This window comes from Pleurodeles waltl, chromosome 1_2 (assembly GCF_031143425.1).
Source record: "Pleurodeles waltl isolate 20211129_DDA chromosome 1_2, aPleWal1.hap1.20221129, whole genome shotgun sequence".
Taxonomy (NCBI): domain Eukaryota; kingdom Metazoa; phylum Chordata; class Amphibia; order Caudata; family Salamandridae; genus Pleurodeles; species Pleurodeles waltl.
Window position 1 is genome coordinate 75,693,069 of NC_090437.1, and position 933,879 is coordinate 76,626,947.

General features: G+C 45.4%; 1 protein-coding gene across 4 annotated transcripts; it reads left to right on the forward strand.

Annotated features, from left to right (window-relative positions):
• The first annotated feature begins 19,472 nt into the window (after positions 1-19,472).
• Positions 19,473-798,619, forward strand: TDRD7 (tudor domain containing 7). Of its 4 annotated transcripts, none has more exons than XM_069236519.1 (18): positions 19,473-19,714; positions 44,897-45,042; positions 93,198-93,413; positions 155,978-156,119; positions 160,112-160,325; positions 199,124-199,209; positions 224,028-224,233; positions 285,850-286,439; positions 313,706-313,892; positions 371,162-371,273; positions 407,605-407,807; positions 480,047-480,181; positions 516,225-516,311; positions 602,159-602,293; positions 651,695-651,805; positions 661,792-662,294; positions 679,128-679,288; positions 798,107-798,619. In XM_069236519.1, exons 3-18 carry the CDS (start codon positions 93,204-93,206, stop codon positions 798,322-798,324), a joined length of 3,300 nt encoding a protein of 1,099 aa, XP_069092620.1. In that variant the 5' UTR covers positions 19,473-19,714; positions 44,897-45,042; positions 93,198-93,203; the 3' UTR covers positions 798,325-798,619. The 4 variants fall into 4 exon arrangements, with proteins under 4 accessions (XP_069092620.1, XP_069092624.1, XP_069092629.1 ...); XM_069236528.1 differs by lacking the exon at positions 44,897-45,042 and adding an exon at positions 266,667-266,735 and having other exon boundaries at positions 19,500-19,714; positions 798,107-798,463; XM_069236514.1 differs by lacking the exon at positions 19,473-19,714 and adding an exon at positions 266,667-266,735 and having other exon boundaries at positions 44,904-45,042; positions 798,107-798,463.
• The last annotated feature ends 135,260 nt before the right edge of the window (positions 798,620-933,879 follow it).

Sequence of the window (933,879 nt, forward strand, 5' to 3'; positions counted from 1 at the left end):
TGTTCTGAACTTCGCCAACAGCTTGATTTTCTGTCCATGGAATAGTATCACACCCTATATCCATCATAAGGGGTATGCAGCAGGGTTTTCATTTGTCTCCGCTGCTGTACGTGCTTGTTGCAGAGCACTTGGTCTGTGTACTACTGAAATATCGTGCTCACTGGTTGTGGGCTTCTTGCACTGTAATCTAATTGTGTCAGCTTATGCGGACAACACGCAAGTATCTCCACTGAGTATATCACACCTCGGTTTGGCTATTTCGCTATGGCCTGCGTGACAGTTCATGCTGTCCATGCTGCGGCAAAGAAGGTGCTGGATTTGTACATGTAGCTTGGTTCTGCCCAGTCATACACCTCTTTTGGGTTGGGGTTATAGGGACGCTGCATGAGATTACAGTTGAAGCTATTGTGTCTACCTCTTGTTGGCACTGCTAGTTTGTGATAGAGATGTCCCAAAGACCTGTAGGAGACTTGTTGCTTTAGGGCTATTGCTGGTGAAACACAGGATAGCGATGCAATGGATGAAGGATTCGCTCCCAACATTACAGGACTGGCATACTTATATGACAGACTGCAATACCCAATCTGATGCTTACCATGAACTCATGCCAATCCACAGCGGCCGGAATGATATATGGGGAGTTTACCAAGTGTTTCCTACGTGCTCCGGGATGATGAAGTTATGGAAGTAAATGGGACGAGGCAACATCATAACTATGGTAAAGAGTGGAGGGCCGAATGCCCTTAGGGTGGGTGACAGTGCGGATGTCATGGTGTGTGGTGCTTCTTCAGGTTGGGGAGTTGGTTGCTGATCACGCCTCCATGCGGTGATGTTGGCGGGGAGGTTGTCTACTGGGGCTCCCCGAGTTAGTAGCTACAGGAGTTATTGTGCCTGTACTGGAAAATTTCTGATCTCCCTCTATGCAATGTCACTTCTACTGTCTGACCTATCCTGACTCATGCCATGCTAAATGTGAGCCTATACTATTTACTGTTGTGCCTTTTTTTATCCCGCTAGTGACTGTCTAGATATTATATGCTGTCTGGTTGTTATATAAAATGATTTTTTTTTTTTTAATAAACCTTGTAGGGCTCTAATAAATATGATACCAGCACTTCCATTGAATCATGGGTAATTTCATAGAGACTGCAAGTGCCTTGGGGTCATTCTGGCCTCCACCCAGTCATCCTCATCCAGTGGGCCCACATCGCTCTCCAATTTTTCCCTCAGTTTTGTCATGGGGTTGGGCGTATTACTTACAAGGGATCAGTAAAGGTGGGAAACACCCTTCTTCTCCAGCCGTTATTCCATGAGGTGTGCCTCTAAGGGACTATGTTGGGGGATGGTCTTCGTGGAGTTGAAGGAGGCACCCAGCGCTGTGTGCAGTTGAAGGAAGTGGTAAAATTGTGTCCTATGCATGGTTTAAGTATCTACGAGGTGTTGAAATGTGCACATGGAGGTGCCCACCAAGATATCCCCCACTGTTGAAATAGCACTGGCATCCCATGCCCGGAACCCCTCTACAGTGAATGTGTGTCAAAGCTAGGTGACAGCCTAGAGTGGCATCACTGCTGTCGGCATGCTGTGCCAACTGATCCACTATATTGCCTGGTGCGAACTAAGCAGGGTCGATGGAGTCTCAGGAGGGAGGGTTGCGGGTGTGCTGGAACCATAGAGGAGATCGAGCATGTCATGGCGTTCGAGCAAGCAGAGCTCCAATGCTATGGAGGGCTCATCTCTACCCACAAATAACCACTCATTAATTGGAAGGAGGTGGCTGGCAAAGTAATATAACTTCAGGTCTGAAAACCCCAGTCCTACATCATAGGGGCTGAGCACACATTTTCAGAAGGAGATCCGTGGGAGGTCCCCTTCCCATATGCCCATTTTGTGAAGTAACAGTCGGAAATTTGTTGTTGAAGAAACTTATCAAAGTTGCCGTCGGAGAGCCACCAGGACCTCAGACACCAAAGTCCTATCTGTTGCCTCTTGGAAGATTTGAGGTTAAGATAATCGGGCATGGTCATTCAGTGTGCAGGATAGGATTCAGAAGTCTTTTAACCCAGCTGTGTCCACGGAGGGCATAAAAAGATCATCAATACAGTTTGAGGTTTTGTGTGAGTGGGAGTAGAGTCTGTACTCTCTGGTGTGTGGGTAAAGTAGGCACCAGGCACCCGTCAGGGCTATAGCCATCGCGTCAAATGATCTGTGTGTCAGGGATTTACTAAAGTCCAGACAGTGATCCACCACTAAGGTAAAATTACCCCCCAGTAATGTGGGACCAGAGAGGGATTGGAAGACCAGGGGTGCAAGTGCCTGCAGAGTGGGAGAGATGAGCATGGGGGGCGTAGACAGAAGCAATTGTCAAGTGGATGCCCTCCGGATCTATAAGTTCTGAAAAACACATTTCTAAGCTGACTTTTTGCAGTTCAAAGTCCTTTTAAGTTTTGTTAATGATCTCAATAGAAATGGGCTACAGCAAATGCTGTAAAACAGTTAGTTTTATCTTGCTATTGTTGATACTAATAGTCGTAGTTGGTATATTGTTGTGTCTTATTTCTCTAGTGGGAAATGACTCTATTAAGGTTGAATTAATCACAATATATAATGGGGTTCAATCTAATACACTGACACATAGGACACATAGCGAAGGTTTAGTTAGGGCATTTGATGACAATACATACATAAAAATGTTGGGGGATATATTGACATTATAGAAGTTAGGAATTGCATGGTGTATACTTTTCTTCCATTTTCTGCAGGTGAAGGTGCTACCTACTTACAGCAACCCGTGTCTTATGGTCTTTCATGTAAAGTATTTATTTGTATATTTAATAAGCAGGAGTTTCTACCACCATACCTGTTCGATTTCAATGTTTCACTAGAGACTCTTCCTGTTTCTGAAGAAAATTGAGGTAAATTAACCCATGGTAAATTTTGTAGTATACTTGCACAAGCTAACCATAACAAGTTAAGACTGAGGAAGAATTTAGGTTTTCAAATTTGCATCCAAGATTGAGAATGGAGCATGAGAGAAAGGGTGAATTGTGCATGGTATGTCATGAACCTACAGGAGTTAGTTCAATTGATTTTATGAATGAGAGTGAATGTGAAAAAGTTATGTTGTTAGTGGTGATTTGAGGGTTGGTGAAAAAACAACATTGAGAAGAATATATTGTGTGTGACATGACTGCTTATTTCAAACTGCCTCATGATCAGGTGGGCTCTTGTTATTTAGCTTTAGTGTTTCCTAGATTCTATCAAGTGAAAGAGATTAATGATGCAATTGGTATGAAGCGAGTGAGGTGTGGTTTTGGGCAGATATTATTAGATGTATTAGGGGCAGTGATTCCATCTATAAGTGTGGCAACGAATAATGTGAACATTAGGAGAGCATCTATCCTTGTGGGCGGGCTTGCTTCCAATACTGCTGGAGCCCAAAGCCAGAAAATTCTGAGTTAATAGCAATGTGTACAATGCTTATGCTGCTATTCATTTTGTAAATAAAGGCTGCATTTGCAGGGTTTTGATGCATAAGATAGTGCTATACCTTCATTTAAGATAACAGTATAGTTATAAATGCATATGTCTTGAATATAACTAACATTTCTTGTGAAGTCCAAACTTTAGGAGGGTAAGGCTTGTAGGAAGTGTTAGGTTCCTAGGTTAGTGATATAGGATGAGGATTTAGCAAGGTGGGTGAATAGATTAATAGTTTAGGAGGGGGTATATTTAGGTTGTTTCTAGTCTTCAACTATTGTGGTGATGTGTAAAATTGTCATGTTTCTCTTGCTCAAATTCTTATTCTTTGAAATGATGCTCCTAAATTGTGGTTGTAAAAAGAAAGATATGTTAGCCTAAGAGTATGCAACATGATATTCGGATGGAAGATTTCAGATATTGGTTTTATAATCAATTGAAGCTAATGGAAGAGTTCATTCCCAAGAAGCAGAAAGTGATCCAGACTGTATTGTGAGAGTTAGACTGATACTGGGTTTTAGAAACTACAGAATAATCAGAGTGGGGATCTTTTAAAAGCTTTTGTACATTATTAAAAACATGCAGGATATGGATTCACTCTTAATTTTATGAATGCACACTGACTTGTCCTTGTCCCCCTGTACATCTCATAATCAAACAAAGTCAGTGTCTGTAATAATTCACACAAACTGTTACTACATGGAAAGATCCTTCAGTTAGCTCAATGTGCCTTCTTCTTTCATAATACAGCCCTAGTAGTTTGCTATTATGTGATAACTTTGTTAGGGCAGAATAATTATTCATGTAGTGGGATAGTGTTAAAGTGCTAAATCAATATGACATCTTACAAGAGTGTGCTCTGATTTGCTATGAATTAAACAGTTTTCGATCATACCACAATTAATCTGCAATTCTGTTAATTTCATATGTGAAAATAATGTATAAAAATCCTTGAATATGGGGTGTGCCAAAACCTTTCCGGTTCTGCTAGGGATTCTGTCTGTTTCTCTCACAATTTTGGCACTCACTTGGGACTTCAAATCTTTTTTATTTTAAGTTTCTCTGTAATATTCAATTTGCTGAGAGCCTTGATGGCAATTAGCCTGTACAACATTTTTACATTTTTGTTACACATTTTGAAACTATTCTGCTGATCTAGAACTCAGTCATTGGGTGGGCCATTCACTTCCTTGACAGTATTTCTGATATTTGTGATGTGTTGGAAGATGCCTCAACTCTGGAACAATAATACTTAGGTGCTAAGGCAACATGACACGGTATCAAGCTCTATTCTGATGCTAGGAATGTGAAGTTTTTATTACTCACACCATGATTGTAGGAAGCTGGCTTTGTATATACTATCTCAAAGTGAGGGTTAAAGTGCAGAGAGTCCAGGGGTTCCCCTTAGAGGTTGATAGTGGCAATAATAGATAATACTAATGTTCTATTTGTGGTAGGGTGGTTGAGCAGTTAGGCTTATCAAAGGGTAGTATTAAGCATTTGTTGTACACACAGGCAATAAATGAGAACACACACTCAAAGACTTAACTCCAGGTCAATAGGTTTTTATATAGAAAAATATTATTTTCTCAATTTATTTTAGAACCACAAGATTCAGAATTCAAGTAAATACATAAATTGTAAGGTACTTGGCATAGGTAATTATAGAACTTTGAATGAAAACAGTAATGTACACAGTTTGGCATAAAATGGCAATAGGCTATTTTAAAAGTAGAGACTGTGCAAAATTCAACAGCTCCTGGGAGAGGTAAGTAAAGGTTACTTTGTCAGGTAAGTAAAGCACTTACAAGTTCGGTCTCCGGGGCGTAGGCAGCCCACCGTTGGGGGTTCAAGTCAACCCCAAACACCCAGCACCAGCACACAGGGCCGGTCAGGTGGAGAGGTCAAAGAGGGGCCCAAATAACATAGATGCCTATGGAGACTAGGGGTGCTCTGGTTCTAGCCTGCTAGCAGGTAAGTACCTGCGTCCTCTGGTAGTAGACCAGGGGGGGTTTGTAGAGCACTGGGGGGTCCCAACCAGGCACACAAAATACACCCTCAGCGGCACTGGGGTAAGCAGGTGCAGTGTGCAAACAGGGCATCGGGTTTTGTACTGGTTTCAGTGGAAGGACCCGGGGGTCACTCTGGCGATGCAGGTGGGGCACAGGGGGGCTTCTCCGGCCAGTCACCCACTGGGAAAAGATGAGGGCCGCCTGCTGGTCACTCCTGCACCTGTAGTTGGTTCCTCTTGGGCCTGGGGGCTGCGAATGCAGTGCTTCTTCCAGGCGTCGGGTTCTTTGATGCTGGGTAGTCACGGTCAGGGGGATCCTCTGGAATCTCTCTGCAGACTTCGCCATTGGGGTGCAGGGAGTTCGTCTCAGGGTGGACACATCGTGGGAGTCACCTGGGGGTCCTCGCTGCAGTGTTGGTTTCTCTGGACACGGGCCGGGGGCGTCGGGTGCAGAGTGGAGAGTGCACGACTCAGGAGTGAGACTGGAGTCTCTTTAAAGATGGTTTCTTCTTTGCTGTTTTGGACAAAGCCGCTGTCCACAGGAGTTTCTTGGTCCTTTGGGTTGCAGGGCAGTCCTCTGAGTTGGCAGAGGACGCTGGTCCTGCAGGAGGCATCGCTGCTTCAGGTTCTTTAAATCTGGAGACAGGCCGGAAGGGCTGGGGCCAAAGCAGTTGTCGTCTCCTTCTTCTCTGTGGGGTCAGCAGTCCTTCTTCTTGTTACCTTGTCAGGAATCTGATTTCCTGGGTTCAGGGTTGCCCCTAAATACTAAATTTAGGGGTGTATTTAGGGCTGGAGGGCAGTAGCCAATGGTTACTGTTCCTGAGGGCGGCTACACCCTCCTTGTGCCTCCTCCCTTTGGATAGGGGGCACATCCCAATTCCTATTGGGCTAAATCCTCCAAAACACGATGGAGGATTATTGAAAGGAGGGGGTCACTTCAGCTCTGGTCACCTTAGGGGTGGATCCGGCTGAGGGGGTGACTCCTCCTTGTTTTTCTCATTATCTCCCCAGACTTGCCACCAAAAGTGGGGGCTGTGTCCGGGGGTTGGGCATCTCCACAAGCTGGAGTGCCCTGGGGTATTGTAACACGAGGCCTCAGCCTTTGAGGCTCACTTCTAGGTGTTACAGTTCCTGCAGGGGGAGCTGTGAAGCACCTCCACCCGGTGCAGGCTTTGTTTCTGGCCTCAGAAAGCACAAAGGGTCTCATCCCAGGGGGTCAGAAACTCATCTCAGTGGCAGGCTGGCACAGACCAGTCAGTCCTGCACTGAAGGATTGGGTAAAATACAGGGGGCATCTCTAAGATGCCCTCTTTGTGCATTTGTTAATAAATCCAACACTGGCATCAGTGTGGGTTTATTATTCTGAGAAGTTTGGTACCAAACTTCCCAGTATTCAGTGTAGCCATTATGGAACTGTGGAGTTTGTTATGACAAACTCCCAGACCATATACTTAATATGGCCACACTGTACTTACAATGTCTAAGAATGGACTTAGACACTGTAGGGGCATATTGCTAATGCAGATATACCCGCACATGTGGTATAGTGCACCCTGCCTTAGGGCTTTAAGGCCTGCTAGAGGTGTGACTTACTTATGCCACAGGCAGAATGTTGTGTGCATGGCATCCTGAGGGGGATGCCATGTCGACTTTGCCTTTTTCCCCCCACCAACACACACAATCTGCAATGGCAGTGTGCCTGTGTAAAGTGAGGAGTCCTTAGGGTGGCACAACACATGCTGCAGCCCTTAGGGACCTTCCCTGGTCTCAGGGACCTTGGTACTACTGGTACCTTTTACAAGGGACTTATCTGTGTGCCAGGGGTGTGCCAATTGTGGAAACAATGGTACATTTTTTGTGAAAGAACACTGGGGCTGGGGCCTGGTTAGCAGGGTCCCAGCACACTCTCAGTGAAGTCAGCATCAATACAAGGCAAAATGTTAGGGGGTATCCACTCCAACAGTGGCATTTTCCTACACAACCCCTTGCTCCAAACGAAAAAAGGATGACACTAACCGTTCCCAAGAGAGTCTTCATTTTCTAAGTGGAAGAACCTGGAAAGGCCATCTGCATTGGCATGGGCACTCCCAGGTCTGTGTTCCACTACAAAGTCCATTCCCTGTAGGGATATGGACCACCTCAACAGTTTAGGGTTCTCTCTTTTCATCTGCATGAGCCATCTGAGAGGACTGCGGTCAGTTTGAACTACAAAGTGCGTACCAAACAGGTATGGTCTCAACTTTTTCAGTGACCAAACCACAGCAAAGGCCTCCCTCTCAATGGCACTCCAACGCTGCTCCCTGGGGAGTAACCTCCTGCTAATAAAAGCAACAGGCTGGCCAAGGCCATCATCCTTGGCTGCTCCTATCCCATGTTCAGAGGCATCTGCCTGCACAATGAATTGCTTTGAATAATGTGGAGCTTTCAAAACTGGTGCTGAGCACATAGCTTCTTTCAGGGTGTCAAAGGCCTTTTGACAGTCCAGGTCCAGTTAACCTTCTTGGGCATCTTTTTTGAGGTACGTTCTTTGGGGGGAATCACTATAGATCCATACCCCTTCACAAACCTCCTATGGTACCCAGTCAAGCCAAGGAATGCCCTGACTTGAGTCTGGGCTTTTGGAGCTTCCCAGTTCAGAACTGTCTGGCCTAGTACATAGTCCACTACATCTTGTTTAGGCTTATGGAGAGGTCTCTCCCAGCCTTCTTTTACAAGTGCCAGTGGTTCCCTTACAGGATGGCCAAACAGAAGCTCAAAGAAGGAAAACCCTACACCCTTCTGTGGCACCACTCTGTAGGAGAAAAGCAAACAATGCAGGAGGACATCCCATCTCCTTTTGAGTTTTTCTGGGAGCCCCATAATCATAATGACCCCCTACCACTCTCGTAGTGGCACCAGGTTTGGGATCTCTTGCCTCAGTGTAAAGGAGTCTAACCTCCCAATAGACTCTGTGGGATCCACTGACACTTCCTTTTTCTAGCTCAGCTGCTTGCTGTCTTAGGCCTTCAAGAGTGGGACAAGTCTTTTGTCCCTGGCAGAGCTGTTCCCTTGAGGTCCCCCGGACCCAAGAGCTCTACCTGATAAGGCTCCAGCTCCATGGACTCAGTTCTCTCAGGGGATAGGACATCTTCCTGGCAAGAGAGGTCCTGTTTCTTTTGCTGTGTAGAAGCTGGTCCCCAGTCTTCTTACCTTTTCTCTTGGAAGGTTTGGCCATTATTCCAGATTCCAATACTTCTTTTTCACCCTGTGCTCTGCCCTGTTCTCTTGTCTTAACACACACCAGTTCAGGGATACCCAGCATGGCTGCATGGGTCTTGAGCTCAACCTCAGCCCATGCTGAGGACTCCAGATCATTCCCTAGCAAACAATCTACTGGAATTGCAGAGGAGACTAGCACCTGTTTCAGGCCAGTAACCCCACCCCATTCTAAAGTCACCATTGCCATGGGATGGACTTTAGTTTCATTGTCAGCATTGGTGACTGGATATGTCTATCCAGCCAGATACTGTCCTGGGGAAACCAGTTTGTCTGTCACCATGGTGACAGTGGCACCTGTATCCCTCAGGGCTTCTACCTTATTCCCATTTATCAAGAGCTGCTGCCTGTATTTTTGCATGTTAGGTGTCCAGGCAGCTAGTGTGGCTAAATCCACCCCACCCTCTGAGACTAACGTAGCTTCAGTGTGAACCCTGATTTGCTCTGAGCAGAATGTTGATCCCACCTGGAGACTGGCTATTACAGTGCTAACTGGTGTAGTAGATGTGGGACTTTTCTTGGGACAGGCCTTGTCTCCAGTTTGGTGTCCATGCTGTCTGCAGTTATGACACCAGGCCTTCTTGGGATCAAAGTGTTTACCCTTGTACCTATTTGTGGACTGTGAAGAAGCTCGGGCCCACCCTCCTGAGCAGGTCTTGGGGCCCTTGAGAAGGCTCTTTGTTTTTGTCCCTGGATGTCTCACCACCCTTCCCTTGGGGAGGCTTTGTGACCCCTTTCTTTTGGTCACCCCCTGTGGAAGTCTTGGTCACCTTTGTCTTGACCCAGTGGTCTGCCTTCTTTCCCAACTCTTGGGGAGAAATTGGACTTAGGTCTACCAGATGTTGATGCAGTTTATCATTGAAGCAATTACTTAACATATGTTATTTCATAAATAAATTATACAGCCCATCATAGTCACCTACTACACTGAAGATTTTCCAACCATCTAGTGTTTTGACTGAGAAGTCAACAAAATCAACCCAGGACTGGCTCGAGGTTTTGTGAGGCCCCCTGAACTTAATTCTATACTCCTCAGATGAGAATTCAAAGGCCTCAATCAGGGTAGCCTTCGTGAGGTCATAGGATTCTGCATCCTTACCAGAGAGTGGGAGGAGTCCCTACACTTAGCAGTGAACATTTCCCACAGGACAGCTCCCCGTTGGGATCTGCTTACTTTTCTGGTTGCACAAGCCCTCTCAAAAGCTGTGAACCATTTGGTGATGTCATCACCTTCTTCATATTTAGTTACAATCCCTTTGGGGATTTTTAGGATGTCAGTATTCTCTCTGACCCTATTTAAGTTGCTACCACCATTTATGGGTGTTAGACCCATTTCTTTTCTTTCCCTTTCTATAGTTAGGAGCTGCTTCTCCAAAGCTAATTTCTTGGTCATCTTTGCTAGAAGGATGTCCAATTCATTGAGGCTGCCCTCGATGCTTACAGAGGTACTGGACTCCCCTGTGGAAGAACCAGGCTCTCTGACTATGATTTGTGGAGGCAGGGTTCTAGGAGCCCTGTTCTCCCTTATTAGGACAGGAGGGGTGAGTTCTTCCTCCTATTCACTAATTTCTTCCCCACCTGAGGGAGGATCCTCCAACTCAGAGGGGTGGTCCCTTGCATACTGTGCAAAGAGCTCCTGGAGCTTGACCTTGGTAGGGTTGGACTCAGTTTTGATCTTTTTTATCTTACAGAGCGACCTTAGCTCTGACATCCTTAGATGCAGGTAAGGGGTGAGGTTGAGTTCCATCACCATCTCATCTATGTTACTCATTATGACTCTAAAAGTTGGGATTACCTTTTAAGAAACTAGAACCTACTTCTAGAACTTAAATCCTAACTTTTACAAACTTTTAAACTTCAAATGAAATGCTAACAGTGACTTACACAAGGCACTAACAGAAATTTTAAAAATTAAGAAAATTAGTAAAAAATTCAAAAATCAGTTTCTCATGACAATTTTTGGAAATTTGTTGTGTGATCAGGTATTGGCTGAGTAGTCCAGCAAATGCAAAGTCTTAGATCCCACAGCTGATCCACCAATGTAGGAAGCTGGCTCTGTATATACTATCTCAAAGTGAGGGATAGTGTGCACAGTGTCCAAGGGTTCCCCTTAGCGGTTGATAGTGTCAATAATAGATAATACTAATGCTCTATTGGTGGTAGGGTGGTTGAGCAGTTAGGCTTATCAGAGGGTAGTATTAAGCATGTGTTGTACACACACAGGCAATAAATGGGAACACACACTCAAAGACTTAACTCCAGGTCAATAGGTTTTTATATAGAAAACTATTCTTTCCTTACTTTATTTTAGAACCACAAGATTCAGAATTCAAGTAAATACATAAATTGTAAGGTACTTGGCATAGGTAAGTATAGAACTTTGAATGAAAACAGTAATGTACACAGTTTGGCATGAAATGGCAATAAGCTATTTTAAAGGTAGACACAGTGCAAAATTCAACAGTTCCTGGGGGAGGTAAGTAAAGGTTACTTTGTCAGGTAAGTAAAGCACTTACAAGTTTAGTCTCCGGGGCATAGGCAGCCCACTATTGGGGGTTCAAGTCAACCCCAAACACCCAGCAACACAGGGGCGGTCAGGTGCAGAGATTCAAAGAGGGGCCCAAATAACATAGACGCCTATGGTGTCTAGGGGTGCTCTGGTTCCAGTCTGCTAACAGGTAAGTACCTGCGTCCTCTGGGAGCAGACCAGGGGGGGTTTATAGAGCAGTGGGGTGTCCCAACCAGGCACACAAAATACACCCTCATCGGCACAGGGGCAACCGGGTGCAATGTGCGAACAGGGCGTCAGGTTTTGTATTGGTTTCAATGGAAGGACCTGGGGGTCACTCTGGCAATGCAGGTAGGGCACAGGGGGGCTTCTCGGGCCAGTCACCCACTGAGAAAAGATGAGGGCTGCCTGCTGGTCATTCCTGAACCGGTAGTTGGTTCCTCTCTGGCCTGGGGGCTGCGGGTTCAGTGCTTCTTCCAGGCATTGGGTTCTTTGTTGCTGGGTAGTCGCGGTCAGGGGGATCCTCTGGCTTCTCTCTGCAGGTGTCTCCATGAGGCCTGGGCGTCCTCGCTGCAATGTTGGTTTCTCTGGACACGGGCCGGGGGCGTCGGGTGCATAGTGGAGAGTGCACACTTCAGGAGTGAGGCTGGAGTCCCTTTAAAGATGGTTTCTTGTTTGTTGTTTTGGACAGAGCCGCTGTCCACTGGAGTTTCTTGGTCCTTTGGGTTGCAGGGCAGTCCTCTGAGTCGGCAGAGGTCGCTAGTCCCACTGGATGCGTTGCTGTTTCAGGTTCTTTGAATCTGGAGACAGGCCCATAGGGCTGGGGCCAAAGCAGTTGTTGCCTCCTTCTTCTCTGTGGGGTTTTCAGGTCAGCAGTCCTTCTTCTTGCTGGGTCGTCAGCAATCTGATTTCCTGGGTTCAGGGACGCCCCTAAATACTAATTTTGGGGTGTGTTTAGGGCTGGAGGGCAGTAACCAATGACTACCGTCCCTGAGGGTGGCTACCCCTCCTTGTACCTCATCCCTATGGGGAGGGGGGCACATCCCTATTCCTATTGGGCTAAATCTTCCAAAACAAGATGGAGGATTTTCCAAGGAGGGGGTCATTTCAGCTCTGGTCGCCTTAGGGGTGGACCTGGTGAGGGGGTGACTCCTCCTTGTTTTTCCTCATTATCTCCCTGGACTTGCCACCAGAAGTGGGGGCTGTGTCCGGGGGGCGGGCATCTCCACTAGCTGGAGTGCCCTGGGGTATTGTAACACGAGGCCTCAGCCTTTGAGGCTTACTGCTAGGTGTTACAGTCCCTGCAGGTGGGAGGTGTGAAGCACCTCCACCCAGTGCAGGCTTTGTTTCTGGCCTCAAACAGCACAAAGGCTCTCACCTTAGGGGGTCAGAAACTCATCTCAGTGGCAGGCTGGCACAGATCAGTCAGTCCTGCACTGAAGGATTGGGTAAAATACAGAGATGCCCTCTGTGTGCATTTTTTAATAAACCCAACACTGGCATCAGTGTGGGTTTATTATTCTGAGAAACTTCCCAGTATTCAGTGTAGCCATTATGGAACTGTGGAGTTCGTTTTGACAAACTCCCAGACCACATTCTTAATATGGCCACACTGTACTTATAATGTCTAAGAATGGACTTAGACACTGTAGGGGCAAATTGCTTATGAAGCTATGCCCTCACATGATGTATAGCGCACCCTGCCTTAGGGCTTTAAGGCCTGCTAGAGGGATGACTTACTTATGCCACAGGCAGTATTTTGTGTGCATGGCATCCTGAGGGGGATGCCATCTCGACTTTGTCTTTTTCTCCCCACCAACACACACAGGCCCTCATTCGGACCTTGGCGGGCGGCGGAGGCCGCCCGCCAAAGTCCCGCCGTCAGGTTACCGTTCCGCGGTCGAAAGACCGCAGCGGTAATTCTGACTTTCCCGCTGGGCTGGCGGGCGGCCGCCTTCAGGCCGCCCGCCAGCCCAGCGGGAAAGAGGCTTCCACGATGAAGCCGGCTCGGAATCGAGCCGGCGGAGTGGAAGCTGTGCGACGGGTGCAGTTGCACCCGTCGCGTATTTCACTGTCTGCGCAGCAGACAGTGAAATACATTTAGGGGCCCTCTTACGGGGGACCCTGCAGTGCCCATGCCAGTGGCATGGGCACTGCAGGGGCCCCCAGGGGCCCCGCGACCCCACCTACCGCCATCCGGTTCCCGGCGGGAGAACCGCCGGGAACTGGATGGCGGTAAGGGGGGTCAGAATCCCCTCGGCGGCGCAGCTAGCTGCGCCGCCTTGGAGGATTCCAATTTGCGGCGGTACACTGGCGGGAGCCCGCCAGTGTTGCCGGTCCGACCGCGGCTTTACCGCCGCGGTCGGAATGCCCATTGGAGCACCGCCGGCCTGTCGGCGGTGCTCCCGCGGTCCTCCAACCCGGCGGTCATGGACCGCCAGGGTTGGAATGACCACCACAATGTCAGTGTGCATGTGTTAGGTGAGGGGTCCCTTGGGGTGGCACAACACATGCTGCAGCCCTTAGGAACCTTCCCTGGTCACAGGGCCCTTGGTACCACTTGTACCTTTTACAAGGGACTTATCTGTGTGCCCGGGGTGTGCCAATTGTGGAAACAATGGTACATTTTTTGTGAAAGAGCACTGGTGCTGGGGCCTGGTTAGCAGGGTCCCAGCACACTCTCAGTCAACTCAGAATCAATAAAAGGCAAAAGGTTAGGGGGTAACCATGTCAACAGTGGCATTTTCCTACAATGATGAATTTGCATGTTTAACACTAGTCTATGAGATTTCCTATATAAACACCTGATCTTGGGGGTGATCTAGAAGAATTTTAGGTGCACTAGGCATGCTGTACGTTCCTCTATTGATTTTGCTACTTACTTGGTCTTACATTTTTTTTTATGAGTTACACATTATTCTGTAATGCCCTGTTTAGGGATCCTTCACGGTATTTTCTTGATGCTTTTTGCATTCATGATCCCTGTACCACAATTTCAATTTTGTGTAGTACACCTTTTAAATATATTTCTGATCTAGAGCTCAATCAAGCGGGGCTTTACTTAATTGACTGTACTTTTAATGTGCTGGGAGTTTCCTTATCTCAGGGACACAGTGCCTCATGAATTTGGAGTTAACACCATCTTCGACTCAATACACCGTAGGTGTGCATTTGAGGAAATATTTAGGGATGTAGGATTTTTTGGGTCCCTATGCCCACATTGGCCCGTAAAATTCTGAAGGTAAATTGCAATCTACCATGCCTGGGCTCGTACAGGCCAGGTCACAGAAATTAAACTTGCAACAGTAGAGTTGCTTGGGATAATAACATTTTTGGGTTAACTGGATAAGTGCTTAAGTACTATAAGTAAACAAATAAGAGGCACTCGTTAAGTCAACAATATTATACCAAACAGTACAATACTATGCCAAAATTACTGCAACTGTCCTTTGTGATATGACCCCATGCCAAGTAATTTTGAAGTTGTGTGGAGTATCAATATACAAATTGAAAGGCGAGGCAGTCTAAAATGTATTCCACAAATTCATATGATTTAATGGCAATGTCTCCATCCAATATAATCAGTTCAATCAGCAAGAATTTGCCATGGGCGATGCTCCAATTCGACCCCACAGTCAAATGTCAATGTCCAAATCTAGTCCAATAAGTTCTTCTGCAACAAGATTACCAGAAATGATGATCCAACCTGATTCCACAGCCAACACGTGTTTCATCTGGAGGATACCCCAATGACTTTGTCAGGGCTGTATACGCAGTTTTGGCATGTTACAAAAAGCATCAATATTCATAGACATAGTTCATCTATGAGTCAGCCATAATATACCTCTGCTTCACATTATAATCTCACTCATATTGTGAGTGAATCTGTATCTGTATCAGAGATTGGACCAAATCCATACCGAACGCAAGTACGCAAATCCATACCGAGTGCTTAAGTACTATATACTGCAGTTCTGTTTTATCAGTTTTTGGCCTTGGGCCAGTTTCGAGCCAGGCACAGATGAGGTTATGGTTAGGGATAAACAGCCTTCCTCTGTGATAAGGCAGAGACCTGTTAAAATATCTCTGTAGAACACGAATGGCCAACCAACAGATGAACAACCAATACAGTTAAAATTCGGTCATAGAAGGGTGACAGTGGTGGCTCCTGTGCTAAGGTTGAGGACTGTCGCCCCACTGCTTGTGGGGAGAAGAAAAAATAAAATGATAATACCAGAACTTTATTATCATTTTATTTTTATCTGGAACCATGTTGGGGTGGGGAGGGGGTGTGCACCATAAGTATGCATGTCTCTTTGGCAGGCTGTGTTGGGCTGGCTGTAGGAAAGTACCTTCTTTTTGGCATGGTTACCCCCACTTTTTGCCTGCTGTCAGTATGTTTTGACTGTTTTCACTGGGATCCTGCTAAGCAGGACCCCAGTGATTGTGCTCTCTCCCTCTGAATTTGGTTGCTTAGGACTTTGCTAACCCCACAATTGGCATACTGGTGCCCCATATAAGTCCCTAGTATATGGTACATAGGTACCAAGGGCACTGGGGCACCAGGGGTTCCCCATGGCCTGCAGCATGTATTATGTCACTCATGGGAGCTCATGCAAAATGTGTCTGCAGACCTGCCATTTCAGCCAGTGTGAAAAGGTGCATGCACCCTTTTACTACAGATCACTGCTTCAGGTCACTGTAAGTCATCCCTATGGAAGGCCCTCCTAGCCCAGAGGGCAGGGTGCAAGCGTCTGTGTGTGAGGGCACCCCTGGATGAGCAGAGGTGCCCCTACTAAGTCCAGCTCCATTATACTGGACTTCGTAAGTGCAGGGAATCCATTTTACCCATGTAGTTGTGTCCAACTACATAACTGCAACTCAGAACTTGGTCATGTTTGGTATCAACCATGTCAGAATCATACCCCAATACTGTTGCCAGTACTAGGTGTATGAATCCATGCCCTCTTGGGGCTCCTTAGAGGACCCCCGGCATTGTTCCTACCAGTCTTTTATGGTTTTCCGCTGCTGCCACCCCTCAGACAGGATTCTGTCCTCCTGCTGCTTGACCAGCTCAGGCACAGGAAAGCACAACAAAGGATTTCCTGTGGGAGAGGGAGGTAACACCCTCTCCCTTGGAAATAGGTATTACATGGCTTGATAGGGGTAGCCTTCCCAAGCCACTGGTATGCTTTGAAGGGCACATTTGGTGTCCTCCTTGAATAAACAGGTTTGCACCAGTCCAGGGACCTCCAGTCCCTGCTCTGGCATGAAACTGAACAAAGGAAAGGGGAGTGACTATTCCCCTATCCATCACCACTGCAGGGGTGGTGGCCAGAACTTCTCCAGGTGGCCACTTGATTCTGCCATCTGGAATCTAAGGTGGGCAGAGGCCCCTGGGAGCATCTGAGTGGCCAGGTCACGTAGGTGATGTCACAGCCCCCCTCCAGATAGGTGGTCACCTTGAGCGGTGACCGATCTCCCTTCCTGTGCTATTTAGGGTCTCCCTCTTGGGTGGGGCCTCAAATTCGACATGCAAGATTCCAGCAGGACTCCTTCTGCAACTCTTACTTCATCTTCCGGCCACTGGGACTGCAACTGGACCCTCCAGGAGCCGGCAATCTGCAACTACAGTGACGACTCCACTCTGCAACATTGTTTCTCTGGCTCCTTCCAGCAACTGCAATATTTCTCCTGATGTGCATCCTCTGAGGGTGGCGAGTCTTCAGCCTACACAAGAAGTAGGAAGGAATCTCCCTTGGAATGTAAGAGTCTCTTCCCTGCATCCGCAGGCACCAACTGCAACGACAATCGGCTGAGTGGATCTGCTCTCCTCTGGAACTACGTTGATCTTGCATCACAGATGGTAGTCTGGGGTGGTCCCCTTGTCCTCTCTACCAGCTGTCCAACTTGGGAGACGGTAGGCCCTTGCCTCTCCTCGAAGGACAGTTCCCCTGTGCACAGCGCCTCTTACAGCTATGAAGGCTTGTTTACTTCTCCTCCAGGGGATCTTCAGGCTCTGTATAGCCCAGGCCTCCAGCACTCCTTCCTGCAAAGCACAGTCTCCTGCCTGCTGCCCCAGCGACGTGGGACTCCTCTTCAGGTGTGCTGAGTGGGCCTTACTGCAACTCATGTGCTTGCTGCCAGTGGGTTGCCTGTGGGGGCTGCCTCCTCTTTTTGTCTCTCTCCCAGCTGCTGAGGGTCACCCCGGACTCCCCTCCTTCAGTCGAGTGCCCTGGGCCATGCTGGTCCTCTTCAGCCGTGCAAACCTTCTTCTTCATCTCTTGCTTCGGCCAAGGCTTGTTGGTGGTTTTGCAGCACCTCTAACCAACTATATCTGGACCGCCGATGTGGGACATCACTGCATCACTCCTGGACTTCTCTTCATCTCTTGTGCTGCACTGCTGACCTTCTTTGTCCACCTCGACCTGGTCCCGCATCAACAGAAGAGTGGGTAGTGGCTCCTGCCACAACCGGACACTCTATCACAGTCTGGATTTGGTCCCCTTCCTTTGCATGTCCTCTTCTGTAAGGATACACCTTTGAGTTATTTTAGTCTTGGTAGGGTCTTGCATAATCCTTTTCCAAAGTCTTCCTGTTAGTTTTGGGGAAACCAGGTACTTACCTCTGCTCTCCTGGTCGCTGGGGGTCACTCTTGTACTCACCTCTTAGGGCTCCTAGTTCCTCCTGCTCCCTTCCTCTGATTCCACTTCCTAGGTTGGGAGACTGCCTTTCACATTCCACTTTTTTAGTATATGGTTTGGTCCTCCCCCAGGGTCCTCACTATTTGTTATTGCTTTTACCAATGCTTATTGCTTTCTATGCTATTTACTGATTGTTTACTGGTTGTTAATGTGTATATAATAGTGTGTTTACTTACCTCCAGTTGGGGGATTGCCTATTCAGTACCCTAGTATTTGTGTTACCCTAATAGAGTACCTGTATTTTTGTAACACACTTTCATGTGTGAGAGTGCTCTGTGACTACAGTGGTATTGCCTAGCTTTGCATGTCTCTTTGATAAGTCTTGGCTGCTCATCCACAGCTACCTCTAGAGAGACCTGGCTTCTTAAAGACTGCCTGCACTTCACTGATAGGGAATACCTGGACCTGGTATAAGGTGATAACACTGTAGGTGCTCACTACACAGCAGGCCACCTTCCTGCAGCGGCCAAACAGACATGCACACTTAGCATTTCTTCACCCGGCTGTATTGCACAGCCGGTAAGAGAAAGTGAACCGGTTGCACTCACTGGGTGAGCGCCAAATGAGGCCATTCACACCAATCATGACACTGCTGTCATGCTGGTGACAGCAGCGTTGTGATTGGCTGAGGGAGTTGTGGAAGCCTGTGTGCTTCCTGGAAGAGGACGAAGCAGATAAAGTTGTCTCCCGACGAACCAGGTGTATTTTTTTATTTTTTATTTATCCCGCACCACCCCTGTTCAGTGGCTGCTGCCACTGGTGACAAAAGAAACACAATCAACAAAGAAAAGCTGAAAAAAATACTGTAACTACATTGTTGGATTTTTCCCAGAGGTAGCTGCATACAAAATATAACTCACACTTTAAATGAAAAACAAATGCAAGTTAAACTAACCTTTACAATGCAGGCGAACCCCTTAATTTCTTGCTTGCACTTTAAAGCAACTCACTTAACAGTGCAGGAACGACTAGAATTTCACAAGTATTGGAACTGTTAATAAAATTGAAAATCTAGGATAAAGTTTGTGTCCAACGGATAACGCCCATTGCGACCTTTGGATATCACTATTGTGAACTAAAATAGACTGTTCTCGTAAAGGGAAGTATAGTATTGCAAAAACCATGTACCCCACTAAAATCTATTAGTATATGTAACTTTTCTGCAGCCTCTGCGTGAACGTAAGCGAATATTCGCGTGTACAGTTTTTTGTTTTAGGATGTTGTTACGTCCTTGCACTTCAACAACTTTGACGTAGAAACGCAAGGAAAACAGAATCTCCATATAATAAGACTACCTTACAGTTAAAACGATAGCCACTCTTAGATCCCACTGAAGAGCAACACAGGCAGCGCAGGCGCAGCACGGGAAATGAGCACGAGTTACGCGCAGAACTCCCAACCCTCCAATGGAATGCAAGAGAGCCTGCCCAGATCCTACGGTTCCTGCAGAAGCTTTAGCAACGTTAATCCGGGGGCGTGGCCACGCCTGCGCTGTGTCGAAGTGGGCGGAGTCAACAAGGAAGTTGGAAGCTAACGTAGAGGAGAGGAAAAGAAACTGTCAGCGCCAGAGGAGGGGCAGGCGCGAGCGTGGCGGACTGGGCATTGCATTTTTACCCGGAACCGGCAAAAAGTAGCGCGGAAGGTACTTCGTTGTCAGCGTCCAGACAGCACTGCTCCGCCAGCCGGGCAGGGAGCCTCCTCCCTTCGGAGGGAGAGGCTGGTCACCCGGCATCGGCCACTGTTCGCACGCAACAGGTGAGTGAGGTACCAGACGAGGCGAGACTGAAGGGCGTGGTAGGAATTGTGAATGCAAGGTGCGCAGCCTTGTTGGCGAGGCGTGCGGTGAGACTTCCGACGGCTGCAAACATATGATGTAGCTATGCGATGCCCTAAACAGTGATGGAGCAGGTGCACTGTTAATAATGTGGGAATCCCACGGACTTTGCTTTTTCCCCCCGAATATGAACAGCCCTTGGCCCCATCCATCCCATTCTAAAGTAACTCAACTTGGACTGTATTTCTAAATAGGGAAGAATGCAATTCAACTGAAAGCTTAAAGTATAGCTGACGGGGAAAAGGTCCTCGGCTGTTCCTATGTCACCTCGAGACGTTCAGCAAATACATCTTCTTTAGCCAGCGCCACTTTTCATTATGGTGTTTAGGAGCTCGCACTCGAAATAGGAAAGTAAAACTCCGGTACCAGAGTGCAAAGTGAAATGAGCGAAAGAGGCAGGGGTGATTGAATGGCTCATGATAGATAACGATCGTGGGGTCGCTGAATTTAATTTAATCCAGGAGCCACATTATACAAACCTGTTACAGGAGAACTGGAAGTTCGCACATGCATTTCATTAACCAATGCAAGAAGAACTCTTGCACGAGTGTGTCTGTCGCACCTGTCTGAAGGTGCATGTTTACATTTTACTCCTTTTGGGCAATGTAATATTGAGTGCGCTTCACCGTGGCACACGTTATTTATTTTGTCACTGTTATGAAGGAAAAATGCACTGTAATCGCTTTCCGTTGTGTTTTTTTAAAACTATTTTTATTAAGCACTATTTTTTATTCACCAAGTGCACACATGACATTGAATTCCTGTACACTAAAAATGTATGGCGGTTTTAGTTGGATTAATCACCGTTTTTAAATTTTGTTGTTCAATCCCTCCAAGAATATTGACATTCCAATCAACATCATACACCATCATTAGTTCTTCCATTAAACCAAATTCAATGTAGAATGCCCCATCCAACTCAGATGTGTGGAATTTTATTAAAATATCTGCTTGTCCATGGGACAGGTTGCTTCTTAAATCTTCTTGTCCTGTAAAAAAAATCTGTTTGTCCCTTTGGTACAGTGTAGTGTGGTGACAAATTATAGCAGCAAACTCATTATGATAATAGCCTCTCTGATTATGCCAGGTGTACTACTATAGTACACTTGCAGTTTCAATCCCTACTATAGCAATTTTGCCACCGTTGCACAGACCTACATCCTGGGGCTGGAGGAAGCAGTAAGCAGTAGTTCCAGGGCTGGAATGGCTTTGAGTCTGCAAACCTACTAACTTGCATCTTGTAAGGATTTTCACCAGCTCTCGCTAATCTTTTCCCATTATGAGAAGGGTTGGAAGTTTACTTCTGACAGTGGCAGAAGTAGAAGTTCTTCCAGGGTTGAGGAAAAAAGTGGTTGGAGGGAAAGTGAACTTGTAAACACTCAATAGATTTTCACATGAGCAAATCTACACATGCATATTTGCTCGTGCTAAAATCCAGTTCACAAATATTTTCTAGGAGTACGATTTCCTCGTCCACTTCTGTAAGTTCTTGTGAATTCAGGGAAGCCACTATTTCAAAAACATATACCATGGGTGCACTTCTGTGACTTTCTTTAAGAATTGGGTCCCTAATTAGATCTGGCATTAACTAAGACATTTTGTTTTTATTAAACTTCTATTTCTCTCTCTATTGGCCGGCTTTACTGCAAGTGATCTCATTCTACTCTTCTACAAGGAGCATATTGGCACACAAAGTGGTTTTGTTCAGTGTCAGGAACTGTTGTGGCACTCAGTGGCGTAACAAAATTGGAGGGGGCCCCCTGCAAAGAACATGGAGGCCCTCCAGACTCACTCGGGGCTGGTGCTGTACTAAGGGGCACGCAGGTCCTTTGTTACACCACTTGTGGCAATGTGTACTATTTGAGGCCAAAAACATTTTTTTCTTTTTGCAAGTGTTTGTTACAGTGGTGAGGGCCTGGCAGCTCCCACAACAATAAAGTGTTACGAAAGCCATGTCAAAACAAGACTTGAATTGACGAAATCAAGAGAGACAACAAAATGTCAGATCAGTTGGCTTTGCCAGTGCCTGTTTATTTTCATGCTTCCCATAATCGTGTTAAAAATGGTTTCACTGATTTTCCATGATGAATATTTTTGGCAAATACTGGCATGCATCAACACATTTTACTAAATGACGCTTCAAAGAAATAGCACCTGAAACTTCATGGTATTGAAACTTTTTTCCCTACTTGCATTTTTTTCTGAACATTTTATTTAGAAAGCTAAGAATCATCACTCTTGCTTTCAAGCTTCTGCAAACATTTGCATCTAATCAGAGAGCATTCTGGGAGCATGATATTTAGCCTCATTGCATTATATTTTCCAAATGTGTGTACACTTTTTTTTTTTTTTTTAAACTGGAACCACTGTCAGTAGTGCAGTGTGACTTCAAAACTGTTATTTACAGAGCTCACACTAATAATGAAGGCTTCTCCTTAATGAACCATAAATACAAGTGTGAACCACATTAGCATGTGGGCACACACATTAACTAAACTGCAGATAGTTCCCTTCTCTGTAAACTGGCAGCCAAAGGGTTTGTGCCTCTGGGGGTTGGGCCTACCTGTCCCAAGGACAAAATAAGCATGAAAACTTGTTGCCCTTGACCCCAAACAAATATGTCCCGGGCGTCAGGTGATAGGCATTCCACATCCCTGCAACTTTATCAAGTACGCTTCATGTGCTCCGGATTTTATCCTACCTACTTTTTAAGGTCTCTTTGTTCTTAAGGTGTTCATAAGTATCTTTGGATGTTATAGTTATTTTGAACGTGTATCAATCATACATCCACTTTAGGTCCATTTATTTCTATGTTGCACTTCAATTGGTTTTCATTATTATTCTTGCCAACAGTAGCAGCCAACAATACTAAACTAAGTTCACCAATAAGGCTTTTTAATCTTGTGAGCCATCCTCTTCCTTGACAGTGCACACCTTTATACCTACTCTTCAGCTGCATGAAGTGCCCTTTCTTCACATCCCATTGTGTCTTATTTACAGAAGGAAGTTTTACTCATTTCCAAATTGTAGGAAAGTACCATCTTGCCTGGCATGTTACCCCCATATTTCACGTTATATATGGTGCTTTAGTCTATGTGTCACTGGGACCCTGCCAGGCAGGGCCCCTGTGCTCATAAGTATGTGCCCTGTATGTGTTCCCTGTGTGATGCCTAACTGTCTCACTGAGGCTCTGCTAATCAGAACCTCAGTGGTTATGCTCTCTCTGCTTTCCAAATTTGTCACTAACAGGCTAGTGACTACATTTACCAATTCACATTGGCATACTGGTACACCCATATAATTCCCTAGTCTATGGTACTGAGGTACCCAGGGTACTGGGGTTCCAGGATATCCCTATGGGCTGCAGCATTTCTTTTGCCACCCATAGGGAGCTCTGACAATTCTTACACAGGCCTGCCAGTGTAGCCTGAGAGAAATAACGTCCACGTTATTTCACAGCCATTTACCACTGCACTTAAGTAACTTATAAGTCACCTATATGTCTAACCTTCACCTGGAGAAGGTTGGGTGCTAAGTTACTTATAGTGTGGGCACCCTGGCACTAGCCAAGGTGCCTCCACATCGTTCAGGGCAAATTCCCCGGACTTTGTGATTGCGGGGACACCATTACACGCGTTAACTGTACATAGGTCACAAACTATGTACAGCGTCACAATGGTAATTCTGAACATGGCCATGTAACATGTCTAAGATCATGGAATTGTCACCCCAATGCCATTCTGGCATTGAGGTGACAATTCCATGATCCCCTGGTCTCTAGCACAGAACCCAGGTACTGCCAAACTGCCTTTCCGGGGTCTCCACTGCAGCTGCTGCTTCTGCCAACTCTCAGACAGGTTTCTGCCCTCCTGGGGTCCAGGCAGCCCTGGCCCAGGAAGGCAGAACAAAGGATTTCCTCTGAGAGAGGGTGTAACACCCTCTCCCTTTGGAAATAGGTGTGAGGGCTGGGGAGGAGTAGCCTCCCCCAGCCTCTGGAAATGCTTTGATGGGCACAGATGGTGCCCATCTCTGCATAAGCCAGTCTACACTGGTTTAGGGATCCTCCAGCCCTGCCCTGGTGCGAAACTGGACAAAGGAAAGGGGAGTGACCACTCCACTGACCTGCACCTCCCAGGGGAGGTGCCCAGAGCTCCTCCTGTGTGCCCCAGACCTCTGCCATCTTGGAAACAGGTGTCTGTGGCACACTGGACTGCTCTGAGTGGCCAATGCCAGCAGGTGACGTCAGAGGCTCCTTCTGATAGACTCTTACCTCTCTTGGTAGCCAAACCTCCTTTTCTTGCTATTTAGGGTGTCTGCTTTGGGGAATTCTTCAGATAACGAATGCAAGAGCTCACCAGAGTTCCTCTGCATCTCCCTCTTCACCTTCTGCCAAAGGATCGACCGCTGACTGCTCAGGACGCCTGCAAAACCGCAACAAAGTAGCAAGACGACTACTAGCAACCTTGTATCGCTTCCTCCTGCTGGCTTTCTCGACTGTTTCCAGGTGGTGCATGCTCTGGGGGTAGCCTGCCTCCTTTCTGCACCAGGAGCTCTGATAAATCTCCAGTGGGTCGACGGAATCTTCCCCCTGCAACCGCAGGCACAAAAAGACTGCATCACCGGTCCTCTGGGTCCCCTCTCAGCACGACGAGCGTGGTCCCTGGAACTCAGCAACTCTGTCCAAGTGACTCCCACAGTCCAGTGACTCTTCAGTCCAAGTTTGGTGGAGGTAAGTCCTTGCCTCCCCATGCTAGACTGCATTGCTGGGTACCACGTGATTTGCAGCTGCTCCTGTGCACTCTTCCAGGATTTCCTTCGTGTACAGCCAAGCCTGGGTCCCGACACGCCTTCCTGCAGTGCACAACCTTCTGAGTTGTCCTCCGGCGTAGTTGTACTCCCTTTTGTGACTTCGGGTGGACTCCGATTCACTTTTCTTCTAAGTGCCTGTTCAGGTACTTCTGCGGGTGCTGCCTGCTTCTGTGAGGGCTCCCTACATTGCTGGGCGCCCCCTCTGTCTCCTCCTCCAAGTGGCGACATCCTGGGCCCTCCTAGGCCACAGCAGCACCCAAAAACCCTAACCGCGACCCTTGCAGCTAGCAAGGCTTGTTTGCGGTATTTCTCTGTGGGAACACCTCTACAAGTTTCATCGCAACGTGGGACATCCATCCTCCAAAGGAGAAGTTCCTAGTCATCTTCTTTCTTGCAGAACTCCAAGCTTCTTCCAACAGGTGGCAGCTTCCTTGCACCCTCAGCTGGCATTTCCTGGGCTCCTGCCCACTCTCGACACTGTCGCGACTCTTGGACTTGGTCCCCTTGTCTTACAGGTACTCAGGTCCGGAAATCCACTATTGTTGCATTGCTGGTGTTTGTTCTTCCTGCAGAATTCCCCTATCACAACTTCTGTGCTCTCTGGGGGTAGTAGGAGCACTTTACACCTACCTTTCAGGGTCTTGGGGTGGGCTATTTTTCTAACCCTCACTGTTTTCTTACAGTCCCAGTGACCCTCTACAAGCTCACATAGGTTTTGGGTCCATTCGTGGTTCGCATTCCACTTTTGGAGTATATGGTTTGTGTTTCCCCTATACCTATGTGCTTCTATTGTAACTTTACAATGCTTGCATTACTTTTCTTGCTATTACCTGCATAATTTTGGTTTGTGTACATATATCTTGTGTATATATCTTATCCTCGTACTGAGGGTACTCACTGAGATACGTTTGGCATATTGTCATAAAAATAAAGTACCTTTATTTTTAGTACTTCTGTGTATTGTGTTTTCTTATGATATTGTGCATATGACACCAGTGGTATAGTAGGAGCTTTACATGTCTCCTAGTTCAGCCTAAGCTGCTTTGCCATAGCTACCTTCTATCAGCCTAAGCTGCTCGAAACACCTCTTCTACACTAATAAGGGATAACTGGACCTGGCACAAGGTGTAAGTACCTCTGGTACCCACTACAATCCAGGCCAGCCTCCTACACAAATGATATATTGAACCACATCTGTAGCATGCAGATCTAGTGTGTGTAGATTCCTTTTATTTATTGCCTTTGGAATTTTATTTCCTTCAATTGAAATCATCATCCATCCGTCGCACTCTATTGACTTCAGTGTATTTCAAATATGGCTTGCACAAGAGTCTTACTCTTTCTGTGGCTTTTTGTACACTTAAGATAGTTAACACTACCTTTTGTAAGCTGAGGTTTTTAAGGTGCGAAAGCTTTTCTTGTGCTTTTATGCATGCTGTGTGCATGATGATTTGGTTGCTAATCATTTCATCCATTTCCTTAAATGTGGACGTTCTAGCAAGCACTCATACAGCAGCCACACATGCTTCAATTGTTTCTCCAAGTGCCTTGTAGAAATATTAGACGTTGTAGCTTTCCATGATAATGCTCATACTTGTGTCTAAGTGAGACTGCATTCTAAGTTTCAAATTTGCCCTAAACTACTTCCTATTTTTCCACAGGAGCAATGTAGTTGAATAACATGATTGCTTCCTCACCCAGACAGATGTAAAATAAAGCTTGTTTCCTTGTAGGAGTGAAATCCATTCCAGCTATGGCCGAAAATGCGTTTTATTTTAATTTGTCTTTTTTTTTTAAATATTATTTTTACTTCAGATACAAATATTACAAAGATAAGACAGGAACTATACATAAGTAGCATTCAGCAATAATACGTTGTTTACTTCGGCTGGTCGCATCACTATGCCCTCCTCTAGTCCCTTCATATTGGTCGATTAGTTGTATTTGTTGAAAATATTTGGTATGTTTGTCTTGATTGTAGAATCAACAGAACAGTCAGAACAACCCTTTAATCACTTCCCAATATATAACCTCGTCAAGGTTTCAATTATTTTGTATAGAGTTAACATAGTATTAACAAACAACTCTTCTACTCCCGGTATTCCCATTGGTTGCATAGCTTTACATGGCTATCTATTCCACTAAATACTGTTATATAGCTGTAAACCTTTTTATGCTCCAGATGCGTTTTGAGTACACCTCCTCATATATCTTGGTTTGTAAAATCTTATTCCACCAGTTCTGGAGTGTAGGAATCGTTTGAGTCCGCCAAAACTGCAGTATTAACGCTGTGGCTACTGCAAAGGCAATGCCAATACATTATTGTTGATATTTAGCTAGTTGGCGTGTTTTCTCAGATATTCCAAACAAAACTAAGCTTGGCTTAGTCTCGATCCTTAAGTTAGAGCTGTGATTTATTACCTTGTTTAACTCCAACTAAAAAATAGTTAATTTGGGACAGTCTAAAAAAAATATGTTGCCAATTGCCCTGTTCCTCCTGATGGCAGCAGAAACATTGATCAGGAATTGATGGAAATATTTTGTGTATCGTCTCTGGAGTGTAATAAGCCATCCATATGGAGAAGAAAGACATTATTTTATAGTTGGCTGCCCTCAAAGGTTTGTACCCAACTTCTGAAATAATTTTCCAGTCTTTCCAAGAAATTACACATTGTGTTCTGTAGATGTTATCCCTGAAATCTGTAATGAATTCAAAGATGGATTGGTCAACAAGCAATCTGTACCAATTTCCTGTGCCTACTACTTTACTCCTAATTAGAGCCATCCATATTGGGTGTTCTTGAGTACTTGCCAAAGGTATATTAGTATTAAGAAAATGCGAGATCTGAAAAAAGCTCAAAAAGAGTCTACTGGCTATATTTTCCAACCTTATTGCGACCCCCCCCCTCCCAAGTGATGTATCTGCCTCTTAGAAGAAAAGCCCCCATCTCTTTGAACCCTCTACTATTCGATTGAGCTATCACCATTTCTGGAAGGTGTAGGCCAAAGTATTTACACTCCTGCAGTTGTAAGTTAATGTAACCTAATGATATTTGATGTGTTTTTCCTAAAATCTAAGCTCTTTTCCTAAAATCGCAAATATAGTTATATCAAGATTTTTTGGGGGAGTTTAGTGGTTTTGATAAATGCTGGGAGACTTATTGCTGATTCTACGATCACCCTATTGACCAAGATATTTCCAGGGTTTCTCTGTTATCCAAATATTGTGCCAGTGTATCCTGCAATGCAGACTGATAATAAACTTGAAACTTAGGAAGTGCCAAGCCCCCTTGGTTTTTATTGAGTCTCACAACTGAGAACCTCACCCTTGGGGTTGTTTTCCTCTATATAAAACTTTGTATCATGGAATCAAATTTATGAAAATGGGAGCTATTTATTCTTATTGGCAGATTATTGAATAAAAAAGAAAATCGGAAGAATTGACATCTTGATTAAGGAGACTCTCCCTATCAGAGTCAACGGGAGAACCATCCATCTGTCCAAAAGTGTTTGTAGTTTTTCAAGCATTCTAGCATAGTTTAGGTTAAACAAATGACCATAGTTCTTCGTGACATATATTCCCAAATACCTAATGGGTTTGGATGAATTAGCTTGCTGTTGCAAGCCAGGAGGAAGTTTATCTGTTCCTGCGCTAAAAACGGCTAATAAGAACCTCTGTTTTTCTTTTGTTAATCTTATAGCCTTCAATTTGAGAAAACTCATTGTTTTTATCCAGCACCCTTTGTATTTTTTCGATCTCTGGTTTTAAATACAAAATGATGTTGTCATCAAAAAGCTTAATTTTTGGCCTTGCTACTGTTGGCGACATAAGGGCCAGAGGTTTGATTTAAAAAAAAAAAAAAAAAAAAAAGGCAAACAGTGTAGGTGGAAAGAGGACAACCCTTGTCTAGTGCCTCTTTTAATCTCAATTGTGCCTCTGACCTTTGAGTTGATAACAATTCTGGCATGGGCACCCTGATACAACTGCCTTATAATTGGCGTAAATTGCAAGGGAAAACTGAATTTTGTCAGACTATATAGCAATGCTTCCCAGTTCACTAGGTCGAAGGCTTTCTCTGCCTCTAACATTACCATTACCGCAGTGATTGCATTGACTGAAAAATACTCGACTGCCTGTTTTAAAAAAAAATCTATTATATGCCATCGGTCTGCCGGCTACAAAGCCATTTTGGTCTTAATGTATTAGTTGTTGCGCTACCAGTGAGATCCTGGTAGCTCAGACCTTCGTTAAGATTTTATAATCTGCATTAGGAAGACTGATTGGACGGTATGCATCTGGTTTCAATGGATTTTATCTTTTTTTTAAACAAACTGACTATTGTTGATTCTTTGAATGTTGGAGATATTTCTGCGCCCTCAAGTATTGCATTGCATAACTCTGTTTTGAACGGTACTAGCTCCTCACAGAAGGTTTTATAGAATCTCCGCCACAAGCTTTTACACTCAGCATTTTCTGGTTGACTTCCTTAATCTCAGAGGGCGTAATCTTTTGTGCTATGTCGTTCTGAACATTTAATGGCATCTTTTGTAACATGATTAGCTTATAATACTGGTCTATCTGTGCAGGTAAAACTACGTAATTATTCTTAAAAAATGCTAGAGTAATGGAACCTAAATACCTGAGCGATTAGCTTTCAGTTGTTGAGGAGACATTCAATGAAGGAGGAAGATGACCACTTGTGCCCAAGACATGACTGGACAATAACTTTAGGTACTCTGGGTTTCGCATATTTCTATCTGTTTAATTCTTGATGCAGTGTATGAGCACTGAATAACAGTAGTTTTGCTGCACAAAGTGAAAAAACAGCCAGAGCGCCGTAGTTTGGAAAAAAATAGCAAATTTAGTATAGTATTAACGAATGCCGAAATATATAACAACTTATAGCATAAGAGACACATAACTTGTTAGTACAGTGAGAGTGCACAGGTAACTGTATTGTTACATTAGAGGTATGTTTGGGTTAAATAAGTCATCTTACTTAGAAGGTGGTGTTTGAGGACTTTCTTGAATACTGCACTCAAACATGCCTCTGTTTTGTGCAGTGGAAGAGCATTCAAAATATTCAAGTGCATCACCAGAGATCTAGTGTTTTATTGTGACTGGCTTCTTGAATCTAGGAGTGTAAGTCTTGAACTAATGTTTTGAGTAATGCTATTCAGGTGCCTTTAGATAGTCTGTCTTTTTTTAAAAACAATCTTTATTGGATTTTACATATCAAAGCAGAGCAAATGATCGACATCAATAATACAGGCTTATGGATTTAACAAAAATAACAACCCCCGCCCCACCCAACTAGCTTTTGTAGAAGCATTTTGAGCATCTGATATTGCAGAACTGTTCAAGTCAAGCAACATGTACATCCAAGTTATACAGCATTACTTGTAGGTATGAGTTTGGACTAAATCAGGAATTATACCTCATTCTCTTGTGTGGGATTTGTTTTAAGGTTCGTAGGCATGGCTGCCCAAGCTTGCAGATCCTCTTCCAATTTATCATCCACTCGAATATATTTCATATGGACCTCTTCTGCAGTGGTCCACTCCATAATGTCCTTAAACTACTCAGAATATCCAGGGAGATTGGGATTTAACTACCGTATGGCTATACATCGTTTTGCCAATGTTCGACCCAATAGGACAAATTTCCTACTAGGTTTCCGTGTGGTAGGGAAAGGGACGAGGCCCAGTAATATCTGTTTGGGTTCTAGCTGGAGTTCCCACCCGGAGGCCCTGTTTAGATTGATTACAACTCGTTGCCACCATGAGGATATATCCGCGCAGTTCCAGGACATATGTATAAATTCAGCCGACGGATGTTGGCATCGAGGGCCTCTGTCTGATCGTGTGGGTGAAATCCTACTTAGGGTAGCGGAAGAAAGATAGGTTTGAGGGATGAAATCATAGTGTATCAATTTAAATCATGCATTGGAACTGGCTATGCGTACTTCTTCCTGGATGTGTTCCCATTCACAGGTAGTTAATGGGTCTGTTAAGCACTCCCACCTAGTCTGAGCTGGAAGAGGCTTTTGTGGAAGATCGTCCTGAAGCAAATTCTATAAATGTGATGTTAGGCTACGCCCCCCAAATCTATGAGAGTGCAAAGGTGGTAGATGGTGGTGGAGCATCCAGGAACATAGGCCAAATTCCACAGGTGATCACTGAAAGCTTCTGAAACTGTAAAAATTGACCAGAACCTAAGGTGAATGACTGAATCGTCTCTGCATATGTAGTGAAGCGGCCCTCTGGGTATAGATCACCCAATGTAAGGCAACCCCCTTTCATCCATGGAATGACATAGATTCCTCTATTTTGTAAAAGGGTTTAAATATCGAGATTGCGAGGTCTGTGTTGAATGGAGCCTTTTGTATGACACTTTTAACCGTGTCCTCCCAAATGTGGGTCACATGTCGGATCACATAAGATGTATTAGGATGGGCCATTTGAGCCAAACAGCAGCAAGTTGGGGAGAGTTATGCCTTCATAAGATCCTTCCAATAACATTCCTTCCCAAGAGTCCCCCTCTGCCAACCAATGGATGACATTCTGAAGTTGTGTAGCTATATAATAAAATTGAAGGTTGGGGACTTTTATACCCCCAGAGCCTCGTGGTCTCTTGAGGGTGGTTAGACAAATTCATTTTTGTTTACTTGCCCATAATAGATTGATAAATAACGCAGCCAGTGTCTGGAAGTATTAGACGGGGATCTTATTAAAGGTACTCTGTATGTCATACAAACGCTGAGTAAGCAGTATCATTTTGGAAGTTGCCACCTCTCATTAGAGAGATGAGTCCCTCCAAAACAGCACTGATGCTTAAAGGTTCGTGACTACTCTCCAAATATTCAGATCCTCGCTTTTGGTAGGGGCCAAATAGATACCTAAACAGGGATGTGGAATTCCTATCGCCCGACACCCGGGACATCTTGTTTGGGGTCAAGGGCAACAAGTTTTTATGTTTACTTTGTCCTTGGGACAAGTAGGCCCAACCCTCTGCAGCACAAACCCTTTGGCTGCCTGTTTACAGAGAGTGGAACTCTCTGCAGTTGAGGTAATGTGTTTCCAAAAGACAATGCTGTTCGAACTTGTATTTATGGTTCATTATTTGAAAACCTTCATTATTAGGGTGAGTGCTGTAAATAAATGTTTTAAGGTCAAACTTCACTACTGACGTTGGTTCCAGTACAAAAAAAAAAAAACGTGTATACACATGTTTGAAAAGTTTAAGCTATGAGGCTAAGTATAATGCTCCCAGAATGCTCTCTGATTAGATGCAAATGAAGTGTCATTTAGTAAAATGTTTTGATGCATGCTAGTATTTCCCAAAAATATTTCAGTGTAACCATTTTCAACACGATTATGGGAAGCATGAAAATAAACAAATACTGACAAAGCCAACTGATCTGACATATTTTTATAAGTCTTTTAGTTTCATCAATGCGTGTCTTGTTTTGACATGGCTTTTGTAACACTTTATTGTTGTGGGAGCTACCAGGCCCTCAACATTGTAACAAACACTGGCAAAAAAAAACCAAAACGTTTTTGAACTCTAAAAGCACACGTTGCCACCAGTGGCATAACAAAGGCCCTGCAGCCGCCCTCCAGGGGGCCCCTTCAGCACAGCACCTGCCCTGAGTGAGTCTGGATAGGGGGCTCCTCCATATTCTTTGCAAAGGGGCACCCTCCAGTTTCGTTACGTCACTGATTGCCACTGTAGTTCCTGACAATATGCTCTTTGTGGAAGAGAAGAATGCGATCACTCACAGTAAAGCCAGCCGAAAGAGAGAGAAATAGAAGTTTAATAAAAACAATATGTCTTTGTTAACACCAGACCTAATTAGGGACCAAGACCTACATGTAGGTAGCTTTTTGCATGTCGCAAACAGCGGCTTTCGCTGTTTGCGACGTGCAAAAAGCACATTGCTATGCACAAACCCAGTTTTGCGATTCGGTAACCTGGTTACCGAATCACAAAACAGGTTTGCGACTCGCAATTAGGAAGGGGTGTTCCCTTCCTAATTGCGACTCGCAGTGCAATGTAGGATTGTTTTGCGAACGCGGGCGCAAACCAATCGCAGTTTGCACCCATTTCAAATGGGTGCTAACACTTTCACAAAAGGGAAGGGGTCCCCCTGGAATCCCTTCCCCATTGTGAATGTCACTGTAAAAAAAATTTCAGAGCAGGCAGTGGTCCTGCGGACCACTGCCTGCTCTGAAAAAATGAAACGAAAACGTTTCAGTTTTCGTTTTTGTACTGCATCTCGTTTTCCTTTAAGGAAAACGGGCTGCATTACAAAAATAAAACTGCTTTATTGAAAAGCAGTCACAGACATGGTGGTCTGCTGTCTCCAGCAGGCCACCATCCCTGTGAGGCCGCCATTCGCAAGGGGGTCGCAAATTGCGAACCACCTCATGATTATTCATGAGGTGTGCATTTGCGAAGCCCTTGCGAATCACAGATGGTGTCAGGGACACCATCCTACATTCGGATTTGCGACTCGCAATTTGCGGGTCGCAAATCTGAACCTACCTACACGTGGCCCCAAATTCTTAAAGAAAATCACAAAAGTGCACCCATTTTATATGTCGTACCCCTATAAAATATTTGTGAACTGTATTTTAGCATGGGTAAATACGCATGTGTAGATTTGCTCATGTGAACATCTATTGAGCATTTGCAAGTTCATTTTCCCTCCAGCCACTTTCTTCCCAACCCTGGAAGAAGTTCTAACTCTGCCATTGTCAGGAGTAAATGTCCAACCTTTCTTATTATGGGAAAATATTAGAGAGAAGCTGGTGAAAATCTTTGAAACATGCAGGTTAGTAGGTTTGCAGACTCGAAGGCATTCCAGCCCTGAAACTATTGCTCACTGCTTCCTCCAGCCCCAGTATGCAGATCTGCAGAAAGGTGGAAAAATAAGGAAATTGCTAAAGTAGGGATTGAAACTGCAAGTATTCAAGCCCTACTATGGTAGTAGCCCTGGCCTCTTACATAATGAGATTGCAGCCATAATTTGGCGCCACACTACATGGCACCAAAGGGACAAGTAGATATTTTTACAGGACAAGTAGATTTGAGAAGCAACCTGTCCCATGGACAAGTAGATATTTTAATAAATTCCACATCCCTGCTAAATAATAAACATTGTGGAGCTGCCATGGGATATCCATTAAGGGGAGTTCTTCGAGTTGGATGCCCGTCAGGGAGCCCATTGGGGATAATCCAGATGTAGTGGGATTAACCCTCAAGATAGGGATTTTTCCGAACTCCTGCAGCTTCTGTATAAGAATGGGGACAGAAATTGTGGGGTTGCAGAGATATAGCAAAGCATCATCAGCATAAAGCTTGATCACGTGTGGTGTTTCCCACAGTGATCACCGAGGGGTGCATGGTTTGCCTGAGACGGACTACAAGGGGTTTCATCGGCAGTGCAAATAAAAGTGGCGAGAGGGGGCAACCCTGCCTGGTGCCCCTCCCTTAATGGAACAAGTTGGAGATTACTTCCCCAGTGCATGCACAGACACAAGGGTCTACATGTAACGTGACGATAGGAGGTTTAGGGTTCTCCTGTCTAACCAGTGTGGCCAGCATCACACCTGTTTTGACACCTTCTGCATGAAGCCTTTGGCGATATGCTGTAAAGGTGAATTTTACTAGTCAGCGCCATCATTAAGGAACTCCGAGCGTGCATCACGCCAATCTTGTAAGCGCTCGGAGTGGGCAGGAAGCTGTCATTCAATGGCCCTCAAGGTCTGTTCATGATTGTTTTGTATCCTGATCTAGTTGCCATACTCCATAGGTCGTTTTGCGGCAAACATCTCGCAGTTTGACTTCCATTGCCTCCCAGTCAGTATCCCGGGTACCACAAGAGCCCCAGTTCTCACAGAAATAATCTGTCCTGGATTGTCATGGCAAAGGGAGGATCAGTAAGGGCCTCGGTGCAAAGATGCTGAAGAAGTACCTTAGCTCAGGAAGTCAGATGTCTCTATATCACTAGTGTAGGAAAATGATCTGACAAATATCTGGGGAAATAAGACAGGGTTTGAACCCGCGGTGCCAAGGAGTCTGATATCAGGGCATAATCTAATGTACTATGAGTACCCGTGGGTGGTATGTAACAAGAGAATTGTTGCGTGTCGAGGTGTCTAATTCGCCATACATCACTGAAGTAAAGTTCTCTCATAAGATCTTTTAATGCTGTGATCATATGTGATTTTATATGTTGACAGTGTGGGAATGGGGATAAAAACCTATTTATGACATACCTGTAATCCCCTGCCTTAATCACATCTGCTGCTAAGTATGGGGAAGCAGTTTGTGCCCCCTCTGGGGTGGGGGGAGTTGGGGCAATCGTTGTTAGGGGCATAAACATTGATTAAGCAAATTTCCTTACCATTCAGTATTACATAACGGCCATCTGGGTCGAGGATATGGTGCCGATATAGAAAATTTGAATCAGAAGCGAACGTCACCTTGTTACTCTTTGCAGAAGAATGTTCTGCTGTATACTCATTTATGACAACCTTGGTGGGGGAAAGGGCTAGAGAAACTGGTGACAGTTTGGGTGTCGGAACATTGAGCAAGATTGTGGACTTTTTTGATGTGGGGATGTCTTGGTTCATTTGGCCAAGTCAGCCTTGATGGAGTTAAAATGTTGACACTTATTCTTTGGATACAAGTGCTAGTAGGAAGGTTGTGTCTCTTTGAGAATGCATTCATCTGATGACCTTGATCAGCCCTGAGGCATTTGGGCTGTTAGTACTGGCACTTTGTGTACAAGTAAAACCTTGACTACGCAGGGCTAGGTTTGTGGTGCTTGTGTTATGAGGGAGTTATTGACTCACTGAGCTCTTTCCCAGAAGTGAGCTATGTGTGGAGTAAAAGTTTTGAAATCGCCACAGCCACATTGTTCATAAGTGACGGTTTTTGAGTACCCCTCTGGGTAATGACCATAAGCTGTGCGTTTATTTTCATCTCTACTTTGAACGTCCGCTAGCGTTGATGAGGAAACTTTGGGGTTGCTGTGACCCTGTTGATTCCTTCTTTGAACATCAACACCATGCTGTGTGGTATGTTCCACTATACTTACGAGGTGTTGCACTTTGCTTAGGTTGTCAACTGGCACTTTAATTGTTGCAGGTTTGAAGATGAGATAGAACCCCATAAAAGTGTTTCTTGCATGCTTGGTATTCCAGCTGCTATTCCTTCCTGATGTTTCTAAATGAGACTGTGAGTAGCGTTTGTGGAGGTCCCCTGGTGTGATGAGTAATTTTGCATCGTCTTTTGTTTGATCAGTGGCTTGATATTCCTCTAGATTAGCGGAGACTAGGCAGTCAGCTGTATACAGCATTCTGAGGGAAACATACAGGGGATAGGGGCGTTACATTGGGTGATTGACTTGTGTTTTGATGAATAGGGATCTCAGCTTCACTTTATTTTCACTAATAAGGGTATCCGGAGCTGAAGGTAGGGTACTGAGTTTGTCAGTGAGCAGGAGCATGCTGTCTGCTTGAGCATGTGCTGTGATTGAGCAAAAGTTATTTAACTCGCCAAGTTTGGTGTCTATACCAGCGACAAAGCCAGTGTGTTCAGAAGGTCAACTTGTCGGTCCCTTTTGTTCGAAAACTAGTTTAAAGCATCTACCATGGACTGAAACATTTTTAAAAGTAAAAACAAAACAGTGGGGAGGGTGCTGACCGGATCATTGTTTGAAAAAGATTGAGATTGAATGTGCACGTAAGGCAAATGAACGGTGTTTGCCATGAGTGCCCCACTTCAAAGCAGCTCCATCTCGTAGTCCAATGCCTGTGGCCGCTCGAACAGAGGTATTTGACATTTGTTCGCTCGGGATGAGGTGGAGGTGAGCCTGGGGTGGGGGGGGGTGCAGGCGATATAACCATTTGACTAGGCTTCCCCACTAATTTACTGCTAAGTGCGGATTGCCTGGTGTCTGGCACATGATAATCCTGTTCCCACTGATGAACGACTGCAGGGAGTAATTTGTATTTAAAAGATAAATATAATTGTTTAGTAGGAGAACAGACCGGGCCTTTTGTAGAATAATTTCCACATTGGACATTGACCAGTTTATCTGATGTTGTTGAAAGTAATTTGTTGGTTAAAAAAAGAAAAAAAAGCAATCTAACCCCTTTTATTGAATGTTTCAAAGATAAACAGTATCCAGATTGCCTGTGATGTTGAAGTTATACAGGTTCTTTTGAGAGGCACTGGGGTGGTCGTTAAAGTCACTGTCCCCAAAGGCAAACGGTTCACTGTTTTCACCAGGACTTCACATTTTGAACTGAGGTTGCGATCAGCTGCAACAGAGGATATGGAGACTGCATGATTAACATCAGAGTGGGTGCTATTGCGAAGAGTGGATTTTATTGTCGGGCTGCTTGAAGAGGGCAACCCAGCCACCTCGTTTTTGGTTGTTGAGAGAATTACGGCCTCTGCGTCTTCAAGGAGCAAGAATTTAAGAGCGTTCATTGAGATTTTCTAAAACATCATAGCTTTGGGAGAGATGAGGCAGTGAGTGTCCTGGAACCTTTCAGTTTATGTATGCTTGAGTGATGGGGGCAGTTCATGTTGTCGTCTCCTGAGTTTAGGGAGGCTCTAGTTTTCCCAGATCACATGGTTCAACTATTAGTATTAGAGGCAATAGAGAAGCTCCTCGAGGGTGGCAAAGAAAGGACAGTTAGAGGGTGCAGCGTGAAGGAATGGGTGGGAATAATGTACCTGTTCATGTAGTCACAAAACATTGTCACTTAGCCTAGGCAGCAAGGAAAGTAAAAGTTGCTAGTGTGCGCCTTATGCTGGGAGGCCTGGGTTAGTGCTTCACTTCCCTCCAACTTGTCTGTTCCACTGTATTGCTGGGCAGTGAAAAATGCCAGAAATGACAAATGAAAAGTCTGGTGCTGTACGTTGTGTTACAGGCGCTGTTGCTGCACTAACACTAGTACATCCTCTGGAGGTGCAAGGGTCTTGTGTGTCTCCCACAAACCTGTCACACTCAAGAGATCTACAGTGATCTTGAGTTTGCAATCAGTGAAGTTTCCTGGCAAGGGAGAGGCCTACTTGCGGTGGCAAGATACAGAAAAAATCCAGGATAGTAGGGCCTGATGACAGCCGCCGCCGCCACACACAACTTCCGTACGGCTTCATGGATGAGCTTCCTCCCTCTGAACAACTCCAGGAGCTCCCTAGCTGCAGATTGCTACAATAACAGCACACTCCAGGTGTCGGGGTCACCAAGCAATCCTCAGGCATCAGGGGGAGCGTCGGGAAAGTCGCTGGGGCTGTGCGGATGGAAACCCAACTGATTTAACAGATGGTGCAGGTAGGGCAGGACACGATGGGGCAAACCGCACCGGGACCTTGTCCGGCAGCTTCTACCCCCCCCTTCGCCTGCAGCGTTGGCGCTGCTGTCAGGCTACACTCCAGCATGATCCTTCACTCTTCTTCACTGCTTATCAAACAGTCAGGGATTTGTAAAGCGCACTACTCACCCATGAGGGTCTCAAGGCGGTTAGGAGGGGAGGCGGGGAGGAGGGCAAAGGTGGGGTTGGGGGGTGCTGCTACTGCTCGAACAGCCAGGTTTTGAGAAGTTTCCTGAAGGTAAGGAGGTGTTTGGCCTGGAGCAGGTGAGTGGGAAGAGTGTTCCGTGTTTTGGCGGCAAGGTGCAGGAATGATCTACCTCCGGTTGTAGTTCTGTGGATGCGTGGGACGGTTGCGAGTACGAGGTCGGAGGAGTGGAGATGCCAGGTCAGGGTGTAGAAGGAGAAGTCGTCTGTCGAGGTATTCTGGTCCAGTGTTGTGCAATGATTTGTGAGCGTTGGTGAGGAGTTTGAAGGCGATTCTCTTGTTGACTGGGAGCCAGTGCAGGTTTTTCAGGTGGCATGTGATGTGGCAGTGGCGAGGGATGTCCAGGATGAGGAGTTCTGGATGCGTTGCAGCCTCTTCTGGAGTTTGCCCGTGGTTCCTGTATAGAGGGCATTGCCGTAGTCCAACTTGCTGCTTACGAGGGCTTGGGTGACTGTTCTTCTGGTTTCAGTGGGCATCCATTAGTAGATCTTTCAGAGCATGCGGAGGGTGTTGAAGCAGAAGGAGGAGATGGTGTTGACTTGCAGGGCCATGGATAGTGAGGAGTCCAAGATGAATCCTAGGTTGCGTGCGTGGTCAGTGGGAGTCGAAGCGGGTCCTAGAGTGGCAGGCCACCAGGAGTCATCCCATGCGGAGGGGTTGGGGCTGAAGATGAGGACTTCCGTCTTGTCAGAATTGAGTTTGAGACAGCTGCTCTTCATCCATTTGGCGATGGCCTTAATTCCTTCGTGGAGGTAGGTCTTGGCGGAGTCCTTGGTGAGGGAGAGGATTAGCTGGGTGTCATTGGCGTATGAGATGATGTTGAGGTTGTGGGATCGGGCGATGTTAGCGAGCGGGGCCATGTAGATGTTGAAGACGGTCGGGCTGAGGGACGAACCCTGGGGTTCTCCTCCTCTCCCTCTGGCCTCCTCCTGGCTAAGTGGGAGGGTGCTGGGGTAAGCAAGACAAGGGCGGGAGTAATGACCAAGGCAAGCCACTGGCCCAGAGGTAGGCAAGAATGAGGCACGCAACAAACCGTCGAAGCAGAGTCCCTTAAGGCCACAGGGCCACAAAGCTCTCAGACAGTGTCAAGCAGGATCTGGCATCACACAGTGCATTTTTTGAGAACTGTTGCTGGGTTGCATCTGCTTAGAACAGCATTGTCCCAGAGGGCTGGATCCATGCCACATTTTCAAGATATCCAACTGAAATAGTTTTACAAATAGTGCTCTAAATGCCTCCTCTATTTATTCATCAGAAATATGGTGTAGATTCGCCATAATTGGTTTACATTAGACGCATGCTTTCGAAGAAGGGTTGATTTTGGTGAGAATTTGCATTATGTCATTGAGGAGTGAAAGCTTGAAAGTTGATCATTTGGTTAATGAGCATGGGCAGTATTCTAGGAAGAGGGTATTTCCCTATTTCGTCTTGATAGTGTCACGTATATTGGACAAAAAGCAAGCCGTTGTGGAAGCAAAGTCCTTAAAATAATGTATATGTGGGAGACTGTGAGTGGATGCAGCAAATACTCCATTGTGGAAAAAGGTTTTCAGCAGTTGACTTCCGAGGTAGCTTTTTGCATGTCGCTAACAGCGACTTTCGCTGTTTGCGACGTGCAAAAAGCACATTGCGATGCACAAACCCAGTTTTGCGATTCGGTAACCTGGTTACCGAATCGCAAAACAGGTTTGCGATTTGCAATTAGGAAGGGGTGTTCCCTTCCTAATTGCGACTCGCAGTGCAATGTAGGATTGTTTTGCGAACGCGGGCGCAAACCAATCGCAGTTTGCACCCATTTCAAATGGGTGCTAACACTTTCACAAAAGGGGACCCCTTCCCCCATTGTGAATGTCACTGTAAACATTTTTTCACAGCAGGCAGCGGACCACTGCCTGCTCTGAAAAAATGAAATGAAAACGTTTCATTTTTCGTTTTTGTAATGCATCTCGTTTTCCTTTAAGCAGCAGGCCACCATCCCTGTGAGGCCGTCATTCGCAAGGGGGTGGCAAATTGCGACCCACCTCATGATTATTCATGAGGTGTGCATTTGCGAAGCCCTTGCGAATCACAGATGGTGTCAGGGACACCATCCTACATTCGGATTTGCGACTCGCAATTTGCGGGTCGCAAATATGAACCTACCTACATGTGGCCCCAAATTCTTAAAGAAAGTCACAAAAGTTCACCCATGGTATATGTCGTACCCCTATAAAATATTTGTGAACTGTATTTTAGCATGGGTAAATACGCATGTGTAGATTTTCTCATGTGAAAATCTATTGAGCATTTGCAAGTTCATTTTCCCTCCAGCCACTTTCTTCCTAACCCTAGCAGAAGTTCTAATTCTGCCATTGTCAGGAGTAAATGTCCAACCTTTCTTAATATGGGAAAATATTAGAGAGAAGCTGGTGAAAATCTTTAAAACATGCAGGTTAGTAGGTTTGCAGACTCAAAGGCATTCCAGCCTTGGAACTATTGCTTACTGCTTCCTCCAGCCCCGGTATGCAGATCTGCAGAAAGGTGGAAAAATAAGGAAATTGCTACAGTAGGGATTGAAACTGCAAGTATTCAAGCCCTACTATGGTAGTAGCCCTGGCATAATCAGAGAGGCTATTATAAGAGGTCTTACATAATGAGATTGCTGCCATAATTTGGCGCCACACTACATGGCACCAAAGGGACAAGTAGATCTTTTTACAGGACAAGTAGATTTGAGAAGCAGCCTGTCCCGTGGACAAGTAGATATTTTAATAAATTCCACACCGCTGGACTCATTTACATAAGCCTGGCTTTGAATATGTAATAAATATTTGAATTTCTGTTTCCAAGATTTAATGTGTAACCCAATGGTGTGTACTGTCAATTGATTTCAAAGTGTTGATTTGACTCTCTTTATGCCTCAGAACTTGTAAAAAGTTCAGTCTGAACTAGTGATGCAACATGGTAAAGAGGGATTAAATGGTTTCAGAGCCTTGCTGCTACCCAGTTGAGACTTAATCCAAGTAAAGGCTTCAGAACGTGCCCCAACCCAAATAAACTAGGAACTTTTTCTGAGAAGATTACTGATGGATCTTAGTTTGGATGCATACTCCGGAATTAACTAAGAGTAGAACTAACACAGCCCTAGAAGTGCCTTGACACCACACTTTTCAACAAGAGAAGGGGCTTTTACAATGGACTTAATCAATACCGGCATAGGGGTTGATGCCATCTTTTGAAATCTGTCCCAAGTATTCTACCTCACTGCAAAATAATAGACATTTCTCTCTTTTGAGTGAACACCATACTTCCTGACAATCTTGAGAACCTTTTCTAGAATGGTGTTGTGTATGACATCTTTAGCAAAAGTCACCATATCATATTGCACCTCCTTTAACATGTCACACATGATTGTTTAGAATACTGATGCCACCAAAGCAAGACAGAACAACATACAGCAATACTAGAATGTACCTATAGGGGAGATAAAGGCTGTGAAATGTCTTGACTCTGGTTGCAAAACTACTTGGTGACATGCAGAGGTAAGTTAAAGTTTTGGGAAAAAAAGACTTGCTTCTACAGTGTAGGGGAACATGTCATTTATTTGAGGCAATGGATGACAGTCAACCTACATTTTTTTCAGTGATCTCAAATCAACACACATACTTAGTTGCCCACTAGGTTTACGTGCAACGACTAATGAGGACAACCATGATGTTGACTCAATTGGTTCAGTGATCCCTTGCTCACACTACGTTTTGAGATCTGCCTCAGGAGCATCTCTTAAACTGAACGGTACTCCACATAAGTTGTGCCTGACCGAGACAGCTCCTTCCTTCACCTTGATCTTGTGTTTAAATCCATTGATACTACCCAGGGTGTCAGCAAAATCTTCAGGAAACTTACGGCTCCAGTCCTCTGTAACATAGTCACATTCCACGACCAGAACTTGTTCCTTGTGACCAGGTCTGAGAACCATCCCAAATAGGCCCTGGTGAAACCACCCTAGAAAATTTAGACCCTTTATGGCCACATAGATTTTACCTTCTATCTTCCGTCCTTTAAATTTAATTATATCCTCCAAGTACCCTAGGAGCTCAATCTTAAGCCCATCATAGGACACAAATGAGTGATAAGGGAAAAATAGACTTCAGTCTTCCCATGTGTTCATGAATAACTTCTGGGTGATAATGGGGATCCTTGCTCCTGAATCACTAAATATTTTAATGTTTTATCACCTACATAAATGTCCACAATGGGATCAACATAGGATGCAGAATCATCTGAAACAGGACCACTCTTCCTATGGCTGTGAGTGTTACCAGAACATGAGTCATTGTTACCAACTCTGAGTACCAAATCATTCAAACCTTCAATGTCAGACCCCAAGTCGTCATCACAACCTGACTCTTGTCACAGACGCCACAGATCAAAGTGCATTATTGTTTCTCCTCTGGCAGACCTTAGCAAAATGCCCTACTTTCTTACAATAATTGCAAGTGACATTTGTAGCTGGACTGAAATGCATGATAGTTGGTGGTGCTTCCATTTTAGCAGGCTAACCTTTGTAACTGTTATTTTTCATGTGAAAGTCAGTCATTTTCAGAGAAACTTACCAGACCTAACTATATTCACTGACTCCAGTTCCCTTCTCAATTTCCTTTACTGAGATTTGCAAAATCTCAATACTCTTTGCAGTCTTGAAGACTTCATCCAAGGATGTATTTTACAAGGATAATATTTTTTTATTGATCTGCTTGCCCTTGCACTGGCAAACAAACTGATCACTAATCAACTGATCTGTGAACTCCGCTAACAGACACTCTTGAGGCTAGTCTGCACAGAGATATAATTTAAGTGTTCATGTCTTCCTCTAGCCTGTGTTTACACGTAAAAAACCTTTGTCTTTAAACAACTCAGTTTAGTAGTTTAATCAAATCTCATTTGGAGATTTTTGACAGTATCCTGGTACTTGTCAAGCACATCATCTTCATCTAACACCAATTCAGGCAAATGTTTGAATGTGGATATCCCTTCAAACCCTCGACAGTGTAATAATAGACATTGTTTTCTTTCGACTTTAAACTTGGATGTCTCGATTGCACCTAAATCTGTTTCAATGCATCAAACCAAACTGACCATCTGACCAGTGGATCTATAGGCAAATTGAAATTATGGAAGAGGAGCAACTGACTGCATTTCGTTGACAATATATATTCTGGTTAAATTTCTAAACAAATACTATTGCTATTGATAAATATATCACAGAGTGCCTAAATTTCAGTGACAAATGATAAACAAAACTATGCACAGATGAGTTTTTTTTTTAACCTCGGAGTGCTCCACTGGCTTCCCGTCCAGCAGAGATGTCTCTTTAAGCTCCTCACCCACACCTAGAGGTCCCTCCACAATGCAGGTCCCTCTTATCTCAACAACTGCTTTCACTTCCACAAGAGAACTCTGCTCCTTCTCCCTCGCCCTGGTTCAAGTCCCCTTCATCTGACGCAGTCGTTCCGGAGGACGATCTTTCTCCTACATCGCACCCAAGGCCTGGAACGACATACCCCTTCACTTACGAACCTGCCTTTCTTTGCAAGAGTTCAGGAAACAACTCAAGACCTGGCTGTTCAACCAAGACCCCCCAGCAGCTGCCTGCCCTGCCCCTACAGCGCCTGGAGACCCCCTAGTGGGTGAAAAGCTGTGCTATATAAGAATCGATTGATTGCTTTTAAAAACTAAGAAACATTGATCACAAAATCTTAACCATTAAAAAGTTCAATAATGCTATTAATTGCAGTATAAGTAGATAACTGACACAGGTAAATATTCTAGTCACTGTGATAATGAAATGTTCAGTATGTATGCCTGTCACTGGGGTTATGTTCTGTAAAGAGCCTGACGTGACAAGCAATAACTTATAAAGTGTGTTCGTCACTGATGACATGCTCTTTACATGACAAGCCATTATTAGCAAGATCCAAAGTGTGCTTGTTACTGTAAATAGAATGCACAATAAATAAGGATTACATCACCTTCTGTGCTATAATGAGTGATACTGCCCTCAACACTTATAGCACGCATCCTGCATGGCTGCCAAAACGATGGAGGAATATTAAGCACTCTGAAATTTGCAGTGGCTAAATGGCGTATACTTGTTAGGAGAGTCATCCACTGCTAAACACAACAGGCTCTCTTAAAATGGCAGCATCTTTCTGTGATTGCTGCACGGTTCCTCATCAGTATATTCAACAAGGACCACCCAATATGCCCATGGAACATGGGTAAAGAACAATCAGTACATAACAAGTCCCACAGCTTAATTGAAACCAGAGTTATCATTCAAAAGGTCTGTTGGCTCTGAATTTAACTTATTCTTGGTTACACTTTCAACTGAATTGCAATTACATTCATGTATGTCTATTTCTTATTCAATAATAAACCATTCTGAAACAATAATCAGCTATAAGTGCTGGACAACCAACTCAATTGTTCATCATGTGATATGAATCCTAGAAGCAAGGAGTGAGTTCAGGGAGGCGTACTAAGGACCCACAGCAGTCAGAATTGCAAAAATGATGCACTGTTTTTTCTTTATGGACCCGCTCCTGAGCTTGAAGTTATACGATATGATCATTCAGATTAAATTCTGACTGCACATTCATGTGGGTGAACCAATCTGGGGTCTTATATTTTGTTTTTACATCTATTACAGATAGGAGACCGGGACATCATGGTGGTGTGTGAGGTGGATGACTGTGTCCTGAAGAGACCCCTTTATTGGTGTGGGGCCGGAACGCCAACATAAATCCCCTATATGGTTGAGGACTACGTTTTGATGTATGAGGTATTAGCTTTGATGTAAGGCTACCCTAAAGAACTTTTGGGAAATGTACACTGTGCTACAGTTTTTGTAATGTTTTGTTTGTATCCTGTTCTATTTTGTGAGCACTGCATAATCCACACCTTTTCACTATTTCACACTTGGTGTTTTAATGCTTATGTATTATTTTATGAACAAAAAATATATACATCAACAATTGAATTTGTTGTCTTGTACTTTTATCTGATTATTGTTATAATTGGTTTGTTCAGTCTGGTTTGTTATTATTAAACAAGGAACAAACCTACATGAATGTAAGTGCAATTCAGTTGAGAGTGTAAACAGGAACAAGTTCAATTTAGAGCCCGCAGACATTTGGATGATAGCTCTGGTTTCAAATAAGCTGGTCCTCATCTGAGCCTGTACAGCAGACATGAATACTTTTAACATGACGGTAACAGTTTGGCGTTACTGCTCTGTTGGAACACTGCACCTGTGCAGCAAGACACTAGCCCTGGGATGAAGAGAAGCAATGAATCCCTGTGGACGGTTAAAGAAGGTGAATGCGCTAGTGTGTAATAGTCAGCTCCCATAGTCTGTAAGAACGCTAGCCAGAACGTTTCCCCAGTGTGCTCTCCTACATCAACAAAAGCGTCATGGAGGCTAAAATTAAAGGCTGGCAAGCTCTTTCCATAGCGTGCGCCCTGCAGAGGTTAATAGTGAGTGTAGTAGCTCCGCGCTAGTCATAAAGTAGTAAATCACCTCGGTGCAAGTTCATATATGTACAGTACTTGCATTGGTGACAAGACACAACATCGAAGCAGGCTAAACAGTCCTACTTGAGTGAGGAGTCCTCCTTTAAACAGCTGAAATCCATATTAGCTCTGGTAATAAATTGTTGTTGTAGTAAGGAGCTACAGACACAATAAGTAATTTGTAGGAATTATTTTAATTTAACATAAATAATGTGAGATGCCTCAGCAGTGCACATTGGTACTCTCTCTTTCCACAGTGTCTCCAGCCCAACTGTCCAATTCAAATACAAACATTCTTATTAAGGACCCGAAGAGTAGAACAATCTACTGCAAGCATTGAGGTTCAGATGCAAAACGGAATAAAACAGAATGCTCGGACAACAAACTCTTTTGATCTTTGCTGCCTGTGACTGGCATTTGCCACAGAAAGTTTTTCGGAAAAGAAAGGGAAAGTAAACGCAGTTTAGGAAGCCGGTAAGCAACAAACAGACGGTATTTGGTTGAAATTCAGACTGCACGTTTAGTGGGTGTGCACACTGATCATCCACAGTGTCTGCTTTGATACTGGTAGGAACACAATGAGCGTGTTCCAGAGAAATGAGTCATAAAAATGTGTGGTTCCTGTTTTGAAGCACTTGTATCTCACTAAGGCGAGTGAAAATCTTTATTGGGAGGTCGAACTTAGGCATTCAGTTGCCCCTAGACAGCACAGAAGCATAGAGCAGTTCATACTTTACAGCATTTTTAATACATGGTCTTGTCCTCTGACATGGAGTGGAGCAACAAGCATGACCCATTGTCAATGGACTACTGCCTCCATCATTGGTTTAGGACACAGAGCATTGATGACAGTGTATAGTATTTTGTAAATCCATAGCTGTGACCAGGCTTTTTTATCTTTCACTAGAATTGAGGCATGTAGGTCAACTTATGTAAAGTTCAGCTTCTGAGCTCTTTCACGACTCCTGGCACTAACCTCCCAAGTGTATATTGTGCATGGTTCTGTGTGTGTGTCTAGGCAGCGTAGTTCATACATGGTGTGTGAGTGAGCCAGAGTAATGAACCCGTGTGGGATCCATTTTGGATACCCAGACCTGGCCTCTTGCACAACATCTATGTGAGGTTCCCAGACACTGAAAGTTTTTGGTTGACATTCCTGAACCTGGAGGGAGGAGACCTAGCCACTGAAGTAAGGGGATTGAAGTCAAGGCTCATTTAGAAATTGTTAGTCCCCATGCTTGACAAGGAGCTCCTAATTAGCCTCCCTGAATACTGTGGTTTGGGGATGGTAGGTGTGAAAGGTGGGACTGCAGATTCCGTTGTGCAACATCAAGGGAAACCTTTAGGTGAGATTCATCCTTTTCTCTCTTCCTGATCACACTTTCCGTTTTGCTGATGACAGCCAGCACACATTGCCACCAGTGGCGTAACAAAGGCCCCTCAGCCCCCCTCCAGGTGGACCCCTCAGCACAGCACCTGCCCTGAGTGAGTCTGGAGAAGGGGGCCTCCATGTTCTTTGCAGGGGGTCCCCAAATTCACAAGAACTTGCAGAAGTGGACCAGGAAATCGTAAAATATTTGTGAACTGTATTTTAGCACGAGCAAATATGCATGTGTATATTTGCTCATGAGAAAATCTGTTGAGCATTTACAAGTCCACTTTCCTTCCAACCACTTTTTTCCCAACCCTGGAAGAACCTTTACTTCTTTCATTGTCAGGAGTACATATCCAACCTTTCTCATCATGACAAAAGTTTATAGAAGAGCTGGTGAAAATCCTTAAAACATGCAAGTTAGTAGGTTTGCATCCTCAAAGGCATTCAAGCCCTTGAACTATTGCTTCCTCCAGCCCCAGTATGTAGACCTGCGGAAAGGTGGCAGAAGAAAGAAATTGCTATAGTAGGGATTGAACTTGCAAGTATTCAAACCCTACTATAGTAGTAGCCCTGGCATAATCAGAGAGGCTGTTATCAGAGCTCTTATATAATGGGATTGCTGCCATAATTTGTCGCCGCACTACATGGCACCAAAAGGCCAAGTAGATTTTTTTTTTTTACAGGACAAGTAGTTTAAGAAGCAACCTGTACCATGGACAAGTAGATATTTTATGAAATTCCATATCCCTGTTCAACTAAGACGTTGCACCGGCATAGACCATATAACATAATCAAAATGTTCCATAAAGTTCAGTTCCCGATATGGATGGCACAGACTCCTAAGACTTCTTTCTTAGTAAAACATTTTCCTTTTTCTTTGTATATTTTCCAAAAACATCCTTTTCTTCAAATCGTTTTAGCCAACACGTTTCATCCTCACAGACTTCTTCAGGGCTAAAAACTTACAAATATGTGTATAAATACAAACATATATGTGTGCATTATATTAAAAACACCAAATTTACACACACATTAAAACTTCCCTTCTCATTTGCAAAAAATATAAAATATTCACATATTTGCAGAATTCCAATTCTTCACAACACAGTGCCATTCCCTTTGATCGTTTCCAACAGAATCTCATATTAGTAACCACAATATCACAATTATTTATACCGAAATATGACTGTGCCATAGTATCCAAAAATCATAAACAAATAAACCTATTATTACATGTTAGATACCTCTCCTACCCTATATATGGTGGTTCCCAGTCTTCTTACCCTCATAATTCATTTGGAACATGTTATTCTAAAGAGGCCCTAATGAGTATCCTTATATAAAACATTTCTCTTTATTTTATCTATTATAACTGTTATCAACCAAGTGGAGTAATCTCGTTTGTACTCACCAAACAATATATTATCCATGTACTATAAAAATAGTCCTATTGCTCAATTTCACTCACTTTACACATCATGTAGTATGCTTTCAACCTTTCATGTTCTTAGAAGCAAGGTACAAGGACATACTTGAATCAATTTGATGTAGCGAAATAAATCATTATTATTGAGGAATATTGATGATTCATGTATGCTATTATTCTACTGTAATACAAGTCTGCATTGGTCCATCCAGCGAACATTTCTCATCAATAGATGTTCAATTAATGATCCATACAAGATAAGAACTGTATATTCTAAACACTCGGCATAACATGACAAAATAACTCCATATAAGAAAATATACACTTTTTAATTATTCCTTACGCGATTCTAAAACCTCTGTCTTGGTTTCTTGGTCTGTGGAGGGGAACGAGTAACTTTGACACGCCGCCCGGGACCCTAAGGAGAAAAGTGGGACCGTGGTGACTAATACACCCCTTTTCTTTATGATGTAGATGTTGGATATGGAGGTGATTCATATATCATAGATCCGTTTGAAAAGACATATATTAGAAGTTGGCATTAATGTCTCTCCTTAAACTGAAGCGTATGGACCTTCCCTACCTCGGACTCCTGATGAAGACCCGCCTTATAGCACCGAATTGGCCCTATTGTTGTTACTGGGTCTAAACGTTGACGATAATGTTTTAGCCTGGACTGGTTTATTAAGTCAAGTTGAGGACAATATTCATTAGGGGAATAAGACCAGGAAAAAACGAGTTTGACGTAACTGTATAAATGGTCAACCAACAGGCCTCCTAATTTGAAGTTCTTTTAGATTGGTTGTTTATCTTTCCACTTTTCAATCATGAGCACTTTTCTTTTGCACAAATATGTTTTTGTCCGCTTTTCGGTTTTGATGTGGTAGGAATTTTAGAATCACGTAAGGAATATTTAAAAGTGTATATTTTCTAATATGGAGTAATTTGCGTTTTGTCATGTTGTGCTGCATGTTCAGAATATAGTTCCTTTCCGGTATGGATCATTAATTGAACATCTATCAATGAGAAATGTTCTCCGGATGGACCAATGTAGTCTTGTATTATGATCAACCCAGGTCCTTCGGGTTACTATTGGGTTACCCTGTGTATATGTAAATTATTCTACTGTAAGCAGCTAGTTTCAAAGAAACACGTCAACATGTTCACAATATGATCAATATCTTTTATCGTACCTTCAACAACATCACAAATCCAAGCAGACGTTCTTCACAACTTTAGTATGTTTTCATTGTCATATAAGTTCTCCATTTGTACCCATTGATCGACAATCGGATAAGCTTATCAGTGCCATTTTTAACACCTGGGACACTGGTATTCAAAACCATTTGATCGTGTGGGACAATGTTACCGTAGATTAGTAATCCTGTCTGCCTTGATTTGTTATTTTCTTATCACAAAGACCAAGTAACACCACTCCCACTTATTAATCACCTGATTTTGTAACCATTACAAAGCATGAATACACAGACTACAGGATAAAGATCCACAAATAACAAGCATTGAGATCTTATGAACAAAGTAATGAATAGCAAGAAGAAAATAGATCAACCATTCCAAATAAATCGCTTATCCTTACAAAATACCCATGTGTGCTTATGACGCCACCATCCTTTATAAACGTGGCATTCAATACAACCAACTTAAGCATAAACATTGCCTAGTTCTTAGCTGCCACCCCCAGCCTTGATTAAAGTTACTGCATATGAGGGAAGTTCGGAAAACACTTTGGGCCTGATTACAACTTTGGAGGAGGGTGTTAATACGTCCCAAATGAGACGGATATACCACCCGCCGTATTAAGAGTCCATTATATCCTGTGGAACTCATAATACGGTGGGCAGGATATCCGTCACATTTGGGATGGATTAACACCCTCCTCCAAAGTTGTAATCAGGCCCTTAGTCTTCTAATATGTCTATAATACATTTCCAGCCTTGCATCTAAGGTCTCAAATGCTTTCACGCTGACATCGGGCATCCCGTCATGACAAAATCAATAGAGAAATCCAAGTGTTCATACGTCCATCTTTATATCAAAGGTATGATTACTAGCACCTGTTGGGCCAGCGCAAATCTCATTCAAACTCCCAGCCGATATCCCGGCCATGATGAAAGGATAGATAATGTCCGCACCACTTCAAGCCCATATGTCATTTTCTCAGTTTTTGAATGTCTGTACATTTTACGGCATGATGTGCCCCCGAGGTATACATATGGAAACTATCTTATTATTATTGTTGATTGTAAGCAGACGACCCAATTCCATCTCATACCACATCCAGCCAGTGTATTGTATTGTATTGTATTGTAATCGTATTTATATAGCGCTTACTACCCCTGACGAGGCGTCGAAGCGCTTTTCGATGAGTAGCACGCTACTCCGGTACCCAACAAGAATTAGTGATGGATTAGTATAATTTAATAATGAGTACAGTTTTAGTATTATTATGAGTTAATTTGAGTTGCGGATATGAGAGTTTGTTAGTTAGATTGACTGGAGTAATGGAGGGGTGGAGGAGGAAAGAAATCCAGAAGTGTTAATTGGGAGTTTATCCTTCATTTACTCAATCCAAAGGCTTGGGATGAATAAAAGGGGGGCGGAGGGGAAAGAGGATGTGGAAGGGTTAGGGAGAGCATAGTAGCAGGGTGAGATGAATGCAGGAGAATTTAGTAGGGTTGTGTGGGAGGTCACAGAGGTAGAGTGAGGTTTGGTGAGTTAGATGTGGAGGTGGAGGGAAGAGCTTAGGCAGAGACATTTAGGAGATGAAAGTGGTCGAAGGGATTTGGGATGAGTCAGAGTGAGAATGGAGGATAGTTTGATAGAGACATGACATAAGAGTGATGAGTAGATAAGTGTGATAAAAAGAGAGCAGAAATTCATAGGTATCTAGTATAACAACCCTGAAAAACCAGGAGCCATGCAATGATCCACAAACATGCCAGGCACAGAAACAACATATACACATATATATATATATTTATACACACACACACATGAATACACACACATGAATACACACACATATGCACATACAATACATAATTAGAATCATGGGTAAAAAATACTTAGTCAGACAGGTTTAAAAGAGTGTGTGTGTATTTTATTGTTATGACAGTAGCAATACATATTTTCCAAAGAAACTATAAATAAATAGAAATATACATATAATCTGTAAAAAATAATTATCCACATAGGCATATGCAGTTCATAGTTGTTTGAAAAAGGTGGTTATGAAGGAAAGAGCCAACTCTTGAGTAGTTTCCTGAAAACAAGAAAGTTATCTGTGGCTCTTATAGTTGGGGGTAATGAATTCCATAGTTTGGCTGCTTGGACGGAGAAGGATGTACCACCTACAGTCTTTTTCTTGTATGGTGGTGTTCTAAGGCGGGGTGCCAGTCTTGAGCGGAGGGTTCTTTGTTGGATGTATTTGGTAATTTTCTTTCTGATAAAAAGCGGTCCTGTTCCATGTATAGCTTTGTGGGTGATACAAAGCAGCTTGAAAGTGCATCTTCTGGCAACGGGTAACCAGTGTAGTGCTCTCAAGGCAGGGGAGATGTGGGCTTGCGGCTTTATATGTAGTAGTAGCCTGGCTGCGGAATTCTGGATACGTTGTAGTTTTTTCATAACAGATGGAGATGATCCATGGTAGAGGCTATTGGCATAATCCAGTTTGGATAATACAAGTGAGATAGTAGCTTGCACCTTGTGTGGAAATCCGAGGTGGGGGAAAATGCGTCGTAAAGTCTTTAAGGTGATGAAGCTTGTGCGTGCTAATTTGTCTACTTGGGCATTCATAGTTAGTTTGGAATCCATGGTGATTCCTAGGTTTTTCACTTCCTTGGATAATTGAGGAGGTGGTCCGAGATCGTCAGACCAGATGCACAGAGGGTCATAATGTTTCCAGTCACCACATATGAGTAATTCAGTTTTGAAAGTATTTAGTTTGAGATGGCTCCAGGTCATCCACTGATCAACGGCTCTGAGGCAACTGAAGGTTTGTGAGTTTTCAATGTTTTTGGGGTCTTCTAATTGAAGTAGTATTTGTGTGTCATCTGCATAGTTGTAGCATGTGAGATGGAAATCATTGATCAGTTCTGATAAAGATATCATGTAGATGTTAAAAAGCAAAGGTGAGATGATTGACCCTTGGGGGACCCCTGTTTTTGTGAGGTAGGGTTCGGATGAGAAGGGGGGTGAGTGGATGATATTTGCTCTTTTTTGGAGATAGGAAGTAATCCAGTCGAGAGCAATCCCTTGTATGCCGGCTTCGTGGAGTCTTTGAGTTAGGGTGTCATGGTCAACCGTATCAAAGGCAGCTGAGAGGTCCAAGAGAAGTAGTGCAGCAACTCCATTTCGGTCAACTGTGTTTTTAAGATCGTCCCAGATTGCCATGAGTGCCGATTCAGTGCTTCTTCCTGGGCGGAATCCAGTTTGGAAGTCTGAAAGTATAGAATTGTCTTCAATGAATTGTGACATCTGGGCGAAGGCTGCTCTTTCTATCAATTTGCCCAGGAAAGGTCCATTTGTGATTGGTCTGTAGTTGTTGGGGTCTTGCGGGTCTAGATTTGTTTTCTTTAATAATGGTTGGTGTGATGCTATGAATAGTAACGAGTTCAGGCTTAGCAAAAATGACATCTAGGATGTGACCAGCGATGTGTGTGGGATTGTGTACAATCTGATGTGGATTCAATGCGAGTAGGCCAGTGGTGATAGCTTTTGGATGGGGCATATTGGGTTTGTCAAACCAAATGTTTAGATCCCCAAGAATGCATAGATTGGAGTATAGTGTAATAAGGTTTGAGACTATGTCAAGAAAGGCATCTGGGAAAGTGGAGTTGTTAGGTGGAGGTCTGTAAAGGAGGAGAAAGTTACAGGTGGAAGTTGGAGTAGGGTGGCATCTGGTAAGGAGGGCTTCACAACCTTGTATGGAGATGTTGTCTGTTTTACTGAGGTTTATTGCCTGTTTGAATATAATAGCTAGTCCACCTCCTCTCTTGCCTATACGCTTTTGTGTGATGGTTTGATAGCCCGGAGGAAGGGCTTCGTGCAATACTGGTGCCATGTCATCTCCCAACCAGGATTCCGTAATGAATAGTAAGTCAGGTTGTGTGTCTGTGAGCAGGTCGTAGATATGGTGCTTGTTTTTTGAAAGTGATCGAGCATTTATGAGCTGGCAGTTTAGATAGGGTGTGTTAGTGGTAGTGTTGTTTTGTTTAGTAGAAGGGTAAGTAGTATAATGTGAGCTTGAAGCAGGAGTGTTGCTAGTTGTGTTAACTGTTTGAGGCTCACAATAGTCTTGCTTTTCAACATAGTGTTCCTCTTCCAGCAGGTAAAGGAGGCATTTTGTTGGGTCTGTGTGTGTGGGTGGTGGACTTGGTGGCTGAGAGAGCCATGAGGAGTGTAGTGTTTTTTGTAGGGTAGTTTTATTATGAAACAAACAAGGGGATGCGAGGTTGCTATGAGTGGCATGTTTTTTATTTTGTTTGTGTTTGTTTAGTGTGGATGGAGTATGGGTTAGGGGTGGTGGAGGAGCATGTGGATCATGATGTAAGGCTCTAAATTGTGCAATGGAGGAGAGGCGAGTGAATGAAGGTTGCTGGGATGGGGTGCTTGTGGTAGGTGTTTGTGAAGAGTGGGGGGGTAGGGGTGGAGATAGGGTGGAATTTGTATCCTTTGTGTAGTCTTGGGGGTGAGAGTGGGTATGATGATGAGTGTAATGTAAGATTGTGTTGCTTTGATGTGCTGATGTTTGTGGTCGGTATTGTTTTTGTGGAATAATGAGAGGGGCTATTGGTGTAGTTGTTTTTGGTGAGGGACTTGTATGTGAGTTAGTGCTGTTAAGTGGAATTTGAGTTTTAGATGGGGTGTTGATGTGTTTTGGAGATGAATGTTCGAGGTGTGTAAGAGGTGATGGGTGTCTGTCAGGGAGATAAGTATTAGTTGAGATGACTGGAAGAGGTAATATGTGTGGTGGAGTGAAATGTGGGGATTGTATGGTTGTGTGTAATTGGTGAGCAGAGGGGAAGAGTGTTTGTAGATGATGTGTTTGAAGGCAGGGTTTGGGCATTGTTATGAAGACAGGCGGTCTGTGTGAAGCGAACAGCGGATAGTGTTTTTGGTTAGTATGAGTAGGGAGTGTGTATCTGGGAGACTGAAACTGAGAGAATTGTATGTTGTAGTTTTGTATTGTGTGGGTGGTGGCAGGTAGTGTTAGTGGGAGGGGACAGAGTAGTGTTTGCTGTGAGAATGAAGGTGTTTGACTGTAGTAGTTATGGGGTGTATGTGTATATGTGTTGTATGTAGGGTATTGTGTTGGGTGGTGGGGCAATGCAATATGTCTGTGGTCAGTTTGTGATGCATGAGTTGGATATCTTTGCAGATAATGTGTTTGCATGTTGAGGGATGTGTTGGGGTAGAAACCACTCCTGGTGGAATGTGAATTGGGCAGCATTTCTGGCCCTAGTCTCTAGTCCCTAGCTGTCCATAACAGGCCCAAACAGGCAACTGCCCTTGTCCTCTTTGCCCTTTGCCTCGACGCCCGGGCTCAGATGCCCTGATTCCTAGCCTTTTATAGCCCTACTGGCCAATAAGAAGCTGGTCCTAACCCTAGCCAATCCGATTTTAAACCCTGATTTAGCCAACTAATGGGAGACCCAGCCATAATCACCAGTCACAGCCCTATTTCCTGACCCCCAATCACAGCCCCAGCCCTAAAACCAACAGCCAATCAGAATCCTAGCCCTATCCACCAATCACAGCCCTAGAACCAACAGCCAATCAGAAATCCTAGCCCTATCCACCAATCACAGCACTAGAACCAACAGCCAATCAGAAATCCTAGCCCTATCCACCAATCACAGCCCTAGAACCAACAGCCAATCAGAAATCCTAGCCCTATCCACCAATCATAACTGCATCCCTGGAGCTAGCAACCAATGAAACACCACCTCCCAAAAAACAATCACAACAGCATATGCAACAACCACGAGGAACCTATATAAGGAGCAAGTTAACTAAAGTCCAGTCCCTGTGGCCTGGGGGGAGGCTACTGCTGCTCTATTCAGTATCTCCTTGGATACAGACAGGCTGAATCCACACTTCCGAGCTAGCAGAGTCTACTTTCCAGGTAAGGGGGAGATTGTTTAAGAGACAAACACTGCAATAGTTCTGGGCGCACACTCTAAAAATCGGGCTTTTTTAAGGCAAAAAAACAGGGGGGCAGACAGCTTTTAAGCACAATTTAGATCACACAAACAGATTAAAAACAGTCTCCTAAAACCCCACTCTGAAAGATGTATGTAGTCTTTTTAATAAGAATAGGGGTGAAAAAAGGGGGGCAGAGGGGGGGAAAAAGGGGGGGAGCCACAAACTAGCAAGGGAATTCCCACAGTCACGGCAAAAACGATTGTTAAACAAACACCACTTTAAAACAGGCCAGGCTGCCTGAAAACACAGAGAGTCCACAGTAATACAAACACTTTTTGAACAATTAATACTATTTAACTAGAAAATATCTTTGGGCTCCTTACCTAGGTCTTTTTGCAATCCTTGAACACTGGGCTGTATCAGGACACTGGGGAGATGCACAGAGGAACACAAAATGGAGGTGCCTCAAAAAAAAAGTGTACTAAAACCACTTTCAAAACACGTTGGCCATCTTTAAATAAACACTAGACTCATTGTTGTTGATTGTAAGCAGATGATCCAATTTCATCTTGTACTGCATCCAGCTGATGTGTACTAAAACCATCTTCAAAACACAGAGTCCATCTTCAAACTCTACACTAATTGTATGGATTTCATATCGTGCCACATCCGGCCAGTTTTTTAATGTATCTGGGTTTCTGGAGACTAGAAGGGCTGCTCTTCAAGTCTCCTGCATTGTTTTCTTTGGTTTAGTCGAAAATATCCCACAATGTGGTGAAGTGCGGTATTCATACCCTCAGCCTTCTGTTTGTCTTATTGAGAAGTACAACCATGTTTGTCAAAACAACTTGTCTCTTCAGTGATAATTTCTATCTGAGCCAGAACGATATCAAGCCACATAGTGATGCCACTGCTCGCATACGGTTCTCCCAGTGACTTTCAGGTCTATGCTATATCGTGAGTCTTAAATACTTAAAGGTATCCAGAGCCAACTGCAATGTACAGTCATTTAGCAAGTAGAGTAATCAATCCTGCCCTGCCTCAAATGATAAACCCAAGATTTGGTCGAGTTAATTTGTAAGCCAGAGAAGCATCCATATCTTTGAACTACCTGATTAAATAAGGCTATTTTGGATCATAGCTTGCTCTTGTATAAGAGTGTGTGGCTTGTATAGCGTGCAATGTGGTGTCTCATGCTATGCCCCAGCGTATCCTCATGTCTCTGGGTTCTCCCTAGATGCCAAGGAAGTGGCTCCATTGTCAATGCAAATAGCAGGAGCATGTGGGGGACAACCCTGCTGTGTGCTTCTCTGAGTCAGCCATTCCTGGGATATACCATGTCCTGTCTCACCTCATGTGCATAGAATAGTTTAATCCAGTGAAGGAAGTGTGCAACAAATTTAATGCGCTCCAGAGACTCACATAAATAGTGTTCCATTCTAATGTATTAAATGCCTTTGCAGTGTCTATTAATGCTGTAGAGAACATAATGTTTGGAAGGCTGTTCATGAAGTGAAATAATCTTTGCATTTGTAGAGGTGTTCCTTTTTAGGAACAAAACCTCTTAAGTCCTGGTTGACTTAGTCTGGTAGAAATTCAGTAGTCTGGTCACTAGTACCTTACCTAAAATGTTGTGATCTGTGTTCAGCAGAGACAGTGGGGGTGTTAGGATGACTTGTTTAAGGTGTCTCAGGATGAGTACACAGCAGGCTCTTAGCTTCCTATGGCCTATGTACATCAAAAAGTTGAGAAAGCAACAGGCCTTCATGCATCGTTTGGCATCTTAACTGCTTTCAGTGACTGCATGGCTCTCTTAATGTGTCCAGGTGTAAGGACGTAATCTAGACTGTTCCTAAAATCTCAGGAGAGGGACAGAAGTCATACCTTATTGAGAAAAGCCACCAGTTCTGAGATGGTCGAAGTAGGAGTAGACAAATACAGCCAAGAATAATACTCCATGACTATCATGATAATGTTGTTCTGTAAGTAGTTGATCTCCCCGATTTACCTGCCTTTATCACAGTAATTAGCTTCCATTCTGACTAGATGAGCAAACATCAGACCTGTTCTATTCCCTTTCACATGTCATCCCCAGCCACGGAATTTCTCTAAGTGCAACGTGTCTTCTTCGCATTTCAGTAAGTCTCCCCTAGCTGAGACATTGTGAACCATCCCTTTACTAAATCAGAGCATGTTATTCCCCAATTCATTCGGCTCTTTCTGCAGGGCAGGTCACTCTGCATACTGTCTTTATACATATATTGTTGACCGCAACCATTAAAAACAGGCCACTCAGCTAGTACATTTACAAAAATGCTGGTTCTGTGGGAGAGGATAGGACAAACACCTTGGAATCTCCCCCTTGAAGGCTTGGTCTTATAAAGCATGTGGTTGCAGGTGTATGAGAGTATGCAGATGGAATGTTTACCCCGCAGCTGCGACAGTGGGAGGAGAGAACGGTTGAATATTGTGGTGTTCTGGCATTCAGCATTAATAGTTGAACAATTTGCGTGTGATAACAAAAGTAATGCATCTAGCCTGGTGTGTAAATCATAAACCTCTATGTAGTACGCATATTCTCTATCTAAGGGGTGAGAGTCTTGCCGTACATCTCCGAAATTCCAATTGTCTCTTCATTCCCAGAATTGTATTGCTGTCACGCCACTGTATGCTCTTGACGGCAACAGGAATGACCATGCCCATTTTGGGTTTGCTGTACAATTAGTCTCCACCCCGTATTGCAGGTACATGTGCTTCCAAAAGCAGTTGTGAAACTAATCTAATAGCAAATTGTATTGACTACATCGGGTGTAAAGACAGTGCAGTGGGTTTACTATGCAGTCTCTCCTTTCCCATGAGATACCTGCCTTCAGGACCACCATTCTGTGTGTGTAAAAAATTGCCACTCCAGCTTTCACTCATATTAGCACTCCCTTGAATATGCAGAGCTTCTTATGTTGAACCCCTGTTCCTTCCAGTGCTTTTGAGAGTTGTGCCTCCACTACCATGGACATGTACATCCTTTTAGAAAGACTGCATCAGCCCCTCCTTTGCTTCAGATAGACATACATTTTCTGCTGCTTAGCTGGATCATCCATACCCCAAACATTCCAGGTCGCTATTGTTTAAGAAACACTTCTTGCCAGTTATTAGAAATTGAGTCTCTAGTTGGCAGAGGTATACACTCTGTCCAAGTAGAAGACACAATCCAAGTCCGGGTAAGTCAGATACACATCCTAAATTAACCTGTGCTCACCCTCCATTAGCTTGGCACGGAGCAGTCAGGATAAACTTAAGAGGCAATATGTAAAGTATTTGTGCTATACTTAATTACAGTAATAGAGTGAAAGACATAACAAAAATATTCAATACCAGGTTAGAAACATAGTTAATATTTATCTGACTAAAACAAGACCAAAATGACAAAAATCCAATGAGTAGAATTCAAGATATGAATGTTTCAAGATTAACTGTGAAAGCAAAGCTTAGAAGTCCATAGCAGTCAAAAGATTACTTGAGGTCGGGAGGGACTGGTGCAAATCCAAAATCCGGGCTGGATGTGATGAAGGGTAGGCTGGCTACAGAACCTACTTTGTCCTAGGGCAGCTGCTGCTTCACCGTTGGAGTAGCGATGCATACATTTTTCTGCCTCACTCGAGGCAATATCCTGCTTTTTGAAGTTTGTAGCTGCAAAATCCACTTCTGTGGCCCAGTGCTGGAGGAGGCACTTGAGGCTAGGGTAGGACTTGCAGATGGCAGAGTCCAGCAACACCAGGAGAGTTGCAAGCAGTCTTTAATGTCCCTGAGACAGCAGAAGAATGGGGGCAAGCCAGCAAGCCCTTGGAGGTTCTTGAGTTAAATGATGCAGAGAGCACGTCCAATCCTTCTCACTGCAGGCAAGAGGCAGCAGCGCAGCGCAGCGCAGCGCAGCAAGTAGCAGAGTGACAGTCCCTCCTACAACAGCAGCAGTAGGCCAACACAGCATTGCCTTTGCAGAGTGGCAGTCCCTGCAAGCAGCAAAGCAGTCTTTCTTCTTTGCAGAGTGTTCTTGGATCCAGTGGAGATCTGATCTGCTGGAGTTTGATGTCCAGTACTTGTAGCCTAAAAGTGCTTTTAATTGGGGGAGACATCAAAGGAGTCCCATGAAGTCCCATTCATCCTAGCCCTGTCAGCCATGATACCTGTGGGGAGTAATCAGTGCTCTGTGTGGAGACAGGACACCACTTTCTGAAATGTGTGTCTGTCCCTCACCTTCTTTCTGTCCAGGAAGACCCATCAGTATGAAGATGAATGCAGATGCAGTTGAGTGTCCTGTGTTTGTCTGTCTGTCTGGATGGAATTCATAAAGTATAGCAGTCATCCAGCCCAAATTTGTAATCTAAAACGGGATAAGGCACACAATGGTTTAAGTCTGAAAATACCAACTTTCTGAAAGTGGCATTTTCAGACTAACAATATAAAATCTGACTTCACCATAAGTTGTGATTTTAAATTGTGAGTCCAGAGACTCCAAACTCAATAGCTCTATCTATTCCCAATTGGAAATTCTGCTAAAAGATGTTTGAAGGTAATCCCAGTGCTAACCTATGGGATCGAAAGTCCTTGCAATAGAAAAAAAAACAAAAAATTAAGAGTGTTTCACTATCTGGGCAAGTTAAACCTAATAGTGCATGTCCAATTGTTTTAGATACATTGCACCCTATCCTGGGGCTAGCTAGGGCTTACCTTAGAAGTGACTTACATGTAACAAAAAGGAAGGTTTGGGCCTGGCAAATGAGTGCACTTGCCAAGTCTAAATGGCACTTTAAACTGCATACACAGGCTCTGCAGTGACAGGCCTAATACTGATTTGAAAGGCTACTATAGTGGGTGACAAAGTTAGTGCTGCATTTATTTTGCAGGCCCTGGGCACATATAGTGCACTTTACTAGGGACTTACAGGTAAATTAAAGATGCCAATCGTGGAGAAGCCAATGTTACCATGTTTCAGAGTGCACCTGCACTGACCCACAATCCTAAGAGTCAGCAAAAATGAAGTAAAACAGGAGAGCTGAACGCAAAAAAATTGGGGAAATCATGCTAAAGATGCCGGGCCTAACACCAGTTTTTTGTGTCTAGCTCTAAGGGTGGGCCGAGTGCATGGTCATATTGGGCAGTGCAACTGATGAATCCTTCTGGAAGTGAAAGAGGTGACCCCACATGCATTCCATCCTCCCAGTAAATCCAGACCACATTTCCACATATTTCCCTGAGCCACCTCTTCTCCGCCGTCTCCCTTGACAGGGTGCTTTGTTTTCCCATCCAGTGGATTCCAGACTTTCTACTACGCCCTAAATTTGTGCATGAAATGTAAAAGAAAAATAGAGAAACAGCAGAACTTAAATATTATAAACATTGTTGCATTGTTATAAGCTACTCTACCAACAAGTTCAAGAAAGTTAGAGTGGATGTTTTTCACTGTTCTATAATACCCTGCTTTTCACCTCTTTGACGTATTACAATAATGTGGGATAGTTAGTGTGCATAGATTTCTGTGGCTCAATAAAGTAATACATAGGGATATATAGTTAGCATGGGTGGCTAGCTTGTAGTGTCACAAGATGCATGGTTAGCAGTCACATGCTTGTCCAACAAAGTTCAAACCAGTCAATAGCATCACCTAAGGTTCTCCAGTTGCACTAGCTGCAGAATCCTCTTGGTCAGAGTTCAGATCTATAGTGCACCTCAGAGCCATGCTGCACTGTGATGAATTGTGCTTCATTTCTGTCAGTTGGGCGCTTGGCATAGTTTTGCCTTTCTCCGACTGTGTTTTTACAGATCTTCTGTTCCTCTCTCAACGCTGTCTGTTCCTTGGTTGACCATTACTATAGGGTGTCCAGATACTCATTGTCATTCTGTGGTACTTTTCTCTCTGGCATAGTCTTGTGGGAAAAATAGCAAAATTTATTGAGGTCCAGAGCACAGAGCTTTCTGTTCACCACCAAGAGTACATAAGTGTATAGTCAGGGTAGATATACATAATGATATTTTGATAGTGTGTAAGACCAGTGTGTCTTACTCTCTGTAGGCTATGGCCTCAGTCATTGTAATTCAGCAGTTTTTCTACAAATAGTTTAGGCTAGAATCTAGAGGTTGCACCTTATGCACCCTTTCAATGGAAATCTTTGATAGATCCTTAGACTGGCCCACTGCCTTCTTGGGAAGGCCCGTAATGTAACCTTTTCTCAGGATCTTCAGCAATTTCTTCAAGAATATGCATTTTTCATTAAAATTCTACACAGGCCGCAGAGGTCTGTTACACCGGATTCCACTGGGACCATTTTCAGTTATGTGCCTTCCTTCTTGTATTCTAGTTTACACCCATCAGCATGCAGATTAGCCTCAATAGTGACACTGTCTAGCGTGTTGTCTCTTGCCACATGTGTCTCCTGAGTGGCTTGAGGTGTGTGATCAGATATGCCTCTGTCTGTCCAGTGAGCTGTATCAGTCTGCGCAACTTTCTCAGTGAGTCCGGTTGACACTGTAATGGTGGACTGAGAGGCAACCATACAGTAAGGATCAACGTCGCAGTGTGCCCCCTTGGGCTCCCCATAATTCCAAAGGTCCCAGATAAATGAGCTGTCTAGTTCCAACCTTTCATAATAGTGCAGTAAGCACTTTTCTACTGCTCTACCAAGGCTTGCCTTGAGTTGGGACTCCTGTCCAATGGTCCATTCAGAGCAGCCCTTAGTGCTCACAGTGGGCACTGCGAGCCGCACGGACAGTGGGCACTGCGAGCCGCACGGACAGTGGGCACTGCGAGCAAGAGCAACGCGGACAAGTGGGACTGAGAGCAAGAGCAACGCGGACAAGTGGGACTGAGAGCAAGAGCAACGCGGACAAGTGGGGACTGGGATTACGAGCAGGGCACGGAAAAGTGAGATTACGAGCAAGACACAGGCAGTGGGGTCCACAAGCCGCACAGACATTGTGAGGGTAGGAATGATGACAAGCAACACGGACAACAGGGCCTACAAGTTGCATGGACAGTGACAGTGTAGGAGGGACAACAAGCCACACAGACAGCAAGAGGGTAGGAGAGGCGACAAGCAACACGGACGACGAGAGGGTAGGAGGGACGACAACCAACATGGACAACAGGGCCTACAATTGGCACGATCAACGGGAGCAGAGTAGGGACGGCAAGCAACTCAGACATCTGGGGAGGCAGTGGAAGGAAGCAACATGTACAGTGGGAGGGAGGGTACTAGGGAGCCACGCAGACGATGAGAGCGAGGGTACCAGGGAGCAGTGCTGACCATGGGAGGGAGGGTACCAGAAAGCAGCGCAGATGGAAGGGAGGGCACAAGCGAGCAACAGGAAAGGGGAGGGAGGGTACCACCAAGCAACACAGACCAGGAGACTGAGAGTACATGGGAGTAACACAACAGGAGTGAGAGTACCAGGGAACACCACATACAATGGGTGCAAGGGTTGTTGGGATCAACCAAACATATGAATGGGAGGTAGAGTTTTAGGGATCCAGCTGTAAAATAAGCACTCTGTAGAGTGCTTCTTCAAAAAAATAAGAAAGTAACTTCCAAAGCGCAAGCAGTGGAAGGACACAAGTACTTGGGCCATGCTCCAGGGAGGCCAAACACTCGAGGCAGTGGTGGCGGCAACCGCTGCACATGGGAAGCAACCAAATGAGTGATGATAGAGCCAACCCGTGGTAAGCAGTGGGTGAGGTTTAAGACCCCTGTACTTCAGCAAACTGTCTTGCAAGCAACAGCACATTTGCTGTCTTAGGCGAGACCTTGGAAAAGGGTCATTTCTAAAGATAAACATCACCCCAACAGAGAAGAAGAGCTCATGCCAGTAGCTCACTTCAACATCAAAACTTTTTACATTAGACTATCAAAAAGGTCACACACCATTGCAGGATTATTGCACAATCAACTTTCAAGTGGTATGCAACCACACGGATCCTTCTGTTAGAAAGTAGAGCTTGACACATAGGAGTACTGCTATTGCAGAGAGATATAGCGGAAAATATTAAGCAAATTGGGGAGTAGGGGAGCAGTTGAAGTCACCTGGACCCCATTTGATAGGATCCTTTTGTAAACCCAAAGCTGTCACATTCCCAACGACCCTCTCCTCATTCTTCACCATGGCCATTCAGAAAGTGCATTGCACAAAGAGACCTTGAACTTTTTAGAGTATTTGCTCTGCTGTTGCTGTTCCACCATCGTGCCAGATCACAGTAGGAGGATTGCTTTCACAGGAACGGTCTCTATATTATGACAACCAGCCATGCCCTTTGATTTGGAGTTCTGGTGTCTTGGTCCGTATCCCCCACCCCACCTCATTGCTATCCCCAGACACTGACCTTACAAGTATGTATGCCTTTCACCATGTTCTCCCTCCCACCATCTGTTATTTTGATTTTTCTTGGTCTATTCACCGACTGGCACATGAACGTTATTGGACTTTTCTGATGGATACAACTACCTGTGGATTCCTCACCTCATGAATACTCCCATGGCGCCAGCATTTGACGGAAATCTTCTTACTAGTCTCTGCACGTCGACGAGGACGTCACTGTCTCGCACGCGACGCCGTCTGACGTCATACAGGCAATAAGAGGTCCTCGACGACGTGCAGACGTCAGTTCCCTTTTTTCCGTGCATTCGAAACGGTTATCTTCGAGGGAGCAACTGTTACTCTTGCGGTTACAGTGTATATCTTGCTGCGTACTCTTTCTCTGTGGAAATAATGTCGCAGAGAAAGTCTGGATTTAAGCCTTGTCGTGAGTGTGGAGGCAAGATGTCGGTGACGGATCCTCATTCCGATTGCCTTTGGTGTTTGAGCTCCGACCACGACGTCTCGACTTGTGATTCGTGTCAGCACATGAATCCGAAGGCCCTTAAAGAACGCGAGGCGAAGCTGTTTATGGCCAAGTCAAAGGAGAAGCATCACAAGAAAAAGTCTTCTCCAAGACATCGGCGTCATCGAGACTCCCGGCGCCGTAGAGAATCTCGGCGTCATTCAAGGGAGGCTCGTTCCAGGTCTCCGGATCGGCGCCGGAGGACATGGGAGGTCAGCCCCACGGTGACGCCGCATCCTTCGACGCCGTTGCTCTCTCCGGCGTCTCCAACTTCGCCTGGACAGGCGTCGGTGATTGAGGTATTGGAGCCTCAAGTGTTTTCTCCGGCGCAGACGCCGAGGCCGGCGTCGGGGTCGCCTCCGAGTCAGGCACCCCAGTATCCGGCTTTTCCCACCCCTGGAGCCGATAGTTCCGCGTTCTTGAATGCGATGTATGCCATCTTCCAACAGATGGCTCCAGGGGGTGCTCCGGCTGGGCCTTTGGCCTTTTCTTTGGGTGATCCTGCGCCTCTTCGGCCGGCACCCATTATGCCCTTTCTCCCGTTTGGGAAAGGTGGGCTCGGCGCCAGTGTCGGCGCCGGTGGCCGCTCCGATGGCTTCGGAGGGATTGGCCCCAGGGATTTCCATCCCGTCGACGTCGAGATTTCGGCCTGTGACTCCGGTGGGTCCATCCGTTTCATCTGCTCTTCAGTCGGCGCCGAAGTTACCTGTGGCGCCGGATGCGGCGTCGGTGGCTTCGGAAGATCGGCGCCGATCTCCGACTTCGGCGGAGGTATTGTCGACTCCGCGGATTGAGCAACGACTGCATTCAAGGAGGCGTGCTCTCCGGGTACTAGAGGAGCAGGAGTACCAACGAGCCCTAGAGGAAGGAGAGCTAGAGGACTCGGGTGATGGCCTGCGTGGACTGGAGTCGGCCAGTGGGCTGGACACTTCCCCTGAGTGGGACCTTTCGTCCCCGGGGGAATATACCGAGGAAGCTGCTTCCTTTCATACAGTGGTACGGAAGGCAGCTAGTTTTTTGGACCTGCCTTTGCCGGTGGTGGAGGCGAAACAAAACCTTTTGACAGAGGTGTTGCATCCGGCCTCAGCCGCGGCGGAGCCTCTATTACCTTTTAATGACGCTCTGCTGGATCCGGTTTTAGAGGTGTGGAAGAAGCCGGCATCTTCCCCAGCAGTTCACAGAGCCGTGGCCAGGAGGTATCGGACGGCTCCAACTGATCCTGGTTTCCTATCTAGGCACCCTACGCCGGAGAGCTTGGTTGTGCAGGCCTCCTGTTCGTCCAAGTCAGCGCCTGGTTCTTTTCCGACGGTGCCGGGGGACAGAGATTCAAAAAAGCTGGAGGCGCAGTCGAAGAAGATTTTTTCGTCCTGCAGTCTGGCTTTAAAAGCCACCAATGCAACCTGTATCCTGGGGAGGTATATTCATGCTCTGATGGATGACATCTCCTCTTCGTTTACAGAGCTTCCCCAGGGTCTTTTGGATCTTGTCTCTGATGCTCAGGCTGCTGCGACCCAAATTATCCAGACGGGACTGGATACCACCGACTCGGTAGCCAGAGCAATGGGCACAACTGTGGTGGAAAGGAGACAGGCCTGGCTCCGTAACTCGGGCTTTTCGGCAGATGTACAGTCCACATTGTTGGATCTCCCGTTTGATGGGGACAAACTGTTTGGGGCTAAGGCTGATTCGGCCTTGGAACGGTTTAAGGAGAGCAGGGCCACGGCTAAGTCGCTGGGACTCCAAGCTCCTTCTTCCACGGCCTCTTCCAGATTCTTCAGGAGGTTTCGTGGATTTGGGCGTGGCTCTTCCTCCTCTTCCTTTCGGGGAAGATATCAGCAACCTGCCTCTTCCCATCCCTATAGATCTTTTAGGGGGAGGGGTAGGGTCCGCACCAGGGGAGCTTCTCAGCAGAACTCTGCCTCTTCCTCATCCTCTGGCGGGGTGCAGCAGGGGAAGCAGCCTTAGGCTTCCACCATTTCCCACTCACTCCTCTCCTGTAGGGGGAAGATTACAGCATTTTCTCACCAAATGGGAGACTGTTACGTCGGACACTTGGGTTCTCAGTGTTGTGGGAAAAGGCTACACCCTTCCCTTTCGGGAGTTTCCGCCCCTCATCCCGCCCCGCCCTTCGTATTGTTCACAAGAACACCTCCTGTTGCTAGAACAGGAGGTAGAAGTCCTCCTTTTAAAGGGCGCGGTGGAGTTGGTCCCGGAGCAGGAAAGGGGTCAAGGAGTTTACTCAAGGTATTTCCTGATTCCCAAGAAGGATGGTCGTTTGAGACCAATTCTGGACCTGAGGATCTTGAATTGGTTCCTCAAGCAGGAAAAGTTCAAGATGCTGACCCTAGCACAGGTGCTTTTGGCGTTGAACATGGAAGACTGGATGGTGTCTGTCGACTTGCAGGATGCTTACTTTCATATCCCGATACTCAAGTCACACAGGAAGTATCTCCGGTTTGTGGTGGGATCGCAACACTACCAGTTTGCGGTCCTTCCGTTTGGTCTTACTTCAGCACCTCGAGTCTTCACGAAGGTGATGTCGGTGGTTGCGGCAGAGCTCAGAAGGAAGGGGATAGCAGTATTCCCTTACTTGGACGATTGGTTAATCAAAGCCAAGTCCCCGGAGCTTGTGTTGCGTCATCTGCAGTCAACAACCCAGTTGTTGTTCGACCTGGGCTTTTCGGTGAACGAGCCCAAATCTCACCTAGAGCCCTCTCAGCGCCTCCTGTTCATAGGGGCAGTACTGGATACAACATTGGGTCGGGCCTTTCCTCCGCCTCAGCGGATTCAAGATATTCAGGATTTGGTTCCAATGTTTCGAAATGGAGCGGTAGTTCCAGTCCTCAAGGTCCTTCGTCTGCTCGGTCTTTTTGCCTCCTGCATTCTGTTGGTCACGCATGCTCGCTGGCACATGAGGGCTCTTCAGTGGTGCCTCCGAAGGCAGTGGTCTCAACACAGAGGGGATCTAGAGGGTACTGTCAAGATCTCCAGAGATGCTGCTGTGGATTTGAAGTGGTAGATTGCAAGCAACAATCTTTCACAAGGAAAGCCGTTCCAGCAGTCGCCACCAGTGACAACAGTCATAACGGATGCTTCCACTCTAGGGTGGGGAGCTCATCTGGGGGATCTGGCTCTCAAGGCCTTCCTCCCTTCCCTTCGTGGTCAGTCGGTACAGGTCCTAACGGACAATACTACCACGATGTGGTACATAAACAAGCAGGGAGGAGTGGGGTCGTACCTTCTCTGCAGAGAAGCTCTTCGACTATGGTCCTGGGCAAAGGACCATCGGATTTGCTTGATAGCAAACCATCTGGCCGGAGTTTTGAACGTGCGTGCGGACAGTCTCAGTCGCCACTTCTCGGCAGACCACGAGTGGCGTCTCCATCCAGATCAAGTCCGTTTAATCTTCCAGAAGTGGGGGTTTCCTCGGGTAGATCTGTTCGCCACTCGAGAGAACGCGCATTGTCCGTTGTTCTGCAGCCTTCAGTATCCGATGCAGGAAGCGTTGGGGGACGCGTTTCAAATGACCTGGTGCGGCCAGTTGCTTTACGCGTTTCCTCCCATACCCTTGATTCCTCGAGTATTGAGGAAGATTCGCCAAGACCGGGCTCTAGTAATCTTAATAGCTCCTGATTGGCCAAGGAGGGTGTGGTACTCAGACCTTCTCCAACTCTCAACGTGCCCGCCGCTCCGTCTCCCTTTCAGGGCAGACCTCCTCTCACAGTCGCAGGGGCAGGTTCTACACCCCAACCTCCAGAGTCTGCACCTACATGCCTGGAGATTGAACGGGGCAACCTGAGTTCCTTCTCTCTCCCGCCTGAGGTAGTGGATGTTATATTAGCGGCCAGGCGACACTCCACTAAATCTATCTACGCTAATAGGTGGTCTAAATTTGTTGCGTGGTGTGGAGAGAGGCAGATTGATCCCTTACATGCTCATCTATCGGACATTTTGTCTTTTGCTCTATCTCTGGCGCAAAAAGGTTGTGCAGTGGCTACCATTAAAGGTTATTTATCGGCCTTGTCAGCCTTCATATGTCTTCCAGACCAACCATCTTTATTTAAATCCCCTATTGTTATCAGATTCTTGAAAGGTCTTCTAAATCAATATCCTCCAAAGCCATTCGTTATGCCGCAATGGGATTTGTCCTTAGTCCTGACTTTCTTTATGGGGTCCCCTTTTGAACCTATGCATTCTTGCCCCTTGAGGTATTTGGTTTTAAAAACAGTCTTCCTGATAGCTATAACATCAGCAAGGAGAGTGAGTGAGTTGCAGGCCTTATCAGTAAAACCCCCTTATACAACTTTTTATGGGGATAAGGTGGTGTTGAGGACCAAGGCTGCTTTCCTCCCGAAGGTTGTTTCACCCTTCCATTTGGCTCAGGCAATTACTTTGTCCACGTTCTATCCTCCGCCTCATCCTTCCAAAGAGGAAGAAAGACTGCACCGTCTGGACCCAAAGAGAGCGTTGAGCTTCTTTATCGATAGAACAAGGGATTTCAGGCTGGAGGATCAGCTGTTTATTGGATACGTGGGCAAGAGGAGAGGAAAGGCAGTCCACAAGAGAACACTATCCAGGTGGGTTGTTCTTTGCATTAAAATATGTTACTCTTTGGCAAAGAAGGATCCTCCTGAGGGCATTAGAGCTCATTCCACCAGAGCTAAGTCGGCCACTTCGGCCTTAGCCAGAGGTGTTCCTGTGGTCGACATCTGCAAGGCCGCAACTTGGTCGTCCCTTCACACTTTTGCAAAACATTACTGTTTAGATTCTGAGGTTAGAAGGGACGGCCATTTTGCACGGTCAGTGCTGCAGGATTTCTTGGTTTGACCATTTAGGCACCCACCGCCGGGCGTGGTACTGCTTTGGGACTCTATTCATGAGGTGAGGAATCCACAGGTAGTTGTATCCATCAGAAGAACGAGTTACTTACCTTCGGTAACGACTTTTCTGGTGGATACATTAGCTACCTGTGGATTCCTCACGGTCCCACCCGCCTCCCCGTTGCCTTTATGGTCTTGCCAAGTAATCCTTGAGTGCGCTCCTCTTGGTCCTTGAGGGTGCAATAGATGTATATATATAATATATTTGTATATATATATGTGTATATGTGTATATATCTTTATGTATATACTTGGTGTGTGTATATATTTTAAAAGAGAGAGTTTTATATATATATATATATATATATATATATATATGTACATAAAAAGATTTACAGTTATTCATACAATGTGGTGTATTTTACAATATAATGGATGTTGCCTTGCTCTTTCATTGCATTGGCTGGTTGTTCTCATGCACGTAAAAAATGATTGGTACTGACGTCTGCACGTCGTCGAGGACCTCTTATTGCCTGTATGACGTCAGACGGCGTCGCGTGCGAGACAGTGACGTCCTCGTCGACGTGCAGAGACTAGTAAGAAGATTTCCGTCGAATGCTGGCGCCATGGGAGTATTCATGAGGTGAGGAATCCACAGGTAGCTAATGTATCCACCAGAAAAGTCGTTACCGAAGGTAAGTAACTCGTTCATCTTGTACCCCACATCTCTTAACATCTGCAGAACTTCCAACAATGTCAGGACATCTTTTAGAATTTTTCTGCAGTGTTTAGATGCTACTATAGTTCTGACGTATGGCAAAAACTAATTTTTGTTACTGATCACATTATTTTCCGTATCTTATAAAAGGCCTTCACTCTACCAATTATCAATATCTTTCCTGTTGGGGCATATTTTATTTATCCAAATGATGTTTTGTCCTAGGTTGCCTTGATGATTTGCTCTCCAACCCAGATTGAAGCTGGTGAAAAAAATACGTAATTTAGCATAATCTTCCTTCAAGCTCCACCCTAGACCTGCCTCACTACTGATAATATCTTTGGAAGACGTTTTGATTTTATCAGTTCTAACAGAGGTGGCTTTGCTTGTGGGTATGTTCCCCTTTTGAGGGCAGTGTTGTCTTTTCTGAATTAGACATTGCATACGTTTGATACCTGATGTTGCTGATGTTTGAGAGGAGTGCTATGTGCATTGAGAAATGAAAATGCAGATCACCACAGATTGCATTGGGAGAGGGGTTAGTTTGGAAGGTAGTTTTATCTATATGAGAATCATTTGAGGGTTGTACCTCGTACACTACAGACACTTTCAAGTCATATTAGAAGTATGTTATGGTTGGCTGTGTCGAGTGCTGCTGAGTTGTTAAGGAGGATCAAAGCATAATATGATTTAGGCCCAGTGTGGTGAGCAGTTGTTCTCGAATGCTCTTCATGAAGGTCTTAGACACTTTCACAGACAGAACCCAGACTGAAAGTCTCTATTTAGGTTATTATGTTCACAGTAGACAGTGTTATGTTTACCACTGCCCTGTGTACTTTTGACTCAGCAGAGGAGACTGGATTGGGAAGTAGGTCACTAAAGACTTGTGAACATTTGACTTTTTCAGCAGTCTAATTTGTTGCATGCTTAAATTGTGGGGAAATTCAAATTTGTAAAGTTAGGCATTATTTAACTTTTTAAAGAGCTGCTTCAGGGGGAGTTGACAAAGCCTTGTGACCTGAGACTTTTGTGGGAAAGGCCACTCAATAATGAACAATAATGAAAATGGATTGTGATTGAGCTTCCTGAACAGTAGTGAATTCACAAATTGAGGGCATGCACGGGGGTTTTACAGTGGTACGGTACCACTTAGTCATTGGCTGTGGTTAATTTAGTTGCCATCTGGCCTGATGCTTACGGGAGGAAGCAAACCATTGGAAGTTGATCACTGAATTGAAGCGCACATCAGAAGTTAATTGAATGGAACAGCTTGGTGAAGGAATTCAGCATTGATGTTGCTCAATTTTCTCAATATGAATTTACCAAATGTGATGGCAGATGGTGGCTAGTTGGAGTAGGCAATCTGGCTTTTAATAAAAGCCTTTAGCTCCCGGTGTGTTTGTACAGGTTCAAACAAGACCATTTTTGACAGCCTTACTCAACATGAATCTGAGGATTCCTTTTTGTTTTATCACGAGCAATGACAATACCAACACAAGATATAGACACAGGACTTTTTTTCCACCTACAATGCATAGTCATTATAAGTGTCTGCACCCTATGCAAAAAAACAAAAAAAAGAGTTAACAACTATTTATGAAAGTGGTCACACCTCCTCATCATGAAGTATAGGGGAGAAGGTGTGAGAGCAGCAAGTGACTAGCCCTGGAGCCAGAGCCTTCCTTTTATATATGAGAATTTGAAAGCCAGTGCAATGCTGGACAAACTTGGAACAACCAATACTTCCTACAACTGTACCTGAGATGCCGCATACCTATGAACCTACAACCGACTTCAGTGTATCCCTCTTATAAAATTTTGTTAGTCAAGAGTGACCTGCTCCATGGTAGATTTCTGTCACTATCAGCTCTAATTTGATCATTTGGATGCCTCAACATTTTCATAATGCACACTCCTCATTGCTGCAAGTTTTACCAGGTACCGGGCGTTAATGAACACTGCTGCTGGTCAACTGTTGGGATGTAATGTCATATTTCATAATGGCATGTTATATGTCATACGGTCAATTTGAGTGCTCATACTGTCATTGTGAGCACGCAATGGAATGCATGGGGGATAAGGTTCTGGAAGGGAAAGAACAGGGGTGATAGGTGGGTTGTGGAGTTGGAGAGTAGCCGTTGCAGTCCTGCTGTTGATGTATATACTGCAATGTAACTTACCTGAAGTCCTTCTTCCTAACATTGGTGACTAGTAACCAGCAACAGCCAGACATCCCACGTGTAATAAGGGATTCAGCTCTGCGATGCGAAGAAGCAATGTACAAGGCTTATTCCTTGTGGCTTACACCGGCAGTGACTTCTTCAATTTCTGTGAGCCAGGTGGTCCAAAGGAGGGTCTTTGGTTCCAAGAATATGAACCTTAGACCATCATTTAAGGTACTGCTAACTTTATTTTAAATCTTGGATCTATTTGGATGTCTGAGCCTGTGCTGGCTAACTTAGCTGTGTGAGCTCCTTCAAGCTGTCACGCGGCAGTGAGGTTCCGTGCTTATGCTTTGTCTGGCTTGTGTGTGTGACCTAACTCAGTGTAGCGACCATTTTAAAATAGGGCAATGGTGAACCGCAGCTATTTCTGGAATACAAGAACTATTTCCTCAGTGCTTATTGGCGTGATGTGCACACCATCTCTACATTACTGGTGCATCTAATAACTACTTATTGTGTGCATCAAGAGGTGATGCATGCACCATAAACAAATGTGTCCATTGTTGACGAGCACACCTGGTTCTTCATCAGAAATATTAATATTTAAAATAATAATTAGAATAGGTAAAAGTATGAAAGGCTTATTACCACATTTTCAGTGATGTGCGCACTATGCATTCATCAGTAACACGCCTTTCTATATATGGTATAAGGAGGCAATTGCCCTGCAATTCTTTTAGGGATGCGCACACTGCACATTCAAAAGTGACGCACACTTTAAATATATATTTGCTTAAAAAGTTCTATGTATTAGTGTGCTGATTCAGATTGGTGATACGCACACCTCATACTCTCTGTTGTACAATTAAAGTGAAGAGTAGTCCAGCAAGCAGAGGGTTATTTGTCATATCTGACTCTCAGTGAAAAAAATTATATTCCACAACGCAATAGTCAATTGCGCTGCTTCCTGCATTTCTACCTAATCCACTGGTACCTAAGATGGATTGGGAGCAGTGGAAGGAGCGGTTTCAACAGATCTAGATGCACTTGAAGGGGAGCTATTTACACATAAAAAGTGTGCTATATTTAAACACTCTTTAGGTATGGAAGGTCTTAAAATATTAAAGCACAGTCCCAAAGAAATGGTATTAGTAGTGGACGGAGATGGAAATGGAGTAGAGGATAAACATGCTTCTGCCATCAAGTCGTTAGATGTGCGATTTAAAGCATGCAAGAATGTCACTTTAGAAAGACATACGTTGTACAAGAGGGTACAAGCTGCAGGTGAATCACATCAGGTTATGTACATACATTAAGATTTCTAGCTGTGTCCTGTGGATGCAAGAATTTTGAGGAGGAGATAAGAGATCAGTTTGTAGAAAAGACCAGTAATAAGAAAATGCAGACGCCCTATTGTCTACACCTAATTTAGCATTACAAAAAGTTCTTGAAATAGCAACTAGGATAGAGAGTACTTCATCATACATGGAACAGATGTCTGTATCGGAAGCCAAATTACAAACACAACTACAACAGCAAACTGTTTTGATTGTCAGAAGTAAGTATAAAATTGGCAAGAAGAAAGATGATCATGGGAAAGCAAATGAAAAAGTAGACAAGAAACCGACATTCAAATGTTTGGAATGTTTCAGGTGTGGGAGTATTTATCACCTTGGTAAAGCAAATGTGTGTCCAGCCGCAGATAAATCATATGACAAATGCATGAAAAAAGGTAATAATAAATTAGCTTTATTTCGGCTGTGATCCATAAAAGCAGCATACATTCACTAAAAACAGCAAAAAATGCATGTTGTCCTAAAAACATATTTACAGGACATAAAATCATAGATAGATAAGCTTCCAATGCATGAAGCTTGCTAGTTGAGTTTTAAAACTCTCCTTGGAAATAATCACTCTAACAGTCCGTTTTGTAGATTTACATTCTCGACAGCCGTATCCATTCTGTCACTGACATGGTTCCTCTACTACATGCTAGCAGCAATGAATGAGCTCTTACTTTAGGACTAGGGGCTGCTATTCACTAGGAGAAGTGGGGCATAAAGCCCTGTTGCAATCTCCACCTTTCAACCAGTGACCGAAATACAAGAATTGCAGTCTGCAAAATGAGAAGTCTCCTTTGATCACACGATACAAGCACATCGTAAGTACCGGGAGACTGCAAACTCTACCTTTTTACTTGTGTCGCTTGTTAGTATACAAAGCGTCTCCCTGCAATTCTGGGTGCCGAGAAGCCTGCATAGGGAAATTATCCACTTCCTCCTGGGCTTTAGGTACCTTGGACAAAATAAAACAAAATAGGGCCAAAGACTCTATTTCCGTTGGGCAGTGAGGGCAAGAACTATTCGCGCATCTACCTTTTTTCCATTTAGAAGTGACAGAGTTCAACTGCAAAGTTTCCAATCAAAATTTTATAAACAGATTTTTATCCTGGGCCGAGTATATACTATCCAGGTAATAATTAAACTTAGGAGAGCACTTATGACTTGAGAATTGCTCTGTTCTGCTACCTATTGACTGGGCTTGCCATATCTGGGATAGTACTGCCTCCCAATAAAGTTGCTTTATGCGCAGTGCCATGCCTCTGGTTATACTCTGTGGGCACCTCCATACCTCCTCCATTTTGATCCAATGGCACAAATCCTTGATGTGCTTAGGCAAGGAAATTGAAACCGCTTTATCAATTGATATTACCTCTAGTATGGCAGCTCTATAAGGGCTCAAGGGCTCAGAGGACCAAAGTCGCACCCAGCATAAGAGGTTTCAGAGCTATTACACAATGAATTTGGTTAAGAGCCAAATCAAATCTGAGTTGAATGAGAGGCGTGCTAGTGGGTAAGTGTAGCAGAGAACGTAAGAACTTATTTTTGATCAGAGTTAGCCGCTGCGAGTTATGGTGACCCCCCAAGCTTCGCACCATAAATTGCAGCTGTCACTGCTGCAGCCTTATACACCATAAGGGCAGGGGCGAGGGGGCCTCCCGTAGAATTCTTAATTTCCTTTCCAATTGCCACTGTCCTCTGCTGGAGGATGACAATACTTTTCTCTATTTGGGTAAATCCATGATAGATTATCTGTTAGTCTTATGCCCAGGTCATCAAATTGCCTAACTTGTTCGATGGTAACTCCCCCAATAGGCATTTTCCCCCTAAGGGATTTATGAGGTCTTAAGGCCATGAACTTAGATTTCCCTGGATTAATTTCTAGCTCCCTATTGTCAAAAATCCTGCAAAGAAGTCTAATTTGTTTTCTAGACCAATCGGGGTTCTTGAGATGAGAAGGGTGTCATCAGCGAACATGAGGACAGGAAAAGGCATTCCCACTAACTTCATGAAAAAAGGTAGTTTTGCTAGGGTGTGCAAGCTCACCTTAAGCAAGGTCTATAAAATTGATCTCAACAAGCCCTATGAGGAAGAAATGTTATCTAGCAAAGAAGGTGGTGGTCACTATTTCAGAGTCCGTTTCAGATCTGCACGAGGAGGATACATGGGGAGAGGCATTACATGAAACTAAAATACACTTTTGCCTATTATACATACATTGGGTGGCGGTCAGAGTAATGGCAGATTAAGGGTCTCCATTTTCACTAACCAGTGAAAGAAAGTGGAAGGGACTATTCTGCAAGCAAGGAATACCGTTGAGGAGATCCACAATTCATCCTGTGGGATATGGGGGTAAAACCATTAAAGTGTTAAGATAGTTGGATGCAGAGTTTAAATTCAGGAATAACAAAACACAAGGGATTGTATATCTGGCAAAGGATGTTGTGTGTTTTTTACGATGATATGAACAAGGGAGCTTAGGTATATTATTGGACCCCAATAATCCTAAAAAAGTCATATTTAAGCAGGATTATGTGCTAGTATCGAAAAATGTTTGGGAAGAGTCATACCCTCAGGCATTCAAAGATGAGTTAGTCTTGTTTAAAGAGTTCATGCATGTGAGAAAACTGGGCTGATTGCAGAGGCCCCCTAACTTTTTTCCCCCATTTTTCACTTTTTGCTGGTGTTATCCTGACTGATGGTGCCCTAGGTACTGCTAACCAGACCCAGGGCCTGTGCTCTGTATAAAATGAGTATGCAAATTAGGCTAATTATAATTGGCTATGTCATCCTACCTATAAGTCCCTAATATATGGTAGGGAATGTAGGTTTAGGGTCCCCAGCATAGGTGCCAGATACCTTGAGTTTGGTATCAAATTAATTGTTATAATAAATCCTACAACTTGCAATTGTTGGATTTAATATAACTAGTTCAGATAAAGAGTTTTAAAACTCTACTTGAAAGTTGTCAACTTCAGCTCTGTAGTGCCCTTCTCTGATTGGCTTCGCCAGGCTGCCTTGATGAGATATGAAGTGGCCTGGGCTGAACACAAAGGATTTGCATGGGGGAGGAGATCTGCTCATCAGTTGGGGGAATAGAATGGGGGAAGAGCAGCCAAACTGGTCTTCAAAGGCAGGGAAGGACATTTGAAGCAGCCCAGAACCTCCCTCACATCCCTCAAACCCAGACAATTAGGTGCCCTCTTGATTCGATTAGGGGAGGGCAGGAGAGGGGTGTGTTTAGGATTTTTAGCCACACCAGTGGGTGGGCTGTGCCAGATCTAACCTCCAAAAATCACTTTCAGCCGTGTTGGATTTTTGAGGAATTTTGCTCCCTTGGATTACTTTTTTGCCACACTTCACTGGAAGTGGCCATCAAAGGAGGATTGAGCCTGCCTGTGATTGGATACCAAGGACATCCGTGCTTTTCACCCAGGAGCAAGAATAAATGTGGCAGAGCTGCACCCACACCTCATATCACTACAAGGAAGAACATCAGAAGAAAGACTGCCCTGCTGGACCCCTGACCTGCACCTGGACACTGCACTCTGAAGGACTGCAGCAGCTGCACACTTGGGCTTCACCACAAGAAGGACTTTGCCTGGCTTCAACTGTTTCAAGGAGGGACTCCCTGTTTGCTACATGTGAAAACTAGCTAACCAGAGTCTCCTGCAACAAATTCTGAGGAAACTGACCAGCTAACCACTGTCCAGTGGCCATTTTGGAGTTTGAGCCAGGTGCATTCTGGGAGTTGGAGTCCACACCCCTCAAGGAGCAACTCTGGGCTTCTGGAACATTGGGGTGAGCTGCGGACTCCTAAATGACCTTCAAAACATTCTGGAAGAAGATCCAGAAATTTGGAGAAGATTTGTGAACTTTTTTGGAAAAAGCTCCATAGAGGGACTGACCCGCTGCAGTGAGTCTAGCCGGCTTGCCTCAACCACAACCAGGCCTGACTTGCAGGCTCATCCGGCTAAAGAAAATCTCCAAAAAAAGTGACTAAGTCCGAACGTAGAAAGTTGACAAGGACCTCCCACACATTGTATCCAATGAGGGCTCCAGGGAGGTCGGACCAAGATTCAGGTTTGGCCCAGTCGAGGATTTTCATCTCGAAAAATCATCTAAGCCCGAACTTAGAAATCTCCACTGAGGTCTCCTGTGACACGTATCTGAAGAAGGGCCCCAGGGAGGTCGGATTGGACTGGCGACTTCATCCCGCTAAAGAAAATCTTCAAGAGAACGACTAAGTTCGAAGGTAAACTTCTGACTGAGGCTTCTTGCTTGCTGTAGCTGAGCAGGGCTCCATTGCCGTCGGCCTTAAACTTTGACTTTGCCACGGTCGAGGTGCAACCAGATGACTAGATTGGTGCTTTTTGTTTCTAGGTGCTAGAAAACACTAATTCTTTAAAAATGCACATGCCCGGTTCCAATTTTATTCATTTTGGTGTCCTTTTAAAGATAAAACAAAATCTATTTTTATAAATTGGTGTTGGATTTTTATTGTGCTTTGTGTTTTTACTTATTTACTATTTTGTGATTTTTAAATGTTTTACACGCGTCTCCCAGGTTAAGCCTTGTCACTTGTTGCCAAGCTACTAAGCGTTGAGCTGGGTTTAATTTATTGAGACCTAACTGGACCAAAGTGGAGGTCAGTGGCCTATTGCTAACTGTAGGCACTTACCTGCCCTTACCAATAATCCACTTTCCAACAATGCACAAAGTAAAAGTCAATGAGAATGCTCAACCAGTGGTTCATTAGGTCCGTAGGGTACCATTAGCCTTGCGAGAAGAGCTGAAAAAGAAACTTGAAGTTATGCAAGGACAGTTTGTTGAAGGGCATTGTTGGTGTGAAGGCTTTCCAGGACAATGTGCTAGTTTATGGGGAGCATTGTAAACAGCATGATGCGTGATTGCATCAGGTATCGGATATATTAAGGAGCAAAAGTGTAACACTTAGGGCCATATGTATCAAAGGGTTTGTGTCTGTGGGAAAATGTGTTCATACATATGTCCCTCAGTCCTCAAAAAAGTATGCATACTATCACTATAAGATATTTAGGGTACAAATTAATGGCTATAGGGATAGAACAAAAAAACAGTTTGGTGAAGGCAATTGAGGATTTTTGTTCACCAGATAATAAGGATCACTTGAGACCGTTCAGGGGTTTCATTGAGGTTTACCCGAGATATGTGCCCTCTTGTGCAGAAAAAACCTTCAACATGAGGGATCTTTTGAAAAAGGATTCCAAATTCATATGGAGCAAAGAATGTGAGAGGGAGTTTGACCAGATCAAGAAGGAAGTTGCCCCTCCCATTCCGTTGAAGCCTTTAATATCCTGGAATCAAATCATACTTATGACGGATGCCAGTGAGAGGGGATTAGGAGCAGTGCTTATGAAAGGATGAATTGGTTGCTTTCACTTCTAGGAGCTTGAGGGGAGCTGTTCAGGGATGGAACTGGAAGCACTGGCTTGTTAGTGGGGCATAGTATATTTCCATACTCGTGGTGTTTATGGTTCATTGTGTCGGTGGATCATAAACCATTGGCTGCAGTGGTTTACCACCAAAGGGGGTGAGAGGGCCACACCAATAATTTCTAAATGGCAATACAGACTTCAAGCGCACAACTTTAAAGCCGAGTATGTGCCTGGACTAAAGAATGTCTTAGTGGATTGCTTATCCAGATTAACAGGTAGTGGAAGCGATGAAGTTAATGATGAAATTAAGGAAGATAACCCAGAATTTGTGTGCACTGTGGAGAACTCAGTCGTGCAAGGAATACGTCCTGGGTTTTCAAAATGAGGTTTCAAGGATGATTATGGAATGAAGTACATACATGTTTTTGAGAAGTTATCAACTGTCAATGGTGTCTTATTCCATTCCAGTTTGCTAATAGTACCGGAAGGAATTAGGAATAAGGTACTTATCCTGGCTCATGGCGGTCATATTGGCATGCGTGCCATGAAGAGAAGGGTAAGAGACAATTTCTGGTGTCCAGGATTAGACAGAAATATGGAGAATTTTGTGAGAGGTTGTATGAGTTGTGCTATCAGCGATAAATCAGAGGTGACTGTTTTAAGTCCTTTGGAGGTAATTATGGTTCCAAAGAAAGCACGGAGCAAATCTGCCATTGATATTATAGGCTCAGTGGTATTATCTAGAGGAACTCCTGAATATGGTTCAGTTTGTGAGGGTGCTAAATTCTACATGTGTAAAGTTTCTGGAATCTATCTTTGCAAAGGAAGGGATCCCTGATGAGATTTTGACAGATAATGGATGCCAGTTCACATCTGCACAATTATGGGAGTTTTTGAGGTTCTTTGGCATAAAACACACTAAAACATCTCTATATCACCCAAGAAGTAATGGTCTAGTTGGTAATTCAATATAGTTATTAAGCAAAATGTTCATTTGGGTAAGAGAAGTAGATTCAATTGTAAATTACAGTTGTGAAAGTTGTTGTGGGCAGTACCGACCACTACAGTGCAGACACAGAAGTTTTGCCCTTCATATATTTGAGAGAGCGTGTACCAGCATCCAAATCATTGAAATAATGGACGGGTCAGTTTGATATACCGAAAGGAAAAAATGATGCAGTAGGGAAGAAAAGGGTACAAACGCAAAGTAAATATGTTTAGACCCAACATAAGCAGGGAGTCAGGAAGTTAAAAGTAAGGGTTGGTGATTATGTGACAGTGAAATGCTCAAGAATTATACAATACAATAAAACGTATAAAGTGAATGGCTGTCTCCAAGAACGCGTCAGTGCTATCAGCCCTAACACGTAAACAGGCTACAACAACACCCAAATGCTTAGTTATCAAGCATGTAGTTCTTCAGGGGTGTCTGAAAGGCCTGTTCACAAGGAGCAAAGCAGAGGTAGGAAGGCAAGAAATTTCTTAGTTTGGTAGTCAAGTAGGAAAAGGAACAACCGGCTCTTCTAGCCCTACAGATCCTTGGATCAAGAAGAAGTCTTTGTCCGTTGGACTGGACTGCTCTCGCCTGACAATAGGGCAGCAGCCGCTTCCTCAAGTAGCCCGGGTCTCCCTGGTTACAGGCTCTGAAGGCAAAGTTTTATGCAACTGCAAATAGTAACCAATGAAGTCTCCATAACGAGGCTGTCCCCAATACAAAAGAGGGAATCTTCAGGATCAGCTGGGCCGCTGCGTTCTGGATAATATCTAAGCGATGGAGCAGATACTGCAGTAAGTACAAGTAGAGGCTAATATAACAATCTAATTTCGATGTCACCAAAGCATGAATTACAGATTTTCGGCAGTCCACTGGAATCTGATGAATCGCTTACTCAACCTTCTTCAGCATGAGGAAACATCTTGCAGACACTGCTTTAATCTGGGGTTCGAATGAAAGAGAAGAATCAGTAACCCCTAAATTTCTTACCACCAAGGCTGAAGAAGGGGGAGACCCCAATTCACATGGCCACCAATTTTCGGCATATGGGTGGTCCGTAGACCTGAAGAAAACAGCCTCTCCGCTATCCAAATTCAACTTCATCTAGTCCCCGACTGTCCGCATGCAATCTTTGAACAGTCCGTGATCACAAATCCTTGTTCTTAAATGATAGCATCAGCTGTGTATCATCTGCACAGGGAATATTGCTTATGCCCAAGGGTGAATCAACAATTTCTGAACAAATGGAAATAAGAAAGCTTTCAGTAAGTTGGAGGATAGCAAATGGTGGAACAAGGATAAAAGTAGCTGTGTCTCTGTTTCAGAAGGATGAAAAGCTAGAATGAATGGATGATATGGGTGATGTGAAGGAAGGAGGCTTTAGGCGCAAACCATCAACAAGGGTAACTAGATTATCTAATAAATTCAGTCATTATATTTTGAAATAGTAATGTTAACATGTTGCTAACTGCATACATTATATATGCATTTAGATTTTAAAGAATACATGATGAAGCTTCAATTCACAAAATTGTATGATATTTTAAGTTGATAAAAGATGGAATATTTCACATGTAAATTTTATTTTAGGAATATTGGTATGCTAAGTTAACCTCTGTTGAACCTTATAACTTATTTTTTTAATTTTTATTTGTTTTGTGATTTAGGGGAAAGATGTGTTGGGATGTAATGTTATATTTCATAATGTCATGTTATGTCATACTGTCATTGTGCGTGAACTATGGAATGCATGAGGGGGATACGGCTCTGTAAAGGAATGTATTGCAGTTAGCCGGTGGTGGAGAGGAACCGTTTGAAGTCGTGCTGTTGATATAATAAACTTAATGTAACCTACCTGAAGTCCTCCTACCCAATATGAACCTGAATCAAATAAAACACCAGTGGTATGAGGCAAAAAACAAAGTAAACAAAATCAGAACGTACATTGTGTGGATTGAATTTATTAAACAGATAATTGTGTAGTGATTCCAAGATATCGGTGTGGATTAAGAATTGGGAATATCTTAATTCTTATCATATGCACAACTGAATCGCTTGGATTAGCTATCTGGCAATATTAGGACATCCTGGCAATGCGTTGAGGCCGGTTCATCCAAACTTGCCTTTGTTCTAAAGGTACTGTTCCCCCAGCAGCATGGATTCTGCCCTTCCCAGTTATGTATCAGTCACAATCAGGTAGCCTTTCTGGCTGTGTGGGATTCACGACTTCTAATCCTAAATGCTGTAACTAAGGTTTTGACTGAAAAAGTAACTTGACTCCGGGTTATGGATATGGTGCTTTATAGATGTGGCTAGAGAAGAACCTGTTTCTTTGGCACTGCATTTACTCGAGGGGCTTGATTCACACATTGTGCGTACCTGTTTCACCCAGGAATGCGAATGTGCCACTTGTGACCAAAAATTATGGGTCTTGAGTCCATATAATTGAATCCACTGACATGCATTTATATGTGAACATTTAGACTTTAGGGTATGGAATTTGATGTTTAATTGAAGCGACTGGGGACAACCATTGAGAATGTGGTGTTCACATAGATGTCCAATAGTCCTTCATGGCTAATTCACATACTTAATATGACTGCTGGAAAAAAGCTGAATTACATTACTGCTGCAAATGCACATTCCCGCAGTGCTTATCGTCGTGATCTGTTCACCTCGCGGGCGATCTGCAGGAGTAAGAATAGCTGTAGGCATCAAATCTACAACTTGAATTGATTTCCAGCGTTATCTAGAGGATGGTTTTAAGTGTCTGAATTGCAGAAATCTATGCAAATTTAAGTGTAATCTTATGATTTACATATTTCTGCTTTCCTTTGTGAAACTTGTTTTATTTTTATCAAGGTGAAGAAACATAAGCTACTAAACAAGATTACTAGTAAACACCATGCTAGTAAAACAGTTTAACTCATTGAGGCTAATTGGAATTCATGTGACGACATTGTTTTGAGATTGAGGTAAAGAGTAGCAGGATGGCATGAATATTAGTTCATTAGAATGTATAATAAGGCTGGAAAAGATTCCTGTTCTTTGTGTATCCGAGTGGCGCATTTGATTGCATGAATAGGCAAACACTATTGTTGATCGTAGATTATTTGGTGTATAACCCCATCCCTGGACTAATGCGTGAATGGAAAAGCAGGAAGAGTTTAACTCTTTTCCATATTAATTTACGACGTTGTCCCACACGTTGTTCTTTCGAACATCAGCTTTTAGTTTTTATCATTTTAAATTATGCTCTTTTTTAATTTGCTAATCAAAAATCCTTTACATTTTTAATTTAAATTTACCCTTTATTCTGGCACAAAGTGTACCTGCCAGCTCTTTTTCATGAATACGCTACTCCCCTTAATCTGAAGGAGTTCATCCCGGTGGTTGAGAAATTGCGGTGCACCTGTGTGAAGTACAGAATTTCCATAGATGATAGATAAATTAAATAAATGAATAAATACATATAGCCTATTCAGTGCTATCTGCCGTCGCACAAGGTAATATTCATCATTAGAACTTTTTGCATTGGAACTTTCCGTTACAGAAACGTGGTTATGTAACGGTTTCGATTTCTCTTTGTGACTTGGTATTTTCTTAATTATCACATTTTACTGTTACCAGGTTCTATGGCGCAGGCTTTAAGGTAGCGTGCTAGAAAACGCTAATCTCAATACTCAGCAAATCTGTGCAAAGGCGCTTACTAATTGGGTACATCAGGTGCCTTCTCGAAACACTTAACATTTCTTCTGGTCTCCGTCCACTATAAAGCTAACCCCTTAGCTGCTGGGCCTTTTCCCCCCCAGTGTTGAGCCCTTTTTTGGCTATTTGGGGTAGTTCGCGCTTAGGGCTTCATAACTTTTTGTCCACATAAGCTAACCACGCCAAATTTGCGTCCTTTTTTTCCAACATCCTAGGGATTCTAATGGTACCCAGAGTTTGTGGTTTCCCCTGGAGGAGACCAAGAAAATAGCCAAAATACAGTGACAATTTATTTTTTTCCAAAAAAATGGGAAAAAAGGGCTGCCGAAGAAGGCTTGTGTTTTTTCCCCTGAAAATGCCATCAACAAAGGGTTTCTGGTGCTGAAATCACTATCTTCCCACCTTTCAGGAACGGGCAGACTTGAATCAGAAAACCAAATTTTTCAACACAAATTTGGCATTTTACTGGGACATACCCCATTTCTACTATATTTGGTGCTTTCAGCCTCCTTCCAGTTAGTGACAGGAATGGGTGTGAAACCAATGCTGGATCCCGGAATGCTAAACATTTCTGAAAACTAGACAAAATTCTGAATTCAGCAAGGGGTCATTTGTGTAGATCCTACAAGGTTTTCCTACAGAAAATAACAGCTGAAATAAAAAAATATTGAAATTGAGCTGAAAACAACAGCCATTTTTCTTTATGTTTTACTCTGTAACTTTTTCCTGCAATGTCAGATTTCTGAAAGCAATATACCGTTTTGTCTGCTGGACTCTTCTGGTTGCGGGGATATAAAGGGCTTGTAGGTTCATCAAGAACCCTAGGTACCCAGAGCCAATAAATGAGCTGCACCCTGCAGTTGGTTTTCATTCTATACTGGGTATGCAGCAATTCATTTGCTGAAATATGAAGAGTGAAAAAGAGGTATCAAGAAAACCTTTGCATTTCCAAAATGGGATCAAGATAAGGTTTTGAGGAGCAGTGATTATTTGCACATCGCTGAATTCCGAGGTGCCCATACTAGCATGTGAATTGCAGGGCATTTCTCAAATAGACGTCTTTTTTACACACTCTCTTATATTTGGAAGGAAAAAATGTAGAGAAAGATAAGGGCCAATAACACTTGTTTTGCTATTCTGTGTTCCCCCAAATCTCCCGATAAAAATGATACCTCACTTGTGTGGGTAGGCCTAGTGCCCGCGACAGGAAATGCCCCAAAACACAACATGGACACATCCTATTTTTTTTATAGAAAACTCAGCTGTTTTTTCCAAAGTGCCCACCTGTAGGTTTTGGCCTCTAGCTCAGCCGGCACATAGGGAAACCTACCAAACCTGTGCATTTTTTAAAACTAGAGACCTAGGGGAATCCAAGATGGGGTGACTCGTGGGGCTCTGACCAGGTTATGTTACCCAGAATCCTTTGCAAACCTCAAAAAGTGGCTAAAAAAACAAGTTTTCGTCACATTTCGGTGACAGAAAGTTCTGGAATCTGAGAGGAGCCACAAATTTCCTTCCACCCAGCGTTCCCCCAAGTCTCCCGATAAAAATGATACCTCACTTGTGTGGGTAGGCCTAGCGCCTGCGACAGGAAACGCCCCAAAGCGCAACGTGGACACATACAAATTTTTGGAAGAAAACAGAGGTGTTTTTTGCGAAGTGCCTACCTGTAGATTTTGGCCTCTAGCTCAGCCGGCACCTAGGGAAACCTACTAAACCTGTGCATTTCTGAAAACTAGAGACCTAGGGGAATCCAAGGAGGGGTGACTTGCGGGGCTCGGACCAGGTTCTGTTAACCAGAATCCTTTGCAAACCTCAAAATTTGGCTAAAAAAACACATGTTCCTCACATTTCTGTGGCAGAAAGTTCTGGAATCTGAGAGGAGCCACAAATTTCCTTCCACCCAGCGTTCCCCCCAAGTCTCCCAATAAAAATGATACCTCACTTGTGTGGGTAGGCCTAGCGCCCGCGACAGGAAATGCCCCAAAACACAACGTGGATACATCACATTTTTTCATAGAAAACAGTGCCTACCTGTGGATTTTGGCCTCTAGCTCAGCCGGCACCTGGGGAAACCTAGCAAACCAGCACATTTTTGAAAACTAGAAACCCAGGGGAATCCAAGATGAGGTGACTTGTGGGGCTCGGACCAGGTTCTGTTACCCAGAATCCTTTGCAAACCTCAAAATGTGGCTAAAATAACACGTTTTCCTCACATTTCGGTGACAGAAAGTTCTGGAATCTGAGAGGAGCCACAAATTTCCTTCCACCCAGCGTTCCCCCAAGGCTCCCGATAAATATGATACCTCACTTGTGTAGTTAGGCCTGGTGCCTGCGACAGGAATAGATCACACAACGGTCAATGTTGGTCCTTACGTGAGGCAGCTGTTGACCCTGGGGTGATCCATTCCTGACACAGGCACTAGGTGTAGGCACTCAAGTGGGGTAGTGTTTTTATCAGGACAGGTGAGGAGTCACTGGGTGGTAGGAATGTTGTGGATCCCAGCATATTCCTGTAGTTTGTGTGACAGAAATGCGAGAAAAATTGAGTTTTTTTTCAACATTTCAGCTTTGCAGGGTATTCTGGGTAAGAAAACTTTGGGGAATCCACACAAGTCACACCTCTGTGGACTCCCCCGAATGTCTAGTTTCCAGAAATGTTTGGGTTTAGTGTGTTTCTCTATATGGCCGCCGAATCCAAGACCAAAAACACAGGTGCCTGCCTTACAAAACCAGTTTGTTTTGCCATAGATAATTTTGATGTCTCCACAATATGATTTGGGTGGTGGAATTTGGGGCTGAACTAAATTGGGGAGCTCCCAAGAGAGCACTCTCTCTCTGCTTGCCGCCGCATTCACCTGCTCTCTGGGTTGGCCTAACCCACTATTACCCAGTTGCACGAACAGCTTGCGAAGGGACAGCAGGACTGTCCTCATCACCTCCCTCATAATGTACTGGAAGAGGAGTTATCGACTGGGACTCCTCTGACTGAAAAATCACTCCCAGAGTCTGCGCCATTGTCCTATCCCTCAGATGCTGTCTCAGTATCTGATGTCTCAGTCTCTGATCCTATGTCACAGCTGCGACAGCTGTGCTGCGATCGGGGGCCAGGAAACACTTTCAGGAAGGCCTCGTAAGAAAAGGGAGACTCTCCCCTTTCTTACGAGGCCTTCCCGAACGGCCGCAAGGCTGCTTCCTGCTTTGATGGGGAAAACACCTTTTAAACGTCAGCGCACCTTGCGGCGCGCTGACGTCACAAAGGGGCGGGTGGGGGGGGGGGGCGGGGGGAGACACGGAAGCTTCCGTGTCTCCCGGGGGAAGGTTTTAAAAAAAAATAAAAAATCCTCGGGTGCGATGCACCCGAGGATTTATTAATACCCTTCCTGGTGTCGGCCACTGGTCATGACCCGCACCCAACAGGCTAACAGAAGTTCCTATATTGTTTCTGTATCCTGTTTTTGTTTTTCCTAATTTTGATTTGTGACCAAATTCCCATTGTCAGTTATTCTGATGGACTGAAATCTTCTGCAAAGAGCATTAGTTTCCAACTGTCTACTCTTGTGTCCTGTACCTCGTAGGCCTTCAGATCTTCATACTAGAACTGGGCGAGTTTTTTTCACAAACATTTGGAGACTGTTACAATTGCCACTAAGGAAAAAGCAAGAAGACATTTGGAGGCGGCTCCAGAAGTTTTCATTTACTTTTTGTTTTTTCTGGGTGTCGACTTCTTGGGGAATTATTAAGAAACAACCTAATGTTTTCGTTTCTTATTATTTATTTTTCTTGTGTTCACATTGAAGGTTTGGTCTGACGTTACCAGAAGCATGGGAGAAGGACGTCCTAAGAGGGGTGTCCTCATCTCTGTGTACAGTACACTTCTGATAATGATGGTGTCCTCATCTCTGTGTGCAGTGCACTTCTGACGATTTATCAGCTACTGTTTCTCTTCTCCTTTATTGCTTGCTTCTTTCCTCTGGATTCTGCTTCTCCTTTATATCGCAACCTGTTCTTCATAAGTAAATATGCAAAGGATTTTAGATGTAACAAGAAAGGCAAGTCAAATTTTTTTAGTTTAATTTGAGAGTCGGAAACATGGACACTGTGTTGACTATCCAAAACAAGTCCTATCACCATCTCAACTTCGACAAGGGCACGGAGACGAACATTTGAGAACTTCTTAACATGAATACAATGAGATAACTGGTCCATCCCTATTTTAGTCTGTTATCCCAGGATAAGAGTTTTTAAATTTCAGTTTATGGTTAACATGATCCTTGAGGTGAATCAGGGAGGTAATGGGGTGGGTGAGGGTTCCTCCCCAACCGGAGTGGGCCTAGACATTACAGTTTCACCATTCCAGCACATTGATGTGGTCACAGGGGTCTTAGCGGTGGTTCCAGTAACCCAGCATCAAAACCCCCTTCCCTCAAAGTGTCCAGCCCTCCACTGCAGGCCCAGTGCCAGCAATTCTCTAAGGGAGTAGTACCCTGCTCCTTTATCTGTGGCATGTCATGTTCACAGCATATAAGATTGAGAATACACAAATACAAATCCTTCAATGTATTTGATTTGATTAAATAAGGAGGAGTCCCAGGGAAAAGGAAGTTGGGGAAGGGTGGCGAAACAAGACCAAAGAATATGTGGGTCGAGTAGTTCACTTAAGAGCTGGGTGACCGGTTTTTCCATGTATGCAGAAATTTTCCTTGCGAAAGTTCCCTGGTGTAACTCCCTCTTTCCTTCAAGGTATTTGGTTACTTGTCCCAAATTCAGAATGCAACATCTGATGATTTGGGGATCAGCATGGTTTCAGCACAATATAAAATTTAGACAAGTGAAGGCATTTAGGCCATGCGTTTCCTGGGATCAGAAAGAGATAAAAGTATGCTTTGCCGATATTAATAGGGGCTAAGTCACTTGCAGATTCCATCATTCCTTTCATGCGGGTGGATGGGAGGAAAATAGAACGGTACTGTATTGCTGTCAAGAGGAAAGAATTCCGCCAAAGTGCCACCTGAAAGGTTTAACACCTTTGCTAATATTGTGGCATTCAAGCCCACTCTGAAGGAAATTGTTTCAAAAGCATAGAAAGCCGAGGAGATATTTGCTCCCAAAGGGGATTTATGGCACCCTTGCTAAAGCAGCCTTTCCCTGTACTTTTGCACATCCTGGCATACTTGCTTGGTAGATGTAAAAACAGCAATGGTGCAAATTTTGTGCATTAGGGTTTCAGGAACACCTTCGTCTCCAATACTCCCAGCCCCCCTTCCCTACAGAAGCAGAACTGTCTGTTACTGAGGCTAGAAGTCACCAGTGGGGAAAAAAATGTTCAGGAGGTGTGGGCTGGAAGACTGGCAGGCCCTTTTGATAAAGTACCACTTGCATGCCTGGTCTGTTCTATGATTTTGCTGGTACCTAAGAAGGAACCAGGCAAGTTCTTGATTAACAATTTCTCCTTCCCAGCGGAAGACTGTCATTGATGACATGCCTGAAGATACTTGCATGCTTCATATACATCTTTGTGGCCAGAGCTAAACTTCAAAAGCAGAGTCCCTGATCCTTGATGGCAAAGTCAGACATTGAAGCTACAATCTGTCTGCTCCAAGTACACCTAGAAGATATCTGTTTCACGGGCTTTATCATCAATGAATAATACTATGTGGACCAATCCATGCCTATGTCCTGCCCAATTGCTTTCGAAGCTTTGTGTCACTTCCTAGAATGAGTGGTTAAAATGTATTGGCCTCAGAGGACTTGGTCCAATACCTGGAACACCTTCTGTTCTCTGGGCTTCGTGGTCTGTAAGTTGTTTTTGCAGGGCTTCCTTGAACAGTCCCAGGTGTGGCATGCTTCTAGCAAAAGACAAATCCGAGGGTCACTGGACCATGCTGTCATTCTTGGGAATTGAAGTACACACTGTGGCAGGAGTGTATAGGTTACAACAAATCAAAGTCTCTTAAGATGTGTCAGAAGGTTGTGCTTTACCAGTAGCAGGCCTACTGTGGCACCTCAGCTACACCCTCTGCATGATTCCAGTGAGGTGAGTCTTCTGAAGAAATATTGCAAAGGCCATGTCAGTCCTCCAGACAAAACACTGCCACACAGGAAGTTAGAGGGGACATCTATCTGGATCATATTCATAGACCATTTCAGCAGCAGGGTTATCTGATATCGGCCACCACAGTCTAGAGCAGACCTGGCCTTCTACACAGACACAAAAGGGAGTATGGACTTTGCAGCTATATTCAATGCAAGATGGTGAATTCAACATTTGACCATGGAGGTGGTCGCAACAGGAAAGCAGTCTTTATCCTGCTCCATTCTGAACAGTCCAGCCCAAACTGCCAAGCCAAGTCCTTTCTGAACTGGAACACAAGCACTGGACTGTTTCACCCTAGGTTTGGGTACATCAGCCAGGTACAGCTTGGTTTCAGTGACAGTGTGTGCACTGGACTCATGTCTGGGCTTATACATCCCATTTATTGCAACATGATTAGTGTACAAAGCAGTGATGGATGGAATGCTTGAGGTGCGGGGTCAAGACAGATTTGCATATGGCTGGGTCCAAACTGAAATGACATGGGGAGCAAAAAAAGACGATCGATTTAGGCCCAGATCTATAGATGAATTTTTGACATTGTTCAGCATTCTGACCACATCTGTTCTTTTTGCAGTTGTCGCACTGAGTGGGACAGGTATCCCCAGACATGGATCCCGTGCTCGCTATGCCACCAGATTTAAGCTAGCTTGGCTGATGAGGGGTGATTCACCGAAATCAGTCCCTGGATGCTTGTTTTCGATTCAGGGAGGACCTGGCCGGGCAGTTCGAGCTGGACTCTTCCCGTGGGGAGCAGGGTCAAGACTGATTTGTAAATGGCAGGGTCAAAACTTGTGTGGCACGGTAGGCAAAAAAAAAATGGATTTAGACTCAGATCTTTGACTCTGGTGAATGTCCATCATCTGTTCTTTTTGTATTTGTTGCCCTAAATGGGAAGGGTATACCTAGACATGGATCCCATGCTCGCTATGCCACCAGATTCAAGCCAGCCTGCTTGATCAGAGGTGATATTGCAATACCAGTCACAGAGTGCTTGATTCCGGTCCAGGAAGGACCTAGCCTGGCAGTTATGGCTGGACTATTCTCATGCGGAATAGGGTCAAGACTGATTTGCATATGGCTAAGTACAAACTGTAATGGTGCGGTGAGCAAAAAACACAATGGATTTAGGCCCAGATTTTTGACTGGGCGTATATTTTTGACATTGTTCAGCATTCCATCCATCATCTGTTCTTTTTACAGTTGTCTTTTTACAGGTTTTAGAGGAGTGAAGGTTTTTCTGGTCAGGAAAGCCATGAAAGGTTGATAATGTCTTTCCCAGTTCATACACTACTATAGCAGGCCAAGTGACATTTCTGGGGTCAGATGTCCTGGGAGTCATTGTGAACCATATGTTTCCATACAGAACTTTGCCTTATAGTCTTGGCTATTCTCTTGCATTTAAACACACAGTCCAAAGAGGATCTGGCTTGGCAGTTTAGGCTGGACTGATCATATTGACGCAAGTCCAAGCCTGATTTGTATGTGGTTGGGTCTAATTTGAGGTGGCTTAATGGAAAAAAAAAAGCAATGGGTTGGAAAGGTACCCTGAGCAATTGCCAGTTGTTTAACTATGTAGACCTAACCCACAGGAGGACAGTCCCGAAATAGGGATCCACCCCTTAAACACCAGGAAGCCAGGGAGTATTTTTGGAGGCGGCGTTCCCACCCCCCACCCTGGCAGTTGGCTACTGCTTACCACTCCCCACAACCACAGAATTCTGTCTGTCCCTCCCTAGAAGCAGTTTGGAGCTTATTACCTCCAATGTGCTCAGGGGAGTGCGAAGGGCCAGGAATCCCACTTAACACCAGGGATGTTTTTTGGGAATTAAAAAGGGGTGCGGATGGCCCACGCAGGCATTTGGAGGAAGGAGTGGCAGCCACACTGGCTATTAGAGTGTTCTGCCCAGCCCAGGAAAAGCACCCCCTCAACCCCCTTACACTTGAGAAGTTATTTCCCTCCAATCGGCCCTTTGGGGGGTGGTGGTCAGGAGGCACACTATACTCCAGGAATTTGTTTTAGAAATAAAACAAGGTAGCAGTGGCCTACCCCACCCAGTTATTGGGCAAACCCCCACTGTCCAAATGATCTAAACAGTCTTTCTGCCCCTGAGTCGAGAGAGGCTTTTCTCCAGTTATCCCCACAGGGCTAAGGGAAGCCAGGGGGATATGAGGAGTAATATTTATTAAATAATGAAATGGCGTTTGGTCCATCTGGACATCAGGCCTCAACCCTAAAGTCTCAACAGTCTTTCTGTTCCCTTGGGAGCCAAAGCATTCCCTTTCCTATGGCAAGAGAGTGGGAGGTAATTTCAATACTTTATAGGTGCTGTTTTCTAATGGGGCCAACAGAGAGGGGATAAATGCCAGCATTGTATCACTTTCAATTGCTGAATGGCTGCACTTTTGGGCTCCGTTTGACTGCAACCTGTGGAAGCCTACCAAACCCAGACATTTCCAACAACTAGACACACTGTGGAATCCAGGGTGGTGTGCTTAACGTTGTTCCCACAACGTTTTTATTTATTTTTCTTATCCACTATGCCCTGCAAGCCTCAAACCTGGTCTAAAATTGTTCTTACGTTCTCAGACGTTCTGTGACCTAAATTCCATAGCAGTAGGAATCCACAAAGTTCCTACCAGTTCACAATCCCCACACGTCCGATAAAAATGCTACCCGACTTTGGTGGCTTGACCTAATGCCCACAATCAAACCAGGGTAAATGGGGATCCCATGTTTAGGGTGACAATTGGCGCCTATCACTCTTGCGTTGATGTCTCATTAACATTTTGTTCTCAGTTCACATTATAAAAGTAATTATATGTGGCTGTTTCTTCACTTGTCTTGTCTGCTACGTATGCTGTTGCTCTTTAATGATTTGCCTGCCCTTTTTAGCTAAGTTGATGCACTATTAATACAGTAACATACAGAAAAGAATAAATCCAATTCACTTAAAGTAGGAGGCATTGCTAAACAAATGTAAATCAGGTCTTTGTCCATGAGATGCCAGGTGTACTCTTAATATGACGATAAATAGTATTGTATGCAGCTATTATGGGGTAGTGTTTGATTTATTGTCCTATCACAGCACCTATTATGGAATATTCGTCATGTCCTTCTTTCCCACCGCAGGTAGTATCCAAGATGTTTGAAAGATGTTTGAAAATAGAGTGTAGACCCATTGGCATAGTGTGCATAGCATGGTCCCTGGTTCAATCAAAAAAGCTGCTGCGTTCTGAAGCAGGTTAAAATAGAAGGAATCAATTAAATAGAAGGAATCTGGAAGAGAATACTGTGAATTTATTGTGTACACTGTTGTTAAGAATAATTGTTTGTGCTAATTGCAGATCAAGATGGTGGAAGCAGAGAAGGATCTGGTGGCTAAAATGCTACGAGCAGTACTCCAATCAAATAAAGAGGGAGTGGCCTTAGACCGTCTTCAAAATGAGTACCATAGCTTAACTGGAGATTGGATACCATTCAAGAGGCTAGGCTATCCTTCTTTGGAGGCATATGTGAGAAACGTTCCATCTGTTGTGCGTCTTGAAAATATCCGTGGAGTGGTAAGATTGCATTAATAAACTCAGTTTATCATATTGATGTTGTATCTTATGTTGTGTGTTTTGAATTACTGAATAACCATGTGATGCATTCCATAAATAGTAACAGCTGGAACCTGTTTTCAAGTTGTGAAGTTAATAGATGGCTTATTAAATCTTGTGGGTACAAGCAATACATCTTGTGTTTATCTCAGTGTAAGGAGTTGATCTGCCCTCAGTCCATTCTATAAAGATAAACCAGTGATCATTTCAGTTATCCTTGGCTTAGTTTTGGTAACGTGGCTTGAGCAGCAAGGCTTTTATCCAGGGGAACGTGGGTCATAATATATAACAGGAGAGTCAAATGATCAAGGAACCTCAATGTCCAAACCAGATTTAGATAAACATTTGATAAAATCATCTAAGCAGCAAAAACGAGGTAATTGAATTGAGTGTTACTGATTGTCTAAAGACTGCCCCCAAATAAAGATCTCAGCTAGTCAAGGGCTGTTTTAAGATTAAAAAAAGGGTAATTAATTGGTTTAAATCAACAAACCATGTTACCTTGAATCTATATCGAGTTCACATTTGATATGGTAATACCCGCCGAGATGCGATTAAGCAGGCCGATCAAGTATTGAATCTCCAGAGGGCAAGTGTTGCGAGATGTTGGTTAAATCATTTGCTTAATGTGTTTAGCTGCTTCATTGTTTTTGAGTTACGGAAATCTTCAGTTCAGCTGCTAAAGGCTCTGACCCTTTGCAGAAGCCTTCATGCAGCACTGAAAGGGTCTTGTCAACACCATCATTTTGGCAGAAATGGGACTTGATAATTGATGTTGCATTTTCAGTCTACTTCTAGTTCCCCTTTTTATGGACGAGCACAAGATGCTCCGTCCATTCTGTAATCTCTCTTTGGGCTTGAAACCACACCCATGACACGTCAGTCACTTACATTGGTTTGTGGGCTTGCCTTTTAAAATCTGCTTGCTTTCATTTGTGAAAGGCATGCATACGTCATGCCTTTTCCAGTGTTTAGCCCACCTACACAGCACCGGTAAACTACCAGAAACATACGAGGCTCGATGTTTTTAGCCTGGAGTCAGGACTGGTTTATCTGTTTATTTTCCACGCAGCGCGATCGCGCTGCATTTTACATAGCACAATCGCACTGCGTTTTTTTTTTTTTTTTTTGCTTTACAACGCTAATAGCTCTAACTCGAACAAATGGGAGACCTGTTGCATTGAAAATGCTTGTTCTCTTTCTTGCACCAAGCACTTCAAGCCAGTCATTGCACTTTCAGTACATTCAGACACCGGCACCCTGGAAATCCAAGTCAAGATATTATTATAGGTTCCTGAGAAGACAGTCCTGAAGTTTCTTGCTCTTTCTGATTCCGAGACGTTTCCTTGCTATATACTTACATAGTAGTTGGAGTTGGTGTATTTGAAGGGTGCATATGTATATCCTTCTTGCGAAGGGACTATCCAGTGAGCCACTGGCTATCCAAAATTCCTACACTAGAATGATAATACATTTCTTATCTTGGAAGAGTGCTTTGTGGGTGACGAACTCTCAGGGGACTTTGCACGCTGAAAATAATGTTATAGCCTCAAACTGTCCAGCTGCTTAAGTTGATAATCTTTCTAGGAACAGGGGGAATATTTTTGTATATTTACCAATAGCTGCAGGCAAACATACTTCGAGAGTCAAGTTAGAGTTGGGCCAAAAGCATGAATTGAGCCGATAGGAAAGACAGCACCTCCTGAAAAGTAGATAAACCACTCAATGATACGCTCCCACTTCCACTGACAGATTAATAACCTTCAGTGGCCTTACAAGTAGAGGAACAATGATATTTTGCGCTCATTATTCATTTCTTTCCTAGACAAGAATGTGAATTCGCTTTTATCCATCCTGAGACAAAAGATAATTCAGTGACTTTCATATATGTTTGGGTGATTTTCTGTGATTAGCTTGCAGTGGTTCTGGTCTGGTGCCAAAGTGTCACACCTGTCCTTGATGTTTTGAAAGAGCTTCACTCCATTGACCACCTAATACACAGAACCAACTTGCATCAATTTTACAGTTACTGAAAACTTGCTCCAGTGTTTTACTTATTTTCTGTTAGTTGCTTCCCCCAAAACATTGTCCACCCGTCTGTTTACCCTCTTCAACAACACGTGCATTTTCCTCAGAGTTCATACCGTACTGTCTTTAATGTCTATTCTCACGTATATTCAATATGGGATACTAGCTATGTGTGGATTATTCTCAAATGCATGTCAAAATTTCCAACCAGCTTTGAGTTCTTCAGCACTCATGGATTTCATAGCAAACATCCAAACCTCGGAGGCACAAGAACTGCCTCTGGTTTATTTCTTTTAAGTACAATGTCCTTCTTTGTGATTCAGGAGAAATCACAGTGCTTCCATTTGATTGCCTTCCTTTAATGGACCAGCCACCATACCCATGTCAGATTGTTTGCAATCAAGTTAATCTAGACAAAACCTATTGGTAAATTCCTCCACTCCACAATATATTTTACAATGTGTTGCTTGCTACCTTTGTGTCCTATGCAGACTCTTGCCTCTTCTATGCCTTTCGCAAAGGATTACCTTGGGCTAACTGTTGTAGTCACTAGGTTAGTCCTCAGCAATGGAATCTGCATGAGCTTACTAAAAAGATAATAGCCAAACTGCAAAGAGTACAAAATTAGGTGGACAGCCCAATGCAGAAGGATGAAGTGCACAGCCTAGATCTCTCCAGCACTAATTCTGCTGTCAAACAGGATGTCTAACATAAGAACCTAGACGTTGTGCACAATGAGTGATAAGGGTGATGAATTTTTATAAAATATCTACTTGTCCAAGGGACAGGAAGTTTCAGGGATCCTGTGTAATGTCTACTTGACTCTCTTGTGCCATTCAGTGAGGTGTCAAATTACAACTCATCATGAAGTAGTCAGGGAGTGGCAGTTCAAGGGCTAAATTCCCTTAGAAAGATAGAATTTTACTCCTGACGAGGGAAAGTGTAAAGCCTTTTCCACAGAGGAACACAAACCCCCTCCAATAAAAAGGTGAGGGTGGAAGGAAATGAGTTTCCATTTAGTGGAAAATATTTTAGCCTGGCTTGGAGAAAAAAGAAAAAAACTTTTAAACAAGTTATCTTGTGGTGCTCTGCACATTTTGCATGGAAATTCGAAAATGGATTGCACAAATGTTTTAAGAAGGTAGCCTGTATGTTTTTTTTTTTTTATTGGTTTTACACTGATTCTTCGTTATTATTTTTAAAAGTACCTTCATGCATCACATACGTTATAATATTTGATGTCTTAATAGAAATGGAATTTAAAACTGTCATTAACAATTGCACAGTAATATAGTAAAACTGCCTGTAACCTATATTCTTTTTTCTCACAAATTACAGATATTTGGCTACATTTTATTTTGAACACTCGCCTTTCTTTGTTCTTTTCCATAGCATGCATTTGCATGTAATCTAGGAGCACTTTAGTAATATTAAACATCACCACTAATTGTTACATTTTGTGAGTCTACATGTTTGTATTTTGGCACCACTATCGGTAATGCAAGCTGGACTTAATGCTCATTGTTTTTTCTTGGAGTGCTTGTCTTAACAGTATAGGCTTAGCAACAAGGGCTTATACATGTTGATGGCTATCTTGCCAGCAGACAGTCCTCTCTCCCACAACCATACCATGGTATTGTAAACTAGCAGACATAGGGGGTTATTCCAACTTTGGAGGAGGTGTTAATCCGTCCCAAAAGTGACGGTAAAGTGACGGATATACCACCAGCCGTATTACGAGTTCCATAGGATATAATGGACTCGTAATACGACTGGTGGTAAATCCGTCACTTTTCTGTCACTTTTGGGACGGATTAACACCTCCTCCAAAGTTGGAATAACCCCATAGTGTTTGTGCTGGTGGATAGTCTGGCCTCATAATCCAGTTGTCAAAATAATCATGAAAACTAGTTATCCTTGATCCCAAATCAAATGTCTGGCGTATTGGGTCGATAGGAATTCCTCATTCCTGGCTTAGCAGCCTTCACCTGTTGACACAGATGACCCAGTGGTGCTGGAAGTAGGGGAACTGGTGGTGCTACAGTCATCTAGGTATCCTTGATAAAGTTCTGATCGAGAATTAAAAATATAGGAACCATTATTTATTAACTTGAGAGAATTTGTATTTGGAGAGCTGTGCTTACTGTTACATTCTTTGGCTGCAATTTTATTTTGTAATTTCAACTAATGATACTCTTGCTGAGCCAGTGAAAAGAGAATATGACAGTATTCCCAGTCTTTTCTTACTCACATAAATAGAACATGCTTACTTTACCAAAAAAAGTGTAATTTCAAAATATATATAATCAGAATGGAAAGTACAGACAGGGCACTTAACCACTTCAGTGCGTCAGGCAGCCATCCCACGCTACAGTGCTCATGTGTGTCAGACGGATCCTGGCCATCTGCGCACATGGCATGTGAAATCCCTCTGGTGCAATCACCAGAGGGATTTCTTTGGGAAAGAAACAGCCTAAGGAGATGGTGGGGAGATCTTCCCCATCTCCCAAGGCTGTTCATTTTGTTTCAGTAAAATGATGATCTGCGCTCGTGACATGTCATTCCACTTGCGTGGGTACCCAAAGCAGAGTCAGCATAAAAACGTATGGGAAAAAAACTGCCCTTTTGGCCCACCTTTGGTTCTCCCTCAATTTCTACATGTTTTTGTCGCTTCTCTGTGGTAGGCACTTGGCCCATCTACACAAGTCAGAGACCATTTTTATCAGGAGACTGAGGGGAACGCTGGGTGTTAGGAAATTTGTGGCTCCCCTCGGATTCCAGAAATTTCCATCACAGAAATGTGAGGAAAATTTGTTTTTTTGACACATTTTGAGGTTTGCAAGAGTTTCTGGGTAACACAACCTGGTAAGAGGCATGCAACTCACCCCATCCTGGATTCCTATGGGTGTCTAGGTATCAAAAATGTACTGTGTTAGGGTTCCCTAGGTGCCAGCTGAGGAAGGGCCCAAAAATCACAGCTACCCACTTTGTTAAAAACAGGTCAGTTTTGTGTGGAATATTTGATGTCTCCATGCTCTGTTTTGGGGTGTTTCCTGTTGCGGGTACTAGGCCTACCCACACAAATGAGGTACCATTTTTATCAGGAGGTTTAGGGGATCACAAATAGGAGAATAATTGTTATTACCAATTGTCTTTCTCTGCATTTGCGCCTTCCAAATTTAAGACAGTTTGTGAGAAAGAAGTCATTTTGAGAAATGCCCTCAAATTCACATGCTAGTGTGGGTAACTACAAACTCATAGCGGTGCAAATAACCACTGCTGCTAAGCTCCATCTCTTGTGCCCATTTTGGAAACACACAGGTTTCCTTGACACCTATTTTTCACTCTTTATATTCCATGAAATGAACTACTGTATACCAAATACACCATGAAAAACCATTGGAAGGTGCAGCTCAGTTATTGGCTCTGGGTAACTAGGGTTCTTGGTGAACCTACAAGCCCTATATGTCTCCACAAACAGAAGGGTCCAGAGGACGTAAAAGGATATTGCATTCTAAAATCTGCCATAATTAGCAGAAGTTTCAGAAGACAACATAGACCCAAATAGCTTTTTTGTTTTCAACTCAATTTCAATATTTTTTGTTTATTTCAACTATTACTTTCTCTGGGAAAACCTTGAGGGATCTACACATATGACCCCTTGCTGAATTCAGAATGTTGTCTACTTTTCAGAAATGTTTAACTGTCTGGCATACCTTTATTGGATTCACACCCATTTCTACCTCTAACTGGAAGGAGGTTCAAAGCACAAAATATAGGAAAAAAGGGCTACATACCAGGAAAATGCTAAAACTGTGTTGAAAAATCAAGTTTTCTGATACAAGTCTGTCTGTTACTGAAAGCTGGGAAGACAGTGAGTTTAGAACTGCAAACCCTTCCTTGATGCCATTTGTAGGGGGAAAAAACCCCAAATGATTTCTTCTGTAGCCCTTTTGTCCCATTTTGCTTAAAAAAAAAAACACAAACAAACATATTTAGCTGTATTTTAGTTAATTTCTCAGTTCCCTCCAGTGGAATCCACAAACTCTGGGTACCTGTAGAATACCCTGGATGTTGGAATTGAAGGGCACAAATTTGGCATTAATAGCTTATGCGAACAAAAAGTTATGGGGGCCTAAGTGAAAACTACCCCAGTCAGTCAGTCCAAAAAAAAAAAAATTGGCATGGGTGTTGGTGGAGGGCTTAGCAGTTAAAAGGTTTAGGGTTCATTGTCCGTGCCCCCATTCAGAAAATTGAAGTGTACTAGCACTTCTGCACTGACCACACACCAATCACCTTCCATCCAGATTAGTTTTTCCATATGTACTCTAAGCCAGTGGTTCCCAACCTGCGGTCCAGGGACCCCTGGGGGTCCGTAGAGCCTCCTGTGGGGGTCCGCAAAGCCTCCTCAGGTGGGTCCGCTACTTCTTAAAAAATTAAATAATAACACATTTGGTCCCCAGCTTTCAGTAATGACTCAGTTGGGGGGGGGTCCCTTGATTCGAATTATGATTCAGTGGGGGTCGCTGGGTGCCAGTAATGATAAAGTAGGGATCCACAAAAGTCTAAAGGTTGGGAACCACTGCTCTAAGCTAGAAGTGTTTTAAGAAGCACATTACATGTACACGGCTCCTCCTTCTGGTGCTTGATTTTCTTACTTCTTCGCATTAAAAGGCAACTTTCCGAGATTGCTAAAGGTTTTATGACACCACCACAAATGTTTTGCCTGGTTTTAAAATTCAGCTACCAGAATTACCTTTACCATGACTACTGACCGTGTCACTTTCTGTTCCCATTTAAGCCATGCTTCCTGTGAAAGTGCTTTGAAGTTGCCTAAAGTAGTTGAAAAGCTACATATAAAGACTAAGTAATGCGCTTACTGGGAACAGAGGGACTACATATCCTAGACTGCTTTGCAGCCTCAGGAGGCTGCCATCTTGTCCATCACCTGCTCTCACTTGCCAGATCCAATGAGCGCTATAAAGCGCAAGGGGGCATACCACAGCCTGGGACGCGCGCTAAGTGGGAACAAAGGGACTACATATCCCAAACTGCTTTGCGTCCCCAGGAGGCAGCCATCTTGTGCATCACCTGCTCCCACTTGCCAGATCCAATGAGCGCTATAAAGTGCGAGGGGGCATACTGCAGCATGGGACGCACTGTAGTGAATCCTAGTTTGTTTTAATGGGATAACAGGAGTTAGCTTAGCCGTAGGCTTGTAAACTCGTGCCCCCGTCACCCAGTGACTTTTAACCTACTTAGCTTGCTCTGTCTTAGTCCATTTAATTATTTATTTCCATTAAGATGGCGGCCTTGTTTATAGTTAGGCCACTTGTTATCAGTGTCACTGCGCCAAGGCGTCAAGATCAAGCACGAAAGACAAACATACAGTAGGCATTCACACTTAGGGATTTTCCCTCTCCATACTTTCGAGGGATTGTTGATATTAATTGCCGTCCCAAGCATGCACTTATGTCAGGGGACCTTGTAGATCTGTATAAATACAACACACTTTTAGACAGATAATCAGAGGGATTCCGACCAGAGGGCATCGCCACCATCGCTGATACCGATGCTGCAGTCATCTTGACGCTGACCCAGTCTTCGTGTCCCTGCGAAGTCTGAGATAGAGACCTCATTCCAAGGTAACGAGGGTTGGGGGCTCCTTTCATGGACACGGCTTTGGCAGATTAGGTTTAACGAACCCAGCTCTCCTTTTAGGTAGGAGGTTAGACCTATTCTCCTTAAGGTATTAGGGCTTATTCCATCTTATACATATACATATATTTCTCTCATATATTGCACAATGGTGGGGGTCTTTATAACAATGACTCTCTTCTTCACAATACTGTTGCTTGGTATATTCATTATCCTAATCATTGCAGTTCATGCAACTTATCGCAAATTTCAGTTATGTTGAATATAAACTATTATAACTTCACTGCATCTGTGTTATTGCCTTTGTTTGTATGAGACATAATAAATCTGTGAGAAAAGGGTAATTTCCGTTTAACCACGACAACCCTGAGAGATCTTACTTTGAGTCCATGCGTAAGCGACTGCTACAAATCACCTTTTACTATTGTGTTTCTGGTGAGGTACTGCTAGTAAGCCGGTAAGGTTTTGACAACAGTTACAACTAGTTGTAGGAAGAAACTTAGTCACCTACAAACGAAAGTACTGTCATCCTGAGACCAGCAGTTTTGCTCAGAGCAAGAGTCCAAACTAGGACATGGCGCCACCAGCGATGGTGTTTAGGCACTAATTTACGGATACCCTGACTATCACTGTCTCACAGACAACAGGTACCCTCAGTACCATTATACGGAGACGTCCGTGGTCTTTGGGAGAATCCTCCTCAGCCAAATAGGTAACACCTAATTAGGCTGTAGGTTGTTCGAGCTCGAACTCACAAAAGGAAAAAACTTCCCCTATTTTTTTGGTTTTGGTGTTCCGTTTCTCTAAACAACTATGGCTAATACCATAGACATTCCTGCAAATGCTAGACATGCACTTACACAACATTTATTAGCGCATGGCATTACAGAAGAGGGTGGGGATGTTACTCTGATTATAGAAGCGACTGAAGCCTACCAAACGGAAACATTTTACTGTTGGGTTGCCTTTCCTGAGGCTGACCAACGAACGCAGACATTTCACACATATGACATTGCAGACGTACCCGTAAGATATGAAGCATACCAGTATCCTGAAATATCGCTCACATATCAAGAGCATCAGAACTGGTTTGAAGGCGCCCTACCACATGTACTGCGACGGGTGAGGCTAGGTCCTTTAAGTAATGAAGGGCCTACGTGGCCCATGTTTGCCACATATACACCTCACCCAGGCATGCAGACTATGCCGATTGTAGATTTAAGAATATTATATAATGAATTAGTGGCATTATATAGACGATTGGTTCAGTTCGTAATGCGAACATTGAACACTACACCAGCGCGTCCAGCACCACCAGTACCTGGTGGATATCAATTAGCTACTGGGATTAATCCACAAACAGTGCATACCATTATGGTTAAAGTGCCCACGGAACGAGAAAAAATACTGTTCTGGATTGCTCAGAAAACAAATCAGCTGGAAGCTGTGTTCCCCCATACAGGGCCACAGGAGAAACATAGATTGCTCACTATGTGCTTGCCATTCGGGATGGTTCCCTCAGTGGATGAATTTGGCACTTGGGGTACAGTCTTCGCTGCCGTTTATACTACCACACATGGTACCCCTACACTTGCCAATTTACCGGAAGTGTTAAAACAAATACAAAACGTGCATGGGGCTGCACCGGCCCTGGATCTGGGATGAAATTGATGCGTAACTTTGACGCCGTCTCCTCAATAATACTAAGTAATATTAAAGGGGAAGCGGTGGCACTGGCAATACGCCAGCATCTCCGGGAAACTCCAAATGTGGAACAAGAGAGACAGCTACCGAAAATAATCTCCGATACCTATACTAGTATAGGACGAGATGGGTTGGGAGCCAAACCTAAAAATTGGACTTACCGAGTACCACCCATAAGGAAGGTACGAAGCAAGCACAAGAGGGCTCTAAAAAGCGCGGGGACAAGCAAAAAGATTTCAAAGACAGGAGAAATAAAAGAGCTGATTCTCCACATCCAGAGTACTCCGAAAGGAGGTATAATCTCAGGAATAGGGATAACATTAGAACTCCAGACAGATATACTGATTCACGTCCTTCTCGTTCCTTTCAGGACACACCGGATAGACGTAGCGAGAGAGGGGGCCGTCAAGATCGACGTCCGGAATACGTGAAAGAAAAGAAAGACTTGCCACAGTCTACCATTAAAAAAGAAGAAAAGACTCCTCAACAAAAAGCCACAATTTAAAAAAAAGAAAGTGGCAGCACTGACCGTTAAAAATGCAAGTAGTATTGAGTACACTGTTGAGGAACAAGAGGTGGGCAGTGACTCTGTTGGACAGCGCGGCAGAGGTCATGATATGTCGCCAGAGTCTGAAAGATCATCTGGATGCGACAGCAACTAGCGATTACATCGCGGTTGAGACGGCGGATGGACGCGTTCTCCCACCCGATCGGGTTTATGATTTAACAATTCAGATAGAGGGAGACGTGGAACGCATTATTAGTGTAATATTCTGGGATGAACTTACTAGTGATATCCTGTTGGCCGAGAGAGACTGGCCACCTGAACATGTCCGCAAGCTCCCACATGGGGAAGATGTCATTTTGCCTTCTTTCTCCGATCTTGTTCCGGAGGCAGACAAAAAAGCCTATGCTGCTGAATGGGCTTTAGCGCAGGCACCTGCATTATACCGTAATCATGTAGGTTGGGACAAGGACTCTCCTTGTCATGTTATCCAGTTCGGTCTACACCACACCCGCAGCCACAATACCCTGTTAAACATGAAGCAAAAGCTCCAGTGACGGAGATACTGTCACAACTTGGACCAGGGAGTAATTGAGCCCTGTACATCGGCAATGAATAATCTGCTATTTCCCGTTGCGAAACCTAATCATTCATATAGAATAGTGGTTGATTATAGACACTTGAATAGTCATACACGCACATATGCTATACAAAATTCACACAGCACAGCGCTGATTAATAATATAGTGCGTAAAAAATACAAAACTACATTGGATATATCTAATGGGTTTTTCTGCCAGAATTTAGCACATGAAAGTAGGGACCTAAGTTGCATTTTCCTTTGGCTCTCAGAAACGCTTTTGTCGTTTAGCCCAGGACTGTTTTCGGCCCGTGTAACATCAATCTTGCACGAGCTTGATTCCGATGCATTATCCTATGTGGATGATATCTATCTCACTGACGAAACCCTTGACATTCATCTTGCAAGGGTCGATCGGATAATTTTGGGATTTGCAGCCTTTGGCTATAAATTTAATTTTAAGAAAAGCAAGATAGCCTTTCTTAGTGTATTGTTCCTAGGATATGAACTATCCAACAAAGGAAAGAGCCTGGCCCCGCACTTCCTAGAAAAGTGTGCTCAGCTACAACCTCCAAATACGCTTAAGAAATTACAGTCATTACTGGGTTTCTTTAATTTTGGCAGAACATACATTCCAGATTATGCTGAACGCATCAAGCCACTTTATGACTTAATTCAGCCCAACTTTTCTAGCAGGCGATGGACGATTGAACACACACACATCCTTAGGGACATACAACGGGACATGCTGGAAGCTAGACACTTGTACACATGTGACAATAAAACAAATTTGGTCATCAGAATAATAGCTGGTGCCCTTGGATTTACCTGTGTCACCTTTTAATGAGGGTGACACGGTGCCGATAGCATACAAATCACATTTGTACTCCAATGCCGAGAAACGTTTTGCTCCTACTGAAAAAATTCTGACATCAGTTCAGATGGACGTCATAAAGGAGAGGCCACTTGCCCAGGGGAAGCGCATTATTGTTGTCTCCCCGGTGCCGGCCTTAGAGGCTGTCACTAAAGCGAGCGTTCCAAACGCTAAAGCATTACATCCACGCTGGATTCAATGGGCAACGTCTCTGACCGCCACTGATGTTGATTATGTGTTTGACCCAAGACTTCAGACGCAAGAATTTCTCCAGTATGAACAGGAGTACCCCGCTCCTCTACACATATTGCCAATAGACAGTTATGATACCATCATTTATACTGACGGATCGGCACAACCGGCTGTGGGTACTAAACATCAATACTCGGCAGCTTGCGCAGCCGTGTGCGGGGTAATGGAAGACGGAGTTTTCCATCCTCATAATACCTACACTCAGACCTTAGAGGACTGCACAGCCCAGTTGGCCGAGCTTAAGGCTCTTCTTCTAATGTTCGAACATTCGGAGCCAGGAACACAGACTTTGATCGTCTGTGATTCATATTACTGTGTCCAGTCATCCAATGAATATCTCAATCATTGGAAACTGAACAGGTGTAGAGATTCTAAAGGGAACACCATTAAACACAAAATGTTGTGGGGAAGGGTGGCTGATCTTAAGGATAAGCTGCCATGTGTCCATGTAGTTCATACATTGGGGCACCAACGTGTAGGAATACATGTTGCCGGTAATACGTTGGCTGATGAAGCGGCCAAAGCATCAGTAGCTACTGCTTCTGTGGCTGCAGTGACTCATTCTCGGACGAGGTTGGATAATAAAGTACTGATTGCCGTTAAAGCTTCGGCTGCAGGCAAGACCCTTCCGAAAGGATACCCTACGAACTATACCTATCATATCAGTGCACAGAATGTTGCTTTTGCAACAATTCCTGATGTTGGTGATCGAGTGATCCCAAATGAAGACCAAAGATTGGAGCTGATTACAGCCGCACATGAGGGTGTCGCTTCTGCACATGCTGGTATACAGGCCACTATCACCATTCTACAACAACTGTACTGGTGGCCTGGTCTATGCAGACGGACTAAACAGTATGTCCTTTGCTGTGACATTTGTCAGCAGATTAAGGGCTCAAATATCAAACGCCCTCCGCAGACATCTCTTAGTGTCAGACAAGCCACTCCATTGTGTGTACCTGGACCATTGTGGTCCCTTGCAACCTGATGGTGCATATAAATACATTTTAGTGGCTGTAGATTCCTGTTCTAGATTCCTGTGGGTACGGCCACAGCGGTCGGCTGACGCCCGGACTGTTATAAAAGATTTGCTGATCTTTATCGGTACATATGCGGTTGCAGCATTCCATTCGGACCAGGGCCCTGCATTTGCCTCTAAGGCTTTCAGGGACACCATGAGGACGATGGGTGTTGAACTCCATTACTCCTCACCATACCATCCCGAGGGAAATTCGGTTGTGGAGAGGCGGAATCGTGATCTAAAGCAGTCCTTAACAGCTTGAGTATTAGGTTCAGGCCGCAGTTGGTTACACCACCTATATGGGGTCCAGAGAGCACTGAATAATCTGCCAAGACGGTCCTTGGGGGGCAAGTCTCCATATGAGGTTCTCTTTGGCACAACTATGTATGCCCCAGATCTTGATGCCCCTGGTATGGTGGCAGCAGAAACACCATTTGACATAAAAGAACGTCTCGCTGTTTTACAGGAGCTTCAACAATTCCGTGATAATAAATTGTCTGCAAGTGCTGCCACCTTGGGAATAAGGGACTTGGCGAAAAGTTCGACTGGCTGGATTCCTAACATTGGGGATCTGGTTCGTGAGAAGATCGCTGTGAAAAGAGTTTGGTCCATCATACAGAGCACCTGTACCGGTCTTGGGGATAAAAGGCACCAGGACTGTCATCCTTCCACCGTTGTCTGGTTCCAAATCAAACAGATTTATCTCCATTGATGACATCAAATTGCACCATGTGGCCGTTTCTTCACAGTAGACCAGGAGGTCCCTTGGGTAGTTCTCGATCCCCTCTCACTATCCAACAGGACATCCCTCTGCATAGTAGGATGAATGTCGCTACTACTGACTATGCAACTATGTCAACTGCTGTTCCGGACACTTCCTTGACCATGGGGAGGGCGGAAAATGAACTTTTGTTGGTTCCAGTAACAACTTCGGAGAACCCCCCGCTACATGATTTGGCTGTATTTTACACGAACACTTCCACGACTAATAACGTTGTCTATCAAGAACTTCCACGAGCAGTGGATGAGAATTCAATGTGTCCTGTGTTTGTGGAGACTTCCTCTGGCTATTTTGTAGAAATTGATTTTTCTTCAGATTCATCCTCAACTGAGACTGACAAACTTTCGAGAGGTAGCAAATTCTATCGATGGCTTAAGAAGAACTATTTGATATATCCATGGAACTATCTCTGGTTCTGTTTTACATTTATTGCATTATTTTTATGGATTGGTTTTGTGACTGCTTTCTTTTTACTAATTAATTGTCACTATATCGCAGATCGCTCCTCTGTGGAGCCTGTTGATGTAATTTTAACACTACATCATTCATCACATAAGGTCCGACGTGATTTGTCCCCTGTCAATATTACAGCTATTCCAATTCCTGATGGGATTGTATGGGACAAAGTTCCGTTCGATATATACGGGCCTACAGAGATAATTCAAATACCATACGTGTTCAAAATTTCTATGTCTGATGTTATTACACCTAATGTTGTCTCTGATGATTGGGATGTCCAAACAGTTGATTCTATGCTAACTGAAATGAAGGACTACTCCGCTTTTGGAAGTGATGATGTATTTGATTATACAATGAATTATGGGGAAATGTTCTGCTATAACAATTGGGGACATCACTACCTGCACCGTGCAACTAGATATAGGCCTCTCTTTAACTACACACATTGGGAACACTGTTCAACACCACAGGTGGGGAGTCCAAAGTATTACAGTGACAGATTCACATACTTTTCTGGGCATGATACAAAGAAAGCTGAATCATATTATTTTAAATTACCTATAGCACAATTTAGAAAACTCTTGCTAACAGATACAAAACTGATTTATTCAGATCCCTTTGTTTCCCGACTTTCGATTGAGGGTTACGAATATTGGATGAACACTAACGATTTGAAGAGTGTATGGGGAACACAAGATTGGCAAATACAGGGTAGGGAGGCTTTGTTTTGAGCTTGCCTAATTCCTGTGCAAATGATTTTTTTGAATGACACTGTTGAGCAGACATCATGTCTGGGGTTAGCAAAAATTAAAGATCTAAACACGCCCAATATCCCTACACCGACAAAATTTAGAGATTGGCAACACTTTCTTAATGTTTCAGAGGACAGGCTAGATGCAATGGTTAAGGCTGGTGCTTATAATTCTTCACTTTCCCGTCCCGGGGGATGGTTGGTATGGCCCACCGACACTGATGAGTGTTAGAGGCGTTTTTGTAATTCTTCAGGGGGGGTTTTCCATTCATAGGCCAGACCCTCGCTTTCTATCAGGTCAACATACTGGTATAATTACAACATACAGTGTGGGTAAGCTGTGCCAGCAATGGGTACAGACAAGCACTTTAACAGCGGTTAAACAACACCTGAACACTCTTTCTGACAGTATAGACTTACAAGATTTCCTATTAGGTCCTAGAAAACAACGCTCGAAACGGTTTTTATATGCTATGTATAATGAAATTTGGAAGCTTTCTCAAATCGAGGCTGCTGCACGTTTAAGGCAACTTGATAAGGAGAATTTGGAAAAAACATTGGCTGTTGTCGACAATGGCATGAACACACTGTCCAACAGGATTTATTCACTGTCAAATATAGTGTCATCTGCTACTGATATCACTCAAACTGATTTGTCCCGGTTATATCATGGGCAAACACAGCTACGTTCTATCATGCAGCTGGGTTGGGCATTGCAGACGCTGAGAAGTGGCCACATTCCATGGAAATATATTAATGGGAGTGAACTATTTGCTGCTTTTAATTTTTCCAGGGAACAAGAGACAATGGCTAAAAGGGAGGCTCGTTTCACCTTGCTTCAAGTAGAGAAATTAGATAAGTTGCCCTTCACGGTAGCAGAGAGTCCTTCAACTATCTGGCTCTTACACGGCATTATTAATTTACCGTTTTCGACCTTTTGTTTCTCGAGCTGCCTGAAACATCTTGCAGTGGGACGATATGAACGGCTAGGAGATAGCTTTATTAAGGAAGAGTGGGAGTTGCCCTTTGAATATCGATGTCTGAACGGTGAACAGGAGGTCTTTCTTAGCGGAAGTGAATGTGAGACTACTGTTCGTCATTCCATGATATGCAAACAGATGTCTCTTCACGGTCTTTGCAATGCGGGGGTCGCAAATTTAGCCTATTTTCTGAAGGGTACTCCCGTCCCCTTGATTCGTTCAGTGTTTCATGTACTTTCTAATGGGAGTTATGTTCTACTGAGCGATGACAGCTGTTGCGGCTTGCGACCTGGAATTGCCTACGCAATCTCAGTCACGAAGGTCGTTACGTGTTGTGGCCATGTTTTGTTTCCCCCCACACGAGAGATACAACTATCTGAAATGTGGCCCCACATTGATACTATTAATGTGAACTATGACAAGTTGAGTAGACTAAAGGCGCTATTGTTTCAAAAACAGGTCGCCTTGACATCCGCAAAAGAGACATATGCTCTCCAGATTGCGAGATCATCAGCAGAGATACAATCCCTATTAAATACCGATTTCCCCAAACACTTTGGAGAGTTGCTGTCCAGAATATTCAATGCTTCAAGCACAACTGGGATTGTTCATTTCTTTAAGGTTGTCGGGTCTGGTTTCGTGTCCATCTTCCAGACTGTCTTGGGAGTCATCCCATCAGCCATCCATTCTCTCTTTTCCAGTGTGTTTGGTAGCTTTCCAATTATTTTGGCTTTAATTGGCGGACTGCTACTGCTATTTTTTCTGATTCGCGGTGGTTGTTTTTTTTCCAGCAACACAGAGCAATGGAGCTGCTCCCGTCAACCCCGCTGTGCCGTGAACGCATGGTTCGGATCTTCGGTACACCTTTGCTGGTGGAACTGGAGTTTGACTGGTCATTGTCATTCCAGCCTCTACTCTGGTGTGTACAACCGGTGTTCCGCTGCATATGGTGTCTCTTTGAACATCTGCCTATGGTCTGTCTTGCTGTTGCACCAACATCTCCTGTGGACCACGAACTGCTGATGTCCCCGAGGAGAGTTCATACACGGTCATGCCCATTGAAACTGAGGTTGCTCCGCGAGGCCACCTATGAGCCTTCTGTTATAAGATCTAACATGGATGAGGCCGCTGCAGGTAGTGTCGATACACCGATGAATGTGGCTCACTTCTGCTCTGTGGATCCGTTTGTCCGTCCAGCTCTCGATTTCACTTCAGATGATGTGGACTCGTTTTTGAGATCCTTGAATGGTGACTTCGATGACATTCTTCAAGATCCTGCATATAGCACTTAATTTGATGAATTTGCTTGCCAGTTCTCGGTTCTAAAAAACTAGCGATTAGACTAAAAGTTTGGTGTACTTTTCATGGTTGATATTAAACATCTTTTTATTTTTTTTAACGAATTTTTACACACAGCAATTATTTTTGCCATTAAGTAAATTTTTTTAGCTTAAGTTTTTGTTTTTGTTTTTTGGCTTTAAGTTCAGTAGCAGCTTTTTTAGCGGTTGGGTTTCTTTACCTTCATCATACCTGTTACGGCAATGGGGGGGGTGTAGTGAATCCTAGTTTGTTTTAATGGGATAACAGGAGTTAACTTAGCCGTAGGCTTGTAAACTTGTGCCCCCGTCACCCAGTGACTTTTAACCTACTTAGCTTGCTCTGTCTTAGTCCATTTAATTATTTATTTCCATTAAGATGGCGGCCTTGTTTATAGTTAGGTCACTTGTTATCAGTGTCACTGCACCAAGGTGTCCAGATCAAGCACGAAAGACAAACATACAGTAGGCATTCACACTTAGGGATTTTCCCTCTCCATACTTTCGAGGGATTGTTGATATTAATTGCCGTCCCAAGCATGCCTGTTATCTATTGTTATGAATAACACTTATGTCAGGGGACCTTGTAGATCTGTATAAATACAACACACTTTTAGACAGATAATCAGAGGGATTCCGACCAGAGGGCATCGCCACCATCGCTGATACCGATGCTGCAGTCATCTTGACGCTGACCCAGTCTTCGTGTCCCTGCAAAGTCTGAGATAGAGACCTCATTCCAAGGTAACAAGGGTTGGGGGCTCCTCTCATGGACATGGCTTTGGCAGATTAGGTTTAACGAACCCAGCTCTCCTTTTAGGTAGGAGGTTGGATCTAATCTCCTTAGGGTATTAGGGCTTATTCCATTTTATACATATACATATATTTCTCTCATATATTGCACAATGGTGGGGGTCTTTATAACAATGACTCTCTTCTTCACAATACTGTTGCTTGGTATATTCATTATCCTAATCATTGCAGTTCATGCAACTTATCGCAAATTTCAGTTATGTTGAATAAAAACTATTATAACTTCACTGCATCTGTGTTATTGCCTTTGTTTGTATGAGACATAATAAATCTGTGAGAAAAGGGAAATTTCCGTTTAACCACGACAACCCTGAGAGATCTTACTTTGAGTCCATGCGTAAGCGACTGCTACAAATCACCTTTTACTATTGTGTTTCTGGTGAGGTACTGCTAGTAAGCCGGTAAGGTTTGGACAACAGTTACAACTAGTTGTAGGAAGAAACTTAGTCACCTACAAACGAAAGTACTGTCATCCTGAGACCAGCAGTCTTGCTCAGAGCAAGAGTCCAAACTACGACCGCACTAATCGGGACCAGAGGGACTGCATATCCCAGATTGTTTTGCGGCCACAGGAGGCGGACAACTTGTACATCACCTGCTCCCACTTGCCAGATCCAACGAGTGCTATAAAGCGCGAGGGGGCATACCGCAGCGTGGGACATGCCGGGGCCCATCTGCGACCAACTGAGGTCATACAGGGCCACCCCGCTGAGTCTGGCTCTTTTCTTTCAGTCATCCCAAATAGCTCTGTCCCGCTCTGGTTTCCCCTCAAATACCATCTCAGGCCCCTGTCCCATCCCAACACATTGCCACAGATATGGGTAAAAGAAAAGCAACTGAGGGCGGGGCTGGGGTTGGGGGGAAAAAGCACAAGGAAAACTTCAAAAAGTCGGGCTATAACGAAGTACTTGACCGCATCGACGACCTCTTATTCGATTGCTGGGAAATATTAGCCCTACCATCCTCTGCAGACTAACCATTGAGTCCCAAACCGTGCCCTGCAATCCAACCACTGACCAGCAAGCAGGAAAGCATATATAATATGTTCAACATAGTCAGAGCATGGACGAGGACCAGCATTGTGCCCCATAACTCCGCAGACTCCGTTCCTAGCTCTGGCTCCCTTCATGATTTAGCAGTGGTGCCCCCTCCCTCGCCCATCCCCTGTACTAATCGTTTTCTTCCACTATCGCGTTCCTCTGACCCATCCACAACTCAGGATCCTGCAGCTCTACCAGCCCAGGTCAGGGCAGACATTCTCCTTATTAACCAGTCACCCCCCCCCCCCAATATGACTTGGTAGGTTGTATACAAACACTCAGGTCAGAAATAGCAGCCCTTAAGTGTATGATAGGCAACCTTCGGTCACAGTGGGGCATCTCATGGAAGAGAGAGGGAGAATAGCCAGGCATAGTGCTGCCACCACAGTTTTGACCAACATCTCCGCTCCGGCATTATCTGTTTCCACCACGACCCATTATGTAAAACATTATGGAGGCCACTTAGGCTTTCCACTTGAGGACACCATCTCTAGGACTTCGGTTGGAGCTGGTATATTGGGTCCCCAATCACTACCAGGTGTGCAAACTAAATCCCCTTGCATCAACCCCCAGAACAAAAGCTTCAACCTCACACCCCTTACATCAGGGAAGGGCTCTTACCCTGGCAGTACGCATGTCCCCAATACCTTCACTCTCCCTCCTCGGAAAATCTTTAACTCCCAGAAGGGGAGGGAAGGGGAAGACTCCTTGATCAACAAAGTTACCCACTGGATTCAACATAGTAGAGGATGTCTCTCAGTAATTAGGAAAGATATTCTTATGGCCAGAAGGCACAGGTCTCTGAGTGCACCATCTGACTACATCAAGCCTCTCTTAGAAAACGGGCAGCTAGTCTGACTTAGTAGCCCTAGACCAAAGAATCAACCCCCTCGACGGGTCTACTATACAGTTCAAACTTGAGTTACCCACCTCACTTTGTGGGCCACATCCCTAGTGGCTTTGGACATGACACTCTCTGTTCCAAGATAGATTGACCAACAGAGCTTGAGCCGCAGGCTGCCCGCGGTAGACCTAATAGCAGCACAAGCCCAAACAGTTGTCTCTGCACCATCAGCCACCCAGCAGGCATCTTCCATCAGAGAAACAGGAAGGTCCCCGCCGCTTCCCCCGATGTCGTTGCACCAGCCACCCTAGATTTCCAGGTAAACCCGCCTCCTTCATCCAATTCCATGACCGCCAGTCGGAAAGTAAAGATCGTTTCCTGGAATGTGGCAGGTATCAAATCCAGACTCCTGTTGCCTCACTGGAACACTTTTATCGACAACTATGATATATGTATCTTTCAGGAGACCTGGCTAATCAAACCTGCTCACAAACCTGGCTACGCAACCTACCACATACCTGCCACTCCCAGTAAGGCGGGCCGTCCATCAGGGGGCCTCCTCATATGGGTGAAAATCGCACTACAGTGCATAGAGAAACTGAGACCCACCAACAGCCTGACATCCTTGGTATCCGTCTCAAGGGATAATGGTCCGCTGTCAGACATTTTCAACATCTATGCCAGGCGGACTGGGGGGGGCAACCACTCCGTCACCTTGCAGGCCCTAGAGACCCAATTGGGTGAAAGACCCTCCAAATCTGCCCTCCTTGTTGCTGGGGACTTTAATACTATCTTCGAACCCCTCGGTCTAGAACACATAGGCGATTTTAGATAAGAAGATAACATATGGCACATACCAAGGATGGAAGTGACCCATTCTCCCCCGACAAGCACGCTGCCCACACGTTTACTGGCACACAGGTGAAGAGCATCATCGACTATATATTGATGGACCTTAGATACTGGCACTTGGTAGATGACATGGTAGTCAGGACCCAAATAGACAGTGACCGCAATCCACTCTGTCTTAATTTTGACCCACCGTGGAGTAGGATGCCGATTGTAACAACCACTGCCAAAGTAGCTAAGGCGGTCCAGGCTGAGAATAGCAGACGGCAACTTAGATGGAGCAAGGTGATCCTGCAAGACAATATTCTCTCTTACATCGACTTAGATATGACACATTGCGTAGCTTTGATATCTGCAATGGCAGGCGATGTGGGAAACCACTCCTTTCTAATTAATGCACACATCGAGTTTTTCATAAGATTGGAACCGCTATTATCCTTGCCAGCTCCTCACAAGTCCGGTAGTGCTCCTTTCAGTGAGGAAGATAACTGGTACAATCGAGATTGCCGGATGGTACGAACAATTCTAATCCGTGCGATCGAACAAAAGGACATTGCCTGAGTCAGGACTCTGCGGAATCTGTACAAGGAGACGCAGTATAAGTGCACGAAGGACTGGGAGGAGGAATGATGGAGACTTTTGAGGACTGCGTGTGAATGCAGGGATTCCAGATCATTTTGGCTTTTGGTAAGCAAAAGAAACAAAGAGGGAGTTCCTGCAATTGGCAACAACATTTTGCCCTCAGACTGGTTCCATCATTTCAACTCCCTCTATAATGTCAAAAGCCAATCCGAAACCATCTCTGTCCTTTCGCCTCCACCCCAGCCGAATACCACCTACAGGGATGGTTTGTTCAACTTGTGAGACTTCCGCGATGCAATAAACAACATAGTTCGACTGAAAGATGCTGGCCCGATGGTATCCCTGGTGACCTTTTTCTTCTTAACATCGACAAATGGGCTGAGTACATCCTCCTCTTATCCAATGCAATTATTAGGAGAGCACCCATTCCGAGTCCTGGAGGCGCGCCAAGGTAATACCCATTTACAAGAAAGGTGATAGATCCCGACCTGCCAACTATAGGTCCATAAGCCTTATCGACACAGTGCAAAAGGTATTCTGCCGTGTCCTACTATCGAAAATCCAAGATTGGATTTCTGAGAATGACCTCCTATCACCATTCCAGACTGGCTTCAGGTCTAAAACTAGCACTATAGGCCAGGTGTTTAGGTTTTTGCTTTTGTATTGGAAGGTTGTAGTGATAGGGAAGGGGAGTCTCTACGTAGCCTTAGTAGACCTTAAATCTGCATTCGATCTGGTCCCTAAAGGCAAACTCTGGGAGGTCCTTAATGAGATGGGTATGCCCCCACGGCTCCTGACCACAATCCGATTTCACGAGGCCAACTATGCAAGAATACGCTGGTGGAACAAGGGCTATCTCACCGATCCGATCAAAGTAGCCAGGGGAGTTTTGCAGGGCTGTGTATTAGCTCCAACTCTCTTCTTTCTCTATTTGACCCAGGTCATTCAACATCTCACTTTGCAGCCCTCTGATGCACCAGCCTTAGGCAACGAAAATATCCCAAAACTTTTGTTCGCAGGTTACACTTTGATAGAATCTAATACCGTGATGGGCCTTGAATCCTCGTTGAATCAATTTGTTGAATTATGCTCCAAGAGAGGCTTAGAAATAAACACCTCAAAAACCAAGTTCATGGTCATTACCCCTCACAGGTCAAACAGGGGGAACTTTTTCCCTAGGTGGGCCTAAATTAGAACTAGTTAACACCTTTGATTTCCTGGGGATCAAACTATCACACTCCATGTCCTGGAAATCCCATATCAATTCCACATCATTAAAATTCAGCCAGCTTGTGGGTGTCCTAAGGGAACACCATGCAACAACTACACGACCAATAGCTGCTGCTCTCCAGATTTATAATAGAAGTCTGTTAGCGCAGCACTTTACGGGGCTGAACTCTGGGGCTTTGAGGACATAATGGAACTCACCCGTATTGAGAACATGTTCTTGAGAAAGTTCACCTCCCTGCCCCGAGCACCCTGCTTCTTCCTTTGCACTTGGATCTGGCTCATAAACCACTAGCAGCCATAGTCAGTCTGAAACCACTGTTGTTCTGGTGGAGAATCATGGCAACTCCCGAACTTTCCTCATATGCCACCGCGTTTAGGGAAGTTTGTTCTTTGGATACCTCTAATAAGATCTGGTGGATCCATTCAGTTAAGTCAGCATTGATTGCCATCTGGATGGGAGACTCATGGAACTCTTCAGACACTGCCACCCACGACCAAAGAGAGAGTGAAGTCCTGTTACTAGGAGTGGGCAACCCAGTCTATATCTCTGTCGCCCTCCTCCGGGTGACTAGCTAGTGAGTTTTTGGAGTTCAAGTCTACCCAGCTTCTAGAACCTTTCCTGGTCAGCATTCTAGACCCGACCGATAGGAAGCTCTACATTTAATTCAGATTTGTCTCCCTCCCCCTCAAAACCTTTATCAGCAGATGGCAGAATAAGGCCCCTAGCAATAAGTTATGCCCCTCCTGCAACCTATACCAGAAGTCAACTGCCCACGTCCTCTCCGCATGCCCATCCTACGCCCCCCCTTCGAAGGAAATGGCTCCTGCCAACCGGCAAACGGCTTGGGACTCGAGATCCTGCTGCAGCCTTAAGAAATCTAAAATCAGACTCCAGTCTCGCCATTGCAGTTGCCAATTTCTGGGAGGAATGTGGTGCACATTTCTGCCCTACTACCACACCCCGGAACACTGTTTTGCCATATCCCTTTTTATTGTACTGCATCTTGTGTATTCTCCTAGTTATTTCTAGTTTAATCTTTTTTATGAGTTTTAATTTCTCATTTATTGTGGTGCTTCGTGACTTTTATGGCACTGGATGCCAAAATAAAGTTTTTGGATGACTAATTAAATGAAAAGAATTATAGACAATACAGTAATGGAAAAGACTGATATGATTAACATGTTTAATACTTGCAAAATCTGGAAATTCTTGTTTAAAACCAGCTGGAACTGTTCCGAAATAACACATGGTACGTTTGATGTACACAGGCTCTGGATGAGATATGTTTCACATGAGGACCTGACTCGTCGGCTATTTCAGTTTAATGTTGCATCAACCACAGGTTTGGACCCTTTCTTTATCAACCTGCTTTAACTGAGTGGATTTCGAAATTTAAAAAAACCTACTCTGCATTATACAATAGTTTAGCATGAACATGGTGCCAAAACTCTAACAGCTGGGGTTCTGTTGTGGAAACAACCAAGACGTTTTACTGCTGGGTTATATGAATTTGTCAATTGACCACTGAAGGTTGACATTTTTTTTATTACTTAAGTTTTCAACTCTATTGAGGCATTTCAAGGTAGACATATTGATCTCTACGTCTACCAAAAAAAACAAAAAAAAACCCTAAGCATTTCTGAAGGTTAGATCTGTTGTTGCATTTTTTTTTTTACTCTTCGCACAAGTCAAATGGTCACCGAGGTCCACAGACCTTTTGACCCAGTAAGTAGTGTGATGGAACCATCAATATGATTTCAACAGCACCCGAGCAATTTAGACACCATGACGAATGTGGCCACAGAAGGAAAGCTCCAATCAGGAATAATTTAAAAGCTATTACAAACACAAGCTCAAAGTCATAAGGGCAGTGCAGAAAACCAAGTTATAAAGATATATGATCCCCAAAGGTTGCCTAAGGTGTCACAATAGGTTCAGTTGAACTAACATTAATAAAACTAAGCATTCAAGAAGAATAAGACATAACTTCAATAAGAATATCTGAAACACTGATATAACGTGTTGCTCAGAACTTACAATCATTAGTCAGTTCAATTGAGCAGAGTCAATCTTTGGCTGGCACAGGTCAACTCTACAACTAACCAAATCCGGGAAATACATGCGTTGGGAGAAACACATGCGGTTAAAATACAAAAGGTCAACCCTACAGCTAACCAAATCAGGGAAATACATGCGTTGGGAGAAACACATGTGTTCAAAATACAAAATGGACAAAAATAACTTGGAAAAAGATAATCTCTGACTGTAGGTCACTAATGTTGGCAAAAGATAAGTTAAAAGAGAAAGCATCAGCATATCAGAAGGTCGGTCACAAGTTTTCTGAATGGGAAAAATTAAAGAATTACTAAATCTAAAAAGGCATTTTCAAAGGTAAGGACAAATGGCAGAGAGGAAGATACCTTTCCAAGGACACAACATTCAGCGAATCTTCATCAGCTAGACATCAGGATCAATGAGACATCTACAAGCAGAAAACAAGTTACTTACCTGTAACTACAGTTATCCAGTATTGGTATATTTCTTAAATTCACATGCTTGAATCATCCCTGTTTTCGAAGTGGGGGTTCCATGGCATCCTAAAAAAGCAAACTCGGATATAGCCTATCCCTGTCCTTTTGTAAAAAAAAAAAAAAAAAGAACCAAACTTGACCTACGACCAATCAGGCACCAGGACCCTCTAGAATATTCCCAAAAGAGGCTCATTCCCTCAGATTTTGTAGCACTAGAGTGAAGCGTCTATACTGGGGGAAAAAAAGGAAAGTGAGCCTCAATGGGGAGGAGGGTGGGTTGTATGTGAATTTATGAAAGATACCAATACTGGATAATTGTAGTTACAGGTAAGTAACTTGTCTTATCCTGTATTGGATCTTTCATCTTTATTAATTTTCATACTTAAATGTGAATAGCCAGCATTGCTCACTAACTGTTCTGCCCACAAAGGAATGGTGGGTTCGAGCATTTCAACGTGTGTGTGTGTGTATGTGTGTGTGTATATATATATATATATATATATATATATATATATATATATATATATATATATGTTCGATGGCATGTGTAGCTGCAGATACACAAGCTGTGCATATCCTGCCATCTAGTGTTGGGCTCGGAGTGTTACAAGTTGTTTTTCTTCGAAGAAGTCTTTTCGAGTCACGAGATCGAGGGACTCCTCCCCTTTCGGCTCCATTGCGCATGGGCGTCGACTCCATCTTAGATTGTTTTCTTTCCGCCATCGGGTTCGGACGTGTTTCTCTTTGCTCTGTGTTTCGGTTCGGAAACTTAGTTAGATATCGGAAAATTCGACGGTATTGTTTGCGTTCGGTATCGGGTTAGTTAACGCAGATTGACTCCAAATCAAGAAAAAGCACCAGTGGCCCTTCGGGGCTTCGATTCCCCGGCGGGGCCTGGTCGGCCCGACCACGTGCGTCTTCAAGGCTAATGGAACAGACCCCATTCCGCTTCTGCCCCGAATGCCACAACAAGTATCCTTACACAGATCAACATTTGGTCTGTAATTTGTGTTTGTCTCCCGAACACAAAGAGGACACCTGCGAGGCCTGTCGAGCGTTTCAGTCGAAGAAAACGCTAAGGGACCGGAGAGCACGAAGGCTTCAAATGGCGTAGGCGCCGTCAGGACACCACGACATCGAGGAAGAAGAGACTTTCTCCATTGCGGACTCGGACGAGGCCGAAACAGAACAGACGCCGAAAACCGTGAGTAAAACAGCCCCGGCCAAAACTCACCTAAAAATCATAAAGGCCCAGGGGACGCCACCGCCGGCAGGCCATGGCTTAACCCAGAAAATCGGTGACCGTCCATCAGCACCGAAAAAGGGCACACGTGTCGAAGTCATCCGACTCCGGTTGAGATACCGGGACAGAACATACTCAGCACCGGGACCCTAGTTCGAGCAATCACGACATTGAGATACCGGCACCGAGATAAGTCGGCACCGAGAGATCGTAACAGCGAAACTCAGAAAAGTAGCTTCGGAGCCGAAAAAGACTGCTGAAAAGGTTTCGATACCGAAACATCCGGCTTCGGAGACGAAAACAAGCTCCTACACCGAGGAACAAGGCCTTTCAGCACAAATGCAAGGCCATAAATTCGGGCAAGAGCTAGAAGCAGGGGAAGCCAGATTATACACAGAGAAGGCTCCATATTCAAAAGGACAAAGGGAAAATTAGAACTCTCCCTTCTGTAAGGATGAAAAGGAAACTTCCTTTCCAAGATAAAGATAAACAACCACAGGCAAAGGTGGCAAAACAAGTAACTCCGCCACCATCACCACAACATTCACCGCAACCATCACCAATTGCAACCCCACCTATGATGCAGTCTCCAACGCACACAGGGATGACCCAAGATGACCCAGATGCATGGGATCTTTATGATGCGCCTGTATCAGATAATAGTCCCGACTGTTACCCTGCAAGACCTTCACCACCTGAAGACAGTACTGCTTACACACAGGTGGTGTCCAGAGCAGCTGCTTTTCACAATGTGACACTACACGCTGAACCGATTGAAGATGATTTTTTATTTAATTCTCTGTCGTCAACACATAGTCAGTACCAGAGTCTACCAATGTTACCAGGAATGTTGAAACACGCAAAGCAAGTATTTCAAGAGCCTTTAAAAGGCAGGGCCATCACACCTAGGGTGGAGAAAAGTACAAGCCTCCCCCTACAGACCCTGTGTACATCACGCAGCAACTGACACCTGACTCCGTAGTAGTAGGCGCAGCACGTAAAAGGGCAAATTCACACACCTCTGGAGATGCACCACCACCCGACAAGGAAAGTTGAAAGTTCGATGCAGCAGGGAAAAGAGTTGCAGCACAAGCAGCCAATCAATGGCGCATTGCCAATTCACAGGCTTTGCTATCAAAATATGACAGAGCTCATTGGGATGAAATGCAACACTTTATAGAACATCTGCCCAAAGAGTTCCAAAAGCGTGCACAACAAGTGGTGGAAGAGGGCCAAAGTATCTGGAATAACCAGATACGATCGGCAATGGATGCAGCAGACACAGCTACAAGGACGTAAATACAGCGGTCACTATTCGGAGACACGCATGGCTACGCACCTCGGGATTCAAGCCCGAAATCCAACAGGCTGTGCTTAGTCTGCCTTTTAATGAAGAGCAGTTGTTTGGGCCGGAAGTGGACACAGCTATCGAGAAGCTAAAAAAGGACACAGATACGGCCAAGGCCATGGGCGCGCTCTACTCCCCACAGAGCAGAGGCACATTTAGGAAGACACAATTTAGAGGGGGGTTTCGGGGCCAAACCACAGAACCCTCAACCTCACAAACCAGACCCACATACCAGAGCCAGTATCAGAGAGGAGGCTTTCGGGGACAATACAGAGGTGGACAGTTCCCTAAAACTAGAGGAAAGTTCCAAAGCCCAAAGACTCCCCAAAATAAACAGTGACTTCAGTGTCAAAAATCCCCAGCACATAACACCAGTGGGGGGAAGACTAACAGATTTTTACCAAAACTGGGAGGAAATAACAACAGACTTGTGGGTCTTAGCCATTATCCAACATGGTTATTGCATAGAATTCCTACAATTACCACCAAATGTGCCTCCAAGAACACACAACATGCCCAAACAACACATGGATCTATTACAGCTAGAGGTCCAAGCGTTGTTGCAAAAAGATGCAATAGAACTAGTACCCAATCAGCAGAAAGTAACGGGTGTTTACTCCCTGTACTTTCTCATACCCAAAAAGGACAAAACTCTAATACCCATCTTAGATCTCAGAACACTAAATTTTTACATCAAATCAGATCACTTTCACATGGTGACACTTCAAGACTTAATCCCCTTGCTCAAACAACAAGACTACATGACAACATTAGATCTCAAGGATGCGTATTTCCATACACCCATACATCCTTTGCACAGAAAATACTTAAGGTTTGTAATCCAAGGGGTACATTACCAATTCAAAGTGTTGCCATTCGGGATAACAACTGCACCAAGAGTCTTTACAAAATGCCTTGCTGTAGTGGCAGCCCATATCAGAAGACAGCATTTACATGTATTCCCGTATCTGGACGATTGGTTAATCAAAACCAATACGCAAGAACGGTGTTCTCAACACACAAAATACGTCATAGAAACCCTTCACAAACTCGGGTTCTCACTGAACTACCAAAAATCACTTACAGCCGTGTCAAATACAACAGTACTTGGGAGCAACAATCAACACAAAAGAAGGAATTGCCACTCCAAGTCTACAAAGGGTACAAGCATTCCAAAATGTAATACAGGGCATGCACCCAAACCAAAGGGCCCAGGTAAAATTAGTGATGAAACTACTAGGCATGATGTCCTCATGCATAGCCATTGTCCCAAACGCAAGATTACACATGCGGCCCTTCCAACGGTGCCAAGCAACACAATGGTCACAAGCACAGGGTCAACTTCAAGATCTAGTGTTGATAGACCGCCAAACATACACCTCGCTTCAATGGTGGAATACTATAAATTTAAACCAAGGGCGGCCTTTCCAAGACCCAGTGCCTCAATATGTGATCACAACAGATGCTTCCATGGTAGGGTGGGGAGCACACCTCAACCAACACAGCATCCAGGGACAATGGGACACTCAACAGAAATAACTTCATATAAATCAGTTAGAACTAATAGCAGTGTTGCTAGCGTTGAAAGCATTTCAACCACTAATAGCCCACAAACACATTCTTGTCAAAACAGACAACATGACAACAATGTATTACCTGAACAAACAGGAGGGGACGCACTCGACACAGTTGTGCCTCTTAGCACAAAGGATTTGGCATTGGGCGATTCACAACCACATTCGCCTAATAGAGCAGTACATACCAGGAATTCAAAACCAGTTAGCAGACAATCTCAGTCGGGATCACCAACAGATCCACGAATGGGAAATTCATCCCCAGATACTACAAACTTACTTCCAAAGATGGGGAACACCGCAAATAGACCTATTCGCAACAAAAGAAAACGCAAAATGCCAAAACTTCGCATCCAGGTACCCACAGCCTCACTCCCAAGGCAATGCGTTATGGATGAGTTGGTCAGGGATATTTGCATACGCTTTTCCCTCTCTCCCACTCCTTCCGTATCTGGTAAACAAATTGAGTAAAAACAAACTCAAACTAATACTAATAGCACCAACTTGGACACAACAACCTTGGTACGCAACACTACTAGACCGGTCAGTAGTGCCTCATATCAAACTGCCAAACAGACCAGATCTGTTAACTCAACACAAACAACAGATCAGACACCCGAATCCACCATCGCTCAATCTAGGAATTTGGCTCCTGAAATCTTAGAATTCGGACATCTAGACCTTATACAAGAATGCATGGAGGTCATCAAACAGGCTAGGAAACCTACTACAAGACATTGCTACGCAAATAAGTGGAAAAGATTTGTTTATTACTGTCATAATAATCAAATACAACCATTACACGCATCTGCAAAAAACATTGTAAGCTACCTACTACACTTACAAAAGTCCAAGTTAGCTTTTTCATCCATTAAAATACATCTCACAGCAATTTCGGCGTATCTGCAAATTACACATTCTACTTCACTATTCAGAATCCCAGTCATAAAAGCATCTATGGAGGGTCTGAAAAGGATTATTCCACCAAGAACACCACCAGTTCCTTCGTGGAACCTCAATATCGTATTAACACGACTCATGGGTCCACCATTTGAACCCATGCACTCTTGTGAGAACCAGTACTTAACATGGAAAGTAGCCTTCCTCATAGCTATCACATCTCTCAGAAGAGTAAGTGGAAAACAAGCCTTTACCATACAAGAACCCTTTATACAGATACACAAACATAAAGTAGTTCTTCGCACAAATCGCAAATTCTTGCCAAAGTCATATCACTGTTCCACCTAAATCAAACAGTGGAACTCCCAGTGTTCTTCCCAGAACCAGATTCTGTAGCTGAGAGAGCATTACATACATTAGACATAAAAAGAGCACTAATGTACTACATTGATAGAACCAAACAAATTCGCAAAACAAAACAATTGTTTGTAGCCTTCCAAAAACCTCATACAGGGAATCCAATATCCAAACAAGGCATTGCCAGATGGATATTCAAATGTATTCAAACCTGTTATATGAAAGCGAAAAGAGAACTGCCTATTACACCAAAGGCACACTCCACTAGAAAGAAAGGTGCCACCATGGCCTTTCTAGGAAACATACCAATGACCGAAATCTGTAAGGCAGCCACATGGTCTACGCCTCATACATTTACTAAACATTACTGCGTGGATGTGTTAACAACACAAGCCACAGTAGGCCAAGCAGTATTAAGAACATTATTTCAAACAACTTCAACTCCTACAGGCTAAACCACCGCTTTTGGGGAGATAACTGCTTACTAGTCTATGCACAGCATGTGTATCTGCAGCTACACATGCCATTGAACGGAAAATGTCACTTACCCAGTGTACATCTGTTCGTGGCATGAGACGCTGTAGATTCACATGCGCCCTCCCACCTCCCCGGGAGCCTGTAGCCGTTATAAGTTGTAAAAATAAACTTGTACATTTGTAAACTTGTAAATATAACATTTTTAATCACATTATGTACATACATACTTACTCCATTACATGGGCACTATTACTATATACACAACTCCTACCTCACCCTCTGTGGGGAAAACAATCTAAGATGGAGTCGACGCCCATGTGCAATGGAGCCGAAAGTGGAGGAGTCCCTCGATCTTGTGACTCGAAAAGACTTCTTCGAAGAAAAACAACTTGTAACACTCCGAGCCCAACACAAGATGGCGGGATATGCACAGTATGTGAATATGCAGCGTCTCATGCCGTGAACAGATGTACACAGGGTAAGTGACATTATATATATATATATATATATATATATATATATATATATATATAAAAATAATGTTTCTTTATTAATACATCGACAATAATTGCACAGGTGTTAGAAGCAATTGTAAATCAAATTAAACATACATATTTAAAAGAGGCTCACCTTAATGAAATAATGATGTAGGACCGCCTATTCCACAACTGAGTTGGTTTGTTGTGTGGATTCCATTGCTGCGCGAAAGAATGTGTAGGCTTCCATGTTGCAGCTTGACATAACTTGCCTAAGACGATGCCTTGAAACAGAACAACTGAGGTTGAGATTGCTCTTGTAAAATGTGCCTTATGTCGATTGGTTAGTGGTTTCCCCGCCTTTGTATGAAAGACCGGTGGATTTCATCCACCATTCAATTTTATCTTTGCTTTAGTTACTCCTGTTCTTTGCTGACCTTGTCCATAAGCACTTGTATTTGGTCTGTTTTACAGAACTGTTTGGTACGCTGGAGATAGAATTTCAAACACCGCTTAATATCCAGCGTGTGGAGAGTTTTTTTTGGCTATAGTTGATGGGTTTGGAAAGAAAGTTCTCAATATAATCAGTTCCTTTAAATTAAAAGATGAAGGCACCGTGGGAATATATCTCGGGCTAGTTCTGAGAAGAACAAAATCATTTGAGAAAGTTAGAAACGGTTCTTTGATGGTAAATGCTTGTATATCACTAACTCTTCTAGTGGAAGTGAGTGCAAGGAGAGTTGCCACTTTCCATGAGAGAAACTTCAGATCTGCTCTGTGTTTCGGCTCGAACTGTGCTTTCGTTAATAGAGATAGGACAATATTTAGGTGCCATTGAGGATGAGGTGGTCGCACTGAAGGGAAAGTGCGAAACAAACCTTTCATAAATTGTTTTATGAGCCTGGGTGAACCTAGCAGAGGTGTATTTGAAGAACATCTATAAAAGGATATTGCTGCTATGTGAACTTCAACTGAAGCAAGCCTGAGCCCTGACTTTGATAGAGCAAGGAGTTATGATATAATTTGCTCTGGTAGAGCCTCCGACAGGTGGACGTTGTTTTGTTGGCACCAGTTACAAAATCTTCGCCACTTGAGCTTGTAAGTCTTGTTTGTACTGTCAGCTTGTGCTCTAGATAGAATTCTCTGCATTCTTGGTCAACGTTCATCCATTAGAATTCATAGAATTCAGTAGCCATGCGTGCAATTATTTAGACGCTGGATGTGGATGAAGAATCTGGCCTTGGTTCTTTGATAGCAGGTTCTATTTGCTGGGAAGCCATATTGGATTGTCCACTGACAGGATAATGAGCTCCATGTACCAATACTGCCTGGGCCATCTGGGAGCTATGAGAATGAGCTGGCAACCCTCTGTTTTCATTTTCTTGAGAAGTCTGGGGATCAATGGGAAGGGGGGAAAGTGTGTGCAAAGATCCCGGACCATTGCATCGACAGAACATTCCCCCATGATCCTGGGAGTGGGAACCGACTGGTGTAAAAGTGGAATTTGGCATTCTTGTTGGTGGCAAAAAGATCCAGGGTCGGTCATCCCCAACAGCAGAAGACCCTCTCTACTTCCTTCTGATTGAGTTCCTGATTTTGACAACTGTCGTTTGTCCTGTTGAGTGAGTCGGCCAGCACGTTGTTTATGCCCAGAAAATGTTCCGCTCTCAAAGATATTTTGTGTAGATTGAGCCACTCCCAGAGTATTTGGGCTTCCTTTGAGAGTGAGAGTGATTGTGTTCCTCCCCATTTGTTGATATAATACATGCTTGTTGTATTGTCCTTACAAATCAACACCAATGAGCTTGCAATGCGAGGAAGGAATGCTTTTAGAGTAAGAGTGTTTGCTTTCAACTCCAGAAGATTTATGTGCATCTTTTTCTGGGAAGCGGGCCATTTCCCTTGAGTGCACATGTCTTGCAAACAACCTCCCCAGCCTTCTAGAGAGGCGCCCGTTGTTGCGATGTAATCTGGCATTGGAGTCAGGAAAGTTAAGCCTTGAAATAAATGACTGGTTTGAGACCACCACTGCAGGGTCTCTACTATTCTTGGTGTGACTTTGATCATATCTTTGAAAGACCCCTGAGACTGGCTCCACTGAAGTTGTAGTTCCTCCTGCAATTGTCTCATTCTTAATCTAGCTAGATGAACCAAGTTGCTTGAAGAGGAAATCATTCCTAAAAGCGACTTGAATTTTCTCACGGAAACTAACGTTCATTTTGAGATTGCCAGAGTGAGTTTGGAAATCATTTGTTGTCTTGTTATTGACAGATAAGCCCTGTTTCTGTCTGTCGAGTTTTGCACCCAAGAAGACCATTGTGCGTGTCGGAATAATGGCTGATTGCTGGTGATTTATAGACAGACCTAGATTGTGAAATAAGGTTAGACAGGTGTTGGTGGCATCGGAAGCCTGCTGCAAAGTTGGTGCTTGTATCAGCCAGTCATCTAGATATGGGAAAATTTGAAAACCTCTGTTGCGGGGAGTGGCCACCACTGGTGCGAGAAGGAAACTCATCACCTGCATACTAGGGTGAAGGATGCTGAATGCAGATCAAGGTGCAACAATATCCACCTATAAGGCCTCCCAAAACAACAGGGGGCTGAGAGTGATCACTTTGTGGAACACTTTTCAAAACGAACCGCAGACCTTTCTGTGCAATTTGCCATAGGACGTGCACACAATTCCTGGGGTGCTGCTGAAATCGGGGGAGGGACCTAGACCACTATTTGCCAGATCTTATAATTACAGTGATCGAGACTCGATCCTGAAAGCAGTACATAACCCAGTAAGCTTTGATAAACAATCATGGGTTTTCCTGACTATACACAGGAAGTCCAGGCGCACCTACACACACATGACAGGGCCAGGATTGAACTGTGAAAAAGTAACACTCAGTACATGATTTTTCCAGCAAAGTGCTCTTTTTGGGCTGGTCATGCTTCGTTGGGGCCTAAGAGGAGGTGTGGGAAAAGCTGAATGGCTGCAGACCAGCTGGGCAGGAGAAAACTGCTCGCTCACCGGTGAGGCATAGTACTGATATCCGTGGATCCAGATCTACCCAGTTGAAGAGGTCATAATGATGGGAGGTCAAGGTGGGGAAGGACAAGACTGTTGGAACCCACAAGCGACATTAGTGGGGGAGCAAATCGGACACTTGAACTTAAAAAAAAAACAACAAAAAAACGGATTCAGTAGGAGGATGTGGGAGTGGGGCACTGTTGTGTTCCTTAGCCACATGCCTCCACGTTACTTGTCTTGAAGGGACAGGGCCCTTTGATTCTGTTAATCTCTTTGTTTACGCACTAGGTTACAGCACATGTTGGGGCGACAGACACCTCAGGCATTGGGTAGTTTTAAACAAATAGTCATGAGATCGTTTGGGTGGGGTTGTGGTTTGGAGGGGAGGGGTCAGGTTGGCAGCCTATGATGCAGTGCAAATAGAATTGTAAACTAGGCCCAGGGATACGGGCAGTTCCATAAGGCTAGCTGAGATGGAGTACACACAGGGACACTAACAGCACACCGGCATGTGGTATTGCAGACCTTAAGATCCTCACATGGAATGTAAATGGACTGGGTATTACGGTGACGTGGGGAGTGGTTGTGAAATAACTGGTGAGACAGGAACCCGATTTGATACTGCTCCAGGAAACACACCTAGTAGGTTATAATTATGGACTCCTCAGCAGGGGGTAGATACATGGCCCTGTCCCATTCAGGCTTTAAATTACAGGCTTTTGGGTTAGTGGCCTGCAAATCACTCCTGTTTGTAGTCACATCTACATGGCACAATCCAGAGGGCTGTTATACTGTGGCCTTGTGGGGTGTCGTGGAGTGAAAATACTGGTGACCTCACTCTGTTTGCCCAAGAATCTTCAAACACCAATGCTTGACAAAGTAACGAGATGGTTCATACAAAGCCCTGAAACAGTAGTAATTATGGGAGGAAACTTCACGATGCAAATGCACCTTGATAGATATTACACTATTGTCTAACCGTGCAGGGATGACAAGCTACTTTCCCAGTTCATAAGTTCACTGAGTTTTGTGGACCTCTGTCTAGAGGCATATCCAGAGGGAACCACATTATTCCCACATGACGGGGGTCATACGTTCCGGGTCCAGAATTGAGTATCTGTTTCTGCCTGATGCAGAAGTGGTGCTTTAGAGACACCAGATACCTCCTGAGCGCTCCCTTTGCTACCTCCACAGGGATTCCTCTGACTACTGGGCTGGTATCTACCATGACTCCACACCTGGAAAGCGAAGCAACAATTGGCCCAGAATACCGAGCAATGCAATACAAGGCAGTCATTAGGGACACATTATTGCACCTTCCACAGGATGATGTAAACCAAAATCTACAACCTTGCAGGACATTGAGGAGCGACTCACTAGGTGGGAAGCTGAATACCTGCGGTTCTAAGGGAGGGCGTTTGGCACAATATAGAACTAGCCACAAAGGAATATAGACAACTGGCTGAGGGGGCCGTAGGGCCCAGATGCGTGCTCACCAATATAAATAATACGAAGTGGGCAACAAAGCATCTAAATGCGTGGTCTAGCTAGCCCACAGAGAGGCTAGGCAGAGATGAGTGCAGGTGTGCACACCAAGCAGTGCGACACAGCTTATGCTGCCATAGACATTGCTGAGACCTTTGCGGGCTACTTAACTAAGCTCAATAGCACCAAGTACAGTTAACTGTGGAACAATTAGACAAATTTATAGTGGACTTGTTGATTCTTACCAGTCCCAGGATGATACAGGAAAACGTAAGAAATAAGATAGAACCCTTGGAGTTTGGAGAGGCAAAGAAGCAGCTCACAAGTGGAAAGATCCAAGCATGAACGTCACCCACTGGAATTTTTGTCAGTCGACATATTTTTGAGACCCTTAACCACATGTTTTACGAAACCCTAAGGGAGGGATCCCTCCAGGAAAACCTTTGTACTGCCAATATAGTGCTGATTCACAAAGCTGGAAAACTATTAGAGGGTTGCTCAATGTGAAGGCAAACATTTTGTCAAAAACACTGTTCACTCGACTGTATAACATGGTTGACCAGCTCATAAACTCAGACCAACTGAGATTCATGACGCATAAATCGACAAGGCACAAACTGCATCGCTTGTGTGGTTTCTTTTGCAAAGCCTCATGGCTGAGAGAACAGGCACTGATATGTTCCTTGGACGCTAAACAAAGCCTTTGACACGGTCTAATGGCTGTATTTGATGGCAGTCATCGGCAGGATGGGCTTACGACTGGAATTTCTGTCTTGAGTACACCTGCTATATAAAGACCCTGTTGCCAGAGTGAAAGTGAATGCACACTATTTTGACATTTTCCATTGATCCTATTTGAACTCACAATTAGGCTGCTGGTCTGATGTATTCGTTATGAGACACAGATGCAGAGACTGAAATGGGACCCGGACTCTGAGGATGTTTTCTCCCTATTCACAGACAGTACTCTGCTCTACCTGGCAGACCTAAACCCATCTATTCCTAGAACTCTTGACATACTGTGTATATTTTAGGCACACACAGGGTGAATTTAAATTGGAAGAAATCAGTGGGTTTACACCCTACAGATTGGGACTTACCTGAGATTGTCTAGTGCACACGTAATGGGTTCAAATACCTGGTTTAATGTTACCAGGGAGAACGATCAGAATTCAGGTAGCCAAATATAAATACACGTTGGTGGGAGGGGGTTGGGGAGGACGGGAGTACTGATCGGATGTGAAACACTGGTGGAAGCTCCTGCTGTCACCAATGGGGTGGGCAGCCCTCTTAAAAAAAGTTATCACTCTTTCAAAATTCCTGTACATGCCACAGAACACACTATTTCAAGTACTAGACAACTTTGCTCGGGTGGAGTCCGTTACCAGAGCGCTCTTGTGGGATGGGGGTCTGCCCAGCATAGTACTTAGTCTTACCAGATCTACGACTTCACTACTGGACATGTCAGCTGGTTGTCATAAATCACTGGGTAGTTGCTACATAACAAGAGCCACTGCTTATGGCAGACATGAGAACCCACACACCCCAAGGCTACCCACCGGTGCTGTATTGTAGTTGGAACAAGATAGAGACTCCACCACTGTAGTTAAGTGTGGCATAGAGAGACAGCAGGTACAGGCTGGAGGGGCAAAATTACACTTGAAACTTCCTTGTGGGATTCGGTGGCCTTCAGTGAGTTTAGTATTCTGATGGGCTTTCAAGAGTAAAGTTCCTTGTGGGATTCGGTGGTCCTCAGTGCGTTTAGTGTTCTGATGGGCTTTCAAGAGTACAACAAGATAGGCATCTCCAAACTGGGGTATGTCTGGAAGACGTAATGTCATTTCCAGACATACAGTCCCAAAATGAAATGGATGACTCCCAACATTTTAAATGCATACAACTAAAACTCCCTTACTGGCTATAAACCACAACAAACTGCAGAGGCGGAAGAGTCCCCTCTTAAATTCAGAGCGCCGATGGCTCCTCTACAATGATATGCGATAACACAGGTTTACCACTCGCTTCTGCATAATTGCGCACACCCATACTCAAGACTCCAAGCGATGAGAGCTAGATTTGGTAGGTTTGGATGATGGAGACTGATTCAGGGGGTGTAGATACACTAGGGAGGTGGCAATCGGGTCAGGGTTGTAGCTGATACAACTTTAAATCCGACATAGAGTATATTACACTAGAACCAAACCTAGTGCACCTGGGGAAAATAACAGATGATAGGTGTCTATGTAGAATGAATCCAAGAACATTGCCTCACACTGTTTGGGCGTACCCACGTCTTGCAGTGTTCTGGGACTCTATACAACATGAAATTAGAACTCCCCTGCAGACAGAACTGAAATTGGATGCCCAAGCGGTAGTGCTGGGACTGTGGGGTGAACAAGCGATGCCACAATATATGTTGCTATTCTGTAATACTGCTCTCATAGTGGCTAAGGGAGACATCGTACAACTATGGGGCTTGGAAATGGTGCCATATGTGGTGGACTGGGTGAAAAATATGGATTGCCGCATGATCGCTGAGGAGGTCTATAAGACATATGGCTGTCCATGCAAATGCACCAAAGGTATGGGGCCCATGGCAAGAGGACCGAAACAGTATTTGTACTTAATTAATATGCACTGCCGTGCTCTTTGTTGCGCTTATGAGGGAGGGAAGGTGACATTTTTTACCCCTACCTGGTGTCCTTGTGAATAGTTTTTTTTTTCTCCTCATACGCATTGAACTTTGTAAATTGAGCTGCCACACTCATGTTTTGTTTTCTAAAAAGGAAATAAAAAAATTCAGTAAAAAAGAAAATGTTTTGCTCCATCTACCACTCTCCCAGATTTTGAAGTGTGTCATAAGTGTAGGAATCGGATGTCGGTCATAAATCCACATATTTGCTTGGTGTGCCTGGGTTTCAACCATGACTTAGTAATGCAAAGAATGTGCCCTCATGCACCCGAAGATAGCTGGGGAACAGAAGAAGAGCTTGCCCTCAAAACAGTGATCTTGCTCCAGTTTTCATGACCGCTTCCATTCCAAGGCGTGGACTGTTCCTGTATCGAGTCTCAACCTTGATCCATGTTTTTGGGTATGTTCAACACGTGCCATAAGCGCAACCAGGCAGAGTGTGATTAGTCCCCCTCATGCCATTGCAGAACAGGTGCAAAGGTATGCAGTCAGCCTGCCAGTGGCCCAACACTGCACGTGTCTCCAAGCCCATTCTGCGGCTTGTCCGGGCCCTGAATTCTTAAGGGCTGTCATCAACACCCAGCAAACTGAGGTCTTTGGATCTTCAAGTCGATACAGCACCTTCAGGCCTTAACGCTGCATGGTCCATGAGTTGCACTCACTAGCATGTCCTTCCTTTGCTCGATGGAGGCCTTAGCTAGATCTGTGTCTTGCTATGAAATCTCCAAAATGCAACCTCCAACATTAAATGATCCAGAGCCTCTCCCTTAACATCAGTACTATAGGAGGCTTAGAAGCCCTGTTCAGCTCTGATTCAGATGCAAGAGCTTCACAAATGGATGACAACAAAAGGATATGAACTACCTTCTTACTACCCCTCACCCTCCTGTAGTCCACCCGTTCATAATCAAGTTTCAGTTGTTCATGTAACCATCTTTTGGCAGGAATCCAAGTTGCTATTGGCCAGAGGGGCACAAGGAGGCACAGTAGCAGAAAAGGTTGAGGTGGTTACGCCTGCTACATTCTAGTTCCCAAGAAGGACAGAGGATCCTCGTCCTCTGAATGCCTTTCTGCAGAAGGAAAAATGTGGAATGCTCACTCTGACCCAGGGTCTGTCTCCTGGGACCCAGGTTATTGGATAGTATTCTTGGAGTGTTTATATACCTACTGTATTGTGACCATCCAGCAGTCCCTCAGACACTTTGTGGTGATGATTAGCGCATTTCCAATTTTCCAAACTTAGGCTTCACCTCTGCCCCTCATGTTTTTACAGTGGTTATGCTAGTTTTGGCCCTATTTGTATAGCTTGCCAGCTGGCAGCTCAAGGTGGGGTTTTTGCAGTTAGTCTCACGCCATCCGAAACACATTCACCCCTTTCATCCATTGGGTTTTCCATCAGTAGACCAAAGTCAGCAGACTCCTAATCAAAGGATTCCCTGTACGGGGGACATTCCATACTCTGGGCATTCAAAACTTTCCCAACCCTACAATGAATCCTGAACAATCATGCTATGATCCTGATGTTTCAGGCTCAATCTTCCATCTCATGAGGTTGGTTCAGAGGCTTCTTTGACTGGTGGTCTCATGCATCCAGTGGTCTCTCATCCTCGCTAGTACATGCAGGCCTTGCACTGGAATCTCAGTTTCCAGTGGGTGAAATATGATGGCTGCCTTTTGGGCAACTTCCGCATTTCTCAGAGGGGATGACCCATGACCTTTCATGGTAGCAAATGAACACTAACTTGTCATGTGGCAGGCTTTTCTCTGTACCCTATCCAGACACAACATAGTGGTGGATGCATCACCTTTGGGTTGGGGTGGTTACCTGGGGAGAGGTTGAAATCTGGGTTTTGTTGTCCCCAGTGGAACACATGTTCGATATCAACCTCCTGCTATCCAGCTGGTTCAAAAAAAAAAACTTTGACCCACCCATCAAGGGAAGGCCTTTGCAGGTCCTTACAAATGGCACAACCTACATGTGGTACTGCAACAAGCTGGGTGGCTTGAGTTTTTGGATCTTCTGCCAGGGCTGTGCTTTTGGAGATGGTGGAACTATCAGGGATCTCCCTTGTAGGTAGTCATCTGGAAGGAGCGGACTAAACGCCAAGGCGGACAAAGTCAGCAGATGTTTGTTCGTAGGCCACAAATGGCATTGTCACCTTTCATCCATGGGGAGTGCTGTGGCTAGATTCTTTCACTACCACTGAGAACTTGCTCCAGTGATGTTCTTGGTGGAGGCATTTCACCTGCAGTAGAGTACCAGACTTCGGTATAGTTTCCACTGCTGCTTCCTTCAAGTTCTGAACAAGGTCAGGATGGACGTGGCACAGGTCTGTTTTTATAGCTAGCGGTTTGGCCGGGAGAGTATGGTCCTTCAACCTGTTGAGCCTATGGATTTGCCCTCCAAATCAGTCTGCCTTTTCAGAAAACCTTCTGTCTCTGTAACAGTGCAGGGTGCTGCACTCGAATTGAGTTGTGAAAAATAAGCAGTTTTGACTGTTGACTTTGTGTATGTGATTCTTGTAGCTATACTCCTGTACTAAATCCATCTTTTTGGGAAGCTAGGAGAAATGTGTGGCTTTATTGGAGACCCTCCTCTTGATTCTCCCTGCAAACCAAATGATCAGATATTCTCCCATTTGTCGTATCATTGGCCCAGAAAGGCTTCGTGGAGGGGTGGGGGGCCGTTAAAGGTTATATGTCGGCCCTCTTTGTATTTGGTAACTATTCTAAAAGTGAGAATTCTGTGGTTGTAAGTGTCCATCAAAAGAACAAATTACTTACGTTCAGCAATGCTTTTTTTGTTTTCTCCTCTAACTGCACATTTCTCACTGCCATAGTTCCTCCCTTTTGTGTAGAGTGGACTCTTGCACCTGTCCTAAGTTAGTTTTGGCACCCTATTACCTCAATAGGAGACGCTCAATTAGTGTCTAAAGATGCGGAAGACTGTAAAACAAAACTGACAGCGTGGAGGCAGGGCAGCTCTGCACAGTCACTTTTGAAATGGCATGAGCTGGTTGAGGATTCTAAAGGTGCCACCTGCTAGCTCTGTGGAGTAATTGCTAATGAAAATTCGAATCTATTCTGGTGCCTGGGATTATTCTAACCGGGAGGAATCTGTGGTTGGAGTATCCACCAGAAAGAGCATTATCGAGTATGAGGAACTTGTTTATTCAGTTGTTTGATACCAAGCATACTTCATTGTAATTTCTCATATCCTACTCTAGATGTACCAAAACATGCTTTTTTAATCAAAACATTAACGTTCCCTCCAGAAAAGCATGTATACATATATATATTTATATGTGCAACATGTTGGGTAAATACGCTTCCGTGTTCACATTTTTTTTTTTTACACCTTGCTTAATGAGCCTAGATCTCAAGTAAGACTTGGATGATGAATCATCATTTGGGAGGAGCAAACAGAGTTATAATACCTTGATTTTTGCTGAGAAAACTTGGAGTAGGATTAGGGTTTGGTGCACAGTCACAGATCGTGGCATGGGTCTGCACTCAGAAACACATTGGTGCAAACAGGCATGCAAAAATTAGGTCATGGTTTACGTGGACATCTGGATGAACACATTAGAAAACTAATGATTCAGTGCTTGAAAAATCCACTCGACCACTGGCATTGGCAAGTCTTATTTGATCAGGTCGAGCTATTTTTAATACTTACTCTTACCTTCTGGCAAGTTGACCCTGAACAGGTGTTCTGTTCAGTTGAAAAGTGGAGGGGCAATAAAAGATGCCTTTCACTCTTGTTTATATGTCACATTTGCTCTGTGTTCACAAACAGGGGTCAAAAGTCAGTGTTTCTTACAATTAACTTTCCTCCTGACTGCAGAGTTCCAGGACTTTGTAAGTTAAACTGTGTGACCTGCTGCTTAGATTGTAAAATAAAAGGATATAGGGTGTCAGTTTTTTCCTAACACAACACATTTAAATTACTTAGTCAACTGTGCAAACATTTCAAAATATATTTCAGTAGTTGTGAAAGCCCTTTTTATATTACTGTGTGATGAAAAAATATTTTAATAGAATGAAAACTAATCAGAATACTTTACATGTTGATGTGCAAAGGATATGTTTTCTGAAACCCAATTTTCACAGATTAATACGTTATATAGTTTTATTAGTAAAGCTGCAAGCTATTGGAGAGGTTTTTGGTCATTTCTTGGAAAGTTATTGTGTGTAGATGACATTATGTTACTACATCATGGTTTAGTAATATATGTATTAAAATTGAGTGTTTAAGCAAACTGAGAAACACTCCGACCCTGATGGCAATGCTGTTTGTAAACTAAAAGAAGTTCTGGGTTATGTGGGCTAGACCTCATGGATAAGTGGGCTAGATTCTTCTGATGCATGCAGCAAACGTGAGTCTACTTAATCAAACAAAAGTGGGTTTTTTGTACTGCAGAAATTCTGAGCTCACATATTTGAAGGTGCAATCAAATGTGAGAATTAAGGAAAAGGCCACTCTGTAAACTATTTGTCTAGGATCACACAATTTGAGACCCATTTACGGGTCAAGTACGCTACAGTTAGGTCGAGTAGATTATTTAAGTTACTGGACCTGCAAGTCTAGTAGATTTTTAGGTTTTATGATGATGATCTCGTTTGTAGGACCTACAGCTTCCATGGTTTGCTTGTTGAAAGCACAGGGGAGATGAGCGAACCTGAAAATAAAAGGGGAATGTGCTAGGTTGTAAAAAAAAAAAAAAAAAAAAAAGACAAGCATTTGCAATGTAATGGGTCTCACGTTTGCTCGAGTTACAGCTATTAGCGTTCTAAACTCCTAACCAGACTTTTATGGCCATATAAACTGGTGATGAAAAGTAAAACAGTTTCACATATGCAAGCTGACGATCACGATGAGTGTGAAGGGGACACAGAAAAGGAAACGGAAGTTCGCTCACAGTGAAACGTATCAGCAAAAGTGTAATTATCCATGTAACCGGCTTAAGTAGAATTATCCATGTAACCAGCAAAAGTAGAATTATCCATGTAATAGGGTTAATGTCATGCAAAGTGCTCGACTACTGCCCAACGAGATCGCGCTGTGCAGGAAATAAAAAGAAATAGTGCAGAAGCCTTTCGGAAAACACGGAGCCTCGACTTTATAAGACAAACCTGACAATTTTCTATTAGGATTATGTCTTGAAGTTTGTTTAAAAAATGTGGCTAGAATGACTACAGAAATGGTGAGTACTTTAAGACGACTGATAAGCTAACTGATGTTTAAGGATGTGCAAGGGTAGTTTATTTTCTTTTCTTGTTAGGAAAAATGGTACTGTGCCCGCTATACAACCCTTCTCCCCCCTGCATCTACAAGTGTAATTAGCCAATAAACAACATTTACTTTTTAATAGTTAATCAAAACCATAAAATCATCTGATCACCAAACATCATTAAAAAAAAGAAAAAAAAAAATCAAACTCTGCATGCAAAATTCTAAGCCAGATAGGAGACAGCCCTGTTTAATGATACCATGAGTATTCTCGCCTATTAGCCCGCCCATGGCCCTCTTTAAATCCACACAGTTGACATACAAGTCAGGCGGGAACAAAATACTTTTCTCTTTGTCACCTATGACCTACAAGTCTTTTTCCCTTTTACCTTACATTACAGCCTCATAACTTGATGTTGTACAGAGTATATCTTCCATAGATTTAGACTTTTGTGTTCGCATTAATGAAGTGCAATACAAAAATGTCAAGCAAACGCCAGTATATTAAAGCAATATATATATTTATATATAAATATATAAAAGTCATAATAAAAATGCCAGATGCCTGGGGACAACACTTAGATAAAATGCGTCCTAGACACTGCTTTATTGCTTTATAGTGCCTGATTGGCTAGGAACAAATATTAGATAGGACACGAACTTTATCTAACTTTGTATTAAAAAGCATCATATAGCCTTCCCTTTCCTTAACGAATAAAGGGTTAGTCTGTCTGGAAAACATCTCCTATTCCGTTAACCTTAAAAATTGGGATAAAACTATCAGTCTAAACAACCCCTACTCCTTCCTTAGTGGGAGCAGGATGGGGCAACTAAGGAGGCAATGATTCACAGAAACTGAACTAACCTGATGTTTAGTATTTCATTGCTTGAGTCAGATGCTGCGAAGACCGCTTATCTGCAGGATCTGACCCCCAGGGCATTGAATTCTCTCAATAGTTCCCTTCTCTGGCTGGCTAGGACTGGACAGATACAGACCACATGAGTCAATGTCTCCACAGCCTGATGGATTCCTGGGTCTCTGTCACAGCATCCTTTTTCCATTTGGGTAGGAAATCAAGGGTTGGGATGTCTCCCAGTTAGCCTTAAAGGGCTCTGCTTGGTTTTCAAGGAGGAAGGAGTGGACAAATTGGGTGATTCCTTACCTAGTTTATATGAGTTTAAAATCAACCACCCATGAGACCGTTTAGATAACTCTTCCATATCTTCTAAGCAGCTTAGGAGTTTAACTGATTTGTTTACTGCTTTCCTAAAGACTGGGCCAGGCAATGTATCACCCCATAGGTCGCCCAGATCCACCTGTGCTATGCTTTTTTTCAGATACTCCTTGAAGCTACTATTACCCCTCTCAAGGTTGTCTCTCATTACCATGGTCATTGGCTTAAAAGAGTGCCCAAGGATTGACTTTGCTAGGTTTCCAAATGCACAAATTAGAGCTTGTGCCTCCTCCTTTATCACCTTCCTATGCCCTGCAAATGTACCGCTTGAGTCCATCCTGACCCCCAAGTTTGTGTAAGTTGCCACTTCCTCAATACACTGTCCATTCAAATGCCATTTACGATGTGAGGTGGGTTTGCAATAAAAGCCATTATTTTATTTTAGTTTTACATTGATTTATTTCCAGGTGTTGTGTAGCCATTTTAGTTATAGCTTCATACACGTCATTTTAGCGAACTAGGCCTGCAGCTGTGCACTTTAACCTAGATATATTTTATTCAGCTTTATTATTTTCTCTATCTAGCTGTTCTTTGCCTAAGCCAGCACTACGATTTTAAAAAGACATTTCTTTCACTCTGTGCTTTTCTCAAGGCTGCAAGACGATAGGTTGCCGGCAAACGTGGTAGCGCTTTGTCTCTAGTGTTCATAGAAACATATACACTCTTACGTAGGGATCCTTTCTTGGAACATCAGCTGTTTTATTATAAAAACACTACTTTGATCCATGTACGTTAGAGGGAGATTCCAGCCAGATGACCACGACTGTATGCTGATTGCTGAGTGCTTTGCTGCAGCTCTTATGTACACTACAGGCCTCTTGTTCTGGTATGAGGGATGATGATATCTTCCCAGAGGAACCGGAAGGGCAGAACTAGACCCTAACATGCTGTGCACTAACATAGCCTGGGTAGGAATTATTCTAATGATTATAGTGACAATAAGGTTGCGATCTTTACTCTCCTTTTCACAATTTTAATGCTGTCATGCTTCATTGTCCTAGTTATTGCAGTGCATGTTTTATTATCTAAGATGCATTTATTTCAATAAAATCTTACTGAATTTTATTTTGCCTCTGATCGTCCTTGTATATGTGATACTAATGTAACTGAGAGAAACGGATGCAATCTGAGTGACCACCATTTCCCTGAGGAGTCAATTGTGTCATGCGCTCTGCTGCCCAATCATCCACTGCTAGTTAGCCGGAGCAAAACCCGGACGAGGCCGACAGGTGCCACCTGTAGTGGGTTCAGACTCCGACTCCCACAGTGCAAGTGATTCTGCCGCCCAAATCCAGTAGTCTCATTATGATAATGAGAGCCTACATGACACAGGTCATTAGCCTGTGCATACCCTCCTAAACTATTCAGAAGTCTCTGTAGACCTACTCTAGAGTTGCTAAACATCAACAGATCATCTGCGTAAAGTAGGTTAGACTGTTGGTGACAACCAAGGGTTGGGGGGTGGGCTGGCTGATTATCTAATACTGGAGAAAGGTCTGCTATACATAGGTTGAAAAGAAGTGGAGCCAGCACACAGCCTTGCTTCAGGGCAGTTGTAGACTTAACCGGCCTGGATAAATAGGAACCATACCAAGCTTAATTTTTACCCATGTGTCAGAGTAGAGCATAATAATGGCATTCAATAGGTTTTGCGTCTGTCCCCATTGCTGTAATTTTTCCCACAGTTTATCACGAGGAACACATTCAAAGGCAGCTTTAAAATCTACCAAACACATGGAGAGAGACGCCCCCGTGGCCCTTGGTCTATTAGTTCTCAAACTCAGCGCCATAAGGTTGGTTAAAGTAGCCTTGTTCTTGATAAAGCCGGTCTGGTAAATGGTGAGCTGCAAAATTCCTATAGAAAAGTATTTGAGGTCCAAATCCAAAAGGGCAATTAGTCGATAGTTAGATGGTTGGGAGGCCTTCCCTCCCTTGTAAATAGGATGAATTATTAAGTCCGTCCGGCTGTCCGAAACAATACCTGTTGGCAAGATATAATTGAACATTGCAGCAAAGAAGGCTGCCCATCTTGTCGTTTAGTTGTTTGAACAGGTTCTGAGGTAACCCTTTAGGACTAGGTGTGCAGCCGGGGTGTGATTTTGCAATTATCTTTGTCATTTCGAGAGAAGTCAACATAAAAGACTTCTGGACCTTGGGCCCGCAGGTGCCCCTATCCCATTGAGCTGGGCCAGCATTTGCCAGGGGTGTTTCTTTACAGTGGGATTTCAAGTATCCCACCCATGACTCCTCATTTATTTATATTTGCATTGTTAGCAGCCCTTGGGCCTTTTTCAATGTTATTGACCAATTTCCAAAAGCGTCTTCAGTCCGCAGATGCATGGTGCAGTTTAGCCCTTGCCGTTTCCTGCTTTTGATTTTCTTAAAGAACCTGATGTCCCTTTTTAGATGTTTCCTTTCCTTCCGGAGGGTTTTTAAGAGTTTCATTTTCCAGATGTTTCATCAGTTGTCTCAAAAGCCTATTCACCACCAACGTCCTTGTCCGTACTGCTCGTGGCATAAGTATGCTGTTGCTGTGCCCCAAATGTGCTTCCTTGTTCCTTCCTTTCACAGAACCTTGATTAATAAGGTTTTTTTAGAATAACGCCGGCAACCTCCCATTCAGGGAAAATAGGCCTGCTAACTCACAGCTCTTAATTAACTTCTCTCTGATTTTGTCTTTCTTTCTCTGAAGTGGCAGGTTTTGAGTGGGTATTGGGTCTGCTATTTGCACGTGGTCCTCACTTGGCTAATGGAATAAATTAAGATTGGAATCACCTTGGACAAGGCAATAGGCTAGGCTCAATTCGTTTTTTTTATGTGAAGCAGATGTTCTAGAAGTTTATCGGCTCCAGTCGCTTTACTTTTTGGATCGACATAGACATTACCTAGAAGTGGGGTCACGTATATTTTTTGCTCAACCATCTAGTCGGACCATCAGGAAAGGCTGATCTTTCCTCTGAAGTCTTAGCCATGAGTCTAGTGCTGTTATAAGTTAGTAAACCTCCTTTTGCTCTTCCAAACATATTGTGTTTCTCAGCTTGCTTATTAAATTCTTTGTATCCGATTAAATGGAGACTCGTGAGTGCCCATGATTCCTTCAGCATTAATATATCAAAGTAGCCCAAAAAATGGATAACCGCTGGATCTTCCAGCTTTGCCCGCAGACCCCCTATGTTCCAAGAGCAAATAATCAATTATCCTTGCGGGTCAGCTGTCCAATGGATGACTGTTCAACTTTTTTGAGGCATTCCAGAGGATAGAACTGTTGGAAGCCAGGTCCATTTATCTTGAGTGACCTTTTGTTGGAGATGGTCTAGACAGGATCCTTCTTTGGCCCTCCTCTTTCCATATTTGTATTTTCAGATCTGATTGAACTGCCGTCCCTTCACCTACCTCTTCTTTAGCGGCTTCTTTAGTGTTGGACCTCCTGTTTCTCCCTTGTAGAACAGACCAGGGAGTTACTTTTTTCCTTTTCGGCATACAATCCTGCAGTAGCGGGTACTGGTATCTGTCTCCCTGATATAAGATAACCTCAATCCCCCAGGCTTTTAGGAAGTTTTTCCTTTCCATGATTTGCTTGGGGAGGTCTGGATGCGCCAATAAAACTCCAGTGGGGGTCCATTTGTTGACTTCTCCGGGCTTGTATTTAAGGCAGTAATGTCATCTAAGGACACAAGCTCCATGCCCGGAGAGTGTTTATTAATTTTATGACAGTAGAGTGGTAAAGCACATCTTGAGGGCCTCTAGATTTAAATTCTGGAATCCAGAGCAGCTGAAGACCTTGGGCCGAGTTGGTCAGATTTGGATTCTTTACAAAACTTGACTGTTGCATAGAAGTGCCTGCTCGGCTTGGCCTCGAGAGGCAGTTCAACAATGTGGATTCTTCCCTTCCTGAGAATGGACTCCCAGGTACCATCCCTGCTTGCCTGCCATTGAGGCCACTAATCTCCTCCTGGTTTACTTTTGCGGCCCGAATTGGCATGTTTGCCTGCCGATTCTGGGTGGGCCTATCGGTACCTACTGGTTCTGGCCCTTCAAGTGCAAGGGCCGGAGGAGAAGTCCTCTAAGGGCTGCTTGCCTTTTGTGATGATCCTGGGGTTTTTATCCCCACATCGTCATCCTGTGTTTTGCGAGCTATTGCCTTTGTGTTATCTATGAGGGCCACCTGAGTATTCTTCCTGCCCTTCTTTTCACGTTTCCTGGAACCCTTCTGATTCCCTAAGGTCTGGTATTTAATCAGGAGGTTCCATGGAGCTTTCTTGACTAACTATTGGTGTTAGTCTAGTAGTGCTTTCCTCTTTATTGCCTGTTCTTCAGTCTACTCTGATTAACCTCTGGAGTCATTGACACTTGGGGTATAGTCGGCAGACCCTGGGGTGGGGTGGCCTCCTTGGCCTCCTTGGTGTGCGGAGTACTAATCTCTTTCAGGATTCCTCTCAGGGTTGCCGGCAATTGTACCAGGTAATCTGCTACCACCTTACAGGAGCAAATGGTAAAGTCATTGTGTTTTTTTTTATTTTTTTTAAATATTTTTTTATATCCTTGTTGTCAATTAATTTAGTCCTTGTAATTTGCCGTCAATTCCCGCCACAAATACGGCCAGTGTATTTAACAGGTCCACCTGATGTCCATTTTGCTGGAGTGGAACTGTAGGGCTCTTACTGTTGTCTGCATTGAGTTCAGAATTGCAGCCCGGATGCCCCTTTGCAGGGACTGAAGTGACTGCAGTTTCCCTGGTCTCTCTCCTTTGGTTTCCCCTGGGGTTTCCAGGAGATCTTCCTTGGTCTGAGGGGCAGTCCATGACCCCTTGCCTTGCTCAGGTATGCTTGTGTGCGTCTATGCGACACCCTGTTTCTTGGTCTATAGGCCGGGAAGTAATGAACCCTGGATTTGGGAGCCTGGGGCTCCTCTTTTTCCTCATAATCAAGATCACCATCTCCCTCACTGATTGATTTAGATGAATTGTCCCAACAAGGAATGGTTTGCTACTGGGACCAGCTAATCAACATGCCAAGCTGATGCGTATCTGGTCTGTGACCATTTGGTATGGGCGTAAGCCCCCTTATGTCCCCCCGTGACCATGATCGCTGCATTCCCGGGGGAGCTCGACTGACGCCTCCACCGCAGGCCTTGTGTACGGCCCTACTCTCCAGGATGTTGATGATGGGGTAAAGTGGATCTGGCAGGGTAGAAGCTCCTTTACCCACCAACCCCTCTCTGAGACCAAAGGCCTGGGCCGGGATGGAGGGAGAGCTTGATGCTCAGGGCCAGGCAGAATCCTCTTGCCGCTTATCTTGCTCATAGCACCAAACTAATTTGTCATTTTATGGCACTTATTTGGAGATGGGGGTTGGCCAGTATGTCTACCCTCCCCATTCTGGAAGCCCTCCTCCCCCTTCTGGAAACTGTCTGTTGTTACAACACCTATTACTTTTGTTTTTTACAGTTCTTTCCCAGGGTTTTGCTTTGCCAGACTCCAGTTAAACAAGCTGCTTGTGCTGGCATCCCTGTGTAGTCCCGCAGTCTGAGCTGTGCTATTAGCTTTCCTTTTCGGCTCAGTTTCGATTAGTACGGACTCCTCCTTCCCTTTCCTCTTATTGGAAATTGGAAGCTCGCCTCTTGTTTTTCCTGATCTCATTCTAAGCAATCAGCGTAGCCAGGGATTTAGAAAAAGGTCTTGATAACTCCTGGGAGAATCCGGGGACCAGGAAGGGCCCACAAAATGCTCAGGGAGGAGTCAGCATGACCACACTCTTCCACACATGCTATAGTTTTTAATGGACCACAGGAGAGGTTAAAAGTACAGCTGCCAAAAAGGCAGTCTCCTAGTACCTTGGTCAACTCACTTGCCCCTCAGTTGTTTGTCAGTTATCCCTTACCTTATTGATAGTTTGTTAAGATAGTGTGCCCTGGGGATAGTACTTTGTGGAGATTTATTATCAACTCCTCGCAGCCTTGCTCTTATTCTTTAATACTTGGAACTCTAGTAAAATTACAGTTGACAGTTGGAGTTGCACTTGTGTTTCTGGCCCCTCACCTATTCACTTATTTTGCTTATTGTGCATGTCATGTTTAGCGTGGCATGGTACGAGGCAAGCGGGTCTTGTCAGCCTCCCCACAAGCAGCACCCAGACGTAGATGCGCTGCTTCTTGTGGGGAGGGGGAGTTGGGCGCGCGCTCAGCGGCGGATGTCTAAGACCACTGTGCTCGCAGGGTAGATTGGCCTTTCCTCAGGCTTTGCACCAGTTCTGTTGTTGCTGCTGCCTGGATATGCCACAACTGTGTGCTTCTCCTCGAGATCCTCCACCTGTTAAGCTGGCTGAAGGGGCTTTTCATTGTCCCCAGTGGGCCTCAGGAAGCAACCAGACAGTGGAATGGCAACTGGGACGCCAAGTAACGTCCTCCCCCTGGCTGCAGGGCTGGATCTGGTGCCTATTCTCCCCTATCCGAGGAGAGGAGATGTGGGGAGTGGTGATGTCATCAATGCAGAGAAGCGTGGGGCCCGGCGGAGGCCCGTTAACTAGATGTTGACCCATAGGGCGGCCACCATGCCTGAGAGCCCAGCAGCCCCCAACGTCCCAGCAGCAAGCCCAACGATGGCCCGGACAGCAGTAGCAGCATCCAGTGGTATCTAGCGTTCCAGCGCTCAGCTCTCTGCGTAGCGGCCTAGATGGCGTTTCCTCAGCATCAGTCTGAGCCAATATATATTAGGCTTTTCTGGGTCACTCTTCTTATGAAGAGGATGCAGATTCCAATCCCTCAGGGAATCTGGTATGGATACATTGATAAAACTAGAGCTAAACAAAGAATTTAGCATTTTCTCCTTATATTAAGACTCTTTAAATGAAAGAGCGGAGATCATCTTGGGCACAGGTGTCCCTGTGGTCCTGGATTATGTGATACAGCATTTGCACTGTACTCAATCCAAACTACTCGGTTACATAGGATTAAATGTGGGATTAACCCTTTTTTTTTTTTAACAAAAAAAAAAAAACAATTTATTGATTTTTTTTTTATTTATTTATTTTTATTTATTTTTTAACCATACAACGGCAGCAACACCCTCTGATATCTATTCCCTCTGTGATATGTAACTGGATTAGTTTACGATCTCTGGGGCCCAGAATCCCATCTGAGGTTCCCTGCACCTGCTTTCAGAAGGGGGGGAAAGAGCAGGGCTTTGCCAAAATGTGAGTAGTAGATCTCTGGTAGGATCATCACATCGTAAGCAACTGCTTGCGAGGATCAGTCCCATTTCGAACAACTGAGCTGGGTGAGATATTTGTGTTGCAAGAATTTAAGGCGGATCAAATGAAACTGTAACATGATTGCTGCCTCCCTATGGACGGCCACAATCAAGCCTTAATCCAGTCTTCATCTTACAGCGGACCCAAGTCTCGCACCCATGCCTCCCTCACTCCTGCCATAGAGCCCAGCATGTTGCAGAGAAGCATCCAGTATATGTCCGATAATTGTGCGTTTTGATGTTAATCAGGAGTAATTTGGCCTCTGTTGGGGGAATATCCTCACAGGTTGTGTGTAGGGTGTGATGGTATGCCGGAGCTGGTGATACCAAAATAACTGGGTGCAGTGGAGGTCAAAGTCTGACTGCAAATCCTGAAAGGACTTCAGGGACACATCCTGCATGACGTCTCCAAGCACAGAAATACCTGCAGTGTCCCAGGTGGACAAGCTGCGAAGTGCCACGACGTGCGGTAAACCGTTCCCTTTCACAGCAGGGTCTCTAATGTGAGTCTGCCTACCCATCCTGTGGACTTAGGCGGCTTCTGCTTACATCGTTAGCACAACTCGGATAGCGATGGGTAAAAGGCTTAGACAGTTGCCCCCATATAGTAGGTGTAGGAGATTTCTCCAGACAAGGATCCATCCCTTGGTCGTGTATGGTGGATTGAAAACTCCTTTGAACAACCAGCTGTTTAGAACGAGGCGATGGGGGGGGGGGGAGGGGGGCAGGGCAGTAGTATAGAATTATATCTGAGGTAGCTATCCCACCCTCGTAGGTGGGATGGCAGCACTTCCTAAGGGAAATCCATGGTGCCCCCCCCCCCCCCCCCCAACGGAGTTCGAAGCAAGGTGTTGAGTGTGGTGAAGAAGGTGCGTCTTACCTGGAAAGGTTAGTTCTGGAGATGGTATAAAAGCCTCAGGAGGGAGACTATTTTGAAGATGGCCATCTGGCCTAGCAGGGGAGCAGTAGAGCAGACCAAAATTTCACATCTTTAGCAAGATCATCCATTTGGGATTGCAAGTTGGACTCTCATGCCTGCTCCCTGTCTACGGTTATAAAAAAAAACCTAGATATTTGAAGCCCATCGGGAGCACCTGCAGCCCGCGTGTCCAGGGCATGAGCGGTGGGCAAAGAGCAATGGAATAGAATAACGATTTGTCCTTGTTCATTTGAAGGCCAGCCAGTATAAGAAGCAAATATCAGGAGAATTTGAAGAGCTCGAGGCCCCGACTCCTCCAAGACATCTAAGAACATCAGGACATCGTCCACACAGTGGTATAGTCTGGCACCAGGGATGTGGAATTTATTAAAATATCTACTTGTCCATGGGACAGGTTGCTTCTCAAATCTACTTGTCCTGTAAAAATATCTACTTGTCCCTTTGGTGCCATGTAGTGTGGCGCCAAATTATGGCTGCAATCTCATTATGTAAGAGGCCAGGGCTACTACCATAGTAGGGCTTGAATACTTGCAGTTTCAATCCCTACTTTAGCAATTTCCTTATTTTTCCACCTTTCTGCAGATCTGCATACTGGGGCTGGAGGAAGCAGTGAGCAATAGTTTCAGGGCTGGAATGCCTTCGAGTCTGCAAACCTACTAACCTGCATGTTTCAAAGATTTTCACCAGCTTCTCTCTAATATTTTCCCATAATAAGAAAGGTTGGACATTTACTCCTGACAATGGCAGAGTTAGAACTTCTTCCAGGGTTGGGAAGAAAGTGGCTGGAGGGAAAATGAACTTGCAAATGCTCAATAGATGTTCACATGAGCAAATCTACACATGCGTATTTACCCATGCTAAAATACAGTTCACAAATATTTTATAGGGGTACGACATATAAAATGGGTGCACTTTTGTGACTTTCTTTAAGAATTTGGGGCCACGTGTAGGTAGGTTCAGATTTGCGACCCGCAAATTGCGAGTCGCAAATCCGAATGTAGGATGGTGTCCCTGACACCATCTGTGATTCGCAAGGGCTTCGCAAATGCACACCTCATGAATAATCATGAGGTGGTTCGCAATTTGCGACCCCCTTGCGAATGGCGGCCTCACAGGGATGGTGGCCTGCTGGAGACAGCAGACCACCATGTCTGTGACTGCTTTTCAATAAAGCAGTTTTATTTTTGTAATGCAGCCCGTTTTCCTTAAAGGAAAACGAGATGCAGTACAAAAACGAAAACTGAAACGTTTTCGTTTCATTTTTTCAGAGCAGGCAGTGGTCCGCAGGACCACTGCCTGCTCTGAAATTTTTTTTACAGTGACATTCACAATGGGGAAGGGATTCCAGGGGGACCCCTTCCCTTTTGTGAAAGTGTTAGCACCCATTTGAAATGGGTGCAAACTGCGATTGGTTTGCGCCCGCGTTCGCAAAACAATCCTACATTGCACTGCGAGTCGCAATTAGGAAGGGAACACCCCTTCCTAATTGCGAGTCGCAAACCTGTTTTGTGATTCGGTAACCAGGTTACCGAATCGCAAAACTGGGTTTGTGCATAGCAATGTGCTTTTTGCACGTCGCAAACAGCGAAAGCCGCTGTTTGCGACATGCAAAAAGCTACCTACATGTAGGTCTTGGTCCCTAATTAGGTCTGGTGTTAACAAAGACATATTGTTTTTATTAAACTTCTATTTCTCTCTCTTTCGGCTGGCTTTACTGTGAGTGATCGCATTCTTCTCTTCCACAAAGAGCATATTGTCAGGAACTACAGTGGCAATCAGTGACGTAACGAAACTGGAGGGTGCCCCTTTGCAAAGAATATGGAGGAGCCCCCTATCCAGACTCACTCAGGGCAGGTGCTGTGCTGAAGGGGCCCCCTGGAGGGCGGCTGCAGGGCCTTTGTTATGCCACTGGTGGCAACGTGTGCTTTTAGAGTTCAAAAACGTTTTGGTTTTTTTTTGCCAGTGTTTGTTACAATGTTGAGGGCCTGGTAGCTCCCACAACAATAAAGTGTTACAAAAGCCATGTCAAAACAAGACACGCATTGATGAAACTAAAAGACTTATAAAAATATGTCAGATCAGTTGGCTTTGTCAGTGTTTGTTTATTTTCATGCTTCCCATAATCGTGTTGAAAATGGTTACACTGAAATATTTTTGGGAAATACTAGCATGCATCAAAACATTTTACTAAATGACACTTCATTTGCATCTAATCAGAGAGCATTCTGGGAGCATTATACTTAGCCTCATAGCTTAAACTTTTCAAACATGTGTATACACGTTTTTTTTTTTTTGTACTGGAACCAACGTCAGTAGTGAAGTTTGACCTTAAAACATTTATTTACAGCACTCACCCTAATAATGAAGGTTTTCAAATAATGAACCATAAATACAAGTTCGAACAGCATTGTCTTTTGGAAACACATTACCTCAACTGCAGAGAGTTCCACTCTCTGTAAACAGGCAGCCAAAGGGTTTGTGCTGCAGAGGGTTGGGCCTACTTGTCCCAAGGACAAAGTAAACATAAAAACTTGTTGCCCTTGACCCCAAACAAGATGTCCCGGGTGTCGGGCGATAGGAATTCCACATCCCTGGGCACTCAGCCCTGTGGACCACAGAAATCCTTGGAATAATGTGTTGATGCACACCCAAGCTGCTAATTATGCAATAGCCAGTGCGAACAGCAAGGAGAAGAGAGGGCAAGCCTGTCAAGTGCCCATGTGTATGTTGAACCACTCGGAAACTGCCACCCCAATTTGTACTCCAACCTTGAGATTGGTGTACAGTAGACGCACATAGCTGATGAAGCACAGGCCAAAGCCATATCAACTCAGAAGAGCATGTAAATAGTCCCAATCGTAGAGTCGAATGATGTCCGAAAGTTGATCATTAGTAGGGTCTTGTGGTCTGATAAACCGTCGGCCTGCTCTATGGTGTTGTAAATCCTACGAATATTGTGCCAGGTAGCCCGGTGTGGCATAAACCCAGATTGGGCTGCAGGCACGAGGAGCAGAATAACTCCTGAAAGCCAAGCGGCAAGCATTTTGACCCAGATTTTCACCACTGAATTCAACGGAGATATCAGCCGGTATTCTTTACATTTGGTATGGTTAAGGCCCGGCTTTGGCATTACCAACACCTCTGCTGCCCTGGGGTCATGAGGCAGTTTACCCAGCTCCAGAGCCTTGTTGAAGGTGTTTATTAGCAAGGGGACTGTGTGTGGCCAGAGTAAACGCCGGAACTCAGCCGGGAAGCTGTTACAGCCTGATGCCCTCCCCATGTGAAGCTGCCCAAGAGCCACCCCGAGCTCCTCATAGGTGACCGCCACGTCCAAAGATTCACAATCTTTAAGAGACCTGCATAGTAATGCCACACGTCACAAATTGGTATAGGCTGCAAATGCATCTCCTGTGTTGTTGCTGTCTGTAGTAAAGGTGCCTTGATTAGTCTCAAGGTATGCAGTTGGAGTGCCCGCTGTTCCAGGAGTTCATAGCCAGTGAAGTGTATTGCTCACTTTATCACCAATTGATGCATGTAGCTTTGGGTGGCCAACCAGGCCTCCTGAGTGAGCTCTTGTTTGAGCATGGAGGGAATCTCGAAGTTCATCGTCCATGGTGTCAAGGGTCGAGCACCTGTGCCTTGAGGTCCAATAAATTTTGTTCGGTCAGGCGATGAGCCCTCCACATGCCCACCAAGGACAGGTTGTGTAGAAAGGCAGAGAGCAATGTGGGGCCACTACCAGCAGCAGTTAGATTGATCCAGACCAGGATCGCAGATTCCATTAAGGTCCCTGCCACCCATTCCCCGATCCACAGATTGTCTGGCATCTCCCTAAGAAGAGCGCCTCACCTGCCCAGGAAGTCTGCGGTGCAGTCACTGATTATGGAGATCAGGAAGTCCTGCAATGTGCCTGTCACTGCTACATAGCGGCCTAGACCGTCAAGCCACACTTTGGACACTGTCAGGGTGATACGCTTGTGCACCAGGATGGCCACTCACCTCAAGCCTCTGTGGAATCTCGAGTGGTAGATCTGTGGGAATCCCCGCCTGGCTATGGATAGACAGTGATTGCCAATAATGTGGGTTCCCTGGAGCTGGAGCATGTCCGGTCCGAAATGGTGGGCAGTTTTGAGCACCACTTCACATTTGATCTGGTCAAGCATACCTTTTACATTCCATGGGACAACTGAAAGCCTGACCAGGGACCCATGCTCTGTCACCCCTTTTACATGTTCTGGTCTGCCAGGCATTGTTCAGTGTCATGGATAGTCGCATCAGGAACATCTGAAGAGTCAAGCGTGTCTCTATAGGGGGTAGTACTGACTGTAGATCTAAACGCAGGAGCCCCTACGCATCCTCCCCATACTTTACAAACTAGAAGTACCTGCTGTGATACAACTAGGGACTGATGCCTACCTGAGAAGTGACTTTCTCTTCTTGAGCAAACCCCCTCTCCCGCAACCAGAGAGGCCAGTAAGTCGTGGAGTGGTAGAGTGGAGAGTTGTATGTAGTCACTGTGCACCGTAGTGTGTGACAAATAAACTGATTAATTCACTTTTTCAACACAGGACTGATATGCCGCTGCAGTATTTGTGTTATTTGTGGAGACCATTCACCTAAGAGAATATTATTAGTCTTTAACTTGACTAGCAGCTTGCCGGGGAGTTCAGAATTTAATGTAGTTCACAAAATAATGTAGTTCAGAATTTAATGGGTTCCCTTGCGTTTTCCTATGGGCTTATTTTTCTTCCCAAATCACTTTCCTATTTTTCCTCATTTAATAAAGAACTTTGACCATCTGAGGACCTGCTTTAGCACAGTCCTTATAAGTCTGTTAACAGGCATTTTCAAATGTCAAAGTCATACATCTGGGGCTAAGTCCATGTCATGCAACCTTCGTTATTTAACACTGTAAATGTAAAGTGCAACTTGCATGAAACAAGTGGTATCTGAGTGTTCAGTTGTTTGTCATGCCACATTGTAATTGCTTTGTGAGATGATCTGAGAAAACATGTATATTAGAACGGACGGTGATTCCAGAGGTCCCCTGCTGGGTATTTAGGCATCAACTGCCCCATTGGTGGAACATTATTGTAGCAGGGGAAGGGGAGCTCAGAGTCTTAGTGAAACAGTAATTCATAAATCTGAGCAAAATATTCCACTTTCACTAAAGAGACTGTGGGTGATGATTGGAGCTTTAAATTGAATACATTTACTGACAGAAAGGCAGTGCAGCTGGTTTACGATGGGTGAAATGTAGTCAAAATAATAAGCTTGAGTTGCAGCCTGGTGGCATTGTTTTATTCACTGAACTCGAACAATACCCGAATTCATGGGACCCACATATATAACACTACAATAATCCAGACGAGAAGAGACAATTGAAGTGATAGACGGTATTTGCTGAGAAAAGACTAGAACATCTGAATAAAGCAGTTTTTTGAATTTGTGAAATTTGTGTATTGAAAGTTAGAGCAAAGTCGATCATGATTCTAAGACAAGGCACCATCACATTGGGCCTCAATCCTGGGTGTCTTCATGGTAGTTAAGATCAATCTGTGACTAAGCTGCGTTCAGCTTCAGGACGTTTACTGCCATCTACTAACATTAGTTAGAACATGTGAGATGGAAAAAGAGAACAAAGCATTTTCCTGCTTTCTTGTACACCTACTTTGCACAGACATTGACTATTAAGCTTATGAAGATAGTGTAAAAAGATGGTTTACAAGTAGAGCTAGAGCTCCTCAATTTCTCAAAATCCGTAGTAGTTAAAGGACCACATTTTATTGGTGTCTCCCTGGTCGAACCAAAGGTGAGGTCTGATGAAACATCATGAACTTGATGTAAATGCTCTTCCTCAATAGAGCTTAGTAAGACAGGAAGTATTCTATTGCATTTTCTCAAAGCCCCGATGCCTAAATAACTCAACATTAGTAGGTGCTGTTATCGTCAGACTTGGTGGTGTGCATTATATAGGGCAAGCAGGTTTCTGCCAGTGACCGCAGTATTGTTTAGGTTTAGCACAAGGATATTTGGTTTTAGCTAAAAGACATAATGGGAGAACTTCATGGTCGTTAATCCCATTTGTTTAAAGCTAGAAAGAGCAGGTCTATCTACATTGCTCAACAAAAATGTGTTTCCATTGATGTATATCTGGCATAGTCTGATATTACTGACAGTCTTCATAGAGCATCATTTGACTGATTGGGGAAAAACAAGCCCAGCACAGATGGCAGTGTCACATATTATCAAGGAGGGATCTAATTTCAGGTACACCCGTGGTCAGCATCAACATGTTATACTTTAGGAGGAAGATTATTTGAAAATTCAGACACCAACCACTAGAAAAAGCAGGCACAGCAGACATGACACAGATTCTACCCATCCTGGAAAGATAAACAGTGCGAGAACACCAGTAAAATTTGCTTTGGCAAGGGCAGATACAGAGTTTGTCAGTGTAAGAAAGTGGGTTATTAGCTGGGAGAGATGACGGGCCTTCATAAGTAATAACTGCAACATTCCTCCTACTGGGAACCAAGTGCCTCTTTGTACCACTAGATTCTCGAAAGGTAGTGAGGCAGAGCAGTCCAAGACCTACACAGGGGAGGTGGTGTGGTACCACCGTTCTTAGGCATGCAAGAAACGTACTTATAAAAGAAAAAATAATTTTACGCATACACTGATCAATGATGCATTTTGTTTTGCAAATATGTAAATGACATTTGAAAATACCAATGGTGATGCCCTTTAACAATAGATGCCCTTTAATAGTTGACACCCCAACAAGCCTGAACCTGAATTGACAATACTCCACCCACAGATGCAGAACAGAATTTGATGGTGCGTGGTTTTCAAAAGCCAAGCCTACTGGCTTTGCCTGCACGTCACCACAGCAAATTCTTTTGTGATTGTAGCATCTTGCAAAAACATTCATTAATTGACAGAATTATTAACTGTTGAATTTATTATTCTAAATCCACCATTACCTGATTCATAACACTGTGCAGTTGATTATTTTTCTACTTTTACTCCACTGCAAAGCTGCCTTAGGACCTAGCAACAAAGGTCCCTGCATTCCAGAGCGTTACGGCTAAAGGTCTCAGTCCCTGGGGTGCTACATATCTAAGGAAAAGCCCTCTTCTGTCACGATTTCCTGGGCACTTAGGTTAAATTTAAGATTTTGTAAGGAGGGCTCTAGAGGTGACTGCTGTGCTCTAGGCAACTACCAACACTAATTTTATCTTGGTGGAGCCAGTGTCCTCGTTGAGACACCACGGAATACAATGTACACAGTTTTCATGCTCCACAGAAGCTTCTGGGGGCCACTCCTTTTCCCTCCAGTAGTGTTTCCCTTTTTGAATCGCCTTGTGTCTTAACCAGAAGTGTTCTTTTTCTGTTCTTTAATTTTTACATCACATGCTCCGCACTGAGGGCTGTGCGGTGCCCTTAACAACCTCTGTGTTTCCCAGTGGCTACATGCACATTCTATACGGCTTCTGTGTGCTAGCACAATAGCTGGCTTTTTCTTGTAACTCCCCTCCCCACCCGTCTGCAATCGGCTTGGGTCAGAGTGGAAAATACGGCACTCTCCCCACCCAGAGTCAGCAATGGCAGGAGACATTCTGCTGGCTGCGCCTGCTTTGAGCACCCCAAAACCCTGCTTCTTCCCTCCCGCCTCAGATGCAACACAGGTGACATTCAACATTTCTCCTGAGGCTCTGGCACTCACTGAGTGCAATCACTGCATTGAGTGTGGCATCTTAATATAGTCTATGGACTTGAGGCTTCAGTTTTGAATTAGAAAGGCGTCTTGTCTAGAACTAATGCTGTGTATATCATCTGTTCATTGAGCATGGAATTGGGCATCTGTCGGAGACAGTATGCTCACTCCACTAGTTTGAGTGTTGTGAGGTCATAAATGCTGGGGACATGCTTATAGCTTGTCTTTTCACTACCTTGTATGTGGATAGCAATTATAATAATAAAAATCAATGCCCCGCCTTGGGGCGGTTTTGTTGCCGCCTTGGGGACCGACCGTGTTACATGGATAATAGCATGTTTGCTCTTATATTTGACTGCGAGCAAACTTCTGATCCTTTTCTTTCTCCTTCACGCTCACGCCGACCGTGGTGCTTTGAACTGACTTGCTAATGTCGACTGTTTTACTTTTCACTTTCAATTTATGTGCAAGAAAAGTCGATTCCAGTTTTTTTTATAAACATAGAATTAGTATATAAAGATTAGAGTTAAGTAGCATACTTCTTTAGAGGACAGATCTGAAACAATAGAAGGCGACATTTAGCATCTGTGTGGAGAAGACATAAATGTTTATATCAAGTTGTGGAACTGTTGATTACCCCATATATATGTATCTTTCTGGTATTGCAGAATACAAATGCAGTGGACAATATGTCATGCAATTCCCAGAAAACTCAATAAATGCTGTCTGACTCCTTTTGCTAGGTGATTATCTAAAGGGTCTTTCTCGGATAAGATACCGAAAAAGACAAGACTTGTTGCATTCATTTTCCCACCAGACAGTTGCACCTTTGTAACCTGGTGTGCAAGGCACGTTAATGGCCCTGCTGGCTTTTAGGAAGTCTGTATTTAAGAACACTCATAACAGTAGCTTTTATGGATCGTAATCCCTTTGTGGTTGAGAAACACTGTTGGAGGAACATGCAGAGAACTGAAAACGGTTAAAAATAAAGTCGGCTTGTGTTCATTAATCTTTAGGCAACTTCTCTCATTATTGTTAATGTATCGTGATTGGAACATAGCATATCGAACAGCTGCCAGTGCTTTCTTAGACAATTTATTTTGAGTTTTGCCCCATTGCTAGATTTGCTAGTCCCTTAATATAGCTGACCCAATACCCCTAACCATTTATTCCCAAGCACGCTGTAGGATTTATGTTACCCCTCTGTAATCTTAGCAATTATTAATAATGGCCAGCAACGCTGGACTTTGAACAGGTCTCTTAAGTTAAAGAATCCTGATGCATGAGCCTGGTTCACCACCTTTACATAACTTTTGAAGAGACCGACTGTACTCTCTGCAAAGCTCAGATCTAGCTCTTGAAGTAGCTGATAATGTACATCCCACCAGCAGGATGGCCAAGGCAGCTTCTTTCTAGCTAGGAATTAGATTTCCAATTTTGCATTGCAAGTCCGTTTCACATTCTATACAGTAGCACTTCCTCCATTACCTAATCCCTGACAACTCAAAACTAAGATGTATAAGAGTTTGGTCTTAAATAGCTTCGGTCATTTGCGCATGGTACTTGTGCTTTGGCTGCAAGGTTTCTGGACGTTTGAGGGTTAGGAAACTTTGTTCACAGGTGTGCTGATTTTTTTGTGAGCAATGTTAACAAGGTATTTATAGAACAGTGTAACTAGAGACTGGTAAAAAGTGTTTTTTTTTTTTACCTACTTTAAGTTGAAAATTGTCTCCTAATTATTCACTTTCTCTATCTTTCTCTGAAACAACTTTTTGGATCAGGTATTTTGCTATGCAATGGTGTGCAAGGAGACTGAGCAAATTGCAAAATTCGTAGCTTGTCAGAGGAGTTCGAAAAAGAGAACCGGAGGTCAAGTGAATTGCCAGATGAGATTAAAGAGCACATCCCCTTTCGCTTTAGTAGGTAAGGCTAAATTTTGAAAAACGTGTGAATGCAAAAATGTTTTTCCTTTCTTCTTTCTTAAAGACTTGCACTCTTACAATTTGGATACAAAACTCCAGTTTTTTTAATTTATTTTGTTAACACTCCCAGTGTAGTTACTTCTGAGTTAAATTGTTGTTGGCATTCTGGAATGCTGTTCTGAATATATTGGGGTGTATTTTAGAAAGGGAGTGGGTGGGTTTTGTAAAAGATAGATTCCCCGTTGACCCATATAATGTGGATAGCATAATCCTAAAACATTTATGTTCGTTTTTTTTTTAAAAGTGCTAAAAAAAAAAAAGCAATTGAAATACTTTTCTGTTTTGTTAGGTTTATGGGAAGTGATTGGACTGCGTTGTTTGTTGGTTGTTTTTACAATTCCCAGTGTTTCATGGGAAATGTGGTTTGTTGGAGATATAGTTAAATGGCAGCTGTAATAAAAGTGAAGAAAGCTTTAAACATAATCCTCGCCTCCGGTCCTGACATAGAATTCCAAATCTAATCAACTCCTATATATACATTTTGCACAGAGGCAGTTACCACTGTGTAGTTATAGGTCAGGTGCACCTTATGTTGAAAAGTATGTTGTTGATTTGCCAAGAACTTTTGATCTTGTAAGTGGATCAGCATCAAATTTGACAGTTGCTTGGCATAGTCAGCTAAGATCTGACATGCTCATTTTGTTTTTTAAGAACATAGTTGTATTGCTTTTATACAGGTAAACAAAATAACCAGTAAACAATAAAGGCGAATTACAACATTAGACATTTCTAAGAAAAGGATATGTGTTAAACATACATATAAAAATGCAAGAGTGGACCCCAACTTCATAATCCAGTTCCCACACATTCAAACTTATCCCCCCCCCTTTATTTAATTTGGTGTTAAAATGAAATATGTTCGTGAAATCTAGTACATAGCGTCAAATTGATATTTTTAGAGCGGCTTTGCGCCTTATAAAAAGATTTCTCTGCTACTGCACAGATGTCCGTACCCCTTCTTCACTCTGACAGTTAGGGAGATCACTGCTCCTCTAATGTTTGGCTAGCGTAAAACCAACACCTGCTAGAATCTTGGAACCTGAAGTAACGTCCCAGCCATCCATCACCCTAAGTACTATGACTTGCCAATTTTTACGCAGACCAGTGCATGGGAAAAAAAATTAAAGGGGGGAGGTGGAATGTTTATAAAATGTGGTTTCACTTATTTAACCTCCGATAAGCTCCAGCGTGGAAAATCAATAAAATTAGCCTGTAATGGAATGTGATACTCAACACACACCATAACTCACAACACCTTTTACCCAACTCTTATTCAAGCAGGCAAGACCTTATAAAAACAAGTGTACACTATATTGGATAAATGGGGCAGCTGTATAGTTTTCATTGTAGCAATGGTGTCGGGCAAGGCTATGCCTTGACATCACAATTGTTGCTTCTGATAGACACTTCTAATTCTAAATTATTTACATTTTGAATCCCTTCCAGGTACCAAACCGGGCCTGGGAAATGTAAATGGCTCTCTTGCGCTGACATTTGGTGCATGCATTTGACTCCTTCTCAGACTTGGGCTCCACCCTGAATGTGAAGAAATAGCTGTATAAGGTGCCTTCTGAGCACACAGATGGCTGGTTTCTTTTTCCACACCCTTGAAAGGAATTGGAGCTGCTTTGGCACGAACTTTTCATGCAAAAACATTGTTTTGTGCTGTATTTTACTAGATTTAGGCAGTGCCATTCGTATGGCAGGCAAATGTCAGACTTAAACCTGCATTACCTCTGCTTATGATGCCAAGTCCCCAACACAATTTAGGTCATGCAAGAAGTGTGGCTGCATTAATGACAAGGCCATCAAGGAGCAGGAGCGTTTTTCATGGTGAGGACTCACTGCAGCACCAAAGAAAGCAGATGTTAGAGGTCCAGTTCACACTTCCACTTACCTTCGACAAGCAAATATTTGAAGCAGGCCTTTTCCAGGAACCGAGAAGCTGTCCAGAAGACTCACTCAATGCACAGGAGAAACCCTTCCCCTTTCCAAAGTTGCAGCTGCTCTAGGAGTAGGTATTACTGTCAGTGACCTTGTTCCCTGACCTGTACTTCGGGAACAGAGTAGGTGGAGCCACTTTCAGCATTGGATTTGGCCCTACACCGACTCCAGTAACAGGCCCTTCTGCTCTACTTCCAGCTTTTCCAGACCCTGGCCCTAACCCCATGCAAATCACAGCCTTCACCAGGCTGTACTGGCTTTCTCCAGTATTGCTTTGATGGCCCCCTGACTGCATTCCAATGCAGGCCAAACCACTACTTCTGCCAAATACCTTGCTGGTTGTCCTGCCAGTGGCAAAGACTTTCAGTCTAGGCACAAATTGGACTAACTTTCCAAGACTAAGGCCTTCCTGGTTAGATCTAGATACAGGGTATAGCAGTTGATGGAGGAGACCCCTTACAGGCATATGACTCAGCATAGTTCATATAACATGTTTGTGGAGCTTTTCTCCTCAAGACAGCTCTGGCTTAGTACCAGAGTGCCCAGCCGGCCAGTCCTGCCCTGGACTGCATCAGTAATAATAATAATAAGGAGACCAACACACCTTAATTGGAAATGTATAAAACAAGCGTCAGCAAAGTTTGCATATTTACAATGCTTTCAGTTGCAGACTGGGGCCTTTTAATCAATAAACAAACATGGTTGTTCCTCATTGCACCAACCTAGGTTCAGTTCTGTGACTGTCTGATCATACACACAGACATCTGCAGTGGTTGCATTAACGAAATTAGCTTTTTAATCGTAAATGCATTACCCACTGATTACATTAACGTGCATTTAATTTTCCTTTAAGTTGTGTGCATTATATTTTAGATGAGTGCTTCCCAACCTTTTTAGAACTACATTCCAGTGTTTACAGCAGCAAACGTTTTCGACCCACCTAACCTTAATGGACAAGAGGTGGGCGTTTTTAGTTTTTTTGGGAGGGGGGCAGGGAGTGCGGGGGGGGGCGTTAAATGTAACTAAAACATCGTGTGGTAGCGCACTGTCATTTACCAACAGCAGGTGATCTACTAAAATGGCCACTGAATTTTACAGACACATAGTTTTACTGATAAAACTATATTATACGCAGATGATAATGTGTGGCTTTTGATTTCACAGAATATTTATCATATCAGGAAAGTGTTTTGATTGCTTTTGATCCTATTAGCTTTGTTTCCATCACACTTAATTATTACAAAAGAAATATGCTTAATTTTTGTTCTCCTACCTACTGAATGTGTACAGTTCATTTACAGATATTTTTATTTTGTTGTGTGTTATTAAAAAAATGTCATTCTATGGCTGTTCTTTCACGGTCCCTATACCCCAGAAAGAGTGTCACATAATTCTCTTTACTTTTCTTTCCCTGACTACAAAGTGAGAGGAGTTTGTAAACACCAATCCCTGTGTTAATAAAATAAGCAGCAATTTGTCAGAAGATGTAGCCTGACATTCAACCTCTGTCTTTGAAGTGCAGCATGTGACAAGATACATTCAGAATTTAAAGGCATATTTATTTGTTGCCTGAACATTCAGTACCCACCAAAATTCATCTCCCTACCCACAGTTTAGGAAACGCTATTTTAGATGTATTTACCTGAAGATGAAAAGCCAACAAACTATTTTCTGAAGAATTTTATTACTGGTAAGGCACGTCCAAGGCCTCATTTCCCCCCCCATGGCATTTAGTATGACACTTTACCGTTCATTATTTTACACACTTCAACCACTGACTGGCACAACTGCAAGATAACTGGTTTGGAACTTCTAAACGTGAAGTAACATACGTCTTACTGCTGGTGCCTTGGATGCGCTACATCTCATCTTCATCTTTTCTTTCAAAACTGGGTAACGTGGGTCATCTGTACCATCATTCATTATAATCTGGTGCAATTCATAGTTGTTTTAATTAAATACGTGTTATTCCTTCTCTGTGTTTTGCAGGAAAACCCAAAGCTACTTTGAGACAGCCAGGTTTCTCGAATTCAGCTCAAATGGGTTTCCATCGGCCTATCCAGTTACCACTAGTAAGTAAAGGGAGTCTGCAATGGACTGGAAAACCTGACTTGCGCCCTATGAGGACGTCTGCATTTCTGCCAGGGCCCACCCCATTCAGAGCAATGTGGCAAGCACAGGTGCAGGATCATGTGGCAAACAGGTCAGTTATGTGCAGCGATAGAGTGTTTGACTGCATGTGCCTCAGTTCACAGGGATGCAACACCCATTGGGCTGAAAGGGCTTCAGCCCTACCCAATCATTTGTCATAAGAGGGATTGTCTGAACTGCAGCAGAGGGACGAAAGATCACTCATCCTGCTCGACTTCAGGGAGCCATTCATATTTTTTGGATCACTTCTGGTTATTGGTGTTTTAGATTAGGAAAAGAAGAAGAACACAGCTATATGCCTACAACCTTACAGGCCAGCAGAAATAGAAGCGCTCATTAGAAGTACAACATAGTCTTGTTGCCGTCCTTGGGTGGGGGGGGGGGGTCGACAGTGTAAACAATCAACATGAGCACTGCATTTACAATAACAATCAACAAAACATTATGGTTTAAAACTGGTCCCCTCCCCGCCATGCCCATGATGTGGTACCCCTTGTGTCCTTCCCCCCATAGGTGTATTAGCAATTTTGTCCGGACTCCTTCCCGGCTCAGTGGTTGAGTGAGTAGCTCCAAGTGTAATCGATGAGTTCAGTCGTCACCTCAACAGGCGTGGGACTTTCTAGTATGTGGGGCATATGATTTAATTGAATTCTGTAGACAGGATTTGTATGAAGGGTGCCCATAATGTGGAAATGTCTGTTGATCGATGTTCCGCTGCTAGGGAAAGTTTCTCCATCCCCAGTAGAAACCATAGTTTATGTAGCCATGAGGTGTAGTTTGGAATTCTATCCGTGCCTGTTGTAATAATAATGTCTGGTGGGTAGCATTGAAGGCGAGAGCAATTTGACGACCTCTAAGTGATCGTAGAGGAAAGGTGAGGGGGTTAGATAGGCCAAGAATGATATGTGTTGGCAATCTAGGGATCTCCGTGTGGAATGATCTGTCAATTTTATCTAGGATGCTACTCCAATACCCGTTCTGCTTGGGGCAGTGCCATAGTAAGTGTATCAGTATACCGGTATTACCGTATCCTCTCCAGCATAGCTCAGGCTTAGTAGGGTTCCATGCGTGAATTCTTGCAGCGGTATAGTACCAGTATGTTGCTATTTTATAGGCTTTTTCAGTGCCCGACACACTATGGGCGGTGTGGTGGGCTCTGTATTGTATATCTCCCCATTCCTCTTCTGTTCGATTTCTCCTTGATTTGGCCTCCCACCTTCTTTTTCCCTTGGTTTTGGGTATTTGTGTATTAGCCATGAGGAGCATGTAAAGTTCAGATATCAGCTGTTTATCATCACTTTTAAGTGCTAACCATTTCTCAAACGTTGTGAGTGGCCTCGCTGCTAGAGGTCTAACTGACAGTTGGAGCACCCAGTGTCTAACCTGGAAGTATGTAATTTTATCTGTCTCTGTAAGCCCATAATCTTCTTTCAGGCAGTCAAAAGGGATGATACCATCTAGATCAAATAGACTCCCAACTCTCTTGAAACCTACGGCATGCCATCTTTGAAAGCGTTCTGCGCTCAGACCAGGGGCAAAGTGTGGGTTATCGCATATCGGTGTCACGGGGGAGGGGGAAGGATGTCAGACCATTCTTAACCACCACTGAGTCCCAAACCCGGAGTGTTGTGCCCGTGATAGGGGAGGAATAGAATCCCACAGCCCTATGTCTGTGTTGCAGCCAAGGCTCCTTCCAGATATGCGACTGCTTGATCCATAAAACACCCGTGTTTCTTGGTGTATGAGTGACTCCGTTCTAGTATGAACTGCCGTTTGGTAGCCTGGTAATATTTCAGAAGGCAAGGGACCGATAGTCGCCCTTTCGTCTTAGGGAGATACAGGGTTTGCCGCGTAATGCGTGCAGGTTTCCTATCCCAGATACATTTTAGTATTGCCGATTGCAGTGTGGCTAGGGTTTTGATTGGCGGAGGAAGAGGGATCGTTTGAGTGACGTAGAGAATGCACAGTAAAATTGTCATCTTTATCGCTGCCTATCTACCCAACCATGACAGCTTATGTTTGCTTCAAGTCTCCAGGTCCATCAGTACGGCTTTAGAGAAGGCAGCATAGTTCCTATTGACTGTTTTTGTAGTTGTATTGGCTAGTTTAGTGCTGAGATATGGGACGTGGGAAGAGGACCACACATAGGGGAGCCTTGAACGAATCTCTGGTTCGTGGGCTGGTGGGACTGAATGATTCAGGATTTGTGATTTTTGCATATTCATTTTGAAGCCCGAAGCAGTCCCATACTCTTGTAAAGCTTCAGTGAGAGCTGGCAGTGAGACCATTGGGTGCGACAGCACCAGAATCACGTCATCTGCTTAGAGGCTAATAAGATGGTGATCGCCACCTAATTTAATGCCAGTTATGTATTCTGTTAGCTAGAGGCTCCAGGTACAGGCCAAATACGAGTGGGGATAGTGGGCAGCCCTGTCTCGTCCCTCGCCTAATCGGGAAAAGATAAGACAGTGTACCATTGACCCGGACAGCTGCCTTGGGCTCTTTATAGACACATTTTATCCACTTCAGAAGTGTCGGTCCGAGGCCAAAGTGTTCCAATACTTTGAATAGGTATTGCCAGTTCACTCTATCAAACGCTTTCTCAGTGTCTATAGGTAGTAGTAGTGCCTCTCTGCGATCTATGCTTTTGCCTATAAGGTGTAGGAGTCATTTTGTGTCATCGCCATATTGCCGGTGCAGTATGAAACCCGCGGGATCAGGGTCCACAAACCCGGGCATGTAGGGATTGAGGCGATGCCCTAAGATGCCGATGAACAGCTTGGCGTCTGTTTAGGGATTACAGTGGTGGTAGCATCAAGCATACTGGCAGCAGGGGAGTTGGTCTCTGCAAAGGAGTTAAATAGCCTTGTGAGTGGGCTAATTTGCAGCAGAAAGTTTTATAGAAAAGTGGGGTGTAGCCATCTGGGCCTGGCGATTTCCCAGTCTTCAAGCGGGAAATAGCTGATATCACTTCCTCTACCTGAATACGCTGGTCAAGGAGAATTGCATCGTTCGGTCTAAGTCGTTGTCCATAACTAGGTTAAGATCGCCTCACACAAGGATTACTTTATCGAGGGTAATCAATGTTGGGATAAGAGTTTGTGTTATGGATAGTTCTTGGTGCGTGTTGAGGGGCATAGATAGTGGCTAATGTGAAGTGGACTGAATCTATCCGCACTCTGTAGGCTAAGTATCTACCTTTTATCTTGTGTACCTTGGTGAGGAATTCCCCTCGGAATATTGTAGAGACCAGAATCGCCACCCACCTGTGTTTCATGGGGGCCGAAGACCAGAACTGTTGAGGAAATATTTTAGAACGGATTTGGTAGAAATCTTTGGGTAGGGAGGCGTGTTTCTTGTAATAAGCACATATGAGTCTCTGAGCGCTCAAGGAGAGAGAGAGAGAGAGAGAATTGCCAGTTGTTTCGCAGGGTTATTGAGGCCTTTGACATTGAGGCTCAGGCATTTAAGTGTCAAGTATGTTGATGGATGGGGGAGGCCATTGACATCTGCATGCCATGAGTGATAAGGAGCGGAGGGCAATACTACGCAGTGTGCCTATGTTGGGGGTCTTCAAACACATGGTTTTTGCTGTGTCGTGTGGAGGAGGAGAATGACACCATTAACAGTGTAGCATAACAGGTGTTTAAACAAACCAATAACTCTCCAACGTCATCCGTAGATGGGGTGTCAATCGAGGCTCAAGGGCTTTCTGTGGGGTCTGAGTAAACCGTCCATGGGCTCTGCCACTCTAGGCCCAGGTATCGCAGCTCATGGGACCGGAAACTGAAGGTCAGCCACCAGATCTTTCTTTCTGGCTGGTGTCACTCAGTGTCTGTTTTGGTGCCAGAAACAATGCTATCCAGGACAGCCTGCTGCTCGTGTGCTCGTTCCTCAGATGATTGTCTTGGGTATTTCTGCCGTTGTCCTGCTCTTTTCCATCTGGTTCAACCCCCGGGGGGGGGCCTCCCCCCGAAACTCTCGCCTCTGAGTTCGAGGGGTCCTCTGTCATGTTTAGTACTTGTCGGGCCTCTTTAATTATTTTAACTTGTTGTAACTGTTTGTCCCAACAAAATATAAGTCTAAATGGGTGTCCCCAGCCATATGAGACGTTATGAGACCAGAGGTGATCAGTGATAGGTTCAAACTCCTTGCGTCGTTGAAGGGTGAGCAGAGAGAGGTCCTGGAATAGAACCAAGACGTGTCCTCTAAAGTGGATCTGCGGTTGATTTCATGCTCATCGGAGGATGTTCTCTTTAATCATAAAATTGTGGACACAGGCTAAAATGTAGTTCGTGATTTGGCCCCTTCGGGTCCCCCCTCCCCCCAGTAGCCTGCTCTGTGAACACGATCCAGCAAAATCTCCCGATTGTCCTCATGTCCCAGGAGTGATCGGAACAAGGCTGTGGTGTACTTTCTGATATCTTCATCTTCAGCTCCGTTGAGGGGCCCTCTGAGTCGTATGGTATGACGACGAGAGCGATTTTCCAGGTCCTCAGTCATGATCTGTATTCACTCCCGTAATCGAAGGATCTCTTGTTGGAGTTGTTCGACATCTTCTCCTCTCGCAATTTCAGTGTCTTCCAGGCCCGAAACAAGTTTCCCTATCGAGGTGAGTTCGGTGCGAAGCTCGTGTAGTTCCTGGGAGAGGTCTTTTCGCAGGTCCTAGAGATCAGTCTCCAGGGAGGTGAGAAATCCTCTTGTGACTGTTGCAAGCTCATTGTCGCCTGGATCTCCATTGCCAACCATCTTCGAAGGTTGCGAGGGAGTATCTGTATGTTTGTTTTGCGCTGGTGCGGATCTGGTCAGCATCTTGCGGACCGACTGGTCCTTTTTTATTCTTTGAGGTGGCCATTGTCTAGTGTTGAGATGCTTTGTTGCGATGTGGGCCGTCAGTCGGGCAAAACAGGCATTGCAGGTTGCAGCCCAGGAGGTGGCCTGTCGTTGGGCTCCCCTTCACCTGTTCCTCGCAGCCACTTCGAGGTGGGGGTCTCGTCAGCTCAGTGGCCTCCTGCTCCGTATCCCTGTAGACATACCCCAGTATCCTGGGCACCTCTGTTTTTCCCTGCGTTGGCTAGTGTTACTGTGCTATTTGCTGCGGTCCCACTGGTCCTGCTCCGACTAAGCGGATCAGGGGAAAGCCCCCAGGCCCTATCTCAGTGTGACTTCACTTTCCCCTGGCTGTAACAGGCGTTTGCACTGGCCTGGGGCTCCCCGCCTGCCCTCCCTCTGCAGCTGCTGTAGGGGAAGCGATCTGTAAGTGCCTTTCTTCTTGCTTCTTGACCACGAGAGCTCGCCCTTAGGCTTCACCGGGGTCAGCCCCTACCGCAGCCCGTGCCATTCCCCCAACCAGAGGCCCACGCCCAGAGCCCACACAGCGCCCACGTCTAGCGTCTGGCCTCGTTCACTTTTTTCTCCGTCCGGGTTGCCCCCGACCGTGCTGTTCACCTGTGTCTCTTGGGGGCTCTGTCCTCTGCCCATCCCAGGTCCTCCTGCTGATGTGCATCTGGCTGCCCTCCCCGTGGCCGCTATGGGGGAGGCGGCGACTCCCTCCTTTCTGGAGCCAGGGCCTAGGGCCTCACTGCTTCCTGCAGTCCGGGGGCTTACAGCACCTTGCGCCTCAGCTGTGAGGCCAGGCCTTTAGGCCCTTCCTATGCCAGTCCTCTCCGCAGCCTGATCCATGCCACGGATCGGATGCCCCCGTTGTTGGGCTCCCAGCATGGCCGCTCTTCCGACTGGAGGCACCTGAGACCTTGTCAGCCAACCGGTGTCTCGCAGGGACGTGCTTGGGCCTTCGCAGTGTGTGAGCCCCAGGCCCTCCTGCTGGTATGCGTCCGGATGCTGGCCTCTCCACAGGCCCCTCGTGCTGAAATGGTCGCCTCCTCACAGGCACCCCTCATCTGCTGCTGATTTTAATTTCTAGGGGGTAATTGCAGGGGCTTTGGGCTCCGCTGTGTCCTTTTCGGACCGAGGTGGTGGTGAACTCCAGTGGCACGCTCGTTCATGCCACCGTTTTGGCCAAGCCCCCAATTTATAGTTTTACTAGCTTAACTTTAGATTTGTTTTTTTTGTTCATTGCTTCAAGTGTTTCACTTTAATAAAAGTAAAACAGTCACCTGGGCTGCATAAGTTGTCCTGGGAGTGGGAATAAAATAGCAGTAACCTCAAATGTCAAATAAACAGCAAGTGTAGCCATTCAGGGACTGAACTGTGTATTTTGCATTGCATGCTCCCATTAAAACAAAAGCAGAAAAGGGAAGCTACTATTGGAATGAGCAATGATACCATTCTGAAAAGTGGTTTGCTTTACAAAGACAAGGAAAAGGGCATGTTGCACTAAAAAAGAAATCCTAATAGTGGTCTGCATTGTTTTAGTAATGCAAGGACAATTATAATGTGTTGCCCTATTTTGACTTGAACTGTTCAAAATATTTTTTACATTCTGGCATTGGGTCGTATTTAATACATATTTAGTATGATGTTACATCTGGATTGCATGTGGGTTAGGAGTGGCCACAATTGCATTTTTTCAAATTGCAAGTGATGTTTGAAAATAGTTGCCCCCCTTATCTTCAGTAAAAATTGGACATGAGGACATGTCTTGTGTACAAGAACCTCATGAGATTCCAGTAGGAGACTGGTGTGAGAAAAAAATGTACCTCTACTGTGGTTTTGCTGTCACTGTAAGACGTTTTATGCTCAAACTAGTGTCCTGTGTGCACAAATTAAGAATATGTTTAAACTCATGAAATGGCAAGAAAGTTTGCTAAATTTGCTTAAACACAAAATTGTAAATTTCACAAGAGAATGTTTTTTCAAGGCCTAATGTGGGTATATGGTCCACTATTGTAACTATTGCAGAAATCTATATCTAGCTGATAGGGCACAATTATTAATTTCAGCAGGGGCTTTCCAGCCTTTCATCCTTCTTAACATTTTAAAATGTGTATTAAAGAATGAACGGCAGAAATCTACTGGAGCAGATGCTACATAAAGCACAAGTGCCCATAACTGCAAAAAAAAAAGTGTGTCTGTGGATTTGAGCTTGTAACAGAAACAAAGTACATTACATAAGTTATTTGCAAAGCTAATAGGTCTGGAGTTGGGCACCAGCCTTTCGACTTTGTTAATGCTTGTTTTGTAAATTTTGTTTTTTGTGAAACATTTTGCTTTGTGAGCTGCTGGACAATCGTCAATCTATTAAAACATTTGGTTTACATCTAATATGTTTGGGTCTCAAAAGCAAACATCCCCATAGCAATCTCTGATAGTGAATGGAACTACTGTGAAAGAGCACAATGCCAATACTTGCAGTGAAGTTAGTCAATGCCTAAAGTGGGCTGACCCATTGCTCCATGCTCTATGCTATAGTTAGCATAAGAAATGAGAATGAAACAACTGGCCAACAGAGGAAGAGCGATAGCTGAAAGTCCCTAAAAGTAAGTGTATTATATATACATTTAGTAGAATCGAAAGGTGTTGGCTAACGCTGGACAAATAAATATTCTTCATTAAGTACCTGACTAACACAGATGGAAAGAAAATTAAACAATGGGAAGCAGAAGAAGGGAGGTCAACATGTGGGAGGGAAGGAGCTAGACATGTTTGGGGACAGGAATCAGGACTTGACAGATAGATACATTACGCTTTTCAAGATATTGAAGGGCAGGCACTAGCAAGCTACTTAGAACCATTAACTGTCTACATGCCACACACACACACACTGAGTATTTCTAATAGACATTCAGTTGAGGGAGAGAACTTGATTTCTGGAAAGAATTGTACCATGAGGTTTAGGGAAGTCAAATCTTTTACAAGGGTTTACAGAGGTTGGAGGTAAAGTATTGGATTATCAGGCAGTGCTTGAAATGGATAATGACAGTTAATCCAGTATTCCAACTTTCATAGATTCACATGCTTGAATCATTCCCCGTCGTCGAGATTGGAACCCCCGGTATATATAACCAAGCAGTGTTACCATAGATTTAAATCTAAGGGCCCTTAGGCCTCTTAATTTAACACTCTGAGTCATTTTAAGAAAAAAGGACCAAACTTTAGAATCCACCAATCAGGCGACACCCCCGTTTAGAACCTTCTTGAGAGAAGATCCAGTACCTCAGATTTTCTACCGCACATCATGCTAGGGAGTCTCCTCAGAGCTCTGCTCTATTCTTATCTTTTATAATAGCTTTAAGCTGATGTTCTTCTAAATTTGTTCTGACTGATTGTGGGTAAGGCCTACAGCATGTCTGACAAGGAAAGGAAAAGTTTGTTCAGATCCTGCAAGACCTGTGGGAAAAAGAGATTACACTCTGATGACCCTCATCAGGACTGCATATACTGCCTTTACCCAGACCACTCTGCCAAGGACTGCAAGGTATGTCGTACCTTCTCTTCTAAGACCTTGAAGGATAGAGAGGGCAGATTATTAATATGGCTGCAGAAACTTAAATCTAGAGATAACCCATTCTCTGATTCAGAAAGCGATGACTCCTCAACATCATCCAGAAAGTCATCTAAGCGACCTAGATCTCACTCAAGATCTTCCTCAGAGCAGCCAAGAAAGCCCACAAAAAGACCACCTCATGGTCTCATAAAGGCTGCAGCCCTTCCTCCTCACCTCACAAATTCTCCACAAAAGGGAAATTAGGACATGCCAGCAGCTCTGAAAGGCCTAGAAAAATCATCTTCTGTGCCTCCCTCTATGTCTACTGAACCTTTTCCAAAGGCCCTCCTCTGTTCCTGTGGTGGACAGACCACTGGCAAAGACTATACTGTCGACAACAGCCTCATTGTCGCCGACATCGATGAGTGTGTTTTCACCGTTGATGACTGTTTCCACATTAATGCCGCCGACGGCTGTGCTGACGACGAGCCTTCCACCGTCGATGAGGACAGCGTTGACCATGTCATCATCGTCGACTGCAGTAACAATGGTTTCCTCATTGCTGTCTTCATTGTCGATGACCCCGTCGACGGTAGCTCCCACTTTGAAGCTGTCAATGATTGATTAAAATCTCCATGCGGACGTCATCGACGGCTCCACCGTCAACGAAGGCTTTTACCACTCTGTCGTCGAAGGGAAAAAAATACACAGAAGTCAGGAAAAACTTACTCCACAGCATAATTTGCCTAGTAAAGTAACCCCTGTGATGCCAGTACATCTTTTGGAGGATGATGAAGACTGGGATGATGAGGGACCATTTGGGACAGTGCACAGCCCCTCACAGTTAAACGTTAAGTATCAAGATGATGATGATGAGGAGTACGGTGAAACCTATGACCCGCAGTACTACGCAGGGGACTAGTCATATCAGGAGGATGTATATATTCCAAGCTCATTACTGTCTGATCTGAGAGCAATGCTAGCAGACTATGTTGGCGCTTTCTTCCTCAGGAACAGGGGCAACCGCAGCCTCCTTCTTTGCCTGTTTCAAGGGTTACCACCCCACGTCAGAGGCCAACCTCTTTACCACTAGCAAATGTGGCCACACCAGATATGACCATACCACATGAGACTGACATTTTGGAGGGAGATCAAGAAAAGGGTGAGCTCCTCGACAACCAGTCTGAGTGGGATGAATGATGAATGTTATTACAGCCCTCCTTCTCCTCATCCAAAAGTAGATTCGCCTCCAGATGACATTGGTGGATTCAATAATCTTTTGGAAAGAGCAGCTAAGCATTTTGCACTTCCAATGCCATCCAGGCAAACTGATTGCTTTCTGTATGATTTTAAAAAACCTTTCTAGAAATCAGTACGCTCCATACCACTAGTCAGTTTCATATGGGAGGAAGGTTTGAAGTTCATGCAAAACCCTGCTACAGTCACGGCAGTGCTTCCTCGCGTGGACAAGAAGTACAAGGCACCAGAGGATGCCCCAGCATGCTTGACTGGTCACCCCATCCAGATTCTGTGGTTGCTTAAGCGGCACAGAGAAGATCCAAAAATCCCTCTGTTCCAATTTCAGCACCTCCGGACAAAGAGAGTAGACGGTTGCATAACATCGGGAAGAGGTTTTCATCAATGTCTAGCCTCATTATAAGAGCGGCTAACTCCCTGGCAGTGTTAGCCAGACATGATAGGCAATAATGGGCAGACATCGCCCCACATCTTGATCAGTTGCCGGAGGACATTAAACCGGAAGCTAAAAAGACATTGCATGAGGAAGAACACACATTGGCGGAAATAATAGATTGTGCAATGGATATAGCCACTACCGCGTTTCGTCAGCTCGCAGGTTCAGCTGTCCTTCGGAGGCAAGGTTGGTTAAAGGCCGCATCGTTCCACCCGGAAGTGTAGAATAAAATCCTAGATCTTCCTTTTGATGGCTCCCCCAGTTCTAGGTGGAAAGATATCTCTGTTTTTTCCAACAGTGGCAAACCATAACATAAGACAAGTGGATCTTTCAGCTCGTAAAGGGTGGACACACTCTAGAGTTTGGCCAAATACCTCCTCCCAATCCTCCTTGCAGAACTTCACCGAAGTATCCAGAACGACTCAAGAGAAATCAACAAAATGCTCCTCAAATGCGCAATAGGAGTACCTCCATCACAGCGAGGAAAAGGTTTTTACTCCAGATTATTTCTCATTTGCAAAAACTGGAAGGACTGGAAAACGATCCTCGATCTCAGAGAATTAAACACCTACTTGAGAAAACAGTCTTTCCGCATGATAAGCCTACAGAATATCCTTCAGCGGTTGAACCAGGAATATTTTATGTTTACCCTATGCGTATTTCCACATCCCCATTCACCCAGCCCACACACAATACCTGAGATTTATGGTAGCTAGAAGCCATTTTTAATTTTGGGTCCTTCCATTTGGCCTAAAGTTGGCTCCCAGAATATTCACCAAGTGCCTAGTTCCTATTGCAACTTTTCTCAGGAGAAGAAAACATCAAATATTCCCATACCTAGATGATTGGCTGATAAAAGCAGACACCTATGTAGGAGCATGCAGGTCAACAAGAAAGTGCGTTACCTTGCTCAGCAGCTTAGGCCTGACTATCAACTGGGAGAAATCCAAACCTCAACCATCACGCGCAATAACTTTTCTAGGGGCAAAACTGGACACTCAATCCACCTTGGCATGTCCCACTGTGGGTAGACAGCAGAAACTAACATCTCTAGCAAGATGAATACAAAGAAAATACTACATTTCATTTCAGTACGCCTCTTCAAGTCCTTATTGGACATGATGCTCTCATGCATACCTCTGGTTCCTCTCTGCAGACTCAAAATGCGCCCCCTGCAAGAGCAGCTCAATCTGTAATGGCTCCAGGTTTCAGGAAGCTTCGAAGATCAGATAAACATTACTCCGGCAATCACCAAAGCTCTGGTGTGGTGGTCTCAGAAACATCATCTGTCTATCAGTCTATCTTTTTTCCATCGCCCTGCACTGTGGACAATCACCAGAGATGCCTCCCTGGAGGGTTGGAGAGCTGTTTTGCAAGACCTACGGGTAAGTGGCCACTAGAGTGCAGACAATGCACATTAATCTGCTAGAGCTCAGAGCAGTTCTTCTAGCTGTACAGGCTTTCCTCCCAAAGATTGCCGGTTCAGAAGAGGTAATAAGAACAGGCAACACCACTACGATGCATTACCTCCACAAACAGGGAGGCACAAGATCTTTTCATCTCTCCAGGGAAGCTCAGGAGATCTGGAACTGGGAGGTGCAGCATGGCATCCTAATCACATCAGTGCACCTTCCAGGAGTTCAGAACACGTTAGCAGACTCGCTAAGCAGGCAAAAATCAATGTATCATGAATGGGAACTGGACCAGTCCACGGTCAACCACATTTTTTTCTCAGTGTGGAACACCCATTCTCAACCTCTTCGCCAGCCAGTTGAACGCCAAATGCCGATTCTTCGCAAGCTGGCATCATAAAAAGGGATCATGGGTGAATGCATTTTCCATAGCTTGGTCGTGAATCTTTGCATACAATTTTCTTCCAATCCCCTTGATCCCGAGAGTCCTAACGAAGATGAAGAGAGAACCGTGCACGCTAATATTAATAGCGCCGTACTGGCCTCGTCAACATTGGTTCATGGAGATTCGTCTCCTGTCAGTGAAGCCTCACATTCCACTGAGAATATCTCTGCATCTGCTAACAATGAGCAACGGACAAATCTTGCATCCGGATCCCCAATCATTGCGATTATTAGCATGGCTCCTGACCACGGGGAATATGCACATTTAAACATTCTGCAAGAGTGCAGGGACATTCTATCCAAAGCCAGAGCAGTCAGCACCAATACGGCTTACTCAGGTAAGTGGAAAAGGTTTTGTTTGTGGTGTCATCAACAGCAAATTGATCCTCTTTCCTCATCTCCGGAACAGATATTACCTTATTTGTTACATTTAGCGCACTCAGGCCTTGCGCATTCCTCTATAAAGGTTCACCTGGTGGTGATTGCATCTTATAGATGCTGTTTTGCTTTACTTTCGACTGAGCCAAGAAATGCACACTGAAAGGCGTCAAAAAGATTCTCTGGAATGCACTTCTTATTCTGAAGAAGACATTTGTTATAGCTTTTTGCAAGGCTTGTGAAGGAAGGTTTGATTAGTAAAAAGTGTACTTCCCAAATGTGCAACCACAACATGAGACTATGTTTAAAAAGTCTCCAATCTATAAACAGCAAATATATACATGCATGGATACAAACACTTATATATTGATATATAGATATATATTCATATGCAATGCAAAGCAAATAATTAATAAAAATGAATCACCGTAGCAGGGCCTGACAAATGCTTCATCTTTCCCATGCCAGCAAGAAGAACGACTCCTGTTCAACTGCGAGAAAGATTTTCCACCCCCACAGGACAGGTCAGGCAGCTGACATCCTCCCCTGGCTGAAGTCTCAAAATTAATTGTTACTGAGCAGAGTCATCTTTTTATATCTTTGAATAATTACGAAATAACTTTCTAGAAAGCCCTCCCTCTTAGAGGGGAATTATTAAAAAAATGCTGGCTTATTTAGGTAAACCTTGACAGGAATGTGTCGGAAGCTGGACACGCCTTTCGAGGTCAAATTGTTTGCTGGTCTATGATAAACACTAGCTGGTTACGTCCTTATCGTACTAACTGCTCACCTCCTACATGTCGAGTACCAGCCCTGGCTCTTCAGAAGAAGAAAAACACGTAGAAGTAGAAAAACACATTGCATAACATGTTTTGCACTGAAAAATTATTTAACGTGGACGCAAAACTAGGCTGAATACAAAATGTAATGTCTAACGCCACGATCAAGCCAATAGGCAGCTAAGCCAGGTGCAAAGCAGTGTGACACGCCATCAGTGGTCAATCCTCAAAACATTACAGACGCTCAGACTCTTCACCTTTGATATGATCCTCTAGGTTGATTAACCAATTTATAAAAGTGCTTTTCAGAGTGTTTCCACCATTCAGACCTCCGCATCCTCCCTCTTCAAATTTAAATATTGTTCTTGCGCAACTTATGAAGCAGCCTTGTGAGCCAATTCATAGAGCTTCTATGAAATTCCTCTCCTGGAAAGTCGCCTTATTTGTTGCCCTGACATCAGCCAGACTAGCCAGTGAGATGTAAGTGCTTTCCATACAGGAGCCAATTTTACTGGTTAAAAAGGATAGACTAACCTTGTGCAATAATCTGCGTTTTATTCCAAAGGTCCCTTCAGATTTTCATCTGAATGAGCCCGAGAGAACATTACACTCTTTAGACATTAAAAGATGTATTGAATTCTATTTTTACAGGACTAAACCATTTTGCAGAATCAACCAGCTATTTGTGGCTTACAGTGCACCCAGATTGGGGGGGTCACCCGCTCTCTAAAGAGAGCATAGCTAGATGGATCTCCTCAGCAATTCAATTATTCCATCGGGCAGCGGGCAAGCCACTGCAATCATCTGTCCATGCGCACTCAACGCGGGCAGTTTCCTCTTCCGCAGCGCTGTTTGCTGGTGTACCGTTGCAAGACAATTGTAGAGCAGCAACTTGGAAGAGCTGCTATACTTTTACCAGACATTACTGCTTGGAAACATTATCTCAAGAAGAGGTAGCGGTGGGACAGGCAGTCCTCAGGAATCTTTTCCAGTGAAGGTGTGCTACTTCTTTCATCCCACCATCCTAATGTCAGGTATGCACATTGTCTATGACTGACGTCTCAGATTCATGCTAAATCCTTATTGCAGAGTGCATATAAGGTTAAAAAAAAATATATATATATATATACATATATATATATATATTTATATATATATATATATGTGTGTATATATGTGTGTATGTATATATATATATATATATGTTAACATGCTTTCAATGTATGTATTGAACAAACTGCAGGAGTATTACAATGTGCATTTGGACTGCTTACTACTCTGATTCAAGCATGTGAATCTATAAAAGTTCCAATACTGGAGTAAGAAAATTAGTTACTTACCTGTAACTTTAGTTCTCCAGTATTGGAATCTTTCATAGATTCACATGCTACCCGCCCACATCCCCGGAGAAGCTCACCTTCACCTCTTTTTTTTCTTTTTCATGTTATATGCACTTATGCTTTGAAAATCTGAGGTACTGGAGCTTCTCTCAGAAAGGTTCTTAAGGGTGGTGTTGTCTGATTGGTGGATTCTGAAGTTTGAACCTTTTTTTCTTTAAATTACTCTGATAGAGTGTTATATTAAGAGGCCTAAGGGCCTTTAGGTTTAAATCTATGGTAACACTACTTGGTTAAATATACCGGGGGCTCCCATCTCGAAAATGGGGAATGATTCAAGCATGTGAATCTATAAAAGATTACAATATTGTAGAACTAAAGTTACAGGTAAGTAACTCATTTTCATACATGTAATTACTGTTTTGGAGTTCTTGCTTCCTACTCAGAACTCGGCCTCTGAAAACCAGATGGCTTTATAACTCACTCTTCTGATTTTCCCCTCCATCCCTTCTGCAAGGAGCTCCTATTTCATGATCCCTTTGCTTCACAAAATAATTTGACAGAAAACACTTGCAATCTCATATGTAAACAAATGCAGTTGCAGCTGGTGGGCAAATTATACTTGATGCACTGCTGCCACTTATTTTCCACAAAGAGTACTAATATTTATTTTTCTGCTTTTACCAGTTTTAATGAGTGTGTTGTAAATTTAAGTATACATTCTGTGCTGGAACTGCACCATGGATGTTTATGCTTTGTGCTTGGTTTCTGTGCTTTTTGCTTTTTTTTTTTTTCATTTAGTACCTGTAAGGAAATGCCTCCTTGGCATGGTTACCCCCTGACTTTTTGCCTTTGCTGATGCTATGTTTTGATTTGAAAGTGTGCTGAGGCCTGCTAACCAGGCCCCAGCACCAGTGTTCTTTCCCTAACCTGTACTTTTGATTCCACAATTGGCACACCCTGGCATCCAGATAAGTCCCTTGTAACTGGTACCTCTGGTACCAAGGGCCCTGATGCCAGGGAAGGTCTCTAAGGGCTGCAGCATGTCTTATGCCACCCTAGAGACCCCTCACCCAGCACAGACACACTGCTTCCCAGCTTGTGTGTGCTAGTGAGAACAAAATGAGTAAGTCGACATGGCACTCCCCTCAGGGTGCCATGCCAGCCTCTCACTGCCTATGCAGTATAGGTAAGACACCCCTCTAGCAGGCCTTACAGCCCTAAGGCAGGGTGCACTATACCATAGGTGAGGGTACCAGTGCATGAGCACTGTGCCCCTACAGTGTCTAAGCAAAACCTTAGACATTGTAAGTGCAGGGTAGCCATAAGAGTATATGGTCTGGGAGTCTGTTTTACACGAACTCCACAGCACCATAATGGCTACACTGAAAACTGGGAAGTTTGGTATCAAACTTCTCAGCACAATAAATGCACACTGATGCCAGTGTACATTTTATTGTAAAATACACCACAGAGGGCACCTTAGAGGTGCCCCCTGAAACTTAACCGACTATCTGTGTAGGCTGACTGGTTCCAGCAGCCTACCACACTAGAGACATGTTGCTGGCCCCATGGGGAGAGTGCCTTTGTCACTCTGAGGCCAGTAACAAAGCCTGCACTGGGTGGAGATGCTAACACCTCCCCCAGGCAGGAGCTGTAACACCTGGCGGTGAGCCTCAAAGGCTCACCCCTTTGTCACAGCACCGCAGGACACTCCAGCTAGTGGAGTTGCCCGCCCCCGGCCCCCACTTTTGGCGGCAAGGCCGGAGATAATAATGAGAATAACAAGGAGGAGTCACTGGCCAGTCAGGACAGCCCCTAAGGTGTCCTGAGCTGAGGTGACTCTAACTTTTAGAAATCCTCCATCTTGCAGATGGAGGATTCCCCCAATAGGATTAGGGATGTGACCCCCTCCCCTTGGGAGGAGGCACAAAGAGGGTGTACCCACCCTCAGGGCTAGTAGCCATTGGCTACTAACCCCCCAGACCTAAACACGCCCTTAAATTTAGTATTTAAGGGCTTCCCTGAACCTAAGATTTTAGATTCCTGCAACAACAAGAAGAAGGACTGCCTAGCTGAAAACCCCTGCAGAGGAAGACCAGAAGACAACAACTGCCTTGGCTCCAGAAACTCACCGGCCTGTCTCCTGCCTTCCAAAGAACTCTGCTCCAGCGACGCCTTCCAAAGGGACCAGCGACCTCTGCATCCTCTGAGGACTGCCCTGCTTCGACGACGACAAGAAACTCCCGAGGACAGCGGACCTGCTCCAAAAAGACTGCAACTTTATCCAAAGGAGCAGCTTTAAAGAACCCTGCAATCTCCCCGCAAGAAGCGTGAGACTTGCAACACTGCACCCGGCGACCCCGACTTGGCTGGTGGAGAACCAACACCTCAGGGAGGACCCCCGGACTACTCTACGACTGTGAGTACCAAAACCTGTCCCCCCTGAGCCCCCACAGCGCCGCCTGCAGAGGGAATCCCGAGGCTTCCCCTGACCGCGACTCTCTGAAATCTAAGTCCCGACGCCTGGAAAAGACCCTGCACCTGCAGCCCCCAGGACCTGAAGGACCGGACTTTCACTGCAGAAGTGACCCCCAGGAGTCCCTCTCCCTTGCCCAAGTGGAGGTTTCCCCGAGGAAGCCCCCCCTTGCCTGCCTGCAGCGCTGAAGAGATCCCTTGATCTCTCATTGACTTCCATTGCGAACCCGATGCTTGTTCTAACACTGCACCCGGCCGCCCCCGCGCCGCTGAGGGTGAAATTTCTGTGTGGGCTTGTGTCCCCCCCGGTGCCCTACAAAACCCCCCTGGTCTGCCCTCCGAAGACGCGGGTACTTACCTGCTGGCAGACTGGAACCGGGGCACCCCCTTCTCTCCATTGAAGCCTATGCGTTTTGGGCACCACTTTGAACTCTGCACCTGACCGGCCCTGAGCTGCTGGTGTGGTAACTTTGGGGTTGCTCTGAACCCCCAACGGTGGGCTACCTTGGACCAAGAACTGAACCCTGTAAGTGTCTTACTTACCTGGTAAAACTAACAAAAACTTACCTCCCCCAGGAACTGTGAAAATTGCACTAAGTGTCCACTTTTAAAATAGCTATTTGTGAATAACTTGAAAAGTATACATGCAATTGAAATGATTCAAAGTTCCTAATGTACTTACCTGCAATACCTTTCAAACAAGATATTACATGTTAAATTTGAACCTATGGTTCTTAAAATAAACTAAGAAAATATATTTTTCTATACAAAACCTATTGGCTGGATTTGTCTCCGAGTGTGTGTACCTCATTTATTGTCTATGTGTATGTATAACAAATGCTTAACACTACTCCTTGGATAAGCCTACTGCTCGACCACACTACCACAAAATAGAGCATTAGTATTATCTCTTTTTACCACTATTTTACCTCTAAGGGGAACCCTTGGACTCTGTGCATGCTATTCCTTACTTTGAAATAGCACATACAGAGCCAACTTCCTACAGTACCTTTTCAAATGTGGGGAAGATTTCAAAACCCCTAGAATACTGGACGGAAGGTGTAGCTCTGTGTTATCATGTAGAACTATGAAGTACACATTTCACTTTCAATCTGTTTTGTTGCATACGGAATAGTAAGAACGTTTTCTCCTTCACTAACACTTCATCCTGAAAATAGTGTAAAGATATTATATGCATATAAGTGCAGCATGAAATTGAAATAATTAAGCTATGCTACTTGTCCCTACTTTTACAAAATACCTTTGGGGTAAGAATGCTCAGTTATTTTGCAATCACTTTTAATGTCATATCCAAGTGGGCCTAGTGTGCTTTAGAATAAAACAAAATAACTGGTCATCCAAGACACTTGAAGCAAGAATCTACGTCCTGCCAAGTCTACTGGCTAATGTATTTTAAAATGCAACGTTTGCCATACATCTTGCTAATTTCCCTTTGTTAGAAATGGGGTCTATGGATGGCAGGCAGTTTGCACTCTCTCCAAGAAGGGACCCTCACTCTAAATAGGATGAGGCAATTACGCTCCTAAGACAACCCCTGATCACCCCCTTGGTAGCTTGGCACAAGCATTCAGGCTTATCTCAAAAGCAATGTGTAAAGTATGTGTACCAACACACAGTAATACAGTGATTTCAGTCTCCGTTTCACCAGCTTTTCCTTTCAAAGGCCCAGGGACTGGATTGGGCACCACTTGGCATGGTAGGAGTCTCAGCGAGAGAGTCAGCTACTGGCAGAGGAAGTCTTTGATGGCCCTGAGACTTCAGAACAGGGGGCAAGCTCAGTTCAAGCCCTTGGAGACACTTCAGAAGCAGGAAAATACAGAAAAGTCCAGTCTTTGTCCTCTTAAAGGCAGAAGCAGCAATTGCAGGCCAACCCAGCAAAGCACACTAGCAGGCAAAGGGGCAGTTCTCCACCATCAGCTCCCCTCCTTGAAGAGGTTCCTCTTGATCCATAAGTAATCTAAACGACTGGGGTTTTGGACCCACTACCTATACTTCTTTCGTCCTTTGAAGTAGGCAAGCTTCAAAGGAAAGTCTTTGTGTTTCACAAGATCATGCCTGGCCCCAGACACATGCTAGGGGGTTGGAGACTGCCTTGTGTGAGGACAGGCACAGCCCTTTCAGTTGTCGGCTTCCTCCCTCCCTAGTCTAGCCCAGGAGACTCATCAGGATATGCAGGTTACACCGCAGCTCCCTTTGTATCACTGTCTAGATGGAATTCACAAACAGCCTAACTGTCAGCCTGACCTGGACGTGGATTACACATGCAAGTAGAGGAACAGAATGGCTAAGGAAGAAAATGCCCACTTTCTAATAGTGTAATTTTTAAACTGACATTCTAAAAAACATCTTTACCAAAATATGTATTTTTAAATTGTGAGTTTAGAGAATCCAAATCTCGGTCTGCTTCCAAATGGGAAGCTGCACTTAAAAGATATTTAAAGGCAGTCCCCATGTTAACCTATTGGAGAGAGAGGCCTTGCAATAGTGAAAACCGAATTTAGCAGTATTTCACTATCAGGACATGTAAAACACATCAGCACATGTTCTACCATTAACATACACTGTACCCTGCTCATGGGGCTACCTAAGGCCTATATTAGGAGTGCCTTACATATACAGAAAGGGAAGGTTTGGGCCTAGCAAGTGAGTACACTTGCCAGGTCGAATTGGCAGTTTAAAACTGCACACACAGACACTGCAGTGGCAGGTCTGAGCCGTGTTTACAGGGTTACTCATGTGGGTGGCACAATCAGTGCTGCAGACCCGCTAGTAGCAGTTGATTTACAGGCCCTGGGAACCTATAGTGCACTTTACTAGTGACTTAGTAGTAAAGCAGATATGCCAGGAATGGAAAAGCCAATTACACATAAAGTTTACACAGAGAGCACTTGCACTTTAGCACTGGTCAACAGTGGTAAAGTGCCTAGAGTACCAAAACCAGCAAAAACGAAGTCCAGCACACAGTCAAAAAACACAGGAGACCGGGGAGACCACGCCAAGGATGCCAGGTCTAACACCCTTAATGGAGAGCCTAGCACCTGCTGTAAATGTCATCAAGTACTGTTTTGCTGAGATCATTTCTACTGGCCTGGTGTGCTTTAAAATACACTGTTGACCACATATTGTACAGGTAAATGACCCCACACTATTACACATTGGGCAATTAGAGTGAAAGAAAGCCCCACAAGTATTTTTCAATTAAGTTCTGAAGATGGATCCACCCCTCTGTTCAATGTTTTAGGCCCCCTTCCCACTCCAACATTTGAGTCTAGTAGTGCCCCTATTCAGTTGTATGCGTAGTCTAGAATAGCAGTGAGTCAGAGTGAGAGCAATTGGAGTAAGTCATTTACGACTTCCGGTAAATGGACGTTAACCTGTACAGGATCACATGCCAGCAATAGACGCCCTCTGCTGCTTTTACCAGACATCCATTCCAGTTGTATGGTTTGCACCATAAATTTGGCTTGTAGGCCCCATTGGACTCTTCCTCCTTCTGCTCCATTATACACTAATTTATGGTTAGACACAATTGCTGGTTTATACAATTTTGGGGACATTGTTAAAATGTTTTGGAAGTGTCCTTTAATTGTATAGCTAACCTAGAAGCATTTAATTGGGCAAGTGACCATTACAAACATGTCCCAGAAATTGATGTAAAATAAACATTTAAAATCTCTTAAAGATGGGGAGGGGGTCAATTGTTTGTGTTGACTGGCATTTTAGAGTCGAAGTACTGGCACTAATGCAATAACTAAAAAAAACAATTAATACAGCACTATCGGACTGTTGAAGGGGGTGGGATGTAGAATCGCTTTGCAGTTGGGCGAGGAAGGTATGAAAGCATCTTGGCTCAGGCACAGATCTTATATCTTTTCATTATCTGTTTTGATTGGTGGTCCACTATTGTTATTAGAACCGAACTGTGTTTGCACAGAGAGCATTTTTTTGTGATAGCTTGATGACGCATATAATTGCGTAGCTGGTCTGAGGTAACGTTTTCACTCCTTACAGTGATTATTTTACTTAGTGACAATTGCTTCCATGTCATTAAACAGATGTAGATATTTAAATATGGTAAAATAATCCAAAATAACTTGGTTGTAAATGACAATAACGTTAAACTACGATTTCACTAACACTAAATTAGATATATTAAGTTGAAATTGTGTAAGTTTGTATGACAGCATGACTAGGTAGCAGTGAAAAAAATGATGGGTGCACAATTTTTTCTTATATTGTTAAAGATTTGTATTTTGTCAGAGTAGTGGATACTGAGGACGGGACTTATGTTTTGCTTGTTATGCTAGTGTATAACAGTACTTCATTGTTGTATTGCAGTGTTAAACATTTTTGGTACTATAAATGTGGACAGCATATGTGGGTTTTAAATGCAGAATACATTTCTGGTATTGGTCACAGAGTGATGTGCTACTTACTGTCTGTATGAAAAGATATTTAACCGCTTGATGTTGGGAAAAGTGTATGGCGCGTAGCAAGTCAAGGTCAAGTGAGTACATAGTGGGCGAAAAAAAAGTATTTATAGCACCTTAACTTGATAATTTAATGCCTTTTTAGGTTTTGCTTAGTATGAACTGCTACATCTTTCAAGCACAAATCGCCTTGAGTTTTTGTTAAAGAATATCACTTTGTTTTGGTAAATCATTGTATTGTACTTTTCATAACCAAACAATAATAAGAACAATTAATTTTAACATATATAACAAAGCATAGTGATGGTTCAAAATTGAACATGGATCGCCCCTCTTACTCACCCTCGAAACATAATCTCACCCTCCGGTTGTAATATCTTTGGTAAAGTTGCTCAGTATTGAAAATATGCAGTTCTGATGGATACAACTACCTAATGAATTTTCCCCATTCGTAGCATTGGTCGGAAACTTCTCTCCAGCTCTGCATGTCGGCGAGGACGTCACAATTGCCCGACTCTACGCGGCTCCGCCTGACGTCATCGTGGCAATAAGAGGCTCTCGCCGGTGTGCTGACGTCAGTTCCCTTTTTTCTGTGCCTTCGATAAGTTATTTTTCCAGCTACCTGTATTGTTTGCTCTTCGGAAGGGATACTTTTTTGTCAACATGTTGGCTCCGAAGAAGTCAGGTTTCAAGCCCTTTAGAGGATGCAGAGTTCGGATGTCGGTGACTGACCCCCCACGACGACTGTCTTTGGTGCCTGAGTTCAGACCACGAGTTCCAGGGATGTGGTTCATGCCAAAAAATTAACCCGAAGGCCTTGAAGGAACGTGAGGCTAAGTTGTTCTTGGCCAAGGCTAAGAAAGAGAGAAACGGCACCACAGATCGTCGTCGGGGAAGTCAAGTCACAAGAAGCGGCGTCATCGTGATTCCAGGTGTCGATCCAGAAGCCGGCCGGAGTCGAGGTCTCCGTCGACTTGACCGCCGTAAGTCTTGGGAAGTCAGCCCGACGGTGTCTCTTCAACCAGTGACTCTGCAGGCGTCCCTCGCGCAGTCGATCTTTGAGGTTGTGGAGCCTCAAAGTCAACAAGTTTCTCCAGCGCATCCAGGCGCGCAGAAGTCGAGTCCGGCACCGGGCCCGGCCCCAGCTCCTCAGGACTATCCTGAGTTCCCGGCTCCGTGTACGGATCCAGCGGCATTTCTAAATGCCATGTTTGCCATATTCCAGAACATGGCTCCGGGAGGTGGTGCGCCAGCTGGCCCCACTGGTCCCCTGGCTTTCAACTTAGGCGTTCCGGCTCCATACAGGCCGACGACGTTTATGCCTTTCTGTCCAGCAGGAGATACAAACCAGGCGCTGGTGCTGGCGGCACAGCCGTCGACGTTGAGGGAGAGACCTTCAACGCCATTGTCTGTTGAGATGGAGCCCGAAGCCAGATGGCGAAGACGGGTGCAGGACCTTTATCCATGGCGCTGATGGATCCGTCTACGGCGTCGGGAGGATCTGGATATCCTGTAATGACACCTTCTCCACGCCATTCACTGATGTTGTTGCACTCCATGTCGACGCCGGGGTTGGAGGCCAAATTGAGGTCCAGAAGGAAGGCCCTCAGGTTGCTGGAGGAGAGGGAGTACCAACAGCAGATCCTTGAGGAAGGGGAGATTGCTGATCCCCAGAGTGAGTTTCCAGGGTTTGTATACGGCCAGTGGACTAGATACTTCCCCGGAATGGGATCTGGCCTCTCCAGGGGAGTATCAGAGGAAGCAGCCACCTTTCATTCAGTCATCAGGAAGGCTGCGGATTTCCTGGAATTTCCCCTGCCTAAGGTGCAGGTTAAAAACAACCTTCTGACAGAAGTACTTCACCCTGCCACAGCCATTGCAGATCCTCTGTTGCCATTCAATGAGGCTCTCATGGAGCCAATAGGAGAGGTGTGGAAGAAGCCTGTCACTTCGTCGGCTGTGAGCAGGTCGATGGCCAGACGATATAGGTCTGCACCTGGAGACCCCGAATTTCTGTCTAAGCATCCGTCTGCAGAGAGTCTGGTCGTACAGGCATCCTGTTCCTCCTGGTCTGCTCCTGGATCTTTTCCGGGAGTACCATCTTACCGGGAGTCCAAGCGTATGGAACAGTCGTCCAAGAACGTTTTCTCCTCGTGTAGCATGGCATTGAAATCTGCTAATGCTACCTGCATCCTTGGCAGCTACATACACGCAATAATGGATGCAGCGAAGACCGCGTTTCCGGACATGCCTCAAGACTTGCATGGCCTACTTTCGGATGCCCAGGCAGCGGCTACACAAGTCATTCAGTCAGGGCTGGATACCACGGACTGTTGCTAGAGCCATGGAGACCTCTGTTGCCACCAGACGCCATGCTTGGTTGCGCACATCTGGATTTTCTTCAGACGTTCAGGCCACGCTCTTGGACTTGCCTTTTGATGGGGCTAAATTGTTTGGATCTAAAGCAGACTCTGCACTAGAGCGCTTTAAGGAGTGTACGGCCACTGCTAAGTCCTTGGGCCTGCAGGCTGTTTCGACCCCATTTGAATTTTTTAGGCGGCTGCAAGTTTTTGGATGAGGGGCTTCCTTTCGTGGGAGATCGCAGCAGGCAGGACAGCAGTCTTCGAGCCTCCCTTATCGATCATTTAGGGGGTGGGTAGGGTCCGTACTAGAGGGGCCACCCAGCAGCAGCGCCCTTCCTCTTCCTCAGGAGGAATGCAACAGGGAAAGCAGCCCTAGTCCTCTCGCCATCGTGTCTCTTTTTCTTCCCATGTGGGAGTCCGTAACATCCGATTCCTAGGTCATCAGTGTGGTGAGAAAAGGCTATGCCCTCCCCTTTCGTGAGATTCCTCCTCCATTCCCTCCCTGTCCTTCCTTTTGTTCAGAAGATCATCTCCTGTTGCTAGAACAGGAGGTTCTGTCCCTATTGTTGAAAGGTCAGTGGAGTTGGTTCCCGAGCAGGAGAGAGGTCAGGGATGTTATTCAAGGTACTTTCTGATCCCCAAAAAGGATGGTCGTCTGAGGCCTATCTTGGAGCTGAGGATTTTGAATTGGTTCCTCAAGCAGGAGAAATTCAAAATGCTGACTCTAGCACAGGTACTTATGGCGTTGAACAAGGAGGATTTGATGGTGTCGGTCGACTTGTAGGATACTTATTTCCATATTCCTATTCTCAAGTCACACAGAAAGTATCTCTGGTTTGTGGTGGGGTCGCAACACTACCAGTTTGCGGTCCTTCCTTTTGGTCTTACCTCCGCACCTCAGGTCTTCACGAAGGTGATGGCGGTTGTTGCAGCAGACCTCAGAAGGAAAGGGATAGCGGTATTCCCTTACCTGGATGATTGGTTGATCAAAGCCAAGTCTCCGGGGCTTGTGTTGCATCATCTGCAGCTGGCAACCCAGTTGTTGTTCAGTCTGGGCTTTTCAATAAATATGCCCAAGTCTCACCTAGAGCCCTCAACGGCTCTTGTTCATTGGGGCAGTACTGGACACTACATTGAATCGGGCCTTTCCTCCGCCACAGCGAATCCAGGACATTCCGGCGTTGATTCCGATGTTTCAAGAAGGAGAGGTTGTTCCAGTCCTCAAGGTCCTTTGTTTGCTCGGTTTGTTCACTTCTTGCATTCTGTTGGTCACTCATGCACGCTGGCATATGAGGGCTCTTCAGTGGTGCCTCCGCAGGCAGTAGTTTCAACACAAAGTGGATCTCGAGGAGTCGATAAAGAGCTCCAGAGACACTGAGGTGGATCTCCGATGGTGGGCTGCGGGTGGCAAGACATTTTCACTGCCTCCTCCGGTGACCACAGTGATAACGGATGCCTCCACTTTGGGGTGGGGAGCTCATCTGGGGGACATGGAGATCAAGGGTTGTTGGTCTCCAGTGGAGCAGATGTTTCATATCAATCTGCTGGAACTGCGGGCGATTCGTTTGGCCCTCAAGGCTTTCCTCCCTTCCCTTCGAGGTCAGTTGGTTCAAGTCCTGACGGACAATACGACCGCAGTGTGGTACATCAACAAACGGGGAGGAGTGGGGTTGTACCTTCTCTGCAGAGAGGCGCCATGGCTCTGGTCCTGGGCTCGGGACCATCAGCTTTGTGTAATAGCAAACCATCTGGCCCGGGGTTCAAAACATGCGTGCGGACAATCTCAGTCTGCTCTTCTCCACACCTTTGTAAAGCATTATTGCTTGGATTCGGAGGTGAGGAGGGATGGCCATTTTGCGTGGTCTGTGCTGCAGGAGTTCTTGGTATGACCAGAAGGACACCCTCCTCCGAGGTGGTACTGCTTTGGGACTCTATTCATTAGGTGAGGAATCCATAGGTAGTTGTATTCATCAGAAGAGCAAGTTACTTACCTTCAGTAACGCTTTTTATATTATAGTTGTATTTCTGTTTATCTATTCGTCTCAAAGGCACGTAAAAAATGGCGTAAACTGACGTCAGCACGCCGGCGAGTGCCTCTTATTGCCATGATGACGTCAGGCGGAGCCGCGTGGAGTCGGGCAATTGTGACGTCCTCGCCGATGTGCAGAGCTGGAGAGAAGTTTCCGTCGAATGCTATGCATGGGGAGAATTCATTAGGTGAGGAATCCACAGGTAGCTAGTGTATCCACCAGAAAAGCATTACTGAAGGTAAGTAACTTGCTCTTCCCATTGATAGAACCCCTTGACCCCGTTCTACACAAGGGGTTTCTGGGCTCCAATGCAATCTCAATGCCTGTTCGTGGGTAAGACTGGGCTGGAAAGTTGGACTGACAATGAGCCCTCAATGGCCTCTACCTACTCTCAAATTGCTCTATTGCGCAAGTCATGTGTGATCATTTCCATGGACATAATAGACCAAAGACTTCTGATAGAGACTTCTAACCACAGATAACTTTATAGCCACAGATCCCTCACACTTTGAATATTCCCCTGGTGTCAGATTAGATCCTGGAACTCTTCAGCTGTACCTCTGTGTGCTGGCAGGTAGCGCCATGTGGTTCAGCACCGAAGCTATTCCAAAAATGGTATGCAGAACCTATATAGGCACCACTCCGCGTGCTGACATTTCATTTCCTTCTGCACTCTCTGGCGTGGATCCTGAGCTCTTGCTTTCGTCTCTTAGTGAAGTTTTCCTTGATATTTTACAAAATCCGTTGAGTGTGCAAGGGGTATCAGTCCCTAAAACAACAGGTTTTAAGAGATCTTGTAAAAACAAATATCTGTGACAGATCCATATCAGACGTGCCTGTGGTGATGGATTCAGGTCACAAATCCAGTGCTTACAGTGACGGTACTGATAAATCCGAAGGTCATCCGTGACAGTTAGGCAAAACTTTATATCGCCAAACATAAGAAGACTTCTCGCAAACACTGGTCTAAGCCACGTTCAAAGTCCAAGGTTTGGTCCTGGTCCCGTTCCACAAATCGCCATAGTCGCTCTAGAGGTGGTCCAAATCACACGATAAGTCTTAAAGAAGCATAAGAAATTGAAGCGGAAATTGAGCCCCTCTCTTCACTCCTGCCTGAGTATGAGCGGAGCAGTGGCTGCCGTTTTTGCTCCCAGTCTCATTGGACATCGGTGCCGATCCCACACCTGGTTCCATCACAAGCTGAGTTTTTGGGGCCATCTGCCACTCTACAACAGATTGAGGAGTTTTCCACAGCTATTCTTTGGATCCCTACCAGCTCCCACTGGTGTACTTTTGAGTCTTCAGGAGCCAAGAGGCCTTTCTTCTGGAGTACAGCCAGTGGTTTTGCCCTCTGCGCCAATTGAACCTTCTGAACCCATCACAATGCCTCCAGCTTTGGCCTAGACCCTGCTTCTAGTGCTACGATCCACGCTAGTCCCTGGGACTTCGACTTCCGTACCAAATCCATTGTCATCAGATGAAGAGATACCCATGTTGCTGTCCGACTCGGAGTCTGTGCCCATCTGATCACCTTCAAAGTCGCTCTTGGCGAAAGTTGAGGCGCTTTTTCTTCCACCTGATCTGCTGCCTTCACAAGGGAGCAAAAATATCCTACACTTGCTTTTCAGCATGGACTCAGACATTGATTATGACATAGGTCTTGAGTTTGCTCAGCTGAATGAAGATGACAATTGCTCAACCTGCAGCAGGCTAGGTATCTCGATACCTCCTCGGAAACTGGGCTTCTCTCACCCCCATCCAGCCACAGAGAAATCAGCTTCCTTCACCATGGTAATGCATTGGGTGGCCAAAGTTCTTGCCCTCCAGCTCCCCACCTTGGGGGTCAAGACTAACTTATTGGCAGGCAGCTTATGAGACCCGTTTACCATTCAGTGAGGTGCTAATGGATACCTTATTGGGGGCTTGGACCAAAACTTACTCTGGCCCTCCACTCAAAAGACAAATTGAGAGACCCCATTGTCCTACCCCAGGCGACACTGCATTATTCACTCAGCACCTTTACCCTGAAAGTTTAGTTCTGCAAGTGTCCACGAGCAGGTCTAACCCCAACACTTTCTGCCAATAAGGAGTCTAAACCGGTGGGGGCATATTGTAAGTGAGTATTTTTTCTTCTGTTAGCTTGGCTGTCCGATCCCCTGCTGACGCACAGAGGTACTTTTGAAGAGTTTCCGGATCCTGTATGATACTAGGGAATATTCAAAAGGTGAGTAATCTGCTGCTAGATAGTCTCCAACAGAAAGAACATTACCAAAGGTAAGTAACTTGTTCTCCTCAACCATGTAGAGATTTGTGGTGCATTTAGTGTCTTCCAGTGTGGAGTTTATTCTTGTTTTGCTCCTAGGAGCCTCTATGTGATAACTGCCCACACACATACTGTGAGTCCCTCCTAGTGTGAAGGGCAAAGTTCCCGCATTGTGGTCAGGGGCTGTAGAGGAATCTGAAACCCTGTTTCCTCTTTATGTAACTCAACACTTCTTTCCAATATAGTTTAAACTCAGGGCATGACCACCACACCGTTTTCCATCTCCCCCATACCACATCTCTTCCTACTCATCCTATCACTATGTAGGAGCATTTGTTTGAGTTTACTCAGAGTGTGGTAACAATGAAACATGATTTTAAACCATGTTTCTCAGCCACTGATGCTTTGTCACCTTCTGGATACCAGCCCACACACCTTCCTATTCTTGCCATATGTCTTTCCCCACTTGTCTCTTCTATTGGTGGATGTAGGACCATTTATGATAAGTGGTCGTAGTCACGAGAGTGAAATTTACGCATGAAACCAGGCCCTTAGTGAACTCATAATGTGTGACGCGTTCTGGAAGGTCCTGAGATCCTTGGTGCCCATTGACGTTTTCTAGGGAGCTAGTACCCAGTGTGGAAACTGAAAGTACTTATGCCTAATATCTTTTTTAGGCTATAAGGCTTAAGGCAATAAGGATTTCACTACTCAAACATGGTGCATGGGCAGCTGTCACCTCTCCTAGCCCTATTTCCCCTTGACTACAAAGGAATAAATATAATAAAGCTGTTCTGACTTACATTATTATTTGTTAATTGAAGGTATTTGAAGTTAGCTAATGCAATTGTAGCAGCAGGATGTAGAAGTTGTGTGTGCCGTTAGCCTGAAGGTATGGCATGGTGGCAGCCTCGAATCATAATTAGATTAAAATGTTAGAGTGCATGCTCCAGAGCAGTGCAGCTGACATAAATGTCCCAGGTTTGAACTTTGTTATAAAGCACAATGGGATATATCCCCATCTCTTGATCAAAGACGGTGGTGTTTTTCTTTGCTTGTCGCCTTCCCACAGGCGTGGAATTGTGTGTGTTTTTTAAATTTTCAATAATTGCACTTTCCTCAAAACTAGATATACTATGCCAAGCCTCCTCAGCCTTGCCACCATGTCTTGCCCAATGCATGGTTGCAAGGCTCAGTCAGTTGCAATAAAGGTTTGTAGCACCCCTGCGCTTTTCAAGGACAGATACGGTGTAGAACCCCCTTCCCCTTACTTTAGGCTTTCTCACTGGGAGGTTGATACATTTCCCTTCCCTTCCCTTTGCTTTGCTTAAGGGTGGGGGTTGTGGGGTCTGTTAAAGATTTTGCCCTCCCCTTGCCCAAGAGCCTGGGTGTACTTTTCATTTACACACCCTCTCCTTCCCAGTGGTTGGGTTGGTGTGTTGCCCTCTCACCTTTACCAAGAACAAAGGGGTATATAAGATCTAGGCCAGGAAGACCTATTTGTTCTTCTTACGTCTGGGGATGATGGGCATTGTTAGGATTTTGGTGTCTATTTGCAGAAGGACGAGGAAGTAGATTTTCCCCCTAAACATAAGCCTTCCCCAAAGATGGAGTTGGTGTGTAGACCCAAAACTGTGCTCAAGAGTATGGTGGGGTGTATATTTCTGCATCCTGTTGACCCCAAACGTAGGTATATTTCTGCTTCACCTGCCTTGGACAAGGGCTTGGATGGCATATTCCTACCCTGCCTTTAAGAGTTTGGGATGTGTATACACTTTCTAATATTCTGTCTTTCCCCTCCTTCTTGCCCAAAGATGGGGTGGCAACTTTTCCTTTTTTGTTTGGAGCAGCTCACACATTACATTGTCTCATATTTTCTTTTGAAATCAGTTCATAGTGACTGTTGTAAGCCGCCCGGGTCCTCTGTGGTCCACAGCATGCTTTGGCCTTTGTAGGTGTTCATCATTAGGCACTGTGTTGAGGAGCTCACAACTTGCTGTGGTCTGTTGGGGAGTACTGCTGCTTCCCCTGTGCATTGTGCACAGTGATGGAGTAGAGCACATGGGCAAGTGTGAGCAGAGCTGCTCCTTTAATGCCAACAAAGTGGTACATTCAAGGGGGTTGCTGGCCATTGACTATGTGATGTGTGTTGGGCACATAGGAGGTAGGGTACAGGGCCTGCCGCAGGCCAGGTCCTTTGGACAGCACCCACTGAGCACAGCCGATGGCCATAAGCAGGGAGGGTAAACTCTAGATGAGTTGAGTGAAGGGCTGCACTGAAGGCCAGACCATTCAAGTGCACATTTGTGAAGGCTGTGTGCAAGTCTCACATAGCACTGTGCATCGTGGAATATAAAAAGATAAGAGCTGGCTGTAATGTGAGTCCATATTCACAACTCCTTATGGCACCTCTTGAAACTTTTTATAGCAAATGTGTTTGAACAACATCTAGATATAAAGCCTGCACTGGTTTGATTTACTGACACATGACACCTCAATACTTGTCGCAAAAGATCTAGAAGTGTGTCCAGATTCCCTTTCCACTCGCTTTGGCTGCTGGCTTCATTCCCCCCATCTACATAGGCAAGCACATTCTTAGTGAAATGAATTTAGGATGTCCTCAATAATACGATTATCCTGCAGTATGTTTGAGTCAATGCGCGTGCAACTTTGTTTATCCCATAGACTTATTCTCAGTGGATTGAGTGTAACATGCTTCATCAGTTGAAAAGACTTCCGCATGAAGTAAAAACATGATCAGTAGTACTTTTGTATATTACAAAATATAAACACATTACCTAAACACGTACATGCGAGCGAAATCCCATGTAAAAAATTGTAGCACTTTAACACATACGATAGAGCTTATTTGATTAACTAATATAAAAAATTTGCATTTACATAAATGTATTAGGTCCCCACTAAATAAACCTACTTAATTTGCACCTAGCACTCCTATTGGTGGTTATTTATTTAAAGAAAAATCAGTTGAGTGCAAAAATACATCTACTCTCTTCATATCTGTGCTAGCATATCTGTGCCTGTGTTGACTCACTGTAAGAAAAAACATTGGTAACAGCCATGCCTGGTAATAAGGTATTAATTACAAATCTATTATATATGATTGGTTCTAGCGTTCACTGCCCTGTTCTAGCTTAATAATGATATATAGAAACACAACCAAATAATTTCAAACATGGCTATCAGTCAAAAATGGGCATGAACATAGCATGTCCAGATATAGGCAGTCATTACAACCCTGGCGGTCCAAGACCGCCAGGGCTGTTTTGACTGAAGCACCGCCAACAGGCTGGCAGTGCTTCCAAGGTCATTACGACCGCGGCGGTTGCGGCGCGGTCGCACCGCCGGGCCGCCGGTTTCCCGCCACATTTGCCCCGGCGGTGATAATCCGCCAGGGCAGCGCTGCCCAGGGGGTTATGAGTCCCCAACCGCCAGCCTTTACGTGGCGGTTTGAACCACCAGGAAAAGGCTGGCGGTACGGGGAGTCGCGGGGCCCCTGGGAGCCCCTGCCCTTCCCATGCCACTGACATGGGCAGTGCAGGGGCCCCCTGACAGGGCTCCGTGCAGCTTTTCACTTTCTGCATAGCAGACAGTGAAAAGCGCGACAGGTGCAACTGCACCCATCACACGGCCACAACACCGCCGGCTCCATTTGGAGCCAGCTCCTGTGTTGCGTCCGAGATCCCCGCTGGGCCTGAGGGTGGAAACCAGGTTCTCTTCCAGGGGATCCTCATCAATAGTCATAAACATTGAATATTCCCGCCCCCGTGCGGGGACCCCGGAGCATATATATATATAAAATACATACATATTATCATGTGTAAAACAGCAATGCAGGCTATAATCATAAATAGGCTAAAATGCTTTATTTCTATGCAAGTTTTTTTTTTTTTTTTTTTTATATTATAAAATCACAATAGATCATAAATATCTACCTAAGCCCCAAAAACTGGACTTAGGGAAGTAAACAACAGTAAATATCAGAGAAAAATAGAAAAAACCACATTGAAAAACAATGAAGCATTCTTAGCCAATAGGCTGCATGCAGGTTAACACAGGAGAACCATAAAAACTTTGGCACCGTGCCTTTAAGACCCTGATCACCTCCAGTATCCCACCATGCCTCAGGGGTGAAGGGAAGGTGACAGTTGGTTCACAGTTAGGTCAGTTCTTTTTTCCAGCTTCTTCTGAGAGGATCCTGGAGCATTGAGCTCTCAGTTTTTCTGAGTTTTTCTTCAGAAAAATCCTTAAAAAATAGTGTTTTTCCTGTTTACTCGACAGATAACATCTTTTGTCTGAGTTTGGAAGTCTTTTTGACAGAAAATGCCATCTCTTTTTGTAAAATGTCCTTCTTGTGGGAAGAAGAAAGCCCAGTCAGACCCACACTCTCTGTGTATTGTCTGCCTGCCACAGAGTCACTGTCCTGACACCTGCAAGTATTGTAAGAACATGTCAAGGAGGACTCTCAAAGACAGAGAGAAGATCAGGCTACATGGGCTTCAGGAGAGGAAAAAGTCAACATCCTCTTCACTTCCCAGACCTACAACAGAAGGAATGGCCCGATCTACGTCGACAGGTAGGATTGTGCCTGTTTGTTCTCCATCGACGTCATCGGCACCACCGTCTCACCGGCATAGATCGCCGTCGACGGTGACCAGACCGACGTCGAAGGACAAAGCGTCGAAGCATGGACACAGGGGTACATCTCCGTCGACGGCAGGCCGCCGTTCGGCGTCGAGTCATCTCCGGCGCTCCCGTTCGCCGTCGAGAACGTCTCACCCCTTGGCGTCGAAGGACACGACACCAAAAACACCACGACGGCATGAACATCCGCCGTCGACCACTCGCCACTCAACGTCGAGACACACGACGGCGAGTAGGTCCAGGTCCCGCGATCGGCGTCAAGACATTCAACGTCAAGGCCTTCGGCGTCAAGACCTTCGACGTCGAGAACAGACCAGCCATCGCAACCTTCGACGTCGAGGATACAATCGACGTCGACACAACCTTCAGCTGTGTCACAGGCAGTAGAGCCAGCGGACAAAGCTCCCTCACCGGTGGTCTCTATAAGGAGTGCATCATCCCATTCCAGAGCGGGCTCATCGGGGCATGTTTCTCCCATCACTCTATCACCCAGATGGTTAGAGAGCCTGAATAGACCGGCAGCATCCCCGGATTCCCAATACTCTAGGATGTATTCTCCTACTGCCTCATTACCGAGAACGCCATCTCCTACAGCTAGAGCAGGACGGGCTCGTTCTGCTTCTCGTCAGCCGACCACAAGACCTGCACACTCTGCTACAGCCTCTCGGAGCAGGTCCCGTTCCCGAAGGAGAACCAGGTCGCGAACACCACGCAGAAGATCACCTTCTTGGTCTTCTTCAGGATCGTCTGTTGGGCGCTACTCCCCCACACTGACAGATTCTCCACCTGCTAGGATTTCCCCGGTGGATAATATCACCACTTTTAATGAGGTTCTTCTAAGGGGAGCGCAGAAGCTAAATATTGAGGTACCGGAACCGGCCACCTCATCCTCAGTTATCTTTGAGACCCTACAACACAGATCAGTCTCGAGAAAACTGCTGCCACTAGTACCGGGTTTGCTGCAACCTACTATGGACACTTTTCTGTCTCCAGCCACTCTCAAGTCTGCCCCGGCTAGGATTCAAAAGAAATACAAAGCTCCGGAGCAAGATCCTTTATTCCTGCGGAAGGATCCGCCACCGGACTCTGTGATCTTAGCCGCAGCCAGAAAAACACACTCTGTGGCATCATCTTCCACAGTCCCCCCTGATAAGGAGAGCAGACACCTAGACTCCCTGGGGAGAAAGATGTGCGGTACGGCGGCATCTGCTATGAAGGTCTCCAGCGCCTCAGCACTTCTGGGCAGATATGACCGCTCTCTGTGGGACTCACTCCACAGATTTACAGAAAAGTTGCCCAGGGAAGATAGACAGGACTTCCAGGAAATCTTGCAGGAAGGGGGCCTAGTATCTAACCAGGTCATCAGCGCGGCGGCGGACGGGGCGGATTTGGCTGCGCATGGGTATGCGCACGTAATCTGCGCTAGGAGGTCTTCCTGGCTACGGCTCACGGGTCTGAAACAGGAAGCACAGCAACGCATTTTAAACCTCCCATTCAGCGGCAATTCGTTGTTCGGTACCCACGCGGATGAAGAGATGGCCCGAATGAAAACGGAAGTGGACACGATGAGGGCAGTGGGCCTGGAACGTAAGAAAGACTTCAGGCGGAGGTAGAGGCCGTACGACAGACGACCATTCCAGCAGAGGGTTCAAACCCCTCACTGGTCTCAGAGGCCACAACAACGACAGGGACGTCCCCTGTTTCAGGCACGTAGACCCACAAGAGACCGAGGGTCAAGTAGACCTCAACAGTCTACAGCAAAGACCCCAACAAAGCAATGAGGCATTGCTTCCCTCAACACTGTGCACCACTCCGGTGGGGGGAAGTGTTACGCATCATCTTCACGAGTGGCACTCCATCACAAAAGACAAATGGGTGCTCAATATTGTCGAACATGGCTATTCTCTCCTTTTCAAAAAACCTCCTCCACACTTGCCGCCAGCAAGAGGTTTTCCTTCTCATCTCAGCCTGCTACGCAAGGAAGTTCTCGCACTCCTACAAAAGAAAGCTGTAGAAAAGGTTCCTCCGGCACAAAAAGGAAAAGGGGTGTACTCCCGTTACTTTCTGGTGGCGAAAAAAGGTCAACAGGGCCTCTTCAGGCCAATTCTGGACTTACGGCTCCTGAACAAGTACATAAGAAAACAGAAGTTCAGGATGCTAGCCCTTCACCAGATTGTCCCGCAACTGCATCAGGGAGACTGGATGTGCTCCATCGACCTACAGGATGCATATTTTCACATCCCAATAGCATCCAAACATCGGAATTTTTTACGTTTCCAGATAGCGTCACAGCACTACCAATTCAGAGTCCTTCCATTCGGCCTGAAGTCTGCACCCCGAGTCTTTTCAAAATGTGTAGCAGTGGTAGCGGCACATCTTCGAAGACAAAAAATATTCGTCTACCCCTACCTGGACGACTGGCTAGTGAAGGCCTCCTCTCCGGATCAGGCGAGAAAACATCGAGACATCGTACTAAGAACTTTCGAGTCTCTAGGTCTTCAAATCAACCACAACAAGTCAACCTTGATTCCAACACAAAACCTCCACTACCTGGGAGCGGTACTAAACACAGAGCTCCAAAGAGTGTATCCTTCGGAGGAACGACTTTTATCAATCCACAGGAAGTGTCAACAACTATTAACAGCCGATGCACCTACTGCTCGTCAGGTGACATCTCTTCTGGGCTCCATGGCTTCATGCATCTTCATTGTCCCGAATGCCAGGCTACGCATGAGGCCCATTCAGGAGGCATTAGAGAACAATTGGAGCCAAAAGACTGGTCACTGGGAGGACAGAGTTCGACTACCAGCAGTGGCTTTTCAATCACTACAATGGTGGATGCACAGACCTCACCTGTCGATAGGTTCTCCGTTTCACCAGACAATTCCAGCCGACACTCTGGTAACGGATGCGTCTCTTCAGGGTTGGGGTGCTCATCTGGGTTCCTTCCAAGCTCAGGGTTTGTGGTCCGACAAGGAAAAGAACTATCACATACATCTACTGGAGCTCAGAGCAGTCCATCTGGCTCTCAAATCTTTCTCTCCATTGGTTCAGGGGAAATCTCTCCTAATTCAGACAGACAATACAACCACAATGTATTATCTGAACAAACAGGGGGGAACAAGATCACTACCTCTGTCTCGAGAATCCCAAACGATATGGCATTGGCTCCTGGCCAGGGGAATGTCTATCACAGCGGTACACCTGCCAGGTCAGCAAAACGTAGAGGCAGATTTCCTGAGCAGACATCTAGAAGGCGCGCACGATTGGGTCCTACACGACGAAGTCGTCGAGGACATCTTCGGTCAATGGGGTCGACCCCAGTTGGATCTTTTTGCAGACGAAACAAACAAGAAATGCCCAGACTTCGCATCCAGGTTCTGCCGTCCGGGATCTCAAGGGAATGCCCTGTTGATCGACTGGTCAGGGACATTTCTCTACGCCTTTCCACCGATTCCCCTCATACCGGCAGTAATCAACAAATTTTACAACTCCAGAACCAGAATGATTCTGATAGCGCCACAATGGCCCCGCCAATTCTGGTACACGGACCTACTCAACTTATCGGAAAAACCTCACAGGAGGTTGCCGTGCAGACCGGATCTCCTGAGCAGAATGGAAGGCAGAATCCTACATCCCAACCTTCCCTCTCTGAGCTTGACAGCATGGCTCCTGAATTCCTACAGTATGGGCACCTAGGGCTTTCACAGGAGTGCATGAACATCTTGAAAGAGTCAAAACGACCTTCCACGCGGCGTTCTTACGCTTTTAAGTGGAAGAGATTTTACATCTGGTGCTCTCAACAAGGTATAAATCCCATACGAGCTCAGGAGGACGTCATTCTGTCCTATTTGCTTCATCTGGCGAAGTCTGGTCTGCAGGTATCTTCTATTAAGGTTCATTTGTCTGCAATTACAGCGTATCGTAAGTCGCCTTCTCAGGAATCCTTCTTTACGATACCTGTAGTCAAGGATTTTTTAGAAGGCTTGAAAAAGGTTTTTCCTCCCATTCGGAGACCTTCTCCTCCATGGGAACTGAATGTAGTCCTGTCAAAGCTTATGGGCCCTCCCTTTGAACCTATCCACAAGGCCTCTTTACAGCACCTTACGTGGAAGACGGCTTTTTTGGTGGCCATTACTTCAGCGAGGAGGGTCAGCGAAATTCAGGCTCTGTCTTGCAGAGAACCGTACACGGTTTTTCACGATAATAGAGTGGTTCTGCGAACTCACCCATCTTTCCTTCCGAAGGTGGTGTCAGAATTCCATATCAATCAGACTATATCTTTACCGACTTTCTTTCCCAATCCGGAGACTCCGGCTGAGAAAGCATTGCATTCTTTAGACTTGAAAAGAGTGCTGAAATTCTATTTGGACAAAACAAAACCGATTAGACATTCTAACCATTTGTTTCTAAATTATGGTCATTTAAGAACAGGAGAGGCAGCGTCTAAACGAACGATATCAAGATGGATTGTGTCTTGTATTGTTAACTCTTACCAACTGGCTAATAAGCGATTACTGGCTAGGCCAAAAGCGCATTCCACAAGGGGAAAAGCGGCTACGGCTGCCCTCCTTAACAATGTACCAATTTCCGAGATTTGTAAGGCTGCTACATGGAAGTCTGTGCATACCTTTACTAAGCATTACTGTTTAGACTCGGATGCATGAGCGGATGCCCAGGTGGGGCAGGCCTCTCTTAGAAATCTATTTGCATGAATATATATTCTTTCCTGCACTTCTTTCAGACAGTCCGCAGAGTTTAGGGATGGGCTTGCTAATCTATTCAATGTTTATGACTATTGATGAGGATCCCCTGGAAGAGAAGGATTAGTTACTTACCTGTAAATCCTAGTTCTCTTCCAGGGGTATCCTCATCAAAGTCATAAACAACCCACCCTCCTCCCCGGACTCAAGTCTCCTAGAAGTGCAGGACAGATTATCTTTCTGATCAGTTACACAGATTGTCACCGTAAAAAAGTACTGACCTAACTGTGAACCAACTGTCACCTTCCCTTCACCCCTGAGGCATGGTGGGATACTGGAGGTGCTCAGGGTCTTAAAGGCACGGTGCCAAAGTTTTTATGGTTCTCCTGTGTTAACCTGCATGCAGCCTATTGGCTAAGAATGCTTCATTGTTTTTCAATGTGGTTTTTTCTATTTTTCTCTGATATTTACTGTTGTTTACTTCCCTAAGTCCAGTTTTTGGGGCTTAGGTAGATATTTATGATCTATTGTGATTTTATAATATTAAAAAAAAAAAAAAAAAACTTGCATAGAAATAAAGCATTTTAGCCTATTTATGATTATAGCCTGCATTGCTGTTTTACACATGATAATATGTATGTATTTTATATATATATATGCTCCGGGGTCCCCGCACGGGGGCGGGAATATTCAATGTTTATGACTTTGATGAGGATACCCCTGGAAGAGAACTAGGATTTACAGGTAAGTAACTAATCCTTTCCGCCCGCCGGCCCAGCAGGGATCTCAAAATGACCGCGGCGGGAGTGCGCCTTCATTGGCGGCTGCCCGGCGGTCAGATCTTGCCAGGCGGCTTCATAGTGTTAAATCCCAGGTGAGAATGCATAGGCCACCTTCTGCAGATAGTCTTTCCTTAAGAGGTTGTATTTATGTCTGGTGCAAAAAGGTGCTTATGGCGCAGTCATCCACATAGGTCACCACAAACGGTCATATAAGCAAACAATTAGTGATAAATTGGTCTTTCAAAGGTTGGTACTACTGTCGGGTAGATATTTGTGTTACTGTCCATGCAAAACCACTGAAAAAACTATCTTTCTGAATTGGTGCGTATGATGTCACTGAAATCCAGAAATTCCGTTTGTACAAAACACTTAACACAGAATAGACAGTTTGTCTTGACTTGATGTTTTTTTCCAGTAATTCTAACTGACTTGACATACAATTGCATCATATCAATTAATTGAACAGAAGCTCGTTGTAAATTTAATCGTGTTTGATGTATGAATCTGTTTGAGATGAAGTATATAGTTTGATTAAATTTGTTCTAGTCTGCTACCTGGGATTTATTTTGTGCAATCCTATAAGTGTAATGGGCATTTAAGGTAGTTCCCTTTGAACTGTTTCAAATCGTATCACTGATTGCATATTTGGTTTTTAATATATGCACTGTTACTGTTCCTGTTCAAAGGTCAGAAAGACGGCCAATGATTTCACCTCAAGTTCAGAAAGATCGGAATACTCAAATCTCAAAGAAACCGGGTGAAAGTCCAAACAGTATGTATTAACCTTTTAGTATTTTGTTTGGGTAGTTTTATTTTTTTTAATGAATTAAATAATTTTGACGTTATTGAATAACAATAAGCCAAAGACATGTTTTGCAGCAAATGACAATGTCGGTTTACCCCTCCCCCCCCCCACAACTGTCAACACTCCCCTTGAACATTGAGGCACCTAGACAATCCCCCTTCATTGTAAGGTAGTCATCCTTGGTGCTCATGAATCCATCAATCATAAACTCCCATCTCCGATGTCCTGATTTGCATTCTCATCCAACCTCACCTGACGGAGCCTTCTTAGTTCGGCCATAGCCCATTCACATATGTATGATCTCCAAGATGACTGCAAGGGTGTAACTGAGGCGAGCCAGTGAGTGGCTATCAGTCCCTTTGCAAAAAGAAGCCCCAGTGTTGCTAATCTACACCACATTTTTGGGCGCTGCTTTGATGGGTGTATTAGTCCCAGAAAGCAGAGCTTAATGGTCCCTTCCAATGACAACGCTGTCATCCGTTGAACCTTTGCACCTCTGTGGTCCAACAGGGAGCCAATCTTTCGCAGGACCACTTCACTTGCCTAAAGGTTGTAGGGTCTCTGCCACACTTCTGGTATAGCTCAGATTCAGCTTTCTTTGGGTAGTTAAATCTATTCAATATGTTTGTCATTTCTTCTTTTTAAAGTGTATAAGTCAAACACATGAATTTTGGAGATACTTTGAGGTTGCTCTAAGCAATCACTTCCCACAGCATCCATGTAATGATTGTTTTCCTATTTTCCATGGGTGGCTAAAACTGATGGTTGGAGTAATTCAAATGATAGTTTTATCCAGGGACGTAAATTTAAAGTTTACCAAAAGGCGCAACAGTTGACCATGTTGTCCTCCTTGTGCCACTCTTGCTACCTCTTCATTACAGGTTGTCACGATAGTACCAGTAGCAGGAAGTAAATTGGGGACTCAAAAGGCATCACTGTTGACCTGGCCTAACCCGTCAGAAGCAATTAGGCTGTTGTAGAGCTAAGGGTAGGGTCATGAATAGAAGATTCATCTTTTGTTCTGCTGCCGGACATCAGCAATCTGCCAGTTTTCTGCTCAAGGGCTAATTCACTAAGTGAGAAGTGGAGGAGTCAGTTTCTCCCTCTACCTTATCTGACTCAGTGCAAATTATCATCAGAGAAGCCAGTATCAGTGAGTTATTGAGTCGTGTATCAGAGTAGGTCTCCCACTTTTCTTGATCTCCAGGGCATCTGTGCTTCAGGTAAACAAGAAAGGAGATATCCTACTGTTGAGGACTTGTTTCTCTCTCTTGCACCTCTGCTAGAATGTGGACAGTGCTTGATTATTTCTTTTGGGGGAAGGGGGTGGAGGTCTTCATCTATCTCAGACCCTATATTGAACCTTAGCTGTATTCGTCCTTGCATTATGGTGCTGCCTGTCTGCTGGCCCTGCTTTTACTCTGAAGTGTCAGGAAAACATATTGGGTTTCAGATGGTTCAAGGCTATTTGGGCTGCACCTTTTCTTACAGGTGTTGTACTCTTGCAAATGAAGTACACTATAGACAGTGGCCTATACCTGTGTTTTTGCACCTCCACAGAGTATTTGGACCTGTGTCAGAAAATGTTGGGCACACCTGGTTTTATGGGATTCAGTGAATAAATGGGGCATTACTTTCACATTGTGGCTGGACTTGGCATATGAAGTTATGCTTGATCATAAGAATTTTGACCTTGACGTTTGAAGTCTGTGCATGACCTTTTGAAGCTGTTGCCTGTGTATTTGAGGCTGTTCCCATGTGTTTGAGGTTTCCCACTTTCATGTCATGGTTATCATATCCATTTTAATATAGGAATGTTAACGAACTTTGTTATGTAACTAGCAACCTTTTTGTTGTTTATTTCATGCTTGTGTGGCTGTTGTTTAACTGTATTTGTGGAGATGCCTATGTTGTGTTGGTGTGTGTGTGATACGAAGTCCATGTTTTCTGTGGCTTTGTATGTTGCGATGCTTGTGTTTGCGAGGGAGGGAGGCTCTCAATATAAATCACGAAGTTATAGTGGAGACTGTGTTTTTGTATGTCCCTGTCCCAATTTGTGTATATCTCCTTTTGCAGGTGTTGGTACTTTCTCCTGCATAAGTATCTTGCGGTGCCCTGTTGTGTGTTTCCCAGCCTCAGTGCCTTTTTGTTGAGCTGCCGCAGCATATATGTGCCCCAGATTTGTTTGCATTGTTTTGTCCTTGTATAAGTATGGCACCCTGTCACAATAGGTTTCCCTGCATCGGCGTGCGTGTGTGTGTGTTCTGTACTTCTGTATGTCTCTTTTTCCATAAGAGTCTGTTGTCCAGTAGTAGTGTGTACAGTTTCATGAGGGGGGGGGGGGGGATGAAGCTCCGATGTGTGTGAATGTGTTTGTGAATGTCTATGTCACCCTTCCTCATTCTGTCTCTGGTGTATGGGTGCTGTTTAATATGTTTTGGTGGGACAGGTCTTGCATTTGCAACACTTCCATGGTCTGTAAGAAACATATCTTAATTACTGGAAATTACTCCTTTGTACTAAGTGGGGTAGATGGGGATTACCTAAATAAGAGTTTAAAGCAGGTGCAGGGCTTGCATGCTTTTCACTAGGTAGTTGGATTATGTACTCAGCCTTTCTATTCCACCATATACCTAACAGGCACACCAAAGCTCGTTCAGTGTTGTGGTCAACAAACCTTTAACTCCACTGTACCCAACACCCTCCATTCTTAAATCTTTGTGCTTCAAGAGTGAAAATTCATAAAAGTAAGTTAACTCCTCAACCTCCTGAAAAACCTTTTTTTACCTCAATAAGCCACTCTGACATATGTGCTAGTGTGGCAGATGTTTGCATTGCATAAAATGTGTAGCACTACATGCTTTAATTAGGCTGCTGTCATTTCCTTCACAAAAGTATTTGATATTTTTTTTATTTTTGCAAAGTTGACATAAAGCTCTTAATTCAGCTGCAGACCATTAGGCCTTAGCATTGGGAAATTTCCCAAAATTCAACATTTAAAAGATTTGCTTTAAGTCTGCATTTTGTAGGACTGCCATCAGTACCTGAGATTGTCACAGGGGAGTAGCTGGCATTTTTCATCTTCAGAAGGTTCATTATGTTCCTGATAACAGCCCATGTTAGGCAGTGGTCTTTCGTTCTAGGACAGCTAAGGTCCCCTGGACCCAATTTGACTTCTGGTTTTCAGTGATCGCCCACTAGTCATCTCTCACTTTATCCAGAAGGGTCCTGTTCATTGGGGTCATTTGGAAACTCTGACTTTTCTTCCACTAGAAAAAACCTCTGCCTTACAGGAAACAGTAATTTCCTATCTTAGCCGGAAGCACTGGGTTTGTGATTTAAAAGGTTGACGAATCTCCAGCCTGCAGATGGGTGTGATCCTACATGTGCAGCTCAGGATGTGATTAGGACCAGATCTTGGACCCACAGGCCAAACTGTTCCAGTTTAACAGGATTGTTTATCCAAACCTACTGTAGTTGGACAATCCTTTCAACGTTCTTGAATGGACTCCCTTCCCCCACCCACAGTCTCACTTAGAACTACATGCTGGCCTTACAAATTCACCAAAATTCTTCAGAGAAGTGGAAAGTGACCTGCTCCCACCCCTCTTAAACAGATTTCCATCCTAAGTGGAATACCGCTCTTTGATGTTGGAACATGTTCACCCCCTAGAACCCTATCTTTCTAGACTTCTGAGTCCATCTTAATACATTGTGCATCCTTTGAGCCAATCTGATTTGTCAAGGGAAAGAATGCCAGGCTGGCTAAGTTACCCCACAGGTGTCACGCATTAATTAATCATTTCAAACCCCTCAACAGAGAACTGTTTAGCCCTCTACGTCCAAAATTCTTAAACTTTTTATAAATCCTTTAATAATTATCCACTACTTTAATCAGATGATATTTGTTCTAACGTCAAGATAGTATTATGGTTTCATTTTTTTCTAGAGCCCAGCAGAAATATTCCTTAAACAACCTAGTCTGGAGAAAGCTCGTCTGCTTCATAGTTCAGAGCTACCTTTTGACTTTTCCTTCATTCTTTGTGTCCTTGTGAAATTATATATTGGCTCACTTGTAATTGTTAGAAGTAAAAAACATTCCTACTATTTGAGCTGTACTTTACATGCTTCCCTAACCTACTTTATACTTGCTTATGAAATACAGTCTGATACTTGTGGTAAGTTATTCTGTAACGTGGTCTTCTTAAAAATGGCTTCCCATCTTCCTTAAGAACCCACTTTCATACCCACCATTCTGTTGTCGGAGCGTTTGCATCTCTTATCTCTGTTGGGCACATTTTGTGACTCTGTTAGTTTCCAGAACTGTATATTTTTTTCAATTTATTTCTGCTCTTTAAACTCCTCTTTTAGACGAGTTGTGATCAGTTGTTCTATGTTTAGTAATTACATATAGACTGAGAGAGCTTTTCCTACGCTAAGGTTGATACAATGATTAACTTACACCAAAGAGTTTTATCTGGTGGAAGGGGCTACTACTTCATACGTGAAATGACTGAGTCCCAAACTGGGACTCCCCATTGCGTTTGCAGAGTGAATCTGTTACAGGTTTGCAAGTTTGACATAAATTTTCCCCCTGTTTGGATAGCTATTTTTCCACTCTGGTGTTTGGTGCTGCTGACATTAGGGCTGAAAAGTATTTTCAAACAAATGTCTCCTTCCTTCAGACCACCAGCTCCAAAAACAAATCAAAATCAGGGGTGTGGTTGTCTGTTTGAGGCATGTGTGGCTGTAGATATACATGCTTTGCATCTTCCTGCCATCTAGTGTTGGATCCGGATGTGTGCAGTTTGTTTTTCTTCTTAGGAGCCTTTGGAATCACACAGTAGAGTGACTCCTCCTTCTCAGTGATACTACACATGGTCATCAACTCCATTTTTGGTTTGTTTTCTCTCCACTGTCTGGTTTGGACGTGTGTGCTTGTGTTCTGGGTTAAGACCCCTGTCAGATCTCTCTTCGGTTCCTAATCCGTGCCAGTGTTGTTTTCGATTGTGATTTTCTTATCTGCGTATCAAGGTATCACCCCTCGTTGAGTCAATGCGGTTCGATGGCGGCCCCCACAGAGCCTAGCCCTTCGGGACCTTCGGACTTAGTCTCCAGCAGGACCTCCGTAGAATGCCCTCCTGGAAATGGAACGGACACCTTTCTGTTTCTGCTCGCGCTGTCACACCAAATATCTATGGAACAATTCCAATCAGGTTTGTAACCTGTGTTTGTCACCGGAACACAGGAAGGTGGATTGTGAGGACTGTAGATTCTTCTGCTCGCTGGCTCGAGATGCATCAGAAGACCACCAGGGGTACTCCGGACCTCTTTGTGCTAGAAGACGTTGGCAAAGAACACCAATCTGAAGCTTCGGTAGTGGAAGAAGACGTTCTCTGCCGAGGCCAGTTCCGAATCCAGCGCTAAGTTCAAATTTTAAATAACTGACATCATGCTGGAGACTTGAACAGTGAATACTCTACCCCCTGAGCCTCAACCTCGTGTTGAACATTTAAAAAAGAAACAAAAAAAACACAGCACCTTGCCAACAAGAGATCTTCAGACTGCGACTGCATGCAGGCCATGGTCTGCACCGAGAGACCAGTTCGGACACCCTGCCCTCCAACTCAGTGCTGAAACATCATCCAAGGTCTTCGGCACCGATAACCTCGGGAACCTCTCTGCCCATTGGTGCTGATTCGACTGACGACATCCACTGTTTTTACGCCGTTTGGAACTTCAGCACCGAAGCACAAGCAAAGCTCGGAGCTGAAAGCTTCAAGGTCGACTCTGAAACAGGCCATTGAAACACCAGTAGAGCCTATTCTCCATTAAGTTACAGGAGAAATTTGACTCTCAGCAGCAACAAATACAGATTTAGCCGCAGACGGAACATATTCTGGCAAAGCCTCCAACTACAATACCACTGTCTTCAAAGAGACAGTTGTCTTTTTTAAGAAGCACTTGATTCCCCTGCTGCACCAAAAAGGAGGAAAATGCGCAAAGCCACTAGTCCTTTGCCTCTACCACCACCCTCACCACCTCCTCTGCCACCTCTTCACTAGTCTGTGGGAGATCCCTTAGACATCTCTCCTCAGTGATCCCCTGGTGATGGTTCAGGTCCACTCACTACCTGGGATGACGCGTTTGGGATGCAACCACATAATGACCTCAGGGAAACCTATGATGACAATACTGACCCAGACTTATACCCTGCCAATCACAACCTCCTGATGCTTCCATTACATATCCGGAGTTAATAGCTAGGGCTGCTAATTGACAAGCCTCTGGTGGTGCTCTGCCACTGGACAGTGAAAGCATATGCGTTGACACGGCAGGGAAGAGGGTTGCAGCCCAATCTGCAAACCAGTGGCGGATTGTCGAACAATGGGTTTGCTTGCCAGTTATAACTGCGCTCACTGGGATGAAATGGAGGAGCCCCTCCAGCATCTCCCATATGAGCACAGGAAAAGAGGGCAAACATATATCTGACACATTCTTATGTTATGCCCTTGACTTTGCCAACACTGCAGCAATAGGTATTAATTCCAGCATCCTGCTCTATCGACATTCTTGGTTGTGTATTTCAAAAAGCCTGATGCCCAGCAAAACATTCCAAATGTACCCTTTGAAAAGAACATCTTTTTGGGGCCCCAAGTTGTAGAGGCCCTTGAAAAAATGAATAAAGACAGAAACGACTAAATCCATGAGGATCCTCCAAACACCTATATTTAGGGGCTCCTTTTGCTGTTCCAGGTATTGTGGGGTTCCAAAATTCTCACTTCTGAAGCCTCCACCTCTTACCATTGTAGCCAGAGTCAATATTCCTTCTGTAAAGGCTACTATACTATATTATGCTACTATAGAGGCTCCTCCAGGGGCAACAATACTAAGGGTAGAGGCAAAAGTGTTTCCTGACGTAGAGAAAATTCCACCTCTAAGTAGTTACTTTTCATACATTTCCCCCATACCATACAACATCTGTCGGGGTCATTTACAAACCTTTCTATACACATGGCAGCCAATAACATCAGACCAGTGGGTGTCTGGAGCACTTTACCACACCTCCCAACATCCCACCTTGTACCCACAGGTTATCACTGAAACATCAGACAGGAACAGGAAGTTCAAGCTATTCTTCTCAAAGGAGCCATAAACTCACCCCTCTACAACATCAAGGGTCAGAAGCATACCCCTTATACTTCTAATCCCCCCAAAAAGTCAGATCTTTGTCTCATTCTAGATCTAAGGCCCCTGAATCACTACATCCTGTCAGAGCATTTTCACATGGTCACACTCCAAGAAGTGGTCCCACTCCTCCAACTAGCTAACTTTCTTGCAGCCCCCGATCTAAAGGATGCCCTTTTCCACATTCCAATACACCCAGCACATTGCTAATACCTTAGGTTTGTGGTGGGCTGGAAACAATATCAATTCAAGGTCGTTCTAGTCGGGGTGACTACCGCACCTCGAGTATTCACCACGTGTCTGCCAGTAGTGGCAGCCCATCTACGAAGACATAAAGTACACTTGCTTCCATATCTGGATGATTGGCTTATCAAAGCCAACACTCACCTACAGTGCATGCAGATTACAATAGATCTGCAACGCCGCTTGGGATTCACCATCAATGTTCCCAAGCCTTACCTACATCCTCACAGAATAAGCTGTATCTAGGAGAATTTATAAACACACAAACATGATTTGCCTACCTCAATTCTGTAAGAGTACAGCATTTTCAGCCACTGTTACCTCCGTTTCAGATGAATCAATAGCTCACAGTGAGCACAGTCATGAACATCTTGGGGATGATGGCCTTCTGCTTCGCCATAGTATCCCATGTCCAATTCCACGTGAGCCTGTTACAGGAGTGTTTAGCTCGACAGTGCTCTCAGTCACAGAGTCAGTTAGAGGATCTAGCATTGATAGACCGCCAGACTCGTCTTTGTTTGCAATGGTGGAATCCCAACAATCAGGTAAGGGGGCGGCCTTTTCTAGATCTTGTTCCTCAACTCACTGTCACTACGGACGCAAGACTTACAGGATGGGGTGCACATCTGAAGGACCTCAAAACACAGGGTATATGGGTCAACAAACACTGGGTCTCCATACCAGTTACCTAGGACTTCAAGAAGTTCACCTATCTTTGAAAGCATTCTTTCCTCACCTCATTTACAAGGTTGTGCTAGTCCAGATGGACAACATGACAACCATTTATTATCTGCAAAAACAGGAGTGGGGACACTGTCTCCATAATTATCCTGTCTATCACCGATCATTTGGAAATGGGCACTAAATCACATTCATCTACTTGCAGAATATTTCCCAGACATAGCCAATAACTTTGCAGACCTCCTTAGCAGGTTACAGCAACAAGTCCATGAATGGGAACTATACCTGCAAGTCCTCCTCCCATACTTCCACAGAAGGGGGTTCCTTCAGATGGACCTTTTCGCAACCACTGAAAATGCAAAATGTCCAAACTTCACCTCTGGGTTCCCACACCCACTTTCCAAGGGCAACACACTATGGTGAGTTGGTCAGGGAAATTTGCTTACACTTGTTCTTCTCTCCCTCTACTTCCATTTCTAGTTGGAGAGCCAGGCAAACATCTCTTACAGTGATCCTCGTAGCACCCACTTGGGCTCGACAACACTATTGGACCTCTCTTTCATTTCCCACAAGAAGCTCCCCAACTGGCCGGACCTTCTCACTGAAACATTGCAAGATCAGGCATCCAAACCCCAAAGCTCTCAACTTGGCGATTTTGCTCCTGAGGTCATAGAGTTTGGGTTCCTTAACTTGGCATCTGAATGCATAACCATAATAAAAGAAGCCCTTAGGCCTACAGGTAAAGCTTTCTACGCAGCAAAATGGAAAACATTGTGTCTGCTACTGTCATTCAAAACACATTGACCCTTTCAAAGCCATTGGACAAGACCTTGTCTGTTACTTGCTTCATCTCCAAAAAGCTGGGTTAGCTTTCACATCTATAGGATTGCATCTTGCTGCACTGGCTACCTATCTTCAGACTGGGTAACATCTCTCCTAAAATAGCAGTCATCAAATCATTCATGGAAGGGCTCAAAAGAGTTATTCCACCACAGGTTCCACTTGCATCCTCATGGAATCTTAATATTGTTCTTACACGCCTCATGGGCCCACCATTTTAACTATACATGCCCTCTTCAATTCCTTTCTTTGAAAGTGTCATTTGTAGTCACTATCACCTCACTTAGGTGTGTTAGTGAGCTCCAGGCTTTAACCTTGGAAGAACCTTTTGTTCCAGTCACACAGGGATCGAGTGGTTTTCAGCACCAACCCTAAATTTCTCCCTAAGGTGGTTTCCTATGTTCACATTAATCAGTCCATTGAGTTATCAGTTTTTTCACACAACCAGATTTAGTTGCACGAGGGGCTCTCCACACATTAGATGTAAAAAGAGCCCTTATGTACTATATTAATAGAATAAAAACTTTCAGCACAACAAAACATCTGTTTGTTGCTTTTTTACCTTTTCATAAAGGGAAATCTAAATCCAAATCAGGCATAGTCAGATTAGTAGTTGAGTCCATTCAACCATGCTGTGCTAAAGCCAAAAGAATCTCACCTACACTACCTAGAGCACACTCTACTAAAAAGAAAGGAGCATCCATGGCTTTTCTAGGAAACACTCAAATAACTGACATATGTGAGATAGCTAGATGGTCCACACCACACACCTGTACAAAACATTATTGTGTGAATATTTTAGCACATCAACAAGCCAATGTAGGTCAGGCAGTACTATGTACACTGTTCCAGACAAATGCAACACCCACCGGTTAGCCACTGCTTCTGAGGGGGACTACTTTACACTCTATGCAAAGCATGTTTATCTACAGCCACACATGCCTTGGAAAAATGTACATACCCCATAAGCATCTGTTTGTGGTATGTAGTGCTGTGGTTTCACATGCACCCACCCTCCTCCCAGACACCTGTGGCAGTTTTAAATCTCACACTTTCATATGGACATTGTAGGAAGCTGGCCTGGTGTGTGTTGAACACCTATGGTGTTTGCACCTTATACCAGGTCAAGACAACCCTATTAGTTAGTGAACAGTGTCTAGGAAGCCAGGGCTCTCTAGTGGTAGCTGTGGTGAGCAGCCTAGACTTATCTAGGAGGCATGTAAAGCACTTGTAATACCACAGTAGTCACACAGTAACTTATCACACATGAAAGGAACCACATAGTGTTGCAAAAATAAAGGTATTTTATTACAGTAACACTGAAGTAGACTACTGTAGGCAGACCCCCAACTGGAGGTAAGTATACACTATATATACACAATAAGTACTAGGAGTTAGCATAGAAAAACAGCCAGCACTGGCAAGAAATAGCAGAAAATAGCTAGGGCCCTATAGGAGCGCTAAACCATATACTAAAATAGTGGAATGTGAAGTTAAGTCCCCCACCCAAGGATGTGTAGTAGTTAGGAGGGAGTTTGGAGAACTTGGCACCCCAAGAGGTGAGTACCTAGATGACCCCAGCGACCAGGAGAGCAGAGGTAAGTTACCTGGTCTTCCCATAGGCTAACAAGGGGACTTGAAAAAGGTACTTTGCAATAACAGGACCAGTGAAGGGGAACCGAACGGTCGGTTCCGGATGAAGAGGACCTGCAAAAGAAAGGGGACAGAGTCCAGTCCTTACAGGAGTGTCCAGATGGGGCAGGAGCCACTACCCATCCTTCTGTGGATGAAGATATAAGTCGACGGTGAAAGATGAAGGTCATCTGTGGAGTCCAGGAGCTGCAGAGGAGTCCCTGAAATCATGCAGAAGCTGTCCCATGCTGATCGCCAGGTCACAGTCAGGTCAGTGATCAGAAAAACCACCAACAAGCCTTGGCAAGTGCAAATCTGGGCAGAAGAGGATTTGCACAGCTGAAGAGGACCAGCTATGTCCAAGGGACTTGACCCTTAGAGGGGAGTCTAGGCTGACCCTCAGCAGTCGGGAGAGCCGACAGAAGCAGTTGCAACCCCCACAGGCAACCCACTGGCAGCAGGCACAGTGATTTGCAGTAAGGCCCAGTCAGCACAGCTGGAAAGGAGTCCCATGTTGCTGGAGCAGCAGAGGAGAGACTGTCCTTGCAAGGATGAAGTGCTGGAGGCTGGGGCTACTTGGAGCCTGAAGATCCCTGGACAAGGTGTCAACAAGCCTTGGTTGTTGCAAGAGTCCGGTGCATATGGATTCTGTCATGCAAAGAGAGGCAACGGTTCACTGTCTCCCAAGTTAGACAGAAGGCAGAGAGGACCTAGAGGACTACTCAGAACCACCACCTGTGTTGGATGATCCAAGCAGTTCCAGCGGAGAACGGATCACAGCAGCTGTACGACGTTGCCTTAGGTGCCTGCGGATGCAGGGGACTGACTCTTAACCCCAAGGGAGATTCTTTCTTGCTTCTTTGGTGCAGCTGAAGTCTTGTCGACCCCAGAGGATGCACAGCTGTGGAAATGTTGCAATTGGTGGAAGGAGCTGGAGAAACAATGTTGCAAGGCGAGGTCGCCTCAGGAGTTGCAGGCTTGTTTGGTTCCGGTGAAGCCCAGCAGCAGTTCCGGTGGCTAAGAGCAGAAGAGTTCAATGCAGAGGAGTCCTGATAGCGTTTTGCACGCCAAATCTGGGGACCACTTGCAAGGGAGTCCCTAAATAGCCCTAACAGGGGTCTTGGTCACTCTGCAGGGAGTCACTGACATCAGTAACATGTCCTTATCAACCAGATGCTCCAGGGCCTTTGCTCATTTTTGTTTCCAAGATGGCATAATCAAGTGGCCACCTTGAGGAGCTCTAGGCACCACCCCTAGTGGTCACTCCCCTTTGCTTTGTGTAGTTTCGCTCCAGAGCAGGGACCAGGGGGGTCCCTGAACTCATGCAAACCTGGATTTTGCAAGGAGGACACCAAATGTGCCCTTCAAAGCATGCCAGTGGCTTGGGAAGGCTACCCCTCCCCAGCCTTGTAACACCTATATCCAGGGGAGAGCGTGTTTCATCCCTTCTCCCACAGGAAATCCTTTGATCTACCTTCCCCTGCTTGAGCTGGTCAAGCAGCAGAAGGGCAGAAACCTGTTTGAGGGGCTGCAGCAGAGTGGGCTTCTCGCAAACCCTGAAAGGCTGGTAGGAGCAAAACTGAGGGGTCCTTTAAGGAGTTCCCAGAGTGCAGTGAATCATGCCACAAATACTGACATTAGAATTGGGGTTTGATTCCGACATGTTTTATACCAAACATGTCTAGGTTTGAATTTACCATTGTTTAGTTGAACCACAGGTAGTGGCCAGTACACAGGTAAAATGGCTTCCCTACACTTACAAAGTCCAGTGCATTCAAACTGGAGTTCATTGGGGCACATCTGCTCATGCAGGAGTGTTCTCACACACAGGGACCTGCACCCTGCCCTTTGGGCTTCAAGGGCCTCATATGGGTGACTTGTAGTGACCTGCTGCATTGACCAGTAGTGAAAGGGTGCATGCGCCTTTTCACGCAGGCTGCAAATATTAGACCTGCAGACACAGTTTGCATGGGCTCCCATGGGTGGCATAATACATGCTGCTGCCGGTGGTGGACCCCTGGGTACACAAATACCATATACCTGGGGCTTACTGGGGTACACCAGTACCAGTATGCCAGTTGTGGTGTGTAAAGGGTACCAAAGCATCCACATGTAGAGGAAGCAGCCCAATCGCTGGGGTCTTGGTTAGCAGGATCCCAGTGAAAACAGATTAAGCACACTGATAAGAGGCAAACAGTGGAGGTAACCAGGCCAAAAATGGTGACTTTCTTACAGACATCTCATCACTTTCACTTACTCTACAGTCCAGTCCCACCCACCTGTGCAGAAACAATCTAACAATAGAGTTGATACCCATGTGCAGTATCACCGAGAAGATGTCACTCTACCTCATGACTCGAAAGACTTTCGAAGGAAAAACATCTGCACACATACAGATTCAAAACTAGATGTCAGGAGTATGCAAAGCATGTAAATGTACAGCACTACATGCCATCAGCAAATGCTTACAGGGTAACATCTTCCTTTTGCTTTAACTTGCATAGTTTTTTTGTGCTTTTTTCCTATCAGTTCTTGGGTTGGTAGGGAGTATTGAGCAGAATCTAAGATGAAACTGCCTTTTCTTTTTGTAGGGTTAGCCAAACAGCTCTTAGTTTCTTTTACTTTTGTGGTAGCTCTAGGTCAAGCAGTAATCATATGTGATGTGGTTCAGAAGTTAGTCTGCATTTGCTGGTCACTTGGTTCACAGCCCAGAGAGAGTCCTCCTCCCCCCCCCCCCCCTCCCCTCCCCCAAAACACTGTGGAACTTAAGGTTTCAGGCTGTTTATTATACGTGGATGCCAATCCCAAGACTACCATCCGTATCTCAGGGAAGGCCTGCCTGGAAAATATGTAAATGTGGTGGAGCTTGAACCAAGATTATCTTCTGGGGATCCTCGTCAATAGTCGTATAGATTACCGCCCATGTGCGGGGACCCCAGAGCACATCTTAAATATATATTCTATATATGTGTGACATCATTACTATATGTAGTACCTTTAAATACGTATATATACATATGCAGCCTACAATATAGGCTGAAAAATGCCTAAATGATGTTGAGTTTTCATTTAAACAATTATTTTATAATCTGAATATTTCTGTAATGCAGAAAACAAGAGAAAGTAAGAAATTACAGTCTTTATTTGATCGGAAAACTGCAATTAAATGAAAGGCAGTGTTAGCCAATAGGCTGCATTTAAAAGCATTACATAGAAAACTACCACCATGCCTTTAAGTCCTCAGCGGACCCTCTGTATCCCATCATGCCCACAGGTGACAGGTCAATTCTTTTTTTTCCACTCGTTCTGTTACGATCCTGGAGCACTGAGCTCTATTTTTTGGCTTTTTGTAAAAAAAAAAAAAAAACAAATTCCTAAAACTCCTGTTTTTTTTTTTTTTTTAAATCTCACTCAGCATCTTTTAGTATATAGTGTACAGAGATTACTTTTTTGAAAGAGAAATGTAATATGTCAAATCGTGAAGCGTCCTTCTTGTGGCAAAAAGAAGGCACAGACAGATCCTCATTCCTCTTCCTGAGACTCCTCTTCCTGGAAAAATGCCATCAGTGCCAGAAGCTGTCCAGGAGAACTTCAAAGGACAGAGAAAAGATCCGTGTGCATGGGTTGCAGAAGAGAGAAAAAACATCTTCAAGAGGCCTTGGAGAGCCACCATCTACCCAAAAGAAAGCTCCCAGAGGAAGATCTTCAGAGAGGCAGAATAAGCGTCGCTCGCAGACGTTGTCAAGAGGTAGGACTTCGAGGTCAGGGTAGATTCCTGTCTGTTCACCGTTGGCGTCAACTTTGACGACAAGAGTGCCTTGTCATCGACTCCACCTGACGTCAAGGCAATCCTCACTGGTAAGACCCCTGTCGGTGTCAAAGCAACATCAACCACCAAGGTTGTTCTGATGAGACCTCCTTCGGCGCCAAAATATTTCTCGTCGCCGCCGAGACAGGCTTTGCCGGCGAAACCCCTGTCGTGCAAGAAATACCACCCCTCAACATCAAGTCACCCTTCTGCAACATGGGTTCTGTCGATGTTAGAGCAGGCTGGCTTCTCGATGTTGAGCCACACACTGTTGATGTGACCACCGTTGATGTCCAGAGCTGTAGCTGTGTCGCCACAGACTTCACAGTTGACACTCAAACCTCGACCTCCATCGAAGTCGAAAAATATGTCCACGTAGAGCTCTCAAACAAATGAGCAGCGTTCACCATCACACAGCCCGAGCTCGCAGTTACTGGTTCAAACAATATCCTCAAATCTAGGAGAACATTCTGTTTCTACTGACATTCAGATTTTGTCAGAGCACGGAACATCACATCTTGTGCACATTCTGTACCACCTGAGACCTCAGTGATCATCTCTCCATGCTGGTTGGACAGTTTCTGCAAGCAGCAGGTACAGCAGAGCCCGGGCTCTGAATATTCACGGTCATTCTCTGCATCTAGAACTAATCCGCGATCACCATCGCCAAAGCCGACAATGCCACCTGCATCCTCTCTGGCTTCTACTTCCTCAGGGGAGGAATGTCCCTACAGCTTGATCCCCAAGAAGATCCAGAACACCTCTAAGGAATAGATCGAGGTACAGGACAACAAGGAACAAATCAACTTCAAGATCCTAGTGGTCTCACCGATCGCGGTTGCAACATCGTAACTGTAGGTCTCCCACCTAGTCTACCTCCTCTACGTCTTCAGTGAGAGACTATTTGCCCACTTTTACAGACACTCCACCGGCAAGAGTATCTCCCATAGATGACCTGACAATGTTATTCCTGAGCTCTGACCCACCACCTGACTCAGTTATTGTAGCTGTGGTAAGAAAGGCACACACTGTTGCTGCCTCATCTTCTGTGCCCCAAATTAGGACAGCAAGCAGATGGCTGCTTTGGAAAAAACACGTGGTATCTCTGCTTTATTATGAAGATGGCTAGCACATCTGCTTTGCTAGGCAGATATGACAGATCTTTCTGGGACTGTCTTTCTTGGTTCTCAGAAAAAGAACAGCAGGACTTCCAGGAAATACCACATGAAGGGGCTCTGGCATTTAACCAGATTATTAGTGCACCAGCAAATACTTCTGATCTGGCTGCTCATGGGTATTCCATCTGAATCTGCAGCAGAAAGTCCTCCTGGCTTCGCCTCAATGGCCTCAAAACAGAGCCACAGCCGCGGATTCTCAACCTGCCATTCACTGGAAACAGATGACAAGATGGCCAAAATGAAAGCAGAGCTTGATACACTCAAAGAAGTATGTTTAGAAAAATGGAAACATTTCCATCTGAGAAACAGGCCATATGATAGACGACCCTTTCAACAAAGGGTTCAAACCCCTCAATGTGCTCCGCAAAAGCTCCAAAAGGCCTGGTCTCATTTTCACCCTTGCAGACTAGTTAAAGGAACAGGAGCTAATCGTCAACCAACAGCTTCTTCCAAGACACTAGCTAAACAATGAGCTCTCGCTCCCCTCCCCCCCCCTTTTCTGTTACCCACTCAGTTGAGGGGAAATATCAGCAAACATCTTGACGATTGGTGCTTCATCAGAAGTGACAACTGGTTCTTGAATATTGTTCAAAATAGTTGTTCACTGCAATTCAAATCTCCTCCTCCAGCTGTACCACCTACAAAAGCATCATGTCATCAGTGAGCCCTCTTACAGGACAAAGTTACCAGTCTGCTCCGAAAGGAGGCCATAGAAGAGGTCCCACACTCCCAAAGGGTCACTAGAAATATAATTTAGCTATTTCCTAGTTTTAAAAAAACTTTATTCAAGCAAAGAGTTCTGACCTATTCTGAACCTACGAATGCTAAACAAGTTCGTATGCAAAGAGAAATTCAGGATGCTTGCCCTTCACTAGATCTACCCCCAACTCCATCACAGGTGCTGAATTTGTTCCAGCGATTTCCAGGATGCATATTTCCCCATTCGATTGCCGCAAAACACCAGAAGTTTCTCTGCTTCGAAGCGGCATTCAAACAATACCGGTACAAAGTACTACCGCTGAGCCTGCATCTTGCACGTTCTCGAAATGCATGGCCGTAGTGGCAGCATCCTTATGGAGAAAAAGGATATTCGCCCACCCCTACTTTGACGATTGGCTAATAAAAAGGTCCTCCTCGTCCCAAACAAAAAGACATCACCAGATCTGCTTCAAGACTTTGCAAATGTTGGGTCTCCAGATCAATTTTCCAAAACCATACAGACACCCACACAAACTCCACTACCCGGATGCAGCTTTGGACACAAGGGCTGCAAAAGTGTGTCCTTCGGACAAAAGATACTCCTGAATAAAGCTGAAGGGTCACAATCTCCTGCACACTCTGCATCCATCAGCCTGACAAGTGGTGTCTCTTCTGGGAACAATGGGTTCTTGTATTTTTATGGTTCCCTCATGCCAGGCAGAATTAGTGGTGCAAGGCTGGTGGTTTGCGGATACACATTCTTAAAAGAGCTGAATAAGTTTGTTCACACGTTTGTCATTAGAGAACGTACACATTTTCATGTTCAAATCCTTTAACCTAGAGGTTTTTTTTCAGAAGCACAAACTGGTCTGCTCCTGGGTTTTGTATAGTATAGCACATTTCTAAGGACTTTGCCAAGTCCCAAGCCTTTTGAACTTAGCTGTTCTTCATAATACAGGTTTGGGTGGCTAGCACCAACAAGTAGTACAAATCAGTTTTTAATCTGTGGCATAATTGCTATATGGAGATCGATGTTTTGGGTTCAGTTTTAGCTAATAGGTGTGGCTTACAGATCCGTTATTTCTTCCAAATCGACTATTAGCTTGGACATCTCATCTGTTGCATTAGTGTGGTGGGGGCGCTCCATCTGGTATGCAATATTGTTGGAGCATTAAGTTGTTGATACTTCCAGAGCACAGGGACATTAAGCTGTGCGATATGAATAAGGTTGTCTTTCTTTTTATACCTAGGGTTAAAATGCATCTAGTACAGAATCTGGTCATTTTGCATGTCTTCTTTTGTCTGAGTATCCGTAAAAGGATTGATTTGGATGGTAGAATTTTCCCCCTGAAGGGTTGATGTTTATTATTACAAGAAAAATTATGTCCAGTACAAGTTTGGTTTTCTAACTGCTTTCCTAACCAGTCTATGTTGTACTTTGAAAATTCATAATCTACACGTTCGATGGCATCTGTCGCTGTAGATACACATGGTCTGCATAGCTCGCCATCTGGTGTTGGGTCGGAGTGTTACAAGTTGTTTTTCTTCGAAGAAGTGTTTTCGAGTCACTGGACCGAGTGACTCCTCCTTCTGTGCTCATTGCGCATGGGCGTCGACTCCATCTTCGATTGTTTTCTTTCCGCCATCGGGTTCGGACGTGTTCCTGTCGCTCCGAGTTTCGGAACGGAAAGATAGCTGAAAACGGAAGATTTTCGACGGTATCGTTGCGATCCGGTTCGAGATAAACACATACGACAACGCATTAAACATCGAAGCGCTTCGGTGCCCTTCGGGGTAGATTTCGGCACACCGTCGGGGCCTAGTCGGCCCGACCGCGTGGAGAACAACGCCGATGGAACGGACCCCGTTTCGATTCTGCCCTGAATGCCACAACAAATATCCCTATACGGACCAACACTCGGTCTGTAACCTGTGCCTGTCACCCGAGCACAGCGAAGAATCCTGTGAGGCCTGTCGGGCGTTCCGGTCCCGAAAAACTCTGCGCGACCGTCGAGCGAGAAGACTGCAGATGGCGTCCACGCCAAAGGAGCATCGACAGTTCGAGACAGAAGAGGAACAGGAGGAATCCTTTTCCATCCAGGATTCAGACTCCGACGAACTCGACAATACAAAAACTGTGAGTAAGACGTCGAGATCAGAAATTAAAAAAGGCAAAAAGGCCCAGGGGACGCCACTGCCAACCGGCCATGGCTCAACCCAAATTCACGGTGACCAACAATCGGCACCGAAAAAGGCCCATTCAGTGTCGAGATCGTCCGACTCCGGTCGAGACACCGGCACGCAGCCTCCTCGGGACCGAGAGAGTGCTAAAGAGAAGCATCGACACCGAGAGTTCGGTGTCGACACGGATCGACGCCGAGACAGTGGCGCCGAAGACCATAGAGGCCAAGATTTTTCGGCACAAAAGAAGAGGAAGGTTACCTCGGAGCCGAAAAAACAAACAGGGTTTTCGGAGCCGAAAAAAGCACCAACAGACCCAATTTCAGGCTCCTATACTGAAGAACTTTCTATGTCTTCACAAATGAAAAGACACAGATTCGAACAGGAACTGCAATCCACTGAAGTGGATCACACGCAAAAGCGTATCTTTATTCAGCAGGGGACAGGGAAGATCAGTACCCTTCCACCTGTCAAAAGAAAGAGAACACTTCAGTTTGTAGCACGAGAGGCTCTTCAGCAACAAACAGCAAAGACGGTAACACCTCCTCCCTCGCCTCCACCTGTAACTCCGGCTTCGCCAACTTACACCCTGTCACATTCGCCAGCTCACACCGCCATGAGCCACGACGACCAAGATCAAGACGCGTGGGACTTGTACGATGCACCAGTGTCTGATAACAGCCCAGACACATACCCAACTAGGCCATCACCACCTGAGGACAGCACAGCCTATTCACAAGTGGTGGCTAGAGCAGCTCAGTTCCATAATGTGGAACTACACTCTGAACAAGTAGAGGATGACTTTTTATTTAACACCCTCTCCTCCACCCACAGCTCCTACCAAAGCCTGCCTATGCTCCCAGGCATGCTACGCCATGCAAAGGAGATCTTCAAGGAGCCAGTTAAAAGTAGGGCAGTAACGCCTAGAGTGGACAAAAAGTATAAGGCGCCTCCTACGGACCCTGTATTCATCACCTCTCAGCTGCCACCAGATTCTGTGGTGGTAGGGGCTGCCAGAAAACGGGCAAATTCACACACTTCTGGGGATGCACCTCCCCCAGATAAAGAAAGCAGAAAGTTCGATGCAGCCGGGAAGAGGGTCGCTGTCCAGGCAGCAAACCAGTGGCGCATCGCAAACTCACAAGCGCTGCTAGCGCGATACGACAGAGCCCACTGGGATGAGATGCAGCATCTCATTGAACATCTCCCAAAGGATCTACAAAAAAGAGAAAAACAGGTTGTTGAAGAGGGTCAAAACATTTCCAACAATCAAATACGCTCCTCTATGGATGCAGCAGACACGGCCGCAAGGACCATTAATACGTCGGTTACCATCCGTAGGCACGCATGGCTCAGAACGTCTGGATTCAAGCCAGAAATTCAGCAGGCAGTACTTAACATGCCAGTAAACGAAAAACTTCTGTTCGGTCCGGAGGTCGACACAGCCATAGAAAAGCTCAAAAAGGACACTGACACTGCCAAGGCCATGGGCGCACTCTACTCCCCGCAGAGCAGAGGATCTTATACCACCTTCCGCAAAACACCTTTTAGAGGAGGGTTTCGGGGTCAGGCCACACAAGCCAGTACCTCACAGTCCGCACCGTCCACCTACCAGGGACAGTACAGGGGAGGCTTTCGGGGCCAGTATAGAGGAGGGCAATTCCCTAGGAATAGAGGAAGATTTCAAAGCCCCAAAACCACTACCAACAAGCAGTGACTCACACGTCACTCACCCCCCCCCACACAACACCAGTGGGGGGAAGGATAGGTCAATATTACGAAGCATGGGAGGAAATAACTACAGACACATGGGTCCTAGCAATTATCCAACATGGTTATTGCATAGAATTCCTGCAATTCCCTCCAGACATACCACCAAAATCACAAAATTTATCAAAACACCATTCACAGCTTCTAGAGATAGAAGTTCAAGCACTACTGCAAAAAAATGCAGTAGAATTAGTACCAAGCACACAAATAAACACAGGAGTTTATTCACTGTACTTCTTGATACCAAAAAAGGACAAAACACTGAGACCAATTCTAGACCTCAGAGTAGTAAACACATTCATCAAATCAGACCACTTTCACATGGTCACACTACAAGAAGTGTTACCATTGCTCAAAAAACACAACTACATGACAACCCTAGACCTCAGACGCATATTTCCATATACCAATACATCAATCACACAGAAAATATCTAAGGTTTGTATTCAAAGGAATACATTACCAATTCAAAGTATTGCCTTTCGGTTTAACAACCGCTCCAAGGGTATTCACAAAATGCCTAGCAGTAGTCGCTGCACACATCAGAAGGCAGCAAATACATGTATTCCCGTATCTAGACGACTGGCTAATCAAAACCAGTTCGCTCACACAATGCTCAAACCACACAAATCAAGTCATACAAACCCTCTACAAACTAGGGTTCACCGTCAACTTTGCAAAATCCAACATTCAGCCAAGCAAAGTACAGCAATATCTAGGAGCCATAATAGACACGACAAAAGGAGTAGCAACGCCAACTCCACAAAGAATTCACAATTTCAGCAGAGTCATTCAACACATGTCTCCAAATCAAACAATACAAGCAAGAACAATACTACAGCTCCTAGGCATGATGTCCTCATGCATAGCCATTGTCCCAAACGCAAGACTGCACATGAGGCCCTTACAACAGTGCCTAGCCTCACAGTGGTCTCAAGCACAGGGTCACCTTCTAGATCTGGTGTTAATAGACCGCCAAACTTACCTCTCGCTTCTATGGTGGAACAGTATAAATTTAAACAAAGGGCGGCCTTTCCAAGACCCAGTGCCACAGTACGTAATAACAACAGATGCTTCCATGACAGGGTGGGGAGCACATCTCAATCAACACAACATAAGAGGACAATGGAACATACATCAAACAAAACTGCATATAAATCATCTAGAATTATTAGCAGTTTTTCAAGCACTAAAAGCTTTCCAACCAATCATAACCCACAAATACATCCTTGTCAAAACAGACAACATGACAACAATGTATTATCTAAACAAACAAGGAGGAACACATTCAACGCAGTTAAGCTTATTAGCTCAAAACATATGGAAGTGGGCAATCCACCATCAAATTCGCCTCATAGCACAGTTTATTCCAGGGATCCAGAATCAACTGGCAGACAATCTCTCTCGAGATCACCAGCAAGTCCACGAATGGGAAATCCACCCACAAATTCTGAACACCTACTTCACACTCTGGGGAACACCTCAAATAGACTTATTTGCAACAAAAGAGAACGCAAAATGCCAAAACTTCGCGTCCAGATACCCACACAAGCAATCCCAAGGCAATGCCCTATGGATGAACTGGTCAGGAATATTTGCTTACGCTTTTCCTCCTCCTCCTCTCCCTCTCCTCCCTTATCTAGTAAACAAATTGAGTCAAAACAAACTCAAACTCATTTTAATAGCACCAACGTGGGCAAGACAACCCTGGTACACAACACTGCTAGATCTTTCTGTAGTACCCCACATCAAACTGCCGAACAAACCAGATCTGTTAACGCAACACAAACAACAGATCAGACACCCAGATCCAGCATCGCTGAATCTAGCAATCTGGCTCCTGAAATCCTAGAATTCGGACACTTACAACTTAGCCAAGAGTGTATGGAGGTCATAAAGCAGGCCAGAAGGCCATCCACTAGACACTGCTACGCAAGTAAGAGGAAAAGATTTGTTTGTTACTGCCATCATAATCAGATACAACCACTAGACGCAACTCCAAAACATATAGTAAATTACTTGCTCCATTTACAAAAAGCAAAGCTAGCCTTCTCTTCTATTAAAATACACCTTGCAGCAATATCTGCATACCTGCAGACTACCTATTCAACTTCCTTGTATAGGATACCAGTCATCAAAGCATTCATAGAAGGTCTTAAAAGAATTATACCACCAAGAACACCACCTGTTCCTTCATGGAACCTAAACGTGGTCCTAACAAGACTCATGGGCCCACCTTTCGAACCCATGCACTCTTGCGGAATACAATTCCTAACCTGGAAAGTTGCCTTTCTCATCGCCATTACATCTCTGAGAAGAGTAAGTGAAATTCAAGCGTTCACAACACAGGAACCTTTTATACAAATACATAAAAATAAGGTCGTCCTACGACCTAATCCAAAATTTTTACCAAAAGTTATTTCACCGTTCCATCTAAATCAAACGGTAGAACTACCAGTTTTTTTCCCACAGCCAGATTCTGTGGCTGAAAGAGCACTACATACATTAGATGTCAAAAGAGCATTAATGTACTACATTGACAGAACAAAGAACATCAGAAAGACTAAACAGCTATTTATTGCATTCCAAAAACCTCATGCAGGTAACCCAATATCAAAACAAGGTATAGCCAGATGGATTGTTAAATGCATCCAAATCTGCTACCTTAAAGCAAAAAGACAACTGCCCATTACTCCCAGGGCACATTCAACAAGGAAAAAAGGTGCTTCAATGGCCTTTTTAGGAAACATCCCAATGCATGAAATATGTAAGGCAGCCACATGGTCTACGCCTCACACATTCACCAAACACTACTGTATAGATGTGCTATCCGCACAACAAGCTGCAGTAGGTCAAGCTGTATTAAGAACTCTATTTCAGACAACTTCTACTCTTACAGGCTAAACCACCGCTTATGGGGAAATAACTGCTTACTAGTCTATGCAGACCATGTGTATCTACAGCGACAGATGCCATCGAACTGAAAATGTCACTTACCCAGTGTACATCTGTTCGTGGCATCAGTCGCTGAGATTCACATGGGCCCACCCACCTCCCCGGAAGCCTGTAGCAGTTCAGAAGTTACCTTCAATTTTGTACATTTGTATATATATTATTTAAACCTTTAATAGGTACATACTTACACATTTCATTGCGCGGGCACATTACTATAGTACAACTCCTACCTCACCCTCTGCGGGGAAAACAATCGAAGATGGAGTCGACGCCCATGCGCAATGAGCACAGAAGGAGGAGTCACTCTGTCCAGTGACTCGAAAACACTTCTTCGAAGAAAAACAACTTGTAACACTCCGACCCAACACCAGATGGCGAGCTATGCAGACCATGTGAATCTCAGCGACTGATGCCACAAACAGATGTACACTGGGTAAGTGACATTTTCATTTTCAATCTAGCCCCAGAATGTGAAAATTCCTAGCTATTGTAATAAGCCACCGATGCAAGGATTATTGTACACTTTTGGTATCTACGCAGTAAACTGAATTTAGTGCTTTGATAGCATTGATTATTGGCTGTATTTTTAGCTCCATGTAGCTTTATGAAAGTGAACTGGTTGTTGATTTAATGCTGGAAATGAATAATTTAATTTTTATTTACAGTGATTTTGAGATTGGATTTCTTGTTCCAGAACTGGAAAAGAAGGGGGATGTAACATAATAGTTCACAGTGTTTTATTTTAATGGAAGAGTTGTGCAGAGCAAAGGATAAGGCTGAGATGGAGCTGAATGTAACTGGCGTGTGGACTGTCCTATTGTGATATTTTTCCTGGGTCTGTGCGTGCTTTCCTTGTACTGCGTTTCCGGGTATTTTGGGAAAAACAGATTTAGTGTTGGTATTGTAAATATGCTAGTTACTCTTTTTGGTAAGCAACAGTTAACACATCATCCTTGCTTCCTTTTCCCTTATGGAACTGACATCTTTTCATTATCATAGGTAGGAAAATTTGGGTTACTATCAACTTGAGAGAAGTCAATGCCTGCAGTACCTCATTGTTTGCAAGGTCAGTGTTTAAAACATAACCAGAGTTGTAGGCAAAAGGGTTGGCATAGGAATGTTTAGGGTCCATGCTTAAGATGGCTCTAGGCAATTAATGCACCTATTAGAGGTTTGTATGCAAAATCACCTATTAAGTCACTGGTATGGTGAAGTTGTAATACACTAGCATCTTCGGGAGGCTGGAGTACCTTCTTGGTCTCTTTCTAGAGATCTGTTTTCTTTACTAAGGAAGAGAAGTTGTTGAGGATTTTGATGAGTAAGAGGATGGCAAGGTTTTATCTGTGTGAAGGGGCAGGCTAGGCCAGTAAATCTTCTGATTTGCACAGAGAATTGCACCCAACAACCACAGGGTTTTGTAATCTTAGGTAGTGGTGGTGATGTAAAGTAGAGAGCTACTCTTGCTATGCTCCATGCACAATGGCAAGCATTTGGGAGCTGAACTATATCTATATTTTTGAGTTTTCACTTGCAGCATGCTTTTGAATTGTTGTTCATTGAAATATTGTTTATTTTCCTTATTTTAAAGTGCTTTACCTTTGCCTTCTCAGTTAACAACTCTAGCCAAGAAAGAAGCAAGGCACTTTCTGATGTCAGTGATGTGGCTGTAGTTCAAAACAACTTAAAGGAATTATTGAAGAAATATAGTTATGGTGTATGGTTGTCAAAGTTGCCAAGATTTTATAAAGAAACTTTTAACCAAAATCTTGATGAAAAGATTATTGGGCAACTTGAAAAATGGCCACATGTTTGCAAGGTAAGTTAGTAGAAATAACATGTTTTGCTTTTGGAAGCTTATATAATGTGACAAAATACCAAGTTCTTTAAAAGATTTGATTTTCTTTTGCAGAAGCCCTTTTTCATCTTCCACAAAATCACTTTAATGGACTTCATGTCAGTATGCCTTAATTGTTTGTTAGTATCAACAGCATCATTGTTTTACTCCTGCTTTCCTGTGCTTTTGCCTTGTTTTTCAGAAAGAGAAATGGGAGAGACTCTTTAAGGGAGCCTCCCTCTTCTTGATTGCTTTTTTATAAAAATGTTAGAGAGGAAAATGTTTTTCCAGCCTCCCTTCTCCCCACCCCTGCAATTTATTTTGAAATGTTCACTTTATTTCAGTATGTAGAGCTGCTTTTGGTATTCAGTCTGAGTGTCTATGCCCTTTCTGATCCCCACTTGAAGCATAGGTTCCCCCACCGTTTAATTAATGAAGGAGCTTTTTTGCTGAAATGTTGGTGGCTGGAAGACTGCATGTATGGGATGACTCAGGAGGGGCTTAATGGCTGCTGTGTTTAAAGGGGTTTATAAGTTATGATATGAAGTAGAAAGAACTCTGCTGGGGAGGGTTGGCCCCTCTGTGTTGCTACAAAAAAGTAGAGAAAAGCAGAAGCAAACTCTAGCTTGGAGCCACTTGCCCTTCCAGAACAAGACAGTTTGTCCTTGGCATGTTGATATGGTAGTAGGATGGAGTCCTGACAATCTGGGTATTAAGTGAGTACTCAGTGAAGTACTGTTGATTTGGCATGAAGGACTGTTTTACAGGAGGTGCTCTCTTTAAGATTCTGCACTTCTCCCTTGTCCGCTGGTTTAATTGTGATCTGTCTTTTGTTGTTAAGGTTCATTAGTGCCATCTTTTCTGCCTTTGCTATTCTAATGCTTCAGTCTGTTTCATTTTTTTTTTTAAATATATTTTTATTAACATTTTATTAACACTTTGCTGTCATACATGTGTATTTCACGATATGATCAAAACTTGCGTCCGCCCGGTCTATCCTCATTCGTGTTCACATTTCACTGTCAATCTATGCGTGTTATTGTTTACATCGGATCACTCCCGCGTCCCGTATTTCAGCCTTATACAATCTTCGTACTCAGTTTGTTGAGGTCTCATATATATTCATTCATTCCGTGTGCGCGCCATAGTACCATTTTAACTCTTATGCACATTTGACAGTCTTCAACTAACTCTAATCAACAACTTTACTTGATGGTGCTTATGGGCACAGGTGGGTGTAATTACGGGGGTAAACCATGGTATTGCTCCACCGGGTTGGGTTCTGGGCCCCTTTTATTGTCTCTTCTGGTTCTTTGGTATGTAAGTGGGCATCCGGGTCTGTGCCCGGCCAGCCCCATCTATTTCTGTCCCACCCTCCCAGGGCCCCGCTCCAGATCATTGGCTGCCTCCTCTTTCTCCTCCGCTGTGACCTCTGGTCCTTTATACATGCTGTGCCATCTCTGTTAAATCGCCCTCCCTTTCCCTCTTAACCCATACCCGGGCCTGCTGTCTCTGCCTCCTCCTCTAAGGTTGGTTCCTCTCCCCTCGTCATACGGTCCCATTTCATCAGGATTTCTTCCCAGGTAGGTGCTATGGGGGTCTGGCGGAGGCCTCGTGCCTCTTCGCCCTTCAGGACCTGTAGCTCTGCCCTAGCCCACTTCGTCACATCCTGTCTCCATATTTGCAATGGGGGGCACTTGGGCGATTTCCATCCCATAGTGATCAACCTCCTGTAAAGGACCAGGGCTAAGTCCAAGAAACTGCCCCTCCCTTTCCCATGTGAGAGTCCCGTTCCGAGTCCCAGCAAGCACACCGTTTGGGTCAAAGTCAGTTCCACATCGAATAATCTATTCAGGTCGGTCAGTACCGTACCCCAGCCCTGCTGGAGTTCTGGGCATCTCCATAACATGTGATCAAAGTCTGCGCCTGCGTCATCGCATCTGGGGCATGTCCTTGGGGCACCGCCATATATTAAGGATAAGCGATGTGGAGTAAGGTACGTCCTATGAATGCAATTAAACTGGATGTATCTTATTCTTGTATTTCGAGAGACCGTCCGCGGGTACGCCAGCACCCTATTCCATTCCATGTCTGTTAGGTCCCTGTTAACTGTCCTCTCCCATTTCACCCTCTGGGATTGGAGTGGGTCTAGTGCGTCCTCATTTTGGGCCCGGTACAGTTTAGTAATGAGGTGGGTATCATCCCCAGATATTAATAGGTGGTGTAATACCCGGTGGGTAGTGGGCTCTGCGTTGATCGTCCCCCAGTGTTCCCTCAAGATATGTATTAACTTCTGGTAGAACAGGAACTGCCCCTGCGGTATTCTACTCCCTGCCACCAGGTCGGCGAAGGGTCTCAGTACCCCATCTCGGAATAGGTCCCCCACTGTCTCCACTCCCGCTTTTTTCCAGGCTCCTAGTCCAGTACCCACTAAGCTCCCCTCTCCCTGCTCCAACATCAGTGCCGACAGTGGCAGGGCAGGCGAGTAGGGCGGTCCTACTCCCACCCGTTTCGTACATCTCTTCCAGCATGCCGCGCTGACCCTCGTCATTAGGCTGTCTGTTTGGCGCGCCACACACCGGCTTATCATGTGTGCAATAATCCGGTCCATGCCCTTCTCGCCATCTGCAGTGCATCTGTCCAGATGACCTTTTCCAGCAAACCACTTGGATACCCACTGCAGTTGGGATGCCAGATAATAGGTTTCAAAATCTGGTACTCCTAGGCCTCCCGAGTGATCAGGTCTGCAAAGGATGGAGAGCGATGTGCGTCTACGGCCTTCGTCCCATATGAGTTCCCTAAGCAGAGTGTTCAATTCGCGAAACCACACCGCTGGAATCAACAGCGGTAAGTTAGCAAAATAATAAAGGAGGCGGGGTAGCATGATCATCTTGGATAGTGCTATTCTGGTCATTATAGATAACTTCAAAGAACGCCAGAACCCGACAGAAGCCCGCAAAGAGCGAAGTGCCCTGCCGATGTTACCGTCCTGCAGGTCCCCCACTTCATGGAACACCTGTATACTCAGGTACATAAAGGTGCGTGGTGCCCAAACCACGTCCTCTGGGCACGTGGAGGGGCGCTCACAGTTCGGCAGCAGAGGGAAGACAAATGTTTTGCCCCTGTTGAGGCGTAGTCCCGACAGGGTTCCAAAATGTTCTAAGTTCTCTAGGGCCCAGGGGAGTCCTGACTCTCCTTCTCTGAGGTAAATGAGAATGTCGTCAGCGTATAACGATATAACATGCACTGACTATCCCCATCCACCCCCCTGTCCACTCAGTCGCCCGCATCTTGGCAGCTAGTGGTTCATTGGCCAGGGCGAATAACGGTGGGGACAGAGGGCAACCCTGTCTTGTTCCCCTGTATATAGGGTAAGTCTCAGATACCATCCTGCCCGTCCAACCCTTGCTAATGGAGCCGCGTATAATAGGTCCACCCATTTTACCCATCCCACCCTTAGGCCCATCAGTAGCATTACCTCCCTCAGGTAGTCCCACCTCACCAAGTCAAAGGCTTTCTCAAAGTCCACTGCTAGTAACCCTCCCGACGGGGGTTTCTCTTCTCTGGGCATATGTAAGATAGCGTAGGCGCCTGAGGTTCAGGGAGGTACTGCGGTTCGGGACAAATCCGTTCTGGTCTGCGTGCACTAAGGTGGGTATGCAGCGAAGCAGGCGGTTTGCCAATATCTTGCTGAGGATTTTAAAATCGCTGTTCAGCATTGATAGGGGGCTGAAATCAGTCACCGAGGCCTCCCTTACTTTCAGTTTGGGCAGAGGGACCACCAATGCCTCCCTAAGCGAGTCAGGCATCATGCAGCGATGCAATGCCTCCGTGTACATCTCCACCAACTGGGGAGTCAACAACGTCACATACTTTTTGTAAACGTCCATTGGGAGGCCATCTGTACCCGGCGTCTTCCCGGGAGCCAGCTGCAAGATGGCCTCCTGCACCTCTTCCCCTGTCACCGGCCCTCCCAATCTGTCACATTCCTCGTGCGTCAGAGTAGCCAGGGGGAGTCGATATAAGTAACTATCAAGTTCCTCTGTCCTGAGCTCGCCCGGGCTCCTGTACAGATGAGTATAATATTCTTTAAATGCATCATTTATAGGGCCCGGCTTGCATCTTCGTTCCCCCTCCCTGTCTCGCATGCTCGTGATGGGCTCACTCTCCCCTCCCGGCCGCACCAGCCACGCCGGCATCCTGCCTGATCTACCCTCCTCAGATTGCAGTGAGGCTAAATATTTTTGCATGTTGTGGCAGTGAAGTTGTTCTTCGACCTGAGAGTGAGATCTCCTCGCCCGGGCATATTCCTCCTGTTCCTGTGCCTTCCCACCCCTGCTTCGTTCCCTTTCATGTATTATCTGCTCAAGTCTGATCAGCTCCCGTTCCAGTGATCTTCTCACCCCTACCGTTTGTCCTAGACAGTAACCCCTCGTCACTACTTTAAGCGTTTCCCATTCCGTTGACCTAGAAGGGGTAGATCCCTTATTAATTTTAATATGGTCAGCCAGATGTAAACGGAGGGCTTCTCTGTATGTCTGATCTTCTAGTGAGGCCGGGGTCAGTCTCCACGCTGGGATGGGGGGGGGCCTGCTTTCGGTCACTCTCCATGTAAGCAGTAAGGGACTATTGTCCAATAAGGTACGCTCCAAGTATTCAGAGTGGTCACTCCCTGCACCAAGTTCGCTGTGCAAACCACCCTATCTATCCTGGTGTGCACACTGTGGAGACCAGAGTAATATGAGTAGTCTTTGTCGTAAGGGTGCTGTTCTCTCCATACGTCTACTAAGCCCCAGGACCCCAACCACTCTCTCAATTTTTTGGCTACCTTATGTGTTGCTGCTCCTGGTAACGGCGGGGAGGAACGGTCCAAGTCAACGTCTAGTGTGCTGTTGGAGTCTCCACCCATTAATAATTCTCCTATCTGTTGTCGGGTAAGGCGACTCGATAGACTCGTTATGAAGGGGGCCTGATCCTGATTGGGAGTGTAGATACTACTCAGAACAATCGGGGTGCTGTGAAGCTTCCCATCCATTATTGCAAATCTACCCTCCCGGTCTATGTCAGTTGACACTACCTCAAATGGGACCCCAGAACGGACCCAAATTAGTACACCCCTTGCATATGCAGATTATTCCGTGGCAAACACCTGTCCTCTCCACTTGTGTCTCAACTTCTCTGCTTCTCCTGTGGCTAGGTGGGTCTCTTGTAGCATCGCCACCTGAATACCCCTTCTCTTTAGATACGATAATATTCTGTGCTTTTTGACTGGTGACCCCCTACCCCGTATATTCCACGTTAAGTATTGGTATTGCCATGTTGGTATATCAAGAATATTACGGTCTACCCACCCCAACCCGGTGGCCTGTCCCCCCCTGATCTAATAGCGCACCTTACACCGTTTAACCACATCTGCCCCAGCACCATCAAAACTTGTAAAGCTAGAACCCAACTCCCCCTCCCTAGTGCGCCTCTCGAACTGTAGGTTGCCCTGAAAATTGTGCAACTGTGCAACATATTCAACAGTTTAATATAAGTTCTCGCCAGTCTGACGGAATGGACGAGAATCCGGATGTGGGGGGGGGGGGGGCGTGCTCGGAGGGGCCTCAGGCTCGTGCAAGTCTCCTCGTCTCCGGGTCATCTTATTTGCTCTGTTATCCGAGTTCATCTGCGAGGTTACCCTCAGGTCCGCTCGGTGCAGCCCGAGCTCTCCGCGGAGGACACAGCCATGTCATCCGAATCTTCTCCAGAGCCCTCCGGGTGGGATGCCTCTCCTCTCATGGCGGCCGCTGCCTTTAGGGCCGCTTTCTTTCCTTTCTCCCTCTTTGCTTGGGTTGGCGCTGCACGGTAGCGGTTTCTGTTCCGTCGTCTCCCTGGGCCTCTGTGGGATTCGCTCTCAACTTGGGTTTCTCTCGTGCGATGTTCTGACCGAACTCCACGTGCTTCCAGCCACTCCCATGCCTCCTCGGGGGACTGGAAGAAGATAGCCTGGCCCTCCTGGATCACCCTCCGCCTCGCCGGAAAGAGGAGCGAGTACTGGATCCCCTCTCCCCTAAGGGCCCTCTTGACCGCTAGGAATGAGGCACGTTTGGTCTGGACTTCGAGTGTAAAATCCGGGAACAGCGTAGCCTCTCCGTTCGCCACCTTAAATGGGCCCGACTCTCTGGCCCTCTGTAGCAGGGTGTCCCTGTCCTTGTAGTGTAGCAGCTTAGCAACCACCACACGGGGCGGCCTGCCCGGAGCCAGGGGCCTCGAGGGCACCCGGTGCGCCCGTTCCAATGTGAAGAAAGGGGTCAGCCGGTCCGGTGCCACGACTGTGCGCAGCCATTCCTCGAGGAATCCCACCATGTTTGTGCCCTCCACCCCCTCAGGGAGGCCAACCACCCGCATGTTGTTCCTTCGGTTCCGTCCCTCCGCGTCCTCCGCTCTCTGCTCCAGTCTCTTCATTCTGTCCGTTAGGTTCATCACCGTGGCTGTTAGATCTTTTTGTTTTGGTGCTAGGGTGGACTCCGTCTCTTTAACTCTGTCCTACCTCGACTGCAACTTGGTTGATGTCGCTTTGTAGCGTTGATTTTGTGTCTTAGATTGCACCCAGGATTTTGTCCAGGGTGTCCTGGACTTTATATTGCGTGGGGTCCTGAGAGTCTCCGCCCTTGCGCTCCACTGATAGTGCGCGTTCCATGATTTTATTTTTGTACCGGTTCTTGGGGGACATCGCAAGTACGGGACTTTGTTTCCGTAGGGTCTGCACAATGGATTGCCTGCCACTTCGGAACCCCCTCCGTCTGCTGCTTTTGGTGATAATGTTGTATCACCTTCCTTACCACAATGCAGTTGTCCCGCCCACTCCGGCACAGGTCTCTAGACGACTACTTGCCCATCAGGGCCAAGCGGTTCACCATGGCCTGGTCGCATCTGTCACCCTCAGCCAGTTCAATAACCCACGCCACAGCTTCCGGCCTCCTCACACCCCAAGTCCTGGAGGTGGCCAGGTCTCTCTAATCTGTGTTTCACCAGGAGCTGCAGTGCCTGTCCTGGTGTGGCACGGGCAATGGGGTCGCGCCCCCTCTGCTGATCACTGTGTGGGCCATGTTCCTCTTCTCCAACCAGTGTCTGGGAACTCTCTGACCGGCCTCTTTTTTTTCTTTTTTTTAATTATTGTAATTTTTGTAATTCCAGCGCAGCGCCCCCTCTGTTTCCTGGGGGTTAGCGCAGCCACCACTGTTTTGCGCTACTCTCCCGCACAGCGCGGGGCCTTACTTGGACCCCTGGGGCCCAGCCCTCCTCACAGCTCTCTCGTTGGTGCAGAGTGCGGGGAAGCCTCGGTTTCCCTTGCCCCGCGCCGGTGCGAGGCTGCAAGCGGCTGGCCTCCCCGCTCTTCCAACAGCGCTTCTGGACTCTCCTGGTGCGTCCCAGAGTGACCGGGACCGCCTCCACCTCACTCGGCGGTCCGGTCTGTTCGCGCTTGGGCGCGCCCAGGCACCTTCGCCCCCGGTCTCCTGGGCGAGCACCAGGCCGCCGGCGTCCTTTGTCTCGGCCGCTGCCGGGATCCTCTCTCGGGCGGCCGAGATGGGCTGCCCTGCTCTCTGCCGAGCCCCCCGGTGCCACGCCAGCCACAGTCTGCGCAGGCAGCCCCGAGATTGGGCCTTAAATGACGGATGTTTCGTGGGCCCCTCCCGAGCCGAGATTTTATGCTGCCGCCATCTTCAGTCTGTTTCATAACTAGATTTTTTTTTTAAAGTTTGTATGTCTTTGGGCATCAAATGGCAGGGCGGTAGAAGGTGGATAGCAGACATAGTTCAGTGCCTGTCCCATTTTCCATCAGTGGTTTGTCCCTGAAAACCTGCCTGAGCTTGATTTTCCTAAACAATTGGTAGATTTCTGTTTTAGTCTTGAAAAAGTCAGGACGTTCCATGACAACAAAACCCCTACCTCTTGCTAGTACCTTCCTCTCATCCTGATTAAGGACTTATGATGAAATGTTAAGAATGAGGGAAGGGGAGGGGTAATCTCTAGTAGGATCTGTCTTCACCATCTGTATGTCTGGTACCTTACCTTGTTTGCTGCTCTACTGGTTGGTATTGTCCCCTGAGCAGCCTCTGCTTAATTCTCTGTTTCTGATTCTCTCGCTCTCTGAGGGTTTCCTACCCCTAAAAAATGTTGTCCTGGGGGGTATGTGTGTGGAGGACCTGAACTGCTTGTCCTAGGTTCCTCTTGTTCATCAGAACGTCCGGATGTGTCTGAAAAAGTTAAAGCTCTTCTTGTGTTGTTCAGGCTTGACTGGCTTTCTTGGTTCCCTTTTTGGTTGTAGTAACTATTCTTAGGATAGGAGTACACCTTTTCCTTGCTGTACTTAAGGTTGTCTTTGTTTACCTTTTCAATTTTCTTCCCCAAACCGATTGAGTAGAACTTGTCTGTGCTCTTCTGAAGATTGTCTGGTGCTGCTTTAGCAGTCTCAATTACTGCCAGAGCACGCTCCACCAGTGCCCAAAACGTTCGTATGACAGGACAATCCAAGGTTACATGAAAGGACACCCCCAGTGTATTTGTTTACAACTGCAGGTTGTGTCAGCATTGCTTCCAAGACCTGCCAGAGCCTCTGTGGTGTATAGTAGGTCCTATGAAGATCGTCAAATAGGTTATCATCATCATTGAATGTACAGAGGGTCGTCTGCCATTTGGTTTGTGACTCAATGCATGGGTCAAGGGCATTAGCTGTGAGGGAACTGTATAACCTTGAAATGCCTTGACTGGTCGGTTCTATGGTTAGTTTAGCCTTTAAGAAGTTACATTTAGCTAGAGACTGTGTGGGATTCCAAAGAGGTTCAAGAATACACCTTAGTTGTAGGTACCAGAAATGTAACGTGTAAGACCAATTCTCTGTAGAGTTCATCAAATTGTTTCGTATGGTAGTCACTCCAGACGTCTCCCAGTTTTGACATTCCCATAGAGTCCCATTGCTTAAAATCCTAGGCCCATTTAGTGCTTGCAGGCCTCTCCATCCCATAGGTGGGTTTCCTGTGTGGGTCTTTTAAACCATTCGATACATCTCAAGACTCTTATCCAGGTCAACAGTGTGGTTTTTGTCACCTCACATAACCCATGCAGGGGGTCTGGAATGGTACAAAGGCCAAATGTCACGCCAGTTGTTGAATTGTGTTTCTAGTCTGTAAGTGGGATCATTTCCGCTCCCTAAGATCTAGCCATTATTCACCACCATACTTGGCAGCCTGGTAGTAGAGCTGTACATTTGTGGTCCCAGACCCCCCCCCTTCGTATGGGATTATGGGACACTTGGCTAGGGATACTTTAGGACATCTACCTGCACATATTAATTCTCTGTATTCCGTTTGGACAGTTTGTAACATATTGATTGGTATTTCTTTGGGGACGTTTTGCAGTGTGTATAAAGTGGTGGAGAGCAATCAAGTTGTAAATGGCGATCCTCTTGAGAATGGACAATGGTAACTGCATCCATGTCTTTATGTCACTGTTTGTGAATTCGAGGAGTGGCATAATATTTGTTCCTACCATGCCTCCACCCAGGGAGATTTCTAACCTAAGATGCTTGGGACTGGCCTCTGGTCTCCATTGTCTACTGGGTCCTGGCTGGTTATCAGTCATCCTCTGATCTATGCTATTGTCGAACACACGGGTCTGTTGGGAGGTAGGCTTACTGTTTCAGGTACACCTGTCTAAGCCTTTCGAATGTGACTAGTGGAGTGGAAGTCCGTGTCATGGCTTTGCCCTCTTGATATGTGCCTTTGGAGCCTCTTGAGGTACGAGCTGTCTTCAAGGACCCAGTTCTTCCCCAGCAGGACGTTCATTCTATGTTGGACAGCTGCCTTCATTATCTGCCTCCTCAGGCGCTCCAAGGCGAGAGACCAATCCCTTTGAAAGGTATTTCCACTGCTTTGACAAATTCCTCATCTAGAGGTATGGGGAACTGCCCCTCTCTCAACTTGTTAATGTTCACATCACTCCTTGCTCCTGCCATTGATGATCAGTAGTGTAATATGTATTTATACTGAAAAAGGATGGGGCTTTAGGAAAATAAGATTGACAAGCTAAGTCTGTTTTACTACGCCCAGTCAGATTCAGTGGGCTTAGATAAGTAGGCCTAGACCAAAATGGGGAACCTATAATGATTTTAAGTAATTTAAAAAAGATTCTCAGGCTCCAACAAGATTCTCAGGTCCTTAAATAGAAACAACTGCCAACATTTTTTTTTTAAAACAGCTGAAAAGCATCAGTGTCTTCAGTGTGTTTAGCGCTCCCCCGAACCCCCCGCTCCCCCCCCCCTTTTTCTCAGACAAGCTGGAAATCGGAGATATAAATGCAAGTGTGCCTCTGCCAGCAGCGCCCCTAGCAGCTTTGAACGTTCATCGTACCTTGCGGTTCTCCACAGAGGATCAGTCACATTAACGAGGCTGTCTGCTCGAAAGGAAAACTGCGGAGAGCTCTGAATGTGGATTTTAAAGAGGAGGAAGTGGTGGTGGAAGCCAGCTTGCTGCACCCTTAATAAACGCTAATGCAATTATCAAATTAAAGTTTCTTGCGGGCAACAGTGATTAAGCAAAAAACAGTGCCAGTAAAATATATTAGGCACCAAGAATATCCAGCAAGATTAACAGAGTGATAGAACATATACAGTCAATTATACTGGGCTGCTGAGCTAATAAATAGAAGAAAGTAAATCATAATCACAGCTTCAGCACAGAATTCCACTATGTTCAGTTACTTCTATGACTGCATGTTTTGCAATCAAAAATTTCATAGAAAACACTGCAACAATGTGATAATTCAGACCTTCCTCTATGTCACAAATAATCGGGGCCAAAATGTTAGGTCTTTTAAGAAATTGATGCAAAGGAATTAATAAAATGACAGGGCACGTTGTGTTTGAAGATGCAATTAGTTGTAATATAGTCTGAATGTCTCATGCAGCGACTGCGCTTCTGGTAGAAAATAGTTTTGACTGCACATCCTAGTAAGGTAACAGGGTCTTCTGCTCCTTGCTTGTCACCTGTTTGGCAAAGGTATTTTCATCCACAGATCAGGGTCAGCACAGGAACATGACAGAGAAAGATATGAGCTCTTATTTCCAGAAGTAGTGCATGTTTGATGGATCGCCAATTGTTTTTCTTTAAGAAGAAACTGCCTTGCTTTTAAAGTGCATTAGTGTAGTCCCCAAATGTCCCCGGTACACATTATATGTATTTCAATTGATTCAAAAAGATAAAAACATTTTTTATTTTCATAAGAGACCATCCGATGAATGTCACAATAGGTCTCAAAAACCCAGTGAGCGTCAGACAGAATGCCTGTTGTTAGTGATTGTTAGAGATGCAGAACTGGGTAGAGGTCACTTTTTCTTCTATCATGGATGCTTCCTTTAATAACTAAAGATTGATTGATTGATCGCAATGATTGGAAACCAGTTATTAATAATAGTACCCATCTACTTAAATGGATTGATACACGCCACTCTGTAAGATAACAGGAGGTAAGACATTTATGCAAATGTTGGGACAAGAAGCGCAACAGAACATCTAATTTTTTGTGTGTTCTGTAGTGCTACCTGTTTTCTACAGTAGACCGTATTAGTGAGTATCAGACAGACACTGCTGCTCTTTTATCCAATACCATTAATGATTTTACAGGTTTAGTGTAATCCTATAATAATGGTTCCTCTCCCATTGAATGTCACTTCAATGTCATTGAATGCTGAAGCTTGATTTACCGGCACCGGTCTGTCCGGAGTCCAGTATTAACACCAACAAGTACTAACTATCACAAACACTGTGCTAAAAACCAAATGACCTCTAAATCAAGTTAGTGTCTATTTTATTTACTAATCCTTCCTGTTCTCTTTGTCTTCACTTCTTGGGTCCTAAGATATTTGGACTGCCATTTCAAGTAGAGCTGTTTATCCTTGTTAGAGGAACTGTAAATAACTCACTTTTTCCTTGCACTGATAGACAGACATCCCTTTCTAGGTTCTCCAGCATTGAAAAGTCAAAAAACACTCCTTAAAGTGGACCATAACAGTCTTGCATTGCAAGTTAATAGTTCTTTTGGAGTAGTCTTTAAAACTAGAACTTAGTTTAACATTATCCTTTAGACAGTGGCAAATTTAAGGACTGAAGATATTATAAATTCTGTGTGTTTACCCTTGTATGAGAAGCCTTTATGAAGACTTCGCTCTGGTCTGTGGATGTGTGCGATGGGATGCCATAAATCTTTCTTGTGTTTTTCCTTTTATGCTTATCAAAACTACCAACATTTTCAACTGCTTTTCTAGTTTCCTTCTCTAGAACCATCAAATGATTGCATGCTACAGATCAGCAGTTAAGTCCTACAACTCGTTATTTCTAGATCCCAGGATATATATTACTTCAAGCAGTTTCTTATTTTAATTTAAAGGAGTCTAAAGACCAAGATGACTTTTTTGGAGTAAGGCTCATGAGTGTGTTTTTTGTTTTGCTTTTTTCAGATGGTGGGACAGGGTTGTCTCCTTTCCTCCCATGTTGCACTTTGGTGGCCAAACCTTTGGTGGGTTATTCCTCCCTGGGGAAAATCTACGATTCTTTTTGCCATTTCTCATGATATTTAGGGTGTCAGAGCTTCTTGAGTTCACAGAATACTGGGAACTTCTTTTATAGTCACTGGTCGAAGGGTGTATCTTCGGCCCCATTTCAGACCTTAAACTAATTGTTTTTGCAGATATACCACTTTTTGCATGCTGGTCATGGTCTTTATTCTCCCTTTTATTGTTCTAAAAGGCTTTAGTGAGAGACTTAGTGTGGGGAAGCTAGTTCTGATCATTTGTGAACAAAATGCTGGGACGACTCGGGAGCTTTGCTAAGTGTTGCTCTGCAAGAGCTCTCCTCCTCAGTAGAGATTATTAGATGCCCTTCTGGGTGGTGCTGAAGCACCCCCTTTTTCATCCTTCCCATGTAGGCTGGGTCTTTGTTGCCATGCCTAATGGGGTTGAGCAAATCTATCTTTCAAGCCAGTTTTTTTCACTGGTATTCTATGGAAGGAGAGTTTGTTTATTTCCACATACTTCGGTAACATTTGGCTTTACATAGTCATTTTATCACTTACTACAGGAGACCACTTAGTGCACATTGTTGCCCCTGCAGCTCCTGGACACATCAGAGGAGCTGTTGGTGACGGAAACGTGAGGCTTTCTTTGGCTAGTGGATGGGGGAAGATGTTATCAATCCCAGTGGGAAATGGCATCCAGTTATTGGAGGCCAAAATCGCAAGGGTGAATGCATAGAAACAATATGGTGCTCTCAGGGCATGAAAGTGGTTATAGAGCTAAAAGAAATATTGCAAAGTCATTTGGGGGGCTAGGCAGACCTCAGATTTAGGGGCATGGCAGCAAGACATGATTTGTGTAAGATGGCGGCACTGGTGGTCTAAGAGGGTAGAGGTTGCCCCTGGAAATTGGAGACAATCTGGAATGGTTGGAATACCTATAGGGGGGCAGATATGTGGGAATTGTGACTGCTGTGGTAAAAAGGTGGCAGGTCCAAGAGACATTACAAGGGAAGCGAACAGTGAGTGAAGGGAATTGGGGGCTGGCATTGGGGAGGTAGGGGAGAAATGCTCGAAGATAATGTGAAACCTATGATGGTGCCTGGTTGGCAGCTTGTAGATGTATTCAAACTATCAATAAAAAACTATGGAAAAAAGTGGGAATAGAATTCTGTTGTGGCAAGGAAGGTTATCCTTGTTTGGGTGTTATGGGGGGGAAAGAAAGTATGAAGGCGTCATGTTGAGGGGAAATAAATACTACTGTTTTTTTTGCCTAACTAAGCCTGACAAATGAGGGCCATCAAGTGTCTGATTGATGATAGTAAATGTAGTAAATGCAGGCAGTATTAAAATCCAGCAAATGAGAACATTTTGTCAGATGTTGTTGGGTAAAGAGAGAACTAGTTTGACAAAAAACTGTTCCCCCTGGGAAACTCCTGCTGGTTCTGTGGTGGGAAATACAGTTTGGGGATACAGTGCTGCAGAGGAGCAGTAGCCTGTAATGGAGGTGCATGAGGCTAGGCAAATACAAATGATGGACGGAAAATTAGACTTGACCCTTTTCCCCATGGGAACAGTCCAGCCCGAACTGCCAGGCCAGGAACTCCCTGGACTGTAAACAAGCATCCTGGGACCGGTTTCCAGGTATCACCCTTCATCAGCCAGGCTAGCTTGAATCTAGTGGCACAGTGAGCCTGGGACCCACCTCTGGGCTTACCCGGCGCACTTATGGCAACAAAAGCAAGGCAAACACAAATGATGGACCGAATGCGGAAACAATCAAACATTCACCCCAAGTCACAGATCTGGGTTTAATCCATCAATCATTTTGCTCACCATGCCACCCCAGTTTGGACCCAGCCATATGCAAAGCTAGCCTGGCTGATGAAGGGTGATTGATGGATTAAACCCAGATCTGTGACTGAGGGTGAGTGTTTGCATTGTTCAACACTCCATCCATCATCCTTTTGTGTTGCATGAGGCTAGTACTACAGAGGCTGCCCAGTGAGGATAGGGTGGTAGAGTATTGTCTGGTGATCCACCAAATCAGCTGCTGCAGTAACATCTGGGAGAATGAAAATTATGATAGAGGAGAGGTGGTTGTGTTGATAGTAAACTGGGTAACAGCATTTTTAGATGATGGTAATTGACAGACTTCTGATTGGAGGAAGTTGAGTAGGCTGTTGGACTAGTTTCACCAGGTGGCTTATAGCGTTTTGGAGCACAGCAGTTAGAGAATGTGGGTAAAATCTTGATGGTCAGCTCCAAACTCTTCTTAGTAATGGAATTAATGTTGCTGTTTCAAAGCAGTTTAAAAAAAATAAATCTTTATAGTATTTTTAAACTTGGTGTAGCATAGTCGAAGATTGTATACTTAAGCACAATATTTTTGTAATGGAAGTATTAGTACTGTATAATAATCCCCCTTGGCATTTCCAATACAATAAACAAGCAGTGAGCTTAGGAGCACAAGAAGACACTGGTTGAAGAGCTTTAAAAATATGAGCGTGTTTGTTCAGCTTCCATGGTGATGGCGAGTTTTGTGGGTTGTGAGTCTGTAAAATGTAGGTGGGGATGTGCTGCTACATAGCTAGGGAGAGCATTGGCTCGAAAACGTAGGTGAAAAACTCAAGGTGGTGGAGCTGGAGGGATGAGTAGGATTTTGACGGGCAAATGGAAGTACTTAGGAGTCTGACGGGAGCTTAACCAAACAGGAACATATAGGGTGAGAAATGGGTTCCAATGCTTTAGACTGTCAGTGATGATTTAGTGAGTGATGTTCACATTAGGTCGAGGCAGAAATGCTTAGTTTCTGAATGTTGGTGTAAGTGGATGAGATTAAGTCTTAATCATAAGTGAATTCCACTGATTAAAGACTGCACTAAGATTTAAATGATTAGTTGTTGATTGTTAGTTCTCCAGTATTGGATCTTTCATAGATTCACATGCTTGAATCTTCCCTGCTGTCGAGGTGGGAGTCCCACGGTACCTTTTAATATAGCAGTAGGTGAACTACCTGAGGCCTTAATGGAAGTGGACAGTCTCTGCTATAGCCTATTTATGTTCTTTAATAAAAAAAAAAAAACCAAACTTGAACTACAACCAATCAGGTGACAGCACCTTCTAGAACACTCCCAACACAGGCTGATTCCCTCAGAGTTTCTAATACGAGTATGAAGTAAGTAGTTGCATGTTTGAGGGGAGCCTCTAAGGGGAAGAGGGTGGTTCACATGTAAATTTATGAGAGATACCAATACAAGAGAACCATAGTTACAGGTAAGAAACCCATTTTCTTCTCCAGTATTGGATCTTTCATAGATTCACATGCTTGAATCCGGATAGTGAGCAGTAAGTTTCATCCCGCTAATAACTTTAATGGTGTTAATAATAACAACAAAATAGTATTAGTATTATGCCGTGTGAAGAGTCTCTCTGAGCTCTGTTCAATTTCTACTCTTTCTCAGTGAACTGACAACATAATTCTTTCAGGATCATCAGATTTACTTTGGACATTGTTCCAACCAACTAAAAAAGTACTTTTCAGAACCTGTGACGCCTGTGGGAAGAAAAGACTTAATATTGATGACCCACACAAGAGGTGCATATATTGTCTACAACCAGATCACAAGACGAGGGATTACTCATAAAACGCTTAAGGACAGATAAGGCAGGCTATTACTATGGCTGCAGAAACAAAAAGTGAAGGACTGCCCTTCTTCTGATGAGTGAGGCCTCTTCACAGGTCTTCCATTCTCTAAAAAGGCCTAAACTAAGGAGGAACTTGCCTCACAACCTCCACTTAAAAATATAACCATCTTTCAGTGGGGCATGAGAAATGCCAAGAAGATCAGCTTTCTTCAAAAAGTCAACCAAAGGCCTCAGAAAAGGTTAAATCAGAGCCTAATACTCTATCTATGAAGAAAGCACCCCCAAAAAGTGCTTCACAATCCTTACCGTCAACAACAATGAAAGCATTCGCTTTGAAGTTTGAAAAAAGAGCCTCATCGATGACACGCATCCACGAGGTCTACAGCCATACAGCATTTACCACAGCGATGTTTCCCATGAGTGTCGTCGCCGCCATCATTGACATTGATAATTTTGGCTAGAATATACAAGAGAGCACTGACGATGGACCCGTCAGCAAGAGACCCGATGAACGACACACCTGTTGATGGCAGACCCGTCAATGAGAGACCATTGCTAACACTGCCGACACTCCCTACCGTTGATGAAAACAACACTGACAGAAAGTCAAGAGAAAACCAAATGTTCGATGGCATCTGTCGCTGTAGATACGCATGTTCTGCAATAGCTCGCCATCTGGTGTTGGGCCGGAGTGTTACAAGTTGTTTTTCTTCGAAGAAGTCTTTCGAGTCACGGGACCGAGTGACTCCTCCTTTTGTCTCCATTGCGCATGGGCGTCGACTCCATCCACGATTGTTTTTTTTCCGCCATCGGGTTCGGACGTGTTCCTGTCGCTCCGAGTTTCGGAACGGAAAATTAGCTAATTTCGGAAGATTTTCGTCGGTATTGTTGCGTTCGGGATCGGCGTACTTACATTCAACACCGCATCGAAGATCGAACAGCTCCGGTGCCCTTCTGGGTAGTTTTTTCGATCCTCCGTCGGGGCCTGGTCGGCCCGACCGCGTGCTGAAGAACGCCGATGGAACGGACCCCGTTTCGTTTCTGCCCCAAATGCCACAATAAATACCCCTACACAGACCAACACTTGGTCTGCAACCTGTGCCTGTCACCTGAGCACAGCGAAGACACCTGCGAGGCCTGTCGTGCGTTCCGGTCCCGAAAAACACTCCGAGACCGTCGAGCCAGAAGACTTCAGATGGCGTCCGCACCGACAGCCCACCGGGAGTTCGAGGAACAGGAAGAGGAAGGTACCTTCTCGATCCAAGACTCCGACTCCGAAGGATTCGACGATACACAAACCGTGAGTAAGACGTCGAAAACCACACAGAGGAAGATTTACAAGGCCCAGGGGACGCCACTGCCACCAGGCCATGGCTCGACCCATAAATTCGGTGACCGACCGTCGGCACCGAAAAAGGCCCAAACAGTGCCGAGATCGTCCGACTCCGGTCGAGACACCGGCACGCAGCCTTCTCGGGACCGAGAAAGTGCTGGAGACAAGCCTCGACACCGAGATGCCGGTGTGGACACGGCTCAACGCCGAGACAGCGGCACAGAAACAGATCGACGCCGAGAGGTTTCGGCCCCGAAAAAGAAAAAAGTCACCTCGGAGCCGAAAAAACACGCAGACAAAGTTTCGATGCCGAAACAAACTGCAAGCGACCCAGCTTCAGGCTCTTATACAGAAGAGCACTCGCTAACCTCCCAAATGCAGAAGCATAGGTTTGAGGAAGAGCTACAAGCAACTGATGTGGACCATACGCAAAAGCGTATCTTCATTCAGCAGGGGACAGGAAAAATAAGCACCCTTCCCCCCATTAGGAGAAAGAGGAGGTTGGAGTTCCACACGGAACAAACACCACAACCAAAAGTGGTGAAAAGAGTTACACCACCACCCTCACCTCCGCCCGTGATTGACGTTTCACCAGCACAAACTCCATCACACTCCCCAGCTCACACCACCATGAGCCAGGGTGACCAAGATCAGGACGTATGGGACCTATACGACGCCCCAGTGTCAGATAACAGTCCGGAGGCATACCCTGCGAAGCCATCTCCACCAGAAGACAGCACCGCGTACTCTCAAGTGGTGGCTAGAGCAGCACAATTTCACCACGTAAGCCTCCACTCAGAACAGGTCGAGGATGATTTCTTATTCAACACACTCTCCTCCACCCACAGCTCATACCAAAGCCTGCCTATGCTCCCTGGTATGCTCCGCCACGCAAAAGACATCTTTAAGGAGCCGGTTAAAAGTAGGGCAATCACACCAAGGGTGGAAAAAAAGTATAAGCCGCCTCCTACGGACCCGGTTTTCATCACTACACAGCTGCCACCAGACTCTGTCGTTGTAGGAGCAGCTAGGAAAAGGGCCAACTCTCACACATCTGGAGATGCACCACCCCTAGATAAAGAAAGCCTCAAGTTTGATGCAGCTGGTAAAAGAGTCGCAGCACAAGCTGCAAACCAGTGGCGCATCGCGAACTCCCAGGCACTACTTGCGCGCTATGACAGAGCCCACTGGGACGAGATGCAACATCTCATTGAACATCTGCCCAAGGACTTACAAAATAGGGCAAAACAAGTGGTTGAGGAGGGACAGGCCATCTCCAACAACCAGATCCGCTCCTCCATGGACGCTGCAGATACAGCTGCACGGACAATTAATACATCTGTAACTATCAGAAGGCATGCATGGCTCCGAACGTCTGGATTTAAACCAGAGATTCAACAAGCAGTTCTCAATATGCCTTTTAATGAAAAAGAACTGTTCGGTCCAGAAGTGGACACAGCGATTGAGAAACTCAAAAAAGATACGGACACTGCCAAAGCCATGGGCGCACTCTACTCCCCGCAGAGCAGAGGGAATTACAGCTCATTCCGTAAAACGCCCTTTCGAGGGGGGTTTCGGGGTCAAAGCACACAAGCCAGCACCTCACAAGCCACACAGTCCAGTTACCAAGGACAGTATAGAGGAGGTTTTCGGGGACAATATAGAGGAGGGCAATTCCCTAGAAATAGAGGAAGATTCCAAAGCCCCAAAACCCCTACTACTAAACAGTGACTCACATGTCACTCACCCCCTCCACACAACACCAGTGGGGGGACGAATAGGTCATTATTACAGAGCATGGGAGAAAATCACTACAGACACTTGGGTTCTAGCAATTATCCAACATGGTTATTGCATAGAATTTCTACAATTCCCTCCAAACATACCACCAAAAGCACAAAATTTAACAACACACCATTCCAATCTCCTGGAGATAGAAGTGCAGGCACTATTGCAAAAGAATGCAATCGAATTAGTGCCAAACACACAAATAAACACAGGAGTTTACTCACTGTACTTTCTGATACCAAAGAAGGACAAAACACTGAGACCAATCCTAGACCTCAGAGTAGTGAACACTTTCATCAAATCAGACCACTTCCACATGGTCACACTACAAGAAGTATTGCCATTGCTAAAGCTGCACGATTACATGTCAACTTTAGACCTCAAGGATGCTTATTTCCATATACCAATACACCCATCGCACAGGAAATACCTAAGGTTTGTATTCAAAGGAATACATTACCAATTCAAGGTACTGCCTTTCGGATTAACAACCGCACCAAGAGTCTTTACCAAATGTCTAGCGGTAGTCGCAGCACACATAAGAAGGCAGCAGATACATGTGTTCCCATATCTAGACGACTGGCTAATCAAGGCCCATTCGTTAATAGAGTGCTCAAATCACACAAATCATATCATACAAACCCTCTTCAAACTAGGGTTCACCGTCAATTTCACAAAATCCAAAATTCTGCCACGCAAGGTACAACAATACCTAGGAGCCATAATAGACACATCAAAAGGAGTAGCCACTCCAAGTCCACAAAGAATTCAAAATTTCAACACCATCATACAACGCATGTATCCAACACAAAAGATACAAGCAAAGATGGTATTACAACTCCTAGGCATGATGTCATCATGCATAGCCATTGTCCCAAACGCAAGACTGCACATGAGGCCCCTACAACAATGCCTAGCATCACAGTGGTCTCAAGCACAGGGTCACCTTCTAGATCTGGTGTTAATAGACCGCCAAACTTACCTCTCGCTTCTGTGGTGGAACAACATAAATTTAAACAAGGGGCGGCCTTTCCAAGACCCAGTGCCACAATACGTAATAACAACAGATGCTTCCATGACAGGGTGGGGAGCACACCTCGATCAACACAGCATACAAGGACAATGGAACGTACATCAAACAAAACTGCATATCAATCACCTAGAACTTCTAGCAGTTTTTCAAGCACTAAAAGCTTTCCAACCAATAATAGTTCACAAATACATTCTCGTCAAAACAGACAACATGACAACAATGTATTATCTAAACAAGCAGGGGGGGACGCACTCCACGCAGTTAAGCCTGCTAGCACAAAAAATTTGGCATTGGGCAATTCACAACCAAATTCGCCTAATTGCACAGTTTATACCAGGGATACAAAATCAACTCGCAGACAATCTCTCTCGAGATCACCAACAGGTCCACGAATGGGAAATTCACCCCCAAATTCTGAACACTTATTTCAAACTCTGGGGAACACCTCAGATAGACTTGTTTGCGACAAGGGAGAACGCAAAATGCCAAAACTTCGCATCCAGATACCCACACAAACAATCCCAAGGCAATGCCCTATGGATGAACTGGTCAGGGATATTTGCTTACGCTTTTCCTCCTCTCCCTCTCCTTCCTTACCTGGTAAACAAACTCAGTCAAAGCAAACTCAAACTCATATTGATAGCACCAACTTGGGCAAGGCAACCCTGGTACACAACGCTGCTAGACCTATCAGTGGTACCCTGCATCAAATTGCCCAACAGGCCAGATCTGTTGACACAGCACAACCAAAAGATCAGACACCCAGATCCAGCATCGCTGAATCTAGCAATCTGGCTCCTGAAATCCTAGAATTCGGGCACTTACAACTTACCCAAGAATGTATGGAAGTCATAAAACAAGCCAGAAGGCCATCCACCAGGCACTGCTATGCAAGTAAATGGAAGAGGTTTGTTTGCTACTGCCATATTAATCAAATACAACCATTACACACAACTCCAGAACAGGTAGTGGGTTACTTGCTTCACTTACAAAAATCTAACCTAGCTTTCTCTTCCATTAAGATTCACCTTGCAGCAATATCTGCATACCTGCAAACTACCTATTCAACTTCCCTATATAGGATACCAGTCATTAAAGCATTCATGGAGGGCCTTAGGAGAATTATACCACCAAGAACACCACCTGTTCCTTCATGGAACCTAAATGTTGTCCTAACTAGACTTATGGGTCCACCTTTTGAACCCATGCACTCCTGCGACATACAGTTCCTAACCTGGAAGGTGGCATTTCTCATCGCCATTACTTCCCTAAGAAGAGTAAGCGAGATTCAGGCGTTTACTATACAGGAACCTTTTATACAACTACACAAAAATAAAGTCGTCCTAAGAACCAATCCTAAATTTTTGCCAAAGGTTATTTCACCGTTCCATCTAAATCAAACAGTGGAACTTCCAGTGTTCTTTCCACAGCCAGATACCGTAGCTGAAAGGGCACTACATACATTAGATGTCAAAAGAGCATTAATGTATTACATTGACAGAACAAAAAACATCAGAAAGACTAAACAACTCTTTATTGCATTTCAAAAACCTCACGCAGGAAACCCAATTTCAAAACAAGGTATAGCCAGATGGATAGTTAAATGCATCCAAATCTGCTACCTTAAAGCTAAACGACAGCTGCCCATTACACCAAGGGCACACTCAACCAGAAAGAAAGGTGCTACCATGGCCTTTCTAGGAAACATCCCAATGCAAGAAATATGTAAGGCAGCCACATGGTCTACGCCTCACACATTCACCAAGCACTACTGTGTAGACGTGTTATCCGCACAACAAGCCACAGTAGGTCAAGCCGTATTAAGGACATTATTTCAGACTACTTCCACTCCTACAGGCTGATCCACCGCTTTTGGGGAAATAACTGCTTACTAGTCTATGCAGAACATGCGTATCTACAGCGACAGATGCCATCGAACTGAAAATGTCACTTACCCAGTTTACATCTGTTCGTGGCATCAGTCGCAGTAGATTCGCATGTGCCCACCCGCCTCCCCGGGAGCCTGTAGCAGTTTAGAAGTTACCTTCAATTATTTATATATGTATCATCTCAACCTTAAATAGGTGCATACTTAGTCACTCCATTGCATGGGCACTATTACTACAATTCAACTCCTACCTCACCCTCTGCGGGGAAAAACAATCGAGGATAGAGTCGACGCCCATGCGCAATGGAGACAAAAGGAGGAGTCACTCGGTCCCGTGACTCGAAAGACTTCTTCGAAGAAAAACAACTTGTAACACTCTGGCCCAACACCAGATGGCGAGCTATTGCAGAACATGCGAATCTACTGCGACTGATGCCACGAACAGATGTACACTGGGTAAGTGACATTTTCATTCTGGCACTTTTTTTGATTCCACTAAAGAAAACGTTGGCTGTGATATTACCAGTACAAACTTCCCCAAGCTAGGTGTTCCTATATCCTCCTCAACACCCCTTGGATGACGATAATGTTGACTGTTCTCAGGATGAAGGCCCCTTTGGTGTAGCTAGCAGTCCATCTCAACTTTGTCAGTTGTCAGCATTTGGATGATGATGACAATCAATACCAAGATGACTACTACACTGCGAGAGACCAAACCGAGCCTTTTCAATCAGAATATTTTGATCAGGATCCCTCTATAATAATATCTTTGGTGACAAACCTACAAAACGTTACAGGATTGTTATAGAAGATTTCCACCCTCATCTCCTGCAACACCTATTACACAACCTTATGGACCTATCTCAGTTCCACCAAGCATTCCACCTGTACCGGATGTGACTATCCCTTTGGCTCTGCCTGTTCAAAATGACCCTCAAACTACAGATGAGGAAAAAGAGGATCGAGAAATACTGGATAATGCAACACTGCCTAATGAGTGGGACGACTATCAAATACCCACTCCATTGCCACCTTTGGCAACGCCGATGGATTCTTCACCAGACTATATAGACGGATTTCACAATTTGATGGAGAGAGCATCATAACATTGTGAGTTACCTCTTCTTACTAGGGAAACAAACTGCTTTCTCTAGGACTTCAAGGAGCCAGCAAAAAAGTTGGCAAGAGCCATCCCGAATGTAGATTTCACATGGCAGGAAGACCTAAAATCAATGAGGAATCCTCCAACTACAATACCTGCTCAGATATCATGTTTGGAGAGAAAATATAATGCCCCAGAAGATTCCCCAACTTGTTTGATTGGCCATCCTAAACCAGATTCCCTGGTCTCTCAGGTGGCACAATGGTGCTCAAAGAATCCCTTCATGGCAATATCTTCTCCTGCTAGAGATGGACATAGTCTCAAGAACATCAGTAAAAAATTCTCCACCATGGCAGTTATAACAGTTAGAGCAGCAAATAAGTTCGCCAGTCTAAGCAGATATGACCAACATGTGTGGTCAGATTTTTCCACATATATCGGCCATCTGCCTGAAGAGTCTAAAATGGAGGCAAAAAAAGATGCTCCAAGAAGGGGTGCGGATAATAGCAGAAATAATTGATTGTGCCATTGACATCTCGCTAACGGGATTCAGACAACTGGCAGGGGCTACAGTTTTACGCAGACAGGGTTGGCTAAAATCCACCTCCTTTCACCCAGAGATACAGAGCAAAATACTAGATATGTCATATGACGAGGTATCCCTCTTTGGTAAACAAGTGGATGAAGCTTTACTGTCCAAGGCAGATACAGGTACAACAAGATCTCTGAGCACATTGTAATATAGAAAACAGCCCTTTCGAAGAGTTGGCGCAGAGGAATGTAATCCTTTTGCGGAGGCTACTAAGCATACAGACCGCAATTTCAATCAGGTCAGACATCCTATCGACCACAATATGGGCAACAACAAAATATAGATTACCACCCGCAGCGTCGTACAAGTATCCTACAAGAGGAAAGCTTCCTGCCTGCGGCAGAGAAACAGGCAGAAAGCAATGACTACACATTGGTGCCAGCTACCCACCCCTCTCCCATAACCAAAATTGGAGGGGGCATAACAAACCACTTCCTACAGTGGTCAGCGATAACATTGGACAAGTGGGTACTAGATACAGTATCCAGAGGACACACCTCCAGAAGCCTCCAAAACCCCTCCATCACTCCATGTTTAAAGCAACTCCTACGAAAAGGAGCATTGGAGGTTGTTCCACCCCTTCAAAAAGGCCGGGGGTTTTACTCCCGCTTCTTTCTGGTGAAAAACCTTTGGGAGATTGGTGTCCCATTCTAGATTTGTGAAATTTAAACAAGTTTCTGAAAAAACAAACATTTCATAAGGTAACACTTAGTCATTCTACATCTCTTGAATACTGGAGATCAAATGACATCTCTACAGCTCCGAGATGCAAATTTTCATATCCCAATACATCAAAATCACAAATTTCTCTGCTTCCACGTAGCTGGTACACATCTACAATTCAAGGTCCTGCCATTTGTACTAAAGTCAGCCCCCAGAATTTTTACCAAGATGCTGGCCCCAGTAGCAGCTCAACCAGGACAGCTAGGAATTCAGGTGTTCCATTACTTGGATGATTGGCTCATAAAGGCATCAACACACCATCAAGTAGTACACCATCAAGTGGTACAACATAGTCCATTTGCCTTAGAGTGTTTGAAAATGTGGGCCTCACAATCAATAATCAAACTTTGCATATCCATCCCACAGCATGGCCAATTTTTTGGGGGGCAGTTGTGGATACCACACAAAACAAAGTGTTTCCATCCCAGTAAAGGCAGCAGAAAATCTGTCAGATGGCTCACAAACTCTCTACGAAAAAGTAAGTTTAGGAACTCACCTACAAGTCGTTCATGGAAATGGTTTCTTCATGCATTCCACTTGTCCAGAGTTACTGACTATGTATGTGTCCATTCAAGAAGAGCTAGATAAACAGTGGCTCCAGATGATTGGCTCCTTTGAGGATCACATTCAATTAACTTCAGAGATAAAAACAGCCATGTCTTGTTGCACAAAACAGTCAAATCTGTCCAAGGGGCTTTCATATCTACAGCAGACTCAAAGTTTTATTGTAACTATGGATGCTTCCCTCGAAGATTGGGGTGCCCACTTTCAAGATTTGCAAAAAAGCGGCATTTGGAGTCAAAAATACAAGAAGCTTCATTTCAACCAGCTTGAGCTAAAGGTGCTCAAGCTCGCACTCAGAGCTTCTTACCCAAAATACAGAAGTCAACCATCTCATAAGAAAAGACAACACCCACCAGTATGTTCTACCTGAACAAACAGGGAGGAACGAGATCATTAGCGCTATCACATCAGGTTCTGTGCATTTGGAAGTGGGCCCCAGAAAATCACATTTCTCTAAAAGCAGAACATGTTCTGGCAGACTCATTAAGCTGAACGATCATCCCGTATCACAAGTGGGAACTGGATCATCAGATTCTCAACAAACTCTTCCAAAGATGGGACAGGCTAAATGTAGATCTTTTTGCCACAAATGAAAACAAGAAATGCCTATATTACACAAGCTGGCATCCCCAAAAAAGATTGTGGGGAAATGCCTTTTTGATGAGATGGTCAGGAATTTATGCCTATGCTTTCCCCCAATTCTGTTGATCCCCAGGGTGCTCAGCAAGATGAAAACAGAATGATGCCATCTCCTTCTCATAGCACCGAAATGGCCCAGACAGTTCTGGTTCAAGGAACTTCCTCTGTATTCAGAATGACCACATGTTCAACTCAGAGACACCAGCCTTACTGACCATGAACTAGGGCCAAGTCATACATCTGGAGCCATCATCTCTACACTTGTCGGGTTGGCTCCTAAATTCAACTTAAACATTCCTCCGGAATGCAGACAGATACTAACAAAAGCCAGGACGGATACTACCAATAGAACCTATACGTTTAAATGGAAGCCCTTCTGCTTGTAGTGTGTCACTTCAGGGATCCATCCTCTCACATCGTCGCTGGAGCAGATACTCCCTTATTTGCTCCACCTTGCTAAATCCGGACATTCTTATTGGTCAATAAGAGTACATTTGGCGGCAATTTCAAGGTTCAGACATACTCAGGATGCTCCTTCCTTATGGTCTTTCTGAATTGTAATAGCATAAGGTCTCTTTAAAGCATTCCCTCCTGTTGAAAACCTCCGCCGTTGTGGTTCCTAAATATAGAGTTAAAACCTCTCATGAAGCCACCTGTTGAGTCCATTCACAAATCTGAATTAAAATTTCTTACTTGGAAAAGATGACTTTTACTAGCTCTCACGTCAGCCAAGAGGGTGAGTGACTTACAGGCCTTTATCATCAAAGAACCTTTTCTTCAGTTTACAGCAAAGAGCGTTATACTTCGAACAAATCCTAAGTGTATACTGAAAGTCCATTGGACTTCCACCTAAATGAACCTGTAGTCTGTGAGCGTTTTTTCCATATCCACAAACAGCTGCGGAAAAAGCCCAACATTCTCTAGATGTTAAAAGATGTCTGAAATTTTATCTACCAACTGTTCATAGCATATGGAGATGTAAAGAATGGTTGCTCCGTATTATAACAGACCATCGCCAGACGGATTGGGTTGACTATAGAGGTTTTGTCATTCTCAAGCTGGGAAGCCCTTATAGAGAGCAAGGTTAAAACCCATTCCACCAGAGCTCTAACCACAACAGCAGGTCTTTTTGCTGGACTGCCTATACAGCATATCTGCCACACAGCAACGTGGTCAAGTAGATTCACGTTTACAAAGCATTATTGCCTGGATGAAGCCTACAAAACGGATACAGCTGTTGGGAAGTGTTAAGACATCTATTCCACTAAGGTGAGCCTCTATTATTTTTTTTCCTCACCTTCCACTTAATATATCTATTATAAGGAAATGAGCCATATTAATATTATCAGTTGTTGTTATTATCATCATCATTAACCCCTTCATTGCCAGACCTTTTCCCCCCATGGGTGCCAAGCCTTTTTTTTGGCTATTTGGGGCAGTACGCTTAGGCCCTCATTACTTTTTGTCCACATAAGCTACCGGCGCCAAATTTGCATCTTTTTTTCCAACATTCTAGGGATTCTAGTGGTACCCAGAGTTTGTGGGTTCCCCAGAAGGAGACCAAGAAATTTGCGAAAATACAGCAAAAAATTCATTTTTTTCATTTTTTTTTTATGGGAATAAAGGGCTGCAGAAGAAGGCTTGTGATCCAACCCCCGCCCACCCCCCAAAAATGGCATCAACAAAGGGTTTGCAGTGCTAAAATCAACATCTTCCCAGCTTTCAGGAACAGGCAGACTTGAATCAGAAAACCAAATTCTTCAACACAATTTGTGCATTTTACTGGGACATACCCCATTTTTAGTATTTTTTGTGCTTTTAGCCTCCTTCCAGTTAGTGACAGAAATGGGTATGAAACTAATGCTGAATCACAGAGAGCTAAACATTTCTAAAAAGTAGACAAAATTCTGAATTCCTCAAGGGATCATTTGTGTAGCTCCTACAAGGTTTACCTACTGAAAAAACAGCTGAAATTGAAAAATATTGAAATTGAGCTAAAAAAACAGCCATTTTTCTCCACGTTTTACTCTGTAGCGTTTTCCTGCGATGTCAGATTTGTGAAAGCAATGTACTGTTAAGTCTGCTGGACTCTTCTGGTTGCGGGGATATATAGGGCTTGTAGGTTTATCAAGAATCCTAGGAACGCGAGCTGCACCTTGCAATGGGTTTTCATTCTATATCGGGTATACAATAATTCATTCGGTGAAATATAAAGGGTGAGAAATAGGTATCAAGAATGCCTTTGTATTTCCAAAATGGGCACAAGATAAGGTGTTGAGAAGCACTGGTTCTTTACACATCTCTGAATTCTGGGGTCCCCATACTAGCATGTGAATTGGAGGGCATTTCTCAAATAGACGTCTTTTTTTACACACTGCATTTTTGGTCCTGGGCTCGGCAGCCATACAGGGTAACCTACCAAACCCAGACATTTCTGAAAACTAGACCCCGAGGTAGTTCAGGGAGATGTGACTTGTGTGGATCCCCCAGTGTTTTCTTACCCAGAATCCTCAGCAAACCTCAAATGTAGCTAAAAAAAAAAAATACATTTTTCCCCACATTTTTGTGTGGGATCACCGCACCAGGACAAATTTCCTACCACCCAACATTCCCTTCAGTCTCCCGGTAAAAATGATACCTCACTTGTGTAGGTGGGCCAAGTGCCTGTCACAGGGAAGAGCAAAAACATGTTGAAATTGAGGGGGGAACCAAAGCGGGTCCAAAAGGGCAGTTTAAAAAAAAACAAAAAAACATTCTTAGGCTGACAAGTGGGGCAGAAGTTTTATCGGTATAGATGAGACCATGCTGGATGTTAGGAATTTTGTGGATTCCTGCAGATTCCGGAAGGTTCCATCACAAAAATGTGGAAAAAATGTGTGACTTCCAGCAAAGTTGGAGGTTTGCAGGGCATTGTAGGTAAGAAAATGGTGCGAGGTGCATGTGAAGCACACCACCCTGGACTCACCCAGATGTTTAGTTTTCAGATGTGTCTAGATCTTGTGCATTTTTCTACATGGCAGGGTGGTTTCGCGCTGAAAACGGATACCCCCTTCAGTATGGGTGGGGGCATAACCATGCCCATACTGGTTGGTAGCCACCACCCCACTATTTTTTGTTTTTGTATTTAACTCCCTAGCATTTAGGACTATCTGCCCCCCTGGGGTGGGATTGGGAGGGAAGAAGAGGAGAAGGGGAGGGGGTTAATTGCCCTATCTGCCTACTGGTGGGCAGAACAACTTTGGCCCCATTTATGTGGGGTGGGGGTATGGAGGGTGGGTCATATGTGAAGTTATGAAAGATCCAATACTGGAGAAGAAAATGTGTTTCTTAAATGTAACTGTAGTTCTCCTGTATTGGTATCTTTCATAACTTCACATATGACCCACCCTCCTCCCCTTAGAGGCTCCCCTCAAACATTGAACTACTTCACACTCGTACTAGGAAATCTGAGGGAATTAGCCTCTGGGAGTTTTCTAGAGGGTGCTGTCGCCTGACTGGTTGTAGTTCAAGTTTGGTTCTTTCTTTAATAAAGAACATAGGCTATGTCAGTGACTGTCCATTGACATTAAGACCTAAGGTAGTTCACCCACTTCTATATTAAAAGGTACCGTAGGACTTCCACCTCGACCACAGGAATGATTCAAGCATGTGACTACGAAAGATACCAATACTGGAGAACCATAGTTACAGGTAGGTAAACAATTTTCATAGGCTGCTGGATTTCTGTAATTTGCTTCAGTGATATAGAATTAAAAAAGGAGCTGACCGTACAAAGAAGAGGAAACACGTCAAATACTGATTTCTGAATCGTCTTGTGTGGCATTCTGGTACACCTCTAAATTCTGAACCGTTCTTTCGCAGAGAGCAGTTTCTCTTTATCAGCCCCTCGTGTTTACATGAATCATAAATACCTATTTTCAGACCTCATTCGGTGGCCACTGGGAGGCGGAGGCTGGGCTGAAATTGTGGTGGTTGAGATAGTTTTCCACTGGAGCCCATCCTTCCATTGCTCTGCAAGCTGTACTGAGTACACCCTTTCTGCTGTGGACTCACATAGTAGGACGTGCAAACAGTCAGACTTTTCCAGGAAGGGCGTGGGGGCAAAAGACCCCCTATTTAACAGTCAAACAGCTGACATTGTCCAGCTCAGTTATTATCTTTAGTTAAAAAGAAATTACTTTAATTTCACAGCAAAATGCAATATTACACACTCGAATGGTGGTTACAGGTTTGTAACCTCACCTACGAATTCCGCTGAAGTGCTACACCTTCTCCAGTGGACTGTCTCCCCCCCCTTCCCCTTTCTTGGACGTCCCCAATGTCTATAGTAACTTGGGTTCAGATACAGGCATGGGCACTATAAGGAGGAGGGGCAGATCACTGTTTATAAACACAGTGGATAGATCATTGGTCATTTAAATAGTTTCATGCCTGAGGAGCTTGTTCTGATAAAGTTTAGTGTTCTAGCAGTAAGTTTCCTCCTTGCGTCAATATGGCACAGTCCTCAAGTTCAGGAGAGATGTGCCGACGCTACCTGTTCATTGGAGATGTAGGTCAGTGGTGCTGGATGGTGCGGTCAGTGACTCCTCATCTTACCTGTTCGTGTTTACGATGAGGGGAGCGTGAATGGCCGTTTCCTGCTCCCTTGGCCGACAGTGTTAAACAGCAGGGTGATCTTGCTGTTCTTCAGCAGTGGTAGCCATCAAGCTGATGACATTTGTCTATGGCAGTTGCAGCCTCTGAATTGCAAACGGAAGTACTCCTTCTCCAGTATTGGGGTATCTTTCATAGATTCACATGCTTGAATCATTCCCCGTCGTCGAAGTGGGAGTCCCACGGTACATAGAAAACAATAAATAGATAAATTCCCTTTCTTTTTTTTTTTTCCCATTGTAGTCAATGGCAAAAATACATTCACTTTCCTAGCTATCAGCCTCATTAGGAAAGGCCCAAAGTTCAGCCAATCAGGCGAGACCACCCCTTTAGAATCCTCAGCACAGAGGCTCAGTCTCTCAGATTTTCTACCACACGTCCTGTGTAAGCGAGTCTCCCTGAGCTCTGCTCAGTTTACTTTCTCTTCAGGAGATATTGTTCAACTTTCACTCTTAGCTTCACTGTAGTTCTTTTTCCATCATGTCTACAGCTATAAAAGGTTTGTTTAGACCTTGTGGTACCTGTGGAAAATTAAGGCTTCTATGTGAAGACCCTCACAAAGACTGCATATACTGTCTCCATCCTGAACATAAGGTCAAGGATTGCAAGATCTGCAGGACATTTCCTAATAAGACACTCAGAGACAGAGAAGCCAGGCTCCTGCTTTGGCTTCAAAAGCGAAAATCCAGAGAAACTTTCTCTGAGGAGGAGGACAGCGATACAACAGTGGCCTCAAGAAAGAGGAAAAGGTCTGTGGAGAGCTTCTCCCCCAAGAGCAGTAAGTAAGTTAAGAAGCTGCATGTGTTTAAGGACAGACCTGAAGAACACCCATCAACATCCAGGGAACATAGTGGTAAGGTTTGTTCGGAGCCATCTACTCCAGCTACCACATCAAAAAAGCTCAAAAGATCTTCAAGTTCCCTACCACCGTCGACATCCAAGATTTCCACACCGTCGACGGCAGGTCTTCCTTCATCAACGACAACAGCGACGGCCATATTTACAGCTCCGTCGTCGCCAATGATTATTACTTCATCTCCGCTGTCAGGTTCATCCATATCGTCGCTGAGCTTAAAATACTGTCCCTCACCTGCTCACACCTTAAAGATTACAAAGAGACCGTCGGCAGGGAAAAAGGTGAGGTCTCTATCGTCGATGCACTCATCAATGGGTAAGCTCCAAAGGTCTTCGTCAACGATCCCACCGGTGGACGCATCAACGACGGCGCGGCAATCTACTTTGCCGTCAAAGGCATCGGCGATGATGACACCTCCGTCTTCGACACCTCCGACGGCAGCTCCGTCGACACTGGCACCGTCTACGGCAACTCCGTCAACGCTCGCACCGCCGATGACGACACCGCTAACGACGGCTCCGTTGACGCCTACACCGTTGACAAGAACACCATCGATGAACGTACCGTCGATGACGACTCCGTCGACGGCTCAATTTCCTGAATCTATATCCAAACAATATGCAGCATCTCCTTACTTACCTCAAAGGATTCTGCCGATAAAGAGTAAATCTACTCACCTGTTACCTTCTCATACATCGCCTAGCAAAGTCGCACCAGTACCCCAGCAGCATCTGTTTGCCTGCGGTGGAGGAGGAGGATGACATATATTCAGATGACGGTTTTTTCCCGGTAGCACATAGCCCTTCAGAACTACGCATTAAATGTCAGGAGGCAGATGAAGAGGAGAGTGACCAGCTCTATTTAGGTCAACAGCCGCAGAGTCACGTACAACCTCAGGAGCAGACGGTCCAGATGCCTGTCTCTTTGATAGCCAATCTTCAGCAGATGATGCAGGACTATTGCACCAGATTCCCTCCACCTGGCTCTACTACTCCGGTACAACCTCCACACACGCCGATATCTACTCCTGTTCGGCCATCGGATTCTACGGAACCTATCCCAGGTCCTTCATCTGGGCAGGATATTGATTCACCTTCGTCAGAGGACGAGCAGGAGGAAGGTGAAATTCAAGACACTGACCCGCTCATTCAAGAATTGGATGAATATCAGATCCAGACGCCATCCCCTTCTACGCCACCACCGGTGGACTCTTCACCACAGGACATTGGTGGTTTTCATAGTGTGATGGAAAGAGTTGCAAAAAGATTTCAACTGCCAATAACATTAAAGCAGTCAGACTGTTTCTTATATGACTTCAAAGAGGACACTAGGAAGTCAGTAAGAGCAATACCCATTGTTGACTTCATTTGGGGAGAGGGGCTTAAAGTCATGCAGACCCCATCTTCTATACCAGCAGTACTACCAAGACTCGAAAAGAAATGCAAAGCACCAGACAACTCTCCAGCATGTTTGGTTAGTCACCCTAAGCCGGATTCTGTCATATCACCGGCAGCTCAGCGAAGGTCCAGAAATCCGTCTTCATCTTTGACTGCCCCCCCCGGATAAGGAGGGACGACGGTTAGATTCGATTGGCAAAACATTTTCAACTATGGTGGCCACTACAGTCAGAGCAGCGAATTCCCTGGCAATCCTGGGTAGATACGACCGTCAGATGTGGTCCGACATGTCGCAGTTTATAGAGCTACTGCCGGAAGATAGTAGAGCGGAAGCGCGCAAAATATTACAGGAGGGTGAGAAGATCTCGACTGGGATTATAGACTGCGCCATAGATGTCTCGTCTACAGGTTTCCGCCAGTTAGCCGGAGCAGCCGTACTCGGGCGTCAGGGGTTGCTGAAAGCTACATTATTTCGAGCAGAGGTGCAATTAAAGATTCTGGACATGCCCTATGAAGGAGAGCTCTTGTTCAGTAAACATGTAGATGATGCTTTGCAACCTATTAACACAGACACCGAAACCGCCAGATCCCTGGGTACATTGCAATACAGAAGACAGCCCTTTCGAGGAGTGAGAGGAAGGGGGCTCTATTCCTATAGTTTCGTTCCACCATTGGCCAGCAGCAGCCACATACTTATCGACAACCGTCATCCACACACTTCCGACAAGCTGCGAGAAGAAAATCGGCTTATAAAGCCAAAGAAACAGCAAGAAAACACTGACCTTCATCAGTTGCATGCACCCAACCCCTATACCAACACTCTGATAGGGGGCAGAATTTCCAATTTCCTCCACCAGTGGTCCCAGATTACTTCAGACATATGGGTACTCAATATTGTCAGCAGAGGACATACACTAGAATTCAATCAGCCTCCCCCTCACGTACCACCGAGGGGTCCCCCACCTGCCCATCTCAAGGAACTTCTAGCGCAGATTGCCATCTTGATAGAGAAGGGAGCAATAGAGATCGTACCGAGAAATCAGAGGGGAACAGACTTCTACTCTCACTTCTTCCTTATATGGAAAAAGACAGGAGACTGGAGACCTATTTTAGACCTTTGTTCTCGCAACAAATTCCTCAAGAAGCAATCATTTTGCATGATCTCCTTTCAAGATGTCCTACACCTACTCAACCAGGGAGATTTCATGACGTCCTTGGATATCCAGGACGCGTATTTCCACATTCCCATTCACCCCAGTAATCGGAAATTCTTACGGTTCAGGGTTGCAGGCACTCATTACCAGTTCAGAGTGTTGACTTTTGGCCTCAAGAGTGTTCACCAAGGTCTTGGCACCAGTTGCAGACTACCTCAGGCAACGAGGGATTCAGCTGTTCCCGTACTTAGATGACTGGCTAATAAAAGCACAAACAACGTTAAAAGCTGCCAGGGACACAAGAACATGTTTATCTCTCTTCAGGACACTAGGCTTAACAGTCAATTACCCCAAGTCTCATCTAGATCCTTCGCAGAACATCACCTTTTTAGGAGCCGTCTTGGACACAGTCCAAGCGAGAGCCTTTGCTTCGCACAACAGACAGAAGAGACTTCAAGATCTAGCAACACGTCTCAGCAGAAGAAGGTCTGATTCTGTTCGGACCTACAAGTCTTTTCTGGGGATGCTTTCTTCATGCATTCCGTTGATAGAAAACTGTTGTCTACACATGAGAACACTTCAGCAGCAATTGGACAATCAATGGAAGCAAATAGAAGGATCTTTCGACTATATAGTTCGAATAACTCCATAAGCGAGACAAGCCCTCAAATGGTGGAAGGATACCCCCCTCATCTCAGAGGGTCTCTCCTTCCTGAAAGACAAACCAGTGCACATTATAACAACAGATGCATCCTTAGAGGGATGGGACGCACACTTACAAGACCTATCAGTGAGAGGGAGATGTTCCACACAGGAGTCGACTCTCCACATAAACGTATTAGAATTAAGAGCAGTTTCTTTGGCACTCAAGGCCTTCCTCACCAACATCAAGGGTTCCTCTGTGTTGATAAGAACCGACAACACCACAGTCATGCATTACCTCAACAAGCAGGGAGGTACAAGATCACAGGCACAGGAACTGTGGCATTTGGTGCTTCAGCATCGGATATCGATCAGAGCGGAACATCTTCCGGGAGCTTCCAACACGTGGGCAGATGCCTTAAGCAGGACTCGAACCAGCTGTCACGAATGGGAACTCGGACAATTCTCGACCGCCTCTTTCGTCGCTGGGGCAGACCCAGTCTGGATCTGTTTGCGATCAGAGAGAACAGAAAATGCCAACACTTCGCAAGCTGGCGACCGCAGAGAGGATCAAAGGGGAATGCGTTTTTGATCAAATGGTCAGGGATTTATGCCTACGCTTTTCCCCCGCTCATCTCGAGACTTCTGCAGAAGATGAAGAGGGAACCATGCCAGCTTCTATTGATTGCTCCCAAATGGCCGCGCCAGTTTTGGTTCACGGAGCTTCTATTGCTCTCGGAACAGCCTCACATACGGCTGAGACCAGCACCAGACTTGCTAACAATGAATCAGGGGCAGGTCCATCATCCCAACCCGACTTCTCTTCGATTATCAGCCTGGCTCCTGAATTCTATGAGTTTGACGGCCTAGATATCCCTTCAGACTGCAGGGAAGTGCTTGCCTGTGCCAGGGCCCAGTCTACAAATAAGACATATAAGCTCAAGTGGAAGAGGTTCTGCGTATGGTGTTCAACTTCTAATGTTCATCCTCTGAAGTCCTCTCCAGAACAGATCCTTTCGTACCTGTTGCATTTAGCGAAGTCAGGTCTTTCCCACTCGTCTATCAAGGTCCACCTCACTGCTATATCCTGTTTCCGACGGACATCAGACTTACCATCTTTATGGTCATCCAGGATAGTAAAGCAATTTCTAAAAGGCTTGTTCAGGATGTTTCCGCTGATTCATCGTCCTCTACCTTCCTGGCATTTAAATATTGTGCTCTCCCAATTGATGAAGCATCCGTTTGAGCCTATTCACAAAGCAGACTTGAAATATATCTCTTTGAAAACAGCTCTCCTTCTGGCCCTCACTTCCGCGAAGAGGGTTAGCGACATCCAGGCATTCACAGTCTCACCACCTTTTCTGCAATTTAAATCAGATATGGTCATTCTAAGAACGAATCCAAAATGTATCCCCAAGGTTCCTTCGACCTTTCATTTAAATCAGCCGGTGGTTTTTAGAACATTTTTTCCAAATCCTCGGACTCCAGCAGAGCGAGCATTACATTCCCTAGACATTAAACGATGTCTGAAATTCTACATACAAAGGACTAGCAGCTTTCGTAAATGTGAACAACTGTTTATTAGCTATGGACAGATCAATAGCGGCAAGGCTGTTTCCAAACAAACCATAGCAACTCTGCCACCAGTTAGCAGGAAAACCGATATCGTCCAATGGCAAAGCGCATTACACTAGAGCGGTATCCACTTCGGCAGCTCTATTTGCAGGAGCTCCTCTGAACCAGATCTGCAGAGCGGCAACGTGGACGCGTGCCCACACCTTTACCCAATACTACTGCCTAGATACTACTGACAGGATGGATGCCGCAGTAGGTCAAGCAGTGTTACGTTATTTATTTGCATAAGGTGAGCCAATAATCTTCTTTACCCTCCATCCTCAAATGTATTTCCAGACTGATATTTTATATATATATATATATGTATAATATATATTTTTTTTAAATGTTGATAAACATATTTAACTACCTATATAAGTCCATATAGGATGAAATGTGAACAAGCATGTTTTCTGGTATTTGCAGAACTTAAGCATCTCTTCTACTGCTTACTATTCTGATTCAAGCATGTGAATCTATGAAAGATACCCCAATACTGGAGAAGAAAATAAGTTACTTACCTGTAACTGTGGTTCTCCAGTATTGGTATCTTTCATAGATTCACATGCGACCCACCCTCCTCCCCATGGGGGCTCACCTCTTTTATTTTCTTAAAATCACTAGTGCGGAGAAATCTGAGAGACTGAGCCTCTGTGCTGAGGATTCTAAAGGGGTGGTCTCGCCTGATTAGCTGAACTTTGGGCCTTTCCTAATGAGGCTGATAGCTAGGAAAGTGAATGTATTTTTGCCATTGACTACCATGAAAAAAAAAAAAAGGGAATTTATCTATTTATTGCTTTCTATGTACCGTGGGACTCCCACTTCGACGACTGGGAATGATTCAAGCATGTGAATCTATGAAAGATACCAATACTGGAGAACCACAGTTACAGGTAAGTAACTTATTTTCTTATTGGTTCACATTCTATCCCTGCCAACAGTGTTTTGAGATATAGGAGTCCCACACCCTGTGCTCACAGAAGGGCATCACTATAATCACGTCCAAAGAGTAGAAACATTTCCACTTTTTTATATTTGTGCACCAGAGAACCTTTACGACTTAAACTATGGATCGGATCAATTTGCATACATTTAGAAACCAACCACTCTTCTTGCATCTTTAAAAATCAACTTCTGCTGCGCCTTAAAGAATGCTGAATGGATTTATTGACTACGTCTTTGGTCCACTGACATCAATAAAGTTTGTGGATTATCCGTTTTCGTAGAAGCATGAGTTATGTGATCTACACGTTACGATATAACTTTGCACAGTTATTGTTTTGCTTCCAGTATTGTTTCACGATATGGGAACTATAAATTTCTAACCAGTAGATGGTGCTATCTTTTCACTATTGTACCCTGTTAGTAAGCCATATAAAGAAACAAGCATTGACAGTGCTTTAAAGAAATGTTGTATGGCAGTGTGAAGCATTACAAGGTGATAGCATGAAATTGGATGTGTATTTGAGTGAAAGCAAAGAAATGTAGACGAATATAATAAGTAAGAAGGTCAGGTGACCTTTGCACTGGCGAGCTAGACCTAAAACTCCATGTAGGTTAATGACTGCCCTCCTTCCATATCCATTGCTGCCAGAGTACCACTGAATGTTCAAGCTCAGGCAGCTTGATAAAAAAACAAAACAAAATGATCACAGCTGTGTGGAGGGCAAACACACAACTTATGCCCGATCAAAACTAGTGCTCCTGAGTCCCAACATGTGAGCAGAGCCAAAGCCCCTCTTTTGATGATTCTGTGGCAGGACCGGAGGCTTCGATTATACTTTTCAAAGTTTACTACTCCAATATATAGCAGCCAATGAAAAAACAGTAACACAGTAAACACTACATTTCCCATGAGGCTTTGAACTACGCCTCTAATTGAACCACCAATAGTCTCATGGCATAACATACAAAATAGAGGCACCATCTTAACTCCCTTTTTCTTTGCTGTTCCGCAGTAAAGATAAGTGCCTCTCTATAGTGCTTCACTTTATATGTACGATCCTATGCATATAATTTGTTAATATACTGAATGTGCGCTGTTACTAATGATGAATGGAGCGCAACTGTGCTTCCTTTGCAAGTTCCTTTTGAGTGGTCTGTGGCTTCTCCCACTGATCAGCTGATGTGGCTCGCTCATTCACCACTCTTCGCAGGTGCGTGTTGTGCCTGGTATTTAACATATTTTTTGCCCCATTTTTGGCCCACAGGCCTTTTGTTGTTATAAGCGTCTTTGCACACCTGCATTAGCAGTGGCGTGCCCCTTCCAGAAGCGAGGGCATGTGGGAAGCCCAATTGGGCTACTTGCGTGCTGCTTCTGAACTGCCGATCGGAGCGCTCTACATGCTGAAGTGCCTCCAATTGCTTTGCTGGTGCAGCCCCTTGCTGGGCTGTAATGGTAAGGTCCTTCACAGGCTACTGTCACCTGGGGCACATTTTTCTGGATTTGAAGCAAGGCTTTTCAAGGAGTTTCTCCCTATTCTAAGTCCTTGGTACCCTAGAATTTTGGTGACTCAAGTTCTCTGTTGGCAGCCAATTGTTCTCACTGACATCCTGTTCCCTGAGCTGGGCAGAGCTGCAATAATTGGTATTTTCAGGGTCTCTATCCCCGCCAAAGACAAAGAGGCCAGACCCCGCCTCAAATTTGAATGCCCCAGACCGGATCTACCCCGATAAGACTGCTCTTATCCCTGATATTGATGCATCAATGCTGAATTTTCTTTAAAATGTCAATAAAGATCCCAAGAAAGGCATCTATCAGGCCCTTTGGGCCTGCCAAGACAAGCTTCTAGATGTCTCCGGTCCCTTAGCTAAGAATCTTGAACTGGCCCTTCAAGCACAGGAGACAGGTGTTCACATCCATCCTGAAGTACTCACTGAAGAACTGTGCTTTGGCCTCACAATGCCTCCAAATTGGTTTTGTTATGGATCGATCTGCATTTGGTTGAACTGGAGCCCCTGGATGGGGGTCAGTTATTTGGAGGCTGCTTGATGAGACATTGCTAAATTGCTCAGCACTTTATATCTGTAGACGAGTCACAGACTTATTTAAAGAGCATGTTCAATCCTCTTTTTGACCGGGCCGGCCGTGGCAAAGGGCGGGCTACTGAACATTTCAACCAACACAGTCCTCCAAAAGGTTTCAACCCCAGACACAGGGGTTAGGGTCAAGACCCAGCCCAAGCAGGCTTCTATCCAAAAAGATCCAGAGGATGCAGAGACCGGTTTAACAGAGATCAACAGAGGTTAATGCATCTATGATAATCAGTCTACAGGTAAGGAACCCCAAATTTCCTTCTTCTTTTCCTCTGGGGTGCATACAGACATTTTTCACACAACTAGGCCAAAATGTTTTGGAATGCTGGGTGCTAGACACAGTTGAGGGTTATCGTATAGAACTGTTACAAGACCCAGACCAGCCTGCTGTTCCTCCTCTTTTCTCTTTTTCCAAACAAGACGTATCTTTAATAGACTCAGAAATTCTAGAGCTTTTGGTAAAACAGGATATTTCGCCAACCTCCCACCACCCACAGGGTTTCTGCAGCAATGTATTTTTGGTTCAGAAGAAGGGTGTTGATCAGAGACTCATTCTCAATCTAAGACATTTTAATCCTTTTGTGATATACTTTCATTTCAAAATGGAAGGCATCCATCTATTGAGAGACTTGCTTCAAGAGGAAAATTGTAGGGTTCGTCTCGATATGAAGGTTCCCATTTGTCCCTCTCGCAGACTGTATCATCAATTCCGATAGAAAGGTCAATGGTACGAGTACTGGTCTCTCCTCAGCCCTTTGGTTGTTCACCAAACTTCTATAACCAGTGGTTGTACTCTTGCAGGAGATGGGGGTCCACATGATCGTCTGTCTAGGAGACATGCTCCTCCTAGCCCAAGACAAATGTCAAATGTTGACACATATGTTGTGGACAATGTCTCTGCTACAGGACCTGGGTTTTGTGATCAATATAAAAAAATCTTTGATGATTCCCTTGCAACAGACAGAGTTATTGGGGTTTCAAGTGGATTCCATCCAAGCCCAGTTACTACTTCCTCCCCTCAAGATGAAATTTATCAAGCAGGAGTTGTCTACTCTGTTCAAACAGTTGGTGTGTTTGAGGTCCCTGGCATGGATTGTGGGGTTGCTGGCTTCTTCGAGCCAAGTGTTCCCTGGTCATTACACTACAGGGCTCTTCAACGCTTGAAGATTAATTATCTGCAAGAGGGCTTCAGTTACGACCACCTGATTCCGTTGTCCCACGATGCCCAGGAAGAGCTTCAGTGATGGCTTCTGCACATGGAGGTGTGGAACGGCAAAGTCATTTTCGGGGCCTCCCTCAACATTGTCATCGAGTCCGACACAGTCGCTGGGCAGCAAGGTGCTGAGATTTTTCTACGTGCAGTCGATGGTCGCCAGAAGAACTGACTCCTGGCCATCTCTTTTGCCGTAAAGTCCCTTCCTCGAATCAAGATCAACTGATACATCCTCTGGCGGATGGACAGATGCCTCCGCGGTTCATTACATAAACCCCCTGGGGGACAGGGGACCAGAGATTTCCTTCTGGTGAACTTGGCTCAAGAATTTTGGCACTTTTTAATTTCCCAGAATACAACAGTCCTAGCAGAATTTCGTCTGGGCAAAGACAATCTAGTGGATTACAGCGATTGGAAACTCCATACGTGTATCTTCCAGAAGATTGTTCAGTCATTGGGGCTGTGCAAGGTGGATCTCTTTGCTTCTCGCTTGAATGCTCAGCTCAAGGAATTTTACATTTGGAGACCATATCCGATGACAGTGGGGATGGATGCTTTTCTGCAGACTTGAACAGGTCCGGTGAACTATGCATTTCCACTGTTTTCCATGATTACAAAGGTCTCTGCTCAGGCCATATGACAAGAGTCAACATTGGTTCTTGTTACTCCAGTGTAGAAAACACAATCTTGGTTTCAACTCTTCTGGAAATGTCAATAGCTCTTCCCATTCTTCTTCCTGTCTTCCCACAACATCTCTTGGATCCGGTGGGATCCCCACATCCTTTGGTTCTGCAGAATCAATTGACTCTCATTGCTTGGAAGATATCGGGAGACAGGCCCAGTTGGCAGGCCTTTCATTGGCTGCTGCCAAGTTTATACACCGGGCTTGGGCTCCTTTCATCTGCCAACAATATTCTTCTGCCTTGAAGAGATGGGTTGGTTGGTACCTTCAACGGAAGGTGGTTCCCATGGGCTCAGAGTTAACAGATCATCTTAACTACCTTTCGGAATGTGCTGAATCTGTGTTATGTTACAGATTAGTAAATAATTTCAGGTCATTTTTGTCTGCTGGTTACGATCTCATTGATGGCAAACCGGTAGGTGTCCATCCTATGGTGTGTAAGTTGTTTAAAGACATTAGGGTGGCGATCCCCTCTAAACCGAGATAATCTCAATTATGGGATGTGACAAGTTCTGTCTTTACTGGAGTCATAGCCTGCTAATTCTGATTTATCTTTAAAGCAAATTTCCACTAAGTTGACTGTGCTTTTATGCTGCCGAGTTTCAGGCATGCGAGCCCTGGATCTTGCAGGTAGATTGTTTTCTCCAGATGGTGTCATTTCTGATTTCCAAAAGGACAAAAACTATGTCTCGGTTTATTGATTATCCTTCTTTTCTCCATAATGTATAGGTGTGTGTCGTGCAATGTCTTAATGTTTATGAAGAACGTACTTTGGCACATAGATCGGACATGCTAGGTCCACTGTTGTTGGCTCTTAAGAAACCCTTCTGTCCGGTTTCAGCAGTGACCGTGGCCCATTCGGTCCACCTGGTTATGTCAGAGGCTGGCACTGATGTTTCTCAGTATGGTGGTCAGTCAATTAGAGAAGCAATGGCATCAAAAGCTTTTGCGTTAGGATCTAGGATAGAAGATATTCTTCATGCTGCTGATTGGTCATCTGTTTCCATGTTTAAGATTTTATGTTATAAGCTTATTTGACATGTTTATTTTGTTATGGTTGGTCAGCTTTGAACCAGCATAACCGGAGCCTCCGGTCCTGCCATAGAATAGGTCATTTTCTTGTAATTGCAACAGCATTTTTAGATTCTATTAAGGACACGGAGGCGAGGATTATCCCACCCTTTGGGACAGGTAAGGGTTTGAGATCCTTAATGTCAAGTTATTTGCTATGTGCATATTGTTTTTATTGGCCCACCCTTTGTGATTTTATGTATGTTGGGAAAAGATTTATTTTACATTTTCTTTGCAGGCTCGGAGTCGAAACAAATCTGAAGCACCTGTGGGAAGAGGTTTCCTGTGGCAGGCGCACATTTATCTGGTTGCTGTTTCCGAATTTCTTCTTTTGGAAATGTGATGTGCTGAACTTTGGTTACTCTCCATTGCGAGTTTGTTGAACTGTTCCTCGTTCATTTATTGACAGGTTTTTCTTATTCCTTGGACTGCCTTTTTTGCAAAGAAAGAGGCAGTTGAGATAGTGCCTCTCTATTTTGTATGTTATGCCATCAGACTATTGGTGGGTTGATTAGAGGTCTAGTTCAAAGCCTCATGGGAAAGCGTTTTATGGTATTACTGTTTTTTTCATTGGATGCTATTTATTGGAGTAGTGAAGTTTGAGAAGCACAATCCTCTTTTACTTGTCCTTACAAGAATCTAAAATTCTTGTCGCAATTGCTAGAAAACTTTCTGTTCTCACATTCTTGACTTGTGACTGTGGCACTGTCAAGCCAGACCATAAACACTGGCTCCCATCCTGTGTAATTGTTTGATCAATTCAGTTTGTTTCCATGTTTTGTAATTGTTCTTAATTAATACACACAAGTGGCAACTTGTTTGAAATTTTGAAAACTTGATGAATGATTTATATTTGTTTGCAAATTGATATAATTGATTGTTTCTGTGGTGATGGCTCGCTGAGGTAGAGACATTTTAACAGTTTGGAGATTGTTGAAGTGATACAACTCCGTGAGCCTCTTAATACGAAAAACAAGCGTTGGCTGTTATTTGTTGCTAAGAAAATGTTATAATGAGAGCAAGGATCGGCAGGTATTTGTTGCTAAGAAAATGTTATAATGTGATTAAGTACAGAACAGTTTTCTAAAGAAATCCTCCAGTTTGCAACTCATTTGTTGGTTAAGAGCACCTGTGACGTGTACGCTGTAAACTGAAATCAACTTTCTCAGTCCTTTATGTGCGGAGGCATGTAGATCTGACAAGCTGTCATTCAGCAAATTTACTCTTGTTATGAATTATGTTTTCTTATTTGATGTGGGTTATTTGGTGCTGGAAAGTGACCTGAATCACTGAACACAGTTTCAAGTTGCCCCTGGGTTAATTATACTTGAACCAAAGGTGTCCATCTAGCTCCTCCCAAATTTCATTTCTTCGAGATTCCCCACCAACAGTCGAGTACAGATTCTAGCACCTTTTCTTTCATGGTCTTTACAACCCTTCTGTGCTGTTGCTGTTCATGTCCAAGAATGTCGCTTCTGCGTAATCCTTTGGCAAGACTGCTTTGCTTCGTTATAGCTCTCGTGAACACACAAATGTTACTTAAATGGGTCACACAATCCCATTTCTGGTTCTCCTCGAGTCCTCCACAGAAGACAAAATAATTGAAGTCCCTATTTAAAAGCCTTATACTTACTGAAACCACACTCCTGCGCTCTGCTTCTGTTGACTGTTTAAGCTTCCTTCAATACCATAGGCTAAATACTCTAAAATTCCATTAATTTTATTTTCTTATCTCCCCTCACCCTCATTATCTCACCTCACACTCATTATTGTTTTTCATCTAGATCTCTTTTTACTTGTAGTCTTATGTCCCTACTCTATTATTCTCAACTTCTGGGTGTTCCTGACACCCCTGGTATATTTGGTAACATATTTAGCTGCTAATACAGATCTTTGTGCTCCATTACCTCACACTTGGATCATATGCAGATAACCACGAGCCACATGCATATGCACACTAGTTCCATTTGTTGTGCTGCATGATTTTGATCGGCACTTGCTTCTGTCAGGCTTAGCACATTGCTTGTTTGGTGCCTAGCCTGAAACTCTTGGGTTGTTTTTAAAAAAAAATCTTTTGTGTTTATTTTCCCTCCAAACTCTTGTTCCGTCAGCTGTGGTAGCTTATGCTGTAATGCTGCCCTGTCAAGTATCAGGCATTATACTAAAGCATTTCAGTGTGGTGGTCTGCATCACCGCACTGAAATGCAAAATCACACATTTATTATAGTGCTTCAGCTGTGTCAAGGCAGCCCCAGAGTGCTTTAATGCAGCATGACTGTTGCACTGCCTGCAGTGGCAGAGCGAGGTGTACGCTGTTCCCAGCAGGCTAATGGGCGGGTCTAGATCCATCTGCGAGCGAGTTTTAATCTACTACAATGTATTGTGTAATACCACATCTCCGGCCTGACATAGATGCATGGGCTTAGCATGACACACACTCAGTGCCCAATGGCTGTGACTAGTGATAACTACAGTGAGTGAAATTCAGAGACATACAGTTTGATAGGTTGGAGTGAGTGAGTCACCGGTCCAACTCCATCTCCTGCTGCTCGGTGTGCCATGTGAGCATGCCGAATTTCATAACGTTTTGGTGCTGCATTACGCTTGTGCAAGTGATTTATGGGGAGCTCCTTTTTTTCCGTGACCCACCCCAGCTCACCCACTCAATGCGGGCCCATGGCTGACTTTCTTACCTTCTGGTGACCGAATGGACCAGTGCTGGGCAAGGAAGGCTGAGAACTGCTTGTTACCGAGGCGGTATGGAATCCAGGAATTGGATCCCATGGCCTGACTGCCGCACAGTCACCAAAGTGCACTGCAGCATTATAAGGCTGCAGCTCAGCTGCTTGCAGGTCATTCGCACTGCACTAGCGTGGCGGTGATAACAACATCCTGCGGTGCAAGGGCAGTGGGGGGGGACCCATCACCCAACCCCAGCCCACCTGGCCGGGGCGTACTCTCATCCTGCCGCCAGCCACGATAAGTGATAATGAAAAACATGTTGCCAGTGCCATAACCCATGAGTCTGGACCCCTGCTGCCCAGTCCTGAGCAGCCGGGGGCCTTGACTACATCCCTCCCCCCCACCCCCCACTAACTGTCACCACCAGTGAAGAGGCTTTGTGTCTTCCTTCACAGCAGTTAACTTCTTAGAGTTTCTTGTTGCTTCAATGCATGTAATTCCTGATATTTATGTGTTTCCCTCGTTGTCTTTGTTTGATTTTGCTTGCAAGAATGTGTCATTTATAGTCGTTAAAATATCACTCATAATTACGCTGAAATTATGAAAATGCCACACATATCAATCTGAAACCTTGGCACCTATGGTAATGCTCCAGCTTTGTCATGCTTTGTTATTGAACTGGGGTGAAGCAAGACATAACGTTTACTCTTGTGAGCTGCCATTGTCACATAATGAAATGATTTAAAATAATGTGACCTATTCTGTTACAGAGAGAGCAGAATAACTATATTATTTTAGTGTAGGTGGCTGTTGGAAATAGTTGAGAACAACGTAAGAAAACTAAAAGAGCTCTGGAACTCAAAACTCTTTACTGGAACACAAAGTAGACATCCAGAAATTTGAGACGTAAATGAATATTTTCAGCTTCCTGGATCAAACGTACTTATTCGCAAAGCATTCAGAAGGATGTATGAGGGTGAAGATAACTTATACCAAACATGTAAAACTTCTAATGCAGGTTTCCATTGTGTGGCCTAGACAGGCCTTAAGATCAAAACAAGTGGTAGTATTCACGGTCTCTGAATTACTGAGAGAACCTTCATATGTCAACCAGAAGCTTGATTGTTGGGCTTACTTCTGGATCCAGGAAACAAAGATCTATAAGTTTGTGGACCTGGTATTTATTGTGGCTAAGAGAAGACTATCCATGGCTTGTAAGACACTAGTGGCACCACATACATCAGTTTGGTATCCCCCTCCACGTGAAGTAGAGGTGCCCCTGACAGCAGTGCTGTAATTATGTTTATTGCTTTTAAGCAAAGTTGAATGGGCAAAAAGATTACCCAATAAGGAAGACCTTTATTCAAGACCTGGAGATGGCAATACACCTAAAAACATCTCTTAGTCTTCCTTATAAACAAAGACCATCATTTTAGATCATGTTCAGTTCATTTTATTTGCTTTAGAATGAATCTGTTGAGCTGTTGATAATGCTTTCAGAGAGAGAGAATTCATGGAGTTTGTTACATCAGCAGCTAACCACGTGCCCCTCTGTCTTAAGGTGGTGCATGTCTGATCTTTGTGTGCTGTCATTAGAACAAGTTATCAGCAGAGCCTCCTGGCTTACATGGAGAGCAACGGTGCAGCAGTCATTAAAATAATTTTGATTTGAAAATCGTTTCGATTATTCTGCAGTAATTATAAAAGAACAGATTACATTTTAAATATATTTAAAATACATATAAATCTAATAAAATAAATAAAATTAGTCATAGGATTCATAAAACGTATGTTCGATGGCATGTGTAGCTGCAGATACACATGTTGTGCATAGTCCGCCGTCTGGTGTTGGGTCGGAGTGTTACAAGTTGTTTTTGTTCGAAGAAGTGTTTTCGAGTCCCGAGACCGAGGGACTCCTACTCCTTTGTTCCATTGCGCATGGGCGTCGACTCCATGTTAGATTGTTTTTTTTCCGCCATCGGGTTCGGACGTGTTCCTTTTCGCTCCGGGTTTCGGGACGGAAAGATAGTCTTGACTTCGGAAAACTACGTCTGTATTGTTTCGCTCGGTATCGGGTAAGAATAGAATCGATACCGAATCGTGAAGAGCTCCGGTAGCCCTTCGGGGTAATTTCGATCCCCCGTCGGGGCCTGGTCGGCCCGACCGCGTGTAACATCGACACTGATGGAACGGACCCCGTTCCGATTCTGTCCTAAATGCCACAATAAATATCCATATACAGACCAACATTTGGTCTGTAACTTGTGCCTGTCGCCCGAGCACAAGGAAGAAACGTGTGAGGCCTGTTGTGCGTTTCGGTCCCGAAAAACGCTCCGTGACCGGCGAGCCAGAAGATTGCAGATGGCGTCCACGCCGACAGGACACCGAGAGTTCGAGGGACAAGGAGAAGAAGAGGAAGCCTTCTCCATCCATGAATCGGACTCAGAGGAATTTGACGTCGAAGAAACCGTGAGTAAGACGTCGAAGCAAGCACCACACAAGAAAACAGACAAGGCCCAGGGGACGCCACTGCCAACAGGCCATGGCTCAACCCATAAAGTAGGTGACCGTCCATCGGCACCGAAAAAGGCCGAACTGGTGCCGAGATCGTCCGACTCGGGTCGAGACACAGGCACGCAGCAATCTCGGGACCGAGAAAGTGCTGCCGAAAAAGATCGACGCCGAGACAGCGGAACCGAAGCTGCTCGACGCAGAGACAGCGGCACCGAAGAAGATCGACGCCGAGAAAGCTCGACGCCGAAAAAGAAAAAATTCTCCTCGGAGCCGAAAAAAAGCAGAGACACAGTTTTGGTGCCAAAACGACCAGCAACCGAACCAACTGCCAGCTCATATACAGAGGAACAATCACTGTCCTCTCAAATGCGCAAACACAGATTTGAAGAAGAGTTACAGACCACTGATGTAGACCACACACAAAAGCGGATCTTCATACAAAGTGGGACAGGGAAGATCAGCACTCTTCCCCCAATCAGGAGAAAAAGGAGACTCGAGTTCCAAACACAAGAACAAACACCACAAAAAATGGTGAAGAAGGTAACTCCGCCACCCTCTCCTCCACCTGTAACTCACACATCACCGGCACAGACTCCGTCACATTCACCGGCTCATACCACCATGAGCCAAGACGACCAGGACGCTTGGGACCTATACGACGCCCCAGTATAAGACAATAGTCCTGAGTCGTACCCTACCAAGCCCTCACCACCTGAGGACAGCACAGCGTATGCACAGGTGGTAGCTAGGGCAGCAGAATTCCATAACGTGTCGTTACACGCAGAACCTGTTGAGGATGACTTCCTTTTCAACACCCTCTCCTCCACCCATAGCTCCTACCAAAGCCTACCTATGCTTCCAGGAATGCTAAGGCACTCAAAACAGATCTTCAAAGAACCTGTCAAGAGTAGAGCGATAACTGCAAGGGTGGAGAAAAAATATAAAGCACCGCCCACGGACCCTACTTTTATCACCTCACAGCTGCCACCAGATTCAGTCGTGGTAGGGGCAGCTCGCAAGAGAGCCAACTCGCACACATCAGGCGAGGCACCACCTCCGGATAAGGAGAGCCGCAAGTTCGACGCAGCTGGGAAAAGGGTCGCAGTACAAGCTGCAAACCAGTGGCGCATCGCCAACTCTCAGGCGCTCCTAGTGCGATATGATAGAGCCCATTGGGACGAGATGCAGCATCTCATCGAGCATCTACCCAAGGAATTTCAAAAACGGGCAAAACAAGTGGTTGAGGAAGGACAAAACATCTCCAATAACCAAATACGCTCCTCTATGGACGCAGCGGACACAGCTGCAAGAACAATAAATACCGCAGTAACCATAAGAAGGCACGCATGGTTGCGCACATCTGGCTTTAAACCGGAAATACAGCAAGCGGTGCTCAATATGCCGTTCAATGAACAACAATTGTTTGGACCCGAAGTCGACACGGCAATTGAGAAATTGAAAAAGGACACTGACACAGCCAAGGCCATGGGCGCACTCTATTCCCCGCAGGGCAGAGGCACTTTCGGCACCTTCCGCAAAACAACCTTCAGAGGGGGGGTTTCGGGGTCAAGCCACACAAGCCAGCACCTCACAATCAACACCGTCTACATACCAGGGACAGTACCAAAGGGGAGGCTTTCGGGGCCAGTACAGAGGAGGACAATTCCCTAGAAACCGGGGAAAATTTCAAAGTCCAAAAACCCCTCCAACCAAACAGTGACTCACAAGTCACTCAACCCCTTCACACAACACCAGTGGGGGGAAGACTAAGTCAGTTTTACAAATCTTGGGAGGAGATAACAACAGACACTTGGGTCTTAGCAATTATCCGACATGGTTATTGCATAGAATTTCTCCAACTCCCTCCAAATGTCCCACCAAAAACACAGAATATGTCAAAACAACATCTAGACCTTCTAGAACTAGAAGTTCAAGCATTACTGCAAAAGGACGCAATAGAATTGGTACCATGTACACAATAAAACACGGGAGTTTACTCACTGTACTTTCTAATACCAAAAAAGGACAAAACACTGAGACCAATCCTAGATCTCAGAACACTAAACACCTACATCAAATCAGACCACTTTCACATGGTCACGCTACAAGACGTGTTACCACTGCTAAAGCAACAAGACTACATGACAACCTTAGATCTAAAGGACGCGTATTTCCACATACCGATACATCCCTCGCACAGGAAATACCTAAGGTTCGTATTCAAAGGAATACATTATCAATTCAAAGTGTTGCCGTTCGGTATAACAACCGCACCAAGAGTATTTACAAAATGCCTGGCAGTAGTAGCTGCACACATCAGAAGGCAGCAAATACATGTATTCCCGTACCTAGACGATTGGCTAATCAAGACCAACTCCCTAACAAAGTGTTCACACCACACGGATTATGTCATACAAACCCTCTACAAACTCGGTTTCTCCATCAACTATACAAAATCTCACATTCTGCCGTGCAAAACACAGCAATACTTAGGAGCGACAATCAACACAACAAAGGGAATAGCCACTCCAAGTCTACAAAGGGTTCAAAATTTTCACAAGGTTATACAAGCCATGTATCCAACACAAAAGATACAGGCAAAGACGGTATTAAAACTCCTAGGCATGATGTCCTCATGCATAGCCATTGTCCCAAACGCAAGACTGCACATGAGGCCCTTACAACAGTGCCTAGCATCACAGTGGTCACATGCACAGGGTCACCTCCTAGATCTGGTGTTGATAGACCGCCAAACATACATCTCGCTTCTATGGTGGAACAGTATAAATTTACACAAAGGGCGGCCTTTCCAAGACCCAGTGCCACAATACGTGATAACAACAGATGCTTCCATGACAGGGTGGGGAGCACACCTCAATCAACACAGCATCCAAGGACAATGGGACGTACATCAAACAAAGCTGCATATAAATCACCTCAAATTGTTAGCAGTATTCCTAGCGTTGAAAGCATTTCAACCCATCATAACCCACAAATACATTCTTGTCAAAACAGACAACATGACAACAATGTATTATCTAAACAAACAGGGGGGAACACACTCGACACAGCTGTGCCTCCTGGCACAAAAGATATGGCAATGGGCAATTCACAACCACATTCGCCTATTAGCACACTTTATTCCAGGGATCCAAAATCAACTAGCAGACAATCTCTCTCGAGATCACCAACAGGTCCACGAATGGGAGATTCACCCCCAAATTCTAAACACTTACTTCAAAATTTGGGGGACACCTCAAATAGACCTATTTGCAACAAAGGAGAACGCAAAATGCCAAAACTTCGCATCCAGGTACCCACACAGGCAGTCTCAAGGCAATGCTCTATGGATGAACTGGTCAGGGATATTTGCGTACGCTTTTCCCCCTCTCCCTCTCCTTCCATATCTAGTAAACAAATTGAGTCAAAACAAACTCAAACTCAAACTCATACTAATAGCACCAACATGGGCAAGACAACCTTGGTACACAACACTACTAGACCTGTCAGTAGTACCCAATGTCAGGTTGCCCAACAGACCAGATCTGTTAACACAACACAAACAGATCAGGCATCCAAACCCAGCATCGCTGAATCTAGCAATCTGGCTCCTGAGATCCTAGAATTCGGACATTTAAACCTCACCCAAGAATGTATGGAAGTCATAAAACAAGCTAGAAGACCATCCACTAGACACTGCTATGCAAGCAAATGGAAAAGATTTGTTTGCTACTGCCATAATAATCAAGTTAAACCATTACATGCATCTCCAAAGGATATAGTGGGATACTTGCTACATTTACAAAAATCAAATCTAGCCTTCTCTTCCATAAAGATACACCTCGCAGCAATATCTGCATACCTGCAAATTACCCATTCAACTTCACTATTTAGGATACCTGTCATTAAAGCGTTTATGGAAGGCCTGAAAAGAATTATACCACCAAGAACACCACCTGTTCCTTCATGGAACCTCAACATCGTCTTAACAAGACTCATGGGCCCACCTTTTGAACCCATGCACTCTTGCGAAATGCAATTCTTAACGTGGAAGGTTGCATTTCTCATTGCCATCACATCTCTAAGAAGAGTAAGTGAAATTCAGGCGTTTACTATACAAGAACCTTTTATTCAAATACACAAAAATAAGGTGGTCCTAAGAACCAATCCAAAATTTTTACCAAAAGTTATTTCACCGTTCCACTTAAATCAAACGGTAGAACTACCAGTGTTCTTCCCACAGCCAGACTCAGTAGCTGAAAGGGCACTACATACATTAGACATCAGAAGAGCACTAATGTACTACATTGACAGAACAAAAGAAATTAGGAAAACAAAACAATTGTTTATTGCATTTCAAAAACCTCATATAGGAAACCCAATATCAAAACAGGGTATAGCCAGATGGATAGTTAAGTGCATCCAAACCTGCTACCTTAAAGCAAAGAGAGAACTGCCCATTACACCAAGGGCACATTCAACCAGAAAGAAAAGCACTACCATGGCCTTCCTAGGAAACATTCCAATGAACGAGATATGTAAGGCAGCCACATGGTCTACGCCTCACACATTTACTAAGCACTACTGTGTAGACGTGCTATCCGCACAACAAGCCACAGTAGGTCAAGTCGTACTAAGAACTTTATTTCAGACTACTTCCACTCCTACAGGCTGAGCCACCGCTTTTGGGGAGATAACTGCTTACTAGTCTATGCACAACATGTGTATCTGCAGCTACACATGCCATCGAACTGAAAATGTCACTTACCCAGTGTACATCTGTTCGTGGCATTAGTCGCTGCAGATTCACATGTGCACACCCACCTCCCCGGGAGCCTGTAGCCGTTTGGAAGTTATCTTCAACATTTGTAAATATATTACTTAAACCTTAGTTGGTACATACTTATTCATTCCATTGCATGGGCACTATTACTAACATACACAACTCCTACCTCACCCTCTGCGGGGAAAACAATCTAACATGGAGTCGACGCCCATGCGCAATGGAACAAAGGAGGAGGAGTCCCTCGGTCTCGGGACTCGAAAACACTTCTTCGAACAAAAACAACTTGTAACACTCCGACCCAACACCAGACGGCGGACTATGCACAACATGTGAATCTGCAGCGACTAATGCCACGAACAGATGTACACTGGGTAAGGGACATTTTCATTAAAGAACTAATATATCTAAGTCATCTAATTCACCCCATTTATACTAATACAGTCACCTCTATACTTATTCAAGATATCTTTAAGAATTTAAAGTTGTATTCAGATACAGGGCATTTTTAAGGAAAGACCCAACAGCAAATGAACAGCAGGCTTAGAAAGCATTTGAAGAGAATAAAAAGCTGGTCTATATGGTAAAAAACCCTAGATCTAAGAACAGGCAACACATATCTGCACCAGGGAAAATCGTAAAACTTGCAGAGTAAAATTACATGTGCCAGAGTCTGTAGTGAGCTACCATCACAAGAACAGATCAATATTGACCTAGGATCACGTGGTCCAGGGGGAGGGGGGAAACTGAGTCTAAATCAAATTGCACCCATACAATACTTTGTGAGCAAAGCTCTCTCATAGGGATTTCTGACTAGGGAGAGAGTAGGGCTCATGGCCAGCATTGGTTTTGGAATCAGGGGGAACCCTCAAAGTCTGTATATGCAGGACAACATTTTCCCTAGATTCAAATGTGCACTTGAACAGTTCTTTAACCCTTGATCAATCACCCTTCTTGTCCGGGGTCATAGTACAGTTCCGGCCATCCCAAGGACTCAGCGGTATTTTCAATATAAACCAGTTATGAGATTTTGTATCTATAATCGCAGTCCAGGCAATCTTGAATCACGTCCCTGTTAAAAACATTATCTCCATTCCACACAGTGATCTACAGGAGCAATGGAGCAGGTTTTATCGAATCTTCACCATAATCTAATTAAGCTCTTCATACATAAAGACTACAGGTAGCAGAGCCCACTTCAAGCATTTGCCTGCAAAAAAGATTGCCCTTCTGTTAGTATACTCCGACTGTTATGATACCCCTGTATGACTGCACTGGTAGACATTTCATTCTATAGATTTGCAGTAGTGGGTAAATTGGTTTACTGCGTATCATTGAGGAAAACCTAAAGAGAGCACCACAGGCGTGATTGAAGTGCTGGCATCTGTTAGTGAAACGGGAGATCCAGCTATTCTGTTGGTCAAAAGTGTTGCCCAGATAGAACACACCCACTTCTGAAATTACCTTCCATTTAATGGTTATCGTCTAACTTTAGAGGACTGCCTCCCAAAGACAAGAAAGTGAGTTTTGGCAATGTTTGTATCCAGACCAATCTGAGCCATAAACTTAACAAATACATCCACATGGCCCCTGAACCCATTTGGGGTAAGTGTGAGTAACACAGTATATATAAAGAGTTGGAATAAATGCAAATTTAACTTTAGGCATGTTCTTCCTGTTTGCTGCCAAGACATTGTTCTGCCATCAACATATAGTAAAAATAAACGAGAGGACAGGATACTGCCTTGCCTAACCGCCTGTGCGAGGCAGAAGGAGTCTGTGCGTTCCCCTTCCGACCAATGGCTGGGGCATTCTAAGATGTACTAAAATGTTTCTCATCTTTGACCTATTAACCGATCAAAATGCTGCACTATTTAATTCTAAGACCATTATCTTTAATGGTCAACCCGGTTAAACCAGAAGTGACAGTACAGCTTCTACTGTCTGGTAGCAACATGATGACTTCAGTGGGTTTATGGTCGCTATGACATATATCCCATCCCCTGCCACAAGTCTTTCCAGGGACTTTGAGATGACAACCTAATGAATAATTGACCTATTACATCAGCCAGCAAAAGTTGGTCTTTGATCAGAAGGATTCCCCTCAGTGCCCCTTACATTGAGGAGATCAGTCTGACAAAGGACATAATCCAGACTTCTGCCCCTATCATCAGATGTTAGAGTACAAATGGGAGAAACACTGATCACGAAAGGGTCAGGGTAAATAGAGTTCTGCTTAGCATTAAATCGCCGCTCACTATCACATTAAAGCACGTCCGCTTAGAAAGGGACCTTGCCTCAAGAACAATAGCTCAAATAAAATCTCAATGTGGCAGGCGGGGTCATACACTGAATTATACAAATTTACTAGGAAAAAAACTAAAATCCCTAGACCACACTATTCACAAAACCTGAAGCCCCCTTATTTTTTACAAAATACAGGGATAACCCTCAGAAGCCTAGATAGATAGATTATGATGGCTAATCTGCTTCATGCTCTCCAACCTGGGGCAGCTTCAGCTGGGATGGAAGAACACTCAAAGCCTTCCAAGGAAATTAAATCCTGTGGACAGGTTTCATATAGCATTATCACATTGAATTGATTAATATAATTGACAGTCCAATAACTTAGACTGATACTGGCTATGTTCCAACTGAGAAACGTTATTATGGAATCCTGGTTGGAGTTGCTTGCAGAGGGACATATAAATGAAGACCTTCCCTTGCATAAGCTAGTTGATGAATGGTCAGGTAGTCAATCAGACAATGGTCAGACAATAGAATAAATTTATGAAAGGTGGGGGTAGGTGGTTTCTCAGCTGCTCTTGGGCTGGCATAAAGGGCCTTATTCTGGGTCTTGTTTGAATAGTCCCATTGAAAAAACGTTATTAGGCACTACTTCTGCCCTCTTCCAGTGGTTGCTGTCTGTTGATGCTTTGATTCAATCGCCAGGACAATGAAGGGTGTTCGCAGTTGATTACTACTCCACCCCTCTCAAGTGTTTAGTGACAGGAATATACCCACCTAACCCTTGTCATGAATAATGTCATTATATTCCCTTATGTTAAAATTGGTATTACTGCTCAGCCAGTGACAAACTTGTTTTTCAGCTGGGAGGTGGACTCGTTGGTGTTACAGGTTAGTTGTGGGAACCCTGTAATTATGGCGACATAAGGACAACAATCAGGGACTAGATTTAAAATGGGCATAGTGCTGTTAACCAGGGTAGCCCCCTTTCACCTACTTCTTGGCCCTAGCAATATTATGTTCCCACCCGCTCCAGATAATAGGGCCACATTGTTTCTGTGGGTGGGAGGGGCTGGTTAGAGGGCCTGGTTAGAGGGCCTAACGGCAGAATTCTAGTATCAACTTTAAAAGTACGTTTGGGTATGCAAGCAGTGTATGTAGAGGAGATTTGCCCAGCGTACACAGGATTACTAGAAGAGGCTGGTTGACCCCTACCACCAGGGGAATAAATATTGGCTGTGGCAAATAAATTAGATAGGTTTGAAACCACTGTTTCTATGTTTGCAATCTGTCCAATGGGGGGTTGAGGGGTGGGGAAAGCGGTGTCAACACATTGGGCTATGCCAGGTTTAAATTTGTCCAAAATAGTATCACAATCTAGAGATGCACATAACCGATGCCTTGTTGAGCCCCAAGTAAATCCTGCTTTCTCAGACTGCAGGTATAGGGTCTGCCTTTGAAGTTTCATTTGGCACTTTCTTTTTGCTAATGGGACATCATCGGTGCCATTCAAAGCGTCTGAACCACTGATTTCTAATGATAACCTCAAAAGTGCCCAGTTGCCTTTTAGATGAAGCAGCTGGGCCCGGAAAACCAACACAAGATGGAAGACTTGGCTGGATTGATAAGGGGCTGTTAAGGCCGTGGCCGCCCCTTGCATTCAGGCACAGCTGTTTCTCTACAAAATCGATTTCTTTGGAGATCACACCCACCGCACAGGCTGTATAGGAGTACAGTGTAGTCTCATCAGTGGTCTTATTGGCAGTATCCTTGCCCCTGAGAAATTTCCACTATGCTTAAGTGCTGGCAGCAAAAATAATAAAGTTTCAAGAGTTCTCATACAAGACCAGTCACCCCAGGATTAAAGTGCTCACCAGTCTTTCCCAAAATTAATACCCAGATGGGCCTGCCTAGGGCAGCACGCACATATCCTACTGTGGGAATCTAGCAACCTGTTACAGTCCCCCTTTTTGGCCTTGTTTCTGGATGCAACTTGGACTGGAGTGCACTTAGATCTTGCTAACCAGGTCCTCTGTGCCAGTGTTCTTTCCCTAAAATTGCAAATGTATTGATGCAATTGGCAACACTTTTAGCTGCCACTATAAGTCTTGCCCCCCTCATGTCCTTGCCAAACCTGGGACATAGTAAGTGAACAGAATAGCCATTGTAAATGGACAGGCTGAACACTGGTCAGTACAAGTTTCACAGCTACAAGATGGCTACTCTGAATCCTGGATTGATTGGTATCAAACAACTCAGGATGATAAATCCAGTCTCATACCAGAATTGGATTTATTGCAAGATGTAGCCAGGGGCCACCTTAGAGGTGACCCCTGCAAAGCTGACTAACACTGGCATAGTTGCTGGCCAGTCACAACCAGCCTACCACCTCTAGACAAGATAAGATTCTGGAACCCTGTTGTGAGAGCTGCTGCTTTCTGGGCCCAGAACAAAGCCTATTCTTGGTGGAGGTGTCACACCTTCCTCCTCAGGAATGTGCACTGCCCTGCTAGCGAGCTTCAAAGGGCTTAACAGCTTTGAAACTCGACCCTCAGGCCTTCTGCTAGCAGCAGATGGCTGCCCCCTTTGCCAACTCCCACGTTTGGCGGGAGCAATGGCGGGAAACACAAAGGACAGGAGAAATGGCCACCACCAGCTTGCACCGCCCAAAGGTGTTGCATGCGAGGTAACACTTCCATTTAATTTTCCTTCATCTTGATTGGTAGGAAGATAGCCTTTCAGGGATTGGGAAGTGACCTCTGCTCACAGGAAGTGGTCAAGCAGTGAGTATTGCCACCCTAAGGTAGATGACCCATTGGTCACTACTAGGTACTCCCCTAAACACAGTATTTAGTGGGCACCCTTAGACCAGAGATTCAGATTCCAAGGACACAAGAAGACCAGCAGCAAAGAAGACCCAAGGCTTGATAACTGAAGTGCTGCTGCATCAAGAAAAAGGCTCCAAACCCTGCCTGCTGTACCCAGGACTCAACAGTTTCTGCTGAGGGTTTGCTCGGACATCTGACGGACTCTAAAAAAAAAACCAGAGGACCACTCTTCTACAAATTGCCAAAGATCTCCATCCAGAGTGAAGGTATCACTCTTTTTTGCATCAAAGGAACAGATGCTAGTGAAGTGCAGTTCACTGACCGGCTGCTGACCAAGAAACCGGATGCCGCAGCAGGACCGAATTTCACCAGGCAGACTGTGAGAACAGAATCTGCAAGTGTGCCACGTTTGGTGGCACTGCAACCTCCAGTGACTGAACCGTGCAATAGCCCCAGGTACTGGTCATTCAATGTTAGACACCAGGAAGGAAAGTCCACTCCGGACTCCAATAGGACTTTCCAGGAGAAAGCCCCCGTTAAGGGTCTTCAGAAAGCCCAAGAACCACCCACTAAAGTGGCCCTGCTGTCCTCCAAGCGACCCTTGGTGACCTACATCCTGCTTTCAAGGGCACCTTTGTGCACAGCTCTTGACTCATCAATTCACTCTGCACTCACCTGCCCTGTGCCCTGCACTGAAGATCCAGCTGTGTTCTAAGGGTCCCCCACTCCTTGCCACCTCGACACTCCAAGGCGACCCACCGGACTCACCTTGAAGTCCACCTGTGCAATGCTTTTCCAAGTGGTCCCCCACAGTGGCCTTGCACCAGCTCCAAAGACTTTCTGCAGCTGTTCTCGCTGAAACCAGGAGCCACCCAAACTTCTCCAGCTGGTCCACAGAACCCAACAATGACCTCGACCTACAACCGAGTGGAGACATTGGTTAACGTATATCACAGTAAGCTCAAAGTGACCAAACAAAGTTATTTATGTTTGAATGAAGGGACAAGTCTCCATTCTTGTTAATTCAGATTTAAATATCATACACAAAATAGGTTTGTGTTTGAGAAATCTTGGCGCTTAGCAGATGAGAAAGGAGGTACCTGGAGTATGTGCAGTTTGTGCAGGTGTGACAGTAATTGTGCATATCTGTTTGCTCAGTCTCTGGGTCAGTAAAAGTGGTTTTCCATTTTTCCACTTTATGTATAAGCCCAGGAATTTTACATTGAGCCAGAACCTACTTGCAGTGCCTGAGGAATTTTAAAAATGTTGCTGTCCATTTTTCTATCTATGCACCTAGTATCTGTAACAACATCTCTATCAAACAGGACCACCTAAACGCTGCTCCAGTGTAGGAAAGAATTAAAGACTTACCTCTTTAAAGAACACTACAACACAACGCATTAACCATTAACAGCCTGTCTCCATGCCCTCTTATTTGTTGACTTTATGCTTAACCTGCACCACCTACAGCACTCTGCAGCCTTTCGGTTAGAATCCAGCAATAGAAATATCATATGCATACACGCAGTTGTGTTTTTTTGTATTGGCCTTTTGTGTTGGCCCACCTGTGTTCTATGAATAGGCCACTCAGGTACTTGTCAAGATTCATAAAACTATGGGATCTTTGAAGGAATATAAAGCTTAAAAGATGTACTGTTGACAATATAAAAAATGCCCCTGTGTCTATACAAAAGGCTACCTGGGTTTTCTGGGTGCTAGAATGGAAAATAGGGACCGAAGCATCAGTATATTACTTAATACAAAAAACACATCTGTTATGCAAATTATATAGAATATCTTCTTTAACTGTTTAGGTCAGCTATCTGTGATTATTATTTTTTTGTTTTATTTGCTGCCAAAATAACTCCGCTGTATGGTCACGAAAGGGTTTTTTTGTTGAGAAAGGTCCAGTAAGGTGGCTTTTGTGATTGATGAGTTCATGTTATTGACTACTTGAGAGCTTGAACCAAAAAATGTTTCTTGATTTCATAACATGCAAGGCTAACATTGTGACTGTTAGCAGGCTGTCTACCAAACAACAGTTCTCAGTAAACCACGCATTTTCCTGGCTGGTTCGCAAGTACTGCTAGCCCAGTCTTTCTCTCTCATTAAGGATAACCCTTGAACCAAGGGCGATTAAAAGAAGGATTCGGTTATTCTCTGATTAGTGTGTTTTGGAGAGATAGAATAATTTGTTGCTGACATTATCTCAGTCACTTGTCAGGAGCATCTGCATCAATCAGTATTTTTTCCTTTACACTCTATAAGGTAATGGACAAAGTCTAGTCATTTTAAAAAGTGAAAGGATTAACTTAGTTCTGATGGTTAATTGCAAAACCTGTCAATACAGTACTGTGATTTACTTGTCAAAATATACACTAATGCATCTGATGACCATTTCGGCTTTTTGATTATCCTCCTTTTCAAGTTTGGTAGTTAAACATTGGCTACTAGATCATTTTTTATTACTGAATAAAAGGCCAAGCTCTTGAGAATTCAGTGTTTGTGTGGCACATGACAAATACAAGGGGATCCACACAGCAAATCTGTCAATGCTACAGGCTGTGATTATCAAAGTGAAATGACAGGTCCTGAATGAGTTCTAATTCTGATAGACCTTATGCTCCATGTCAAATTGTGGAACTATAGGAAAAGATGCAAGCAGTGCATGTTGAGTTAAAAGCCGCTTGTGCGGCCCATCCAGCACTTTTACTTATTGACAGAAGACTGGCACACTGTGGCAAAAAGTCAGACTTTACAGAAACTAATGATTATCTATGACTGAAGTTTATCTTCAGTACATGCCCGGGGGTCTTGCAAGTCCTTTTTCTCAACATTGTCCTCCCAAAGACAGAAGATGTTTGGTATGTTAACTTGTTCTACCCACCTTGAGAGCTGTAAATTGAGCAGCTCAGATACTTCTTTAGTGATAGAGCTACAGACAGCTCGGCATCTGGATTCTAAAACACTCTCCCATGCAAAAGATATTTATAGATAGTCATTTGGCTGTTACAAGGGGGCAATGGGGTGCAAAACTTAAAAAGGAAAATCATCACTGATGGGTGGTACCTGTCTTAGCATGTTAATTTGAATATGGTGCCCACCCTGAATGTGCATTGTTACAGGTAGATAAGTTATTTTGGTTGGTTATATAAAATGGGCTCTTTCATGCTAATCCTGCTTAATCTCTGCAAAATATCTGTCATTGAGTGAGAAACTATAGGCACACTTAATTTATTAATACCTTGCTTAAATGAGGAATGTTTGTATTGTGGAATTTATTTGGAATGATATTCATATTTGTGGATTCTGCCCAATGTATTTGTGGCTGAGACACTAAATTGTTGCATAACCTACAAATAAAGGCCTATAGACCGTTTTTTATAATAGTGCCAAAGCAGAAATCCGCCTTGAGTTTGGACTACAAAATCTAACGTTATTAAGACAGGCTACCTTTTTAAAATGTCTTCACATGTTGTTATTTTTGTCTGCATAGGACACATTAGCCAATCTATATTGGCAGGTTGGAGAGCTTACTTCTCCAAGTGCCTTTGCACCCTTGATTTCCGGGTTTCGGTTTCAGAAACAAGCAGTAGATCAAATCTAAGAATCCTCATAAACTGATCAGTGAAGCAGTTATCATTTGAAATGGATAAAGATGCCCTGCTAAGGAAAAGGAATGGTTTGTCTGTTGTCAACGGTTATGAAAAGCTTGTGCTTCAGCCCTAATGGAGAGCTCACTTCTCGACGTACATAAAAAAATATGTCTTTACGATGGAAACTCGGCGGGTACATTACCAAGGATGGTCTGCCAAGGTAGACAGGGCAATGGGCGACAATGTGCTGCAGACTATGGGGCTACAAAAGAGAAATGTTGCTACTCATAATTTGTACATGTCTGAAATTATTGCAGGCAAGACGATATCTGCAAAAACTGTTGTTTTTAGCTCAAGAAGTAAAATCATGCCTGGAAGCTGTACATTTTTGTAAGTTTGGCAGGTCAATCTTGGCAACGTGCTTTTTGGTGAAGTTTTTGTCTTTGTCTGATAACCTGTTGAATCCAGCCTAAAGAAGTCAGTCATGATTTTAATAGCTATTCAAAATGGCACTTAATTGGGGAGTGCTTTCCGATTACTCTGTATCACAACGATCACTCAATATGTTTTTCAGGTGTTGTAGAAACATTCATTTGACATGAAATTATAGGGCAGATTTGTTCTTTTAATATTCTTTAATCATGCTGTGATTTGTGTGGTCATTGTCAAACATTTTAATGATTTAATTTTTTTTTAGGTTATACTGTAATGATTTTCAGTAATCATTCCAATAAATATATACTTACTTCATAATGTATTGTTTTGTTGTAGTTTGAAAAGGTGTCCAGTCGGGATACTACAGATGCACTTCTTTATCCTGCTGGAAATCTGCAAACCTTTGAAAAGAAGCCATGTGCAGTTGAAAATAACCATATCCAGGAAAGGGTACGAATAGCCGCTTCATCTTCCCAGCCGGAGTCATTGAATAAACAAAGTATTCCAGCTGGTAACGACGCAACACACCGTGGTCTGAAAGATAAAATAATTGGACTGCTTCAAAAGTACAGCAGCGGTTTGTGGGTAGATGCTCTTCCCAAAGTCTTTGAGGATACTTACAAAGAAAAGTTTCCAGAGATTGTTTTGCAGAATCTTGATTTGTTGTCTGACATGTGCACTGTGGACTATGTATCTCTCAACCCTAGGAAGGCAATTATTTATGCTAAGACAAAAACAAACAGCAATGTCCAGACGCAAAATGATGATCCAGGGTCGCTGGTTGGACAAGAACATTCAGTGGAATGTGAATTAGAGTCTGAGAGAAATGAGCCAATCCTCGACCCTCCCCCCTTAGTCATTCCTAATGAGGCATCTCCATCTGTGCTGGTGGTAGAACTAAGTAATACAAATGAAGTTGTCATCAGGTAAGTTTATTCAATTACTTGATTTCTTAATGTAGAAGAGTGTTTCCTGTTGCAAGCAAATGTCCCTCAGACCACACTGAAACATGGTTTGGGATTGTTGCAAATGTTTTTAGAATTCCTTAAGGACAAAGCGTCTGGACTAAATCAAAGGGGTAAAATAATGTCTTCTAAAATGCACCCAATTTTGTTCACAACCTCAGTGCTGTTTAGATGTGAAATCTATAGCCGTAGCCAGATTGGTGGATACTAGGAGAGAGAGGGTCCAATACTGAAAAGGGGGATGGGCACCCACTCCACTTGAAAGAGAAAAATATCCCCCTGAACAAACCTCCTCTACACTCACACACTTCACACCAATCACATATTATAAAAGTAACTTTCATACAGTACCACAACACTGTAAGGCTCACAATTATGTTATAGAAATATACAAAATAATTTATTTGATAAACATTTATCAGGGTGAGTATCACTTGGCGTAATAAATCATGAAACCGTGTTTTCAACCCCACCTCTTTCATACAAACTCCTTACACATACACAAAATAAATTATAAACCCCTCACCCCCTTCATTAAATATAATAAAACCAACTTTGCCAGGAGACAAACACAACATGATATCTTTTTTGTCACTGATATGTCTAATTGTTAAGCTTGTTGTTGGGAGAAACGTTTAGCAATCTACAACAAAATGCTACATGCAAATTCAGTGTTAGTTCCACATCAGCGCTTTTCGGTGGTTTACAATGATTAACACCACCTTCTTCAGGACACAACCAAATGATTCTCCCAGTCACAATAAAAGTTTCTTCTCACATCTCTTTTTGTCCCCACAATCCTTCAGCATATATCTGCAGCCTTCAAGGAAGTGGCTCTGTGAAAAATATTTGGTTGTGTCCTGGTGGTTTTTATACTACACTGTTAGTCTCCAATAGCTCATGTCTTCCAGCCCCTTCCCGCTATCCTCTATCCTGCTTTTTGGCCCTCCCATTCACTGTGCACAAGAGCATCCCTTTGTGCTTGTTTTAGCTTGTTTTACGATCTTGGGTCTTTCTTCATGCCAGCTGCGTGTCCTTGACTTTCTCACTGATGCAGCCAGTATGCTGTTGAAATGGTCACTCATCCTATCCTCCACTGTCCAGTATGTCTGCTGTCTCAGACCCAACACCTGTGCTCAGCTGTTGTCAGGAGATTACCCATTAAATCAAACTTCCACAGGAGAAGATGCCTTTTACCCAACTCACTCCAACAGACTGAAACTGATTATCTGCAACCTGCACCTTCTAGGGGGAAAGGGGAATGGGATAGAAAAAGAGAGACCACCTCCAGATCCTGTTCCAGCCTATGTTTCCCACTTGAAGATAGGATATTCAATGTGTGTCTCTGAAAACCGGCACCTTTCTTCTTATTGGGATTTTCTTTAAAAGAAGGACCTGCAGTCTGGTGATAACAGCATAGATAAGTACATTCCTACTGTGCATTCAACTGTTCAGCCATTCACCTTCACCCAAATCTATCGTTCTCCTAACCTGGCTCTTATGAGAGACTAGCCTCTCTCTAAGAGAACAATGTTAACTTAATATCTTCTTTTCTCCAGGAGTCAGAGGTTTCCAAGGTTCTCTGGAAAACAGTTCAAAAGTTCACAAATGTAGAAACTACTAATGTCTTTTACAGGAAACAAAAACTCCTCAAGGTTCAGTTTTCTCAATCACAGTCTCTAGGAATTAGTCTGAGCACTGAGGTTTGTCTCTAAGACGGACAAGTCTGCAAAGCAAAGAGTTCTTGAACACACACACACACGCACACACACACTCCCACACTCCCCCACACTCTCCCCCACACTCTCCCCCACACTCTCCCCCACACTCTCCCACACACTCTCCCACACACTCTCCCACACACTCTCCCACACACTCTCCCACACACACTCCCACACACACACACACTCCCCTTACTGCAGTTCCCAAAGCCGATAGCCAGTTGTTGGAAGAAGGGAAAAATTCAGCTTCTTCAAAAGGGGAAAAAGTAGCTGGTGTGCACACTGTAACAAGAAAAATAATTAATTACTCAAAACTGGGAGAATTCTCTATGAAACAAAGCACCTCGGGAACACTGCTCATCCTCCTCAGGATGACAGTTGAAGTGCAGGGCTCCCAGAGAGAAACAGCTGGAGGGAAGCTTCTCCACAAGACTAAGGTAGAAACAGTAGATCGCTGACCTCACAAGGACTTGCGGCCACCATCTTGAGTGACAGTTAAACCTAAAGAAGCTAGATCTAAGAACAGCCTCTGCAAGAGCCACTGGGATTGAGGACGCAGCTGCAACCAACGTGGGTACAAGGAAAAAAGGAATCTTTTTTGCTGAGGGAAGAACTTAACAACACTGGCAATAGTTTTCCTGACAGCTGTACAATTGACAGGTTACCTCTCCTACCTTACTCTACAAGAGGAGTACCTCCATTTTGTAGACCCTAACCTCATTCCGCTATTGCTACCTTTCTTTTTTTTTAAATATAAGTTTGTGGACATTTTTTGGAAAAAGGGAAAAGATGTAGAGGGGAAGAGGGAAGTTTCAGGGTGATTACTGCACCAAAGTTAAAGAAAGGCAAGAACATCAGGATCATTTTCCAAAGTCACATTGGCAGCTGGTGCAACATACAGTGGTTCATTGCAACAGTACTGAAACGCAACCCAAGGACATTAAGCAATCAGGTCCTCAATGCTCAGACTCCAAGTATCGGTAGTGCCTTCCAAAGCCTCATCTCTCTCCCCCCTCAGACCTACTCTCTGATGATGAAAGTTCTGCTGGGTGGGCTCGCTGTAATATATGTCCGGTACAATAGTAGATGGCTACACTTCCACCCTGGCCTGCTTAACATAGGTCTTAAAAGGCAGTCAGATTTGTTCAAACTTGTTTTGTTTTGGCTGTGACTATCCGAGTCAAACGTTCCATGGCAAAGATGTGCCAAACCGTGGTACACCAGAGCGTAAGGCTTAGTTGACAAGGTTTCTTCCAAGTCTGGGCCACGGTCTGTTTCGCTGCCAGAAGGAAGTTGGTGGTCAGCTTGCCGCTTGGGGCGGTATAGGGGAAGTCCTTCCCGCCTCCTCCAGCAGTAGCACCAAGGGGTCCATTTGCAGGTTTACTTAACAAATCAGATGGCTCAAGAGAAGAACCTCTGAATCGCTTTACATGTAAGCATTGCCACCGCATTTTTAGGGAAGGTCCTGTGACCTCACATCCTCTCCAACAGAGATTCGAAGTCCCCAACATAGCATGGAATAGAACTTGAGTAAAGTACCATCTCGTAATGATCTTAAAGGCATTAGCTTGTTGGAGGCAAATGGAAGTCTCGACCTCTCCTGACCAGAGCTGTTGCCAAGTCTTGTGGGAGAGAGAGATCCCTAAATCCTGCTTCCACAATGACTGATAAAGGTGTTGCAGAGGCTGCAAAGGGACTACCAAAGCTGCCTACATTTGAATGAAGCCCCTTTGGGGGACCCCTGAGAGAAGAGCTGATCTAAAGGTGATTTGCTCTGATACCATCAGCTTTCATTAATGAAGTATTTACCCAAGGAGGAACTGAGTCAGGCGGAACTCGTTTGCAGTAGTCATGTGAAAATGCTGAATGCATGACTGCCTGGCTAACACAACCCATCTTGGTAAATATCTCCCAAAAGTCTGCAAAGTGAGTTTACAGCATCACCGGCACAAACTTTGGGTTGTGTATGATGGGGGTAAGTGTATGTGGTGGGCTCCTGATGGTGGTTAATTTTATCCAAATGGCGAAGGAGGGTTGCTTGAGCATAGAGTGGGGATTGTGGAGGTGGAAAGCCGTCCTGGGGCTTCAACCACAGGATGTGCTGTAGGGGGTTAATGGAGTCCCCTGTTCCAGCAGTACCGAAGGCTTGGTGTGGGGCAGGTGGTGCCAATCGAGAGGGGGACTGCAGTTGTGAACTGTGAATGTAGTGGGCTATATGTTTGGGAATTCCAACCTGCCATCCACCTGTCTTTTGTACAGTGATGTTCATGGTGTTTTGGGAGTGAAATTATGCCGCACACACTGCAAGTGTTGTTTTCGAGTGAGCGCGAAGGTGGTGCTGGGAATCCAAAAGAGCAAAGTATGAGTCACATAAAGCAGGCTGGGAGGTTATACATTTTCACCACATTAATGCGGCGTAGGCATGATGTATTCCGCCTACCCAGTTGTAGAGGTCCTTTAAGAGAGCCTCCAGCACTAGAGACATGTTGTATTCATATAGTGTGTGAAAGGAATTAGTCAGGAAAACCCCCTTAGTAACGTAGGGATGTAGTCTCCCAGGGAAGACCCAAAGGAGGAGAGCAGGGTTCGAGCCTCATAAGCAGGGTCCGCTACCCCCAGACATGTAGATTTTGTTTAGTTGATATGTAACCCTGACACCACCTCGAATTGTTTTAGTTAAACTAACAGTGCTGGAAGAGTTGTCTGGATATGTAAAAAAAAAATAAAAAAAAAAAACATTTCACATCATCTTCAAATAAAGTGAGTTTTTAAGTTTCACCGTCAACTCGAGCCCTTGAATCTCAGTGTGAGTTTCTAGACAGTGAATCATTGGTTCTATCGTAAGGGTAAATCTTAATGGGAACAGAGGACAGCCCTGTCTAGTGCCCCTACTGAGGGGTTATCAGAGGAGAGAAGGTACCATTGACTGATGCATGAGGTCGGGTTGTTGTAGCTGGACATCCGAAAGGTAGTCATAAAGGGGGCTAGGCTGATTTTCAAAATGGCCACCCGGACGTATTGCCAGTCCACACGATCAGGTCTTCTCCACATCAAGTGGGAGAACGAGGATGGTGGTTCGGGTTTGCTCTACCCCATCGATCATATTCACGGCTTATCGAACATTATCACATGCTTGTCTACTTCTAAATAAATAAAAAAAAACTCCGGGCAACGAGATAGCAACACAGGCCAGATGAAATGGAGGCGGGAAACCGGGATGCAGATAAATATTTTGACATAAAAATGTAGTTGGGTCCTGGGACTGTAGCAGGTGAGTCGGACGTCTTTTGTGTCCCTGAGACTTCACAAAACAGGATGTAAGCCCTTGGAGTTACTTTGGTTCTGGGATGTAGAGATGCAGGTCCTGGCCTTCTCACTTCCAGGTAAGCAGGGCAGCCCAGCAAAGCAGTTTCTCTGTCTCTGACATCTCAACAGGGTAGCAGTGCTTGGAGCAGGACAGCAGTCCTTCTTCTTGGTAGAGTATCCACAGGTCCAGAAGGGTACTGAGTTAGTGGTTTCAGAGGTCAGGTACTTATACCCAGTTGACCTTTGAAGTGGTGGAGACTTCAAAGAAAGGTCTTTGAAGTGCACAGAGGCCTTCCCTTCCTGCACTGATATACTTGATGGGGGTATTCATCCTTTTGTGCCGGTCAGGACACTGCCCATTCAGGTCAAGTGTCAGCCCCAACCTCCCATCTTGCCAGGATGGCCCATCTGGCTGTGGATGGACCATCAGTCACACCTAAATTCGCTTTGTGTGTGGCTGTCTAGAGGGAATGCACAAGCCCAGCTATCACCACACCCCAGACGTCTCGTGGAGACTAGCAGCTGGTACAAAATGGCTAAATTAAGAAGATGCCAACTTTCTAAAAGTGGCAACTGCAATTTAAAATCTGACTTTACCATAAGTAGACACCAAACTTGACAAATGTATCTCTTCTAGAGTGTGAATTACACTTCTAAGATGTAATACTGCAATCCCAATGTTATCCTATGGGAGAAATAGGCCTTGCACAAGTGAAAAACTAATTTGGGAGTTTTTCACTACCATGGCATGTCGTGCCTTTTAAATACATTGCACCTTGCCCTGTGGGTCATATAGGGCCTACCTTAGGGGGTGACGTACAGGTAAAAAAAAAAAAGGAAGCTTTAGGCTTGGCAAGAGGTTTATCTTGTCAGATGGAAGTAGCAGTGTAAACTGCATAGACAGCCTGAGCCATGGTTAGAGGGCTACTTAGGTGGGTGGCACAATAAGTGCTGCAGTCCAACTAGTAACATTTAATTTCCAGGCCCTGAGCACATGCAGTGCACTTTACTAGGTACTTATAAGCAAATTAAATATGCCAATTAGGGTTACGCCAATGTTACCGTGATTTAGGGGAGAGAGCACAATCACTGTAGCATAGGTTAGCAGTGATGAAGTGCAGAGACTCCTAACACCAGCAAAAACGAGGCCAGAAAATAGAGGCAGGGAAAATGTTAGGGGGAAGACCACCCCAAGGTTGTCAGGTTTGACAGCCTTTGTGAAGAACAGGCTGTGGGGTATGTGCTTGGTTTCAATGGCAGTGTTACTGTAGACTCCACCATAGTTGTTGTGAATGATTTAGTGTACATAAAAGAAATAAAAAACTTAGCCAAGGGTTCGACCAGCAGTTCTCTGTAGGCTTTATAAAGTGAGGCTGAGACCCTATATGTCCTGGACTCTAATTGACTTTCAATTGATGGACAGCCCTCACTACATTGAGGCTGATGGGTTCCTCCAGCTCCTGAATTAGTGTGGGGTCTAAATGGGGGAGGGCAAAGTCTTGCAGATATCGCTTAAGAGTGGACTCCAGAGGTGGGTAGGTCTGGTACAGTGTTGCTTAGTAAGTCTTGGAGATGGAGAATGTCTGGTGTGTCGATGTATGACACCCCCATCTTGTCCCGGATGGAGGATATATAGTTTCTAGTCTTCTTCCATCGCAGTTTGTATGGCAGTAATCTAAGGGTTTTGTCCCCCTTTTCATAATAATTTTAATCCTTGTAAAATAGTTTCTGCTCTGCGTCGGTCAGATAAAGCTGATCGATCTCGCCTTGAACCGCTGCAGTTCCCTGTAGACGCTGTGGGAGCATGTCTCCTGGTGCTGGGTCTCAAGTCACAATAGGCAGACCTCGAGATCCTCCTTCTTGGCTTCAACTGATTTGACAGCGGTGGATGTATGCTTTGAGTCCTCCTCGCAGGATCTCCTTTTCTGCATCCCATGCAGTGTCACAAGGCACAGCTCCGGTGCCCTTCTCCTGAGAGTAGTACTCCCAATAAATCTAGCACTGAATCCCCAAGTCTCAGATTGCTTTTTTATTTATATACCATGTTGGGGTTGTGTGCTATATAGAGGCTCTTGCATCTAATATTAAAAACACTTGGTCATGGTACGACAGGGTTTGGGTGCCTATACAGGCTGATAAAATATAAGGTTGGAATGAAGCGGCCACCAAAAAAATAATCGATCCGCATGCAAGTTTTGTGAACATTAGAATAGTGGGTGTAATCTCTCCCCAGCATGGGTCACTCCAAATATCTAGCAAATGATAGGTCCTGCATGTCCTGAGTTAGGGCTGGTAGGATCAAATAGGAGTTGTAGCGGGCCACAGAGATACCAGTGTATTTTCTAATATTGTGTTCAGATCCCCTCCAATGATTAGGTCCCCTCCAGCCAAATTAGTAACAAATGGGAACAGAGTGCCATTAAATTCTTTCTTTGTTGTCATTTCTGCCATAAATGAAAAGGAGCGTTGCCCGCCAGCAACCCAGTCTAGCTCTCAAGCCCACCACTCTGCCCCTTTCCACATATGATTTGTCTGTGGTTAAGGGCATGCCCTGCTTAATTAGGATGGCCATCCCCTTGGTTTTGGTGGTGCCACGAGCATGGAACTGACAAAGGTACTGGTAGTAGTGGGGTCTACTAATATCAGGCGCCATGAGGTGGGTCTCTTACAATATGGTAATGTCCGTCTCTTCAGTATGAAGCCCCTTCAAGAGTGCCTTCTGTTTAATTGGCGAATTGAGACCCTGAACATTCAGTAAGCTATATTGAGGGGTGTGCCATCCGACCAAGAAGGGGAATTATCACTCCGATGCTAGGAATGTGTGGGATAGGTCACAACCTATGTGACATGGCACCCCAACCCTGAGGGAACTCTGTATCTAATCAAATGTGATCTGAGAAGAAGTGTGTGTTCCCTGGAACAATAAGTGGGAAAGGAATAGTAACTGCAACACGATGAAAACCAAAACCTTGTTCATTAGGAAAGAACTGGCATGGCGCCTGAGAGGTGTACTTTGGTCAAGGCAAAAGGGGCAGCTCATCAGGATACTCTGGGGCCTCTGTCCACCCATCATGATGAGTAAACATGGACTACACTGAAGCCACTTGAGTCTAGTATCCCATCTAGACTCCCCAGGGATCCCTGGCAGCCCCAAGCCAAGGACCACTCAGCACATCTGTGAGTTCAAAGGGCAACCAACATCTGGAGAGCAGTCATTCAACATCCGAAAGTGGCAAGACCTTCGATGGTTGCACCAGTCTGTTGCTTTCTTGGTGGCCTTTCAGGTTGTCTTCAACGGCGCCCTTTACCATGCATCAACCCCAATAGGGCAAGCATCTGTCATTGAGGCACTGATGCTTTCAGCTGAATGGTTCATATATAGCAAGCTTGAGCCTTGCCTGTTGTATATGAGGTGACTCGCTTGTTGTTCATGTTGAAGACTAGATGAAGTGCAAACAGGATTTTCTTGTCACTTAAATCGATCAGTACCTTGTTGAACTCTCACTGCTTGGCCTGCATCAGGAATGAGAAGTCTGTGAAGAGGGTGAGAATGTCGCCCCTGAAGATGATGGAGTCCAGTTTACAAACTGCTTTCAAGATAGCTTCCTTAATATGCTAAAAGAGGACTATAGGCAGAACATCTGGTGCTAGCTGATTCCGCTGCTGATATGAGGAGAGCACTCAATGTGTGTGGCCAAGGTTAAGATCCCTGAAGGAATGACAGTATAATGCCTCCACATAGGACTCCAGTTCAGAGTTGGGGATGCTGGCACTTACTCCTTTAATCCAAGTCCCCTAATCCATATGTTATTTCGGCAAGAGCAGTTTTCGTAGTCTTACAATGCGTTCCTCAGAAGCAGTTGTTGGACTTCTAATGTCGACACCCTCTCGTCCAGACCATCCTGAACCTGATGCCCCCCCAAACTACCTTTCTTTCAACTGATCTTTTCAGTCACTGGCATATTCTCTCCAGCTATGATGCATTGCCTGTTCCTGACTGCTCCCATCCTGCCTCATTTTTATTCTGGTTGCATTCTGTTTATGCCCATGAGCTTTGTAGTATCCTTTGACTTATAACATCATTAAAATCCTATTTGTGAGTGTGTGCTCTTTATTGAAACACAGTTCTTGTCTATTTTATTCTCAAACCTTCACAGCACCAATCACATAATTGAGGTTTTGCATGTTTGTTCCTGGGCCAGTGCAGCTCCTTACAGTATGCCTCCAGGACTGTGATTACTATGGGGGCAGTTTGCTAGGCTTATGGAGGTAACTAAGCAAAAGGGGCTGTGGAATGAAAGATGGTTGCTAACAGTGTCTGTTAGCCTTGTGCAAATGAAAGGGGATAAACAACCTGCAGCGTAAAGTGAAAGTATAGATGGCAAATGAGTTGATGAGCAGAATGGTGATGTTTGATGTCTGAGATGAGCTAATGCAGACAAATGGAGGTGGAACATGTGCATAAAGAGAAAATGGGGGCATTCTTACAAATTGGGTCTCTAGTTGGCAGAGGTATGCACCCTGTCCAAGTATTCTAGCCAGGGTAAGTCAGTTATACACCATCAATTAACGTGTGCTCACCCCTTAGTATCTTGGTACAGAGCAGGCGGGTAGGCTTAACTTAAGAGGCAATGTGTGAAGTGTTTTTGCAACACTTGAAACAGTAACACAGAGAAATCACCACAAAACGATGAAAATCCAATAAGTAAAAGTTGAGATTTGAATTTTTTTTAAATACCTGCAAATATAGTGTGTAGAGTCTTAGAGTCCAAAAGAGAGATCTGGTCACGCTAAACCGATTCGAATCTGAAAAGCCAAGCTGACCACTATGGAGCACAGGTAGGATTCAGAGAACAACCATGTCTTGCTAAAAAAGTACCTTTGGAATGGAGGACGCGTTAATGTTGAAGCTCTGATGTGAGGAGCAAAGGTGAAGATGCGTCTGTTTCAATCCTCACAATCGAGGATGTGTCATTGACGAACACTTCGAGAGGAAAATGTTGCGTTGAGTCACGTAGGTGGCGATACAAAGGTGATGAGTCTGGGCTGAGGGCGATGCGTAGATCCTTAACCAAGCAGTCAATGTTGCGATGTCCTGAGTGGCAGAATTGATGAGAGATGCAGCGGTTTCGATCAGCTCAGTGACGGCATTGTGTGGATTTTTGTAGAAACAGCTGCAGAACCCACTTCAAAGGGCCCACGGCTGGATTGGTACCAGTTGGCAGAGCAGGACTCACAATTGGCAGAGTCCAGAAGCTGTAGCAGAGAGTAAGTGAAGTTTTTGATGTCCCTCAGACTTCAAAACAGAACGCAAGCATGCAAGCCTTTGGGGTCACTCTGGGTTCAAGTGGCGTAAGCCCAGTCTTTTTCACTCAGGCAGAGAGGGCAGCAGGCTGATCCGCACAGCAGAAAAGCAGTTCTCTTGTAGGGGATTTCAATGTGTGGTCCTAAGTGTTTAATAGTTCTGCCCGCCTGTGGGGACCCTGGAGCACTTTTTCAAATATAACTTAAGTGTTAATGTGGCTTCTTACTTCAGGAAGGCCTACATAGAGATTTGGTTTTATGTAAGTTGAACTTTAAAATTGTAAAAGTGAATCCTACTTTACTGTTAAAGTGAATTTATTATTATAGTTGCATAGGTACTAAACATGACCGGTCTACTCCTTCTCAGTCAGGAATTACACTTCATTAAATGTAAGGAATCCCCAATGTTAACCTATGAGAGGGGTAGCTCTCACAGTAGCGAAAAACGAGTTTGTGAATTTTTCATTACTAGGACATGTAAACCTTAAAAGTATGTGTCCCGCCTTTTAGTTACATAGCACCCTGCCCTGTAGGCTACCTAGGGCCTACCTTAGGGGTATTTATTTGTAATAAAAGGGGAAGTTTGAGGCTTGGCAAAGAGTTTTAAATGCCAAGTCGACATGGTAGTCAAAATGCACACACAGGCTCTGCAGTGGCAGGTCTGAGAAATGTTTAAAGGCTACTTAAGGGGGGTGACACAATCAGTGCTGCAGGCCCACAAGTAGCATTTAATTTACAGGCCCTCTGCACATATAGTGCAATTTACAGAGACATATAAGTAAATTAAATATGCCAATTGTGGCTACACCAATGTTACAATGTCTTAGGGGAGTAAGCAAATGCACTTTAGTACTGGTAAGCAGTGGTAAAGTGCCCAGAGTCCTAAGGCCATCAAAAACAGATCAGTAAAAGTGAGGCAAAGCAGGCAAAACGTTTGGGGTAAGACTACTGTAAGGCTGACAGGTCTCACAGGCATGAAGCCTGTATGAGGGGAGATTTCTGGGACAACCCTTGGACATGTACTGGCAGAGTGGGCAAGGGGGTATGCCCGCCTGTCTTGTAAAAATGTTGAGATTTGAATACTGAACCTTTGGTAAGAGGGATGGCAGATGAATCCTATACTGAGACAATGGTAGAAACTTGGATATAGAGGCTGCAACTGTGGAATAGCTGTGGAGTCTATTGAAAGTGGGAGAAAAGGAAACAAGTTTGAGCATCTAAGGCAAGAAAGACATGTGAGAGGTAATCAGTTTTTGTAGAAGAGTAGGCACTGATGCTCACTTCTAGAAAGTAGAGAGCCAACAGGCTGAGGGTGGCTAATTTATTTGAGAGCCAGAGGTAAACACGTCGTGTATCTATGCTGGCCCTTGTAATGGATGGAAGAAGTAGGTGGGGCAAGTTGCTTTCTTTACAGGACAAGTAGATTTCTGTTACTCTTTGCCCATTGGACAAGTACATTTTTTAGAAAATTACACAACTTTGAATATATTACTATGTAACATTGCTCCAAACTAGCTTCAAGTTACTGGATGACTTTTGCATCACCTCTAATAATTTCATTCTGAAATAACCACAGAATTATGTTTGCCACTTTTGACCTCCCTCTTAATATCCAGAAGAATTTCCCTCTAACCCCCGCCCAAACATCCCTACTCACCCTCACCCTTACCATTGGTATTATGTTAGGTTTACAAAGCCGCTTTAGGTAGAGTAATGGGCTAAAATGAAAGTTTCCTTTTCTATCAGTATTACTTCTGACATAAATACTTATTTTGTTTATAAATGAGCTACATTGGACCTTGAAAAGTATTAACAGATTCAAGAGAGGGAGAGCGAGGAATTACTGGACAGATCATTGCCTCCAAAGGAGAACGATGTACGGACTAATTAGAAAGATGAGCTATAAATTGTAGTTTGAGTCTGGCATGGAAGATTTACTTAGTTATCTAGAACAAAGCAGACTGAATTGATGATGGTCCAAGGCAACTGAGAGAACCAGATTGTCCTGAAACCCTATCTCACCACAGATAGCCTAATAACATGTTCAGCAGGATCAGTAAGTATCAGTGAATATTCTTTATCTGTAATACCCCGTCCTAAACCTTCATTCTACTGACTAAAGTCAACAAAAATGAAAGACCTCTACCAGGAAGGTCTCCAGCCACTGAACTTCAACTTGCCCTCATAGCGGGCACTCTGGAGCAAAACCGATTATTCCATGGTTGGATCATTTTATCTCTGTATTCAACAGATATGCACTTGCTAGATCTTTGTACAGTCAGGGATCCAGTTAGTCTGTGAAATGTAAGGATTTATAAACTGTTTGTCAAAGAAGAGAAAACCATGGTTTGCAATTGGAAAGGCATTTAAAAAAAATTGATAAACTTCACCTTAATACAGGCACTGCTTAAATGTCTCGCAAACAAACAACAAATTAGGTCTGAAAGATTTCTTTCCTCTCCAAAACTTTTTTACTGGAAAAAGGATGGCTGTTCAAGTAGTCTCATATGCGGTGATGACCTGTGTCCCTTAACTGAGGATTTATAGATCTCCTTTATAGATATTAACCTTCTTCAGTGACATGTTGAGGAAGCATCATTAATGTACACTGATTTTTTAGTTCACAAAGAGCCAAAGACAACTGAAAATGCAGGTTTTTAACAGATTCACAGGTAATTTCTACTGGCCGTTTTCTGCAGAACTGTTTCTGTGTTCATTTTTTTAAAACATATGTTCAGAATAAGAATGTAATACATTACATTTTTAACCTAGTTTATTTCCCCTCTTTTGTCTACCATTCTCCAACATCTGGTCCACCCTGATCAAGTTGGCCATATCAAAGAGTCACACAGGAGTCATAGTATGTAGTCCAGGTTTGTACTCATTCCATAATTTCAGGTAGTTTTATCCAGCAGAGAGGCCTCCGACAAAAATGCCTAGAACTACCACTTTCATTTAATACCGTTATATGGGCTTGTAACTCTCTCTCTCTCTATCAGAGTTTTCTTCAAGGCTTTAATATGGAGCTCAGTTCAGAATTCTGCTTTTTCTGTGGATATATTATCTGAAATCCTTAATTCAGAAAAAAATGCCATTCAGGCTTGAAATTAATGGATAACTTTGGTTGGCTGTCAGGCTGAAAAATCGACTGGAAAATTGTAGGTATTGCCAATCACCTAAATCCGCTTTCCTTCCCACATTCAGAGTTGGAATTTAGGCTAGTGTAAAGAAGGTACAAGTTAGTAATTTTTCCTGAATAAATGATAGAAATATCATTGAGGAATTTTAGAAGCTGTGTTTACAAAAATTGACAGTACAGTTATAAGAAGGACATAAGTTTAACAAAAAGAAGATAATCCAAAATGATGTGGGCAATATTAAATAGGAAGAATGGTGGTTTTGAATGGCCTTCTGAGCCTAAAATATTATGCATAAATAATCAATAAAAATACCGTTGTCATGATTTTAGGTGAATAGATCCTCAGTCTCAAATTGGTGCTGCATTTAAGAGACCATTGTGAATTCATTTAATTACATTTCTTTGTTATGTATTGAAAATTCACTGCATAAAAACTGTTACTTAAATCTACAGTTGCTCTGTAGAAACAAATATTTCCTTGCTACAGTGACTCAATTTGTATGTAGAACAATGCCCTGTCGTGGTAGCTTAACATTGACATTTAACAATAATTATTTTCTTTGGAAATCCATAGGCACATGTGTGAATACCCTAGGTTAACCATATCTGACAACAAACTATGACTGTATCTTTTGAATTCCTGAAAATTAATTGTGAAATCATAAATATGCATTTTAAGTTATAGGAATCTTCAAGTGACTTGCCACAGTCAGTGTCCATGTTATCCAACAATCATCTTCCTGAAATCAACTCTTGTGCTCTCTTCAGATAATCAAAAACCGATTTAGTAGCAGCATGTAGGTATAACCAGTGATGTTAGTGTGGCAATTGATATATGTAGTTAGTAAGGAAACAATAGATCTGGTTTTAAAGTGTGAATTCATGCAAACACAGACATGAACAAATTTTGCTTGCACTGTTTGTGATGTGGTGTGGTGCACCTATATTTTTGCGCCTCCTATGTTTGTCATGTCTGTGAGTACTCAAACATGTGCCCAAAAGATCATGGATATGCAAACACTGAAAGAGGCAGGTGCACAGAAATAGTTTGTGCCCATTTGTGCACACCGATGTTTGCATATGCAAGCATGTTAAAGCCGGAGCTGTTGACTAGAACAATGCTTTTTCTTATTGTTCTGCCTTTAATTAAAAAATATGACAATATGTTTCCAACAGTTGTTTCCAATAAGGGAGCCCGCTATCCCGAAACAAATTGTGTTTTTACATTTTTATTATAATACCAAGGAAACTTAATTTAAGATCCCCTGTCCGCCTCATTGTATAAAATAGTCTTTTCTTTATTGCACTGTATGAAGTTTGAATTAAAGCTTCAACTTCTTGTAGACATGCATAAAGGTAAATGACATTTATAACTTACAGCCCTATTGGTAAACCTCTTTGTTTGCCTGGTGTGTTCTCCTTAGGTTGCTGACGGAATGCACCTTCTGTAATTTTCCAGTGGAGGAAGAATATTATGTTTACTGTTTTAGATTTTTTTTTATTTAAAACACCTTCTTTAGAGGCCGTTGATTACATTTCCACCCTCTTTTGTGGTTGTTTCTGGTTGCTGTAATTAACATAAGTTGTTTATTTTTTGTTGGATAATATTCGTGTGTACCCTGCACTTCAGCACTTGAACAGGTTATTTTTTCAACTGTTCAGCTTTTACATCATGAATACCAACTGGAGCACAGGTAACAAAAAGGCCCCCTAACTCATTACAAATTAGTTTGCAGGTCTGCACTTAGGAATTACTGGACCTGTTTTTTCCATTCTGCAGCATTTTAGAGCAGATAGCATCAGGTAGTGTGTGTGTGTGTGTGTGTTTTTTTTTTTTTGCGTAATCCGTTATTAACTTGTGTTAATCTACACCAGGTCTTTCTGAAAATACTTTTTAAAAATTGAAATACATACCTAATGCAGACAGATGCTAGCCCCCTATACCGTGTCTGTCTATCCATATTTTAATAATCCAATAAATAATCCCTAACAATGTCAAAGCAGTTATCTAACTTCTGATTAATCAAATATTGACTGCAAATGGCTGAAGAGGTCTGATTTAAGGCTCTCTGTTTTTTACTTTATTTATCTTGCTTGCATTAGCTGTGGAAGTCAGCTAAGGCGGTCTCTAATGAGACCTAATGGGGGAAGGAAAAAGACATAACAAGCTTTGTTTATGATGAAGAGATTGCTGGTAAATGAAGTTCTTAAGTGTCTGCCTCCTAGTTACCAGGCTGATTTGGAAACGTTAAAAGGGGCATGAGATGTGGTCATAGATTTAGAATGCAGTATAATATAATAATAATAATAATAATATCTTATTTTCTTTTATTTTCTTTTCTGACCGCCTTTCCCTCTGTGCCTGGTCCACTAAAGCCAGACGGAAACCATAAACTTAAATAAAGGTAAATCATATTACCTTAAAAATTGAGATAATCTGAATTGCATTCATCAATCCAGAACATCCAGCAACCATATACATATACCGCTGTGCATGTCATAGCAATTTATGTTTTCTTCTTCTGTAATACAAAAAAGGATCTCATTAATATACTGTCTAGAAAAATATTTTTTTCTGTGCTGTACCCTATTTACTTTACCCAGTCTCCCTGTGACCCAAATCTAAAAACAAATGTATGACTTAACTGCTTTTAAGTGAGTCATTTTAAAACAAAAATATATATATAATCCTTGTTTAAGCAAAAGCCAGGTTTCAATAACCATCTCTGTGATCAGTATTTTGGTCCACTAATAAATAATTCCATTGCCACGCCAGGGTGATCAGAAATAACAATTAACTGGTTGTCAATTGACTAATAATCCAAATATTAAAGCAAAACCAATTCTAGTGAATTCTGGAGAAATAATTGTCTATGAGGAAAAAGCAGGTATATTCCTTCTACAGTGAAAGGAATAGCCCCAAAATAGCATGCAAGTGAAGTTTGGAGGACAATTATTTACTGGGTTGAAAACACCCAAGATCAAGTTAGTGGAGCACCTATCAGAATTGAATTAGATACTGCATAAACATTGCCACCAAGTATGATTGTACTAAATATATTTCTTGGAGATGTAGATAAGGTTCTATAAACAAATCAGAACTTCTGTTAGATGTGTATATGTTACACAAGATTATAGGCTTGCCTTCTTAATAGTATGTGCTAACGTAAGTCTACCTCAGTGATCTACTAATGTTCTAAATAACATGAAAGCGTTTTCTTCAAAATCATAGAACCCCTCTGATACTTAAATTCCATGGTGAAGTTTCTTCCTAAAAACAATTGTCTTAATTTTCCTTCATAACTTAATTGCATACTTTATATTCATTAGTTTTTGTGGTTTACCCCTCTCATATAAATGTGTATATGTTTTGAAACTGTCCAGCAGGTACCTGGGCTACCAATTTCTGTGGAGTTTAAGTGAAGAAAAATCAACACACATGCACATTAAGATTCAGTGTTTTCAGTAATGAATGTAGCAAGAAAAAGCACAAAAATAAAGTGGTATAGTAAATGGATAAAAATAAAATTATTGTGAACTCAATATAATATCAGAAAAGTTTTTAGTCAAAGGGATATAGTAAGGTTGGAAGATAAAAGCAAACTAAAACCCAAAAAACTCAATAAGTAATTGAAGCATAAGGAAGTGCACATGGTTTATCATTACAAGCTTGAGAGTAAGTCACATCCCTGTTTGTCACTATTTACAAAAAAAAGTGGAACCTCTTGATAGTGTTCCTTATATAACCCAATTGAAGATACACACCTGAGCCCTCAATATATAATGCTGATCAATGTAACATACAGCCCAACTCGGAAATTAGGAGTGAAAATGAAGATCAGAAGAATAGTGATTCACACAGCAGCCCTAATATTATTCAGTAAACTTTGGTCTTATAATCTGTGATGTAAAATATAATGCAATGTGTTTATGTCGATGTCGGCTAATTCTCTGTCAACGCCACAGTGGAGGCCAGACTGAGGAGGGCCTTGAGGCTTTTGGAGGAGCAGAAGTATCGGCAACAGCTGTTGGAGGAAGGGGTGATTCCCGAGCCTATGGGTGAATTTCAGGGCCTGGACTCTGCAAGTGGCTTAGATGCATCCCATGAGTGGGATCTTTCATCCCCTGGCAAGCTCACAGAGGAGGCAACATCTTACCACAGTGTGATAAGAAAGGCTGCTGAGTTTTTGGACTTTCCTTTACCAGCATCGGAGGTGAAGACGAAAATTCTGACTGAGGTGTTACATCCTTCCTCTACGTCTTCTGAGCTCCCTACTACCTTTTAATGATGCCCTTACTGAGCCCATGCTAGACATTCGGAGGAAGCCTGTCACGACTCCAGCACTTTCCAAAACTGTGGAGGTACAGAGTTGCTCCAGGGGATCCACAGTTTTGTCTCAGGATCCAATACCTGAGAGCCTGGTAGTGCAAGCCTCTTGTTCTGCCCGGTCTGCTCCTGGTTCGTTCCCTGCTACTCCATCAGATAGTCTAAGCGAATGGAGCAAACAGCAAATAAGGTTTTTTTCTTGTGCAGTATGGCCTTGAAGTCTGTTAATGCTCCCTGTGTGCTGGGGAGATATATTCATGCCCTCATGGACACGGCAAGAGCTGTTGTGCCAAGCTTGCCTCTGGATGTGCAGGGGCAGTTTGTTGAACTCCTGTTGGACACTCAAGCGGCAGCCAGCAGGTTATTCAGTCCGGTTTGGATACAGCAGATTCAGTTGCCAGGGCAATGGGTACTTCAGTGGCGGCCAGGAGGCATTCATGGCCTAGATCTTCTGGCTTTTCCACGGATGTTCAGACAATTTTGTTGGACCTTCCGTTTGATGACGAGAAGTTGTTTGGGTCCAAGGTCGACTCAGCTTTGGAGCGTTTTAAAGACAGTAGGTCTACTGCAAAGTCCTTGGGACTCCAGGCTTCAGCGTCCACACCCTTTAGATATTTTCGGAGGTTCAGGGGTTTTAACCGTGGGTCCTCTTTTCGTGGGAGGCCACAGTCCAGCATGCAGCAGCCTGCCAACCCTCTCAATAGGTCTTATAGAGGGTGGGGGAGGGTTAGAACGCGAGCAGCCTCCCGTCTCTTCTTCCTCTGGGGGAACCTATCAAGGAAAGCAGCCCTAGTTTTCTCTCAATCTTGCATCATACTTCTCCCGTGGTCTTACTTCTGCACCTTCAGTCTTTGCGAAGTTGATGGCGGTGGTTGCAGCGGACCTTAGAAGGAAGGGAGTGTCTGTATTCCCTTACCTGGACCATTGGCTGGGTAAAGCCGGGTCCCCAGAGCTTGTGCTGCATCACTTTCAAATGACAACTCAGTTGTTGTTCAACCTGGGATTTATGGTAAACATGCCAAAGTCTCACCTGGAGCCCTCTCAGCACCTCATGTTCATAGGGGCAGTACTGGACACACCATTGAATCGGGCTTACCCTCCGCCTCAGAGGATTCAGGACATTCAGGCACTGATTCCAGCGTTTCAAAAGGGAGCGGCTGTTCTGGTCCTCAAGGTCCTATGTCTGCTTGGTCCTTTCACTTCTTGCATTCTGTTGGTCACTCATGCACATTGGCACATGAGGGCTCTCCAGTGGTGCCTCCGCAAGCAGTGGTTTCAACACAAAGGGTATCTTGAAGAGTCGATAACTATCTCCAGAGACGCTGCAGCGGATCTATGATGGTGGGCTGTGGACAGCAACCTTTTTCAATGAAGGCAGTTTTGCCTCCCACTTCCGGTGGCCATGGTCATAATGGATGCTTCCACTCTAGGGTGGGGAGCTCATCTGGGGGACCTGGAGATTCAAGTCTTGACCGACAACACTACTGCAATGCGGTATGTCAACAAGCAGGGAGGTGTAGGGGCGTACCTTCTCTGCAGAGAGGCTCTGCGGCTCTGGTCCTGGGCACAGGACCATCAGATTTGCCTAGGAGCAAACCATCTGGCTGGGTTCTCAACAACGTATGTGCCTCCAGTATCCGGTGCAAGGGTGTTTGGGGACGTGTTTCAGATGTCTTTGTGCGACCAGTTGCTTTACTCGTTTCCCCCCCATACCCTTGATTTCTCGGGTTCTGAGGAAGATTCGCCAAGATCTGGCTCATGTCATTTTAATAGCCCTGAATTGGCCAAGAAGGATGTGGTACACAGACCTTCAACTCTCACTGTGCCATCCGCTCTGTCTCCCTCACAGGGCAGACCTCCTCTCGCAGTCCCAGGGGCCGGTTCTACACCTACCCCTCCATCTCCAGAGCCTGCACCTACATGCCTGGAGATTGAACGGGGCAATCTGAGTTCCTTTTATTTCCCTCCAGAAGTGGTTGATGTTATCTTACCGGCCAGGTGACACTCCACCAAGACTGTCTATGCTAACAGTTGGCCACAATTTGTTGCTTGGTGTGGAGAGAGGCAAATTGATCCCTTAAAGGCCCATTTGTATGATGTTTTGCTTTTTGCCCTTCCTTGGCGCAGAAGGGTTGTGCAGTTGCGACTGTGAAAGGTTATTTATCAGCGCTGTCGGCCTTTCTTTGCCTTCTTGATCAGCCTTCCTTATTTAAGTCCCCTATAGTTATTAGATTCCTGAAAGGTTTGACTTATAAGTTTCCTCCCCCTCTGTTTGTCATGCCTCATTGGGATTTGAATTTGTTACTGACTTTAATGGGTTCACCGTTTGAGCCTATGCATTCTTGCCCGTTGAGGCTTTTAGTTTTAAAAACAGTTTTCTTAACAGCTGTCACGTCAGCTAGGCGTGTGAGTGAGCTTCAGGCTCTTACTGTGAAACATCCTTTTACAACCTTTTATGCTGACAAGGTGGTGCTGAGAACCAGGGTGTGTTTCCTTCCTAAAGTAGTCACTCCCTTTCATATGGGCCAGTGTGTAACACTCTCATCCTTTTACCCTCCTCCTCATCCATCAAAGGAGGAGGAAAGACTTCATCGCTTGGATCCAAAAAGGGCTCTGAGTTTCTACATTGAGAGAACAAGAGACTTTCGAGTTGATGATCAACTCTTCATTGGAAATGTGGGCAAGATGAGGGGCAAGGCCGTCCACAAGAGAAACCCTTTCCAGGTGGGTCATTCTTTGCATAAATATTTGTTATTCACTGGCAAAGAAGGTTCCTCCTGAGGGTGTTGGGGCCCATTCCGCCAGGGCTAAGTCTGCCACTTCGGCCTTGGCTAGAGGTGTCCCAGTTGCTGAAATTTGTAATGCCGCAACTTGGACTTCCCGCCACACTTTTGCGAAGCATTATTGCTTAGACTCGAAAGATAGGAGGGACGACCATTTTGCGTGTTCTGTTTTGCAGGATTTCTTGATTTGACCAGTCAGGCACCTAGCTCCGAGTGCGGGCCTGCTATGGGATTCTAGTCATAAGGTGAGGAATCCACAGGTAGTTGTATCCATCAGAAGAACAAGTTACTTACCTTTGGTTACGCTTTTTCTGGTGGATACAGTAGCTACCTGTGGATTCCTCACAGTCCCACCTGCCTCCTGTTGCCTGTCTGGTCATACCAAGACTTCTTTTATTATAAATGTATATAAGTATTTGGTGTTTTTATATAAACAAATATTGTGATTTATATTTGGATTGGTATATATTGTTCTTGTGAGGTCGGTATTCACCTGTTCACCTCCAAGGCATGAACAAAATGGTGAAACTGAGGTCAGCATGCCGGCAAGGACTTGTTATTGCCACGTTGCCGTCAGACGGAGTCGTGTGCAGAGCCATGCAATTGTGACGTCCTCATCGATGTGGAGAGCTAGGTAGATCCTTCGAATGCTGGCGTATTGGGAGAATTCATAAGGTGAGGAATCCACAGGTAGCTACTGTATCCACCAGAAAAAGTGTTACCATAGGTAAGTAACTTGTTCATCTGGGCTTATAACCACGCCCACCACACGCCCTTCACTATCACTCGTTGGTGGGCTTGCTCTTCAAAAATCCTTTCTTTTAGTTGGTAACTGCTTTACGCTTGTCCCTCCTTTGGGCAGTTTTGTTACCGCCTTGGCCATCAACCCCGTTACATGGATAATTGCACGTTTGCCAATAACTTTGACTGCGAGCAAACTTTTTTCCTTTTGTCTCTCCGTACTTAGGGCGGCACTTTGAATCGACACACTTGTGTGAACTGTTTTACTTTTTATTTTAAGTTTGTGTGGCAAGAAGAGTCCAGTTAGTAATTTGCTACGCTAATAGCTCTAACTCGAGCGAATGTAAAACCGATTGCAGCTCAAAAGCTTCTTATAAACAGCTGTAAATCGTGTTCTTATCTGGTCACAAATGCTGCTACTCCTGTGAATCCATGTGGGAGATACACTGTTTAGCTCAAAGGGGGTGGAGGAGTAGCAAGCAGATGACTGTTTCTGCGGACCATGTTATTGCCTTAACATCTACTTTTGATTGCATCATCATTCCCCAAAGACCCAGGTCCAGTTTGTGCCACTGCTCAGTCTGTTTTCAAGAACATCAGGAGTTTGCCAATTACCTTGTAATGGATCAGCTGTTTTTATTTCCGTGGTTATCAACCTTGTTAGTTCTGCTTTCTGTTCCACTGTTTACAATAAAACGGATATTTGCAATTTAGCCATACATTCTGTGTGCGGGTGCTAAAGGCTTCCACATCTGGCGGGTGTTGGGCACACTGCTATATTTCCATTCTCACACTTTCTGTAAACCTGTCATAATTTGGGAAACATCCAGGCTCTATGGTGGAGCGTGTTATATTACGGTGTATGGATATAATATTGACAATGGGGCATGCACCCAAGACTTTGTCTGAGCCACAAATTGCTTCATGTAATAGCATCACTTGCCCATCTCAGCAGTACTCATGTTATCATAATTGGAAAGATGAAATGCTAAACCAGCCCCACAGGATTCAACCCCGTGACCTTCAGACTACTCAGATTTCTGCAGTATTATTGTAACACACTTAGATACTTTACTTTCATATACAATATTTCGGAGTATTAATTTGGCTTTCCCAGATGCGCCATGCATATACTTGCAAATAAACAACAACAAAAGTTCAGACACATCTTCATACATGCAGTAGGGGGACACAGGTGTCTGCTCAAAAATGGAAAGAAATTCTGAACGAGAGAACGGGTCTGCTTACAACAGAATATTCCCACATTGCAACAGCTGACCTGCTAGTGACGGCAGTGCACCTTTAAATATACGTCAGTGCACTGTGCATGCAGCACAGTTAAGTTATTTTGTCATATTCTGAACTGAATGACTCAGGGGCAAGGACGTCTCGGAGAGTTGAAGTACACAGGAGGCTGAGACAGATTCCAAGTTGAATGCACTAATGCAATGGCCAGGGCAACCTGGAGAAAGAGCAGCCCCTGGAAATCTTGAACCCCGACATCGTGCCCCTTAGACTAGGATAAAACTGTCTCATTTGCATAAAAAGCCTGAGCTACACACAAATGAATTCCTAACATCACAAGCAGTTGTAAACTATATTAGACTCCTTTGAATTCCAGCTGCCATATTGCAAAACAGCTTTGAGAAAATTGCAGTGTTAACAGCGATTGTGTTCTCCAATTCAAAAACACATTTAAAGGCTCAATAATGGCTTAACATAAAAGATAACTATCGCATTAGTTCTGAACGTGGAGCACTTACTAGCAAGCAATACTTTGTTTACAGATCTGACATTTTCTCTTTGTTCTGTTTCATTTAATCATCTAAACCATTCTAAAACTGTTGAATAAAGCAATTTGGCAAAAGCAATTAATCATCACCCCACTCCTGTTTTAAATAGCACACAGCAATTATTATCATGTACCAATAGATTCTTGCCTTTTAACATTCTGTAAACTTCAATCATTATGAAATTCAATGTGGACAGGAATCGTTTTCATTGTTTCAGAATTTCCATTGCATTTTGTTATAACTTATGCACTACTAGGTAGAACCATGCAGTTTGAGTTTTAAGGGCTTTGATTGAAAATATATTTAATTAGGCCTTCTGGCCCTTTAAATGCAGGGCCACTGGAACTATGTATCAAAAAGGACCAAAATATGTGGCAGGATTGACCAAGTAACGTGGCAAAAAAGTACAGTTATGTATTTACATTGCAAATAGCTCCAAGTAAATGTGAGACCTATTGGATTGCAAATGCTTGTTTGTTTATTATTTCTGAGGGCTACATTGTGGTTCAGGCCTGATACAACTAATAAAAAGCAGTTGAGTGTACGTTCTAGATGTACACATTTTTTTTTTTTATGTGAGCACTTGATCCGAACAACCATTATCACATCGACCCCAGTACCATAATTAAGCCACACTACCGCTAGTGTGATTACCTATACCACCAACACTAGCCTCCATACTACAACAGCAATACTACCACCTCCAGTACCACACTCTTGCTTCTGCCTATATTACAACATCGTCTTCACCCCCCCAATAATAATACTACCAGTAATACCAACAATAATGTCACCAGTCCCACCAACAATGCCACCAGTACCACCACTATTGTTATCCTCACTATCAATACAACACCAACAATCCTACCACCACTAATACTGCTTACACCAGTATTACCAGTAGGTACCATAACCAAAACCACTACCCCCATCATCCCATGTAATGCCACCACCTATACCACACATTAGCAACACTGCTAATACCATTGATAAGCTTTTGTGAAGCCAAAGGGTCTGACTATAATGACCACCTACATGAAAACATAATTTCTGCATATCTGTGTTTGCATGTGTGGTAATGTGAAAGCTCAGAGGTGTTGTTTCCAGTGTTGATCACTTCTGCTTCTGTCACAATCCAAATAATCCCAAAGGTCAGTCTTAAGCTGCCTCTCAATATTAATATCAATATAAAGACATCATGGGCATTTTGAACTTTAGGTGTAGGCCCATGAGAATTCTACAGCAGTGCTTTGAATTTATTAGGGATCCTTAGGTTGTGCAGGATTTTGCTATAGGAAATTAGAGAGTTCTTTGCTTTCTAACACAAGTCACCAAAGTGTACGACTCTCAAAAATTGGAAATGAATGTAACACGATTTGAGGCAACTGTCATTGCTCTTATCAATAATAGGCAGAATGTGGAATGAATTGTGACTGCTTTGTCTTTGGTTTACAATTCAATACTGACTGCATTCTTCAACTATCTTATTGGAACTTTTATATAGCAATATAAAATGTGAAGTTTATCCGCGCAGTATATTTTCAGCCCAGCAGGGCACAGCCATAGGGCGAATAAGCACCCGAATACCAGCTACTCCTATCCATACATAATCATTTTGTATACGCAGCATTACATATCTGAACTCAACAGTACAATATTCAAAACTGTGTCTGTGCCAGTGTGCATGGTGGGACGTTTTGCAACAGATAACAGATCACTAGACTGGCACTTAAACGGTCTGATTCATAAGGAAAAAATCCACTAATACAGAGGCAGTTCTAAAAAAAAAAAACTGTTAAACTATAAGTGATCTGCAAAGGAAATGATGCATATTACTACTAATTAGCGATGGCTGAATCTAAAATATCAAGAATTGTTAAAGGTAAAAGCTAGTCTTGGGAAATTAGAAATTGAATGACAAGATCAAAAGAACCCAACAGTAGGAACTAGATTCTAGTTAAAGGTTATTCTACTTGATCAGTGCTGTTATTAACTGGACAAGCACATTTAATAATGAAACCAGATAGATTTTTAATAACAAAAAATACATGTAAACATAATAATATATATTTTCCCTATTAGAGGTATGGGTTCAGTAGCTGTTGTGGCATGGGAACTTCCAGGGAAGGTATGCTCTGCGTTTAGGAGGGGAAAAGAAGGGTTGAAGTTGGGAAAAGCAACTGGTGGGAAGTAGGGCAGGGTACAGGCATAAAATGATTGGGGGGGGGAAGGAATGATCCATTGATGTCCACTTATCTAATTTGCCAAAATAATATAAACATCTCTTAACTAAAATTATATGAAGGTATGTACTCGGAATGTGATGGGCCTAAAAAAACATCTAAACAATGTCGAGCAATAGAGAAACTCAAACTATTTTCCTTACACATTCTTTGTAATAGACTAATTTTACCAACGAGAGAACAGGGTCTCTTTGGTGTAAAGTGGCCTTCCTACATAATTAGCAGTGTGCAGGATTGTAATTGCATTACTTACTAAGACTGGTCAAATAGTGAAATCTAAGATAAATCTCTCAGCCCAAATGAAAATCGGGACAAATTCAGTTAATATGTGCTGCCTTTATGCACTAAATCACGAAAAGGCTAGTCTTTCAAGAAATCACAATTGAATCAGTAAATTGGCAAGCCCTACAATTAGTTTGTTGGAGATCTTAATGGCATTTTAAACAAAATACAGATATTTTCCTGCAAATACAGGTACGACAATTTCAAAATATTTAGTATGGTCCACTTGGAGATTATTTAAAATATTGTTAGTCTCCAGTAAGGCCGCTCTTCTGGAGAAACCATTCCAGGGTGTTGAAGACGAAAGTACAGTTGATTAAATTGAAGTTAGAATCCTTATACCTCAAGCTGTGGAACAAAATGCTGTGATCTACATCCGGTTGCTAATTCAAACAATAAAACGTGCAATTAATAGGAAAACTAGCATTTTTTAGAAGTAGGCCTGGGCCAATAATTTTTATTGGTTTTCAGGAAACAAAAAATCTTTGGACAAAATTCAAGAGATTTGAAACCTACTGCAAACCAAGAAACATAACACATGCTTTTCAATAATTGATTCAGCCCTAGGAATTTCTCTACCCAACAGATCGTGAAATCACCATTCTAAATTGTTAAGCCACTCATCTGAGCATTTATAGATCTCGGTGAGAGCACCAGTTGGCTTTTTTGTCTCCCATTCACCCCCCTGATTGCCTCTTAAGCTGTAAACTCGACTTTACAATCTTCTGAACTGCAGAGTCTTGCCAGTGCTGCTTGTTTTTCTGCCAGCTTTGCTCCATCCTCCTGTTCCAACCCTGCCCCACAGTAGCCCACATTTATCACTCTACTGTTTTTATGTTCCACAAAAGTGCTCTTTTTTTTATCCTGCCTGACCCTCTGTTTTCGCTTCATTAAAAGATTGGGACTGGGGGACAAGAACCCTGTGAACTCTTGAACCCCTGCTCCTTGTGAATTGTGGCACCCACTGTAATGCAATAACAGGCAGTAGGGGAAGCTGCCAATCTATCATAAGGTTCATTCCAGTGCATAGAACTCAAAACATAATTAGTAACTTGCACTTGCTGGTAAGTCATCATTAGATGCGCTATCTAATAATTTCTAAGTTTTCCAGACATTGAATTAACTTCAAATTTGGGGGATCAGTGTTCGACCCAGGCTACTTGGAAGCAAAGCTTTCGTACATTATTTTGACAACTAAAAGCGGTGTTTAGTTGCTTTAGTTCTATAAATCTACTGATAAGCTTTACTTCCTTACTTCTAAAATCCATAAGCTCACATATATAAATGTTGTAAAGCGCAAATTGCTCACTTTGTTTTTCTTTTTTAAATTTCTAAACCTGATGCATATTGAAATATAGTTTCACAATGTTTGAGGTATCTTTCCTGTGTATTACATGCAGTTGAAGTTGCCTTTATTAACTATAAATTGATTGGGGGGAAAAAGTTGCTTTGCAAACCTTCCCTTATGGAAAATGTACCTTTTGCAGAGGGAGAAGTGTCCTGTTAATAGCCTCATTTTTAAAATATTTACAGCAGTGCAATAGTAAGCCAAACGTTTAATTCAGTTTATTTCTTTGGGAATGTTCAGGTTTATTGGGAAAGACTATTCTGCTGCTCAAGAAAGTATTGAAGATGACATGAAGGAATACTATGTTAAGAATGCTGCAACAACTGTGATAAAGTCTGTAAGCGCTGGGCAGCTGGTTGCAGTAAGTGCAGAGGAAAATGCATGGCTGCGTGCTCAAGTAATTTCTTTAGAGAGCGAGAAAGTTAAAGTAAGTGACGCCTTCAACACATTCTATGTAAACAGCTTGCTCTCTGTTTTAATTTTTTTATATGGATTGCAAACTTTTGTGGCTTTTTTGCCTGATCCCCAATCCCTACCTCGTGGGCAGTGGCTACTTACCTACAAAGTGGGGCGTGTGGTATTGCAATACGATGGTGGAGGGCCATCAGCCTACTGTATGCATGATTCATCACCTTGCTTTGTGGCTTGAAGAAAATACAACATCGATGTGTAATAGTCAGATGTTGTATTTTGACCCTTGTATCGAAACTTTGAAACTTGAATCTTATTGATGACTTTGTTACAGATGGCTTCCTGGAAGCCATTAGCACAAATAACAAAATCATTACCTTGGTTCTTCAGAGCTTGAACATAGCGGAAAAGAAAAGTTACTTTCTCTGTTGCTATGTCAATAAGGAATTCTCAGCTGTGCTGACAAGCTCTCAAAGAGCCTGTCCCCTCAGGCCTAGATCTTGACTCAGTGGAGAGTAGAAAGCACAGCATCAGCTGTTGTGGGGAAGGCATAGAATGGAGAGGGGGTGGCAGGTGCACATGTATTTTTTTTTTTTTTTTTGAGGCGGTAGGCGTGTAAAGATCTTCCATTACTCCTTGCCTATGTGTAGATGTTCAAAATAGGAAGATGATTTGGGGACCCATACATAACATAAAATTATAGATGGGTACAAAGTGAATGATAGAGATATTTTTCATCTCTGAGTTTGATGGAACTTTATATACAACTCTAGCTTCGCTCTTGTCTGTTTGATGTCACTCAGAAAACTCTGGTGTAAAATAACCTGTTATACACAGAACCCCATCTTTAATTCTGTATATCTCTCAAAAACATTGCATGGCATTGTCTAATAACTGTATTTTATTGGGGACAAGTATGTACATGGGTGGTGGTTCATTAAAGATGTATCAAATTTTGCCAGGAAAAAGAAGCTCTAGGAAAAATTATGAGTGGGAGTAAAGTATTGCTTTTATCATCTATCCTCCAAAAATGTATTAAACGATTACTCGCTGTTAATCAAAACATGAATCAAATAGTTCTTTCCCCTGCTGAATAAGAGTAAGTAGACCGGTGGAGAATGTACTTATCAGTGTTGATTAATCATATCTGTCGCAGGATATGAACCTTAACTTTTCTTTTCTCCTTGTTCTCCTCATGCCCTCATTTCCATGAGGGTAATTGGAACCTCAATGATAGCAGATTACCCATTAATGTATGTAATAATAAGGATGACTCTTGAGAGTCTTGCCTACTACTTCTGAGAGAAAAGACTACTAGAGGTGTTCATTTGGCTTTAAAGCAGTTCTAGAATGATGCAGCGACCGTACCTGATATATCTAAGATTGTAAGAGTTATCTGAAATTGAAAAAAAGAGGCCTATTGAGTTCAGGAGGCTTGCTTCTCTTGTCGTTTGTGGGTTGTGCCATTTAAAGGTTGTCAAGAAAATTTACTTTGCAGATACGAATTATGAGGATAATGCAAACCTGATATCAATGGACTGAATTCAACAAGTTGGTTGAAAAAGTCTGAAAAGTACACAAAAGATGTAGTTCAGGCAATAATTGGGCTGATATGGATATCATAACACATACAGAGAGTCCGGGAGAGAACAAATAGAACAGACCAGAAGGAATCAACCCATACTTTCTCCCTATATATAGAACCAGAAACACAAAAGAGTATGGGGTTCGATTATAATAAGGAGCTGCACACAGGGTAAGGTTCCCTGGTGCCCTTAAACTCACTTAATGAGTTGATTGTGTTAAGTGCTGTGGAGGGTCCTGTGGTGACGGTGGGGGGTGTTTCCTTTACAGACTAGGTGGTCTCACACACTATATAGTGTCATGCTTCATAATTTGACCACCTAGCCCCACCCAGGTAGGACAGTGCCACCAGGGCGGACTCAACCTCACTGTTAAAAGAACAGGAGGGAGTGCGTACATTTTCACTGTCTGGAAAATGTGGGATCCAGCTAAACTAGGGTAAATATAAAAAGACTTAGACAGTCATTTGTGTGAAAGTACACTTTTAATAGTGGTGTCTGCTGGTGTGATTAAGATCAGGGATGGGATACCTCTGTGAGAGTAAGGACTCACTGGGTCACCTATCTAAAAGTAAATGGCCAATATGTTTCTTCCCTCTACAACGAGCCAAGGAAGGTCTAGGGGCATTCTTCAGGGCCTGGGATCCCTCAGAGTCATGCAATGCAAGGAAAACCTGCTCCGTTCAATGGGAGTGTGGGTGGAATGGTGTAAAAAGTGATATGGGGCCTACCTGAAACAAGGAATTACCTTGTGGAGGCCTGAGGGAAACAAAAGCAAAACACTGCACAGCAAAACACACGCAAAGGTGACACAGCAAGCAAAAGTCATGCAAGAACATCTTACCCTATACCTAAAGGCTACTAGCCCCAGGACTCCAGGAGGGGGAGTGTCCCCTTATAGTCACACACTAGGGATAAGCAAAAAGGTAAAATAGGTAGGCAGTAAGTATAGAAATTACTTTTTACAATGTCATAATAAGGGGGCAAATGTCTGGCCAAGAACAACGCCAACTGAAGAGTGAGCCAGCAATAAACTATGCCAGGTAGCATTACCTATGGTCCCAAGAAAAACAGAGAGCGGTCTATACCAAACCTGTGGACAACACACTCAGAAATCGCACATAAATCACACGTTTACACGGATTGAGTAGGCAGTTAGAGTAAAGTAAATAAATAAAATTAAATCACCCCTATGGTGGAGGGCAAGCCGCCGGCATGGGAAACAGAAATCGAAAAGATCTTATGTGTGCCGAAGCAGGTGGCCGCCGTACGTGGAAGAAAGATTCCTGACTCACAACTGCAAAGGAGGCGCTCGCTGTGCGCCTAATCCGTCCTCTCACTGGACCGCTTGAGGTAAATGGTCCAGTGTGGCGGCGGTATTTAAAGACCAGAAAATGAGATTGAGGGCGGCGCGCAGATCGCACGTTCACCGCCGCCGGCCCAGGCTGGATCCCGGGATGTGGCATGCGGCGCGACGTCAGCGTGCTTGAGTCACACGACGCGTAAAGGTGGCTGGGGAAACCGGAGGTTAACCATCTCGCAGGTGGCGGGATGGGAACATGTGAATGAGCAGGAGGAAAGACAAGAAAAAGTGAACAAAGGAGAAAGAAAGGGAAACAAGGCAGGGGGAAGGGAGAGGGGAGGGGAAGGGGAAGGGAAAAGGAAAAGCAGGAGTAAAGGATAGGGTGAATGGAAGGGAAGTGAGAAGGGGGAAGGGAGGGATAATAGGGGGACACCAAAGAAGTGGAGAAAACTGAGAGATGAGCACAAAGAGCAAAGAATAAGGAGAAAAGAAGTGAGAGAAGGAAAAAAGAAAGGAAAGAGCAAAGGAAGAGGAATAAAACAAGGGGGGAAGAGACGACAAAGAAGAAAAAGAAGAAAAAAGAAAAAAAGAAGAGAGAAAAGAGGACGGAAGAACAAAGAAAAATGAAGAAGAGAAAGAGGAACATTGGGAGGGAGGGAGGGAGGGAGAGGGGAACCGGGTGATAGAACAAGCGAGGTGCAAAGAGGCTACAGGGGGAGAAACAAGGGAAATACGGAGAGAGGAATGGGCAGAACAGGTGGAGGGGGGGCAGATAGTGGGAGGGGGGTGGAGAGGGGAGAGAGGAAAGAAATGAGGGGGGTTGGGGTTTTGCGGGGATGGGAGAGAAAAGAAACAGGGAAGTGAGGGCGAAGTACCCGGCTGGGAGTTGACCACAGGATTACGTTATTTAAATCCAAAGGTAAAGACCCCAAACTAAGTACTGTTGTGTGTCATAGTAGGTGAAGTTGTCACGTGGGCTCTCATTATCCTAAATGAGACTACTGGATTTCTAGGCAGCAGGATCGTTCACGGTGTGGGGGACGGAGTCTGACCCACTTGGAAGGACCTCTGTCACCCTAAAGCCGGTTTTGCTCCGGCTAACTAGCAGTGCCTCATTTCTCCCAAAGGGAAGAAATGATTGGGCAGCCGAGCGCATGACATCTTTGGAACTTCTCAGGGAAGTCGTGGTCACTCAGATCCAAACCAACTCTCTCATTTACAGTATGATCTCATATACAAATGACAAAGGCAGTATAAGTTTTATATAATGTTTTAATAAAATGACTGCATTTTAGACAATAAGGCGTGAGCCGCAATAACCAGAACCATACAACACAGTAGGATTGAAATAGTCATGAGGAGAGTGAAACAAAAGAACAATGCTATCATGGTGTTTAATAATTTCTACTCTCCCTCAGCTAGTTCTATTTCGAGCACAGCATGTTAAGCTTCTAACTTGCCTTTCTGAATCCCTTGGGAGACATGAGCCCTCATACCTGAGCAAAGGCCTGTGATCTGGTTCAGCATCTGCAACGAGGCAGTCAGCGTCTAGTTGTGGTTCCCTGGTCGGAATCTCCCTCTTGCGTGTATTGGGACAAGGAAGTGTTTTTATAACTCACATGTCAGCGTGATCACAAAATGTCCCTACGCAGGAATGCCAAAGACTAAACTCCTACCACGTCTATCGGCAATGTACCAGACTGTATCCTTGCTGAAGCACAGAGTGAACAAGAATGTGTTATGGAGAACTCCAGTGCGGAAGTAGCCTAAACAGTGTGATATGAAATATAAAACAAGACCGTAGAACTGGCTATTTGAAAAATAACAGTACAAAGCCAAATAAAAAGCATTTAGAGCAAAGTGCACTGAGGCTCTAAGCTGCAAGCAAAGGAATAAAATACATCCAGGGCAAAATGCACAAAGGCCTGAAGCTAATGCTCAAAGGATACGTAAAACTAACCACACTACACCCTCCCCTTGCCGGTAGCAAGTGGTTCTAATAAAAATAAAATATGCCCCAGATATAAACAAAACATAAAAAGATACATTTTGACAAGTTCAGAGGACAATAAAGTCATAAATTTGGGAAGCATGTGACGATAAAGCCAAATCCAATATAATGTCAATTTTTGCTTCATTGAGAAGAAGAAAGAAAAAAAAAATCCAATTGTCAGACAGAAGCAACAGAAAGCAGGAGGTCCTCCACTTCGATATATGTCAATATTGGAAGATCCACGCCAAAAAGTACAATGGAGCAGGTGTGTTCCAAAGCCCCAAAACCATTCAGGGCGGCACCCCGTGCAGGGCCTATGAATGAGACAATACCATCTTCCTCCAGGAAGGGAATCTCATAAACTGCCTCACGAAGCAAACGCAACCGTAGTGCACAAGTCTGGGAATGAGCCCTAATTGGGAACATCAACAGATCAGCATCAACCACTGGAGGGCGCTGCAGTGAGAGACAGACAGCCAGTGCATGTTCAAACGAGCACCAGAGGCACCGAAACACGGGTTGCACACAATCCAAAACCGGCCGGAATGTCAGAGACCAGTCACACTCCAAATGTCCCAGGAGTGTTGCTCCAAAATGCTGCATCATGCGTTCACGACACAGCTGCGCCGACAGGAGCATCAATATGGGATCTCGTCGTGGCGGGACAGCCATTGCGAAAGAACAGCAGCAATAGCAAGACTCCAGCCAATAAAGCCAAAGTAATCCGGAAACCCCCAAAAATGCTTCCGAAAATAGAGTGAATAGCCGAAGGTATTAAACTGAATATGGAAGAGAAGGTGTGAGCAAAACCAACACCAACGGCTTCGAAAAAATTTGCAATTCCAGTAGTGCTGGATGCATTAAATATACGTCCCACAAGTTCACCAAAGTGACTCGGAAAGTTAGTATTCAAAAGGGACTGTATTTCCGCCGATGACCTTGCCACCTGGAGTGCGTAGGTCTCGCTAGCAGATGTAAGGGCCACATGCTTTTGAAACAATAGAGCCTTTAATCGACTCAACTTGTCGAAATTTACCTTGGAAGTAGCAATATGAGGCCAGATGTCTGCTACCTCCCTAATTTGAGTGGTGGGAAACAACACATTCCCGCAGCACGTAACAGCCTTGGTGACAACGACTACGTAAACTATTCCAGCACGCATGCCACAACAGTGTTTGCTGTTAAGAAGAATGTAACTGCCGTTAGAAAGCACCTGGAAAGTGTTTTTAATAACTGGGACTGGAACTCCCTTCAGATAACAAGCTAAGTTGGCAATCAAAGCATTACACGCCCCGTGCAAGGACAGCTGTTTACAAACCATGGAATGGCTGACAGAAGATTCACATTCGCTACTGCTAAGAAAAACCTCCTTCAAACCATTAATACATCTGTACAGAAAGGGAAGCTCCCACACCTTGTGTATGTAACTGTCTCCCAACCGTTCGTATCTACCCACCGGAATGTGCTTCAAACAAGAAGTAAATTGCAGAGTGGAGATAGGCAGATTAATAACCCCATGAATCAACCACTCAGCTGACGGAATCTCAGCAACCGTAAAAGGCAGTTTCTCCAATTTTTCAATATTTAACATAACATATGTCGCTTCCTTTGTAGCCATCAGCTGTTGTTGAGTCAAATTAAAGGAAACAAATATCTCCCTGGCACGAATGTGCTGCCACGGGACGCGACCTGCCTTCAAGGTCTGTAAAGTCCAACCCAGCTCCATGATGGACCGTGTCTGACTCTGCCCATGATATAAAGAAGACATATCTGATTTAATAATGTCTATAGCAGAGGAAACGATGTTATCAATTGTGTAAACACGGTCTGAAAGGGTATGTATCCCATTATCTACAACAGACAAAGCCTGTATCAGATTTTTCTGATCAATTTGTCTCAACCGGCCCGCTGCCTCTTGTTGTGAAAGCTTCCAAATCTCATTATATACTTCATATAGAAAACGTTTCTTCCGTGGCATCTTTGGTCCGGACAAAAAATCTTGTAAATCAGTATAATTAGACAGCAACGTGAGATGTGATTTAACTGCATCCAGCGTGGATGATTTTAACCATTGCTGACAAAGCTTTCCCACGCTGTATGTAGTTATGATATCAGCATGTTCCGGTGATATATAGCGAGGGTCCGCCCTACTAGTCCTGAACCCCCCTGAAGAGGTGACAAAACGTTGATGACACTTATTAGTGTCTACGGGCCATAATAACCACCCGCCCGGATGTATCAGTGAAGTGTTAAGCGTACCATTCTGGACCCAGTGTGTAAACTCACTAAACGTGGCATAAACATATCGCTGCCAATTGTTCAATTTGGAAGGGACAGGTATACCTGGCAAATTCAACTCTCTAATCGTTACTAATCCCAAACAGCTAGTCTGTTGTACTGTGTCATTGAGGAAAATCATCTGCACAGGGATAATACATGCCCTAAATAACGTGTCCCTGACTTGCATTTGCCAATTTTTCGTTCCACAGACACTTTTTAAATCAACAGTCTTAAACCAATATTCATACCCCTCAACCGAAAGTTTAGATACAAACAAATTCGAATAGAGTAATTTTGTATCGGTCAATAACATTTGCTTATTAGCATACGGACTAACTTTAAAATAGTAAGACTTAGCATTCTGTCTATTATGCCCAGAAAAATATGCAAATTTATCATAATACGTTTTAGAACTCCCCTGTGCAGGAGTCGGGCAATGTTCCCATTGCACATAATCAAATATCGACTTAGGGCTACTTGCTTTATGAATAAAGTGGTGTCCATAATAATTGTAGCAAAACATGTCACCATGATTATCTCTAAACAGGTAAGCATCTTCATCATCGTAGACAGTATAATATTGTAAATCTGTCAGCATAGAATCTACTGTCTTCACATCCCAATCATCAGAAACAATGCCTGGTATTACAATATCATTCATTGATAACTTGAGAACATACGGTATTTGAATCAATTCAGTGGGACCATATATATATCAAACATCACTTTATCCCACACAATCCCATCCGGAATCGGTATTGCAGAAATGTTCACATTGGACAAGTCTCTTCGAACCATATGAGACGAAAAATGTGGTTTCAACACCGTCTCCACGTGCTCAATGTCAGATCGCTCAGGAAGAAAATGACCATGTATTACTAGAAAAAAAGTAACCACAAATCCTAACCACAAAAAAAGAGTCCTTATAGCCATAAAAAGCCACAAATAGTTCCAAGGAAAAACAAAATATGTGCGTTTAAGCCAACACAGCAGCTTACGTGGACCTCGGATTGAAGATAGTGAGGACGAGGAGTCTGACATGGCATCATCAGTGCCGTTGAAGCAGCCAGAGGCAGTTCTTGCAAAAGGCGCAACCGTGAACAAAGAAGCAGTTGGTGGTTCTTGCCTAGGCACTCTATAAACCACATGTTCAGAAATATCAGTAGAATGTACAGCAACTTGATCAAAAGATTCCAAATTAATCGTCGACTGTGGAACAATCGCAAGATCAGCTTCCACCCTCCCCAAGCTCGGAGAGGAAACAGAATCGGTGCAAATCACCTGCAGCGGGACTTCTTCCCCAGTAGTGAGAGGGATTCCGGAACTACTGGGTGTCCCTCTTGGTCTGCTGTGCAGAATCGGCCACATGTTGTAACTTGACATTATCAATGGAAACAAAGCGATTTCCTTTGGCCGCTTGCAGCGGCGGTAAAATTACAGTTCTCGTGCCGCTAACCCCTAATACAGGGACTGGTGCTCGATAAGAAGGACCAAATTCTTTCTTTACTGCGACCTTTTCACGCACAAGATCCCCAATCCTGGGTATCCAACCAGTAGGTGTTACTGGCTCATCCTTAATTCCTGTGGAGGCAGCACTCGCAGAAGAGTTATCTTCACGGAATTGTTGTAAATCCTGTAAAACAGTGACACGATCATTTACGTCAAAGGGCGTATCTGCCGTCTCCACACCAGGACCATCTAGATCAGGAACATACATTCGTGTTCCAAACAGGCACTCATATGAAGTACGACCCCCCAGGGACCTTCTAGGCAAGTTATTAAGTGCTCTCTGTGCTCCATAAAGGTGGGCTAGCCAACTACGACCCGTACCTATAACTCTGGCCGTTAAGGATTGCTTTAAATCACGATTTAAACGCTCCACGACAGAATTTCCCTCGGGATGAAATGGAGACGAGAACTGGAGTTGGACCCCCAACGAAGCCATGGTGTCCCTGAATGCCTTAGAGGCAAAAGCAAGGCCCTGGTCCGAATGAAAAGCCGCAACTGCAAATGTATCGACAAAGATGCGCAAATCTTTAAGAACAGTCTGAGCGTCAGCTGAGCGCTGTGGCCAGACCCACACAAATCTGGAGCATGAATCTACAGCAACCAATATATATTTTTATGCACTATCTGGTGTCAGCGGACCACAATGATCCAAGTGCACACACTGTAAAGGTTTATTTGAAATCAGAAGGGGCGTCTGCTGCGGGCGTTTAGCCGTCGAAGCTTTAATTTGTTGACAGACATCACAACAAAGTACATACTGCTTTGTCTCTTTATAGAGACCAGGCCACCAGTAACGAGCCTGTAAAAGCGAAATTGTGGCAGCCACACCAGTATGTGCAGATGCCGCCGCCTCATGTGCTGCAGATATTAATCGAGGTCTCAACTTTATTGGGCATTTCACGTACACCAAAGCCTGGAATTTTAACTACAGCGTTTAGCATACTACCCATGCAGTAACTATATTTAGAAGGGAATCCTTTAGGAAATGGCATGCCAGCAGCCGTAGCTTTTATGGCAGCCGAAATCTCTGTGTCTGGTTTGGAACTTGAACGAGTCACTGCAGCCACAGTGGCAACTGCCACTGCCGATTTAGCGGCTTCATCAGCCAAAGTATTTCCAGCAATGTGGATTCCAACGCGCTGGTGTCCACGTGTACAACATGGACTTTAAGAAGCGTTTCCTTCAGATTCGCAAGCTTCCCCCACAGCAACTTGTGTTTAATGGTGTTGCCTTTAGAATCTCTGAACCCATTCAACCTCCAGTAGTGTAAATATTCATTGAAAGACTGAACACAGTAGTAGGAGTCACAGACCAGCAAGGTTAGTATCGCCAGATCCGCGTGTTCCAATGCTAACAATAGAGCTTTGAGCTCAGCCAACTGTGCTGTACAATCTCCCAAGGTCTGCGTATAAGTATGTCGGCGGCAGAACACTTCCCCCTCCATAGTGCCGCTCACCACCGCACATGCAGCAGAATACTGTTGTTTAGTCCCAACTGCTGGTTGCGCAGTGCCATCGGTATACATGACCACCTGATATTGGTCAATAGGCAATGTGCCAGCGGGAACTGGGTACTCCATTTCATATTGAAGAAATTCTTGAGTCTGCAATTTAGGGTCAAAGATGTAATCTACATCAGTGGCTGTCAAAGACGTTGCCCATTGTATCCATCGCGGGTGTAAAGCTTTCGAATTAGGAACACTCGCTTTAGTAACTGCCTCTAAGGCCGGAATCGGGGAAACGACAATGATGCGTTGGCCCTGGGCCAGAGGTCTTTTTTAATCACAGCCATCTGTACAGCAGTGAGTATTTTCTCAGTTTGTGCAAATCTTTGTTCTGCAGCAGAATACAAGTGGGACTTGTATGCTATCGGTACTGTCTCACCCTCATTAAAGGTGACATATGTAAACCCAACGGCACCAGGTATTACCCTGATGACCAGATGCGTTTTATTGTCCCTAGTGTGTAAATGTTTAACTACTAAGAGATCAGTTTGTAGATCTCGAAGAATATGTGTATGCTCAATCGTCCAAAGTCTACTCGAAAAATTTGGGCGAATCAACTCGTATAAGGGTTTTATACGCGTTGCATAATCAGGAATGTAAGTTCTGCCAAAATTCAGAAACCCCAACAATGACTGGAGCTTCCGAACCGTATTAGGAGGCTGCAATTGAGCGCATTTCTCCAAAAAATGTGGCGCTAAGCTCTTGCCCTCATTCGACAACTCATATCCCAGGAAAATGACGCTGAGGAAGGCAATCTTCGATTTCTTAAAATTAAACCTATAGCCAATTTCAGCAAACCCCACAACAATGCGTGCTACACGCCTTAGATGTTGCAGAATCTCATCGTCTGTCAAATATATGTCATCAACATATGATAACGCTTCATGGTCCAACTCGTGCAGAATTTCAGTTACACGAGCTGAAAATAGTCCTGGGCTATTCTTATACCCCTGAGGCAAACGACAAAACTTTTTCTAAGAGCCAAACGCACTGAAACTGGTATAGTCCCGACTTTCAGGCGCTATATTTTGGCAGAAGAATCCATTCGAGATAGCCAATGTTGTTTTGTATTTTTTACGCACAATATTATTCAAAAGCGCTGCGCTGTGTGAATTCTGTATTGCATATGTGCGTGTATGTCCATTTAAGTGTCTGTAATCCACCACTATCCTATATGAATGGTCCGGTTTAGCAACTGGAAATAAGGGATTATTCATCGGCGAGACACAGGGACACAGGGTTCAATTACACCCTGGTACTCCAATTGTGTAAGAATTTTCCTAACCGATGTCCTTGCCTCAAATTTGATAGGATACTGCGGCTGCGGTTCGCCCTTTATTGGAATTACATGATATGGTGATTGTCTATCCCACCCCACCCCACATGATTTCTATATAGGGCGGGGGCCTGTGCTAGAGCCCATGATTTACTATAGGACTCCGCAAGTGGTGAGAACGAAGGTGCAATAACCTCCTCCCCAACCGGACACAGGGATGTGGAATTCCTATCGCCCGGGACATCTTGTTTGGGGTCAAGGGCACCAAGTTTTTATGTTCACTTTGTCCTTGGGACAAGTAGGCCCAACCCTCTGCAGCACAAACCCTTTGGCTGCCTGTTTACAGAGAGTGGAACTCTCTGCAGTTGAGGTAATGTGTTTCCAAAAGATAATGCTGTTCGAACTTGTATTTATGGTTCATTATTTGAAAACCTTCATTATTAGGGTGAGTGCTGTAAATAAATATTTTAAGGTCACACTTCACTACGGACGTTGGTTCCAGTACAAAAAAAAAAACATGTATACACATGTTTGAAAAGTTTAGGCTATAAGGCTAAGTATAATGCTCCCAGAATGCTCTCTGATTAGATGCAAATGAAGTGTCATTTAGTAAAATGTTTTGATGCATGCTAGTATTTCCCAAAAATATTTCTAATGGAAAATCAGTGTAACCATTTTCAACACGATTATGGGAAGCATGAAAATAAACAAGCACTGACAAAGCCAACTGATCTGACATATTTTTATAAGTCTTTTAGTTTCATCAATGCGTGTCTTGTTTTGACATGGCTTTTGTAACACTTTATTGTTGTGGGAGCTACCAGGCCCTCAACATTGTAACAAACACTGACAAAACCCCCCCCCCAAAACGTTTTTGAACTCTAAAAGCACACGTTGCCACCAGTGGCATAACAAAGGCCCTGCAGCCGCCCTCCAGGAGGCCCCTTCAGCACAGCACCTGCCCTGAGTGAGTCTGGAGAGGGGGCTCCTCCATGTTCTTTGCAAAGGGGCACCTACCAGTTTCGTTACGTCACTGATTGCCACTGTTGTTCCTGACACTGAACAAAACTACTTTGTGTGCCAATATGCTCCTTGTGGAAGAGAAGAATGCGAACACTCACAGTAAAGCCAGCCAAAAGAGAGAGAAATAGAAGTTTAATAAAAACAAAATGTCTTTGTTAACACCAGACCTAATTAGGGACCAAGACCCACATGTAGGTAGCTTTTTGCATGTCGCAAACAGCGACTTTCGCTGTTTGCGACGTGCAAAAAGCACATTGCGATGCACAAACCCAGTTTTGCGATTCGGTAACCTGGTTACCGAATCGCAAAACAGGTTTGCGATTCGCAATTAGGAAGGGGTGTTCCCTTCCTAATTGCGACTCGCAGTGCAATGTAGGATTGTTTTGCGAACGCGGGCGCAAACCAATTGCAGTTTGCACCCATTTCAAATGGGTGCTAACACTTTAGCAAAAGGGAAGGGGTCCCCCTGGGACCCCTTCCCCCATTGTGAATGTCACTGTAAAAAAAAATTCACAGCAGGCAGTGGTCCTGCGGACCACTGCCTGCTCTGAAATTTTTTTTACGAAAACGTTTCATTTTTCGTTTTTGTAATGCATCTCGTTTTCCTTTAAGGAAAACGGGCTGCATTAGAAAAAAAAAAAAAAAATGCTTTATTGAAAAGCAGTCACAGACATGGTGGTCTGCTGTCTCCAGCAGGCCACCATCCCTGTGAGGCCGCCATTCGCAAGGGGGTGGCAAATTGGGACCCACCTCATGATTATTCATGAGGTGTGCATTTGCGAAGCCCTTGCGAATCACAGATGGTGTCAGGGACACCATCCTACATTCGGATTTGCGACTCGCAATTTGCGGGTCGCAAATATGAACCTACCTACATGTGGCCCCAAATTCTTAAAGAAAGTCACAAAAGTGCACCCATGGTATATGTCGTACCCCTATAAAATATTTGTGAACTGTATTTTAGCATGGGTAAATACGCATGTGTAGATTTTCTCATGTGAAAATCTATTGAGCATTTGCAAGTTCATTTTCCCTCGAGCCACTTTCTTCCCAACCCTGGCAGAAGTTCTAATTCTGCCATTGTCAAGAGTAAATGTCCAACCTTTCTTATTATGGGAAAATATTAGAGAGAAGCTGGTGAAAATCTTTAAAACATGCAGGTTAGTAGGTTTGCAGACTCAAAGGCATTCCAGCCCTGGAACTATTGCTTACTGCTTCCTCCAGCCCTGGTATGCAGATCTGCAGAAAGGTGGAAAAATAAGGAAATTGCTACAGTAGGGATTGAAACTGCAAGTATTCAAGCCCTACTATGGTAGTAGCCCTGGCATAATCAGAGAGGCTATTATCGGAGCTCTTACATAATGAGATTGCTGCCATAATTTGGCGCCACACTACATTGCACCAAAGGGACAAGTAGATCTTTTTTCAGGACAAGTAGATTTGAGAAGCAGCCTGTCCCGTGGACAAGTAAATATTTTAATAAATTCCACACCCCTGCGGACAGTCGCTAACAAAGTCAGGTGGCCAATCTTTTTCGGCCAGCAGAAAGTCATACGATTTTACCACATGGTCCCAAAAGATGGGGTGTACAATGCGGTCAATGTCCCCTTCTAATTGCAAAGTTACTTTATATACTCTATCGGGATCAGAGACTCGCATATCTGCCGTTTCGACTTGTATGAAGTCATCAGTTGCTTTCACCTCCAGATGCTCTAGAAGACTCCGGCAAACTATTGTGACCTCTGCCGCCCTGTCTAACAGTGCTAACACCCATTTCTTGTTCGTCAAGAGAACTCTCTTCTTGAGCGGCATGTCTAACTGAGACTGCTGCCACTTTCTTCTTCTTAAATTGTTGCTTTTGTTGGAGTGGTTTCTCTTCCTGTTTAACAGAAACCTCCGTTGAGCGTTGTGATTCCTGTCTCGGTTTCACGTACTCAGTTCTCTGTTCTGACTGCCCACCTTTCTCACTTCTCTTGTCCGAGGAGTCCTGAAAGGAACGAGATTGGCATGTATCAGTATATTGATATCTATCAGGCGTTTTCAAATTATCCCTATTCCTGAGATTATACCTATTCTGCGTGGTCTCTGGTTGCGGAGACTGTCCCCCATCTTTCTTAGGTGTTTGCTGTTTCTTTTCCCAGTGCTTCTTAGTACCCTCAGGCTGCTGTTGTTTAGCATTATCTTTACTATTTTTACCCTGTAATTGGGGTTTTTGTGGTCTAGCCCCTAGGCTACCTCGACCAATACTGGAATATGTTTCTGCTATTATTCTAGGGAGTTCCTGCTCCTGATTAATCTGCGGAACATCCCGAAGACGCATACGCACGGCTAGCGCCACTGCCTCTCCCTTGAGATTACTCAAAATAATAGAAGAAACTGCGGCAAAATTGCCCATCAGCTGCATCCCTAAATCCAAGGGAGGGGCAGCCCCATATTCATCTTGAATTTGTTTAAGCACTTCCGGTAGATTAGCCAATGTTCGTGTACCGTGTGCTGTAGTGTAGAGCGCGGCAAACACTGTGCCCCAGGTATTACAATGGTCCACAGTAGGAACCATTCCATACGGCAAACACATCGTCAATATTCTATGTTTATCCTGAGGTCCCGTATGGGGAAATACTGCTTCCAGCGTATTCATTTTCTGCGCCAGCCAAAATGGAGTTTCCTCACATTTAGCCGGTACCTTACCCATAACCGAGTGTACAGTGGCCGGAATGATACCCGGAACCACTGCTTGTGGGTGAGCCGGAGCAGCACGCGCTGCATTAGTATTTAAAGCCTGCATCACAAACTGAACCAGTCTTCTGTATGTAGTTGCTAAGTCCATATATAAACGTCGAACGTCAGCCACTGCCAAGTTAGCAACCGCAGGATATGGTGTGTATGTAGCCAATAAAGGCCAGGTTGGACCATCATTACTCAGTGGACCTAACCTAACTTGTGCTACTGTGTGTGGGAGGGCGCCATCAAGCCAATTATGGTGTTCTTGATAAGATAAAGGTATCTCTAAGTATGCATAAGCCCTGTACTGTCCAGGGACATTCGCAATTGTGTATTCGTGAAAAGTGTTTGTACCCCCATCAACTGCTGGAAATACGACCCAAGAATAAAAAAGTTCTGTTCTATAGGCTGCATGGGCGTCCACCACAAAAGTGACTGGACCCCCCTGGACCGTCAGTCCATGTGCTATCAGATGTCCCGTGAGCGGTTGGCTTATATTAAGCGCTACATTCACTACTTGAGGATTCACCATTATAAAAATAGCACTAGGGCAGAGAGAGTACACCAATAACGGGGTCTTCCTTTCAAAGTTCAAGCTTGAACAACCGACCACTAAGTAATAGGATGCACCTATCCCGTGGCGGCGGAAATCCTCAGCCCCACGGACGTCTCGCTTACGGAACCGAGGAGTCAATATATATATGAGACCGAGAGAGTCAGTCGGACCCAAAAATTAGAGCCAGACCAATCGTTGGCGGCCATGTCGCGTGGGCTCTAATTATCCTAAATGAGACTACTGGATTTCTAGGCAGCAGGATCGTTCACAGTGTGTGGGACTGAGTCTGACCCACTTGGAAGGACCTCTGTCACCCTAAACCCGGTTTTGCTCCGGCTAACTAGCAGTGCCTCATTTCTCCCAAAGGGAAGAGATGATTGGGCAGCTGAGCGCATGACATCTTTGGAACTTCTCAGGGAAGTCGTGGTCACTCAGATCCAAACCAACTCTCCCATTTACAGTATGATCTCATATACAAATGACAAAGGCAGTATAAGTTTTTATATAATGTTTTAATAAAACGACTGCATTTTAGATAAGGCGTGAGCCGCAATAACCAGAACCATACAACACAGTAGGATTGAAATAGTCACGAAGAGAGTGAAACACAAGAACAACGCTATCATGGTGTTTAATAATTTCTACTCTCCCTCAGCTAGTTCTATTTCGAGCACAGCATGTTAAGCTTCTAACGTGCCTTTCTGAATCCTTTGGGAGACATTAGCCCACATACCTGAGCAAAGGCCTGTGATCTGGTTCAGCATCTGCAACGAGGCAGTCAGCGTCTTGTTGTGGTTCCCTGGTGGGAATCTCCCTCTTGCGTGTATTGGGACAAGGAAGTGTTTTTATAACTCACATGTCAGCGTGATCACAAAATGTCCCTACGCAGGAATGCCAAAGACTAAACTCCTACCACGTCTATCAGCAATGTACCAGACTGTATCCTTGACTGAAGCACAGAGTGAACAAGAATGTGTTATGGAGAACTCCAGTGCTGAAGTAGGCTAAACAGTGTGATATGAAATATAAAACAAGACCGTAGAACTGGCTATTTGAAAAATAACAGTACGAAGCCAAATAAAAAGCATTTAGAGAAAAGTGCACGGAGGCTCTAAGCTGCAAGCAAAGGAATAAAATACATCCAGGGCAAAATGCACAAAGGCCTAAAGCCTGAAGCTAATGCGCAAAGGATACGTAAAACTGACCACACTACAAAGTCACTTGTTAAGTGAGGAACACGGGATGTCATCATTTAGTCCATTGGTATGTGTGTGGTCTCCAGACCCATTGTTGTTCATAGTAAAGTAACTTCTGTGACATTTCGCATAGGAAACTATAATTACAGGGATGTGGAATTTTATAAAAATTCTACTTGTTTCAATAAAGTATGTTTCATAATTGTACTTGGAATTTTCCAGCATTCTCATATCAGAGCCCTAGTAAACTTTTGGGGTTAGTGTAGTGTAGGAAAGTACCATCTTGCCTGGCATGTTACCCCCATTTTTACGTGTGTGTCAGTTTGTTTTTGCCTGTCTCACTGGGATCCTGCTAGCCAGGACCCCAGTGCTCATAGTTTGTGGCCTAAATGTGTTTCCTGTGTGGGGCCTAACTTTGTCACTGAGGCTCTGCTAACCAAAACCTGCTTATACTCTCTCTGCTTTTAAAATTGTCACTGCAGGCTAGTGACCATTTTCACCAATTCTGATTGGCACAATGGAACACCCTTATGATTCCCTAGTATATGGTACCTAGGTACCCAGGGCATTGGGGTTCCAGGAGATTCCTATCGATTGCAGCATTTCTTTTGCCACCCATATGGAGCTCAGACAATTCTTACACAGGACTGCTACTGCAGCCTGAGTGAAATAACATCCACGTTATTTCACAGCCATTTTACACTGCACTTAAGTAACTTATATGTCTAACCCTCACTTAGTGAAGGGTAGGTGCAAAGTTACTAAGTGTGAGGGCACCCTGGCACTAGCCAAGGTGCCCCCACATAGTTCAGGGCAATTTCCCCAGACTTTGTGAGTGCACTACATATAGGTCAATACCTATATGTAGCTTCACAATGGTAACTCCGAATATGGCCATGTCTAAGATCAAGCAATTGTCCCCCCATGCCAAATCTGGTATTGGGGTGCCAATCCCATGCATCCCCGCGGTTCCAGCATGTTCCCCGGGTATTGTCAAACTAGCTCTCTGGGGTTTTCACTGCAGCTACCGCTGCTGCCACCCCACAGACAGGCGTCTGCCCTCCTGGGGTCTGGGCAGCCCATTCCCAGGAATGCAGAACAAAGGATTTCCTCTGAGAGAGGGTGTTACACCCTCTCCCTTTGGAAATAGGTGCTAAGGGCTGGGGAGCAGTAGCCTCCCCCATACTCTGGAAATGCTTTGAAGGGCACAGATGGTGCCCTCCTTGCATAAGCCAGTCTACAACGGTTCAGGGATCCCCCAACCCCTGCTCTGGCGCGAAACTGGTCAAAGGAAAGGGGAGTGACCACTCCCCTGTCCATCACCACCCCAGGGGTGGTGCCCAGAGCTCCTTCAGTGTGTCCCAGACCTCTGCCATCTTGAATGCAGAGGTGTGAGGGCACAATGGAGGCCTCTGAGTGGCCAGTGCCAGCAAGTGACCTCAGAGAACCCTCCTGATAGGTCCTTACCTGGTTAGGTGGCCAATCCTCCTCTGAGTGCTATTTAGGGTCTCTCCTGTGGGTTTCTCTTCAGATAACGAATGCAAGAGCTCACCAGAGTTCCTCTGCATCTCTCGCTTTGACTTCTGCCAAGGATCAACCGTTGACTGCTCCAGGGCGCCTGCAAAACTGCAACAAAGTAGCAAGAGTACTACCAGCAACATTGTAGCGCCTAATCCTGCCGGCTTTCTCGACTGTTTCCTGGTGGTGCATGCTCTGAGGGCTGTTTGCCTTCACCCTGCACTGGAAGCCAAGAAGAAATCTCCTGTGGGTCGACGGAATCTTCCCCCTGCTAACGCAGGCACCAAACTTCTGCTTCACCGGTCCTGTGGGTCCCCTCTCATCTTAGCAGGCTTGGTCCCTGGAACACAGGAGCTGGATCCAAGTGACACCGACAGTCCAGAGGTCCTTCTGTCCAAATTTGGTGGAGGTAAGTCCTTGCCTTCCCACGCCAGACAGTAATCCTGTGTACTGCGTGAACTCCAGCTGCTAGGGCTTCTGTGCACTTTTGCAAGGAATCCTTCGTGCACAGCATAGCCTAGGTCCCCAGCACTCTGTCCTGCATTGCTCAACCTGCTGAGTTGACCACCGGCTTTGTGGGACTCTCCTTTGTAGTGTTGAGACGACCGCTGTGCTCAGATTTCTTGAACGTCTGTTCAAGTGCTTCTGCAGGTCCTGCCTGCTTCTGCGTGGACTCTCTGTGCTGCTGAGTGCCCCCTCTGTCTCCTCCTCCAAGAGGCGACCTCCTGGTTCTTCCTGGGCCCGGGCAGCACCCATTTTCTTCAACCGCAACATTTGCAGCTAGCAAGGCTTGTTTGCAGTCTTTCTGCGTGGAAACAACTCTGCATCCTCCAGCACGCCGTGGGACATCTTCTGTGCTAAGGAGAAGATCCTGGCATCTTCTGTTGTTGCAGAATCTTCAGCTTCTTCCATGCGGAAGCAGCCATTTTGCACCTTCATCCGGGGTTTAGTGGGCTCTTGCCCCCCCTGGACACTTCCGTGACTCTTGGACTTGGTCCCCTTCCTTTACAGGCCCTCAGGTCCAGGGATCCGTCTTCAGTGCTTTGCAGTCAGTTGTTGTCTTTGCAGAATCTCCCATCACGACTTTAGTGTGTTTCTGGGGAAGTAGGGTAACTTTACTCCTACTTTTCAGGGTCTTGGGGTGGGGTATCATGGACACCCTTAGTGTTTCCTTACACTCCCAGCGACCCTCTACACACTACACTAGGCCTGTGGTCCCTAAGTGGTTCGCATTCCACTTTCTTAGTATATGGTTTGCGTTGCCCCTAGGCCTATTGCATCCTATTGTATTCTATAGTGTTTGCACTACTTTTCTAACTGTTTACTTACCTGATTTTGGTTTGTGTGTATTTTACTTATCTCCTAAGGTAGTATATCCTCCGAGATATTTCTGACACATTGTCACTAAAATAAAGTACCTTTATTTTTAGTAACACTGAGTATTGTGATTCTTATGATATAGTGCTACATGATATAAGTGGGATAGTAGGAGTTTTGCATGTCTCCTAGTTCAGCCTAAGCTGCTCTGCTATAGCTATGTCTATCAGCCTAAGCTGCTAGAACACTGCTAATCTACTAATAAGGGATAACTGGACCTGGCACACGGTGTAAGTACCATCAGGTACCCACTATAAGCCAGGGCGGCCTCTTACATGTAGGTATTCCTGACCCTTACAGCTTTCTTTTGGTAAAGGGGAAGAAATTGGTTGTAAGCATCCATCCACCTTTGCCAAAAAGTCCACTCTGGGTTGAGGAGCCTAGTATGACCTGGGCAGCTAGTGCCTCGGTTAGGGTTTTTAAAGTAGGAAGACCTGCCCCCTACGAATGACATAGAACTGTGTTCTTGCTGTAAAGCAAATGATAGGTACTGGGGCAGGAATTTGATAAGGTAGCTTCGGTGACCAACCTCATCTGCAGGACATATATTTTAATCAAGGAAGTACTGCAGCTCGGCTGCACCAGCAGGAGCACTGCTGTCTGTGCCTCTTTTGTTGAACATATATTGTAACATTATTGTGATAAAAACTGCAGAAGATACCTCAAAACATAGGGCAGTGCCCTACCATTCTTGTTTTGTAGGTGCAAGTTCTGCCTCTGCTGATGATGTAGCTCTGTGACATACTGTACACCTCTTGCCAGTAAGCTGAAGAGGCGGGTCTGGTGTGATGCCTGGAAGTCACCTTGAGCAAAGCAATAACCCCAGCCTAGTAAACCAGGAGGGCTCTGCTTGTCCAGGAAGTTTTATTTTGCAGATGGGTCACATTTGTGAAAAACAGTGGAGAAGTGACTCTAAGATGATGTTGAAATTTGGAGACAGCCTCTTTCTTCTAAGTAGGATGCACAAGCAAATCCTGCTTTGGGCAAAACAGGACAGTGTGGATGAAGATGACCTGGAGACAAAGGGCAGAGAGGTACCTTGCCTACTTACAGTGGAGCACCTGATGCTGCGCTTGAAGCTTGAAATTCTAAGAATTACTAAAACAATTTTCAACAATGTAGATCTCATTTGAAAGCTGAGGTTATGAAATTAGTTGAATGCCTAAGAATATAATTCAGTTAACAATGCAATGGAGTTTATGTGCCTGCTTTTGAGCTCCAAAACTTGGCAAAATTCTTGATCACCATCAGCAGCAAAATGATCCTCCTGGAGATGCAGTCTCTCAACCTCCCACAGAAATGCAGTGGTCTTTAATTGTTCTTCGAGGGATAACATTAGAAGGAAAAATGTTCCATGTAAGCAGAAGATGAATGACCTTTTCACTGGTTTCAGGATATCGTAGAAGCCTAGACAGAGAAAATTGGTATTGAGAGCACAAGATTAGCCCCATGAGGAGTGAAAAAAATCAGACTTTGAAGAACAAAGGTCATGGTAGCGAAAATGTCTTTCTTCCATGTGAAATAGAAGATTCTAAAAGCAGTCAAGTGATGGGCTGCAGTACATCTATCTGAAACAGCCCCTCAGCTATGCCAGAATCTACCAAAGCTTACTCTACTAAGACAGAAGGAAATGTAGATGATCTTGAAGAAACACAACTATCATGCAATACATTTCTCCTGGGGCCTAGCAACATAAGCCACAATTTTCAAGGGCTTTTACATGCCCAGAATTCATTAAAGACAGTAATTAGATCCAGGAACCTGCAAGACAGACTTCAGCAAACCTGGTGGTGGAACAGGCCGGCAACAGATACTATGAAGAAAAAAGTCCTTAGACCATCAGGGAAGAACACTGTTGGCAATACTGTTTTCCAAAGTCCTTGAACCTACTGTGGCTCAATAATTATCTAAGTGTCTAGGAAAAATTGTGTATATTGCTATAAAGATAATTGATTGGTGTAATGGATAGGCGGGTGCTAGAGAGACTGACTGAATCATGCATAGAATTGGGCTGGCATTCCAGCTCAACCAGTGTTAGCATCTTCCACCCTCTTCGTCTCTGAAGGAAGATATCTGGTTTTCCAAAACTGTTTCCTTTCTTTATTTTTGTTTTCCTGGCCACACTCTGATTTCCTAAATTACTTTAATCACTGTTCATAAGGGCAAGGTATTTTGTGTGGGATGGAGAAAGTTATAAGAAGAGAGTAGGTTATCTTGACACCTTACGCCAGCCCAGCTGGAGACGTATGCTGCATCTTTCAAATTAAGTTTTTAATGTTGAGAATGGGATGCCAAAATCGAAACAATGGGACATGAGTTAGGAGAGACCATCAGGAGAACCCACCACAGATTTCACACAAAAGGCAGGAGCCTGGTGATCCGAGCAATTAATGTAAATAAATAGACTCATATGGTTTCAGATCCACAGTGGGATTACACAGCATCTACATTTGTCAGGCCGGAAAATGTTAATGAGATATGACCTTTATATCCGATCAATCTCCTTGAGTTTTGAGGGAGTAACACATCTAGGCCTAGTTGGCATATGCTGAACGTCTGCTTATGTCCTTTCCCTCTTCTTGTGCTTGATCCCTCATTTTATGACTATTCTGTGAGGGCTTCCAAAGAGGAAGATAGGTTGGTTTTGCCTAAGATGGGCTGTTAGTTAGAGGTTTGGGGGAGGTGTTGCTGTCCTCTCCTTGACTAGCACTTCCCTACCCCTGGTGACTGTGTGCTGCAGATAGTGTCTCACTACCATATTATCAGCTCTCATCCATCAATTTCGAGTTCAGCCTAGTGAAGCATGTAGCTGGAGTCATATATTGCGAAGCTCAGTTCTATCACCCTGCATCACTGCAGCAAAGAACCCTCTAGAAATATATCTCTGTGTAATCCGGATACATCACTCCTCTCTGTCTGACACTTGTTATACCAGTAACATGATTGCCAGTTTTTGTAGTCTCATGTAGTGGTTGCTCATGACAAGCTCATAAGGCCTATTTATCTTACTGACCCAAGGCAAGATGTTCTATAATGCTTAACATAGTCCTGGAAATTGACCTTTTGCCCTTCCAGTCAGCAAAGCACTCTCTACATTTCCTCACCTAATTATTCAAATGATGCAGAAAATCTACCCCATTCACGCTCAAATAAAAAGTTCCCAATACTTAGATTGAGCTAGTATTTACCGGTGGGGATCACCAGCACTTACTTCAGTCTATTAGGGCCCTTCAGACTTTCCTATAGGCCTTAGTGCTGATCCTGCCCTACCTAACCTCGCCATTTTGTCCAAGGCCAGGCCACATAGAAATTAAGTTATTACTCTCCAGGTTGCAACTTCAAGAGTTTAACCACCCTTGGACACAGGGTCTAAACAAAGTCTGTTGAGTTGGGCCATGCATAGTGTACAGTGGCGTAATTGCAGTGGCCCTCTCTGGATTGGCATGTATAGTCGACTGCCCATCTGCTCTGTTGCTGCAGTGGCCAGTACTTCAGCCATCCTGTCCACCATCCATGCTTCTAAATCGTTTAAGTAGGGGGTGACGTCCTAAAGAGCATTGCATATCGCACTAGTTCTTAGCACAAAGTCCCCACACCTACTCAGGGGGTCTGCAACTGTTAAACAAATTAAATAATAGATTAATAAAGTAGCAGGAGTAAAGGAACCGTTCAAGTACAGCAAACATTGGTATGAACAACTGGTGACCTTAATTAAAACAAAGGTATGCCTAGACTAACAGAATATATACATTACCAGCATAAAAGACAATGCAATGTGCTAGAGCCTGTCATATCACGTTGTGTTTTAGAAATAAATCCACATTTTGTAAAGTCCCAACTTTGTCATTTAAATTGAAATGTACTTTATTATACCCTTTGCCTGTGTATTTAACAAAACATTTAATAATTTATGTATTTGTTAAATGTATATTTGTTTCTCTAGCAACTCGTAACAATTGCTTAGGTATGGCTCCTTGTTATCCTGTTGCCATTTATTCAGGGCCCCAGAAGTCAAAAGGATAATAACTGGTTTGCTAAAGTTCTACCACTTGCTCCATGCAAGCAATCAAAATCGTCATATTTGAGTGTCCGGTCATGGCTGTTTCAGGATGCAAAGCTAACATTTGAGGGACTGTTAATGCAAAGTACCAGAAAATGAGGCAGTACTGATTCCTTTGATATCCCTTCATGTCTTTCAGTACAGAGAGTCACTGATGTTTAGGACGCAGGGCAACTGTCTGGTTTGCTTAAGACATCTTGGGGACTTCCAGAAAGTTGACTTTGGAATACATTCCGCTCCTTGATTACCATTGGCTTTGTGGCTTGTAACTCACTTTCTGGCTTTCCATTTGCTGCCTTTGATGGCTTTAGGCACTGCAGAGTCGTTGCCTAAACTACGTTTTCTGAATCGTTCTATGAACTTGCTTTCTGTTGACAGGCCTTTAAATCTTATCTAGTCATAGTTGCTGTGCATTCAAAGACTAAGATCAAATGTCAGGCGCTGTCTTCCAAGTGCTTATTTACTTTTCTTTCTTTGACTTCAAAGCGAGAGGATTTTTGTGATAATCTTGCTGGTTTTATAGCACATGACATTGTTTAAATGAACTGCACAAGTATTTCAGAATCTATCAGAGTTATGAATGCACAAATGAAATAAATGTATTGTTATTGCTGAAGTATGTTGGAAACAAATATTTAATATGATCGAATCATTAAACTAGGTGATGCAATTTCCACAGATTTTCATCTGTGCACTGTATAGTTCTATTAGTAAAACTGTATGTCGGTGCAAATCTAATGGACATTTCAATTGAAAATGTGTTTTCTGTAATTGCAGTGTGCTACTACACCTTTAAAGCTCCACTCCACTCTGCACCACTCCACACCATTGCACTCTGCTCTGCACCACTGTACTTTACACCACTCCACTGCACTCTACACCACTCCACTCTGCACCACTACCCTCTACGTGACTTCACGCTACGCCTCTCTACTCACTACTACTCTGCTCTGTGCCAATGGACTCTTCATCGCTCTACTCTAAACCACTGCGTTCTTTGCCACTGCACGCTACTCTAGCCTAGGCCAAACCAATCTAATCTGCACAGCTCCACTCAACACCACTGTACTCTACTCCACTCTGTAACACTGCACTCAATGCCAGTACACTCTGCTCCAGTGCACTTTACTGTGTAACACTCCACGCCCCTGCACTCTACACCAATCAATGTATGCCACTCTAATCTACTCTGCACCACTGCACTCTATGCAACTGTACTTTACACCACTTGACTGTACGCTGTTAGTCTATGCCACTCTATGCAACTGCACTCTACCATGCACCATTCCACTCTACGCAATTTCACTCGGTTCTGATACAATCTACGCCACACTGCGCCACACTACGTCACTCTGCGCTACTCCACTCTATTCCACTCTATGCCTCTCCTTCTATTTTTAATCCCTGCCCTCTACGCCACTGCACTCTACTCTGCATCATTGTACTCTACGCCACTGCTTTCTACGTCACTCAGTACCACTGCACTCTGCAACACTGCAGTCTCTGTCACTGAACTCTACACCGCTCTACTCTGCACTACTACACTCTACGCCACTGCGCTCTTTGGCACTATACTCTGCACCACTCTATGCTACACTTGACACTCGACTCTCTGACACTCGACTCTGTCACTATACTTTGCGCAGGTCTACCCTGGGCTACTCTACTCTGTGCCACTCTAGTCTGTGCCACTACTCTGTACCACTCCACTCTACTGTGCAGCACTCTAGTCTGCACTACTCCACTCTGCACCACTGCACTCTGATGCTGCTAAATTCAATGCCACTGCACTCAATACTACTATATTCTGCAACACTCTACACCAATGCAGTCTACACCAGTTCACTCTACGCAGCTCCACACTATGAAACTCCAGTGCACAATGCTCTCTGCCACTACACTCTGCAATGCACTACTCCACTCTTTGTCATTGCACTCTACGACACTCCACGCCACTCTCCTCTATGCCACTAACTTTTGGCAATGCTTAACAGCAGCCACACTGGTGAACAGCATGGCTGAAATACATTGGCAAAGCCAGTAGCTCTTGCATAGGCTAGACCTATTGGCTTTGCCAATGGTTGTTCTTTTAGGTCCTTTTCTAGTTCCGTACCCTAACTCCTTGCTGTCACAAGTGCATGTTGTTTTTTCCCCGTGTGGCTCAGACAGTCTCATATGGTCACTTGTTTCCTTTGGTTTTGCTTAGTTTGTGCTCAATTTTCCATTCCTAGTTGTCTTGGTTTCTTACCTTTTTGAATATTTTTGGGAATTGCCTATTTCACTTACTATTCCGACAAGTGTAGTTCTATCAAAATTTCACGATCCCTTCCTGTTTTCTTTTTGTGTCCCTAGAGGTCTGTTTTGAACTTGTACAGTCACACAGTGTTTGCTGACGTTGGACAGTATCTCTCACAGACCAGATACGTTGGTGTTGCGAACTTGGGAAAGTCTTTGAGCAGCTGAAAACGGCATTGGAATTTTATACAGCTCTTCTGATTCGGATACTGTCTCATTGCACGCTGTAAATAGTACCCTCTCTGCCAGTTTCCCTTCATCTTAGCCATTCTCGTCTATCGAGCATAGAACGGATATAAATTGCGTTCCATTATGCATGACTTTTGGTGTACACTGTCGACCCTAAATACGATGTTGTTATTAAATGAGGGGCATCATATCATAAAGTTAGGTCTTGAGCCCCGTGTGGCATAAGAGACAGGGGTGTGGAATTTTAAAAATAATTTACTTGGCCAAGGGACAAAATGCTAATGAGATCTACATGTCCTGAAAAATCCACTTGTCCCATCTACTTCCTACATCAATTATAAGGGCTGACACAGAAACATGTAATATGATTTTATTTTGTTTTATTAAACCAATAATTATTCAGTGCTTCGTAATCATGCTAAAGAAAAACTTGAAAAACAGCTACATTACCCCTAGTATCCAAAAGTATAGAAATTGTATAGGAATGCAGCAGTAAATGATCTTGCATGGCAAGCTGCTCTAAGACTCATCATTGACAATACTTGACAATACTTCAGTAGTTATGATATATGTGGCCTCTTATGTCCGCACACATGCTTTATGCCTCCTGTTGTAAGCCAGAGATCAATAGCTCTGCTGGGGTCATATTCTTCAAAGTTGGCCCTTCTATTTTAAGAAGCATTAGATCTTGGAGGACATCTTGATTTAACTGTGTTCTTAGTGGGTTCTTAATGACAGTCATTGCAGAAAACACACGTTCAGCTTCTGCTGTAGATACACTAAATGTGAACATCATCTCCACGAGCTTCAAAATATTAGTTAACGTAGAAGGTTTTGTTTTTAGCAGGGTGGAGTATGCAAGCAATACCTGGATGCCTTTGCTCTGAAAGCTTTTCATATGGGTTTTAAGTCCACAAAACTCCTCTCCAATTGCTAACCGCTCGTCTGTGGTGAAACGTACTTCAAAATGTTGAACAATTGCCTCCATATCAGAGAGCCCATATTTATATAGTTCCTCTCTACTCTCTGGCCATACTGTATAATCAAATGCCTTAAATCCTTGAACTGGCATGGAATTACAATTTTCAAACCTCTCATCACTGTACTTAACTACACTGTCAATGAGCTCACTGTCACTTTGGATTGTTGCTGCTGGTGGACAGCAGCCTGATAACTTTATTTCCCAGTCATCAGTAGAAATGTTTCCAAACTTTTTTTCTTCAGGGTGGTATAGTTTTTTAAACTGATGCATTTATTCGCCTAACTCACTCTTAAGGTCATTAGACTGAAAGAATTCTGAAAGCTGAGACACTGGCTTCAGAACATCTCTCAGGCTGTAAAGGTTTTATATAAATGTAAAGCCAGTTACAATTGAGAGGTACTTGTATGCCTTAGCAGCAGAATCATCACTCCCAGCTGCAACCTGTCCCAGGTGTAGAACCACTGTCTGCAGGTTTTGTTGCATGGCTGCCAAAGCTCGGGTTTTGCTGGACACCCATCTAACCTGTTTGACTATTCTTGAAATTTCTTTGGCATCTCGTAGCCTCTTAGGACTATACCAGTAAAATTTGAAAATCCATTTCAAAGTTTCTTCAAACTGAAAAATATAGGGTTTGAATTTTACAGCATCTAGAATCCCAAGCTGAAGTTTGTGAGCTACACAGTGGAATGGTAGAAGAAAAGGAATGTCTTTCTTTAGAAGTGCTGCAACTCCTCCCTTAGATCCCATCATAACTGCAGCACCATCAAAATTGACAGCTATTAGTGATGGGCCTGGATATTCTGTGGACCTCCTACCTACTAAATCCAAAGATAACCTTTGGATTCCTTTAGCTATACCATCCAGGACACCATGAGCATGTGCATGTTCAAGTGGAACAAGATCTGCAAATAGAGTGCAGGGTTTCCCATCACTGACTACTCTCGCCAGCACAGTTTCCTGTTCAATGATGGCACTATCTGTGCTTCCGTCCGCAATAATGCAAATTAAGTGAGAATTTGAAACTATTTTTTTGATGTCCTGTCGAAGTATATCTACCTCACATCTTATGAACTCTGAGGCCTTTTCACGGTTTGTATAATTTTCTCCTATATCCACACCAGCTTTTTTTCATAGCCCTACATATGGTTTCCATGTCTGAGAGTGGCTTACCTTGTTTTGCAATTAGGTAAGCATTGTTAAACAAGATGGTCAGTTTCTTTCTTTCTCTCTCATTCAGCTTTTGCAGTGCTTGCATGATGAGGGGCTGCTCTGTAGAGGGACTGGAATTTGAGGTACTCGCTCTAACAGACTGAGACTGCACCGCCGTATCGTTCATTTCCTGGCGGTGCCATGAAACACATGCCATTTGTGCCTTGCTAGTTTCATGAGCTCTAATTGGTTCAATGCGCAACTGGTCGCATCCGCTTAAGAATGCATTTCTACCTGAACCCGAATACTGACTGCTACAGTAGGAGATTTTTGACAAATAGTGCAGTGCATTCTTGGTCCTTTCTCCTTCCTGGCTTTCCTTCAGGGCTAGCCATGGTCAGGATTCCACTCAGTGAGACTGAAAAACTTGTTTTCTTTTTTCAGCATCATACTTTTTGCTCTTGTTTAGGTTAGGATTATGTGGGGTGGTACAACACGGAACCTCAGTTGGTTCTTTTTGGTTTCCTTCTCCTGGCTTTTCTTTATTATTAGTTCAAAAGACTTTGCTGAGACATATTTGCTGTCAACAGGACAACGTGATCAAGTCTGAGACTACTTGATTCAGTTTTATACTCACAGTCCAGAAATGTAGAGACAGTTGCAACAAGCCTTTCACATAGGAGACTCCAATAAATCTAGAGACAGTTTCCAAACTCTGAGAACAAGGGGCTGAGGCAGCCTGCTGCAATGAAGCTTCATGCTGCTCTGGTTCGTAGTGATTTCCTGCCAAGTTGTGAACGCACCAAGTCTGGTGCTAGACTGGCTGCACAGTAGACCTACAAACCAAGACAAGATTTACACTAAGAACAAGGATGTGGGCTTTGGAAAAGGACAACCTTACCTAAATGGGATTCAAATATACCATTCATGTTACCATAACAAAAATTCAAAACCATTAGAAATTATGTTTAATTGACTGCTTAAGAAAGATACGTCTTGTGATTAATGTTCCTGCTAGGGAGAAAGATGGGAGTTTTCTCAAGTGGCAGCCATAAAGTTAGCGTACAGGGGCAATAAATATGCCTGCTGCAAAGAACAGATTAATATATTTAATGTCATAGTTAAGTGGATAAGTAAAGTCAGAACCTTTACAAGTGCTTGCAAACAAATTAATGCATGTGAAAGAGGGCATTGTAAAGATGAGGGGCCGGGTGGTAGTGAGGGAATCCGAGGTGGTCATGAGGTGAGGGGGGCACCCAAAAAGCCTGTCTCACAGGGTGCCACCATCGCTAAAGCTGGCCCTGAACTGACGTCACAGTATGAGTGACGACAGTGCAGACAAGGTCAATTGGAGGAAACTGAACAAATCCCAGCAGCTCTTTTTGCTGGGATTTTTAAATTTCCGGACCTTCGTCATTTTGAATGTTTGCGCAAGCCCATTGTGATGTTAAAGAAACCACATTTTTACATAGCAGAAAAACAGCATTAATTATTCAATATATAAGCAAAGGTAATACAAAACGGACACTGAGCAATCTTCTCTGTGCACCTACTTGTTGGATCTGTTTACCATATATGTCCAAGAATGAAAGGCTGAATTGGGCTTGCAGGAATTTGAAATTGTGACTTCCAATCAAGGACAAGCAGGCATCTCACTGAGCCGTCTCTGTAAGTTAACTCTGTCTGTGTGAGCCATAGTTTCTTGTCTGCAAAAATAGGGAGTGCTTTGAAGCTGGCTAAATAATTATTTATTAAAAAAAAGAGGACTTGTTATGTATAACCCAGAATGCCCCACGGCCCTTCTCAGAAATACCAATTATAATCATATTGGACAGAAGCACCAGTAGAAAGTGTCCAGCGCCTCGACTGCTCTTTTCCCTCTGCTTCCATGTATTTGGGCCAGATGCTTGTTCTGCTTTGTCTAGCTCTGCCTAACATTCTATATTCATGAGCCTCTTTTATATGTTTTTCTGCTTAAAAGAAATTAGCAAAATCATAGTGTGTCCTAAATGTAACGTCCTTTTTATTTGATTTTTTAGGGTTGTACACTAATTAAAAATGTACTGGTGCCACTAATGACCAGGTTTATTAAACATTAAACCACCAGTAGATTAAATCAAAGTGTGTTAAAAGTAGAAAATAGTTTGCAGCTTTCTGTTTAAATGAAACAGGCAGTAGCTGCCTTCGTAGAGTGTTCTAGCCTCCCCGCCCCATGAAAAGGAGACTCTTACTGTATGATGCTTAAAGGAACATTATTCAGGTGGCATATGGTTTCCTACCCCTGCTTCGCCCCCTTTCTCTTCCCAGGCCATTACGCAGGGCAGGCCATCGTCATTACACAAACATACGTACGTACATACTTGTAATGACGATGGCCTGCCCTGCCTAATGAACAAACGGGGAGAAAGGCCCTTTACTATTAAACAAGGACCTAGATGCCTGTGTGATGATTAGGCAGAGCAGGCCATCGTCATTACACATGTATGTACTTGTAATGACGATGGCGTGCCCTGCCCAGTTCTTAATTTGTGCTTGTTGTTTGTGGTGCTGAGCAGCACCTCTTATATTTGAGAGCCAGCGCTTATTCTTCTACCCCAAGCATTTGCTGCAAGCAAATGAAGGGCCTTGCTCCCGTGTGATCATTAGGCATGGCAGGCCATCGTCATTACACAAATGTACGTACCTACTTGTAATGACAATGGCCTGCCCTACCTAATGATCACCCGGGGAGCAAGGCCCTTCATTTCCTGTTAAACAAGGACCTTGCTGGCTGTGTGATCATTAGGCTGGGCAGGCCATGGTCATTACAAGTACATACATATGTGTAATGACGATGGCCTGCCCTGCGATCACACTGGCAGCAAGCCCCTTGTTTAAACCTATGCGTTCGCGTACGTTTAAACAAGGACCTTGCTGCCTGTCATTAGGCAGCGCAGGCCATCGTCATTACAAATATATATGTGTGATGACGATGGCCTGCCCTGCGATCACACGGGCAGCAAGGCCCTTGTTTAAACGTATGCTCCCTGCAGCCCTTACCTCAATCTCTTCTGCTGCGCTGCCCGAGCATGCTAATTATTGATTTAATGTCTACTCGTCTGTCGGACAAAATAGACATTAAATCTTATTGCCCGTTGGGAAAATCAACATGGCTCGGGCGTCGGGCAATATGATTTCCCCGTCCCTGGGAGAGATAATAATACATCAACAATCGAGACGTCCCTAGTTCATTAAGACAACAGAAAAAAAAACAAGCATTGCCAAAGCCCATCATTTTGATTTTGGCTGCCAACATTTTGACTGGTCGCCGCATATTTTTTTTGAATGATTGTTCATAAAGTCTAAGAAAAATCGTTCAGAAAAAGGTCATCCTTGCATGCTCGTGTGCAATGTTCTTGTGACCATCTTCAATTGTTAGTTACATGGTGACAAAAACATTCCATATTCGCCACACATGCATGTCTGCACATGAACACACACTCAGCCACTTTAGAATTTTTGTTTTGTTTCCTTAAATCTTTATAGGTATTTTCATCACAACAACAGTAACCAATACATGGTTGGTAGAAGGGACAGAAAGTTGAAATTGTTGTGGAAAGATGTAATGTACTAACCCTAACTACAACCGTTACAATAGCTGGACGCCGTCACAGGACAAAAATATTAAAACAGCAGATAGGGTGCCTGTGGGGAAGGTTGAAGAATGTGGAATAAAGCAGTGCCAATTAGTAGAAAGTGATACAAATTCAAATACTGATGGTGGCTCCCTTTCCATATGTTCCTTTCTGTAGCGCCATATGCATGTGCAAGAATCCACATTAAGGTGCTTCACTTGATACTTTCTTATCCCATGTTGGGCGTTTGGAAAAGGAGTCTATGGTGCGCTCCCAGGGCATAGCATGTCTCATTGAGTGGTGGCAGAAGGTCTGAGCGATAACATGAAGTTAAAAGGTTAAGGACGGGTATCTAAACCAATGAGTAGATAGACAGAATTCACTGGAGTAAAGTATCTGAGTGTGTGAGTGGGCCTGAGTGGAGCTATGTGCTACCATTGGCAAGAGATCCAAGCTTGGTATCACCAGATTGTCATGAAACTAGTGACTACCTACAGCCCTGCCTGTGGTTTTCTTAAAAAGTATCCTCATATTATTCGAAAATGTCCAGTTGATGACTGTTAGTATAAAACTGGTTTATGACCCATAACAATCTTCACTTCATTAAAATGTTTTTGCGCGTAAATATAGTAATTGAAGCCACAACGATGGCCCAGGATCAGTGTGCAGAGAGTTGCTGGACATTGGCAAAGGAAAATAAATAATAAAGGAATGATAACGGATTTGAAGAGAAAATATGTCCTATATGTTTGTATTTTTTAAGAATGATTTTGGTAAAATAAGTCTAAAGGTAACACCACATAAAACTAGAAGTTGTTTAGCGGCGGCTGTGCCCAAATGATGCAGAAGATATTGATGCTCATACCAGGGCACATTGACTTCTGAATGTTATTATCCTGATTGATTTTTGAAGAGTTTCAAGCTCTGTTGCTGAAGTTCGCTAATCAAATATGACTTCTGAAGTCATGTGAAAAATCCTTCTTTTAAAACATTGCTTTTTATTCTGCACAAACCTATTTGCACACCCCTAGTTATCAGTTTGGATTGTTCTGAAATATTTAAGATTTTCTGGCCATTTTGTTCTAGGTTTTTAACTTTATACACATGCTTCTGATCAACTATGATGCCTAACATTCTTTCAGCATGGCTAGATTATGTTACAACTCCATGCCATTGAGCCACATGTGTTGCACCCCTGGCATTGGCTGACCTGCATAAGATATATGGCTTCTTTTAGTCCATCTGATTCCATTGCCATGCAGCCCCAGAAGACATGCCTCAATTACTAAGAACATTCAATAGATATACACAGTGGCTCTGCCACTATGCATAATTGAGAGAGCAGTTCTTGCTAGTGAAGTGTTGATGCACAGTTCAGAGTACTGTTCTTGCAAATGAGCTGGTGAAACCCTTATCCAGTCTTATTCCCTTGCCGCTTGTGGTGACCCTCTCAGGTACTTTTTAAATGTCGCAAATAACCCTTTAAGGCCACCATTTTCCCCATGTAGCTAACAACCTGTTTTAGGCTGATCTGGTGCTTAATACCCAGTGAAAAAGAACCACATTACCAAGAGCCACCTGACTAGTAGAGACTTTGTTGCACTATTTGAGCTGAGCTATGGATTGTGTCTCAGAAGTCCTAGCTTCCTTTCTACCCTTGTATTGAGAACATCAACCTTTCTGAGCAATCCAGTTGCACTGATAGTAGTTCAAGGAAGTCTCCTACTGTTGGTGGCAACTACGGGACCAAGCCTCCGCACTGGTGACTCAAGATGTTTAAATTGAGGAACAGAGTCAAGCTCTTCCTGTTGCAATTCTGTTGCAATTCTGACTTCATGGGACCATTTTGTTTTCTGTTTTGCTTCCCCCCTAATTGGGTTTGAAGAATCACTGTTTACAGATTCCAAAACTTGTAAGAATGTGTCTGTCTCTGTGATGTAAAAAGCAACCCACAAAATTGTGCCGGTCACTGCTATGTTTCAAGCAACTTGTTTAGAAGAAAATTAAGATAGTGTGTCTGTCTTCGATGGAGAATAGCTGCGCAAAAACAGCAAAACTTGCAAAAGTGTGCTTGTCCCTAAGATATAACGAGCAGTGTCCATGTATTGAATGACTGTGTGCTTGTCTCTGATGACCTGCAAAAGTACTATCCATGAGGCAGAAATGGATGTCTAAATTATTTATTGAAGAATTAAAAATAATGTAGTCAATGTCTAGAGGGAGAATGATGTCATAGTATTTAAATTGGAAAGAATATTTTCTTCATTCCTGGCTAACAGGACAGCCTAGTCCTGCTTGTACTTAAACTCTTGCCTGCTATATTACTAGTGTTTACAATTAGATGTGCTGTCACCAGACAAGCGTAAAATGGAGCCTCAGTGTAATGTGATGAGGTCAACACATAGAATGATGGAGCATGCGCAGTCACCAGACAAGCGCAGACGTCTCCTGCACAATGTGGTAGAAACATTAGTAATGTGGCTGCAGGATGTTAACGTTGACCATGATATGAGTAGACATGCACAGATTTGATTAATTCATTGTGCGTATCGAACCACCCAAAAAGAAACAGTCACTGCCTGGCCCCAGGAGAAATAACATGCATTTGAACCTCGACCTCCAGAGACGAAGACCATTAGGGAAACAGTCTAGCAGGTAAGCAGCAATGAATAGAAGCTGTCATCATAGGAGACGAGCTTGGAGGCATTTTAGGAGGCGAGAGAGACCAACGAAGATATGATTGACAAATACTGGAGGGCCCGCTGCTTTAATAGGTGCATAGAAAGAAAAGTAAGTACTCACAGTGGTGCTTGGCTAACATCCCAGCACCTACTTCTTTGGACCATTCCACGACTTCATATTACCTCGGGCTCCTTAGTGGCAGGAATATGAGCAGTAAGAGGAAGTGCTACAGCATTGTCATTGTCCCTCTAAATAGGCAGCCAAACCATCAGTATGAAAAAATGTGAAGTATGGGGAATCAGAAGAGCGAAGTGGTTAAGAGGGTTCGGAAGAAGGTTCCAGACGTCACCAACAAATCTTTAGAAATGAGCTACAACTACAATATGGATTTTCTTATATCATCATTTATTTCATACATAGTAAGAAGGTGTCTAGGGGGCACAAACCAGTGCTTCTCACAGTCTCCTAGTCCAACCTCCAACTGTCTACCCTTCAAACATCAATATTCCAGGGTAGAGCCTGGTATGCGTAATATACTATAGCAGGCATTGAGGCTCATTAAACACTGTATGACAAGAATATAACAGAGACTTTGAGAGTGTGTGACAAAACTTGTCACAAGCAAAGAAAGAGGCCTACATTCTTAAACCCTCCTCCTCACCCTCCTCCTCTCCCTCCTCAAACACATGAGGAACAGCAAAGGCATCTATAGTTACCGGCTAACTTGCCAATTACCTCCTTTTTTTCACTGGATTACCTCTCAGGTCCTACCTCCTAGCAGTCATGTTAGCAAGTCACTTCGTCACCAGACCCAAGAGTGTATGACTCGCAGACCTCTCTGCCACTCAGATCATGAAGAAACAGAACTTTTCAGCAGAATCCTGCATACAGGCACACCTAGGATCCCAGCCTGCACTAGCAGATTATTTCACGGGGCTGTTGTTTGATTTATCACATCATTAGTATCTGGTTCTTAAGTTGCCTCTGCCTTATCTTGTACCTTTCTGCCATGTGCAGGCATTCTAACAGCTTTCATCCTTAGCCCAGATTCTTTTCTAAGCACTTAAGAAACTTAAGTTGAAGACCTCGGAGATTGCTCTGTTTCTCCTCCTTCAGCTTTTGGTACCTGTGGTGCAGCTCTTGTGCCTTTGATGCTGCCTCTGGCACCGTGGAATTAGTCCCAGCAATGGATTTCCCTTTCTGTTCTTGCTCCAACCGAACTGCCCCGGCTGTTATTAACAGGTCTTCTGTGGATCATTCTCACATATCTTCTTCCTTCTTGTAAGAGGCCTCACTTTAGGGATTTAAAGGGCTGACCAAGACACTGATCCTGATTCATGTACTGATGACCTCAAAGACCTCCATCTGACACTCACCCTGGAGAGTAAGGGCACCCATGCTTTGATGGTAATGTTGGCTCCTGCATGTAAGCCAGATCTGACCATCAAGTCACAGGTCATCAAGTTATCTTCAAGCTCATCACCTAGCACATATATATTTCATGCTTTTGATACTCGCCATAAGGGAGAAGTCTCTAATGGGGAGCATGACGTGCTGCTTTAGTTCTTAGTATTCAAATACATAACAGGACTTGCTTGCAGACCGCTGATTCAACTAAAGTTTACATTCTCCTCCATATGTGATATGAAAATTCATATCCGCTTTCAACAGTTTGCATGCACACTGACTGGCAAGCCTGCACTAGTCCCTCCCAAGACGCAGTACAGACCAGTACTCGTTTTTTTCATAGTTTATGCTGGTATGTTTTGGGATCTCAAAGAAAGCACAGTCTCGCACTAATGACCTGGTTATCTCTTTCTTGGAAGGCTTATGCTTTACAGCTTTCAAGAAGGCACTACCTACCCACAACTCCTCAGCTGCCAGCAGTGCTGTAGGAGTGGACAATTGAATATGGGATGTTTCTGCTGGTCACCCACATACTAGGTGAGACAGCCTCAGCAGCTGTTCGATTACTTGCCTACTCAGTGGATGATGCTGTGACTTTCTTGACATTTGGCTAAATCAGGGTCCTATGTGGACGCATGCAACATATGCTTAGCGGCCTTTGGGACTACCACACCAGGTCAGGGTAATTCTGCCCCACAACGTTTGAGGTCACAAGACAGCATCTTATTGCTCTGGTTCACTTCTTCAGACAGACAGATAAAAATAGTTTATTTAGACTTTGGTCTTTTAAACATTAAACCTCATAAAATATTATAAAATAATTCCCAGCTCAAATATAAATCCTAGGCTGTTAAAATCAATTAAACATTCTTTGTGATTACAGCCATTAGAAATCTACCCACTGTTCATGCCACATATAAAAATTCCATATTAAATGAAAATCCTGTTGCCTCCTTCTGTCTTAATCCCATATTTTACTAAATGAGGTTTTAATAACTTATGCCGTAGGGTCAAATAATATAGACAATCACACAGAATGTTGATGGATGAACTGCATAGCCTAAGACCGCAGCTGCAAATTCCATCATTATTCAAAAGCTGATTCACCTAAAGCCCTGAACAGTGAGTACAATGGGTTACATCCTGATCGCCATTTCAATAGCGTGTTTCACACTGCCGGATTAGGTAACTAATCAAGGAAAGAGGCTAAATTCTTCCATGAGACTCTCAGGTTAAACATGGATATTTCCTTATACAGAAGAGCAAGATTCCTGAGCCGTTGATTTTCCTGGGCTCAGGCATTTAATTATTTTCTAGATAGTAAAAGAAAAATTGCAATATTATGGTTCGCCCCTGGCCCGTCTTAGATAACTGAACATAATTTCATGTACACCATAACATACAACTTTTAAGGCCAGTGAATCTAAATGGGCCAAAAGTGAATACATAGTACTATAGGAATACTGTTCCATGATTTTAAGTTGACTTCTATCCTGATAGCGTGGATTATTGAACATTGAAGGAGCCCTAGTAGTTTTTAAGGCAACATAATTTTGTCTTTTCTCAATCGAAGCACGTAAGCACCATGCAAGGTTTGAGGAGGGACCATCACGTTAGAAGCTGTAAGCACCGGTTTTAAAGATTGATCCTAAAGTCCTTTTAAATTTCATTAAGGCACCTATGGTTGCTGAATGGCAGCATTTTAAAGTGTGTAAGTGCAATTTCCACAATAATTTATTATTGGTCATACCAAGATATTTATAGGATAAGACTTACTCACCCACCTCTGTACTAATTGACAATGTAAAGGATTTACTTTTATGCCCAAACATAATAATTTTTGTTTTTTGCCATATTTATTACAAGGTATTTAGCTCTACAATACTAACGCATACAGTTTCCTTTAAAGCCCTATTTCTCTATTTGTGCCATATCCAGTAGGGCAAGATTATCTACATATATAAAAAAAAAAAAGGGCTCATGCTTACCCTACTCCCAGCTTCCCCCAGCTCCTACCGCCCCTTTTTAGTTGCGAAAGACTGGACCTTCTGCAATGTTAATGGAAGATCCTCAAGGTAAAGTGCAAAAAGCGTTGGTGCCAAGACGCACCCTTGCTGGAGTCTATTACCTATTGCAATTTTAGATGAATGGCAACCAACCACCTTTGTCTAATTCCACACATGCCCATTTTTGCTATGTAACTCCTTTGGAACCATTAAAAGCCCCCTTGATACCTTCATGCATTCTAACTTTTGCTGCAGGGTTGGTAGTTGACTAGATCAAAGACACAACTAAAGACCACACAACAAAAAATGCATATTTCCTCTGGCTTGAATTCCTTTTAGGGCCATGGACCAGGGGTTAAAACAATGATCAATTGTTGAGTGGACTTCTGTGAATCCCCCTGCTCTACTGGGATTAGATTTAGGCCGTTCCAATATTTCATATATTGGAGCAATGTTTTCATATAGACTTGTTCTCCTACATCTGTCAGGCTAACCAACCAGTAATTGTTTTTAGGATTATCTTTCTGTACTGTGGCCTCAATGATAGCACCTTTCCATCTATCCGGAAAGCATCCTATTTTAGTAAACCATTTAAAGCTAAAATGAAATAATCTTGTCAACCACTCAGTTGTTTTGAATTATTATTAATGCAGATCATTGGGCCCTGCACCACAAGTTAAATTGATTGTTGAAATTATCTTTTTCATTGAGCTTTCAGACAATTATTCAAGAAGGTGTTCATCAATCATATACAAATCTTTTTTACTTTCCACCCCATGTCCTTAGACAGTCCTTACAGGAAAATAACCCCACATTCTTCTGAAGCGATACATGAAGAAACACTTCTGTCTGCTCTTCCACCTTTATCCTGAACCCACCCTTGTCCTTAGATGTGAACACTTAACATTTCCTCCCACTTTGACCTGTAACATGATTCCTTATTTCCTTTCAACTGTGCAGTGTACTCCGCTTTTATTGCTCAATATATCTGAGCAACCTTGCATACCCATAGTTTGCCATTGTCATCTCAGGTTTCTCAGCTTCCTTTGTAGGTTAAGGTACTGACTATCAAACCATAATACTTCCTTCATTGGATTCCGTCCTCAACAAAAAGGGTCTCTTCCTTAGCCTTATTTACTACCCTCACATTTAGCTAACTGTACTGAAATGGGATTTCAACATTGTTGATGCTTCAAGAATCCAAACTATTTTCCCTCGGAGCCTGGGTAAATTGTGCAAGGTGCAACTCTTCAATCCTACTTGACACTTTCTTCAATTAAGAGAAGTAGTGGTAGTGCTTGCCTTAGCTTTTTTAATTTTATATTTCTCCAGGATTGAATCTTTCATAGACTCAGTCAATCATAGCTCATCCCGTAAAACATCATTCCTCTGCAGAGGACCTTAAAATTTCTAACGGCACGTTGTGTGTGTGAGAGTCTCCCTTAGCTCTACTGTTTCTTCAGTGCTTCTAGTCAACCTTTCACCTTTTCTCAGAGAATGTTGTGGTTGATTCTTCAAGCAAGATATAGCTAACAACTGAGCTGTGTATTCTCTGATAAGACAGAAAGGACTGAAAAATACTTTTAAAATATTTTTTTCAGAAAGCCTAGACTGTTCTCAGAGGATCCTCATAAAGAATGTTTATATTGTATGTATCCTCTTCACAAACCTAAGGACTTTAAATATTGTTATACCTATTCAGCCAAACCCTTTAGAAAGATAGGGAGGCAAGGATACCGCTGTGGCTACTGAAGAAAAAGGCCTACATATGTTGATCAAGGGCAAGAACAATCTTCTCCCTTCAAAAAGTGAAAACATTAATAGTCAGTAGGTTCTTCAAAGAGGATGAAATTGCATGAACAATCACCATCTAAGGCTGTTAAAACAAGAGTTTCTCTTATTTGCAAGGGTTCTCTAGAACAAATCCCATACATCCATTTGAACAAAGGATTCTATTCAGATTTCTTCCTAATCGAGAAAACATCTGGAAAATAGAGACAAGTCATGGATTTAAGTCTTTTGAACAAATTCATAAAGAAATAACCATTCGCAATGCTCTCTTTCAAAGGGATTCTGCATTTTCTGAACTCGGGAGATTTTATGAAATCACTGGATCTCCTCGATGCTTACTTTCACATTCCCCCTGCATGTAAAACATTGAAAGCATTCAAGGTATGAGGTAACAGGGTGCCATTACCAATTCAGTCATTGTATTCAAACTACGATCTGCTCCCAGAATTTACACCAAATGCATGCTGCTAGTAGCAGCATTCTTAAGATTCCTGTATCTACATGACTGGCTTATCAAGGGCTCTTCATTCCAGTCTACAAGAGGGTCTATAGCTGTGTGTTTACTATTCTTCAAAGATCAAGGACTAAAGCTAAACAAGGAAAAGTCCTTGATAATTTGTGCAGACAGACAACATTTCGGGGGCAGTTCTGAATACAAAAATGTGCAAAGTCTACCCCACAAAGGAAGTAATTCAATGCATAATAAAATAAGTCCCATCCCCTTCAAAAATAAAGTTAAATTCTGTTTGAATATTCAGGTCTATGCTGGGGATTATGTCATTGCATAATTTTGATTCCAATGAGGCTGTTGCAGGAACAATTAGACACTCAAAACTAAACTCTAGTAACTTTAGAGGATTTAGTTCTTACTACTCAGGACATGAAACTTGGAACGGCATGGTGGAAGGAAGAGGACATCTCCCCAGGCCTATTGTTCATTTGCTTTCATCCTCAGTTTATAATGACAACAGTTGGTTGGGGAGCCCATCTGCAGATCCTTGACATTCAATGCAAATGGACACCTCAAGAAACCTAAATGCACATCATTCTTCTAGATTTGAAGGGAGTGTTCCTACGCCTCCAATCCGTTCTTCTCAGAAAAAAGAATTCAGTGGTCTTGGTTGTTAGAAATGGGGTCTATAGTTGGCAGTCGGTTTGTGCCCTGTCCAAGTAGGAACCCTCACTCTAGTCAGGATGAGGGAGATACCCACCCAGATGACCCCTGCTCACCCACCTGGTAGCAGTCAGGCTTATCTCGGAAGCAATGTGTAAAGCATTTGCACATAACACACAGTAATTTGTGAGTGAAAACACTACAAACAGACACCACACCAGTTTTAGAAAAATAGCCAATATTTATCTATATAAAACACGACCAAATACGATAAAAATCCAACCTACAGTAATACAAATATGAATTCTGCAAGATTTACTCAAAAATACAGTTCCTTGAAGTCGATAGCTCCACCTGGGGCGATCACGGCATCGTGATCAACAAAACCAACAGTTCAGGCCGGCCGCGGCGTTGTGGCCCAGCTACAGAGTCTGAAAGACCCACAAACAGTACCTTGGATTTTCAGGGCGTCGTGATCCTCGCGGTGAGCTCCGGAGAGCGGCGTCGCTGACGTCGCAGTGTCGGTTCGGGAGTCATCTGGCCCTTGAGGTCACACGCGTTGCAGATCTAACTCCCGGCTTGTGAAGTCAAGTGTGCCGGTGTGGATGGTGTCGGGGCTGCAGTGTGAAGTGGGCGGTGTGACGTGCGGTGTCCACAGGTCACGGTGGCGGCGGTGTTGCCGAAGCTCTGTCGTCTGTAGGCCCAGGCCAGTGGTGTGGGACGGGACGGTGCTTTGTGACCCCTCACGAGCGGTGTCCACAGGCAAGATACCTGGTAACAACACAGGATTCGATGCTGGCGTCGGTGGACCAGGACTGCGGTGCGGGACGGTGCTTTGTGTACCTTCCAAGCGGTGTCCACGGGACACAGTGCAGGCAGTGGCGCCGGTGTCAGCAGGAGCAGCGTCTTCGGGGATGCCCAGGCGGTGGTGTGAGCAGGCGATGCCGGTGTCTGGGGTCCACAGGTCACGGTGCGAGCAGCGGCTTGGTGAAGTCGTCCGATGACGGCATCGGGGAGACCTGGGTCGTGGTGTGAAGCGGGGCAATGCGACTCCATGAGGCGTTGGCAGGTCATGGTGCAGGCAGCGGCGTCGCAGTGGTTTCTCCTTTTGAACAGCACAAAACACACATTTCCCAGTGCTGCAGGTCGAGGAAACCGAAGTCGTTGGTGTCCCTGAGACTTCCAACAGGAGGCAAGCTCTACTTCAAGCCCTTGGAGAATTTTATCAAGCAGGACACACAGCAAAGTTCACCCTTTGCACTCTTTTCAGGCAGAAGCAGCAACTGCAGGCCAGTCCAGCAAAGCAACACAGCAAAGGGACAGTACTCCTCTTTCAGCTCTTTTCCTGGGCAGAGGTTCCTCTTGATTCCAGAAAGATTCTAAAAGTCTGGGGTTTTGGGTCTTCTTCTTATACCCATTTCTGCCTTTGAAGTTGGCAAACTTCAAAGCAAAGCCTCAAGTGTTTGCGAGATCCTTCATTGTCCAGGCCAGGCCCCAGACTCACAACAGGGGGTCAGAGACTGCATTGTGTGAGGGCAGGCACAGTCCTTTCAGGTGTGAACGACCATTCCTCCCTCCCCTCTGGCTCAGATGGCTCATCAGGGTATGCAGGCTACACAACCGGCCCCTTTTGTGTCACTGTCTAGAGAGGTGCAAAACAGTCCAACTGTCAAACTGACCCAGACAGACAATCCACAAACAGGCAGAGTCACAGAACGGTTTAAGCAAAAAAATGCCTGCTTTCTAAAAGTGGCATTTTCAAACAGACAATTTAAAAGCCAACTTCACTAAAAGATGTATTTTTAAATTGTGAATTTAGAGACCCTAAACTCCAAATGTTTATCTGCTCTCAACGTGAATCCGTGCTTCAAGGATATTTCAAGGCAGACCCCATGTTAACCTATCAGAGAGATGGGCCTTACACACTGAAAACCGAATTTGGAAGTATTTCACTGCTAGGACATATAAAACACACTAGTATATGTCCTACCTTAAACATACACTACACCCTGCCCATGGGGCTACCTAGGGCGTACCTGAGGGGTGCCTTACATGTAGTAAAAGGGAAGGTGTAGGCCTGGCAAGTGGGTACACTTGCCAAGTCAAATTGGCAGTTTAAAACTGCACACAGAGACACTGCAGTGGCAGGTCTGAGCCATGTTTACAGGGCTACTAATGTGGGTGGCACAACCAGTGCTCCAGGCCCACTAGTAGCATTTGATTTAAAGGCCCTGGAGACCTCTAGTGCACTTTACTAGGGACTTACCAGTAAATCAAATATGCCAATCATGGATAAACCAATCAACAGTACAATTTACACAGAGAGAATATGCACTTTAGCACTGGTTAGCAGTGGTAAAGTGCCCAGAGTCCTAAAGCCAAAAAAACAGGTCAGAAAAAATAGGAGGAAGGAGGCAAAAAGACTGGGGATGACCCTGCAAAAAGGGCCATTTCCATCATTGGTAAATACAGTCAGTGCTGCTGCTGCCATATTACCTAAACAAACACGGAGGAACAAAATCCAGACAGTTATCAATGCAAGCCCAACAAATTACCTTACTTGCTTCATCTGGCACTTCGGGTTTTTTGCATAATTCAATTAAAGTCCACCTGGCAGCAATCCCAAGATTTTGTCAAACACAGAATTGTGATTCTCTTTGGTCTACAAGATTCATAAAATAATTTATGAGAGGTCTTTTCAGAGTTTTTCCTTCGTTAAAAAAGCTAGGGCTCATATGGCAATTGAACATAGTTCTATCGTAGCTGATGAGAAGTCTGTTTAAACTTATCCATAGAGCAGATTTAAACTAGGAATCCCGGAAAATAGCCCTTCTGCTGGCTCAAACTTCAGCCAGAAGAATAAGCAGGATTATGCAGAGCAATTCTGGAGAATCCATGGAAGACGAGACAAAGCCTTCACATCAAATTGACTCCATTTTGTTGGTGATGTGCAGGTAAAGATCTGCACCCTTTTAGACCTACTCCAGAGCAGTTTACCTTACTTGCTTCATCTGGCACTTCAGGTCTTTTGCATAATTCAATTAAAGTCCACCTGGCAGTAATCCGAAGATTTTGTCAAACACGGAATCGTGATTCTCTTTGGTCTACAAGATTCATAAAATAATTTATCAGAGGTCTTTTCAGAGTTTTTCCTTCGTTAAAAAAGCTAGGGCTCGTATGGCAATTGAACATAGTTCTGTCGTAGCTGATGAGAAGTCTGTTTAAACCTATCCATAGAGCAGATTTAAACAAAGAATCCTGGAAAATAGCCCTTCTACTGGCTCACACTTCAGCCAGAACAATAAGCAAGATTCAAGCTATTAGAACAAAATAAAATACCTTTCTTATAGCTCAAGGAGAATAGTGTAATATTGAGAACCGACCTTCATTTTATCCTGAAAGTTCCAAGTTCTTTTCACTTAAATGAGTCAATTGTCAAACATTGTTGAAGAACCCATCTATTATAGCTGAGAAATCCTTGTATACTTTAGGAGTCAGATGATGTTTAAAATTCTATATAGAAAGAACAAACAGGGATGAAGAATTCCTATAGCCCAACCTATTGTTTGGGGTCAAGGACAGCAGGTTTTCAAGTTTATTTTGTCCTTGTGACATGGAGGCCTAACCCCCTGCAGGACAAACACTTTGGCTGCCAATTTAAAGTACCACATTATGGAGCAGGGAAGGGAATTGTCTGCAGTTGAGGTAATAGTTCTGTCCATTTTAATGTTGCTCAAACTTGTATTTATGGTTTGTTAATGCAAAGCCTTTATTATTAAGATGAGTGCTGTAAATGAATGTTGTAAGCTCAAACTGCACTACTGACAATGGTTCAAGTAAAAAAAAATATATATATAGACACAAGTTTGCGCAGTTTTAACGAAATGAAGGCTATGTATAATGCTCCTAGAATGATCTGATTAGATGCAAATACTTGCAGAAGCTTGAAAACAATATATTGATGATTCTTTGCTTTCAAAATAAAATGTTCACAAAAAATGCAACTGGGGGAAAACACGTTTTGCTAAACTACTGTGAACTTTTAGGTACAATTTTCTTTGGAGTGGTAAAATGTGTTTATTTATGCTGATATTTCCAAAGTAATGTTCATAATGGAAAACCAGTGTAACCAATTTCAATAAGAATAGTGGAAACATGAAAATAAACAAGCATTGTCAAAGCCAATAGGTCCAACATTGTAGGTCAGTCTTTTGATTTTGTTCAATGTGTGTCTTGTTTTAGCATGGCTTTTGTAAAACTTTATTGGTGTGTGAGCTGCTGGACCCTCACTATTGTAACAAACATTGGTAAAAAGCGAAAATATTTTTGATCTAAAAAAACACACATTGCTATAATAGCTCCTGGCACTTAACAAATCTATTTTGTGTGCCACTATGCTGCTTTTGAAAAATCAGATTTTGATCATTCACAGTGCAGGGAGCCGGTAGATGTATAGATAGAGTTTTAAGAAAACTGTAAGGCCTTGGTTAACAACAGACCTAATTACAGGCCATCTTCTCACAAAAGCGCACTCATGGTATATGATAACTCTACATTAGTGCAGATTTACGAATTTCATGAAATCATAAGTATTTACAGAGGTAGACCAGGAAATCGTACTCCTCAAACACATTTGTGAATTGTATTTTTGCACAAGCAAGTATACATGTGTAGATTTGCTCATGCGAAAATCTGTTGAGCGTTTAAAAGTTCACTTTCACTTCAGCTACTTTTTTCCTAACCCTAGAAGTTTTAATTTTGACCTTTATCTGGAGTAAATTTCCAAACTTTCTCAGTATGGGAAAAGATCACAGAAGAGCTGGAGAAAACTCTTAAAACATCTCAAGTTAGTAGGCTTGAACAGACTCAAAAGGGCATAGGGGTGCGTGGAACTACCGCTTACCCTTACCTCCAGCCCCAATATATAGAGCTGCAGAAAGATGGCAAAATAAGGAAATTGCTAGTATTCAAGCCCTGGCATAATCAGCGATTGCTGCTATGATTTGTTGCTGCACTACATGGTACCAATAGGACAAGTAGATATATATATTTTTTTGTAACAGGACAACTAGATTTATGAAGCAACCTGAACAAAGAACTTCAGGAAATCAGATCAGCTTTTAATAGCTTTTGCTCCTCCTAAGAAAGGTTATGCTCTCTCGAGGAACAGCATAGCTTACTAGGTTCCTGCAGCTATCTTTGACTGTCAAAATAAAGTGGGATGACTCTTAATTGGCAGTGTAAAGCACATCTGCAAGAAGTGCTGCACTTAGGTAGCCCTATTTTTCAGAGTCTCCTTTACCGGAGATTTGCAGAGTTGCAACCCAACCTAATATACATACTTTAACCAAGCATTACTGTTTGGATTCAACGTCAAAAGCAGATACAGCACCAGGGCTTGCAGTTTTACGTACTCTTTTTCCAATATAGTGAGATTAATGTACTTATGAAAAAGATTATAGTAGTCTGCAGTTAAGAATTATTTTGGATGTAATTACATTAGTATGTTCCATCTATGTTGAAATTTAACAATATCTTCTTTTATTCTGAGTTGTTTGCACTATGCATCTCCTCTTCTCTTGGTATTACTGCTCACTACTCCTGTTCAAGCATGTGAGTCTATGAAAGACTCAATACTGGCGAAAACACAAGCTACATATCTGTAACCTGTGGTACTCCGTTATTGACATCTTTTATAGCTTCACATGTGACCTTCGCTCATGCCCATGGGGCTCACCGTTCTGTATACCTCTTCTATTCATTTTTAGAACACCTGTGCTTGAAATCTAAGTTATGGTGGCCCTCCAAGGGAAGGGTACTTCCTGGGCTGCGCTCCGATTGCCTGAGTTTTGGCTGTTCTATAACAATGTGAAATAGTTAACAATGTCCCACCATAACTGTAGGATGCTGGCCTGGCTTATAGTGGGTACCTTGTGGTACTTGCACCTTGTGCCAGGTCCAGTTATCCCTATTAGTAGAATAGAGGTGTTCTAGCAGCTTAGGCTGATAGAGGTAGCTATAGCAGAGCAGCTTAGGCTGAACTAGGAGACATGCAAAGCTCCTACAATACCACTTATATAGCACTATATCATAAGAAAACACAATACTCAGAGTTACTAAAAATCAAGGTACTTAATTTTAGTGACAATATGCCAAAAGTATCTCAGAGGATATACTCCCTTAGGAGGTAAGTAATATACACAAAATATATGCACACAAACCAAAATCAGGTAAGTAACAGTTCGAAAAGTAGTGCAAACAATGTAGAATCACAATAGAATGAAATATGGAGAAATAGGCCTAGGGGCAACACAAACCATATACTCAAAGTGGAATGCGAACCACAAATGGACCTCAGGCCTAGTGTAGTGTGTAGAGGGTCGCTGGGAGTGTAAGAAAACACTAAGGGTGTCCAAGATACCCCACCCCAAGACCATGAAAAGGAGGAGTAAAGTTACCCTACTACCCCACAAAGACAATAAAGTCGAGATAGGGGATTCTGCAAGGACAACAACTGACTGCAAAACACTGAAGACGGATTCCTGGACCTGTAAAGGAAGGGGACCAAGTCCAAGAGTCACGCACGTGTCCAGGGGGGGGCAGGAGACCACTAAACCCCGGATGAAGGTGCAAAAGGGCTGCCTCTGGGTGGAAGAAGCCAAAGATTCTGCAACAACGGAAGGTGCCAGGAACTTCTCCTTTGGTCAGAAAATGTCCCACGGCGTGCTGGAGGATGCAGAGTTGTTTCCGTGCAGAAAGACCGCAAACAAGCCTTGCTTAGCTGCAAGAGTCGCGGTTGAGGATTTTGGGTGCTGCTAGGGCCCAGGAAGGACCAGGAGGTCGCCCCTTGGAGGAGGAGACAGAGGGGGTGCTCAGCAACACAGAGAGCTCATGCAGAAGCAGGCAGCACCCGCAGAAGCACCTGAACAGGCACTTAGAAGATCTGAGGACGGTGGTCGACTCAGAGTCACAAAAGAGGGTCCCACGACGTTGGAGTCCAACTCAGCGAGCTGGGCAATGCAGGACGGAGTGCTGGGGACCTGGGCTAGGCTGTGCACGAAGGAAGTCTCGCAAAAGTGCACAGAAGCCTGAGCAGCTGCAGTTAATGCAGTACACAGGATTACTGTCGGCGTGGTGAGGCAAGGACTTACCTCCACCAAATTTGGACAGAAGGGCCACTGGACTGTGGGAGACACTTGGACCCAGCTTCTTTGTTCCAGGGACCACGCTCGTCAGGATGAGAGGGGACCCAGAAGACCGGTGATGCAGACGTTTGGTGCCTGCATTAGCAGGGGAAAGATTCCATCGACCCACTGGAGATTTCTTCTTGGCTTCCAGTGCAGAGTGAAGGCAGACAGCCCTCCGAGCACGCACCACCAGGAAACAGTTGAGAAAGCCGGCAGGATGAGGCGCTACAATGTTGCTGGTAGTCTTCTTGCTACTTTGTTGCGGATATGCAGGCGTCCTGGAGCAGTCATTGGTCGATCCTTGGCAGAAGTCGAAGAGGGAAGTGCAGAGGAACTCTGGTGAGCTTTTGCATTCGTTATCTGGTGAGATGCCCACAGGAGAGACCCTAAATAGCCCACAGAGGAGGATTGGCTACTGAGAAAGGTAAGCACCTATCAGGAGGGGTCTCTGACGTCACCTGCTGACACTGGCCACTCAGAGCTGTCCATTGTGCCCTCACACCTCTGCATCCAAGATGGCAGTGGTCTGGGACACCCTGGAGGAGCTCAGGGGAGTGGTCACTCCACTTTCCTTTGTCCAGTTTCGTGCCAGAGCAGGGCTGGGGGGGATCCCTGAACCAGTGTAGACTGGCTTATGCAGAGAGGGCACATCTGTGCCCTTCAAAGCATTTCCAGGCGCTGGGGAAGACTACTCCTCCCAGGCCCTTCACACCTATTTCCAAAGGGAGAGGGTGTAGCACCCTCTCTCAGTGGAAACCCTTTGTTCTGCCTTCCTGGGACCAGGCCCCAGGGGGGCAGAAACCTGTCTGAGGGATTGGCAGCAGCAGTAGCTGCAGTGGAGACCCCGGAATGTTAGTTTTGACAGTACCCGGGCTCTGTGCTGGAGACCCGGGGATGCATGGAATTGTTCCCCCCAATACCAGGATGGTATTGGGGGGGACAATTCCATGATCCTAGACATGTTACATGGCCATGTTCGGAGTTACCATTGTGATGCTACATTTAGGTATTGACCTATATGTAGTACACGTGTGCAATGGTGTCCCCCGCACTCACAAAGTGCAGGGAATTTGCCCTGAACAATGGGGGGGCGCACCTTGGCTAGTGCCAAGGTGCCCACACACTAAGTAACTTTGCACCTAACCTTCACCAAGTGAGGGTTAGACATATAGGTGACTTATAAGTTACTTATGTGCAGTGTAAAATGGCTGTGAAATAACTTGGATGTTCTTTCACTCAGGCTGCAGTGGCAGTCCTGTGTAAGAATTGTCTGAGCTCCATAAGGGTAGCAAAAGAAATGCTGCAGCCCATAGGGATCTCCTGGAACCCCAATACCCTGGGTACCTAGGTACCATATACAAGGGAATTATAAGGGTGTTCCAGTGTGCCAATGAGAATTGGTAAAATTAGTCACTAGCCTGCTGTGACAATTTTAAAAGCAGAGAGAGCATAAAAACTGAGGTTCTGGTTAGCAGAGCCTCAGTGATACAGTTAGGCACCACACAGGGAACACATACAGGGCATACTTTATGAGCACTAGGGTCTTGACTAGCAGGATCCCAGTGACACATAGGCAAAAACAAACATACATACAGTGAAAATGGGGGTAACATGCCAGGCAAGATGGTACTTTACTACAATAACAACAGGGAAGATTCAGACATATGAATCTATGAAAGATATCAATACGGGAGAACCATGGTGTATGGGTAAATAACTTAAATTTTAAACCTTCTCTTAGAAGCCAATGTTGTTACCCGAGATCTTTGCCACTCGGAAGCCTTGAGCCCAATCAAAAAACCATGTTTGGATAAATACATAATCATTGGGGCCATTTTGATGATTCAGGGAAAATTCTGTGAGAGTCCAGACTCATGCCAGTCCACACACTATCCTGGGTTGCTTGTGTCTGTTCCACTTGGGGACAGATCCCATTTTGGAATTGCTGGCTTGGATTTCTCCAAACACTAGTATTTCAGGTTAGATCCATCCGGTGTGTGGCAGCTTTATATTTAACTTCCTCAGAATCAAATCAAATCAAATCATTAGCATTTGTAAAGCGCGCTACTCACCCGTGCGGGTCTCAAGGCGCTAGGGGGGAAAGGGGGGGTTATCGCTGCTCGAACAGCCAAGTCTTTAGGAGTCTCCGGAAAGCGGAGTGGTCCTGGGTGGTCCTGAGGCTGGTGGGGAGGGAGTTCCAGGTCTTGGCCGCCAGGAAGGAGAAAGATCTCCCACCCGCCGTGGAGCGGCGGGTGCGAGGGACGGCAGCAAGTGCGAGGCCAGCGGAGCGGAGGGGGCGGGTGGGGACGTAGAAGCTGAGGCGTCTGTTGAGGTATTCCGGTCCCTTGTTGTGGAGGGCTTTGTGTGCGTGGGTGAGAAGACGGAAGGTGATCCTTTTGCTGACTGGGAGCCAATGCAGGTGTCTCAGGTGTGCGGAGATGTGGCTGTTGCGGGGTACGTCGAGGATGAGGCGGGCCGAGGCGTTTTGGATGCGTTGCAGGCGGTTTTGGAGTTTGGCGGTGGTCCCGGCGTAGAGGGTGTTGCCGTAGTCCAGGCGACTCGTGACAAGGGCGTGGGTCACGGTTTTTCTGGTGTCGGCGGGGATCCAGCGGAAGATCTTGCGGAGCATGCGGAGAGTGAGGAAGCAGGCGGAGGACACAGCGTTGACTTGCTTGGTCATGGTGAGAAGAGGGTCCAAGATGAAGCCGAGGTTGCGGGCGTGGTCTGCGGGGGTCGGTGCGGTGCCGAGGGCCGTGGGCCACCAGGAGTCGTCCCAGGCGGACGGGGTGTTGCCGAGGATGAGGACTTCCGTTTTTTCAGAGTTCAGCTTTAGGCGGCTGAGCCTCATCCAATCTGCGACGTCCTTCATACCCTCTTGTAGGTTGGTCTTGGCGCTGGCGGGGTCCTTGGTGAGGGAGAGTACAAGTTGGGTGTCGTCGGCGTAGGAGGTGATGATGATGTCGTGCTTGCGTACGATGTCGGCGAGGGGGCTCATGTAGACATTGAAGAGTGTCGGGCTGAGCGATGAGCCTTGAGGTACGCCGCAGATGATCTTGGTGGGTTCTGAGCGAAACGGAGGGAGGTAAACTCTTTGGGAGCGGTTAGCGAGGAAGGAGGCGATCCAGTCCAGGGCCTGGCCTTGGATCCCGGTGGAGCGTAGGCGGGTGATTAGGGTGCGGTGACAGACGGTGTCAAAGGCAGCCGAGAGGTCGAGGAGAATGAGGGCGACTGTTTCACCGTTGTCCATCAGGGTTCTGATGTCGTCTGTGACTGAGATGAGGGCGGTTTCCGTGCTGTGGTTGGTTCGGAATCCGGTTTGTGAAGGGTCGAGCAGGTTGTTGTCTTCCAGGAAGGTGGTCAGCTGTTTGCTGACGGTCTTTTCTATTACCTTGGCTGGGAAAGGTAGAAGAGAGATGGGGCGGAAGTTTTTCAGGTCGCTTGGGTCAGCCGTAGGTTTCTTTAGTAGGGCGTTGACTTCAGCGTGCTTCCAGCATTCGGGGAAGGTAGCAGAAGAAAAAGAAGAGTTGATGACGGTCTGGAGGTGCGGGGCGATGATGTCGTCGGCTTTGTTAAAGATGAAGTGCGGGCAGGGGTCCGAAGGGGCGCCGGAGTGGATAGAGTTCATGATGGATTTGGTTTCTTCCGTGTTGATGTGGGTCCAGTTGTTGAGGGTGATGTCCGGGGAAGCGGGTTCAGTGGTGTATGGTTGGGTCTGGTGTCCGAAGCTGTCGTGGAGGTCGCTGATCTTGCGATGGAAGAAAGTGGCGAGGGATTCGCACAAATCCTGTGAGGGCGTGACGGCGTTGGCGCTGGCGCTGGGGTTGGAGAACTCTTTGACGATGCTGAAGAGTTCTCTGCTGTTGTGGCTGTTTTTGTCTAGTCTGTCGGTGAAAAAGTTCCTTTTGGCAGTGCGGATCAGGTGGTGGTGTTCGCGTGTAGCGTTCTTGAGGGCGGTCATGTTGTCAGCGGTGTGGTCCTTGCGCCAGGCCTTCTCAAGGGCACGACAAGTTTTCTTTGATTCTTTGAGGGTGTCAGAGAACCAGAGAGGTTTTTTGGTGTTGGTCTGTCGATGCGTGCGTTTGAGGGGAGCAAGGTTGTCAGCGCAGTTGGAGATCCAGTTTGTGAGGTTGAGAGCTGCGTCGTTGGGGTCGGTGGTGAGGGTGGGTTGGTTGGCGGCGAGAGCGGAGAAGAGTTGCTCTTCAGGGATCTTGTTCCACTGTCGACGAGGGATGGGTTGAGTGCGGAGGTGGGAGGTCTCGCGTCGGAATGTGAAGTGGACGCAGCTGTGGTCGGTCCAGTGCAGGGCAGAGGTGTGGCTGAAGAAGACGTGTTTGCTGGCGGAGAAGATAGGGTCGAGCGTGTGTCCGGCGATGTGGGTGGCGGTGTTCACCAGTTGTTTGAGGCCGAGGTTGGCGAGGTTGTCGAGCAGGGTGGTGGTGTTGGGGTCGTTGTTTTGTTCCAGATGGAAGTTGAGGTCGCCTAGGAGGATGTAGTCCGGTGAGGCGAGGGCGTGCGGGGAGATGAAGTCGGCGATGGCGTCGCTGAAAGAGGCGCGAGGTCCGGGAGGACGGTAGACGAGGGATCCTCTGAGGGTGGTCCTTGGGTCGGTGCGAATCTGAAAATGCAGGTGTTCAGCGGCGAGGGGGGGGTCTTCGGTGGAGGTGGTGACGCTGATGGAGTCTTTGAAGATGATGGCGACACCTCCTCCTACTTGGTTGGTGCGGTCTTTTCTGGAGATCTTGTAGCCTTCGGGGATGGCGGTAGCGATGTCTGGAGCAGAGGAGGCGTTCATCCATGTCTCCGTGATGAAGGCGACGTCCGGGGCTGTGGAGTCCAGGAGGTCCCAAAGTTCAACGGCGTGCTTGTGGACGGAACGAGCGTTGACCAGGATGCACTTGAGGTGGTTGATGGCGCGTGGGCTTGTGGTCGTGGTAGTTGCGTGGTGGAAGATGCGTTTGCAGGAGTTGCAGGCGAAGGGTCCATGGGTGCGTTTGGGGTGAGCTAGGAAGCAGGTTTTGGAGCGCCCTGGGTTGAGGGCGTGGAGGGTGGTGGGGTCGTAGCGGATCAGCGGGGCTTGGGGGAGCTGGGGACCAGGGGTCGTGGCGCTGGGCGCGGGCCAGGCGCGGACGGGCGCAGACGGGCTTGCCTCTGGCGCGCCTCCGGCACGCCAGCGGCGTGCCCGCTGCGCGCGCCCGCTGCGCAGTCGCGCAGCGGCCGCCATAAGAGGTAGGAGGGGGGGGGGAGGGGTCAGCTGGGGGCGAATGGGAGCTGGGGGGCGGGGGCGTGCAGGAGGTCGCGGCGGGAAAGCGCGAGGGAGGGGGGGGGACAGGTAGAGTGAGAGGAGCTGGGGGAGGGGGTTTAGGGTGGAGGAGGGTGAGTGTTAGGAGGTTTGGAGATTAGGGAGAGAGATAGGAGTAGGGTTGTGAAGATAGGGGAGGGGGGGTTGTAGAGGTGGGTGAGGGAGAGAGGTAGAGTGAGAGGATAGGGAGATAGGTAGTAGAGGGGGTGGCGGGAGGGGGGGAGAGATAGAGAAATAGATAGAGAAAATAGATAGAGAAGTCGATAGATAGGGAAATAGATAGATAGACAGATAGGTAGGTAGGAGGAGGTGGAGAGTGGGGGAGTTAGATAGTGAGATAGGGAGCTAGAGAGATAGGAAGATAGGAGGAGTGAGGGAGGTAGATAGCGAACGGGTTAGCTAGGGGTGAGAGAGGGGGAGGCGAGTGAGGGAGGGGGATGAGGAAGGAGCAGGAGGGCAGGCTCGGGGGAAGAAGACGGAGGATGTAGAAGAGCCGAAGACAGGAGAACAGAAGACAGGAGAACAGAAGACAGAAGAACAGAAGACCGGAAGAGCAGAAGACAGAAGAACAGAAGACAGAAGAACAGAAGACAGAAGCACAGAAGATCGGAAGAGCAGAAGAACAGAGAAGAACAGAGAAGAACACAGAAGAACACAGAAGAACACAGAAGAACAGAGAAGAACAGAGAAGAACAGAGAAGAACAGAGAAGAACACAGAAGAACACAGAAGAACAGAGAAGAACACAGAAGAACACAGAAGAACACAGAAGAACCGAGAAGAAGAACACAGAAGCACAGAGAAGAACAGAGAAGAAGAACACAGAAGACCGGAAGAACACAGAAGAACAGAAGGGAAGAACAGAAGAACAGAAGGGAAGAACAGAAGAACACAGAAGAAGATTGCAGAGGGGGAGCGAGGAGGAAGAGACAGAGAGGAGGAAAAGAAGCAGGAGCAGAAGAGAAGGTGAGTGGCGCGGGGCAGGGCGAGGGGCTGGGAGGAGGGGGGTACTTACAGTTAGGTGGGTCTCAGGAACACAGGAACTCGGGAACTTGGAGGAGCTGCAGCGGCAGGGGGAGCGACCTACCCTTGGGTCAATAACCGTCACAGCCAATCTGGAGATGTTTCTGTTCTTAGATTACTCACCACTACCATCACACTGAGTTTTGAACCCTTTCAGAAGATTTCTGGGAATCTGAGCCTGACTTCTTTTAGGACTCAAAGGTTCCAACTGGATTGCCTAGGCTATAGCTGTCCACTTCTTCAGTGTATTTGAAGAGATTGTGCTGACCTTTCCCATATAAGTTAATGGTACCCGTTCAAAGGGTTCTTTTAGGAAAAAAAGTTGTGGTTACTAATCTGAGTAATGTTTAATAGGAAGTCCCACCAACTCATCCAGTTAACATCAGATTCCTTTGGAGTGATCTGTCTTTGTGTTTTTCTTCTGCTTGTTAGTAGCTTTCACGCATTGCGTTTGTATATTTTCCAGGTAGACCTAAAGCTTTCAACCATTTGTTGTTCAGTAGAATATTGTGCTGGTATGCCAGGCTTCATGTTAAACTAATGATCACTATTTAGGATAGTCTCTTGTTTACACTTCATCTGCGCTTTGTATGCCTGACTCACTACATTTCATAGTGAAGTACCTATTGATCTGTGTCCAAGGACGATCCGCCCCTTGATACAGTAATTGAATATGCCTAATGTTGTATAAGGCTCGAACCTTACCTATTGCCATCCGATACAAGAGCTGTATTTTATGAGAGAAACCAGAGATTCTCCTTGACCCAAAATGATACATTTACTTTATGCTTCCTTCTAGTATTAGTAGGTAGCAGACAAGCCCTGTGAGTGCCATCCTGCGGCTGCTTCCTGGGACAAGTACCAATATCATTGTACAGCTAAGTCTGGTTCTTTTAGATTGTTGTTGGATAACCTTTGTTGTATTGGACACCAAGGTTTTCACCCTCCAGCTATAGTGATCATTATCTTTGCCTGTTTGAACCTTTGAGCTTGGTCACTGCTTCATAAGATAGGCAGGATGAAGAGGATTTACCTAAAACCCAGATCGTCCATCTTGATGTCAAGATTCACATTATTGCAAGTCACCACAAAAGATATCTGCCCATCATGAACATTTAGTCATGCCAGAAAGTAACTTTTTTTTGCTGGTAAAGTGAACTCTGATTAAAAAGATGTTCCATAGTTTGATTGTGTCCCTTTACACAAGTGATATCACTGTTCTGTCCATTTACCTTCAGCTCTGGTAATTAAACAAAATTGCTAAAGGAGTTTGTGGTCCGGGTAGCCAGTAGGCAAGGTTTCCATTCAGGGTGAAGTTTTCAGAGGTTTGCAGCTTGCAGTGCAGGTGTTCCTTGAATGGGGTGGTGTTCCTTGAAAGGGCTGGTGTTCTTTGTGGATGTTGTACATATGATGGATTCCTTGTAAATGGTAGCAAGTCCTTCTTGAGGCTTGTGAAGGCAGTTCAGTCAAGCGATTTTGTAGCCTGCTGGGATTGTGGTGTTGATGCGGAGAGCTGATGAGAGGTTTACCCAGGTCTCAGTGATGAAAAGGGTGTCGGTGCATCGCTACTCAGCAGGCTCCACATTTCAGTTGTGTTTGTTGAGTGATTGCGTGTTGAGGAGCATGCATGCAAGTGGGCGCTGACATGCGGGTTTGCTGTGGCGTGTGTTGGGTGGGGAGTGTATGCGTTGTTGGTGTTTGTGAATTGGGAGCGGATGTGAAGTTGGTAGTGCTTGTGTATTAGGAGGAGGGTGTTGAGGGCACTGTTAGTATTTGCATGGGGGTTGTGGGTGGGTGGCTGCTGGACAATTGGCAATGGGTGCCGGTGAAAGATCCTACCATGGTGTGAGGTGTGGTATGACAGCAGTTGGGGGAACAGTGCCTGAGTCTAGTGTCTTAAGGAGTGCTGTGGTGTGGTGCTGGGCACGGTCCAGGTGCAGATGGGTGCAGACAGGCTTGCCTTCAGCGCATCAATTGATCGTCCATCTTGCAGTTGCCATTAAGTAGGCCCTTGAAGAGAGGAGAAGTGTGGGGTGCCACAGTGTCATTTCCTTTTGTGATGGAAAATTAAGTCCTCTTGCTTGGGTTCTTCTTTAATAGACAGTTTTGCTGGAAAACCAGTAAGGTCACTTCCTGGCCACATGGATGATGGGAAATTCATTGATATCGATTCCTGTGTAGGTGGATGATGGGAGATCTAGTGATGTCACTTCCTGTGTTAATGGGTGATGGAAACTGCCTGCAGGGAGGTCTGTTCCCACTTTGTAGAGCAAACTGTGTAGCGCCTGCTCTCTGAAAATCTGAGAGGTGGCTTCAAATAGTCTTTTACTAATGCGCTGTTCCAAGGGCAGCAACCATTTCACTTCTGCCTTGGGTTCAGCACATTATCCATAATAGGGCGCGTTACTACTATTGTTACTGGCACACCTATTTAAGTGTGCCGCACCACAAACTGGGACAGAGCACATTTTAAATACTGTGGCTACATAGTTCAAAACAAACTCCATCAGTGAAGGTAGTTGTGCTAGGTGCATAAAGCCTGCTCTTACCTTTATGCCTTGTTAACTGTTTATATTCAAATTTGTACTATAAGGCAACTCAGTCTTGTTTATTAAGCAGTAGATTGCATAAAAAGTTACTGTTTTGCAGGTTTTCTACGTCGATTATGGTTTTTCTGAGATGGTTGAAAGAAATAAAATACGTAAACTAGCTAGACCGTTCTACTCTCTTGCATTTCAAGCTACAAAATGCCGATTGGCAGGTAAGAAACATTTTCTTTGAATATGTTATTGCAGGAAAAATGCATGCATTTGTTTCAGAGTTCCTTGCACATGTATAAAGATGGTTAATTTCATACTTAAAAAAGCAAAATGAGGACTTTTGTGTGACAGTTGTAGGCAGCATTCCACTCAACGCAGCAGTAATATATGTTCTTACCATTAACAGTTAATTTAAAGTGCATTTGAATTTAAGGGACCTTATGGAAGTGTTTGTGTGTGCTACTTGTCTTCTGATAACTACTTTACAGCACAAACCCATTTTACCGTAATAAAGGAAAATGTTTGAAGATATGTGTAATTGAGAGGTCTGCTGAGGTCTTAATACCCTGCTCTCTGTATGCTGTTCATAACTGTTCTGTTTTGCCTTGCATGACTAGATCATTCTAATACCACTTTCTGATGGATACATCTATCTGTGGATTCCTCACCTATTTGAATGCTCCTAGTGTGCCAGCATTCAACGAAAATTTCCTCTTTCTAATCTCCACGTCAATGAGGACGTCACAGTGGAACCGCTCAGCACTTAACTCCGTCTGACGTCTTCAGAGCCATAAGAAGTCCTCGCCGGCTTGCCTTTTTTCCGGCCTTCGATGCTAACGCTTTATCTACCTCTCTAGGTGGTTACACTGTTTTGAGGGAGTTTTTTGTCTGTTTTTTTTGTTTCTGCAACAATGTCTGCACAGAAGAAGTCGGGCTTTACTCCTTGTAAGGAGTGTGGGCGTCACATGTCGGTCACTGACCCTCACAAAAACTGCTTTTGATGCTTAAGTTCTGACCATGACTTTGGGGGATGCTCATCCTGTCGGAGCATGAACCTGAAGGCATTGAAAGTAAGGGATGCAAAGCCCTTCCTAGCGAAAGCTAAGAAGGGAAGCGGGGCCATCGAAGATAAATGTCTCTGGAGGAGTCGTCGACCTACAAGTCTTTGAGATTGCTTAAGAAGCAATTTTGTCATGGTTTATGGCATCGCTCATCCTGAGATACCAGCCTTCGGTCTCTGTCTCCGACTTTGAAATCTTGACGCCGCTTGACTTGGAAAGTGAGTCCTACTCTGTCTCCTCAGCCGAAGCTGCCTGAAGTGTTACTGGTGCCGTCTTTAGTGGAGATGTGGGCGTCGCCCTGGAATCCTGTGGCACACTTTTCTTCTGTGTCCATATCTGGTCAGGAGATTGAAGAACAGGTGACGGGTCAGGTTCAGCCTCTGCCAAGAGAGCAGTAATATCCAACCTTTCCGGCACCAGGTACTGACCTTTCCAACTTCTTGAATGCTATGTATAGCTTTTTTAATAGGACGATGGCTCTACTCTGGTGTTCCTGTAGGCCCCACGGGTCCTTTGGCCTTTAATCTTGGATTCCCTTTGAGCCTTATAGGCAGGCACCATTCATGCTTTTTCTTCCTACGACTCCATACCAGTGAACTGGATTGGTGCCAAGGAAAACCGCATCACCTTTGGAGATGACGGCACCACTGGCGCCTCTCCCAGCGTCGAATAGCTCTTGTCCAGCAACAAGTCAATCTACTCCTGCTTGGAGTAAGGTCCTGGCGCCGGCACCGAATTCACCAGCACCGCATCAGGCTACCTCAAGGTCTGTGCATTCTCTAGCCACATTGCGGGCGGAATTCAGGATGAGATCTAGGAGGGAAGCCTTGAGGCTCTTGGAGGACCAGCAGTATTTGGAGGAACAGCAGGAACTAGAGGAACAAGAGATTCCTTTGCCTTCCAATGACTTCAAAGGAATTGAGGTAGCAAGTGGGTTGGATACATCCTCTGAGTGGGCAGCAGAACATTTAGACTGGCCTCTGCGTACTTCTGAAATGAAGTTTGATATTTTGACTGAGGTTCTCCATTCTTCCTCGGTGTCATTGGAACCCTTGCTACCATTTAATGAGGCGCTGTCGGAGCCAGTTTTGGATTTATGGAAGAAACCCGTTACTACTCTTGCAGTTTCTGAGTCCATTGCCAAGAGATATAGAGTTGCACCATGTGACCCGCAGTTTTTGAGGAAGCAGCCAACACCTGAAAGCCTGGTGGTGCAAGCTTCATGTTCATCAACGGCTTCACCTGGTTTCTTCACTGTGACTCTTGCGGATAGGGAGCCAAAACGTATGAAGCAATGAGCGAAAAAAATATTTTCGGTAGGGAATATGGCGCTAAAATCAGTAAATGCTACACGTCTGCTGGGCAGGTACATTCATGCACTTATGGACTCAGCAAAAGAGGTCCTCCCCAAACTGCTGCAGGATGTACAGGGTCATTTTGCAGAACTATTGCAGGATAGTCAGGCTGCAGAGAAACAGGTGATACAATCAGGCCTAGATACTGTGGATTCTGTCACCAGAGCCATGGGGACTTCAGTTGTTACCAGAAGACATGCATGGCTTAGAGGATCGGGGTTTTCTCTTGATGTACAATCCTCTTTAATGAATCTTCCATTCTATGGATCAAGACTTCTTGGAGCCAAGGCAGACTCCGCCTTGGAGAGGTTTAAGTAAAGTAAGGCTAACACCAAGTCTCCAGGTCTTCAGTCACTCTGCATGACCTACAGTCCTTGGCGGAGGTTTAGGGGGTTTGGCCGCATCTCCTTTGAGGGAGGCAGCACTTCCAGGGTCAGCAGTCTGCCAACCCCCTATATAAATCCTACAGAGGTTGTGGAAGACCTAGACATCATGATGGCATCCATCAGCCTTCCTCCTCCACCTCTTCATCCTCAGCTGGAAACATGTCAGGGAAGCAGTCCTAGTTCTCTCCCCTTTCAGCATCAAGTGTTACCCGCAGGAGAAAGATTAACTAATTTTCTTCAAGAGTGGAGGTCAGTACCATCAGACTCAGGGGTATTTAGCATTGTAGCAAATGGGCATGCTCTTACTTTTCGGGAGTTTCTCCCACCCTTCCCTCCCCAACATTCTTTTTGTTCAGAGGATCACCTGCTGTTGCTTTAGCAGGAGGTACAAAATATGCAGTTAAAGTGTGCAATGAAGCTTATTCCGGAGCAGGAAAGTGGTCAGGGATGTTATTCAAGGTATTTCCTGACCTCCAAGAAGGACTGTTGTTTGAGGCCCATCCTAGACCTTAGGTGTTTGAACTGTTACCTTAAACATGAAAGGTTCAAGTTGCTGACACTTGCTCAGGTGCTTCTAGCAATGGACAAGGAAGACTAGATGGTTTCTATCGACTTGCAGGATCCGTATTTTCACATCCCCATTCTGAAGTTGCATAGGAAGTATCTTCGGTTCATGGTAGGGTTGCAACACTACCAGTTTGCCATCCTTCCTTTTGGTCTTACTTACACTCCTCGAGTCTTCACATAGGTGATGGCAGTGGTTGCAGCGCTTCTCGAAGAAAGGTAATATGGGTATTCCATTACCTGGACGATTAGCTGCTCAAAGCCAAGTCCCCAGAGTTAGTACTGCACCATTTGCAGGTGACAACCCAGTTGTTGTTCAACCTGGGTTTTTTGTTGAACATGCCCAAATCTCACTTAGAGCCCTCTCAGCGCCTCCTGTTCATAAGGGCAGTACTGGACGCAACATTAAATTGTGCATACCCCTCTCCTCAGAGAATTCTGGACATTCAGGCTATGATTCCAATGTTTCAAAATTGAGCTGTAAGGTTTATTTGGGTTTTCTTTGGGGTTTGGGTAATAGACTAATAGGTTTCCTTGCCCATTATTATGTCTCAGTGGGATTTAAATTTAGTTTTAACACACCTGATGGGTACACTGTTTGAACCGTTGTGTAGTTGCCTGTTGAGGCTCCTTACGTTTCAAACTGTTTTTCTTATAGTGATCACATCAGCTAGGCGGGTTAGCGAGCTTCAAGCTCTTAGTGCAAACTCCCTTTTACTACTTTCCATACTGACAAGGTGGTTTTGAAAACCAGGACAGCTTTCCTGCCAAAGGTGATGAGTCCTTTTCATTTAGGACAGTCCATCACCCTTTTATCCCCATCCCTTTAAGGAGGAGGAAAAGTTGCACTGTCTGGATCTAAAGAGAGCGCTGAGCTTCTGTGTGAACAGGACAAGAGAGTTCAGGATGGATGATCAGCTCTTCGTTGGCTACATGGATAAGATAAAGAGCAAAGCTGTCCACAAAAAAAAACACTATCAAGGTGGGTCATTCTTTGCATTGAAGTATGTTATTCACTGGCAGAGAAGGATGCTCCTCAGGGCATTAGAGCTCATTCGACCAGAGCTAAGTCTGCACTTCTCTTTTGGCTAGAGGTGTTCCTGTTGTTTGCAAAGCAACAAATTGGGCTTCCTTCCTCACTTTCACAAAACATTACTGCTTAGACTCAGAAGTGAGGAGGGAAGACCATTTTGTCTGTTCTGTTTTGCAGGCTTTCTTGGTGTAGCCAGACAGGCACCCACCTCAGAGTGCGGGACTGCTTTGGGATTCTATTTAAAAGGGAAGGAATCCACAGGTAGATATATCCATCAGAAGAACAAGTTACTTACCTTCAATAGGGCTTTTTTTGGTGGATACAGTATCTACCTGTGTATTACTCATGGTCCCACCGTGTGTATGTATTCCTGGAACATTCTGTATTCTGAATGTATATTTATATAGGGATGTATATATAACATTTTATATAGAGTTCGCACATGTGGTGATTGTGATGTTGGTGTTCACATATTCACCTCAAAGGCACAGTAAAAAACCAACTGGGTGAAACTGACGTCAGCACGCCGGCGAGGACTTGTGAGGGCTCCGATGACATCAGGTGGACTTGTGTGCGGAGCCGTCCCATTGTGACGTCGACTTGGAGAGCTAGAAAGAGAAAATATCTGTCAACTGCTTGTGCATTGGGAGTATTCAAAAGGTGAAGAATCTACAGGTAGATACTGTATCCACCAGAAAGAGTATCACCAAAGGTAAGTAGCTTGTTCTTCGTGTGCTTTGGAGTCAATTGTTTGTGGGAGGTGATTGTCTGTAGTAACAATTTATTGAAACACAATATTAAGGATTGGTACCTCCCTTGAGCATGTAACCCAAGACTTTAAAAGGAAAAAAAAACCACAAGGGCCTTGTAGTTTTCAGATCCTTGGTAAACACAAAACAGCAAATGAAGAGGAGATGTCGCTGATCGCATATTTGTTGAGTTCCCCAAGCTAGTAACATAATGGAATATTCAGGAGTGCAACATTTTTAGTTGGTCTTGAACAGAGTATTGTGAGTCATAAAATAAAAAGCTGCCTCCTGTTTTCATGAAATTCTGTAATAATGTCGATCCAAATACATCACTGTATGGGCTTTTTTTTTTTTTTTTTTGAGTAGGCTGTCCAGATTCAGTTGTGGCAAATAAAGTAATTCCTGTCCTGCTTCTCCCTGTTTACATGTTCTCATGTCATTGTTTCGGGAAGTCCAGTTGTAGTGTACTAGTGAATCTGACACCAGAAAATTTCGCTGACACGGACTAAGAAGGCCCTTCATGCTGGAGATAATACTGGAATATCTACGTAAAAATTTGTGATTATTTTTCATCACCCTTCACATAAGTTGAGTCTAAGAAAAAGAACATCTCCCTGCACATCTTACTTCAAAGGAATGATTCCTTTATTACGTAAAATGTGTCTCATGGAACATTGTGCTTGTTCATGTAGTACGGTATCCAATAATCCTCGATTGCATTATATTTTTTCTGAAGTCTTCCGTGTTGGCTTTTGATATTTATACTTTGTGGATGTCATTCCTAATACATGCTGTAAGTCATACAGCTTATATAATTGGCAAACTTGCAGGAAGTAAATAATGTGGCATGCAATGCATTGCACCCCATGCATCTTATCATTGTAGTGCTTATAGATCATCCCAGTTAGCAATTTCAGTTATCCACTATTGCTGCCTTAACCAAGATTGACATACATTCCTCCATTTTTTGACTCACAAATTAAAGCAAAGTAAAGCTGCATTACAACTGATAAGTTGCTCAGTGGGTAACCCAGAAGAGTTAATTTCCTAATCAATGGCAGGATCATCAGGTTTCCTCTTGGTATTACGCTTGGCAAGGGAGAACTGGTGCACTAGATGGGGGAGCTTGTGGAAGACCTTGGGCGGGCGCCAGGGGGGAGTCACCTGTAAGTTAGGTGCTCACACCAATAAGAGGTCACTCACCAGTGCCTCACCCCACTATAGCCTAGGGGTCCCGGTCCAGGAAACCGTCTAGCACCTCTACCCACAGGTCATCAAGAGGCCCTGAGGGGATTTCAAATGGAGTGCACGGGAACCTATTGCCTGCCTTTTTCCCTAGTCGTTGTTCATGTGATCTCAGCAGGCATATATCAGCAGCCTCAAGTTGTTGGTGACCTAGGGTCTACTCCAGGAGCCCTGTGACCTGCATCCAGAATCGCTCAATGATTGGGCAGCACCACACCCTATGAAAAAATTTCCCATCATCTAGGGAACATCTGGGGCAGCCCAAGTCTTTGGCATGTAGCATAATATTCAGTCTGTGTGGGGCAAGAAATGCATAGTGCAGACAATTTAATCATGGTAATTTGAACCACATGTTGCTAGTGTACTTATAACAGAGTTCTAAAATTTGGTCCCATTCCTTCCTAGTGAATATCCTACCAAGCATGATTTCCCACTTAGCTCTTGGAGAGGACAGCTCATCAATCTGCATGAACAGGGCAGTTTTGTAGTGCCTGGAGATCAGAAGACTCCCCTGCCCAAAAGGCAATGAAGTCTGCAACGGGTCATGAACAGGAGGTTCTGGCTTCAGCACCCAATACAGTTGTCGAAGTGCTGACCTCCGTGCTCTTTATGTCAGGATTTGAGCACCTGGTGTGCAGCACTTGGTACTGATTTCCTCCATGTGCGAAAGGAGCCCTCAGCATACCAATCCCTTAACATCACTATGCCAGCCTCAGTCCAGGCAGACAGCATTTGGGCAGTAAATAAAATGTCCTTACTGGCCGAGAACCCTAGTAGTGGTATCGCCCTGTTGAGTCAGTTATTTGTGTAATAGGTCTCCTCCTATATTTGAGTTGGACGAGCCATGCCAGCAGCCAATCAGCACACCAACCATCCATATTCAACATATTTTTCAACATATGTTCCAGCCATTTCAGATTGTGGAGCTTGCCTTGTATCTCCAAGTGCTTCTCGCGTTCCTGTCTTAGGGTCTGCTGGGCATTGGGACGGGCCCCGCTTTCATTCACCATTCCCCGGAAGTTCCCCTCCGGTGTGGCTAGTTTTTTTTAACAAAAAATGTTATCTTGCATTTTCATGAAAAAGCAAATGAACACGACACACAGTACTATTGCACTATAAGCAGAAAACATTACTCCAGGAAAATAAGAAACACAGCCCAAATACTCTTAAGTATAATGAGGAAGATAAATAAAGCACAACCCCGCCTAATTAGGGCGTTGAAAAAAATAAAACTCATCATTTTTCCTCGACAAACCCAAAAAGGAAATGGGAAGGAATGGAGACAAGGAAAGGGAAAGAAGGGAAAGTGAAGCAACAACAATTAAGGTACTCATTGAAGTAACAATAATATTCCCTCCTCAGGGTCAGAGGAGAACATGATGTGGATTTTGAATGCACGTGCTTTTTTTTTACATTGTCATATGGAGCCCTTCTGCTCGTTGCAAACACTTGATGGGTAGGAAAGAGGCACCATAAGATGTCTAATTTAGCCACTCGATCGCACATGATGGCAGTCAGTTTTTCCATAGCATTGAGGGACCAAACCTTCCCCCACCACATGTTTAGAGTAGGAGGTAGTGGTTATTTCCCCATTTTAGCCACACACAACCTTGCTGCTAGGAGCAGGTGGTATAATAAATGGCCTTGGAAGGTCGTCTTGGGAAACATTCTGGCTGCCCCTGGATTGCCCAAGAGAATTGTAAGTGGGTCTGGCGGTAGTTGGACATTCGTGGCGGTCTACACTGTGCGCTGGACCCCTACCCAGAAAGTCTTGATCAGTTGGCATGGCCACCAGGTGTGTAAAAATGTACCTCGCTCCCTAAACCTCTAAATCATAAATCTGAGCTCCCAAACATCTTGGCAAATCTAACAGGCAGTGAGATACCAGTGGATTAATATTTTATATGCATTCTCCTTGCAACTGATGCATATCGATGATTTAGACACCCTCTGCCATCTTGCCCGCCCCCAATGGGTCGTTGGATATCTCAGTACCTAGTTCCCTTTCCCACTGCAATATATAAGCATGTTTTTTTTTTTTTTTTTTTTGTAGGGGAGTCAGCTGCAGAAGGTATCAGTTTAGCTATGATGTTTTTACGTTGAACATTGTTAAGATAGAGGGGTTGTCATCAAGCTGGAGGGCCAAGCACGTAGGCAGCCTCTCTGCTAAGGGAAGCGCCTGACTCAGGTTGAATTTAGTGACTAAGGGTCTGAGTTAGAGTTTGGCAGAGGAGTTACCCCGTCACAACAGTGATAAATAAACCGTCAGCCGAAATCTAAATCCCATAGGATATAATGGGTTTTATATTTCAGTGGATGGGATATCCGTCACCAAGTAACCCCTCTGCCAAATTCTTAAGTCAGGCCCTCAGTCTCTTCACGGTCTCAAGTCTCCATGGTCATTGTAGTCCTCTAAGCTAGGAGAATGGCCCTGAACCTAGCAAAAGGTGCCAGGATTGACTTTGCCTGGGGGGATATCAGGGTTGTGTGTCAAGTGGGTAAGTAAAAAATGGATAGGTCTTGAATGGCCTAAGTTTCTGTACCTCCCGTCAGTAGGCTAGAAGTAGCACTATCAAGGTCAGTGATGGAGGGACTCTTACTGACGCTGGGACCCACAACAGTCTCAAAGCGGGGAGGGATAAACTGCCTGTTCCAGGGCTTCACCCTCAGGGTTTTACTTTCAGTCCAGAGAAAAGCGAAATTGTGCACCTAAGCTATAGGTCACCGCCCCCCCCACCCTCCAATCCCCCCCATACAAAGTCGAGCATGTGTGCGGAGCAAAGGTGGATGGGCCAATTGAACGGTCTGGAGGACATATAGGAGCCTGGGCATGAAGTTCATTTTCAAACTACTTAGTCTGCCCAACCATGAAATCTGTAACTTCCCCCAGTGGTAAAGATCCTTGAAAAGGGAAGTGAGCAGGTGCGGAGCAGGGAAAGGTTGCAAGTGTATATATCCTTCATCAGGGGAAGCAGATGGATCTCCAGGTAGGTTATGGCTGATGTTTCCTATTGAAAGCTGCTCTTCCTAAATGGGGTCCTGTGGGCTGTTTTGAGGATCTACCACACCCATACCTCGTGCCTTGATTTTATTGAGGCTTCTCCCCCGGGATATGCCTTCTATAGATTAGACAGGACAACTGGTAGGGGAGGATGATTAGCGATCATTTGTAGATCAGATTTCACGTGTCAATGGAACAGACCTAACCCCCCCCCCCAAAGATATTTGAAGCAATGTATTTTGAAATCTATCAGCATAATTTTTTACTCCTTGAAGGATTATACATTTATCGACCACCCGGGCTATTTTGAAACTTTTTTCAGAATTGGACAGGTTTGTTAGAGCCCTTAGTTATGTCAACTAAGGCCATCATATTCGGTGACTTTCACATTCATTTTGATGAGGTTCAAAACCTGTGTAGCAAAGAATTTATAAATATCATGACTGCCTTAGATTGGGAAATAAAAGTATCATCAGCTACACATATAGCGGGACATCTGATAGACTGGATTTTTGCCCGTACCAAGGACCAGCTGGCATTATTTAATGCCCCTTTAAGCTGGACTGATCATTTTCTATTGACGTTCAAATTTATGGCTGGCCTTCTATCCCAGGCACCTAATTGTAAAAGTAAATTGATTAGGCACTGGAATTGCATTAAAAAAGAACAGTTAGTACCCGCACTGGAATAAGGAAGGGAAAGGGCCAAAAAGCTGTCCCTGGCACCACTGGATAGATTCAATCAGGGAATTGCTATTGCTGTGAACCAGTTAGCCCCCCTTAAGGCCTATGATTCACGAAAAATAAATAAAACCTAGTCAACCTTGGTTCACAAAGGACCTTAAGCTACTCCAAAGAAAGTATTGCCAACAAGAGCGGCGATGGAAATTGAATTCTACTCTGATTGAGAAAGAAAAATTAAACATTGCTCTCAAAAACTATAAAGAGGCGAGTATTAAAGCTAAATCTGAATATTACACCTTAAAAATTAAACAGGCCTCTAATGCCCCCAGAGAACTCTTCAAGGTGATTAATGCTTTGACTCCCCCGACCCCCACCCTCCTCAATATTGTCAGAGTTGGAGAATTCACAGGAATTCTGCAATAAAGTAGCTCTGCACTTTGAAAACAAAATTTTACAAATCTATGCTAATTTTAATCACTGTGAGGAGAGAGCTGGCCATCTTGATATAGCTCATATTGATTCAAGTATGAACCACCCTACACTATCTAACTTTCAACCCTTACTTCCGGAAAGAATAAAAAAGTTGATGTCTGAAATTAAATCAGGTTCTCCTTTGGACCCTTGCCCCCCTTCTAATATTCAATTAGCCCCTGATCCTGTTTCTACAGCCTTAGCTCCAATTTTTCATGAGGTTCTCACTTCTGGAGTCTATCCTGCTTCTTGGAAGGAGGTTACAGTAATCCCATTGAGAAAGAAACAATATGGAATCAGCCAGAACCTTAATAACTTGCGTCCCATTGCCTTACTTCCCTTTCTGGCCAAGATTTTGGAAAAACACATTAACAGGGAATTAGCTAATTTCCTAATAGTGAGGAGGACTAGATGCCTCCCAACATGGCTTCAGGAAAGCACACAGTACAGTCAGCCCTCATTACCTCATCGGATACGATCCGGAAAATGGTGGATGAAGGGCAAGGGGCTATCCTGATCCTACTAGACCTGTCCGCAGCATTTCACACCATCTCTCCGCAGATTATGATAGCTGGCCTATATCAAGCAGGTATCAGAGATGAGGCTCTTAAGTTATTGGAATCTTTTCTGATAACTAGATGGACCACAGTAAGCTGCGGTGACTTTAAATCCCCTGCTTACCTCTTACCTTGTGGTATCCCTCAGGGATCATCACTTAGCCCCACTTTGTTTAATTTGTATGTTGCTCCTTTGGCCAAATTGATTTGTTTGTTTGGTTTTAGACCAACCTCCTATGCAGACTATACCCAATTGATCATCCCAGTTAACAAAAATTGGGAGGAAGTGGCTGATCGTTTTAATAAATATATGCGTGAAGTCAGTGGATGGATGAAGTCTAATTGGCTTAAATTAAACGGTGACAAAACCAAAATACTTTGCTTTGGATCAGGAAATGAACTGTGGAATTCTTGTTAGTGGCCGACTGACTGTGGCACTCTCCCAGTTCCTATTTCCTCCACAAGAAACTTAGGGGTCATTTTTGACAACTGTCTCTCTTTTAGACTACATATTAATCATATTGTGAAAACTAGTTTTTGGACATTAAAATGCTAAAGAAAGTCTTTCCCTTCCTTCAATAGGAATGGAAAATTATAGTGACTTTGTCTCTGGTGATGTCCAAATTGGACTACTGCAATGCCGTGTTGCTTAATCTAAACAAATCATCTCTAAACAAACTTCAGCTGATTCAAAATACTGCTGCTCGGGCAGTCTTGAACCTCCCTCATTCAGCTTCGGCTAGTGGCAACTCAAAACAATTGCACTGGCTTCCAATGGGACAGCGCATTATTTTCAAAACCTTATGTTTGACCCACAAAGCAGCATATGGAAATTGCTCCAAATATTTGGCTTCTAAACTATTCTGGTATAGACCCAACGTTTTCTTCACTCAGTAGGAGCTTTCAGAATTCAGGTTCCCCGTACCTACAAAGCAAAATGGGGAGATAAAGCCTTTACGGTGGCTGCATCTCAATGCTGGAATTCCCTACCTTTGACTGTCAGGAAGGAACACATTTTTTTTGTCTTTAGGAATTAGTCATGCCTTTCTTTGACTTCTTTCTCACTCTGTCGACGTGTTGCTTACCTTTTTAGCGATTCGATGCCTTGGCCAGAATGCGCTTTATAAATACAAATACTTGGAAAAGTTGATTGTAATGCCTGATACCTGGAAGATGTCTTGTACCGCCATCAGTGCCAGGATTGTAGTGTCAGGATCTGCTATAAAACAGAGGATGTCATCAGCAAATAGAGGCCGTTTGTGTTCTACGCTGTCAACCACCTCTCATTGCTGGATTAGCCTGGACATTGGCTACCAATGGTTGTATCATAAGGCCAAATACTAAGGGGGCCAGGGTCACCCCTGGCGGGTGCCATGAAAGCCTGACTGATGAGGAGAAGGGACCATTAATTATGAGTTTGACAGTAGGTTTTTGAAAATTATCAATGATAAAGGCTTTCATCTTGGGCCTAATGGATCTTGTTGAGGACCTTAGAAAGAGAATTCCAATCTGCCCTATGGAACGTCTTCTCTGCATTGAAGGGAAGAAGTGCAATAGTTAGCTTCTGCTGTTAAGCCACTTCCATGAGAGCCACTGCCAACCGCGTGTTGTTGTTTGCCTGCCGCTTGCGAATGAAGCCAGATTGTGTTGGAGCAATTATAAATGGCCAGACTTTGTATAGACAGGTGTCCAAGATAGAGGCAAATAGTTTCACATTTCAATTTAGCAGACGCCTATATGAAGGGCATTGTGAGGTGGGTTTGCCTGGTTTAAGAAAAAGGATGATATGATACTCCAGCATGGTTTCATGACCCCTCCGGAGGCCAAGAATGAATTGAACACTTTTACCAGTGGCTCTATCAAAGGAGAGGTATAGGCTTTGTAAAAAGTGTCAGTATAGCCGTTTGGGCCGGGTGCTTTGCATGGGGGAAGATTACTGATCACTGCCCGGACCTCTTTTGGAGAAATAGTCTTCAAGAAAGCGCAACTCCTCTGACCTATCCGAGTCATCTTGACACTGGTTATCGAGTTGTTGAGCCTGGTAGAGGGCCGAATAGCAGCGTCGGGAAACCTCAAGTATTCCATCGGTCTCTCGGCAGAGTCGGCCCTCTCCATCTCCTCATTTCCTAATGTAATTGCGAGTGGAGCGGATTCGCAATTGATATGCTAGGAGTTTATATGGCTTGTGTCCCTTTTTGTACTATGTTTGATAATGTTGGCTGCCTATTTCATCAAGCTCACCTCTGAGTTGGCGCAAGTATCTCAGGGTTCTGTGGGAGCCCCCCCTCACTATATTGTGCTTCTCGGAAGACTGCTTTTGCGGCACCCGCAGGGTCACCGGAGACACCTCACCAGTGTCATTTTCAGAAAAGTAGCGTTCTGTGGCTTCCTTGATGCGGATGTGTAGAATCGGGTCTCTTAAGCGCCATTTAATTAAGGACCTACGGTCAGGGGAATGGGTGTTGTGGGGTCGCTAGCTTAGCGTCAGTCATACTGGGGTATGATCCTAAATAGCGTTAACTTGGATTTTAGCATTGAGGAACTTAGGCAGCAGGGCATGGGAGACCAAGAAGTAGTCGACTCAGGAATAAGACTTATGGATATGTGAGTAGAACATATAGTCCTGCTCTTGGGCGTGGTGACGCCAAACATCTACTAGGGTCATGTTCAATATTTCCTGAGCTAGGACAGACGGCATGCAAGGTTCGTCTTGCCAAGGATGGGAGCGCGATCAAGGTAAGGATCTAGAGCAGTATTAGAGTCACCGCCTAGCACCAGCTCACCATGATGGAAATGTGAGATCATTTTCAAAAGACCAATGTAAAACTCATCCCTATTGCCATTAGGGCCATGGATCGAGGCTATGGTCACCCAAGTGGCACCAAACTTGCCCCGTATGCCTATTTGTCATCCTTCGTGGTCTCTGTAAGTACTGTCTAGGGAAAAGGAGAGATTAGGGCAGAGCAAAATAGCTACTCTTCACTACTTAAAAGTGTAGCAAGAGTGAAATTGCGTGGGATACCAGTAGGAATGGAGCCATTTGATGTCAGCTTGGAGAAACTGCATCTCTTGTAGGGGGACCACATCAATCAATTTGTTAGTGCTGTATGTTTTAGCAGGGTATTCAGGCCGTGAATGTTGAGGGAAACGATGTGGAGAGTGTCATGCGTAGGCAAGTGTGCAAGTTCCCAACACATTCAGGGCAGAATGATGTAGGTCTAGGTCCTGTCCTCTGGAGCGGCGTTCAATGCACATGCCTGTCAGTAACAGTGAAGACTCGACAAAGAACAGAACTAACAATGATGGAGGTGGAGGGCCAAGCAGCTGGAGAGCTGCTGGGCCGTAAGCCATTATGAAAAACAGGTAACAAATCAAAAGGCAAAAGTTTAAGAAGAATAGAAAAGTATACTCTTAAGGACAGTTGTGTTGGACCCCCCCCTAACCTCACCCCACCGACATACTCTTAATCTAATTGAGGAAGAGAAATCGGGTACTAGTAGGAGAAGAGAAAGACTGGCCCCCTCCCCTCCAAACAGTCACAGAGCCAGGACAGAATTCAGGCAATGTTCTGCTGCTTCCGTTCCTTTCTCTTTGCCTTTCATGAGGGTTGGAAATGCTCATTTCAGCCCCCTCCCATTTACTAGAGTAAGGTTTTCAGACTCAGAATGCTGATCCATACCTGGTTGGGGATGGGAGGGTAGTCCAAGCACCTCTTGAGCTTCTTAGTCCGTGCTAGTGGCACTTCTCTTGTCTTGATATGTAAAAAGGTTGCGGTTCGGAAAGCCTCTTCAATACAGGATTTTTTTATGTTGTGTAACATCCTTGATTTACTTCCGACGGGCTAATGTGTTGACCGATATGTCCTGAAATAGAGAAATAGTCTCCTCAGAAAACGATTGGCTCTTGTTGCTGAACTGCCTGCAGGATATGTTCCTTCTGGTGGTAGTAGTGTACAGGAGTCAGAACATCTGTGCCAGGTTCTTTTGTTGTTGGAAGGCTGAATATATCCTGTGAGTGTGATCGAGGAGGACTGGCGACTCATCAGGTAAGTGAAGAGGGCTTGAACATGAGACTTGAGATAAGCGTCTGAATGGAGGAGGCTAGGCCCTGATGCCAATGTTACTTCTCCTTGAGTATTTTTCTAAGTCTTTAGTTTTTTCTTGAATTGCCAGTTGCCCCCACTCAAGTTTTTCAATGCGAGCTGTCCGATTGACGTTGTCGAGGACATAGTTTGCTACTGTTGTCTCTACTGTGGGTAGGCTGGAGTCTGTCTGGCATAAGGACTTGTCAAGGTAGGTTATAGCCCTGGTGAAGTCCTGGCGGAGTGTTGTGGGATCTTAACAAAATTTGGAAAGGATGTCCTCTTTGGTTGCGGGGCATGGGAGTCCAAGCTTGCGCTCTGGGCCAGGCAGAGGCTGGGAAATCCCCCTCTGCCAAGCAGGGTGGGGTTGGAGAGTGTTGTGTGGGTCAGGCTTGTGGAGCATAACCTGTATCAAGGAGGATGTTATGTTATGTTGTAAGATTTTATATAGCGCACTATCTGCCCGAAGGCCTCGTAGCGCTTTATGCTGATAACTTGATCGCAAGAAACATAACATCAGATACTTCAAACTCTAAATAGCCATGTTTTCTAAATTGTATGGAATGTCACTTCCTGTGAGCATGCTTGAATATTCATCGGCAGACTATTCCATAATTTTGCTCCTTGAATGGACAAGGTTCTTTCTCCCCATCTTGCCTTTCTTGCTCTCGGAACCTTAGCCAGACTAGCCGAGGAGGATCTCAATTGTCTGTCTGGTATATAGAAGGTGGCAAATGGTCTGGATCAATGAGGCTTTGATTTATTTGCCGCCATTGCAAGGCAGGAGCGGCAAGATCCAGTCTACCTGTGATGCGTAGCAAAGAGAGTTCAACACACCACACCAACACTCAGATGTCGGACTTGCACCTCCAGTGGTAGCTACTCGGTGAAGAGCAGACTCACACCATTGCAACTATGTAGTTTTAGAAATTGATTAACACCACTGCAGCAAGGTCGCTCCTTGAGCTGAGGATAGTTTTCACCAATCATAGAAGTGCAAAGTGTAGCGGGTGAGAGTCTTACTTGCTGCAGATACCAGGGATTGGGGGGTTGGGAGGAGTATGGTTTTTAGTTTGGTGGGTGGTGCTGGCACTGTAGGGTTCCTCTAAGTACATCTGATTCGGTAGTACCTCCCACCGGACACAAATATCTGGCAGCCCCATACACAATCTTGCATGATCTGGATGCAGCAGGTTGTCGTTACCAATATGACCTCCACCCCTCAGGCCTCATCTCCGGTCTTCACTGTGGGCCCAGCGGCCTATTCTCCAGTGAGGACCTGGGGGAGTCGTCACCTCGCACCCCTTCCCCTCCCCTCTATTCGCCACAATATGTCTGAGACCAGCTCAGACCTGCCTCCTTGGGGCGTCAACTCCTCGCGTCCCATGTCTCTTGTCATGTGTGCCTGACAAGCCCATCCAGTCCAGTCAGCCCTGAATATTGGCCTTGAAGGTGTTCTCATGCAAACAATATTCTCAAGCAGCTTAATAAGAGTAAACGTCACACTTTGCCTTCAACCCAGATGTACAGTTTCCTTTTGTAGGATGCTGGCCCTCTATGTAGTGTGCAGAGCTAGGCACAGTGTGCAGGGGTTCCAGGCAACCTAATGCTCTAATTTTTAGGGTAGCTTGTTAGAGCAGTTAGGCCAATCTTGGAGAAGTGCAAAGCATTTGTTGTACTCACAACATCACTCTTGCAACTCACACTTAAAGGAATAACTAGAGGCCAGTTTATGAAAATACTTCAGATTTCTATGTAATTTTTAAGACCAAGATTATCAAAATTGGTTAAGTACTTTTTAAGATATGAATTTCCTGAAGTTTAATAAAAATAGTCTTTGTGTGTAACTACGCACCATAGGACTCAATGGAAGATCACCTTTAAAAATGCATATAAAATCGTACAGTTAATTTTCCCAGTACTTCTTTTGCAGGTTTGTCGAGGTCCTCGTAGGCACACTGTGCCAGCTGGAGAAGTTCAGGCGGCTCCTGGTTCCGGCGGGAGCAGCAGGAGAAGGTCTCTAGAGCTGGTGCAGGGCCACTGTGGGAGACCACTTTGAAAAGCACTGCACAGTCAAATTTAAAGATGGTTCATTGGGGTCCCCTTGGAGTGTCGAGGTCACAAGGGGTGGGGGACTCAGGTCATGGCAGGTTCTTCGGTGCGGGGCACAGGGTCGCCGGGTGCAGACCGAATCGGTGAGCCAGGAGCTATGCGTAAGGATGCTTTCTGGAGGTAAGTTGGTTCAAGGGTCGCTTGCAGGACAATGGGAGCACTCTGGCAGGAGGTCCAGAGTGTTCCTGAAGTCCCTCGACTGGGGCTTCCTCCTGGTCCTTTTTTCAGCCCTGGGCGGGCTAGTTTTCTCAGTGTTCGACGTTAGCTGACCAATATCGAGGGTATTGGTACGGTTTGACCACTGGAGGGTGCAGTGCCATAAAACTTGGCACACTTGCAGAGTTTGTCCTCGCGGTCATCAGTGTGTCGTTTAGTCCAGCTGCGACTTCCGGTTCGGTTAGCGGCTGGTCAATGAAGTAATTCTCACTGGCTTGCTGGTTTCTTGTTGTAGAGTGGTACCTCCACTCTGGGGGTAGTTATATGATGATTTTCAAAGCCTGGAGGTCCTCTGAGGTTCTTTAGAGTTTTTTCAGTTGTCTAGTAGCTCCTCTGCGCCAATTGTCGAGTCATGGGTGCAGCAGGCAGGGTTTGGTGTCTTTTCTTTGTTGCAGCAGGTCCACAGTTCTCGTGCCTTGGATCTTCTTTGTGCTGGTCTTCTTTTGTCCATTGAATCTGATTTCCTGGTCTAGGGGTGCCTACTAAATACAGTTTTCGGTAGGCATTTTAGGGGGAACGTTGTAGTGACCAGTTGGTCACCTACCTTTGGGTGGCTACACCCACTTAAGTGACCACTTCCTGTGGAAACAGTCACTCCCCTATCCCTATTGGCTATTTTCCTTCCATCCAAGATGGAGGAAAATGAAATGGAGTGCCCTCCTCGCAGGCAATACCTTAAGGGTGGTGCATGCCTGGTGGGGCCACTCCTCCTACTCTTTGAGTTTCCCACCGTTGCTCCTGCCAAAAGTGGGGGTTTGCACAGGGGTTACCATCTGCTGCTGGCAGAAGGATGAGAGTTGAGTTTCAAAAGCGGTTAGCCCTTTGAAGCTCGCCACCAGTGCAGTGCACATTCCTGAGGGAGGGGGTGTTAGCACCTCCACCCTAGAAGGGATTTGTTCAACAAACCAGAGATACGGATCTCTCACCCCACGTTTTGTATATTGGGTGTCTGGAGGTGCAAGCTGGATAGAACCAGTCAGCAATCATGTCAGGGTAGTTCGTTTTTGCATGGGGAACCTCAAAGGTGACCCCTGGGTACATTTGGGGATAAATCCGGTACTGTAACCAGTTTGGATTTATCATTCTTGAGTTGTTTGAATCCAAACAACCCAGGGTTCAGAGTGGCCATCATGTAGCTGGGGAACTTGTATTGACCAGTGTCCAGCACATGTATTAAAATGGCTGCTCTGTTCACTCACTATGTCCCAGGTTTGGCAAGGACACAGTAGGGGCATATTGTTCATGCAGCTATGCCCTCACATATAATATGGTGCACCCTGCCTTATTGCTGGAAGGCCTGCCAGAGGGGTGTCCTGTCCATAGTGTATGCAGTATATGGTGGACAGGGTGCACAGGCAGTGTGCCATATCATGTTTGTGTTTTAGGCTTGCACCAGGACACTCAACCTGCAATGGCAGTGCTGGGTGCATCTAGGTGCATGACCTAGAGGGTGGCACAATCAGTGCTGCTTCCTTCAGGAGACTATCATTAGTACCCCATGCCCTGGGTACCTAAGTACCTTTTACTAGGGACTTATAGTGGTATTTGGTGTTTCCAGTTGTGCCAGTGCATCACAACAGTTTCAGGGAGCGAAGTCTGGCCCAGGGACCCTGGTTAGCAGGGGCCCTGTGCACTATAATTCCTAGGCTACATCGGGTAAAAAGTGGGGGGGCTAACCATGTCAAAAAGATGCCTTTTCTCACACTTTTGGCATTTGATTCTGGTAGACTTTTGCCCACAGTTGGGGTGGTGGGGAGGATACACTCGTTGCCGATGCCTGGTGAAACATTTTCCTCTCATGAGCAATACTGAATTGGCTGTATTTTATAACTTAGCCATGCACATCAGCTTTGAATCTTTTTCGGTTCTCATGTCCCACTGTTGGAAGGCTTATTGAGATACTCTTGAGCAGTATACCTCACTGACTTTAGTGAACAGTTTCACTGTTGTCGTAGTTGGACTCTTGCTGTAGGCAAGACTGCTGGTTTAAGGATGACAGTACTTATGTTTGTAGGTGACTATGCCAGTCCTACAACAGGTCGCAACTGTCATCCCAACCCTCCCGGCTCACAATCGGCACCTCACCAAAAACCCAAACAGCAAAAGGTGATTTGTGGCACCCTTTACGCATGGACTCAAGAGTGTGACATCTTGAGGTGTTGTGGTTAAATGGAGATTACCCCTTTCTCAAATTAACAACATGTCTCAAACAAACACAGGCAATGAAGAAGATGCAGTATGGTTTCAATAGGTTTTATTTAGCAAAACTGCATTCTGCGATAAGTTGCATGGGCTGCAATGATTAGGATAATGAACAGTGCAAGAAACAGAATGGTAAAGACAAGAGTCATTAATACAAAGACCCCTACCATCTTGCAATAACATGAAAGACATGAGTTGTGAAAAATGTCCTAATACCCTAGCATTATAGGCCTAACCTCTCACCTAGAGGAGAGCTAGGTAAATTAAACCTAATCTGCCAATGCCATGTCCATGAGAAGAGCCCCAACCCTCGTTACCTTGGAATGAGGTCTCTGACTCAGACTCCGTGGGGACACAAAGACTGGGTCAGCGTCAATGCGACATGCAGCAGTGATGGCATCTGATCGGAATCCCTCTGACTATCTGTTTAAGTGAGGAGTATTTATACAGATCTGCTTGGACATCTGACGTAGGTCTGTTCCCAAACAATAGATAACAAGGCATGCTTAGGATGGTAATTTATATAAACAATTCCCTCAAAAGCGTGAAGAGGGAAAGTACCTCAAGTGAACACCTACAGTTTGTTTATCTTTGTCGCTTGATATTGACGCCTTAGCACGATGGCACTGATAACGCAATATAAACATGGGCCTAACTAAAAACAAGGCATCCATCTTAAAAGATTTAATTAAATAAAAGCGCTAAAACAAAGCAAGCTAAGTAGGCTAAAAGTCACTGGGTGACGGGGACACGAGTCTGCAAGCCAAAGGCTAAGCTAACTCCTGTATCCCATTAAAACAAACTAGGATTCACTACACTGTAGAGCTAAGCTGCCACTTTCGTGCCTCGCCGTCTTCCAGCCTTACGTGACCTGGTACTGTGTGCCCACCTTTAAGGCTTCACCTTTGGTAACTTAGTAAGCAAGGGATTGTCAAGCTTATTAGTTCAAATGGGCATAGTCAGTAGTGTGTGGCAGGGTGGGGAGGAAATGCTGTAATTTTGGTACTAGTTGAAGAAAAGTTTGCATAACATTTGGTTCACAGAGTAAAGGTAAAAGAGAATCTCTTTCCTCCTGTTCCCCTGCTGAAAGCGCTATAGCTTGAATATGGACCTGCATGTTTTGCCTCTCTTGGAACAAAATTGTATTTGCAGATTGTTCTCCGTCAGTTTATACATGGTAGAATAAATTGATGTTAAGTCTGCAAACTTCCTCCCACTTGGGTACAGGAAATGTATTGGATCTGCTGCTGCAAAAAGAAGGGTGCTGCTTTTATTAACCAGACGCAGAGGTGTTTGCCTTCTAGAAGTTGGGGATATTGCCTCAAATAATGCAGGCAATGATAAACTCTCTACAACAGTCACGGTGGGACTCATGTCAGTCTAAATGGCACCCCTAGATGGAGTGTACTGTAGGTGCACCCGAGAAGGAGTGTACTGTAAATATAGAAATGCTCTTTGGAAACAAGCTGCCCACTGAGAACATAGCTGATTTTTGTCAATAAGGCATCCGGTACATTGTTTAACTCTGCAGAGTTAAAGTTATCAACCAGTGTCCCTCCTCCAACAATGATGAAAACAAAGTCCATTTGGCAAACGTTGTCAGTATAATTAGCACCAACTACAGTATGGGCATACTATCTGTGGACTCCACAATTTCGGTAAGTTGGCCAGAAAAAAACTCCTGAATTAGCAATGACCTTCAAATTCCAAACCTTGGACCCTGTGATAGAATTTGCATCAAAGAGGAAAGAGTATCTACTTTTGAGCAGTAAATCAAAATACAGCTTCCCCCGGTGTAGGAAGCCAAAGATCTGGAAGTAAGTTAAAACAACCTTAATTCTAGTTGAAGGAGGTGTGCATACAAACTGAAAAAATACTTCTAAGTCGTTTAGGCTGTAGGAACGTCAGTGACCAAAAAAACCCTTGTAGTTTGTTTGAACCTGACCCCAAATACAACATTAAGTGTTAAATCAGCTATTTCTGTATTTTCACTAATGTAATCCCCTTTGTAAGCACACTAACAGACTACCATCAGAGATGGTGGTGTTACACATACTTGCCCCAACCGCACCCTCCTGCACAGATATCTAGCGCAAAAACATGAAATAACTTACTTCCGTGTCCTAAAGTATTTTCCATGCTAGCCTGGTATAAAGACTCTTGCAAATTCTCAGATTGGCAAGGGTGAGTCGCACACAGGGTGAGTATAGGCTGAGAAGCCTTACCAAATTTCAGTGATTTGATAGGAGAGGCCCCTGCTTGCTCCATAATGGCATCTGCAACTCAGACTTAAAAGGAAATTGAAAAAAAAACAGACAAAGCAGTAGTAAGAAAAGAGAAAGGGACAGGCAATTAGATTCTCACTCTTAAACCAGTTTGTGTTCATGAGTTAAGAACATTGCAAGTGCCCACTGCTGCTTTGCTCAACTTAAGGATTTAATAGTTATATGTAGAGTTGTAGGGTGCTTTCCCCCAGTTTGGGAGAACTGGAACAGAGGACTTGAAGACTTAGGTGGAACTTGAAGCAAGAAGAGGTCAATTTCAGTAAATACCTGGCCACTTTTGGAGAAAAAGGATAGGACTTGGAGATCAGTAGTGGCCTACTAGTTTCAGTCTGTTGCGATTTCAGAGGAAAAGGAGCTTGAAAAGGATGGAGTGAATTCTATGAATAATGAAAAATTTCCTAGCTATTATTACGGAAAGTTTCAGTTCTATTAAGGACACGGAGGGGAGGATAAGGCTTTTCTTTCTCTACTTTATTTTTACCAGCAGCCATTAGCTTCAAGAAGATTCAACAAAAACACATTTCCCATGAGTCCTTAGGAAAGAAAGAAAACAGGTCATCCAATCAGAGCACTGCATAATCATATAACAACTATTGAAGACTTTCTATCCTCCTCTTTCTTCGTGCGGACACAGTCCCCTTCTCCAAGATCACTCCTGTTCATCGGAATCTGTCCCTGAGGAAAATAATCATAATGTAAGCGGTCTGGATTCAGATGTTCAGAACTCAAACACCAATCCACAGTGTGAAAAGAACCCTTTAAAAATATCGAATCGCATACCATCATAACAAACTTTTCAAACTTTCATTTACACATTTACATTGCTGGAAAAATTCAAACATAATGAAGCATCTTATTTCTTTGGGTGAGCATGATAACTTTGTAAGAAGAAAAAAGGGGCGGGCTAGTCTTCGTCTCTGTGTCCTTGATAGAAGTGAAACTTTCTGTTATGTTAGCTACGACATTTTTCATTCTATTTCAGGACCCAGAGGTGAGGATTAGTCTAGTTTAAAGCTTGTCTGCTACTAGACTTGCCATATTTGTGATAGGTTTGAAATAAAACCTTTTAAAAGTAGTCTGAAGACCAGTCCTCTACATTGAGAATGTCTTCTGATCTAACACCCAAATAAAAAGCCTTAGATGCCCTGGCTCCCCTCACTGAATGAGCCCTGAAATGGGAAATATCAATACCAGTCTCTTGCATTGCAGACCTGACCCATGTGGCAATAGTAGGGGAAGAAACCCCTTTGTGAGGTTTAGTAAGAGCAATCAACAGTTGTCTTTTGCCAGGGGATGAAGATCCTCTGTCATATTCTCATACGCCTTTGCCTTAACCATACATAATTTTGGAACATCTGGAAATGTTGGATATGACACAATTTTAGAATTATATTTTGTTTGCCGAGCAATATGAAAAGTAACCCATTCTGGGGTAAATACCGTACCTGCTAGATCCAGAGCTCTCAAATCCAAAACGCTTCAGCAGGAACTGAGACACAATAAGGTGGCTAATTTAGCTGACATTAGTTTCCTTGATAAGTATTTATTGGAGGGCCATGACTTAAACAAGTTTAGAACCTTATTTACGTCCCACAACGTGGAATATCTGGGTTCGGATGGAACTGACAACCTTATACCCCTCAGGAGTTTGCAGACCAAAGGGTGCTCACCCACCAGGTGTCCATCTATCGGCAGATGGCCCTCCGAAATAGCTGATCGGAATGTATTATTTGACCTGTAAGCCATACCATCTACAGCTGCCACAAAGTTCAAGACGTGGACAACCTCTGCCCCCAAGGGATCCACTGGGTGTTGGAGACACCAATCCAGCCATCGAGACCAGGCAGACCAGTATCTTTTACTCGTGTTAACTGCCCAGGCTTCGGCAAGTAACGTGACCGCCTCTTGTGACATTCTCGGGACTTTCCCCTTTCCCAGTAATTTGCCAAGCCCCGAGACAGAGTGCCTGCTAGGACTAGCTGATGAGGATTACCTTGGAGATCCCTGAGGAGATCTGGAAATAGGGGTAGAGGGATTGGATAATCCCAAATAAGTTCTTTTAGAGCTGGAAACCAAACTTGAGACCTCCAAACCGGGGTGATCACCACCAGATCTGCACTCTGTCTACAAATCTGTGTGAATAGTCTCATTATCATCGCAAATGGTGGAAACGTGTACCCACACTTCTTGCTCCCGTCTTGGAAAATCTCATCGTGGAAACCAATTTTGGATCAGGACGCCAACTACAATATCTGTCCTGTTGAAAGTCAAGATGAGAGCACACTTACATGAAGTTTCCATGGACTGGTATCCCTCCAATGACTGGACTGCCAGTCCGCCACCTTGACTGGTTTTCCCTGGAAGATGTTTCACTGACACTGAAATTTGATGTGCTAGACAATAATCCCACAATGTTCAAGCAGAGTCGGAAAGTGCCTTCAACCTTTTCCCTTTGAGATGGTTGCCATATAAAAACGTTGCTGCATAGTCCATTTTGAGAAGGGCACAAGACAGAACTTTGCCTTTGGTCCAGCATTTTACAGCTAAGGAACTTGCCATTAGATCCAGACAGGTTATGTGAAGGGTGTGTTCTGCGGACAACCATTTTCCTCCTGTGGAACATTCTCCGCAATGTGCTCCCCAGCTCAAATTGTTGGCATCCAACTCTATCACGAGGTTGGGTTGGCAGCCAAAATTGCTCGCCATTCCAGGCTTCCATATGGAAAAGCCACCATTGGAGAACCTCTTTCACTTCCGCAGAGAAAGGGATGTGTTGGGAGTAGGTAAGACCTCTTTGAATATAGAAAATCTTCAGACGTTGCAACTCCTAATAATGGAGGGGACCCAGAAAAATGTATGTGTGGAGGATGAGAGGAGCCCCATAATTCATGCAGTGAACCTACGAAATCTGTGGTTTGGATAGGGTTCTTTTTAGCCAAGGGATTCCAGCAGGTAGATAGTCCACTGCAAGTGTGTGATCAGGCGTACCTGGCATTGGTTCATGAGAAGGATATAGTCTAGATAAACAATAAGACGTACACACCAAGCTCTTAAGTGTTTCACTGCCGTTTCTACCATTTTGGTGAAATAACATGGAGCGGAAGATAGACTGAAAGGAAGGAACGTGAACTTGAATATACGCCTGTGAGTGGGAAAGATGACAGTTGGGCTGTTTGCACCTTTCCTCTATACTGACACAAAGGGAGCTGGGGTGTAGCCTGCAAATCCTGATGGGCCATCTGGGCTGAGGGGAGGAGTGATCACTCAACCCTTTCAGGTGTGTGCCTGCCCTTACACAATGCAGTCTCCAACCTCCTGGTGTGTGTCTGGGGCCTGGCCTGGGCAGGGCAGAATCTCACAAACAAGAGAGACTTTCCTTTGAAGTAGGCCTACTTCAAAGGCAGAAAGGGGTATAAAAAGAGCACCCAAACCCCTTCGAAAATTAGATCACTTCTGGAATCAAGAGGAGCCTCTGCCAAGGAGAAGAGCTGAGGAGAAGTGCTGCCCTTCCTTTGACTGTGCTTCGTGTGATATCCTCCTGTTGCTGCTTCTGCCTTTGAAAGAGGACAAAGACTTGACTTTGTGGTATATTACTGCTTGAGAAGAATCTCCAAGGGCTTCAACTGAGCTTGCCCCCTGTTCTGAAGTCTCAGGTCCATCAAAGACTTCCCCTACCAGAACCTGGACTCTGTGCTGAGACTCCTGCCCTGACAAGGGGTTCCCTGTTCAGTCACTGGGCCCTTCAAAGGAGATGCTGTTGAAAGTCCAAGAAAACCGACTTCAGACAACTCCGGACCAACACCGCTGCTGAATCCCGTGACATCGCCTGCAACCGACTCCGTGGTCTTCGCTGGAGTGTGGCGACCCTCGCAGGCCCAACACCGCTGCAGTCCCCTCTAATACTTCGACTCCGTGGAATTCGCCACACCACATCGTGACCACTTGATATCGACTCTGCCCAAAGTGCACAGATTCAGTGCTTTGCACCAACGCTGCCTCACCTCCACCACTCCGCAGCAAGGACCCGACGCCTCTGCTCCTTTGTTCCGCAGCACCAGAACTGACGCCGCCTCGGATCCAGTGATGCCATGATCTCCGACTTTGTGCACTGGCTTGTTTTCACACTTTACTAAGGTACTGTACCTGGGGGTCTGCGTGACTCCGTACCCGATGCTGTTGGCATCAGATTGTTGGGAACAACTCTGTCACGACACCGTGTTATCACCTCATCGAAGTATTTTGTTTATAAGCAATATTTTTTAATTTATTCTTTAAAAAAATCAGAACTTGACTTGTGTATGTCGGATTTTTGTTGCTTTTAGTCTTGTTTTGTTTAGATAAATATTGGCTATTTTTTCTAAACTTGTGTTGAGTCATTTTGTGGTGTTTGTTTGCTATATTACTTTTGCTATATTAGTGTGTGTTGGTACAAATACTTTACACCTGATCTCTGAAGTTAAGTCTACCCGACTAGAGTGAGGGTCCTTGCTTGGACAGGGGGTAACCTGGCTGCCAACCAAAGACCCCATTTCTGACATACATCAATCCTGTATTCATGTTCTATCCTATCATGGTTAATTAATTTGTCAGAAGTTTGGATTCAGCATAAGATATGAATAAGATAAGTCTGATGCTAAATTCCTCGGAGATGGGTGCAAACGAAATTCCTTTATATGCTTGAGGTGTGACTAAAAGCCTTTAATAATCTTGATTCAGGTGAATAAATTTAGGCTCGAAGAAGGCAATGAGCAAATGCGCACCTGAATGGAACAGATGCTTTACATTTTTTTTTTTTGCATCTGCAGCACACAGGGAAATTCCTTGTGTGATCTGTGAAAGAGAGGGTTACCAGCATATAATAAAATGCACACAAGTCACTACAACTGGATAACTTGCAAATGTGTCTCTTACACATATATCTATATTCCAGAGGATATTACTTATCAATCACAGTTGCAAACGTAATTAAAAGCATTAGAAGTATTGCAGGTTGACGTGGAGACTGCTTACAAGTTGTCTGCCTCCTTCACAGAATATTAGGCCTTAGCAATTAGGCAGCTGACTACTTTTAATGCATCAAGTGAGGATGTTCCCATCAAAAATTTATGAATATTTTTCAAAGCAAATAATGTCCCCCTAAATCAGTCAATTTAACTTCATTTCAGTACATGATACTTGTCCCCTGATTATTAGCTTAATGTAAAACCAATTGAGCTTGGCTGTTAATGCAAATTGCTTTTAAAAAAAATCAGATTACAAGATTTTAGCTAGAAGAATTTTAATAAGATGATGACAAAAACTCACAAGCTAATAAGAGGAAATGACAACTGGTTTAAACATGCAGCTCTTAGTTAACAATGCCCAGTAAGTTAGCTAGAACTATTCCACAATAATATTTCAGCCTGGATTTTCTCTTTCTGGTTCTGAAGAGATTATGTTTCCTTCCCCGTTGAAGGAGATGATTGTCTTTCTCCCAGACAGCAGCAGTTATTGTTAGTGACCGAAAATCAGGGGCACATATTGCTAAGGAGAGGTTCCAAGCATGGGGCGCAGTTATCAGTTTTTCAGGGATGCAAAATTAATCAAAACAATTTTGAGGTAATGTTCAACACCGCCTAAACTGTTTTTATAAACTATCGTAGTAATACTACAAAATGTTACTTAGCAGCCATGTTCTCAGAAAGTTTCAGATGAATTATCTTCCTCTTCCAGGAAATGTTTTTTGTCTCATGGAGAAATAGTAGGTGCTCACCTCTCTATCATTGGTAGTGTAGCATTAGTTACAATTGCAGTTTTACTGCTACTTCTCTTAGATTTAAGTGTGGTATCTTTTATGCCAATGTTTTCTTCAGAAAGGTTAAGGATTTATTCCCAGGTTATAACATTAGGTAAGCATCCACCTACGAATCAACAAAAACTGTAATTACAGAATTGAGAGTATGATGGCCTTTGTCCGCTTTTAAAGTATTATCATGCAGCCCTAGATGAATCACAAGCAAGGTTAGTAGCATAACAGAAGGGGTTATGGTTTGTCAGTTCCTTTCGTGAAGTCATAATAATGAGAGAAAAGGTTCCATGTCCTCCCACCCTTCCAAATAATCCCACTGTCTCTAAAAACAGTCAGTTATAAGGTGCTTCGGACCTTTATTAAACAACATCTGTCAGTCTTCTATTATCTCAGGATCCAGGGAATGCATGTTAAAACACAATTGTGGGATGCTGCCAAATTTCCCCCTTTCTAGATACTTTTTTGTGTGACAGGTGGCACTTATGTGTAAGTGAGAATGCTGGGGATGTATTCTTGGTTATAAAGAATAAGTCACCTCATAGTTTGTTCCATTGAAAGGAACAGTAGGTAAATTGAGAGCGGCGAGTCCTACTACTTGTATCTGCAGGTACAATCACGGCTCTAAACCTTCCAAGATCCTTTGGGTCCTGAGATTATAGCACCAAGCTTGTTTTCAGGGATTTCAAGCCAGATAGGAATGAGTTGGTTCAGGGAAGGAAGCTCCTTTGAATATTTCTTAGAGATATGAGTCCACCTGATTATAATGGTATGGAGGGATGCTTGCTGGGTGTCTGTTGGATGATCTGGGTCATCAATTTAAAATAAATCCAGTACTTTAGCTTGGGGGTTTCTGTAGTATTCAGTTGCTCTGCAACACAGGTTGAATAGCATTATTCCAACGTGATGCCCCAGATTCTCCTCCTTGCTGAACAATCGCAGGTTGCACATGTTCCAACACTGTAATTAAAATTATAATTGTATCAGTATGTTGTTGGAATCCCGTAAGTAAATAACCACCATGCACCAGAGTTCATTTGCTAAGGGGTGGAGGTTTGTGAGGGCAATGAACTTCACATTGACTAACACTAGTAGTGCATCTGTTTATTATATTTATTTTGGACTTGGCCCTCTCTGTAGGGTCACCCCCAAACATTTTGCCTTCACCCCCCTGTCGAATTTGTTTTTGTTGGTCTTACTACTATTCACACTTTACTACTGCTAACCAGGGCTAAAGCGCTTGTGCTCACTCCCTAAAACTTGGTAAAATGTGGCTAACACCGATTGGCATATTTCATTTACTAATAAGTCCCTTGTAAAGTTGTATACTATATATCCAGGGCCTGTAAATGAAATGCTACTAGTGGGCCTGCTGCACTTAAATGCAGTTTTAAAGAGCCAATTTAACTTGGCAAAATAACCCCCTTTCCAAGCTGTAAACTCCCCTTTAATTACCTGTCACCCAGCAGTTGTAGTGAGGGAGTGGAAAACTCAATTTCCATTTCCCAAACTACAACAGGGCCCAAGGGGACGGTCCTGGCAACGAGTAACACTTGATATCCTGCAAGCTCTATAAAGCGAGACCTGTGTCCCGCTGCACAGGATACGAGCGAATCGCGCCTGGGCAAAGCCCGTTCCAAGGGCAGGCCCATCATTGCCAGGAAGAGCAGGACAACCCTCCCTGGATTTTTCCTAAGGAAACCGGAGACTGTACGCTACATGGTTAGCGCTACCGACCTGGCTAAGATTTTATGTGAATCTGTATGCAGGTTCTTAGGCTGACTCCTTCTGTGTGGCTGCTGTTACATTTTCTGACAAAGTTACTGTGGAATTATCTTGAGGTAGATGAGCCCCCTTTACTTTTTGCTATTACATAGAGGTGGGATGCTGCCTCTTTGAGTATTAGTCCCAGTAGTACCCCAAGGCAGAGCTGCTCCCTTTAATAGTGGTGAAGGGGAAAGCCAAGGGGAGCCTGTATGGAACCCTTAAGATTGCGAAACTGGGTGATTCCAGTGCAGCTAAAAACTGTGTGGTGGATGACATCAACAATTTAATTGAAGTGGAGTTTTGCAACAGAAAAATCCGGATATTTTTAAAAAGAACAGGAATGCCCCAAAGCATCCATTTAGGTCTACTGGTAATAAAAGCCAAGTACGCACTATTGAGAATGATGTGGGACCCTCAACTGTGGACTCACTGAAGGGTGTGGATTTAGCGACCTCAATAACTGTCTGGCAGGCCTGGTAGAACTATACTAAATCCTAATGTGACATTTGAATTATCTTGCTCAAACCGTTTTTTTTTCCCTGACACAATCAGTTAAAGAGTGCTTAAATGAGGCTACTGAAAATAGTTGCTTATTGACACTGGGGGTGGGGGTGTGGGGTTGAACAGAGGAGGGACCCAGCAATCCCAGTATCAGCACTAATAGTAATTATAATTGCCAGAATCAACTGCCCCAACTCCAGTTGACTATCAAGAATCTAGTCACTGAAGTTTATCTTCTTAGATCAAATGTGGGATTCCTATCTGCTAAACTTAGGTAGTTTAATCCACGTGGTGGGAATGCAGAGTTTTGCACACACACAGAAGATAAGAGAATACACCTTTACATGAGTCAGGGTAACATCAAGTTACTCTACTCGATCAGAGGTGTGCAACTTGCAGGATGGCTTGGAAAAGTCCAGAAATATAGATCATCTTGTATGCGGAGTGGCAGGGTGGGAGGGATGAACTGCTCACACATGCAGAAGTGCAGCAGCAGAGTGCACACACTAGGGCCATTATGAGGAGCCATCTCACTGCCAATGGACACTACCCAGTAGGAGATAGAAGTACAATTTTCATGGTTAATGTCTCCAAAATACCATCCTCATCCCTAGAAAATGGCAAGACTTTAATAAATAAGGTCACCCATTGGATACGGCAAGTTAGACAATGCTGCTCCATTATTAGATGTGATACAGTCGCCACAAGATGAAGACGCTTGAATGACTATTTTGATTATATCAATTTGGAGCCCGTCAATGCAAAATATTGGAGCGGGACTGGTGAATCTAGACCAACACACTAAACCGGTCAATGGCTCTAAGATCCAATTTAAGTATTCCCTACCAAGGTGAAAGGAGGTATACAGTTTAGGGAACCATGCCCCCTCTCTCCCCCAACCAGATCCCTGATGTCCCCAATATCACAAGAGAGGGGGGCCACCAACATAGGGGAAGCTGGTGTTAGAGCATGATGGCAGAAGGGATTGCCAGCACAAATAATTGGGCAACATTAACAAGAGCAAATGTGTACCCTGCTGCTACCATAGTCCTAAATCCCAGCACTAACCACAACTACTATTTTGAGGTAGATAGGCAGTCCCCAGTGAATGAAGTGGGGAGCCAGCCTAGTAAATGTGCACAGGTCCAGCAATATAAGGTTGTTAAAAAGTTAAGAATACTCTCCTGGAACCTAGCAGGCATTAAGTCCAAGCTCAGCTGTAAGGGTGGGGAGACTTCATTGATAGCTATGACGTTTGCCTCTTTCAGGAGACTTGGGCCACTACTGTGGTTCATAGGTTGAGATTTTCACATTTAGTGTGGAAGCAGCCCTGGCTCCTATGGGTCGACCAAAAGGGGGCCTTAGTATTTGGGTTAATGTCAACTTACATGTCAAGATCAAAAAACTGGTAACTGATTCGAGGAATTTTCTAGCTATCCACTGCCATAGTCTGAATGGGGGCCAGTCTGTTTTTGTAGTTTTATAGCAGATTTCCCACTAAGTACCAGGATTCCCCGACTTTAATTGCACTCAAGTGATTTTCTGGACAAAGTGGAGGACATGGACCAGTTATTACTTGCAGGGGACTTAAATACCACATATGAATCCTTGGAAATGTTGGCTGATGTGATAGAGGGAAGAGGAGTAGGAGTGTGGAATCCCCGGGCTAAGACACATGAGCCCCTCCAGAAACACGAGAGTTTCATTTTAGAAAGCCTCCCTTACTGTAAAGCATAGATTAAGAGCTTGTAATGGGCATTCTAGCTCCCAAGTATACATTTAAAAGGGTTCATTCTTGTACTAGAATCAACTATATCCTATTGGATTAATTTATCATCCTGGTGCTGCATTATTGCCATGATGATAAAATACAGGCAAGATAGTGATCATCATGCCTTGGCCTCAGAAATGGATAATAAGTATATCCCTTTGGATGTTCAATCAGTAAGAGAAGTCCCTCCGGATATTTACTAGCAATAATAGAAGGAGGAATAAATGGCCTATGATTGAGGGAAATTAGGTGATTCTCATCCAGATATGAGATAGTAGTACTCGTATTGACTTTGGGAAATATGAGGGTAAGGCACAAATAATTTTAAATACATGAATTTGATGGGCAAGATAAAAACCTTCTATAAAATAGTGAAGTGTATTGCTGCCATATAATAAAGAGAAATGATCTGATAAGCACTTTAAGGTAGCAAGGAAAGACCTGATGGATGTCATAAAATCAGGCTGCAGGGATTTAGTTGCCCTGAAAAGGGCGCTATACAAAAAGGTGTCATAAAAGGCCAAAAGAAACTGGGAAGAATGTCTTTGGAGAGATCCATTATTTGAAGCTAAAACTAAGGATAGTGAACAATCTTTACACATTTTGGCAAAAGGCTCACAGAAACAAGTCATCAATGACGATCACTACATTCAAACTCTGGTTCGGGAAATACTTTTTAGCACACTATATGCTGGTGCGGGTGCTGAGGATTTATGCTGTATTGATACTGATGGAGAGGTGTGGCCGGGTAATAATTCACTTCTAGTTTGGAGGAAACTAAGACAGCCCAACTACGTGACAAAGAGGTAAAGCACTGGGAATAGATACAATCCAGGGTGACCTTTTTTCTTTCTGAACCAGACGTGTGGAATATCATTTTGAATTAATGCCATCTTAGTGGATGTGGTAGTTCCTGATTCCTGGTTGGAAGCTGAGTTGGTCCCAGCATACAAAAAGGGGGACATAAGTGGTTGGGTGAATTATCAGCCTATTAGCCGTATAGACATATTGCAGAAATTGTTTTGCAGGCACTTGTTGGAGCGATTACAAGCCTGGATAAGGGTCAATCAGATTCTCTTGCCCTTTCAGGCTAGGTTAGAGAGAACACTAGTAATATTGACCAACTATTTAGGTTCCTGACAATTTTATGGAATTATGTGGTAATTAAGAAAGAACATGTATATGTTGTATTTGTAGATAAAAGTGCAGATTTTGACCTTCTCCCTAGAAGGAAATTGTGGGCAGCCTTAAGAAAGTTAGGAGTCCCAAATTATCTTTTACAAAGGATAATTATTCTCAATCAAGGTGATTATGCCCAAGTAAGATGGTGTCAGAAAGGTGAGCTTGCATGAACAGAGGGGTAAGACAGGGGTGCATATTGGTACCAGCTCTGTTCACCCTATACATAAATGGGCTATTTGATTCACTACATAACTGTAATGGGAATTTTCCTAACATTGCAGGTAGTCTTGTAGTGTCTCTGATGGTTGCTGATGACACACTACTTGTATCAAGAACACTGTTGGGTTACAAAACTTGCTGAATACATTTTTGGAGGCTTGTGGGGCACTTGGTCCAGAGGATAAAATAAATAAGACCAGATTTATGTCATTCAATCCTCATAAGGCGTTTAAAGGCAAGTAGAAAATGGGTGGCAGCTACGTAGAACAAGTTAAATAGTTTGACTACTTGGGGGTAAGGACTACAGACACACCATCGTGGACCCCCACATATCTCCAAGAGTCAATGAATACTTCAGCACGTCAGTTTCTGCATAAGTCAAAAGGTTGAAATCACGTACCCACCAGCCATTTATCAAGTAAAGGGGGTTGGCGCAGCACTCTATGGATCTGAGATTTGGGGTTTCCAGAATTTGGAGCCAATTGTAAAAATAGAAAACACCTTTGTGAGATTGATTCTGGGCTTACCCCCAAATGCGCACCTGACCCCAATATGACTGGATCTGGAGTTCAACAGCATAGCCCATACTGAAGTATTTGAACCTTTAGCATACTGGATCTGAGTCCGGTATAACAACTCACTGCTCCCCATACAAAAGGAAGTATTCTTTAAGCATGCAAAGTCATGGTTACATAGATTTGGATTTAGTGATCATTGGGTTAATCCTACTGGCATCCAGAAGAGTAGCCTGGTGTTGCCGAAGAAGAGTTACTAGACTTATATTTGTGTCCTTTGGTTAAACCGTGGTACAGTGGGGGTTTTAACAGAAAGGTTCTTGCCTCTTGCCGTTCAAAAGCCAGTTTGCCTTTCAAAGAGTTCATAAATCAAGTTGAGGCCCCCCCCCCCCAAAGCTAAATCATTGTACAGGCAATCTAGATACAGCATTTTACCAATCAATGGATATTGTTACAACTGGAAAGGGCAGATCTATCTCTCGCTCTCTCTCTTGCTCCCCCTAACCCCCCCCAGCCCCCACCCTCAAATTATGCTCGTCTCACTCTGAAGCCGAAGAGCACTTCCTATTTCTGTGTCCATAGGATAATCTGGTTGATTCCAATTTGCCACATTTTGTTGGCAAAACAAATGAGGCCCACAATCAGAAAACTTAAAAGCAATACCACATCATGGCCGATTTTTGCCCTATCCAGATACTTGTTGTACGCATGGCTTCTCAGATGTAAACACTTAACACGTCATCATATGAATTGTAACAGTTGAATTCATTACATGTTTTATTACTTTTTTAACCTGTTGTATTTTACTGTCATTTTAAACTTGGACATTCTAGAAATTAATAAGCTTTTTATGTTTGTAATTCTTTATCCCTGTATAATGCTAATCAGTAAATGACGGCAGAGGATATTGTGATATATGTGCTTTTATGTTTTTTGTATAAAACTGAATAAAAACTATTCTACTACTACTACACGTCACTCCTAAGGTATACCTAAGGGAGCCCATAAGGCAGGGTGCATTTTATGTGAAAGGTTAGGCATGTACTTTTAAATTGTACATGTCCTGGTAGTGAACAACTCCTAAATTAGTTTTTCACTACTGTGACGCCTACCTTTCCTTTAGGATAGCATTGGGTTGCCTTTTTACATGTATTAATTGCTAACGTTTGATTGGGAACAGGTAAACATTTTACTCTTTGATGGTAAGGTTGGATTTTACGTTACAGTTTTGAAAACACCACTGGTAGAAATTTGGCAGTTTCCTGCCCTAGCTGTTTGGTGCCTGCAGCCTGTTCCTATGTCACATGACTTCAAAATGATTCTCACTTCTACTTCAAAAAAGGCACCAGGTATAAAAAGAGAACCCTCAGACCCAGTCTTAATTTAACTTTCTGTATCTGTGGAAGGACTCTCAGAAGACTGCGTGCTGCTGCTGTGGGCCTGGTGTGTACTTCCGAATACTGCTGCGGGCCTGCTGTGTACTTCAGAATACTCCTGCACCTGGAAGGACTGCTCTGCTGCCTAAAGCCTGCCATTAACCCTCAAAGGCCTTCATGTGCTGTTTGAGCCCTGCACCTCTTCTTGAACCCAGTACTACCAGAGTAACTGCAAGGGTTGGTCTCCTGAACAGAGCTTCAGGGACAGACAGAAAAGGCTCCAACCATTGTGAGGCCACGCCTTAGCCCAGCCTGAGTGCATCCTAGCCCCTCAAGTGGTGTCCTTCCAATCCTGGTCACATAGTGGTGGTGTAGGGTGCCCAGACAGTCAAAATCCAAAACTAGGTACTTGGGATTTTTTGGGGGCTAAAGACTGCTCTGAGAACCAAGACAAGACTGAGAAGAACCTGCTCATCCCTCTGTCCAAGGTGCATCACCCTGACTTTGCAGCAAATGACGCTATGTTCTTCTCCACAGCAGAAAATCCTGTTGAGCAGTCCTTTGCCAAAGGTGTATTTGGTGCTACTGAGCTCCCGTCAGCTGCAGCCTCTAGTTTCGTCCCGCTGGAGATTTTCGACTTCAAAAAAAGGAATTTAAAGCAAACATAGAAACCTTCACCGCAACTTTGTCCAGCGGCTCCCCAATTATGACGCCTCCTCCTCTGACATAGCCTGCAGCTTTGCCCTGCTGAACTTTCACCCTGTTAGTCTTTTTCTGCAAATTTCTTCTAAGTCGGAAGGTAAACGCTGACCGGGCCCAATCCATTTTTTGTATCTTACTCTTGCTCCCTCGCAGTCTGTAATATTTTTTTACTTTGATCCAGTCATGAGTGATTAGATGTCTGTGGTTGGTGCTTTGATCTTTAGCTTTTACCTTAAAATTTAAAAATAAATAACTCCAGTTCTGCTAATTAGATTTTTGCCGTTTTGGTCTCAAATAATTTAATACAGTTTACTCTGTTTTTCTAAATTGGTGTGGGATTTTTCTTGAGTTGTGTTTTTCTTTTATTGCTGTGTGTGCTGCATTAAATGCTTTATACATTCCCTCTAAGTTGTAAGACAGTTAAGCGCAGGTTAATTTAGTGATTTCTGTGGTTCTCCCTGATGCATATTGTGGATGTTGCTTGAGCAGATTTAACACCCCAATTCTCATAATTCAGTTACTTTCTACTTAAATGTATGTATTAACCTTAACATACATGATTTTAAGAGAAAAAATTGAACAAAATGAATGTTTTTGTGCTTCTGCAAAATAAAAGATATAGAACTACGAGTGTAATCTTGATAACATTGTGTCTAAGTGGTGAAAGGAACTTTGTCAGTGGCACTATAGATGGATTCAAACATATTTTACATATGTTCTTGTACTTTTTCAGGTTTAGAAGCCTTTTCTTCAGATCCTGTACTTTTGAAGTCAGTTGAAGGTAAAGCATGTGGAAAGATACTTGCAGCAGAAATTTTGGAAAGGAGTGACATTCCCACCATGGTTTTGTATGACACGTCAGGCGATGACGATATCAATATAAATGCCACATGTATTAAGGATTTATACAACAGATCGCTTGAGCTACAAATAAAGGTATTACAGGTTTACTGTATAAACATGAACATTTTATCTCCTAAGATTGCTTCACCCATCATCATTGTAAGCTTTAACCAACAAACACTCATACAATGTACATAGGTATGGTTAAAAGCATATTGCTCAACAGTCTGACTATTCTTCATCTTTTATTTTGGAGCAGAAACAGTAGTCTTTAGTTCACATGGTTACAAACACTCAATAGCCTCTGATCAAGTTTGTCATTCTTGCTTTCTTTCACTCCTTACCTCAACCCCTGTTCATCATTAATAACTGTGACCTAACCTGGCTATTTGGGTAGTTCGTGCTTAGGTCTCTATATTTTTTTTGTCCAAATAAGCTGTCCACACCAAATGTAGGTCCTTTTTTCCCCCAACATCCTGGGGATTCTGAAGGTACCCAGGATTTATGTATTTTCCTGAAGGGGACCAAGAAAATAGCTAAAATATAACTACATTTTGTGTTTTTTGGAAAAATCTGCTCTGGGTAAGTGTCAGTGTTTTCATAAAAATGGCATCAACAAACGGTTTGATGTGCTAAAGTCACCATTTTCCGAACTTTCAGGAACAGGCAAAGCTGAATCAAAAACCCTAATATTTTTGCCACAGGTTTCGGATTTTTAAAAAGATAGCCCTTTTTTTTTTTGTGCTTTCAGCCTTCCACTTTGTTGTGCAGACTGTATGAAACCCATAGGTGATCCAGGAAAGCTATATATTTCTAAAAGGTAGACACAATTCCAAATTCAGCAAGCGGTCGTATATGTAGATCCATCAAGGTTTTCCACAAAAAACCTAACTATTGAACTAAAGAAATATTGAAAACTAGTAGGAAAAAATGGCCATTTGTGACAGTGTTTCATCTGTAATTTTTTTGTCACAGTGGCTGATTTACAAAAACAATGTACCATTACATTCCCTAGACCCTTTTTGGTTGTGGGAAAAAGTAGGATTTGTAGGTTTGTCAAGAAGCAGAGGTTCCCAGAGCCAACAGCTGGGCTGCACCGTACAATGATTTTTCATTGTGTACTCCGTATAGGCAAAGTTTGAGGTTTGCATGGTATTGTGTATACGAAACCTTGGTAGGATCCACCGAGATATACCACCCTAGACTCCCCCGAAAGTCTAGCTTAGGAAATGTTGAGTTTGGTAAGTTTCTGCAGGTGGCTCTGACCCGAGCCTGAAAAGTGCAGCCATTCACCATAGAAGTGAATGAATGAAATGGGACTTCAAACGCACGGCTACTCCATGGAGTGTCCTGTGCTTTCAGTCATCAGCAATGAGCAGTGTTATCAGATAATCTTGTTGGAAGAACTATGTCTTCCACCCTTTCTTAAGGAGGTAGCCGCTGCCGAGTGTAGCTCCAGTGGAGTTTATTTAAAGCCTGGGCGAAGATAGGAGCAGATCCTTCTACCCATTCTTATGAAACAATATCTTAGGGATCCTTGCCAGGAAGAAAGGGGCTGACCGCAAGTTTCTGGAGGGGGCATAGAAACTGATTCTGACCCTAAAATAATCTGCACCAGAATGGTGCAGTGCTGTGCGGACTAGGATTAGCTCTTTGAAGAGAATTCTCTTCATTATCACAAGCCAATGGAGGTCATGCAAGTGCGGAGGCACATCTGTTCTTGGTGGCAGGTAAAGGAGAATGCAGGCTGCCCTATTTTGAACCACTTGAAGCTTGTTCAGCAGATAGTCGAGGAGCCCTAAATATAAGGCATTGCCGTAGTCCATCCTTGATGTGATAAGAGCCTGGATGACCACTTTGCTTGTAGCTAAGGGGAAAAAGTGTAGAATTTTTTTAAATGTCTGCAGAAGCCCAAAGCTTGTTCCGATGGCCAAAATAATCTGTGGCTGAAAAGAGAAAGCTTTGTCAAATCTAATGCCTAAGTTCTTAAATATCCCCCCACCCCGGGGCCTTCAGGTGGGTCATCTTTGAGCCCCAGGGTATGCCATTCAGGCAAATTGGAGCCAAAGAATAGTATTTCGGTCTTGTCTGTGTTTCATTTTAATTGATATCATGTCATCCAGTGAAAAACAGAAAAAAGGCAGATTTTTATGGACTCTCCCACAATCTCCTGTCTCTTCCCACATGTGAACAGCAGCTGGGTGTCATCTGCGTATGCAATCTCCTAGCCCCTAAAGCCCAGCCAACTGTGCTGTAGGGGTAAACAGAGTAGGGCTTAGAGCAGACCCATGTGGCACTTCCACTGTCAACTCTAACGCTCCAGAAGAGTATCGGGTAAACCCTATCTCCAGCCCTTTGTCCTTAAAAAAGGAAGCTAACTAGTCTAAAGCCAGTCCACCAATTCAAATGGATTGGAGGCGTGTGAGGAGCATAACATGAGGGACCGTATCAAAGGCTGTTAACAGATTTAACAAAATCAGAATGACCCACCTCCCCAGTGTAATATAGTTCTAATATGTTCAGTGAAATATAGTTCTAATATGTTCAGTGACTTCAATCGGTGCTGTCTCAGTACTGAAGTTTGGCCTAAAGCCAGACTGGGAGCAGCTTCTTGGTTTCAAGGCAGTGATAGCTGTTGATTATCACTTTTTCCCTGTACCTTGGACAATGCTGGCAGTAGGGAGATTGGCATATAATTAGATTGCAATGTGGGGTCAGCTGTGTTTTTTTTTTTTTTTGGAAGGGGCAGAATTTTATCCTGCTTCCATGATACTGGGACTGTTGCTGAAGACTGTAAGGCATCAATATAACAATTGTTTTAAAAGGTTTCAAAAGGTTCTAAAAACAAGTATTAGCAATCATGTGCAAATTGCAATCCACCGAAAGCAGCTGCGTCCGCTCAGCATCTGTTTTTATAGACATGTGGTCTAAAGAAAAAACTAGAGTGCGCATTGCCCAAGATCGCACCTGGAATGCCCCAATTGTAGAGAAAAATAGCAGACAGGAGAAACATTTATTTTAGCTGCTCCCACCTCCTGAATAAAAGTAGGACATTATTGAGACTTAGCCCAGTGCTGCTACCCACATGTATATAAAAAAAAAAAATCCAAAATCAGGATTGCCCTTCTTGCCAAAAAGATGAGAATGCTTTAGTCCCCGGGGTGCAGAAAGACTGTTGGGATCTTCTGGGAGGGGAAGTCTAGGCTTGATATAAGAGCAGCCCATCCCACACCTTGAAGCAATAAAAAAACCTCCCTGATGTCTAATAAGCTTTCTTGGAGTTAAAGACCTTTTATTCTGTCTCAGGTTATTAAGTGCCTGTCCCCAATTACCGCTTTTCTGTGTCCATCTACGAGTCCTGCACAGTTCTCTCTTGTTACTCCAGCAGACCAGGAGTTTGAAGCATTTGAGTCAAGTTGGGCCGTGCCTCAGCAGGAGTATCCTGTTTTTCCGACTCCTGGGGCAGATCCGTCTGTCTTTTTAAATGCTATGTTTAGCATTTTTAATGGAGCGCCGGAGTACTTGGTGCCGTAACCACTACAAGTATTGCTCCCTGTTCCTTCCCTATGATTCCAGCAGAAATAGAATCAAATTGCATGGAACAAGCTGAAAAAAAGATCTCTTCCTCATGTAGCATGGCATTACAATCTATTAATGCTATATGTGTGTTGGACAGGTATAGCTATGCACTAATGGACTAAGCAAGAAAGGTTGTTTTCAAACTATCACAGGATGTGCAGAAATATTTTCTATAATTACTGTAGGATAGTCAAACAGCAACTAAGGAGATTATTCAATCTGGCCTAGGTACAGCAGACTTTGTTGCCATACCCTTGGGGACATCGGTGGCCAGTAGGAGTCCTGCATAGCTCAGAGGATCGGGGTTCTTCCTGGATGTACAATGCACCTTGATGGACCTCCCATTTGATGGGTCCAATTTGTTTGGAGAAAAAAACAGACTGCTCTTGAAAGGTTTGAGGAGAACAAAGCCATGGCTAAGTCTTTAGGTCTTCGATCACCTTCTTCGGCCTATAGACCTTTCCGTAGGTTTAGGGGATTTGGCCATAGCTCCTCCTTTTGTGGAAGGCAACGGTTCCAAAGTCGTGAACCTGCCAATCCCCTCTACAGGTGCTACAGGGGTCGAGGAAGACTTAAGCAACGTGGTGTCACCCAGCAGCCTTTCTCCTCCTCTACTTCATCCTCCACTGGGAACCTGTCAGAAAAGCAGCCCTTGTTCTCTCCCCTTTCAGCAGCATGTTTTGACCATAGGGGTAAGATTAGTTCACTTTCTACAAGAAGGGGAGTGAATAACATCCCACTTATGGGTGTTGAGCATTGTAGAAAATGGGTATGCTCTTCCCTTTCAGGAATTTCCCCCTCCCTTCCATCCCCAGCATTCTTTTTGTTCAGAGGATCGCCTGCTGTTGCTTCAGCAGGAGGTACAAAAGCTGCTGTTAAATGGCTTATTGGAGTTGGATCCAGAGCAGGAAAATGTTAGGGATGTTACTCAAGGTATTTCTGATCCCCAAGAAAGATGGTCATTTGATGCACATCATAGACCTGACGATTTTGAACTAGTAACTCAGGTGATTCTTGCGTTGGACAAGGAAGACTGGATGGCTTCTATCGACTTGCAGGATCCGTATTTTTACATCCCCATTCTGAAGCCACACAGGAAGTATCTCTGGTTCATGGTAGGGTCACAACACTCCCAGTTTGCGGTCCTTCCTTTTGGTCTTACTTCCGCACTTCGAGTCTACACAAAGGTGATGGCAGTGCATCTCGGAAGGAAATATCAGTATTCTCTTACCTAGACGATTGACTGCTCAAAGCCAAGTCCCCAGAGCTAGTGCTGCATCATTTGCACATGACAACCCAGTTGTTGTTTATCCTCCGCTTTTCGTTGAAGGTGCCCAAATCTCACCTTGATCCCTCTCAGGGCCTCCTGTTCATAGGGGCAGTATTGGACACAACATTGAATCGTGCCTTTCCTCCTCCTCAGAGGATTTGGAACATTTAGGCTATGATTCCAGTGTTTCAGGATGGAGCGGTTGTTCCAGTCCTAAAGATCCTAAGCCTGCTCGATCTGTTCGCTCCTGTATTCTGCTGGTCACTAGCGCCCGTTGGCACATGAGGGCTCTCAAGTGGGGTCTCTGCAAGCAATGATTTCAACACTGTGGGGATCACAAGGAAATCCATTACAGTCCCCAGAGACACTGCAGCGGATCTTCGATGGTGGAGTGTGGGTCGCAACCTATCGCAGGGGAGCTGTTTTGTCGTCCACCTCCAGTGACCACAGTCATATTGGATGCTTCCACTCCAGGCTTCCACTCTAGGGTCAGACCTTCTCTGCATGGAGGCTCTGTGACTCTTGTCCTCGGCTCAGGCCCATCAGATTTGCATAGTTGCAAACCATTTGGCCAGAGTTCTCAACGTAAGTGCGGACAGACTCTTATCTTCCAGTTGTGTTTGAGGCCTCAAATAGGCCTGTTTGCCACACACGAGAAGGCGCACTGCCCGTTGTTCTGCAGTCTCCAGTATCTGATGCAGAGAGCATTGGGGGACGCGTTTCAGTTGATCTGGAGCAACTGGCTACTTTATGCGTTCCCTCCCATACTATCGATTCCTCGGGTTCGGAGGACAATTCGCCAAGACCAGGTCAAAGTCATATTAATAGTCCTGGATTGGCCAAGAAGGGTGTGGTACACAGACCTCCTTTAACTCTCACTGTGCCCTCCGCTCTGTCTTCCTCACTGAGCAGACCTCCTCTCGCAGTTGCAGGAGCAGATTTTTCACCCCCACCTCCAGAGCCTGCACCTACATGTCTGGAGACTGAACAGGGCGATCGGAATTATTTTTCTGTCCCCCTCAAATCCCCCCCCCCCCCCACCCCCCTCCACCCCAGAAGTGGTGGATGTTATATTATCTGCCAGTCGACACTCCACCAAAACTGTCCATGCTGGTAGATAGGCCAAGTTTGTTAACTGCTGTGAAGAGAGACACATTGATCGTTTAAAGGCCCATTTGTCCAGTGTTTTACAGTTTGCTCCCTTCTAAGTGCAGCAAGGTTGCTCAATTGTGACAGTGAAGGGTTATCTCTCTGCACTGTCTGCATCTATTTGTTTACCTAATCAACCCTCTTTATTTAAGTCCCCTATAGTTCTAAGGTTTCTTAAGGGTTTGACTAATAGGTTTCCTCCCATGCCATTTATAATACCTCAGTCGGATTTTAATTTAGTTTTAACTTACCTGATGGGTACACCATTTGAACCATTGCATAGTTGCCCTTTGAGGTTCCTTGCATTTAAAACAGTTTTTCTTATAATGATCACTCCAGCTAGGTGTGTTAGCTAGCCTCAAGCTCTAAGTGTGAAACCCCGTTTTACCACTTTCAATGTTAACAAGGTGGTTTTGAGAACCAGGGCAGCTTTCCTGTCAAAGGTGGTGACTCCTTTCCATTTAGGGAAGTTCATCACCGTTCGGTCCTTTTACCCTCCTCCCTACCCTTCTAAGGAGGAGGAAAGGCTGCATTGTCTGGATCCAAAGTAAGTGCTGAGCTAGGACGAGAGACTTCAGGACGGATGATCAGCTCTTTGTTGGCTATGTGGACAAGATGAAGGGCAAAGCCGTCCACAAAAGAACACTACCAAGGTGGGTCAAATATGTTATTCACTATTGCATGCAACTATAGTTTAGAACTCTGGTGCAGCTTTTAGACTGATTGACACCTCTGACCTAGGAAGGCTGGGGTTGTAATCATTATATTGAGTGGCAATTATTTGGTTGCAATAGTGTTTTTGGCATTGAATTTCCCTTTGGGAATTAGATTGAGATATTTATTATGTCTGATTATGAATCATATGAACCAGGCCTGGAGATGTTTGGGCCACATGAAGATGAAGACTATTTATTTGACCCCTGTTTTGAACAGGTTATTGATTCCTCTGTGCAGAAATATTTAGATAAGGTCATTTCTTCTGCTATCGAACCTTTTGCTAAAAAGCTGGAGGATTTGGCAGAATGTCATACGCTTTCTCTTCCTTCTGGAGATACTTCATCTCAGTCTATGCCTTCTGCTGAACAGCTTTGGCCTCATACGAGCAAGTGGGCTACCATTTCTCTACCTTCTACCTCTGTACATGCTAATGCCTCTAACCCTCCGTTATCGATTCTGATGTCGACTTTTCTACCTCTTTAAAATCCCTAGTCTAAGAAACGCGATAAGAAGCAAAAACTTTCCTCTTTTATTCCTTCTCCTTTCACTTTTGACCCTTCTGATATGGTTCATCCCAGATCTTCAGATTGGGCCCCTGCAACCTGCTGTGGCGGATTATATGCAGTTCCATATTAGGAAAGAATTTGAAAAAGATGTCCGATCCAGGTTGAGGTCTGAATGTCCTCGCCCTGATCTTCCACATAAAACCGCTGTCACTACTGATATTGACAATACTATGGTGACTTTCCTCAAGAAATATAACAAAGACCCCAAAAAGGGGTATTGATAGAGCCCTCAGAGCTTCTCAGGACAAACTTCTTGGCATTTCAGGTTATCTGGCTAAAATTCTTGAATGAACCCTCCAGGCACAGGAAACAGGAGCCGCTATTCACCCTGAAGTCCGTGCTAGGTGGACTCAAAGAGCCATTTGTTTTTTGGGGAATGCGAATTGTGCTTTGGCATCCGAAAGAATGTGTTATTGCGCATTGATCCACAGTTGGTTGATCTTGCTTCGGCCGAAGCAGGCCCTCTGGCTGTAGGACAATTATTTGGAGACAGATTAGTGAAGGATATTGTGAAATTTGTGAACACCTTCACATCACTGGATAAGTCTCCATCCTTACTCAAGCGAATGTTTAACCCCCTTTTGGAAGGGCCAGTCGGTTTCGAGGATGTTCGACCAGCCGAGGATACCAACAAGGTCTTTCAAGGGCAAATTTTTCACGACGCAGGGGTTATACACAAGAACCTTCGCAAGTGGGCTTCTACCCCACCAGATACAGAGGCCAATACAACTGCCAATCCCGTGGGTCTGGCAGAGATTTCAGAGCCATCAACAACACCCCCTCAAGTAATAAACCTTCCTTTTCCCTCTATCCCTTTAGGCAGGCTAAAGTATTTTGTTCAAAACTGGACCGCCCCTTCAGACGTGTGGGTTCTGAATACAGTAAAAGGGTACACAATAGAGTTAACTTCCTCCTCCCAGCGGCCGTCGCTTCCCTTTCCTCTACGTTTTTCCCATCTGGACAAATCTTTTATAGATTGCAAAATTTAAGACATGCTTGCAAAGAAAGCTATTGCATTAACTTCTCGTCATCCAGGTTTTTTTTTGCAGCAACATTTTCTTGGTCCAAAAGAAAGGAGGCGGTCAGAGGTTGGTACTCAACCTCAGGAACTTCAACCCGTATGTGGTTTACCACCATTTCATGATGGAAGGCATCCATCTTCTGCGATATCTTCTTCAAGACAAAGACTGGATGGTCTGCCTAGATCTTAAAGATGAATATTTATCAGTCCCCATTGCCCTTTCTCACAGAAAGCTTCTTCAGTTTCGCTGGAGAGACAGTTGGTACGAATATCTGACACTCCCTTTCGGTCTGTTGTCAGCCCCGTGGGTGTTCAACAAGCTCCTTTCGAGGGAGAGCTATTCGCCTGATAATCTATCTAGACGACATGCTCATCTTGGCACAAGATCAATCTCTCTTGATAACTCATTTGCATTGGGTAACTTCTCTTCTTCAGGATCTAGGTTTTGTGATCAACCTAAAAAAATCATCCATGGTTCTGTCTCAACAAATGGAATTCCTGGGATTCCACGTGGATTCAGTGAAAACTCAATTATTACTCCCTTCACAGAAAATGAAGTTGATCAAGAGGGAATTGAAAGTGACCTTGTCGAATCAGACGGTGTCTTTGAGATCCCTAGCACGGATTGTGAGGCTTCTTGCTTTGTCGATTGAAGCTATATTTCCAGGGCCTCTGCATTACAGGGCCTTACAGAGACTGAAGATTCATTATCTTCAGAGGGTTTTTTCATATGATCATCTAGTCCCGATTCCTCTCGATGCTTGAGAGGAACTTCAATGGTGGCTTTCCCATATGGAACCTTGGAACGGCAGAGCTTTTTTTGGAGGGTCTCCAGAGATTGTGATAGTCAGATGCCAGTCGTTTGGGCTGGGGAGCGAAGTGCCGATAGTTTTCAACAGGAAGTTGTTGGTCCTTAGCGGAGCTTCTGCTCCACATCAATTGTCTGGAACTACTTGCGGTTTCATTCGCAATCAGATCCTTCTCTCCGCTGAAGAGCAATTGTTGCATCCTCCTCAGGATGGACAATGTGTCCGTGGTGAGATACATCAATCATATGGGAGGAACCAGGTCACGTCCTTTGGCGATTATCATCAGAGAATTTTGGCATCTGTGTCTAGCTCAGAAGATCATGGTGATAGCAGAATTCCTTCCGGGCAAGGACTATCTTGTGGCAGATTGGAATTCCTGGTTTCTGAAGGATTCCAGCAATTGGAAGCTTCATCCTTCTGTGTTTCAGAAGATCTCGTTGTTGATGGGTCATTGTCAGGTGGAACTGTTTGCATCTCGTCGCAATTTTCAGATTCCTCAATTTTTCAGTTGGAGACCTGATCCGTTGGCAATTGCAACAGATGCATTTATACAGGAATAGTCAATTCAAATGAATTATGCCTTTCCTTCGTTTGCAATGATTCCAATGGTAGCAGCGCTCACGCGGCGCCAAGCAGCATCAGTGATTCTCATCACTCCGGTTTGGAGGAGTCAGCCATGGTTTCCATCTCTTCTGGAACTCTCCTTTGCTCTTCTGCTGCAACTCACAATGTTTCCTCTCTTATGACTTGGAAGGTATTGGGAGACATTCACAGGTGCAAGGCCTTTCTTCTTCAGCTACCTCGTTTATACAACAAGCTTGGGCTCCCGCTCACAAACTATACTCTCTGGCATGTAAAAAGTGGGTGTGGTTGGTGCCTTCGAGGAGATGTGGATCCCGTGGGATCCGAGGTCAAAGACATTTAAATTGTTTTGTCAGAATGCATGGAATCATGTTTGTGTTACAGGTCGGTAAATAATTTTAGATCGACTATTTCGGCAGGACACTCATTGATAAATGATAAACTGGTAGGTCAGCATCCTTTAGTATGTAAATTGCATAAAGGTATCAGAGTGGCTAATCCACCCAAGCCAAGATGTTCTCAACTCTGGAATGTAAATATTGTCTTTTCTTTTTTGAACAATTGGCCTGACAATCATTTGTTATCTATGAAACAATTATCGGCCAAGTTGACCATGTTGTTATGTTTAATCTCATGTCGCAGAGTTTCTGATGTGAAAGAAACTAAAGAGCCACCTAAGAAGGTTTCACAGAGGTCATCTGAGGGCTCTTCAAAAATCCGCAGCCCTGCAGAGAAAAAGCAAACTGGCATCCAGAAAGGGTCAGATTACCTCAAAGTTCTTCAAAAAGACTATTTCTGAGTCATCTATGCCGCCTCTGAAGATCAAACATTAATTCAAGAAGCCAAGTTCTGCACCGTCGGCTGCACCATCATCGACGGTGCTTTCGTCGACGACCGTATCGTCAGTGACACCTGTTATAGTCACTATTTCAATGTTGATGGTGGCGGCCTCAGGATCCTCGTCGACGATGCTTTCCTCTTCGTCGATGGGGTGACCCATCTCGTCACCAGGATTCTACTCGTCGATGACGCTCCCGCCGACGGTGGATCTCATGTCGACGGTCCCTTTGGTGATGCCTCTGTCAACAATGCCTTCGTCAATGGTGCTTCCGACGAAACCTTCGTCAACGGTAATTTCGCCGTTGATGACACTGTCGGCGACGCTTCCAGTGTCTACTTTCTCGTCTACGCCACCGTTGGCGACAGCGGGCTTTCTATCGACAACAGTCAAGATGATACCTACAAAAAGACAAAGACCATCTTCATTACCTCTTTACCAGTCGTCGGAAGATACTCCTCTCAAAAGGATATCTAAAACTCATTTGACGACATCCGTCACATCACCTAGTAAGGTGTCAAGACTTTTGCCATCACGCTTTTTGGATGGTGATGATGATGAGGATTCAGATGAGGACAGACAATATGGTGTGGTTTGGAGTCCGTCACTATTGCATGTAAAATGTCAGGAATACTCTGATGATGACTGGTATTATGACCAGCACTACTATGACCCAAGCCCTCATCAACAGCAGCAGGGAATGGTATCCTTACCCTTTGGTCTGCTTTTTTGACCTGCAAGCCATGCTAGCAGATTATAAAGTATGCTTCTGTCCACAGCCTACAGTAGTTCCTAACCCTGTGGTAACGGCACCAAATACTCCAGTGCTCCTACCAATTCTTCCTGCTGCTCCGCAGGTTCCTCCACAAGTTCCACAGGATCCGCAAGCCCATGGTTCGTCAGATGATGAAGCTGAAGAGGAGGAAGTACTTTCAAAGCAGAATGAGTGGGATGATTATGTATTGCCAGCGCCCGTCTCCCCAGAGTCAGCTTCTGTTAAAGCCCCCTCCTGAAGATATTGGTACTTTCCATAATTTATTGGAGAAAGCGGCTGCACGGTTTGAGCTGCAAATGCCAACAACACAACAAGATTGTTTCTTGTATGACTTTAAGGAGCCTCATAGATAGGTTCTCAGGGCTATCCCTATTATAGATCATGTATGGAATCAGGGTTTGAAAATAGTGCGTAACCCTGTTACGGTACCAGCGGTCTTGCCGAAGCTGGATAAAAAATATAAGACAACTGATGATGCTCCTGCTTGCCTTGCTGGGCATCCGAAGCCGGATTCAGTGATTTCCCAATCTGCGCAACGGGTTTCGAGGAACCCTTTGGCACCTCTAACTGCGCTCCGGATAAGGATGGTAGGCGCCTTGATAACATCAGGGAAAGGTTCTCCTCCATGTCTGCCATTGTGGTGCACACTGCAAACTCCTTGGCACTCCTGGAAAGGTATGATAACCAGCTATGGTCGGACATCGCTAACTCGTTAGATGACCTTCCAGACTCTAGCAAGGCTGACGCGAGGAAGATTCTGCTAGAGGGACAGCACACATCTTCTGAAGTGATAGATTGTGCTTTAGACATTGCCACTATGGGGTTTCGGCTTCTGGACGGATCAACAGTATTAAGGTGCCAGGGATGGCTTAAGACCACCAACTTTTGGCCTGAAGTCCAAACTAAGATTCTGGACCTTCCTTACGATGGACAAGACTTTTTTGGCAGACATGTTGATGACGCTCTCCAGGCAACCAAGGCAGACACGGATACTGCCAGCTCATTAGGGTCTCTGCAGTATAAGCGCACCGCCTTTTGGGGTGCCGGAGGTAGAGGGCAGTCTTCCTTTCGTGGAGGTTACCAACCATATAGGTACCCACCTTATGCCTCTCACTTGCAATCCTCCAGACCCCAATATCATCAAAGACAACTGCCGGCGACGGCATATAGCAGGCCTCCTACCAGAAGAAAGTTAGGAAGGCAAACAATGATCCCTCCTGCAGACAGTGACAACCTCCAAGGGCCGGCTACCTCTTATTCCTCTCTAAAGCACCACCTTCAGCGTTGGCGTCTGATAACGAACGATAAGTGAGTCCTGGACATAATAAATTACGGTCATCTGCTAGAATTTACATGTATGCCCCCGTGGACACCGCCTTCCCATGTACATCAACATTCCCCTGGAAATAGGGGTCATGTTATCCGGGGGGGGGGGGGTCATGTTATCCAAAGGAGCGATAGAAGTCGTACCCCATTCACAAAAAGGGAAAGGTTTCTATTTTCTCTTTTTCCTAATCAGAAAAAAATCTCGTCTATGGAGACCATCCTTGATCTAAGGGAGTTGAACAAATATCTGAAGAAGCAGTCCTTCAGCATGATGACATTGAAAGACGTCTCACAGCTTCTCAACAGAGAAGATTACATGGCTTCCTTAGACCTACAGGATGCCTACTTCCACATACCCATTCACCCGAAGCACAGGAAGTTCCTGAAATTTATGGTAGGCAGCCGGCTCTTTCAATTCAAGGTGCTACCTTTTGGGCTCAAGTCCGCTCTCTGGATTTTTACGAAGTGTCTAGCCCCTGTTGCAGAATATGTACGGCGCCAGAGAGTTCAAATATTTCCATTCCTAAATGACTGGTTAGTGAAGGCCTCCGACATCCAGTCATTATGCCATTCTCTCAAGGTGACCTTACGGCTTTTCAGACAATTAGGTCTGACTCTCAATAGAGAAAAGTCACAGCTTCAGCCAACCATGACAATAGTTTTCCTGGGCGCTATACTGGATACGATCCAGACAAGAGCTTATCCAGCAGTGGAAAGACAACTCAAGCTCATTAAGCTAGCATGTGCAGTTCAGCAAGGAAAGTCTCTTTCAGTTCAACACTTCAAGTAATTACTGGGGATGATGTCCTCGTGTACCGATCTTATTCCCCACTGTTGTCTTCATATGCGTCCATTCCAGGAGGAGCTCGACAAGCAATGGAAGCAGACACAAGGGTCCTACAAGGACATCATTCAGGTAACAACATGGATGTCAACTTCCCTCGATTGGTGGATAACACCTGGAAACATTTCCAGAGGCCTAGGATTCTTAACTCGAGTCCCTCCGCTAACGATAACAACGGACGCTTCGATGGAGGGATGGGGTGCATGTCTGCAAGACCTCCAAGTGAGTGGCAAGTGGCCCCCTTCAAACGCTACTCCTCACATCAACCCCCTCAAACTCAGAGCTGTGTGTCTGGTGTGGCAGGCTTTCTTTCCAAGAATCAGAGGTTCATCAGTGCTTGTCCGAATGGATAATACGACCACCATGCACTGCATCAACAAGCAAGGGGGGGGACTCGGTCACATCTGCTGGTCAAGGAAGCGCAGACCATTTGGGCCTGATGCATTCAGCATTCGGTCCACATAAGGGCAGAACACCTCCCAGTAGTATGCAACACTAGTGCACACTCGCTAAGCAAACTAGGCACATCTTCCCACGAACGGGAATTGAATCAGAAGACACCAGATGCAATATTCCTCAAATGAGGAAAACCAAATCTGGACCTGTTTGCGACGTCCTAGAATGCAAAATGCTGATTTTATGCAAGCTGGCATCACCAACTAGGGTCGTTGAGAAATGCCTTTTCAATAGCATGGTCAGGGATTTATGCTTACGCTGCCCCCCCCCGATACTTCTACTTCCATGAGTGATCAGCAAAGTCAAATCAGACCCGTGTCAGATACTCCTAATTGCTCCAGCCTGGCCGTGTCAACCGTGGTACACGGAGCTACTGTTACTGTTGTTCTGTCACCCCATCAGGATAACACCAATTCCGGATCTATTAACCATCAACCAATGCCAAGTGAGACACCCAGGTCCCAAGTCTCTCAACTTATTTGCATGGCTCCTGAATTCAATGAATTCGGCCACTTAGATACTCCTAATGACTGCAAAACCTTTCTAGCTAAAGTCCCTAAGGGCATTCACCCGCTTTCGTCCACTCCAGGGCAAATCTTACCTTATCTCCTTCATCTCGCACACACTAAGGTCTTGCCCATGCATCCATCAAGGTTCACTTAGCAGCCATTTCTAGATTTAGACGAATATCTAAGGAGCCATCCCTCTGGTCTCGTAGACTTATTAAGCAATTTATGAAAGGTCTTTTTCGGTCTTTTCCTCCAGTTAAAGCCCCGCCTCCAGCTTGGCAACTAAATACAGTCTTGGATCAGCTCAATGAAGGAACCATTTGAACCCATTCATAATGCATACATCAAATACCTCACCTGGAAGGTAGCGCTCCTCTTAGCTTTAACATCTGCTCGCAGAGTCAGCAAAATACAAGAGTTTACCATCCAAGAGCCTTTTCTGGGGATAGAGTTATCCTGCGTACCAACCCTAAGTTTATTCCTAAGGTTCTATCAGACTTTCATATTAATGAGCAAGTGGTGCTAAACTTCAAACCTCAAGCTGGAGCAGAAAGATCACTCCATTCTCTTGACTTGAAAAGATGTCTCAAGTTTGAATTACAAAGAACGAGGTCGATCAGGAAATCAAACCAACTCTTCGTAGCCTTCAGTGCACCCAGAAGAGGGCATCCTGTCACCAAGCAGACCATTTCAAAATGGATCTCGAACACAATAGCCCTCTGGCATCAAAAGGCTGGTTGACCTCTGGACGCCACAGTGCGTGCACACTCAACTAGGGCAGTTTCCACATCTTGTGCACTGTTTTTGGGTATGTCCCTACCTGACATCTGCCGAGCAGCGACGTGGAGGAAGCATTATTGTTTGGATGCTGAGATGCTCCAAAATGCAGTGGTTGGTCAAGCAGTCCTTAGGCATTTGTTCCGATGAAGGTGAGCTGTTTCTCTTTTCCTGCGTATGCTTTTAATGCCACATTTTCTGTTTTATAGTAACGTATAACATATGCATATGGATTTTTCTATGGGTGTGTTTAAATAGTGTTATTTCTCTTACAAACAGTTATCTAAGTGCAGATGCTAATGGTAGAGTGTCTTCTTATGCATACAGAAAATGTGCTAGTCACTGCTTGCTATTCTTATTCAACCATGTGAATCTATGAAAGTTCCAATACTGGAGTAAGGAATACGTTACTTACTTGTAACTGTAGTTCTCCAGTATTGGAAGCTTTCATAGATTCACTTGCGGCCCACCTGCCTCCTCTGATGAGCTCACCTTCTCTCCCTCTCTCTCTCTCCTCAGTGTTCTTTATTATTACAGCACTTTTGCTCGGAAAACCTGAGGGAAGGCAGCTCCTCACAGGAGGTTCTATGGGGTCGGGCAATGTGATTGGTTCATTTTTAAGTTTGGGTCTGTTTTACAAAATGACTGTGATAGGTTGTTAAACTAAGGCCTAAGGCATGTAATGTAGACCTACAATTTAGGGCTATGTTGTACATTCCACCGGGGCCTCCCATCTCGACAACGGGGAAGTATTCAAGCATGTGAATCTATGAAAGCTTCCAATACTGGAGAACTACAGTTAAAGCTAAGTAACTTATTCCTTCTGTGGCCCAAATCTACAGGCAGCAGAGGACTGTACTTGGTCAAAGACAAGTACAAAGTTAATGAGTAAGAGGATCTGGAGCTGGGTTGAGAATGGTTAATACATTGTGATGTTATTTAAAGAGAAGAGTCTCTAACTCGTTCATAAATTGGAGCAGTGTTAGACTATACTGATGGATACAGTGGTTAAGTTCCAGGTCCTGGGCGCATACATGGAAAAGGACTGCTGCCTTGCTAGTTTCTTTTTCTTTTCTTTTTTACACTTGGTACAATGCAATCTGATGCTGTCCTAGCTGCAGGTGTGACGAGATCCACCAGAGATAATGAGCTTGGTTACCAGATAGGCGGGAGTGCTGTACAAGATAGCTTTGCAAATGATGCCGTTGATTTTGAAGATAGTATGGGGGCTGGCAAGGAGAGCCAATGGAATTCCATCAGGATCTCATTGGAAACATCATGTGAAATGCCAAAGTGTAGGCTGTACATAGAGGCAGTATGCATTGGACTGATGGGATAGCCCCCGATGCTAATCCAAAGAGTAGAAGGAAGCGCAGGCTTAAAGGGACCATCAAGAGGCCTAGGAACCTCATGAAAACCCAGTAAAAAGGGAAGTATCCCTCAAGATAATCCACTACCAAATTTGATAGAACTAGGCAGTGCTGAAGCCCTGATACACTGCAAATAGACTGCACCATCTGGAGCCTCTCTTTTTTGGGACCCAAAAGCTCTGTGACTCAAGTGGCAGTCACATTCCAGCAAAAACATTCAGATGATATAATAAAACTATACCAGCTCGAAATTCTATCTGCCTATTGTGATGAGGTGTTGACTGTATATACTTTGATAGATTTGTTCCTAAATCCATTACATGATATGCCTTTGAAACGGTCCTCTATTGAAATTACTCCATGCAGTACCTGTTCTTACCTGATAACCTCACTTGACATAAACTTGATCAACCTAAGTGTGCTTTGTAAACATGAACTTGATCCGCAATGCAGTGAAGTCAGTAGCATGATGGAATTTTATATGCAGGTTAATCCGAAACTGATTTTTGACATTGTGGATCAGTCGGATGTTATGGGAACTGGCCTACTCTAGTTTAAGGAGGGTTTATTGCTTCAAAGACAAGAGGAGCCCACCGACACAAGACGGCCAGTAAGCAACACAGAGAAGGCAATGATCACTTGTAGGAGGCCAGAAGGTACATTTCAGATGGCTGGCTGGCAACATTAGCATTAAGGCAAAAAATATGATTGTCACTAGTGGGAGGATTAACAGGGGTCAATTAACCTTGAACCTGGCACAGGCGCGTACACAGATCACAACTAATGGCCTTGACTGCCTGTTAAACTAACTATTGCACCATCTAGTGAAGCTACAACTCAAGAGGCTTCCATGGCATACTCTTAACTATGACAAGACCCCTTCTCCTGTGTCTGATACCTAATCAATCCCTGAAAATGGCACATTAAACCAGGATAATGGAATTTCTGTGCCCCTTTTGAACATTGCTGGATTCAAGATTGAGGACGGTGACAAGTTATCCTCTGTCACTTTACAAGAGCGATGCTGCTTTCAGGAGACTTGGGCAGAGGAAAATAAAGTTGTTGATTACGTCCCTGCTCATTACCTAGAATTTGTATCGAAAGCAATAAGGTGCAGCAGAGAGAGGTCAAAAGGGAGCCTCTTAACTTGGATCTTGCCAAAGCTGAATTATAAAGCAATCAAAGCCTGTGACGTCCTTGTGGCCTCTCTATGTAAGGTTGCTAAAAGAGTAAAAATGTCAATGCTAAACAAGTTATGATAATGTGCAGTGATTTCAATGTCTGCCCCCCAACCCCCTAAAGGGATAATGGGATGATCCATTCAGTGAGGAGGAGACAACTTGGGGTATCCTGGCCCTAGATATCCCTAACTCAATTGCATTGAGTAGTTTGAGAAAGAGTAGACTGTTACTCAGTTTGTTAGATAACTCCAACCTCAGATTTTCTTTTATATCACATTTTTATTGAATTCAACACAGACATGTACAGTGACAGCAGAACATAATAAAGCATTGATACTTCTTCACTGCCATCCCATCCTCCCGCAGTCTGATATCATACAATGATGGAAGCTTTCATAATATCGAGAACCTCTTCTCTCCCCACACCCCCAACCTCAGATTTCTTAACAGTCCAACTACTACGGATAGCCAGACCATGAGCAGTAGAGACTTCAGCATGATCGATTACATCTTATTCAGCATCACTCTGTGACACCTGGTTGCGGATATAAGAGTAGTACATCTGCCGGAGAGTGACGATAATCCATTAATCCATTATGCTTAAGATGCAAAATTCTTTGAGATCACCTCCTGTCGCTTTACATTACACAGCCATGCTAGTATACCAGTTTCTAACAGCAAATCAGTGAAACGGAACGTGGACAGATTCCTAAAAGATAAGATCAGATTGAGGCCTAGTGTAGAAGATAACCTCTCTGCCATCTTCACTTCTGCCACAGAGGGCACTGAATCCATTCTAGACAGCTGCAGTGGTATCTCCAGTAACTCTTTATTTTCTGGTCAGTCTCTTTAATAGAAAGTCTTGTGCTACTATGAATCATCCTAGTTGGTTCGATGTGCCTGCAAAGTGTTTTGTAAAATGATTAATCCATTTTAGTTTCACCCTGGGACACAGGAGTCAGCTTAGCCTCTGGCTTTCAGGCCTGTGCCCCAGTCACCTAGTGACCTTTTACCCACTTAGCATGCTCTGTTTTATTCCATTTATATTATTATTCCTTTAGCTTTTTGCACTGTTTACATTTTATAAGAAATGTTTTGATTTTCATTATCAGTGCCATTTCAAGAAGACGTCACTATTAGTGATACACGTAGGTATTGTCATCATGTCCCTTTCTCATTTACATGTGATAGGCACATCATGCTCACTTGTTAGGCATTGTTTATGCAATTGCAGACACAAATCTGCCATATTATCAGTTGTTTAGGATCATACCTGTGCCAGGGTTCCTACGTGAGCTCGATAAATACATCTCCCATAGACAAGGACATTAGAGGGGTTCCTTCCAGATGCCATCTATGCTGCACGTCTCCTTACTGCGAGCCTGAGTCTGTGTCACCACGGACTCTGACCTAGAGAACTCATTCCAAGGTAATGCGGGTAGGGGGGCAAGGGTGCTTCTCATGGACATGGTACTGGCAGATTAGGTTTCCCGTACTGAGTTCTCATTAGGGTAGAAATTAGGCTTTCTTGGTTAGGAATTTGATACCTAATGTTTATTGTAAGATGTTGGGGGGGTTTATATTCACAATGCACCTTCACCATTTTGCTTTCATTACTATTCATTATCCTAATCATTGCAGCACATGCAACTCTCCTGCATCTCCTTTATTGCCTTTGTGTTTATGAGACTTAATGCTAAAAGAGTAACTTCCGTTCCACCACGACTTCCCTGAGAGGTCTAATCTGGAGTCCATGCGTAAGGCTGCCAGTAATCCTCTTATCTGTCTGAATTTTGGTGAGGTACTGCTTGTGAGCCGGGAGGGTTGGGCTGACAGTTGCAACATGTTGTAGGAGTGACTCCGTTACTGGAAGCCAAAGGGCTCTGGGCTGCCAATCTGTTGCAACCCGCATTTAAGCTGAGGATTAAAATGAGCGGTCAGCTCTTGTCATATCATAGTGACTGAGCTCTTCTAACCAACTGAAAACACACCTGGTCAGTTATTAACTGATTTCACCCAGGCTCCCCCTTGGGCTATCTCTCCTGTACCTATGGCATCCACCTGAAAGAAAAATTAATGGCATTGAGGATGGGTGACTGGGGCTTCCGGAAACATGCAGCGTCTTGGCTTTTAGCGCTAGGGGAGGGGGTTACGTGTAGCAGCTATGGTATCGGGGAGGAATCTCTTGAACATGTGGTTTGTTTGTGCCCATCATTGCTTCAGGAGCGGAGAAGACCAAGTGGAATGAACTGGGGGTCTGCTCCTGTCGACAGGCTTTAATAGCATCATTGGATCCTAAGAGTACAATGCTAAATGTTTCGGTGGTCAAATTTATCAAGGCTGCCTTGGCCAAAGTTCTTCGGGGCACTGCGAGCACGGTTTAACGCGTTCTTGTCCCTTTCAGGTTGGGGTATTCTGCGCATTACCTGAACTTTTACCTTGGTCACTTGGCATGTGCCTTATGGTTGTCAATGGGTTAATGAATTAGGAAATGCCTGCACTTTAAGGGCAGGGGGTCTATTGTCTAATTGATGTCCTGTCGAAGCCCCCCTGTTCATTGGTAACCATGGGGATGTATTGTTAAAGGTTTCGGGCCTATGTTTTTTTATCGCCATCAATAAGGATAGTTTTAACTGTGTATAATATTATTGATTGGTATTGTTTTTTATTTTTCAACGGCTGCAGGAGATTCCACAGTTGGAACAGGAGCATCAACTATCGAAAATTATTTCTGAAACCTGTACGAGTGTAGGATGGGACAGTTCGAGGGTTCTAAAAAAGGCTGGGATAAACAAAAACGAAATAAGGACAGAAGAAGTCAGAGAGCAGTGTCTCCGCATCCGGAGAGCTCTGAAAGGGGATATAATCGCAGAAATAGAGAAAATGTAAAGGCTCTTGACAGATATACTGATACACGTCCCTCTCCTTCCTTTCAGGACATGGCGAATAGACGGAGTGAGAGAGTGGGCTGGTTAGAGCAACACACTGACTACCTGAAAGAGAAGAAAGACTCACAGGGTTCCTCAGACAAGTAAAAAGGAGGACAAATCCCCACAAGCTTCAATTCAAAAAGGTGGTGGCAGCGATTTCAATAAAACATGCATTGCTGAAGAACAAGAAGTGAGCAGTGACCCTGCTGGACAGCGCAGCAGAAGTTACTATATATTGCCAGAGTCTGAAAGATCATCTGGATGTGACAGCAACTAACGACTTTCTTGTAGTCGAGACTGCGGGCGGTCGTGTTCTCCCACCCGAAAGGGTTTATTATTTAAATATCCAAATTGAGGGCGACAGAGTGCACTATTAGGGTGATTTATTTTGGGGGGAAATCTTAATTGTGATATTCTGTTGACAGAAAGAGACTGGCCACCAGAGTACGTCCGTAAACTCCCACGTGGGGAAGATGTCATTTTGCCTTCTTTATCAGATCTTGTTCCGGATGCGATAAAAGAAGCCTATGCTGTTCACTGGGCTTTGATGCATTTACCAGCGCTGTACCGCAGCCAAGTAGGGTGGGATAGGGATTTTCCCCTACCATGTAATATCTATTAGGTCTACACCTCAGCCCCAATATCCTGTTAAACATGAGGCTAAAGCTCCATTGAGAGGAATACTAACTCAGATTCAGTACCAGGGAGTAATAGAGCCCTGTGTCTCTGCAACAAATAACCCTTTATTCTCTGTTGCAAAACCAGACCATTCAAATATTGACTCCTAATTTAGACACTTAAACAACTACACATGCATATACGCTGTATGTACAAAATGCACACAGCACTGCACAAATTAACAACATAGTGCTGAAAAAATACAAAACAACCTTAGATATTTCCAGGGTTTTTTTTCTGCCAAAACTTAGTGCATCAAAGTCGGTACCTGAGCACATTCTCATTTAGCTCACAAAAAGATTTTTGTTGTTTGCCCCAGGGCCAGGGCTATAAGAACAGCCCAGGGTTATTTTCTGCCCGTGCAACATCAGTATTGATCCTGGGGAGTTGTCCTTTGTGGATGACATCTATCTCACAGGTGACAACCTTAACATGTACAAAAACAAGGTATACACAGTTCCACAACGTAAGTATAATCAGGAAAACCACATTGGGTCCTGATCTAAGGAAAAGATCGTAAAAAAGAGAGAAGAAAGAAGAAAGAAAGCCAGGTCCCTGGAAAATTAATTATTTTGGAACAAGAGCCCTCACTCACCAAAGGTGACATGCTTCATCCTCGGGCTTTGCTCCACGTCAGGCCGGCGCTGCAATGCCTGACGGGCCCCTCAAGGGGGGCTCTTTGCCGGAGATCTTTTGAGATATATGCCCGGTTTAGAAAGAATAGGGTATAGGATTGGAAAAATTCTATTTAAAAATAACTAGAGGTTAGGCAAATTTTATTAAATAATCCAACAACTGTCATGATTAAAACCAAAGAGCGGGGAGAGAAAAGAACAAGGTCTATGCTCCCCAAAATATTATTCACTTCCTCACTCAATTTGAGGTTAGGAATTGTACGCACAGGATCCCCTGTACGATTCACCAGAAGGTCAACCTGTTTCTCGCTATTGATGTCCTATGGATCTAACGCGATTCTTCAGGACCTAAACTACCTAATCCTATGTGTAAATATAACCTATAATAAGGAATATTAGTACAATGCAGGGACCCTCCTCATACTAGTGGATGGGCCGCATCAGGTAAAGCACCAAGTAACGGAGGTCCTACTGAGTTGGGACCTGTCCGAAGTTTGCGGCATCACCTGCCCCGTCTCGGTGTTCCTGGAATACCTATTGGGAGCTCTATACACAGGACCAGGATTTTTCTATCCAAATCTCCCTTTTTCCAAACCCCTCTTTTAGTTGGTTTTTGACAACCTTAACATTCATCTTGCCAGGGTTGATTGGATTGTCTTAGGATTCACCGCCTTGGGATACAAATCTAATTTCAAGAAAACGAAACCAGCCTTTCTCAGTGTATTCTTCCTGGGATACGAACTATCAGATAAGGGGAAGAGCCTGGCCCCCTCACTTTTTAGAAAAATGCGCTCAACTTCAACCATCAAATACCATCAAGAAATTAGTCGTTGACTTGGTTTCTTCAACTTTGTCTGAACATACATTTGGGATTATGGACAATGCATAAAATCACTCTATGATTTAATTTGCCCAGATTTCTCAAGCAAACACTGGACAGTTGAATACACGCGCATCCTTAGTGGATTGCAGCAAGATGTGCCAGAAGCAAAACACTTACACACTTGACAACAAAACAAATTTGGTCATCAGAATAATTGCTGGTGCCATCGGGTTCACCTCTGTCACCTTTAATGAGCATGACACAGTGCCCACAGCATACCAATCACATTTATACATTTATACTCCAACACAGAAGAACGCTGTGCACCCACAGAAAAGATTCTGACTGCTGTACAGATCGCTGTCATTAAGTAGAGGCCGCCTGCCCAAGGGAAACGCATTGCCATTACTCTAGTACCGGCCTTATAGGCGGTCACCAAAGCAAGCATTCCTAACGCTAAAGCATTGCATCCATGTTGGATTCAATGGGCAACCTCCCTGACTGTCACTGATGTGGACTACATCTTTGACCCAAAAATTCAAGAGTTTCTCCAATAGGAACAGGAGTATGTCACACCTAGTAGCATCCTGCCACTTGACGGATTCCAAACTGTCATGTACACAGCACCACCAGCTGTAGATACAAAACACCAATACTCAGCCGCTTGCGCAGCCGTGAGCGGAGTGATGAAGGATGGTGTATTCCACACTAAACATACCTACTTGCAAACGCTGGGAAACTGCACCACTCAGTTGGCTGAGCATAAAGCTCTTACCTTGGCACTGGAACATACTGATCTCAAAGGAGAACACCATAAAACACAGAACTCTATGGGGAAGGGTGGATGATCTAAAGGATAAGCTACTGGATGGTCATGTAGTTCATATATTGGGCCATCAGTGTATAGGAGTACAGGGAAGACTTTGGCTGATGAAGCGTCCAAATCAGCAGTAGCTATGTCTTCTGTTGCTGCCGTGACTCATTCTCACATGAGATTGGATAATGAGATTCAGGCTGCTGTGAAAGCTGCGGCTGAGGGCAAGCCTCTTCCAAAAGCATACCCTACAAAATATTCCTACCATATCAGTGCACAGAATGTTGCTTTTGTGAACATTCCTGGGGAGGGAGATTGAGGGATCCCCAACCAAGACCAGAGATTATATCTCATCAAAGCAGCACATGAGGGTGTCATCTGCTCATGCTGGTGTTGCAGCCACAATATCGCTCTTACAGAAACGCTTCTGGTGGTCGGGTCTATACAAACAGACCAAGCAATGTGTCCTTTGCTGGACATTTGCCAGCAAATAAAGGGCTCCAACATCAAACACCAACCGCGGACATCCCTCTTAGTGTCCAAAAGGCCACTACATTGTGTGTACCTGGCCCATTGTGATCCTTACAACCTGATGGTGCATATAAATACATCTTAGTTGCTGCTGATTCTTGTTCTAGATTCCTGTGGTTATGGCACAGCGATCGGCTGATGCTCAAACTATTACAAAAGACTTGCTGGTTTTTATTGGTACATAAGTGGTTGCAGCAATCCTTATGAGAGCCTCTTCGAGGTACCGATGTGTGTCCCTGCTCTAGATGGCCCTGGTATGGTGGCGGCAGACACACTTCTTGACATAAATGAACGTCTCACTGTCTTGCAGGAGCTTTGACAATTTTGTGCTAATTCATTCACAAGGGGTGACACCTTAGGAATAAAGGATTTGCCAACAACGTCTACAGGCTGGATTTCTAAAGTTGAGGATCTGGTTTGTGAGAATATTGCTGTGAAGAAGGAATTTGGCTCGTCTTACAGAGCACTGGTTCCAGTCCTGGGAATTGAGGGCATCAGAACTGTCATTCTACCACCGCCAGGTTCCAAAGGGAACAGATTTGTCACCATTGACAACAATCAGATTGCATCATGTGGTTGCTCCTGCACAGTAGACCCCGAGGTCCCTAGGGAAGTTAGTTCCTGGTCCCCGTTCACTACCCAACAGGATATACCTCTTCAAAGAAGAAACAACAATGATTCTGAATACACCGGCATGTACAGCAATGCTATAAATACCTCCCCGAACATGGGGAGGGTAGAGAATGAGATTCTGCTAATTCCTGTTACCTCTTCACCGGCAACAACTGTTCAAGATGTGGCTGTTTATTATTCCAATGCAACACAAACTGACTACATTATCTTCTATGAACCTCCATTTGAAGTGGATCCTATTCACCTGTAATGCACCAGCTCCTGTGTTTTCACAGACTGCTTCTGGTTAATTCATCGACCAAGATAACTTTTCTACAATGTCATCTACATCTGCAACTGAAGCTATTTCAAAGATATGTCAGCTGTACATATGGCTTAAAAATAATTTGGTTTATCCATGGCATTATCTGTGCATACTACTGAGATAGCTTGCCTTTCTGTTATGGATTGCTTTTGCGACTGTTTTTTTTCTCTTGATAAACTGTCATTATTTTACTGAACGCTCTTCTGTCGAGCTAGTGGATACATTTCTATCACCATATCTTTCCTCACATAAGGTCCAAAGAGACTTGTCCCTTGTGAACATTTCAGGAGTACCAGTTCTGGATGGGATTGTTTGGGATGAAGAACCATCTGATATATATGGGCCTACTGAGGTTTTCCAAATTCCATGTGTATTTAAAATTTCAGTGACTGATGTAATTACACCTGGTGTTGTTTCGGATGACTGGGATGTTAACAGTTGATATTCTATGCTGTCTGAATTGCAGGATTACACTGTATTTAAAAGTGAAGATGTGTATACGAACACCGTGAATTATGGGGAAATGTACTGTTATCATCTTTGGGGACATTACTTTCTGCACCGAGCAACTAGGCATAGAGTAGTAATTAATTACACACAATAGGAACATTGTTCAACTCCACTTGTGGGATAGCCCCAAAACGTATGCAGATAAATTTGCATATTTTTCTGGGCATGACTCTACAAATGCAGAGTCATATTATTTCAAAATACCACCTTCTAAAATGCTGAAAATTTTGCTAATTGACCCCAAACTAATCTATTCAGATTCCTTTGTTTCCCGACTTGCCATTAAGGTTATGAATACTGGAACAGCACTATGGATGTGAAAAGTGTATGGAGAACACAAGATTGGCAACTTCAGGGTAGGGAGGCTTTGTTTAGAGCATGCCTTACTTGTCTACAAATGATATTTTTAAATGACACAGTTGAACAAACATCCTGCTTGGGGTTAGCAAAAATAAAATAAATGAACATGCCCAGCTACCCCACACCAGCCAAAGTCACCAATTGACAAACATTCCTAAATGTCACCTAGGAAGAACTAAATGCTTGGGTTCAGACTGGTACCTTTAATTCTACGCTTTCAAGTCCCAGTGGGTGGTTATTCTGGCCTTTAGACACAAATGGTTGTCAAGCACGTTTAGTTAATTCCTCAGGGGTTTCAATATTAGCCGGCCAGACCCTTGCTATGTCTTGCGTCAACACTCTGGTATAGTTACTACGTACAGTGTGGGTAAAACGTGCCATCAATGGTTACACACTAACACCTTAGCAGCAGTTAAAGAACATCTTAGTCTCCTATCAGAGGAAGTAGGTTTGCAGGATTTCTTGCGAGGTCCAAGAAAATCCTGCTCTAAACGGTTCCTGTATGCCATATAGAGTGAGATCTGGAAGCTTTCTCAAACAGAAGTGGCTGCACTTTTAAGGTAGATATATATGGAAAAATTGAAAAAGTTTTAGCTGTTGTCGATAATGACATGAACACTTTGTCTAACAGAATATACACACATCATTCAGAATGACATGTCCCTTTTACAACACGGGCCAAGTCAACTGAGTTCCATCATGCAATTGGGTTGGACATTGCAAATTCTGAAAAATGCCCACATCCCTTGAATATTCATAAACAATAGTGAATTGTTTACTGCTTTTAATTTGTCCAAGGGGCAACAGATAATGGCTAACATAGAGGCAAGTTACACCATGCTTAACATTGAAAAGTTAGAAAAGCTGCATTTCACCATAGCAGAGATACCATCAGCAGCATGGTTTCCACGTTTTGTTTCACAAAATGTTTGAAAATTTTTGCTGTGGGCCGATACGAACAGCTAGGACACGAAGAGTTGGAGCTGCCTTTTGAGTTCAAATATCTGAACGGCGGAACAAAGCTCTTTCTGAGCAGAAGCGAATTTGTGACTACTGTTAGTCATTCAATGATTTGTAAACAGCTGTCCCTTCAATGCTTCTGAAATTCAGAGATTGCAAACTTGCATGCTTTCTGAAGGGTACTACCATCCCTTTGGTTCATCCAGCATTTTATATACTTTTGAATGGAGAGTATGTTGTTCTGAACGATCAAAGTTGCAGCGAAATGAGACCAGAAATTGCCTACGCAATTTCAGTTTGTTTCTCAAATTGTAATTTGTTGTGAACATGTTTTATTCCCCCCACACAAGAGATAAGAGTAGCAGAAATGTGGCCTCACATTGATACTACTAATGTAAATTTTGACAAATTGAGCAGTCTAAAGGCACTACTTTTGCAAAAACAAGTGGCGTTGACATCAGCCAAGGAGACGTACGCTCTCCAGATATCAAGATCATCAGCCTAGATACAATCCTTATTAAATACCAACTTTCCGAATAACTTTGCATCGGTAGGTCTCACTACCTGTGACTCACTACAGTAATCATATTGCAAACGGACTGTGAGCGTCTACCGCCAGTGTCTGCCTTTTAAGCCACCGCGATGCAGCAAGTGTAAGGTGTCTGGTTACAAGTGAACATGTGTGTGTGCTGCTCGCTGGAGACTGCTGTCATGCACAGTCCAGTAACAGTGCACCGGTGGCAAGGCGCAATGGGGACTCTGCAGGATTAGGTTTTCGCCTTGTATAATCCTTAGGAGGGTAGTGTACCCTATTAGGGATAGTTGTGAGTATTACTGTTTTTTCTGTGATGGCACCCCAATATACACATAAGAAGTAAACTGCCTTAGAGTGTAGTTCCACTTCCCTTTGGCCTTCAGAGACCATTGATGTCTCGAATTGGAGTGTACCCTGTGCGAGAAAGCCAAATATGTAACTTACAAAATGATAATTGTACATCTTATGGGTCATCCAGAGCCCATGTTTTTTTCCTGTGCCAGCTCAGGATCAGACCCTAGGCCTTGTGTCACCCTGCTGTACCCAGTCAATTACATTTTCACCAGCAGCTGGTTAAAAAAGGCTGTCTCCATTCAAAAGGAGCAATTAGCAGTACTTCTCCCAGCTCCTGAAGTGCGGCAGAATGATCTGTACCCAACTTTCACAATGTACCAGGGATGGGTCTGCCCACTGAACAAAGGAGAGTGCCCAGACAACTGGAGCCAACCTACCAAGGGTGTCCTTTGACATTCTAGTGTGCAAGCCCCTGCCAGTGATGTCAGCGAGGGGTGGATTTCAGACCCCAGGCGCTGATGAGACCAGTGGCTCCTGGATGACGTCATTTTGGATTGTCCCAGCATGTTGTTCAGGAGGGTTGGGACAGGTGGAGAGGTGATATGTAGCACCCCAGGATTGACTATGGGTGCCTGTCTTCTGGAATCTTCCTCTCCTCTTTAAAAAGGGAGAGACTTTCTCTTGCATACGGATATTTACACCCTTTGCTGCTGGATCCTGGGACTGCCAAGGTGAACTGGAAGGAGGAACCCCCCTGACCACTACTCAAGACCAAGGACTGTGCCCAGTTGACCCAGGACCAGTGGAGTCTCCCCAAGGGCCAGTGAGGCTGGCCCCTTTACACTCCCTGAGAACCAGTGTAGGGGGGGTGAGCCCTAGACCTTTCTACACTCAGAAGCCAGGGTCAAGAGGAGAGCTGGCGCATGAAACCAGGAAGACTGATTCTTTGAGGACTGCAGTGCTTTGGTGATGAGGAGGGTTGCTGCAGTTGTCCTTGGTGGATAGAGCTCGCCACCAGGAGTATAACAAGCCCATGATCATCCACTTCAGTCCAACAAAATTTGAGATATCACAGCTGGAAGTTGGGCAACCTTTCCCTTCTCAGAGTGCGTGGAACTTTGCTGCTGAAATTCCCCCAGTGTGGACCAGGGCCTTGGGGGATGGCATAAAGAGGCTGCTGGATTTATTGCTGGAGGGAGAAGATGTGCGTTGGGCCCCCTCCATGTTCCTCTATCACGCCCCCTGGGCTGATTTATGATTAGGAGGTTGGGACCCCATCCCGGAACCCTGAGTGCTGCCTGAGGCAGGGAAGCACTGTCGTGCTTCTGCGAAGGTAGAAGGGCGGGGGCAGCGCCTTTGTGCTCGCCATGCAGAAGGTGGGAGTGACCCAGGACCCCATCCCAGGGAGCTGGCGAGGGCAGCTGAGGGTGGGTTCCCAGAGCTGCCCTCCCAATGAAGATGACCTTGTGGGGTGCCTCAGTGGGACCGGGCACCCCCAACAAGGGTACACGTGGCACGAGGTTGCATGTACAAAAGGGGGGGGGGGGCGAGGAACAGGAATTGTGCCCCTCCCTGGCACAGCAGGGCAGCTGCTTCTATGAAATTCACTGCTTTCTCAGAAAATTGCCCTATAACGCATTGTGGGACCTTGCTGTTTAAACACATTTCTGCCTATGACTCTGCTTTTGGTAGTCCCAGGCTGACAGGACCAACACCAATCAGCTCAACTAAATTCTTCCTTTCTTTTAGAGTCCTCAATGTATTTTGGGGGGCGGGGCTCCAAAATTATCATCTCCCCTTGTTTTTTGGGACCTTTTCAAGCATTCCCATGGCTGGAGCTTTTGCTCTTCAGCCTCAAGCGTTACGCCCTCTAGGCTCCCTGGGTTTGATACCATTCAGAGAGGCCTAGAAGGCCTGAAAATGCACAAATAAAATGCCCATGTAGTTACACCCTCTAGTGGATGATTGTATGGTTGCAATGCAATGCTTTTTCAATGTGATGCCCTCTCGGGGCTGGTTTTATGATTGTTGTTTGATGTCAAATACATGAAAAAATAAACAAGCGGAGGGTTTATTCCCGATAAATGTTTTATTCATTTATCATAATGTTTGCATGTTTTATTTGTTCATCATTATGCAATAATGTCAGTGTCTTCTGCAAAATAAAGGTGTTTAATGCAGAAGAAGAAAACTAAACTCACTTGATATGTTTGGGTGACCTCTCTTGGGGGGGGGGGGGGGAGAGGGGGGTTACCAGTGGTTACATTGTCATCTATGATATGTTCTATCTGCCAATGTGTGTGTGTGTGTGTGTGTGTGTGTGTGTGTGTGTGTGTGTGTGTGTGTGTGTGTGTGTGTGTGTGTGTAAAAAACGTTGATGGCCACACAACTAATAGCCCAGTTTCCAACAGGCACTTTATGTAAAAAAAAAAAAAAACTTAGACTGACCTGGGATATGGGAATCTGTGGTTGAACCCTGCAGCATTTAACTCTTTGACGTTAACCTAAGGCTCAAGGAGGCATTCGTTGTTTTTAAACGTAAAGTACGATTAGCATCTCCACCATCATCCTACTTAACTGCTACATTATCTTTCTGTTAAACAATCATGTTGGCTGGAAAAGAATCTTAATTAATTTGTTTCCTGGCGGTATGTCACACTTTATATATGAAATTTCCTTTAGGGAGTTTCCCCACTCAAATTTACCTGTCTAAATTTACATACACTCTGTGCAGCTGAATTATGTGACTGAGTTTGGCAGCCTTGGTACTATGATGCACTTTCTACTATTCTGCACAAAAAACATCTCTGCCTCAGGGGGCTGATGGCATTATTTAGGAGATTTTCTGTACTTACTTGTAATATTGCATATGATATAAAACAGATTTTCCACTGAATTATTTGTCAGTGGCAAGGAACGTCTGGGCTGCATGGATTACTATTAGAAGGTCAATGCTACCACCTTGAACATGAGGCTATAATGTTTTATATATGCAATATTGTGCATTCTCGCTCTAATTTTTATTTGCCCTTATTTGCTTGTAGGCAGTCTGGGGAATACAGTTATTGGTTGAGCAAGTGGCTCGCATTACACTCAGAAGCAAATTTGATTTGTTAGTATGTGGGGTGTTGTTCGCCTTACTTAGAAGGTATTGTATATCTGCCAGTATATGAGCGGGAGATTTGTTTTTAACTGTTGTGTGATTTCGTTAATTCTACTTTTTATAATGCAAATTCTTAGTATTATGTAATATGATGTAATTGTTATGACTTATGTTGAGACAATGCAGTCTGATGATGTGTAGTGAAGCTAGTTTTTTTTTTTTCTTTTGTTTTTTAATTTTTTTTTGGGATGAATGTAGATTTTTAAGATTATCCTCCCTCCACTTACGCCAGTTCCTTATTTAATTGTCAAACTCTACTCCCTGTGTTTTGACAGTGTTGGTGTTGCAGCATTGGGTTGTGATACCTCCTTACTTCAAGCATGTTTTGTGTTTCCTGCAAATTCCAGAAACCATGACCACTGCTTCACAGTGCAACTTGAAAGTGAGATTAATCGGGCTCCAAAGGTCACGTAGAGCTCTTGTCATGCTCCGTGACTGACCGAAGCCCTTCCTGGTCGGCATATGATGGATTGCGTCTCCATAATTCGAGGCTTTAGCAGGAAATAAACGTCAGTGCCGACGTTCTGGGATGGTTTGGAGATGTACTGGCACACCATGCATGCATTGAAGGTTTTACTGCCTGATTTGGAATTCAGGGCCAAGCCGCGGCCCCGGAACCGGCGGATAGCGGAGGAGGAGGTAATTCGGCGCTCTGGCGGAGTGGAGAGAGAGAGAGAGCGCGGGGTTGAAGAAGGATCGCTCTGCACACAGGAGTGTGCGAACTATGGTATGCGAGCCAGGATTTGTTCACTCTTCGCTTAAGGCACCGGTTTAGCGTTTTGTAACAACACGCTACGTGGGGAGTTCTGTGGCGGACAGAACAGAAGCAGAGAAGCAAAGGTCAGTGAAAGGGGGCAGTTTAAAAAATATATATATAATTCAGCTTTGGAGCTCAAGTAGGCCTCTTCCTATTCCTACCGCGGCCAGGGACTTCGGGGGGTTGAAGCAACCTGTAGGGGACAGCACTAGGCACTCTGCATGTAGAGGGTGGATTAGGAGCAACAACGGAGGTAGTCAGTGCAGCACTGATGCAGCCTGCTGAAACACTAGACCCCCCTCTATCATCCCCGCACTAACCTGGGGGCAACTTCTTGGGTGTCTACTGTCCGGAACGTCTACTAATTATGAAGCACACTATGCGAGACACTACTACTAAATCACCTGTGGTTGGCAAACCCCCAAAACCCTCAAGTCCAAGAATCTTACTCCTGCAGAGGGAAGACAAAGGTCCATTTCTGTCAGTCAGGATCCGCTAGAGTGCATTTCAGGAGACCCTTAGAGACCCCAGGAGATCAGACTCTTACACAACTCCCCAGTCAGCCTCTCAGCCCAGCCCCACAGCGGTACAACAACTAATCGGCACCATTGTTGCAGCATCTCTCTGAATCTCAATCACCAGCTCTTGGTGGCGAAATGAGTAACTCCATACTTTCCGATTTGCAAGGAACCTTCGCTCCCAGCCCCAATCTACTTTTACCCAAGGGCATGCCTTCTGCTGCCACTGACGACCGCAGAGAAAAACCTCCATATCCCTTGTTTTCAGCAAGCAACACGAAGGGAGGCTTAAAAAGGGCAAGATCAAAATAGAGCAATGGCCACCAAGGATGCAATGGATCAAGTCAACTCCGATCAACCAGAACTAGGTGCCTGTGATCGACGGAGTGTTGTGGAGGATCCAGCAGCTAATATCGGAGCTGACCATGTTCGGTCACTAGCTACTGCCCCAGGCCCTATGGATTCTCTTCTCTCTGGGCAGTATTTCTGATCAGCCATCTGTCGAGAGCATGCTTAAGCAGATTATGGAAGAATTACATTCCATAACACATTCACAGGAGGAGGCCCATAAAAAGACCAGTGAGCAGCTGGGCCAGAAGAATGTCTATCTAAAACAGCTCTCGGGGAGGATCACTCAAGCTGGACAGAGGGTCTCCGACTTGGAGGATGTTCAGCATCGCCAGCGGATGCCAACAACCCAGCTCCAAGCCGAACCAGAGGAATTGCATTTCAAACTTGATGACATTGAAAACAGATCCCGATGCTCTAATCTGAGATTTATTGGGATTCCTGAAGAAATTGAAGCAACGTCCTCAGTAACTAAAGTCATATCAGATCTAATCTCTAAGTGTATTCTTCCGACTAGGGCTGCATCCACTTTTTCTAACCCGGACTTTTCCATCATGCGTGTGCACAGGGTTCCCGCTAAGAGGACGGTAAATGCAAAATTTCCTCATTTTATACTCGTCAATTTTGGCAACTTCAGAATCAAAGAACAAATTTGAACACAATCCATTAAATCAAAAAAGTTTAAAACTGATCACAATTTCAGCTTTCGGGGATTCTCCGATATGTCTATCACAGCAGCCGGACGGCGCAGAGAATTTGACACCCACATTGATGTCTTTAAGAATTTATGGACCCCAGCTGGCATTGTTCAATTGGCAAAAAGTTCTACACAAGGGACAGGCCCATATCTTTCAAGATGTACGTCATTCAAAGGATTGTTTGGGCTTGCTCAAGAAAAACTGATTGGAAAGAACTTCACAATGTGTTCATTATGCAAGATAGACTAATCCAATGCATTTTCCCCACGGTTTTTCCTTTTTAGGGCTTGTGTATATGGTGTGCATCATCTGCTGACCTATGTGGGGCAGCCATGGTCCAAGGAGTGCTATGGCATTGCACTCCTGTCCTTGGGCTGGGGGAAGTGTGGGGGGGAGGGGCCCAGGGAAGGGTTGGGTGACACAGGGAGGTAGGGCCATGACGGGTTTGACCCTTTTGGGAAGGTGTAGGAGGGCACATGTTGGTGTGGGGTACTGTACACAGGGCAGGGCAAAAAAAGCAGGTGATAATCGGAAAGTCTTATATAAGTCTTATTATACTTGGTGTAAATGGCCCAATAAGGGCGAAGATGAGGCTTCCTTTTTTAAGTCTTCCAGGAAAGAGAGGAAAGGAAAACGGATTCCTAAATAAAGGGAAAGATAGGTAATAGCTTGCAAATTGCGAGCTGCAACTTGAATGGGGCCAATAACAATGCAAAGTTTCAGTCGATACTCAATTGGTGAAAGGCATCGCAAACGCAGGTATTCCTTCTTCAGGAAACTCATCTAAAGCTCCAGGGAAAGTTTCACAAAGACCCTAACTTCATCACACAATCGTTTTTCGCATCAGCCAGTGCAGCAATATGGGGAGAGACCATTTTAGTCACACAGGACTTTCCTGGGGTGGTAAAACATGTCTTTAGGGATCCACAGGCAAGATGGATAATAATCAGTACATTAGTAGCAGGCAATGATATTCATTTTGTAAGCTTTTATGGCCCTATCGAAGACGATACAAGTTCTTTACGGGCTTTGAACAATCAATTGTCTATACTTTCTGGTTTTTTTTTTGTTATTGGAGGGGACTTTAATATTATACATAATATTTAGATGGATTCATCACGCAGGAATCAAAATCAGAATGAACCAAGAGCATCTCGATTGCTTGCAAAGATGGTTTCAGATCTAGCAGTGGTAGATGTTTGGAGGGCAGACCACCCCAGGAGAGAGAATTTACCAACTTTTCCAAAAGATATAATTAAGAACTAAACTGTAAACGCCGCACTTGTATAGCGCGCTACTCACCCGTTAGGGTCTCAAGAGGGTCTCAAGATGCTGTACGCATACCGCTGTGGAACCCCTCCTGGCTTTTCCCTGTGAGGCGCCCACTCCTGGACAGCCCCAGGGTGAAGCCAGGCATCCAAGCGCTGTGAGGACATTGTGGGGATTAAGCAAGCTATTGCCCAGAGTTATAGAGTGGGACCCATTAATTAGATTAGGCACCGAGGCGAGAATTATCTGGTCCATGGGAATTGAGCCCAAGACCCACCAAGGTGCGAATTGAACCCTGGTCCTGGGCCAGATCTCTGCATCAGGGTCTGCCTCTCTAACCATTGTGCCACACTTCTCCACCAATACAGCCTCGAAGATTGATTTTATTTTAGTCTCATTTGCTTTGGCGAGACAGGGGTAAGATATTCTCACTAATCCTTTTTCAGATAACTCTGCCCCTCGTGCTAGTATTATTATGACTAATAAACGAGTCGTCCACTTTGTAGCTTTGATAACTCCCCTTTAGCAGACAAAGGCTGGGTTACAACCCTAAAAAGCATCAATTACCAATTTTGTTCTTATATAATTCTTTTTATTGTTTTTCAAACCATAAACAGAGTTCACACTGTTGCATCAAGCAATGCATAGATGGTACATGCATGAGTTACATAGCATTATACATCGTTATGAAATAATTTATAGTCCAGTCTTTTGTGGCCCTTTCCCAGCCCTCTCGCTGTCTAGGGGTTACCGAATGTTTGAACATTAATAAAGGCTCTGCCTCCCTTTTTAATATTTGAGAAGCCGCCAAAACTCACATATGAGGCAAAGCAGTTTCTTTTAAAGCCTATATGGATAAAACCGCCGAAGAGAAAAAGTCTAAACTACAACAAGAACTGGATCACGCATCAAGCAGACATTGATTGCTACATAACCATGAGACAACTTCTAGACTCGAAAGGGCTCAGGTTAGTCAAAGAGACTTCTATATGTCTCAGGAAATACTTACTCGGCATACAATATCTCAGAGACAGTACAAAGAGAATGAGCATGTGGGGAAATTTCTGGCTTGGTTAGTAAAAAAAAAAAGTCCAATGTTAAATTGATTAAAGCTTTGTCTGTTATGTAGGAAAGTGCCCCCCCAGCCCACACTTTTTGCTTGATGCTGATGTTGATGCTAATTTGACCACGTGTGTGCTGGGATCCTGCTAACCAGGCCCCAGCACCAGTGTCCTTTCCCTAAACTGTACAATTGTTTCCACAATTCACACAGCCCTGGCACACAGCTAATTCCCTTGTAAAAGGTACCAGTGGTACCAAGGGCTCTGTGGTCAGGGATGGCCCCTAAGGGCTGCAGCGTGTATTATGCCACCCTAAAGGACACCTCACCAAACACATGCACACTGCCATTGCAGCTTGTGTGTGCTAGTGGGGAGGAAAAGGTAAAGTCGACATGGCATCCCTCTCAGGGTGCCATGCCTACAATACACTGCCTCCGGCATAGGTAAGACACCCCTCAAGCAGGCCTTACAGCCCAAAGGCAGGGTGCATTATTCCACAGGTGAGGGCATAGCTGCATGAGCAATATGCCCCTACAGTGTATAAACCCATTCTTAGACATAGTAAGAGCAGTGTGCCCATATTGAGTACATGGGCTGGGAGTCTGTAGTTAGGAACTCCACTGCTCCATGATGGCTTCACTGAAAACTGGGATATTTGGTATTAAACTTCTCAGCTCAATAAACCCACACTGATGCCAGTGTTAGATTTATTGAAAAATGTACGCAGAAGGCATCTTAGAGATGCCCCCCCACTTCACCAACCCTTCAGTGTAGGTGTAAGGAAATGCCTCCTTCTCATGGTTACCCCCTAACTTTTTGCCTTTGCTGATGCTAAGTTATTATTTGAAAGTGTGCTGGGACCAGCTAACCAGGCTCCAGCACCAGTGTTCTTTCCCTAAAATGTACCTTTGTCTCCACAATTGGCACAACCCTGGCACTCAGGTAAGTCCCTTGTAACTGGTACCCCCTGGTACCAAGGGCCCTGATGCCAGGAAAGGCTTCTAAGGGCTGCAGCATGTGTTATGCCACCCTAGGGACCCCTCACTCAACACATGCACACTGCTTCACAGCTTGTGTGTGCTGGTGGGGTGAAAATGACTAAGTCGACATGGCACTCCCCTCAGAGTGCCATGCCAACCTCACACTGCCTGTGGCATAGGTAAGTCACCCCTCTAGCAGGCCTTACAGCCCTAAGGCAGGGTGCACTGTACCACATGTGAGGGCATATGTGCATGAGCACTATGCCCCTACGGTGTCTAAGCAAAACCTTAGACATTGTAAGTGCAAGGTAGCCATAAGAGAATATGGTCTGGGAGTTTGTCAAACACAAACTCCACAGTTCCATAATGGCTACACTGAAAACTGGGAAGTTTGGTATCAAACTTCTCAGCACAATAAATGCACACTGATGCCAGTGTGTAATTTATTGTAACATACACCCAGAGGCCATCTTAGAGATGCCCCCTGAAAACCTACCCTACTTCTAGTGTAGGCTGACCAGTTTCTGCCAGCCTGCCACACGCCAGACATGTTGCTGGTCACATGGGGAGAGTGCCTTTGTCACTCTGTGGCCAGGAACAAAGCCTGTGCTGGGTGGAGGTGCTTCTCACCTCCCCCTGCAGGAACAACTGTAACACCTGGCGGTGAGCCTCAAAGGCTCCCCCCCCCCCCCTCCCCTTTTGTTACAGCGCCCCAGGGCATCCCAGCTGGTGGAGATGCTCGCCCCTCTGGCCACTGCCCCCACTTTTGGCAGCAAGGCTAGAGGAGATAATGAGAAAAACAAGGAGTAGTCACCCACCAGTCAGGACAGCCCCTGAGGTGTCCTGAGCTGTGGTGACCCCTGCCTTGAGAAATCCCCCATCTTGAGTTTGGAGGATTCCCCCAATAGGATTAGGGATGTGCCCCCCTCCCCACAGGGCAGAGGCACAAAGAGGGTGTAGCCACCCTCAAGGACAGGAGCCATTGGCTACTTCCCTCCCAGACCTAAACACACCCCTAAATTCAGTATTTAGGGGCTCCCCAGATCCCAGGTAATCAGACTCCTGCAACCTGAAGAAAGAAGGACTGCTGACCTACAAGCCTGCAGAGAAGGAGGAAGACAACAACTGATTTAGCCCAGCCCTACCGGCCTGTCTCCAACTTCGAAAACCTGCTCCAGCGACGCATCCGACAGGGACCAGCGACCTCTGAAGCCTCAGAGGACTGCCCTGGACTACAGGACCAAGAAACTCCCGTGAACAGCAGCCCTGTTCAAAGCCAGCTACTTCTTTGCAACAAAGAAGCAACTTCCAAGGACTTCACGTTTCTGCCGGAAGCGTCAGACTCTACACTCTGCACCTGACGCCCCCGGCTCAACCTGCAGAAAACCAACACCTCAGGGAGGACTCCCCGGCGACTGCGAGCTCGTGAGTAACCAGAAACGACCCCCATGAGCCCCCACAGCGACACCTGCGGAGAGAATCCAGAGGCTCCCCCTGAGCGCGACTGCCTGTAACAAGGGACCACTGCAACACTGCACCTGCAGCCCCCAGGACTTGAAGGAACCGAACTTCAACGCTGGAGCGACCCTCTGCCTAGCCCAGGTGGTGGTTGTCCCGAGAAGCCCCCCCTGTGCCTGCCTGCACCGCTAGAGTGACCCCCGGGTCTCTCCATTGATTCCTACCCGAAACCCAACGCCTGCTTTGCACACTGCAACCGGCCGCCCCTGTGCCGCTGAAGGTGTGTTTTGTGTGCCTACTTGTGTCCCCCCCCAGTGCTCTACAAAACCCCCCTGGTCTGCCCCCCCGAGGACACAGGTACTTACCTGCTGGCAGACTGGAACCGAAGCACCCCTGTACTCCATAGGCGCCTATGTGTTTTGGGCACCTCTTTGACCTCTGCACCTGACCGGCCCTGAGCTGCTGGTGTGGTAACTTTGGGGTTACCTTGACCCCCCAACGGTGGGCAGCCTCTGCCTCAGGACTGAGACTTGTAAGTGTTTTACTTACCTCCTCATCTAACCTTTACTTACCTCCACCAGGAACTGTTGATTTTTGCAGTGTCCACTTTGGAAAATAGCTTATTGCCATTTTTACAAAGACCGTACATGATATTGTTTTCATTCAAAGTTCCTAAAGTATCTAAGTGAAGTACCTTACATTTAAAGTGTATATTGTAAATCTTGAACCTATGGTTCTTAAAATAAACTAAGAAAATATATTTTTCAATATAAAAACCTATTGGCCTGGAATAAGTCTTTGAGTGTGTGTGTTCCTCATTTATTGCCTGTGTGTGTACAACAAATGCTTAACACTACTCTCTGATAAGCCTACTGCTCGACCACACTACCACAAAATAGAGCATTAGAATTATCTACTTTTGCCACTATCTTACCTCTAAGGGGAACCCTTGGACTCTGTGCGCATTATTTCTTACTTTGAAATAGTATATACAGAGTCAACTTCCTACAGTAAGCCTGACTGGTCTGTGCCAGGCTGCCACTAACAGAAAAGTTTCTGACCCTGTGGGGTGAGAGCCTTTGTGCTCTCTGGGGTTAGGAACAAAGCCTACTCTGGGTGGAGGTGCTTCACACCTCACCCTGCAGGAGCTGCAACACTTGACAATGAGCCTCAAAAGCTCAGGCCTTCTGTTACACTGCCTCAGGGTACTCCAACCAGTGGATATCCCCACCCCCGGACCAAGCCCCTCTTTTGGTGGCAGATCCGGCAGGAAAGTTAAGGAAAACAAGGAGGAGTGACCACTGCAGCTGGGACCACCCCGAAGGTGTCAAGAGCTGAAGTGACCCCCTCCTTGCAGAATCCTCCATCTTGCTTTGGAAGAGAGTAGCCAACAGGGATAGGAATGTGCCCCCTCCCCAAAGGGAGTGGGCACACGAAAGGTGTAGCCACCCTCATGGACAGTAGCCATTGGCTCCTGCCCTCTGACACCTATAATGCCCCTAAATCTAATATTTAGGTGTGCCCCTGAAACTTGCTCTTCAGATTCCTGGTGACCCTAAGAAGAAGAACCGACTGCAGCAGTGAAGACGCCAGGCACAACTGACTTGGCCCCAGCCCTACCGGCCTCTCTGCAGCTTCAAGACTCCTGTCTAAAAAGGGTGACACTTCCTGCAGGACCACCGACCTCTACAAACCCCCAGAAGACTACCTGCCCAGCAGAGGACCAAGTACTCCTGAGGACTGCAGCCCTGGCCACTAGAAACATCCAGGAATGACTCCAGAACTGCCCCGGATCCGTGAGTCCAGGTGGCCCGCCAGTCCAGAGAAGGTCCCACAGCGATTCTGACCTTGAGTCCACCCTGGGTTGATCCCTCCTGGCCAACATGACGATGCCTGCAACCTAAATCCAGAGGACCCCCCTGACCGGATCAGACGAAGATTCCCAACACCCAAAGGTACCCCTGCATCCCCCTGGCTTTGGGGAATCTGACTGAGCACCTCTCTTACGTGTTCAGCCTTTATTTTTCCACAACCGACCCCCTGGACCCAGTCTTCAGCATCTTTGTGACCCCCAGGGATACCACATTGGAAAGCATTGGGCACCCGAAGCTGTGTTTGGACTCTGCACCCAGCTGCCCCGTGCCACTGAGGATGTGTGTTTGGTGGTGACCTTTGGCCCCACCCCTGGTGCTCATCTAAACCCTTCAAGTCTTTGCCCTGAAGTTGTGGGTACTTACCTGCAACCTGTTTCTTTTTGAGTGCCTCCTGTCTCCATAGGATTCCATGAAAATCCCAACACTAACTTTGACCTCTGCACCCAGCAGGCCCTGTGTTACTGGTTGTGCGCTTTTGGGGTCAACTTGAACCTTGACCTGTGGACATCCTAACCCATGAAGACTGGGATCAAAAGTTGAGTACTCACCTGTAAACTGTGTTAACACTGTTCCTTCCCTAGGATTGTATTGGTCCCCTTGAGAAATTGCACTGCCTACTTTTGAAAATGAAAAGTGTTAGTTACCTGTAAACTGTTTTATCTGCAAAACCTAAACAAAGTGCATTTGGTATACAAGCTTGGTACAAACTTACAACTGTGCTTACCTGCAACAAAGACCCTTTTGGTTCTAGAAATAAAGTTAGATTGTTTTCTTTCTGCTGTCAGGTTCAGACGGGTTTCCCATTGCTCCGAGATTTTCGATTCAGAAACTTTATATAACTCTATTTGACCATCTGTATTTTTTTCAATCGCGTTTCCATCTGTAGTCAAGCCGATAGTACTGTCGAAAAACAGAAAACACTCTTTTAGGGGCGCGCCCACCTCAGGCCTGTTTAGGCCTACCACGCCGAAGCCTGATGGATAGGACTCCATTCTGAATCTCTCTTCGATGCCATTCGAAATTTCCGTACACAGATCAACAGGTGTAATGTAATCTCCGTCTCTCTCCCGACCATCGGGAAGAGGATTGTGAAGCCTGTCTATCGTTTTGGTCGGAAAAGACGCTGCATGACCGGAGAGCCAGAAGACTGGAGATGGCATCGAAAAATACAGAGTATGTCAACACCATAGAGGAATATTGGGCCCAGACTGCAGTTTCCATTCAAGACACCGACTGAAGAAGACTCAGAGGAAGATAGCCAACAGCTCACCGTGGCTCAGCATGTACACCCACTACCAAAAGACCATCTAAGGCCTTGGATGCAGCACTGCCAGAGCGCCATGGTTTCAACCGAAATTTTTTAGCGGCGACCGATCTTCAGGTACGGCGCTGAAAAAGGCCACACCAGTTTTGATGCCGGAGACAAGCAAATCCACCAAAAGCTCCACATCTGAGCCGAGCAGGTGTCCTCAACCTTTGGAGTCGAAAGTTAGACGACCAGCTTTGGAGCTGAAACAGCTGAAACAGGCTGTACTTTCGAGACCATAAAAATTGTCATCTTCGGAGACAAAAAAATATTTGTACTCCGAGGAACAAGGACTTTTGAGCTGTTTAAAGCAGAGCTCAAATACTTTTCTAAGAACAGTCCTCTAAATCACCAAAAACATCAGACTAAATTTCGGAAGATTCTGACATTCAGCCCATACTTGAAATCATGGACAAAAGACATTTAAGGATTCATATCCACAGAGACTGGGAGGATCATTGCTGCACCTCCTCCACAAACAAAAAGAATGTTGGCGTTTCAAGAACATCTTGATACTGCTCCACCACCAGCAAAGATTTTTTAAAGGAAGGAGAAACCATTACCCTTGCAAAATTCTCCACCACATTCGCCAAAAGTTTCTTTTTCACCACCACCTGTTAGCCCACCACCATTGCCTTCACCAACTCACTCCGAACACTTATTCCCATCGTGATACAATTGATCCTTGGGATCTGTTTGATCCAGATCCCATACCAACAAATGACCCAGACCTCAATCCATCAAAACCTTCACCACCAGAGGATACAGCTGCATACACATAAGTCCTCTCTAGGGCAGCTGCATACCATGGGGTGCATAGTGAGCCGTTAGAAGAGGATTTCCTTTTCAATACACTGTCCTCCACGCATTCAGGCTACCAGTGCCTACCAATGCTGCCTGGCATGATCAGGCATGCAGACAAAATATTCAATGAACCTGTTAGGATTTTAACACCACGTATAGACAAAAAAAACAAGCCTACGCCTACAGATCCAGCTTACATCACGCATGAGGTACCTCCAGACTGTCGTCAGTGCAGCAAGAAAAAGGGCTAATAGCCAGTCGTCAAGGGATACTCCCCCGACAAAGAAAGCAGGAAGTATGATGCTGCTGGCAAGAGGTTAGCTACACAAGCAGCTAACCAATGGCGCATTGCCAATTCACAAGCCTTGCTAGCAAGATATGATAGAGCACACTGGAACGAAATGCAGGAATTATTACAACACCTGCCAAAAGAACATCAAAAAAGGGCTCAGCAAATTGTGGAAGAAGGTCAGGCAATAAGCAACAACCAGATAAGGTCTGATCTTGATAATGCAGATACAGCAGCTAGGAGCGTAAATACTGCTAAAACCATATGTAGACATGCATGGTTAAGATCTTCTGGTTTCAAGCCAGAAATACAACAAGCAGTACTACATATGCCATTCGACCAAAAAACTTCTATCTGATAGAGACTTCTAGTTGCAGATTCCTTACCTTTGAATTTCCCCAGACATCATACTGGATCCGGAGAATATTTTCTTTGGGCAGTACCTCTGTGCACCGTCAGGTGGTGTTGGTCGACTAGGCGGGCATCATTGGCGTCGTGATGGCGTCGCAGTCGTATGTAGGCGACCCCCTGGCGTGCTGATGTCTGTTCTTTTCTTTCCCACCAGCCTTCACGCAGATCTGGAGAAGAGCTACCTCAGTTATTTTTTTACTACGTCAACATTTTTGTCATATTTTTGACGAGTTAGTGGATGCGTCGAGGGATGTCCTGCAAGGCCGGATTCAAGCCCTGCGACTCCTGGCAATCAACTATGTTGTGGTATTTGGAGCGCGATCACGACCCGAAGTCGTGCTCAGAGTGTCAAGCTATGAACCCGGATGCTTTGAGGGAGCGGTCCTTAAAGCTCATGGCAGCCCAACACTCTACTCTGCAGCACTTAAGATCCCGTTCGAGAGGAAGGTCTCAAGACGGCTGCGGAGTCACCACCACTCTTCGTCCTCCAAGTCATCGGGACATTCGGGTCACAAAAAAAGTTATTGAAGAAAGACAAGCGTTCTTCGACTTCACCCAGTCGATCTGATGATATGACACGGGAAGAGCGTCCAGGCTCTAGACCTCCGTCAACAGAGCCACCTTCTGGGTCCGCTCTGCGATTCCCCTGACTTGCCAGAGCCACTCCCACCCAACTCAGTTTTACGAGGCCATGCGCCTCATTTTTGTGCGTTCCGACCCACCTTTGGAGCCTTCAGGCACAGGTGAGTCGGTTGGGGTCCCTTTGGAGCCGAGGCCGAAGCAGACGGCTTTGAAACCAGAGGGCCCCTCCGGATCCAATCGCGGATCACCCACGCCTGAGAGGCTTGTCATCCAGGCTTCTTCATCTGGCGCATTCCCTGACGCACCTCCGGATAGGGAATCAAAAGGACTGGATAATTTGGGGAAGTAGTTGTTTTCTTCTAAGAGTCTAGCGCTGCGGTCCGTGAACACCGCATGCCTTTCGGGCCGCTATTCCCATACTCTGGGATACTGTTGCATAAGTGCTGCCTGCAGTTCCGGACTAGGCCCGGGCAGTACTGTCCCAAGCCGTTACAGATGGGAGGGATAGAGCTAAGTTCGTGATTCGTTGTGGACTGTATACAACCGACTTTCTGGGCAGATCGGTTGCATTGACGGCGGCATTGAGATGCCACGCCTGGCTGAGAACATCTGGCTTTTCAGGGGATGTCCAGCAATCCTTGATAGACATGCCCTTTGATGGCACATGTCTCTTCGGAGTCAAGGTGGACTCTGCGCTTGAGCGCTTTAAGGATTCCTGAGCCACAGCCCAGTCCCTTGGCCTCGCGCCCACACCTAGATCCCAGCAGTCCTCCTTTAGCCCCTTTCGTGGCTACAGAAGGGGCACCCAACCGTGTGCTTTTCCACTTGGCCACAGACCAGCGCATGCTGTACAGCCCCTGCGCAGCTGCGGGAACAAACATTCCAGGTGATCAGGGAGCCAGCGGGTCGCCCTGTCCACCCCTCCTCAGCCTCCATGCCTTCCTAGTCCGCAGGTACATCATGAGCCTGTAGGTGGCAGGATACGCCATCACCTGCCCCAATGTCAAGCCATTACTTCGGACAGGTGGGTACTACAAATTGTCCGAAGGGGCTATTCCCTCCCCTTCGAGACATCTCCTCCAGCCATGCCACCTTAATGCAGTCGGATATCGGAGGATCATATGGTGCTTCTCCGCAAGGAAGTCCAAGTTCCTTTTGGCCAAAGCAGCTATAGAGAGGGTTCCGTTGCCAGAAGTAGGTCGTGGTTGCTATTCCCGCTACTTTCTGGTTCCGAAAAAGGACAAAGGTCTTCGACCTATATTAGATCTTCGGGCCCTCAATCTTTTACTAAAAAAGGAGAAGTTCAAAATTTTAACATTGACTCAGGTCCTTTCTGCCCTGGATCCCAGAGACTGGATGGTAGCGTTGGACATGCAAGGGATGGTAGTGGTGGCAGCTCATCTGTGCAGGTTAGGGGTCCCAGTCTTCCCCTACCTCGACGATTGGCTGTTGAAGGGGAACTCCTACCACCAAACTACGGCAAACCTTTTGCATTTGCTGGGGTTCACTATCAATGTGCCAAAGTCACACCTGACTCCTTCTCAGATGCCCTCTTTCATCGGAGCTGTTCTGGACACAGTGCAGTTTCGGGCATATCCTCCTGAAAAGCGAATCCAGGATATTCGAACTATGATACCGATGGTTCAGTCTCTGTCCTTAATTTTGGTAAGAATGACTCTAAGGCTGCTGGGCCTCATGGCCTCCTGCAAATGCCAGATGACATATGCGGGCTCTGCAGTGGGACCTGAAGTTCCAGTGGGCGCAGCATCAGGGGAATCTCTCCGACAAGGTCCAGATCTCAGAAGGGACTGCGAAAGACCTGCAGTGGTCATTAAGGAATCAGGATTGGGTGAAGGGCAGATCCCTCTCCTTTCCCCAACCATATCTTAGAGTTGTGACAGAGGCCTCACTTCTGGGATGGGGTGGCCGCGTGGGAGAGGCAGAGATCAGAGGTATCTGGTCTCTGGCGGAAACCAATCTCCATATCAATCTTCTGGAGGTATGAGAAATTTGACTAGCATTGAAAGGGGAAAGCAGTGCAGGTGTTCACAGACAACACCAGCGCCATGTGGTATTGCAACAAACAAGGTGGAGTGGGGTCGTGGACTGTTTGTCAAGAGGCCCTCCGTCTCTGGACTTGGCTGGAACATCAGGACATTTCCCTGGTGGTTCAACACCTGGCAGGCTCCTTGAAGCCAGAGCAGACTAACTCAGCCGACGATGCATGGTCGACCACAAATGGCGTCTCCATCCAGAAGTGGCGCTAGGTCTCTTCCTGTAGTGGGGAGAACCTTGGCTAGACTTGTTCCCCTCTATATAGAACGTGCAATGTCCGCTGTTTTGCGCGTTGGAGTTTCCAAGGCGGCACTCGCTCAGCGACACTTTTCTGCGTGAGTGGAACTCAGGCCTCCTGTACGCCTTCCCGCCAATACCACTTCTGCCCAGACTTCTGAAGATCAGGCAAGACCGGGCCCACGTCATACTGGTGGCGCCGGACTGGGCACGGAGAGTCTGGTATCCCGATTCTTGAACATGTCCATAGCTGCTCCGATCAGACTGCTTCTTCTGGAGGATCTTCTGTCGAAGCAGCAGGTGAAGGTCCTCCACCTGAACCTGTCAACTCTGCGACTTCTTGCGTGGGGATTGAGCGGCGGTAGTTGACGTATTTTGACTTGCCACCCGAAGTCTGTGACGTTATCTTGGCAGCCAGGCGTCCCTCAACCAAACTGTATTCGCCTGTCGTTGGAAGAAATTTGTGGCATGGTGCATTGACAATTCTGTCAATCCTCTATCTGCTCCTCTCTCAAGTTCTTCTCTTTATTCTTTCCGTTGCCCGGCAGGGTTCTGCCTTGGGCACTCTTAAGGGATATCTCTCTGCTATCTCTGCTTTCTTAAGGTTACCTGATCAGCCTTCCTTATTTAAATCTCCTATAGTTGGGAGGTTTCTTAAAGGCCTAAGACATCTCTTTCCTCCTATCCCATTCATCATGCCCCAATAGGATCTCAACCTGGTCTTAATTTACCTTATGTGTACCATGCTTGAACCGCTTCACAACTATCCTCTAAGTCTCTTAACTTTAAAGACTGTCTTTCTAGTTGCCATTACTTCTGCCCGCAGAGTTAGTGAACTCCAGGGTCTGTCATCTAAGCCACCTTTTCTTTCCATACACCCAGACAAAGTGGTGCTTCGCAAGAGGGCTTCTTTTCTACCCAAGGTAGTGACACCCTTCCATTTCAGGCAGTCCATCACCTTGCCTACCTTTTATGCACCCCCACATCCCTCTCATGAAGAGGAGAGACTCCACCATCTGGACCCAAAAAGAGCGTTGGCGTTCTATCTTGATTGCTCCAAAGACTTCTGGGTGGACGATGAACTCCTTGTGGGATTTGTGGGTGCAAAGAAGGGGAGGGCAGTGCAGAAGAGGACCATTTCACGATGGGTACTCCTATGCATCAAAATGTGCTACGCTCTGGCTAAGAAGCAACCCCCTGAAGGTTTGAGAGCTACTGATGCTACAACAGCGCTAGCACGGGGCGTTCCAGTCCTAGATATTTGTCAGGCAGCAACGTGGGCATCTCTGCACACTTCTACCAAGCACTACTGCCTGGACAATAAGGTCCGAAGGGACAGCTACTTTGGCCGTTCAGTCCTGCAGGACTTTTTGGTGTGATCTTAGTTCGCAGGCCCGCCACCGGGGATGGAATTGCTTGGGTATCTAGTCAAAGGTAAGGCATCTGCAACTAGAAGTCTCTATCAGATGTACAAGTTACTTACCTTCGGTAACAAAATATCTGGTAGAGACATATTCTAGTTGCTGATTCCTTACCAACCTGCCCACCCTCCCTGAAAACTGATTTCTAGGAACAGGAACTTTCCCTTGAGGGCCCTAGTTTCGGTGCACCACTCTGTGTTCTTCATGGCTCTGCGCTACTTGAAGATACTGACTTCAGCGCGCTGGGGTTGGCGCCTATATATGACCGCGACATCATCACAACGCCAACGACGCCCCCGGAGTCGGCCGATGCCACCTGACGGCACGAAGAGGTACTGCTCGAAGAAAAATTCTCTGGATCCAGTCTGACGCCTGGGGAAATTCAAAGGTAAGGAATCTGCAACTACAATAAGTTGCCAGATATTTCGTTACCGAAGGTAAGTAACTTGTACGTTTGGTCCTGAGGTTGACACAACAATCGAGAAACTCAGGAAAGATTCAGACACTGCAGACAAAAGCAATGGGAGCTTTATACACAACACCTTATAGAGGCTCCTTTCATAAATAACAGTTTTTAGAGGAGGATTCAAGCCCCAATCTACAGATGCTTCCACCTCCCAACCTAAACTAGGCCAACAACAATACCAAAGAGGAGCATTTAGAGGCTCTTATGGAGGCCAACTCTTCAGAGCCAGAGGCAAATTCCAGGCCCTCAAAAGGTGTCACTACTCCATCAAAACAGTGACTTCCTAAGCATACCACAACCCCACACATCTCCTGTGGGGGGCAGAATGCAACAATTCCACTCCCAATGGCAAAATATCACTACAGACCAATGGGTACTTTCAATTATCTGCAATGGTTATTTCCTAGAATTGATTTCTATCCCTCCAAACATTCCTCCTCGTTATCACAGGTTGTCCACAGAACACATCGTTCTGTTACAACAAGAAGTACAATTGCTACTACTAAAAGAGGCAATAGAATTAGTCCCAAAATCTCAATACGGAACAGGGGTATACTCACTATACTTCCTCATTCCAAAAAAGGAGGGCACCCTCAGACCCATTCTAGATCTGAGACCACTAAATCTATATATCCTGTCAGAACACTTTCACATGGTGACTCTGCAGGTCATCATTCCACTACTACAAAAACAGGATTACATGACTGCATTAGATCTCAAAGTTGTGTATTTTCATATTCCCATACATCCAGCTCACTGAAAATACCTAAGGTTTGTGATGGCGGCAAACCACTAGCACTTCAAAGTTCTACCATTCGGCATAACAACAGCTCCAAGAGTATTCACAAAATGTCTAGCGGTAGTAGCAGCTTACCTAATAAGACAACACATGTCTTTCCTTATCTAGACGATTTGTCAACAACACACTCAATACACAATAGAAACCCTACACACATTAGGGTTCACTATCAATTACCTAAAATTTCATCTTCAACCAGCATAGGTTTAACCTTAACTAGGTGCTATTCTCAATACACAAAAAGCCTTATCCTATCCAAATACACAAAGGATACAAGCTTTCCAAAACCTCATACCACGAATGCAGCCAAATCAACATTACACAGTAAGGTTGATCATGAGACTATTGGGAATGATGGCATCCTGCATAGCAATAGTACTGCATGCAAGGTTAAATATGAGAACACTAAAACAGTGCCTCTCACAACAATGGTCTGAAGCACAGGGTCAGACGCACAAGTCCCTTTAATGGTGGAATCACAGCAATTTAATGGATGGGTGGTCATTTCAAAACAGTTAACTTATCACATAAACCATTTGTTCCTGTGTTCCTTGCCCTGAAAGCGTTTCAACCCCTTCTCGAACACAAAACTGTCTTAAAAAAAAGAGACAATATGACAACCATGTATTATATGAAGAAACAAGGGGGAACACATTCATCTCAACTGTCCTTTCTAGTTCAAACAATTTGGAAATGGGCGATTCACATTCACATTTACTTACTAGCAGAATACATCCCAGGAATACACAATCAGCTAGCGGACCTGCTAAGCAGGACACACCAACAGGTGCACGAATGGGAGATTCACTCTCAGGTACTTAAACAGTACTTCCAAAAGTGGGGGACACCAGAAATAGACCTATTCACAACAAGCGAAAACGCAAAAAGCTAAAATTTCGGATCCAGGCACCCACAACCTTTGTCCGAGGTCAAAGCTGTATCAATCAACTGAGCAGGGATATTTGCTTACGCTTTTCCCCCTCTCCCGCTAATTCCATTTCTGGTCAACAAACTGTGTCAAACCTCTCTCACCATGATACTTATAGCCCCCACGTGGGCACGACAACATTGGTACACAACACTCCTAGATCTGTCAGTAGTACCTCACTGCAAACTTCCAAACAGATCTGATTTGTTAACACAAAACAAAGGTCAAACCAGACATCCCAATTCCAGTGCTTTCGACTTAGCAGTGTGGCTCCTGAAGTCATAGAATTTGGATACTTCCAACTTCCATTAGAATGTATGGAAGTTCTCAAACAAGCATGCAAACCAGAGATAGCAATGAACTGTTGAATATATGAGCAGCTTAGCAAGGCATATGTCATTGCTTAAAATGGTTAGGTGTCACTATGCACAGGTTGGATAAGGTAGCAGAAAGATCAGGCTTACTCACAATAAGTAGGTGTGGTGCATCACTACGATGTGACTCACGCCTCCTCTGAACACAGCTATTGCCCTTGGTAGCCTTCTGTTCTCAATGATATCTAATCTCTGTTTACTATGGATTAATTTCAAATGAACCCCATCAGACATAAATCAAATCTAGATTCGAACAAACAAAAGTGTACTACTCTCCTTTGAGAAGCGAAGTGGCATGAATTACTTCAAAAACTATGATCTTACAAAGATGCCATATGCAGCAAGAACAGACCATTGTCTCTACTCTCATGGCTCAACGTAGCCTTACCATTTTCATTGCAAGGCGCTTCTTTTAGTCTTAATACTGATGTCTAATTATCGTGGGGCAAGTTATTTTCTACTGTTATATGTTTATCCAAACTTCTTCACATGTCCATGTGCAAAGTCAAAGGTTCTTTGCACTTCAGTTGGACGGTTTGTTAAAAGCAAGGTAAGCTGGTACTGCTCGAGGATGCAATACTGAGGGAAATAAAAAGAGGGAGTAACAGAGGGAGGGAAGAAGACAGAGCGAGAGAAAGACACACAAAGAGCAGATTACTGGCGAGCCAAGCATCACTTGCATGATTTTTAACTAAATTCTGTTGTACTTTGTAAAAATCTAACTTTCGTTTCCAGCATGCCTGTGTCAAAGGTATGTCATCAATCAGCAAGATGAAAGACAGAGCAGGCCGTAGCGATATCTGAATATCAACCCTTAAGCTTACATAAAGTCTCTACACTGTGTGTATAAACACACTGAGCTATCCTTCCCTCCTGCAGCAAAGCAAACAAATATGCAATTCTCCATTGGACAGCTGTGTGGACTGGTGTCTCGGGGGCTGTTCTAAAGAACTATTCGAAGGAAAAATGGAAACGAGGACGAGCGGGATGTTAAAGGATGAGCTGATGGGTAACAGCTTCACCACCTCCCTGCTACACCACTGAATTGTTCTTTCTGTGCACCCAGCTGCCCATCTACCCGATAATACCCCTTGACACCAAAAGCATTTAAATACAATTGTATAGACAACCAAATATGTTTAGAAACTGGAAGCCAAAACTTACAACATAAAGTGGGACATGGTGAAATGGACAAAGATGAATTTGAAAAGCTCAAGTGCTTCAGTAGTTGTTTAGTGTTGCTGATCTTGGAAAGTCTGTGTTTAATGAATTAAAGCAGATGTTTGTTAATACTTGTTGTCCTTCTGAATTGTAATTCTTAAATCAACCTGTGAAGGGCAAAGGGTTGACTTTTCCCTGCTATGCTTAAACTGTGAACTGCAGAAAGAAGCTCACAAGTTACAAAGCAGAAAGCAGCCAGCCCAAATGGACAGAGGATTTCCAAATTCTTCAAGGTTTTCAATTAGCCATGAGCCTTAAAAGCAAGTGAACTCTTGCTGAGTGCAGCAAGTGTTACTACAGCCATTTTTCTACTGACGTCAGCAGCTCAGAGTAAGACAAGAAAGCAGCAACCTGCTCGGGCCCCAGAGTGGAACAGAGTTGTGATGAAGGCAGTAGTGTTCACAGACACACTTGGGGGGAGGGGGCGACCTCGGGCGGCCCCCTCATCTCCATCAGTCCATCCATCCATGTTAGGACAAATAAACACGAGGTTGGCCTCTATATCCGCACAAATACACATGCTGACAGCAACAGACTTTTATGAACTATGCACGACTCTTAGCTGGGTGAGGGGCGCAGTCTGTCTGACCAAACTATTCTCAAGCACACTCGGTGCGGCTGAGGCACCCCCCTCAAAAGCAACACTCGCTGCCGGGTAGAGAACAGCAGTAAACGCAGAATAATGCAGTGGGTCTCCCATTTACTCGAGTTAGAGCTATTAGCGTTGTGAACTCCTAACTGGGCATTTTTTGCCACATACATTGTAATTGAAAAGTAATAGTTTTACATAAGCAAGCCTATTTAAAGAGAAGTGCCATGCGCATGGGCGTGAAGGAGCACACAAAAGGAAACAGAAGTTTGCTCACAGTCAAACATATCAACAAAAGTGCAATTATCCATGTAACAGGGTCGATGTCATGCAAAGTGATCGACTACTGCCCAGCGAGATTGCGCTGCGTAGGAAATAATAAGAAATAGTGCAGAAGATATTCAGAAAACACAGGAACCATGTATGTTTTCAGTAGTTTACTGGTGCTGTGGAGGCGGGCTAAACACCAGAAAAGACATACCTTTCACAAACCAACCAAACTGACGGGCGTGACGTAGGCGTGGTTAAAAGCCCACAGAGAGATTACAACAGGGGTCAGAGGGCTTTCGGGCACTCGACCCTAAAAAGGGCTCTTTCTGGATCAAGAGCGGCCTTTCTACTAAATTTGGGATAATTCCATCCAGTGGTTTTGGCACTATCGCAGTTCAGTGTTTCCTATGGGAATTAACATTGGAAATGCTCTAAATTTCACCCACGCTCCCCAACTTATCTCCTTCTTCTTTAACTTATAAGTATTGATAGCTTCTTTGAGTAGTGTCCTTCCGCTGCTCGTGCTGAGATTGAGGTACTTTCTCCCTTTCTTTTTGCCCTCACCATCCTAGTTGCTTGTTCCCTGTCACTCCTCCATTGTCAGTATGTGTACCACCAACCTAACCCCCACCATACTAGCCCTACTCCCACCACCCTAACCACCGCCAGCCTCCTATCACCCTACCTATAGTGCTAGCCACCATTTTCCACAGCATCACCTTGTCATCACTTAAAGCACCACTACCCTAACCAGTAACTAAACACAACCACCCTAAATATTACCACCACCTTTACCATCAAACCCCGTCCTCGCAACCACCCTCATCACCACCTCCAAACTGCTACACTACCATCATCCCCAGCCTACCGACACCACTCCACCACACTAACACCTCCCCTAACCCTACCACCCTACTCAAACCACAACTACCACACTACCCTAACTACCACAGCTCTACTACCTCCACTACCCCACCATCACTGCTACCCTATCACCACTCTAACCATTTGCACCCTCACCACCAACACCCTCACCACCTCTATCCTAATTACCCACCACCACCATAACATCCATGCCCTAACCATCACCACCCTTTCACTCAACATAGCTCTCAATTCCTGGAGACTTCATTTTTAACAACCGTTTTCAAATCATTACTTCATTGTTGTCATGGAAAGTTGTGGCCTACCTTTGCTTTAGTTTAATCTCTGGTAACTAGTTCTCCCTTGAAATTATGCATTTAGTAAAGCTAAGTCATGTCATAGATTAAGAAACATTTACTTGTCGTCTATAGCTGTCTATCTGATAGAGACTTCTAGCTTCGGGTTCCTTACCTTTGAATTTTCCCAGTCGTCAGACTGAATACAGTCTGATACCAGGGGAAATTCAAAGGTAAGGAATCTGTTGCTTGATATTGTCTTTACCAGATAAGGCATTACTGAAGTTAAGTAACTTGTTCATAAACCTGTCTGCATTACCTATAGAAATAAATATGTGAACGTTGGGAAGGAGCTCTTTTGTAGGATGTTGTAGTGAACTCTAAGGAGAGTGCTCACTTGGGAGATCACATTGACCAATATGCCTTTGCATGAACTTCATATTTGATTGCCTTGTACATTTTAATCGCTGTGTAGTGGATATAAAAAAGTGTTCTTCGCATTACATGATATTCTTTAAATAAGCAACCTACAAACACAGTCAGTCCTGCTTTGAAGACAGGCGCTGTGTAGGCTTTCTTTCCTCTTCTTGTGTTTGTCCCTCCCTTGGAGCATGGCCTCATTACTTGGGTCCTTCTACTGCTTACTTCTTTCCTTTTTGGATAAGCTATGCATAAGAGCGCTGCATGAGAGTGTGCATGTGTTTTAGAGCGGTTTCCTTTGTGTATTTTTCTTCACCTCGCCACTTTATCCTCTGCCATTTGCTTCTCCCCCACTCCTTTCCATGTTGTGCTGTCCCTTGTGTGCCTCTTCCTCCAGCATTGATTTTTTTTTGCCCGGGTGCTTCTCTACCATTACACGTTGCTCTCTTGCAGTGTTTCTGTTCTCCTGTGCGCCACATAGCGCTCTCAGGCCTGTTATGTACGTCACCCGCCACCCACTGTTGCTTCCAAGCTAGTCCTCAATGAGCGTTCCTTCCCGTTGCATTTTGTTTTATTTACCAATCCAACTTGGATCAGTAAATAAAAAAAAAAAAAGCACCGGCACATTTTGTAGGCGCAAGTAAGCCCTGTGCACACTCCTGCAAAACAACACTTTGGCTAGGTCATAGCATGCTATTTTTTTGGTTTCTTCTTTTGCCAAGCTGCACAGACTCACAAGAAAGCATTGGGAAACCAATAGTTACCAAAGGCGAGACCTTTAGGCTTTGCCCATGCTTGTTTGGGCTAGGCTGCATGTTGTTAACCTTGTCTCTATGGCATTACAGTCATATTCTGTCTCAGTTTTTCTGATGTGTGTGGCTTATTTGTAAACCGGTTTTAAGTTCATTTCGTATTTAAATCTGAGGTTAGAAAGTATCAGTATCAAGGCTGGATTTTTTTCAGCAGAGGGTGGACCCTATGCATCTTTGTCTTTAAGAAGCGGGCCAGGTGCCCAGAAGGTTTTTTTTTAACTCTGGTACAAAAGGTGCACCTTTGAACAAGTTTCTTTTAATATGAGCTGCACAGACATCTATAAGGGAACCCACCAGTTGCATAAAAAATTCGAATTGCTCCCTTTGATTGCCCTAAAATCTAGCTGTATACATGGCTGGTTCTCCATCCTCGGGATATGTACATCTGATGAGGTGAATAAACCTAGTGACATGTTAGTCATTTTAAAAATCACAGTCACAACTTCTTGATATTAAGTCTTTCCTAATTTTGCTGCTTTCTAATAAAAGAAGTCTGCCAATTTTTTAGCTCTAGGGAAGGTCGGTGTTTCTTGCATTAGGATAGAGAATTATTTGATTGGCGGCCTGCAGGTTAAAAATATGGTAGGGCGCAAGGGCACCAAGCTCACCATATTTCAGGCTTCCCGCCGGAGCGGCACTTCTCTTCCGTGTCCACGAGCATGAACCAAAGGACTTCCTTGCTTCAGGATTGGTGGGAGCAGGCTAACCCAGCTCCCATTTTGAGACTGGGGGCTTGTGCCAGCAATCCACCGTCTGTTTGACAGCCGTGGGATCACTGGGTCTACAGTGCAGATGTGGGGCTGTCCGTAGCTAGACAGCTGGCCAACCAGACATGCGCACCGTAAGGGGCAGCAGTGTTCCTGCAATTGCAGGATTCAGCCCCACCCCATTCCCTCACAGTCATGGTGTACACAGCAAAAGCATGAGGGCAAAATAAATTGGCATTTAATATGCCATTTTATTTATGTTTGCCTGCTGCGTTCGCAGCAGGCGCAGCAGCGCTCCCCCACTATTGATGGGAACTGTCTCTGCAAAGATTTCTTTTGGTGTTTATAGGAAATATCTTTCTAGCATAATAAGTTTTTGCTGATCTAGTGGTGTAATAATTAAATATTTACAGTGCCTGCACAGCAAAAAATAAATTTAGGGTTAACCACCCTTCCTTTACGAGAAGCTGTCTCATCTAGGATTGTGAGGAGTACTCTATTATAGTTATGAAGCAGAACCTCAGGATCATGGGGATATTCATACACAAATGTGGAGAAGGAAGATGCCTTCTAGATTGGTTTCAATGAACACCTCCGGGTTTACTAAACCCCAGGAACTTTCTATTTTTTACCCCATTATTTTTCATGGTTTTGCTTTTTTAAGGTGTTTTGTTAATTTAATACCTCGAAATGGATGCAAAAGTGGTCTGTCCATACCATTTCACATGTGTCCATGTAGGTCATACAGTCCTCCAATCAATAAAAAGTGTGTCCTGATTTGTGTGGGTCCGGGAACTGTTTATCTTTGACCCCATTATTTTTCATGGTTTTGCTTTTTTGAGGTATTTTATTAATACTTCAAAATGGATGCAAAAGTAGTCTGTCCATACCATTTCACAGGCATCCATACAGGTCATACAAACCTTCAATCAGATAAAAAGTCTGTCCTGATTTGTGTGGGTCCATTTATGATTTAATCTAGGCCTAAAAGTGATCAGGAATTGGGAACATTTTAAGTTAGTTTCATTCATTAGGTCTACCCAAATAATAAAATCACCTAGATAAAATAAATCAAAATTTGTTTGCTTTTACAAAATAACCTCTTTTAACCAGTCAAATGTATTGCTGACAGAAGGTACAACATAAACCTAAATGCATCTAGTTAGATAATTTTTATTTCGAAATTCTAATTATGTGTCCTCGAAATGGGACCAAATGCAACTTTTTACATCTACCCCATCACAGTTCCCCCCACCCTGATCACACCTATTGATGTTGAAGTTGTGCGGGAAACCAAGTTGTTCGCTAATGAATTGCAGTCACCTATTAAATAGGTTCCTGTGAAAAAGAGAGATTTTAAGTTTTTATTTTAAATCATAGTACCAAATAATGGCCATTCTTTTCATGCCAATCATACATTGTAAGTCCAACTTTAATGGTAAGACACTTTGCACTTTTATCATTTAAATTTGGAAGGATAAACATGGATGTGGATAATAAAGCGTGTCTCATGTTAATGTCTCCCAAACTTTAAACGGGAACCTAGTATTGGAGTAAAACAGACTTTGCATCTTTTTGGCTAATTTATTGCCTGTATCTGTCACAAGGCAAAGCACTGCAAAATCTGCAAAGTATTCTTAATAACCATCCAGGACTGTGACGCCTGCCTTCTGTGCTGGCTCCAGAAGAAAACCAAGGCGCATAGGAGCTTCTTTTCTTATTGGATGAATTTGCATACAGCAGTCTGCCTGCAGCACCCAAAAAGACAACAAAAGACACCATGGTGAATGTAAGGCTCCTGAGAAAGCTTCCTTTTCAGGGTACTAGCCTGCCTCGATATCTGGACCATTACCCTTCTTGTAAAGCTTCCAAAAAGACTGACAAAATCGGACAGGCTTTCTGGAGCCACGCATTCAGAAGTGCTTGTTCAGAATTGTTGACCGTGTCCTCGACAACTGCTCCATCGATTGAATCCCTGAGAGAAACATCTCCACTTTGCAGTATAGTGACTAAATGATTCCTCAAAAATCCCCCAGTCAACAGCCCCTCCTTCAATGGATCAGCATTCAAAACTACACTGACGGCACTGCCTTTGTAACAGCAGTGGTCAACATCCTGTTAATTGTGCCACTTCAGTTAGCATCACTCCCTAAGATGACCCTCTGTTTACAATACTGTCATAATCCTCAGCGACTCAGCCCAGGTTGAAGAGCCACATTACTTGGATATTGGACACTGGCTTTCCCTCTACAATTCTCCCTGATGATAATTGACCTATCAAAGTCGCTGCTAATTCTTTTTTTCCCCCATGGTGTATATGGTGCTGCCAGGCTCCTCATTGACCAGGTAACCACTGAGTAAGAGGATGGAAGCAGCCAACTGAAACAGCAGAAGGTTCAATATACCCTTATCTCCACTCCAGCACACAATACCTGCTGCTCCTATACCACAGGCCCCTCTTCAGTGACAAATCTTAGACTATTACAAGTTGGCAACAATGATGTCTGAGACATGGGTAGTAGACATAGTTTGATACAGATAAATGATCAAATTCATCCAAACGCTGACATAGTCTGTCTCACAGGGTAGCACAGCAACATCTTTATCTGTCTCAGGGTGAGATCACTCTACCCTTCAAAAGTGGGCCAAACAGCCCTTCCCAAAATCCCAGTGAAAGCAGAGATTTTATTCTAGATCCTTTTTGATAAGGAAAAAATCAGGAGAGTGATAACACTTGAGGCACAACTACCAAGTTGTGCAATGAATGCCTTGTCATGCACCTGAAGGCGGCCCACGACCACAAAGCTGTAGGTACCCAAAAGTGGAAGAAGTCTTGTGCCTCGCCTAAGTCCAGCTCTCGCATCCTAGTCAAGGGCCCAAACCTGCCTCCAAAGCCGCTCCCGCAAGCAGTTTTCTTCCTGGTCGATATTTTCTGGTAAGTTGAAGGACAAGAAAGAATCAACCCCTTCCAGTCCCTTTCTATCTAAACATAAATCGCAATGGCATAAATGTACCAATTAATCTCCCAAACTCAGATAGAGGAGCCAATTTTGCATCTAATCTCCCAGTGCATGCAGAGTTTATCAGGCCATAGATGAAGATGCAGAGGGTCAACGCCTGTGGGAGGAGGTGGTATATCTTTGGTAGTCTTCTGGTTCCCTTTGGCACCCCTTGGTGGCCCAAGAATCCACAGGAGCCCTGAATCGGATTACTGCCAGCAAATCCATCATCTGCGCTGACGAACGCTTGGACCCGTCTCATGTTCACCACTGACTCCGGTGCTTTCTTCCACCTTGGTTCAGAGACCCATACCTGTCCCTAGTTTTATTTATTTTTTTTACTCGAGAATCCAATGTCAATGTCCAACCTTAACTGGTGGCTCCTCGAACCTGACCTAGGTCATGCTCTGAATCTGTTGCAGCATACCTTGTCTCCACACCATCTGGGTCTAATCCTACTGTTCCACTACCACAGAGGTACACTTTGCGGCTCCATTGTATTCTTGGTTTCAATTGTTACTAGTTCTTGTCAACACTCTGAGATGATGAGGATAGTGGTGATTTCCTCTGTCCCCCCGCAAGCATATGATGATGATGATGATGGCAGCCTTCACATAGACTTACAAGAGATCACTGGTCTGTTTCCCTTGATAAAGGGTTTCATTTGCCTTTGGGGCCTGGACAGAGGAGAGTATCTTCATTGTGGTGGTAATTTGACTAGCGGGTGTGGCGCTGGACCTACATCTACCTTCCACTGAAGACAAGACAAACGTTCATACAGACTTTTTTTTTGCCTGGGCCAGTCTCAGCTGAGTCCTTACTTCTGATCAATGAAGAAGTCACTAACACCTTAATGCCAGTAAATAATAAGTTGGCCAGGCTGGGTCCTTGGTCTCTGGCTCAAGAAGGCAGAGTTCATGTCCACAGCTGAGATGGGACATCTGGGAATGAGCCTTGAACAGTTGATAGAACAAAAGGCAGCCTTAACACTACGTCTTTTGACTTTAAGATGCCAAATCGGACTAACAGGATCTGCGCCCAGTCAATCCTAAGACCCTCCATATATTCAGACTGCAAACCCAGCACGAGAGAGAACCAATTTTCAATCCTGGCAGAGTGGAGTTTACTTCATCGAAATTGGAAGTGGCTAATGAAGAGCCATAGCCCCTCCAGATGGAAGAACAAATCTTGAAATGAAGTGTATAAGAACCACATTCCTAGGGCAGACACTTAAGTATTTCTCATGGAAAATTATTTTGTGCTCTTCTCCATTTGGGTGGGGCAGTGAAATTCAAGCATTTTCTTTTAAAAGTCCATTTATAAAGATAACATTGGATCGCCTCATTATGCATACTGTTCCTAGAAGGACTTTCTTATTGTTAGGTTGTTGTTTTTTATTTAACCACACAATTGCTGTGGAGAAATTGCTTGACATTTGCAGGTGCCTCAGATTTTACATCTCTTCAACTGTGAACTGCAGAAACCAGTAAGTCACTTGTTATGTTTGGAGCATCACCAAAAGCCTGCCCCTCTCCAACCGGGGGTATGTGCTTCTAGTTGCAGATTCTTTACCTTAGAATTTCCCTCAGGTATCAGTCTGTATACAGAAATTTTTATTCGAGCAGTAACCGTGTGCGCTGTTCCGTGGTATCTGTCGATTCAGTGTTCGTCGTGGTCGCAGGATATGGCATTGCGGGTCATGAATAGGTGCCATCCAGGCACACTAACGTCAGTTGTTTTCCTTCCCCACAAGCCTACGTGCAGATCCAGAAAAGAGCTAACCTACAGGCACTTTTTGACTGACCTTTCAACATTCTGTTGATGTTTTTTGATATCTGGTGCATTTAGATGTCATCTTGTAAGACCGGCTTCAAGCCCTGCAACACCTGTCACCGCATGATGTCGGTGACGGATCCACACCTGGTCTGTTTGTGGTGCTTGGAACATGACCACAACCCAAAGTTGGGCTGCGATTGCCTGGCCATGAACCCAAAAGCTTTGAGGGAACAGTTTCTAAAGCCGCTTGCGCCCTGCGCCTGGCTCTGCCTCGCTCCTGGTATCGATCCAGAGAAAGGTCTCAGGACCCGTTGCGGAGCCATCACCACCACTCCTCATCCCACTCCACATCTTTGGGTCACTCAGGTGAGCACAAGAAGAAGTCGAGGAAGCACAAGTGTCCTTTGATTTCACCCCGTCTGTCAAACGATGCGGGAGAAGGATTGTCTTCGCTCCGAGGCTGTTTCTGGGCCGGCTTCAGTCCTCACCGAGCTTCCGGGAGCCTGAGCCACCCCTGCCCAGTTACAAGAATTTTACAAGGCCACGTGCCTCATCTTTGGGCAGTCCGGCCCTTCTGGGACGCCTTCAGGCCACGCAAGGTCAGCAGGGGCCCCTTCAGCTTCCGCACTGGGCGCTTTGTCTCCGAGGGGCACACAAGGATCCGCTTCTGAATCTGGACTGGCGTTGGTCATACCCCTGCGACCTTCTGCGGCGACTGTTCCGGCTCAACACCTCCGACATCGCCTGGCCTGCTGTCGGCATCAATTCCCATACTCATTGCCAACTGCGACACAGAGCTGGAGTGGCGTCGCCTGATGCAGATTCCAGCTGTGGTGAGGACTCTGGTTCCCAGATCAGATGTTGACCCTTCTTGGTATGGGTATGACTTTAGTGAGAGTATGGAGGGGGGTCACTGGACCCTTTAGAGTTCCAGCTTGAAGACGCAATGGACTGGGCTCAAGAACTGGGTGAAGCCAGCTGTGTGGATACCTCCCCTGATGCTGGGATGCTTTCTCCCCCTACTGTGGCTATGGAGGAGGGGCTTTATACTCCATGGTGGTGCCCTTTGATGGCACCCGTCTCTTCGGGGACAAAGCAGACTCTTCGCTCAAGCGCTTTAAGGAGTCCTGGGCTACGGCCTGGTCCCCTGGCCTCTAGCCACCCTTAGTCTGCTTCTTGCCCCTATCGCGGCTAGGGAATGGGCGCTCAACCATGTCTGTTCATTACCAGCCTCCGCGCATGCTACTCAGCCTCTTCTTGGCTGGGGACATGGGGTCCAGCGTTCATGTGGATCTGGGAGCCAGCGGTCTAGCCATCCACCAGCCCTCCCTCTGATGCAACCTCCAAGCCTTCCTGATTCGTCAATTTTCCATCAGGGACCAGTCAGTGGCAGGATTCGCCATCACCTGCCATGCTGGAACACCATCGCGGGTTTTGTGAATAGTCCGAAGGGGCTAATCCCTCCACTTCGAGACTACCTCTTCTGCCATGCCACAATGCTACATTCGGATGACAGAGGATCACTTGGCCCTTCACCGCGAGGAGGTTCTGGCTCTCTCGAACAAGGGCGCCATAGAGAGGGTCCCTGTTCCAGAAGTAGGTTGTGGTTGTTATTCCAGCTACTTTCTGGTGCCTCTGCCCTATCCTCGACCTCTGGTCCTTTAATCTCTTCCTCAGAAAAGAGAAGTACAAAATGCTCAGGTCCTCTCTGCTCTGGACCCTGGAGGCTGGATGGTAGCGTTGGACTTGTAGGACATTTACTTTCATATTCCTGTCCTGCTTGCCCACAGATGTTACTTGCGGTTCATGGTAGGGCACACATTTTCAATTCACCGTGCTCCCCTTTGACCTTACCAGCGCCCCTTGGATGTTCACCAAAGAGATGCAGGTGGTTGCAGTTCATCTGCGCAGATTAGGGGTTTCATCTTCCACCTACCACGACAACTGGCTGTTGGAGGCGAGCTCACCCCAGGTTGTCGTCTCCCACCTTCAGACCTCCTGCATTTGCTGGGGTTCACTATAAACATGCGGAAGTCACACCTGACTCCCTCTCAGATGCTCCTGTTCATCAGAGCTGTTCTAGGCACAGTGCAGTTTCAGGCCTATCCTCCTGAGTGGCGAGTCCAGGATATTCAGGCTATGATGCAGATGTTTCAGCCTCTATCCTGGGTTTCAGTGAGAATGACTGAGGCTTCCGGGCCTCATGGTCTCCTGCATCCTGCCGGTGACTCATGCCAGGTGGCATATGTGGGCTCAGCAGTGGGCACCTGAAGTTCCAGTGGGTGCAGCTTCAGGGGAATCTCTCCGACATTGTCCAGATCTCGAAGTGGACTGTGCAAGATGTGCAGTGTTGGTTTTCGAACTGCAATTGGGTCAGAGGCAGATCCCTCTCCCTTCCCCAACCAGAAGCAACTATAGTGCTGCATCCCTCCTGCGACAGGGCATCCACATGGGAGAGGCAGAGGTCAGAGGCATCTGGTCTCTAGCAGAGTCTGAGCTCCATAATCAGTCTTTTGGAGCTCAGGACGATCAGACTAGCGTTGAAAGCATTCCTTCCCTCTCTCAAAGCGGAAGTGGTGCAGGTCTCCACAGACAACACCACCGCCATGTGGAACAAGCAGGTTGGGGTGGAGTTGTGAACCCTTTGTCAAAAGGCTCCCCACTTCTGGACATGGCTGGAACATCAGGGCATATCCTGGTGGCTCCAAATCTGTCAGGCTTTCTGAACGTCAGAGTAGACAAACTAAGCTGTCAGTGCCTGGTCAATCACAAATGGCATCTCTATCCGGAGGGGCTCAGGTGTCTTTCAGCAGTGGGGAGAGCCTTGGTTAGATCTATTTGCCTCCGCAGAGAACGCACAGTGGCAGCTGTTTTGCGTGTTGGAGTTTCCAAGGCAGCACTCACTCAATTACGCTTTTTGTCTTGAGTGGAGCTCAGGCCTTGTTTCAGCCTTTCTGCCATTACCACTTGTTCCCAGAATCCTTAAGAAGATCAAGAACGACCAATTCTTGAGGCTCCGGACTGGGCACAAAGAGAATGGTATCCTGAGCTGATGAGAATGGCCATCGATCTGCCGATCAGACTGTCTGTCCGGGAGGATCCTCTGCCACATCAGTAGGGGACAGTCCTCCACCCGAACCTGTCCAGTCTCCGCCTTCTTGTGTGGAGATTGAGCTGCGGCAGTTAACAGCTTTTGACCTGCAGTCTGCAATGTTGGCTGCCTGGCTTCCCTCTGCCAAAGTTGTATATGCCTGGAGATGTAACAGAGTTGTGGCATGGTTTACAGACAAGTCTGACCTTCGCTCCTCTTTCTGAGGTTCTTTTGTTTGTCCTTTTGCCCAGCAGGGCTCTGCCCTGGGCATCTTCAAGCGTTATTTGTCTGCCATCTTGGCATTCCTCTGATTGCTTGATCAACCCTCTTTATTTAAATCTCCCATTGCTGGAAGATGTCTTAAGGGTCTTACCCATCTCTTTCCTCCTGCTTCCTTCATAATGCACCAGTAGCATTTGAACTTAGTTCTTACCTACCTATTGTGTGCTCCTTTTGAGGCGCGTCACAACTGTCCCCACTGCGCCTGCTTACTTTGAAAGCCGTCTTCTTTGCAGCTGTCATCTCCGCCTGCAGAGTGAGTGAGCTGCAGGCTCTTTCTTCGAAGCCGCCTTTCATCTTTATCCACCGTGACATGGTTCTGCTTTGTACTAGGGCATCTTTTCTGCCTAAAGTGGTCACGCCCTTTGATGTCAGCCAATTGATTACCGTGTCTACTTCATACGCACCCCCACATCCCTCTCAGGAAGAGGAGAGACCGCACCACCTGGACCCAAAAAGAGCATTGCCATTCTATCTTGATCGTATAAAATAGTTCCGGTGGACGATCAACTCTTTGTGGGCTATGTGGGTACGAAGAAAGGTCAGGCAGTACAGGAGAGAACCATCTCTAGATGGGTGATTCTCTGCATTAAAATGTGCCATGTGTTGGCAAAAAAGTAATCCCCAGAGGGTTTGTGCGCTCATTCTACCAGAGCAACAGCTTAAACCACTGCATTAGTACACAGAGTTCCAGTCCTGAACATTTGCGAGGCAGCAACGTGGCCATCCTTGCACACATTTACTAAATACTACTCCCAGAGCAGTCCGGTCCAAATGGACGGATACTTTGGCTGTTTTGTCCTGTCCTGAGGGACTTCTATTATGATCTTGGTTCGTAGACCAACCTCCAGGGATGGTATTGTTTGGGTGACGATTTTAAGGTAAGGAATCTGCAATTAGAAGTCTCTATCAGATGAACAAGTTACTTACCTTCAGTAATGAATTATCTAGTAGAGACTTATTCTAGTTGCAGATTCCTTACCTACCCACTCTGTGAACTGATTTATAGGGACAGGGACTTCCCTCTGAGGGCACTGGATCTAGTGCACCAAGGTTAGTGTTCTTCGCGCTTTTATGCATGGAAAGTCATGAAAAGAAACTGTCAGTGCATCGGGTTTGTGCCAATATAAGACCCGCAACGTCACATCCGGCAACCACCAAGCCAATGACGAACATGGAGTCGACTGAAGCCACCTAACCGCGCACAGGGGTACTGCTTGAAGAATAATCTCCAGATCCAGAGTAGCGCCTGGGGATGTATGATGGAACAACACATGCACTTACAACGCATGCCTTTACAACGCGGTAAGTACAGTGCATGATCATTACCATGCATGCACTTACCACGAAATGTTTTTACAATGCATATGCTTTTACCACGAATGTCTTTATTGAAAACATTTTGTCATAAAGGCATCGTTGGTAAAGGCATATGCATGGTAAAAACTAAAGGAAAGTATAACATACATTTTATTTATATGTATACACACACACACACACACACACACGCACACCTTTCCACCCAAAAACCCTACCTTCCCTAAAAAAAAAATACCTTACCACCCTAAAACTTAAAAATGCCCTTAACCATCCCAAAACCCATACCCACCCTAAAACCTAAAAATGCCCTTACCACCCCAAAACCCATGCCCACCCTAAAACCTAAAAATGCCTTTACCACACCCAAAACCAATACCCATCCTAAAACTTAAAAATGCAATTATCACCAATCACTGTTACCCATCCTAAGCACTAATATATTTTGTGTGTGTGTGTGTGTGTGTGTGTGTATATATATATATATATATCTCAACCCACCTAATACTTTCCTGTACTTACCTTTAAAATCTTTACCCAGCATACACGTTTACCATTCATGCCTTTACAACAAAATTCGTTGTAAAGGCATCCGTTGTAAAGCCATGCGTGGTAAACGTACATGCGTTGTAAATGCATCGTGGTAAATGAATTTCGTTGCATTCACCGCGATGTAAGTGATGTTTACTGCGCCTGGGGGAAATTCTTAGGTAAGGAATCTGTAACTAGAATATGTCTCTATCAACTAATTTATTATCGGTAAGTAACTTGTTCTTCAAGGTGAATAGTTTCAACTTTTCTTTTATTGCAAAATCCATTTCTCCTCTTCATGGTGCAATGAGAAGTGTGGCAATGGGTTCAGAACTCTGCAGGAGGATACCTTGGTTGTCATCTAATGAGCCACCAAACCTTGACTAAACACTGCAGCCTTGATTTGGCAGCAGCAGTGGAACAGCAGTTTGTAAAATGGCCCTTTGCCATCTATTTCCTTAAGTTGATTTTCTTTTCACCGTCCCTGTTCCTTCTGCCCCACATCCCTATGCTATGTAGTTGAGTTTTCATGGGTATGCATATCTGTGTGTGATTATTTACAACACATGCCTTTACAGTGGAAACTTCCACCTAAGCACTACTACACATTGGCTATCACCAGTTTTAATTTATTTCTTGGTAGTCTAATTCCACAATGTGACTCTATGAAAGATTAGTGCTGGTAAGGAAATAATTACTTCCCTGTAACTTTAGCTGTCCAACATTGGTTTCTGTCATAGATTCACATGCAACCCTTTCTCCTCCTCATCAAGGTGCACCACTCTCATGTATCCATCACACTTGGATGAAGTGACAGGCATGATAGATACATGTTCGATGGCATGTGTAGCTGCAGATACACATGCTGTGCACAGTCCGCCATCTGGTGTTGGGCTGGGAGTGTTACAAGTTGTTTTTCTTCGAAGAAGTCTTTTCGAGTCATGAGACCGAGGGACTCCTCCCATTTCGACTCCATTGCGCATGGGCGTCGACTCCATCTTAGATTGTTTTTTTTCCGCCATCGGGTTCGGACGTGTTCCTTTTCGCTCTGTGTTTCGGGTCGGAAAGTTAGTTAGAATCTCGGAAAAAAACGTCGGTATTGTTTGCGTTCGGTATCGGGTTAGTTAGAACAAATCGACACCGAATTCTGAAGAGCTCCGGTGGCCCTTCGGGGTTTTTTCGATCCCCCGTCGGGGCCTGGTCGGCCCGGCCACACGTGATTTCAAGGCTGATGGAACGGACCCCATTCCGCTTCTGCCCAAAATGCCATAACAAGTATCCGTATACGGATCAGCATCTGGTCTGTAACTTGTGCTTGTCTCCCGAGCACAAGGAAGATACTTGTGAAGCCTGTCGAGCGTTTCGGTCGAGAAAGACATTAAGAGACCGAAGAGCCAGAAGACTGCAAATGGCGTCAACGCCGACAGGACAAGAGCGTTTCGAGGAGGAAGAAGAAGCTTTCTCCATCCACGAGTCTGACTCGGAAGAGCTCGAGGCCGAAGAAACGCCAAAAACCGTGAGTAAGACGTTGAAACATAAGACTCACGAGAAGTCAACAAAAGCCCAGGGGAAGCCACCGCCAACAGGCCATGGCTTAACCCGAAAAATAGGTGACCGATCATGGGCACCGAAAAAGGGCACGCTTGTGGCGAAGTCATCCGACTCAGGTCGAGATACCGCCACACAGCAACCTCGGACCCGAGACAGCGGCTCCGAAAAAATTCGGCACCGAGACAGCGGCACCGAAGAAGTTCGGCACCGAGACACCATGCCGAAAATAAAAAAGGTTTCTTCAGAGCCTAAAAAGACATCCGAAAAAGTTTTGGTTCCGAAACATCCAGCCTCGGAGCCGAAAACAGGTTTCTACACAGAGGAACAAGGATTAACCTCCCAAATGCAAAAGCATAGATTCGGAGAGGAACTTGAAGCTGTAGAGCCAGACTATACACAAAGAAGGCTCCACATTCATGAGGACACAGGGAAGATAACCACTCTTCCCCCAATTAAAATAAAAAGAAAACTTGCCTTTTAACAAAAGGACAAGCAGCCACAGGCAAAAGTGGCAAGGAAAACAACTCCACCACCGTCTCCACCACCATCAATACACACATCACCAGTAACCACTCCACCACTGATGCACTCCCCAGCTCATACTACAATGAGTCAGGATGATCCCGATGCATGGGACCTTTACAACGCCCCAGTATCAGACAACAGCCCAGACTCGTACCCTGCAAGACCGTCGCCACCTGAGGACAGTACATCTTACACACAGGTGGTCGCAAGGGCAGCTGCTTTTCACAACGTCACCTTGCATTCCGAACCAATTGAGGATGACTTTTTGTTTAACACCCTATCATCCACCCATAGCCAGTACCAAAGCCTACCTATGCTCCCAGGAATGCTAAAAGAGAAGTGGAGAAGTGTGGCTCAATGGTTAGAGCGGCAGACCCTGAAGCAGAGATCTGGCTCAAGACCAGGGTTCAAGTCCCACTTCGGCAGGTCTTGGGCTCAATTCTCCTTGACCAGATAATTCTCGCCTCAGTGCCTAATCTAATTCATGGGTCCCACTCTGCAACTCTGGGCAATAGCTTGCTTAATCTCCACAACGGCCCCAACAGCGCTTGGATGCCTGGCTTCACCCTGGGGGTGCTCAGGAGTGGGCGCCTCACAGGGAAAAGCCAGGAGGGGTTCCATAGCGGTATGAGTACAGCGCCTTGAGACCCTAACGGGTGAGTAGTGCGCTATACAAGTGCTAATTTACATTTATTTTTACATTTAAAACATTCAAAACAAATCTTTCAAGATCCTGTTAAAGGCAGAGCCATAACTCCAAGGGTGGACAAAAAATACAAGCCACTGCCAACAGATCCCGTTTATATTACAACGCAATTGACACCGGACTCAGTAGTTGTCGGGCAGCTCGTAAGAGAGCGAACTCTCATACCTCAGGGGACGCACCACCTCCAGACAAGGAGAGTCGCAAATTTGTTGCAGCGGGCAAAAGGGTGGCAGCACAAGCAGCACAAGCAGCAAACCAATGGCGCATTACCAATTCACAAGCACTTTTGGCAAGATATGATAGAGCTCATTGGGATGAGATGCAGCATTTCATAGAACACTTACCCAAAGAGTTCCAGAAAAGGGCGCAACAGGTGGTGGAAGAAGGACAAAGTATCTCAAATAATCAGATACGGTCTTCAATGGATGCAGCAGATACGGCTGCAAGGACAGTAAACACTGCAATAACAATAAGAAGGCACGCATGGCTGCGTACTTCGGGGTTCAAGCCGGAAATTCAACAAGCCGTGCTAAATATGCCCTTTAAAGAACAGCAGTTGTTTGGGCCGGAAGTCGACACTGCTATTGAGAAACTCAAGAAAGACACTGATACAGCCAAAGCCATGGGCGCACTCTACTCCCCGCAGAGCAGAGGCACTTTTCGCAAAACACCTTTTAGGGGAGGGTTTCGAGGTCAACCAACAGAAACCACAACATCACAAGCAAGGCCCACTTACCAGAGCCAATATCAGCTGGGAGGTTTTCGGGGGCAATATAGAGGGGGCCAATTCCAGAAGAATAGGGGAAAGTTCCAAAGCCCCAAAACTCCTCAAAATAAACAGTGACTTACAAGTCACACAACCCCATCACATAACACCTGTGGGGGGGAGACTAAGCCAATTTTACAAACATTGGGAGGAAATAACAACAGACACTTGGGTCTTAGCAATTATCCAGCATGGTTATTGCATAGAATTTCTCAAATTCCCTCCAAACATCCCACCGAAAACACACAGTATGTCAAAACAACATATAGACCTTCTAGGACTAGAAGTTCAAGCATTGCTACAAAAAGAAGCAATAGAATTAGTACCAAAACTACTGATAAACACAGGAGTTTACTCACTGTACTTTCTAATACCCAAAAAGGACGGCAGTCTGAGACCAATACTAGATCTCAGAACACTAAATACCTACATCAAATCAGACCACTTTCACATGGTTACATTACAAGACGTAATCCCACTGCTCAAACAACAAGACTACATGACAACACTAGACCTAAAGGATGTGTATTTCCATATACCAATACATCCTTCACACAGAAAATACCTAAGGTTCGTATTCCAAGGAATACATTACCAATTCAAAGTGTTGCCATTCGGAATAACAACTGCGCCAAGAGTTTTTACAAAATGCCTGGCGGTAGTAGCTGCACATATCAGAAGGCAGCAAATACATGTGTTCCCGTACTTAGACGACTGGTTAATCAAAACCAACACGCTAAGACAGTGTTCACAGCACACAAAATATGTCATACAAATCCTCCACAAACTAGGTTTCTCGATCAACTACACAAAGTCACACCTTATGCCGTGTCAAACACAGCAATACTTAGGAGCGACAATCAACACAACAAAAGGGATTGCCACTCCAAGTCCACAAAGGGTTCAAACATTTCACAATGTAATACAGGCCATGTATCCAAAACAAAGGATACAAGTCAAAATGGTAATGAAACTGCTAGGCATGATGTCTTCATGCATAGCCATTGTCCCAAACGCAAGGTTGCACATGCGGCCCTTACAACAGTGCCTAGCATCACAATGGTCACAAGCACAGGGTCAGCTTCTAGATCTGGTGTTGATAGACCGCCAAACCTACATCTCGCTTCTGTGGTGGAACAGTATAAATTTAAACCAAGGGTGGCCTTTCCAAGACCCAGTGCCACAATACGTCATAACGACAGATGCTTCCATGACAGGGTGGGGAGCACACCTCAATCAACACAGCATCCAAGGACAATGGGACATACATCAAAGACAGTGTCACTTAAATCACTTAGAACTGTTAGCGGTATTTCTAGCGCTGAAAGCATTTCAGCCCATAATAACCCAAAAATACATTCTAGTCAAAACAGACAACATGACAACAATGTATTACTTAAACAAACAGGGAGGGACGCACTCGACACAGTTGTGTCTCCTTACACAAAAAATATGGCATTGGGCGATTCACAACCACATTCGCCTAATAGCACAATTCATTCCAGGGATTCAGAACCAGTTAGCAGACAATCTCTCTCGGGATCACCAACAAATCCACGAATGGGAGATTCACCCCAAATAATAAAAACTTACTTTCAAATTTGGGGAACACTTCAAATAGATCTATTTGCAACAAAGGAAAACTCAAAATGCCAAAGCTTCGCATCCAGGTACCCACAGGATCAATCCCAAGGCAATGCTCTATGGATGAACTGGTCAGGGATACTTGCGTACGCTTTTCCCCCTCTCCCGCTCCTTCCATATCTAGTAAACAGGTTGAGTCAAAACAAACTCAAACTCATACTAATAGCACCAACATGGGCGAGGCAACCTTGGTACACAACACTACTAGACCTTTCAGTAGTACCTTATGTCAAACTACCCAACAGACCAGATCTGTTAACACAACACAAACAACAGATCAGACATCCAAATCCAGCATCTCTGAATCTAGCAATTTGGCTCCTGAAATCCTAGAATTCGGACACTTAGACCTCACACAAGACTGTATGGAGGTCATAAGACAAGCTAGGAAACCTACCACTAGACACTGCCATGCAAATAAGTGGAAAAGATTTGTTTATTACTGCCAAAATAATCAAATCCAGCCATTACACGCATCTCCAAAAGATATAGTAGGATATTTACTACATTTACAAAAATCAAATCTAGCTTTCTCTTCCATAAAGATACATCTTACCGCAATATCAGCTTACCTGCAAATTACTCATTCAACTTCATTATTTAGAATACCAGTCATAAAAGCGTTTATGGAAGGCCTAAAGAGAATTATACCACCAAGAACACCACCTGTTCCTTCATGGAACCTCAACATTGTCTTAACACGACTCATGGGTCCACCATTTGAACCCATGCATTCTTGTGAAATGCAATACTTAACATGGAAACTTGCGTTTTTAATTGCCATCACATCTCTAAGAAGAGTGAGTGAAATTCAAGCTTTTACCATACAAGAACCATTTATTCAAATACACAAAAATAAAATAGTCCTACGAACAAATCCCAAAAATTTTACCAAAGGTAATCTCACGTTCCACTTGAATCAAACAGTAGAATTACCAGTGTTCTTCCCACAGCCAGATTCTATAGCTGAAAGAGCACTACATACATTACACATCAAAAGAGCGCTAATGTATTACATTGACAGAACAAAACTAATTCGAAAAACTAAACAACTATTTATTGCTTTTCAAAAACCTCCTACAGGAAATCCAATTTCGAAACAAGGCATTGCTAGATGGATAGTTAACTGCATTCAAACCTGCTATATTAAAGCAAAGAGAGAGCTGCCTATTACACCAAAGGCACACTCAACCAGAAAGAAAGGTGCTACCATGGCCTTTCTAGGAAATATGCCAATGAACGAAATATGTAAGGCAGCAACATGGTCTACGCCTCATACATTTACCAAGCACTACTGTGTGGATGTGTTAACTGCACAACAGGCCACAGTAGGTCAAGCTGTACTAAGAACATTATTTCAAACAACTTCAACTCCTACAGGCTGAACCACCGCTTTTGGGGAGATAACTGCTTACTAGTCTATGCACAGCATGTGTATCTGCAGCTACACATGCCATCGAACGGAAAATGTCACTTACCCGGTGTACATCTGTTCGTGGCATTAGTCGCTGCAGATTCACATGCGCCCACCCGCCTCCCCGGCAGCCTGTAGCCGTTTAGAAGTAGATCTTGAACATTTGTACATTTGTAAATATATTACTTTAAGCTTCATTATGTACATACGTATTCACTCCATTGCATGGGCACTATAACTAGCATACACAACTCCTACCACACCCTCTGCGGGGAAAACAATCTAAGATGGAGTCGACGCCTATGCGCAATGGAGTCGAAATGGGAGGAGTCCCTCGGTCTCGTGACTCAAAGACTTTTTCGAAGAAAAACAACTTGTAACACTCCGAGCCCAACACCAGATGGCGGACTGTGCACAGCATGTGAATCTGCAGCGACTAATGCCATGAACAGATGTACACTGGGTAAGTGACATTTTCCATCAGTGGCATGTTAGGGAGAGTGGAGTTCTCTGCACACTTGGCTAGGTGGCTGGAATTTTCTTCTTTTCCAGTGAGGTGTTTGTGCTACTAAGGTTGCACTGTATGCAGCCTTTCAAGCATGTTAACATTTATATTACTATCTTAAAATTATTGTGGCACTGAATGTCTAGGAATGATCTACGAATAGGAAATTAGTTATAGTTATAGTTATAGGTGAGTAACTCGATTATTTTATTTACTTTGTATTCCCTTTTACTTTTCCCAGAAATATTTATACTTTTCCAGGCTGTGCCTTTTTTAATAGGCTACTTTATATGTTTTACCTTTTTTATTCAAAGGCTACTTAGCTCAAGGCTAACAAAATACCTACTGGCATAACTTGTCTATACCCATTTAGTGCTATTTTATTAACATGAGACAAATAGGTATACATAATCAGACTGAATACAAGAGCACCAGCACGCATCCAAGTAATGTTTCCCTTTGCCTTTCTTTTCAGGTCGATGATCTATACAAACATGTCGAGGTGACAAATGTTTGTTCAGATGGAACTTTCTTCTGCCAGGTCCCCTCAGTAGGCCTGGGAAAACTGAGTGATATTTTGCAACAAATAGAAAAATATTTTCGCTGTAAGGTGTGTAAACTTTTCTCTTGGTCTAATTATCATTATTTAAAAAGTACATTTTTAGAGTTTGGAATTTAGAACACATTTTACTTTATTTTGCAAATTATGTTCATTGACTTTTGAAGTGACTTAAATTAAGCCATGCTTACTCATTGCGTGTTTGTCTCTCAGATGTGAGTGTAAGCATAACTGTTATCATGGCACATCAGTGTATTTTATAGATCCAGAAATGTAATTTAGAACGTTGCAGAGTCTGTCTATGAACAAATCAGCTTGCTGTTCCTGCTTTACACACTTGCAGATCATCATTAAATAGAGCTTTACACTTTATCGGTTTATATGTTAGTTATTGTAAGTACCTAGAGTCACCAGCAACCTATGATTGGCTCACTTTCTAGCAGTGAGAAAGTGAGGGTCTGGATTGTGTATGTGGGGTTCATGTTTGTCATGTCACAAGGCAGAAAGACTTGAATCAAGCAAATCTTACTGTCAGTGGGTGCATTAAGGCCACTTTCTCCAAGAAAATATTAATTGGACTGAAGACCCTGTTAACAGATTTAAATGTTGTCCTTGCTAATTCAAATAATGTCAGCATATTTCAGAGTGAAATACACATTAAACATACTGTTCACTAGTTCACAACCATCTCAACAACTGGTTTGATCAAGATAATTAACAAATGCAAACCCTTGGGTCTCCACTTGACATTTTTCCAGTGAACGTCTTTGAGTACCATTATATTCAGCCACCACTCCACTTATAAAGTCATCTATTCACCATTTCTTGGTGTTTGGGACAATCTCTATTTGCTACAATGGCAGTTGTCACTCTTGTTGGAAAAAACCATGGAACAATCCTGACAGCGGTTTTATCCAGAGGGCTATTACGAACCTCTTATCATCCACAACTTTTAGAACAGGTTGTAAGAGGCCTGCTGCTGACATGAATTGAACCTAACTTGATTCAATATGACCAGCAGCTAGTGTTTCATCTGTTTCAGAATTTACAACATACAGCAGAAATTATCTTTGATCTGTGTTTGGAGGCAGTGCCAGATTTGGTCAGATCGGTTTACATTCTTCAGTGTCAATTACAAGTTCTGCATAATGTGAGTGAAATCTGTTTTTATCTCTTCAATGGCTTGATTCGTCCTGTTTGAGAGAAAACAAACAAGAAGTCTGTCATATCACACATCATAATGCAACAGTCTAATTTGTGGTATCCAGCAACAAGTAGCCTTCTCATGAATTCTTCTTAATATATAACTTTGTCATTTTGATGAAGAGTTTGAGAACTGGAGACATCTTTTAGAATGACACAGCCATTCAGTACTTACTTTTACCATCTTGACATTTGAGCCGAAAAAGAGCAATAGATTTAGACCTATCAAGGGAGACTGATCATTCGATGTCCTTGTCTTAAATTCAACTTTGGAAAAACTGAGAGCAGGCTGGTGTGAACACAGCCAACACATTAGGTAAATAAATGTAGCTGGCAGTCCTAGACTCAAGTTCAATACCTGCTGAAAAAGTAAAACGAAATCTAGGTTTTTGGTTGGACTGTGTTAGTTGTATGAAATATGGAAAGAACAAATTAACAAGACTGAGAACCAGCTTCTACCATGCTAGAACTCTGTTCCAAAACAAAGTACAAGATGTTTCATCTGTAGTTATGTTGGTTCCAGACCTGACTAATGGTGCACACCTTGGAATGAGCAGGGTATAGTTAGCAAAGACACTATATTTTCTAAGTGCTACAGTATTAAGGTTTTTCTAGCGTATGACTAGGACGTCTTACAACAAAACTGGTTAACTCCATTGTCCTAATTGGAAGGGTAGTAGTTACTCCTACCTAGGTTCACAGTGTCTTTGTTGTTGCTAGATAAGAATTCTTTAGCCACCATTTTAAAGCATATTGATGAATTAGGCAATGAAGAACGATATTTTCAGTTTGTGGCTCATTTATGAGGTTCACTCCCTCTGGCTTTAAACTAAGCTGGAATTCTGACCTGACTCAGCTGCTACCTTTGAATGTAACGTTTTGCTAAGGAAAGTTTTTCTGTCATGTCTGGTAAAATCAGTCAATACTTTTAATCTCTCAACTCCAAGGGACCACACAAACAGTGGAGAAGATGCACATATTCACGCAAACTATGGTATAGTTGTCGACTCCCTCCAGGAAGGCTATACCAATTTGGACCATTAGTTGATGTCCTATTAGCTTTGGATCGGCAAAACCTGATCATTAGTGGTTTACAAGTGCCTCTTCTGAAAAACACTTTGACGCCACTAGATTTGGCACTTTAGACGTTCTCATGGGTCACCTGACCTCATGACATAGACTTTTTAGCCTACTAGTTCATTCCATCATCCGTAGCATTGTGAGAATTTACTTCTCTTTGTGGAAATCAGACCAGTAGATGTTTCTCTGAAAGTTGACCCAGACTGATGTTTTTTCAGTCTCTATTATGGGGGCTTCAGTGATGTCATAACACTTAACAGCTTTGCTCCTGTGAATGATCCTGAGCAATTTACTATAGGAAGCTGGCTCTGTATATACTATACAAAAGTAAAGTATAATGTGAACAGAGTCCAGTGGTTCCCAGGGGCTTTACAGAGGCTAAAGTAGACTAATGGTCTCTTTTGTGGAAGTGTGGTTGCGCAGGTGTATCAGAGGGTAGTGGTAAGCATTTGTTGTACACACACAGTCAAAAAGTGAGGCACACACTCTATGACTAACTCTAGGCCAATGTTTTAATAGCACAACAATATATTTTGTTACTTTATTTCTAGTACGAAAGGGATCTTTGTTGCAGGTAAGTACAGTTTCAAGAATGTATCACTTTCAAGTATCAAATGCACTTTGTTTAGAGTTTACAGGTAAGTAATACTTCTCAATTTCAAAAGTAGACACTTAGTACAATTAATTATAGAAAGTAATGCAGTCCTCGGGAAGGAAAGGTAACAACATAATTTGCAGGTGAGTGCTCGACTTACAGTCCCTGTTGTCGGGAGTTAGGGTGTCCACAGGGTAATATTTAGGAAGACACCAAGGGTGCACCACCAGCCACACGGGGCCAGCTGGGTGCAGAGGTCAGAGTTGGTGTTGGGTGCCCAGCGGTGTTTAGATCAGCACTGGGGGGACACAAGTCAGCACCAAACACATACCGTCAGCGGCACTGGGGAAGCAGGGTGCAAACAGAGCGGTGGATGCCCAGTGCTTTTCAATGGGGAACCTGGGAGTGGGGGGTGGGTCGGTCACAAAGATGCTGTAGGCTTGGTCAAGGGAGTCGGCTGAAGAAAACCAACAGCTGCACAGGTAAGTAGAGAGCCCCCTGGGTGTTGCTGGACCGTTGGTTGATTTCCCCAAGGCTAGGGGCTGCGGTTGCAGGGGTACATTTAGGTGTCAGAAAATCTTCACCAGAGCCAGTCAGGGTTAGGGGGGTACTCTGGATTTAGGCTTAAGGCGTCATTGTGTTGGTCGAGAGGGGTCAACACCCGGTGGGCTCGAGGTTGGTATTGCCTGGGAACCTTCTGTGGACCGGTGGGCCTCCTGGACACGGGCTGTGGGAAACAGATGCAGAGTGGGCAGAACTCCCGAATCCGGGGTGGTCTGGAGTCCTTCTTGGAGGTTTTTCTGTGGATAGAGCCACTGTCCTCAGGAGATCTTGGTCCTTGGGTAGACAAGCAGTCGTCTGGGGGGGTTATAGAGGTCACTGATCAGTCAGGATGCACTGCCTTTTTGTAGCAGGAGTCTTGAAACTGCAGACAGGCCGGTAGGACTGGGGCCAAGTCAGTTGTCGTCTGAAGTCTTCTGTGCTTGCGCGGCTCTTCAGTCCTTCTTCTCTCAGGTTGCCAGGAATTTGCTTAGTAGGGTTCAGGGGTGCCCCTATAGAGTAGATTTAGCTGCATTGCAGAGATCAGAGGGCCATCATGGAGCTGTGGAGTTGTCTGAGAATGGATGTATACACTGTAGGGGCATATTGCTCATGCAGTTATGCCCTCACCTGTGGTATAGTGCACCCTGCTTTAGGGTTGTAAGGCCTGCAAGAGTTGTGACTTAACTATGCCACAGGCAGTGGTTTATGGGCATGGCACCCAGAGAGGGATACCATGTTGACTTCACCTTTTTCTCCCCACCAGCACTCACAGGCTGCAGTGGCAGGGTGCATGTGTTTGGTGAGGGGTCCCTTAGGGTGGCATAATACATGCCGCAGCCCTAGGGACCATCCCTGGCCACAGGGCCCTTGGTACAACTGGTACCTCTTACAACGGACTTAGCTGTGTGCCAGGGTGTGCAGACTGTGGAAACAATGGTACAGTTTAGGGAAAGGACACAGGTGCTGGGGCCTGGTTAGCAGGATCCCAGCACACACGGTCATGTTAGCATCAGATATCAGGCAAGATGTGTGTGTGTGTGGAGGAGTAACAATGCCAAAAGGGTCACTTTCCTACACAGCCCCCTCCCAAACGAAAGAGGATAAGACTAACTTTTCCCAAGAGAGTCTTCATTGACTAAGTGGAAGAACCTGGAAAGTCAACTTGCATTGTCATGGGTGATCTCAGATCTGTGTTCCACTGTAAAGTCCATTCCCTGTAGGAAGATGGACCACTTCAAAAGTTTGGGGTTGTCACTTTTCATCTACATAAGCCATCTGAGAGGTCTGTGGTCAGTTTGAAAAAGGAAGTGAGTACCAGACAAGCATGGTCTTAACTTCTTCAGAAAATAAACCACAGCAACGGCCTCCCTATCAATGGCACTCCCACACCTTTCTCTGGTGAGCAAGCTCCTGCTAATCAAAATGGCCATCATCTTCGGTCTGGGACAGGACGGCCCCTATCCCATGTTCAGAGGCATCTGTCTGCACAATTAAATGCTTAGAAATCCTCCTGTAATATCCAGTCAAACCAAGGAATGCCCTGACTTGAAGCTGGGTGTTAGGAGCATCCCAGTCCAGAATTATCTGGACCTCGGACTGTAAGACTTGCCCTTGACCTCCACCCACAAGGTGGCCCAAGTATAAAACAGACCCTGTCCTATTTGGCATTTGGATGCCTTAATAATAAGGCCTGCAGATTGCAGGGCCTGCAAAACATTCCCAAGGTTAGCCAAGTGGTCCTGCCATGTGGAGCTAAAGACAGCACTATCATCTAATTATACTGCACTTAAGAACTCCAATCCAGCAAGGACTTGATTCAACAACCTTCGGAAGGGGACAAGGGCATTCTTTAAACGAAAGGGCATAACTGTAAACTGATAATGTCCATCAGGTGTGGAGAATGCTGTCTTTTCTTTTGCTTCTGGTGCCATACAAATTTGCCAGTTCTGTGCAGTCAAATCAAAGGTACTGAGACAATTTTCTGCACCTAATTTGCTTATCAGCTCATCAACCCTGGGTATGGGGTGAGCATCTGTCTTGGTGACAGACTTGAGCTTTTTGTAGTCCACACAAAACCTCATTTCTTTCTTTCCACCCTGGGGATCAGTCTTTGGGACTAAGTCTACTGGACCAGGCCAGGGGCCTGCTGTCAGAGGGTTCAATAACCCCTAAATCCAATCATCTTGTTGACTTCAACTTTGATACTCCCAACTTGGTCAGACTGCCGATAGATCTTGGATTTAACAGGCAAGCTGTCTCCAGTGTCCACATCATGGGTACACCAGTGTGTCTGTCCAGGGGTTAAGGAGAATAGCTCTGCATACTGCTGCAGGACTTTCCTGCAGTCAGCCTGCTGCTGGGCAGTGAAGGTGTCTGAGTAGAAAACTCCATCAAATGACCCATGTTTAGGGTTGTGAAAGAGGGGGTCAGTGAGAGGTTCATTCTTTGCTTCCTGATTTTTGTCAGTAACCATCAGCATGGTTACATAAGGCTTGTCACAGAAAAGCATGAGGCGGTTCACATGGATCACCCTTTTGGGTGTCCTGCTAGAGCCCAGGTCTACCAAGTAGGTGACCTCACTTTTGTTTTCAAGGATAGGGTAAGGGCCACTCCACCTGTCCTGCAGTGCCCTTATATCCACATGTTACAGAACCCATACCACCTGCCCTGGTTTGAACTCCACCAGTGCAGCCTCCTGGTAATACCACTGCTTCTGGAGCTGTTGGCTGGCCTCATGGTCTTTGTGTGCTTTCTCCATATACTCTGCCATCCTGAAAAGTAAGCCTAGGGCATAGTCTGCCACATCCTGCTTAGATTCATGGAGAGGTCTCCCCCAACGCTCCTTCACAAGAGCTAGTTGTCCCCTAGCAGGCTGGCTGAACAGAAGTTCAACGAGGGAAAACCCTTCTCCCTTCTGGGGCACCTTCGAGTAGGCAAAAAGCAATATTGGCAGAAGGACAGCCCATCTCCTTTTGAGTTTCCAGAGAGCCCCATGACAGTGCCCTTCAATGTCTTGTTGAACCTTTCAACAAGTCCATTGGTTTATGGATGGTATGGTGTGGTGAACTTGTAGGTAACCCCATACTCATTCCATATGTGTTTCAGGTAAGTTGACATGCAGTTGGCTCCTCTGTCAGAAACCACCTCCTTAGAAAACCATACTGTGATTAGAAAATGCCACTGAGGGCTATGGCTACTGCAGAGGCTGTAGTAGACCTAAGGGGAATTGCTTCAGGATACCAGATAGCATGATCCACTACTACCAGAATACATATTGGTTTCCTGAGGCTGTAGGTGGTTCAAGTGGACCTACGATGTCTACATCAACCCTTTCAAAGGGAACGCCCAACCACTGGTAGTGGAAATTGGGTTTTTTGGGTGTCCACCTGCCTAATCAATGGCTTGGCAGGTGACACAGGAGCTGCAAAACTCCTTGCCTTTTGTGACATGTTGGGCCAGTATAAATGGCTGACTTGTCTATTCCAAGTTTTGGTTTGGCCCAGATGACCAGCTAGGGGGATTTTATGGGATAGTGTGAGGATGAATTCCCTAAACTGTTGAGGTACTACCACTCGCCTGGTGGCAGCAGGTTTGGGGTCTCCTCCCTCAGTGTACAAGAGTCCCTCCTCTCAATATTCCCTGTGGGAACCACTGACATCTCCCTTCTCCTGTGCAGCAGCTTGCTGTTGTAGATCTTTAAGAGTAATTGAGGTTCCATGTCCTTAGCATAACTGTTTCCTATAGGCTTCCCCTGAGACCAAGAGCTCAACCTGCTTATGTTCAAGTTCATGGGCTCAGTCCCCTCTGGGGTGGATAGGTCTTCTTCCTGGGAAGAAGGGTCCTGAGCTTTTTGCTGCGCAGAAGCTGGTCTCCCAGTCTTCTCACCTTTCCTCTTCCTCTTGGAAATTTGGCCCATTATTTCAGGCTCCAACATTTCTTTTTCACCCTGTGCTCGGCTTTGTGCTCTGGTCTTTACACACACCATCCTAGGGATTCCCAGCATGGCATCATGGTTTTTGAGTTCTACCTCAGCTCATGCTGAGGACTCCAGGTCATTCCATAGCAGACATTCAACTGGAATTGTCCAAGAGACCACTACTTGTATCAGGCCAGTAACCCCTCCCCATTCTAAGATCATCGTAGCCATGGGATGGACCTTATTTACATTATTAGCACTGGTACCTGGATATGTTTGTCCATCCAAGTACTGTCCTGGGAAAACAATTTTTTCTGTCACCATGGTGATACTGGCACCTGTATCCTTTAAGGTGTCCACTCTAGTCCCATTAATCCAGGTATGATGTCTGTATGTGTCCATATTAGGAGGCCAGACAGCAAGAGTGGCAACATCTACCCCACCCTCAGAGACACAAATAGCTTAAGTGTGAACCCTGATTTGCTCTGGACACACTGTAGATTCCATCTGGTGACTGGCTGTACCAGTTCTAGCGGGTGCAATACTAGAGGAATTATTTCTGAGACAGGGCCAAGCCTCCAGTTTGGTGTCCATTCTGTCTACAGTTGAAACACTAGGCCTTTTTGGGATCAATGTTTTCATCTTTATACCTCAGTAGATGGTGAAGAGGTTCAAGGCCCACTCTCCTGAGCAGAGTTTTGAGGGCCTTTAGAAGACTCTACTTTTATCCTTAGGTGTCTCAGCACCCTTCCCTTAGGGAGGCTTAGTAACCCCTTTTTTTTTGTGGTCACCCCCCCCCCCCCCCCCCCCTCCCCATGGAAATCATGGTCACCCAGTCTTCACCCAATGATCTGCCTTCTTTCCCAATTCATGTTGGAGAATTACCAGATATTGATGCACCTTTCCATTAGTGTAATTACTAAAGATGTGTCCTTAAAAAAACAGATTATAAAGCACATTATAATCAGGCACTTCACTTTCAGTTAACAAGACATCTAGTGTTTTCAGTGAGTAGTTTTTGAAATCAACCCAGGATTGGCCTGAGGTTTTGTGAGCCCCTGAACCTAATTCCAAGCTCCTCAGTGGTGAGTCCAAACCCCTCAATCAGGGTAGGCTTCATAAGGTCATAGGACTCTGCATCTACGTCCGTGAGTGAGAGGGGTCTATCCCTACACTTACCAGTGAAGAGTTCCCAAAGAAGAGCTCCCCAGTGAGACTTTTTCACTTTCCTTATTGCACAAGCCCTCTCAAAGGCTGTGAACCATTTGGTGATGTCATCACCATCCTCATACTTGGAGACAATCCCTTTGGGGATTTTAGGGTCATAAGATGGCTCTCTGTCCCTAGGTATTAGGATGCTGCCACTAAGCCCATTTCTGCACTCTTCCTCTCTATAACTAGGAGCTGTGTCTCCAAAGCTAGTCTTTTGGCCACCCTTACTTAAAGGAGCTCCGCTTCACTGAGGCTGCCCTCAGTGTTCCCAGAGAAAGCAGACTCTGCTGTGGGAGACCCAGGTGCTAAGAGTACTATCCTTGGAGTCCGGGGCAAAGAGGCCCTGTACTCCATAGTTAGGTTAGGAGGTGGGAGGGCATCCTCCTGATCCATAACTTCTTTCCCATCTGAGGGGAGTTCTTCCTCCTCAGAAGGGAGGTCCTTTGCATATGTTGCCAAGAGCTCCTGGAGCTGGATCTTGGTAGGGTTGAAACCAGTTTTAATCTTTTTGAGACGGCAGAGGGACAGTAGCTCTCATCTTGAGATTGAGGTAAGGGGTGAGGTAGAGCTTCACAACCATGTCCTTTGAGCTGCTCATTATGTTATTAAGGTTGGGAATAAACCGACTTCTAGGTACTTTACCCCTAACTGTAGTAACCTTTAAAACCTTTTAGGAAATGCTAAAAGGAACTTAACCAAGGCTCGAGCAGACTTTTACAAATTTGGAAAAATTGGCAATTTAAAATCATTTGAATCGAAAGGCAACTTTGGAACTTAGTTGTGTGATCAGATATTGAATGAGTAGTCCAGCAAATGCAAAGTCGTAGACCCCACCGCTGATCCACCAATGTATGACACTGGCTCTGTACATACTATACCAAAGTACGGTATAGTGTGCACAGAGGTCAGTGGATCCCCAGAGGCTTTACCGAGGCTAAAGTAGATAATGCTAATGCTCTCTTTCATGGTAGTGTGGTCGAGCAGTTAGGCTTATCAGAGGTAGTGCTAAGCATTTGTTGTACACACACAGTCAAGAAATGAGGCACACACTCAAAGACTAACTCCAAGCCAATGTTTTATGCATCACAAAATGCTTTATTACTTTATTTCTACAACCAAAAGGATCCCTGTTTCAGGTAAGTACAGTTTCAAGAATGTATCTCTTTCAAGTGTCCAATGCACTTTGTTTAGAATTCACAGGTAAACTAGTTTACAGGTAAGTAATACTTCTAAATTTCAAGAGTAGACTCTTAGTGCAACTTCTCATAGAAAGCAATGCAGTTGTAGGGGAGGAAAAGTAACAACACAATTTGCAGGTAAGTACTTGACTTATGATCCCAGTCCTTGGGGGTTGGGGTGTCCATAGGGCAAAGTTTAGGAACACACCATGGGTGCACCACCAGCAAAACTGGGCTTGCCGGGTGCAGAGGTCAAAGTTGGTGCCAGGTGCCCAATCAATTCCTATGGAGACTGGGGTCACTTAGAAAGAAGAGCTTGCAGGTAAGTACCCACAACTTCAGGGTATAGACCTTGTGGGGTGGGGGGCACAGGTCTGGACCAAACACACACCCTCAGCGGCACGGGGGTGGCCCAGTGCGGGGTGCAAACACAGCATCGTGTCATTCAGCCCAATGCTTTCAGTGGAAGAACCCTCAGGGTCACAAAGATGCTGCAGGCTTGGTCCAGGAAATCAGCTGAAGAAAACCAACGGGTAAACAGGTAAGTAGAGCACCCATTAGACTTTGCTGGACTGTCACCAGGGGGCCTCGTGCAGGGGTACCTTTAGGCTTTGGGAAATCTTCACCGGAGCAGGTCGCGGTCAAGGCTGGGTCCTCTGGATTTAGGCTGCAGGCATCGCCGTGTTGGTCAGGAGGCATCAACCCAGGGTGGTATCGAGGTTGGAATGGCCCGGGGACCCTCTGTGGACCGGTGGGCCACCTGGACACAGGCCATGGGCCACAGGCGTCCCGTGCAGAGTGGGCAGGACTTGCTAATCCAGGGCAGTTCTGGAGTCCCCCTTGGAGGGTTTGTTTGTGATCATGGCCACTGTCCTCAGAAGATTTCGGTCCTTGGGTAGGCAGGCAGTCCTCTGGGGATTTCTAGAGGTTGCTGGTCCTGCAGCAGAAGTCTTGAAGCTCCATACAGGCCGGTAGGGCTTGGGCCAAGTCAGTTGTCATCTGGAGTCGTATTTGCTGGTGCGGCTCTTCAGTCCTCCTTCTTTTAGTTCGCTAGGAGTCTGCAGAGTAGGGTTCAGGGGTGTCACTGTTTACTAGATTTAGCGGCGTTAAAGAGGGCAGAGGGCAGTAGCCAAAAGCTACTGACCCTGAGGGTGCCTACACCTTTCTTGTGCCCACTTCCTTTGGGGGAGAGGGCACATTCCTAACCCTATTGGCTATCCTCCTCCAAAACAAGATGTAGGATTCTGCAAGGAGGTGAGGGTCACCTCAGCTCTGGGCACCCTAAGGGCCATCCCAGCTGAGATGGTCACTCATCTTTGTGTTTACTAATTTTCCTGCCAGACCTCCTGCCAAAGGTGGGGCATGGTCCTCGGGTGGGCATCTCCACTTGCTAGAGTGCCCTGGGGCAGTATAACAAAAGACAGGAGCCTTTGAGGCTCACCGATAAGTTTTGTAGTTCCTGCAGGGGGAGGTGTGAAGCACCTCCACCCAGAGCAGGCTTTGTCCCTGACCTCGGGGAGCACAAAGGCCCTCACTCCATGGGGCCAGAAACTTGTCTGTTAGTGGCAGGCTGGCACAGACCGATCAGCCTTACACTAGAAGGTTGGGTTAAATACAGGGGCATCTCTAAGATGCCTCCTATGTGCTTTTTTCAATAAATCCAACACTGGCATCACTGGGTTTTTTAAGCTGAGAAGTTTGATACCAAACTTCCCAGCCTTCAGTGAAGCCATCATGGAGCTGTGGAGTTTGTAATAACAAACTCCCAGCCCATGTACTGAATATGGCCACACTGCACTTACAATATTTAAGAATGGACTGTAGACACTGTAGGGTTATATTGCTCATGCAACTATGGCCTCACCTGTGGTATAGTTAGTGCCCGTGCCTTAGGGCTGCAAGGCCTGCTAGAGGGGTGACTTACCTATGCCACAGGCAGCGATTCGTGGGCATGGCACCCAGAGAGGAATGCCATGTCGACTTCTTTTTATCTCCACCGCACACACAAGCTGCAGTGGCAGGACACATTTCTTTGGTGAGGGGTCCCTTGGGATAGCATAATACATGCTGCAGCCCTAGAGACCCTCGCTGGCCACAGAGCCCTTGGTACCACTGGTACCTTTTACAAGGGACTCAGGAGTGTGCCAGGGCTATGCCAGTTATGGAAGCAATGGAACAGTTTAAGGAAATAACACAGGTGCTGGGGCCTGGTTAGCCAGATTCAAGCACACACTCACTCTACTCAGGATCAGATATCAGGCAAAAAGTCTGAGGGAGGGGTAACCATGCCAAAAGGGGCACTTGTGTACATGTACCACAGGATAAATCGGAAGAAAACATGTCTACATGTCTCAGTAAAGCTAACTGCCTCTCTGGAGCTCGAAATGAATACATTAACGTACTTTTACTGAAGAAGTGTTCTTTGGATAGAAAATAGACTAAAGTAAAGATTAGGAGCTCATTTATAATTCTGTTCTTTTTCAGTATATAAGGGTAGGAAAGATGTGTTGGCAAGATTACCCCCAGCTTTTGCCTGTTGTGAGTGTGGTCAGACTGTTTTCCCTGGGATCCTGCTAACCAGGACTCTAGTGATTGTGTTCTCTCCTTTTGTGCTGCCTCCTCTAAATTTGGTTGTGTTGGTACCCTTTACGACCCACAATTGGCATACTGGTGTACCCCTGTAAGTCCCTAGTATATGGTACTTAGGAACCCAGGGCATTTGTACACTCAGGGTCTCCCATGGGCTTCAGCATGTATTATGCCACCCATGGGAGCCCATGCAAACGGTGTCTGCAGGCCTGTCATTTGCCGCCTGCTTGAAAAGATGCATGCACCCTTTCACTGCTGTTCATTACACCATGTCATTGTAAGTCACCCCCTATTGTAGGCCCTTCCAGACCTGAGGGCAAGGTGCAAGTCAATGTGCGTGTGGGTACCCCTGAATAAGCAGAGGTGCCCCTATGAACTCCAGTTCCAATTTCCTGGACTCTGTATGTGCGGGGAAGCCATTTTAGCTATGTACTGGCCACAGATCACTCACTACCTATGGTCCAGCTACATAATGGTAACTCCAAACATAGGGATGTTTGGTGTCAAACATGTCGTAATCATACCCCAGTACTGATGCTGGTATTGATGGCATGATTCCATGCACTCTGGGGGCTCCTTAGAGGACCCCCCGAGTAGAGTATTGCTCCTACCAGTCTTCCAGGGTCTGCGAGGAGCACATGCTGATGCAGCCTCCACAGGGGTCTGTCCTCCTGCTGCTTGATCAGCTCAAGCAGAGGAAGGCAGAACAAAGGATTTCCTGTGGGAGACGAGTGCAACCTCCTCTCCCTTGGAAACCGGTATCACAAGGCTGGAGAGGGGTAGACTTCCCATCCACCGGCTTGCTTAGAATGGCACATTTGGTGCCTTCCTTGCATAATCTAGTATGCAGCAGTCCAGGGACACCCGGTCCCTGCTCTGATGCATAACTGCACAAAGTAAAGGGGAGTGACCACTCTTCTGTTCATCACTACCCCAGGGGTGATGCTCAGAGCTCCTCCAGGTGCCCACTTGATTCTGCCATCTTGTAATCAGTTCCCTGTGAGCTTCTGACTGGTCATGGTAGGCAGATAACATCAGTGATCAGACCTCTGATAGGGTCCATTTTTAGGCTATTTAGGGACTCCCTTGCGGGTGGGTCCCCAGATTCGGCATACAAGACTCCACCAGGACTCCTTTGCAACAATCTCTTCTGCTCCTGGCCACCGGAACCACTGCTGGACTCCACAGGAACCAAACAAGACTGAAACACCGCAAATACCTCTCCTTACAACATTGTTTCCACGGCTCCTTTCAGCAACCTGCAACATTTCCACGACTGTGCAGCCTCTGGGGCCGGCAAGACTTCAGCTGCACCAAAGAAACAAGAAGGAATCTCCCTTGGATTGAAGGAGTCACTCCCCCGCATCTGCAGGCACCTAAGGCAATCACATCTGGCTGCTGAAATCTCCTGTCCTCTGGATCTTCGAAGGTTCTCCAACACAGGTGGTGGTTCTGAAGGGTCCTCTGGGTCCTCTTTGCCTTCTGTCCAACTTGGAAGATGGTGAGCCCTTTCCTCTTCCTCCAGGACAGAATCCCTGTGCAGCGCAACTGTTGCAGCAACCAAAATTGTTGACTCCTGCTCCGTGGGATCTTCAGGCTTCAACTAGCCCTGTCCCCCAGCAATCTACCTCTGCAGGGGGAGGTGTGCTCTCTGCTGCTCCAGTGACGTGGTGCTCCTCTTCAGGTGTGCTGCCTGGGCCTCACTGTGACATACTGTGCATGCTGCCAGTGGGTTGCTTCTGGGGGCTCTGACTGCTTCAGCTGGCTCTCATCTCTTCTTCTAGGGTCAGCCCATACTCCCCTCGAGTCCCTAGGGCCCTGCTGGTCCTCTTCAGCCCTGCAAATATTCTTCAGCTCCAACTTGGATTTGCTTGTGCTTGTTGGTGGTCCTCCTGACCACTGACCCGTCCACTATCCGGCAATTGTCAATGGACAGCTCCTAGGCGACCACAGGGACTCCATTGCAGCTCCTAGACTCCTCAGCTAGACTTCATTCCATTCATTACCTCCTGCCCCACCTGGACACACCTGTGTGAACTTGACACTGTCCCCATCTTTTACAGGTCCTCTTTACTCGGAATCCACTGCTGGGTTCCACCGGCTTGTCCCTGTGCTTGTATTGTTCCAATTCCAAGTCACCATGTTAGCCTATGAGACGACCAGGTAAATTATCTCCGCTTTCATGGTCTCTGGGGGTCTTCTATATACTCACCTCTTGGAGTTCCGTTTTCTCCTAGCTCTTGGCTAACAACTCCATATCCTCTGGTTGGGACCCATTCTCGCATTCCATTATTTTAGTTTATGATTTATCACCCCCCCACAACTCCACCCCTCCCTCCCCCATCCCAACCAAACCCCCTCCCCCTATAGGGCCCTAACTATTTTGATTTTTTTTATTACTATTTCTAATGTTTATATGCTAATTCCTAGTACTTACCCATGCATATTTTGTGTGTACTAACCTCCAAAAAGGGGGGGATTGCCTATAGTATTTTAGTTCAGTGTTACTATAATAAAGTACCTTTATTTTTGCAAAACTGTGTGGTTCCTTTCATGTGTGATAAGTTACTGTGTGGCTACAGTGGTATTGCAAGTGCTACACACTCCTCCTCGATAAGTCTTGGCTGCGCTGTGGAGGTAGCTAACAGCTCCGATGTCACACAATACACTTGTGGGTCAGTTGATACCAGCATGTGTTTGTTTTCATAGTGAAAACCTACTTGTGAACAACATGAGAGGAGAAGCCATTGCAAAACTCAGAGGAAGGTCACAACCCAGAAAGGTTATATCCTCATGGCTGTGATTAATTTGGATAATTTTTTGAATACTATTTTAGAAAGGATTTTATTATGAAAAAGTAGTCTGACCAACCTCCAAATGGCCGGTGAGGAAATTGAAGGAGGAAGGGGTCGAATTGTAAGTGGTTACCCGAGAAGTTGTTCAGTGGTGGGAGGAAGGGTGAGTTTAAATCTTCATTGGTGAGCCTCTGCGAGGAGTGATGTCAGAGGCAAATTGAGGTCTGTGTAATGGAAACCGTGACAGAAGTCAGCTGAAATCTTTATGTGTTAGACGTGACCTTAACTGCTATTTTCATTTTGAGATGGCACCAGAGGAGGTGAATATGGGTGCCTGCCTCTCCGCAAGACAGACCGCATTTATCAGAGTTGCCTGGTTTCCACATTGTGATTCTGGCAAAGGGAATAGTACTAGTAATGTATTATTTTTGGTAGGGCTTCTGGTCTGGACGTGCTGTAAGCTGAGGTGTGGGTTCCTTAAAGAATGTCTGACCATGACCATTTTTTGGTTGTGAAGGTGCGCTTCGCCTCCCACCTCGCTTGTGAAGGGGATTTGGTGGGTTCTGTAGGTTTGTTGCAGAAGTTTGTTACCGAAAATAGGTGTGAATGGTGATGGATATGTGAAATCTCCTTTTTTCCCCCTATCTAAAGCCCTGTTCTAAGCCTCTACTGTCGGTTTCACAATCGAGGAGTATACCTCAGGAGGTCCGTGTTTCCGGGGGAGCCATGGTATCTTCCGCATGTGAATCCTAGCTACGATCTGGTCCAAGAAGCAGCTTTGTTTTCAGTCAGTGGTATAGTCCATTCCACTGTGTATCTGATCTGTGAGGCAAGGTAGTAGTTGTTGAGTTGTGTAATGCCCAGCCCTCCATTGGCAAGACATATTATTTTCCTCCCCACTTCTGGTAGTTTGCCAACCCGTATGTACCTCTCGGCCATCAGTTCAAGCTTAGTTATAGCAAAAGGGGTGGAGGAGGGACAGGGTCTGCATGACATAGAGGATCCGGTGCAAGAGTGTCATCTTGAATGCTGGTATTTTCACATTCCACAAGAGATCTGTGTAGTTGCACTCTACTGTTTTAGCCTGTGATGGACAGATTTGGTGCCAGAATATTGCCAGAGTATTGCACCTATTGATCCATTTATGGCAATAGGACGACTCGCTCTAGCCGGCCTCTATCACTGCTTTCAACTGTAAGGTTCTGAATTTGTGATTTCTGTATGTTCACTTTGAACCTGTAGACTTGTCCAAATGCTTTTAGTTCAGCCAGAAGGGTGTGGATGGAGGTATCCAGTTGTGAGAGAAGTTACTGTGACATAATCTGTGTAGATGGCGGGTTTGCGTTCTTGCCGCTCCATTGTGATGCCGGTGATATGGGGATTTTCACAAATTCTCTTGGCCAGTGGTTTTATGTAAAGGGCAATGAGAAGCAAAGCTAGAGATCAACCCTACCATGTGCCTACCACAGTCCTGTTCTTTCTAGGACCGAGTGTAGAAATGGGCAATGTACACAGTCTAATGCCTTGTCTGCACCAATGGAGACGAGGAATGCTGGGATTTTAGCCCTTATCATCTTATCTATAAGGGAGACAAGACTCTTTGTACTATCACTGCAGTTCCATTCTGGTATTAACCCTGTTCGGTTAGGGTCGAATAGGCCTTGCGTACATGGACTAAGTAGGACTACAAGTATGCTGCTGAGGAGCTTTCATTTATGTTCAATAGTGAAATGGATCGATATGTGGAGCATCGGATCAGATATTTCCATAGTTTGGGGAGGACCGTGATAGGTGTCTCACATATCCAGGCTGTGAGAAAGCATAAATCCTCAAAGGAGTTGTAAAGACGAGCAAGGGTGGGTGCCATTTGTGGCCTGAACTTCTTGTAGATTGAAGGGGTTGAAGCCGTGGAGGCCTGGACTTTACCTGGTTGCAGTTTTGCTATAGCGACCAGGACTTTTTTGATATTTATATCTGATAGAGACTTCTAGTTGCAGTTTCCTTACTTTAACATTTTCCACAGACGGCAGTCTGGATCTGGAGATTTTTCTTAGAGCAATAGCCCTGTGGCCTGTCAGGTGGCATCAGTCGACTCAACATCAGTCGTTGGCATCATGGTCACCGGATATAATGTCATATTTTTTATTTTATTTTTATAGGTGCCACCACACCGTGCCACAGGTGCTGAGATCAGTTATTTTCTTTCTTCGCCAGTCTACGCACAGAGACAAAGAGAGTTAACCCTACAGTCACTTTTTGGCTGGTCTTTTGACTTTTTGCCGAAATATGTTGACTTCCTGGTGTGTCGTCACGGAAGACCGAGTCAAGCCATGCGACTCCTGTCACCGGATGATGTCCATGATAGATCCACACCTCGTGTGTTTGTGGCGTTTGGAGCGTGACCATGACCCGAAGTCATGCTTAGAGTGCCGGGCCATGAACCCGAGCAGTCTCTAAAGCTACGTGCAGCCCATCTCCGCATGCTTCTGCTCTTGGTCGAGAGGAAGTTCCCGAGATCGCTCGCAGAGCCCTCACCACTCGTCATCGTCCCATTCAAAATCTTCTGGACTCTCGGGTAAGCATAAGAAGTTGAAGAATCACAAGCATTCTTCGACTTCACCTCATTGGCCGGGCGACACAATGCAGGAGAAGGAGCTTCCTCGCTCTAGGCCTCTGTCTTCAGAGCCTAATTCTGGGTCGGCTCCACACTTCCCAGAGCTTCTGGGAGCCAGAACCACCCTGCCCAATTGAAGGAATTTTACAAGACTGTGCGCCTCATCATTGGGTAGTCTGCCCCTTCCACAGTGCCTTTGGGCACAGCTGGGGCCCCTTCAGGTTCCACGCTGGTGGCCCCTTCAGGTTCCACGCTGGTGGCTTCAGCCTCTGCTCTGTGGGCCACCTACAGATCCACTTCCAGATCTGAACCAGAATCGGTCATACCATTGCGACCTCACCCGATGACGGTCCCCTCGGCAACACTCCTAAAACCGCCCGGACCCACGGACGGCGTCTATCCCTTAGTCATTGCCAACATGGAGCTGGAGCGCCATCGTTCAACGGCGATTCAGACTTTGGCAGGGACCTTGCTCCCTAGATAAGATCCTGACCCTTTATTCTTATGGGTATGAGTTCGGTGAGAGTATGGAGGGGTCGCTGGACCCTTTATAATAGTAGCTTGAAGACCCTATAAACTGGGCTCAGGAACTCGGTGAAGCCAGCAATCTGAACACCTTCCCTAATGCTGGCATGCTTTCTGTTCGGTGGCATGTGTAGCTGCAGATACACATGCTGGGCATAGTCCGCCGTCTGGTGTTGGGCTCGGAGTGTTACAAGTTGTTTTTCCTCGAAGAAGTATTTTCGAGTCACAAGACCGAGGGACTCCTCCCACCTTGGTTCCATTGCGCATGGGCGTCGACTCCATCTTAGATTGTTTTTTTCCGCCATCGGGTTCGGACGTGTTCCTTTTCGCTCCGTGTTTCGGGTCGGAAACTTAGTCAGAATCTCGGAAAAATTTGTCGGTATTGTTTCGTTCGGTATCGGGATAGTTAGAACAAATCGACACCGAACCTTGAAGAGCTCCGGTGACCCTTCGGGGTAATTTCGACCCCCGTCGGGGCCTGGTCGGCCCGACCGCGTGCAACATCGAGACTGATGGAACGGACCCCGTTCCGATTCGGTCCTAAATATCACAATAAGTATCCGTATATGGATCAACATTTGGTCTGTAACTTGTGCCTGTCCTCCGAGCACAAGGAGGATACGTGCGAAGCCTGTCGTGCGTTTCGGTCGAGAAAAACGCTCAGAGACCGAAGAGCCAGGAGGTTGCAGATGGCGTCCACGCCGACAGGACAACAACAGTTCGAGGAGGAAGAAGAAACTTTCTCCATCCACGAGTCGGATTCCGAAGAATTCGACGTCGAAGATCAACCAACCGTGAGTAAGACGTCGAAACAAAAAACACATGAAAAGACTGACAAAGCACAGGGGATGCCACCGCCAACAGGCCATGGCTTAACCCGGAAAGTAGGTGACCGTCCATCGGCACCGAAAAAGGGCGAGCTGGTGTCGAAGTCGTCCGACTCGGGTCGAGACACAGGCACGCAGCAATCTCGGGACCGACAGAGTGGTGCAGAAAAGCGGCACCGAAGCTGCTCAGCACAGCGGCACCGAAGTTGGTCGGCACCGAGACGGAACGACACCGAAAAAGAAAAAGATCTTGTCGGAGCCGAGAAAATCCAAAGACACGGTTTCGGTGCCGAAACACCCGGCAACCGAACCGAAAACTGGTTCCTACTCAGAGGAACAAGGAATGTCCTCTCAACTAAAAAGACATAGATTTGAGGAGGAATTACAAACAATAGAGCCAGATCACACGCAAAAGCGGATCTTTATTCAAAAGGATACAGGGAAGATCAGCACTCTTCCCCCAATCAAAAGAAAAAGGAAACTTGACTTCCAGCAAGGAGACAAGCAACCACAAGCAAAAGTGGTAAAGAAGGTAACTCCACCACCCTCACCACCACCATCAACTCATGCATCACCGGTACAAACTCCACCATTAACACACTCACCAGCTCATACCACAATGAGCCAGGATGATCCGGATGCATGGGACCTCTACGATGCTCCAGTATCTGACAATAGCCCAGAGTCGTACCCAACTAAACCGTCACCACCTGAGGACAGTACATCATATGCACAGGTGGTAGCTAGGGCAGCCGAATTCCATAATGTATCGCTAAATTCGGAGCCTATTGAGGATGACTTCCTCTTTAACACCCTGTCCTCCACCCATAGCCATTATCAAAGCCTTCCCATGCTCCCAGGAATGCTAAGACACTCGAAACAGATATTTCAGGAGCCAGTTAAAAGCAGAGCCATAACTCCAAGGGTGGAGAAAAAATACAAGGCACCGCCCACAGACCCTGCTTTTATCACATCACAACTGACACCGGACTCAGTAGTTGTGGGGGCAGCTCGTAAGAGAGCCAACTCGCATACATCAGGCGACGCACCACCTCCGGACAAGGAGAGCCGCAAATTTGATGCAGCGGGAAAAAGGGTTGCAGCACAAGCGGCAAATCAGTGGCGCATCGCCAACTCGCAAGCACTCCTAGCGAGATACGACAGGGCTCATTGGGATGAGATGTAACATTTCATCGAACATCTCCCCAAAGAGTTCCAAAAACGAGCGCAACAGGTGGTGGAAGAGGGGCAAAGTATCTCGAACAACCAGATACGATCTGCCATGGATGCAGCGGATACAGCTGCAAGAACAATAAATACTGCAGTCACGATAAGGAGGCACGCATGGCTGCGCACATCTGGCTTCAAACCTGAAATACAACAGGCTGTGTTCAATATGCCGTTTAATGAACAGCAATTGTTTGGGCCGGAGGTGGACACTGCAATTGAAAAATTAAAAAAGGACACCGACACAGCCAAAGCCATGGGCGCACTCTACTCCCCGCAGGGCAGAGGCACATTTGGCACATTTCGTAAAACAACTTTTAGGGGAGGGTTTCGAGGCCAACCCACAGACGCCAGCACCTCACAAACAAGACCACCTACCTACCAGGGACAATATCAAAGGGGAGGCTTTCGGGGACAATACAGAGGGGGCCAATTCCCAAGAAACCGGGGAAAATTTCAAGGTCCCAAAACCCCTCAAAATAAACAGTGACTCACAGGTCACACAACCCCTTCACACAACACCAGTGGGGGGAAGACTAAGCCACTTCTACAAATCTTGGGAGGAAATAACAACAGACACTTGGGTCTTGGCAATTATCCAACATGGTTATTGCATAGAATTTCTCCAACTCCCTCCACACGTCCCACCGAAAACACACAATATGTCAAAACAGCATATAGACCTTCTAGGACTAGAAGTTCAAGCATTACTGCAAAAAGACGCAATAGAATTAGTACCAATACCACAAAAGAACACCGGAGTTTACTCACTGTATTTTCTAATACCAAAAAAGGACAAAACTCTAAGACCAATACTAGATCTCAGAACACTAAACACCTACATCAAATCAGACCACTTTCACATGGTCACGTTACAAGACGTAATACCATTGCTCAAACAGCAGGACTACATGACAACATTAGATCTAAAGGACGCGTATTTCCATATACCGATACATCCCTCGCACAGGAAATACCTAAGGTTCGTATTCAAGGGAATACATTACCAATTCAAAGTGTTGCCATTCGGAATAACAACTGCGCCAAGAGTCTTTACAAAATGTCTAGCAGTAGTAGCTGCACATATCAGGAGGCAGCAAATACACGTGTTCCCTTACTTAGACGACTGGTTAATCAAGACCAACACGCTAACAAAGTGTTCACATCACACAAATTATGTTATACAAACCCTTTACAAGCTGGGTTTCTCCATCAACTATGCAAAGTCACACCTTTTGCCGTGTCAAACACAGCAATACTTAGGAGCGACAATCAACACAACAGAAGGGATAGCCACTCCAAGTCCTCAAAGGGTTCAAACATTTCACAAAGTGATACAGGCCATGTATCCAACACAAAAGATACATGCAAAGATGGTATTAAAACTCCTATGCATGATGTCCTCATGCATAGCCATTGTCCCAAACGCAAGATTGCACATGCAGCCCTTACAACAGTGCCTAGCATCACAATGGTCACATGCACAGGGTCAACTTCTAGATCTGGTGTTGATAGACCGCCAAACATACATCTCGCTTCTATGGTGGAACAGTACAAATTTAAACAAAGGGCGGCCTTTCCAAGACCCAGTGCCAACATACGTTATAACAACGGATGCTTCCATGACAGGGTGGGGAGCACACCTCAATCAACACAGCATCCAAGGACAATGGGACGTACATCAAAGAAAGTTTCATATAAATCACCTAGAACTACTAGCAGTATTTCTAGCGTTGAAAGCATTCCAACCCATGATAACCCACAAATACATTCTTGTCAAAACAGACAACATGACGACAATGTATTATTTAAACAAACAGGGGGGGACACACTCGACACAGTTGTGTCTCCTAACACAAAAAATATGGCATTGGGCAATTCACAACCACATTCGCCTAATAGCACAATTTATTCCAGGAATCCTGAACCAGCTAGCAGACAATCTCTCTCGGGATCACTAACAAATCCACGAATGGGAAATTCACCCCCAAATACTGAACACTTACTTTCAAATTTGGGGGACACCCAAATAGATCTATTTGCAACAAAAAAAAAAAGCAAAATGCCAAAACTTCGCATCCAGGTACCCACACCAGCAATCCCAAGGCAATGCTCTATGGATGAATTGGTCAGGGATATTTGCGTACGCTTTTCCCCCTCTCCCTCTCCTTCCATATCTAGTAAACAGATTGAGTCAAAACAAACTCAAACTCATACTAATAGCACCAACATGGGCAAGACAACCTTGGTATAAGACACTACTAGACCTCTCAGTAGTACCTCATGTCAAACTACCCAACAGACCAGATCTGTTAACACAACACAAACAACAGATCAGGCATCCAAACCCAGCATCGCTGAATCTAGCAATTTGGCTCCTGAAATCCTAGAATTTGGACACTTACACCTCACACAAGAATGTATGGAGGTCCTAAAACAAGCTAGAAAACCATCCACTAGACACTGCTATGCAAGTAAATGGAAAAGATTTTTTTGTTACTGCCATAATAATCAAATTCAACCATTGCATGCATCTCCAAAAGATGTAGTAGGATATTTACTACATTTGCAAAAATCAAATCTAGCTTTCTCTTCCATAAAGATACATCTCGCAGCAATATCTGCGTACCTGCAGATTACTCATTCAACTTCCCTATTTAGAATACCTGTCATTAAAGCGTTTATGGAAGGCCTGAAGAGAATTATACCACCAAAGACACCACCTGTTCCTTCATGGAACCTCAACATTATCTTAACAAGGCTCATGGGTCCACCTTTCGAACCCATGCATTCTTGTGAAATGCAATACTTAACGTGGAAAGTTGCATTTCTCATTGCCATCACATCGCTAAGAAGAGTAAGTGAAATTCAGGCATTTACCATACAAGAACCATTTATTCAAATACACAAGAATAAGGTAGTTCTAAGAACAAATCCAAAATTCTTACCAAAGGTTATCTCACCGTTCCACTTAAATCAAACAGTAGAATTACCAGTGTTCTTCCCACAGCCAGATTCAATAGCTGAAAGAGCACTACATACATTAGACATCAAGAGAGCCCTAATGTACTACATTGACAGAACAAAACTAATTAGAAAGACAAAACAACTATTTATTGCCTTTCAAAAACCTCATACAGGAAATCCAATTTCAAAACAAGGTATTGCTAGATGGATAGTTAGGTGCATCCAAACCTGCTATCTTAAGCAAAGAGAGAGCTGCCTATTACACCAAAGGCACACTCAACCAGAAAGAAAGGTGCTACCATGGCCTTTCTAGGAAATATTCCAATGAACGAAATATGTAAGGCAGCAACATGGTCTACGCCTCATACATTTACTAAGCACTACTGTGTAGATGTGTTATCTGCACAACAAGCCACAGTAGGTCAAGCTGTACTAAGAACTTTATTTCAAACTACTTCCACTCCTACAGGCTGAACCACCGCTTTTGGGGAGATAACTGCTTACTAGTCTATGCACAGCATGTGTATCTGCAGCTACACATGCCACCGAATGGAAAATGTCACTTACCTAGTGTACGTCTGTTCGTGGCATTAGTCGCTGCAGATTCACATGCGCCCACCCGCCTCCCCGGGAGCCTGTAGCCGTTTAGAAGTAGATCTTGAACATTTGTAAATATATTACATTAAACCTTCATTTTGTACATACGTATTTATTCCATTGCATGGGCACTATTATTAGCATACACAACTCCTACCTTACCCTCTGCGGGGAAAACAATCTAAGATGGAGTCGACGCCCATGCGCAATAGAACCAAGGTGGGAGGAGTCCCTCGGTCTCGTGACTCGAAAAGACTTCTTCGAGGAAAAACAACTTGTAACACTCCGAGCCCAACACCAGACGGCGGACTATGCACAGCATGTGAATCTGCAGCGACTAATGCCACGAACAGATGTACACTGGGTAAGTGACATTTTCCTTCCCTACCATGGCTACGGAGGACGGGTGCATCTTATTCCATGGTGGTGCAGAGAGCGACTGAGGTCTTGGGCCTAGAGCTGCCTTTGGTGGCTGTCAGGACTAACCTCTTGACTGAGGTGCTTCAGCCTGGGACTTCCACATCAGAACCCCTTTTACCCTTCAGGGAAGCCCTCACTGATGTTCTGGTGGGGACCTGGTCCAAACCCAGCACAGGGGCTTCTGTGAACAGGACAATAGCCTGCCGCCATAGCCCTGCGCCTAAAGACCAGGTGTTCCTGACCAAAAACCCTTCCCCTGAAAACTTGGTCATCCAAGCCTCAACATCCCGTGGCGCGTTCCCTTCCACTCCCCCAGATAGGGAATCCAAGAGGCTGGATCATCTTGGGAAGAACATTTTTCTTCCTCCATCATTGCATTGCATTGCATTCTGTGAACACCGCATGTCTCTTGGGCCATTACACCCATACTTTATGGGACACGGTCGCGCAAGTGCTCAATGAGTCCTGACAAGCTGTTGCTAACAGGAGACATGCAGATAAGTTCACTGTCAGATGTGGGCTGGATACGACTGACTCTTTAGGCAGATAGGTTGCTTCGATGGTGACCTTGGGACGCCACTCCTGGTTGAGGACATCCAATTTTTCAGGGGATGTCCAATCCACTCTGATGGACAAGGCCTTTGGATGGCACCCATCTCTTTGGGGGCAAAGCAGAGACTGCGCTTAAGTGCTTTAAGAAGTCCCAAGCTGCAGCCCGGTTCCTAGGCCTCGCAGCTGCCTCTCGCGCTCCTCAGTCTTTTTGCCCCTTATGTGGTTACAGAAGGGGCACCCAGCCGCGTCCGTTCCCTGCCAGCCACCACACCCCACATGCTGCTCAGCCTCTGCGTGACCGGGGACATAGGATTAAGCATTCACATGGCTCAAGGAGCCAGCGATCTAGCAAGTCCACAACCCCATCCCCTTTAGCTGCAGCCTCCAAACCTTCCAAGTCTGACGCTTCCCTACCAGGGGCCAGTGGGAGGCAGGATTCACCATCACCTGCCACACTGGCACATCACCACGTCAGACAGGTGGGTTTTACAAATATAGCAACACAAAAGGATGATGGACAGAATGCTGAACAACGCATACATTCACCCCCAGTCACAGATCTGGGTTTAATCAATCGTTCTTCTGCTCACTATGCCACCCCAGTTTGGACCCAGCCATATGCAAATCAGTCTTGACCTTGTTCCCTATGGTAACAGTCCAGCCCAAACTGCCACTGGATTAAAGCTAGCCTGGCTGATGGAGGGTGATACACCAAAACCGGTCCCAGGATGCTTGTTTCCGGTCCAGGGAGGACCTGGCTTGGTAAGGGGTGTTTATTGTAGTTGCCCACGCGTCTCGAGATAATGTCTTATGGCACTACCGTCTTCTTTACAGATCCCAGGCAAGTTTAGGATTGGGCTGGTTAACACAAATGGGAGTTAACATTGGCCCGCACTAAACCTGCATAAGCGTCCGTCCGTCGAACCCCCTCCCCCCCACCACCCACCAAGTCATGTGACCGACGATGGGGTAGCCAGAAGCCACTTTCAAGGCCTGCACCCTGGACATCCCTGACTGACTCTCCTAGCCTGGAGCAGATAATTGCAGACTGTAGGCTGTGGTTAACCTGGGAGCCAACACCACGGCCTCGAAGAATGAGAAAGCCCTGCATATATTCTCTTCAGATGATGATACTTTCCAGTCTGACGACTCGCAATGGGATTTGCAGCCCCCTGGTAACGCCACTGACAGTGTACAACCTTATCTGAATAATGCACCCCCACAGCAGCCATGGATGACCGTTTCATGAAATTGGTTTGTACTGGTCAATAGATCAACACTGCCACTGCTGCGGCTACCATTGTCTCTTGCTATTACCACATGAGCGCCTCACACCCCCCATTTCTCCCCCCCTCAATTTTCCCCTCCATGCGTAACTTGAATGATGGGAGCCTGGGTCGCCACCAGCCTCCTGCAGGAGCTGACTTGACTAAGCCCTAATTCTTAAAGGGCACCATGGCTACTCTACTACACTCTGATACCTAGCCACACCCCCACGTTACACTAGAGCTTACTGAATATGCCTTGTTTAGGTGCACTGTTGGTTGTGATAGGCCTTCAGTGTTTGAACTTTATCTTCCCCGAGTTGACAGTTTACCAGTTCACTCCACTCCCCCCAACTTGCATAACCCTGGCGGGCGAGCCTTATGTGGCTCATATGGCATGTACCAGGTGTAATGACAGGGAGGCACCACTCCTGGGTGACTCAATCCCCATTTCTGCTCGCTTGACCACCACATCACTGTAGACCCCTTAGCTGATGTCAGTTTCATCACCTTGAGTGCCCGAGGATTGCACACTGCTAGGAAGCACTAAGTAGTATATTCGTATATCAAATGTCAGCAAGCACAGATCATCTTCTTACTTGGAGACTCATCTCAAAACAGGTGAGTTGGACCAATTGCGCAAGTATTGGATGAGCCTTTTTTGTGCCACCACATACTCTGTGTACACACAAGGCTCTTTAATATGTGTTTGCCCTGGTGCCTGTGTCCCATTTCAGGTAATAAATTCGACCATCCATCAAGTAGGATGCTATGTACTCCTTGAGGGCCGACATGACAGCCAGCCATTGCTCATCGGGAGCATCTACGCCCCCCCTAGTACAAAGCAGGGGACTTTTTGGGATGCCTACTCTACCACACTTGACCAGTCTCTATTCGGTTTAGGGAGGGAGATCAAGAGGGACTCCAGGAGTGAGTGTGGAAGCTCGCTGGTGTTTAATGTGGCCTCATTTCTGCAAGGCAGGGTGCTAAGTGTGATGAGACGGTGCTGTAATATTCTAGAGGTTAAACTGTCCAGTCCCAGTGATTTTGTCCAGGCAAGGTCATGAATTGCTTGTGCTACATCAGTTGACGTGATTGCGGTATTTAAGGAGAGTTTAGTGGAAGCCGAGATACATGGGAGAGTAACATTGTCTAAGAATGCATCGAGTGGCTTACCTAAACATCCTGTAGTGCCCAGTAAATGGAGTAACAGTAGTTGTAGAAGGCCTGTAAAATATAACTTTGTGTGCAAGCGGTGATGCCCATGAAGGTGACCACTCCTGTGATGGTGCGGACCACAGACTCCCAACTTGCGAGCCAGGCTTGAAATCTGACAAATTTGTCACCTTCCCTATGGACTTTGGGGGAGTGGGCTGTAAAACTATAGCATTGCAGGGTTTTGAGAAAGACTGTTTAGGAGGTTTTGCTTCTTTGAATGTTGGGGTGAGCACAGGATTGCCATCTGCTGCTTTGCACAATTTAGCTAGGTTCTTCTTGGCCACCACTATGTCTCTCTTCAGGGTCCTGCAGACCCCAACTGTCTTTTGGATACAGATTCCTCTTGTCATCACCTTAAAGGTGTCCCACTACAGCACTCTAGTGGAGGCTGTGTTATGGTTCTCAGAGAAACAGTATTGGATCTGGCTCCCTGATCGTCTTGGAACACCGGGTCCTCCAGTCTCAGGGAAGTTTCCATGTAGTGGCCAGAGGGGAGATAGGAGTGTTAACCTGAGGCCCATGGTGTGGGCATCTTGGTCAGAGACAATGCCCCTAATTAAGACTTCTGCAGGGAATTTCCACAAGGCCTTAACAGGAATCAGAGCATAAATACACTTCTGTCAATCCTTTCCCCTGGCCTCGATAGGCAAAATCGCCTTGACACAGATGGTTATTTTGCCCTGGCTTCTGTATTACTTCAGGAACCTCCCAAGTATTCCACCAAGTACCTTCTTTAAGGAACTGGATACTCTCCTATGCCACTTCCTCTGGGGCGGCAAGTGCTGCTGAATTGCCCTTGTACAGTTACAATTGCTAGTGGACCGGGGAGGCCTAGGCTCCTCTCCATTTGAGGCATACTTTCTAGCAGCACAGCTCCATCAGCTGGCCAGGTGGACCGCTCGATGCTATTTGACTGAAGCATGCACTGAATAAGGGCCCCTGTTGGTGTCTATAAACCAGGGCTTCCTCCTACCGAAAGTCCTGCTTTCCTCCCCCTGGCCCTTGCCGTTGGCACTGGCACAGATGTGCATTGCCTGGATACATCACCTATCCTGTGGAGACCATCTACACGCTCCAACAGTGCCCCTGGTCGGTATCCCCCAGGTTTTTACACTGCGTGCTAATTGAAAGTCTGGACAGACCACTTTGTGCTTTCACTAGGTGAACTCTTTTCCAATGGCCACGTCCTCTCCTTTGACCAATTGATAGAAGAACACAGCCTCCCACAGACAACTCGTTTGTACTAGTCACATCCTTTAGGGCATCTTGGAGGGAGAACCCACCCTACATTCTGTTCTTCAGACCATCTTTGCCATGGGTGATGGCTGTCACACTATCTGGCTTTATAAAGCCTTCCGCGAACTGGCGGTTACCTCCCTCTCTACACTACGCTAAAAATGGGAAGATGATTTTGGGAGGGTGCTCCACAACAGGGAAGGGGATTAGGTGCTAGAGTTTCCCAGACTGGTATCCTGCAATTCCCACTTTAAAAATATACAGTTCCTTATACTCCACAGGGCATATTTAACCCTAGCTTAATGAAACCGCTATTTCACTGAGGCACAGATCGCATGCCCACACTTGTGAGCCTTTGATGTGGACCTCATGCATCTGCTTTGGTTCTGTCCTCCCCTAGAGAGTTATTGGCATTCGGTCTACACCACCCGATGCAAGGACACAGAGGTGCCAGACATTTACACATGGGAAGCATGCTCCCTGGGCACATTTAAACGCAAGAAACAACAAAAAGTACGCACCTGCTTTGTGGCCATAGCACTCCTTCTTGCCAAAAACACACTCATGCTCCACTGGTGCTCGCCCACAGCCCCCCAATTCCCCGCGTGGCCACTTGACATTAAGCAGTACGCAAATAGGGCATAGAAGAAGTGGACACCCTCCACTAAGAGGGGACACACCAAATGTGGAAACAACCTATCTCCCCCAGTGGGCCACCCCACTCGCACATTTGCAGCAGAAGGTTGGAAATGACAATCTATCCCCATGATCACCCCACACAATCCCTACAACCGCCACATCTGCTACCTCAGTTGAGGGTCCCTGCACCAGCACTCACCCTCTAGCTTCCCTCACCCACTCTCACGCAGTTATCACAGAGCCCCTACTGCAATTCGCTTGTTCCTGCCACCATGCCTGCCTTGCTTTTTACACTGCCACCATCATCAAGCCCGCCAAGCTCCCACTACAGCCCCATGTCCGTCCCCAGTTACATCACTGTGACGATAAACAGCTGTTTAAGACCAATGTAAAACATGGATACCACGAACATTTGTACCTTTATGTGTCCTATGTCAATGTTGTTTGCTAAATAGTGAGGCATGGCCAGCCTATATTTACTATTTGGCGTTATTGCTCCTTGCTGTAGGTTGTCACATGCAAATGTTAAAATTGTAAAACCCAATAAAACTATTTAAAAATAAAAATAAAAAAAATACCTCATCAGTAAGGTAGGGCAGCTCCTTAAAGAAGAGGATCTCACCCCAACCTTGATTCCTGTGGGCCTATAAATTGTAACAGTAGACATCGCAGAAACAGTGTATTATGTTATATTAGTGCCCTGGTGCAGTACGTTTATAGCCATTGAGTTCTTAACCTGTCTGGAATCCAGGAGGTGGGGGGCCTAGAGGGTTGGGAAAGGCTTAACGGCTGAGCCTGGGAGGTGAGCTCATTGGGGTCTCACTGAATGCTAAAAGGAAATTCCCAATTTACTGACCATGTCTTCAAATTGACTTGCATCTTATATAAACCTAGCTAACATAGAAGTTCATTAATGTAAGATGAATAACAGTTTAAGGGAGTTTGCTAAAAAATATTGTCAAATATGTTTAACTTCCTCAAGGACGTTTTTTTTTTATACCAAGGCTACTGTTAGCATATTCCCTAAAACCGCTGACATTGAAAGGCAGGTAAGGTTGACTAATATATTTTATAGTGGCAGTTAGAAAATTCCCAGATTGTGGTGTCACCTTGACTTTGTGGCTAAACCCACTGTCGCAAACCAACCTTAAATCTAACCTTTTTTGACTTCTTAAAACTTGCATTTTAGGTGTGTTAAAGATTCTACGGTGGCATTGATAATTAAATATTGTAAATAAAATAGTGGATGCATGGGTGCATGATGGTTGTATTAGTCTGAATTGTGGTGCAGGTATATGTTGGTACATGTTTGAACACACAATAGTATGTGTTTGAAGGCAATTGTGTGGGGGTGGGGGGGTGACTAAATCGTTTTACATTTGCAATAAGTTATTGTTCTCTCAATGTTGAGCACAGGTAAATATTGATTATGTGGCTGTTATAATCATGTTAGTACACAATGGTATTCGTTACTATATTATGCTTTTTAGTATGTGCTGTTGTGTATTCTTGGATGCATGAAAGTGTGTAGTGCCAATTGGTGTGTATTTATACATATGTTGTTGGGTGTGGGAGTATAAATGTTTGGGCGCAGGAATCTGGGCCTGTGGTCAGGTACTGGTATGTGTGCGCAGATATAATGGTGTTTCTGCAGTCATGCGGTTGGGTTGATGGCAGATGATTGTAAATGTGCTGTCATATGATACAGGGTGGATAAAGGTATACAAGAGGTTGGTTTGATTATCTGAAACAACATTTTTATGTTCGGGGTACTCATATACCAAATACTGAGTGCTTTATTTTTGGTTCAAACATCTATGTAACCTACTGAGTATCTTTTCTTGGGAATTAAGGATAAATTAGGGCTTTGAGTTGGGACACAAGGTGAAAGTAGCACCTTAATTTGTGGATTTAACTTTTATTTTAATTTCAAAGCCATTATAAGCGTATTAATCAAGCTTAACTTTTTTCAACATTAGCTTTTGTTTTTTTAAATGGATTTTTAATGTAGTGATGCTCACTATTTTCTCAGTTTACAAATAAGTAGAGTTAAACATTGTTTCATTTATTTATATTTAAAAGATGTATAAACAAATTAATGACATGTATGTGTATGGAATTATTGTAACAGACGTGTGGGGAAGATAAAGATTGTAGGGCCATATGTAGCAAGAAAACATTTTGCGAGTTGCAAATTGCGAGTAATAGCGACTCGCAATTTGCAACTCGCAAAATGTAATGCAGAAAGGTGTCTCAGACACCTTCTGCGACTCGCTATGGGGTCGCAAAGGCCCACCTCATGAATATTAATGAGGTGGGTCGCAGTTTGCGACCCCATAGCGAGTCTAGGCACTCACAGGGATGGTGGCCTGCTGGAGACAGCAGACCACCATGTCCGTGACTGCTTTTTGAATAAAGCAGTTATTTTGTTTTCTTTTTGCAGCCCGTTTTCCTTAAAGGAAAACGAGCTGCAAAAATAAAAAATTTCAGAGTAGGACGACCACTGCCTGTCTGGAAAAAATATTTTTATTGGCATTCACAAAGGGGAAGGGGTCCCATGGGGACCCCTTCCCTTTTGCGAATGAGTTACCATCCACTTCAAGTGGATGGTAACTGCGAGTTGGTTTGCGACCGCATTCGCGGTCCCAAAGCAACTCTGCATTGCGATGCGGTCTCAAATAGGAAGGGAACACCCCTTCCTATTTGCGAGTCGCAGCCTCAAATTGTGAGTCGGTACCGACTCGCAGTTCGCGGTTGTGCATCGCTTTTGGCCTTTTGCGCCTGCGTTTTTCGCAGTTTGCGAGGCGCAAAAGGCTTGCTACATCTGGCCCGTAGTTATAATAAAGTAGGTCACACTTGTCTAAAGTTCAAAGATATCAAGAGAGGCAAATATATTTAACATGAAGGGTATGAAACCTTGGAGACACAAAAACAATGGGCAAAGCATCAGGAGGAGAGACATTGTGGAAGCAGGTAGTTCAGACATTTTTATGCCACCTATTGTCACAAAACAATAATTGAGGGATCATATTTAGTCTAAAAAGGGTCCGCAACCTTTTATGATAACCAGCCATCTCATATGTCAAAGTTCCAGACACTCCTAGATTTAATCAGGTGGTAATCAACCACTGTACGCTTAGTCTGCTTCACCCATCCGCTGTTATAATACACTCAGGATCAGAGAAAACATTGTCTCTTCTTAAATGTCTCATGGTATTCTTGATATATAACAACCTAGAGTTGTTATACCTATTATTAAAATCCATATAGTCCCTTAACAATATGTTACTAAAACTAAGGCCTTCTTTCAGCCTTCAGTTAGCCACACAAATAAGGGGAGAAGACTAATAAAATCAGAAATATAGCCTAAATCTACTTCTTCGTGCACAAACCCAGCTGGGATACATACCGGGATCTTTAATAAATTCCTCAAATTTATTTTCTGCAACCATAGCTAGCTATAGGAACGCACTTGGCTTTAAAAATATCAAAAATGGTCTCGACATAGGCTTACCCAAGTCGCCTGGAAAAATCGCCTATACTATGAGTGACTCTATAAAAAGCCACTGCATTTTTTTTTTGTAATCAATAATTGCCAATTCAGCTGGAAATCCAATAAAATACCTAAATATCGAAAATTGTCCATCCTGCTATGATGAACACCTTTAGCTGTGTACTTCCTGGACTTAGCATGCTTGGGTTTAACCGCCATAATATATGATTTCAAAACATTTGTATTTACATCCAAGTTATCCTTAAAATTAATAAGAGAATCTAAAAGCTGCTGCTGGCCTTTAGCAGTATGTGAAATTAAAACAGCATCATTGCGTAAAGCAGCGCATGCACAGGTTGATCTCCGGCCATAGGGACGTCCGGGCAATGTTTGAGTAAAAACAATTCCAGACTGTTTATGTAAAGAATAAACAGAAAAGGTGCCTGGATACACCCCTGTCGTACCCCTCATCAATTTAAAGTATGACATGCATTCACTGTTTAGCCGTATCATGTAGAGACCGAAATCACTTTCCTGTGCAATATGCACAAAAGGCGAAGTGTAGGTCCTTCCCCTGTGGATCCCATCATGGCTTGGAGATTAGCTCTTAACTGCATTGAACACCGTGCTGAGGTCCATGAAAGCCAGATGATTGCTACCATCTTAGCTATAGTATAGTTACTAATAAGCAGGTATAAATTTGGACTTTGCTCTATAGTACCCCACCCCGTTCTAAAACCATATTGCACACCTAAAAGGATGTTATGCTTGTTATGTTATGTAGCCCAAGTCGACAGTTGATCCAGCAGAACCCAACCAATGACCTTTACCTCTGAATCTACCAAATAAATTAGTCTATAGCAGAAAGGGTTAGCTCTCCTCCATTTTTAAGGGTGGACTGTTTAACATTGTAGCTTATTGTAGTGTTCCTAAATATTACCTAATCCATGTCAATGCATTTAAAAAAAAAAAATGTTTACAATTTCTAAAAATATCACCAAACACAGTACTCATAACTAATCGAAATTAACAAACTTGCTCAGTAAGTCACATGTTTAGTAATTCTGTTACCTTGTATTGGCCCAATAACAGTTTCTAACCAAGGAGTGCTTAATGTTTTGATAATGGGTGCCCTATCTTGTAGGTGGGCATGCTTTATAGTCTATTGAAATCCACTTGTAGAACTGAGAGAAGGGCTTACAAAGGTTCTCCTAAAATGTGGATCCTAGCAGATTCATAGTTGATCTGGGCAGAGCAGTGTCCTTTGCACATTACGTAGCAACAGTTTTGTGTTGCGCAAATGTTAAGGTAAAATGGCTTGGATTTCATGGTGTGAAATGGAGCACAATGATTCCAACATTAAAGAACACGTGCAGTCTTAGCCATCCTAATGTAATTATTTTGCTTGTAGATGGCAGCTATCATTGATGTGTTCCACAAACATGCATTTGTTGTCTAACTACATGCCATGTGTCCCAAAACACACCTATTCTTTTTCAAACATTGCCAAACCTCAAAGGTAGCTCTTCAGTACTGATTTCTAACCAAAAGATATAGCATGAAAGATGCAACGTTGATCATGTCATAATTGCACATTTTAGTTATTGGTAATGTATCAATATTTACTATTGCAGTATTTCACTTACATAATGCCCATCATTCAGATGTTGGTAAAGTTGTTTGTGTAATTTCTACAGTTCTATAAGAAATGTAATTTAATCACTTACACTTCCATGTCTTCCACTCTCTGCTGTTCTCCAAAGAGCTACTCTCCTTTTATTTTTATATTATCTTCTTTAAAAAAAAAGTCATGTTGATGAACATTTATTCTAGGTTCTCAAGCATTAAACACAGTCTAAAAAAATTACTTTTTAACATACTTCTTAACTGCTTATAATGTTTGCCAACCCAAGAGAGGATCTTAGAAGAGAATGTGATGATGATGTAATATAGAAGAGTCTTAAACTTTACAGAAAGTACAACCTTCAGCTCTTTATGGACATCCAGTTTGATGTTCATGAATGATGAAATGCCATTACTTTGTTACCCGTGATCTGTATCTTCTCCAGTGATTATTATGAGTGCAGAACACCATAAGTTTCAGTTTGACTGGCAGCAACGACGCTTTGGAGTACGTTGTTATGCTGTACTTTTGAGGTTACTTGAGGTGGGCCTCTTGGTCTCTTTCGGTAATTCTGATGTTATAAACCACTTCTGGTTATGAGCTTTCAGTGATCATAATTAAAAAAAAAAAAACTAAGAAGGCAACTCAGAATTTGATGAACATTTATGTCCTTTCTTGCAAATAAGGACATGTTTTTAAGTAGTAAGATATAATTGTATCCCAAGAGGACGTTTAGTGAAGGAGTCAAGTACAAGGAGCTAACCGTGAATAAAAAAAAATGTATTCTCTCTAATCTTCATGCTTGATCCTATGTTTCTTTAAAATGCCCTAAACCGTGTGCCCCTCCCAGTTTCACCTTCTTACAAGGTTTTTCATCTTTTAGTCTCTTGGAATTTACCCCACTCTTGGCCACCTTAAAAAAAAAAAAAAAAAAAAAAGAGAAGAGAAAGCACCTGTCCTTCCTTCGTATGCTTTTTAGGCAAGAGCATGGAATATGGTCCTCTTTTAATTTACTCATTGCAAATGCCTTTTGGATTTTTTTCTTATCTGAATTTCACTTTAACTTAGGGATTCGCAGACCTTTTAAATCTCTCCCACAAACCAGAACCTCTCCCTCCCTTGTTGGTCAAAAATGTTGCATTTCCCAGTGCTTACATTTAGGTTCTGGGTCCTAAAGAACTTACTTTTTGCCCTTTACCAAATCTCTCTGGATAATGTAGTGGTGGTGCCTCTAGACTATAAAGTAGTATATTTCTGAATAGTGTTATCGGGCCGGCTTTGTCAGCACCACAGCAAAGGCAGTTTTATTATTGGAAACACTACAAATTGGTATTTATACGTTAAAATAAGGTTCTTAGACTTGCATTCCACACTGCAAAATCCTTGAGACGGGTTCAGCCTCTGGATTTGGAGGTTCAAAGGTGCAGTCACCTAGATGAAAAAAATAACTAAATGTCACCTTGATAAATAAACATTGCAGGTTCTCCACAAAACAAATTGTGCTCTTGTTGTGTGCTGCATTTGTAGTCTCTTACGTAGTTTGCAACACCCAAATGGTGAAACCCACATGATGTATTTTATGATGTCATTGTCATGCTTGTAAGTCTTGCTAAAATGACTATTTAAATGTAGGTGCAGTCAAGTACACAATGTCCGTATTTTGCTTGGAAGCTGTGTATTCTAGAATGTGAAGAAATGTTATCGCCGTTGGTATTCTGCTTTGCAGCATGTTTGTTTTTATGATCAACAAGACATTAATTTTTAATATTTTTATTGTAGCCTGTTACATCAGAGGTGTTTGTTTCATTGCCATTTGTTGGCAAAATATGCTTGTTCTGCTGCAGAGGAAAATACACACGTGTGGAGGTAAGACCAGCTTTTTTGAGTTTCACTGTAGAGAAAATCAGATTTTACGTATGATTCTCTTGTTGAGATGGAAAGTCCAGCAGATTTTTGTAATTGAGGCTCAAATTGTTACCTCACAGATGTTAGTGTTACAATGACTTTCATAATGCAGAAGCTAGCACTGGAATATGAAGACTACTCAGCACAATGAGAACTCACAGAAGGGTACTACCAATTCCGGCTTAAACAGATATATTAAAGTATCACCAATGGTTGCATGTCCCACATACTTATTGATGATGGATCAAATAGTTTCACCTGATAGTTCATCTCTTTTATTGCAGCTCAGCTGCCTCTAAAACCATTTTTCATAATTTCTTGCACCACAGTTGTACCGAATGGCCTCTTTATTAGGACATCTCTCACTAACCATAGCAACAGTAGCAGCCTACCCTCGGCTAATAGACCGCATCATCTAAAGGGAGTTGAGGTAGACAATGCTCTTTAGCTTTGAACCAAGATCTGGTGGAACACATACATTGTAAAGGAGTGGCATCACCACCACAGAATGAATTAAATGATCAAAGGAGAAGATGAGATGGCACACCACCTACTAGGTTATGGTACTCCATCCCAGTTCATATATGACAGGACCCATGACTTTCCCACTTCTTGAAGACTTAAAATTTGAAGCAACAGCTTGTTGCAGGATAAACTTTCCATATATAAACTGTCCGAGGAGTACCTTGCTTCACCTTCACCCTTAATGGCTAGCCCCCTCACCCAAGCCACTTAACACCCCAGTGTGGCACCTCTTTTTTTGAGAAGCTTCCTCCATATTTTGCAATTTACTTCTCTTCTTATTTCACCTTCGTAATCCCCTGCTTCTCTTAAACATCCTGTGCATCCTAGCCTTGTGTTTATTTAACAATTTCTGCATCTATATAAGATCAGATGATGTGCATCTAATATATATACATTTAGGGTTGTGTGAATAACAAAGGTTTGGTGTATGTCGAAAATTACTTGTAAACACGTAACCACAACCCACAGTGTATCAGCATGCAGATTCCATCTCAGTTACCTCACCCTCCAAATTGCCACCCACCAAACATCTGTTGCTCTGTCTTTGAAACTGCGGTGTGGCAAGACCACTGTATGGTGCCAAACATTGAATTTCATAGTACATCTGATGCATAAAGACTTTTGATCAAGGCATCAAGTACTGTTAAATGCTGCTACCTTACCTTCTAGATTGTATGAGTGTCTCTTTGAAGGATGGAAAATTCACCATTTTGATCATGTCCTCCATGTCATGCGAAATTGGCTTTGTCCGATTGACATTGCATTTGTATTCTGTGCATTCCTCAAGATCATAGTAAACAAAACTATTCAGCACATCAGTATTTCAAGTGTAAATGTGCAACCCGTAACATGACTGTAGGTGGGCTATTCAAAGATCTAGACGACATTGCTTCTGGAGCATTTGAGGACATTATCCTGAAGAGGTCTTATAGTTCTTCAGCAGGAATAAACCTGGAAGAACCACAATTTTCGGATGATGAGGGGCCTGACAAAAATAAATTGTATTGCATTTCAAACAACACAACATATTGTGTATCAATTTCCCATTGTTCTACCACGGCAGTTACTCTGAAAAAGATCTCCGGCAAAGAGCCCCCTTATGGGGAGCCCGTCAGACATTGCAGCGCCGGTCTGACGAGGAGCACCCCAATGATGAAGCATGACATCCTAATGGGTGTGTGAGGGCTCTTGCTCCTCACCACATTTAGTTTTAGCCTAAAGTGTGTGATCATGGTGGCTACGTAAACTTCCTCTGATCTTTGTGACTAAGGAGTCAGAACCAGTCTCATAGTTTACATTATTCCCTTGTTATTGTCCAATATATGGTGGCAAGGGATTCAGACAATAAACAGACTTTCCTGTTTACCATTAATAATGCGAACTTAAAACAGTGAGAAAGGGGGTGAGAGAGGAGGAAGAGAAAACGGGGGTGAGAATCAACAATTTTTAACCACGCCAATTCCCCATCATTTAGATATGATACTGCAACATTATCTACAGTAAGAACACATCTGACCCAACAAATTGATTGTAATTACTAGGATTCTAAGTGTTGCTCGGGGTTCCTCCTATATTAATTTCAGTGCCTATGCTGTCATCGGATGCTACATTAGTGTGTCGTGCAGGGGTATGGAGATTATTCAAGATGGCGTCCCAGTGTGCTCAGATGGGATATTTTCTGAGTCCCAAATTATCTTCCCTGTGCAGCACCACACTCTCAGCCTGTACCCGTGTGGAGACGGAGGGGAGCCATGCTTCTACTGTAGGAGGCTCTGAGGATTTCCACCAGCGGGAAGCAAGGCATTTAGCCACCAGAAATCCAAGAACCATGGAGTGGCTTTGTTTTTTTATCCCTGCAGTGAAGACCTAGGATGCATTGTTCCCTGGAGTGTAGTGTGGTGTGGTTCTCCCTGTACATGTGGATAACTGTTGTGTGACTCCATGTCAGTGTGGCCCACGACATGTGAAGAAGGTCAGCATCCACCTGGTGACACCATGGGCATGCTGCATCTGTCCAGTGGAAATATCTGTTGATTTTAGCTGGGGTCATGTATTCTCTATGTATGACATAATATTGTATATGTCAAAACCTGGCATAAATCCATATTTTATATCTAAACCACCACCTCAGACAGACTCAGATGAAGAAGAATATTAGGTCCAAACTTTTGGGACCTTTGTCCCCCGTTCAGAAGATGCATGGAACAAATACTTAGCAGAGTCAGAATGTGAAGAACCTTTAGAGCAATAGCCTGTTAGAACATCTCCTCCAGATGAATTTTCAACATACCTTGCTGTAATTCAACATGCAGCATGATAACTTGGTGTAACAGTGGACGTAGAGTAAGAAGAGCATGACTTACTTATTGAGTTAAGAAAGAGACAACAGTTCAGTATTTATCAATGTTGAAAGCAATCCTAAATAACTTGAAAGAGCATTTAAGAAACCGTGTAAAGTAAAGATGCTTAGATCATCATTAGAGGTAGAGGTATATTAGAGGTGAATGTATAGTTGTGCATATTGCATGAAAAATATCAGTTACCCATGGGGTCATGGAAGGGCCACACCCTGCTAAAGCAAGTAAGCTGCCTAGATGTAGCTTGGAAGAGCATTCACTCCTCAGGTCCACCTCCTGTTAGGTAGCATTGATTTGATATAGATTCACAAGGTAAAGAATCTGTGATTTGACACATGCATCATAAGATGAAGTTTGTTAGTTTAGGTAATAGCTCTTTCAGACCTCAAATTAACCACTGCTCACCCTCTTCCCCATTCATACCACCCTTGTCGGGGAAAGCATACACAGTTCTCTACCCACCTGCCAAGCAATAACATCAAAGCAGTTGGTGTTGGATATTATTCAACATGGTTATTGTCTGGGGCTCACTACCACACCTCCCCGCATCTCACCTCACACTTATCGGCTCTCAATAGAACATCAAACATTACTCAAATAAGAGGTCCACTTCTCTTCTTCTCAAAGGAGTAATAGAACCCGTCCCTCTCCAACACCAGTGTCGAGGAGTATACGCTCTATACTTCCTCATACCCAAAAAGGACAGGATGTCTGACTAATCCTAGATCTAAGGCCACTGAAAGAAAATGTTGTATTAAAGCAATTTACACATGGTCACTTTGCAAGATGTGATTCCACTACTTCAACAGGGCGACTTTATGACTACACTGGTTCTAAAAGTTAAAATTTTTCACATACAAATACACCCAGCCCATCTCAAATATCTCCGGTTTGTGGTGGGCATGAAACACTACCAGTTCAAAGCCCATACATTTGGCGTCAGAACTTCACTGCAGATATTCACTAAGTGTCTGGCGGTGTTAGTGGCTAATATCCACAGACAAAAAATTCATATGTTTCCCTACCCGGATGATTGGCTTACCAAAGCCACCACCCATTAACGGTGTCAACAATATACTAAAATAACAATAGACCTGCTTCACATTCTGGGATTCACAATCCGTGTTCCCAAGCCCCACCTGCAGCCTCTACAGATAAAACTATACCTAGGAGCCATTTTAAACACACAAATCGGGCTAGCCTATCCCAATTCTGCAAGAGTTCACATTTTTCACACATTATTACCTTAATTTCAACCAAATCTGCAGATAACAGTGAGGGCAGTTGGGCATCTTCTAGGAATGATGGCCTCCTATATCATTGTAGTACCCCATGCCTATCTACACATGCATCCGTTACAAGAATGTCTAGCATGTCAGTGGTCTCAGTCACAGGGTCAACTACAAGATCAAGTGTTGGTAGACCACCAAACTCATCACACTGCAATGGTGGAATATCAACATGTTAAAGGGGTGGCATTTTCTAGAGCTTGTTCCCCACATAACTCTCGTAATAGACGTCTCCCTCACAGGATGAGGTGCACATCTGAGAGATCTCACGATCCAGGTTATATTGGACTCCAAACATCGGGGTCACCATTTCAACTTACATGGCCTTCATTTCAACTTACATGGCCTTCAAGCTGTTCACCAAGCCTTGAAAGCTTTCCTTCCTTACCTCATTCACAAGGTTGTCGTAGTCCAGATCAACAACATGGCAACCATGTATTACCTACAGAATTGAGGAGGTTGGCAATCTCTGCAACTTTCACAACTATCACAGACCATTTGGAAATGTGATTTGCGTCACAACACAACATTCACTGGATCTCAGGTTATCTCCCAGGCCACGGACATCAACTTTGCAAACTCGTAAGAAGGATGCAGCAACAAGTCCACGAATGGGAACTCCACCCACAAGTCCTCCTACTATACTTCTGCAGATGGGGATTCCCCCAAATGCACCTTTTCGGAACCCCAAAAAAACAAAATGCCCAAACTTCCCATTCCTGCTATCCAAGGGCAACACACTATGGATGAGTTTGTTAGGGGCTTTTCCTCCTTTCCCTCTCCTTCCATTTATGATTTGGAAGCTCAGGCAGGCGTCTTTCACAATGATCCTAGTAGCTCCCACCTGGGCTCATCAACTTTGACTCACAAAACTACTAGCCATCTCCTTAGTTGCCCACAAGAAGCTCCCCATCTGGCAGGACCTTCTGACTCAGAGACATGGAGAAATCAGGCAGTCAGACTCCAGAACTCTCAAACTTTCAGTTTGGCTCCTGAGGTCATAGTTTGGTTATCTTTGTTTGCCACTAGAATATATGGACCTTCTTAAAGAAGCCCGTAGACCTACCACTAGAGCTTGCTGAGAAGCAAAATTTAAACGTTTTGTCTGCTACTGTCACTCAAAACACATCGACCCTTTCAAAACTACCAAACATTGTCTGCTACTTGCTTCACTTACAAATGGGTGGGTTAGCATTCACATCTATATCTCGCTGCAATGGCTGCCTATCTACAAAATATGCAAAACCTTTCTCAAGATAGCAGTCACTGAAGCCTTAATGAAGGGGTTCAAATGAGTTATTCCACCACGGTTTCCACTTGCACCTTCATAGAACCTTAATGTCGTTCTCACACCACTCAAAGGCCCTCCATTTGAACCCCTACACTCATGCCCCCTTAAATTCCTTTCTTGGAAAGTGGCATTTTTAGTCACCGTCACTTCCCTTAGAAGTGTTAGTGAGCCCCAGGCTTTAACCTTGGAATAACCTTTCTTCTAACTGCACAGAGACAGTGGTTTTCCTTACCAACCTAAATTTCTCCCTAAAGTGGTTTCTCATTTTCACCTCATCCAGTCGATTGAGTTACTAGTTCTTTCCCACAACCAGATTCTGTTGCGGAAAGGGCTCTCCATACATTAGATGTTAAAAGCGCCCTTATGTTCTATATTGATGGAACTAAAACATTCAGGAAAATTAAATAACTTTTAGTTGCCTTTTCATCTCCTCATAAAGGCAACCCTATATCCAAATCAGGCATAGCCGGATGGATAGTAAAATGCATTCAAACATGCTATGCTCAAGCTAAAATAACTTTACCTACTCCACACTGTACTAGGAAAAAGGGATCACCCATGGCTTTTCTAGGAAACTTTCCTTTAGCTGTCATAAGTAACGCAGCTACATGGTCCACACCATTCACCTTCAAACATTATTGTGCGGATGTTTTAGCACACCAGCACACCAAGGTAGGTCAGGCAGTGCTATATACTCTTTTTCAAACAACTGCAACACCCACAGGTTAGCCACCACTTCTGATGGGGACTGCTTTACCGTCTATGCAGAGCATGTGTATCTAGAGCCACACATGCCTCAAACTGAATATGTTAATTACCCTGTAAGTATCTCTTAGTGTCATGCAGTCCTGTAGATTCACATGTAATCACCCCTCCCGGACACCTGTGGCTGTTGCAGTTTTCCCTACTCTTCTCTCACATGGACATCTCATTACTTACACTTACTCTACAGTCCATTTTCCCCCGTTTGCGAGCAGTATCACTGAGAAAGGGGATCTACCTCGTGATTTAAAAGACTTTCTTTGAAGAAAAACAACCTGCAGACATCCAGACCCAGCGCTTGATGGCAGGAGTATGCAGAGCATGTGAATCTACATCACTACATGCCACAAGCAGATGCTTACAGGGTAACATATTCCTTACATCAGCCACCTTGCTGTTCTGTCCAATGTGTATTTAGCATGGCGGGGCACTGGTTTTGAGTCGCTATAGAGCTGCTGAATCCACTAAAAAATGCTGAAGCGAAAAGTGTTTTTATCTTCATCTAACTCTTTGAATCTTGTTACGTTGTAGATTTGCACTTGTCACCCTCTGTCCCACAAATGGAAATTAGAGGGCTTGCTAGTTTATCTTTACTATGCATTGTATCTTTAACTTTCCATGCAGAAGGGAAAAACATATAACAGTCTAAGGCCGATTCTGCATCCTGGTGCATTGTGAGTTTTGGCCACATAATTACAGGTTTTTCTTGAAACTGAAACAGCTCTTGCAGTAAACAACTTTAACTTTTCAGAACACAACCCTACAGGCAGGATTGTGCACTGCAAGTGATTCTGCCATGCAACAAGTTCAAACAGTTAAACCTAAGTAACTTTTTGCATTGCTCTCTTGTACACAGCCCCAATACTTTGTAGCTATGTTCATGCTATATAAAACTGGCACATACATATACAACACCATGTACACCGCATAAGACTGATTGAGTAATTTTCAACATTTGAATAAGGCTGTGTTCCTTTATGATGCCATAGATAAGTAATTGGGAAAATCTAATTTGCTAACACCTACGTGTCTAAATTTAAACAAAACAGTAAATTGACTTAAAACCCCTCCACTACAGACCATTACAAAATAGAAGCAAATGGTGACCTAATCTAAACATTGTATAACAGTAAAATAATAATAATAACTACTCATTTAACCCCTTCGCTGCCAGGTCTTTTCCCCTCCTCTGCCAGGCCTTATTTTAGCTATTTGTAGTATTTCATGCTTAGGCCACCATACCTTTTCGTCCACATAAGCTATCCTTGCCAAATGGGCATCCTTTTTTCCCAACATACAGAGGATTCCAAAGGTACTCAAAGTTTGTGGGTTAACCTTGTCGCGTAGGCTTTCATTATTCTAATGAGATTACTGGATTTTGAGCTGCAGAATCGCCTGCGTTGTGGGAGACTGAGTCTGATCCTCTACAGGTGACACCTGTCGCCCTAATCAGGGTTTTGCTCCGGCTAACTAGCAGTGCCTCCTCTCTGCCCAAGGGCAGGGATGATTGGGTAGCCAAGAGCATGACATAATTGATTTCTCAGGGAAACCGTGGTCACTCCGGTCTCATCCGTTTCCCTCAATTACATTAGTCTCACATACATAAATGACAAACAGAGGCAGTATATGTTTCATTAATGTTTTAATGAAGCGACTGCATCTTATATAGCAAAGCATGGGCTGCATTAATCAGGACGATACAGCATGACAAGATTAAAATGGTGACAATGAGAGTAAAGCATAGAAATAACGCTACCATATTGTCACTAGAGTCAGTAGACTAATCCCTACCTAGGCTATAATAGAGCACAGCGTGTTAAGCTCTAATTCTGCCCTTCAGGTTCCTGTGGGAAGATATCATCCCCCATACCTGAGAAAAGGCCTGAAGTCTGCCTAAGCAGATGTAGCGAAGCGTTCAGCAATCAGCATACAGTCGTGGTTCTCTGGCTGGAATCTCGGTCTAATGTGTAATGGACAGGGAAGTGTTTTTATAATAAAACAACTGATGTTCTGAGCAAATGTCCCTAAGTAAGGATGTGTGTTTTTCTATGAATGTCAGAGATAAAACTTGGACCACGTTCATCGGCAACCTATCTTACTACAGCCTTGAAAGATGCACAGAGTGAGCATGAATGTCTCTTTTGTGAACGCAGTGTTGGCCTTGTCAAAACAGCTAGATAGAGTGAAATAAAACAAGACCGCAAAAGTGGCTATTGTAAGAATAATAAAATTAAGCTGAATAAAATATATCTAGTTTAAAGTGCACAGCAGCAGGCCTAGTATTCTAAAATAACGTGCATGGAGCAATAGCTAAAATGGCTACACAACACCCTGGAGGAAGCCAAGAAATTAGCCAAAATACAGCATCAATTTGTTTTTTGGGGAAAAAAGTGCTGCAGAAGAAAGAATCTGCGTGTTCGGTGGCATGCGTAGCTGCAGATACACATGCTGTGCATAGTCCGCCGTCTGGTGTTGGGTCGGAGTGTTACAAGTTGTTTTTCTTCGAAGAAGTCTTTTCGAGTCACGAGACCGAGGGACTCCTCCTCCTTTGTTTCCATTGCGCATGGGCGTCGACTCCATCTTTGATTGGTTTTTTTCCGCCATCGGGTTCGGACGTGTTCCTTTTCGCTCCGGGTTTCGGGACGGAAAGATAGTCAAAACTTCGGAAAACTGCGTCGGTATTGTTTCGTTCGGTATCGGGTTAGATAGAATCGACACCGAATCGTGAAGAGCTCCGGTAGCCCTTCGGGGTAACTTCGACCCCCCGTTGGGGCCTGGTCGGCCCGACCGCGTGTAACATCGACACCGATGGAACGGACCCCGTTCCGATTCTGTCCTAAATGCCACAGCAAATACCCATATACAGACCAACATTTGGTCTGTAACTTGTGCCTGTCGCCCGAGCACAAGGAAGAAACGTGTGAGGCCTGTCGTGCGTTTCGGTCCCAAAAGACGCTCCGTGACCGAAGAGCCAGAAGGTTGCAAATGGCGTCCACGCCGACAGGACCACGAGGGTTCGAGGAACAAGGAGAAGAAGAGGAAGCCTTCTCCATCCATGAATCGGACTCGGAGGAATTCGACGTCGAAGAAACCGTGAGTAAGACGTCGAAACAAGCACCACACGGGAAAACAGACAAGGCCCAGGGGACGCCACTGCCAACAGGCCATGGCTCAACCCATAAAATAGGTGACCGTCCATCGGCACCGAAAAAGGGCGAACCGGTGCCGAGATCGTCCGACTCAGGTAGAGACACAGGCACGCAGCAATCTCGGGACCGAGAAAGTGCTGCCGAAAAGGGTCGCCGCCGAGACAGCGGAACCGAAGCTGCTCGACGCAGAGACAGCGGCACCGAGGATGATCGACGCCGAGAAGGCTCGACTACAAAAAAGAGAAAATTCTCCTCGGAGCCGAAAACAAGCAAAGACACAGTTTCGGTGCCAAAACGCCCAGCAACCGAACCGACTGCCAGCTCGTATTCAGAGGAACAATCACTGTCCTCTCAAATGCGCAAACACAGATTTGAAGAAGAGTTGCAAACCACTGACGTAGACCACACCCAGAAGCGGATCTTCATACAGAGTGGGACAGGGAAGATCAGCACTCTTCCCCCAATCAGGAGGAAAAGGAGACTCGAGTTCCAAACACAAGAACAAACACCACAAGCAAAAGTGGTGAAGAAAGTAACTCCACCACCCTCTCCTCCACCTGTAACTCATACATCACCGGCACAAACTCCGTCACAATCACCAGCTCATACCACCATGAGCCAAGATGACCAGGACGCGTGGGACCTATACAACGCCCCAGTATCAGACAATAGTCCTGAGTCGTACCCTACCAAGCCCTCACCACCTGAGGACAGCACAGCGTATGCACAGGTGGTAGCTAGGGCAGCAGAGTTCCATAAAGTGTCGTTACACTCAGAACCTGTCGAGGATGACTTCCTTTTCAACACCCTCTCCTCCACCCATAGCACCTATCAAAGCCTGCCTACGCTCCCGGGAATGCTAAGGCACGCAAAACAGATCTTTAAAGAACCTGTCAAAAGCAGAGCGATAACTCCACGGGTGGAGAAAAAATATAAAGCACCGCCCACGGACCCTGCTTTTCTCACATCACAACTGCCACCAGATTCAGTTGTAGTAGGGGCAGCTCGCAAGAGAGCCAACTCGCACACATCAGGCGACGCCCCACCTCCGGACAAAGAGAGCCGCAAGTTCGACGCAGCTGAAAAAAGGGTTGCTGTACAAGCTGCAAACCAGTGGCGCATCACGAACTCTCAGGCGCTCCTAGCTCGATATGACGGAGCCCATTGGGATGAGATGCAGCATCTCATTGAGCATCTGCCCAAAGAATTACAGAAACGGGCAAAACAAGTAGTTGAGGAGGGACAAAATATCTCTAATAACCAAATACGCTCCTCTATGGATGCAGCGGATACAGCTGCAAGAACAATAAATACCGCAGTAACCATAAGAAGGCACGCATGGTTGCGCACATCCGGGTTTAAACCCGAGATCCAACAGGCAGTGCTCAATATGCCGTTCAACGAACAACAATTGTTTGGACCCGATGTGGACACGGCAATTGAGAAATTGAAAAAGGACACTGACACAGCCAAGGTCATGGGCGCACTCTATTCCCCGCAGGGCAGAGGCACTTTTGGCACATTTCGCAGAACACCCTTCAGAGGGGGGTTTCGGGGTCAAGCCACACAAGCCAGCACCTCACAATCAACACCGTCTACCTACCAGGGACAGTACCAAAGGGGAGGCTTTCGGGGCCAGTACAGAGGGGGACAATTCCCTAGGAACCGGGGAAAATTTCAAGGTCCCAAAACCCCTACAACCAAACAGTGACTCACAAGTCACTCAACCCCTTCACACAACACCAGTGGGTGGAAGACTAAGCCAATTTTACAAAGCTTGGGAGGAGATAACAACAGACACTTGGGTCTTAGCAATTATCCAACATGGTTATTGCATAGAATTTCTCCAAATCCCTCCAAATGTCCCACCAAAAACACAAAACATGTCAAAACAGCATTTAGACCTTCTGGAATTAGAAGTTCAGGCATTACTGCAAAAGGACGCAATAGAACTTGTACCACGTACACAAAGGAACACAGGAGTTTACTCACTGTACTTTCTAATACCAAAAAAAGACAAAACACTTAGACCAATCTTAGATCTCAGAACACTAAACATCTACATCAAATCGGAACACTTTCACATGGTCACGCTACAAGACGTATTACCACTGCTAAAACAACAAGACTATAGGACAACCTTAGATCTAAAGGACGCGTATTTCCACATACCGATACATCCCTCGCACAGGAAATACCTAAGGTTCGTATTCAAGGGAATACATTACCAATTCAAAGTGTTGCCGTTCGGTATAACAACCGCACCAAGAGTATTTACAAAATGCCTAGCAGTAGTAGCTGCACATATCAGAAGGCAGCAAATACACGTGTTCCCCTACCTAGACGATTGGCTAATCAAAACCAACTCCCTAACAAAGTGTTCACACCACACATAGTATGTCATACAAACCCTCTACAAACTCGGTTTCTCCATCAACTATGCAAAATCACACATTCTGCCGTGCAAAACACAGCAATACTTAGGAGCGACAATCAACACAACAAAGGGGATAGCCACTCCAAGTCCACAAAGGGTTCAAAATTTTTACAAGGTTATACAAGCCATGTATCCGACACAAAAAATGCATGCAAAGATGGTATTAAAACTCCTAGGCATGATGTCTTCATGCATAGCCATTGTCCCAAACGCAAGACTGCACATGAGGCCCTTACAACAGTGCCTAGCATCGCAATGGTCACAGGCACAGGGTCACCTTCTAGATCTGGTGTTGATAGACCGCCAAACATACATCTCGCTTCTATGGTGGAACAGTATAAATTTAAACAAAGGGCGGCCTTTCCAAGACCCAGTGCCACAATACGTGATAACAACAGATGCTTCCATGACAGGGTGGGGAGCACACCTCAATCAACACAGCATCCAAGGACAATGGGACGTACATCAAACAAAGTTGCATATTAATCACCTCGAATTGTTAGCAGTATTCCTAGCGTTGAAAGCATTTCAACCCATCATAACCCACAAATACATTCTTGTCAAAACAGACAACATGACAACAACAATGTATTATCTAAACAAACAGGGGGGAACACACTCGACAAAGCTGTGCCTCCTGGCACAAAAGATATGGCAATGGGTGATTCACAACCACATTCGCCTAATAGCACAGTTTATTCCAGGGATCCAGAATCAACTAGCAGACAACCTCTCTCGAGATCACCAACAAGTCCACGAATGGGAGATTCACCCCCAAATTCTAAACACTTACTTCCACATTTGGGGAACACCTCAAATAGACCTATTTGCAACAAAGGAGAACGCAAAATGCCAAAACTTCGCATCCAGGTACCCACACAGGCAGTCTCAAGGCAATGCTCTATGGATGAATTGGTCAGGGATATTTGCATACGCTTTTCCCCCACTCCCTCTCCTTCCATATCTGGTAAACAAATTGAGTCAAAACAAACTCAAACTCATACTAATAGCACCAACATGGGCAAGACAACCCTGGTACACAACACTACTAGACATGTCAGTAGTACCCCATGTCAAGCTACCCAACAGGCCAGATCTGCTAACACAACACAAACAACAGATCAGGCATCCAAACCCAGCATCGCTGAATCTAGCAATCTGGCTCCTGAAATCCTAGAATTCAGACATTTAAACCTCACCCAAGAATGTATGGAGGTCATAAAACAGGCTAGAAGGCCATCCACTAGACACTGCTATGCAAGTAAATGGAAAAGGTTTGTTTGCTACTGCCATAGTAATCAAGTTCAACCATTACATGCATCTCCAAAGGATGTAGTAGGATACTTACTACATTTGCCCAAAATCAAATCTGGCCTTCTCTTCCATAAAGATACACCTCGCGGCAATCTCTGCATACCTGCAGATTACCCATTCAACTTCACTATTTAGGATACCTGTCATTAAACCGTTTATGGAAGGCCTAAAAAGAATTATACCACCAAGAACACCACCTGTTCCTTCATGGAACCTCAACATCGTCTTAACAAGACTCATGGGTCCACCTTTCGAACCCATGCATTCTTGCGAAATGCAATTCTTAACGTGGAAGGTTGCATTTCTCGTTGCCATTACATCTCTAAGAAGAGTAAGCGAAATTCAAGCGTTTACTATACAGGAACCTTTTATTCAAATACACAAAAATAAGGTAGTTCTACGAACTAATCCTAAATTTTTACCAAAAGTTATTTCACCGTTCCACTTAAATCAAACAGTAGAACTACCAGTGTTCTTTCCACAGCCAGACTCAGTAGCTGAAAGGGCACTACATACATTAGACATCAGAAGAGCACTTATGTACTACATTGACAGAACAAAACTAATTAGAAAAACAAAACAACTGTTTATTGCATTTCAAAAACCTCATACAGGAAACCCAATATCAAAACAGGGTATAGCCAGATGGATAATTAAGTGTATCCAAACCTGCTACCTTAAAGCATGAAGAGAGAGCTGCCCATTACACCAAAGGCACACTCAACCAGAAAGAAAGGCGCTACCATGGCCTTCCTAGGAAATATCCCAATGAACGAAATATGTAAGGCAGCCACATGGTCTACGCCTCACACATTTACTAAGCACTACTGTGTAGACGTGCTATCCGCACAACAAGCCACAGTAGGTCAAGCCGTACTAAGAACTTTATTTCAAACTACTTACACTCCTACAGGCTGAGCCACCGCTTTTGGGGAGATAACTGCTTACTAGTCTATGCACAGCATGTGTATCTGCAGCTACACATGCCACCAAACTGAAAATGTCACTTACCCAGTGTACATCTGTTCGTGGCATTAGTCGCTGCAGATTCACATGCGCCCACCCGCCTCCCCGGGAGCCTGTAGCCGTTTGGAAGTAATCTTCAACATTTGTACATTTGTAAATATATTACTTAAACTTTTTTTTGTACATACTTATTCATTCCATTGCATGGGCACTATTACTAACATACACAACTCCTACCTCACCCTCTGCGGGGAAAACAATCAAAGATGAGTCGACGCCCATGCGCAATGGAAACAAAGGAGGAGGAGTCCCTCGGTCTCGTGATTCGAAAAGACTTCTTCGAAGAAAAACAACTTGTAACACTCCGACCCAACACCAGACGGCGGACTATGCACAGCATGTGAATCTGCAGCGACTAATGCCACAAACAGATGTACACTGGGTAAGTGACATTTTCATTCCCCTGCAAGTGGATTCAACAAAGGGTTTGTGGTGCTAAAATCGCCATCTTCCCAGCTTTCAGAAACAGGCAGACTTGAATCACAAAACCACATTTTTTAACACATTTTTGACATTTTACTGGGGCATACCCCATTTTTACTATTTTTTGTGCTTTCAGCCTCTTAGTGACAGAAATGGGTGTGAAACCAGTGCTGGATCTCGGACAGCTAAACATTTCTGAAAATTATATAAAATTCTCAATTCAGCAAGAGGACATGTATAGATTCTTCAGGTTTTTCCTGTAGAAAGCACTGTTGAAATAAAAAAAAAATATGAAATTTAGTTGAAAAAACAGCCATTTCTGTCTCTGTTTTCTTCTATAACTTTTTCTAACCATGGCAGGTTTTTTAAAGCAATATAGCGTTACGTCTTCTGGACCCTTTTAGTTGCAAGGAATACATAGGGCTTGTAGGTTCATCAAGAATCCGAAGTACCCAGAGCCAATAACCAAGCCGCACCTTTTTTCATTGTAAACCGTGTTCACAACAGTTCATTTGGTAAAATATAAAGAGTGAAACATAAGTATCAATGGAACCTATTTATTTCCAAAATGGGCACAAGTTATGGAGTTTAGAAGCAGTGGTTGTTTGCACATCTCTGAATTCGGGGGTCCCCATACTAGCATGTGATTTACAGGGCATTTCTCAAAATGACTTCTTTCTTATACACTGTCTTACATTTGGAAGGCAAAAATGTAGAGAAAGGCAATTGGCAATAACACTTGTTCTTCTATTCTGTGTTCCCCCTAAGTCTCCCAATACAAATGGTACCTAAGTTGTGTGGATAGGCCTAGGGATAGCGACAGGAAATGCCTCAAAACACAGTGTTGGCATTTCACGTTTTTCCAATGAAACCAGACTTGTTCTTTTGCAAAGTGTTTAGCTGGGGAGTTTGGCCTCTAGCTCAGGAAACCTACCAAACCTGTTCCTTCTTTTTTTTTTTTTTTTTCTTTTTTTTTTTAAACTAGACAGAGGGGAATCCAGAATGGGGTGATTTGTGGGGCTCTCACTGGGTTCTGTCACCCAGAATCATTTGCAAACCTCAAAATGTGGCTACAAAACCCTTTTTCCTCCAGTTACGGTGCTGCAAAGTTCTGGAATCTGAGGGGAACATACTTCCTTCTACCCAGCATTCCCCCAAGTCGCCTGATATAAATAGTACCTCACTTGTGTGTATAGGCCTGGTGCCGGCGACAGGGAAGGGCCCAAAACACAACATGAACACATTAAAATTATCTATTACAAAACTATCTGCTTTTGCAAAGGGGGGGCACCTGCGTTTCTGGTCCTGGGCTCAGCCGCCATCTAGGGAAAGTTACCAAACCCATACATTTCTGAAATCTAGAAACCAGAAGGAGTCCAAGGAGGTGTGACTTGCATGGATCCCCCTGCATTTTCTTACCCATAATCCCCTGCAAACCTCAAAGTTAGCTAACAAATCACATTTTCCTCACATTTCTGTGTAGGATCACCGCAACTGCACAAATTTCTTACCGCCCTGCGTTCTTCTCAGTCTCCCGATTAAAAATGATAACCTCACTTATTTAGGTGGGCCAAGTGCCTGAGATAGGTTAGGGCCAAAAACATGTAGAAATTGAGGGGGAACCAAAGTGGGTCCAAAAGGGCAGCTTTTTTTCAAACGTTTTTAGGCTGACAAGTGGGGTAGAATTTTTATTGGTATAGATGCATCATTGCTGGGTGGGAGGAATTTGGTGGATTCCTGTGGCTTCCTATCACAAAAATGTGGAGAAAATGCATGACTTCAAGTAAAGTTGGAGGTTTGCGGGGCATTTTGAGTAAGAAAATGGTGTGGGATGCATATGAAGCACACCACGTGGACTCACCTAGATGTTTAGTTTTCAGATGTGTCTAGGTCTGGTAGGTTTTTCTAGGTGGCAGTGTACCAAAGTCCAAAAAGTGCAGCCACCTACCATTCCAGGTGGGCCGATATTGGGAGTTAGCCAAGCTCTCTTGGCCCATAGGTAAAATCCAAACCTAAAAGAGTCAAATGTCCTCTTGCTTGCCATTGGGATGATATGCTAATTTCCTGGCATCTAGCGGGCTGCCTGCCCCCCCCCCCCCCAGTGTGGATTGATGGTAATTACCGCATCTTCCCCCTGGCACGTATGGCCTTACCGCCACCCTTTTTGAAGAAAAAAAATCTTCCCTGGTGTCTAGTGGGCTTTCTGCCCCCCTTAAGGGTAGATGGGCCTTACAAAAATAGGCCAATCAGCCCCAAGAGGGAAAGAAATGTCCAAAATGAATGAATGTATGCCCCCCACCTCCCAATGTGGAGCGACCCTTGTCCAAGACTGCATGCCACACTCCCCCCCCCCCCCCCCCCCCAAAAAAAAACGTACATGCACAGAATAATCCCTGGTGCCTAATGTCCCCCAAGGGAGCGACCTTTGCCCAAGGGACCACCTCTCCCCCAGCAAAAAAAACATGCACCTTCACCTGTTGGCTAGTGGTGCCTGATAAAAGTAGGTCGATTTGCCCAAAAAGGGGACAGAAATGACTGAAATTAATGGGCCCCACCCCTCACCCCCCTCAAGAGGCCACCCCTCCAAACAAAACACATGCACACACCATCTTTGGTGCCTAAGTGGTTTCTGCCCTCATAGTGGCAGATGGGATAATAAAAATAAGCCGATCTATCCCCAAGGGGGGGCAGAAATGTGGGCACATGTAATGTGCCCCCATGGGGAGCGACCCTTGCCAAAGGGACCTCCCCCCAAACAAAACCTACACACAACAATCCCTGGTGCCTAAGTGGTTTCTGTACCCCCTACCCCCCCCCACCCCCCCATCCTGTGGGTCAGTCCCTGGATATTACTGTTATGTCCTTGGTACAGCAGCTCGGTGCACGAGGCTGCAACCGTGCCAAAAAAGGGGGTTAAGAATCTAGGGACAGGCATTACCCCCAAAATGCAGCATAGGTAGTTTTGCTTTCTTTGCTTAGTGGAGATCCCAAATTCTTAGTGCCTTTTAAAGACTATTTTTGACCTTAAATAATGCCATGGGGACACTTTTAGTTTTATTCAACATTTTAGGTGTCAGCTAGTATTACAGCCTTTTATTCTGTGAAAAATGTTTTTCCTTCTTTTGTCAGAGGATTTTTCCATTGCCTTTTCCATTTAGTCGCAGTGCTTGTACTTCTAATGAATGCTCAGCTTCCTCCATCAAGAATTATTACTTGTCCAAAAATTTCATAGGATAGGTTTAAGGCGGATAGTTGAGGTGCTAAAAGAAGGGGTACATTGTTATTGGGTCTACTACTATTTCAGTGTCAAATTGAGAGACCGACCAGAGGGACTGTTTCTTATCTTGGCTTGGCTTCTGAAATCTTGCAGTATGCCCCCCCCTCTCCCCCATCCCCCCAAAACACAAATTCTGTGACTAGTGGTTACACAGTGTTTTTGAAGTGGCCAAAACATTCTTCTATGATGTCTTCATATGCTGGTTACATATGAAAGTGTTTTTTATACATTAGCAAACAAATGGTCCCACAAATAAACAAAGAAGGAACAGTATTACCTTATCTTCTTTACTTGACTTACTCTGGATTGCAATTTTCATGTAGTAAAGTATATTTGACTGCCATTAGTAATGTATGTCACCTTCTCATACATTCACGATTCCAGCAATTAAAGTTTTCCAAGTGTCTAAGATATATTTTCCTCCGATCTAGAAACTCTCCTAGTGGGAATTAAATACTACTCTGCGTAAATTAATGCTTTCCCCTGTTGAATCTATGCAAAAAAAAATGATGTACAATTACTTTCATGGAAAGTTGCTTTTCTGGCAACTATAATATGGGGAATAAGAGCTTTAGAGTCATAAGCTCCCTTTATTTCAATGTTTTAGCACTGAAATAAAGTATCACTAAGAAGTCAGCCTTCTTTTCTTCTCAAGATAATTTGAAGTTGTCACCTAAGACAGCACTTGCGAGATATCTTGATAGCCTAGAGTGGGCCTAGGGTCTGCCCTTTACTTACCATTAGTTGACTTGGTCACTAATGGTATGGGCTTCACATCCTCTTTACTGCTTGACATCCCCCCCCCCAAATTCCAGTAGCATGCTTCAAGGACTTACGCTCCTCCCTACATGTGTTTTTAAGGCTACACAGTGATTTTATTCTTCAGCCATGTTGCACAACATTGTGAAAGTCAGTAGCTCTCTCATAGGCAAGACATACTGGCTTTGCCGATGCCTGTTAATTTTCACATTAATCAAGTATGTCCTTACTGCCTTTTTCACACACACTGTAATGCTCCGACTGAAAGAGAATTGCACACCCTTGATACATATTGCCTGTGTTAGTATTTCCACAAGGGGAAACATAGTCACTGCTGTGCTGATAAGGAAAGTATTTCTTCCAGACATTTGTAAAGCTGCCATGTGAAGTTCACTGTATATCTTCGATAAGCACTATTGTTTGGACTCATGCTCGGGGGCAGATAGGATCACATGTCAGGTTTTGCTATGCAAAATGTTTGCTATGGTTCTTTTTGTTTCCCTGATCACACCTTTTAATGTTGGGTTAGCTTGCTACTGTTTTCTGCTTTTCATGAATGTCGGGGAGAATCCCATTATGATAAATAAGAAGCTGCTACTTTGTAAACTTAGTTCTTTGCCATTGAATGTGTCTCACAAATTATAAAGTCCCAACCACCTCCCTGCGTTTTAGGACTGCAGTTTTGAACCAGAATCTATCCTTCCCTGTGCTTATCAAACTAATTGCCTAACTACCTTCTAGTCGTGCTAGAATAAAATAGGTTTGAGGGTTATTTTTTTAGATATTGATTTTGGTTTAATACAAAATCATTACAGCCAGGTTGGTTTGTCACCCAGTTTTCACTATCAGTGTTTTAATGCTCCACTCATTTACTGCCATTTGTTTTTTACTTTAACTTAAAATGTCATGTGGCTTAGGTATGTTGAAAAATGGTTGGGAAAAAAAAGACAAAAACATTTCTTATAAGATTCCATTTGTAAGTGTCTTAATTAAAGTGTGTTTCTGGATCCCTTAGAGAGACTACCATTGTTGATGAACTAGGATATCTGTTAGACACTTCTATTCCTTACATAAAAATTATTCCCAGGTGCTAGACTGGATGTAGAATCTTTTGTGAGCAGTACCCTTGCGCACCGGTAGGTAGCGTCATCCGTGCCAGAAGTGACATGCGCAGTATCTATATAGGTGCCACCCCAGTGCGCTGATGTTAGTTCTTTTCTTTCCACACCAGTCTTTGCAGGTCTGGAGAAAGCTACCCCTAGTCAATTTTTGATTGCCCTTTTTTTCAACATCTTCTTGAGAATCTTCTCCTAGTGTGGCAGGATATCAATTACCAAGACTGACTGACCTGCACCTTGTTTTCCTCTGGTGCCTTGAGGGCGACCATGATGCAAAGGCCTGCATCCATTGCCGTGCCATGCACCCCAATCCTTGAGGGGGCGCTCCCTCAAGCTCCTTGCCGCTCAAAGTGCAACGCCACAATAGATTTGATCCCAGTCAAGAAGAAGGTCCCTGGATTGGTAGCAGAGCCCAAGACTCATCACACTCCGTCGTCTTCGGGTAAGTCCTGCAAAAGAATTAAGAGAAACGTCGAAGAGATTGTCGACTTTGTCATGTCCAGTAGTCATCCAGCGTGACGAGGGAGTATAGTCTTTCTAGGCATGGCTCAATGGTTGAGCCTGGGCCTGGGCCCGCTCTGTACTTTCCTGAGTTTCCAGGAGCCAGAGCAACCCCTCCCCAAATTTGTGAGTTTTTTAAGGCTATGCACCTCATATTTAGGTGGCCTGTTCCTGCTTTGGGCCCCGTGGGTTGAGGGGAGGCCCCAGGGATCTATAGCTGGTGGTTCTGCACCTGGCTCCACCCAAGCCCCTTGGATCCACAAATTGATTCGGACTGGTTCCAGTCGCACCACCTCAACCTTCCCTGGCGTGATCCAGTGCTGACGCTCTCAGGGCTGGCAGCTCCGTCCCCATTCTCATCCTCGACATGGAGCTAGAGGAGCGTAGTCAGACACTGATTCCGGCACCTGACTGGAGCCATGCCTTTCAGACCTGAGCCCAAGCCCTATTCATATGGACTGGAACTCAGAGAGGATTAGTAGGGGGTTGCTATACCCTGAAGAATACCAGCCCTGGACCCCAGCATGGATTGGTGTGAGCAATTGGTGGAAACCAGTGGACTGGACACCTCTCCAGATACTGGCATGGTCTCCTCCCACAGTGACTACGAGGGAGAGAGCCTCATTTGCTGTGGTGGTGAAAAGGGCGGCATAGGTACTGGACCTTAGCCTACCCTCACTGGCAGTCAAATTTAATGTCTTGAGAGAGGTACTTCAGCTGGAAGTGACCCCCTCAGAATTGATTTCCCCATATAATGAAGCCCTCACAGGTGTCCTGCTTGCACAGGGACTCCTGTGTAAGGGACGATTGCCCACCGCCCCGCCCCAGGGTACCCCAGCTTCCTCATGCAACACCCTATCCCGGGGAGCTTGGTGGACCAAGCCTCTACTTGTGTACATCCTGGTGCATTCCCTTCCACTCCACCAAATAGGGAATCCAAAAGGGTGGGTACCTTAAGAAAGAAAATGTTTCCTTCCACCAGCCATCAGTAAGGTCTGTGAACACTGTATGCCTTTTGGGCCGTTAATCCAATGCACTGTGGGATTCAGTTGCACAGGTATTGCACATGGTGCCGGAGTAGATCCAGGTCATACTTCCCCATGCTGTGTCTGACAGGAGAGATGCTGCGAAGTTCATGATTCGATGTGGGCTGGATACATAACATAGCATATGTATTTGTAAAGCACATGCATTACCCGAGGATATCAAGGTGCTCAATAACAGATGTTTGTTACAGCAAACTCACTGGGCAGAGCGGTTTACTTGTTAGTGGGATTACGGCGCCGGTCTGGCTCAGAACATCAAGCACTGCTTATGGGCATGCTCTTTGATGGCCTCCATCTCTTCAGAGTCAAAGCTGACTCAGAGCTGGAGCACTTCAAGGAGATCAGAGCTACAGCCTGATCCTTGGGCCTTTCCATGGCTTCTTACCTACCCTAGTCTGCCTTTAGCTTCTTTTGTTGTTACGGAAGAGGATTCCAACCGTGTGTTTACCTTACTAGCCACCACAGTGTGCATGCTTCCCAGCCTCTGTGTGGCCAAGGAGACGGTACTCACAGACTTCATGGGTTGGGCACCCGGAGGTCAGGCCAGACCTCCATGTCCCAGCAGCCTCCAAACCCATTTATTTTGTCCTCTTACCATCACGAGCACCCAGTCGGAGGCAGGATACGCCATCACCTGTTCCACTGGAGGTCTATAAAATCAGACCAATGTGTTTTCCAGATTGTCCAAAGGAGTTACTCCCTCTCTTCATGACTGACCCTCCACTCATGCTACCTACTTGCAACAGGATGATGGAGGACCATCTCACTCTGCTCCACCAGGAAGTGACAACTGTCTTGGCCAAGAAATCCCAGAGAAGATGCAAATGGCAGAAGCAGGTTGCTGTTGCTATTCCACCTACTTTCTGGTGCCTAGGAAGGATGAAGGCCTTCATCCTATCATAGACCTTGTGCCCTCTCAATTTCTTCCTCAGAAAGGAGAAGTTCAAAATGCTCATGCTTGCTCAAGTCCTATCTGCCCTGTACCGAGGAGACTGGATGGAAACATTGGACTTGCAGGATGCATATTTCCATATTCCCGTTCTGCCTCCTGGAACGCATTAACTGCAGTTCACGGTAGGCCACAAGCACTTTCAATTCACTATGCTCCGTTTTTTCCTTGCTAGCACCCCTAGGGTGTTTACCAAGGTGATGGTGGTGTTTGTATCTGATCTGCGGGGATCAGGGATGCCCTTCTTCCCCTATCTCGACAACCAGTTGTTGAAGACGTGGTTGTCCCAGACTTTCGTCTTTCACCTCTAGGCTATGGCAGACCACAGGCATGCGCTAGGGTTCACTATCATTGTGTTGAAATCACACCTGACTCGCTCTTAGGTGCTTGCTTTCATCTGCATATGCAAGCTCTGCAGTGGGACCTGAAGTTCCATTGGGCACCAGCATCAGGGAAATCTCTGACATGGTCTAGATCTCAGAGAGGACTGCAAAAGATCAGCCGTTTTGGCTAACTGGCACAGTTGGGTCAGCAGCAAACCCCTCTCCCTTCCGCAACCAGATGTGTTATTACTAGGGTGGGGCAGCAAACTGGAAGAGGGGGTGAGATCAGAGGACTCTGGTGTTTAGCAGAATCTAGGCTCCACATCAACCTATTGGCGATCCGAATGATCCAGCTAGCATTAAAAGCCTTTCTACCCTCCATCCATGGAAGGCTAGTGCAGGTGTTATCGGACAACCCCCACCTCCATATGGTATTGGAACAAATAGGGCAGGGTGGAGTCGAAGTCCCTTTGTCAAGAGGCCCTGCGTCTCTGGATGTGATTGGAACGTGCGGGCAGATCCCTGGTGGTTCAACATCTGGCGGGCTCTCTGAATGCCAGGGCGGACAAATGCAAAGATAACAGATGATGGACGGAATGAGGAACAAATCAAATATTCACCCCCCAGTCACAGATCTGGGTTTAATCCTTCTGTTTTTTTTGCTTGCTATGCCATTCCAGATTGGACCAAGCCATATGCAAATCAATCTTGAGCCTGCTCTCCATGAGAACAGTCCAGCCCGAACTGCCAGGCCAGGTCCTCCCTAGACCAGAAAAAAGCATCCTGGGACCGGTTTTAAGGTATGCTAGCTTGAATCTGATGGAATAGCAAGCATGGAACCCATGTCTGGGCATGACAAATGGGGTGACAAATGCAAAAATAACAGATGATGGACAGAATGCAGAACAAATGTAACATTCACCCCCGGTCACAGGTCTGAGTTTAATCCATCAGGCGGACAAACTCAGCTAAAGATGCTTAGCAGATCACGAACAGCGTCTCTATCTGAAGGTGGTGCAAGGTCTCTTTCAGCAGCGGAGAGAGCCTTGATTAGATCTGTTTGCCACTGCCGAGAACACAGTTTTGTGCACTGGAATTTCTGAAGTGGCTCTCTCTCAGAGATGCTTTTCATCTTGAGAGGAGCTCAGACCCCCTTTACACATTTTCACCCATACCACTCCTGCCCAGAGTTCTCAAGAAAATCAGAAACGACTGGGTCCAAATCCTCCTGGTAGTTCCAGACTGGGCTCGGAGAGTCTGGTATCCAGAGCTATTTAGCATGTCCATCAATCCTCCACTCAAACTGCTTCTTCGGACGGATCTTCTGTAACAGTAACAGGGGACGGTCCTTCACCCGAACATGTCCAACCTCCGCCTTCATGGGTGGAGATTGAGCAGCGCCAGTTGATGACTTTTGATCTTCTGCCCAAAGTCTGCAATGTTATCTTGGCAGCTAGGTGTCCACCCACCAAAACTGTATACACCTGTCGTTGGAATACATTTGTGGCATGGTGCACCAACAAATCTGTTGATCCCCTCTCTGCCCCTCTATCCGAGGTTCTTCTGTTCATTCTTTCTTTGGCCCACCAGGGCTCTTCTTTGGGCACCCTTAAAGGGTATTTATCTGCCATTTCGGCCTTCCTTAGGTTACCTGATCAGCCCTCACTTTTTAAATCTCCTATTGGGAGTAGATTCCTAAAAGGCCTCACCCATTTATTTCCTCCCACTCCATTTATCATTCCTCAGTGGCACCTCAATCTTGTCCTTACTTATTTAATGTGTACTCCCTTTGAACTGATGCACGATTGTCCCTTGCGGCTCCTCACCTTCAAAATTGTCTTTCTTGTTGCCATCACCTCTGCTCGCAGGGTGAGTCCGCTTCAAGCCCTTTCGTCTAAACCTCCATACTTGCCTGTGCACCCTGACAAAGTGGGTTGCGCACTAAGTCTTCCTTCCTTCCAAAGGGGGTTACGCCTTCTCCTGTAGGTCAGTCCATCACCCTGCCTACTTGCTACGTACCTCCACATCCTTCTCATGAGGGGGAGAGACTCCACCGTCTGGACCCAAAAAGAGCATTGGCGTTCTGTCTTAATCGTACTAAAGGGAAGGCGGTGCAAAAGCATACCATCTCTCGATGGGTGCTTCTTTGCATCAAAATGTGCTACACTTTGGCCAAGAAGCAACCCCCTGAGGGCTTGCGTGCTCATTCCACCAGAACAACTGCGCTTCCATTACATTAGCACTCTGAGTTCCTGTCCTGGACATCTGCCAGGCAGCTACGTGGGCGTCCCTGCACAAGTTTGCCAATCACTACTGCCTGGACAGTCAGGTCCGTCGGGACAGCTACTTTGGTTGTTTGGTCCTGCAGGACTTCCTAGTATGATCTTGGTTCGTAGCCCACCTCCGAGGATGGCATTGCTTGGGACTTTATTCTAATGTAAGTAATCTGCAACTAGAAGTCTCTATCAGATGTACAAGTTACTTACCTTTGGTTACAAAATATCTGGTAGAGACATATTCTAGTTGCAGATTCCTTGTTGCTCACCCATCATCCCCTCTTGCGAACTGATTTCTAGGGACACGGATTTCCCTTTCAGGTCCTTAGCTCTGGCGCACCAATCTCTGTTCTTAGCAGCTCTGCGCTTTGGCGTGGAAAGTCGTTAAAAGAAGCTGACATCACTGCGCAAAGGCGGCATCTATAAACTACTCGCGACATCATCATGGTGACTACGATGCCAGCAACGTCCTCGGAGTCGACAGATGCCACCTACTGACTTGCAAGGGTATTGCTCGAAGAAAAATCTCCGGATCCAATCTGGCGCCTGGGAGAAATTCTAAGGGAAGGAATCTGCAACTAGAATATGTCTCTACCAGATATTTTGATACCAGAGATAAGTAACTTGTACAACAGCAGCATCTTTGGTGCCACCACCAAAAATCCATCCTGTGGTATAAAAATATAAATGAACAAAACCGTGGAAACCAAATTTGAGATGCAAATATTCAAGCACCCAAGTATTGACCCATGATGCAAGGAAGAGTAAGCCCATTCCTACACAAGCATGTGGAGCCCATAAATTTCAAACGATCAGAAAGCTAGTGCTCAACCTCGCGCTGCCATATATTTAACCATCTACCATAATACTAAAAATCACCTCCATGAACTTTAATGGTATGTATCATCATATTACACAGCACAAATGCTGAGTTATCTTATAGGGTTTGATATAGCAGTTTTCCAAGAAACACACATTGGTTTTGGAATTTATGAAGTTGAAATGAGATTAGTCAAGAAGGTGGCCAGTAGTTGTTGCTGTATGACCCAGATGTGTAGCACTACAAAGGAGTAGCCATACTCATTAGACAGACTGTGCCACATTGAATTTTAGGGGAATTCTTGGATCAAGGAGGAGAGAATGCCTCCGTTGAAATGAAGCCTTTGAACAGGACCAATTGTAGCTGGAGTATACGTCCAGAACGTAGGTAGGAATCTTTTCCCGTCTCTACTGTCTAGACTATTTAAACACATAATGGAAATGATAGTTCAAACATAGTTGACTATAACCTGCTTGACAACTGGAGACTTCTCCATTCTACTGGCCGAGTGTACTTTTCTGTGTTGTCCTCTGTGTACTTTGCCCACACAGATTTCTTCCTAGTACATGGCCCTCTCTTGATAGATGTAACACCCTGTGATATCCTGGAAGGTGGCCTTACTGAAAACTCCCAAGTTCAGCTTGTTCTGAACTTAGGTCATGTTGCACCACGACCCCTATATTGAAGAAGTGCCACTAGGTACAGGACCCACGGTAAGAAGAACAATCTCAACAACCAAATCAAGACTTATATAATGGGTACCAGTGTGAGGCAATACCCATCTACTGTTGCATCACAAAGGCTAGTCTATTCAGCTTTGCTATGAAATCAGTCTTTAAGAGTCTTACATTTCTGGAAATCTGTTATCAGATGCCTCAGTATTATTGTAGTGGACAAAACAACACTTTTTATTCATAAGGCTTAAGCAATTTCCCGAGCTTTCCTGAGATTGCTGTGACTCAGTCTGGTATTGTTGGGGACTATCGAGAGAGTGACAATGAGTATGATAAACCATATTTTTGCATGCTGCAAGCAGTTTATATATCGGAAGGAAAAAATGTAGACTGAAGCCTGCCCCACATCAGGTGTACAGCAGCTTCTTCACATCATGACATTCTACCTGGCTCCTCACTTATCACAGTGAATATATTTTATGCTACATTCCTAAGATTAACCTGGTTCATCTATTTGGATAAATATAGAATTGTCATTACTACAATGCCCTAAGGACTCCTGACTGGCATATCAACTTAAAAATACCATGCATACCTTTGTTAAGTCTATCATAAGGACTGTTTTTTTTTTTTTTTTTGTCTGGAAGATATCAGTAACTGAATGTTGACCTGTTACCAGCACCAGTCATCCCCCACATGAAACAACAGTGGCATATTGTTGCATATTGATAAGAGACAGGCCTGTGGGTTGGCAGCTTGGAATGATAGGGAGATAATACATTCAGACTATCTGGCCTCAGAAGGCCACTTTAAACACTTCAATACGCTTAAAACTGAGTATGCCCTAAGGGATGTATACTCCTGGCAGTATCATCAGGTATTCCACTGTCTGACTCTGGGCATGACATAGTTTACCAAACAGTCTTCTATTATCTTGCAAAACCGTAAGATATGATGCTCCTTCTGAGAGGTAAAGTTTGGTGTCTCTGGGGCGTTTATTAGTAAACTGTTCTTCAAGATGACCAAATGCACTATTTGACTACAAGTACAACAGTTTTCCAAAGAGAGTTCTCACCTGAACACTTGTCATTATGCTTGTCTTAAAATAATGCATTTTTGTGGGAAGCTTTCCAGGTCCTAGTCATATTAAATGGTGCCTACACTTTTCAGCCCGCAAGAATGCCCATACAGGTTTGGGGACTTTTGTCAGGTCAATTAGGATCCCTAATCCAAACACTGTGTTTTTTTGGGAGTAGTAAGAAAATATCTTACCTTCAACTAGACATCCTCTGTAGTTACACTTTACTCAAGAAGCAATGTCCTGGCTTGCAGCCTATTTGTTCCTCCAGCAGCTGGACTCAATCAATCACCAGTACTTATAAAGCGCAGCTCTTCACCCCAGAGGTTATCCGGGCACTAAGGTCTCACTGGTCCCAGTCAAAAAGCGATGTCTTGAGTCCCCTTCTGAATTCCACCAGTGAGGGTGATGTTCACAGGTGGTGGGGTAGGTCGTTCTAGGCCTTGGCAGCGAGGTAGGTGAAGTAACAACATACACTAAGGCTTCAACGAATGCGGGGTGTATGCAAGGACAGAGGAGGTGTCTGGTAGATTGGTGGGCGTTCAGGTGGTGGTAAATGTATGCTGGTCACTGGTCATGTAGGGTCTTGTAGGCGTGTGTCAGCAACTTGAACTGGCATCTCTTCTTAATGGGGAGCCAGTGGGGGTTCCTGAGGTGGTGGTGGGGTGTGACGCGGGTACACTTGGGAAAGTTGAGGATGAGTCTGGCCACTGCGTTCTGTATGGTCTGGAGTCTCTTGAGTAGTTGGGCCGTTAGTCTAGTGTAGAAAGCGTTTCCGTATTGTAGCTGGCTGATGACAAGGGCTTGAGTGACAGTTTTTCTGGTGTTGACAGGGATCCATCGGAATTTTATTTTGGATCATACAGAGAATGTGGAACCAGGCAGAGGAGACTGCAGTGATCTGGTGCTTAATGATGGGTTTGCTGTCTAGGATGATGCCGAGGAGGTGGGCATGGTTGGTAGGTGTGGGTCTGAGTTTGGGAGGAGCCATCAGGTGTCGTCTCACAGGGAGTCATTCTTCCCAAAGATCAGACGTTGAGCTTCAGGCAGTTAGTCCTCATCCAGTTGGCAACACTCGTCATGGACTTACAGAAATGTATTCTGGTGGTGAGGGGGTCTTCTGTGAGTGAGAGGATGAGTTGGGTGTCATCTGCATAGGATGTGATGTTGAATCCGTGGATTCTGACGATGTCGGCCAGGAGGTGTCATGTAGGTGTTGAACTGGGGGGAGCTGAGGGACGATCCTTGGGGTACGCCGCAGATGGTGCTTGTGTGTTCTGAGGTGAAGGCTGGTCGGTGGATTCTCTGTGTCGTTCCTGAGAGGAAGGATGCTAACTGGATGCCAATTTGGTGGAGGCTTCTGATGAGGGAGTGGTGGTATATGGTGTTCTATGCTGCTTAGAGGTCAAGGAGTATCAGGGCAGTTATTTCTCCTAGTTGAGGAGGCTTCTGATGTTGTACGTGGTCATGATCAGAGCAGTCTCAGTGTTATGATTAGTGCGGAAGCCAGATTGGGAGGCGTCAAGCAGGTTGTTTTTTTTTTTTTCTAAGTGGAGGGCTGTACCATGTTTTCAGAGGCTGTGGCAGTAGAACTCTCTGGTGATTTTGAAGAGTTCCTTACTGTGGTTGCCTGTTGCTTCAGTGTTGTCTGTTAGGGCGTCTTTCTGTTTCCTTGATGTGTTAGTGGTATTTGTTGAGGGCTGACATGAAGGCGCTTCGGTCTGTGGGTTCTCTAGTGGTGCGCCATCACCTTTCTAGTTGTTTGCAGTTGCGTTTGATGGTCTTGAGTTCTGCTGTGTACCAGCTGGCTTGTCTTACAAATGTGCTGGTAATGGCTGGCTACAGGTGGGTGACAGTTGGTGATCCAGTCTGAGAAATTGTGCCTGTTCTGAGTTGGTTACAGTGTTGGGCTGGGTGGATTTGAGGGCATCCGTGCACTGTGTGTCCATCACTTTGTTTAGCTGTGGTGGGAGGATCTCGGGAGCCTACTGGTAGTGTCCAGGGTGTCTGTAATGGTGAAGTGGATGATTGCGTGGTAAGTCCAGCTGAGTTTGGTGACATTGCTGAATTTGACTCTGTCGCTGGATGAGAACATTGGTTCCAGCATGTTTCCTGCGCTGTGTGAGAGTTCGGTCACTAGTTTGGCGAGACAGATGTTGCTCATGATTTCCAGGAGGTTGGTGTTTGGCGTCTATGTGGTTGTCAAGGCGGACATTGTGGTCACCGAGGAGGATTTAGTGCTTGAAATCAATAGAGGGGCGATGAATTTGGAGATGGTGTCACAGAATCCAAGTAGTGGTCCTAGAGGTTTGTAGGTGATGGTGCCTCTGATGATCATCCTGGCATTGGTTTGGAGTTGGATGTTGAGGTGTTCCATGATGGGTGTGGTGTCTTCTTTGTGGGGGTGCAGCAGAGAGTTTCCTTGTGAATGATGGTGATTCCTCCTCCATGTTTGTTGGAGCAGTCTTGGTGTATCAACTTGTAGCCATTGGCTGTTGCGGTGGCAGTGTTGGGGGCTGAGGAGGGGTTGAGGCAGGTCTTGGTGATGAAGATCAGGTCAGGGTGAGGGTGGTGATGGTGTCCCAGATTTCTGTGGCATGTTTACAGAGGGACTGGGCATTGAGCAGAATGGGCTGTGCAGGCGGGTGGTCACACATGAAGCGGCAGTAGGTGAAAGTTGTTTGGGTAGAAGGAATGCAGCAGCTGCTGTTGCAGTGTCTGGGGTCCAGGGCAAGGAGCTCGTCAATGAAGTATCGGTTGGTGGCCGGAGGGCCAGGGTTTTTCTGCCACTGGCTGCGGGCGAGGATCAGGCACAGACAGGCTTTCATTATGTAGGTCCTGGGAGGGTGGCTGGGCGCTGGGTGGTGGAAAGCTGGAATCCAGCAATGAGGCAACCGGTGCAAACAAACAGATCAAAAGAGGCACATGTTTCTTGGGTAAAACAGTCGGAAAAAGCTGAAGGCTGACAAAACTAAATTAAACAGAAATGAAGAAGCTAGACTGGCACATCTACATAAACCAAACAGTGAGGAATGGGGCTAAACTATGCAGAGGAACTCTAAACAGCTAGACTGGGGTTGGTATATTGAATAAACCAGGTGGGAGCGGCAGCAAACAGGGAATGTCAGTGGCACACAAGTGGCAGAAAGGGAGAGATTTTGCAACGGAGGGGGGGGGCTGGCACGAGGACTCATAACTTGTGCTTTGGGGATATAAACACTGTAGGAGGCTGGCCTGGTATGTGGTATACACCTATGGTGTTGGCACCTTATACCAGGTTAGGGCAACCCTTATTAGTAAGTGTTACAGTGTCTAAGAAGCCAGAGCTCTCTAGTGGTAGCCGTGGTGAGCAGCCAAGACTTATCTAGGAAGAGTGTGAAGCACTTGCAATACCACAGTAGTCACAGTACCTTATCACACATTAAAGGAACCACACAGCATTGCAAAAATAAAGAAACTTTATTACACTAACACTGAAGCTGGAATACTATAGGCAGTCCCCCTCTCTGGATGGAAGTGCCCACAAAATATACACAGGTAAGTACTAGAAATTAGCATAAAAACTGAAATAGCAAAAAAATAGCCAGGCCCCTACCGGGGGGCAAACCATATACTAAAACAGTGGAATGCAAGAATGGGTCCCCCACCAGAGCATATGGAGTAGTTAGCCAAGGGCTGGAAGAGTATGGAACACCAAGATTTGAGTATCTAGAAGACCCCCAGCAACCAGAAGAGGAGAGGTAAGTTACCTGGTCATCCCATAGGCTAACATGGGGACTTGAATATGAAACAAAGCAAGAACACCACTAGACCGGTGGAACCCAAAGGTGGATTACGGATGAAGAAGACCTTTAAAAGAAGGGTGCAGAGTCCAGTCCACGCAGGAGTGTCAAGACGGGGCAGGAGGCAATGCCCACCCTTCTATGGGTGAAAATCCAGGTTGACAATGGTGGATAAAGTCAAGCTGCGAATCCAGGAGCTGCAGAGGTGTCCCTGTAGTCATCTAGGAGCTGTCCTTTGACGGTTGCCGGATTGAAAACGGGTCAGTGGCCAGGAGGACTACTGACAAGCACAAGCAAATGCAAATTGGAGCTGAAGAGGACCAGCAAGGTCCTGGGGACTCGACCCTTGGAGGCGAGTCTGAGCTGACCCTAAGACGACCGAAGAGCCAGCAGAAGCAGTTGGGCCCCCCCAAGTTGACCCCAGCTTCACCCCCATGTTCAAGATGTAGTCAGTGGCCAAATACACATAGCATTACACTCCACGCTTTGGTCAGTGAGTTTCATCACATACTGGTCTAAAAGTAACCCTTTTTGGTTTAAACATAGTCATTAGGTTAGGTATGCATTGTATACAGCAACACAGCATTATTAGAAAACAAATTACTACAAGTATTACACCTAAAATGAAACAAAGCTGACCAAAATCTGTGAGCCTCTGGAAAAGTCAGTCTCACCACCTTTTGTCTACATGTTGCTTCCTTCCCTTCACCAATTCATGCAAGGTTTTAGTGTGAGACTGGATAGATTTAGAATCTTCTGACAAGTTAAAACAACGCATTCCTTCAAATTCTGAGTAGCCATGATCATGCTTCAGAAACAAGTAGTCAATAGCTGCCTTGTTTTTCAAAGCAGCTTTTCTAGTGCCTCGTATATCAAGTAATACCTTTGCTAAAGCAATAGATATATTATTGATATTCTTAACCATCAAATATGTTAGTTTGTTAATTACTCTAGTATTATAAACAACTAATCCTGGATACCGTAGAAGGACTTAAGCTTACATATTCTGATCTAGATAATAGTTGAACTTCAGAGTCACAGTATTCGCTTAATTGAACTGTTTCCCTTGTGTTTTGAGTATGTAGTACGTAGTGAAGTGGGAGTGGGGATAGCGGCGAAAATGTGGAAATGACGTCAACTATGCTTTTCATACTCATCATGCAGAAGTCCAACCTGTTCAGAAGGGTCTTGGCTAGGGAAATACAAACGTTCTCAGACTGGTGCAGCAAAGGTGTTGATCGGCGCTTTCGGGCGGTTACCTCGGAGCTGGGGGCTTCCAGTCTCTCCCGACCCCACTCAAATCTGGCCAGACAAGCTTCACTCAGAACAGCTACCACAAGGACACTTCGTAATGTGATCTGTAAAAGAAACAAGTTTGATAATTGTCGCAAATAACATTTATCAGCTGGTCATGTTTTTCTTGTCCTGGTTTTATGAATAACAAAACATTGTCTTTGCCCTTTGCTATGATTTCTGCTAGTTCAGGAGGACAATTTAAGGATTCTACCCACACCTTAGCAATTGAGCCAAAGCCTCCTTCCCCACGCACTGTAAGAAGGGCTGGGGCAGTCCCCCTTTTAACTATTCCTCTATATACTGGAATGATGACAATCTGAGCAATTCTGTCTCCAGTGTGTATTGTCAAATTGGCTTCTCCACTGTTCATTAAAATAACTTTGATCTCTCTTTTGTAGTCTGCATCAGTTACTCCCCCCCAAGTCCTGAATACCCTTGAGTGCCAGCCCAGATCGATGAGCAATCAATCCTAAATGCTCTGGGGGAATTTGTATCCCAACACCTGTTTCTATAAGGGCCATATCCCTTAGTTTCAGTCTGTACAGGTTCAAAGCCTGCAGATTCTGGTGTTGCTCAGTACGGAGCTAAAGCTCCTGGCTTTGTCTCCTAATACATAATAGTGTAGGTTGCTATATGAGGTTGCATCTATAAAGCTGGGGTCAGCATCCACATTCAAGGAGTCTCTGGATTTGTTAAAGGTCTATGATTCAAAATTTGAACAGCCTTGTTTAAATGATCTTTCCAATTTCTCAATGTGCCATTATCTAATTTATGCAACCGGGCTTTCAGTAAGCCATTCATTCTCTCAATCAGCCCTGCAGCTTTTGGGTAATATGGAATATGATAAATCCACTCTGTATTGTGTTGTGAACAATAGTCTTTCACCAACTGACCTTTGAAATGTGACCCATTGTCACTCTGGACCTGCAGTGGAACACCATAAAACAACATTAACAAGTCTAGCGTTTTAACCCCTTGAGGGCCATGGACGTCATGGTTACGTCCATGGCTGCGCCTCTGAGGCGCCACGGACGTAACCATTATGTACATTTACCGGGCCTCAGGGGAATTGCTTTCCCTTCCATCCACGAACCCTCCCCACCCCTGTGACGTCTGATGACGTCCGCACGCGATCGTGTGCTGACTTCATCCAAGGAGGTCACCTCCCACCAGCCCGATGCAGAAGAGAAATGCAAAAGCATTTCTCTTCCACTCGGTAGGAGGGGGCCAGCAGAGACATGAAAGGAAAGGAAAGGGGAGCGGCCCCTTGATCCCACACAGAAATGTGGGGAAAAGGTGATTTTTTTTTTTATAGCTAAATTTGAGGTTTGCTGAGGATTCTGGGTGAGAAAACATTGGGGGATCCAGGCAAGTCACACCTCCCTGGACTTCCTCGGGTGTATAGTTTTCAGAAATGTCTGGGTTTGGTAGGTTTCCCTAGATGGCAGCTGAGCCCAGGACCAAAAACGCAGGAGCCCTGCCCCCCCTCCTCCCTGCCCCCCCACCCTCCAACACACCCAACCCCCCAAAAACAGGTAGTTTTGTATTTGATCATTTTAATGTGTCCAGATAGTGTTTTGGGGCATTTTCTTTAGCGAACACTAAGCCTAACCACACAAGTGAGGTACCATTTTTATCAGGAGACTTGGGGGAATGCTGGGCGGAAGGAAATTTATGGCTCCTCTGAGATTCCAGAACTTTCTGTCACCGAAATGAGAGGAAACAGTGTTTTGTTGGCCACATTTTGAGGCTTGCAAAGGATTCTGGGTAACAGAACCTGGTCAGAGCCCCACAAGTCACCCCATCTTGGATTCCCCTAGGTGTCTAGTTTTAGAAAATGCACAAGTTTGGTAGGTTTCCCTATGTGCCAGCTGAGCTAAAGGCCACAATCTACAGCTAGGCACTCTGCAAAAAACATGTCAAATTTCAATGTAAAAATGTAATGTGTCAATGTTGTGTTTCCAGTCGCAAGCATTAGGCCTACCCAAGCAATGGAAGTGTTATTGACCCTTGTCTTTCGCTACATTTTTTCCTTCCAAATGTAAGACAGTGTGTAAAAAAGACATCTATTTGAGAAATGCCCTGTAATTCACATGCTAGTATGGGCACCCCGGAATTCAGAGATGTGCAAATAACCACTGCTTCTCATCACCTTATCTTGTGCCCATTTTGGAGATGCAAAGGTTTTCTTGATACCTATTTTTCACTTTTTATATTTCAGCAAATGAATTGCTGTATACCCGGTATAGATTGGAAACCCATTGCTAGGTGCAGCTCATTTATTGGCTCTGGGTACCTAGGGTTCTTGATTAATCTACAAGCCCTACTTATCCCCGCAACCAGAAGAGTCCAGCAGACGTAACGGTATATTGCTTTCAAAAATCTGACATCGCAGGAAAATGTTAGAGTGAAACGTGGAGAAAAATGGCTGGTTTTTTTTCACCTCAGTTTCAATATATTTTTATTTCAGCTGTTATTTTCTCTAGTAAACACTTGTAGGATCTACACAAAGTACCCGTTGCTGAATTCAGAATTCTGTCTACTTTTCAGAAGTGTTTAGCTTTCTGGAATCCAGCATCTGTTTCACACCCATTTCTGTCACTAACTGGAAGAAAACTAAAAGAAAAAAAAAATAGTACAAATGGGGTATGTCCCAGTACGATGCCAAAATTGTGTTAAAAAAATAGTTTTTTCTGATTCAAGTCTGCCTGTTCCAGAAAGCTGGGAAGATGGTGATTTTAGCTCCGCAAACCCTTTGTTATTGCCTTTTTCTGTAGAAAAAAACACAAGTCTTCTTCTACAGCCCTTTTTTTCCATTTGTTTGAAAAAAAAAATGTTGCTGTATTTCATCTAATTTCTTGGTCTACTTCAGGGGAACACACAAACTCTTGGTACCTCTAGAATCTCTAGGATGTTGGAAAAAAAGGATGCAAATTTGGCAATGGTAGCTTATGTGGACAAAAAGTTACTAGGGCCTAAGCGCGAACCGCCCCAAATAGCTAGAAAAGAGGCCTGGCAGCTGAGGGGGGAAAGGCCTGGCAGCGAAGGGGTTAATGGTTTCATACCAGGTCCCTTTATGTCCTTTCAATCATAGTGATGGTGTCGGGGACTGCGGCAATCAAAGGGGGTGTATATTTGTTCAATTCTCGATAATCTATGGTAATTCTTTAGCTCCCATCCGGTTTGCACACAGGTCACAAAGGATTGTTCCACACAGTGGTGACTGGGGCAACCACACCTGTCTCTATCAAATCCTGTATGGCCTTACTTATCTTAAGCCTCATGCCCTCCTGGGATTAGGTACTGTTTCAAATAAGCCACCTTGGTGGCGGGGGCACCTTCACTTAGGGGTTTCTTCAGATGACCCACCCTCACTACTTCCACTGAAATGTGTCTCTTCAATCCAAATTGACAACACCCATCCTCCAAATCTCAATTCCTAGAATATACTCTAAGAGGGGCACTATCAAGACTGTGTATTCTCTTTTTGGTGTTCTCCCTATTTTCATTTGAACATTAGGCTGTACAGAGGGACTTTCTTTCCACCCAACTCTGTGATGGAGTAGTGCTGACCTGTGAACTTTTTCCGATTTCCATATATTAAAAAGGCCTCCTCTCCGTGTCCACCAAGGCCTGAACCTTTTGAGCATTTCTAATTTTCCTGTGAAGGCATCTAAATCAACATGGTGTCTATTATCTTTGCAAGCCCATCCCTATCCCGGAGTTTGGCCTATTTCCTAATCTGATTTAAACCGGTCGACTTTTGCCCAAGTGAAGTCCAGATATATGCTCTCATACCTGCAAGAAGATTCTTGTCCTTCCCTGTTTTCCTCAGTCAACCAGTCAGTACTCAAATCTTCCTCCTCTTTCCCCTTTGAAGAAACATTATGTTAGATGGCATGTGTAGCTGCAGATAAACATGCTATGCATAGCTCTTCCGACATCTAATGTTGGGCTTGGAGTGTTACAAGTTGTTTTTCTTCAAAGAAATCTTTCCGGAGTCACAGGATCGAGTGACCCCCTCCTCTCGATTACAGTGCGCATGGGCATCGACTCCATTGTTAGATCATTTTCTTCCCACTGGTTCGGACGTGTTTCCTCTCGCTCCAAGATTTTGAATCGGAAAACCAAGTTAATTGTCTGTATTGTTTTGATCATGTTTTCCATCTAGCATCGAACCGATAGTACAGTCGGAATCTGGATTTAGCCCTTCTGGGCGCGAGCGCCTGACTCAGGCTCATTCAGGCCTACCGCGTGGAAGCTTGATGGATCAGACTCCATTTCGATTCTGCCCTCGGTGCCACACGAAGTTCCCGTATACAGACTAACCTCTGGTTGATAATTTGTGCCTTTCTATGGACCACCGAGAAGAAGATTGCGAGGCCTGTCGGTCATTTCGATCCAAGAAGACCTTAAGAGATCATAGAGCCTGAAGATTAGAAATGGTGTCGAAAAATACAGAACATCTCAGCGTCATGGAAGAAGAACAGGCGCAGACAGCAGTATCCATCCGAGATACCGACTCCGAGCAAGAATCGGAAGAAGTAGGCCTATCACTGATGGCCAGCACTTGAGTACGTCTGCCCCTACACCCATATATAAAAAACTACTGAAGGCCTTGGGTACACCACTGACGTAAGGCCATGGTTGAGCCAGAAAAAAGACTGTCGTTGACTGACCTGCGGTTTCGGTGCTGAAAAAGGCCACTCCTCCGTCCACTTCGGAGTCGAGCAAGTCGGTTGAAAGTTCCACTTCGTACTCCAGTAAGTGTCCTCACTCCGCTGAGTCGATGATTCGACGCCCAGCTTTGCAGACGAAATAGCCGACTTCATTTTCGGGACTGAAAAATATCCAGACTTCGGAACCAAAAAGAGGAACAAAGACTTTCGAGCAGACTTAATTTAAACAAATCTCGAAGCCGATGCAAGAATCTTACAAGCCTTCTGATGAAGACACTGAGATTCAGCCAATATTGGAGGTTATGGATGAAAGACAATCTAGAATCCATATACATAAAGAGACTGGCTTAATTATTACTGCACCTCCTTTAAAAACTAAAAGAAAGCTGGCTTTTCAAGAGAAATTAGACTCTGCTCAACCACCAGCAAAAGTAAAAAAAAAAAAAAAAAAAAAAAAAAAGGAGAAACCAGCACCTGTCCCTACTTCTCTTCCTCATTCTCCACAGCTTTCTTTGTCACCTCCACACAATAGTCCACCACCATTGCCTTCTCCAACACACTCACAATACTCTCATGGAGATACAGTGGATCCTTGGGATCTATATGACCCAGATCATATTCCGGATAATGATCCCAACCTATACCCCTTCAAGCCTTCTCCACCAGAGGACACTAATGCCTACACTTAAGACGTTTCTAGGGCAGCTGCTTATCATGGGGTGCTTATGCACACTCAGCCCGTATAGGAGGACTTCTTGTTCAACACTCTTTCTTCTACTCACTCAAGATACCAGTGCCTCCCCATGTTACCTGGAATGGTCAAACATGCCGACCAAATTTTTAGTGAGCCCGTCAAAGCTAGAGTAATTACTCCCAGAATTGATTAAAAAAAAAAATACAAAAATGCTCCTACAGACCGACTACATCACATATCAAGTTCCTCCAGACTCGGTAGTGGTGAGTGCGGCTAGGAAAAGAGCTAACAGCAAATCATCAGGGGATCCTCCTCCACCTGATAAGCCACGCAAACGGCTAACCAATAGCGAATTGCAAATTCGCAAGCACTTCTTGCCAGATATTGTAGGAGGCTGGACTGGCTTGTAATGAGTACCAAGGGGTACTTGCACCTTGCACCAGGCCCAATTATCCCTTATTAGTGTATAGGGTGTCTAGCAGCTTAGGCTGATAGATAATGGTAGCTTAGCAGAGCAGCTTAGGCTGAACTAGGAGACGTGTGAAGCTACTACAGTACCACTTAGTGTCATATGCACAATATCATAAGAAAACACAATACACAGTTATACTAAAAATAAAGGTACTTTATTTTTATGACAATATGCCAAAGTATCTTAGAGTGTACCCTCAGTGAGAGGATAGGAAATATACACAAGATATATATACACAATAGCAAAAATATGCAGTATAGTCTTAGAAAACAGTGCAAACAATGTATAGTTACAATAGGTTGCAATGGGGAAACATAGGGATAGGGGCAACACAAACCATATACTCCAAAAGTGGAATGCGAACCACAAATGAACCCCAAACCTATGTGACCTTGTAGAGGGTCGCTGGGACTATTAGAAAATAGTGAGAGTTAGAAAAATAACCCTCCCCAAGACCCTGAAAAGTGAGTGCAAAGTGCACCAAAGTTCCCCTAAGGACAAAGTAGTCGTGTTAGAGGAATAATGCAGGAAAGACACAAACCAGCAATGCAACAACTGTGGATTTCCAATATAGGGTACCTGTGGAACAAGGGGACCAAGTCCAAAAGTCACAAGCAAGTCGGAGATGGGCAGATGCCCAGGAAATGCCAGCTGCGGGTGCAAAGAAGCTTCTACTGGACAGAAGAAGCTGAGGTTTCTGCAGGAACGAAAAGGGCTAGAGACTTCCCCTTTGGTGGACGGATCCCTCTCGCCGTGGAGAGTCGTGCAGAAGTGTTTTCCCGCCGAAAGAACGCCAACAAGCCTTGCTAGCTGCAAATCGTGCGTTTGGCGTTTTTGGACGCTGCTGGGGCCCAGGAGGGACCAGGAGGTCGCAAATTGGACCTGAAGAGAGAGGGGACGTCGAGCAAGACAAAGAGCCCTCACGGAAGCAGGTAGCACCCGGAGAAGTGCCAGAAACAGGCACTACGAGGATGCGTGAAACGGTGCTCGCCGAAGTTGCACAAAGGAGTCCCACGTCGCCGGAGACCAACTTAGAAAGTCGTGCAATGCAGGTTAGAGTGCCGTGGACCCAGGCTTGGCTGTGCACAAAGGATTTCCGCCGGAAGTGCACAGGGGCCGGAGTAGCTGCAAAGTCGCGGTTCCCAGCAATGCAGCCCAGCGAGGTGAGGCAAGGACTTACCTCCACCAAACTTGGGCTGAAGAGTCACTGGACTGTGGGGGTCACTTGGACAGAGTCGCTGGATTCGAGGGACCTCTCTCGTCGTGCTGAGAGGAGACCCAAGGGACCGGTAATGCAGCTTTTTGGTGCCTGCGGTTGCAGGGGGAAGATTCTGTCGACCCACGGGAGATTTCTTCGGAGCTTCTGGTGCAGAGGGGAGGCAGGCTACCCCCACAGCATGCACAAGCAGGAAAACAGTCGAGAAGGCGTCAGGATCAGCGTTACAGAGTTGCAGTAGTCGTCTTTGCTACTATGTTGCAGGTTTGCAGGCTTCCAGCGCGGTCAGCAGTCGATTCCTTATCAGAAGGTGAAGAGAGAGATGCAGAGGAACTCGGATGAGCTCTTGCATTCGTTATCTAAAGTTTCCCCAGAGACAGAGACCCTAAATAGCCAGAAAAGAGGGTTTGGCTACCTAGGAGAGAGGATAGGCTACTAACACCTGAAGGAGCCTATCAGCAGGAGTCTCTGACGTCACCTGGTGGCACTGGCCACTCAGAGCAGTCCAGTGTGCCAGCAGCACCTCTGTTTCCAAGATGGCAGAGGTCTGGAGCACACTGGAGGAGCTCTGGACACCTCCCAGGGGAGGTGCAGGTCAGGGGAGTGGTCACTCCCCTTTCCTTTGTCCAGTTTCGCGCCAGAGCAGGGGCTAAGGGGTCCCTGAACCGGTGTAGACTGGCTTATGCAGAATTGGGCACCTCTGTGCCCAACAAAGCATTTCCAGAGGCTGGGGGAGGCTACTCCTCCCCTGCCTTCACACCATTTTCCAAAGGGAGAGGGTGTCACACCCTCTCTCAGAGGAAGTTCTTTGTTCTGCCATCCTGGGCCAGGCCTGGCTGGACCCCAGGAGGGCAGCTGCCTGTCTGAGGGGTTGGCAGCAGCAGCAGCTGCAGTGAAACCCCAGGAAGGGCAGTTTGGCAGTACCAAGGTCTGTGCTACAGACCACTGGGATCATGGGATTGTGCCAACTATGCCAGGATGGCATAGAGGGGGCAATTCCATGATCATAGACATGTTACATGGCCATATTCGGAGTTACCATGGTGAAGCTACATATAGGTAGTGACCTATATGTAGTGCACGTGTGTAATGGTGTCCCCGCACTCACAAAGTTCAGGGAATTGGCTCTGAACAATGTGGGGGCACCTTGGCTAGTGCCAGGGTGCCCTCACACTAAGTAACTGTGCACCTAACCTTTACCAGGTAAAGGTTAGACATATAGGTGACTTATAAGTTACTTAAGTGCAGTGTAAAATGGCTGTGAAATAACGTGGACGTTATTTCACTCAGGCTGCAGTGGCAGGCCTGTGTAAGAATTGTCAGAGCTCCCTATGGGTGGCAAAAGAAATGCTGCAGCCCATAGGGATTTCCTGGAACCCCAATACCCTGGGTACCTCAGTACCATATACTAGGGAATTATAAGGGTGTTCCAGTAAGCCAATGTAAATTAGTAGAAATGGTCACTAGCCTGTTAGTGACAATTTGGAAAGAAATGAGAGAGCATAACCACTGAGGTTCTGATCAGCAGAGCCTCAGTGAGACAGTTAGTCACTACACAGGTAACACATTCAGGCACACTTATGAGCACTGGGGCCCTGGGTTACCAGGGTCCCAGTGACACATACAACTAAAACAACATATATACAGTGAAAATTGGGGGTAACATGCCAGGCAAGATGGTACGTTCCTACAGATATGATAGAGCCTACTGGGATGAGATGCAAGAATTCATACAGTACCTCCCAGAAGAGCATCAAAAGAGAGCACAACAGGTGGTAGAAGAGGGACAGGACATAAGTAACAAACAGATAAGGTCTGCCCTCGATGCTGCTGATACAGCTGCAAGTAGTGTAAATACTGCCATCACAATAAGAAGGTATGCATGGTTACGCTCGTCTGGTTTCAAACCAGAAATTCAAAAGGCAGCACTTAACATGCCTTTTGATAAACACTTATTTGGCCCTGAAGTAGATACCACCATTGAAATACTAAGAAAAGACTCTGACACTCCCAAAGCAATGGGAGCATTATATACCACAAAATATAGAGGCTCCTTTCGCAGGTCACAGTTTAGAGGAGGAGTCAAACCACAATCCTCTGAAACTTCTACCTCCCAGGCAAAGCAGGGCAACAGCAGCAACAATAACAAAGAGGGAGGTTTAGAGGGTCCTATAGAGGACAATATTTCATAAACAGTGCAAGTTCCAAGCCTCAAAACAAGCCACTACACCATCCAAACAGTGACTTCTTCCCCACGACACCACCACACACATCTTCTGTGGGGGGAAGACTTCAGAAATTCCACTCTCATTGGCAAAATATCACGACAGACAATTGGGTGTTACCAATTATCCACAATGGCTATTGCCTAGAATTAATCTCCACCCCTCCAAACATTCCACCATGTTACCACAAACTGTCCCCAGAACACAACGTTCTGTTGCAACAGGAGGTACAATCCCTACTAATAAAACAAGCAATAGAATTGGTTCCACATTCTCAGCAAGGAACAGGAGTATACTCACTATACTTCCTCATTCCCAAAAAAGATGGCACTCTAAGGCATATCCTAGATCTCCGGCCTCTGAATCTATACATCCTGTCCGAACATTTTCAAATGGTTACTCGGCAGGATTTAATTCCGCTACTACAGAAACAAGATTACATGACTGCTTTAGACCTCAAAGATGTGTATTTCCATATACCCATCCATCCAGCTCACAGAAAATACTTCAGGTTCGTCATAGCAGGAAAACTTTACCAGTTCAAAGTTTTGCTGTTCACAAAATGTCTAGCAGTAGAAGCAGCCTACTTAAGAAGACAACACATTCACGTCTTTCCATATGTAGATGATTGGCTAATAAAATCAAGCAATTTTACACAATGCCAACAACACACTCAGTATTTAATAGAAACCCTGCACACACTAGGGTTCACTCTAAATTATCAGAAATCACACCTTCAACCAGCACAGGTACAGCTTTACCTAGGTGCTGTTCTAAATACTCAAAAAGCCCTAGCATATCCAAATATACAAAGGATACAGGCTTTCCAAAATCTCATCCCACATATACAACCAAATCAACAATACACTGTAAGATTTATCATGAAAATTTGAGGGATGATGGCATCTTGCATAGCCATAGTTCCACATGCAAGGCTAAACATGAGGCCTTTACAACAGTGCTTCTCACAACAATGGTCTCAGGCACACGGTCATCTTCAAGATCTAGTGTTGATGGACCGCCAAACGCACTCGTCCCTTCAATGGTGGAATCTCAGCAGTCTAATGAAGGGGCTGTCATTTCAAGACCCTGTGCCTTAGACCATAATAACAACAGACGAATCAGTGATAGGTTGGGGAACTCATCTCAACAACCATAACATTCAATGGGAATGATATCCCAAATAGAAACAATTTCACATAAACCACCTAGAATTATTAGCAGTGTTTCTTGCCCTAAAGTGTTTCAACCCCTTCTCAAGCAGAAGACTGTTCTGATAAAAACAGACAAAATGACGACCATGTATTACCTCAAAAAACAGGGCGGGACACATTCATCTCAACTGTCTCTGCTAGCCCAGACAATATGGAAATGGGCAATTCACAATCACGTTCATCTATTAGGAGAATACATTCCAGGAATAGACAATCAGTTAGAGATCTCCTAAGCAGGAATCACCAACAAACTCACGAATGGGAGATTCACTCCCAAGTACTTCAGAAGTACTTTCAAAAGTGGGGAACACCAGAAATAGACCAATTCACAACAAGCGAAAAAGCAAAATGACAAAACTTCACATCCAGACACCCACATCCCCTATCCAAGGGCAATGCTCCATGTATCAATTGGTCAGGGATATTTGCTTACGCTTTTCCCCCCTCTCCCACTCCTTCCCTTCCTGGTCAGCAAACTACGTGAGACATCTCTCACCATGATACTCATAGCCCCAACATGGGCATGTCAGCATAGGTCTAGGAGTGTTGTGTATCAGTCTATAGTACCTCATTTCATACTCCCAAACAGACCAGATTTGTCAAATCAGGCACCCAAACCCCAATGCTCTCAATTCAGCGATTTGGCTCCTGAAGTCATAGAATGTGGTTACCTACAACTTCCATCAGAATGTATGGAAGTGATTAAGCAGGCACGTAAACCTACTACTAGACAGTGTTATGCTAACAAATGGAAAAGATTTGTCTACTATTGTCAAGCCAAAAACACTGATCCACTTACAGCATCTATACAAGATATTGTATGCTACTTACTTCATTTGCAAAAATCTAATTTAGCTTTCTCATCCATCAAACTCCACTTTACTGCAGTATCTGCATATTTACAAACAATTCAACACACTTCTCTATTCAGAGTTCCTGTTATTAAAGCCTTCATGGAAGGATTAAAACACATTATTCCACCTAGAACACCACCTGTTCCTTCTTGGAATTTAAATATCGTAAATACCAGACTCATGGGCCCACCTTTTGAACCCATGCACTCTTGTCAAATTCAATTTTTAACATGGAAGGTTGCCTTCTTGTAGCTATTACTTCATTATGAAGAGTTAGTGAAATACAAGCGCTCACTCTTGAGGAACCTTTTTTCTAATTACACAAACAAAAAGTTGTATTTAGACAAATCCAAAATTTCTACCAAAAGTAGTTTCTCCTTTTCACATCAACCAAACAGTGAAATTGCCAGTTGTCTTCCCACAGCCATACTCAGTTGCAGAAAGAGCTAGTCATACTTTAGATCTCAAAAGAGCTCTTATGTACTATATAGACAGAACAAAAAAATTTAGGAAAACAAAACAACTTTTCGTTGCTTTTCAACAACCACATAAAGGCCATCCTATATCTAAACAAGGCTTAGCAAGATGGATTGTTGGATGCATACAAACATGCTACATCAAAGCAAAAAGACAACTTTTGATCACTCCTAGAGCACATTCTACATGGAAGAAAGGTGCGTCAATGGCATTTTTAGGAAACATACCAATGGCCGATATATGTAAAGCTGCCACATGGTCTACTCCTCATACATTTACAAAACACTATTGTGTTGATGTTTTCTCACAGCAACAGGCCACCGTAGACCAGGCTGTCTTAAGAACACTATTTCAAACAACTTCAACTCCTACAGGCTAGCCACCGCTATTTTTTGGGAGGATTAACTGCTTTGTAGACTATGCAAAGCATGTGTATCTGCAGCTACACATGCCATCAAACGTAAAATGTCACTTACCCAGTGTACATCTGTTCGTGGCATGTAGTGCTGCAGATTTACATGCACCCTCCCTCCTCCCCGGAAGCATGTAGTTGTTTAGGTTTATCTTTTGTACATATGTAGATACATTTACACTTGCATGGACATCTCCTTATATTCTATCCTCCTTCCTTCACCCTTTGCTGGAAAACAATCTAACATTGGAGTTGATTCCCATTGGCACTGTAACCAAGAGGAGGAGTCACTCGATCCCGTGACTCCGAAAAGACTTCTTTGAAGAAAAAGAACTTGTAACACTCCAAGCCCAACACTAGATGTCAGAAGAGCTATGCATAGCATGTGAATCTGCAGCACTACGTGCCACGAACAGATGTACACTGGGTAAGTGACATTTTCCGTCCCTCTCTTTCCCTTCCTCCTGCATCTCTGACTTGCCCTGATTCACTTTTTTGTTTTCCGGCTTATTCACTTTCCTGCTCCCCTCCTCTCTGTGCAGCCCTCCCTTCCAATACATCTTGTACATACTCTTGGTATCTATCCCATCTATCTGTTCTTTGTTGACACCATCCTTCAGTAATGCCGTAATTATATCTCTCCTAGATAATCTGTTAGATCTGTACGGCCCTCAGACCACAAGGCTCTCTCAAGTTTTATTCAGTCTCCCAGCTCATGCACTGCCTCACGTACATCCTTCAATGCTTGCCCTGTCTGGTTAATTAAGAGAGTCATTATCACCTGCACCTCATCTCTTGTGGAACTATACAGGTTTCCTCCTGTCACCCATTCTATTTGCATTAGCCTTGGTGCCTTGAGAGTCCAAACTGCAGCTGTGTTATTTCGCTCTTGCCCTTAGCTTCACAAATAGCAGCTTTTGATAACTGTTTGCAGATAGCATAACCCTTTATCTGTGGAATCCCAAAGAGAGCCCCAACTCAGTAAGGCACACATTTATGCAATTCGGTAACCTATCTGCGGTTGTGCCTCTAATTAGTGTATATCTTAATCCTCACTACTGGTACAACCCAGTTCATATTGGATTTCCCACTAGAATGGTGCACGGGTTCTCTTAAATTGTTAGGAATATGGATCAACTGTGATGTTGGCTTCATGGTCGGGAGGAATTATGAAGTAAAGGTTGAATAACTATCCCCCCAGATATCCCTTCCGCAGGACATTTGTCACTCATGAAGATGCTTATTATCCTGAAATTGCTTTATCTGTTCATAAACATCGCTTTCCACCTCACAAAAAATGTCTTCCTAACATTGAGGACCATACTGATTCACTTGGCTTGGACAGCTAAGCAATCCAGGGTTAGATGGGAAATATTAACACTACCTTTGTAGTGCAGTTGGTTTGGGGCACCTGATCCTGAGCTCTGTTATTTATGTGCATAGGCATACTTTGCCTAGTACTTGTTGAATTCTACCCCCTACCTACCACAGGCTGCCATGGAGACTGACTGCCGGCTCCAACATGGATCAGCGATGCAGACTTCAGCAGGGACCTTGCCCCTATGTCAGATCCTGAGCCTTATTCTTATGGGCTGGGGTACAGTGAAGGATGGGAGAGGTTGCGGGACCCTTTAGAATACCAGCTGCAAGACCTTATGGACTGCCAGGTAGACCTGGGTAAGGCTAGTAGTCTAGATACTTCCCCTGTCACTGGCATGCTTTCACACCATACTGTGGCTACAGAGGAGGGAGCGTCCTATTCTGGTGGTCCCGGACCTCAAGCTACCTTTGGTGGCATTCAGGACTAACCTCCTGACAGAATTGCTTCAGCTTGGGGCTTTATCCGTTGAAACCCTTTTGCCCTTTAATAAATACCTTACAGATGTCCTGCTAGGTACCTGGCCCAAACCCAGCACAGGGGCTCCTGTGAACAGGACACTTACCTACCACCAAAGACCTGATCCAAATGTCCCATCATTCCTTACACAACAGCCCACTCCTGAGAGCTTGGTTTTCTAAACCTCTACGTCCCAGGCTGCATTCCCTTCCGCACTCACGGATAGGGAATTCAAGAGGCTGGACCAACTTGGGAAGAGGTTTTTTCCTCCAGCCTGGCATTGCCGTCTATGAACACTGCATGCCTTTTGGGCCGTTACACCCATACTTATTGGACATGGTTGCGCAAGTGCGGCCACAGGTCCCTGAGGATGCCGTTCTCTCCCAAGCTTTTGCTGATGGGAAAGATGCAGTGAAGCTCACAATCAGATGTGGGCTGGATACGACCGACTCACTGGGAAGAGCGGTTGCATCGACTGTGGCCTTGAGGCCTCATGCCTGGTTGAGGACATCTGGCTTTTTGGGGGATACCCACTCTACATTTATGGACATGCCCTTTGATGGCACCCGTCTCTTCGGGGGCAAAGCAGACTTGGCGCATCTGATAAAGACTTCTAGCTGCAGCTTCCTTACCTTAGAATTCCCTGGCGTCCGCTTCGAATCCGGAGTTTTTTGTGAGTAGTACCCTGCGCGCGTGCCGTCGGACGTCGTTGTTCGGACCCGCGTGCGTCGTTGGAGTCGTCTATGACATCACGGTTGTCTATATAGACGCCGTCTAGGCGCGTGTACGTCAGTTCTTTTCCTTCCGTGCCGGTTAAACCGCAGTTTTGGAAAGAGCTACCCTGCTTCGACGGTTTGTCAACGCTTTTTTGACTGTTTGGAGTCATGTCTTCGAGAAAGACAGGATTCAAGCCGTGTGGTGCGTGTCATCGCACCATGTCGGTGACGGATCCGCACCAAGTTTGTCTTTGGTGCTTGGACAAGGACCACGATTCCACCTCGTGCTCAGATTGTCGGGCCATGGCGCCGAAGGCATTGAGGGAGAGATCCCTTAAGCTTCTTGCGGCCCGACATTCGTCTTCGGTCGGTTCGACTCCGCGGAGGTCACGGTCTCGCAGAAGGAGGAGGTCGCGGCACCGCTCCCGGAGCCCCAAGTCCTCTTCCTTGCATTCGAGGTCATCGGAAGGTAAGAGGCAGAAGAAGTCCAAGCGGACTTCGTCTTCGCCACGCCCGTCGACCGACGAGGCGTCTAGGGAACGTCGACGTTCCGAGCGCAGTTCTGCAGAGCCGTCGCCGGGGTCGACTCCGCGTCTTCCCCCCTTTCCGGGGACCGGATCGACCCCGCTCAAATTAAAGAATTTTACGAGGCCATGCGTCTTGTCTTTCAGCGGGCTGTACCCTTGGGTGGGACTTCGGGCCCGCGGGGTCAGCAAGGGGCCCCTTCGGATTCAACGCCGGTGGCTTCGGCCTCGGCACCGTTGGGGACCTCAGGATCCGATAACGGATCTGGACCGGCGCCGGTATCACACAGTCGACCTCCTTCGGAGCCGGGTCCGACGTCGACGATTCCACCACCGGTGCCCACCGGTGGCAGCTCCATCCTTATTCCGGATGATCCGAAGCCGGAGCGACGTCTTACGACTCAGACTTCGACGGAGCCGATTCGGCCCAGATCATTGTCTGAGCATTATTTGGAACAGCCAGACGCAGGAGAGGAATGGGAGGGGTCTGAGGACCCTTTAGAATCAGGATTGCAGCAGGACTGGTATGTGGATCTAGGGGATGCCAGTGGACTGGACACATCTCCAGACACTGGTATGCTCTCTCCTCCTAATGTGGCTACGGAGGAGGGGGCTTCTTTTGCTATGGTGGTGCATAGGGCAGCTGAGGTCTTGGACCTAGATTTGCCTACGGTGCCAGTCAGGACGAATATCCTGACAGAAGTGCTTCAGCCAGGGGTGTCAACATCGGAACCGTTGTTGCCATTCAATGAGGCTCTTACAGACGTCCTTCTGGGTACGTGGTCCAAACCCATCACTGGGGCTCCTGTGAATAGGTCGGTCGGCCGCCGCCATAGACCCACTCCCAGCGACCCTAGTTTCCTGACACAACACCCCACTCCTGAGAGCTTGGTTGTCCAAGCCTCTACTTCCGCTCCCCCGGATAGGAATACGGTGGCACAAGTGCTGCCCCAGGTCCCGGAGGGCGTACGGGACACTCTCACCCAGGCTGTAAAGGATGGGAGAGATGCAGCCAAGTTTACAATCCGTTGTGGCTTGGACATGACCAACTCACTGGGCAGAGCGATTTCATCATCAGTGGCCCTAAGTCTCCACGCCTGGCTACGTTCTACTGGTTTTTCAGGGGATGTCCAGTCCAGCTTGATGGACATGCCCTTTGATGGCTCTCTCCTTTTTGGCGAAAAAGCAGACTCTGCGCTTGAGAGGTTCAAGGATTCTCGAGCCATGGGCAGATCCTTGGGCCTTTCAGCACCGGCACGACAGCAGTCTGTCTTTCGCCCCTTCTGAGGCTTTGGGAGGGGCGTGGTACCACACCAGCCACAGTTTAGCCACCGTCCGCAGGCTTCACAGCATCCCGGAAGAGGATGGGGTCGTGGTACCATCAGACCCAGAGGGTCTGGCCAGAGGTCGGCCGCCACACAGCCCCCCTCCACTGCGCCCAAGCCCTCCTAGTGTGGTTCTGCGGGATCATGTCCGTCCAGTTGGAGGGAGGATTCGTTTTCATCTCCCTCACTGGCTTTCCATCACCACGGACAAGTGGGTCCTGCAGATCAGGAAGGGCTACTCCCTTCCCTTCCAGTCTTTTCCTCCTTCTATCCCTCTGACAAAGGAATGGCTGATGGGGGACCATCTGGCTTTGCTCCACAAGGAAGTTATAGCTCTCTTGGCCAAGGGAGCCATAGAAAGAGTCCCGATATCAGAAGTAGGCAGTGGTTGTTATTCCCGCTACTTTCCCAAAAAGAACAAAGGCCTTCGGCCTATTTTGGATTTAAGGGACGTCCATCTCCTCCTCAAGAAGGAGAAATTCAAGATGCTCACTCTTGCTCAGGTTTTGCCTGCCCTAGACCAAGGAGACTGGATGGTAGCGTTGGATTTGCAGGATGCATATTTCCATATTCCTATCCTGCCAAGCCACAGGCGTTACCTGCGATTCAAGGTGGGCCACGAGCACTTTCAGTTTACCGTGCTTCCTTTCGGTCTCACCAGTGCCCCTCGGGTGTTCACAAAGGTGATGGCGGTGGTGGCAGCTCATTTGCGCAGGTCAGGGATTTCAGTCTTCCCCTACCTGGACGATTGGCTGTTGAAGGCTCCTACGCCCCAGGCTCTCGTCACCCACCTCCAGGCGACGGTGGACCTCTTGCATTTGCTGGGGTTCACTATAAATGTGCCGAAGTCACACCTGACTCCCTCTCAGAAGCTCTCTTTCATCGGAGCTGTTCTGGACACAGTGCAGTATCGAGCTTATCCGCCCGATCAGCGGGTTCAGGATATTCAGGTTATAATTCCGATGTTTCGGCCTCTATCCTGGATCTCGGTGAGACAGACTCTGAGGCTGCTGGGACTCATGGCTTCCCGCATCCTGTTGGTCAAGCATGCCAGATGGCGCATGAGGGCTCTGCAGTGGGACCTGAAGTTCCAATGGGCACAGCATCAGGGAAATCTTACCGATGTGGTTCAGATCTCGGAGAGGACTGCGGAAGATCTGCAGTGGTGGTTAGTGAACTGCGAGTGGGTCAAGGGCAGAACCCTCTCCCTTCCCCAACCAGAGCTAACGGTAGTGACAGATGCGTCACTTCTAGGATGGGGCGGCCATCTGGTGGAGGTGGAGGTCAGAGGTCACTGGTGGAATCTGGGCTCCACATCAACTTGTTGGAGCTTCGGGCGATCCGGCTATCATTAAAAGCATTTCTTCTTGTTGTGAAAGAGAAGGTGGTGTTCACAGACAACACTACCGCAATGTGGATCTGCAACAAGCACGGCGGTGTGGGGTCGTGGACCCTTTGTCAAGACGCTTTAAGTCTCTGGACATGGCTGGAACAGCAGGGCATGACCCTGGTGGTTCAACACCTGGCAGGTTCTCTGAACGCCAGAGCAGACGAACTCAGCCGAAAATGCTTAGAGGATCACGAATGGTGTCTCCATCCGGAGGTGGCGCAAGGACTCTTTCAGCAGTGGGGAGAGCCTTGGTTAGATCTGTTCTTCTCCGCAGAGAACGCGCAATGTCAGCAGTTTTGCACATTTGAGTTTCCAAGGGGGCTATCGCTAGGTGATGCTTTTCGTCGCGAGTGGAGTTCAGGCCTCCGCCTATACCACTTCTGCCCAGAGTTCTCAAGAAAATCAAGAACGAACGGGCCCACGTAATCCTTGTGGCTCCGGATTGGGCACGGAGAGTTTGGTATCCAGAGCTTCGAAAAAATGAGCATCGGTCATCCAATCAGGCTGCCTCTTTGGGAGGCTCTTCTGTCACAGCAGCAGGGGAAGGTTCTCCACCCGAACCTGTCAACTCTGCGCCTTCATGTGTGGAGATTGAGCGGTGACAGTTGATGGTTTATGACCTCCCGAGGTCTGTGATGTCATTCTGGCAGCCAGGCGTCCCTCAACTAAGTCGATCTACGCCTGCCGTTGGAAACGTTTTGTTTCTTATTGTTCAGCGAGGTCTATTGATCCTCTTTCTTCTTCTCTGTCTAACATCCTTTTGTTTATTTTGTCTCTCGCCCAGCAGGGTTCCTCCTTGGGGACTCTCAAGGGCTATCTTGCAGCCTTATCGGCTTTTCTTCAGTTGCCTGATCAACCATCTCTGTTTAAATCACCTATAGTTCAGAGGTTTTTGAAAGGGCTTGTACATCTGTTCCCGCCTGTGCCTTTCGTTATCCTGGGATCTTAATTTGGTTTTTACCTTCCTTATGTGTGCTCCTTTCGAGCCCTTGCATAACTGTCCTCTCCGGTTGCTCACTATTAAGACAGCCTTTGTGGTGGCAATTACATCTGCCAGGAGAGTGAGTGAGCTGCAGGCTTTATCTTCTAAGCCACCTTATCTCATGATATATCCTGACAAGGTGGTGTTAAGAACTTGTGCCTCTTTCCTCCCCAAGGTGGTGACCCCTTTCCATCTGGGTCAAAATATCACCCTGCCCACCTTCTTTGCACCACCGCATCCCTCTAAGGAAGAGGAGCGTCTCCATCGACTGGGCCCAAAAAGAGCGTTATCGTTCTACCTGGACCACACTAAAGAGTTCCGGGTGGACGACCAACTCTTTGTGGCATATGTTGGTGCAAAGAAAGGTCGGGCAGTACAGAAACGATCCATTTCACACTGGGTCGTTCTCTGTATAAAAAATATGCTACGCTTTGGCGAAGAAGCAGCCTCCTGAGGGCTTGAGAGCTGTAAGGAAATGTCTCCCTGTTGCAGTTACCCCCCACTTTTTGCCTGGTACTGATGCTGACTTGACTGAGAAGTGTGCTGGGACCCTGCTAACCAGGCCCCAGCACCAGTGTTCTTTCACCTAAAATGTACCATTGTCTCCACAATTGACACAGCCCTGGCACCCAGGTAAGTCCCTTGTAACTGGTACCCCTGGTACCAAGGGCCCTGATGCCAGGGAAGGTCTCTAAGGGCTGCAGCATGTCTTATGCCACCCTAGGGACCCCTCACTCAGCACAGACACACTGCTTGCCAGCTTGTGTGTGCTGGTGGGGAGAAAATGACTAAGTCAACATGGCACTCTCCTCAGAGTGCCATGCCAACCTCACACTGCCCTTGGCACAGGTAAGTCACCCCTCTAGCAGGCCTTAAAGCCCTAAGGCAGGGTGCACTATACCACAGGGGAGGGCATAGGTGCATGAGCACTATGCCCCTACAGTGTCTAAGCAAAACCTTAGACATTGTAAGTGCAGCAGGGTAGCCATAAGAGTATATGGTCTGGGAGTCTGTCAAAAACAAACTCCACAGCTCCATAATGGCTACACTGAATACTGGTATCAAACTTCTCAGAATAATAAACCCACACTGATGCCAGTGTTGGATTTATTAAAAAATGCACACAGAGGGCATCCTAGAGATGCCCCCTGTATTTTACCCAATTGTTCAGTGCAGGACTGACTGGTCTGTGCCAGCCTTCTGCTGAGAGACAAGTTTCTGACCCCATGTGGTGAGAGCCTTTGTGCTCTCTGAGGACAGAAACAAAGCCTGCTCTGGGTGGAGGTGCTTCACACCTCCCCCCTGCAGGAGCTGTAACACCTAGCAGTGAGCCTCAAAGGCTCAGGCTTCGTGTTACAATGCCCCAGGGCACTCCAGATAGTGGAGATGCCCGCCGCCTGGACACAGCCCCCACTTTTGACGGCAAGTCCAGGAGAGATAATGAGAAAAACAAGGAGGAGTCACCCACCAGTCAGGACAGCCCCTAACGTGTCCTGAGCTGAGGTGACCCCTGCCTTTAGAAATCCTCCATCTTGATGTTGGAGGATTCCCCCAATAGGAATAGGGATGTTCCCCCCCCCCCCCCCTCAGGGAGGAGGCACACAGAGGGTGTAGCCACCATCAAGGACAGTAGCCATTGGCTACTGCCCTCCCAGACCTAAACACACCCCTTAATTCAGTATTTAGAGGCTCCCCAGAACCTAGGAAAACAGATTCCTGCAACCTAAGACGAAGAAGGACTGCTGAGCTGAAAAACCTGCAGCGAAGACGGAGACACCAACTGCTTTGGCCCCAGCTCTACCAGCCTGTCTCCCCACTTCTAAAGAACTGCTCCAGCGACGCGTTCCACAGGGTCCAGCGACCTCTGAAGCCTCAGAGGACTATCCTGCATCTAAAAGGACCAAGAACTCCCGAGGACAGCGGCTCTGCTCCACAAAGACTGCAACTTTGCAACAACACTCGTTTCCCGCTCGAAGCGTGAGACTTTGCACTCTGCACCCGACGCCCCCGGCTCGACTTGTGGAGAACAAACACTAGAGGGAGGACTCCCCGGCGACTGCGAGCCCGTGAGTAGCCAGAGTTGACCCCCCTGAGCCCCCACATCGACGCCTGCAGAGGGAATCCAGAGGCTCCCACTGACCGCGACTGCCTGCTTCAAAGACCCGACGCCTGGTAAGGACACTGCACCCGCAGCCCCCAGGACCTGAAGGATCCGACCTCCAGTGCAGGAGCGACCCCCAGGTGGCCCTCTCCTTTGCCCAGGTGGTGGCTACCCCGAGGAGCCCCCCACACCCCCCCCTTGCCTGCCTGCATCGCTGAAGAGACCCCTTGGTCTCCCATTGGATTACATTGCAAACCCGTCGCCTGTTTGCACACTGCACCCGGTCGCCCCCGTGCCGTTGAGGGTGTACTTTTTGTGCTGACTTGTGTCCCCCCTGGTGCTCTACAAAACCCCCCTGGTCTGCCCTCCGAAGACGCGGGTACTTACCTGCTGGCAGACTGGAACCGGGGCACCCCCTTCTCCATTGAAGCCTATGCGTTTTGGGCACTACTTTGACCTCTGTACCTGACCGGCCCTGAGCTGCTGGTGTGGTAACTTTGGGGTTGCTCTGAGCCCCCAACGGTGGGCTACCTTGGACCCAACTTTGAACCCTGTAGGTGGTTTACTTACCTGCAAAACTAACAAACACTTACCTCCCCCAGGAACTATTGAAAATTGCACTGTCTAGTTTTAAAATAGCTATTTGCCATTTGTGTGAAACCTGTATATGCTATTTTGCTAATTCAAAGTTCCTAAAGTTCCTAAGTGAAATACCTTTCATTTAAAGTATTACTTGTAAATCTTGAACCTGTGGTTCTTAAAATAAACTAAGAATATATATTTTTCTATACAAAAACCTATTGGCCTGGAATTGTCATTGAGTGTGTGTTCCTCATTTAACGCCTGTGTGTGTACAACAAATGCTTAACACTACCCTCTGATAAGCCTACTGCTCGACCAGACTACCACAAAATAGAGCATTAGAATTATCTCTTTTTGCCACTATCTTACCTCTAAGGGGAACCCTTGGACTCTGTGCATGCTATTTCTTACTTTGAAATAGTACATACAGAGCCAACTTCCTACAAAAGCTCATTCCACTAGGGGGAAAGCTGCTACCACTGCGTTAGCACGTGGCGTACCGGTGGTGGACATCTTTCAGGCTGCAACGTGGGCTTCTTTACACACGTTTTCGAAACACTACTGCCTGGATAGCCAGGTGAGAAGAGAGGGGCATTTTGCCCGTTCTGTCTTGCAGGACTTCCTAGTATAAAAAAAAAAAATCTCCTTCAGACCCACCACCATGGGTTATAGCTTGGGTATCTATTCTAAGGTAAGGAAACTGCAGCTAGAAGTCTCTATCAGATGAAAAAGTTACTTACCTTCGGTAACGAGGTATCTGGTAGAGACTCAATCTAGCTGCATATTCCTTACACCCGCCCAAGCCTCCCCGCTCTGGGGAACTTTTTTCTCATGTGTGTATATATATATATCTTTCTTATAGGCATGAAAGTGTTTTTACTCCAAACAGAAAGAACTGACGTACACGCGCCAAGACGGCATCTATATAGACAACCGTGACATCATAGACAGCTCCAACGATGCTGAAGACGCACGTGGATCCGAACGACGCTGTCCGCTGTACTGCTCAGAAAAAACTCCGGATTCGAAGCTGACGCCAGGGAATTCTAAGGTAAGGAATCTGCAGCTAGATAGAGTCTCTACCAGATACCTTGTTACCGAAGGTAAGTAACTTGTTCTTTCTGGCACCAGGCACCGATCAAGAATCTGCATTCACACCAGTTTTGCTGGCTAGACTATGGCCCCTTCCGACTCCTTCTGGTGAACCTTCAGGTAGTACAGAGCTTCCACGTCCAGTCATATGTTTATGCACTAGCAGTCTTTACTCCTAACCTTGATATGTTGTTTTCTACCTAAGACTGTTTTCTCTTTATCTGATAGAGACTTCTAGCAGAAGATTCCTTACCTTTGATTTTCCCCAGGCATCAGGCTAAATCTGCAAACTTTTACTCTAGCAATACTCCTGAGCGCAGTCAGGTGGCTCGATTCGGCTCTGCATGGTCTTGTTGGCACCGGAAGTGACATTGCAGTCACCTATATAGGTGCCACCCAGGCGCACAGGGTTCAGTTATTTCCCTTCCGTACCAGTTGGCGCTGATTCAGAGGGAGCTACCTCTCTGTAATTTTTTGACAGGCCCTTTTTTGAAAAATTTCAGGATTTTGTTCTTCAAATGTCTAGTATATCATTGAAGAAGGCTAGTTTAAACCATGTGGCTCCTGTCACCACGCCATGTTGGTTACTGACCCATATCTCGGTTGTCTCTGGTGCCTTGAGCGCAACCACAACTCCAAATTGTGCTCGGACAGTCAGGCAATGGCGTCGAAGGCTTTGAGGGAGTGGTCCCCAAAGCTGTTTGCGGCCTGGTATGTGATGACACAGGTACTTGCGATTCTTCTGAGGTCTTGGTGTGGTCGAGTAGGAGGTTGCTGGACTACTCCAGGAGCCCCAATTCCTCTTCATCCCACTTGAGGTCCTCCAGACACTCAAAGAAGAGGCACAAAAAGAAGTCCAAAAAGAACTTCGGCTTCACCTCATCTGCCGGCGGATGAGCGGGGAACATCTGCGTTCCCAGCATGGTTCTGCAGAGCCATTGCCCAGTTAGACTCCATCTGAGATTATGGAATTTTACAGGGCCATCCACTGTGTATTCGAGCGGGTCGACCCCTCTGGTGCGCCTTCGGGCCCTGCCGGGTTGGAGGAGGCCCCATCCAGTTCCACGCAGGCGGCTTTGGCCTTAGCTCTGATGGAGTCTCATGGATCCAGACTGACGCCGGTCGTACCCTTGCGACTTTCTCTGGCGCCGATCCCAATGCCCCATTCTGATCCAATTCTGGTGCAGACGGTGCCCACAGGTACTAGATCATTGCCTGAGCCTTATTTCACACAGCCAGAAATTAGAGAAAATTGGGATGGGTCAGGGACACTTTAGAACACCAGTTGGACTGTTCCTTGGACTGGTATGAGGAGCTAGGAGAGGCCAATGGTCTGGAGACACCTCCAGATACTGACTTGCTCTCTCTCCTCACTGTGGGTATGGAGGATGGATCTTCCTGTGCAGTGGTGGTGCTTGGGGCAGCAGAGGTTGTTGACCTCAAACTGCCCTCAGTGGCTGTCAAGACTAACATCTTGATGGAAGTGCTTCAGCCTGGGGTTTCTACATGCGAATCCCCTTCTGCCCTTTAAAAAGGCACTTACAGACGTCCTGCTGGGAACTTGGCCCAAGTCCAGCAGAGCGGCTCCAGTAAATAGACAATGGCCCGCCATCATCACCCTTCACCGGGTGACCCTAGTTTCCTCAGCCAACACCCCATCCCGAGAGCTTGATAGTCCAAGTCTCAACTTCCCATGGCGCATTCCCTTCCTGCCCTTCCCCCCCCCCCCCAACAGGGAATCCAAAAGGCTGAACCATCTTGGGAAGCCTGGTGCTGAAATCATTGAACACCTCGTGCTTATTGGTCCGTTTATCTCACACCATTTGCGATATGGTTGCGCAAGTGCTGTCTCAGGTCCCGGAGGAGGCCCAGGCCATACTCACCAAGCAGTAAAAGACAAGAGGGACACAATGAAGTTCACCATTTCGGTGCGGCTTAGATACAACTGTCTCGCTAAACAGAGCTGTTGCATCAGCAGTGGCCTTTAGGCCCCACACTTGGCTGAGGACATCAGTTTTTTCAGGTGATGTTCAGGCAAACCTGATGGACATGCCCTTCGATGGCACTTGCTTGTTTGGCAAGAAGGCAGACTCAGTGCTGGTGCTCTTTAAGGACTACAGCCAAGTCCTTGGGCCTTTTAGCAACCCCTAGTCCATTGTCTGCCTTTCGTAACTACAGAAGGGACATGGCATCGCGCCAGCCCTATACCAGCCACTGTCCTACACAACCAGGCCAGGCTATGCGAGGATGTGGGCGTGGTGCTTTCAGACCTATAGTGCCTGCAGGCCGGAAGTTGTCTGCCACCCAACCTCTAGCAGCTGCAGCCTCAAAGTTCTCCTAGTTTGGTTCTGCGGACCATGCTTACCCAGGTGGAGGGAGAATAAACCATCCTCTCCTCCACTGGCAGACCATAATATCAGACTAATGGGTAGTGCGGATAATCAAAAACGACTAAGACCTGCTTTTCCAATCCCTTCCTCCCCCAATACTGCCAACATTTGAACGACTGGCAGAGGATCATTTGTCTCTACTCCGAGAGGAAGTTGCAGCTCTCTTTCTCAAGGGTACCGTAGAAAAGGTTCTGATATCAGAAGTAGGCAGGGATTGTTATTCCTGCTACTTTCTGATACCCCAAAAGAACACAGGTCTTCACCTTATTCTAGACCTATGGATCGTAAAGCTCTTCCTACAAAAGCAGAAGTTCATGATGCTTACTTTGTCTCAAGTTTAGTCTGCCCTAGACCGAAAAGACTGGTTGGTAGCACTGGACTTACAGGATGCATATTTTCAAATTCCTATGTTGCTGACCCACAGGTGTTACCTGCGATTCAAGGTAGGCCACTGACACTTTCAGTTCACTGTGCTGGCATTTGGCCTTACAAGTGCTCCTCGGGTGTTCAGGAAGGTGATGACGGTGGTCGCAGCTCATCTACGCAGGGCAGGGGTTTCAGTCTTCCCCTACCTCGATGACCAGCTGTTGAAGGCGAGCTTACCCCGGCAGTTGTATCCCGCCTCAGACTACGGCGAAAATGTTATTTTTGCTTTTGTCACCCTAAGTGGGAAGCCTGGCTGATGAAACCGGTCCCAGGATGCTTGTTTCCAGCCCACCGAGGACCGGGCCTGACAGTTCAGGCTGGACTGTTCCCAAGGGGAGCAGGGTCAAGACTTATTTGCATATGGCAGGGTCCCAACTGGGGTGACGTGGTGGGCAAAAAAAAACAATGAATTAAACCCAGATCTTTGTGACTGGGGGTGAATGTCTGCATTGTTCAGTATTCCGTCAATTATCTGATCTTTTTGTTTTTCTCATCCTAAGTGGAGAGGGTATGCCCAGACGTGGGTCCCCATGCTCACTGCGCCACTGGATGGATTCAAGCTAGCTTGACTGATAAGTGGTGATACCCAAAAAATGGATCCCAGGATGCTTGTTTCTGGTCCAGGAAGGGCTTGGCTTGGCTTGGCTCGGGCTGGACTGTTCCAGTGGAGAGCAGGGTAGGACCACAATAGGTGCTACCATGGGCAGGGGGCCTTGAAGAAAGTGGAGTCTCAAATGGTAGAAGACAATCATACGAAGAAGCTGTTACTTTGGTGACATCTTGGTGACATCTTGCTAAACTTACACTGTAATATTGGTTTTCAGGCATCCAGTAGGTGTATTTGCGAGATCACGACTTTGGTGTTTGTGATCCTTTTTATAGATAGGAGTTCACTAGACCATCACAGCCTCATTTTTTGGGGCATTATTGTTACCGATGAGAGAGTATGCGCAAACGAGCGGTGTACAGTGACACAATCTTCAGAATAGGGTGACTTCATAACATTACTATGGTATTGACTAAATTAGTCATAGAGACAAGAGGGCCGTGCAGGACATAGTAGGCCAGATTTGCATGCATTTGACTTGGACACGCATGTCTTTTGAACCACACGAGTGGGGTCAGTGGTGTGCGGAGCATGAGTGAAATTAGCATGCAGTATGTGTGTGTTCATGTTGTATTGACTTTCATCTCGATTCTGATAGTCTTTTAGGCTTAATAAAGATGAGAAGGGTGCAGAGCGTCCATTACGGATGGTACACCCTCTTGGTGCATGCCTTAGTGCATGTGCATTTCTATGTGTTTTCAGGTGGAGTGAGTCCCTGAACGTTTGGTCATGAAGAAATCCCCAGTGACCTTTTTGGCACATTTTCTAGGGCTGAAACATGTCAACTGTTCACCAGGATGTGTGAAGTAATTATGGTTTCACATAACATCATCACTGTTTTTAATCCTACCCCAGGAGCCCTAGGTTAATTTTAGTAGCGATTGCCATGGATATCCTGTGGCAGTGACTCTACCAGATTAGTTACGGAGTAAACAATATAATCGGTGAAAAGCACCAGTTGTATAGGTCTCTGTTTAGTATGGATCCCCGTGAGCTTCAGTTACCCATAATCCTGTTGTAAAGGGGTTCCATACTAATAGCAAAGATCAGGGGCATTGCTGTTCAGCAGCACTATTGGTTGTAGGACACACATTGTTGAGGGTCTTTGCCGGGCACGAGTAACAATATAAGGAAGGACTTCATCATGGAGGATCACCTCCCATGTGGCCAAAAATGATGTGAAAACTTTTGTCAGAGAAGGGGCCAAGAGGGCAATAAAGTATTTTTAGAAAGAGTTCGGGAACCTATCAGGGACATGGGGGCTTGGTATTTGGCAGTGACTTGATGGCCAGCTGTACTTCCTCTTATGTTATTTTGCCCTCCAAACCTTCTGTGACCTCTGGGTGAAGATGAGGCAGTTGTACTGTATCTAAATATGTGGTTTAGGTTTCTGGGCAGTGCGGTTCTCGACTGTATAAGAAAGAGTGGTATTGTCTGAAGGTCTCTATGATGTCTCAAACTGAGGTTCAGGGTGTGCTACAGGGGTCTAGGACCATTTAAATCTTGTTCCTCAACACATGGGCAGGTATGTAGTGTGGAAACAGCCATTCTGACTTATCTCTCCCCCACAGTAGACTTGTTTGGTCTCTAGCAGTTTGTGCATGGCATATTTGTCCAGGGCCGCTTCCAGCTCTCCCCTACCTCTTTGCAAGGACCTCTGGGTCTTACGGCTGAGTCGAGTTTAAAAGTCAGCTTCCAATTTGCAATTTCTGCCTCTATTACCAGTCGGCGGGTGCACACCAGATGCTGGAAGAAAGAGGTTTGGCTGATTAATTCCCCACGTAATACTGCGTTAAAGGTGTCCCAAATTGTGGCCCATGACAATTCTTCAGTCTCATTTTCCTTAGCACAGTTCATAACTACTTTCCATATGTTTTCCGGTAGGGCTGGGTCTTGAAAGGTTATCTCATTCATTTTACACATTTTGAGAGGTGGATCAGTGAGGGGTGCTACCTGCCACTGAACCCGGATGGCGCATGGTCATACAGTACTGTATGCTTATGTCAGAAGAATCTACCCGAGGATACACAGGGGAAGAAACAAATATATGGTCAATCCTAGTGACACTACTGGACATGTGAGAAGTGGGTGTCCTCTAGTTGTTTTTATGTTGTCTGCGTCACACATTTATTCGTTTCAAGTCGTCCAACTCCTGAGTCAAGAAGAGCAGGGAGATCAGGGAGCACCATATGGAGTGTGATTTGTCCAATTTCTGGTCAAGCCCCACATTAAATTCTCCTCTAGCACCAGATTGTTGTCAGTGCGGGCTGCCAAATTTGGAAGCATCCAGTAGAAGAAGGGATCTCTGGTGTTATTTGGGCCGTAGATTGAGACTATCGACAGCCATTCCCATCCCTTACCCTCCCCCCCCTCCCATGTGCCTCTAGTAGCGATTCGTCTGCTCTCCTGGTCCCTGTGCATGGAGTGTAGCTCAAAAGGGGTCCCTGCCCTCAGGAAGATTACCACTCACTTGATTTGGTCTTGGAAGAGGAATGAAACTGTTCAGGATAGAAGCTGGATGTACAGCATTTTGTGTCTGCTGTCAAGAGATGTCTTCTGGAGGAGAGCGACATCTACACTCTTTGTGGAAAGTCATTGAAAAAACTACTTTTGAGGCCCTGAACATTCAGAGTTGGTATAGACAGTGGCTTTATGGCTTGTTGTGTGGGCATAGTTCCCAGCAGGTGCTGCATTATGTGTTGTCACCTTGGGCCCCTAGCAAGATGTCTCCAAAAGGGCCTCATCCCACTGACATTCTGATACTTATTTTGGAACATTCTGCTCTGGAGAATAGTACACCATGAAAAACAAACCTCAGACTAAACATAAGAGTTTTAAGAAATATACACTAGTCATCAATAAGTAGGTGCTGTCTGTTGTGGGACCAGCTCTGTAGGGTCTGGATGGATTTCTGCTCACCTTTGTTCCACCCCAAGTAGGCCTCTCCCTGCCTTGTTAGACGTCATCTCTTTTGCTTCGTACCCTGTCTTTGCAATGTTTAACCCAGAATGTTCAAAGCCAGCTGTTGAGGAAGCATAGTCATTAAACATGAGTTTTGTGCACCTCAAAAGTCATGGATTGAACGGATGCAGATCCTCTTCCCTCTGGAGGTGGGGAGCCACAATGATCCCTGTGGACTTTTCTATCTTTTTCTCCTTCCTGGTCTGTCATCTTCTCCACTTAAGGCGCCGCAGAGCCCAATGGTCCTCCATGACCTGGGAGGGGGGCAGCGGGGGGGGGGGGGGGCGGGGCACGTTCACGCCAAACAGTGCTGTTGCCTCTTCACATGTAATGACCACAACAGGTTTGTCCTTGTACTGACATTAGCAAAACAAAATGAAACAAAATGATGATGGACGGAGTGCTGACAATGCAAACACTCACCCCCAGTCACAGATCTGGGTGTAATCCATCGTTTTTTTGCTGCCCATGCCATTCCAGTTTGGACCCAGCCATATGCAAATCAGTCTTGACCCTGTTCCCTATGGGAACAGTCCAGCCCGAACTGCCAGGCCAGGTCTTCCCTGGACTGGAAACAAGCTTCCTGGGACCGGTTTCGGGGTTTCACCCCTCATCAGCCAGGCTAGCTTGAATCCTGTGGCATGGGAAGCACGGGACCCACGTCTGGGCATACCCTTCCCACTTAGGGCGACATTAGCAAAACCAAATGATGATGGACGGAGTGCTGACAATGCAAACACTCACCCCCCAGTCACAGATCTGGGTTTAATCCATCGTTTTTTTGCTGCCCATGCCATTCCAGTTTGGACCCAGCCATATGCAAATCAGTCTTGACCCTGTTCCCTATGGGAAAAGTCCAGCCCGAACTGCCAGGCCAGGTCTTCCCTGGAAACAGAAGGTATGTTGGAAATTTCCAATAGTATGGAATCTTGTCAGGGATGTGCAATTTTGTAAAAAAAATCTACTTGTCCAAGGGACAACATTTTACAGAAATCTACTTGTCCTCAAAGAAATCTACTTGCCCTACCTAGTTCCTAAATCAATTATATGAACAGGGTAAATGTGATTTTAGACCTTCCAAAAGAGATGGTTCTGCAGGTTTCATCCCCTCTTAGATTACAGCACCATCCCTCAAGGTGTGGAAACTTTTCAATTGTGCGACTCGGACATTGCAGTACATAACAATTTTGAAAACCTCTATAATACCCTCCCTGTGACACATTTGGTGTTGGGGTCACATTTATGCCCATGCTACTGAAGCCTTACCATCAGTACAAGTAGGGCTAGTAGCCCATTTGTTTTCAGAACATTCCTAATCTTCTCAGCTAGAGACTGGAGAATGATCTAGAAAATTATGGGGGCATGTTGGGGGCTTTGCCACTACGTAGAAACTTGTGAATTGTTTTTACTTTACGCTGTGCACTACAGATGTACTCCGGCCTCCCTTTTCCAGCAGAAAGATATTTTACGAATCTGGAGGTAGAGAAACTTGGTCAAAGGAATGGGATAGAGGTTATGGAAAAAGAAAAGAGAGTAACCTATAGAAACAGTGGCATAGCTAGGACCTAGGGACGTAACACAGTGAGAGACTGGCAGAGTGGAGATTTTAGGGCATTTACAAGCGATGAAAGAGGGATGGAAAAGTAGATAGGATGCAAAAAAGAGAGAACTTAAAGTAAACACTAGTTACCTGTGGCTTGAGGTTATTGTGATGTGATTTCACTAGTGCCAGCCTCTAAATATGTATACCATCAGTAGTGAGTGCATCAGAAACCTAGGTAGGTGTCTCCCTCAGGACAGCATAGAGAAAACCATTCCAGAAATACTACACAGGCAGGTGTGGCGCATGTGTGCTAAACAAGGGGATGGAAAAAGGAAGCAACAGTTCGTGAACAGGATCCAACCATGTCCTGACACACTAACATGGAACACTCCTGACATCGTGTGTGTGACAGTGGCGATCTCACTTGGAGATAGCATTAAATGGGACCTAAAGATGGGAACGATGTTGAGCAGAGAGTCAGTTATGACCAAAATATTAAACAGGCAGTGGGTGGAAGGGTTGGAGAGGGAGCCATGGTATTTTAGGAAGTGGTTACACAGAGAACCATAGGCTGGGGTGACATTTGCAGCCAGAAAGCTATACCTTTTACTGTTGTGAGAGAGTACGGAGCCTTATCAACCTATCCACTTTAAGCAGCAGAAAGAGCAGGGTTTCTTTGGACTTGTTAACTCTCCCTTTTCATCTCCATTCACTTTCCAGTGTGTATTTGTAAGACAAATCTTTCTATTCACTGCACAAGCACACTGTTTAGACATTATTGCTCCTTTTACTAATCACTTCTACTATTATATTTGAGAAAAGCATTGCACCTATTTGTGTTGTGTTGGCACACAAGTCACCTGGCTCGTGTGTAGATGTGGCACAATTATCCACACCTAGATGAGAGCACTTAACCTCTAACCTTGACTCATCCTCAGTTAACTACATTGTGTAATCCTAGTCGAGTGTTATATTTTCACGGCCTTCCATTTCTTTATCTTCCAAAATTGGTACCATGTAGATAAACGCTAACCCATTTTTGCTGAGCACAAAACAATTGTGTGTTGATGAAACAAAACCGGGGCACTGGGTTAATGATAACTTTATTTGTTTTAAAAAAAAAAACTTTATTAGTGTTTGCTTAAGGTAGTGGGAATAAAAAGAGGACTTGCTTGTTGCTGTTGTAAATTAGGTAAATATACAATATACTGGAATTGCTTTTGGCAATTTGGTTGAGTGGTGTGGCTGTCCTAGAGAACTGGAGGATGTCCTCCATATTCTCCAGATCCTCTATGGAAATAAAAGGGGCCAGGAAGCGGCTTGAGAACCATGTGGTGAAGGCCAGATCTGCGAGCTTTCTGTAAGAGTGCTGTGACCTCGAGCTCCATCATGCACATCGTCTCTACTGAGACCTGTAGTGACCCTGTTTTATACCCTGAGAGGGGATGAGGTTGCCTATTTTGCAGCATGCTTGGCGCTACACAGAAGGGCATATAAAGCCCCTGAGTGTGCCAGTTCAAGGTTTTGGAGACAGCCAGCCTTTAAAGTTTCCACTGAGTGTCTGTTAAATAGACCAGCACAAATATTGTGTGCAAAGGTAGAGACTGCTTTGCCCTTCGGTTATCTTTTTTCCTTTGTCTCGTTCCCTGGTGCTGTGGAGGGTCACATACTGAACACCTGGTTCTCAGTACAGAAGGCCCTGGGAAGCTGCTACACATTTTAGGCTCTATGGGGTGAGAAAAGAGCATAGTGCCGCAACTAGGGTGAGGCATGAGCGAAAGAAAATAAATGGAGGAGGCCCAGTGAAAGAAAATGAAGGGGGGGTGGGCCTGGGGCATGAGAGCCCCATGGGGAAAGCAAGAAGCTTTAATGTAGACCCCGAATGAGGCAGATGCCCAGGGGATCATTTCAGAGGCCCAGTGGGGAGCCCAGAGAAGAGTAGAAGCACCAGGTGAAAAAGGCAATGCACAGGAAAAGAAAGAAAAGTGCCAAGTGCTGCATGAGAGGAAAGCAAGAACAAATACTGCTACTGCAGACTTCGGATGTTAGTTATGGTGACCACATCTTGAAACCCAAATGTCGGGTCACTGTAGGGCTACTACAATTACATTAACCAAGAGGCACAGTATGATGTAATCAACCACTCTACCAAACATAGAAAACACAGTGTGGAATGTGAAATTCAAAGCAACGTTTGCATGCACTATCTACGTTAACTGAAGTGCTTTGGCTAGGGACTATTAACTAATTCTGCACTAGAGAACTCAAAAACATGCCTCCCTCTGTGATTAAGTAACTCTCTCTAATAGCCAGAACATGTACTAAGTTTAATTAAGTTTCACAGGACAGATGGTGAAAAAACAAAATGCCTGGTCACCCTGATGAGAGTCCCCAGAGGAGAGGCCTGGGGAAAGGAGGGTCGCATGAGAGTCCTAAGGGAAAAGCAGAGATCAAAGGGAGAATATGAGAGACCAAATAAAAGCAGAGCTGAGAGGCACGCATCCTCTTACCTGCGGGTGTTGTGGCTGTTCTGTGAAATTGCAGAAGCTCTGTCATATTTTCCTCATTCTCTAACGAAATGAAAGGGGCCAGGAAGCGGCATGAGAGCCCTATGGGGAAGCTCACTGCTGCAAGATTTATGTAAGGATGCTGCATCTTTGAGATCCATCCTGCTAATCTTTTGCTCAGGGGAATTGAAAGGGCAAGCTCCTTCAGCAGGGACTTTCACAGCCAACAACTTTGCAGAGCATACCCCCAATTACCTGCTTCGTAGCAGAGTGAAGGAAAACTGTAGAGGTGGAGCGGCCTCATAGCCCCCTTATCCAATCCCAGCTGTGATTGCAGTGACGGCCACCTGGCCATTCAGAGGCCACTACACATTTGAGCCCCGTGATTCACATTCCCTTATTGGCTATGACCAGCAGCGGATTTGTCTAGGTTTACCGTATTTTACTGTCAACTTGTACAGCAGAGAAAATGTACATTAAAACTTCTTGCCCCTGCAAGAAATCCAGATGTCACAGGCATCGGACAACACAAATTCCACACCCTATTTTGTGGTCCCCAAGGAAGTCAGTGGATAAGCCTAGGGATTTGCATTTATCCAAAGTAAGAGAATTGACATCCCAGAAAAGATCCAATGACGAGCCCCAAAACACCAGAGGGTCTACCTTTCTAGCTGCTTTCATTATGGCGGGAAAAGTAAACCCTTGTTAGAACATCTGGTGTCAGATTATTTGTGGTTTGATAGGCTTTGTGGACCTTGTGCATTCAGTCAAGTTCCAGTGGTGTATCAGTAGACTCCTGAAGAAGGGAGCAGAACAAGTCCTGGACGTGGCTAATGTGTGTGTATATTGTTTCACCGGGATCGGTTTTCACAAACTTTAGCTTTGTATGTTCATCACTGGCACCATTTTTCCATTTCTTCAGCATGGACTGTCATCTCATCTCTCTCGTAGGCTCCCTCTGCCACTGCTACCTCAAGGTGATTGATTTGAACATCTAAAGTTTGGATGCCCTGATCCAAATCCGGCAGCGACTTCACCACATCTTGTCTCAGCAAACCCATCTCCTTGTGGCAACACCAGCATAAGCTGTCTGATGTCGCTTCTTGTGGCAGGGACTTAGCCTTCTTACTTTGCTGCTGGCAAGGTATCCCTCTGGGCAGTTGGCTCCCATCAGCTGGGGCTGTTCTGTGGGCAGGCACAGGAGGTTGTATGCTTTGGAATAAGTCTTTTATCAAGGAGAAACCTCTGGCTTAGGGTCAAGACTTTGCCATGTGGGACTGGTTGCAAGGTGGGACCAGAGCAAAGGGAGCCGATCTCTGGGGGCCCGCCCCACCCTGGTGCTGAAAAATGGCCCCTGTACCACTGGGGGGCTAATCCTCTCCCTCCACACTGAGCACCTGCAGGGTCTGCAATCGCTGCCTTCTCGATAGGCTGGATCTCTGCTCGGCCCTCTGCTCATCTCCTCAGGCCCAGGCCTCACTTGACCTGCTGTAATCTGTCGACCTCGAGCATGGCCCTCTATCCGCGCACCCATCTGCTGCTCCCTCTGATCTTTTATCGTTGAAGGTGGCGGAGGGGGGTGGGCAGCGGACAGGGCTCTGTTCACCTGCACTTTCCCAAAGGCCTGCTTGTGGTAGATAGAAAACTTGGTATTACTCCACATGTATGATTCTGCTCCTCTTCCAGGATGTCATAAAACCACTGAGACGTTGTTATAAATAAAGTGGTTTATTCAACTCTTGAATAAAGAAGACCCATGACCAGTGAAGCATCCAGTGGACAGGCAAACCGCTGGACAAAATGCCTACATTCTGATTCCCCACTGACTGTTCCAGAGAACATGGTGATATAATAAGTGCAAAGTAAACAGCAAGAAGAAAAGACTATAAAGCATAACATATGTACTAAGAATACTACATCATCCCTCTCCGTTACACAATGAGAAACTTTAACAGAAGGAAAAACACAAGAATTTTGTTAATACAATTCAAAATGTTAGAATTTACTAGGTAACTTCCCCTATCTCAAATTGTTTGATCTTAAACTGTGAGATGTAGTACTTCCCAGTATGTTATGTGGGTGTTCAATGGAAGTTTCTGGAATGAGTGGCTTCTGAGTCCTACAGTTAGCAGTGTCATAATCATGCTTTGCAGAATCGCACACATTTGTAGCAAGCATGGAATCTTCAATCTGAGATTCAATGCAAGTCTGTTGATAGATAATGGCTTGCGCTTCAGAAATAGGTACCACACTATCCCTATTCCACCATCCTTTCCCTTTTAATAAAATGGAACCTTTCTTGACTTTCAATACTCTCGCTGGTAGAGTAAATTCAGATTCTCCTTTCAAAACTCTGTTTATTTTTGTAATCAAAACCCAGTCATTAACCTTGAAATGGGTTTCAAATTTATTTTTTTGTCATAATAATCTTTCTGTTTAGTTTGTTGTGCAAGTGCATTTTTCCTTATTACAGAATTACATTTTTTCTCTTCCGGGTTTTGATTTATATTACTAGAAACTAATTCTATCCACCCTGGAATAAGTTTGGTCCTGGCTTCTCTGCCACACAAACTTTTGAAAGGAGATACATTAGTGGTGGTATGTGGTGTTGTCAATTAAGACCATATTTTGTCTTGTAAAAAAGAAGTAAGAACATCAGTATCAGCTGAAAAGGAAGTGAGAATCCTTTCTTTGAGTATGCAATTTACACTCTCTACTATTCCATTTGAAGATGGGCTATAAAGAGCAACTTGCAAATGTGTTATATCTAGACTTGTCATAAAACTATTCCTTTCTATGGGTGCAAAATGCATACCATTATCACTAACAATATAACACGGACACCCTTCAATCAAGAATATATTTTTAATTAATTGGTTGATTTCGTGTTGGGTGATCCTACAAAATCAAAATAAATCCATTTTGAAAAATAGTCTACTAAAACAATAAAATACTTTAGGTCCCTGGGCAGAAGATGAAAAGATCCTGAAAAACCCATTGCAACGTTAACTCATGGGGCTTCAGGAAATTGTACAGGTGTTAGTGGCTTTCCAATGTTTGTCTGAGACAATACTTTAAGGACATCGCTTGGCCACTGTAAATGCTGTTTCAATTTTTTACATGTTGCGGATATGCTCATATGTCCTTCATATGCGAAAGTAATTAAACGTCTTCTCAACTCTGCCAGAGGAGTGATCTGATTATTGAAATTTGATTCTCACAGGATAGTTCAGGTGCAACTTGTACAAAACATTTGAGTTCCTCTGACAAAGGTTTTTCTGCTGGCCTACCCCGATTAATAGAACGACAAACTTTCTTAAGTACCTCATCTTTCTCTGTGGCATTCAACCATTATTCTTCAGAAATTATCCCTTTGCAACTGGATGAAACATCAATTAAAGCCACTACACATTCATCTTCTTCAAATAAAGTGTCAACACAATTATTCACAAGTAAACAGGACAAAAAAATGTGCCAGAAAATATTTTCCTCCTTGTATGTATTTCATTTGCAATTTTGAGAGTAATCTGACTAATCTTGTCAGTGCTTTACCCAAACCATTGCCATTTAAAAGATAGACTAGAAGTTTATGGTAAGTAAAGAGATTAAACTAAGTTCCCCAGATATAGGTTTTGAATTTGTTGACTGCCCAGGCAAGTGCCTTTTGCTCAATAATACTATATTTCATTTCTGCATCACTCAAAGATCTGGAAGCGAAAACCAAAGTGTTTTCTATGCTTTTATCCCATTGCCCGAAGATAGCTCCTAAACCCTTTAAACTGGCATCTGCAGAGATAAAGGATCTGTTCTGTGGTTGGTATGGTTGTAAAGTGGGAGCATTAATCACAAGAGCCATAACCTCTTCAAAAGCTTTATTAGCTTGTGTTGACCATTCAAATGTGATACCTTTCTTAATTAGAGATCTTAGGGGTTGCACCAACATGCATAATACTCAGAGACCTAAAGTGATTTAAGTGAGTCAGATATATAACTCAGACTCCAAAAATGTAATTACTTGCGGACCAGGGATGCTGTTTATAACCCAACATATAGATTCTACCAAAGGTTCACGGGGAGATATTGGAGCTCAGGTGCATGCGGGATCATCTAAATTCCCCCCTCTGGCTCTTTAAGTTCATCACAAGAGGCCAATGAGAATGGGGGCCGAGGATGGAGGAGAAAAGGTGGTTTTATTTATATGGCGGGGGTGCCTAGGTTACCCATTGGTTTTAGAGAAACACAGGATTCCCTCATAAATAAGGTGATTTATTGGTTACGAACGCAGAGGAATTGCCTTTCTGCCATTCGGGCTGATATTCTCGAGGTGGGTAGACAGTCAACTAGGATCAGAGTTTGATTTCATTTCTATTTTCCTTGTAGATAAAATGTTGGTGGATAACCTTATCGATTTTGATACATGCACTCGTTACTTGAGGGCTTCTAGAGGATCTGGTAACAGACTTCAATCCCATCCACTCCGGGGCAGTGTAAGAAGTTTTTCCACCCTATGTGATGGCCTCTCAGGAGAGGCCCAGGCTTCTGGTAGAAGCTGTGTCCCAACCACAACAGAGAATCCTCTTCATTCACTATCTGAAATAGAATGACTATCTAATGTTTCTTCCTTAAGGGCCCCTATTGCAGCTTCTGGGGCTAGTCGTGAAGACTAGAAACGTAAACTTTGCACATGTATAACGCACTACTCACCCGTTAGGGTCTCAAGGCGCTGTACGCATACCGCTGTGGAACCCCTCCTAGCTTTTCCCTGTGAGGCACCCACTCCTGGGCAGCCCCAGGGTGAAGCCAGGCATCTAAGCACTGTCAGGCCGTTGTGGAGATTAAGCAAGCTATTGCCCAGAGTTACAGAGTGGGACCCATTAGTTAGATTAGGCACAGTGGCGAGAATTATCTGGTCCAAGGGAATTGTGCCCAAGACCGGCCGAGGTGGGAATTGAACCCTGGTCCCGGGCCAGATCTCTGCTTCAAGGTCTGCTCATCTAACCATTGTGCCACACTTCTCCACAGGAGTGGGTTGGCAATTATGAGAATGTTTCGCATCTTAGACCTAGACTCCAGATCCCCTGCTCAGAATTCTCTATTATGTTCTGGAATTTGGCAGGGATTGGTAAAAAGTTGGGAGACCCTGAGTGTAGGGCTAGTTTCATTAATAAGCAGGATATGTTTATTTCAGGAAACTTGGGCTGAAGATCTGATATTTTTAGATGGGTTTGTGACATACTTTTCTGCTGTCCAACCTGCATCTGGTGGTTTTGGTAGACCTAAGGGGGGTCTCATGATTCTGTTGAATAAGAATTAAAAATGTAACCATTCAGCATTACCTATTAACTTGCATGATTTAGTGGGTATTCAACTTGTATTTCAACCTGATTTCAAAATGATTATAATCAATGTGTACGCAAGGTCTGTTCCCCGAGGCACAGAGTCTCAAACACTTGCCCAGTTAGCTGAATATATGGAGTCCCTGCATCCGTCAACAAAATTAGTAGTTGCTGGGGATATGAATTGTACCTTTGAACCCAATAACCTTAACAGTAATTTGACAACTGAGGATGATGAACTTTGGGGCATCCCTCAATGGAAGGAGAATGTTCAATGTATTGGCTCTTGTGCTGCTTCACAGTTGACTTCCCTTTGCTTTAGATTTGGACTAGGAGCATGTAATGGCCGTACTAGATCTGATTTAAATATTGCACCCACCTTTAAGCGAGGGCCTTCCTCCAGTGTCATTGATTATGTTTTTGTGGATATTAGGCTTTGTTCTCTCTCTATAGATATGAAGGTAGAACCTTGCCATGACAGCAACCACAACCCTTTATTCCTCACCTTATTTAGTAATGTGTTTAAGAGTTCAGAATACTTGGATTTCTGAGGTTCTGGGTCCCCTTTTGAATCACAGGCAAACTCGCGTTAGCTGGCCCAAAGTAATGTCAAATCCTTATCTGGTTAAGAAAATGTATTCATCTTTCTTAAAAATTTTGTCTGGTTTTGAGGAGTATGAGGCCAGTGACATTCCAATTCTGAGTATCCACGAATAAATGGTAAGGATTTTACAGGGTACTTTTTACAGGGAAATTACCATCAGGCACCCCTCTGATAATACCAAAGCTGGGGAATGGTTTAATAAGGATTGTTCCAATGCCAAGTTAACTCTAAAATCAGCCATTAAGACTCACTCACAGAGGGCAATTATAATTGCTAGACTTGGGTACAATAAAACCTTGCAATTGGCAAAGAGAGGTTGGGAAGACACTATTTGGCAGAGTCTGCTGGATGCAATCAAGCATCAAGATAATGGGACCTTCTGGAAGCTGCTGCCCAATAGATATAGAGGGGGGGGGGGCAATGGCACTATTTGTATGCATATCCAGACCGAAAGATGGGTGGGTCACTTCTCCCAGCTTTATGCTTTACTTTTATCTCAGGATTCTACACTATTGTCTCTGGACAAATCGTGTCATGGGGCTGACAATTGTAGAACATCTATTGACGGCTCTATAGAGATTATCATCTTCTCAATGGCGGAAACTGTAGCTGCTATTAACTCCTTAAAATCGGCCAAGGCACCAGGCCCTGACCAGGTACCAGGGGATCTGTTTAAATCTGAACCTGTTATTTGGTCCTGGTACATAAATACATTATCAAATGCTATAGCAGCAGGAGGTTCTATCCCTGAAACTTGGCATGGGTCAGAAATAATTCCCATTTATAAAAAATAAAAAGGGCGAGGTGGGTTCGCCTGCTAATTACAGACCAATCAGCCTCATCGATTACCTTCAAAATAATTTTGCAAAGCAGTTACTGGATAGGCATTTGGATTGGGTTCAAGACAATCAGGTACTAACTCCACTTCAGGCAGGTTTTCTTCCGAAAACTAGTACGATGGATCAGGTTTTTAGGCTGACCCTCCTATTTTGGAAATATGTTGTCTTAGCAAAACAAAACTTAAATGTTGCCTTTGTGCATCTAAGACCTGCCTTTGACCTGGTCCCTAAAGGGCAGTTATGGGACGTTTTGTATACAATTAGCATCCCAGAGAATATAGTACATCTAATACAACGGTTGCATGAGAATACTTATGCCCAGGTGAGATGGGCAGCCAGGGAGAGCTTACTGATCGTATAGATATCCGGCGGGGGTGCGACAGGGTTGTGTCCTTGCACCTACTCTTTTTTACCTTGTTCATTAACGAGGTGGTGCAAACTGTGTCTGCCTGTCAAAGTGATGCCCTCTCCTTGAACGACCAAAAAATTACTATATTATTATTTGCTGACGTCTCACTTTTGATTTCCAAAACCCCTGTGGGTCTTCAGATCCTAGTGGGTAGGATTAGTGCTTTTTGTGTGGACCATGCACTATCTGAAATAGAATGAACTTAATGCCAGTAAAACTAAACTAATGACACTAAGTATGGGCCCTGATAGGAGATGCACTATCACATTAATTGGGGCTCCCTTAGGTAAGGTACGTTCAATAGACTATCTGGGAGTAAGAGTTACAACTAATATGCAATGGGAGGCCCAGATTGACAAGAGCACCGCACTTCTTCAGCACAGGTCAGGTGCCATCCTGCGATTTTACAATTTCACCACTGTGAAAGCTGTTCCTCCAGCTATTAAGACTTATTTAGCAAAGGCCCAGGGTGCGGCGACTTACGGCGCTGAGGTCTGGGGACCTTCTAATATTATGAAATTATCTGTAGGTGAAAATAATTCTGTAAGAACTCTCCTTGCATGCCCTAGTAGCACACCATTGATTCCGGTTTTTCTGGACTTCGGGTTTCCCCTCATCTCTGATGTGATAGCTCTAAGACCTTTACTCTTTTGGGTGCGCATTTGGACTACTCCTGAGCTAGCTGTCTATAAGGAATCCATGCTAGACATTTTAGGTAGACGGAATGCACTTTCTATTCCCTGGCTCCAGTATGTTTCGAAGTAGTTTCGCACTTGGGGACTTTTGGAGGTATTCCCACAATCTAGGGAGGGCTCAGAAGCAACATTTAAAATCAGTTTACTGATCCTATGTTAGGAATAACTACCTTTTATGTACTTCACATGGTCGACTGACAACTTGATTTCTTGATTTTAAATGGTATCCTCAATTCGAACCTTATCTAGATTTAATTCCTGATCAAATATGTAAAAGTTTGTATGCCCGTTTTAGATATGGGTGCTTACCGTTAAAGTCTTTTACCGGTAACTGGCGACCATCATTTACATTTGACCTTTGCCGTAGTTGCAATTGTGCTCCTGAATCTATAGTACATTTTATGTTCATTTGCCCAGCCTATGGGTTGGCTCGGCAGAAATGGATTCGTCCAGTTTGCAGGAATCTGGGCATAAGACACTGTAAAGTTGCACTTAGGATGTTGATGAGAGACACTTCCCCATTCTTAATTTGTGCGGTTAGCAACTTCCTTGCCACCGCATGGTATACACGTACTCGTTTTTTAAAATTTTTGATCTTTTAATGATTGTTGCTCTTTTTTAATCACTTATTTATTATGTATATACATTTCTGATTGTTGTGACCTTTCTTTTTTATGCTTTGATGGTTATATGTGACCGAATAAAGCTTGTGTTTGATGATTTAAGTGAGTCTTTATCCATGGGTGGAGGTGCTTTTTTAATTGCCTCTACATTGCAAGCCTTTGGTTTGATACCTTTGTCCGAAATATTGTGACCAAGATACTCAACTTCCTGTACCATGAATTTATATTTGTTTTGTTTTATTGTCATACCACATTCCCCCTAGAATTTTGATAACTTTCTCAAGGATAAGAAAAAGCTCTTCAGCATTTTGTGTAAAAAACGAAATATTGTCTTGGAAAGCTTGCACTTGGGGCTCTTGACTAAATAATGTATTCATGAGTTTTTGGAATACCCTTGCCACTGATGCAAGACCAAACGTAATCTTAAGTATATGTATGCACCGAATGGTGTCACAAAAGTAGTTAAAGATTGACATTCTGAGCTGAGACGAATTTGGTGATAAGCAGAATTAAGGTCTGTAGTTGGAAAATATTTAGTGTTTACAATATTAGCTACTGTTTCCTGTATACGTGGTAGGGGATGGCAATCAACTAAAATGTTCTGATTAAGTGATCTGAGATCAACATACAACCTCAAATCTCCTGAACAATTTTTATGTGATAACAATGGGAGAAACCTACTTAGACGAATCACTAGGAGTGATGACACCCTCAAGTACTAATTAAATTTGCCTCTAACACTTAACGGTACAGGCCTAACCTTGTGTATAACTGGAATGGCATCTTTCTTAGGTTTAATAACATGCTCAAACCCCTTCACAGTGGCAATGGAATCATTAAAAACAGTTGGGTATTTATCTATAAGTTTTTCTATCACCTTCTCCTCACTCTGAATATTGCATATTGGAACTTTCCCTAGCATAATAGGTTCTCTATGACCAGGAGTAAATAAATGCCTAGCATAGCTAAATCTTTCCATTCTATGATATCAAGACCTTTTACTGCTACATATATTTTAGTTGAGATTTGTCGACCTAAGCATTCAAGAAAATTACCTAAAAGCTCTACATCTTGCTCACCATACACTTTAGGACTTATTTATCAGCCTGTACAAGAACCATGTTGTAAGGTCATAATTTATAAAAGGTGGTATCTGCTAAAATAGTGACAGGAGCTCCGGATGCTGCCATGACCACCTTGCCATCAATAGTTGCTTGACAATAGGGTCCTTTAATCCCTTTATATTGTTGAGAAATTGAATCATATGACTCTTCAGTATCAATGGTCAATAAAACATTAGAAAATTTGTCAATGCATTCTTGCACCCCTCCTTTGTTGAAATTCACATTATTGATTTTCACACTTTTGACATTGACACCTGCACTTTTGAAAACCCCCTGGAAGTGACCAATTTTGCGACACCGCACACATTTTTTGTCAATGGCAGGACATGAAGAAAAATTCCTAGATTATGTTTTTGAACCACATCTAAAACATTTGGTATTACTTTTATTTGGCCTGGTATTCCTATTAACCAGACATCTAGAAGTATCTTCAGCAAGTAGATTGAGAGGCAATAGCCCATCTTGGTTACCTCTATGTAATCCATTATGATTAGATCGTACTTGTGTTGTTATAATAGACCTTCCAATGACTTTCGCAATGTCTACTGTCTCAGATAATGTGGGATTTCTGCACGTTAACAAACGTTCCTGCACCTTCCTGGAATGACAACTGAAAACGAACTAATCTCTCATATATATGTCTACACGATTCTCAAATTCACACTTAGATACTAAAACCCTTAAGGTCGCAAAGTGTTGCTCAAGTCTCATCTGGAGCTTGCTTACATTTAAAAAAAAAAATATTTTCAATAAAATGGTGAGTTCTTCCGAATATTGTTTGCTCATTCTGGCCTTGCCTTCTAAATATACATTCCAGGAAACTCCTTCTTCAGAAGGTGCTGGAAATCATCAAAAACTCTCTGCCCAGCAGCTCCTAAATGGTTAAATAATAATGCAATTTTTCTTGTTGGAGAATAGTCCATAGCATCTGTAGCCACCAAGTAATTTTCAAATATACGCAGCCATTCTCTCCACTTAATATCAGGTTTGCCTGCCCTTTGTAGAAAAGGAGGTAGCTGAACTGCCCCTTGAACTGTGGCCATATTAACTGCTGAATTATAATCTGTTTAGATGCAAAATGCCTTAATCCAGCAACACTAATTTCAGAAATCTCACCTTCAACTGTAGTGTCCGAATATAGTCCGTTTATACGCGCTGAAATGATATGTGGTGTAAATCAGGAAACCATGTCCGCTTAGCATGTATACAGGGAGTGCAGAATTATTAGGCAAGTTGTATTTTTGAGGATTAATTTTATTATTGAACAACAACCATGTTCTCAATGAACCCAAAAAACTCATTAATATCAAAGCTGAATATTTTTGGAAGTAGTTTTTAGTTTCTTTTTAGTTTTAGCTATGTTAGGGGGATATCTGTGTGTGCAGGTGACTATTACTGTGCATAATTATTAGGCAACTCAACAAAAAACAAATATATACCCATTTCAATTATTTATTATTACCAGTGAAACCAATATAACATCTCAACATTCACAAATATACATTTCTGACATTCAAAAACAAAACAAAAACAAATCAGTGAGCAATATAGCCACCTTTCTTTGCAAGGACACTCAAAAGCCTGCCATCCATGGATTCTGTCAGTGTTTTGATCTATTCACCATCAACATTGCGTGCAGCAGCAACCACAGCCTCCCAGACACTGTTCAGAGAGGTGTACTGTTTTCCCTCCTTGTAAATCTCACATTTGATGATGGACCACAGGTTCTCAATGGGGTTCAGATCAGGTGAACAAGGAGGCCATATCATTAGATTTCCTTCTTTTATACCCTTTCTTGCCAGCCACTCTGTGGAGTACTTGGACGCGTGTGATGGAGCATTGCCCTGCATGAAAATCATGTTTTTCTTGAAGGATGCAGGCTTCTTCCTGTACCACTGCTTGAAGAAGGTGTCTTCCAGGAACTGGCAGTAGGACTGGGAGTTGAGCTTGACTCCATCCTCAACCCGAAAAGGCCCCACAAGCTCATCTTTGATGATACCAGCCCAAACCAGTACTCCACCTCCACCTTGCTGGCGTCTGAGTCGGACTGGAGCTCTCTGCCCTTTACCAATCCAGCCACGGGCCCATCCATCTGGCCCATCAAGACTCACTCTCATTTCATCAGTCCATAAAACCTTAGTAAAATCAGTCTTGAGATATTTCTTGGCCCAGTCTTGACGTTTCAGCTTGTGTGTCTTGTTCAGTGGTGGTCGTCTTTCAGCCTTTCTTACCTTGGCCATGTCTCTGAGTATTGCACACCTTGTGCTTTTGGGCACTCCAGTGATGTTGCAGCTCTGAAATATGGCCAAACTGGTGGCAAGTGGCATCGTGGCAGCTGCACGCTTGACTTTTCTCAGTTCATGGGCAGTTATTTTGCGCCTTGGTTTTTCCACACGCTTCTTGCGACCCTGTTGACTATTTTGAATGAAACGCTTGATTGTTCGATGATCACGCTTCAGAAGCTTTGCAATTTTAAGAGTGCTGCATCCCTCTGCAAGATATCTCACTATTTTTGACTTTTCTGAGCCTGTCAAGTCCTTCTTTTGACCCATTTTGCCAAAGGAAAGGAAGTTGCCTAATAATTATGCACACCTGATATAGGGTGTTGATGTCATTAGACCACACCCCTTCTCATTACAGAGATGCACATCACCTAATATGCTTAATTGGTAGTAGGCTTTCGAGCCTATACAGCTTGGAGTAAGACAACATGCATAAAGAGGATGATGTGGTCAAAATACTCATTTGCCTAATAATTCTGCACTCCCTGTACATGCTGAAAATTATACGTGGTGTAAATCAGGAAAGAAAAAAAATGGCAGCTTCAGTGTCTTAGAAATTACGTATCTACACAGCATTAATGTGACACGTTATGCTGGAGCGCAGCAGAGAGCTTGTCAGTACGTAGTTCTGGGGTGTACAAGCTGACGAGTATCCAGGATACAAGTGGTGGCCGCAAAGACAAAGGAGAGCACGCTCCAAGGTGCATGTTGCTCTGCAACCAAGAATGGAACAGGAGTTTCAAAGGTAAGCTTTGATGACCGTTGCCACTGTGGCGCTACATATAAATTATTAAAGGAGACCAACAAGTGAATAAAAACGTAGAAAAAAGGTCTCGCCTTCGAAATGACACAGTGGTGGGAAAAAAAATTGACGGTTGGTGGGTTCTATGTGTGGAGAACCAAGGAACATCAACCCCACTCCTGGTACCAAAATATGTAGTAGATGGCAAATTTGGTATTATTCCACAAGTACTATTCTGCTTCTCTTCCAAGAAGTCGTAAAGACCACTGAGACATTGTTATAAATAAAGTGGTTTATTCAAGTCTTGAATAAAGTTGACCCACGACCAGTGAAGCATCCAGTAGGCAGGCAAGCCGCTGTTCAAAATGCCTACATTCTGATTCCCCACTGAATGTTCCAAAGAACATGGTGACATAATAAGTGCAAAACAAGCAACAACAAGAAAATACTTTAAAGCATTGCATATGTACTAAGAATGCTACTCTGCCGCCCTGTTCCTCCAATGTCGCAACCGTCATGAATCCTGGGCGCCGGCAGGGAGAAGGGGCCCTCCGGAATGTTGTCACGAGTCTTGTTGGTCCTCTCAGCTTGAGCAGCACTCCATGAAATGTAGCCCTGCCTGCAACTCCGGTTCGCCAAGGGTTAGAGTATATATCACCAAAGTCACTGTGAACAGGTGTCTAGGGGCTCATTAGACTGCAGAGCTCAGCGTGGGCACGTCTTCATGGGTCCACACCATGGCCACGCCCCCTCTCTCCTGATATACTTTCTTTTGTCCTTCATTCAGTTTTCCGTTTGTCCCTAGGTGAATTAGACCTTATTGTTTCTCCCTCGTTTTAGTACTTCAAGGCCCCTTGCTGGTGCTTCCTAGTATTGGGATGGGATTATTGTGTTCAGATGATTTGCTTTTATCCTTCCCTCCTTTTCATTCCTGTGGCTGAGGGTCTAGAACATGATTCCATTCCTTCCCCTTCAGTAGATTTCAGCTTCTTTTTGTTGGTTTTCCTCTATTATCTGCAGCACTCCTTGGTTCTGTCCTATTTGGTGCTACTATCTAGGCACTTTATTCTTTCCCTCTGGGCATTCCTGCGTTATAGTTGTTGGTGCACAAAAGTGCATAGAGGTATGTCCCTCAGACTAGGCTTCTGCCTTGTTTATGTGATGTCACTGTCCAGGGCTACCAATCAATTCATATGTTGTGGAGTTTGCAGGCAGAGGTATCCATGAGAAGAAAAAGTTTTTCCTTCAGTAGTGATTTCTCTGGTTGATACCTACCTGAATATTTGTCACCGACCCTCCTGCCTTCCCACTCTGATGAGGACAGGACTGAAGATACGGCACCTGGTTGATTTTGTGCACTCAATTTCTTTGAATTCAACAGGTTTTTCTTAGGCTATAAGGTTTTGCTATGAAAAAGTATGAGAATTGATGTCAGAGTGCCGGTTGGCACCACATAGGGTTCAGTGACTTCAAATCCAGCTAGGTGTAGGAGCTGACGTGGACCTGAGGCGTCACCTGCCACTGAGTGAAAGCTATTGCAGTTTTGTTCAGATTCTGTCTGGTGCCTGAAGGAAATTCCTGAGATGAGCCTGATTAGAAGTTAGTTACAGAAGGAACGTAACATTTTCATCTCTATAGCACCTGCCCACTAGTTCTTATAGAGACCTTTCACAGTAGCACATCATCTGTTTCAATATAACACCACCTCTTTGTTTCTCATAGTAAATACTCGCAGAAATCCTTACAGTAAACCTTACAGTACAAACTCCTCACAGCAACAAACCCTGTCCTAGTATCTTTCACTGTGACATGTCCTCTTGCATTTCAAAAACTTGTAATTATTTTCCCAGTGCCTTGGTTTATACTTTTCACAGAAATTCTTGGCAAAACCTCCCAGTAATACCATTTATATTAAATATCATTAGCAATTGGGCCCCTCACGTGCCTCAAGACTGCATGTCCTGGCAAGACGATGTCCCTTCTCCGCCACCTCTTCTTCCAGTACGGAGGGATATGGGTCCACTCCACCCTGAACTCACCTGGTCTTTCAACCTTGAACCTTTGTTGCTAAAAGCAAAAGATGGTCTACGCAAATGGCAGCCCCTGCCGTTAAACGTAATGGGTAGAATTGCCCTATACAAAATTATGGTGCTGCCAGGGTTTCTTTATTTTCTTTAAAACCTCCCGCTGCCCCTGCCTCTTCGATGGCTCTGTGATATGGATAAGCTGGCATCGTCATTTCTCTGGTACAGCTATAGGCCTCGCCTAGCCCTCACTACCAGTGGACCCGTACAATGGCAGTCTAGGGATGACCAATCTCTTTGTATATTATCTAGCATCCCACCTTCTAGTGATGAATGCATGGCTTTGCAGGGGAGGTCTGACCCTGCATACCAGCTGGAATTGGCATCCCTGGGATTTCCTAGGATTATGGGTATGTTATGTAGTTCTACGATCTTCACCATTGTCCCTGTGGTGGCGTGGGTGGTCTTCCACGCTTGCAGGGCTGCGCTTCAACACCTTTTTGACTGGTTTCTGGGGTAACTTTGACGCAGTGGGTTCCTGCTAACCAGGTGCCCAGTACCAGATCTCTTTGCCCAAAACTGCACAGTCATTTTTCCCCAACTGGCAAAACCTTTACCACCTTCATAAATCCCTTGTAAATGGTAGCCCTGGTACCTAGGGCCTGGGGTACTAAGGTCCCTAAGGGCAGAAGCACAAATTATGCCACCCCAGGGGACCCCTCACCAAGCACATGACAGGCTGCCTTTGCAGACTGCGTGTTTTGGTGCTAACAAAAGTGAAAACATGACATGGCACACAGCCTGTGTGGCGTGTTGCCGAACACTGCATGTCATATATGTAAGTCACTCCTCTAGCAGGCCTTACAGCTTGAGGGCAGGGTGCATATTATTACATGTGAGGGCATATCTGCGTGAGCAGCTATGGCCCCTCCTACATCTTTGTCGATTCTCAGGCATAGAGAGTGACCAGGGAAGCCATTTTAAGTACTTGTGCTGGACACTGGTCAGTGTTTCCCAGCTACAAGGTGGCTTCAATGAAGATAGGGATGTTTGGTATCAAACATCTCATATTGGTGAGCCCACACTGATGCCAGCTTTGGATTCACCAATAGATGCACCCAGAAGGCACCTTAAAGGTGCCCCCTGAAAACCTAAGCCAACTACTTAGTGTGTTAACTGACTGGTCTTGACCAGTTCAGCCACCCTAGCCCCGTTTTTGACACCTCGAGGTGAGAGTCAGCTCTCTCAGCGGCCAGAGATAAAGGCCAGAGTGTTAGCACCTCCACCAGGCAGGATGGACATTTCAGGGCGGGGAGCTTCAAAGGCCTAGCCACTTTTGTAATGTGATCAAGGTCTCTTCAAATGACAGAGATGACCAACCCCCCTCCCCTGTCCTGACCGCACTTTTGGTGGCAGAACAGGCGGGAAAATTAGGCAGATTAAGAGGTGTGCCCACTTCATGCCACTCCCTCCCCCAAGGTGGATGAGCTGAAGTGGACACCACCTTTATATTCCTTCATCTTGCTTTGGAAGTAACTAGGCCACTAGGGTCAGGGTTATGCTCACTTCCCAAAAGAAGAGGCCATAGAAAGGGTGTAGTAGCCCTAAAGGTGGGCAACCCATGTCTGCCAATTGGCACTCTCTGTAACGCCCATAAATTTAGTATTTAGGTGGCATCCATGACCCCTAGAACTCGGATCCTGACGACCTAAGAAGACCAAGGTCAAAGAAGAGTTGCACCCGCAGAAGAGGAGAAAAGAAGAGGAGAAAAGAAGCAGCTGACCTGGTGCCAACCTCACCAGCCTATCTACAACCCTCAACGGACTCCCCCAAAAGATGGCTGGTCCTTCAGCTGAGCCTCCAGAAACCCAGGAGGACTGCCTGCCTCTGAAAAAGACTAAAGACTCCTGTGAGCAGCGGACCTGCTTCCCCCAACCAACTCCAAAGAAAGGACTGCAGCCCCTGGATTCACAAAGACCCGACATCCGAATTCACCCCTTCACCCGCCGTTCACGACCCGAGGTGAAGTGGACCACCAGTGCCATCTAGGTTCCCCAGCTGTCCAAAGTCGAAGTCAATGGTGGTTTCACCCCTCCAGCACTCCCTGAAGTCACCTGCAGCCTCTGTACGCAGGCCCCTTTTCTCACAGTCTCTGAGGTGAGAGACACCCAAAAACTAAAGCAACCATTGCACCCGTCCCTTGCACCCGTCACCGCCTGCCCGAGTTGGAGTGGACCACTGGTGTCAAGGACATCTCCAAGCTCTCCTGAGCCTGTGTCCACTGTGGTTTCACCACTCTGGGACTCCTCCACGACAACTGCAGCCTCAAACCAAAGAACCCCCAACCGCTAGTGCTCCTGGTTGGGAAACCCCAACGGCAAAGGACACGTCTGCATCCATTGCCCCTGCACCCTGGTGAAGAGAACCAAAGGTGAACCCGTGTCCCCAAGCACCCCACGTTTGTGGTCTACCTATTGGTTGTCCCTGACTGGCCGCCCCTCCCAGTCAGAGCCTGCAGCCCAAATCCACGTAGACCAATCCCCTTTGAAATACATTGGGCACGCAACACCAAACTAAACCTCTGCAACTGGCCGTCCCAGTGCCGCCCAGAGTGACCTGTTGATGTGGTCCTGACCCTTGCCCAGTACTCACCTTAAGTATACAAGATTGGTCCTGTGAGTTGTCATAAGGTGCTTGTTTGCTGAATGTGTTTTTCTTCCATAGGCTAACATTGAAGAACTCTGAAACAGCACTGTTGATTTTTGCAAGTGAAAAGTATTTGTGCTTAAAGACATACATAGTTGATAACAAAATCCTTAGGTTCAAAATACATATAAAAATAATTATCTTTCTAAACTGTTCAAGGATTTATTCTTTGAGTGTGTATCATTTATTGCCTGTGAGTACAACAAATGCTTAGCATGATCCTCTGATAAGCCTAACTGCTTGACCACACTACCATAAAATAGAGTGTTAGTCCTTTCTACTTTTGCGTCTGCAAACCAACTAGCGATCCACTGGACTGCCTGCATGGAGTACTTTTTAGTGCACCATATCGAGAGCCAGCTTGCTACACACAGCACATGGTTGGTTGTGCTAACTACACTTACAGGTTTCAAGCAGTGGGACCTCATCGATATATATCACAACTTTGGTACATATGGTCTGGGAGCCACCTACGCTGCTTTCAGGAGCTTCAAGACATTTACACACTCACTTCTTCACAATTTTACAAATATCTACAACTGTCCCATGCACTGCTAGTCCTCATACCCAGTGACACACCCCTCTCCGAGTTCAGCCCCCTGGAGACCAAGCTTCTTATAGGTATGCTAGGCAAAGGTGGAATTTCACAAATGGGGGAAAATGGACTGTAGAGTAAATGTAAGTAATAATACATCCATGTGAGAGAAGAGTAGGGAAAACTGCAACGGCCACAGGTGTCCGTGAGGGTGATTACATATGAATCTACAGCACTGCATGACACTAACAGATACTTACCGGGTAATTAACATATTCGGTTAATAAGGGTGCAACAGATCCCAGGCCTTCTCCCTGCACCCTGACAGATTTCTACCACATGGTTTGGCTAGGTTCTGTGATTCAGCACTAGTGAACGGCCATAACCAAGGAACCTTCAGACATACTTGGATGGGAGGTGCAACTCTCCCCACTGCGTCTGCTTAGCATCATGGGACGGGTGGATTTCGAGAGCAGAATGGACATTCCTGGGCATGGCCACCATAGTGGCTAAGCGCAACATAGCAGCCCGTTGGAAGAAGCTGGTTCCCCCCATGGTGTCTAAATGGCAGAGGGTAGAGGACTGGTGGGCACTACAGGAAAGGCCCATATACGAGGCCAAGGGATGTCCATAGAAACACAAACACATATGGGGGAAATGGCTGGGCCACCTACATTGAATCTTTGACTGTGCTGCACTTTCTGCCTTTATGGAATTGTCTCCAACGTAGCTGTTCACTTCACAGTAGTGTTTTACCCTGTGTGTCTGTTAAACACTGTATACAACAAGTACTTTCCTGTGCTGTCTGAGTTGCTTTCTTGCATAGTATGAAAAGTCAATAAAATTGGTTATCAAAAATATCATTAAATACAAAAAATATCCTGTTACACCACTACTGCCTCATCTCACCTCCTTCTTCCTTTTTCACCCTCATGCTCACCTAATTGGGATTGTTGCTTAGTATCATGACCTTTGCTAGCTCTCCTCCTGAACCTTTCCTTTTTTCCTATTAAAGTCCCTGCAGCTTCATTTTTTCTTTTTAGTCTATTTTCCTGTTGGTTTACAAGCCTTCAGTTGCCTCTATGCCTACAGCTTTTCCTCCTTCAACCAAGCAAGCTCCCCTAACTCACCTTTCTTTATGTAGTTTTCCATTTGCACTTTCAATCCTACTCCTGCAGCCATTCCCTTTCAAATTACATTCTTCTTTCCCTCCTCATCCTCCCATTTTCCAGTTCTTCTGCAGCTACTTTCTCTTATTCCAGCAAACTCCTTCTCCTGCAATGTTTTTTCTTTTAGGTTATGCAATTCAGCCCCGTACCCCAAGCATCCAAGCTGCTGTCTCACTTTCACTCACCTCTCCTGCAGATGTTCATTCTTTCTTTTTCCCTTACAGCTTCCCTTTGCACTCTCTCACAACTTTGGTTCAGCACCACTCCTATAGGTCATCTTCCTTCCTGGCCCCTCTCCTCCAGCAACATCGTATTCCCAGTTACGCCCTTGCTGCAGCTCTTTCAAATTTTTAACTGCTTCTCCTGGATCTCTTGTTGCTCCCCATTACCTCTCCTCCAGCTAATAGTCACCTCATCTGCATTAGCTCCGTGTTCTTGCTACTTCTTTAGATGCAGCTCTCCATTCTCTGCCATCTCTTCTACTGCAACAGTAGTTTCCGCTCCTGCAAATTTCCTTTGACTCTTCTAAATATAATATCCTATCCTATCCTATAAACTCAAAGGTTTGAAAAGTTGAGAATTGAGCCTTTTATCATGCCTAAGAAAAGATAAACGATGCCAGCAGATACATTGCTCACAGCAGTGTACTATAAATGATGATTATTATTTTCCAGGGTTCTGTTGCTAGAGTTCAGAAGAGTAAATGATTGAGTGTATGTGGTCATTGAGCAATTGTTTTACTAACAGCTTCAGAGTCAATATTCTAGAGTGGTGTAGTGTGTAATGAATATTTTATTCAGCTACACAAGCAAGAACTGTATTACTTCTGTTTATAAAAAAGCTAAATAACACAGCTCAAATTCAGGTGTCGATTAGGAGATACTTATTATACTTTTTTTTTTTTTTTTACCGCTATACATTCATTTTCGTATCTCAGTGATATTAAAGCATTGACATATGTAGCATTTTAAGTTGTTCTTATAGGTTTCTTGTTGATTTAAGTAATTTTTTTCTCCTATTAGATCACTAGTGTTCACAGTAGAAGAGCAATAGATATTCAGTCACTGGATTCGGCCACCATAAACACTGTGAGTGTTTCAGACCTCAAAGAAATACCGCCTCAGTTCCTACACGAGATGATCACCATACCACCTCAGGTGCTATTTTTATATTTCCTAATCTGGAAATAATTTGATTAGTTTTATGTTTGCTTTACATTACAAATATGGTAATAAAGCAGTAATGGCAGCATACTGTGTTTTGTGAAAGTAGTAGTCCCTACAGAAATCCCTGTATTTCTGACTGAGGAACAGTTCTGACTGCTTAATTCACAAAGCTTATAAGGGCTGGCCCTTGCAAATGTTACACCCTTTGCAAAAAATGTGGGTTGTATCTAGGGTGACCACCTACCATGGCAGAAGCCATATTCTCTCTAATCCTGAAGCCAGACAAGTGCAAGGAAAAATGGGAATTGTTTAGATCTGTTTGACTCTTAAACATGGATATGAACATTTATGCCAAGGTCCTGGCAGACAGATTGGGTGCATTGTTCCTGTAGCTGATTTTTAGATCAGTCAGGATATGTGGAGTGTTGTTAAGGCAGTGACAACCAAAAAATGGCCCTGCTCTCCGTAGACACAGAAAAGGTTTTGACGGGATCCACTGGAGTTATCTCAGGGAAGCATAGAGGCTTCAGACCTGCTTTTCTTGTTCATTGACTGGGTGGTTAGGCAGCCCTTATGGCAGAGGTCCAGGTTATTGAGGTGAATTCTGGCATGGCATCAAGTAAGAAAGGGACAAGAGAGGTTGCCCCCTATTTCACCTACAATTTGCCTTTTACTTAGGAACAATCAGGGGATATGAGGCATACAGCCTGGTCCAAAACAGATTAAATTAACATCTTTGCAGATAATAGTTGTCCACCTCCGCCCCAGTGCTCTTAGGGGAACTAGACACATTTGATGATATCTCAGGATACAAGATATACCTAGCAGAATTATATGCCCTTAATCCCAATCATCAGGAGATGCAGTCTCGATGGACGACTAGGTTGATTCGACTTTAGATATAAATATCACCACTTACAGCAGAGATCTCTTTGCCGCTCACTACCCACCGCTGCTCACCTCAGTGAAAAGAAGCTTGTAGATGACATGGCCTCATGGAAAGGCCCTGTGGTATTGTTCAAGGTATCAATTTTTCCAAAGCCCTTACTCCTCTTCCAAGCCCTGGCCTTCCAGGTCCTAAGGAGGGACCAAGCTAACTACAAAGCATGCCTTAATTATATAAATGGGAGGGAAGAAAATGAGCATAGGGAGGAGTCAGTCTGTTATCCCTGTGATACTGCGGGCTGGATTAACCAGACATGACTTAGTTCTATAGAGCCTCTCACTTTTGTTACATTTGGGAATGGCAATGGGAGGAAACTTTGAAACAGTTTTGTTTTTTTGACCATACACTAGCAGGATGCTCCCTATGGGAATCTGTGTTGATAAGGCAAAAGATCAAACAGAAACCGTGCTGGGACTCACTATCCTAGGAGGGAAAAGCCTTACGATCTATCCATCTCATTTTACTCCTCTATTTAGAAATTCACACTTTAGCCTCGTGCTAAATAGGAAAGCTTTCATGCAGGGGGAGGAAAATAGATGTCAGAAACTGGGACACATATTAGAAAAGGGTATTTTTTTTTTTGCAAGTCAGATTAGACTTCGCCCTAGAAGAAATTGATCTGATTCACTATATGGAGTGTAAACTCTGGGCTTTACTTGGCTTGTTTAGACTGGGGCCATAAAGATCTTGCAGGCTTTGAAAAGCTCTAGCAGTTGACTGACTTTGCCATATACCTGACGACCAAATAAGATCATCTACACAGCTCAGTAAAAAATCTCGCCAAGATGGAATTTCCAAACTAGTTGGGTAAGGTAATTGAGTATTGCACTCTCAGCTATAGACTGGGAAGAAAATGAGACATTTAAACACAGGAACTAAAAGTGTTAGTGGGATCAGAGTTGGCAAGCCTGTCGTTCCCCAGATTGATCTGCTATAATCTCCTGACACCAGGTAGTCCTGTTGACTCAACCCAACTTTGTTACCTTGATCGAGCCAGAGACCAACTTGACAACAGTCATTTATATCTGATGAAGACTGCTAGCTGCAGATTCCTTACCTTTGAATTGTCCCCATGCATCAGACTGGATCCCAAAATAATTCATGAGCACTACCCCGGTGCACCATTAGGTGGCATCAGTCGGCTCTGAGTATGTCGTCTATGCCAGATATGACGTCGCAGGTCCTATATAGGCATCACTGCAGCGCACTGATTTCTGATGGATACAACTACCTGTGGATTTCTCACTTATTGAATTTTCCCCCTGCGCCAGCTTTCAACGGAAATCTTCTTCCTGGCTTCTGCACGTCGACGAGGACGTCACAGTTGCCCATGCGACGCCGTCTGAAGTCATACAGGCAATAAGAGGTCCTCGCCAACGTCAGTTCCCTTTTTTCCGTGCCTTCTAACGACGGTTATTCTTTGAGGGAGCTACTGTTTCTACTCTGCGTAGTTACAGTTACTGTTACTGTTTCTTTCTCCGAGAAAGAAAGCATGTCTCAAAGAAAGTAGGGTTTTAAGCCCTGCAATGAGTGCGGAGGCAAAATGTCGGTGACGGACCCACATATAGACTGTTTGTGGTGTCTCAGTTCCGACCACGACGTTGACAAATGTGACTCTTGTCAACGGATGAACCCGAAGGCGTTAAAAGAGCGAGAGGCAAAACTCTTTTTGGCGAAATCCAAGAAGAAGGAGAAGCAGCATCGATGCAAGTCATCTTCTCCGAAGTCCCATCGACGTCATCGTGACTCCCGGCGTCGTTGTGAATCTCGGCGCCGGTCGAGTAGCGAGAGATCGCGTTCGAGGTCACCTTCAGCTCGACGCCGAAAAACATGGGAAGTTAGCCCCACCATCTCTCCGCAGACGCCTCTTGCATCACCAGCTTCGCCGATGTCGCCTGTGAATCCACCATCTGTGTTTGAGGTTCCCCAGCGTCAGGAGTTCTCACCGGCTTCTCAGACACCAGGGCCAGCACCGATGTCACCTCGAGCCCAGGCTCCACAGTATCTGGCTTTCCCGGCCCCAGGAGCCGACAGTTCCGCATTTTTAAATGCAATGTTTGCTATCTTTCAACAGATGGCTCCAGGTGGTGGACCGGCTGGCCCTTCTGGTCCATTGGCCTTCAAATATGTGTGCTCCGGCTCCTTTACGACCGCACCTTTCATGCCCTTCCTTCCGATGGGAGGTGTTGGCTCGGCGCCGGTTCCTATGGCGTCAACTTCACAGCTGGTGACGCAGAGTAGATCTGCTGGTCCGGCACCGGAGCGTTCTCCTGTCCATCCTTTGCCTCATACGGCGCCGAAGAAGTCCGCGGCGCCGATGGATCCGGCGTCAGATGGATCCGAGGATCGGCGTAAGGCTTCGACGTCGGCTGACACCCTGTCGACGCAAGAATTGAAGCCAGGTTGCATTCAAGAAGGCTTGCTCTTCGCCTTCTTGAGGAGCAGGAGTATTAGAAGCAGGCATTGGAGGAAGGAAAGATTGAGGAACCTCTGGGGGATCTCCAGGGTTTAGATACAGCAAGTGGTTTGGATACCTCTCCAGAATGGGACTTAACATCTCCTGGAGAATATACAGAGGAGGCTGCTTCATTCCACTCTGTAATAAAGAAAGCAGCTAACTTTTTGGACCTTCCCTTGCCGGTGTCTGAACCTAAGCCCAATATTTTAACGGAAGTTTTACATCCTGCTTCGAAGGTTGCAGAGCCACTTCTGCCCTTTAATGAGGCTCTGTTAGATCCTATTTTAGAGATCTGGAAGAAGCCGGTGTCATCTTCGGCAGTCAATAGATCAGTGGCTCGCAGGTATTGAGTGGCTCCTGCGGATCCAGGCTTTTTGTCCAGGCACCCGACCCCAGAGAGCCTGGTGGTTCAGGCTTCATGTTCATCTCGGACTGCCCCAGGTTCTTTTCCGGGAGTGCTTTCAGACAGAAACTCAAAGAAAATGGATCAATCTTCCAAGAAGGCTTTCTGATCATGCAGCATGGCTTTAAAATCTACTAATGCCACATGCATTTTGGGGAGATACATCTACGCCCTAATGGATGAGATAAAGTCGTCCCATGCTGAGGTGCCTCAGGAGGTGTTGAGTCTGGTCTCCGATGCTCAAGCTGCGGCAACCCAATTGATCCAGTCTGGGCTGGATACTACTGACTCTGTGGCCAGGGCTATGGGCACTGCTGTTGCTATGAGGAGGCAGGCCTGGCTTCGTTCCTCTGGTTTCTCATCGGATGTCCAGTCAGCCCTGCTGGATCTTCCCTTCGATGGGGATAACTTTTTGGATCCAAGGCGGACTCTGCCTTTGAGAGATTTAAGGAGACTAGGTAAGTCTTTAGGCTTGCAGGCCTCCTCCTCTTCTGCTTCTTCGAGACTCTTCAGAAGATTTAGGGGGTTTGGTCGTGGCTCATCCTCTTCCTTTCGGGGCAGATTTCAACAACAACCCGCCACTGCTCTCTCCTATAGATCTTACAGGGGGAGGGGTAGGGTCTGAACCAGGGGAGCCGCACAGCAGCACTCTGCCTCTTCCTCTTCCTCTGGAGGGGTGCAGCATTGGAAGCAGCCTTAGTCTTCCACCAATTCCTTCACATACCACTCCTGTAGGGGGGAGGTTATTGAACTTTCTCCGCAAGTGGGAGGATATAACATCAGACTCGTGGGTCACCAGCATTGTTGGGAAAGGCAATGCCCTTTCCTTTCAGAAGTTTCCTCCCCCCATCCCGCCCCGCCCATCCTACTGTTCAGGAGAGCATCTCCTGTTACTAGAACAGGAGGTTCTAGTCCTCCTTTCAAAGGGTGCAGTGGAGTTGGTTCCAGAGCAGGAGAGGGGTCAGGGTTGTTACTCAAGATACTTCCTGATCCCGAAGAAGGATGGTCGGTTGAGGCCAATCCTGGACCGGAGGATCTTGAATTGGTTCCTCAAACAGGAAAAGTTCAAGATGCTGATCTTGGCTCAGGTGCTTTTAGCGTTGAACAAAGGAGATTGGATGGTGTCTGTCGACTTGCAGGATGCTTACTTTCACATCCCAATACTCAAGTCGCACAAGAAGTATCTCTGGTTTGTGGTGGGATCGCAGCACTATCAGTTTGCGGTCCTCCCGTTTGGTCTTACTTCAGCACCTCGAGTCTTCACAAAGGTGATGGCGGTGGTTGCAGCAGAGCTCAGAAGGAAGGGGATAGCGGTATTTCCTTACCTGGACGATTGGTTGATCAAAGCCAAGTCTCCGGAGCTCGTGCTGCTTTCCCTGCAGTCAACAACTCAGTTGTTGTTCGACCTGGGTTTTTCTGTGAACGTGCCCAAATCTCACCTGGAGACCTCTCAGCGCCTCCTGTTCATAGGGGCAGAACTGGATACAACATTGAATCGCGCCTTTCCTCCACCTCAGCGGATTCAGGACATTCAGGCGTTGGTTCCAATGTTTCAAAGTGGAGCGGTCATTCCAGTCCTCAAGTTCTTACGTCTGCTCGGTCTGTTTGCTTCTTGCATACTGTTGGTCACTCACGGTCGCTGGCACATGAGGGCTCTTCAGTGGTGCCTTCGAAAGCAGTGGTCTCAACACAAAGGAGATCTCGAGGGATCGGTAAAGGTCTCCAGGGACGCTGCAGTGGATCTAAGATGGTGGGTTGCGGACGGCAATCTTTCTCAAGTAAGGCCGTTCTCGCAACCTCCGCCAGTGACCACAGTAATAACGGATGCTTCCACTCTAGGGTGGGGAGCTCATCTAGGGGACCTGGAGGTCAAAGGTCATTGGTCTCCAGTGGAACAGATGTTTCACATAAATCTGTTGGAGTTGCGGGCAATACGTCTGGCTCTCAAGGCCTTTCTCCCTTCCCTTCGTGGTCAGTCGGTTCAGATCTTGACGGACAATACTACAGCGATGTGGTATATAAACAAACCGGGAGGAGTAGGGTCGTACCTTCTCTGCAGAGAAGCTCTGCGACTATGGTCCTGGGCAAGGGACCATCGGATTTGCTTGGTAGCAAACCATCTGGCCGGAGTCTTGAACGTGCGTGCGGACAGTCTGTCGGCACTTCTCGACTGATCATGAGTGGCGTCTTCACCCAGATCTAGTCCGACAGATCTTCCAGATGTGGGGAATCCCTCGGGTAGATCTTTTTGCCACTCGGGAGAACTCGCACTGCCCGTTGTTCTGCAGCCTCCAGTATCCGGTGCAAGGAACGTTGGGGGACGCGTTCAGATGTCCTGGTGCGACCAGTTGCTTTACGCGTTTCCCCCCATACCTTTGATTCCTCGGGTTTTGAGGAAAATTCGCCAAGACCGGGCCCAAGTCATCTTAATAGCTCTGCATTGGCCAAGGAGGGTATGGTATTCAGATCTTCTCCAACTCTCTCTGTGCCCCCCGCTCCGTCTCCCTCTCAGGGCAGACCTCCTCTCACAATCGCAGGGGCAGGTTTTATTCCCCCACCTCCAGAGCCTGCACCTTCATGCCTGGAGATTGAACGGGGCAACCTGAGTTCCTTTTCTCTCCCACCTGAGGTAGTGGATGTTATTTTATCGGCCAGGCGACACACCACTAAATCTATCTACGCTAGCAGGTGGGCTAACTTTGTGTGTTGGTGTGGAGAAAGACAAATTGATCCCTTACGTGCCCACTTATCAGATGTCTTGTCTTTTGCATTGTCCCTGGCACAGAGGGGTTGTGCAGTGGCTACAGTCAAGGGCTATTTGTCGGCCCTGTCAGCCTTTCTGTGTCTTCCAGACCAACCTTCTCTATTTAAATCTCCTTTGGTATTAAGATTTTTAAAAGGCCTCCTTTATAAGTTTCCTCCCACTCCTTTCATTATGCCTCAGTGGGATTTGAACCTAGTCTTAACGTTTCTTATGTGTTCGCCTTTTGAGCCCATGCATTCTTGCCCCATAAGGTTATTGGTGTTAAAGACTGTTTTCCTTGTTGCGATCACTTCTGCTAGAAGAGTGAGTGAGCTGCAGGCCCTTTCTGTTAAGCCACCGTATACATCCTTCTATGTAGATAAGGTGGTGTTGAGGACCAAGGCTGCTTTCTTGCCGAAGGTTGTTTCACCCTTCCATATGAGTCAGACTATTACTCTCTCCTCTTTTTATCCTCCACCTCATCCTTCTAAAGAGGAAGAAAGACTACATCGTTTGGACCCGAGAAGAGCGCTGAGCTTCTTCATAGACAGAACGAAGGAGTTTAGATTGGAGGATCAACTCTTCATCGGGTATGTGGGAAAGAGGAGAGGAAGGGCAGTCCACAAGAGAACACTCTCCAGATGGGTCATTCTTTGCATTAAGTTGTGTTATTCTCTGGCAAAGAAAGAACCCCCTGATGGAATAAGAGCTCATTCCACCAGAGCTAAGTCGACCTCTTCGGCCTTGGCTAGGGGTGTTCCTGTGGTTGACATCTGCAAGGCCGCAACTTGGTCATCCCTCCACACTTTCGCAAAGCATTACTGCTTGGATTCAGAAGTTAGGAGGGATGGCCATTTTGCACGATCGGTGCTGCAGGATTTCTTGGTTTGACCATTCAGGCACCCTCCACCGAGTGCGAAACTGCTTTGGGACTCTATTCAATAAGTGAGGAGTCCACAGGTAGTTGTATCCATCAGAAGAACGAGCTACTTACCTTCGGTAACACTTTTTCTGGTGGATACATTGGCTACCTCCTCACGGTCCCTCCCGCCTCCCCGTTGCCTGTCTGGTCTTACCAAGCTATCCTTGGGTGTGCTCCTCCTGGTAGCTGATGGCTTTCAAATAAAATGTATATATTTATGTATATAAGTTCATTTAAAAAAAAGAGAAAGAGTTTGTAAGATTGCTATACATAGTATTGACATTTTTGGACTGATGTTTTTATCTTTTGGTGTAATTAAATATTGTTATATGATTTTGTTTCAATGGCCTATTCGTCTCAGAGGCACGTAAAAAATTTTGGTACTGACGTCAGCATGTCGGCGAGGACCTCTTATTGCCTGTATGACGTCAGACGGCGTCGCGTGGGCAATTGTGACGCCCTCGTTGACGTGCGGAAGCTAGGAAGAAGATTTCAATCGAAAGCTGGCGCAGGGGGAGAATTCAATAAGTGAGGAATCCACAGGTAGCTAGTGTATCCACCAGAAAAGGCGTTACCGAAGGTAAGTAACTCGTTCGTCAGGTCTTTTCTTTCTGTTCCAGCTAAGCGCTGATCCGAAGAGTTTCCCCTCAGTTTATTTTTTACTGACTTGTTTTTGACTTTTTGTCAATGTATTTTTTTCGAGTTTACTGTTAGTGTGTTGAGGATGTCTTCTAGAAAGACATGATTCGAGCCCTGCACGTCCTGTCATCGGACGATGTCCATTGCGGATCCACACCTTGTATGCTGTTGGTGCCTGGAGCGCAATCACCACTCAAAGTCATGGTCCGAGTGCCATGCCGTGCTTCTGAAGACTTTGAGGGAGTTGTCCCTGACGCTAACGGCAGCCCGGCACTTGATTCTGTGCACATGGAGATCCCGGTCGAGACGAAGGTCCTGAGATCGTTTGCAGTGTCATAAGTCCTTGTGGTCCCATTCAAAGTACTTATGGTGATTGGGTACATTGAGGCACAAGAAAAAAAATCCAAGAAGTCAAGGTGCTCTTCGACTTCTCCTCGTCTGTTGGCCGACAGGACGCGGGAGCGTCTACGCTCTAGACCTCGTTCTGAGGAGCCTGGGCCAACCCCGCACCTCCCAGAGTTTCTTGGAGCCAGAGCAATCCCTGCCCAACTCAGAGTTCTATGAGGTCTGTGTCATTTTTGGGCAGCCTGACCCCACTGGAGCACCTTTGGGCCGTCTAAGTCACAGGGGGGCGCCTTTGTGTTCTGCGCTGGCGGCTTCGGCCATGGTGCCAAGGGGCTTCCAGTGATCCAGTCCTGATCCGGACCTGCCTGGTCGTACCACCTCGAATTTCCTGATACCAGTCCCGATGCTCCTGGTGTTGACCGTGCCCCCAGGTGCACCATCCCCATTGTAATCGCTGAGTCCAACATGGAGCCAGATGTGCTGGGCTTCTGTGAGGAATGGGAGGGTTCACTAGACTGTTTAGATTACCAGCCCCAAAAGGAAATGGACTGGCATGAAGACTTGGGTGAAGCCAGCAGACTAGATACATCTCCAGATACTGCCATGCTTTCTCCCCCTACAGTGACTACAGAGGAGGGAGCTTCTTATGCAATGGTGGTGAGGAGGACGGCTGACGTCCTGAAACTTCATCTGCCCTCGGTAGCTGTCAAGACTAATCACTTGACAGATCTGCTGCAACCAGTATCTTCCACCACTGAACCCCTGCTCCCATTCAGTGAGGCCCTCATTGACGTCCTACGGGGTACTTGGTTTACACCCAGCACAGGGTCTCCTGTGAACAGGACAAATGCCTGCTGTCATCGCCCTGCACCTGGGGGCACAAGTTTCTTAACACAGCACCCCACTACTGAGAGCTTAGTGGTCCAACCCTATACCTCCCAGGGCGTGTTCCCTTCCTGTCCCCTTATAGAGAATCCAAAAGGCTGGACTCACTTGGGAAGAAGATGTTTTCTTCCACCACTCTTGCATTGTGATCCATGAACACCACATGCCTTTTGGGCTGTTATTCTTTCAGACTGGACACGACGGACTCACTAGGCAGAGCAGTTTCATCGACAGTGGCCCTGAAGCCCCATGCCTGGCAGAGGACATCCAGCTTTTCAGGGGATATTGAAACTACTTTGATGAACATGCCCTTTGATGGCACCTGTCTCTTTGGAGACAAGGCAGACTCGGCGCTCAAGAGCTTCAAGGATTCTTGGGCTACTACCAGGTCCTTGGGCCTCTCAGTGGAACCACATACCCCCCTATTCTGCCTTTCGCAGCTATGAAAGGGGTCTCAACTGCATCCACTCCCAGCCAGCCACTGTGGCCCGCATGCTGCCCAGCCTCTACATGGCTTAGGGCGTGGGACCCACCAACCTCATTCCTCAGGTGGCCAGCGATCTGGTCTGTCCACTAAATGGACGCTTATTTTTATTTCCCTTTCCTGTCTGCCCACAGATGTTGCCTACAGTTCACGGTATGGTGCGAGCCCTTTCAGTTCACCGTGCTCCCCTTTGGCCTTACCAATGCCCCTAGAGTGTTCACCAAGGTGATGGCTGGGGTTGCAGTTCATCTGCAGAGATCAAGGGTTTCAATTGTAACTTATCTAGACTATGACTGATTATTAAAGGCGGGCTTGCCCCCCAGGCTGTTGTCTCCCACCTCCAGACTACAGTGGACTTCCTGCATTTGTAAACATGCCAAAGTCACACCTGACTCCCTCTCAGACACTTCTTTTCACCTGAGCCGTTCTGGAAACAGTGCAGTTTCAGGCCTATTCTCCGAGCAGTGAGTCTAGGATTTTCAGACTATGATAGCAGTGAGTCAGCCTCTGTCCTGGATTTTGGTGAGAGTGACTCTGAGGCTGCTGTGCCTCATGGCCCCCTCCATTCTGCTGGTGACACATGCCAGATGGCATATGTGGGCTCTGCAATGGAACCTGAAGTTTCAGTGGGTGCAGCATAAGGGGAATCTCTCAGACATGATCCAGATCTTGAAGGCAACTGTGCAAGATCTGCAGTGGTGGCTCTTGAACCGCGATTGGATCAGAGGCAGACCCCTCTCCCTTCCCCAACCAATTACTCCTGAGATGGGGCGGCCACATGGGGGAGGTGGAGATCAGAGGCATTTGGTCTCTGGCGGGGTCCGCGCTCCACATCAATCTTTTGGAGCTCATGGCGATCAGACTGCCTTTGAAAGCATTCCTTCCCTCTCTCAAAGAAAAAGTAGTGTAGGTGTTTACTGTAACACCACTGCCATGTGCTACCGCAACAAGCAGGGTGGGATGGGGGTCATGAACCCTTTGTTAGGAGGCTGTGTGCCTCTGGACATGGCTGGAACATCAGGACATTTCCCTGGTGGTTCAACACCTGGCGGGCTCTCTGAAGTCCAGAGAACAAACTCATTCGACAATGCCTCATTGATCACAAATGGTGTCTCCATCAGCAGGTGGCAAAAGGTCTCTTTCAGCATTGGGAATAGCCTTAGCTAGATCTGTTCGCCTCCGCAGGTAACGGGCAGTGTCAGCTGTTTTGGGCATTGGAGAGTCCAAGGCGGCACTCGCTCAGAAACTCTTTACATCTCGAGCAGAGCTCAGGCCTCCTATACGCCTTTCTGCTCAGAGTTCTTAAGAAGATCAAGAACGACCGGGTCCCAGTAATCCTCGTGGCTCCAGACTGGAGATGAAGAGTCTGGTATTCTGGGCCATTGAGCGTGGCCATCAATCATTCAACCAGACTGCCCCTTAAGGAGAATCTTCTCTCACAGCAGCACTGGCTGGTTCTCCACCCAAACCTTTCCAGTCTCTGCCTTCTTGCGTGGAGATTGAGTGGAGACAGTTGACAGCCTTTGACCTTCCACCCGAAGTATGTAATTTTATTTTGGCAGCCAGGCATCCCTCCACCTCAACAGTGTATGCCTGTTGTTGATATAAATTTGTGGCTTGGTGCACAGACAAGTCTGTTGACACTCCCCTTATCCCCCCCCCCCAACCCCCACCCCCCGCCACTCTTTCCGAGGTCCTCTTGTTTATACTTTCTTTGGCCCATCAGGGCTTTGCTTTGGGTATCCTCAATGGTTATTTGTCTGCTATCTCTGCATTTCTGAGATTACATGACCAACCCTCTTTGTTTAAGTCTTCTATTGTTAGTAGGTTCCTTAAGGGTCTTACCCACGTGTTTCCTCCATCACGGTTCATCATGCCCCAATGGGATTTGAATTTGGTTCTGACATTTCTCATGTGTGCTCCTTTTGAACTTCTTCACAATTGTCCTCTGAGGCGTCTAACAGTAAAAACAGCCTGCCTTGTGTCAATTACATCTGCCTGCAGGGTGAGTGAGCTGCAAGCATTGTCATTTACACCACCCTACCTTTCGATCTGTCTCGACAAAGTGGTGCTTCCCACCAGGGCTTCCTTTTTACCAAAAGTGGTAGCCCATTCATGTAGTCCAATCCCTCACCTTGCCTACATTTTATGCACCCCACATCCTTCAAAGGTAGAGGAAAGACACTCCACCGCCCAGATGCAAAAACAGCGTTGTGTTCTACCTCGATCTTACCAAAGAGTTCCGGTTGGATGATCAGCTTCGCTGGGTATGTGGGTGTGAAGAAAGGTCGGCAGTGCAGAAGACAACCATCTCTAGGTAGGCCGTTCTCCTCATTAAAATGTGCTATGCATTGTCTAAAAAGCAACCCCCAGAAGGTTTGTGGCTTATTCTACCAGAGCGATAGCTACAACCACTGTGTTAGCTCTTCGGAGTGCCAGGTCATGGACTTCTGTCAGGCGGCAATGTGGGCATCTTTGCACACATTTACCAAACACTACTGCCTGGATAGCCAGGTCCGAAGGGGCAGGTACTCTGCCCGTTCGGTCCTGCAGGACTTCCTAGGATAATCTTGGTTCGCAGACCTTCCTCTGGGGTGGTATTGCTTGGGTGTCTACTCTAAGGTAAGGAATCTGCAACTAGAAGTCTCTGTCAGATGAACAAGTTACTTACCTTTGGTAACGCCTTATCTGGTAGAGACATATTTTAATTGGTTTCCTTACCGACCAACCCATCCTCCCCACTCTGCAAACTGATTTACAGGGACTTCTCTTTCAGGACCCTAGTTTTGATGCACTAATGGTCAGTGTCCTTCATGGCCCCACACCTCTGGCGTGGAAAGTCATGTAAAGAAACTGTTGTCCGCGTTCCTGGGTTGCGCCTAAATAGGTCCCCTGATGTCTTATTCAGCGATCATGATGCCGATGAAAGACGCGGAGCCGACTGACCCCACCTGACGACGTGCAGGGTTACTGCTTGAGAAAAATCTCTGGATCCAGGCTGACACCTGGGGGAAATGATAAGGTAAGGAATCTGCAACTAGAATATGTCCCTACCAGATAAACCGTTACCGAAGGTAAGTAGCTTGTTCGTCTTACCTTTATCAATGTCCAAAAGTATAATGAAGTTACCCATTATTATGTGATCGAGTTCCTGTACTGAATCACAGCTAAATGCAGTGCGTGGAAAAATAGTCCAGTCTTCATTTTATAGAGCATTTAAGGGACCAAATACACAAACTATGCTTAGAATCTTTATTATCTCTATTGTTTTAAAGACATGTAATTAATAAAAAATGAAACAATAAATGAATAGGTAGCAAACATCCCTGCACAGGTCAAGCAGACTTTTAGTAAACACCTATCACTGATTTCAGTTATGAATATTGTGTTGGTGACAGATACATAGCTTTTGAACACACATCGCTTTATAGACTGAGACATTGTTTAACTTCACAGTAGCATTGATATAGCGCCACATAAATCCCAGGTGACTGTCACAGAAGCAGTGCATATGGTGGGAGATTCAACTTGCTAAGGTCCACAAATTTAAACCAGCTTCTTAATTTCCGCTTTGTACTACATTATCTCCAGTGTCTTCGGCTGTTAGCAATCCTCGCCTCTACTGACTTCCCTGTTGCCTTACTCTGGATTTCCAAGCCATGACAATGTACCTCTTTGGTAATTCCAAAACCAGATAGACAAATTTAGCATCATCAAGCTCAGGGTTAACTCTTTGCAACAACTGTGCAGTGATGTTCACCTTCGGGATGCATTTATAGTGTATAAGTTTAAAATTAACATTCCTTCTCGCCAACACCCCTTCCAATATCTTGCCTGCCAAGGTGCCCCAGATCTATATCCCATCTAGCTCTGAATTGTACTATTAACCCAGTGGTGTCTGGAGATTTTTCTTAAAATGTGATAGATATCAGCTCGCCTCCCACTGACGTAATAGCCTATTGAGGAAATGCATCTCTGACTTTTTTGGTAATCTTGGGCAGGCCCTATGTAGCATGAATGCTATACTTGTATGTCCCATCTGTCACACCTGTCTCCAAACATAAAAAGCTACCATTATCATACATATCTTCAAGGACAGCCGGCCCTGTCTCTGCGTCTCTCAAGTGTGTGGTACACTGGATAATCAAGGTTTTTAAAAAACGCATTATTGGATAATGCATGTTCGATGGCATCTGTCGCTGTAGATACGCATGTTCTGCAATAGCTCGCCATCTGGTGTTGGGCCGGAGTGTTACAAGTTGTTTTTCTTCGAAGAAGTCTTTCGAGTCACGGGACCGAGTGACTCCTCCTTTTGTCTCCATTGCGCATGGGCGTCGACTCCATCTTCGATTGTTTTTTTTCCGCCATCGGGTTCGGACGTGTTCCTGTCGCTCCGAGTTTCGGAACGGAAAATTAGCTAATTTCGGAAGATTTTCGTCGGTATTGTTGCGTTCGGGATCGGCGTACTTAGATTCCACACCGCATCGAAGATCGAAGAGCTCCGGTGCCCTTCGGGGTAGTTTTTCGATCCTCCGTCGGGGCCTGGTCGGCCCGACCGCGTGCTGAAGAACGCCGATGGAACGGACCCCGTTCCGTTTCTGCCCCAAATGCCACAATAAATACCCCTACACAGACCAACACTTGGTCTGCAACCTGTGCCTGTCACCTGAGCACAGCGAAGACACCTGCGAGGCCTGTCGTGCGTTCCGGTCCCGAAAAACACTCCGAGACCGTCGAGCCAGAAGACTTCAGATGGCGTCCGCACCGACAACACAACGGGAGTTCGAGGAACAGGAAGAGGAAGGTACCTTCTCGATCCAAGACTCAGACTCCGAAGGATTCGACGATACACAAACCGTGAGTAAGACGTCGAAATCCACTCAGAGGAACATTTACAAGGCCCAGGGGACGCCACTGCCACCAGGCCATGGCTTGACCCATGAATTCGGTGACCGACCGTCGGCACCGAAAAAGGCCCAAACAGTGCCGAGATCGTCCGACTCCGGTCGAGACACCGGCACGCAGCCTTCTCGGGACCGAGAAAGTGCTGGAGACAAGCCTCGACACCGAGATGCCGGTGTGGACACGGCTCGACGCCGAGACAGCGGCACCGAAACAGATCGACGCCGAGAGGTTTCGGCCCCGAAAAGGAAAAAAGTCACCTCGGAGCCGAAAAAACACGCAAAGTTTCGATGCCGAAACAAACTGCAAGCGACCCAGCTTCAGGCTCTTATACAGAAGAGCACTCGCTAACCTCCCAAATGCAGAAGCATAGGTTTGAGGAAGAGCTACAAGCAACTGATGTGGACCATACGCAAAAGCGTATCTTCATTCAGCAGGGGACAGGAAAAATAAGCACCCTTCCCCCCATTAGGAGAAAGAGAAGGTTGGAGTTCCAGACGGAACAAACACCACAACCAAAAGTGGTGAAAAGAGTTACACCACCACCCTCTCCTCCGCCCGTGATTAACGTTTCACCAGCACAAACTACATCACACTCCCCAGCTCACACCACCATGAGCCAGGGTGACCAAGATCAGGACGCATGGGACCTATACGACGCCCCAGTGTCAGATAACAGTCCGGAGGCATACCCTACAAAGCCATCTCCACCAGAAGACAGCATCGCGTACTCTCAAGTGGTGGCTAGAGCAGCACAATTTCACCACGTAAGCCTCCACTCAGAACAGGTCGAGGATGATTTCTTATTCAACACACTCTCCTCCACCCACAGCTCATACCAAAGCCTGCCTATGCTCCCTGGTATGCTCCGGCACGCAAAAGACATCTTTAAGGAGCCGGTCAAAAGTAGGGCAATCACACCAAGGGTGGAAAAAAAGTATAAGCCGCCTCCTACGGACCCGGTTTTCATCACTACACAGCTGCCACCAGACTCTGTCGTTGTAGGAGCAGCTAGGAAAAGGGCCAACTCTCACACATCTGGAGATGCACCACCCCCAGATAAAGAAAGCCGCAAGTTCGATGCAGCTGGTAAAAGAGTCGCAGCACAAGCTGCAAACCAGTGGCGCATCGCGAACTCCCAGGCACTACTTGCGCGCTATGACAGAGCCCACTGGGACGAGATGCAACATCTCATTGAACATCTGCCCAAGGACTTACAAAATAGGGCAAAACAAGTGGTTGAGGAGGGACAGACCATCTCCAACAACCAGATACGCTCCTCCATGGACGCTGCAGATACAGCTGCACGGACAATTAATACATCTGTAACTATCAGAAGGCATGCATGGCTCCGAACGTCTGGATTTAAACCAGAGATTCAACAAGCAGTTCTCAATATGCCTTTTAATGAAAAAGAACTGTTCGGTCCAGAAGTGGACACAGCGATTGAGAAACTCAAAAAAGATACGGACACTGCCAAAGCCATGGGCGCACTCTACTCCCCGCAGAGCAGAGGGAATTACAGCACATTCCGTAAAACGCCCTTTCGAGGGGGGTTTCGGGGTCAAAGCACACAAGCCAGCACCTCACAAGCCACACCGTCCAGTTACCAGGGACAGTATAGAGGAGGTTTTCGGGGACAATATAGAGGAGGGCAATTCCCTAGAAATAGAGGAAGATTTCAAAGCCCCAAAACCCCTACTACTAAACAGTGACTCACATGTCACTCACCCCCTCCACACAACACCAGTGGGGGGAAGAATAGGTCATTATTACAAAGCATGGGAGAAAATCACTACAGACACTTGGGTTCTAGCAATTATCCAACATGGTTATTGCATAGAATTTCTACAATTCCCTCCAAACATACCACCAAAAGCACAAAATTTAACAACACACCATTCCAATCTCCTGGAGATAGAAGTGCAGGCACTATTGCAAAAGAATGCAATCGAATTAGTGCCAAACACACAAATAAACACAGGAGTTTACTCACTGTACTTTCTGATACCAAAGAAGGACAAAACACTGAGACCAATCCTAGACCTCAGAGTAGTGAACACTTTCATCAAATCAGACCACTTCCACATGGTCACACTACAAGAAGTATTGCCATTGCTAAAACTACACGACTACATGGCAACTTTAGACCTCAAGGATGCTTATTTCCATATACCAATACACCCATCGCACAGGAAATACCTAAGGTTTGTATTCAAAGGAATACATTACCAATTCAAGGTACTGCCTTTCGGATTAACAACCGCACCAAGAGTCTTTACCAAATGTCTAGCGGTAGTCGCTGCACACATAAGAAGGCAGCAAATACATGTGTTCCCATATTTGGACGACTGGCTAATCAAGGCCCATTCGTTCATACAGTGCTCAAATCACACAAATCAGATCATACAAACCCTCTTCAAACTCGGGTTCACCGTCAACTTTACAAAATCCAACATTCTGCCGCGCAAGGTACAACAATACCTAGGAGCCATAATAGACACATCAAAGGGAGTAGCCACTCCAAGTCCACAAAGAATTCTAAATTTCAACACCATCATACAACGCATGTATCCAACACAAAAGATACAGGCAAAGATGGTATTACAACTCCTAGGCATGATGTCTTCATGCATAGCCATTGTCCCAAACGCAAGACTGCACATGAGGCCCTTACAACAATGCCTAGCATCACAGTGGTCTCAAGCACAGGGTCACCTTCTAGATCTGGTGTTAATAGACCGCCAAACTTACCTCTCGCTTCTGTGGTGGAACAACATAAATTTAAACAAGGGGCGGCCTTTCCAAGACCCAGTGCCACAATACGTAATAACAACAGATGCTTCCATGACAGGGTGGGGAGCACACCTCGATCAACACAGCATACAAGGACAATGGAACGTACATCAAACAAAACTGCATATCAATCACCTAGAACTTCTAGCAGTTTTTCAAGCACTAAAAGCCTTCCAACCAATAATAGTTCACAAATACATTCTCGTCAAAACAGACAACATGACAACAATGTATTATCTAAACAAGCAGGGGGGGACGCACTCCACGCAGTTAAGCCTGCTAGCACAAAAAATTTGGCATTGGGCAATTCACAACCAAATTCGCCTAATAGCACAGTTTATACCAGGGATCCAAAATCAACTCGCAGACAATCTCTCTCGAGATCACCAACAAGTCCACGAATGGGAAATTCACCCCCAAATTCTGAACACTTATTTCAAACTCTGGGGAACACCTCAGATAGACTTGTTTGCGACAAGGGAGAACGCAAAATGCCAAAACTTCGCATCCAGATACCCACACAAACAATCCCAAGGCAATGCCCTATGGATGAACTGGTCAGGGATATTTGCTTACGCTTTTCCTCCTCTCCCTCTCCTTCCTTACCTGGTAAACAAACTCAGTCAAAGCAAACTCAAACTCATATTGATAGCACCAACTTGGGCAAGGCAACCCTGGTACACAACGCTGCTAGACCTATCAGTGGTACCCTGCATCAAATTGCCCAACAGGCCAGATCTGTTGACACAGCACAACCAAAAGATCAGACACCCAGATCCAGCATCGCTGAATCTAGCAATCTGGCTCCTGAAATCCTAGAATTCGGGCACTTACAACTTACCCAAGAATGTATGGAAGTCATAAAACAAGCCAGAAGGCCATCCACCAGGCACTGTTATGCAAGTAAATGGAAGAGGTTTGTTTGCTACTGCCATATTAATCAAATACAACCATTACACACAACTCCAGAACATGTAGTGGGTTACTTGCTTCACTTACAAAAATCTAACCTAGCTTTCTCTTCCATTAAAATACACCTTGCAGCAATATCTGCATACCTGCAGACTACCTATTCAACTTCCCTATATAAGATACCAGTCATTAAAGCATTCATGGAGGGCCTTAGGAGAATTATACCACCAAGAACACTACCTGTTCCTTCATGGAACCTAAATGTTGTCCTAACTAGACTTATGGGTCCACCTTTTGAACCCATGCACTCCTGCGACATACAGTTCCTAACCTGGAAGGTGGCATTTCTCATCGCCATTACTTCCCTAAGAAGAGTAAGCGAGATTCAGGCGTTTACAATACAGGAACCTTTTATACAACTACACAAAAATAAAGTCGTCCTAAGGACCAATCCTAAATTTTTGCCAAAGGTTATTTCACCGTTCCATCTAAATCAAACAGTGGAACTTCCAGTGTTCTTTCCACAGCCAGATACCGTAGCTGAAAGGGCACTACATACATTAGATGTCAAAAGAGCATTGATGTATTACATTGACAGAACAAAAAACATCAGAAAGACTAAACAACTCTTTATTGCATTTCAAAAACCTCATGCAGGAAACCCAATTTCAAAACAAGGTATAGCCAGATGGATAGTTAAATGCATCCAAATCTGCTACCTTAAAGCTAAACGACAGCTGCCCATTACACCAAGGGCACACTCAACCAGAAAGAAAGGTGCTACCATGGCCTTTCTAGGAAACATCCCAATGCAAGAAATATGTAAGGCAGCCACATGGTCTACGCCTCACACATTCACCAAGCACTACTGTGTAGACGTGTTATCCGCACAACAAGCCACAGTAGGTCAAGCTGTATTAAGAACATTATTTCAGACTACTTCCACTCCTACAGGCTGATCCACCGCTTTTGGGGAAATAACTGCTTACTAGTCTATGCAGAACATGCGTATCTACAGCGACAGATGCCATTGAACTGAAAATGTCACTTACCCAGTGTACATCTGTTCGTGGCATCAGTCGCAGTAGATTCGCATGTGCCCACCCGCCTCCCCGGGAGCCTGTAGCAGTTTGGAAGTTACCTTCAATTATTTATATATGTGTCATCTCAACCTTAAATAGGTGCATACTTAGTCACTCCATTGCATGGGCACTATTACTACAATTCAACTCCTACCTCACCCTCTGCGGGGAAAAACAATCGAAGATGGAGTCGACGCCCATGCGCAATGGAGACAAAAGGAGGAGTCACTCGGTCCCGTGACTCGAAAGACTTCTTCGAAGAAAAACAACTTGTAACACTCCGGCCCAACACCAGATGGCGAGCTATTGCAGAACATGCGAATCTACTGCGACTGATGCCACGAACAGATGTACACTGGGTAAGTGACATTTTCAATATTGATAGCATTGTAGCTTAGTTGCTTCTGCTACAGCAGAGAAATTATTATGTGTCTGCAGACCCAGCCACTGTGTCTTTTAGCTGCAGTAGTTTTAGTAGCACAATCAGATCCCTAGTTGTATTAATAGCCAAGACTCTGCAGGAAGCCACTTACTGAAGCGGACTTTAACTACAATATTGCCTGAGATCAGATTATACAATGCCCCCATAATCTAATGGTGTTTAAATTACACTTTGTCACCCCATAACATTCGCAATAACAGCATATCCAGCTGTTTCTGCGTATTGCACTCTGTGAACATGTTTTGCCAAATATATAACAAATTAGATGCATGCAACAATCATGTTTTCTGATTAGTGTCATCAGGAAAGAGCCAGGATGTCGAAGAGCTCTCCAGCTTATATTTTTGATCAATTGAACATCCATATCATAAACTCTGTTTAAATGAAGGTTACTATACAGGGAGTGCAGAATTATTAGGCAAATGAGTATTTTGACCACATCATCCTCTTTATGCATGTTGTCTTACTCCAAGATGTATAGGCTCAAACGCCTACTACCAATTAAGCATATTAGGTGATGTGCATCTCTGTAATGAGAAGGGGTGTGGTCTAATGACATCAACACCCTATATCAGGTGTGCATAATTATTAGGCAACTTCCTTTCCTTTGGCAAAATGGGTCAAAAGAAGGACTTGACAGGCTCAGAAAAGTCAAAAATAGTGAGATATCTTGCAGAGGGATGCAGCACTCTTAAAATTGCAAAGCTTCTGAAGCGTGATCATCGAACAATCAAGCGTTTCATTCAAAATAGTCAACAGGGTCGCAAGAAGCGTGTGGAAAAACCAAGGCGCAAAATAACTGCCCATGAACTGAGAAAAGTCAAGCGTGCAGCGGCCACGATGCCATTTGCCACCAGTTTGGCCATATTTCAGAGCTGCAACATCACTGGAGTGCCCAAAAGCACAAGGTGTGCAATACTCAGAGATATGGCCAAGGTAAGAAAGGCTGAAAGACGACCACCACTGAACAAGACACACAAGCTGAAACGTCAAGACTGGGCCAAGAAATATCTCAAGACTGATTCTTCTAAGGTTTTATGGACTGATGAAATGAGAGTGAGTCTTGATGGGCCAGATGGATGGGCCCGTGGCTGGATTGGTAAAGGGCAGAGAGCTCCAGTCTGACTCAGACGCCAGCAAGGTGGAGGTGGAGTACTGGTTTGGGCTGGTATCATCAAAGATGAGCTTGTGGGGCCTTTTCGGGTTGAGGATGGAGTCGAGCTCAACTCCCAGTCCTACTGCCAGTTCCTGGAAGACACCTTCTTCAAGCAGTGGTACAGGAAGAAGTCTGCATCCTTCAAGAAAAACATGATTTTCATGCAGGACAATGCTCCATCACACGCGTCCAAGTACTCCACAGCGTGGCTGGCAAAAAAGGGTATAAAAGAAGGAAATCTAATGACATGGCCTCCTTGTTCACCTGATCTGAACCCCATTGAGAACCTGTGGTCCATCATCAAATGTGAGATTTACAAGGAGGGAAAACAGTACACCTCTCTGAACACTGTCTGGGAGGCTGTGGTTGCTGCTGCACGCAATGTTGATGGTGAACAGATCAAAACACTGACAGAATCCATGGATGGCAGGCTTTTGAGTGTCCTTGCAAAGAAAGGTGGCTATATTGGTCACTGATTTGTTTTTGTTTTGTTTTTGAATGTCAGAAATGTATATTTGTGAATGTTGAGATGTTATATTGGTTTCACTGGTAATAATTAATAATTGAAATGGGTATATATTTTTTTTTTGTTAAGTTGCCTAATAATTATGCACAGTAATAGTCACCTGCACACACAGATATCCCCCTAACATAGCTAAAACTAAAAACAAACTAAAAACTACTTCCAAAAATATTCAGCTTTGATATTAATGAGTTTTTTGGGTTCATTGAGAACATGGTTGTTGTTCAATAATAAAATTAATCCTCAAAAATACAACTTGCCTAATAATTCTGCACTCCCTGTATACGTGTGTAAACTTTTTTGGGAAAGTTTCATGCAGATTAGCCAAACAGCGCCAAGTTTATTAAGGAAAAAAATTATTTTCAATAGAAACTCTGACCTTAACTACAATACCAAAGTACAGCACTGTCCAACCGTGCTTCCTGCAAGTGACTCTAACCAAGTAGTTCCCTTATCACTCTAGAACTTTTGGAGCTATGCCAGAGGGGTCTTACATAAAGACAGCGACAATTGCACCAGCGACTTCAGCAGTCAACGGAGTCTTTTCAAGCGCGGGGTCTGGTACAGACCAACGTAGACCAGTGGGGGAATCAATCCTCCAGTTCCAGCAGCAATCTCTAAGCTGCTTTAGTTTGCCCCTAACGTAATACACCCATCCTGCACCCTCCTGGTGTTCTCAAAAGTAAGAGCAGTGGTTGCAGCACATTTGAGGATACCAGTCTTCCCTTATCTAAGCGAGACACACAGTATCAAAGGTTTCGTGCATTAGAGCTTTTGCAAGAACACTCACTACGGCATGCATTCCTACTAAAATGCAACATTGAACTCCTGTACGCTTTTCCCTTTTGGCCTCTCTTCACCGAGTTCTGAAAAAGATCATGCATGACCACGTCCAAGTCATCCTATTGACTCTTGATTAGGCCAGGCAGATGTGGTATCTGGAACGCCTGGGGATGAGCATTTGTCCTCCCCTTAGTTTACTTTGGGAAGATCTTCTGTTGCAGCTTGGTCTTTCACCTGAACGTTTAAAATCTACATCTCTAAGCATGGGCATTCAACAAATAAAGTTGATTTTGTTTGATCTGCCTGAAGTGGTGAATGTCATCTTTGTCACCAGGCACCTTTCCACAAAATCCATTTATGCACAGCGCTGAAACAAATTTGTGGCCTTTTGTGGTATCCCGAAGATTGACCGTTTGCAAGTCATTTTGTCAGATGTACTTTTGTACATTTCGTCTTTGGCCTACAAAAGCCTTGCTGTAGGCTCTATGAAAGGTTATTTGTATTCCTTTTTTGTCTTTTTACTTTTGCTGGGTCAATTTTCCATGTTTACGTTTCCAATTGTTGTGGGGTTTATAAAAGGTTTAACACACATTTTTACTACCAAATCACTTCTTATGCCACTGCGGGACCTTAATTTGGTTTTAATGTTTCTCACGTGAACACCACTCAAGCGGAGACATAAATGCTTCTGTTGATGTTGGAGATTATCTTCCTTATTGTAATACTTCATGTTGTTGAGTAAGTGACCTTCAGACACTGTTGGTGCAACTGCCTGTAGCACCTTTTCTCAGACAATTTGATGCTAAGGACTCTGGCAGTCTTTTTACCTAACATCTTGACTCCCTTTTACGCTGGGTAATCAATCACTCTACCAGCTTTCTTTGCCTCACTCCAACCTCTGGAAAAAAGAGGAGATACTCCATCGGCTGGACCTCAAAATGGCTTAAAGCTTTTGCATTGATCTTACAAGGAAACACAGTGTAGATGAGGAGCTTTTTTAGTGGTGATCTGCAGAGCACCAAAAGGGAAAGCTTTGCCATAGAGGACCCTCTCTCAAGGTGGTTAATCCTCTGCATTAAGATCTGCTACGTACTACCCAAGAATCAGCCTGTGGAAAGTCCTAGAGCCTTTTCAACAGGAGCTAAGGCTGCTACCACTGCAGGGGGTTGCCGGGGCCTGTTCTTGACATCAGTCAGGCTGCATTGTGGTGTTGGTGCATATGTTAAAGAAGTATTGGTGCCTTGAAGGTGAAGTCCTAAAGTATACAAAAAATTGTGGTCAGGTCCAGTTTTGAGTGAGTTTTGCCTATTCTGTCCTGCAAGACTTTTTGGTCTGAGGCTACACCGCCTGGGGAGGTACTGCTGTGGTATATATTCTAAGATAAGGAATCTGTGGTTAAAAGTATCTATCAGAAGAACAGGTTAATTAATTTGTAGTGCTCTTTCTGATGGATACTTAGGGCGTGATTTAGGTTTCAGCGGAGGGGTTACTCCGTCACAATAGCAACGGATATCCCGTCTGCCAAAATCTAAATCCCATAGGAAATAATGGGATTTAGATTTCGGCGGACGGGATATCCATCACCATTGTGACGGAGTAAATCCTCTGCTGAAATCTAAATCAGGCCCTTATCCTAACCGCTGATTCCTCAATGCCCTCCCGCCTCCCTGTTCTGTGAAGTTGCTTCCTTTTCACATCACTGATTATAACAATTGTTCAAATTCTGTGTCTGAAGGTAGTGGCTCTGGAACTATGGATGTAGAAGTGCTGCAGAACCCCCAGATACCTGTAAAGTTTATTTTGAAAATGAACAATAAAAAAAGTATTTGCATGTTTGCTTGCAACATTCCATGTTTTTTCCAAGACAGATTATCACAAGTCAGACTACTTCATTTGATCAGCTGCTCATAATTCATGTAGCATATTGTTCACTTTTTGCTTTTTTGACCTTTCACAACACTCTTGCTGGGGTACAGGATAGTGTGAAATTAGACGGTTGCAGTATGTCATATTTTACAGCCCACATGTAAATAAAAGCACCTCAGAATGAGGAGTAGCAGGATAATAACAGGTTTACCATTGTTCTGTAGTCTAAAACACAATATACTGTGTTTCCCATATAAATCTGCCAGTTTTTACAGAATAAAATTGATGCTGGTAAAAGGCGCAGTATTATCAGACAAGTTGGAATTTCATTACAAGACCGGAGGCTACCATTATTTATTTAATGCCACTCCACACAGAGCTTGAAAGGCCTTTGATATCATAAAGGAAGTATTCTAGAACAGAACATCCATTACACATAAGAAGTCCATGCATGTAATAATCTGCCTCTTTTAAATGCAGCTCCTCAGATATATGTATCTTCATGCTTTATCTACTTTATATTTGCTGGTACACTATTGTAACGTAATCTAAAAGGTGTGAATGTTTAATGTAGTTTACAGTTTATGGAAACACATTCAAACTGTTCTATTTTCATTAGCTCATAAACTTAAAATAGTTGTAATGTAATCATTATTGTAGTGACGCTCATTGAATTACAGGGATATCCACATTTGAAAACCTGAAGGACTTGAGTGTAACTCGATACTGCAGCCGACTTCTTCATTAAAGGGGCTCTAAGCGTGTAATTTAGACCCAAATGCTTTTCAAAGTATTGCCACTGTGACTGGAGCACTGAGGTCGCACTTGAGCACCTCTGTTTTAAACGGGCCCCTGCGTCTATCAGCAGTTCAGGGATCAAGATCCTGATTACCGCGGCTGCAGGCTGGCTTCAGCTAAAAAGCAGGCTGACCCAAGGTTTAGGAAACGCTGTAGGCTGCTTTTACCCAATGCGTCCTTGAGGATCGCTGCGTCGGGTAAATATTGAAGGAAAGAGATGGGCAACGGCCATCAGGAGCCTGTGTGCAACATGTCGCCATACTTGTTTAGTGCAGTTCTAATGATTTTTAAAGCATGATACGGCTGATGGGAGACACTGCAAAGTGACAGTTGCAGTGCCTCATCAAACGGCTGTTTCTCCATTAATATTTTAAAATAATCCTTATATTCAGGTGCTTCCACATCATTATTTTACATAATCTTCTTATCCTGGGTTATCAGTGAGTATGTTTATAGAACCCTTAGTCATTAAAGCATCTAATCCTTGTATCTATTATTATATAATATAGCTACAGAGTGTTCTGTACTCATTTTAAAAAATCCTTCTTTTTCCTTATTTGCTTAAAATGTCATACCAGGAGACAGAGCCCTGAGATCCCTTGTTACAAAAATTAAATAGAAGCTAATTAAGAAATGAATTCAGCAGGAGATGCGTACATGTGCATGCGAGACTCTTGATCAAGTGATTACTACCAAAAGAAGTATGGAATCTGATAACGATTAGGAATGTGGTTCCATCTTGGACCGAGACTCCAATTAGAGTTAAAGGAGATAAGAGAATGAGAAAATATAAACACATTGATAAAGAGTGTATGCCCCTTAAAAAATAAGCGCCTCGAAAAGGAATAGGTGTCCTATGCGGCACAAATATGAAAGGTGTCTGATGTGACACAACAGAATCAGGTGCCCACCGCGGCACTCAGCAGATTGAGTTGGAAGAGGATTACAGGAGGCAGGAGAGTTATACTTATAAGACCTTACCCAAGGGGACTTTAATGAGGATGACCTCCTAAATGAGGACAAATCCCTTTCTACCTCCAAGGGAGTAGGTAAAGACCCTTTGAGGAAGCAATTTTCTCACCGTACAACATTAGACACCTCAGGAGTGCAGAGTGGTGGTCCCTGGGCCATGTGGGCAGATTCATCAAATGATGGATTAGGAACTCACTTAACAAATAGGCGGGTAATATTCTACCGACTGAATGTTCAAGGCCTGTAATTCATGAGCAAGTGGGCCTCACCCCTAACCTAGACCCAGAGCTCATCAAGGAAGGTGCTTGAAAGATCCCTTAAAGCTTGTCAGGACCACCTCCTTGATGTTTTGGGACCCCTGGTAAGAATCATCGACATGGCCAAGGAGATACATGTTAATAAGCTGCCATTAGCTATAAACCTCCTCAAAAATTGGAGCCAAATGGCTTTGGTCCTTATAAATGCCAATGCTGTCCTCAACGCTGAGAGGTGTAGAGTGGTTCTCATGAAACTCAATCCCAAACTCTGAGACCTGGCTGAGAGAGAACCTTCAGAGAATCCCAAAGGCCTCCTCTATATAGAGGACATGTCTAAGACCCTGGGCAAGTACGTAGCTAACTTTACTGCCCTCGACAAGGGTTTTCAGCCCTGGTGTTTTTTGGACGAGCCGGCAGAAGGGGACTTTCTGCTGGCTGAAGCTCACAGTTGTTCCACTTTACAAACTTCCAACAAAGAGGATATCAAGCTGTGGATTCACGGCCTTCTATCCTCAAAGTAAATGTCTGCATTGCGCAAGAGGGAAAAATGGTGCACGAACAAGGCTCAACTGGTTACCAGGGTGAGTACAGTGATTTCACTGACTTCTTTCCTGGGAAGAAAAGGAGGTCATCTCAGACTTTTTACCCATGCCTAGGAGGCTATAGCACAGGACCCTTGGGTGTTAGAGACCATCCAGGGCTTCAAGATACATTTCCTGATGGAACCCTGTCAAGATGTTTCCCTAAGACAACTAGCTTTGAACATGGACCAGCAGAGAGTGGTGAAAGAAGAGGTACAAAGTATGTTGCAAAAAGGCGCCATCACAAAAGTTCCCTTAGTCCACAAGTGTTTCGTAAGTAGACTTTTCCTAGTGGAAAAGAAAGACACAGGGTGGAGGCCTGTGATAAGCCTATGAGGTTAGAACAGGTTCCTTGTAAACAGACATTTCAAGATGGAAGGGATCCATCTCTTAAGGGATATGTTACTAGAGAAGTATTGGTAAAATTGGACCGGAAAGATGCCTACTTTACCATTCCAATGTCCAGGGAGTGTCCGCGTTATCTTCAGTTCACCTGGCAGGATTGTATTTGCCAACTCCACGCACTCCTCTTGGGTCTCATCGACCCATGGTGCTTTATCAAGGTGATGAGAGCAGTAGCTTCCTACCTCCGGAAGCGAGGTGTACGTATGATTGTCTACTTGGTCGATATCCTAATCATGTCCCAATGCCAAACACAGGTTTTGATGGACTTGGACATGGTTATGTCACTACTTGAGAGTTCAGGCTTCTTAGTAAACAGGGAGCAGTGTATTCTTACTCCCTCCAGGTCAGTGGAGTTCTTAAGCTTCACAATAGACACTGTGAATTTGGTTTCCCCCGTAAAGATCGTCAACAAAATTCGAAAGGAGATTAAGTTTGTGCTAAAACAAGAGTTTTTAACTCTGAGGGTATTAGCCAGACTCCTGGGTCTTCTTTCTTCTTCCATTCAGGCAAAATATCCAGGTCCTTTACATGATCAGGCACTGCAGAGAATAAAAGCGAAGGCCCTTCGTGCAGGTTTGTACTATGGAGACAAGGTCGCTCTAGATCAGGAAGGTAAGCTGGAGTTGAACTATTGGCTGGAGAATTTGAACACCTGGCATGGCAGATCGATCTTTGGATGTTCCCAAGAATTCATTCTGGAGTCGGATGCGAGCTTACAAGGTTGGGGTGCACTCTTGTGTGCCCTGGACACTGCGGTATTGTGGGAGCACACAGAGAAATCGCATCACTTAAATTATTTGGAGTTGACTGCAGGTCTTTATGCCCTTATGAGTTTTAAACATTGTTTGCAAGGCAGAGCGGTTTTGTTAAAGATGGACAATGTTTCTGCAGTAGCATATATAAATGATTTAGGAGGGACAAGATCTTCAGACTTGTCAAGACTTAGCCAAGAAACTCTGGCTGTTTTGCTTGGAGCACAAGATCAGCTTGAAGGCTGAGTATTTGCCAGGAAAGGCAAATGTATCTGCAGACTGGAATGCAAGGTTTCTAAAGGAATTTAAGCAACTAGAAATTGAGCGTAGCATATTTCAGGAAACTGTCAGTTTTGGGGCCTACTACATTTATATGTCTTTGCGAGCAGACTGACATTTTAAGTGAAGTTACTACAGTTGGATGCCGGACCTGGGTGCTCTAGTGCTGAACGCCTTCCTTCAGACTTTGAAGGGGTCTAATGCTTTCACATTTCTGCCATTCGCAGTGATTCAGAGGGTTCTTCAGTTGATAATATCTTTTGGGTTTCACAGATGTTCCCTTTTTTCTTCCTACCATAGAGGGTCTATTGAGAGATGAAGACAGAGAGGAGGATCCCATGGTTCTGTCAGGGACCTTGAGCCGCCTTGCTTGGAGAATATCAGGTGATCTAGAGAGATGTCGGGCCTTTCTGCAATAGCTGAGGAGCTCCTTGAGGAGTCATGGGCTCCAGGAACACGCTATAGTTATAAAGAAATATGGAAGAAGTGGATATGTTGGTGCTTGTAAAAGGACTTGGATCCCATGGGCACTCCTATTGTTGAGATGGTGAATATTTTGGTAGAACATTTTGATAGTGGCCTTAGCTACAGGAAGTAAAACTGCTACAGGTCTGCAGAACACAATCTAGTCAATGGCAGGAGTGTGGGAAAGAATGTGGTGCTCTGTGGAGTATGTAAGAGTATAAGGTTAGGAACACCCCCAAGACCTAGGCGTGAGACTCTAAGGGTTGTAAATTTAGTTCTAAGTATGTTTTACGCTTGGTACGGAAGTAGTTATTTGGATCTTAAAAACATTACTATAAAGCTAGCTTCCTTACTTTGCCTAATATCCTGTTGTCGAGTCTCTGATGTTAAGGCTTTGGAGGTAGGTAACGTCATGTTCGATGGCATCTGTCGCTGTAGATACGCATGTTTTGCATAGCTCGCCATCTGGTGTTGGGTCGGAGTGTTACAAGTTGTTTTTCTTCAAAGAAGTCTTTCGAGTCACGGACCGAGTGACTCCTCCTTTTGTCTCCATTGCGCATGGGCGTCGACTCCATCTTCGATTGGTTTTTTTCCGCCATCGGGTTCGGACGTGTTCCTGTCGCTCCGAGTTTCGGAACGGAAAAACAGCAACATTTCGGAAGATTTTCGTCGGTATTGTTGCGTTCGGGATCGGCGTAGTCAGAATCAACACCGCATCGAAGAGCTCCGGAGCCCTTCGGGGTAGTTTTCGATCCCCGTCGGGGCCTGCTCGGCCCGACCGCGTGTAGAAGAACGCCGATGGAACGGACCCCGTTCCGTTTCTGTCCCAAATGCCACAAAAAATACCCCTATTCAGACCAACACTTGGTCTGTAACCTGTGCCTATCACCTGTGCACAGTGAAGACACCTGCGAGGCCTGTCGTGCGTTCCGGTCCCGAAAAACACTCCGAGACTGTCGAGCAAGAAGACTTCAAATGGCGTCCACGCCGACAGCGCACCGAGAGTTCGAGGTACAGGAAGAGGAAGAAACCTTTTCGATACACGAATCGGACTCCGAGGAATTCGACGATCCACGAACCGTGAGTAAGACGTCGAAAACCACGCATAAGAAGATTGTCAAGGCCCAGGGGACGCCACTGCCACCAGGCCATGGCTCCACCCATAAATTCGGTGACCGACCGTCGGCACCGAAAAAGGCCCAATCAGTGCCGAGACCGTCCGACTCCGGTCGAGACACCGGCACGCAGCCTTCTCGGGACCGAGAAAGTGCTGGAGACATACATCGACACCGAGATAGCGGTGTAGACACGGCTCGACGCCGAGACAGCGGCACCGATGAAGATCGACGCCGAGATGTTTCGACTCCGAAAAAGAAAAAAGCCACCTCTGAGCCGAAAAAAGATGCAGACAGGGTTTCGGTGCCGAAACAATCTGCAACCGACCCAGTTTCAGGCTCTTATACCGAAGAGCAATCAATGACCTCCCAAATGCGAAAGCATAGGTTTGAGGAAGACCTGCAATCCACCGATGTAGACCATACGCAGAAACGTATTTTTATACAGCAGGGGACAGGAAAGATAAACACCCTTCCCCCTATTAGGAGAAAGAGAAGACTGGAATTTCAAACTGACCAAACACCACAAACAAAAATGGTGAAAAGGGTTACTCCGCCACCCTCTCCTCCACCTATAATTCACGTCTCGCCAGCACAAACTCCATCACATTCCCCGGCTCACACCACCATGAGCCAAGGTGACCAGGATCAGGACGCATGGGACTTATACGACGCCCCTGTGTCAGATAACAGTCCGGAGGCATACCCTACAAAGCCATCACCACCAGAGGACAGTACTGCATATTCTCAGGTGGTGGCTAGAGCAGCACAATTCCACAATGTAAGCCTCCACTCAGAACAAGTCGAGGATGACTTTCTATTCAACACCCTCTCTGCCACCCACAGCTCCTACCAAAGCCTGCCGATGCTCCCTGGTATGCTTCGGCATGCAAAAGACATCTTTAAGGAGCCGGTCAAAAGTAGGGCAATCACACCAAGGGTGGAAAAAAAGTATAAAGCGCCTCCTACAGACCCTATTTTCATAACTTCGCAGCTGCCACCAGATTCTGTCGTTGTAGGAGCAGCTAGGAAAAGGGCCAACTCCCACACATCTGGGGACGCACCACCCCCAGATAAGGAAAGCCGCAAGTTCGATGCAGCTGGAAAGAGAGTCGCAGCACAAGCTGCAAAACCAGTGTCGCATCGCTAACTCACAGGCACTTCTTGCGCGCTATGACAGAGCCCATTGGGATGAGATGCAACATCTCATTGAACATCTACCCAAAGACCTACAAAAGAGGGCAAAGCAAGTGGTTGAAGAAGGACAGAACATTTCAAACAACCAGATACGCTCCTCCATGGACGCAGCAGACACAGCTGCAAGAACAATAAATACATCTGTGACCATCAGAAGGCATGCATGGCTACAAACGTCTGGGTTTAAACCAGAGATTCAGCAGGCAGTTCTCAATATGCCATTCAACGAAAAAGAACTGTTCGGTCCAGAAGTGGACACGGCGATTGAGAAACTTAAAAAGGACACGGACACTGCTAAAGCCATGGGCGCACTCTACTCCCCGCAGAGCAGAGGAAATTACAGCACCTTCCGCAAAACACCCTTTAGAGGGGGGTTTCGGGGTCAGCCCACACAAGCCAGCACCTCACAGGCAACACCATCCAGTTACCAGGGACAGTACAGGGGAGGCTTTTGGGGCCAATATAGAGGAGGGCAATTCCCTAGGAATAGGGGAAAATTTCAAAGCCCCAAAACCCCTACAACTAAGCAGTGACTCACATGTCACTCACCCCCTCCACACAACACCAGTGGGGGGAAGAATAGGTCATTATTACAAAGCATGGGAGGAAATCACTACAGACACTTGGGTTCTAGCAATTATCCAAAATGGTTATTGCATAGAATTTCTACAATTCCCTCCAAACATACCACCAAGAGCACAAAATTTATCAAAACATCATTCCGAGCTCCTGGAGATAGAAGTTCAAGCACTATTGCAAAAGAACGCAATCAAGTTAGTACCAAACACACAAATAAACACAGGAGTTTATTCACTGTACTTCTTAATACCAAAGAAGGACAAAACGCTAAGACCAATCCTAGACCTAAGAATACTAAACACATACATCAAATCAGACCACTTTCACATGGTCACACTACAAGAAGTGTTACCATTGCTGAAACTACACGACTACATGACAACATTAGACCTCAAAGACGCGTATTTCCATATACCAATACATCCATCGCACAGGAAATACCTAAGGTTTGTATTCAAAGGAATACACTACCAATTCAAGGTACTGCCTTTCGGTTTAACAACCGCACCAAGAGTCTTTACCAAATGTCTAGCAGTAGTCGCTGCACACATCAGAAGGCAGCAAATACATGTATTCCCGTATCTAGACAACTAGCTAATCAAGACCCATTCGTTAATAACGTGCTCACACCACACAAATCAAATCATACAAACCCTCTACAAACTAGGGTTCACAGTCAACTTCGCAAAATCCAACATTCTGCCGCGCAAGGTACAACAATACTTAGGAGCCATAATAAACACAACAATAGGAGTAGCCACTCCAAGCCCACAAAGAATTCAAAATTTCAACAACATCATACAACGCATGTATCCAACACAGAAAATACAAGCAAAGATGATATTACAACTCCTAGGCATGATGTCTTCATGCATAGCCATTGTCCCAAACGCAAGACTGCACATGAGGCCCTTACAACAGTGCCTAGCATCACAGTGGTCACAAGCACAGGGTCACCTTACAGATCTGGTGTTAATAGACCGCCAAACTTACCTCTCGCTTCTATGGTGGAACAATATAAATTTAAACAAAGGGCGGCCTTTCCAAGACCCAGTGCCACAATACGTAATAACAACAGATGCTTCCATGACAGGGTGGGGAGCACACCTCGATCAACACAGCATACAAGGACAATGGAACGTACATCAAACAAAACTGCATATAAATCACCTAGAACTGCTAGCAGTTTTTCAAGCACTAAAGGCTTTTCAACCAATAATAGTTCACAAATACATTCTCGTCAAAACAGACAACATGACAACAATGTATTATCTAAACAAACAAGGGGGGACGCACTCAACGCAATTGAGCCTGCTGGCACAAAAGATATGGCATTGGGCAATTCACAACCAAATTCGCCTAATAGCACAATTTATCCCTGGAATTCAGAATCAACTCGCAGACAATCTCTCTCGAGATCACCAACAGGTCCACGAATGGGAAATTCACCCCCAAATTCTGAACACTTACTTCACGCTCTGGGGAACACCTCAAATAGACTTGTTTGCGACAAAAGAGAACGCAAAATGCCAAAACTTCGCATCCAGATACCCACACAGGCAGTCCCACGGCAATGCCCTATGGATCAACTGGTCAGGGATATTTGCCTACGCTTTTCCTCCTCTCCCTCTCCTTCCTTATCTGGTAAACAAACTCAGTCAAAACAAACTCAAACTCATATTAATAGCACCAACTTGGGCAAGGCAACCCTGGTACACAACGCTGCTAGACCTATCAGTAGTACCCCACATCAAACTGCCCAACAGGCCGGATCTGTTAACACAACACAACCAAACGATCAGACACCCAAATCCAGCATCGCTGAATCTAGCAATCTGGCTCCTGAAATCCTAGAATTCGGGCACTTACAACTTACCCAAGAATGTATGGAAGTCATAAAGCAAGCCAGAAGGCCATCCACCAGGCACTGCTATGCCAGTAAATGGAAGAGGTTTGTTTGCTACTGCCATATTAATCAAATCCAACCATTACACGCAACCCCAAAACATGTAGTGGATTACTTGCTTCACTTACAAAAATCTAACCTAGCTTTCTCTTCCATTAAAATACACCTTGCAGCAATATCTGCATACCTGCAGCCTACCTATTCAACTTCCCTATATAGGATACCAGTCATTAAAGCATTCATGGAGGGCCTTAAAAGAATTATTCCACCAAGAACACCACCTGTTCCTTCATGGAACCTAAATGTTGTCTTAACTAGACTTTTGGGTCCACCTTTTGAACCCATGCACTCCTGCGAAATACAGTTCCTAACATGGAAGGTTGCATTTCTCATCGCCATTACCTCTCTAAGAAGAGTAAGCGAGATTCAGGCGTTTACAATACAAGAACCTTTTATACAACTACACAAAAATAAGGTCGTCCTAAGGACTAATCCTAAATTTCTACCAAAAGTTATTTCACCGTTCCATCTAAATCAAACAGTGGAACTTCCAGTGTTCTTCCCACAGCCAGATTCCGTAGCTGAGAGGGCACTACATACTTTAGATGTCAAAAGAGCATTAATGTATTACATTGACAGAACAAAGAGCATCAGGAAAACTAAACAGCTATTTATTGCATTCCAAAAACCTCATGCAGGAAACCCAATATCAAAACAAGGTATAGCCAGATGGATAGTTAAATGCATCCAAATCTGCTACCTGAAAGCTAAACGACAACTGCCCATTACACCAAGGGCACACTCAACCAGAAAGAAAGGTGCTACCATGGCCTTTCTAGGAAACATCCCAATGCAAGAAATATGTAAGGCAGCCACATGGTCTACGCCTCACACATTCACCAAGCACTACTGTGTAGACGTGTTATCCGCACAACAAGCCACAGTAGGTCAAGCCGTATTAAGAACATTGTTTCAGACTACTCCCACTCCTACAGGCTGAGCCACCGCTTTGGGGAGATAACTGCTTACTAGTCTATGCAAAACATGCGTATCTACAGCGACAGATGCCATCAAACTGAAAATGTCACTTACCCAGTGTACATCTGTTCGTGGCATCAGTCGCTGTAGATTCGCATGTGCCCACCCGCCTCCCCGGGAGCCTGTAGCAGTTCGGAAGGTACCTTCAACTATTTGTGTATATATATTATTTTAACCTTAAATAGGTACATACTTAGTCACTCCATTGCATGGGCACTATTACTACAATACAACTCCTACCTCACCCTCTGCGGGGAAAAACAATCGAAGATGGAGTCGACGCCCATGCGCAATGGAGACAAAAGGAGGAGTCACTCGGTCCCGTGACTCGAAAGACTTCTTCGAAGAAAAACAACTTGTAACACTCCGACCCAACACCAGATGGCGAGCTATGCAAAACATGCGAATCTACAGCGACTGATGCCACGAACAGATGTACACTGGGTAAGTGACATTTTCATTACAATGCCTCTGGAGTAACTTTTGAGATTTTTAGGAAAACAAAAACAATGTCCAACACAATATTTTACCCGAAATTTGAATCTTGCAGAAAATTGTGCTGTGAACTGCATGAAGGAATATGAATCCAGGATGAGTGAATTTCGTCCTGATGGTACTGATCAACTTCTGATTTCTTTTGTGAAACCTTTTAAAACGGTTACCAGTGCAACTATAGCAAGATGGGTGAAATGTATTATGTAGTTGACTGGTGTTGATTTACAGACGTTTCAAGCTTGTTCTATAAGAGGGGAGGCTATGGCTAGTCAGTCCTTCTGGAAAGGCACATTTGAGGATATCTTGAGGGCCACTGAGTTGTCAAATTCTTCTACATTTTCAAAACATTGCTGTAAGCCAGCTGAACACGTCTCGTGCTAATGGAGGGGTACAAATATGCATAATGGTAGCCTCCAGTCTTGTAATTAAATAGTGATTCTCCAAATTAAATGGCAGGAGAATCTGAATTTCATTAAAGACACGGAGCCTATCATTATCCCACCCTCCGGTCCCTGAGGTATAGACTTATTTTTTGTTAGAATATTGGTTAAAAAATAAATACATAAATAATAGAACAAGTTGTGGATATTATTGAATGTTTGCTTGATGATTATCTTGTTTATGTTCTTCAAAGCTACTTTAGCTGGTATATTGATGTTTTCCTTTACTTTCAGATAACAACCTGTTCGCTTCCTGTAAGAAATTTTGTTCTTGTGAGGTTTTGCACTCCCAATGGACTCCTTATCTTTGTTCAGCAATCCTTTATCATCATTCAGCCATGAAGAAGGGCGAAAGTTTCACATTCAAAAGAGGCAGATTGTTACATGCATGGGCTTGTCATATGCAATAGATGTTCTGTTCTAGAATGTTTCCTTCATGATGTTAACGGTCTTTCAAGTTCTGTTTGGAGTGACATTAAGGAATAATGCATAATGTTAGCCTCCATGTCTTTAATGAAATTCAGATTCTCTTGACATTTAATTTGCAGAATCATTATTCTTAGCCAAATGCAATTTCAGGAAACTAAACGAATCTGTGGTTAAAAAATATCCACAAAAAAGGGCATTACCGGAGGTAAGTAACTTGTTCTTGTTGGTCGACCCAACAACCTTTCTTCAGAACTGGAGCTCCTTTTCACTATGATACTACAATTCCCCTTTCAGTCCAGAAGCCAGGACTCGCTCTGTACAAAAATTGGCACACTTGCATCATAATTCTCCACTTATGTGATCTCTAACATCATAATAAGTGATTATTCATTTAGCTGTTGTATGCTGAAAATAAACAAACACACATACTCCTTCCTCCCTTTTGTTTTCTTTATAATTATGACCTCGTTGAGACTAAGGGACTGATTTACATTTTAACAAAGAGGTACTCCTACACAATTGTGGTACTCCATTATGGTGAGAGGCAGTAAAAAAGAAAAACAATCACTACACCCTTGGAGAAAACACGGTGTGGAAAAGTTGTCTTCTAGACGTCATTTTTGATGAACCATCTGTTAAAGGTTTCCTTCATTGACAGGAACTGCCAGAACAACAGTTCTTGCCAATGTATTGAGATGTCCCTGGAGCCACAGCATCTCTGAATTTGCTGAGCAGAGTAAAGGCAGGGTGGCGACTTAGTCTGTCTGCCTTTACTCCACCTGCCAAACCCGTATTTTGACCCGAAATCTGCTGACCACCATTGATCTGACCTAATCACCTGTTGGTTTTCACCCATGGTTTAATCTAATTAATCCCCATTTAATTGTCTTCACACATTTACTGTGCACTTCTCAGTGAGTTGACTTCTTATTTCCGTCTCTTTTATGCTTATGGGTGTCTTCACTTTCATCAGTTCTTTCTGGTGTTTTATCAGTACCTTTCTTTCTGTTTTAACAAAATACATTCTTTTATGTATTAACCTTTGTAACCCAAATTGGCTATTTAGGATGTAGCTACTATTTATATTTGATCATGTACTATATTAATATGCAGTTTCAGCTGTTAAAGTCCTGAGCATGAAACACATGTTGGCAGGTTGTGGTGTTTTACCTCTCCTGTTGCGGAGGGGCTCACCAAATAATCAAAAATTGAAGAATTGAAACAGCACATACCTGGTAGTGAATAGTGTATATTGAAAAAAAAAAAATTCTGCTCCTGTTGCCTTTGTACCTGCAAAACATGAACCCTGGCATAATCCCAGAGACTATTACAAGAGATGTGATATGGGAAAACCTAAATAATGTGTAACCTCACTACATTATGGCATCAAATGACTCAAATGTATTTTTATAAAGGTCAACTACATTTATGAATCATACAGTTCTTTGGACATGTAGATATTTTATACAATTCCACACCGCTGACCAAGTGCTCAAAATGTAAGAAATGTTGGCTTGATTTTCCAATATCTACACGACCGCCTCCGTATGCCCCACAGATCACCTATTCTTTTACCAAGTCTAATGCTTCCCCCCCAGGGGCTCTAATGCATCAGATCAGCAACTCAATACTTTCGAAAATAAACAGTCATGTAAGTAAAATATGGCTTCATTGAGCTCTTCCCCTAAAACGATCCAGTTTGCTCTCACCACTGTCGTACTTTGGCCAGTACAAAGATCATCATCTACAAAAGTAAACACCATGCAGCCTACAATCCAGGGCATTCATGGACGTGCTCAGTAGAATCTAAGTTCGATGGCATCTGTCGCTGTAGATACGCATGTTCTGCAATAGCTCGCCATCTGGTGTTGGGCCGGAGTGTTACAAGTTGTTTTTCTTCGAAGAAGTCTTTCGAGTCACGGGACCGAGTGACTCCTCCTTTTGTCTCCATTGCGCATGGGCGTCGACTCTATCCTCGATTGTTTTTTTTCCGCCATCGGGTTCGGACGTGTTCCTGTCGCTCCGAGTTTCGGAACGGAAAATTAGCTAATTTCGGAAGATTTTCGTCGGTATTGTTGCGTTCGGGATCGGCGTACTTACATTCAACACCGCATCGAAGATCGAAGAGCTCCGGTGCCCTTCGGGGTAGTTTTTTCGATCCTCCGTCGGGGCCTGGTCGGCCCGACCGCGTGCTGAAGAACGCCGATGGAACGGACCCCGTTTCGTTTCTGCCCCAAATGCCACAATAAATACCCCTACACAGACCAACACTTGGTCTGCAACCTGTGCCTGTCACCTGAGCACAGCGAAGACACCTGCGAGGCCTGTCGTGCGTTCCGGTCCCGAAAAACACTCCGAGACCGTCGAGCCAGAAGACTTCAGATGGCGTCCGCACCGACAGCCCAACAGGAGTTCGAGGAACAGGAAGAGGAAGGTACCTTCTCGATCCAAGACTCCGACTCCGAAGGATTCGACGATACACAAACCGTGAGTAAGACGTCGAAAACCACGCAGAGAAACATTTACAAGGCCCAGGGGACGCCACTGCCACCAGGCCATGGCTCGACCCATAAATTCGGTGACCGACCATCGGCACCGAAAAAGGCCCAAACAGTGCCGAGATCGTCCGACTCCGGTCGAGACACCGGCACGCAGCCTTCTCGGGACCGAGAAAGTGCTGGAGACAAGCCTCGACACCGTGATGCCGGTGTGGACACGGCTCGACGCCGAGACAGCGGCACAGAAACAGATCGACGCCGAGAGGTTTCGGCCCCGAAAAGGAAAAAAGTCACCTTGGAGCCGAAAAAACACGCAGACAAAGTTTCGATGCCGAAACAAACTGCAAGCGACCCAGCTTCAGGCTCTTATACAGAAGAGCACTCGCTAACCTCCCAAATGCAGAAGCATAGGTTTGAGGAAGAGCTACAAGCAACTGATGTGGACCATACGCAAAAGCGTATCTTCATTCAGCAGGGGACAGGAAAAATAAGCACCCTTCCCCCCATTAGGAGAAAGAGGAGGTTGGAGTTCCAGACGGAACAAACACCACAACCAAAAGTGGTGAAAAGAGTTACACCACCACCCTCACCTCCGCCCGTGATTGACGTTTCACCAGCACAAACTCCATCACACTCCCCAGCTCACACCACCATGAGCCAGGGTGACCAAGATCAGGACGCATGGGACCTATACGACGCCCCAGTGTCAGATAACAGTCCGGAGGCATACCCTGCGAAGCCATCTCCACCAGAAGACAGCACCGCGTACTCTCAAGTGGTGGCTAGAGCAGCACAATTTCACCACGTAAGCCTCCATTCAAAACAGGTCGAGGATGATTTCTTATTCAACACACTCTCCTCCACCCACAGCTCATACCAAAGCCTGCCTATGCTCCCTGGTATGCTCCGCCACGCAAAAGACATCTTTAAGGAGCCGGTTAAAAGTAGGGCAATCACACCAAGGGTAGAAAAAAAGTATAAGCCGCCTCCTACGGACCCGGTTTTCATCACTACACAGCTGCCACCAGACTCTGTCGTTGTAGGAGCAGCTAGGAAAAGGGCCAACTCTCACACATCTGGAGATGCACCACCCCCAGATAAAGAAAGCCGCAAGTTTGATGCAGCTGGTAAAAGAGTCGCAGCACAAGCTGCAAACCAGTGGCGCATCGCGAACTCCCAGGCACTACTTGCGCGCTACGACAGAGCCCACTGGGACGAGATGCAACATCTCATTGAACATCTGCCCAAGGACTTACAAAATAGGGCAAAACAAGTGGTTGAGGAGGGACAGGCCATCTCCAACAACCAGATCCGCTCCTCCATGGACGCTGCAGATACAGCTGCACGGACAATTAATACATCTGTAACTATCAGAAGGCATGCATGGCTCCGAACGTCTGGATTTAAACCAGAGATTCAACAAGCAGTTCTCAATATGCCTTTTAATGAAAAAGAACTGTTCGGTCCAGAAGTGGACACAGCGATTGAGAAACTCAAAAAAGATACGGACACTGCCAAAGCCATGGGCGCACTCTACTCCCCGCAGAGCAGAGGGAATTACAGCTCATTCCGTAAAACGCCCTTTCGAGAGGGGTTTCGGGGTCAAAGCACACAAGCCAGCACCTCACAAGCCACACCGTCCAGTTACCAAGGACAGTATAGAGGAGGTTTTCGGGGACAATATAGAGGAGGGCAATTCCCTAGAAATAGAGGAAGATTCCAAAGCCCCAAAACCCCTACTACTAAACAGTGACTCACATGTCACTCACCCCCTCCACACAACACCAGTGGGGGGACGAATAGGTCATTATTACAGAGCATGGGAGAAAATCACTACAGACACTTGGGTTCTAGCAATTATCCAACATGGTTATTGCATAGAATTTCTACAATTCCCTCCAAACATACCACCAAAAGCACAAAATTTAACAACACACCATTCCAATCTCCTGGAGATAGAAGTGCAGGCACTATTGCAAAAGAATGCAATCGAATTAGTGCCAAACACACAAATAAACACAGGAGTTTACTCACTGTACTTTCTGATACCAAAGAAGGACAAAACACTGAGACCAATCCTAGACCTCAGAGTAGTGAACACTTTCATCAAATCAGACCACTTCCACATGGTCACACTACAAGAAGTATTGCCATTGCTAAAGCTGCACAACTACATGGCAACTTTAGACCTCAAGGATGCTTATTTCCATATACCAATACACCCATCGCACAGGAAATACCTAAGGTTTGTATTCAAAGGAATACATTACCAATTCAAGGTACTGCCTTTCGGATTAACAACCGCACCAAGAGTCTTTACCAAATGTCTAGCGGTAGTCGCAGCACACATAAGAAGGCAGCAGATACATGTGTTCCCATATCTAGACGACTGGCTAATCAAGGCCCATTCGTTAATAGAGTGCTCAAATCACACAAATCATATCATACAAACCCTCTTCAAACTAGGGTTCACCGTCAATTTCACAAAATCCAAAATTCTGCCACGCAAGGTACAACAATACCTGGGAGCCATAATAGACACATCAAAAGGAGTAGCCACTCCAAGTCCACAAAGAATTCAAAATTTCAACATCATCATACAACGCATGTATCCAACACAAAAGATACAAGCAAAGATGGTATTACAACTCCTAGGCATGATGTCATCATGCATAGCCATTGTCCCAAACGCAAGACTGCACATGAGGCCCTTACAACAATGCCTAGCATCACAGTGGTCTCAAGCACAGGGTCACCTTCTAGATCTGGTGTTAATAGACCGCCAAACTTACCTCTCGCTTCTGTGGTGGAACAACATAAATTTAAACAAGGGGCGGCCTTTCCAAGACCCAGTGCCACAATACGTAATAACAACAGATGCTTCCATGACAGGGTGGGGAGCACACCTCGATCAACACAGCATACAAGGACAATGGAACGTACATCAAACAAAACTGCATATCAATCACCTAGAACTTCTAGCAGTTTTTCAAGCACTAAAAGCTTTCCAACCAATAATAGTTCACAAATACATTCTCGTCAAAACAGACAACATGACAACAATGTATTATCTAAACAAGCAGGGGGGACGCACTCCACGCAGTTAAGCCTGCTAGCACAAAAAATTTGGCATTGGGCAATTCACAACCAAATTCGCCTAATTGCACAGTTTATACCAGGGATACAAAATCAACTCGCAGACAATCTCTCTCGAGATCACCAACAGGTCCACGAATGGGAAATTCACCCCCAAATTCTGAACACTTATTTCAAACTCTGGGGAACACCTCAGATAGACTTGTTTGCGACAAGGGAGAACGCAAAATGCCAAAACTTCGCATCCAGATACCCACACAAACAATCCCAAGGCAATGCCCTATGGATGAACTGGTCAGGGATATTTGCTTACGCTTTTCCTCCTCTCCCTCTCCTTCCTTACCTGGTAAACAAACTCAGTCAAAGCAAACTCAAACTCATATTGATAGCACCAACTTGGGCAAGGCAACCCTGGTACACAACGCTGCTAGACCTATCAGTGGTACCCTGCATCAAATTGCCCAACAGGCCAGATCTGTTGACACAGCACAACCAAAAGATCAGACACCCAGATCCAGCATCGCTGAATCTAGCAATCTGGCTCCTGAAATCCTAGAATTCGGGCACTTACAACTTACCCAAGAATGTATGGAAGTCATAAAACAAGCCAGAAGGCCATCCACCAGGCACTGCTATGCAAGTAAATGGAAGAGGTTTGTTTGCTACTGCCATATTAATCAAATACAACCATTACACACAACTCCAGAACAGGTAGTGGGTTACTTGCTTCACTTACAAAAATCTAACCTAGCTTTCTCTTCCATTAAGATTCACCTTGCAGCAATATCTGCATACCTGCAAACTACCTATTCAACTTCCCTATATAGGATACCAGTCATTAAAGCATTCATGGAGGGCCTTAGGAGAATTATACCACCAAGAACACCACCTGTTCCTTCATGGAACCTAAATGTTGTCCTAACTAGACTTATGGGTCCACCTTTTGAACCCATGCACTCCTGCGACATACAGTTCCTAACCTGGAAGGTGGCATTTCTCATCGCCATTACTTCCCTAAGAAGAGTAAGCGAGATTCAGGCGTTTACTATACAGGAACCTTTTATACAACTACACAAAAATAAAGTCGTCCTAAGAACCAATCCTAAATTTTTGCCAAAGGTTATTTCACCGTTCCATCTAAATCAAACAGTGGAACTTCCAGTGTTCTTTCCACAGCCAGATACCGTAGCTGAAAGGGCACTACATACATTAGATGTCAAAAGAGCATTAATGTATTACATTGATAGAACAAAAAACATCAGAAAGACTAAACAACTCTTTATTGCATTTCAAAAACCTCACGCAGGAAACCCAATTTCAAAACAAGGTATAGCCAGATGGATAGTTAAATGCATCCAAATCTGCTACCTTAAAGCTAAACGACAGCTGCCCATTACACCAAGGGCACACTCAACCAGAAAGAAAGGTGCTACCATGGCCTTTCTAGGAAACATCCCAATGCAAGAAATATGTAAGGCAGCCACATGGTCTACGCCTCACACATTCACCAAGCACTACTGTGTAGACGTGTTATCCGCACAACAAGCCACAGTAGGTCAAGCCGTATTAAGGACATTATTTCAGACTACTTCCACTCCTACAGGCTGATCCACCGCTTTTGGGGAAATAACTGCTTACTAGTCTATGCAGAACATGCGTATCTACAGCGACAGATGCCATCGAACTGAAAATGTCACTTACCCAGTGTACATCTGTTCGTGGCATCAGTCGCAGTAGATTCGCATGTGCCCACCCGCCTCCCCGGGAGCCTGTAGCAGTTTGGAAGTTACCTTCAATTATTTATATATGTATCATCTCAACCTTAAATAGGTGCATACTTAGTCACTCCATTGCATGGGCACTATTACTACAATTCAACTCCTACCTCACCCTCTGCGGGGAAAACCTTCGAGGATAGAGTCGACGCCCATGCGCAATGGAGACAAAAGGAGGAGTCACTCGGTCCCGTGACTCGAAAGACTTCTTCGAAGAAAAACAACTTGTAACACTCCGGCCCAACACCAGATGGCGAGCTATTGCAGAACATGCGAATCTACTGCGACTGATGCCACGAACAGATGTACACTGGGTAAGTGACATTTTCATTTCAGAAGGTAAGCATACCAGGATCTGAATGCTGAAATATTCTATGACGCAGGCCTTATTCAGAAGTCTCGAGCGCCAAGAGCGTATTCACACACCATAAAAAAAGAACAAAAAAAAGCGTGTTTATCACAGCAGGTACTCACTCAGCAAGATCCGATCGAATGACTCCTCGCTCAAAAGTCCATGCAGTCCGTGTGGGGGAGGGAGGAGGCGAGGGGGGAGTGATCACAAATAACGCTGAATTTCTCCAAAGCCGGGTTTTAGAGATTCTCACGTCCCGGCAAACCTTGTCCGCTTTGTAATTGTGCAGAGAAGTTCATCTGCCATCACTCTTTCCCCCGATAACGGCAAGACAACCAACTCCTCTGTCCACATTCTGGATGCCTCTGACTGCTGCCAGACAACTCAATCGCGGAGCGTACAGGAGCTCTGTACGCAGTCGTTTAGCCCAGCTCTGCTGGCATCATGCATGAAAACCACTGAATTATAGTCATGTTATTACAAGAGAAAACAGTAATGGGGGTGTCTTTGCATAGTCCTGGATCTCCATTTCTTCAGTCTCTTACTTCCAAGTGTTTCCTTCAAGATGATTACATTCTTTCAGCCCTTTATAGGAGGGACAAGCTTTGTTTGGTTTGTTTCAGTCTTACACTGTCACATATCGATTTGAAAGCTATAATATACATTTGAGATTTGTTTTACATCTACAGTCCATTCCTAGTTTGTTACAGCTGCAGACCTTGTGAATCATTACGTGCCTTCTATAGTGACAAGATCTCTCAACCTAATTTTGGAGCTCTAGTTTGATTTATTCCTTTTCGTCAGTGTCTAATATGTCTCTGGTTTCCTCTGTACCTTCCCTTCATCTTAGCCATCCAGGGCTGCATCTAGTTTGGAAAGGCCTATCCTCTACAAGAAGCCCTTGCTTTTCCAACAACTTTAGACCGCTTCAGTTATGTTTTTCAATCAATCAGTTACATTTATAAAGCGCATTACTCACCCGTAAGGGTCTCAAGGCGCTGGGGGGGGCGGGGGGGGGGGGGTCAGTGCTCGTAGAGCCAGGTCTTGAGCTGCCTTCTGAAGGGGAGGTGGTCCTGTATGGCGCAAAGGTGGCTGGGAAGGGAGTTCCAGGTCTTCGCTGCCAGAAAAGAGAGAAGGATCTTCATCTGGCGGTGGCTTTGCGGATGCGGGGTACGGCTGCCAGGGCTTGTCCGGTCGAGCGTAGGGTGCGCGGAGGAGTGTAGAAGGAGACGCGGTGGTTGAGTTTTGGCCGAGGTTGTGCAGGGCTTTGTGTGGTGGGTGAGGAGTCTGAAGGTGATCCTCTTGTTGACTGGGAGCCAGTGAAGTTTCTTCAGGTGTCCAGAGATGTGGTGGTGGCGGGGTATGTTCAGGATGAGTCGTGCGGCAGTGTTCTGGATTCGTTGCAGTTTCCTCTGCAGCTTGATGGTGATGCCGGCGTACAGTGTGTTCCCATAGTCCAAGCGACTGGTGACGAGGGCGTGGGTGACGGTCTTCCTGGTGTCGGTGGGGATCCAGCTGAAGATCTTGCGGAGCATGCGTAGGGTGTTGAAGCATGCCGAGGTCACTGAGTTGACCTGTCTGGTCATGGAGAGGGATGAGTCCAGGATGAAGCTGAGGTTGGGGAGTGCTGCCCAGGGCGGGAGGCCATCAGGAGTCGTCCCAGACGGTGGGTGTAGGGCCGAGGATGAGGACCTCTGTCTTCTCTGTGTTCAGTTTAAGCCGGCTGTCTGTCATCCAGATCGCTACTTCCTTCATGCCTTCGTGTAGTCTGGTTCTTGCTGAGGTGGGGTTGTTGGTGAGGGATAAGATGAGCTGGGTGTCGTCGGCATAGGATATGAGGTCGAGTCCGTGTTTTTGTGCGATGTTCGCCAGGGGGGTCATGTAGATGTTGAAGAGGGTGGGGCTGAGGGAGGATCCTTGGGGGACGCCGCAGATGATCTCTGTGGCTGTGGATCTGAAGGGGGGGAGGCGGACTCTCTGAGTTCTTCCGGAGAGGAAGGAGATGATCCATTCCAGGGCCTTGACTCTGATGCCGGCGTTGCTGAGGCGACGTATCAGGGTACGGTGGCATACCGTGTCGAAGGCTGCAGAGAGGTCCAGGAGTATGAGGGCCACGGTTTCTCCTTTGTCGGTCAGGGATCTGATGTCGTCCGTGGCTGCGATGAGGGCGGTCTCTGTGCTGTGGTTAGCTCTGAAGCCGAACTGTGAGGGGTCGAGTGAGTCGTTGGTTTCCAGGGCAGTGGTGAGTTGAGCGTTGACGATTTTCTCAATCACTTTGGCGGGGAACGGTAGGAGCGAGATGGGCCGGAAGTTTTTGAGTTCGGTGGGGTCTGCTGTTGGTTTCTTTAGGAGGGCGTTGAGTTCGGCGTGTTTCCAGTTCTCCGGGAAGGTGGCGGTGGTGAAAGACGCGTTGATGTCTCGGAGGTGGGGTGCCATGATGTTGTCGGCTTTGTTGAAGATGTGGTGCGGGCAGGGGTCGGATGGTGATCCTGAGTGGATGGAGTTCATGATGTGGGTGGTTTCCTCGGTGGTGGTTGGGTTCCAGGTGAGGATGGTGGTGTTGTCGGTGGCGGGTTCCAGTGGTGGGTTCGTGTTGGTTGTGGTGAAGCTGGTGTAGATGTCGGTGATCTTGTGGTGGAAGAAGGCTGCAAGGGAGTCGCAGAGGTCCTGTGAGGGAGGGATGGAGTTGTTTTCTGCATCGGGGTTGGAGAGTTCTTTGACGATGCCAAATAGTTCCTTGCTGTTGTGGGCGTTGTTGTCTAGTCTGTTCTGGAAGGCTGATTTTCGTGCGGCACGGAGGCGTTGGTGGTGTTGGCGGGTGGCGTTCTTGAGATCAGACATGTTCTCCTCGGTCTGGTTGAGGCGCCAAGTCTTTTCGAGGGTGCAGCATTCTTTTTTGGAGTCCTTGAGGTCGGGGTGAACCAGGAGTTTTTCTTGTGGTTGTTGGTGTTTGCTTGGGTCTTCAGGGGGGCCAGGAGGTTGGCGCAGTCGGAGATCCAGCTCGTGAGGTTGTTGGCGGCTTCGTTTTGGTCTGTGGTGCTGGTGGGTTGGTTCTGAGAGAGGGTCGATGTGAGTTGTTCCGTTGTGGTTCGATTCCACTGTCTTCTTGGTGGTTGCTTGGTGTGGTGGTGCACGGTGGTCTTCTTGAAGCTGAAGTGGACACAGCGGTGGTCCGACCAGGCGAGTTCGGTGGTGTGGCTGAAAGAGATGTGTTTGCTGGAGGAGAAGATGGGGTCGAGCGTGTGTCCGGCGTAGTGGGTGGGGGTGTTGACTAGCTGTTTCAGTCCCAGGTTGGCGAGGTTGTCCAGTAAGGCGGTGGTGTTGTTGTCGGTGTGGTTCTCCAGGTGGAAGTTGAGGTCCCCTAGGAGGATGTAGTCGGTGGACGGGAGTGCGTGTGGGCTGACGAAGTCTGCGATGTCTTCGCTGAACTTAGTGCGTGGTCCTGGTGGTCTGTACATGAGGGTGCCTCTGAGGGTGGTCTTGGGGTCGCTGTGGATCGCGAAGTGGAGGTGTTCGGCGTCGGGGAGTGAGTCGTCGACGTGGGTCGAGATGCGGATGGAGCTTTTGTGTGCGATGGCGATGGCGATGCCTCCTCCGGTGCGGTTGGTGCGGTCTTTCCGGATGATTTTGTAGCCGTTGGGGATGGCTATGGCGATGTCGGGTGTCGAGGATGGGTTCATCCAGGTCTCGGTGAGGAAGGCGATGTCCGGTGTTGTTGAGTCGATGAGGTTCCATAGTTTGATGGCATGCCTGTGGACGGATCGGGTGTTGATCAGGATGCAGTCGAGGTTGTTTCCGGGGGAGTCGTTCTTGTCGGGTGCGATGTGTGTTCGTAGGCAGGTAAGGCGGCAGTTGCGGCAGGTGAAGGATCCGTGGGTCCGCTTCGGGGTAGCGCGGTAGCAGCCCGGCGTGCGGCCGGGGTTGAGGGCGGTGAGGGTGGTGGTGTCGTAGGTCAGGTGGGGGTGGCGGATGGGGTGGGGGTCGCGGGGACCAGGGGTTCGGGCGATGGGCGTGGTCCTCGCAGCGGCCGCCATATATGGGGTAGCTGGGGAGGAGTGGTCAGCTGGGAGGCGGGAGGGTAGGTGAGCCAATGGGATTGCGCTTGAGGAGCGCAGAAACGGCGGGAAAAGCGGGAGGCGGGCGGCGGGAAAAAACGAGGGAAAAACGGCTTTGGAAAGGTGACGAGAAAACAGGGGAAGAAGCGATGCAGATGACAAGAAAGGCGGAAAAAGGACGAAAAAAGGTGGAGAAAAACAAGCACAACGAGCAGGGGCACCGGGCGCACAGGGGGGGGCCACGCACTCGGGGATACAGAAAAAAGGTGGAATTACATTCAACCAGGCAGTCTCTGAGGCAGGCACTCGGGGTACAAAATAAAAGAAGGGAACCGGGCACTCTGGGGCCACGCACTCGGGGAACAAGGAGAGAAGTGGAAGCGGCAGTCACGGGGGCACACAGGCAGAAATAGGCAACACTGAGGCAGGCAAGCACTGGTGGCGCTGCGGAGGCGGGGGAGCGACCTACCCTAAGGTCAAGGGTCGTGTATTATAATGTTTTTATAATGCCACAGAGTGGTAGGTACCAGAACGTTTTGTGCCTGATGTTTTCTTGCATTGTTCCATTAGTACATCAAAGAATGCACAGATTGCTTCTTACTGGAATCAAAAGCACAATCTTTATTTGGCTAAAATTTTATCTGATTTCAAGGATAGTCTTAGAGTAAGTTCTGTAGTCATTTTAGAGTCTAACCACTAGTGGTGTCATTTCTACCCTGACACTGACATCAGAATAACTTGACAGTGCCCCTCGCCCACCACTTGTACCGCCCAAGCAATCTCTGTTTTTATCAATAATGATGCAGTCATACCCTACTGTTGGCCACTACAAAAATATAATAATCAGATTCTGCTTGACTAAGAGATTAGAACATATTGTGCTTTCCTTCCTCAAACACAGAAAAAACATCTGTATTCAGGCAGCCAAAGCACCCCTAGACAATATCACGTTTTCTAGGGCCTCCCATTTTGTGTATTATGAACTAAATATAAAAATAAATGCCCAGCCCAAAAAGGTAGGTACCATGATACTACCTAGCCTGCAGCATTGCCATTTTTAGTGGTATAGAGGATTAGTGATATTAGGAATCTAGATGTGAAAACCATAGGTGGATGTCAAGTGCAACATACACCTTATTCCCATCTCCATTCTGGTTGTTTGTGATCTTTTGAGTAAATGTAATTCATTTTCCAGGATTCATCTTACAAAACATTTCCTAAAACTTTAAAAATATGAAAGAGTTTTTGAAATGGGAATTAGCTCCTACTCTCATTCAGTCGTCCGTCAGGTACAGTAACTAATTATATTAAGTGTTCTGTTGCATAATTCATGAAGGCGTCATCTGTTATGAATATATGAGGCATTTAACTATCACAAAGAATATTTTGTAATGCACCTTTTATGAAAATACCAAATATAGATGCTAGAGTGTCTTTTAAAATTAGGCAATATTATTTGGGGCCAACACTGGATATAGGTTAGGCCTGCCCTTTACCGTTTTTGCACTGCATATTCTCTAGAAGATACTATTACTTTTCTGTCTGTTACATCACATTATTTCATTAACAATTCTTGCAACAAAATAAGTTGTCTTATGTTGTTTTACTCTGTTTCATGCAGGTTTTAAAGTGCTGTCTGGCAGACCTCCCATCATCTATAAGCATGTTTACACCGGATGCAATTCTGTGGCTGAGAGATACTGTACTAAATTGCTCAGAGTGTAGCATCAAGGTACTACAAGCTCAGACAACATTAAGTGAAATGGGAAAAACACAGTACTATAAATAAATGTTATTTTCAATCCTTATTTCATAAAGTGTGAATGTTGTTGATAGATTAACTACATCGAAATGCTCTTTTAGAAAAATGGCCTTGAGATCGCAGAATGCCATTCATACACTTTTTAAAAACATTTGATAAACATGCATTGATATTGTAAAGAGAAGGAAGTATAGAAGAGTACATGCCAGTCGCTTGATTAGGCACATCTTTTCCCCATGTCCATGCAACCATTTATTACATGGACACATGTCAAATTATTACACATTTGACAGTAGTTGGCAGAAACTGCTTGTGATACTTCCAACTTACATCCTGTAGTGCTAGTTGGTGTAGTGATAATACCTCTGTATGTTTTGTCAGTCTCCACAAATTCAGGCATGTTTACGTGGGCAACTGCAGGATTCATACACTGCAAGTTCTAAAGTGATACGATGATCCAGTCTTTTCAACCAGATCTTCACAGAAGAGGAGGGAGATGTTCTTTCTCTCCCTAGCAATGTCACGCTTTGGCAGTCAGTAGTCCTAGCTCTAAAATTTCGGCTTTATATCTGTTAAAGTCTGTTTCTGCCACAACATGTAATAGAGTATGTATGGGTCTGGGCACAAGGACCATCCCAGAATCTCCCCCAAAGTAGCCAGTACCCCACTTCAGAAATGCTGTACCACCGTACAGGATCACAGTGAATGAAGGAAATTCACCAAATCATTCCTTCAACTAAGACAGTCAGGTAAGAGATTCTGCCAAAGTGCCAGAGATTGACAAGTTATATACACCTGTGATGGTATTTCAGTTGTATTATCGTATATTGTGTGCCTCCCTCGACCAACCTAGGGGCCATTCTTGCCTCAGTCCAATCCTCGCCTGACAGATCGCCTAAGTCGCTCATCCAAACAGCCTTCCAAAAATCCAAGATGTGGGGGATGTTGATCACCAAGGAGCAGTATCCCGCAACATTTGTTTTTGGCCCTTTTCTCCCATGAGAAGCTGTCTCTTGAAAGAATTAATTCACTGAGGTCGGTCAAGTCTGTGATGTGTTTATAAAGAGCATGCCAGAACTTATAAATAGTGGAAGAATTGGTGTTTTGAAGAGTGCATGATGTCTGTAGGTAGAGAGATGGTACCATATGTGTTTTAGCAACCATATCTCCCAATGTGAAGATTCCAGTATTGTCCCACCATCAACACCAGTCACAGGCAACAGTTTCACTAACCATTGTCCCTTACCAAAGTGGAGTGGTCATGGTCAGTTTATTGTACTACCCCAGATCTCTAAGAATCGTGTGCCAGATCTGTACCACAAGTTTTGTCATATGTGGTGAAAAATGTACTTCCCCAAGTACCTACAGCTCAGTAGGGAAATGAAGGTCAGATTATGAAGAGAATAACCATTCATTCAGTATTAACAGGGTCAGCGCTTTATAATATGAATGGACATCAGCTGCTCCAATGGCACTGTCAAATGGGGACTTGTAACATTTGGAAATTGCTTTCCAAAGAAAGCCCCTAAGCAACAATGTGAAATATATTTAAAAAAAAGCTATTTGGGACTCTAAATGGGTAATTTTAGAGCTGGCAAAGTAGCATTAGTAGCAACACAATTTAAAAAGTGGCTGTTGCTCCTTAGGGATAAGGGGAGCGGGGACCAAAAGGAGTCATCTCTTTATAATTCGGAGATCCTAGTATATTTCTATTCCATGCCTTAATTTCATCATTAATGATAAAAATCCCTAAATAAGTAAAGCCTCCCTAGAAGGTTTGTAATGAGGAAGCCTGATGCAAATTGCCTGGCCCTGCACTTAGAGGGTATGGCAATGACTTATGAGGGCTGATCCTGAAGCCGGTAAACTCCTCAAAGATGTAAAAGATTTGTAGGACCCTGGAAGTGAGTTCCTCTAGGGCATTAGGAACATGAGACGATCATCTGCATAAAGTGAAACCCCGTCAACTATTTCTTGATATCAGTCAAAGACCTGCGCCTGAGCATCCGTACCATGCATCCCCTTAGCAGGAGTCTTGATGGCTTGGACAAATAACAGAGGGAATAGAGGGCACCCTTGCCTTGTATCCCTGTAAACAGGGAAACTTTCAGAGACCTCCAGACCCAACCAGATCCTTGCCCACAGCTCTGTCAAGCAACCGCAAATATCTAAGAAACATGTCTCCAAAGTTAGTCTTTTGCAGGAGAGTAAAAAGATAGTCCCATGCTACAGAGTCAAAAGCTTTTTCTAAATTTGCCATCAAAAAAGACAAGGGACCTCTCAAATTATCTACAAGAGCGAGCTCATTATGGAGTCGACAAATATTGTGTCTGGTAGATCTCCTGGGAATAAGTCTGCACTGATTCAATCACTGTGCCCAGATGGATCATCAAGACCTTTGCGATGAGTTCCAACTCAGTATTAGTTAACAATATATACCAGTATGAGCCACAGTGGTCCGGTGGGGCCAAGGTTCTTATTATCTGCTGACTGGAGATCATGTGGTAGGAGCCGATCTATTAGTGCATCATCCAACACAACCTTCAGTGTATGAATAGTGTGTGGGTGGGGTGAGCTTGAAAAGGTATACCTATAGTCAGATGGGGTCAGGAGTCCTCCCCTCATGAAGCTATGCGAGTGATTCTGCTAGTTCTTCCACTGTATGTTTCTTGCTGGGCACGGCATATTTTGAAATGGAAGTTTGTCACAGATAGGTTCAGTCATGAACAAGGGGTCAGGGAAGCTACGTCTAGCACACAGGCAAGTGTAGTAGGTCTTGAATTCCCGGATCAGCTGGAGGCCCACCCCTGTTTGTCCACTAGCATGTCTGACTGCACAAATATGTCTAGGTAGCTCTTTCAGCCTACAGAGCCAATATAATTGTTTTGAGATTTTGTTACCCCATTAATATATACTGCATTGTGTAGACAACCATGCCGCCTTCTACTCATCTAATAATAATTGTAAAAGTCTACATTTGTGGTGGTCAGTATTGTATTTCAGTGTGTGATCGGGAGAGACTTGATGTTGTAGTGGTGTGGCCTTCACCCATGTTCTCTCTTGTGAAGGGGCTCTATTGCTTCCCACTATGGTGCTTCAAAAGCTTCCCACCCCACCCTGTGGAAGCTCACAGACCCAACATTTTGTGCAAAAAAGCCTGTGGTTTCATTCCAAATATACAATCTGAACCCTTGGTAAGCCAGCCACCACAGAGCCTCCATTTCTCTGTGGTATTCCTCTTTGTGCTGCTCAGTGTTATTTTAACTAGGATCTGATGGAGAGGGCTTGGGCCTGCATGCGTGCTGCATTCCCCAGTTTGTGCCAGGGGATCAGATAGTAGCCTAGCCTAAAGTAAGAGGGCTGGAGTAGCATGTTTACTTATGATCATGTTACCTGCAATGTGTGTCATGCAGACCCGTGGCTGTTGTAAATTACATTAGAAGGAACGGACTCTGTAGAGTGCTGTTCTGGGCTTTCGATTTATTCAATATGGTATCAGCCATGATGCTAAAATCCTCACCCACCACAGGAAGTTCCAGTAACATGCCACCAACTTGTTCTAGAAAGAAATAGGAGGGTGGGGCATAGACGTTAGCCATGCAGAAGGGGGCGCCTTGTAATGTGCCCTAATTGTCCAAGTTGCGACCCTAGGAGGCACGCCTTGTTTTAGTATGCACAAAGGATTATTATGAAGCACAAATACTTCTCCCCTTGACCCTCTAGTGAGTTCTGTATGGAAATGTGTTATAGCCATATTGTGACAGAAAGGGGCATTTAGTACCCAGCAAGTGAGTTTCCTGAAGTAGGAGAATGTCTGCCTCTTATCGTTTAGCAGACTTTACAATGGTGCTTTGTTTGAATGTATTCAGGAGGCCATTGACGTTCCATGAGACTATGTGAAAGTGGTCATAACTGGAGGTTCCAATTGGGTCCATCATCGCTCAAAGTATCATGGACTGTGGAGAATGGTTAAAGTTACATATATTGGAAGTATAGTTGATCCTGGAAGTGCCATGTGTAGAAAGGACATCTTTAAGAGAGCGATTGTTAGAAATAACTTAAGATCAAACTCAGCCCCCCCACCTTATACTTCCAGAACATGAAGCACTTGTCTAACGGAGCATGTGTAGAGCCCACCAACAGGGCAGAGGTGCTTCAGAGAGCCATGCTTCCGGAACACCCAGCAGTGTCCCCAACCAAAGAATGCATGCTTACAGAATGAGCAAAGTTGAGGGAAGGTGCGGTCCTGCCCTTGGAGAGTTCAAGTAAACAGCACCAGCTCTTGCCCCCTAGCTTCACTAGGCAAAAATAGTCTTACATATGTGCCTATATAGCCAGTTCATTAGTCTAATACTTCAGCCATCATATCATCAGCTAGTCCCAGGATTAGGGTACAATATACCTGTTACAAGATTATTGTGCAGGTAGACGTGAGTTAGCACCTAGCGAAATGTAAGAGCAGACACCCCTCGTTGAGAGCAGGACTGTTTAAGCCACAGAAACTGTGTCCTAACCCTTTCAGAGACTCCTTACTGGCTCTTTGGCTGTATATCTTTTGATCCATTTTCCATGCAGGAGCCAAGTTCAGTTTCCACTACTTCTGATTTCCTTTTGGGTAGTCAGCCAAATCCACGTCTTTGCTCCATGTGTTTTAGTGAGAGCAGCGCATAATCAGTAAATGGTCAGCTCACCACAGAGCCAGGTGTCCTCAGAGTACTGTATTCAGTCACCCAATTATTAGTTGACTCAGTGGTATCAAAAAAAGGAGAATTTAAACTTCAGAGAACCTTTAGTTTATCAGGGTATGGGAGACAAAGGTCCAATTGCATTGCACAGTGTTTCTATTTAACCCCTTGAAATGATGTACATTGTTGCTGAACTGCCTTGGCGCATAGTTCAGGAAGATCATGATTCTCCCGGAGTCATACAAGAGCTGGCCATGGCTATGGGCTTCCTGAAGAGAAGTGTTTTTGTGGGTAGGGATCCTGGCTACATTAGTACAACATAGGGCCCTGACTAGTGGCCTTGCAGTGAAGGTCCATCTGTAATGAAGCGAGATGAGGTCTTCAGCTGTAACCTATGTCTAAAAGTATTGGAGAAAGAAGTGCTCTGGCCGGTAGCCATTGGCCCCCTTTTAAAAGCCCAGAAGGTGAAAGCTATCAAGTCAAAACCAACCTCTCTTATTCAGGTCTCTAGGGTCCGTTTGGTACTTTCAAATGTTTGTAATATGAGTCTCTAACTGACACGCTTTAGGGGACCTCTGCCAAACCCTGCACAGGCCCACATGTCATTCAGCAGATCGTCAGGTGTCACCTCTGTCCTCCAGGTGACCCTGAATTTCTCACTCAACACCTTACAACCAAGAGCCTTGTGGTACAGGCTTTGACTGATAAGATAAATCCAAACTAGTTTCCCAGTACTCCTCCTGTCTGGGAATCTAAGAGGATAGAACATTTTGGTAAAAAGATATTTTCCTAGACAAACCTGGCCATTTGCCCTGTTAATGCTAGCTGCCTCCTAGCCTTGTGGGTTTCAAAAGCCCAGGTATTTCCCATGGTCTCAGAAGAAGCCCATGTTATCATTTCTCAGTCCATTCATGGCGTTTGTGATGCCACTAATTTCACAATTTTCTATGGGATCGATACCACTTTTCTTCTGGGAAGAGTTGTCGGCACTATGGTGGCCCTTCACAGGCATGCCTTGATGCGGTCCATCAGGTATTCAGGAGACATCCAGGCTAGCCTTTTGGACACGCCATTTGTTAAATCCTGTATGTTTTTAGGTCAAAGCAGACTTTGCTCTAAAGCACTTCAAAGATAGTAGGACCACAGGGCACTCTGGGCCTCTCTGCTCCTCAGCTGCTTCAATAATTATGTTCCTTTCCATGGCTATGGTGGGGTCTTATAACACTGCCAACAGGCTCAAGTGGTGCTACAGTCACCTGAGCCCTCTCGTTACTGCAGTTGGAAGTCTCTATCAGAAGAGCAGGTTACTTACCTTCAATAACTCTTTATAGTAGAGACTTTATATTACCACAGATTCCTCCCTAACCCTTCTGCCTCTCCATTCTGAGCCAGGCTCTGTAGCCAGGCTCTGTAACCTAATAAGGTTCCATCTTAGAGATCTGCACACTGGTCGTGATTTATTTGATTTGGCTCCATGTCTATGTGCGTGGGCGAGTCAGAGAGCAACTAAGGTGAGTGATCATGGGTGAAGTCTGTATAGGTCGGTGAACGTCCAGTCCAGTGCAGAATAATGTTGTCTCCTCCTGTCAGCAGACATGGGGGTACTGATGAAAATCTTTGGATTCAGTCTAACGCCTGGGGAATATTCAAAAGGTGAGAAATACGTGGTTGAAGATTCTTTACCAGAAAGATAGATATTGACGGTAAATAATTTGTTAATCAGATTACCTGGCAAAATTAGAAACCTTTCTGGGAGCTGGTCCCTGAAGGTTTGGATGCTTCCAAGCAGATTCAGAAGTGAAGCTTAAATTGCACCGGTTGCCATGATTTACTTGTGGACGTCTTTTTAGATGTATTGCTTTGCATTGTTGGGGCTGTCTGAGCAACCCTCTTGGGCATTCCATTTTATGGTTAGAAGTTGTTCTGAAGCACTTAAACAGCAGAGCCACTATATCCTCACTGGGCCAGGTGTCTCGGGTGAAGTGATATCATCAGTATTACAGAAACATTTTAGGCTACTTGAAGGGAGCAACAGTCCCCGCAGTGCCAGTCTTCACTCATTTCTCCACCAATTGCTAAACAATAAGGACAGATCACTTGGTCATTCAGCTTATTCGCAAGAAATATGACCTACCCTTCTTGTCCTCTCCTTCCGGACTGCCCTTCTTCCACCAGAAGTTAATCTCTGCCAACTTTGGAGGCAGAAATTGTTGCCCGGCTGAACAAAGGGGCACAGAAATGTACTCCCTGTCTTCCTAATCCCCAAGAAGGACAGAGACGTAAGGCCCCTCATTGACCCTCACCTGTTGAATCTTTTCATTCAGTAGGCCAAGTTCAAAATCCTGTCCTTAAACTAGGGTCTGCTGCCTCACAATGTGGAAGATGGGCAGTTGTCCCTTGATTTCTTGCATGTCTATTTTCATCTATCTGATAGAGACTTCTAGCCACAGATTCCTTTCCTTGGACTTATTCTTAGATGTCAGACTGGAGCTGAATTTATTTTTTGTGAGCAGTACTACTGCCGGCCAGTAGGTAGTGTAGTTCGGCTCTACGTGGCATCTGCACTGGAAGTGACATGCACAGTGCATACATAGGTGCCACCCGTGCACGCTGACGTCATTTCTTTTCTTTCAGCACCAGTCAGTGCAGATCCAGAGAAGCGCTACCCCCAGTCACTTTTTGTCGGACCTTTTATCGCCATGTTTTTTGAGACATTGTCTCCTAGTGTGACAGGGATGTCCACAAAGACGACTGGTATTAAGCCCTGTGGTGCCCGTCACCGACAAACGTCGGTGATAGGTCCACACATTGTCTGCCTCTTATGTACTGAGCAAGACTACAACGTCATGACAGGCATTGATAGTCGTTCCATGCACCCCAAGGCCTTGAGAGCGGTCCCTCAAGCTCCTTTTCATGCGACTTCCGATGGTCTTGATCCTGGTTGAGAGGAAAGTACCCGGTATCGGTTGCGGGGCCATTGATCTTCTTCACAGTTGAAATCTTCCAAGCATTCAGGTAAGTCCCAAAAAAAAGAAAAAGAACTAGAAGCACCTCCCTGAGTTTCCTGGGGTGACCCCTGCTCAACTCCATGAGTTTCATGAGCCCATTCACCTCATAATTAAGTGGCCTGTCTTTGCTGGTGCACCCTCGTTCCCCGTGGTTTTGGGAGGGGCCCCTACTGGTTTTCCACCTACGGGTTTCCCCCCTGGGCCAGTCGGCCCCTCGAATTAATGTATCCAAACCAATGGCGATTGAACCACCTGGTGCCAGCCCCACTGCCGACACCCACGGCGCACTCCAAAAGCGACATCCTGCATTCTTTTTCTCGACTGCAACAAGGAGCTGATGGGTGTTGTTCAACTTTTGCGCCAACTGGAGCTATTCCATCCAGGCTGGAGCCTGAGACCTATTATTAGGGGCTAGGACTTGCAGGAGATTGGGAGAGGCCACTGGACCCCTAGGCCCCAGTGGGGACAACAGATCTTGTGTATGCAGTGGTCTGGACACCTCCCCAGATACTGGCTTAGCCTTACCTTCTACCGTGGCTACCGAGAAGGGAGCCTCATTTGCTATGGTGGTGAGAAGGGTGGCCGAGATCCTGGACCTTCAGCTGCCCTCCATGGGTACTCATCGTGGCTCTGTGCTTCTGGTGTGGAAAGTGGCATAAAGAAACTAAGGTGTGGTGCCTATAAAGGCACCATGCACGTTGTTTCCATCTCAGACGATTCCACCTGCCAGCGCAGAGGGATACTGCTCAGGAAAAAACATTCCAGATCCAGTTTGATGCCTAGGAATAATTTTGAGGTAAGGAATCTGTAGCTAGATAATCTCTACAAGATAAGACGTTACTGAAGGTAGGTAAATTGTTCACCAATCCTACAATCGCCAATAGAGCACCTACATGCTCTGTTTAAGGTCTCAGCACTGTCAGGTCTCCCTTGTCGACTCTTTTTTAGAGGCTGTTGCTTAAGTGGTGACCTATTTCAGAAACCATATATGTTCTGTGACATATCTAGTGTGTATGCTATTTTCCATTCGTTGTGCTTTGTAAGTTAGTTTGCACACTCAAATGACATTGGTTATCTTTAAAATATCTGTTCTTCAGTAAAAACCTTGAACAGGAGGCTGTAGAGCAGTTTAAATCGAGCATGCTGATATATCTTCCCTTCAAATATTGTCCTGGTGACGAACATTGTCTGTCTGTTGTGGGTAAAAAACACATGTAATAGAAATTCAACAACACACTTCGGAATGAGGTACTTTCTGTTTCTGAATACCAGCCACTGTTTCACAAACCTGTTATGTTTTCAAATGATTGCATGTTTTTTTTTACATTAATATCTGGATTAAACCTTTGCAAAAGATAGCCCCAAAATCACTACCAAAATGACTGAATTTACTTTATTCAGTTTTCAGCTTTCTTCATAAAATAGAGTGATTGGGTTATTGATGACCATGTGCTATTGTGGAATTCTTGAGTCTAGTCCTTTGCACAGCAAAATACACCTCTTACTTTCCTTACCCTCAGGAAAATAGCCAAATCCTCTTTCCATATTCTCAACGTTTTCCAGATACAGAGAGTTTGTTCTGAATAACCACATTATGGAGGTTATCACAAACCAAAACTCTCTTTGTTACGAGAGAGAGAGAAAAAGAAAAAAAAAAAAAAAAAAGTTAGGTTGATTTAGCCCAGGACCTTCACCCAGTGCTGGGACCGAAGGTCTGAGATAAGCACATACAAGGTTCCTACTTTATGACTGCTTGAATAATAACTATAAGCTATCCCATACTAGATAACAGCAGTGTTGAAAGTCTCCACTTGAGTTGTAGAGAAACAGCCTATTGGTTCACATTTGTGACCTCTGCTGGACACCCTGCATTCTTTGAGTACAACATAATTGGAAAATTTGAACACATTTTCCCAGAGAGGACGTGCTCTTAGGGAATATTGTCATTTTTGAACAGTTGCTGCATTTTGCCATGGTTTTTGCCTGATGGTCCTCTCATCACTTCATTGACCTCTCTGGGTGAATTTTTCATTTATCTAAAGATTAAAGATGTGGCAAGTAGTGAAAGAAGAAATCAGTTTATCAGTGCCTTCTGTAAATATCTATGGACACGAGAGATTAGAATAAGGCTTATTTTCTTTTTAACCAAAAAGTTGTCACGTTATAGGTTGACTGCAAAATTATTTCTGTGAAACATAGGAAATGCTTTTTGTAGTGCATTCTATTTTTCCAGTTAAGCTTGTTTTATTTTCTCTCTGAAAAGGTTGTGAAAGTTGATGCTGTGGGAGGAATAGCACATGTATATTTGTTCACACCAAAGGACCTACTTCACCCCAATTGCAGCATTAACCACCGGATTACAAAGGCAAATTTGTGGAAGCACCAGACTGATGTGTTCTTGAGTGTTCATCAGACTGGGCCTGGACTCATTAAAGCTAAGGGTGATGCCAGTCATGGACCAGCATTGGCAAATATAGAACCTCGGCAAGAGCTCACAAATCTTAAAAAGCAGCCAGTCTTAGATAACAGCTTTGTTCTGAATGCTTTGGATCTGCCACCACTGTTACCCCTGCCCAAGCCTGGAGAGCAGATGGATGTGTATGTTCCTGTGGCCTGCCATCCTAATCATTTTGTTATCCAACCTTGGCAAGAGATGCATAAACTTGAAGTTCTCACGGAAGACATGATTCTTCATTACAGCACGGCTGAAGAGCGCCCTATCCCTCTGGAAAAAAACAGACCATATGCTGCAAAAGTGGAAAATAAGTAAGAGCTTACAATATTTTCTTTTAAGTGTAAATATTTGAATAACGGAAGAGAAGACTGCTAGACTTTTGCTTTTTCTTTTTATGTCTCAGCTACATTTTAGTTGTCTATTGTCAAGGCTTATTTTTTTTCTTTAATTCACACCTATAGTTTGAATGGGCTTAATGTCAATCCCTTGCTCATGTTTGGATTTGTTTGCCTTTCTCAATTGTCTGCTCTTACTGCTTTGACATACCATTCCCATGTTACTTTTTATTTATTTGTTTATATATATAAGGGCCTGGGCACCCCAAAGTGCTTCCCGGCCACTCTTCTCCTGCTTTGAGTTTTGCATACACTCATTTTTCACTTTTTGAGTGTGAGAAAACAGGGTTGATTGCAGAGGCCCCCTAACTTTTTGCCCCCATTTTTCACTTTTTGCTGGTGTTTTCCTGGCTCTGATGGTGCCCTGGGTACTGCTAACCAGTCCCAGGGCCTGTGCTCTGTGTAAAAGCTGCAAAATATGCAAATTAGGCTAATTATAATTGGCTAAGTTAACCTACCTACAAGTCCCTAGTATATGGTAGGGCATGAAGTTTTAGGGACCACAGCATAGGTAGTGCACCCATAGGCGCACTGCTGAGGTGCCCAGTGTCATTTTAAAGGCAGGCCTGCCTTGCTGGCTGATTTTAAATTAAAGTTCTATGCAAATTCGACTTTGGAATTAAAAGTAGTTCTAAAGTCTTAAACTACCTTATTTTTACATATGTCACCCCTAAGGCATGCCCTATGTGCTCCTAGGGCTAGGTGCCATGTAACTATAAGCAGGGACCTTATAAAAATAGTTTTATAAGCCCTGGTGAGGTAAAAACAGCCAAATTCGTTTTCCCTCATTGTAGTAAATGGCCTTCATAGGCTAGAATTGGGAGACTTTATTTTAAATTTTAAAGTCCCCTTAAATGATGGATACCAAGAGTTTGGTATCAAATTAATTGTTACAATAAATCCCACAACTTCCAGTTGTTGGATTTAATATAACTTGTTCAGGTAAAGAGTTTTAAGCTTTACCTGAAAAGTTGCCAGTTTCAGCCCTGCATTGTTTTTGCTGCTGTGCTCTGATTGGCCAGGCTGCCTTGATGAGGTGTGAAGTGGCCTGGCTTCACACAAAGGAATGTGACTGTGGGAGGGAATCTCCCCTCAGCAGATGGTGAGGCGGGAAGGGGGAGGGCTGCCAAACTGGTCTTCAAAGGCAGAGAAGGACATTTGGAGCAACCAGCAACACCCCCACATCCTGCAACCCCAGACAACTAGGTGCCCCCTTGATTAGATTAGGAGAGGGCAGGAGAGGGGTGTGTTTGATTTTTAGCCACACCAGTGGGTGGGCTCAGCCACATGTAACCTCCAAAAATCAGATTCAGCCATGATGGATTTTTGAAGAATGTTGCCTCCTGGAATTGTTTTTTGCCACACTTCCAGGAAGTGGTCATCACAGGGGGAAGGACCCTGCACCTGATTGGAGAATCAGGACCCCCCTGTTTTTCACCCAGGAGCAAGGATAAAACTGGCAGACCTGCACCCAAACCTCATATCCCCATCAGATTCCAACAAGGAAGAACCAAAGGAGAAGAAGGACTGCCCTGCTGGACCCCTGGCCTGCACCTGAAACCTGCACTCAGAAGGACTGCACCAGCTGCACACTTGGGCTTCACCACAAGAAGGACTTTGCCTGGCTTCAACTGGTTCAAGGAGGGACTCCCTGTTTGCTACAGGTGAAAAATTGCTATCCAGAGTCATCTGCACCAACTCCTGAAGAAATCAACCAGCTGGCCACTGTCTAGTGGCCAAAAAGGAGTTTGCACCAGGTGCATTCTGGGAGTTGTAGTCCGCACCCCCCAAGGACCATCTCAGAACTTCTGGACCCTTGGGGTGAGCTGTGGACCTCAAAAGAACCTTAAAAGGACATCTGGGAGAAGCCCCAGAAGTTTGGAGAACTTTTGTAAAAAAGCTCCATAGAGGGACCGACCCGCCGCAGCAACTCTAGCCGGCTTGCCTCAATAGCGACCCGGACTGCTTTGCTGGTTCGTCCCGGTAAAGAAAATCTCCGAAAAAGAGACTAAGTCCGAAGGTAAAAAGTTGACCAGGACCTCCCAGCCAGCGTATCCGAGGAGGGCTCCAGGACGTCGGATCAAGATCCAGGTTTACCCCGGTCGAAGGATTTTCACCTCGAAAAAAGAACTAAGTCCGAAGGTAAAAATCTCCACCGAGGTTTCCCGCATCGCTTATCCGGAGAAGGGCTCCAGGAAGTCGGATTGGACTGGCAGGTTCGTCCCGCTGAAGAAAATCTTCGAAAAAGAGACTAAGTGGGAAGGTAAATTTTTAACCGCGGCCTGTAGCCGAGCAGGGCTCCATCGCGGTCGGCTTTAAACTTTGACTTTGCCCTGGTCAAGGTGCAACCAGATGACCCGATTGACGCTTTTTTGTTTCTAGGCGCTAAAAAATACTAATTCTTTAAAAATTCATATCTCCAGTTCTCCTTATCCGATTCTATTCGTTTTTGTGTCATTTTAAAGATAAAAATTTTAATCTATTTTTATAAATTGGTTTTGGATTTTTAAACTGTTTCCTGTGTTTTATTTAATTACTGTTTTGTGATATTTGAATGCTTTACACTCTGTCTCCTAAGTTAAGCCTTGACGTTCGTTGCCAAGCTACCAAGGGTTAAGCTGGGTTTAATTTACTGAGACCTAACTGGACCTTAGTGGAGGTTAGTGGCCTATTGCTAAGTGTACGTACCTACCTGCCCTTACCAATAACCCATTTTCCAACATTGAGCATCTTTATTTACAGATTTACTCTTCTAATATGGCTGTACACCATGTCAGAATGGTAAATAAAAAAAATGATGGCCATCATGAATGTGCACGCTATGACACATGCATGCACGTCTGCCGCCATCTTCAATAGAAAAATGATTTTAAGATTGTCAGCAATACTTGTGTGTTCATCTTCACACATGTTTGCATGGCAATGCCAGAAAGCACTGACAACTAAAGTATCTCAGCCTTTTGAAGCGGGGACCTGTAGGTTTTGTCAATGCTTATTTAATTCTGGTTTGATAAACATATCATCATATACACATCCAAATTTTTATATTAATCTTGAACCTTTGAAGGTAGGTGTTTAATGCATCTATTGTCTAAGTGTTATCGCAGGATTTAAAGATAGATAAGTGTTCTAGACCAGAAGCAGTTTTTTAAATATTTTTTTTTATTGGTTTTCAAAGCAACAAACAAACTCAACGAGCAAGCACGTTTTAGACAGAATGTTGCATAGCATTCCATAGCTTCTTATGGCCATGACCCATACCACACACATAATAGTACAACTCATGCCCCTACATGGGAGCGCCTGCGCCCTCCAAACCATAAAGGGCCACCATTTGCTCCAAACTTTGTAATATTTGCAGGAACACCTTTGTACGGTATAGATAGTATCTTCCAGTTTTGAGCACCTGTCCATACCACATCTTCAGACCTCTGTGGGAGGGACACTGACAGAGGTCCTGTTGGCGATGCAGTTTCCCCTCCGCTTCCTTCATACACCCCGCATAGCAGTGCCCATGGGGTGTCGGCCTTTGGATGAAGGATTTTGCCTTTATCCGAGAGTTCACCAGTCACTCACCTTCTTTTACCCCTCTGATAGGCCTCTTGAGCTACGTTAAAGATGTACCCGATCTATGTTGTTACCTCAGTGCCATGCTCCTCTTGCTGCTTAAACGCAGGGTGCCATGCATTGGGGCAGGTAACTCACCCTGTCCTCCAAGGCATGGTTCAATGAGATATTATACTGTCAAGAACAACTATCAAACTTTTGGGAGCTCATGCCACTGCGCCCCTATCCTAGAGACATATGAGAGCCTTTAGACACTTATCTTCGAAGCAGAGACTCTAACTCACCTACATTGATTACTGTCAGGGATGATGCGCAATCTGCTGGAGACGAGTGCGTTTAGATTGCCTCATTATGTTTGTTGTTTCATACTGTGCCTTTACATATCTAACAGTGCCTGTTCTCCAAGGTTCCTTTTTGCAGTTTATATGCATGCCTCACAATGGATCTTTGCAATTTTTCCCTTTGTATCCTTCTAATCCAGGTGTAGTCAGTTTAAGCCGATGGTGAATCTAGCACTCCTGCCAACTGTTATCAGTGGTTTATGGTCTGTGTCTACTTGATCAAACTTATGTACCCTTGGCAGCTCCCTGAATGTCCCTCTTTGTCTCCTCTCCCCCCTTTCTCTTTTCCCTCACTCCCCCCCCCCTTTCAGTCTGTTGTTGGTACTTTTTTTCAGCAAATGCCTATAAAAACCTCTCCCTCACATCCCTAAGATCACATTCCTGTCCTTATAGTTGAGGATTCTGGTGATCATAGATTGGGGGGTGCCCCTGGCCTGGGAGCTGTTGCACCAGTGATCTGTGAGCCCTCTCAATGATAAAGCAGGGGGACAGCGGAGCCTCGACAAACCAGGATCGGGTACATTGCTTTAAGAAAGTCTCCAGAGAGGTACCCTCCGCCCCTTCAGAGAATCCAACAAAATGGAGATTGCTGTGCCTGGCTCTGTACTATATATCTTCTGTCAATTCCTGAAGATTATTAGGTGACTGTGAGAGGCGGGATACCTCCACAAAGATTCCCTGCATCTTGTCCTCCAATTCAAAAATCCAGCCCTCTGCCTCCATCACCTGGTCGATTGTCTGACAGAGATCCTGCCACAACATGAACACGTCTGCCCCCATCTTTCCAATCTTGACCTCCAGTGCTGACTTGAATGACCTGTAGTATGACTGTGGTATTATCTTTGCCTTTGGGAAAAGACAACTGGATTCTCTCCCTGGTCCTCCTCGAGCTCTCCTTATCTGACTGGTGTATTTTTCATGTTTGCCTGATCGTGGTCCTCCTGTTGCAACCCATGGTTTCTGGCTGGCACGCACAAGTCTCTTGTTTGCGGTTCTCCTCTGGCAAACCCTTCACACCCCTAGCCGCAGGAGAATGGGGGTCTGACCCGCATGCCCTAGTTAGCAAGCTCAGAGGACAGCGCCAGGGATCAGACCCCAGGGAGGGGCAGGCCCAATCTCTTCACAGGGGCCTCACCCAGATCCACCTCCTCCACCCCAGCGACCCGTTTGGTGTGAGGGGGAAGAAAGCTGTAAAAGAGGTGGGGGAGACTGCTCACCGACCCGTCAGCAGTCACTTACCGGCGTCTCACAGGCCCTTAGGGCTGATGCTAGGACTCCGTTCTAGCCACCCTCAGGACTATGGCCCCACCACTCAACTCAGTATGTGCACACCATGTGCGCTCAACAAGTATACAATGGGGCCCCACTTCTCGGGCCTCTGGAGTCTGATGCTCCGATTCTGCCTCCATCGTCTGGGGCCCTGGCTCTGCTCCCTCAGCCTCCCATAAGGGCTGCACGGCAGGGCGTCACCGTTGGATGCAGTCCTCACAGCCTAAGGGGCTCCCTGCAGGGGTAGGGAGGGCTATTCCCTAGTTCAGCCTCACAGGGACAGTCAGGCTGTGATCTCATCCTCAAGAAAGCATCTTGATGGGCTGTGGCCTGCACAGGCAACTACACCTGAGCCACCGTAAAGAGGATTATTTTAGGGGGGAATACTCCCCATGATGCAGGGCCTTCTAAACACTCAGCCCCCTTCAGGATTGTCTCCCTAGGTATGCCACACACAGGAGAGCTGCGCCTTCGTAAGGCCAGGCAGGAGTTCACAGGAAAGCATCCGCCAACTTGGCATTCCAGGTCAGGCCAGAAGCAGTTGAGCTTAGCAAGCTCAAAAGCCTCCAATAGTGTGACAGTTTCCAGTGGGTAGCAAATAACTTGGGTAGGCCGAGGTTATTACATACTTTAATATAACCTAGTTATGCAATCTTCTAAGAGGCATCCAACTTCAAATGGTATCAGAAAATCTCCTAGCTCAGTCTTGGTGCATGATTCCTCCAGACAGAGATCTGTAAAAAGTGAGGTCAGTTTAAGTTTTTTCAAATAGCTTAGGCCCATTTATCATGACAGCTAGAGCGAGAGGTTGCCTAAAAGAGATCTGCAAAAATCAATTTTCTTCAACTTGCAGGCTGGTGACATCAGCAGTGCCCCAAGCACTAGTACCATAAAAACACCAGACATGAATTTGGTAATCAATACTGACATTACAATCATCTGCAGATCACTAAAAGTGGTTCCTGTGTTATTACTTGGATCATTTGGTATGTAGGTGCCACAAAGTCTTGACTGTTTTAAACTGTTTGCAGCTTTGGATGGAATTACATTATTATAAATATTAACAAGCAGAAAGTTCCATCCTTTTATAAATGCTATTCTCAAACATATATATCTGATAGAGACATCTAGCTGCAGCATAATTACCTTAGAATTCCCTGGCGTCAGCTTCGAATCCGGAGTTTTTTGTGAGCAGTACCCTGTGCGCACGCTGTCGGACGGCGCTGTTCGGATCCGCATGCGTCGACCAGCTCCGCGTGTGTCGTCAGCGTCGTTGGAGTCGTCCATGACATCATGGTTGTCTATATAGACGCCGTCTCGGCGTGTGTACGTCAGTTCTTTTCCTTCCGCGCCGGTTAAGCGCAGTTTCGGAAAGAGCTACCCTGCTTCGACGGTTTGTCAACGCTTTTTTGACTGTTTGGAGTCATGTCTTCGAGATGGACAGGATTCAAGCCGTGTGGTGCGTGTCATCGCACCATGTCAGTGACGGATCCGCACCGAGTTTGTCTTTGGTGCTTGGACAAGGACCACGATTCCACCTCGTGCTCCGATTGTCGGGCCATGGCGCCGAAGGCCTTGAGGGAGAGATCCCTTAAGCTTCTTGCGGCCCAACATTCGTCTTCTGTCGGCGTGACTCCGCGGAGGTCACAGTCTCGCAGTAGGAGGAGGTCGCGGCACCGCTCCCGGAGCCCCAAGTCCTCTTCCTCGCATTCGAGGTCATCGGAAGGTCAGAGGCACAAGAAGAAGAAAAAGTCCAAGCGGACTTCGTCTTCGCCACGCCCGTCGACCGACAAGGCGTCTAGGGAACGTCGACGTTCCGAGCGCGGTTCTGCAGAGCACTCGCCAGGGTCGACTCTGCGTCTTTCCCCCCTTTCCGGGGACCGGATCAACCCCCGCTGATATTAAAGAATTTTACGAGGCCATGCGTCTCGTCTTTGAGCGGGCTGTACCCTCGGGTGGGTCTTTGGGCCCCGCGGCATCAGAAGGGGCCCCTTCGGATTTGACGCCCGCGGCTTCGGCCTCGGCGCCGTTGGGGACCTCAGAATCCGATAACAGATCAGGACAGGCGCCGGTATCACACAGTCGACCTTCTTCGGCGCCGGGTCCGACGTCGACGATTCCGCCACCGGCGCCCACCGGTGGCAGCCCCATCCTTATTCTGGATGAGCCGGAGCGACGTCGTACGATGTCGACTCCGACTTCGACGGAGCCGATTCGGCCCAGATCATTGTCTGAGCATTATTTGGAACAGCCAGACGCAGGAGAGGAATGGGAGGGGTCTGAGGACCCTTTAGAATCAGGATTGCAGCAGGACCGGTATGTGGATCTAGGGGAGGCCAGTGGACTGGACACATCTCCAGATACTGGTATGCTCTCTCCTCCTAATGTGGCTATGGAGGAGGGGTCTTCTTTCGCTATGGTGGTGCGTAGGGCAGCTGAGGTCTTGGACCTAGATTTGCCTACGGTGCCAGTCAGGACGAATATCCTGACAGAAGTGCTTCAGCCGGGGGTGTCAACATCGGAACCGTTGTTGCCCTTCAATGAGGCTCTTACAGACGTCCTTCTGGGTACGTGGTCCAAACCCAGCACAGGGGCTCCTGTGAATAGGACGGTCGGCCGCCGCCATAGACCCGCTCCCAGCGACCCTATTTTCCTGACACAACACCCCACTCCTGAGAGCTTGGTTGTCCAAGCCTCTACTTCACGTGGTGCCTTCCCTTCCGCTCCCCTGGATAGGGAATCCAAGAGGCTGGATCAGCTTGGGAAAAAGATGCTTTCTTCCTCCAGCCTGGCATTGAGGTCTGTAAACGCCTCTTGCCTATTGGGCCGTTATTCCCATACTTTATGGGATACGGTGGCGCAAGTGCTGCCCCAGGTCCCGGAGGGCGTACGGGACACTCTCACCCAGGATGTAAAGAATGGGGAGATGCAGCCAAGTTTACAATCCGGTGTGGCTTGGACACAACCGACTCGCTGGGCAGAGCGATTTCATCGTCAGTGGCCCTTCGTCGCCGCGCCTGGCTACGTTCTACTGGTTTTTCAGGGGATGTCCAGTCCATCTTGATGGACATGCCCTTTGATGGCTCTCGCCTTTTTGGCGAAAAGGCAGACTCCGCGCTTGAGAGGTTCAAGGATTCTCGAGCCACGGCCAGATCCTTGGGCCTTTCAATGCCGGCACGACAGCAGTCTGTCTTTCGCCCCTTCCGAGGCTTCGGGAGGGTCGTGGTGCCACGCCAGCCACAATTTAGCCACCGTCCTCAGGCTTCACAGCATCCCGGAAGAGGACGTGGTCGTGGTACCATCAGACCCAGAGGTCGACCGCCACACAGCCCCCCTCCACTGCGCCCAAGCCCTCCTAGTGTGGTTCTGCGGGATCACGTCCGTCCAGTTGGAGGGAGGATTCGTTTTCATCTCCCTCACTGGCTTTCCATCACCACGGACAAGTGGGTCCTGCAGATCATACGGAAGGGCTACTCCCTTCCCTTCCAGTCTTTCCCTCCTTCTATCCCTCCGACAAAGGAATGGCTGATGGAGGACCATTTAGCTTTGCTCCGCGAGGAAGTTACGGCTCTTTTGGCCCAGGGAGCCATAGAAAGAGTCCCGATATCAGAAGTAGGCAGTGGTTGTTAGTCCCTCTACTTTCTGATTCCCAAAAAGAAAAAAGGCCTTCACCCTATTTTGGATTTAAGGGACGTCAATCTCTTCCTCAAGAAGGAGAAATTCAAGATGCTCACTCTTGCTCAGGTTTTGTCTGCCCTAGACCAAGGAGACTGGATAGTAGCGTTGGATTTGCAGGATATGTATTTCCATATTCCTATCCTGCCAATCCACAGGCGTTACCTGCGGGTCAAGGTGGGCCACAAGCACTTTCAGTTTACCGTGCTCCCTTTCGGTCTCACCAGTGCCCCTCGGGTGTTCACAAAGGTGATGGCGGTGGTGGCAGCTCATTTGCGCAGGTCAGGGATTTCAGTCTTCCCCTACCTGGACGATTGGCTGTTGAAGGCTCCTACGCCCCAGGCTCTCGTCACCCACCTCCAGACGACGGCGGACCTCTTGCATTCGCTGGGGTTCACTATAAATGTGCTGAAGTCACACCTGACTCCCTCTCAGAAGCTCTCTTTCATCGGAGCTGTTCTGGACACAGTGCAGTTTCGGGCTTATCCTCCCGATCAGCGGGTTCAGGATATTCAGGTTATGATTCCGATGTTTCGGCCTCTATCCTGGATCTCGGTGAGACAGACTCTGAGGCTGCTGGAAATCATGGCTTCCTGCATCCTGTTGGTCAAGCATGCCAGATGGCGCATGAGGGCTCTGCAGTGGGACCTGAAGTTCCAATGGGCACAGCATCAGGGAAATCTTACCGATGTGGTTCAGATCTCGGAGAGGACTGCGGAAGATCTGCAGTGGTGGTTAGTGAACTGCGAGTGGGTCAAGGGCAGACCCCTCTCCCTTCCCCAACCAGATATAACGGTAGTGACAGATGCGTCACTTCTGGGATGGGGCGGCCATCTGGGGGAGGTGGAGATCAGAGGTCACTGGTCTCCGGCGAAATCCGGGCTCCACATCAACTTGTTGGAGTTTCGGGCGATCCGGCTAGCATTAAAAGCATTTCTTACTGTTGTGAAAGGGAAGGTGGAGCAGGTGTTCACGGACAACACTACCGCAATGTGGTACTGCAACAAGCAGGGCGGTGTGGGGTCGTGGACCCTTTGTCAAGAGGCTTTACGCCTCTGGACATGGCTGGAACAGCAGGGCATAACCCTGGTGGTTCAACACCTGGCAGGTTCTCTGAACGCCATAGCAGACGAACTCAGCCAAAAATGCTTAGAGGATCACGAATGGTGTCTCCATCCGGAGGTGGCGCAAGGACTCTTTCAGCAGTGCGGAGAGCCTTAGTTAGATCTGTTCGCCTCCGCAGAGAACGCGCAATGTCAGCAGTTTTGCACGTTGGAGTTTCCAAGGGGGCTATTGCTAGGCGACGCTTTTCGTCGCGCGTGGAGTTCAGGCCTCCTGTATGCCTTTCCGCCTATACCACTTCTGCCCAGAGTTCTCAAGAAAATCAAGAACGACCGGGCCCAAGTAATCCTTGTGGCTCTGGATTGGGCACGGAGAGTTTGGTATTCAGAGCTTCGAAAAAATGAGCATCGGTCCTCCAATCAGGCTGCCTCTTCGGGAGGATCTTCTGTCGCAGCAGCAGGGGAAGGTTCTCCACCCAAACCTGTCAACTCTGCGCCTTCATGCGTGAAGATTGAGCGGCGACAATTGATGGTTTATGACCTCCCTCCTGAGGTCTGTGATGTCATTCTGGCAGCCAGGCGTCCCTCAACTAAGTCGATCTACGCCTGCCGTTGGAAACGTTTTGTTTCTTATTTTTCAGAGAGGTCTGTTGATCCTCTTTCTTCTTCTCTGTCTAACATCCTTTTGTTTATTTTGTCTCTCGCCCAGCATGGTTCCTCCTTGGGGACTCTCAAGGGCTATCTTGCAGCCTTATCGTCTTTTCTTCAGTTGCCTGATCAACCATCTCTGTTTAAATCACCTGTAGTTCAGAGGTTTTTGAAAGGGCTTGTACATCTGTTCCCGCCTGTACCTTTTCGTTATGCCCCAGTGGGATCTTAATCTGGTTCTTACCTTCCTTATGTGTGCTCCTTTCGAGCCCTTGCATAACTGTCCTCTCCGGCTGCTCACCATTAAGACAGCCTTTTTGATGGCAATTACATCTGCCAGGAGAGTGAGTGAGCTGCAGGCTTTATCTTCAAAGCCACCTTATCTCATGATATATCCTGACAAGGTGGTGCTAAGAACTCGTGCCTCTTTTCTCCCCAAGGTGGTGACCCCTTTCCATCTGGGTCAAAATATCACCCTGCCCACCTTCTTTGCACCACCGCATCCCTCTAAGGAAGAGGAGCGTCTCCATCGACTGGACCCAAAAAGAGCATTATCGTTCTACCTTGACCGCACTAAAGAGTTCCGGGTGGACGACCAACTCTTTGTTGGGTACGTTGGTGCAAAGAAGGGTCGGGCAGTACAGAAACGATCCATTTCGCGCTGGGTCGTTCTTTGTATAAAAATATGCTACGCTTTGGCGAAGAAGCAGCCTCCTGAGGGCTTGAGAGCTCACTCCACTAGGGGGAAAGCTGCTACCACTGCGTTAGCACGTGGCATTCCGGTGGTGGACATATGTCAGGCCGCAACGTGGGCTTCTTTACACACGTTTGCGAAGCACTACTGCCTGGCTAGCCGTTCTGTCTTGCAGGACTTCCTAGTAATAAAAAAAAAAAAAAAAATCTCCTTCAGACCCACCACAATGGGTTATAGCTTGGGTATCTAATCTAAGGTAAGGAAGCTGCAGCTAGAAGTCTTTATCAGATGAACAAGTTACTTACCTTCGGTAACGAGGTATCTGGTAGAGACTCTATCTAGCTGCAGATTCCTTACACCCGCCCAAGCCTCCCCGCTCTGGGGAAATATTTTCTCATGTGTATATGTGTGTATATATATGTATCTATATCTATATATCTGGGGAAATTTTTTCTCATGTGTATATATATGTATCTATATATATATATATATATATATATATATATATATATAATATATATAAAATATATATGTTTCATTTTGGCAACTTTTGCCTTTCTTACAGGCATGAAAGTGTTTTTTCTCCAAACAGTCAAAGAGGTTAAAAGTGTATTGGTTGGTTCTTCCATGACTCTGTGCTTCTGGCGCGGGAAGTTGTGGAAAAGAACTGACGAACGCGCGCCGAGACGGTGTCTATATAGACAACCGTGACATCATAGACGACTCCAACGACGCTGACGACGCTTGCGGAGCTGGTCGACGCACGCGGATCCGAATGAACGCCGTCCGACGGCGCGCGCGCAGTGTACTGCTCACAAAAAACTCCAGTTTCGAAGCTGACGCCAGGGAATTCTAAGGTAAGGAATCTGCAGCTAGATAGTGTCTCTACCAGATACCTCGTTACCGAAGGTAAGTATCTTGTTCGTAGGGGATGCAATAGGGGAGACACAGTTGACTGAGACTTAAATCCATATCTGTTACTCTGACCCACCTCTTCTGGAAGACAATGTTGATCCAGTACCACATGTGAGATTTGCACATCAAGATGAGCAGCGCTTGTCATCCATGCCTCTTGAAAGATTATCTAATGTTGAGTAATAATATTGACCAGCTCATTGTTTGATAGTTAGGATCACACACCTTCTACAGTGCTTGAATATAAAACTAATGCCTGTGCGTTCCAAAACATCATTAACTGCATAAGACCGAGAGTTTAGCGAATAACACCCATTGATAATAGGAATATTCACACAAGGAGACGCTGTCTTGCACTGCCTACATACTCCCAATATTCAAGTGGTGAACAGCTATTAGTCCATTTTTCTTATAAAAGGGAAACTTAAAATATTTTTGTTTGCCTTGCCAAGGTGTCCCAACTTAGGTTTTGTTTTATGTATCTTTTTATGTATGGATATTTGTGAGCATGGCTTCAAAGTAATACAGAGCATTTATTTTGTAAAGAGGAGTAAAGATTGGGAGCGGGAGGTAATAAACTCCGGCAAGGATGAGTTAGTATCTGTAGTCCATCATCCATTGCTGGAAGAGCAGGGTTATCAGTTCTGTTCTGTGAAATATCAGTAAGGGAGCTCACTGGATAGGGTTTGGGAGGGAGTTCCTAGACCCAAAGAAGCGTTGTCCCTTGCCAAGTGCGGGAACCGCGGAGCATATATAAACATGCGTGTATATGTATCAAATGTATATGTAAAAGTAATAATTGTGCAGAGAAATTTAGTACATATATATATTATATACATGTGTAAACAATAATGCAGTCTGTGTTGACAAACAGGCTAAAAATGTCTTATTTTTTGTGAAGTTTTTTCTTTAATTAAGCTCCTCAATTAGAGGTAAACTCTTTCTGCAATCAAAGAGGAGAGCATAGAAAGTGTAAACAATTCCATGTAGAAATAAAAAAACGTGCTTCTCTGTCACCGTGTTGATTGCATATGGATGGAGGAATCCATTTGACGCTGTGAGCCCTAAAGAAGTCCTGAGGGCCAAAACACGTTGGCTATGGCATTGTTTTTATCGCACATGGAGTTTTATATAGACATTTACAAATGAACTAATAAAAGTTTTTCATGACTAAAGAAGATTTGATTGATGGAATAACGTATTCATGCAATATTTCCCAAGGATGGACTGATATTTAAGGATGTCTTCCTTTGTCTACATTTGGGATTAAGTTTGTGCTGAGTCTGGGCTCTTTATTGTAGCACTTTTTGGTGATTGGGGATTAGGGGACGGATGCTCTAGTCTCGTGCATGATTTACCCATAGTAACAGATTCCAGTTCAATACATGACTAAAGGGAAAGGTGCGGCCATATATGACTCGGCCCCAGATTTGTTTGTATAGAACATGTATATAATATATATGTACTAAATTTCTCTGCATGATTATTACTTTTACATATACATTTGATACATACACATGTGTGTTTATATATGCTCCGCGGCCCCCGCACGTGGGCGGGAATATTCTGTGTTTATGACTTTGATGAAGATACCCCTGGAAGAGAACTAGGATTTACAGGTAAGTAACTTATCCTTGGACGTTGCTATTTACTGATGTGAGTTTTGGTAGTTTCTTGTCACACAAATACTGCTAAATTTGTGGGCTTTTGTTTGGTTCACTATATTGCTTGGATGTGAAAGTGCCCATCCGGATGAGCTGGTAATCATTGTATAAACTACCGAAGAACAGTACCATCAAGGGCCTTTCATTAAGAGGGTGATCAAAAGGGTTTGATGATCAGCTGTATTAAAGGTTACAGAAATATCCAGCAGGATGGTGAAAGATGCCCTGCAGTCATCTGTCGTTTGGATTTTACCCAGGACTTGGCAACTGTATTTTTCCTTGACGTTAAACAGGAATGTTAGCTGTGAGGAGGTCAGGTCGTCTGGGCCAGTGTTGGGTTTCTTCAACATGGTCAGGTTTTGTCAATTCTGTGAGTATTGGGAAAGATAGCTTGAAGATGAGAGGCATTGATTTTGGTTTGAGTGCATCCTCATACATGCCCATGAATATTTATGGTGTGATAGTCTTGCATTAATATTTAAAATAATGTAGGTATCAGCAAGTTAAGTTGCCTTGAAAGAGGATCCAAGATTATCCACCTTGCTCTGTCCTGGGTGTTAAGTTTGTAGAAATGGTTTGTCATTCTGTGGTGTGAATGGGCTAATTATATCACTCTTTTCTTCCAAGAAGTTGATGATGATGTTGCATTTGTCAACTGCTTGGTAAGTGGACAGTGGTGGAATTTGGGTTGTGCTTAATTGCTTTGAAGTGTTTTCTGTTTCTGTTGGATGCTTTCTATGACGATTGAGGTGGCGTGGGTGTCTATAATGAGATTTTTATGCAGTGCATTGAGGTTCTTCATGCTAGTGATGTCTTTCAGTTGAGCTAGTTAATGATGGTTTCTACTCCCTTCTGATTTCTCTTTGATATCTGCGAGTTTTGTGACACCGTCTGCAAAGATGTTGGCTTTATTAGTATTATTATTATTATTATAGTCACTTGCTATCGCACACAACTCACTCCCAAAAGAGAATCTCGATGCCAGGCACACCAGGATGGCATAGCAATTACCAGAGATTTAAAAAGAAGCATTAAATAGCCACATTTTGGTAGCTTTTTGAATTTCATGCGATCCTCACATTGCTGACCAGGCAGGCAGGAGTTTTTCCATTAGGATGACGCTAAGTAGGAGAATAATTTACTGCCAAATCTGGTCATACGGATGAGAGGAATTTTAGGTAGGACAAGCTGGAAGACCTCAAAACCCGAGAGGGCTGATGCAAACATAGTTTGGAATGTAGATAGGTAGGCAAGGCCTTAGTTAAAGCTTTCTGTGTCAAGCAGCATTGCTTAAAGAATATGCATTTTCCTTTATGGGCAACCAATGAAGATCGATTAAAAGGGGAGCCATGGAAGTACAACAGGGCAACTTAAAAAATTAACCGGGCAGCAGTATTGAATTTTTGATACCAATGTGTCATTAGCTGCTCCCAGAAGTGTGTTACCATAATTCAGGCGACTGGTTGTGAGAGCCTGGTCAAAGAATTTCTGTATCTGGAGGGAAACCACAGAAAGGTCTTCCTTAGAAGCTGCATGGTGGCATAGCAGGTGCCACAGATAGAATCAAGTTGGGCTTTCATTGTTAAAGATTGCTTGATTTTGACCCCCAGATTTTTGCAACCAGTTTAGGGGAGGGTCAGGGCCAAGCTCAGATGGCCACCAATCGGATATCCTGGTTTTAAGTGCTTTGCGATAGAGTAGAATCTCCATTTTATCTCCATTCAACTGGAGACAATTATTGGTCATCCATGTCCCAGTTACACACATACAAAGGGAGTACTGTGACTGTACTGTTCTAGAGTCGAAGCCAAAGGAGATAAGCAATTGTGTATCATCAGCATAGGATATGATCTTAAATCCGATCTCACTATCTTTGCTAGTGGCTCTATGTAAAAATTATAGAGAGTCTGGCTCAGGCACGTACACTGTGGGACTCCTTTATTGACTCTTAAGGTTTTAGACCTTAGGGAGTCCAGATATATGTTAAGAGTTCAGAAAGTAACTGAACCAAAGCAAAGTATTACCATATATACCAGCCTCATGCTATCTATGGGTAAGAGTGGAATGAGAGACTGTATTTAAAGACCACCAGCAAGTCTAGTAGGAACAGCATAATCACTGTCCCAGCATTTAAAGATAGTTTGATGTTGTCTGAGACTGCCACCAGGGCTGTTTTGTACTGTTGGATGCTCGAAAGGCTTTAGGTTAGCAGGTTCTGACTAGGGTGTCAGCTGTACAGTGGAAGTTGTTATCGAGGTCATAGAATTAAGTTGACATCAGTATCAAGGCTAGATGCTGCGGCTTTAGCAAATAAGTAATCTAGGAGTGCGTTGACTGGTTTTTGAAAACACAGATCTGTTGCTTAGGTGGTCCTATATAGGCAAAACATTGTGAAAATCAAAGGGGAATAATTGTGTATTTTGTTTGATTAGCTGTGGTGTGTAGAAGGTGAATCGGGTATTGGTTGTGCAGATGGAGTCCAATATGTATTTTTTTCATAGATGCTAAATTTATGAGCTTGATGTAGTTCCAAACTTTTCATGGATCCATACCTTTAAAAAGTTTGTAGTTGAGTTCTGTCCATTTCTGGTTTGATAGAAAATGGATAGATGAGTACATTGTTAGTTTTTTTCATTACTGCCTCTCAAGTATTTTAATTTTTGGTAAAATACAGTTTTTTAGTGAGTACAGGAAATATGCCTCCTACATATTGTCCGATTGTATGAAGTGTAGAAAAGAAAACTTATTTTGTAAATTATTGGGACAACCATTTGCAGTATCAATTGACTAAGTCACCAAGTTACTACTACTTGAATAAATGTTTGTAAATTAATTTGAAACTGAAATATGCGTTGTCAGAGCGCCTTCAACACACTACTTTTCATTGTGGCATTTATAAACCTTTTTCTTCACAGGTGGTACAGAGCTCTGCTAAGAGGGATTCTAACAAATGGCCTTGTATCTGTTTATCAGTTGGATTATGGAAAACATGAGCTTGTCAGTTGTAGTAAAATACAGCCCCTTTCTGACAAGTTCAAACAACTCCCCTTTCAAGCTGTGACTGCTCAGCTAGCAGGTAGAGTTCTTTATGTAAATTCTAATGGTGTATGTAAAGTGTTAATTATACCTTGTTTAATACTAGTGACTAAAATAGTGTTCAAAGAGACCAAGGTCTGAATCCTCGTGATGATGTTGAGTGTTTTTCTGTTCCATCTTCTCTTGTCAACTGAGCACTGAATTCAGGGTACAACAGAGATTATTTGGACTGAACCTCAGTGTATAATGCACACTCCAGATACAGAAGTTTATGGTCCTATCATTTCTGATTCACTTGACAATTTCTTTGTTATCTCGCATTGTATGTGTGTATATTTTTGCTGAAAACCTTATGACACAAGGTAGTTACTTGAGTTCATAGATAATAACTATAACTGGTGAATTTATATGTCTTTTTTTTTTTTTTTAAACGTTACATTGTTAATGAACATTTCACCTATCCATAATGTTATTTAACATTTTTTTCTGCGAATTTCTAGGGTTTTGTTTAACTTGAAGTAATATTTTATTAACATCCATAAAGCCAACCCCCTGGCATGCACAGCCTTTGGCCAACCCCACGCTACCAGGTTGTCTACAAGGCCTGGCCTGGCCAGATCGTGTAAGCCATGTGTACAGCCCCACAATGTGCACAGCCTTTGCCTGTGTGCAACAAGAGGAGGGCTGAGGCCATCCCCCTTGTACCCAGCCAACCCCATGCACACTGTTTGGCAACATGGTTTAGGGTTGGTCTTTAGTCCTCGGGGACCCCATCCTTTGGGGCCAAATCATATATATTAAAAGGAGGGAGTGCGCAGCCCTGCTGCCCAAGCCTTAATAGGCCCCGGGGATTCCGTCCCTTGGGGCCGAATTCATCAAAAAGGGGGAGCTGCTGCACCTCCCATTCACCCAGAACCTTAATAGGCAACAGGGACAGTGACCCCCGGGGCCAAATTCTAAGTAGAGGAGGCTTGCAACCCTTGGGGCCAAATCTAATAAAAAAGGGAAGGGGCCTGTGCGGCCCCCTCCTCAAGCCTTATCAGACAGCAGGGATCCCCATTTTTGGTGCTGCATGTTACTATAAAGGAAAGGGAGGCCGCAACGCCTGCTTTCTTGGCCCCTGAAACCTCATCCACTGGGGCCAAAAACAAATAAAAAGGGGAGGGGGGCTATGTGCTTCACCACCCCACCGAGTCTCATTAGGACCTGCAGACCCCATCCCACTGGGCTGTATCAAATTCAACAGCAGAGGTGGGCTTTGCAGCCCCTCTCCCCAAGCATTCTCGGGCCCCAGGGATCCCATTTCTCAGGGCCAAAACCACTTAAAAAGGGGCGGGGAGCTCCCCTCCCCAAGCCTTATTAGGCCCTGAGCAGCCCATCCCCCAGGGCTAGAAGTAGGTGCCCACCTGGGGCATCCACATAGTATATAGGGGGTGCAGGGGATTCCCACGTGTCCAGCCAGCTCCCCGCATGGAGCAGTATGGGTTCTGTTTCCTTGCTGGCATCGAGTGCAGGCAGGGAAACAGAACAAAAGTCTGCACCCAGCTAGCAGGAGCATTTTTTAATCTTTTGCTGCCTGGGTGCAGACATAGTGTTTGCTTCCATTTGCTGGTAGATTTTACATTGCTCCCAACTAACGGGAGAAAACACGGGCAGGAAAACTACTGTGCCTTGTCATTGGGCTCCCTGGGAAACAATAAATTGGCCCGAGGGGATGGAGTCCCCAGGGCCTAAAAAGGCTCAAGGGAGGGAGGGACGCACTTCCCTTTCCCTTTTAATGAAAGTTACGTCCCTGGGGGATTAGGTCCCCAGGGCCTTTTTAAGGCTCAGGGTTGGGAGGCCGAGCAGTCCACCTCTCTTTATAGAGAAGAAATCAGCCCCAGTAGAAGGGGCCCCAGGGCCTTTGAAAGCTCTTGAGGAGGGGCCTTGTGGCTTCCCTCCCATTTGTAACAAAATCTGCCCCCCGGGGGGGATGGGGACCCTGGGGCCACCATTGGGCCACCCCTCCGCTGAAATATACCCATAATTGGGGAATAGGGTCCCGGGCCGTAAATGGGCTGGGGAGGGGGTTCTCCTACTGACTCTCCCTTTCCCATGTGTTTATTTTGTGGGGTTTTTTGTTTGTTTGTTTCTTGTGTGCGTGTTCCCACAGAATGGATGCAGGATAGCAACAAAATGTGTGGTGTTTTTTTTATTTTATTTTTATTTGGGTCACCCCCGTGGGGTTTGGGGGGGGGGGGGGGGGTGGAGTTGCATGGTATTCCTACCCTGCCACTTTACATAGATTTTGTCTTTTCTTCTTCAGTACAGGGTACTTGGTATTCGAGTCTTATAATACCTACCATAAACATTTTTTTCATGTTGCTGGCAGCCAGTCAGAGCGCTCACTTTCCTGTAAGTCTGACTCCTGCAGGACCGAGATGGCTCAAGAGGGAAAATGCTCCTTTGGCCATTCAGAGCACTTTGTTTTTTAATTGGCGCTCCTGTGAGACTTTCAGTAGGCTCTTGCGGACCCAACAGTCCAGATATAACAACATTTTTGTACCTTTATTTTTCAAAAGCAACTGAACCGATTTACACCAAACCACAAAACACAGTCTAGAGACCAAGATCTAGCTTCCTTCCAAATTTGGTGTAATTCCATTCAGCAATATTTCCTGTAGTGCTTCTTAAAGAAGTCTATTGAAAATGCATGGTAATATTTGTGTTTGGGACCCCCTTTTTCCTGCTCCTGCTTGACAGATCTCCCTGAAACTTACCTGGAAGGAGCTTAAATGAATTTGCTTTTTTTGGAAAGTTTTTTGTGAAGATTTGTCAAAGGTGCAAAAATGCCAAACAAAAAAAAAGCCTGCAGAAAAGCAATCGTAACTTTAACTACTCGGCTACTGGGTAAGATAGATATGTTGTCAACATATGTGTAGTGCACATCTGTCAGTAGTGTGGCTTCTTAGTGGTAGAAACTGTCTGGGACGTGGGTTTCCATATGGTGCCTGGGATTCTTTTGGAGGCAGGGTAGCTCAGATGTCATATGATGATGCATTTCTGGAATTCATATTGATTTTTAGCACTCCATAATATACTGGTATAATTGTTGTGAAATCAAGAGAATTTGTGCACTTGGTGCTAGCTGGCATGGCATGATGTGCCCTAAACGATCCCGCCTCAACTCTGATCTGGCATACGTTTTCTGCGTGACTTCTGAAGAAATACCTGAACCTAATGCTCTGGTACTGCCATTGGAGCTCCTGGTGCACTCTTGGACATTGAGCCAACCTCTTATATTGAAGCAGTCGACTGGGGTGGCAACCCTTACACCCGTGGTGCATAGGCGCCATGGTCTTGGAGTGGGCTGTCATGTTTAACAAGATACTGCAGAGGACTTCTGGGTGCAAGCTCCAGCAGCACTGCACCTGAACTACCACTAAGCCCACTGCCGAGTTTACAGGACTGACTGTGGTTGATGCAAGAGAAGAAAGCTGGCAATTTAGCAGTACCAGTGGTTCAAAAACCTCTGTAGGTTGGAGAGATCTGCTGTCTTAGTGCTGCAGAAGCAAACATGTGACATGGGATGAGGCCTGCCCTAAACCCCATTCTGTGATGGTGCTCGTTTCTCCTGTATGCTAGAGCACGCTTTAAGGAGGACTGCAGAAGAGTTTGGGGATGCAGCCATGCACTCATTGGCACCCCCATCCTGAATATCTGTAGATTGCAGATGGTTAAACTTCCCTCTTCAATGCGGTGGAGCAGACCCTAGATCTGTGGACTTAATTGTACCTGCGTCTCTGTGCATGTCAAGGTGTTGTTGAAGAGAGATGAGGTGTGATAGCCATTGGAAAAGAAAAAAATAAGTGCTTTAAATTGTTCCTTATAGTGCTCTAGAAACACACTTTTCTGGATCATCTAACTCCCCTACTCTACCACATACTGCATTAGATAAACCTTGCAAGAGTATTAATGACTGGCTTCTAGAGGAGGAACAGACCCTCAAAACATTCCTAATCAAGTAACTTATACCAAAGGAATAGGCACAAATGTGGGCACCATGCTGACATAACACTAGGACAATTACAAAGTCAATGAAAATGGCATTGACCAATAAGTACTAAACGCCAAAACCAATTTGATAGAGTCTGTGATGCACAGATCGCTGTATACAGAGGTGGCTCTAGTCCAGCTGAAACTGAATTGCAATGGCCAGCTGGCTGCCCGACTTGAGTGTCTTGAGATTGTATGCACAAGGTTCTAATTTAACAGTGGTCAAACCGCTGTAGGCACAACAAAGTCATCTACAGGTCATCATAATGGCCACTAGCGGGGACTAACTACGAAACATCGCTTCTTATTTTACTCACTGCCTTATTTGTACACTAAATCCAATAAGAGAGGTGAATGTTCCAGAATTTCCCATACCCCTCTGCATCTTTCAAGTTTCCACTTTGTTGCTTGCAATAATATTTCATTTACTCAAGGTACGTTTATTGGTTCTTTTTTACGGGTGTGATGAATTGAGTTCCTTGGGTCTCTGTCCAAGGTGGAGCATGTTCCTCAAATCTCTGGATCACCGCATCCACCTAAGCACAGACCCCTTCATGAATTGTAGGATGTTGACCTACAGATATTCAGTTCTTGGAACCCCACATCCCGTGGAGGAGTCACACCTGGGTATATCTCCTAAGCTGCAAGAGTAATGTCATGCAGCGTAACATCTTTGGAGGAAAGGAGAACTGGCAGATCTCTCTCCATCCTTTCTTTAAGTTATGCTAGTTCAGCTAAAGAGTGTTATGAGTCAGACACTTCTGTCAGAGTAACTGTCATCTGCAGTGGCAGTACTGTATAGAGACATACCCTCACTCCAGGTCCTAGAAATTGTAGATGCACTCAATTGTTGGTATTTACAACAAATGGCTGTTTATCATGTACTATTTGTCCATAAATCTTGTATATCAGAATGATGGTAATTATTATGGTAAACTCAGCAGTCATAACAAAATAAAATAAGCATTAGTACAAAACTCAAGCATATTTGATCTAACATCGCTACGTTCCCTATTAGTATAGTCCCTGCTGAATACCTACAAATGTGTATACGTTCTCTCAGCTTCATAATTGTTACATCATCTGAAAGCTTGCTAGGGCTCTCCATTTATTTTTTTTCTCTGGCAAGTAATGCAAGTATTCCTGCATACTTTAAGAATCCATTGTATCCGCAGTCAGTAATAAAAGCACTTTGGCCTTTCCCATCAACAATTAGCCCTTGTGTGTGGCCCTCCCAGATGCTTGCGTTGGTTTATACTTTCCACTCAAATTATTCTCTATTTTCAGAGTATGAAACGCTCCTGTGCAATTTCTCAAATTATCACTGTGGAACATCTTTGGAGAAAAGAAAAACTGGCAGTTGTCTCTCCATCCTTTCTCTTGCAGAAGCACCCATAAGATAGGAAAATTTAGCAATTTCTTTTTTTTCAAACTTGTTTTTATTAGGTTGAATTTCGTACAGGCAGTACATTAGACAGTATACTTTGTGTGAACTGTCTGAGCACGGTTGCCAATTGAATACACATCGTAGTACGAGACAGTATCATCATCAGCTTTGTCATAATATGAAGTTTCAACCAGTTTCATTAATTAATAGTAAAAGAGGAAGCAAAGAAAAATCATATAACAATGTACAAACATAAATTGGAGTTGGGAGGTTACAATGCTACATCATGAGATTTATATTGCTAATGCAGACAAGTGATCATTTATGTCCTCTTCAGGAGGAAGAGGGCATGGAGATGATCGTAGTTCATACGCCATGGAAATCCGGACAGGAGGAGTGGGACATCCCTTAATAAATGGGCTGATGCTCTAAATTTGAAATATGTGTAGTATTCGAGTTCTAGTGGGGCAAACAGTCAGAGGGAGGCCTCTTAAACGATAGGATACTAATGGACCCCATTTATATTCAAAGTTACCTGATAGAGACTTCTAGCTACAGATTCTTTACCTTAGAATTCCTTGGCGTCAGCTTAGAATCTGGAATTTTTCTGCTGCGCGCTCCATCGGGTGGCGTCGTTCGGATCTGCGTGCATCGTCCGGCTCCACGTGGCGTTGTCACCGTTGTTGGAGCCGTCAGTGATTTCACAGTCCATACAGGCACTACCCCGGCACACGTGTGTCAGTTATTTTCCTTTCGCACTGCTTAAGCGCAGATCTGGAATGAGCTACCTTTTTTCTTCAACGCTTGTCAAGGTTTTTCGGTTTGATTGTTTGAACATGTCTTCTAGAAAGACTGGATTCAAACCGTGTGGTGCATGTCATCGCACCATGTTGGTTAAGGATCCACACAGAGTGTCTCTCTGATGTTTGGAGAAGGATCACGACTCAACTTCGTGTTCCAACTGTCGGGCCATGGCTCCGAAGGCCTTGAGGGAGCAATCCCTCAAACTTCTAGAGGCCCGACAGTCATCTTCGGTGGGTGCCACTCTGAGGAGGTCACTGTTCAGCAGTAGGAGGTGGTCGCAGCCCTGCTCCCGGAGCCCCAAGTCCACTTCCTTGCATTCGAGGTCATTCGATCATTCAGGTAAGAGGCACAAGGAGAAGAAGAAGTCCAAGCGGACTTTGACTTCCCGATGCCCGTCGGCCGACAAGGTGCCTAGGGAACATCGAAGTTCCGATCACGGTTCTGCAGAGATGTGCCTAGGGCCGACTCCGCGTCTTCCCCCCTTTCAGGTACCGGTGCGACCCTCCACTCAAATAAGAGTTTTACAAGGCCATGCGCCTTGTTTTTGAGCGGGCTGCACCTCGGGTGGGTCTTCGAGCCCGCGGGGTCAGCAGAGGCCCCATCGGATTCGACGTTGGGAGCTTCGGCCACGGTGCCGTTGGGGACCCCAGGATTCAATAGCGGATCTGGACCGGCCCCAGTCCCACACAGTCGACCTCCTCCGGGTCCAACTTTGACGCTTCCTCCACCACTGGCGCCCACTGGTGGTAGCCCCATCCTCATTCTGGATGATCCGGAGCCAGAACGACGTCGTACAACGCTGACTCTGACTTTGACAGCACCGAATAGGCCCAGATCATTATTTTGAACAGCCAGGCACAGGAGAGGAGTGGGTGCGGCCTGAGGACCCTTTGGAGTGTGAGTTGGAGCAAGATCAGGACTGGTATGAGGATCTAGGGGAAGCCAGTGGACTGGACATGTCTCCAGATACTGGCTTGCTCTATCCTCCTAACGAGGCTATGGAGGAGGGAGCTTCTTATGCTGTGGTGGTGCGTAGGGCAACTGAGGTCTTGGACCTAGACTTGCCCATGGTGCCAGTCAGGAAGAATCTCCTGACAGAGGTGCTTCAGCCGGGGGTGACTACATCAGAGCTGATGTTGCCTTTCAATGCGGCCCTAACGAACGTCCTTCTTTGAACATGGTCCAAACCCAGCACAGGGGCTCCTCTGACTAGGATAGTCTGCGCCGCCATAGACCTGCTCCCATCGACCCTAGTTTACTTACCCAACACCCCACCTAGGAGAGCTTGGTGGTCCAAGCCTCCACTTCCTGTCGTGCCTTCCCTTTCGCCCCTCCGGATAGGGAATCCAAGAGGATGGACGTTGGAAGTTGTTTTCTTCCTCCAGCCTGGCATTGAGGGCAGTAAAAACCTCTTACCTTTTGGGCTGTTTTTCCCATACTATATGGGATACAGTGGCACAGGTGCTGCCTCAGGTCCCGGAGGGTGTATGGGACACTGTCACCCAGGCTGTCAAGGATGGGAGAGATGCAGCCAAGTTTACAATCAGGTGTGGATTGGACATGGCCAACTCGCTGGGTAGAGCGATTGCGTCGACAGTGGTCCTATGTCACCACACCTGGCTCCGTTTGACTGGCTTTTCAGGGGATGTCCAGTCGAGTTTGATGGACATGCCCTTTGATGGCTGTCGCCTTTTTGGTGAGAAGGCAGACTCCGCGCTTAAGATGTTCAAGGATTCTTGAGCTACGGCCAGATCCTTGGGCCTCTCAGCGCAAGCTCGACAGCAGTCTGTCTTCCGTCCCTTTCGAGGCTTCAGAAGGGGTGCGGTACCATGCCAGCCACAATTCAACCACCGTCCTTTGGCTTCACAACATCCCAGGAGAGGACGTGGTAATGGTACCTTCAGACCCGGAGGGACTTGCCAGCGGTCGGACACCACACAGCCCCCCTCCACTGCGCCCAAGCCCTCCTAGTGTGGTTCTGCAAGACCATGTCCGTCCAGTTGGAGGGAGGGAGGATCACAACGCACAAATGGGTCTTGCAGATTCTACAGAAGGGCTATTCTCTCCCCTTTTAGTCTTTCCCTCCTTCTATCCCTCTGATAAAAGAACAGCTGATGGAGGATCATTCAGTTTTGCTCAGTAAGGAAGTGTCTGCTCTCTTGGCCAAGTGACCTATAGATATAGTCCCGATGTCAGAAGTAGGCAGTGTTTGTTATTCCCCCTACTTTTTGATTCCCAAGACGATTAAGGGCCTTTGCCCTATCCTGGATTTAAGGGACATGAATCTCTTCCTCAAGAAGGAGAAAGTCAAGATGCCCACTCTGGCTCAGGTCTTCTCTGCCCTAGACCAAGGAGACTGGATGGTAGTGTTGGACTTGCAGGATGCGTATTTTCATATCCCCATCCTGCCCACCCACAGGCGTTACTTGAGGTTCAAGGTGGCCAAGAGCACTTTCAGTTTACCGTGCCCCCCTTTGGTCTCACCAGTGCCCCTCGGGTGTTCACCAAAGTGATGGCGGTGGTGGCAGCTCATCTGCGCAGGTTGGGGATTTCAGTCTTCCCCTACCTAGACGATTGACTGTTGACGGCGGACCTCCTGCATTCTCTGGGGTTCACTATAAATGTGCCGAAGTCACACCTGACTCCCTCTCAGAAGCTCACTTTCATTGGAGCTGTTCTGGACACAGTGCAGTTTCGGGCCTATCCTCCCGAACAGCAAGTCCAGGATATTCAGGTTATGATTCCGATGTTTCAGCCTCTATCCTGGATTTAGGTGAGACAGACTCTGAGGCTGTTGGGGACTCATGGCTTCCTGCATCCTATTGGTCAAGCATGTCAGGTGGCATATGAGGGCTCTGCAGTGGGATCTGAAGTACCAATGGGCACAACATTAGGGAAATCTTACTGACGTGGTTCAGGTTTTGGAGGGAACTGCACAGGATCTGCAGTGGTAGTTTGTGAACTGCGATTGGGTCAAAGGCAGACTCCTCTGCCTTCCGCCAACCAGATCTCACAGCAGTGACAGATGTGTTACTTCTGGGATGGGGCGGCCGTCTGGGAGAGGTGGAGATCAGAGGTCGCTGGGCTCTGGTGGGACCCGGGCTCCATATCAACTTGTTGGAGCTTCGGGCGATCCGGCTAGCATTAAAAGCATTTCTTCCTGTTGTGAAAGGGAAGGTAGTGCAGGTGTTCACGGACAACACTACCGCAATGTTGTACTGCAACAAGCAGGGCGGTGTGGGGTCGTGGACCCTTTGTCAAGAGGCTCTACATCTCTGGACATGGCTGGAACAGCAGGGCATATCCCTGGTTGGTTCAACACCTGGCAGGTTCTCTGAACGCCAGGGCAGACGATCTCAGCCGACGATGCTTAGCGGATTGTAAATAGTATCTCCATTCGGAGGTGGCGCAAGGACTCTTTCAGCAGTGGGGAGAGCGTTGGTTAAATCTGTTCGCCTCCGTAGAGAACGTGCAATGTCAGCAGTTTTGGGCGTTGGAGTTTCAAAGGGGGCTTTCGCTAGGTGACGATTTTTGTCGCGAGTGGAGTTCAGGCTTCCTGTACGCCTTTCCGCCCATACCAATTCTGCCCAGAGTTCTCACGAAAATCAAGATTGACCGGGCCCAAGTAATCCTAGTGACTCTGGATTGGGCTTTTAGAATCTGGTATTCAGAGCTTCTCAAGATGAGCATCAGTCCTCCAATCAGGTTGCCTCTTCGGGAGGATCTTCTGTCGCAGCAGCAAGGGAAGGTTCTCCACCTGAACCTGTCAACTTTGCAGCTTCATGCGTGGAGGTTGAGCGGCGACAATTGATGGCTTATGACCTCCTCCCAAAGTCTGTGATGTCATTCTGGCAGCCAGGCGTCCCTCTACTAAGTCGATTTACGCCTGCCGGTGGAAACATTTTGTTTCACATTGTACAGAGAGTTCTAATGATCCTCTTTCTTCTTCTCTATCTAATGTCCTTTTTGTTTATTCTATCACTCGCCCAATAGAGTTCCTCTTTAGGGACTCTTCAGGGCTATCTTGCTGCCTTATCGGCTTTTCTACGCTTGCTCAACCATCCATCTTTATTCAAGTCTTCTGTTGTACAGAGATTCTTAAAAGGGCTCGTGCATATGTTCCACCTGTGCCTTTTGTCATGTTCCAGTGGGATCTTAATCTTATACTTATTTTTCTAATGTGTGCTCCTTTTGAGCCTTTGCATAACTGTCCTCTCCGTCTGCTCATTATCAAGACAGCCTTTTTGGTGGCAATTACATCTGCCAGGAGAGTGAGTGAGCTGCAGGCTTCATAATCGAAACCGGGTATCTCACGATATATCCTGATAAAGTAGTCCTCAGAACTCCTGCCTCTTTCCTCCTCAAGGTGGTGACCCCTTTCCATTTGGGTCAAAATGTCACCCTACCCACCTTCTTTGCACCTACCCACCTTCTTTGTATACCTCTAAGGAAGAGGAGCGTCTCCATCGGCTGGACCCAAAAAGAGTGTTATCGTTCTACCTTGACCGCACAAAAGAGTTCTTGGGTGGACGACTAACTCTTTGTGGGATACATTGGTGAAAATAAGGGTTGGGAAGTACAGAAACGATCCATATCGCGCTGGGTCATTCTCTGTATAAAGATTTGCTTCACTTTGGCCTAGAAGCAGCCTCCAGAGAGCTTGAGGGCTCACTCTACCAGAGGAAAAGCTGCTACCACTGCGTTAGCTCGTGGCATGCCAGTACTTGACATCTGCCAAGCGGCAACGTGAGCTTCCTTGCACACGTTTGCAAGACACTACTGCCTGGATAGCCAGGTGAGGAGAGAGGGGCAATGTGCCCACTTGGTCCTGCAGGACTTCCTGGTGTGAAATATATCCGCGCAACCGACCACCAGGAGTTATAGCTTGGGTATCTATTCTAAGGTTAGGAATCTTAAGCTAGAAGTCTCTATCAGATGATCAAGTCATTTACCTTCGGTAACGAATTATGTGGTAGAGCCTCTAGCTGCAGATTCCCTACACCCACCCAAGCCTTATATGTATATGTTCGATGGCATGTGTAGCTGCAGATACACATGCTGTGCACATCCTGTGCACATCCTGCCATCTAGTGTTGGGCTCGGAGTGTTACAAGTTGTTTTTCTTCGAAGAAGTCTTTTTCGAGTCACGGGATCGAGGGACTCCTCCCCTTTTGGCTCCATTGCGCATGGGCGTCGACTCCATCTTAGATTGTTTTCTTTCCGCCATCGGGTTCGGACGTGTTCCTTTTCGCTCCGCGTTTCGGTTCGGAAAGTTAGCTAAAATCTCAGAAAATTTGACGGTATTGTTTGCGTTCGGTATCTGGTTAATTACAACAGATTGACACCGAATCTCGAAGAGCTCCGGTGGCCCTTCGGGGTTTTCGATTCCCCGGCGGGGCCTGGTCGGGCCCGACCACATGCTTCTTCAAGGCTAATGGAATGGACCCCATTCCGCTTCTGCCCCGAACGTCACAACAAGTATTCTTATACAGATCAGCATCTGGTCTGTAATTTGTGTCTGTCTCCAGACCACAAAGAGGATACCTGTGAGGCCTGTCGAGCGTTTCGTTCCAGAAAGACGTTAAGAGACCGAAGAACAAGGAGACTAGAAATGGCATCGGCGCCGACAGGACAAAGACACTTGGAAGAGGAAGAAGAAACCTTTTCCATTGAGGATTCGGACTCGGACGAGGTCGACCCCGAACAGACGCCAAAAACTGAGAATAAAACGTTGATGCACAAAACTCACGGAAAAAGCACGAAAGCCCAGGGGACGCCACCGCCAACAGGCCATGGCTTAACCCGGAAAGTAGGTGACCGACCATCGGCACCGAAAAAGGGCATGCATGTGTCGAAGTCATCCGACTCCGGTCGAGATACCAGCACAGAGCAGACTCGACCCTGAGACACCGGGTCAGAGCAATCTCAGTACAGAGAGGGCGGCACCGAAACAAGTCGGCACCGAGAGATCAGTACGCCGAAGATAATAAAAGTGTCGTCGGAACCGAAAAAGACAGCCAAAAAGGTTTCCATACCGAAACATCTGGCCTCGGAACCGAAATCAAGTTCCTACACAGAGGAACAGGGCCTGTCCTCACAAATGCAAGGACACAGATTCGGACAGGAACAAGAGTCAATAGAGCCAGATTACACTCAAAGAAGACTCCACATGCAAAAAGACACAGGGAAGATCAGTACTCTTCCCCCAATTTGAATGAAAAGAAAACTTGCCTTCCAAGAGAAAGACAAGCAGCCACAGGCAAAGGTGGCAAAACAAGTAACCCCGCCACCATCTCCACAACGCTTACCACAACCGTCACCGGTAGCCACTCCACCAATGATGCAGTCCCCAACTCATACCTGAATGAGTCAGGATGATCCCGACGCAAGGGACCTTTATGATGCGCCAGTATCAGATAACAGTCCCGACTGTTATCCAGCGAGACCGTCACCACCTGAGGACAGTACAGCATACACACAGGTGGTGTCAAGGGCAGCGGCGTTTAATAATGTCACCCTGCATGCAGAACCCATCGAGGATGACTTTTTATTTAACACACTATCGTCCACACATAGCCAGTACCAAAGTCTCCCTATGCTACCGGGAATGCTGAAACACTCCAAACAGGTGTTTCAGGAGCCTGTGAAGGGCAGGGCCATTACTCCAAGGGTGGAGAAGAAGTACAAACCGCCACCAACAGACCCTGTGTACATCACGCAGCAATTAACACCAGACTCGGTGGTAGTAGGGGCAGCTCGCAAGAGAGCAAACTCACACACCTCAGGAGACGCACCACCTCCAGACAAGGAGAGTCGCAAGTTCGACACTGCGGGGAAAAGGGTTGCGGCACAAGCAGCCAACCAATGGCGCATTGCGAACTCCCAGGCCTTGCTGGCTAGATATGATAGGGCTCATTGGGACGAAATGCAGCATTTCATAGAACACCTGCCCAAAGAGTTCCAGAAGAGAGCACAACAAGTGGTGGAGGAAGGACAGAGTATCTCGAACAATCAGATACGGTCAGCAATGGACGCAGCCGACACAGCTGCTAGGACTGTAAATACAGCAGTGACCATAAGGAGACACGCCTGGCTGCGTACATCAGGATTCAAGCCGGAAATACAACAAGCCGTGCTGAATATGCCATTTAACGGACAGCAGTTGTTTGGGCCGGAGGTGGACACTGCTATCGAAAAACTCAAAAAAAGACACAGATACGGCTAAAGCCATGGGCGCACTCTACTCCCCACAGAGCAGAGGCACTTTTCGAAAAATACAGTTTCGAGGGGGCTTTCGGGGACAGAGCACAGAACCCTCAACCTCACAAACAAGGCCCACTTATCAGAGTCAATATCAGCGGGGAACTTTTCGGGGATAATATAGAGGGGGACAATTCCCAAAGAGTAGAGGGAAGTTCCAGAGTCCCAAAACTCCACAAAATAAACAGTGACTTCAACATCACAAATCCCCAACACATAACACCAGTGGGGGGGAGAATAACCAAGTTCTACAAACACTGGACAGAAATAACAACAGACACGTGGGTCCTAGCCATTATCCAGCATGGTTATTGCATAGAATTTCTAAAATTCCTTCCAAATGTCCCACCGAAAACACACATGTCCAAACAACATATGGAACTCTTACAACTGGAGGTCCAAGCGTTGTTGCAAAAAGATGCAATAGAAATAGTACCACTTCTTCAAAGAGGAACAGGAGTTTACTCCCTGTACTTTCTCATACCCAAAAAAGACAAAACTCTAAGACCTATATTAGATCTCAGAACACTAAACATCTACATCAAATCAGATCACTTTCACATGGTGACACTGCAAGACGTGATCCCACTGCTCAAACAACAAGACTACATGACAACACTGCACCTAAAGGATGCATATTTCCATATACCTATACATCCTTCCCACAGAAAATACTTAAGGTTCGTATTCCAAGGGGTACATTACCAGTTCAAAGTGTTGCCATTCAGTATAACAACAGCGCCAAGAGTTTTTACAAAATGCCTGGCAGTAGTGGCTGCTCATATCAGAAGGCAGCAAATACATGTGTTCCCGTACCTAGACGATTGGTTAATCAAAACCAATATGCAACAGCGGTGTTCACAACACACAAATTAGGTCATAGAAACCCTTCGCAAACTAGGTTTCTCACTCAACTACAACAAGTCACACCTACAACCATGTCAAATACAACAATACTTAGGAGCAACAATCAACACAACAAAAGGGATTGGCACTCCAAGTCCACAAAGGGTTCAGGCATTTCAAAACGTAATACAAGCCATGCACCCAGAACAAAGGATACAGGTAAAATTAGTGATGAAACTGCTAGGCATGATGTCCTCATGCATAGCCATTGTCCCAAACGCAAGATTGAACATGCAGCCCTTACAACAGTGCCTAGCATCACGGTGGTCACAGGCACAGGGTCAACTTCAAGATCTAGTGTTGATAGACCACCAAACATACACCTCGCTTCAATGGTGGAACAATATACATTTAAACAAAGGGCGGCCTTTTCAAGACCCAGTGCCTCAATACGTAATAACAACAGAGGCCTCCATGATAGGGTGGGGAGCACACCTCAACCAACACAGCATCCAAGGACAATGGGACAATCAGCAGAGACAATTTCACATAAATCACTAAGAACTACTAGCAGTATTTCTAGCGCTGAAAGCATTTCAACCTATAATAACCCACAAACACATTCTTGTCAAAACAGACAACATGACAACAATGTATTATCTGAACAAACAGGGAGGGACACACTCGACACAGTTGTGTCTCCTGGCACAGAAAATATGGCATTGGGCGATTCACAACCACATTCACCTAATAGCGCAGTTCATACCTGGGATTCAAAACCAGTTAGAAGACAATCTCTCTCAGGATCACCAACAGATCCACGAATGGGAAATCCATCCACAAATACTAAAAACGTACTTCCAAAGATGGGGAACACCGCAAATAGACCTATTCGCAACAAAAGAAAACGCAAAATGCCTAAACTTCGCATCCAGGTACCCACAGGCTCACTCCCAGGGCAATGCATTATGGATGAGTTGGTCAGGGATATTTGCTTACGCTTTTCCCCCTCTCCCACTCCTTCCATATCTAGTAAACAAATTGAGTCAAAACAAACTCAAACTCATACTAATAGCACCAACTTGGGCAAGACAACCTTGGTACACAACACTACTAGACCTCTCAGTAGTGCCCCATATCAAGCTACCAAACAGACCAGATCTGTTAACTCAACACAAACAAAAGATCAGACACCCAAATCCAGCATCGCTGAATCTAGCAATTTGGCTCCTGAAGTCTTAGAATTCGGGCACCTAGACCTTACACAGGAATGTATGGAGGTCATAAAACAAGCTAGGAAACCAACCACAAGACATTGCTATGCAAATAAGTGGAAAAGATTTGTTTATTACTGCCATAATAATCAAATTCAACCATTAAACACATCTGCTAAAGACATCGTCAGCTACCTACTGCACTTAAAAAAGTCAAAGTTAGCTTTTCATCCATTAAAATACATCTCACCGCAATTTCAGCTTATCTGCAAATTACGCACTCAACTTCATTATTCAGGGTCCCAGTCATAAAAGCATTTATGGAGGGTCTTAAAGAATTATCCCACCATGAACGCCACCAGTTCCTTCGTGGAATCTCAACATTGTCTTAACACGACTTATGGGTCCACCTTTTGAACCCATGCACTCATGTGACATACAGTACCTAACTTGGAAAGTAGCTTTTCTGATAGCTATCACATCTCTCAGAAGAGTAAGTGAAATACAAGCTTTTACTATACAAGAACCCTTTATTCAGATACATAAGCATAAAGTAGTTCTACGAACAAATCCTAAATTCTTACCTAAAGTCATATCACCGTTCCACTTAAATCAAACAGTGGAACTCCCAGTATTCTTTCCAGAACCAGATTCGGTAGCTGAGAGAGCGTTACATACATTAGACATTAAATGGGCACTAATGTACTACATAGATAGAACAAAACAAATTCGCAAAACAATTGTTTGTTGCATTCCAAAAACCTCATACAGGGAATCCAATATCCAAACAAGGCATTGCCTGATGTATAGTTAAATGTATTCAAACCTGTTATATAAAAGCAAAAAGAGATCTGCCTATTACACCATAGGCACACTCAACTAGAAAGAAAGGCGCTACCATGGCCTTTCTCGGAACATACCAATGACTGAAATATGTAAGGCAGCCACATGGTCTACGCCTCATACATTTACCAAACATTACTGCGTGGATGTGTTAACAACACAACAAGCCACAGTAGGACAAGCAGTATTACGAACTTTATTTCAAACAACTTCAACTCCTACAGGCTGAACCACCGCTTTTGGGGAGATAACTGCTTACTAGTCTATGCACAGCATGTGTATCTGCAGCCACACATGCCATTGAACGGAAAGTGTCACTTACCCAGTGTACATCTGTTCGTGGCATGAGACGCTGCAGATTCACATGCGCCGTCCCCGGGAGCCTGTAGCTGTTTTAAGTTGAGAAAAAATTAGACTTGTACATTTGTAAATTTGTAAATATATTACTTTTAAACACATTATGTACATACATATTTACTCCATTGCATGGGCACTATTACTACATACACACAACTCCTACCTCACCCTCTGGGGGGAAAACAGTCTAAGATGGAGTCGACGCCCATGCGCAATGGAGCCGAAAGGGGAGGAGTCCCTCGATCTCGTGACACGAAAAAGACTTCTTCGAAGAAAAACAACTTGTAACACTCCGAGCCCAACAATAGATGGCGGGATGTGCACAGCATGTGAATCTGCAGCGTCTCATGCCACGAACAGATGTACACTGGGTAAGTGACATTTTCCATATATATCATGTTTTTCATATTTTTGCTTTTCTTAAGGGCATGTCTTTTTCCTCAAACAATCAAGCGTAAAACAAAAATGTTTGTTGGTTCTTCCATGACTCAGCGCTTATGGCGTGGGAAGTTATAGAAAAGAACTGACGCACGTGTGCCGGTGTGGTGCCTATATAGAATACTGTGACATCACAGGCGGCTCCGACGACGCCACGTGGAGCCGGACGACGCATGCGGGTCCGAACGACGCCAACCGGTGGCGCGCAGGGTACTGTTCAGCAGAAAAATTCCAGATTCAAACCTGACGCCAGGGAATTCTAAGGTAAGGAATCTGCAGCTAGATTGTCTCTACCAGATAATTTGTTACCAAAGGTAAGTAACTTGTTCTTTAAAGTCATCTGCAAAGATGTCAGCCATCCTTTCCATAGTCCGTGCTCTCCAAAGACGAGCTGGTCACTGGGTGAGCGATGGGGCTTCTTTAATTTTCCAGGCTGTCTCTATCGCCGTTTTAGCAGCGCTTAGACTAAGCCACATAATGGACCTATCTGCTCCTGTTTGATACTGGAGAGTGTCATCTCTTAGTCCTAAGAGGGCGCTATGGTCCGTGTTCTGTATGGGGTACCCCAGTATATCTTTGATGTTGACCAAAATTTAAGTCCAATAGGGGCGTATCATGGTGCAGTCCCACCATATATGTCTGAAATCACCTTGTATCTCAAACCTTCTCCAGCATAGATCTGATGTGGCTGGAAATATGCTCTTCAGTTTGGTAGGATAAAGGTACCAATCGTACATAATCTTATAGTGGGCTTCTCTCGGGGGCATAGAGCAATTGTATTTCTGTATACACACATTGTGTGTTGAGAATGTCTTCCCCAACACAGGTTTCCAGAAGTTGTGGTGATGGGGTCTTGTCGAGTTTGCTGTGGTGGATAGTAGGGCATAGAGGTGGGAGATAGTCCTTTTAGGGGGACCTGCCCAGCGTATGATTTGTTCAAATGGTGTGAACTCTCTCGTGGCTGCCTGTTGATTCTCAGGTTTCAGTGCCCATTGTAGCGAAAGAATGTGGCGTGTGGAAGATTGAAGTGTCTCTTACAATTCCCGAATGTCATTATGTCAGTATTGGGAAATAAGTCCACTAGTCCCAAGCATCCTCCTTCAACTCCACTTATCAAATGGTCCTGGTTATGGGGCATGGGGAAAGGCTGGATTATAGTGTAGTGGTGTGTGTGGGGAGGGGAAAGTCATCCATCCTCTTGTTTTTGTTACCTCATCCCAGACCTTGAGCATAGTTTTTATTGGTGTGCTAAGGTATGCATTATGGGGGCTGTCTGTCTTAGGCTTCCACAATACATCCCAGATCCCTTTCCCCACTACATCCCGGTACATGTGGAGCTAGTATTTATCGGATTATCTAAGGGACCATTCCGTGACTACTCTTGGTTGGGCAGCTTTATAAATTGGAAATTGTATAAATTGGAATTGGCAATTATAATTGGAAATCTGGTAGACTCAGACCACCCCTTTTCTTAGGCATGCTTAACGTTTTGTAAGATAACCTAACCCATCTTCCCTGCCAAATAAAGCGCACAATAAGGGTGCGGAGGGTTGAGAAAAATACGCAATCAACTTCCAGTGGCAGGCTCTGAAATATATAGAGTATCTTAGGCAAAAGTGTCATTTTAATGGCGTTAATCCATCCCAACTGTAAGGAAATGCCTCCTTGGCATGGTTACCCCCTGACTTTTTTCCTTTGCTGATGCTAAGTTATGATTTGAAAGTGTGCTGGGACCCTGCTAACCAGGCTGCAGCACCAGAGTTCTTTCCCTAAACTGTACCTTTGTCTCCACAATTGTCACAACCCTGGCACTCAGGTAAGTCCCTTGTAACTGCTACCTCTGGCACCAAGGGCCCTGATGCCAGTGAAGGTCTATAAGGGCTGCAGCATGTCTTATGCCACCCTAGGGACCCCTCACTCAGCACATGCACACTGCCTCACAGCTTGTGTATGGTGGTGGGGAGAAAATGACTAAGTCGACATGGCACTCCCCTCAGAGTGCCATGCCAACCTCACACTGCCTGTGGCATAGGTAAGTCACCCCTCTAGCAGGCCTTACAGCCCTAAGGCAGGGTGCACTATACCACAGGTGAGGGCATATGTGCATGAGCACTATGCCCCTACAGTGTCTAAGCAAAACCTTAGACCTTGTAAGTGCAGGGTATCCATAAGAGTATGTGGTCTGGGAGTTTGTCAAACACGAACTCCACAGTTCCATAATGGCTACACTGAAAACTGAGAAGTTTGGTATCAAACTTCTCAGCACAATAAATGCACACTGATGCCAGTGTGCAATTTATTGTAAAATACACCCAGAGGGCACCTTAGAGATGCCCCCGAAACCATACGCGACTTCCAGTGTAGGCTGACTAGTTTCTGCCAGCCTGCCACACACCAGAAACGTTGCTGGCCACATGGGGAGAGTGCCTTTGTCACTCTGTGGCCAGGAACAAAGCCTGTACTGGGTGGAGGTGCTTCCCACCTCGCCCTGCAGGAACTGTAATGCCTGGCGGTGAGCCTCAAAGGCTCACCCCTTTTGTTACAGCGCCACAGGGCATCCCAGCTAGTGGAGATTGCCGCCCCTCCGGCCACTGCCCCCACTTTTGCCGGCAAGGCTGGAGGAGATAATTAGAAAAACAAGGAGGAGCCACCCACTATTCAGGACAGCCCCTAAGGTGTCCTGAGCTGACCCTTACTTTTAGAAATCCTCCATCTTGTGAGTGGAGGATTCCCCCAATAGAATCGGGGATGTGCCCCCCTCCCCACAGGGAGGAGGCACAAAGAGGGTGTAACCACCCTCCAGGACAGTAGCCATTGGCTACTGCCCTCCTGACCTAAACACACCACTAAATTCAGTATTTAGGGGCTCCCCAGAACCTAGGAAACTAGATTCCTGCAACCTTAACAAGAAGAAGGACTGCTGACCTGAAGCCCTGCAGTGAAGACAGAGACAACAACTGCTTTGGCCCCAGCCGTACCGGCCTGTCTCCCAACTTCGAAGAAAACTGCAACAGCGACGCATCCAACAGGGACCAGCAACCTCTGAAGCCTCAGAGCACTGCCCTGCACCCAAGGACCAGGAAACTCCCGTGAACAGCGGCCCTGTTGCAGGTTTTCGAGTCAAGAGACAGGCCGGTAGGGCTGGGGCTAAAGCAGTTGTCGTCGTCCGTCGTCTCTGCAGGCTTGTATGTCAGCAGTCCTTCTTCTTTGGTTCAGGTTGCAGGAATTTGATTTCATGGGTTCTGGGGTGCTCCTAAATACTAGATTTAGGGGTGTGTTTAGGTCTGGGAGGGCAGTAGCCAATGGCTACTGTCCTGGAGGGTGGCTACACCCTCTTTGTGCCTCCTCCCTGTGGGGAGTGGGGCACATCCCTAATCCTATTGGGGGAATCCTCCAAAACTAAGATGGCTGTTTTCTAAAGGCAGGGGTCAGCTCAGTTCAGGGCACCTTAGGGGCTGTCCTGACTGGTGGGTGACTCCTCCTTGTCTTCCTAATTATCTCCTCCAGCCTTGCCGCCAAAAGTGGGGCAGTGGCTGGAGGGGCGGGCATCTCCACTAGCTGGGATGCCCTGGGGTGCTGTAACAATGGGGGTGAGCCTTTGAGGCTCACCGCCAGGTGTTACAGTTCCTGCCAGGGGGAGGTGTGAAGCACCCCCACCCAGTGCAGGCTTTGTTCTGGCCACAGAGTGACAAAGGCACTCTCCCCATGTGGCCAGCAGCTTGTCTGGTTTGTGGCAGGCTGGCAGGAACTGGTCTCTAAGATGCCCTCTGGGTGCATGTTACAATAAATTGCACACTGGCATCAGTGTGCATTTATTGTGCTGCGAAGTTTGATACAAAACTTCCCAGATTTCAGTGTAGCCATTATGGAACTGTGGAGTTCGAGTTTGACAAACTCCTAGACCATATACTCTTATGGCTACCCTGCACTTACAATGTCTAAGGTTTTACTTAGACACTGTAGGGGCATAGTGCTCATGCAGGAGGCAGGATCGGTCAGTCAGGAGAACATCATCCCCGAACAGGGATATTTTATGTTCTGTCGTCCCAAACGTGACCCCGTGAATGGTGGGTGATGCACAAATACGCGCAGCTAAGGGCTCTATACTAAGAGCAAATAGCAAGGGGCAGAGAGAACACCCCTGTCTCGTCCCCCTTGTCAACGGAAATAGCACTGAACTAGTGCCATTTATCAACATCCTGGAGTAGGGAGCTGCATAGTTGGCTTTGATCATCATGATAAATTTCTCACAGACACCCATAGGCCCTAAGGAACTGGGTCATGAAGGCCCAGTCTACATAATCAAAAGCTTTTCTGCATCTAAACTTCATAGGATGGCCGTGACCTTTTTCTTATGTGCTTTTTCCAATAGGTGTATCACCCTACGAATGTTGTTGTGTGTCTGGCGACCTTTTACAAATCCCGATTGGTCTGGATGTACCAGATCAGGAAGTAGATCTTCCAAGTTGGGAGGTCAATATCCTAATATAGAATTTTGCAACCAGATTCAGGAGAGCCTTAGGTCTATAGGAGCTGCAGACTTTGAGGTCTTTCCCCGGTTTGGGAATGACTGAGATAATAGCCTCACCCATTGTATTTATGGTTGCACCCGATGTACCTATGTAGTTAAATAAGTTGGTCAGGTGAGGTGTTAACTCTGAGCTATAGGTTCTATGAAATTGAGCAGTCAAACCATCTGGCCCTGGTGACTTGTGTAGTTTAAGGTGGTTTATCGCCATCTGTACCTCATTCTCCTCATTGGGTGCCCCCAATTGATTGTTGTATGCTGCCGTGACTTTGGGCAAGTCAGTATTTTCCAAGTATTCCATTTGGGTGGGGTTTGAGGTAGGTGTCGCTGTGTATAGATCTCTGTAGAACCTACTAAATATATTTGCCTTCTCCACGTCTGAGTTAGTCAATCCATTAGTGGGTTGCTGCATATCCCCTATGTATTCCTTTTCGTCTGTAACTATCTAGGTGTGAACCTACTTTGTTCCCCTGCTCAAAAGACGTTCTCTGTAGTCGTAATAGTGTGAGTTCTGCTCTATTTGCATATATAGCATTTAATTTGCCTCTTCAGACCGTAATTGAGCGCTGAAGGGGTATGGTCGAGTGAGCTTTATGTGCCTCTTCGGCTGCCCGTAGTTCCGCCTCTAATGCTAGGCATTCCTTTCTCTTCTGTTTGTTTTCAGAGTACTGCTTTAAATGCATCCCATGTTATGCTTAGATTGATGTCTGCATGGTCTTTGAGTGTAAAATAATCCCTGATGGTGTTGCGTATGTCTTCTCTAGAAGTCTTATCAGGAAGGGTGGGAAGTACCATTATGGGGTTTTTGATCTGTTCCCTCTCCAGTCTAATGTGAGTTCCATTGGAGCGTGATCTGAGAAGGTGATGGAATGTATTGCTACTTTAAGAAGCTCGTGGGCTTCTCCCTGAATAACGAATACATAAGCAATCCTTGAATATGGTTATTGGGTGTGAGAAAAAAATGTGTAGTCTCTATTGTTAGGGTGAAGTTTCCTCCAGGTGCCCACTAGTCCTTTCTCTATCATTGTTTGTTTCTGTGCTTGCAAGAAGTTCCCCATTGGTGAGCGGTGAGGGGTGTGTACTATCTTGGTTTGCGTGCCAAGTAAGATTAAAGATCCCCCATCATAAACACTTCCCCCTCCGCTAAGGCCCCCAATGTCTCTAGGCACCGAAGTAGGAATCTTTCTTGGTTTGTGTTGAGTGTATATATTGAAACGAAAGTAACTTGACAGCCCCGCAGTTCCCCTTTTACCATAATGTAGCGCTTGTCCTTGTCTGTGTAGTGACCTGCTGGTCAGAATTGTAGGGCTTGATGGAACAGGAGTGCTAGTCTGTTGTGTTTCGTCGTGGCTGACTATTTGAAGATTTGTGGGTATTGTTTATATTTAAGCCTATCGTCTTCCCCCTTTTTAAGATGGGTCTCTTGTAGTGCTATTACGTCATAATGGGGATCCGTTAAATATTTCCACAGTTTGTGGTGTTTCGCTGGTGCATTTAGTCCTTTAACATTCCAGGTGATCAGTGTCACTATCATCATACTGGCAAACAATGCGATCTTATCTCTGAAGCTAACATTAAGCCAGGTCGCTGTCTTCTTTGCCCTATCTTCGGGGTCACCCCTCGAGGTTTCACAAATGTTCATAAGGGATTCATTCTCTCTGTCCTCCCCTTATTAAGATCTGCTCCTTGGTTCTTGTCCGCGATAATTGAACTTCCATCTCCTGAGAAAAACCTAACAATAAACAGAATAAGGACAACATGTCCAGAATGTAAAAGTCCCCTTAGGTCTCTTAACAACAGTGTCACTGAAGGCCTAGTACCGCTTTTGTCACTTTGCATTTTGATATTGTTGGGCTTCATCATTGGGGTATGAGGTAATGGGACCTGCACTTTTTATTTAAGTTATGGTGAAAGTGGTTCCCTTAGGTGTGCATCTTAAGTATCATGTCGGATACTCCTCTGCCAGTTTGTGTTTGTGTGCAAGAGGGGTCTGTCGGGACAACCATTGTCCAAGTCCAGGGGCCTGCCTCCAACTTGGCTTTGAAGGACCTTCCCGTCCATTCTCTCCAAACTGGGGGATTCCAAGTATCGTCATTGCCTATGAGAAGTCAATGACGTGATGCGTTCTATTGGCCAGTTCAAATGCCAGGCCAAAGGGAAAGGTCCAACGGTATCTAACATGGTCTTCCCTTAGTCTATCCGTGATGGGCTTGAATTGTTGCCTCTGGGCCAGCGTGGCTGGGGCTGTGTCTTGGAACAGGGAGCAGGTTTCTCCCTGAAACATTATCTTGTCTGCCTTTCGTACCGCTTGAAGGATGGCTTCTTTGACCCTAAAAGAATGCAATTTGACAAGAATGTCTCTCGGTCGTCTCTGGTCATTGGAGGTATCGCTGCCCACTCTGTGGATTCTGTCTATCTTTATTTTCAGCTGTATACTGCTCACTATCTCCTCGAACAAGCTTATCACAAAGGCTTCGAGGTTGGGCTCCCTCCGCAACGGAGAGTATCTAGCTGGTTGAGATGAGCTTCCATTTCTTCAGTTCTCGTCTCAATGTTGTTGTGCCGCCGCCATTTTGAGGTCAGGCATTGTCGTGTCTGACCTCGCTTTCTGGATCTGGGCCCCCACCAGTGCCACTCTGGTCGCTGCCTACTCTTATTTAGTGCAGTGCGCTCCAGGGGCGATATGTCTTCACCCCTCCGCCAGTTCACGCACCTTTTTTGCCGGGTTCAGCATTTTGTTACCAGTGTGGCCTTTACTGCGGGTCGCACTTTACGTTTCCTTCAATGTCTATGCTCCACATCTGTTCAGGCATTATTTACGGTGCGATTTACGTTGTGTTTCGCCAATTTTATGAGGGTGACAGCGGAGCCGATGGGATTCACGTCGTGGCAGCCATCTTGGCGAGGCCCGCATCTCAATTTAGCAATTTTTCTTTTTCTTTCAAGGCTCATTTTAAAAGACAGGGTGGCCTAGCTTTAACCACTGCACCTAGCCCTACAGATTTCAGAAAGAAGAGGACTTTCAGTTCTCTGTTGTGTTACGGTAGCTAAAGTCAATTTATAGCCTTGAAAATATGTGACAATATTATGACAGAGTTGCACACAGTTTGAACAATTCAAAATATTTGTTTTCTAGACTGTAACTCTTTCTAATGCTCTCACTCTCTCTGCTTCTATGTCACATGTATGTGTGATGGAAAAATCCCTGCCAGACATGACATACTATTCATGTGCACAAGAATCACAACACAGTATTGCCCCACCCAGTAGGATAAAGATACATTCCTTACATAGAATGTTGGTCGTTTGGCTAGTCCCTGAGAGTATAAAATTAATGAAAATTTGTGCATATATTGGGCAATGTTGGTAACAGGTTGTCTGTATGTATGTGTCTTGGTTCTATAAATATGCTATGCACAGTGATCGGTATTGTAAACTAAATCCCTAATAAAAAGTACTTTAAAAATGTGCATACATTGGATGCAGGGGAGCACATATTGCTTTTCTTCAGGAGACCTATTTAATAGGAGTGGAAGCAGACTTTAGAGGGGCTAAAACTACTTATCTGATATTTCTAGTTGCAGATTCCTTACCTTAGAATTTTCCCCCAGACGTCAGACTGGATCCCGAGATTTTTCTTCGAGCAATACAGTAGGTGGCGTCAGTCGACTCCGTAGGCATCGTGGTCGCCGTGATAACGTCAGGAGTAGTACATAGACGCCGCCCTTGCGCAACGACGTCAGTTCTTTTCTTTCTGCGCCACGCGCTGATCTGGAGAGAGCTACTCTAGGCTATTTTTTGGCCGAATTTGACCGTTCTGTTGAAGTTTTTGGAACAACTTTGGTGCGTCGAGATGTCCCTGAAGACCGGGTTCAAGCCTTGTGAGGACTGCCATCGGACGATGTCGGTGACGGATCCTCATCGCGTTTGTCTGCGGTGCCTCGAGCGTGAACACGACCAGAAGTCGTGCCCCGAGTGTCGGGCCATGCACCCAAAAGCTTTGAGGGAGCGGTCCCTAAAGCTAATAGCGGCCCGGCACTCGACTTCACGTAGGTCTCGGTCTCGCTCGAGAGGACGTCTTCGAAGTCCTCAGGTCAAGGTAAGAAGAAGTCAAAGAAGTCCCATTGCTCTCCGAAGTCACCCTGTCGCTCGGCCGACGGCACGTGGGACGAGCGTCCACGCACTAGGCCTCTGTCCTCGGAGCCTACATCTGGGTCAACTCCGCGCTTCCCAGAGTTTCCCGGGGCTGGAGCGACCCCCGCCCAAATTAAGGAGTTTTACGAGGCCATGCGCCTCATCTTTGGGCGGGCCGACCTCGATATGGCGCCTTCTGGTCCAAGGGGTTCGGCTGAGGGGCCTTCGGGTTCCGCGCCGATGGCTTCGGCCCTGGCCACCAAGGTCGCCTCCAGATCCGTGTGCGGATCCGCACCAACGCTGGTCGCACCTTCAAGACCTTCCCCGGCACCGGGTCGATTATCGACGCTCCCGACGTCGGTAGTGCCCACTATAGACGTCGACCCAATTCTTATCCCCGACGACTCTGAGTCGGAGCGGTATCAACCGGCACCACCATCGGCTTAAGTGGGCCCTATTCGCCTGGTGTCGGATTCAGACCCATTTTCCTATGGGTAAGAATACAGGGAGGAATTGGAGAGGTCCCTGGACCCTTATGAATACCAGGATGACCCTGCTATGGACTGGGCACAGGACTTGGGCAAAGCTAGTGGTCTGGGTACTTCTCCTGACGCTGGCATGCTGTCTCATACCGTGGCTACGGCGGAGGGAGCTACTTATGGTGGTTAGTAGGGCGGCTGAGGTCCTTGGCCTTGAGCTACCTACTGTGGAAGTCAGGTCTAATCTCCTGATGGAGGTGCTTCAGCTTGAGGCTTCTACTTCAGAACCCCTTCTCCCACACAATTAGGCCTTCACTGATGTCCTTTTGGGCACATGGTCCAAACCCAGCACAGCGGCTCCTGAGAACAGGGCTATCGCTTGCCGCCATCGGCCTGCGCCAAACGACCCAAAGTTCCTATCCCAACATCCTATGCCTGAGAGTCTTGTAATCCAGGATTCCTCTTCTTCTGGCGCGTTCCCTTCTGCACCCCCGGATAGGGAATCCGAAAGGCTGGAACAATTTGGTAAGAAGTGTTTTCTTCCTCCAGCCTCGCACTGCAGTCTGTGAACACAACATGTCTTTTGGGCCGTTATTCCCACTCACTGTGGGATACGGTTGCGCAAGTCCTACCACAGATGCTGGAGGAGGCCCGTGCTATTGTCTCCCAGGCAGTGAAAGATGGGAGAGACGCAGCAAAGTTCACTATCCATTGTGGGCTGGGTACGACCGACTCGGAGCAGATCGGTTGCGACGACAGTGGCCTTACGGTGCCACGCCTGGTTACACACTTCTGGCTTCTCAGGGGATGTCCAACAGTCACTCATGGACATGCCCTTTGATGGCACTCGTCTCTTCGGAGACAAAGCGGACTCGGCCCTGGAGAGATTCAAGGATTCCTGTGCTACGGCTCGGTCCCTTGGTCTTTCCGCTGCCACACGCCCACCACAGTTCGCGTTTCGTCCCTTTCGTGGACACGGAAGGGCCGCATTGTCGCGTCCTCTACCCAGCCACTGTGCCATGCACCCTAGACAGCCTATGCGTGCCCATGGAAACGGAATCCCATGTGGCCGTGGGACAGGGAACCAAAGGTCTGTCCAGTCCGCCTCTGCCCCCGCTGCAGCCTCCAAACCCTCCTAGTCCGTCCCCTCACTCCCACCCACTTGGCGGCAGCATCTGCCATCACCTACCCCACTGGGAACATATGACCACGGACGGGTGGATTTTGCAAATCATTCGGAAGGGCTACTCCCTCCCTTTCGAATCTGCACTACCACTCATGCCACCATCCTTCCATCCTCTTCTGGAGGATCATTTAGTGCTTCTCCGCCTGGAAGTCGCGGCTCTCTTGGCCAAGGGAGCTATAGAAAGGGTCCCTGTGCCAGAAGTAGGTCGTGGTAGTTATTCCCGCTACTTTCTGATACCAAAGAAGGACAAGGGCTTACGTCCTATCCTAGATCTTCAGGACCTGAACTACTTCCTCAAGAAGGAGAAATTCAAAATGCTCACTCTGGCTCAGGTTCTGTCTGCCTTGGACTCAGGAGACTGGATGGTAGTGTTGGACTTGTAGGACGCTTATTTCCACATCCCCGTCCTGCCTGCCCATGGACGTTACTTATGATTCGTGGTAGGTCACAAGCACTTTCAGTTTAACATGCTCCCTTTCGGCATTACCAGCGCCCCTCGGGTGTTAACGAACGGATGGCGGTGGTTGCAGCTCATCTGAGCAGGTTAGGGGTCTCAGTCTTCCCCTACCTAGACGACTGGCTGTTGAAGGTGCTTTCGCCCCAGACAATTGTCTCCCACCTTCAGACTACGGCAAACATCCTGCACGAGCTGGGGTTTACTATAAACGTGCCAAAGTCACACCTGACTTCCTCTCAGACGCTCCCTTTCATCTGAGCTGTTCAATACATTAACACTGTCTGGGAAAGCTATTCTCCCCTTCCATCTTTTACAGTGCTTCAACTAGGAGCATCCAAATTAATTTTGCTGGCCTCCATACGTGTGCACACCAGATGTTAGCACTAGGTTCTGGGTTTTACATAATAGTGGAACATTCCAAGGGAGGGGTCAATAGACCATGCTCTCACTAAGAAATGTTCTGTTCATGCTATAAATCACAAAACAAGGTACACTGCCAACACCACTTTCCGTAACACACCCATGACAGGGACTCTACTCTGATGGCATGTGTGTGTGCACTCCCTCGAGGTCACAGGACCGACATGGTTAGGCCAGTCTAGTTGTCTACATGCACTCACAATAGATTAGCATACCGCCAGAGCCAAAAAAGATCAGGATTCCTTTTTCACTTGTAGTTGAGCACAAAGGGAAAGTCGCCCTGATACCATGCACAGTACATAACCTTGATTATTCAACTGGCTGTTGGAGCTGCCTCCTGCTTTGCTTTGTTGACTCTCCGCATTGAATGTAGCATCTGATAGAGACTTCTAGCTGCAGCTTCCTTACCTTCGAATTCCCTGGTGTCAGCTTCGAATCCGGAGTTTTTTGTGAGCAGTATCCTGCGCGCACGCCGTCGGACGGCGTCGTTCGGATCCGCGTGCGTCGTTGGAGTCGTCTGTGACGTCACGGTTGTCTATATAGACATCGCCTCGGCACGCGTACGTCAGTTCTTTTCCTTCCGCGTCGGTTAAAGCGCAGTTTTGGAAAGAGCTACCCTGCTTCGACGGTTTGTCAATGCTTTTTTGACTGTTTGGAGTCATGTCTCCGAGAAAGACAGGATTCAAGCCGTGTGGTGCATGTCATCGCACCATGTCGTGACGGATCCGCACCGAGTTTGTCTTTGATGCTTGGACAAGGACCACGATTCCACCTCGTGCTCCGATTGTCGGGCCATGGCGCTGAAGGCCTTGAGGGAGAGATCCCTTAAGCTTCTTGCGGCCCGACATTCGTCTTCAGTCGGCGCGACTCCGCGGAGGTCACGGTCTCGCAGTAGGAGGAGGTCGCGGCACCGCTCCCTTAGCCCCAAGTGCTCTTCCTCGCATTCGAGGTCATCAGAAGATAAGAGGCACAAGAAGAAGAAGAAGTCCAAGCGGACTTCGTCTTCACCACGCCCGTCGACCGACGAGGCGTCTAGGGAACATCGACGTTCCGAGCGCGGTTCTGCGGAGCAGTCGCCAGGGTCGACTCCGCGTCTTCCCTCTTTTTCCTAAATCACCTATAGTACAGAGGTTTTTGAAAGGGCTTGTACATCTGTTCCCTGCGACTTTGCCTCGGCTGATGCAACGTGTACGGAACATCTAGGTTCCATGCATGGTTGTGCAAATCGATGCCAGGTCTGACTCCGCGCCTCCCTCCATATCCGTGAACCAAAGAAACCCCAGCTCAGGTAAAAGATTTTCACGAGGCCATGTGCTGCACTTTAGAGCGGGCCGACCCCTCCGGAGCTCCTTTGGGCCTGAGGTGTCGGAGTAGGCCCCATTGGGTTCCAAGCCAGTGGCTTCGGCATCGGCTCTGATGGGGTCTCATGGATCCGGATCGTCGATGGTCGTGCCCACAGGACCTTCTCCGGTACCCGTCATGACACTGATGCTGCCGACGCCCACCAGCGGTGCCATTCCCATTTTGTTCCCAGACAATCTGGAGCTGGAACAGTGTAGCGCAACGCCTTTTCCGACGCCGCACGCGCCCATAGGTGCCAGATGATTGTCTTGAGCATTACTTTCAACAGTCATGTGTGAGAGAAGATTGGGAGGGGTCACTGGACCCTTTAGAACACCAGTTAGAGCAACCACTGGACTGGTATGAGGAACTAGGAGAGAGCAGTGGACTAGACACCTCTCCAGATACTGGCTTTCTTTCTTTCCCCACTGTGGCTACGGAGGAGGGAGCTTCCTATGCAGTGGTGGTGCATAGGGCACAGGAGGTGCTTGAACTGCCCTCAGTGGCTGTCAAGACCAACCCCTTGACTGAAATGCTTCAGCCTGGGGCTTCTACTTCTGAACCCCTCCTGCCCTTTAATGAGGCATTCACTGACTTCCTGCTGGGAACTTGGTCAAAGCCCAGCACATGGGCTCTTGTAAATAGGGCGATCGCCCACCTCCATCGACCTGCACCAGGCAATCCTAGTTTCCTCAGTCAACACCACAACCCTGAGAGCTTGGTAGTCCAAGCTTCCACTTCCCAGGCCGCGTTCCCTTCTGCTCCCCCGGACAGGGAATCTAAGAGGCCTGGCATTGAGGTTAGGGAACACCTCATGCTTATTGGGCCGTTTCTTGCACACCATATGGTATACGGTTGTGCAAGTGCTGCCACATGTCCCAGAGGAGGCCTTGGTCATTCTCTCCCAAGCAGTGAAGAGATGGGAGAGAGGCAGCAAAGTTCACCATTAGGTGTGGCCTGCATACGACTGACTCGCTGGGCAGAGAGGTTTTGTCTACGGTGGCCTTACGACACCATGCCTGGCTGAGAACAACTGGCTTTTTGGGGGATACCCATGCAAACCTTATGGACATGCCCTTTGACGGGACTCGCTTGTTTGGTGAGAAAGCAGACTTGGCGCTAGAGCACTTTAAGGACTCTCGGGTTATAGGCAAGTCCTTGGGCCTTTTGGCTACCCCTTGTCCTCCGTCTTCATTTCAGCCCTTTCATGGCAGCGGAAGGGGCGTACCACTGCACCAGCCATATGCCAGCCACCGTCCTATGCAAGATCCCCAAGCTATGCGAGGATGTAGGCACTGTGTCTTCAGACCTAGAGGATCTGGAAGCTAGAAGTTGTCCGCCACCCAGTCCCCGGCAACTGCTGCATCCTAGTCCTCTTAGTTTGATTCTGCAGGATCATGTTTGTCCAGTTGCAGGTAGAATTCAACATCATCTCCTCCACTGGCACTCCCTTCATAAGGGCTATGCCCTGCCTCTTCAATCCTCCCCCTCCCCCCTAATACTGCCAACATATGAACTGATGGCGGAGGATAATTTATCTCTGCTCTGAGAGGAAATTGCAGCTTTCTTGGCCAAGGGAGCTATAGAAAAGCTCCCAAAATCAGAAGTAGACATTGGTTGCTGTTCCTACTACTTTCTGATTCCCAAAAAGAACAGAGGTCTTCACCCTATTCTAGACCTATGGACCGTCAGTCTCTTCCTCAAGAAGGAGAAGTTCAAGATACTCACGTTGGCTCAGATCTTGTCTGCCCTAGACCAAGGAGACTGGTTGGTAGCATTGGACTTACAGGATGCATATTTTCACATTCCCATCCTGCATGCCCACAGGTGTTACCTGCGGTTCAAAATAGGCCACGAGCACTTTGAGTTCACCGTGCTTCCAAGTGGCCTTACCTGCTCCCCTCAGGTGTTCACCAAGGTGATTGCGGTGGTGTAGGAAGTTGGCTCTGTATGCACTATTTCAAAGTAAGAGATAGCATGCACAGAGTCCAAGGGTTCCCCTTAGAGGTAGGATAGAGGCAAAAAGAGATAATTCTAATGCTCTATTTTGTGGTAGTGTGGTCGAGCAGTAGGCTTATCAGAGGGTAGTGTTAAGCATTTGTTGTACACACACAGGCAATACATGAGGAACACACACTCAGACAATTCCAGGCCAATAGGTTTTTATATCGAAACATATATTTTCTTAGTTTATTTTATGAACCACAGGTTCAAGATTTACAAACAATACTTTAAATGAAAGGTATTTCACTTAGGAAATTTAGGAACTTTGAATTCGCAAAATAGCATATACAGTTTTCACACAAATGGCAATAAGCTATTTTAAAACTGGACACAGTGCAATTTTCAACAGTTCCTGGGGGAGGGAAGTGTTTGTTAGTTTTGCAGGTAAATAAACCACCTACAGGGTTCAAAGTTGGGTCCAAGGTAGCCCACCGTTAGGGGTTCAGGGCAACCCTAAAGTTACCACACCAGCAGCTCAGGGCCGGTCAGGTGCAGAGGTCAAAGTGGTGCCCAAAACACATAGGCTTCAATGGAGAAGGGGGTGCTCCGGTTCCAGTCTGCAAGCAGGTAAGTACCCGTGTCTTCGGAGGGCAGACCAGGGGGGTTTTGTAAGGGCACCGGGAGACACACAAGTCAGCACAAAAAGTACACCCTCAGCGGCACGGGGGCGGCCGGGTGCAGAGTGTAAACAGGCGTCGGGTTTGCAATGTAGTTCAATGGGAGACACAGGGGTCTCTTCAGCGAAGCAAGCAAGCGGGGGGGGGGGCTCCTCGGGGTAGCCACCACCTGGGCAAGGGAGAGGGCCACCTGGGGGTCACTCCTGCACTGGAGGTCGGATCCTTCAGGTCTTGGGGGCTGCGGGTGCAGTGTCCTTACCAGGTGTCGGGTTCTTAGAAACAGGGAGTCGCAATCAGGGGGAGCCTCTGGATTCCCTCTGCAGGCGTCGCTGTGGGGGCTCAAGGGGGGTCAACTCTGGCTACTCACGGGCTCGCAGTCGCCGGGGAGTCATCCCTGTAGTGTTTGTTCTCCACAAGTCGAGCCGGGGGCGTCGGGTGCAGAGTGCAAAGTCTCATGCTTCCGGCGGGAAACGTGTATTCTTTCAAAGTTGCTTCTTTGTTGCAAAGATATTTCTTTTTTGGAGCAAAGCCGCTGTCCTCAGTAGTTCTTGGTCCTTTTAGATGCAGGGTAGTCCTCTGAGGATTCAGAGGTCGCTGGACCCTGTGGAACGCTTTGCTATTGCAGTTTTCTTGAAGTGGGGAGACAGGCCGGTAGAGCTGGGGCCAAAGCAGTTGGTGTCTCCGTCTTCTCTGCAGGATTTTCCGCTCAGCAGTCCTTCTTCATCTTAGGTTGCCGGAATCTAGTTACCTAGGTTCTGAGAGCCCCTAAATACTCGATTTAGGGGTGTGTTTAGGTATGGGCAGTTAGTAGCCAATGGCTACTAGCCCTGAGGGTGGCTACACCCTCTTTGTGCCTCCTCCCTGAGGGAAGGGGGGCACATCCCTAATCCTATTGGGGGAATCCTCCATCTGCAAGATGGAGGATTTCTAAAAGTCAGTCACCTCAGCTCAGGACACCTTAAGGGCTATCCTGACTGGCCAGTGACTCCTCCTTGTTTTTCTCATTATCTCCTCCGGCCTTGCCGCCAAAAGTGGGGCTGTGGCCGGAGGGGGCGGGCAATTCCACTAGCTGGAGTGCCCTGGGGTGTGTAACAAAGGGGGTGAGCCTTTGAGGCTCACCGCCAGGTGTTACAGTTCCTGCAGGGGGAGGTGAGAAGCACCTCCACCCAGTACAGGCTTTGTTGCTAGCCACAGAGTGACAAAGGCACTCTCCCCATGTGGCCAGCAACATGTCTGGTGTGTGGCAGGCTGCTAAAACTAGTCAGCCCACACTGGAAGTCGGGTATGGTTTCAGGGGGCATCTCTAAGATGCCCTCTGGTGTGTATTTCACAATACAATGTACCCTGGCATCAGTTTGCATTTATTGTGCTGAGAAGTTTGATACCAAACTTCCCAGTTTTCAGTGTAGCCATTATGGTGCTGTGGAGTTCGTGTATGACAGACTCCCAGACTATATACTCTTATGGCTACCCTGCACTTACAATGTCTAAGGTTTTGCTTAGACACTGCAGGGGCATAGTGCTCATGCACTTATGCCCTCACCTATGGTATAGTGCACCTTGCCTTAGGGCTGTAAGGCCTACTAGAGGGTTGACTTATCTATGCCATAGGCAGTGTGAGGTTGGCATGGCACCCTGAGGGGAGTGCCATGTCGACTTAGTCATTTTCTCCCCACCAGCACACACAAGCTGGCAAACAGTGTCTGTGCTGAGTGAGGGGTCCCCAGGGTGGCATAAGATATGCTGCAGCCCTTAAAGACCTTCCCTGGCATCAGGGCCCTTGGTACCAGGGCTACTAGTTACAAGGGACTTACCTGGATGCCAGGGTGTGCCAATTGTGGAAACAAAAGTACAGGTTAGGGAAAGAACACCGGTGCTGGGGCCTGGTTAGCAGGCCTCAGCACACTTTCAAATCATAACTTGGCATCAGCAAAGGCAAAAAGTCAGGGGGTAACCATGCCAAGGAGGCATTTCCTTACAGGTGGTCACAGCTCATCTGCGCAGGTTAGGGTTTTCAGTCTTTCCCTACCTCGACGACTGGCTGTTAAAAGTGGCCTTGCCCCATACTGTTGTCTTCCACCTCCAGACTGCGGCAGACCTCCTGCATTTGATGGGGTTCACTATAAACGTGCCAAAGTCACACCGACTCCCTCTCAAACGCTCTTTCTTTGGAGCTGTTCTGAACATAATGCAGTTCCGGGTTTATCCTCCCAAGCAGCAAGTCCAGGATATTCAGGTTATGATACTGATGTTTCGGCCTCTATCCTGGGTTTCAGTGAGACTGTTTCTGAGGATGCTGGGTCTCATGGCCTTCTGCATCCTACTTGTAAATCATGCCAGATGGCATATGAGGGCTCTGCAGTGGGACCTGTTCCAGTGGGTGCAACATCAGTGAAATCTCTCCGACATGATCCAGACTCGGAGCAAACTGCAAAAGAATTGCAGTGGTGGATTACGAACCGCAATTGGGTAAAAGGCAGATTCCGCTCCTTTCACCAACCAGACCTCACAGTAGTGACAGATGACTCATTTCTGGGGTGGGGCGGCCATCTGGGAGAGGTGGAGTTCAGAGGACTCTGGCCTCCAGCAGCAACTGGACTCCACATCATTCTGCTGGAGCTCCAGGAGACCTGGCTAGCATTGAAAGCATCTCTTCCCTCGGTCAAGGGGAAGTTAGTGCAGGTGTTCACGGACAACACCACTGACATGTCACACTGCAACAAGCAGGGCCGGATGGGGTTGTGGACCCTTTGTCAAGAGGCCCTGCGTCTCTGGACATGGCTGGAACAGCAGGGCATTACCCTGGTGGTTCAACACCTGGCAGACTCTGAACGCCAGGTCAGTCAAACTCCGCTGTCGATGACTAGTGGATCAGGAATGGCATCTCCATTTGGTGGTGGCACAAGTACTCTTTCAGCAGTGGAGAGAGCCTTGGTTACATCTGTTCGCCTCCAAAGAGAATGCACAATGTCAGCAGTATTGCACGGTGGAGTACCCAAGGTGAAAATCGCTCATCTACACTTTTCATCTCGAGTGGAGATCAAGCCTTCCTCCCATACCACGTCTGCCCAGAGTTCTCACAAAGGTCAAGATCGACTGGGCCCAAGTAATCCATGTGGCTCCGGACTAGGCAAGGAGAGTCTAGCATCCTGAGCTTCTGGTAATGAGCTTTGATCCTCTGATCAGGCTGCCTGCCCTTCGGGAGGATCTTCTGTCGCAGCAGCGTGTGAGGGTTCTCCACCAAACCTGTCAACTCTCTGCCTTCGTGACTGGAGATTGAGCGGCGACAGTTGACAGCATTCAACCTTCTCCCGAAGTCTGTAATGTTATTTTAGTAGCCAGGTGTTCCTTCACAAAAACGGTATACGTCTGCTGTTGGCAAAGATTTGTTAAATATTGTACAGAGAAGTCTTTAGATCCTCTTTCTGCATGTTCTTCTTTTCATTCTCCCTTACCCAGCAGGGCTCTGCACTGGGCACTCTTAAGGGCTACCTGTCTGCTTTATCCGCTTTGTTGCGATTGCCTGACCAACCCTCAAAAGAGTTCCAGGTAGAAAACCAACTCTTTGTGGGATATGTGGTAGCACAGAAAGTTCTGGCAGTAAAGAAAAGAACCCTTTCACGCTGGGTCGTTCTCTGTATGAAAGTCCACTACGCACTGGCCAAAAAGCAGCCTCCCTGGGGCTTGAGGATCCATTCCACCTGGGGTAAAGCTGTGACTTTGGTTTTGGCATGCGCTGTTCCAGTCCTGGACATTTGTCAGGCAGCAACATGGGCATAGCTGCACATGTTTTTAAAACTCAACTGTGTGGACAGTCAGGTCCGCAGAGACTCAGTCCTGCAGGACTTCCTAGTGTAGAAAATATGTCCGCAGCCCACTGCCAGGATGGTGTAGCTTGGGTATTTATTCTATTCAAAGGTAAGGAATCTGCAGCTAGAAATCTCTATCAGATTAACAAGTTACCTACCGTTGGTAACAGATTATCTGGTAGAGACTATGGGGGTCATTAGAACCTCGGCGGTCTTGGAAAAAGACCCCCGAGGCTGCGGGAGACAGAATACCGCCATTGCCGGCGGTATTCCTGGCTCCCTATTATGACATTTCCGCTGGCCCAGCGGAAATGTCACATCAACATTGCTGCCGGCTCGTAATAGAGTCGGCGGCAATGCTGATGTGCAGCGGGTGCAGTAGCACCCGTCGCGCATTTCACTGCCTGAAATTCGGGCAGTGAAATGTGCGACGGGGCTATGCCTGGGGGCCCCTGCACTGCCTATGCCAAGTGCAGGGGCCCCCAGGGGCACCCCAAGTCCCCTTACCGCCAGCCGTGCTTGCACCGCTTCCCTGGGGATTATAACCGCCAGGCAGAAGCCTGGCAGTATGTTGGAGGGGCCGGCGGTATGGCCGTGGCTATTGCGCCATGGTCATAATTGCTGGCAGAACACCGCCAGCCTGTTGGCGGTATTACCGCCACCTTACCGCCGGCGTCGTAATGACCCCCTATGTCTGTACCACATTCCTTACACCCACCGAGGCTTCCCCACTCTGTGGACACATTTGCTAGGGCCAAGCTGATCCATTTCAGGCCCCTAGATTGAACTCACAATCATCAGTTCATTTCATGGCTCTGCGCTCCTGGCGTGGAAAGTCGTGAAAAAAGTAACTGATGACCGCACCTAGGGTGGCGCCTATAAAGGTGACTGTGACTTCACATCTGATGCCGATGATGCCACGCGGAACAGAACATAACCATCTGACGGTGCACAAGGGGTATTGCTCAAGCAAAAGTTTCTGGATCCAGTGTGACGCCTAGGGGAAATTCAAAGGTAAGGACTGCGTTCTTGTAGGGAAGTTAATTAGGGCCTTTTGTTCAAGCGTTGAAGACAACCACGTGATATCAAACAGGTGGCTTGGAACATCCTATGTTTGGATGCTGATGCCACTGTCCACAAAGCAACAAGCGACAGGTTTTCTCTTACTTTGAGCTGGACATGTTTTTTCATTGACAATTGAAACTGAGCTAAACATCAATCAGGCATTCCAGCTCAAGGTCGGTCACATTTCCGTATTAAATGAGATAGTGTTCTGCAACACCCCCCCCCCCCCACACACACACACTTTTCCTTGAATGCTAGATGATCCTTCAAATACTGGCATTATGCTATTGCTGTGAGATTAATCTGGACAGTACTAATGACATCATCCTTTAATATACTTGTTGTCACCTTGGGCGATCCTTGTCCTACGGAATAGGCACCAAAGACATTGTAATGGGTTGTTTCTTGCATACGAATGCTACTAGGTTGCCCATCTCCCTAATGTGAAGGACAGTCATGTACAGGCAATGAGAGGCAAATATTTTCTTTAGCTTTCCAGTGCCCTGGTCCCTTGCTATTCAAATGCAATACTGTACTTGGCTTCTGCTAACATGACACCATGGGCATCAATTCATGAGCTGGTGAGCAGTTTGCCCTGGCTCTGCTAAAGGACCTGTTTGGTTAGTCTGCTCCTGTTAACATTAAAAACATAAAAAAATCTGCCAGTTGTCATTCTAACCATGAAAAAGGGGCAGAATGTTGCAAGTAAATACACATTCTCCCACATGGAATCTCTGGGAGTCCGTGTTTTATTGAATATTACCAACATCAATCTGAGATTTTTCAGTAAAAAAATAAATATGTTCATATTAAATGCAATAATTTCCAGCAACTACAAAAAAGCTTTTAAAGTCATTAGGATAGTTTTATATATTTTTTTTAAACAGGTGGATGTGTGGGATATTGATGCACCCCTTGACTCTCTCTGCACATAATGTAGGAAGCTGGATCTGTATATACTATTCCAACATGAGGTATAGTGTGCACAGAGTCCAGTGGATCCCCAGAGACTTAACAGAGGCTAAAGTAGATAATACTAATGCTCTCTTTTGTGGTAGTGTGGTTGAGTAGTTAGGCTTATCAGAGGATAATGCCAGGCATTTGTTGTACACACAGTCAAGAATTGAGATACACACTCAATGACTAACTCCAAGCCAATGTTTCTAAATAGCAAAACATATTTTGTTGCTTTATTTCTAGAACCAAAAGGATCTTGTTGCAGGTAAGTACATTTGTAAGTTTATATCAAGCTTATGTATCAAATGCACTTTGTTTAAGTTTTGCAGGTAAAGCAGGTTACAAGTAAGTAACAATTTTCAGTTTCAAAAGTTGACAGTGCAATTTCTGATAGGAACAAATGCAGTCCTAGGGGAGGAAGAGTGTTAGCATTGTTAACAGGCAAGTAGTCGACTTACGATCCTAGTCTTGCGCGGTTTAGGATGTTCACAGGTCAAAGTTCAAGTTGACTCAAAAAGCGCACCACCAGCAACACAAGGGCGAGCTGGGCGCAGAGGTCAAAGTTTGTGTTGGGTTTTCACTGGAATCCTATCAGGACTGGGGGCACTCAGAAGAAAACAGGTTGCAGGTAAGTACCCACAAATTCAGGGCACAGACCTGGGAGGTTTAGATGAGCACTGGAAGGGCCAGAGGTCAGCACCAAACACACAGACCCTCAGTGGCACGGGGCAGCAGGGTGCAAACACAACGTCGGGTGCTCAATGCTTTTTAGTTGGTGAACCCCAGGGGTCAGAAAGATGCTGCAGGCTGGGTCCTGGGGTCGGTTCAGGTAAACCAAAGGCTGGGCAAGTAGGAGAGGCACCCACTGAATGTTTCTGGGCTGTAGGTCAGATTCCCTAAGGCCAGGGGGTTGTGGGTGCAGGAATACCTTTGGGTGTCAGGAATCTTCGTCTGGTCTGGTCGTCATTAGGGGAGTCCTCCGGATTTAGGCTGCAAACGTTGTTGTGTTGGCCAGGAGGGGTCAACTCAGGTGGGCTTGAGGTCGGAATCACCTGGGGCCCTTCTCTGGACCTTTTGGGCCACCTGGACTCTGACTTTTGGTGTCTGGTGCAGAGTGGGCAGGGTTCACACATCTGGGGTGGTTCAGGAGTCCTTCTTGGATGTTTCGTGCGGACAGGGCCGCTGTCCTCAGAAGTGCTTGGTCCTCTGCTGGACAGGCGGTCCTCTGGGGTTTTGTAGAGGTCACTTGTCTTGCAGGAGTCTTTGAAACAGCAGACAGGCTGTTTGAGCTTGGGGCCAAGGCAGTTGTCGTCTGGAGTCTTCACATCTGGGGTTGGCTCTTCAGTCCTTCTTCTACTTCTTCTTTCTTCTTATTGAGGTTGCAAGGAATCTGAAGAGCAGGGTTCCGGGGTGCCGCTAATTACTAGATTTAGGGATGTTACAGGGGTCAGAGAGCAGTAGCCAATAGCTCCTCTCCCTGAGGATGGCTACCCCCTTCCTGTGCCCACTCCCTTTGGGGAGGGGGACACATTCCTATCCCTATTGGTCACTCCTCCAAAGCAAGATGGAGGATTTGGCAAGGAGGGGGTCACTTCCTCTCAGTACACCTTAGGGGTGGTCCCAGCTGCAGTGGTCATTCCTTGTTTTTCCTAATTTTTCTGCCAGGCCTGCCTCCAAATGGGGGCTTGATCAGGGAGGCTGGCATCTCCGCTAGCTGGAGTGCCCTGGGCACTGTAACAGGAGGCCTGAGCCTCTGAGGCTCACCGCCAAGTGTTGCAGTTTCTGCAGGGGGGAGGTGTGAAGCACCTCCACCCAGAGCAAGCTTTGTTCCTGACCCCTGAGAGCACAAAGGCACTCACCCCATGGGGTCAGAAAGTTGTCTAGTGGTGGCAGGCTGGCACAGACCGGTCAGTCCTACACTAAAGGGTTGGGTAAAATACAGTTTGCAGCTCTAAGATGCCCTCTGTGTGCATTTTACAATAAATCCATCACTGGCATCAGTATGGGATTATTGTGCTGAGAAGTTTGATACCAAATATTTTCAGGGAAGCCATCATGGAGCTGTGGAGTTCGTAATGATAAACCCCAGGCGCATGTGCTCAAAATGGTCTCATTGCGCTTGTCTAAGAATTGACTTAGACACTGTAGGGGCATATTGCTCATGCAGTTATGTCCTCACCTGTGACATAATACACCCTGTCTTAGGGCTGCAAGGCCTGCTAGAGGGGTGACTTACATATGCCACAGGGAGTGGTTGGTAGGCATGGCACCCAGAGAGAGATGCCATGTCCAACCTACCTTTTTCTTCCCACCAGCACACACAAGCTGCCATAATACATGCTGCAGCCCTTAGGGACCCTCCTGGACCACAGGGCCTTGGTACTACTGGTACCTTTTACAGGGGACGTAGCTGTGTGCCAGGGATGTGCTGGTTGTGAAAACAATTGTACAGTTTAGGGAAAGAGTGCTGGTGCCTGAATAGTAGGATCCTAGCACAGACTCAGTCAAGTCAGCCTCAATATCAGGCAATAAGTTGCGGGAGGAGATTTGCTACACCCATATGTTAAGCTCCTGAGGTGTGCAGCTAATGATAGCAGTGGAGTTGTTGACCTGCTTATCACACTAGTTGATCAGATTCTCAGCAGAGTTAAGTGCAAGAAAGTTGACTTTATCCAATACTCTGCAATAGAGACATGTTGCAATTCCCATTTGAGAGTCTGCCACAGCCCCAAAGCAGATCCAAAGTATTAAATAAACAGGGTGAACATTTTCTGCTATCTGAGGTACACATCCTATGCCCAAAGCTGGCCATAGAATCAATCTCAAGCAAAGAACAGGCTCACTGTAATTAAGTTTCCTGTTGTAAAAGGCTTGATATATTTTCGACTTAAGAACACTTACTAAATTAGCTCACAAACAGCCTTTGTAGTACGCAATGTTGAAGGATTCCATCCCAGTCGTCCTGCCTGGAGACTTCAAGCTTTGTCTGAATTCAAAGGACATCTATTTTTACATATTCATTTGCTACTAATGCTGCAGCTTCTAATCCAAGCCCCCTGATATACCTCTGTAAAATAAAATTGTTGTCCAGAGATTTTCATTTTTGATTTGTGTTTTTCGATCATTAGAAAAGTAATTTAGCTTTGGTAGACATTGCTGATCTGGGCCATCTTTTTTCTGGACGACATTTTTAAAAATGATAGATGTGCTGCAGTGATGATGTAATATTTCAGGAACCATGAGATCTATATATTTCATTCTGATGGATACAACTACCTGTGGATTCCTCAACTTATGAATTCTCCCAATGCGCCAGTATTCAACAGAAAATCTTCTTTCCAGCTCTCCACGTCGTCAAGGACGTCACAATTGCACTACTGACATCAGTTCCCTTTTTTCTGTGCCTTCGACGCTAACGGTTTTCTCCTAGCTCTAGTTACTGTTTCGAAGGGGTCCTTTTTGTCTTTGGTTATAATGTCTCCTCCTAGGAAGTCGGGATTTAAACCTTGCCGGGAGTTCAGGGGTCGTATGTTGGTTACGGACCCTCACGATGACTGCTTTTGGTGCCTAAGTTCGGAGCATGATGTGGAGGAGTGTGTGTCCTGCCAAAGCATGAATCCGAAGGCGCTGAAGGAGAGAGAAGCAAACTCGTTGTGGCTAAGGCGAAGAAAGAGCACAGAAGAAATCGCAGATCGTCTTCACATTCTTCTTCGAAGAAGCATAAGAAGTGGTGCCAACACGACTCCCGGCGTTGTTCGGCTAGAGGTCGTTCATGATCCTGGTCTCCATCTATACAGCGCCATGCGACGTGGGAGGTTAGTCCTACGGTGACTCCACAGCCTCAAAGCCCTCAGGCTTCTCCAGCACCTTTGGTCTTCGAGGTGGTTGCACCCCAAGAGAGTCCATGCTTTTCGCCTGGGGTGCAGGACTCTGATGCCCAGCCGGCGCTAGTGCCGCAGGAAGATCAGTGGTATCCTGCCTTCCCTGTCCCGGGAGCGGATCAGGCGGCATTTTTGAATGCCATGTTTAACATGTTAAATGCTATGGCCCCTGCTGGTCCCACGGGTCCTTTGGCATTCACATTTGGCTCCCCAGCCCCTTATAAGTTGGTGCCATTCATGCCTTTTTATCCAACTGAGGGTGCCAGTTTGGCGCCGATAACTTTGCCTCATAGGCCTAATTCACCAATGACAACGCCTTATTGACCTGCGGCGCTGGGGATGTCGCCTCATACACAGTCGACGCCGATGACGGGGCCCTAGGTGTCCACGGCGCCAATGGGATCAGCTTCAGCGCCGGATGTATCTGGTTTGGATCGTAGTGTGTCTCCTTCTTCTCCTGGTCTGCGTCTATCGGCCCTGAAGCCGGTGTCATCGACATCGGGTAACTCTGTTGACGCCAAGATTGGAGGCCAGGTTGAGGTCGCGCAGAAGAGCATTGAGGCTCTTAGATGAACAAGAGTACCAAAGCCAGCTACTAGAAGAAGGAGAGATTGCTGAGCCCTTGGGGGAATATCAGGGCCTAGACTCAGCCAGTGGGCTGGACACTTCCCCGGAGAGGGATCTTTCGTCTCCAGGGGAGTTTACAGAGGAAGCGGCCTCCTTCAATTCTGTGGTCAGGAAGGCAGCAAGTTTCTTGGATCTTCCGCTGCCAGCTGCTGAAGTTAAAACGAATATTTTGACCGAGCTCCTGCATCCTTCTTCGGCTTCAGCAGAACCCTTGCTTCCATTTAATGATGCTCTTACAGAACCTATATTGGAGATTTGGAGGAAGCCTGTGTCATCGCCAGCTGTGAACAGGTCTGTTGCAAGACGGTATAGGGTGGCTCTGGAAGATCTGGGATTTTTGTCAAAGCATCTGACTCGGGAGAGTTTAGTAGTCCAGGCCTCAAGTTCGGCACTTTCTGCACCAGGCTCCTTCCCTGTCATTCCTTCGGACAGAGAGTCCAAGAAGATGGAGCAGTCGGCCAAGAAGACTTTTTCATCCTGCAGTATGGCCCTGAAAGCGCGAAATGCTACTTGTGTGCTAGGGAAATATGTCCACCCTCTGATGGACACGGCTAAAGCTGTAGTTCCAAACTTACCGCAGGAAAAGCAGGGCCAGTTTGGTGAGCTCCTGTCAGACGCTCAAGCTGCGGCTAAGCAGATTATCCAGACTGACCAGGGCGATGGGTGCCTCAGTTGCTATCAGAAGGCATGCTTAGTTGAGGTCTTCTGGCATTTCTACAGATGTCCAGACCACTCTATTGGACCTGCCTTTCGATGGAGAAAAGCTATTTGGAGCCAAAGCTGACTCTGCCTTGGAGCGCTTCAAGGACAGTAGGGCCACAGCTAAGTCTTTGGGTCTGCAGGCTTCCACTACTACCCCTTTCAGGTCCTTTCGGAGGTTCAGGGGGTTTAAGTGTGGAGCAGTTTACTGTGGGAGACCCCAGTCCACAGTCCAACAGCCTGCCAGCCTCCCATATAGATCCTTTAGAGGGCGGAGGAGGGTTCGGACAAGAGGGGCCACCCAGCAGCACCCTGCGTCATCCTCTTCCTCTGGGGGACAACAACAAGGGAAGCAGTCCTAGTTTTCTGCCCATTTTGAGTCACACTTCTCCTGTAGCGGGAAGGTTATGTCTTTTTCTCCACGAATGGGAGTTAGCCACATCAGACTCCTGAGCTCTAAAATATTGTGAGGAAAGGATATGCCCTTCCTTTTCAGGAATTTACCCCTCCCATCCCTCCCTGTCCCTCGTTTTGTTCAGAAGACCATCTCTTGTTGCTGCAGGAGGTTCAAATCCTGTTATCAAAAGGTGCAGTGGAGTTGGTTCCAGAGCAGGAAAGGGGTCAGGGTTGTTATTCAAGATATTTCCTGATCCCCAAGAAGGATGGTCGATTGAGACCTACCCTGGATCTGAGGATTTTAAATTGGTTCCTCAAACAGGAGAAATTCAAGATGCTGACTCTAGTGCAGGTGCTTCTGGCGTTGAACAAACAGGATTGGATGGTGCCTGTCGACTTGCAGGATGCTTATTTTCATATCCCTGTTCTTAAGTCGCACAGGAAGTATCTCCAGTTTGTGGTGGGGTCGCAGCACTACCAGTTTGTGGTCCTTCCGTTTGGTCTTAATTCAGCACCTCAAGTCTTCACAAAGGTGATGGAGGTGGTTGGGCAAGTCTCAATAGGAAGGGAATATCGGTATTCCATTACCTGGACAATTGGTTGATCAAAGCCAAGTCTCCAGAGCTCGTGCTGCATCACTTGCAAATGACAACTCAGTTGTTGTTCAGTCTGGGTTTGCCCAAGTCTCACCTGGAGCCCTCTCAGCGCCTCCTCTTCATAGGGGCTGTACTGAATACAACATTGAATTGGGCCTATCCTCCGCCTCAGCGGATTCAGGCAATGATTTCAATGTTTCTAAATGGAGCGGTTGTTCCAGTCCTAAAGGTCCTGCGCCTGCTCGGTCTGTTCGCTTCTTGCATTCTGTTGGTCACTCATGCATGCTGGCACATGAGGGCTCTTCAGTGGTGCCTCCTGGTTTCAACACAAAGGGGATCTCTGAGTCGATAACGACCTCCAGAGACGCTGCAGTGGATCTACGATGGTGGGCTGTGGACGGCAGCCTTTCCCAAGGAAGGCCATTTTCTCTACCACCGCCGGTGGCCACAGTCATAATGGATGCTTCCACTCTAGGGTGGGGGGCTCAACTGGGGGACCTGGAGATCAAAGGTCAATGGTCTCCAGTGGAACAGATGTTTCACATCAATCTGTTAGAGTTGCGGGCCATACATCTGGCTCTCGAAGCCTTCCTCCCGTCCCTTTGCAGTCAGTAAGTTCAAGGCTTGGCGGACAGTACTACCGCGATGTGGTACATCAACAAGCAGGGAGGAGTAGATCGTACCTTCTCTGCAGGGGCAGGGTCTACACCCCCACCTCCAGAGCCTGCACCTACATGCCTGGAGATTGAATGTGGCAATCTGAGTTCTTTCTGTCTCCCACCAAATTAGTGGATGTTATTTAATTGGGCAGTCGACACTCCACTAAGACTGTTTATGCCAGCAGGTGGGCAAATTGGTGTGGAGAGAAACAAATTGATCCCTTGAGAGCCCATCTGTCTGATGTTCTGTTGTTTGCTTTAACTTTAGCACAGAAGGGTTGCGCAGTTGCGACTGTCAAAGGCTATTTGTCGGCACTGTCAGCCTTTCCTTGCTTTCCGGATCAACCTTACTTGTTCAATTCACCTATTGTTGTTAGGTTCTTGAAAAGCTTAACAAATACATTTTCTCCTACCCCGTGTCTTATAACTCAGTGGGATTTATATCTGGTTTTAACTTTTTTAATGGGTTCACCATTTGAACCTATGCATTCTTGTCCTTTAAGATTATTGGTCTTTAAAAGAGTTTTCCTTATAGGTATTACGTCTGCTAAGCGTGTGAGTGAGCTTCAGGCCCTTTGTGTCAAACCTCCCTTTACTTCATTCTTTGCTGACAAAGTGGTGCTGAAAACCAGGGTGGCTTTCTTTCCTAAAGTTGTCATTCCTTTCCATCAGGGGCAGTCTATTACCCTTTCATCTTTCTAGCCTCCTCCTAATCCTTCAAAAGAGGAAGAAAGACTCCATCGCTTGGACCCCAGAAGGGCTCTCAGTTTCTATATTGAGAGGATAAAGGGCTTTCGGTTGGATGACCAACTCTTCATTGGATATGTGGGAAAGATGAAAGGCAGAGCTGCCATAAAAGAACAATATCCAGGTGGGTCATTCTTTGCATTAAGATCTGTTATTCGTTAGCAAAGAAGATTCCTCCTGAGGGTTTTAGAGCTCATTCTACCAGGGCTAAGGCTGCAACTTCAGCTTTGGCTAGGAGTGTGCCAGTGGTAGATATTTGTAAAGCGGCAACTTGTGCTTCCCTTCATACGTTTGCGAAGCACTATTGCTTGGATTTGGAAGTCATTGGCCATTTTGCACGTTCTGTGTTGCAGGATTTCTTGGTGTGACTAGTCAAGCATCCACTTCCCAGTGCGGTACTGCTTTGCGACTCTATTCATAGGTTGAGGAATCCACAGGTAGTTGTATCCATCAGAAGAACAAGTTACTTATCCTCAGTAACGCTTTTTCTGGTGGATACACTAGCTACCTGTGGATTCCTCACAGTTCCACCCGCCTCCCCGTTGCCTGTCTGGTCATACCAAGACTTTTGTATTACAAGTGTATATATGTTTTGATTAATTTCTATATAAATAATTGTTGTACTTATGTTACATCAGTATGGTTATATGTATGTATGTATTTATTTGAGCTATTGTGAGGTCGGTTTTCACCTGTTCGCATCAAAGGCATGTAAAAATGGGTGAAACTGATGTCAGCATGATGGCGAGGACCTTTTATTGCCACAGTGATGTCAGACGGAGTCGCGTGCAGAGCCATGCAATTGTGACGTCCTCGTCGACATGGAGAGCTGGGAAAAAGATTTTATGTTGAATGCTGGCGCATTGGGAGAATTCAAAAGGTGAGGAATCCACAGGTAGCTAGTGTATCCACCAGAAAAAGTGTTACCAAAGGTAAGTAACTTGTTCTTTAGGTGTCAAAACAGGTTTTGGGGATCAAGTTGTCTTATAGAGACAGAAAATAATTCCTCAGAGCAACCCTTCTGCCATTTTCCAAAATGGTGGCTATTATAGGGGAAGAAGAGACATATATAGTAATGAAACAAATAATATTGGGTTTTAATCCTTTTATGTATACACCAAAAAATGTTTATGATATGAATATGAAAAAAATGTTTGTCACTCCTGTTTTAGATTCATTTTCATAATTCACTTGAGTTCAATTTATTTATTTCTGCAATCGCTCGTGGTACATTCGCAGAACGTTGAACATTCGAGACGAGCATATCGGCAGGGACGTCTTTATGTAGCACAGGTTTTGTGTGCATGCGTAAGTTCTGTGGGTAGAGGCTTTAGAAATTATGTAGGTCTTAGCACCCCATCAATATCTTCACAACCAATTCACACGGATCTTTCTCTTCATATGCATGATCCAAAACATTTACTATTCAAGTAGAACGTTTTTTAATGTGTCCTTGCACAGAATATGACATAGTTGGAAGGTCACTTAGCGAGACCGTTTTCTTGAACTCACTGTACCGCAGATCGGCAAGGTATTTTTCTGTGTCTTTAAAGTCACATTCTTCTTCTTTCTCAGCAAGTCCTTTTAGAAACGTCACAGGTTCAGCTTAAAGCTACAAGCTTTGTTACAATTTTGCTCACACCGTCATCACCCGTAAAAATATGTGCCTTGATAAGAACACTGGGCATCTCTGGGTAAAGTGTCTAGTAGAGAACATGAAGCATGATTAATTGTCTTTTCTTGCCTGTTCCTTAACGTATCCATAACTCTGATAATCTTTGACTTATGAACATTGCAACAAATTTAAGTAGCACAATAACCACATCCGTGTCATTTGACAGTACAGTGACTCGATTGGAACCATTTCGAACATCACACTCAACATGTGGCACAACACAAAGGTCAGCTTCCTCCAATATGCTGTTAAATTCTTGAAAAATATAGCCTGTACCTTTTGAATATCTCTCCACAGGCACCAACTCCTCACTGACTATCATTCCACTTGCAATAATTGGAAATTCAATGCTCCCTGGAGTATCAGCATTGTTTTGGCGAGTTAACCTCTCCAAGTTCATTTTGATCAATGTTGATGACCAGAATTTATCAAGTTGCACAGGTATAGGTGTTGAATTTTTGATGCAGGCAAGGTCAGTTGTTTCACTTGTAGACATTTGTCTGATTCTCTGACATAGTTAACTGTCAAAAACCATGTACAGTTCTTGCTTGTTGCACACTGTCTTCATATCTGCAGAACAGTCTGAACAACCTCTCCAAGTTTTTGCATGAATGAGATCTTGACCATTTGCAATTGTGACATTTAGTCCACAACCACAGCAGTTTTCAATGAGGACACCTTTTGAATTGAAATTCTTCAGGTGAAGGTTTTTTTTCGAGCTCTTGTACCAGTTTGTGCTTCAGTGGTTTGGTTGCAGCATCCCCATCAAATAATGCGTTTGTTGGAAGATCATGCAACAGATTGTCCTTGATAAATTCACTGCTTTCTTTTTCTATATCCATCTCTTTATATGCTTGCAAATGTTTTTTTTTTTTTCTTTTTTAACCTCTTTTGTAGTGGCTAGTTGAGCAAAACTCTTACTATGGCAAAGCACTGAAGTTTAGCTTTAGTGATTATTTCAAGCAGCTTTTTCTCTCTCATTACGAATCTCTCCTGCTTCACTTCTGCGTATTGTTTAGATCCATGTGCCAGTAGATGTGTCTTTACATCGTTATCCACATATTGTTTGGTCACGAAGTTGTGTAGACATACAAGCTCAGTCATTTCAAAGAGGTTTCTTTGCTGCTGCATGAAATGAATAAGGCTGTCAACATGTTTATTAAAACTTTCCCCTCTCTTTCCCACAAGCTCGTGGTGAGGAACAGTTTCACATTGGTTCATTAATTTTTAATTTGTCATCTCTCTGAAAATATTGCAAATTGAAAGGACTTCATGGTAAACTAGCTGCCATTGAGCAACATATTCACTTTTACCTGTCTGACCATCAATTCCTTTGGAGCTTCTCTGTTATCTCTGGATCCTCTGTTCCAGTTTCATATCTGGAGCCACAGCACTGAACCGCCCCTCTCATTCACCACAAAATGTCTTTTGATGAATTTTCTGAAGAGGTATTGTTATTCCACCTCTAGCTTCTTCACTCTTTCCAAATACCAGGAACCATATTTCAGGTAGTTTATGCCATCGAATTTGCAAAACACAGTAATCAGTGACTCCACAGTCTTCACATGCAGCTCCCAATCACCTTCCCGATCAGCAAGTACCAAGTTTTCACTAGAGCTATCATGTGTAAAACATTTCCCCAGTACTTGCAAAGTTCTGATTTATCTTCACATTCTTTGACAAACTCTACCAACTTGGTTTTCTGATTTTGAACTGAGTGTATTGAACATTGCCTGGCTTTGCATTATGTGTTTTGAATGAAATGCACCATGTGCCTTGTTCACGTCTGATATAAGATATGCAAAACCTAATTTGTCATTCTTGTTCCAGAAAGCATTCCAACACAATGTTTCCATAGCCTCAGATATGATGAGCATACCTTTTAATGAACGAACATAATGAGTTCCGCGCAGTACTGACTGCACAGTTTTGCTTCCAAAGATATGAGCCTCAATAAGTGCACTGTCTATGCCACATTCACTGAGATAACTTCCTGCACACCACAACACACCTTTTGTCATGTGGAAAACACCCATCATTGGATAAAGATCATCAAATTCTACTGGATTGCTCATAAAAATATCAGCTACTATACAGAAAACACAGTCATTGCAGGAAATTGCAGGAGAGGTTGGTCTTCAGCTGAGCATGCACATTCTGGAAATTTTTTAGAGCTGTGTTTACTGTTTAGTTTATGACTGGAGATTGTATTACTGTTAAAAACCCAAACTTCTTCATTGGGATGGTATTCTGAGATCAGAGCATGAATTCCAGCCCACGGAGGAACTGGCTTTTCTTCATCCTTAAGTCTGAACGAATAAGTGATATGATAAATTCAGTTTGGCTGAGCATAGAAATCTGCTGCAAATATATTCACCTCGCTGTTTAGATCAGTTACTCGACTGAAAACTTCATCTTGGAAAAAAACAGCTGTAGATAAAAACATGTTTGCCCTTTGAGACTCATATACTCTGTACTTTGTTCTTTCCTAAGTCCCTTTGGCACTTGTTCTGGCTAAACCACAGATAACACATTGAAGATTCTCTGCTTTCTGATCAGTTGTTGGAGGTGGATGAGGGATAGCCACTGATCATCTAAGTGGATGGGTATTGGGTTGGTTGTCGTCCCTTTCTCCAAAGACTCAAATTCTTGTTGTGATTCACTGGTTTCTGCAATTTTTTTGACAATTTATTTCCAGGCCTTTTTCTATTATTTGGAACTTGTAGCACTTGTTCCAATGATAAAACAATTGATCCTCTTCATCCATCAGTAGCAATCTGTTGTGAACTTTGTCTTTCCTTATTTCTGCAGCATCTCAAACTCTCTTCTGTCCAGCGGCAGTTGATTTTAGCTTTTCTTTCAGATTAGTTTGGCATAAGACACATTTTTCTTTGTTGAAGGAGTCCTGTGATTTTGTAATTAGAAGCGCTGTCAAGAAGTAAAGATCCTCTGCTACCACCTGTTTCGCTCATGTTTATCAATTTGAATCAATGGAAAACCTGAAACAAAAACTATAGTAAAATAAATTACCAACTTGATGGCTAAAAGACATCATTATAGAAAAATGGCGGAAGAGTTGCTCTGAGGAGTTATTTTCTGTTTCTATAAGACTACTTGACCCCTAAAACCTATGTATTGACACCAAAATTAAGTATCTAGTTCTCATGGTTCCTGAAAGATTACATCTGCACTGCAACACATCCGCCATTTTTAAAAATGTCATCCAGAAAAATGGCCTTGATTAGCAATGTCAACCCAAGCTAAATTACTTCTCTAATTATTATACAAAAAACAAAATCAAAAATGAAAATCTCTGGATAACAATTTTTTACGGAGGTATATCAAGGGGCCAGAACTGTTCTGGTGGCTTTTAGTAGTGGACAAACGCTGCCAAATGTGATGGTCTTCTTTTCAGACTCTGATCAGTGTTTAAAGGATACAGCTAAAGCTTGGCTCTAGTAGCCTTGCAATTACTCAGACAGAGGAGGCATGCATCCCCCCCACTGGGTGGGTAAAGATGTAGTCTGGCACTGGACTAATTGAATATAAAAACAAGTGTTGCCTAGGAATTAATCTTTTTGGAAACATTAAGATTTCCATCTTGCAGCCTTCTCCTCCTGTCATTATTTTTGGGATGATTTTTAATACCATTGATAAAATAACTCCTGCAGACCATTTTGAACATTGTTTATCATATTCTGGCAAGTGAAAGCAACCTATCATCTTGAAAAGATTCATGGCGCTACTAGACTGACCACATTATGGCTTTCCATGTTTCCAATAAGCAGCTTAAGAATGAGAGTGCTTTAGGAATAACATTGATTTCAGTCAGTGCATGCCACATGGATATTGAAAAGATGATGTTCTGATAACAAGCCTTATAAATAAAGCATGTCGTGGACCTTTCTCCCAATTTTTACCTAAGTTGCACACCGGCAGCTAGACATCAATATCATGCATAACAAATGCATCACTGGTTGGATAGGGGACCAGAACAGGAAACTGCAGATTCTTCATGTCTAGAATAGTTCCCAGACACCACATTGGTTGTAGAAGTTTTTACAGCATGCTTCCACTCATCTCTAGGTGGCATCATGTGGGTCCGTGCTAGCCTTAATCTGCCTCACAAGTGATGGCGCGTACAAGCGCCACCCCTGCACTTCGGCATCAAACCCTTTGAAGACAGATCCCACTCTCTGCTCCATTGTTATGTCAGCTGACAAATTTTCTCAATTCTCTTCCAGTGTGGAAGGGAACAATGTCCCTACAAAGATTACAAGGTTCAAATCTTGCAGTGATTGTTGGAAACAGATGTTGGTGACAGAACCACAAAAGGTGTTCCTCTGGTGTGTATTCTCGGCACATGACTCCTCAAAAGAAATCACAGACATCACACAAGTTCGGCTCCTGCTCCAAGTCGAGAAGGCAGATCATTCTCACTCTTAAGGGCCTTCTTGAGACAGGTCCTCCTTGTGGTTTAAGTCATCTGGTAAGTTGTCAAGGTGCCAGTCGATCTCTATTCCAACCAAGGACCCAAATCCAAAACTGATGCCGATGAACCTCAAATTTCCCAAGCCGTCAGAGACACCGCACTAGCTAGAGACCAATGGGGACACCATTCTGTGTATTTTTGGCACTCTTCCAGTTTCCTTTGAAGTACCGTTGAGCCCCAGGAATCCGCAGAGATCTCCAGTTCGGTTACTGCTGGCAGTCCATTCTCTGAACCATCTGAGCCCTAGAACCATCCTCTGGTTCTGTCGCAACACCAATACAGATTTCCATTCCAGGTCCTAGACTCATGCTGGTCCATTCTTCATCCGCACCGGTCCCAACAGTGCCTGAGCTTAAGCCCCTGATAACTCCATTGTACAACCTCAAGCCAAATCTGTCTAGACGCTAACTGTGGTTGCGATTGGACTCTACACCAGCTCGCTCAGTTATCGTACATCCTCCTGATTCACACAAAAAATACACAGCATACATTTATCACAGAGCCATCCTTGGAGGCTCCATCATCCTTTTGCCCTGATCCCTGCCAGAGTGTTCTGCTACTGATAATGGAGTTTATAGGGTTGATTTACAATCACATTATGATGAATATATGTATATATATATATTAACTAGTGACAGTCGCCACTTGGTAGTCATAGTTGGGACCTAGTTTCTATAGAAAGTGTTTTGTTCTTTTTCTTGCCTTTGTCTTTTTGCCACTTGACGTATATTCACAAAATTTTCCAAAACAATTCGACGCTCACATCAGCTGCTGTCTGGAAAGTTATGGGTGGATCTTTCCTGTAAATAATCTAACCATAGATTCCTCACTGCCCTCCCGCTTCCTCGTTCTGTCAAGTGGTCTCTTTTTTACTGCCTGAAAAGGCTATAGATTAGATATCAGCACAGTACCTTCGATTGTTAATGTTCTTACTGTGTGGAAAGTGTCAAGCAAGAAATTGATGCACAGAGGTGGCACTTATATGCAGCTCTGCTCTGTCATTTCCAGGGTGGAGCCAGGCATGGAATCTGTGGACTGGTGCGCCCAAACTTGATTGTTTGTCAACTCATTATCGTTCTTGTATAAATAATAAAAGGCAGATTAACAAAGTATAAAAACAAGACTCATGAACTGAAGGCATGATCAACAGACAATAGAACCATTAAGTCATCTCTGCCTCATGCCATCCCTGAATCTGTTTATAAATAGAATCAATGCAAAATGCCCACACAGTACTTCCAGATTATCAGAGGCAGTGTCAGCGGAGACCTTTTTGATCAGCTGGAATAAAATATATATATATATATATATATATATATATATATCTGCTCTTACTTGCCAAAATTGAACATTTGATACTGTCTGTGAATCCTTCAACAACTATGTTGTTCATAAGGCTTATCCAATTTAGTGTAACCATGGTCATGGGTAAGATCCTCTGCTAGAGCCCCAGCTGTCTGAACAGTATGCTGGCTCAGTGGCCTTACTTTGGTGGCCTACATTTGCGTCAGAATTGTATATGTAGAGGCTGATTCAGGAGCCAGTTTTTGTCACTGAAAGAAGAGAAAATATTTGGAACCACAGAAGGCTTTTAATGTACCTTGTATTTCTACTCCTCAGAAGGACCACACTCTTATATTAGTATTCACCAAATGGCATGATATAGAATGACTGTGAAATGGTACTGTCCCATACTGTAATAAAATGCCCTGTGGTTTCTGCTTTCAAAAATCCATCCCACCAATTCTGATCCAGTCGGGGAAAATATTGTGGCTTTTCCAAGATTAATTGTTCTTTCCAATGCTTGCAACATTCCGAACTGAAATACCTGACTTACAAAACAACTTTTCTGCATCAAGCAAGCAAGTATCATCTGGGCATTATTGGCTGACAAACCCTATGTCCCGTTTCATTATGGCAAAGTAACTTTGCAGACTTTTCCAGTGTTCAACCAGAAATAATCTAAGAAATTCATGCTAAGCAACTGTTACCAGGTTTCTTAAAAAACTCAGTGGGAAGGACCCTGTACAGGATAAATATCTAAATAACTCTAAGATGATTTGTAGAAATGACATAATTCTTCTGAGTAACAGAAGTATTCTTATAGAGATTTCTAACTGTATATCTCTCACCTTTTGAGTATTCCACCAGGTGAGACACTGGATCTGAAAAATCTCCACCAGTACCCGTGCACACAGATAGGTGGTGCCATGCAGCTCCACATCAACATCTCTCCGCTTCGGAAGTGATGCCTGGTAACCTACATAGGTGCCACCCATGCGTGCTGACATTGCTTCCTTTCTTTCCATGCCAAGAGATGCAGTTCCGGAGCTACCCTTCATCTCGTTGAGACAGTGATTTAATTTATTTTTTCAAAACTTTTACAGAGTGTGCAGGGGAAAATATCACCAGCCCTGGAGTGCTTTAAAGATAGCAGGACGGGTGCCCGTGCTGCTCGGGGTCAGACCATGACTCCAAGGCTGAAGTGACTATGCCTTGATGCTCCCAAGACCATCCAGGACCAGGAAGTAAAGCTGTTCACCACGAAGCATCGCAGGACTCAATTGTGACAGGCTAAGATATAAGGGGAGGTCCCTCTCGTAAGGTCGTTCCGGCAAACAAATATGTGCAGGTGAAGAAAAGGAAAATACAAAAGATAAGCAAGACTCAGTTACTTCTCGCAACTCTTGAACTGCTGAGAGGGCTCAAGGGAGTCAGCGTTCCTCCTGGTCTCACTTCCAAAATCGTTCCCCTTTTGGAGTTAGTGGCAAACCAAATTTCTGGTGTGACTGCCACTGCAAATCAAAGGATTCCATAATGCCATGCTGTGGCTTTTTACACATTACTGGTTCCCTTTGGCAAGCTTTTGAGGTGCCAGGAGCCAAGAGGCCTCCCGCTTGGCTTCTGCCAGCAAGTCCTCCTTTGGCAACAAATAGGCCCTCTGGTTTTGTTCCTGGTACCTGCTCGACTTCTGTACCAGCTCCCTCTCCAGCCCCACGTCGAAACAAAATCCGCTGATGGAGGAGCCATCGACTCCGGATGGCAACGACGGCTAAACCATAGTGCTGTCTGGCTCAATCTTGACTGTGCTTTAATGTACACCCATACTATCAGCCTCTAATCCAACACAGTGCACCTACCTCTCGGATGAGATAATGTCTTACCTTACATGGAGTTTTTAGTACAGATTTGGATAATGGTGAATATGATAGGGATGAGTTTGCCCTGCCCTATCATGAGGACAATTGAGAAGATCATCTCCAGGATGCCAGTGGTCTGGATACTTCCATCAAGGCACTCAGTTTATTTTACCTCCTTTGCGATTGTCGTGCAGGAGCAACAGAGATTATTTATGTTCAAACTTCCTACTTAAAAAGTTAAAACCAATTTCTTAACTGAGGTGTTTCAGCCTGGTCATACAAGTTCTGAGACTCTACTTCCATTCAATGACTCACTTTCCAACACGCTTTTGAAGACTTGGGGCTAAAATATGCTGAGGCACCCCGGTCAATCAGCGGGTCACAAAGCCCTAATCTGGGAGACTCAGACCTCCTCACCTTGCACCTCCCTTCTGAGAATCTCATGGTAGAGGCTTCCGCCAGCACAGGGTTTGAAAAGGACAGAGACTTGTAAAGTGAGTATTTTTGTCCACAGGTTTGTACATTGTTCTGTGGATGCCAGCTGTCTTTTCAGTAACAACTCTTCAATCTTTTTGGTACTCGGTGGCCCATGTGTTGCCTTTTACCTGTGAAAGCATGTACTATCCTTTCGCAGGCTCTACAGGGCATTTGTGATATGGCCACATCCACCAATCGCTGTTGGCTGGATGTAGGAAAGTCACTCTTTTTGGCATGGGTACCCCCAGTTTTTGCCTGCTGTCAGTATGTTTTGACTGTTTTCACTGGGATCCTACACAACCAGGACCCCGGTGATTGTGCTCTCGCCCTCTAAATGTGCTTGCTTAGGACTTTGCACACCCCGTAATTGGCATATTGGTGCCCCATATGAGTAACAAGGAAAAAAAAGGGGTGGGAGGGGCAAATCATATGGGAGATGTATCTGGTTCTGTGCATCATACTCCCGCCATACACAAAACAAAAAGGTCCGTCCTCTGGATCCCCCTAGTCAATTTTACCAGCGTTTTCCATCAATCCCACATTCTTGCACTCACCATCAGCAATAATTTCTAAAAGATCTCTGGCAAAGAGCCCCCTTGAGGGGTCCTTCAGGCATTGCAGTGCCAGCCTGACGAGTAGCATAGCCTGAAGCATGCCACCAAAAGGTGAGTGAGGGCTCTTGTTCCGAGTACATCTTGCTTGTATGGACCGTCTGACTCCCCCCCCCCCTAATTGGTAGTGAAGATCCCCACTTCCTGTGGAACTGTGCATTCTTTTTTGTTTTGTGCCCTCATACAAGTCCCTAGTATATGGTACTTGGGTACCCCAGGGCATTGGGGCACCAGGAGTTCCCCATGGGCTGCAGCATCTATTGTGCCACCCATGGTAGCCCATGCAAAATGTGTCTGAAGGCCCATCATTGCAGCCTGTGTGAAAAGTTGCATGCACCCTTTCACTACAGGTCACTGCTCCAGGTCACTGTAAGTCACCCCTATGGTAGGCCCTCCTAGCCCAGAGAGCAGGGTGGAGGTTACCTGTGTGTGTGAGGGCACCCCTGCACTAGCAAAGGTGCCCCTACAAACTCCAGCCCCATAGCTCTGGACTTTGTAAGTGCGGGGAAGCCATCTTACCTGTGTACTGGACATAGGTCACTACCTTTGTCCAGCTACAGAATGGTAACTCCGAACCTGGGCATGTTTGGTATTGAACATTTCAGAATCATACCATGATGTCATGCACTCTGGGGGCTCCTTAGAAGACCCCTGGCATTGCTCCTACCAGTCTTCTGGGGTTTTCCGGGCAGCCCGCGTTGCTGCAACCCCTCAAACAGGTTTCTGCCCTCCTGCGGCTTGACCAGCATAGGCATAGCAAAGTATTTCCTGTGGGAGAAGGAGGTAACACCCTCTCCCTTGGAAATAGGTGTTACATAGCTTGGAAGGAGTTTCCTCCCGAAGCCACCGGTATGCTCCAAAGAGCACATTTGGTGCCCTACTTGCATAAATTGGTTGGTACCAGTCCAGGGAGTCCTGGTCCGTGCTCTAGCGTGAAACTGGACAAAGGAAAGGGAAGTGACCACTCCCCTGTCCATCACCACCTTAGTCGTGGTTCCAAGAGCGCCTCAGGTGACCACTTGATTCTGCCATCTTGAATCCAAGGTGGGCAGTGGTCCCTGGGAGCATCTGAGTGACCAAGTCAGGTAGGTGACGTCACAGCCCTCTCCTGATAGGTGGTCACCCTGCTAGGTGACAAGTCCTCTTTCCTGGGCTATTTAGGGTCTCCCTCTTGGGTGAGTCCTCAGATTCGGCATGCAAGATTCCAGCAGGATTCCTCTGCATCATTTACTTCATCTTCAGGCCACTGGGACTGCAACTGGACCCTTCAGGAACCAACAGTCTGCAACTTCAGTGACAACTCCGCTCTGCAACATTGTTTCCCGGGCGCCTTCAAGCAACTGCAACATTTCCCCGGCTGTGCATCCTCTGAGAGTGGAGAGTCTTCAGTCCGCACAAGAAGTAAGAAGGAATCTTCCTTTGAGTGAAGGAGTCACTCCCCTGCGTCTGCAGGCACCAACTGCAACGATGACTGGCAGTAGGGATCTGCCCTTCTCTGGAACTGCGTGGATTCTGCATCACAGGTGGTGGTCTGGGGTGGTCCCCTTGGTCCTCTCTACCAGCTGGCCAACTTGGGAGACAGTAATCCTTGTCTCTTCTTGCAGGACAGTATCCCTGTATACCCCGATTCCTGCAGCTACCAAGGCTTGTTTGCTTCTCCTCCAATGGATTCTTAAGCTCTGTGTAGCAGCAGCCTCCAGCACTCCTTCCTGCAAAGTCTCCTGCATGCCGCTCCAGTGACGTGGGACTCCTCTTAGGTGTGCTGAGTGGGCCTCACTGTGACTCCTGTGTCTGCTGCCAGGTTGTTGCCTGTGAGGGCTGCCTCCTCTTCTTGGGACTCTCCCGGCTGCTGAGGGTCACCCTGGACACCCCTTGTTGGGTCGTGCTGGTTTTCTTCTGCCTTGCAAACCTTCTTCTCCGTCTCTTACATTTGCTAAGGCTTGTTGGTGGTTTTCCAGCACCACTAACGGACTGCGTCTCGACCTCCGACATGGGACATCACTTACATCAGTTCTGGGACTTCTCTCCATCTCCTGTGCTGCACTGCTGACCTTCTTTGTCCACCGTCAACCAGGTCCTACATCCACAGAAGGGTGAGTAGTGCCTCCTGCCACAACCGGACACTCCATCGTGAACTGGATTTGGTCCACTTGCTTTGCAGGTTCTCTTCTGTCAGAATCCACCTTTGGGTTCGTCCAGTCTTGGTTAGGTCCGGCATAATCCTTTTCCAAAGTCTTTATGTTGGTTTTGGGGCAAACCAGGGACTTACCTCTGCTCTCCTGGTTGCTGGGGATCACTCTGGTACTCACCTCTTGGGGGTCCCCGGTTCCCCCAGCTCCCTTCTACAGTCCACTTCCTTAGGTGGGGGGCTGCCTTCCACATAACATTTTTTTTTGTATATGGTTTGGCCGTCCCCTAGGGCCCTCACTGTTTACATATATTCTTGCCAATGCTTATTGCTTTGTATGTTCTTTAGTGAATGGTAATGTGTATATAATAGTGTGTTTACTTAACTCAAGTTGGGGGGTTGCCTATTCAGCATTCTAGTATTTGTGGTACCCTAATAAAGCACATTTCTTTTTGTAACAGTGTGTGGTTGTTTAATGTGTGAGAGAGCTGTGTGGCTATAGTGGTATTGCATAAGCTTTTACATGTCTCCTAGATACGTTTTTGCTGCTCATCCACAGCTACCTTTAGAGAGCCCTAGATTCCTAGACACTGTCTACACTTCACTAATAGCGGATACCTGGACCCAGGCATAGGGTGATCACACCATAGGTGTCCATCACACACCAGGCCAGCTTCCTTCATTGGTGGTGCAGCGGTGGGATAAGACATTGCAATTGCCTTACCACTTTGTCAATAGCCACTTTCCACATGAAAGACGATTACTAGTTATTAGGGAGAAACAGCTCTTAGTTATCAGGATTTCTATCTCCTAGTTTGAGTAAGGGGTCTAGCATAGCCCTTGCTCCAAACTCTTCTAGGGAGCCTAGTTGTTAGAGTAGTCAGGTGCACCCACGCCACTCTAGCAAGATGTTGTCAGTGGAGCACACCACTCAGGCCCCGGACTCACTATGAGAGTCTTACTTTCCAAGAGTTGAAGGAGATGTGTGCTTCCAGAAAACTAAAGACAGGGAGAAATCCCAATAAAAGTCTACTTCTGGGGTTACTCCTCCAGGCTGGCCAGGAAAATGCAGGCAGCCAGGAGGAGGAGGAAGTGTAAACTGACCCTCCCATCCTAGACAGGGTAGATTTAGGCTACACTGAGGGGCGTCAGGAAGAATCTGAGGAACACCACAGCCCTGTTAGGAGCACTGCAGTGAGAAGGGGGGTCATTCCAGTAGGCCCACCTTTGCTCCTAGTGGGTTGGTTCAGAGCGTTCCCAGAAGGAGGGACAGGTCCTCCTCTGTCAATACCCAGGTCTCCTCAGTATCTGAGTGGACCCACTGCTCCAACTCAGGGGAAGATTCCTTAGATAGGGAGCTTAGGGAACTGAGATTGGAGGAGACCATGCTAAGGCTGCAGTAGCAACAGCTAGACCTAGATAGGAGGTCTTGAAAGTGGAAAGGGAGAGACAGGATTTGGGGTTAGCTCCCCATGGTGGCGGCATTCTTAGCTGTGGGGACGCCAGTGTCGGAGGACTCCTATGATTCTAGGAACCTGAGCAAGATAGTCACACATTACCAGGTGGGAGATGATATTCATTAATGGTTCACTGCTTTGGAGAGGACCTGTATAGTACAAAAGGTCCCCCAACGACAGTAGGCAGCAATCTTGTGGCTGTCCGTCTCTGAGAAAGGCAGAGACAAAGTCCTCACTGTCAGAGAGGAAGATGCAGATGATAATACAGCACTCACAAAATGCACTCTTAGATGGTTTTGGCCTAACCACTGAACAATATAGGATGAAGTTCAGGGAGACCAAGATTGGATAGATTTTGTGGACTTCCCTGTTTAACCTCTGGAAGTCTGGTTGCATGGGAGTAAAGTGAGTGACTTCCAGAGCTTATACAATTTGATTCTGAGAGAGCACATTTTGAATAACTGTATTTCTGATCAGCTGCATTAATACCTGGTGGACTCTGATCTGACCTCTCCCCAAGAACTGGGAAAGAAGGCAGACAAATGGGTCCGCAGCAGGGTGAGCAGGAAGACTCATACAGGGGGTGACCACAAAAAGAAGGAAGCAGGTAAGCATCAGGACAAAGTGGGGACAAGGACAAAACAAAAGGGTCGTCATCAGACCCACAAAACTCTTCTGGGGGTGGGTCTAAGTCCTCTTCCTCTTCCAACAAGAATCCTTGGTGCTACATTTCTAGGCAACCAGGCCACAGAGCAGGTCACAGCACTTGTCCTAAAAGTAGCACCAAGCCTGCTACTACTACTACCACTAGCAGTTGCAAAAACAGTGGTAGTAGTAGTCAGCCCAAGAGTGTAGCTGGGTTCACCTTTCGGACTGTAGTGTGCCCTGGGGTAGACATAGAAACCCCTGAGACATCTCTTGTCACTAAGGGTAGCAGTGGCATTGCCACCTCGCTACTTGTCCCCTTAATATGGATAAGTACAAGCAGCATACCTTGATAAATGGTGTTAAGACTGAGGCCTATAGGGACACAGGTGCTAGTGTTACCATACTAACCGAAAAACTGATATCTAACAGAGACTTCTAGTTGCAGACTCCTTACCTTAAAATTTCCCCCAGGAGTCGGACTGGATCTAGATATTTTTCTTTGAGCAGTACCCCTGTGCTCCATCAGGTGGCGTTGGTCGACTCCGTTGGCATTGTGGTTGCCGTGATGATGTCACAGGCATATATAGGTGCCCCCAGGCACGCTGATGTCAGTTCTTTTCTTTCCGCGCCAGCCTACGTACAGATCTGGAGAAGTCATTTTTTGACTAACTGCAACACTTTCATCACTTCTTTTTGACAAGTTTTGGATGAGTCGAGGGATGTCCCCAAAAACCGAATTCAAGACCTGCGACTCCTGTCACTGAATGATGTCGGTGACAGATCCACACCTAGTCTGTCTCTGGTGTCTGGACCATGACCTGAAGTCATACTCTGAGTGTCGGGCCATGAACCAGAAAGCTTTGCAGGAGTGGTCCCTGAAGCTCATGGTGGCCCAGCACTAGACTCTGCGATGCTCTCATTCAAGAGGAAGATGAGGAGACGGGTCGAGGAGTCCTCACCACTCCTCCCCGCCCAAGTCAACTGGATGGTCCGGTCACAAGAAGAAGGCGACAACGATGAAGGCCAGACATTCTTCAACTTCACCCTGTTGCTCGGACAACGCAGGAAGAGCATCAACACTCTAGGCCTCAATCTAGGTCGGCTCCGCACCTCCCCAACTTTCAAGGAGCCAGTGTCACCCCTGCTCAACTCAAAGAATTTTATGAGGCCATGTCTGTCCCCTTTGTGCAGACTGACCCAACCCTCTGCACCTTTAGACCCAGGGGAGTAGATGAGGGCCCCCTCGGGTTCCAAGTCATCAGCTTCGGCCCTGACTCCATAGGGTATCTCCGGATCCGTTCCCGGATCTGTCGGGGTGGCGGCCGTGGCAGCGTGACCTTCCCTGGGATCGGGACAGACATTGCTCCTGACATTGGTTGGGTCCGCAATCCACATTGATCCTATAGCGATCCCCGACAACCCAGACCCAGTATGACGTCCCTCAATGCTGATTCAGTTTTCCATGGGCTCTCCAGGGCAGATTCAAACCCCTATTGCAATGGGTATGGATATGGGGATAGTGTAGAGGGATCATTGGACCCTTTAGATAACCAGCTTGACCCTGACATGGACTGGGTTCAGGATTTGGGTGACGCCGGTGGGTTAGACAACTCCTGTGACACTGGCATGCTTTCTCCCCCAACCGTGGCTATGGAGGAGGGAGCGTCATACTCTTTGGTGGTGAGGAGGGCTGCTGAGGTTTTGGACCTCAAGCTTCCTCCTGTGGAGGTCAGCACTAACCTGCTGACTGAGGTTCTTCAGCCTGGGGCCTCCAATTCGGAACCCCTCCTACCCTTCAATGAAGCCCTGACAGCTGTCCTTCTGGGTACCTGGTCCAAACCCATCACAGGGGCTCCTGTGAATAGGTTGGTTGCCCGCTGCCATCGGCCTGCGATGACTGACCAAAAATTCCTGACCCTACGCCTGAAAGCTTTGTCATCCAGGCTTAGTCATCCTCTGGTGCATTCCCTACCTCTTCCCGGGACAGGGAATCAAAAAGACTCAATAACTTGGGGGAGAAAATATTTTCTTCTGCCAGTCTAGCGCTATGGTCCATGAACACTGCATGTCTTTTAGGCCAATACTCTCTGGGATACGTTTGCGAAGTGCTGCAAGCTCATTGATCAGGGAGCCACTGGTCCACCCAGTTCACCCTGCCCCCTCCTCTGCCTCCAAGACTTCCTAGTCCATCAGAACATCCCGTACTAGTTGTCTGCAGGATATGCCATTACCTGCCCCACTGGGAATACACTGGGGCTACTCCCTCCCCTTCTAGACTTCTCCTCCAGCCATGCCACCATCATACGATAATCTATTGGAGGATCACTTGGCACTTATCCGCAAATAGGTCACGGTTCTCTTGACCAAGGGAGCCATAGAGAGGGCGCCAGAAGTAGGTTGTGATTGTTATTCCCGCTACTTTCTAGTGCCCAAAAAGGACAAGAGCCTTTGCCCTATCCTAGATCTCCGGTCCCTTAATCTCTTCCTCAAGGAGAAGTTTAAAATGCCAACCCTAGCTCAGGTCCTTTCTGCCCTGGACCCTGAAGACTGGATGGTAGCGTTGGACTTGCAGGATGCCTTTTTTCTCATTCCTGTCCTGCTAGCCCACAGACGTTACTTGAGATTCGTGGTAGGTCATGAGCACTTTCAGTTCACTGTGCTCCCCTTTGGCCTTACCAGCGCCCCTCGGGTGTTCACGAAGGAGATGGTAGTTGTTGCAGCTCATCTGTATAGGTTAAGGGGTTTTAGTCCTTCCCTACCCCGACGCCTGGCTGTTGAAGGCAGACAACGCACCAGAAAGCTGTCTCCCACCTCCACTGCAGCGAACCTCCTGCATTTGTTAGGGTTCACTATAAACGTGCCAAAGTCACACCTGACCTCCTCTCAGACGCTCCCTTTCATCTGACCTGTTCTGGACACAGTGCAGTTTCGGGTTTATCCTTCCAAAAAGCGAGTCCAGGATATTAGGGCTATGATCCTGATGTTTCAGCCTCTATCCTGAATTTCTATGAGAATGACTCTGAGGCTGCTGGGTCTCATGGCCTCCTCCATTCTGCTGGTCCAACATGGTATATGGCATATGCAGACTCTGCAGTGGGACCTCAAGTGCCAGTGGGCACAGCATATGGGGAATCTCTCCAACATGGTCCAGATTTTAGAAGGAACTGTGAAAGAGAGACGGTGATCAGCTGTCTCTGGTCTCCGGCGGAGTCCGGGCTCCACATCAACCTTTTGGAGCTGCATGCGATCTGACTTGCATTGAAAGCATTCCTTCCCTCTCCCAAAGGTAAAGAGGTGAAGGTGTTCACCGACAACACCACTGCCATGTGGTACTGCAACACGCAGGGAGGAGTGGGGTCGTGGACCTTTTGTCAAGAGGCTCTTCGCCTCTGAACATGGCTGGCACGCCAGGGCATTTCACTGCATCTGGCGGGCTCTCTGAACGTCAGAGCAGATGAATTCAGCCATCAATGCATAGTCGATCACGAATGGCATCTCCTTCGCGAGGTGGCGCAAGGTCTCTTTCAGCAGTGGGGAGAGCGTTGGTTAGATCTGTTCGTCTCCGTAGAGAATGTGCATTGTCAGCTGTTTTGCCCATTGGAGTTTCCAAGGTGGGACTTGCTCAGCAACGTTTTTCGTTCCGTCTCTGAACCTCTCTGAGTTCCTCCTCTTTATTCTCTCTTGTGCAGCAGAACTCTGCTCTAGGCACCCTCAAGAGCTATTTGTCTGCCATCTCTACCTTTTTAAGGCTACCAGACCAACGTTCTCTGTTCAAATCTCCCATTGTTTGGAGGTTTCTCAAGGGACTCATGCATATGTTTCTTCCTATCCTGTTGATAATGCCCTAGTGGGATTTGAACTTGGTCCTCACATATCTCATGTGTGCTCCTTTCAAGCTGCTCCATAACTATCCTCTACGGCTCTTGACCCTTAAAGCTGCCTTCTTAATTGCCATCATCTCTGCTCGCAGAGTGAGTGAGCTCCAGACTCTCTCTTCGAAGCCACCGTTCCTAGCAGTACATCCTGACAAGGTGGTGCTTCGTACCAGAGCTTCCTTCCTTCCCAAAGTGGTATCACCTTTTCACGTAGGCCAGTCAATCACCTTGCCTACTTTTTATGCACACCCCTACATCCATCTCATGAGGAGAGACTCCACCGCCTGGATCCAAAAAGAGCGTTGGTGTTCTACCTAAATCGTACCAAAGATTTTCAGGTGGACAATTAACCCTTTGTGAGTTATGTGGGTGCAAAGAAAGGAAGGGCGGTCGTAGGAAAGTAGCCTTTTTCTTGGCATGGTTACCCACAATTTCTGCCTGTTGTAAGTGTGTTTGACTGTCTTCACTGGGATCCTGCTAACCAGGACCCCAGTGATTATGCTCTCTCCAACATGGTTTCTTGAACCATTTTCACCCCACGTTTGGCATACTGGTGCCCCCATGTAAGTCCCTAGTATATGGTACCCAGGGCATTGGGGAACCGAGGGATCCCCAGGGGCTGCAGCATGTATTATACCACCCATGGGGGCCCATGCAAAGTGTTCTGCAGGCCTGCCATTGCAGCCTGTATGAAAGGGTGAATGCACCCTTTTTTACTACAAGTGACTGCACCAGGTCTCTGTAAGTCACCCCTATGGTAAGCCATCCCAGCCCAGAGGGCAGGGTGCACGTACCTGTGTGTGAGGGCACCCCTGCACTAGCAGATGTGCCCCAAGATCTCCAGTTCCATTTTCATGGACTTTGGGAGTGAGGGAAAGCCATTTTATGTGTGTAGAAGACATAGGTCACTACCTATGTTCAGCTACTTAATGGTAACTCCAAAGAGTGTCAAACATGTCGGAATCATACCCCAATATGGTTGCCAGTATTGGAAGTATGATTCCATGCACTCTGGGGCTCCTTGGAGGACCCCCAGCATTGCTCTTACTTGCTGCTGCCACCCCTCAGACAGGTTTCTGCCCTTCTGCTGCTTGAACAGCTCAATCCCAGGAAGGCAAAATAAAGGATTTCCTTTGGGAGGTGGGGGTAACACCCTCTTCCTTTGGAAATAGGTGTTACATGGCTTGGGAGGGGTAACCTCCCCAAGCCACTGGTATGGTTTGAAGGGCTTATTTGGTGCCCTCCGTGCATAAACCAGTCTACACTAGTTCAGACGCCCCCAATCCCTGCTCTGGCTCAAAACTGGACAATGGAACTGGGAGTGACCACTCCCCTGTCCATCACCACCCCAGGGGTGGTGCCCTCTACACATACCACTTCCACTTACCTAGGTGGGGTCCTGTGTTTCCATTCCATTTTTTTTTTTTGTATATGGTTTGAGCTCCCCCTAGGGTCACTATTGTCTATTTGCATTTGCACTGTTTTCTATCACTTTCTATGCTTATTCCTGATAACTAGTGTAAATATTTAGTCTGTTTACTTACCTCCTATTGGAGGGTTCCCTATCTTGAGTTTTGGTACTGTTACTGTAATAAAGACCCTTTGTTTTCGTAACACTGAGTGTTTTCTTTCATGTGTGTAAGTGTCGTGTGACTACAGTGGTATTGCACAAGCTTTGCATGTCTCCTAGATAAGCCTTGGCTGCTCATCCACAGCTACCTCTAGAGGGCCTGGCTTCTAGGCACTGCCTACACTACACTAATAGGGGATACCTGGAACTGGTATAACGTGTAAGTACCTCAGGTACCCACCACACCAGCTTCCTCCAGCAGTGCAGAAGAGGACCGTCTCTCAATGGGTAGTACTCTGCATCAAAATGTGCTACGCTTTGGCAAACAATCAACCCCCTGAGGGTTTGCATGCTCATTCTACCAGAACAACTGCTGCTACCAAAGCGTTAACATGCCGAGTTCCAGTCCTGGATACCTGCCAGGAGGCAACGTGGGCATCTTTGCAATCGTTCACCAAACATTACTGCCTGGACAGTCAGGTCCACAGAGGCGGCAACTTTAGCCTTTCAGTCCTGCAGGACTATTTGGTGTGCGGAAACTGCAACTTGAAGTCTCTATCAGATGTACAAGTTACTTACCTTCAGTAACGATATATCTGGTAGAGACATATTCCAGTTGCAGATTCCTTACCGACCCGCCCATCCTCCCAGCACTGCGAACTGATTTCTAGGGACAGGGACTTCCCTTTAAGGGTTCTATTTTTGGCGCACCGTTCTCAGTGTTCTTCATGGCGTGGAAATTCGTGAAAAGAAAATAAACTGACCTCAGCGCGCTGGGATGGCACCTATATACGACCACGACCTCTACACCAATAATTCCCATGGAGTTGGCTGGCGCCACCTGATGGTGCACAGGGGTACTGCTCAAAGAAAAATCTCCAGATCCAGTCTGACGCCTAGGGTAAGGAATCTGCAACTCAAATGTGCCTCTTCCAGATATATCGTTACTGAAGGTAAGTAAATTGTATGTCACTGTTGTAGTCTAGGCAAGACTGCTTGTTTAGGGATGACAGCACTTTTTGTTTGTAGGCGACTAGGCCAATCCTGCAACAAGTCACAACTATCGACCCAACCCTCCCGGTTCACAAGCAGTATTTCACCAAAAACCCAAACAGTAAAAGGTGATTTCTGGCAGCCTTTACACATGGACTCTAGAGTGTGACATCTCAGGAGAGTCGTAGGTTAAACTGAGATATTACTTTTTCTCACATGAGCAATGAGTCTCAACACAGGCAGTGAATGAGATGGAGTAAAGTTTTCAGTAGCTTTCATTAACAAGATTGCAATCTACTTTAAAATGCATGAGCTGCAATATTTAGGAAATTGAGCAATGCAAGATACATAAATGTTCAAACGAGAGTCGTGAATATAAAGACTCCCACCATCTTGCAATAACATGGAATGTAACGTAGGGCTTAATACCCTATCATGTTAGAACTTAATCTCTAACCTAAAGAGAGCTGAGTGTGATAAACCTGATCTTCCTGTACGGTGTCCATGAGAAGAGCCCCCCAACCCTCGTTATCTTTTAATGAAGCCTCTAGATCAGACTCCATGCAGGCACGAAGGCTGGGTCTGCATCCAGGAGTTGTGTAGCATAGATAGCCTTGATGGCATCTGGTAGGAATCCCTCTAACAACCTTGTCTGAATGAGATGTATTTATACAGATCTTGTAGGACCTCTGACGCAGATATGTTCCCAAACAATAGATAAGGCATGCTTGGGGCGATAAATATATAAACAATTCCTTCCAAAAGTACATTATGTTCCTGTCACGTGTAAGTGGGAAAGGGACGTGACGTGAATACCTATGTATATCACTTGTCTTTGGTGCTGATAGTGATGCTCTCACAGAGTGGCACTGATAACGTGAAACCAAAACATCTTCCTAACTATAAACATAGCAGCCATCTTGGAAGAAATAATTAAATAAATGCGCTAAAAAGAGTAGCCTAAATAGGTTAAAAGTTACTGGGTGACGGGGACATAGGTCTGCAAGCCAGAAGGCTAAGTGAGCTCATGAATCCCAATAAAACTAAATAGAATCCACTACACCCTCCTCATTGCCGGAACAAGTATGACGTCACAGTAATTACACATGAGAAGGTGCGTAAGCCCAAGTTAAAATGCTCTGAACTAAAAGCAAATTGAAATATTATTAAAATCTAATTTAAACTAGTTAAAAGTAGCTAAAAAATACAAAGAGACATGTCAACCATGACAAGCACAGCAGGCCAAAGTTAATTTGATCAAAAGACAATTGTATAATAACCTTGAAACTTTAGAATAAGGCCAGTGGTCAAATTTATTTAACAGTAGTTGTTATCTTGAAGAATGTCTCCAAAGTCATCAAAAGGAAGGGCATCCATGAATAATTCTACATCGTCATATGTAAGATCGATAACAGGAGTGGCAGGCGGCTCCATGGAGCAGAAGTGCGCAGCAGCCTCAAGCGCAGGATCACCCGCTTGAATGTGCCAGATAGTTCACCAAGGGTGGCTCATAGATGGCCTTGCGGATCAGCCTCAGTCTCATAGGACACGACTGTAAATGAGCCTTCTTTGGGAACACCAGCAGTTCTTAGTCCACAGGAGGCAATGGCGGAACAGCAAGGCACATCGAAGGTAGACACTCAGAGGCACCAGGTGCAATGGAAGACAGGTTGCATGCACCATAGGATCGATCGGAATAACAATGACCAATCATGCTCCAAGTCCTCTAGCAATGGAGCACCAAAGAATGGCACAATGCAATTACAGCACAACTGGGCTGGTGGAAGTAGCTCCATTACTCCGCTTAGCTGGGAGGGCACAACCACTGCGTATCAGGAACAGCAGCAGCAGTATCTCGGCGATCAATGCTAAAGTCAAAGAACGAAGCCAAACACACGTGAAAAGAGAGAATGGATGGCTGAAGGAATGACTCTGAAAACAGTCTGGAAGATGGGCACGAATACTGACCCTACAGCCTTAAAGAAGTGCACAGTCCCTGTAGTGCTTAAAGTGTTGAATATTCTGGATACTAGCGCTCCAAAGTGCTTTTGGAAGTTGGTATTTAATAGGGATTGTATCTCGGCTGATGATGATCCTATCTGGAGAGCATGTGTCTCTCTAGTCTATGTCAATGCAACTTGTTTTTGGAACAGTAGCGCCTTTAGTCTGCTCAGCTTTTTATAATTTACACTAGTAGTATCAATATGAGCCCACATTTCCGCTACTGTTATCTCCTGTGTGGGGGGGAATAGCACATGTTCGTAGCAAGTTACAATCATAGAGACTTTAGTAGTAGTAGTAAAATACTTTATTTGATTGTTTATCAACAACCATAAAAGCACATAAAAAAGTTAATACATATATCACAGATAATCCGATTAGCATTAATTGGTGTATAAAAAATGGAGCATAATATCATTAGATTTTTTGTTGAAAAGCTAAGACATGTCATATAATTCGCTATAGGAGCTAGCATCAATTTTTCATAAAAAAAACCATAGAATACATGTTCTGAGGTATTTAGTTTGGAAGCGAGACCTCATAACGTCACAAAAGTCATTTATAAAAACATTTCCAAATTTGTCTAAAAGCCCTTTCTTGCCTTCAAAACTGCACACAAACAGCAAGTGCATTACAGATTTTGATTGATGGCAAAGTTAACAAATACAAGAAGGCCGGATGGCACTGATGTATTTGTAAAACTTTTAAAAGTGGTATCACAAATTATTTTCTCTGTTCTCTGTTCGGTATATAATGTGCAAAACAAAACTGTGCATTGTGCTTTGGATCTACACTGAATCACATGGGCAGTTCTCCAATACTGGGCTCCAATCATTAATTACAGAAAAACTGACTAGTCAATGGAATGTCTCAAGCGAGTGAGAACAAAACGGTGCCTCAGATTCAGAACATACTGCAGATATGGTTCCATACCATCCGTTAGCTGCATCAAGTGATTCCTCATCACACTAGATTTTTTCGCTTCTGTGGCCCACCTCACGTCGGCCAAGTTGGTGAGGCAAACCTTTTTAAAGTCTTTCCTAGACCGTGTTTCCATTTTTCCTGGGGTAAAATAATAATCCGGATGACCCAGGTCCAAAAGAAAATTCTTCATGTACTCCAGCCACAGAATTTGCAGTAAATAACTTAGTGATTGTGAGTCTGCAATGATGGCCCTGTTGAAGCTAGCAAATTCTGAGGTCCAGACTTTATGCCAAAGTAATACTGGTTGTATTCTTATTAGATCTGTAATGTATGTGGCCCCCAAATCTGAATAGCACGCAAATGTTGATGCAGATTTTGGAGCACTTAGGAGTGACTTTAGAAGGTAATTTTCTACTGTCTGCAGAACATTACATTTTTTGTAGCCCCATATGCCTGCCCCATACATTGCAACAGAAACACATTTCACACTATAAATTGTCATCATATCTTTTGGGGTGATCCTCCCTACTCTTTTAGACATTTTTTTTATAGCCACAATGGTTTTTGTAAAGTGTAGTTTCCTGGAGCTAATTGCTTGCGACCACCAAGTCCCTTTGTTGTCAAACAGGATTCGTAAGTACGAAAACATTTGTGTTTCATCTATTTTTCCTCTCTTTATAGTAACGGCATTTTTTTTTTTTACAGAATTTGTGCCAGATTTCATCTTGCATGTTTTAGAGTGATTAATTTTGAGGCCTAGTGCCAGAAGGCGCTGCAAGGCTACTGGGGTCTGTGCCTTGAGGACGGTGTTGTCCGCGTACAGGAGAGCTGGGATCGGTCGACGACCGATTTGTGGTAGGTCTCTACATTCCGTGGACAGTACAGTCTCAAATCTATTTATATATAGTGAAAAAAGAAAGGGGGCTAAAACACGCCCTTGTAGTACCCACTGGTTTATAGCAAAGGAAGTGGTACATTTCCCATGTGCCCCAAATCTTACCCTTGATCTACTCCCGGAGTATAGTTCCCTGATAAAATGAACTATTGTTTCGTCTATCCCCATTTGGAGCAGGATAGGCCATAGTTTACTATGAATTACACAATCGAACGCCGAGGTCAAATCTACAAAAACAAGATATACATTTCCTTTCTTGGCCCTCGTGTATTTGCCAATCAAGATATCTAAATTCAAGGCCTGTTCCACCGTCCCTGTCCCTGACCGAAAGCCATATTGCAGGTCCGGTAAAATGCTATTGGCTTCTGCCCACTCCTGTAATCTGTTCAGAATGATACGCCCTGCAATCTTGCGAGAGTATCAAGAAGCTAAATTGGTCTATAGCATGCAGGGTTTTGGCGATCACCTTTTGTAAATGTTGGAACTATAATGGACTCAGCCCAGGTTGGAATAAAGCCTATGGCGCAAAATTCTCTCCGGATCTGTGTCAATAAGGGACACCACAGGGCAGTGTTAGACTTATAGATGTCAACTGGGACTCTGTCTGGGCCTTATGCTTTCCCACTCTTGCTAGCGTTTATGGCATCAATTACCTAATTTAGACTGAGTGGTGGAACAATTGGCAATAGGTCACCTCTACGATCTTCTATATCTGAGGTTACCTTTTTTGAACAATACATTTCAGAGAAGTGGGCAATTCATTCCTCTTCCGTAATGGCTATTTCAATACTAGGTGATGTTCTTTCTCCCAGCAATGGAGAATTTACAACCTTCCAGAATGTGGCATTATTGTTTGGGAGACTTGCTTCATACAAGGTAATGCAAGCCTCTTCTTTTAGGATTTGTTTCCTGTTTTTTACGGCCTTCTGATAGTCATGTCTGAGTGTGGAAATCTCATTCTTACTTATGTTCTGATTGTGTAGGGTTCTTTTAAGTTTTTTATAGGCCCATGCGCATTCAGTGTCGAACCACCCTTTGTTTTCCGGAGTCCTGGCATTTCCACGTTTGCAGTAAGTGACTTTTTAATTCCCATTGTGATTACAGTAAAAGCTCTAGTACATTCCTGTGGACTTATATTGTCAGTGAGGCAGATCTCAACCTCTTTAATGTGATCACTCAGTAGCTGTTTCATAAAACCTCAATCTGAGACCACCGTACGAAGTATCCATTTCTTGCACCCAATTCTATGTTAATAATATTAGCTATAGTTTCCTTATGTTTCTTTTTATCTAAAGACAATGTGAGATGTATACTGTGAGGATAGTGATCACTGAGTGCAATGTCATAAATTTGGTACTCGGATGCGCTATAGACAGTTATTAGATATTAAAATGAACTCTATTGTAGTATTTGCGCATCTGCCATTAAAAGTGGGTTTAATCTGTAATTTACTATAATGTAAACCATTTGAAAGGGATAAGTCAAATTTAAACATTGTATCGTTCAATATGCTACCGTATGAATTATGGCTAAAGTGAAGTTGATCATCATTTCCTCCTACATATAGACAACAAGCTTTCTCAGTTGATTGTGTGCATAAGTGTGTGTTAAAATAGCCTCCCCATACAATCAGGATCTATTTCCGCGTAGAATTGCATACACATTCCAGGTCATCCTGTAATTGTCTAATGTGTAAGATTTTGTATGGAGAAGCATTGTTGTAAAAATGAACAATAACTAGCTGGAGTGTATTTTTTAATTTGCATACAATTAGCTGGTAAAAGACATTTGAGGTTAAACTAATCGTCTTTATCGAGTCAAGCTTGTTAGAAATATAAGTACACAGCCCCCCCTTCGGCCTACCGTGTACGGAGGGAATCGTGGGGTGTGAAGTGTCCTATATCCATATATATGTATAGGATCTATACACCAATTCTCCTGAAGGCACACACAGGGAAATGATCCAATGAACCCTTGCCAGTCATCATTTTCAGTTTTACTGCGAAGGCCTAGAAAAGGAATTTTACGCCTGGTGTAATTGTTCCAGGGCCCTGGACATCCAGAGCAGCATACCCTTCCTTCCTTAGTCGCTGTAGATGTTTGAATAGTCCCTATCTCTGTACAAGGAGTGGATATTTGGGTGGTCAACTGGGCAGAGTCTCCTCCTTTTAGCGCTCCAACTTTGAGGTTTTGCTGTTCTTTTTTTGTTCCCATAAGTGCATCCCGCCACTCCCTGTTTAGGCATTTTTACTGTTTGATGGATCAAATACCAATTTCACAATAATAGATCTCCTATCTCCAACATGATCTACCAACAGTCAATCCACTTCCTCCAAAGGCGGGAGAACTTGGAATCTATCATTGATAGGGACAGTATAATTACTCTCAGTGCTACCCTGTACAAGTAGATGCTGTTTTTTTAATTGATCCTGGCTCCTATTACCTTAGTAAAAATAACCTATAGGAAGAAGTGAGATACCATGGTTAAGTGCCTGTCTGGAACCTATACCTCTCAGGATATCTTCCACCAATTTTGGGATTATGAACAAAAGTACCACACAGTCTCACATTTCTGTTTTCTGGTTTCTGCCCACCCATTTGACTCTCCTAACCATTTTTATTTAATCAAATAGTGTACTGGTCATACCAGGTTTCAGACGGGATCCTATCCAATTTAAAGATTTGTTTCTTAATGCCGTTGTTTCCTGGTTTTCGCTAGATATGGTAGGGACGTTTGCAAGAACTACTACATGTGGGGATGCTGCGAGAGGTAAATGTAATATGTCACTTGGTGACAATATTGTGACCGGAGGGGAATAGGGGGTTTTTATAAATCTCCAAACCCTTTATATTTGTGTGTATCATCATTACTTCATTTACACTACTAGTACCGCCTGCATAAGTGGAAGATTCTATGTGGCCCTGGTTAGCTAAAGATGTAATTAGTGAAGATTGTCGCTCTGTAGCCGAGCGTGAGTTTAAATCAATTGCGCCACTAGATTGAGGGGTTATAGGAATTGGATCTGCTATTTGTGCCTTCACTAAATTAAGAATAGACTCCACATTGCACTCCACTTGAAAAGGCGCTTTAACAGTGTATCAAAGGAAGTTTTAACTGTATGTTCCAGAGCTCTGATGATATCTGGAGTGTTTGTATGTGCATTTACTGTAATTACAGTTATCTTCTGATGGGGTTTTGTAGTGACAGTTTTAATTTGGGGCTGTCCAGAGGGTTGGGTACCTATGTTACCCCGATTACCACTTTCGGCTATTTGAGAGCTTAAAACACTTCCTCTTTGAGATACTCTGGGTTTCCTTATGCGTTTGGGTGGCGGCGAGGAGTCTCCGGCCTCAACTATAGACTTGTTTATATGTTGGATACACCCATTTGGGGCCTTGTCCTGATTCCTCCTATCTACTACCTTTAGCTGATGTGGGTGAGGAATTTTCGTGAATGGATAAGACATCCAAAGGGCCCCTATGTGTTGATATCCTTTCCCCAACGTTTTGTGATCTGGTTATCAATAACCCCATTGCTCCTGAGGTATATTTTAGTATTGAATTATGCTCTTTATAGAGAGATGTATCGTTTACACCTAATTGCTTCCTCTTACCCATCTCTAGCTTTCAATACTACACTCAGGAGCTCAGTTGATATTGCTTGTGAGCGCTTCTTACTAATTAAAGCTCCTATTCATACACAATAGCGAAAATTCAATTAATACAGATTGAAACTTAAAAGATAAAACTGTGAGGCCTATTGGATTATGTAAGATTGTATAAAATGATAAAAATATAATAGTTTAAAATTTAAATTTAACAGTCAAGGGCGGCCAGACAACAAAGTCACTCTGGTGCGTCCCGCCAAGTTTCAATATTTAGCGTGATGCTTATAAACTAAGATTGGCCCATAATACAAATACCTGTCCAAATGGCCACCGAGAAACAGATGCACCAGCCAGGGGTCCTACCAGAAGTTACTGGGGACACACCTGGTCCCACTCTTTCCTTCCCAGTAAGCCGAAAGTTAGGGGGGTGGCCCAGCCCGGCCTCATCCAGGCGATGATGGGTGAAGGACGGGCCCGCCCTCCCGGGCGCGTCCCGTAGAGCGGGAGGGCAGGCAGTGCTATGAGCGCGTACGTAGGCAATTTCTGGTCTTTTACTGCAACAGCTCTGTTCATTCAGGACCACATAACTTCCATTTGAAAGTATATGAAATACTGGATGAATCAAAGGGTTGGGAGTACCCTTCAGAAAACAGGCCAAGTTAGCGACCCCTGCATTGCAAAAGCAATGAAGGGACACCTGTTTGCAAATCATAGAATGATGAACAGTAGTCTCACATTCGCTTCCGCTGAGAAAGACATCTGTTTCGCCATTCAGACACTTACATTCAGAGGGCAACACCCACTCTTCTTTAATATAGCTACCTCCTAGCTGCTCGTATCTGCCCAAGGCTAGATGTTTCAAGCGTTTCGTGAAGCGAAAGGTGGATATGGGCAGATTTTTTATGGCATGTACGAGCCACACTGTTGATAGTATTTCTGCAACAGTGAAGGGCAGCTTTTCTAACTTTTCTATATGAAGCATGGTGAAACTCGCTTCCCTTTTAGCCGTTATTTCCTAGATAAATTAAAAGCAGTAAACAAGTCAGTAATGTTAATATATTTCCATGGAACGCGGCCATTCTTCAAAATCTGTAGTGTCCAACCTAACCTCATTAGGGAGCACAGTTGACTTTGTCTATGGTGTAAAAAGGGCATATCATTCTGAACGATGTGTATCGCAGATACACTATGCTATTAAGGGAGTATATTCTGTTGGACAGAGTATTCATGCCATTATTGACAGCACCTAAAGGCTATTTCAAATTTTCCTTATCTATCTGCCTTAAACGAGCAACTGCTTCCATTTGAGAAAGCTTCCGATCTCATTGTATAAAGCATACAAGAATCGTTTAGAACGTGGCTTTCTGGGACCTAACAAGAAATCTTATAAGTCTGTCTTCAGATAGCGTATTAAGATGTTCTTTAAATGTTAGTCTGTAACCATTGTTGGCGCAGTTTGTGGTAACTATACCCAAGGGTTGACCTGAGACAGAGCAAGGGTCCGGCCGGCTAATCATGAAACACCCTGAGGAATTAACAAAATGCACCATTCTGATGGATACAACTACCTGTGGATTCCTCACCTAATGAATACTCCCATGGCGCCAGCATTCGACGGATATCTTCTTCCTAGTCTCTGCACGTCGACGAGGACGTCACTCTAGCCCACGCGACGCTGTCTGACGTCATACAGGCAATAAGAGGTCCTCGACGACGTGCCGACGTCAGTTCCCTTTTTTCCGTGCATTCGAAACGGTTATCTTCGAGGGAGAAACTGTTACTTTCGTGGTTACAGTGTATTTTTTGCTGCGTAGTCCTTCGCTGCAGTAATAATGTCGCAAAGAAAGTCGGGTTTTAAGCTTTGTCGTGAGTGTGGGGGCAAGATGTCAGTTACGGATCCTCACTCCGACTGCCTTTGGTGTTTAAGCTCCGACCACGACGTCTCGACTTGCGATTCATGCCAGCACATGAATCCAAAGACCCTCAAGGAACGTGAGGCGAAGTTCTTTATGGCGAAGTCGAAGAAAGAAAAACATCATAAGAAGTCTTCTTCGCCAAGGCATCGGCGTCATCGAGACTCCCGGCGCCGTAGAGAATCACGGCGCCATTCAAGCAAGGAGACTCGTTCCAGGTCTTCGGATCGGCGCCGGAGGACTTGGGAGGTCAGTCCCACGGTCACGCCGCATCCATCGACGCCGTTGCCCTCTCTGGCGTCACCGACTTCACCTGGACAGGCGTCGGTGATTGAAGTGGTGCAGCCTCTGGTGTTGTCTCCGGTGTCGCAGACGTCGAGGCCGGCGTCGGGGTCGCCTTCGATACAGGCACCCCAGTATCCGGCTTTTCCCGCCCCTGGAGCCGATAGTACCGCATTCCTAAATGCGATGTATACCATCTTCCAACAGATGGCTCCAGGGGGTGCTCCGGCTGGCCCTTTGGCCTTTTCATTGGGTGATCCTGCGCCTCTACGGCCGGCACCCTTTATGCCCTTTCTCCCTTTTGGGAACGTGGGCTCGGCGCCGGTGGCCGCTCCGGTGACTTCGGAGGGATTGGTCCCGGAGATTTCCATTCCGTCGTCGGGATTTCGTCCTGTGACTCCGGTGGGTCCATCCGCTCCGAGTGCTCTTTCATCGGCGCCGAAGCTACCTGTGGCGCCGGACGCAGCGTCGGTGGCTTCTGAAGATTGGCGCCGATCTTCGGCTTCGGCGGAGGCATTGTCGACTCCGCGTATCGAGCAGAGGCTTCATTCGAGGAGACGTGCTCTCCGTTTATTAGAGGAGCAGGAGTACCAGCGAGTCCTGGAAGAAGGAGAACTAGAGGACTCGGGTGATGGACTGCATGGTCTAGATACAGCCAGTGGGCTGGACACTTCCCCTGAGTGGGATCTTTCGTCTCCAGGGGAATACACGGAGGAGGCTGCTTCCTTTCACGCAGTGGTACGGAAGGCAGCTAGTTTTCTGGACCTGCCTTTGCCAGTGGCAGAGACAAAACAGAACCTTTTGACAGAGGTGCTTCATCCGGCCTCAGCTGCGGCAGAGCCTCTATTGCCGTTTAATGACGCTTTGCTGGATCCGGTGCTAGAGGTGTGGAAGAGACCAGTATCTTCCCCAGCGGTTCATAGAGCCGTAGCCAGGAGGTATCGAGCTGCACCAACTGACCCTGGCTTTCTTTCTAGGCACCCTACACCGGAGAGCTTGGTGGTGCAGGCCTCCTGTTCATCCAAATCAGCGCCTGGTTCTTTCCCGACGGTGCCTGGGAACAGGGACTCGATGAAACTGGATGCGCAGTCCAAGAAAATCTTTTCGTCCTGCAGTCTGGAGTTGAAGGCCACCAACGCAACTTGTATCCTGGGGAGATATATTCATGCTCTTATGGATGACATTTCCTCATCATTTACGGAGCTTCCCCAGGGTCTTTTGGATGTTGTTTCAGATGCCCAGGCTGCCGCGACCCAGATTATTCAGTCTGGGCTGGACACGACCGACTCGGTGGCCAGAGCAATGGGCACGACTGTGGTGGCAAGGAGACAGGCCTGGCTCCGTAATTCGGGGTTTTCTGCAGATGTGCAGTCAACCCTATTGGATCTCCCTTTTGATGGGGACAAGCTGTTTGGCGCCAAGGCAGATTCGGCCTTGGAACGTTTTAAGGAGAGCAGGGCCACAGCCAAATCGCTAGGACTCCAAGCTCCTTCTTCCTCTGCCTCTTCCAGGATTTTCAGGAGGTTTCGGGGATTTGGGTGTGGCTCTTCCTCCTCTTCCTTTTGGGGGAGATTCCAGCAACCTGCCTCTTCCCATCCCTATAGATCTTTCAGAGGGAGAGGGAGGGCCCGCACCAGAGGAGCCTCTCAGCAGCACTCTGCCTCTTCCTCGTCCTCTGGAGGGGTGCAGCATGGAAAGCAGCCTTCGGCTTCCACCATTTCGTACTCACTCCTCTCCTGTAGGGGGAAGATTACAGCATTTTCTCCGCAAGTGGAAGACTATTACAACGGACACTTGGGTTCTCAGTATTGTGGGAAAAGGCTACACCCTTCCTTTTCGGGAGTTCCCGCCCCTCATCCCGCCCGCCCATCTTATTGTTCAGAAGAACACCTCCTGTTGCTAGAACAGGAGGTACAAGTCCTCCTTTCAAAGGGCGCGGTAGAGTTGGTCCCAGAGCAGGAAAGGGGTCGAGGTTGTTACTCAAGGTATTTCCTGATTCCCAAGAAGGATGGTCGGTTGAGACCAATCCTGGACCTGAGGATCTTGAATTGGTTCCTCAAACAGGAAAAGTTCAAGATGCTGACCCTAGCTCAGGTGCTTTTGGCGTTGAACAAGGAAGATTGGACGGTGTCTGTCGTCTTGCAGGATGCTTTCTTTCATATCCCGATACTCAAGTCACACAGGAAGTATCTCCGGTTTATGGTGGGATCGCAGCACTATCAGTTTGCGGTCCTTCCGTTTGGTCTTACTTCCGCACCTCGAGTCTTCACGAAGGTGATGTCGGTGGTTGCGGCAGAGCTCAGAAGGAAAGGGATAGCAGTATTCCCTTACTTGGACGACTGGTTGATCAAAGGCAAGTCGCCGGAGCTTGTGTCGCATCATCTGCAGTCAACGACTCAGTTGTTGTTCGACCTGGGTTTTTCGGTGAACGAGCCCAAATCTCACCTGGAGCCCTCTCAGCGCCTCCTGTTCATAGGGGCAGTACTGGATACAACATTGAGTCGAGCCTTTCCTCCGCCTCAGCGGATTCAAGATATTCAGGAATTGGTTCCAATGTTTCGAAATGGAGCGGTAGTTCCAGTCCTCAAGGTCCTTCGTCTGCTCGGTCTGTTTGCCTCCTGCATTCTGTTGGTCACGCATGCTCGCTGGCACATGAGGGCTCTTCAGTGGTGCCTCCGAAGGCAGTGGTCTCAACACAAAGGAGATCTAGAAGGTGCTGTCAAGATCTCCAGAGATGCTGCTGTGGACTTGAAGTGGTGGATTGCGAGCAACAATCTTTCACAAGGAAAGCCGTTCGCGCAGTCGCCACCGGTGGCCACGGTCATAACGGATGCTTCCACTCTAGGGTGGGGAGCTCATCTGGGGGATCTGGGGGATCTGGAGATCAAAGGCCTTTGGTCTCCAGAGGAGCAGATGTTTCATATCAATCTGTTGGAGTTACGGGCTGTACGTCTGGCTCTCAAGGCCTTCCTCCCTTCCCTTTGTGGTCAGTCGGTACAGGTCCTGACGGACAATACTACCACGATGTGGTACATAAACAAACAGGGAGGAGTAGGGTCGTACCTTCTCTGCAGAGAAGCTCTTCGACTATGGTCCTGGGCAAAGGACCATCAGATTTGCTTGGTAGCAAATCATCTGGCCGGGGTCTTGAATGTACGTGCGGACGGTCTCAGTCGCCAATTCTCGGCAGACCACGAGTGGCGTCTCCATTCAGATCAAGCCCATTTGATCTTCCAAAGGTGGGGGTTTCCTCGGGTAGATCTGTTTGCCACTCTGGAGAACGCGCATTGTCCGTTATTCTGCAGCCTCCAGTATCCGATGCAGGGAGCGTTGGGGGACGCGTTTCAAATAACCTGGTGCGGCCAGTTGCTTTACGCGTTTCCTCCTATACCCTTGATTCCTCGAGTATTGAGGAAGATTCGCCAAGACCGGGCGCTAGTCATCTTAATAGCTCCGGATTGGCCAAGGAGGGTGTGGTACTCCGACCTTCTCCAACTCTCAATGTGCCCTCCGCTCCGTCTCCCTTTCAGGGCAGACCTCCTCTCGCAGTCGCAGGGGCAGGTTTTACACCCCAACCTCCAGAGTCTGCACCTACATGCCTGGAGATTGAACGGGGCAACCTGAGTTCCTTCTCTCTCCCGCCTGATGTAGTGGATGTTATATTAGCGGCCAGGCGACACTCCACTAAATCTATCTACGCTAATAGGTGGTCTAAATTTGTTGCGTGGTGTGGAGAGAGGCAGATTGATCCCTTACATGCTCATCTATCGGACGTTTTGTCTTTTGCTCTGTCTCTAGCGCAGAAAGGTTGTGCAGTGGCTACCATTAAGGGTTATTTGTCGGCCTTCATTTGTCTTCCAGACCAACCATCGTTATTTAAATCCCCTATTGTTATCAGATTCTTGAAAGGTCTTCTAAATAAATATCCTCCAAAACCATTCGTTATGCCGCAATGGGATTTGTCCTTGGTCCTGACTTTCCTTATGGGGTCCCCTTTTGAGCCTATGAATTCTTGCCCCTTAAGGTATTTGGTTATAAAAACAGTTTTCCTGGTAGCTATAACATCTGCAAGGAGAGTGAGTGAGTTGCAGGCCTTATCGGTAAAGCCCCCTTATACAACTTTTTATGGGGATAAGGTGGTGTTGAGGACCAAGGCTGCTTTTCTCCCGAAGGTTGTTTCACCCTTCCATTTGGCTCAGACAATTGCTTTGTCCACGTTCTATCCTCCGCCTCATCCTTCTAAAGAGGAAGAAAGACTGCACCGTCTGGACCCAAAGAGGGCGTTGAGCTTCTTTATTGATAGAACAAAGGATTTCAGGCTGGAGGATCAGCTGTTCATCGGGTACGTGGGCAAGAGGAGAGGAAAGGCAGTCCACAAGAGAACACTCTCCAGGTGGATGGTTCTTTGCATTAAAATATGTTACTCTTTGGCAAAGAAGGACCCTCCTGAGGGTATTAGAGCTCATTCCACCAGAGCTAAGTCGGCCACTTCGGCCTTGGCCAGAGGTGTTCCTGTGGTTGACATCTGCAAGGCCGCAACTTGGTCGTCCCTTCACACTTTTGCGAAACATTACTGTTTGGACTCTGAGGTCAGAAGGGACGGCCATTTTGCACGGTCAGTGCTGCAGGATTTCTTGGTTTGACCATTTAGGCACCCGCCACCGGGCGTGGTACTGCTTTGGGACTCTATTCATTAGGTGAGGAATCCACAGGTAGTTGTATCCATCAGAAGAACGAGTTACTTATCTTCGGTAACGACTTTTCTGGTGGATACATAAGCTACCTGTGGATTCCTCACAGTCCCACCCGCCTCCCCGTTGCCTTTCTGGTCTTACCAAGTAATCCTTGAGTGCGCTCCTCTTGGTCTTCAAGGTTGCAATAGATGTTGTATATATGGATACTTGTGTATATTTATCTGTATATATATATATATATATATATATATATATGTATATATCTTTGTGTACATACATGATTTGCATATATTTGTTCGTTATATTAAATTTACAGCTATTCATTGCAATATTGTGTATTTTACAAGGTTACGGGATGTTGCCTTGCTCTTTCATTGCATTGGGTGGTTGTTCTCATGCACGTAAAAAATGTTGGTACTGACGTCGGCACGTCGTCGAGGACCTCTTATTGCCTGTATGACGTCAGACGGCGTCGCGTGGGCTAGAGTGACGTCCTCGTCGACGTGCAGAGACTAGGAAGAAGATTTCCGTCGAATGCTGGCGCCATGGGAGTATTCATTAGGTGAGGAATCCACAGGTAGCTAATGTATCCACCAGAAAAGTCGTTACCGAAGGTAAGTAACTCGTTCTTTGTGTCTATTGGCCACAATAACCACCCTGAACCCTTGCATCTAAGTCTCCCTCTGTGATGTTTGAGAAGGATTTCCAATTGGTGAATTTGGCTGGTGTGGGGATACTAGGCACATTAATTTCCTTAATTTTTGCTAGTCCTAGGCAGGATGTCAGCTGGACTGTCATTGAAAATTATTATTTGAACAGGAATAATGTATGCTCTAAACAAAGCTTCCCTACCATGAATGTTCTAATCTTGTGTTCCCCATACACTTTTTACATCAATAGTGTTATTCCAGTATTCATATCCTGCAAGTCGGGAAACAAAAGAATCTGAATAGATCAACTTAGTGTTTGTTAGCAAAATCTTCCTAATTTTAGAAAGTGGCAACTTGAATTAGTATGACTCTGCATTTCTAATGTCATGCCCTCAAAAAATATACACATTTATCTGAATAATGCTTTTGACTCCTCAAGGTGGGGTTGAACAGTGTTCCCACTGTGTGTAATTAAATACTGATCTGTCTTGTTGCTCGGTGCAGGTAGTAATGTCTCCAATTATTATAACCTAACATTTCACCATAATTCTTTGTGTTAGTATACACATCATCACTTTCTAATACAGTGTAGTCTTGCAGCTCAGCAAGCATTGAATCACCTGTTTGAACATCCCAGTGATCGGAAACAACACCAGGTGTAATTACATAAGCCATTGAAATTTTGGAAACATATGGAATTTGAATGACCTCTGTAGGCTCACATATTTCCAATAGAACTATGTCCCAATACGCTTTCCATACAAGTTCATAGTAGACGGTGTTGTCAGTTTGTGTTACATTGGAGGAGAAAGCAGCCACATCTTGGACAGTTGTCTGTGCAGTGGTAACAGCAATCAGCAAAAGCTCATTTTACAACCTCCCCGTGATTGAGGAGGCATTCACAGCATTGTGGTACATGCTGGTGTAGCCAGAAGGGTGGTTGTTTCTTCTTTGAAGAGGTATATCCTGTTGGGTAGTGAGAGAGGACCAGAAACTACCCAAGGGACCTCTGGGTCTACTGTGCATCATCTGCCACATGGTGTAGTTTGATGTTGTCAATGGAGACATCTGTTTACTTTGGTAACATGCAGTGGTGGTAGGATGACAGTTCTGGTACCTTGTATTCCCAGGACTTAGACCGGTGCTCTGTGAGATGGGACGAATTCCTTCTCCACAGCAGTCTTCTCACAAACCAGATCCCTGACTTTCGGAATCCATCCTGTAGAAGTTCTTGGCAAATCCATTATTCCTAAAGTGGCAGCACTGGTGGACGAATTATCATCACAAAATTTCTGAAGCTCCTGTAGGACAGTGGGACGTTCATTTATGTCAAAAGGTCTGTCTGCTGCCACCAAACCAGGGCCATCTAGATCTGGGACGTACCTAGGTATCCTAAAGAGGACCTTGTAAGGAGTGCGTCCTCCCATGGACCATTGTGGCTGATTATTCAGTTCTCTCTGGAACCCATATAGGTGATGAAGCCAAATGCTACCTGAACCTAATACTCTAGCTGGTAAGGACTGTTTTAGATCTAGTTTCCTCCTCTCCATGACTGAATTACCCTTGGGATGGTAGGGATAGGAGTAATTGAGTTAAACACCGATCGTCCTCATGGGGTCCCTGAATGCCTTAGAGGCATTCCGAATGAGAGTTCCGAATGGAATGCTGCAGCTGCATATGTACCTATAAAGATCAGAAAATCTTTTATAACAGTTTGAGAGTCAGCTGACCACTGTGGCCATGCCCACAGGAATCTAGAACAAGAGTCTACAGTGACTAAGATGTATTTGTATGCACCATCAGGTTATAAGTGACCACTGTGGTCCAGGTACACATATTATAGAGGCTTATTGGACAGTAAGAGGAATGTCTGCAGTGGGCGTTTGATATTTTGGCCCTTTATCTGCTCCAAATGTCACAGCAAAGAACATATTGCTTGGCCTGTTTGTATAGACCCGGGCCACCAGAAGAGTTTCTGTAAGAGTGTTATTGTGGCCGCGACACCAGCATGAGCGGATGCAACACCCTCATGCGCTGCTTTAATGAGATCTAATTTCTGGTTGGGGATCACTCGATCGCCAACCCCAGGAATTTTTGCAAAGGCACTGATGAGATATGAATATTTTGTATGCTATGCTTTTGGGACAGCCTTGCCTTCAGCCAAAGCTATCACGGCAGCCAGTATTTCATAATCCAATCTCATCTGGGAACGAGTCACTGCAGCAACAGAAGCCGTAGCTACTGTGGATTTGGCCGCTTTCTCAGCAGAAGTGTTACCAATAAGGTGTACTCCTACACGTTGTTGACCCAATGTATGGACCTCATGAGCATCAGGTAGCTTAGCCTTAAGATCAGCCACCCTCTCCCACAGAGTTGTATATTTTATTGTGTGCCCGTTGGAAGTTCTGAACCTGTTCACTCGACAGTGATTGAGATAATCATTGCAGGACCGTACACAATAGTACGAATCGCAATCAATGTGAGCTTTTCTGGATCCGTATGTTCTAGCACTAGGATAAGGGTTTAAGTTCAGCCAGCTGAGCTGTGTAGTCCCCAGGGTCTCTGTGTAGGTATTGTGAGGGTGGAATATACCACCCTTCATCTCTCAACTCACAGCTGCATAAGTGGCTGAGTATTGATGTTTTTGTACCTACAGCTGGTTGTGCTGAAATATCAGTGTAAATGACAGTATGGTATCTGTCAAGTGGCAAAATATCTAGAGGTACAGGGTACTCCTGTTCGTATTGGAGAAATTCTTGTGTTTAAAGTTTTGGATCAAAGATGTAATCAACAAGGGGCCTGCCGGTTGAATCCAACATGGATATAATGTTTTAGCGTTGGGAACGCTAGCTTTGGTGACAGCCTCTAAGGCTGGAACCGGGGTAACGACAGTAATGCTTTTCCCCTGGGCAAGTGGCCTCTCCTTGATGACAGCCATCTGTACTGCAGTTATATTTTTTTTCAGTGGATGCAAAGCATTGTTCTGCTTTGGAGTATTAATGTGATTTATATGCTATGGGCACTATGTCGCCTTCATTAAAGGTGACATAAGTGATCCCAGTGGCACCAGCAATTATTCTGATGACCAGATTTGTCCTCTTCTCACGGGTGCGTACGTGTTTTGCTTCTAGCATTCCTGTTGCAATCCTCTAAGGCTGTGTGTGTGTTCAACTGTCCAGTGTCTGCTTGAAAATCTGGGCGTATTAAATCATGGAGTGGATTGATGCGTTGTGCAGTCAGGAATGTATGTTGTGCCAAATAAAGAAACCAAGTCCTAGAGTTTCTTGATGGTATTTGGTGTTTGGGGTTGAGCATATTTTTCTAAAAAGTTTGGGGCCAGGCTCTTGCCCTCGTTTGATAGCTCATATCCCAGGAACAATACATTGAGAAAGGCTATTTTTGTTTTCTTGAAATTTAATTTGTAGCCAAGTGCTGAGAATCCTAGAACAATCTGATCAACCCTGGCAAGATGAATGTTGAGATCGTCATCTGTGAGACAGATATCATCCACATCAGCCTCGGGATCAATATCATGCAATATTGATGTTACATGAGCGGAGAACAATCCTGGGCTGTACTTATAGCCTTGTGGCAAACGACAGAAGCGTTTGTGTGAGCCAAATGACAATGCACTCGGTCCCGATTTTTATGTGCTAAATTCTGTCAGAAAAAAACACTGAAGATATTTAAGGTTGTTTTTTTTTTTTTTACGTACTATTTTGTTAATTCATGCGGTGCTGTGTGAGTTTTGAATTGAATATATGTGCTTGTATGACTAGGTGTCTGTAGTCTAAGACTATTCTTTATGAATGGTGGGGTTTTGCAACAGGGAATAACAGGTTATTAATTGCAGAGACACAGGGCTCAATTACACCCTGGTGCTCAACCTGAGTGAGGATTTCCCTCAGTGGAGCTTTGGCTTCATGTTTAACAGGATATTGGGTCTGAGGCTGAGGTGTAGACCTAATTAGTATTACATGGCACAAAGAATCCTTATACCAACCTACATGACTGCAATATAGCACAGGTCCCTGTGCTAAAGCCCAGTTGACCGCGTAGGCTTGTTTTACCCCTCTGGAATAAGATTAGAGAAAGAAGGCAAAATTACATCTTTCCCATATGGGAGCTTACGGATGTGTTCAGGCGGCCAATAGGATATCACAACTGAGTTCATCCCAGAATCTTAGACTAAAGGTGCACTCTGTCTCCCTCAATTTGGATATTTAAATCATAAACCCTTGCGGGTGGGAGAATACGCCCAGCCGCATTATTGAATGCAATACAGTCGCTAATTGCTGTTGCATCCAGATGATTTTTCAGACTCTGGCGACATATCATGACTTCTGCCTGCTGTCTAGCAGGGTCACTGCCCACATCTTGTTCTTCAGCAATGTTCTCAAATTTGCTGCCATTTTCAATTGAAAGTGCTGCTGCTTTTTTCTTTTTAAACTGTGGCTTTTGTTGTGGGGATTTGTCTTCTTTCTTATCTGAAGACCATTGTAAGTCTTTCTTATGTTTCACGTAGTTAGGACGTTACTCTGACTGGCCCACTCTCTTTCTTTATCTATCCGGTGTGTCCTGAAAGGGACGTGAATCAGTATATCTGTCTGGAGCTTTATATTTCCTCTATTTCTGAGTTTATATCTCCTTTTGGAGTTCTCCGGGTGTGGAAAGTCAGCTCTCTGGCTTTGTCTGTCTTTATTTTGTTTTTGTTTATCCCAGCACTTTGTAGAACCCTCTTGTGTTTGTTTGGTACCTTCCTTAGGGGTGATACTATATATTTCAGGCTTTTTTGGCTTGCCTCCCAAACTATCCTGTCCTATACTTGTATAGCTGTCGGAAATAATTTTCGGAAGCAGTTTCTCTTGTTCCAGCTGTGGAATCTCTTGGAGCCGCTGGTGCATAGCCAACGCTAGTGCTTCCACTTTAATATTACTCAGTATTATTGAGGAGACTGCATCGAAGTTAAGCATCAGTATCCACCCCAAGTCCTGTGCTGGTGCAGCCCCCGTGTTCGTTCTGAATTTGTTTTAACTCCGGCAAATTGGCAAGTGTCTGTAGTCTAAGACTATTCTTTATGAATGGTCGGGTTTTGCAACAGGGAATAACAAGTTATTAATCGCAGAGACACTGGGCTTAATTACACCTTGATACTCAAACTGAGTGAGGATCTCCCTCAGTGGAGCTTTGGCTTCATGTTTAACAGGATATTGGGGCTGAGGCTTAAGTGTAGACCTAGTCAGTATTACATGGTGCAGAGAATCCTTATCCCAACCTACATGACTGCGGTATAGTACAGGTGCCTGTGCTAAAGCCCAGTTGACAGCGTAGGCTTGTTTTACCGCCTCTGGAACAAGATCAGAGAAAGAAGGCAAAATGACATCTTCCCCATGTGGGAGCTTACGGACATGTTCAGGAGGCCAGTCCCTTTCCGCCAATAGGATATCACAACTAAGTTCATCCCAGAATATTACTCTGATAGTGTGCTCTGTCTCCCTCAATTCGGATATTTAAATCACAAACCCTGTTGGGTAGGAAAATGCGTCCATCCGCAGTCTCGAATGCAATAAAGTCTGAGATTGTATCTCCGGTAAATTGGAAAGAGTCAGGGTGCCATGTGTGGTAGTGTAATGGTGTAAATTGTAGCAAAGACTATATCCCATGTGGCGCTGTCATCCACTGAGGGAACCGTTCCAAATGGCAAGCACATTGTGAGAATTCTGTTTCTCCTGTGGTCCCGTTTGGGGAGAAACAGCTTCCAGCTGATTAGGTTTCTGTACTATCCAGGAAAGGATTTTCAATCGTTCTGTGGGCACCTTGCCCATGGTAGAATATACTTTTTGTGAGTTTATCCTAGTAATGGCCAATTGGTATCCAGCGGGTGCTGGACGCGCTGGTGCTGTGTTCAAAGTTCGCATGTCGAACTTAACAAGTCGTCTATCTAATGTTACTAACTCATTGTAAAGATTGTGCAGATCAGCTGTCTTCATGTTTTGTACACCGGGGTGAAGTGTATCTGTGGCAAACATTGGCCACATTGGTCCATCATTACCTAAAGGACCTAATCTCACGGGTTGTTTTATCTGTGGTAGGGTGCCATTAAACCAGTTCTGATGTTCTTGATAAGCAGTCGGTATTTCAAGATACTGGTATGCTTGGTACAGTTATGGTACGTTTGCAACTCTGTATGTGTGGAATGTGTATGTTGTACTGACTTCTTCGGGAAAGTTAACCCAGGAATAGAATGTTACTGTTTGTTAAGCTTCATTGTATTCTACAATGAATGTAACATCCCGCCCTCATCTGTTAAAAGCCATGTGCTATTAGATGTAGTGTTAATGCATGTCTGACATTCTCCGGGATGTCTGTGGCGTTAGCCATGTTATGAAATGGGTACAGAGATGGAAAACCAAATGGGGAGAAAGTCATTTTAAGAGTACGACCTCGAACAACCTACAGCCTAGTTAGGTTCTCCCTGTTCAGCTGAGGAGGACTATCCAAAAGACCACAGACAACTCCGTATAATGGTACTTAAGGTACCTGTTGTGTGTGAGACAGATACTCAGGGCAACCACAGATTAGTGCCACAACACCATCGTTAGTGGAGCCATGTCATAGTTGGACTCTTGTTCTAAGCAAGACTGCTGGTTTATGGATGAGAACATTGTTTTGGGTAGGTGTCTAGGCCAATCATACAACAAGTCACAGCTGTTGGCCCAACCCTCCCAGCTCACAAGCAGTACCTCACCAGAAACCCAAACAGTAAAAGGTGATTTCTGGCAGCCTTTACGCATGGTTTTAAGTGCAACATCTCAGGGGAGTCGTGGTTAAACAGAGATTACCCTTTTCTCACATGAGCAACAAGTCTTATTCATAAACTGGCAATGAAGTAGATGCAGTAAAGTTTTCAATAGGTTTTAGTAACAAGACTGCAACCTACTGTAAAATGCAAGAGCAATGATTAGGATAATGAACAATACAAGAAACAGAATTGTAAAAACAAGAGTCAAGAATATAAAGACCCTCACCATCTTGAAATAACATGGAATGTAAAATATGCCCTAATACCCTAGCATAGAGAACATAATCTCTAACTGCAGGAGAGCTAGGTGTGATAAACCTAATCTGCCAGTACCCTGTCCATTAGAAGAGACCCCCCCACCCAACCCTTGTTACCTTGGAATGAGGTCTCTAGACCAGAATCCGTGCAGACATGAAGGCTTGGTCTGCATCAAGGCAATGTGTAGCATTGATAGCGTTGATGGCATCTGGTAGGAATCCCTCTAATACCTTTGTCCACGTGAGATGTATTTATACGGCTCTTGTAGGATGCCTGACGCAGATATGTTCCCAAACAGTAAATAAGAAGGCATGCTTGGGGTGGCAATTATATAAACTATTCCCTCCAAAAGTACATTATGTTCACACGTAAGTGGGAAAGGGATATGATGTGAATGCCTACTTAAGTCACTTATTTTTTACACTGATAGTGGCGCCTTCACAGAGTGGCACTGATAACATGAAATCAATGCATCTTCCTAACTAGAAACATAGCAGCCATCTTGGAAGAAATAAACAAATAAATGTGTTAAAATAGAGCAGGCTAAGTAGATTAAAAGTCAATGGGTGACTGGGTAACAGGTCTCCAAGCGAGAAGGCTAAGCAAACTTCTGATTCTCAATAAAACTAAATAGAATCCACTACATCACCTGAATAACACCTACTTGGTCACAGGTACCAAGTCACTGATGTGAATAACTCCACTCAGTGCCTCCCCGTAGCTATGGTAGACTTTAGCTCGGGTGGGGTTACTGGCCCTAAACAGGTTGTAGTGTCCTCTAACTTACCTGCAGAGTGCCTCTTAGGTAATGTCTTAGAGATTTCAGCCTGGGATGACGGAGATGCAAGCCCATGCAGCCATACTGGGCATCCATAAACACCTCCTTGCCTTAACCACAACACAGGCTAAAGGCCAAGGAGACCTGGAGCCTGGAAAAATGTCTCAGGACCCTCCTAACAATAAAGACAGGCAGGATACAGAGTTACCCCTGTCCAAACTCCCCCTAAGGATCCCATGCCTCTAAGGGAGGGACCCACTCCCTGGGTGGAACCTACACCACAGGAGGCTTAAGGCTATAACAGCTCAGCTCCTAGGGGTAACAGAATCCATCTACAAGGAACCTAGAGTAGAGCAGCAACCCTGTCCTACTTTAGAAAACTTGGAACAGCCGTCTTGTCGTTCCATGGAAACTTTAGGGCAGCAACTCTGCTGCACCCTACAAAACTTAGAACAGCAACCCTGTCCTGCTCTACAACCAGTAGGACAGCAACCCTGGCCTACTCTACAACCTTTAGGACACCAACCCTGTCCTACTATAGAGTCCCAGGGACAGCAATCCTGTCCTGCTTTTGTACACTTTGGTCTACAATTTGCAACTCAAGAACAAGAGGGTCTGTAGTTTAGACATACTACAGGAGAAATCCCAAACTGATAGGGTGGTCCATCTCTCCACAGGGAATGGAACATACAGTGGAAAATAGTACTGGGAGTAACCACTCTAATGCAGATGGACTCTCCGATTATTTCCAGTTAGACAATAAGGACTCATCTGGCGAAGGTTAGTCTTATTGTCCTTTGTTTGGGGGCGGGGAGAATCTATGTAGGAAAGTCACTCTTTGTGGCATGGTTACATGCTATCAGTATGCTTTGACTGTTTTCACTGGGATCCTTCTAACCAGGACCCCAGTGATTGTGCTCTCTCCCTCCAAATTTGACAGCTTAGGACTTTTCACACCCCACAATTGGCATATTGGTGCCCCATATAAGTCCCTAGTATATTGTACTTAGGTACCCAGGGCACCAGGAGTTCCCCATGGGCTGCAGCGTGTATTGTGCCACCCATGGGAGTGCATGCAAAATGTGTCGGCAGGCCTGCCATTGCAACCTGTGTGAAAAGGTGCATGCACCCTTTCACTACAGGTCACTGCACCAGGTCATTGTAAGCCACCCCTATAGTAGGCCCTTCTAGCCCAGGGGGGAGGTTGTGGGTTACCTTTGTGTGTGAGGACACCCCTGCATGAGCAGAGACGCCCCTACGAACTCCAGCCCCATAGCTCTGGACTTTGTAAGAGCGGGGAAGACATTTTACCCATCTATTGGTATCAAACATGTCTGAATAATACCCCAGTACTGGTACCAGTATTGTTTGTATGGTTCCATGCACTCTGGGGGCTCCTTAGAGGCCCTCCAGCATTGCTCCTACCAGTCTTCTGAGGTTTTATGGACAGCCCGTGCTGCTGCCTCCCTTCAGACCGGTTTCTGCCCTCCTGCTGCTTGACCAGCTCAGGCAGAGGAAAGCAGGGCACGGATTTCCTATAGGAGTGGGAGGTGACACCCTCTCCCTTGGAAATAGGTGTTACATGGCTTGGGAGGGGTTAGCCCCCCCCTAAGCCACCAGTATGCTTTGAAGGGCACATTTGGTGCCCTCCTTGCATAAACAGGTTTGCACTAGTCCAGAGACCCTTGGTCCATGCTCTGGCACACAGCTGGACAAAGGAAAGGGGAGTGACCACTCCCCTGTCCATCACCACCCTACGGGTGTTGCCCAGAGCTCCTCCGGGTGACCACTTGATTTTGTCATCTTGAATCCAAGGTGAGCAGAGGCCCCTGGAAGCATCTGAGAGGCCTGGTTAGGTAGGTGACGTCTCGGCCTCCTCCTGATAGGTGATCACCCTACTAGGTGACCAATCCCCCATCCTGGGGTAATTAGGATCTCCCTATTGAGTGGGTCCTCAGATTCCACGTGCAAGATTCTAGCAGGACTCCTCTGCATCATTTACTTAATCTTCTGGCCACTGGGACTGCAACTGGACCTTCCAGGTACTGACAGTTTGCAACTTCAGCGACGACTCTGCTCTACAACATTGTTTCTCTGGCTCCTTCCAGCAACTGCAACATTTCTCCGGCTGTGCATCCTCTGAGGGCGGTGAGTCTTCAGTCTGCACAAAAAGGAACAAGGAATCTTCCTTGGAGTGAAGGAGTCACTCATCTGCATCTGCAGGCACCAACTGCAACAACGACTGGCTGCATGGATCTGCTGTCCTCTGGAATTGCGTGGACCCTGCATCACAGTTGGTGGTCTGGAGTGGTCCCCTTGATCCTCTCTACTAGCTTTCCATCCTGGGAGACGGTAAGCCCTTGCCCCTCCTGGCAGGACAGTACCCCTGTGCATTGCGACTTGTGCAGCTACCAAGGATTGTTTGCTCCTCCTTCAAGGGATCTTCAGACTCTGTAGCCCCGGCCTCCAACGCTCCTTCCTTCAAAGCAGAGTCTCCTGTCTGCTGCTCCAGCAACGTGGGACTTCTCTTCAGGTATGCTGAGTAGACCTCACTGCGACTCCTGCTCCTGGGCCTTCTTCCAGTGGTTTGCTTGTGAGGGCTGCCTCCTCTTCTTGTGACTCTTCCGGCTGCTGAGGGTCACCCCGGACTCCCCTCCTTGGGTCGAATCCCCTGGACCTTGCTGGTCCTCTTTGGCCTTACAAACCTTCTTCTCAGTCTCTTACATTTGCCAAGGCTTGTTGGTGGTTTTCCAGCACCACTAACCAACTGCATCTCGACCGCCGACGTGAGACATCACTTGCATCATTTCCAGACTTCTCTCCATCTCCTGTGCTGCACTGCTGACCTTCTTCCATCCACTGTCAACCTGGTCCTACATCCACAGAAGGGTGGGTAGTGGCTTCTGCCACAACCGGGCACTCCATCACAAACTGGACTTGGCCCCCTTCCTTTGCAGGTCCTCTTGTGTCAGGATCCTCCTTTAGGTCCTTCCAGTCTTGGTTGGGTCTTGCATAATCCTTTTTCAAAGTCCTCCTGTTGGTTTTGGGGAAAATCAGGTACTTACCTCTGCTCTCCTGGTCGCTTCGGTCACTCTGGTACTCACCTCTTGGGGTTCCTAGTTCCTCCAGCTCCCTTCTACTGATTCCACTTCCTTGGGTGAGGGACTGCCTTTCGCATTCCATTTTGTTTTAGTATATGGTTTGGCCCGCCCCTAGGGCCCTCGCTGTTTACCTATACTTTTGTCAGTGCTTATTGCTTTCTATGCTCTTTATTGATTGCTAATAGTTATATATTAGTGTGTTTACTTACCTCCAGTTGGGGGATTGCCTAGTCAGCATTCTAGTATTTGTGTTACCTAATAAAGCACCTTTATTTTTGTAACACTGTGTGGTTGTTTCATGTGTGTGAGAGCTGTGTGACTATAGTGGTATTGCATAAGCTTTGCATGTCTCCTAGATAAGTCTTGGCTGCTCATCCTCAGCTACCTCTAGAGAGCCCTGGCTTACTAGACACTGCCTACACTTCACTAATAGGGGATACCTGGACCTGGTATAGGGTGATAACACCATAGGTGTCCACTATATACCAGGCCAGCTTCCTACACTGGATTACAGGGATTTTTTTGATAGAGCTATAAGCATTAGCGTAGTCCTTTGTAGGCATCCCTGGAAGTGATCCACTGTACTTTCTTTGGGCAATGTCCAGGCCAGTCTTATTAGCATGCCCTTCAATGATTATCATCTTTTCTGAGATAAAGCCAATCTGCCCTGAAGCATTTTAAAGATAGCAAGGCCACAGTGTTCTCCTGGGACTTGCCTGCTCCTCCAAGTCAGCCACATTACCAGTTTCGCCCCCTCTCCTGCCTTGGTAGGGGGGGGGGGTTTGGTACTGCCAGCAGTTGCACACAGTACTGTAATCCCTCCCAGCTCTTTCATGGCAGTGATAACAAGAGAACACATGAACAACAAAGTCTGTGTGCAGCCTCGTCTGCTGCCCCTCCAGCTGTTGGATCCTCTAAACTGCTTTAGCATTTTCTTGATGGCACACAGCCACCCTACAGAGGTAGGATCTGATTTTTTTTTTGCCAAGGTAACCCACTAACGTTGGACAAGTGGGTCCTGCAAATTGATTACCGGGGTTACTCCTTACCATTCCTCATGATTCTTCAACATTGTCCAGCACACTCAGACCCACCAACGGAGAGCCATTGGTCCATATTATAGCAAGAAGCATAGGCTCTTTTGGCCAAAGGAGCAATAGGGTGCCTGTGCCAGAAGTTGATTGTGGTTGTTAATCCTGTTACTTTCTCATGCCCATAAAGGATGGAGGTCTCCATCCTTTATTTGATCTTCACCTTCTTAATGGATTCCTCTGGAAGGGGTAATTCAAGAAGCTCACCCTGGGCCAGATCTTGTCTGACGTCGACCCTGAGAGGTGATAGCATTGGGCCTGCATGATGCTTATGTCCACATCCCTATCCTGTCCCCATCCTGCAAGTCCAGCAGCGTTACCTGCAGTTCATGATTGGCCAAGATCATTTTCAGTTCCCTGTGCTCTCCTTTGACCTTAGAAATGGCCCTCAAGTGTTCAGGAAAGTGATGTCTGTGGTCGCAGCAGATCTTTGAAGGTCATGGATCCCAGTCTTCCCCCAACTCAGCAACTGGCTGCTGAAGGCTGACTCGCCACAAGCAGTCGACATATGCCTCCACACTGCTCCGAACATCCTGACATTGGTGGGATACACTGTGAACATGCCAAAGTAGCACATTAATCCTTCAAGGATGCTCCCCTTAAACAGAATTATTCGGAACATGGTGTGGTTTCACACCTGTCCCTTGAAGTGGAGAGTCTAGAACATTCAAGCTATTATCCTGATGTTTCTGTCTCAATCCTGGATTTCACTGTGAATGACTCTGAGGCTGCTGACACTGATGGCTTCTTGTACCCTGATCATCGAGTTTACCAGAGTGCATATATGTGGACTCTACATTGGGATATGTAGTCCCAGTAGGCACAGCTCCCGGGGGGATCTCTCTGATCTGGTCCAGATTTAGAAGACTGCAACAGACCTGCATCAGGGTCTGCTGAACTGTGATTGCGTTAATAGCAGTTCCTCTCCCTGCCCTACCCGATACATTGGTTTAATCAGTCAATCAATCAGGACTTGTAAAGCGCGGCTAATCTCACATAGAGTCTCAAGGCACTGAATGAAGGTGTGCTGCTCAGTCGAAGAGCCAAAGGTAAGCTGGAAGGAACAGAGACATATGTTGGTCACATAGAAGGTGAGGCAGTGGTTGAGGCATGCTGGTCCTATGGTGTGCAGGGCCTTGAAGGTGTGGATCAGGAGTTTGTATGTGATGTGCTTGTTGACTGGGAGCCAGTGTAAGGCTCTAAAGGGTGGCAGGAGATTCAGCTGTGTTGGGGGATGTCCAGGATGCGTCTGGCGGCTGCATTCTGGACTTGTAGTCTTGATTGAAGTTTCTTGGCAATGCCAGCATACGGTGTGTTGCTGTAGTCCAGTTTGCTGGTGATGAGTGCGTGGATGACTGTCTTCCTCGTGTTGGGGGGAATCCATTCGAAGATATTCCGCAGGAGTCAGAGGGTGTGGAAGCTTGACGAGGAGACGCCATTAACTTGGCAGGTAATCGGTAGAGTGGAGTCCAGGATGATGCCCAGGTTGCGCACATGGTCCATGGGGCTCGCCCAGGAGTTACCCAGTGCTGTCGGCTACCAGCAGTCATTCCAGGCAGAAGGAGTGTAACCGATCACGAGGATCTCTGTCTTGTCCGAGTTGAGCTTGAGGCAGCTGGCCTCCATCCAGGCAGTGACTGCTCTCATCCCACTGTGGAAGTTCCTCTTGGCTTTCACAGAGTCCTTGGACAGGGAAAGTATCAGTTGGGTGTCATCGGGGTTGGAGACTATGTTTAGCTCGTGTTGTCTGGTGATCTTGGCAAGTGGGGCCATGTAGACGTTGAAAAGGACTGGGCTGTGTGAGGATCCTTGGGGCACTCCGCAGCAAGTGCCTTTAGCTTCCGATGTGAACCATAGTAGTCAGACCTTCTGTGCTCTTCTGTGAGGAAGGACCTAATCCAGTTCACGGCTTGGTCTCGGATGTAGACGTCATGCAGTCTGTCGCAGAGGGTGGATTGGGAGATGGTGTTGAATGCAACAGAGAGGATGAGGCGGATGAGTGCAGCAGTGCCTCCGTGGTCCAGTATGATGCGTATGTCATTGGTGGCTGCTAAAAGTGCTGTTTCTGTGCTGTGGTTGTTTCTGAAGCCGGACTGGGAAGGATCCAGGAGACGGTGTGTCTCGAGGAACTCAGTAAGTTGCTGGTTGACGGCCTTCTCTGTTACCTTGGTTGGGAAAGGGAGCAAATAGATGGGTCTGTAGTTCTTCAGCTGTCTAGGGTCAGCGGTAGGTTTCTTGAGTAGTGGGCTAATTTTGGGGTGTTTCCAGTCTGAGGGGAATGTGGCGATCTTGAAGAACAGGTTGATAATTAGGCAGAGCTCCGGTGCTATCGAGACGCTGGCCAAGTAGAGGATGTGATGAGGGCATGGATCCAAGGGTGGTCCTGAGTGGATGGAGTTAATCAGTCTTTGGGTGACCCTTATGGTGATGGGGGGGGGGGTCCAGGCGTTCGGTATCTGGTGGGCTGCAAGGTCCGTGGTGGAGAGCGGTGCTGGTGGGCCTTGGTTCCTGAAGCCTTCGTAGATGTCCCGGATCCTGCGGTGAAAGAAGGTGGCAAGATCATCTCAGAGGTATTGAGAGGAAGGGATTGATGAGGTGTCTGCCCCGGGGTTTGTTACTCTTTGACGATGGTGGAGAGTTCTTTCCTGTTGTAAATGCTGGTGTTGAAGTGTGCTTGAAAGGCAGCCTTTTTGGTGGTTCTGATGTTCTCGTGGTGCGTGGTGACTGCTGTTTTGTAGGCTGTGCTGTCTTCGGTGGATTTGCTGAGCCTCCATTTTTGTTACAATTGTCTGCAGGCTCGCTTGGATTCCTGTAGGTCTGGCATAAACCACTCGGGTGTTTTGCTCTGTCGATTCCCTGCTAATTTCCTTAAGGGGGCTACGAGGTCGGTGCAGTTTGAAAGCCATTGGTGTAGGTTAGCTGTGGCTTCGTCAGTATCTGTTGCATCCGGTGGCAGGGAGTTGTTGAGAGCGTTGGTGAGCTTTGCTTCTGTGACTTTGCCCCAGCGTCTGCTGGGGGATGGGAGGGTGGCAGCATGTGGTGTTCTTTGTGTAGGTAATGTGGATGCACTTGTCAGTCCTATGGTGTTCGGAGGTGTGGGGGATGGTGATGTTGTCCCCTGCTGAGAAGAGGGGATGGAGAATGTGTCCAGCTCTGTGGGTAGGGACATTGACGAGTTGTTTGAGGCTGATAGCTGTGAGGTTGTCCAGGAGATTTGAGGTGTTGGGGTCATCGAGTGTGTCAAGGTGGAAATTGAGGTCGCTGAGTAGGAGATAGTCGGAGGAGGTGAGTGCTTGGGGGGGTGGGGGGGGTGACGAGGTTGGCAATGTCTTTGCAGACCTGGGGTCTGGGTGGCCTGTAGATGAGGGTAGCATGTAGGGAGGTGTTTGGGTTGATCTGGAAGTGTAGGTCCTTGTGCGTTGACTGAGACTGTGACTCAGTGCTGGTAGTCAGGAGGAGGTTGTTCTTGTAGATTATGGCAATGCCTAATCCAGGCCGGTTGGCTCTGTCCTTGTGGATGATTTTGTAGTTGTCTGGGATGACCGTGACAATGTCTGGGGCAGTGGTGGGGGTGATCCAGGTCTCCGTGAAGAAGGCGACGTCCGGGGCTGTTGAGTCGAGGAGGTTCCAGACTTCTACTGTGTGTTTGACTAGGGAGCGTGTGTTTAGGAGTGTGCAATTGGGGGGGCTGTCCATGCTTTGTGCAGGAATATGGGTGTGGTCCTTGGAGGGTGTTGGAGCAGGTGTGGCAAGAAAAAGGTCCCTGGGTGTTCCTGGGGTCTGCTTGGTGGCCGGCTATGGATCTCCCGGGATGAGGGCACGTAGAGTGCTGGCGTCGAACTGGTGGATGGGGTGAGAACCAGGGTCTATGATGCTGGGCTCGGATCAGGCACAGACGGGTGCAGATGGGCTTGCCTTTGGCGTGCCAATGGCGCAGCCGCGCTGCGGCCAACATTAAGAAGGGTAGGAAGACGGCAGGTCCAGTCAGCTGGGAGGCAGGTGGGCGGGAAAAGCACTTTGTGGGGAGGGGGTGGGGCCGCAGGTGCAGCAGCGGCGAGAGAGGGAGAGGGTAGCAGAAGAGACAAAAATTAGAGGAGACAGAAAAAAGAAGAAATAAAAACGAAGTAAAAACAGAGGTAAAAGGCAGAAGTACAAAAACAGGAGTAAGGAGAGACAGACACAAAATATAATTACCTGTAGATTGCCACTAGGCCCCCAGGGATAAGGCGAAGGCAGGAGCCTGCGGGTGGAGGAGGACCTCGAACTGAGAGTCAGGCAGGCTCTCAGTTCGTTCCCAAGGCAGAGGCAGCAGCAGCAGCAGCAGCAGCAGGAGGAGGAGGAGCTGGGGAGGGCAACAGACACTGACCAGGAGGTCAGTGGAGTCGCCCTTTCACAGCGTTGCTGCCGCCATTAAGAAGGGAGGGAGGCAGGGGTCCGGTCAACTGGGAGGCAGAGGGCGGGAAAAGTGTTTTGTGAGAAGGGAGCGGGCAGCAGCAGAGTGGAAGGAAGAAGGTAACAGAAGAGACAGAAAAATAAGAGAAGAGACAAAAAAAGAAGAAATAAAAAAACAAAGTAAAAACAGAGGTAAAAGGCAGAAGTATAAAAGTAGGTGTAAGGGGAGAGAGATATATATATATAGATATATCTATCTATATCTATATAGATAGATAGATAGATAGATAGATAGATAGATAGATAGATAGATAGATAGATAGATAGATAGATAGATAGATATGATACTTACCTGGCCACTAGGCCACCAAGGTAAGGCGCAGGCAGGAGCCTGCAGGTGGAGGAGGGCCTTGAACTGAGAGTCAGGCAGGCTCTCAGATCGTTCCCAAGGCAGCAGCAGGAGGAGCTGGGGAGGGCAACAGACGCTGATCAGGAAATCTGTGGAGTCGCCCTCTCACAGCGCTGCAGCCGCCATTAAGAAGGGGAGGGAGGCGGGTGGTCCGGTCAGCTGGGAGGCGAGAGGGCAGGAAAAGCGCTTCGCTTGGGAGGGGGGGCAGCAGGGGCGCGGGAGGGACAGGGTAACAGAAGGAACAGAGAAAAAAGAAATGTATGCCTGCACTTGGGACAAGGAATTGGCTTCATGAACCATCATGCAGATTGACTGACTTCACGCCAAGCTGTCCAAAGCGTAGTTGTTTTTGTTGTCCCAAGCCCAGCAAGGCCTTGCATTGGACACTGTTAAAGGCTATTTGTCAGCTCTTCTGGCCTTTTTTACCGGTGTCTGACCAGCCCTCATTATTTATATCACCTTTTGTGATCTGCTCTCTTAAGGGTTTTCAATACATGTTACCCTCTTCTCCTTTCATTGTGCCTCAGTGGGATTTAAATGTGGTTCTTACATTCCTCACAGACTCTCCATTCATATCTCTGCACAGCTGTCCTCTCTGAGTGCTTACCCTCAAGACAGTCTACCTCGTTATAATCATATCTGCACATCAGGTGAGCCAGTGTCAACCATTCTCCGTCAACCTATCATACACCACTTTCTCTCAGACAAGGTGATTTTATGAACTCGAGCCTCCTTTTTTCCATAGGTAATGATTACATTTCTTATTGTCCAGAAAACTCACCCTTTCTGCTTTCTTGGCGCCACATCACCCTTTTAGACTTCATAGATGGATCCAAAATGGGCTCTTAGGGGGTCATTACAACCCTAGCGGACGGTGTTAAAGGTGCGGTAATACCGCAAACAGGCCGGCGGACAAAAAAAGGGAATCATGACCCTGGCGGAAACCGCCAACAAAGACAGCCACTTTAACACACCGCCCACCACGGAGGTACAGACAACCAGCGCGGCGGTCACCGCCAACAGACAGGTGGAAGATAATGTACCGCCCATAGTATCACAACCCGCCAATCCGCCACCTTTTCCGGGGTGAAATAACCGTGGATAAAAACATGGCGGAAACAGTTTCTGCAACAGGAAAACGCTCACCTGAACACATCCCACAAGGAAGGAGGACTCCATGGATCCGGAATTACAAATCCTACCGGCCCTTGTATTCCTACTCATCTACGAAGAGCAACGCTGGCGCCGGCGAAGACAACGGTGAGTACTGCACCTACGACATAGGGGAGGGGGGGGAGGCAAAAGTCAGGGGGACACACACGCAACACCCCCACCCCCGCATATTACAACACACACACCAGTGCATTCACAAACATCACACTAACAACCCACAACCCCCCCGGAAGAATGCAAAGACAAAACGAAATCAGTTCAAACATTGTAATGTTTCAATATACATGTCTCAAATATATACAGATATATTATAAAATCATTCAAAAGTATATACAGAAGTGCAGATATGCACATCTCAATGTCCGTGCACCACTAGTCCAAAAATGCATGGGCGAGGCCCACACAAGATACCTGTCCACAAACGGAGAGAACACTGCCGGGGCATCAGAGAGAAATACAACAGGCACCTCAGGGGGAAGGGAAGGGGGGGCACCTCAGCTGGATGAGTGCAAAGCCAGATCCACGACGGGGCTCCATGCCCATTGATGTATCCTGGGGAGTGCAGAGCCACAGTCTCTCAAGTCTCTACAGTGGGTGGTTTGCCCACTGTACCATCCTGGGGAGTGCAAAGCCACAGTCTTTCAAGAAGATAACAGCCACCACTGGTTCTGGAGGGGGACTGGTGCCCAGACTGGATTAGTCTCCCCGTGACAGTTCCTGTCCCGTCACTGTCCCATCTGCACATGGGATAAGCGGTGCTGTGCCATGGCGGTGTCTGGACTGTTCAGCTGTGCTTTGCCATGGCGGTGTCTGGACTGTTCAGCGGTGCTTTATCATGGCGTTCTCTGGACTGGGCATTGGTGTGTGGCATGACGTTCTCTGGACTGGGAATTGGTGTGTGGCATGACGTCCCTGGACTGGGCATTGGTGTGTGGCATGACGGTCCCTCATTGCCCAGCGGGGCTGTGGCTGCCGGGGCCCTCCTGGGCAATGACTCTGGCGGTGGTATCCTGACCAGTGACGATACTTGGGCCCTCCTGGGCACTGACTCCGGTGGTGGTCTCCTGACCAGTGACGATACTTGGGCCCTCCTGGGCACTGACTCCGGCGGTGGTGTCCTGACCAGTGACGATACTTGGGCCCTCCTGGGCACTGACTCCGGCGGTGGTCTCCTGACCAGTGACGATACTTGGGCCCTCCTGGGCACTGACTGTGGCGGTGGTGTCCTGACTAGTGACAATACTTGGGCCCTCCTGGGCACTGACTCCGGTGGTGGTCTCCTGACCAGTGACGATACTTGGGCCCTCCTGGGCACTGACTCCGGCGGTGGTGTCCTGACCAGTGACGATACTTGGGCCCTCCTGGGCACTGACTCCGGCGGTGGTCTCCTGACCAGTGACGATACTTGGGCCCTCCTGGGCACTGACTGTGGCGGTGGTGTCCTGACTAGTGACAATACTTGGGCCCTCCTGGGCACTGACTCCGGCGGTGGTCTCCTGACCAGTGACGATACTTTGGCCCTCCTGGGCAATGACACTGGCGGTGGCGGTGGTCTCCTGACCACTGACGATACTTGGGCCCTCCTGTGCAATGACTCTGGCGGTGGTCTCCGGACCAGTGACGACGGTGCTGGCGGTGGCGTCCCGGCCGCTGGGAAGGATGCCGCCCTTCTCCGCTGTGATGCTCACACCAGGCTGTGCAGACTTCTTCTGGCCCTTCCCCACCTTTGGAGAACTCACAGCTGACTCTGCAATCCCCCTGGGACCCCTGTGAGTGGTTTTGCCTCCAGCAGTCTTCACATGGTCCCGTTGGCCACTTTCCAACTTCAGAGCCTTTACAGGGGGTGGAGTGGCAGTGCCTTGGCTCCGTGTCACACTGCCTGCCCTGGTGGCCGGTGCACTCCACACACCTTGAACACGCACCACTGGTACTGGAGGCTTTTTGGCTGAGGCGCTACGACGGGACTGATGAATTGGAGGGGGGGTGGGGGCAAAAAGGTCAACTTTGCAGAGGGACATTTTTTGACGAACACTGGGATGAGTAGTTGGTGGGGGTCTGGGAGTGGAGGAAGAGGAGGTGGTTGTAGGAGGTGTCACTTTAGGTGTTTTGGGTGCAGGTGCAGGTACTGGAGGCTGTCGTGAGGTGGATGGATGTTGGGTGTGTGGGTGCCCGCGTTTGTGTACTTTGGGAGGGGGCGTCACAGTCATACTGGGAGAGGACACAGGGGACGTGTATATGGGAGTGGAGGTGGTGAGTGCAGGTGAGCGGGGTGTGGTGCTGGGTGTTCTGGTGCTTGTAGATGTAGTGCATGCAGGTGAGAGTGTAGACGAGACTGGGAGGGAGGAGGGAGACGACGAGGAGGGGGACACAGTGGAGGCAGTGGATGTTGCTGTGTCTGCATGTGGGTGATGCTTGTGTGTGTGCCTGTGGTGCCTATGTTTGCCTGAGCTACTTTTGTGTGTTGAGGTGTGTGCATGCTGGTCTGATGGTGTGTTTGGGATAGGCTGGGGTACAGGGGATTGGGTCTGGGTGGAGGAGGTTGGAGGGGGGAGGCTAGACACAGGGACAATGGCTGCCATCAGTGCTGAGGCCAGAGATTGCAGGGTTCGCTGAAGGACAGCCTGACCAGAATGAATGCCCTCCAGGAATGCATTACCGTGTTGCAACACCCTTTCAACACCCTGGATGGCATTCACAATGGTAGACTGCCCAACAGTGAGTGACCTGAGGAGGTCAATGGCCTCCTCACTGAGGGCAGCAGGGGTGACTGGGGCAGGGCCTGAGGTGCCTGGGGCGAAGGTGATGCCCACCCTCCTGGGTGAGCGGGCACGGGGCGAACGCTGAGGGGCTGCTGGGAGGGCGGTGCTGGTAGGGGAGGTGGCGGCTGTACCTGTAGAAGTGGGGCGCACAGATGGTGCCGCCACCACAAGGGAGCTCCCATTGGCGGACGAGTCCTTGTCGCTGGTTGGTGATCTGGTGGCCGACGTGAAGCTCCCCTCGCCCTCCGTCCCACTGGTGCATTCTGAGTCCGTGGTGTGGCCCTCCGTGGCTATGTGGGATGCAGCTCCCTCGTGCTCCGGTGCCACTGTACCTCCGCCAGATGATGCTGATGCACAAAAGAACAGGGAGAGCACAAAAAGGGGGTAGGGGAGACAGACGAGCTCCTGGCCTCTACAGATGCAATTTCTGGGATCTGGCCTACATGGCTATGGTGGACTTCTGCACACATGGATGCCACAGGGGCATGTATACCTGTACTTGGCCCTCTACTGCGGTGGGGTAGAGTGCCACATGGCCTGCATTACGGAGGGGCCTAGCCTACGTATTTTTGCCTGGCCTAGGTACACCCACAAGCCTCCTCCCCCACCCAGACCCCTCCACTGCGCGCAAAGTTCACAGAATGAGAGTGTACTCACCCCCTTGTGTCTGCTGTGATGCCCTCAAGCGCCCATCCAACTCAGGGTAGGCCAACGCCAGGATCCGGAACATCAGGGGGGTCATGGTGCGACTTGCACCCCTCCCACGTTGGGAGGCCATCCCCAGCTGAGCCTCCGCCATCTTCTTGCTCCAGCGGCGAATGTCCTCCCATCTTTTCCGGCAGTGGGTGCCCCGTCTCTGGTGGACCCCCAGGTTCCAGACGTCCTTGGCGATGGCACGCCAAATGTCCTTCTTCTGGTGGGCGCTGACCTACATGACATGCACAAGGGAAGAAGAGAAGTCATAACCAACTGCACCGTCGGTGTGAGTGTCCCCCTTCCTACCCTAGCCATGTGGCACATTCATTCACATGCATTAATGTTCCCTGAACTCTGCCCCCTTCCCTCTTAGAACCAGCCCTCTCCACCCAGGCCTAGCCCATACAACGTGCTACCTGTGTACTAACCTGTTGGTCTGGAGGACTGTAGAGTAGCGTGTACTGGGGGAGGACCCCGTCTACTAGTTTCTCCAACTCCTGAGCAGTGAAGGCAGGGGCCCTTTCCCCAGACGCAGCAGCCATTGTCTCTTCCAGACCGAGGTCACAGCAGCACTTGCAGTGTAGGTCCTCTCCTGTCGAAGATCAGGTATCTAGTGATTGAACAGATAGAATATGGCGGTGAGGTCCGCGGAGGTGCGTATCATCACCGGCGGCGCACTTGTTCATTGGCTCCTGAGACCCATAAGGTCCAATGTTAACCAATGCAGCATTGCGCCACGGTCTATGACCGCCTACCGCGACGGTGTACAACGCCAGCGCAGTTACCCCACAATCCCATTGTCCCAGTGTAGAGGTCAGGCAGCTGCCATTTCAGGGGCTCACATGGCTTCATTTACTTCTGCGTCACACATAGCTAGGCCTACACTCAACACACATACAGGAAGGGTTTTGTGTTTGGTGTCGTGTTCTGTGTAACTGTGGGTACATACCTGGAAAAAAGTTGACCCTGTGGTCGCTGTTGTCCTTCCTAGGCACCGTCATTTGGGACAATTGAGAAGATGGCAGAATCCTCCAGTGTACCGACCGCTGGTGGACCTGTTGACAATGGAGAAGCGACATTTAATCGTCACCTACAGGTTTGACCGTGCCACTATCCAGGAACTATGTACCCAGTTGGAGCCAGACCTCATGTCACCAATCCACCATCCCACTGGAATCCCCCCTGACGTGCAGGTGCTGTCAGTGCTCCATTTCCTTGCAAGTGGCTCTTTTCAGACAACAGTAGCCATGGCATCAGGGATGTCCCAGCCCATGTTTTCCAACGTGCTGTCCAGAGTGTTGTCTGCCCTGCTGAAACACGTAAGGAGATACATCATTTTCCCTGAGCTGGAAGATTTGGCTACAGTGAAAGGTGACTTCTATGCCCTTGGACATATCCCCAACATCATAGGTGCTATTGATGGCACCCATGTAGCTCTGGTCCCCCCCCACAGGAGTGAACAGGTGTACAGGAACCGGAAGAGTTATAATTCCATGAATGTACAGATGGTATGTTTGGCAGACCAGTACATCTCCCAGGTTAATGCTATGTTCCCTGGCTCAGTGCATGACGCCTACATCCTGCGGAATAGCAGCATCCCTGATATGATGGGTCAACTCCACAGGTACTGTATGTGGCTATTAGGAGACTCTGGTTATCCCAACCTGTCCTGGCTATTGACCCCAGTGAGGAATCCCAGGACCAGGGCAGAGGAACGCTACAATGAGGCCCATGGGCGGACTCGGAGGGTGATCGAACGCACCTTCGGCCTCCTGAAGGCCAGGTTCAGGTGCCTCCATATGACAGGTGGTTCCCTATTCTACTCACCGAAGAAGGTGTGCCAGATCATCATCGCCTGCTCGATGCTTCACAATCTTGCTTTGCGACGCCAGGTGCCTTTTCTGCAGGAGGATGGTCCAGATGACGGTGTTATGGCAGCTGTGGAGCCTGTGGGCAGTGATGAGGAGGAAGCTGAGGAAGAAGACAGCGACATCAGGGAGTCAGTCATACAGCAATATTTCCAGTGACACACAGGTAAGAACATTTTAGTTCTTACCATTACATTCACTGTCACATGTCTTCCTCTATCCTGTGTGTAATTTCATAGGATTATTTGGTAACTGAGTTGTTCCTTTACATTACAGTTTCACAGGTGTGCTTACCAACGTGTGTCATCTGCATGCATCCTTCAAGGACTTGTGATGTGTGACATAGGTATGTTGCCTTTACAACTAGAAACGCATTTTGACACTGTCATTGATAATACATTTTACCAAATCATAGACTGACTCAACATTGTTTTGTGGTTCAAGGGTGTTTATTTAAGTGCTCAAAAATGGAGGGGGGTTGTAAAAACGGTGATGGGTGATGGTGGAGGAATGTCCATGGCAGAGTCCAGTCTTACTCTCACAGGTGCACTGCCCATATGGGCATAGGAAGTGGAGCTGGGGCAGTTAAAGTATGGACAGGGTAACAAAGTGGGACAGTGGGGTGACAATCAGGGTGGTCTCATTTCCTGGCGGGGGTCTTGCCATCTTGCTCTGTCCTGTTCCTGGATCTCAGGGACCGCTTGGGTGGTGGTTGTCCGTCTGTAGGGGGTGGGGTGCTGGTGTGGTGGTCCGGTGGCGGGGCGTCCTGTCCATCGTCCATGCTAGTGTCAGGGGCCCCTTGGAGTGCCACGGTGTCCCTCATGGTCTGCTGTATGTCCTTAAGCACCCCTACGATGGTGCCCAAGACGGAACTGATGGTCCTGAGCTCCTCCCTGAACCCCAAATAATGGTCCTCCTGCAGGCGCTGGGTCTCCTGAAACTTGACCAGGACCGTGGCCATCGTCTCCTGGGAGTGGTGGTATGCTCCCATGATGGAGGAGAGGGCCTCGTGGAGAGTGGGTTCCCTTGGCCTGTCCGCCCCCTGTCGCACAGCAGCCCTCCCAGTTCCCCTGTGCCTCCGTCCCCTGGACCGTGTGCCCACTACCACTGCCCCCAGGTCCCTGTTGTTGTTGGGGTGGTGGGTTATCCTGGGTTCACTGTAGTGGTGGACACACAGCTGATTGACCTGTCCTGGGTACGGAGGTTTGGGCCCGCTGGGTGGGTGCTGTGCTGGTGTTACCAGAGGGTGGAAGGTCAGTGTTGGGCTGTGCCTGTGCAAGGGGAACCGACTGTCCCAAGGTCCACGGTGGTCCGGGCTGGTCATCAGGATCCAGTAGGGCAGAGCTGCTATCGTCACTGTGGGCCTCTTCTGTGGGTGGAGGGGAGTTGTCTGGACCCTCCGGTGTGGTGACGGTCCTTCGTGATCCTGCAGGGGCATAAGAGCATGATTATTGCATGTGTGTGTGTCATGGTGTGCAATGGGTGGGTGTGCGTGTACCCCAGTGCAAGCATTCCTGTGTGAGGGCTTGTGTGATGATGGTTAGGGGTTGTTATGGGTATGTGCAGTGAGCATGCTTTTGTGATGGGTGTCCATGCTTAGTTGTGTCATGCAGGGCTTGTTGTTGGGATGTGTGGTTTGTGTTCTTAGTACATTAGTGAGGAGTTTGGGTGATAGGGGAGGGGGTGAGGGTGGGGGTGTGTGATAGAATGCAGGTAGGGTGGGGGATATGATATTTAAGATTTTACTTACCAGTGTCCATTCCTCCACCGACTCCTCCGAGGCCCTCAGGATGCATGATGGTCAAGACTTGCTCCTCCCATGTTGTTAGTTGTGGTGGAGGAGGTGGGGGTCCGCCGCCAGTCCGCTGAACCGCAATGTTGTGCCTGGAGACCGCTGAACACACCTTCCCCCGTAGGTCGTTCCACCTCTTCCTGATGTCCTCCCGATTTCTTGGATGCTGTCCCACAGCGTTGACCCTGTTGACTATTCTGCGCCAAAGCTCCATCTTCCTGGCTATGGATGTGTGCTGCACCTGTGAGCCAAATAGCTGTGGCTCTACCTGTAGGATTTCCTCCACTATGACCCGGAGCTCCTCCTCGGAAAAGCGGGGGTGTCTTTGGTGTGACATGGGGTGGTGTGTGTGTGATGTGTGGGGCGGTGTGAGTGTTGATGTGTGTGGTGATGTGTAGTGGTGTGTGTTGTTTTATGCGTGGGTGATGGTGTTGTGTGCCTCTGTGTGGTGGGATTGTCTATTCTGTGCTATCTCTCTTTCGCCTTTGTGACTAATTTTTGGTCGTAGGGTTTTGTGGGTGATGTGGGTATGTGTTTTATATTGTGTTGGGTGTGTGGGAGTGGTGTGTGTATGTGTATCAGGTGTGTGTATTTGGAATTGTCCAATGTGGCGGTGTTTTGGAGATGTGTATGTATTTTGAGCGCGGCGGTGTGTACTGCCAATGGAATACCGCGGTTGAAAGACCGCCGCGTGGATTCGTGGGTTGTAATAGCATGGGTGTGTTTCTGTTGGCGTGGCGGACTTGTGTGGGTGACTGAATTTCTGCGTATTCCGAGATGTGTGTCATAATATCTGTGGCGGAATGCCGCGGCGGTGTATTGGCGGTCTTCTGCACGGCGGTAAGAGGCTTTTACCGCCAATGTTGTAATGACCCCCTTAGTTTCTTTCTTGAAAACACCAGGTTGATGATCAGCTTCTTATTGGATTCACCAGTGCAAAGAAAGGCATGGCAGTGCAGAAGAGGACCATCAGTCACTGGATCCTGCTCTGCATTAAAACCTGCTATAAAGTAGCCAAGAAGCAGTCTCGGGAAGCCTTCTGGGTCCACTATGCCAGAGCCAAGGCTGCTATCACTGTGTTGACACGCAGGATGCCTGTTGTGGACATTTGACAAGCGGCTACGTCGGCATTGCTCAATTGCTTGTATGGACAGCCAGGTCCATTGAGAGGTGCACTTTACCCACTTGACCCGGCAGTTTGTTTTTGGTTTGAGCAAGTTCAGACCCACCACTTCAAAGGTGCTGCTTTTGTATCTATTCAAAAGATGAGGAATTGCCGTTAGAAGTCTCCATTAGAAGATCAAGTTACTGACTTAAATTAACGCTCTTTGTGGTATAGAGACTGCCTTGTAGATTCCTCACTGACTCTCCCATTCTCTCTGTTCTGTGAACTGGACTTTTTAAAAGGTCTGTATTAGAATTCTGCCCTGGTCACTAACCATCTGGAGATTGGATTCTACGTTTAAGGGTGCAGACAGTTCAGAAAGCATCTGATGTCCACGTGCATGGGTGTCACCCATATAGGGCCCCACGTGTCACTTCTGGAGCTGAGCAATATTAGCACAGAGCCGCATGGCTAGAGATTTTCTAGATCCAGTCTGGCACCTGGGAGAGTATTCAAAAGTTGATGAATCTGGGGTAAGATATTCTCCACCAGAAAGAGCGTTACTAAAGATAAGTTGTTCTTCCATCGTCCACTTGAGCTGCATTCTATCTCCCTTTCTCACCATTGTGCTCCGGTTGCTTTAGTTTCCTCTCCCCACACAGCCCCATTCCGTTACTGATTCAGTTGTAATCATTTTTAGAACCACCCCTTTCATGCATACTGTTTTCTTATATGATGAAGTCCGCGTTCTACTGCTTTCTCCTGCTCGTTTTTGTCCATTTCCTCCATTTTGCTGCCCTCCTGTGTCTTCCTTCTTACGTTCCTATTACTGTGTTGTCATTTGCTGCATTATGTGTTGTTTTTCTGCAGCAAACTCTGTCTTGGCCCCTTTTATGTTCCGTCTGCTCAGTGGTCATAGTGGGCAGGATTGGAGGGGCACGATGTGCCCCTACTGTTTTAATTTATGAAAACCCATTATCCCTACTTCTTATTAAAAGACAACAATCCCGGGATGGTAAATTCCGGCAGTGCAAATGCTTCAGCTTAAGTCTCCTGTGCTGTGACACCGAGGGAGGGGCAGGCAGCTTAACAATAAACAGGCCTTCTTGCCAGGGTGCCTCAACTCCTAAAGAAATGCAAATGTGCTCAACTGGTTAATCTGCAAATGTAAAGGATGCTTGGGAGCAGGTACTGGTTTAATTGATCGAATCAAATTCTTATCGACTGATAGTGCGAGGGAGTTATCAGCTGAGCTGTGCAGTGTGTGCGTTTTAGGGCAGTTAATTAAAAAGAAATCATTACCTATATTTTGGGTATAATTAAAACCTATATTTTGGAAGCAACGTTTTATCCGAAACATTTTTGCATATTTGGTAGCAGTGTGCCATATCCTGCGTGTAATGCAAGTTTGACATAATGACTTACATTTTCTCAGTGCTTCCTGTCATAGGCTGGGCCCTCGTAGCTCTAACAACAAACAAGCCACAATTCTCCATTGCTCCAACCAAGATTTCATCCTTTGGTTTTCTGGTTGCACACAGACCTCTGTTAATTAACAAATAGAGGTTTCATAATACACAATAGTGCATATACCACTGATTAACTTAACTATTTTTGTTCTTTTAATCCTGTAGGAAAATATTTTGCTTTTGTTAACCACATCTTTGACCCCCCCACCCCACACTCATTTACCCCGCCCCATTGAATGCAGCATCACAGTTACCATACATTTGTAATGCACTTCGACCGCTGCATGTGCTTTCCTCCTGCAGCAAATCCTTTCTGCACACCATACCTCGCAATGTAGGACCTTTTTCTTGCTCCCCTTTGTGCTTTATTGAATCGGTTCTCTCTCTCTCTCCTGCCCCCATTTGTTTTTCAGTCTTTGTTGTACACAATAGCCCACAGCTCATGTCACTGTAGGGGTAGGGTACAAAGGTATTATAGGCAGCAAGAAAGAACTGCTATTCACACTCCTGTGTTAACTTATGAAGTATCTTCATTATAAGGATCCACAACAGCCAACAGCACCCTCAAGGTTCAGAGCCAGCCTCCAACTGCCACTCCACCAGACTCTAGAATCCGAGGGCACTGATGTCACACAAAACTTACAGGTCTCAATAATAAACAGTAAAAGAGAGGAATAAAGAATAACATTGCAAGATTAAAACACACAATTCAAAAATAGTACAAATGCAATATGTCATACAACTTCACATTATGCCACATATTACACCATCTCCCCCCCCTTAAAACAACAAACAAAAACAATAATAACAAATTAGTTCAAGATAAAATCATTGAACTTAAAAGGTAATTTAACAATTCTGTTGCTACGTGTACACACACGCTTAGGGGAATTGTGGTCCTCTGCATCACCTCTATGTAAACCTACTACATCGTGATTGCAACAGCTTTCTGACCTTCCCACTCCATTGTCTGCTGACTTTGTGGAAACATTAAGAAACAAGCTACTTGAATTGGGGTCTTTCTCCCTGCCAGAGTAAACTTTTCTAAATGTGTCTGCCTGTGAAACAGAAATAGAAACAACACTGTTCCTATTCCACCATCCTTTCCCTTCTCGTAAGACCGATGCTTTGGTGATTCTGACCACCCTAACAGGCAAAGAAAATTTGGATTCCCATTTAGAGACTCTTTGAGGTTTCTTTATCAACACCCAATCATGTAAATTCATTTCTGTGTTCTTGACCTTATTCCTGACATCATAATTACTTTTCTGTTAATTGTTTCTATAAATCTCTGTGTTGTAGATCACTCAACTGCACATCAGAGTTTTTGAATTTGTCAGCTAACCAGGCTGGAACAAGATTGGATCTGTACTCCCTTCCTCTGAGAAGTGTGAAGGGAGAAATGCATGTGGTTGAATGTGGTGTATTAGAATACGCCCAAGTTTTCTCCTTAAGAAAGTCATACACATTACGATTACTAGCCAAAGCTGTTTGAATCCCTTCCTTCAAAATATGATTTGCGCTCTCTACTAAACCATTAGAAGCTGGACTATGTAAGGCAACTTGCAAGAGTTTAATATTAAATCTTTCCATGAAGCTTCCCATTTTCTTAGAAGTGAAATACACTCCATTATCAGTAACAATTACTGATGGAGCACCTTCTAACAAAATAAGATCCGATACGAAAGAAATCACAGCATCAGTATTAGCATCTTCCACAAACGAAAAATATATCCATTTCGAAAAATAATCTATAGCAACAATTAATTATCTCATGTCCATACGCAACAAGCGGAAAGGACCAGAGAAATCCATAGCAATTTTTTTCCACGGCTTACTTGGAAAAGAAACTGTGTGTAATGGTTTAGTTTTGCACTTCCAATGTTTATCGACACAACACAATAGGAACATTTGTCAACAAAATCTGCCATTTGTTTATCCAGATTGGTCCACCAATATTTTTCTTTTAATCTTTTACAAGTAGCAGAAAGACCTAGATTACCTTCATGTGCAGTTTTTATTAATCTCAATCTTAAATCACTAGCTGGTACACAGACGGAGCCCCTCATGCAAATACCATTCTCACAAGACAGTTCCATAGCTAACTGACAGTAAGCATTCATCGCATAACTATATTTCTTCTTGCTGGGCCAACCATGTTTAATGTGATGCAAAACCTGTGACAAAATACCATCATTTGACATGGCTAATTTCCAGTCCTCATGTCCTCATCTGTAAAAAAAAAAAAAAAAAAAAAAAACACCAGATGCAGAGACCAAGTCCAATACTTCTACCACACAATCAGTATCTTGGTAATCGCTAACATCAGGAGTGCATGGCAGTGGAAGACGTGATAAACAATCTGCTCTTAAATATTTGCCACCAGACACATACTTCACTTCAAGATTATATTCCTGTAACTTCGAAAGAAGACAAACAAGCCGGACAGATGCTTTTCCTAAGCCATTACCGCCCAACAAAAATACCAAAGGCTTGTGATCAGTGTAAATCTCAAAATAATTTCCCCAAATATATGTCCTAAATTTTTGAACAGCCCAAACACAGGCTAAGGATTCCCTTTCAACCGGGCTATAATTACTCTCTGCACTTGAAAGGGCCCTGGACGCAAATGCAACCGTATTTTCTTGACCATTCATTCACTGATCAAAAACAGCTCCGAGACCCTTAAGGCTAGCATCAACAGTTATAAATGATTTTCCAGAGGGAATAAACGATTTCAAGGTTGGAGTCGACAATACAACTTGTTTTAAGCATTCAAAAGCATCAATAACCTGATCATCCCAAACAAATTTACTGCTTTTTTTCAATAATGATCTGAGGGGTTTTACAGTCAGGGCAAAACCATTAACAAACCTTGAATAATATTCGCAAAGCCCAAGAAAGGAACGCAGCCTATCTTTGTTGGCCGGAGGAGGAGCCTTCTTTATAGGCTCAAGATTGCATATTTTAGACTTAAAGCCATCAGCCGAGATCGTGTGACCAAGATACTCTACACTTTCAACCATGAATCTACATTTCTCAGTTTTAATGGTCATGCCACAAGTTTGAAGTATACCGAATACTTTATCAAGAACCTCTCTGTTCTCCTACTGTTTCCATGTCATCCTGGAAGGCATAGACATTTCTCAAGTGACCAAATAATAAATCCATCATTTTTTTGGAACACGCTTGCTGCTGAAGCCAAACCAAAAGGTAATCTGAGCTATTTATAAGGAATAATCAATGTAGGAAAGTCTTGAGAGCTTTCACTAAGAGGAATCTGGTGATATGCCAAATGTAAATCTATATTTGAAAAAAACTTAGAATTACCTAAAGTGGTTATCAACTCTTGAATGTGTGGGAGTGGATGACAATCCACCAGGATATTTTTATTGAGTGAGCTCAAGTCAACACATAACCTGAGATCTCCATTTTTCTTTTTGGTGATAACAATTGGAGAAACCCATTCTGAGGAGTCGGTAGGAGCAATTATACCATTCGAAACCAACTTATTGAGTAACTCCTTCAGTTGGTCTCTGATAGACAAAGAAACAGGTCTGACCTTGTGTGACACTGGGACAGCTCCTTCCTTAAGTTTAATGCAGTGCTCAAAACCCATCACAGTCCCAACCTTATCAGCAAAAACCCCTGGAAACATCAGTATGAAGTGTGCTGGCAATGTGTTGTTGGGTATTAGAAACAAAACAGAACTTTTCTCCTTACTGTGGGGCCTGTGTCCTAGGGTTATGGGATTATCTTGACCTGGACGTGTACAATGCCCAAAAGAGGCAAATCTTTCCACCCACAGTGTCCCTTCCTTTTACTGCTACATAAACCTTAGTGACAATAGACCTACCCAAAATTTCTAAGGTAGTACAAAAGAATCCCAATAAATCAATGTCCTGGTCCCCAAAAGCTTTGGGAGTGATATCAGCACTTTCCAAAGACATAGTCGCAGGCCAAAAATGAAAGAAAGTCCTGTCTGCCAAAATAATAATGGGTGCACCTGAGTCAGCCATGATTAAAATTTTCTTTGAATCTATGAGTGCTTCGCAAATAGGTCCCTTGAAGTGCTTAACACAATTAACCTTGTCATTGTTTGGTAAGTCTACCATCAAGACACGATTAGACAATTTACTTGAGCAATCTGCCACATCATCCATGTCTTTAGTATGCACACTACTAATTTTCATTTTGGTTCCAGGATTAAAGCTATGGCCAGATTGTCTACACACAACTTGGAAATGACCTATTTTCTGACATTTCAGGCACCTTTTCCCAAGGGCAGGACACTTTTGATTATTGCCTATGTGATTACGAGAAACCACACCAGTAACATGACCTTGCAAACTGAGGCATCCCCTTCCTTAGTTTAAAACACCTCTCTTTAATGTAGCAAACCTCTAAATCATCAGCAACTTGACCGACAGTAGCCTGTTCACTCTGACTGCACACAACTCTCGATGTGATAATAGATCAGTGGCTTTCGCTAAATCCACAGCTTCATCTAAGGAAGGATTAAGATGCGCCAAAAGACATACCTGAATTTCTTTGGCATGGCAATGGAAAACAAACTGATCCCTTATATACACATCCATAATATTGCCAAAATCACACTTCGCCGCAAGCACACGCAAAGTAGCCAAATACTCATCAACTGATTCATCAGCTGACTGTTTGCACATCGCAAAATTAAACCTTTCCAGCAATATATTAGAATCATCAGAGTACTGTTTTCTGAATCTCTATTTTCCTTCAACATAAACATTCCAAACAAATATCTTCACCCAACGGTGGTGGAATGACCGGCAAATTGTCAAACACTCGCTGTCCCGCAATCCCAAGGTGATTAAAAAGAAGAGCTAGTTTCCTGGCTGGGGAAAATTCATTAGCATCTATTGCAGTAAGATAATTCTCAAAATTCCTCAGCCATTCACTCCATCTTATCTCAGGTTTCCTAGCTTTTTGTAGGAAAGATGGAGGTTGTACCACTACATGACTTGAAGACATGTTAACCACACAAATTGAAGTAGACAAATCAAAACGTGCACCCAAAATGGAATAGCATCAAAATTCCGCAAAAGGAGATAGGAAAAACTTGAAAATCAAGTCAATAAACATATGCATGTAAGCAATTTGTTGATACAGGCAAAGACAACAATAAAGTACTAAATGATCACTTCAGTGTTTTTCTTTCCATCCTCCTTCCTTATTCTTTTCCGACACAAAATCCTCGAAGAACAGAACAAAAACTTTGTAATTGGACACGAAAACGGTATCCAATCGCAATGCACTATTTAATGATCCGATTGAGTACTCCGTCAAGTTTTTGGAAAGCGAAAGTCATCATGCACGAGGCTTGGCTAAATAGTCTCCAGGCAACCGGCTGTAGAACAACCCGGAAGAAATGCACCCAGAATGTCTCCTTCCTGTTCAGCAAGCGTGCTGACACGTGCGTTGTTTAGCAACTGAAGAAACATGCTCAGTACGTCTCCTTCCTGGCGTCTCACGCGTTACCAAGCAACTGAACAGTCCTCCGTGACGTGCAACCGTGCAAGAACGCCTGCCGCAGCAGCAACCACAGCTACCAGTTTGACACAGTGAGCACGCTCGCGAATCCAAACTATTGAGCGCTGTCCCGTGCCTCAGCGGCCAACAATACTATTGATTGCGCCTCTTTTGCCTTACCTGGCAACAATGGTTTCCACAAGCGTCTCACACGGCCACAACTGACAGGAACGGCCTGTTTTCTTGTAAGCGGTGCATGAGGGTTTTCCAATACTTCCAGCGTTTACGAAATCCATGGTTTTCGGTAGATCAAACTGCTACCCCACTACTGGTACCAAAAGATGTAGGGGTAGGGTACAAAGGTATTCTAGGTAGCAGGAAAGAACCGCTATTCACACTCCTGTGTTGAATTATGCAGTATCTTTATTATAAGGATCCACGACAGCTGACAGCACCCTCAAGGTTCAGAGCCAGCCTCCAACCGCAACTCCACCAGACTCTAGAAACTGAGGGCACTGATGTCGCACACAACTTACAGGTCTCAAAAATAAACAGTAAAAGAAAGGAATAAAGAATAACATTGCAAGATCAAAATACACAGTTCAAAAATAGTACAAATGCATTATGGCATACAACTGCACAATATGCCACATATTACAGTCACGTTTTGTTATTAAAAAAAAAAAAAAAAAAAAACTCCCCTTACTATCATTCAACTCTTCCCGTATTTAACATCGTCTGCACTCAAGCACCCGGCACTTAACTTTATTTCAATTAAGTATAATTTAGCTGTTTACGACCAGCAAGCGCAACCATGTGTTTTTACTCCCACTTACTATATCACAAATATGTAACACTTCTGTATACTACGTGTGTCGTTTCGTAGTGCCTTTCCATTAAAAGTCCACTTTGTCTATTTTCAGTGCTATGTTCTTTTTATGGGACTAATTCAATCCATGCACCTGTTATTATAGTGCCTATTGCACATTATATTCAAGCTTGTGTTTAGTGCTAAAGCACGATCCTCTTAACCAACCCAGAAAGGAAAGTACTATTTGTATTCAATTTCTGATACACACCTCTTATTGCAGACGATTTCTATTGTGACAGCAATGTGTTCTCTTCAGTGATATACAAATATTTCCACAGCTATGCCATGAAGCCTAAAGGCGCCAGGCGGAGCCCATCACCGTTAACAGACACGACATTTAGTACCTCTTGATATGTTTATGCCATGTTTCACAATGGCACGCGCACTTAATGTAATCTTTTTGTTCTTACAAATTGGATGCTTTATCTGAAATCAGGCACCAGACTTTATCTACTTGTAAATTTAGTTTGTATAAGACATGGTATTGACCAATATTGCGTTTGAAGCTATAGCCTTCATTCAGTTCCTTGGCACATGTTCCCACATTAATGTTATGTGAGAGGTTTACTAATAGTGTATACATTTTTCAAAAGTATTATTTCTGTGATTGTTGCGCTCCTTCTCCGCTTTATCATTTTGTGCAGGAAACAACCTTTACCACGCAGTCCTTACCATGCATTTACACTTGCGTGCTAGGTGTTTGCGTAGTAAGGTTATGCTTGGTAATGGCACTTCAAATGTATCTGTATATCTGTGTGTGTTTGTGGTAATGATTTGCGCCACAAAGACTGCGTGACACTGGTATATGCATGGTAAAGGCATGCGTTGTAATATCATACAACCTTCTGTGCTTATTCGCCTCTCCAAACCTTACCACTCCCACGCTGGCTGCGTCATAGCATTTAAAAAAAACATTTTTATACTTTCAGCCATGCTTTTTTAGGTCGAGCATAGCAGCACGCAAGTGCTGCTTTTACGACGTGTTGGTATGTATCTGGGCTTTTAACCACACACAGCGTACAACTATCTCTTGGTAACTGCTTTAAGTTTGTCCCTCCTTTGGGCGGTTTTGTTACGCCTTGGCCATCGACCCTATTACATGGATAATTGCACTTTTGCCGATAACTTAGACTGCAAGCAAACTTTTTTCCTTTTTTGTCTCTCTTTGCACTTAGGGCGGCACTTTGAATTGGCACACTTGTGTCAACTGTTTTACTTTTTATTTTCAGTTTGTGTGGCGAGAAAAGTCCAGTTAGTAATTTACAACGCTAATAGTTCTAACTCGAACGAATGTAAGACCAATTGCAGTTCAAATGCTTGTTGTAAACAGCTGTAAATCGTGTTCTTATCTGGTCACAAATGCTGCTACTCCTGTTAGTCCATGTGGGCGATACACTGTTTAGCTCAGAGGGAGCAGAGAAGTACCAAGCAGATGACTGTTTATTTCCACATCTGCGGACCATGTTTTTGCCTTAACAGTTACTTTTGATTGTATTCTTCACTCCCCAAAGACCCAGGTACAGTTTGTGCCACTGCTCAGTCTGTTTTCAAGAATATCAGGAGTTTGCCAATTACCCTGTAATGGATCAGCTGATTTTATTTCTGGGGTTATCAACCTTGTTATTTTCTGCTTTCTGTTCCACTGTTTACAATAAAATGGATATTTGCAATTTAGCCATAAATTCTTTGTGCGGGTGAGACAGGCTTCTGCATCTGGTGGGTTTTGGGCCCACTGCTATATTTCCATTCTCACATTTAGCAGTGCGGCAGGTGCAGCAGCCACCGTCACGCATATCAGTGCATGTAAATCGGACAGTGACATGCGCAACGGGGCTGTGCACGGGGGCCCTTGGGGCCCCCATTCCGCCAGCCTTTTCCTGGTGAGGAAAATCAGATAAGGAACTCCACCATCATCAGGCTGTCTGGTGGCGGTAGCCTTGCGGTGGTGGAGTTCCACCTGTGGCGGTCCCGCCATGAACATAATATGGCGGTCCAGACTGCCATGCCGGGGGCAGTAATTACTGACACCGCAGGCATGGCGGTCCAGACTGCCTATGTTCATAATGACCGCCGATGTAGCTGGACACAGGTAAGTGACCAGTTCATGGTTAAAATGGCTTCCTCGCATTTACAAAGTCCAGTGCAATAGACCTGTAGTTCGTAGGGCCACCTCTGCTCATGCAAGGGTGCCCTCACACACAGGTACGTGCACCATGCCCTCTGGGCTAGGAGGACCTACCGTAGTTGTGACCAGTAGTGAAAGGGTGCATGTACCTTTTCACGCAGGCCTGCAGATACATTTTGCATGGGCTCCCATGGGTGGCACAATACATTCTGCAGCCCATGGGGAACCGTTGATGCCTGAGTGCCCTGGATACCAAAGTACCAATTACTAGGGACTTACATGGGGACACCAGTATGCCAATTGAGGGGTGTGTAAAGTCCTAAGCAACCAAATTTAGAGGGAGAGAGCACAATCACTGGGGCCCTGGTTAGCAGGATCCCAGTGAAAACAGACTACACATACTAATAGGCAAAAAGTGGGGATAACCTGCCAAAAAGAGGATGTTATCTACAAGTGGTCTATTGGGACTCATAGTCAGTTAAGCTCTTTTTCCACCTGGTTACTACTACCATCTTTGGCATTAGTAAAGGCACTTGAATGAAGCAGGAATGAGTGGTCATTTGTAGGGGCAGTGACCACATTCAGATCAGGTAGGCAGGAATAATAACTGCAGGTACAACTCGGGAGTTAAGCTGACCTCAGCCCTCTAAAGCTGAGTTGAGAACAGTGAATGAGTAGTCCTCTCGGTAACAAATTGTGAGGCAAGAGTAGTATGAGGGGACGTTTTAGTTCTCACTGTGTGATTTCCCCCAGATACACATTTGCATTCTAGTGCTGCTGGTGGCTTTTCTGTTTTAGTAGTGTATGTGATAAATTTTAACATGTGTTGTATTCTATTGCAGGAGTGAAATGTGAACAGTGGTCTGAGGAGGCCTCCATTGTTTTTCGTAATCACGTGGAGAAGAAACCTCTGGTGGCACTGGTGCAATCAGTTTTTGAAAGCGCAGATCCTTGGAATCGAAAAGTTGTGGCATACTTAGTCGACACATCACTTCCAGACACTGATCTATGGATTCATTCACTGATGAGTGAATTCCTCGAAGGATTGTCCAAATCTTGAAAATATTGTGGCATTTGACTTAATGTAGAATCTTTAACGGCAAGATAAATGTGTAAAAAGATTTATTTTTAGAGGTTTTCCGTTTTGGAAGGTTTTCAATAAATGAGGTATTCAAATTGTGAATTCTGTAAACAATATTTAAAAAACATTTACTTTTGTTTACATAAAGAGACTAATTTCCATAGAGATTGCAGTGTGTTATACTAAAGTTTATATATAAATATATATATATATAAATGCATATGTATATTGTTACTTTGAAAATGCAGTGTTATTTTCAAAATAAATGGACATTAAAAGTAATTTAATTTTTTTGTGAAACTGATTTATTGTCTAACCCTAAATTTTCTTACTACAATGGATCATGATAAAATAAACATGAAAGGGAACGTATGTGATGATTCTCAGTACTTTAAAATAGAATGGTACTGTGAACCTGCACTTCTTTATTTTGAGAGGCAGCACTTCTCAACAGAGGGTGCTATATGTGTAATTGAACAGTACCAGTACTTCTCAGAAGCAACTAGGTACTCTGGCATAGGGTACCTGCACTTCTATTTTTTTGTTTCAAGTACTGGTGATTCCTATCTGTGAAGGGGTGGAGAGTATATTGAGCAGTACTTCAAAGCCGTTAGCAGAATCCTTCAGGATAGACTTGCTAGAATTCATAGTTTTCCTCCCACCCCCTTACTAACAGGCAAGAACAATTTTTGTTGTCAAAAGTAATTAACTTGGGAATACTCTTCAACTGCTGCTCACATGTCCATTCATGAATATCAACCAATCAGATCCTGGTTTGCTTACACAAATGATGAAAGAGCTGTGTCTTTCTGTCAGTTTTTCAGACAGTCTTGGGTTTGTTTGTACTTTTGTCTGAGCAAACCTAGACTTGAGAGCATGCATTACTTAATCTTTGCAAATATGCTTTAGAGGGAAAGCAGAAGAGCTTCACTGGACATTTTTAGCCTAGTAGACTTTCTAATGGATAATTATACCTTCAGATTTCTCACCATTGGATTACCTCCAGATACCAAACTTGAAGCCAGAAACTTTAAATGGCTTCACTGCCCAAATAGTTGGTACCTCAGCTCTGTCTCTACTTTGGGATCCACTCATGAGCAATACATCACAGGGTTGTTTGAGTTGTCATCCTGGTGTGCTGATGCAGTTTTCTTCTTGTCTGTGTCCTTCAGCATGGATCTGTAGTTGCTATCCTCTCAACATTGCTTCACAAAGGATTGTATTTACAGTGTGTTTCACAGTTGTCTTGCCAGAGGATTTCAGACTTTAAGAATTGTCATTCCTATCACAATATGTTGCTCTTGAGCCCTCACAACTTATTTCTATGCTGCTTAGCACCTAAATACGACTCAGTCATATGTTAAGCGTGGTCTGTTGAAGTACAACAACATGAAGGTGATGAGTGGAATGCTTCTATTAATCTCAGCCGCTGGCAATTGCTCAGGTCCACATCCCAATCCGTTGTTTTTTGCCCACCATGTCACCTCAGTTTGGAGCCAGCCATATGCAAATCAGTCTTGACCCTGCTCCAATAGGAACAGTCCAGCCTGAAATGCCAAGCTAGGTCCTCCCTGAATCAGAATACAAGCAACCTAGGACCAGTTGTTCCCTTATTATGGGCTCTTCAGCCAGGTATAGCTTAATTCCAGTGGCCCAGTGAGAACAAGACCCATTGCACTTCGAACTGAGGTTTTTAGTTAATCTACCCAATTCGCATCACCATCCCTTCCAGTGTTTCCTTTTCAATCTGAGCGGAGCTTGAAACTTTCCTGACTCCCCAGCAATTTCTGGACATTCAGGCTATGATCCCAATGTTTTGGGAAGAAACTGTACGTTCGATGGCATCTGTCGCTGTAGATACACATGTTCTGCATAGCTCGCCATCTGGTGTTGGGTCGGAGTGTTACAAGTTGTTTTTCTTCGAAGAAGTCTTTCGAGTCACGGGACCGAGTGACTCCTCCTTCTGTCTCCATTGCGCATGGGCGTCGACTCCATCTTCGATTGTTTTCTTTCCGCCATCGGGTTCGGACGTGTTCCTGTCGCTCCGAGTTTCGGAACGGAAAGTTAGTAAATATCGGAAGATTTTCGTCGGTATTGTTGCGTTCGGGATCGGCGTAGTTAGATTCAACACCGCATCGAAGATCGACGCGCTCCGGTGCCCTTCGGGGTAGTTTTCGATCCCCCGTCGGGGCCTGGTCGGCCCGACCGCGTGTCGAACAACGCCGATGGAACGGACCCCGTTCAGTTTTTGTCCCAAATGCCACAACAAATACCCGTATACAGACCAACATTTGGTCTGTAACCTGTGCCTGTCACCTGAGCACAGTGAAGAGACTTGCGAGGCCTGTTGCGCGTTCCGGTCCCGAAAGACACTCCGTGACCGTCGAGCCAGGAGACTTCAGATGGCGTCCACGCCGACAGCGCACCGAGAGTTCGAGGAACAAGAGGAAGAAGAAACCTTTTCGATCCACGAATCGGACTCCGAGGAATTCGACGATCAAAGAACCGTGAGTAAGACGTCGAAAACAACACATAAGAAAAGTGACAAGGCCCAGGGGACGCCACTGCCACCAGGCCATGGCTCCACCCATAAATTCGGTGACCGACCATCGGCATCGAAAAAGGCCCAAACAGTGCCAACATCGTCCGACTCCGGTCGAGACACCGGCACGCAGCCTTCTCGGGATCGAGAAAGTGCTGGAGAAAAGCAACGACACCGAGATAGCGGTGTAGAAACGGCTCGACGCCGAGACAGCGGCACCGACGAAGGTCGACGCCGAGAGGTTTCGACTCCAAAAAAGAAAAAAGCCACCTCGGAGCCGAAAAAAGATACAGACAGGGTTTCGGTGCCGAAACAACCCGTAACCGACCCAGGTCCAGGCTCTTATACAGAGGAGCAATCACTGTCCTCTCAGATGCGAAAGCATAGGTTTGAGGAAGAGCTGCAATCCACCGAAGTGGACCATACGCAAAAACTTATTTTCATACAGCAGGGAACAGGAAAAATAAGCTCCCTTCCCCCTATTAGGAGAAAAAGGAGACTGGAGTTTCAAACAGACCAGGCGCCACAAACAAAAATGGTGAAAAAGGTGACTCCGCCACCCTCTCCTCCACCTGTAATTAACGTCTCACCAGCACAAACTCCGTCACATTCCCCGGCTCACACCACCATGAGCCAAGGTGACCAGGATCAAGACACTTGGGACTTATATGACGCCCCAGTGTCGGACAACAGTCCGGAGGCATATCCAACAAAGCCCTCACCACCAGAAGACAGCACAGCATATTCTCAAGTGGTGGCTAGAGCAGCACAATTCCACAACGTAAACCTCCACTCAGAACAAGTCGAGGATGACTTTCTATTCAACACCCTCTCCTCCACCCACAGCTCCTACCAAAGCCTGCCTATGCTGCCAGGTATGCTTCGGCACGCAAAGGAAATCTTCAAGGAGCCGGTCAAAAGTAGGGCAATAACGCCAAGGGTGGAAAAGAAATATAAGGCACCTCCTACAGACCCTGTTTTCATCACCACACAGCTGCCACCAGATTCCGTCGTAGTAGGAGCAGCTCGGAAAAGAGCCAACTCCCACACATCTGGGGATGCACCACCCCCAGATAAAGAGAGCCGCAAGTTCGATGCAGCTGGGAAAAGAGTCGCAGTACAAGCTGCAAACCAGTGGCGCATCGCTAACTCTCAAGCACTACTTGCGCGCTATGACAGAGCCCATTGGGATGAGATGCAACACCTCATCGAGCATCTACCCAAGGAACTACAAAAGAGGGCAAAGCAGGTGGTTGAGGAAGGACAGAACATATCAAATAACCAGATACAATCCTCTATGGACGCAGCAGACACAGCTGCAAGAACAATTAATACATCTGTGACCATTAGAAGGCACGCATGGCTAAGAACGTCTGGGTTCAAACCAGAGATACAGCAGGCAGTGCTCAATATGCCATTCAACGAAAAACAACTGTTCGGACCAGAAGTGGACACGGCAATCGAAAAACTAAAAAAAGACACTGACACTGCTAAAGCCATGGGCGCACTCTACTCCCCGCAGAGCAGAGGAACCTACAGCACCTTCCGCAAGACACCCTTTAGAGGGGGGTTTCGGGGTCAGGCCACACAAGCCAGCACCTCGCAGGCAACACCGTCCAGCTACCAGGGACAGTACAGGGGAGGCTTTCGGGGCCAATACAGAGGAGGGCAATTCCCTAGGAATAGAGGAAAATTTCAAAGCCCCAAAACCCCTACAACCAAGCAGTGACTCAGATGTCACTCACCCCCTCCACACAACACCAGTGGGGGGAAGAATAGGTCATTATTACAAAGCATGGGAGGAAATAACTACAGACACTTGGGTCTTAGCAATTATCCAACATGGTTATTGCATAGAATTCCTACAATTCCCTCCAAACATACCACCAAAAGCACAGAATTTATCAAAACAACATTCCGAACTTCTGGAAATAGAAGTTCAAACACTATTGCAAAAGAATGCAATCGAATTAGTACCAAACACACAAACAAACACAGGAGTCTATTCACTGTACTTCTTAATACCAAAAAAGGACAAAACACTGAGACCAATCCTAGACCTCAGAATACTAAACACCTACATCAAATCAGACCACTTTCACATGGTCACGCTACAAGAAGTGTTACCATTGCTAAAACTACAGGACTACATGACAACCTTAGACCTCAAAGACGCGTATTTCCATATACCAATACATCAATCGCACAGAAAATACCTACGGTTCGTATTCAAAGGAATACATTACCAATTCAAAGTATTGCCTTTTGGTTTAACAACCGCACCAAGAGTCTTTACAAAATGTCTAGCAGTAGTGGCTGCACACATCAGAAGGCAGCAAATACATGTATTCCCGTATCTAGACGACTGGCTAATCAAAACCAATTCACTAACAAAGTGCTTACACCACACAAATCAAATCATACAAACCCTCTACAAACTAGGTTTCACCGTCAACTTTGCAAAATCCAACATTTTGCCGTGCAAAGTACAACAATACCTGGGAGCCATAATAGACACAACAAAAGGAGTAGCCACTCCAAGTCCACAAAGAATTCAAAATTTCAACAAGATCATACAACGCATGTATCCAACACAAACAATACAAGCAAAGATGATATTACAACTCCTAGGCATGATGTCTTCATGCATAGCCATTGTCCTGAATGCAAAACTGCACATGAGGCCCTTACAACAGTGCCTAGCATCACAATGGTCACAAGCACAGGGTCACCTTCTAGATCTGGTGTTGATAGACCGCCAAACTTACCTCTCGCTTCTATGGTGGAACAGTATAAATTTAAACAAAGGGCGGCCTTTCCAAGACCCAGTGCCACAATACGTAATAACAACAGATGCTTCCATGACAGGGTGGGGAGCACACCTCGATCAACACAGCATACAAGGACAATGGAACGTACATCAAACAAAACTGCATATAAATCACCTAGAAATGCTAGCAGTTTTTCAAGCATTAAGGGCTTTCCAACCAATTATAACTCACAAATACATTCTTGTCAAAACAGACAACATGACAACAATGTATTATCTAAACAAACAAGGGGGGACACACTCAACGCATTTGAGCCTGCTGGCACAAAAGATATGGCGATGGGCAATTCACAACCACATTCGCCTAATAGCACAGTTTATTCCAGGGATCCAGAATCAACTTGCAGACAATCTCTCTCGAGATCACCAACAGGTCCACGAATGGGAAATTCACCCCCAAATTCTAAACACTTACTTCAGACTCTGGGGAACACCTCAAATAGACTTGTTTGCAACAAAAGAGAACGCAAAATGCCAAAACTTCGCATCCAGATACCCACACAGGCAGTCCCAAGGCAATGCCCTATGGATGAACTGGTCAGGGATATTTGCCTACGCTTTTCCTCCTCTCCCTCTCCTTCCTTATCTGGTAAACAAATTGAGTCAAAACAAACTCAAACTCATATTAATAGCACCAACTTGGGCAAGGCAACCCTGGTACACAACACTGCTAGACCTATCAGTAGTACCCCACATCAAATTGCCCAACAGGCCGGATCTGTTAACACAACACAACCAACAGATCAGACATCCAGATCCAGCATCGCTGAATCTAGCAATCTGGCTCCTGAAATCCTAGAATTCGGACACTTACAACTTACCCAAGAATGTATGGAAGTCATAAAGCAAGCCAGAAGGCCGTCCACTAGGCACTGCTATGCAAGTAAATGGAAGAGGTTTGTTTGCTACTGCCATCATAATCAGATCCAACCTTTACACGCAACTCCAAAGGATGTAGTGGGTTACTTGCTTCACTTACAAAAATCTAACCTAGCCTTCTCTTCCATTAAAATACACCTTGCAGCAATATCTGCATACCTGCAGACTACCTATTCAACTTCCCTATATAGGATACCAGTCATTAAAGCATTCATGGAAGGCCTTAAAAGAATTATACCACCAAGAACACCACCTGTTCCTTCATGGAACTTAAATGTTGTCTTAACAAGACTCATGGGTCCACCTTTTGAACCCATGCACTCTTGCGAAATACAGTTCCTAACCTGGAAGGTTGCATTTCTCATCGCCATTACATCTCTAAGAAGAGTAAGCGAAATTCAGGCGTTTACAATACAAGAACCTTTTATACAACTACACAAAAATAAAGTCGTCCTAAGGACTAATCCTAAATTTTTTACCAAAGGTTATTTCACCGTTCCACCTAAATCAAACAGTGGAACTACCAGTGTTCTTCCCACAGCCAGATTCCGTAGCTGAGAGGGCACTACATACATTAGATGTCAAAAGAGCATTAATGTACTACATTGACAGAACGAAAAACATCAGAAAGACTAAACAACTATTTATTGCATTCCAAAAACCTCATGCAGGAAACCCAATATCAAAACAAGGTATAGCCAGATGGATAGTTAAATGCATCCAAATCTGCTACCTTAAAGCAAAACGACAACTGCCCATTACACCAAGGGCACACTCAACCAGAAAAAAAGGTGCTACCATGGCCTTTCTAGGAAACATCCCAATGCAAGAAATATGTAAGGCAGCCACATGGTCTACGCCACACACGTTCACCAAGCACTACTGTGTAGACGTGCTATCCGCACAGCAAGCCACAGTAGGTCAAGCCGTGTTAAGAACATTATTTCAAACCACTTCCATTCCTACAGGCTGAGCCACCGCTTTTGGGGAGATAACTGCTTACTAGTCTATGCAGAACATGTGTATCTACAGCGACAGATGCCATCGAACTGAAAATGTCACTTACCATCTGTTCGTGGCATCAGTCGCTGGAGATTCACATGTGCCCACCCACCTCCCCGGGAGCCTGTAGCAGTTCGGAAGTTAGCTTCAACTTTGTACATTTGTGTATATATATTATTTTAACCTTAAATAGGTACATACTTAGTCACTCCTTTGCATGGGCACTATTACTACAACACAACTCCTACCTCACCCTCTGAGGGGAAAATAATTGAAGATGGAGTCGACGCCCATGCGCAATGGAGACAGAAGGAGGAGTCACTCGGTCCCGTGACTCGAAAGACTTCTTCGAAGAAAAACAACTTGTAACACTCCAACCCAACACCAGATGGCGAGCTATGCAGAACATGTGAATCTCCAGCAACTGATGCCACGAACAGATGTACACTGGGTAAGTGACATTTTCATTCCAGGGCTAACAGTCTCTCAATCTTTAGTGCAAGCTTTCCTCTTCTATTCTGTTGGTGCTCCATGCTCAACTGTACATGCAGACTATTCAGTGATGTCTCAATTTTGAATCGTACCAGAATTGAGGAGTTCTGACAGGCAGCATTCAGGTTTTCTCAGAAGTTGCTTGAGACCTGGAATTGTGGCTGATGTTGGACCCCTTCGGATGTGAGAAACACTTCTGCCCCCATCTACTGGTTGCCACAGTAATCTGACTTCTAACTGCAGATTCTTTACCTTTGAATATCCCCAGGCGTCAGACTGGTTCTAGAAGATTTTTAAGCAATACCCCTGTGTGCCCATAGGTGGTGTATTTCAGCTCCGTCGTCATCAGCACTTGAAGTGATGTTCATGGTACCTAGATGAGAGCCAACCGGGAGTGCTGATGTCATTTTCTTCCTATATGATAAGAGACTTCTAGTTGCGGATTCCCTACCTTAGAATTTCCCCCTGGCATCAGACTGGATCTAAAGATTTTTCTTCGAGCAGTACCCTTGTGTACCGTCAGGTGGCATCGGTCAGCTCTGTGGGTGTCGCCGCAGTGATGATCTCGCAGTCATATATAGGTGCTGCCCTGGTGTGTTGACATCAGTTCTTTCCTTTCAGCGCCAGCCTATGCGCAGATCCGAGAGAAGACCTACCCTGTCATTTTTTTAATAACTGCAACACTTTTGTCGAATACTTATTGACAAGTTTTGGATGCATTGAGGGATGCCCCAGAAGACCGGTTTTAAACCATGCAACTCCTGTCACCGAATGATGTCGGTGATGGATCCGCATCTCGTCTGCCTTTAGTGTCTGAAGTGCGACCATGACCCAAAGTCATGCTCAGAGTGTCGGGCCATGAACCCGAAGGCTTTGATGGAGCGGTCCCTAAAGCTCATGGCGGCCAGGCGCTTGACTCTGTGTCGCTTCTAGTCTCATTTGAGAGGAAGGTCACAATACCGCTCGCGGAGTCATCACCCAATCCTCCTTGTCCCATTCCAAGTCCTCAGGACGATCAGGTCACAAGAAGAAGTCGTCGAAAAAGGCCAAACGTTCTTTGACTTAACCCTGTCGCTCAGATGATGCGACCCGGGAAGAGCAACAACACTCTGGGCCTCTGCCTTCAGAGGCTGTGTCTGGGTCGGCTCCGTGCATCCCTGACATTCCGGGAGCTGGTGCCACCCTTGCCCGATTGAAAGAGTTCTATGAGGCCATGCATCTCGTCTTTGGGCAGACTGACCCGTCCTGGGTGCCTTCGGGCCCAGGAGAGTCGGTGAGGGCCCCCTCTGGTTCCATGCCGGCGGCTTCGGCGTCGGTTCTGGGGGGCACCTCCAGATTCACTCACGGATCCATGCCAATACTGGTCATGCCAGCACGACCTTCCCCGGCATCGGGATAGACGTCGACGCTCCCTATGTCTGTTGGGCCCGCAATCGATGTTGATCCTATACTTAGTCCCAACAACCCAGACCGGCGTCACTCGATGGCGATTCAGTTTTCCATGGGCTCTCCTGGGCCTAGGGCGAATCCTGACACTTCTTTCTATGGGTATTGCTATGGGGATAGTGTAGAGGAGTCGCTGGACCCTTTAGAATACCAGCTTGACCCTGAAATGGATTGCGTTCAGGATTTGGGTGACACTAGCGCACTAGAAACCTCTCCTGATCAAACCCAGCACAGGAGCTCCTGTGAATAGGACCGCTGCCATCGGCCTGCGCTGACTGACCCAAAATTCCTGACCCAACACCCTATGCCAGTGAACCTTGTGATCCAGGCTTCCTCTTGTTCTGGCGCATTCCCTTCCGCTTCCCCCGGATAGGGAATCAAAAAGACTGCATAACTTTGAGAGCAAAATGTTTCCCTCCACCAGCCTAGCGCTGCAGTCCGTGAACACTGCATGCCTTTTGGCCCGATACTCCCATACTCTCTGGGATACGGTCGCGCAGGTGCTGCCTCGAGTCCTGGAGTAGGCCCGGGCAGTTCTCTCCCAAGCTGCTACTGACGAGTGGGATGCAGCAAAGTTAATGATTCGTTGTGGACTAGATAGCCCGACTCACTAAGTCGATCGGTTGCATCAACAGTAGCCTTGAGGCGCCATGCCTGGTTGAGGACGTCTGGCTTTTCAGGGGATGTCCAGCAATCTCTAATGGACATGCCCTTTGATGGCACCTGTCTCTTCGGAGACGAAGCGGACTCAGTGCTCAGCCGCTTTAAGGATTCCCAGGATACAGTTCGGTCCCTTGGCCTCGTAGCTGCGCCTCGCCCCCCACAGTCCCTTTCATGGCTCCAAACTGCACCCAGCCACATTCATTTCCATCCAGCCACTGATCTGGGCATGCTTCATGGCCTCTGCAAAGACGCGGGATCCCACATGCTCATGGACTAAGGAGCCAGCGGTCCACCCAGTCAACTCCCACCCACTCCACTGCCTCCAAGCCTTACTACTCCGTTGGAACATCCTGGATCAGTTGGTGTCAGGATTCGCCATCACCTGCCCCACTGGGAATCCATCACCACGGACAGGTGGGTGTTGCAAATTGTCCGTAGGGACTACTTTCTCCCCTTCGAGACTTCCCCTCCAGCCATGCCACCATCTTCGATCATCTGTCGGAGGATCATTTGGCACTTCTCCGGTAAGAAGTCAAGGGTCTCTTGGCCAAGGGGGCCATAGAAGAGGATCCCTGCACCAGAAGTAGGTCATGGTTATTATTCCTCTACTTTCTTGTGCCCAAAAAGGACACGTTCCTTCGCCCTATCTTAGATCGCTGGTCCCTCAATCTCTTCTTCAAGAAGGAGAAGTTCAAAATGACAGCTCTAGCTCAAGTCCTGTCTGCCCTAGACCCTGAAGACTAGATGGTAGCGTTTGACTTGCATGACGCTTATTTCCACATTCTTGTCCTACATTCCCACAGACGTTACTTGTGATTTGTGGTAGGTTATGAGCAAGTTCAGTTCCCCGTGCTACCCTTCCGGCCTTACCAGCTCCCCTTGGGTGTACACGAAAGTGATGGTAGTGGTTGTCGCTCATCTGTGCAGGTTAGAGGTTTCAGTTCTCTCCTACCTCGAAGACTGGCTTTTGAAGGCGAACTCATCCCAGGCTGTCGTCTCTCACCTCCAGACTATGGCGAACCTCCTGCATTAGCTGGGATAAACGTGCCAAAGTCACACCTGACTCCCTCACAGACACTCCCTTTCATTGGAGCTAATCTGGGAACAGTTCAGTTTTGGATTAACCTCCCAAAAGGCGAGTCCAGGATATTTGGGCTTTGATTCCGATGTTTCAGCCTCTATCCTGGATTTTGGTGAGAATGACTCTGAGGATGCTGGGCCTCATGGCCTCCTGCAAGCTGCTGGTCCAAAATGCCAGATGGCATATGTAGGCTCTGCAGTAGAGCCTGAAGTTCCAGTGGGCACAGCATGAGGAAATTTCTCCAACATGGCTTAGATCGTGGAGGGGACTGCACTAGATCTGCAATGGTGGCTGTTGAAACCAGATTGGGTCAGCTGCAGATCTTTCTCCCTTCCCCAACCAGATCTCAGAGTAGTGACAGATGCGTCACTCCTGGGATGGGGCGGCCACATGGGAGGGGCGGTGATCAGCGGCCTCTGGTCTCTGGCGGAGTCCGGGCTCCACATCAACCTTTTGGAGCTGCGGGTTATCTGACTTGCATTGAATGCATTCCTTCCCTCTGTCAAAGGTAAAGAGGTGCAGGTTATCACCGACAACACCACCGCCATGTGGTACTGCAACAAGCAGGGCGGAGTGGGGTCGTGGACCCTTTGTCAAGAGGCGCTTTGCCTCTGACATGGCTGAAACGCCAGGGTATTTCCCTGGTGGTGCAACATCTGGCGGGCTATCTGAATGCCAGAGCAAATGAACTCAGCCGTCCATGCATAGTCGATGACAAATGGTATCTCCGTCCGGAGGTGGAGAAAGGTCTCTTTCAGCAGTGGAGAGAGTCTTGGTTAAATCTGTTCGCCTCTGCAGAGGACGTGCAATGTCAGCTTTTTTGGGCGTGGAAGTTTCCAAGGTGGTACTCGCTCAGAGACGCTTTCCGTCTTGAGTGGAGCTCCAGCCTCCTTTAACGTTTCCTGCCAATACCACTTCTGCCCAGAGTTCTAAAGAAGATCATGCACAACCAAGCACAGGTAATCCTGGTGGCTCTGGACTGGGCATGAAGAGTCTGGTATCCTGAGCTATTGGGCATGACCATCGATCCTTGGATCAGACTGTCCCTTCGGGAGGATCTTCTGTTGCAGCAGGGCACAGTCCTTCACCCGAGCCTGTCCAGTCTCCGCCTCCTTGTGTGGAAATTGAGCGTCGGCAGTTGACACCTTTCGACCTTCCGCCCGAAGTCTGTGATGTTATCTTGGTAGCCAGGCGTCCCTCCACCAAAACAGTATACGCCTGTTGTTGGAACAAATATGTGGCATGGTGTATCAACAAATCTGTTGATCCCCTTTCTGCACCTCTCTTGGAGGTTATTTGCCTGCCATCTTTGCCTTTTCAAGGCTGCCAGACCAACCTTCTCTGTTCATATCTCCCATTGTTGGGAGGCTTCTTAAAGGACTCACCCACATGTTCACTCCTGTCCAGTTCATAATGCCCCATTGGTATTTGAACCTGGTCCTCGCATATCTCGTGTGCTCCTTTCATGCTGCTCCACAACTGTCCCCTGCGGCTCTTGAATCTTAAACTGCCTTCTTGAGCTCCAGGCTCTCTCTTCGAAGCCATCATTTCTAGCTGTCCATCCTGACAAAGTGGTGCTTCATACCAGGGCTTCCTTCCTTCCAAAAGTGGTGACACTTTTTCATGTAGGCCAATCAATCACCTTGCCTCCTTTTTTACACCCCCACATCCCTTTCCTGAGGACAAGAGACTCCACCTCCTCGATCCAAAAAGAGCATTGGCATTCTACCTCAGTCTTACCAAAGATTTCTGGGTGGACTATCGACTCTTTATGGGTTATGTGGGTGCGAAGAAAGGAAGAGCAGTGCAGAAGATGACCATCTTGCGATGGGTAGTCCTCTGCATGAAGATGTGCTACACTTTGGCGAAAAAGCAACCCCCTGAGGGTTTGTATGCTCATTCCACTAGAACAACTGCTGCTACCACAGCATTAGCACGCGGAGTTCCAGTCCTGGATATCTGCCAGGCACTGACGTGGGCATCCCTGCACACTTTCACTAAACATTACTGCCTGGATAGTCTGGTCCGCAGAGACGGTTGTGTCGTCTGTTTGGTCCTGCAGGACTTTTTGATGTGATCTTGCATCCCAGCCCTTCACCAGGGATGGTATTGCTTGGGTATCGATTCTAAGGTAAGATAAACATGTTACTTACCTTTGGTAATGATATTTCTGGTAGAGACGTATTCTAGTTGAAGATTCCTTACTGACCTGTCTATCCTCCCTGCTCTGCAAACTGATTTCTAAGGTCAGGAACTTCCCTTTAAGGGCCCTAGTTTTGGCACACCATTCTCAGTGTTCTTCATGGCTCCATGGTACTGGCGTGGAAAGTCGTGAAAAGAAGCTGGGGTAGGTGCCTATATACGACTGCAACATCATCACGTCCAAAACAACGCCAGTGACGCCGCGGAGGTGACCGCTGTCACCTGAAGGCGCGCAGGGATACTGCTCAAAGAAAATTCTTCAGATCCTTTCTGACACCTGGGGGAAATTCTAAGGTAAGAAATCTGCAACTAGAATATGTCTCTAACAGAGATATTGTTACCAAAGGTTAGTAACTTGTTCTTCCGTGCCAGATAGCACTGATCCTGATTGAGTTACCTCTTAGTCACTTTCTGACTGGGCTCTTTTGACTTTTTTGTCATCTGTTTTTGTAACCAGCTGGTTACAAACCACGTGGGACCTGTAGTAGGCAAATGTCAGTGACAGACCCCCCTCCCCCCCCCGACTTCTTGTTTTTGTTGTGTCTGGACCACGGGCATGACTCCAAGGTGTGTCCGGAGTCCCCCACTGAGCAAGCAATTCCTTGCGCTCCTTGCAACCGGACATCAGTCAATTCAGTGACACTCATGGTCCCATTCACGGCTCCCCTCCTGGCATTCCTCATTGTACTTGAAGTCATCGGGTAAGCCCCACAAGAAGTCAAAGAGATCCAAACACTCTTGACTTTCCTGGGCCCATCTAATTTACTAACTGAGATGAGGTAGCGTCAGCAATCCAGACACCATGAGTCAGTGGAGCATGAATCTGGGTCCTTTCTGTGCTTCCTAGATTTCCCAGCGCCAGAGCAACCCATCCCCAGCTGAAGGAATTTTATAAGTTTGTGAACCTCATCCTTGGGCTGGCTGGGCCCTCTTGAGTACTTTCAGGCACCATAGGTGAGGGAGGGGCCTGTACTGGGACCATGCTGACGGGTTCGCCCTTTGTGCCAGTTGGGCCCGAGAGATCCCTCATTGGATCCAGGGCAGAGCTGCTATTGAGAACTTCCTCGCTCCTGCCCCAGCTCCAACACTCCTAGGCAGCACCATCATCTTTCCCGACTCCGACACTGAGCTGCATGGGTGTTGACTGCTGCCACGTCCAGCACCGATAGAGGACATCCTTCCCAGAGCAGAGTCAGTGCCTTATTTGATGGATAGACCTGGTGAGGGAGACGTTTGGGAGGGGGTCTGTGGACCCTTATAGAGAAGGTCCAGTCGAGGAGGACAACTGGTATGAGGAACTGGATGAGGTCAGTGGGTTGGACACCACACCTGACACTGCCCTGGTTTCCACTCCTGCTGTGGCTGCAGAGCTGGAAGCCTCTTTTGCTGTGGTGCACAGAGTGGGTGAGGTCCTAGACCTTAACCTACCCTCAGTTGCAGGCAAGGCTGTCTTGACAGAAGGGCTTTTGCCAGGAGTCACCTCCTCAGAACCTTTATTCTCATTCAATGAAGCCCTCAAGGACATCCTGCTTGGGGCCTGGTTCAACCCCTGCACAGATGCTCCTGTGAATTGGACGATTGTTTGCTGCCATTGCCCCACTCCTGGGGATCCAGGTTTCCTTACCCAGCAACCCACTCCCGAAAATTTGCTGTCAAAGCCTCCTCATCCCACATTCACCCTGGTACATTACCTACCACCCCACCAGATTGGGAATCCAAGAGTCTGTACACCTTCGGAAAGAGAATGTTCTCTTCCACCAGTTTGCCACTACAGTAGATGAGCGCTGTGTCCCTACTGGGCCATTATTCCCATACCCTATGGGGTTTGGTGGCACAAGTGCTGCCTGTGGTCCCAAATGAGGCCTAAAACATACTCTCTCAGGCTGTTGCAGACGGAAGAGATGCAGCAAATTTCTTCATCAGATGTGGATTTGATCCAACTGACTTGTTAAGTGGATCGATTTCCTCATCAGTGCCCTTATGGAACCATGCCTGGCTGAGAACATCTGTTTTTTCAGGGGATGGCACACTTCTCTTAGAGACCTGTTCTTTGATGGCTCTCACCTCCTTGGAGACCAGGTGGATTCACCACTGGACTGCTTCAAGGACCGCAGGGTTATGGCCAGGTCCTTGGGCTTGTATATGGCCCCTAGTCAACCTCACTTTCTTTCACCTCTTGTGGCTACAGAAGGGGTCTCCATCTGCACCTATACCCTTCTAGCAACCACAGCCAGCAGACTTCGCAGCATTTTCATGGCAGAGGGCACGAGTTTCAGTGACCACATGGGACAGGCAGCCACATTAGACCACCAGCCCCTCAGCAGCTGCTGCCTCCAAGCCTCTTTAGTCCACCCTAAGTCTATTATGGGTACCCAATAGGAGGCAGGATATGCCATCACCTCCCCCACCGGTGGTCAGTAACATCAGACTTTTGGGAACTGCAGGAACTCCCTCTTGTTTGTGACACCCCCTCCACCCATGCCCACTCACGATCGGCTGAGGGAGGCCCAATTTTCCTTTCTTTGTCAAGAAGTGTAAGCTCCCTTGGCCTAGGGGGCTATAGAGAGGGTGCCTGAATCAGAAGTAGGTTGTGCTACTTCTGATGCCAACAGAGGACTTTGTCCTATCCTAGAATAGCACATCCTCAAGGAGAAGTTAAAAATGCTTACACTCGCTCAAGTTTCATCTGCCCTAGATCCGGGAGACTGGATAGTAGCAGGATGCATACTTCCTCATCCTGTCATCTCACAGGTGCTGTCTGTGGTTCACAGTGGGCCGCAAGCACTTTCAGTTTGCCGTACTACCTTTTGTCATAACCAGCACCCTCCATGTGTTAACCAGGGTAATGGAGATGGTCGCAGCTCATCTACGAAGATCGGGAATTCAGTTTTCCCCTACCTCGACGACTGGTTGTTGAAGGCGGGCTCATTCTAGGCAGTCACCACTCACCTTCAGACTGCAGCGAACCTCCTGCACTCGCTGGGATTCACTATAAACATGCCAAAATCACATCTGACTCCCTCTCAGATGCTCCCTTTCATTTGAACTTTTTCTGGACACTGAAGTTTCGTGCTATCCTCCAAAGCGTGAGTCCAGGATAATTAGGCTACAATACCAGTATTTTAGCCTCTATCCTGGATTTCGGTGAGACTAACTCTGAGTCTGTTGGGCCTCATGGATCCTGCTGGTTACACATGCCCACTGGCATATGCGGACTCTGCAGTGGAATGAGGAGGACCAATTGGCACAGCATCAAGGAAACATCTCCAACGTGGTCCTGATCTCAGAGAGAACTAAAAAAGACCTACAGTGGTGGCTAACGTACCGTGATTGGTTCAGTGTCAGTTTACAACTTCTTACTTTTCAGTTGTCCACGGACCCTTTACTTGATGTCCTACATCCTGACCAGTCTTCTGCAGAGCCTGTCCTTTCTTATTATGGGACTCTTTATGATATCCTCTTGGGGGTTTGGGCCCAGACGGCATCTGGGCCTCCTGTGGAACACTTTATTTCACACAGACCGGCCCCAAGGATCCGGCTTGCCTCAGTCGGCATCCGACTACTCAGAGTTTTGTGATGCAAGCTGCTTTAGCTGCACAGAGTCTTGATCGTGTTCCTCTTGTCCCTCCAGAGCGAGAGGCCAGGCAGCTTGATGCTTCTGGTAGGCGTATTTGTGCTTCATCTAGCTCTGCTTTGTATTATATCAAGTCTTCTTGGGTCCTTGCCCGCTTTTCCCATGTCTTGTGGGACTCAGTGTAGGTAAGTTTGCCTTCCCTCCCTGAGAAGGCTCGGGATGTTCTGTTTCCCTTAGTACCGGTTAGTCAGCAAACTGTCAAGCTTACTATCCGATGTGCTATGGATATCATTAATTCTGTTGGCAGGGTTATGGCCTCTTCAGTATCTCTGTGTTGGCAGGCATGCTGGCATTTCTCCAAGTTTTTGGGGGCTGTGGAGGCAACTTTACTTGACATGCCTTTTGATGGCACCTCCCTTTTTTGTGTACATGCTGACTTGGCTTTACGCAGATTTAGAGATGCTCAAGGTGGTACACAGTCTTAATACCTCCTGATGGTACAGGGTTTCACTCTGTTTTGGTTACCTTCCATTGTTCAGGGGTGGTTTTTATTTGCCTGTTGCTTTTCTCTTCACCTCTAGAGGTAGAGTGCTTCTTTTCTTCCAGTATGACACCCGGTGGGGTGTTCCTGCTTGCTGCAGGTGGTTTTTATTCTTATTATGCATACCCTGGCTGGCACTGAAGATGGTGCGCCTGCGTTTGCAGGTGCTGTTTCTTCTTCTGCTGTTGTGTACAGGTTCCATTATTTCTTTGTGATCCTGTGTCGGTCTCATACCTCTTAAACATGGGTTTTCTCTTATCTCTGCTAATCGCATGTTGTCTAAGAGATTGTGCTCTCTACTGGGTTCTTCCTTGTGTGATAGTCATTTTCAGTTCCCTGCTCTTCAGAGTAGTTGGTTTAGGCTTTTAGCTATACTTTCTATGTTTAAATATTCCCTTCCGGGAGCTTGTTAGGTGCTCCTTTTGGGAGTGGGTTGTATAGATTTCCTTGTATAAGTGGACCGTACAAGTGTATTCATTCTCCACCCACCCCCCATCTTTCAGGGAAACACCCTTTGTTTTTAGGGATCTCCTTTTCCACTGGTGCAGTGGGGAGCGGTGTTTCTGATTTCAAGTCCTCAGGGTTTTTGGTAAATCTTCGATTCCAAGTGCCCCTCTACCTTTCTTTCCTTATTATGTACGACATTACTCGTTTTCTTCCATGCAGAGGGCACATTCTTTTGCCCTTATAGTGCACTGGTTTCTATTCCTTATTGTGCTTTTCTCATGAACTGCTGCTCATCCTCTTTTTGTGCACTGGCTTACGTGCTTTTTGTCTGGCCATGTGCCACAGCCATCCTCGTCTTCTTCATGGACATCATAGTCCTCCTTCTGACCCTTTCTGTTCGATCCGGGATGCAGTTCACTTATTGCTCGTATATGTGTGTGTATACAAATATATATATGTGTATATTTCTTCCTTGTTGCTTCAATTTTTTCCCACAATGTCAATGGGCCTACTTTTTTCCTTCCCTCCTGACCTGCTCTTTTTAGGTGCATGGCTTCATCCATCTACGTATGGGTCCTTGTCCCCCCCCACCCCTTTTTCTCCCCTATGGGATCTCTTTAACCTGTAGTCTTTCATCAAGAATGATATCCTTGCGCTCCCAGGTTAGCTGTTTCTGTTACTATCCCTTTGGGGTTTCTTCCTTCTTGGGATTCTTTCCCCTTAAGTGTGACTTGGGTCATCTTTTTGACCACTATGTTCTGACAATTAATGTGTAGGATTCGCGTCCTAGCTATTGCTTAATCCCTTCTATGATGGCTGCACAAAGGTAGTTATGTCTCCTACTTATGTAGGACATTTATTCCTCTAACCACATATTGTTTGTTCACTTGCCTCTCTCCTTCAAGATATTTTATTATTCGGGACATATATTTGGACAGCTTTATTTTATGCAGGTTTTGTCCCTCCGGGGCTTTGCTTTTTTCCTTGTGTCCTTTCTTTCAGCTACTTTTTCTGTCTGCTGGACTTATGGTTGCCATTACCTTGGGCTTTCAATGGTTGGCGTCTTCTCCTTTGGCGGTTTTCTACCTGGTTTTAACTCCTTGTTTCTTATACCACAAGGTTTTCTATTGTGTTTTTTATCAGAAGGTTGTTCTTCTAGCCTCCTTTTAGGTTTTTAGTCAGCTACACATCCATATCATTACATCTCTATTGTATGCGTGTGTGTTCTGATATATATCTGTACAGATCTTCTAATTTCTCCATCACATGTTGTGCATATCACACGCCTTTTGTATCCTCAGTTGACTCTTTCTATGTGCATTACAGTTCTGTTCCACCTCTCTTCAGGTTCTCCTTTGTTGTTCCTGGAAGTGTCTTTCGCTCGGTCTGTCTACCAGCGTTAAGGTTTCTGCTTTTTGCTGTTTTTTTTTCTTTTTTACTACGCATTCTGGTTGTGGCAGTATGCATGCATGGCTCCTCCTCTTTTCATGTCCTCTGAGGGATCCTCTTCTTAGGTGTTACATCCCAATTATATCAGTGAGAGTGGTCTTGCACCTCAGCCCTCAGCTCTTCATCAGTACAGCTCCTACCTTAGGGCTATAGGTGTTTATTTTCCTATTGCTTGTTTACTGACCAATTGATTTTTCATTGCCATGTGCTCCACTCCCCATGGCTTTCCATGTCTTTTAACATGTTCTGTGGATCTTTTCACTGCTTTACTGCTGAGACAACTGTTCTTTCTCACCCTTGGGTCTCTCATGGCTGGTCTAGTCCACCTTCAGTTAGACCGGTTGATTAAATCTAAGACTTTGGCAGGATAGGTTTGCAGACCCACCTCCTGGGTTGATATTGATTTAGTATCTAATTCTAAGGTAAGGAAAGGTAAAGAATCTGCAGCTAGTTGCCTTTATCAATGAACAAGTTACTTATCTTCGGTAACACCTTATCTGGTAGAGACATAGGCCCCATTGGCCGTCTTTTCAGAAGACCGCCATGGTGACGGCCACCAACAGACCTCCACAGAGGCGGCAATCCGCCCGCCAGATTATGACACACAAACACAAAACTGCCAGAAAGAAGCCAAAACAACAATCCCGCCCTCCAAATATTGACCTACGAATCACCACAGCGGTCACTCAACTGCGGACACCCATTGGTGGCCGCCGCGGTCAATTTGGTCACTCCACACCAACAGAGACCAACATTGGCCAGATCGAAAAACCTGCACCTGACACATTCACACACCATACACACCCACCAACAGCACTATAAAATACCCCCCCACACAACCCACAACTCTTTGCAAACTCAAAAATACTGCTACACGTTGCCAGCCCACATATCCCTAGAACTGCACACACAAACCACAGCCACCTATACACCCTCCACGCATCACACACCATACATCAACACCTAACACCCTCTGCACAACAAACACACTACACAGTAGGCATGTCCCCACAAAAGAACCCACGTTTCACTGATGAGTTGCGGGTGATGGTAGAAGAAATCATTAGGGTAGAGCAACAGCTGTTCATGCACAGATCCATTGCCAGGAAGCTGGAGCTATGGTGGAAGATCGTGGACTAGGTGAACTCTCTGGGGCCCTATCCACGCACAAAGGATGACATAAGAAAGAGTTGGAACGACCTACGGTAGAAGTTGCGTGCAGTGGCCTCCAGGTATCACATTTCCATAATGAAGACTGGCAGTGGACTCCCACCTCCTCCCCCACAGTTGACAGCATCGGAGGAGGAAGTCTTGGCAATCCTGCATCCAGAGGGCCTCACTGGAATCACTGGAGGGCTGGACACTGGTAAGTTACCATTACCAACCTACCACTACCGATACCTGCATGGCATGTCAACCCCTCACCCTGACTCCTTGCACCCCACTCCATCCCAAACAGAGAACCACCCCCATAACCACCCTCAACAGTGACATTGAAGTCACAGAGTGGTTGTGTATGCACATTGTAAGTCACATGAAATTCGAAGCAACATTTGCTAAGTACTGTATGGAATGAGGACAGTTTCCAGTGGGCATGTATTTGAAAAAGCTAAACTACTGACACTTTGCATGGGCTGGATAACACTAGCACGACTGGCCATAGATGGAACAGTGTCAGGTCACATTATTCACACATTCGTGCCTGGCACAACACAGCACTTAATTGTGATGGACGCATGAACAGAAAGTACTGCTGTATCACGTGTCCTGTTGTCCACATCCTCCTCCTCCTCCCCCCCCATCCTAATCACTGTCTTTAGTGTCCTCAGATGCCACAGGTGCATTGTCTCCCCCCTCCTCCTGCAAGAATGACACATGGCGTCTTAGGGCCAAATTGTGCAGCATGCAGTAGGCCACCACTATCTGGCAGACCTTGCAGGGGCGTAGAGTAAGGATCCACCAGAAATATGGAGGCACCTGATCCTGGCTTTCAGTATGCCAAAAGTCTTTTCAATTACTCTTCTGGACCTACCATGTGTTTCATTGTAACAATTCTCTGGCCCTGTCCTCGGATTCCTCACTGGTGTCAACAGCCAAGATAGGTTTGGGTAGCCGGAGTCACCTGAAAGTAGTGAGAGACACACATTACTCGTACAATAGCACAGAGTACAATTCCAGGTGGCATACAGTGACATACATTGGGTGAAACTTCAAGCTCACCTACGAGCCACACTCTCTCTCGCTGTAGTTGTGCCATCACCTGTGGGACGCTGCTATTCCTCAATACATAGGAATCTTGCACAGATCCTGGAAACTTGGCAGTAACATGGGCAATGTACTCATCAGCAAGGCACACCATCTGGATATTAATTGAATGGTAACTCTTCCTATTTCTGTAGACCTGCTCATTTGTCCTGGGAGGGACCAAGGCCCTGTCAATTACCCCAATCACATGTGATATGTTTCCCATGGTGTAGAATGCAGCCTTCACAGTGGGCTAATCATCACTGTGGGGTAATGAGATATAGCTGCTCATGTCAGAAAGGCAGGCAAAACTCTTCTCAGCACATTTGAAAACATTGTCTGTGACATACCTGAAGCCAAGCCCACAGTCATCTGGAAAGAACCACTAGCTAGGAAGTGGAGCATTGAAAGTACCTGTACTGCAGGGGGTTTTGCAGTAGTGCTATGAATAGCATGAATTAGATCTGGCTCCAACTGTTGACACAGTTCAGTAACTGTGGCCCTGTGAAGGCGATAGGTGAGTATAATGTGGCGTTCCTCCAGTCGACAAGGGGCCTGTACACGGGTGCTTGCCTCCACCTACTCCTCTGCAGTGGTTGGAATCTAAGTAAACAAAACATCAGAAGTGTGTGACAACTGGAAAGATGGACACACAATATCAAAGTACACAGAGCAGTCACATCCAATTCATGCAAACAATGATTGTAAGTTGCACTGGTGCCCTCTACATGCAGACTTCCTAAAAAATACATACTTTTCATTTGCCATTGTGTCTCACAAATGCAGTTGGTGTTGTGTGTTGTGATTAGTAGCATCCTATTTAACATTTTCTGTCAACTACTCATCTGCAAGCAATGCACTGGTATGAGATCTAATTTGAGTGCCACAGTCTACAACCAAACCAAAGTATGTAGTGGACTGGAATTGCCTTGGTGTCTACCATCGGTACCTATGACACACATGATATTGACCGCCTTGAGTACCAGCATCAGGAAATGGCAACCGCCTGTCCTGCATCCAGGGACAGGTGGAAGTGACCTCACTCCTCCGGCGTTTGGCGTCATGGCAGAGGGTGGTCTGCACCGCCATGTAACTCCTCATTGGTTAACATTGCAGTCTATGGAGCACAGGGGCCAATGATGGTCACCGCCGGCACGGACGTGACCGCCATTTTATGTATCCCACTTCACTTGATTCCTGACTCTCACCACATCAACACCTCCACTGCGTGTGCTGCTGTGTCCTGTGTCTGGAACCCACAATGACCCGTGCTACCAGGGATAGGGCCCCAGCCTTCACATCTAAGGAACTGGATAAGCTTGTGGATGGGGTCCTACTCTTGTATGGACAGTTGTATGGGCTTCCAGATCAACAGGTGAGCACTTTTAGGTACTTTGGATGAAGCATGGCTGTATGTAGATGTGTGTGTGTGTGCTGGCAGTGTGTCATTTGGGGAGTGTATTTTTGCGGCATGCAATGTGTATGCAGAGGTACGAGTAATGTGTAAGGTTAATGTGGGATCTGCAGTATGTAAGCCATTACTGTACCAAAATGTAGTGTGGAGTTCATGGTGTCCTGTCTCTGATCCCTATGCAGGTCAGCGCCCATCAGAAGAAAGGGTTATGGCGTCCAGCGCCAAGGATGTGCGGACCCTGGGGGTACATATCCGGCAGAGCACCCACTACAGAAAGTGGTGGGAGGACCTGCGACGCTAGGCCCGAAGGACCGCAGAGCTCCAGCTGAGGACGTCTTCCCAATGAGGGAGGGGTGCCCCTCAGACTCTGACCCCCCTATTGGCCCGCATACTGGCAGTGGCCAGTCCGGAGTTGGATGGGTGCTTGAAGGCAGTACAGCAGCCACAATAGGGTGAGTACACAGTGTGTGGAATTATTTACTGATGCCTGCCATGGTGTTTGAGTGTAAGGTTCTAGTCAGTGTATGGCCCTATATGCCCATTTAGCTAATCTTGTAGAGTCCTGCTTAGCAATGGTGTGTGGTATGTATATTTGGTATTGGCAAGTAGCTGGCATACCATGGCAGACATGGCGTGGTGAGTCCCAGTAGGTGTGCAGATGGTAGTGCCTGAGTTCATTTCTGCTACTGTTCCCAAGCAATGGTTTGTTATTGTGATTCATACTGCACAGTGTTAGTCCCAGTGAGTCATTGTGATGTGCATCCCATATGTGCTGTTATTGCTGTAATTGACCCTGCGCTCCCTTTTTCTCCCCCACCCTCTCTCCTTTTCTCATCCTGTCCTGTGCATTAGCATCTTCTGGCAAAGGAGCAGGGGAACCGGCGAGTGGGGGAGCTGCAGCCCACGGGACCCAGGTGGCAGTGCCCACCGATGCAGAGGGGAGCACCACAGGGTGGGACAGGAGCTACAACAACAGACTATGATTCCTCCTCTGATGGAAGCTCCCTATTGGTGGCGGTCCCCTCTGGGACCACCCCAGCTACATCATCATCCACCATCGACTGTACCAGCACTGCCCTCCCAGTAGCCCCCCACTGAGTTGCCCGTGCCCACTAGCCCGTGGAGGGTGGGCGACTCCTTCACCGCAGGCACCACAGCCCCTGCCCCAGTCAGCCCTGCTGACCTCACTAAGGAGGCTATTGACCTCCTGAGATCAATCTCCCGTAGGGCAGTCAACCATAGTGAATGCCATCCAAGGGGTGACATCCCAGATGCAGCAAGGCAATGCCTGCCTGGAGGACATTCATGGTGGCTTGGCTGCCCTACAGAGATAGTTTCAGGCTCTGGCCTCCTCTTTGACGGCAGCCAGTATCCCTGGTTCTTCCGTCACTCCTCCAACTACCTGTTCCCAATCCCAGAGCCCTCTCCCCCACCCTTCCCAAGCACACAATCAGACCAGCATGCACCCAAGACAACAGATTCTTGCAAAGACAAGCACAGGCACCACCATAACATACATGCACCCGACCTGTTTACCCTCTTCCCACCCTGTCGGCCCCTCCTCCAAAAACACATAAACGCTCCCACTCAGGCACTCAACAGACATCCACCTCACACATGCACCTGCAACCCAGTCAGCACACCTACTCCTCCTACAACCACTCCCAAACCTCCTCCCACACTCTGCCCCACTGTACCAAAACAACTTTTCCTTGCCCGGCTTGACCTCTTTCCTCCTCCTCCTCCCCACCCCATGTTGTCCATAAAAGAAAGATCCCGCTCCCCCAGCCCAGTACCTCCAGCTCGCAGTCCTGTCATGGCCCCCCTGGTGTTGCATATGTCCCCCTCCCCCCGCAGAGAAAGCTCCCACTAAGGGGCACAAGACAGCCACTCCGACCACCCCCCCTCCAAGCCCACTCCTCCGCCTCCTAAATAGAAAAGCAAAGGCCCACCCCCTCCCAAACCTAAATACAAGGACCCCCCCACCGCCCCTGAGGTGCCTGTCTTGCACAACGATGTCCCTGCCCAGTGGAGTGGCTTGGGCTGTCAGGAGTCAAGTTGGGCCTATTTCGTTGCCCTGTGGGATGCCATGGACAATTGGACCATCCAATGGCCTTTTATGTATATAGATCACGTTTTGTGTGATCACTAGTCCCACCGGAATATAGTGGTCACACCAAAGGTATTGATCCTGGCTTTCTTTACTTTTGGCTTATGTTGCTGTTGGATTTATCAGCGGATTGTTCTCCGTGTGTGGTATGTATGTATGGTGTGTGTTGTGCGTGTGTCACTCTCCCCTCCCTCCATTGTGTGCTAGGCGGCTGTACTCACCGTTATCGTCGGCGTTGCTGCTCCTCAACTCCCATCGCGTGGTACAGCATCGGCAGGGCTTCCAGTTCGTGTACCATGCCGGCAGTGGACTCTTCTGTGTCCCTGGAGGTGAGTGTCTCCTTTTATATGAGACGTTTCCACCAGGCTTTTCATGGCGGTGGTCCCGCCCCAGAAATCCTGGTGGTCTGGTATGTCATAATATGGTGGGCGGTGAATGGTGTTCCGCCAGCCCGAAGATGGCAACCCGACCGCAGTGGCGGTTCAGGCTGTTCATTGGCTGTTCATTGGCTGTATATGGGAAGGATCACCACCGTGGTCATAATTTGGCAGTCTTCACCGCCAGCCTGGCAGCTGTACTACCGCCATCGCCAATGTCATAATGAGGGCCCTAGTCTAGCTGCAGATTTCTTACCGGCCCACCCATCAACCCCGTTCTGTGAGTTATTTTATCTTAACTCAGTATCCCTTCCTGGACATTATCTTACCTTGCATTTCGATTTAGTAGTTGTAATTCAAATTTACATCTGTCTTTGTTGGCACACTGTTCCATTGCCAGTTTCTATGGTGGTTCCGCGTTGTTGCGGAGATTCTAGTTATAGAAGAAACTGACGTCAGAGCGTTGGAGGAGGGATTATATGGACTCCGTCATCTTCATAGCCAGTGGATGACGTAGATATGGAGTTGCACGGCGCCCTCCACAGACGCACAGAGTTACTGCTGAAATGTTTTTTCCAGATCCAGTCTGGCGCCAGGGGAGAATTCTAAGGTAAGGAATCTGCTGCTAGACTATGGCCCTCACTACAACCCTGGCGGTCGGTGATAGAGCGGCAGTAATACCGCCAACAGGCCGGCGGTACCAAAAATGGAATTATGACCACAGCAGAAACCGCTCAAACAGCCACTTTAATACACCGACCGCCACGGCGGAATCAACAAGCACAACGGCAGTAGCCGGCAACAGCTAGGTGGAAGACAATGTACCGCCCACTGTATTATGACAGGCCTATCCACCACCTTTTCTGGGGCTGTACCAACGACATCAAAAGCGTGGCGGAAACAGATCTCAGAAGTCAAAGGACTCACCTGTGGAGACTCAGGGAACAACCACGACGCCATGGAGCCTGAGTTGCACATATTCCCCATGCTTGTCTACCTTCTGCTGCATTATGAACATCAACTCCAGCGAAGACGACCACGGTGAGTACTGATGCCCTGCACACAAGGGAGGGGGGAGGAAAAAGAGAGAGACACACACGCAACATCCCCACCCCCAACACCATATACACAACCAGATGCAGTAACATTACATATCCCCCCCGTACCCCTCAGGAATAATGCAGGGACAAAATGATTTGAAGAAAGTGAGTGTAATACGAAAAAATACTAGCAATAAATGCATCAAAATCCAAATGTATATACATATTTACAAATGTAGGAACACTGCCCAGTCCTCAATATCCGTGGGCCACCGGGCCACATCACATAGCCCAAGTCCCCACCTTACTCATGCAACAACACAGAGAGACCACTGCAGGGCCATCAGGTCAAAAATACACAGGCACCTCAAGGGGACGGGGAATGGAGGGGCACCACAGCCGGAAGATGGTACAACACCACTGGTGCTGGAGGGGGCAACATGCCCGCTGCGCTGTCCTGGGGAGTGCAAAGACACAGTCTATCTAGTGGGTCGTTCGCCCACATGTCCTGGAGTGGGCAAAATGCCCTGTGCTTGGTCCTGGGGAGTGCAAGGCCCCAGTCTCTCTAGTGGATGGCTTCTTCTACTGGCTCTGGAGGAGGCATTGTGCCCAGTGTGCCTCATCCTGGGAAGGATGAGGTGAGTGCATGGCTTCTTCCACTGGTTCTGGAGGGGGCATTGTGCCCAGTGTGCTTCATCCTGGGAGGGATGAGGTGAGTGGATGGCTTCCTCCACTGGTTCTGGAGGGGGCATTGTGCCCAGTGTGCTTCATCCTGGGAGGGTGGGGTGAGTGGATGGCTTCTTCCACTGGTTCTGGAGGGGGGAATTGTGCCCAGTGTGCTTCATCCTGGGAAGGATGGGGTGAGTGGATGGGTTCTTCCACTGGTTCTGGAGTGGGCATTGTGCCCAGTTATGCAGATCTTGGGGAGAGCAAGCTCACAGTTTCTCACCTGGGTGTCAGACGCACAGGATTTGCAGGGGCCAGCCCGCACAACAGCCCATGGTTGCAGGATTACACACTGCCTCCTGCGGTGATGGCTGCTCAGTGGTGGCGGCGCTGCTTGTGGAGCTGGCAGTGGTGGGGGGAGGCTCCAGCCCTTCCCCTGCAGCCTTGGACGGCTGCCCACTGGGGCTGCTGCTGCTGATGGCGGTGCTGGCAGTGGTGGGGGAGGCTCCAATCCTTCCCCTGCAGCCTCGGATGGCTGCCCATTGGGGCTGCTGCTCGCAGTGGTGCTGGCGGCGGTGCTGGGAGTGGTGGGGGGAGGCTCCAGCCCTTCACCTGAAGCCTCGGATGGCTGCCCACTGGGGTTGCTGCTGCTGGCAGTGGTGCTGGTGGCGGTGCTGGCAGTGGTGGGGGGAGGCTCCAGCCCCTCCTCTGCAGCCTCAGTTGGCTGCCCACTGGGGCTGCTGCTGGCGCCGGTGCTGGTGGTGGTGCTGGCAGTAATGGGAGGAGGCTCCAGCCCCTCCCCTGCAGCCTCGGACGGCTGAACCACCATGGTTTTTGGTGGGGGCTCCGACTGAGTCCCATCACCAGGCCTCTTGCCCATTTTGCCTCCTGGTGCAGCCCCCTTGCCCTTCCTTTCAGCAGCCGGGGATGGCCCCTTGCCCTTCCCTGTAGCAGCTGGTGGTGCCTTCTTGCCCTGTCTAGACGCAGCTGGTGGTGCCTCCTTGCCCTTCCTAGATGCTGCTGGTGCAGGCACCCATTGTGTGGCTGCCTGGTGCAAGGGATCGTCTCCCACTTGCAGTAGCGTCAACACTACTGTGGCCGTGGACTGGGTGGCTGGGGTGCTCTCCTGGGTTCTGACCACCCTGGCCCGACGTGAAGGATGGTGGGGGAGTTGTAGGGAAGAGGTCAACGGTGGAGAGGAAAAGCTCCTTAGGGACATTGGGACGGGAAGAGGTTGAAGGTTTGGGAGTGGAGGAAGAGGAAGTGGTTGTAGGAGGTGTCTGCTGATTTTGGGTGCAGGTGCATGGGCTGGATGCTGTTGTGAGGTGGATGGCTGTTGGGTGTCTGAGTGCTTGCATTTATGTACTTTGGGAGGAGGGGTCACAGACACAGTGGAAGAGGACACAGGGGACATGTACATGGTCGTGGGGGTGGTGACTGCCAGTGAGGGGTGTGTAGTGATCGGCGCGATGGTGGTAGTGGATGAGGATGTAGTTGGTGCATGCAGGTTCGAGTGGAGATGCTACTGGGAGGGAGGTGGATGACGAGGAGGAGGGGGACACAGTGGAGGCAGTGGAGGCAGTGGATGTTGGTATGTCTGATTCTGGATGGTGTTTGTGTGAGTGCCTGTGGGATGATGTGTGGTGCTTGTGTTTGCCTGAACCACTCCTGTGTGTTGTCTTGTGTGCATGCTGTCTGTGCTTGGGATAGGTTGGGGTTGATGGGAATGGGATGGGGTAGAGGAAGTTGGAGGGGGGAGGCTAGAAATAGGGACAATGGCTGCCATCAGGGAGGAGGCCAGAGCCTGGATTGATCTCTGTTGGGCCACCATGCCAGAGTGAATGCCCTCCAGGAATGCATTAGTCTGTTGCAAATGGGCTGCCAGCCCCTGGATGGCATTCACAATGGTTGACTGCCCAACAGAGATGGATCTCAGGAGGTCAATAGCCTCCTCACTCCCGGCAGCAGGGCTAACTGGGGCAGGGCCTGAGGTGCCTGGGGGGAAGGAGATGCCCACCCTCCTGGGTGAGCGGGCACAGGAAACACGCTGAGGGGCTGCTGGGAGGGCGGCGCTGGTATGGGGGTGGCGACTGTACCTGTAGTTGGGGTGGGCACAGAGGTGACTGCCACCACCAGGGAGCATCCATCGGAGGAGGTATCACTGTCCAAACTGTCCCCTCCAGTCTCTGCCGTGGCGCTCCCCTCGCCCTCCGTCCCACTGGTGTCCTCACCGTCGGTGGATTCAGCCTCTTGGACCCTGTGGGATGCAGCTCTCCCCGTCGCCTCTGCTCCTCCGCCAGATGATGCTAATGCACATAAGGACAGGGTGACAAAACAAAAAGGGGGGGGAGACAAAGGATACACTTGGTCAATGGCAGCAACAACACCCCTGTTGGTGTAAACAGCACACTCACACAGGGAACAGCCCTACGCACTAGGCAATGAACTAACAGTCACAATGCTAGTCACCAGCCCATGGGCAGGGACACCTAACGCCAATTGCAGCATACCTGAGACCCACAGACCACTGCTCAGTAGTGGATGCTTACTAGCTTGGTTGGAGGTATTTTACATCAGGACCCTGCCCAACATGGGACCTACCCTGCAATGTCCAACCTGGCCTAGGGGCACCCACAGGCCCACATCCCCCACCCGGATGCCACACGCACTTAGTAATTGGGGCACTGTACTCACCCCCTTGTGGCTGCTTTGATGTCCACGAGCACTCATCCAGCTCTGGATAGGCCACCGTCAGTATGAGGGCCATCAGCGGGGTCACGGTTCGAGGGGCACCCCTTCCTCGTTGGGAGGCCATCCCCAGCTGGGCCTCTGCCGTCTTCCGTGCCCAGCGTCTCAGGTCCTCCCACTGTTTCTGACAGTGGGTGATCCACTTTCCGTAGACCCCCAGGGTCTGTACGTCCTTGGCTATGGCATGCCATATACCCTTTTTCTGATGAGCACTAACCTGCAGAGAAATACACATAGGAAAAGGTATCAGTCAGACTGTCCTGCCTGTTACACTCAAGGCCCACCTTAGTCCTCACATCCCCTTACGCACAGACATTGCCCACCATACATGCAGCACGCTGCCCAGTGCCCTTCCACCAGCCCCCCCTTACACAAGGCCTTCACACACACACATCACTCCATGCATTCATGCCCCATGCATCATCCTCACAGTTTACTCACCTGTTGGTCTGGGGGCCCATACAGCATTCGGTACTGGGGTAGGACTCCATCCACCAGTTGCTCCAACTCCACTGCGGCGAAGGTAGGGGCCCTTTCCTCAGTGACACGAGCCATGGTAGGTTCCAGACACAGGTCACAGCAGCACATGCTGTGTAGGTCCTCTACTGTTGAAGGTCAGGTAGCAAGTGAGTGAACAGATAGAAAATGGTGGTCACGTCCGCGGCGGTGCGTACCGTCACCGCCGGCGTACATCACCATTGGCCACTGTGACCCATAGGGCCCAATGTTAACCAATGAGGAGTTGCATGCTGGTTTTCGACCTCCTCTCGCAACGGCGCACAACGTCTGCGGAATTACCTCATTTCCACATGTCCCTCCTAACAGGACAGGTGGATGACATTTCAGTGGGGGGCAGGCCATGGCACCTAACTGTGTCACAGTACACATAAGCACCATTTGGGCATATCCAACAATATACTGTTACAATTACAACATGCAATGAAGTATAGTTTTTGGAAATATGGGATACTGACCAGCTGCTCACCGTTTTGCCCCCTAGATGGCAACCGCTGCGGATGAATAGGAGATCGAGACATCCCTCTGTGTACAGGCCACTGGTGGACTTTGCAACAATGGAGAACAGGCACATTATCATCACCTATAGACTGGACAGGGCCACAGTCACAGAGCTGTGTGCCTAATTAGAACCTGACCTGATATCTGCTGTCACCCTAGTGCGCCATTTCTTGGCAACTGGTTCTTTCCAAGTGACAGTGGGCTTGGCAGCAGGAATGTCACAACCAGTGTTCTCAATAGTGCAGACAAGAATGTTGTCTTCCCTGATTAAACACATGCGCAGCTACATCGTTTTCCCCCAGGTGGAGGATTTGGCCACAGTGAAAGCAGATTTCTATGCAATGGGACATATTCCCCAGTATTGGGGCTATTGAAGGCACACACATTGCATTCCCCCACCCCCCCCCCCCACCCCCACCCCGGAGAAATGAACAGATGTTCAGAAATAGAAAGAGCTTTCACTCTATGAATGTGCAGATAGTGTGCCTGGCCTACCAGTACATCTCCCATGTCAAAGGTAAGTATCCTGGGTCTGTGCATGATGCCTTTATCCTGAGGAATAGCAGCATCCCATATGTGATGGCTCAACTCCCGAGGCACAGGTTGTGGCTAATAGGTGAGCCCTGGTTCCCACCCAGTGGATGTTGGTGTATGGGTATGGTGTGGGCCTTAAGGGTAAGTGTGTGGCTAACAGTTGTCCCTCGATAGTTGCAGGTGACTCTGGTTACCCCAACCTCTTGTGGCTACTGACCCCTGTGAGGAACGCCAGGACAACGGCAGAGGAACGTTACAATGAGGCACATGGGTGAACAAGAAAAATCATAGAGAGGACATTCGGCCTCCTGAAGTTTGTTGCCTCCGTCTCACAGGTGGTTCCCTGTGCTACTCACCCAAGAAGGTCTGCAAGATCATCGTGGCATGCTGTATGTTGCACAACCTTGCCTTGCGTCACCAGGTGCCTTTTCTGCAGGAGGAGGAGGAGGCTGGAGATGGCCGTGTGGCAACAGTGGACCCTTTGGACAGTGAAGATGAGGAGGCAGAGGATGAGGATGAGGACAACAGAAGTGCAATAATTCAACAGTACTTCCAATTACAAACAGGTAAGACAGTGTAACTTCAAATTTAAATGACTGTTTTGTGTTTGACATTGTCACTGGCAGTCTGATTTTCCCACTTCTACGGCCACTCACTGTAGCCTTTGGCATCTCCATTTGCAGATATTTGTGCCGCACTATCGCTCCTGGTGTGTTGACTGCAGCCAACTACAGGTCATTCCTATGTATACATTACTGTACAGTTGTATTACAGTGTTTATACCTTGTTAAACGAATACATAGTTCAATCATTTGACAGACTCCATACTTGTATTATTTTTCAAATGGTGTTTATGCTAATAAGTAGACGGGTGTGTGCAATGGGCTGGGTTGATGGTGAAGGAAAGTCCAGGATAGAGTCCAGTCTATGTGGATCACAGGTGCATTGTCCAAGGGGGCATGGGAAGTGGAGCAATGGCAGTTCAAGGTGGACAGGGTGACAGGGTGGGACACAAGGGTGACAATCAGGAGAGTCTTATTTCCTGGCAGGGGTCTTGGCAATAGTCTCTGGCTTCTACCTGGATCGCAGGGACCGTTTGTGGGGTGGTTCTTCATCTGCAGGGGGAGGGGTGCTGGTGGCCTGTTGTTCCTGTGGTGAGTCCTCCTGTCCACTAGCGGCCGGCAGCGCAGGTGGTGGGCTGTTCATCGGTTTGGCTAGTGGTAGGGGCCCAGTGATGTGCCACTGCGTCCCTCTTAGTGTTGGCCATGTCTGCCAGCACCCCTGTAATGGAGACCAGGGTGGTGTTAATTGACTTCAAGTCCTCCCTGATCCAAGGTACTGTCCCTCCTGCAGCCGCTTGTTCTCCTGCATCTTGTCCAGTATCTGGCCCATCTTCTCCTGGGAATAGTGGTATGCTCCCAGGATCTTGGTGAGTGCCTCCTGGAGAGTCGGTTACCTGGGCCTGTCCTCCCCCTGTCGCACTGCAGTCCTCCCAGCTTTCCTGTTGTCCTGTGCCTTTGTCCCCTGAATCGTGTGCCCACTGCCACTGACCCCAGTTTGTGGGGTGGCCTGTGGTCCCTGTAGTGGTGGACACACTGCTGATTGACGTGTCCTGGGGACAGAGGTATGGACCAGGTGGGTGTGTACTGTGGTGATGTTTCCTGAGGAGGGAGGCTCTGTGGTGGTATGGGACTGTGCCTGGGTAACCGACTGTCCGGAGATCCCTGATGGGCCAGGTTGGTCATCCAGATCTAGGCATCCAGAGCTGCTGTCATCACTGTGGGCTTCTTCTGAGGGGGACTGAATGTTACTGGCACCTCGTCTCCGGTAAAGTTGCCTGGGGGACCTGTGGGGATGTAAATGCAGTGTTATTGTTTCTGCGTGTGACATCTTGTGCATGGGTGTGTTGCCCTCTAAGGTTGTTATTGCCCTTGCAACTTTACCTTGTGTGAGTAGTTATTTGGTGGGCTCGCTGTTTCCCTCTAGTGTTCATGCTTTAGTGATAGTTGTCCATGCAGGTCTGTGATGGGGTCCATGCATTGGTGTTGCATGCAGGGCTTGGTATTAGGATGGGTGGGTTGTGATGGTGGGGTGTGTAGGAGGTGGTGGAGTGATGGGAGTGTGGGTAAGGCTGGGGGTTTGTAATGGCATGTAGGTAGGGGGGTGATAGTAATAGAGATTTGACTTACCAAAGTCCAGTCCTCCTACTACTACTGCCAGGCCCTCAGGATGCATGATTGCCAAGACTTGCTCCTCCCATGTTGATAGTTGTAGGAGAGGAGGTAGGGGTCCACCGCCTGTCCTCTGTACAGCTATTAGGTGTCTTGCTAATGTGGAACGCACCTTCCCCCATAGGTCATTCCACCTCTTCCTCATGTCATCCCTTGTTCTGGGGTGCTGTCCCACAGCGTTGACCCTGTCCACGATTCTCCACCATAGCTCCATCTTCCTAGCAATGGATGTCTGCTGCACCTGTGATCCGAATAGCTGTGGCTCTACCCGGATGATATCCTCCACCATGACCCTCAGCTCCACCTCAGAGAATCTGGGGTGTTGTTGTTGTGCCATGGGTGTAGTGTGAGTGGTGTGGGTGTGTGGGGTGATGTGTGGGGTGTGTGATTTAAGGTGCGTGGATGGTGTATAGGTGATGGTGGTGTGTGGCTGTGGTCTTGCTATCTCTGTTGTGGCACATGTTTGTAGTCGTAAAGGGCTGTGGGTAGTGTGGGTGTGTTTTATAGTGGTGTGGTGTGTTTGTGTGTCAGGTGTGTGTATTTTAAATTGTCCAATGTGGTGTAGTTTTGTATGTGTGTGTATTTTGAGCACTGCAGTTTGTAGCGCCAATGGTTTACCTCCATTGAATGTCCACTGCGGTGAATTGTGAGTCATAATGTTGTGGGAGTAGTTCTGTTGGCATAATAGTGTGGGTTTTGCTGCCGCCAGTTTATCACTGACCTTTGGGCTGGCGGACTTGTGTGTGTGGCTGTATAGTGACAGATTGCTATGTGTGTGTCAAAATACGGGTAGCGGTGATCCGCCGCGGTATGTTGGTGGCAGTCAGCATGGTGGTAAGCAGTACTTACCGCCAATGTCATAATGAGGGCCTATGTCTCTACCAGACAAGGTGCTACCGAAGGTAGGTAACTTGTTCTTTTAGTACTTCCCCAGCGCTAAGACTCCTTGGTTGGGAGTGTGGGTCAGGAGTGATTCTCGCATCCCATTTGTTTTTAGTATATGTTCCCATTGGGGCTTCTGCTATTTTATGCCTTTATTTACGTGTTGCTAAGTATATTTTTGTATGTCCATATCTCCTGTTAGGCGATACACCAAAGTTAGTTCTAGAGTGTGTGTTTCAATAAATATAACCTATTTTTCTGACACTGGTTTGGATCTTTCCTGGGTGTTCATCACTGACTGACCTGTGTGGTATTTGCAACCGCTTTACAGTCTCTTGGATAAGCCTTAACTGCTCTCTACAGATACCCTTATGAGAGCTCTGGTTAGCTGGAGCCGCCTACACTATCACTAAGGGTTGCCCGGACTCAGTACAGGTTGCCTCACCTATAGCTGTACACCATATACTCAGCCAGCCTCCTACCCTGATGACCATGGATGCATCCCTGGAGGGATGGGGAGCGCATTTATAAGATTAGAGGTCAACACCAAGTGGTCTTCCTAGGAGATGATAATCCACATAAACCTTTTGTAGTTGAAGGTCATTTCTGTAGGCTTTCAGGCTTTCCTCTCAAGAATAAAGAAGCCAGTGGTTCTGGTACATGAAAATGCTCTTCCAGTGTCAAGGATCCCAAGCCATGTCTTGGTCCTTGCTGAGACGAGCCTTTCAAACTGTGTTAAAAAAATTATCTTGGTCCCGGCGAACATTATGCATTAATATGCTGTGCAACAGGCATACATCATGATGGTGTTTACTGGAGACACTTATAGGCAGTATGCCTTCTGAAGGAGTCAATATACATTCTAGAGCAAGATACAAAGTACAGTAATGGGACACTACTCAATATGAGTTGATTGCTCAGTGAAATTACACTACTCATAGAATGCTATCCATTGTGAGTTATAAAGAACATGAGCACTCAAGAGACCCTTCAGATGCAAAAACACATAATCCCCAAAAAGCCCCAGGTCCTGGTTATATGTTAAGCCCCTTGTTGTTTGACATTTGCTTATTTTTATGTCTATAGGTCCTTGTTGGGGCTATTGCACTTGCCAGTACCGCACTGCGGTGCTTCTGCATTCCCTGGCAGCGAGAGCCAGCAAAATTCCTGATCTTGGGTCTCTGCCTATAAATAGAGACCGCACCCTGTTCCAACTGCTTGCAATCAACGCGTCTGGCCGAAGAAGCGGTCCTGAGAGCAGCTCCTGCCAATTTTGATTCCTACACCTCAAACAAGGTAGGAGTTGGAAAGCTTTTAGTATGAATGATGCCATTAAAGTCTGAAAGAAAAATGGCACAAGTATGTTTACAATGACTTCCTTTATTTGAAAGACATGGTTATGTGAAAATGTGAAAGACATAGTTATGTGAAATAATGGATTTGGTTTATTGAGACTTGAAACAAAGCACTGATTATATGACACTTGAGACAAAGCCCTAAATATGTGAAACCTTGGATTTGATATCTGTTTTGGTTTTTGAGTCTTGTCATTATTCCCAGAATTGACTATTTACTCCTCAGCAAGTGAAATAGGTTCATAGTCTCACATACAGGTAAGACCCTAAAAACAACAATTTGCTATACTTGTATTTGATTGTTTTACTACTATCTAAACCCTGGTTACTAACCACAGAATAGCATCTTGTTCCAGATGCCCCTCCCTGCAGTACCCTCCTCAAAACCTTTCCCCTCATCTGGCCACTGTAAACCTCTGGATTATAATTCTTCAGCGTCGGCGCTGCCAGAGGTGGGCATTCAAGGGTACTGCTCCAGAGGAACGTGATCGTGTCATCCAGTTGGAACAACATCATGTCCTGCTCAAATCTGTGCCAGGGTTACTGACGAGTAGGGGTCTGGTTGTTCATCCCCCTCTGGAATCCCTCACTTTATCGCCTGGCTCCCGAGTACATTGAATTCTCTCCCTCAAATATTCCTCAAAGCTATAGAGACATTTTAGACAAGTCCAGAGCTAATCCATCTAATAAAACCTACAAGGCAATGTGGTCTTGCTTCTGCATGTGGTGCTCCGATAAGATCATTCATCCTTTCTTGTCTACTCCTGAACATATACTACCGTATTAACTTTACTTCGCACATTCTGGCTTGTCTCATAGCTTAGTCAAGGACTACTTAGCAGCAATTTCACAATTTCCGCAAATCACAAATTGTTATGGTTAAATAGATTGATCAAGGAATTCCTAAGACGACTCTTTAGCACTTTACCTCTGCATAACTGGTTCCATGCAGTGGGCAGTTCGGAGCTGTCCTCAGCCACGGTGCTGGTGTGCTAAGCATGGCTCCAAGCCGTCCTGCTACATGAGGCAGGAAATCCCTCATCAGAGGCATTTTAATGTTTTTTTTGTTTTTTTTTGTCAAGGCTTGGGAGCTGAGGAAGAACTCCTCTAGCAGTTCAAGGCATTTTTTTCAATGTAATGACTCATTTCAATTGGCTCATTTCACTTTCACTGCTTCAGTGCTTGGGGGCATATCTCAGTCTCGAGCATCAAAGCACATGGGAGACGTGTAATTTGGAAAGGGGAGACTCTCCCTTTTCCAATGGTACCTTTCCCTAGTGGATCCCTGATTGGAGATCTCCTCATAGACCTTTAGCCAACCATTTTATTTGTAACATTTGGGGGATGGGTTCTAATAAGATTTATTGGCAAGACATGGACGCCTAGAGATGAAAAATGAGATAGCAAATCATAACTCTATACCTTCTGTGAGTTACCACTCCACTCCCAGTATATTTTGATGTAAATGGACATTTTTTCATTTTTTTTATTATTGTGATTTTTATTATTAAAAATTACAGTAAATGTGATTATATTAATTGATAATAATTTTAATGGTAATAATTATTATATAAAGTACCCCAAGTAAAATTGATGAATTTTGTACTTGATTTTTTTCCAGAGCTGGTGGTGAATGATTGTGCAGCATCATGAAGAAGACTGAAACAACCACATCCTATCGCTCTGATCCCCAGTGTAGAATTAATTTATGCTCATATGTCCAACATTGAGTTACGCTGAAAAGCCTACAGGACTACTCATCATGGAAAACCTTTTTAGAGGCCACTCAAGTAAGGAATCACATTCCTCTGTTAGACATTGCGAGAAATGTGGAAAGTAACACGGTTCCCCAAGTATTTTACCACAAGAAGTGCAGGAACCCATTTACTATGAAGAGAGATTTACAAACTATTAAGCAAAAAGCTGAAGCAAGTGTCAGTGATGATGCTGGAATGAGTGAGTGCACAACTAAATGCTTAAACAGAAGAACATCATTAAAGTCAAACGCGTATGGTGAAGAATGTATATTTTGTGAAAAGATAAAGGGGGTCATTCTGACCCCGGCCGGCGGCGGAAGCCGCCGGCCTGGCTGGAACCTCCAGAATACCGCTGCGCGGTCAAAAGACCGCCGCGGTTATTCTGAGTTTCCCGCTGGGCGGGCGGGCGACCGCCAGAAGGCCGCCCGCCCGCCCAGCGGGAAACCCCTTTCCACGAGGAAGCCGGCTCCGAATGGAGCCGGCGGAGTGGGAAGGGTGCGACGGGTGCAGTTGCACCTGTCGCGATTTTCAGTGTCTGCTATGCAGACACTGAAAATCTTACTGGGGCCCTGTTACGGGGGCCCCTGCAGTGCCCATGCCATTGGCATGGGCACTGCAGGGGCCCCACGACACCCCTTACCGCCATCCTGTTCCTGGCGGCCAAAACCGCCAAGAACAGGATGGCGGTACGGGGGTCGGAATCCCCATGGCGGCGCAGCAAGCTGCGCCGCCGTGGAGGATTCCCCAGGGCAGCGGGAAACCGGCGGTACACCGCCGGTTTCCCGTTTCTGACCGCGGCTGTACCGCCGCGGTCAGAATGCCCAGGGATGCACCGCCAGCCTGTTGGCGGTGCATCCGCGGTCCCCGGCCCTGGCGGATTTTACCGCCAGGGTCGGAATGACCCCCAAAATGTTACGAGGCAACATCGTGTGAGAAATGAATCATGGCCACAGAGCTTAGAGTTAACAAATGGCTTTGAGAGTGTCCAACCAGGAATTGTGATTCAAAGATCTTAGTTTGTAGTAGGGACATAGTGGCTGCAGAAGCCCATTATCATGCATCTTGTTATAGGAACTATATGAGGGTTAATGCAAAGGAGGAAGATCATGCATCTAGCATTCAAACTGATGATCACTACAAAAATATGAGATATGAAACATATGGTGAACTATTTCATTACAATAAAACTTTGATTATTCCTAACAAAGAGATAATACACGCAACGACTCTCACTAAAGGTCTTAAAACCCTTGTGACATGCAGAGGAACACAGAGAATAGACAAATCAACCGAGAAACATATTAGAAGAAAATTGGACTCGAAGTTCGGTGGCAGCCTCCACATATTCCCAAACAGCCAAGGAAAATTATTGTCACAACCTGAGTTTGAAAAGAGAATTATCAGTTTTGAAGCTTAAGGCAACAGACATGAACAAGACCACTGATCAAACATCATCGACATAAGAAAAATGATTTAAAAAAATCTTGATATTAACACCATGGCCATATCATCCATCAGACATTGATAAAGATTAATTTACAATGCCTGATTACCTTAAACAGTTCCTATTAGGACTTCTGAATGGCGATCCAGACAAAACAAAGCTGTTTGAAAAGGTCACCTTGCTTATGCAATCATTCAGCCAGGACATTAAATAAACAGTCAGAAAAGGCCATCAGAAACCCCCTGAGCAATTATTGCTCCCATACGAAGTAAAACGCTTACAGGCAATGTTGAAATCATTCGCACTCGAAACAGACTTGGTCATGGTATTTCATACTCACAACTGGAAGAAAAGAACAAGTTACTTACCTTTGATACCCAATAATCTGGTAGAGACCTGTTCTATTTACAGATTCCTTACCTTAGAATTTCACCCAGGCTTCAGTCTGGATCCAGAGATTTTTCTTCAGGCAATACCTCTGCGTGCCGTTAGGTGGCATCGGTCGACTCTGCTTCCGTCATTGGCGTTGTGGTCACTGATATATGTCGCAGGTGGTATATAGGTGCCACCCCGGCGCGCTGACATCAGTTCCTTTTTGCGACTTTCCACACCAGAAGTGCGGTGCCATGAATAACACTGACTTTGGTGTGCCGGAACTAGGACCCTAAAAGGGAAGTCCCTGTCGCTAGAAATCAGTTTGCATAGTGGGAAGGATGGTTGGGTCAATGAGGGATCTGCAACTAGAATATGTCTTTACCAAATAATCTGTTAACAAATGTAAGTAACTTGTTCATCTGATAGAGACTGCTAGTTGCAGATTCCTTACCTTAGAATAGTTACCCAAGCAATACCATCCCTTGAGGAGGGTCTGCAAACCAAGACCATATAAGAAAGTCCTGCAGGACTGAACGGGCAAAGTACCCATCCCTTCGGACTTGACTGTCCAGACAGTAGTGTTTAGTAAACGTGTGCAAGTACACCCACGTTGCTGCCTGGCAGATGCCAAGGACTGGAAGTCCGCGTGTTAACACATTGGTTGCAGCTGTTGCTCTGGTAGAGTGAGTATGTAAGCCCTCCAGGGGTTGCTTTTTAGCCAATGCATAGCACAATTTAATGTAGAGGACCACCCATCTAGAGATAGTTCTCTTCTGCACTGCCTGACCTTTCTTTGCACTCATATAACCCACAAAGAGTTGATCATCCACCCAGAACACTTTGGTTCCATCAGGATAGAACACCAATGCTCTTTTTGGGTCCAGACGGTGGAGTCTCTCCTCTTCCTTAGAAATATGTGGGGGTACATAAAAAGTAGGCAAGGTGATTGATTGGTCTACATGAAAGGGCGTGACCACTTTCATTAGAAAAGAAGCCCTAGTATAAAGAACCACCTTGTCAGGGTGAATGGAGATAAAAGGTGACTTTAAAGAAAGAGCCTGCAGCTCACTCACTCTGCAAGCAGAGTTGATAGCTACAAGAAACACTTTTCAGAGTAAGCAGACAAAGTGGGCAGTTGTAAAGTGGCTCAAAAGAAGCATACATCAGATAGGTAAGAACTAAGTTCAAATCCTATTGGTGCATAATCAATCAATCAATCAAAAAATGTATTAAGTGATCTACTCACCCGGAAGGGTCTCAAGGCACTGTGGGGGGGAGGGGAAGGGGTGCCATTTTCCTGCTCAAAAAGCCATGTCTTTAGGTGCTTTCTGAAAGTCCTGGGTCTTGCGTAGGTTGTTGGGGAGGGAGTTCCAGGTCTTGGGGGGGAGGTAGGAGAAGGATCTTCCTCCGGAAATGGTGTGTTGGATGCAGGGGACTGTGACGAGTGCAAGGTGAGCAGAGCAGAGGATTCGAGTGGGTGCGTGGAAGTTCACTCGTTTGTTGAGGTAGGCTGGTCCAGTGCTGTGGAGGGATTTGTGGGCGTGGATGAGGATTTTGAAGACGATCCTTTTTCTGATGGGCAGCCAGTGAAGGGTTCTGAGGTGAGCGGAGATGTGTTCGTGGTGTGGGAGGTTGAGACTGAGGCGTGCGGCTGCCTTCTGGATACGCTGGAGTTTCTGCTGAAGCTTGGCTGTGGTACCAGCGTAAAGGCTGTTTCCGTAGTCTAATCTGCTGCTGATGAGTACATGGGTGACGGTTTTTCTGGTTTCTATGGGAATCCATTTGAAGGTCTTCCGTAGCATGCGAAGGGTGTTGAAACAGGAGGATGATATGGTGTTGATTTGCTGTGCCATGGAGAGAGATGAGTCTAAGATGATGCTGAGGTTGCATGCATGGGTGGAGGGTGTTGGCGATGGTCCGAGGGCGATGGGCCACCAGGAGTGGTCCCATACTGTCTTGTTGGGGCCGAAGATGATGGTTTTTGTTTTGTTGGAGTTGAGTTTGAGGTGGCTTGCAGTCATCCATTTGGCAGTGTCGAGGAGTCCGGGGGGGAGGTTTGTCTTGGCGGTAGAAGGGTTCCTGGTGAGGGAGATGCCGAGCCGGGTGTCGTCTGCGTACGAGATGATGGTGATTCCGTGGGGGCAGAGGATGTTGGCGAGCGGGGCCATGTAAATGTTGAACAGGGTAGGGCTGAGGGAGGACCCTTGGGGGACCCCGTAGATGATCTTGGTTGCTGGGGACTGGAAGGGAGGGAGGCGGACTTTCTGGGTTCTTTTGGCGAGGAAGGAGGTGAGCCAGTCTAGCGGAATGGAGAAGGAGGAAAGAGAGGGTAAGAACCTTAAGAAATCATCCAACAATGGGAGATTTAAACAAGGAAGGTTTGTCAGGCAATCAGAGGAAAGCTGAGATGGCAGACAAATAACCCTTGAGGGTGCCCAAAGCAGAGCCCTGCTAGGCCAGAGAAAGAACAAACAGGAGAACCTCATAAAGAAGGGCAGAGAAGGGGTTCAACAGACTTATCTGTACACCGTACTACAAATTTAATCTAACAGGCGTATACCCTTTTGGTGGAGGGAAGCCTGGCTGTCAAGGTAACATTACAGATTTTGGGTGGAAGGTCAAAGGCTATCAACTGCTGCCACTCAATCTCCAGGCAAGAAGGCAGAGATTACTTAGGTTCGGGTGGAGAGCCGTCCCCCGCTGCTGCGACAGAAGATACTCCAGAAGAGGTAGTCTGATCGGAGGATCGATGACCATATTCAAGTGCTCGGAATAACAGACTCTTCATGCCCAGACCAGAGCCACAAGAATGATTTGGGCCTGGTCGATCTTGATCTTCTTGAGATCTCTGGGCAGGAGTGTTATTGGCAGAAAGGAGGCCTAAATTCCACTCAAAACGAAAAGCGCCACCGAGCAAATGCCGCTTTGGAAACTCCTACGCATAAAACAGCTGACATTGTGTGTTTTCTGCGGAGGCGAACAGATCTTACCAAGGTTGTCCCCACTTTTGAAAGAGACCTTTTGCCACCTGTGGATGGAGACTCCATTTGTGATTGACCAAGCATTGACAGCTGAGTCTGTCTGCACTGGCATTCAGAGATCCCTGCAAGATGTTGAACCACCAGGGATTTGCCCTGATGTTCCAGCCATGTCCAGAGATGGAGAGCCTCCTGACAAAGGGTCCATGACCCCACCCTGCCTTGCTTGTTGCTCTACCACAGGGCCATGGTGTTGTCCTTGAACACCTGCCCCACTTTCCCTTTCAGTGAGGGACAGAATGCTTTCAATGAAAGCCTGATCGCCGTGAGCTCCAAAAGGTTGATAAGGAGCTCAGACTCCGCTGGAGACCAGATGCCTCTGATCTCCGCCTGTTCCATGTGGCTGCCCCATCCCAAGAGTTACGCATCTGTCACTACCATCATATCTGGTTGGGGAAGGGAGAGGGATCCGCCTCTGACCCAATGCGGTTCAAAAGCCACCACTGCAGATTTTGCGCAGTCCCCTCCTAGGTCTGGACCTTGTCGGAGAGGTTCCCCTGTTGCTGCGCCCACTGGAACTTCAGGTCTCACTGCAGAGCCCGCATATGCCACCTGGCATGAGTCACCAGCAAGTGGCAGAAGGCCATTAGGCCCAGAAGCCTTAGAGTCATTCTCACTGAAATCTAGGATAGAGGCTGAAACATGCCTGAGTATTCTGGACGTGCTGTTCAGGAGGATAGGTCCGAAACTGCAGTGTTCAGACCAGCTCTGATGAAAAGGATTGTCTGAGAGGGAGTCAAGTGTGTCTTCTGCACTTTCATAGTGAACCCCAACGAATGCAGGAGGTCTGCCGTAGTCTGGAGGTGGGAGAAGACAGCCTGGGGTGAGCCCGCCTTCAACAGCCAGTCATCAAGATAGGGGAAGACTGAAACCCCTAACCTGCGCAGATGAGCTGCAACCTGTGCCATCACTTTGGTGAACACCCAAGGGGTGGTGGTAAAGCCAAAGGGCAGCACAATAAATTGAAAATGCTCATGACCTACTGCAAACTACAAGTAGCATCTGTGGGCTGGCAGAACAGGAATTTGGAAATATGTGTCTTGCAAGTTCAATGCTACCATCCAGGCTCCTTGGTCCAGGGCAGATAAGACCTGAGCCAGAGTGAGCATTTTAAACTTCTCCTTCCTGAGGAAGAGATTGAGGGACCAGAGGTCGAGGATAGGCCAGAAGCCCTTGTCCTCTTTGGGTACCATAATGTAGTGGGAATAACAACCACAACCTACTCCTGGCACATGGCAACTCCCTTGGCCAAGAAAGCCTTAACTTTCTCGCAAAGAAGTGCTAGGTGATCCTCTATCATCTGATCGTAGGATGGTAGCATGGATGGAGGGGTAGTCTTGAAGGGGAAGAAGTAATCCCTATGGACTATTTGCAGAACCCACCCATCTGACACGATGGTGTTCCAGTGGGGCAGGTGATGGTGAATCCTGCCGCCGACTGGTACCTGGTGGGGAAGCGTCAGACTAGAAAGGTTTGGAGTCTGCAGCTGAGAGGGTGCAGAGGACTGGCTAGACCATTGGCTCCCTGATCCACACGGATGCTAGATCCCACGACTGCAGCCACGCAGAGGCTGGTGGGGAACAGATGTGGCTGGGTGCCCCCTCCATAGCCACGAAAGGGGCGAAAAGCAGGCTTAGGGGGTGACTACCAGCAGCGGGGCCAAGTGACCAGGCCGTAGCCCAGGGCACCTTAAAAGGCTGAAGCGCCAAGTCTGCTTTGTCCCCGAAGAGATGGATGCCATCAAAGGGCATCTCCATCAAAGTAGATCGGACATCCCCTGAAAAGCCAGATGTCCTTAACCAAGTGTGGTGCCTCAAGGCCACCATTGAAGCAACCAATTTGCCCAGAGATTGGGTCGTAACCAGCCCTCATCTGATTGTGAACTTAGCTGCGTCTCTCCCATCAGCAACAGCTTGGGAGAGAACGGCCCGGACTTCCTCCGGGACCTGTGGCAGCACTTGCGTGACTGTGTCCCATAAAGTATGGGTGTAGCGGCCCAAAAGGCATGCGATGTTCACAGGCAGCAATGCCAGGCTGGAGGTGGTCCAGGCTCTTGAATTCCCTATCTGGGGGAGCAGAAGGGAATATGCCATGGGATGTTGAAGCTTAGATGACCAAGCTCTCGGGGTAAGTTGTTTGGTCAGGAAAGCTGGATCATTAGGCGCAGGCCTATGGCTGCAGGCTATTTTCCTACTAACAGGAGCCCCTGTGCTGGGCTTGGACCAGGTCCCCAGCAGGACATCCATGAGGTCAGGAGTTCAGTCTTGACAGCCACCAAAGGCAGCTCGAGGCCCAATTCCTCGGCCGCTGTCCCCACCACCATGGAGTAAGAAGCCCCCTCCTCAGTAGCCATGGTAGGGGGAGAAAGCATACCAGCCTCAGGGGAGGTATCCAGACCTCTGGCTTCACCCAGGTAGTGAGCCCAGACCACAGGGTCTTCAAGCTGGTATTCTAAATGGTCCAGTGACCCCTCCATACTCTCACTGAACTCGTACCCATAAGAATAAGGGTCAGGATCCGGTCTAGGGACAAAGGACCCCGGTGAAGTTGGAAACAGCGTCGCGCGACGCCACTGCAGCTCAATATCAGAGTCGGCGATGAATATAGGATTGATGCCACCAGTGGGGCCAGTTGACGTCTGGAACCATCCTCTGGAAAGAGCACAGCGGTACGAGCGATGCTGGTTTAAATCAGGAAGCGGATCACTGTGTGCCCCTCAGAGCTGAGGCTGAAACAGCTGGCGTGGAACCCGAAGGTGCCCCTGCCAAGCTTGCAGGGCTCAAAGGCTCTCCGACAGGGGCGGACTGCTTAAAGATGAGGCGCATGGCCTCGTAAAATTCCTTTACTTGACCAGGGGTGGCTCCGGTTGCCGGAAACTCGAGAAGGCGCACAGTGGACAGAGAAGTAGGCTCCAACGACAGAGGCCTGGAGTGAGGATGCTCCTTTTCCCATGTTGCATCATCCGACCAACAGGGTGAAGTCTGAGAGCGCTTGTGCTTCTTTAACGACTTCTTCTTTCCCGAATGTCCTTACGATTCTGAATGGGACGAGGAGTGGTGAAGGTTCCATGAACAGTCCAAATACCTTCCTCTCAACCGGGAGCGATTATGCTGGACGTCGGCCCGCGGGTAGCTTTAGGGGACAGCTCCCTCAAAGCCTTCGGGTTCACGGCCTGGCAGTCAGAGCATGATGCGGATCTGTTACTGACATTATGCAGTGACAGTGACAGGAGTCGCAGGGCTTGAAGTCGGTCTTCCTTGACATCCTCGATGCACCAGAAGTCAAAAATCTTTGACAAAAAGTCAAGAGGTCAGTCAAAAAGCGACAGTAAGGGTAGCTCGCTCCGGATCTGCGCATAGGCAGGCACGCAAAGAATAAAACTGACATCAGCATGCCAGGTTGGCGCCTATATACGACTGGCGACATCATATTTGGTGACCACGATGCCAACGACGGACACCGAGTTACTCTGATGCCATCTAACGACGCACAGGAGTACTCCTCGAAGAAAAATCTCTGGATCATTGGAGAAATTCCAAGATAAGAAGTCTTCAGATTGATACCGCCTTGAATCTTCAGAAACTAGCTGCTACCTTAAATGAGCAAACTGTTCTTCCAGCTGGCATTTATCCTCATGTCTTCACTAACTTAGCATGGAATAACATTGATAGGCTGGAAGAGACTCTTATTAATAAGAGGACAACTCACTGAGTCAGCGGAATAGCTGTGCAGACCAAGTTGTTTGGACCACAACCTTTTAAAGCTCCTCTCAAGTATTGAGAAACAAAAGCAAAAAACATTGACCACCACAAATACTGAAGACTTGTTCATGTATGTTTCTGGTGAACGATTTGGGCCTAAGGTATTGATGACAAGTACCAAAGTCATGCCATAATGTGTTTCCCAAATGAGGTTTGCACAAAATAAGAACATAATCTGGGTTGTTAAAAGACTGAAAGCGAGCCTTGCACAGATAATACCAAGTTGAATAGGATTTAACATCAGTACCTAGTTAGTACCAGACCTAGTTAATGTATCACAGGATCCCATTGGCTACTTGTACACCATTAAGGCCCTGCAGCTGAGTTGCCAACTGTTTCTGAAAATTTCAATGTTTAGAGCTTATTAGGGAATCACTGCATTTGGCAAAAATTGTAGTGGTCATGGATCAAGCTCTCTACTCAAAAGCAACTAAGATTATGTGGAAGCATAAAGTAACATACGACAGAATCATTCTTCGAATGGGTACCTTTCACACCATTTGCAATGCCATGTCCATTCTTGGAAAACACTTTCAAGATGCTGGCCTTCGCTACCTTTGCATTGAAGCAGACATGATAGCAGAAGGATCAGTATCATTAGTACTAGAACGTCGTATGTATAATCATGCAGTTTGAGTACACAAGTGTGTGTATGAAGCTATGTTGAGACTGGCTTAGTTATAATTTATCCCCTGGCTGCAGAAGAATTACAAAGAGAGCATTCAGGTAGTCTGCTCCTTGATTGAGGATGTTAATGACTTTGCAAAAGACCTATGCCAACAGAGATTAGACAACCTCTTGCAGAATGCTGCCTTTGCCGAAGTAAAACAGTTTTGGGATGTATTCCTGGAACACCTTTGTCATGACAGTGGAGATCTCTCTGTATTTTAGATGTCGTATGTGGATATTATCTTGCTGGCTCTGCTGCGTGCTGCTCGAGCAGGATATTGGCATTTGCATCTTACTGCCATACTCTCTATGATTCCATGGTGTTTTGCATATGACAGGATAAACTGCGTTAGCTACCTTCCTGTATACTATGCTAAAATGATATTACTTGCAGTGAAACATCTAGAGATACACCACAACTTCATAAACGGATGCTTTTCAGTTCAACTGTCAGATGTTTATCTGTTTGGACAAATTCCAGTTGATCAAGCGATAGAGGTGACAGTGAACAAAAATACACAGACTCTGGGTGGTACAACAAGGTTCAACCTCAAGACGGGTGCTATGAAATTATATTATATGATGGCTGAACAATAGGAGCACCTTTTTGGTCAGATAAGGGAAATCATTCGTAACAAAAGATCAGATCTTACTCACGTAGACCTACATAAGTCACAAATTGAAAAAGACAAAGATACTGTTTTGAGAGCTGTTAGTCTGGTTCAAAGCTGGATAACCCCATTTGTTGTGCCACATGATCTCATTAGTCTCGTCACAGCAAAAAAAGGATCTTAAGACCTAGTACCTGACATAATGAAGTGCATGAAGTAGGTGAACAGTGAAACTGAAAATTATGTATATATTCTATATCAATATATGAGGAATACAATTATGTTTTATTGTTATTATTTTAAGGGCTCTATTGTAATTATTACAATTAATAATCATAATTATTTTTAAATTATATTGAATTTAACCAATCTGGTAGAATTAGGTTTATTTTTCCCATACTACAATAATTTGTACGCTATTTACCAAAAATATGAAACACGTATTTTTTTTTTGGGCTATGGTTGCTAATAATATCAGACAAAAGGCAAAGAGTGATGACTTGCTATCACATATTTTCCATCTCTAGGCTTCCATGCCTTGCAAAAAAAATCATGTTGGAACCCATCCCCCCTAGTGGTACCAATGGCCTAAATTTGGGGTCCTGGTTCATTGCCTATCAGGAGGGCAATCCCCAAGCAGGAATAAACCCACTAGACACCAGGGGTTGGGGAAGCGACCCTTTGGATATGGGTCGCTCTCCATTAAGGGGACACTTTTTTGGCAATCCCATGGCCCCATGGCAGATTGGCCATATTTTTAGGCCAATCTGCCACCAAGTGGGCAAAAAGCCACTAGACACCAGGGACTTTCAATTAATACATGCTAGGGAGTGACCCCTTGAGCAAGGGCTAGTGCTCCCCCCTAAAAAAGTTTCATCCCTCCTGGTCGGTAGATGGAGGCAATTACCCCACCGGCAGGGGTTGGGGGGGGGGGCAGAAAGATCACTAGACACCAGGGATTACTTTTTTTTTTTATTTGTTGGTGGTGTAGGTGTCCCAGTATGGGCATGGCCATGCCCCACTCCCCCCCCCAACCCCCCAAAAAAGTGAATGTGTTTCTGCCCCCCTGTGGGGGCAGATGGGAGCAATTACTCCAGACGTTGCCTCCCACCAGACGAGGGGGGGGGGGCAGAAAGCCCTCTGTATGTCAGCAGTATATGTTTTTAATAAAGTAATGGGGTAGGTCTTTTCCAGCCTAACATTAGGTGTTACCCTCAACAGTTTCCTCTCCCCTATAGACTAAAGCATCTCACCCCAAAGCAAGCAAGAGAACATTTGATCCTTTTGGGTGTTATTTTTACAAATGGGCCAGGAGAATTTGGCTAACTTCCAATATCATTTCACTTGCAAAGATGAACAGCTGCCCTTTTTGGGCTTGGGTAGGCTGCCAGCTTGAAAAACCTACCAGACCCAGACAGTTCTGTAAACTAGACATCTGGGGCAGTCCAGGGTGGGGTGCTTCGCATGCACATCGTTTTCTTACTCCCAATGCCCTGCACACCTCAAACGTTGACTAAAAACAGCACACATTTCCCTCATGTTTCTGTGATGGAAACTTCTGGAATCTGCAGGAATTCACAACATTCCTACTACCCGCATTGCCCCACTTGTGCTGATAAAAATGGTGCGCCAATTGTGTAGTCTACGTAATCTCTACAAATGACCCTTTACTGAACTGTGCGGTCTAGACAAAGGACCCCTTGCTGCAATCAGAATTTTGTATAGTTTTCAGAAATGTATAGTTTTCCGGGATCCACCTTGTGTTTCACACCCATTCCCGCTATAAATTAGAAGGAGGTTCAAAGCACAAGAAATAGGAAAAATGGGCCATCTTTTGGTGAAGTGTCAAAACTGTGTTAAAAAAATGGTTTTCTGAATAAAGTCTGCCTGTGCCTGAAAGCTGGGGAGATGGTGATTTTAGCACCGCAAAACTTTTGTTGACGCCATTTGCAGGGGAAAAAAACCCATATACTTTATTCTGCAGCACTTCCTGCCCTCCCCCCCCCAAAAAAAACTTTAGCTATATTTTCTAATTTCTCAGTCCCCTCAAGGAGAATTCACAAATCACGGGTACCTTTAGAATACCAAGGATGTTGGGAAAAAGGACGCAAATTTGGTGTGGATAGCTTATGTGAACAAAAGGTTATGGACACCTAAGCGCAAACTACCCCAAATAGCCAAACAAAGGCATAGCACTGAGGGGAGAAAAAGCCTAGCAACTAAAGGGTTAAGAAACCGCAATAGGCAGTTGAATACAGTCCTAGCTCAATTAATGAGAAGTCCTATTGAGCCCATTCACAAGGCTAATCTAAAACATCGTTCCTGGAAAATGGCTCTCACTCCTGCCAGACAAATCAGTGAAATTTCGTCTTTTGCTATTAAAAAAGCATACTTACTATTTAAGGATGATAGTTATTTTGAGGACAACTACTCACTTTATCCTTAAAGTCCAATGTGACTTTCATCTATTGAAGACTTATTTAAAAAATCCATCCAACCTGGCAGAAAGTGCTCTCATACCTTGCTTATCGGAAGATGCCTAAATTTCTCTTTCGAGAGAACTAAGCCTTATAGAAAATCTTACCAACTCCTTACAGCAGCAGTTCTTTATCTGTGGACTTGCGACCACTGGGAGTGTGTGAAGCCTACTCAGGGGGTCCTCAACTGTTTAGAAAATTAAGTAATAACTACAGATTAAATAAAGTGTATATAAGAAGCAAAATGTACTACTGAAAATTTTAAAACATTCTGTATATGTGGAGGAATTTGAAATTAGAAGTCAACATTTTAGTACCCCCCGGTTGATTCATAGGAGCACCACAAGTGCACCAAACTGAATACAGTATGGACGCTTAGTAGCCTCAATTGAAGTTACAAGAGCTCCAACTTTCCCATTCAATGTTACATTTTTTTATATTTGCTTCTGAATTAAATAAAATATTTGATTATTTGTATACCTGAATGCTTGTTTCTATATTTTTTTATGGTTTTTCTTTCTGCTGTTCAAATTATTGAAAATACTTAGGTCAGGATCACTGTCTTTCATAATTACCCACTGGGGGCCGTGGATTACAATATTGATTAAGTGGGGGTCCACAAAATTCAAAATTTTAAGAAGCACTGCCTTACAGCATTTGCTCCTCCAAAGAACGGTAAGGCTTTATCAAGAGTACAGCGCATTGGATCTCTGCCTTTAGTTTTCTGCCATGAAAAAGCTAAACGTCCCCTAAATGGGAAAAGTTTAGCACAATCCACAAGAAGTGTAGCAACTTCTCTAGCCTTGTTTGCCGAAGTACCCCTCCCTGACATCTGCAGAACTGCTTAATGGAAAAACAGACATGCATTCACTAGGCACTACTGCATAGAAGCATCAACAAGGAGGATCCGGCAGTGGGCCAAGCAATTCTTCACTGTCTAATCCAATGAGATGAGTTACATTTTTATATATTTAGATCTTTTTCCGGCCTATGCTATATGCTTCCACCACCTCATTAGAACCTATTATGTCAGTTTTGTTACTGCTTGCTATTCTGGTTCATGCATATGAATCTATAAAAATTAAAAAAAAATACTGGAGAAAAAGCAAGGTACTTCCCGGTACGATGTGATTCTCTAGTATAGATATATTTTATAGACTGGCATGCCACCCTCCCTTCGCTTCCGGAACCTTTTCACTTGGGCTAAGAAATCTGAGGTATGAGTCCCCTTGAGGGGAGGAAAGGATCCACAGCTGCTTCCTGATTGGCTGGAGTTTGGCTCTTTTTTAAATTATGTGATCGCTTCAATAGGCTTTATGCATTCAAAATTCTTTTGAATGTAATAGCTAACTGGATTAACACTCTTTTAGTCAATTTAGTTTCTCAAAAACAGCAAGGCTTTATATGAGACCATAACACAGCATAACATGTAATCCCTGTATAACATAACCAATAGATGAAACCCTTTTGGGTGCTGAAAAGGTGTGTGAAAGGGTCAGCTGGAATGTCACGTGAGCAGTTCTTATAAACACCTTTCAGAATATTTCCAGAAATGTGGTATCAGTTTATCTTAATCAAACCTTGTTACAAGAACTTCCAAACATGTTCCAAGAGCTGCCCTCTTTCTAACATGTCTTGTCGTTGTAAGGAGTCTAGAATACAGGTACAAAATGTGCTCCCACAATTCTGTTCAGTGCTCTAAACTGTAATATATTTGTTTTTGCTCCTAATATAGCAATATTAAAACAAAAGGCTAACATTGCACTTTAAGCTATCCTCGGTGTTATTCTCATAGCAAGACTTTGGTCCGTAGAAGCCCAGCTTGCTTTATGTCTATTGAACATATAATTAGTGATTTGTTTCTCTCTTTTTCTCTGCCAAAGACAACCTTTCTAATTCATTTCTGCGCAGGTTTCTGTGCTTGTCTTATTTCTAAAAATCTAATAAGGCTTGCTTCACTTTACAGGAAATGTGTAAAGAGTCATGGAAATACTATGTTTATACACATTCAACTACTTACTGTGAAACTTACTTTTGCTTATCTTAGCTGCACTACGGTGCACTTCCGCTTTACCTACTATTCTGCATCACCAGCAATACGTCAGTGAGAGACCTGCTGAGAAAAGGACATTTGGTAGATGATAGTAAACGTTTTAAGCATTGAAGGGTCATTTTGTGCCAGAAATATAGAGATTTAAAATTCCAATGGTTGTTGGTGTAAGTCAATGAGAATGGATGTGTTGACTATTGAGCAAGTTACTTATCTTTGCTAACAGTCTCTACCAAAAGATTCTTGAATATCCTTCAGGTGTCTGAATGGATCCAGAAACCTGAAAACGCTCTCCTTTGCAGATAGATAATGCCTCTGTTTGTTTTGAGATTCACCCTGCACATGGCATCACTAAGTATTTTAAGGTACTGCTCCAGCATACAGTCATTTCCTCAACCTTTTTTCCACAAGCTCAGAGGCAGTTAGGAAACTGACCGAAGCTGCAGTGTAACAGAACTAATTTGGCACCTTATTAAAAATCGCATCACCACTCAGAAAGGGGAGGCAGGCAGGATCGGTAAAGAATTTGCAGGTAGAGTATCCAGTAGAATCATATTACTGAAAATAAGTTACTTGTTGCTCTGTAGCTTGGCAGATGTCCAGAATAGGAACACCTACGGACAATACCAAGTACGCATCTTTCACCTAGGTATATCGAACCCAATGCCTCAGGATCTCCTTCTTAGCCCCCAACAGATCACATTTTGATGCATCACATGGACCTGTGCTCACATTAAGAGGAGCAGGTCCTGCATTCAAACCTCTAGGGCCTCCTCTTTCATGCCTAAAGATTGAGCAGTGCATTACAGTTAACTTGATCTGGTTGCTGAGGTAGTACATGTGATTTTATCAGCCAGTCCCCCTCCCCCCCTACCAAATCTGTTATTTCTGGGCGTTGGGTCAATTTTGTTTCTTCGTGCATTGAGGCATGAGTTGACCCTCTTAAGTTGTGCTTGCCTGATGTGTTGTGTTTTTCACTTCCCTTGACAGGCAAGACTTTGTTTTGGGCACTATTAGATGTTATTTATCAGCAATTTCAGCTTTTCTTTGTTTACCAAGTAAGCCGTCCTTGTTTTAGTCACGTATGTTTTCTGAAGGGGCTGACCCATTTGTTTGCCCCCCTTCCCCCTTTGTCATGCCTCACTGAGATTCTAACTTGGTACTCATGTTTGTGAAGGTTCACTTTCGAGCCGTTGAACACTTGTTTCTTGTGGCTGCTTACCTTAAAGAAGGTGCCCTTGGTTGCCATTTCCTGGCTTGGCAAGTTAACCAGCTCTAGGCTTTGTCTGTGCATCCTCCTTTTGCCACATTTTTTCCATAAACTGGTCCTTCCAGCCAGAATTAGTCAGCACTTTTTATGTGAGTCAGTGCATCACTCTTAAGACTTTTTACCCTCCTCCTCATCTTACCAAAGAGGTCAGACTGCATTATTTGTATCCTTGTGCGGTCCTCAGTTATTACAATGAAAGGACCTATGAGTACTGGATTGATGATCAGCTTTTCCTTGGCTATGCGGGTTAGAAGAAAAGCACAGCAATTCACAAGTAGATCATTTACCAGTGGGTTCTGTGATGCATATATATATTTATTTATAGAAATTACTGACTTGCGTTCACCTGTAGGTAGTTCTAGTTAGGTCTGCTTTTCCATCGATGGAGCGTTTTATTTGCTTGCTACTAACTTTGGGCCCCTGTGACAAATTTTCACGAAACTTCAACAAAAAAAAGTTAATCCACCTCAGCTCCTTCCTGGAATGTTTCGGGGTTATACCCCAAGCGGGCCCAGAAAAAAGGGGGAGCAATGCTAAAATCCCCATGCATTTTCCATAGACACAGCTACAGTAAAAACTGCCAAGCATAATTAAACTGAATTCGGCAGAAAGCTAGACGTTGGCCCGGAGATTCTGCTTTTTGTGATTTGATGTACATCTGTTCAGTATTTTTTTTTAGAAATAAAAGGTGAAAAATAATTGTATATTTGGAGGGTTTGGCTCGCAAGAGTCACCAAGAGTATTGCGGCAACACCAATTTAAAAAATAGAGCATTCTGATTGGCCCAGGGAGCATTATTTTCCATTGGTCCATCTTGCTCCCAGGGGAGTGAGACTCCAGCAAGAGTGAGCACTCTGATTGGCTGCCACCAACATGAGAAAAATGTTGCTGGGAGCCATTACTGGACTCGGGGAGTTAGTCTACTGCCCTGAAGTTGTTTAAAAAAAATGAATATATATGGGAAAGGGTAAGGATACCCTTCCCCCCGAAGCCCCATGGCAGGGACCTCCAGGGACCCCCCTGGTGCCAAGAAAAAAAACAAAATGGCAAAAAATGCTATAATCGTGCTAAACTCTAGTGGGATAACAAAATGGCTACTTGCCTGCCTTTTTCACTAGAAGCCCCGGGGTTCTGGGGCCATATACTTTTTATGGGAGGGGGACACCAGCCCCCCTCCCCAAGGCAGGAGGTACCCTGGGGAGCCCACTCCTGGGGCTGTTTATTATGGGGGGTTGTGTGGCCTCCCCCTCCGAGCCAGGAGGTGCCCTGTGGAGCCCACCCCAGAGGGCAAAAATACATAGTATGGTGAGTGGGGCCATAGGGCCCCCTCCCTAAACCTGAAAGAGCCCTAGGGAGCCAACCCCCCAGGGCCAATTCATTTAAGGGAGGGGGCACGCACCTCACTCCCTGAGCCACTAATGGGCCCATGGAGCCCACAACCGGGGTCAGCACCCATACTATGTCCTGTGGTACCTAGTGCCGGGACATAGCGGTTTCCCTACCCACAGCAGTGCAGGCAGGGAAACCTGTGTTTGTTGTTGCTTCGTGAGTGCATTTCTAAATCTCCTGCCAAGCAGGAGCAAACAAGAAGTCTGCTCCTGGCAGGAGTTTCAAAAATGCTCCTGCCAGCTGAATGCAGACTTCTGATTTGTTTCCTTGCCCACAGTGATGTCGGTAGGGAAAGTTATCTAAATATTGCTCCCACCCACAGGAAGCAGCGTTATAAGTTGCTCCCTGTGGGCGGAAGCATTGCCAGCTCCCACTGGATGAAGGGAGCCCCTGCTGAGGCAGCGGGAACCTTGCCCCTCCCTTCCATGCAGTCCCCACCGGTAAACACATACAAATATAAACATAGCAGGTACCTCAGTTGAAGCTCTGTTTCTGTAAAGGACAAACCAACCTAAATTTATGCACGTGGCCAAGGCAAAGAAAGGGTGTTTTCCCTGCAGTTCCGTATTGAAAAACAATCTGAAATCAGTGTTAGAGGTGAACGCATCCATTGCTCTATTAGACCGCAGTCTTGTCTGTAGTGACTGTGACCAGTGGATTCTTTATTGTCGTCTCCTAGTTCGAACTGAGTCTATAGTTCTGCCTTTTAATTTCTATGCATATGCGCACAATGACTTAGAGGCTCTGCCTGTTTGACTCCGCCCTGTATACATTAGTGGTATGCAGTGGTCATCCTGCCCTTTTCCAAGTTGACGGACAGCTTTCTAAAAGGCCCTCAAGCTTCTTTTCTGCCGATTTTGGTGAGGAGTCCTTGATGCAGAGAAATATGTGCACATCTCCACTAAACAAAGAACCACTAACTTTATATAATTAAGAGGAAGTGCCCTTGTTTGCCCTTATTTGGTGGAGATTTGACTCTTTATGGTCTTGCTGTCTCTCTGTACAAGGATTCATGTTACCACAGATTTATGTATGAAGGCGCTCAAGGAACAATCACATTGCCAAAATTACATGCACACAAAGTCACTGGAGCTGTTAGCTCATGATGCTATTAAGCAGCTGTGGTGATGAATATGCACTAGACATTTATTCCACAAGGTAGTTCAGTCAGTCAAATAACTTTATTCGGCAATTGCCATAAAAGTACAAACCAAGACACATTTCCCAATCTATAAATAGTAAAATAAAACTTTAAAACCATTACTGGAAGCACCAGATGAACATCCAATCTGAAACCCCTTGACATACATAGATAAATATACTAGACATGATTAAAAATCACAAAGTCAGAAAAGTACAAATGTTAGCGTTAAAAAGATATACTGTACGTACATAAAATATTTAAAAAGGAGTAGGCCTTTTCCTAATACGTAAAGAAGCTGTGACAAAGTCTAATACATGGTGACAAATTTGGATATTAGGCAATCTCTGAAGGTATAGCAGGGCTTCCTTATAATGAATAGGTCTAAAAAGACGTAACGTGGGTAAAATAAAGGCCCCTCTAGGTGCAGCATATAAAGGGCAAAAAAGAAAAAAATGCAAAGTGCTCTGGGTTGATTTGGAGTCACAGGGACAAAGCGGTAAATCCTTTTTCCAGAAACATGGTTCAGGGAAAGCTACCTTAAAATGAATTAGATTAAGTCTAAAAAGTGTTAAAAAGGAAATTATTTTAAAACTTGAAAACCAAGACAAATAGGGTTCAAGGCATGGAACAGTCACAATCCGAGAATAAGAATCGAAAGATTTCAATTTCAGGGAACTATAAAATCTCAGCTCTGATATGTGCTTGGAATAAGTAGACTTCAAAACAGACCTAGAGTTTGTGGTTAATAGATGGGGATCATCAAACATATATCTAAGCCCTAGGTTCTCAAAGGAGTTTTGCAGAAACATAAGCCAGGGAATCCTATTTGAGTATTCCAATTGAAGACAATCAGTGATACAGTCTTGGACCAAACTTGCCATAGGGTTTGACCAACATTTGATCCACAGCAGTAGGGGAGCCATAAAGACCCTGTCCTCCAAAAAGCACTGACCCAGTTCTTCATGGCAGATTATGTTTGCGGTGCATTTTGGAACCAACAATAATCTGCGCAGGAATTTATTTTCTACACTCTGAAGAGACGGTATTTTATTATAGCCCCAGACGCCTGCCCCATAAAGGACTGATGCAGTGCATTTGGAATTATAAAGAGTTTTCAACTGAGCAGGGGGTCTGTGACCTAGTTTATTTGAAAAGCGAAAAATTGCTTCATTGTTCCTTATCAACTGTTGGAGCTTAAAATTAATGTGTGTCTTCCAGGACAAAGAAGAACTCATGTACATGCCTAGATAACAAAATTCTTTGACCTTATTAAGAGTGTGCCCTCCCATAGAAAATAGTTTAGACTTTGTATTGCGTGGGCCACAAGTCATAACAAAAGTCTTTGGGTAATTTACTTTCAGATCCAGATTCAGCATAAAATCGTAAAATACATCCAGTAGTCCCTGTAAACCGTTTGCAGTACGGGCAATTAAAACTGCATCGTCAGCGTATAATAAAACTGGAAGGTGTCTCTGACCCATCTTCGGTATGTCCTTTGCATGTTTTAAAAGTGAATCATAGAGCCCATTTATATAAATCAGAAAGAGAAAAGGGGGTAAGATACATCCCTGCCTTACGCCCCTAGTTGACGGGATGGAATGTCAAAGTGAAGAAATTCAATGAAGCGCGGGTAAACGGCGGGAGTAACTATGACTCTCTTAAGGTAGCCAATTGCCTCGTCATCTAATTAGTGACGCGCATGAATGGATGAACGAGATTCCCACTGTCCCTACCTACCACAAGGTAGTTCTTACTATAGACAGTAGAAAATACTCCAGTTGGTTAGATATTTTGTGTAGAACTTTGGACTCTTCTTGGATAAATAAGCAGGTGAGGAGCGATTCTGGCACCGATGCCCATTTCACAGAAATTAAATCTCAATGAGAAGCACTTACGAATATAAATATGGCAGGTGCACCAGATCAAGCTCAGCTTCTGTAAAGGACAAGTTATCCTAACTTCTAGTGCTTGGCCAAGTGGATTTTGTCTGCAATTCTACTTTGAAAAACGATCTAAAATTCTTGATGGAGTTTAAAGCATTGTTGCCCTATTGGCGTGCAATCTCTTCTGTAGTAACTATGATGAGTGGGTTCTTTCTTGTCGTCTCCTGGGGAGAGCAGAGTCCATTGTTCTCCCTTTTAATTACTATGAGCATGCAAATCCGCAAAATGACCCAGACGCTCTACCCATTTTGCCCTGCCCCATATGTGTTAGTGGTATGCAAATGATTTACCGCTTTTTTCCAGGTTGCTGGACAGCATACCAAAATGATCCCCCACCATGTTTCTCGCCGATTTTGGTAACATGTTCTTGATGCATCATATAATTAAGAGGAAGTACCCTTGCATGGTCAAAGGCCATGTGTAGCATGGGGTTGGCTGTATAAAGCATGAGTGCTGGCTGCAGGCCAGGCTCTGCAGCCAACCCTTTGCCATGGAGAAACAAGAAACTCACTGAAAAAAAACAAAGATTAAAGTAATGTTATAATGAGGTGTGATAAAAGTATTTTAAAAAACAACCTGAAAAATTCCCTGAAAAAACAAAAGTTTAAAGTAACGTTTTAGTTAGGTGAATTTTTCAATGAGAACGTTAATACTTTGAATATAAAAATATAGAAACTCGGCAGTTATAGTTAGCAGCACTAACTATAACTTGTTCCTCCGCCCTACACTGCTTATGACCTCACACAGGACTCCAACATTTTCAATAAGCCCTCTGATAAGGGTGGAAATATAGTGTTATGAGATGTCAAGAAGTACTTGCAAGAGGCAGAGGCAACTTACAATTACCACCTATGAAGCCTAAAAAGAGACCATTCTGAGGTACCATACCCTTTTGGGAGACTGGAGGGAGAGGGGACCTTTGAGTACTGAGGAGCTCTAGTTTTTGTACTTCCATAATCCTGTGGCACCATATTTTTGTATATTGCCTAAGATACATAAGGACAAGGTAAATCCGCCCAGCAGGCCTTTCATTTCTGCCAACAATAGGCTTATGGAACTTATATCCATTTACTTCGATTTTTTTCTTGGTACGGTATGTCCTGAATTTACCATCATGCTGCAGAAACAGCACTGATTTCACCACTAAAATGGTGAGATACTTTGGAAAGGCAGCTACTTATTGGTTACCATAAATGTAGTCTCACGTTACACCCGTATAGATCACAACACAAACTGGGAATCAAGCCTGTAGACACTTTTTTTTTATGTTATTGGAAATGCTGAAATTGTGGCTTGAGAATAATTTTTTCCTCTTCAGTGAGGTATGGCTTAGGCTGCTGGTCAGAACTGCAATGAGCAGTGACTTTGCCTCTATTATGCCGGGATCTTTATTGATTGATGGGAGTAGCAACATGTACGGACAGAAGAAAATGAAAGGTGGACCAAACATATGGCCTTTTGGACTCGATATATTGATGATCTTTTCATCTTCTGGGATGGTCCCAGGAATATCTGACACATATTTCAAACAGTGAGTTAAATTTGGCTTTCTCATATAAGATCCATAAAAACGATGTTTGTGTTAAAATCCTACATGTGTCCGTGCATGCTACCCTTCTCTGCAAGAAAACTGCGGGCAATAGTATCTTAAACGCTCGTAGTAGTCACCCAACAAACCTCAAATGGAGTATCCCTTTTGGGGAATTTCTGAGGTCAAAGTAAAACTACAGCACACCACAAACCTATGAGGCAGAGGAGAAGAGAAATGTGAAGAGATTTAGGGCCAGAGGGTTCCCTTGTAAGATTCTTAAGACAGCTAATGAAAAGGTCAGCACTTTGTCTAGGGATGGTCTCCTTGTAAACTAAAATGCGGAACAAGGAAAGACTCATCAAGTAAGACTTATCACCATATAAAACTCAGAATCTGCTAGGATCAAACACATGCTTGCTAACCACTGGCACCTGCTCAAGACAGTTCATGTAATAGGTCAGAAGGTGTCATCTTACCCACTAGTGACATATCACAAATCCAGATCTGTAAGGGATATTTTGGCCCATAGTTATATGGGTGCACAGAGAGGCAGAGAGGCTGAGGGAACAACATGGGATCTATAAATGTGGGAGGTACAAAGCTGTTAAAGAGAGCAAGAACAGAAAATGTACCAACTACGCACATGCTAAATGGGGCAGATTAACAAATTAATTACCTGTAGCAGTGACCACTGTGTATATGTTTGGTATGTCTTTGTGGTGTCCAATATGTGGGCAGCACCATTTTCCTAGTAAAGAAGAGAATTTTGGAACATTTCAGGGCCATAAGGAACTGTGACCAAAATTACCCTATGGCCAGACATTGGGTCCAAAGGCATATTTAGAACCCCAATACTTTCTTTTTATGGGATTGACAGGGTCATCTTGCTTTCACAAGGAGTTGACAGAGAAAGGAAATATTGACTCCTCAAATCAGAATACCCTATACGACTTAACAGCTAGACACTTGGGAGTCTATATCTGTATGAGATCTTTTCGTACACATTGGATGACCTGAGATTTGGAACTGAATATTTGGATTCTTTTTGGCTTTGTTTCTACTTGTTCAGCCGACAGTTGTGATAATGGAACATTATTTTCCTTCTCTGATTTGCTTTGTGATTTCCTTATGTGATTTCTTTTTCACAATGTCTATTCATCATCTAGTCTGAGATAATTTAAACGCGTATGAATCTAAAATATATGCCTTGAAATTCATGTTGCTTAAAATACAAAAATGAACATAATAACATTTAGACTCTGCTGTGCGGTTGTCCTATCATAATTCAAAATATGACTAGTTTGTTGCTCAAATACATCAGCAATATCTCACGTCGCATGAAACAGGTTACATGTCAATTACAAAGCCAATGTCAATGTTAAATTCAGAAGAATGGCTTAACTGTATTATGTATACCAACCATACTGTCCAAGAGGCCTAGTGACCATAATTGGATGCCACACTGGAACTTCACGCCCCACAGAGGAAAACTAAAACACTCCTAAAAACCTAAATGAAATGACAAAACCAAATCTCAAGACACTAGAACTCCCTTGCAGGCTTGTTCGGCAGTGTTTTCTCCTCAGTCACATAGTTTGTCTCGGAAAGTGTTTCTATTGCTGTTGGAATGGACCAGCTTTCCTTGGCTGGATTTATTTGCAGTCGTAGGCAGTAGTGTTCTTGCTCTTGTCTACTTGAAGATTTAGGTCTTGAAGGCATAGAGAGTAGATACCTACGTCTTTCTCTTCCTCTGGGACTGTTTTATGCCTTCCTTCATACTCCCCTCTTATTGAAGGTGCTGGTGAAGTTCTGGGGGTAGACAGTGACTGTGATTGTGGTGGCCCAATTTTAGCCTGATTGATCCAGGTTTCCATCTCTGGTTGGCTGTGCCTCCTCTTCTCTACATCCAGATGCATCCTTCACCCTTGTTTTCTTCTTGTCTTGTATCTGTCTTTTCCTCTCTGCCTGGAAGTTGAAAGTGTGAGATTGCAAAAAGGGAATGGTCCAGAGAAGCAGCTCTGTCCGTTCAGGGTTCACAACATTCATCTATGGTCACTTGTTATCTGACAAGTGGGTGCTATTTTGAAGTTTGGTCCCAGTATAAGGAGCTTCACCCAAGGCCTTGTTACTGATTTCACATGTTAGACTTCCTACCGGATGTGTTTTGCAAGAGGCTGGCTTCCGTGGAGGCTGTGTGGACGGTCATTCTTAACTTCTGTGACTCAAGGGAGTCTGTGTCTGATGTGGTGCCCTCGATAGCGAGACTGCCTATGTTTCAGTAATAGTTGGCTTGTGGTTCATCCCTTCCTGGATCTTCCTCCAGTCGTATGAGGTCTGCAGTGTCCTCCCTTCTCAACTTTTACTTTGGCACCTCACTGTTTGCTTATGGCTATGGTAACCTTTCTGGTGACTATCACCATGGTGCACATAGGAGTTGAATTAGGTGCTTGATACTCTGTGCCCTAGCTTCATTATTTTCTTGATCAGGCTTTTCTGTGCTCTTTCCGGGGATACACTCCTAGGATTCCATCTAACGTTCATGCTTCAAAGTAGAGTGTGGTGCCGGTTTTTGTCCTGACTCTTCATGTGATATGGGGGTATCTGCATTTTCTTGTTGCCACTAGGCCTTGCTCATTTATCTGAAAAGAAAACATGGCTTTCTGTGCGTTTTAGACAGCTAATCCTGGAAGGAAACAGCTACGGCTATCTTAGCACGATGGGTACGTTTTGTTATTTCGTAGACAGATCCTTCTTTGAGTGTTGTTTCGGATCTGTGTTTACAGTCACTGCAGTTGGGGCATGACCATCCATGGCCAGGCTTTTGAGAGCCCTTTACTTGAAACTGGTGGGGGCTACATTGGGGCCACCGCCCTACCTTTGTTTTCACTGTTGCTTGGATGAATCTATGTCATGGTGGGGAATGGGGGGCAAATCATATGGTTATTTTGTTAATAAATTGTTGGTTAGTGCATCCTGGACGCTGTCCCTATTGGGTACTGGGAATTGATGGTATCTTAAAACCTCTTAACCTATGTAAGGACTGGAACAAAGAAGACTGACAAGGTGGGGGAGCTTAGCAGTTAATTATTGTGGAAACGTTTTCAGGGGTCCCATGGCAATCAAGGGTTATTGGGTTTACCACTGCGTCCAGGGGGTTAAACCTTACTATTCCACTCAAAACCTGGCACCAATTCCACTAGGAACTTGATCTTCAGATAGCAAAGTCAAGCAGTCCAGTGCACCCCTTGAGAAGCTGGTCAGCTTTCTCTGTCAAATAAGGGTCAAACAGCCTCTCCTCCAGACTAGTAGAGCTCCCCAGGTTTTTGGTCCCGAACCTGGCAAGGGGCATTGTTGGTAGTTATCACAGCTCTGCCCTGGAGCACAGAAGAAGGTTATTGGCCGCTAGTGGTGTAGAAACACCAGATTTTGGTAAAGGCACCCTGACTGGAAGTTTCTGTACACCTTTACACTAAAGTTGTAGAAACTATTCGTGGATCCCAACATTCAGCTTTGAAGCCATTGCTCTACAGTTTCTGCCTCTTGCCTATCCCACTCAGACTTGTTCCACAACATTCTTTGTTTCCGAATGTCATCTGGAAGGTGAGGTGAGGAGTCTCCTTTCAGATGAGACCCAATACAAGGGCATTAAAGAGAAAGAAATGCTGTTACACATAACCAACTCTTAACCTGTGGAAGCGTAGTCCTTCCAGTGAACAGAGGCAGGAAAAGGCTGGTGAACCTCCCTGAAGTTAGAAGGGCTATCTTATCACCTCCACACCCAGAAGGTCTGACCCACTACAACGGATCTGTGGATGATCATGTAAGAGCCCTGCAATTTGCAACCCTCCATCTACAATAAAATTTGGATGAAGAAAATAACAAGTATTCTAGTGTGGCTATGGCATGTGACTTACATCTTCCACATACAGCCTCTGCAAATGAAAGTAATGTATAGACAGCAACATTCATGTTCAGTGTGGATCGCTGAAGGATCCAAATGCCAAGGGCTGACAGAGTGGCGCATAGGCTCTCATTATTCAAATGAAACTACCGGATTTGAGCGGCAGAATAGCCTGCAGTGTGGGAGACTGAGTCTAATCCACTACAGGAGACACCTGTCACCCCAATCCGGGTTTTGCTCCGGCTAACTAGCAGTGCCTCATCTCTACCCAAGAGTAGGGATGAATGGGCAGCCGAGCATATGACAGAATTGACTCCTCAGGGAAATCGTGGTCACTCAGATCTCATCCGTTTCTCTCAGTTACATTAGTTTCACATATACAAGGTCATGCAGAGGCAGTATATGTTTCAATAAGGTTTTTAATGAAGAAACTGCATCTTAGACAAAGCATGTACTGCAATAACCAGGACGATAAAGCTTGACAGGATTAAAATTGTGACAAGGAGGGTAAAACATAGAAATAATGCTACCATGTTGTCACTAGAGTCAAAAGACTAATTCCTACGCAGGCTATATTAGAGCACAGCATGTTAAGCTCTAGTTCTGCCATTTAGGTTCCCCTGAGAAGACATCATCCCCCATACTTGAGCAAAGGCCTGAAGTCTGCATAAGCAGCTGTAGCGAAACGTTCAGCACTCAGCATACAGTCAAGGTCATCTGACTGGAATCTCCCTCTAATGTGTATGGGACAGGGAAGTGTTTTTATAATAAAACAGCTGATGTTCTGAGAAAATGTCCCTACATAAGGATGTGTATGTTTCTATGAATACCAGAGACAAAGCGTTACCACGTTTTACCGGCAACCTATCTTACTGCAGCCTTGAGAGAAGCGCAGAGTGAACAAGAATGTCTTGTTTAAGAACGTAGTGCTAGCCTACGCAAAGAACAGCTAGATAAAGAGAAATAAACAAGACCGCAAATGTGGCTATTGCTAAAATAATAAACAAAGCTGAATAAAATATATCTAGGTTAAAGTGCACAGCGGCAGGCCTATTGGGCTAACATAATGTGCATGGAACTATAACTAAAATGGCTACACAACAAGAGCAGTATAAAAAGGGAGAGAAGGCAGTAAGCAACTCTGGCAGAGAGAGGTATATAGGCCTCTCTTGCCTTTAAGCTCTTCCTGCTGTCATCACTCTGAGGCCCATATTTATACTTTTTGACGCAAAACTGCGCCGGCACAGTTTTGCGTCAAAAATATTAACGCCGGCTAACGCCATTTTGGTGCGCCGTGCGGGCGTCATATTTATACTTTGACGCACGGCGGCGCAAACAACAGGTGGGAGTCATTATTTTTGACGCACACCGCGGCGTCAAGACGTAAAGGAAAACGACATTAAAGCAGTGGAAATGACTGTGGGTCGATTTACGACACCGCAAACCGGATATGCGCCATTTTTTGACACAATAGTGTCAAAAAAACCTGCGAACACTGCCAGTTCACCAGAGGAGAGCCAAAATGGATCCCAGATGCCACTACAGACCCCAGGAAGATGACAGCAGACCAGGAAGCAGCCAGGAGGATCCACACAAGAACCAGGACACTTTTAAGAAGAAAAGAAAGTGTCGCTTCAGTGCAGAGGAGCAGGAAATCCTGGTTAAAGAGGTGACGGAATACCAGCACCAACTGTTTGTCACATCAAAGTTGCCAATCAGTAGGAGAGAGGCTATATGGCAACAAATTGTCGACAAGATTAACAGTGTGGCTGAAGTATGCAGAACAGTCATGGAGTGCAAGAAACGCTGGCATGACTGCAAGCGCAGGACCAAGGAAAAGATGGCCAGGAACAGGAAGGTAGCACTGCAGACTGGAGGGGGGAGTCCAGCACACCAGGAGGCCCTGGACCACATGGAGGAGATGGTCGCAGCCGTCATCCCTGAGGAGATCGTCACAGGGATTCAAGGACAGGACAGCGCAGACTACCAGGAGACAATCCACATGCAGGGTAAGTCGAATGGGGAATTGAAATGCACTAATGTCAACTGCAACCGGTGGGGGGGAAATACCTACTACACATTGCATGTAAGTCATCATATACATGGAGTGGCATGGGTAAAGGGGCATGGCCTTCACAAACATAAGCTGGGGCACACCATTACACTACACCAACAACAGTCCCATGGGGGCATGCTGTCATGCCAACGATGGAGCAAAGGGAAAGCCACGACAGGAGGGAAGGCCACTACGTCAAACTGACATCCTGGCACTCGTCAGCCAACATACCTCCTACATTAACTAGGGCCCTATTTGCAATCCTCTAGCCAAACCGACAACTGCAATGTAACTGCAACAACAGTTGCCACTACCACCTCTGATCTGTGTGCAGCTCAAGTAGCCAATGGCAGTAACCTCCCCATGGAACATACATACCTAAATTAGGGGGTGAGGATGACATCTGCAACAATCTCCTGAAACAAGACAAAGGCCCCAGTACACTCAAATGTCAATGCCCATAGTTGTCACAGACATCAGCCAATGTAAACAACAATAGGAGCGACACAGCACTAAGGACACACCCATGCTGCATATGTCAGGGTCCATCCTGTGCCTGAGTAACAAGGCAACATCACAAATGTCATACTGCTCAGACAACAGCATTGAGGAGGGGACACATGTAACTGGTCACTGAAATACACCTGCACAGTCAGAGGACGAAATAGGACACTGATACGACTATCCGGGCAATCCAATGTAACACACATTACCCAACATCAGCAGGACACATTAACAATGTCAACATCCATATCACATCATAACATTGCCATGCATAGGATATGCAACATGTCAATCACAATTAAGTCGATGTGAACGATCAGGGATTGGGGCAGGTCCTGATAGTTAAGTGTGCTGCCAGGGCCATCAGAACACCCACAGCCAGTGAAAGGTCTCACCATGAGAATGGATATAAACGGAGGGTCGAGTAGGACAAAAAGGTGGCAATTCTCTATTTGGCATAAAGCAACACCTAGAGGCAATGAGGCTGACAAGTCTGATAACTCAATAACATACATGTAACACACAGGTGGGCCATAGGCCTGAAACAATGCCCATCTGAAGGACTGCAGATATTAATACAAAACAAGATCACAAAGTGAATTCATCAAAAGGCAGGCACGTCACGTCAAAATTGTCACAACACAGACACACTAATTGTACCCTGTTTCATTGCAGAGGAAGATGGATCTCCTGCTGATATGCCTGTCCCAGATTTCCCTGATGACATGGATGACGAGCCGATAAACATTCCCCAGGAGACCATCCAAAAGGTCCTTGAAACCGTCCAGACCCCACCTTCAGTCACAAGGAGGAGCACAGAACAAGCAGCCATCGCAGAGGAACCACCCACCACCCCAATTGTAAGACCTGCCAGCTCCAATACAGCTGAGGACTCAGACGACACTGGCACCAGCTTTGAGAGAACTGTAGTTGGAGTACAGCAGGAGCTGGCCAAGGAGGTGCGGGTGGGGATGCAAAATATGGCAGCCAGACTTGAGGGGGTGCGTTCGTGCATGATGTCATCTGCAGATCAGGCAGCAGCTACGCAAGCCCTAACATCTATCTTGCAGGAACTGCAGAAAACCCAGAAGGAAATCAGCACAGCTGTAATACAGTTGACCCAACACCTACAACAGCAATCCTGTCAACGCGTGCAGGAATGCAACATTGAACCCCTCAGGGCCGACCTGGCTGCCTACCATCGGGATGTGGCTGCTATTCTCAAGAACCAGCAGATCCTCTTTGCTGCAGTACTGCCCTTAAGACCTTCACAGGGAGCAGCGACCGGGATGTCTGACTCCACGTCTTCTAACACTGAGGTGTGTGTTGTCCCTTCACCACCCACAACAACAAGGACAAAGCAGGCAACACACACATCAGAAGAAGACATGGAACAGATCACATTCACAATGAAAAGTACCCGGAAGCACTAGTCCCTGCCACATGGCTGACATTTACCAAGGTCCTGCGCTTTGTAACTTGCCAGTCTTGCAACAACTGTACTCAAGCACTGTTCTGCAAACCACTGTATATCTTGTCACCCAGCCCAGTGATTGTCTCTCTCCTACTCATTGCCAAATCCTGTCCCTCTGCACTGTCTGAAACATCAACCTCAGCATGACAAAAGCATTTTGGTAAACCCTTGTGTTGGATCCCAATTTAAAATGTCACTATAATGGACTCACAGTCATGGACAATGTACATATAGCACTACAGCACTTTTCAATAAATAGCACTTAGACCACAAATCTGTCTCTGGGTAATGTGACATATCAACCGCGCAGTAGATAATTGGAATGTCCCTACTGTCAAATAACGTAGCTTCTCAATACAACTGTCCAGATATTATGTAGTTAGAGAAATCTGCACAGTGACCATGATTGCATCATACTCTGCCCATCCTGAGGGAATAATCTGATGAAGTGAGAAACCATAGACCACCATGCTGCGTTGGACCTTGCTTTCAACATGTATGTGTGAAATAGTTGTGGTCCTCTGCTATAGGCCTTCAAAGGAGATATGTACATGACATATGTCATTAAGAGTGTGTGTGTATGTGACCATTGTATGTTAGGCATCACATAAGCTCTGGGATGTTCCTTGTCCTACTCAGTATCTCAGCAAAGCTCCATGAGGCAACACTCTTATTCTGATAAGTAGAGATGAAGCTGTGTAAAAAATAATAGCCAGACCATGATATGGTGATTATAATAGGTGTTTATTTAAAATAGTTAACTAAAGTGGTGAAGGTGATCATATTCAGAAGAAATTATTTACAATCTGTTGCCGCCTGCGTATACCAGCAGCTGTGTTCTGTAGTTCCCCCTCCTGTTGCAGGCCATCATCATCCTCCTCTTCCTCCTCTTCAGGCATGTGTGGCTCTGGTTCCAGGAGGGGAATGTTTCTTCTGACACAAATGTTGTGCAATATTGCACATGTGAGGATGATCCTACAGACCATCTCGGGGGAATATAGGAGGCTACCACCAGTGATGTAAAAGGCAGCGGAACCTTGACTTGAGGATGCCGAAGGTCCGCTCGACAATGCTGCGTGTCCTCCTATGGGCCTCGTTGTATGCACGCTCTGCAGCTGTACTCGGGTTGCCAAATGGTGTCATAATCCATGGCTGGATGCCATACCCCCGATCAGCTGCAATAGAAAATGAATGGGATCATGTTGATGTAGCTGGCACTATTGAAAAGACCTTTAATGGCAGTAGTTGTCTTGTGTTGTCTGTGTCTCTTTTGTGTACTAATGTGACATCCTATGCTTGTAGGCTATACCATCTGCATTGTGTTGTTTCCTTGGCTGAACAAGTGTTTGACTGCTAACCGTTTATCAGCAATATGTTTTGGGATTTTCAGTACAGTGTGCCCTCCCTAGCATTGTGATTTGTGATACAGGTGTCCGTGTGTCTTCACTGGGGGTGAGATGATAGTTCCATGCAGAGTTAAAATTTAAAGTGTTGTTAGCACGTTCATATGAAAGTACCCTGGACATCCCATACCTTTAGACTTAGGCAATGTATTAATGTAAAGGTCATTGGGACACTTACAATTTGCAAGGTGACATTTAGGCAACCACACTCATTAACGTATTCACATTAGGCTGTACAGTAATTTCCGATGTGTGACTGGTTCAATGGTGAGTTAAGAAACATGGCTAGCGATGTCACGACCTCAGTGTGTTCCTGTTGACATGTTGCTGTTGTGGTGCATGTGTTGTGTGTCCTAGTGGGTTGCTGTGCATTGTATATAAGTAGGTTTTTGTACTTACCAATAAGTAGTCCATTGCCATACCGTCCATCCTGGAAGTGTTGATTGGATGGTGCAGTGACGGAAGATGTATGAGTCATGTACACTCCCAGGATATTTAGCCACGATGTTGGTGATCAATCCCTGGTGATCGACAATGGCCTGCACGTTGATGGAATGTGTGTGCTTCCTGTTGCGGTAGAAGTGTTCAGTTGCAGCAGGTGGCACAAGGCGTACATGTGTGCAGTCAATTGCACCAAGGATGTGTGGGAAGCCACTGATTGCGTAGAACCCCTGTTTAGTTTCCTGCTGCTTCTGCAGTGTGTTAGGGAAGCAGATGTGGCGGGGTGTCAGTCGAATGATGGCATCCAGTACTTTGGGCAAAAAGGCGGAGAATGATAGTTGTGATATTCCGGCAACCAGGGCACCAGTTGTTTGAAAAGAGCCACTTGCCAGCATATGAAGTACGGCATGCAGCTTGGTTTCTGTTGGGATGGTGCGGGGTGTCACCAAAGGGGGGGCCAACTGCTGTTCAATGTTTCGCAGCAGCTGCTGAATGGCCTGCCAGTTCAACCGGTACCTCTGTATGATGTCGTGTTACCTGAGGCCCTGAAGGGTTGTTCTTGGGCGGAATATCCTCTCCTGCCTTCTGCACTGCCTTTGGGGTCCCTGCTGGTGTTGTTGTAGCTGCTGTTGTTGTTGCTGGGCTCTGCGTCTGCATGCATGCTGGATAAGAATGACCTCCATGGCTCCCTGTTGCTGCTCTGCTGTTTGTTCTGTGTATTCTGATTAGATACAGGTGTGTTTGCCCCATTTTAACGCCTGCCCTGACTCAGGCGTTAATTTTTGACGCAAATCGGGCTGTGTGTCATTTTCTGGCTCCGCCTCCCGGCCATGCGTCATTTTTGCCCGAAAGCATAAATACGACGCACGGCCGTTTAAGCCATTTTTTGGAAGGGAACGCCTACCTTGCATATAATTAACACAAGGCGGGTTGCCGCATCCAAAAAATGACGCACACAGCGGAATTTTGTCATCCGCGGGCTCGGGCGCCAAAGTTTAAATACGGGGCAATGTTTGCGCTGATTGTGCGTCAAACTTTTTGACGCACAATCGGCGCAGACGGAGTATAAATATGCCCCTGAGTTCTCTCCACTTTGAAAGATGATGGTAAACACGCTTGATAAGGAAAGTGCACATGATACCCTCCAGACCACAGAGCCTAGCACTGATTTGAAATCTGTGTCACAGAAGGAACTAAAGTACACATGCATGACTGTGGTGTGTATTGGGTCTGGGGTCAGAAATCTACTGATATTCTTATGATGAACTTGAGGCATGGATGTATGCCTTCCAGAACCATGTTAAGGTAACTTTCTCCATCCATACTCCCTATTCCCGCCTACCTGCCTACAGATCCAAATGCCCTAGAACTGAATCCACCATTGTTGAATCACAGTTTATACTGTAATGGATAGGCATAGCTGCCAAGTTTACAGATTGCTTTTGCGTGACTCGGGTGGCACTATCATGAGTGGAAAGAAGCACTTATATCCATGCAATGAGGTAAATTTCAGAAATGAAGTTCTCAATTTGTTTTTGGGGAAAGCCAGAAGACCTAGCCTTAACACTGCTGGCTGCAAATGTAAGACTTACTTTCTGATGGATACTCTAACCATAGATTACTCTCCTTATGAATATTTCACAAACATCAGACAGGATCCAGAAACTGTAAAGCAGTTCTCCTGCTTGGCAGTAGGTTACATCATGTGGCTTCGCTCATCACTTGCAGAGTATAACGACATTAGAGCGAAGCCGCATGATGGTCAGGAGGCACATGTGGGCTCCGTAGTGATGTGGTGCCCTTGGCAGCAAGACTGCCTATGTTTCAGTAATCATTAGCTTGTAATTCATGCCTTTCCCCTTCATGGGTCTTCCTTTAGTCGTATGAGTTCTGCAGGGACCTCCCTTCTCAGCTTTGACTTTGGCACCTAGAGTATGATGACATCAGCGCGAAGCCGCATGATGGCCAGGTGGCATATGTGGGCTCTGTAGTGAGACCTCTAATCCCAGCAGGCTCAACACTCTGAAAACCCATTGGATTGTATCCAGTTTACAAGACCACAATTAGGTTAGACACAGGGCCCTCTCCTCACCCCACCCAGAGCTGACGGTGGTCATATGCATCCCTACTTGGTTGGGGAGGCCATTTGTGGTAGCTAGAGATCAGAGGACTCTTGTCTCCAGTGGAGACACAACTCCACTTCAGTTTGTGGGAGTTGAGGGGTGTTCATTTGGTGCTGAATGCCTTCCTGCTCTCCATTAAAGGAAGTCTGGTGCAGGTGCTCACGGACAATACCAGTGGCATGTGGTACAGTGCCAAGTAGGGCTGGGTGGGGCCTTGGGTCCTTGTCAAGAGGCTCTGCATGTCTGGAAGTGGCTGGACTGCTAAGGTACTTTTCTGATGGCAAACCACTTGGCAGGATCTTTAAACCCCAGAGCATACAAACTTAGCCCTAGGCGCTTAGCTGAAAACAATTAGCTGTTGCAGATGCAGGGGGCATCTTCCAACAATGGAAATAAACATGGCTTGATCTTTTCACTACCACGGAGAATGCACTTTTGAGTGTTGGAGTTTTCAAAGGCAGGTCTTGTTCAGAAACACCTTTTAACTACATTGCATATCTGAAGTTCTGTATGCATGGCTAATGCTTTTTAGTGCAGTGATGCGGACACAACGGATTAACCCAGGTAAGTAAGCCTCCCTTTTTCATGGCATTTCAAGCTATGTACCGATCAAGCAGTAAGGAAGATGCCAGAATTGTTATATTCAAGGCTTTCAGCATGCAGCAGGCAGTCAATTGCTCTTGTGATGCTCAAGGGTTGCAGCGTGCAGCAGGCAGTCAGTTGCTGTATGATGCTCAAGGGTTGCAGCATGGAGTAGGCAGTCGATTGTTGTTGTGATGCTCAAGGGTTTCAGCATGGAGCAGGCAGTGGGTTGCTGTTGTAATGCTCGAGGGTTGCAGCATGGAGCAGGCAGTGGGTTGCTGCCCTCAAGAAACTGCTAGACAATAGTGAGGTTGGGAAATCAGATTGCGCTGTGCTTGTGCCTCTGTAGTCTCTCGAGACTGCTTTTGGATGACTTAACAGCGATCAATGAACAGTGGTGGTAGTTCCAGTAGAACTTACCTACCTATTCAGCTTATGAAGTTGAGAGTTCTTCCAGAAGAATATCCAAATGTTTAGTAAATCTGTCTTCTTAAGGACAAATACGCTGACCTGCAAACCAGAGGTACAATGCAAGGTTAGTGACCAAAACTGATAGTAAACCACAACAAGTGGAAAATGACATTTCAGTGTAAAAGCGTGAAAGAAAATCTACAGCACCGAGTGCACAAGATGTCATTTGTCATGTGACGGTAAAATGTACATAGTACTAATCACCTGCATGTAAAAACAAGAGGTACAAAATAAACATTGAAAAGTTGATCTATGAGAGTATGAAAGCTGAATTCATTTCTAATAAGTTTGCATTGATTGGTGGCTAAGAATTTACATGAATTAGGCTAACAGGGAATTTGAGCATATTGGAAAATGCACCCACTTGGGTGGCCACCCTAACGTGTACGACATTAATAAAGAAATTACATTGTCGCGTAGGCTCTCATTATCCTAATGAGACTACTGGATTTTGAGCGGCAAGATCGTTCACAGTGTGGGGGACTAAGTTTGACCCATGGTGGATGACACTTGTCACTCTAAATCCGGGTTTTGCTCCGGCTAACTAGCAGTGCCTCATCTCTCCCGAATGGTAGAGACAATTGGGCAGCTGAGCGCATGACATCTTAGTACTTCTCAGGGAAGTCTGGGTCACTCAGGTCACAACCGGTTCTCTCATACACAGTACGGTCTCATATATAAATGACAAAGGCAGTTTAAGTTTTAAAGATTGGTTTAATAAAACAACTGCATTTTAGATAGCAAAGCGTGAGCTGCAATAACCAGAACTATACAACACAGTAAAATGAAAATAGTAACGATGAGAGTGAAGCACAAGAATAATGCTATCATAGTGCCGCTAGATTATTTTCTCTCTAAGTTAAATTTTGAGCACAGCATGTGAAGCTCCAAGCCTGCCTTTCAGGTTCCCCCGGAAGGACATCAACCCTCATACCTGTGCAAAGGCCTGTAATCTGCATCTGCAACGGGGCATTTAGCATCTAGTTGTCGGTCCCTGGCTGGAATCTCCCTCTTGACCTATACTAGGACTAGGAAGTGCTTTTATAACTAACACGCAGATGTTCTAAGAAATGTCCCTATGTAAGGATGTGTATTTTCTAAGAATACTGGAGACTAAACTTCTACCACGTTTACCGGCAGTGTACCAGACTGTATCCTTGACTGAAGCACAGGGCGATCAAGAATGCATTATTTGGGAACACAGTGCTGACCTAAGCTAAACAATGTGATAGAAGAAATTAAAACAAGACCGTAAAACTGGTTATTGTAAAATAACAGTGCGAAGCTGAATAAAATATATCTAGGGCAAAGTGCACATTGGCCTAGTATGTTAAACTAACGTGCATGAAGCTATATTAAAAATGGCTACACTACACCCTCCCCTTGTCGGTAGAAAGTGGTTTAAGACTAAGTTAAAATGCCCTAAGCTAAAATATATTTAAAACCCTACTTAATTTTAACAAGTCAAGAGGACGCTCAAGCACACTATTTGGCAATTTTAAAAATGAGCATGCGGCCAAAAGCCTAATTTAATTGAAAATGTCAATTTAGAACAGTTTCAAATCAAGCATCAGTCATGGAAAGCAGTTAAAGTATTAATGGACCATAATATTATACTAATGAAATGTATTTGCTTAGTTTTAATCAGCATAGAGTAATTGTGAATTTGTGGGCCTAGTGGACAAAGCCTCATGTTAAGCTTCATGGCATAAATAAATGTTTGTAAATGTTTTTTGTAAAAGCAGAGAATTAACACTTATTCATTGTTCACGCATTGTTCACGCACTGCTGAGCAAACAATTTGTAAATGTTTTAAACTTTCTTGTGAGAACTGTCTGCTGTAATGTAGTGTACTGTCTATGGATACATTTGTATACTTGATGCGTGAGAAGTAGGTTTCTCAGACCTTAACAAAGACTTCATGGAGTTATGATTGCAACTAAAACATTTCTTGACAAAACTGGTGATGGGAACGGGAGAAGAGGATCCAATCATTGACATGTGAATGAGTAACTATATCACAGATATAGAAATGAATGTTTATTGCCTCTACTGAGAAGCATAATATTTTGACCAATGGCGACATGGGAAAATGCTTTATAGATCTTTAGTATATCCAGACTAAACTTTGCAGAAACGTCTAGTCAGTCATTCTCATGCTCATGCATTCCAGTCTTGTTCGAGTCCAGTTGGTGGAGCTGAGCAATTCCTGATGTCTTCTCTTCCTAACTTTAGATTCAGCGCTTAAATTGTTAATACAGTTGATGCTGATTCCTTAGCTTGATGCCTTTTTCTAAGTTAGTTTAGTTGTCTTAAAGCCCAATTGTGGCTGAGCCAATCCCCTTCACTGCCCTTACCAATGCTGACCAGACAGATGTCCAACTGATGAAGAAATCGCAGCTTGGTGATCCATTCAGGAGAGATATAACAAATTGAAGTTGTCTTTTTTGTAGATTTTTGTTCTTTTCTTTTAGGTACCAACTGCTATTTTGTTAGAGCCCTAGCTAGATGTTTTCCAAATTAACTCTTGACTAAAAATTCTTTTTGCATGAAGCCCAAACATGCCATTCCAATTGGAGGGTTAGTTATAGTGTCACATGCCTGCAAATGTCCTTAACAAGAAATTGATTTTGTTCATCTGTCAATTCGATGTATGCCATCTCTATTGTTCAGTTATTGATGATATTAATCGACACTGTAACTCTTGAATGTTTAATGATAAATGCATTGGTTAAACTGACATTCCTTAGCTGCTTTGGTCAGCCTGGGTTGTTTGTATATGCTTATCATTTGGTCTTGAGATTAATTTATGTGATATTAGCTTTGTTAATATAGGGACATAAACTTTCTAACTTTTCTAAAAAGTGTGGTTATTTATCGCCACAAGGGTCATGGTGCTTGAAGATTACTGTCTCAAAGTTCCTAATGCTTGATTGATTTGATGAGTTACATTGTTGTTTAGGTTATGAGAAAAGGTTGTGTCTATGGAGGAATCACACTAAGCGTAGTCAAAAGGTCCATCGGACCTCTAATGCCTCCCCTTATAAATAAATTACCAAAGACCAAATAAGGCCAGACGCGCTCAAAAAAGTTACTGATGCAAATCATTAGTGGAAATCCGTGCAATTTAACAGACTATTCAAAACTATAGAGAACAGTGGGAAACAAGTGAGACTCTGAGGAGTGTTAAGGTGAAGAAAGACATACAAATACTCAGGAATAGATGACGTGTGACATTTGAAAAACTACATTTATTCAATCTAACTTAATAATCTCTTCCTCCAAGAGTCCTGAGAACCGCAACATATCAACTGGAAGTTTTGTGTATAAAACTAAAGAAAGACTTGGAATCAAGTGCACCAAACTGAGGGCAAAATTTACAAGTTTGTCAGACAAATTCGTGACAGGCAAAAATGTGCAGTATTTAAGTCAATACAGCATATTCCTGCCTTTTCCCCTGCGTTAGCACCCTTTTGGCAGCCTAACGCCAATGTAGGCATGGTGCAAGCGTTCTTGGGTTACATGCAGTTTTGTTTCTGTACAGGTAAGAGCACCTTACTACAAAACAAAAAAAAAATCCCCTGAGGCATATTCCTCTGTGTATTGCAGAATGCAGCACACCAAGAAAAGGAAGTAATTAGAAGAAATAAAGATATTTCTCCTCAGTACGCCTCCCTTGGGAAGATGTAGCATTTTGGCACATTCCCAGGTTTACCAGTTCTGGTAAACTTGGTAATGCGTCAAAATCCATGGGAGTGGTGTGGGAACACCCATGCAATGCCCATGGAATGCTTTTCCGGGACCGATTAGTGCAGTGCAGTGATTCACGCTGCATTGCCTTATTCCAGATTTATGGGGCAACCCTAGGGCACACAAAGTGGACTCGCATGGCTTCATAACTTGCATTCAAGGTTTTCGTTGTGCATGTACCACGTTTCACAGTGCAGACGTGACAAACCGGCACATAAATATGCCCTGATTTTTTAATTCCATCCACCCACTCATCCACTCTTATTTACCTTCTTACCTTTCTTTCACCCTTCCTTACTTCCACCTTTTCTAGCCTTTCAGCTTTCCATTATTCTTTCCTTCTTCTATCACCCCATCTTCCCTATTCCTTGGAATATGAGCTTTTGTTGTCCAAGTTGCAGACATAAGTCTATAAAGAACCCTCCCCACTGTAGCTCCTAGAGCGGGGGTTCACAACCTCCATGACGGCAAGCAACAAGGAGTTTGGGGGCAAAACACACCTCAGAGCTTGGGAGCAAGCAACAACCCAGAGCAGAACAGGATGGAGGGTAGGTACAAACAACACTGCAGCGCAGTATGGGAGGGTTGGTGGTAGCAAACAACAATGTGGAGCGGAACAAGCAGGTGGCTGGGGTCAAACAACAACATGGATTGCGATGAGGGGGTGGGTGGGTGCAAGGAACAACACAGCCGGAGGGAGAGGCAAACAACAACATGGAGAGGGAGGTAGTGGAGGCAAACAACACAAAGGGTGGTTGAGGGCAAGCAAAAAAAAGAGTGGGATGGAAGGGTGGGTGAGGTTAAACAACAACAGGAAGCAGGATAGGCGGGTTAGTGGCGGCGGCAAATGAAAACAAGGAGTAGGGCAAAAGAGTGAGTAATGTCACTTAACAACATGGTTCTGGATGGGAGATTGGTTGCAGGCAAGCAACAACTCAAACCAGGATGGAAGGGTGAGGGCAAGCAACAACAAATGTCCCGTATTTTGTGCTACGAAGAATGCCTTGCATTTTGACAATTGTTGTGGTTGCCATTTGAACTGTCACATTTACAAACTTCCCTGGCTGTTCATCAGATTTGGCAGTCTCCTTATTAGGAGGGTGGAAATTGATTTTGTTGCAATGCTGATTATCAGATCAAAAATAAGACTGATACAAACTATTCCCCTTCTCATGCAGTTTGTGTTAAAAAGGTGATTCAAATTCTTCGGAAGGAACATTGTTTTGCTCTTAGAAACTGGGTAGACATTTGATGTATCTGGGCATGCTTTGATGGTTTTATTGAATAATGGTATTTTTTTTAATGGATCATTTTTGCAAGAAATATGACTACATTGTTCCCTGTATTTACAGCACAATTATGGAATGGGATGGGAGTGGTTGATGGCTAGCAACAATATTCAGTAGGACAGGAGGGAGGGTTGGGGCAAGTAACAGCATGAAGCGGGATGGGAGGAATGGTGGGGGCAAACAACAACATGGAGCAGGAGCTGAAGGTGGGTGGGGCCAAGCAACAACACTGAGTGAAAGGGGAGAGTGAATGAGGGCAAGCAACACTAGGTAGCTGGATAGAAGGGTGGGTGGGGCAAACAACAACATGGAGCAGGGCGGGAGGCTAGGAGGGGCAAACAACATGCAGTGGGACAGGAGGTTGAGTGGGGGTATAAAACAACAGATGTGATGGGAAGATGGGTGGTCAAGCAACAACACAGAGATGGGTGAGTAAGGATGGTGGGGTAAGCAACAACAGGTAGCGGGACTCAGCAAGCAGCAACACGGAGAAGGAAGGGAGGGTGCAGGAAGCAGCAACATGGATGGGAGGGAGGTTGGGGCCAACACGGAATGGGATGGGGGGAGGATAGGGCAAACAATACAGAGCAGGACAAGAGGTTGGGGGCAGGCAATACGAATAGAAGGGTATGTAGGGGCAGACAACAACATGGAGCAGAATGAAAGGGTGGGTGCTGGCAAACAAAAGTGCAGGACAGGAGAGTGGTTCTGGTCAAACAACAAGACAAAGCAGGACGAAAGGGTGGGTGGGGCGAGCAATAACACTGAGCAGGATGGGAGGGTGTTGGTGGACAAGCAGCAACATGGAGTAGGACAGGAGGGTCGTGGTGATTTAAGCAACAACATGGAGCAGAAAGGGACAGGAATGTGTGGGCAAGCAGTGACATAGAGTGGGACAGGAGGGTGGGAGCACTCATCAACAAAGAGCGGGATGGGATAGAGGGTGGGACAAGCAACAACACAGAACAGGGAGGGAGGAGGAAGCAACAACACACAATGGAAGGGGAGGGAGGGTGGGGGCAATCATCAACACAGTGGGACATGAGGCATGTCTGGACATTCAACATGGTACAGGACAACAACATAGAGAGGGACAGAAGGGTGGGAGCAAGCAGCAACACATAGCATAGTTGAAAACAAGCGTGGGGCAAGCAACAACACGAAGTGGGACTGTATGCAACAGAAAAAAGGCACATTGGCAAGAGAGCATAACATGAGCGCGTAATGAAAATAAAAGCATACTGGTAAGAGAGGGAGACATGGAAGAGTGTGTGCTTAAGATAGACATATCAGAAACACATACCCTTGCACCGTGTGTTTTAACAAAAAGAAAAACGTTGTTCGTACAAGGCATTCAGTGGAATAACACAAATATTTGGGCCATGCTCCAGAGAAGGTCAGACAGACAAACAGAAAGTAAAGATGGCATGCGCTGACCAGTGAGAGGCTAGCAAATGAGAGTGACACTGAAGCCAACCAATGGTAAACAATGGGTGGGCTCTAATCCCATTGTAAGCTAACAAAATGTACTCCAAGCAGCATCACACGCCTCATCTCAGATGAGACGTAAAAAGCACATGCACTGCTCAAACATCTTCCATTTGCTTATGCCTCTCTTCAGGCATTTTATGTATTCAAAAGGTATTTGGCATTGGAGCAGCCAATCAGCCTAATCAATTATTCTCAGAAACTCTTCTAGGATCTTGCTTGGGAGGTTGTAGTCATAGATGGACAATGTGGGGCTGCTGACCTCCTTGCAAGAGGGGTTTAGAGCGGGTAAAAGTTTAGTCGATCAAGTACTTCACTTGCAATTGCTTTCCTGGAAATATGTAATGCTGGTAAAGCGTTGTATGTGATTTTTGTGGACCTCAGATCTGCCTTCGATTTGGGGCCTAGAGAGGCTCTGTGGAGGGGTTTGGTTGCCCTAGGGGCCCATTGATTTCATTTGTAGGGTACATGACAATAATTATGCACAGGTTAGGCATGGTTCCTTGGGAGAGTTAAGTCCACCTATCCCAGTTTCTTGGGGTGTCAGGCAGGGGTGTGTCCTTTCTCCATGTTTATTTTTGCTGAATATTAACAACTTAGTGGCTCAGCTTGAGCGTTGTAACCATGGTGCCATGACATTGGCATATCGGAAGGTTCAAGCACTCTTGTTTGCCAATGATACCTTGCTGATTTCTAAGACACCAATGGGTATTAAAAACCTGTTAAACCAGTTTAAGGTTTTCTGTAAGCAGAGAGGCCTGGAAACTAATGTCACAAAAACCAAGTATATGATGCTTAATCCTTGTGTGTCATCTTGTTCCCATCCTGTGTTGAATGGAATCCCCATAGAGGGAGTACACACATTTGAGTACCTGGATTTTTTTTTGCTCACAGAGAAATTAGATTGTTTGATGCAAATTCAAAATAATAGATTCAAAATGGAGTAACATACAGGAGGTCTGCTAAAGGCTTTAAAGGGCTCCTCCTTTTGTCCAGTCTCTCATGTCTTACAAATTCATAACATGCAGGCCCTTGGTGCATCTTCATATGGGGGGAACTATCGGGCCATGTAAATGTTGGCCAATTGGACCTTTTTGAGAGCAGGTTTCTTCGATCCTTGCCTAACCTGCCACCTAGCCCTCTGCTTGTTCCTCTGATGCTAGATTTGGGGCATAGATAATTAGCACTTAAAATTGGTCTTAGACCCCTGCTGTATTGGAGGTGGATCTGGGCTTCCCCTGATTTGTTGACATTTCAACAGGGGCTGGAGGAAATTTTGAGGACATACCTTGGTTCCAGTTTATCAAAAGCTACCTTTTTGAAACTGGATATGAGAATCCATGGACAACCCCACTGATTGCTTGTGTACTCTCTAAATCTGAGTTTAAGGGTGCTTATTGGTAGTATACGGATGATAGATTCCTTAGGTGCAGGACGGCAAATCAGTTATTGTTCCCTTTTTGGAATTTAAAGATGATTTCAAATTGGAAAGCTACATGGATGAGTTTGAGCTACCGTTAGCAACGTCACTGTATGTGAAATTTTGGTACAGTAAATGCTAAATGGTATCAGTCAGGGTCCTATCTCGACCTACATTGCCCTTTTTGCTCTGAAGTACCAGAATCTTTTGAGCATGATTATATTCTTTGTTCCATGTATCATGTTTACAGAAGGAGGTGGCTTTTGCCACTATGCCAGAACCTTGTGGCTACAGACTATAAGACTGCTTTGAGACTACTAAGAACTCATACATCGCAGCCAGTTGTCTTTGTAGTTTCCCAGTTTTTATCAAATATGTGGCGGATTGGGCAAAGCAGTTTAGTTTTATGATTGATGGTGGCCGGCTTTTCTTCCTTAGCGATGTATAGAGTTTGATTATCTTATTATGAAGGTATATGATCTTAATTCTTTTTAACTTTATTTGTATATGTATTTTATGTACTTTATTGATGCTAGCTTGTTTTAAATGTGATTTTTAATATTGCTTGTTTGTACTTGTGCTTTTGTGGCATATGATGAAATAAAGAATGTGATTGATATTGGTGCAGACCAATTTAGGTACCACTCCTATAGGTCATAATTATGCAATCATATACTCATATCAGACATTACACTCACTGTGTGTCTTAACCATATTAATGTGTGAAGCCTTTAAACGTATTAATGAAATGTAATCATTGTAGAGACTAAGAGATTTGTGTGCACTAATGTTCAGTTGAAATATGCCTACATGTATTCTTTTATCACATTTTTACACTTAAAGTTTTATTGGCATATGTCAACATGTACTCTTTTATTCACATTTTGCATTTATTCTTCAACTTACACGTGTGCATGTATAAGCACGCATTGGAAATGTAATTAAATGTTCAGTTAAATTAGCCTGACTACAGGCCTCGACTGAAATGCTTTTTGCTTTGCCAGCATGTTCTCTCAATTTTTTTGCAGATTTATCACAATGATTTACGTTAGCTAGAGAAAGGAGGATTGTTTGTATTAGAAGGCTGATTGTGATGCCTGAAGGGAAAAATTGCAGTGAACGTGGAAACTTAGGCCCATATTTATACTTTTTTAGCATTGCATTTGCGGCAATTGTATTTGGTAAGTTTGCGCCGGTTTTGCATCAGAAAGCTGCACAGATGCGGCGCTAAAAAAATATAAATATGGGCCTTAATGTTCAGAAGAAGATGTCCTATGTTTAGGATAGAAGGGAAGTTTTTTTTATGCAGTACCTATTCCTTACACTTTGTTTCCGTATTGCTGTGGCTGTTACTATTCTGTTTGTTATGGCTCATAAACCTATTTGGATAATTCAGCTTACCCTCAGTATTGATGTATCTTTGGAATTTAATGCAAATTTGCTTGTATATTGGACAGATTCATATTTCGTAATAGCTCCCCTTGAACCACAGCTTTTGATTGCTTGTCCTTATTGTACTGTCATATTGGTTTTACAAGTTTGAAATGTATTGTTGATATCTACTCCCTTTCAGTGCTTCACGTCCACCAACAAAAGTCTATATGACCAATAAGGAAAAATGTGACAGCTTTACTGAGAGACTGCAGTATACTTCCCTGTGTGCTCTCAGATGGTAGCCTGTCAGATGGTTGGTTAATGAAGCAAGCAGAGAACTGTATCCCTGTAGAAGCCCTAGACATGCCCAAACCAAGTCGTAGCCCTTAAAGCCCATGACTGGGTTTGGATGTTCAGCGGCGTTCCAGCATTTCGGTAGAGTTTTAACAGTGGAGGAATGAATAGTAGTAGGGTTGTGCAATCCAATTGGTAATGTCAAGCTTGCAGTATTTTGCTGAGATTGTATGGTTAGAAGCAGTACTTTTTGTTGTTGTTGTGCAGATGTCAATGCACTTAATGCTGAGAAGTTGAAGTTATCAGGCTAAGCCTAAGATCCCAGGGTAAGTTATAAGTATGTAATACACTGTATTGTAACTTGGCTGCTAAGTTTTGTGGTGCTACTCGTGAGGCACCAACAGCTGCACAATTGAAATAGGGGCATATAACTTTGTGTGAGAGCAAATTGTGATTGATGTGGCAGATTCTGTTGTGCAAAGAAGCTGCACTGATCCACGTGATTCCTGCAGGTCGAGATTCACTCAAGTATGTCTGTGTAGCCTGGAAAGTGTCGGTCTGGACCATTTCTTGTGTGATTGAATACTTTGAATTCTTTTGTGGAGCAGACACAAAGTTATTTGTTGAAATTGCTTAGCATTTTGTTTATGCTTGCTTAGTGTTGAGAAAAGAGAATGCTCATGAAAACTATAAAGGAGGGAGAATCGCTACAAGGAGTGAGAAGTATGTCATAGTGTGCCGTGCTGAGATTGAATGTTTGGCGTTAGTGTTGCACTGTTATTGGTTGGTTACATCATGAAGTGCCACACTGAGATTGGTTTTTAACTCTGAATGAGAACTGTGGATAAAGAAATAATTTTCTGAATTGAACGTAAATTCTACCTGTGACTGTTGATATTACTGGTGAAAAATTAAGTTTTTCATGGATATACAAGATTTGATTAGGGGAGATGTGAGAGTCCCTGTTTGAGCAGTAGAGGAGTTGCTGCCAAAAGGCACAGCAGGTCATTATATGGCCATAAATGTCGGGCCCCACAAGTACAAAATGAAGCCACCTCCTAGGCCTTCACAATGTGAGGCACGTAATGCTTGGGAGCATGTAACTCATGTTAAGTAAAAAGAGAAGTATAAGGGAAGGGTCCGAAAGGCACTGTGTAGCTGTGCAGAAGCTAGGTGGGATGCAGAACAACAAAAATGGGGAGCTGACATAGTTGAGAGAACTAGGCTGTGTCCTGCATTGACAAGTGAGAAACCTCAGAAAGTGAAAAAGAAAATGAAGAGGGTGGTGATGAAAAAGTACCAACACACAATTACCTTTTTGAAAGGGAAAGTGCCGGAAAGAAACATTGATTGGGTGAAGACGGACATAACGATCCAAGAGTCTGCATATACCTTCTATGAGAGATTGCTGCAGGTGTTTAAACAGCACAGTTGGATGGAAAATCTCAATACCAAAGATATGAGACATTTTGGGGGTCATTCTGACCCTGGCGGTCATGGACCGCCAGGGCCAACGACCGCGGAAGCACCGCCAAGGCTGGTGGTGCTTCTGGGGCCATTCTGACCGCGGCGGTAAAGCCGCGGTCAGAAAAGGGAAACCGGCGGTTTCCCGCTGCCCCAGGGAATCCTCCACGGCAGCGCTGCAAGCAGCGCCGCCATGGGGATTCCGACCCCCTTCCCGCCATCCTGTTTCTGGCGGTATTCACCGCCAGAAACAGGATGGGGGGAACGGGTGTCGTGGGGCCCCTGGGGGCCCCATTCTGATTTTCAGTGTCTGCTTGGCAGACACTGAAAATCGCGACGGGTGCAACTGCACCCGTCGCACACCAGCAACTCCGCCGGCTCCATTCGGAGCCGGCTTCTTTGTTGCTGGGGCTTTCCCGCTGTGCGGGCGGGCGGCCTTTTGGCAGTCGCCCGCCAGCCCAGCGGGAAAGTCAGAATGACCGCCGCGGTCTTTTGACCGCGGTACGGTCTTCTGGCGGTTCCCGCCAGGCGGGCTGCTTCCGCCGCCCGCGGGGGTCAGAATGACCCCCTTTGTGTCTAGGTTTGTGAATGATTGATCATTCAGCAGCATTTGATTTGTTGGCAGAATAAGTCAGTTGAGATATTTTGAGGTAAGCGAAATATTGCAGTGATGAACTGGAGATGAAACTAAAGCGACTGAAGGAAAAGCTCATGTTGACACAAATGAATGCAGCATAGAGAGGAAATCAGAATCGGCCACATGTAGGGAATTTTGGTGCTATGCAAGATGTGCATCATCAGGAAGCTCCTGTGATGCAAGGTGGAACAAAGTAAGGATTGTGATGTTCCGATTAACTAGAGTACTGGTATTGATGAGGCAATGTTGAAGAAGTCGAATCCTTGTCATTATTTCAGCAAGTTAAGGCACTGGAAGTGGGAATGTCATCTTAATCCCAACAGAGTAATGAATGAGAATCCAATTCAAAATTCAGGGTTCACACAGATGCAGATTAACAACCCTGTACAGACACACAATGTCCAGAGAGAGAGAATGCAATGTCCTAATATTCCACAAGCTCCAGTGATGCAAGTCCCTCGAGCCCCTAATTTTAATCAGAATTTCTTCCAGACTCAAAACCTGTTTCAGTAATTCCCCATGTTTGACACACTTAATCGGTCACAATGCCTGTTCCTGAAGAGGCTAGGAAGATTGTGTGCTTGGCACAGTCTTAGAGGCAGACCAGAGTAGTCCATGTGTGGAAGGTGAGGTGAATGGACACCCTGTATCATTTTTGATCAACACTGGTGCTACCCGCTCCACTGTTAGAACAGCGGATGTTCCAAATCTACCCCTCTCAGGAAAAGGAATCCAGGTTGTAGGATTTGCAAATAAACAAATGACAAACTTGGTAACATGAGAAGTGCCTGTTAAAATATGGTCCTTTAAGGAGGACCAATATGGTCCTTTAAGGATGTGTCATTCAAGTCCTGTAAGTCTTTTGGGGCGTGATTTATTATGCAAGTTTAATTGCACCATTTATTGTACTCCGAAAGGTGTGAAATTTCAGACTCATGATGAGGATGTTGATTTCAAATTAGTGAGTCAAGGACCAAATGTTGGATTGTACCCTTTAATGATGAAAGATGATTTGCCACTGGATCTCAGAGATATGGTGAAGCCTGAAGTTTTGGACCTCTCAGAAAAGGACACAGATCTTATAATAGGAATTGAGCCTTTCCGCATAAATGTTAAATCTAATGCTGACTACTGAGGAACTCCTTAGTACAATTTGACTCCTGAAACGACAGGTGGGATTACCCCAGTGATTGAGTTAGTGATACAACAAGGCATTTTAGAGGCAATAATGGGGAGTCCATGTAACTCACCTATCATGGGCCTGCAGAAGCCTAGCAGTAAGTATGGCATCATGTAGAAAATGAGAAAGATTAATAACATTGTTATCCTGTGGTAATGAACCCAGCTGTGATTTTATTTCCAATTCCATGTGAGGCTATATGGTTTTCTGTAATTGATTTGTCTTAGGTCTGTTTCTCTATATCCTTGAATGAAGACAGCCAGGACCTTTTTCTTCCTTCTGGTTCCAGAACCATGTTTTGGCAAGGTGCAGAGTCCCAAAGAAGTATACAGAAGGTCCCTTGATCTTTTCTCAGATACCTAAAAAAATCTTGAGTCCCTTATAATGCCCTGTAACTCTGTCCTGGTTCAGTATGTGGATGACCTATTAGTGGTATCAGATACTCCCGAAGCTTGTAAACAAGACACCATTTCATTGTTGAACCACTTGGTTGAAAATGGATATAGGGTGCCCCTGAGTACGATGCCTTATTGTCAGAGAAAAGTTCTGTATCTCAGACATCACATTGAGATAGGAGTGAGGGAAGTGTTGCAAGAAACTATCTACCCAGTGGTAATAGTGCTGTCTGGAACCTCAATGGAAGGGACCTTTCCAGGTCATCCTTGTGACAAATACAGCCATTAAGTGTGGAGCTCTCCCCAATTGGATTCATGCTGCCTACACTTGTAGAGTTGAGTGTCCTCTTCATGATGTGATAGTACCTCTCCCTGAAGTGCAGCCCTCAATTGAAAGACAGGGAGAAGAGGTTGCAGAAGGTACTGAGACACAGCAAGAGTCTGTACCAGCACATCCCTAGCCTGGGGTGGGTGGTGGGGCAAGGTGATGAGCTGACGTTTGAAGAGTGCTAGCCTGTGACTGAGCCAGACTCTGCTGTGTCAAACCGAGTGGAAACCGGAGATAGTTGGCAGAGAAGGCAAGAGAGGGAGAGGCTAAGTCTGCCTGCAGAATGTGTGCCAAGTACTATCCCAGAGGATACTGAAGATTCAGGTCTGAGTGACAATGGAAATGAACAATATATTCTCAGAAAAACCCATCCACTGAATGGACAAACTTTGCAGCAAATGACTGTCAAAGGGGATCTTGTGATCTGGAAGGCAATAGTGAGATCCCAGTGCAAGGCTGAACTGTGTTTTGAATTTGCTCTTATCATTGAATGAACTGATCTGAATTGCTACAGGCATGACCTTTAACTGAACTTTGATTTGTGTTTTCATTAGAGACATTTAATGGACTTTGTTAAAAGAATTAGGAAGATTTCCTAGGCACGAGGCTGAAGAAGGAGTATAATGTTGTCATTTTAGAACACGGAGTAGGGTTCAGTGAAACTCATGAAGACTTTGTAAATATTTATGTTATACATTTCATGAGCTTGGTTTTGCCATTTGCACAAGTAAAAATGTACGAGAAAACTGTTTACTGCTAAATTTCGAGATAACGATTTGATTTTGGTGAAGCCATGGAAACTAGTAATCCTAAAAGGCTTAGTTTTATATTAGCTGGAGTATTAAGAGCTATAATTGCAGGACTGATTGTTTTCCTTTTAAGATTATATTTGCCTACATTACCCAAGAATTATCTTAGCTTGCATGCATTTGACTTTAAGGTTTTGCATGTGGATACATTGAGAGGAGATTTCTCCTCAAAAACTCACTGTCTGTTGCTTTATAAATACATTGGCACTATGGACGCTAAAGACTGCTACATGTGTACGCAGTTGCCTGTGTCAGCTGCAGAAAGGATTACCTATCATCATATTTTGCTTATGTATGGTGTTACGTATAGGGGGTGATTCTAACCCTGGCGGTCGGTGATAAAGCGGCGGCCAACCCGCCAACAGGCCGGCGGTCCAAAAAATGGAATTCTGACCCTGGCGGGAACCGCCAACACAGCCGCCACATTAACACTCCGACCGCCACGGCGGGACCGACAAACAGCGCGGCGGTCACCGCCAACAGCCAGACGGCAGACAATGTTCCGCCCACACTATCATGACCGGCCAATCCGCCACCTTTTCCGGGGCGGGAGCACCGCCGATAAAAACACTGCGGAAACAGACTACGAACGGGAAAACGCGCACCTCTACGCACTCCACGAGGAAGGAGGACAGCATGGAACCCGAATTAAACATCCTACCTGCTCTCGTCTACCTGCTCATCTACCACGAGTACGAACGCCGGCGCAGACGACAACGGTGAGTACTGCACCTACGACACAGGGGAGGGGGGAGGACGAAAGGTCACGTGCACACACATACGCGATACACCCATCCCCCCAAACCATGTACACACCAATGCAGAGCAACAAGTCACAGTGAAACCACCCAAACCCCCGTAAAGAAAACAAGGACATAATTAAATAGTGACTCGAAATTTATGGGGAAAAAAAACCACTGATAAGTCACGGTCAAATAGCTATAACAATTCAAAAATCCAAATTCAATATCCAGTGCATACGAAAAACCGAGGCAAGAAGTCCTGCACAACTAACGAGATTCAAAGTGTCCGTGGGCCAAAGTGTAGCAACACAAGGGCAAAGCCCACACAGGAGACCTGAGTCCTTTGGAGAGAACACTGCAGGGGCATCTGATGAAAAAACTACAGGCACCTCAGGGGGAAGGGAAGGGGGGGGCACCACAGCCACATGATTCCACGACGCCAGATCCACGAAGGGGCCACCATGCCCACTCGGCCATCCTGGGGAGTGCAAAGCCACAGTCCCTCAAGTCTCTACAGTGGGTGGGTTGCCCACTCGGCCATCCTGGGGAGTGCAAAGCCACAGTCTCTCAAGTCTCTACAGTGGGTGGCTTGCCCACTGATCAATCCTGGGGAGTGCAAAGCCACAGTCTCACAAATCTCTACAGTGGGTGGCTTGCCCACTGATCAATCCTGGGGAGTGCAAAGCCACAGTCCATCAGGTGGATTACAGTCTCCACTGGTCAAGGAGGAGGCATGGTGGGCACAGTGAAGCGTTAACAGTGCTTGACAGGAAGGGCCAAGCGGAGCGGTGCTTGAGATGAAGGGCCCAGCGGAGCGGTGCTTGAGATGAAGGGCCCAGCGGAGCGGTGCTTGGGATGAAGGGCCCAGCGGAGCGGTGCTTGAGATGGCGGGGCCCAGCGGAGCGGTGCTTGAGATGGCGGGGCCCAGCGGAGCGGTGCTTGAGATGGCGGGGCCCAGCGGAGCGGTGCTTGACAGGAAGGGCCCAGCGGAGCGGTGCTTGAGATGGCGGGGCCCAGCGGAGCGGTGCTTGACAGGAAGGGCCCAGCGGAGCGGTGCTTGAGATGAAGGGCCCAGCGGAGCGGTGCTTGAGATGGCGGGGCCCAGCGGAGCGGTGCTTGACAGGAAGGGCCCAGCGGAGCGGTGCTTGAGATGGCGGGGCCCAGCGGAGCGGTGCTTGACAGGAAGGGCCCAGCGGAGCGGTGCTTGAGATGTCGGGGCCCAGCGGAGCGGTGCTTGACAGGAAGGGCCCAGCGGATCGGTGCTTGAGATGGTGGGGCCCAGCGGAGCGGTACTTGACAGGAAGGGCCCAGCGGAGCGGTGCTTGAGACGGCGGTGTCCAGCGGAGCGGTGCTTGACAGGAAGGGCCCAGCGGAGCGGTGCTTGAGATGAAGGGCCCAGCGGAGCGGTGCTTGAGATGAAGGGCCCAGCGGAGCAGTGCTTGGGATGAAGGGCCCAGCGGAGCGGTGCTTGAGATGGCGGTGCCCAGCGGAGCGGTGCTTGAGACGGCGGTGCCCAGCGGAGCGGTGCTTGAGACGGCGGTGCCCAGCGGAGCGGTGCTTGAGATGAAGGGCCCAGCGGAGCGGTGCTTGAGATGAAGGGCCCAGCGGAGCGGTGCTTGAGATGAAGGGCCCAGCGGAGCGGTGCTTGAGATGAAGGGCCCAGCGGAGCGGTGCTTGGGATGAAGGGCCCAGCGGAGCGGTGCTTGAGACGGCGGTGCCCAGCGGAGCGGTGCTTGAGACGGCGGTGCCCAGCGGAGCGATGCTTGGGATGAAGGGCCCAGCGGAGCGGTGCTTGAGACGGCGGTGCCCAGCGGAGCGGTGCTTGGGATGAAGGGCCCAGCGAAGCGGTGCTTGAGACGGCGGTGCCCAGCGGAGCGTTGCTTGGGATGAATGGCCCAGCGGAGCGGTGCTTGAGACGGCGGTGCCCAGCGGAGCGGTGCTTGAGACGGCGGTGCCCAGCGGAGCGGTGCTTGGGATGAAGGGCCCAGCGGAGCGGTGCTTGAGATGGCGGGGCCCTCTTCAGCGGTGCTCTTCTGCCCGGCAGGGCCCTGTTCTGCGGTGCTCTTCTGCCCGGCGGGGCCCTGTTCAGCGGTGCTCTTCTGCACGGCGGGCCCTGTTCAGCGGTGCTCTTCTGCACGGCGGGGCCCTCTTCAGCGGTGCTCTTCTGCCCGGCGGGGCCCTGTCCAGCGGTGCTCTTTTGCCCGGCGGGGCCCTGTCCAGCGGTGCTCTTCTGCCCGGCGGGGCCCTGTTCAGCGGTGCTCTTCTGCACGGCGGGGCCCTGTTCAGCGGTGCTCTTCTGCACGGCGGGGCCCTCTTCAGCGGTGCTCTTCTGCCCAGCGGGGCCCTGTTCAGCGGAGCTCTTCTGCCCGGCGGGGCCCTGTTCAGCGGTGCTCTTCTGCACGGCGGGGCCCTCTTCAGCAGTGCTTGTCCAGTAGGTCAAGGGAGCCAGACCTGGCCTGGACTCCCTGCTCACTCGCCCTCCGACCGCGCTGTTGCTGGACCCTTCGGTGACGGAGTCCTGGGCCCTTTGGTGTCTTTCCTAACACCCGGGATGGGGCTTGTGGGCCCCTCCTGCTTCGCGCTCCTGCTGGCTGTCTTTTCCGCCCTGCTGCCCTTTCGCTCCTTAGATGGGGCTCTCGGGCCCTTGCCTCCCCTAGCTGTTGTGGCTGGTGACGTGGGCGAACTTGGCTCCTTGGGGGCAGCCGTGTCAGTCCTCTCACGGCGGCCCTTCAGCTTCCTGGTCTTCTTGCCTGGTGGGGGGCTGGCTGTCCCCTTGCTGCTTATTGAGGTGTCACTGCTGGCAAAGGGTGGGCTCCTGAACCCATGCACCACAGTGACACTCGAAGCTGGGCTGGTGGTGGCTGAGGTGCTCTTGGGACTCTTTGCAGATGGAGGGGGTGGGTCAGTGGAGGGAAAGAGGTCAAGATTAGCAAGGAAAACTTTTTTAGGACCAAGGTAAAAGGTAGGAGAAGTGGAGATGGAAGTGGAGGGAGAGGATGTGGTTGTAGGAGAGTCAGGTGTGCTGTCTTTGGGTGCAGGTGCATGTGCTGGAGGCTGTCGTGAGGTGGATGGCTGTTGGGTGGGTGTCTGCCTGCGTTTGTGTGTCTTGGGAGAGGGGGTGACAGACACAGTGGGAGAGGACACAGGGGACGTGTAAATGGCAGTGGGGGTGGTGACTGCACGTGTGCGGACTGGACTGGAGGGTATGCTGGTGATGGAAGCACTGGCTGATGGTGGTGTGCATGTAGGTGTGAGTGTAGACGTCACAGGGAGGGAGGAGGGAGACGAGGAGGAGGGGGACACAGAGGTGGTAGTGACTGTTGGAATGTCTGCATCTGGGTGTTGCTTGCATGAATGCTTGTGGGTTCTGTGGTGCTTGTGTCTGGATGAGCTGCCCTTGGGTGTTGAGGTGTGTGCAGGCTGGTCTGATGGTGTGGATGGGATAGGCTGAGGAACAGGAGACAGAGACAGGCTGGAGGCAGTCAGAAGAGGGAGGCTGGAAACAGGGACAATGGCTGCCGTCAGCGCTGAGGCCAGAGCATTGAACGATCGTTGATGGGCAGCCTGACCCGAATGAATGCCCTCCAGGTAGGCATTGCTCCGATGCACCTCCCTTTCTACCCCCTGGATGGCATTCAAAAGGGTAGTCTGCCCAACAATGAGTGTCCTGAGGAGATCAATGACCTCCTCACTGAGGGCAGCAGGGGTAACAGGGGCAGGGGCTGAGGTGCCTGGGGCGAAGGAGACGCCCGCCTTCCTGGGCGAGCGGGCACGGAGCGTAGGCTGAGGGGCTGCTGGGAGGGCGGGGCTGGTGCGCTGGGTGGCGGCTGTACCTGTAGAGGCGGGGGGCCCGGATGTTGCCGCCACCGCTAGGGAGCTCACATCCGAGGACGTATCGCTGTCGCTGGTGTCACCACCGGTCCCCGTTGTGGTGCTCCCCTCGCCCTCCGTCTCACTGGTGCCCTCGGTGTCTGTTCCTGGTCCCACCGGGGCCTTGTGACTTGCAGCTCCCTCGTGCTCCGATGCCAATTCTCCTCCGCCTGATGATGCTAATGCACAGATGCACAAGAAGACGAAGAAGAAGGGTGGGGGGAGAAAAACGAAGACCAGGTTGAGTGCATGCAATGTCAACACCGTTGGCGGAGAGGACAGACACAGGAGCCTCATGCACTAAGCCGCGCATTCGGGGTACACTACTCAGTACTTCTGACTAGGACAACAGGGCTAGAGACGACAAAGGCGCACATGTGTGATGCTGGACCATCGATAGCTGTACTTGTCACCCTACAGAGGTGGGGGCCGGGAGCACAGGGCCATGCCTAAAGGAGAGGACTACACTACAGAAAGCGCCCTGGCCTAATGTCACCCCCAACCCTCCTCCCCCACCCAGACGCCTCCACTGCGTAGAGAGATAGCAGAATGTGCTGATACTCACCCCCTTGTGTCTGCTGTGATGTCCTCAAGCGCCCATCCAAATCAGGGTAGGCCACCGCCAGGATCCGGGACATCAGGGGGGTCAGGGTACGACTGGCACCCCTCCTAGGTTGGGAGGCCATCCCCAGCAGTGACTCGGCGGTCTTCCTGGTCCCGCTGCAGATGTCCTCCCACCTCTTGCGGCAGTGGGTGCCCCGTCTGACGTGGACCCCCAGGGCCCGGACTTCCTTTGCGATGGCACGCCATATGTCCACTTTCTGATGGGCGCTGACCTATTTGATATGTACAGGGTGGGAAGGAGAAATCATCATATTCCTGCATGTTAGATGCGATTGGCCCCCCTCCCCAACCTTGCCATATGGCACATGCTCTCATCTGTTGTGCGTTGCACTCCCCATTCGCCCCCCACCCCACCAACTTAGCATCCACCCCACTCCACACAGGCATAGCCCATTCAATGTGCACCCAGTGTACTTACCTGTTGGTCTGGAGGACCGTAGAGTAACGCATACTGGGGGAGGACCCCGTCCACGAGCTTCTCCAACTCTTCCGAACTGAAGGCGGGGGCCCTTTCCCCAGTCGCAGCAGCCATTGTCACTTCCAGACCGAGGTCACAGCAGCACTTGCAGTATAGGTCCTCTCCTGTGGAAGATCAGGTCTCGAGTGATTAAGCAGATAGAGAATGGCGGTCACGCCCGCGGCGGTGCGTACCGCAGCGGTGCGTACCGCGACCGCCGGCGCACCTCATTATTGGCTCCTGAAACCCATAGGCTTCAATGTTAGCCAATGCGGCTTTGTATAGCGGTCTTCGACCGCCTACCGCCACGGTGTGCCACGCCAGCGCATTGACCTCACATCCCATTGTCCCACTTCACAGGTCAGGCAGCCGCCATTTCAAGGGCCCACATGGCATGATTTGTACTGCGTCACACAGGCCTAGGCCTTGCATTGCCACACATACACGCCTTTCAATACATAGATAATCGTCTGCTATGCATGCAGTGGTGAACGTACCTGTGACTTGCTTGACTCTGTGCTCCATGTTGTCCTTCCTAGGCACCGTCCGCTGGGACTTGCGAGGAGAAGGATGAATCCTCGCGTGTACCGACCGCTGGTGGACCTGTCGACAATGGAAGAACGCCACATCATACTACGATACCGACTTGACCGAGCCACTATACATGAACTGTGTGACCAGCTGGAGCCAGCCCTGATGTCCCCCATCCGCCAACCCACAGGAATTCCCCCTCTAGTGCAGGTTCTGTCAGTCCTCCATTTTCTGGCAAGTGGCTCATTCCAGACAACAGTGGCCATGTCATCTCGAATGTCTCAGCCTATGTTTTCAAAAATCTTGTCCAGAGTGTTGTCTGCCCTGACGAAACACATGCGGCGCTACATTGTATTCCCTGAGGAGGTAGATTTGGCCACTGTGAAGGGTGATTTTTATGCCCTTGGACATATCCCCAACATAATTGGTGCCATTGATGGGACCCATGTGGCTTTAGTACCCCCAAAAGACGATGAGCAGGTGTACAGAAACAGGAAAAGTTACCATTCGATGAACGTTCAGGTGGTCTGTTTGGCTGACCAGTACATCTCCCATGTGAATGCCATGTTCCCTGGGTCAGTGCATGACGCGTATGTGATGCGAAATAGCAGCATCCCTTATGTGATGGAACAGCTACAGAGACAACGTGTGTGGCTAATTGGTGACTCTGGTTACCCCAACCTGCCTTGGCTATTGACCCCAGTGAGGAATCCCCGGACCAGGGCAGAGGAACGGTACAATGAGGCCCATGGGCGAACTAGGAGGGTCATTGAAAGAACCTTTGGCCTCCTGAAGGCCAGGTTTAGGTGCCTACATATGACAGGGGGATCACTGATGTACTCACCAAAGAAGGTGTGCCAGATCATCGTGGCCTGCTGTATGCTTCACAATCTGGCATTGCGACGTCAGGTGCCCTTCCTGCAGGAGGATGGTCCAGATGGTGGTGTTGAAGCAGCTGTGGAGCCTGCGGAGAGTGAAGAGGAGGAAGACGAAGAGGACGACCGAGACAACAGGGACAGAGTTATCCAACAGTATTTCCAGTAGCACACAGGTAGGAATCACCCACGCCATTTAACATTTACTGAATGCCCCCTGCATCTTTACTTTGTGTATTTCCCCCCAGTACTTTTAAACTGAAGTTTACTTTTCCCTTCCCTTTTCAGTGCTGTATGACCCACTGCGTGACTTCTGCTTGGTTAGCCCATGGACTAATGCTTATTGACATCGGTATGTTGTCCACACGTAAATTACAGAACATTATTGATAAGTAATGTGTTATACATTTGTAATTAATACAGGCTGACTCCAGAATGATTTATGTGCAATGAGTGATTTATTTTTAGTGCTATATATTGGTACATGATATTAAAACGGTGAAGGGTGAGGGTGGAGTTATGTCCATGGCAGAGTCCAGTTCTCGGTCGCACAGGTGCATTGTTCATATGGCTGTGGAAGGATGGAGCAGGGGCAGTTCAAGGTTGGACAGGGTGACACTGTGGGACAGTGGAATGACATCCAGGGGGATATTAGGCTGGCGGGGGGCTTGGCATCCTACTCTGTCTTCCTTTGAGATCTCAGGTTCCTCTTGCGGGGTGGTTGTTCTTCAGCAGGAGGTGGGGTTCTGGTGGCCCGTCGTTGTGTGGGGGCCTCCTGACCACTAGCGCCGGCGGAGGTGGTAGGCTGTTCCTGGCTAGTGACAGGGGCCCTTTGCGGTGCCACATGGTCCCGCAATGTGGTTTCTATCCGGTTGAGGGCCTGGACTATGGTCCCCATAGCGGTAGCGATGTCCCGGAGTTCATTGCTGAACCCCATGTACCGTTCCTCCTGCTGTGCCTGGATCTCGGTGAACCTGGCCAGTACCGTCGCCATCGTCTCCTGGGAGTGATGGTATGCTCCCATGATGGTGGTGAGGGCCTCTTGGAGAGTCGGTTCCCTGGGCCTGTCCTCCCCCCCCTGTCGCACAGCAGCCCTCCCAGTTGCCCTGTTTCCCCGGGCCTCTGTCCCCTGGACGGTGTGCCCACTACCACTGCCCCCAGGTCCCTGTTGTTGTTGGGGTGTTGGGTCAGCCTGGGTGCCCTGTAGTGGCGGACACACCGCTGATTGACGCGTCCGCGAGACAGAGGCATGGGCCCGCTGGGTGGGAGCTGTGCTGTTATTCCCAGAGGGGTTTGGGTCTGCTGTGGCCTGTGTCTGTGTGTGGGGACCCGACTGTCCAGAGGTCCCCGATGGTCCGGGCTGGTCGTCAGGTTCTAGGTCGACAGAGCTGCTGTCCTCGCTGGGGGCCTGTTCTGGGGGTGGGATGGACATCTCTGGACCCTCCGTGGCGGTGTGTTGGCGTTCGGGCCCTGCAGGGGTGAAGGAGTATGGTTATTGTTTCTGTGTGTGCCATGGCGTGCATTTTGAGTGCCCTTGTCCCCCAGTGCTGGCATTCCCTTGTGGGAGGTGTTGTGAGGGTGGTGGGGGGGGGGTGTATGGGTATGTGCAATGGTCATGCTTTGGTGGTGGCTGTCTATGGTTTGTGTTGGCATTCAGGGGTTGGTGTTGTTTAGGGTGGGTTGTGGTGGTGAGACATTGGCAGGGAGGTTATGTGCTGGGGGTGATATTGGGGGTGAGGGGGGGTTGGCATGCTGGTGGTTGGGGGGGGTGAAGTAGTTGAGATTCGACTTACCAGAGTCCATTCCTCCGTGTACTTCAGCGAGGCCATCAGGATGCAGGATGTTTACCACCTCTTGCTCCCATGCTGTGAATTGGGGTGGGGTGGGTGGGGGTCCGCCGCCAGTCTAATGCACAGCGACGTTGTGCCTGGAGATCATCGAGCGCACCTTCCCCCGTAGGTCGTTCCATCGCTTTCTGATATCTTCCCGATTTCTGGGATGCTGTCCCACAGCGTTGACCCTGTCTACGATCCTTTGCCATAGCTCAGCCTTCCTTGCTATGGTGGTGTGCTGCACCTGTGTGCCGAAGAGCTGGGGCTCAACCCTCATGATTTCCTCCACCATGACCCGGAGTTCTTGATCCGAAAACCTTGGGTGTCTTTGGGGTGCCATGGGGTGGTGTGGATGAGGTGTGGGGTGGTGTTTGTGGTGATGTGCGTGGTGATATGTGGTGATGTGTGCGTAGATGTGGTGTGGGTGATGAAGTTGGGTTCCTGTGTGTGTTGGGGTTTTCTATTGCTGTGCTCGCTATCTCTATCTCTCTCGCTGTCGCCTTCGCTCCGATTTCCAACTAGTGGGGGTTTGTGGGTGATGTGGGTGTGTGTTTTATAGTTGATTGGATGTGTGGGAGCGTTGTTTGTATGTGTCTCAGGTGTGCGTATTTCAAAATGTCCAATGTGGCAGTGTTTTGGAGCTGGGTGTGTATTTTGACCGCGGCGGTGTGTACCGCCAATGGAATACCGCGGTTGAAAGACCGCCGCGTGGATTCGTGGGTCAGAATGGCATGGGCGTGTTTGTGTTGGCGTGACGGTGGAGGTTTGTTCATCTCCAGTTTTCCGCGGCCCGCTGATGTGGCGGCCTTCCTTGGATGTCGGATTTTTGGCGGTTTGACAGTTGGTGGTCAGAATGACCGTGGCGGTCTACCGCGGCCGCGCCGGTAGAATGGCAGACTTCTGACCGGCGGTAAGGGCCTTTTACCGCCGAGGTTAGAATGACCCCCATAGTCTTTTAACAAGTCTTTTATTGGACATGGTAATTTTCAGTATTAATTCTCAAATTATGATTTAGTGCTTTCTGAAGTCCCTTTGTTTAAAAATCTGAATCGCCAATGCCAAAATGATGGAAGCAGCTAATAGTTTCTTTGCAGCTATTATGACTGCTCGTGCCCCCCCATGCATAGTTTTCTTCTCAATAGATTTACAACAAATGTTACTGTGATATTATCAATGATGTTATAAAAGATGCCATGATTGCTGTAGTATCTGGGCTAATTAGCAGTGCGTGGTAAGGGTGCGAGTTTTAGTTACCCTAGGGCGCAAGTTATAGTTACTTGAAATAACTCTAACCATAACTGCTGAATTTCTATGGTTTTGTGTGAACAAATTCAGAACCTAACAATAATGTCCCTATAACCTTTGTTTTTTTTCAGTAAATTTCTGAGTTTTTTAAAATTCTATTTCCTAACTATAATGTCTCTGTAACCTTTGTTTTTTCAGTGGATGTAAATGTTTTTTTTAACATACAGTAACTTTAATTACTATAGGTAAATCCAACCCCCGCTGCATATGGCCTTCAGCTGGGCGCGGCGGGGGTTGGCTGCAGGGCCCCTATAACCACTCAACTAGGGGCATAGCGGGGGTTAACCGCATGGTTTGGCCTGCAGCCAGACCCTGTGGGATCCTCCTTTAACTACACTAAATCCTTGCACAGCCTTTTGCATTGCATGGTAGTAGTTCGCCACAGGGCCTGGCCTGCAGCCAACGTAACTACACCAACCATGTGTCACACAAGGCCTTTGGGCATGCACGGTGGGGGTTGGTCGCAGGGCCTAGCCTATAGCCAGTCCCTGTGGTTAAGCCTCCATAACCACCCAACCTTACAACACACACAGCCTTTGACCATGCACAGCAGGGATTAGCCACCTGGTTCCTGGTTGAAGTGTTAGCAACCATTCAAATCTCTGCATGAGATCAGCAGTATTTGCAAATTCGTTGTGACACCAGATATACAAATTTGGATTTTGTTCAATATTTACAAAACTACTGAACAAATTCATATACAAAAAGAAAAAGCACCAGATCACCCCAAAACTTTCCATGCACAGCAAGATTCTAGGAAGTACCTTTTTGGAAAACTTTGTGAAGATTCACCAAATGGTGCTGAGATATAGGCAAGTCAAAAATATATTTTTCAATTGAAACTAGGTCCTAACTATAACTACCTATAGGCGACCGCCAGTAGGTTTTATATATATATGTATTGACTGAAAAAAACACAAGTTACAGGGATGTTATAGTTAGGCTCACATTTTAAACGTAGCAAACCATAGGATTCACCTGTTTACAACAAATGTTACAGTGATATTATCAGTTATGTTATAAAAGATGTGTTGATTGCTGTAATATCTGGGGTAATTAGCAGTGCATGGCAAGGGTGGAGTTATAGTTACCTTAGGGCACATAACAGTTGAATTTCTACGGTTTGGTATGTTTAAAATGTGAGTCCAACCATAATGTCTCTGTAACCTTTGGTTTTTAAGTGAACTTCTATATCTTTTTAATACTATTTCCTAACTACATCTTCCCTGTAACCTTTGTTTTTTTCAGTGAATTTCTATGTTTTTTTTTTACGTAAAGTAAGTTTCATTACCATATGGTAATTCAAACACTGCTGTGCACGGCCTTTGGCCCTGCATGAGCGGCAGTGTGCTGCATGGGCCTGCGGCCAGACCCTGCGGCCAACCCACCAACCACCCAACCCTACGCTGTGCATGGCCCTTAGGCCCTACACGGGGGGTTGGCTGCGGCCTGTCTCTCTGGGTGTGAGAATAGGTGTGAGAGGGTGTACCGGGGTGAGAGTGGCTGGGAGAGTGGCTGTCTGGGTGTGAGAATGGATGCATCTGTGTCTTAGCGGGTGCGTCAGTTTCTGTGTGGGTCTGTGAGTGGGTGCATGAGGGTTTCAGTGGGTCTGTGGGTGGGTGCACAAGGGTCTGAGTTGGTCTGTGAGTGTGTGCGTCAGGGTCTGAGTGGGGCAGTGAATGGGTGCACAAGGGTCTGAGTGGGTGTAAGATATTAAAAAAGAGAAATTGAGAGAGAGAAAGAGTGAGAGAGAGACTTTTTAAGGCTTTGATGGATAATATACTTAGAATGAGATATTTCTGGACAAATTGAAAATAAAAAGTTGCTAGTATTTTGTTGCTCCCCTGGGGTGGGACTTCATCCCCCATGGAGCTTTGCTGCTGGAGGAGGCAGGGCCAGGACTAACTTTGCACTATAAAGAGCTTCAAGGCCCCCGTCATGCGGGACGTGTCCAGGCAAAGACCGGGCCTGTAAGAGCCTGGAGGAGGCTGGGCCCACACTGTGTTGCCGAGTCTCCACGGGTGAATCTTTTTTAGCAACTTGTCCCTTTGTGGTATCACTGACTGTTGGATTTATTCTCCTTGTGTTGCCTATCAAGCTTGCTGCTTGGTGCCAAGTTTGCTTGCTTTGAATGTATTTTCGCAAGGAAATGGTGAGGAGGAAAACTCCAGGTGGTACCTCTAAAAACTTGCCCTCACCAGAAAAACACTATCAGTAGAAACAAAATGCTGCAGAAGGCTATGGGGATTATCTCTACCGAGACTGAGTTAATGGAGAGGAGGTTATCACTGGGTGGCCCTAATGAAGTCTCTATAGGAGGATCCCCTCAATGCAACACTAACCGGCCAGCTTTTTGTAATAGGCCGGACTGCTCTGCAACAGGGAATGATCAATCAAGTAATGCTGGTGAGATGCGGGTGCGGATATCAACGGGTGCGCTCCCTAAAATCGGTTCCCGGCCATTGCAACCTGCAAATGATTCAAATTCGTACCTTGACAGACAAAGCTCAGATGTGGCTTCAGGCTCTAGTGGTAACATTGGAGGGGGTGATTTGATTCCAAAAGTCACTGCTTCGGGATGGCTTGATCAGCTTCCCCTTGGAATGAAGAATTTTTGGGAAATTAGTTTACGAAAATTTGAAGACATCTTTAATAAGGAACTTATACCTGGATTTAACCAGCTAGAAGCCATAGAAAAAGGCTTAGATGTTTTACTGTCTCATAAGGAGCCATTCTTTCCTCCTTCTGAAGCGTTCAATTTACGAGGGGGTGCTCAGTTTTCTGCAAATGACTTTTCTGTTAACGTGGCTAAATTGGATGGTGCTCCGCCTTTAGGTCACCTGGACGCTGGGTTAGCCTTGGTTAGGAAGTCATCTAACTCACATGCTGTGGGTGGATGCCAAACTTTGGCGTCCGAGGGGGTCCAGGTGGATGGGCCAGGAAGGGCTTCAGGTGGCGTTATCCATCGGGCCCCTCGGAAGAGGCAACCTATGATTGACCTTCCACCAGCCTCATTCCCTTATGTGACAATTTTAGCTGGGGTCCCACAGTTGCAGAATGACAAGAAGGAGGACCCAAGTGATTTGTATAATAAGTGTATAAACTGGTTGGCCCTCTATACGGATTTTCCTCTTAGTATGGCAAATTACATTTTACTTACACGTCGGGTGGGCGCTGGTCCCAAAGACACTATTGGTGATTGCATTATCATTAACTTTCAATCCCCCCAAGTGGTGCATAGGCTCCTATTTCCCCAGCGCAGGGTGTTCCTTGAGGGAATCCAAGTTGGTACTACTGGCGCTGGGGTATTTTTATATTGAGAAAATGGGGCAACCTGGTGACCTGGGTAAGTGAATAATATATCAAAAAATGTTTTGGTCCTTGTGGGGAAGGATATGAATTAATCTCCACAACAGTGGTTGTACCATAAAGAACTTTCTGTACCTATGTGTTCACTACACTGGATGGTTTTAGGTATCCATACTGCATTGGAACATGTAACCAAATTAGAAAAAGAAATGGAGGAATGCACAAAGGAGATTCTAGATGACACTGCATTGACAAATGCTAAGGAGGCATTAGAAGCCCTGGAAAAAACCTCATCAGAGTTTACATATATTACTCAACAGAAAAAGCTGGACAAGTTAGCCAAAGATCTGGCCAAGTACGATAACAAATTGACATATCCATATATAGATGAGGACTATTATAAACAGGATGACACAGGAAAATATGTAAATAAAGGGCGAGGGGCTTACAAGAAATACGTCACTTTCTCAGATACATCAGTCTCGGATAGCTAAGATAGTGAATTACCTTGCCTGAGTACAGGGGGATACCAAGAAGGACTCGGAGGCCCAACGGACCCTTTTTTTTTTTTAGGAAGGGGCCAGGGCGAGGGGGGTCCTCAGAGAGAGAGGGGCAGAGGCCGAGGCAGGAACAGAGGCCAAGCCTATTATCAGGAGTCAGACGGGGAACAACAGAGAAGATGGCAACAATACTCCTTGTAGGTCAATCAAACCTTACTGTACCCATACCAGAGGATACCTCCTCTCTCATGACAATACAAACTAAAACTACCTCTGAGCCCTCTCCTTCCACTAATACCAATATAGCTCCAATATTCAATCTATCAAGACACAGACTGACCCCTGATGAGATATCTGTTCTTAGCTAGGGACTTTCATTTGTCCCTACAACACCCGCCCATATGATGCCAAGCGAGGTCCTGTCCGTTGAAAAAATGGTTCTGAAAGACATAGACAGTTTAAGCAAACAAAGAAAATACATCAAATACAATCTCACAAATAACAAGAGCATTGGCATAAAATATCTTAAAAACAATGCAGAAATTGTAATAAAAGCAGCAGACAAAGGTGGAGGTACAGTGATTCAAGATATTTCTGACTACCGACAAGAGATCCTTAATCAATTAGAGGATGTAGGTTGTTATTAGAACCTGAAAGGAGATCCCAGTGGTACCCTTAAAAAAGAGATAGCTGAACTTATAAAGCAAGGTCTAGACCAAGGTTTTATCAGCAATAATGAATGTTTATTCCTCAACCGGGAACATCCAAGGATGCCAGTAACATAACATATACCTTACCCAAGGTACATAAGAGATTAGACAGCCCTCCAGGCCGCCCTATTGTTTCTGGATGTGGCTCCATTTTGGAGCCATTATGCCAATGTGTTGATTTTTTTTCCTAAAACCATTTGTGCCTAAAATTAGATCTTATATTAGAGACAGCATGCATTTCATAACAAACTTTGAAGGTATGACATTTAATGAATCAATGGACCTACTTGTCAGCATGGATATTCAGTCCCTATATACCAGTATCCCACAGACAGAAGCACTATGAGTGGTAGATGAAATATTGGGATCCTGTATGCAACCTGTACAAGTACCCACCTGGTTCGTAGTAGAAATGATGAGAATTGCAATGACCAAAAACTACTTTCAATTTGAGAATGATTTTTATTTCCAAATCAAAGGAGTAGCAATGGGAGCAAGCTTTGCACTGGACCTAGCTAACCTCTATATGGCTGACTTTGAAGCACATCATATCTTTGCTCCAGATAATTTGTTTGGAGAACAGATAAGAAAATGGTCACGTTATATAGATTACTTTTTTTTATTCGGAGGGGCACAGCCTCTAAACTACAGTCCTTCCATACATGGCTCAATAAGAAATCCGCAGATATTAGATGTATAGTTGAATACAGCTAAACAAGTATCCCTTTCCTGGATTTGAGGGTGGGGACTGATGATAAGATTTATGTGTCCATTTATAGGAAACCCACAGAGAGAAACACCTTGTTACATTACATCAGCAATCACCCTAGAAGCTTAAAAGATAATCTACCATTTGGTCAGTTTTTCAGTTTTTACGCATTCGTAGAAATTGTACCAAGAAGAGTGATTACTTTAGGGAATCAGGAATACTCATGAATAAGCTTGTAGAAAGAGTGTACCCCAAAAGACTGCCGAAAGAGCTAAAAAAAAAAGGGATTTTTTATTGCAACCTAATCAAAGAAAAGAAGAGATGGACAGATTAGTTTGTGTGACCACTTTCAACCCTGTTGGCAATTAAATAAGAAAAATCATTGAACGACATTTGGGTTTGTTAGAAGACCATCTAAACAATAAAGAACTATGGCTATTTTCATTCAAGAGAGGGAGGAACTTGCGGGATTCCTTAGTGAGAGCTAAATTACCGGAACCACCTAAAACAGCTCTAAATGCTTTGTGGGGTCTCCCGGCAGTGGTTGGACACTATAAGTATGGGAAGTGTCTGGCTTGTAAGTTTAGTTTCAACACCAATTATTCATTCATGATAACATTGTGAATACTTTCAATACGTTCACTAATTGTATTATGAAATATGTTGTTTATGCTATATGATGTCCATGCCAACTACTGTATGGAGGAAAAACCACACAAAAAGTGAAATGTAGAATTCTCCAACATAGAAGTAGGATCAAATGCGGGACCATTGGAGCACTACTTGTGGAACATTACCCGAACCTACAGCATAACAATGATGACATAAAGTGGCAGGTGATTGAACATGTGAGGATGGGACCAAGAGGAGGCGACATTGACGTTCTTCTATCCAAGAGAGAGCTGTATTGGATAGACAGGGGCAACACGATTTCACGAGGATTGAACACATTGGAGGATTGGAGACAATCTTCTGCTACATCACAGCATCGTGGACTTTATCACCTTGGCTTGTGAGAAGAGCTTTGACTGTATTTTGGTTATAAGTACCACTGCTTTTGACTTTATTAAGCATAACAGAAGGTACAAATTCATATAATATGAACATATATACACCTCTTTTGGAGGGGTCGATCATGGGAACTAGGAATACAATATTTCAATCAGGACTGCATTGCCAATTCAAGGGCTCTGTTTATTTAGCATCACTTGATAGCAAATACCCACATACACTGTGAGCTAAGTATATGTCCATGTCTACCGCATGATGGGACTTTTCATAAGAGTTTTCAAGCCAAAAATATCTTTAACAATTAACCTGGCCTTAGGGTAACTATTAGCTGTCACAAACATATTATTAAGCTTGGATGAAATAACAGTTGGTAATTAATACAGACAAAACCTTAAGATGCATTCATGAAAATGGTTCAGCATAGAATCATAACCTGGATTTACATAGAGGGTTATGTTCTATAACTACACATTTTTAGTTTTGCCTACACTGTCTTTTTGGCCCAAGTAATATAATTCCTATTTTGTTTTTCGTAGACTAGCAAAAGAATAGCCATTAAACACTAGACCAGAGGGCTTCAAACTGAGGGGCGGGCCCCCCCTAGGGGGCCCTGAAATTATCCCATGGGGGCCCCAGACTCTGGACAAAAGAAGAAATTATACAGATAACAGGCCTTTGTTTTAAGCAGAAGCATGTTATTGCATTTTTAAAAAGGTAACAATACTTAACTGCAATGTTTAAATAGGTGTAGACATATTTAAACATTGCCATCTTTGTAAAATAACTGTGAAAAAATTCTGAGGGGGGCCCAATGATTTTTATTTTACAGCTGGGGGGGCATGGTATTAGAAAGTTTGGAGTCCACTGCACTAGACTTGCCTTATTTCATAGAGGAACATCTATTTTTGGCCACTAGATGGCAGCAGAGGCTGACCTTGTGCACCTTACGTAAGTATGGCTTACTCACCTATAAATAGAAGGAGATAGGCAGCAGGCTCTAATAGATTCACTGTGCTGCTGAACTACCAGCCAAGTAAGTAGATCATTCAACAGGATTGCTGCAATTTTTAGCTGGTAGACACTCATTTATCTGACTTCATTATATTTTGTTTACTTTCTTCCCACAGGATCCTTAACTTTAACATAGGACCACACCAACAAGTTTTAAAAAGGACTTTAAACACTCATTTTCATGGAACGATCTAACACCTTCCTGAAGCCATTAGGTAACTATAAAGCAATTTTCAGGTTTATTTTCAAACCCTATACAGTAGCCTCGACCTTCGAAACAACAATAAGACAATTAATTTATATATCTATCTATATATATCTATATATATATATATATATATATATATATATATATATATATATATATATATATATATATAAATAAATATATATAATTTTTCTCTAGATGGCAAAGTAAACAAGCATTTGCAATGCAACAGGTCTCGCATTTCTCTGAGTTAGAGCTATTAGCAGTTATTAACTCCCAACCGGACTTTTCTTGCCTCATTAAATGATGAAAAAACAAGCTTGATTGCACTGCTAAAAAATGGAAATGGAAATAGAAACGGTCTCAGGGTCGATGTCATGCAAAGCGCTCAACTTCTGTCAAGCAAGATCACATTGAGAAAAAAGAGAAAAAGTAGTCCACAAACCGGACGGAAAACAGCAAGCCTTGTGTGTTTTCAGTACTTGGTCCATGCACTCGAGGAGGGCTAACCACCGGAAAAGGCATGACGTATGCATGCCTTCCACTAATGAAAGCAAGCAGATTTTAAAAGGCAAGCCCACGAACCAATGAAAGACACTGAGGTGACATTGGCGGGGCTCTGAGCCCTTTTCTAACTACTACAGAGTAGCGCATGCTATCGCAGGCTTGACAGAGTAGCGCATGCTATTGCATTTAGATGGCTGGGCAAAAAACATACATGAACCACTGATATTAATTAACATATTAATCAATCCAAAAAAAGAAATTTGCTGAAGCCAACAATCTGATAAAACATCTGCCTTATGTAAAAGTACAATATACCTGGCATATTGGTTCATTTCGGGTGACTTCAACCTCAATCTATTCCATAGTCCAAGCGAGGAACACATACAAACAGTAGTAGCAGTGCCAAGTCAAATTATCCCATTGAACTTAAAGAAAGATAAGATTGGAGAAAAATTAATAAAGTCCTGTGAGACTGCTGGACTATTCACGCTAAACGCACGGAATCAGGCTGACATTCCCCCAGCATGCACAAGATATTCTGGAAAAGTGGTATCATACCTAGATTACACGCTGGTTAATCCCTCACTGTATAAGCATGTGAGCGATTTTAGAATTTTGGACTGTGCAGAAAGTGACCATAATCCACAGATAATTAAGATGCGGTCTACAGTGTGTAAGCCGGAGAAATTGGTATACCTTAAGGGGAAGATTGGCACCGAAAATCTTAAGCAACTGAAATGGTAATCTAATTCCATCAAAAGTCGAGCAGAAGAGGCACTGTCCAGTTTGGAGTTCATAGCTGTGGGAACCCCAAATTTAACATTGGTCTGGGAGGCCTCTGCTAAGGATCTTACAAGCGAAAGCCCCTTGAAAAAAATGAAAAAGGGTGCCGAACTGGAATATCGTAATGGCGTACACATGCCATGAACGGTCTGCATAAGGAAAGCGGCTGTATGTAGGCTGCTGAGGCAACTGCGCAATCCCCCGAGGATCAACATTATTAAGTACCCTCCGGGAGCGAAAGAAGCTCCTAAAAAAGGAAATATGGTCTTTTAAAAATCTCCAGCAGGAAGCATTATGGGCCAAACTACACAATGCGTCAGGATTATCAGACTCAAAATGTTTTTGGAAATTTATTAATTCTATTGAAAAAGGGCCAAAAGCAGCCCATAACAAACAGAAGTGAGGAAGCCTGGGTTAATCACTTGAAATCACATTTTAGGGAAAGTTCTGTCAGAGGCGTTGTGCTAGCTAATTGGGAGAAGAATACAGAGCAGCAATCTGACGATTTGAACAACTTGCTAATTACAGCATCAGAGATAATGAAAATCATTGGGAAATCGCGATCTGACTGTGCACCTGGCCCTAACAGAACACCACAAGCACTGTTTAAACAGTCCCGACTGCAATGTTCAATCACAATTTTTTTAACTGGAATTGTTCCGGCTAGTTAGAGGAGTTCGATAATTCATCCTATACGTATGGGAGGGAAGGCCGCCTCACCAAGTAACTACAGATTAATTGCCCTCCTAGACATCCACCTTAAATACTTTTTTGTATGCTTGCTGCAGCACCTAGAGTCTTGGGCCGTAGATAACGGCAGACTTCCCATAAGTCAAACTGGTTTTACTAAGAACCAGGGCACAATAATGAACCTCATTGCGCTGCGCCTGATTGTCAACAGAGCAAAAGGGACCCCATTATATTTGTGCTTTGTTGACATTAAAGCAGCTTTTGAATGTGTATCTCCTGGCAATCTGTGGGCAAAACTACAGGATGGGGGCGGCCCTCAACCATTTTGAATGCTTTTAGACTTCTATATTCTGATACATGTGTGAAGGTCAAGCTTGGGAATGGCTCATATTTATCCAGGGCAGTTAAAACAACAGTTGTTTTAAAACAGGCTGTCTTTTAGCACAAATCCTCTTTAATCTTTATATCGAAGACCTCTCTCCATTGTTAAATACCCAGTCTGCTCATTTACCCACACTTGGTGGTCATCAACTCCCCAACTTGCTATATACAGATGACCTGCTGTTGTTTAGCAACTCTAGAATAGGTATCAAAAAATTAATGAATAATGTAGTAGGGTATACAAAAACAAATGAGCTGGAAATAAACCAGAGTAAAACAAACATTATTGTTCTCAATCGTAGACCTTCTAATAAACTTAAATGGCATTGAAATGGAAAGATAATAGAGGAAGTGGCCCCCTATAGGCACTTAGGGGTCAAGATAGATTTCAGAAGAAGATTATAGTATGATACCTCCTTCCAAGGGGGTTAGGTAATTGGGCTCTATGGGAATGGTGTTGCAGGGAACTGAGGTGGCTATTGAGTGTGTAGGGGTTGTTAGACCTGTTTTTCCTCTTGTGCAGGCAGGGTATCCATGTGAAGCGTTGGCCTTCTGGGGTTTCCCCCCACTTTGTATTGAGGTTTGCCAATGTGCTGGTGTTAACTGCGGGCAAAGGTCCTTGGACACAGGCTCCCAGAGGGCTGTTTGTGTTTTGCCTGTTCCTTTGGATAGTAAAGGAGTTACTGGGGGGGATTATTTATCCAGGAGCAGTTCCAGCCCAGTGGTTTAAAAACAGCAGGGAAACAGCTGACATGGAATATCACAGGGTTAACAGCGAAACTTAGTTTTCCCGAATGAGTCAGGTTTGTTGGCCTGCATGCTATATGCTTATTTCAGGAATCCTGGGCAGTTTAACCTCTGCACCGTTTAGGGTTTGCAAATTTTAACAAAGCGGCTGTAACCTCTGGGAAGGGTCGCCTATAAGGGAGGTTAACCGTTTGGGTTCACACAAGCCTTCCTTGTAAGGCAAGGGAACTATTGATACCCTCCCCTGATATCCTGTGTTTTTGTTTGAGTACGGCAGCCCATGTGATATGTCTTTATAATGTGTATCTAAGGCCTGGTGGAGCTAACAAAGAATCCTCTAATATGGAAGTCTTAAATTCTCATATGTTGGAAGCCCCAGGAAGTGTTCTGAAGACTGTGGGTACAGACTTTAATTGTATCTATGAACCTTTAGATGATAGTTCTGTCCCACTGACTTGACAATGTCTGGTCCATACCCATTTTGACAATGGCACCAATCAAGAGATAGTCTAGCTTGGCCCTGTAAATCAATGCCTTTACAATGAAGCATGGCCTGCGCGCATACAATGGGAGAATGAAATCTGACAAGGAAGGCAGGAATACTTTAAACCAAGCACCTGGCACTAGTCTGATTAATTATATTTTAGTGGATATTAGGATTTGGCTGCTATTGGTCAACATGGTCGTTATTTCACGCCAGGATAGCGATCATAAAGCTTTGAGTCTTGAACTGGACCTCCAGGTCCTGGGTAGGCAGGGTAGTGCAAGTGATGCTTTAGCTTCAAGTCTGCGTCTATCTAGTAATAAGCGCAGGGTAAAATGGGCTACTTTGCTAGGCTCGTTTGAAATGCCAGGGGCTATTTATGCTAAGGTCACTGCTAGTTCAGATGCCCTCCTAAAGGGACAGGGGGCCTTTAACAAGCAGGTTTGTGGAGAGTGGATTTGCTCAATTCACAATAATTTGTTTAGTGGGTTAAAGGATGTTTTTTATTTTTATTCAAAACAATCTGCCCCACTCGGATCTGCCCTCTTCAATCCAAAAAATGCCTCTATGTCTTTAATAAAATCTAGCCTTTCTGACACCAAGGCCAGGAAAATCTAAATTTTATTACAAGACCGGAAGTTCATATTATGCAAGTTCAAATCATAGCAATAACAGAATCACAGACATGTGAAACTCGTTTACAATAAAATGTTCTAAAAGTATTCACATTAGACCACTCCAGATCTGAGAATATCCTGTAAGGAAGCCCCAGCCCAGAAAGCCCGAGAAGCCATTGCTCTTCTGGCTGATGGGGAACTGAAGGAATCAATGTTAATTCCCTGCTAAGGACAGGATCCATCTAACCCAATGGGCTAAGGTAGGAGAGGAAATAGGTGTCTGGGCTTTCTGGAAAGAAATTAGTAATTGGTTAGAAGAGGAGGATCTAAAATCTGCAGTGAAAGTCACATAACTTTTAAAACAATTTCCAACACTCAATTTTGGTTGAGAAGGAAAAAACGGATAATGAAGGGAATCTAAATTTGTCTTGGTACGTCTGCAAACCTGGAAAGAAACATCCAAAGGAGAGTAATGGAAAGAAGAAACATCTAATGGTTTAACATCTGAAGCATGGTTTACTGAGATCAAACATAAAAGCATAGTTAACTTTGCAGAAAGTTGTTTAAATGAAAGTGACACATTGTCTGGCCATGCAATAATTAACTTAACACCAAATTAACATCCCATATTATATCGTATTTAGGAACTGGAGGATTAACAAATCTTACTCCCTTTAACAGTTGTCAAATTAGGGGATATTCTCTGGTAGGTCTGCCGTTCATCCTGTATTGTTCCACTGATATTGCTGATCTATAAGTATTGATAGTGTGATGTGCTTTACCTTGAGGAGCAAATGAAGCAAGGAAATTGATCACCAAGTTTGCATCTGCTGAAAAGGGATCTGAATTCCTGTCCATACATCAGCTGCACCAGACGATCCAGGCCGATCTGTAGGCCTTAACGTCCGGAGGCTCGTGATTGTTGGATGACGTTGATAGCTTCCTCCGAAATTCCTGGGGTTCTCCAGGAAGACCTGAAAGTTTCCATGCAATCAGAAAAAGGGAATTGTTGAGAATCATGTAGTGTTGATGACCCCAAGGGTATAGCAGTAAATCGGGAAAATGAGGGAGCCAGACAGGACGATCCGTTGCCATCTCCAAAAGAGTTGGATGCCAAGGTTGTGCTTGCCAAGATGGTGTTATGAGAATTAGTAAAGATTGTTGTCGGCGTGTTTGAGCAAGGACTCAGGGAATGACAAGAAATGGAGGAAAAGCATAAAGGAGAGTCTGTGGCCAATGTTGGAGGAAAGCATCTGTAGCTAGAGCTGGCAGGTCTGGCCTCCAACTGAAAGAGGAAGGAAGATGAGGATTGAGACGAGAGGCAAAAAGATCTATTGACATGTTTCCAAAGATGGAAGTAAGACGATTGAACACTGAAGGGTGCAGTTGCCAATCGCTGAATCTTGAAATTGTCTGGAGGACCAATATGCTATCATATAAACTTTTCCTGGGAGGTAAACCGCTCTGACTGAGATATTTCGATATAAGCAATACTCCCAAAGATATTTTGCAAGAATTACTAAGATTTTGAATCTGGTGTATCCAAGATGGTTGGTATATCTGATGGCAGTCAAATTGTCAATTCTGAGAAGAATGGTGCAGCTTACTCTTTCTTTTGTAAAAGATTGGATGGCAAAGTAACCTGCAAGCATCTCTAAACTTTTTATGTGCAAGAAGGTCTCTTTCTGAGACCATGCACCTCCAGTCGAGAACTGACCACACCTTGCACTCTGTTCCAACCAGTCTGGCTTGCATTGGATTCTAAATCAAGATCTGGGGCGGCAGAGAAGATTGTTCTCCCGTTCCAGGCATCTAAGTGTGTCAACCACCACAGAAGCTCTTCCCTGGAATCAGAGTCTAGAGAAACTGGGTCAGATTAGGCGAGGCCTTTGTGAAGATGTTGTATTTTTAATAGTTGAAAAGTGCAGTAATGAGGAGGGCCTGGAAAGATCGCTTGAATTGAAGAAGCGAAAAGTCCTACAAGACAGGCTAATGAACTGAGAGAGATGTGAGAGAGGGATAATGAATGACAAATATCCTTTTTTATGAGATTGACTTTGTGTTGAGGAAGTTGAAGGATAGAGCGAGTAGTATCTATCAAGAAACCCAGAAATTCCAATTGCTGAGCTGGAACAAGGGCAGATTTCTGGATATTGATGAGGGGACCTAAACGAAAGAGAATATTCTGACAAAGACTCAATTGGGAAAAAAGATTTCTGTCTTGGGCCATAATGAGAAAGTTATCTGGATAAAGAATCAGATGCACTCCATGGGCTCTGAGGAGAGCTGCCACCGGTGTGAGAATCTTGGTGAAACTCCAAGGAGCCGAGGACAGACTGAAGGGAAGAGCTTTGTAATGATAAAAATAATCTCCCCATTGAAATTGGAGACATTTTCTGTGGGAAGGATGAATTGGGACAGAAAGGTAAGCATCTTAAAGGTCTAGTCTGACCAACCTAGTGTCTTGAAGTAAAATATATCTGAGATGTAAAATAGTCTCCATCTTGAAATGGCGGTAGACTACAAAGTTGTTGAAACGTTTTAGGTTCAAGGTGAGACAAAACTTTTGGTTCTTTTTGTGAACTAAAAAAATGGTGCTGAGAAAACCTGAAGAGTCGAAATGGATTGGTTCTATGGCCTGTTTAATGAGAAGAGATTGGATCTCGTTGTGGATGAATTGTTGTTGATCCTGAGAAAAAAGAAGGGGTTGAGGGTGTTGGAATTGTATTGGAGGTTAGTAAAACTCTATGAGGTAACCCTGAATAGACTGAGGGCCGTATTTATACTTTTTGGCGCTCAACTGCGCCAACGCAGTTGTGCGTCAAAAAATTTACCGCCGGCTAACGCCATTCCAAAGCGCCATGCGGGCGCCTTATTTATGGAATGACGTTAGCCGGCGGAGCTGCCTGGTGTGCGTAAAAAAAAATGACTTACACCAGGCAGCGCCGGCGTAGGGGAAAATGGAGCTTGGGCGTCAAAAAATGGGGCAAGTCGGTCTGAGGCAAAAAATCTGCCTCAACCCGATTTGCGCCATTTTTTTTGGACTCCCACCCTCCATTGACATGACTCCTGTCTTAGCAATGACAGGAGTCATGCGCCCTTGCCCAATGGCCATGCCCAGGGGACTTCTGTCCCCTGGGCATGGTCATTGGGCATAGTGGCATGTAGGGGGGCACAAATCAGGCCCCCCTATGCCACAAAAAAAAAAAAAAAACGTACCTGAACTTACCTTAAGTTCCCTGGGATGGGTCCCTCCATCCTTGGGCGTCCTCCTGGGGTGGGCAAGGGTGGCAGGGGGTGTCCCTGGGGGCATGGGAGGGCACCTCTGAGCTCCTTCCGAGCCCACAGGTCCCTTAACGCCTGCCCTGACCAGGCGTTAAAAAATGACGCAAAAGCGGCTGGACGTCATTTTTTTTGACCCACCCACTCCCGGGCGTCATTTTTGCCTGGGAGTGTAAATACGGCGCACATGCCTCGGAGTCATTTTTTAGACGGGAAAGCCTACCTTGCATATCATTAACGCAAGGAAGGTGTCCACGCTAAAAAATGACGCAAACTCCAAGATCTTTGGCGCTAGACGGGTCTAACGCCAAAGTATAAATATGGAGTTCGTTTTGCGTTGGATTTGCGTAAAAAAAAACGACGCAATTCCGGCGCAACCAGAGTATAAATATGCCCCTGAATCACCCAGAGATCTGTAGTGAGAGGAAACCACGAATCTATGAACAAAGCCAATCTGCCTCCTATGGGGGGCGAGGCCAGAATTGAAAACACTTACTGGAAAATTGTTCTCCTTTATTGGAATATCCTCTGGACCGGTATCCTCTGGTCTGGCAGAGATAGAAGCGAGGCTTGTATCCCGAATAGGTATCACCTTGATTCTGCTGGTTGAAGGAGCCTTTGTTGGGGTATTGACCCCTGGAGAAGTGGCTGGCAAAGCCACTCCAACCTTTGCCAGCCCTGGAGAAAACCCTAGAAAGAAAATGTCCTTAAGGGAAAGTTGAGCTTTGTCCAAGGTGGCAAAAGTAGACACATATTCGCCAAATTCCTTTATAAAGAAGTCTCCGAATAATAATCCTTTTGCCAAAGGACCTTCTTCTTTGGAGGATAAAGAACCAAGCTTAGGGTCAGTCTTGAGCAGGAGACTTTTCCTTCTCTCCAGAGATAAATGTATGTTAGTGTTGCCCAACATGCCAAATGCATGCTGGGCCAATTGGAAAGCGTAACAGGGCCTATCAGAGAGTCTTCCATATTGGCCTCTCTTGCCAGATCCAATATTCTGGTGAGAGGACCCACTAAATCCAGCAGTTTGTTCTTGCAATTGGACCAGAATCTATCCACTCCGTTTTTAGGGTCTTTTCTGAATTCTGTGAAAAACATAAGCATATTTGGATCAATTACTGGGGTAGCCGTGATGTTATTAGGCAAAAATGGATTGGGGCATTCAGATTTTAATGTATTTCTGGTAACATTGTTCATTGCATTATTACAAATAAAAGGAACCATAGTCTGCAACAAGATCCACAGGAAACCACTACTTTGAATTTGGATGAATCATAAAAGAAGGATCAAAGATGTGTTTACCTAAACGGTCAACCAAGTCTTGAGACACCGGGTGAGCAACACCACCATCATGAAGAGAAATTTTCTTCCTTTTCTCTGGAGCCCCATAAGTATAGGGATCCGTAGATCTGTCCAAATCATCTATGTGTCTCAATAAATCTTCGTCATCAGTGTCTCTTAACTGTATTATATGAAGGGGAGAAGCAGGGAGCCATGACTTTGAAACCTCTCGGGGGAGGACCAACTTTGATAGAAATGCCTTTAGAGGACCCAAAAGGGGTAGCCACACGTTCCTTGCCGCTAGCAGAAGTCAATTTATTGGAAGATATTGTCTTGGAAAAAGTGCCTTCTAGATTTTTGTGAATGTCTAACATGGAAACAGAAACAGCTTGCTGGACAGAGTCTTTAACAAAAGACTTTAAATTATTTTTAAATATTCGAGATTCTTCTTCTTCAGACATTATGGAACAATAATTAAAAAATATTTATTTCAAGAAAAAAAAAAAATGAATACATTTCCTGACTCAAGCTGTTGTCTGAGGAAAAACAAACTAAAAAACAAACTAAAAACCAGCAATGTAATTGTTAAACTCTGTTGGGACTGAAGGGGGAACGGCCTAGTGAAAGAAGGCGTGGAAAAAAGGGAGAACACTAATACTGCTATAAAGCAGGAAGGGGGGGAGTCAAGGAGGCCACGCCTGAGGAGGAGTGACCAGGAAAAAGGCTCTTTGTAGGAAGAAACACCGACCGGAGCGAAGCAGAAGACGATTGAGGAGCAACCAAAGCAAGCGGTTGCATGCACGAGAGCACAGCTGTTCCGTGCATCCTAACGGTGGACTGACGACCATTACAAGACGCACTGGGAATTGAAGAAAACGGCAGAGTGCGCAACGGCAAGAATTTCATAGGTACATGGTAATAATTGCTTAATGATCACAGAAAAACCTTGTTTAAAAGTATAAATATCATTATAAAATGTGGGAAAGTGAAATAACTATCTTGACTGCGAGCAGCAAGAAAAGAGGACTTGACGTTCGCAGTCAACATAATTAGTGTTTGTAGGAAAGTACCATCCTTCTTGGCATATTACCCCCAATTTCTGCCTGTTTGTCAGTGTATTTTTACTGTCTCACTGGGATCCTTCTAGTCAGGACCCCAGTGGTCATAGTTTATGGCCTACATGTCAGTATGTTTTACTGTGTTGTCAGTATGCTTGACTGTGTCACTGGAGTCCTGCTAATCAGAACTCTAGTGCTTATGCTCTTTCTGTTTCCAAATTTGTCACTATAGTCTAGTGAGTACTTATTTTACTCCAGATTGGCGCACTGGACCACCATATATGTCCCTAGTATATGGTACCTGGTACCCAGGGCATTGGGGTTCCAGGAGATTCTTATGGGCTGCAGCATTTCTTTTGCCACCCGTAAGGAGCTCTTACAAGCACTTCTTCTGCAGCCTGAGTGAAATAGTGCAAGCACTATTTCAAAGCCATTTTCACTGCACCAGGTAACTTATAAGTCACCTATATGTCTAAACTTCAGTTTCTGAAGGCTAGGTGCAAAGTTACTGTGTGTGAGGGCACCCCTGCACTAGCAGAGGTGCCCCACGTTGTCCAGGACCAATTTCCCAGACTTTGTGAGTGCAGGGACGCCATTATAAGTGTGCACTACATATAGGTCAATACATATATGTAGCTTCACAATGGTAACCCCAAATATGACCATGTGAGGTGTCTAAGATTGAGGAAGTGTACCCCAATCTGATTCTGGTATTGGGGGGCCACTTCCATGCCCCCTAGGGGCTCCAACATGGACTCCCAGTACTACCATACCAGCTCTCTGAGGTTTCCACTGCAGCCCCAGCTGCTGCCACAACACAGACAGGCTTTTGCCCTCCTGGGGCTTGGGCAGCCCAATCCCAGGAAGGCAGAGCAAGCATTTCCTTTAGGAGAGGGGTGTTACACCCTATCCCTTTGGAAATAGATGTTACAGGCATGGGAGGGGTATCCTCCCAGAGCCTCTGGAAATGCTCTGAAGGGCACAAACGGTGCCCTCCTTGCATAATCCAGTCTACACCGGTTCAGGGACCCCCATTCCCTGCTCTGGCGCAAAACTGGACAAAGGAAAGGGGAGTGACCCCTGTCCATCACCACCCCAGGGGTGGTGCCCAGAGCTCCTCCAGAGTGTCCTTGGGTTTTGAAATTTTGTTTTCAGGATGGTCAGGGAACTCTGGGAGCATCTGAGTGGCTAGTGCCAGCAGGTGACATCAGAGGCCCCTCCTGATGGTGCTTACCTTCTCAGGGCTATTTAGGGTCTCTCCTCTTGGTGCTTCCTCAGATTCGGTTTTGCAAGATTCCAGCAGGACTCCTCTGCAACTTCTGCTTCACCTTGTACCGTTGGATCATCCTGCTCCAGGAACTCTACAACTGCAACAAAGTATCCAAGAAGACTACTGCAACTCTGTAACTTCAGCTCCTGCCAGCAACTGCAACAGTTTCCAGGTCATGCACACTCCGAGGACTGCCTGTCTTCATCCTGCACCAGAAGGACCAAAGGAATCTCCTGTGGAGTGACGGAGTCACTTCCCTGCTTCAGCAGGAACCTCTCTGCAGCGACGACCGGAATCTGGGTCCTGTCTCCTGATGACAAGCATGGATCCTGGAACACAGTGGACCAAAGTGACCCAGACTGTCCAAAGGTCCAACTGTCCAAATTTGGTGGAAGTAAGAGGTTGCCTCCCCGAGCCAGATAGTACCCATGTGTGCACCACGTGTTTTGCAGCTCCTAGGGCTTCTGTGCACTTCTCCAAAGAAACCTTTGTGCACAGTGTAGCCCAGGTCCCCGGCACTCCATCCTAAGATGCTCAGCTCCCTGAGTTGTTCTCCGACGGTGTGGGATCCCTCTGTGTAGTGCTGCGACGACAACTCCTTTTTCCCCATGTCCTGGGACTCCTGTGGGTGCTGCCTGGTCTTCTGAGGGCTCTCTGAAGTGCTGAGATCCCCTCTGTCTTCTCAGTCTGAGTTGAGACCCCCAGGTCCCTCCTGGGTCCAGGTAGCGCCTTTTCCCACCAACCCCATCTTTTGCGTTAGCCAAGGCTTGTTGGTGGAATCCAACAACGAAAACCAGCCTGCGTTTTTCTACTCGACCTGGGGCATCTCTTGCACCAAGCAGGAACCCGCGGCGGTCTTCTTTGATGCATCTCTGACTTTTTCTTCTAACTGGAGAATCCACTTTTGCACCTTCATCTGGGCTAGCAGGGGCTCCTGTTCTTCCTGGACTCTTCAACTGTTCTTGGACTTGGTCTCCTCTCTTCACAGGTCTTCAGGTCCAGGAATCCATTGTTCGTGTCTTGCAGTCTTGCTTGTTTTATGCATAATCCTTTATCACAACTCCTAGTGTGTTCTGAGGAAACTTGCTGTACTTTACTCGTGTTTTCCTGGTTTGGGGTACTTTACTTACGTTTGGTGTTTTCTTACACTGCCAGCGCCCCTCTACACACTACTCTTGCCTAGGTGGGGAACCGACTTTTGCAATCCACTATTTTAGTATATGGTTTGTGTTCCACCATTCTAGCCTATGGTGATTTTAACTATTTGCACTATTTTATGGCTATGTACTTATCTGATTTTGGTTACCAGTGCACATTTTATGTGTATTACTTACCTCCTAAGGGAGTATAGCCTCTAAGATATTTTTGGCCTTGTGTCACTAAAATAAAGTACCTTTATTTTTGGTAACACTGAGCATTGTCTTTTTATGTGTGAGTACTGTGTGGCTACAGTGGTATTGCAAGAGCTTGATATTTCTCCTAGTTCAGCCTTGGCTGCTCTGCCTACAGCTACCTCTGACAGCCTGGCTTCTAGACACTGCCTACATTTCACTAATAAGGGATAACTGGACCTGGTATAAGGTGTAAGTACCTTAGGTACCCACTACAAACCATGCCAGCCCCCTACAGTGTTATACTTGACGTCCTATTGGTTGTTCCTTTGTGATATAATTTTGTAGTTATAACGTAGATTTCTCTGGGAAACGTAGTTCTTGCTTGGCTGCTGTAAAAATAAAGCAAGAAAAGACTGCATAATATGAGCCTCCGGTCTTGTAATAAAAATGTTATTCAGCACACAGGTGCTTACTTTTTATCACACAAGTGTCTACTCGTTACCGATATAAGCCACACCGCAGAATAGACTCCGAATAGAGTCTCGTTTGTCAAGGGCTTCATAAGCCAAAACTTAGTTATATTCCAATCCAACTCATGAATCTTGCATTCAATCATGCCCAAGTGGGCAATATCACAGCCAATTAGGGTTAAGCACCACCCGTTCGATATCAACATCTATTCAATAAGCAGTTAATGGAACAAACCAGAATCAATTACCAAACAACAAAGAGTACATGTTGAGTAGAATTAGATTTTGCTTCAAAGAACAAAGAAAAAACACAATGCCATAAAACTGTATGAACGCACCAAGATTTCCCTCCCAGTCTAATATGGCTGACACTGTTCTATACTGTTTTCAATGGTTCAATCCGTTGTCTTTTGGTATGATTGTGAGCACGTAGGGTGTTTTAAACCACTTACTGTATATTGTGTCCTGACCTGCGATCAAGGAGACTGGTCAGGTGTTTTGTTGCTTATGTAAATAAAAAACTTCACATTATTAGACTTGGTGGCCGAAACTGTTTCTTTTGGCGGAAAAACTTGATGGAGGGATCTCAGCAAAAAGAACTGTGATTGATATATACATATATTACCTAGTTAGGTAGGACCTAGTTTCTATATAAAAGGCGTTTTTTGATTTGCTAATAACTTTGGCACCATTTAATAAATCTTCAAGAAATTTACCCCCAAAAAACGGTGGTCATCTCAGCTGCTGTCTTGAAAGTTTTGGGGTAAACCATCAACCGGGGGCTAAGAAAAAAGCATGGGGGGGGTCTCAAAACTCTTTTCCCACATTCATTTTTCCATAGGGATTTTGAACAGCAATAGTGCCAGAACCACTGGATGGAATTGCACCAAATTTGGGAGAAAGGTAGCTCTTGGTCCTGAAAGAGCCCTTTTTGTTCTTTGGTATTCATCCATTCAGTAGTTTTAGAGAAATAAAGAAAATCCAAATTTGTATATATAGGGATGGAAAGGTTCCGCAAAACCCTCCCAATCTTGTGCTGAGATCTGATTGGCTGTCAACACTTCAACAAGGAAGCATTGGAAGTCATGTTGGGAATCTGCTTCAGCTGAGCCCCTGAAAAAAGTGTCCAAAAAACTCAAAAGTGACCAGGGTAGAGTCACCCTGATCCCTTAGCTCTGGTGCTGGGGGCCCAAAGGGACCCCCAACCCTGTGTTAAAAGAATTTTCTTTTTAATGTTGCCTTAATTCACGGTGGATCCACGGATCCAGCGAAAATTTAAAAAAAAACAAGTGCAGCCTCACAGACTTGTTTAACTGTAGCCCCCAGGAGTGCCAAGTCCCTTGGTCATTCATATGGGGCCGCCTGGTCCCCCGGCAGCCCTTGGGACTGCCACCTCCCCAGTGCTTAAATGCAATTCAGTGTAGGGGGGCATGTGCCCCCGCTGCAGCCCCGTGGACCACCACCTCCCTGGGGCTATTATCAAAATAAATGGGGGGGGGGGGCATGCTGCCCCCCGCAGCCCAGGGGATCGCCAATTCCCTGGGACTATAATCAAAATGGATGTAGAGGGCCACCTAGCCCCCGCAGTCCAGGGGACCACCACCTCCCTGGGCCTATATTTAAATAGAGTGCAGGGGCCGCGTGGCCCCCTCAGCCCCAGGGACCACCACTTCCCTGGGCTATATTTAAATAGAGTTTGGGGCGGTGTGCTACCCCAACCCACCCCCGCAGCCCCCGGGACCACCACCTCCCTGGGGCTATATTTGCTGTTTTTTCTGTCTTGGCGGGAGCTTTGACAACTCCTGCCAAGTCAGAGCAAACAATTAACTTCCTGCAAGGGTGAGCTGTCCGCTCTCCCTTACAGATAGCAGAGTTTTAATCTGTTTCCCTGCACGCAAATATGCATGAAGGGAAGGTAGATGAAAACATTGCTTCCACATGCAGGGAACTGCTACTTAAAGCAGCTTCCTTCTTGTGGGAGCAATGTCAGCTCCCACAGGATGTGAGGAGCCGCTAGGAGAGCGGCGGTTTTGTGGCTCCCCCTGCAGTCCTGTCACTCTCTCTCTCTCTCCCATACCATAATGGGATGAAAGAGAGGGAGAGAGATACTAATGGGAATGGTCTCTCTATGCAATGACTATAGTAAGTAGTCACCTGTGGCATAATGGTTAAGGTCACAGACCCTCACACAGAAAAGTTGAGGGTTCTAGACCAGGCGTGTCTTTGGTCATTTCCTTTCTTCAATCACTGTTTTTAATTGATAAATACATTTTTCTTTTCATCATCCTCATAAAACTTTATTTTGATCAGCAAAAATACATACAACTTAAAAAAGAGGAGAATCTCATAAAATGTGCATATCCTCCAAAGGACAACAGGGCAATTCAATAAATAAAACCCAGAAATTAAGGCAGGCTTATTTTATTCGCTCTAAAAATATAGATAACAGTTTACAGAATAATCCCAATATGAAATGTGTCGTCCTATCACAACAACTATAAAAATACATTAGCCAGATCAAAAAACAGCAATAGCCAATTCTATTTTATAATTAACTTTGACCCTACAAAACGAGGGGAAGTCCTGTTATTGGAAATTATACCTAATCCAGAAGTTATAACAACATGTATTCAGGAGACTGCATAGGGAGATGCGTAGTGTGCTTGAAGCAGCTGTAAGAGCACAAATTAGCACCAAAACACCTCCCCTATCTTGTAACACCCAAGGAGGACAGTCCCACCACCGAAATACACAATAAGGATACAGCAACTAAGGAGGTGCACGTTGCCTAATTTTCCACATTGCAATGCCAGGTAAGGCTTAGCATCAGTTTGTAGGCCCATATTTATACTTGTTTAGTGCTGCATTTGCGTCACTTTCGCAAAAGCGGCACAAACTTCCAAAATACAAGTATATTTTGTAAATTTGAGCCACTTTTGCGTCAAAATGTGACACAAATGCGGCACAAAAAAAGGATAAATATGGGCCTTACAGTCCTTAGAGCAGTCTGATAATCTCTTACCCCTAGTAAGTGGCACACGGGAACAATCCACTTCTTCCTGATCTTTACATAGGCCAGACAGAAAAATAAAATGTGCTGTTCCATCTCCTTGGCCGCACTGCACAAAACACAAAAAAAGGAAAGCGAATCCTTCTTGTGCATCCAATTACCTGTAAAAGCAGCAATGGGTAACGTGATGTACTTAAACTGCAGGTACAAGTTTTTTTTGCAAGGGGCAGATGGATCTCAACCAGAGATTGCTCCAGAAAAAACACGTAATTAAACTGTAAATGGGTCAACACACCACCTGGGGAGTGTGCAAGGACCTGCCCTGTAATATACTCCCAATATCTTTTTTCTTTAGGAGAGCTTTCCCAATAGAAGGAGGGAACTCAAGGGTCATCCACAAGTCCCTACAACCGATTTTTGAGAGGATGTCATTATTATATCTAAGCCAGGAAATGATTTGACCTGGAAAGACCTAGCACCTCTTTTAGATCTCCACAATAGGAATACAATGCAAAAGTGGACCAAAGTCTTCACCAATAAAGAAGGGGCCTTACCCCCACTGCCTCTTTGATAGACCTAGATCAAGTCCAAGTGAGAGCAGGGGAGTACTAGTAGGAAGGCCCACTAGCTGACATAAGAAGCAGTTTTCAGCAACCAATAGTTTTCTCACATTCTGATGCCCCCAGTGTTCAGCCCAAAAAAAGGGTGCACCCCAAGGCCTGTGATCTATAAATTTGTAAACGATGGGATACTTAGCGAAAAGAAGAGGCTCAATGCGCTCCAAAAATCGCCCCATGCACACTGCACCAATTTCAGCCTATGTTTTTTTATATGAGCATTCCAGTCTAAATTCCCTGTCAGGGTCAAACCCAAATAATCAAACACACAGACCTGATCCAGGGAAACCCCCACAAGCTGAGGGTTTGGCCTTGAAACACTAACCGGATTAAGGGCCAGATGTAGCAAAGGGTTTTACCCATTTTGTGTCGATGGGAAAATGTGTTCGTACATATGGTCATAAATATCATAAATTTCGTCTTCTCTATATTAATTTCCAAACCTCTCTGCACAAAAACTCTCAAAATTACCCAAAATTCTTTGCAACCCCATTGGTGATTTAGATTACAGAAGGGTGTCATCTGCGAACAAAAGAGCAGGAATATTAAGGTTAGCCAACCGAGGAACGTCCCCATTACAAGTATTCAGGTGTTCAACCAACCCATTCACAAAAAGGGAAAAGAGAGTCGGGGCTAAAACACAACCATGCCTGACCCCCTGAACCACCGGCAAGTGATCAGTCAACTTGCAACATGGTCCATACTACACTTGGGCATAATTATTATTGTGTAGTCTGATTATAGTAGTCAGCAGGTCAGGGGGAGCTCCCATTTTGGCCTAGTTCTGCCAAAGCTTAGGATGAGGGGCCAGGTCACACACAGACCGTAGATCAACAAAGGCAATGTATAAACGACCACCTCCCAAAACCACTGTATTCCACTAAATTAACGCAGTCTAAAAACCTCATCGATCGCACTGACATCCTCCCTGAAACTGGCTTGGAGACCCTTCAGGATGTTGTTATCCTCCGTCCATGTCTGCAATTGATCAAGTAAAATGGAACTAAATAGTTTTTGGGTGCAATCAATTAAACTGATTGGCCTATAGTTCCACGAATCATTAGGAGTGCCCTTTTTTATGGATGGGGATGATCTCTGTCCCTGCCTAGGATGGAGGGATTGGTGCACCAACTAGAGTATTATTAACTATAACCAAAAAATATGAGGCCCAAACATCCAGCTCGCTTAAATAGAGATCCCTTGTGACTTTATCCAGCCTGAGTGCTTTAGTAGGTCTTAATTTAGTGATGCCTGCTCTTACTTTGTCATCGGTGATAGGGGAGTTACTCAGGCTATTACAAGTACCAGACCCCCCTACCATCAAGCTATCATCCAAGAGGATGGGGTTTGGAGAAGGGGAAGTACCCCGCCAAACCGTTTATAGTGAAGAAAAGTGGGCAATTCAGTCTGCTGCTAGGACATTACTCCCCAGTGGAATTACACCTTCTTTACACCCTGTTAAAACTAAGGGGCATATTTATACTCCGTCTGCGCCGATTGTGCGTCAAAACTTTTGACGTACATTCAGCGCAAACGTTGCCCCGTATTTAAACTTTGACGCCCGAGCCCGCGGATGACAAAATTCTGCTGTGTGCATAATTTTTGGGATGCAGCAACCCGCCTTGCACTAATCATATGCAAGGTAGGCGTTCCCGTCCAAAAAATGGCTTAAACGGCCGTGCGTCGTATTTATGCTTTCGAGCAAAAATGACGCACGGCCGGGAGGCGGAGCCGGAAAATTACGCACAGCCCGATTTGCATCAAAAATTAACGCCTGGGTCAGGGCAGGGGTTAAAATGGGGCAAACACACCTGTATTTAATCAGAACACACAGAACAAACAGCAGGGCAGCAGAGCAGCAACAGGGAGCCATGGAGGTGATTCTATTCCAGCGTGCACGCAGACGCAGAGCCCAGCAGCAACAACAGCAGCTACAACAACACCAGCAGGGACCCCAAAGGCAGCGCAGCAGGCAGGAGAGGATATTCCGCCCCAGAACCACCCTTCAGGGCCTCAGGGAACACAACATCATCCAGAGGTACCGGTTGAACTGGCAGGCCATTCAGCAGCTGCTGCGCAACATTGACCCGCAGTTGGCCCCCACTTTGCTGACAGCCCGCACCATCCCAACAGAAACCAAGCTGCTTGCCGTACTTCATATGCTGGCAAGTGGCTCTTTCCAAACAACTGGTGCCCTGGTTGGCGGTATATCACAACCATCATTCTCCGCCTTTTTGCTCAAAGTACTGGATGCCATCATTGGACTGACACCCCGCCACATCTGCTTCCCTAACACACTGCAGAAGCAGCAGGAAAAAACACAGGGGTTCTACCTCATCAGTGGCTTCCCACACGTCCTTGATGCAATCGACTGCACACATGTACGCCTTGTGGCACCTGCTGCAACTGAACACCTATACAGCAACAGGAAGCACACACATTCCATCAACGTGCAGGCCATAGTCGATCACCAGGGATTGATCACCAACATCATGGCTAAATATCCTGGGAGTATCCATGACTCATTCACCTTCCGTCACTGCACCATCAATGAACACTTCCAGGATGGACGATATGGCAATGGACTTCTTGTTGGTAAGTACAAAAACCTACTTATATACACACTGCACAGCACCCCTCTAGGACACACAACACATACACCACAACAGCAACATGTGAACAGGAACATACTGAGGTCGTGACATTGCTAGCCATGTTTCTTAGGTCACCATTGAACCTGTCACACACTGGAAATTACTGTACAGCCTAATGTTAAGATGTCAAAGATCACAACGTGTGGAGTGGGTTGCCCAAATGTCACATTGCAAAATGTAAGTGTCCCAATGACCTTTACATTAATCCATTGCCTAAGTCTAAAGGTATGAGATGTCCAGGGTACATTGATATGAACGTGTTAACAACACTGTCAATTTTAACTGTGTATGGAACTATCATCTCACCCCCAGTGAAGACACACGGACACCTGTATCACAAGTCACAATGCTAGCGAGGGCACACTGTACTGCAAATCCCAAAACATACTGCTGACAAACGGTTAGCAGACAAACACTCGTTCAGCCAAGGAAACAACACAATGCAGATGGTACATCCTACAAGCCTAGGATGCAACATTATTACTCAAAAGAGTCACAGACAACACAAGACAACTAATGCCATGAAAGGTCATTTCAATAGGGCCAGCTACATCAGCATGATCCCAATCATTTTCTCTTGCAGCTGATCAGGGGTATGGCATCCAGCCATGGATTATTACACCATTTGGCAACCCAAGTACTGCTGCAGAGCGTGCCTACAATGACGCACATTGGAGGACACGCAGCATTGTCGAGAGGACCTTTGGCATCCTCAAGTCAAGGTTCCGGTGCCTCGACATCACTGGTGGTAGCCTCCTATATTCCCCGGAGATGGTCTGTAGGATCATCCTAACATGTGCAATATTGCACAACATTTGCATCAAAAGGAACATTCCCCTCCTGGAACCAGAGCCACACCTGCCTGAAGAGGAGGAAGAGGAGGATGCTGGCCTGCAACATGAGGGGGAACTACAGAACACGGCCGCTGGTATACGCAGGCGGCAACAGATCGTCAACAATTTCTTTTGAATATGATCACCTTCACCACTTTAGTTAACAAATTTAAATAAACACCTATTATAATCACCATATAATGGTCTGGCTATTCCTTTTTGCACACCTTTATCTCTACTTATCAGAATAAGAGTGTTGCCTCATGGAGCATTGCTGATATACTGAGTAGGACACTGAACATCCCAGAGCTAATGTGATGCCTAACATACAATGGTCACATACACACACATTGTTAATGACATATATCATGTACATTTCTCCTTTGAAGGCCAATAGCAGAGGACCACAACTATTTCACACATACATGTTGAAACAAGGTCCAATGCAGCATATGGCACACAACTAAGACACCATCACTTAATAAGGAGAAAACAAGCCTCATACATGAGGCAGTCAATGTGCTTTGGCATCAGTAACAGGAATGCCTAACCAGACCCTTGACAGCAGTAAGTCCAACTGCATCCAATATTTGCAAGGACTATTTGTGACCAGAGTCCTATAGAAGCAGAACATAGACAGCACAAGTGCCACACATATGAGCAGCATTGCACACATGACATTCCATGAACATGTCAGCCCATTTCCTAACTCCTGACACACCCATGCACCTGGTCACAACCCACCTGTCGGAAGAGGTCCCTGGAATACTAAGACGTGTACCATGATATTCCCTCCTCTACACACACAGACCAACATTAGCAAACCAGTGTGCTACACCCTTTCCTATGGTATGCCATTGTCATAGAACATCTGACTGCATGGACGTCAGGTTAATTTATACACTGTCTTCTAGTTTCAAAGCCCTGTTAGCACCTGTAGATTGCTTCCCGTGTGAAAATGTCTGTTGGCCCTTAGAATGCAAGTCTCACCTACAGGACTGGTGAAAAACAGATGCAGCCCACACCTGTGATCACCTCCATGCACACCACCCATTTAAAAAAACACTGCCCTGCTGATGCCTGGAACTGCATAGGAGTTTCCATTATGTCAAATACACCGTTAAGCATTGATACTAATTAAGCCGTGTAACACAGCCACTGGGTTCATTTGTCACCTTCAAAAACACAGGACATACACAGTTTGACATGTTAGCTCTCTAGTTTGCCTCCAAACAGTCTTAGTCAGACCACTGATTATGTAACTTGTCAAGTAGCTGGATCCTGAATCACCTTGCATTCTGTCAGCCTAACTGGCAACTGTCTGTGCATCACACTAAAGTATCCCTGTGTCTACATATGTACCACACTTGCGTTAGCAAACCTCTCATTCATCAGGGGGTATTGGGCATGGGCTTCTTCAATGCATACACAAATACATTGTATAGCATCATCTGCCTTTTAACTGTACCAGTTGAGTTACATCCTCTTGGAAAAGCAAAATTCATGGCCCATCCCTTGTCTGGGTTCCATTTATGCATGAATGACAAAGTGTGACAGTGTCCCAGGGCCGTAGTCAGGGATTGGGTACGGGGCTTCCAGCACAACCAGCAACCTCTGATAATGTCCATGAAAAATACACAAATGTCAGGACCATGACAGTTCACACACAGAATCACAGTGCTCACAACATAGTGATGGGCCGTGTGTGGTGAATAGCTGCGAGAATAATCAGCACAGAGGCTATGATGTTCCCAGATGCAGTGGGAATTGCAGAGGCTAACCTGTGTACAAATGTAATGACGCCTGCTGGAACATGACACCTGAGACATTATCTCACTCAGCACACCAAGGTTGCCCTGTTGACTGTCTCATTTCACGCCTTTAATGACAGGGTGGGACCATCCACCTGTTGGTTCACATGCCCACATCCACTTTACTCACATTGCTCAACCAAGGATACTCAGTAGATACAGGAATAGCTGCCACTGACTCATGATGAGTCCTGGACCGAACTGTGACAAATTACACCCCAAACAATATACAGGATCATCATTGGACCACACACATGAACAAGACACGTATGTGCAATTGATCACTGGAAATATGTGGACACGTGCTGTCTTGTATGCTTGTCCACCACAGCCACTTGATAGTTGGGGCTCACTTCTATGGCCTCAACTGTGGTGTCATCATACATTTGAGATTCACCCTTGTCTGTCTGTGCAAACAACATGGTACCCACTTCATCAATGCATGTGTATGACTCACTGTGGGATTCACCAACTAGTGCCTAGGAAGCTCTTACCAATACTCTAGGACATAGGATGTAGAAAATGTGGACCATTGACATGAACAAGCGTCTGCCATCCATCTGGTGCATGCTATGTCACATGTGGCGTCTACGTGACCCTAAATCTTGCAAGTCCACTTTACGGGTGTTGTTACATGTATGACTAACACATGCCCTCTCTCATTTCCACAATGGCTTGCATCTAAGGATTGGACACATGGACATCACATTCATACAAGCATATGAACAAATATGCTTCATGTGATACACACACACTTGGTCAACAAATACATCAGTTGCCAAAGCACACACTTTGAGCCAAAGGCATTTAGGTATTGTACATATGTGCGTCACATTGCTATCCTCTCCTTATGGCAAACATGCACAATTTCTGCAACACATATATGTAGGCCACACTTATGACCAACTATTGCGTCAGCCAACCGTAAAAATACTGTGAAGGGAGTAGCGGATCATGGTCCGCTGAAGTATGATGTCACACATGTGAACATACACCATCAACACCATAGTGTCTTCAATCAGCCTATCTCTGATGTGTCCCAAATGTAACATAACAAGAAAAATTGCCCCAAACCAGTTAATGCACTGAAATGTTGACGTTCCTAGCGTTATGCGTAATTTTTTGTCTACCAAAACTGTATTTGCGTAATTTTTTTTACGCACAGGGGTGAAATTTAGCCTGCATCCAGATATTTGTACAGGCCATGTACTATTAGGTGGATGCGGGCTAATTTTCACTTCTGTGTGTCAAAAAAATTGACGCAAATACAGTTTTGGTAGACAAAAAATTACGCATAACGCGAAAAAGGCGGGACTTTTCATACAGGAAGTGATGTAATAGGATATCCTGTTTACAGATCATGTACAGTGGGTGTAATTTCACTTTCACTTTGCAGTCTATGATCCTTCTAGACTGTATGGCTGTGTAGAGAATGTTGTCCTGAGATTTTGTGCTTTTTTGTCCTGCGTGCTATCTGTAAAGTCCATTTGTGAAATAAATATTGTTGCTGTATACTGTACTACTGTGTTTTGTCTACATTTGTCCATTTATCTTGTGTTTTTGTTGTTTGTGGAAGTCTGTTGTGGGTAGTGGTAGTTTGGGGATAGTTGGGCTTTTAGTGGTTAAGTTTACTTTTCATCTGTATTTGTACCCCTACTTTCCCCCTTCTATTTATTTTACCCCTATTCCCTTTCACTTCTCAAGTATGTCTGGTAGGCCACGTCTTGGCAGGATCCGGTGGGGAAAGGTGCTGCGTCACCTGCAGCGTGTGTATGCCAGCCAGAGGAGTGACCACAAGCTGAAGCTCCGGTGGGCTGACCTCATCACCAGGGAGCAGGATCTCTTGGACCACCTGGGAATCATGATTGGTGTCACTGTCGGTGAGTACGAATCATGTTAATGTGCACGATTAAATGCTCTGTAGTGACATAAGGGGATTAGTACAATGTCTGCCAGCTAACTTGCTCACTGTGTGTAATGCTGGGGAAACATAAAGGGATAATTGATGCACTATGGCAAGGATCACAATTGCTAGCTGTCAGGTAGCACGTGCTCAGCAAACTTACAGGATACTTTTCCATGAAGGAAATTGGTGCGGCCTTTTTGTTAGAAAAGCAAACAAAATAGGAGCCAATCATGTCTATATAGGGTACTGTTGACAGAGAAGTACAGATGTACCAACATTTAGGCCAACTTTGTTGACGCAATTGCTAGACTGACTTTAGAATCACTACATGATGCAGAAATCGAGTGCTGCCTTCACGTCAATTGATAATAGCAAAGTGGCTCAGACATATGTCTCTTGTGAGTCTGGTGAGTGTGGAAGGAAAGCGTTCACGGAAGTACTATGAATGTGTGGGATTATTGTGTTCCTTGATCTTTTTCGATACATGTCAGATCTGGATTTGAAAACATCGTGAAAAGGTGTAAGGTGCCCTCAGCTAACATCTTAGAATGTTTGTTGGAGTTAGTTGTGCCACATTCCAAATATGGATGGCAGTCCAAGTGTATGCACATGGCTTCACATCTCCATGGTTGGTGCAAATCACCATAGCTGGGCCACATCAATTGAATCAAATGTAACAACAGGGGGGCTTACAAAAGTCCCTGCCTCGCCCTCTGTACATTGTACCTATTTGTCATTAATGTGTCATGGCCACAAGGCCACAAGGCATGTTTGACTGGTAATGCAGTCCTCAAGTAACCAGGCTTTGGATGTCTCTCTTGGATGCACAAGATGAGACTATTACACTCCATATTTTTTTCTGGTCACCTATTACGGGGCATGTGTGCAACCACATGATAGTTAGGGCCAATATATGTGTGCAGATATGTGTGTAACTGTCACAGGAGACCCAAGCTATGTACAAGTTGGCCGTGATATATCAGATGCAGTACCATCATGTCTGAATGGCTGCCATTTCCTTATTCAGCCTACACATTGTATATGTTTATGAAATTGTTGCGCTGTGCACAGATTTTGAGCACATTTCTTCCTTCCATACCTTACAGGGGGACCGGCTGTTAGGGTTTGTGCACAGCAAAGAGCATGTCCCCTCTCACTGCACTAGTGGGTTCTGTAATAGCTCCCTTTTAAACTTACTATTGAAAGCCTTTCTTGTTATCTCACCTTCCCCCCCCCCCCCAGGCTTCTGTGTATGTTGTTTAATGTGCTGTTTTGTTTACACATTGGGCCTTGCTTTTACCAAGGCTTCTTTAAAACACTCCTCTCTAGGCCATGTGTTAATTTAACTCATTTGCATAATAACTGAAACTCTGCACACCTTTCAAGAACATGTGCAGCATGTGAGGACCACACCCAGCTCTTCAAACCACACCCAGCTCTGCACACCTTTCAAGAACATGTGCAGCATGTGAGGACCACACCCAGCCCTGTCTATAAAAGACAGCCCCCGAGCCTCACCCAGTGCTTGTGCTCGTCTACCTCCCGCTTACCTGAGGACAGATCCCTCGGCGCTGGCACTCCTGCTCTCTACAGACTTTCATTGGCTTCAATGGGCGCAGCTGCTGGCTCTTCCTTCTTCTGGTTTCCGGTTCCTCCTTGCCTCAGCCTCTCTCCTACAAGCAACCTGCAAAAGAGAAAGAACACAAGGTTAGACTGATCAGTATCTCTTGCCAGCAACAAGTAAGTGCAAAACCTTTATTACCTGAAAGAACTTTTGACAACAATTTCTGGATTCGTGTATAGACAATTTGAAACAAGATACCTACCACGAACATTGTGATTCAAACTCTTTGTTACAAGAATACTTTGCGGAACTTTGCGAAGCAAACATATATTTTTTTTATGGAACTTTTAAGAATTGAACCGTGGAAACCATTAACAGCAAGGCAAACAGTAAATCAAGGACTTGCACAAATTACATGCTGTATTTTGACGTAAAAGTACAGTATTTGTTTTATAAAAGATTCTGGAAATATGGGAAAAGTGAGTCTGCTATTGGGAATTTAGGCTTTAGTTATATTAAGATGAATGTTTGATATTGGTAATTCTGATAACGGTATTTGTTTAATGTTTTAGAAGCTTTAGAGTAATAGAAAGCACATCCCAGAGCAGTAACACATTCCAAACCTGGAAACTAGAGACCAGGATCCAAGAGGTACTTTTAGAAGAAAATTTTTAATAAATAAAGGGATAGTCAGGAACCCAGTTAGGAATAGGTTGTACTTATCTGTTCTTTGTTTATGTTTCATTAGGCACCAGTTTCTACAGAAGTCAGAGAGGGCCGCAGATTTGTGCAGCACTTCAACCGTGGAAACGCAAGAACGGTGTTGTCTCTTTATTTTATTTTATCCACTTCCCCCCTTCCCTTGAGCTTCTGTTCTTAGTGCACTGTTTTAAAAACTAGTGTGCTGGAACAAGCAGTTTCAGGGTGGGGTCGGATTGTCTTCAACCTCCATCAGAACTGAACAAGGACTCAGGTGAGCTGGGCTTTGACAGAAGCACAAGCCTTAAAAAAAAATTAAAAAAAATTCAGTTCTGGTGGACGATGAATATCGGGGAAGAAATAGAGGGCATTGACGTCACGCATATGGCGCAGGCCCTAAATGAGGACTTGGCTCCTAACGAATCAGTGTCTGGCATCTTGCAACATATGCAAGAGGAAATAGAGAGATTAAAGATGGAGAATACCTCTTTAAAACAGGATTTAAGCAGGTATAAATTTAGGGTATCTCAGTGGAACACAGCTTTTACGCCTTTGTTTAAAACCTCCTCAGAGACAGGGGCGCCATCAAAACATACAACTTTGCCTCCCCCAGTTGAGGTCACTGTTAATGTTCCTAATGCTGTGCCCTTAGCAGCACCTGAACGTTTTCATGGAGATAGTAACAAATTCCATGTCTTTATCAATCAATGTAAATTACACTTCGTTTGTAAGCCACAACAGTTCCCTATTGATGCTACGAAAGTGGCATTTGTCTTGTCTTATTTGGGTGGCACAGCAACCAATTGGTCAATTCCTTTCGTGGAGAGAGATGATCCCATCCTCCATAATTGGAATCAATTTAAACGTACCATGACCAGCCTTTTTGCAAAACACACTTTCATGCAGGCAAGTGATAATGAGCTTTTAAATCTTAAACAAGGTAACAAGGATTTATTGACCTATCTCACTAGTTTTAATCGTTTACTCACCGAGACACAGTGGCCAGAAGAAAAGCGTGTCTCCCTTTTCCATAAAGGTTTGAGAGATGAGTTAAAAGACGCGCTGGCTCATATCGTTGATTTGCCAGAAGACTATTCGGACTTTGTAGATTTAGTTGTAAAATTAGAACATAGACTAGGAGAAAGAAAGGGAGATAAATATAAACTGGAATCACAGTTAACTTTTATTAGACACGAGAAGAAAGACCCAGATAATAAACTCCCTAAACCTGAGCCTATGCAAATAGGGACACTCAGAGGTCCACTCACATCAGAGGAAAAAGAAAGAAGGAGAAAACTTCAATTATGTTTATATTGTGGAAGGGCAGGTCACTTTGCCAGAGAATGTCCAGTAAAGCCAAAAAATCCACGAAAGGGTGCTGTTTCCTCCACCTCCTTAACTGAATCGGGAAACGATTAAGCTCGACAAGGGGAGAGGTTACTTGTTCGAGAAAACATCTTAATCAAACCTCTAATGCTGCAGCCTTCATGGTACCGCACATACCTAGACATTTCATAATTCAGGTCGTTTTAATTGTTACTACCCAAGTGAGGCATTCTCTCCCTGTCCTACTGGACTCAGGCGCGACAGGAAATTTTGTGGATAATAAGTTAGCTGAAAACTTAGGACTTCCTATGTGCCTAAAGCCTTGTCCAGAAGCAGTATGTGCAGTGGATGGGTCAGAATTGACCTCTGGATTAATCACAAAACAAACAAGTCCACTTGTTATGGTCTGTCAGAACGGGCACACAGAGGTGATTAGCTTTGATCTGATAGATACTCCTAATTTTGGTTTGATTCTCGGGGTACCCTGGTTAACAACTCATAACCCAAAAATTGATTGGGTGAATAGAACTGTTACTTTGGATTCCTCTTTCTGTAGAACCAATTGCTATCAAGAAGCAGGTACAGAACAGAGCACAGTATTACACTGTGCTAGTGTTACACAAGATGAACCAAGTCTCCCTCCTGAATATTCTGACTTTAAAGACGTCTTTGATCCAGTAAAGGCTAGTGTGCTGCCCCCACATAGGTCTTATGACTGTCGTATAGATCTTATCCCAGGGGCCCCTTTACCTAATAACAAAGTATATACTTTGACTGACGAAGAAACCAAATACTTAAGAACGTACCTAGATGACCTACTACAGTCTGGGTTCATCCGTCATTCCACATCTCCGGTGTCATCTCCACTCTTTTTTATCCCGAAGCCGGATAAATCCCTGCACGCGTGTATCGATTATAGAGGACTAAATAAGGCTACAATAAAGAATAAATATCCTCTTCCTCTAATACCTGTGTTGTTGGATCAATTAAGACATTCTACTGTATACAATAAACTAGATCTGCGGGGAGCTTACCACCTGGTCCGAGTAAAAGAGGGGGATGAGTGGAAGACAGCTTTCAAGACAAAGTTTGGTTTATTTGAGTGCACAGTAATGCCCTTTGGGTTATGTAATGCCCCTGCGGCCTTTCAGTTCTTTATAAATGAGGTCCTACACGAATTCCTGGACGTTTGTGTCATAGTATACATAGACAACATCCTCATTTACTCTAAGAACTCAGAAGAACATACCCAACATGTTCGTGCAGTATTATCAAAGTTAAAAGAAAATCATCTTTTTGCTAAGTTAGAAAAGTGTACTTTTAATGTCAGCAAGGTGGACTTTTTAGGATACTGCCTGTCACCTCAAGGAATAACTATGGATGTAAAGAAAATCAGTGCTATTGCTGATTGGCCAGAACCATCCTCTGTAAAAGATATTCAGAAATTTCTGGGTTTCGCCAATTTTTATAGGCGGTTTATTGCACATTTTGCAGACATTGCGGCCCCAATAACTACCTTGTTGCGGAAAGGGCAACGATTTCTTTGGACTGATGAGGCGGCACACGCCTTTCAACTCCTAAAACAAAAGTTCACTTCAGCCCCAATTCTGAAACATCCTGATCCTGACTTGCCTTTTTTTGTTGAAGCGGATGCTTCACAAGTAGCTTTAGGAGGAGTTCTCTCTTAACGAGATGCAGTAGAAGGCCAGTTACATCCTATAGCCTTCTATTCCAAAAAGTTATTACCAGCTGAACAAAATTACACTGTGGCTGAAAGGGAACTACTAGCTATCAAAGTAGCCTTTTCAGAATGGAGGCACCATTTAATGGGAGCCAAGTACCCAGTTACAATCTTTTCTGACCATAGGAACCTACAGTTTTTTGGATCACTTAAAGCACTAACACCACGTCAGATGTGCTGGTTAAATTTTTTTAGCACATTTGACTTTGTAATAACCTATAGACCAGGTGCACAACAAATTCAATCTGATGTGTTATCTAGATACGGACATACCTCAGACATGAAACAAGATAAAATAGGAGAACCCATTATTCCTCCCCAAAAGTTTTTGGCACCAGTACAACAGAAGGATTTCATCACAGATCTATATAATGCACACATGCAAATAGCACCTCAGGATTGGTTAAAGGATTCCCATAACACAATACAACGAGGTTTATTGTATCACGACAACATGCTGTTAGTGCCCACCTCTGAATTACAAACACAGGTGATAATTTGGCATCACGCCTCACCGTTGGCAGGTCATCCTGGTTGGGTAAAAACCCTGGAAAATGTGCAAAAACACTTTTGGTGGGACACTATAAGAAAGGACATTAAGCAATTTGTCACTACCTGTCCAATTTGTGCAAGACATAAATCTTCTCATAAGGCTCCTGATGGCTTGTTAATACCAATGCCAACACCCAAACAACCTTGGCACACTGTGAGCGTAGACTTTATTGTAGGTTTACCACCTGTAAAATCTTTCACAACAGTGTTGGTTATAGTGGATTTTTTATCTAAAATGGCACATTTTGTACCATTACGGAAATTACCCACGGCGGCAGAATTTGCCGATATTTTTATAAGGGAAATTGTGCATTTACATGGTCTGCCAAGCAAGGTGGTGTCAGACCGAGGGAGCCAGTTCAACTCTAAATTTTGGAAAAAATTATGTAAAAAACTGAAAATAGATGTGGCATTATCCACTGCTTTCCACCCAGAGACAGATGGACAGACTGAACGACTGAACCAAACCTTACTTCAAACGCTACGTTGTTTATTGGCTGATTATTCTAGTGAATGGTTGGAAGCTTCTCCCTGTAGCGGAGTTTGTTTATAATAATACTGAGCATTGAGCTCTACTTTGCTCACCATTCTATTTCTTGCAGGGGTATCATCCAAGAGCTATACCCATTTTGTTAGAAGATTCTCTGTTACCTACAGTAACGGATAGACTAACGAGGTTAGGTGACATACAAGACAAAGCCAAGAAACATTTATTAAAGTACAAGGAAAGCATGAAAAGACAAGCAGACAAACACAGATCTGAGGCCCCAATGTATAAAATCGGTGACAAGGTATGGCTCTCCACAAAGAACCTAAACATAGAGGGATCCCGAAAGTTGCAACCACGTTTCATTGGACCCTTTAGTATAACTGCCATAGTAAACCCGGTAACAGTAAAATTAGATTTACCAAAAGAATATCCAGTACATACTACATTCCATGTGTCCTTGCTTAAGCCGTACAATCCAAAAACCCGACCTGAACCACCACCTCCACCCATACCAATTAAGGGAAATCTAGAATATGAAGTGAAAAGCATAAAAGACTCAAAAAGAATTAGTGGACGTCTGTTTTATTTAGTAGAATGGAAAGGATATGATGAATCTGAGAATTCATGGGAACCAGCATCATATGTACATGCCCCACAGCTGATTAGATGGTTTTATTTAAAAAATCCAGGAAAACCCTGTCCTGTAGGAGGGCCTTTGAGGGGGGCAACTGTTAGGGTTTGTGCACAGCAAAGAGCATGTCCCCTCTCACTGCACTAGTGGGTTCTGTAATAGCTCCCTTTTAAACTTACTATTGAAAGTCTTTCTTGTTATCTCACCTTCCCCCCCCCCTCTAGGCTTCTGTGTATGTTGTTTAATGTGCTGTTTTGTTTACACATTGGGCCTTGCTTTTACCAAGGCTTCTTTAAAACACTCCTCTCTAGGCCATGTGTTAATTTAACTCATTTGCATAATAACTGAAACTCTGCACACCTTTCAAGAACATGTGCAGCATGTGAGGACCACACCCAGCTCTTCAAACCACACCCAGCTCTGCACACCTTTCAAGAACATGTGCAGCATGTGAGGACCACACCCAGCCCTGTCTATAAAAGACAGCCCCCGA

What these genes read in the sequence shown, in the direction of transcription:
- TDRD7 (XM_069236528.1), top strand. Translation starts at nt 93,204, where the DNA reads ATGGTGGAAGCAGAGAAGGATCTGGTGGCTAAAATGCTACGAGCAGTA. An exon ending in ACAAATGAAGTTGTCATCAG is followed by an intron (nt 286,440 to 313,705) that starts GTAAGTTTATTC and finishes GGGAATGTTCAG; the next exon opens with GTTTATTGGGAAAGACTATT. An exon ending in CGCTTGAGCTACAAATAAAG is followed by an intron (nt 407,808 to 480,046) that starts GTATTACAGGTT and finishes CTTTCTTTTCAG; the next exon opens with GTCGATGATCTATACAAACA.